The 1,153,433-nt window shown below is 42.2% G+C and overlaps 2 protein-coding genes across 5 annotated transcripts; both read right to left on the reverse strand.

The window, feature by feature from the left end:
- Positions 1-81,521: 81,521 nt before the first annotated feature.
- Positions 81,522-930,567, reverse strand: Sash1 (SAM and SH3 domain containing 1). Its single transcript, XM_051206030.1, has 21 exons — positions 929,881-930,567; positions 197,950-198,078; positions 166,661-166,711; positions 166,500-166,549; positions 142,521-142,561; positions 139,542-139,628; positions 137,089-137,201; positions 133,880-133,981; positions 111,154-111,286; positions 106,597-106,943; positions 101,607-101,681; positions 100,101-100,244; positions 99,589-99,627; positions 97,528-97,663; positions 96,646-96,815; positions 95,371-95,580; positions 94,547-94,697; positions 89,102-89,215; positions 84,812-85,914; positions 83,501-83,632; positions 81,522-82,473 (listed from the first exon to the last, which is right to left on the reverse strand). The coding sequence occupies exons 1-21, from the start codon at positions 930,337-930,339 to the stop codon at positions 82,210-82,212; spliced, it is 4,050 nt and encodes a 1,349-aa protein (XP_051061987.1). The 5' UTR covers positions 930,340-930,567; the 3' UTR covers positions 81,522-82,209.
- A 73,809-nt stretch (positions 930,568-1,004,376) lies between these two features.
- On the reverse strand, positions 1,004,377-1,108,638 carry Stxbp5 (syntaxin binding protein 5). Of its 4 annotated transcripts, XM_051206115.1 has the most exons (28): positions 1,108,446-1,108,638; positions 1,106,890-1,106,987; positions 1,082,455-1,082,536; positions 1,081,096-1,081,196; positions 1,068,595-1,068,729; positions 1,067,166-1,067,229; positions 1,064,050-1,064,133; positions 1,061,928-1,062,051; positions 1,060,730-1,060,808; positions 1,052,489-1,052,643; positions 1,051,121-1,051,193; positions 1,046,968-1,047,115; positions 1,046,714-1,046,781; positions 1,046,417-1,046,457; positions 1,041,156-1,041,376; positions 1,040,548-1,040,729; positions 1,038,715-1,038,840; positions 1,036,496-1,036,647; positions 1,031,096-1,031,161; positions 1,026,342-1,026,401; positions 1,026,191-1,026,238; positions 1,019,621-1,019,671; positions 1,014,525-1,014,764; positions 1,013,395-1,013,764; positions 1,012,808-1,012,973; positions 1,011,192-1,011,303; positions 1,006,049-1,006,269; positions 1,004,377-1,005,378 (listed from the first exon to the last, which is right to left on the reverse strand). In XM_051206115.1, exons 1-28 carry the CDS (start codon positions 1,108,596-1,108,598, stop codon positions 1,005,337-1,005,339), a joined length of 3,462 nt encoding a protein of 1,153 aa, XP_051062072.1. In that variant the 5' UTR covers positions 1,108,599-1,108,638; the 3' UTR covers positions 1,004,377-1,005,336. The 4 variants fall into 4 exon arrangements, with proteins under 4 accessions (XP_051062072.1, XP_051062073.1, XP_051062074.1 ...); XM_051206116.1 differs by lacking the exon at positions 1,026,191-1,026,238; XM_051206117.1 differs by lacking the exons at positions 1,026,191-1,026,238; positions 1,026,342-1,026,401 and having other exon boundaries at positions 1,108,446-1,108,637.
- Positions 1,108,639-1,153,433: the final 44,795 nt, after the last annotated feature.

Raw genomic sequence — 1,153,433 nt, forward strand, 5'->3', positions numbered from 1 at the left:
ACACACACACACACATAAAATAAAAAGGCAAATGCTCTCTCTGCTCTATGTAATGATATGTGAATGTTCAAACAAAATGAAAAACTAATTTCTTTAATAAATCAGTGGCACTTAGGGTTCCTGATAGCAACAAGATGGGTTGGCCTATAGATAATATATTGATCAGACCCCTGCTGGAAGGAATGTGGGCTGGTGCCCTGCCTGGGCGCTCAGAATCAGGCTGCGAGGATACATGGCTGGGCTTTTGGCCAGAGAATCAATTTTGCCTCTGCGTTTTCACAACCCAGTAGCTGGGCAGAATTTTATGGTCAACAACAGGAAAAAAAAAGTCAGCAACAATACATTCAGAGCAGAGAAACTGAACTATCAGAGCCTGGGCTGGGGGTGAGGACAAAGAGAGAAAAATGACAGAAATAAAAGCTACCTATTCATGGGAATATAAGACAACAACAGAAGCCGTTTAGAAGACAGAGGGTTGGGAGCGGGTTAGTGTCCAGAACAGAAGGAGAATTTTGAAGGAAGTGAGGTATGGGGAGGCAAGTATTCTGGAAACAGCTTCTAAGGCTTCAGGAAATGAATGGGTTATATTTTTTTTCAGAAGAAGACCAAATTGCTCAATTACTCTTTGGAGTTAGTGCAAGATTAAATTAGAGACATAAAGAGAAGGGAACACAGCGAATGTTTCCTCTGTAATGGAAATAAACATCTACTCTCTTAAAAAAGGAAACTGAGTAAGAGTAATGAAAAACAAATACTCAAAGAGAAGTTTTCACTTCAAATACACTTACAGCCATAAACTCCTTAATATTTATGAATCTATATTTAGTTGAATCCATGAGAAGATACCAGAAACCAGCAATTCAATCCCTAAGAAAGTATATTCTTTTATTTATTATACTGCTGCATCCAGTGGGTTTTATAGCAGTAGGATAATGGGCATATTGCAATAGTTATTTTAATTAATCACAATAATGGTACCAAATCCTTTTTAATGAAGAATGAGGTTAATGAAGTAAAGGGAAAAGCTTATATTCTCTACATTATTGACCATTAAAAATATCTTTTCTTATCAGAAAAAAAATGTTAATGTTAAAATGTTTTATCTGGCAGAGAAAGTTCACGTTTAATAATTACATTTTAACAGCCCACTTCCAAGCTGAAGAGCATTGTCCCTGAATAGCAGTTCAGAGGATAGACCCTGGTACCAGGCTAATTCTGCCAAATCCTCTCATCAATTTGATGCTCTTAGACAAAGTAGCCGTTCTTTGTGTCTGTTTCCTCATCGAAACTGGGGCCTGTTAATAAGACCTGCTTCCACAAGGCTGCCCAGAAATCTAGAAGCGTAATATAAGGTGAATCCATAGAAAAGTAAGTTGGAAGGCCAACGGGACAAGAGGGAAAATTTTCATGGTTCCCCAAGACAAGAAGCTGTCCCCTACTCCCATTCCTATCAGGGGTTTGTGGTGACACATGACAAGTTCAGACTCTGTCCTATGACCTGGCAGAATTCAGCCAGACAGTTCTGCAGCAGAAGTCAAAGTAGAACAGGAAGCAAGAGGTAAACCTTCCTGACTCAGAGTTTCTGTAGCACTATGGGAATGATTGAGTCAAAGTGGGAGGTGGTACATACACACACGGGACCCTGGCAATAATAGTAAGAATGAGCAAGCCAGCAAGTGGATGTTGCTTAAGAAGAATCTATAGTGCTCTCTCTGTGCATGTGTGTACATGTTTGTAGTATGTACACACATGTGTAAAGACAAGAGATCAAAATCAGGTGTCTTCTGCCTTATTTTTTTTTTTTTTTTGAGACAGGATATTTAACTGTACCCAGAGCTCACTGACTCGGGTAGGCTAAATAGCCAGTGAGTTCCAGGGACCTGCCTGTCTCCATCTCCCTGACTTGCCATGGCACCAGCTCTTTACATGGGTGTTGTGGATCTGAACACAGGTCCTCATTTTTGTGCAGCAAGCACTTTACTGACTGAGCCCTATTGTTAGCCCTGGCTTTATTTTTGCAACAAAATAATGGAGAAGTTTTGACAGGAGACAAAAAAAAATAAAAAATAAAAAATAAAAAAAATATCCAATTAGTGAGCAAAAAAAGAAGATGGAATAGGAAGGAATTACAGACACAGACAAGAAGGGAATTGGCATCTTTGGCAACTTAGGGAAAGTGTAGGATGTCAGCAAGTGTAGAATATTGGCAGAGCAAGGGAGAAAGTCCCTCTGAAGGGTTGGTCTCAGGATACTGACTCCCCTAGCCAGGGGTGACTTCAGAACTGTGGAAGTACCTATGTACTTGATAATTAAAATGTAGCCAAAGCAGGCTGGAAAATGTTGGAGCTTCCCAATTGTTCTGCTTTGCCTATGACCACAGAAGCCCTCAAGACTCTGCCTGGGAACTAGGGGAGACAGCAGAAATTAGATAAGCAAGCCCTAGTAACAACTGCTATTGCATTTTCTGTCCAAATTAGATTTAACTTAATGTTTTTTTTAAATGAAGTTAATAGCATATTTCATCTCTCTGAGTGCAGGAAGCACACATGGGTCATGACAGAAGAATTTCACCAGGAAAGGAAGAAACTACCACACATAGAACGCCTCAAGCCTGAAAGGAAGAAACTACCATGCATAGAATGCCCCAAGCCTGAAAGGAAGAAACTACCACGCATAGAACGCCCCAAGCCTATCAACATTTTGAGTTTTTCTTCTTTTGTTTTGCTTTTTGGAGATGCTGGCTCAATTTCAATGTGATCTACCAAGTAAGAAATTATCTGAATTAAGGGTTAATCTTCACCACTGATCATTTTTCTGTACAGTTTACTAGAAAAGCATATTATAAAATCTCCAGAGAGGATTAGTTTTTGAAGGAGAGAGTTCTTGGTAGCTGATCATGTTTACAACAAATCACTTTGAAAGATACCTAAATATAATTACTTCTTATTAAGTCATTTACAGGAAAATGACACCATGACACATCTTTAGATAAATAAAACAGATCTACTTTATGCCAGGAGACCACACAACCCATATTTTTAGTAATATCCACAGTGTGAAAAAATTTAACAGGCACATTTCTGTGAGAGGGGGTTTATCCAAGCATTTGGTTAATGTACACATCTGTGTGTATACAAGGTGAGCTATAGTATTTTCTAGGGGAAGGGATTTCTAGATGAAGACAGAGTCCCTCCAGGGAGCTGTGTCTTCTCCGAGTTTTTCCTAAACCCAGTACCAATGACATACACCTACCTCTACAAGGCTGACATGCTTCTATCTGATCTGGTTATGAAATAACAAAAGCTCATACCCCTGGTCTAAGGTCCTCATCGTAGGGTTCTTCTCTGCTGGAAGTGTAGCTGAAGAGCATTGTTGGCCCTTCATCCTTTGCCCCATCAGCTTTTAAGAGTGAATAGAAAATAGAAGAAAATTCTATTGGAATCTTACTATAAAATATACAGCTAGCATTATAAAAATGACTATTTAAACCATAATTGCATTGTTTTGCTCATTTTTAGGGTGAAAGAAGAATTCAGCTAGGAGCCCTTTTGAAGCATATGATTTTTCCAATAAAGTAGCTGAGAGCATGGGTTGACATTTTCCATATCTGAGTTCCCCAGCAATGAAAGGGAGACTCACTTCTCTTCCTGAATATATTCAAGAATTTCTTCATATTTCACAGGGCCTTTTCTTAATCCTCTTATATTAAAACCATTCTTTCCCAAATATCTCTATTTTCTCAACTTTCTCATCTTCAATTTTCAGCCGCTCCTACCGTGCCCAGTCATTGTCTGCCAGTGGCTTCCTCAGTCAGTGGAACCTTAGAACATTCTTATTCAAAGACTTTATCAATCAAAGACTTTATCAAGTCCTATGTCTCCAGCAGGATACAGAGCTTTTCCTTACAATTAGTTTTCATTGAGTCATGGAATATTTAAACCATAAGATTCGCACCAATTTTCCGATAACCAAAGGTTGTAATGCCAGGAGCACAGTCATTGAAGTAGGCACCCTTGCATGAATGGGGCCACTCTGCTGGTCATTAGAATTCTCCAGTTCTCTTATAACGTTGTGACATCATGGATCTAATAACGGGTGGTTAAATAACGAGGTAAGTTCTACACAACTAAGAAGTTGATAGGAGGGCAGGTCAATGGGGAAAGATGTTGTTAGTTTCAAAGATAAAGGAGGGATGGCGGGGAGAGGGAAGGGGAGGGAGGAGCAGGATGATTGAAGGGGGGAAGGGAGAAGAATGGAGACATCTCATGACGTGGCTCAGCAGGTATAAGTACTCGCTGTGCAAGTCCAATCAATAGGCTGAGTTTGATTGCTGGAACCCACAGAAGATGGTAACAACCAACTCTTAAAAGTTATCCTTGACCTCCATGCACGAATATCATGTCATGCCCACACCATCTACCCAAACAATAATAACTTTTAAAGAAAGGAAACACCTTTATCCTTCCATTAAAAGTAAATTGAAAATTCCTGGTCTTTCCATTCTTGCTACTTTTCTCCTTCTCAAATAACTGTGTCAATGTGACAGCAGAGTTTCCTGCAAACCACAGAGGGGGGGGGGACAGCCTGTACACTGACCGGGCCTTTGGGACATGCTCTGAGAGGTATTGTCGCTATTTTACTTAATAGTGTTTACTGACATCCACTACTGTGGCAATTTTACTAGAAGGATCATTACTCGGTGCACTTAAAGGCCAAGGAAAGAAACAGCCTATAATTTAAAAACTACAAAGTAAAAATTTGTGTATTGGTGGACATCAGCCTTTCTCTCTGACTCATAATTAAAGAGTAAAAGATGACTCTTATTTGTCAAGGATCTTGAACATTCAGTTTGGGAGGATGTGGTACAACTTATAGTTGTAACTTGTGTTTTATATACACTCTCTGTTAGGTCTAGGCTCTAATTCTGCACTTGAAAGCTGTACAATCTTTAATATGTGTGTGTCTGTCTGTGTGTGTGTGTGTGTGTGTGTGTGCGTGTGTGTGAGTGATGTACATGCAGGTGCCTGCAGAGCTCAATAGAGAGTATTGAATCCCCTGGAGCTGGATTCACAGGCAGTTGTGAGTCACCTGGCATGGGTGCTGGGTCTTCTGAGAAAGCATCAAGTAATTTAATCAGTGAGCCAATCCCTTTAGACTGAGCTATGTAATCCTGCGCAAATTACTTTGTGCTTTATTTTTTTTTTTCTTTAGCACAGAAGCAGGAATAGTAATAATGTCTATTAAATAGAGTTTTAAAGAAAACTGCGTATCTGTGATACATTTGAAATAGCGACAGCATCTAGTAAGTATGTAAGGGATTCCACAAACACACAAGCAAAATACACAAGCTGATGTCCATCAAAGGAACCACAATGGCAAGGGGAACTAGGGAGGGAGAAGGCTTTCTCAAGGTCTCCTTGCATTTTCTTGCTAACCTCCATAAAAATCCCTGTGAATTTCAATAAATCCATGCATCCAAAGGGTAGTCACATGTCTCTTGTTGTTTTATTGTTTTAGCTACAATCCCAGGTTGTCATCCACTCACTGTGTAGCCAAAGATGACCTAGAACCCCTGATCATTATGAGTCCACTTCCCAACGGCTGAGATTGCAGGTATACACAGTCATCGGGTTTCTATTGCTGTGATAAACACAGTAGCCAAAGGCAGCCTGGGGAACGTTGCCAGGCAACGGTCCATCACTGAGAGAAATCAAGGCAGGAAACTGGAGGCAGGACTTGAAGCGGAGGTCAAGGAGCAGTGCTTGCTCTACATGGTTAGCTTAGACTGCGGAATTTCTTATATGAATTAGGACCACCCGAACAAGTGTAGTATTCCCTCCCCCCCCCCCCCGCTGCCACCGCCAAAGTGCCCTGTACACAACCACATCAGTCACTAATCAAGAAAATGCTCTACTGACTTCCTATAGGCTGATCTTAAGGAGGCATTTTCTCAATTAAGATTCTTTCTTCCCAGATACATCTAGGTCTGTGCCAAATTGACAAAAACCAACCAGCCCAAGGACAGCCACCTGGCTCTCAAGCTTCAAGCTTAAAGGTATGTAAACACTTCCTTTCTACTCTATTCTGAATCTTCTTCTTCTTCAAAATAAGAAATCACCATGCCTTACATGGGTTCATAGGTTTAGTGGTAGATTTCTGACACAGTTCTCTGTATATTTAAGGGTCCCACAATGATTACTAGATCAAAGCCTGTACACCACCACAAGCTTTAGCTGGGACTCTGGCTTCAGACTTCAATTTCTCTTGTTCAGACTCCAGTGTGCTATTGAACAAGTTGCTTAATCTGTGATTCAGTTTCTTCCCGTTCAAAATGGAAATGACACATCATAGGTTGTTCTGAAGATTAAATAAAATGATCTATATAATTCTAGTGGCTAACTATTGTAATATTTTAACTATTATAAATAGTTAGCCCCTTTTCCTCTCCATGTGACAAGTTTACTTCACTGCCATCTTAATAGAGATTATGGTATCCTGGTAGCCATGTCAACTAGTAGGCCAGACAGTCTGTGGTACAGGATCCTCATCCTGGACTCAGGTTACATCTTTCTACCCTTCTACTGCTGCAAGTGATCTTGGGAGATTCCAGAGAATATAGGAAGTAGAAAGTTAACTAAATGGGGTAATCTATGATGCAGGTTCTATGAGGTCATCATTCATGATGGGGTGGGACTTTGAAGTGATGCAGAAGTTTTGGGGTCACCCAGGCAAGTTACCCTACAGACACCTGTGCTCTGGAAGAAAGCTTGGTAAACTCATTGATTCACCAAGTTGGACTTTGGTAGAACTGTAGTCTGGGCTGTCATGGTGCCTTATTTGGAGTGAATAAATGCTTTTTGTGATATTCTTAAGAAAAGTTAACAATGCTGATGCATGACAGAAACTCAATAAATATTATATAACCATCTATGATTATTTCTCTAAGATAAATTCCAAGGGCATAATTGCTAGCTTGAAGACTAGAATATTCATGAGACTGGATGGTGTGAAATATACTTTCTGAAAGTTTAGTCACACATTTTTTTAAACACACAATTTCATCATATCACAAGGTGTTCTGTTTAGGTCAGCCAAATGGAAGACTGGAAAAGAAAAAATAGCAAAGGGTAGAAGAGAGGTAAGAACTAGGTATGGTGGCTTATGCCTACACTGCTAATGCTCAGGAGACAGAGACAGGAGGATTGCTACAACCTTATCTGCATAGTGAGTTTCAGGTCAGTCAGGGCTACATGGAAGACTCTGGTTCAAAAAACAAAGCAAACATACAGGCAAGAAAATGAAAGGAAGGGAGGAAGGACCTTGAGTGTAGAAAAGAGGAGGCTAAAAGAAACATAAAGAAGATATGAATGAATATAAGAAATTATACAAGTTCATGGTATACAGTTTCTGTAGACAGGCACTGCTGAAATAAAAATGATGTAGCTATATTCTTATTGCACACATAGAAACATACATATACACAGAGAAAACCCCACACAGGAATACAGGGAATTTGTAGAACAATAGATAATCTATACCTTGGGATATGTATTTATCAATGTTGCCACCCCATGTCACCCAGCCTTCCCAGCAATGACAAGTAACAACCTACTGCAACTGATATCTGAGATCCAATCATCCATAAGAAAAAGAGTTACCCTAAACAACTCCAAGATAAAATACTGCCCTGACAATTTTAGTTTCTGCATTGCAAGGGCTAGGTAAAATTTCAGGAAGAGTATTGGTGAAGCTGATTTTTCACAACATATCTAGGTGTAGAATTTCTTGAGATCATGAATTATTTTCACCTTTTTTTTTTTTTAATTCTCAAAGGAACTCCAGGCTGTCCTGGAATAAAGGAACTAGAGCTGGGGGATTTAGCCTCAGTGAAAATTGCAGATAAATACTGCTAATCTTCACGTATGTATCAGCGAGTGGTGTTTAAGCTTAATACAATTGGTGCTAAAGTGCAACTGGCAATCTATAAACACGCATACTTAAACAGAATAGGAAATAAATACTGTATATAAGTGTTGCATCTCTCTACATTTCTAGGAAAGAGAAGCTATAATTCCTTCTGTTGCTGCAGAGTCCATTCTTGCTCTGGTGCAATATTCATATCCGAGCCTCATGTAAGGCATGCCATTGGGATGAATTCTGGGAAACTTGGAAAATAGTGCCATCAGGCAAGATGTGGAGAAATTAGTTTCCACCACTGGGAAAGATCTCGGGAAACAATGGTCTTAATCCTTTACCTTATGTAAATGGGCCCCCTGAATTACCAGGCTGTGCTGTAAAATGTGTCACAGGAAATGTTTAAGACCTGACAGTCTCTTTCCTCTCTTCAGCTCTATTTTCCTAATGTAGCACTTAGGCTTCTGTTGTAAAGTTATACAGCTCTGATGTCTTATATTGACAAGGTCTCAATATGTAGTCAAGGTTGACATTGGACCTGCCATCTTCCTGCTTCAGCTTTCTGGGGCTGGGATTTTTGGAGGCACTACCATCCTCAACTCTAATTCTTTCTTAACATAGGGATGTTAATAGAGGAAATCCTGTCCATGCTTATGGACTGTCCTCTCCATAGGACTTGGATGTAAACTCTTGGGGCCTGGTGGACAGACTTGAGAGTCTGGCACAGAATTAATTTCCAAATAGTTTCTCCCACTGACCACAACGTCTCTGTGTCCATGTCTAGATGAGTGTGCTTGATTCCTCCTTCCCTTAGGATGAATTGCCATCCACAAAGTTCCTCAATCGCTGCAAACAGACACTCATGATTCCATCTATCCCTGCCCTGGCTCCTGCATGCCAGTGTTGGCCATGGCTCTGGCTCAGGAGAGCCCTTCTGGACGTCATCCTGAACATCCTGGACAGACTTAGAGTTGGATGATGCATCCCTGATATGGGGACTTCCAGGCCTGGGGGATGAAGGAGGAGAGGGAATGATGGCACTTAAATTAGCCCTTAACTTCAGCAGCACCCACACTGGCTCTAAAGAAACTGAATTCACCTGTCTCAGCATATATTTGCACTTTTAAGGTGTCTCTAAATGGCTCTTTATTCAACTTCATTTTGCTCAATTTTCTGTTCTAGTCATTAGTTGGCTTTGACGTATTTGCACATAGTCTATCTGATCTATCTCAGGGAGATTAACTATGGAGTTACTATTAGAAAGATCTACATGTCATTTAAATTCTGATACATACTTATATGCCATACATATATGTTCACCACATATGTAATAATCTATGCATATATACCATACATATGCATATACCCCACATGTGCATCCTGTGAAAATATACAGTGTATTCTATAGAGAGTATTCTCAGGACTTAGAGTGTTTCCAATTAACACTCCTTAAAAGTTTTTTGGAGTTTTGTTTTATGTGTATAAAATATTTGCCTGAATGTATGCCTGTGCACTGTTTGTGTGCAGTGTCCCATGGGGGCCAGACAAGGATCCTCTGGAACTGCAGTTACAGACAGACTTGAGCCACCATGTGGGCACTGGGAATTAAACTCGGATCCTTTGGAAGAGCAGCCAGTGCCCTTAGCTGGAGCCATCACTCCCGCCCCACATCACACTTTTGACCCTCTCCTCTCTGGGTCAGGAGATGGAAGGGAGGTGAGTAGAGAGGATTGGGAGGATAACACGGCTTCCATCTCCTCCCCAGGCATGGCTGGTTTCTCCTCGCAGACACCTATAGTGGTGCTGGATAGCCTAGAGTAGGAGCTTTCCTCTTCTTCTGAGCGCACAGAATGAGAAGACAGGATGGGAAGGAGTTAGGGGCGGACTACTCACAGATGCAAGGTTCCATCTTCCAACCATGAAGGATGGGACTATCCCATCTTCCAACCATGAAAACACACATCTTCTCCCAGAGAAAGAAGGTGATCGGAGGGAAGAACTGAGAATCCCCCACTCAGTGTTGCCTGGGCTGGTGGGTATGAGGGTAGGGAAAAGGGAGGCTCTCATGTTAGGTATCAGAGAGAGTTCAAGACAACCACATCCCTTTAGCACAAGTACTCACGCTATGAGACAAGATCTGTTTTTGCTACTTAATGTAAGTTAGTGCAGAGTCTAAATAAGCAGAGAAGTCATTTTCAAAGTAACTGAAGCAAAGAGTCCAGCTTAAAATTTCATCCTACCTTTACGTTGAACTGGTAAGTTTTAGATTGGGGCATTTTTAACTTAAAATTCTGAGTAGTTTGTTGTGCAACAACACATGCACAAGCATATATGTGTACAATTATGCACACATAGAGTAATGGAAGGGATGCCACAGAGACACTTCTGGAAAATGAAATGAAAAAATGATATTGTCTCCATCCTTTAATTTATCTATTTTACCTATAACTTCTGAAATGATAATTTTGTGACAAGTATGTATGTGTGTGCCTGTGTGATGTGTGTGCTTGCCTGTGTGTATATGTGTATATGTGTGCCTGTGTATGTGTTTGTGTGCTTGTGTATGTGTGTGTGTGTGTGTGTGTGTATGTATGGTGCATGTGCTGTGTATGTACGTGTGTGTGTGTGTGTGTGTGTGTGTGTGTGTGTGTGTGTTTGTGTTCAGGGCAATCTGACTTAATAGTTGAAAGCAGGAAAAGAAACCCAAACCAGGAAAAAACAAAAGCAAACTGTGTGTGTCCCAGGGAAACCTTGGCGGCAGATGAAGGGCTGGCAGTGTAGGAAGGTTAATGCCAGCAAGATTGGGCAAGAGGACCTCTTAAGTGTAGATCACGAGGGGATAGCCTTGGCCACACGTCACCATAAGACACGTGGAAGTCCATTCAAGGCCGGGAAAGAAATCAATCAAATAAGTGATGACAGCCAGAGTCATTGAACCGCTGACATCCTAGGATGTTTACAAGCTGGCCTTTTACCCCAAATACTCTTCCAGGACACTGGTGTATTTCAGTCTCCTATTTCCCCCTTTTAAACTTATTTTTGAAAAGCAGGGTGAAGATTGGATGGCCAGAATATGAGAGATGACTTCAAGAGGCCAATGTTATAACTTGAGGACTATAATTAATTTTTTTTTTAAAATGTAAACTTGAAAATTGGTGTGAGGTTTTAAGTCTTTTACTCGCTGAAAGCTAAGAGTTCGAGGCAGCTCTGGTTTGAATGGGAATTGTCCGAAGCAAGCTCCTATGTTTGGACCCTACACCCTCAGCTGGTGCTGCTGTTTTGGAAGGTCATAGAACTTTTAGGAGATTCAGGCCTGCGGAAGGAATCAGGCCACCAGGGGCAGGATTTGAGGCTTGATAGCCTGATCCACTTCCTGTTCAGCGTGTGCTTCCTGATTGTGAATACCAGCTGCCTTCTTGTCCAGGTGTGTATAATAACCCTCCTCCTTGCTCAACTATATAGAATAGACCCCATTCTTAATCAGGTGTGTATAATAACTCTTCTCCTTGTTCAGCCATGTAGAATAGCCCTCCTCCTTGTTTAGGTATGTATAATAACCTTCCTCCTTGTTCAGGTGTATATAATAACCCTCGTTGTTTGACTGTGTATAATAACCCTCCTCCTTGTTCAAGTGTGTATAATAACCCTGCGTCCTTATTCAGCCATGTAGAATACGCCCATCTCTCTGTTCAGTTCTTACATAACAAACACCCTGAATTTCTGGAGTGTCAGTTTCTCCTATAGAAAGTCCTGTCCACCCCTCTCCAGGGTTCTGTCTCTGTGTCTGTTTCTCCATCTTTTCATTATTCCCTCATCAGGTTCAAGTTCTAGAGCCATGCAAGGATACAGGGCACACATCTTTATTTAAGAGGACACCATAGATGTGCAGGGGCTAAAGGCCGGAAGGAGACTTTTTGACCAGAAGCCTCTCCTGACATTTTGCCCTTCACTTATAACAATATTATTATAAAAGTGTTCCTTTGTCTCTGTCTTAGGATTTCTATTGCTATGAAAAACACACCATGACTAAAAAGCAAGCTGGGGAGGAAAGGGACCATTGTCCATCACTGAAGAAAGTCAGGACAGGAACCCCAGCAGGGCTAGAACCTGGAGGCAGGAGCTGATACAGAGGCCATGGAGAGGAGCTGCTCACTGGCTTGTTCCCCCTGGCTTGCTCAGCCTGCTTTCTTATAGAACCCAGGACCACCAGCCCAGGGATGTCACCATCCACCATGGGCTGGGCCCCTCCCCTACTGACCACTTGTGGAGAAAATGTCTTACAGCTGGATCTCACGGAGGCCTTTCCTCAGCTGAGGCTCCTTGACTTTAGCTTGTGTCAAGCTGACACACAAAACCAGCCAGTAGAGCTGGCATTCCCTTGGCAATGTTTTAACATAGTTCAGTGGGAAGATTAATCAGCCTGAGCTGAACTCTAAGCTGCACCCCAAGACTATGTCCTTGACAAAGTAACTCAAACAGTTGTGATGATTTGCTTCCCTGCAAAATGGGATCCAGGGTGTTTATTTCACATGGACACTGAGATAACTAACATACACGGCAATGCTAAAAGACCGGGCACATAACATCTTTTTCTCATATTTCTTAAGTCTAAAATTCCATTTAGTTGAACTAGTCATTTTAAAGAATTGTATATACTTATTTACTTATTTGTTTTTTGTGTATGTGTGTGGTGCATGCTGTGAGCTAAGGCGTCTCTGTGGAGGGCAGAGGACAACTCTTGGGAGATGGTCTAACCTTCGATCTTGTTGGAGGCAGGCTCTCTCTTATCTCTTCTGCTACCCTGCCTGCTGTGGTCCACAGGCTTCCGGGTAGTTTTCCCATCTGCACCTCCCGTCTGCCCCTAGGAGTATGGGATAGAGGCATATTACAGCATGTAGCTTTTTACGTGGATTCTGGGGTTTGTCAGGTTTCTCTAGCTGGTGCTTTACCTGCCAAGCCCTCTCCCAGCCTTGCCTTCTGAAATTTCTGTTTGTTCATTCCTTTCTAACCGTTTCTGCTCAATGATGGGCAAGGATATTTGTGCTTAGTATCTACAGGAGGAATTGGCACTCTTAATATGGCGGCTTGGCCACCCTCTACTAAAGCACATACCTCTGGTGAAGGCAAGAACCTCTCTAAATGTTAATCTATACAAACCCAATCACATACCTCTGGATGGGTAGCTAGAGATGCCAGGAAAAAGGGTTCACTAAGCCATACACAAGTTTCTTCTTTATTTCAGCAGGGTTAAATGACCACGGAAGGTCAACAAAATAAATTCCCTTTTATTAGTTGTCAATAGAAAAAAACTTGTGTTCTAACGTATATTCATCTCTCTTTTAAACATAGCCCCAGATTCAGAGTTCAATAAAGTGTATTGAGAGACCATTTAGAAGATAAAGCCAGTAAATAAAGACTTCACCTTATAAACTCATTCCCAGCGGAAGGTAATACCATGATGATATCAGATGTACGTTGTAAAATCAATTAACGGAGTCAGGCTGTAAATGGCTTCCTGAGGCTTCAGGGAGCTTTAGTGACTGGATTATTTTTATGTTACCCACAGCCCCTAAGAAGTATGCTATTTGCCATTGTTTTCTTCATTCTGTAATTTTTTTCATATATATATATATATACATATATATATATATATACATACATATATATATATACATACATATATATATATATATATTAATTTCAGTGAGGAACAATCTTGTTTTACTTGTCAATCCCAGTTCCCACACCGCCTGCCCTGATCAACCCCATATCCCATCCCCTCTGTGCTCCCCAGGGAGGGTGAGGCCTTCCATGGGGAGTCTTCAAAGTCTGTTGCATCATTTGGAACAGGGCCTAGGCCCTCCCCCATGTGTCTAGGCTGAGGGAATATCCCTCTGTGTGGAATGGGCTCCCAAAGTCCATTCATACACTAGGGATAAATACTGATCCACTATCAGAGACTCCATAGACTGTGCAATCCTCATAACTAACACCCACATTCAAGGGGTCTGGGTTGGTCCTATGGTGGTTTTCCAGCTATCAGACTGGGGTGCACGAGCTCCCCTTTGTTCAGGTCAGCTGTTTCTGTGGGTTTCTCCAGCCTGGTCTTGACCCCTTTGCTCATCACTCCTCCCTCTCTGCAACTGGATTCCAGGAGTTCAGCTCAGTGCTTTATTCTGCGATTAAAAAAAAAAAAAGTCTAAATTGTCTTGTCATATAGTGAAGTCCCAGGTGGCCCCGTGTGCTTAAATGTCACAGAACAGTTCATCACCTGGACAGCTGTTAGAAGAGTCACATGGTCAGGGCAGGAAAAGATGGTATCTATGGTCATATGAAAACACTGATGAAAATCTAGAGACCAGAGCCATCAGCCCCACGTGACTGGCTGCCACCACGGCTGTCCCAAGTCTCCTGATCACAATGCTGCTCGATATAAGAAAGCAGCAACCGTCCCAGCTGCCTGCCAAAGTCCCTCAGCATCTTTACCGACAGGCAGAACTCTGGGAAACAGAGGAAGGACACAAGGGGAAGAGGACTCATCTGTGACAGCCTAGTGCCGGGGGAATTGGGGGAGATGCTTACATTTTCCTGATCACTGTTGGCAAAAGTCAAGCTGAGTGTAAGACGTAACGGTGTAGCCTTGGGTTCAAGCATGCTGGCCTCTTGTTCTTTTGTGTGTGATATGGAGAATATTTCATTTTCACTAAGGCTCTTCCCTTCACTGCGGTGATGTCCATTGCACACAAAAGGTTGGTGCCTTTGGTATTGGTACAGCAATGTAATAGATGGCTTGTTGTCCATTTTTAGTCTGTGACCTCTTTCTCTTGGCTCATTAAGAAGTATCAGGAAGAGCAATGCATGATTAGATACTGATTTATTGATTTGGTGTGTGATTTACGTAAAGAACTGCCGGGACTGCATTATTGCCAAACATGACCTCACGGAACAGACTGACCCTGGAGAAACAGCTGAAACACCAGAAACCATTGCCCTTAGCACCCTGACCACAAGGCTTTACACCTGTCAGCTGTAAATATGCCTTTCAAAAGCAGAAGCCCCCAAGTTAACTGCCAATTATCCTTGCTTGGCCGGCCCGCAGTGTGGTTTGAGAGTATTAACTGGGAATGCACACTGGACTTGGGACCGAGGTCTTTGGGGAGCTGTCCTGGCTCCAGCCCGTAAGTTACAGCTCCTCTCTTCTCTCATTGGTGTTGGAGTGCTAATTCCAAAGAGATTCCTACAGCAATCCATCCATTAAACGCTCTGCTCCACCTACTCACATGCCTGATAACCCCAGAATGAGTATGTCTTCTGCTAAAAGGAGTGAATTATGCCCAATTTAAAAGTTAAAGTTGGCCCTTAGTAGCTCCGTTGCTAGAGTGCTTGCCTAACACACATACATGAAGCCCTGAGTTTGATACCTAGTACGACACACACTGGACGTGGTGTCCTGAACCCTACAGTCTCAACAGTCAGGAGGCTGGGGCAGAAAGAGCAAACATTCTAGGCCATCCTTGACTAGGTAGTGAGTTTGCAGCCAGCCTCAGGTACCTGCGATCCTATCCATAAAAGCAGCAGTGGGGGCGTGGAGTAAATCACTAGCCAAACCAGCAAGAGGGTTTGAGTTTGGCAGCCCCTGCTCTGTCACACTAGGATGCACACTCCTCCTACAGATGTGTCCACACAGCTGGCCTCTCGTGTATCATACCTTCCCTAGTACTTTCATGAAAGAATACAAATTAACCAATAAACTTTCAACATTTGCCGGTATACAAATTGGGCAAGAATGGTTGGAACAGACTAGGAAATGAGAGTTCAACTATCTCAACCCCCTGACCCCATGTAAAGAAAACCTTAGGACTAACAACACCCAGGTCTTGTAAATCCAAGGATTCTTCTACGACTTCACAATTAGTTAATGATTTCCCATGTACATTGTGATTTCTTATGGACGTTCATAAAGTAATTGTTGAAAAATTTCACCATCTACCTTTGAAAACGGGGTTTAAAAAATAACAGACATGGTGGCTCGTACGTGTAATCTGAGCATCGGCGAGAGGACTGTTGTGAATTCAAGGCTAGATTAGGCTACGTGATGAGTTCCAGGCAAGTCTGTCTAAAACAAATAAACAACAAAAACCAAACAACCAAAAAAAAAAAAAAACCACCAACAACAAAATAAAGAAAATAAACAAAAATAATTACTGGGCTAGAATGTAGTTCAGTGGGAGAGGGCTTACTTAGCATACCCCAGACCTCAGTGGGTTCCATTCCAGCCATGCAAAAACAAAGCAAGCAACAAAAAGAAAATCATTGTTTCTTAAATACCAAATAAAACAAGTCAGTAGAAAATTATACCTTAGTGTTTGAAGATCAGATAGGATTTAAGATGGCTTAGAGAAAGGAAGTGTGCTATATAAATGGAATGCTAAAATAACCCTATTTCCTAAGTTTTAATTAAAGGCAAACATTTCTAAGCCTTCGTGTGTAGTGCCTGCTATGATGAAGAGCTATGATGTAGCTCTAAGTCACACCTGACAGCCAGAAAAGAAAATACTAGACCATGGATGCAATGCCAAGTTCAGGGTCATTTCCTGAAAATGTCCTGGAGTTCCTGTCAAGGGTTCCAGACACAGAGTTCCACCTGTTTTGGTTCCTGAGGCCACACCCACATAGGCTGTGCACTGTTCCCCTGCCAAGCTGAACTGGCCTTCCTAGGGCCTACATCATTCTCCTCCTTCTTAGGGCCTACACCAATGGGTCTACATCTAGGGTCTACATCACTCAACGGCAGGTGCCTCCTGGATCCTACCTCCTGGAATCTTCATTGTCATCAACGAAAACAGTTACTCCCTCCCTCTCTCTCTCTCTCTCTCTCTCTCTCTCTCTCTCTCTCTCTCTCTCTCTCTCTCTCTCTCTCTCACACACACACACACACACACACACACACACACACACACACACATCTGTGGCCTCTACAGGGCCTTTACAGCCCAGGACAGGGCTCTGCCTTTCCTAAGTGGCCTAGAAATATCTGTTGAATAAACAAATTACTAAACATTCATGGCTTAAAGCAAACACTCACAGCTGGTTTAAACTGGTTGCAATAGGAAATACAACATATTTAAATATGTTTAATATTGAAAAGTTTAATATAAGAGGGAACTTCTATTTCTTATAAATGTATGTGAATGACCCTTGTTCTTAGTGAGCAAATTTTCCTGTCTAGTGGGTAGATTTATCTGTTGCTGTCGGAAATTACCCAGCATTTGTATTTGAATATGCCCATGTATGCCTAGACAGTTCTATTTCAAGTACAGCAGCAGCCCTTAGGATAATGTAAAATTCTCAGCATATAGCTACCACCATTGAGACCTGGGAGATTTTATTTGTTGAAGGTTAAAAAGCAAGACATCAAATGTTATTGTAAATGGCAAACTGGACTTGTGTGTTTGTGTTCTAAATATGCCCATACCTTAGATACCTCTGTTTTTTGTTTGTTTGTTTGTTTTGTTTTGTTTTTTGTTTTTTGTCACTGTGCTTAAAATTAACTTTTAGAAAACAATTAAAAGTAAAATTTCTGGACTTAAACATTTTACATGAAAATGTCATTTACTTAGTCTAACTTTGTGCACTGTGATTTGCACAAATACCCCTGTATTGAGGACTTGATTCTCAGCTCAAGATGCTTCTGGGAAATCGATGAGATCTTAAAGAGACAGAAGCCTTGGGTCTTAAGTCTTACATCTTAGGGCGTGGTCCTTGAAGGGGTAGCAGAAACCCGTTTGTCAAATTCTGTAACCACTATGCCTTTCCACAGGAGCAAAGTCAATAGGGCCAGCAAGCCATGGGTTCAAACCCATGTTATGGAACTGTGTCCTCTGAGTATGGCATGGCCATTACCATGCTGAAATTGGGATTTCTGTGTCAGCCACACAGAACCCTTACAAGGTCAAGCCTATTGACATTCTCCCGTAAGAGAAGTGTGAGAATTAGGGCCATCCCTTCCTGTTCCTTCTATACGCTGTCCCAGGAGGGGCTGCTCTAATACACGGAGAGCAGAATGTTAACTCAGGGAGCAGGCATTCCACCTATAGAATTTTCAGATGATCATCCTCCTTGTTTGGGTGGATGTTTTTGTGGAACTACTATTTAGGGGTCACTGGTTGACCAAGCTAGACGTTGGTGGCATTGTGTCTTTGCTCTGTCACTGATGTCTATCTGTACCAAATAGACATTTGTTTGTGTCTTCCCAGAAAATGTCATTCAGACCTCCAAAATTGATCCAAAATGACCTTTTGGTCCTTGTAAATTTATTTATCACATGGACTTGTTATGGTAATGGAAAGCTAATGAACACAAATATACATAATTTTATATCCTTACCACATTAGCCATGACTCTCTAAAGAACAAAACTGATAGAGTAATTAATATATATTAAAAATTTACTTGTAAGGGACGATATAGAACTTTAGGAGTTATTCCTCTTCTCAAACTGCACCCTGAAATCCTCTCTCCATCCTTTCCTGCCTCACACTCCTTCCAGTTACCACAGTCTGATTCTCTGTTTCTTTGAGATCAACTCTCTAGCTTCGCGTGGAAGCGTGAACACGTGGCAGTTGTCTTCCTGAGTCTGACATTTCACTTAAAAAACGTAATGTCATCCTGTTCCATTTGTACTCTGCAAATAGCAGAACTGTGTTCTGTGTAGCTAAACAGCAAGATTAAGTTCATATGCCAGATTCTCTTCATCCACTTTTCTGCCAAGGGCCATCTAGGCTGGTTCCATAGTTTAGCTATGTGAGTAGTTCCGCAATACAGAAAATGTGCAGGTTTCAAATCTTTTGGATAAACACCAACGTGGTTTGAATTGTCAACCTGACACAGTCTAGAATCACCTTGGAAGGGTGTCTCGAATAATTGTCTGAATTAGCTTGCCTATGGGCATACAAGGGATTTTCTTAATTGTATTAAATAAAAGGGAGAGTGGACAGGGCTGGATTTAAACTGAGTGGAAGTAAAGGAGGTGGACAGCACATACATTAGTGTGTCCATCTCTGCACTGCAACGAGCTCTCTCTGGTGTCTACCACTGTTACAAGGGATTGTAACCCAAACTGCAACACACACGGAGCAACCCTTTCTCCCCCAAGATGCCTTTGTCAGGGTAATTTTTTCACAACAGAAAGACAATCTAATCATGGATTTGCTGGGTAGCATTGTAATTCTCTTCCCAGTTTTTTGAGGAACCTCATTATTTCGCATGATCGCTACAATAATTCCCATTCCTCACAACGCAGGAAAATTCCTCTTTCTCTGAACCCACAGCCTTTTTGATACTACCTGCTATTATTTCACTGTGGGTTTGGTTTTCATTTCCCTGAAGTTTGACCATTTGCACATACCTCTCCAAGGCGAATATATGAAGGACTCTCACAGTTCAGTAACAAAATGAAAAACAGTCCAATTACAAAGCACACAAAGGGAGTGAAGACGTGTGAATGGTGGAAAGCACATAGATGTGTGACCAACAGTGTCTAAGGAAGACAGAACCAAGGTGATTCTCCCCTGCCCACCCACTAGGGGTGCTATACTGAAAAAACAAAACAAAACAAAACAAAACAAAAAAAAGAAACTATCGTCTGAGGAAGTAGACCTATGGAAACACTTTTATATCCCTCATGGGACCGTAAGTGGCTCAGCCACCCTGTGATCTGAAAGAGAGCAAGGAGGGTTATATGGGAGGGTTTGGAGGGAGGAAAGGGAAGGGGTAATGATATAATTATAATCCCAAAAAATAAAAGAAATACTTTTTTAAAAATAAAGTTAAGGGTAATCATATATATATATATATATGTATATATGTATATATATGTATGTATGTATATGTATGTATATATGTATATATGTGTATATATGTATATATGTGTGTATATATGTATATATGTGTATATGTATATATATATTTACATATATATGTATTTTTATTTAAATTTGAATAAAGCTTGTTTTACATATCAATTCCAGTTCCTGCACCCTCCTGTCCTCTCCTGTTCCCCCCATCAACCCCCATCCCATCTCCTTTTCCCCAGGGAGGGTGAGGCCTTCCATGGGAAGTCTTCGGAGTCTGTCATATCATTTGGAGCAGGGCCTAGGCCCTCCCCCATGTGTCTAGGCTGAGAAAGTAGCCCTCTATGTGAAATGGGCTCCCAAAACCCATTCATATACTAGGGATAAATAGTGATCCATTACCAGAGACCCCCATAGACTGCCCAGTCCTCCCAACTAATACCACATCAGGGAATCTGGGTCTGACCTATGCTGGTTTCCCAGCTATCAAACTGGAGTCCATGAGCTCCCCCTTGTTCAGATCAGTAGTTTATCTGGGTTTCTCCAGCCTGGTCTTGACCCCTTTGCTCATCACTCCTCCCTATCTGCAACTGGATTCCAAGAGTTAGGCTTGGTGTTTAGCTGTGGGTGTCTGCTTCTGCTTCCATCAGCTATTGGATGAAGGATCTAGGATGGCATGTAAGGTAGTCATAAATCTCATTGTCGGGGAAGGGCATTTAAGGTAGCCTCTCCACTACTGCATAGACTGTTAGTTGGGGGTCATCCTTGTAGATCTCTGGACATTTCCCTAGTGCCAGATTTCTCCTAAAACCTATAATGGCGCCCTCTACTATGGTATCTCTTTTCTTGCTCTCCTCTATTCTTTTCCTGACTCAGTCTTCCTGCTCTGTCATGCCCACCTCTAACTCCCTCTCCCCTCCCCCCATGCTTCCAATTTGCTTGGAGATCTTGTCCCTTTCCCCTTCTCCAGGGCACCATGTATGTCTCTCTTAGGGTCCTCCTTGTTTCCTAGCTTTTCTGGCGGTTTGGATTGTAGGCTCTATGTCTAAAAACCATATATGAGTGAGTACATACCGTGTTTGTCTTTTTGTGACTGGGTTACCTCACCCAGGATGGTTTCTTTTACTTCCATCCATTTGCCTGCCAATTTCAAGGTTCCATTGTTTTATTCCACTGAGTAGTACTCCATTGTGTGAATGTAACACATTTTCTCCATCCATTCTTCAGCTGAGGAGCATTTAGGTTGCTTCCAGGTTCTGGCCATTACAAATAATGCTGCTATGAACATAGTTGAACTGATATCCTTGTTGTATGAATGGGCATCTTTTGGGTACATGCCTAAGAGTGGAATTACTGGATCTTGAGTTAGACTGATTCCCATTTTCCTGAGGAACTGCCATACTGATTTATAAAGTGGCTGTATGAGTTTGTACTCCCACCAGCAGTGGAGGAGTGTTCCCCTTTCTCCACATCCTCTCCAGCGTAAACAGTCTTTGGTGTTTTTGATTTTAGCCATTCTGACAGGAGTAAGATGGTATCTCAGAGTTGTTTTGATTTGCATTTCCCTGATGACTAAGGATGTTGAGCACTTTCTTAAGTGTCTTTCAGCCATTTTAGATTCCTCTATTGAGAATTCTCTATTTAGTTCTATACCCCACTTTTTTAGTTGGATTATTTGGTGTTTTGGTAACTAGCTTCTTGAGTTCTTTGTATATTTTGGAAATCATCCCTCAAAGGGTAAGCTTTTATATGATAAAAATGGATGAGATGCCAAAGCACCATCCTAAGTAAGGAGGCCACATACAAAGCCCTATGTGGGTCCATTACTGACTGTTTTTAAATGTCCATCTTATCTATCTATTTGTATGCATGCCTGCCTCTCCTACAAATGAAATCTATGCTGGCACCCAGATATATTTGCATAGACCATGCGTCTTTGAAACTGTCAGCAAGATGCACTGCACACACTAGGCATTGGGCATGCATCTGTGAGTGAATGAGTGGAGGAGGCTGCCTTAGGCTTGTTTAAGGTGCCTGCAGTTGCCGGCTCCCTTTGTATTCTTGGCTTTGGTTTAACCAACAAAGCAAATAAGAGGTTCATGGTGCAATATGCAAATTCACCAAATGTTCTCCATCCCAGAAATCATTCAGGCACTGTTTTGAATTAGGAGAATTGATTAGCTCAGTGCTGGACTCTGTTCAGCAGTCTCCTCTTGCAAGGCTCTTCTAAAATCTTCCAGAGAGAGAGGGAAGGCATTTAGCATTTTTACAGATCATAGAGATATGAAGGATGCTACCTACCCTCACGTGTGACCATAGTTTATTTCCCAAATGTCACTAGAAAGGCCTGGTATCATACTATCAGGCCTGATAAAGTGACAAAGTTGCTCTGCAGGAAGAAATGAAGGAAAGTGTCCTTGTCCTTTTATTCCCCAAGTTTGAAAATAAACTCTTGGCTCATTGTAAGAGAGAGAGCCAGGTGCCTTCATGAATTACTTGGCTGCCTGTGTCTAAAAGTTTGATTTGTCACTTGATTTTAAAAGTTTAGCTAAGGAATATTTCAAAAGGAGCCTTTCTCAAGCTCTAACTGAAAAGAAAATAAATCCCCATTATATTTCACCGAATTAAGGCTGCCTTCTCTTAAGAGAAGATTGATTTTATTATAGAAGACTTCCCATGTGTCCGTTTTGACTCTGCTGTTGGCCTTCTAAGTAGCAGATTTGATTAAAATGATTTTCCCCCAGAAAGATAAAGACTGAAACAAATAGCAAGGACTCATGGAGAATAAAAATTCTCCACTGAATTGACACCCAAGAAAGAAACATTTTTTTTAATGCTATACTAGCACTAGAGAGAGGGCTCCATGGTTAAGGGCATACATACAGTGTTCTGCCAGAATACCCGAGTCCAGTTTCTAGTACCCTCATCAGGCAGCTCACAACCACCTATAACCCTGAATCCTTCTATTCTCCATGGGCACATGCACACAGGTACATATAAACACACACAGATATACACATATACACACCATTGAAAATGAAATCATAAATCCATTAAAATATCTTTGGGTCATATTTTAAAGGCAGTCTTAAGATATTTCCACAGCTAAATCCCCACGCATGCCCCATTTGTGCCTATGGCTTGTTTTCATTTATGCTGTCACTGTACCCTGGAAGACGATGCTCTGGCTTCCTCCCAGCCAAAGCCTCCTCCTCTCCCACTGCCCGGTTTACATGCCATCCCCCAGAAAGTGCCCTTAAAACTCCAGCTCTCACTACACACTGCATCTGAGTGACAGTCAAATAGGGCAGGCGTTGTGAGGATGAGAACACACGAAGAGTAAGGAGTAATTTGGAACAATCCTAAAACATGGGCTGGAAACACCTTTGTAAAAGGAAACATTCTTATTTGCTGTGGAGGAATAGAAGAAGCATCTCTATGCAATGGAAGACAGCCTTTTACGTTATAGAGACGGCTCAGCCTCTTACATTATAGAGACGGCTCAGTCAATAAAATGCTGGCTACACAAGTGTGAGGACCTCGGTTTAGAATCCTAGTACCCAAGTGTGGCAACATGCACCTGTGAGCTCAATGCTGGACAGCCAGTCTAGACCATCTCTGAGTTCTAGGTTCAGTGAGAGACCCTGCCTCAAAAAATAGAATGAAGAGTGAGGGCACCCAAGATTGATTCTGGCCTCTACACATGTGCTCATGAGTACGTGTGCCTGTACACAAATGCACCCACACACTGTACACACACATACAAATAAAATAAATGAAACCCATTCTTGCCCTCACCTTTCCCTATATCAGGGAATGTTTGTTTGTTTGTTTTGTTTTGTTTGAGAAAGCACAGAGCCTACACAACCTTGTGACCTTGTGTGTTTAATGCTAATGCTCAGTCTCTGAAAGGACTTAGTTCCCATGAGAGCTCAGGCACATTTCCAAATGGGCCTTGCTGCAGCCTGGTAGGTGTTAGGCTGAGTGTCATGGCTCCTCTCTGGAATGACAGACAGACAGGAAGTCTGGACTAGGGTCTCTATTTAGCTTGCTTGCTTTGGCACTTTGTATGCGCTCTCATTGTTCACATCTGGTTTCTCCAAAATCTGTAAGGTATTTCCTCTAAGATCCCTCACTGTGTCTAGCATAATTATGGGTGGTAAATAGAAGGACAGACAAATCACAAAGATACACTTAAGTTAAACATGAATGCGCACTGGGCTGAAATTGGGGCTATAAATGGATGCTTCCGCCACCTTCTGTTGATTTTTTTTTAATTAATAATTTGCAGACACCCTGAAGCTATTTAGATGTTAATCACAACAATTCATTTGATGCAGCTGGGACGACTCTGGAGCTGAGAATTTAATCAAGGCTCCAAGTCCATCACACTGACAAGAAAGAGCCACCAACATCCTCCGCTGTTGATTAGGGGTTGTTTCTCTTTTCCATGGACATTTGAGTATGCTTATCAATACATTAAACAGACTTCTCTAGTGAAAAATAGCCTGGCCTTTGATGAAGACGTGAAAACAATCAGAACGGTCACTAATCTAGGCATCAGGTGTTATTTTTCCATGCAAAAGAACGCTTCCCTGTCAGCCTTCCACAGTGGGACAACGAGGGGTTATAAAGCAGGTCTGGGCATGGAGGATTTATCTGACACTTTTATTTGAGCAAATAAAGTGCCTGTGCGATCTGGTTATGACTTCTGCGTGAGTTTAAGAACACAATTGGTTCATGTGGTGTCATTGGGTTTTGGTCACTGTTTAAGTGGAGTTGAAATAAATACTACAAGTTAAATCAAAGCTGTGTCCTCTGAGATTAAGCAAACTGGGCCTCTTGTCAACCTTCCGCTAATGAAGACAAAGTAAACAGCGCTCACAGTTAATCTTTGGCATGTGAACCACATTGCTGTGGGAAAATGTATGTCATTCCAAGGTCCCTGGAAATGCATAAGGAGAACACACACACACACACACACACACACACACACACTGTATAACATATATATATAAACACACACACACTGTATAACATATATATATAAAAATTTTGTATATGTGCTGAAATTTTTTTCAAGCTAAGTAAATAAAATTATTGTCCTCTATTATTCTCGAAAGTGAAATTTTCAAGTTATTGAACCTTTTCCATAAATTTCCAGCTTTGTGAAGAATTTACTTGATTGTTGAAGCTCTGCTATGTGCCAGGTGCTTGTAAATGCATGGCTTTATTTTTAATCAATTGCTACAAGGAAACCTTAGACTCTTTCCAGTACCACACTGTTTTCAGTGACCAGTGAGTGGCAGGAAAGGTACAGGCACCTTTTTCTTTCTTTATAAAGAAAACATTTGATAAGGCTTAGTAAGTTTTTTTAATTATTGTTTTATCTAACAGGAGTGTTTCATAAAAAGTGAAACTGCAGAATCTCATCATTTTGAATAAAACGTTATTATAATGAGTGATGCAACTAAAACTTTGTTTTAAATGAACTCTTTGTGAGCTGGGGAGATGGTTCAGTTGGTAACGCCCTTGATGTACAAACAAACCTTCCTTCGTCCCCAGCATCCAGGTAAAAGGTCAGGCATGGTGGTGGGTACCTGGTGATGGATACCTTTAATCCCAGCATTGGGGAGGCAGAGACAGCAGATAGCTGGGGTTTGCTGAGCACTCAACCTAGCATTATTCACAGGTGAGCCTCCAGTAAGAGAATCCATCTAAAAAATTACGATATGTAGCTCATGAGAAACAACACCTGACATTGGCCTCTGGCCTTCACACATGCATGCACCATAAACATGCATATATTAAAAAGAAATCTTTTCCCCCAAAGAGTATTTTTATAATTGTCAATTTCTCTTCATTTATTCTAGACCAATTGTCTTACAGAGCTGGGTGAGTGGTAGGAATTGCATGAAAATTATTTTGATCGCAAACATATACCAGTTCCCTAATGTTATGACCCTAAAACGTTTTTCTCTAAATATTTTAAAGACGTTGAATTAATGTTTAAAGGGGGGGTACAAATGTCATACTGAAATATTCTTGAAACACTATCATGCTTTACTAATTAACCAATCTGATGGCTTCCAGCCAAAACAAACTTTTTAGCAAAATTACATTCATCAGTTTATCATGGTGAAGTTATTTAAACACTTGGATTCCAGGAAATGGAGTTCTAAAACATATTTAGGTAAATACTTCTTAACATTACCCAAATGACTCCATTTAACTTGATTTACAAAATTACTAGCAATATTTGTCCTGAAGCAGACTTTCAAAGATATTCTTACCAATCTCCCACGAATGGCTTGCTCTGGATCAGCCCAAATTTTAAAAATGTGTCTAAATAATTAATATACTGAGACTTCCCCTGGGAGATAACATGACTGAGCCCAAAGCTGACACTGGCGTCAGGATACCTGAGTTTGAGAAGAAACTTCTAGTGAAAACGGAGACTCTGGCGCGATGGAGAAATGGTGGCAGCTCTGAAAGGCTCTGGTCTCATAATCTGTGTGAGGACATCATTAAAGAGACTCGGAGTTTTCTTGCTTTACTTTTGAGTCAGGGTGCATGCATTTGTGACTGAATTATTAAAAACAACTGTTGGAGCAAAAGACCACTGGAATTCTCAACACACCACCGCTACCACCACCACCACCGTTTGTGAGTAGGCATTTCCACCTTGCCTTGGGTTAAACCAGAGCTATTTCCCACCTCAGCGGTTGCTCCATCATTCCGCATAGCCCAGGGGCCCTCTGCAGGCTGTTCGTATCTAATGCTCACCAGCCTCACCTATCACTAAATGGCCCTCATCCCGTCTAGGTTTCTCACTTCCTCTCCATAACACAATCGTTACTGCATGCATGTTCAGAGTAGTGCCTTAGTTAGGGTTATCATTGCTCTGATGGGGAGGAAAGGGTTTATTTGGCCTAAAAGCTTCTAACATCACCGTTCACCGTGGAAGACAGCCAGGGCAGGAGCTCAAACAAGGAGCTGATGAACAGGTCATGAAAGAGGGCTGCTTACTGGCTCACTTCCCAAGGCTCACTCAGACTGCTTTCTTACAAAACTCAGGACCACCAGCCCAGGAGTCCACCCTGAAATTACCAGCAGAAGTATCTGAATAGTGAGAGCGGATGTGGCAGAATTAGGGAGGGAGGGATGTTTATGATGGCCAGGCCAACAACATCCACCCTATTGCAGGCACAGAAAAAGCATCCCCACATTTCTATGGGCATTCCCACTGTTTCTGGCCCTCCTGGGTAGGCAGCAATGATGGAGATTGCTGATAAGAAGGTTGAGAAGAGCCAGGTTGACCAGTGAGACATAATACGTATGGGATTTCAGACCACAACGGACGAACTGCCATCTCTACCATCGTCAGGGGTAGTCTCCCGACCTGAAGTTCCAGCAGTAGGGAGAGAACCAAAGATAACACACGAAGACCTTGGGACCTGTGTTTTCTCCACTGACCTATCCAGGTTGTCTACGCAGCAGGTCTTTTGTTTGTTTGTTTCCTTGTGTTTTGTTGGTTTCTCTAAAACAAATATGTTTTTAGAGAAAGCCCGGGTTCTCTCAAAACACCTCTGAAGGTCTTCAAATTGTTTCATAGCTGGTCACGTTGAGAGTTTTAAGAACCTTTGTAAAATTTGTAATGGAAGTTTACAACCTACTTGTGAAATCTCATTTAACTCACATGTCACATCACGCCATTTCCTAAGAGTTCTATGCCCAGTGACATGAAGACCTACACTAATTATGCTCGAATCACTACCACTGACAGTGGTAGACCTTTTAGGACATTTTATAGGTTATTAGTACTCAGAGCTTATGATATTGAGTGATATGCACTATCAGATTTATTTTACTCCATTTCACCAAATATACCAAACCCACATCTCCTATGAAGGAGAAGGATGTGTAAAGAAGTACAAGTTAAATATTGGAAAAACCAAGTATGAGTGTATACTGAGCCAAATCACTGTGGTGGTTTTAATAAAAGTTCTGTGAAATAATCCTTCTGTATGCTGTGAATATATATTATATTGGTTAATAAAGAACTGGTAGCCTGGCAGGAAGTATAATTGGGACAGCCAAACTGGTAATACTGGGAAGAAGAAGGGTGTAGTCGGTAGAGCCACCAGCAGACACAGAGGACCAAGACATGCTGGAGGACAGGTAAAGCCATGAGCCATGTGTCATACACAGATGAACAGAAACGGTTAATTGAAGTTGTAAGAGCTAGTAAGCAATAAGCTTGAGCTATCAGCAGAGCATTTACAATTAATATTAAGTCTCTGTGTGGTTGTTTTGGGGTGCTGCCAAGACAAGAAAAGCACCTGCAAAAAACTGATCTTGTTGATTCGGTGAGCATCTCTACAACATGGCCGAATCTCTGAAGCTCCTGCAACTTGACTACGATGTCCAGACCAGTCTGGCCTTTTGAGTTTTCTTCTCTCATGACTCTATGGAGCTCTTTATTTAAAAACAAAACAAACCCACAACAGATTAAGTAACAAGATACCACAGTCTTGTCCAACCTTAGAAGTAACATAATGGGTAATGCCTTCAAGATCTAGCAGCTTTGCTGTCAGGGCAACACCTGAGACCAGTCACCTTGCTAATGACACAGTAAAGCTCAGGTTCACATGGTAACATTGGAGGCTAAGATTATGTCTGCCTTGAGTGTCTTAATTCCTGTGCATTTGTTTATTCCATCACTGGGAAATCCAAAATGGAGTTCATTGTACAAAAGGTATTTGCCAAGAGAAGGGAGCTTGGGTAGACAGGATGCCTTTGGAGTAGAGATGAACAACCCAGAAGCTTTTTACAAAGATTTCATGCATTTTCTTTGTTTTTCTCTCTCTTTCCAGATGAAAATTGTAGTACAGAAGCAAACAAAATTATAAAGCCCAGCAGATGTCCTATGTTTGGGCATCTTTGAAAGGCTGTATTTTATGTGTCTTTGAGAGCTGACACCATGGCCCATTCTGCAATAGTTTCTGTTCTGTTCTCATGCCCTCTGCTTATTGCCATCCTACTCATGACCTTAGTCATAGGCTCTACATTAGTGTCACTATTTCATTTTGTGTCCCTGGTACCATTTCAAAGATGACCCTTCTACCTATTAGCCAGACCACAATACTCATTTTAGAGCTATTGTCAGGGCATGCACAGGGAAAAGCCACAGTAGTCGGCACAATGCAAATGATGAAGAGTAGATTAAGATATGGAGAAAGAAATAAAAGGAGAGATAAATTGAGGTTCTGACAACATACTTTCACATCCTATACATGTGAACATGTATCACAACCTTGTTCGTAGGAACTTAAGATGGTTATTTTGTTCCTTGAATTCTCCATCCACATAATATGACACAGCATCCCAGAGCCACCAGAAGATAACTATAAAGACACAGGGGCCCTTGGATAACCTTACGTCCACTTTCTTCTCGACAGAATTAAAATAGGACAGATTTACTCTAAAGAATAAGATGCTAACAAAGCCAGTCACCAACATGCCCTCTCGTTCCTTTCTCCAAACACCTGCAGATTGGCACATAAGCATCTTGCCCAGGAGAATGGGACATATCATCTGCAGCCTTCAGCTCCTGCTAACGGTCCCTGGTAGAAGACCTAAGAGACTCTACTTTGGAGAATGTCTGAGCACCTAAGATGAGAGTCACCAAGTGCCCTGGAGCTTCAACATGGTCAGGAAAGGCCACTCTGAAAGCCTTGAGCATGTCAGTAGGTACCTGATGACCCTAGTTGTGCCCTGGGCAGCAGGGTTACTATAGTAGCATCTAACCCAAATGAAAGACAATATGCTACACTAGAAACCAGGATTGTATAGACTCTCTAGACTTTAGAGTGGTGCATTGGGTACTGTAAATTTAAGGGTACACGGGCATAAAAATACTAGGTTTGGGGTAAACTGAGTCAACTCATGATTTGTTTGTTTCTGAACAGATGCAATAGTGTCAGGTAAATATTTTTTGGATAAATTCTTGATATCCATTTTCCTCATTATAAAGTGCACCATTTTCCACAAGCTTCTTGCACAAAACCATTTTGGAAATGTCTTAGTATTATTGCTTATAACTATGTAACTGTGGGCTAGTTGTTAAACTTTGTGTTCCCATCCTATTTGTAATATGGCAATAATTATGATACCTGCTCTCCTGGGGGGGTGTCATGAATATTTAGCAATCTAATATATGTAAATGTTTTGGAATTGTTTTGGGTACATGCTATCCCCTATTCTTAGTAACAGCAATAAACGTTCACTCTAGGGAAACATATTCTGTTTAAGTTCTCAATGAACTGAAATTATAATTGGTAACATGGCTGTCATCATTAGCAACATTCTAAGACTAGACACGAAAACACTCAATATGAGTTTTCCAAAACTTACCAGACCTGCTCCTTGAAAAATCCTAATCTAATCTCTCTCTCATAAGCAAATTCTGTTTGTAGACAGAAATCCCCAGGACAGGCCACAGAGTGCATTTCTAAATCTTCTTCATTCTTGAATTTACATCAAGAAATGTCAAATGTTCACACCTGTCTGAGTTCTTACATGTTATCTGAGTCCTTGCAAAACCACGAAGTGCTTGGATAATGATTACATACAAATGTTGGCACTTGGTTACAAGGCTCAGATTGGTGACTGGAGTGGCCAGACCCAATCCAGCTGTGTAATCTACACAGTGGAGACTTGCCATATAGTTTGGACATCTGCTATATCAGATTGTTGCTATCCTGGTGGATAAACAGTTGTTTACTCAGTAAGAAGTTCATCGGCTAAACTTCACATTCAGCCTCATTCTTTCAGGGAGAGTGCATTGTTGCCTGGGCTTTGATTGGACAACTTAAATCTTATTCTGGAATCTTCCTCCATAGTCCTCTGACTATGGAGACCCAAGTGAAAACACTTCCCAATGAAAATACTTTAACACAGCTCTCCCTCTATGTTCCTAGGTTTGGCTTTTCTAGGTACCTCTCAGTCAATCTTCTCTGAAGAGTACAGTGAGAATATGACCCCGGGGTGCCCATCTGCTGGGCTCAGTTGTCTGGTCCCCATTTCTCTCTGCTTTTATTTTGTCTTTCTTCTTCAAATGGGACTCTATTGCACGAATCTAGACAATTCCAAAACATGCATGAACATGCGACTTTTAAATGACCACCCCAGGCAGCCTTCTTTCCTTTTAAGTTAGAGATGATTTATTTCGATATAACGCTTGAACATGTTAAGCTTACTATCAATACCGACAAAAGTCTTTGTATATGCATGTATATTTGTATATGTGAATGTGTGCATGTATGTTTGTGTATGTGCGTGTTTATGTTTGAGTATGTATAGGTTACTGGGTCTTAAACTGTTACAAGCTAGACAAACACTCTACCATTGAACCCAGACCCATTGAGCTCATCAAGAGTGATGTCTTGCACATCTGCATCCTCTCTTTGCCCACAAGCGTGGCGTCTATGTCTATCACATGTGCACCCTCTATATTCCTACAATCATGTTGTCTATGGCTCCACAGACAGCACTAATATACAGTCTAAATAAGGCCAGGCCTCGGGGACTTGTGGTCCACCACTTGAAACCCCAGGTTAATCTGACTATTCATTAATATCCTTTGAATCTGGTTAGCCAGACAGCTGCAAAACTATTATTTCTCTTCTCCATATCACATTTCACACATGGCTTCTAATTCATAAAGGAGACTTTTAAAAATACTTTTCCTAGAGGAGAAAAATACCAGTCACACATGGCTAGCTTCCTCTAGGGAACCTGAGTTTTATGTCTGCACTTCAGTTCATGCTGCATCATTTCTGTTGTTCCTGGTGTGGCTCATTCCAGGATCTACAGTTCCATGTGTATGTCCCTCAGATCCATTAGATGCCAAAGGATCAAAACAAACAAACAAAACGAACATTGCACAAGAACAAATACACCAAACAACTATTTAAGGAATTATGTTTAAGAGATCTTGTTACATCTTGCATCTTGCATATTGATTTGAAAAGCCAAAACAAACAAACAAACAAACAGGGGACATTGAAAATGGTCCTAATATAGAGAGTTCAGCTTAGTCCTTTCAAGAAGTCTGTGAGATGGCATTGGTTCTTTTCATATCCGTACCTAGTTCTCCTCTAAAACAGGGCTGTCCCTGCTCTACTGTTACACATACCGTTATACATATGAACTGTGGTTAAGAAATTACAGGTTGATAAACAGACTAGTAAAAAAGGAGGAAGAAGTAAAAAGTAAGTGGGTCTGCAGAGTGCAGAAGACAGAAACAGGAAATGAAATACACAAAACTTGCTGGATCCCGTAGAGTGGCCTGAGTCATGTCTTTCCCTGCTCTTGACCCAGGTGCAGGGGGATTTTGGTTTGGGCGCTCAAGGTATCCTCCAAGAGGAAGAGGGGGCACCCCACTGTTTGAATTTCATAACATGTGGAGCTAAATGTGGTTCGGATGAGCTGGAATATGTGTTATATGCATGGCAAGCCTCCTTGCAACAAATGTTTGAGCGTCCTGTGTCATTAACATAATGTTTTATAAAGCTTAGTATCTATTTTTTTTCCATTACAACCATGAGAACTGGTATCATTTCTTTCTGCTTTTTTTGTTTTTTTGTTGTTACTGAAGAGAATGAAGGCTTAGAGTTAGGGAATGATTTGAGATATAGCCAGAAGGGAATTATGGAGTCCCTCTTGTCAGGCTCATATGGCAAAGGACCCCTGGGTTTAAAGACGTCAGAATTTTATTTATATCTTATTACAGACTAACAGGTCAAGTGTGTTTATCATTGCCTCCTGTTTAAAATGTCTATATTCTCTTTTTATAGGCCAAGCCATGAACTGCATTTTATCACTCGCTGTTTCTGCAATCGGATTTTTAATATATGTTAGCTTTTAATGTCTCAATTGGAAGCAGAAAACAAAGCCCTCAGTAAGGGCATATGCACCCCCTATGCTCTGCAGGATATTTGCTTGCTTGCATGTGAAGAGTGATGCAATGACTCTCATCCCAGGCACTCAGTGGGATGGTGAATGGAGTCTGGAAACACGGAACATCTGGCTGAAACATTTAGACTTCCTGCTTTGGTTTTCCCCTCTCTACAGTGCCAATGAATAACCTCTGATGATCAGTTAGGATCCTTGCATGTAGAGCCAAGCTGTTTGTCACATTGTCAATATTTCTTTTGTACTATCATTTTTATTGTTGAAGACGTTACAAAGCCAAAGGATAAAAATAATGAAAGAGAAGAAAGGAAAGAAAGAATCCATCCTAAATGAAAAAAATTTCCAGAAAGTTTGCAACTTTACAGCATTTATAAAAACTCTTAATGGATTCTATAACTGGATGGTGCTTTATTACTTTAATAATTAATTAGACATGAAATGAATCTATTATTATGGGTAATTGCTTAATGGATGCCATTAGAATAAAGTTGCTAAAAGCAGAATGCATTTAAACTAACTCAAATGATCTTTTTTAGATCAGACAGTGCCGATGAAGCCCTGTGTTCAGTGTTGGACAGCACATAACATCTGAGGGCTCTCGTCCTCTTCCTCTTCCGGCTTCCTCCTCTCATCATTCTGCTTCATCACACTTGAAAGCATGGCCCCTGAAGCCCCATGTTAAATTCAGGGTAGATCAGTGCTGGAGAGCTCTACCACTGATCATTTCCAACTGCTAGACCCACCCAGGGTAAAGTTTTCATTCCAGGAGCTGGGAAGGGTTGGTTGGCTCTGAGCTTTGGAGGGATGTGGCTGGGCTGTCCACTGTCCTTCATGATGCTTCAAGACTCTCCATCATGTGTCCCCTGTGGCAAGTCAGGAAAGGAGTTCCAAACTAATATTTTTTTTTCTGATTTATAGCGGGCTGGATCTACCCAATTTACTGACACCCAAGAGCCCTTGGGGACTCTAACTCAGAGTTTGGTGACAGAGAGATCTGTATGGAAATTGCTTGCTTGCAAGCATCATTCTTCACTTGCCCTGTTTAATCTAGAAATGATGAGTGGACAGCCACCAGGAAAACTATCATAGAATGCATAACCAAGGTGGTGGGAGAAATGACATGAGGGGGGGGAATGGAACAGACTTGGCCAATGACCATTTCTGGGGATGTTGATGTCCAAAGTGAGTGCTGGGGGGTACCCGCAAAGAGTTCAACTAACGATGTAACTCCTTACCCATAATGCACTGGGATAGGTGCAACGAGAGGCTTAGATTCATGGCCGGCTCCAAAGAGTTGAAGGAAAATGCCTTCTTCTCAGAGATTTAGGGAGCCCTTCAATGGAGGTAATATTACTCTTGGCCCTAGAAATAATCCGCCACATATTTACAAAGAATGAACACGAAATAGCCCTAAAAAAATAAAAACATTATGATGATTTAAATCTTCGAAAAGTACATGGAGTACATTGAGCACTTTATTCCATTATATAAGTGAGAAAATGAGTCCAAAAGTTAAACGAACTGACCAAACAAACAGCTAGTAGGGGGTGAGTTCTAGGCTCCACCTGATGTCTTCCAACACCTAGTCCATTGTTTGTTTTTCTTGTTAAGAGACAGAGATAGAAGATGGGCCCACACCACTCCTTTGACAATAAAATTGAGAATATATTCACAAGCCTTTCTCAAGTCAGTTTTCACTACAACCTCTATAAAACTCTATTTGAGAAAAGTAATAAGTACACACCTTTAAAAAGTAATGATGTATACACCTTTAATCCCAACATTCCAGAGACAGAGGCAGGCAGATCTCCATGACTTTGAGGCCAGCTTGGTCTATATAATGAATTCCTGGCCAGCAAGACCTATATAATAAGACAGACAGTCAGACAGACAGATAGATAGATAGGAAAAATCTTATCTATAATACAATAAAAACTCTTGCATTTAGGAATTATATCCATCCACGTCTTGAAAGGAGGTCAACGGCACACTCAATTTAACTTGTGGAAAGTTAATACAGAGATCACTTACAGAGCTTCAGGTAGGGCTTAGGGGAGCTGACAAAGAAGAGTGTAGGGTGCCCTGCCCCAAACTGTCACTTGGTCAAACAAACTGCCACTTTACTGCCTCTACATCTAAGGGAGCAGAACTATAAATACTGAGTGGGCAGCGTAGAGCAGTTTCTTGGAGGATAGCTCATTTTCCGAGATCACTACCAACCTGATACCCACACCCTCACTCTGTCCCAGCTTCTGGAAGTGCTGATAATGAGTGCCCCCCACCGGTCCCACTGGAAGTCAGAACCGGTGCGAGCTCCTTGATAAGGTTCACAAAGGGCAGGGTCTTGGGGCAAAGTAACAGTAAAAGAAGAGTGGTAAGTCTGAGGAGGCCGGGAAGACCAACTCAGGGAATAAGGAGAAATTGAACGGAATGGCTAGATGTGGTTTCTAGTCTGTTTTGGTTCTCTCTCTCTCTCTCTTTTTCCTTTACAATTCTTCCCTCCACGCCCCACAATTTGCTTTCTCCTGTCCTCTGACAATTTCTTTTTGTGTTTTGGAAATCTGGCTACTTAATTAAGTACCCTGAGTTTGGGGCCAGGAACTGACTCCAAGCCAAAGGAGCCAAATCTACTTTCTTTCCGTCTTTTGGTCCTTGCTAGTCCTGAACTGAACTGGGAGATGTAGACTTGCCAAGGACAAGGATGTGGGGCACAGGAAGCATTTGTGTGACTCTGCACTATTCCAGACCTTGGTGTACTCAGAGTGATGACCCTGGACAGCCATTTTTTGGGAAAAAAAGACAGTGGAAATCTAAACTGAAGTTCTTCATGACCTCTGACAAGATAAACCAGTGGCATCATTGTAATAACAGCTGTGACAAAGTGATGTCTTCTGCAAGGTGGTCTGTCCTGGGCTGGATGTCCTGCACTGCCACCTCACCACAGGGTGCTTTAAGAAGAAGCATGCTGCAAAAAATAATGAATCTTACATCTTCTTCTCCTCCTCTTCTCCTTTCCCTCTTCCCCCCATTTCTCCTCTTTTTCCTCCTCCTTGGCTAATAACGTAATGTGCAAATTCAGAGATTGTTCTGAGTACATGAAGGCAATGCCTTTGGATTATTTAGCTAGTGAGAAAAGACTGTCTCCACTTCCGCTTTTGAAAATTTCACACACATTGATGGTGTTTTAATCATATTCGGTTTTAAATCATAATCATTTTTAATCAAGCTCAATCATAATCGTTCCTCCCTCTCATAGCTTTGGTAACAAAGAAAATCTTGTAGAAAAATAGAAATGTTACCATTTAAAGGTGGTGGGGGTAAGTGTCAATTTTGTATTGTGAGGATTAATTTGATTAATTTGATCATATTTGCTGTAACAATCACTAGAGTAACCCAGAACATTGTTATCAGATGATATGGAGTCTTAAATCAGAGGCCCCAAGAATGGCAGGTAGGACTTTCCTGGAGAATCATTCCTTGTCATGTATGGTATGCCCCTTCCCTTATACCAACCCTATAGTGAGATGCTGCACCACCACCACCCCAAACTAGGACACACACTCTCTCTTCAGATGTTCAGGTACTTCAAAATACTCTTTATTTCTCCTATTAGATACAACAGGGAGTTTAGTTGTTCTGGGGCTGTCTTATCCAATGAATGTCTTGTGGAACACCAAGGCAGTATTACTCTTAGTTAGGGTTATTATTGCTGTGAGGAGATGCCATGACCACAGAAACCCTTAGAAAGGAAACTCTTTCATTGGGGCTGGCTCACAGTTTCAGAGGTTTAGCCCATGATGGTCATAGCGGGAAGCATGGCAGTGTGCAGGCAGACATGGTGCTGGAGAAGGAGCTGGGAGTTCTACATCTTGACCCCAAGCAACAAGAAGTGAACCATTTTCCATACTGAGATATAGCCTCAGCGTATGAGACCTCAAGGTTCACCCCACAGTGACACACTTCCTCCAACAAGGCCACACCCATTCCAACAAGGCCACACCCATTCCAACAAGGCCACACCCATTCCAACAAGGCCACACCCATTCCAACAAGGCCACACCTGGTGCTAGTACCACTCCTTACGGGTCAAGTATGGGGGCTGTATCTATTCAAACCACTACACCACAGAAAGAAATCTTTTGTAGTAAGAGAAATTATTAAGAAACAGAAAGAAGTTGATCTTTTTTCCTTTTTCTCTTTGAAACGATTTTTTTTTTAATCTTTCCTGCTTTTCCACCCCTTTCTTGGCTGAACTTTTAAGAGTTGTGAGGAAGTATTGAGTAAACCTCTAATGTGCAAACTGGCAAAGCAAAAGGTCTTTACAGAATAAGTAAGTCTACCAAATGCTGCCTGGCAGATGAAAGTACAAACGTCAGATCAGGTGGGGTATATGAAGTAGATTTTTGGTGATGGCTAGCTTCTTGGGACAGATCTTCCTGAAGATGTTATTGCTGGCTCACAGACTCCCATCCTTGGAATTTTAACCTTTGCCTCCTGAGCCCATTAATACCCACTTGCCTTCAATGCCCCAGTATCCTGCTGAGAAAGCTAGCTGGCGCACACCACATGAACAGAGAACTAAGTAGTTATGGAGTAGAATGTCTGCATTTAAATTAAAACTTCTCAAGCACATTGCTCACATATACAAAAATTAATGGCAATTGGAGGATGCTTAGCTCACAACAGGGCGATCACGTTCTCAATAGACAAAGCCGGTTAGAAGCTTCCAATGCCTTCCATTTTTCTCAATTGCGCTTCTTTAGCACAGGGGAACACTTTTGTGTTTGCTGCATGACTTGTGGGAAACTCACATCCTCCAGACTTTGCAGTCAGATATGGGAGAATGCTGTGGTTGTTTGGTTCTGTTTGTCTGGTCTTCCAGGCAAGCCAGGCACCACTCAGCGAGTCGCAGGGTTAGTGGCGCTGTGGCCTGATGTCTAAGGTAATGAAATAAGTCTTGGTGCTGGCACAGTGAGGCACAACAAATCCCATAGTGTCAGACGCTTTGGCCAGATGGATTGCTCAACTTTTGGATGCATTCTCAATGACTCACACTTAATCACTGGAGGCCTAGTTCATGGAAAAGTGACCTAGTACTTGCGTGGGTGGAAGGTCCCCTTTCCGTCTTTGGGCAATCCATCCCATTGTCAGAGCCTATAGCCAACTTTGTCCCGATCTCCTCCTTTAAGGGGCATAGCGACATTTAGGTATTAGAAATAGGATGCATTGGGGTAAAATGATATTATTCCCAAATATCTCAGATTTTTCTAGAACGGGCTTGGTTTCAAGTACGCTGTGCCATAGCCTTTTAAAGTACATTCTGTACTCAAAACCAGTTCCAGATTTCTACTTTCAAAGTCAGTGACAACATTTCTTCTACTGCTTTTATTTTTAAAAAATGCAACTGGCCTGCCCAAGAAAGGCAACACATTGAAAACCAAATATCCAATTCACTTACATTAATAAATCAACAAGGAATTAAAATTTTCCTTCATTCAGTGTCTGCCACACACGGGGAACGTAATGAGCTAGAGAGCCAGTGGGAGGTGAGATCCCTTCTCACAGTTTAGTCAAAAATGCAAAGCTGGTATTCTTGATTGATTGTCAACAAGGACCAGATAAATAAACCATTGTGATTATTGCATGGCAGGTTGTTATGGTCATGGACATTCAGCAAGAGAGAGAGAAACAAGTGAAGAAAGAACCCAGGAAGCCTTATAGAGAAGGGTGGCAGATAGAGATTTCTAAGCATCTCAGAGGGAGAGTTTTTGTGTACGGAAAACATAAAGCAATGAGAACATGGCAGACCTGGATGCCAAGACTAGACTGGCTGGTTGGAGGTTCGGACTGTGAGAAATGATAGCGAAAGGAACAAAGTTAGGAGGTGAAAAGTCTCAAGACAGTTGGGAGTCAGCCTTGATGGAATGATAAACCAGCAACCACAGGGAGGTTTTGATGAAGAGCTAGATCCCAGTAAGAAACGAGGGAAACTAAAGGTCCTGTGTTCTGATTCAAGAACAAGTATGAAGCCTCAGACCAACTTGGTACAAGCAAATTGGAAAAGGAGAGAGAGATGCAACTGACATTGACTAAGACAAGAGGAGATGTGAGGATTAAAGGAGATGGACGCAGGTCCCAGGTTATTCTAAACTCAGAGCCCATGTCCTTTATAACCACATATGAATGCATGTTACATGGAATTGAGAAAATAATGGATGCTACTATCAGAGAGGGGACCTTAGTAGATATTTACTTTCAGAATGTTTGGCTTTGAAAGTAATAGATTTGAGATAATGAAGGGAAACCTAAATGATAGTCTCTGTCAAGCAAACAGTGGCAGACCATAAAGGATAATTATCCACAAACCTGTGACCCTGAAGGCATGACTCGGGCAGGAAACTCCAAGGAAGACAGTACGTGAAGAGAACACAAGTATAGTCAGGGCTGGGTTGGTGGTGACCCTTAAATCCAAGAACCAGTTAGATCCACATGAAAGATGTTACAACAGAACTGTACATAAAATCCCGCTGGGTGTCATCAAATATGACTTTAAGTATTGAGTCAATAAAAGGGCTGTTTTAAAATGTATTGGTTATGGTTAAATATAAAATAATTTGCCTTCAAAGTTAACAGATGTGTTCAGCCTCCACCTGAAGGGCTCTGAAAATCAGCCTGGTGTGTGGTCAGACTTACATCCGCCACTGTTTCTAAGATGATTATGGCACAACTAAGTAAGTTTTACATAGGACCCTGCATAGCACAACCATCTTGCTAAGCTGCGGCTATTATTTGTCCAGATCTCAGATAAGAAAACCAAAGTCTATTGATGGTTGGGCCTTTTGTACCAGATTCAACAGCCAGTAAACATCATAAGTAAGGCACTGATTTCAAAAGCTGTGCTCTTTGTGCTGTATGGTAAAAGGTCTTGCTCAGTAGTAATACAGAAAAGGCAGAGTGTCTGCTAAATACCCAGATGAACAAATCCCTGCAAGGCTATACTTCCAGCAAGAATGCTCAAGGGCAGCAGGTTGCTATCTCCTCTTCACCCTCTATATCTTCTGTGCATAACCATGATATCACAAAAGACTTCTCCAGTGTAAGAGAGGAATCGTGGTCGGTAGCAGTTGAACAGGTGTAGGACACATAAGGGATAACAATGCTGTGACATGTTTGTATTGACTAAATGGAGGTACCTAGTCATAATCTTTCACCTCTGCTCCATTTTTCATTAAGAGCAAACCCCCCCCCCCCCATCTCTAGGTTTTACCAACGCGCATGGCACTATACACATTTTGGTCTTGGTTTAAACCAAAGTACATAAATAAAGTGGAATTAATGGAAGGCAATGGGGAGTAAAGGCCTTTGATATACACGCAAATCTCATGCTTAGTTAGCTAGGGTCCCACCATCACAGGGTATTCCAGTTTTCTGAGATGCTGTGAAAATTGTGATCTTTATGAGAAAGCACATGGCTTTAAATCAGCTAACTGCATCTTCTGAAACTAAAAACAGGCACATCTGTAGGCCAGACTGCATTTGAATTTTTTGCTAGTTTATTAACATCATTAAGTTCATATCCAAAGAGTGAAAAAGTGTAGAGCATGATAAGAACAATAAGTAGAGCACCCAATAGAAAAGCAAAGCCCCCAAAAAGGGCTACAAGCACCCACAGTTCTTTGGAGAGACCTAATAAGATGCACATATAGATACATTAACCGATGCAGAAGTTACATCTTCAACAGCCCAAGGGTGACCTTACAGTCAGCTTCTAAGACCCTTACATGTTCATCAAGAGAAAACTCAACAGCACCCATCTATTGCGGTTAAATAAGGATCAGGATAAACGAATAGGCCGAATAGATGTTTATTCAGAGAGAAATAACTTACGACCTAGACAGATGAACACCAGCAAGTTCCACCGGATGCTCTCCTGTCCCAGTCCCGCCAGCCAGAGAGGATTCCTGGTTCTTCCTCAGACCTCCTTCCACAGGTCACTTCCGCCCATGGCTCCACCCCCCAATGGGCGTGGTCAGTGCCACAGAAGGAGACAAAGTAAATATCTCACTACATCCATCTCTATCTCGAACGGAATCGTGGGGATGGAGAGCTAGTCCAGTAGTTAAGAGCATTTGCTACTCTTGCAGAGGACCCGAGTTCAGTTCCCAGCACCCAAACTGGGGTGGCCTAGAACTACCTATAACTCTAGTTCCAGGGGAGTTGACACCCTCTTCCGGATTTCATTGGCAACTAAACACACATGCTGCAGTACATATACTGGGCTACACACACACACACACACACACACACACAAATATTAAACAAATCTTTGAATCAAAATGGATTTTGCTAACATGTTTGTACATTAGTCCTCGTTCTGCTATTTCTGAATAATTAAAAGGCTATGAATTTTTGGAAGCCACACCAAAAGTGAAATTGTAGGCAAAATAACCTGGGGAGGAGGGAGAAAGAAAGAAAAAAGCCACCTTTAACACTAATAAGAGAGGGATTGAATGGAAGATGCTATGATAGGGTAAAAAACCTACATGGGTTTTGGATTTAGCTCTGTCATTAATAACTTCTTGACCTTTGGAAAATATAACCCATATGTAACTCGAGTTCTATATAATAGGAGTCAATAATGATTTTCATCATAAAACATTTGGTTTGAGTTGGTGAGCTGGCTTAGCGGTGAAAACGTTTGCCCCCAGGCTTGACAAATTGTGTGAGATCCCTGGAAGCCACATGGAGGAGAGACCCGACACCAGCAAGTTGTCCTCTGACCTCTGCACACAGACTCACATGTCCCACACATGCAAATGAAAAATTGTGTGCAAAGTGTATATTACTAATGACTATATCATAACATGTTTATAAGTTATGAACAATCAACAAATGCATAACTTTAAAATGCTATTAACATCATAGTGAAAAGGAAAAAGAAACAGGGGTCTGGGGGTCGGGCTGAGCCACATAAACACAAGACAAATGCATGAAGCAGAAACCTTTTGTACCCCGAAGAAACAATCTCTCCTGGCTCTGTGTAGATTCATGCAGTGGATACAATATTTTCTCACTCTTTGATGTAAAGGACAGTCAAATAATGTGAGCCCGGGGAACACAAGTACTTCCCAACAAGGTAATTTAAACAAAATCAGCTTTGACAGGCATTGGTGGGGCATGCCTTTAATTGCACTCAAGAGGCAGAAGCAGGTGGATCTCTGTGAGTTCGAGGCCAGCCTGGTCTACAGAGCGAGTTCCAGGACAGGCTCCAAAGCAAACCAGAGAGAAAAAAAGTTTATCTTCATTTCAATAAATAAAATCATTTCTGTTGCGTTGAGAAAGTTTGGCTTTTGGGGGGGACATATGGGGCACGCGCATTTACAGCATACTATTTTCAGGCACAAAGTTGTCACAAGAAATGACAGCTCCTACGGCAGTGAGAGGAAGCCCAATGCTAAGACTCAGGAAGCAAACGAGAGATGACAGTAGAGAAGGTATTATCCAGTCATCTTTCTATAACTTTGCTGTTAATTTGATGTATTTATACCATTTCACAGCCAGAATCATTGTTGTCGTTTGAAAATGTCATACATGCACATAATGTGCTTTGGTCCAACCTCCTCCCACTCCTCCCCACCAGTTCCTCCCCTGTCCCTGACCACTCATTTCTCCTAGCTTCATGCACTCTTTCCCTAACTCACCAAGTCCACTTCGTGCTGCCTGCGTGTGCATGGGTGTGGGACTATGCACTAGAGCACGGGCAGCCATCAGAGACCACATCCCTGGAGAAAGTGACTCTCCCTCTCCCAGCAGCCGTCAACTGCCAAGAGCTCCTCTCCGGCAAGGGGACTTCACGGACCCTCCCCCGTCTGTGCTGGGATTTTGGCCTGAGTAGCCAGACTTTGCTGGCACATGTATCTATTATTTCTCTGTCTAATTAACTCATTTAAGAAGATTCTGAGAAAACATCTGCTCTGGATATTAGGAAGCAACTGGGACTTGATTTACCCACCTACCACAAACAGCCAGAAACACATGAACAAACCATGAGCGAGAAGTTTTGGGATAGTGGATGATGACAGCCCACACTAGACTGGGGTCCCTATGAGAATAAAGACAGCGAAGGCGACCCAGATTCTGCTTGTAAGCATTTTCTAGATCGGAAGGGAGACCCCCAAGTAGCACATAGCATCACCACTCTATTCAAGGGGGTGGGTTTGTGTTGATTGAAATGGGTAGAGAGACAGTTTCAAAAAACTTCATAAAGATCAAACAGTATTACATGCAAATGGTTTAAGCATTTGGATTAAATGATGTATGGCATCATATTGGGGGGGTGTAGACTACTTGCTTAGCATGCTGGAGGGCCTGTGTTCCATGATCAGAACTGAAAAAAAAAATGCTGCATTGGTTAAATGAAAGGCTAAACATTAATATTTTAAAATCTTCCCAATGAAAACAAAGTGTAAATAGTTAATGCTAATGTTAATTATGAAATGTTATTCTCAGCTATTTTATGTAGTAATCATTGCTTTCTTTTCTCTTTATCTATTTATTAGAAATTTTTGTGTATGCAATGTATCTTAATTATATTAGGTCCCAACTCCATCCCCCAACTAATTTCTCCTGACCCCCCCCCCCAATATATCTACCTCCTGACTTCATTTCTCTCTCTCTTTCTCTTATAAACCACAGAGTACAACTAATGTTCTCTGTATGTACAATGGATATGGAGTCATCCACTGGTACCTGGAAATTTTCTCCTTGCTAGCTAGATTTCAGAGTGACGAAGGGTGCTATTCAGACTTCTGGGGAAGAAAAATATCAACAGACTTTTCTAGCACTGGACCCTGCATAGTATCATACCAACTGACCAGGTAAGACACACCCACTGAGGCAATAGTGGCAAGGCTGTATGGGAGTGACCAACTGCTCTTTTAATCATGTTTGAAGTGTGTTTTGCCAAATGGTTATATGGTCAAGCTGCCTTCTAAATATTTATATCTCTAGCTATTGATTTGTTCTGTTCTCAAAGAAGTGTCTTATTCAGGGGAAGTGGTTAAGAAAGTTTCCATGTGATAAGAATAAGCAACTATGAGTGTTCAACCACAGATAGGAGGACATCTTTATCTACCATCCCCTGCAAGGCTCAGGAAACATTACTGAAGCATATATGAACAGAATAAGAGGTTGAGAGGAATACTGTGAAATGCTGACCTTTACACATACCATGGATGTTGCACACATGAACTTACAATGGCTGTGGTTATTTTCTCAAGACCTGCACAAGTTCAAGTTAAGAATCCCAGTATGGAGTCTGGAGGAACTTCAGAGACCCCACCCCTCACTGAGGAGCTACTGGCATTTGATGGTTACTGGAGAAGGGAAATCACTTTGTTGAGAGGGGGGGCTATAAGTATGCCTTTTCTTTTTCATTTAAAAAAGCAGCTTTTTACTTTTTGGTGATGTTTATGAAAATAAATGAAAACCAACCAAAAAGAGCAAGCAGAGACAAAGGATAACATAAGGGAGAAAGCAAGCATGAAATAAAGTGCATGCCCCAGAAATCATTTGTTCTCGGGGATAAAAATCTCTCCCAGATCTTTCTTTGTTGAAATAGAGCACAGATTTCTCTGGCTCTGATGCTATTCTGAGCTTGCAAGGGAGTCTGCTGTCGTTATCTGCAGTTTGGCCGAAACTCAAGTAGAATCGTAGAAAGGTAGCATTGAAGGAAAAAAGAGCTTCAGGTGGCATCTGAAGCAGCTGGCAGCAGACGGCTGTAGCTGAGTAAAGCCATGGAGGAGTCGGGCCATTCTCCATGGTCACACACTTGGCTTTCTATGGTTAGGCTTAAATTAAACATGGCGGCAAAAACTAGGAGAACGTTAGTTAGCAATCAAGTCCTGGCTGCCTTTGTGGCCAATACCCAAATTATTGTTTGCCTTCCTCTACCAATGACCACAGATACTGGTCCGACTTCCTATATTTCTGATTTGTGGAAAACTAGCTGATCACTGGCTCCCACCCTACTGCGGCTTTTTTGCCTACTCGTCATGCGTGTTAGACAATGGCTCTAACACTAAGCTATGTGTCCCACAGAGTTCCATGACTTTAATGTTATTCAGTCCCTCAAGTGGAGTATCAAGGACTTCTATTTCTTTTCATTTTCATAAGACAGAGTACCAGATAATCCTCTCTTCTGTCTCGGTCTAACTCAGTCTAAATTTGCCCTCTGCTAGGCATGTTTGTGACCTTGGAATGAACCTTCCTTATCCGTTGGCAAGTCCTCTTCTATTTCCCTACATTGGCTCCACTTACATCTACTTAACACGTCTTCCTTCCTCTTGTGTTCTTTCTAGTGATCTCGCAGCGTTCACCGTTAGAGATGAGTGACGCATTAGTTCCTTAGTTGTTGCTGTGACAAAGACAGCTGGCAAAGGGAGAGGTGGTCTTGGCTCATGGTTCGGCACGACAGTCCATCACGGCAGTAGAAGTTTGAGCTTCCTCCTGGCCACTTGGCGGGAATAGTCCGGAAGCAGAGAGTCATGAACATGAACTTTCAATGTTCTCTCTCCCTCTAATTTTTCCATGTACACCCCACTCCCTCCCCCACCCACGGAACAGCACTGCCCACATCTACAGTGGGCCTTTCCATCCCACTTAGCCTAGTCAAAACTCCCTCAGAGACATGCGTAAAGATTTGTTTCCATGGTGACTGGAAATCCTGTGAAGCTGACAATATAAACTAGCACAGTAGTGCATGGAGGTTGGGGTGGGGTTTGTGTGCCCACCCTAGTGTCTTTATCCTGAACTTAATTCCTAATAAGAATGTAAGTGGAAATGAGGAACGTTCCTCATCCTTCAGGACGTTCAGCATTTTGCTATTGCCCGTTCGCTTTGAAAGGCTTCAGACATCGGGTTCTCCATTCTCCAGACACGGTCTGTTTTCTTCTCTGGCCGCTGGTACTTCCTCCTCGGTTTACTCCACAGTCTCAAAACTCCCACCTTTCACTTCAGCAGAGGTGATTCCAATGCCTCTCCTCTCTTTGAGACAGTGTTAAATAAGTCTTCTTTGACTCTTAAGCCTGCTACATTTTTTCTTCTTGTGCTATGCATGCCTTTTTGTTTCTTAAGGCAGAGGCATATTCTTGCCTAAAAAGTGTCCCTCATTTGGGACACATCAGCATATCCAACATTCCTTGAACACTTGTATTTCACTAGACACTGAAAACGAAAGAATAACAATAATGTAGGGAAAGGACATTACTACCATAGCATCAATTACAACCATTGAGTTTTATTTATTTACTTATAACTGAGGCAGACTACCTTTGGCATGGGCAAGTTTGGAGCCCTTTGTACCTCTGAACAGTTCTGAAAGATAACAGTGCTTGGACAAACAGATGCTGAATTTCCTGTTTGACCCTTGGATCCTGAAAATATCTCCAGTTCAAGAATTTGTTTTGGCAATGAAATGCATTACCAAAATGATTTAAAATTTTCTGTTTTGAATAGAATTTATACAAATATATTCACAGTTCGTTTAAAAATAATGGTAGAACTGGGTAAGAATAACACAGGATACAGAAAAAAAAAAGATAAGGAATCTGGGAGGTACAGGCAAATCAATATTTGAGCTTTAGCCCAAATCCTAGCAATATTTTTCACCACAGGATGTAGTTTCAAGGCTCAAAGCCTATCCCTGGAGAGTATGATGATTTGGAGCTCACTAAGCGTTCCTCTATAAATAGTCCAGCAAGGGAAAGAGAACAAGCCATCAGCAGTTGCCCTGACAAGGGATTCATCAAGCAGCCAGCGCTAGACTCCAGTTCTCATGGCTGTCAGGTTATAAGGCAGCCGAGTCATCATTCAAGTGGATTTAAGTGTCCATTGTGTGTGAAGACCTCTCAGGGCTAACAAGTTAAGATGAATAACACACAAGTCTCTTAGCCTTTGGGGGTGCTTGACACAGCAAAATACAAACACGGGAAGGCTAACATCACTCCTGGCCTGGCTGAGGGGAGCCCACAGTGGTGCTGAAGATGCAGAGAGCTAAACGCTGCCTGCACTTACATAGAGTGGGGTTTGTGTCCCTGTCAATTCCAATTTTCTACTGGGATGACCCAGGGCAGGCTGACTTAACTTCTCTCAATCTTATTGAATTGTTGGGATATAGAAATTGAATAAGACATATGCTGTGCAGTTAGCACCATATATGAAATATGTTCAAAAAGTATACAGTACATTTGCTGATATTAATAGAGTTAATTATCAGAACTGGGCATTTAAATTAACTCACACTCCTTGCTGGGAGTCAGACTCATCCTCAGATACTCCATTTCATCACTGGGATGGGTCATCCTAGAAACTTAGGCAGGAAGCTAATCCATTACCTACTGCATCAGTCAAGCTTTTCTCAAGGAACAGAAGGGATACAATCTATGGGATTTATTAAATCAGCTTATATACAGTCCAACAAAGGCTGCCTTGCACTAGAGAGGCCAAGAATCTGATGGTTATTAGGATAGCATATGAAATAAGGTCAATAAGTGTTAGCTGAATAATATTAAGAGTCAGAGTTAATAATATCCATGAGGCTAGATATCTCTGCAGTCCCAATCTGGAGCTGCAGGCCTGGGGGACTTCTGGAGGGATGCTGGTATTCAGTCTAAACTGAAGACTGAAAAAGCTGGTTCTAATATCAATGAAGGAATATCCCAGCAACAGAATCCATCAATTCACCAGTGAGCGTGAGGATAAAAGTAGTTTCCTTTTTCCATGTCCTTTTATCTAGGGTTCCACCAGAAGATGCAACCCACAGTTAGGGTGCAATTTCCTGCTTCAAATAATCACAAGTGCCCATCAGATTATGTTGCAGGCCATTCCAGATGCATTCAACTTATATCCAAGCATCGTCATTACACCTTCCATGGAGACACTGGGGCTCGTGAGGGCAAGGCTGCTCCCTGCTCTCTAAGTTATTCTATATTGTGTAAAACAGTAACTTCTGGGCCATTCCCTGCCCTGAGTGAGTCAGTTTTACAGAATGACAGTCACATGCTGAGATGTAAGAATGAATCCTTTTTGTTCACCACCAACTGCCCACCATAGGCCACAAGACACAGGCTAATAAACAAATAATTTGCACAAATAAAATATTCCCACTTATGATTATAATAATAAAATTAAATTAAGAACACATGGGCTCATGAATATAACAAAACCATGCCATAATAAAGCAGGACCATCAACACATCAAACACACCAGACCAGTGGTTGATGTAGCCTCCTCCTTGAGATCATGTGAAAAGAAGGACCATTAACACTAGGTATGATGGCACCCACCGATGTGTCATCAGAACATCCAGTGGATGTAACATGGGATGAATAGGTGTTGAACAGGAACATCCATCCAACTCTACCCAAAATCTCAGTTCAGCTCAGCTCTCAGCATTCCTCTGCTTGACACAAGCCAACCCAAATAGGCATCCATCTAGACCCATCTCTGTAACTGAGATATGTCTACTAGATGGTCCTAAATCTGCATTGTCAATAGCGGTCAACCATCACACAAGGGAACAGGTGGTTAAGAGAAGTGTTAGAGATAGAAACAAAAAGTTCATGAGTAATTGTGAGTATCAGAGGAATACCAAGTTATTGGAGAGAAATAAAACGTGAAATAGAGGACAGCAAGGATCCAATGACAGACTGTGGAAGTTCCAGTCCAAGTGGACTCATTGAACATATTGATCATCATTTGTCTCTGAAACACTGTCCTTGGAAAAAGACACACAACCAGAATCTCCTCACTCCTAGCCAGGATCTTTATCACATTGGTACCCAGTAAATTATTATGCCGATTATATTATTAGGTGAACTATTATATAACCCATAACTCAGCTTATCTCTAAGAAAAGAATGTTTGGGGTGGGAGTCCTTTATGGCAAAACCAGTTGAAACTGGTAGATTTCAGATGCTACATAAATGACCTCTAACAGTACTTAGCTGATCACTGTGAAAGCGGCCAATGCTAACACACACACAGAGGGAGGGAGGGACGGAGGGACAGAGGGAGGGAGAGATGAAGGGATGGAGGAAGAGAGAGAGAGATAGAGAGAGAGAGGAGAAATTAATAGCACAGGGATTTCCGGAAAATCTTGGTCTTTTCACAGAAGAAGAATTTGATCATTCCTTCCTTTATCGGATAATCTCTCCCTTCATTGTTAGTAACTGGCACGGCAAAACACAACCACAGCAAAGGTTAACTTCACTGTCGCCCCACATTTATCCCTCTTGTCACCAAATAGGAAGCATACGGCTGGAGAGTGGGAGTCTCTCTGAGAGAGGGTCAGCAGGGATGGTCCCCCAAGGGCCAGCCACTCTCACACAGTGCCTGTGCTATCACCCCGCTGCACTTACCTTTTCTCCGCCTCTGTATTTTTGGTCCATCTTAACTAAAAATGGTCATGTAATCGTTTGTTTCACCGTCAGTTATGTCTTCTACTGTGAAGCGGCTATTAAAAATGGATTTCAGGGCTGGAGATGGCACAGCAGTTATGAGCGCTTGTGCTGTGGGCCTGGGCTCCATTCTGAGCACTCACATCTGGTAACTCACAATCACTTGCAACTGTAACTCCAGCTCCATGGAGACCTGTGCTTCCGGATTTCACAGTTACTTGCACTTGAGGGCACATACCAAAGGGTACATACGTGTAATTTAAAAACAAACCAAAAAAATCTTTAAAAAGTAACACAAAATGATTTCTAAATCAACAATTTATACCCCACCTAAAATTTCGATCCTAGCAAAGCATGTTTTGGGGAGTGATAGTTTACATTGTATTTTAGCTATAACATATTGTTGAGATTATTGGACTTTATTCTACAAAGCAGAGGAGGTATTCAGTATTTATAAAGGATGTCTTTGCATTTTTTTTTTTGGTTAGTTTTTATGAGACAGGGTTTCTCTGTATAGACTTGGCTGTCCTGGATCTTGTTTTATAGATTAGGCTGGCCTCGAACTCACAGAGATCCACCTGCCTCTACCTCCTGAGTGCTGCGGTTAAAGGTATGCACCACCAACACCTGGCTAGAAAGCACATCTTAAATGACACTGATACCTTGGTAACAGAATCTTTAGTTCGCAGACCAAGTACAACAAACTTGTCATCAGTGGAAGTTCATCAGGGGACAAGCATCTGAGAGTCAACATCTTCTACCAGTCCTACAGATGCGTCTACATTCACTGTGTGAGTTTGTAAACCACAGGGCAGAAGTAAGAGTAATAGGTGATATCACCTAGGCATTCAGTCACCATGGACCCATGGTACAGCCACAGGACAAATTCTATTCTAGAACCTGAGGATGCAGCAGTGGACATGGCTATGTTTCTGCTGTCTTCATGTTTTAGTCATGATTTCCATTGCTCTGAAGGGACACCATGACCATGGCAGCTCTTATAAAGGAAAACATTTAATTGTGGTAGCTTGTAGTTTCAGGGGTTCAGTCCATTATCATCATGATCCAACATGGTGGGCCTGTAGGCAGACATAGTGCTGGAGGAGGAGCGGAGAATGGAACATCTTCATCAGCAAGAAACAGGAAGTGAACTGAGAGGTGTAGCTTGAGCATAGGAGACCTCAAAGCCCACCCCCAAAATGACTCACTTCCTCTAACAAGGCCACGCCCTATGAGCTTATGCGGGCCAATGACATTCAAACTACTGCACTTCACATTTACATGCCTACAAATGGATTTGTCAACACTTGAAACTGGTCAGTAGGTACTCTATGTGACGGAGAGATTCAGAGCTCTGCATGGAAATCTGGGTACAGAGTTAGAATGGGATTTGGGAATTTTCTTTTCGCCAAGGTAGCTGCAGAAGGCCCCTGTCGAGAGAGAGCTGAAGAAGGGAAGAGTCATGGCCCTCTCGGGGAGAAAGGTTACAGGAACAGTTGGTGTGTACAGGCCCAGAAGCCAGAAATCCCTTCCGAAGCTACATGGATTGTAGTAGCAAATATGATTGGGTAGCAAGGACCAGAAGGTGAGAAATGGATGAGCCTAGAGATCCATGCAAAAGCACCAAACTTCATTTCAATAGTGAAAGTGCCTGGAGGGTTTGGGTAGCAATATAGGAGCTCCTGCCCAATACCGAGCTGCCTGGAATCCTGGGTGCAGCTTACACTCGTAGTAAGGAGGGCTGAAGAAGGGAAATCTGAGTGATGAACTTTCTACAGGATGGAAAGAGTAGAATGTGAAATGGCTCACTGCTGTTGTAGAAAATGTAGGATTCTACAGCTATGTCCTGCGGCTGGCTGAGAGCCTCATTTGTCAAAATCGCCGCATCTGGCCATTGAGATAAATTCAGTGTGGTACCACTAGAACCCTAGAGGGAGTAAGCGATCATGGGACAAAGAGTCACTTCCATTTCTTGTCCTGCCTCTGTATCCGACCTCAGTGCTGGAGCTGAGGTTGGGGTAGGGGGGTGCTGGCAGGGGTGTGGGGAAGAGCTTAGCTGCTCTCATGGAGGTCATGGTAGGAACAGTTTACTAAGTCGGGAAGAAGCCAAACACAGGGAACACGTCTCCTATTTCATGGCCGGATGCCAGTTCTTGTTGCCAGGAAGCATTAGAACTGGAGCAAAATAGTTCAGAGAACTTCAAGTCCTATGGGTGATCAAACTGCACTGAGGTGCCCTGGAATTCCATGGAGGTGACTCAGGGACACAACCAAGAAAGGGTGGGAAGGGTGCCAGGGAGAGGCCAAAGCCCCTGCTCTTTGATGATGACTCCCTACCGCTTCCTGTGTGTTAGAATAAGGTTTTGAGGATTTGCTTGTAGGAAGCGCTCTCTCTCTCTCTCTCTATATATATATATATATATATATGTGTGTGTGTGTGTGTGTGTGTGTGTGTGTGTGTGTGTGTGTGTGTGTGTGTTCCAGACCCCCATAAGACCTCTCCTCTTTCTTCTTGCCCAGTAGCACAGCTACTTAATGGAAAGTCACTGCATGCCACGCACCACTCTGGTGTGGTTACAAACTGGATCAATCCTCCAGTAATCCTGTGGAGCGGAAATTATGGCTTTCTTAGTGGGCGAGTTGAGGCTTAGGCTTAGGCAAGATCTGAACTCAAGCCAATTCACCTAGTGCTAACACTCAACTCTTAACTGCCATGGTTCTATGCCCTACAAAGAAAATCTATGGGTGAACGTTATATTCAGTACCAAAGACATTTTTCAGAGCATCTAGAACGGCCATTGTGTTTACTTGTTTGAGCTGCCATAACAAAATAAAGCATTTAAAGCAGCGGTTCTCAACCTGTGGGTCGCCACCCCTTTGATGTTCAACAACCTTTTCATAAGTATCAGAAGAAAAAAAAAACCCAGATATCTTCATTATGATTCATAAGAGTAGCAAAATTACAGTTATGAAGAAGCAATGGGAATAATTTTATGGTTGGGGTAAGCACAACATAAGGAAGTATATTGAAGGGGTCATAGCATTAGGAAGGTTGAGGACCACCTGTATAAAGCTTCATGGGATTTTCATAAAAGCATGGATAAACTATAAGGTACTACAAGGCAGCAAGCTGTTTGTGTTGCTATAACTTCAACAATGTGAAGCTTCAAAAGCATAGGCAGGGGACAGTTCCAGACTGAGGGAGTCTGACGAATGAAAGTTTCTTCTTGCTACAAGGCCACCAAAATTCTCTTTGCTTGCCCTCCCCCCTTTAGAATTCAAGTTGTCCCTGTATTCTTTTGAAAGGCCCCTATCATCTTCATTTCCAACTTCAAAATTCACATTTTAAATAAATAGCAGTTATGGCGTGGATTTTTTTTTTTTTTTTTGAAAATGTTTAAATGGGTGAGGAAATTTCTAGATGAACATTCGCACAGAATTCGACGCTGAAAATCATCATTCTTATCTTTTTATAAAAGTCATTTTCTTTGGAGTCACATTTGGAACAACACCCTTTTCTATTCCAACTCAATGCTGTCATAGTCTAAAGGAACATGTGATGGTTCTTAGGAAGGAGAGTTACCCTAGTTTGATTTTTTTTTTTTTTTTTTTTTTTGTCACTGTGAAAAACACAGACTGAAAGCAACTTGGGAAGAGTGGGTATTTGGCTTATAGGTTATATCCCATCATTGAGGGAAGCTAAGGCTGGGGGAACTGATACAGAAATCATGGCAGAATGCTGCTACGGGCTTGCTCAGCTTGCTTTCTTCTACAACCCAGAGCCGGCAAGACCACACACAGCCAGCTGGATCCTCTCACATCAATCACTCACCAAGAAAGGGCCCTGCAGCTGTCCTCATAGGTTGGAGTGATGGAGGCATTTCCTCACCCAAAGCTCCCTCCTCCTAGGTGTCAAGGTGACAAAAACTACCCAGCAGAGAGGGTATGCTCAGCATCCCAAGGAACTCTTGACTTCAGAATGGACAGTCAAGGTCCTCTTGACCCTCAGTAATGCCGGTACGATGACTCACTCAAATGTAAGTTGTACTTGGTCACTTTCTATTGTTCTACAGTTCCCAGTGACTAAATGGAATCCAGACTTATTCTTGGGGTGAACTTTGTGCCAGCTCATCTTTGCTTTGAAACCAAAAAGTCCGGATTATATTTAGAGGAGAGAGGGAGGGAGATAAGCAAAAGTAAGTTTAAAGACCATATTCTTTACCATTTAAAAAATTTGATTTATAGCGGATGGTAGTGATGCATGCCTTTAATCCCAGCACTTGGGAGGTGGACGCAGGCAGAGCTCTGTGAGTTGGAGGTCAGCCAGGTCTACAGAAAAAGTTCCAAGACAGCCAACAGCTACCCAGAGAAACTCTGTCTCAAAAAACCAAAATTAATTTTCTAAAATTAATTTATATATAAATAAAGTGGATGATGAAATTGACTCGGTGTACAGAAAGGAAAATGATGAAAAGTCCAGAAAAATAAAACATTTTGCAAGAAAGAAAACATGATGGTAGGAGATAAATTGGACCTTGCAAAGAATGTTCTTTATAGGGACACACTGACATCAGTGTCTGTATTGATTCAACTAAGAATAAACTAGAACTATTGGAGAAGAGCAGGAGAGGGGAACTAAGGAACACAGACATATTACGTTTTCATCTAGTGTAACAAAGAAGAAAAATCAATAGATAATGTCTGAGTAAAAGGAAAATACTGCCATAAGCATTCTATGGGGAAACCCAGGATGACATACAATCATTTTATTATTCCAATTAGAAAGATGTATTTTCATGTCCTGGATGCTAAAGTCGAAATTGTCTTTCTCTCCTAACAGTCGTATATTCTTTGTACCACACACGCTTTGGTGAAATCTTACTGTTTGAGGGAATGTGTGTGCAGATCTTTATTTTAAGTCTTTTCTGGATCATTTTTTGAGTTTTGAAACCAACTTCTCAGAAGAAATAATTAGATGGTCGTTAATATTCACCTTAATATTATCGATGAAGAAGTTATTCTGTGGCCATTCTGCCTCTGTTAGCTGTGCATTGGTGGGCTTGGGTAATTGTTCCTCTCTGGTCTGTCGTGTGAGGATCATTTCTTGGAGATTTAGTAATAGAATCTTGAAAATCACTTGCGTGGTTAATATGGAAATAGAAAACCCTGGGAAATTCTCCAGAGAGCATGAGTTGGGGCTTTGGTCCACCTTGTCCTTCCAGCCCTGTTCCAGAACATTTTCCTCAATGACATAAGGCAATAGGTATCAGCCTATATAGGTACAAATATATATAGATAGATATTAATGTAGATAGATGATAGATAAATAGAGAGAGAGATTCACATGCAATGATTAAATTGTATTTCATATAAAAGTTAGATATGAGCCAGTGGTTTTTCCTTTTGTTCTAATGAGTTGGCATCCACATTCCACTAGGGCCTGTCCCCACAGAGCAGCATTTGGGGAGTGATATACCGGAGCTCTCTAGGAAATGTTTTCACATATGGGGTTTTCCTTGAGTTCTTCCATTCCACCTTAAATTTTTACGCAAGTCTGTCTTCTATTGAAGGACATAGTACTGGACTGTCTTTGCGGAGCCTATTTGCATCAAATGTGGTTAGTGTAAGTCCACCTGTGACAGGACAGAGCAGAGGTCTGGCTGTGGCTGAGCACTCATTTCTGAAACACATCTGTAAGAGAAAGGAATAAAGCTGACTGAATTCACCAGGAAAGAGAGCCATCTATTGGCCAGAGTTTTCCCTCGCTGTTTCGGACATTCCCCAGGAGCCTTTGGATTCCTGGTTATATTAATAAAACCCCAAACCTTCGCTGGGCTGTGGTGGCGCATGTCTTTAATTCCAACACTCGGGAGGCCGAGGCAGGCAGATCTTTGAGTTTGAGGCCAACCTGGACTACAAAACAAGTTCCAGGATTGCCAGGGCTACACAGAGACATCCTGTCTTAAAAACAAAAACAAAAACAACAAAATCCTTAAAGTTATACATAATGACTTTTTACAAAGTCCTTGCATTACATCATAACTGTCAACCACCGTAAACTTTGAGAAGGAAATTTACTCCTTAAGCTACTTAAGGTAACTCAACAATTAAAAGAAGAGTATAAAGCGTGGTAAAGTATAAACACAGTGAAATGGTACGCACCTATCATTCTTAGGAAGTGGAGACAGGAGGATTTTAAGTTCAAACCCAGGCTACATATTGAAACCCTGCCTCAAAAACAAAAACGAAGGGAACTGCAAAGTGGACATGCAGTTCTGGTGTCAGTCTGTAGGGGGCAGCAAAGACACTGCTCAGATGGGTGTTCATTTTTATTTTGCTCCAAATTAAGATCATGTTGGAATACCTTATTTAAAAAGCACACCGGTAGGATCAAAGTGCCAATGGAATATAGACCTTATCCCCCAAACATGACACCAGTATGCAAGGTGGGAGTTTAAAACGTCATGTATGAAGTGCCACACACACACAGGTCTCTCAAGGAAGATCTTGAAAAGGATTTTGGGGAATGCAAAGGTCAGAAAGAGGGAAAACTACAACTCAGGACTAAAAGCAATTTCTGAGTGGGTTGAATATATTTTTAAATGATAATCTGGAAAGTAATTTATTTGTTTGTACTTTGAGTCTTTTTCCAATAAACAACTTTATGTAGCCCAGTTTTTTAAAAATTGCCGGGAGGTGGTGGCATACACCTTTAATCCCAGCACTCAGGAGGCAGAAGCAGGCAAATCTCTGTGAGTTCAAGACCAGCCTGGTCTACAGAATGACTTCTGGGACAGCCAAGACTATAAAGAGAAACATGTCTTGAAAAACCAAACAATTTTTTTTTTTTTAATTTGAGTCCAAGTCATCACTGATTCTCGTATTACATATACATGTAAGCATATGGATTTGTGGGTTTTATTTGTTTTGTTTCTTGAGACAGGGTTTTTCTGTATAGGACTGACTGTCGTGGAACTCACTCTGTAGATCAGGCTGGCCTCAAACTCAGAACTTAGAGATCCACCTGGCTCTCCCTCCTTAGTGCTAGGGTCAAAGGTATGTGCTGCCAGCACCTGGCTAAGTATTGTCATTTTAAATGGAATACTTGATGTGGAAATCCCAAATGCTAACTACATTACTGGCTTATAGTCATTCTATTTAATAACTATTGTTTATGTGAGTCTTTATCTGACAAAGTTATACGGTTTAGAACAATGAACAGTTGTGCCCTGCCTTGCCCCTCAATGCCCCCTATAGACTCCTCAGGGATGGGCACATCCAATTCTTTATCGGCTTCATTCTAAGTAGTATGCTGCTGTAAGTGTTCTCAGCTTGGCAGCGTCTCTTGAGTTTTCCTCTTACCGACGAAGAGTCACCGTTCCTCAGTTCTCTGCCTTAGCTCTTTCTCTTGCCACCCTCACAACTGCCATTTCCCATTTCAACTCCATCAGTATTACTGTTTCTGCATGAATAATATTCTCTGCAAAATCAAAGCCATCTATTACCATTGCTTTCTTCTAAAACGGCTTATTTTCCTGAGCATATATATATATATATAACTGCTGGATTGCTTTTCTTTTTATGATTCCCTATATATATTAAAGGCTTCATCTATCTCCATCATATTGCTCATGTATCATCTGCGGTCTTTTATGTGGTGTACGCATGCGCTGATGTTTGTGTCTGTACATGTGGGGCGGTGTCTGCTTGTTTGTACATGTGCGTGGAGGCCGGGTGTTAACGTTGAATGTCTTCCTTGGTACTTCTCCACACAGTTTTGTTGAGACAGGTCTTCCATTACACCTGGAGCTCGTGGGTATGGCTGGCCGGGTGGCCAGCAAGCTCCACAATCCACTTGTCCTTTTACTCTGGCTTTGTACTTGCACACTGGGAATCCCAAACCAGGTCCCGTGATTGTACCCTAAGCAGTTTACCCACTGAGCCATCTCAGGCAGAGCCTCAATTTTTGGATGCTAAAGCGTAACGGATGCTCTTCTTTGCATTGTTTTATTGTTTAATTTATTATTTTTCATTGCGGGGGTACTTGGGTCTTCTACAAGAGCAGCGCATGCTCCTAATCACTGGACTGTCTCTGCAGCATTATCTTAATCTTTGAGGAAGACTTTGCTCCAAACGCCTTGCCTCTCATGCCCCTCACCCAGTGAGAGCTGCCATAGCTTCCCTCTTGCTCCTTTGTGGGTTTGGGTCTATTTCCTGACCCTTCTATTTTCTCTTCCCTCATCATAGTTACACATTTCCCACTTCATCTTTCAAGAGTGTCTTGTGGCATCCACCTCCAGCTGCCAGTAAGCTTCACTTCCTGGGCCAACCACTCTGTACTAGACCAAGGCCACCTAAGCAGCAGATTGAATGCAGCATGTGTGGCCATGTGCAACGTCGGAGGTGAGGTCCTGTAGGGTACTGTAGTCTCACCTTGTGCCCATGACCGCCTGTCTGTACTATGGAAGTCAGCTGCTACTTGACTGGCCATGGGAGAGAAAATCATTCCATGGGAGAATAGCAAAGACACTCGTTACAAACATTTTGTTTCAGGTTTGCTCTGAGTTAGCACACTTTGATTTGTTGCACATGGAACATACAAATGCTTCCTAATTGTATGTGAATTTATTTATTTTTGAGCAAGTCAGGAAAGAGACGGTATCATGGCATCACCCTCAGGCACCATTTGGCCCACTCTGCCACAAATGGTGATCATACTTTCCCAAGCTTAGCCAAGGATGCAAGACTGCCATTTGCATCCCCGTCAGAGACATGCCTCAGCAGCTAGTCCCCTTCAACCCAAGTGCATCAGTGAGGTTCCAAATCCACAGTTCACAACGTGGAATTTGTGATTTCCAGAGTGAAGTGTGCATAGATAATCAGGATGCTATCATGAAAAATTGCAGCTGTTTTGTGAACTTTTGATACCTTAGTAAAGCAAATTGTATCCCTGGTCACTTACACAACTGATTGATAAATAAACACCTCTGTTTGTGGAGTGCATACAAAACTTTGCAATAGGTAGGCATGCAAGTTAGAAAGGTTTGCCAAACCCTGGGCTCACAGAGCATCTCTTCTCCAGAATTGCATCAGAGAGAGGAATCTTTGTTCTGAGGAATTTCTCTCTATGATGGCCTGATAATGTACCATATTGCAACCCTTATCACTCCTCCAAGCACGCAGCTATGGTATTACCATTAAATGTGAACCGTATGCCCTTTATGTCCTTTAGTTCAATAATAAGACAATGGCCCACATTTTCAGATGAGGACCCTGACACTCAGTAGCTGGGCTAAGTTATAGGTGCTAAGTTGCTGCACCCAGTTTGAACCAGATCATACTCTGAAGCCCATGATCTCACATGCTTCCCTTTTTTTTTTTTTTTTATAAAAGTGGGTCTTTCTACAAGTGCATTTTTTTTCACCAACAGTCTGCTCTACCTTTCCTAACATGTCAAATTGTCTTATTCTGAAGAATCTGCATCCTATAGCAGATGAAGTCCCACTCTTGTTCCTAACTAAGCGACAGCCTTCATCCATTCATCATGTTTCCCACTGTGTACACCTGGATGCCCATCTGGGATTGTGACTCATTTGTGGTAACTGTGTGGGTTCAAATTACAAGCAGCTTAAGGCCATGGGACTTCTATCGTTTTCTAGATAGAAATATTGACTGCTATCGTTTTCTAGATAGAAATATCATCGTTTAATATTCTCACTTCCTCCACTGTTCCTGATAATTTCCTAACAAACCATGCCCAGTTCCCTTAATACCCCTTCCCATGTCCTTTCTTCATTGTACAGTAGCCTACCTTCATGTCTTCCTGGTCTGCTGTCCTCCAAAACTCACAATTCAGGAGATGGAGTCAAGCGTTCCTTAAGGAGCCTTCCAGCAATACTTAACACATCTTCCTCTGCCAGTGTCTAGAACGACACTCTCTGTTCCTGGTGAGCAAAGCCTCAGTTATCTCCAGACCTCTTAACATGTAGACACTGCTACAGAGTAGTAAGTATGCAAGGTGAATATTTGTTGAACAATTCGCTCAGGACTTCCGTTACACAGAAGCCATGACCATCACTGATTAGCAGGATAAGTACAGAGGAGAGGGCTCAAGAAACGGCTCAGTGGTTAAGACCGCCTGTTGCTTTGCAGGGGGGTTGGGGTTCAGTTCCCAGCACCCACATGGTGGCTCACGATAGTTTGTAACTTTCCTTGAGGAGATCTGATGCCCTCTTCTGGCCTCCACAGACACTGCACACATGCGGCACACAATCCTGCATGCAGGTAAAACATCCTTATACATGAAACTTTTAAAGGAATCTTTATAAAGAAGTGTAGTGTAAAGGCTGTATAGGAACTCTCTTCCATAGGTTCGTGTATTAAAGCCTAGATCCCCAGCTGGTTGTTTCATTTCGGTAACTTATGGAAACCTAAGACATGGGGCTTGGCTGGAGGACGTAGGTCTTGGGGACAGACCTCTTGGTGTGTCCTGTTGCTGGTCCCTTCATGTCTACCCTGCTCAACTTCCCAGTGACAATATTAGGATTGCTCCACAAGCCCTCCTTTCCATGCTGTTCTGGAGCCCATGAAACTCAGTATATATTTCCTCCTTTATGTTATTTGTCAGATATTTGGACAGGGAGGCAAGACAGCCAGCTAGCGCATGCAGGGACATTACTGTGTAGAGCGCGGAGACACCCACAGCCACAGAGTGTCAGTCTGCCACTTACTTTCCACAGTATCTTTGCAAATGGGGATGACAATATGCCTGTGTTATAAGCAGGAAAAACAGACACATCTGGCATTTTCTTCGTATGCATCCCTTTGCCCAGCATCAGCTGGAATCCAGTCAGGGGAATAGGGACACTTACCATTCAGCAGTGAATTCTTAGCCCTTCCATGCTGTCTTGCTATCCATTTAAAATACATTGTGATTGTTCTTGCGCTGGGAGAAGGGGACAGTCACCTTTCCCACAGTTGTCAGTTTTCCTCCAAGTGGCTAATCCATACGCCTGTCTTAAACACCCCTTTCCTGATGTTCATGTTCCTATGGGACTGAAAGATAGTATATCCAGTTCTCCCCCTGCTCTTCATGGACTCCACATGCTGTGCTGTGGAGCACTGATGCATGGATTAAGATGCACAGGGCCAGGTATAATATAGGCTATTATCATTTTATTCGAGGAGAAGTCACTTACACAAGAAACCCATGACCCGTAAGTTCCCGCTCCAAGGATCCATACCCAGGCAGTTCTCCATGACCCAACCAGACCCAGGAGACCGAGCTGGAGTTAGGACCCCAGACCTAGACTTACCCTTCGTCACATCCACATCTGTGACCATGCCCATATGGGCTACAGGTGTGGGCGGGCTGGATATCTCACTACAGTGGGGACCACATTTCAATCACAGCAGGACCCGGGGAAAGTACCCCATGTCTTTGGACCACGGGACACCACCCCTCTTGCTTTCTCTGGCTCCTCCGCACCAGTTGGGCACGTGTCCCAGTCAGCCCTGTGTCACAGGCTACCTTGTTTGCTGCCTCTCTTATGTTCCACACCCAACATTAACTTCTCTTTTTTGTACTAAAGCTCAACTAGAGAGTAGTTGTCTTAATAGGAGTATACCAGAGGTAGTGACATAATAATCATACAGCCATGAACCAATACACACAGATATCCTATGAGGGGAATTCCCTGGCATAGGCTGGACACATAGCATCAGGCCATATCCCAGAATAAAGGTATAGTCCACGAAAGGATGCTCAAACCATCTGACCAAATCTTCAGATGCGTCATGAAGGGAGGTATTCATTCCCCTACGAGAGACTTCAAGACCAAACTATAGACTATAACTCATAGCTACTACTCCATTAACAAGGGTGTTAGCGATAAAAGAGAAAAACAAATCTCCAAATGTCTGTCTTAGTTAGGACTCTATTGCTGTGAAGAGACATCATGACCATACCGACTCTTATAAAGGAAAATATTTGATTGGTTTCAGATGTTTAGTCCATTATGGTCATGGCGGGAAACATGGTGGCGTGCAGGCAGACAGGGTGCTGGAGAAGGAGCTGAAAGTTCTACATCTGGATCTGTAGGCAGCAGGAAGAACCCTGGCTTGAGCATATGAGACCTCAAGCCCATCTCCACTGACATACTTCCTACCAAGTCACACCTATGGGGTCATTTTCATTCAAGCCACAACATCTTATAAGGTGTAGTGGCATGGATCTCTAATATCAGCACTTAAGGGAGGGAAGTGAGAGAGTCAGGAGTTCAAGGCCTGCCTCTGCTATATATTGTGTTTAAGCCACCCTGGCCTCCATGAATTTCTGCTCAACAAACAAATAAACAGAGAACACAATTATCCTAAATGATGAGCAAACTTAAAAAGGATGTTAACTTCTGGGAAAATCATGACCTCCAAAACACACATGTTGCAGTGGTGGCCAGAAGATGTCTTTATTTGGAAATCAGAGTCATTAATTAGTTATGCTAGAATTAGATATAATTAGTTATAACGGGGTCATAAGAGAGTAGGGCAAATTCTAAGTCAAATAGAACTAATGTCCCATTGGAAGAAAATTTGGATACCAAAAATACACACAGGGAAAACCTCGGGTAGAGGAAGACAGAGATGATGACGTTTTTCCAATGCCAAAGATCTTCAGCAAGCTACTGCAAGCGCCCAACACACCGTCTCCCAGCCCACTAAAGGAAAGAATATTATCAGCACCTTAGTCGTGAGCCTTCCCATCAGCAATACTTTTGTTGTGGCAGTGCTGAAAACCTCTACTCCTTACCTGCAGCTCAGGCCCCATGACAGAAGTTACTTAGAGGGTAATAGATCAGTATTCTGATTCGACCCCGGTCAGGAATGACACGTCACACCCTGAGTTGATGCTAGGAGGTATACCCCGGCTCTCTAAGATAGCTAGAAGTCTCTAGAAACTTCTGTTGCCAACAAGATGTGCCTGGTATGCAAGAAGGAGTATGATAAAAGTCACTTAAAACTGTGGGGTGTGTCGCTTGATGGAGGTGACAAACGGTGGATGCCCGCTCCCTGGGTAGTCATGCAAGACAAACAACAAGGAAAGAAAGGACGCACACTGCCTAGTGGAAAGCCTGTCTTACTCTCCACGTCCACCTAATTATTTCTATCGGCTTGGAAAGGAGAAATGCCTCCAGTGCTCAGCTCCATGGTGGGATAAACAAAACCAGGTAAAGTTGAGTTGACAGCTAATAAATAAGTTGGTAGCTAGCTCACCTACCTCTCTTTCAAGTATAGAAGGAACACTAGACATGATGCTCCCTTGGGAAATTATCTGTTTCCACTTGAAAAGTATCAAGCAAATACTAGATGGAGAGCTATTATTACAGGGGTGTTGAACAGCTTGGCGTGCCAGGAGTTCCTCTGACTGCCTGGTAAAACCTAACACTGCTTCTCCAAATGCCTTGCATATTATAATTTTAAAGTACATGATACAGTATAGGGGTTAGCCTTATGTGTGACCTTGACTGGCCCGTGGGCTACCTGGATAGATGGCTAAGCTTTGTTTCTGCGTGCATCTGTAGGCGTGTGTTTCGCGGTGAGATAATTGACTTAAGGTGGGTAGATGCCATCCAGTCCGCCGAGGGGAGGTACAGAACCCAAACAGATGCAGGGAAGAGGAATGCAATGTGTCTGTCTGGGTACTTGTGCTTGGTCCCTTGTAGGACTTCCCTGGTTCCGGGAGTAATGAATGCCCTGACTGAAACATAGAGTAGAGAGGAGCGTTCCCATCCATGTGTTAAGAGCAGCTCTGACTGCGCATGTCAGAGCTTCATGCTCTTGTGGATAACAGCTTAGAAGGCATTGTGGGGCACCCATAGTGCCGGGAATTAGTATGAAGACTCCCATGGGTTGGTGGCCATTTGGTGCTGTTACAGTAATGCTATTGCTGGTGGCAATATATGTATATATTAAGAACTGGAGAATATGATATAATTCAGTTAGGTGTTAATGGGGAGGAAGAAAAGATACGGTTCTGCTCAAGTGTTCTGCTCTTGTGAGTGGAGAAATCTTTCTGGAGGGGGCGTTTCCATCGTTGACACTGGGGTTGACCCAGATGTCTTTGCATGCCAGACAGGTACTTTGGAAGCTCACGTTAGGGTACTAATGACCCAAACATGAGTGCTCGCCATTTCTCTGCCCTGTCTACGCACACCAAACACTGTTTGGGAGACTTTAGGAACCGCTCCATTGCTTGTTATGCCTCATGCCACAATATTGCTGCCTCTGCACAGAGCTGCATTCAAAACTCAAATGCATGCGGCCTTAGACATGTGGCAGAGGGAAGCCCCCGGCTTCACAATGCTGGCTCACATAAAAACACAATGCTATCCTTGATAGGTTTTGGAGAAGGGGTCACTTGGCTCTGCCCACGCTCGGCCAAGTGCGTCGGTGGAAAAGGAAAGGCTTGTATATTTGCACGGGTGGCACTGGATTGGATAGCTGACCCACTGACCACTTGGCTGACGGCGATAAAGACAAGATTGACTCCCTTTCATTGTGTTATACAACTCACACAGCAGACCTACAGCAGAGGGCAGAGGGGCCAAAGCTGGCAAGCACAGGCCAGAGCACAGAGCTTCCTTCCAAAGGCTGTACATTTGTTTCCTGTCCAATTTCACTCCTGTTGGGGTATCCTGGGGGGCAATAAAGGAATAGGCATAGTTTATTGGCATGTGTACTTATCCAGTGCTAGCACTGACTGCATAAAGGAGAAATAATGACCAAGTCTGCCAAGTTCTTGCTTAAGTTTAGTTTAGGTAGAGGCAGAGATGAATGAAATGATATGTACAGTGTGGTGTGAGGACTCTACAGGTAACCCTGGCTTCCAGGGGATTACCTGCGATAAATCCGCCATAAATTGAAAATAGTATGAATTAAATTATGCTTAATACACTTAACCAGTTGACTCTCCTGCCTAAGCGAGCCCACCTTAAAACAGGCCTGAAACGCTTGGCTAGCCTACAGTCAGAAAAAACATCAACACACCGGAGTTTATACTAAAGTACTGAATAGTTCGTGGACTTAAATGAATACGCCACTGGACATGAAAAGCAGTATGCCTGGGTGTCTGACTTTCACACCATCAAGTTGGAAAACCAGTAAGTCTGCCTTTGGAAGTTGAGAGCGTATGCTAAGGCTCATAAGTCTGTTCCAGGGCTATAGCAGAACAGAGGAGGGGCAGGAGCAAAGGTATATTCATCACGACATACACACTGCCTTGTGGTATGACAAGGGACCCCTTGAACTTTGGGATTCTTTGTCAGGGTTTAATATTTACACAGACTAATGAGTTAAGGCAATGCGTGTGAGGTCCAGAGGAGGAAGGGACTGGGTTACTTATCATTGCCCTTGAGAGAGAACAGAGACCCACCACTTCCAATCCCTTAGATCAGGCTAAAGATGTAGCTCGGTGACAGTAAGAGCCAGTGGCCTATACATGCAAGGACCTGGACTAAATCCCTAGCACCACAGTGGGGGTGGAAAGGCCTGTAAACCAACTGGATCCAAGGATCAATACTGGAAGTCAACTCTTTGAGATGTAAGCAACTGATTACCCAGAGATGCATGAGGAGAACAGACACAGAATCCAAGACCTCTCAGACCGTCTGTAGACACTCCATGAGGGGCTCAGCTGAGCAGAAAGGGCCATCTCAGGTGCGACATTACATCTGCTCCCAGCACAGCTGACAGAGGCAGGCTGAAGGGTTCACATGGTGGCCTTTACACTAACATTAAGGAAGGGACAATCTCTAGGTGACCATTTCATGACAAGCTATCATCTTCCTGGGTTGGGCAGGGGGAGAGAGAAGCTGGGGGGGAGGGGCAACTTGGACACTAGCATTGGTGATCTTCAATACATCCAGGTCATAATATGCTTCAGGGTAGCTTTGGGTCCTGTCTGTGTGAGTAAATGAATCATCACATCTACTCGGTTTTAAAAAGCTCGGTGAGCAAAGTCAGCATATGTAGGGCCTTAGATTCCTGGTCCTGAAGAAAAACCTATTTATTTCTTCATTTAAGAGGTTAATTCTGCATGCATCTGTTGACTGGATTCCCCAGATGGACATTATATATTCTCTCTCTTTTGGGGAGGAAAAAACCATCCACAAGGAAAATTTGAGTGTTTGCCATGTCTTCCAGGAGCTGCAAGGAGCCCTCCATCAGATGCTCCTCGGTGGTCGGCACCTCCCTTAAACCTCAAAGCCATTAATGGGAGATCCCCTAAGGCTCAACGGCATAGCCACAGTCTGCTTCAAAGGGCCCTGTCCCATACATCCACAACCTCAAACGCCATAGGAAATGCCCAGGTGCCAAAGTAAACGAGTCTCCTCCCTGGGGTGGTGCCAAGGCCTGCGATTCACTCCACAGCTGAAAGGGCCCTTGGAAAAGTTTTGGAGCACATAGCTGGGAAGATGGAAGAGGTGTCCACACTAGTTTTGTAGTCAGTGAGGCAGCCTGAACCCAAACTGCTGAGGAGCCAAGGGCAGACTCCAGGGAGCTGCGGCTGTGGGCCAGGGAGCATGAATTTGTCCCCAGGTGGCCCTGGAGCCCAAAGCAAGGGCGGCTTTTTATGTCTCATCTTCATCCTTCTTACCCCTAAGTCTACCTCTATTCACTGTCCCAGAAGGCACCTTCAGAGCAGAGTTTCAGCTGAGGACCTGGAGCAATGTGACCCATGTCCTGATGTGCCATGACATGTATGCAGGACACCCTAGGAGAAAGAGGTGAGGAATTCTGAAAGCTGTTCTTAGGGCCACCCCACGATCCCCCGACTTTCACAGGGGACCTCACACTCCTGGGAAGATGTCCTTAGGTTTATCCCTCCTTAAAGCGGTATAGGGGTCAGAAGCACAGAGACCACAGAGGAAAGAGGGGCCAGGGAGAAGTCCTGGCGGGGCGCGTGTGGCTTCATGGTACTCTTCAGTTAAGAGGAGGTCAGGCCCCATCTGCCTGTTGCTCCTGTACAGTAATTTCAATGGCGCCTCATGGCGATTCCTTTTTAGGGCAGGGTCACCAGAATGCCCTGGGCGTTTGTGTCCAGCAAAACCCAGACTCTTCGTATCCTTTGCTATGTAAAGTCATCACTCTTAGACAACTGTAGGTGTGTTAGTTACTTTTCCCGTTGGTGTGATAAAATAGTGGTCTTAGGCAACTTAAAGAAAGAAGGGTTTATTTGGGCTAGGAGTTTCACGGTGTAGTCCATGGCGGTGGGAGGAGCATGAAGGGCTTGGCCACATTGCAATCAAGAAGTCAAGATGAATGTTTGTGCCCAATTCAGTGTAGAACTCCAGCCCCATGGAATGATGCCATCCACATTTAGGTTACATATTTGAATCCCATTTAACATTGAATCTAGGACTCCTTAACAGACATGCCCAAAAGTTTATTTCCATGGTTACTCTAAATCCTGTCAAGTTGACATCCAGTATTAGCCATAACGACAGATAAACGTGAACAAGAATCCAAGGTACCCTCTCAGAGAGAAAAATAGCCCCTGCCCCTGACTTCCCTGTGTTCTAGATTGGTTGGCATTATTGGATCACATGCCACCAACACTCCCAAGAACCGGCTCCAGAAGGATGTATCTAGATATGCCCTAGGTTCAATTTTTCCACCATTTGAAGGTGAGTTTTATGAAGCCTCTCATGGTACCAATTGCTAACGAGAAGATTCTGCCAGCAGAGGGACATCCTGGGATGGGGAGGGGGGTGGTGGCAGAGTATTCAATCCTTACCTAGGCTTTAATCCCTGGGTAGTCACAGCTAGAGGGTTGCAGACTGTCCTTTGTCTGCCCTCAACATAAATCATCACTGGGTTTGAGTCTGTTGACAGTGATGACAGCAAAGGACATTATTGCGCAATAGGACATGGTAAGCCACAGAGAGCTGGCTTTTCAACAGGGCCACTGTGGCCAAAGAAAGTATGATGATGGAAAACTGGAGCCTGTCAGCAGGGGAGACGCTCCTCTGGCTTGGCGCTGAGCCTGTTATTTGGAAGAAAAATGGACCTCTTCAAGTAAGGCTTGGCATTCTTTTTGGAGAGGGTCTCACCACATAACCCTGCCTGTCCTGGGACCCACTATGTGACCAAGTTGGCCTAGAACTCACAGAGGTCTACTTGCCTCTGCCATCTTCCCTGGCCAGGTTCATTTTTGTTGAATAGCATTTTTTGGTAGCTCACACCCAGCATAGCCTGACATATATAATAACAGCAGTGGCCATCATTTGATTCAGTGTTCACTGAGAATCAGGAAATGCTGGGATTAAATGTGTGGGCCATCACTGAGTAGCTCAAGTCTGGCATTCTTGAGCAATCATTCAGCAGGGGTATATTATGGGGAGAACACTATGTAATTTGGGTAAGTGGGCCTAAAACAATTAAATTAGCATGAAACTGTTGAATATGTATGAGGGATAGTAAAATGTCCTTGAAAGGAATTTCAACCAATTTATAACCCTGTCAATCAGGTTTTAAGTTGACTTGGAAGAAACAAGGGAAGAAATGAGACTTGGGGCACTGTTGGGTCTCACCATGAAAGCCCTTTTATGTAATCCCACCTGCTGAGGAGGCACTGCAAGGGATCCTGGGATCAAATTTTGCAGGGCAGCATCGTGAGAAGAGATGGCAGTGTGGATCTCTCTGGACTATCAAGAGGGATGGCAGCAAGATGAGAGGATGCTCATCTTATTGGTGAAGTCTACTTTCTAACGGTGGGTTTAGGTCTGCACTAGTTAGGGTTCTGCATAGTAACAGAACTCATAGAACAACCCCACAAGGCTGGCTGCTCTTCAGTAGGCTCCAATGCCGGTGAAGACGTGGGTGTGTTAGCCACGCCAGGGCGGGCAGGCAGAAAGCAATAGCTTCCCTTTTCCATGTCCTTATATAGACTGCACTCATCAATAGTTGTCTTCCCTCCTCAAGATCTGGGTCAAAGATCCGACTAAGAAGTGGACCCACCCACTTCAAACAATGCAAAACTAGACCTCACAGGTGTGCCCTCCGTTTCTGGAGTGTAGTTCATTCCAGATGGAGTCAAGTCACAGCCTACCCCTTGTCAACTTGAGACACGATCACATCTCCTTTTGTCATGATTAATTTCCAAATGAAAACAACAAGCAGGTCATAATAATGCCTAAACAAAATCTAGCTATCCCATGTACAATCACACATGCATTACATATTTAACCAGGTCATAATTACACCCAGCCTATATCACTGTCCCTCTTACAAACATATTGTAAATTTAGAATAGGTGGCAATGTCCCTTAGGGGATATTCCTTTAGTGTCTTGAACTTAAATATGATAACCATTGGTATTCTCTCAATTTCTTTATCATTCAATGTAATATCGATTAAAAGAATACACAAATTTTTTTTATAAGAACATTCATAACAAAATTCAACAGAAACACTCATGTCAACTATAATCATTGTTTCTGTAACTGGTCACATGGTCTTAACCGGTATTTATAGTATGGATACTTTCCTCTACTAACCCTTCTGTGTTTCCTCCACCCCAGCAAGCACCTCAGCAGGCCTTGGCTCTTTTTGTGGAGGAGTAAACCTTTATTCCTGAAGGGTCTTTGCCCTTTGCCATCCTGCCTGGATTTGGCTGCTATAGTTTCTAATTGACTTTAATCACAGGACATGGTAGCACCAGGAGATAGCCCAAAGGATCTTCTGTACTGCAGTCATAATCTCTTACTTCCATTGTGGAGAAGCAATCTCATTTCCATTGGTCATCTGGATCAATCATCCCTCCTAACTCTCTTATTCCTTTCTTAGCCTGTTGGTTTAAGAGCAGCATTAGAAGCCAAAATGACCAAGGGGAACTGTGAGCTTCCAGCTCAATGGAATGTTTGCTGTGGCTCCTGGCATGAGAACTCTCTAGAATCTAAACTTGTAGGCCAGCAGAACTCAAGGTTGTGGGAACACGGTGATAGTGAACAAACTCCTCCCTTTCCTACCGCTTATTACCTGGACCCGCGGATCCTGGCTATGGGAGAAACTGTACCATATACTGGATGCTGATTCAGAGCATAAACTGCCTGCTGGAGAACCCTGCCCCAGCCCTCCAGGCTGCTGCCATCTAATTGACACTATAACCGTGTCTTCAAAAGGCCATTCCATCTTCCTATCAGGCCAGCTGCTCCAGGACAGTGGGAACATGCTTAGCTCATTGGATTCCATGATTGCGGACCCACGGTCAGGCTTCCCTTGCTGTGAAGCAGTACCGTGTGGAATACTGTGACAGTGGATTGGGCACTCTATAAGTCCACAGATGGTGGTTTTGACAGAGGCATCACATGGAGAAAAGGCAAATTCACAACTACAGTGGCTATCTATTCCAATAAGGACAAAGTGTTGTCCGTTCCATGGAGGGAGTGGTGCAGTGTAGTCGGCCTGCTTGCTAGGTAGCTGGCTGGCCACCCTAGGGTGTGGTGGTAGAGCTGGCACTCAATGTTGGGCTCTGCTGCTGGCAGATCTGGCATTCTGCCACAGCTTTAGCCACGTCAGCCTCGGTGAGTGGCAGTCTGTGTTGTCGAGCCCATGTGAATCCTCATCTCCCACCATGGCTACTTCGTTTATGAGCTCATTGGGCAATGACAGGGATGGCTGCAGAAAGAGACTGACTGTCCCCAGAATGGGTCATCCTACCTACTTGATTATCGAACCTCATCGAAAGTCTCCTTTTGATGAACACTTACATAGGACACCAGTTATCTACCCACATATTTCTTCCCCAGATGTCTTTCTCACCATTCTTCCAACCATGCTCTCTCCAAGTCCCCGACCATCCAGCCGCCATTGGCTACAGCCCATGCATCAGCAAATAATTGCATATTTGGCCATTTCTCCTTCCAGACAAACTGTAGGACCATGTGTACTGCCTGAACATCTGCCCGCTGTGAAGATTTCCCTTCACCGGTATCTTTCAGGGTTGTCCCAGAAAGGGGATATAATGCTCCAGCTGTCCACTTCTAGGTGGCTCCTGTATAGCATGCAGAGCCATCAGTGAGCCAGGCCCTAGTCTTCTCTTCCTCTGTCAACCAATCAAAGGGAAGACCCCATGAGTCTATGGGTGCATGCTTGGCAGCAGACAGCATTGTAATAGGAGTAGAGCCCACAGGCATTTGGGCAACTTCTTCATGTAGCTTGATTGTGCCTTCAGGACCTGTTTAGGGCCAATGATGTGTATGTATATATATATATATATATATATATATATATATATATATATATATATCACTTCCATTTGGTAAAATATTGCTACTGCGCACATCCTACATTCTGATTTGGTGGGTCAGATAACACCCAGATCATGATGGGCAGCCCAGGTCGCATAGTGAATTGGTGGCCCACTGTCAAATGCTCAGTTTCCAGTAAGGCCTAATAGCAGGCCAAGGTCTGTCTTTCAAAGGGAGAACAGTCTTCTACAGATGGTGGTAGAGCCTTGCTCCAATATTCCAAAGGTCTCATCTATGAACGGCACATCTATCTGCCACTGACACCTCAAGTACCATTGGGTGTGCTGGATCATAGGATCCAGTCCGCATAATGTTGTCAGTAGAAGATCCCTTCTAACTAAATTAGGACACAGTGCTGGAGAGATAAACTGTAAAAGTATAATGCTGGCCTTGCCAACTGAAAGCAAATGACTTCTGGTGGTCCTCATGGACAGGCATTGATAAAAAGGCATTGCTAGATCAGTGGCTGCATACCACATCCCAGGAGATATGGTAACCTGCTCCAGTAAGGACAGCACATCTGTACAGCAGCTGCAATTGGAGTCACTACTTGATTGAGTTTCCTACAGCCAACTGTCGTTCTCCATGACCCATCTGCCCTCCACACTGGCCACACATGAGAGTTAAAGGGAGATGGGGTGGGGACTTCCACTCCTGCATCTTTCCAGTCCTTAATGGTGGCACCAATTTCTGCAGTTCCTCCCTGGGATTCAATTTTTTATTTGATTTTTGGTTCAATGTTTTCCTAGGCAGAGGCAATTCTAAAGCCTTTCATTTAGCTGTTCCAACCATAACAACCTTTACCCCACAGGTTACGGAACCAATGTGAGATTTCTGCCAACTTCTAAGTATATCTATCTCAATTATACATTCTGTGGTGGGAAATAAACAGAGGATGATTCAGGGACCGCAGGACCTACGGCGAGTCAGACTTCGGCCAAAGTGCCATTAATCGCCTGGCCTCCCTAAGCCTCTCTTTTAGCTGGTGGGCCACAATATTTCTTGGGATCTCCCAGAATCAACGTCAGTTCAGAACCAGTATCCAACAGCCCCTGGAAAGTCTGATTATCTCCTTTCTCCAGTATACATTTCCCCTTGTAAAATGCCATAGGTCCCTCTGGGGAAGGGATGGGGAATGGGCAAATGTAAAACTTTGAGGTGTCTCATCAGAATCCTTCTTCATGGGAACCTGGCCACACCTTCAAGCGGTTCTGGGTCTGCAAACTGGCTTAAGTCTATGAATTGATTCGCCGGCCAAGACTGCCTTTTGCCAAAGTCCAATGCAGCCTTCCATTCTTTTTGAGAAGCATTCCTCTTGTATTGATCAAACAAAAATCCAGTAGCCTTCTTAACTATTTCATGCCTGGAAACACCATGATCGATCAGCCAGAATCAAAGCATGTCATGCCACCATGCAATTCACTCTGCCCATGCTGACCACTATGGGTTAGGCCATTATACACATATACGCTTTGTCTATGCTGCCCATGATGACAACTGCGACCACCTTGCCTTTGGCGCTCCAGTGATGGCCCCTGCTACCTTAGGACCCAGTTACATCCATTGCCTTTAATGAATCCACTTGAACAGCAGCATCTCCAACCTTCAGGTCTGGACCAAGGAAAAGAGCAACAACAAAACTCACCATTTTGTGTCTGGTAGGATTAGTAAAGGGTGTGGCTTCTGGGCCTTCCCGCTGTGGAAGATTACATTTTACACAGTGTTACCACCCTAGTATTTGCAATTTCACTGAGCCTTCAAAATTCCTTCCTGAACACTAAGCCAAGCTATCGGGCGTCTCCAACCCCGTTTCAGTAGGCCATGTTTTGACAGAAGCTCTGGCCAAGCATTCAGACAGAGGGCAGAATATCAGCAAACTCTACCTGATACAGTTTTATGTTCCTTCCGCCACTATTCCACACATAATCCCCAGACTTCTGCTTGGATAAGTTAGCAAACTCTATAAGCTCTTTTGTAGTTTAGCGTACCTCCTCATGGACTAACTACACTCTCTACATCCCCTCTGGGAGCCTGCTTCGTCTGGAGTCTCATTAGAGGGCTAGAGGCAACTATTTGTGGACCCTGAGGGATAGCAGATTGTTTTGCCTGGCATTTCCCTGAGGAAGCCTCTGCAAAGAAGGATTAACTGCCCCAGTCAAAGGCGAAATGGGTAAAATGCCAAGAGATGGGGCTGAGGGCCCTACTTCCTCAGCTGAGATAAACCCTTGAGAATCTGAAGATTCGAAGTTCTCAGTCTCGATAGGTCCTCCCACACATCCCCATCCCGAGTTCTAGGATTCCATTCTTCACCAATCAATGCCCTTACTTTCACCACCAACGCCTTCCAAGGCTGGGATTTGCATTTTCACTGTAGTCTGGCCAACCTTATAATGAGGGCTTAGCTTTGCTGTTCAGTAACTCCAGCTCCATGGCTTCTGGAGAGAAGATGCACACTTAGAAACCCCTAGACTGGTTATGCACGTCTGAAACCCAACAATTTTACCACTAAGTTCTTTGTTGTCCACCACCATATTGTGAGATGCTGGAGGTTGGCTAATTTTATCATGGAGCTCATCCCCGTCCTTTATCAGTTTACCCAGAGATGCTAAGAACAATCAACCAGCAACATTATTTTCCCCAAACTGTTAAAAAAGTTTCATATACAGGGTCACCAGATCACAATTGGAAAAGCAGGCTAATCAGATACATCTAGCCCTCAGTTTGTAATAATAGCTCACACCATGGGCTGTCAGTACTCTCTGAGCTCCCAGAAAGGGAAGCAACTGGAGAGGGTGTGGTAGCTGTAGTTGTTGATGGATGGAAAAGCCTATTCCAGATACATGAAAGAGTCATCCTTACACTCCCATTTCTCTAGAACTTCTGGTACCAAAATCTGTATTAGTCCGGGTTCTCTAGAGTAACAGACCTTATAGAATGAACCTTCCTACACACACACCAGAAGTTTTCAACCTATGGGTCACAACCCCTTTGGTGGTCAAACAACCCTTTCATGGGGGTCACATACCAGATATTTACATGACAGTTCATAACAGTAGCGAAATTACGGTCATGAAGTAGCGACGAAAATACTCTTATGGCTGGGGGTCACCACAACATGAGGAGCTGTACCAAAGGGTCATGACATTAGGAAGGTTGAGGACCACTGCTCTCTCTCTATGTAGGGGATTTATTGGAATAACTTACAGTCTGCGGTCCAGCTAATCCAACAATGGCTGGCTATGAACAGAGAGTCCAAGGATCCAGTAGTTGCTCAGTCCATGAGGCTGGGTGTCCCAGCTGGCCTTCGGTAGATGCTGGATCCCAAAGAAGTGAGCTCCAATGCTGGTGAAGGAGCGGGTGTGTTAGCCAGGCAAGGGCGAGCAGGCAGAAAGCAATAGCTTGCCTCTTCCTTGTCCTTACATAGGCTTCCGGCAGGTATGGCACAGATTAAAGGTGTTGTCCTCCCTGCTCAAGATCACGGTGAAAGGTGTGTGTCTTTTTACCTCAAAGGTCCTGACTACAATTGGATTCACCCACTTCAAACCAAGAAAAAGTAATCTCTCACAGGTGTGGCCTCCGTTTCTGGGCTGTAGTTCATTCCTGACGTAGTGACGTTGACAACCATCCCAGGTGGGCAGTGCAAGAGGGGACGGAGAGATGCTTCTAGGTTAGGTAAGAAAGCCGAATCAGGATGGATGTAGGCATCCACTGTGCAATGGCCTGGAACCGTTGAAGAGACAAGGCACACACGGCTGGTGCTGAGCCGTAACCACTAGTTCCAGCTGGGGCCTGGAAAGTACTAGAGGTGTTTCTATACAAGGGGGTGCCTCAGCCAGGTGGTGTCCATGTCTGACTAGCTCCCATCCCTCCAATCCAACCCCCCTTCCCCACCCCACGCCAAGTCAGAATCACAGTTGGCTTCCCTGTCTTGTTCACCGCTAATGAGAGCAGGCATGAGTGGGGGGGCCTCCACAGAAGCCTGGAGAATCCCCTGCAATGCCTTCTCAGCAGGCGGGGCAAGGCAGCGCCTGCACGCTAACACTCTGTCCAGATGCTTTCGAAGCGACACACATCTTTTTATCCCTCGAAAAGAGCCATCTTGGACTGTGCCTTATTGGCTAGAGTTGGGCCCTGTGCCCACCGCTCCTGTGAGGAAGGGGTTGTAGACGTTCTTCAAGGCCATGACGACGCTGTAATAATCACGAGCCAGTCCAAGAAAATAATAAGGGCAAACAAGTTCTGTGGTCAAGAGAACGGGGAGAGGCTGTGGGCATCAAGCTGGTGGCTGCCATCTTCCACATCCTCCTCCTTGCACAGATAGAAGATGCTGGGGGTGGAGTGGCCTTTCTGGGGCCACACAGCACACGGCCAAAGCAGGTCCACTCTGTGCCATCCTAACACAAACAAAGCTAGCTCTGCATTTCAAACCCAAAGGTCCAGAATCCTTATGACGCCTCAGAATCACCTGGAGAGTTTGAAAGAAATCGAAGAAGCTGGTTCAGATTCACTTGGCCCTTTGGGGCCTAGCTGTCTCTCTACACAGCATTTCCCCAGCTGTGATTGCGTTTGTGAGGGGGCAACTTTGGTTTGAACCCTTCTATGCCAGCAAACACCAATCTAGGTGTTAGTCTACGGGAGTTGGTGGATGTAACCAAGGTTCATAGGAGGTCAAGCAGAGGAGACAATCTTGGAGGGTCTGGATGGGTGTTGAAAGGCCTTCGGTCTGAGTTGTGGCTTCCTATTTGATGAAGAAATTGCAAGTGGCTTCCACTGGCTTCCACGAGTTCCAGCCCATTCATCCTGGTGGCCTGCCCTGTGGATTTCCTATGCCCTATCCAGCTTGCAGTTACTCAAGCTAACTTCAGATGCTCCATTTCTAAACGCACACAGCCTGTTTCACTTTCCATTTCTCTGCTCGGGGCGGGACTGATACTTACACCAGGTGCTTTTGGTACGCAGCTGAGAACTAGCAAGTATTTAGCAACAGTTAAGCCAAGGGGCATCAGAAGTAAAAAGGGCCCAGGTCTTTGTCACGCTTTGCATCTTTGGTGGCAGCTCTCCTCAAGCTGTGACACGGACCACAAAGCACATCGTGAAGCTTAAGTGTGCCCAGATATGTAGGTGCTCTGCGGACACTGGGTCGAATGAATGGCCCCTGCCCTCACTATAGTGTTGGGTTATTCTGGGCATGAACTATAAAATACTATTCAGACAAGATAATGAACCTGGGCCAGCAAGATGGTAAAGGAGTAAAAGGGGCTTGCTGCCAAGTTCAACACGTAAACACACGCATGCACGCACGCACCTTCAAAGAATGAACCTGATGTTGTCCTTCACAGTGTAGCATCAAAGGTTGAGAACTTCTAGAGTTACCTAAACGTTGCCCCTCCCTCAGATTGCTCCCTTCACAGGCAGGAGGGCACTTGCTACACACAGGGAGTCTCACAGAGTTCAAGACACTGAGGTAGGTCACCCGGGTCCTGAAGGAAGAATAACATCAGATTCCTGGGGAGCCAAGAGCTCTGGGGACCTCCTCCGGCCTCTGGCCTGTCCTTATGTTCCCAGTGATCCTCTCCATATAGCCCCCTGCTATCCCCAAGGGAGATGGCAGACCGGCGCCCTCTGGTGGCCATACGCTGCAGTCACCGTTCCTTAGGCAAGTGCTTGTTTGCTGAAAGCTGCTTTCCCTGATTTCTTCCTAGGAGAACCCAGGATGCAGGCAGCATACTTAGACCTTTGATGGGCTGTGAGCAGCTGCCTTTTTGTATATCCCGTCTCTAGTCATCGTGTACGACCCCAGTTGCTCCTGTCAACCTGTCAGCTGTCGACATCAGCTGTCACTCAGGATTCAGAGGCTGGTTCCTTGAACAAACAGCGTGTGACAAGTGGTGCCGTTTTTTTGCTCTACGGAAGAGCAAACCTGTGCATTCCTGGGTTTTAAGTTGCAGCAAGGGAGACAGACAGTGACAATAAACGGCAAGACATACTCTGAAGAGTAGCTACAAGGTGGGTGGTGTTAGGGAGGTAGAGCAGGTGCCAGGCCAAAGCAGGGGTGAGGCTAAAGACCTCTCAGGGCAGGACTTGAGGGAGGAGGGCAGATGGAGCGAGCCACGGAGGTGATCTGGGGAGGCACATTCCAGACAAAGAAAACTCGCAAAGGTCCAAAGTGAGATCCAGCTTGATAGATTTAAGAACGGAGAAGAAAGTCCAGAGGCTTTCCTTAACGTGTTTTTATTTTTCAGTATGTTCTTGTGTCCTGCATGGTGATGGGAACACAGAAACAAACCCAACAACATCCGGCTCACGTGGAATCTTCACTCTGGAATCAGGGGTAGTAACAAATGGCCACCAAGTGTTCAGTGAATGACAAAAGGGTGTGGCTTGCACTTGCTAGGATGCATTTTCCAGTAAGCACCTGTTTCCACTACCTAGAGCAGAGGTCCCTGATCCTCAGACACTGTGTCACATGCTGGGGCTGAGGACATACTGGGCAACTGACTTCCAGTTTTACTATAGTATCAGAAATGAGACAACCAGGGTGGAGAGATGGTTCGGCCATTAAGATCAGCAGTCCAGGTTTGATTTCCAGCCCCCAGACGGTGATTCCCAAACATCTGTAACTCTAGTTCTGGGGAACCCGATACACTCTCCTGACCTCTCTGGACACCAGGCATGCAGGCAAAATGAAATGGATAAATCTAATTAAATAGAAACAGGAGAGCCGCGGATGTCTGTAGAATACAGCCTTCGGATTTCCCTTTGCATTTCAGTGCCCAGATACCAAGAATAAAGTTGGTTACAATAGGAGACAAGGATGGGCTAGTGTCACAGCATGAAAAGCCTTAGGTAAGTTACACTTACTAGTTAATGAAGCAAGTCTGGCAACCAGAACCAGAGCCAGCTCTCAGAGCCCCATAAAGGAACTTAGCCAAACAGGGATTCTGGGCAGAAGACCCGAGTGAGTTCAGCTGGCCCCCACTGTCTTCTCAGATCAGAAGGCCCCTGTGATTAACAACAGCTTAGCGGCCATGGTTAGCCAGGGGTCAGCTGTCTGTTACAGTCAGAAGCTCCTGGGCGGGGGATTTCTTGTTGATTCTGTAACTACGTTGCAGCTCCTTAAGAAGGGGCTTGAGTCTGGAGGGTTCCTCTGAGGAAACATTGGTTAAATCTGACAAGTGACGGATATCTGGGATGACTCTACGCTGGCTCTGAGGAGAAAAGCAAACTACGGGGGGGGGGGGGGGGCGGGGGGGGGAGATCCTCGGGAATGAAGCTGTCACTGTCTCAGCGGCAAAGAAGATTCTAGAGAGGGGCTCCTGTGCGCCTCCCTTTCACACCATGGGCTCTAAGGCACTGAAACTTCCCTGACAGTCTCAAGCTGAGGGGAGGGAGAAGCAAAGCTCTGCTGCTACCAGAGGAGGAGCCATCTGTGCAGATGAGATAACATTTCTGAAGACTTACCACACTGCAGTGGACGCCAAGATGGCCGCCGGGCCGCGTCGCCATGACGTTCATTTTGATAAGTGTCCTCAAGTCACTCTGGGGAAAGTTGGCACGAGGCATTGTCGCTGATGTCAGAGTGCCTTTGTCTTACCTGTCAAGCTTGATGCAAAGAGGGTCTCTTCAGCCATCATACACAAGTAGACGCTGCCCCAAACTTGGTGCCATGAGGCTGTTGTGAAGTCATATAAGATGTGGAACCTGCTAGGCCAGCACTGTTGTAGGGAGGAGGAAAAAGTTGAGGGCAAGAGAGGATAGGTATTTTGAGTTGTTTCATGAGCATATATTATATACTCAGGAAGTGTTATTGGTGGAACCCTCATCCTTGGGGAGTGGGCTATAGCTCAGTGGCAGAGAACTTACCTGGTATATGCAATGGCCTGGGTTCAAGTTGTGGCACCCAGAACATCAAACCAAACTACACCAAACCACGATTTTTATACCAATTCTGGTTCAGCCATGTGGGAAACACATTTTTGTCAAGTTGGCTAAGTTTTAGACTATCTCAACCTGAAAATTTCCCTCTCCTTCAGTAGAAGACTGAATTTGGTTATTACATGCCACTGTGAATTACTGGTCAAGTAAACCAGCTATATGGCCCCACATTCTTCATGATGGTCCCCCAACATCTTGCTTTTGAGAGAGGCCATGATAATGGCTCTCTGTCACGTATTCAAAAAGAAAACTAGAATGATAACTCGGCAGATCCCACAGTGTGCTTTGGCTGTGGGAAATGAGGAGGGCTGAGATGGCTTAGGAGGTAAAAGTGGGGACCTGAGCTTGAATACCCAGAACTCAAGCAAAACCGGATGCGGTAGCCCACGTCTGTAACCTTGGTGATCCCACCAATGATATCTGAGGGAGAGGCAGGAAACTCTGGAAGCATGTCGACCAGTTGGCCTGGTGGACACAGCAGTTCACACACAAGAGACCGTCTCAAACAAAATGGAAGCTGACGACTGACATCCAAGACTGCCCTCTGACCTCCAAGCATGTGCCATGCACACCCATGCCCACATACACATGAACACAGCCATGCACACATCAGGCAAACAAAGAATCTTTTTGAGTTATTAAAAAAGGACCCCTGTACAATTAATATTTTCACAAAACACTGCACTCCTTAACTACACTTTAATATTCCCCTTTCATTGTTCTTTGAGGCATTGCAAAAGCGGAGAAACAGATTCCACTGAAGAATTTATTTACTTTTTCCCCTAGGTACATAAATGACATAATTACAGACAAGTTTTCATACACAGGAAAACCCTCCTGTCCACCTTTCTTTTTCTAAATGGATCATCACAATAATTTTTTTTTTTTACAATTTTTAAAACAATACACAGCTTTCTTGGGCTGAAGCAATTGCAAGAAGGTATTGGTATTGGTATATTACAGCTACTTACAATGTTTAAGAACAGCAATGGAGAAAAATAAGTTATTTAAATATTGATTTCATATACAGAAAGTGCAATGTTGTTAGTTGTCATATAACTTGCTTGACAGTTTGTTTTTCTTTTCTATCAATTTAAAAATCAAGATGACTTGGACGCAAGACAGATTTTTCTGGAACCTCACTCAATCCTCACACAGCAAGTGACTTGGGAATCTACTTTGTTTCCACTGCCTTTGTGAGACACACCATTCTGCGCTGGGGATACGCTTCTCACAGAGGAATCATTTCCAATTTCATCCACACCTGGGGTCAGGACAGAGAAAAGGGCCCCCAAATATGCAAGGCCATGAAAAGCTATTTGCTGGGAATGTAAATAGTAGTTTGGGCAGCTGTTTTCTCTGCAGACAGCTGTGACGTACAAATCACACACATTCTGGGTAGCTACCTGAGCCAAAACGCCTTTCCAGGTTTCTTTTGTGCTTTCCAAAGACAACACTTTTCACCGTCGCTCAAAATCTAATGCAACTGATCAAAACTGGATATTGCTAAAGCTTGCCACCTGTCTGCTAACAGCCACAGGCAGCCCCAAGCCACCTCAGTGTCACATACCAACATTCAGGCTTTATTCAGACCAAATGAATTGTTAGAAGAAAAAGCAAACAAAAATGAGAGAGAGAGAGAGTGAGAGAGAGAGAGAGAACAACCTCAGCCCCTTCAGACATTCACACTAAATTCATGGTCCCTGAATTTAATTTTCCATGCAAAGGCAATGATTTCCAGAGTGATAAAAAATATTGTTTGGCATTCTCAAGACCTCTGGTACTAGGTTCAACTTAAAAAGAAAACCCTATGCTGAGAACAAATGAAAACTTGGAAATTTACGGGAGGTTTCTCCTCCTCCCTTGTTATGTTTGCTCAGCTAAAATCCCGAGCAGAATCTGTCACAATGTCAGGCCAGGGTTACTTCCAACGCCTGATTTCCATTGCCAGGGCACTGTGGCTGGCTGAGAACCCTGCCTCCGCACCCACGAGGCCGGCTATGCCACAACCCAGGAGGCCAACCATGAGCTCCTTTTTTTTTTTTTTTTTTTTTAAAGAGTCCAATAGGAATCTGGGGGGCTTTCCCTTTTTAGTCTATGTTGCCTCAACTTCTTCACATGGCATCTTATAGAAGGCGGGTGGGATTGAAGGAACATACATTGTTATTTTAAATGCATACCAAAATGTGGGAATAAAACATAAAAGCAACATCACCTGAGAATGTTCTTTTCCTCGGAGGCAGGGACCCAGGCGTAGAAGCCATATAGCCAGGGTGGCTTGCTTATTCATAAAGTCACTTGCCCTTCTCCCCTGCGGGAAATCGTGTTTTCATAACCCAATGAAATTTCACAGGACTTTGGATTCAAAGTGCTTCCATGATAACTTGAGACTTCCCACAGTGCTCGTGAGAACGCGAAGAAAAAACACTTTGGAAGCAATGCAACCTGTGTACCTGGCTAAATTGCTGATTGCTGGAAAAACCAGACACTAGACAAGGAGAGGAGAGGATACGCTGAAATCACAGCAGGAAAAAAACAATAGAAAACATGCAATATTTAACACACAGCTAATGTGGCTTGTCTGGCTCCACAATAAACCTTTGTTTGAAATAAAATAATTATCTAAGTAACAAATGAAAGATGAAAAACAATTATAGAACTGGCCAAAAAGGAAAAAAAAAAGTTAAACAAACAAACAAAAACAAACTGCATGTAAACTACTTCCCTTTTTAGAAAAAAAAAAAAAATCTTTCTGAAATTTGCAACGTTACAATGTCTCTCTCTGCAAAGGTGACCCATTAGCTGATGACTGGATTTTGGGATGGACACGGTAAGGATTTGACATAAACTCTGCAACGTCGTGGCCACCACGATGGCCACTCGCTAAAGTGAGTACAAGGAAGGGTATGCTCATGTGAACGTAGGAGCCCCTCTATGAGTGCAGATCGACTTGTACTGAAATTGTAGTTAGTTTAAAAGCTAAAAGTCAACATGAAATGTGTGCCTGGTAATCACCTCTACAAAATAAACCACGTTAGAATGAGAGTGTTTAAAAAAAAAAAAAAAAAAAAAAAAGGCTATTTTTGCTGGAAACACCCCAAATACATTAGATGGCAGTTTAAGCTGAAGACTTAAAACTAGGGTTAAGGGTTGCTGACACTAGATAAGATAACTGATTAAAAGTTTATATTAAGGCAAATAAAAGCTAATTGCTAGAAAGCAATTAAACCGTCTCTTGTGTATCTACAGGAGAGTAGGACTGTTCTGTTCTTGGTGTAGTAGTCAGCTGTTTTCACTTCTGAACAAATGAGTATGGTCAATAGTGTACAGTAACTCCAGAGTTTGTTGCTTTGGCCTAGCTCAGCCCGTCGGGCTCCGGCATCCAGCGGGGTGACCGACAGATAGGCAAGGGCATGATCAGATGCGAACGGGCTGCCTTGTCCTTTCCTCCTAGCCACTCTGCCAGCACAAAGGCAGACTGGATGGACGCACACTGTTTTGCAATAACTTGGCATCTTGGCTCTTTTGTGTCTGAAAACAAAACTAAGTGCTTGTCTTGCCTTTGGGGATCACGGAGAACCACACCGATTTCCTTGGGGCAGGGGGGTATTTTTCCTCGGTTCGCGTCCTAATCCTGCTATTCGTGAGCCCGGCTAGGGACTTTCCTTCTGGATCGGGTCAACCCCAGCAGATATGGCGGGATTGTATCAGCTTCGTAAGCACAGTGGAAGGCTGGCTTTTGTCCAGGGAAGGCCATGGCAGGCCTGGCTACATGGCCTCAGGGCTTGGTGGCAGTTTGAAAAGTCTGGCTGCGGATACGAGCTTCCTTATATGTCGCTCCTCTGTGATGCCGGCCTCCTGAAGGCAAGTGTGGGACAGGGAAGGCACTTGGCTCAGCATGCTGAACCCTGCGTCGGAAAGGGTGCTGGTGTACATGGGCAGGCCAATGGAAATGAGCCAATCCGACATGGATGCCACACAGCCTGGAGAGAGGGGCTTCCTGCAGATTTCTGTGAGCCCGCCACTTGGGATCTGGGTGAATAAGGAAAGCCATGTCATGAAGACTGCACAGGTACCACGAGAGGGTTACTTTTGTATGGCTAAAAGGGACAGCACTGAGCTATGCTACTGCTAAAAGATACCCAAACATTAAGAACTCTGCTCAAAAAATAAAATAAAAAAAATATTTTCAAGGAATTATTCTAGAACGTTCTAGAAGGGATCTGGGATTTGATCTAATCCCAATTATGTGTTTGAGGCTCCATGCTGTAGGCATTTATGTCAGTCCTGTTATTTTTGTCTCCTTTAGCTAGGATGGACTGCAGAGACAAACCTGTATGACTGTGTTGACTGTGCTCAGTGGGTGGGTTTTTACAAAATGTATTTTCTACTGTATTTAGACTCTGTATTTTAACAATTTAAAATATAATAATATCAAGAGTTGACTAGGGCAGAGGAATGGATGTTAAAACCTAAAAGGCTGTCTTTCAGAAGGAGGTATGCAGAGCATTAGAGCCCACATAATTTGTATAATTGTGCATGTTCACGAAGGTGCACATCATACGTGTGGAGGCCAGAGGCTAGAGGTTGACCTTCCATGTCCTTTCTTAGGAGTTTTCCATCTTTTATTTTGAAACAGGGCCTCTGGCTTTCATTTGGAATTTGCTGACTCGGCTACGCTGGATGCTCAGCGAGCTCCAGGGATCTGCTTGTCTCTGCCTTCCAACCACACACAGGGTTACGGGCACCCAGGTCCTTCGCCCATGGGCTCTGGAGATAAGACCTGGCTCCTCATGCCTGTGTTCTTCGCTATCTGGGCCATCTCTCCGGCCCTGATTTTGTACAGGCTGGTAGTGTAGCTCAGTGGTACAGTCCTTTTCTAACATATACAACCCCCCCAAAAAAAAACAAAAAACAAAATCAAAACCTACCCTGACCATATGATTTTCCTAGGGCTCTAGCAAGCCCTTGTATCGTTAACACTTTTCAGCTATTGTCATGTAAGTAAATGTACTACAGAAAACTATGGGCTCCTCTCCCCAAAATGTGGGCTGCTCACCGCCATCCGATGCTGCTTCCGAAGCAGCTTCACCCGGATCTGGTCCATATTGGTGGCGACATCCCTCACGGGCTGATCTAAGTCCTCGGCATATCTCTGTACCAGAGCTTCGGGGATCCCACAACGGCCATGCTACCAGGAGAGAGAGAGATGTGTGGCGTGAATGGTGGGAGAAACATTCCCCGCCCACTTAAGAGCTGACAAGCAGTAAGGCTTAAGCTATCGGTGAATAATACCAAGAGTGAGCTCAGCAGGAGCATTTCCTATTTATTATTGGGACAGATACTTGAAAAGGAGCATGCTCGTATTTTCACCTTCCAGATACCAACAAGCTCCAAATATTTCAGAGTATTTTTCAAGCCAATGCCTTAAACTCATATTTTTACAAAATTCAGTTCCTTAGGGCATTAAGTATAGTCCCCTAATCTATAGAAAGACAAACCATTGCTGTACAGATGCTGTTCGCCCTTCATCTGAGAATGGTAACACTGTATCACCAGGCCACGTTTACCGTACAGCTCCCCCTATTTTCCCTTCAAAGGAACACAGTCGTGAAGTATCAAAGGGGGGAGAAAGGAAAATCCTGGGGGGGGGAGGAGAGGGCATTCTCAGGAGGTCCTCATGATCATAAGAATTTAATAGCAAAGACTCTTGGGAAGATGTTATAATAGAAGATGCGTTTCCCAGAGAGCAGGACAGCCACTTGTATTGTCACTGATTTGTCTTCAAAGTCTCTTTGGTGTTGACAGCCTCTTTCTTTTTCAAATGAAAACTGTACTTTGCTAGAGATACGGATGGTTTTGGCACACCATGGATTTTCATACCGTGTCTCCAACCCTGTTACGTACAGGTAATCGTGTAATTGTTGTAGTGCATCCCGACAGGACACTGAACTGAGTGCCATGGTTTTCTGGGTATGCTCCCATTAGCTGTATTTGTTTACAGCAATCTAGGAGTAGATAATACTGCTTATTTGAAACCCCGGTTAAACTACACAGAAAGGAACACAAGGGACCGCTGTGGGCTATGCACCCTAGGTTCAGGTCTCTCTTGCTCATCCCATTAGGGACCAGGTCTGGTACTAACTGCAGTCCCTGCAAAGTGCAGCTGCCAAAAACTAAAACCAAACAAGGGGAAAAGAAAACCACAAAGCTGCATTTGTACTGAATCCAGGGGTAGTGGGTACACTTCCAGCTCACAGAGGCAATAAGCACAATGTGCCACTGTCTGCACAGCACCTGCCTCCCCCTAGCCCAGCATTCATCTGAGAAAAACAACAGTCAGAGGCCCTAAGACCCAGGCCTTGCATACCTTATCAGAGTAGGGCTCCTCAGTGAGATCAATGCCCTCGGCCTGCAGCTTGCTCTCGGTGAGCATCTCCAGGTCCACGCCCCGGACGCAGGAAACCTTCCTGCTCAGCACTGGGCCCAGCTTCACACCGTGTTCTTGTAGGCTGGTGCTTTCAGGCAGCTCCGCCAGCCAGGGTGGAGGTCTGGCACAGACTGGGCTGCCGGGCTCAGTCCCCGAGGGAGGCCTAGGTTCCCGGGGAGAGGGACAGTCACAGGGGCTGGTGGGGCTGGCCTTTTTCAGCGGCAGGGTGGGCGCCTCCAGGCTGGGAACCAGGTGCAGGCCATTGGCCAGGCGCTCTCGACTCTTCTTGGCAGGCACGGGAGGGGGCTGCGAAGGATGTCTGGGCTGCGTCCTGGTCTCAGGGGCATTCTGTTCCACATCTACCCCTCCTTTGGTGCCCAGGGGGTGGTGGTCCTGTCCTTTCCTGTGACCCTCAAGAGACGTCCTTGTTAAGCCGGGTTTAACTGGAGGCTGAGCCTCGAAATTTCTGGGCACACACTGAGGAGGACATACGCCAAGGTTAGAGGCCACTGGGGACCCATCCAGTTTCTTAGCCATCATTTTCGGGGGGTCAGAAAATCTCTTGCTTTGGGTCAGAAGCATCATGTCTTCCGCAATAGGATCTCGGCTTCGGGGCAGAGCCTCGGAGGTGCAGGCAGATGTCTTCTGTGGCACTTCTGGTACATTCTGAGGACAGGCTTCCTGCACCTCGGTAGGCACATCCTTTCCTGCATCTACCTCTCCCTGAAGGTCATCCAGGGAATGGGATCGGGGCCAACTTTCCACTGGCTGAGGACCCTCCAGGGTTTCACAGCTGCGACAGATGGAGGCGGGGAGGCTCCTTCGGTTTTTATTCAAGCCAGACACACAGGGCACATCACAGCTCTTGGCGATGTCCGGGGCTATGCCCCGTCCCAGCCTGTCTTCCTCTGCCTGCTTGCGAACCTCCACTGATTTTGTTAATGGCAACGTCGGGTAATTGCCTGGCTGACTCCTGTTGAAAGACTTTAAGTTGGACTCTGTGGATGACTTGGTAGACAGAACGCTGGGTTTCTGAGCTTTCCCTGTGAGAGAAAGAGAAATTTCTGCAACCATGTTTACCAGTCAATGAGACTGATGTACAAATCAACAAAACTGTCACTCAGGAGACTGGAAAGTGCAGGGTGATTGGGGAGCCTGTTGTTATTTTTATAAAGAACTCTAGTCCCATTAAAGTACTTATGTAGGTGGAAACTAATTGATTATGTGGATAAGAAATGCTATGTCAAGCAGACGATGCCTAGGGTTCATGCCTAGTCCAAGCCGCATTCGGTGTAGAAGCTGATTGGCTATAGACACCTTACTCAGAAACCAAACTGTAAGGTGTTTAGTGACTTGATTTTCTGAAGCCATGGCTGAACTGACTTCTTAGAACGGGTTCTATGAATGGAACCCAGGAAGGGGTGATCTAAACAAAACAAACACTCAAATCATTCCTTCCTTGCAGCTGCTCTACTAGAACATATTTACCCAGAAACAAAGAGGCAACCGTGACACAGACCAGCAAGCAAGCTGCAGGGAGTGTTTTGCCACAGCATCTACAAAATACTTACTTAGATGCTTCTAGGGCGCCAACTGTCCTGATTAAAATGAATAGTCAGCTTGCTAGCTGAACATGAGCCAGACATAACCCACTAATTTGATAGCTCTTGGTTTGTATTTACTGTGGCAGCTAATGTGTGACAAGCTTTTCTGGGCACATGTTGTGACTATGTAGGCATGTGTGTAGGCACTGGGAAGCTCATGCTCACTGACTATGTAGGCATGTTTGTAGGTATAGGAAAGCTCATGCATACTATGTAGGCAAGTCCAAGTTCAAGCACATACACCATATCAATGGTGTTCTTCTCTTCTTTTCAAAATGACACAAGTGTTGTGTCCCTAGTAGCTGCTCTGATAAACCTGAGAATATTTCAGGTAACACAACATCTGGGCCACGCGACTATGCTATTCTAAGACGGGATGAAAACACCACAAATCGTTGTCCGGCTTGGAAGGCACAAAGAAACGTCTGTGTCTGATCACCAAAAAGCTAGTAAGTTATTAATATAACTAAGAATTTAGAATTCCGACTGTTACCTTTAAGCAATACTACCCTTTCAATGTAATACACAAAGAGCAGCAGAGAGAAATCAGGCTGTGGACCGATCTGATAGGGAGAATAAGAAACTGGGTTGGATGGCGCCCACTCAATAAGGTAAATAGCCGCTTTAGGGCAGATGGAAGGCATTCTTTGATAAAATATCTCTCCATGAGGCAGTCTAGATGAAGGAAATGGAACAGAAAGAAAGGCCTGGGGCTCTCACATTACAAGTGGGTTAGCCTTCATCATCAGGGAGAAAAAGGGTTCCCGTCCATGATTTCCCAGCTCTCTATTCTGCTCAGCCCTCACACTGACAATATGAAGCGTTTCACGCCAAGCATAACTACAGACCCTAAGGCTGGTGGATGAGAACAGCTCTCTCCTCAATTGCACTTTTTATTAATGAGGCCAGCCTTTGTGATAAGACCCAAACCACCATATGAAACACTCTACATCCTGCAAAGCAGAGAGGCCTGACCAAATGGTAGGGATCCTCTATGAAGAGGTTCATATTGCAAACCCTGTCCCTCCCGATTTCCACACACTAGCCCCTTCTTAATAGGTTGCTATTCTGTGGACCCCTGGAGATAGATACTGGCTTCCTGTGGCTACCGAACGTACTAGCCACCCCCCCACCCCCATCTCTCACTAACAGGAAAGTCACCACAGCTACATGGAAAGGGGAAATGCTTCAGAGAGCAACATTATATGAAAGCTTAAAAGTCAGCGGGAACAGAAAACTTAAAATTCCTTGAACACAAGTTTTAGAAATACGTTTTCCTCTCGCTACCCGCCCCCCCCCCCCAATATAAACCATACATGTACCAATGCCAGACTGAGTTCCCCTGAAATCAAAGCACAGCCCACCAGGTTATTTAATCCAATTCTTCAACAGGTATAACTGTGTTCTTCTGGGCATTAACACCTTTGGCAGTGCTATCTTTATTTTTCCTGATTTACCAGTCCAGCACCACTGGGGTTAATTTAGCAGACCGCTTCAGCGAAACAAAAGTTACTAATAAAAAAAAAACAAACAACAAACAAACAAACAAACAAAAAAAAAACAAAAATACCTTCTAAACCTACATAAGGGTTTGCAGTTTGCTAAAAACAATGCAGTGCTCCTCATGAGATTTGGAAGCCAGGCATTTATTTGCCTTATCTTAGAACTGGTTTAGGTGCCCCCAAATAACTCTCTCATGCTATTAATTTTTAAGCATGATTTACATTACCAAACACAGTTTATGCTTACTACCCACCAGGCACGTGTGAAGCGAAAATTATAGTAAAGCTACTAAAGAGTCTAAGCCTTACCCTATTGAATGTGATTTCTACTTTGTCCTGGAAAACTGTTATCCATGGGCCACTAAATTGATTTCACAACCCACTAACAAGGCGCAGCCTGCAGTCTAAGATGGTTTGCTTCAGTAAATGCTAAGAAACAGTCTAACCTGTGAGAATCCCAATAGCTGCTCGACGCTATGGAACCTGGGTATTTGGTGACTATAGTCTTCAAATGTCCAACAGAGAGACTTAGGCCATGGCGGCAGCATGAACCCTTCACTACTGTTTCTAATCTTACAATAATGGGAATTTGGGGGGCACAACGGGAAGCCACCGAGTCACCTGCTATGCCATTTACCCTTTCTGCCTTATTCTGCTTAAGACCTTGGTTCTGTGTGGAGAAGTTTTATATTGACTGCTTCTCAACTATTAAGAGAGAGAAGCCATAAATAAGACATGTGGCCTTCTAGTCACCCTCTCTAGGAGTAATTGCCTCCGGAATCAGGCTTTGTGGCTACGACATATAAGACAATGTTTTCTTTTTTGTGGGCCTCATCATTCCTAGCACTGAGATGTTGGTGGTTACTATATGGAGAAAAGGACACAGGAGACACCCAATTTAGGTTTTACGGATACAGGTATTTTAGAGAGAATTTAAAAACCTCATGTAACCCCTGGGCTAAGCACAGGGGTTAACTGAAGAGTAGCGGGTAACAAGGCCAGAAATGGAAAGGTGACCAGGGGCCTCCCTGCCATACAAGAATTGAGCCTTTGGACAGGATATTGTTACATGTTTGAAATTGGCAATTGTTGAAGCATGCTCCGGTGGTTGGAGCAAACATTACCATTTTCCAAGTTCTCGCTGCTCTCGTAGCATCCAGAATCCCGCGGGGAACATCCACTCAGCCCTTGGTTGTCCACCAGCAGCTTCTCCTGGGACCCGGACTGGTCACTGTTACCTGGAGATGAATACACCACATGATGGCACCGGGAGCCCCAAAGCCAGCCAGATTTTTAGCTTTTGCTACAGACACACATGTTTATGCCTAACTAAAAGTGAGCAAATAAAATAAGAACACTTCTCTTTTGAGTAACGTATCCACTGTGTGAAAATAAGGTTGGTGACAGAGCCCAGGACTGAAATATGAAGATGTCTCCCAAGCTCTGCAGAGGCAGAATTAAGCCACTCGGAGGAGAAATTCTGAGTGTGGTATAAATAAGCATCACTGCTGAGCGATGGCCCTCTGAGTGAGAAGTAGTGTGAGCGAATAAGCCATTTCCTAGGTGCATAGGGTCAAGGGCTTTTCAGGCACCTGAAGACTTGAACTTCAAGTCATTGATGTTACACACTCTTCAAATTTGGGAGCTTATATAAACATGTCAGATGAAATATTGCTTTATTAGTATTGGAGAATACTGTCAGCCTGTGGTAACAATAGTCTGCCTACTGCATTGTCTTCGCCAGAGGAAGGCTGGTGAGAGAGAACAGACATCTACACGAGGAGAAACAAATCTTATGTCTTCTGGAGTATTGAAGGTTTCTGTTCTCTTGACCCTTCTCGCTCTGCCTTGGGCAAGCATCCCTATTCCCTGCATCCAAAGTAGGAAAACCGTTGAGGAGACCCTCTGACTGGCAAACGGAACCACTCCACCTTGAGCAACCCATCCAAAAAAAAAAAAAAAAAAAATACATTATCATCAATCGGACCTCAGAAGGGGTAGGAGAGAAATCAGGAGACAGGTGTTAGGGAGTCTCCTGGAGTAAATCATGTGGGAAACACGTAAACATTTGATTCCCAGGCAGCATCACTCTGTGTTTTCTATAGAGGGAGCTGGAGGAGTCCAGGCCACTGAGGGCTTTCACAGATAACTATGTGGATAAAGTACTTGGTCACACAAAATGGAAGCCAAGAGAACATTTCCTACATAAATAGCCAGTCTCAAAGACAAATGGCTTTAATTTATTTTTCTTTCACCTGCCTACACCAACCATACACACAAAGAGAAAAAGAAGGAAATCAAGAAACCAGAAATATGAGACATTTTCTCAGGTCATCAAAATAAGTATGTGGGGAGGCTGAGGGCTACCATGCTAGACATGCGCTGGTGGGTTCCCATCATTCCCTTTACTCTTCCTGCTTGTATTTCTCAGGGGGAAAACATACAGTCACATGTATGATGCCAGAGAGGATGTCAGAACACATCCTTTAATTACAGCCCCAAGAGTGCTAGTTATCAAACGATTAGTGAAAAGTTAACAAACTAGAAGCACACAAGCAAATGCTGACTGCCCCCCTCGACTCCAAACAACCTCAAACTGGAACATTCCGCTGTGATGTTCTCATCCCGTGGAAGAGGCTGTGGGTTTGGACCGGCCTTTGTTCTTGTCTAGCATGCTATTTAGGAAAATGATACTTGTAAATGCAGGCTTTGAGCTGTCCTTGACTACCCAGGAGGAAGGACCACTCATCTGTCCCGGCGGGCCAACAGTTCAGTGTACCAGAGCAGTGAAAAAATGACTGCCCAGTGCTGACTGGAGCACAGGAAAGAAAAAACAGGACCCAAGCCTTACCAGGCGCTACCAAATCCAGTTCTTATGAGAAAGGAAAGAATCTCTGTGTCCGAGAACCACGGTGCAATGTACAGTCGTACGGGGCCCATGTCACAAGGGGCTGAGGCACCATCTTCACAAGAAGGGAGAAGGGTGACTTCTGTGTGCAGACTTTCCTCCCACACTTACTAGCATCAATGCCAACAGAGAAAAGATCAAGGCCATGAGGAAGAAGCCAGCTGTCACTCAAACAAGATCAAGAGGAATGCCATGCCACTTGGTCACAACGTGAAGGGACTCGTGAGTGTTGGGTCTCAAGCTCTTCCCTGCTCCAGCCACTCACTCACGTGAGCATGTGCACGGGCAGAACATGCAAAGACACCGAGATCTTCAAACATCAAAAGCAATGGCATTTAAGAGCACATGCCATTTTCTAGACAGCAGCTCTCTTGGGAATAGGGGAGGAACCGGAATTCCTGGAGAAGCCCCTGCAAGGGCTTACAGTATTTCCCGCATAGCACACTGGATTCAGGGAGTGACTCTGCACACATATGTTTTATTTTCCTCTGTGCTTCCTGCATACGTCAAATAATCTTTAATTAAGAGGCTTATAAAAATGAACACCTCCCTTCTTTCAGTCAGGGCCTCTCTGTAGCCTAGGTTAGCCTGGGGCTTTCGATAAGCCCCACCATACTTGTATCAACAGTGGATTCCCTAAGAAATAGTAAATTGAGATTGCAGCTGTGAGTCCCCAAGCCCAGCTTCAAAGGACTGCTTCCATCGAGCTGCACAGTGCTAAGATGGCAAACTCTATGGTATGTGTACTTTACTACATTTTTTTTTAAAGTAAATAACTTCAAGGTTCTTTTTTACTTTTTCATTTAGTAGAGGGCATAAAGGAGTATAAGAAAGAGTGAGCTGGCAATCTTCTCCAAGCAGAAGGTTGGCTGGAGGTCACATTTCCTCATCTATTGGGAGATATGGGATGGGTCGTGTTTCCAAGCCATACTGGAGATGTACTGATTCGTTTCAGTGGAAGTATGAGCTGGAACACTTCAAGATGTTCCCATGTATCTTTGGGATCCTTACTAGCCCACTATGTCTCGACTGCATACAAACTGAATTTGGCAGAACACTAATGGTGGTGTTTCTCCAAGTGACTGAGGTACTTGGAGGGAGTTTTTTCTTAATTACAATGAATTTAACTGCATTGGATGGAAAGTCTTACATCACTGAGGACCACCTCTGGATGGGACCTCTCAACACTAATTACAACCATTGAGCCCCAAAGCCTTTGCTTCAAGATCAATAAAAGGAGATTCTATTTTATGTATCAGAGAAACTGCAAACAATGGAAATGCATAGACCCTAAATGGGGTTTATGATGAAGCAATGACTCTGCCTGAGCCTTCCAAGTTAGCATCATGGTGGATGAAGATATCTTATAAAATGATTCTGGTACAAATCTTAATATATGAGCCTAGGACCAACCACGAGTCTGAGCCAATGTGTTATGTCAAACTAGGCTCAGATCCCTGCCAATATGCAGGACTTAGCCTTGCTCTTCTGACTTTTAGTGAAACAGGAAATATAATGAATAATGTATATAAGCCAGCTGTCCTCCATGGTTGTGGACGAGTAAATGGCATATAATGCAGAGCAGATGTGGGCCAGAGGAACAGATGGCTCAACTTTAATTCATATGGATAGAGCAGGTCAGCCATATCCATCACTATGCAGGCTGTTTACAGACAACCTGGTCTGAGACCCCAGGGTATCCCTAGAGGGTCAAATGCTATATAGAGAGACCCGGTCACAAAACACCACACAGGTCACAGGACACCCTCTAGGTCTAGACCTGAAGGCTGTGTATAGTTACTTTCTCCGAGGGTGTGATATACTTTCTCCGAGGGTGTGATAACTGCTCTGATTAAAACAGCTTAGAGTTACCAGGGTTTTAGGGAAAAGTCCATCCTGCTTGAGCAGGTACTCACGTGGTACTGAGAGTCAGAAGGTACAGAGATGGATGTTAATACATGGTTCACATTCTCCTCTATTTAGTCCAGGACCCCAGCTCACGCTATGGTGACACCCATGGGTCCTTCCGCCTCAATGACCCTCATCTACCCAATCCCCCTCACAGGCATGCTCTAAAGCTAATGCATTTTAATGATTTCCAAAGGCTTGTCTCCTAGGTGATCTGAATGACATCAAGCTGACAATATTAACCACCACAACTAAGGTTCAGACTTCCAGCGACAGCATCCCTTAACGTTACTGGTTAATTTAAAGAGTGAATTCACTGACTCGGAGGCCTCCTTTACTACTGGGTCTTACGCATCCAGTAAATACAAGTGTTCCTCAGTTTACCGTAGTGTGTTTGGAAAATATACAATAAAATGCAATTATCACCCCTAACCCACTGCATATCCATCCTATTGAGCAATCTGGGACAGTATGAGCTGCTGCCCATCTTGGTCTCAGGGCTGAGCAGGAGACCCAGCTCACAGCTCTTGCTCTGCCTGCACTGTAAGTGTACAGACTGGACATTGCTCACCTAGGAAAAGAATGGGATTATAGAGGCATCTTGCCTTGCCAGTGAACTTGTGGTGGTGGCCACGCCCTTTGGGCGTGGTTTCAGGCACAGATGTGACCCATTATAAGGTAGAGGAGAGGCTGGCTCCAGCTCGCTGGGGTTTTAGAGGGCATCAGAAGGATGGAGACTATAACTTCTGGAGCAGGAAGGTTGCTATAGTTATTACTCTTATCTGTGTGTTTCCCTAATAAATACCTATTTATCTTGAGTCTGATGGACTCATTTAAACCCTGCCTTCATGGGATTCAAAAATTGAAGTACAGTTTCTACCATATGTATTGCTTTCCTGGCATCAGAAAAGCAAGAAAATCCTAAACTGGGGACCATTTATAATGTCTAATCCTCCCCCATCATTAACCATGGTTTTGGTATGTCTTTCGGCAATAGAAATGAATTAGCGACTGGTACCCTGGAATTAGAGCACAGAAAGAAAATATACTTGAATTCAAGAACTGGGAAGGATACGTCCTCCATGATGAATAAGTTTAAGAATTTTTGTTTTTGTTTTTAATGTCAGACTGAAGAATAAAGAACGTAAGCCTGGCTTAGCACAGCAACAGCAATGGATGCCCTAGAGTATGTTCACAGGGTATAAATGTAGCTCTCATACTTAGTTTGGGAATTCCTGCCCCACATACTCACTTCAGGGAGACAGTTTCTGCAAACGGATGGATCAACTTATTCACTAATAAGCTTATGTCAGTAAGAAAAAATAAAATCACCATGCTTCAGAAGATGAGTAACCCTTAGATGGGCAAAAAGACTCACCAGTAACTAGCATTTTGTTGTTTCGTTTTTTTCACCCAGGGATAGTTATTTACCTGCTGAAGCTTGCACATTCCAACAAGAACAAGGTAGAGCCTACTGGTCCCTTCAGAAAGGCCCTGGGGCAGTATTCTTTTTCTACCAACTTACAGGAATGTCTGGTCTGTAAACTGGTCATAATATAAAATTAGCCTTGGCTTTGGAAAAAAAAACAAGATCAATTGTTCTTAGACTACAGGGACCCTAAGCACATGATCACAGCTTATCTGAGGCCTGTGGGTGACAATAAAAATCATAATGATGATGGTGATGTTCTTTAGCGGTGTGTGTGTGTGTGTGTGTGTGTGTGTGTGTGTGTGTGTCTGTTTGGGAACTTACTGTCATATTCCTGTAACAGCTCCACTGCTGTCAAGAGAACTGCTCTGTGTTCTGGGTCCCTGATGTTTAATTCATCTAAGTCTTCTTCCTCCAGGAGCTTGAAGGTATCCAGGTCTTCATAGCCATTGAACAAGAAAGTAGGCATGTGTTCCTGTGAGGCAGAGCAAGAAGATCAAAGCCAGTCCATGGTCCAGCCATGCGATGCATGTCCTAAGACTAGCCTGAGACCCTTCAGACTTTTTCTCATAATAATTTTTATGCTAAGCAAGAGATGAGTATCATTTGTAATATATTCTGTGGCTCACAGTCTTCCAGCTGAGTAGGCAGATAGGGGTGTATGGGTTCACTCACTGATAGCTTCAGAAGCTATCTGCACACTGTGATGGATATCCCACTTGCTGTCATTGTCACTGCGCCCAAGATAGTCACTAACTCCTTTATCACCACATTGCCCAAGGTGAGAAGACTCCTTTTATATTTGGAGGGCTAATCAAAATCCAACTTAGCAAAACCTATGAATTTCTCAGGAGCAAGATGTTTTATAAGTTGGAAACCAAAATCTACCACTGTAGGCATACTCTTCTAGAAGATGCTGGGAGTTATAGCAAGGGAGAGGTAAGAAAGTGGGTGCCTCACGGTCCCATGGAGGTGGCTATGGGCAGAATACTAACACAGAGCTTATGTTGTGTTATTAGCCTTAGTAGAGGTAAAGGGCGTCACTAGACATGAATCACACATGCAAGATGACATAGATCACTTGCCCAGTTTAGGAAGAAGAAAAGACAACAAGGACACATATAGGACAAAAGTAACAAGTGACTGACTTTTAGGTTGATCCGATCTAGGAGATCCTCCACAGACTTCGGCTGGGGTGGCCTTCCCTTCCTCTTCCTCCTGGCAGGACGCTTGGGCTTCTCCTCATCCTCATTTAGCACATCCACATAGATGAACTTGAATGTGCCGACTTTGTTGTTCAACAGGCCCATCCAGGTACCCATGGGTGGCTTGCTTATTATATCAATGATATCTCCTTTCTGCAGCCCAGGGGACAAAGGTATTTCCATTAGGCATACTTCTAAGCAAGCGCAATGACATAACTCAGAATCCCAAGAGTCAGCTTCCTGCTTTAATGTTGTGTTTATATGTACAGACCATGCAGGTATGTGGGTGTGTTGGTGAGTCTATGTGTATGGGCCATGCAGATGATATGTTGGTGTGTCTGTGTGTATGGGCCATGCAGATATGGTGGTGTGGGTATGTGCATATGTACATGTGATGACCAGAGGTAAATGTCCAGTCATTTTCTCCATTGTACTCCATCTTATTTTTGAGACAGAGACTCTCACTGAATCTAGCTTTCATCAATTGGCTAGAATAACTGGCCAATGAGCCTTTCACCCACAGGACTGGTTTTACAGGGGTGCACTCCACCATATCCAGCTTTTCCACAGATGCTTTGGGCAGCAAGCATGTTACTGACTGAGTGACCGAGACAGGCCATGATGGGAGCTTGACAGAAGCGGGACAGAGCACTTCTAATCGTGCTCGATGCCATGCTGACCCAAGGTCACAACTTTCCCTGCCTCCTGCTCTGTAGGGTCAGAGCTGTCACTCATGCTCTTGATCAGGTTGCCTGCCTTGGCTGTTGGAACAGCATCCTGCTCGTGGAGAAAGAGCTTGCTACCAGTCACAAGAGGGCACTCCCTAAGCTGTAGCCACACCATATATGCTATGTTGAACTGCATCTTTAGGTTCCCCTATAAACTCTCTGTACACATACAGAGCAGTTATTCCCTTCAGACAAAGGAAGCTTAGAAGGAGGGGCATAAAATTTCTAGAAGGAATCTGGGATCAAAGGGTAACACCAGGGAGGGAGTGGTGGTAACAGGAAGCTTATGCACATCTTCCTCACCCTTGACCACTGTCTGGTTCTATTTTATTCTCACTATAAAGGCCAGGGGCGGGTCAAGGGGGCCAAAACATGGTCTAGTCTGTATGGTAAGAGTCCCAGCATCCAATGTCAGGGAAGAGAGAAACCCTTCCCAAGAGACAAGAGAGCCTGGGTTAGCTGCCCAAGACCGGGGAGAAGCAAGCCCTACCTTGAGCTTCAGAGAGTCTGTGTCATAAGGGCTGGGGGTAAAGTCGGTGTGCACACGGGCACGCCCACAGAAGGGGCCCCGGTAGGGCGGCTCTTCATCGTCACCATCCTCTGACTTGACGCTTTCCCTGTTGCTGGTGGAGGAATCGGTGGTACTCACAGTCTGACCACCTGCGCCGGGAGAACAGGGAGAATGGGGATAAGCATAGCCTCCCCAAGTAGAAAAGATGAAAAGGTACCAATGGTGCTGTGTATTAGGAGAGGCCCGGGAAGGGGAGCTATGAGCCACAGCATCGCAACAGCACCACCACTGGGCCCAGGCATGCGTCTCCTGACCGGCATCCTAATCAAGCTCCTAAGCTGACAGGGGCCTACCAGAACCTTATCCTCATGACAGGAACCCTTGGGACATTGACTCACCAGAGGACAATGCTGCAGTGGCCGGCCCTGGCCTTTGCCCAAAGCACTTGGTGTCTCTTTTGTACGGATGCCATTTCTCCCATTGTATTACAGGGAGGGAAACACACCTGAGAGCCTCCTTCTCACGGTTCCGCCAGCAGCGGCCATCGTCAGCTTAGTTATATTTGCTGCCGGGGACATTTAGAATCCCTCCCCTTGCTCAGATCCCTGTGTTTTGTTGGTCAGATGCACTTTGGCTTATTCTCTAGAAGATCCTTCCTCACAGATGCATTTCCTATTTTCACCAATCAAGGCTTAAACATTCCTCCTTTGCACCCTAACCCTAACCCTGAACAAATATATAATACACCCTTAAGGGTAGGTGCTCAGAGTTGCCTATCTCTAACTTGCTTAACTTGAGGTCCAAATGAATGCTAGCTGTAACCCCAGAAGGAAATCATGAAATGCTTCGAGATGTACTTACTCATCGAGCTCTGGCCACTCAGAGAACTCCGAAGGCTCTCTACAGAGCCCCCGGCTTTGAGCTTGGGCTTGTCCACGTGTTCTGAGTCAGGCTTTACAGAGGCAGGGGAGGCGGGCATTCCATCAAGCCCCGAGTCCTGAAATAGTTTCAATAGAACTGAGTTTCCCAAATAGTCAGGTGATGTTTTATAATTCTAGGCAATTCGGTCCTCATCTTAATCAGCCAAACTGACGTTATGCCTATACTTGGTCCTATGTACAATATTTTCCCTTAAAGCCTCTATCCTTGTTTACATTTAAGTCTGTAGACCATAGTGCTGTTTATTAAATACTCTAAAGTTGTCTTTCAAGTTGAAACAGATATTCTTAAAATTCCTGGGAAAATCCCTCAGCGGCTTAGGGACTCGGTATATTCAACAGCCCAGGAACAAGCCAGGTCTCAAATGCAGATCACTTTCAATCTATTCTAATTATAATATTTAGAAGTACAATCAGAGGGTAGTTAATTGACTTTAGGTGGAAAAGGATGTATGCTAAGAAAAAGTGTATTTCTTAGAAACAACGGACCAGATTGTTTCTATTTATGTAACATTGCTGAAAGTCCTGACTGGATGAGTAACATGCTGGTGTTTAGCCACCAGGGGGCAGCAGCCAAGCAAAAATGCCTGCAGTCCCAGCTGGTTTTATTGGCAGGCTGTTGGCAGCATTCCCTATGCATTTCAGGCAGGTATTCTAACAGGCTTCGAAATGAATACCATAAAGATGTCAGAGGAGGAGGTTTTGCAATCAAAGGTCAAAACTATCTGTAAGTTCAGGCCTCCGGTTGTTCTTCCTTCCACACGTGCAATTAAGACAGAAACTGGTTGTGTTTCTAACCATGTAAGGTTTTTCTACTGAATCAGGGGTAAGACATCAGGTTTGTGATACCCTACTGACGACAAACAGTGCCAGTAAGTGACACAACCCACTGTCATGCCGAAGAAAAACCTGCACAACTTGCCGGGCTGTGGTGGCACATGCCTTTAGTCTCAGCACTCAGGAGGCAGATGCAGGTGAGTTCGAGGGCAGCCTGGTCTACAAAACTACACAAAGAAACCCTGTCTCAAAAAAAAAACCCCAAAAGACAAACAAACAAACAAACAAACAAACAAAAAACTCTGCACAACTATTACGGTCGAGCAGCCAGGAGGTATTTTGTAAGACTTCTGATCTACGACACATTTCCAGAACAATATATCCTGCATCTGTTTTACTTTTAAAAAGTGGCATCCGAGCAAGAGAAAGAAGCCACGTGACAGGGCTGGGGTGGAGGTGAGACCAGCCTCTGGGGACAGAAGAGAAGAAGAGGAGAGAGAGAGAGGAAAGAGAGAGAAGAGAGAAAAATAGGAGGTGGGCGGGGACCTTTTCAAAGGGAACACAGTGAATGTGCACAGGTGGTGCTCTTAGTGGCTGCAGCTGAGGATGTATCCTGTCAGAACCTGAAGGACAAGCCAGTACAGATGCTTAAATACTAACATCTGAAAAGTCAGCTGGCCAAGAACACTTACAGAAAAGAAAATCTACTTGTTTCTAGTGCATGGCTGTTTGCATTATACATAATGCACACATGTATGTATGCATTGCACATGTGTGCCTGGTGCCTGTGGAGACCAGAAGAACAGGGCACTGCATTCCCCTATTGTGAGCCACTACATGGGTGCTGGGAACCATGCCTGAGTCCTCTGTAAGAGCAGCAATGGCTCTTAACCCCTGAGCCACCTGTCTTAACTCCAAATTGCATTTTTTTAAAGGAGGCATCTAGTGATAGATAATTAATAACAAGGATATTTCAGGATAGGATTCCCCGTGTCCCCTCATGCTTAAATTATCCACTAGGTTTATTCTATTGTTCTTTCTACGCTAAGAATCTTCTTCACGAGGCCTTGTCTCCTGTGCTCTGAAATGGGAGACCTACTCTGAGGGTTTCATCTTGTCAACTTGATAGAATCACCATGGAAACGAAGCTTAGGCATGTCTGTGATAGGTTTCTCTAGATGAGATTAGTTCAAGTGGGAAGACCCACCTTAACTGTGGGTGTCATTCCATGGGTTGGGGTCCTGGACTGTATAGGAGGGAGAGGGACCTGAGCAGTAGTATTCATCTCTCTCTCTCTCTCTCTGCCTCCGATGGGTACAATGTGACCAGCTGACTCAAGCCATGACTTGCCTGCCATGCTGTCCTGTGTCTGAAAGTTGTGAGTCGAAATAAGCTCTCCCTTCCTTCCTTAAGTTGCTTTGGTCCTGGCTTTTGGTACAGCAACCACAAAAGTCACTGATACACAGGGCCTGTGTTTTCTAGTCCCAGCACATAGAACAGTGTCTGGAAAGTCCTAACAGCTTAACAACTGTTTCTGTAGCAAATGCCTGCTTTTTCTACACAAATGCAGCCTGATCAAGTAGCTGGTTAATGCCAACACACGCGTGCGCGCGCGCACACACACACACACACACACACACACACACTCATAGCAGCATTCAAAAGCCCAAGTGGACCGTCCTCAGCTAGAACCTGGCTCACAGCAAGATGGCCACATACCTGCTCAGAGACAGGGCTGCTATACTTTTTAGACATTCTCTTCCTCATTGTCTCTTTCACGGACTTCACCTTTTTCCCAAGAGAGATGCGGGAGGCGGTGGGCGATTTGATTACCTCTTTGTACACAAAATCTCCCTCTTTACCCTGCAAAAGAGAGTAATGCAAATACCATTAGTCCTAGGAGATAAAGCCTATAAACTGGTTCCATTACTCAAACCATTAACGTCCTAGACCTTGTAGAAAATATTAGCATTCCCCGGGGTCTTCGCATTTTTCTTCTGTTAACTCAAGGCTGTTGTTTATCTTTGTGACTAGAAATTAAAACCTACCAAGAGGTATTTTGTTTGTCTGTTTATACTGGGGCTTCAGGCACTTTTTATTTTATTTAATCTTAGGACATGCTTTTCCAGTTATGATTTTTCCCCCCACCACTTAAACACACTTGAGGGGACTGCATTTCATTATTCCTGACAGATTTAGAGGAAGCTGTGTTCGGGTAACCCCAGCAGTGGGGGGAGGAGAGAGAGGTCCTAGTATCGAATCACCCAAGGGCAGATGGTGGGTCTGGGGATGCATCGGGCTTCATATAATAAGTGGTGTGGCCTAATTTCCTTCCCTGAACAAGCTAGACTGTGGCCAGCTCTCATTGCATTAAAAGACAAACCTTGCCCAAGAAAGGATGAGGGGGGGAAGAGTTTTGAGTTTATAGAGATTGACAACATAAAATTATTGGCTTATGAATCAATAAAATTTGATACCTAAATAAAACAGCTTAAATCTTGCAGGAAATCCTGTAACACTTCATATCTCTCGCAGATGTGTATTTTAGCTGACGTAAGATCATAATAACTATAATGCATGAAATCTTCATTTTATAGTTTCATGGCAAAATATTTAAAGGGCAAGCAAAACCATGTAAAGCGTACCCACTCCTTTGGGGCCGGAATTTTGGGCAACTTTAAAAGCGTGTCCTGGCCCGTGACCACGACCCACAAGCACATCTGAGCAGATGTTAACCTGTCAAATCAGGGCCCGGATTCTCTTTGACACCGAGAAAGCTGGGCTTATTTCAGAGCCTGGCATGAGAAAGACCTAAATTTGGGATGGGCCTCCTGGGTCCAAGCAGTGGTCCTATAAGACAGCTCCATGGATACTCACATTACAGGGGTCCATCATTCCCTTGTGTGCAACTTAGACTAACCAGTATGAAGGGAAAGCTCACAGGCACAGATGACTAAGGCCAAAGGAGCCAAACTCATCTGTGTGTGTCACTTAAAGAACACTGGAGAAAAGGCACTAAGGAACAGTGATGCTCTGAGGATACAGAGGCATAGGTACCATCATCCATCCCATGTATAACAAGATGGGGGCAACAGAGTTTCTTTGCAAATATGGTTTGGAGGCACTGAGCAAAGCTGGAGTCCTATCCGAGAGACTAAAGAGAGAGCCTTTGGCACCCGGGTCATTGCAGTCCACACCGACTGCCTTTCTCTGTGGTCCACTCACCATAGGGTCCGAACTATTACTGCCAACATGCAGGGAACGGTTTGTCAGGTCGAATCCACCGAAACTGCAAGTTCTCTGTGGACAAGAGAGGGTTGGGTGGAAATAATTTAGTTATGCTCACACCACAGCCCGCAGACAACCCAACACACACGACCGGTGTGCAAAGCACCTCGGAGCCACAAATACATGTACAGGATGCAAGTAGGACAAGACGTGATGAGGGAAAAACATGATTCCTGTCATAGGAGACCTTCCTGATGGGGTGTTCTCACAGCTCACCTGGAGTCTAAACTTCCCTTAACGTGCAAAATCGACTAAATGAATAAAACCTTCATAAACTCGGTGCAGGAGGATTCCCTCCCTCACCGCACTGTGGTCTTGGGAGTCCTGTGCTCTGCCTTTCAAAATGACTTTTGTCATTTAGTTTTAAACCATCAAGGAGGGGGAAAGAAGGTATGTTTATAGTCATCCAATCAGGCCAACAGGGTTAGTCACTTACTGTCCCCCTCCTCCATCCTGGACAAAAATGACGACAATTTCCCCATCTAACTGCTCTACTTAATTAATTATAACCCTTTTCTCACAGTGGATGGCACCACGTTTATTGGGGGTGGGAGGATGGACTGAGTGTCTGTCACTGATCACACACCACTTTCAGTAGGAAAAACACTGTTGCCCGAAAAAAAAAAAAAAATGGATGAAAAGTTTATTGTACTTTTATCTGGTTTCAATTTTGTAAAACTATATTTCTGTGCTTTTCTGTTTTAGGACTTGTGTTCAGTTCTTGTTTTTCTAGCAAAAACAAAACAACAACAACAACAAAAATCATCACACGCCCATGCCTATCTCCTCTTGCCAAGGCACATTAATTTTTGTTTGTAGGTCACGTTTTAAAAAGCAGTTGGCAAGAACACTTGAATAGCAGCTTTGTGTCACCTGCTGCTCAGAAGTCCTAAGGATACCACAAAACGGAAGGGATGAACAGAAAATCAGAGTACAAACTATGAACACTGCTTCTTTTAATCAGATATATTTTGGATATATTAATATACTGCACTGCATCGAGATGGGAGGCATAGTTCTGGACAGAAATGAATAGGCTTTTACCATCGCACATAGATCTGAAGTTTGATTCTGCTACTTGCTTGCTATAAGACCAAATCGCAAGTGCTTAAAAAAAAAACTCTCCTGAGCTTAGGGTTCTGAACTGATAGTATCTAGCACACAGTCCTCATGGAGCAGACACTCTGAACATCTGTTTATCCTCTGATGTTTCACTTTGGTTCTGCCAAGAGGCTGAAAGCTCATCTTCGTTACTATGTTGCAGGTTACACTTAGTCGGGATTAAAAACATTCAAATGAGGGCGGGGGACTGGACTCCATTCTGGGTTTTACAATCTGGGAGTTTAAATGTAAAACCAAAGCCTCCAGGAACAGGCCACACAGGGAGATGGCGGTGGTAGCATACAGAGGAGCAGAAATGGAGAGAATTTAGAGACGCCCACCTCTCAGCAACACTGTTTCAATAATTAGGACTTGTTCACCTTCTGATGGAGGTTAGCTCAATTGTATACTATCAGCATCTAACCTTTCTTTACAGTCAACTACCTCTGTATCTATCTAGCCTCCAGCTCACCTAATTGGGGAATGATGTTATCTCCAGCTCACCTAATTGGGAAACAATGTTACAGCCAACCCACCCACCCCTCAAGGTAAAAATTTGTAGCATTAGCTTTCCCCAGTGGCTTAAGGTGCCAAATGTATTTTCTCAGTTCTGCAAAGGCAGGGACTTTATTCTAGTTCCTTCCCTGTGACTCAGGGCTTCACAGACAGGGGATGGCGCCCAGATGCCTGATCGCTTTATGGCTTTTGCATGTACGGTCTCTGCTTTAAATGACAACATGGCCTGCAACACTGGAGCCCAGCATGCTTTCTCTGGTGCATATGAAATAACTCCCAAGGAATTTATGTGGGAACGATGACTGTAATAAATTAGAAGCTTATTTAAGTTTTCATGTGCCTGCTGTATGCATTTATGCCTAAAATAAAGAGCTTAAAAGAATGGGTTGGTTTTCAGACTCATTAGCTAAAATCTCTCCAAGTGATGTGTTAAGATAGCAGAAGCAGATTCTTCTTCATCGGTGGAGGGCTACCAAACACTAAGCACTTCCTGAAGGAAGCAATCACTTCTTGTGAGATCACCAGTTCTCAAAAACTCCTTTGGGAGGAAAAATGCATTACAAAAGCAATGAAAGAAAGAGAAAACAATCTTTGAACTCTGGTGATCTACATAAATGAAGCATAAGCAAAATATTTTTAGCTCATTCATCTCTTGTGCAAATAATTATAAAAACATTTTTGAATGATGCTTGGGATGAGGAGAGTGAGTCAATGGGATGGGCATGCAGTTGAGAACGTGTTTGAAGGGGGACTGAATTTGAAAAGGGACAAGGTTCCAAAATGTCATGCATGTCTGTTTTCCCAAAGAAAAACAAAAATTGAATGAATAAAAATTAAAAGCAAGACACATGACGGTTTCCAGTGAATTCAAAGCGTTATCATTTCCCTGAGGTTTCGTCAAGCAAGTATGGCATCCCTGAAGGACAAAAAGATCAAGGCTGAAGATTAAAACAAACTGTGCACTTTGGGGGTAAAGTGAAGGAAGTGTATACAACAGAGAAAATGGAAAGGAGCATTTTAATTGAAGGATACAAAGAAATCAGAGAGTGTGAGAGCAGCGATAGAGCACTTACTTAGCATGCATGAAGTGGCAGGTTAATGCCCCAGTACCAAAATAACAAAACCAACCAAACAAAAAAAAAAATCCTACCCATCTCTTCCTACCGCTAAAACATTGACTTTATCCTGTTTTCTGAATGAGAAAATGAATTTTTCTAATTATACAATTGTACTTACAAGAGCAGCTATGCACAGATTTCTAATTTACCCCTGAATACATTACTTAGCAGGGATTAAAAATGCCCAATACTGTCTGCCTTAAGCTCTTAGCATATTAAAAGTATTCAGTGCATAATGCCATCGTTAGTGAGTAGAGGTGATGTTTGGAGGCAAGCTAGCAGATGAACTGGGCTCAACTCTGACACCAAGACCAATGTTTTACAAAAGATAGGGAGGTCAGAGTACACCAGAGACCGACTGAATGAGTAATAATAATAATAAAAGCAGTCTGATATTAAAGCAAAACAAAGAAAAACCAAAGCATTGTTACCATGACACAGAAAGAGACAGAAGGAGAGCTTTCCCAACACACTGATAGCATAAAAAGTGCTGTAAAGCTCACGAGAATGGAAAAGGCAGAAAATAAAATCTAGGACGGAAGTCAACACACATGGGAATATTTTCAAAACTCCAAAGCGAGGAAAGACCCAAAGATTCTCTGAGAAGCAGAGCAGGACATTTGAAGGATGGAAGTGGCCAGCCCGTCTTCGTTTTCACAAAAGCAGAACTCGATTGCATGAATTTAAATTACAGTTATACAGCTCTGGACAAGAACATCCTATTCATGAACGTGAAGGAACCCTGGGAAAAGCGGTCGTGGAAGCCTATTCTTCTCTAAAGGTCCTTTCAGACCTCTCAAAGGCGCTCTGGGCCAGCAGCCCCGGGAGGATTAAGCAAGGTGCCAGAGTATGGCGGTGCCAGCTCTGCCCCACTCTGTTCCCCTTTGACATGGGCCATTGTGCACACTCCAAGTTAGGTGGGGATCCCAGGGGGAGAATATCTATACTCTCAAGTTAGAGCCTAGTTACTCTCTGAAAGGAGAAATTTGAAAACTAGCCTTTGCTGATCCTTCCGTCTGAAAGCCGAAACACAAAACATTTATTATTATATAAATTATCTTCCAAGTATGCACTTTACTTTCCTGTGCATAATAATTCATGTGGCAGCTAAGGGCATTACTACATGCTAATCCCTTTGTTTAAAAAAAAAAAAAAAAGGTAAAAAAAAATTGAATTAGTTTTATTTAAAACAAAGGGTGGTTAATTGATTCTATCTATCTATCTATCTATCTCTCCCTCAGATCTAAGAACATTCTGGCTGGCTCTACTAATCAAAGAAATGTACTTGACAATGGCGATGGTGGACTTCCCATCAGTTCTTTCCTATTGTTTTCATTAACTGAAAAAAAGTAAGCATCTCTTTCAGGGTTTGGTGTCCCTCTATTCCAATCAGCTTCTTTCAGGTCAAGTGACAAGACGGCCATGCATGGAGACAGCCACTCCCGAGCCCTGGAAGATTAGCTTCAAGGTTTAGTTTCGGTTTAAAAGGCCCAGCAGCTTCCGCTGGGCAGAGGACAGATGGAGATAAGGACAGAGGCTCTACCACTAAAGAGAGAAGGGCTAGAGATCGGAGGTGACAGTAGGAAGGACCTCGGAAGAGAAGAGTCGAAGACAGGATGACAGCTTTGCAAGAAGAGAGGCCATAATGCTTGACTGCACACCACAGAAATGACAAGGCCTTCCTCACGGCCATCCTGGCGACTCACGGACTTCTGGTGGATTCTCAAGAGAACCCTTTTTGTACAGCGGTCCACCGTGGCAGCCCACTTCCTCTTTGCCTCCTCATCCTCCTCCAGCAAGCACCGCCTCAGGTCCTGCTTCTCAGTCTTGCTCAGCGTCCTGTCTGAGGCAGGACGCACGAGCTGGCTCAGGTTCAGGTGGCTGTAGAGACTCCGCTCCACCACGTAGGTGATATTGAACTCGCTGACCGAGGTGCGCCCTCGGCCCCTCCTGCCAGGGAAGCCGCAGCCGCCGCCCCCCTTGGGCTTCTGTCGGGGCAGCAGGTCGCAGGTGGTGCCATTTACTCCTTTTCTGGAGGGTCGTTGGCAGAGAAAAGTTCTGGAACAGGAGTAGTTAGTATCCGTTTTCTTCAAGCGGATTTGCTTACGGACACTCTGAACCTCTTCCAGGGACACCAGAAAGTGATGCCTACGCCGATGGTTGTCATAGAAGAAAACGCCATCGGTACTTACCCCATGACTCAAGGACCCAAGGCCTTTCTTCATCTCCCCCTCCGTGAGGGAGCGGGACACTTTCTGGGCCTTTTCTTCTTCTGGATAGGAGAAGAACGTCCCCATCTTCTTAGGGGGCTTAATCAGGCCCCGACTCTCTCCTTTGCTGAAGGTTTTGACCAACTTCCGGCCAGCTCCCCAAGTATCCAGGCTGCTAGACGATGGAGATGCGGTGAGGGAATCCGAGTCATCTTCAGGAGGTTTCTCCGGGGTGCCATCACAGAAAAATGGCTTTTTGTGCACTCCAGAGTAGAGTGCGGATCTTTCATCCAGGGCCGGGGAATTCTCAAACCCATGCTCCTCTCCACCTGGAAGGGAATGAGCACACAATGCCTCCTGTGAATGAGTGGCCTGTAGACCTTTGTTCATCCCTGTAAAAACACACGTTAGCTCACACGGCTAATGGTAATGCTCCCCCTGTCTGCACTATGGTTTTCTTCACAAAAATGACTCATGTTAACACACATAGAACAAAGAAGGCAATCCACCTGCGTGGTATGGTTTCAAAGGAGCTTCCGTTACACCTTTGTGAGGTGCTGGATCTGGCCACATAGGCCAGTAAACCTAGTTACTGCAGAGACAGAGGATGGCAAGTTCAAGATCAACCTCAACAACTTCATGAGCCTCAAAATAAAAGCTTGAAGGGAAGTGTTACTGTTCCTGACTGTAAGTCCTCCTGGAGGCAGGAGGATCAGGACTGCAATGCCATCCCTTGCTAAATACAGAGTTCAAGGCCATATGAGACCCTGACTCCAAAATAAGAGGAGGATGGGGATAAAGCTTGCCCAGCTTTATTTAGCATGTGTGAACCTTTACATTCAAACCCACTGCTACAAAACTAGGTAGGGGACAGGTGTGATCGCTTTTATTGTCCTTCAAAACAAGCGTGCAGACCAGCATCTTCCTTGACCTATTAAAAATGCCATTTGCAAAATCGAGGCTCGTCATTAAAGTGATATATGTTAGCATTTCAAGATAATTGCCACGCCCAGAAGCTAGGCTCAGTCTCCCCCCTCCTGAAAGGCCCTCCTTTATGATGGCTCTAGTGGCTTTTATACTTGGAGTATGATGAATGCCATGTGGCAGACAACGATTTTTCTTTCTTTCTTTCTTTCTTTCTTTTTTTTTTTTTTTTTTTTTTTTTTTTTTTTTTTTTATTGGTACATATGCTATTTAAGTGATTAAATCTCCAAGAGAATTTGGATGGGGAAAACGCCATAAAGGGTTATACTTGCAAATGTGATTGACAAATGCTCTCCAGTCTACTGGCCAAATAGAAAAAGCCAGAAGAACTGAGTGATCCCAGCCAGATAGTCCCTTCCACCCAGCCCCTGAGGAAACAGCAAGGGCATTTAAGGGCCTTGACACGCAAGCAGCTCACTGAGTGTTCCACTTGGGCTCAGGCTTCCAGGCCTTGAAGCTCTCTCTGGGGCCAGCTAGCGAGCCAAGCCCTCTGAAGGAGCCCGGCGGAAAGGCCTGGATGTGCTGGCAGGAGAGCCGAGTTCTTTTCTGCATGTGTTATGTGAACAGATGTGAGGGAGGAAGTAGGTCAAGCTGTGGGTGTAGTGATCCCAACTGGCTGCACCCCTTAATCATAAGGAAACACTGGAGCCTTGCAGCTTTCCACCAGATGAACAGCGGAGAGGGATAAAGTACAAAGTTCCGTGGGACAGAAGGGGAGCGCTACACATTCCAGCTGTGACAAAGTGCCAACGAGTGGTCAAGTGTCAGGGAGAAAGACAGAGGGAAGGCGGTAAAAATGGCACCCCTTTCTAGAAGACTCTAAACATGGCTACTCTTTCTAATCGGATGGGTATTTGTTGCAGAAGAATTCCAAGCTCCAATGCACGTGCAGAAATGAGTGGCAGAGACAGAAGGAAAAGAAGGAGAAATCAAAATGATGCTGAATCCCAGGGTCCCGAAAGAACTGTTTGAGGATCTTTTGGGAGAGTTTAAGGCAAGGTCTGGGCTCAGACCGGATTTAGCCAGACCACAAAGAGTACACAGATACGAGGGCTGCTTCCTGATCTCTACTCATTTTTCCCCAAGTAAATAAAGTTACTTCCAAAGATTGTGCCTTGCTTCCAGGAAGAAGCAACTGTCTGAAGGCTGGGGGCCAGCTTGGTGGCAGAGGCAGTCAGTAAACAAGCAAGTCGCATTAAGCCCTCCAGGTGGTAGAGATCCATGAAAAGTCTAAGCAACGCCGTCCTGAAGGGCTCCATGGGCGCTTGGTGGGCTTTTCCCAGTCCAGTATTCTAAGGACCCTGCTGCCACCCATTATCAGTGGTCCAAACACATCTTCTGGAGAGCTCTTAGGGCAGTCATCAGCCTTCTAAACACCACGGTCACAATGGGGCCTGGCACTATCTGGGACACGCATGCCTGTGACATGTGCAGACTTAGGCTGGAAAGGCAGCTCCTGGTAAGGAGCTTTGAGTGGAATATGGAAGTGACTCCAAAGAGGCTGTGTCAGCCTTTGTGAGCCGGCCTGTACAGAGTGGGTTTTACTGTCCGTGTCTGAGAGGCAGCCCAGGAGCCCTGGCCTGGCCCAGGCTCCCTGAATACACCATTCTTCTCCTACCCTCTTCTGATCAACAGGAACAGCTTCACTATTGCAGGAGGGATGAGCCAGGTGAGCTCTCCCCCTGCACACCATGAAGCCTGCTTCACAGTGGCCTCTGGCTTAATATAACTGACATGGGGACACCCAGGAAGGGTGCTTCCAACAGGAGAATGTGGAATCATTTAATGCAAGGATATAGCTTTGTACAAGTCCTGATCTTCAGCCATAGCTCTGGGACCCTGGGCCTGTGTTTCTCTCTGCCACAACACCTACTTATCTTTACCAAAAGCCAATATGGTTACTATACGCATTAAGTGTCACAGACACTTGAAGCTTCCCCAGTTGCTAACGGCACCACGCAGAAGCTGATGGTTCTCTGTTGGCTTAGTGGTTCCCTGGCTTCTTTATCTCAGTCCCGTTACTGGAGAAATGAGTAAGTGCCTGCCTCTGGTGTGTATTCCAGAGATGGCATATTAAAAGGCAACATCAATTCTCAACGTGTGGGAAAGTGTCCCGTACGCAGAGTGCATCCCAGTATGGGATTGTTATTTCCCGTTGTACTGGCACAGGTGTGCGGGCAATCGGTGACTTGATCATTATCGCTGAAAGTCCAAGGGCACTGGGGAAGAGAAGCATCTGGTGACTCAAGTAGGCCATCCCACCTCCCGGTTCCCCTGCCAATAGGAACCTCAGAGGGCCTGGTCACATGGGAGCTGGAGGCAGACCCTCTGAGCTACACACACACACACACACACACACACACACATACACACACACACACACACTCCCAGCTCATCACCCACCAGGGCAAGGCTTGCAATGACTTCATTCAGCCTGCCACACTCAGGTGTCTTAGTGTGTATTAGTGCATACGGTGACCACTTTTGATCCTCAATTGCCTCGTTTGCTATTTTGCTGATCCCTCCACCCCCAAACATAGCCGAATTGGCATCCTCTGCAAATTTGGATATTTTAAGATGTAGAAGATACTATTGTGGCCTAAAGGCTGCCCCAGGACAAGTCCCACTGGATAAACTGGGCACAGTACTAAGAGTGTAATTCATTTCATCTCACCGATGGGCAAGCTGGATGGTGTGAGACAGAGTGTTACTGTATCCCCACAGCACTCCCCTCCCTGGCTCGGGATTATAGAGATTATAGCCCTTTTGCTTGTATGTAACCACATTCGGAAATATTGAGCTTTTCTCTGATCTTTTTTTTTTTTTTTTTTTTTTTTTTGAGGTAGATTTCTATATTGTATATGCACACTACTAAAAGTGAAAATGAATAAGGTCATAATTTAAACAATCATAATTTTAATTCAAAGGTAACTATTCATTCTGATGATCCCTAGTTGATGTCTCTGTTGACATTACTGTTTCATCTTCCCAGCCAGCTCTTAAAGATCCCCTTCGAATTGAAGGTCCTCAAAGCCCCTTTTGAATAGAGACTTGAGATTGTTTCCTGGAAGAACAAAGCAACCCTTGGGCTTTGAAGGGATATTAAGAGCCTTGATTGTCAGGTGGCTTTGCAAGATGGATGCATCCTGTATCAGATTTGCACGAGAACCCATTGCATTTCCAATTCCAGCCCCCTATGGAAGAGAGGCTTGTGCTGAGAACATATAAGGTTATATACGGCAACTTAAGCTCATAATTAAAGCTGTACCACACCTTCAGATTCTATCCTCAGACCCTAGCCATTTCCCATCCCTGCCACATGGAATTACTAAGTGCCCAAAATACTTGACACCAGGATTCTTCATTCCATAACACTGAGCATCGCCTGGCTGGCACAGACAGTTGTCAGCCTCGGGCAGAATGCAGTTCGTTTCTTACTTGAAATCATATTCTGTTTCTCCTGAAAATCTGACCCCAAGTAGCTTCCTTGGAAAGAGCCAGGGTGGGGTTTCCTGCCCCCCCACCCCGTTTTTGTTTGTTTTGTTTTGTATTTACCTTCAGGGCTGGGCTTTTTCATTTCCTCCACCCTAATGAGCTTCTTTCTGACTCTTCGAGTAGAGTTCACCAGCTTGTGTAACCTCTTAAACTTCACCGACTCCTCCGTCTCTTCATCTGACTGTTCTCTTGACTGGCAAAGAAAAGCAGGAACGTTTAATCAGTTAATTGCCCTCCTGGCTGGCTGGCATAGCCGGCCAGGGCCAAATATCCGCAGCTCTGCCGCCAAACTTGGGCCATCAGCAAATCTACCCAACAGGTTTATGGGACCTCACATACCCCGAGATGGCCTAATTCAGCAGAGAATCAATCCTAGGGAGAGTACACATTCTTGGCATTGACTACCATGGGGTGTTGACCCACGATACCACTCCGTGTGTCTTTCAAGCCAAGTCCAGCAGGACTTTCTCCTCAAGCTGGCCCTGTGATTCCAGTTAAGCTGCTGTGGTTTGGGCCAGGCTCTTCTCTGTCTGGCCCATCGGGATTTGCTGTTGAACGTGGTCATCAACCACTTCTCCAAACCAAAATCTTGTTGACTTTTTTCCAGCACCTACCCCCAACCCCCCCCCCAAAAAAAAATCAAAACCAGCAGACAGAACAGGGGAAGTCATAAAAAGGGAGAGAGAAAGAAAGGGGGAAAAATCCCTTCTTTCCTATTTGTTAGAAACGCCTGCCACATCACACAGCCGTCCCTTCCGCCTCCCCCAGCTCCTTCTGAGGGCTCAGAGGCAAGGCTGAGGACAGCCCCACATTCCTCCAAAGAGACAAGGGAAAAAGCTGACCTTTACAGACATACAGTACAGTCCATATTCCCCAGCATCCTATTCCATTTTGCAGCAATTCAAGTGTCCAGCACTGGCCCAGCTGTTTTCCCTCAAGTATCAAACATTATGGGGGGGGGGGGGGAATTCTCTCTCCATAGCAGTGACCCAGGCTAAAAAACAACCCTTTCCTTGTGAACAGAATGAGGGCTTCATTTCCAAGTCCATTCCAACATTCTGTATGCAGCTTCCCCTACTGTCCCACTGGAGGGGTGTGTGGCGTGCTGCACCACCCGGCTGGGAGCTCAGGCCATTTGGGATACTCTGCAGCCAGTGAGTGGGTCCAGCTCATCCTGCTCATCTTGACAACAGCATCCCTTCATGCCCTCAATGCAATTCTTAGGGAGAGTGATGACTCAACTCCGCTGCCCCAAACAAAACAAACAAAAGCCAATTCTCCAATTCGAGACTAGTGAGGGGATTTTCCCCAAGAAAAGCTCTCCCTAATCTCAGTTTTATAGGGCATAAAATGGGTCAAAAGTGTTGGCAGAGAACGGCACAAAAGAAGAGGGATGGAGGCCATATGGATTACTTAGAAATGGTGCAGGCTTGGAGTACACAGATACTTCTCTCAGCACGGCTGGTAATACTCTCTCCTGGATAAGCTTGCTTCAGTTTTTGCCTTGATTCACCTCCTGGCCTTGGAGCTACTGTACTTCATTCCTGCTCACTATCTACGAACAATTCACTCACTGATGATCAATTAGCACAGACCAGCAAAATCAGCAGACTGGAATATTCCTCAGTCTTCCCACCTGTGAAGTGCGTCCACATCTATGTCTGACTTCTTGAAAATTCCTAGGAAAATGCTGCCTGCAAACTCACAACTAGAGTTGCCTTCTGTGAGGCAGAGAGATGGCTCGGTGGTTAAGAGCACCACAGGCTGCTCTCCTGGAGGACCTGGGTTCAATTCCCAGCAACCACATGAAGCTCATGACTGTCTGTAACTCCAGTTCCAGGGGAACTGGCATCCACATATATGCAGCAAAACACAAATGAGCATAAACTAAAAAGAAACAAATTTTAAAAAAGCTGCTCACAAGCTACTTGGTATACTAGAAGGAAACGGGGTGCTTAAGTTGAACAATTAGGGTTAATGCACTTAGTTCAAAGGGGCAAGGTTAAAAAAAAAAAAAAGTTGAAATAGTAAGTTTAGCTCCAAATACAAAATGATACACATCTGGTTTAAATTTCATTCCTACTTTGTTGAACTGTTGACGTCTAATGAAATGAAATGGTCAGAATGGCCAACCAGAGGCATGAGAACTTGGTTACCCTCATTCTGGATCATGAGCACCTCAGGAACCTCTAGTGCACTGAATTCATGCAAATGTTTCAAAGCATTGCGTCCTCTCGTTGCAGTTCAAATGCTAGCGATTCAAGCAGAATAATCAACTTTGTATCACAGAAGGCCTCTGTATAGTCAAACAACAAACAAAACCAGGCTAGGTATCTATCCTTGACATTATAAATTCCTGAGTCAAGTCAAGGTTGAAACTAGCACTGCTTGTACTTAAGAGATAAGAAGCTAGATGGGGAGGTTAAAAAACCATCTCGATGTAAACACACTCCATGGTTAGTATGTTTGATAGTGACTGCTGGTGGTTTGTGTATTGGGGAGGGAGGAGCATTTGAATGCACAGAAGGGAACGGAATATAGAAACCAGTAACACAAAACACTCCTGCAGAGACACAAGGTGAGCATAGGAAAGATGCATTTGTATGAACTTTCCAGGAAGAAATAAAAAGAGTCACACCAGGGTGTGAGCCTGAAAGCAAACATTCTCTCCCAGAGCCTTCCTTTCCTGGGCCTGCATTCGCTGTGGTGAATGCAGGGAAAAAAAAAAAAAAAAAAAAAAAAAAAAAAGCCAGGTGCTTCCTTAATCTCTTTCACAGGCTCTGCTTCCTTTCTGAGGAACATGAGCTCTTGAGAACTTTAAGCTGATGGAGGTTCTGGAGGCATTGGCCACTGACAGATCTCAAGTCACGGCAACCATGCACTTCCTCTATCATGTCATGCTTTGGACCTCAGGCAGGTTGACACAGCAAGTCATTGAAGAAAGGTGGACTTGTGCATGGTATCTTTAATTAAAAGATTCCTGCCTGCATAGTCAGCCTGGGTAGTCTTCCAGACAGTTTTATTGATGCGGAGGGTCAACTTCTGAATTCAGCTAGAGTCCCAGGGAAGAGACTTGTGACATATTAGTTTAATATATATATACATACATATATATGTATGTATGTATATATATATATATATATATATATATCCAGCTGTTTTAATATAAAGACACAAGTGACTGCATTTCTTCTAAACTGAGTAATACATTCTTCACTGTATATTTCTCTTTCAAATAACCATGTGCTACTTTCTAAATGCAAGCCACATAGCATGTCTTTAACATATATATGTGTATGTTATGTATGTATATATAGTGTGCCTTTTATTTATAAAACTGACTATCCTAAAAGGGAGTTTGAGAATCTTTTAAATTAAGAATCATTAAATCATTAAAATATGTGCATGCGTTTTGAAAATGCAAGTATGTTTTAGACAGAGTGTTGATAAGCAGAAAATGTATTGGGGGGAACTTCCTCCTCAAAGGGGTTTGTACAATAAAGGATTTCTACTTTGTATACAAATGATTCAAAGAAACAGGCTCATAACCAACACAGATCCACATAAACCAAAACAAAAGCCTAAAAGCATATGTTCACACATACTCAAAACATTCTTCCATCTCTGGGTCCCCACACTTCTTTGTTAGCCTATTCAAGTTCTCTAAAGAAAACTTCGGCCCCATCACCTTATAGAGAAGAGGTCACGGTCCATCAACTTTAGCCGCCCCATCCCAAACCACCCCAAGGAAAAAGAGCGCGTGCTCCCACCAAAAGACGTGCAAACTGCCTTCTTCGTGAGACTGTAAACAGAAACATTTCATTTCCAAGCCCTCTGCTGAAGATTTTTTTCCACCAGAAAACCCATACGGCTCAACTTTTAATTACTTTGGCTAATGCTATATGTAGTAATTCTGCGGTGAATGCTTAAGTGTTTCGTTTCTTGTTTCCATGGCAACATTACATCAGATTGCAGACAGCTGGCTCCACAGTTTTAAACCATAACAAATTGGCCAAGCCAAGGCACAAAACTATAGCTGCTTTAAAGAGATAGCGCACTCTTTGCCTGCTAGGCACTGCGCAGAGTCTATGGGGGCCGCCTGGCATGGACCCGAGGGTGGAGCGTCCCTTCTCCCCAGCTTCTCTTGGAACAAGTGCACCCTTTGACACATCTGTGATGCTCTAATGGGAAAAGCCATGGAGCCAGCGTGGAGGACTTTTTATAACACGGCTACATGCAAGATGATCAGAAACGGGGAGCAAAATTAATCACATCTGTAAATGAAAGGATCCATGTGCTGGCGCACGCTTAAAGCATCCCCTTACCGCGCATCCTAAGCCTGCCAAGGCTGCCTGAAACACATACTTCACCGGACCTTATAACAGACACTTCTTACATCTGCGGTGGACAGAATTAGTGGGTTTCCAAAAATTTAGTGGCACGGTAGCAATGAATGTGCCGGAATAAATGTTAATCCGTACTTGCAGGGAACAAAAATAGATCCTTAGGGAAGGACACATGAGACCATCCTGACCACGCTTTGCCCAGATCTGAGATACACTGTCAGTCACAGTGAGCAACCAGAAAAGCAAGACTAAGTCCCTTTATCCCCCTCCCACCCCCACCCCGCGGAGCTATACACCATTCTACAAAACAGAGGCATTTCTGAGAAATATTCTTCAATTGCAAATATATTTGCTTGAGGGAGTCACACAATAGTTTTCTTTGAGCCCCAGTCCATAAGAAGACATACACACGTCCACTTCCTACAGCCAAGCTGTCACTGGAATGATTCTAAAAGTTATGAGAAGAAAGCCAATTAATCGTAGACTTATTGAAAACAATGCCGAATGCTGTCTGAATTTAAGCCCTTCACACAGAGTCAGCCCAAGTCACAGAGTGGCTCCAGCCCATGCTTGCTCATTCTTTCATCTTCTCAAAATAATATCTAGTATTCTCCAAGAGTTACATATGCTAACTGGGTAAACCCACTGGGCAAGAAGGCAGGAAATCAGCTAGGGGGAGATGGATGGATCTAGCAAAACTTAGGAAGCCAAGAAAGATGCACCCGAGGCAGGAGCTAGCAGAAAACCTTTTTCTTGAAACAACAGAAAAGTTTTCTTTTTGCACAGCAAAAGCAGTCATCCACTTACCGGCCTCGGCATTGAGCAGGCTTAAGGGGGGCGGTTTTGTGAAGGTGCTGTAGGTATCCCTTCCCCCTCCCCACTCGAGCAAATCTCACTCTTTGATCCTTCAGTCCCGCAATCTCCAAGTTGGACCAGGCACTCCTGCGAACATGTTCTCTGCAGTTACATGATCGGGCAGGCTCTCCCGGTCACAGCCCAACATCCGAAGAAGAACACCAGGATACTGACTGGATTCAATTAGCCTCTCTCTGCCTGCTGCCTCAGTCCCCAGTTGCTTGCTAACTGTGTAACTTGTAAGAAAGGCATAAGTCATCAGCTCTAAGCAAATCTCCTATTCACCACAAGGAAAAAAGGGAGTGTTGTGCATGGCCAACAATCCCTGTTTTCACTGAGGAAGGCTCCCTGACCTCCTGCTGGCCTCCAGTTCCTTAATTACTGTCTATGGAATTCCAGAGAAAGAAAGAAAGAAAGACCGCGAGAATCTGAGCAAATCCAGGACAGAGGACTAACCCTTCCGAGTGACTGAACTCTAAAACAGCTTTTGCAGATGGGGCTCCAAGCGCTCCCTGCAGGGTGTGGTCTCGACTGAAAGTAGACACCTTTCCAGGCTATTTTTGAAACTACTATTGTAAGGTTTATGACTATGGTTCTCTCTCTCTCTCTCTCTCTCTCTCTCTCTCTCTCTCTCTCTCTCTCTCTCTCTCTCTCCCCTGTTTTAACTGGCAGAGTAAATGTAGGCTACTTCCCCTTCCCCACGGCTTCTAAAACTGGCTTCCCAAATTGTCTCAACAGTCCCTTCAGGGCAGCTGAGTTCCCGTGCATTCTAGAACATCGAGCCTGAGGACGATGTCACAAGATGATCATTTAATTTTCTCGGGGGGGGGGGTCTCTGGGGAGCACCATGCACATGCTGTTATTTGAACAGAACATCCTCTAAACAAGACAGAACTGAAAATCCACACAAAGGAGTCTCCATGACGTGTGGTGCAATGCCTATCTGTCTTTCCATGGCTAACCACTCAGTTAAGGCATGGGTCCCCACTGCGCAGCCTGCACTATCCATGCCCAGCTGTCTCTTCCACTGTGTGGCTCTTTCTTGTCCATCTCTTTATAGGCTATCACACAACCCCAATAAAATACCTGGCAGCCCAGGGCTCACCAATGAGTGCCAACTGTTGCCTCAAAATAGCAAAGGGGTTTTTGGAGGAGGTCCAGAGCTTACTTAAGTGAAAATAATAATAATAATAATAATAATAATAATAATAATAATAATAATAATAATAATAATAATAGAGGTCCAACGCTCACACTCAGAAGGCCATGCTTTGCCCAGAATTTATGCATGGAACTGCCAGCCTACCTCCCCACTTTGCTGGGCCCCTCACCTGCTTCTCTTCCCTGCCCATCTTTGGCTAAAAGTGAATCAGCCTCCTGCTTCTCCACTCCGTCTTCGGCCCCAGAAGCCTCTCTCCTATTTTTATGAAACTTCCTCTTCCTCCTCCCACAAGGGTTCACCATACTTGCTTGTATTGTCCAGCTTCCTAGATCGAGCACCAATTCCCTCGCATCTGGGCTTCCTTACTCATCCCTGGCATTCCAGGGCCACACACAGCACAAGCTGTATGTGGCAGGTGCTCTTAGGCAGAAGTGCCGTCAACTCTGGCATTTAGTGAACACCGTTTCCTCAGTCCGCAAAGTACACTCAGGCATGGCCTCTTTCTGAAACAGAAAGGACTGGGCAGGCAGAAAGTGGGACCCTGCTCCTTCCCATCCCCTCCCTGGAAAGGGGTGTGATATCTCTAGTATCAGAAGAGGCTGATTTTCATTTCACAGTGAGTGATCACAGCGGATGACGGTCCTAGGATTTCTAAATACAACTTTGGTTTGAAGACCGTTATCTCAGAGTGCTGGTACTTTAAAACGTAGTGTGCCTGGAGGTCAGCAGCGTTTGATACCTCTGCATTTTCTTTGTTACTGACCAGAGTTCCATCAGAGCCCATTTTATTCTCACAAATGGCTCTTTGGAGAGCTACGGACATGGTAAGTCCGAGGGACAGGCACAGTGACAATCAGGCTTAGGTGGCACAGGATGATCCAATGCAGAGAAGGTTGGGTGGGTGTAGGAGTCAGGACGCCGAAGCTCAGGCAGCAGGCATGGGCCCCATCATTGAGAAGGTGGGCAGCCTTAGGCATGTGTGGTAACTTCTCTCATGGAAGTACAGGCGACTCCGTGTGGATGGAGCCTGCTGCCTGGCAGAGCGGGAAGCCCTGGGTCAATGGAACACTGTGAAGAGGGTAGAGGGAAGACAACTTTCTGACTCGCCTCCCAACACACCCACCAATCCACCCATGGCCTGCCCCTTGGGGTCTTCTAAGAGGGAGTACAAGACAGCTGACTTTACACCTCCCTCCATACCTCTGCCCCCGACTCTCAGAGGACAAGCCTGCCATTGACAGAAATAATGGGCTCCATGTGGGACTCAACAGGGATTTACCTTCCAGAAGACAGGAACCGCTCTAGGGACAGGGCCCTGGCCTCGTGGCTTGAATACACGGAGCTGTTTACAGCAACCCATTAGCAGAGTGTCTACCTGCCACAGGCCCTCCATAAATACTTATGTACTCAACAAGGAATGAAGATGTTTAGACTCCTTAGCCCCAGCCCTCAGTTCCCAGGCTTCAAACCGCATCAGGGAGAACGTCTGAAATGCAGACTAGGCTAGAGTGGCTTGAGAAAATTCTTGCTTCTGGAAAAATGAACTCAGATAGTCTTGTATTGGTGTGTGTGTGTGTGTGTGTGTGTGTGTGTGTAGGGGGTCTTGCTCTCCCAACAGCAGACTTGAACCCACCTGAACACAGCGGGTGTACAAGCTGGCTCAAAGTCACATTAGGAACATCTGAACTCTACGCTATTCGTTGGGTCTTCAGACAGGCAGCCAAGGCCTTGCCGTGGGCTATAGAACTGTGTGTTCGCATCCCATCCCTTTCTTCCCAGTTTGAGGGTGGTCTGCTCCACTATTCAGATGCCCCGCTAAGGGTCCCCCAGAGTAGCCGCTTCTCATCCCTTACCTCCTTAGAGCAACTCAAGAGCCTCACCCTCCTGAGTGCTCACACATCAGTGCCCTGGCTGCGCCCTCTTCTTACAATGGCTCTGTTTGCCATCCGGGGGTACTTCTGACCTTGCCTGTCACTGCCTTAGCCTATGTGGCTGCACAGCAACCTAGACAAACCTCAGTGCTCCTCAACCCGTGGGTTGCAACCCTCACAGGGGTTGCATGTCAGATAACCTGCATGTCAGATATTTACATTACGATTCGTAGCAGTAGCAAAATTACAGCTATGACGTAGCCATGAAATAAGCTTATGGTTGGGGGTCACCACAACATGAGCAAGTATTATCAAAGGTCACAGCATTAGCAGAGTTGAGAATCCCTGAGCTAGAGACTCAGCATGCATGCCTTCATTATTGTATTGAGTATCTGGTCCCTCACTGAATTTCACAATGACAATGACCATAGTCGCAAGCACCTATGGGACTCTGCTTAGCAACATTTACTATCTATTTCACATGCCATATATTTAACAATTAAAACTCTGCAAAAAGCAAAAATACACAGAAAAAAATGATCTGCACCCACATATTCAGAAAAATTGGTAGTGTTTTGATTTATGCCTATCAATTCCAACCCCAAGCCACATAAATATCTAATCCCAGTGACATAAAGGGATTAAACAGAATAGCTGACCATCACTTTCTTCTGTCAGTGAGGAGGATTCCACCCCTCTCTTTTCTCTTGTGGCTTTCTTTAGGGAAACTCTGGCACTCTCCACATATGCCTCTCAAACGGTTTCAAAAACCCACTTTTTAAGAAGCAACCAGAAAACATTCCCATGTCAACAAATACTCTACCAACAGAATACACCAACATACTGTGATTCAACAACATTCCGTCACAGAAGTATGTTGTTATTTACTCAATGTGCCTGTCATCAGACATTGGAATGTCCAACACAAACCGACTCAGATGCATACCGCAGCAAATTTATTAACGTGTCTAACACAGTCTTTTTCTCTGAACTGATATTAGGTTTCAGAATGGCAAGACTTTTGACACACATTACAACTTGTTCTGAAGAAATGTGTTGTCCTAACTATATTCATCACTATTGCCAGTTCCAAGCATTGTATTTCTTTTTCCACTTGGATAAATAAGAATCCAATCTATCTTGACACTACTACTTCACTATTTCTTGACTGGAATGAATGAATGAATGAATGAACGAATGAACGAACGAACAAACAAACACACACACGTGCTGATGGCATTCAGAAGAGCAAGCAGGGCCAACATGACTAAGGAGGATCCCCTAAAGTTAGAAACGTTATGAGAGAAGAGAACACGGGCAGGAAAAGCCCACAGGAAGCTCTGAAATATGATGAGAACACAGGTTAGGAGTGTTGGCATCACCCCTGGAACACAGAAAAGGAGTCCTGCACATCTCAGCTAGAGAAACTGAGACACGCTTTAGTGGGTTGTTAACACTTGTCATGCACTTGGGGGGGGCACATCCGTGTTCCTACATGACCTAGAGGTTAGCACTGAGATGGCCCCAAAGCTGTATTTCCCTATCCACTCCGACCTCAGATGCTGGCCTATCTAGCTGGACAAAACAGAGCTCGTCGGATGCAGTTTTATAAACAGCATGTGACATCAATCAACAACAGCCTCTGCCTTCCTCTTCTCCAAGCTGGATTTCATCATCTCTCCACCATGCCTGGTCTCCCTCCGTGGTCCAAGAAGTGATGCACTCAGGGTCCCACCCTACCTTAGGGCCGCATTCTGGCTCTGCCTGAGTACAATGAAGATTTTCCCAGCACTTGAGGACTAAGCCGTGTCCAGTCATGACAGGGACTTTTGGGTCACTGTTATCATGGTAATGCTTGTGTTTACAAAAAAAATTAGTCTTGCCGAGTTCAGAGCAATCCTGTTCAATCTAAAGCTTACGGCTAGATAGAACATGATGCACGTGGTACCCTGCCTCCCACTGCATTACCAAGAAGTCAGGCGAGGAGACCCATCTGTTTAGCAAGGAATATTTTGCTTGTTAAAGGGTGACATCATTGCCCTCTGAAATTAGGAGAATTTTGTCAGCAGATGGAAAAAGTTGATGAGATTCCATTCGCCTCCCAGAGGTACCGCGCAACACTGAAATAATCGCTCTGGCAGCTTCAAAATTAACTAGTTGTCACCAAAGTTGAGGAAAAGGGAGGAGGAGGAGGAGGCAGAAGAAGAGAAGATAATTATAGGAGACTTTTACTTGGAAAAAGTATGTGGGAATTTGAGGTAATATTACCATCCCTTGGGGGGACGGTTAAGGCTGTCAGCACTTAATACATTTTAAAAACTTTAAAAATTAATAGAGGGCCCAAAGGAACACAAATGGATATTACCTTTTGCAGCACATTCTAGTCTGTTTCCTAAACTCAAGAAGATGGAAATACTTTTAACCACCCTCAAAATAATGTTGCCACCTTCTTTCTCCCAAGGGGGTGGGGACAGATCTCAAGAGTCACTAAGTCTAGGGAGACTATAGGCACAAGATGCCCCCCCACTCCAAATCTACAATGTCCCTGACTTCCTTTCCAAATGTAAAGTCTTGGGTGACATTTCTGCATGATGTCATCCTGCCCATAGGTCAGGGGACTGTTTATATGAAGTAGCCCAAGGTCACGGTGATCCTAACAAGAGCCAGGAAAGCCCACCGCAGCAGCGCACTTACCTTGGAAGAGGCTGGAGGTGCAAGTCAATGATGTGAGGCACACTGAAGGTTCTAGCAAAACCCATTCCCCTCATTCCCAGTTCTCAGATAGCTTCGTGCCGTGGATAAGGCTGACTCAGAGCAGCACTGCCAACTAGGGCAGTCACACATGCGTTGGAAAGTCCACTGTTCATTCCCCGAAGTGGTAAGTCTCCACGGGGACTGGGTGTGTTGCAAAGTCACATTAACTCTGGCATCTCAGACTACTGACTCATGGTTCAGGCACAGTGACTTCTCAGGACAGGGCTGTCTAACAACTCTGCCTGGGCGCATGGTGATGGAGAAATACAGAAAACCCAAGGAATCTAGTAACCACCGAAAAACAGAGGGTGGACACCCACCTCTGCCGCCAGGCTAGGAGGTGAGCCCATGTCACTCCAGAAGTCATAACCTATATATCCCTACCATAACTTTGGGTTTGTCTATAGAATGAATAAGAGGTAACTTTGATTCAAGTTCCAAGCTATAGCATCCAGACTGTATGACTATCTAAAAACACAAAGAACAACAAAGATCATTAGCACTGGGGAAGTTGTCTGTGCTCACTGAATTAGCAAAACCATCAGAACACAATTGCTGAGCCCTGAACCACTGCATGGATGACTGCTCACAACAATAAACAGAATGGACAGCGTCCTCTGCCAAAACTCTTACTAAAACGCAGGAGAATATATTCCACCATTAACAAGGAAAGGAACACTCATCAACATGTACACACTGCGTGCTCAAGGTAAAGAGACAAACCACCAAAGGTTCCCTTCAAACTCCAGCCTAGCAAACAGCAGAGAAGTCTGTCACAAGCACCAATCTGGAAAGAAACAATGTTCACGGCGCCTTTCTCTCTCGTGACAGTGGAAACGGAATTGGGTATTGATCATGAAGATGCTTGATCAATATTAAACCTGTAGAACTCACTACAATTGGAGACATGAATGAACTGAAGGCATGAACCCACTAGTACAAATTGTGACAGGCCCCACTTAATGTAGCCTGGGGGGGGGGGAGAGAGAGAGAGAGAGAAAGAAAGAGAGAGAGGGAGGGAGGGAGGGAGGGAGCACACAGTGCAGGAATCTCCATGGCCGCCACATCCTATCACTTCTCCAGCCTGTCCATCACGCTATAGCAACAATGAACACAAACGGGCCACACAATGAAGACCTCAGCCGGGGTTGTGGTAGGGGGAAACCTACTGTTACACAGCATGGCACACAGTCGGGTAGCAATGCCACTTATATCAGGGCAAGTGGAAAAAAGTGATTAGAGCCACCCCAGCATGATCAAGCTGGAAAAAAGGCATGCCAGTCACTCAACCAAATACAACGGATGACAAGTAGGAAAAAGGAAGTAGGTCGGAAGAGCGAGGAACCTAAAAGCTTTGCAAAACAAATGGATGTAGCTTTTTGACCTTCATCTTTGCCAGGAGACAACAGCAGAGTAAGGCTGGAAAGCCTAGTTGTTCCGCTATGTGAAGTAATTTAAGGAGCTTCAGTGATGGTTTAGCAGTTAAGTGCACTTGCTCTTCCTGTAGAGAACCCAGGTTTTGTTCTCAGCATCCATGTGGCAGATAACAATTGCAGTTTCAAGGGATGTGGTGCCCTCTCCTGGCCTCCTTGGGTACCAGGCACGCCAATGGCATAGACAAACACTGAAACACATAACATTTTAAATTTTTCAAATGATTTAATAAGGTCACCAATTTAACTAAATGAGACCTCAAAGACAAGAGGACATGCACGGATGACACAACTTTAAAAATAACTAACATGGGAAAATAAAAAGCCAAAGCCCGCTACAGAATGTATTTGTTAATAAAGGAACTGAGAACCGAATGTGCACCCTCATAGTCAAAATGCAAACAAAGTAAAAGCTTCTTAACACACAAGTCCATTTTCTCCTACTACCTCATCCTGAATACCTACCCAGCTCTTCTCTTGAGCCCTGTGGCCTCCTTTACCTGACACCCACTTCTCTTTTATCTCCTGGAGAACCATTCAGTATCATTCACCTTTGCTGGGAAGGCTTCTAAGGGTATAACGGGACTTCCTGTATGTGCATGCCATCTGTAGGTCTATTCCCCACGGTCACAACCACACTATTCATTCGCCTGTCTCCTTTTCCCAACCACAACTCGCCGTCTTTAAAACTGGTGCATGGTAGAGCCTCAATGACCTCAATGAATGTTTGCCCAGTGGGCTATTAAAGGAATGCTCAAGATGGCACTCCTTCATCTACACACTGGGCCAAATGGGCAACGGAGCAAGAGATGAATCACACGGTTTTAGGAACCAATTGTGCAAAGCTATTAGCTTTATAGAACTGACAGTACAACATCGGCCCATCGGAGGGTGTGGTGTGGCATCGAGGAGAGAAAGTGCACACAGCAGAGAACAGAGGGACACTGTCAATGGCTGTTATCCTGTAGGATTAGAATTTGGGTGTGTTAAATATCGCTTCCCTGTTGAAAGGCCTGGGTTCAATCCCCCCCCCCCCCCGAACCCACACAATTTTATTTAGTTAGTTTTGCTTCCCAAATGAGTGTCATTGTCTGCAGCTGCCTGTAGTTCTGAGAGTTTGGATATAATAGTGGGACTGTGATGACAGAGTTCAAACGCACTACAAACAAGTGATGGGCGGCCTATGACTTCAGTGAGCCGGCTTTGGAGCCAGCTTATTGGATCCTGTTCATGAACCACAAGGAGGCCTTGTGGCCCAATAAAGAAGGCTTGGCACTGGTGCAAACGACTTAATGAAGGGCAGAGATGTGACGAATCAATAACACTAGACAATGGCCGACATCCTCTTTATCTTCAAACTGCCTGGGGCTGCTCCCTCCAGCAAAGTAAGGAAGTGCTATTGCAAATGGAAATGCCAAACCCTGACCCAAATCGGAGGGTATCTGCACTCAGATATAATCAGCTAGTAAAAGAAATGTGGCATATCTCATTTGGTAGTCACGTATTAAACTGGACAAATGAAACTGCATTTTTATAGGTCAGAAGCTATCTGTATCTCTAACTGTATAGGGTTCAACCTGATAAAAGAAACAACAAACCAAACTGTATTAGAAGGCTATCAAGTTAAAAATCTCTTCTAAGAGAGATACCCCTAGGTTACCTCTCACTTGGGCAGTTTCTCTTTTATTTGTATCCATGCAGCCCTTGATACATTGAGGAGGGTCCACGGGCCCTTTCAACTACCTGTAATTGGGCAAGCAAATGAAAGCAACGATGTCCCTGGTTAACTTGCAAAGACCCCCACCTTCTAGCTATTTCTGGGCCTGTGGTGAGAATGCCAAACCGCATGGTCAATCCGATCACCTGAATGGTCATTTCCACACAGTGAATGGCTCACTCTTCACACGTGGGCACCGAAATCATGCCAGAGCGTCTCCTACATCCACTGACAAAGCAATGCACACCGCGGCAGAAAACCAAGTGTGCATGCGTCGGGTAAGAATGGGGCAGAGGCAGCAGGCATTCTCGTGGTAAGCTTTTTCCAGCTGTGTTACCGACAGGTACACATAGTGGCATGTACAGAAATAGCATTTGATGGGGGGGGGGGGCTCTGGGACTTCAAGGATGACAGCCAGTGGAAAGGACAGATGATCTGCCCATGGAGTGACAAAAGATGGCACCCGTTGGGGATTTACTGCTCTGTGCCACTAACCCTCACAACCCTCACAAGGGCCGGCAGGAGTGGCTGGCCTGCCACAGAGGCACAGCTGATAGCTGAGTGGCATCGGGACCCCGGTCTGGCTCCAGACTGAGTTTACCAAGCCCGGCTCCCACCCTGGGTGAATGCTGGCTTCCGGAGGCCGGTGGAGGCAATCACCTCCATGTCTAACTTCATTTCTCCATGCTGATCCTAAGGGACTCATGAAGTACATGCCTCAGACTTTGGCCCTGGTCCCAGGGAGAAGGCTGGGAATAGGAGGGGACAGTGTTGAGTAAACCAGGAAGTGGGGAATGAACAACAGGAAGTCATCTCAGACAACACTCTCAGCTTACTTGGAATTTGGAGCAAATTCTTAATTCTCAAAATAAAATAAAAAAAAAAAAAAGCCTCTCACTGCAGGGGTAGGGAGTAGGGAGATAGCTCAGCCGGTTAAAGTTCTAACCACACAAGCCGTAGGAACTAAGTTCGACGCTCGTAACCCACATAAAAGGCTACAGGTGGTGATTTGCGGCTGTGATTCAGCCGCAAATGTCGAGCCCAGGGTTCGACATTAAGATGGAGGATCACCTGGAAACTCTGATGTCAGTAAGCCTGCAGAAGCCCAAACAGGAGAGACTGCTTAGAAGGGGAAGCCAAGGACTAACTTCCTGAAAGGTGTTCTCTGAGCTGCGCATAGCCATCATGGCACTGTACCCCATCCCCTCTCCCTACCCCCCTCTTCCTCCCTCTCCCTCCCTCTCCTTCTCTAAATAACACTTCATATGTATGTTTTCCCACTGGATTGCTCTTGCCTCCTTTCTTGCTCTAAAATGGAAATCGAGGGAGCTATTTCTTCTAAAATACGAACTTGAAAGGTCCTATTTGCCTATTACTTTGGTTCCAAAGCCACAGATAGAATTATAAGGGTACTATTTCTTCCTATATTTTCTCACTCGGCTAAACAAACTGAAATTTCACTGAAATTATTTGTAAAAGGCAGCATAGTCTTCCAAACTGCTCCGAGGATGTCTTTAAAAGGCCAAAAACAGTAACAATTCTTCTTGTTATTGCTGTCTTTTTCATAAACATAGTTACATTTAGAAAGATTCCAAGGAGGGCTAATGCGGGTGGGGGTGGGGCGGCTATGTAACTCAGCAAGGTATGAAGAACAGCTTAGTAGAAACACGGTCAATGGTCAACAGTAACATTCTTGCCCAGCATGTAAAAGGCCCAGGGTTCGACCCCCAGCACTTCAAAGAATGGGGGATGCCTGCCCCAATTGAAACATAAATGACCTCTGGTAACTATTGCTAAGCCTTGTTTCGCTTTCTTCCTGCTCACAAGTGAAACGGGTACACTCATATTTTGTAAGCGGAATTAAGAACTGACGCACAGGTCCAGTCACCTCGAGTTCAGGTCCAGCTAACACTATTAAAAATATCCCAGGTAGATGTTAAACAAGAGGGCACACACCTGTTGTCAAAGATACTTGGGAGCTGAGGGAGGAGGGTTGCTTGATCTCAGGAGCTGAGAAAGAAAAAAATAAGCCCATGGGAAGAGGGAGAGGAAGAGGAGGGGAGATTCAACCCAGAAGGGCACACTCTGGACTCTAAAAGGATATCGTATATGCTAGAATAATGCTGTCACTCTGTTCCCCCAAAGTCTAAAAACGTGACTGACTCAGGGCAGGCCAGTTGTACAGTGTTGTTACATTGTTAGCCAGCTCTTCTCCATAGCAGAATCAGGCCATTTGCTATCAGAACTGATATGAACACCTATATGGGCTGCTCTCCTTTCTTTCAGCTAACACCAAAGCAGCTGATGATGGTCTAGAAAGATCTCGTATAGGTTCCCCTCTCCTAACATCAAGTCTGACTTTTCTGGCTTAGAGACAATGCCTGTTGATGGGACATATAATGACTTTGAAATCATGGCCCCATGGGCTGCCAGGGTGGTGCAAGGGGCAGGGTGTTTGTTCGGCACACAAAAGGTCTTCGGTTCTAGCCTTACTGCTACGTTTAAAAAAAAAAAAAAAAGCAACAAAACCACCTGAGTTAAACCCAGCCAGTGAAATTCTGTGGCTTATAATTTTAGAATATTTCCAAAGCTTCCACGGATCCCAGCCCAAACATAGCATGCTGAGGGCATACTTTAGTGCAGACGCTCCTTGAAAGTCCTCCATCGACACTTAAAATAGCATCGTCAGGAGAGGCCGCATGGCATTCGCATTCTGTCTCTTTGCTCTTCACATTTTGGAAACAGTCCACCCACATGGCTCTCCTGAACCTCAAACCAGGTTAGTAGTCATATTTATAGATGGAATGAAAGGCTAGGGAGAAACAAATTCCCGGATGTGAGGAATTACAAAGGCCGAGTCTGGACCCTACAATGTCCTGTACCTAGATCTCTCCCAACTCAGACTCAAATGTGGGCGTGTGCCTCAGACACGATGACTTGATTCACAAAACAACAGATTCTTCACCCTATGAAGGACCCTGCCTCAGAAACATGATTCCAAATTTCTCTATAACATTTTACATGGTGTGAAGCAACCAAGGTGTATACATAATACAGGTTTACAGCACTCCGCGAGCCCTGGGCACTATCACAGGCACAGGCTTTAACTTCGCTTTGCACATTCTGATCGATTTGAAATAATTTAAGTAACACATTATTTGTGTGTGGTGTGTGTATGTGTGTGGTGTGTGTGGTGTGTGTGTGTATGTGTGTGTGTGTATGTGTGGTGTGTGTGTGTGGTGTGTGTGTATGTGTGGTGTATATGTGTGTGTATGTGTGTGTGTATGTGTATGTGTGTGTGTATGTATGGTGTGTATGTGTGGTGTATTGTGGTGTGTGTGTGTGTGTATGTGTGGTGTATGTGTGTGTATGTGTGTGGGTGTGTATGTGTGTGTGTATGTGTGGTGTGTGTGTGGTGTGTGTGTATGTGTGTGTGTGTATGTGTGGTGTATATGTGTGTGTATGTGTGTGTGTATGTGTATGTGTGTGTGTATGTATGGTGTGTATGTGTGGTGTATGTGTGGTGTATTGTGGTGTGTGTGTGTGTGTAGTGTGTGTGGTGTATGTGAGTGTATGTGTGTGTGTGTGTCAGATCCCCTGGAGCTGGGTCACAGGCAATAACCACTAACTGGATGCAGCTGCTGGGAACTGAACTTGGGGCCTCTGGAAGAGTGGCATGGGCTCTTAACTGCTCATCCACCTCTCCAGTCCCTTAAGTGCATTCTTAACAGGGTGGCACGCTGAACCTGATGGCACAAAAGTGACAGCCGCGAATGACAATTCTTATAACCTTCCACCTGGCAGGAAGCACGTGGGGGAAACAATTGCCAAAATAAATTAAAAGAAAAATATTTAAGTAAACATCCAGCTATATAAGAAGGAATAAAATTAGATTCTTAAGCAGAGCCCCTTGTAAATAGTCCAACGTGGACAACAGAAGTTCATTATTAACGGGAATCCAGCACAGAACAGATGCTTCTCTGGCAAGAAGAAAGGGATTTCTCACTTGCCCTGATAACTATCTTTAGGACTCTATACTCTTAGAGACCAGGAATGCGCATACGGGTTTCTTATGAGGCAATTATCTAATGTCAGCTGTGGGGGCAGAGGAGCCTATGAAATCAGTGTAAATGACATCCTCAGGCGTGTCAGGCATCAATATAGGCATTGAGGTTTGGTGACAAAGGCCTTATGATCCCCTGGCACTTTTAAGGTCTGGGCATTCCCAACTATGACCAGTGAGCTATTTACATCTCCGTATAGAAAGGAATCAATAGAAAACTGAAAATGGTCTAATTTCGGATGTCGGACGGGTGGGGGTGTATCTCCAATGCAGATTATCTGACATTAACAGCCCTGTGGTGGAGGCAATTTCAGAACAGTGATGGACTATTTGGGGGGTGGGGGTTTGTTGATCTCAGTCTCCTTCAAAACACAGGCAAGGATCAAATCGGGGTAAGAGCGGCAAGTCAGGACCGCAACCAAGTTCAAGCAGACTTCCGGGACAACAACTCTCGTTGGTTATAGTTCTGCACACGAGGCTTGACTAGAGAAGTCATTCTTTACGGTTTCCTGAAGACAGTGCTCTATGTGGAGGGAGTGTGTGGAATTCTTGGCCCTTCATGGGATTATGATAGAGCGCATTTATTTGGGGGCCATCTGGAAAGGAACGGTTGGCGAGAAGTTACTAGTGGAACTGTGTGTCTGGCACCCTGGATTTGTGTGTGTGTGTGTGTGTGTGCAAACAAGAGTGTGATTTTAACATCCACACTAAAGTGTAAGCTCTGTCAAGGCAGGGCCTCTCTTTCTCATTCACCTTTGCAGCCTGAAGAGCTAGCGCTACGCCTGCTTCAGATCAAGCCTCCATATATATATTTCCCCGATGAGACATCTAAGAGAGCAAAATGCCTGGTGCTTACATACTGACGGTTTACAGGTAGGCGATGGTTCTCACGGACCCCCTTAAAGGTGCTTGACAAGCCAACACCAATGAAATAATGCTTCCCCGGCATCTTGTACAAAATGCCCACAGAACTTAGCACACGTTAACTTCTTTCTTAGATGGCACAAGACTCACTGCTTGCAGTCAAAGCGTGTGACAACCCTGTTTCTCTGAATGGACAAAATCAAGCTTGTCCTTGAATTAGACGGATAGATCAGGACAGTACACGGTGGCCTTGATGATACTACAGGCTCCGCTATGGGCAGCTGAGTCTTTGTCTTCTCTCAGTTTGAGTGTGAATCACATCCATCTTGAGTTGCTCTATTTATTCTCCATGATTCAAATTGGATTTGTGATACACATGTCCTAGTCTTTCCCATTTGGGATGAGAGAGCCAGAGTCATATTCAAAACCATGGACGTGGTTCCCTGATGACCTCATAGTCTCAGGACCCAAGGCTGGCTAGCCTGAGACACATTTATTAGCATAAATGTGGTCTATCAGCAAACCAGGCATGGCTTTCAAATTCACAGTCCTTTGGGGCAATGGAAACCTAGTGTTTGTTCTGGAAACTGGGAAGAAGAAGGTAGTGAAAGGGGTTATTTGCTTCTGATAAGCTACCATTTGTTGCTTGGACACAAGGTAAAGTCAAGACTCAATCTGTAGCAAGACCTCCAAGCCTGCTGCTACAGGAGAATGAATGCTTGGTAAAGCTCTGCGTAGCTGGGCTGGACGATGGGCTAGGTACTCCTGCAGAGGCGAAGAGCATAGCATGTCCACCTGGCTCTACGGGCCTGCCGTTTCCAGGGAGGCTAAGAGAGGCACCACAATTTCTCATACTCTAGGATAACTGCTTAGGGCTGATGTATTAAATCTGCCTCAACAAAAGCATGAAAAAGGAAGCAATAAATGTGTTGTGGAGGCTAAGGGAAGTTTTATAGAGGAAGTTAAAAACTGAGCTTCGCCATGAAGAATGCAAACGTTTTCAGCAGGGGAAAAAAAAAAATAGAAGACACATTTTAGGTTAAAAAAAAAATTGCGTGGGTTAAACTCAGAAATATGAAAAGCCCAAGGTTTGTTCAGTAATGAGTATGTTGACCAGTGTGGCTGGAATAAAAGGGCACTGGGTGTGGGAGTAAAAGATGAGATCAGAGAAAATGATCAAGGCCAGATCACACAGGGCCTTGGATGTGCCGTAAAGTATGGAATTTATCTTATACAAAATAAAGAAGCATCGGGCTTTTTACAAAACATGTAATCGAACAAAAAAGATCTTATAAAGAAGTTCATTACAGAAAGACTGGTTGTATAGGGCATAGACAGTTGCCTAAGGTCATGGGTGAAGGGTGGGTTTCCTAATGTTAGGATGTAACATGGCAAACAAAACAGTTCTATAAGATATAACACAAGGGAACTCCCGACATTCTCGATCCACATTGTTTGAAGACGTCACTGTGTAGTAAAATTCTAGACTACAATTCCTGTAGCCATAGTGAAACTCTTAGTTTAAAACATACTACTTTGGTCATATTAGAATAGTATCAATAATGAAAGGCATTCCAGTGTCAAAGGAAGAAGTCAAATAGCCTTGCTGATGGTGATGCAATCTTACGAAGGGGAAAGCCTCAGATCACACACTACCATGCACATAGTCAATGCACATAGTCAGAGAAAACAAAAGCAGCAAAGTTGTAGATAACAGGCCCAACGTAATGAGATTAAGTTGCATTTGTATGCAAAGTACTGAACAGACGGCTGAGGGAATTAGGAAAATTATTCCCTTCACAAAACTCAGGGATAGACATAATCAAAATGCAAAGCTCACAGTACACCGAAAACTAAAAACGATGTTCCTTCCATGTGTGTGGATTGGAAGATTCCTGTCTGTCAGATGACAGTACTACACAAGTGTACCCACAGATTTGGTGGCATTTTCACCAGAATCCCAATGGCAACTTTTACAGAAATGGAAAAACCCACCCTAAAATTTATATGGAATCTCACGTGACCTCCAATCATTAAAACAATGTTTAAAAAGTAAATAAGGGGCTGGAAAGATGACATGGGGCTTAAGAACCCTTCTAGCTCTGGCAGATGAACCAAATTCCATTCCTGACACAGTGTCAGGTGGCTCACAACTGCCTGTAACTCCAGTTCCAGGGGTATGGCTCCCCCATCTGGCCTCCCTGGGCACCGCACGCATGTGTACATACGCTCACACGTAATTAAAAAATAAAGTTTCAACTTCAAATTTTACTGCAAAGCTACAGTAGTAAAAACAGTAAGATCCTAGTATAAGAGTAGGTCATACACAAGACAGACAGCCCCCATGAAGATGGTCACTTAATTTTCAAAAAGGATGTCAAGACCGTTCAATGGTTAAATGACAGAGTTTTTGGAAAACTGGACATCCACAAACTCAATACGGGTAAAAAACTTAAGCACTAAAACCTACAAAACCAAGAGCAGAGGAAAACAGGGTGGTGGAGTACCATCATTGCCAACACATTGCTTCTGCAATGACTACACAGATGTGACACCCAAAATGTGAGCAATTGGGGAAAAAGATTATAACCAAATTTCAAAATTTAAGAACACCATCAACATAGTGAAAAGCAACCCACGGTATGGGAGGAAATACTTAAAAATATGTATCTGAAATAGAATTAATACTTGGAATTTTTTTAAATGCCTGAGACCCAATAATAGCAGAGGGTTTTGTTGTTGTTTTTAAGAATCAACAAGAACAACAAAAAAAAAAAAAAATAACAAAAAAAGGTCATGAGTACAAAGACCTTGAATAAACATTTCCCCCAAGACACACAAGTGACCAACAAGCACAGAAAAAAAGATGTCCAACATTGATAATTATTAGGGAACTGAAAACCAGAAACACAAATGCATTTCATGGAAAACACATTTCATGGCAATTATCAAGAAATTAGAAAGAAGTGTTGGGGAGAAAGAAAATTTGGAACCCCTGAACACTGCAGACAGTAGTGTAGCATGGTTCGGTTACTGTGGAAAACATACAGAAGTTGTCATAGTCCTTGAGAATTTTAACCACACACTTAACTCCACAGAAATGACAGCAGATGGGGTAGACTAATGTTTTTATCAACATTTCACAACAGCTAAAGGGTGGAGATGACCCAATTGTCCACCGACAGACAGGTAAACCTAAATACAGCGTGACTTACAGCGGTAGAAAAGCATCTATCTGCGGTGCTAGGATCAAACAGATACATGGTGGGCAAACACAACAGAGCAATTCCACTTCTATAAGACACAAAGTGCAAAGGTGGATGCCAGGGCCCTGGGAGGGGAAGCAGCAATTTTAACGGCTGAGACTTGTGTGTGGGAAGCTATGAAGCCTCTGGAAGTAGAGCATGGCCCACAATGTGAACATACTCACTGAAGCTGACTTGAACACTAAAAGATGGTTCATGTGCTAGCATCGTTCGCTTTGCATATTGAATCGTGAGATGGTTCATGTGCTAGCATTGTTTGCTATGCATACTGAATCATGATTACAAAATGAAATCCAAGAAAGCCGACCTGAATGGTGGGATTCTGATTTATCTGAGACACCACCAGGTAAAGAAGTCTATGGAAAGAGACCTTAGGAAGAAATACAAAGGGTGAACGAGCTCAGGCTGACCCTCATCAGCACAGGCAATCAAGATGCTCGGGGACAGAGACTCACATTGCAGGTGGACGAGCCATCCAGTGTCGGATAGGAGCCATCGGGCCAGTCGGCAGGGTCCAAGGCAGCTGACTGCCGATGCTGGGCTTCGTATTCCTTCAGCTGCAGCAAGAAAGAAACAAAAGAAAGAGCAAATGAAATAGTGACCATGTACTGCCTACTCACAGCAGAAATCACAACTTCTCCATGTTAATGCTGACTAGGGCCAGCCAAAGCTAAGCCTTCTAGAACCACAAGAAGAGGATATGAAAGCCTGCCTGCAGGTTTTAAAACAGACCAACAGACACAGCTGTTCCAAACGGAACCTTGATTTCCACTCAACAATCCCTCCGCAACACCAAAACTCCATCTTTCCTGGGTGCAGTCAAGGAACTTTCTACAATGTATTTCTGCACACATAGATCCAAAAGCATGTTCTTCCTCCCAGAGGACCATGGAGGAGGGCAAAGACATCTGAATAACAGAGGGTGAATGCCTAAAACCAACTTTTAGAGATGCCAGGTCAGGGCTGGGGTTGTAGCTCAAACAGTAGAGCGGTTGCCTAGCATGCACGAGCCCCAGGGTTCAATCCCCAGCATCACACAAGCTGAGTGTGGAGATCTGTGCCTGTCATCCCAGCATAGGGAGGTAGAGGTACCCGGAGGCCTTGCCTTTCTCATTCAAGGCTGGCATTCTATCTGTCAATTTTACCAGCTAGCAAATATGATTGATTTACTAGGGACCCTGAACATGGGGAGGGAGTAACTAAGACAATAAAAAACCTTCAGAGCTGCTGAAAGTGTAGGCTTAGAAACTCAGGGTTTTGGCTTTAACGAAAAACAAAACAAAGAACAGAAATGAAGTTTATTCTAGAAAAGGGAGCAAATATAGCAAAACCAAATGAATGCTCTTTCAGAATGCTGTGTGCGAGGCGGTCCAGGGAGGTTTGCAAACGGCACGAAGGAGCCACAATGAACTGCTTCAGACATCGAAGCTGTCCCTGCCTAGAAATCTCACTGGGCTTCAGATCCCATTTAAGAGTTGACCATACTATGTTCCATGAAGCAAGCAAGTTAAATACAGAAATAACCTGACATCAGGCGTTTACCGGTGCCGTGGGATGTGGCGAAGTCTTCACTCAAAACCTAACTTCATTAACTTCACTCAAAGCACAACAAAACTGCAAACTAGGAGTGTCTTCTCTCTTACCTCTGTATGTGGGAGGAGGTAGGCAGCACTGACTAGAGAGTAAAGGCCTGGATAGAGACACCAAATACAGCTGGTCCCCTGGGATGGGTTACTGAACCCCTCTGTTTCATCCCCTCCCCTCGGACAACGGGGAAGACACTGAATCCATCTCAGGCTCACTACTACAAGCAAACGGCTGCCACAAAGCGCCGATGGGACACACACCGATCACATTAAAAGCATACGGCCCGAGAATTCTGCTACCACTGACACTTGTCATTTCCATATTTGACACATTATCAGGGGCATATACTAATATGGGGAGCCAATCCTTCTATGAGGATACATGGTTTCTGAAATGCTACCGTCTCCCTGCATGCTGGGACAAAACGCCAGGTGGAAAGGGATTACTGTGAGCCTGTCAGTTTGGCCCAGGTCTCTACTCCATACTTAACCTTAGCCTTGACTCTCAGGAGTCACTAGATAACCTTCAGCTTTAAGTAAAACACAAAGCAAATACCTAGCCGGACAACTATAAGCTGACAAGCCTTTTGATCTCCTGAGGACTTTATTCTTGATTCACACAGATGTAGCTTTAGGAGCAGACCTCTGAGGCCAAATTTCCTTTCCAAAGTCAGTCTCTGTCCTTTCCCTTACGTGATTTGTTTACGCCTTCCTTCCTTCCTCCCTCCCTCCCTCTATCCATCCCTTCCTCCATTCTTCCCTTCTGTAATGGTTAGTGTTAATGGTCAATTCACAGGATGTAGAATCTCGTCTCGGATGTGGATCCCTGGGCATGTCTGTCGGCGATTATCTTAAATACATTAACGATCCAGGTAAGGGGACCTGAAAGGGTGGCTCAGTAGTGAGCACTTGTTGGTCGCTCAGAGGGCCTGAGTTTGATTCCTAGCATGCACAACAGGTAACTTACAACCACCCATAACTCCAGCTCCAAGAGATGCAACTCTATCCTGTATACACACGGCATATACGCACACAGACACATATGCCTAAATAATAAAGGAGGAGATAAACTCTTTGAGAAAGAATAACGTGGGAAGGCCCATCTTAACTGTGGGAGCACCTCCTGGACAGGTGATCCTGAGCTCTATAATATACAGAAAGCAAGCTTAAATGTGGGTGCCACTATCCCACAGGCTTGGGTCGCAGAAAAAATAAAGCAGATAAAGTGAATTACCAGCACAAACGTTAGTGGCTGTCTAACTCTTGCCTATGGATGCAGTGTGACTGCTGTGGAATAACCCTTCCGTACACTGTGAAAATGTGTTGCTCTCCTTGTTAATACAGAGCTGATTGGCTGATAGCTAAGCAGGATTTTCCAGGCAGAGAGAATGCTGGGAAGAAGGAGGGTGGAGTCTGAGAAGTCAAGAGACACAGAGTAGCAAGAAGAACACGCTAAGGGACTGCTACGTGGCAGAGGGTAGATAAGAAATATGGGTTAATTTGAAATGTAAGCGTTAGCTAGTAACAAGCCTGAGCTATCAGCTGAGAGTTTGCAATTAATACTAAGTCTCTCTGTTGGTTATTTGGGAGAGGCTGCCAAGACAGAGAAACTCCACCTACACGTGCCCCGTTTTCCTCAAGCTCCTACTACCATGACCACACCCCACCCCCAATGCTGTCGCGATGAACTGAACCCTGGAACTGTGAGCAAAATTAAACCATTCCTTAAGCTACTTTTGACAAGTAATTTGTCACCAATACAGATGTTTTCTTATACAGGGTGGAAAGCTGGTATCAAGCAAATAGAATGTGGTTAAGTACCTTATTTGATCAAGTCGATGAAGTAGATACCTGATGACTACTAAAATATCATCAAAATATTCCTTTGGGGGTTGAGGATGTAGTTGAGAGGGTAGAAACAGCCCAATACATACATGAGGCTTTGATGCCTGTTAACAGATACAGATAGAGACGCCTGTGCGCGCGCGCGCACACACAGTAGCCCCGTGAGATCCCTACAACCTCTGATGGCCCCATGTATTTGCTCAGCTGGCAGTCACAGGCGCCCTCAGTCTTACCCTAGCGAGTGCTTCTTCAATGGTGATCATTTTCTCCTTGACCATCATCATGAGCTGAATCCGCTCCTCGTCGCTCATCGTTATCTCACTTGCGACGTAGCCCACATCTTCTCCTGGGGATTAAAGGCGGATAAATGCAGATGAGTCTTGGGCAAGCGAGGGAGGGGCTCTTATCAAGTGCGCTGTGGACTTTGCAAGCTATGGAGGGATCGGAGGAGGGATACACAGAACCGGGCTGCTTCTGCGGAAGCTGAAAGCTCGTCTGTCTGGGAAGCAGTGTGTTCTAAGAACTTGTGCTGGTTACCACAGAAGCAACTCCTCTGAAATGACCGGAACTTTGGAGACAGGCCTTCCAGACATGGTAAACAGTTGACAGGGAATTTCTTGTTACAGGTGGGCCAGGAATCTCCTCTAAACACCCAACTTGACCAGACAAGCATTCCTAGGCTTCTCTGGGTTGAACATCCTCTGTACTTTACCATGTGAAAGACGCATGAGAAGCATATGTATTTGTGTAAGAGCACCCTCTGCTGTGACAGGAGGTCAAGCCACAGAACCAAGCCCGCTGAGCCTGACTCAACTGCCTTTCCCTACTGAGTTCTCTGGTGAATCTCTGAGTTACCGCTTGGTCGCACAGGATAAACACACGAATAAAGCCGCATGCTAAGCATGTCCACCTCGTGGGAGACCAGTATTACAGCTATTTATTTATATCTGGAAGGACTGCAGTCACATGGTCTGCAGAATGTGAGAGGTAGCCATCATCTGACTTAGAGATGAAGGCCACCGGATCGATACAGGAAGGGCCTTCTCCCACAAAGCAAACACTGCTATTCCTCTTATTTGAGCTCCATTGGCGAGTTGTATCTTTGGTCGGCATGTGGGAAAGGACTTGGTGGCAGCAAGCTAACACGCACACCAGAAAGAGGCTACATTTTTGGCCTTGCTCTCTCTCCTCTCTCTCATTTTCTTCAGACATACTCTGGTGGCCTCTGGTATCGCCAGGACCTCAGCCAAGGCTTCATAAACCCTTGGTGAGCAGGGACAGACTAAGGAAGCTATCTTAAGGCTCCCAGGAAACCTCAGTAGAGGAACCTGGCTCGTGATTTGTATTCCCCATGTGTTCTGCATCTCGTTTCCATCTTGTAATCAATCAGTTTAGAGAAAACGGAAGGCTTCGCTGGATGCCGAGAGAGAGAAGCCTGATTTTGCTGTGTTGAGTGTCGCAGAGCTGGTTGGGTATTTCACAAAGCCATGTGAACTGGTGAACTGCTAACCTCTCTCTCTCCCTTTCCCCCTCCCCAACTCTAACACTTATTTTTATTAACGTCTGTGTGTATGTTTCTGTATACATGAATGCTATGCGTGGGTGCTCACAGAATCCAGATAAGGACATCAGATCTCTGGAGCTGGAGTTACATACAATGGTAGCTGCTTGACATGCATACTAGGAACCAAACTCCGGTCCTTTGGAAGAACAGCAAGTGTTCTTAACCCCTGAGTCCTCTCTCCGGCCCTGACTTCTTTCTTCATGCCTTTCTAAGTGAGACTCTGTCAGAATGCAGTTTATTTGGAAGCACAGATGATTCTGGGTCTCTACCGAAAGGGAGCAACTAAGAAAGGTAATCACACAAGAGCTGTCAGAAAAATCAGGTGTGTAGCTGAGGAAGCCAACACCCAGGGCCAAGTTTCTTGAGTCTGGCTGGGAGTAACTGGAGAGATTTTTCCCTGGAAGAGGTCATGTTATTGTGTAAATGGCAAACAGGCAGTATCAGTGGCTGACAGTAAAACACATTCATTTATTGATAACCCCATTCAGTCTGGCAGAAATGTGGAAGTAGACATGGCTTGGTTTCCTCGTGAATACTGGGAGAAATGTAAATTACATAACCCAGCCTCCGGGGAAGGACATATTTATTTGCTATCTAAACAAAAACAAAGGCGAGGCATTGGAGAAAGGGTAGAGCTCCTTTCACTGAGCAGCCGGGTAAATTCTCATGATGTCAGACCCACAGAGGGTTTCCAGGGGCAACAACCCCATAACTGTCCCTTGTCACAGAGCAAGAAGCTCAGAAGAATGTAAAGGCTCCAAGGGAGGGTATGCACCCGAGGGTCCAAAACTAACAAACTCGAAGATTCCCTTGACCTTCTGAGGTCAGTGCTCGGCAAGCTTGCGAGAAAAGGCAGGGAGGCTGGTATGAGGGGAGCCTGCAGACATGGTCTCTGTTGTCAGAGGACCACCAGATACTCTCCATCTCGATCTCTTCGAGTTCAAGAACTTCATGGGGTCAAAATCTTGAAGTCATGGAAGGAATGTCGGAAAAGCTGACTATTCTGCAGGCCCATGCAATGAGCTATTCCTAGTTATGGAGCCCATGGGGGCCAGGACTTCTGGGTATTCTGAAGCCACGAGGATCCCACGGACCCCATGGTCTGTGGCCACATCACTGTACCTTTTGAAGTCTGTCTCATTATTCCTTTTTGGTTCTTTCGAAAATTCTGCCAGAAGTACTTATTTTTCTTCTTCCAGTCTCCTTTTCCTTTAAGAAAGAAACAAAGGAGAGATAGAGAGAGAGAGAGAGAGAGAGAGAGAGAGGAGCAGTAAATTCACTGATAACAAAAGTGGTCTCTTTCTTGCAATGTCAAAGCTTGAACGAACACTCTGATTTCACAAAAAGACAGTTCTTCAGTTTGTGAAAGACTGAAATAGCTATAAAGTAGTTTAAAAGAAATGCAAATTTGCTAGTAGGGGGGGAAAGCATAACAGGGTTAAGAAAAGAAACGAGGCACATCAAAAGGGCAGGCTGGGCACGCGCTTGTGCTCACTTTGATGTTTGTTTAGCCAGTGCGCGTCTTTCTGCCTGTACTGCGGAGCGCCCTCTCCCTTTGGCTGCAGCCACAATTATTTCCACTTTGCCACAAATAGAAGGCTTGCAGAGGTTCACTCTTGTTTTGTTTTGTTCCTTCTGTTTACCCACCATCACTTTATTCATCTTACTTCAAACTTAATAAGGAAAACCCAAAAGCTGTTATGCTCAGGCTGGGTCCTATGCTGTTTGGTGACATGGGTCCATAGCACACGTAAGGCACGATCCCTGTCTCTCTAAGGGTTAGGCTTCTTGGGGACCAATGTACCAGAGATGAACAAGGTCACAAAGAGAAGAAAAGCAGAGTCCCATCCTTCTGTGACGTCTCCTAATTTGGTCTAACGCCCCACCCATCTCAGAGTAGGATTAGGTGACTCACCAGGGAAAATAAATGTCATTATAGACACTTAAAAAAAAATCTTAGGCTTCTAGTATAATTGACACTACAAAATAGCTTTTTAAATGTAAACGGAGAGGTTGGGAGATAGCTCCGTCAATGAAGAGATTGTTTTACAAGCATAAGAAGCCAAGCTCAACCTCCCAGAACTCACAATAGAGAAGCTAGACATGGTGGCACATATTTATAGCTCCAGCACTGGACAGGGAGGAACAGGAAGCTTCCCTGTGGCTTATGGGCTGGCCACCCCAGTGGTTTGGTGTGTTTCAGGCCAATGAGACTCTTGTCTCAAGCAACAAAGTGGATGGCTCCCGAGGGAGCCAAGGTGCTGTGCACATGCGTACGCACGCTCGCACATCAAAACTTGTAAAATGCAAACATAAGGGAGGACAATCAGTGGATGGGAACGATAGTCCTTCATTCTTTAAAAAGAAAAGGCAGTGGCAGCCATGGCTGTCACTGTCCTGATGTGGCACGCGCCCAGAGCAGCAGCTCTGTCTCCACTTGGTGGCTGTACGGTTGCCTCGTAGCCACTGGAAACAAGGCCCAGCAAAGTGGCGGCTTCCACCGTCTAGACTGGCGGTGCCAAGCAATGATGCATGGTGTAGCCATGTGGAACTCCATCTCTGGTGCTCCCAAGCTAGCAAGGGTGTCATCTGTCAAAACAGGATGTCCTGGTTTAAATGCCTCCATCCCTAGAGGCCTGGGAATGAAACCCAAGTCCTTCTCCCTCCGAATGCCTAGGTTCTCCGGTTCTCAAGGCTAGTGTGGTGGGGTCTGCTGCCTGTGAGTGAACCCCAGAAAGCAGATGTCAGGAGAGAAGGGTGGAAGCCGAGTGAACGTCAGCCATTTGGTTTCTTAAGGAGGAGTCTGAGGCTATAATGCATTTCTCTGCCTGTATTTCCTCCTTTCTCACATCCCATATATATAACAGAGACAAAAAAAACAGCTAAATCTCATCCTCACTTACAACACCCAAGCACTTTGTCATTTAACAGCTTACTTCATTTAAGTCTTACTCAAGCTCCTTCTCCTCCTCTCCTTCGTCTTCCTGCTAGCCCTCCTCCTTTTTCTTTTTAACGGTAACAAGGTCTTACCAAGTACCTCAGGCTGGCCTTGAACTCACTATCTTCTTGGCTCAGGTTTCCATGTGCTGAACTTACACTTATATCCTACCATGCCCACTGCTACTGACAGGACCTGTTCTCATTCCATTCAGGAGGAGAGAAAAACAAGGCTTAGAGAGGCAGGTGTCTTTCCAGGGTTACAATAGCTGGGGTGGCATTCATGATTCAAACCCTGGCAGGCAGACTGTCCTTTGCTATATCAAGGGTAGGTCTTATAATCAAGGCTACATAAAATACATAATGCCTCAAATGCACATTATTCATCTAAACATTCCAAATTGAAGATCTTATCTGAGGACATCATCAGAGATGCAGACTTACGGGATTTTCTGATAGGGTCATGTGTTTGTGACAGAAGAAATTATCACCAATAAATATCCAGCAAAGAGCCTTGGTCAGTGAGCTTATAGCATATTTACTATGATGCAGAAGTAAGCCTCTTACTGTTAAGAATATTTATCAAGTGAAAATACTTATAAACTGTCTCATTTTGAAGAGCCATAAAACAGTATGTCCACTATGATGCTACCTATATTTGCAAAAGAACAATTCCAATTGGCAAAAAAAGAGAAGGAAATTGCACATGGAATACCAGGGCTGGAGAGAGATAGCTCAGGCAGTGGAGTACTTGGTCTATGGCACGTGGAGTGAGCTTGGGTCCCACCCACCCACCCACAATAAAAAGCAGGGCACAGCGGTAAGTGTCTACAACCCTATACCAGGGAGGCAGACGGGCGGGTTGCCGCCGTTTGCTGGCCCGCTGGCTGGTCTAGCTGAACTGGTGGAGTTCCGGATTCTGTGAACTTCCTCTCAAAAAGTAAGGTGGAAAGTGGCTGAGGGACCCTAATGTGGACCCCAGTCTACATGCATACATGGGTAGATGCAAACACACACAGACACTCAGTGTTTGTTTATAGTGTTTGTTTCCAAGTCGGCAGATGAGGGGGTGACCAAGATCTATAGCCTTACATGTCTATATATCTTCTATGAACTATAAAAACAACCCAACTAAATATGTAAATCAAGGACACTGGTACTAACCTACACAGCAGTCTTCTGAGTTTGATTTATGAAGCGGGTACCTGGAAAAGAAAACAAAATGTATATATATTACCACGATACATATATTATGGGATTTTCACTGACAATCTTCCTAACCAGTTGGACCCTGGACCAACAGTGCTTACTGGAGTCTGGGGACGTTTTACAGCGGGTCCCTTTGTACCTATCTGCTGAGTTCCTGGGAAATGGGTACCATTTGTCAACACTGATTAACGATCCAGTCTAGGACAGGACCTATATTTAAAAAAGAATATGGACTTCACTGAAGGTTGCTGAAGGATGGTTCATGCCTATGCATTAATCCCTAATAAGTTCCTGCCACTGGGAGATCTACAGGCTAAGCAGAAAAGAAAAAGTATATCATAACGAACATATCAACTCCACAGCACAAAGCCTGCCTGGGCGAGAAAATGAGTTGCAGAGGCAACAGGAGAAAAGGTCAGGGTAGGCTAAGGAGGTGACAAATGCAGTCAAAAAGAGACTAGATGCCAAGCGGAGGAGTAGTCGGTTAAGGAGCTCTCGGAGTTAGTGACATCAGCTGGCATCAACTGGCGGGGGTGGTAGTTGGTCTCTGAGGATCTTACTGAGGTTCAAAATCAAGCCAGGAGTCTGTGTTTTCCTTGGTATGAGAAGGTCGCGTTTTTAAGTCATGGCAAATTTTTGTTAAAATGGATCCAAGTTCATCACAGTTGACGTGACTGCTTCACAGGCCGCCTGTGAGCGCATGGGAGCTGATCTTGGGAAGCCCGAGTGACATGGAATGTGAGCCACAGCCCGAAAGCAGTAAGCGGGCTGCTCCTTTAGACAGCTCTCAGACAACGCCGACGGAAAGCACGGAAAAGCAAAGTATAGTTGTCACTATGTCAAAGGGCATGGGGGGCGAGCAGAGAGCAGCACTTGCTGGGGACAAACTCTAGAGGTCAAAGTCAGTGTCCTTAGGCACAGGCATGCCAGAAGAAAATAGAGAGAAAGAGCCCGTATCAGAAGAGAAGAGTATGGGGAGAATTCACACCCGAATATTCTCTCTACGTTCACTGCCAAAAGGAGGCCATAAAGGAGCTGGCTAAGCACTGTAGCTTCGACGATCTGGATGCTTAGCAAGCCAGTTGTGAGGACAGGTATTGAAGGAGAACACTGAAAATGTTGGGGGACATGTGGAAGGACCTCGTAACGCCTAACCGAGACCTTGTAGGTAAAGGGACCTCAAGAGTTTAGGGTGCACACAGGGGTCAGGGTCCCTGATGATTGGAGCCACTAGTTAAGTGTGGAGACATTGATGCTGACTGGTGGCTGATGGGAGAGAACTACTTCTGACTGGCGCGAAGCCCCGAAAGATTTCCGTGATAAACTAGGGACTAAAAAGAAGCAGGAGAAAGCATTGCGGAGGTCGAGAGCAAAATGAAATACTACTCATTTCCCTTCTTACCACACAGCACGCATGTGTGTGCACACACAAACACACCCTCCCATACACCCATAGTATGGAAACAAAAACAGAAGAGCTTCAGCTCATGTCTACTTGAAAGGTTTCCAAGTGGTGGCCATTTGAAGTTCCATAGACATTCAGTCGATATATAGAGAGATAGATATAGATATATCTAGCAGTATTATTACATGTGAGGGACGAGGGCATAGGTATGAAGAAATGAGCCTATTGTTAGAGAGAAAGTGGATACAGAAAGCATACAAAGGCAGAGAGACATCGCTCAGTTGGCAGAGTGCCTGTCTAGTGTACAAAAGCCTGGGTTTGACCCATCACTGCATAACACTGAGGATAGTTGGTGTCAGCACTTGGAAGGGAAGGCAGGAGGGGTCTCTGCTGCGTAGAGTGTTCAAGGCCAGTGTGGAATACATAAGATCCTGTCTCAAATAAGCAACAAATAAGGCAGACGATAGGGCTGAGGTACAGCTGGCCTTGAATGGACTGCGGGGGTCCAAGGAGATCACTAAAGCGGTTCCAGACACGGCTGTGAAAGTTGCCATAGATAATTAACTAAGGGAGAAAGGCTCACCCACCCAGGAACAGCTGGCACCGTCCGAAAGGCTGAAGCCTAGACAGGCTACGTATGAAGAGGGAAGGATTAAGTCTTGATGGGCCAGGCATTTTTCTCCACCTATCAGACCCCGTAGTGAATGCTGCTCACTTCATACCCACCTGCTCACCACACCATGATCTCCTGCCTTGCCTCAGGCCCAAAGTCAACAAAACCACGAGCCCAGACAGACCGGTTTTTAAGTTGTCCTTTCTCTGGCCTTCGTCACAATGACGAAAAGTTGACTATCGCAGGGGTGGGGGAGGTGTGTGTGTGTGTGTGTGTGTGTGTGTGTGTGTGTGTGTGAGTGCAGGTACCACATGCTCATGGCCACAGGTGAATTGTGAGACCAACAAAGACAGTCAAGAGTGAGGCACAAGCTAGCTGGCTGGAGAGGAAGGCAGGGAATCTTTCAACTTGGGGGTGGTGGTGGTGGGGGGGGGTGGTCATCTCTGAGTTGTCTTTGAATAAGAAAAAATCTTCTTGTGTTGCATTTTTAACTCTTAGTCATAATAACCTATGCCCACCCACCTGCCTCAACTGTCCTCCAGCCACCAGTTCCGAGTGCCCACTAAAACTGGAGCACATCTATTCTCACACTTACCGAAAAGACTAGGAAGGCACTGACCCATCATTGCTCAAGCCAGTGTATGAAATGTCCCCAGTGCGGGGGAGGGGGGGGAAACAGCACCAATGTGCTCAGAGCTTTATAGCAACTCTTCCTTACATTAAAAGAAATATTTTCTCAAGAAAATGGTCTGCAGGAATATTTAAGTCCTCTGATGACTAAGAGTAACGCATCTTAATGGGTTAAATGACTTTTAACTATCACTTGATTTATATTCCAACTTTACAGGATGCTGACGTCCCCGCAAGGGGAGGTGGTAAACTATTGCTCCTGGGCAGCCACAAGGGATTACACCAGGTGGCCTTCTTGCCTTTTGGATGTATGCTTTGTCCTCTCTGGGTAGAAGGAAGACAAATCATTTCAATCCTATCTTTGAGAAACCTAAGAGTTCCTTTCCATCCCCAACCCATCTTTTCCTACTTACCTCCAGCTAAATGGAAACGTTTGATGCTATAAAAAATACTTCCAAATTTACCATTCCAGAGAAAGGCACGCTCTCACTCCTACCTAGACATTACAACCCTACGTAATCATAGGTTCCTCCCCAAAACACAGACTTATGGTCTTTTTGTTATTTTCATTCCCTCTCTTTAAAAATATCAGGCACGTTGGGTAATTTCGTCCTCATGTTTGGCAGCACCCACGTTTCTTGCATTTCCCCAGATCACCAGAAGATGGCACTGGAGATTCTTCCTGCAATTGTGATGTAGAGATGTGGAATTTTGTTTTTAAATTTTCTCAAGTTTACAACACTCAGGACTGGTCAAAGTCAGTGTCTCCTGAGTGTGAGGCTCCTCAGATCATCACCTCTCAAAAGAGAAAGTGACACTGTATGATTTGAACACAGTGAATTCTACAGGCAGAGGCTGGCCAAGGGAGAATGGAAAAATGCCACATTCCCTAACCCCCACCACCACCCCTCGCTTGAGGACCACTTCTAGCATCCATCCTGCAGGGCCTGCAATAACCATGTAACCAGGTCCAAGTCTGGATGGCAGCAGGCAGAAGAGTCATTCACTGGCCCTGTGGCAGAAGAAATGAACTCTCTGAAGAAGTCAGCACCAAAGAGGCTGCACCTCTAATGACAGCTTCATTCGGACCCCACACCGTGCGCATGAGAATGGCAGGTCCAGAAGTCGTTGATAAAAGAGTAAAGGGATGGGGACCAGGAAGTGATACTTAGCATCCTGTTGCACCCTGGAAGATTTACCCCTAAAGTCTCAAGAGGTCTGGGGATGGGATTTCTTGTTCAGAGCTCAAGAAGTCCCGGGTTCAAATCCCAGACAAGTCTGTCTTAATTCTCCAGAACAGAACTAGAGTGAGCATCTTTTCTTCAATGACTGTTGTCAAGACCCCACATTGCTAACCCGTGAAACGTTCTCATTAAGATCCCTAAACTACTTAAGCAGTTTCTAAAGACAAAATTCATCTAAGATAATTCTGAAATGAGGGAATTATTGGACTGAAAGTAAGTAAATAAATTTTAAAAACAAACAAATGTAAGGGAGCGAGTTCTCAGAACTTAGCCAATGTCTTTCCTTTGTCCATTCATTTTTAGTCATCCTTTCTTCTACCCAGTTGGTATTTACTTGGATCCCAGTGAGTCAGGCATTCTCTGGGGCAGGGGAACATTTGCTTAAGGAGACAGGTGAGGCTTTGTGTTTTGAGTTTTAGGGGGGAGAGGCGGCAAGAGCTTCACTCTGAGTCACAGAGGGAGGAATGTGGACCTCCCTGAAGATGTCACCTTCGAGCAGAGCCAAGCTGCTGTGGCATTCACGCCCCTGCGATGGGGGAAACACGGGGTGAAACCTAGAGAGGAAGCCCGTGAGTCCACCTTGAATCAGTGGCATCAGGATGCCTTTTAAGCTTCCCAGGTTGATATCAAAGGGGTAGAGTGTGTGAGGCTAAAGCTGCACGCCCAAGTCAATCTGGGTACCACTCTCATCATGAAGAGTCAGGGACCGTGCAATACAGTTCGGGAGGAGACTGAGTCCTGATGTTTTGGGGATCAGAAAGAGGTGAGGCCAGGCAGTCACACACGGAGATGGTGTCCACATCGAGAAGGAACAGGGGGTAGGTAGATGGTCCCTTTCCGGACGGGACTAATACCCGACAGTTTTCCGATTGTTTCGCTGCCTCGTGCATTCAGTGCACAGGCTGTAGACAGGCTGCCCGATTTTCTAGGGAGTTCCCCTACATTAGAGGAGACACCCTCATTAATCTACCCGGTGGAGGACGGACATATTCCCCAAACCTCTGTAGACTTGCATGTCCAAAATCAAGACGGCCGTGTAGATATCTCCAAGCACAGAATGTGTTTGTCACCTTAAACCTCAGGACAGGGGGCAAGAACCGCCCTGTGTGACTGCCAAGCCCAGAGCCTCCAATAGTCCATCAGTCCCCTTAACTTACCTATCCTGTTCACACAGCACTGGCCCATCACACACCCAGATGTGACACCCTTTTCTGGAGATGGTCTCCAAGGGCACATATGCTGGCCCTGCTCTGTCAATCAGCAGACCGCTACTCACAACAACTTGCGATGTTATGTTGCCCACCCCAAATGTGAATGAAGTCTATGGATACAGAACACTCGAGGAGCTGGCTTGCAACACCTTCTGGTTTGCTGCTGGACGGCAGGAGAATGAATAAAGGGACTCCGACTCATTCCTTCGTGTAGCCATTCTAATATTCTAAGGGGCACCCAGGTAAGAACCGCTGTAGCTCGTTTTCACATGTGGAGAACAGCAAAGACAACAGACGCCTGCACTCAGAGAACTATACTCCATCTCAGGGTCCCCAGGGTTCCCCGGAGCCTCCCTGTAACTAAACACACAAACACACGTGCATGCATACACAAATGCAGTTATAACCTAATTTATAAGACGTAGCATATGTTATACATTACTAGAAACCTGGGCTTACGGAGGTTTTATGGCTCCATAATCTTAAATCTCAGGATATAAAACTTGGGTGCCAGTTTTTCTCCCTGATGATCTTGCTGTGTGTCTGCTATTACCTAGCATTAGCCCAGGTTACCCAAGAGTCGGTCCCCACAGCTAGTTACCTTCTCCTCTGGAAGTAGAGAGAGGACATGTCTGTCTGTGCTACAAGACGGTAAGACTGGGGACCTTCGCTAGGTGTGACAGCTCATGGCTGCAATCCCGACACTGGAGAGGCTAAGGCAATTATACTCCTGTGAGTTCAAGACTAGCCTGGGCTACACACCTAGACTCTGTCTCAAAAACAGCTTACAAGATCATAAAGAAGTCAGTTTCCTTTTTCGTGAGCTATGTAAGTATAAGTTATATTGTGTTTAGTGACATATAGGTATTAGATTATGTATGAGGTTTTTAAATGTTACATTTATTCTTTGAGAGTTTATACAATATTTTGTCGTATTCTTTCCCCTCCTCCCGAGCACGGGGCTTGCACTGGAGTGTGGTTGCTATACCCAGTGCCAATCTGTTGGGGAAAGAAATGAATTATTTCCCCTCTGCCAGTAGCTATCAATTGCAAATAGCTTTTGGGCTGGGCTGGGACGTTGTGTCCACTTCTGCAGGAGTTTTTCTAAGCAGGGCCTCATGTTCCACAGCTGACACGTAACTTGATAGGTAGTTGAAGATTAACTTTGAATTTCTCATTTTTCCACCTCCGTCTCCCAAGTGCTGGCATTATAGGACTGCGCCGCCCACCCTATTTCATGCTGGGCATACAATCTACATACAGCCGCATCCCCAGCCTAATGAATATTATCCTAAAGATCCCTCACGGACAGCCCCTCTCTGCTTAGTAGAAATAAGTATGGAACAAAATTCAGTGATTACCGTCGCCTGCCTGCCATAAAAACTCAAGAGATTACCCACTCCCCAGCAGCAAGGACAGGACTGAAGTGAGGTGGGAGGCAGCAGGCCCTGGGCCATGAGGAAGGGCTCACTCTCCAGGGTGTGTCAAAGACAAAGGCCAGCGCCCCCTAGTGCTGAGTCCTGCATAACTCTCTTGCTTTAGCCCAAACCCGGTCCTTCCTAGGGGACCACAATTTCACCAACTATGACAGACAGGCATTCTCATCCAGAGTCTTACAACTCCATAAACACTGCGTGCAAACAGCCACACTGGTCACGTTTTATCAACCCGATCCAAAAACTCTCTTATTCAGGCCATTTTCCTTCGCCTCAGGGTCTTCGCTCAGCTTGTAGTGTCTCCTTGCTGTCTTTAGCTTGACTTGGTGGCTTTTTGTTTTCTTATGTCTGAGACAGCACCTCATATGCTAACCTTAAAACTTGCTGTGTAGCCCAGATGTCCTCAGGCCTCAGCTGCCCTGATTGCTGGGAGTGCTGGCACAAACCGCCATGCTCAGTTTTGACCTGTACTCTCTGGCTTGACAAGGCCACCACCATAAATGATTAAGGCAAGTGTGTGTACAGTGAAATCTAAGGCAACAGCTCAGCCCAGGAAATGGCTAAAGCTGTTCCATATTTATGCAGTGATGTTGCTGAATGAAGACAAGGAAACAACTAGGCTGTTGGGACAATATGGGAGCGCCTGGCACTAGGAAGTTCTTTGTAAACCATACCTACGTAGATATCCATTAGCACCACAGGCAGACTGGGAAGACTGGTACCCCCAAGCTTCTCTCCAGAACTAGCCATCCTCACTTCAGAGCATGATGCCAGCCATTTCCAGTCCCTGACTGCCTCTGTAATAATTGTTTCATGTCAGCTACTTCAGCGTTTTGGCATAGTTATTTCTTCTTCTCATTTCCCAAGAAGACACACTTGACGATGGACCATGATGAACACACGTCAAATGTTCTTTGTCTACTTTGTCTGTGGCAAATACTATTTCCATTTGTTTCTATCTTATCGTCAGGTGGGTAAGAGCGCTTACTGCCTTTCACAGGTCCAGAGTTCAGTCTCTAGCAAACCTAACAAGCAAGCAGCTCACAACCATCTGGAACTCCAGCTCCAGAGGACCCCACGCCTTCTTCTGGCCCTGCAGGGTAGGGTGCACACGCATGTGTGTATGCGTGTGCGTGCGTGTGTTTAAAATTTAAAGAAGTTTTAAAAATCTTTATGTCCTAACGTATCAGTAGGGCAGTATTTAGCTTGGTAAAGCACAGTATATACTAAATTGTTTATTAACACTGAACAGCCTTTTCAGTATGGACACATTTCCTGGGAAATGACTTAAGACCATCGACTATGCCACATTAACTTTCTAAAAGTATAATGGCAGGCTTTTCAAGTTTATGCAGTTCAGGGTGCTGCTGAAAAACAATGCTGCCACCCAATCTTTAATTCTGCTATGTACAGGTCTGTAATGGATTGCCAGGACTGTCAACTTGACACAATCTAAAAATCACGCTAACAGTGAGTCACCATGAGGGATTATTTATATCAGACTGACCTGGGGACGTGTCTGTGGATGACGGTCTTGATTACATGTGAACTGATGTGTGAAGACAGCCCACTTTGAGTGGCACCATTCCCTAGGCAGGGAGCTAGTCCTATACAAGCATGAATGAATTTATTCTCCCTTTACTCTTGATGTGATGTTGACTAGTTGCCTTGGATTTCAACACTGGCTTTCCTCCAATGATTGACAACAACTGGGATTATAAGTTAAAACATAAACCCTTTCTCTCCTAAGCTGCTTTTTGTCAGGAGATTGTATCTCAGCCCAGAGAAGAGAGGACAAGGTCCTATTATCATATGGCACAGATTCTTCTATCTAGAGACTACTGGGACTACAATGAAGACATTTGAAATCTCCAGCCATGAATTTTGGCACTTGTAACTTTCCTACCCTATCTCTGTCCTACAATATCCTTGGTTCAAAGTCGTCTACCAGGCCACTATTCCTGCTATATGAGATGTCTCAAAAAGAAATCTTATTCAGAAAATGATGAGAATAACCTGCATGGTACCTAGAACATGCCTACATACACTACGCACTAAAACTTAACAAAATATGAGCAAATGTAGTAACTCTTCCCGATGGACCCAAGTCTTTCTCAGACCTTCTGAAAATGCATTTCACCTCCTCAGCTTGGTTCCCTGGCACCTCTAGAGGGGCTATTAAGTTCTCCAACCCAAAAATGGTGCTCTGAGCCATGTGAAGACCCTTCACGGGGGTGCACCGAGAGGGTGTACATCCTTTCACACTAGTAACGTGTCCTGCAAGTTAATGATTCAGGTTGCTGGCAGAAATGCACGTCTGATGAGCAGCCAAATGCCGTCTATCCACAGCGGAAGTCCCAGGCCTGACTGTGCCCAGGCTACAGGCTCATTAAGGCCAGGACTTATGAAGAGGAGGATGGAGTGGCTCACATTGTGTTGTGGCTTCAGGACAGGTTTGTTTATGTTCTACTGTCATGCTATCCCTCGGTTTCTAGGGGCCTATCACGGTGGCTTCTCTTTTCCATTTGGGCCGCATTTCAACCTTTCTTTTATTTCCTTTTTCTCTTCCTCCTTTCCTCTTCTTCCTTTCTATCTCTGTTTCTCTGTCATGAACAGATTCACATATAGGTGAGGCAGGCCTCGAACTCGCTGTCTAGCATAGTGTGACCTTGAACTTCCAATCCTTCTGCCTTCACCTTCTAAATATTGGGATGATAGGCATCAGGTTTTATGTGGTGCTGAGGACGAAACCAAGGGCCTTATGAATAAGGCACTACGTAAGCAAGCACTCTAACAGCTGAGCTACGTCTCCAGCCCTCACATTTCTGTTCATTTGTGACTTGGTGGTCTAGAACTAAGTAAGAAGTGAATATAAAATGGATACATGGATGCCAGGGTTGCTGGTGATAATCACTGATGGTAACAGCACATATCCACCAGCACCTATGATAAATGTCTTTCTAGTTCTTCCAAATGCGGTAACCAAGCCTCAGAATATCTCTATGGCATATTGGATGGCCCATAATATGATAAAAAAAGCTTGGACAGAAAGGAATCATAACTGATTAGTCTCATACAGAGAGATCAATGATGAATTGTCGTTTGCTTGGTAGAGATAATGAAGTTCTGTGCTATTTAATGAGGGAACCGCATCACAGCCCAGTACACACCTTCCAGGAGTTTACAATAAATCAAGTAGACTTCGTTACCTTTCTCTAAGGTAATGAGTTAACTTGACTCCTACTTCAGTAACTTTTCTCACATTCCCCCTTTGGCAGTGTGCTCTGTGAAAGTACTTCCTCAGACTCCCTTGCAGCTACAGGAGAGCAAGCATCGGTCTCCACAGAAAAGAAATACTAGAATTTTCTGGTAGGTCTAAGAACATTAGTGTTTCTGTGATTAAAAGCACTGACTCAGTACATACACCCTCTTCCTTTGCTCTCCCCCTTCATCTTGTCTGAAACACAGGCAGTGAACTCAAGTAGTCATCATTTACTACAAGGAAGGAAGTCAGACTCTGAGGATGGTAGAGCAGAGAGGAAGTAATCCCACTGCACCAGTCTCCAAATACTGCCCTGCAGGCTCTTGGCAACAGGAGAATGTGCAGCTCTTTGTCAATGCTGAAGTCAAATTAATCCATGGCTATACAAGCATGCTAGTTTATAGCATGCAATCCCAGCCTTGGAGGCTAAGGCAGGAAGGTCATGAATTCCAGATTAGCCTGAGCTATAAGATTCTGTCTAAAACCAAAACAAAGCAAAACAAAATGATAAAAAGGATAAACCTTTACAAAGCATTGATCTGGTTGGTTCATTGTGTTTATATAACTCATCGTCTTGCAGGCCACAGGGACCCAGAAAAGAGCATGCCTTAGTAAACAGGTGAAGGTACCAAGGCTTGGGGTATTTATATAAGGGACTTGTCCAAGGTCACGTAACTGATACAGCAGTATAAGAGATTTTTGTTTTTCTCAGTTTCAGTTACCCATGGTCTCATATGATTCAAAAATACTACTGTTTATGAGTGATCTTACAAATAAATGATTTAAAAAGGTTTAAATAACTTTTGGGCAGGGTCAGCAATAAAGCATTGATAGATAGATAGATAGATAGATAGGTAATAGGATACATTAGCATATAGCATATAAACAAAAATATTGTGTTACAGTATATTAGAGGGGAGATGGTTATAGTTGTAAGTCATAGAACTGGGAGTTAAATTCAGCTCTTCAAATACCTAGGCCAATGTTTTTTCAGTAAAAGTTGGGCTCTATGAATCTGAAGGCCACGTCATCATACACTACTTTCAAAGTACTGGGTCCAATACTGTGAGCTCATAGTGCTTGCTGGCAACGAATATGCAATACCAGTTTGTAGACTCTGGACTCTCGTATCAAACTTTGGCTTAAAAATAGACAAATAACTATTACTTTATTATTTTATGATGATTGCTAGTATTAGTATTAGTTTGTGCTATGCGTGTCCATATTTCCAGCATGTGCAAGCAGGTGAAGCCAGGAGAGGACTTCAGAGACCCTGGAGCCAGTGTGACAGGCAGTTGTGAGCTTGACCCCTGTGGCTGCTAGAAACAACCGCAAGAGCAGTGTGCATTCCTAACTTCCATGTCATCTCCCCAGCCAGCCTCGAACTCTGGCTTTTGATGACTCCTCAACAGGCATACAAATAAAGAATTGCATGGAAAGAACTGGAGAAGAGCTTGACTATCTCGTTCATTCTGTTTACTGCACCCAATCAGTCTGAGCACCTTCCTTTTACAGTTTTCCTATGAACTTCAACTTTTATTCAGGTTTTTATATCTTAAGAATTATTGGGGTTTTTTTATCTAAAGAAAAATAGAAAGAAATTAAACAAAATGGGGTTGGTGCATTCTTTTCACCACACAAAAAAAGCTACTTTTCATAAAATTAAAGGGGGATATTAGTAATTTTATATGAAGAAGGGAAAAACAGAAACCTGTAAGGCTGTGGGTATATAGCTTAGGGGCAGAGCACTTGGCCAGTGCTCAGAGGGCTCAGTGTGATGCCCACGCTGCAAATCCCAAACAAAATAAATAGGAACAAGGAAAATGCTCTGGCTAACAGTTAAAAAGCTGGTATTCATTCTGTGTATGCAACAAAATTATTCTTCCCTCTAGTTCTGCTTGAAAAGTTTCCGAGTATGCGTAATATATACGCAGTCCCCAAAAGGTTTCCCAGCAAGGAGGCCCTGATGGAGCTTGGCTGAACACATCTCTGCATTCAGCTACTCTGGACCACGAGAACACTGAGTAATGGATCCCAGGTGAGGAGAGCTGGTGCTCTTCAGAAAGCTGTTATACCCTACCGAGACAGCAGGCCTCGGGGAGGCGGTCTTTACCAGGTTCAGCCTCGGGGTCGGGGAGGAGAGAGGATGCAGAGGAAGAAAAAGAGGCTCCATTCAATTATCTCCTCCTGGCGTTTCCATGGTGATGGCTCCGGAAGCGGGTCAGAACTTTCTCAGTGGAAACAAACAGCAGCTCTCATTCACCATCACCCAAGCCTGCTGGCCACACTGGCTGCTTGTGCAGGCAGCCCCAGGCAGGGGACAGGGGGTTGAGAAGCCTTTCTTCTGTCACCTGCTCTGGGGACAGGAGGGGGCGGGGGGGCTGGTAAGACTGCCTGTAAAGGTCAAAGCCAGAGAACTCTGCGTATGAAGGACCCTTCCTCTCTTGCTTAGCTAGAGGCCCTCCAGGACAGCACTGTGGGAGCCGCCTGCCTGACCTACTTCTCTCTGGGGGCCCCACGAACAGTGCGGTGACCTGAATCGGTCCCTTCCATGGTGACTGGGCAGTCGCTTGAGCTTTGTTTTCTCCGCGGACACTTTAAATTCTCTGACAGACATCTGTAAGTGCATTATAAACACAACGAAAATGGAGACAGACACAGGCTTTGCTGTGTTATCGTATCTTATTTTGAAATTCCTCAGCACTATCTTAGCGGCACCGCTATGTCCTCTGCATAAAAAGCCACTGGGCAGTTAGTTGGTGCTACCCCTCGGATCTTATCCACAAGCCCCGAGCTTTCCTTTGCCTTCGCACGCCACCCACTCCTCAGCCTGCAGTTGTATCCATAGCAACCGCATCAGCACCTGCTAGTGATGAGCAGGATGCCAGGGAGTTCTGCCAGGGTCACCAAGGACGTAGGATGTCTCGGCATCAGCTGACTGGCCCCCGCCCCCAATTCTACCTGTGTTTGAGAAACAGAGCCCTTACATCTGGGTGATAAGGCTCTGGTTTGGGTAGCATTTCACTGAGACCCAACAGGCTGTCTAGCAATCTGCTGCAACACTCCAATCTCAGGGTTTCAGAGCCAGAGACTGCTCCGACAGGCCTGTGGGTTGTCCTCCCTCAACTTCAGGTGGTTCCAGGTGTGGAGATGGATAGAAGAATGGCTCCATCCAAATGGAGACAGACAGGGCAGCATCAGCTCTACCCCTTTTCATCATTTGTCCCCCTCCTACCCCAGCATCTCTAAAGAAAAACAAGCAGTAGCATGGTGTGATGCTGAACAACCCCATGACATGCGACCGGACCACCCCTTCTATTGCTAGGGCCCAGTGGCTTTGTGCTTAAGTCAGAAATGTGGTGAATGCTTATTAAATGAAGTTTTATTAGCTGTCTAGCTGATCATGGCTCTCTCTAAAGAATATTTCTCATTTATCTCCAGGTGTTGAGGAGTCCGATAAAAGCCCTGTTAACTGCAGATAAACAGAGAGTCTGATCTTCCTACTCTAGGCCTTGTGATCTTAGCTATCACTCTTTTTTTTCTGCACCTTAGTTTCCTTAACTATAAAATCCCATCTGCATTATAGATTTGTTGGCAGGGTTAAAAAATATATATACTATATGGGGTCAGGGGGTTAGGGAGATGGCTCAGCAGTGAAGAGCACTTACTGCTCTTGCAAAGGACCCGAGTTTGGTTCCCAGCGCCCATACAATGGCTCACAACCATCTGTGACCTCAAGTCTATGAGACCTTATGCTATCTTATGACCACCACTGGCAGTAGGAAGGTGTGTTATGTACTTACACAAATACAAGCAAAACACTCATACACATAAAATAAAAATAGGTAGATATTAAAAAGATAATAGATACACTTGGTAAATTCCAGGCGTGCTAATTTCTTTCCTCTCCTTCGGCATTGGCCCAATATTCTCTCCACATCTCAGGCAGGCAGACAGACAGCAGCCACCTCTATGTATTAAACAGCCTTGGCTGCAGTGCCCATCCCCCACAATTGCTGCACACAGCCTGCCACCCCGAAGGAAGCCACCCAGGCACGCGGCCTCAGCTGAGGTTAGGCCAGCTGGAGCTCGGTCACCAGGCAGGATGAAGGGCAATAGCCTTCTTGGCTGGGAACAGCTGAGGTACAGAACACTGGCCCAGCTGCTGCCCGGCCCCAGCCCCTGCCTTCAGGAATGTTGAGCCCCTCAAATATGCCATGCAATGGCGTGCGCACGTGTGGACACAGATAAACACACAAGCATTTACTTCAGGACACTGACCACAGGCTCTGTGAAAATGGCTGCTGTTTCTTAGCAGCTCCTCCAACTTGTGTCATGCAAAAGGAAGCTAACACTCATGTGGCAGGATCAAATTTTAAGCGATGGTGGCCAGCGATTAGCTCTGCATATGGCCCCATCCACCCTGACAGACCTCTGTCAGGGGAAGCACAGTGTCCTAAGGTGAGGTGGCCAGCGAGACACTGTGCCAGGTGTACAGCAGTCCTGGGGAAGGCCTGTTACCATGGTCCATCAATTACCTGGTCCATCAATTAGGAGCCCCAAGTTCAGAGAATTCAAATCCATTGTTTCTGATCACTCAGCTGGTACAGCTACAGTTCAGGTACAGATTCTGTTGGGCTCTGGCGCTCATACCAACAACAGAGGCAGACCCCACCACCGATGTCAGCAAATGGATGGTGCCTGAGGCAGAGGAGCCCCAGAGGCCTCTTAGCCCAGCATGGTGGGAACGTACAAGCAGGAGCCAGAGTGGTAAAATGATCCTGGTGAGTCACAGAGGGGCCTTCACCGCAACTCTAGCTCCCGGACTCCACATGGATAGCAATTAATACACAGATTAGCGCATATGGTGTACATACTGATAGGTGCCTTTTGGTCCAGCGCAGTTATTTCCTGAACCTAACTTTGCACTTCTGTCTATACACCCTGCCCTGACTATGGCTGGAACCAATCATGGCCGCCCGGACTGTCCTGGCTCTCTCTTGTGGTACTGTGGCCACCTCCCAGGACAGGTAGTCTGCAGGGAGATCAGCCCATCTTCAGGCAGGCAGGATAACTTATAACTTCTTCAAAGGCACATGGTTTCCTCCCTCCCTCAATCAGACATGGAGCATCAGGCCTATGCCCCTAGGAATACTGGTGGTCCAGGCCATCCCACAGCCCTGTCACAAACAGGGTAAGAGACTGGTGTCAGCTCCAGAGGACACGGCTTGAGCTGGATTCCCTAGCGATCTCAGGACCCCATCACTTCACTTTGGGGAATGTGTTCTGCTTCTGCAGACCATCAACCCTCCACACGTGAACTTCCCCACCTAGGAAGGTGCTCTAGGGACGGACCCTAGTCACACAGGAGGAAAGCCAGCGTGACACCAGACTACAGACCCTGTCCTTGGGGAACAAACAAAGATGGATGAAGCAAGCCCAGAAACATGCCTGCAGAGAAACGATTTACTACAAGGATGATTTCTTACGTGTTTCAAAAAAGTCGGATGCCAAGTCACCAAGAATCGGATACGAGGGTCTTTTCTTAGTGTCAGACTATAAATATAACACATTCTCTTCCAGAAGTACATTTTTCTCTCTGTTTATAGGGCAAGTCTACAAATATACAGAGAGGATAGATGGACGATGGCTTAGGGTTTTGTCAGCCATGAGATTGTCACAGCTAAAGGGCACGAAGTGTCTTCTGAGGTGTCAAAAATGGTGTAAGACTGATGAGTATGCTAATAGTGACAACTAGCTGTGAAGGCACAACACACTATCCTCCCCTTCTGTAAATACACTGTATGGTATGAGTGCTGTAGCTTAAGCTGACAAGGACACATACGTACACACAGAGACCCACCCCACACAGATGTCTACAGCAACACTTCACAAAAGCAAAAAAAAAAAAAAAAAAAGTAGGAACGTAAAGACATATCGGTCAGTAGTGGATATACACACATCGCCGAATGGTCATACCCAAAGGAATAAAGCGCAACCTGAGCTGTGAAACTGATGGAAAATATTAGGGTAAGTGAAAGGAAGCCAGCTATGGACTACTGTGGTGCTGGCTGTGAAACTCTGAACATACTAAACGATAGTTGGGACTACAGCCTTCTTTGCCTGTGGGCGGCATCAGCAATCAGACCCAGGCCACATAGGAGTGTTCTACAGTCCCTAACTGTGTCTTTTTTAATGGGAAAATGACACAGCATATGAATTACAACTCAATAAAGGAATTATCAAAGATAAAAGCATAAAAGCACTTCCCCCAACAAAACTGCTTCTTTCAGAAGTTAAAAGAATTCAGTATTTTACATTACGTTCCTAGACGGCGCCTTTATGTGGAATCCACTGTTTCTGCCTGAAAAGAAACTGCAAGAAGGATTGAACAAGACTGCAGAGTGCAACCAGGCAAGGTGGGGGGGGGGGGGAGACAGTCCTTAGAAACAGATGGGACATTGCTGGAAGCTGCTATTCTCGCCACTAAATGGCTTTTCAGGTGATGCTTTGTGTTAACATTCTTAGGCAGAAAGCATGCCTTAATACACAGCTGTCAGTTTGGGAAGACACCAGAAGGGTCTTCTACACAGTAATTCTGGGCTGAACATCCTAGTTCAAAGAACCCAGGTCATGGAGTGAGCTTGACCCAAGCATTGAATGGGCTCCGAGCACCAAGCTGAGGAGAAAGCCTTAGTGCTCCAGCCGGCCTGACTCGTGTGGGGTTCAAGAACATAAGTCACCAGAGCAATGGGCAAGGGCATGAACTTGAGCCGTATTAGACAAATAATAGGGATAGATAAGATTACAGAGTGCTCACTTCGTGTTAGATAGCTTACTAAGTGGAGTAATTACTATAATTACATCCCATTTAGTCAGGAACTGGCCCCCGGATTGCAGAGCTGGTAAGGAAATGCATGAGTCCAAACTCATGAGTCTGGAACCAGGTAGGTCATTCCTACCCGATGGACAAAGAGACCCTAAGACTGGATTGACAGGTTTGTCTCCAGCTCTGGGACCTTAGGCAAGGTAAGTACTCTCAAAAATCGGTATCTCCTTCAAAGAAGCCCATGAAACGTGAAGTGATAAAAGACAGTAACAATGACTAGTCTAGAAATAATTGGCTGGATCCAGGTGGACCTTGCCGGGTAGGCAAGCCGATTGCTGAGGCTGGACAGAGCATGCTCGGGGAATGACAGGGAAAGGGAAACATGCTGTAAACCATGTGTTTGGACATGCTGCTCCTGGCTGGTGGTGCTGGGTTAGCAGGCTATGGGACGGATGGGACCTTTGAGACAGGAAGCATAGCTGGTGGAAGCGAGGTCACCAGGGACGGACCTCTGAGGATTCAGTCTGCTTCCCTACTGCCAGTTCGAGGGCTCTGGCTCCTGCTCAGTTACCAGGACGTGGCCAGCTGCCTCACATTCTTGCACCCAGGACTAGGAGCGGCTGCTGCCAAGGCGCCTTCCACATGAGACGCCCTGAATCCCCTGAACCGTATGCCAAACCAAACTCCTCCTTAAACTGCTTCTGTGGGATATTTGGTCCCCGTGACGCAAAAGCATCCTACACAGGGAGCATCCCACACGGTCACACAGCAAGTTCAGAAGCTAAGCATACCAGGGGACAGGCCCAGCCTGAGAAACCTGCCCGGGGAGTAGGTGGCAGGGCATGAGGTGACCGTGTGGGGAGAGGACAGAATATGGGACACTGGGCTCAAAGGGAAAGAGGAAAGCCAAGTTGGAGGCATGGCGAGCAGGAGGGGGTCAGACACTGAGCAAGGACGCAGGCAGGGGCTTCCTGGAGACAGGTAGATGGGGAGGAAAGGGGGAAGAGGAGACAGAGTTTCCCAGGGTTGGGGGTTAGGGGGGATGGGAGGAATCCGACACACCAAGAAAAGGCCTCACCTACGAGATGAGGCAGGAATGCAGTGCTGAGCTCTGCACATGCGTGAACAGGGTGTGCAGGGATCAGTAACTGTATTCTACCCATGGCTGGAGCACAGACCCAGCTCTATTGCTCTGTCTCCCTTTATTTATCTGCCTTTTCCGTCGCCCTATATATTTGGACTTTTCCTGGCCGTAAAATAGTTCAAGTGTAGTCATCGGAACGGGAAAAGGTGAAACTTAAATCAGTGAATGTTCAACTCTGGTGAAGGGCTTAGTAAGGAAACAAGTTATAAATATTGGCAACGGTGAGGTTTTGCAATTTATTTTAGACTTCCTTGCTTCGGCAGATAAATAAATGACCGAGGCCCAGCTTAGATCACTTTGAGAGTCTACCTGGCTCCTGTTTCCTACAGCTGAAGGATGTAGGTTTTAAGTGCTAGTTATCTAACGCTGATGAGCCCATCTAACTCCATCTCAATTACTTTTCTCCTGATTGTAATTGTAATTGTCTCCTGATAGGAAGCAACAAGGGAAGAAAGATTTACTGTGGCTCAAGGCTCAAGGGATCCAACTCATGGTTGGGAAAGCATGAAGGTGGCTGGTCATATGTCCTCAGCCAGAAAGCAGAGAGGAGTGAATGCTGGCACCCAGCTGGGTATTCAGATTGGGATCCAAGCCTGTGGGAGGGTGCCTTTCTAAAACACCCTATAGAAATACAGAGGTATGTTTCCATGGTGACCGGCATCCAGTCGCGCTGACAACTGACTGTGGACCATCATCACAACCCCGGCCTCCCAACCTCTAGAATTGCTGAAGCAATACAATTGAAGACAGTTTGGAATTACAATGCTACCTCCACGAGCACTGCGACTTTAATTGGGATCAAATCTGGGTCGTGATACCGAGTGGTTGTGTAGCTTTGAGCTACCTAACAGCCTCTGTGATCTTCACTTTCTGTGTTTACAAATTAAGGGACTGAAATGGACAGAGCCTTCACAGTAAAGCTCTCACAGTACTGAATGTATCTCACTCTTGGTAGATCATAAGCCCTACACCTCACATTCTTCCTTTTATTTTCTTTTGGAATTCGGAGTCCATAGGAACCAACTATGGAAACACAGTCGAGGAATATTACTTGAAGGCGTGCTACATTTGCTTATGCTATGGGACCTGTGTTTAATGGTGCAACGATGTGTGGCATTCTTTTATGCTGGGTTTGTTTACCTCTGTGAAGCTGTGTTACTCTGCCTGTCAAAAACGCCCGACTGATCTAATAAGGAACAGAACGGCCAATAGCAAGGCAGGAGAGAGAATAAATAGGGGGAGAAATCTGGGAAAGAAGATTGAGGAGCGAAGAAGGAGAGGAAGACGTCAGGAGAAGCCACCCAGCTACACAGCAAGTCACGGAGGAAGTAAAGAAAGGGATATAGAATAGAGAAAGATAAAAGCCCAGAGGCAAAAGGCAGATGGGATGATTTAAACTAAGAAAAGCTGGCTAGAAACAAGCCAGGTTAAGGCCAGGCATTCATAAATAAGAACAAAACTGTGTATTTATTTGGGAGCAGGGTAGCGGGCCCCCAAAGACCAAAGAGTAAAGTACAACCAACAACAAAACACCTCTACACAAATAAAAAGAAGCAGAGCCCCAGGGACTGCTGGTTGGTGGCTTCTTTGAACACACTGCATAGAAAATCCTGGCATTACCTGTCAGTCATCTGGCTCATTTTCAGCTCAGTCTTATATGCATGTGTATAACACTAATGAAATATATAGCTGCCATGGGAAGCACTAATTTCCCACCAAATGACAACACTCCCTCTTAAGAGTGATATTTGTTCAGGACAAATGTGGGTTTAGCTATCAAAACTCCCCTGTGATTCAGGAATTGAATAATCCTTTTTCAGGGCAGGTGGGGGGGGGAGGGGTGGCTTAAGGTTTCACAGAGTCTCAGCCTATGACAGTGAAGAGCAAAGATTCAACGGTTCATGGCAGCTGCAACACATCATGCCACGGCTCACTTAGTCTACCTGCTACCAAAGCCATGCCTGAAATCACCCAACTCCCTGTTTTTGTCCACACCACCATTTAAACTATAAAATGTGTGACTCTTTGTCTACAACTCTCTCCCTTCAAATGGAAGCTATCTGTTCCCACATCGCTATATCTTAGCACTCCATGCCATGTGAGAGCTCAGTAAACAGCGGCCACATGAGGAAACTATGAGAAGAAGCAGGAATGGGGGTCAGGAGGAATTCTGGGTAAACGTCCTTAAAGGTACAAAACCAAAAACCACAACCTAGCTTCCTGAAGCCTGCTGAGTCATAGGGCCAGCCCTAAGAATGTGAATGGGATAAAACAAGATATGGGTCCAATAAAAGTGGCATTTCTTTAAGTCACTACGTGCCAGGCTTCCTGACACTCATGGTTAACCCAATTCCTCATAGATGTAAGAGATCTGTCCTTGCCAAGAGAAATGAAAAGAAGAACAGGCTTTGCTTTTCAGGTGTCTTTGAGAACAGCTGCGAACAAGAAATCTAGCTCATGTTCGCCCCTCACAGTGGCAGATACCAATCCAAGATGGGGGCCAGGAAATGGGACGCTGTGTCTCATCCACAGGTGACTTGGACAGTTGTGGAAACTAAAGGTTCGGGTGAAAGTTGCCTTGCTTCCTTGATTACCTTCTATGGTGGCAGAGCAGGGGCGTGCATGTGGCTGGCCAGGCAGCTCAGTGACAGAGCCACACGAGGCCCCGTGACGCATCACCAAGGCCACAAACAAAATACGCCAAAAACCCTCTTGCTGGAAATCAGGGTGAATGAGGGTGTTTGTCAAAGTGACGATGGGGGCGGAGGGTCCAGTTCCTCATCCCACTGACCTACCCCTCCATCTGCCTTTCTCTTTGATTCTGTGAGCCAAGCAGCCCAGAGCCTAGAAGCTTACATCCAGTGTAGAAAGCGGTGTCACGGAATGTGATGCCAGTAGTGCCAGGACTCCTTGTTCCATGATAGACTCACCACACCCACCTCCCTCGGTCCAAGCTAACTTCCTGGAAATCAAGACTTAAGCCGTGGCAGGTGTGTGTAGTGCCCTGGAAGAAGTACTATGGTTTATCCCTCTCTCCCCATGGAAATGCTTTTTTTTTTTTTTTTTTAATTGAGTTTTTAAGAAACGGACTTTATATCATAATCCATGCCAGATCCCTGTCTAAGCATAGTTTTTGCCTGGGGCAGAAGGGTGGGAAGCATGTGAGCTCCAGCCGCAAAGACACCTGGGAGACACTGGATCCAGAGGGCAGGAGCCGTAGAGTTGGGTGCTCTTGCTCGTAGAGTTGTCTGTGGTCCCGGAGCCTCTGCCCCGCCATGGGAAGGCTGGTTGTTGTAGGACATGTCACCCTTTGTTTAGTAAGCTCTCCAAATGCCAAACAAAAAGCAGAACAACATTTCTGCCCATAATGCAACACTCTGAGTCAGCATGGAATTTTAGTTGGCAGACACTTGTCGGGCACTAACCAGACACAACCAACTGGTTTGCCAGGGTCATATTCCAGGGCCTCAACAAGCAGCTGCAAAGCTGCCAGCCAGTGTTAGGGTGGGAGGCATCGAGGGATTTTCCAGTCGAACATAGCCGTACTTTAAAAGACCAATGAGTAACTTCTCAAAGCAAACCGTGCATTAAATCTGTCCTAACTATATCTGAGGTAGACATTTCACAGTGATAGCTCATCTTTAAAGACAAGGCAAAACCTGAAACCCCTTAGAAGGTTTTAATCGAGGACTAATTATCAACTACTAAGTGTTTTTTCTACTTTACAGCCACAGTGTTAAAAATTGACTCAGGAGGAATTGCTGAAGCTAAAAACCTGGTAAAAGTTTGATGAGGGGAAGGCTGCGCTAGAGTCTCAGTTATCCTCCCCAAAGAGTATTTGTTACAAAGAGAAACGATTTAGTTCCCAAAAGGGAGCCTCACAGATTCTGCGATAAACAGATCATCAAAATTCATTATCTCTAATCATGAGATTAGCAGGAGTCATGAGTTGCCTGACGTAATAGACTATGAAGAAGAAAAAAATAAGAAAGCCCTAACATAAAACAACTAGCCTATTCTGTAAAGGGGGGGGTGGTGGCGAGTTTACAACAGAGTAAGAAACCCTTTCAGACAATGCATGAACATATCATGAGTAGTTTTTGTAAGTGCTTGATTGATTGAATGAATGAATGGATAAATAAATAAATAAATAAATAAATAAATAAATAAATAAATAAATAAATAAATGTCCCAGCACTGGGACAATGAGAGAAAGCCAAGCTGCAAGTTAGGTGCTTCGCTGTAAGTTTTCTTCCTGGGAAATGCCCTGTGGTTCTGTGGGAGTGTGTGTGTGTGTGTCCTTAAGAAACGCATGCCAAAAGACTCAAGGCATTCAGGCTGTGATGTGTGCAACTCACGCTCACATGACTCAGCAACTGTGTGTGTGTGTGTGTGTGTGTGTGTGTATGTGTGTGTGAGTGTGTGTGTGTATGTGTGTGTATGTCTGTGTGTGTGTGTGTGTGTGTGTGTATGTGTGAGTGTGTGAGTGTGTATGTGTGTGTGAGTGTGTGTGTGTATGTGTGTGTATGTGTGTGTGTGTGTATGTGTGTGTGTGTAGTGTGTGTGTGTGTGTGTCCCAGAGAGGGAGAACAAGAAAGCATACACACGTCAGGAAGTGCTGATTCCAAGTGTGGAAGCTTTGTTTTGAGGTTTAAAAAAGAATGCTATAATTTTCAAGAAACATTACTAGAGAAGCGAGTAAAATGTTTTGTTTTTTTAAAAGAATTTCAGAATGGTTAGAAATATTAACCCTGAACCAGTGAAAAGGACAGAGGCAAAATGGCGGTACCACAAATGGAGAGATGGGGGTGGGGAGGCTGCGGGCAGTGGGTGTGGTGCCCGCTGTTTTATTAACCTCTGAGAAGTCCGTCAGTCTCCCCGTGGCCACAGGAGTCACACCGCGTTTCAAAGGAAGGGATACAAACACGGAAAACATGACTCACCACCGCTGAGCAAAAAGGGTGCCCAGCTTAACCAAGGCTAATCCAAACCGGGTGACCCACTCGGCCCTCCCCTTTCCTGAAGGCCTCAGATGCTCCAAAAGAACACCTGAGCCCTGCAACTCCATCACACCCAAGTGACAGCGTAGGTCAAGAGAACCCACAGCCCATGTTGTCAATGTCCACATCCACCCGGGGCCCGCTTCAGCCTCAGCAAGAGTAGGATCCTGGCAGGAGACCCATCACCTCAGTCAAGAGATGCTTAGGTGGTGTGTGCATCTGTCCTGTAACCTTTGCTTTCCATCGGCTCTTCGGTTCTGACGATATTCTTTAGTCTGGACCCAAGCCTCCTCAGCCCCTTGGTACAGAGCTACAGCTTTCTGGTAGAGCCGCTCCTAGATGCTGCCTCTGCCAGCAGCTCACACGTGGCTGGATTAGGCCGAGGGGGCTGTAAAGTACACACACACTTGCCCAGCGTGTGCTCCTCGTTCCTAAAATACTTCATTCCTAAAGCACTTCTCGGCCTTCTCTTGGCACAAAACAGGACAAGTGGCTCTGGGCCAGAGGAAGTGTCTGCTTAGAAATGCGGGCTTTCTTTACATTTCTTTACTTCAGGAAAAAAAAAAAAATCACTAGCATGACTACAATGGAATAAAAGAGAAAGAGAAAAGCCTGTATATAAAGACATTTTGTTTTTGTTTTGTAAATTGTCCGGAAATATAAAGCATAGCATTACCTTTAATGAGAACAGAAATTCCAGAGTCTAAGTTTGGACAAGAAAACAACAGTATTTCTTTAGCAGAAGAGATTCATGCACATACGTGTGCCAGCTTCTCACACACAAATCACATTTGTTTTGAGGTGGCGTACCCAAAGGAGGTGTAGCGGAAGCTTTTCAAAATCATTTGCTTTGGTCAGAATGTATTTTATTTTTATACTCAGTTCCCTCGTGCTTTTCATCCTCTATTAGAAGCCCGGGTCAAAGATGAAAACCCATCCCAGTTGATTTACCTGCCCTTTCCCTTCATTCCAGGCATTTATTCCGGACTCCCTTCGAGACCACCTTTGCAAAATTAATAGCCGCAGGCAACCTCAGCTGGGCTGTAAAGCCCACCTTGGTAGACGTGCCACACAGAGCATGTTAAAGAATATCACGTCCAACTCTCTAGCCCAGACACCTCCCCCGAAGCTAGGACTCAGGCAGGAGGAGAGCGACTTACTTTCTTTCCACTTCTGGAGTCGACACAGCGCTGCAGAAACCAAGGGACTCCTGGAAGAGAGAGGAGGTCTCAGTGTCAGTACGGGAGTCTAGTTCCTACACAATATCACTGCAGAGAAGAGGCAGAAGCCAAACCAGATGAGGAAAAGTTGCTGTGCTTACTTCGAGCTGGGACCGCAGCTGAAGTGACGTGGGGCTGGCGTTGGGTTTCTCCTAAAACAGAACAGATGCAGCTTTAATGAGACGCCCAAACGTGGCACACACAGAAAGATAAATAGATGTGTAAGAAGAGAAGGGAGGATTTGGGAAACACTCTGCGGTGCAGTGGGAGGAGATGGCGGAGATAAAGGGATTCTCTGGGAAACCTGAAGTGCTTTTTCAAATGGAACTCAACCGCTTCCCAAACTTCACTGCTATACTCTGCTCAGTTTCCCTCCACACAAGCACCGATCAACCAAAGGGAACTGACGATTAATGGTGAGATGATTCTCTGGATACACCAGACCATCGTTGCTAGATTTTGCGTTTACTGCAGCTGTTGAAGTTGAGTTTATTTTTCAATAGCATCGAGTTCCAGCCTGATTATTTTTACATTTACTTAATTCTGTTTATTGGGGAGGGCACACACTGGTGCCCTGGCATGCGTGTGGAAGGCAGAGGTCAGCTTTCGGGAGTCCATCCACTCCCATGCGGGCTCCAGGGATTAAACTCAGGTTGCCAGGTTTAGTTAGCAGCAAGCGTTTTACCTGCTGAGAGAGCCACCTTGGCAACTCCCGATCCGATTTTGAAATTCTGAACTCATTCAAAGTCTTGTTGTAAATGCGTGTTAGAAAGCTGGAAGACTTAACTGGATTTTATTTCGGCCTTTAAAAAAGAAGCACCATATATATTACAAATGAACTGGCCTGCTTGCAAATTTACCAAAGCCCTCAGCTTGCATGTGATGAATGACATAAAAAAGAAAAGAAAAAATGCACGAGGCTGTGAGAGTATTGAGCAACATTAAATCACAAGGGCAGAGGACTCCGTTTCAGAGATAAAGACCATGTCTTGTAAACACCCTTGTTTTATAGTAAGAGGTTCCCTTGAAAACGTGAAGCAAAGGGGGGAAAGAAATGAGTTACATGGGATGCAAACAATGGGCTGAGATGGGCTTTGGTGGTTTAAGTGTGAAAGTTGTACTAAGGAAACATTTGCTTGTAATTAGAAGAAAACAAGAGCCATCCACAGAGCACAGTGGTTTTTTCCAAAGAGACTAATTCCGGATCAACACAAGTGTAAACAAAAGCTTATCCTTTCTTCCTCCTCCTCTTCCTCCTTCTTCTTTTGGTTTGTAGGATAGAGTTTCTCTGTGTATCTCTGGTTGTCCTGGTACTCACTCTGTAGACGAGGCTGGCCTCGAACTCACAGAGTTCTGCCTGCTCCTCCTCCCTAGTGCTGGGATTAACATGTGCCTCCACTGCCTCCTCTCCAAGGCTTATCTTACCGGAGGCAGCTCCACAAAGGGGCAGCTCTGAAACAAACATTTGGAAGCTGCTTCTGCCAAATAACATTGACTCTTCACCTGGGCCCACAGGTATCTGAGAGCAACAGGAAAGCCTGGCATCCTTGCCTTCACTGAGTCTGTCTGCCCCCTTTACTTCAGCAGAAGACGTAAGGATGGGTCATTGTCCTAAGCCTGTGAGCATCTTGGATTCCTAGAGGAACATCTGACCATAACAATCCATAATGGAGAGGCCACACCCTGCAGTAGGAAGTGTTCATCTTACAGAGACCAGATTCATCCTTTTATGTCATGGCAGTAAGGCATCTTCAGACAGCTCTCACAGAACCAAGACAATGGTCAATCCTTTGACAAGGATTGGTCACCTACGCAGACCTCTGATCCCTCTAAAACCCATGCTGGTTCACTGAAGATGGGCCTATACTCACTGGGATCCACCCAATGTGGCTGGCCACATTGACTAAATTTTCTCTGATTTTTATGATTACATTTTGACTGACACATTGAGATGAGCAGCTGAGCCTAGCCTACTGAACCTGCTGGCTGGGGTCAGGCTTTTGCCCTAAAACTCAAGTTACTGTTAAAAGATACATACACACAAACATACATACATGTGTTTGTATGTGTATGCTGTCGGAAGACACATTTGAACCTTTGATTTGTAAGAAACCTGAGTTATGAGTAAGCCTCAGGCCTCACCCCTGTGCAGCGTCAGAGAGACCAATTGGACAGCACTGGCATTTTGAGACTACCTCTTTGAAGTCCCTTACAAGACAGACTAAGGCCCTCCATTCTCCCACCTCTGTCCGATTCCCTTCCTAACATGGCCACTTCGAAATCTCCTCTATGCTGGTCATCATTACTCACTTTTGAAATTGGCAAACTGAGGATAAATGGCTGAGCCTAGTGTTTCAGAGTTGCCAGAACTCTACTTACCAGGCGATGGTTACCCAAAGCTCTGGTTATCGCTCCCTGATCAACTTGGTATACGATGATAGGCACATCTGTCAGAAGCAGTATCATTAGCTATAACTTAAACAATCGGAATGATTCCGATTTCTTCAGTAGTCTGATGGCAGTAGCTATCACCATGGCTATATTCTTCAGGACTACATTATGGCTTTAGGAACTGTTTTGGTTATCTCAACTAACACCCAGGACGTGGACAGGTCGTGGTCATGCCCCGTGATGCAGCCTTACAGGCATCTGATTATAGGTTTATTAAGGGTTGTGATTAACACAACCACAAAACACCAGCAGAGAGACTTTGCAGAAGCAAAAAGGTAGCAGAGAAATAAGGACAGTTTGGGGCAGCGCCAGAGATAGGAGGATGGGGTAGCGCTAGAGACAGGAGGATACGGCAGCAATCGAGCCCAAATAAAGGCCATCGCCATCCGTGTACTTTCTGGAGGAGTAAAGGGGTGGGTTCTGGGAACCTACTGCCCAACCCTGTGCATGGACCGCATACATTGAAACCAGAAGGAGGGTGGGTTGCCCACCATGTAGGCTCCTTTTGTTTTTGCCACAAGGAAACAATGAATGCGCCAGAACGAGTAGCTCTGAAGAGATAATTGTGGGTAAACAGCCTGAAGGAGAAGAAACATCTTAAGGGACTGGCTGCTCACTCAGCCCATCCCACACCCTTGCTTATGAAGCACCACAGAACTCCAATGCCCTCAGGGCCCCGCTGATCTCTACTTACTTACTTACTTATCTGCGTGTTGTGTATTATTGTGTCGGGAGGTGTGTGAGTGTGCCATTCCGTGCTGTGGAGGTCAAGGGACAACGTTGAGAACTGGCCTCCCCTTGGACTGTGGGTTCCAGGGATTACACTCAGGTTGCCAGGCTTGCACTGGAAGTCCTTTACTGAGCCAACCTGCCAGCGCAGCACCCTCCTGGTTCTTGTCCATTGTATTTACAATTCTGTACCAAACCTGGCACATAATTTTGGCAAGGCACTGTTCAAAGTCCAGCTGGTCCTGCATAGATCCCTGGTGCAGTCAGCATTCCTGGTGCCTACAGCCCTATCTGGAAGCCAGACACTTAAGCCTCGGAAACAATAGGTGAAGAACTTTCAAGTTTCAGAAAGGATTTTTGTAAGCAAAACTACTATTTGCGAATACATAACAGCTCAAAACAAAACCAGCTGCTTGCCCAAAACCAACAGATGCACACATATGTATTTCTACCTGCTTGTCCAGGTGCACACATGCGCGGTCCAGTTACATTAACAGCACATGGGTCGAATGTAACATGTAGGCACTGGAATTAAATGAATATATTTCGTTCTAGTGTGTTCAAACCCGCTGTGATACACCGGACTCCAAACCCACCTGAGGGCAGAAATAAGGTCCTGGAAAATGGTTTTCAGACCCCCCGCCCCCGTCCAGCTGTTTCCAAGTTCTTGTGGAAACTCACATTTCTCTGTCCCTCATTGCTGCCAGGATCCCACGCCAAATGAACTTTACATCTGGGAAGGAAGAAGGGACAAACCACTGTGCTGTTCCAAAGGCCGAGAGGAAGAACACCAAGCACCCACCAGCTCAGCTCAGGGCCAACTTCTCCTCCTCCACGAGAACCACAGGAAGGAGGTGGAAAAAGGCAAGCTTGCTTGGCAGAACATAAGAAAAACACAGAATGCCACGTGCTCTCACTGTATGAGAGGCAAATTTGAAAAGTATTTCTAGGACAGCAAGTTGGCTCAATAGGTAAGAGTACTTACTGTCAAACCTGATGACCTGGGAACCACATAGGATGGAGAGAGCCAGCTCCCTCAAGTTGTCTTGTGATCTTTCCCTGAGTGTTTCGGACACACACACACACACACACACACATGCATGTGCACACACACACATGCATGTGCACACATACACACACTCATGAACACTCACACACACACACACACACACACACACACATATACACACACACAAAGGTGAAGGACAGTGACTGAGACAAACACCCAACACTGACCTATGGTTTCCACATGCATACATATTCACACACATGCATGTGCACACATGCATGCGTGCACATGTGCATGCATGCCTGAAGTATAAAAATGCATAACTAGTTGTTATACTAGTTGAGGGAGAAAATTTAAAAAATAATAAATAAATAAACAGGGTCTCAGGAGGCTGAGACAAACGTCAAACTTTAGCCCATGGTAAACTTTTTATAATAAACGCTTGCAAACGCGGGCAGGGAAGGCTCCGATGTAATATACATAAATGATATGTTTCTGTTCTTGCGTGGTGATTTTCTTTCCTTCTGAGCATTAATCTTCGAATGACTTACTCTATAAATTATTGAACTTAGTTCAAAAGCAAATGAAATTTAAAATACCCATTTATTGAATGGCAAAAGTGCCATGTTGAAATTACTGTGATTTATCTGTTTCTTTAACGATTCCTGTAGCAAACTTACTTCATTGCTCAAAATGATTACCTGGGTGCAGAGTTTACTGCGGTCTAAGAATGAATCTCCCCTCACTGTGCAGCGGCAGCCATTTGTCAGGATCTTGTTTGTTCCTTCACAGCCACTTGGCCAACTTTCTCTCTCTGCAACTCTGAAAATGCTACAATGTATGTTGCACTAATTGCAACAGTGGAGAAGGAGAAGGGCCTTTTAACCAAGACAGAGTTCACCCACCCAGCCCAATGTCCAGCATGGTTCCTGCAACTCCAATAGGAAGTAGTGATTGGCCTATGAATTGTTATTCGTTAACGGATGGTTAACCCTGGCCCATGTGCCTGGATTTGGAATGACCTAGGACACAGGGGCTCTGCGTACATCTTTAAGGACACTTTCAGATCAGAGAGGTTTCACTAAGAATCCTGAAGGGATTGGGATGGCATGCTCATGCTCAACAAAGCGGGGAGGGTGGGAGGCAGCTGGGCATGCTTCTGACAGTCAGTAGATGGCCCCTGACATGCCTGCTGCCGTGGTAGACTATGTCACCTTTTATTTTATTTTTTAAGATATAAAGCTGTTGGCCTGTTGTTAGCATTTCTTATTGGCTAGCTCTGTCTTGAATATTAACCCATTTCTATTAATTTAAGTACTTCCACGTGGTCTCGTCTTACCGGAGAGAGGGGCCGGCATTCTTCTCCCCCCATCTTAATGTGACCTAAAGAAATCCTTCTTCCCTTGACTCGCTTTACGTTGGTGTTATACTTTGACTTTGAAATTTTCCTCTAGAAAATTGAACCCTTGGTGCCCAGACGATGGAGCAGTTTGGGAAGATTCTGGAACCATTTGGAGGCAGAGCCTCACTAAAGGAAGTACGAGACTAGGAGCCCAGCCTTACTTCCTGTCTGCTCTCTGCTTCCAGACTGCTGATGTAAGGAGTGATGGCCTCATACCTCTTATGTCAGACCTTCACGTACAACATGAACTCTACCCCCTCAGCCAAAATAAGCACTTTCTCCCTTAAGTTGCCTTTGTCTGGCTTTTATCACAACAGTGGTAAATTAGCCACAATGGCCAAGTGCTGAGTTGATCATAGTGGTGGAGAAAGCAATATTGTAACAGAAATGATGTTCAGCCAGGCAGTAGTGGGGCACGCCTTTTATCTCAGCACTGGGGAGGCAGAGGCAGGCAGATATCTATGAGTGCAGTCCAGCCTGGTCTACATGGCAAGTTAAAAAAAAAAAAAGTGATGTTCATCGGGTGTGGGTAACGGTGGGTACCAGTAACAATGCAGACGCACATGAGCACACACACACACTTGGAAGCTGGTGGTGTAGCTCAGTGGCAGAATCCATGTTTAGCACATGTGAGGCCCAGGGTTCCAGCCCCAGAACTGTGAGAACACAAAAATGTGTGGCAAAGGGATGTGCCACACATATTACTGACTGCACGGCCCAATATACAAAGACTGCTTGCGCTGGGGAGAGGGCTCCATGGAGAAGTGCTTGCCATGAAACCATGAGGATCTGAGGCTTGGGTCCCTGGTACCCAAATAAAAGACCCAGTGTGGCAGTGAGAATCCTGGGGAGGGGAAGGTAGGAGGAGCCCTGTGCTTGCTGGTCAGCTGCTCTAGCCAATCACTGAACTCCAGCTTCAGTGAGAGACCCTCCCTGCCTCAAAATCCAAGATAGAAGCCACTGAAGAAGAATCTAGACATTGACGTCTGTCCACACACATACACATGCATACACATCAACAAATATGTGTACCCTTACACACTTGTGCGCCTGCGCGCGTGCACGCACACACGTGTGCACACACACACACACACACAGACGCTGATAACTTAATAAGAAATATCTCTTCAGGAAAGAAATAGGCTTATGATTTTAAGAGATGAATCTCAGAAATAAAGTCATGGAAATAAGCATGTACAAATACTCCAAGAAATATCAATATTTGCTGAACAAATATATATGTCAGACAAGGCCACAGTAATGTCCAAGTTAGAAAGGCAAGTGGGGGCCTTAACTGTAACTTTTATTCCCCTTTTAATCTGTTTTGACTTTCTCCCTACAGTGTGCACATTCTACTTTTACAACCAAAAGCCAAAACACTTTTCCTATTTAAACTACATGTTACTCTTTTCAGAAATCCCATGTCATGTCTGACTCAAAAATTACATACACATATGTACACTCTACCAGAGTCTCATACTGTTAACCAGGACCTAACACATCCATGACACTGAAGACTCTGTGGTAAGGATGTTTAATTGCATTGGTCATAAGATAACTTCGTCTCTATAGATCTTTGTGAGACATTTGTCATTTAAGGATACAGATTACTTGGTGGCAATCCAGGAGGATCAGAAGTTCAAGAACATCCTCAGGTACACAGTGAATTAGAGGCCAGCCTGGGCTACTTGAGACCCTGTCTGAAATCCTCCCCTCAAAAAAAGATCACACACCCCATACTATGTTATTTTTATTGCTTTAGATAATTTAAAATTCTGAGACAAAACAAGACTTTTCCTCACAGAATTTTGCCTTCCCCTCCCTTTTCCTTTTCCTTTAATTGCCCTGGTCCTTTTCTCCCTGTTTATGGTTTTTGTTTGTTTGTTTTTATTTTTCTTTTGGGAGGGCATAGGAAAAAAGAACTGAAGTTGTTTTTTTTTTTTTTTTTTTTTCATCCCTTCTCAGTTACACCTAATAGCACCTAAAAAGCATGAGGGTGGTAATTAAAAAACTTGTACTCATGACATGCACAGAAAATTTGCGAGTAAGCAGTCCATTATGCCAATATCCCCCTACCAGATAGCAAGTTTTTTCTTGGTAAAAGCAAACAAATAAAACCCCCAGAAAAGGGACAAACAGGAAACATATTCAGACATGACGGCCAAGGGCAGAACACACATGGTCCTTTCCTCGGTCTGTAGCACAGCATATAAAAGCAGGGAGTCTGAACACACTGAGTGACACACCTGGGAAACAGGATGGGGAGGTTGGCAATGTCCCTAAACACCACAAGTCCCTTTAAAAAAGGAAGCAGACACAGGTAGTAGTCGTTTTAGAGAACCAAGATGCTGAAGGGTTTTGTACAACACAAACAGACCTGGTGTTTTGGTTTTATTGCTCGGGTTTTGCTTTTTTTTTTTTTTTTTTTAATTGGGTGTATATGTGTGAGTTCCCACGCAGGCCACAAGAGGACTTCAGATCCTCTGAAGCTGGAGTTACAAATAGTTGTGAGCCAGCACCTGACTTGGGTGCTGGGAACCAAGCTTTCGTCTTCTAGAAGAGTAGGAGGTACTCTTGACTGCTGGGCCACCTTGGTTTTTTTTTAAAGAGCTGACTTTGAATGTGGTAAGAAAATACGTCCGAGCCAGCCACATTCTTCCACTGGATCCTTAAAACAATGGATGCAAATTCTTAAAACAATCCTTAAAACAATGGATGCAAATCAAAGCATTTTCATCTATTCTATACACTCTGACAAAGAGGACCTAACAAAGCACCTGTGTAGATTATCTAATAAAAATGTGTTGAATGAGTGCATGAAGAAAAATATTAAAATATAGAAAGGGAGATGTGGAGACCTCATGGGGAAAAAAAAAAAAAACCGGTGTGCTACATGTAGTAATCATCGATGAAAATTCATAAATCAATTTAAATTTTATTAATGAGGTAGATTAATTAATGACTGTGGATTTGACTCATAAGCAAGGAAAAAGGTGGTGTAAAGCTGTAAAGCAAACCCGGTGACAGAAAGATTCAGTGAGGGGCAGAAGCCACACCACGCTCTATAAATATCTTCTACCACATGTGCCCAGGGTTTTGTTAGGGATCACAAATGGCCATTTGTCCTTACTTATCCTGAAATCACCATGGAACACCAGAAAGGACAATTCTTAAATCGTTTCAATCAAATGGTTCATGGAGAGAGAGGGAGAGAGAGGGAGAGAAACTGCTTGCTGCTGTGAGGTGTTATCTAACTACACAAGGAACGGGCAGCACATGCCTGTGGGCTACCTGCTGGGTGTAGCTCACCAGCCCCACACACGACCTAAGCACCCACCGAGGATGCCCCACTAGTCTGCATCTGCCTCCCCACCTGGGCACCCACTGCATCTCCATCCACAAATCAAGCCCACCTCAGGTTGGACGGGCATCCCACATAAGTCTTTATGTGGACTCCAGGCTACTGGGAAACGGGTCGATTTTTTTTTTTATTGGTGTCCACTAGGACGTATACGAATAGAATAGAATCCTTTCCCCTTAGGCACTTTCAGTGTCGAAAAGTTTAATTAACGGAGCAGGGCCCCCAGTTGGTGGCCCTGTGTGGGGCCGTCTAAGATGTTTGGCCTCGCTGAGAAAGGTATAGCATGCTTTGAGGTTCCGAAGCATGGTACCATTCCCAGCGAGTGTTGTCTCTCCCCAAACTTCATGCTTGCCCTGTAAGCCCTGTCCCTGCCACCATGCCTGCCCCTTGCTGCCATGCCCTGCCATGACCAACTCTGATCTCTCTAGAACCGTAAGCCCAAACAAACTCTCTACGTAGCACCTTGATGGGAAGTGTTCTATCATTGTACAGAAAGGTAACTAACACAGACATCGTCAACTCACTGCGGCCATGCTCCCATAGGAGCTGGCAGAACCCATTCTCTTCCTCTTCCTCTTTGCCTTGGCCTCCTGACTCAAGAGATGAGCCGGCCACGGTGCCATGTGCCACCAGAAGCAATGTGTTATTTGCTTTGGGGCCAGACCCTCACTCCAAAATTATGAGCCAAGTTAACCTTTTATCTTTATAAAGTGGCTATGTGGAGTGTTTCGTTATAGTAATGCAACGTAAACCACAAACAGAGCAAATGAATAACCCGCTTAGTCTGGCAAAAGCTAAAACTTACAAAGCATGCTGCTGAAACTCACTTAGTAAACTAATATAGTCTTCCTTACCTCACGCCTCTCGTGGACAGCATTTACCAAATACTCATCTGACACCGCATGCTGTTTCCAGCACTTCGTGATTTTTAGTTAGTGTTCCCCCCAAACGCTCGCAAAGTGGGATGCCTTACTACCTTGTGTTCACCAAAGAAAAGGCTGAGACAGAGAGTGATCTTGCCCAAGACACATGCCAGGAGCAACCGAGTCTCTGGCAGGTATCCGATACACGGTGAGTGCAGAGTCTGCAGAGCTGTGCTCATCTGATGAGCCGTGTGGTTAAAGCTCACACAAAATGGCTTCCGTCAGCCTCCAGGGTCCGTGTCCCCTTCCATTCCCAAGTCTGCATCCACCCTTCTGCTCTGTTTACTTTCTAAGGCCTAGCTCTCACAACGCTCAGTAACCCTCCTCTTCCCTCGGGACAGCGATTCTGTCCAAGCCTTGCTCAGCCTAGTAGCCGAGCCTCTTCTACGTGCTACCAATCCTAACAAAAGGCAGCCATCTAAATGCGGGCTTGACTCAGTTTCCCAGCAGGATCCCAACCCATTAACTTGTCTTGAAGATCGTGATTACTGGTACTCAAAGTCTCTCCAAGTGGCTCTCTCCTTTGTGTTCTGTTCCTGTTGACAAGAACCACCTTTGGGACTTTGGTAAGAACTAATCCAGAGGCAAAGCACTTGCCTAGCCTGGGTAACGCCCCGGGTTCTACCTCAGAAGCCACCACCACAAACAGAGCAAATGAATAACCCGCTTAGTCTGGCAAAAGCTAAAACTTACAAAGCATGCTGCTCAAACTCACTTAGTAATTGCTCAAGCCCCAAAAGGGTATCTTTCTTCAGACAGCCCCGCCACCCCCAAAACAGAGGGACTGTCCTGAGCCAGGGACATGCAAGCAGGAGCTCCTTTCTGCAAGTCACTGAGGGGCCCCTGCCACCTGTCGCAGGGCATGCAGTTAATTGGGTGACACTTGTGAAGGGCTTTGCAACATGAAGCACACGTGTCATCCGGGATCGCACACATGGCGTTCCACAATGCAAAATCCAAGAGCTATTTTTAAAATCTACCAGTTGATCAGCACTTACAAGTGTCCCTTGCAGCCCCCTGTAAATTCATTATTCGTCTACTGAGAGAGTATCTTAAAAAGTGCTCATGATGGTGGGGTGGTCACACACACACACACACCACCACCACCACCAACACCAACAACAACAACAACAACAACAACAAAAAACCTTAGGCAGTTACACTCCTAACTGCTGAGGTTTTTGGGAAACCTTGAAGTGCCTGTTCTGTTTCATGTATTCTTTTAAAAGCAAGCAGTTCCAGAGGACAGGAGGGAAGGAACTGTACGGATGTCACTTATATGTGAGTCAGTGAATCGCAACACTTGTGGTTATCCCAGGACATACATGCTCAAGAGGCTTCGGGATGGCTCACACAAGAATAAAAGCAACGTCCCTAAAGCCTGGCTCTACTCGAAAGGGCAGTTAAGCCAGGTGGGTGTGGGTTTAGGTGTGGTATGGCTTTTACCTACCAGACCATAATTACATAAAAGCTTTTCTGGCTTCAGGAAAAATCAAGGGTTTATTTTTAATTAATGAGGGCAGGCCCCTAATTCTCTCTTTCAAAGTGTTTCCTCTTGCTAAAGGGGATCCTATGAATTAGTGGGGAGGGTTAATGAATTGCCTTCAGCTAGGAGGTTTGAGGCAGTCCGTCTGGAGCGAGGCTGGACCAATGACAGAGTTGTCGATGACTGCCCTGGCTTCCCCTTTAATACAGCAGCGTGCTGGCTCTCTCATGACGACCATTATTTTTTCAGTTCTTGAATTCTTCAGGGGCAAGTGCGAGTGTGCTGGAAAGACCTTTTGGATTCCTCTTCTCCTGTCTAGACTCTCAGACCGCACTTGGATCACACAGGGTTCCTAGTCAAACCTGAGTCATGGCTCACCTTGAACTTGAACTGTTTTAGGAAAACGGTTTTTGTGTGGTGTTTAATTAATACAACTCCTACAAGTTTTGCTTTACGAGCTTCATTTTCTGCCTCAGATATGTGACAAAATCGTAGGGACCCTTTGGAGGAAAGTCTGGGTCCAGCAAATTTCAGAAAAGTCGGTCTCCTTTTAACCAAGGGAGACATGTGAGGGCAAAGCATCCAGGTCCCTTTGCAGCGATGGAGACTTCCTACACACACTGACTAATCACTGACTAATACCAACACCTAAATCCTTCAGCTGCCAAGCACTAACTCAGGAATTCTAAATTCATTTGCCCTCTCTCTCCCCGCCCCCACTTGAGACAGAGCACTAATATGTAGCCCAGGCTAGCTTGAAACTTGCACACTTCCCCGTCTCAGCCTCCCCACTGTCGAGATTACAGTCATGTACCAGAATGCCCAGTTACTCTCCTTTTCATACAAGGAGAACCTGAGACTTGAGACACGGAGTCGGCTGCTCAAATCACTTAGCCAGGAGGCAGCAAGACCAGGAATTCTACCCCAGTGGGCCTGCCTGCTGAACTCACTGTCAGCAGCTCTACTGCAGCAGAATCACCTACACACAGCTCCCGCTCAGCATCCAATAGGACACGGTTATGTTTACCATAGAATCCTGGGAGCTGCCCTCTTTATCTGCTTTCTGTGGCGGGGCAGACCGGAATCCTAACTGAGATAGAAAAGAGTTCAGAGCCAGCTTGGGCTGCATAGTGAGCACCTATCTCACAATAAACAAAGTTAATGAAACAACTCTGGGTTGTAGTGGATTGATGAGAAACTCTGCCTTTGTTAAGAAATCACCAACTCCAGATTCACAGGCTAAATGTTTCCTTCTGTCTCTGATTTTCTTGATTAAAACCATAGCGATACTCTGACACACTGGGTTGCTTTCTAAACACGGCTTTTCCTTTTTTTCAATAGTAATGACTCCTGTAATTCATCCCTCATACCTGTTCTGGGGGGGGGGGGGGCGGGTATCCTTGCTTTGGGAACTCATCAGTAACCGAAGTAGCCAGGGTACAAATCCCACATTGCACAACCAAATCCCACATGCCTCCTTGTGTCTCTTTATGTCAGTATTAAGGAAACTCTTCTTTGTTCCTGAATGCATTCAGGGCAGGTGTGATGTACTGAAGAATTCTTACTTCCCGACATCAGCATGTGACGGGCCATGGTACAAGCCTGTAACTCCAGCCCTGGGGCGGAGGTGACAAAATGATAAATGCTTGGCCACAAAGTGAACCTCAGGTCAGCCTGGGTCGCAGGGAACCCAGCCTCAAAAAGGAAGACGAGGTGGAGGACAGATAATTACTGAAAGTTCCAAAGGCAGTATTTTTATTAATTGATAGGCAGGTTTGATTTGTTTATTTGAGACGTGGTCTTTCTATATGGTGTTGGAACTCATTCTGAGGACCTGGCTGACTTTGAACTCACAGATCCTCCTGCTTCTGCTTCCCAAGTGCTAGAATTAAAGGCATGCACTACCATACCCAGCCTTTATTTCTTTATTTTTCTTTTTTCCCCTTCCTTTCATATACTTATTTATTTTTGTTTTTGGAGATGGAGTTTCTCTAGCCCTGGCTAACCTAGAAAACTCCAAGTAGATCAGACTGTCCCTGAACTCACAGAGATCCACTTGCCTCTGTCTCCCAAGTGCTGGGGGTTAGGGCATGCACCACCACCGTCCAGCTAAAGGAGAATTATTTTTATTCCATGCAGTCTCAGACACCACCATTTTCAGTCGAGTAGAGTACTAATTGAGTACATGTTAATTACATAATGTTGAATTCCAAGAATTTAGTGCCTTGCTATATTATGTGGGTCCTTTGTGTAGGAAAGGCTTTTATATTACACTTTCTTCGTCCCCAGGGTAAGCAATAAGTGTTCAGTCAATATTTAGTGGCCGACTGAATGGCAGGGTATGGGATGAGTTGATTTGCTTAAATAAGAAAATACTAGGCCATCGTTCTTATGACTGCCTCACAGAGTTGTGGGCAGAGCCTTCCCAGGGCACCTCAGGGGTAGCTTATGATGTGTCTGTGAGTAAGGTATCTTTATGATCCACCTTAGGCAGAACGCTTCTGAAGCAACGTGGTTACATGCCACCTTGTAAAAAGCAGCTTCATTGAACGTGGGATGTTACTTTAAGTGCAACCTTATAATTATATTTTGCCTATCCTATAGACAAAAACGTAACCCTGGTAATTACGGTTCCTGGCTTTATAGGAAGGGAGATGACCCTGGACTCGAGGGGCCCGATTCCGACAGCTTTAAGAACATCTGCTCTAGATTACTGATCCTCCGTCATTACTTGGGCATGGAATCATAAAGTGTGGGTACTGCTAAGCTCTGCGTCCGAGGCCTTGTTTGGTTTTGTTTTTTTCTTATAAACGAACACATGTGTACTTCCGTATTCCAGCGGTCACTTGCAGTGAGCACCGTCCCAGCCTGCTGTACAAACACTCTGGAAAATTCACGGTCCTGAGTGCTTTGCAGCCTCCAGTTGACTGTCACCATGAAGATTCTCCTGATAGCATGTTTATATGTGTCACCAGTGTGAAAGCAAGTCACAAATGGCCAGACTGTCATCTGTCAGGTGCCTCATGACCGCCTCCAGCAGCTCGACCTTACCACAAACACTAGGAAAGCTTCTGATATCTGGCTGCAAATGTGACCGCAGTCTTTCAGGACCCTGTTTGAAAATCACTTGGTTAAAAACCCTTATGTCAGTGTAGCGACACTGATACAACAGCGACAACGTACAATCTGCATTCCAGTTTAAAGAACGCAAAGCTGAACTTCAATATCGCCCCGTAAAACTTCTAAGCTCGGTGTTTCTGTTCCCATAATTCCTTACGATTCTCTAGAACTGGATGGACAGCCAGCTGACATATGGTGAGCTGCTGAGAAATGCAGGTCAGCATGAGACACGAGGGACTGTGACATATGATCTGAAGAACACAGGGCTGTGACCTAACCCAGACGGCTTGATATACACACAATAAAACCGCCATGGGTCTTCAGAAAGAGATGTGCATCTTCTCCCGGGGAAGCTAGCAAGGGCCAGCACAGGAAGCAAGCGGCATCAGAGAAGTTTGGAATAACAAGACAGAAGGGCAGTGGCGATCCACAGAAGTGAGGTGCCTGGAGGGAGTCTGGGATTCGTCTTTAAAACAAATCATGTGGGCTGCCGAGATGGCTCAGCGGGTAAGACCCTTGCCCTGCAGTGCAAGGATCTCAGAGCTCATAGAAAGTCAGTGTGGCCGTGAGCATCTGTGACCACAGGCTCTGGGAGGGTGGGGGGGGTCCCCAAAGCTCAAGGGCCAGTTGAGCTGGCATACAGAATGAGGCATCCACACATGTGCGCACGTTGTCTTAGTTACCTTTCTACTGCTCTGAGGAAACACCATAACAAGAGGCCAAGTTGGGGAGTAAAGGGTTTACTTGGCTTACATATCCTGAACCACAGCCCATCGAAGAAAGCCAGGGCAAAAACTCAAACCAGACAGGAACCTGGATGCAGGAGCTGATGCAGAGGCCATGGAGGGGTGCTGTTTATTGGCTTGCTCCCCATGACCTATTCAGTCTGCTTTCTTATAGAATCCAGGACCGCTAGTCCAGGTGTGGGCCCACCCACAAGTAGCCTGGGTCCTCCCACATCAATCACTAATAAAATGTCCCACAGGATGGGTTTGTCTACAGCCCAATCCAGTCTCGTGGAAGCAGTTGAGGTTACATCCTCTCCAGTGATTATAGTTTGTGTCAAATGGACATAAAACTAGCTAGCACATACATGAGAGTAGACACACACACACACACACACACACACACACACACACACACACACACACACTTCTCTTGATAACAGTACCTGACAGAGAACATCACGCACTGTATTTAGGATGGAGTGAGGCCTAAACTAAGAGTCTACAGTAGTAAATTCATAAAGGCAACACAGAAGCGAGGCTTTCTAACACCAGATACAGCAATAATTTCTAAGGCATGACACCAAAAACCTCAGGCGAGAAAAAAATAGATTAACTGGACTTCATCAACATTATAAAACTTTGTGCCTTAGAGGACAGTATCAAACCTAGGCAAGGACAGCCTGACACAGAAGAAAACATGTGCAAATCAGAGGTCTAATACAGGATTATATATGGAGAATGTCCATATATATGGAGAGTGTCCACAACTGAACAATAAAATAACTAACCCACTTCCCAAAGGGGAAAAGCACATTATTTTTCCAAAGATGATACCTCACCTAGACTATGTGAGACACTTTCTCAGAAACATCACACAACACCCAAAGATGCTGATCCTCAAGGAAATGCAAATCCAAACCATGATGAGATGTCATTCAAAGCTGTTACCATGGTATTATTTACAAGTCAAGCTGAAAGTATGCATTGATGCAGATGTGGAGAAAAAGGATGCTTGTGCTCTGCTGGCAGGGTTCAATATAATGTCACTACTAGAGAAAACGACATGCAGTTCCTCAAAATGGCGATGGGTCTAATTCTATCTGATCAAACTGTCAGCTTCTGAAGCATACAGTTCATTTAATTATATCCGGACAGTGGTGGCACACATCTTTAACCCCAGCACTCGGGAGGCAGAGGCAGACAAATCTCTATGAGTTCTAGGCCAGCTTGGTCTACAGAGAGAGTTCCAGGACACAGAGGCTACACAAACAAACAAAGTAGTCAATCTGGGTATATTCCCCCCAACAAAGTGGATGCAGGATATATGTACTCACAGTCACGGGTAAATGGGAAAATATAGTGTATGAACACAATAGAATTACTCAATATTAGTCCATCTTAAAAACAGAAATTGTGGGCTGGCTAGAAGCAAGCCTTGACAACCTGTGTCATCAGGGCAGAAAGAGAACCGGCTTGAGAGTTGTCCTCCAACTCGAAAACATGTGTGCATATGTAAGTGCTGGTCCTATCGGAGTCCAGACGAAGTCATGTCCCGGGCCTGCAGCTGGAGTTACAGTACCATGTGTGTGGGGGGGCTAGGAACCATACTTGGGTGTTCTGCAAGAGCAGTGTGACCTCGTAACCACTCCCTAGCCCCCTAAAAGTATGTTTTAAGAAGTACGACAGATGACCAAACGTGAGTGAACACCGGAGACACTGTGCTGAGCGAAACAAGCCAATCAGAGGAGGAGCAGTACCGCAGGGGGCTTCACTTGGATGTGGCATCTAGAGTATTGAAAGTCACAGAGCCGGAAAGTACAGTGGTGGTCGCCAGGGCTAGGAGTAGGGCATTGCTGTGCAAGAAGAAAGAGCTTCAGCTCTGAAGGGGAAAGGGAAAGAATTCTGAAGGTGGGTGGTGGTGATGTTTGCACAGTTGCGCGGAAAGCACTTACCAATGCAGACAGATAATGGGGTTGGAGAGCGGTATGGTGGCATGTTCTAGCATCAAAGAATTCCACTCTCCTTTTCAACCCTACTGTGGTCAACACCTTCTCGACTGTGTCCCCCCACCCCCGACACCCCCTCCATGTCCTGTCCAGAACACTTCTGAGCTGAGAGGCCAGGCAAGCACCACCACCACTGTCTTCCTCACTGGCCCGGATGCCTAAGCCATCTTTCTCCGTACCCATCAGGTCCTAGAAGAGAGCATCTGTGGGCTGCCCCAGCTGGGAGCAGCCGCACAGAGGGGGGATTTAAACTGGGGCATCAGGAATTTGTATGCAAACAGCCGCACAGTCTAACATAAGGCAAGAACTACAACAGCACTAAGCAAATGCCAAATGGCTCCTTTCTTATCTCTGGCAGCTCAGAAGCAGGGTTACCCCTACTGGGGTGGCTTAAGCTGACTGGATCTCTTAATGCCGTCTCTCTTAATGCTGTGTGCTTTGAAGCTCATCTGGTTAAAACTAATAAGCAGAGAAACAAGCAGGTGGCTGAACAGAGTCAAATTGGAGAAAAAGGAAGGCAGGGTTCAATCAACACTCCCGCCTCCTCGTGGCAGGCCAGGTGACATGCACCCAGAAATGAGAAAAATGACCGCCTGGAGTGACCTATAGTGTCCTGTCTTTTTTTGTTCCTGTCATTCGCCTATTAAAGGGTCCAGTTGTAAGGCAGCTCTTTATCGAAGTATCGAAGAAAAATATCTCCAAGGTGTCCCATGGAAGCTTCTGGAAGCACAAAATGAGATGGGGATGCCAAGGGTATATTAGTGATATCTGGTCTCTTTCATTCCTTCTGACTTCTAGTCTCACTTTCTTTTACACACCGAGTAGAAGTTAGCAAAAGTAATAGCCACAGGGTCTCCAGCTGTGCTGGATACAGAACTTGGCCACCAAACGGAACAAGAGTCTACGGTGAGATGGAGCTGGGGGCCTCTGGGAAAAAAACAAAACTTGCCCAAGCTTCGAGGGTGGGGGAAGAGGGACAGTGAGAACCAGGACGGGTGGCTGGGGGTGGGGAGGGGAGACGAACGTGCAGGGGATGAGGGTGAAGGGCTGCAGGCAAGAACAAGCAAGAAGTGTGCTGAGAGCTGATGAGAGGGCATGGGCTCCGGCGGATAGGCGGCCCCTCAGTAGCTTCACCCTCAACCAGGCTGCACCCAGGAGCAGAAGCCCAGCGGAGCTCCCAGCCTCCAGACTCTCACCCGTAATCGTGGGGCGAAGGGCATCAGGGCAGGAACAAGGGGGCTTCCTTTCTCTCCTCTTTCTCTGTTCTTCTTCTCTTTAGAATATTTCCTCCAGCCTACCAGCATCTGCTCACACCACACACACACACACACACACACACACACACACACCACCACCACCACCACCACCACCCCCACACACAGTCCATGCACATCAGATGCTGTGATAATGAGAATGCCCGAGCTTGAGGGACGGTTAGGCCTGTGAGCTGTGTGGAGGGGTTCCTGTCTAGGGTGTGCAGGAGAGAGGGAACAGGAAGCTCGAAGAACGCCGTATTGGCATTGTTTGAAGCGCTGAGAGCTGTGCTAAGAGCAGAGCCCAGCGTCTCGTTGGGTCAGGAAGAATTACAGGTATATCCCAGACTGTGCAACTCCTAATGCAGGGTTATTTTCATGGTCTCTGCTGCTCTGCGGTCCCACAACAAACTGCTGCTATCAGAGCTTGCCACTGGACAGAATGGGGTTTGAATCAGGGACAGGCCCTGGGTTCAAGCCCTCCTTGCTCCCACAAAACTAACAAGAGAAGGTACATACCGTACCAACATTGGGGCTTGGGGGGCTGGGGTGGAACACCCTCACTTTAATGCATTTTGCTCCTGAGTTTTAGTTTTTACTGGTTCTGTTCTCACTTAATTCTGGACGTATACACTTTGATATCTATTATAAGACAACAGCCTATCTCTTAGAACCACATTAAAAAAATAGGTTTATAAAAGCAACCCCTTAAAGCATGAAAGAGCTTTTTATGACCTAATATACTTTAATTGGGAGCCTTTCCTCCTCTAATTAGATGTGTGAACCTCAACATATTTTACATTTTTATTAGCCAGAAGATTCATCTGTAATACAGGCACTTCCCTCTTGGAATCATTAATTCCAAAAATCTTTCTTGCTTTAGAACGAGCTTTTCTTATTTTTTTTAAACTATAGAATAATAGAAGTTTTTACTTTTTTTGAAAACTTTCATTTTTTTTGACGCCAAAAATATAAACACCTCCCAAATGCACAACCATTGTGACTCTTTCACACCCCAAACCCACTATTGATCAATCACACATATCCTAAACCAAGGCTTGGTCTACCTCAGAGATGCGGCAATAGACAACATACTCAGTGTGTGATCCCTATAGAAAGGTGAAGGTCAGAACTGAAGATGCCATGGAATTTTGGAACTAGCAGAAAGCTTGGACTATTTTACGAAAACTCTGCAAACTGCTGACTTGTATGTTTTAGGGAGTAAATTGTAAGTTTGGGAGGGGATGTGTGGCATGCTTTTACATGACAGAGAGCTAGTAATGTCTTCTAAAGAACACGGTCAGAGACACACACTGATATCTGCATTGAGTTCAAGACTGCCTGGGGTTATGTAGTAAGACTTCGTCTCTATCAATCAATCGATTGGTCAATCAATCGACTATAGCATTTAATGAAAAGATATCTAACTAAACGGAGATGAATGTGTATATAAAAGAAACCTTAATTATTATTCCAGTTGGCATTAATGCTTTGCCACTGTGATTTTAAGGCCAGCCCTGTCATATACCCAAGGTTTAACTGTCCCCATGTGTTGGTTTTTTGCACAACACGAGTTGGCAATTATACAAGCTGTCCCCATCCTGAAAGCAAGTCTTTCTACAGAGTCCCCACCTTAGACAGGGAGACAGCTCTTGGGGACCATCCCAGCCAGACTGTCCCTTTCACGGGCATTGTGACTTTCCTTCATCTTGGTCCCATCTTCCTAGGGGTTCAATCCATCTCCGTGGGAACTGGGGAGATCCAGAGGCTGGAGTCTGTTCTAAGCAAATCCCTGTCCCAGTGTGACTAACCCGATCTTTATCTGTGAGTGTCTTGTCCCATTGTAACATGACCTCCCTGACACATGGCTGCTGCACCTTCTATCTTAACAGCAAGTTCCTTGTGATACCAAATTACTAAAAGACACCAGAACCCTGCTAAGTGTTTGGTTTCCTTTTGTCACGTTACCATTTACCAACATTTATTCTCAGGTAAAATGCTGCATGCTATCATTTAAATCACCACATGAGGGGAAAGATGATCAAGACCAAAAGAAAGCAGCTATAAAATGCCATTTTAAAAAAAAAAAAATCTGTTACTTTGCATGCTAATGAATATGCATAATGTTTAGTTAAAATATTACGGAATCATTTTAAACATAAAAGGCTACAAGTAAAAGCAAAATATCTTTATCTTATTTCAACTTCTCCAATGGAATTTTCCCGGAGTCCCTTTTCAGTAGTGTATAAGAATGTAAACCAGGCATTGTTATAACTCATGTGTCCTGGATAGTTTGACACAAACTTGAGTCATCTGAAAGGAGGGAACTCAATTGAGAAAAAGGCCTCCATAAGATCCATTTTTTCTTAATTAGTGATTCATGGGAAAGGGCCCAGCCCATGGTGGGTAGTGCCATCCCTGGGCTGGTGGTCCTGGGTTCTATAACAAATGAGGCTGAGCAAGCCATGGGGAGTAAGTCAGTAAGCAGCATCCCTCCATGGCCTCTACATCAGCTCCCGCCTCCAGGTCCCTGCCCTATTTGAGTTCCTGCCATGACTTCCTGTGAGGATGAACAGTGATGTGGAAATGTAGGCAGAATAAACCCTTTCCTCCCCAAGTGTCTTTTTGGTCATGTTACTTCATTGCAGCAAGAGAAACCCTAAGTAAGATAGCCTGTCTATAAATCCCAGCTGCTCGGGAGACCAAAGTGTAAACATCACCAAGTCCAAGGTCAGCTGGGGCCTAGAACATAGATAAACCTGTCTGATGATGATGAAGAAGTGGAGGAAGAGGGTGAGGAGGAAGAGGAGGAGGAGGATGACAATGAGCTGGCAAGATGACTCAGTGGATAAGGATGCCTGCCACTATGTCTGACAACCTGAGTCAATCCCTGAAACCTATATGGAGGATGGAAAGAACTGACTTCTATAAATTCCCTCTGACGTACACACACACACACACACACACACACACACACACACACCACTGCATTCGAGGGAGGGGGCACACACACACAAGCAAATGGATGTAATCGTAAAGAATAATAAATTAAAAGCAATGTAAGGAATGTTGCTGAACAGTTTCCTTTAAGTTCAGAGCTGTCCCACAGAATTTCAAGGTATGTCCAGTTGTTTGATTCTATTTTAAGCAGTCTGGACCAGGCTGAGTTCTTACACCTACTTTAATTTCTTTGTCTTTATTTCTAACATTCCTTACTGTTATAGAGCGATTCCCTCTAGCGACAAATCAACAGTGTCTTCATTTCCTGCCATTTGTGTGTGGTAGGCCAAGCATCATTCATGTGTACTTGTCCACAGAGAAAGATGAGCGAAACCACCGATAATAATCCTATCTTATAGCACATTTCTACTGTAGGGATATTTTTTTTCAGTTTTACAAATGTATTGTTATACCTTCTGCAATTAAAACTTTAAAAGATTAGAACTTTGTAATATGTTTTTTATACTATCCTTTCATATACCCTTGGGTGATATATTACCCACTGATTTAACATGTAAATCCAGAGACGTCTCTTAGGAGGTCTGGGAGAAGAAAACAAAGGTTAACAAGTGGCCAGGATATTCAGAGAATTTAGCACTAACTTCCGTATTCAAATCTTCATCTTTGAAACTTTTGAAACATGCTCATTGTTAAATCTTATTAAGCCCTAACCTCCTGATATTTAGTCTTATCAATAACTAATCTCTTCCAGGTATTGGTGCACTTGGGAAACAGGCAAGGAAGATTTCTTCAAATTCTGGCGCTCTCTCTCTCTCTCTCTCTCTCTCTCTCTCTCTCTCTCTCTCTCCCTCTCTCTCTCTCTCTCTCTACCTCCCTCCTTTCCCCCTCTCCCCCTTCCTTCCCCCTCGCTCCCCCACACACAGTCTATGAAGGATAGTCATCAAAGATCTGGGCTTGCGGGACGCATAGATTGGAGCATGCCCATGGGGAGGGATGACCTCCATTTCTGCCTGGATCACTGGTTTTTGCCTCTGCCCAATGGATACCATACAACCAACTGTTCATACCCACCCCACAAGATCATTAAGAGAACTCAACAAAGTAAGAAATATGGGAACCTTATCAAACCTCCTGTGTTTTTAAAAATGTCACACTGACAATTATCAGCATGGTTATTAGCACAGCCCCCTTCACTCCAGTTCCTCAAAGCAAATAGAATGCCCTGAGGTTGAACCACGCAGAGCTGCCCTAACGATGCAGAATATATCCATCCATAATTATAACATCACTGACATGTAAAAGATTCATCAAAAACATTAAGTAGTAAAATTTTCCTTAAGTAAAAATTCTTCCTTATAAAGAAATGTTTAATCTCCATGAGCTAAGTGCCCAACTCCAACCAAGAATTCAGATAAAATACCAAAACAGATTCCGACAGATGAAAGAGATCAAAGGAATAACTTAGAGAGGAGAAGCCCACACCCTAAGGAGAAAGGACAAACACAAACACAAACACCCTTTGAAATCACAGATGGAAATCCATCTTCCCCTTGGCATTTCTGTTAAGAAAGTCATGCCTCTGCCGCCGCACTCATTAGAAAAATAATGCACACATCCAGATGTTCACGAATATTCATGACATGCTTCCAATTTGGTTTGGACTTGTCCTTGATTTATTTCTGATTAAGTCCCATCAGCTTCTGCTGGCTCTATGGGATAAATGGCGATGCCGTAGCACAAATTTAGACCATCTTCATATTTTAAGTAATTGCAGAAAGTCTCTCAAACTACCCCTTATAAATGAATAATTTATTCACAAGCCTTGGAATGCCAAAGATAGAAGCCATTGCCTCACTCCTGGATCTGAACCCTAATTCTGCTGCTAAAGGTGTGAAATGAAGTCTGCACTTGTAATGCAGAGCCTGGCATGTGGGGGAGGTAGGGCTACAAACCGACAGATGAAGGGGGTGGGGATGTTAGCCCTGGTTTTCTTTGATGAGCCATGCAAGGGTATATTACAGCAAAGATGAGAATTGTGCTCTGGGGGGGGGGGGTTCCTGAGATGTCCCACGTCAACACTGTAGCTTTGTCCTTCCAGACTCTGCACACATGGTTGAAAAGCTGAACCAGCCAATTGCCCAAAACTAATTACATCAACAGTGCACGAGTTTGCTTTCTTCTTTTTGAAGCTGGTGGTACAGGCACCTGCCAGTGGTTCCAGCATTCAGGAAGCGGAGGCATTAGGATTGCCGGAAATTCAAGGATAGCCTGCTACAGAGCAAGTACCAAGCCAGTCAGGGCCACATAGAAAAAATAGTAAGCAAGAAGAAACCTTGAGACTTGCAAACTAAAAGGGGAAAAAAGCAACTGTAGATCAAAATATTCTGCTGTAATGGGTACAGTAATCTAAAAAGAGGTTTTCAAAACATAGCCAACTATTACACTCGGTAATGGGGCTAAGGAGTCATATCTCACTGAAAGAGCGTCTGCCAGGTACATAGGAGGCTTGAGGTAAAATCCCCAGCATTTAATGGATGAATGAATCCACAAGAGAGAGGTGTGTGTGTGTGTGTGTGTGTGTGTGTGCGTAATGACCAACAGATACTTGTTTCTGCCAGAGCTGAGGTTGAAGATCAATCTAAAACGTGAATCTGAGGACCAGGAGAGGTCGACGGCGGCCATAATATCAGCTGCAAATATGAGAGCTCAGCCCCAGGCGACTGCCACACTCCATTCTCTATGGACATGTCTGTGACCCTATTCCAGATGTTAACACACACCATGCTCCAAGCAGGACTGGAAAAATAGATGGACTACTTGACCTAGGTCCGTCACAGCTCTCAAATCTGACCTCCTGCTGTCTCATCAAGGGACGTTATAGACATAGCCTAGGAAACCCCTTATAACTCCCTGAAAACACAGACAGTCGCCACTATGACAAAATATCTCAGAAAACAACTTGTAACAAGGACATATTGGTCTTGGCTCACAGTTTAAGTGGCCCACGGTTCCTTACTAGCCATGGATGGGGAGCACGTGTGTGGGGAGGCATGCTGACATGTGGCAAAGACAGGGCAAGGAAGGGAACAGTTTTTACTCCTACACCATGAACCCTAGGAACTAACCTCTTCAGGCAGGTACCCTCCTCCAGAGTCTCCCTCACCCCCCCTAACTGCCATTAATTATGATTCTATCAATGACGAATTAAAAGACCCTCTCAATACAATCATTTCCAAAATGCCCAATCCATTTAGAGCCAAGTCTTTTAATTCATGAGCCTTCCGGGGACAGTTCGCCGTCAACCCCGACGCATCCCTTTAAATTGTGTCTCATTCCAACCAAGCTGCCTCCGGTAGGTTCCAAAGTGAACATTTTTCAAAATAGCCTGAAATTAGCTTGCGTGCGATTGGCACATATAAATCACACTGTGATCTTCCATGTTAAAAAAGAAGAAGCATTTGTTAAAAGAAAACATTTAGATCACACTACAATTTTGGCAACTTGGTTTCAATATTACTGGGTTCAAAAAAAAAAAAAAAAAAGTGTCTGGCCCTGGGCCTTACTGGAAAGGCCTGGCAATGTTGCCATGTGCCTCCTGCTGCAGGGAACGCCTGATTTTTCCATGGAGAGGGTTCTTTCACTTGAGTTTCTTGGCTTTTTTTTTTTTTTTTTCTTCTCCCCAGCTGATGTGAATTCACTGGCATTCATGAATTCTCTCAGACCTATATAAGTAGGTAATAGCAAAGTTTCCCTTTCTGGCAACTGTTCCTATTTAGCTATTTTCATTTACGTCTATTTTTCTGTATGTGTGCATGCTCATGGGTGGGGGTGGGGGCCAGAGCATCAGGCAGCTTCTTTTGTTGTCTAGTTTTGAGGCAGGGTCTCTCACTGAACCTGAGGCTCACCCACTGGCCGGACCAGCCAGCTGGCTAGAGAACTCCAGCGATCTGTTTGCCTTCGCCTTCTGCCAGCACGGGAGTTGTGGACACAAACCACAATTTTTAGCTTTTGCATGCATTCTGAGGGTCTGAACTCAGGCCATCCTGTTTGAGTGGCAGATGCCTTACAGGATACTTAGCTCATCTCAGCCAGGTGCTTGTATTTTAAACAGAATACATTTGGGGTAGCTGCTTCTTCTTCCAGACACAGTGCATTTTATGGAACAAAGCCGGTAGTTTCTGGTCACTTGTGAGCAGAGAGATGAGGTTGCTGGCGTGTTACTGAAATATCCACAGAGCTGTCCCCTGTCTGACAAAAGCAACACACAGGTGTCTGTGACTGCATGAGCGGCCTGCAAAGATGTCCAAGGGAAGAAGAGAAGCCCCAAACTCATTGCCGGATTGGCAAAGTCCTCCTTAATAAACGGACGTACCATATGCCAAGCCCAAACCCAGCACCAAGAGGTCTGTTTATGGTGACATTCACTCCGTGCAATGCGCAAAAACTGCTGACTAAATTGGGACCAGCCATGGGAACACAAATGTGACTTTGTCTGCGAGCAGCCAGAGCAGGGGGCAGTGTTACCATCTGGCCTAAGATAGAATGCCTCAGTGTGTTTTGACATCAAGTGTGCGAATCCCCCGGCAGAAATGGACTTCGGGCTCCTGTCTGGGGCCCACTGATTCCGATTGCAATCTGCAAGTCAACAGTGGCCCAAAAGCTAGAGAATAATGGAAGCTAACACAAAGTGAAACAAACTGAGAACAAATGCCTCTCAGAGCAGCCAGTTTCCGAGGGTGGGGGCTCCATTTGGGGTAATTCAGGAGTATATGTAACACGGTTCTCATTTTTATCTGATGGAAACCGGAACAGGAACACTAAGGATACAGCTGTCCCATGTTCTCAGCTCTGGGTGTCTTCCCTAGCAACCCCAGTATCCTGCAGATTAAGTGACTTAACATTCTCCTTACTTCCTAGAATATTTAGGAGCTCCAAGGTGCAGAAACTATGCTTTCCACATACTCTGCCTCCTACATAGAAAAGCGATCAACAGAACACAAGAAAAATCCCCACACAGGCATATCCATCCACAGGAAGCTATGGCTAGTTAAATTCATCTGTGGCCCAACCGGCCAAGGGGCATGAAATATGGAAATATCTTTGCTTTGTCTTGTCTGAAGGACAAATCAGAACAGCACTCTGTTTGATCTCTTTCTGCATTACATAATCCAAGGTCCTGTGAAGAGTACCAGACTCTGTCCCCACAACCTGCAGTCCTCGACTTTAACTCCACAGAGCACAGGACGCTCTCTGAAGGTCTCATTTTCTCTCTCAACCTTTGACCTTCACCCAGACTATGACCTTGACCCGTGCCTTGGCTTATTCAACTTTATGCTCCCCTCTACTGTCAAGACATGTCCTCAGCCTTCCCAAATTCTTTGTATCTGAGAAGCCCAGGTGTCACTTCCAGGATGCTTCCAAACTTTCCTACTGAGCCAGGGACCCTCTTCCGCGTTCCTGTATGCCCTCAGTCTGCTAGCAACTCTCGTGCTCTTTCTGGGTAGAGAAAACATCTTTACTTGGCATCTCTAAGATGCCAACCAAGTACAGGCTCTATGCTCCTTAAATATTTTCAGTTGACTACACACATGAGCAAATTTAACAAATGCTCATCGGGATGAACCCACCTGAGGGAACTGTATGACTATGCACTACACGTTGTTTCCACTTTTAACCTCAAAAGCAATCGCCTTCAAAGAGTCTCAAAAGAATTGTGGGTGGGGGAGGAGTAAAGATGTGATATGAGCAACGGGATGCTGGGAACCACTGAAGATGGTGTCTCGCACAGGAAACTCACTGCCATGTGCTGTTTATGTGCGTGGGGCATTTCCCTAAGTAACAGCTAAAAGCCCGCACCCCTGTGCTCATGTGAATAAGTATTAATGACGATTCAGTAATAAAAAGGAACTGGAAAGAGAGAGGAAGGAAGGAAGGAAAGGAAACTTAATGGTGCCAAGTCACTTAGGGGGTCACCTACTGTTTGTCTTCTCTCCTCCTCCTCACTCTGAGATAGTTATAGATGGAGAAACTGAGGCTTGATGCTGGGGAAGTGAAACAGCCAGAATTTAACCCTTTAAACCTGTGTCCAACTCCGCAGTCCTCGAGCCTCGGCTTCCTATTTGCTAGGACAATGGATGGGTACACCACACCGGCTGTCTTTGCCACTACGTTGCTTAAGAACCGTATCTGGACAGATTACATTATCTGGGATGGTTAACTTATTAAAACTTAATCCAAAAAAAAGAAAACTATTAAAATCCCAAGAAGTAATAGTTATACCCTAGAAGCATTCCCACACCAGGGACAGTGGTTCTTCCGGTGTGCGCCTTCCGGGTAGTGCAGTGCAGTACCTTTATTTGTTTCCAGTATCCAAAGACCTGGCTGAGCCTCTGCCTGGCTCCCTTGGACACACATTACCATGATAACAACTTGGCAGAGACTCCGGGCCAGGTTTCAACAGACACCACCAACTAACTGTAGGTCACCATAGGTGGAGATGTGTGCATCAGCTCTACGCCACACCCAGGAGTACACACAAAGCTGTCTTCTGCAACACTCCGGAGCCTTAACCTCCAAGACACCTTGTACATGAATGCTGCCAGTCATAACAGGCCACCTCAAGTGTGTCCCCTTTCCTGGCCAGGGTGCCGCTCTGACAGATGCCAGACTTAGCATCACGAGAGATGAGCCCATTATGGACTTGGAAAACTGCTGCCACTTCTTACTGCATCTTCTCCCAGCCAAGAAAACAATCACATGGTGCTCAGGATGGTGCCGAATGTGTGGAAATATGGGCCTCTTCCCTGCTGCTAATGTCCCCATCACCAGTGGAAGCCAAGGCTGCAGTCCAAACACATCATCCCTTAAGGCCTATTTGGTGCTAAGTAAAAATGTTCCCCATCGATATGTGAATCAGAACCTCTGCATGGACTGTGGAGTTCCTACCATCTGCACTCCCTGTTCCCTTCCTCCACATTGGCCCCAAGGACACGCTACCAAATGCTGTATTCTAGTCAGGCCCTCGAGAAATAGCTTGTCATCTCGTCCAGAAAGGTAATTACTGACATAATTATCAAAACCTTTTATTTTTCAGGGCTAAGTCGAGCATCTCTCTAGGAAAGCCGCCCTTCTGGTTTGTTTGTTCTCCAGCTGATATGTAATTAGCTCTTAGGGATCATGGAGGGATTCTCACCCCTGACATTTCAAAGCAAAACACAAACACCTAAACACCTTTCTACACAACAGTTTTCTCAAATGCCAAAATTTATCCAGAAGGTTTAGAATAAGCCAGTCATAAAACAATTTAACCTGTCACCCCCAAGCTTCCTGGACTCTGTGTCTTTTGGTCTCAAATACAGGATGGCTTCCAACTCGCTATGGGGCAGAGGGTGGCTTTCAACTCTTGATCCTCTTGTCTCCACTTTTCAAGGGCTATGATGATAGGCATACACCAACACGCCCAGTGAATGTTGTACTGGGAACCCAAATGGAAGCTTCCTGCACTCCAGGCAAGCACTCTTATTTACTGATCTCTATCCCAGCCCCGTGAAGCTGTCTTCTACATGACTTTGCAACCACATGACACACATCCAGCCACTGTTTCTCCTATGAAATGTCTTAGGCTACTAGTACATGATGATGTCATTACCACATTGGGTAGGTTATTCTTTTTTGTTTTTTTCAAGACAGGGTTTCTCTGTGTAGCTTTGGAGGCTGTCCTGGAACTCGCTCTGTAGACCAGGCTGGCCTCGAACTCACAGAGGTCCACCTGCCTCCTGAGTGCTGGGATTAAAGGTGTGTGCCACTGACGACCGGCCTTGGGTGGGTTATTCTTTCTCAAAGCTACCTCTTAGTTTCTTTGCCAGGGCAGCCAAGGAATACAGAACACAGCTCCTCTATCTAAGTCCTCAGGCCAGAAGCGGCTGCAAACAGGTAAATATGGAGATGATGATAACTGATATGTTTGAAGGAAGGACTGAAATCCTAGACACATACTTAAAATTCAGATGGAATAAAATGAAGGGGGGTGGGTGTTTAGAGCTGAAAGTTAGAGGTGTACAAGAAAATGGATCACCGCTGTTGCAGATCATGACAAGCTAAACACTGCGAGAGGGGACTTTGAGCAAGATGCTGGCATTGTACGTGTGGCCTCACAAATGGACGAACCTGAATTGTATCTAACACAGATGTGTAGGCTCTGGAGCTGTGTGAATGACATCTGCAGATCCATTTGCAAACCTGACCAGCAGCAGCAGCTCCGACAATAATCCCCTTTCCCTCTCTGACTCGCCTGGAATTTCAGTGAAAGAAGACATGAAGGTAGCTCTCTGGGATCCTACTGATCTCTCTAAGCACAGTTTAAAAATGAACAGTCAAATCCCCAGCCTGGTTCAAATTGGTTCCCATCAATTTTACCCACTACCACCTTTGATGGGAGCTAATTAAGCTCCTGTGATTTTCCCCCCAGACTGTCTCTTTCTGCTCTGGATGAGAACTCACCAAATTAGGCCCATCTGTCTAAACAGGAAGAAGGCTACTTATTCCACTGACAGGCTTCTTCTCCTACTGAGAAGCAGCCTTAGGGGGTTCCCAGATACCTTAGGGAACTATGGTAGCCCAAAATGGACACAAGCTAGAATTTGGAGACGAGAATTCCAGTGCTGTGTCAGCCATCGAGTAGCCATCCTCAGCCATCCCTCCCTTGCACAGTGAGATGCTGTGAGAGACTACCATTCATTCAAGCGCAAGAATTAAGGGTTAGGGCTAGAGCTCAGTGGTATGGCACTTGCTTAGCATGTGACAAGGACCTGGATTTGTTCCCCAACTTTGCAAAAAAAAAAAAAAAAAAAAAAAAAAAAAAAAAGGAAAAAAAGAAAACAACCAATACCAGCAGGGCAGGTGATACACCAAAATTGGCCGAGTGCAGTGCTTGCCTGGAGTATATGAAGGCCTCCTCGGTTCCATCCCCCGCAACACATCAACCCAACCCGCCACTGCAGGTCTACGCTCTCAGCAATTGGGAACCAGAGTCCGGGGATCACTTCTTCCTACTTGGGAAGTGCAAACTTAGACTGAGATACATGAAACTCTGTCTCCAAAAATACAATAGGGCCGACGAGAAGCTACTGAGGGGCAGGAGACAGAGATGGATCCAGTTGAAAGTGGTAGGTGTAAGGGACGGGATGTTTTCCAGGCGATGTGCAGCTCAGAACTACGAGCACACGGTCAGACCAGGCCCCACTAACTTTACGGGCAGATGTTTATACTTCAGGCATATGACTTCACCATCCTTATGTGAGAGAAATAACAGTGTCTTGAAAGATAATGCCTGCAAAGCGATCCCAACGATACTAGAGAACTGCCATAAAGTGTTAAGACGTAGGACGTGATCTTTTTTAAATATTATCTGCCTCACAGATTTTTTTTTTTAATGTTCAGACAAACACTGAAACTCACATGAAAGCCCCTAATTGCCAGGGGGAGAAGCTATGACTGGCTTGTGCCTTCTTTGAATTTCAGTTTACTTTCTAAAAGCTCACTGGCAGAGACTTTACCTAACGCATATATCACACAAGGCTCTGGAGTCCATCCCCTTCACCCATGGGGTGGGGGGAGGTGACCAGAAGGAAAGAAATAAGGAAGAAAACTGAAGGTTGCCTTGACAAGTCCTCAGCTGTTAGTCAATGACAAAACATAGTATCAACTGGCCAATAACAGAAATATCCCTTCTCTTTAAGATTTATAAAAAAGAAAAGAAAGGTCTAGCTTTTCAGCAACTGCACAAGTTTGGTCAACACTCTTATCAAAAGAACAGGGTTGGTCTTGTGAGACTCTGGTGTTTCACCACATCTAGCCAGAAGCTGACAGATTGAGCCTCCCGGACCAGGGGGCTGGAAGACCCGGAGCATCAATGGGAACTGCCCTCCTCAACAGCAGCCATTTCCCACAGCCAAACGCTCACCAAATCCAGGTCCTGGGAAACTCGCCGCTTCCGAAGCTCCTCCATCCGCTCGCAAACATCAGAGAAGCAGGTATTGTAATAGTCTGCATACTGCTGAGCCAAGTCATCAATGTTTCCCAGGGAACCATCCTGAGGGGAGGAAGAGAGAGGAAGCAAACACAGGAGGTCAGGTGAGTCTCCTTTGGAAAGGCAACCCAGCATCAGATGCCCCCCCCCACCCAATCCCACTGCTGCCAAGTGTTATAGAAGCAATGACTGATACTCGTTACCTGGTACACCCCGGGCTAGGCTCGGTTTTACACGTGCCATAGAATGCCCCCGACAGTCCTTGGATACGTGACCAGTTCTTTTCCTGATTATGTTTCTGGGGAAACCAGCTCAGAGTACATGAGTAAGCTGCCTGTAGATAGATCCCAGAGCTAACAAAAAGCCAGGTCTCCCTTTGGATCTACTGAGACCAAAACCATGGCAACTCGCTTAGCCCTGCCTATCGTGGTTGAGATCGGAGCCACCAGGGATGAAGTGTAGTTAGAAGTCACCGTGACAGGGTCACTGACACCCAACCCTGGCTATGTATGCTCAGCATTTCCCAGGAAATGTCCAAAACTCTGAGTGAGTTCTTCATCTCCAGGTTCCATGGGAGGAGGCTACATCTAGGGTACCCTGTATGCCCTCACACGAGACAAAAAAAAAAAAAAAAAAAAAAAAAATAGAAAGCCTTTAGTTATTTGTGCTTGCCAGGAGTCATCGCTCATGGTTGTAGTCATTAATATTCATGTTGTTCATTAGATTTGTTATTCATTAGACATCCAGGCACAAGAGCACATGGCACAAGTTCGCCTAAATAAATAAACACACGTGTCACTTGTCTCTTCACAGAGGCGGGCTCACAGGCAGTCCTGTGAGTTTACGTCCGTTTCTGTGATCCTCTCAATTATCTAGCCTGGAGCTCATTTCTCAACCTCTTGGTGACACTGGGTTAATGACAGCCCCCACCAGACAGTAAGCAGGAATGGGGCATTGCCTCTGAACATGCCAACCGCCTGGCACACAGCAAAGATGCAATACTTGCTTACACAATGGCACTCAGTACACGAGGTGAGCATATTGCTCTTTTCCTCAAGGCTAGTGGATTCCTCAGCGCAAGTCTGAACGCGCACACAGAGGGTGACCGGGATGCTATGTCTGTTTGAACTATGCATTTATTTCTTCTATCATTGTCTTCCCCCCCAGAAGATACCTCCCCTCCTCTGCTCCATTGACTTGACCAGGAGAGCCAAGTAGAATGTGATTTTTACTAAGACAGCCACAGTACAGATGATCTAAAGTGCACACCCAAATATCCACACTGTAGACTGGCTGTCAGCCCCTTTGGTCACTAATATTAGTGCATTGTCTGTAGCAACAGATCCCTCACAGCAAAGCAGCCTTACAGACAGCAGAATTGGGGTTAAATGCCTCCTGAAGTCCTTCTGCTACAGCTTAAGCCTTAGACAGGAGGTCTACGGCAGCTAGTGACCATCTCCTCCTACTTCTGCGTTTTTTGACTTTAGGAACTAAGGGAGGGGAGAAACAGAAATTGCAATGAATGGTTTTCTAGAAATGCTCCTTCCTTTGGACCACGAACACATTCTGCCTCAGAGTTCCTAGCAAAGAGTGTGAAGAGAGAGAGATGCGGACGAGGCCAGTAAGGTCTGCGAGCATTTGAAACATGCCTGGGCAAAAGTTATTCTCCAAATACAAGTCACCTTGTCTGGAAAACCCAGGCTAGATGCAGCAGGAGAGGAGGGAGCCTACCATCTGCCCTCCAGGGTGCCTGTGAGGAGTGACGGCAAGATGGAGATAAGGGGGAGGACAAAGTGTGTGTCCAACTCACTGCCCTGCACTAGACAACAGCCAGGCCTCTGGGGAACACCGGGTCCCTCATTTTCTATGCCTTTCCACACTGTGGTGCTATCCTCACCCAGAAATTTCTGTCTTCATCCATCATAGAAACAACACGCTTGTCATGCTGGACTAAACACACAAGTTCCATCTTCTAATACCCAAGTGTCATACTTCATGTTTCCCTTTGCCCACTGTGTGTGTGTGTGTGTGTGTGTGTGTGTGTGTGTGTGTGTGTGTGTGTGTCTGTCTGTCTGTCTGTCTGTCCACTTGTCTTCACCATCTGTCTGTCTGCCTTTTTGTAAGTGCCCATTGAGGCCAGAGGAGAGTACTAGATCCTGGGTACCTAGAGTGACAGATAGTTTTGAGCCACTGTGTGAGTGCTGGAAACCAAACCTGAGTCCTCTACAAGACAGTACAAGCTCTTAACCCTAAGTCATCTATCTAGCTCTTGCCTGCTGTTTTTGAAGCAAAAAAAAAAAAAAAAAAAAAAAAATCTCCCCCTCCAAATAGATTTCCAACTTCTGTCACACACAATGAGCATTTAGTGGTGAATGTGGTTCGGCTGATGGATTACTTGCCTAATATACACAGAGCCCTAGGTTCGATCCACAGCAAAACATAAACAGAATCCAGTGAAGTGGGTCCCAACCCCTTTGGGGTGAAGACTAAACAACCCTTTCACAGAGGTCGCCCGAGACCACCCTGCATATCCAATATTTACACCACAATTTGTAACGGTAGCAAAATTACAGTTATGAAGTAGCGATGAAGATAATTTTGTTGGGGATCATCACAACATGGGGAACTGTATATATTAAGGGCCACAGCATTGGGAAGGTTGAAGATCTTAGTGCTTCATGCCTATAATCCCAGCATTTAGGAGGTGGGGGACGGGAGGATCAGAAGTTCAAGATTATCCTCAGCTAGATCACTAGTTGGAGACTAGCCTGAGACCCTGTCTCAAACAAACAAACAAACAAAATGGATGCTTATGTACAACTTTCCCTGTTGTGAACTGTGGAATCAGTCACATTGTTTCCTTGGATTGACCCAGGACACCTGAAAACATTAGAAGACAATCACTTACATAACTATATTCAAACCCTGCTCTTTTTACTCTCTTCATATGTCCTATGGATGTTCAATGTCGCCTATTTAGATATGGAGCTGTGACCACTGGTCATTTCCTCACACCAGCCCAGCAGTTGGCTTTTTAGCCCCATTCTGCATCGCTCAGAACCCCCCTGGCACTCCGGCAGCCTAGAAAAAAACATTTATGTTGCTCCCACAGAAGCAAACATCTGTTCTGCTCCAATCAGGCCACAGCCAGCCCGTATTTCACAACTTCAAAATGGCTGTGTGGCCATTCCTCATTTGTCCCTCAGTGGGTAAGAATTTAAAGTGGGTTGGCACAGCTGCCTTTACGTGCACCCGAAATCACTTTCCAGATGTGCAGTGAGTCCCTATAATTACTACCTTCGCGTGCCCTGATGATTTAAATGCCAACATGTCGAAAGACTACAAGAATGTAAGCGTGTTTTAAAAGTAGGCCTTGTCTGCCCTATCCACAAAATTATCTTTTATGTTCCAATCAAACTGAACCAAGGAAATACCTGGTGATTTTCTCCTTATCCACTCAAACTCCAAGCTCTTAAAAAAAGGGAAACTAGTAATAATGACTAGGGAGGGAGGAGACCCTGGCAACGATGAATTTTACAGTCTCGATGACAGGGATGCTCTCTGCGGGAAGTCTGGTCTCCAGACTCATCCAGGTGTATGCATTAACTATGCAAAGCTTTTTTATGGAACCGTCGTCTCGAAATCTGTTCTCTTCTGGGCAGTGGTTTTGGGTGGTGGGGGTCAGGGGAGCTAATTTATGTTGCTCTTGTTTGAGATGGGTACAGACCCATCACTCCAGGAAAGTATTTACTCCCGCATGAGCCTGGGGGGGGGGGGATTGGAGTAACCCTGCTGATCTCCCACTCCACACAGGATCTTGCTTTCTGTCTCCATTTCTGGAGACAGGGCTCTGGCTGTGTAGCCCAGGCTGACCTCAAGCACGTGTCAATCAAGCTGCTTCAGTCTCCCCAGGGTTGGAATTCCAGGTGCGAGCCAACACACCCAGCCTGCATCTTTCTCCCCAGAGGGCTCACATTAAGGGACACTGGTGACATAAATTAATCTTCTAACAAAAACTATGACTAAATCGTGTCTAAAGTTGCCATCATGAACACCATCCAGAAGACACCAAGACGTTCTTTTTTCTCCTTTTAAAATATTCAGTGTTGAGGCTAGAGAGACACTCCGGAGTCAAGGGGAGCTTGCTGCTCTTGCAGAGGACCTGAGTTCGGCTCCCAGCCCCGACATCTGGAGGCTTACAACTTATAGTCTCTCCAGCTCCGAGGCAGCTGACACATGTACAGACTCCCACACACATATTTTTAATTAGTTATTCAGTTTCTGTTCTAGAATTTATTTACTGCCTAATCAGTTTCACTTCCTTATTTTGCCTTTCTTTTTGTTTCTTACAAATTAAAATAACCCAGTGTAAAGCCTGAATTTAGGAAGAAAATAAATTTCATTTCCTTAAAAGACTGTTGAAGTCGATTGTTAAAGTGCAGGTCCTATTAAAATTCTTCCTAGAAGAAATGTTTTCCCACTCCATCTTTATAAACAAGAAAAAACAAAGGCTGCAGTCCAAGTTCTCTTTCCATACTATGGGAGTCATACGGAGTTCGCGCCTAGTACCCCCATCCACACCATCTGTGTGAATGAAGTCTGGGACACACCATCATGGTCAGGACAGTGGATGGCAACCTGTAACTTCGTCCTGAGAACACTTTTATATCTACCACTCCTCTTACAGTACAGAGCCAGCATAAAAATACCGGGATGAAGTCCTTTGAGCCAACAGTTCAGATTGAACGGAAGGCTCTTGTGACTCAGGGGAAAGAACAGCTTTGTTCTCTCAACAACTACTTTACCAGGGTCTCTCAGATTCATCCCCGATGTACTCCGTGTCTCCGGAAAATGTAAAAGTGAAGATTCTAGGAAAGCAGAAGCCCTACAGATGGCTCTTTTTGCTATTTTTTGTTCTCCTCTCCCCAGATGTCTTTTATAGCTTAGAACATCTTGACGGACTTAAAGAGGGGCAAAGGAAGCAAAACAATGAAATCAGCTCTGAAAACACCAAGAGCTACGAGGACATGGCTCCTATGTGGATTACATGCAAATGAACGCGAGCGAACCAATGGTCTTCTTATTTCTTTAAAAACAGTTATCCCGGTGTGTGTGTTTGTAGGTCATGGATGCAGGTGCCCAAGCAGTCCAGACGAGGCTATCAGGCCTCCTGGAGCTGGAGTGACAGGGTCGTTAGGAGCCGCTGATATGGGTGTTGGGGACCAAGCTCTGCTCCTCTGGAAAAGCAATTACACCTTAACCGCTGAGTTGTTTCTCCGGTCCCTAATTTCTTATACTGTTTCTATAAAGGCAAGTGCCCTATGAGAAAGCCTTGTTGTAACTCCTTAAGAGTCGAGAGGAAGAAAGGGAAGCAACTTCTTGTTTGTAATCTGTCTTTTTCTGTTCTTCTACGCACAAGCATGATGTTTTATAGACTATAATATAAACTATGCTTTATTTATGTTACTGCTTGTTCCTCAGATGGAGTTATGTGAATACACACACACACACAAACCCTACAAGCCAAATCCATTCAAAGAAATCACTATACATTATACACCACAAGGAAGCCTAGCTGATTGTCTAAAATGAATTCACAAATATTTTCATTCTTGATTGGCTTGCTTAAAGATTTTGAGCTGATGGAAACTTGGAGTAGCCTATCAGGTAAAACGGTCGCAAGCACACACAAGACTCTAATTGTGGTTTCTACACTCAGCCTCACTGAATCCCTGCAACGACACTGCTCAAACCCATCACCCCATTCCCACCCCTTCCTGTGGTACAGTTTTACAGAAATGTGTTAAATATGTAATAATTGATCTCAAACAACTGACTAATCTCTAAGGCTTCGTTCCTAGTGTTTCTACAGATGGTTTCAACTGGAACACAGGGAAAACATTAACACATAACAACTACGCATATACACTAAGGGGAATTCTGAGATCACCGAGCTGGGGCGGGAGGACTCTGGGAGTGTGTGCGCCCACATGGCAGATGGCTGGAGAAGGGTTGACTTCATGCCTTCCATTCCCCTCTCCAAAAGACCCAGAACTTGCCAGAACCTATATAAGTTAATTCTCAGTTTGGCAAATGAGGCCCCACTATTGTGTTGAGGTGTGTCCCATTTAACACAGACTGTCCCTGAGAGAAGGCAGGGTGGTACACTTTCTCATGCCTTAATGTCTGGTTCTTAAGGCTAGACTGCTGGGTTCCATAAAATCTGGAAGAAAAAAGTATGGGGGGGGTGGGGGGTAAAATGGGGCTATAGAACCCACTCAATGAGGGTTATATCTACTCACAAGCATCTATTAATATTAATTCACCCTATTTTTTAATCTACACTTCTGTAATTACAATATTAGAATGTAGTTCGGTGATACAGATTTTGTCTAGCATGTCGGAGGTTCGATCCCAGCATCATAGATAAAATGACAAAGACAAAACACACATAGCTACATCTAGAAGAGGCAACTGGCATTAAGAATACAATTTAAAACCACGAAACATGAATTTGTTGTTGTTGTTGTTGCTGCTGTTGCTGTTAATGGACAGATGAGCAAAGCGTGTCCCTTAGTTTATTTAATGTGGCTGTATGACAGGAACATATTGAAGGGAGTTGGTACTTGTAGTGTCAGGTCTCTTTGCATTACAGAATCTGAAAGATTCACTGTGTTAGCTATCAGCAATAGGAACCCAACTGAAAAGGCAGTAGAGAGCTGGGCACCAGTAACCTGCCTTTAAATACAAGTATAAATTCAACTCCCGGTGCACGCTCAGATTTAGCAGATGGCAATTTTAGATTGAACTCATTTCCCATGTCTAAACTGCCCTGAGCTTAACAGAATCCCAGATCTGGAAAGAACAGCACAGCTAGATGGACAGGAATGAAGTCACAATTTTTGGGCCATGGTCACAGATCTTGACGAGGGTGAATCACACTTTTCCCAGGCTGACCTTGGCACCCGAATTTGAGAACGCAGGCATTTTTATTAAGTGTGACTGACCAAGACCTGAGTGGGAAAAACTAGTTTATGGTATTCCCAAATTGTAGCAGTGACGTATCGCAATCACGAAACTTCTGATGACATTGTTAGACGCGCTACAGAATGCAAGTCCTTTGTCACTTCTGAGAATTCCATTCTGCTGTAGAAAGTTATATTCTGCTTGGAGCCCCGGATGGCTGTCTCCACTGGACTTCCGCTTAACTAACCTTTAGTACAAATGGAGAAACCACTGTTCTAGCCAACTCCATCAAACCTGACCAACAGCAGCCACCACACTCGTAACTCCAACTGTCCAAACTGCATTGTGACAGTACTGCCGAGAAGCCAGATATTTAAGAACTAACAGGGAAGGACTACATGGTCAGACACCATGCATGGCATCTGAGCTCCAGACATCGGCGCCTGCCATGTACTATGAATGGCCTAACATGATAATCCTGTTCTGTCTACAAATGATGAGGTCGAGAGAGGCAGGGAAGGCACAGGGACGAGACAAGAGTCAGCCATAACTGAAAGCTCTGGTGGTGACATGGCAATTCTGTGATGGTCTCTCTACCTCTGAACACATGTGAAATTTTCTATTGTAAAGGGTCTTCTTAAATTTTGTTTACGGGTTGGTTATCACCATGAGACTTGGTAGAGTTTTCCAAGCCTTAAGCTAGAACCCATTCATTTCCTCGGGATCTAACTCCACAGCAATACCCAACACTTAATCACTGAACTAAAAAAAATCACCGTAACTCAAAATGCCTGAATGGAAGGCAAGAGCCTACTCTGCCCTTCCCGAGAGAGAAAACTATGGAGTTCATCAGCGGCTGTGAACTGAGGGATTTTCAGCCAAACTAGGTTGTTGCTGTTTTTTTAAATAATGATATTACTTTGATTTATTTGTCTGTATTCGGATGTTTGATAGCATGCCAGGCACAGGAAAGGCGAAAGACAACTTGTGGGAGGGAGTCAGTTGTCTTCCGCCATGTGGGTCCTAGGAATCTGTAGAGGCATGGAGGCAAGTGTTTCACTTTCTGAGCCAGCTCACTGCTCATTCTAAGGCATAGTGGTGAGCTTTTAGTCAGTTCCTGTTCTCACTGACTTTCGACCCGCACCACAAGCCTCATGAGTGAGACAAGGAAACAGGATTGGATCATTGTGGTAAGTGAAAATCTGTGGGGACAGCGGTCCGGGCAGAAGAAACAACTGTAACTCTTATGCATGAAGAGACAGCCCAAGCAACAACTGTTCCTAGCGGGAAAGCTACCTAAGGCTGAAGCATCAGATTGCGGAGGTGTGACCCGTGAGGAAGGACCCCAGGTTTGGGGCTTGTGAACCAATAATCACACATAGCTGTGTAAACTGGGAGATGAGCTGGAACTACTTCTTAACATTTGCACTAAGTGCTGATAATGCTCAACACACATACACTTTGACGTGATCCAAAGGTTGCCATTTCTTCCTGATTATCTGTCTTTTTTTTGTTTTGTTTTGTTTTTTCTGTTTTAAGGGCAGGGGGTCCCTCTGTGTAGCCCAGGCTAACCTGAAACTCTACGTGGCCATGGGGTGGGGTGGGGGTGTCATGAGTTCTTATCCTTCTACCTGTTACCACTGTGACCATTGGGCTACTTTGTCGTTATTTTGGTTTTGATGTTGTTCTTTTCCTTTTGCTCTTTTTGTTGTTGTTGTTTAGAGTCAAATCTCACTACATACCCCTGGCTGACCTGGAACTTGCTACGTAGACCAGGCTGTATTTGAACCCACAGAAACCCGCCTCTCTCTCTCTCTCTGCCTCCTGGAGCAAAGGAATTAAAGGGAAAGTTCATTGGTGTAGTATGGTTAATTAACGTCACGAAAGACTTGCCATCTTCAGCGATGCCAACATTAAAACATTAAGAGTTTGAAACAAAGATTATATGGGGAGAAAAAAAAAAGTGCATGCCTTTAATCCCAGGCCAGCCTGGTCTACAAAGTGAGATCCAGGACAACCAGGGCTACACAGAGAAACTCTGTCTCAAAAAAAAAAACAAAACAAAAAAACAAAAAGGACTAAACACCAGAAGCTTGTCTGGCTGAGTCCTTGGCATCAGACAGGCAATGCAGGAAAGCACAGCTGGAAAGCCTCAGGTCCAGGTGTGCAATGAAAACAAACAGAACTGGAGACTCCTAGGGCAATGAGCAGAAAGGCGGGCCCCTTGCTGAGGCTGAAGGAGAAACTTCTGGTTCTTATTTGCTGAGAACTGTTTTGGGGCCCTTCAGCTCTTCCTTCAAGAGACACGGACTGTGGGAACATCTTTCCAAAGCCAGGAAGAAACCAATTCTCCCAACCTGAGGACCCCAAGCAACTTTTCCTTGGTCCCTTCATCAAGAGCTTCCAGAGCTTGCTTCTAGGGCCAAAGCAGTCTAGTGGCAGCCCCAGAGTGCTAAGAATCCCATTTAGAGACCCAAGTTCATGCTCAGGTCAGGGATAGGAGAAGTGTCGGCTTCACTCTGAACAACTCTCTGACCCGTATGGTACAGGGAGCTCCTGTTCCACAAAACGGCCCCTGCATGGGAGTATGCCTGTCCCAACAGCTGTCTGTCCATCTACCCATACAACTGTGTGAAACTCCCCAGAGGACGGGATGGTCAGTCCTGCTTGCCAGTTTCTTCACTCGCCAGCCAACATCATGTCCACTCAGGATGACCTCAGTTCTCATCATAAAAAGCGCCTGCTTTTGCCAAAACGTAGTGTGGAATTACTCTGAAAGCACATCCGAAGCACTCGGGTGTGTTTGTATCATCCCATTAAAAACACTGAGAAGCCGAGAGTGGAAAGCGCTTGCTTGGTACCCAGTTCCGCTCTGGAAGCAGACATAACTCTTAGATCTATAGCAACAACACCACAGTGAACGCACACAGGACAGTGAATGCACACCTGTCAGCCTAGCTGCTGATGGAGAGAAGGAAAAGGTCCATTTTCAAGTTGTTACTAAGTAACATCTAATGTGAGTGACATCTAATGTTCTGAAGTTGTTACTAATTATCACCACTGGCTCTGGTGAGTGACATCTAATGTTCTGGTATCTAGGGCCCATTTTTGAAAGAGTGGTTGATTTAACTAAGAATGAACATTTCCATCCACTCTTGGGGGCCAGCTGTTCACACACCAGCATCCTCTCCTTTTCAATCTGGCTCTTGGATTTGCCAGGATGTGATCTTGTACAGGAAATAAACTAGTTAAGACAGGCCCGCCTTTTACCCAGACTATTTGACTCTTCTCAATGGCCCTATAAGGGGGGGGGGGGGGAGTTCCCTTTCTTCTCTGTTTATAGGGGTGGGGGGGTTGCTGTTGGTTTACAGGGGGAGTCATTTTTGGTTTTTGTTTTGTTTTGTTTTGTTTTTTGTTTTTACTCTTCTTAAAGGAAAGTCTGATTCTGTCAAGACAGACTGTTTCTCCATTCACAAACACGGCAACAGTCCAATGAAGCACTTTTCCACCAGGCAATGGAAGGCGGGTTCCCTTCCTATGAATAAAGAGGTTGGAAGCTAACAGACCATGTCCCACTGAGCAGACTCCCTCCCCAAGTTCCTGCTTCATTCTGAGTAAAGGTCACAGTTTCTGTGACCTACACAGGGCAGGAGTCAAGAGCACCAGCTCAGGGGACTTGAGTTCAGTCCCCAGCAGCCACGTGGAGGCTCACAACTGTCTGAAACTCCAGTTTCTGGGGATCTGACCTCTTTCAGCCTTTGTGGACACGAGGAACTCAAATGGTACACAGATGTGCACACCGGCAAAACACCCACACACGGGAAGAATTAATCAATAAGTAAATAAAACTAAAAGAGGCAACATATATAACTACAGCCCACTAGCCTGACACCTGCCTCATCCCTGGCCTCCAGGAGTCAGTGTCCCAATCCACACAGGCTGTCCATCCTACAGCACACCACGCCTGCTTAGCCTTGGCCACATCCCTCTCTGCCTGCACTGCTTTTCCTAGCCACTCACCCTCACCTGTGGATGTCCCTGCAGATCCTGAATCTCAGTGGGATGGGGAAGCCAGTTGGTAAGAGTGCTTGCCGAGTAGCCACAAATCCCTGGGCTGAATCTCAGCTCTGCATAAGCCAGATAGCATCCCATACCACAACTCAGCACTGGAGAGGTGGAAAGGAGAATCTGAGTATGGAGTTGAAGTCCAGCCTGGGATTTTTGAGACCCTGCCTCAAAATAAATTAAATAAATGCATAAACAAAGTGCAATCTCCCTCCCCTATATACAAAGTCTCTAACCCAATCCTCTACCTTCTATTTGTTTGGCCACTTTGTATCCCCAAAACAGTTTATTACTGTTGGTTGGTTTTTACTATCTCCTCTCCATAACCCAACTAAAACGCTGAGGTCTAGTCAGTTGGTGGTAGCTCACACCTTTAATCCCAGAATCCAGGAAGCAGAGGCAGCCAGATCTTTGTGAGTTCAAGGCCAGTCTGGTCTACAGAGGTAGGTTCTGGGCAGCCAGGGCTACACAAAGAATCCCTGTTATAAAACAAAAACCAAAACCAAAGAAAAAATGTTGAGTTGCAGAGTGTGAATGGTTTTCCGAGTTTTATTCCGTGCTTAGGACAACAATTCACAGGCTCTCAATATAAGCACATTAAATGTGCAAACAAATGAACGTGGGAAAAAGTAGGGTGCTCAATCACTAAACACTACGGCAGTCTGGGCCTAGGGCAAATGAATATGAACAATTTATACGAGGCTTTGTGTTTCAACTTTCCCTTTAAGTAACAAATCTACTTCGCAGCCCTCAGACTTAAAAGTAGCTTGCATGTTTTAATTTCTCCAGCTCCCATGTCTTCATTATAATTTAGAATGCCAGTATTAACTCGGCTGGTGCCTTGCATTTGTAGATCACCCTGTCCTCTCTGCATCCTTTCAAAAGAAACAAATGGAATACAGTTCAAGGTGTTAATTACACACGCTTATTAAAAACAAACCCCCGAGAGTGTCAGTTCTAACACTTAGCACTTTCATGTTTGTGTGGTTTATTGGTTTTATGTATGTGAGAAAGTCAAACGCAATAAGCATAATATTGCCAAATAGCAGTTCCCAAAGGGAAATGATTCCATTCCACAGACAAGCCTAAGAACGAGCCTAGTCTGTAAGTCTAAGAGTCGGGGGAACGCAGCAGCAAAGACAGGTTCTCACACGCTGGCTAACCCTGATGGAGGGGAGACGGTGTGTTCCCCTCTGTAACTTCAGTTCAAACGAGGAGAGAATTCGTTGCTCTGTCCTCATGTGTAAGAATGAATGAGGATTATTCCAGACACTCTGTGTCACAGAGTGTATCTGTAGACTAACGATAATATACTGTGTTATAACTAGAGACGAAATTCTATGCACAACTGTGAGTGGGGGAAATTTCTGTGCTAAAGGGTATCATGGAATAACTTTTCATCTCTAAACCAGAGCCACAGATGCAGGAAATGCCAGTTCTCCTCTATAGGCCATGTGAGTTCACTGTCCCCTGGGGAGCAGCAGATACCTCGTTCCTGTAGGGGCCACCAGTAGGAGATGAGGCGTGCCTATGTGGGAGACCCTGGCTACTTGGGATGCTTTCAGCCCCATGAATTCAAAGGGATGACGGGACTCTGCAGCTACCTGCCTAGAGACCAGAGTAGCCATAGGATTTGGAATGATTCTGGGCAATAGACGCAAGCCGGACAGATGGCTCAGCACTTAAGGGCACTTGCCTACATAGTCATAAGAACCGGAATTCAGATCCCAGAACCCACATTACAAACCAGCCATCCTAAAAAACGCTTGTAACTACAACTCCAAGGTACTTTCCTCACGCTTCTGCATGTGCCCACAGGCATGTACGTAGATGCACAGGTGTTACACAGACACACACATACATAAATAAAAAAGAGATTGTCACCGGGCAGTGGTGGTGCACGCCTTTAGTCCCAGCACTCAGGAGGCAGAGGCAGGCGGATTTCTGTGAGTTTGAGGCTAGCCTGGTCTACAGAACGAGTTGCAGGACAAGCTCCAAAGCTACACAGAAAATCCCTGTCTTGAAAAACCAAGGAGAAGAAGAATAATAAAGAGATTGTCAATTTCTACTTTACTATTTTCTCCTAAACATTAGCCCAACTATAAAATAAGTGCCTTTTCTTCAAGGTGCTTTTAGTGGCAACAAAGCCCTTTCAAGGAAGGCCACGGGAAAGGGGAAACAGACTTTGTGGAAAACTAGTTCTGGGAGACCAGGTACTTTCAACAGCATCTTCAGGACAACCAAAGGGGAGCTACAAAGCCAGACAGCATGACACCTGCAGTAATTAGTTTAAAAATGGGTTTTATCGTTGTTTAGTCCTCATTCAGTAATACGTTAATAGACTAGAACACATTTCTGCAAACTCCAAAGTATAGAGAAAATTCACCTAGAGGAAACCAAGATGGAGTAGTTGGAGAGCAGGAGAAAGCAGAATGCCCAGGATGGGGTCACTTCCATCTAGTGTATTCACAGGGTACAATTCAAGGACCAGAGGACTGGGACTAATATTTCCGGATTCTGCACAGATAACTTCTATGAAAATCTCCCCCAGATTCTAAATCTTGCTGCCTTTCAATCTCTAAGGACAAGCCTACTTGTTTCTTAGATGAATGTGTTCTCCCCATATCCCTTTTGTATTTGTTTTTTTTTTTTTTTTTTTTTTTTTTTTTTTTTTTTCAGTTTTTTTGTTTCTTGAGACAGGATCTCATACGGCTCAGGCTAACATTGAATGTATGTAGTCAAGGCTAGCCTTGAATTCCTAATCCTCCTGCCTCTGCCTCCTAGGTGCTAGGATTACAAGCTTACACCATTACTTACGCCAGCTGCATTTTGTTTTTATAAATTGTTTTTCAATAGAAGATGCACAAATGGAACAAAGCGGGGAGGGGAAATCACTCAGTTTTTTTCTCCACACTCACCTTCTAATCAAGGAGAAAACAGTAATAGAGTGTTTATCTAGGGAGTTAGGGAGGTGTTTGGTTTCTAGGATGTTGTTTTGGGGGATGGTTTTGTTTTTTTTTTTCCTTCTATCCTGGGAGGACATCTGAGTTTTTCATCAACAAAGGGGAAGAATTAGTGTGGTTAATTTAGGATTAACAGGAGTAGCCCTGTTACATGTTATTACTTTGAAACAAGCTGGCGCTCTTGTACCCCAGGCTATCCTTGATCTTCCGGTGTAGCAGAGGATGACCCGGAGCTCATCATCTTCCTGCCTCTAACATTCTTTAGGATTGATTACAAGTGGCACTGCCACACCTCATTAGTACAGTTCTGGGATCAAACCCAGGGCCCGGTGAACGCTGGGTAGGAAGAGCTCTGTGACTGAGCGCCACCCCAGAGTTCTCGCCTTATACGGTTAATAAAAATCGGTGTGAATTACAGTATTCCTGCACAACATGCAGCACACAGCTCAGGAAGTGCATGCCTGGGTGCTTGGCCAGCCCAAACAAACTGTCACATCCTCCAACCCATCATTTCTTCCTGAGGACACGGCTCCAGGCTCACCCGGCAGCCCTGAGTGACCCCACCCAAGGCCCAGTGGGAAAAGCTGAGCCTCAAATGCTGACACAGCTTCTGTTGGGTACTCTGGCAGCCTCCGAGGTACAGTGCCTTCTGAGAGATTGGTGTTCCTGTTCCACACGACCCAAGCCCCCAGCCAGACCTGGGCAAGAGAACTAGCCCAAAGATATGCTTGCTGGGAATATGGGACGAGGCACACACCCTAGCTTGACTTTGGCCAGGGCAGGGGGCTATGTGTGATCACATCCCGGGTCACCGCCCCATGCCCTCCCGAGGAAAGCTTCCTCAGGAAATCCTGACTTCTCCGGAAACACGGGTGGCCCCAGGCCTGAGGACATAAACAGGAGCCTCCTGGTTTGTTCTTTGTTCTGTGTCCTGCAAACCTGCCCGGCCTCTGGCTCGAGAATTTTTTTTTGGCTGCAGTATAACAAAGGAGTAGGCTGAGCCATGGCTTGCAGAACCAGAATTTACAAGTCCAGAATGTACAGGGCAACTCAGATGAAGACAGCCACTGTCGGGACCAAGGTTCTCACCGAAGCTGGCTGGTTTTGAAAGAGGGAATTACAATAAGTAACAAGAGGGCTAGGCCACGTTTGGCTTCGTTAGTTAGTAGGCTGTTCACCCAGCATGCACAGGGCTCTGGGTTGGATCTCCAGCGCTACTTAAGCCAGGACTGTAATCCTAGCCCTGGGAAGATGAAGGCAAGAGGTTCCAAAGTTCAAAGTCATCATCAGCTACAGATGGAGTTGTAGGCTAGCCTGGGCTACATAAGACCATGAGTGAATGAAGTCAAAGGCGTATAGCACTGGGAGGGTGGGTTCTCTATTCAGTGGTCAGAATGCCCAGAATGTGTCCCTGTCTGGACTTCACGAATCCCTCGGTGTCTAGTCTAGAGCGCCTGGCACACGGAAACACTGAAAAGACAGTGTTCCGTGAAGGATTTTCCTCCCAGGCCACTTCTTGGCTTCCACTTAAAAATAGGCACACACATCAGGAGCACTACCTGAAAATATGGAACAGGGAAAGAAAGACAGTGAGTGGAAGGGATGCTGTCTCCCCTCCGTCTCCTTTCTCATGCTCACTCCAGCCCTATCCACCCTACTCCTCTACATTTGTCTTTTGATACTTCCTGGGGGTCAGGGAGTTCCCAAGGCCAGCTCCGGGTCAAGGAGGTGTGTGCGTGTGTGTGTGTGTGCGTGTGTGTGTGTGTGTGTGTGTGTGAGAGAGAGAGAGAGAGAGAGAGAGAGAGAGAAAGGGGGATCTTAATGAATTCAGGCTCTAAGGAGCCTGGTGGTATATGTGTGTTTGTTTCACCTGTACGGAAACCTGTTTCCCTCAGCCAACCCCACTTCCTGTCCATCTTTTAATTCACCCACCTCACCAGATACAGAACAGAGGCCAGATGCTGCTGCCGGATGTGGCTGTTGTCAGAGCAGAAGGCAACCTAGCAGCCACCCAACCGTCATAGCCACCACGGTATGATAGGTGGGCAATGGCTTGAGTATCCTTTCGGAGGATGTGAATGTTGCTGCAATAAAGACTCATATATCCACAGCAATGAGGCTACACAGGCAGAATTCCCCATCGATCCCTACACTTCACCACAATGGGCTGTGCTCAGGTAAAAGAGAGAAACCCTAGAGAGCTGTGGAGACACAGTCTGCCTCCCTAGCTACAATGACGTCAGCTAGTAATAACTACTGAGAAGCAGACCCACCCAGGGAATTGCTTTTCTAGAGCAACACCCATGAAGGGTCCATCTGAGTTTCATTGCAAGGTTCAGTGACAGAGTTTTCCGGGGGGGGGGGGGGGGCTGTTCTCTCATGTAGCCCAAGCTGGCCTTGAATTTTACATAATCCAAGGATGATCCGACCCTCCTGTGGCACCATACTTAATTTATGAGGTGCTGGGCACCAAAGCCAAGGCTCCATGCATGTCAGGCAAGCATTTTCCTAACTGAGCCACATCGCCTGCCCCCCGAAGAGATTTCTGACATATTTAATTAAGTCTGACACAATTCTAACTCCATCAGCACCACGGTGAACTTTTAAACGCAAAGCTCCATTCAATTATCTGTAATGCTGCTTTTAAGACCTGGAAACCAACCACACTGGTGCCATTACTTACATGTTAGTGATTAGCCAGTCAGCGTGGGAACAAGCGTCCCACTGTGATAGGCCAGAAACATGTACTGTGGATCACATCATCTCAGCCATGCAATGAGGCCCTAGGGCTCCAGGAGATGATGAATGGCTGGCTCTCTTCAACAGCTGAGATCTGAGAATGGTCCTGGATGAGTTGGAGAGCCCCGGGGACTCCAACAGAATGACCACACCTACCTTCCAAGGGTGGCCATCCAACTTCTGGCCACTGTGCTTCCTAGGAGGAGCAAAAAGACTCATGGAGAGAATAAATCTTATTTGAAAAGACCGGAAGGGATGGGGATAACTGAAGGTCAACTCAACTCAGATTTGTGGAGAAAGCCGACTGGAACAGTGTGATCCGAGAGTAACTCGTGTGAAAAGCAACCATCGTTGTTCACTCTCTTCCACGGATACAAAACATCCCTTCCCATCAGCGTGGACCAGGCTCACTGTGATGCAAACATGGTGCTCTTTCCATTTCACCCTCTCTCTGTCCATGCTAAGTGTTATCAGTGACTTGTTTCGTCTGGTTCGAGGTCTATGTGTGCTAGAACTCAGGCTGACCTCAAAACTGTAACAACCTTCTTGCCTTTCTAACACTACCTTGCACAGCTTGTGGCCCCTTTCACTGAGCTTACATCCATCCTCTGGCACTTGGAGCTTTGTCATCAGTCTCAAAGGGAAACAACCATCTCTGTAACTAGCATGGGCCCAAGCCCAGCACTTCTGCTCTGTGACACAAGTCACAGGACACCATGACCCTCGGTTTCTTAGTGCTGCCCACGAGAAAGGAGTTCTCTGTTTCACTGAGGATGTATTTGCAGTTCTGGCAAAGTGGCTCGGGGGTAAGAAAGAGCACTTGCCTAGAGCTTGCAAAGTTGACCCCAAGTCTTTGCCGTTGAGACATACAGCGAGTGACCGAAACTATCAAAAGACACTCAAGAGGCGAAGGCAGGATTGCTCCAACTTTGAGATAGTCAGAATGCAACCTCCGCAGCTGACTGTTTTCCAGGGAAGACCGCGTCACAGCAGATCAGTCCACTTGGCAGTGTTAAAATCTCACTGGAACCCTGTTTAATGGCACTGGGTGTACACCCACGGCCTACTGCCACTTTTGAGACCAGCCCACCTAGATGACCAGACAAACAGTTCCTCAGTTTCCTCTTCCTTTCATTTTTCCCACCCTGCTCTTCGAACCACTCAGAACCTACAAGCTCCACCTCCCTTGCAAATTCAACATCTGCCCGCTTCTCTCCATTTCCAGAGCTCCAGCCAGGCTCTGGCCACTGACATGTCTCACTTGTAGTAGCCTAGGCGTCATTTCTTAAATGCTGTCGGTGACCTTTCAAGAATGTCAATTGCTTTAAAGCCTCCTGTGGCATCCAACCATGTACCGGCTGCAGCATCCACCATCTGGCCTCAGCCACATTCTCTGACCCAGTCTCAAATGGCTCATATTCACTAAACAATAATCACCAAATTCAACCCACCCTGGGGCTTTTAAGGCTGACGTTCTGTCTGTCTTGAAAGTGCCATCCCATGATATCCATTGTCTGATTCGTTTTCAGTCCTATCTTTGGCCTCTCTGTTGCAATCTAGCCACTAAGGTGTTTCGATATGTAACGCAGCACTTGAGACATTTGCTATAGGCCATTGAGATGGCTCAGCTGGTAAGGGCGACTATCACCAAGCCTGAAGACACGAGTTTTCAATACTCAGGACCCATATAGTTGAAGGAAAGAACTGACTGTCCTAGGTTGCCCTTTGACCTCCACATGTACTCCATGGCATGTGTGGAAATGTACACACACACACACACACACACACACACACACACACACACACACGAAGTAAATAAACATGATTTTTGAAAACCAGAGCAAGTACTCACATAAAAAAATAAAAGTCAGGCCGAGTAGTGGTGGTAATCCCAGGACTCGAGGCAGAGGCAGAGGCAGAGGCAGAGGCAGAGGCAGAGGCAGAGGCAGAGGCAGAGGCAGAGGCAGAGGCAGAGGCAGAGGCAGAGGCAGAGGCAGAATTATCTCTGAGTTTGAGGCTAGCCTGGTCTACAAAGTGAGTTCCAGAAGAGTCATGCTATGCAGAGAAACCCTGTCTCTGAATGAATGAATGAATGAATGAATGTCTCAAAACCTGTTATACATTGTATATTTCTATCCTATTTGTTTTAACAATGAACTCGAAGCAGCAATTCAAAATACTAGGTGAGGCCCACTTTTTTTAGATAGGCTCTAGTCAATAAAGGGTCATCCTTCATCCATCCATCCTCCATGGCCTAGTTTAGAAGAAATCCAGTAGCATCGTCATTCTGCTCAGTTCTGCATACTATGGAAGATGCTCCCTGTCAGGAAAACCAGTTTAAAAGTGAAGTCACAGACAGATACCAGACACAGGGGTGAGGGGCAGGAGGTGGGACCCAACAAGCTAATATGATACCCTCAATGCCCAGAGAAACTCAGATTATGAGCTACCCATTATCCCACAACCCGTCAGGCTCCAGATATAAGATAAAGGGAGGGAAGTTACTGGAAGAGGGGGACAGAGCTCAGGACCACTAACTACCTGCTGAGTTCCTCCTCAGAGTCTAGCGACCCTAATCAGACAGAGAAACCCATCATCCACCTCTGCAAGTCCAGACAGAACCCAGAAAATGAGGCTTTTCTTCCTGTGTAGCATACTCCTGCACTCCTGACTGCTGGGTCTGATACTACAGACTCTTCCGTAAACATCCTGTCCTCTTCCTAAGAAGGGGATAGTGGGACCTCCCTCACAGTCTGTGCAGCTCTGTCCCCCATACCCAGCAGGCCTTGGGGAAAAAAAATAACAAAGCAGAAGCATTTGATCCAACAGAACCCAACAGGAGCCCAAGCCTCCAGAAAAGTGAATATCACACACACACACACACACACACACACACACACACACACACACACACACGGTACAAATAGGCGGGATCAGGAAAATTACCCAGAAATAAAATAAAGACGTGTGGCTGTGAGAACAATGCCAGGAAATGCACTTTAAAAAAGAAAGAAAAGACAAATAGTCTGCTATCTGCATGTGACTGCACATACCTGTAACCCTGTCCCTCATGAAGCTATGGCTGGAGGACTGTTGCGTGTTCAAGGCTAGCACCAGAACATCCAGGGATACATCATACCAAAGACCCAAACAGCCTGGACCTTCTCCAGCGTTGACACGCTGAGGCACTTGGTGAAGAGTCTGTCTGTCTGTTCTTCATTTGGTACTACAGATATCCTTGACTGTGCTTTCTTAATATTTTACCACGTGCTGGGCTGCCAGAAGTCTTGTGGATGGTGTTGATCCTATACCTGTCCAGGGTAGAACTTGCTTTCACTTTGACCCTGTCTTACAGGAAAACTTTCCCTTGCCTTTATCACTTTCCACCCCTTAACCAACGCAAATCTAGCCCCATGCTTCTGAACATTGACCATAGACTACCGGCAGACTCGGGACAGGATACACCTGCATTTCACAACAGCATCTACACTCCACTGATGAAGTATCTGCAACGACTCCTTCATGGCCACTATGAAGATTCCAAACAACTGTCTTTTATGAGCGGACACCACTGTACACTCCAATGGCTTTCTGTAGCCACATACTGGCGATGACAGGGTGGCAGCTGTGGGTCATCTCTTCCAGCTTTCGGGGACCTTTTCCTCTAGATGCATGACTCACAGACCTTGTTTCAGTTTAAAATGTTGCTTTTCCTCTGTGGCTCCAAAGCTGGTTAATGGGAAGTGTGCTGGGCTGCGTAATAGTCTCGGAGGGGAAGGGAGGAAGGTTCTGGCTTGAGTCACTGGGCTGGAAACAGTCAGTCATGAACAGTAATATTCTTCAGGGATCAGAAAACTAACAGCCCTGGCTGCAGATGAGCCAGGAAAGTTGATTTTTCTAACTGCCCATTTTTATATCACTGTATGAAGACATCCCTCTAAGTGCATTTACCCCGGGTGAATGGTAGGGATTAAAATGAATTTTAAAATGACTGGATGACCTATTCGATTTTAATTAAAATGTCCAGCATAGAACCTACAGGGAATAAAAGATGTTATAAATTGTTTCCAATTTTTCCACATCTTCTCTTCCGCTTATCCCCAGCCATTAGCAATCTGGTCGGGAGCGATGTCTGAATTCCCAAACATAGCATCTCGGGCAAGATGTCGTCCACTCAGTGTGCACAGCTATGACATCTGACAAGAAAGCAGAGCCAGGAGGGCTGTCGACACAAAGAATTTCAGTTTCCCACCCAGAAGCCTCTATCACCCCTTTCCTAACTCGCCCCTCACAGAACACGGCTTAGGAGATTCGGCTCGGCAACAGGAGCTACAACACCAGAACTAAATTTGCTATGACGGGTTGAGTCCACCGCCAACCCCCATTGCGCACTCTCTTTTTAGGAGAAATGAAGTCCACATCCCAAAATCTTTTACCGGAGTACCTGTCCCACACCAGTTCATCCACACAACCAAGAAGGAAGTCCCAGAACCCAGCGCAAATAACACTTTTAGGCTTTTCTCTCCACACCCGCTCCTAGCTGTCTTAGGTCATGTTTGGGGTGGGGACAAACAGGCAAAGAGTAGTCCTCTTTGGGAAACTAAACGAAAGACATCTCAAGGCATTCTTCAGGCGCCCCATTATTACTGCTCTTTGGTCCCTCATCACTTCATTAGGAACACATGTCACTAGATTAGAATACATGCAGATCACATTCAGTAAATCGAGAAAGGGAGAGCAGAGGTATCCATCCCTGAACCATGTTTGGCAGGAGACAGGCACACTCTGATGCCTTCCCAGGGCCCGGTCCTCTTGTTCAGTTCAGTGTAGACCCTAGTATGAAACAATGGCCACCAAACTCCCCTGTCTTTGCGTCTCCTCACTAAATATTCCAGAGGATTTATCCGTCTCCCTCATCCAGGGCCCCGCCCATGCCCCCATAAATAGATCGTGCTGAGTCGGTTTCAAAGTGTCTCAGACGGGTTTTTATTGTGTTGCCCTCCTTATCTCTCATCTCAGTTTCCTTCTTCCCACTGGCCAAGGCGTTGGGCCCTGCAAAATGATTCTGCCTCCTCTTCCCAGTGGTTTCATGCCACACCAGCACAATGTCACAGCATTCACCTACAGCTGACTGCAGCATGCCAACAGCCATGAGGCTTCAAACAACAGGAAGGGCTCATCTCACAGTTGGTGAGACCAGGAGTCAGGTTCCCCTCTGAAACGCTCCCTGGCCCTTCCCAGCCTGCAGTGTGCCAGCAAATCTTGGGCACTGTTTAGCTACAGATACCTCTCCAGTGTGACTCTCCACATGGTGTTTGGGTCTCTTTATATGGCACCCTCTCTCTGCCTGTGTGTGGCTTATGTCCAAATCCCTCTTTTGTAAGGGACGTCGGTCATAATGAAAAACCACCCTAATGACCCCATCTTAAAACCTATTTCAAATGGAGTCCCCCTACAGCAGCTAAGACTTCAACGGAATATTCATACCAATGCCTAACGGGGTCCTGGGATAATTAAACAAACAAAGAGTTGGGTGGAGCATTTGACACTGAGTATATATGCTCAGTGACAGTGTCTAGTGCCGTCATTATTCCTAGATCACCCATTCTTTTCTCCGTATAGTATCTTTGTTTAAAACGTTTTAAAAGCAAGTCTTAACCCAGACAGATGACACAATGCCAGAATTCAGAGTCGGAGGGTGCCAAGAGACAAAAATCACAGGTTTGAGGACTCTCTAGGGTACATTGCAAGATCTTGTCTAAATAAATAAATAGATGCAAGTCTTTGTGGCAAGCAGTTTTCCAAGAAGAATATCCTAAAGCAGACACAAAAATATCCCCACCCACCAAACTCCTTGGGAAAAAAATAATAACAATGGAAGTCTGGGTGGCAAATTGGAGAATGTCCTTTGTCCTATGAAGAGCTCTGTGGCTTCCAGGATGCCTGGAATGCAGAGCTGTGCAGGAATCAGTAAGGGACATACTGACAGATGAATTGCTAAGTTCTTTTTGTTTGTAGAAAAGAACTTCAATTCTACTATGCAGCCTCTCTATAGCTCCATATACAAAATTTATAGGTAGATATTTTACATATAATATATAGTAATATATATAGAGAGAGTATATATACATACATATGTATATGTATGTATATATATATATAAGCACAGCATTAGAAAAACCAAAGAGGTATTTGCCAACTGTCAATCCATCTAAGGGAGACAGCTTTGGGTCTTCTGCTGGAGCTCAGTTGACAGAGCACTTATCTAACACACAGGACACCCTGTCACAAAAATTCCTTAAAGAATGATTCGATTTAAAAGCAAGGAAAGCGGGATCATCACCCTCGATTTTAACAAGTACATAAGAAGCCCTGTGCAATGGTACGTGCCTCCTTCCCAGCTATTCGAGAGCGAGGCTAAGGCAGGAGGACCCCACGAGGCCAGGAGTTTGAAGCCAATCTGTGCAACGGAGCAGAATTGCGTCTAAAACTACCTTCTGTGTGTACCTGTATCTAGTTGTACAACAGTGTCGACCAGGCAGTTGTGCGGTCCCAGCATGCCCTTCTCCGTAACCAGAAAGCTTGTTTGGATACCAGCTCTCACAGGAATCACAGAACACGCACGGTATGTCATTTCTTCCTGCTCCTCCCAATTATATCACTAAGTCATTCCTCTACCAAAACAACCCTTGGAGCCTTCACCAAAGCTCTCTGCCAACTCCGGTGCGTAATTTTCTGCCTAGCAAATTCAGGATTCAAACCTATGTGTTTTGGCCTGCTCACTTGGTTTTTGGCTGATCCTTGGGAATCATAGGTTACCCAGTGGCCTTGAGCAATCCCTGCCCTGATTCTCTTCACCCTATGTAAGAACCTGGAGCAGCACCCCTAAAACCAGCCTGCAAGTGTCTCCATAGGCAGACAACAGTAGAGCTGTGTGTCCTGCAGCCTCCATGTTTTGGTAAAGCCAAACCTCAGATTTGAAAACTGCACGAACACATGAAACCCTGTTTTGGCTGACAGCATGAGACTGCCTTTCCCAATGCTGGGGAAGTGGGGCTTCCTGTTTTCCAAAACAGAACGGACTGGAAGTCACAAGACTTCATGGTGGGATTCCAGGGCTGTCACAAAAACAGGGCAATAGAGGCAGGAAGGCAGTCAGCAACTCCCTGTGCTGATCTCTGTGTCCCTGCAAGTGCTGAGTCACACTGACCCACATAAAGCATCTAAGAAACGGGTAGTCTGGTAAAAGGCAGGCTGCAGGCCACACCCACCCACACATGTGCCGCTAAAAGACAACAAACAAACAGCAGATACAGGAAGGGTAAATAGCTCAGTGGAGACAAGCCTCAAGCCTCGGAGCCTACATGGTAGAAAGAGAGCTGACCTCCAAACCCATACCGTGGCCGCTTCTCACCCCGCACTAAATCAAATTGTTGTTGTTGTCGTAAACAGAGAGTTGAAGATGATGCATGAACCCTGGGTTCGATTTCCGGCATCCAGAAATTAGGCATGAAAATGCAAGCCAGTAATACCACACTCCCAGAAGTGGACACAGGAGGAACCTTGTCTACATAGTGAGTTCTAGGTCAGCCTGAGCTACATGAGCCACAGTCTCAGAAAGATAATAATAAGAAAGGAAAGAACATGCACACACACACACACACACACACACACACACACACACACACACACACACACACACACACCTGCATCTGATCCACTTTGAAAGGCACTCTGCAAACAGACAAGATGAAATTGGTGAACACAGAAACCTGAACTGGAGATTTGCAAAAGTCAGAATTGTGGGTACTAAAACGTGAGCAATAAAACACAGCTGTGTTTTTCAAAAGACAAGCCGACAGTGAGTAAAGACACTCGCCACCAACCTTGACTGTTCGAGTTCAACCCCCAGAACCCACATGGTAGAAGGAGTAAATCTCCACTTAATGTGACATAGCATGTGCACTCGCCATCATAACATACGCCATACATAAGTAAACAGAGCTTTAAAACAGAAAGCAATCAAAAAGAAACCCAGAGCTTTGTTTATGTGGCTACAGGACACTGGGCGCCAACACAGGTAACTGCTGCTAGGTAGCTATGAAGGCATTGAACTGGCCAAAGAAACAGGACATGATGGCTCATACCCGAGTCCCGGCACTAGCCAGGCTGAACCAGGATTGTGAATGAGTTCTACACATCTGTCCGTGTTGAAGGAGTGACCTACTTCCATTTACCTCCCCTCTTGGTTTCTACGGAAACACTCCACTATAGAAGGCATCGCGCCTTCTAAAGGCACGGACTTTAGGATGTGTCACCCAGCTAAGTGAGGAGCTGAAAGGTCTCCATGCAGAACATCAGCAGGGTGTTAGAGTAACTGCCACAGCTCTGCTGAAAGGAGACACTGTTCTTGGCTAATGCTAAAGTGACATCACATAGATTTTACTACACTTCTCATATAGCATTTATGAATGAATCATCCGACACCTACTTAATGCTCATCGTGAAGTCTCGGTTTCATAATATTCTAATCTAGGCAAATGGCTGCTACACATTAGTTTTACAGGCTCACCCATTAAATTATATTCTGGGCGCCACAAAAGACCAAGGTTCCACCAACAAGCTGCAGAAGGCAGTGGCAGCCATACCCCAAGAGGCACGGCCTAATTCTTAGAAAGTTTGTAGCCTAATCAAATGGGCCTTCAGAATGAAATGCTTTGCCTCTTCTGAATAATTCATTCATTCAGGGCCTCTACAGACTTTTCCCCCAAATCTCTAATTTCTCTGGACATTTTCTTTATAGTCGTAAATGCTTCCTTAGGTGTATAATAAAGTTAATTCCAAATAAAAATGCACATAGATAGAATGCTAGCCACAGCCACAGAGTCCTGGGCTCACCCTCAGTACCATGTAAACTGGTGTATGTTAAACTCCTTATAATCCTGGCACTTGGAGATGGAGGCAGGATGATCAGAAGTTAAGTCATTCTTAACCAATACCAAGCTTGAGACCAGTTTGGACTACATGAGACTTTAATATAAAAATAAATAAATATACAAGTACCCCAAATAGTACACAGATGAAACATTTTCTACACTAGGTGTTAATGGTTTTCCCTGAAACCACAGACACTCAGAAAATAAACACATTGGATAACTGGAGGCTTTTAACATAGTGCTTGTTTCTATTAAGTGGCCTTTTCAAATGCTCTCACCACAAACTTTAAGGAATAGCATAAAGACTAAACACGTAGACTGACACATGGTCTCACCCTTGAGAGAGACTAGCGTTTCTGGGACATCACCTTGCCCTGCCTTCTACACTAAAACTAAAACAAACTAATAACATCCATCTTTTCCATTTACACCCTCTCTTCCGTGATCTCAATTATATGTGGAATATAATGAAGGCAATCTCACAGAAGCTGAGGGAAGAATGATGGCTACCGGGGTTGGAGAAACAGCTCTGCAGGTGAGAATACTTGTTGCTCTTGCAGAAGACCAAGGTTCGATTCCCAGAACCCCACATCAGGGGTATTACAACCACCCATAACTCCAGTTCCAGGAGATGCAGCACCCTCTGGCCTCATCACATACATGAGCACATGAACTTGCAGAGATACACACAGACATATAAGTCAAATCAAATAAATTTGCAGTTAGATTGGAGAAATAGCTTCTGCACTGTTGCTGCCTTAGGGTGACTAGAAACAATGATACTGTGCTGTGTGTTTCCAAAGCTAGAAGAAAGAACTCTGGACACTGACCATAGAAAGTGCCAAGTTAGAAGAGATGGAAAGGCTTGATCTGAATTGAAGACTACACAGGAGGTTGGGCTTTTGTTTGTTTTTCAATGGATATATATATATATATATAAAGCTGGACTCTGGTAGTGCTCACCCAGCAGATATGAAGTTTTAGCAAGCAGGCCTTGGTGGGTAACACCTGCAATTCTAACACTTGGAGTCACAGACAGAAAGACCCGGGCCAGTGTTATCCTGCTCTACATATCCAATTTGAGGCCAGCTTTAGCTACATCACACACAACCTAAAAGTAAACTAATAAAATGAAAACCTCTTCATTAACGTTTTTATGTACTTACAAATATAATCAAAATCATGTGATTTTTCTCTTAAAAAACACGTAGAATTAAACATTATCACATCATTGTACTACTTAGACACAAAAAGAAGTAAATATAGCATTCTAGATAACTTTTAAACAGAAACAGCATTTTCATTACAAACATCACTTGGCCTCAAGAAACCATAGCTATTAAAAGCATCTGTATGCTTTTTCTTTTGAAAACAGAAAATATTTCAAACACACATTTCTTGGCAAGTTAACTTGAAAAGCAAAAGAAATAATAACAAAAGAAAAAGAAATGGCATTTGAGACACAAGTGCAAAATTTTAACTGTTTATTTGATGTCTTCAAAATCCACCAAAAATAGATGTCATCTTTTAACAGAGATATACACTCAAGCTAAAACGCTGTTTCTCTTCAAATAACTTTAATAAAGAACAGTATACTTTCAAAGCACACGTAAAAAAAATTCATACAAATCATTTTTGATCTAAATGAAAAATAAAATACTTGACAGACAACAAGGCTTAGACAGAACTACTAAAAGGTACTTAGGAAAAAAAAATGAAATACCTAGGCTGTAGGACACATACTAAAAAAAATTAAATTTTAGTCTTGAAAGGCATTTAGTTTAAATTATTAATTCATCTTCTTTTCTATTAACTGTGTGCTAAGAAAAAGTTGAAGCTGGTACACAGACCTGCCACACCTCCTTCCCCATCACCAGCTTCAGACTCATAGGAAAGCCAGTTTGGTGGCTCACATCTACAATCCCAGTACTCCTGAAGCTGAAGCAGGAGGATAGCAACAAGTTCAAGGCTAGACTGGGTAGGCAACATAGTGAGTTCCAATCCCATTTGTGATACAAGAGTAGACTGTCTCAAAAGGGAGGAAAAAGAGGAAGAGGAGATAACAGTGGACTGAACACTGAAGTCAACCGCCCAGGGAGGGAACCCATTAGACACCCAAGGAGAATAGCAGCGCATCTCAGCAGACACCGTCTAAACTCAAGTGATTCCCATCTCTACCAGACAGCTTCCAGAGGTCCAATGTGTGGGTAGTTCCATCAGGGGGAAAAAAATGTAAAAAGGCTGATTGCAAAACCCCCAGCTATCCATCCCAGCATTCCATGTTGCTTCCTTTCAGAGCTGCCCTGACTGGCAGGGCAGACTCTTGGACGGAGATGTCTAGATCACATGGCCTGACGTGCCTCAAAAGGCACAGGCCAGGTTGTCTCCAGGTGGCATCCCGCCTCATAAAGAATTAATGCTGCCCAACAAAGCAAAAGAGATACTAGGCAGCTGGCTGGGAGCTAGAGCCGCAACACTCCGGTCTTATTACCAAGCCAATTAAACAAATGAGGATGCTTCTGAAGCATGGCAATGCCTTGTAGCTACCAAAATATAGTTTACCTCAAAATTACCCAAAGCTCTGCCTAATTCTTTAAAGCCTCGGTCTTGCATCCACTGGTTTATATGGCACAGTTCCTTCGGAGCTCTAGCCTCCAGCCATTTAAATTTATCCTTGAGTTAGGAAGACATTTAGAGTTGGAGGCATTCATCTAACACATGTGAGGCCCTGCACCCCGTTTGTACAATCGAAAACCAACAAGCAAACACCTAGGGTTTTCTTGTTATGCTTATAGAAGCATGCCTTATAGCAAGTATGAATTTTATCAGGTTAAATACACAAGTAGACAATTATGGATACAGAGAAGGAATCCAACTTCATCTATGGCGGTGGTTCTCAACCTTCCTAATGCTGTGACGCTTTAATACAGTTCCTCATGGTGTACAGACCCCTACCATGAAAGTATTCCCTTGCTACTTTATGACCGTAATTTTGCTACTGTAGTGAATTACAATATGAATATATGATATGCAGGACATCTGGTATATGACCCCTGTGAAAAGGGTCATTCCAACCTCCAAAGGGGCCAAGACTCACAGGTTGAGAACCTCTGATCCAGATAAAGAATGAAGCACTTATTAAGAAAAAAAAATTATTCATAGCTGGGTGTGGTGGTTCACAATTGTAAACCCACAACTTGGGCGTCTGAGAAAGAAGGAAATGTGAGTTTTGGTGCAGCCTGGGCTACACAGTTTCAGGTCACATAGCAAAACTATAAATAAAAATTGTTTAAAAGATTTATTTTATTTCTATGTGTGGATGTTCGTGTGTGTGTGTGTGTGTGTGTGTGTGTGTGTGTGTGTGTATAAGCATTGTGTGCTGGCGCCCTTGGAGGCCAGAAGAGGACTCAGGTACTAATAGGCCATTGTGTTGTTCTTGTGATGTTGAGTGAAATGTTGGGCTTGACAGAATTAGAGGAGAAATCATGACGGAATGTGTATATGCTTGAAGCTCCTACCCTTATACCCTCTACCTAGGTCACTAACGCAGTCTCCAAACTCACAGATGGTACTGTTATAAAAGCCTTTATTGTAAGTACTTCATTTCTTCCTCCAGAATCACTGCCAATTTACTGTAACCAATAAGCATCATTTTCCTTTTCTTAAATGTACTTTTTGTATGCACGATGAATGTGTGTGTGCACGTGTGTGTGTGTGTGTGTGTGGTGTGTGTGTATGTGGTGTGTGTGTGAATGTGTGTGGTGTGTGTATATATATGTGTGTGTGGTGTATGTCTGTGCATGTGTGTGTGGTGTGTGTATATATATATGTGTGTGTGTGCAAGCAAGTGCATACATGTGTGTATGTGTGTGTATATATGTGTGGTGTATGTGTATACATGTGTATGGGTATGTGTATGTGTGTATGCGTGTGTATATATGTTTGTCTGTGTGGTGTGTGTGCATGTTTGTGGTGTGTGTGTTTGTGTGTATATACGTGTGTGTGGATGAGAACATGCATGTGTGTGTGTATGTGTGTATGTATGTGTGTCGAATACATGCATGTGTGTATGTGTGTGTATATGTGTGTTGTGTGTATGTGGTGAGTGTGTATGTATATGTGTGGTGTGTGTGTGAGAGAGTGCACACATGTGTGTATGTGTGTGGTGTGTGTATGTGCGTGTGTATATGTGTGTTGTGTGTATGCATGGTGTGTGTGGTGTGTGTATGTGTATGGTGTGTATGTGTGGTGTGTGTGTGTGTGGTGTGTGTATGTGTATGGTGTGTATGTGTGGTGTGGTGTGTGTGTGTGTGTGTGTAGGTCAGTGGTCAACAGCAGTTATCTTCTACTATCTATCTTATCTTTTGAAATAAGGTCTCTCCAGGGACTCACAATTGACTAGCCTGGCTAGCAAGTATCCTCTGTGATCCACCTGTCTCCACCTCCGAAGAGCTCTACAGTTACGACCACTAAACCATGCCAGGCTTTTACACACGTGGGTGCTGGAAATTCCAACTCAAAGTCCCGTCCTCTGCTCTTGAGACAGATACTTTTTCTTTACCAATGGAGCCATCTCCTTGAATAGTCTTTCACACCTCCCCATGCCTTTTGCGGGGGTGTGAGGGGTGTAATTGAACACAGGATCTTGCTCATGCTAAGTGGGTAATATAGCACTGAGTCACACCCCAGCTTCAAGAGGCATTTTGGAAAACACGGGTGCACCCCGTGACAGTCTCAAATTCGGCAGTGGCTCCTCACTGGAGCTGGAAGGACGGTGACTGGATGAGCATCAAATGCTTTGGCCACCTCAGTGATCTGCTCTCCCCATTTTGTCCCCCTTTCTCAGCTAGGCAGGCCCTCCCTCTATCAGACATGCGTACCTCTGGACTGCAAAATGAGGACAGTAGTGACATGTCTCCTAGAAGCTGCTGTTGCTGAATAAAATGCATGGACTCACTCTCCAGGGCCCACAGAGTAAGTCAAATCAAGAGGAAAGCCTGAGCAAGGCCTTTGCCTTCATTTGGTCTGTTTCACCAAAGGCTCAAAGTAGGTTACCTCCTAATCCTTCCTCTTCAGTCATCTTAAGTTCCAGGAAGAGTGAAACCTCCCAGGACAGACCCCACCCACCCACCCTGCCCCCACAGTGAGGACACACATCCTTGGCTGCAGCCTTAGAGACTAATAGACTACCAGCTGACCGGGCCAGCTTGCAGGACCACAACAGAGGCAAGAATGAGTCAACAGTGTCCCCGAGCAGCAAGACACTGGACACAACAGAGACCAGGACTGTGTCGCTATACATGCGTCCTACTCTCTATTTGAACCTAAACCTCACGGCAATGCCCCAAAGACAATCTTGGGGTCTGTGTTGGCACCTTCCTCTTCCCAATGAGACCACACCGGACACACCACCCTCCTCTATTTTACCATTCCTGCTCTTGGCGTATCTGGATGGGTGTCCAAACCTACTGAGAGGATCGGTTGGGTAAGCTCCCAGGTGAGGAGGTTCAGCCCAGCAACAAAATGATACCCTCAGGCTTGCTGAGGCTGCCTCCACCATCAGCCACATCCAGCCAGGGATAAAAGGGAAGGCTCCTAGGATGGAGGGAGGATAAGGAACAGAGAAAACGCAGGGAATGACAAATGAAAGTCAATGGCTACAGACCAAGAAAAGGAGGGGGCTTGGGAACAGGATCCTCCTGCAGGAAAAAAAAAAAATGCAACCCCCCCCCCAGCAAGCATACTTTTTTTTTTTTTTTTGTAAATCTGCACATCAAGGAAACCTGGAACCAGTCATCACCTTCCCTGACCTTCAGACCCTTTTCTCTTGACCCCTCCCATCAATTCACCGTGCACCTTCTGCAATATTTTTAACTACAGGCTTTCTGAATATTTTAATGTAAGGTTTACACACACACACACACACACACACACACGCCTCAGACCTCAACTCATAGTTGCTAAGGATTCCCTTGGGCTTCTGATCCTCCTGCCTGGGCCTCCTGGGGAAGGCTGGGACCACAGGCTTGTGCCATCACCACAGGGTGTATTTCTTCCTCCAAATGCTAGGCAGGAACCCTACCCACTGGACTACACTCCCAGCCCCTGACTCTCAAACTCCCGATGTGTAGATTTAATCCTGTCATTTGTTGACAGGATTCACTCAAGACACCTCCCAGGGGTACATGCAAATTAACCGCTCCCCAAGAAGTCAGCAGACTAAAGAGCCACTCAGGGGCTCCCTAACTTTCCCCCCCACACTTGACCTCACAAAAGAATGGATTCTTTCATTTGTCTTTCTTGTTCCTTCAGTTAGGTTTTGGGGCTCTGCTTTATTTTCAGGGTTGAAGTACACAGCTGAATATAATAGCTCAGAGGATTCGTGCCTACAGTGCAGTTTTGTAGAACTGGCTTAGCACTCGGAGGATCTTCCTACACAATGGGCATCTTTTCAGCGAGTGCTGGGAACAACTACAGTGAGGACAAACTACAGAGCCCACTGGGAAGGGAGGAAGTCTGGGGTGGGGGTTCGGGTGAGGGTGGGGGGGGGGAGGTGTGCCTTGAAGGGTACTGGGAACAATAAGAACTTACTCAATTTCTTCCCAGTTAGTAGCTGTGAAGACCTGGCTCAACTCTAGAGGCCCTCAGCTACCAGAGGCCAAAGCGAAGGGGCCGTTACATTTTGTCACAAGGATAATCAGGCCTTGGAAAGAGAAGAAAAAAAGCTTTCCCTATCTAAGCATATCTAAATAAACTTGGCATTTCCCACTGTGAAAAAACAGGTACTCTTTCCCCCAACCAGAAAACTGGAGGTAGGAGATGGTAAAGGGAAAACAACCACACAGGACTCTTAACTAACTCTGCACTTCTGGGCAGACATCTGTAGAAGCCTATCACAGGGAAAGGTGCCCATGCTTTGAAAACCCAGGCCTGGCCACCATTGTAGAGTCGTCTAAAAGAATGGCACATTTCACAAGAATCCTGAGGCTAGTTGCTCGGGGCTCGCAAACATTTCACAATTTGCCTTTACCTCGGGAGCCCCCAGATTTTGGTTTGCCTGATGAAATTGGCCAAATGGTAGCTTTGGCTGGGACAGAATTCATTAGTACCCTCGTAAGCACTCCTGTTATAGGGGATGTTTGAATGGGGCTTCCGTATTTTCAAAGTGCATACTTCTTTTCTGCCTTTGACAAATAACTGGGTTCTAAGCACCCAGTTAATTAGAGGCCATGGAGACTGAAGAAGATGGACCTCTGCAGATGTCCTCAGCAGGGATTGCGATGAGCCATCCTCTCTTCATTCACTGTCTATTTCTGTTTGCGTAGCCTATCACCACTTTATTTCCATGATTTTAGACTGTCATATCATTCTCTAGGTATTTTGTTAGCAATTATCTGAAAGCAATTATTTGGTGCTTAACTGGGCATGGACTGAATTAATTTATAAGCAAAACTGGTTCTAGTGAACTCAAATATTCATACCTTGTTTACTGAATTATAACGAATTACTTCACTAATAACCCAGCACCAGAGCCTTCCCTGGGGTTATAACTAATAAATTTCACCCCCACTTCCCGCCTCGCCCATGTTAGAGAAGTGGGGGAGGGATGCCATTACAGATGGAGTCCTGCTCTCCTACCTAAAAATAGCTATTGCCTACTAGGATGATAGGCAACGGGGCAGGGGTCAGCTCGGGCACTGTCACTAACAATGTACAAGCCATTGGCCAAACCCTTCAGATGGACTGTAGGATCCCACAGTTAAAAGCACAAAATGAGGGACATTGTGCCTCCTGTTTCAGCAAATGCCTCTCCTTGTGTCTTCATATGTTCCTGGAAGATGCAGTTTTTTAATATGCACTTGGAAGGACAGCTCTCTATTGGCAGCAAGAGCTTGCCTTTTAACATGGGACCTTCCACACTAGAAATGTATAAGGCGAGGCAGCCAGGTCTCCCTCCCTTCAGTGTACTAAGGAATGCCCAATGTTTGCCCCCCCCCAAAAATAGAGATTGCATAAAGCATAGGCAAATGTTGGGCCACACTGGCTTCTCTTTCTCAGGCTTCACACTCATCTCTAAGCTGAGTGGGAGCACCTACTTTTCTTTTCTCTTGCCTCTGCTCTTTGAATAACAGGTTTGATCGTCTAGAGCCCCACCCCGTCTTTTAACTCAGCCAAAGAACACTCTGCTACAACTAACCCAACAGTGCTGGAATCTGCCAGCCAAAGGAAAGCAAATATTCAGAAAGTGTCACCTGCCAATCCTCCTCCCCAAACAGCACTCAGTACAGCTTGCATTTTTGCCCCCCCCACACACACCCAGCCCACACCCTCCTAAAGGATGCAATGCGATGCTATCAAACGAGTGTTCTAAGAAACTGAAAATTCACAGAGCGACTTCTGGGCAAGAACCAGACAAGGTGTCTGCTTGTTGAACTTCAGACTGTCTGTCACCACTTTAAAATATTCCCTGGTCCTCCTGGAATTCCAACTGAGCATCTCACACATCTGAAAGGTTTAGAAAACACAATGGATTTCATAGCCAAACTACATGGTGTACCTACACAGCATATGTACTTAAAAATTCTGTCATAGTTAAATATGCCTTTTGTTATATATTTTAAAGCACAGATAGGAATCTTCAGCCCAGGAAAATGGGATACACTGAACTTCAAGGTGTCCAGAAAGATAAGAGACAGGCTCTAGTTGTGGGGGAAAAATATAAACACAGCTGTAGTCATTGAATATCTACTATTCATCAGGCGGTATGTTGAGCACTTCATACACATCGACTTCTCATAAAACCCAAGATACAAGGCGTCTTACCCTGTATTTCAAGTGATGAGATGGAGACTCACAAGGCGTGAATGACCTGTCCACGGTAATTGCAGACAGCCAGTTGGAGAGCAGTGATTTGAACCAGGCTAACACCTTTCTACTTGGGTGAAAACTACACAGAGACGCTGCTTAAAAAAAAAAAAAAAAAAAAAAAAAAAATCCATTCCTGTAGCAAAAGGAGTACCTCAGATGAAATGCCTGAGTGCTCTCAGGTGAACTACACATCTGGCAATCTGAAGTCTTCACATGGTTTAAGAAGTGTGTGTGCAAAAACCCTATCCATCCAACCTGCTACTCAACTTCGTCCTCGGTTCCAGAATTAAGGCAATGTCTGGGCGGTTTTAGTCACTGGACAGTTCAAAAACTCTTACCAACACATTCGGCAATATACGACCTATTCTTTTCAGTTCCAAACGTACAAAACAAATATCCTGTAATTCTGCAAACTGGAAGAGCTGCGGACAGAGCAAGTAAACACTGTGGTAGTTCTGCATAAGGAAATGATTGTTTTCCTCTCGTGGGCACACGACAAGCCCTGTGCGGATAAACATCAGTACCGTGAAGCCAGGAGGAGTCCACCCGCCAAATATTTACAAGTAGTATTTACATATACTCACTCTGGCTTTTTCCTCGCCAACTTTTCTAAGCAGGTGTCCCTGACTACAGCCATTGTTGAAAAGGTGCCTATGATGTGACCAGTGCGTGGTTAATTATTTATTTATTTTTTTTTTTAAATTACAGTTTGAAGCCCTACACCGAGAGAAGATGGCAGAGAGAAGAAAGGGTGCCCAGCGGACGGGCGAGGGGCGAGCCCGGCTTCCCGCGCACGCCTCCCCAGGTAGCTCACCAGGATGCCCATCACGTCGGTCCAGAGGCGGGAGAACGCCTCGGACGTGCCGGCCTCCGGCTCAGGCTCCTGCGCGGGTTCCACCTCAGGCTCGGGCTCGGGCTCCGGCGCCGGGCCAGCAGCTCCCGCGTCCTCCTCCATGACCGCGTCCCCGTGCGTCCCGGTCCCCGCGCTACCCACGGCCGGCAGCAGCGCGTCGGCCGCCGGAGCGCGAAGTCCCCGCCCGCGGCGTCACCGGGCCGCGCCCCCGCGTCGCATGCCCCAGGCTCCGCCGGGAACGAGCCCCAGTGCAGAACTCTGCACCTCGATTCGCGGTGACCGCGATTGACAACTCCAGAAACTTTTCCTAGCCGGGCGGGGCGCAGCAACAGGGTAGCTGGGGCAGAGTCGGCACCACTGGCTCCAGCGGGGAGCTCGCGGGGCAAGGGAGCCAGGAGCCCCACCGCACAGGAGCTGCGTCCTGCTTTGGGGACCAGTTCCGGGCCGCACGCCACTCTCCTCTACTGGAGAGTCTACACAGGGCCGGACAGTGCACGGTGGCGCCTGTGAACCCGGACTAACCGGTCCCGGACCCCTCTCTTCAGAATGAGCTCTTCCAACTCCACATGACTCCCTCCCCTCCAGGCTCAAGAAAGCGTTTAGCAACAAAAGGTGCTCTGATGTCAGGCGCTTTGCATGGAAATGAGCCCCAGCCCAGCCAACAAACCGCCTGTTGAAAGCTCAGCGGCGTCGCTGGCCCCGGACCCCGCACAAGTCCCCAGTCGCGCCTTTCACCCCGCGCCTTCCGCCACAGAAACAGCAGAAAGTTAATCTTTAAGCTGCTGGCTGCGCCCAAGTTCACGAGGGGGGTTAGTACGGTGACAACCCACACCTCGCCCTCGGCAAGTTGGACAGCCCATGCAATTACATCCCTGTCTGTCGGCCTAGGCTTCTTGGAAAACAAAGTGTGACAAAGCTCGCCTGGGCACGAGCCATTGTTTAGGTTTTTGCTTGACTGGGGACTTTTTGGCTCCCGAGTGGCGTTGTTACACTTACAGGGTTTTCGGGTGACTAAGGGAGACCTTCTTTGGGTTGTAAGGGTTTTTTGTTTGTTTGCTTGCTTGCTTGTTTGTTATTGCTTTGTTTTTAACACGAAAAGGGTTTATTTTTTTTTTTTTTGGTTGTTTTTTTTTTTCCATGAAAGACACAGGCAAGGGGGTGTGTTCAAAAGTAAAAGTTAATTTTATGGCCGTTCAGCCCATGCACACTCCAGCCCTGTGTATGTTTTGCCAATGGAAAGTTTTCCCTGGGGGAAGAAAGCCCTGAAGAGTTTTGTTTTGTTTTTTCTTGTTTCCTCTCCCTTCTTCTCCTCCTCTTTCTCTTCTTTTTCTCTTCTTCCTCCCCCCCCACTTCACTACTCAGAGAATTTTTCCCAAGAGATGACAATTTGGTTTTGTGATTGATGGCTTTATGAAACTAAAGAATTCCAAGGAAATCTGTCCCTTATCGGTGACTTGGGTTAAAGAGTTGAGGTGGCCAGGGGATGAAATGAGGGACCCCCGTGGGACAGAACAATTCTGAAGTTTCTCCTTTTCTTTCTTAGCTTACATGCTGGAGGGAGTTAAGCATGTCCTTTGCATCCTCTTGGCATTGAGAACACCAATCTGGGCAATGGGTAAATAGCTCTCATTGACAAGCTCAAACCCCAAAAAGAAAAGAAGCCAGCAGGATAGATGGCTGTGGGGGTCAAAGTGCTTACTTGGAAAGCCTGATGACCTTATTTCAAATCCCCCAAATCAAGGTAAAACCTAGAGCAGCGGAAAGGACCTATAATCCCAGGGCTGGGGTGTACAGACAGCAGGATTCTTGTGGCTTTGGTGGCCAGCAAGTCCAGACAGCTGGTAAGCATCAGGTTCAGTGGAAGACTGTGTCTCAAAATGATAAGGTGGTAAGTGGTAGAGAAAGACATCTGACATCCTTCTCTGACCTCCACGGTATGTGCATGAGGGTATACACCCACATAGAGAAAGAGATTTTACTACCCTCGATATTTTGTGTGTTTTAATAGAAGAAGAGCCCTAGGCCCTGAATCAATGTAGCCAGGCAAGCTATTTCTCTGGGCTGATGCGGTTAAGCCAGATGGTTCTAGGCTTCTCTAGTACTGTTTGATGCTGAGAGCTAAAACAAAGTCCACTAAGAAATGTGACTATTAAAAGAGTTGGTCTTTGTGGGGCAGTGGTGGTGCACGCCTTTAATCCCAGTACTCGGGAGGCAGAGGTAAGCAGATCTCTGGGAGTTCGAGACCTGCCTGGTCTACAAAGCAAGTTCCAGGACAGTCAGGGCTATACAGGGCTATATATATTTCTGAAACCCTGTCTCAAAAAAAAAAAAAAAAAAGACGAAGAAGGAGAAGAATTGGTCTTGTCTGTAAAGTCATCAAAATAAACAACAGCAAGAGGGGAAAGTAGCCTTCACCCATGACTTTATGAGTATATTGAAGAATTTCAACTTAAGGAAACGTAGAAACCTATGCAGCCTGTTTGGTACCTACACACATGGCAAGTGAGTTATGGGAGCAGGACTGGGGGCAAGGACAAAGAAGGAGCCCATCTCAGACAACAATCAGGAGTCTCTTCTTGACTTGATGACCTGGGGACAAACATTGACCTTTCAATGCTCCTCCAAGAGGAGGCAAGGCCATGCTAACTGCCACCCACCACTTCAGAGGCTAGTATGTTTCTGGGTCACCTAAAGATAGTAAGGTTGTGCTGTAACACATGAGATGTATCATTATGAAGGGACCTTAGCTGGCATTTGGCACTTATGGCCACCGTGTGTCTGTGGTGGTTTGAAAAAGAATGGCTCCATAGGGCTCACATATTTGAACCCCTACTCACTAGAGAGTGGTACTATTTGAAAGGATTAGAAGGATTGAGAGTTGAGGCCTCATTAGAGTAGATGTGGCCTTGTTGGAGGAGTTGTGCTGTGGGGGGCTTGGCTCTCTCTCTTTCTCTCTCTCTCTCTCTGCATGCAGAGCAGGGTGTTAGCTCTCAGCTGCTGCTCCGGTGCGTGCCATGCTCCACACCACGATGATAATGAACTAACCATCTGAAATGCAAGCCCCAATGAAATGTTTTTATGGCTGTGATGTCTCTTCACAGCCATAGAAACTCAGCTAAGACAATAACCCAGGTTGACTTTGAGCTCACTATGTAGCAAAGGACAGGCCTGACCCCTTGTCCCCACCTCCCAAGTGCTAGGATTACAGGCATGGGCCCTTACACATAGTGTAATAAATATTTACTGCAAAAGATGAGCAGAAAACTGTCAGAATGTATTCCTTGAGAATATGGTCATCTCAGTAAGTTTACTGGAAATTGCTGACATACTGTGTTACCTATAACATGAGATTACATATACATGCTTATGCTGGGTTGCTTTGTTCTTTCTTTTCTTTTTGTTTTGTTTTGTTTTTTGAGACAGGGTCTTGGTATACGTAGCCTTCGCCATCCTGGAACTCGCTCTGTAGACCAGGCTAGCCTCAAACTCACAGAGCTCGGCCTGCCTCTGCCTCCCGAGTGCTGGGATTCAAGGCTTTGAGGCATGGACCACCACAGCCCGGCCTATGTATTTATTCTTTCTCTGGGTCAGGGTTACAAATTTTCAGGCAACTCCTCTGGAAGTTGCAAAGCAGTTAGGATTCTAGATGCTGCCTGAGTAAGTGATTATAACGACACAAGAAAGGTAACTGGACTATTGTGTGGTGGTGAAAATACCAAGGAGAACACAAATATTATTTTGTCCTTTTTTTTTTTTTTTTTTTTTTCCTGCCCTGCAGCTGAGGACGGAACCAGGAACTTGAACTTGGTAGCAAGTGCTCTACCACTGAGCTAAATCCCCAACCTGGAAAGCACAAATGTTACGAATGAGACAAGTCAAAGTCAGGTTTAGAAACATTTGGCAAATTATTTATCACCTGTGTAAAAGGGAAAGTCCATCTGTTTTCATAGTTCCAAGGTCACATGATAGAACCTTGACCCCTTTCCCAACCCCTCCCCACCCACTCATCCTGTGAGGCTGGATCTGAGTTTCCTTGTTCATCATACCTAAAGATCTCGGGTCACAAGAAGTCCTTCCTAGCCCTGGAATGTGGTCCCTGAGTCATAAAGCTGGGAGATTACCTCTGGCCAGGTGTGGTCACGAGGACTCTAGTCACCTTCTGTTTGTTTTGTCTGTTGTTCTGGCTGTCTTCTCTTGGTGTTTATTCTTTGTGTGTGTGTGTGTGTGTGTGTGTGTGTGCTGAGGATCGAACCCAGTCTTCCACGCTGAGCTGTAGTTCCCAACCCTCTTCAGTTTTCATAGTGAAGATAATAAAGATAGCAGTAAAGCCATTAGTTGTTTACTTGTTCTTGGAAATTGTGCTTAAAGTCAAAATATATTTTATAAACTTTGACATTTCTAAAATGGCACTTAAGATTTCCCTTCACCATCCAATACGTTCACCCGCCGTGTGTGTGTGTGTGTGTGTGTGTGTGTGTGTGTGTGTGTGTTTGTGTGTGGGTGTGTGCGCGTGCGCGTGTGCACGCGCGTGCGCGCTCGTAGGGAATGGGAGGGTTATACATGTCAGTGAGTACACTTTCTGCCTAATTCCTATAAGGCTGGATCCCTCCCTGAAGCTGAAACCCATGGTTTGTTTTTGGCTTTGCTTTTCCAATAGTCTGTCAGCCAGCAAATCTCAGTGACACTCCTATTTCTACACTCTGTGGTGCTGGGATTAGAGGTGTACACAAAACTAGTCCTGGATTGTTATGCGGTTGCTGGGATCTGAACTCAGGTCGTCATAGTTGCACAGCAAGCACTCTTAACCACTGAAGCAGCTCTCCAGTCCCATGCCTTTTTTTTTTTTTTTTTTTTTTTTTTTTTCAATACTAGGGATTGAACCTAGGGAGCTCATGCCTAGGCAGTGGTTCAACCAGTGAGTCATATCCCCTAACTTATTTCTTCCCATTCGAGTCCCCTATTACACCCATCTGTCTGTTTAAGCTACTAGTTTCCTCCCTTCCTTCCCTTATCATCATTCCCATGCAGAACAAAGATTGGCTCTGCTGACCTGAATCTGGGTCAAACTGATCTGCTTGCTTTCAGCCTCTGAGGCATTTCCTACTGTATTTTATCAATAGCAGTTCTTCTCATAGTGAGGATACAACCAGCAACATTAGGAGCATCATCAAGGGATCTCATTAAGCAGAGCTGGCTGGCTTGGAACTCAGAGCTCCTTGCATTCACATAGCTCCACCCACCTCTGCCTCCCACTGCTGTGAAGAAAGGGCTGTACCACCATGCCTTAGATTCCAGCACCCAGGAGATAGTGCTGGGGGCTTGTCTGACATTCTAGCAAACTCTGGGAGAGCGAGAATGAGAAAGGGGTTGCTGAGGAACTGTGAAGTTTTATCAGTATTAGACCAGAAGCAGGGTGTAATGCTGCTTTCCCTTAACTCCAGCACTTGGGAGGCAGAGGCAGGCAGATCTCTGAGGTTGAGGCCAGCCTGGCCCACAGAGCGAGTTCCAGGACAGCCAGGGCTACACAGAAAAGCCCTGTTTCAAAAAATAAAAACAAAAATATTAGACCAGAGCCAGGCATTGGCCTCTAACTTCCACAATGGTGCAAGTGCGTCCCCACAAACAAATAAATACGTAACTTTAAAAATTTAAAAAAGATTAAAGAAGCTATTAGGAGATAAGTGAGCAGCTGTAGTTTTGCACGCTTATAATCCCAGGAGGTGAGAGGTGAGGGCATGGGGAGGAGAAATTCAAGGCCAGCGCCAGCTTGAGCTTCCTAAGACTCTGTCCGACAAAAAAAAAAAAAAAAAAAAAAAAAAAAAAAAAAAAGAGAGGAGGGAGACAAGAAAGTAGAAGAAGGTGTGGAGAGAGGAAAAGGCGGGAGGCAGAGAAGAAAATGGAATTGCTTTATTTGAAGATATCCTTCAGGGGAGTTTAGCTCATTGGTGGCTGCTGTTTTGCTGCGTTTTGCTGTTTGGTTTGTTTTGTTTGTTTTGGGCAGCCCAAGCTGACCTTAAACTCTTTGGTAGCTCAGGCTGACCTCCAACTTGTAACCCTCCTGCCTTGTTTTGTTCCCAAAGTGCCAGGATCACACACTATCACACCTGGCATATTTGGTTTCAGAGGGCATACAATTAAGTATTTACACTAAAATGGACTCTGAAAGAATGGCGCATGTTTGGGGTGGGGGAAGTTTTATTTAAATAGTTGTTTGGTTTTAAACCACACATTTCCTGCTGATAGCATATATTAAATCTAAAAGATTATAAATAGCCCCGTGGATGCTTGGCATTGAAGTTGAGCAATGAAAACAGATAAGCCCATTTAATATTTGCCACTCGTCAGCAGTGGCTCGTCTCTGGCACTCCCAAATGGGGCATTCCACAATGCCTGGGGGAACCAAATTCAGGGGGAGACTGACAGGATAAAATATTTTTCTTCAACAAAACTATCCAATTTTTTTTTTTTTTTTCTCCTCACAAATGCCTGGAAGGCGATCCAAACCCATGCAAAAGTGGTACTTGCTTTGTTTTTTTTTGTTTGTTTGTTTGTTTTTGTTTTTTGTTTTTTGTGAATCCCCTTCATCAAGGAATATTGAGAAATATAAAAAATGGTCCAAGAGCAAGGCAAAGGGAAATTTAAAAAAAAAAAAAAAAAAATGAAGACCTAGGCTGAAGAGATGGCTCAACAATTAAGAGCAATGCCTGCTCTTCCAGAGGTCCTGGGTTTGATTCCGGGCACCCACATGATGGCTCACAACCATCTGTAACTCCAGTTGCAACAAATAGGATTTGGCACTCTCTTCTGATCTCCACCAGGCATGCAAATGGTGCGCAGACATTCATGTAGGTAGAACACCCATATACATAAAACAATCATTGGAAAATGTTTTTAAGTGAATACTGCTAGAAGAGGTCAAGGGGGAAGATGAGCAAAGTGAGGATGGAGGCTCCACATGCCTTTGGAATCTCGTCATTTTTCAGTGTGCATGTGCGTGCCCATGGGCACACATGTACACATGTTTGTGAATTCATGTGCATGTGGGTGCCTGCAGAAGCCCAAATCGGGTGACAGAAGCCCTAGTGCTGGAGTTACATATAGGTGGTTGTTAGCCTCTCTGTGTCCCTACTGAGAACAACACTTGGGTTCTCTGCAAGAACAGCAAGCGCTCTCGCCTCTGAGTCGTCTCTTCAAGCCTGTCTGAAATCTCTTCTACTCTGATAAGCAACAACACTTCCCTGACCAGTCATTAGTCTTCATGTGTGGCAGTGCTATGGAAATATCAAGACTCTGCCTACAAATGACTCTATAAGGTACAACAGTAACATTACCCTTATTTCACTCCATAATGTCACACTACTAGCTGTGTATGGCGGAATGTGTCTTTAATCCCAGTGCTTGGGAGACAAAGCTACTCCATATATTAAGGTCCAGGCCAGCTGGAGCTACATAGTGAGAACCCACCTCAAAAAAAAAAAAAAAAATCATACTCCTGGGCCTGGGGGTGATGGCTTAGCAGTTAAGAGCCTATGCACTACTCTTGCAGAGGATCTGAATTCTGTTCACAGCACCTGTGTTGGACAGCTCACAAGTGCCTAGTGCTTTGTAACTCCCAAAGAACTGATGCCTCTGGCCTCCACAGGCACCTACACACTATGTGCGCAATACCACACATGCAGATACTCACACACACACTTCAAAATAAAATTATTTTAAGGCACTTGATTTTAAATCCAGGGACCCACTCTGTTCCCTGGACTAGCCTTAAATACAGATCTTTCTGCTTCAGCCACCCCACCCCATCCCACCACCACCAAGGATCAGAATGACAAATGTAAGCCGTCATGCCCAGGCAGCCTAGAAAATTCCTAAAGCCATATGTAATCCTGAACTGTGAGATTCGGAACTGGCACATTACATAGAGTTGTGTTTAGAATCTGAACTATGTCTCCACAGGCTCACTTAAACCCTGTGTTCCCAGGTTCTGGCACTATTTTGAAGGCTGTGGATCCTTCAGGAAGAAGGTGGAGCCTGGCTGATGCAAACAGATTACTAGAAGCAGGTCTTTGGAGGTCACGCCCACTCCTGTTTCCTGAACAGTTGCTACATACTGCCTGCTGCCAAGTGAAGATCGGCACACACTCCCACTGCGGCCATCATCCTGTCCCTGATACTGGTACCAGGGGTCCCATTTGGGTTCTTAATTTCATCAATAAAGAATTGTAAAATGGATTCAGAAGGAAGCTCCTGAGCGGTTTCATCAGAATTTGAGAGGAAAACAGCAGGACAGGCAATCTGTAAATCTAGGCAGCGTTGGGGGTGCTGCTGGGGTGAAGGAAAAGCAAGAAAGTCATGCCTTTTGAGTTAAAGGTCAAGGAAGCTGGACTATTCAGCTATGGAAGTCAGTAGGCACTGCTTGGCAGAGGTGGTGCTTCAGAGAAAGAAAGAAAGTTCAGAACTTCAGAGGAAGCATGCCTGGGCTGTTGGCCAGTATACAAGACAGAGAACTTTTAAAAAGGGAAAGGAAGAGCTTACAAATGGAGTTCAGAGAACACCTGGTTCCAGGCTCTTGTATCTGAGAATTAGGGACTTCGCCAGGGACACGTGGTTAGAAAGATGGATAGATACATACATACATACAGAATACATACATAGGTTATAGATTAATGGGCAGATGATAGTTATATATAGATGATAGGTAGGTAGATAGATGATAGATACATTCATACATACATACATAGGTTATAGATTAATGGGCAGATGATAGTTATAGATAGATGATAGGTAGATAGATAGAAGGTACATAGATGGCTAGAGATAGTGTTTATGAACAAAGAAAGAGGAAAGAATCACAAGAGTAGAAGTAAGCTCGTGAGCTGAAGGTGAAGGAAAGGCCCAGCCCTGTCAAGACTGAGCCCCAGGTATATAGCTCCGTATAGGACACACAGCACCTGCCTCTCCTTTCTAAGGCACAGGCTCTTTTTATTACATGATGCCAATGTGAGGAAGGGCTTCTTGTTTTTCCTCTGCTAACAGGTTCTTTTACACGTGGGCCTGGACGCTTAGTTCCCAGTCCCCACTGACCTGCCTTACTGTGGTGGACAGCAACCCTCTGAAACCCTAAGTCAAAGTAAGCCTCTTCCCTTTCCTTGTCTCTGTCAGGGACTTTGGTCCCAGCCATTCAAAAGCAATCCATTCAGTAACATATGTTTCTGGCAAGAAGCAAGATTCTAATGAGCTGTCTACAGGTACCAATGATGACCAAAAATGTGGGCAGCTAGAACCAACCTCAATCTGTTTTCAAACAAAGAGCCAAAAAAAAAAAAAGTCCAATTCAATAGAAATTTAAAAGAATAAAAAATCAGCCAGGCATTGGTGGCGCACACCTTTAGTCCCAGCACTCTGGAGGCAGAGGCAGGCTGATCTCTGTGAGTTCGAGGCCAGCCTGATCTACAGAGCGAGTTCCAGGACAGGCTCCAAATCAATACAGAGAAACTTTGTCTTGAAAAAGTCAAATAACTAAATAAAGGGCATGAAGTTATGTGAGAGGGATCTGCCATAAGAAGAAAGATAAAGATCCAGAGAAAGACATTTAGAATTGTGTTCTTGGCTATTTATCTTTTTACTTACACTTTTGGGGAATGTAAAAAAATAAATGTGTTTAGGAGATACCAGAGATTGTGTTGTTGCCAAGTTATGTAAAGGCAGGCTTTAAAACACAGCTGGAAAGCAACTACCACCCAAACTGGCTCATCAATCTTGTCTATTATATGAAGTTGGTGAGAATGCTTACACATGGTTCCTGGAGCAGGGGGATCCCATTAAATTAAAAATGCATCCTTGAGGTGCCCCCGTGGTATAACATATGTAGGGCAAGAACCCCGCTTCTTGTGGGGAGGCAGAGGACATGTTTGGGTCTCCTTCAGGCACTGAAAGCCTGACTGTCTGTGCCGGGTGTGTGCACAGGACCCCACAGAGGCCGAAGGAGGATACTGGATCCCCTGGAATTAGAGTTGCAGGCTGTTAGGAGCCACCATGAAGGTGCTGGGGACCAAGCAAAGGTTCTCGAGAGAGTTCTAGCTTCTGAGCCATCTACCCAGCCCTCTTCCTTGCTGTTGTTGAGACAGGGTCTTTCACTGTCCCTGGAGGAGAGGCTGGCTGGCCATTGAGCCCCAGGGATCCTCCCTCCACAGCCTGTTCAGCAGAGCATCAAAAGCATGCGCCACACCCGGCCTTTTCCCCACATGGTCTGAGATCAGGCCGCGGTCCTCGGGATTCCTCCGCAGGTACTTTATACAACCAGGGATCTCTGCAACCCTGAATAATTTTCTTCTTTAAAGCCCCTGGCTACGTACAGCACTCTGTTAAAAACAGGTGTTGGCTCAATTAAAGAAACAAAAATGAGAAGGACAGTGTGGTATTCCTTTCTCTACTCAATTTTTACAGGACTCGGAACTTTACTACAGAAATGAGGAAGAGGAGAGGAGGAAGAACCCAGCCGGGTGTTAACTCTCAGTGACTCTATTCCATCTTTTCATGGAGGAGCCCAGATTCAGATGGCAAGGAACTTACTTGATTTATCTACTGGTAAAATTCATCTGCTGCCCGTGACAGGGACACCCCCATCTCTGCTCCTGAATGAAAGGACCCCAACTGTCCCTCCAGCTATAAACCTCTTTTATTTTGGAACGTCAAAACCATAGCTCCCTTCTCACTCGATTCAATGTCCCCTTTTCGCGTGCAGTGGAGTCCTACGGACTCTTCCCCCAGTTGTTCAAGACCATTTTCTTCTCCTGGATCGCTTTTTTTCACATCGCGTTCCCAGCGACATGCGCACACACATGCATGCGCACAGACGTGCACACATGCACCTGCACACACAAAATTCGGTTCTGGAAGCTTCTCTAATGGTCCTTACAAGATTGCAGATATGAATAAATGAACCATGTGAAGTGCTCATCAAAAGAGGTGGGACTTCCTCAAAGATCTTCCTCCATGGGGAGACGAAGGTTCGAATGCTACAGGACAGCAGGGTCAGATCGACCTCTAATTAGTGCCTTGGTGGAGTTTGGTGAAAGGACTCCCTGGTGCTGGCCTGAATGAAGTTTGAAATTTAAAAATGTCCCGTGCATGAGCAGGCCCCAGATTTTCTTTATCATTTCTTTCTCAGTGAATGCAAGAAAGAAAACGTTTTAATGGATTGTCTAGGCCTAATTTGTTCTCATCCCTCACAAGCAAAACAACTAGGTGCTAGCTACCCTCCATCTAATGAATATTCCCGAAAATCAGATGATGTCGATTCTAATAGCAAAGAGACACTTCACAAAGAACCCTTGTTCTGGAAATGAGGTCATCTGGACAGCCTATCCATTGAAAAAAAGCCTATTCTGGCTTAGAGGTCACCTATTGGGGCAGGAAATCTTTCAGTCAGCGAACCAACATCTGGCCCAAGTCTTCCAGGCTGAAATGCCAGTTTCCTGATCTAAATGGAACACACATGGGGGTGGGGGGGGGGTGGGGGAGGGAATCTCCATTTGCCCAAGCATTTTTCACAGAAGCCTAGATGAGAAACCTCAGAAAAAGAGCTGTGCTTCGTACATCAACACAAATAGAACCCGCCAAGAATTTGTATGAAATTTGCATGTCTTTCTGCAGCAACTCCTAAGAGCAAAGAGACAAATTAATCACTCAAGAGTAAATCCATAAATAAACTTGCTTTAACCCATCACCATTTATACTGATTCATTCCAGACTGGGCAAGAATTTGCTTTTTTTTTTTTTTTTTTTTTTTCATTTGTTTGTTCAGTTTGGGTGTGGCAGACTTATCCCAAGGCCTCAGGCTTGCTAAGCATATGCCCTACCTTCCCGCTACAGCCTTATTCCCACGGTTTACTGTGTGCTATGAGAAGGGGTGTGGTGATGGCGATGGTGGTGGTGGTGGGGGGGGGAATGGGACACTAACTCAAAGCCACAGGACTAAACTTGAAGGAAAGAATTGAGAGGATGTAGACGAAGATGGCCTTGAACTACCAGTTCTCCAGCTTCTACCTCCCAAGTGAAGAGATTATAGGTAGGTGCCATGCTTGGCTTTAAGAGGAAGCTTAGAAAGACTGGGAAACAAAAACAACAACAACAACAAAATACCTTTAGTGTTTGATGGTAGCTATATATATTCTATATAATAGAATGGTTAGTCCATTGAAAAAGGCAGGCATTTCATTCTCCTTCTCTCCCTCTTCCCTCCCCCTCCCTCCCATCCTTCCTCCCTCCCACTCTCCCTCCCTCCTATCATCCCTCTGTTCCTTCCTTTTGTTTTCTTGGTGCCATAGGTACTTTGTTTACACTAGACAAGTGCTCTACCACTAAACGGCATGCCCAGTCCTGAAATGCACGTATTGCTGATGACACTAAATCGTTCCAAAGTTTTCTACCCAGAAACCAAACCGTATCTTCAAAAAGCTGCCAACGGAATGTGACTGATGGAAGGAAAGTTATAATTGTTTATTACTACAAGATTCAAAATTTTGGCAGGATGTTAAGAAAAACTACACAAGGTTCGCATCCGTCCACACAGCATTTACAGCTCTGGTCATTTATCCTTGCAAGTGATTGGAACAAAACCAGAAGCTCCACCCAGAGGTTCATTATCAAATGTTATGCACTATTGAAAGTTTGGAAAGAAACAACCCACTTTGTAGCTGAAGAATGATCAAATCAACGATGATACCATGTCTTGAAGGTTTAATAGTTACAGATTAAGATGCTAGTAGAAACACATGTTAAAAATGTGACACGTTAGCCTCTGTAGGGAGATATGCCTCAGAAATGAAGACTGCATGTCATGAGCACACAGTTGAGGCAAGCTTACAAATACCCTACATCAGCGTTCCCAACAGGGTAGTAGATCAGTATTTCTTTTGAACAAACAAGTGAATATAAAATGGAAACCATTGGTATATTAAGATGGTGAATTAAATTACTTTTGAAAAGTTGTCAGTGCTGTTACTATGCTTACTTAAAACAAACACTGTGACTGTTAGCAACTAACACTTACCTAGCATTAACTCTATGCAGGCACTCCCTTATGTGGTAAATATTTCTATTTCAAAATTTATTTTGGAGGACAGAGTCTCTTGTAGCCCAGGATGATTACAAACTCACTGTGTAGCTGAAGATGACCCTGAACTCCCAATCCCCCTGGGATTACAGATACACTATCTCCAGCTTAATATTTTTTAATACTACCTATTGTTATCTTCTAACATAGGGCTGCTAATTTTTCACTTTCAGACTCAAGTATTTATGAAGGCAAATGCAATGCTAAGCAGAAATAGAGGAAGAGAGGCAGAGAGAAAGGGAAAGGAGGCAGACAAACAAGCAGATAGGCAGACAGATAGGCAGGCTGGCAGGCAGACAGGTAGGCTAGCTCAGTCAATGAGCATAGTAGAAACTCAGGCTCATAATACTGGTGCTCTAGACCTCAAGTTTCCCAGTGAGGGGCATAGTCAGTAAGTGTCAGAACTCAGTGAGTTTAAGTTCCAGCTGCCTGGACTCCCTGTGGAAACACCTGAGTGAGTTCCTGAAACGGAAGGATAAAGGGAGAGTTCCTCTCCAAGCAGCCATAGGAAGTTTACAATTTACCCTCTTGTGAGGGCTCCTTGATGCCTCACCATTAAATCATGGAACGTGATGTGTTGTAGAAGGCTTACATAGAGCAGAATTTGCAAATAGGCAGGAACGGCATGGCAAATAGTTCACAGATGGAAACTGAACCCATCCAACAGCAGCAAGCCAAAACCATTAGGAAGAATCCTCTGTTCCCTTAAGTTTTCTCAGTGTGGCCTCAAAGCTCCTCAATAACAACAAATATTCAGAAGCCACATCTTTTTTTTTTCTTTTCTTTTCTTTTTTCTTTTCCAAAACAGGGTTTCTCTGTGGCTTTGGTGTGGCGGTTGTCCTGGAGCTAGCTCTTGTAGACCAGGCTGGCCTCGAACTCACAGAGATCCACCTGCCTCTGTCTCTCCAGTGCTGGGATTAAAGGCGTGTGCCACCACCGCCCGGCAGAAACCGCATCTTTTGATCCACCCATAAAGTTTCACTTTCTTCTTGGTTTTTCAGGTCTGATGATTAACATGGTGTCACAGGTGACCAAGAACTCTTTATGGGAATATTACCATTGCCTCGTGTTGTAGATGCCATTGCAATTGCATGTCTGCGTCCCAGACAACCATTTATTTAGCCTGTGGACAGCAATTTCCCACTAGAATTTCTTGGATACAGACAGGGTAGCCTTCTTTACTGTTCACGGCTGGATTTTCCACTAAGAGGTACTATTTTTGAACCATTGGCTATTTCCCGACTCCTCCCCTTTCTGGCTGACTTGGAATCCATTGCAAACTCAGCCAGGTTCTCTGTCTGGTCAACACTGTATTCCTGGAGGCATGAATGGCAGAATTTTAAAGCACTCCCATCTCCAGGTTCTTTGGTTTCATCGGCACTTGCTGCAAAAACATTCTAGTTTGATCTCTCGTGTCCATACCAACCGTGGATCCAGGTCTGGTCCCATGATTCTGAAACTCCTGATTGTTTGGGGGACTGATGTTCTCAGTAAAGAGGTCAAACCCTCTGGCTGCATTCTACCAACAGAAGGAGGCCAATTTCACTCAAGCCCATTCTATGGGAGAAAACCATCAAAGCATCCCATGAACTGGTCATGTCAAATGCCTCCATTCTTTTGATCTGCACAATAAGATACCTCACTTTTAATGCCAAGAGAAGGAAGGTGTAAGAGTCTAGCTGCACATTGCCCATCATTCCCTGAGAGCTTTCGGCTAATCACAAAATTCATCCTGGGCAAGCCAATGAATCTGGGCACCGTGCCTTGAAGTGGGCTGGGGCTGCGGGCCACTCGACGTCAATAACAACTTGACTTATATCATCTGTGCTGTGTACCCACTTAATTTGTTCCTGGCGGGAATACATGAACTTTTATTTCTGCTATTATCCTCATATCCTGTCTAGACTGAAAACAACTTCTGAGCAACTCCCTTCAAGTTCAGTGAATTAAAAAAAAAAAAAAAAAAAAAAAAAAAAAAAAAACCAAGAGGTCAGCCAGCCCAATGCTGCCCATGCTAAGACTCTGGTGGGTCCCCCAGACTTCTTCACCGAAACTGCCAGGGTCCAAGGGGAGACATGGAAGCTACATCTAACTGCTTCCAAAACCCAAGTAGGGTAAACTCAGGCTTCTGTAGTATGTACTGACTCCACTAAATCATCTGGACAAATGGAAGTTTTAGGTACGAGTAACATTTAGGCTTCCTTTAGATGCTGGTTTGAAAGCCTCGATGCTCCAGGACATGAATGAACAGAGGGTTTATTGTGTCCCCAGAGCTGAGAAGGGGAAGCACCCACTGGGCACATGGCTACAGCCAGGGTGCTGGTGGCAGGCTGTTTTGAGTTTGGGGATTTTTGTCAGGGCAAGAACACTGATTTAACACGTTAAGAAAATCTTTTAGCTCAAAATGTTTCTCTCCAATGTTACCACAGTGTCTTTAGTTCAAGAGAAAGGACAAGAACGAGAATAGACTTCTTTCTCCTAAGCACCTAGGTGTTCATGGGAAATATGTGTGATTTCATTTTCAGGGTGCTGGAGACCAAACCCAGAAGCTTGGGGTTCAAAGTCACGGAAAACCAATCAAATAGTAAGTTTTGTTTTGTTTTGTTTTGTTTTGCATTAGATGGGGGAAGAAGATGCTGCCCTTCTAAGAAAATTTCAAAACTCTAGGAAAGGGGCTCAATAGATGGGCCTTGGTTTCAACCAGACCAAGTTGAGCTCCCAGCCAATTAGACTCTGACATTTCTGACATTTCCTTTCTCCATAGTTAAAGGAGTCACTTTGATGCCACAGTATTGATATAATGGGTTAGGAAGGTCAAGTGCAAATATCGCATAAGTGGCTCACAGTGAATAATCAATGAAAGTATACTAGCCTTGCCTTATTTCTTTATCGAAATGGGGTTCTCACTTTAAAGCTCAGGCTGGTTTGGAGCTCCTTATGTAGCTAAGGCTGGCCTCAATGTCAGATGGCAGCCTTTCTGCCTCCTTAGTCTACAACCTCCTCCCAAGATCTAGGATTACAGGCATTGCCACATTACGTAGCATATCTACTTTGGAAAACTCATCTCCCAGAAACCTCCCAGAAAAGCACTTAGTATTTGTGTCTAGCTCCAGACACAAAGCATGGCTTTGTAAGTTATCATAGTAGTACTCCAACTTCCATTTGATATCAACGATAATTGTGGTCCGTTTCCCAACCTGAAAGTTTGCTGATCACTGTCTGACTTCAAAATTAATTTGGGGTAAGGACACAGCCTATTGGTAGGGTACTTCTCTAACACACCTGAACCCCTAGGTTTGATTCAAGACACCCCCCCCCAAAATCATATACGTTATTTCCCATGAACACTCTTGCTGCTTGAGAGAGAAAAGTGAATTCTATGCCCATCTACTCTTTACTGTTCCCACTTTTGAGTTGAAGACACTGTGATGATACTAGCTGGAGGAGAAAGAAGGAGAATAGGAAATCCATCATAGTCCAAACTTTTTGTTTGAGGAAGTAAAATGAAAGCATATGCCACTTTGATTACGGGAAAATGACCGTGAATGTCTGAGAAATAACTCTCAGACATCAGGCACTCGATAATACGCTCAGCAGGATCAGTAAATTCCTCATTACCATATAAATTGTCTTCAAGTCTGATCTACTAGGGTATGATTAATAATTGGGATTTGTTTTCTTCCAAGGAGCTGGATGGCTGGAAGAAACCCGGCAGAATTTCAAAGTCCATTCCTAAATTCGTCAAGTGTTTTTGCCTTTTGTTTCGGATAAATGACAATATCGTAACGAGTGCTCAGGGTGCCATTGGCTGCTGAGTGAGGAGCACTGTGGTTGTGGCCTTGGCTTTGCATGCTTGCTCCAGGACATGGGGACTCGGCTCCTCACACGTGGCTTTCTAACAGGAATGCTGGGAAAGGCGCAGCTGCTCAGGGGCAGGACTTCTGCCTGCCCATTGTCTTCTGGGGGGGGGGGGTAGTTGTTGGTAGGATGCAAGGATCTCTGAGGCTGCTTCCTGATCCTCCTTGCTTCCTTTTGTTTCTGCTGCTATAAATTGAATGCACCCGGAACTGCTCATGAAACTCTAGACAGGAAGACACCGAGCTCGTGCTAAAGGTAATAATGTTCAGGGGAACAAGGATTCCTTGCTGAAGGTTCCCAAAACTCAGAGCCTTGCAGGCGGCCGGGAAAAATTAGCAAGTCAAGGCCGGGAAAGATTAGCAAGTCAAGGGGGAGTCACACCAGCAAAGCAAGTCCTTGGATTGGGAGTTAACGCAGTACAGTCAAGCCAGCTGACACGATTATGGGGGCCAAGAGCAGGTAGCAGCTTTGAATCCCGTAGTCCCTGTACGACACACACACACACACACACACACACACACACACACACACACACACACGCACACACACACGGCAACATGTGACACAGTCACCAAAGCCCTCATCAGTTAGAAATATAAAAACGGCAGCCCATCTGCTCTGCAAATGTCAGCAGCCACCTGTTGAGGGGTTGTGGAGTAAGTGGCGAACGGGTCCTCTGAACACAGGTTTGTATTTTTATGCAGACAAAGAGTCACTTCATTCAGTGTCCGGTCTCTGGTACCACCCTCTGTTCTCTCTGCCAGAAATCCTTGGAATAGCTCGGAATCCCAAAGAACACAAGCTGTGCTTAAATACCATTCCAGGGGTCACAGGGCTTTCAGGCTTGTACAGTAGACCTAGCCGGCGGCACACTGTCAGCTTTGAGTGTGCAAGCCCCACTCCGTGTGTATTTACAATTAAGCATGAGGGGAAGCTATAACCCACTGCGTGTCTTCGGGGTGAATCCTGAGTCACCAGAATGGGTAAAGGGGAGACTATGAGAGCTTTTCCTCAAAGATCTGGGCAGGAGGAGATCATGTCACGTCAGATTCACTTCCACAGGTGTTCATCACAAGATCCTCTCTCATGGTAACCCTCCCACAACTTCTCAGCCCAACTTTAAAATTCCGCTTCTTCGGCCTCTCCTTCCTCTGGTATTAACTTCCACGGCCTTGAAATCACTCTTTAGCCAAGGATGACCTTTGAACTTCTAATCTTCCTGTCTCCTCTTTTGGAGTGTTGGGATTACTGGCATTAGTTACCACGTCTGGTGTATGTGGTACTGGGCTTTGAACCCAGGGCTGCCTGCAGGCTAGACAAGCTCTACCCCCAGGTCCCAGGATTCTCCCTATCCCCCTCAGTTTGGTGTTGGTTCTGATGTTTTAGGGTGTGTGTGTGTGTGTGTGTGTGTGTGTGTGTGTGTGTGTTGGTGTCATCTGGTACGTCTCCTCATTTGCTTGGTATCAAAGCAGTCTCTGCTTGCGGACACATGTACTTGTCCATCAAGATGCAATCAAATGCCACTTTCCCTAGATTTTTGAATAGTCTCTTCCCAGCTGACCCGGCTGCCTCTACCTCCTCCCCCCTTCCCCTGAACTCTGCTCTTCCCCCGCATCTCCCCTTCCTGCCACAGCGTCCTGCAAAACCAACTCCCTAGGCATGTACCACCCTGCATCTTAATTGTTAATTTGTCTCATTGTCTTGCAGGCTGGAGCTGCTCCAATGCAGGAACTACCAACCGAGGTGCCTTGGGTGCCCCCACCCCCCACCCCCATTGTTATTCTTAGTACCTCACATAATGACTGGACTTTAAAAATGTTCAAAATATATGAGTGCAGTCTCTCCGAGTTCTCACCCTATGACGGGCACTGATCTACGCATGGCTATAGCAGAACCCATCTCCCAAGACTTACACCGAAGGCGGAGGTTCACTAAAAGCCTGGCCCTGAGCTAATGGGCGTGGATTTCAGCTCCCAGCACATCATGATCTATGCCACTGATTCTCAGAACATGACTTTATACAGAGCCAACACTAGTTTTTCTTTAACTTAATGATGAGGAACTGCCAGGCATTGGTGGTGCCCGCCTTTAATCCCAGCACTCTGGAGACAGAGGCAGTGGATCTCTGTGAGTTCAAGGCCAGCCTGGTCTATAGATTGAGTTCCAGGACAGTCTCCAAAGCTACAGAGAAACCCTGTCTTGAAAAACAAACAAACAAAAAAGTTGAGGAGCCAGAAATTTAGGAAGGTGTGGCCAGGAGTATAGCTCAGTTGGCAGACCACTTGCCTAATTAATATTCATGATGCTCTGGCTTCCAGTCCCAGCAATAACAACCCTGGGCATGGTGAGCAATACCTACCTACCTGTTAATGAAACTCACACTTGAGAGGCGGAGGCAGGAAGATCAGGAGTTCAGGGTCATTTCCTGCTACAAAGCGAGTGTGAGGTCAGCTTGGGCTGCTTGAGACATTGTTTCCAAATATAAGCAAAAGAGTAAACACATTTCTGTCCTTTAGAGTGAGGTGAATCAAACCTGCCCATACACTCTACCTAGGAAATATACCTGCCCAGTCCTAAGCCTGGCTTATGGAAGTAAATTTCTATAATGCGAAACTCACAGTAGAGCGTAATGAGTTTGACAATATGCAGCCAGTGTCTCAGTCAAGATGTGGCGTGTTCCATCACCCTACTGAATCCCCTCTGCTGTTCAGCCCTCAATTTCTCCTTCCCACAAACTCTAGAAAACACTGATTAGATGTAGGGTTTTATCATTCTGCCATGTGAGTGCTGGGACTCAACCCCAGTTCTTCTAGAAGAGCAGACAGTGCTTTTAACTGCTGAGCCATCTCTCCAGCCCCATCTTCCACCCCCCCAAACACACACACACACACACACACACACACACACACACACACACACTCGTCTTCCTATTCAGAACTCATTCTGGAGCCTTATTAACACCCAAGCCAACAGAGCATCGGAGTTATTTCATGATCATATTAACTAAAATATGTTTGTTGTATAAACATCAATGGAAAACTCATTAAGCCAAGAGCCAAGTGATCAGGTTGACTCAGTTCAACCAACCAAGCGCCTTATTCTCCAGTAAACCAGAGTCAAGTAAAATGCACCAAGGGGCTGGGCAAAGCTTTTAATAACCTAATTTGACAAGCAGCAGCTGCCATTAGCGCATGAGGGAGGTGACAGGTCATTCTGGTAGGGTCACATTCTTAGCACAAACCATACATCATCTGTGAAGCCTATGATCAACAGGGCTAGGAGGCCAGCAATACAATGGGAGGACTGGAGCTTTGGGCAGCTGTAGGAGCTGGCTCATAAATGTACCGTTCCAGGAGGAGCCTATTATTTATGGATTTCCCAGCTCATTTTACTGTAAGCTCTTCTAGGGCTGGGCTTATCACCTGTGAAGGCCAGTTTTATGGGGCAAGGAAGGATGACTTAGAGGAGTTGTTACCAGGCATGTTAAAAAATACCAAGACGGGGTCACCTGACCTACATTGACTTGAACACACTGCCAAAGTGAAACTACAGGGAGACAGCCCTGTGGCTGGGATAATGTGCTCTCATCTCAGTCCTGGGTACCGGTTCAAACACTGGGAGCTGATTGTCTTCTTGCTCTGTTTGTTCGCTAAAGCCGAAGCGATTAAAGGAGGCTGGCAGTTAGGGTACACAGCTGCCTTCTTCCAGCGGTCATGTTCAGTATTCCGGCATTGTGAAGACCCCAGATAGAGCATACTCCTGGGCGTTCCTTCAGGTTCTGGCCCAGTGTTTCTCAGACTTTGGCTCCCTCACAATACCCTGGGCGTGGGGGTGTGCTCCAGAGTGTCTGATCCAGGTAAAGCGGTCCTGGCCTGAAGTTCTAAAGTAACTGGTGCTGATGTAGGAGGTATGCCCACTGCGGCAGCCGCTGTTAGGATCCTGTTTCTTGAAACCTCACACATCACTGAATTTCAGAACGTATCATCACTGGATGGCTCTATTGTATAAGGAAGCAACATAAGTGAAACCAAAGACTTGTATAGGGGTCAGATTCTTGGGCAACCTCGGTTAGTTGAAAAATACTCGGAATTAAGATGAAAAGGTCTGCAAATTAGGATAAGGCTACTAAACGTATAATATTCATTAGGGGCAACATCAGGGAGTCTACTTGGGTCTGTATATAAAATAATCAAAAACATGGGAACCGCTTGAACCATCAATTGCAAAATAATGACCAAAAAAAAAAAAAAAAAAAAAAAGAACTCACAGAGCAGATTCCTTGGTCTTGTTCTGGAGAACTGACCATTTTGTCCTGATAGTCGTCCTGATGTCATCACTATATTAAAAGCCAAACACAATAATTGATAAATATCCTACTATGGTCTATTGCTCTCTGTGACCCACAAGCCACAAGTTCTAGAAGTTGTTATTCCCCATCTAATACCTGTTCCAGGGTACAGGCTCCTGATTTAACAACGGCTTCTTCTCTCTCCTCAGCTTTGGAGGTGGCAGATGCTTCCTGGTGTTGCTAGGGTCAGGCACTTGGCCATCTGCAGTGGTTTCAGTGTGAAACAACCCCATAGGCTCAGGGGTTTGAACATCTGGTCCCCAGCAGATGGTGCTGTTTTGGGAGGTTGTGGACCTTTCAGGACAGAGGGCCTACCTGAAGCATAGTTCACTAAAAGAAGGGCTCACTAAAAGAAGCTGCAGTATGAACAGCCACTACAGCCTGCTGCTGTGACTACCATCATGCTGTACAAACCCTCTTCACCAAACTGCGACCTGAATAAATCCTTCTTCCATTCAGCTGTTTCTGTCAGGCATTTGGTCCCCTCAGTAAGAAAAGTAACGAGTTTTCCTTCTTTCATTATATGTTATTCTGTTCGTACCTCTATTGAAAAGGGTCCTCACTCAACCACAGTCAAACAGAGCCCCCCCCCCATCCCTTTACTCCCTGGAACCTGATGGAAGCAGGAATCAAACTAAACGCATCCATGAGTGTGTAAGAGCTTTCATCAAAGGCTCCTGCCTGCAAGCTCCAGAGGAAGTGGCATCATTGACCTCCTCAGGAACAGTGTCTCAGTAGGTTAGGGTGACACAAAGGACTTGAGAAAAGAAGCCTGGGCCCTCACAAGTCAGTAGGAAATGATTCTGCAACAACCACCAAAGGCATTGACATAGCAGGTAAAGGTGAATACATCCCAAAGAACTGTCTGGTCAGGAACTTATTAGTGTAGGATGTAGAAGTAATTGAAAAAAGATTGTTTTTTTGTTTTTTTTTTAAGATATCAAGAGACTTTAGTGATAAACCTTGAGTGTTTTTTTCTTTTTATGTAGTGGCTCCTTTCCTTTCTTTTCTTTTTTTGAGGCTGGGCCTCATTCATGATAGCTGGCCTTGATCTCACTGGGCAGCCCAAGCTGGTCTTGAATTTGTTTTCATCTTCCTACCTCAGTCTCCCACATGCTGCTCAGGTTATAAGAGTGGCCCCCCACCCCACACCCCCGTGCCCACTCTCTACCACCTGGCTGTTTCAGGGTTCTTGACGTAGAAGGTTTACTTTTTGGTTTGAGAGACATCCATCTTTTAAGACAGCAATCAGCAGCACGCACCGCCTTCTGAGTCTGTCCTTAGCTGCATCTCAGATGCCGTATTATTTTATTTCATCTTAAAACATCTCCATACCATCACTTCTTTGTTGCCTTGGCTCTCATACAGCTCATTGTTTATTTTTCTCACATTTGCAAATTTCCTTTTGGTATTGACTTATGTTAATTTAATTCCCTTGTGGTCAGAAAACACACTTTGTATGATTTCAATCCTTTCCTATCAAGCTTCCCATGAAGTGATAGAACCAACAGGGACCAGAGATTTCCATCCATAGCTCTTGCACAAGTACTAAAGCAGATCTTGTAAGACTAGCAAACCGGGGCTGCAGAGATGGCTCCCTGATTCAGAGCGCTGGCTGCTGGCTGTTCTTCCAAAGGACCCAGGCTCAATTCCCAGCACCCACATGGCAGGACATAACTGTCTGTAACCCCAGCTCCCAGGGACTTGAGACCCTCACACAGACAAATGTGCAGGCAAAACACCAGTGCACAGAAAACAAAAAGAAACAAATCGTTGAAAAATAAGAACATTTAAAAACAAAACCCTAGCATAGGGTGGATCCTATGGTTCCAAAGGGCTCAGATTACTTATGTGTCCACCTCTGACTTCTCTTGTCTCCATTAGCCAAGAGCTGTGTTTGGAAATTCAGTGATGCTTTCAAACAAACGACAAACTTTGTGCCAGGAGAAATCACGTGAAAGTGGTCAAGTATAACATTTGGCACCTAATACCCAATGAGTCTTTTTCTTTTCTCTCTTTCTGTCTCCCCTATCCGATAGCAGCCTGCCTATCCTGACATTCTGGGTGTTCTGTCGCTCTGAAGAGCGTACTCCATGGGGAAGCTGCTTACAGCTGAGCCTGCCTGCTCCCCCAAACTCTAACCCCTAACGCACAACTTTCTTTGTCCCTCACACAACTTTCTCACTGTGGGCAGCTGCAGAGGTCTCCAGCTTGCACACCCTGTTGGTGTTTTGTTTCGTGTGTGTGTGTGTGTGTGTGTGTGTGTGTGTGTGTGTGTGTTTTAAATTCTTTTATCTATGAGACAAACAACCTTCAAAACAGACCACATGCTCCCTGGTTGGTGACGTTACTATTAATAAAGAAGGATTTTTATCATCCTCCTTTCTTCCCTAAAGCAAAAATTCAGAGAATCATCTTTTGTGATAGTAGTGGGTTTTAGTTTGTTTGCTTTTTCGCGTCTTTTGGTGTGTGTATATTGTTCATGTGTTTGAAGCAGTCTTGCTAACCTGCTTAGTCTGGTTTGGAAGTCTTAAAATTGCTGCTACTGTCTTGGCCTCATGAATACCTGGAATTATAGATTACAAAATGCCCAGAGCCACTCTGGGCATCTGGGAATTCTAGCTTCAGCCTGGTTCCTTGCTCTATTTGAGAGAACAGAAGTGTTTTTCTTTAGTTTGTATAATCAGGCCTCTATTTCGGCTATGAGGATACTACACAGGGAACAAGCATCTGCTAGGCCTAGAAAGGTCCTACTCAGTGACCTTGAATATACTGCCCTAGACAATAGAAGCTATGAAAATGAGCATTAACATAAAACCATGTCTTGCAACTGATCGGACTAATGAAAAGACGACTCATTAATCAATTCATTTCTTGGAACTGTATTTAGGTTTTCAGCCTGCCATAGTCATTTGACTAAATCACTGCTGACAGCCCGTTATGGTGATGTAGACACAGCAAAGGGTTCATTCATTTCTGCCCCAATGCAATCCATTACCTTTCAGATAGGAGCTGCCCTGTGCTGCCCTAGTGAGGACAGCCAGGGACTTACAGCTTCTTCACTCCTCCATAGCATTTCTGTTTCTAAATGTATGCACTGGGACGTGGGGAGAAAAGCAGACTATTTCATTTGGCAAATTTGTTTGGATTGTGTTGAGGCTTTGTGACAGGAGCGATCATCCCCGATTTTTCTTGCACCCTCCTAATTTTACTTTACCGTTCACCCTAATGTCTGTTATTTTGTTATTTTTAAGAGACAGGGTCTTACATAGCCCAAGTTGGCCGTGAACTCATGTGTAGTCCTTGATGACCTCGAACTTCTGATCGTCCTGTCTCTACCTTCACAGTGCAGGGATTCCAGGCCTGCCTAGTTTTTGTGCCCCGCAGGGGATCAAACCCAGGGCCTTCTGCATACTAGGAATGAATTCTACAACCGAGTTTCATCCTCAGCCCCATACAAATAGTTCTCAGGCATAAAACTTTCAGGCATAAAGCTTCAGATATCTGCAATGGAATTTAAATCATCAGGATATATAATTCTATCAACACCAGTAAACACTGAAAGTAAAGGCCAGCCTCTAAAACCATTTTGAAATGGAAATCCCTATAACATGGGATTTCTTCACATACTATCACAAACCATTCTATTGATAACTGTAGTTAAAGATTTACAGTCCTCAAAAAGGCAGAGAATTTAATTTTGCTTCCTTTTTTCTGTTGGGCATTGAGCAAAGGCTCAACAAGATTTCACTTCTAAAAGTGCGAAGTATTTCAAAAGCATGCTATACTTTCTCTATGCTTTTATTTATGGGATACTTAATGATACTTCAACTCAAGAGAAAACCTCACCAATTACTTCCCCGATAGCAAACTTACAGATTTGTTTAAAGTGGAAAATTACCACATGAGATCTTATAGAAATGCCATGGAAGCTAGCAGCTCAGTGCTAGAACCCTTGCCTGGCATGTGCAAGGCCCTGGGTTTGGTCTCCAGATCCTTCTTCAGAAGGAAGAAGAAAACACAAGAGAAATTATGGCAACTTCGAAGTTACAATTCATTACATTGACTGTCTTCCTTAAAACTTGTAATTTATCCCAGCCAGCACTCAGGAGGCAGAGGCAGGTGGATCTCTGTGAGTTTGAGGCCAGCTTGGTCTACAGAGCGAGTTCCAGGACAACCTGGAAAGCTACAGAGAAACCCTGTCTTGAAAAACAAAAACATACTAATTTTGATCAAAGGTAGCGGCATTTTATTAACATGATGATAGAAAGAACATATTTTTTGGCATAATTTTGTATTAAATATTGTGTGATCTCTGTTTCTTTCTCTCTCTGTACATAATAAACTCTCTCACACACACCTGAAATTCATGTTTTAATTAAACATTTCATATTTTCCTGGCTATCTTATCTATATCTATCTCTCCATAAATATATATATGTATATATACATACATATATGTATATATATTCTTTAGTAAATTTTTAAATATATATATATATTCTTTTGTATATTTGACAACTGAAACTCTAAAGAAAGCAATATCACTATCATTTCAAAATGTTACAATCAAATGAAGTGGATTCACACACAAGCCTGGAACTTGCCTCAAATACCACATCCCCGGTTTAGGCTATCTTATCATCAAGAATAAACAAACAAAGGGAAAAATGACTTTCCTAGCCAGGCCCTGGTGTGAAGCTCCAGGGGGCCATTCCTTTGTGCTTCCTAAATTCAGAGGTTCCCTGAGGCCATGAACACTGTGATCTAGAGTTTTCCTCTCCCTGCTGAACAACAAAATGACTATCTCACCTTACAGACCTTCACTAGGGTACTCTTCCAGAAGTTTCTTCCCACTTCTGGGGGCACCACCTGTCCTTGTAGAGACATTAAAAGTATTAAGAAGGGAGAAACCAAGAGATTCTCTTCCCCAAGGACCTTCCTTGTCTTAGGCTAACTGTGAGGGCTAAAGTTATGTTTTAAGCGTTAATTACTGTGATTAAGAGACCTATAAGGCAAGAAAATGCCTCTAACCTGTCCTTCTTGCCCAAAGGCAGATAAACCTGTAAGCTCCACTTGCCCAAGGACAGATACCTTCCTGGAACACTGGAGGATCTTCTTGTAAGATAATAAGCCATGTGTTTTCACTCCTATAAATATGGTTGGTTGCCCCAACAGCACAGGTTGTGGTATGTCAGGATACCTGCTTGTCCCCTTTGGATGAAGGATAGCCTTGTGGTTTTGGCCTTTATAAGCCTCTGACTAATGTAACTCATAGCCATTCCCTGGGAATGTCAGGAACGGACCTGGACGGTGTCCATTGTCTTGGCCAGTATTTAATAAAGCTTGCGACAAATTTGGCTCAAAAAATTGTGGTAGTGGTCTTATTGTCACCGGGTGACATCAGTATAACTTCACACAGCTGTTTAGAGCATCCACAGCTGCAGACCTCGGGCTGTTGGCTTTTGCCTGCACAGGTGTGGAGATTTAGCCTTTGTACAAGCTTCAGAAGGCCTTGGATCCTTTAAGCAGCACCGAGTGGGGAGCAGAGTGGCAGAGTACTTTGGTAAACTGTGCGAGCTTTTCCTCTTATGTGCCAAGAAAATCCTCTCTTCCTTCTCCCTGTCCTTAACTCCTTCCTCACAATGCATCATATAGACACTGGGCTTATTCCAGGGCAGAGGTGACACTCTGGACAGAAACATTGAGGAAGGCTGCAGGTCCAGGCTCTTTTGTGTCCGCTAAAACAGAACTCTGACATAGCATGCAGCCTGTCCAGTCACATGAGCTAATGATGCAAACATTCAGATGAGGCTGGGAATATCCAGGGTGGTGTGGGGTTACGGTTACAACAGGTAGACTGGTGTAAAACATCCAGGAGCATCCTGAGTGCTGACCAAATGTTACTATTTTTAAAATAAAATCCATATTTAGCTATCTCATGGAAACTGGCATTCTAGCAAATATTCGGTCTTCTAAAACTATAGGGCTTTCCAGCAGGTCTTTAAAAAATTATGTATTTTAATTTTATGTGTATATTTGTTTGCATGTGTGGCTTTGTACCAAGCGATGACCCAGCAGAGGGCATCCCTGCAACTGGAAATACGGATGGTTGTAAGATATGTAGGTGCTAGGCTTAGAACTCAGGTCCTACCCAAGGGCAGTTAGCACTTATATTAGTATGTTACAGAGTTTTACATTGCTTGCTTCAGAAAACTCTGAGCAATTAGCTTTCCAACACTTGCAGAGGGAATATTAAAACCAAGTGATGTTTTTTTTGTCTCTAGTGGGCCCGAGCAGAACACAGTTGAGACTACTGGAATGTTGGAAGTTGGTGGTTTCACTGGGGGGTGGGGTGGGGTGGTGATGGTGGCATATACAGTCAGTACAGTAGCTGTTGCTACCCACCAGGTGAAGAAGTCCTGGTTGCTGTCACCCACCATGTGGCCTTGACCTGTACAGTGCTCTGGTAGAGAAAGGTATTCTGGGGACCATTTCCCATATGAGACTAGACTTCTTCACGTGGGGACAGGGCTTTTCTCTTCTGCTTTGCTGGCACCAGTGTGGTCTGAACATGCCATCGGCCACCAAGAAGATGGCGCTATGCTCTACGGCACAAGTGTGTGTGTGTGTGTGTGTGTGTGTGTGTGTGTGTGAGGATCAAAAGAATTTCTTTGAATGTTATTGAATCTTTTTTTCCCCTGTCCTCTTTGTAAGGGAGAAGCTAAGAGCAGATGCCAGAAGGTCGGTTCTAGCCATCTAAAGAACAAAGCGTTTAGCTGGGTGGTGGTGGCGCACACCTTTAATCCCGTCACTTGGTAGGCAGAGGCATGAGGATCTCTGTGAGTTAGAGGCCAGCCTGGTCTACAGAGTGAGTTCCAGGATAGCCAGGACTGTTTCACAGAGAAACCCTGTCTCAAACAAAACAAAACCAAACCAAAAAAGGAAGGAAGGAAGGAAGGACAGATGGAAGGAAGGACAGATGGACAGATAATCCATCTGTCCTGCTCAGGAAAAACCCTTGAAAAGGACCTCGATTGTTGATTTGTTTACTTTGGCTTCTTCTCTGCAGCAAGGGGCAAATAATGTGGGGGGACAAGAGTGAGCAGAGGAGCCAGAGAGATTGATTAGTAGAAAGGAGTTAGCAGGGATCCAAGCAGTTTTGTGTTGCCTGCGTTAGAGGTGGGAACCAGAGTAGATGCATTTCAGTAAATGACTGTGCTAAGATTTCCAACTCATGCTCTTTGGAAAAGGCAAATGTCAGTGTAGCACAGAGAGCTGGCGGCTGGAAACCCCTACTGAGCTGTTGAAACACTTTAGAGAGAAAATTGGCCCTTTATCCAGGTACTTCCTCCCACCCCGATTCAGTGATTCAGCACGGTATAAACAGAATCCCAACCTTCCAGCCAGTTATTTTGTGACACCTTGTTTCCCTATGCCAAATTAGAGCCTGGGATGGTCTCACACAGACTGAGGTCCACGGCCCAGGACGGCCACTTACACAGTTACTATTTGAGTTGTGGGCCATTAGCAATGGTGTGTTAGCAATAAAATGCAGTCCTTTTGTTGGTAGAGTAATCATGAAAAGGGCAGCAACTGTCTATCAAGTACCTTTATGGGTCTAGGCAGGTGCTGGGCAAATGTGTAACTAGTTGTTGATTCATTTTCTCTACATCCTGGTGAGAAGAACCTACCGCTATCAATCCAGCTGGGACCTCACTGCAATGAGGAAGGGCCTTCCCGTTCATCTCTATGAAAGGAAGTTCCTTTGACCCCCGTCATTGAGTCACTAAGGTAAGGGACCAGGATTCGTAAACTGACTCCAAAGTCTGTTTCCAGCCATTTTTTTTTTTTTTTTTTTTTTTGCATTTGCCACTTGCTTTAAACTATTTTGTGATTTCTGCTCCTGGTCAGGGGTCAGGGTCAACTGACACCATGACAACTTCCTGGCTTCATGGATTCGTTTAAATTCTTGCCTGCTTTCTCTTGTGGCCAACAGTACATCTGCAAACACATTGATGACGATGGAACCAGCCTGGGTATGGCAGACATTGGCATGTCATGCTTTTTCAGAAGCTAGAATCTCACTTTGCTATCCTGAATCATGTCAGGCCTCTGTTGTAACTCATAGGCTTTTCCATGAAACCATATGGCCACCCACATTGGGCCAGCAGGCATTTCTTTAGGTTCCTCTAGCTGCCTGGTGAATGGTAATCCTCATAAAATGTGCACATGCAACCAACATTTTTCAAGTCCAGTAAGTGAATAGAATCTTTACTTTTTCCCTCCAAAGACAGTGGTCATGACTATCTCAAGTCAACCTACAGGGTAATTGGCAGAGAACTGGGTACCATGTTTAGTGACTTGTGTGGAAGACCTTACATTATACCTGGTGGACAAACTACAGGATGCTGGCATGCAGATTTTAGAGACTATAGATTTGGCATCAGGAATGTGAATAGAACCTCTAATTCTCCTCCCCTTCCAGATAAGATGGGTTTCCAGTTCCTCTTCCTCACAAGACTATGTTGGGGATAAGCATGCAGGCATTAATCTACTGCCTTCTGTGAACCTCTCAGGATAGTTCACTTCACATACACTCCAAGAAGAAGAAAAGCAAGCAGTCAAGGATAGCTCAAACACATCACTCAGTGGGCAGAACTACAAATGGATTGAGGATGTGTCACTGGCTGATTGCTTGGCGTATGCAAAGAACCAGGCCTAAGGAGAAGCCTATGGAGCTCTGCTTCAGGAGAGCTGTGGTCTGAGAATGTCCACAAGGGCTGCTCCCAGCATCACTGGCCCTCCTTTAGGTTTGGACTCTGTGGCTGCTTCCTTCTGAACTATGTGTGGATGGACTCAGGTGTTCTAGGTCACTTAGAGCAGTGGTTCTCAATCTTTCTAATGCTGTGACCCTTTAATACAGTTCTTCATGTTGTGCTGACCCCAACCATAAAATTATTTTCATTGCTACTTAAAAACCGTAATTTTGCTACTGTTGTGAATTGTAATATGAATACCTGATGTGCAGGATATCTGATCTGTGACCTCTGTAAAAGGGTCATTTGACCCCTAAAGGGGTTGTGACCCACAGGTTGAGAACCATTGCTGTAGCTCATGGTAGATCTGGTTTACTTTTCAGGGCTGCTGCTGGTGAATTAAATAAAACCTTTAAAAAGCTTGGTATAGAGCCTGTGAGCAATGCAATTGCCTATCATTTGTCCATGTTGTTGTGCTCCAATGCCCATTTACTGGAAGAGCAGAGCTGCTTCTGACCACACCCTCAGTGACCGAGTTCCCATGAGACAAGATAGTTGAGCAGTGTGTCCTTCACAGTGCTCCCAGGGGAAGGGCCGCGCAAAGGCAATTTTTCTAGGTGAATGGCCCCACAGGCCAGTGCATGGACACCTGCCAGTGCCTAAAAGCTGAGTGCTGCTAATATTGGCATTAATATTCATATCCCCACATTTCCGTGCAAGGCTCCATTAACCATACCCTGGAAAGAAGCAGTATGGGATTTGCAGGAGGGAACCCTAGGTAGCTGAATCACTCTCTGTCTGTGGTGGATGGTGGATGAGCCCAGAACTTGGGAAAGACAGTGCTTTAAAAAGTATTTTTAAAAATCGAATTGGCCAGCAATTCAAATTGGATGGACCATTTATATAGTTCCCTGAGGCAAGAAATAAGACTCTGTGTTCGACAGTCTCTTCCGGCTATGTGAGTCTGTGAAAAGACCATTCCAGAAGCAGCTCTGCCCACCTTCTAATCTCAAGTGACACCAAAAGGCACTCCGCTAAGTACATTACCAAAGTCAGCTCCTTCCGGTCCCAGTCCAACGTGTTTCATGGCGCCTGCCTGATTGTGTGACCAGTGTTCAAAATTCTAGCTGTTCTTTTCCAGAAAGAACAGAATGTAACTCTCTTAGACACCAGGATCAGCTTTTCTTGGCTTTAAACTCCTCCTGCAAGTCTGAGTTTTCCGTTCTTTTTATTTATTTATTTTTTTTCTCGTAGCCCCTAAAGTCCCCTGGGAAACCAGCAGCAAAACGAATCCCAATTACAAAGAGCTGGTCCACCAAGCTGTGGTTTTATCCCTAGCCCTTGGTTTTGCCCCGGTTTTGCTTTTTAATGAACAGGACAATGCTCACTGGATAAGCTCTGTCTTGCTCTTTCTTTCACATCTTATCATTTCTTCCACCCCTACTTAGCGTCCCTGGGGAACACGTAGCCTACCTCACCAGCCTTGGCTCTCACAGTGCGGATGCACCAAGACCAGGGAGAATCCACACAACACTTCTTTCTGGTGCTTAGATGAGGGTTGAGCCATCACAGTCCTTAGGCAGACTCCACTCAGGCAGGTGAGGAGGACAGGGATGGCTTCCCTTCCCCCGAAGGCCACCTTCGGGCAGATATGACATTTTGCTATACGTGACAACCTTGAGTGCTTACCAAACAGTATTTTCATCACTCTGTTTAGTCCCACACCAATCGCATGATGCAGGAACTGAGACTCCCATATCACAGATCTGAACACTGACTGAGGCCAGAGAGGCCGAAGGAAGGCGGTTCTGCTGTCTGCTCCCTTTTACCCCTCACCCACTGTCCTGCCTCCTCTTTGCATTAATCTCTCACTCCCTGTAAAGCTATTTTCAGCTGATTCTGGTTTTCAACACATCCTAATAAGTCAGTGTGGAAAAGAAGATGGTAGTTCTCTTTACCAATCTCTGGTCCCGTATTTCCTCAAGTATATGCGCACACTAACACTATGTAAAATCTTATCAGTAGATGACTAATTTGTATGCACCAAGAAGTGGAAAGCCACTTGACAGATGTCTGCAAGTAAGATCCAAGAAGTTAAATTCGTCTGACATAGGCTTAATGATGTACATAATGATTATGTTGCATGGTAGTTAGGCAGTAATGGCAAGCATCCTATAGCAACGAGTCGATGGTGTAAATTTACATAGGTTTTCTTCGACAATGTCACTCCATAACATTATCCAGTTTTTCATACCAGTTTAAACCGAAGGCTCTCACAATGGACCTGTCAGTGGTGGACCCAGTTACTTGGAGATGCTACTGAGATGCCCCCTCCCTGCTATCCCAAGTCTCCTGCAGCCCAGACTAGCCCCCGACTCCTTATGTTGCCAAGGATGGCCTTGAACTCCTGATTTTCTTGCCTCCATCTGCCTGGTGCTCCTATTATTGGTGTGCACCGCCATGCCTGGCCTGTTTGAAATGCCTTTAGTCAAAGCAACTCTTAATTCTAGACACAGAAAAGGAGACATAGGCTCGAATGCGGTAGGAAAGGCGATGTAAAGGTAAGACTGGGTGTAGCCAGAGTTCAATCCAAATGTCATCTCTCTTCTGTTTTGATAAGGAAGGGTAGAAAGAAGGAATCGGGTTAAGTGGGTAACTTCTCATGTGTAGAACACACTACGGGATTATGGTTGATGACAATTTATTGACTACTTTAGAGAAAGAAGCAGAGAGGATCTTCAATGTTTCTAATACAAGAAAAGCATCCGTGTTTGAGGTTCTGAATATTCTAATTATCCTGATCTGGTTATTACACATTGCAGACGTGTATTGAAATGTCACATCCTAACCCACCGATATCTGCTACTGCAATGTGTCAAATAAAATACAGATATGATTTTTTAAAAGAGGAGGCGGGAAAGATTATACCATCCAAAAGTAACAGGAAGAAGAAATTTTGAAGACTGAAGACAGAGCAACTCTCCTGGCTTCCCGAATTTGCTGACATCAGCCCAGTTGACTGAACACAGAGAACGACCCCCAGATTCATCTGGACACCAATTCCGTGGTGCTCACCATGATTGCTATTGATCTCGGCTCTTTCAAGGCTTCTTAGTTTATTGAATGGAAACTCCAGCTTAGAATCTCTACTATGGTTCTCCTCCAAGGATTCTCAGTAGCCTGAACACTCATTGCTGAACTGTGCAGTTATTCAAACAAGTGGGAAGCATTATAGGTAAAAGACTACAGGAGAAACTTGGCTGTCAGTACAGCAAAGGCCCTGCCTGGGGTTCTTAATGAAATCAGACTTTATTTGCTTTCCTGATGCAGTCTGTGGTTTTGCTATGCAGAACTCAGAGTGTCTCAAACTTGAATCCAGGAAGCTTTGTGTGTGTGTGTGTGGGGGGGGGACTGGTTCAAGCAACCATATTAATTATGACTATTAAGCTACAACAGTAAGGGTGTCATCACCCAACGCATTGTTAGTGATTGGAATGTTTCAGAGTCTGTAATACAAGGACCAAAAAGTGACAATACAGTTTCGAGTAATTAATTAATTAATAATTGCAGTACTGGGAATCAAACCCAGGATCTCTCTCCTGCTGACAAGTGTTTTGCCCGTGAACCACAGCCTGGATCCTTAGGGTTTTTTTTTGTTGTTGTTTTGATGCTATTCACTCCTCAGGAGTATGAGAAAGAGTTGAACGTGTGCACCAAGCAATGCTCTAAAAATGCCAATAAAGAGAAGTATCGCCAGAGAACTGTCCCAATCAACCTGAATCCTATAAAGAAGAGATGATGTTATGGTCGTTTCTGGACCATATAGCTGTGCTAATATGAACAGAATGACAGGAAATGCTGGGGACAGCGTGACACAGACCAGCCAAGGTTACAACGTAAGGCAAGCCCAAAGGAAGAATTCCTTCTTGTCTCTCTCATTTGTGTGTATGTGTGTGCGTGTGTGTGCGTGCGTGCATATGTGTGTGTGTGTGTGTGTGTGTGTGTGTGTGTGTGTGTATGTACATGAGCCTGCGTGTGCCTCGGTGTGGATGAGGGAGTCAATTCTCTCCTATGTCAGGTCTGGAGACCTGATTGAAGTCTTTTTTTGTTTGCTTGTATTGCAAGATAGGCTCTCTCTGTGTAACAGTCTGGCTGTCCTAGAATTCGGTTTGTAGACCAGGCTGGCCTCAAACTCACTGAGATCCACCTCCCTCTACCTTCCAAGTGCTGGGACTGAAGGTGTGGCCTCGGGCCGTGAGTCTTCACGCCTTTGCCAGCGGAACCACCTCACTGTTTCCAGCTCCTTAAAGCTTTCCGACTGGATCTAGAATCACTTTTAAAAAAGTTAACTCCCAGCCCCCTTTTTCCCCTTTGAGAAATTCTGAGAATGACCCTGAACTTCCAATCCTCCTGCTGGGATCACAGGTGTGTGCTATCTTGGCTGATTTTTATTTTGTTACCGGAACTTCAAGTATGATAATCAATTACTCCATCAACTGACCCACATATCCACCTCTAATCACTTAGTTTTTCTTTTTGGAAGAAATTTATACAGTATATTTTGTTCACATGCATTCTCTTCTTCCAGCTCCTCTCAGATCTTCCCCCGCCTCTTAAACATCCAGTTTCATGCCCTCTCTTTCAAAGCAAAGAAAAACAAGCAAATAAATGCTACCCCCCCACAAAAAAGACCCCCACCCTAACCCCATAGAGTCGGGTTTGTGTTAGTGGACGGCTCCTAGGCCTGGACCCCGCCTAGGTGTAGCTCCTTTAAAGAAAACGAACCTTTGGGCTATGAGCAGCAAGCAAACAGATGCCAACAGCTCCCCAGCTGGGGATGGGGACTTGGTGCCCACGTCTTCCCGAGATGCTGAGGTTTCTGTCTGCCTTAAGTTCATGCAGGTTGGGTGCAGACTGTCACGGTCCCTTGGCAGCTGTCCTGTTGCGTCCTGAAAACACCGCCGCTGTGAAGTCTGAACCATGGCACGCATATATAAAACTCATTACCCTTGGGCCAGCGAGGTGGCTCAGCAGCTAAGGGTGTTTCCACCTGAGTGTGGTATCAGGGTCCAGATTCTCGAAGGAAGGAGCTGAGTCCTGGCACCTGTACATGTGTACCCACACATGTGTGTCCACATACAAGGAAACGCGAAGCTCATTGTTCTTGTTCTTAGTCCCTGCTTTTCAGGCGTCTTCCAATCCAACGGCCTTATTAGCATCAACCATCTCTCTGTGTCCCTAACGCTGACTGGTCTAATCACGCTTGTTCACTCGTGCATGGCAAAGGCCATCGCCGGTGACCACAGACAATGGAGGATCCCCATAGCGCTTCCTTCAGACAGATGTACTCATACTCAGGGCCTCGAGACAGAGGAGGGACCAGTCTGCCCTCTTACCACACTCTGTTGCCCTATATCCGGAAGCCGTAGAGAAGGAAGACAATAACAAAAAACAAAGCAAGGGGCTCTGGCCAGTGACCTACGTAGAGTCAGGTAGGTTTAGAGTCATGTGTTCTGCAATGAACAGCCCTGATATTTGCACAGGGTGAGTCATTCTTACTCTTCCTTGACCATGTACCCGCAGGGTTTCCCTCACCCTTCCGTTTCCCATCTACTCACAGTAGAAAGGGTTTCCTGCAGGTATGGATGTGACGTGGGCTAGAAAAGCTTCCTAGATTTTTTTTTTTTTTTTTTTTTGTGGGACACAGTACAAAGCAAAGGGTGTAGGGACATCCTTAAATTGACCCGGCATGAGACTCAGCAGTGTCATGGGATCCAACTCCCTGTCGGTCTACAGGTCAGAAGGTGAGATCTCCATGCCCTGGCTTTGTTTGGCAACCGGACCTAGATAACAGATTTTGTCAGTGCGCTATGTTCACTGTTAATATGACTACCAGGATCCATTTTTCTGACTTCAGAATAGACCAAAAGTGGAGGATGTGTGTGTGAGTGTGTGTGAGAGAGAGAGCTCAGGCATGTGCATTCCATGCATGTCTGTATAGAGGCTTGAGGACTGGCCTGGCATTTACTGAGAAGTAGGAAACTGCAGAATGAAAATATTCTTCAACTCAGAGAAAGGTGACCAAGGAGCAGACGAGAATGAATGCAGTCGGGGTGGGAGGTGATGACAACGTAGTGGGTCAAAGTACTTGTCCCACACAAGCCTGATAAAGACATGAGTTCAATCCCTGGGGCCTACCTCAAATCTGGATATGGTGGCTCACATCGAGGCATTCTATGTCAAGATGAGGGAGAGACAGGAGGGTGGCGGGAAGCTCGCGGGCCTGTCTGGAGTAGGTTGCACAGCTGCAGAGACCGGTCTCAAACAAGGTATAAAGTGAGACCTAACTTCGGAACGTTATCCCCTGTCCTCCACACACCGGCACACGCATGCCTCCCCTGACTGTGCACACACCAAAACTCATGGAGTGAGAAGTTGTTTGCAATCAGGGAGATGGCTTCCTGTTTGGGGTAAAGGTGGATATTTGGCCAGGGCTTTCCCTTCTACTTCCTTCTAGATTTTCAATTACATTTGGTTTTAAGTACCTGACTTTTAAAGTCCCCGTGTCCAGCTTCCTTCTGGCTTAAGTCTTCCGTTTGGAACAACCTGCGACTCCCGGATGTGCTGACGGGAAGGACGGCTCACCTTGTGGGCAAATCCCAGGACTACTCTGCTGCCTACCCTGCTTTCCCTAAGTGATTGAAAAGCACACTCGACACACACTCCCTTTCTAGAGATCAAGACGTAATTAAATCCAGTAAACCTTGCTAGCCGTGGGGCTGCAGGTGTTGGATTTGCTATTTGTTCTGGCAAAAGCCGACAGCTCTGGCTTGTACATGGCTGCCACTGGCAGCGCCAGTTAAGGTGACTCTGATTTGTTTGCTCCGCCTGCCGTTCGTTTCATTTGATGAAAAGGAAAGCCTGCCAGTAGGGTGGACCTGCTTGGAATACAGATGTCAGCATTTTCTACAAACCTCAAGCACCATTTTTTTTTTTTTCCCCAGAGAAGACCAAAGGTTAGTTCCCTATTGGGCCAACAAATAAGAAAGCCATTGCTAAGCAGTTAAGAATAGGTAAACACGAATGGCTTTTACAAGGAGGAGATGTCTGGTGGGTTGCCAGTGTGGCGCTCAGGCTTAACAGCTTTATCAAAGGGAATGCGTTAAATGCTCATTAACTAAATTCACAAATGATTCCCAACTGGGAGGTGTTGCAGGCAACAGAGGAATCACACACACACACACACACACACACACACACACACGCACTAATTACATGCTTGTGTGCACACAATGCAGAAAATGTAGTAAACTTCTGCTTGGAGAACAAACCCAAGATGAAATCATCATAGATAGAGACATCAAAGAGAACAGCTACATACACTCCTTCTAGAATTCTTGAATGGCAAGTCTCTGGATTGGCGGGATGGCTGAGTGGGTAAAGGTACCTGCTGCTAAGTCCTCAGTTGGATATCTGGAACTCACAGTGTAAAAGGTGAGAACAGACCCTGACCTCCGCATGAGGGCTGTACACTCATGTGTCATGTATCCCAGGCTGGAGTCAAATTTGCTACATAGCTGAGGATCACACTGCCTAGACTTCTGAAGTCTGGCATTGCAGGGGTGTCAAACTTTGTGGTTCTAGAATCAAATGCAGGGCTTCATGCTTGCTAAGCAAGCACTCTTATCAACAGAGTCACAGCCCCAGACCCAGGGATCTATGCTTTAGGAAGAATTCAATTTTCTGGAGAGATGCATGGTATAAGAATGTTAACAAGCACTGACTGTGTTTAGGTTTTCCTCAAGTTCAAAGCCAAAAATTCAGCTCGAATGAACAGCACCTATTTAATCCCTACCACAGATAGGCAACATTCCGTTCTTGTAATTAAGGGAGAATCTGGGACAGCTGGGTTTTATGGGTACCCCAAACTGAGATCCAGATGTCTGACCACCTTCATTGTGCTGAGAACTGACCAGGCTTCTTTAATTACGTGGTTAAGCCCAGTGCAAAAGAAACCAGGATTGCAAACTTGATGTTTGGACCATTTAATTTTACCTAAAAGTAGAGTCAGGGGACTGAGCAGATGGCGCAACAAGTAGAGTGTCTGTCCTGCAAGAGTGAGGACCAAACTTTGGACCCCCAACACCCACATAAAGGTCTGGTGGATATAGTGACCCATTTTTAGTCCCAGTTTCAGGATGTGGAGAGCAAGCTGGCTACCTAGACTAACCAAATCAGTGAGCTCTTGCCTCAATATTAAGATGAAGGCAAGAGGAGACATATAATGGCAACCTCTACTATGTGAACAATCACCTCCCATGCACATGTGTCCACATACAAATACACGTACATGTGCACCTGCAAGTCACCTGTGCAGGCGAACATACACACACACACACACACACACACACACACACACACACACACACACGGGAAGGTGCACGTTAATGTATGCATACCACATGCACATACATACATGCTTTAAAGAATTAAAGTTAGGATCAAAATCTTCAACTGGAGCCATCAACGAAACTCTATGCAAGACATCATACATATGCAACCATCGTCAATGAAACCCTATTTGGACACAGTATATAGATTTCCTTGAAATGCATAGAAATTTATGGAAAAGATAAAAAGACCCAGTCTCTCATTCATAGCTTTTGGATAAATGGCATGGGTGATATAAACTTGCTTCTTGCAAAACCTTGTGGACTTCTCTTGTTACTGTCCTGGAGTTAGGCTTTCTTGTGTCTGCAGTGCCCAGAGGTCACACTGTGGTGCTGTATAGCCTTCCCAGTGCTGGGTGAGAAGCTCTCTGCTTTTCTGGGTTCTAAGGATGGATCCCAGGGCTTGCAAGTGCTAGGCAGGAACATTCCCAGTGAGCAAAACCCACACCTCTTATTATTTAAGAGGAAGACTGTATGTTCAAGTTCTAGTCCTTATAAAAAAAAAAAGTTCTCTGAGAGCAGAAATTTAGATTAATAGCTTCCTTTGGAGCTAAGAGAGGTGAAAAGCCCAGAGTGGCTTTCCCTGTGCACGTGACATGTTTTCTAAGTTGTCTGGTGGTCACGAGCTTGCTGGTGTAGTCATCTACTCTAAACTGCCTGGCATGATAGATTAAATAAACTTTTCGGCAAACAACCTAAAAAAAAAAAAAAAATGAAAAGAAAAAAAGGTTTGCTTAGCCTTAAAAATGTTCGTGTCCCTTGACTGGGTGGCTCTACTTTGGGGACTGTACTGGGAGAAAATAATCTGAAATGAGGACAAAGATGTTCGTGCCAGGAGTTCATCGTAGCGTTCTTTCCAACTTGAAAAAAATGGAAATAACTAAGGTCCAGCAAGGAAGAAAGACTGGGAAAATTATGTTACTTCTGTTACCCAGACTTCAAAAAGGACGCTCACAAAGAGGTTTTAGTAGTACAAGGACCATTTGATAAAATTTTAAATAGAAAAATCAGAATATTAAATTATGCATAAAATAAGACTTCAAAGCCCTGAAAAAGACGGAAGGAAAAAAAAAAAAGAAAGCAAAAAAAAAAGAAAAGAAAACACAGCGAATAGGAAGTGTCCCTGGGTTTGTAATTACAGCTCTTTCTCTTGCATCCAAGTTTTTGTTTGTTTTGCAAGGCTGGGGATCAAAGACCAAAGTCAGGGCCTTGGTCATGCTACATGAGCACTGGTGAGTTATGCACTCAGCCCTTACAAGTTTTCATTTTTTACACATGTGAACATGTAACTCTTTTATAAGATGGAAGGATGATTAAAGAAGGTCCGGACTACTGGTTCTTATTAGAAACCTCCAGGTAGGTTCTCCTTTTGTGTGTCTGCCGGAGTGAAGCAGCTGATACACTTTCCTGCTGCACTGTAGAGTTACAGGCGGGCATTTGGGGGTTCTGCTCTCTTACATGCACTTTTACTGTGCTTTTCCTCCACAGATGACTGTTGTGGGATACTTGTACACTGTGTGAAGATGTATAGCTGTGATTGGTTTAATAAAGAGCCAAACAGTCAGTGGCTAGGCAAGAGAGATAGGCAGAACTTCCAGGCAGATAGAAAGGAAGAGGAGGAGGAATCTAGGCATGCAAGAGACTCCTGGGTGAGGGGTGGGCATCAGACATACAAAGTGAATGATAGGTTAAAAAGTCATGAGGCAAAAATGTAGATTAACACAGCTGGGTTAATTTAAATTATAAGAGTTAGTGGGACAAGCCTAAACTAAGGTCTAGCTTTCATAATTGATGATGTCACCATGTTATTTTTGGGGGTTGCAGTCCTGACAAGAAAGCATACTACAGATTCTGCCCTGATTTTGTCCATTGTGATTTTTTTTAAACTAAAAAATAAAACTAATCTAAAAAAAAAAAAAAACCCAAAACAAATCCTGCCTAACATTATTTTAGAAGATGAGGAAGATGTGTTAAGAGGTTGCGTTAAGAGGTAGATTTTTACTAATTCTGTAAATGGTTTTGGCTTTTTTTTTTCCTGTTTTTTTTTTTTTTTTGGTTGAGCCTCTGCAGCCTTTCTATTGTGGTGGGAGCAGCACCTAGGATTCTGATTGCTCCTATTACAGACTGCCAAAGGACCCCTCAATCTCAGCCTCCTTCCCTGTACCCCTCTGCTACCTCCTCTTTCTGAGATTTTTAAGGTTAAGTTTCTCTTTAGGGGTGTTATTCAGACACCCCTAATTAGTTGCTTCTGACTCTCTCAACTCAAATTTGTTCCCAGTTTTTGCTGGCATTTCTTCTTTAATCCCTTTCAGGATGGAGTAAAGAAAAAGGGCATATGACCAAGACATTGTGGTTAATGAGAAGCCATGTCTTTGCTACTTTATTTTGCTAACATGCTCCGGGTTAATATGCTACCTCAACGATGGCTGAAAATACCTTTTGTAGGATGTGCTTAAAGGAAGCCTCCTGGCTATCCCTAGTTATTTTTCTTCTCTGGCGGGCATCTGAAAGTAGCTTTTCTCTAAGGTAGCAAAGGGTTGCTGTTCAAGCAACACAAATAAACAGAGGAACACAGCTAATGGGCCCACTATTGTGTGCCAGTCACTAGACTACGTCACTTGTCATCATCGTCACCAGCGTGGCTCTCCAGTCTCACAGGACCTTTGCAAGGTGGCCACTATGCTCATTTTGATGGAAACCAGGATTCTGGTTTGCATGCTCCTCCCAGGACACTGTGATTTCCATGAAATGAACAGCTGGCAAGGTGTAGAGCCAGGGTTCAAATGGACCTTCTCATCTCTAGCCTGATTACTCCTGCTGGGGCTCTTTGCTGTCCATCCTGCAGACGATATTGATGTCTGGTGACAGCAGCATGTGCTTGGTAGGAAACTGAGATCTCTAGAGTAGAGATCCCCTGTGATATGTTTATCACCGTCTCCCAAGCCTGAGAACAGTACTTGCCTCCTTGGATGTATTTATCTATTCCCTTTTAAAAATGATTCAGGGAGGGCACCATTGCATGGAATGCTCAGAGCAACTCCTTTGATAAGAAGAGGTTGGGAAACATGTTCCAGAAACCCTGGGCTGTCCTTTGTAGGAGTGCTTCCTTCATATAATCAGAGAATTACCCGCAAGGACAACCCACTCTTGTCTGTGCCATAACTCAGGGCAACAGGAAATGATGTGATGGAGGAGTTGGCCTAACTTAGCCCAGAATACCCAGCTTTCCTTCAACAAAACATTGAGTGTCCCCTACATTTTGGGCTCCAGACACGGAGACCTTTTTGTGTTCATGGACTATCTTTTTATCTTCCCTCACCCCTACCCCCAGGTAGCCAGTTAGCTTCAAGCTAGTTTCTTAAAATCCACTTGTCCGATGAGAAGGTGCCTCAAACTTCAAGTCTGGTTGGAAACTAGATTTCCTTGTGCTTAGGGGCGGTTTAAAGAGGAAGCAATAAACCAACAAACAAAATAAGTGGTTCTTGTTTAGGCACATCTAACTAAATTCGGTATTTATAATAGGTATTTGTTGAACTTGTGGAAATGTGTTCTTTCAAAGACTGGGATTCTTTCAAACACTCAGAAGTGCTTTTTTCCTACCTGACCTACTTCTGGACAGTTAAGCTCTTTTTAGTCAGCTCATGGAGAATCTTGTGACGCAGAATTTAAATTAAATTAAAAATTAATTTAATATTTATTTCTAGGACACCTGAGCAGATGTATAAGTACTCCCAAGGGCACCGATTTCACACCAATGGTGCTTAGGCGAGTTGTTCTTCAGTTAATCTGGGAAAGAAGGGAGTGGGGAGGAAGACTTGGGTAAATCCATTAACGATTTACAAGTGCATCTCTTCCCTCTCCTTCGCTGGCGTTCAAGGAGGATACTGAGCTCCTCTTATTCTCTGTTTTAATATTCTTTAATGATGGATATAGGATGCTAGCTCCTATTCTTTTAAGTCAGAAGTAAAGGTCAGCTAATGTATAGATATTTCTGAGGCAGATGAGATGTCCTGACACACTTTCACACACTTTCACCTAAACACCATGCCCAAATCAACTGAGGGTCACACGAATGACTTAACATAGGGATGGCAGAGACAGCAAGAGAATCAGATAAGTATATGGAAGTATATACGTAGAAATGCTTATACTATTAAATGATTAATTATATAGATTGAATAAAGCATAAATTCAAACATTAATTTCAGACAGATGGAAGAATGTGTGCTTTTGGATCGGAATTTGTTTTTAGTTGACTGTGTTATCTCTCTGGTAAAATGCCTACCTTTGATAGGAGACAATGAGATCAAGTGGTTTAAAGCAGTTGGGGAGAAGTTGGAGCTCAGAATTAAACATAAGAATAATAGAACGAGAAACTAGAGAGATGGTCCAGTGATTATGAGCCTGGCTTGTCTTCCAGAGAACCCAGATTCTATTCTCAGCATCCACATGGCATCTCACAGTATGTATGTCACTCCAGTTACAGGAGTTCTAATGCCCTCTTCTGGCCTCCGTGGGTCTCAGGCATGCAAAGTATTGTACAGACATGCATGCATGCAAACTACACACACACACACACACACACACACACGCACGCACAAATAAAAACTGAAATACATAACAGAATTATGTTAGAACATGAAACTGCCCCAAACTAATTTTAAAGGGAGAAAAACTGATCTCTTTTGTTTCTTTAAAAAATAAACCTAAATAAAAAACGATTTTTGGGTAGGGTTGTATGGAGCTTCAGGGAGGAGCATTTGCCTGGCATGGAAGAGACACTGGGTTTGAATTCAGGTCCTGCCAGAACTAGATATACTTTTTTTTTTTTTTTTGTATTGATTTGTTTGTTTTGAGACAGTGTCTGGCTAGGTAAACCAGGCTGAATTTGAACTCAGAAAGTTCTTGAGTGTTGGCATGTCAAGGAGGCAACGCCACACCCGTGTGATTGTCTTCATGCCCGTATCTGGGAAACAACGGAGTGCTAATGTAACTGTAGCTATAAAGTTTCAGAAAGAATCTTGAGACATGTCTAGACGCCGCGCGGGATAAAGCCAGTGTTCCGCCTGGTTATGCTGTTAGAAAGCTAAGCTCTTGTCTCTCCTTTGGGTGATTTTCCCCCCTTACTTTTCCAAACCTCTGATCTCTTCCCCTCCCTCACTCCTCTGGGTGCCCTTTCCTTTTCTTTTGAGTGACAGGAGGTTTGGGAAAAGGTGGAGCCAGGCTATTGACATGCTACATCAAAACAAAGGGGACCCAATAGCAACAGAGACGAACCCAAAGCTGGAGAGACTCTACGTTCCTCTTACCTCCAGTGCCTGGTGTCTGCCAGCTCAGATTTAGGGTCATTGTTGACTGACACTCACCGTTCACCCTGTATGGCTCAAGCACTTGGCCATTTCTTTCTGAGGGATTACCACTTAATCCTTATAACAACACCCCGAGGGCAGGCATCACTCCTGTCTTACAGAAGAAAAGGAAAAAATAAAAAGGGCAGCTACCCTTCAAGGCCACCCAGTGACCCAGAAGAGGACCAGAACTGGAATCTATTTGCTCCATCCCTATGGCCCCTTATTCTACCCACTGTTCAGTCTTCCCCACATATAGAAGTAGAAGAAAAATGAAGATGGGTAAATTCTGTCAACCTCACACTCAGGAATCTAAAATGCTCATTTGGAACTTTGTGCAACTGTCTACATAGCTTTCCAACATCCTCTAAAACAAAGGTCCTTCCCTTCAGTGGCCTTTCCACCCTTCTACCCAGGAACCTGTTAACCTTTCAATTATGCATACACGGACTCTTGTGTCAACTATTTATTTTGCATCAGGCAGTGTAGTAAGTTTCGAAGAAATCCCCATCTTTCGGCAGTTCTGAGCATAGGGAAGGGACAGTATAGAAGCAAATGTCACAATATGTAGGAATTTCAGTTCAGTAGGAAATGGGGCTTATGAGATGCTATGAGAATGTAGAACTAGAAAATGTGGATTTCCTAACTTTTCTGAGGATATATTTCTTCTAACATTCTCCCTAAGCAGCCCAGTCTGGTCTAGAACTTTCTATTTCCCTGCTTTAGTTTCCTGAATGCTGGGTATTAGAAGCCTGCACTATTAAACCTGGTGGAATAATTTTTTTAAAAAAATATTTTATTACATATGTAATTTACAGCTGTTGTTACATATATATGTGTATACATTTATTATATGTTATATATAACTTATGGCTTTTATTACATCCATGTATATGTGTGCTCATTCCCATGTATGGAGATTAGAGGCTAACTCACGTGAATTGGTTCTCTCCTTTTAAGGCATGGGTCCCACGGATCTCAAGTTTGGCAACAGATATGTGCTGAGTCATCTCACTGGCCCTGGGGATTGTTTTTAATTGGTGCCTTTAAACCTTTACATCAGCAGAGAAGACACCTGAAGCTGTGCACAAAGTTTTCTCAGAGCTTTCTGGCTCTGGGAGTAGAGGCATCTTGGGGCATCACAAAGGAGTCTCAATGATTTCTATGTCTGAGTGGACCAAGAGTTGTCAGGACAGAGAACAGGAAGAACACGGCCCTGGCAAAAGAAACCATAAGAGGAAAAAGCACACACAAATAATTTGCTTGGAATACTGCCTAGTGGACTCTTTGAGGGTGTGGAGGAAGACAGAGTACCCAGGGTAAAGAGTTGGGGTGCAGATCAAGAAAGCCATGGTGTGCAAAGCCAAGCAAGAATTGCAAGGACATTAAACAACGTTCTCACAATTATTAGAGTGCCCTGCAAAATTTATTCTCTAATACCAATACTGTTAGACAAATATATTTTCTTTTCCAGACGTTTCTAGAAGGTTCTATTCTAGGATACATTTGCATTCAGGAGTTGAGCTGGGAACTTGTTTCTAGGTGGTAATGTGCCCTGAATTCCAAGTGTGGCTTTCAAAAGCTTAGACGAGCAAAAAAAAACCTGCAAATCTACACGGTGGTATGGCTGGCTGGGGCCCCAACTGTAGGTTCCCAAAGTACTTAGTGTTCAAATTAGGGTGCTGTGAGTTAAAGAAAGGGTTTAAGGAAGAGATTGTGGGCCACAGTGAAAACCTGTTCACTCTGCTGGCGAGAAAGAGGCTGGAGGTTTGGGTAAGAGCAGTTAAAGCCATTACCTATGTATCAGCATGGAGTCTCTGCTGTATCTTATTCCCATGTTTCTGGGGTTGAGGAATTAAACTGGAAGATGAATGAGGTTAGTTAAATTAAGACACAGGACTGGGGATGCACTCTAGTTAGTAGATGGTTGTCCCCCAGCACTGGGTAAACTGATCGTGGGTGATGGAACATGCGCATAATCCCAGTGTTCTGGAAATAGGGGTGGGTATCAGTAGTCATTCTCAACTACGTAGTTAATTTGAGGCCAGCCTAGGTTCTGAGAGACCCTGCTTCAAAAGATAAACAAACCTAATTCAGTCATGCGCATAATTATCTCTCCATAGGGAACTGATCTGCTCTTCCTATTCCTTTAGATTTTAAGCTCCTTTGCTAGTGGCCTTAGGTAAAGGATGGTCATCCACACCTGATGGTTTCCTTCAGTCTGCATCGAGCGGCACATCTTCTGTACCATCTAGTACAAAACCCAAATGTGTTTGCTGCCTCCTCTGAAATAAAGCCTCTGTCTCTTGAGTATTAAGAGGGCACAGTCCCATGACACAGTTTCCAGTTGAATTTTGGCATTCATAAAGGAACCCGGCCCCCTTTCAAGGGAGCCAGTCCATCAGCACCCAGTCAAGAGCAGGCAGTATTTGGGCATTGGGACGAAAATGTTACCTGCCAACTGGGCTGCTCTGGTCTTATTGTTTCTGAGGCCAGGGGAAGGACGCGGAACAGAGGGGGTTTGTGCTGTCGGAACATCTTTGATGAACACATCTGTACCAAGTTGAAAAGGAGAGTGGGCCTGGCCACTTTCTCCCTCCCAGCTTTCCTCGGAGTCCCTGACCATTCTCACAGGGTAGGACTCATGCGGCAGAACTGTTACTTTGTTCAAACCATAAATGACCACGGTACCATGCAATTCACCTGCCATTTCTCTGGCTGGTCCCTCTTAATTGCTCATCACCGCTTATCCCTAACTTCCGGTCCCGCTGTGCCAAGGAAGGTGAAAACCCACTCAACAGAGTCATATATGCCCAGTGACATGACTTCCAGAGTCCCAGGCCACACCACTGTATTTTCAACCAAAACGTTTGCAGTGAGCAGTCATTATAGCTAACACTGCCTCGTCTTCCTCAGGGGCAGCAAAGAGAGAAATATTCTGGAGGCAAACAGTACACAAGGAGTCTAGGAAGAATTCTTGCAGTTGCCTGGCTTACAGACCTTTGTGACTTCCTTTTTCCTTTTAATTGTCTTCAATGACCACATACATACATACATACATACATGTGTCATGACCCAATGACCACATACATATATGTGCATACATACATACATACATGTGTCATGACCATATACATGTGTATATGCATGTATATACACACAGATATATGTATATGGCAGAGGACTTCAGTCTTCAAAATACTGTTCTCACACAGAATACCATTACCCAGAAAGCTGAGAAAGACACTATTTCAGTGGGCTATTAGATGGTAAATGGTTTCTCTGCTGGCCTGGGCCCTCAGAGTCTTGTAATATGAAGCTCGGGGTCCCAGCCTTCATTTTTAGCATGCGTGGGAATCTTTTAAAATGATTTTGTAGATAAATGGAGAGTGGAAAAGCTTTGGTGTTTAACAGTAAAAACTTTTCTTGGCTTACAAAACCTTTTTTGCAGAGTCCTAGAGGAAAATAAATATCTGCATAATTAAACCAGTGTATCCTATATAACAAATAGCAAGTCACAAAATCCTAAAAACCTGGCAGAAGCTGCTGTGAGACAGAGGCTGGTTGGCTCCTTGGAAGTTAGCTCAATTGCTTAGCAGTCCTAAAATACTTTCAAAAATGCTCCTACCATTGTCTCTCCACATCTAAAGGGCAGAAAGCAAAACAAAACAAAACAAAAATCTTAGAATTTGAAAATCCACAGCCTACGTACCCCAAAATCTTGGTCCTCCATGAAGGGAGCCGGTTGTGGTCTAGCGAGCCATACATACGTCCAAACGGCCCTGGACTTCCTCTCTGACTCAAAGATCCACAGCTCTGATGTAAGTCTCTTAGTGAGTGGGAAGCTGTTTTCAATTCAGGGCAGATGTGGGACACTCATGTAGCCCTGGAGATTATGAACTTTAAAACAAATCGCCTGGAGGACGATAAGTCCAGAGGCTGTATCTGCTTCCTGAGGCCTTGCTGGGGCTCCTTCCAAACACTTAACATATAACACTGTGACAGGAAGGCAAGCCTGGCTCGTTAGGTTCTCAGCCTGTAAAGCCAAGCCTGCAAATGAGCTCATGCATACATCTCCGAGTGCTTAACCAGACCCTGAGATGCATCAGGAACAAACATCAGGGATCGAAAAGCTCCTCCCTCCTGGCCCCCAACGCTATCTTTATACCGTTTGACCCACTGTGTTTTGTTTTTCCAAAAGCTGAAATTGAATTGTTCTGGTTCAGGCTTTTCTTGGCTCATGAGAGGAAAGGGGAGGGCCAGTCCAAGACTTCCATGGAGAAACATCTAGAAATCCATTTAACATGGCAAGTTCTAGAATTAATGTTCACACAGCACAAACTGTCTGAGCACACACTCTTTTAGGAGGGCTGGCCCATCCTCCAGGTTTACCTCCCTCCCCAAACTCTAGCTGGAACTTAATATAATTTAAAATTCAGTTTAATAACCCTGAAAAGAAAGGTTATAAAAACATTAATTTTTGAAGGCACCCAGAGGGAAAAATTTTAATACTTAAAAAAAAAAAAAAAATACAGGGCCAGGCAGGGGTGGTGAATGCCTTAAATCCCAGTACTGTAGAGCAGAGCCAGGTAGATCTCTGAGTTCGAGGGTAGCCTGGTCTATAGAGCAAGTTCCAGGACAGACAGGGAAACCCTGTCTCCAAAAACCAAACCAACAAAACAACAACAACAACAAAAAACCACCACCAAAAAACCAAAACCAAAACCAAAACAAACAAACAAAAAACCCAAACAACCCTAAAACTACAACAACAACAAGAACAAAAACAAAAAAAAACCAAACCAAAACGTAACACGTTTCAAATAATGCTAAAAACTGTGAAAGATGGTGTTTGCTGTATATTGTTCACACGGGTAAGTTTTGTGTTCGAGTCCCATCAGTGAAGAAGGAGAAGATAGTTTCATTAGAATACATGCACTCAGAAAGGGGCATAGTGAGGTAGCTCTGTGGGTAAACACAGTTACCATAGGAACGTGACAATACCATCTACTCCTGCAGTGATCTTTACCCACTACATGAACACGGACGTGTACACACACGTGCAGCTTGTACACCTGAGCTGACATATGCACAGAAAATGACTCTGTTTTTATCTGGGTGCCAAGTTACCGAAGACCCTTAGAGCTGTGAGTTCTGCCTTCAATGGAAAAAACCTAAACTGCCAGTTAAGCTCTTTCTTCTCCTCCTCCTTTTTTAATTAATTAATTTATTTTTATTTTATGTGCACAGATGTTTTACCTGCATATATTTCTGTGTGAGGATGGCAGATATGTTGGAACTGAAGTTACAGACAGTTGTGAGCTGCCATGTGGGTGCTGGGAATTGAACTCTGGTCCTCTGGAAGAGCAGCCAGGGCTCTTAACCACTGAGATATCCCTCTAGCCCCCAATTAAACTGTTTCTTAGGAATGTGTGAAAATGATCACCTATTGGAATTACTTGCCTTTTATTTCAGTCTATGTATTTATTCTTTTGACAAGGTCTCACAGAGCCCAAGCTAGCTTTGAACTTGCTACGTAGCTAAAAAGAATCTTGAGCTCTTGATCCTCCTGCCTCTCCCTCCCTGGTGCTGGGCTTGGAGGCATGTTCTGGGTCATCAAGCCATAGAATAAGAGATTTTGAGAGTTCTGGTGAGGACCAAAAGGGATATCTTCCTGCACCTCTCTTTAAAGGATGTGCCTATTGGAACCATCAGCAGAGTCAGCTTATCTATTTGTACAGAGACTGAACTCAATAGATGATTCCTAAAGTCCAAACCTCACATATCAGTGATGGCATGTTAGCTAAGCCCTGGAGGGCCAGAGAGTGTAGCCTTCCTTCCCTTCTGTTTCTAAACGTTATCACTAACTGTCCAAAGCTAACATTCCAAAGCCCCCCCCCCCAAACCTTGGAATTTGCTTCTATAATGAAAGCAGAGAAGTCAAAATTTAGCTTAAAAGTAGAACCTGAGCTGAGCTATAAGGATACTTATGACTTCGCAAAGACTAGCAATCTAGGTTTTCTTTATCTGGATAGGATATTAGAGAAATGGTTCCCAAAGGTATAACTTCTAAATTCTGGTCTTGCTTATGGGTGTCACCAATATATTTACTAAGTAATCAGGACTGGTTTCATTAAAAATTGTTTTTGCATGGCAATGGCTGAGATGTGGTAATTAAGAGCGGGTAATTTTAATAAATGGAGGTAAGGTGGGAGGCAGAGTGTGTGGGGATGACCCCTGGCTTATGAATCAGGAAATCTCAATGCTAGTTAGTTCTAGGGTCGATCTAGCTGGCCTTGTTACCCTGTCCATGGCACTTCCCTGTTGTGCTAGCTTGCTTTCTGTCTCTGTGATAAAATACTGACTAAAGGCAACTTGCATGTGTGTATGTGTTATTTCAACTTACGGGCTATAGTCCATTATTGAGGGCAGACAGATGCTCAAAGAGAAACCCGGAACCAGAGACCATAGGGGAACATAAAGGAATGTTTGCTTGTTGGTCCACTTCCCCTGTTGCTTGGTCAGCTACTTTTCTTACATAACTCAGGCTTCTTTGCCTAGATCTCACAGCCCACAGAGCACCGGGCACTCCTCCATCAATTATCAATTGAGAAAGCGCCTCATGGACACACCCACAAGCCAATCTGAGGGAGGCTGGTCATCAAGCTAGTCCCTGCTTCCCAAGTGACTCTAGTTAGTGTTGAGTAAGACAAAGACCACCCAGCACAGCTGTTTCCCAGATGTTTCCTCTTCTATACAAGAAGGTGCTGGTCTGTTCATCTTCCCTAAGGACCAAAAGAGAAACTCAGCTGCTGTGTTTGGTTTTGAATGTGGGTCTCAGGAGCACAATGCTCATAGAAGCAGTGTCTACCATAGTGGTCCTGATTCTACTCCAGGCAAAGAGCCACAGCCCTCCTCTGAGATGCTCTTTTTCACAGTCCAAAGAGACATCTTCTCACCCTCCTGAAGGAGCTTAGATACATCAGTAACACCCTCTTAGCAACAGTTTAACTGTTAGGGTTTTCTTTCCAGGCACCTCCTTCCTCCCTCCCTCCCCACAGGAATATTCTTCAAAATAAACATGTACACTACTGATGTTTGGTTAAACTGTGTCCCACCGCCATCTCCAACTTCCCATACCAAAGCGCTACTCTCCATACCTCAAAATGGGACCTCATTTGGAAGAAGGATTTTAAAGGAGGTAATGAAATTAGGAGGAGGACATGGCCTACTCCAATTCTAATGGTGTTCTTATAACAAGGGGGGAAATGTCACAGATAACATGTGTAGGGAGAACACTATGGGGGAAGAGAGATAACCACAAGCCAAGGTAAGAGGCTTGGAACTGACCCTTCACTCTCAGAGGGAACCATCTACCACCTTCCTCTTACGCTTCCAGACTCCACTGTGCAAGCCACCATACTAATACTTTGTTCTGGTGGCCCGAGTTAGAAAATGCAACTAGCATCTTCCAAAACCTGATTTTACAGTGCATCTTGGATCCTACTCTGTCCCAGATACTCAGCACACACAAATCAAGTCATTTTAGTACTAGAGGATGATGGGATGGAAGAGACGAACACCATGAGTGGGCTGGCCATGGGGAACTCTTCCGTAGTCATTCATTTATTTATTCAGCTTTTCTCTTAAACTTAAAAAAAAACTCTGTGTGTGTGTGTGTGTGTGTGTGTGTGTGTGTGTGTGTGTATACATGTGAATGCGCACTCATGCCTATGGAGATGAGAGGGTAACTTTGGGAGTTGGGAATTGTTTCTATCACCGTGAATCATTCAGGGATCGCAGCATCCAGGAGGCGGAGGCAGGTGACCTCTGTGAGTTCTAGGCCATTCTAGTCTATATATTGAGTTCCAGGCCAGTCATGACTACATAGTGAGTCCTTGTCTCAACACACACACACACACACACACACACAAACACACACACACACACACTGGACACCTTTAAGACACCTTTAGCCATGGGGTCATCTCACTTGCTCTAGTTATTTAATTTTATGTGATCCAAGTACACATGCATATATCAAAGTATCGTAAGGAAGCCCATAATCCTTTATAACTAATGTTAATTGAAGAGTTCCCTGTCTTCCCACCTCTCAAGCAAAGTAAGGCTGAAATAATCCAACAAAACACAACAAAAATTGCCATAAATAGAGTATATGAGGAGAGGGTGCACACTCCCAGAACCATTCAAGATTCTGTTGAAGGTGTGCTCTGCATTGGTCCACCAGAGACAGGGCTCCTCAGCTCTGTATCTATGAAGCATGTAGCATGTGACTCCAGGAGCCCATAATACATCCTCTCAAATCCTTTTCTCCAACTATAAACCAAGCAAGTAGCATGTTAAATCACAGAGGTAGGACATACTGACTGTCTACTTACAGTACTTTTTCAAAATAGAAGGCTCATTGTAGGCTCAGCTCAGTGGTAGAGCATCCACGGCAAATGTATGAGGCCTTGCGTTTGGGTCCTAGCTTTGAAACAATGAAATAGAAGGGGGATATGAAGGGGATCCTAAGAATGAGGCTTGCAGACTGACATCAACACAAGCACTTATTACACAGAGTGAGCTGCCATGGTTTCCAAAGATAAAATGCCGACTGAATCCAACACTGTGGTTCCCAGATGCAGGATCTGGCAAAGTTCAGAAGGGAGTAACTTGTACAAAGCCAGCAGGAAGCAAAAAATGCAAATCCCCCAACTTTTAGATTTATTAAAATCAATTTCCAGGGTCTTTCTTAAAGAGCACAGAAGACAATCGTCTCTCAATACTGGCAATGTTTAAAACCCAAAGCTTGGACCAAGTAAGACAGGCTTCAAACAAACAAGGCAGGAAGGGGAAGGGAGGAAAAGCGGAGGGCTAGCTACATAGGCCGGCCGGGCAGGTGGATGGGGGTCCAGAGGGAATGGGATTCCTCCAGGCAGCTTTTCAGGATTTCAGAGATCAAGGATTGTCACGGAGTTTGATGCTCTGGTGAGGAGGAGGTTTAGAGATGCCGGGTGCAGTGCATCTGCCTACCTTCCCCCCTCCCCTATATATCCACTGCTTGTCTGTGACCTGGCAGCTTGTCTGTACATAATTCACAAGCTCATCTGTCTAACGTTCTTACGAGCACAAAAAGTAATGCCGAAAGCTTTATAGAGCTGTGCAAAATATCCTCTTTTTTTTTGGGGGGGGGAGAACAATGTAGTTATGTCTGCTTCACGTGCAGGCCAGTTCCCTCTGTACATACTCAGAAAAGCCCAGTGTATCACTTTATTTCACAATTCAAACATGTCTTTCCAAATGAAAGAATTCTCCCAATGAGTTTCTCATGCCATTCCTGTATGATTTTTTTTTTCCGAAGAAAGACTTTCACGATGTTGAAAATCTTTGACATCAATCAAGACTTCCCTAACTTGCAAGTGGTTGGAGATGAGTATTGCAGAAATAGACACAAGCAGCCAGCTGTTTACTCACTGTCCATGCAGTTGCTTAAGACCCATGGGCCTTTTGTTCTTGAGACTCATGGGTTTGGGACGACTTAAGTGCGAAGACTTCACCCAATATCCCTTCCAACTTTCCAGTGATGCTTTAACACCTTGTTTCTCAGCACTGGCTGTGGATAGCCAACTAAGGATGCTAAGAATTTGCTGGCTCCCAGCCTCCCTCCCTTGGAAGGCTGATTAGAAGGTAGGGTGGAACCCAAAGCTTTCTCATCATCAGACAAGTTTGAGACATTTTATTTCAGGGCTCTGAAATTTTTTGTTTATGTTTCATTTCTTTTACTGTTATTACTTTTGAGATTATAATATAATTGTAACATAATTTCTTCCTCCAAACTACCACATATATCCCTTTTTGCTTTCTTTCAAATTCATGACCTTCTTTTTAATTGTTATTGCATACACACACACACACACACCACTGACACACTTCTAAACACAACCTTCTTAGGCATACTGACTATTTGGTACAATACCTAATTCCAGTGGACACATCTACAAAACATTCCCATGTGAAAGGCTCAAGGAACATCTTAGAAGATGAGGCAGAAAGACTGTAAAAGTCAGACGGTCAGGGAGTTTGCTGTGAGTTTGTGTCTCCAAGTTAACATCAGAAGCCACGCCCATAAAGTCTCACTAACATGACTGTCCAAACATGAGCTAGACAAGGATGACAATAATGAACATGTCACAGTGGATGTGTAAAAGCCTCATCCCTACACAAAGAACTACAGAAACTGAGGAAAGGCTTGGAGAAATAGTCTTGCCTTTTATTTTTTTGAAGTGGAGTCTCACTATGTATACTGGTTTGGATTAAAAGGCACTATGTAGACCAGCTGGTCTCAAATTCACTATCCTCCTCGGTTCTGGAATTTTAGACATGAACTAGCATTCCTAACTAATGCTCTAATTCCTAATATTGACTAGACATGGTACTTAAAAGAAAAATAGTATCAAGGTTGGTTCAATGGTTAAGAGCCCTGGCGCTCAAGCATGAGACCTGAATTAGAATCCCAGCATCCCACGGGGAAGATTACAATTGCCTGCACTCTAGCTCAAAGGGATCCATGGGCTTTAGTGTACACACGCACACATACACTTACGTAGATGTACTTGCACACACACAAAATCAATCTTCAAAAAGTAGTACTGAGCAAACACACTAGCTTAGTCTACGGAACAGTCTGGGACATTTGAAGATTTTACTTTCCTGAGTGATTTATGCACAGCTAGAGTGAGAGCCACCAACTCATCTGAGGAAGCAGCCAACTGACTGATCACATGGCAGCGTGGTTTATGGAGACAATCATAAAGGGTAGATAAAGAACCTTCCAGGAATATCTCATTTGAGACCACCTGGGTGGTGGTGGGGTAAGGTCTTTTTTTTTTTTTTTCTTTCTTGAGACAGGGTCTTACTGCGTAGCCCTGTTTGGCATAGAACTAGCTCTGTAAAATAGACGGACCTGTTCCCACATCCAGATCAGCAAAGCAGAGAGAGCTGGGAGCAGCGAAGTTACTTGCTGGGATGTCCTGTGCTAAGCGGAATCATAGAATTCAGTTGTCATGCCTATGGCTGCTCACTTGCTCCTTCCTGGCTTTTTACCTGGCTTCCCTTAAAAGATAACAAACAACGGAAGCACAGGCCTTGTGTGGATCTTTTAGTCATCAGAATCACGGTAGGTGCTATGTGTATGTTTTTTAATGATCTTGGGCGGGAGAGATGGTTTGGTCAATACAGTGCTTGGCATGGAGACATCGAGGACCTGTGTTCTATCCCCAAAGCCCAATTAAAAAGGAAAGCAAAACCAAACAACGCAGCACCAAGGCGTGGTAATGTTAGCCTCCAACACAGCAGTGGGCATCTAGTTTCCTAGGGCTTCCTACATGTGAACGTCCTTGTTATATCAGTATTGAGGGCCCAAAGTCAACCAATCTTTGAGCTTTGAGGTCAAAAGGCAGGAAGAGCGTGGAAATTGATCTGACCATACAACATTCCAAAGAAGGAGAAAGAGTAAAGGGACAGAGTCTCTTCCTCCCTCCCTCCAATTCACCACACCGCCCCTGGGTAAGGGAATCTGTTCTTGCCTGCAAAATGGAGGTTGTATACAGAATGAGGAGGAATATTATGCTGCTGAACATTCCAAGGAAAATAATGACTACTAATGGGTAAGCCTACATGCCATTGCAATTTACTTGTGCTAAGACACTTGGCTTTCAATAGTAACATGGGTCCCCTACCCTCTTGTAGCATAAGTTTTCAATGATAAGTTTTGCCGACCCGTGGGTACAAAAAGCGGATTAGCAAAACAGTAATTATTAAGTTGCATTTTCCTTGTGTTTTTAGGGAGAGTCTTATGTATCAGGCTAGCATCAAACTTGCTGAAGATGACCTTGAACTTCCAGTCCCCCTATCTTCATCCCTTGAGTGTTGGGATTATAGATGTGTACAATCATTCCTGGCTTCCTGAGGTTCTAGAGAGCAAATTCAGGGCTTCCCATGTAACAGACATACTCTCTACCAACCGAATTACACAGCTATAGGTGGTGTTGAATGTGACAGAAGAAGCCCTCAGGGAGAATGGAGAGGCGGTGAGGGAAAACAGTGACTTTGTGCCAGGCATGTTTTTGAACTACAAGATTTTTTTTTTTTTCTGGGCGTGGAGGGGAAACCCAGCAGGCAAGTAGAGTTGAAAATGCAGGGGATGGGGAGGGAGGCTTGTATAGTGAGATGCTGGGGAAAGTCAAGTCTGGGCTACAGAGGAGGAAAAGGAGGTAGGACTTGAAGCCACAGGCTCTTGGGCAGCCGTCACACGCAATAGCAAGCAGGGTAGGCTTTACCTGAAACTCAATAAGACACCACTGGAGAATTTTAAACAGCAAAGCAGCATGAACTGGGCCTTAATGCACTTCCTGTGGTGTATGGGGAAAGGGCCAGGGAATATTGAAGACAATAATGGACATTCTCTACCCAAATGACACGTGCTAGAAGAAGCTGAAATGACAAAATCTGCATGTAGTTTTTTTTTTTTTTTTTTTAAAGCAGTGTTCTGTGGACCCATTCCTCCTCCCTACAATTTTATTTTGTGAAAAAGGCACAACAGTTATTCTACATTTAAAATTGGGACTCAATTTATAGACCGCCTAGTGTTAACCTGCCAAGCTGAGGTCAGGAATATTCGCCTGCTCTGGCGCGTTTGTGTGTCAACACAGAAGACAGCAGCATCCTTTTAGACCGCTGCCAGTGAACACACACCATCCCCTCTCCCTTTCACCAGAGGAGAGGGGTGTGGTGTTGAAAGCGAGCAAGTTCCACACCCATTTAACATCATTAGATCCCAGGGCAAACACGAGAATTCCTGGCGTCCTCATTTTCGACAGGCTGAGTGAGACAGGCAAGCACGCAGGTAAGGTAGGATGCAGGATTTTTTGTCAGACAAGCATTACTTCCAGAGAACTCTTGGCAGCCCCTACATACATAAAGTTAAGACTTTCACCTTCCCCCTGGGCCAGCCAGAAATGAATCTTCTACCTTCTGCTAGGCTGTTTTCGCTACCCAGGCACACACAGAGACAACAGGGTCCCAATAATCCAGAGAGTGTCATTCACTCAGGGCTTGGATACATGTAGCATTTTAACAGTCCCCAAAGGTAAACTCTCTTTAGCCCAGCAGAGTTTCCTTTTCAGATTTTCATTCAAGACAAAGTGCATGTCCATGGTCAAGTTGTGAACTCCCAAACTAAGGGCCTGTCTGTAGTGGCAACTCGAGCAGAGCCCTTCTGCAGCCACACTACTGGGCAATGCCACAGTCATCAGTTTTAATGAAAGCTGTTAATGTCACCTCCATCAGAATGGTCGCCTTGGGCTGACATTCTGAGCCCTGCACAGGTGTTCTTGGCCAACACTGTAATGCAGGTTATTATGCTATCAACACGGCACAGATGTGCCTTGCGTCTGAACTTCGGGTGATGTGTGCCTGCCAAGTGTGCGGCTCTGTCTGCAGGCCCAGGTCCATGGGCATCAAAACGCTGTTCTAGCTCAGTGGTCCCCGGCACTGCCATCTGTTTCCCTAGGACAGGTGATTTCAGGGGTAGGGGACAGAGGTCAGTTGCTGGAGTGCTTGTCTAGCATGCGTGAAGTTCTGAATTTGATCGCCAGCACTGCATAAATGGAGTGTGATGGCATGTGTCTGTTATCCGAGCAATTGGTCAGCATGGACTCCTGGGAGTGGGGTGGGGAGTAATCAAGGATTCTGGGCTCTAAAGCCAGACTTCCTTAAGAACATGAGACCCATCTGGCCATCTGCTTTTGCTGCAAAAGGAATGGCACTAGGTTTCCCTTGAGCATTTAATAGTGACCAGGTACTCTAGAAGAGTCGATCAGTCCTGCTAAGTAGTCTGTCTCCAGGTGCCTCGCACGGCTTTTGCTGTTTCTCATTCTGAAGGGTCTGTCAAAGCTCCCTTCTGTCACCTCTCCCGAGGGTCTTGTCCTGACATCACAGAGTGTCCTGATATTGAATGTCTCCCCGAATCTACCACACTGTCATCTTTCTCTGAAGTGGGAAGTGTGTGTTATCAGATTTGGGCCCTGGGTTCTATCTGATTTGAAGCTTTGTTTCCCTTCCAGGCAGTACCTGCAGGAGCTGTGGCTGGCCTTGTGGCCTTCCCTGGCACTGCCATATGGTTTGTGGGTCCCTGATGCTGAGAATTTCCCTGCCCTGGAGATGCAGAGAGGGGCTGATGATGCTATGCCCTTTCCTTTGTTCTGTGGCCTAAATGACTCAGCAGGGTGGGAATAGTGACTCAGGACAGAGATGGGGTTCTTTCCTCCACGAGGGGTTGCTTTAGAACTGATATTGACCTCCAGAGTGACCTTGCCTGGCTGCCTGGGGAAATCTTGATTTTATAGAGGAGCAAAGTGCTAAGAAAGGAGGTTAGTTCCCAGCCACAGTGCAGCTTTCCCACTGATAAGACAGACACTGTGAAGTGTGTGTGTGTGTGTGTGTGAGAGAGAGACAGAGACAGAGAGAGAGAGAGAGAGAGAGAGAGACTGGGGAATGAGAGAAAGGGGGGAGAGAAAGAGAAAGTCAGGCAGACAGACACAAACAGACACAGAGACACAAAGGAAGACACACACAGAGACAGAGACAGATATCTCTGGGTGGCGAGAAAGGTTTTACTGGGGATCAGACTTGAAGTAACCCTAACGGACACAGCCAGAACAAAGTCTTACGCTTTTTGTCTACCTCTCACCTGTGAACCAAGGGTGAAAATTAAGATCTCGAAGATGAATGGATGTTTTCTTCCATTTCCTTCTCCTCCCCACACACTCTGTGTGTGTCTTCAGTGTCCTCCCTTCCTCTTTCTTATTCCCATTCCTCTTCTGCCCCTCGTTTGACTGACGGTTTCAGTGGCAGCATGAAGGGGTGGTACTAACCCTGCTGTCTGCCTCCAGCTCCCCCCCAGAGGGATGCGGTAGTTGTTGGGTAGTCCTGGCTGTCATTCCTGAAGCCTGCCTGGGAGCCCTGAAGATTTGGGCCAGCAGTTCTGAGCCCTGGTGGCATAGTGGCTGTTCTACATGGCTGGGCTCTCTCTGAAGTAAATCTCTTGACAAGCAATGTGCTTCCACCACCTGTACCTAGAAATCCTTCTCTCCATCTGTGAGATGCAACCAGTTCCCTCTGCTCCCCGGATCCCTCCAACCCAAAGCCCGATTTTCCTTCAAGTTGGCAGCTGCAGGTGTTGCCATCCTGGCCTGGCCTGACACTGCCTTCCATCACTACCATGGGAGCCCGGGTGTGAAGGTTTTCCCACCACTGTGCAGCTTCCCCTGATCAAACATGTCCCTGTTTGAATTTCTATTTGGTGCTTATCGTAGTCTGATTGGCTGTGTAAGTGGGAGCAACAGAAGCCTGAAAACACATTGACGACCCAACGAGTGGTCCTGGAAAACAGACGCCACACTGATATGCCTCTGTCAGGAAGGGTGTGTGTGTGTGTGTGGTGTGAGACAGAAGCTTTGGTGAAAATCTGCTTAGGGTGAAATACAGATGTAGTAGGGTTGTGGGTTTTTTTTGTTGCTTTGAGATAGCTTTTCTCTTTGTAGCCTTAGCTGTACTTGGCTGTCCTGGAACTCACAACTTATTCTATAGACCAGGCTGTCCTCAGACTCACAGATTGGTCTATCTCTGCTTCCTGAGTGCTAGGATTAAAGGCATGTTCCACCACTGCCTGGCAGAGGGTTAATTGTTTTTAACTAGATTTATTCATTTTATTTTATGTCTTAGTGCTTTGTTTGAATGACATATGTGCAGCTCATGCATGCTTGGTGCCCACAGAGGTCAGAAGTGGGCATCAGATCTCCTGGAATTGTTTGTGAGCCACCCCGTGCGTGCTGGGAATTGAACCGGGGTCTTTTACAACCAAATGTTCTTAACTGCTGTGCCATCTCTCCAGCTCCCCACAGGCTGACTTTTTGTTATTATTTTTTAGATAGGGTTTCATACAACCCAGGCTCTTCTCAAACTTTTTATGCAGCCAAGAATGACCTTGAACTTCAGATCCTCTGGTTTCTATTTCCCAAGCATTGAGGAGGACAGGTGTAGGACATCATTCTTGGCTTGAGTTGACCTTTTAATCGAGGGATTTAGACTAGATTATCTTTTTTTTTTTTCCTGATTATCCCAATGACAGAGACTTTGGGCAATATATTAGCAGTTACAAACTGCTTTTAGAAGCTTTGGAAAATGCCACAAAGACTCAAAACAGGCATGGAAGAAGCCATTATACTCATTATCAAATACATAAATGTTACCATGAGGTTGTTTTTGAGGGGCAAGTTTAAGAACAGATGCAACCATCTAAGTGATGTTTAAAATCATTTCTATTTCAAAGAGCGACTCTTTAGAACAGTTAAGCTTAAAGAGTCATGCAAGCTAAAAGGAACATTATGATGAACTGCTACTTCCCGATCTCTATTCTTTTATTGTTTTCAGATCGTCTGTATTTCATGCATATTAGAGTTAAGCTTGGACTCAACAACAACAGCAAAAAAATCCTGCTGTTTTTCCCAGAAATAAGAATAACAGGGAAATAATTTAAAAAGTTAAGCTTGTTTGGGTGTGGTGGTTCCTACTTATAATCCTAGCCCTTGGAGAGGCAGGAGGATTGTTAGTTACTATGGGGCATGGGCTGCATAATAGGTTCTAGGCCAACCCAAGCCACACACTAAGACCCTTGCTCAAAAACAAACAAACAAACAAACAACAAACACAGAAACAGTCAAGCTGTATAATGCTTTGAGATGACGTAAGAATGTTGACAAATGCTTCAGTTTGGGCCTGACTTATTCTTTGCACACTGTTTATGGGGTTCAAGGTCCTTTCTATGACAGGGAGCCAGATCTTAGCCTTATTTTTCTAGGCACGTCTTCACCTTGGACTTCATACTTCATCTATGCAATGAGTAAAAGATGTTAAATTACGTATGTATTGGATTGAGACGGTACAATGATCTGAAAGTCAGCCCTGGTTCCGCTATCATAGAACATGGTAGCTGCTGTAGCCACATAAGCAACAACATTAGAAATAGAGCCAGGGTGGGCCAAAGACCTGTTTTTGAGGTCTTAAATAGGCAGTTGACATATGCACGTGTTTGGCTAGGCTACAAGGGGGGAGCATTTGCCCTTGCTTTGAAATTACAAGCAAAAGCAAAAGCTGGACTTCCATTGTCTGTGCCCCTGAGGTTCATGGGAGGTTAAGGGCACTTTAGACCATGGGTGTGGGCAAGCCTGTTCCTTTGGAGGATTTTGGCATAGTCAGAGCTATGTGAATTTTTCTAATGGTAGGTACTATCTTTGCGTGATTCCAAGTTCTTCAGTAGGAATTGCCTCAGTAGCAGCATGAACTTCTCCTTAATTTCTAACCCCAGACTCCATAGATAATGGTCTTTGTGCACTGTCTAATCATAACATATACATGGCCACGTTAACAGAGATGAATAGAAAGGAAAAATATCAGGCAGTTTGCTTGGGCTCATGACAACCACAAAAATGAGCAAACCTTTAATTTAAGGTTTCGGTCAACGGGTAAGCTGCTAACCCATGACAACTTCTAAGATGTGATACAAGCCTTCTGGAAACACCTGGAGCTGAGCTTGTCGTTCAGAAATGCCAGAATTATGGCCATTATGGTAAGTGTCTAGCTCACATTGAATTATCCCCTTGAGTAGAACTCTGTGAAGTACAGCTCAAAGATTTCTGGGTTTGGTTGATTACAGAGTTTGTGGCCAAATGGAAGACGCCATCCATGCTTTGTGTGTGCGCGTGCCTAGCTTTGCCATCCTCTTCTCAATGCAAGGGGCTGCTCGGTCAGTAGTTTGGATGAATTCAGCATGCTTCAGTCTGATTTGGAGAAGTTGTGGGACTCTGGATTCAAGAAGGGATTGACTAAACTGTAAGCCAATAAAAGACAGAGAAGGTCTGAAGGCTCAAGAATAATCTCAAACCACACTTTTGCTCCCATTTCCCATTTTCTCCTGACAAGCTCACACAGAGAAATGACCACCATTGCCTCTATGGCACTGTGAATATCATTTAATGTCTGGGAGTCACAGTTCAACATCTGTGAAACAGGAGTGATGGAAACACCTACTCAAGGGCTTATAGCACCAATGAAATGGGATAACTGAATGCAAATTACGTAGGGTGAAGCTTGGTCCAGAGTTGTTCAATAGACACTAAGCTACTAGTACCGATATGGTGGCAAAAATCAGTGCTTAAGTTAGCATTCTTCGGTTCGATAATTCTGAAAATGACTCGCTGCACTGCAAAGTGTTATGTGCATTTTAATAAGTCGAAGACAGAGAACCAAGTATTCATTTCCTGAACAAACATTTTCTATGTGTTCGGCAGTGGGTAGGACTTGGGGGGGGGCAGGTAAGAAAACAACTCCTGTCTTCCCGCATCTTGAAGTCCAGAGGGACTAAGGATGACGTGATATCTGTGCTCTACGAGACAGCATGGCAGACCTAGGCCCTGAAAACCCAGGACTTCTAAGAAGAGAATGCTCAAGCCTGATATTTCCATTCTAAAGGATGAGGAAAAGGAAGTAGGTAACACATCAACGGTTAGTTCAGACCCTGCTGATTTCCAGCCTCAAGAGCTCTTGTCCCTAGGCTAGGATGTCTCAGCTAGGTGGGAATGGGCGTTCAAGAAATGCTGGGAAAACTGTGTGACTCAGGGTCACTCCGGGGGTTGCAGGGTCAGCCCTTGAGGCAAGTGTGACAGCAATCATGGAGAATGTTCAGAGGTTCTCTCTTCCTTATAGGTCCGTAAAACTCTGGTCTTGGCTTTGACCTCCATTCTTAGGATGGAATAGTGCTGCCTCTTAAAGACCTTACTGGTGATGTTGATTCTCTTAGATTTTTTTCTTTGGAGAAGGGGTATGTAACATTTTTATTGAGACACAATTCACAAATCATATAATTCCTTCATTGAAAACTCCACAGTTGGGCTGGGAGGTGCTAGATAGGCTGGAAAGAGTGCTTGCTGCTTGGACATTCGGACTAATGTTTGCATCCTCAGCACCCACAGAAATGTTGGGTGAGAGTGTCAGCACATGCAGAACCCAGAATCCAGGACAGAGACGGGGATCTCAGGGCAATCTGGCTAGCCAGGAGAGCAGAATCAGGGAGACCCAGGTTAAGCAAGAGACCTCAGTAAACGAAGTGTCTGGAATGGAGAAAGACCTCCCATGTCAACCTCCGGTGTGTCTACATGCCTGTGGGTGTACATGTATCCATACACACTTGTGCACACATAAAAACATGCACACACACACACACACACACACACACACACACACACGCATACACACACAGAGCAAATACAAACAACCCAGTGGTTCTTCGCATATTCACAGAGTTGTGTACTACAACCAACACCAGTTTCAGAATGTATTCATCACAACAGAAGGCCTGAGCCCCTAAGCTTCTGTCCCTAGTCAACCAAGCTTCCAAGGTGGCCATTACAAATCTGCTTTCATAGCCACGTATTTGCTCACTCTTGAAAAACATCTCACACAGGTAGATGAAATCAGGCTTCTCGCTATGAGTAATCTGCCAACCTGAACTTGAATATGACTGTCCTTGAAAGTTGAGTAGTGAAAATTGAGTGAGGTTCTGGGGTTGGGGATGCAGTTCAGTTGGTTGAGTGTCTGCCAGGCAAGCGTGAAGTCCCGGACTGGATTATGTTCACCACCTAGAAGCTGGGCATGCAACACGTGCCTGTAACTCCAGCACTTGGGAGGTGAGGACCCGGTGTTCAAAATCATCAATGGCTCTACAGTTAGTTTGGGGTAAACCTGGTATACGTGAAAGCCTGTCTCACTACAAAAGGGAAGTTCTAAGAATCTAGGAACGGAACACTTGTCCAATTACTCCAATCAAAAGAGGGATAGATACCAGGAGTTGGCACAATCACAATCAGAACAATGACCATCTAGGGACACGGGACAAAAAAAAAAAAAAAAAAAAATGGCCATGTACAAGCCAAGGAGAAAGATATTAGGAGAGGTCAAACCTGCCAGACCAACACCTTCAACTTGAACTTGTGGACTACAGACTGAATAGATTGAGGCCCCTGAACCTGGTTGTGGTAGCCTGCTACAGACTAAATGCTTGAACCCCCTCTAAAAGTCCTAATCACCATGGTAACTTCATTTAAAGATGGGATATGTTTGTTCTTGTTTGTTTTTCAAGACAGACTTTTCCTATGTAATCCTGGCTGTCCTGGAACTCACTCTGTGTAGATTCACCTGCCTCTGCCTCCCAATTGCTGGGGTTAAAGTCATGCACCATCACCCAGCTTGAAGATGGGATCTTGAATAAGCAATGGAGTTTAAAGGAGAGTTGATAGGGCTAGTGTCCATACATGAAGGACAATCGGAGAGCATGTGAACTCTTGGTAAGATCAGAGAGGAGAGGGCCGAAGAAGACACAGTAAGAATATAGCCACCTACAAGAAGTATCCAGCATCTTTTAGTCTCCAGAACCGTGAGAAGACACCCATGGTTTAAATCACCCAAACCATCTTTTCTATTATGGTTCTAGCAGACTATATATATAGATTGAGACTACGTAGTTATGGAGTCTGGCTTCTTTCATTTGGCATGTTGCTTGCAAAGTTTAATGCACGATGTGATACCCATTTTAATCCCTTTAATTCACAAACAATATTCCATGATATGGCTATATGCTGTCTTATTTACCCGTGTTTCAGGAAGATGGAAATTTCAGTTATTGCTACCTTTGGCTATCTGGATTAGTCACACCACATGTATTCATGTACATGGTCTTGTGTGGATACAAGCTCCTTTTTGTCTCAGGTACATGTTTAGGAGTGGGATGTTATTCAGAATGACACCCCTCTATTTTAGTGATGGGACTGTAGAAACCTGTGGGTACCTTTGAGAAAGTACTGAAGTCTGAAATGACTGCTTTATTGTGTGTTCTAACTAGTAAAATGTGAGGAGGATGGATTTCCCTACATCTTTTTCAGTAGAGTGTCTGTTGCTTTGGCCGTGTTAGGGAGTATGAAGTGCATCTCATCATGGTTTGGATTTGCACTTCCCCAGCAGAATTCAGTGGCCATCAGTATGTTTTCACTGGAGGGATGCCTATTCAGACCTCTTTCTACTTTTGGTACACATTTATCACCAAGTTATCTATCATTCTTTATGCAGTTTTGGTACAGCTTCCTTATCAGAGATTATCATTTTGCAAGTGATTTATCCCATCTTATGGTTACAGTGTTACTTTCTGGATTGTGTCCTTTGAAATGCAGACGTTTCAATTGTTATTCAATTCAGCAAATTAAATTTTGTCACTGAGCATAGAGTTCCTACTGTGTACATACTAGGCAAGCTATCCCTAGTTATTTCCCAGTCTCTCTCTCCCCAGTGTGTGTGTGTGTGTATGTGTGTGTGCGTGTATGCACATGAGCACGTATGCGCACATGTGTTTGCATATGGGGAAAAGGCATGCCCATGTATGGAGGTTAAAGAGTAACTTTGTGCCAGTGCTTGGTTTCTGTCTTGTTCAAGGTAGTCTGTTTCTGTTTGCCAGTATGTACTCTTGAGTCACTATCCCCAGAACGTCTAGGGATTTTTCTGCCTCTGCCCGTCATCCAGTTGTAGGAGAGCCAGGATGACACACACCTGCTATTATGTGTGGATTTGGGTGGTTTCTGCGATCTCAGCTCTGGTCTATGCTTGCAAGGTGAGTGCCTTACCCATTGAGCCTTCTACCCAGCTCCACGTTTGTTCTTTTTTATGGACAGCCATGGCTACTCTGGTTTCTAGGTGATACCTAGGAGTTTTGAACCCCTAGACTTTCTCTGTTGCCCACCACCAGGATTCTGGCTGCAGCCTGGATCATCAGGTTGAATGCATCTGTTCCAGAACCTCCCACATGCGCTGGTCTATACGTCCCCATTGGTAGGACCAAGGAACACACATTTCTAGTCTCTAGAGTTGGGTCTCATGAACTCAAGTTTCCGATGAGTTCCTTATGGAGGAAGAGATAGAATTCCAAGGCCAAATTCTGTTGAGCTGGAATCCCAAATAGGACTGGCACATTTAATCTGATAATTCTTTTTGATTCCCTAAACCGAATCAGCTTTGATGGGCAGCTAACCAGGAAACCCTTTTGTAGTTATTGTTTTAAATTAATCATAGCCTCTAATAAAATGATGAACAGGGAGGGAGGGGAAGGGGACTGGGATCAATATGTAAAATAAAAACAACAAAGGAAATAAAATGACGAACAGGAAAAAAAAGACACCATACTCATAATTCATTTGTCATGAGTTGTGAAATAATTGTCAACCATTTAATGCATCACCCGGAGAGATACTTTTTCCTCTGTAGAAAGACAGTTTGGGATTTGTTTTTTGGGGGGTTTGAGAATTCCATTAGAAATTTCTGGGGGTTTTCTAGTTCCCTTAATGACTAGAGAAGCCAGAGATATTGGTGGGGGTCGTCATTAAGCAAACTTATTCTTTGTGCATAGGAAGAAGAATGTATTTACCCGGATTTATTTTGAGGCCAGCTTAGATATAACAGGCAGATTTTCTTTGTGTGTTTCCTGATGCCTTTTCCCACCATTCTAAGGGTGCTTACAACTTGCTGCAGATGTTTGGGTTTAATCAGCGTGGCTCCCTTCCCACGGCTGTAATGGAACGTGCCACTTCATTTATGGAAACCTGGGTTCTGGCAATCATCTGCCCAGATTTTCTTCAGGTTGACCAGCAAGGGGCACTAAAGCATAGCTTCTCGCTGCCATCCCTCCTAGTAATCGCAGAAGAGGTTTCTGCAGGCGAGTAATTGGGCTAGAACCTGGAAACTGTGCACTCTCACAGCCAGATCAAAAACCTGGCTGCAGTTTCTTTGATATTTTTTTTCAAGGCTATTGATATTTTTTAAGACGAGAAAAATTCTGATTGGCAGCAAAACAATTCCAAATACAGAACTACACTTTGCTTGCAAGCCATAATTCTCCTGTCTAGTCAATACTATTAGGAAACCCGGCAGGATCCTGTCATTACTTTCCTGTGAATGACTACATTTTCTTTCCATCCCTGAAACATAATGGGCAAGCCACATAACGAGTCCTTAAAAGGATGTACTACTTGATGTTATGGTGACACGCAATTATTACAGAGCCCTACTGGTTGGTCTTTTTATTTTTTTCTCCTTTCCTTTAAATTTTGCCTGCCTATTTATTTCCATCAGCTACTAAAGATGACTCTTTTATTGTTTCAAATAAAGGATGCGATCTATATGCTAGGCACTCCCTATGAATAATTCCTTGTCATAACAAGGCACTGTGTCCTTCACAGATTGGCATGAAGTTACTAATGCTGTATAATACTGGGTAAAGGACTTTCCCCCTCTCCTTTTAATTTTAGTTTTTAATCTGAGATTAATCACATCAAAACACTGAAACATTAAAGGTGATAGAATCCACCCAGCATGGTTGATGTAGGTTTGTTGTAGTCTCAGCACTCAGGAGACAGGAGATCTACAAGTTCAAGGCCAGCCTGGGCTACATACAGAGACTTTGTCTGAAAAAAGCCTAAAAGGAAAAGGAAAAACAAACAAACAAAACCAAAAAAAACCAAAACACAAAAAACAAACAAAAAAATAGGGAGAGAGAAAGAGAGAAAAAGAAAGAAAAAGAGAGAGAATATTTAGTAGTTCATCAAGCTAGATTCAGGCAACCATTATGTTTGCTTTTGTTTTATTTTATTTATTATTATTATTATTATTTGTTTGCTTGTTTTGAGACAGGGATTCTCTGTGTAGCCCTGGCTGTCTGGGAACTGTAGAACAGGCTAGCTTCAAGCTAAGAGATCTGCCTACTTTTGCTTCCCACATGTTGACATTAAAGACACGCACCATCATGTTCAGCCAATGTTTTTAAATTTTAAAGCAAAGAAATGGCTTTTGGAAGCATAGTCCACACAGTACTATAGAAAAATGCATAAAAAGCTAATTGATCCATATTCATGTTCTATTACAGGCCAATGTAAACACTTGAGGCCCATTCCATTGCCTTTAAAGATGGGTGTGTCATACCTGCATGCGCATATGCATGTCTGGGGATGCATGTATTTTCAGGTGGATGTGTATGTGTGTGCAGAAGCCTGAGCTTGATGTAAGGTGTCACCTGGTTTACGGAAGTAGGGTCTATTGATAGAACTCAGAGCTTGTTGGCGTGGCTAGTCTGACAAGCTAGATTTCCCTGAGGACTGTCATGTCTCTATCATCCAAAGTCCGGAATCACCATGCCCACCTGACATTGTGGGTTCAGAGGTTCTCGACACTGACCCTCAGTCTTGCACAGCAAGTGTTTTCTCCGCTCATCTCTCCAGCCCTTACACACTCTTTGTAAGAGACAGTTTAAGATTTAGACCATTTGGGGCCCAGTTTTCATAGCCTACGAGAAAGGCTACGTGAAAACAGATAACAGTTAGTTCTTCAGGATTCTCATTACAGCCCTCTTCCCTCAAACGCAACCCTGAGTTGCAAGTGACTGATTACTGAAGGACCCTTAAGAATGTATCAGTCAAATGATGGATAGCTCAAGTAGGATTTCTAATATTTTCCTCTCTGCTAGCCAAAAGTAGAAATTAGGGGAGGCAGAGGAAAGCGTTTTAGAGTTGAGGGTGATGTCAAGAGTGAACAGGAAGACAGAATAAGCCAGAGGATATATGACACCCTAGCTTTTGTTGCTCTGTTTTAGCTACTTGAAATGACCTTTACACTTGTGTATGCCCAGATATCAGGGGCCCACCCCTGCAGCACCCTGCTTCTCTCTGATCCTGGAGATGGATTCAGAGATGGTTAAGTGCACGGTCCCTGGGGTTCATTTGAGGCTCTGTGAGTGGGCAACTTACTCATATACATTGTGAATAATTTTCTCTGTATGGCAAAGGTACATTCATCACTTAGTAAGTGTTCGTGAGATGCTGCCACTCATGAGGCAACCACTGAAGACATATGCAGTTGTTCTGAGGATCAACAACATTTAGACTGTGACAACGATAAAGGTTAGCATTATTGGCAGAGGACCTTAAGCGCATAGACATTAAACTGTGTGCTTAGACAGTTATCTGCTTGCCTTAGTTTTACACATTTGTGAAGGGTTTTTTTTTTTAATCTCATGTGTGGGCTTTTGTGAGGTTTAATAATGTAACACATGGAACAGTACAGACACATGAGCGTTAAGTTTACATGTCAGATGTCTTTTGGCCAACCTGGAGCTAAATGATACTATCACTGCTTTGGGGATGAGTTAACTGAGGGTTCAAGGAATTTGGAAAACTCAGTCAAGATCAAATGGAGGGAAAACTGTACATCAGCAACCTACCTATATGGCTTTAAAACCTCTGCTTTTCCCATGGTACCTTGGAGCCCCTAGAAGCATTCAGCATCCAGCTTGAGGTGGTGCAGAAAGTTTCCACATCAGCAACCTGTGGCATTGGATGCTAATTTTAAGTCTGCTATGCTAATTCTAAGTCCCCTCAGGTTTCCCTGTAAGTTACATGTGAGCGTGCGTGTGCACACAGGCACGCATGTGTGCTTTCTCGTATCCATGTCGATAAGTTTTCATTTACTTAGGTCATCCTACTAAGGTGTTTGTCTACATACTGAATCTATACCATTAGGCACATATTTATCTAATTCTCTAACCACTTCCCTAGATCTTTATACTTTGGGTAGACAATCAATAAAAAAATAAAATAGAAATTTGTGTCTTTCATATATGACTCTGAATGGGAAGAAAGCTTTTTGCTGACTTGAATGTCTAATCAGTTACACATTTACTCATTCAGTCCTTTGTCTTTTATCCATTCTTTACCCAATCCTTACTGAGCACCGTACTAGGTAAATTACAGAGTGTTTATGAACTGAACACTATACTTTATTGGTATGTAAAGCATTGAATTCTAATAGCACAGCTTATATACATAGTCTAAAAGGATAAAACGCAGCAGAAGAAAATGTCACTTGTTTTCTTTGAACATCTCCTGTGGTTGCCACTGACTACCAGGGGAAGATAGTTCTGTCAACAACTCACAACTTCAACAAGACAGACATTTTTTTTCCCGGTGCCTTTTGTGCATCTTCCCCTTTGGGAACACTCAGCTATATACTACATGGGGATCTCTAGTGCCAAATGAATCTTCTTCTGAGACCCATAGAGAAAGCAACTGCTTTTCTGAACTATTCTTTTCTGATCTGAAATGCAACATGTTGTAGGTACTCTGGAAAGCAACACTTTTCTAAGTGTCGATGAGGATGAATTTGTGGGAAACAATAATCCATAACCAAATATGATAATGACTTCTGGGGCTGGAGAGATGGATGGCTTGGCCGTTAAGTGCACTGGCTGCTCTTGTGGAGGGTGCAGACTCTGTTCCGAGCACTCATATGGTAGTCCAGATACATGTCACACCTGACTGTGTTTGATGCAACGCAATTCCCTAAATGCATTTCCCTTTTCACCGTAGTATTGTATTGCTTGGTGTCAGTTAGATAATGATGATTAGGGGCAATGGGAAATCCTTTTATATTTGCCAGTAGTGATGAAAAAGTTCAAGAGAAGAAAAAGTCAGTCCTAGGTGGAGACCTTTATTGAGAAAGATGAGGGATACTAGAAATGGCTGGAATAGATGTCAATGGAGCTCACTTGCAGCCCCTACAGAAGTCTATTGTGTGTCTTAGAGAGATCTACCAGAGCAAAGTTTATAAACTGAACGACAATGACAGCAATCACAATGAAAAGACTTCTCCTTAGGGAGCTGGGCATCTGCCTCGCTGGCAGGATGTCTGCTTAGCATTGACACCCTGGATCCTACGGCCAGCATCACACAAAACTGGGTGTGTGTGCAGGGTGCCTGTCTGCAATGTGGAGGAGTGGGGGAGTTTAAGGTTATCCATGGCTACACAGAGAGTTCAAGGCCAGTCTGAGCTGCATGAGATCCTGTCTCAAAAAACAAAACTAGAAACACCTTTATTTGGGTAAACCTATCTATATATAACTTGTTAATTTTTATTCTGATATATATATATATATAGTGTGTGTGTATGTGTAAGGAGAAACAGGGAAATGAGAACATTTATACACATCACACACACAACACACACACACACACACAGAGAGAGAGAGAGAGAGAGAGAGAGAGAGAGAGAGAGAGAGAGAGAGAGAGAGAGAGAGGCTTGTCTTAGGGACAAGAAGATGCTTCAAAGTTTAATTTTTATTTTTTTCCAAGCTCAAAACTAAACCACACTGTATCCCATTGTCCTTAATATTACTTTTGAAAGAAAAATACTTCAAGTTACAAATTATACTGGCAGTTCTGTACCTTATCATACTCCCCCCTCCAACCAAACCAAATCAATAGAGGCCACCAAGAATATTAGTCATTAACTGCTGTAAACTAATAATGCATCAAAATCAGCACTGGCTTCTGTCAGAGCACCACTAGGCCAAATCATGTTGGTGACAGCTGGGGTGGGGCTTAAGGAGAGATCACCTGCCCTTCCCCCATCCTTCAGCCTCATTTTAACTGTAGCCTGGTGATAAACAGCATGCATGCACACTAATGTCAGGACCTGGTTTTATTAGCGGCATCTGCAGTCTAGCTGTTATTGTGTTTACCTCTTTGGCAGAGCCAAGTTTGGGAGGGAAACAGCCAGGAACTATGCTGGGAAAGAGGAGATTTATCGTTGTTTGCTTTCATAAGCGGACAGGAAGTTATCAGGCCGGCAGAGGCTAAGATTCTAACCCTCTGCAGCTTTGCATGTTTTCTCTTTACGAGCAGCTGTTTCTCTTGGGAGGGCTCCTGGCAACCAACTGAGCTGAACACGGGGTACTGGAATCTGGGCTTGAAAGAGGAACGCTGAGAGGCAGCTTGCAACACACACACACACACACACACACACACACTGACAGTCTTTGCCCTCTGGTCAGGCAAAACACGAATCCACTCTGTCTCTTAACCCCCCCCCTCCCCACCTCCCCAGAGAAACATACTTAGAGGAGCCTAGTGGATGGTCCAGCTGCCTTAGGACAGCAGCCACCAGACACGACACCCACGGCCATCACGGCTTCTTCTGCAGCGAGCCCTTTGAACAAGCCACATCCCCTCTTAGAGACATTGCCGGCTGACAGTGACCCTTGAGCAATGTCTTGTTCATTCTGTCCCATAGTAAAGGCTGCAAGTGGTCCCTTCATACCTAAGCGTATGTGCCCACTCAGTATTGTTATTGTAATAAGCAGTAACATAACTTGCTGCCACTGTGTCCATCCATCAAATGAGAGGCCATGCCCTGTGTATCAAGACAGTTTCCCTGCATGGTAGGAAGTTACCCCCTAGTGTTAAACAGGCAGGGAAAACATGCTCTTGAGGACAAGAACCAGAAAGGAGTGGGTGAGCTTCCAGGAGTCTAACAGAGCACGCTCTCCTACGCTGTTCCTTCCTGAGGTGGGGGAGCGTGGTCTCCCCTAATGAGGGTGCAGGTCAGAGCTGGGATGGGAGAAGGAGGGCAGAGTCCATAGCCACATGACATCCTTTCTCCTGTACTGAGCCTTGTCTGAGAGAACTTTCGGGAATTCTGAGAATGGTCTCAGGTTAGCAAAGGAGAAGATGGTTAGGGGGAGGCGTGTCCTCTGAGGCTGGTGTCCTTGTCATAGGAGAGGCCCCACACCTTAGATAAGTGAGTCCACAGGTCTCCGACCCATATGGCCATGTGGCAAGTTTCCTTGCACTGCCCAATTTGGAAAACCACATTTGGTCTAAGTCCAACCAGCTGGCTTCCTTCTCTCATTTTTTTTCTAAAGGTCAAGACTGTTACTCACTCACCTCCACAGGCTTTGACGGGACTGGTGGGTGCCAAAGCTCAAAATCGGCTACCATGATTGGAGAGCCGAAGTTTGGAGCCAGCTCTCAAGCAGGGTTCCAACCATCCCCGTCCCATCCAATTCCAACTCTCCCATCCCCTCTGCCAATTGCAACATCCTGTTTTAACAGGGTGGCCAGCATATGTGGGTCATGCCATTGGCAAGGCTAAAAATAACACACAGCATTGCATACTCAGTGCCAACAGACCAGAGAACTTAGATTTATACAGCATATCGCCCCAGCCCATTGCCCTTAAGGAAGAAGTTTTTTTTTTTTTCCATTTTTGGTTTGACATTATCAGCGAGGAAAGAAAGGCACTACTAAAAACTGTTCATCAAACTGTAGATGAACGGACCAGTGGCATATGAGGCTTTAAAGTATGCAAAGAAATTTCTATACACACACACACACACACACACACACAGAGAGAGAGAGAGAGAGAGAGAGAGAGAGAGAGAGAGAGAGAGAGAGAGGAGAGAGAAAGAAGTAAAATGCTGTATACATTACCCTTTTGGAGGGAGAATTAATAAGATATTGGGGCCACCTTTGAACCAACAAACCACTTTGCCATGGATAAGACCAGTCTCTAAAGATCAAAACCAAACCAAACCAACCAACCAAAGATGAGGGACAAGCGAAAGGATTTGGGACGGATGTGCCCTCACATTTTGTGTGACCTTGGGAAAGACCGAGGACTAGAAACTGGAGTCTTTGTTGTTAGCAGAGAGCTTCTGAAATTGCTTGGGCATGAAAGTGTTCCCAGGCGAATTCCATGCTCCCCAAACAGGGAGTCCAAGACAGTCTCAGAGGCCATCCTGCCAAGAAAAAAAAAAAAAAAAAAAAAGGGAACTCTGCCTTTTTGGCTTCCCCAAAGAGAGCGTCCCTCCAGGTTCTCACACACTGAAGAAGTCATTCACATATTTTCCCACCCTTTCTGGTCCCTTTGAATCATAAGGACCTTATTTTAGCTAGTTATTTGCAAAAGGAAAACAGTCCCTTAAAACCAGGCCAAAGACTAGATTTTAGGTTAAAAGAAAAGAAGCTTAATAAAACCAGCAGGATTTGAGATTGAATGAGTGCAAAGATGGAACAATTATGCATAGAAATAAAACTGATAGTGTGTGTGTGTATATATATATAAAATATATGTATGAATATATATATATATATGTGTGTGTGTGTGTGTGTAATTGTATTCCATGTTTGCACTTATAGGACTGGTTGTCTAGTGGGATAAAATATGCATGTTTCTCATTACAAGGATGCTTTCTTTGGAATGTAAACAAATTTGGTGCTGAGGAGATAGCTCAGTTGAGAAAGCGCTTGCCTCTGAAACATGAAGACTGGAGCTGCATCCCCAGAATCCACACAAAAAAGTTGGGAGTGGTGATAAAACCCTAAGTGGAGAGGAGGGCACGTGGTGTCCCTGAGGCTTGCTGGCCAATGAGATCCAGGAAGCATGAGAAACTTTGTCTCAAAAAGTAAGGGAGAAGGTGTAAAGAGGAACACAATGCAGGGTTGACCTCTAGACCACACACACACACACACACACACACACACACACACACACACACACGCACACACTCATGCTCGTGCACACATACCTGTTCATAAATTGCATAAATATAACATATTTCCCAATTATAAGAAGGTTTGAGGAAGCAATCAGTACACACAGAAGGAACTCACGTTCTTCACCTTTAACCAAATTCTAGGCTCATAAAAGTAATACCTAAATATGGATTTGAGTGCTTGTGAGCTGGTAATGGGGAGAATATTGCCAATGTGTTATCTACTGTGGTGGGTCTCAGCCTTCCTAACCCTGTGACCTTTTAAGGCAGCTGCTCATACTGTGGTCACCCCAACTGTGGACTTATTTTCATTGCTACTTCGTAACTACTTTTGCTACTGTTATGAATGGCAAGGTAAATATTTTTGGCAACAGAAGTTTGCCAAAGGGGTCGAGATCACCGGTCCAGTGAAAACTTTGCAATGGGAGTAGATGGTAGACACTGGACTTAGCCCATGCACAGATGAGAATGTCGAGGTGCCAGGAGGCCAAGTCAGTTTTTCAAGGCCGGAGATTTGAACCCAAGTTGTATGGCTCCAGAACCTCACCCTTGAACCAAGCTGGCCTGCTTTATGAGGTGTGTGATACTGTTGCTTAGTCCCTCTGTGATGATTGAGAGACATTCTAAGCTCTCTGTTTAAATATTTATGCAGAATATAAATATGTACCCCGAGACTTTGCAATGGGCATACTCCCATAGATCTCTTAGACATAATTCAAAGGGTCTATAAGCTTCGAGTTTTCGAAGAAGAAGGAGATGCCATTTGCCTGTTTGTTTTCATCTCCAAGCATGTATTTTAGGACAGAACTAGAAATGCACCCTCACATTTGTGAGAGTGGCATTTGTCCATGGCTGCTTGCTCAGAGGCTGCTGTGAGAAGTGTCCCCGTGGACATATTCAGTTCTTCATCTAGGTTAAGTGATTTGTTCAGCATCTGACACGTAGTTAAAGGCAGGGAGAGGATGACATGCAGGTCTCCATCCCCATTTCTGGGCTCTTCTGATTATTTTTCCATCTTAAGCAATAATCTTTAATAGAGTGATGGAATTTCAAAGAGCCCAGAATCTGACTGCTCTAATTCCAGTGGATATTTCTCTCCCCAAGATGGGCTTTAAATATTTTACAGACTTTTTTTTTTTTTTTTTTTTAGAGCTTCCCCCAAATAGGGCTCTGGATGCTTTGAAATGTTTCATTTGTAAGAGCGAGAAAGAGATAAAAACATAACTAAAGAGACGGTCACTGGGAAGGCAAAACTAGTCACGTGGGGGAACAAAAGCTGCCTAAGGAGTTTGAAGCCTATAACCTCTTTTGACCTCAGCTGGAGAATACCGCCCCAGGCCCCAAATTATTAGCCGTGCCTTTTCTCTTTCTTTGAAGAATACCTCTTCCACTTATTAGCTGAGCGCAGATCGGGTGACAAAAAAGCCAACTGGGGATTAAAATAAAAAGAAAATCTCTCCCCCTTTCTGTTGGGTTGTGAAGCCTCCAGCTCCGCACTGGCCAATGCTGCCTTGGCCCTCAGAGGCTCCATACAATACATGTAGTGCAACGAGCCGGTCAGCCTCTGCAGCCTGGGTGTGGGAAAGTATGCCTGAAACTCAGGGAAGGCGGCCCAGATGCTGAACACTTGATCTTCTTTGGCTGGAGAACCAGCTACGAGATTCTGGGTTCCATCACTGTTATTTATTAATGTAAGGGGAAAATAATGACTTAATTGTAAGCCAATGACATCACCCTAATACCATGTTCTAATCGCTTCTAAAGAAGGCTTCTTTTTTTCTGTCCCTGCCAACTTGCAAATGAAACAGATGACATTGGGACATGATTATATTCATTAGCAATTACTCCGTGAAAGCAGAGAGGACTTGAATTCACACTCCACATAACCTAGATTACTAAAACTACAGTGTGATCTTGGGCCAAATGTCAATGCATGCTAATCTCCATGGGGAGCATGGGCGGTCCCAGCCTATGAGCATCTGGGTGCGTCCCTCCTTCAGTGGAACCCTGGTTCAACCTCAAGGAAGGAAAAATTCAATGGAGGCATGGGGATTTCATTAGAACCTTTGCATGCTATTTCTCTGGTTCAGCTCCGAAGTTTTCAACACCTTGAGCTGAAGATATAGAGGCAGTGTGTGAGGGCTGTGCATGAGTGATGGTCAGAAGCTGACACCTGTTCCCTCCCATCTGGCCTGCACATGAGCACTCATGGGTGACTCAAGGCAGGGAAGTACGTTCTGGATGGCAATCTTGTCTGGGCAGAAGAATAAAGGAAGGTTGGCCTTTGCAGGTGGAATGATAGAATAACAACATTTCCTAGTATCATTTCTATGTGTGTGTGTGTGGGGGGGCAGGTAGGTTTGTGGATGCGTGTTGAATTAGTTACTTTTCTATTGCTGTGATAAAACACCATGACCAGGGCTACTTAGAGAAAGTTGGGTTGATTTGGGCTTATGGTTCCCAGGAGATAAGAGTCAAAGGTGGGAAGGGTGGCGGTGGGCAAGCATTGAAACTTGGGGAGCAAGCTGAGAGCTCACACCTTGAGCAGCAAGCATCAGAAGCAGAGTGCTCAATGGGAGTGGTGTGTGACAATGACATTTCCTTCAGCAAGACCACATCTCCCAAACCTCTTCCAATAGCACCGCCAACTGGGGACAGAGTATTCAAATGCCCTCAACTATGGGGAATGAGTATGTCATTCAAACCAGTGTGTGTGTGTGTGTGTGTGTGTGTGTGTGGTGTATGCATTTCATGTGGATGCCAGAGGAAAACTTTGAGTATTGTTCCTCAAATACATACCATCTACATACTTGTCGTTTTGAGACGAGGTCTCTCATTGGCCTAGAACCTGGCAAATCTGAGAGGTTAGTTGGCCAACAAGCACTGGGGCCCAGCCGGTGCTACAATTATAAGCCACTATGCCATCTTTTGAATTCAGGTATTCATACATACACAGCCAACACTATAGCAACCAAGCTAACTTATCAGCCCTCCTAAAATGATTAAAACAAAAGTATCAGTAGTGTGACTCCTGTATGTGTGTGTGTGTGTGTGTGTGTGTGTGTGTGTGTGTGTGTACATGTGCATGCATGATGCTTCTTTGAGTGCACACCTGTGGAGGTCACAGGCCAATTTTATGGAGTTGTTTCTCCTATCGTCATGTGGGTTCATGGGCTGAAGTCACGTCACCAGACCGACTTATCTCATCACTCTCTTAAAATGATTATTTTTTTTTCCTGCACCATTGCGAGCTGATCTGCACACCAGAGCTGACAGTCTGATTAGTGAGGCCCCACTTCTGTAGATGAAAGGGCTGAAATGATAAAGGACAGATATGAGGGACAGTGATTCACTTGAGATTGATTAGCAAATGTGAACAGGACTCGGAAAAGAATTACTCTATCAGGAAAGTGCTGCCCAGCTCTAATAACGGAAGAGTCCGGACCCCGACAAGAATCATGAAGGGGTCTGTGCCAGTTCCCTTCCCACAGTGTTCCAGCTGGCCAGGCTCCTTCTAGTCCCATGCTCTGGGTCATGGCGGAGCACCGGACTGGCTCCATGTGACAGAGACAGCCTTTACCATCACTCGCTCTGACAAAGAATCGACGAAGGCCATGCCACAGTGAAAGTGTCTTGGGATAATAAGTCCCTGAGAGGGCCACACTGGGGATGATATCATCTCCTTTAGGAAGTAACAACACACCCAATTATTTAACCTTCATGACTTCCTATAGATGAAACCATCTATACGTTATACTAGGAAGAGTGTCCCTTAAACAATTATGCTTAGGATTGTCAAGTCCATGGCCTGATGCAAAGCCTACTTAAACAGGATCTAGTGATAAGAGTTGCCACGACTGGAAATTCTTGTCCTCATTACAACTCAGGTTGGAATTTAATTGCCATTAATGAACATTATTAAAAGATAGGATCCATAAGAAGGGGCAATGGGCCTTATGGGTGTTAACTAAGCAAGCTGATATAATGATATTATGATACTATTATAGAAAGGTGAGTTCAGTCCAATTTACTCCTCTCTCTCTCCTTTCTACCTTCTGAAATGTGAAGATTCAGGCTTCCTCCCTACTGGAGAATGTGAAAGGTGCCACGTTAGAAGAAGAGAGTAGACTCATTAAACATAAAACCTTCTGATACCTTGACTCCCCAGACCAAAGAACTATGAGCCAATTGATTCACCTCCTTCCTTTAAAAGCTACCTGATCTGAGATTCTTTGTTGTAGCAGCACAAAACAGCATATGCATAACTAAGTCTGATGTCCCTAGCAGAAGCAGTCATATGGCATGACAAACTCATAGGCCAGTGAAATAGTTGGTGACTGCAGATTCACAGATTTTGTCTGCTTCTATCCAACCTTCATCCTCTCCAGCTCTTGCAGTCTTCCTGCTGATTTGGTTACAGAATGACAGCATTTCCTAGAGCAACTTACAGAACGATTTTTAACAGCCTTACTGATTTTTCCCCAACTAACTTGGCATGTAGGTAGAGTACATAGGAGAGGTGTACTAGCTAGCCATCTCTCTGCAGCTAGACCAACATATCTGAGGTACATGACTTGGAGGAATGATTGATTTTGGCTCATGGTCTCAGAGGTTTCAGTCCATGATTGGTTGGCTCTGTTGTAGTGGCCCTTTATTAGGACAGAACATCACAGCAAGAAGGCAATGTAGACTAAAGCCGTTCACCTTAAGGCAGCCAGGGCATTTCATAGACAAACCACATCAAGAAAATGTATATAGTTGTGATCAGGGGTGGGGTGGATGTGTCAAACAAATATTTACTGAGAACCCACTGTAGGTCAGGGATACTTCTGGTTTTGGAAATATGCCAAGCAAAACTCACAAAGATCCCTTCTCTCACATGCTTCTTCCTGTATTAGGGATGGGGTTGGTAAGATAACATGACCCAAATAACCAGGGAGTTCTCTATATGATATTTTTTTAGAGGCAATAAGGACCATGGAGTAAAAATAGAAAATAGGGGAGGGGAGTTTCGAGGTGGGAAGTAGGTAAATAAAACTGAAAAAAAAAAAAAAAAAAAAAAAAAAGCCCTAAGTGTTATAGTTTAGGAAAAACAGCATGCAGGAGAAAGATGCCACGTGACAGGGTTCAATCAGGGTTTTTTTTTTTTTTTTAATTAGGGAAAAATGATCATAAAAAGGGGATAAAAATGGGAAAGGAGGAGGGGGGGAGACCAGCCTCTGGGGACAGGAGCCAAGAGCAGCAGGAGAGAGGAAAGAGGGGCAGAGAGGGAGGGAAGGAGGGAAGGAGGAAGAGAGGAAGAGGAAGGAGAGGGAGAGAGAGAGGGAGAGGGAGAGGAAGGAGAGGGGGTCGGGAGGTGGGCAGGGCCCTTTTAAAAGGGAACATGGTGAATGTGCACAGGTGGTGCTCTTAGTGGCTGCAGCCAAGGGCGTATCCTGTCAGAACCCCCAAGGGCGGGCCAGTACAGATGCCTGAATACCAACAATAAGAGAAAGCTCAATGAAACAAGAACTATTTGAACAGAACCTGGGAGAAAATGTAGCAAGCAGACCATTCTAGGCATGGAGCCAAGCATGGCTCTGAGCTCGAGTCACCTTGATGCTCAGCTTCATCACGTGCCATTCCCATTGTAGGTCCTTAAATGACATTCACTGAAATTGTGTTGTGAGCCGTGTGTAGGGGGAGACGTGACCAACCTGTCATGAGGCACGAGCATTCTAGGAACCACAGAGAGGCCAGAGAGACTGGGGAGAAGTCTGAAAGTAGAGGGCCAGATAGTTCAGGTTCTTTCCATCAGCTACATATGAGGACTAATTAGCCAATACCACCGGCATCTCTACTCATTAAAGATACTCTAATATGTCTGCGCTGTGTCCGGCCTACTCAGACTTGATTCCTTACAACTGAGCTCCATGAAGAAAAGAAACAAGCTACATGTGTTTGCACAGCAAGTTTTCAGCCCTTTCACCTCCGTAGGAATAAAAATGTCTACCATTACCAAGTACCTGTTCTAATGTGAATTGGCCATAGGATCAGAAAACATTGAATTTTGCTTTGGAGGACGAGAACAGAAATGGATTAATGAAGTCTTTGATACATCATGGACATAAATGCTAAGAGAGCAGTATTTATATAGCCAAGTTAGAACTCACAGACAGTATAAAACAAAAAGTAATTTAGTGTGTGCTATGACATATCAAAAACAGATAGAATAATCATGTATGATGGAACAAACAGTAATGCTACCTTAAAATTATATAGAAATATCAAGCTATAAATGTTGGTTTTGCTCTTCCTGGCTGATAGCTGGGCCATCTTCAGATTAACTATCCACTGTTAACCTTTAGTATGATCTTATGAGGTCCTCACTTGAACTATATAAAAAATGCAGATAAGAACTTTGTTCAGGCTGGGTGGTGGTGGTGCACACCTTTAATCCGAGTACTTGGGAGGCAGAGACAGGTTGATCTCTGTGAGTTTGAGGCCAGCCTGGTCTATATTGTGAGTTCCTGGACAGCTAAGGCTACACAGAGAAACCCTGCCTTGAAACAAAACAAAACAAAAAAGAACTTAGTTCAGTAAGCTAATTGACCCATCCTTGACTTTCTCTTTTCGAACTTTCTCTTTTCATGAGCTTTCTTGTGTGGATTCCATTGCTCAAACCCTGCTCTTACAGCTGTCCCAGCAGTACACGAGAATGTAGGGCATGCCTGCACTAGGACTCAAGGGCAGAGCCTGCTTGTACCCCCATCTTATGAACTGCAGTACCTCCACTTTTTTTCTGTGTTTTAAAGTAAACGAACAAAGAGTGTGACCCCGGCATCTTGGTCTGGTCTTTGTACTTTGATTTGGTTCACTTCCCTGACCTCTGGTATAGCCTCGGACAGTCCTGCTTTCTGGCATTTTCTGTCCGTACCCTTTGTGTATGAGCACAAACTCCAAGGTCCTGTGAAGTTGCCAACACTTGGCATACTTGCTTCTTATGGTATGACTCCTGTGGTTGCAACAAGGAGGTGTGGCCACTGACAGATCGAACAGAAAAGAGTTAACATCAAACGGGGAAAGAAGAACCCGCACCTACCCTGTCCCTACAAGCATCTTCTGACATTTGCATTTGTCGTGAGGGACATTTCAAAGCTCCCACTGATAAACTTAACAGAGAGGTTTGGGAGATAAGACGTAACTAGCAGAGTGGGAAAAATTGAAGGCCCACTTGCGGTGGGTAGGAGAGCTTGGCATAGACCCACGAGTATTGCATATCTTCATCTACTATTATTTTCTGCACACAATTACTAGAAACATGTTCCTACTGGTCCCTTTGAATAAGTGGGATGAAATATAAGGAGGTGTGGGTCTGACTCATCCTACCATGGGAATCAACCATATGGCCACTGGATATGTTATTATAGCTTAGAAATTGCTGAGTTTATGTACAATTTAGACCAAGCACAGTTACATATTTTCAAAATTACACACTTTCTAATCAGTTTTACCATGTTCTGTGGAAAGTAATCATGCTTTAAAAAAAAAGAGTATTATTTACCTTTCCATAATTTAGTAGGTCAAAAAGGTCAGTAGTGGGGTACAGAACCCAGAAATACCTTTTTGATTAGAGATATTTATTTTTCTGATTTTGTCTCTTTTTCTCCCCTATGAGTTGATTACATCTGACCCGATTAAGGAGTACAGTTATATAAGTTCAGCAATCAGGGTCTATTAATTTTCATATAACATACCTGCTTGCCTGTACCTCTCTGCCACAAGGTGCCAATCGCCTTTGAAACTTTTGTTCTTTGTAGAATCTGATTTAGTTATGTGATTAAAACAGACACTTGTAACTATGGCACACATAGCCCTGAGGTGTCAATCATTGTTCTCATGGGACATCTGAGCCAAAGCCATTCTGTAGAAGGCTGAGATGCACACATGGTCAGCATATTTTCCCTCAAAAGATTCCATTTTGCTTTACCTGGGCTGTGGACCTATGTGGACCCATCTGGTGTGAAATTGTGAGAGTGTTTCAGATGTCAGGAATAAGGTCCTTCAGCATCTCACTTGCCTTTGGACTAGCTCCAGGCCCACCACCCTAAATTAACCCTCTACACCCAGTCAAGCCCATGGTCAGGGATAGAACCCTGCCCTACCTAGGGGTGGACACCTCAGCAGGAGAAGCCAAATGTGAACATTTAGCCTAGAGCCCCCTGCCCAAATGGCTCAGGTCAATCTTGTGAAACGCTTGAAGCAATTAAGACAGCTTAAAATTAGTTTTTCAGTGCAGGTAGTTTTAGAGACAGTAACTCAATGCTCCATTTTAGGAGCAGTGAGATTCATTCAAGTTGATTTTGCCTGAAACTTAGAATCTTGCAGCTACCTAAGTGGTCCTTGCTTGTGAAATCCATCCTTCTCTCTCTCTCTCTCTCTCCCTCTCTCTCTCTCTCTCTCTCTCTCTCTCTCTCTCTCTCTCTCTCTCTTAAATTCTATTCAGTTTCTAATAGACGAGATATGCAGAGGGGAATTTTGGGGTTTTAATTATTATGCAATCCCTTGCTTAATGCGGTTACATCTTTCCTTTCCTCCTTGCAAGCAGCCAGCACCATGAAGGCAGCTGGTGACTTTTTTTTCCTTAGGATCCAAGGACCTAAGCGTGTCCCAGTTCTCTTCACAATTTATTAAACCCCCTTAGGCACGGTCTCACTAAGCTGTTCAGACTGGCATCAAAAGGACTTGATTCTTGTCCCTCCCTATATGATCAATGATCAACACACAGAACTTATATAGTATGCATTTTTGAAAGATGTGGGAGGCTGTTGGGATAGATAGAAAAGTAAAAGGAGGAGGGAGAGACAGTGGGAGCTTGTAACGTGTACGGGTTTTTCTGCCCGCTGCCTGGTCTTGTCCTGCCGCAGCTCCAGCCCCAATTAACACACGGAGACTCTGTATTAGATATTATACTGTTGGCCAGTTACTACTTTCTTATCGGCTAGCTCTGTCTTAAGTATTAACCCATTTGTGTTAATCTATGTATTTCCATGTGGTCTTCTTACCGGGAGCCGGCTGCCGCATACTGCTCTCTCCAGACCCTGTCTTGGCTCCTCCTTACTACTTCCTCTTTCTCTTTGTTTCCTAGTCCCTCCTATCCTCCTTTCCTATTGGCCAACAGTGCTTTATTTATTAACCAGTATGAGAAACATATACAGAATGACATCTCCCATCAGGAGCTGGTTGGTAGAAGGCCCTAACCTCCTGGACAGTGTCCCTCCTTCTTATCCCATGAGTCTGAGACTAACTGAGATAATGGGAGCAACAGTTCCCACTCCTTATCAGAGTTATGGTCTTCTATCCAATGCTGGAATGTCCTTACAGCATTCATAACTGTTAGGTCAACAGACCTTGGCTTGGATCTTTAAGAAATGAGTAAACAAACCAGAGTGCACGAAAATCTGATCTATATATCAACAAATGTAATTGTTATGAAGTTTCCCTTTTCTATGGAACTGGGACTCCCTGCTCAGTCATTGAAACCATCTGGGGTAATAAGGAATTCATTTTCCACATTAGAAGAACATTTAAGGCTATGAATTCGTTTCTCATGCTCCACTTTTATATTTCATTGTACAGATTAAATACCACAAAGTTTTGCAATATTTCTCTTAATGATCTCTGGCTCCAATCCACTTTATGAGTATTTTGCTTAAAGCTCCCATCATAAATTAACCACGAAGCAAATTAACCATGAAAGCAAAAACAATCATGAAAAAGAATAGTTCCTAGAACACAGTACAAAGCTACAGTAATCAAACTAGTGTGGTTCTGGCTTAAGAACAGACTTACTTGGGGGTAGTGAGATGGCTAATCAGGTTAAAGAGCTTGCTGCTAAGTCTGGCAACCAAGCTCAATCCCTGGTAAAGACATGGTACAAAGGACAGATCTAACTCCAGCAAACTGTTCTCTAAAATCCACACTCACATTGTGGTACGCATGTACACCCGTGTACACAAACACACATCTACACATACATATGTACACACAATAAAATAAGTAAATGTAAGAAAAAACAAAAAGAAAAAGCACGGACAGATAGACCATTGGATAAGAACCGAGTCTATACTTGGAGAGAGAGTTGGGTGGTTAAGAGCGGTGTGTACTGTTCTTGCAGAGGACCTAAGTTTGGTTCCCAGCATTCACATCAGGCGACTCACAAACACCTGTAACCTCAGTTCCAGGGAATCCTCTTCTGGACTTCCCAGGCACTCACACATATGTCCACATACAGATAAGCACATATGCACATCATTAGAAATTAATATCTTTTTAAAAAGAGTTGTGTCTAGAAACATACCCTATGACAAATAACCAATGAATTCCTAGTAAGGGTGTCAAGGTAATGAAATGAGGAAAGGAAAGACCCTGCAACGCAATGATGCTACAAATTAGATATCCACACCCAAAAGAGTAAAGAACACATTCTCGCTCAGTGTGGATCCGAAATACAAATATAACTAAAACACCGAGTCTCCCGTTACAGACAATGTAAGCAAGAGAGAGGGAAGACAACCCGCAGTAGGGCCAAAAATAGGAATCATACAGCCACTATGGAACTTGCATACAGAATATGTTAAAAAAAAAAATACGAAGCCTCTTAAGAAGAACAAAGAAAGGCGAATATTTATGAAGTGTTCAGAACAGTCAGCTCTACAGACATGGAAGTCTGTTAGTAGCCGCTTAGGGGTTAGGGAATGGCTGGTAATGGCAACGCGATCTCTTCAAGCATGATATAAATGTTCGCATATCAGACTACAGTGATGGTGATGTGACTTCGCTAGGCTCCATGAACCTGCCCACTTTAAAGGAGTGATTTTTAGACTATTTAGACCACATCTCAATGATTTTCTTCAACACACGGTTATTTTGTTACAATCTGACCAGAATTTTTCTGAGAGGCTTAAACTTTAAGGAAGAGACTTATTTTTATTTTTTATTTGTGTGTGTGTGTGTGTGTGTGTGTGTGTGTGTGTGTGCCCCCTGAGTCCAGGAGATGGCATTGGGTCCTCTGGAGCCACCCAAGCTGGGCTCCTCTGCAAGAGCAGTATGTGCTCTTATAACCATGAGGCATCTCCACAGCCTCTGGCGACACATACTTACGCTGTTGCACTCATCTAGTCGCTTCCGCCATGAGCGGTATGTCCCCAAAGATAAGGATCAGTTTACATTTGTATGTCTTCTTTTCCTTGTAGAGCAGTGCTTTGTTCAAAATATTTAAGACAAAGATGCAGGGAGAAGAACGTATTTTGGGCCGAATGAGTGTAGTTAGCATTAGGCTTGGGGTGGTCATTTCATATATTATACCCTCACCCTCCCCAAACCTCTTTCATGTGACTTGTTAAGTCAGACCAGTCTACCAGGCACTTGGAAAATAATTTATCTTTTGAATAAACTTTGAGAGTGTTCCCCTTTCCTTCAAAGTTTTTATCTTGTTGGTTCCCATTGGCCACTCTGGTTAGGGATGACCGAATTTCTTGGATCTTTTCTCTGTTAGCTAGAGTGCTGTCTACTGCTGCTTGCTTTGTGTTGCAGAACCTTTCCCCACGATGTCGGTACAACCCTGAAGAGGACAGGACTGAGGTCGAGGGCTGGCAGGACAGTAAACATTTACCTGAAGATAGACTTGGCTATGGGATTCAGCTGGCCATTCACGACCTCGCTCTGTCCCTCTCTGGAAGTCACTCCTTGACCAGATCCAGTGTTACGTCTTTGATGGGCCGTTCGCTGATCAAGTCAACCTCAATTCAGTTTACCATTACATTGCCTTCAGACATCCCATACATCACATGTGCAAATAATAATTACTCCCAAGTGCGCCTCAACGTTCATTCTAGGCCATAATATACATAAGAGGAGGAGTTGTATTTTTCTTAACACTTTTGCCTTTCTGAAGTTTTGGGTCCTTCTTAAGTATTAGAAGTGACAGATAAATAAAATATTCAGTACTATTAAAAATACTATTAAATCTCAGTACTGTCAGGGGATATAGATCTGTGTATGAAAATTCTAAAATAACTTGAAATAGTTCCTATTAAAGAAAACAAACAAACAAAAAACAAAATTGCTAAACCAAGTGACTCCCCCTAATCTTCTTCAAGTATTCATGATATAATTTGCATGGGTATCACAATGACTTATTTAGAGTCTAGTGAATGAATGTTCTCATTGTTCTCAAACCAGCCCACATTACAATTTTGCATTGGGCCATATTTCCTAACTGTCTTGGGCTGCATATGGCTTGCAGGCTACGGGTAAACAGGTCTGCCAAGTCTTCCTACTCTCCATGACTGTCTCTACTTGTCCAGTTTTTGGGATTACAAAACTGGCTACATTTCTAAAAGAATAAAAAAAAAAAAAAAAAAAAGAAAGAAAGAAAGAAAGAAAACAGAAAAAAAAAATATCCCCCAAACAAACGAACAATAATAGCAACAAAATCCCTAAAAGTTCTAGGGGTCAAACTTAGGCCTTCATGTGTGGGTGGCAACACTTGTCAACTGTGAACTGTATCCCCAGCCTTTGTCCTTACTTTTAAAGCCATGTTAGCAGGGTCTCTGTTACCAGCAGCCTAAAGCTCTTCATAACAGATAAAAGTAGATAGAAATGCACATATATAATGAGTGGCTGATTAAATGTATATGGAGGCATAATTATTTCCCTGTTCCATTCGTGATTGTCACATTTATTTTTACTCCAGGCAAAAGAAATTGTATAATTAGAAAATTTCAGGGTTGAAAATAAAGGTCTGAATGTATTACAATTAAAAAAAAAACCTATCAATTTATGGTATAGTGTTATTTATTGTTATAGTGTGAAGTAAAAGCTTACAAACTGGCTAACTGCTTAAGACACAGTGAGACATCTAATAAACCAAGTTTTCTTTCAATTCCTCCATTTAATAAATCATGTGATATTGAGTCCAGCGTTTCATTTTTATCAGGGGGATAAATGGGGAGCACTCATTGCAATCAATTGCCCATTTGTCCCACAGCTAGTTCCCCTACAAGCATACATTATGCATGGAGATGTGGTGGGGGGAGTGAAGGCCTTGTCTCCCTGTCTTTTCTTCTAACTATAGTCCCTCTATTGGGTTTATTTTGAAATAAAATGAAAGCAAAAAGAAAAAAAACTTGCCGAGCGATTTCTGTAAGAAACGGCTTTCTCTAGCTATGAAATGCCAACTGTCTTGCAAATATTTTCTGCTTTTCTTTGCAGCATTCTGCTGACCACTTGACATCCTCAAAGCTCCTGAATATTTATAAAGACGTTTTAGGTTTTGGAGAATTCACTCTTTATCTGGTTGCATATCAAACCCAGAGCCTCTCACATGCTGTACCATTCGTCTACACTCCCTATTCCTTCAACTTTTATTTTTGAAGCATAAATGATAAGAAATTGCAATTACCAAAAAAAAGCAAAATCTAAGTATATGGCTGGTGACGTGGCTCAGTGAATAGAGACACTTGCTGCTGAGGCTAAGGGCCCGAGTTCAATCCCTGGGACCCACACTGTGGAAGGAGACAACTGGCTCTGTCAGGATGTCCTCTGGCCTCCACACACACACTCCCACAAATAAATGGGTAAATGTGAAACATTCAAGTATATGTTGTTTATAAACTTATTGCTAGAGGTACAATTCCATATGTGACCTGTATATTGTACCCAGGGACATAGCAATAACTGAGATCTGTTGTATGCTGGGCAGGGGATGAAGGTAAAATAGAGTTGAAAATGGCTTCTCATGTAGAAAAGAAAAGCATATCCATTTTCCATCTCAAATCTTACTATAGTACATTGTGCAGGTATTGGAAAAACTTCTGGAGAGAGACAAAAAAAAAAAAAAAAAAAAAAAAAACAAAAAAAAAAAAAAAACACACACACACACACACACACATATGGAAGTGATGATTTTACCTTTTCCTGCCTAATCAAGGCACCTTAAACAGGAAATATTTTCTGTCTTTATCTTATGCATGCTTCTATGAAGTCTTGGTGCCAGGCAAGTTTAGATTTTATAGCGATAGATGCTTACAACTCTAGGTACACAACACAGGATTATTGCAGTTTAGTTTTTCAACTGTAACCAGAATATTGTGTGGGTCCAAAATTTTGAGGAATAAATGTAACAAATGCACATATCAAAATTTATGTCCCTTCTTCCAGATTTTGTTATGTTTTAGTCAATAAAGTGAACAAAAATCTACTCTTTGTCTTCTACAGAATTAATTTATTTTTAACTGTTGATACATATGTGGGTATGTGTGCATGGAAGTGGATGCCCACGAAAGCTAGAAGAGGATGTTGGGTCCCCTGGAGCTGTCAATATATTATATAGCTGCTTGATGTGAATACTGGTATTGAACGCATACTCTACAAGTACAGTGTGAGTTGCTAACGCCTGAGCCATCTTTCCAGTCCCCACCACTTTTAAATTTTAATATTGAGATACTTTTTACAATTACATTCAATCCTCATCTCATTTCATATTTGCAACCTCTTTACCAACACAGAAATGAAGTTACACTTATTGGAGGGTATGGTAAAATTCTATGTAACACATTTAAAACAGTTTTCAGAACCAGAGAAACAACAGTTTAAAGATTGTTGGTAAAGATGTTGTCTGCCTGTTGTAGCTGAAACCTTCTGACTTTCTCTTGCCTGAATGACAACCTGTCTATGTCAATAGGTACGGCCATGTGTATGACCATCACAACTCCATCTTTTCAGACACCTTGACCTTATTATTAGTAGTATTGTGAAATTTTAATTTTACACAACACTTTGAAATTAAAGCACTTCCCCTAAAACCTTAATACAACTATAATGCACATACTCTTAATTATAGTCTCTTGACGGGGTTATAATGACGTCCATTGATCACATCTGGAAAGGTGAGAGAGGAGGTCTCCCCAGCCAACCAGAAGAAAAACTGACATCCAAGTAGGCTCTGGGATGATTTTTAAAAAAATTTTGAAACTGAGGATTTGAATACTGGGCATTATACAAGCTAGGCAAGCACCTGCCACCTATTAACCTGGTATCCCCCAAGTCTACACCAGACTTTGCCTCCGAGAAACATTCAGTACTCCGGTCTCTTTTGGGGGAGTTCTCAAGATGGTCCTCTGCTTGGCAACCATACCCAGAAGGACCATGTCATTAGGGATGAACATAGTATTTAAAAAGATCTGGCTACCTTTCATCTAAAGATCAGCTTGCCTGTGAGCTGTTATTATCCTCGTTAGATAGATAAGGAAATGAGAGACAAGAGGTCAGTTAAGTGCAAAGCTGAAATGGAAAATCTCCTCAGGTCTCATTGCAAGGGAAGCTGCTGATACCGGGAATCACTGCCTACACAGACCTAGGAGGGACTGAAGGGTCCCAAAGGGGGAAGCAAGCAGGGAAAGCCAAAAACAAAACCCTTTGCTCGCAGCAACCACAGTTAGAAGGTAATGGAGACAAAGCGAGTTTTGTCTACTGATGACAGTTTCTCCAGGGAGGAGGATGCTGTGTACTGATGTTGTTAGTGTAAACCGAACAAACCAGTGGCACTTCCTCCAGGAATCAGGAAATCACGCAAGGAGCCAGAGACAGATGGTGCCATACTTCCGGCTGCAAGGAATAACCAGTTTTTTAGGGTCAAACTGGGTGGCTCTGAGTGCCACTGGCATCCTGTCCCAAGGGTGAGGCCCTATTTTCCCCTGAGCCATGCCAGGCTTCCGGGTGGCTTGTTCTCTACCTCAGCAACACGTGTGTCTTCGTTTTAATTAAAGTAAGAGGGAACATTTGTGAAGTATTTTCATGTTGCTAGGCTGCTAAACTATGGGATACTGATTCTTTCCAGGGAAGGGGGGCGGGGGAGAAATCCTGACTGTTGACTGATCTGCACAAATTCGCAGCTCTTCAAGGACTCCCAAGGTAGTCTCTGCTGAGCCTGAGAAATCCATTTGTCACTTGTGGCCTATTGGGGCAGGTGAGGAAAATAAAAAATTGAGACGTTCCACTCTACCAAGAGAGATCTTGAATTAGGAAGAGGACAAAACGCCCAACGAGGTTTTTTTTTTTTTTTTTTTTTTTTTTTTAACTCAAGAAGGGAAATAAGCTTTACAAAGGAAAAGAGGGATCTGTTTTCGTTTTAATGCAAGGGGAAAAGGAATGAAAGGAGGGAAGAAAAAGAAGACAGGCACAGTAAAGAAAGCTACTGTGGGGCTGACATGGCTCTGTCAGGAAAGCGCTTACTGAGCACACAGCATGAGCTAAATTTCACCCTCACCCTTCACACAAAAAGCTGGGGGTGGGGGGGGGCGGCGGCATGTACTTGTGACCCAGTTCTGCCTGGGGAGGTAGGGACGGGAAGATCCTTGGGGCCTGCAGGCCAGCCAGACAAGCGCATGTTGAACCCCAAGTTGAACCCCAATGAGGGACACGGTTTCAGAAACACAAAGTAGATAGATAGTTCCTGGGGAATGACCCTGGGGGTTGACATCTGGTCCCCATATGGATGAACACATATGTACACGGACATCTGCACGCATGTGCACCGACAGTATATACACAGACACCTCCCCCCCCCCCCGCCCCCAATGGCTAATATGGGGAATGTGAAGTGACAGGCTTGAGCCTTGGGAGACAAGCCTCAGTGACTTCCCAAGGGTAGCAATGGACTTGAACTTCTCATGTCATCCGTTTACATCATCACTTCTTCCACCGCCCTTTGAAATTCTAATTAGCCAATTAACCACTGTTCACAATCACCAAAGCTTGCCAAAGGGAAAGTTATGCTCTGGGGTGGTCGTCAACGCAGGGTCATCCTTTGTCTACCTGAAACCAAACTAAATCGGCCTTGCAGCTACAGGACCCAGGGCGCGTTCCAAAGGAAACGTTTCCAGAAAAAACAAAAACCCAAAGACTATGTCGCTTAAAAATCACAGTTATTACCAGTACCCTGCCTGGAACCTTTGGAGGGCCTTATTTCTAGTTTCTCTCTTTCCTGTTTCAAATCTGTTCCCTTCATTGTAACCAGTTCTGTAAATGGGAGGAGACATTAAGTCCCAGCACCGGCAAAAACTCTGCCAAGGCTAAGTCATGCTAATGCCAGCCATAAATGAAAGTGAAAATTTTATTTTTAGATTCAATCTTGTAAATTGCCCAAAAGCAATTTTTTATTTTCAGCTGATTATTTGAAGAAAATTTGCTCAGATTTATTGGGTCTGTTAATAATAATGATGATGATAAAAAATGTTAAATAACCTCCCGTAGTTTTTGCTGCTATTTATCGATCCCTTTCAAATTTAGCAAGCGATTCAGTCTGCAGAGAGGCGTGTTGAATGGGATGGATCTCGATTCTAAAAACGACATGAACATTTAGAAATCATTTCTAAGTCCCAGGAAGTAGCTGTAATAAATGAGAACAAATTAAATTCACATCGCTGGGGAAAAAAAAAATTGAGGGATTTTATTTCAACGGTGGGCTCCACAGAACTTGTTTATTGGATATAGGATCTATTGACCACTTTGAAATAGTCAGCTTGTAGAATGCCTGGCCTTGGCTCTGATGAGGGAAGTCTCCATCATAATCCATCATGTTAAGCCCCCTTCCAGAGACCTCACTTTGAGAAACGACCTCTGCCGCTACCTGTGTAATTCACTCCCGTTTACTCCATCTAACTCCTGAAATGACCGTGTCTGCCCCAGGAGGGGCAGTGCTATCATTTGCATCTGTCCCCTCCAAAACGCATGTGGAGACTTAACCCCACCCTTGGGGATGAGTTCCAGCCAGCAGGTTCTGGTGACTCTCCTGTCTCAGCTCTCCACAATACTGGGGCTACAAGTGTATGTGGCTACACCCAGTCTTTGCCCTGGGTGCTGTGGACTCAGTCTTCCCTTGGGTGCTGTGGATTTGGACTCAGTCCCCATACTTGTGTAGCAAGGGCTCGAACCCTCTCAGCCTTCTTCCCAATCCTGACCTTGAAATTGCTTGGACCTTTCCAACACTATGCACTAGGCAGTGGGAATTCACTGCAACCTCCTGTCTTGCCATTTTATACCTCTCTTACCCTCGACCCAGCCATGCCCTTTAACCTGCAGCTTCAAGGCAAGTTTTACAAAATGAATCTCTGTTACGGACTTTGCGTTGTTTATCCTCTCTTCTGACAGCCTCCTTCATCCTCTTGGGTCATCTTTTCTCTTTCATGGCTCGCTGTTCATTTCTCAGTGGAAACTTGATAGCATTAAAGCTGAGCCCACTGCCTTTTCTAAAATATGCTCCCATGTCAATTCCAGAGTACCGCTGCCGTCTACCTGCCTTGCAAGGTGAAGCCTCGTGAATGGCACACAGTGGTTCATATACGCAGCCATTCTTGATATCCGGTAGAACTGTGATCTCACGCTGTACCATAGAAGTCTCCAGAACCTAGTTTCTCTGTGAGCCGGGATGGGAAAAGTTGTTCTAACCTGAAAGCTGGCAGCCATCCCAAACAGCTCTGCCCTCTCCCTCCTCCTCACAGGTGTCCTCTTGACCTTATTTTTCACCGTGGTGACTCATGGAGGGGGGAGGCTCAAGTGCAGGTTTGCCAGCTCTGTTTTCTTCCTACTCTATGCCAAGCGTTATCTGGATCAAATCTCAGCATCCATTTCGCCTTCTCTGGTGGCTGCTCACACTATTACTCTGTTCGTCATCCCAAAATATAAGTATGATCATTTATTTCTCAACCCCTTAAGTAGCTTTCCCAACTCTCAGATTAAAGCTTAAGGTCCTCAGACTGTCTCAAGTTCTGCCACCTCTACTCACATCTTCAAAATAAACTGTCCTCAGTAATATTTGGCTTTTGTATATGGGGACCACAACACTGCACATTCCATCCATCCATCCATCCATCCATCCATCATCCATCTATCCACCCACCCACCCACCAATCCATCCATCCTTCCACACATCCACCCACCCACCCATCCCTCCATCATCCATCCATCCACCTGTCCACTTACCCACCCATCTATCTACCCACCCACCCACCCATCTGTAGTGAGATAGTCCTTTTGTGGCACTGACCACGCCCATTGGGGTGGAGCGATGGGCGGAAGTGACCTGTGGAAGGAGGTCGGAGGGAGAGCCGGGAAAAGCTCTCTTGCTGGTGTGACTTGGTCAGGAGAGCATCGGTTTGAATTTCATGGTGTTCATCTGTCTAGGTTGTAAGTTATTTCTCCCTGAATAAACATCTATTTGGCCTATTTGTTTATCCTGATCCTTATTTAACCGCAATACCCATCCACTAACCCACTAATCTCTCCATCGTCCATCCATCATCCATCCATCCAGTATCTACAGAGCACCTACTACATCCCAGTCACTGTTCCATGTGCTATGGAGACACAAATTAAGCAGTCCCAATCACTCTTTATTTCTTGCATCCAATTCTAAAATGGTAATAGAAAAACATATCCAAGAAGAAGAGAGTAAACTAAGTTAAAGGCATGACACCTGGCTCAGAGACGCTTCAGTTAGGGAATGTGATATAGGTCAGATGACCTGAGGGATGACTAGTGAGGAAGACAGGGGCATATGCAAATGTAAGAGGAGAAGGTTCCTGATAGTGAGTGAGTGTGATGATTTTAAAAGACTCCTGATGTGGGGACAAAATGCTTGAGGGTTCTCAGAAGCTAGGCCAGCCTTCTGACAACTGAAAGAGAGAGGATGGCAGGGAAAGAAAAAAAAAAAAAAAAAAAAAAAAAAAAACCAGGATCTAAGCTAGGGACCAGGCAAGAATTTGAATTTTTATTTTAGTTTGGATTTTCATTTTATCAAAGACATCAGAGAAAGGGTCTTGCTATGTAGCCAAGGCTGGCCCAGAATTTACAATCTTCTTGCCTCTTGTATATTTTAACTACAGGATGCAACCTCATGCACAGTTCTCATCAGAGTCTATTATTATTATTATTAAAGTTATATTGTGTGTGAGTGAGAGGGGGGAGAGAGGAAGGGGCTGGGGGGGGCACAGCGCATGTCTGGAGATCAGACACAACTTGTACTAGTCAGTTCTTCCTTTCCACCACATGAGATTGAACTCAGGCTGTCAGCTTGGTGGCAAGTGTCTTCGTCTACCTACCCAGTCCTTTTCTGAGTTTTGGTTGCCAGCACAGAGTCTGGGACTTAGGGAGTCATTTGACTGTTCCATGAACGAAGGGAGAAGTGAACTGTAGCTGAGGTGGTCAGGGATCACTTCCTGGTAAAAGTGAGATTCGATGTATAACTCAAACGATGCTAAAATTCCAGTGATGTTGATGGACGTCAGGGAAGCAAGCCCCTAGCATCGGCAAGTCCGGGGCAGGAAGCCACAGGAAACCCACGTGTTTCCTGCTTATTATTGTAAAGCCATAAGTCAAACTGCAGAGTGCTTAGTAAAGTATGTTCTGTTTTGAGTTACAAATTAGGCTAACAAACTGTTATTTCATGGTCTGTCATTTTACTTTGGCAACTATGCCTCATAGCACTAGGTTCAGATTTAGACTGCCCTGAAACTCCACACTGTTCTGAAATTTGGCAGTGGTGTGGGAACCAGTCTTGAAATGAGGCATGTCCTCATCCCTTTCTGTTGTACCTCTGTACTTTGTACTGTAATGAGCCTTGTAACCATGCATGTGTATATCCCAAATGTCTTCGTCCCTATTCTATTGCTGCATGACTCATATGAACCCTTGGTATTGGCTAATCAATCATTTAAGGTTTGAAATAAATAGAAAACCAACTGCATTTTTGTTTGATTTCTATAAGCAGAAAAGTTCTCAAACAAATGGAAGAAAGCACTGTTTTATATTTTTTTTTTCTTTGTTTGGTTTTTCTGTTTTTCAAGACAGGTTCCTCTTTATAACTGTCCTGGCTGTCCTGGTACTGGCTTTGTAGACCATTCTGGCCTGGAACTCACAGAGATCCTCCTGCCTCTGCCTCCTGAGTGCTGGTATTAAAGGCTCAAGATACCACTGACTGGCTGGAGGCAAGCATTTAACTGGGGGCTTGCTTACCGCTTCAGAATCCTAGTCCAGTATTATTATGGCAGGGAGCATGGTAGCCTGCATGGCTCTGGAACAGTAGCTGAGAGCTGCGTCTTGGACCACAGGCCTGGAGAGGGATGGGGAGGGAGAGGAGACTGGGCCTGGCAAGAGCTTTTTGAAACCTCCAAGACCACCACTAGTGACACTCCTCATCCAGCAAGACCACGCCTACTAATCCTTCTGATCCTATCAAAGCGTTCCACTCACTGGGTCTAAGCGGTCAACTCTATGAGCCTATGGGAGCCATTTGTATAGAAACCACCACGCCAGGCTGCAACTCCAAGCTCTTTCCGCACCACACAGGGCATGAGAGCCGTTGGATCACTGGGGCATGAATGCTATCTGAATTTCAAGAGCAAAGCTAGTCTGAAGGGTGTAGCTCCTAGGCCTGACAGTTCTTCCCCGAAAGCAGAGGAGGGACTCCCACACTAGAGCAGGGTCTCCAAAGTGAAGGGTCTAGGAGGAAGAGCAAAAAGTGCGTTAAAAAACAAGGCAAGACTACTGCTTTTGCAGCAAAGAATCCACATAGTTAGGTTAGGTCACAGAGGCACACGAATTTGCTGATAAAGAACTTGACCTTGGACCCATAAGGGCAATAAGGAGTGCGGACGTTTCTCAGTGGCCGGGAGAGATGGTCTGACACCGATGTGTAGGATGCATGGGAAAACAGCAGGTCAAATCAAGGAGGGCAAAGTTATTGTGCACAAACTGAGGCATAAAGTTATCAGAACTGAAAAGCAGAGAGAAAGGGATTGTGGGATTTCCACACAGTTGAGAGTAACGGAATCAGTTCAGGGTCGAGTGGAGAAGGAGAAACCGAGCCGAAGGAATTTACACAAATCATAGGTTGCAAGGCAGCTTATTTCTTGCTTCTACTCTCCAAACCAAGTCTGGTTTATCATGTCTCTTATGATCACAGTGTCTAGGTCACTGGTTCTCAACCTGTGGGTAGCGACAGGGGCGGCGGCGGCGGCGGCGGCGGCGGTGGGGTGGGTGTTGAACCAACCTTTTCACAGAAGTCGCCTAAGTCCATTGGGAAACAAAGGTATGTACATTACAATTGATACCGTAAGCAAAATTACAGTTATGAAATAGCAAGGAAAATAATGGTATGGCTAGAGAGGTCAGGACAACATGAGGAACTTTATTAAAGAGCGGCAGCATTAGGAAGGTTGAAAAACCACTGCTCTATAGGAGTTTTCCCATGCCTTTCCTCTCTAGCATCAACCTCCGCGAAGATGCTGCTTAGCTCCGAGATCTACATCATCTCATTCAGGGTTGGAAGGAGAAGGATGTTGCCGAGTTGTTATCGATGTAGGGACCAGAAGGAAAGGATAAACAAGGTCTTTTTGAAGCAAGCCAGTCATGATCATGGTCAGATAAGGCGCAATCTGCCGTGGAGCAGAGAAAGAGGTTGCTAGGGCAGAGAAGAAGACTTCAAGCTGCCTGGATTTCAACCCCGTTTTGCCTCCCACCATCTGTGTGAACTGGACAGGCAGAGGCAGGGCTCCTTCCAAATTCCTGCCGAATTGGGTCTGTTTTTTATCCAGATAAGAATGCTGGGCAGGGGAAGGAAGCTGCCCTCTAAGGTGCCAGCACCAGGCCCCTGCCTGCCACGCCAGGGAGGCGAAGACAGCCTTTGCCTGCAGAAAGCAGATCCTCGCCCACTCAGACGCCCTGGGATGGCTGTGATGGGAAAGAATCCGAAACTTAAGGGAGTTTCCCCACTCAACACTAGGCCTATAGTTGGTGTGACTAAAGAAAACGGGGAGGGGGGCGAGTTTTATATTTTCCATATTGGAACTTGGCAGAGCCATGAGCTCTTGTTCTGAAGTTACTTGCTTGGGCGGGGCCTCATTGGGACCATCTGTGGTGACGCGCTAACGAACTCGCCGCTTCCCACTGGTTCCCTTCTCCTCCTTCCACGGTTGCTTGGCAGCTGAGTTTGTTTTTCATCTTAATCACGGCATACAGTTTCAAGCAGATGTTTTCAAAAGTGCTTGACTTTTAAGCAGAGTGTTGGCAGTGGCCCTCTTGACAAGGTCGCAGCACTCAGCCCGCGATCTGCCTTGCAAATCAGGGCCTTTGAGGGCGCACGCGGGGTGGCCTGGGAACAGAGGTCTTCAGAGCAGTGAGCAAGACCTTTGTTGGCTTTCTTGGGGCTGGTGGTTCTTAGAGATGCCCTGGAGGCTTCTTAGCCCACTGGGCCTGTCTAGTTGTTTCCTGAATGAGACAGCCTCGTTGTAGATCTAAGGGCTGGCAGCTGCTATGTGCCATTGACCTGCATTTGGACCATCCAGAATATTCTGGCCATCTGATCTTGGGCAGACAAGATCTTATCACAGGTTTCTGTGTAAGGATGAAAAATGATAACGGCGAAGCTATTTGCTTCAGGAAATGACCCTCAGTCATTGGGAGTTATTCAGTAAGCTCTTAACACTTGCCAAGTAATAGTATTATACCCACCCAAGACTTTGCCTACTATGGTGTGCAGGAAACGTGGGTGTGCCATGGGAGTTGGTTCTTATTCCATCATGTGGGTTCTGGGGCTGGCACTCAGTATCAGGACATCAGGCTTAGGGTCTAGTGCCTTCACCCACTGAGCCCCCTCCAGCATGCCATGTCGACACTTAAAAATCCCATGTTTATTACTATGTTGTTGTGGATGAGGCTCAGACAGGTTAAGTAGTGCAGCCAAAGTGGTATAATGGCTCGGCCCCAAGTTTCTGTAAGTCTCTATTCAGGGTTAAACAGAGCCAAGGTCACCTCAGATAAAGGCTTCACTTACTTCTCTATGCTGTTTTCCTTAGCCACCCCGAGGGAAGCCATGACTATCTTCCTGACAAGTCAGAACTAGGGTGCAGAGCCAGATCATGGAGGAAATACACTATGGAGAAATGCTGTCTTTTGAGGTTGGCTCCAGGGCTGATTCGGGGGCTGACATCTTGATCCGGGTTTCCCTCTACAGTGGACCCCGCACCTCCACTGTTCAGTGCTGAAATGACCTAACATGGTCACCTATTAGGAACATGGCAATGCAGCAGTGACCTTTCTGGAAGCCGTGTGTCCTGATTCCAGTCTATTGTTTTTCTGTTTTCGTTCCTACTATTAGAATAACAGTATCACTTGACACTATAAGTAATCCAATAAACTTCGCTGGCTTTTTTTTTCTCTCTCTCTAGCCATGAACTTTATAATAATAAAGCATAATCGAAACAAATAAACACAAAGATTTGCAGAAGGACAAGTAAACAAGAAACTTGGATCCTTTTTTCCAAAGGAAACCAAAATGGTAGGGAAATAAAAGCTAAAAAGTGGTAAAAGTTAATGTTGCAAACTCTTCCAGGTCATTCCCATTCTGGAAAGTTACTCTCCACAGCTACATATTAGAAGGTATTACTGGTTGGAGATTTGCCAGAGGAACTCTTTAAATATATGTTTTCTTGCTAGTTTAGCCAGCTACATGCTGCACCAGCATTTTAACGCCATGGAAAAGCTGAGTTTTACGTCTGAACTCAAGATATGGAGATACAGTGGAGATAATCCAAAATTTGTCATCAGTAATAAGATGCCCATTAAAATGTCACTTTCTGTCTGGGTTAGTGGCATATATTGATAACCCAGGTCCCAAAACTGGAGCAGAAAGGTCAAGAGTTTGAGGCTAGCCTGTGTGGGACCCTGTCCCCTTCCTGCCTCAACATGTAGGTTTCTGTGATGTGAACCTTGTCCTTAGGAAATGATTTCAATCTGTTACAATTCTTTCAGGAGCAACCATAAGTGAAGACAAGCTCCCAAAGTGTCTGTGTGTGTTTTCATAAAGACTTCTCCTTCTCTCTTGAGCACTAACCCAAAATATAAGAACCCTCAACACTGGGTAGTATTTCCCCCCCATTTTTCAGTAGTGGGGAATTGAACCTAGTGCCTTAGGCATGCCAGGGAAGCACTCTAAAGTGTTTTAGACTCTTAGCTGATACTGAGTCAAGTTGCAAAGATTCATTTATCTTGATTTAAAAATGTCGATTTATCAGCTTCTTGTCAACTAGAACCCTTGACTGGATGTGATGTCTATTTTGAAGTTTTATACATTTCCCAAGAATCTGGCCAGACCAGGAAATGTATAGACAGGGCTTTATACTACTTTCCAAATAGGGTGATCTTCTTCCAAATATTTACGGGCTATTAGTTGGAATAGGAGAGAGTTTTAGGCTCAAAGGCATCTGACGCTGCCAGAAGTATCAGGGAAACCAGCAGCCCTTTTCACAGACAGCCTATTTTGTTGCTGGCAAGACCCCTCAAGCTCTTCACTTTGGCTCTCTGTTCTGTGTCTGAGCAGGACACAGCTTAGCAGAGTCCTAGTGGAACCAGGCATCTTTCTGTCTGCCTCACAATCCAGTTGTGGAACCAAACTTCTTGATTCTATCCATGACAAGCATGGACCAGGGCAGGGACGGACCCAGGCTTGATGAGCAGGCAGATCTAATAAGAACATTTGCCTTGTTTTGTCTCCCTGTTTAGTGGAAACACTTGGAGCCTATAAGCTGTGCTATAGTACAAAGGGAGTTTTATTCATATGGAGGCTGGAAATCTTAGCTGTTGGGCTGAGCACTGTGGTCATAGGGCAGTCTCTCTCTCTCTCTCTCTCTCTCTCTCTCTCCTCTTTCACTACTATCTCAGGGCTGGGAGAAACCCCAAAGATACCTCTTGGCTTATTTAGGGACTCTGTTGAATTAGATCTCAGTATGGCTGGACATGGATTTTGTGGGTGAATAGAGTTGTCAAGTCATTATTGTCCGGAGAAAGGATGCTCACAAGAGCAAAGGCATTTTGAACCAGTGGGGTGGACTGGGATTGGGGGGGGGTCATGTTCTGTGGATTTCCACAATTAACCTTCAAAACTCTTCTTTAGTGTAATATTATCCTTACTCCCAGAGAATGAGACCCAGAGAGATGAAATAACCTATCTGTGGTCATGTAACTGAAAAATAATGAACTCAAGACCCAAATCTAGGTTGTGTGTGCTCCAGAGACCAATAAATTTAACCAGTTTTTGCTAAATTTACCTGTCATTTAATTTTATATATTAACATGAGACATTGAGGGGGAAGATCTGTATGGAAGGACACACAAGTACATTGTATGAAAATGCCTGCTCTTTTTGTTTTTCTTTTTAAATATCATATTTGAAATGCGCGCACCGTCAGTTTCTAACAATTACCAAACACAAACATCAGAAGTAGTTTGGCCCAGTGTCATGAGCCATGGGTACCCCCGTCACAGAGAAAGCTAGCTGGAATATATTGTACTTGGTGCACAGTGACGCAGCTGTCACAAAAGTAATCACGTAAAAAAACAGAACCTGCCACAGCCAACGTTTAGAATTTCCGAGAGGGGGTTGTTTTTCTCACTGGCTAATGACAAGTCACTTCCTTCTCGTCATCATTTTCACCTCCGGACCCTCGGGATCAGGCTATCACAGCAATCAAACCAGAGTTATAAAAAGACTAGGAAGTGTCGAGTTTTCAGAAATAATGCCTTGCAGCCCCCCCTCCTCCACCAAGTAAATCAGTAGAGCAAGGGGTGGGGAGCAGGAAGTAAACTAGAAAGTTAAGATGCCAGCTGGCCTTGACAGTGGCTCTCAAGCTTTACTGTTGGAGCTGATGAGAGGGAATCTGCAGGAGGAATCTGAAGTCTGAATCACACACAGACAAAGGAACGCTGGGGCTCAACATGACTTCAAATGTAGTTCCTGCCTTGGGACTGGCCACTTGATTGATTATAAGGGGGCAATTGAACGGTGCTTACAACATATGTGGACAAAAATCACCCCTTCTGTGTTCTCCCAACACTGCCATGCAAACATGTCCACCCTCCCCCACACCTTTGGTTAGGGAATTCCGGGGTCCTGGAGCAACAATATACAAAATGATTAGAATATTATTGGACTGGATTCCGAGAGTGGAAAATGAAATTCACTCTTAAAAGTTGAACTCTGCTTTTTTTTTTTTTGGTGGCAAATGCACTTATCCTCTAAAAGCCAAGAATAGAGAGTCTCATCTGGGATCCGTGGACAGAATCTCCTGAGAGGGCGTCAGGCTTCAACTGTGGGTTTGCATGTGGACTCTCTTGTGGAGAGGGTTCATTGCTCTCAGAAGATCCACAGGGGAGGCTGAGACCCTGTCAGGGCTCTAGACTCGGATGTCCTCTTGTGTCTCTACAAGATCTCAGTGTTTCAAGGAAATCCCAGCTCACCCTGGCTTAGCATTTGTAGAGTTTTGTGATATCTGGAGGCTGGGATTCAGAAAGCTTAAAAACCAACAACAGCAAACCAAACAACTGCCTAGAGACAACGGGAAGACTGGGCAGGTGGAGATAAAGGCGAAGGACAACGGGCTCTCCACAAGTGTCTCCATGTTCCTTCCAGGGACCTGTGCTTCCCTGCTATGAGGTCTCCACTGGCACAGCTCATGACACAGGCTGTTAAGCCTGGTGTGAATATTTGGGGGGTTAAGGTTTGCAACATTAATTTTCTGCAGGTCGTGGGGCTTGGCCAAATTAATCCCCCAACTCCCCCAACCCCCCATCTGTAAGATGGTTCCTGACTCTGGAAGGAGAGACCAAAGAGGGAATGAGAGAGGGTAAAGGGGATGAGTATGGTAACAATAGATTAGGTACATGTGTGTAAATGTCATAATGAAACCCATTATTATGTATATGTGATATATGCCTTAAAAAGCAAGGTGAGTGCCACAAAGGGTATTGGAATATGAAAACCTCTCCTTAATGTTAGTTTGCCTCGGCCCAGGCAGAAGGTTTGCTGCCAAGCTTGACAACTTGAGTTCGATCCCCCGGGACTGACATGGTGGAAGGGGAGAACCAATTCCAGCAAGTTGTCCTTCTCCATACTGTCACATATGTGCACCTACTCCATCTCTTACGAAATAAATGGACGTGCAAAATTAATTTGCTGGATGTACAATATAATACAAATCGAAGCAGCAGTTTGTTTTTTTAAAAAACCATCCCGCGTATACTAACTAGTAATATTTTATCATAGAATATGTTTTTATGGGTTGATAACTTTTTGGCTTTTCCCCCCTCATGTACTAGATGGTGAAAACATCAACACCTTCATTTCAACCAACTTAACTGGCGTGGCAAGACACTGGACAACGTTCTCGTCTTTCAAAATAAAAAATGCGGTGTGTCAAAAACAGCAAAAAAGGTAACTCTTAACAACTTGGGACAGGGCTAGAGAGACGGCTCAGGCATTGAGTTACTACCTTGTGGCTCACAATTGCACGTAACTCCAGCTACAGGGGATCGAAAGCCCTCTGGCCTCAGAGGGCATCTGTACACATGTGGTACACACAAACTCATGTAGACACACACACACACACACACACACACAACACTTTTAAATAAGCTATCACTCACTCACTTAATATCATTAGTATCATCCATAATCAAATATCTTCAAGTCACGCAATTCAAATGAATTCCCATGCAATTGCTATACAAAGAATGAGTCAATATTACAGAGACATTACACCAATAAGGTCAGGCTTTGCATTTAAAATGTGGCTTTGAGTTTGTCTGGAAATTTCTGGATTGAAAAAAGAAAACTACAGACCTATCTTTTCTCCACAACTGCTGGGTGAAGCCTAATGCTTTGTCAGTATATTGAATTACCAAATCCGGCTTGTCGCCACATTTCGCTACCACGGTACCAGTGCTAGCTTGCCTTGTGGTTGGACCCGCCCGCCACCCGGGGATAGCTCTCACCTTCAGGTTCATTCTCTGCTCTGCCCTTCCTGGGGCTTCCTTCAAGGGAGAGCTTCACTTGGCCCTCAACCCCCAATTCCTTGGCACAGCCCTTCTGTTCCAGAGCCCGTGTTCCGCCTATGGTGCCCTCCAGGCTATTAAGGCTTTTTCTAGTGATGTGGTTGGTTGGTTCACTGGTGAGAGGAGCATTGTCCCCTCCGGATGAGAGGGGACATTCCTCAGCCCCATTCAGGTGTGCCTGAGAGCTGCTTCCCAGCAGCTGACAGTGACGCAGCAAAGCCACTTGAGGACAGCAATTCTTGCTCCCCTCCCTCATCCCACACTGTCCCAGAGAAAGAATGTGGGCTGTGGCATCAATATGACAGCTGAGTGTGACACTTCAGTGGTGCGGTGACAATCACAGCAGATGGCAGCTGTCACCAGCCACATGCGTTACACTATGCCACCACAGAAAGTCTCCAAGAGAATACTGGCATGGAGACAAAAGCAAGGGGCACCATGTCTAGATTTCTGCCAGATGCTCTAACCCCAGGCTAGTTACTCGGAAATTTCTGAGGCCTTATCTACAAAATTCAGTCCAGGTCTATCTGTGACTAGGAGTGTGTGAGATAATTTACAGGGCTACCCCAGTAAATATGTGCCCAGGACCTTTCCGAAGCCTTCTTTGTGCCTTATGGGGACCTCTGAAGAGCAGGGACATGTTTGCTGCTTGCATTAATGTTCCAGTACAGCATCAGAACCACAGAGAGTGGCTAACAAACCATTGTGTGCGTGAGTGGAATGACCCATTGCTTCTGGACTTGGTGGCAGAGCTTAAGTTCCTCCTCATCCCCATGTCTCCAGTTTGCTGAGATGTTACCAAGGTGATGGTGCTGGATGCACAGCTCCAGGTTCCAAAGCCATTCTTTCTCCTCCAGTGTGGATAATAGACACTTCCAGTGTGGTGGTGTTAAGCTCAGTAATGGTTTCTATTTTAATGGAACTTGTAACACCTTCTCTCTCTCTCTCTCTCTCTCTCTCTCTCTCTCTCTCTCTCTCTCTCTCTCTCTCTCCCTCTCTCTCTCTCTCTCTCTCTCTCTCTCTCTCTCTCTCTCTCTCTCCCTCTCTCTCCCTCTCTCTCCCTCTCTCTCTATCTCTCTCCCTCTCTCTGTCTTTTCCCACTCTCTTTCTCTTTTGGGAAAGGGTCTGTAGCTGAGGGCGACCTCTAAATTTTCCTGTAGCCGAGGATGGCTTTGAACTCTGTTTCTTCTGCCTCCGCCTCCTGAATGCTCTGGTCACAGGTGAGCACCATCGTGTCGGTGTGGAAGTCAGAGCTTTGTGCACATTAGGCAAGTCCTCCATCAGCTAAGCTGTGTCTCCAGCAGGAACTTTAACTATAGAATAATCCACCTTAATAACCAGGATGAAAAGATTTTCATTGTTTTAAAAAAGGTTTCTCAACTTAGAGTAAGATTTACAAATCTTTTTTAAAGTCAGTATTCCTCCTCCCACTTCACCTGCTATCAATTAGAGCTTAATTTAACCGTAATATCCCCCAAGTTCAGGCAGATTATCAGCAGCAAACTAACTCGGAAAGAGCTTTGCAGACCCCCAAATTCACAAAGGCTTCATTCACATGAGTTTTGGGCATGACGTTGGGTTGGATTTAAAAGCCTGTTCAATAGCTGTCTTGAGCCAGTCCCCTACTGTCCTGTGACAGAAAGAGGCCAAGGACCCTTGCACTTGTTAATGTTGAAAACGATGATACTGTTTTTAAAGCATATCTAGATAGTCTCGGTTCCTTTATCCCCAAGATGTTCGCCAGGTACAGGCTTGGCCAGTGTGGGGCATTATCACCACACACAGCACTGGGCCGGGGTTTTTAGAACTTTCTTTCTTCCTTCCATCCCTCCCTCCCTCCCCCCCTTTCCTTTCCTTTTTTGCAGAGCCCTGGAACCACACCCACCTGACATTATGTGGGTGCTTGGGAATCCCAACTTTAGTCCTCATGTTTGCCTAGTAAACAGCCTTTGCCAACTGAGTCATTTGCCTGAGCTTTGCTGTGACTTCCACTTTCCATTCTGTATTATTCTTATTTTGGCTATTTAAGAAGGAAACACACGTGTACCCGCATGCTCGAATCTTACATTTTACCGTTTCTTTTCCTTTTTTCTGTCTATGTAAGATAGAAACAAGGGCGGCATCCAAGGGCAATTACTGTGATCAGAATCCAAATATAAGAGGGAATCCGAGAGGAGAGAGGCGTCTTCACCATTCTGGTAGGTGAAATAACACAGATTTCCCGAGTAGTATACAAGGCTCCAGGTATAAGGGGATGGGGAGGTTAGGTGCCAGGCAAGGGGCAATGGGCGCACAAAGTGGGGAGTAAGTATGTGGAACCTCTTCATGTTTATCCCATGTGATCCAAACACTTCCTCCAGGACTCAAGAACTCGTGCAAATTTAATTTAGACAAACAAAGGGAAATGTCTCTGAGTTTCTGGTTTCTATCTATTCTCTTTTTATTTCATTCAGTGTAAGCTCAAAATTTTCCTGGGCCACACAGACGTGTCTAGTTCATCTCTTCTGGTAATGGTGGTGAAGTGTGTGTGTGGTGTGTTATGTGTGGGGTGTGTGTATGGTGTGTGTTGTGTGTGTGATACATATATGGTGTGTGTATAGTGTGTGCGTGCAGTGTGTGTGTGGTATGACATGGTGTGTGTGTGTGGTGTGTGGTGTGTGGTATGATATGGTGTGTGTGTGTGTGTGTGTGTGTGTGTGTGTGTGGTGTGGTATAATCTAGGAGCAAGAAGCCACAGCTTCTCATTAGCATCCCAGTCAGAGGAGAGGAACTGGGCTGAGGTGAAGGCATATTGAGGAATGGCTCCCAGACAAGTGCACCTCCTGAGTTCATCTTCAGTCATCTGACATTTGATTCACAGCAAATCAAAATTCAGGTGATGTATATCTCTGCATTAGTTTCGATTAGTATTAATAGGGAACAGGCATGTGTACCAACACATGCATTAGTGAGGCAGACTCCCTGAAGGTTTCTTTGTGGGGGTGATGGCTGCTATCATTTGCACATTTGCTACCGTGGAAATAGAGCTGTGCCTACTAAAAAATGTTCCGGCTTCATGCTCAGCTGGAAAAGGCTTTTTTTTTCTTAAAAACCAGCAAGTAGAGAGTCTCACAGAAAATGGCCACATCTTATTATTACTATCAATAATTCACTATTTGGGATTTATTCCTATTTATCATCTGTGTTCAGTTTCCATGCAGTAGAAGAAAAGCATCTGGCAGCCTTTTAAAATTAATTAAATTAAGGTTTCTATGGCATTTGGGATTGGACTTAGGGTCTCATGCACGTAGAATGAATGCTCTACCATTGAGCCATAGTCCTGGTTGTGAAAAGATTACTATTAATTATTATTGGTATCATTATTATTATCTGAGGCAGTGTAGCCTAGGCTGGCCTTGCACTTTTTATGTAGCTTAGTGGTAGAATGCTAGCCTAGCATGTGCAAGGTTCTGGATTCCCTCCCTACTAGCAAAAACAAAACCGGAAAACAACAACAACAACAAAACTAATAAAACATAAACAAACAATACACCATGGAAGCAGGAAGACATCATGCTTGATAGCTATTGATGCAGTGAGGTAGTTCAGGAGAAAAGGTACTAACTGGTTCCAGAAAGATACTTTCTCTAGTCCACAAAGCAAGAAAAAGCTAAACTCACTCCCAATTTATTTTTTTTTTTGGATGAAGGAAAGTTCAGGTCAAATTCAAGGCAATAAGGGTATTAATTAGCATTATGTCAGCTATATGATTTCCACTACTAAGAAAAGAAAGTGTTACAAAATGTCTTAAATCCACTCACTAGAGGTCTGTCATTTTCAAAGTCCAACCCCCAAGATTCCTTCCACCATGTTGTCTGCCCCTGTCTACTCCCTCCCCCACATCTGAGCCCAGCCATCCAGCAAGCTTTTACCTGAACACTGAGAAGAGCATGTTACCAGTTCTGCTCCAGATGTCAACCCCACAGGACCAATGGCAGCATCCACGGCTTCCCTTTTGCCAGTGTTGGGAAGTCCTCTCCTATTGACCTGGCTGGCAGCTATGGTTTGAATATGGCCCCTTATCATTCCCCAAACTAAAGTCTTTAGTTAATGGTTCTAAAAGTATAATTTGACCATGATGTTTTACAGTTAAATCCTAGTGGCTTTATAAGCATGGGAAACACACACACACACACACACACACACACACACACACACACACACACACACACGTTTCCTCTCTTTTGCAATGTGATGGTCTGTGCTGCCTTGGAACTCCTCCAGCAATAAGACCATAATCATAATCAGATGTCTGCTTTAAGGTTAGGTCTGTGGTGCAGAGCAGAGGTGGAATGCTTTGACTAGTCTGGGTAATGTCTTTTGTTTGGTCCCCAGCATTACAGATGTGCATTTTAATTCTTAAATCTCCAGAACTGTGAGGCAAAATAAGCACCCCCTTTTTTTTTTCCATAAAGAAGACTGCTTAAAGTCTAGTTAAAAGTACTGCCAATGTTGGGTCATCTCCCTGTTCCAAAATCCTCAAGTAGAATTCCACGAGTGGTCTAGACAACCAACTTTGCTATATTGCTCCGTGAGTTCCAGGTAAGGCATTGTTTCTGAACTCAACATTTCCCAGAGGAGACTAGGTACCACAGAGAAGGTGGGCAATGGAGAAGGCTCTGTTGTCAGTTGGGTGTGTGTCACAATGAAGACAGTGTGAGCATCCTTACCATGTCTCTTACAGATCTACTTAAATGCAGCCAGGGGTACTTGAGGATTCACTACACTCATAAGAGAGTACCAGAGTTTCCAATGCAACAAAGTCAATATTGTTGGGTCACAGATTGAGCATGCAGTCTTGGGACCAAAGCATCTTAAGCTACAGTTTCTGAGTCGAGCAGGTGAATGACAGACCATGGATGGTAAGTTTACCCTGAATGCACACCTTTGGCTTTGATTGACAGCTGTTTTAAGTAGAAGAAAGAGAAGTATATTTAGGCAACAAAATATTAATGCTAAAGCTTTGAGTATGGTGAAACTGAAAACCAAGAGGGTTATTTACGAACACAGGCTGCCCTTGCAGACCACCTGGCTTCAGTTCCCAGTAGCCTCCTGGTGACTCACAACCCTCTATAGCTCCAGTTCTAGGGGATCTGATGCCCCCCCTCTGACCTCTGTGGATACCAGGCATGCATGGAATACATGTATACTCATGTAGCCAAACAAATAGGATTTAAAAAAGAAATAGGATTAATTTGAAAAAAATCAGTAGGAAAATATCTTTGCTATCTAGATCTTTCATTTCTATCTGACCCACCCTGATCACCTCCTTAGGGTTCCTCCATGCATAAATAGTTCTGTATTCTGTTCCTGGTTGCTCCCCTCAAACCTCCTTTGAGAACCCTCTTTCACAGTAGGGTGTAATTAACAACTACTAAATACTGCCATCTCACAAATACACATGACTGTGTGGTATGATAAGTCTGAGGGAAAGGAGAATTCAGACTGGTTACTTTATCATCAGCATCGTGTGTGTGTGTGTGTGTGTGTGTGTGTGTGTGTGTGTATGTGTGTGTCATGGTGTGCACACGGATATCAGAGAACAACTTCCCCTTTATACAGGTTCTGGGAATTGAACTCAGGTTATCAGACTTGCTTGGCAAGTGTCCTTGCCTACTGAGTTCTCACTAGCCCCGGGAAAGAAATCTAGAACCCAGGAAGGATGTTCTGAGCATGTAGAGATGGCCTGTCTGATGTGGTAGCTGCTGGCTATATGCTAGAGTTGAGATTTCAACAAATTAAAACCATATAAGAGGATCAATTTAGTTGTCTGCTCATCCTGGTCACATCTCAGACGCACTGTAGGGACACCTACCAGTGGGTCCCAGATTGTACAGTGCAAAATGAGAATCTTTCATAGCCACACCGTCTCCACTGGGGCTTTGGGAATTGCTGCCCTACAGGGAAATGGTAGACCCAGAATTGTGACAGTAAGTGGTGGCTTCCAGGGGAGTCGCAGTTCAGTTGGGCAAGTCTGGCTGGTTGTGTTTTGGAGCAGGAATCGAGACAGAGGTTGGCTGTCTGTGGGCAGACATTGAGTAATCAGACATCTCTGAGCTGGTGGATTGCTTTTAGGAAGAGATGGACCCAGTCTCTAGCAACAAACAGACTGCACACAGTGAGGGAGGAACATTGTAATTAGTTGGGCCCCGAATAAACTGAGCTAGAAAAAATAGACATGCATTTATTTTAAATTTGTATTGATTGTACTTTTCAGTTAATGGCAGCTTAGAGTAGTCTTTATGCTAGTGACAATCTTATTTTAAAAAAAAAATAGTTACCCAATTTTGAAGCAGAAAACACTGAAGAAACACACGGGGTGAAATCTAGTACAGTAGCACTTAAATGAAGATGACTTTTTAGGATTTAGGACGAAACTCAGTGGTCAAGTTCTAGCCTCGGTGGGCGATAGGCCGGGCTCGATTCTCAGCTTTGTAGGGAAGGAAGTAAATAAACCTGTGAATGTAGCTCACAAAACCCTGAAATGTGAGGGGAGACGATGTGATGTGAAAGAGGTATTTATTCTGAGCTCAGTGCTAAATTCCCACAATGTGTTTCAGGGACCAGGAAAAGGTGTCAACTTCATGTTACAACATTAAAGGCAACGCTTGATGTAGACTATCATTTTACACTAACATAATTGTAAAATATATGTATTTGTTTTAAAGTAGAAGGGCCCATACATGCACAAGTGCGTAGGGTTCATGGAAGTCATAATCGCCCGTTAACTCAGTGTCTTGGAGGGAACCTTGAGGTCGTGAAACTCAGAAGGTCGAGCTTGCTCAGCATCACCACAAGGGGGCGAGGTGGGACAGTTGCATTTGAGCAGACCAGTCCAATACAGAAACATCAGCATCCCGTGTGTGCTCAAGGTATGAATGCCATGAGCTCAGCTACTGGTGAGAAAACTGGGTGTCCAGGGCACCAGGCCGAGGTCGGCAGGGCTAGTCTCTGCTCAGATCATCACTACCTGCTCTCAGGGCTGGTTAGGGACTTGTCAGGGATGCACATACACGGGGAAGCTTTTCTGGGGACAGGAGAGAGGCAATAACACATAAGCCCTGGGGAGTAAAGGCGTATACTCTTAGGAAGGCACAGGGATATATGTATCCCTCTAGTTGCATCATGGGGATGTAGGGACAGTTATCTACGAGGTCTCAATCAAGCTGCTTATGATTGAAGAAGCACAGAAATGAGAGTCAGAAAGACATACACACACACACACACACACACACACACACACACACACGAACACATACACACGAACACACACACACACACACGAACGAACACACACACGAACACACACGAACACACACACATACATACATGAACATACATACACGAACACACACACATGAACACACACACACACACACACACACACACACATACACGAACACAAAATATGACCTGGTAATGATGCCATATGTTCCCTTTGGGGGAAAAGCAGCTTATGAAACAAAAAATGAGAGTCTTTTCTGCATGCAAAGGCTGATGGGAAACAGACAGTAAGGGCAAGTTGAAGCTGATTTCAAGGTCTTCTGGCATGAACCGCAAGGGCAGAGTGCTCTGGAAGAGCGTGCTTACAGGCTTGGTATAGGGGCCTATCCTGTGGAACCCTACTTCCGCTCTCCTGTTGTCAAGCGAGGCCAATGGCATTGAGAAATCACCCTATTATAACTTGTGGTAAAAGCAGCAGCTACTTAGAGGACCAAGCAATAAACACCCAGAGAAGATAAATGGCTCCAGGAAGATGACTAGTGCAAGTTAGAAATTAAGGACGCCTGCTGTGAGGAAGCCAGAACAGAGGACACAGAACAGACACTCCCATCAAGGGCTCACTGGTGTCCATTGATTTGGGTCACCTGACAGACCTGGGAGAAAGTCAATCCCTTATACAGGAAAACGATCTGAAAATGGCGACGCGTCACTCAAATGCTAGTCATTATGACAAAACCATCAGACACGGAAAAGCGGAGTAATTTTATGTAATACTTTCACCTGGGCCATGATTTTCGGAGCTTTTGGTCATAATTATTTTCTCTGGTCTAAATATTCACCCCAGGGATGCATCGACTCAGCATAAAGACTATGTTCTTTTAAACCGTCAGCTTTTAGGGGTGCTCAGGGTTACTGTTTAGGGGGCTTAAACAAGCCGTGCAGATATTTCTCCCCTGTGTAACTGGTCTATTTTGTGTTATTGATTGTAGCTGTTTCCCCAGGAGCATCCAGCATGTATTCTACAAATTGCTTCCTTCTTAACCTCAAGGGTTTCAGCAAACCACATTTAAATGACTTGGAAGAACGCGTTATCCCACATTTTCCATTACATCAGAGTCTTGCCAAGTGCGCCTGGGGCTGGGTGGTAGTGGTAATTGTTGGCTGCCTCAGTGCCCACGCGTGTCTGATTAAACCACAAATACACAATGCGGGTCAGCCACGGAAGAGGCCATAGTGGTGGCGGCTTAGAGAGCCAGGCCAGGCATTCACTGTCATCTTTCTGGCAGCCGTCATTGGTCAACAAAATCCAAACTGAGACCTTCAGCTGCCAACAGCTTGGAATGGCCCATGTTCATGGTCCCAGAGTACAAGGGTGACCAGCTAAGGGGGGGGGGGTAGCGTTGAATGACAGACTCTACTGGACAGAATGAGAGTGGATGGAAAAACAGGCTTTGGAGAAACTAACGAAGAGCCTCGTGGTGAATGGAAGAGATCACAATGTACGCTTCTGGCGCGGAAACGGAGACAGCACGTAAACCCCACACGCAATAGTTAGCCCATTTTTTTTCCTCCACAAAAACTTACTCGCACATTCTGCAGCAGCTGCTACTGTTTGGATTATGAATAGCAATAAGCCATATGGCATGACAGAAAGGAATCACACATATTTTCACACGGACAAATATTATTATTCCCAAACATAAACACGTCCATATAAGTGTTTTTCCTCCTGGGAGGATCTCAGTTATAAGTAGATGGCTCCTTACGTGTAAAAATCACCGGCCAAAGCTATTGTTGTCAAAACCCCATAATGTTCTCGCCACGCTTTTCATTTCCTTATTTGTCATCAGCCACACTCCGTGTGGTGGAGAAGAGGTAGAAGGGAGGGGGGAGGAGAAGGGATGGAGCAGTGGAAAGCACATCTGTGGAAGGGACTCCACACTGTGCCTCGCTCTGCCCTTAGCTGTCTTCACCCAAGAGCTCGCATAATAGAGCAGCGTGTTTGCCAGGGGATGGCTGTGCTGAATGCCTAGCAGCCAAACACGGGGCCACTCAGACATGTCTACACATCGTCTTTTGAAGCATCCCTCACTGCTCATCATTTGTTTTTTGAGTCAGGGTCTTACTCCATAGCGCAGGTTGTCCTGGGACTCAATATATAGTTCAGACTGGCTTTAAACTCATGGTAATTCTCCTGTATCAGCCCCTCCCTAAGAGGTGGGATTACAGATGTGATCCACCATACCCAGCTAATACCTTTCTCTGGTTCTGATTTTATTTCAAAGGTTTCTAGGATAGTGCCTATGAAAAAGACAACACGGTGCTCATCTCTGTGTGTGTGTGTGAGTTCATGTGTGTGAGTTACAAGTGTGGAGAGGGGCATGTGTGTGAGTCTACTCTGTGCATACATAGGGAAGCCAGAGGACAACTTCGACTGCCATTCTTCAGCTGTCAACCACATTAGATTTTGAGATAGGGTCTCTCCTTGGCCCGAGACTCACTGTGTAGGCTAGGGTGGCTGGAGAGTGAGCTGCAGAGATGGGCCTGTCTCTCTTTGCCCAGTGCTGGGATTATAAGCACACACTGTCATGTTGGGCTGTTGTAACCTAGGCTATGACCTATTGAGCGTAGGTCCTTGTGCAAGAAAGGAAAGACTCTACCAACTGAGATAGCATTCCAGCCTTAAATTTCCATTTCTTCTTCCTTGCCTCCTCCTGTTGTGGTGTGTGTGTGTGTGTGTGTGTGTGTGTTGTGTGTTGTGTGTGTGTGTGTGTGTGTGTGCTTCTGAGCTTGAATATGTAAGAGCATACTTGGAGGTCTGAGGTTGATGTCAATCCTCGATCATGTTCTACTTCATTCGTCAAGGTTGGGTCTCTCAGTTGAACCCAGAGTTCACTACTATTGTTATTCCAGCCAGTCAGCTGTCCCTGGGACCCCCATTTCTGTCTTCTGAGTACTGGAATAGTATGCTGCTGTGCCACGCAGTCATATGTGGCCTCTTGGGATCTGACTCGTGGTCCTTACACTTGCAAGACAAGCACTTAACCCAGGTCCATTCCTGGTTTTTAAATTAGGTCTTTTTACTTGCTGTCATTTCTGCTTTTCCTCATATTTTCTTTCCTAGAAATACCTTTTTATTGCCTTTAATTTTAAGACAAGAGTTTTGCTGTGTAGCAGCAGGCTGGCTTCAAACCTGTGATCCTCCTGCCTCAGTCTCTCAAGTACTGTGGTTATAGGCATGTAGCATTCACCCCACTTGACTTAGAAATTCTGACTGAGTTCCTCACCCAGCTACTCTGCAGTTTGAGGTGTTAGTTGTTCTGTAACTGTATGGACATACCCTCCCCCTCCCCACACACCCTTAGCCTCTTTTGTCTCTGCCTATCTCCCAGGCTCCAGGGTGCCTGCTCCTCTTCTAGGGAGGACTTGGGTGACATGGGTAATAAGGAATGCACAGGGAGATCTCAGACACCGTTCACTGATGTTTTTGTGGCATGCTGATGCTGCGGCCACCGTGGGTGACACTCACTAATGTACAGAGCTACAGTGATGCCCTGATGAGAGAGATGCTAGAAAACTCTTTCATGTTACCTGTTCCACATGAGGACAGTTTGGGGACCAAGCCAGTGGCTCTGGGTATACAAACCCTGCATAATCAGAGGAGGCATCATCTGGCAAGGTGGCACGGATGCATATTTTGTGGACCACATAGATCACTGAGTCAGAAACTTGGGGCTTGGGGCTTAGTGTCAGGTCCAGCAATTGCATTTTAATCAACCCCAGAGGACCACTGAGCTGCATGCTCACTTTGAAAGTCATCATGGGATCAGTTGGTCTCATCTGTATTTGGCAAGTTGCTTCTATTTGCCAATATTTCAGAGCCTGAAATTAAACCATATTCCCCACACGTTGTTGCAGTCATTAGATTAATATAAGGTGTGTGAAGATCCAATTAGACAGTACTTAGGAAAACTCTACGCCTGCTATACACGCTAGTTATCGTTGTTATTCTTGTGTGTATCTGTAGTGTGTGTGTGTGTGTGTGTGTGTGTGTGTGTGAAGTCCTATTTGTATGTGCTCATGTGTGAGCTCAGGTGTGTGTGGGAGTCTGAGGACCTCCTCAGGCATAGGCCCTCATCTTTCTCCTTGTCTGAGGTAGGGTCTCTTTGTTTCCTCCTGTGTGCACCAGGCTGCCTACCCCGTGAGTTTCTTGGGATTCTCTTGCCTCACATTTCAGTATGGGGTTGCTGGGATTATAGATGGTGGTTTCTGGGGATCTAAACTTACGTATTCACACCTGTGTGACATGTCTCTTACCCATGGAATCATCTCCCTAGACCCTGATTGAGTTACTGTTATTGTGTCATCCTTAATACTACCATACCAGTGATAGCTAACATCAAATAAACATTTTAAGTAGGATCATTTTCTACTGTCAACTCACAGAGTCACATACCCCTGTAGCGTGATTGACTTACGTCTCTGTGGCAGATGGAAATAGAGAACCTATAGTGAAAATGATAATAATGCTGAAGCATCCTCCTCACCACCGGGCAGGAAGCAATCTGGCTCCATCGGTCAAAAGTACCAAGAGCTTGGGAAGGAGAAAGGGAGGTTCCTGCGAAGCAAAAGCAGCAGCCACAGGGGTGTAAATACACAAAGAAGACCAGGGTGCATGAGTGCAATGGGAGAAGGAATATTAGTTTAAAGATTTTCTATATTTGAAAGATCACAGGCTTGTATAAAAGAGAGAGAAAGAAAGACAGACAGAGAGGGAGGGAGGGACAGAGAGAGAGAGAGAGAGAGAGAGAGAGAGAGAGAGAGAGAGACAGAGAGAGAGAGAGAGAGAGAAACAACACAAATATCAAAGCAAAAACTCAAACCATAGAAACACCATCTTCCATTTTCAATGCAAGGCTGGGTTGAATGTTACAATACAAAACTAGAAATGCCAGCCTGCATGAGTTCTGTATTAAAAGTCACTCAGAAAAAGAAAACAAAAAAGTCCAAAAAATCCCTGTGACTTCTAGTAAAGTCTTTTCTGAAGGAGAGCCAAGAGGCTGCCCTCCGTGTTGTTCGAGAATGCTACCAATCACCCTGCCTTGGCACACTTGTGGGTTTCTTGCAAGGGCTTCAGCAGGGGTGTTCTGAACAGCAGCCAGAATCACACTGGACAGGAAGACAGCAGAGGTCACATCAATAATGCTAGGCAGGATGATGGCGGCCCCCTCCCGCTGGCCCCAGGAGCTGGCAGAGATCACACTGCCACTTGGAGCTTCCAGCCAACAGCAATGTCACTTTAACATACTCAAGACAGAGACTAAGTGAATCAACATCTCAAGCCAGAGTTCCAAAGACATTAAACAAGGCCAGGAGAAGACAGGGGTCAAGAAGAAAAATACCACATATTCTGCACTAGTAAAGTTCTACTTTAGAAAATGGGTACATTTCCAATTCAAATGCTTAAAAATGCACAACTGTCACATTCTCAAAGGTCACGTTTTTTGGTAAACAAATTATAGCTAAGGAGAAGTAGGAATTGGGGAGCATCATTGTTCTGCAGTGAGTACCGTAATATAAGCAAAAGCACCAGCAAGAGTCACAGGTAAGAAATACCACTAATCTGGCTGCTTCCTAGACTCCAACTCTCAAGGCTGTGGCTCCCTTTCTTCTTGATTAATAAGCATCTCCCCCCCACTTCTCCAATCTTTCCAAAGTTTGGACTCAAAGGACACCTGTGGTACCCACCTAAGAATAATTAAGTGCTTTCAACTGGCCGGATGTAGCTCACCAGTTTGATCCCAGAACTCTGAGGCTGAGGCTGGAGGATCATTGGGACTTTGAAGCCAGCCAGAACTGTAGAGTGACAACCTGTCTAAAATCCCTGGGCTAAACAGGGGCAGCTCAGACTGCAGAGCCCTCACTTAGGTTACATGAAGCCTGGGGTTTGCTCCCTGACCCAGAATGAACAGGATGTGGTCGTTCATGTTTGTAATCCAACATCTAGGAGGGGGTAGAAGGCATATCAGGTTGTCCTGAGTTCTAGATCCGCCTGGGACACACGAGACTCTGTCTCAAAACCATCACCAATACCAAACCTGGCCTGGTGAGTCAGCTCAGTGCTGCCAAGGGGGGAAACCTCTCTGTTCAATCTCAGAGACCCACATGGTGGGAGGACATAATTAACTCCAAAAGATTGTTCTCTAATCTCCGTAATACACCGTGGCATGTATACACAACACACACACACACACACACACACACACACACACACACACACACGTAAATATAACAATAATAAATTCCCGAACCAACCGACTAAACACAAACCCATAGCAAAGCTTATCTCCGTTGCAGTAGTGTTCTTGACCTGTTGGCAGTTTCATCAAAATTGAAGATTAGGTTAGCTGGGGGTCACAGTTCCAGCAAATGCTCAGACATGGCAGCAAGCGTGAACATGCTTACCTCACCTACAGGGGGCAGCTATCCTTGGTCCAGGCTGACTACTGTGTCTTCTAATTCTCTCTCTATTTCCTTCCTTCACTCCTTCCTTTCTTTTCCAGATAATGTCTCTTGTAGCCCAGGCTGTCCTCAAACGTGCCAGGTAACTGAAGCTAGCCTTGAACTCATGATCCCCCTGGCTCCCAGTACTGGAAGTGATGACAGACATTGGCCATCATAGGTTTCTCCTGTCTTCTGATTGTTTCGTAAGGAAATTCTTTCTCTGGCTTGTTATGTGAAATCTTCTGGATTTAATGCGTGGCTAAAAGTATTTATGAAACAATCATAAAAACAGATCCAGGCCAATTGTGGTGGTCCATACTTTTAACCCCAGTATTTGGGAAGCAGAAGCAGGCAGAGCTCTGTGAATTTGATACCAACCTGGTTTACATAGTGAGTTCCAGGCCAGCCAGGGCTAAGTAGACAGACCTTGTTAAAAAAAAAAAATACCCAAACAACAACAACAACAACACACACACACACCAAACAAACAAACAAAACAAAACAAAACTCTACCCAGCATAAGAAGGATGAGGAGAAGGAGGAAGAGAAGGACAACAGGAACACAATGCAACTCAGATGGAACATACCTATGATCCTTTGCAATTTTTGTTTATTGTGATTCAAAATTCCCATCCTGTCTCGGCACTGTCTCGAAAGCAACCCCTGGAGTTTCTTCAACTTCTGGACCCCCCAAAATTACTTCTTCTTCTTTGCAATCATCAAGCGAACTGTGTATTTCCTGTAGCCATGAGATATTTTCTGTTCATACAACTAAGTAGACTCTGTATGGAAAAATCACTCCTCTAGAAGTGAAATATGTAACACAAGTTCTAATTGGTCTTAATAAGAAAAACCTGAGGTCAGATGGGGAGGGGAGGAGGATGCTAAGAGATCAGGGAGCAGAAGGAGCAAGCCAAAGCCACCTTTACCTTACTAGCTTCCCAGCAGAAGAAAGCGAGTTCCTGTTTCCTCCTGCCTATTTTCCTCTCTCTGCCAAGCCATGTCACTTCCTGTCTGTCTGTACAGACCGCTCTAGATCTCTATGGTTAGCTAGTGGCACCCTCTGATCTTCAGACAAGCTTTATTTGTATAAAAAAGACATCACCACAGAAATATGCTGCTTAATACCAACTACCAGAAGACAATTAAGTCCGTGTGGATGAGCTATAGATAGAGAGGGCCTGAGGTAGAAGACTCATGCTCCAAGGCCACCAGGGAGAGGCTCAGGAGCAAGAATAAAAAATGAAGCATGGTATCTTCAGACTAGCTAGAAAGGAAGAGAGTTTCGAGGGAGAAAATCTTCACCTACAAGATAAAATTTGGCTTCTGTCTCAGGGTGTTGATATGCAGAGAATTTTCTAGAAAGGTCTTAGTTAACTCAAGGAGCAGAGAAGGGAGCTGAAAAAAAAAATCTATGATGGTATTTAAGAGTGGATCTAAGGAGAAGTAGGCTTCTATCTGAAATACTGCTAGACGGTCACATAGACAAGATACACATATTTGCTAACTGGTTCATTTGTACCATACAGGATTCCATCATTCAACTCACATTTTACATTTCTTCTGATCCATAGTCAGACACGTTATCCATTCAGCAACTGGCCCAGTGCTGGTTTTACATTTCTTAGAAACAAATTCCAGGGGTTATGAGCACTGCCTGCTCTTCCACAGGTCTGGGTTCAATTCCCAGCAACCACATGATGGCTCACAACCATCTGTAATGAGACCCGATACCCTCTTCTGGCCTGCCGGCATACATGCAGGCAAAACACTGTACATAATAAATAACTAACTAACTAACTAAATAAATAAATAAATATTAAAAAAAAATAAAGCTTCCAAACTGGACTCTAAACAAAATGCAGTCTACCTTGCCAGACTGGCTTCGTTTAAACACTGCTCTCTTTATGCTATTCTATTGTCTTTTGGACACCTCTCATGGCTCCCATTCCCTACAAAGTCAAAACTCCTTCCTTGACCTTCAAGCATCCTAAGATCAGCTCAACTTAGTCTTTCTCCATTTCCTGTTTTTATACCCATTTCCTGTCTAACCACTCAGCAGTGTCCTATAACCAGGGGCATTTCTGTAAATGCCATCCCTGACTTCCCATGCCCCTCCCTTCCTCTCCCCATCCCCTCTTAACTCTCATTCCCTGTCAACTTCCTTTCTGTGATTCTTGTAGGTCCCAATGACTTCCCTGACACCAGCATCACTATTCCTTTTAATTTATATCCGTGTCCTCCGCCACTCAATTACATTATACTTGTTTTCTAATTGTTTCATGCATATATATCCTGCCTCTTCCTCTGTGTTCTCTGTGGAAGAAGCAGATCCAAAGTAGAGGCAGAAAATGATGGCTTTCGGGGTTGAGTAAAGAATGATGACTTGTAGATTCCAGATAAAGATGGTCCCACAGGACTATGGAGCTAGTTACTATTTTCCAAAATACATGTGCAAGGGTGCCATACCACTCCTGCTACATACAATTGACAGTCAAGCTTGCTGAGGCTACTGATGCTTATGCGCTACTGAACTGCTGCTACTGCTAATGTAGATGTAGGGCAGACATCTGGTCTACCAGCTGTCTTTGGTAACTTGAAGTTGTACTTGGAGACAAGCTCTTGGATTTGAATTACTGGGAGCCACTATTATCTTCTTTTAGGTAATCATTTTCTAATCATGTCCCCCAAGGAACTGAATTTCTAAGTTACAGAAGTATTCTGTAGAAGTGAAGATATACAAAACCTCAGGTGTGCTAAGAAACAAATGAAGGTCATGGTATTCAGTGTGGTGGAAACTACCATGGATGGCAGAAAAACAGAACAAAACAAAACAAAACAAAACAAAAAACAAAACAAAACAACAACTGGGAAATAGTGTCCAGGGGTCAACATTCTGCATGAACTTGCCAGCTCTGAGTGGCAGAGGCTTCAGTTGCTCCCTCCCAACCTGCTTTCCAACAGAGCGTGTCAAACCTCTTATTAAAATTTTACGCCACACCATCTATGCGGTGAAGATAACAACCTGCTGACCATAAGAAAGGCGGGGTGCATTAATTACAGTAGAAAGACACTGGGAAAATATAGAAGGCTGTTCGAAATCCCTTTCTGTGGATTCGCAGGCTCCCGAGAAGCCACTGAACCAGGAGGGATTTCAGTCCTTCCTGCTCTGGGCATGTTCTGTGCCCAGGAGTTTGAATTGGCAAGTGTTCTATCCATCACTTGGCCTGGGGGAAATCGGGGAGAGGGAGGCTCTTGAGCATCTGCCAGCTGTCTGGAGCTCTATGGGTCATTGTTGTGGCCCTTCCACAGGGAAGTCACCACTTACACACCAAGAAGCTGTTTCTAGAAGAAAGAATTTTCAAAATGGCACTTCCCATATCAAGAGAACAGGCCAGCCTGAATTACATGGTAGATGTTTCCTTTATAATCTGCATAGTTCTTTCCTGGGACTGTCTTATTCATGAGACCTTGGGAGGGGTGGGGACTTGGTGCTGAGTGGAAAGGACCAATGCAGGCCTCTTGGTCCATCATACATTCTCTGAATTTGAGCATGGGCCAGGACTATACAGTCTTTAAAGACCAGGAGCCAAACAGTGCCTGGGACCACCACAAGCCACAGTCTGTTGGAGTTCAAATTCTCCTTTTCACCGGGGCACACACACAGGAAGAGCCCTTTTTGGTATTTATACTCTGTAAAGGTAAACTTAATAAAAATGACAACATGAAAAATAAATCAGTTAATTGTAAGAACAAAGACATGGCGATTCCAGATGTGCTTGGTAGGTAAATGAACAAATGAGTTGTGTAAATAAGGGCAGATGTTTGTCCTGTGTTAGGATGCTGCGGACGTTTCTGTTTATCCAGACCTTTTAAAGAGTGACATTATGAAATTATTAGGAAAGTGGATAGAACGAGATTAGATGAAATGAGGAAACTTATGCCAAGAAAGTCAAATACCGCATGTCCTCTGTCACGTGCAGATTGTAGCTTCTAAGTTTCTACAGATGTGTGTTTATATGGTAATGAGTGTGGGCAGAATTCAGGAAATTAGAAAGGGGTCCGTGTGAGGGACAGACTTTGAAGAAGATGGGCAGAGAGGTAACAGAATACTCACAATGAAGAGGAGAGCGTGGGGGCAGAATGGTCCAAGCGGGAGGAGGGGCAGGGAGATGGGGAGAGCAGGATGCGTTGATGAAATCATTATGTGGAACTGTCATAAGGAAACATGTTACATTGTATGAAAATAACTACATATATTTTTAAAATTTGAATGCTGATTTAAAAATTGTTTTTTTTTTTTTTTAAGTTGCAACCTTAGAAAGTAAATTGTTTTTTATACGTCTCCTAAAGTATGCAATCTGGCTCGTCAGATTAGGTGTAGCATTAAAACATAAGACACTAGAGATAGTGGACAGCATTAATAACCAAGATGAGACTATGTTCGAACTCAGTATTTGACCCTATTGAAGTCAAGGCAGTGCAGGTCATTCTGATAGGCAGGTCAACTCGTCACCCCCAAAGATAGTGTGCCAAACCAATCTAATGCTCTTTTCTCTTTCCAGTGAGGTTTGACTTCATATTAGGAAGGCAAAGAGAAGATGAGAATCGATCGATGCTAGGAGCCAGTGTGATAAGATGGATGAAAGAACGCACTGGTCAGTGTGGGCAGGATGGCACTTGTAGCTCACTATAGGTTGCTTGGGTAGGGGGACCCAACATTTGTTCCACCGTCAAATGGGATGGCCAGCAGGGCCGCTAAGATCTAGACACCTTTGCCACCCTGGGAACTGTCCGTTTGTCTGAACCACACACAGCTTTTGGTAACAGGAAGGGTGAAAGGCGGGTCTGGATTTGTCCAACATGAAACCACGACACTCAGCCTCAGATATTAGTGTGCTTCACACTCCTCTGATCACATCTCACACATGTGCATCCGTACATGCACACCTCCGCGCACGTGTGTAGAGAGAAACCATTTAAAAAGGGGACGGTTACAGACCCCCCCACACACACACAATCCCCCCAGAAAACCACAGCCTGACAGAGTTCTAAGAACACTTCATTTGCAACGCAAAAAACTCAAGCTCTTCTGCAGTGTCCCGTCAGCAAGCCTCCTAGCTGCTGAGGTCACACTATCTTGCATGCCAGCAGGCTGTTGAGTATGGTTCATCAATAACATTAGGGGGAAAAAAGTCCACACCAAACATTTCATTCAAAGCCATTTATCACTAAAGGCATTTGGCATCTAGAAGGCACGTTTCACTTAAAACTAATGAGCAAGGCTACAATCTTTTGATTATAAATTCCCCTTCCATCTTCATTTTATAAAAAGCCATGAGGGAAACGCCCAGTGGGATGTCCTTGATATTAAATACTTCTTTCCACTTACCATTAGCTTGCTCCAGAACTCAGCTTCCCTCGAAAAAGGCTCCATCTTGGAGGGATAAATTTCTCCTTCTGCTTTGTCAAGTGTGTCACTTGGATGGCTCAAATGACTGAACATAGGAGAGCAAACATTTCAGGCTGGCTACTTTCATAATGTTGATGGTTACAGTCTCTCATACCTGGCAGTCTTGGAAGAAATGGAATTTACATATGTTGGGGTGAGATGGGTGTGGGCTTTCCCACAGTTGTGATTCAAAATGCAGATATGTCTCAGCCAAGGAAATAATAATACAACTCAAAGGAGAAAAGTATGTCTCTCATCACCGCCAATCACGACAGGACAGCTCATATCACCAAGAGCAAACAGGCCACGCCTCAATCTCCATGCCAAGAATCTTCCAGTGGGTGGTGTAGGTGCCTTCTGGCATTTTGTTCATGGCCGACTTTAGTGATTATATACGTCTCGCAGCTCCCTTTAAGGCGTGTACAGTATACAAAAATGCACACCTGGAATGCAAACAGGAGTGAACCATCCAGCACCCGTGTGGGTGCGAGTAACCAGAGTTGGTGACCGAAGAGTCCATTCTCTACCCTGCCATTTTAGAACAGGTAAAACGTGGCTTTAAATAGCCACCTAAGCAGATAGGGGCTTAAAGTATTCTTATTTCTCCTGACAAAAGGTGGGAGAAGATACAACTTCCTCAGACTGTCCTGGGGAATTCCTCCTGTGGTGAGCATCGGAGAGATGACTGTCCTCTTTTTCTCTTTATGGATTAAAACTAAGAAAAAACAAAAAGTCTTTACTCTCTGAGGAGATGACTCAGCAGGAGCGGGGACTCAGTGCCAAGCCTGATGACCTGAGTTTGATCCCCAGGACCCACATGGGGGAAGGGGAGAACTGACTCCCACAGGTTGTCTTCGAACCTCCTCACTTAGGCTTCGGCACTTGGATACACACCCTCACACACTAAACAGTGCAATTAAAAAAAAAATGTATTTCTTTTTGAAGAATTCCATTCATTTCTTTTTAACCAGTACAAAGTAGCAGGGTTCACTGGTGTATTTTTTATACATAACTTGCTTTTGTGTGAAAGCAGATCCTCGTATGTATGTCTTCCTCATCTCCTCCATCTCTTCCTCATACCCGTAAGACCCTCTTGTCTTCTCTTTGCTCCCAAGTCACACTTGAGCCAGCAGACTAAGTAGAGGCCACACAGGAGATTCGGGAGAACTATGATCTCTTTTTGTTTTCTGTAGTATCACCGCTGTCTTGGATACTTGGCATCTCTAAAGAAGTGAAAACTCAGGGTGAAGAGCAAAGTTCACAGGCAGGGACTGATTCTCCCTGAATGGCATTTCCTTGAGTGATCTGACATCATGCTCCCTCAGGCTGGCTTTTGATTACTCAGGCCTTTCTGTGTTCTGTCCTTTACAGTAAAGCATAACTGTGATCAAAGGCTGAGGTGTGCCACCAAAGCGCAAAACCAGAAGCTTCCACTCCAGGACCAGTAAGATTCTTTTCCCACACATAGAAAAGCAGTTATTTACATCTGGTCCACTTTCTTCCTTAACTGGGTACCCCCAAATGCCTGCCATATTAACTGCATAGATTTAGAAAATAAAAATCGTTGTTTATATGTTAAGAGCTCTGGGGACACAAAAAGCACTTGGGGAAGGGGCAGTAACTTTTCTTTGACGAGGGAAAGAAAGATGAGGTTTCTGGAAGGATGCATGAAAGTCCTCCTGTAGTCTTTTGCCCTGGCAGCCCGAAGAAGGCTACAATTAGCCTACCTACTCCTTTAAGCTCGGAGCCTTCAGAACCTGTTGTGCGGGTCCAGCCACATAATCAGTCTGCCTCTGTGCTGGTGTGAAGCTGGTGCTACAATAAACCTAAGTGTGCAACTACCTGAAGTACAGCAACAACTATCTAGGCCTTCAGGGAGGGCTCCTCTCTGCCACTGGTGGAATTCAATGCTCTATTTATGTTAATATGCACATCATGGAGTATGGTGACATGCATTGTTATGAAGGCATGCTTTTTAAATTTATTTTTTATATATTACATATCGACCCCAGTTCCCTCTCCCTCCCTCCCATGCCTCCTGACCCCCCTCCCACTCCACCCCACCACCTACTCCACAGGGAGGGTGATGCTGAAGGCAAGCGTTTTACAAATCAAAACCCATTCTTCTAAACTGTATACAAAGCTCTGAGGTAGACATGTATGTGCTTGATTCAAAACTACCCAGATTCTTAAAGGAATCCCTGGGCATTTGTCAGCGTTTACAACCTTTGCAAAACTACCTGTCAAATGTAAGTTTTACAAGCTGCGGATTTATAGACAGTATTCTAGTAAATTGAAGGATCCAAGCTGATTTTACCTTCCCTCTGAATGATTCATCTGAGGTCACTGGAACACAAAAGTGACTCTACAGGAAAATTTTAGACTTAGGAAGAGAACACACAGTTTGGCCGATAGAAGCAGGGAGATAGGCAGGACTAGGGGACCAGGAGAATTCTGGGAAAGGTGGGCAGAGAGGCACCATGAGAGATGTCATGCAGCTGAGGAAGGAGTATCAGGTGCAGACCCTTCTCTGGTAGGATAAGACCGCGTGGAAATACTTAGAGTAATAGAAATAGGTTAATAGTTAAGAGAGAGTTAGCCAGTAAGAAGCCCTAACCATCAGCCAACAGATTTATAATTAATATAGCGTCCGTGTGTTTATTTGGGGCTGAAGGGCTGCGGGACTAAGCTGGAAGAAAAACTCCAGCTGCACATGGTTACATATGTATTGTGCAGACCACTCATGTCCATTACCAGAGTCCTCTGGACCACCGACAAAAGCAATTAGAAAATTAAAACTCCAAGTGAGCCCTGCCGCGATGGTTTGAGGTCTGATAACATAAAATAAGACATTTCTCATCCTTGCCTAAGTGAGCTCTGAAAGAATGAACAGATGAAGCACATTGAACACGTGCCTAGAGAAGCTCTTATGCAGAGAAGAGGGCGGGCAGACTTCAGGTGCTTCAGAAGGAAATCTCCAGGATGCCAGAGCAGGAGCAGGCATATGAACACCCTGGGTATGAGAAGGTAAAGTGTGAGTTAAGCAGCTCTGGGTTTGTATCCAGCTACTGCCCCATAGGCAGTGTGAGGACTGGCATGCGTCAGGTTGCTGTGGCTAGCTGCATCTGGTCCCGCATCTGGCTGTCCTTGAAGGGCAGGGCAGAATCTCAACACGCGTGGACACTTGGCCTGTTTTCTTGCCTCTGTCCATAGGTGGAAAGGCCAGGAAAAGGGAACGGGAAAGCGAATTCATCACTACGAAGTATCAGAGAGAGCAGAGGTCTGAAGGTGCTCTTTGTGTTGGGAATTGGTCATGAAGGGTCCCTGAAGGACAAGGAGAGGTCTGCTCAGAGAACTCTACACGTGCTTCTTCTACAGCCTCAACAGTCTAGAGAGCCTGGTGTGGTGTGCATCCTTTTCTGGACACACCTGGACAGCAGCTCTAACAAGAGTGCATTAAGGCCAGCCTGCAGTATCTACGAATCTCAGCATTAGACAGAATGGCTAGCCTGGCAACTAGATCTCCAGGAGGTTCCTGAGATTTTTAGAAGGAAGGGAAAGTTCTGAACTCAAATACATTAAGCACGTCCCTCATTCTTGCGTGTTGTAGGCATTAGCATTTCATTATCAAGAACTGTGCGGTACAACACCAATCTTCACCGGAGAGGGAAACTGAAGGCTGGAAAGTTTCCCCAGATTTCCCATAGTCACCCTGTTGGATGCAGTTTAAAAGCAACATTAGTGGGGAGGGGTGGGAACGGGGGCGGCAGGTGGGTGGGGGTTGGGAAGGGAAGACCTCACCTTTCTCATGTGTTAGAATTCTACACACACGTTTCATTTATCTGTCAAACATGGTCAAGTAAGAGCTCACTTTAACTAATTATTTTAAATACTTTTATTTAGTAACGTGTGTGTGTGTGTGTTTGTGTGTGTGTGTGCAGGTCAGAGAACAACTTCAAAGAGTTGTTTCCCTCCTTCAGGCTTGCTGCTCAGCGGCCATTACTTGCTGAGACATCTCAGCAGACTTCTCCCTCAGTAAGCTAGTGGCCACAAAGACCTTAAACCTTGAGTGAAACCCAGGCTCAGTTAAGTCCTCGGCATCCTGGCCTTCAGGACTCTCTGCTCACACCGAGCTATTAACAGCCATGTTCTAACACAGGTTAGAGTCTAAACAGAAACCGTCTGAGATGGCACTGGATCCCCCTCGGTGAAAATTGTTAGAAACACCATGAAGATCGAGGACGGGAGCCTAACGCGATGGTTCTCAACCTTCCTGATGCTGTGACCCTTTACTACAGTTCCTCATGCTGTGGTGACCCCCAACTATAAAATTATTCTCATTGCTACTCCTTGCATTAACTGTGATTTTGCTACTGCTATGAATCGTAATGTAAATATCTAGTATTCATGATATCTAATATGTGCTCCCTATGGGGGCCAAAACCCACGTGCTGAGAACCGCTGGTATAATGACTTTATTTATCTAAGCCCAGAAGTTGTGCCAAGGTGAAGGTAAGTGGTGGTTGACTAAAGCTGAAGATAGCAGAACAACAGATACCTGATGCTATCTGACTATTATTACTGAAATTATTATTGTTTTTTGTAAAACAGGTTTAAAAAATATTTTATGTAAGGAATTAAAACCTGGCTGAATATTTGATACCGAAGGACACAGATCATCTTTAACATTTTTCAGAGTTGATTGACATTTTGGGTGGGTAATTATAAATTTCAACAATTTTGCTTCATATAAATACATAACTCAGAGCCATAGAAGAATGTTCAGGGCCATTTCAGAAATTTATGGAAATTCTATCTTAATCAGGTCAAGCTTCACTGGGTGATTTTTAAATGTTCTAATTAATCCTTGGGAGTTCCACGGAATTTGTTTTGATCATAGTCACTCCCTATTCTCTCGGGTCAACCTCCCATCTCCCTATCCACTCACAGCTTTGCATCTTAGTTTTTAAAAACCTACCTACTCCAATTTGTGTTTCCGGTATACTCACAGGTGTGGGACCACCCACTGGAGTGTGGTCACTCTACCAGGGCCACACCCTTAAAGACAACTGATACTCCTGGAAGTTATAAACTCTCAAAAGCTCCTCAGTTACAGGTGGGTGCTAATGAGCCTCTCTCTCCCTGTTCCCTGCTGTGCCGAAGACTGGCTTGATCTTACTTGGATCAGCTGTCGTGAGTTCATGAGTGAAGTGTTCCTGTCCAACACTTGTTTGCCCTACCTTTCTCAATCTCTGGCTCTTACTTCATCTTCTGCAATGCTCTCTGAGCTTTGGGGACAGGGGTGGGTGACACAAATGTACCACTTGTGGCTGAGTATTCAGCTGGCACTGATGCTCTGTAATTGAGTCAGGTGTGAGTCTCTGCATTAGTGACCTTCCACTGCACCGAGGAACTTCTCTGATGAGGTCGGCACTAATCTATGAGTGCAGAAATAGGAGTTTAGAAGGCTGTGTGGCACTATGTCACTTGGGATAATAGGAATAGGTTCACCTCTGAGAACTGTGAGCTCCCCAGCCATGGGCTCTTGGCCAGAATTGCAGTATGAGGCTTGTGTTTCCTCCTGTGGAGTGGACTTAAATCCAGTCGGTAAATGTTTGGTTACCACATGCATTGTCTGTTACTATTACACACACGGGCATATCTTACTGTAGTTCACAGGGATCACAGTAGGGCAAGACTGTTGATTTTCCCCTCTCCCTTGCTGGCAACTTACATAACACTCTCTGGTTCTATAAAAGCTAGCCATCAAGGAGGATGTGTGTGTGTGTGTGTGTGTGTGTGTGTGTGTGTGTGTGTGTGTGTATGATGTGTGTGCACCTATTCATGTAAGTACTCATGCACCCATGCACATTGCATGTATGAGTCAGAGGAAAAGAGGTTCCCCTTGAGTTCCACCTTGTATAAGGCAGGATCTCTCTTTGTTGATCATCTCTTCATATGCTGGGCTATTTGGTCCAGGAGCTTCCAGAGATTGTCCTGTCTATCTCCCATCTCACTGAAAGAGCACTTAGGTTATAGCTAAGTGCCACTGTGTCTGGTTTTATGTGGGTTTGGGTGGGGTTTCAAACTTAGTTCCCCACGATACATGGTGAGCACTTTATCCCCACAGCCATCTCCCTAGCCCAAATATATGTTAAATATTTTATTCTGAATTACATTTTACAGCCTTGAAGTGTCAATATCAGCAATAGTTTTCTTGAAAATTGAAAAAGGATAGTTGAGTGGAAGGAAAATGACCCAGCCATTCACACTTAAGAGAATTAGAGCATCAGGGCCATGGAACTTTGTTTCAGACACAACGGCAAACACACAATAAATCTCAGGAATGTTATAACTCAGGTCTCCACTTGTCTGACAGACAAGGCCACCAGAGCCAGCTTCCTGGAACATGCCTTTTGGTGTGGATACACTAAGGCCACACCAGATCTGTAGTCATTTCGTTTATCTCTTTCTGCTATCTCATTTTCTTTCTGCAGCCCTTCCCTTAAAGCAGCAATGTTTAAAACAATTATTAAAGTAAGTTGCCTTTGAAAGCTTCTTGTATCTGATGGCATTAACATGTTGTTCTGGAATCAAATCCACCCACAGGAAAAGTGAGCAAAATGAAGTATAAACATTTGTTGTTGTGGGTGCTGGAGAGATGGCTCAGTGGTTATATACACAGTTGATGGTGTTCCAAGGAGAACATATGTATATAATATATATATGGGTATATGTGTGTTTTGTGCATGCTTGGTAAATGAAATAAAAGCCCAGTAAGTAAGTTAGAGGACAAGCAATCTAGAGGTAAGACCTCTTTGGACAACTCAGCGATTGGGCATGGAAGCATTAGGCTGTAGGTATTAAGGCAATCTGTCTTACAGATAAGTCCATGTATCTGTCCCATATAGGGAGCAAGGGCCATTTTAGAGTCCAGTCCTATCTGGAAGCAAGAGTAGGAAGGGTCTTGCTTATTCAGACTTCTGATACTGGCGTGTGATGTAACTAAAAGGTTCCATAGTACCAGGCTGGAGTTTGTATTATTTCAGAGTTAGGGCTGTATTCACTTTCTTCCCTTGTATTGAGCAGAACACTGGGGGGAGGAGGTGGAGATCTGGAAATGTTTTAGCAACTTCTGAGCCATCTGGCCAGAGAGACCTGACCCCGACTATGCAAACTGTCACAGAGGAACATGATCCATTAAAGTTGTAATAATCAACCCATCCAAGTTTATCCTCTGTCCTGCTGCAGTGGCCGCCTACATTCAGGAACCTCCAAGAAATTCAACTATATGTATTTTTTACACATTAGGAGAAACAACAACAACAAGAAAGGCAAGTCAGTTTCTGCACAGAGTCTAAACTATGGAGCCTAAATTACCTCATCACCAATCTCCCAGGAAACCAGGGCTTTGAGTAACCGGATGGTTGACTAATTTATGGTCTTGTCAGCATAACCTGATCAAATAATTGATAATGCTTTAGTGCCTAGGGACTTCAAAGGTCATACTTTTGGTTGAAGGAACACAAGCACTCCATAAATGTGTTAGAAGTCGTGTGTGGACTCTGCCCTTATTTTCTGGAATTGTTGAAGCACAAGAAACCAAGTTAAATTAGTTTTGAATGTCAAAAAAAAAAAAAAAAAAAAAAAAAAGAAAGAAACAAAAACAAAACGAAACAAAACTCCCCCAAAACAAGAAGCAAGAAAAACAAAAAACAGATGCAAAGCCTATGAAGTAGTTTTAAGTCTGCACACAATATTTATGAAGAGAAGCAAATCAAACAGAATGGTTAAGAATCTATAAGTGAAATAGCGATTATTTTCAGATGATATTTTCCTCTTGTATCCTCTATCTATGCAAATTTAAAATTAGTGCACATGATTATGTTTAAGGACATATGGATGTTACCAAATATTCCTATTTAATGTCAATTCTGGATAAAGATTTATCTTGTATCTGTCAACTCTTTGGGAAACAATAGAGAGTAAAACTTACAGTTAATGCTTCTAAACCTTTAATTCCACGATTTCCTAGTTGATGGGCCAAGAAGGAAGGCTCTGTGGCAGGTGTCTGGCTTGCAGTTAGCACCTTACCCTTCTGTGGAATTCATTCCAGGTTTTTCTCCATTGCATCACAGCATCTCCCACCCACCCTTCCCATCTAATGCACTGGCTTGCAAGGGTGTTGCTTTGGCTTGGCAGAGGGGCATTGACCTGGGTCTTTGGCCGTCCACTTGTTCTGAGATAACCCACTTTACCCATGGGGTGGATGGGCATCATAGTTAGCTGTTTTGTTCTTTGCTCCTACTTGGGTGAGACTACACGTGGAGGCAGCCTGGTTTTGACAGCCCCAGGGGGATTGCTGTCACCCATTCCCTGATGCGGATATATATGTCTCAGGAATTGGGACGTTCGCTTCGTAAGACACCAGCACAGGGCCCGTTTATAAGAAATGCAATTTCACAGAGATGAGAGAAAGGGACATGCTTGTGATTGATGAAGGGGAGGAAACCCTGCCTTGCCATTCTCTCCTCATCAACTCCGGGAGGTTAGGACAGAATAAGTGCACCGAGGGAGCATTAGGTGCAGACTCACTTTCTCAACTTACAAAACCTCTTCACATAATTTAGTAATGAAGACCTCTTTTTGTGACCTGCCAGCTTCATTTATCGGCCCTATCCCCCCCCCCCCCCCATTCTAGATCACAGTCATTCATATACCCTTTGTGGGAGGTGTCACACTTGGTGGCCGGAGTCCAGCGCGCTGCTGTATGAATTACAGAAGGATGTGTCCTTCAAAGACAACTAAAATGACTACTTTTATCACGGAGGATGTTTCCCGCAAAAATAGCTTTTTGAATTATTTCAGTGATGGGCAGGCTCCATTTTGGCCTAGCAATCAGTATCATTATTTCTAAGCCAAGAGTAGGATGGCACATCTCAAATTGGCTTTAACGTGCAGCCTTCCCCTGTTGTTTTGTACTGTAAACAAAGTCATCTGGAGACATGCATAGCCCCTGGATGAAGTAAAATGAGGAGAAAACGGGGGGGGGGGGGTGGTTTGGGGTGTGCCTGACAGGCAGGGCAGAAGACCTGGGTCTGGCTGGGTACCAAGTGAACTGGTCAGGTGACCTAGGGCAGATCATACCTCCATCTTCAGTATTCACTCTGTTTAACAAAGGGTAGGAAGTCTGCAGGGAAATGGACATCTTCCGACAATGCCCTGCATGCCTGTTGGGGAGCCCCACCCACAGGCTCTCAACATGAATGAGAAGCCCCCTCTGCTTCAGTTCCCATATGTGTAAGTTTAGGCTGGGGAAAAAATTATGTGTCACTCCATCCCTACGATTGACCCAAGGAACTGAGGTTTCTCATTCCAGTCTCTCTTTCCTTTCTCCAGACCATACTGAGTTCCCCACAAGGGACCTGTGCTCTGTGACATCCTCATGGACCCTAATCGTGCAGGGAATTCTCATTGCTCTGGTTCATGCTATAGAGCCAACACTGACTCATGTTCATGGTATCCATCTCCACCATGAAATCTTCACTCTACCCATTGTTCTTAAGCTGCTCTTGCCCATGGCTTCTCCATTTCTCCTTTAGAGGACCCCGCTGCCTTTCTGCTGAATCTCCTGGGTATAGTGTGGGTCTCCTATCAGGGGCAGGTACTTCCTGGCACTAGCAACCCTAAAGAATACTTTCCTTGCTTCCTTCCTTCTTTCCTTCCTTCCTTCCTTTTTAAAATGAGCATTAGTGTTTTGCCTGCATGTATGTCTCCATGAGGGGGTTGGGTCCCCTAGAGCTGTTCTCTCTCCCTTTTTTCCCCAGCAGAAATGGCTTTCATATGTGTCTGTGTGTATACACGTATACACACATAAACTCGGACGTTAGCGGCGATTGAGCCAAACTGTCAACTTGGGAAGGCAGGAGCTGTGGTGCTTGCTCTCATCTTCTTAGGTAAGGACTCAAATGTTGGCCATTGTGCTTGCAATGTCTTAGAAAACAGATTATGGAGGCGGCTGGATGTTTTCCCTCCTTAACAAACATGCTTGTTTCTCCAGGGCCACTGTCTGCTTATCCTACAGCCTGCCTGTTTCCTACTCTCTGCCAATTAGCATAATTACTATCTCTAGGTCTTGCCCTTCATTGATCGTGGTAGTTAAAGCAGTTTACAGCCATGAGATGCACTGACAGAAGGCATACATGCATTCCCTAGGACCTTGAGTGGTGCTTTTTTCTTTTCCTTGCAATCGCCTCTCTCTGCTTTTGTTTTCAATCATACTTTCCCTTTCCTTGTTCTCCCCAAGTTTGCTGCAGCAGAGGTTCAGTACATTCCTTAGTCCCAGTGATGGAGAGCCATGGGAAGATGCTCACCACAAAAGCTCCGTTTTGATAGACTAACGTGAGTGACCTGTCAACACCAGTGTGCGGTCAGATAAATAATCAGCCAGGTGTTTATCAAATGCCACGGCAGCACCACACCTTTGGGCGGTTTTAGTTAACAGGAGGGGTTGAGGCTGGATTTCCCAGGCTCTTGAAAGGCTCTCACCAAGATGCTATTGAGGAAATGATCTAACAGTAAGGGAAGATGGCAGAACATCAGCCTGGATCCTAAACAATTGCAAAGAACGACATCCCTGATTTTCTAGAAACCAGAGGTATGTAGTCACATTATTGATACGAAGAGGATTAGTTCTAATTTAGATAATCAATGCACCAAACCAAGGAATGTGCTAACTACTATTAATGCATCATTACAGTTAGTGTCTACCTTATGCATCTTTGCACATACATAAAACGAGCTTGCCAAATGGCGACAGTAAGATCAGGTGACCCTCGGAGGGCAGGTATTTTAGAAGGCTCAGAAGGGCAGGAGGGCAGATGGCTTGGGTTTTTCAAGCCAATTCTGACTGGATTGTAAAGGCTAGAGGGAGCCTGGCTTGGGAAGAATTTGGACAGGCTGGCCGGTGCGGTGCAAGGATGGGTATTGCTTAACAGCTTGGTGTGTCAATCATAGGACTGGTACACTTCTGAGATTCTGAGCCTGCCCTAAGCCTGGTGAGAAGAACGCTTTGATGCATGCGTGATATTTTCCATGACACAAGACGGGGATGGAGGACCCCTGCTGTAGATTCTGCATCCATGTCTTTCTGAATTCATCCTTGGCCAGGCTCCAGCCAAAAGTGATGCCACGTCTGTCTCTGGTCTCTTCAATCGTCAGTCTTTGTTGTTTGGTAACCGATGGGAGTTGGCTGTCAATACTCTTTCTTGTTAGATTTACTCTCCTTGTCACTGGCACATCTAAGCAGCCAAATGTGCTTTTAGCTTATTAAAACGACAAGGAAAAGGCAAAGTTCCCTTTTGGCAATGGAGAAGTGGAGAGCTAGGAAAAGGGATCAGCGGTAAAGCGCTGAGTTACACTCCTCGGGACCCATCTAAAGCCACGCCAAGTACAGTATGTTTGCAATATTAGTGTTCCTGTAAGGAGATGGGAGGTGGGGACAGGCCAGTCCCTGGAAGTCTATGGGTTTGGTACACTGACACACTCAGTGGCAATAGACAAAGATCCTGGTTCAAATAAGGTCCAAGGTAAAGACCAAAACCAGAGGTGTACACACACACATACACACACACACACACACACACACACTTTTAAAAAAAGAATTGGAGGGACATTTGAATGTTATCCACGTGAATGATAAAGCATACACATGTATTTAGCACTGTATTTTCATTTAGTAGGTATTTAATATAATGGATATTGATTTTTTCCGCCCACCATCCACGTCCTTTCATTTCTGTAGAGCAGCTTGACCTTTTCTAAGACAGCCAGCCCCTTTTCGGCTTTACCTCTGGCATTCACTCAACAGCACAGAGCTCAAGTGATTCTAAACTGGCCAGTGAGTACCTTCTGTCCTTCTCACAGTACGGGCTGATGTAGGAATTGTTAAGGGTTGACTTGTATGGAGGTGGTATCTCCAGGACAGTCCTTATTGGAGAAAGATTAGTTTTGCTTACCGTGCTGGGCATTGATGGCAAGATCTTGAGTATGGTGGGCAAATACTCTACCTCTGAGAAATAGCCACAGCCCTTGGACATAGAAGCTTGCCAGCAGGCAGCAAGTTTTAAAAACTCGCTAGAATGGTTCCAAAGCAATCAGAACCCTTACTAAAGAGGATACTCAGACACATACAAAGGGAAGGCAATATGATGATTCAGACAGAATGCTGTCTCCAAAGCAAGGCAACAAAGAGCAAGGCGGAAGGCATGGGGGATTCACCCACATCATCCTCAAAAGGTAACACGGGTTTTGATAGCTTAATCTTGGACCTCTGGCCTTTGAAAGTATGAGAACAGGAATCTCTGTGCTCAGGGTATCCAGCATGTGATCCTTGGCTACACAGCCTAGCAAACTAATGTAGGGATGATCGAAAAACTCAAGTTCAGGACTTTGAACGAAGCAGCTGGGAAAGTGAAGATGTAGTTTCTTTTCTAGCTGTGAGGAAATAAGAATGGAACTTTTGGGGTTTCCATGTAGAAAGAACCTGCTGGAGGTAGGAGCAGCATAAGGAGACACGCAGGAAGGCCCAGTGGGTTCCTATGTTGGAGCCACAAGTTTAAAGCATTTTCAAGTAGTTCCCAGATCTTGAACTTTGGACAATAAATTCTCTGCTTTTACTCCCTTCAGGCTGAGAGATCCTACCAGTTACTCAAAAGGGCCCAACAGAAAGTTCTTAACCAACTGAGCAATTGATCAGAAGGTTGAGAGAACCAGCTCCAGCGGGTTCCTATTGTTGCACGGATATGGCGGTCAACAAAGAAAGGAAGCATTTTGCTTTATGAGTTCTGCATTATAACTACAAAGTATTTTACCCACATGGACTGGGGACTCCTTCTGAAAAGCCACCATGGAGCATGCACAGTGACATGAAAGGTATATGTGTAAAATCAAGGTGTGATATTAAATAGAATCATTCAAACATCACTGGCATGAGTCAAATCTATTTTTGCCATTCCTTATGACACTCTCTTCATGTTATTCTCAAATGGTCCCCTAGGACACAGATACTTTTTTAAAAAAGATGGCTTTATAAATGTCACTTAACACTAAGAAGTAAAACTTTTGGACTTTTCCCTCCAGTAATTTCTACAGTCTCCACAGCAGACAATTGCGTAAGAAGCTCGTTTTTCCTTTTTTGAGAGAGAGTTCACAGATGCCGGCAGTGGGATGATTCCGGAGAGGTGTGCAGGCATTGGGGGAGTTCCTGCAAGGCCAGATTGGGGCTATAAGTCTCTGTATAATTGAGGATCACCAGTGAAAACCTGGCCAGGAATAGTCATGACCCGAGTGGCTGCCATCTGTTGATTATTGGACTCAATCCAATTCCTCAGGCTGGTCGCCACATTAAAAAAGCTATGCACATATATTAACATCAAAATAATTAACCGCAATGTTATCTGTGCCAAGGACAGAATGAATGGGCCATTTAAAACACATTGTCCATTCACGCCTAAAGGTGACCTCCGTGATTATTCTGGGGCAATCTCTCAGAGGCTTTGCCTGGTTTGGAGCAAGAATTTGACTTGCTGCATTCTGGGATAATTAATAGATTATTAAAAAATAGAACTTACACACACACATATACATTATATATTACATACATGCATACATATTTGTTTTCTCATTAGTTATTTTTTGATCAAGGATTTGCTTTATCAAGAAATGACAAATGCACAGGCCCATCCACCCTATCAATCTTCTGCATTTTATTTAAAATTTAAAAACAAAAATAAAGGAAAGAGGGAAAAGTGCATACAAATAAGATGGCATTGCTAGTGGGGTTGGCATGGAACACTGCGAACTGCTCAGGGGGTGTGGCCCATGCTAGAGCATTTGCCCGCTGTACAATGAGGTCCTGGGTTCCATCTCCAGAGCTATAAAACAACAGAGTGCCATCCAGTCCTAGAGATTTGCTTGTGGCCAGCTTTCTAGTACCAAATACAAAAGGGAGTACCTGATCAGTTTCAGGAGCCATCATCTTCTTATAGTAACGAGGAAGGAGCACAGAAAATCCCCATTAATTCAGGTAAAGACAAACTGCCCAACACAGAGACAGATAGGACTTTCCCGTTCTTTCTTTCCCCGGTGCTTCAGGAATCTAAGAATCACAGCTCCCCCTTGTTCAGGTCAGCTGTCTCTGTGGGTTTCTCCAGCCTGGTCTTGACCCCTTTGCTCATCACTCCTCCCTCTCTGCAACTGGATTCCAGGAGTTTGGCTCAGTGTGATAGCTGGGAAACCAGCTTAGGACCGACCCAGACCCCCTGAACGTGGGTGTTAGTTGGAAGGACTGGGCAGTCTATGGGGTCTCTAGTAATGGATCAGTATTTATCCCTAGTGTATGAATGGACTTTGGGAGCCCATTCCACATAGAGGGATACTCTCTCAGCCTAGACACATGGGGGAAGACCTGGGCCCTGCCCAAATGATACGACAGACTTTGAAGACTCTCTATGGAAGGGCTTATCCTCCCTGGGAAGCAGAAAGGGGAAGGTATGGGGGTTAGTGGGGTTCAGGGGAGGGTGAGGGAACTGGGATTCACATGTAAAACAAGCTTGTTTCAAATTTAAATAAAAATTATTATCATATACATACATACATACATACATACATACATACATACATATTAAAAAACGAATCACAGCCCTTCTTTACAGGGTTGCCATCCCAGTTCTACATCCCATCTTCCCTCAACACAAAGTTTTGAGCAACACACATTCATTTCCCCAGCCCTGGATGCGAGCATATACTCTTTTGATTGCTTTACCTGCCTTCTTCAGTGCATCACAACAACAATACCCTGGTCTGTGTGTGTGTGTGCCTCTGTGTGTGTAAGGGGGGTGGCAAATACTGTTTGCTACCCTTAGACAGATGAATTCAGGCCTGGCATGGGAATGACTCCGCTTGGGAGAAGGTGAATCAGACGCCCCAGTCAGGCTCTGTCCTTATCTCCAGCAACCTGTGGCTTTCAAAGAGGATGCCCAAGGAGAACTGAGACTCTGATGGGTAGACTTCTGGAAAGCCTTGCTCTAATGCAATGGGGTGTTTTGATGATTCCATTAATCTTGTTAAGAGACCATGTGTGGGATTTAAAAGCTTGTTGTAGGTCATGTTTATTGCATGATACACAAGCCTAGGCTCTAATTTGTTGAGAATCGACACATTGAAATGAAGAAGGGTTTAGTGGGCACCTGTAGTTGAAATTCCCCATGTCAGAAACAGTGATGGGTGCCTGCACATGTGGCAGTCTGGCCCATGAGAAGCATTTATGATGGAGCCAGGCCACATTGTCCAGGTTAGGGGTGCCTATGGAACTGGTCATACATACTCTACTCAGAGAGAAGAAAGTGGAGACAGCATCAGAGTCAACGCCCTATAGTCATGGCAGAGTGGACCAGTAAGATTTTTGTTCGTTTGTTTTATAAAGGGTGCTACAGGAAAACATGGAGGTCATCTATCACTGGCAGCAGAGCTGTTGGCTTTGAGGCACACTAGTACACCAAAACGGGTTGTAACTGGTATGTCTGGGAAAAATTGTCATGGCTTGAAAAGGTAGAGGCAAATACAGCACTGAGCATTGCAAATATACAGCAAGGCTAACACACACACACACACACACACACACACACACACACACACACACCACATACAAACATATACACACATACACACACATGCAGAGATACATGCACACACAGAGGCACATACATACATACATACTTACACGGCATAAACATGGACACATTCCTACACAAACATAAACACAGACACATACACACATATACACACATACACAGATACACACACAGAGAAACACATACACAAACACAAACAGACAAGCACGTATACAATGCATATACAGAGACACATACACAGAGAGAGACATGCATACATACACCCTAGCTTCTCCATGCAGGTCATGGTTCCCTGTCAGATCCCAGAGGTTCAGATGGTGGGAGCCAGCCTGCGGGTGTTCTGAAACCTGGTAAGTGACACGTGAGTGCCCAGGAAGGTGAAGAAATAGCCAGAAGTGGTTAGTGGATGTAGCAGAAGACTAGCTCCATGTACAAGAACCCCTCCAAGCTGAGGGCAGACCCACACCAGGGCTGGGGTGAGACTAAGCAAGCCACGACAGAGAAAAAGCTGGAAGGAATCAAGCATCTATCTATTGACCCCTCCTGAGTGTCCTGGGATGATTTCCTAAGAAGTCTGTTTATGCACAGTGGGAGACCAGAGCAATGGATCTGTTTGCAGATGAGCCTAATTACTGTAATGGAGAGTCTTCTCACACTCCCCGCCTACAAACTTAATTGTATGCACACCCATCTTCCTTCCTAATCTCATCTATGGTTTTCCAAGTTTAGCGGCTTTCCGGTCACTCCCACTTCCTCTAGAGCTGTCACCATTGACTATTTCCTGTTTCCTCTCATCAGTCACAAGGAGTGCTCACTCCCTTTGCTTTTTGTTTTTGTCCTTTTTCTCTAACGATTGCTATCTTAAAGATAACTGCCTATTCCAGCACTCGATGTGCCTGTGCGGAGCCAAGTCAGGGGGAATCAAGAGTTCCAAGTCAGCCTGGGCTACACAGAGCCACAGTTTCTCAAAGCAGACAAGCAGGAAACCTAACCACAGACAACGGTCTGCTCACTCACCGTTCTTTCCCATGCTAGCTCTGTGAGCGAGCTGAGCATGGAATCCCCGGTGCCCTCAGCTGCACACTGGAGCCACCTTCGGGAAGCAGGCTGACTTCTGGTAGTTTTTGAAGAATGTGCGGTGACTGCAGTGTGTAGCCAAGGTCTATTTGCTTTTCAAGCCATTTTAGTTTTGGCTCATGATCACTTTAATTCTCCAAGACTTCTTTTGCTTGATTAACCCATGGTATAACTGCAGAATTCCGTAACTATTTTCCAGTCTTTGGATATGGTCTTACCTCTGGTTTCTGGGTGTGGTTTCCATCACCCTGACCTTCGCACTTATTACCCAGAAGTTCTAGTTCTTCTTGCATTAAGATGGTACTGTTGGGCACACAGGACACGCCACCTTAAGTTATAGCATCCTGTCTGTCATTTTGGGAAATCAGAAGCAGGGAGGCCACTCTTCCCTGCCCTCATCCTTTTCCCATGAAGGCTAAGTCCCTCTCTGGTATTTTCTCCCCTTGAGCCCAAAGAGCCTCAAGTGATGTCATCCTTTCTACACTCAAGGGAAGGAATATCACTCAGGGAAGCCAAGAACTTGAATGGCCATGCCCTGTTCAGTTTATCAACACGCGATCACTCTCTTTTGTTGTTCAATCATATTTCAGTGTGCTCATGCCTAAACACCCACACGTTTCCTTATTTCTTTGAGTTTTGCTTCGGCAGTCTCTGTGTCATGTGAAACTTAGGCTATACCAGTCTAGATGCTCTATTCTTGTTAACATATCTGCTAGGTGGGCTTTAGCCAAAAACCTGGAGTGTGTGAGGAAAGGATGTTGCTTTTCCGCACCGCGATGCACCAGACTCAACGGTCATCCAATGACCCATCCATGAGTGGGTCATGGTCAGCATTCTGCTCGAGGCTTTCACTGTCAACCTGCCTCTCAGCCTGGCCATTTGGAACTCAGAGAGTAGACGGTCAGTCCCTCTGCTTCATCTCTACTGTCTGACTCTGGGTCTGACCCTGTAGCCGACGCTCATGGGCGAGGCTATCACTGTTAGCCTTCATGACCTCCATCCTGACCCTTTTACATTCACCTCTCGCTGCTCTAAGTAAAATGAGGTGTGCCATGCCACTTGCCTGCTCTAAGTCCATCATTGAGTTCTGTTCTTCTGGCACTGATTAAAAAAAAAAAATGCTGAGCTCCCCATAGAGAGCCAGGTAGCTGCACCTCTTCTGCCTCGTTTTCAGGATGATCACCCACTCCTCTTCCTGCTGGGCCTATGTCTGGCAGCAGCGTGCACCCAGGGATTCTGGCTCAGACCCCAGTCATTGCCATCCTCACGAATATAACCACTCTTTATTTCTCTGATGCAACAGAACCTGGTACTAACCTGAGCGGTCCCTACCAACTGAGCTAATACGCCATTCCTTCCCAACTGCTGGGCAGCAGAGACATATCTGCTAGCTAAATTCTAAACAATTCTAGAGTGATTAACAAAGGCAGTCAAAGGTGAAAGGAAAATCTGAAACACAGTGACCCTGGCACCCTCAAACCAGAGTGCAGGGTCAGTGATCAAGGGTGGGAAGAGGGGAGGGTGGGGGTTAGGGATGGGTGTTTTTTAGGAATAACTGCCTTCACAAATGGACTTAAAGCATCCAAGGTTCTTTTTCAGGTATAATTTTGTGCATATAAGAAATCATTTCTTTTAGACAAGTTCAACGCCATATATGAGTTTCATTACAGACAAATAGAAGGCAATAAAGCTCCCCAGAGACAAAATAATAGCACGAAGATGTTTTCAGATATGGCCTGGCTCAGTGTTTGATTAAGGACTATATTTAATCCAGAAGGGAACAGTTCAAACGTCCATGTTCTTTGAATTAGGAGGCTAATGATTTACCGGGAAGAGCCCAAAGAAGGAAAGGTTTGTAGGGAAAGGTTTCTTATGGAAGCAAAATGAAGTGACTTTTGTTTAATGTTTATTGTATTTTCCCTATCATTTTTAGGGAATGGGTTCTTAGGAATTAATTTGATTTCCAGCAGGTGAATGGCCGTAACGTACCTTAGTGGTGGTACCTTCTGTGAAATACTGACTTAATAGCAATGTGAAGAAATGCACATTTCTCTGGCTTAGACATCTACTTGTTTGGGAGCAATTCAGCTAGGAGACTATGGAACCATCCTCCGTTAATTGTGTACTTCTGGGTGCGAACTGCTAATTGCTAATAAATTAATATATTAATTAAAACAATTCTCATGCATTCTTGCTTCAAGAGGCTGTGGTGATAAAAGTTTACTCAGTCATCTTTGATCACTTCCCACTGCTCCCAGATATTAGGCAGGAGACTACTAGGACTATTTGCATGCACATTTCCGACTAACACTTTGGGATTTTACAACAATTAGCAAAGACAACTAAGCAAACCCTTTCTGGGAACATGTTTTAATTAAAGAAGAAAATTCTTCTTTTGGCTTAACCATTCAGAATTAAGCACAGGCTACTAATGAAAACCCCTTTTAGGGGTTCTGCTACCATCTATCTGTCCACAAGATGGCAGTAAGTGTTTCTGACATGATTTTGGTCTTTTGTGTGAGAATTCGGGTGTGTGTATGGGAGGGGGTAACATTTTTTGCTTTAGAAGAAAAAAAAGTATTTATTTGATGTTTTATATTTTCATGTCAACTAAAGCCAGTAGCATATAATTTGTTTTAAACATTTTCAAGTAGATGGTTACATTGTTGAACACAACAATTAAGCTGAGCATCACCATTTAATTGGGCTCTACTTCAATTATGTGACTAAAAGAATAAAAAGAAAGGTTAACATTTGGTTTTAAGATATGGTAAAGTTCTGACTTTACTCGCTAATAATTTGCAAATACATAGGTTCACTCCGAATCCTTAGGTGAGTGAATGCCGTATGCAAAAGTTTTGCGTATAGAATATCAGGCTCACTAGTACCTTCTCCCTAAGAAGGTTCGAGTCAGCAGAGAATATATGCATATTCATTCAATCATTACACAGGTGATAGTTGACATAAGGGAGTATGGACAAGGAGCAGGGACACCGAAGTGGAGGTTACTTTTCGACAGAAGGGAAGTAGGGAGGATATTTCAGAAAGCAGAGCTCCCAACATTTGCCCTGGAAAATGAGTGTGATCCAGGCTTGCCAGCCATGTGTTTGTAGGTGTGGGAATAAATTCCATGTGGGGAGGAGTAGCCAGGATGTACATCAGTGTGCTAGATTGTAAAATAGGACAGGCAGGAGAATGAACTTAACCGCTGAATGCTAGGCTTAGAAGCTTGGTTTTATTCTGGAGACAATTAAGAACCACAGAAAGAGTTTCGTGCTAAGAGCTACTCTACCATTGCCAACAGTGGCTCAGAAAGAAGAGCCTGGAACCTGAGCTTGATGGATGAAAGTGACCAGAGTCTAGCTGTGTGATTATGTGTGGGTCTAGAGAGAGGTAGTAGATGGTCATGTCCCACATGTAGGCTCAAAGCTAGGACCCTTAACTTCATCTCTTTTCTTCACTAAGGACAACAACATAAAGGAGTTGGACTAGGTGCTTTGTTTTGTCCAGTTCCAAAACCCACAGGGATGGCCAGGAGACCCCCACCCCCAGGTGTAGGGAAAGGACAATGGATGCAGAGATCAGCAAGGCGGGCTGCACGTCAAATGGTCTTGGACTGAAACGTGAATGGAGGGCCTTTGGCAGGGAGGGGAGAGGAACAGGAGGGAAGATCATTTCTCTCAGCTGGATGCCTAGAAGCACAACTGGCCCTCAGTAGTGAAATTAGTGCGCTCACTGGAAGAGAGTATTTGCGGTTTAGACTCCACTAAGCGCTATACCATTCACTCTATGATATTATATATTAATTGGTAGCATTTAGGCATGAACAGAAGTAGTGCTCAATGATTTACATAAATGATCTGCACAGATATCCAAATGACTTTTATGGGTACATCCATTCTTCTCGTCTACCTAGATACAGCCTTCAGCACATCTGTCACTGTTAGAGAAGAAAAGGGACTCTTCGCAAAAGGTTAAAATGGGAGCAATAGAAGGCACTCTTGGTACAGAAGCAGGGCATTGTGGGTACATCCACTGGGGCTGGGCTGTGAGCTACTTTCTCCAGTGGTGGAGCAGGAGGCTTCAGCCACAATGTGTGCCCCTCATCACAGCCGTATACAGAGGTAAGTGGAAGAAATACACCTACAGGAATCATTGCCAGGATCAATCTGCCACCTCAAACTGCCCCAACTTATCCTCACAGTAAAGGAAACCCAGGCAGGGGTGAGGAATTCTCCCTACTAAGTTTGGATAAGACGGCTGAGGGCAAAGGACAAAGGCTGAGTTATCAAATAGTTATCAGAGAATGCAATTTCCAGGGTTGTCATGGAGCAAGCTCAGACAGTTTCAGGGTCATCTCCCAGTCCATAACATTGTACAACTCATGCCCAAAGGGGCATGGGATGGAGGAAGGGACCGGGCACTCTGCCAGATCATCAGATTGAAGTCTGTTTAATGCTGTTTGGTACTGATCACAGAATGTGAGGTGGGCACATCCATTTAGTGTGCCGGAATGGTCAACTATCAGCATTGTACAACCTTGACCTGTCTTCATAAATACTCATTAACCAGACAATAAAACAAATATATGGATTGTGAAGATAGGGATAATATATATATATATATATATATATATATATATATATATATATATTAGTAAATGAAGCTAAAGCCTTCCTGTCTAGGTTAAATGCTTTCCTATGTAGCTATAATTTACAGTTACTGAAACTCTAGTCAGTTTGAACTCCATGCCTATATTTGGATCCTCAAACATTTCAGGATTTTCAATGCCTTTCAAACATCAGCTTGAAGACAAATATAAAAGATATCATTACAACTTGGGATGATCAGGGCTGGAGAGATGGCTCAGTGGTTAAGAGCATTGACTGCTCTTCCAGAGGACCTGGATTCAGTTCCCAGCTCCCACACGGCAACTCACAACTGTCTGTGACTCCAGGCACAGGACATGTGACACCCTCACACAGACATATATAAAAAATTAAAATAAATAATGTGTGTAAATAAATTCATGTGTGCGCATGCTTCTGTGTGCATGCATGTGCTTGTAGTGTACATGTAAAGGTCAGAGGCCAGAGGCCAGCCTTGAGGAGTAGATTCTCTCTGGCCACCTTTGGCTCTCTTCTATCACCTTACATTGGTTCTGGGGATTGAACTCATGTTACTAGGTTTGTAGGGCAAGTCACTTTAGCCGCGGAGACATCTTGCCAGCCCCTTTAATATATTAATAATATTAATGGTAATAATTAACAATATATTAATTAATAATAACCAAGTATTTCTTTAATGCCAATAATGTAGACATAAAGTGTAATTTCTCTTCTTCCTTTATTTTGAAACCTGTCTCTTCTTATTTAAATACTTATGGAAAGCATGCGTTGGATAGAATAATGCTTTGTACATTGTGGTGGGGCCTCAGATAAGACAATGCAAGCTTCCAGGAGGAAGGAGGCATGGGAGAAGGGGCTCTCAGAAGACAGAACCAAGGGCTAACCATGAGCTGGGGAAAGGCAGAAGGGGAGACCTGGCTTGGTTAGTGGATCTGACTTTCTGCCTCTGGATCAAATATTCTGAACCCAGCCCTTTCTTTAGTTCTCAGCCACCTAGAGCCTCAGGAAGCTGTCTTCTCCACTTTGTTTCTACCCTACCCGAGGACTACCATGCAGAAACCATGTTTTATCCCCAAGATCTGTTTTGCCAGATCTTGGCTCATGGGGCAGATCTGAGCAGTGGTGACACATGCCTTTAATCCCTGCACACAAGAGAGGAGACAGAGTTAGGTGGATCTCTGTGAGTTTGGGGTCATCCTGATCTATAGAGCTACTTCTAGAACAGCCAAGGCTACACAAAGAAGCACTGTCTCAAACAACAACAAGAAGCCAGGCACAGAAAGATGAATATCGTGATCGCATGCATATATGGAATCTAGAATAGTTAAGCACGTAGACGTTGAACATAGACTGTTGGTTACTGGAGTCTGAGGGAAGTAGAGGGAAGGAACAAGAGGTCAATATTAGATTTACATATGAGGAATATATTCTATGCATAGCAGGGTGACTTTCATTAATAATAACGAGGGGAAATATCTCAAAAATATTTAGAAGAGAGGATTTGAGGATATTCATCATAATGGCATGTTTGAAGTTTAATGTGATGGATAGGCTAATTACTCTGAATTGATCACTACCCAATATATACACCGATCAAAATGTCACGCTGATCTCGTCAATGTGGACAATTATATGCCAATCAAAACCAGTAGGGGCTGACATTTGAGGTATTCATGGTTTTTTTTTTTAATCTCAAAATGTCCTAACCTTTTGGCTTAGTGTCCCTGGAGTGGATGGACAGAAATAGGCTAGGAGCATAGCCGCCATTGAAATGTTTGGAGACATCGACTTTTTTTTTTTTTTAGACACTGCAACAGTGTTACGGCAGAATTACTGCTTTGAAACATTGTTACAGCAGAGTTGCAACAGTTTGAAACAATGTTGCAGTAGAGGTTCAACGGTTTGAAACATTGTTGCGGCAGAGTTACAACAGTTTGAAACATTGTTGCAGCAGAATCACAACAGGTTGAAACAGTGTTTCAGCAAAGTTACAATGGTTTGAAGCAGTGTTAGAGCAGAGTTACAAAGACTTGAAGCCTAAATATGAAAGAGTAGGTTTAAAAACTCCATCCAAGTCCTTAAATAATAGAATTGATTTTTTTCAAGAGGAATGAAATCACACTTGAGATAGTATGTTATGATAAATAAAGGCTATGATTCATAGACTATTTTCCTATCACGTCTAGCCTCAAAATCTTGCCTGTCTCCTAGGAGACAGCATGTAAATAAGTGATGCTACAAAGCAGAAAAGTAATAGGGAAAGGTCTAGAGCAGTGGTTCTCAACCTTCCTAATGCTGCCACACTTTAATGCAGGTCCATATTTTGTGGTGACCCCCCCCCAAGCATGAAATTATTTTCATTGCTACTTCATAATGTAATTTTGCTACTCTTATGAATCAGAATGCAAGCATCTGTGTTTTCTGATGATCTTAGGTAACTCTTGTGAAAGGGTTGCTCTATCCTCAAAGGGTCGCGAACCACAGGTGGAGATAGCCTGATCTTGGGAGAGATGGCAATGGACTGTGCCGTAAAGAAGGAGGGAGTAGGTATTTACCTTTCTGTGTGTGTGTTTCCAGTAACCTGATTTCAGAATGTTCAATCCATTTCTGAGGAAACTGGAAGGTGGCAGATGGGGGGGGGGGCAGAGGGATGGAAGGAAGAGAAAGAGTTGGCACTCTTGTCTCTAAGGCCCCGAGATCTGACCCTATACTTTCCCCCATCACTTCTGGCTTCAGAAGGACACTGTTGCCTAACCTCCTTCCTCCCTAGTATGAAGGAAATTCAACCTCAGTGGGGCAGGAACTTAGGGAGCCATTTGGTCAGTCCTTATACATCAGGTTGAACTTTACCACTCAAGATAAATGCACAATGGCAATCTTACTTTGAAGCCTCTGAGTATGAGAGCGCCTGGCATTGTTTTTCAGTGGGCCATTGCCTTCCCTCACCTGTCATTTGCAAGTCTTTGCCCATGTCATCCCAACTACTGCTTGCCAGTAAGCCAAAGAAATGGCAATAGACTAGGTTTCCGGGGGTTTGAAATGTCTCTCTTTAAGGTGTTCAGTGATGGCACTGAACCACAGTTCATATTTCCAGAAGTGAGGACAGAATGTGATGTCCCTTTTTAGGGGAAGAAAAATAAAATCAATCAATCAATCAAACAAACAAACCCCAAAAAACCTTATGTAGCTATGAGTTATGTATTTCTGATCAAGTGGCTTATTCTAGGACAGGAATGGGGGTGGGGGGCATTAAACAGAGTTCTGACTGCCCATTAGCTCTGTAATCCCAGTGGCAAGGATGGCCTCTGTCACTAGATGAATGGCTGAGTAATTTATTTGCAAGCCAACCTTAGTGCCTGGAAGAACTAACTATTATTTGAATACCTAATAACATAAACTCAGATAGATTCTCCGAATTAGGAAAGAAGACAATTGGTTTGAGGTTTTGGTGACTTTATCCATAACAGTGACTTTCCAGTTTACTCATTACTGAGCTGAGTGGCTTCAGTAACGCACATGTAAGATCCCACGTAGCTCCTAAATTGTCTAAATTTCTGGGTTTCGAGTGCCACACGAAAAAGTGATCCTTACTGTGTTTTATCTATAAGAAGCTACTCTGATGTCCCTTTGTTTCAGTCACAGAAATGGATGTGTCCCATCCCTGCCACTCAGGGGTGTTCTGTCCACTACATTGCATATTCAGGGCTCATCGCGTTAACCTGAGCCTGTCACCCCACGTCTCAGGCTAATTTGTTCTAATCCTGTCAAGTTTAGAGCTCCATGGATGCAATTTCTCATTGGCAAGTTCAAAGCTGATTAATGAGCAATTTCAATGGAGAACATGGAAGGATATTACCTGGAGTAATTCACTACATCCAAGCAAGGAAAAAAAATTAACCTCCAGGGAGATACATGGTCATGTTGGACTTGCAGAGTTCAAGCAGAAGGTTCTGAGGTTCGTGAATGTCTGGTAGTAGGATAGTGGCTGTAACAGGTGCCACGCGGCACAACCTTCAGTTGCTAGGACACCAAATGAAGTGTTTGGCTAGTCCCTTCTCCATGAAAAGTACTTTTAAGCCCAAACCACCTTGCATAATTTTCATGCTCGCGGTGGAATGTGGCTATTTTCCTTCAGGGAAGCAATGCCCAGGATGACAGTGGAGTTTCTTGCCTGCCTTGTATCCACAGTTCCAGACCACCTCCTTCAGAAAATACATACAAAGGCTGGGCTGATTGGAATCGAGTTCAAAAGCATGGCCAGTATCCCAGGGCCTCAAAGAGATGTCTCCTTGGAGTTAAGGAGAGCCTGCTGTGCTCCTCAGTGTTTTAAAACCCCATCTCTGCGTCACTTTTCTGTGAGCAGAACCTGCCTTAGTTTTAATTTGTCCTTCAGAGTAGCAAGCATTTTAGACTGAAGTTTCATTTGGACTAACTACCCACTGCTCATTCAAACCCAAGAGCGTGCCATGTCACCATACTCCAGGGATTCAGTTCACAGTGTGGGTACACGGTGGAGAAGAAAGAATTTTCAGTAGCAATATCAATGTTTATTTTCCTAGGCATTTTCAGGGTCACTAATTGGGAGTCTGCTAACAGACTTTTAATTCAGATTTCTCCAGTTTTGGAGTGGAGAATGGTTACCTCTAGTGACAACAAGGTCAAGTATGGAATTTGCAGCTACCATTTATTGAACAGTTTTACTGAGCATTCTGGCAGGCATTGTGACAAGAACATCAATATTATCTTTAAAGAATATGTGTCTGTGTCTGTCTCTGTCTGCCTGTCTGTCTGTCTGTCTCTCTCTCTGTATTTGTATGTGTGTGTGTTTAGATGCCCACAAAGGAAGAGGATGTTGGCTTCCCTGGAGCTAAAGGCACTGGCTGTTGTGAGCTGCCTGACATATGAGTTGGGAACTGGTTTTCTTACAAGAGCAGCAAATGCTCTTAAGCACCGACTGAGCCACCTCTCCAGCCTCCAATATTATCTCTTAATCGCAAGATCACATATAAGGTGGAGACATTGTTATCCCACATTCCAGGTCATCACACAGAATCTCTGAGGGCAAAATGACTTCTGCAAGGCTGTGTAGTTAGGAGGTAGCAGGTAGGGGATGGAACCTCGTGCTATTTGATCTCACAGCTTGTTCATTTCCAGTCCTCTCCCATGAGCCTCTAGAATAGAGTATCTCTCTGCTGTCAAAACTCTTTCCAGCCTTACTGATGCTCTGATATTCCATAACCAGTTTTGACTGTTTTTATATGAAGGATATGAGCACTTCCTTTACAGGGACAGAATACTTGTCTATGATTATTTTCGAACATTTGTCATTAGTGCCTTTTTAACACAGGCATCAGTTTAATTCAAAGCAGGGTCTTTATGTAATGGGCCCTTGGTACCAATAAGCTGAGATTACATACAGCCAGGATCCTGTTTTACTACAACAGGGCCTCATTCTCCCAGATACTTCCATCATCCATCCATCAGTGCAGTGCACATCACTCACGTAAAGAGCACGTTTCCATCAGACCTTTTCTCATTCCACAGATGGCAATTACAACGTTAGGCACCAGAAGGCTATAAAACGAATGGCTGAGAAATGATTAACTTTTTAGACAGTTGTCAATTCTGCTCTTAAGAGGCAATAGAGGTAGCAGTATCATTTCTCTGGATAGTCTCTGGGATATAGGCTAAAGATGCGTTAGCTTGTGCTACTGTGACAAAATAATGGATGCTTCAGATAGCTGAGATTTTAGGTTTCACAGTTTTAGGTTTCAAGATCAAGAGAAGACAGTGTTGATTCCTTCAGAGGACTGGGAAGAACAGGTCACTCCAAATCTCTGCATTTGGTGGTTTGCCTGCCATCTTTCATGAAGTTTGATGTATTTTTCCTGGTTCCTGGGGGTTGAGTCTAGGATGTTGTGCATGTTTTTCTTTTTCTTTTTTGTTTTGAGATATTCTCAATAGATTGTCCAGGCTGGCTTCCACTTAATGATCATCCTGCCTCACCCTGAGTAGCTGGGACTACAGGCTTTTACCACCAGGCTTCTGCTTGCTGGCGTCACAATGAACTCTGCCTTTGTGTTCACAGAGAATTTCCCCTGTGTGCATGGTTGTGGCCATGCCACCCATTTTTATGGACAGACATAAGATCTACCTGCCGCTGTGATGGTGACTTCAATAATACTATCTTTAAATAAAGTGTGTGTGTGTGTGTGTGTGTGTGTGTGTGTGTGTGTGTTGGTCTCTTGCTATCCATATTTTGAGACTACATACAGCTCAGCACCTGTTTTATTACATCAGCGCCTCATTCTCCCACTTGGAGGTACCTTAGGAACCCGTGTTCTGTGTGATAGAGCCACTAGATACCTGTGCAAGCATGTGCCTTGCCACAGACAGTAGAGGGGGCTGTTTCAGAGAAGCACAGTCTGTGGCTGAGTACTGGGGAGTGAGCACAGAAATCGTCCTGGGACCACTTTGAGGCATTTAGTGAGATGCCTGCTCCTCCCGACCCGCTGAGGAACAGCGTTGCAATATGCGTCAGTGTCGTTAGACATGAGGGCAGTCTAATTCTTCTTAAGTTAAAAGGACTGTCTTAGAGGATGATGTCACTCAAGAGTTTTAGCAAGTAGATCTCTGGCTCTGTTTACATAACAGTTCTAGAGATTTGTGATTATTATTTAGGAATACACATGAAATATAGTGAGATAGATATAAACGTGTTCAGTGAAAAGTGACATCTTCATACGTGTATACATTTATATACATATATATGTGAATTAAATCCAGTCACATAGGCATTGATTCACACACACACACACACACACACACACATATCATGCAGAGTCAAGGGGGTGTATAGCATTTAGATAATTGATTTTTTTTTACACCAAACTGTACAAGTATATTTAACTTCTTATACAATAAGTCAACAGACCCTTGGTGTTTGGGTCAATGGCATCTGGTCTAAATTGACAATAACCACCCACATTACAGCTTACTGTATGCTTTATCCTCAAGATATCTATTATTAGTTCCTAGCCTAACATGGGGGATGGGGGGGGGTCCTAGAGCACATAGAATATTTAGGCAAAGTCAATAAATTGTCAGTCTCCTTTCCCTTACCCCCTTCCTTCCTGAGAGGCAGGTCATCACTATATAGCCCAAACTAACTTGGAACTTATTCTGTAGCTCTGGCTGCCTTTGAACTCACAGAAATTCTCCCACCTTAGCCTTCCAATTTCTATGATTATAGACATGATATATTATACTTGGCTATACATTTTAAATTAATCCCCAAAGTTTGTCATTGCCTTTAAATTTTGTTTTTACTACATGATGACAGTCATTGGGAAAATACCATAGGTAGTTCATGAGATGTGAAAACAGATTCAGGTGTTATATAAGTAAATAGAAATTAACTTCTCAATGATTCTGTTTTATGTTAGAAATGTAATTTTCACACCTTATTCTGACTGTGGCACAGGACTTATCTCTTTATTAATGATCTCCACATTTATTTTGGCTTGTTTGCCTGTATTGGACATATGTGTGCATATGTGCACATGTTTGTGTACAGACGCACATGCGCATGTGTGTCCATGCATGTGGAAACCTGGGGTTGACTTCAGATGTGTTCTTAGACTCTCCTGTTTTTCTTCATTGAGGTGAGGTCTTTTCGGTGAACCTGGAACTCAGTGATAATGGCTGCTCTAGCTGGTCACCTGTCTCTGGAGTGCAGGGATCCCATGTGGGTTCCAAATATGTCTGGTTTGTCTGTCGGTTCTGGGTTCCAAACTTAAGTCATACTTTGGGGGCAAGGACTTCATATACCGAGTCATCACACAAGACACGAGACCATCACACCAGTGACTTTTGACACTCCAAGTCCTTCTTGTTGTCCCTGTGATGAATTCTGGGCAGCCTGAGTTCCTCTACAACTGCTAATAGAATGTTCTAGAAGGAGAGGTGTTAGGGGCACATCTGAAATGAAGCTTCGTTGAGGAGTTTCTTGTGGGGACACTCTTCCTATAAACAATGCTCTCTTAAAGTAAAGAAGCCCCTGGACAGCACTCCTCTCCCCATGAAAACAGAGGAATAGTGATGTCCTAGCTATGCCTTAGGGCTGCAAATATGTAAAGGGACAATGCCTGGAGGGATCTGGAAAAGCCATCTTTAGCAGCTGTAGAATATAAAGGAGGGATTTAGTATATTTGAGGATCCGGGCTATTCACAGAGGTCTCAGGAGGAAACATGAAACCCATAGTCTTTGATTGTGGATAAACTATCAGCTTGTGCCTCCAAGGCGGTACTTACTTCTCAGCCCAGTTGACCTTTGCCCCTTAAGCTTAACATAGTCAAATAGGAAGTGTCCTTTGCTTTGAGCAGTTATCTCATAATACTTCCTAGCAGTGTAATATCCCATCTACTTAGCTACTCAAGTTAGAAACTTTGCTGACATTTACTCTTCTCTTTCCAGGACAGCTGGAAAGGGTGCTGTGCCCTTTTATTCTCTTTGAATGTTTTCAGACCGTCTCCCGTTTGACTCATTTCTGTCAAGTCAGACCACAGTAGCAACATACCAGCCTCTGAACTGGTCTTTCCAAGAGAGGCATTGGCCCTCTATCCCACTGACCTTTGCTTTCACACCACCAAATAGGCGTTATCCCCACTCTTCCTCTGCCTACAGTGTAGAGTTCAAGTTCAGCCGGGCAGACTTTCCTTTCTAGCCCGATCCATCGCCTCTGCTCATTTCTTATGAAACAAGCCTTGTGCTTTCACACTCGAATGAGGTTTTCCTCAGCTGCAATTCTGTTCTTCTCTCTTGAAAAAAAAAACAGTCCTGTTTATGCCCTTCGGCTATCCTGAAACTACCATTTATTGACTAAAACAGCTGAGATTTGTCTAAGTGTGCCTGGCATGACTGTTTCCTCCCCCACCCCAGGTGTCCACTGCTTGGTGTGCAGCTTTTGCTCTGGCTCATAATGGAATTATTTGATGGCCCCTCTCCCTTCTTTGGGCTTAGCGATTGTGTTATTCACTTTTCAATTCCTCAGATTTCTCAGAAATATGCTAGGTATCATATTGGAAGGGTGGGTGGATGGATGGTTGGATGGATGGATGGGTGGATGGATGGATGGATGATGGATGACTATTGAATGAGTGAGCCAACATTAGCCTACTGTTTCTTCTGACAGTAGCAACTGTTTTCCTTGGGACCCCTCTCTGCAGATTCTGAGTAAATCAGGAAAGCTGTCCAGACATCTGTTTTGTAAAACTACACACTAACTGGAATACTGGAAGAGGGAGCCTAATAGAGGCAACCTCAGTCTTGAGTAATGGGATTTCTTCCTTTTTAGTCCACATGGAGAAGATGTGGTTTACAACAAATGGTACAGGGGTTGTTGTCCATCAAGGTGGGAAAAAATTAAATGGAATGCCCATTTCTTACTATACATATCATTTAATTCCAAGTGAATTGAATGTTTAAATGCACTAAGAATAATTATTAGCATAAAACTTCAACACCACAAGAAATTATCTTTATGATCATAAGATCAAGAACAATTTATTACCTAAGAGATAAATTCAAGAAAGCCTAAAACACCAAAACCTTGAAAAATGACATGCTAAAATTCAGAAAGTCTATTCTTCAAATGAAAGCACAAATAAAGCAATCAACAAATGATAAACTTGGGAAAGATTTTAAAAAATGCAACTAGGATTCTAATATGTTATTTGGAAACAATCTCTCTCTCTCTCTCTCTCTCTCTCTCTCTCTCTCTCCTCTTTATTTCCCTCTCCATCAGTCTGCTCTTCCCTTTAAGGTCACCAGTATCCCAGGCTAACCTGGAATTTACTGAGGATGATATAGATTGTCTTTTCTTTTTCTTTCTCCCCCATGCCCAAGACAGGGTTTGTCTACGTAATAGCCCTGGCTGTCCTGGAACTCTCTTTGTAAACCAGGGTGGTCTTGAACTCAGAGACCTGCCTGCCTCTGCCTCCCAAGTGCTGGGATTAAAGGTGTGCACCACCACTGCCTGACTCACTATTTTTCAAATTTTTCTGCCTCTACCTCCTGGGTAAGGTATTACAGGTTTGTGCACATCTGGTTTTTGCATAGTGTTGGGATCAAACTTAGGGCTTTGTGCGTGCTAAACAAACACTCCACCATCTGAATTACTCTGCAGCCATAGAACACTAGTTTCAAACATTAACAGGTGGCAGATGATCTTCAGACCTGGAGGAAATCAAGCTCTTGAGAAAATATGCACACTTACATGTATACATCCTTATTATTATTTTTTTAAGAAAAGGGTTTTTTTTTTCCCTCTGTAGCCCAAGCTGCTTGGACCTTGCTATATAGTCCTTGGTGACCTTGAACTTGTGATCTTGCTTTATCTTTTGAAGTGCTGGAAATACAGGTGCATGATATCACGGGTTCATATATAAGTTTATGTATGAACATTGGATGACAAGAAGACAATGATGTCTCTACATGGTGCATTAATGGAAATGTATAGAATCTTGATTGCCTTTTTAGCTGTAGCTTACACCCAGCTTTTAGCAGTAAATTTAGAAAGTTCACAAGCAAAGTCCATCACGAGTTACAACCAGTATAAGTCAAGGCACATCACAATTTTCATTGCAGAATTTCCCCTATTGCAATTAAAAGCACTGTATGTAACAAAGACAGTTTTTAACTTGTCTTCCCGTGAAAGGCATGGAGGGTGCTATTATTGACGTTGATGGTATTCGCCTTTATTTGGGTTCTACTTGAGATTAATTGTAGCCAGCCCCACACCTTCACCCCTCTGCGTTTATGTTAACCTCAGCTACTCAGCTGCCATTAGTAGCGCGTGCTATTAGCAGTTATGTAGCCTCCATGACTACTCATGCTGAACTCATGTGTAATAACAATGAGGGAGACAATTAAGAGAAATTCATCTTACGCAGCACCACCGAGAAACACCTCTAAGGTTTTCCCCAGTGACATAAAACGCTCCAAAAGTTATAACAGGAGAACATCCAATCTCCGCAAATGGCGCTCGTTGTCAGTTGCTTTATTTTCAATACCTATCATCGGGAAGTAATGCACTTCCATCTAAGTTTCAAACTGTACTTCTTGCCTGGGAGCAGTTTGTCTGGGATGACATTGAACGGGGCCTTGCTCCTTCTAGGGGCAGGGACAGGGAATCCCCAGGCCGGCATGAATCAACCGTAGAAGTCTGAAATCTGGTGACTGTCCTGTGCTCACAGGTTCTCCTGGGAAAGGCAGGGGCGGTGACAGCCTGCCAGAGTTAACTCCCCTGCATTCTCCCTTGAATATTTGTTTTTAAACTTTAAAAACATTAAATAATACACATCCCGAAATTCAAGAACGACACCACAATATAAATATAGTTCAGCGCTTACTGGCCACATCCCCGATCTGAACAGCACCAACAATCCATTTTCCAATTCACAGACTCAAAAGGCAGGGCAGCATGAAGAGCCGTCCGGAGATTGAAAACACTGTCCCCACTTTCCGTTTTAGCTGGTGCTACTCTCCCCCCCGCCTCTCGGAATGAAAGAAAGGCTGGCAGGGAAAGGAACAGCTACTTAGTTGGAGGTCAACTGGCACCCCTGCTAATGGCTGCCTCTGCTCTCACCAGTGATTGCTGAGGATGGGAAATCAGGCCAAATCCGCTGTTGTCGCCAAGGAGCAAAAGCTGGCGAGCCAGCTCGTGCTCCTTAGCTGCCTTTTCCTTTTGAAGAAAAAATAATTACCACATTTAAGGGACACACTTCAGGGCGAACACCTTCAGAGCTCATCAGTGCCGAGGACAGAGCGTTGTAGCCCAGCAGAGCGGGCCACCTGTGATGAAAATGGCCCGTACCTTATCATCTCTCCCCTCTACACCGGGGATAAGGGAGTCTAAAGATCGCACCATCCAGCTCCATACACAGAGGTGGGCTGTGGCTTCTGGTGTTTGTACGAAGGCCTGGAACTTCTGCTATTCAAAACATATGTGACATATGTTTTCATATGCCATCATATATGACATATATGAAAACATGTCATATATGATGACATATGAAAAAGCACCTGCACACTGCCAGGGTCTCAAGCCCAGTGCCCCTCTCCATCCTTGTCTGTTTCTGGCACTCAGCTAGTGCGTCCTGGAGGCTCCTCAGCTGCAGGAAATGAGTCAAAGCCACCAGGCTAAGGCTAACAACTGTGCTACTGTAGAGAATGCGCTGCAATCCACCGTACACTCGAGGCAAAGCAGCTTTACGAATAAAGAACCAGATTTTCTGAGAGGCTAAGGTGAGGGATGGAGTAGCGGGCTGGTCAGAGCTAGGCACTGACAGCTTACGCCTTCTCTGAAGAGGGAGTCGTTTCCAGGTAAAAATTTGTGCTCAATACCGGAAAATATTGGATTCCTAGGAAACATGATTTTAACCATATCCTCCCCCTCATTTCCCATTTACAGACAACATAAAATAACTGTGGTAATAATAAATTATTAACATGCCAACAGAAAGAAATATTAATATTCTTGTCACCATCTATAAAGCACTTTGAGGCTGTGAGCTTCTATGGGGTTCTGGAGGGGGATGCCAAGGACTTTTTTTTTTTTTTTTACATTTTCAAAAGAAGTATTTGGTTAGCAATTCAGCATAATGGTTTTTTTCTTATTGAGAATCATTAATCAAGTTTACTTATACTTTTGATGATAAACTAGTAATATATACTTACACGTCAGCTTTACTATAAAAAGTGAAAAGCCATCACAGTCCCTTCAGTATAAAGTACATATACACTATAAAATGAAAGAACTAATCTCACAGGGACCCAGAGCTAGATGAAGAGCTACAGGCAGTTGATGGCTGTGGAGATGGGTAGAAGTAGACTTCCCCAGGGTCAAGCTTCCTGGTAGGTTACCTAGATCCCAGTGCTTAGTGCTAAACACATGTACATATAAGCAATGCTGAAATGACTCAGGGTGTGCATGTAAGTATATACATATACATATGTATATAAAATGTGTCTATGTATATGTATGGAACAGTAATAAAGAAGAGGAGGTCATGAAAGCAAAGGGGAACATGGGAAGAATTGGGGAGAAGAGTCAGTAGGCAGTGAACAAAGTACTCGTGTATTAAATTCTAAAAAATTTAAACAAAACCAAGCAAGCAAGCAAACAAACAATAAAAACCCCAAACAGATGAAAACAAAATAAGGGGAAAGAATTCAGACAAAAGAATCATTTAGCAAGCAAACAGTACCCTCAGGAAAATAAGTATTAACAATTATAGACACCTAATTTGTGGAGGGTCGTTTAATTTTTTTTATACCTCAGCAGCAACGGACTATGAAGAAACGTTAGTAAATCTTGAAACCCCGAAGAAAGCCTTGCATTAATTGATAAGTATGTCTTGTCTATCTTGATTTAATCATTTTATAATGTATACCTATAGAAAAATTGTATGTACAACACACACGCATATATGTAATTTTTAGTTGTCAGCCATACTTTAATGGTATGTATGTGTTTATTCTGTTGTGTGATAATCACACGTGTTGATTCTTAAGTGAAAATTACTAGTAAGTTCACAATAACCTAAAAGTATCATTGAAGATCTTAGCAAAATAAAGTGTGTGTGTGTGTATGTGTGAGTGTGCATGCTAAATTAAGGTATTCAACTACTCAAAGATATATAATTAGTCCTAGAGCCTTTGACAGCACGAGGTTAGTTTTGGGGGCACTTCTTTATCTGGATTATTGTTGAGGAAAGTGCCTGTTTGTTGTGTTCCCAGATTCTGGAAGACAAGAACAATGGCTCCATTGCTCCCCCTTGTGTTAGGTCTTTGTTTCACAATTCTGAAAGTCCAAATTACATCTTCATTTCATTTAGAAGGACTGACTTGAATATCATAGTGTATTCAAAAGAAAAAAAAAAAAAACAAGGAAAATTCGGAGGAAACATAAATCTATGATCTATGAACTTCAACCCAATCGGTTCACTCGTAAAGTACGAACGCTATAAACATACAGAGTGGTGTCCCAACACCATTTTTCTGAATTCATAAATCACAGCATCTCATTCCCCGAGAACAAGAAAATATGGTCTAATTAGAGAAGAATAAATAAAAATAAAAAGAATGAAAATACAGTCTAATCAGAGCGATGCAATACGATTTCATGACATCCTTTTTTTCTTTTTTCTTTTATAAACAAGAGAACATTTTATTAGTTATACCTTCCAATTTCCTGGGTGCTTGAGCGTATTTGTATCTTAAAATAGTTTAACTTTATTCTTTGGAAATTTTATGCATTTATATAGTGGGTTTAGTTCATCTCCATCTACCATTACCTGGATCCAACTTTCCTGGTGTTCCCGACCGCACCTGCTTCCCAGTGTCTCTTTGAACCGTTTTACTTGTAGACACCAAGCCAGCCCACAAATGCCACAAACTGTGCAAAACGTGTCCATTTTCATTCTGAAGTGATATTCCACATCATAGACTATTTTGATACTTTGGATTTGTTGTCCCCAGCAGTGACATTATCCAGTTGATGATTTGATTTTCCTTCTGTTCTTATGGCCCCAGATGGACTACAAATACGATAATCAGTCCCTGGCATATGATTGAACATGCTACAAAAGTTTATATATAACTTAGCCATTCGTAACTCAAAATGCTCCCCCCCCCAGAGAAACTATCTCAGACATGATAATAAGTTTCCAAGGGTACCCCAAATCAGTTTAACCCATATTGAACAGAAAATTCTACCAGGAGTACCACTTGCGTCACATTTGGCTACTACTTATTAAATTGTTTAGCAGAATGGATATTTACTGTCAGGATAGACACAAGCAGATCTCACCTCCTTCGGCATTGTCTAAAGGACACCCGACATAAGTGGAGGGCTACAAGTGGCCTGAGTGACCACGCTGACACTTCCTGGAGCTAGGCCAGCGGTAGAGAGAGAAAGGAGACATGTATGATCTCTTCCCTACGCTACCCACATCCCCTTCCCTGTGCAGATCCCGCAGAACTAGATGTCTTTTCGTTTAGGAGCACCGAATTGGACAGATGTTGGAGCATGCATCATGTTTCCCGGGCTCTCTCTAGATATGTGGCCACACGAGACTATGGTATCGTGAGGAAGGATGACCCTTTCCCTCTCTCTCTCTCCCTCCCCCCAGACATTTATTATTTCCAGTGCTGGTTCAGCTATTCTTCCGGGTTCTAGGGATGGGGAAGATGTGAAAATAATTAAGAACTAGGCTCTGCTCATAGGGCTTCCCATCTATGAGTCATAATTATGCCGATAGGTTAGTATTAACTAGAACAAACAGGAGGTGACACAAGGCAGCTTCAAGATGGCTTAAGTATATCTAGAGACGGAATCAGAAATTAAATCAGAATGAAGACCACATTTCATACTCCAAAAAATAAACCAGAAGCATGAGGCAAATTGTATATATCATTCCCTGACCATGGGATCCTTGTTTTCCCATATAATCCCCCCTCACTTCTCTCATAATACAATTGCAATATGCAGGGCAATTGGAATGCATTCTGCTGTGGAAAATATATACATTAAAGACACGGACAGACTTTTAATTAAGTCCTGCTAGCTTGTCCAAAGCTCTCTAAAAGGTGAACAACACAAATGCAGTAGGCATGCTAGGGCTAAGGGATAGGGAGGGTTCAGAAAAGAGACACTGGCTGAAATCTGGAACATGGCTGCAGAAGACAGAGAGAGACAGTCTTAGCTGGGTAAGGGAGAGTGGTCCTCCCTGAAGTCTGGGAGAAGGAGAGACCCCTCTCCAGTCCTTTGCTCTGTGTATCTCTTGCTTCTCTGGCTGCTGCTATCTGGGTTATGACTTCCAGGCATCAGATATTAGACGACAGGTCAGAGCATGATGTCTGGTTAGTATGTGGTCCTCTGGCCAAATGAAAGCATCGTTTGTGCATATGAACATCTGAGAAGAATAGGAGAATTTTAACACTTCCCTATAAGATGTGAGTGAGATAGTTATGATTATAAGCCTTGTGATTAAACCCACAAGCAAGATGGAATGATAAATCTTTTAAAATAAAAAAAAATCTGCTTATTTTTATTTTTGTGTTTGTTTGGCGTGTGTGTGTGTGTGTGTGTGTGTGTGTGTGTGTGTGTGTGTGTCTACCTCATATACATCTGGTGCCCATGGATGCCAGAGAGGACATCAGATCTCATAGAACTGGAATTATGGATGGAAAGGCACTGTTTGGATGCTGGAACCTGAATCTATGTTCTCCTCAAGAGAAACTAGTGCTCTCAAGCACCGAGGCATCTCTTCAGCCCCTAAACTCCCAGAGTTTTCTCGAAGAATGGATAAAGAGCTCTAAAGTCTCACTAGAAATGTCCTTATACAAAATCATCTACTGCGGGGGTGTGGGAGAGGAAGGAAATAAAATAAACAGTCTGGTAATATGAAAGAGCTCTGCTTGGTTTGGATATGAAACATCCCTAGAGGCTCATGTATTCAGTGCTTGGTCCTGAATTAGTGGCGCGCATGTGTGTGCGTGTGCGTGCGTGTGTGTGAGTGTGTGTGAGTGTGTGTGTGTGTGTGTTTCTCCATACATTAGGAGGTGATTGGGGGGTCTAATGAGAGGAAGCAGGTCTTGAGGGAAGACCCTTTGAAGGTTACTCCTGGTCCCCAATTATTTCCTTCCTTTTAGCTTCCTGTCAGCCATAATTGAGAAACTCCTCTCTCACAGCCTCTGCTGCCTTGGTAGTTTACTCAAAGGCTTGGCCAAGCCATCATCCACAGAGTCCTCCGAAACCACGAGCAGGCGGCAATCCTTCCTCCGTATTTCTGTCAGGCATTCTGTCCCATAGACAAGAAATAACTAGCGTAAGCCTTTAAGAACTGAAAACAAAAGATAGTATTAATAATGATACATTTTATTTTATTATTTTTATGATGTATTTTAAAAATAGGTAAGTGGGAAGATTAAAAATAGAAACTATACTCCTGAAAGAATAATAAAAAGCAAACAAACTCGAGATGAAGATATGAAGGAAGTATGAAAATGACAGCGTGATACAACAACTTTGCTCACATAGCTAACTAATATGACTTCCAAAAAATTAAATGAAGTAGAGGGAATTTACCTAGTACCTGATGAATTATATACAGGAGGAAAAAAAAATCCAAGAATGTATGAGTCATGTGAATTAACAGATTGAAAGGGACCAGCATGTTCCCAGCACAGTTAGAAAACAGTCCACAACATGGAACGCTATTGTAAAGTCCTAGTACTCATAGAGTACTCTCTAAGATGTTTGAGAGGAGAGCAAACCCCACCACATACGAGAACTGGGCATCAGAAGGATCTTCAAAGATAATAGCTAAAGGAATGCAAAGCAAGGCTCTTAATGATTCTTGAAGAAAATTTATTGTCACTCAGAATATAGTACTGATCACCAAAAACCATTTTCTGAAAGAAAAAAAAAAAAAAAAAGACCTATGAAAACCTGTCCCATTGGCAGCCTTCCCAGGAATGTTCTCTACCAAAGCAAGGGGAGAATTCAAGTAAGAGAAAGTGTAAGAGACCCAGGAATTTGGTTTGGTTTGGTTCGATTTGTTTAAAATCTTTGTTGGGGGGGCTGTTAAAGGGGGAGGGGAGGGTATGGAGTGACTGGGAGGTTAGCAAAATTTTGGTACATGATGTGAAATTCTCAAAAATTCAATAAAGAAATTATGCTAGATATTAAAAAAAAAAAAAAAAAAAAAGAGTCCCAGGAAACGAATCTGACACAGGAGACACAGGAGAGATGAGAGAAGAGAATCCCAGAATGACAGTGATGGAAGTTTCCAGAACAACCATTGTAGATTGAAGCAAGAGAGCATGGGGCTCAAAGGACTGTTTCTAAAGAGAGGGGAGATTATTCACCTGATGACGTGGCAGCATCAGGAAGAACTTTTATTGTTCTTTTGGAAAATACAGGATTCAATTCATGATGAGTGCAAAGGAAATTAAGCAAACATGCAATGAGACAAGGCCATTGTTATTCAACCCAGGGAAACAGAGCACTGGACAAGAAAAGCCCTAAGGTTACAGTTACTATGCTCACTTGCAAATGGCACTTACTGAATTTTAAACGTGTAGCAATATAACATTGTATAACTCTTATTGTACACCATCAGAAGTAAGGAAGACGTGTGTGTGTGTGTGTGTGTGTGTGTGTGTGTGTGTGTGTACATGCATGTGTGTATATGAGTGTGTGTGTGAGAAGAAGCTAAGGTCTGGTAAGGAGGATGTCATAAACATCTATAATTAACCAACAGTATTGAATCCGGTCAAGCAAGTCATTGGGAGTAAATGCTTGAGGGAGCTGCAAGCAGTTGTCTCTAGAGTGGGAAGTCAGGAGCAAGGTGGGATGAGGGAGTGCACACTTGTTTAAACCCCACCTTCTCAAGCTGTGGTCCTTTGAAAGACTTCATTTACACTGCCGTGTTAACTATAGACCTGAAGGGAGAAAACCACGCTAGCAAAGCGAAGCTGCTAATGGTTTGAAAAGAAGTCAACAAAGTTATAACAGTTCCATGAACGGTAACCAAAGAAAAGCACACAGTAACACAAAAATGTGTGTCTCAAAGTAAGCAGCATTGAAGATGGACGGTTTGGAGTCATTCGGAGATGTCACTTTGAAGCCTTGCCTGGTTGAGAGCCATTGTGTCTCACAGCGCCCTTTGATTATCAAACGATACCAAAAGAATCATGTTTGCATTTTGCTTAATAATTCGTAATCTAGGAATTTAAAACATTTGGACAAAATGTTCTTTGTTTCACTGTCAACTTCTATTAAAGTCGAAAAAAAAAAATCTAAAGTTCTTGAAGAAAATATATATTAGTCTTAAAATGTAAGGAAATAATGAAAATGATTAAAATGCACGAAACGTAGCTCTTTTACTCGTTTTACTTTTTGTATTTTGCTGAGACAGTTCATTTTCAATTGAGCCTCCAGAACGGGAGTCTCTGAGTTTAGAATTGTCTGCTCCCAATAGCTAAGACTTTCCCACTTTCTTTCATTACTTCCTACAGTGCTGAAGACGGAAACCATGGCTTGGTGCATGCTGGGTAAGTGCTCTACCCAGCTTCTTCCCAGCCCAGCCCTTTGATTGTAGAGATCAGAAAAACGTGAGGGTTGATCTTGGCCAACTCAACCAGAACCAGGGTCCACTAAAATGCAAGCCATTGGGCACACTTGTGATGGATTTTCTTGACCAGATTATCTGAAACAGGAAGACCCACTGTGAATGTGATGTGGCACCTTGTGCTGGCAGCCCAGATAAAAGGACCCAGAGGAAGGAAGCTGTGCCTCTTGCTGGCAAGTTCATCTCTCCTGATGCTGCTGTATCAGAAACAAGTTCTCCTGGCTCCCCAGGAATCCTCTGGACTGTCAGTGCCCAACTGGGACTACTGAGCCATCTAGCCTCATGAATGGAGCATCTCCCAGGTTCTCAGCCTCTCAGACCTTATCATGCAAGCCATTCTAATAAACCCTTTTAAATATATACATTCATTCTATCCTTTCCGTGAGGAAACCTCAACAAAAGGAGGCATAGGAAAGTTGACAATCAACAGCCACGATAGGCAAGGTTGAGCCTAAAACCCTCTGGTTGCTTGCTCGCTGAAAGCAGAACATCACCAAACAACAAACTCTAAAGTGTTACTGTCTGTGTTCAAACAGTCCTGGCTGCAGCGTCTGACAGGACCTGGAAGCTTTGGCCACCTCAACCCAGTCTGACAGGAAACCCAGTTCTCTAAAAGTGAAGCAAAAATAAGCTTTCCCATCTGGACAGCAATTCTCATGAGAGCCTAAGAGTTTATTTTGGATCAGGAAGAAAATAAGACGATGTAAAAATCTTAAGGAATTTTTTAGGAGACCGAGAAACTTCTAAGGCTAGGATTTTCAAATAATTAATCACCATGGAAACTAGTGTGTTAAAAAAAATACACGTGTGAGACTAAAGCACTATGTGAGAAACCCCCTAACTCTCTCTATCAATCACCTATGTCCTGTATCCATGTGTCTATATGGACATTAACCGTAAATGTTAAGTTTTTATCACATCCATGTAGTTTTTAAATGTTTAGGCAATGTACGGAAAAAAGCTACTGATCACCTATAATCTCGACCCACAATGGCACTGTGTGGACACAATTAAGATAGAACAAGTCAGCCTTTCTCTTTTAAAAATTAACTTGTTCCTAAACCAGTCATAGATACCTATTTGATTTTCATTTTCTTTGTTATGTCAACAACTTTGCTTAGGTTACACATTTTCTAAAACATGATGTTAATTTTATTTAAAATATTTGATGGATGGCTCATTATACAAAAATAGTTTAGATGGATTTAAATGGAACAGTTGAGTTAGGAATACTTCAAACTTCAAAACTCGTGCACGCTTCAGATTTCTAACCTTGAGCTCAGAAGGTTGTGCAAATATAACCAGGCATTACTGAGATGCACATAAGTTGATAAATATGATTCGTTCCATATAAACAAGAGAACAGTACCTTTATTGTCATACAGTTCATGATCCCCCACGACATTTGTCCTAGTTGTGTCTCCACCGTTATTAGACGCCCATCTCCAGGAAGGGACTTACTTATATGTTCTCCACCCCAGTTCCTGTCCACAGTGTGTCCTTTCCTCTGGGATCAAGGGTCAGGCTTCCAAGGAAGTGCGCACTGAGATGAAATTTAGCCTTCCAAGGTCTCTGAAGCTGTCCCTGTGATCAACATCCCTCAAAGGGAGGAGTGGGGGCAGGAAGAGGATCTGTTGAGGGAGAAACTAAGCTGTGACCCTGTCTCAGTGGAATCCCCAGCCACACTCCAGGGAATTTTCAAGGTGGCATGATCCACAAGGTGGGATGTCACCGGTTGAGTCAATGGCTTGGATCTTTAATATGTTAATTTCATCATTTGAGGCAGACACCCAGAGATAGTGTCCTCCCTTTACTCTGGGCTCTTCAGCAGAGGCAGTGAGCTACAGTACTTTATCACTGCAGGCCCAGAGTTGGCAGCTCTATTGCAGCTGGACTGTTATTTCTGAAGGGGACGGTGGGCAGGATGATGTCACTGTGCCTTCCCCCTCTTTCCCTGGATTGAACTCTGGGACACATTTCAATCTTACCTTTCCCCCTGTAAATGCAGGGTCTTCTTTTATTATTATTATTATTATTATTATTATTATTATTATTTTCTTAGCTCAGTGGTTCCCTTGGTCCATGGTTCATTACCCCCATCTTTGGGGACAATGTTGAGAGAAGTCTAGACTTTATATCCTAGGCCCCAGCTCCTGAAGACCCCATCCCTTCCCAGCAGCCATTCACATGAGCACACTGAGAGTTTAAGCATGCCCTCTAGAGGACACATCAAACCACAGCCCAGTCCTTGTTAGCTCCTTTCAGCATCCTCCAACAAATCCTCCAAGCAGGCCATAGGTAAATCTTCCTTTTTCTCCCCTCCACAGCTCTCTCATTCCTTTAGCCTCCGTTCTCCCTGACACACACAGGGGATGGTGTTTGGAAGCTCCCTCTTATAGTCAGGTCTGGATAAATCACCTTGGCTGAGCCTGTTTCATCTCCTTTTGTTTCTCCATTGTGTCTCTTGACACAACCCATCTTGTGCTATATCACTGGGTGCTATCTCGACCAGTTTCCCAGCTGTAGACAAGAGCAGCCTTCGCTGTGGGACTCTCTGAATCCATCCATGCGGCTCATTCCATTTTTTCTGGAGAAGGCAAATCTGCAACTTTCAGAAGATGAGTAACACCATCTGTGTCCATTCTATGATCTCCAAATTGTTGGGCCCATGGGGGTCCTTCCCTGACTCTTTTCCATGTCTGAATTAGGAATCAAGGAAGCACACAACTATGTCTCCAGTGATCCTAACTCAGTCATACATGATGGTCCCTTGACAAGAGCAGTTTGGTTTTTAGAATGGATGAAAAAGGGTTTCCGCTCCCCATTGGCAAATGGTCACAGACACCTCTCCAGGATGAAAGCCACCAAGTTAGCCATCGTGCCCTCTCCTTGTAGCCTCTCACAGACAGACGAGCAAAGTCATCCAGCCTCTGGTGTTAGAGGCAAGAAAATCTTGCAACTAAACAAAACTAACAACTCAGCGATTTACAACTGGGTGGGAAAGGCAGAGGTCCGCATGATCAGGGAAGATGGAGACAGTAAGTCACATGGTAGCCACTTGCTGGGGGACTGGAAAAAGTGAGCAAGAATAGCCAAAGGGAACAGGGTCCAGGTATCTGTGCTCACAGGACCCCGCCAAGGCACATGGCTTCCAAGTGCTCGTCTCCACTGTCCACAGTGGAGACAGTCTCCATCTCTGTCATTAAGCTCAAAGGAAAAGCTTCTCTGTGGTACCCTTGTTTGCAGACCCTGCCAGAGGAAACTAAAGGCAAAGGTGATGGACACTCGTGGCCTGAGCTCGGCAGAGCACTGGGACCCTTAGAACTTCCTGACTTCTCCCTCAATCCAGTTGTAACAACGCCTTTCTCTGAAGGCTTCCTTTTAAGATTTAGATCTCTAATCCACTTCAAATTTATTTTTAATAACTTCAAATAAATTCTTAATTTCCAATTAAGAATTTAAATTAGAAATTCTCATTAAAATTTAAAGTTTTGATATGTTAAGATATAGGGGATGCTTGGCCGCTTTATTTCAACACATTCTCATCATGGGAATCTGGATGTCTATGAAATTAGAATGTATTTATCTGTGCTTTCCTGGAAGTGACTCCCAAATACAGGGAGCCTGAAGCTGTAAGGGATACTCTAGCTGGAGCTAGGGTTGGCTGGGGAACTGGTGGTACTGGGTGGGTGGCTGAGAGAGCCCAGATTATTAAGGCAGGTTGCCCAGAGCACTTCGGGGAGGCTATGTGGGGTGAGAGGGTATGGTGTTAGGGAATCTTGGATTAATTCTTCTGCAAAAGTAAACATGATGGCTAGCTCATCATCCTGACTCAGTCATCCACAATTCCTTGTATGCATCACAACATTCTATCACACACCACACAGGCATGCATTCTATCTGCTTAAAATTGAAAATGCATCTTTCCCAAGCACAAGTGCCCATTTGGGTCAGGGAATGAAGAACTGCATGGAACATCCTTTCTCCTTCAAGGCAAACTTCCTCCTGGAATGGTGTCAAAGTCCTGGAGGGGGGCAGGCAGTATTTGGGGTGGGGGAACACATTTATTTCCAGAATGCTAAGTTCTATTGTCTCAAAACTCACCTCCTAGGGTAATGGATCATTAAAAGACAAAAGAGAGTATGGAAAGTCTGACGCACTAGGTAAGTGTGAGGCATTCATTCTGCAAGTGTAAGCAGCATCAAGTGAAAAGGTGAATTCTGCAACAAGGCGACACATCAGCTTAGCATCCTTGTCTTTCCTACACTTCTATGGTACTTACAAGGAGATGCACGTCTACGAGCTCTCTTTACTTGCAATTCCCACTCCGAGAACTTATAAATTATTTATTTTTATTTGGGCTTGTCGTCTCCTGGAATTTTATCTTGACATGCTTGCCAGTGATCTATTTTTTTTTTTTTTAAATTTTAAATATGTTCGGAGTCTCTTTACCTCCAGAGACATGAGCTAACTGGAAATCCCAAGCTGGTTTTAAGATCTCAAATCTTATTCTTCCTTCTAGCCCAGTCTTGCTTTCCCACCTCAGCATTTATGTCTGTGCGATTTGTGAATGGTAAACAACAATCATTTTTTAATGTTCTTAGGAAAACGCTTTGGCTGCATTTCAAGCCTATTATGTATTCTTCTCATGATGTTATCTGTAATTAAGCTTCGGGTAATTAACATTTCCCTCAAAATCAGTATCTCTATATCTTTCCCCCTTGTTTGTTATAGAACATTAAATTAAATTCAGCACAGGCTTCCATTGTGTCCTTGTCCTGATCATGAAGGTCAACTGAGTCCTTCGTTTTTTGTTTCTGTTTTTTTGTGTTTTGTTTTTTTCTTCATGTAAATAACAAGATGATTATGGGCCAGAGAGGAACATTTAATTTAGTAAAACCAGAATCTAGACTAGGAAAGAAACAGTTTCCCTCTCCCCTTTCCTCTCCAGTCTTTTTTAGAAGCCTTCTTGGCCACGTCCTGGACACAGGCGGTAACCCTGGACAGGAGCCGAAGGAAGGGTTGGTTTAGCTGTACCCTGCGGCAGTTAGACACTTGCGGGAGCAGTTTGGCTCTTGAGTTGCTGTTTGGGTTGGAAAAGAGGCATTTTGCTGTTCAGGGGAAGTGCAATATTCTGGGAAATAGCTCACACAAACCATTTGCCTCTATTTTGTTATAATAGCTACTAGGAAAGCAGGAGCCACACCTTAAATCTAGATGGCACATGGCACACATCACTGCAGGAATTCCAACTCTCCCGAATCCGTTTTTTCCTTTCTATTTCTTTTTTTTCTTTTCTTTTTTTTTTTTTTTGCAGCTTGCGGTGTGCAGCTGTGTGAGACCTGTACACATCATATGGGAGAGGAAGAGAAGCTTGAAGCCATTGACCCTAGAACTTGAGGACAAGGCTTTTGAAGACTTCCGTTGAAGAATGATAAGCCATGGTAGAAATGGCAAAGAGCACGCCATGCTGGGACACAGGGCTCTTGTTTAACTTCTACTTAAAAATCACCAAGAGACACCATCACCACATTTAACAGTGTGACCCTGGAGACCAGGTCTGGCTGTGCCGCTGGACATGGGCAATCAAACTCAGCATTTGATACAGCAAATGGTATTTTTCTTTTAATCAAAAGGAAGTCCATTACGAAAATTCAACACACATCTTCAAAACGGAAATGAGTTTCTTTCAAAGAACATTAGGATATAATTATTAAAAGGTAACAAATAAGCTTAGCAGAGTAGGAAATGAATTAGAGCCTGTCTAATCACACAAGGAAAATAATGACTCATATTTACCCAGGAAGAAGCTTAGAGCCTTGTGGTACTGGGGGAGCAGGCACTAAGTGCCTTATTAGTTTTACAGTCAACTATGCCAAACCAATCTTGCAAAGAGGGTCAAGACCATGTCCCCCTTCTCTGGACAAAGATAAACAGGGAGTCAGCTGTAGAGATTGCTATTTCCTGAGAAACTGCAAAGCCAGAAACCTGCTTATACTGATGGTCCTTAGAGGCTCAGATCAACTATTTATAATCCGGAAACCAGTGCAAACTTTTATGGTGAGCAAGTGATCTGTATAATATATGGTGCACCTGCATCTATCTATCTATCTATCTATCTATCTATCTATCTATCTATCTATCTATCTATCTATCTATGTATCTATCTATCTATCTATGTATCTATCTATCTATCTATGTATCTATCTATCTATGTATCTATCTATCTATGTATCTATGTATCTATCTATCTATGTATCTATCTATCTATCTATCTATCTATCTATCTATCTATCTATCTATCTCTCATCATCATCTATGTATCATCCATGTATCTATGTATCTCTGTATGTATGTGTCTGTCTGTTTATCTATCTTGGATGTTGTGTCCTCCTAAAACTTTCATGTTGGCATTTGGATATGGGACCTTTGAAAGGACACAAGGCTGCATCCCTTACAAATGAATTAGCATCCCAAGAGGCCCTAAAGGACTTCTTTGTGTCTTCCATAGTGTGAGGTTCAAAGGAGAAGACTGCTGTCTACAAAGCAGGGAGTATCTCAAGACACTGAACCTGTTTGCCCTGGTATTGGATTTCCTAGCTTCTGTATCTTTGAGAAATAAACAGCTGTCACCTGTAAGCCACCCAGTGTCTGGTGGGTCTGTGATAATCTCCCAAGATGACTAAGAGATGGAGCTTTCCCTTGAGCAAGAGTGTTCTCAGATGATAAATCAGCTGTGACCATGATGGCTAGCAAAGCACCCCTTTCTGAGATGGCAAACGCTCTCTGGTCAAAGACTAATATTTGGGGAAGGAGGAGATCCAGAGGAACAGTGTCATCATAGGCACAGTGGCTCCTCCATGCAGCAGGTGCCTGTCACTCGAACTTAACAAATTTTCAAGTCACACACAAAACGGTTTGCCAATCACCACTGTTGCTCTCACATGAAACTGTGGGACTTTACAAAAATATTTTATTTTAAAAAATCCCCTGGCTGGAACGATGGCTCAGGGGTTAAAAGCATTGGCTGGTCCTCCAGAGGACCTAGGTTCAATTCCCAGCATCCACATGATAGCTCACAATTGAGTATAATTCCAGTTCCAGTGGACCTGACACGTTCACATAGTCACACATGTAGGCAAGATATCAATACACATAAAAATAAATGCATCTTTAAAAAATTCCTTTCATTGGGGCTGGAGGGATGGCTCAGTGGCCAAGACTGCCGCCTACTCTTGCAGAAGACCAGTTCAGTCCCCAACATTATAGTGGCAGTCTGTGATGCTCTCTTCTGTCCTCCATGGGTAACCACACAGGTGTGTATACACAGACACTCATATGCCAGGACACACATCAATATAAAATTCACAATTGAAGTTGTGCTGGAGCTCCCATCATTAGCTGTGGAGCTGTTGGCAATTGTTAGCTGTAGGGAGAGGAAGAATCAGTTTTCCCTAAGTCTCCAGGAAGTCAACCGAGCTCCAGCAGAAGGCTGTGTATCCAAGAACACTTGGATACACACATTGGTCTTGGTTGGTTTAAAAACAAAGCACACACAGTTGGGTGCATGGAGAATGGGGGCGTGTGTGGGATCTTGGAAGAGTCGGGGGAGGGGAGGTAAATATAATGAAAACACAATACATAAAATTCTCCAAGAATTAATAAAAATTATTTGAAAATTCCCTTTCCTCAAAACCAGTGAAATATACACAAAAAGCCTGTGAGTTTTTTCTTAGGGGACTCATTTTAGCTTTAAATCCAGAGGCTCCGATTGCATGAAATTTTCTGACTATACATTTTATACTCAAGTGAAACAGCATGAACATCGCAGATTTGAGCATCAGATACATAGTTTTTTCTTTCTCAAAAGTCTTTCCATTTCTGAAATGTCTTCCCCCCAAGGGACCTGAGTATGTCCACACCAGGAGCCTCCTCATCAACAGTAGAGAGACAGAGACAGAGAGAGAGAGAGAGAGAGAGAGAGAGAGAGAGAGAGAGAGAGAGAGTTGTTTCATGGTGAAGATAACCAGGTTTACCAAGCGAGTAGAAGTGGATGTTGACTTTCCTAAATGCTTATATTTATCATACTATATGTTGACCACATGACTGAATAAATACTTATTTTATCAAATAAATATTTTTATTCTGAAAATTGTAGGAACATTTGCCTAAAGGAATTTTGGCCTAGGGAAACCCTGATTTAAGGTAGGTAGGTTTTGATTTTGTTTTTCCTTTTATGTTGCTAAAGAAGTCAGTCCTTAACTTGAGTGGCCAGGCTGGCCTTAAACTCACAGAGATTCACTTGTTTCTGCCTTTCTTAATTGCTGGAATTAAAGATGTGTGCTACCATGCCTGGTCATGGGTATAGTTTAAATATGCAAAGCGACTGTCACGTCCGCTCTGCATCATTTCATTATAGCAACACGAATGGACTAAATGGCCATGCCTCCTATGAATCAGTGTGGGTTTGAGGCTGGGATTATCAGCTTGTCCGGCAGTGCCGGGCTGTTCTCTGACTTGCCAAGGGAGGCTGTGTTCTTGTGCCTGGTTGGCAGAACCTTTGTGGGGTCCAGAACGTAACACTCACGCACAACATATGGACTTTTTTGGTAAGATAATGGAGGTAAAGGCGGCTGCAGGCATGGCTCAGGGGGAGAGCATCTTCCTAACATGGACTAGTTGAGTAGGAAAGAAGAGAGCAGAACATATGCTTCTAAGACTAACAAGTTCTACATTTACATTTCTAAAACAGGGCACACCGGATTTGTGCAGCTCAAATCAGATGCCAAGAAACTTTGAGCTTAGCTCCCCCAGGACACATGCTTGAGTCCCTAGGGAATGAAGTTAAAAGGAAATAGCAAGTAGACATGAAATAGCTTGTTTCACAGAAGCCTGGGTAAGGTTCTGGGAGTTCTTCCTAGTTATACAAAGCAGTCCTGTGTTTTAGGCGGGGATGTGTTCTAAGATGATTGGATTTGCTTTGGGCGTGGGACTGACACCTTACAAACCAGCGGGGAAAGAAGGCCACATGTCCTGACCAAGGCGTGGACAGGCAATTTGCTGGTCGGAAGGGACTGTCATACAGTCGGGAAGGCACTGCTTCTGGCTGGCTGGCTGTAGGCTGAGGTGGCTGCTCAGATCTGGGATCGGCTCTAACACACCTTTAGGGACAAGGAGGCTCAGCAGCAGACAGGGGCCAAGAAAATGGGCAACCTTCTATCTGCTAGCAGCAATGTCTATGTTTGTGGGCACATGTGTGCACCATACAGGGATTCTGAATATTGCACACATTGTGTGCATGTGTGTATGTGTGTGCACGTAAGTGCATGCGTGTGTGAACTCAGGAGATCTGTAGAACTTCCGGAGCTGTCAATTCCAACATATCCAAAGCCTGAGGCACAGCCCTTGCTAATTAAATTGTGGTGTAGATTTTTTTTCTCTTTTGGAAACTAGAGGGTGACTGTTGTGGCCAGATCAGCTTTTTACTGAAATAATAGATGGTTAGACTGAGCAATTAATGCTTCTAATTGAATGGTTGGGTAAAAACACTCACTAAAATACCAGAAATTTGACAATAGAAGCATTTTTAAACTAAATAGTCGTATAACTGATGGATATTATTTAAACGTGTCTAGGTGTGTGTGTGTGTGTGTGTGTGTGTGTGTGTGTGTGTGTGTGTTGAACTGGGGAGTTAGGGTAGATCTGGATGGAGTTAGGGGAAAGAATTACCAAAACACATTATAGGAAATTCTCTAAGAATTAATGGGAGTAAGAAAATGCCTTTCTCAAAAAAATGGACAAGATATGGGTATTTACGTATGCATAAGTGTGTATATATCTATTTGCATACTCATACATACATATATGTAGCATGATTTATGTTGACTAAATCCTTAATTAAACACCTTTGTAGTTTTCCATTATTAATGGTTTCTATGGAAAACCTGCAACAGTGAATTTTGACATCATAGGGATGGGGGTGAGGATGTTAGAACAAAGCCTCGTTGGCGATGGATGAGCAGTGTGAGATCTGCTTGTGAAGGAGGTTATAAAAAAGCAGCACATTAAATACATTAAAGGGAGACAGAAAATATTTTACCTTTGTTAATAGTCTAAATATTCACAGGGCATTTATCACTAGGAAATGCATGACTTTAAGTCTCTAATTAAATTGCTATTTCCAGGCCTTGAGCTACAATGAACATTCTATAAAGGAGGCTATAAACCAGTTATCAACCTATTTTAATCACAGTTTAAATTAACAGGAGAAAATAGCATTCAAAGAGAGGGCAGGCTTAACATTCCAAACTGGATGGCAACTGATGCTTAGACAAGGGCTGTTTGTCTTGCTTCTTTGTGTACTCTGGGCATTGGATCCAGTTCTGCAGAGGGAGTATTCCATAAATCCTGCAGACTGCCTTCTGTGAGTCTCTTAAAAATTATAAGAATTGCCATTTAACTCAAGTTCCAGGTTAGAACGTTCTATATAAAGATGGACACACAAACATGGCGTGCGCTGCCAGATTGGCACAGAGGAAATCTGGCTTTTTGTGTAAAACCAAATGTGGGCTGTGTCACTCAGCATGAGTTCAAGCACAGGGAAAGAAGATGAAATGACAAGAGACACAGTTTGCAGGTCAGATTAGAGAATGCTGCTGCCCAATAGAAACAGCCACGACAATATGCAGCATACATTCATTCATGGTTTTATCATCTGGGGTTTCAGCCAATAGCAGACACAGTCCCGGCAGAGAATTCTGGAAGTAAACTGGGAACAAACTTTAAATTCCTCAGTATTTTGAATAGCCAAATGAAACCTCACCCTGTTTTACCTGGGCGGTGAACCGTCTCATTGCCCAGTGTATCCACACTTTATCCCTCACTCTCCTGTTAATCATTTCAGTCCTCCTGGTTTTCTGCAAGGCTGACATGGCATTATAGTGCTTTTGTTCAAGTGATTCTCATTTTACTGAATAATGACCGGAAAGTGCACATGTAGTATAAGAGGTGAAAACTTCATTTTCACCTTGACTGGATTTGGAATCACTTAAGGAGATACACCTATTGGCATGCCTATGAGGATGTTTCCAGAGAGCTTTAATAGAGGTAGGGAAGTCAACCCAATGTGGTTCCATAGGGTAGGGTTCTAGGTTGACTAGAAAATGAGAGAAAAGTCATCTGAGAGCCGCTCTCTGCTTCCTGACTGTAGACACACTGAGATTAGCTGTCTTGTGTTCCTGCCACCACTACTAGAACCACTGGAACCATCATGCCTCCCCACCCCCACCAGAATGATTGGCTGTCACAGAGAAATCATCCTCCCCTTAAGTTGCTTCTTGTTGGATATTTTCTTAGCCATGACTAAAGTAACTAATTTGAGTAGTGAAGCTGGCGATTAAGATGTATCAGAGGGAAAATACACAGCACTTCAAGTGAGGAGTCAAAAGTACACACACGCGTACACACACACACACACACACACACACACACATAGAGGCACACACGCATGCATGTACACACGCGTGCGCACACACATAGATAGACGGAGATAGATGATAGGGAGAGGGCATTCATTCTTTTATTATTGTCATCTCTTACTGTATTTAATTTATGAAGTATGCTTTATTTTAGGTCTGTTTACAGAGAAAAAAACCCTAATTGCTAATTTGTACAGTTTTAGGCTTCCTCTGGCTGGGGGTCTAGGCCGTCTTCCTCGTGGGTGAGGGGGGTTCATTTCTAGGGGCCTATACAGCTGCCCTAGGACCACATGAAGGTGTTGATGGAAATCACTGGCTCGGACTGCTTGAGAAAGACACCCGAACATGGACTTTTAAATAAGGGCATTGGAAACACTTAATAAACAATTATTTTTAAGTATCTGGTACGCTATCCTTATTGATTTTAATTATTGAGGCTCAAATGTTTGACAGAAGAGAGCCTGCGATCTTCAGGAGATTAAAGAGGCCCAAGAAAAAGCAGGACTGACCACATAGAAGAGAATTACGTATAATTTAAGGCACAGCTGTCATAGTCATGAATATATCCTTAGCTCTGGACAGTATGCACACACCAACTTTAGCCTGGTTGTACTTGAAAGTAGCAGATCCCACTCAGACCCACCGGTGCTGGCACGGTATTCTCTTGTTACTTTAAGATTTTTTTTTTTAAAGAAACTGATGTACATATCTCTATGAGACTCTTCAGCACATCTAGCTTCAGGGGTTGAAACTAGGGCTGCAAGCATTTTTGTGAAGTGCTCTCCCACTGTATAGACCAACCCCTCTTCTTGATTTTTTTTTTTTAATTTTGAGACACGCTATCACGAAGTTGCTTCTTTGGTCTCAAATTCATCCTGAAGTCCAGGCTGGCTTTGAATTCATGCTGTAACTCAGGGTAGGCTTGGAAACACTCTATAGCTCAGGCTAGACTCGACCTCACCACGGTAGCCCAGGCTAGCTTTGAACTTGTGACACTTCTGTCTCAGCCTCATGGATAGCAGAATTTATAGCCACCTCGATCTGGTAATTTCTTTTTGGGTCTCATGTTTGTTTTTCTTTTCTGGCTTTGGGTGTCAGAGATTTTGACTTGGACATGGAGGTCTTACCTACCCAGAATTCACTAACTCTCTGCATATTTCTGGTTTTCTTTAGGGGAATTTTCAAATATGCACAAAATTGGAAGACTCATTATGCAATGAACAATTCATTAAGCAGCGAGTTTCCATTTAGTCATCCTTCAGCTTCAGCAACGGTTGACATTTCCCCTGTCTTGCATCATTTGCTTCCAGCTCCTGTGCATAGAGTGGATGCTATTTTCATTCATAGGCTGCCTCAGTTTCTAATTCTTAATGACAAATACAACGGACTTTCCAGTCATAGGGCTGCTGCCTGGCAAACAGCCGATCCCAAATGTATTTCCTAAAAGAGTGACTACTTTCAAAGATGTCTCCTGCCTTTACAGCAGGAGGGGATCTCAAGCTGCCTAGGGCTTCGAAAAAGTGAAACACACTATATTCGGTGCTTGAAAGTGAGGCTAAGTGGACCATGTCTCAGTTCCCACCAAAGCTCAGGATAAGAAGTTATGCAAACACGAGGCAGAGGACAGCTGCAGAACCAAAGCTCAAGTTCATCTTCCCCAACTCCCTGGAAACATGAATTAAAACAAATATCATTCTAAAATCTACAGTTACTTTGCAAGGTTACAAGGAGGGTCATTTTTTTCCTGGAAGTATATTTACTCAAGCGAGTCTGACTCCTTGACTGTTGGGCCCCGCATGCACAGGGCGCATGCTACACGCATGCAGCATCAAATGAACTAGATCGTGAAGCAAAGCAATACAAATTTACTAGGATGCATGAAACAGACATGCTTTAGTGAGCTGCTACAGGAACTGTCATTAGCTTTCCGAGCCTGCGTTTGACTTAACTCTACTCAAATATTGCCCACGGAAATGGACAAAGTCTCATCTGTGCTTAACACAGAACTGGCAAGTGCAGGGAAAATGGTGTCATCCAGGGACGGTGACTCAGGAAACCCAGACCTACTTTGTCTTTGTGCGTGTATGCATGTTCTTGGGTGTATGTGGGCATACATGTGAAATCAGAACCTTGATTGCGGCTGTGTAGGGCTGACTGGTCTGAGAGCTTCTAAAGGTTCTCCTCCCTCTGCTGACTCTCCCTGGAGGAGTCTGTTGGACTACATGTGTTTGTTCTGTTGCCTCAGGCTTTTACATGGATTCTGGGCATCTGAACTCAGGCCATTAGCTTGAATAGCAAATGTTTTGCTCCTTGAGCATCTATCTCCTCAGTCTCCTCAGCCCTTTGTATCTTAGAAATGAGCTATCCAGGACTGAGGCTGTGGCTTAATGGAGGAGCACTTGCCCAACATCACAAGGCTCCAGGACTTAAAAATAATCCATCCAAAAGAGAATTAACACCTTCAATCCCATCACTGGGGAGGCAGAAGCAGGCGGAGCTCTGTGAGTTCGAAGCCAACCAGGTTTACAGAGTGAGTTCTAGAACAGGTTCCAAAGCAACACAGAGAAACACTGAATCAAAAAAAAAAAAAAAAAAAAAAAAAAAAAAAAAAAGCGAGAGAGAGAGAGAGAGAGAGAGAGAGAGAATTGAGCTTATGAACTTGAGCCTATGAACTTGAGAACTTGACAAGGACTGGGGGAAGAGAATGGGAAGAACAGGAACGAGGAAACAGAGGGATAAATGATATAAATACAATATTCAAATGCAAATTTCTCAAAAAGTATTTTTTTTAAATAAGAAAAAGTGTCTTAGGGTAAGACTAAATAAATAAAAAGAAATACTGTGGCTCCCCTGTTATACAATAAATGTGCAAAATTCCTTGTTAAAAAAAGGAAATACAATAACACACATCAAAAGCTAAATTACCATATTAATTAGAACTTTTTCTCTGCCTCATCTCAAGGTAACATTTTCTTTGAAATCACATTCATGTTTCTTTCCACTTGCTAATCAGCTATATTTGAATGGGGAAGGCTCTCTGAAGTTATAGTTTATCCTACTGCTCATTATCATGTTTTCCTTGGGCACTAGCAGTAGTCACAGGATTTTAGAGATAAAATGGGTGGATTGTGTCTTCTGTCAGCACTTCATCTGAGTGCACGTATGCACACACACACACACCGAGGAAAATACACACCATTCTGCATCCTAAAGAGCCTATGCGTTGTGGGCTGATCTGTGCCCTCCCCATCTTCCAAGTTCATGTGTTGAAGCCCTCACCCCCAGTATCTCAGGACGTGGCGGGCGGGGCTGAGGTAGTGAAGCCATTCAGTTGGCAATAATCCAATCGTAGGTAGAGGGCCAGGGCAGAAATGGGAAATGGCAACTCTCCATCTTCCCCCACCTCCCAAGATGAATTCTTAGTTTCTTCATTTGGAAACTTCTCAAAAAATGCTATCTTACCAAATTATATTGGAACTTAGGATATTGTTATTATGTAAAAAATATGTTTTCATCACACAGCAGCCGGCATAAGTTGAGCCTGGAAAGTATTCTATTTTTTTTTTTTTTTAGTTGTATAAGAGATAGATGTCTGTCCATCCACTCTTAGAGCAAATTCAGACTTCACTGTAGACCATGCAAGCTTGTACAATGGTGATGAACTTGCCCGGCATTCTGAAAGGAGGGGAGAGTTAAAGTCACCTTTTCCTTCTAGGTTAGTCTAGGTTACTTTGTTCCTACATTCAAGATGAGCCTCAAAAAAGTTCTCATGGCAAAAAATTTGGAATCTTTTTAAAAATAATACGTGGTGATAGTAAGAAATAAATGATTCCTCCAGAATTGATGATACTAACTCTTCGTGAGACTCATTCATTAAGTCCTCAGGCAGGATGCTCCAAGCTATTATAATTCAGGACCCGGTCACTTAGTATGAAATACACGCCTCTCATAGCACCAGAGCCATTTTAAAATTGATAGCACCATCAGGTCTACAAGGTCTTGAGAAGAATTTCATTTTCTCCCTGGTCTAAAGTGATTGTGCCATGTTCCCTGACCTTCAAAAGCTTTTTGTCATTTTTCTGTCATGGGGCTGGGAGGGTCTTTCCTCCATCCATTTCATTTAAATATGTGCTGTGTGAGTAAATCCAATAAACTAAGTAGCCATTTAGTTAAAACCCTTGTGGGGGTCAGAGCTCCAGGGAACATTTCAAGGCACTGATGTTCCTTCTTCGACTCTTATTTCCTACGCCATTGATCATCTTCTCTCTGCTCTCACCACATGCTCTTTTAGTACCCCATGTTGAAAGGAATGCTAGCCCCCATAGCCAACAGCTGAATGGGCAAATAGAAGGCCACCCCTCTCATTCTTAATAACCTAACAGTGTCCCAAGCACAGGTGGACAAGGGTCCGCAGAGGTGAGTATGGACACTCCTCTTTAGGGAGTTCCTTCCCCAGGGCCCAGTTTGGTTCATAATGGATCCTCCCGTCTCCCTTCTGGTGATAAATCAGACCAAAGTTGCTACGGGGCTGTTGCACAATTTTCCTTATGATCAGTTCTTCTCTGACTGGAAAGGTTGAGGTTATGGAAGGCCAAGTAAAACCCAACCACGGCAGTGGTTGATTATGGAACACAAATGAAGGAGGAAAGGAGGGAGGAAGGTTCCATTTTTAAGCATGTCAACTCAAAGTGTAGCGTGGTGTTTTCATGCTTTGTAGCCGTTACGCATACAACTTCTGCTATAAATGAACAGTTTTAATTTGAAAATAGGCTGCTAGGGTGAAATAAATTTAGAAATCAGTGGGTTTGGGTTAAACCAATTCATAAAAGGATTTATTATTATTATTAGGATTTGTGTGCGTGCGTGTGTGTGTGTGTGTGTGTGTGTGTGTGTGTGTGTGTGTGTGTGTGTATCAATTGCTGTCTACCTGGAGATCACTAATGTAGCTAGACTGGCTGTTCCCGGGAACCCTGGGATCTTCCTTCTCCCTCCCCATACTGGTTCCCTGGTGTGCACTTTTACATCGGACTTCTTGCCTGGGTGCCAGAGACTATGAACTCGATCTCATGCAAGCACTCTACCCACTGAGCACTCTCCCCAGGCACCAAGAGAGGCTTCTTAAGCTCGACACAGATGTTATGTGCGATGGTCGTCAGTCCTTCCAAAACTTGTTCACACCCAGAACTTGTTCTGTTGGCCAGGTAATTAGGAAAAGTTGTGCTAATAGTCACAGAAGTCATTAGCTGTTGATTGCTTTACACTGCTTGGAAAAGGTGCCTCGGATCCTCCCACACATGCTGGTGGGCGGAACTAGCAACAAAGCCCTAGTGGAGAAAGGCCAGGCAGTCTGGGTATTAGCTCCACAAAAGCCATGTGCATGTGGGCTCACACACACATCACCGCCAATTGTAACTCCATGTCTTTCCGCATTAAAGATCTATCTCTTGGACTATATACATTTACGGCACTTTTATCTTAGAGAAAGATCACATAAGGAAGGCACTAAGATGTCAGGGCACTATAACAGCACAAAACAGGAGGGGAGATAAGGCAAAATTTCAAGCTGGCAAAGATAGAAGGAGGCTCTTCCTTCACTCAGCCGATGACGGAAACTGGCAGAAGAAAGTGCAATCAGAGCCACTCTAGAAGATGGGTGCCTGGATGGGCCAAGTTTGTATTGCACCACCCTGGAGGTGAGAGCTTGCTATCAGCATCCCTTCATTCTGCTACTCAAGAAATACATTTGCAACTATAACAGTTTCTCCCTTAAAGAATATTGGGAGAGGTGTAATGGCATATATCTGTAAGTCCAACCACAGAAGTGATTAAACTAATGTATTAATGTGCCCAGTGCTATTGCTAAATAGTTAAAACACCGCTGCCATGCATAAAACCTTAGGTTTTACAGCCCAGTGAAAAATATAGAGATGAACGCAGAGATATTCAATATTTACCCCAAGCTATAAAAACAAATATAGTAGACTGTGAACGGGGATCATTTTCCATGGTGTAACGGTTGGTATGCTTCCCTGTTTTCAAAACTTACATTGTTCGAAGTTTACATATGTTTAGTGATCTGCCTAAATTCTTATATGTGACTGTTTTTGGTATCGAGGAACACTATTCTTTTAAAAACGTTGAGTTCTTCCTTTTAAATTAAAAACAAATAAAAATAATAGATCGACCCCTGCCTAGTTGGTGACCTACTTGGTTAATAGCTGCTGAAGAAAGAAGTGTCATCTTTTTTTAAGGGTCACTCCCTGGTAGGTTGTCCATGCCCCCCGTGTATGGCTGTGTACATGCAGGCAACATTAGTTGGACTCAGTAGAATATGTACACACACACACACACACATGCATGCACACACACATAAACACACAGGCACACACACACACACACTGTAGAAGAAGGGATGAATTTGAGAAGAGATTATGGGAGGATTGGAGAGGAGGAGAAAGAGGTAGAAACTACCAAAATGTGTTGTACCCAGAAAATTCTCAAAAACTAGATTAACGGTATGCAGTTTCAAAAATCAGGTCAAACTTGCAGAAAATTTCTGTTGTCTTTGGTTTAGCAGACAATGGAAAAAGAGAAGCTCCATTTCACTTAGAGCCACAATAAATGACTTCCTTTATAATCAAGGTGTCTGGTTTAAAGTAGCTTGCAATACCAGCTTTTCCTACCTTTGAAAAGAATGTGATATAATCACTCATTCTATACAACATTTGTGCTCGTTTAATGTTTTCTTTCCAGTGAAGGTCGGCAATTAAATTCTCACTAACGTGAGCGGGAAAAATTCTCAAAGAGTAACCCTTTATTCAATTGTAGATATAACAAACTTGTTCCCAGATAGTAAAGGTTGTTTCCCCCCAGTGGTCAGTGTTAGAAAGTACCTGCGACATTGTCCCCCAAGTCATTAAACTGCAAAAGCCTGCAGTAGCTTCTAAAATGGACATCAAGGACTGAACAGGCTGCCATCACACTCAAGCCTGGGGGATGGTCGACGAAGAGAATGGCAAGGCGGTATCCTCTGCCCCCAGAAGAGGTTCTACCCCTAAGAACTCCCCCAAGAAATTAAAAGCTCTCAGATCCGTTGCCTTTTCCTTTTTGAATTCTGCAGAACCCGCTTGGCCAAATAATTAAGAAGGAAGTGCCCATTCACAGTCCTGTGAATAAATCGCGAAGCAGAACAATCCAGCCATCAGCCATTTTGCCTAAGACAGCGATGTAAGGCGTGTCCTCAGGTAACACAGTGTTGTCATCTGTCTGACCGTCTTACCTGTATCATGGGTAAGCAGCCTCATGAATTTCTTTGTGTGATACGGAATCCCAGTTCCTAAAATGGACGGCATCTCTTTCCATGGGGGGGGGGTGGGGAACATTCTGGGGAACACACAGATTAAACATTTAGATACGAAGCCAGCCACCTGCTTTCTTCTTTAAGTCACCACAAAAGGGGAATCTGCAGAACACCGGAGGGCTGCGGGAAAAGTAAAAATCCCATTGTCTACGGTGCTGTCCCTGGTGTCTGACATCTTGGCATGGATTCCTTCTCTTGAAACCTGTCAGCAAGCCTACTGTTGAAGCAGTGGCTGCTCCTGCCCTCAAACCACTGCAAGTACAATGTATTTTCATAATTCTCCTCTCACCACAAATTTCATATACTTTTTGGATTAGGTTATTTTTTTTTTTTTTTGGCAGTAAATTCCAGAGATCTTTATCTAAAGAAATGGACATGGCTAGAATATCATGGTACATTCTCTCCCCCTCCCTTTATTTACTTACTATTTAGCAAAGACTTGCTCATCTACATTCAACTGTGAAAACACATGTCCTTCCCCAAACCATAACTGCTCTGTAACATCAGGTCTTCCTTACCAATTGAACTGTCATTTTCCTGTCCCCAACAGCTCTCAAGAGAGAAAACAGGTAATCAAACGTTTTGGTTACATTCAAATCCCACCCTGAGCTGTTCTCCCAACTAAGTTGGCCCTAGGATACCTGAAGGGCTAACACATCCAGAAACGATTACTGTAATAAATCAGACTGGGCACAGCATGATGTCTTTGCTCCTGCTCCTCTAATTACAGGAGACTCCTAAATAAACGTTTTCTGCTTCTATTTTCATATTTGCCACAGTAGTCTTGCCTTGGACTTAGAATACTTTTTCTTAGAATTCACAGTTTGTACTTGGTTAAATAATACACAACACATTCTCTAGCCACTGTTAATAATTTTTTTAACAAAGAGAAAAAAAATTGGGGGCCCACTTGTTGTGGAGGAGTGGTTTTAGTCCATAATCAATTGGCCCTGTCATCCAAAGGCTTGTGATGAGACACATGGTATAAACATGTCACAAATCTACCAAAACCACTCACCTAATGGCTAGGAAGCAAAAGAAATAAAAAAAAATATGCTTTTAACTTTGTGTACTGTATAATTGCTCAGCAATTTAAGATCACTTTTTCTTTCCCATTAAAATGTTAAAAAACAAACAAATCTAACTGAACTCTTTTCCCTGAGCTGTTTATATTAAGTTAATAATCTATGAATAATATGTAAGGGGAGTTCACACTGAAATAGAAAAACACACATTATTTTGACAAATCACCCTCAGGATCTGGTAAAGCTTAACAAATTATTAACAAATTATTTATGTACAGAGAAGAACACTTGGTAAACACTCACACCAAGGCCTGCTAAAGGAGGCTGGATTTGGTGCCAACTCAAACCCCACATTCTAGGAATGACAAGTAAGACTAACATTTGACTAAACAATCAATAGATTAAAAAAACCTAACAAAACAAAAGCAAAGATACATTAAAGTAGTATCAGTCTGCTGCATAATTTTCTAAAGTTTGGGATTTTTATGTCCATGCCAAGGCCAGCTTGTCTGGGATATTTCAACTTTCAAAGAAGAATTAAGCATTGATTTAGGTAATTTAAAATAATCCCACTGGAACAGTGTCTTTTACCCAGGAGAAGGCTAAGCCTCTGGCATTATGTTTCTCTTGTGTAAGGCCACAGGGGTCATCTCTTTGACCTCTGACTCACAGGCCAGGACAGCATTTCTCAACCTGAGGGTCATGATCCCTTTGGGGGGGGGGGTTGAACAACCCTTCCACAGGGCTCATTGAAGACCATTGGAAAACACAGACATTTACATTACAATTTGTAATAGTAGCAAAATTACAGTTATGCAGTAGCAGCAAAAATAATTTTATGGTGGGGGGGTCATCATAACACAAAGAACTATATTACAGGGTCATGGCATTAGGAAGGTTGAGAACCACTGGCCCAGGATACATTTTACCTAATCATGCTGTGATTAACTTTCAGCTCATAGAAGTGACAGATTTTGATGCGGGCTTGGCAATAACCCAAACGCACTGTAGATCTTTCTACTTGAAAACAACAAAATAAATAATATTACCCTTACCCTGATTTATAACATTCTTGTCTACTTCCAGTTAGATGTAAGATGTGTAAGCAGTTGACTGATGCTGTAAGCTGATATCCCTGGGTTTGCCTGTGTGTATGCGAAACAACAGCCTTTTTGACTGTTTATTTTTTAAAAATCACCTTTATTAAGAGAATTTGGAAGAGCACTTTTTGCTCCATCTCTCTTATTTAGAGATGAAAATTTCCCTTTAGGGAAATGTATTTTCTGTGCATTTGCTCGCACCACCATGCTGCGTGTATAGTTATTTTTAATGACTCTCCGTACACACCAGATAGGAGCTGTCTAGCATTCACATAGTATCTGTGGTAGTTGATGTGTAACGGGACTGGGCAGAGCCTCTGCCTCGATGTTTGGTGTGCTTCTGAGTGTGTGTCTAGAAGAGATCAATGTCTGAATAGTAGGACTAAGAGGAGAAGATAACAGTCACACGCGTGGGTGGGCACCGACTGATCTATTCAGGTCAGAATGGAATAAATGGTGGAGGAAGGGTGCATTTGGACGCTGTTGGAATTGGTAATTTTTCCTGTCTGTGGACATTAAGACAAGAAGTGAGAGAGGATGAAGGGAGATTATTCAACTTGACTTATAACAATGCTAAGCCGTTTATAAACCATTTATTAGGTTTTTTTTTCTTTTGTTTGTTTGAAGCAAGGTCACATGTAAGCCTAGGCTGGCCTTGAATAGCTGAGACTATTATTTTCATCTCCCAAGTGCTGGGATGACAGACTGCGCCATCATGCCAGCCTTCTAAACCTTTCTTAGGGAACCCAGCCACTGTAAGAAACAGCAGGAAACCCTTCTAAAGGCTCTGTCTCCATGACCTCATCACCTTCAGATGGGCCCCCAGGTCTTAATGGTCCTATTCCTCTCAATATCTCTACACTGAGATCGAAAACTCCAGGACATGAAATTTGGGGGCCGCTCTGAAATCTTATCCAGGTTTAACAGATCTTTGTGTGTAACTTGTGGCATGTGTATACTGATAGGGACTGGATAATTGTTTCTTAAATGGGTATAGAAACAGATATTTGTTAAGATTACTCTTAAAGCTGGCAAATTCATCTTATTAGTTCCTCTATTTTTTTTTATGATTTTTAAGGAGAGGACAGCATTATCTGATCATATATTTCATTACAGTCTTTCATGATCACCAAAAAATGACAATGAGACCTCCTCTGCTTAACTTTAGTTTTTAACACGACACAACCCGAATTACTTGAAGGAGTCTCACCTGGGGGATTACCTTGATAAGATTGGACTGTGGGAAGCCAGCTGAACAAACCTAGGGAACATGCCAGTAAGAAGCATTCCTCTATGACTTCTGCTTAGAGTTCCTACCTGCTGGATCTTCTGCCCTGGCGTCCCTCAACAACAGATGATACCTGATAAGATTAAATGAACTCTTCCCTCCCCAAGCTGCCTTATCATAGCAACAGAATGCAAATGAGGACAAGACCGTTGACCACACTGGCCTCTAGGAAGTCAGCCCAGCCACCTCCCAGGCCCTCTCTAGCACATATTGATTCAAAGGACAGAGTTTGAAAGCTGTGAACTATTTCCAGTTATAATAAGTTTTCACAGTATAGTACCACTATTTTACTTGGAGTGATGCTAAACCTCAATGGCATTCTGACAAAGCTAGGCATCAAAATACATACTCGGCTGGGGTGATGGCTCCATGGCTAAAGTTCATATTGTGTAACCACAAGGACTAGAGTCCAGATCCCTAGAACCTGTGTAAATGTCAGGTGGGCATAGCAGGGCTGCTGTTACTGAAATGATTAGGAAGGGAGACAGGAGGTCTTGGAGCAAGCTGGCCAGTCAGACTAGCCATATGGCCGAGCTCTGGGATCAATAGAGAGACCCTACATCAATGAACAAGGTAAAGAGTGATTGATAAAGACTCTCAGCATCAACCTTGGCCTCTATACACATGCTCACACATATACATACTCCCACATGCACCCAAATACCTGTGAACATGCATACACACATGCACACACACTATACACACACACACATACACAAAAGATATAGCTACACACACGCACACACATGCACACGCACACACGCACACTATAGCAAACCAGTGGTCACGTGATCAAACTTTACATCCTTGTTCAGCAAATTACTGACAAGAGCGCATATTATCATATTTACTCATTATGGGACATATTTTTAGTTATCAGAATCATACATGACTAGTCATTCCCTTACCAAAGAAAGCCTTTAATAACTACCATCATTCTAGTAACCCAGTGTAGACCCCAGTGTAGACTTAACCATTTTTCTCAGAAATGAGACACACTGGCTTTTATGTCTTGTGTTTTAGCCTTGATGGATGGAGTCTTCCTTGTTTCTATCAAAGAGGTAGTTAACGCACTAATCAGCAATAATGCTCTTAAACATTTTAACAAACCAGTAGTTAAAAAAAAAAAAAAAAAGATTGCACATTTCCAAGTTCCTCTCTCAGCCCACAGGCTCAGGAATATGAATTAGGCACACTGATATAAATGTTGAATCTTTAATATTTCACACCAAAAGAAGCGCCTCCAGGTAGCTTTCTGCACACTGCTGTAATCTTGGGTAATGAATTAATCATGCTTGTCCTTAGCATAGCACGTGAAGGTGGAATTCATCCCGAAGAGCATGGATCAGATAAGAGAGCACTCCTGAACCCGGAAACAGCTTCAACTGCTACATTAGAGTCCCTAGAACAGACTAATCTCTACAGATCGCATCGAAAATTAATGCCAGCCCCAAGTCCCCAGTCTCAGAACAGAGCCAGATAAAAAATCCCAAAGCAGACTGCCAGAAGAGCACCCCAAGAGAAGGGTAGGTACCCTGGGATACAGTAATATTAATTCAGTAAATAGGAATTTATCCCACTTACCTTTTTTCCTGGGGCCGTTCTGATTCAAAGCCCATTTATAGCTGTGGTGGAGAGAAATCATTTTGCAGGAATTTGGCTCTCTTAATAACTAAAGACGGGGTGTTCATATGGACGTTAGTATTCCCTAGATCATTTTTTTTCCTTCCTGGGTCACAAGTAATTAATATTGAAGTTGATTAGAAATGTGCATGTCCTCAGTGGTCCTAATAAAGCAATGACAGACTTGCTGGACAGCATGACTCTAATTTATCACACAATGGCGGTAGGTTCTGGTTCACACGTAATTTTGACTATAAAGAATTATTGGAGGTATTGCATTTGTTCTGCTAGCCATACAATCAATAAAGGCTTATATTTCTTATTATTTAGCAGATGTAGTCACTTCTCATATGCAATGCTTTGGAGGCTGGGATAATTAACACTAACATTTGATTACAATGCCTGTGACTGCACACAGGAGAATCGGCCTAGGTTGATCATATCTGTGGTCTAGCAGTGGGTGGCTCTAGGACAGTGTGGAGGTGACCATACCAAGTCAGCGAGGAAAATCAAGTTCTGAAAAGGGAGAATCCTTAAAAATGTGACTTACATCAATATATTCACCTTAGTTTTACAAGGCCATTGCGTCCCTCTACCCATTCTCCCACCAACCCATGCATTCTTTTAATAAATATGTGCTGAAAAATTTTAATGTCTCAGGTATTTGGCAATGCAGATTAGAAAAAAGGGGCCCAGTGTGGATTCTGTGCATAGAGAGGAGGAAACAATGAAGAGAATTCATGATATCACCGACGATCAGTTATGAATTCATTCACATAGTTCATAAGCAGCAGATCTGATTTCGCAAGAGTAGGTTAGTTAATTACCTCCTCTTTACAGATATGATGCACGTGCATATGTATACATTTTGCATATTGTCTTAGTTACTGTTCTATTGCTGTGAAATGTGACCAAGGCAACTTACAAAAGAAAGCACTTAATTGGGGGCTTGTCTTCAGTTTCAGAGGGTGAGGCCATGACCATCATAGTGGGGAATATGGCGGCAGGCAGGAATAGTACCATGGCAGTTGCTGAGAGCTTACATCTGATCCAGAAGGAGGAGGCAGAGCGGCAGAGAGGAACTGAACCCGATATGAAATTTGGAAACCTCAAAGCCAACCTCAGTGATACATGTCCTTCAGCAAGGCCACACCTCCTCCTCCTTCCAAAACAGTCCACCAACTGGGACCAAACATTGCAATCCATGAGCCTATGAGAATCATATTCATTCAGACAACCACAGATATCCCACATATTTCTGAACATCAGCTTTAGTAGAAAGTATCACCTCCTCTTTGATTATTCAGTAGCATGGAGGTTTTGCTAATGAGAAGCATACAGTGTAGAAGAGATACTACTCCTGAATTTCTAGTGCTCAAGGCCAGACTTAAGTCCTATCAGAAAATGATGCCATACTGTGAGAAATTAGACAGGTAAACAGGAGACTACTTTGATTTGAAAGAGAAAGTCAAGTGTCTAGAAAGGAGCTATTTTCCAAAGGCCTCTAAAGACCACGAATTTCAAGGGACAGGAGACTACAAGAGCCCAAAAGTCACAGATGCTTAAAGCCCAACCCAAAGGTGGTATTGAGTTCCACTCAGCAGGAAAGCAGTTGGTGACATCATTTCCACGTGCAATGGGGTGGGTAAGACAGAGCTGTGGCATAACTTTTCTCTGGGGGATGTAAATGAAGGAGTGTTTACCTCAGACAGGCCCCTGCCCATAATCCTAAGAATCAGTTCTGATCAAGTCTAGACAGTGTTTATTAGAGTTATGCATAGGAGCATAGGTAACCCAAACACACTACCCCAACCCCACGAATGGATGAGGACTCATAAAAGAAGCATGCCTGGATCGTTCACAAAGCACAGCTAGAAGGACACTCTCCCCTCACTAGCAATTGTAATTGCTTATGTAAGAGAGGCCTTCTGTAAATTTTAGAAGCTTCTGGAAACTTGTAAGTACCATTTATACTCCGAGTCTTTTTGAGCCTCCTTTCTTGATTTGGGAGGATATCACTATTCAACAGGAGCAGAAGCAGACTGGCATAAGGGGACGTAGACTCAGTTCGGGCAGATATGGCATAGGTGTGTTGGGTTTTAAGAGCCTGGAGGAAACGTCTAGTTCATAGCTTAGAACACAGTCCAGGCTTTTCAGTATATTTAGTCTTTACTACTCAAGACAGCCACTGTGGAAAGTGTGCCGATGCTGCTGCAGGAAGGGAGATCAAGGAGAGATGTGAGAACATGGGACATATGGGATGTCCACATTTAGGTACAGAAAGGAAAAAGCAAAAGCCGAGTGTGGAGAACTGCAGTAGATGCAAGCCAAGCAAGAGGGTACGTGAAAGGTTGTGAGAACACTACTTGTTTAAAAAGTAAAATGACTCGAACTTCTAATTCACAGCATTTGTTCAAATGCATCCCATATGGACCAAAGACTTTTTTAAAAAAGGGACAGAATCCTTAAAAAGTAAAAGAAGCTACATACCAGTGTTTGACTGACATTTGACAGGGAAAGAACTTTCCAAGAATAAAAACTTCCCAAGAATAAACAGTGCATCTTAGTCAGATTTTACCAGAGAAATAGCACTAATACCAAGGACAGAAGCACCCTAAGTATAGTTAATACAGTAATATATATATATATTACTCAGCATGCACATAGCATGTGCACACACACACACACACTTAACCAATAGAAGTTATACATGTATGGAATTGGCGCATATGACTCTGCAGGCATGCAAGCCCCAAAATTTTCAGGATGAGCATGCAACTGGAGAACCACCCTTTGCATCCATGTGCAGTTCAGCAAGAAGGATTCTCTGAGAAAAGTTGACATTTTGTTTTACATCATCCTTCAACTGACTAGACGAAGCCCATTTGCATTAAAAAAGCAGCGTGTCTTATTCAGCCTACCAATATCTTAGTGTCATCCATTTGTTTATTTATTAGAGAGAGAGAGCAACCATCCCAGGCCCTCTACGGCACTATCTAGCTCACACATAACCCTTATACAATATAAATAAGACGCATGTATGGAGGGCAAGGTTTTCCAGATTAAACTGACAAATCCAAGTTACCACAATTCATGTCCCACTTCTGCCCTTGTTTTCCAAGAGCTCGGTCACAAGTCAATTTTTTTTTTCAGAGCACAATCAACCCCTGCACATTGTAGCAAGTCTGAAGTCATGACCAAATCTGGTTATAGTGGCACATACCTGTAATCCCAGCACTTGGAGGATTGCCCCGAGTCTATTGTCAGACTGAGCTACATTGTGAGACCCTGATTCAGAAAAGCAAATCAAAATAGACAAAAACAACCAACCAAACAAAAACCCTACAAACCAACAAATGTGAGAGAGTGACACATGTTAATTGCTCAAGTCATATGCTCAGTGTGAACTGAGCATATCAGGTGGGTGGAAGCCAAGAGGCCTATGATTCCCAGGACTGGCGAGAAGAGCCATTGCTACCCAGGGGTTGGAGGCAGCCGTATGCTATAAAGATGACTTGGCTACAAGTTCAAAATACGTAGAGAAGTTGGGTCAGGAAGGTATAAGCAAGCATGAGAAATACGAGGAGTGTGTCTTGGGCTTTACTTAGTCTCTGAGACAGGGAAGAGCCCTCATAAGTCCTTGCTCCCCATGCTTAGAAGGGCATGGCCTCTCAGGGTAGAGCTTCACCACTCCAAGGGTGGCCCCAACATGTTAATTCTCATGGTACCCTCAGCCAGACACAGGTTTCTGTGTTGTGTGTCTGGGACTTGCAAATTGTGGTGTTTTGAAACTCAATGAAGGGCCTGCTGGTATCTCACAAACTCCCATTGTGTGTGTGTGTGTGTGTGTGTGTGTGTGTGTGTGTGTGTGTGTGTGTGTTTGGGGTGATTCCTGAGCATAAGCTGGAAACCACATTCCCAGGAGAGTGAGAGAGAGTGGTAGATCCACCATTCAAAGAGAACCTAGCTCAGGGATGGAGGAGACTAGATGAGGAGTTTGTGACAGTGTCAGTGGTTATAAGGGTCCATGTCACTTTCCACATGGCTACAGACTCTCCTGAGCTCTTCTGAGTGACCTATGAAGCTCCATCTGGAATGGCGACAAGGAGGGGTTTGGGAATAAGAGAGACTAAACTATTGTGTCAAAGTGCCAGGCATTTACTTAAAATGGCTGGCTAGGCAACCAGTTAACCAAATTAAAACAAAACAATGCAAAACAGGGCCTAACCTAGAGGCTCCCACTGCCTTCCTACCCAATGGGTAAGAGATTATAGGACAAAACAGCAAAATGACAGATGCATGCAACACCTTATATGCATACACTGAAGCACTGTGTGGAGTATTTAAAATGCCAATATATTCCCCGTGTGTCACAAACAACAGTAAGAATGTTTAAAATCCAGTAGCAATCAGAGGAATGTGTCCCAGAAGAAGCAAAGGTTCAATCATTTTTTTTTAAGAAGAGAAACGCTAGGATTTCAAGAGAGGGGCAGTTAAAACATCCAGTCATTTCATAATCTAAGAAATATGAATGGCTAAGAAGCAGATAAACACCATCAACCACTGATGGTTTTACCTACTAGAAGAGGAAATATTGGCATGAGTTTTCAAAAAAATCAATTAATCATATTCCTTAGGGATGATCCAAATGTTCATGGCTTTTGATTGGTTCATTTATTCATTTCTAGATTATCAGAAATGTAGTCACATTTAACACTCAGTCAACACTACTCACCATATATGGAAATGCCCAAGAATGTAAATCATACAGCCTTCCCCAAGCCCACAGACAGCTTGTATCAATCTAACCTTTAGTGTTGCCTGTGTGTCTTTCCATAGTATTCTATGTCTGCATTTAAAGGTACCATTCCTTCAGACAACTGGACTATGTCTTGCTGTAGTTTAAATCTGTCTTTGATCTCGTGTGGACACCTGGATAATCTTGTAAAACTCTTTCATTAAATGAAAAACTTAATTTGTTTATTTAGTTTGGTCCACACTTTTCTTTCTTCTCTCAGTGAACTCTTGCTTCTGGAAATAAAGCTGTTTTTGGTGGCACATCTCAGGGTCAACACTCGATTGGTCTGGCCTTTGGTGCTCTAGCTGGCTGTCACAGAGAGACTCGCACACGACCGCATACAACTGCAGTTTGATGTGAGAATCGACACAGGTCTGTGGGTGTAGAAAAGAGCTCACAGCAGCCTGGTTGAGCCCTGCTGTAACAGAATATGACTAACGAGGCTGCATGAAAGGCGACCATCTACTCCTCACAGTTCAGGCACCAGTGTGCGGTTGAAGGCAGACAAGAGAGGCAAGCTCCCTCTGTAAAACTCCTTTGGGAGGGCACCTCCTAAAAATCTCACTTCTTAAGTTTCGTTTATTATTTTAATTTCTTTCTCTCCCTCCCACTCTCTCCTCCCTCTTCCCTTCCTTTCTCTTTGATTTCGAGAAAGGTTTCATATAGTTTATGTTGGCTTCGAACTCCCTATGTAGCCAAGAAGGACTGTGGACTTCTGAACTTTCTGCCTCTATTTCTTGAGAGCTGGGCCCATAGCCCTGTGTCACAGTGTCTAATTTATACAGAGTTGGGAATCAACACTCAGGACTAGTGCAGGATAGTCCAACGCTAGGCCAATTAAGTTACATCCCCAGGCTCAGGCCCTATCTCTTAATACTGTCTGTCATATGGCAACACCTGGACTTGGGAGATGTCACATTTAAACCATAGTGGACAGTGTGAGGCGAGTTCTGAGAGATAAGTAGGATTTCCCCAAGAGGACAAGGGCCATGGTGAGATTGGGTGATGGGTATTGGGATGAAGGTGCAGAGGCGAGTCTCAGGAAGAGATACCCAGAAAGTAGAAAGCTGTTGCACATGGTTATAGGAGGAATGCAGGAAGGTTTCAAAGGAGAATGGAAGAAAGTTTGGTGGCCGGATCACAAACGGTTAGGGAGGAGTTTCTGAATACTGTAAGTGATCAGACTTTAGGATTCACCAGAAATGCAGAAACTGCATGGGTCAAATTAGAGACATAGGCATCAGATAACCAGATATAATGAATGATGGACCCCAACATTTCCAAATGAAGGGAATGCATCAGAATGGGCAAGGGTGGAGGCACAGGGCCCATAGGAGACATGTTAGTCCCTTAAATGCATGTTTAACTGAGCACCCACAGTAATTTTTAGGAAGGTCTCCACTGAAAAACACAGCCAAAAACTTTCTTTCCATTCCTACTCCTTTTCCTTTTTATTTTGGTTTTTGGAGACAGGGTTTCCTCTGTGTAGTCTGGCTGTCCTGGCACTTTCCCCCTATTACAGTAATATGTAAATGATCACCCCAATTAGTCTTGCCAGAGTGAAGAAAGGTAGGTCATGAGGCCAGGTAAGCTTTCTTTGTGCTTCTGCAATGGCCACCTCTACCTCCTGCATCAGAATGAGCAAGGACTGCAGCTTTGGAGGGAACCAGGGAGCTGGGAGTTTCCAACAGACATCATTACAGAGAGGAAGAGAGAAAATGCATCATTGTTATTATTATTTCCTACTCGGGAGTCTGTGCCTGACTAGGTATTGGCTAAAGTGAGGAGGGATTCTTTCTTCTTTTTCCTCCACAGAAGATAGCTTCCCCATTACCCAGCCTAATGCTTACTATTTTAGAGACAGAGCAATGGGGGGGGGGGGGGGCAGACCTTATCTGTGGCAGAAAATAAATTCTGACTCCTAACGGCAAGATGAAATGCAAAGTTGTCTCCTAGCTACTGATCTTAGTTGGCGTCTGAGAAATTCGGTAAATGACACTGATTCCCATGAGCTGACCCCTTGTCCTCTGACACAGAACATCAAAGGGATACAAATACTCGGGCAATGGGGGGAGGGAGTTCCAGCTCCTTAGGATGGTAGTGCTGGTTTTGGAAAAGATTTTTGATAAAAATCCTATATGATTATGTAAAATGAGGGACATAGAAAAATTGGGAAAAGCCAGCCTAGATTGCCCTAATTTCATAGAATGACTTGATTTATGCCTAACACACACACACACACACACACACACACACACATACACACATACACCTCCTTGTAGGGCTCTGGTTTTGGTCACCTTCCAAATAAAGTGCTAAATAGATTTTAGTCCCCTTTGGTCTGATCCTTTTCTCTAAAGCCCTGCTTCTTAGGTAGATTCCTAAGTATAGAAAAAAAGATTAAAATTTTTTCTTCATGTGGGGAGCAGGGGAGACCAAGAGTGAAGAACTGGGTAATATCGCTAATAATAACCTGCTTGGATTAAAAACTCACAGGAGGCGAATCTAACGACCTAACAACAACAATAATAATTTTTTTTTTTTAAAGGCTGGTGAATGGAAGGGGCAGCCAACACAGTGTCTAACTGGAAGTAGTTAAGAACTATCTGGTAATGATGGTGGCTGTCAGTTCGAAGGCCCGCCCAGCGCCAGAATGAAAGTGAATGCTATCCTTAGAAGACTTTGATCAGGCAGAATCCCCTGACAGACTCAGCTTGTGTAGAGACAGATGCACTCCATCCTGGCGTGGAGGAGTGGGCTACCTACCACCAGTCAGTTATACAAAAGGTGACACCCTGGGGTTTATAATTCTAGACGAACCCCGATTAATTTATGCACCTGCCAGTGCGTGCCAAGCTGAGTTAGAATTTCTTTTAACATTTTCATATACTTTCCCTGAAAAGGATTCATATTTATTAATGCTGGGCTTGGAAATGTTATTCTCCTGCAGAGAAAAGGAAATGTGTTCATCTTAGCATTTTTGCCTACTTCCTCCACTTTCCTTCTTGTTTTAATTAACAATTGCTCAGTGCCCTGAGGGCTGTCATTAATTAAAAGATTAAAAAAAAATCCTCCAGGAATAAGTGGAGCTGGTGTTTTCTTCTTAAAAAAAAAAAAAAAAAAAAAAAAAAAAAAAAACCCTGCGTGTGGTTGTTGGAAGTTTAGATTTGAATGGGGGTTTTCTTCCGGATGGTGCTTTCCTTGTGATTAAAATCTTGTCCGAGAGATTTGGTGGTAGATCTTATGCAAATAGGAGTTTCCTCTCTAAGAAATGAAACTCTTTTGATGTTTTATGAGTTCCTGCTTTTCTTAGTCTGGTGAGCGAGTTTTCACGCTATGGGCACAAGGCTATGGTCAGACAGAGTACAAACTTGCGCCGCTGTTGTAATTAGGAAAACATGTAGGTTGGTCATTTCCTTTCTGCCATTGCTTAACAAGGTAATGTGTTTAAAAGGGAATCAGAAGGAGTCGCCAATGGAGGCAGATGGAGGCGATAGCTAGCTAGGAGATGCAGCCTCAAGCAATCAGGCTGTGACTTATACTAACTAATCATTATCTTGACCAAAGATGGAATTTCACCCCCTACCTTTAGTCTATGAAAAAACAGATTAAATAAGAGACTATAAAGAGACCAAAATGATTCCAAAGGCGGCTTAATGAAAAAAGAATAAAATGTTCTGCAGCTTTACGGAAGGTTGTAAACCTTATGAAGTGAGTCATTTTCTGAGGATGAAATGCTGCCCGTAAGGGCCGCCTTAAACCTTCTCTGATGCAGGACAGCAGTGTTTCCACTACCAAGGTCATCAGAAGACATGGCCAATAATCTATTGTTGCTAAAATCCCTTCAAATTTGTGTGTGTGTGTGTGTGGACGTGTACATATGAATGTGCAGGTACATGTATGGGCAGGTCAGTGTGTGTGCGTCTTACACGAATGGGCAAACATATATTCAGGTCAGAAAACAACCTCAGCCTTGTTTCCCTCTCAGGTAGTAAACACCTTGAGGCAGTGTTTCCTACTGACCTGGAACTCAGAGAGAAAGCTATACTGGCTGAGCAGTAAGCCCCAGGGACCTGCTTGTGTGTCCCCACAGCTCTGGGATTATAGGCGTACATTGCCTGCCCTGACTTTCTCATGTGGGTTCTGGGAACTGAACTAAGGTCCTCACACTTGCATAGCAACGAGCCATCTCCCCTGCCTTTAAATCCCTTTGTTGTTGTTTTTCAACTTGGTTACAACACGGAACGAAGTAAGGAGTAATTTGTGCATGGTTTGAACTGCAAAACCAACATCCTTATTCAAGGGTGGGAAATGCTTAACAAATAGGCAAAGCTTTTACCCCATCCCCTTTCTCCAAGCCTATTTCTGTACCAATAGCAAACACACACTCTTTAACACTTTTTCTAGTCAGCCTTTAACCAGTTCTGTTCACCACACTTTCCACGGTAGGAATACCCCACAGCACTCTATTGCCCGTGCAATTCTACCTATTCAACACTCGAAAGCTCTGGAGCATGTTCACAGCGATATTGTAGACAACCTTAAATACAAATAAATTACCAGTCTTGAGTTCGGGCAGAGGCAAAAACAGTTGGATTTCTGAATTTGAGGCCCACTTGATCTACTGAGAGAGTTCTAGGACAGCCAGGGCTACAGAGAGAAGCAGCTCTGTCTCAAAAAAAAAAAAAAAAAAAAAAAAAAAAAAAAGCAAGAAAGAAAGGAAAAGAAAGGAAATCACATGAGAATTGAGAAGGGGAAAAGCTACAAGAATAAGGATTTTTGCCTTTCAACTTTCCACATTATTTTCATAGCCACAATTTAACCGGATGATCATAGTATCTTAGGTTGTAGTTGTTTTTCTAGCTGTAAACAAAAGATGCTTGCATTTTGCTATCCAGCCACTGCGCTTGTCACATCAATGGAATATGTTCACTAGGTGAACAGACCAGTGTTTGCTTAATCATTTCTTTGCAGCTGCATGTTCAGGTAGTTTTGAATATTGCAATTATTAATGTTGCTCCCTCATTCTTGTTTACATAGCTTCAGGACAAAACATCAAGGTAGAGTTAGTAGGCTCAAGTTGTAAATGGTAGCATTTACTTTGTGAAAGGCATATTTTACGTATCTCATAGGTCGTTAAGACATTTCACTGATTCCAACTCTAACATTGGAAAGGGATGATTATTTGTGTCCTGCTTTTTGTATTTGGACAATTTCAAACTTAAAGGAAAACTATAAGAGCAGTGCAAAGAACCATTGTCCAGCTTTTCTGAAGGCTCAGTGATGTGTTGCCAACTGTCTCATCATATTCTTTACATGGTTGCCATGCCTCACCAGTTATCCCAATCGGGAACTCTTCCTGCAGTCCTCCATCATACTCGTCCCGAAGGGCACATACCTGGGTCAGGCATGGGATGTGCTGCAGTCATTATTTCTCTTGTTGCTAGGACTAACACATTCAACAGGCAGCAACTTGAGAAAGTTGGGAGGAAAGATTTTTTTTTGTTGGCTCATGGTTCCAGGGGATACAGTCCCTCTTGGATGGGAAGGCATGGTGACAGAAGCGAAAGGCGGCTGGGCACATTGCATCCACGGTAAAGAAGCAGGGACATGTGAATAGCCACGATTTCCCTGCTTTGCCCTTCTTACTCCGTCTGGGACCCTATCCCTATGCTCAGGATGGCTCTTCCTTAATTTTTTTCTGGAAACTCATAGACATGGCCAGTAGTGTGTTTACATGGTGATTTTTAAACATAGTCAAATTGTAATGAGGCTGCACCATCCATCCCATGATCGCAACATTAGGAAGCAGAGACAGGATGATTATGAGAGATTAGCCTAGGCTACGCAGCGAGATCTTGTGTCAAAGAAAATTGATAAATCAATGAAACAAACCACTACCACCACCACCAAAACTGACAACAAGAAAAAAACAAAGTACTAACCAAGGTCAATGATACCATTGAAACAAACGCTACTTAAATTAATCTCACAATCTTTCAAAATCAACCGACCTAGTGAATGCCTACTGTCTATTATCATTCTTTCAATGATGGAGGCTTAAAACTTTCCCTCTCCTACCAGGGATAGAGTTCATTGACAGAACCTTTTCCTATCATGTTTGAGGCCCCTCATTCATCCCTAACACCATTAAAAAACCACCCAAAACAAAAGACGTTTTTAACTTCTTGGACAGCAAATTGGCTCATTAGATAAAAGTTGTTCACTGCCAAACCCAAGGACCTGGATTCAATCCCTGGGTGACCTGCAAAGATGCTCCTTGACCTCCATGTACACTGTGACATATGTACACCCCACCACCACAATAAATGTAATAGAAATAGTAAACTCTACAAACTCCCCATCTCCTGTAGTCCACAGATGGCCATTACATCCCTAAGTACTCTTATTCGCCTGTCACTAAAGACCTTATTTGTATTTTCCAGAAGCACCTGAGATTCAACGCACCTTTCACTGAGTTCACCCAGGCCACCAGGTTAGTTAGCATCCACCTCTCTGCATTAACAACCTCTGAGTGGAACCAATGGTGGCTTCTGGAAGAGTGAGGAGGAATGGAAAGTTTCCATTCCTAGTGAGCCTCTAGCAGTCACGGCTCTGTCTTTTGCTATTTCTCTTCATCTGGGATGCTTTCTCCATGCGTTATCCTCATTTCTTCTTCTCTCTCCCATCACGTCTTTTTCCTGTTGTACTTTGGTTCTTAAATCATATCTCTGAGATGATTAAATCTTTCCAGTTTTACAGCCGAGGAACCAGGAGCAGAGGGGTCACTTACTAGAGAGAGGGCCATGCCTAGGGTGCTACTGGCTACCTTTATTTTGTTAATAGTATATAAAGGCCCAACATTAATATCTACCAGCAAGAACTACACCATTTTAGGTTGTCAGAATCTGTTTCTGGATTTGTCTCTAAAAATGAGCTTTCGATTGCAGTTTTTTTTTTTAAATTTTATTTTCACCATGGCTTGTTCTAGAAGAGAACATTATGGCTTTTGTTTCTTGCGGAGATTCAAAGATTTAATTTATTCATGTAATAAGTTCTTCTACTCTTTAGCTTTTCGGTTTATTTCAACACATTCTTTAGTGGCAATTGACATTCTGTTGGGAAAACATCCCAAAGAATTCACTTAAAAAACTATTAGAAGTCAAAGTGTAGTTCAGTAACATTGTAAGGTACAAGCTCAATATATGAAAATGAATTATACTTCTATATCTTATAATAAACAATCAGGAAATGGAATTAAGGAAACTATGTTTATCTCCAATAACATAAAATAATTACCAGGAGTGAACTTCACAAAGAAAGCGCACAGCTAAGCTAGAAGATGTTGTTGAAAGAAATTAAAGATTTAAATAAATGGGAACACATTTCATGTTCATAGAGTGAAAGATGAAAGACATCTATATTTTGAATTTCTCTTTTATGCATTTATTTATCAATATGTGACAGTTTTTAATATCTCAAACTCTTGCAAGGGATTTATGCTTACACGTTTGTCACAGGATTGATTGATCAGTGATGAAAATGAGACATTATTTATACACAGGGGCTGCGAAATGATCGTATTAAAAAGTATTGAAATGGATCCCCTTTGCGTCTGTGATGAGGGTGCCCATGACAGTTCAGCCCAGGTGAAATGTATTCTCCACTGTTCTTTTCCCTCCCTGAAAGATTCTAAGTCAGGTCTGGCCACTAGAAAAACTTATGCAAGATTTGACAGATCCAGGGAAATAGCACTTTAGGTGCTTGCAAAGGTGAGGGCAGGATTGGCAGTCTGTAGCTCACCCACATGGTGCTGATCTGAACTCAGCATAGTGAGATCATCCATCCATCGATCAAGCATTAAAATCTTGTCTTCAGAAAATACTACATTTGCTTGTTAATATGACACTGTTGTCTCTCAACCTTGACTCATTGAAGACACACTACATATTAATTATATACTAGACTATGGTTACCTTCAAGGAGCCAGAGATATATGACCCAGTTTCTACCAAGAGGAAGCTTTTAGTCAATGCAAATCGATAGACAGCTAGACTTGCATGCAACTGTCTCTCTGACAATATCAAACAATGTAATAGGTACAGGAGGTTGGAATGATTAATTTTAACCAGAAGAGATAGGGTGGGCTCCAAATCCAGATCTTGATAAATCTGCCATATTGTCAGTTGGCTTCAAAAACTTCGAAGACAACATGAACCAAATCCCAAGTTAAAATAGTAAAACATAGAACCTTACAGTTAGTTAGCCTTGTTTCATAATGGACACTGCTGGCCAATATTACATTCCTGTTGTACCATAGAAGTTAACAGGATTATGCTGCAAGTGGTAATTCTCCTACAAGAAACCAGAGAGTGCAAGAACACTACTAAATGAATATAGCTTCTAAGATTAAATGCTTTTTGTTTCTTTTTTCTTTTTGCTTTTGAGATGCGGTAGGCTGGCCTCAAAACTCCTTTTATGGCCTAAATTGGTTACAGTGTTGTGATCCTCCTGCCTCAGGGTTTTGAATGATCAGATCATATGCATGTTCAACTGTCAGGTCTAGGGTTTCCTATTTCTAAATCACGAAACAAAACTCTGCACACATTTCTCCATGTGTATGTATATGGGTTCATATGCTCATGTGTTGTAGGTGTGGAAGCGAGAGGTTGATACTGAGCATCTTTTTCAATCACTCTCCACTGTATCTCTTAGGCAAGATCTCTTACTGAGCCAGGGGCCAGAGCTTTCAAGTAGACTGTCAGGCCAACAAGCCACGAATACCTGCCCATCTCCATTTCCTAGCACTGGGATTCTAGATCCATACAAATGAACTTGGGTTTTACCTGGGTTCTGTCGATCAGACTGAGTTCTTCATGCTTTAGTAGCGAACCCTTTACAAACTGAGTCATTTCCCCAGCTGAGAAACATTGCCATAGCAAGCTAACAAACACCAAACCCAAACAACATCAAAACTCCCAGCAGACCAAACACAATTCAGACCAACAATTACAACCTGCTTCCATGTGAGAATTCTAGGGCTTCTTAAGCCTTCATCTTTGCAGCCAGCTGCAGGGCTTGTGTTCCTATAGATGGACCCCTTAAGACACTCAGAGTGGGCAAGCAAGCTGGGCTCTGAGGTGTGGGGCTTGCTCTGCAGCCAGTGGTGTTACTAACCCTGGGTACCACGTTAATGTTACATCAGTGCACGCTTCCCTTCTCATGCAGTTCTGTGCCAGTTGCTGAACTTTTGGTGACTATGGAACCAGGATCGCCCTGTACCAACAGGCAAGACAAGGTGAAGGGCATAGCAACGTGCTTAGGATGGGAGGGCATGAACCCTGGTTCCTTGTGTGGGTACTAGTGATGCTTACCCAGACTCTTGTCTCCACATGCCTGACACCAATGAGCCATCACCACAACTTTCCCCTTCAGGGCTGTCCTCAGTCTTTCTCGGCGCTCTCTGTTGGATCCCTTTAGTGCCAGCAGCCACCCTACCGCAGTTGTGCTCATACAGGGACCCTGTCATCATCTCCACTCTCAGCTAGACCCTGGCCTTGTTGCTTCTTGCAGAGCCTTGTTAGGCCCAGGAAGACATCTTCTTAGGAATCTTGCTTTTCAATTTTCCATTATGCTCCGGCTTCACGTTTGTTTAATGAGCGTGTAAACCTATCCTATCATCTTTTAGAGGCTATGTGAAGGCAGGCAGAGGACCTGTGCTCCAGGGCGTTTTTATTAGATGGTTATCTGTAAGTCATATTATTGTTCTTGGGACCCAAACAGAACGGGGGATAATTCCAACTTTAAAATTTTACAAAATCAGAGAAAATGAAATTTGCTATTCTGTTTAATATCTTTCAAGTGACAGACACCAAGAAAGCCACCAAGTCAGAATCAATCTAAGTTTTCTTCCCCTGAGAGTGATTGAAAGGGAATATAAAAAGACGTCAGTCCAACAGATAGATGGCTGCTATTTCAGATTTGCAACCAGAAAACAAGGCCAGGCTATAGCTTCTGGTGTGAAATTGCCAAGCTTCTATATAGTCCAAGAGGTTTCTCGGGAACAATGTCTTTTATTTCCCAGTCCTCCTCCAGTCTCCCACATCCACAGTAGCTGCTACACTTGATGGAAGCTAGCCAAGGACAGAGATGGGGTTTATAACTCCAGGCTGCTCTAGGATGAGGAGCCAATTCGTAAAGACAGAGTAGATCACAGATGGCAAGTACTGAATACTCTGTATCCCTGTCTGGCATCTCTTCCTCCAGTCTCCTTTCTTCCGATGCTCCCACCTCCCACCCTTCGGCGATATTGCTGGTTATTGCTGCCCTGACTCTGTCTGCTGGCCTTAGGCATCCTTTCATTTTCTTGTTGTTTCTAGAAGCCCTGTCCCATCAAAATGTATCTTTTATATTTCCAGACACCAATAAAAAGAGAGACTCCATGTCCAAGTGCATACTGGGTTTAATATTTGAGCGTATACCTATTTCAGAATTCTTTTCGTTTAAGCGGATGGCTTCAGGGACTTACTGTCTTGCCGGACTTCAGCGCATGTAGAAGCAGGAATTTAGACGGTGCATTGAGACTATCTGACTCCATTCAAACTACATTACAGAGAAGACTATTAACCCTACGCATGATGGGATTCAGCTGTGTCCCTCAAAAGTAAAAGCCCACGTTGTACCATTAATTATTGAAACGTCATTGTTTGATCTTACTTTTGTTAGTCGTCCTGTTTTTATCACTCGTCAATATTCACATAATTTAAAAAAGTAAACATCTTCAGTTTTGACAGTACAAGTTTCTGACATGAGACACTTCCAGTGTTTCTTCGCAAAGCAACGTGCACATTTAATAGGAACTTCCCACGTTCTGGCAATAAAAGAGTCTCGGCTTTCACAGAGCAATGTGGTCTCCCTTCATTTTCCGAAGCAGACTAGTTTAGAAGCTACCAGCTGTGGTAGGTTACCTTAACGCAGGAGAGCAGCCAGGAGAGAGGACGGCTTTACTTCCTGCCTAGCCACCAGTCGGTACCGCGAGACAGAAAATAATAGCACATCTCTGCGTTCCTGGACATTTTGAGTTCACTCTAGGATTTTTGAAGCTTTTCAAGCCATCCGTCCTTCCACGAGTGATAGGAAAAGATTTATATGACGTTATGTAGCACTCATGGTAGCATCGCGGGTAACCGAGCGAGTTCTAGCTCATGCTTGTTTTCTGCTTTTCACACCCTCGAGAGTTACCAAGAAGTTCTAAACCTCATTGCTTTACCTATTGGCATGTGTGTGGTGTGTGTGGTGTGTGTGGTGTGTGTGGTGTGTGTGGTGTGTGTGGTGTGTGTGGTGTGTGGTGTGTGTGGTGTGTGGGGTGTGTGTGGTGTGTGGGGTGTGTGGTGTGTGTGGTGTGTGTGGTGTGTGGGGTGTGTGGTGTGTGTGGTTGTGTGTGGGGTGTGTGGTGTGTGTGGTGTGTGGGGTGTGTGTGGTGTGTGGTGTGTGTGGGGTGTGTGGTGTGTGTGGTGTGTGTGGGGTGTGTGGGGTGTGTGGGGTGTGTGGTGTGTGTGGTGTGTGTGGTGTGTGGGGTGTGTGTGGTGTGTGGTGTGTGTGGTGTGTGGGGTGTGTGTGGTGTGTGTGGTGTGTGTGGTGTGTGGGGTGTGTGGGGTGTGTGTGGGGTGTGGGGTGTGTGGGGTGTGTGGTGTGTGGGGTGTGTGGTGTGTGTGTGGGGTGTGGGGTGTGTGGGGTGTGGGGTGTGTGGGGTGTATGGGGGGGTCGAGGGGATAATCTACTCTCTGGAGCCATTGCCAATTTGAATCTATGTGAAAGGGCTTAATTTAGTATCCAGCACTTACCAGCTCTTCAATAAACAACTGACTGAAAAATTAATGGAACGACAAAAAGATTGTATTCAACACAATGATCTTTAATAGCATTTAACTTTATGTCCATGTTTACCAAGTGCGCATTTAAAAGGTTGTTTAAAAATTTTTTTTGGGGGGGGAGAAAATAAGCACCAGATGTGGGAATTCTCCTGCTGATTAAGTTAGGGACTCTCTGGCTGCTAGATGTTCCTCATTGACACTGATAATATACGCAGCCTGGTAAATGCTCGAAGAAGTCCTGAAGTAAGGTTCTGTGCTGATTCTGTTTTTATCTCAGTGTTTCTCAAACGTCTGTGTCTTAGTCAATGTTCTACTTCTGGGAAGAGATGCCATGGGAATTTTTAGAAAGAAGACATTTAGTTGGAGGCTGGCTTACAGTTTCAGAGGATTAGTTTGTTATCATCATGGTGGGAAGCATGATGGTATGCAGGCAGCCTGGCAGATAGCAGGAAGAGAGAGACTGTGCCTGATTTGAGCATTTGAAACTCCAAAGCCCATCCCCCAGTGACACATTTCCTACAACAAGACCACACGTACTCCAATTGTCTAATAGCAATACTCCCTGGTTGCCAAGCATTCAAATCTATGAGCCAATGGGGACCACTCTTATTCAGACCACCACATCTGTCACTGTTTTCATTTCTCATGATTTTTTGTTTGTTTGTTTGTTTTTTTGAGACAGGGCTTCCTCTTTGTAGCAGACCTGGCTTTCTTGGAACTTGCTTTGTAGACCAGACTGGCCTCAAACTCAGAGATCTATCTGCCTCTGCCTCCTGAGTATTGGAATTAAAGGTGTGAGCTATACCACTAGGCCTCATGATTTTTTAAAATGGGTTTTTCCCCTTATTTTTTTTTCTCCAGTTTCTTCTTTTGCAGTCTACTTTCTCTTCAGGTCTTATTAATTCATCTAAAAAAATTGGTGTACCTGGATGCTCTTTGGGAAATGATCATGTGGTTTGTATTCTATTTTCTTCTTTAAATATCATTCTTCCTTCAGGAATTGTTTCCTTAATTATTCAGTCATTCTACATAGTGGACATCAGTATTGCTAGAATTTCCAAATACTAATGAAAATAATAATGAAAATAGCCATGCAGGATGGATGAACTTGGTAATATATCTTGCCTAAGTTGATGGAGTCTAAAACACAGCTGATCAAATTAACTACACACTGAACACTAACTAGTGTGCTTATAGTAGAAGTACCAAGACTCTTTGATGGGACCACAGTCTCCATACTGAAGAATACAATCATATGCCATGAAGTCCTTTTTGCGTGGAGACAGGGGTGACTGTCATCTTTTAATTATTTCATTGAAGTCTTTAACAGAGCTATGGAAAGCACTTTGGAGACTCAAAGAGCCACAGAAGTGGTCTGCCAAAGGCCATCAACCCTGTCAAAGAATGTTGGGTGTGGAAACTCGTCTAACACATGCCTGGTAGGAGATCTCTCCTGATACCAAACATCCATAGGATTGACATCCATGCAACACCCAGACAATCTCAGATTCCTTCTTTTTTCAGGCATCCTAGAACATTCATGTAACTGGATCGCTTCCTTCTTGTCTCCTTTTCTTGACAAACACAGAATTTTGGTCCCACTGACACTAATTACTACCAGAAATGTGGATTTCAGAGGCAGGAAATGAAAAAAAAATATCCAAGTGAGAAATAAAACTTCATTAAAAAAATGCATGGGAAACTAGAATGTAAGAGCCAAACACAACTCAGTAATCAAGGGAAAGTTGGATCTGGACGAAAAGTGTTGGGTTTCGTCCCAAAGTACGAATGTTCCAATGTTTGTAGAAATTAACATGCTTACTTTATGGGAAAAGACCCTGACTCAGAAAAGGACACCAGAAAAAAAAATTCAAATATAAGCAATATGCCTGAAAACAATACCATGATTTAATTTGGGAAAATAACTGGGTGAAATTTCCTGACTTCAGAAGTTCTGAATAAACCACAGGATAGCTTATTTCCATAGATGTTTATGCGTCACGGGTAATTTCAGGGCTGTTTTTTCCTAATCAACGACTTCTGCAGCTAGTATTTTCACATTTAAAACACACATTAAGGCAGAATCACCAGTTTCATTTTTTTTTGTTTTTTTTTTTTTTTTGTTTTTAAACCAGTTGCTTAGTGGGATTTTGTTCCACCAAAAAGGCACACAAGTAACAACCAGCATTTGAGGCGACTCACACAGCATCATAGCTGGAAATAAAACAACACGGCAAAGGTCTTTTGTGTAACATATTGCGAGCTACCAGCTGTTTCTCTGATCCATGGAGCAAAGCCCACACTGAGAGATGGCTGCCCAGGAGGCAGGGCTCATTCTGATCTGATCCACCGGCTCTTTCCCGGTGGATCAGATGGTATCTCAGCTCGGAAATCAGTATTGCTATCACATCTTACCTCATCTGCCGCCTCCTGGGACAAGAGCTGAAAGAAATACGGAGGGAAATTGTTCCCGTTAGGGGACAGCTAGATTTATTTCTGTTCTTTAAAAAAAAAAAAAGTCACCAATGTACAATGGGAATGTTAAAATGCCTAACAAGAAAAAGTATCCATCCTATTCTGTCCAAATGCTAAAAAAAAAGTCAACAGGATAGCATATTATTTCTGCTTTCTAGCCTTATTTGTAGCCTATCTTGGGGTTGAGCTTACTGAGTGCTTCAAGGGATGTGAAGATAACACAGTCTCTCAAAAACTCACCCAAGACACCTGAGAGTAGCTGCCATTGTTGCCTCTTTGTCCAGGAACTACAAGTTCACAAGGATCCCATTCAATGTGGGGAATCAGATTCATGGGCTTCTCCGTGGTTTTATTTATTCTCCAATTACTTTAAATTGAAAGACCGCAACCATTTTGGGGAAAGCAATTTCAATTTTGAACTCATTTTCCAGGCCCTGAATAAAGTGCTTTCAGTTACCAGAAAGCTACATCCCCCTCCTGAGAGGTCATTAGCCCTCTGCCCTTTGGTTTCTTCATATTAACAGCAGGACACAGACTTCCAGAAAGAGTTTGTGAAGCTCACCGATGCAAAACAGACTTACGGAAGCCTGGGCTCACAGGAAAAGCCGGGTTCCAATCTCAAATCACATATGCCACCCACCTATCCATCCATCCATCCATCCATCCATCCATCCATCCATCCATCCATCCATCCATCTGTTTATCCGTTCATCCAAATATTTATTGTATATCTTTCAAGTACAGCCAGGAGCAAATGGACAAGCCCTCCATGCTCCACCCCCCACTATTATTATGTCACTTACAATGTAGGATAGAAGTTGGATAATTTGTATGTTATATTATCCAAACAACACTGATTTCTTGGTAACCACCACTGTTTGTTTGTTCGCTTTTTGTGTGTGTGTATTTTGTTTTTTGTTTTTGGTTTAATGATGTTGAGCTTTGCTCAGAGTATCTTCTGTGTTGTGAAAATATTCAGAGGCATTATCTTTAGTTTAAGTGAATAAAATACATTTCCCAAAGCAAACTTGACACTTGGCCTCAAGATATAGCCTGCCAGATGCTCTTAAACACCAGAGTATCTTAACACGCGAAAAACCATAAATATATCTGATATGTCACAATCCTGAATATAGGACTAGAAGTACAGAAAAAGGCGTTTGCATGATAAATTGCTAACCAAGAATTTCATTCAGCCAAAACCGAAAATCAATCCTGTGGGTCTTAGACCACGAGGAAAGATAATACTAGCTGCAAAGCCTGATTAGTAAAAGGAAACTCAAGAGACACAATGGCATAAACCATTTGGGAATAGCAGGTCATTTGGAGCTTTTAAGATTCTCACAACAGATGACATCTTGTAGGCTCCTTTCAGTCCTGACTTGGTCCTCATCATTCTCTTTCTGGGGCTGGTTTTCAAGTGAGTAGGTTGCAGTATACTATATCTTGACATCATTACCTGAAATATCAGCTCAGTTCAATTATTATGCAAGCAACAGGACTTTGCAAATGATGGCTGCGCGTAGGGATGCTACTGAGTGAGGCGGAAAATTCAAGCCACGTCCATTCCCTGCTGCCAGCAGCTTAATCTGAAATAACATCTGTGAAGGAACATGTGACACTCTGATCCAACAATGCATTTGATGGGAAAAGTATCTGTAATGAAAATTTTGGCACAAGGGAATCCGGAAGTAGAAGGGCTGACCTCTGCCCAGGAATGCCTTCACTACCACGTTTCTGTGGTGTCCACACCCTCACCAGACCTCTATCAGCTCTTTCAGAAACAGAAGATGGGGAATCTGCATTTCACACTGTTTTTCCAAATCAGGGTTCCAATCCCAGGGCTATTTTGTTCCCATGCGTGCACAATTACTTTAAACACATTTATGGCCTCAAGAAAGCTCACAAAATGTTCACCGCTGCGTAACCTTGACTCAGACAAGCACTTAATTCAAAAAGGTGTTTTGTAATCAGTGCCTGTGAATACATATGAGGTATAATCTTTTCCTTTTTTTTTCTTTCCTAAGAATTTAGCATGTAGCATCAAGTCTATATTTAAAGGGGATTGCAGATCCTAAGAATTGTTGATGTTGAGAGACAGATCATGGCTGAAAGGGTGGCAGAGGGAAACATCCTGGGAAACATCTCCTGACACACAGTTCATAGCATGCCTGTGTCTACTGTTATGGATTTTCTTAGGATAAAAACACAGAATAAAAAACATGTGTGCATGTATATGTGTGTGCATATACATGTCTATATATTCATGTGTGTATGTATGTCTTTGCGTATGTGTGTATGTCTGTGTACACACACATGTATGTATGTAAGTATGTATGTATGTGTGTCTGTGTATGCATGTTTATTCATGTATGTGTGTGATTGGGTCCATGTGTGTGTATGTGAGTCTCTCTCTGTGTCTCTGTGTGTACTGTACATATTCAGGTAGCTGTGTTCATTTCGATGCAAAGATTCAGGGGGATTCCTTGGAAGACTTGTGTTTCCTCCATTTCTCAGCAGGTGCTGCCAAGATGCCTTCAGGCTTGCTACTGTGTCTATTAACAGCAACCACTCCCTGTATATTAAGAAGATGCTGGCTTTTTAACTGTTGAAGGAGGCTGCATTAGTGACAGCATTATGTAATCTCCCATTTTCATACTTATCACAGCATAAGGTTTCAGAGCAAAGAGGGCACTCAGTACAAATAGTGATCATTTTGGTAGAGAAAAAGGCAGCAAATGGATCCTAATGCACAGTGTTTTATGTAGCAGCCATCACAGGATCTATACCTAAAATGCCATCGGAGATTGTCTAACTCTATAGTGTCTCAAGAGGGTATTATAATGGTCATCAGCTTAGTAAGGGGGGGTTGTTTAACTCTTTGAGAAGTATCCTCAGATCGGGTTTCAGAGATTGAATGCAAGAAACTGAGTGATTAATAGATACAACGGTGATTTGTATCAATCTTAATGATAACAGGTAAAAAGTAGAGGATAGTGATGGAGGCTTCACAGCTTATCACATACCTTTGGCTCACGTCCTATGTGTCAGAATATGAGGACCATAAACCATGTGTCCAGGAGGAAATAAAGATGTGTCCAATCAATAGCTAGTCCGTCTCAGGAGATGGGGCATCAGGCATCCCGATGGCTGTGCAGTCCATGCCTGTGGCCCTCCTTCAGCCCTGAACCTCTCCAGATCTCACAGCATCTTTATGGAGCCATGTCCCTGGAGGAACATAAGAGCTACTCAGCAGCACCCCGGCCCGTCGCCTCCGTTCATAGTCACTCCTAGCTTCTTTACTTCCTTCTCTAAGCTTTGCCTGAATCAATTTCCTGCTTCCGGGTCTTCACTCTAATTTCCATTTCCTGCTCATGAGCTTAAATCCTGTCGGTACCCGGGTCTTCTGGTCATAAAAGTGGCCCATCAAGAATCGGAAAGGATGGTCAAGGTGAGTTAGGCAAGTCCATCACAAGGACTGTGGACAGAGGCTCAGAGATGATATAAGGAACAGTGGAGGGACCGGCTGGGGCAGGAGAACGCAATGGGAGGCTACTGTACAGAAAGCCGCCTCATGCCTTCACCCATCTTCCACTTTTGACCACCTGCTGGTAGAGGGGTGGTTTGATCTGGCTGTAGAGTAAAGGGAGGGTAGAGAAGCCTGAAGAACATGCCCGAAAGAACAAGTATTACCCACAGTCTCTTCAGTGTCTATGTCTAATCATCACCAGAGTCTTCGGCTGAAACTCTGTGCCCATGTTCATCTGACCACTGTCAGCTGACTGATCTTGGGACATACTATTGTGAGCTATTGACGACTATCAGCAGGCGCTTCCAGATGCCCTTCCCTAAGGCCACTCAGCCGGGGAGTCCTGATCCCTGGGAAGAAGAAGAGTCCTTCAAGAATCCAAATGAAGCACAGTGTCTTGCAAAGTCCTGGGCTCTGGGCTCAGAAGACTTGAACTTCACTCGACACTGTGAGCGGTTTGACCTTAGTCAGCTGACGCTCAGATTCTCACCTGTACAGCAGGGCTAGTAACAGGCCTAGTCCCAACTGGATAGGGGCGCTGTGAGAATCAGACAAAGGATAGCTGAGTGAAAGCGATGTAAACACTTTATCATATTATACCAAACCAGAGAGGCAATGAGTAAGGTTGGAGCACGCAGCAGCTGCTATAACAGTAGAATCTGGCATAGATGCAACAAGTTTTTTTTTTTTCTTAAAGGTACAGAGTACTTTTTCTTGACTTTTTAAATATTATATTATAAATCATCTTATTTTACATATCAATCCCAGTTCCCTCACACTCCCATGCCCCCCACCAACCCTTCCATTCCATCCCCCATCTACTCCCAAGGGATAAAGAGAAAGTTATAGATTTCTTTTTACTACCACAGTAGCCGCTCCGTTTACACAAACCCTGGTGGGTGGCACAGTGTGCTTTCCAATATTCATTCGTTTGCCATTCATCCAGTTTCCTGTCTACACAGCTACATGGAGCAGCATAACTGGAGTGCTATGGAGACAGGTATGTAGTGAGATAGTCCTTCTCTGGCACTGACCACACCCATTGGGGGGTGGAGCCATGGGCGGAAGTGACCTGTGGAAGGAGGTTGGAGGGGGCCAGGGAAGGCGCTCTCTTGCTGGCGTGACTCGGACAGGAGAGGATCGGGTTGAATTTCCTGGTGTTCATCTGTCTAGGTTGTAAGTTATTTCTCCCTGAATAAACATCTATTCGGCCTATTTGTTTATCCTGATCCTTATTTACCGCGATACAGGTATTTTATGGAAATGTCCCATTATGACATGTCATAATTCCTGATGGCGACTCTGTGCTCAAAGATGGTATGCGACTTTTCCTAAGCACATGTGATACCCATGGATTAGATGCTGCTGCCCTCAATGCTTTATTATGCCACCCTATTTCTCTCCAGGAGGAGAAAGGTTTCTATATTCGATCTTTCCGAGACCCATCTCATGGATCTGCTACTAGGGGGGAAAATAGGTATTGATAGCATTACTTCCTCAAGTAAGAAGGTCCCTGGCATTGTGGCCATTGAGTTGGGAGATTTGAATGACAGCAAAGAACGGAGATTGGAAGTCCCTAGCACAGGAGCTTTCCTTATGTGCCGAGAGACGACAAGAGCATTGGTACTTTCACGTTAAAGCCCTTCTTAGACGGGAGAACACAGTGACAAAGACATCTTTTACAAAAGCTAAGTACCTTCGAAACATCCTCTTGCTTGGTTGTGAAGTGCTCAGCATCTCCACATCCAGGAAAGCAAGCAATCGGGGACTTGGCTGATGGCTGTGCCCATCACTTGCCAACCCATGACTGAGAGAACACTATATTAATTTCCAGTCTAGTTTTACTGAGATGACTGATGCTTTCAGCAATTTTTAAATGCATGGACAACTCTATTAGGAAGACTTTCCCACAGACTAACAGTGGTCTTAGTCTCTGTGATGATTATTGTTTCTTTATTGTCAACATGATGGGATTTAGAATCATCATGGAGAATAAAGAAACTCTCTAGGAGCGTCTTTGAGAGAGTCTCTACATTAGGTTAATTGAGATGGAGGCTGCCTAAATGTGGGCAGGACCACTCCATGGGCAGAAGGTCTCAGAGTGAATAAAAAGGAGAAAGCAGAGTATCAGCATTCATCTGCATTTGCTTCTTGACTGTGGATACCACACTTCTGCCAGCACAGCTTCTCTGCCAGAATGGACTATAACCTCTAACACTACAAAAGTACACTCACTTCCTCCAGGAGTTTATAATAATAGTGGCTATTAGGGGAAAGAGAGAAAGAGGGAAGGAAGATGGGCTGAAGTAAAGAAAAAACGAAGGAATGAGGAAAGGAAGGGAAGAAAGAAGGAACTCAGTGGGTCAGAGAGGGCAGGACTGAAGGAGGGAGGGAGGGAGATGGGAAGGCATGGCTTGATCTAGGCTTGATCCTGCCTAAGGCTGCAGAATTGTGTTCTAACTAATATCAAGCATAGTCTGGCAAGTCCAGAGAGGTGGGCTGCAGAGTGGATCATCCACGATGCAGTGCAATGTGCCAGTTGCCTTGTTCGGGAAGCAAGGGAGGTAGAGGATGCTGGAGAAAATATTGTCGGCCTGTGATGTATCCCTGGTGCTCTCACGTTGTGTTTATTTACAGGCCCTTGATGGATGAGAGCCAGATCCTGATATCATTACCTGGACAACATGGCAAAGGTTAAAGCGTTACACCCAATGTAGCTTCGAGGTTTTATATGGTGGAAATGTTGGGAGCACGTTGCTCAACAATTACTCTTTGATTTAAAGATCCACACAGTGTGCTCAGGGCTCTGGCTACGTCTCCAGCAGCAAGGGATGCTGTAGTAAAACATGGGCAGTGACAGATGTTATTAGCACAAGGAAACCTCCTAAAGGGCCCAGCAAGCTCTGAAGATCCGAAAATGGACCCGGAATCAGTGAATATCAGAAGTTTAAGAGGCTTCTGTCACTGGAGGGCAATGAGAAGTAATGAAAAAGCTATCTGGGAGCAAAGGTCAAAAGCCACAGGCTGCTCTTTTCCAATTTATTAAGCAGTCTCTAATTGGGAATCGGTCTGGGGATGAACACACAGGCATGGTTCAGTCAATACCGCGCACAGGAATTCCATAACAAAGAAGAGGACAGGAGGGAAGAGAAGAGGGGAAGGGAAAGGAGAGGAAGGGAAGGGAAGAGAAATGAAACATGGGAGGAAAGAGGAAAGGAAAGAAAGCCCGGCTCCATTCTACCTGAGACCACAGCCTCGTGGGGGGGGGGGGTAAAGAGCAGAGGCATGTGCCAGGGTTTGGGCTGTATTTTGCTGTCAGGTCAGGTTCTAGTTTTTCCAAAATGAAATATTTTCTCAGTCACTGGTTTCTTAGACATTTTTTCTATGTAAATAATGTTGACAGCCTTTAATTTTTAAAATGAACTCTAATTAAGAACTTCTAAAAAGGCCACAAGGGGGTTCCTAAGTGATCCCCTATTGCTTATTATCCTAAAGCAAGAGAGAGCAGAGCAACAGGGGACAAATTCTCACTCCAAAATGCTTCCAAATGTTCGTGTGTGTGTGTGTGTGTGTGAGTATGTGTGTGCTAATTGCAATTTAAGAATTAATTCTAAGGAGAAAACTATAGGCACAATTAGAAATGGACATAAATCATTCTTGAAATAAAACGCTAACCCAGGAATAAAATGAGCATCCAACCTTGTCCCATTAATTTACTTTCTCACCGCAGGAAGGCAAGCAGCATCTTTTAATACTATGGTGATTAAGTAGAAAAAAAAAAAAAACCTCAGAGAAATGTGTAGAAGATTGCTCAATGACCATATATCTGTAAAAAACATCAAGGAGATAGGGCAACGTGTTGATGTCACGACCCCTGGAATTGGGTAGTTGTGCAGAGAGGCAAAACCCATTACCCAAAGACAGGCTAATGGAGGCATCCCAGGACAGAGTTAACAAGCCACAGGGGAAGGGGCTTGTTGTCACCATATCCTTTGTTTCTCAGGGAATGGAAAAGAGGTTGGGCTGTAGCTTCAATTGTTAAACAACTATAATAGAAATACCAGTGCGGCGGGAAAAGGCATACAAGAAAGTGTAATGAGCATTGCTATTGGATAATTAAGGCCAACGATGAACAGACAATAAATACAATTACTTTTAGTTACAATACTATGGCCTATGAGTTGAACATACAGGTACTCCTTGCTCCAGACATTATCATTTCTCTTAAAATATAATTTGTTGAGGGCGTTTTCAGAGCAAACTTTCTAACGTAAGACATATTCTTAATAGCATTAATTCTAGTTAGACAGGAAAGGGCTCTATACATCTAAAGCTCTGGATACACGCAAGGCTCTGCCTTCGGGGTGTCTGGAGGCCATGCCTGGCTTAGAACCCATTGCTTCGGATTTCCCTAAGAGGTTCGAAGAGGGGCATCTCTGAGGAACTCAGGACTCCAGGGTAGTCATCATCAACAACACAACTTCCAACCGATGCAGGGCGGGGGACCCACTTTTCTGGTACAGTTATGAGGGCATTTCTGAGCATGACAGGAAAGTTGACTGGCCTGTACTGCAAGGAAACTATGGAGCACCATATAAAACTCTTAAGTAGCATGACACTTCTTGTCCTTGCTGTATCCCCCCCCCCACTTTTTAATTAAAAAAGTTATTTTTCATTTTACATACCAACCCCCCTCTTTCCTCTTCTGTCCCCTGCCTTCCCCCCTTCCCATGATATCCACTCAAAGCAGGCAGGTAAGGCCTCCCTTGGGGAGTCAACAAAGTCTGGCCTACCAACATGAGGCAGGACCAAGCCCATATCCCCGTATCAAGGCTGAGCAAGGTATCCTACCATAGGGGATGGGCTCCCAAAAGCCAGTTCATGCACCTGGGATAGGTCCTGGTGCCACTACCAGCCCTCCCCACAACTGATGGAGCCATATAACTGTCACCCATATCCAGAGGAGCTATTTTGGTCCCATGCAAGTTCCCCAAATGTCAGTCCATAGTCCGTGAGCTTCCACTAGCTCGAGTCAGCTGTCTCTGTGGTTTTCCCCATCATGCTCTTGACTACCCCCGCCCCCCTTGTTCATATGACTGCTCCTCCCTCTCTTCAACTAAACTCCAGGAGCTCAGCCCAGTGCTTGGCTGTGGGTCACAGCTGTATTTTACCTTTAAAACCAATCCGAAGAGCAAGATATACATAGACTCAGGCCAGAATCTGAGGGCTCATCCAGAGTATAGACTTGTAACCATGATCCCTGAACTTGAAAGGGAAGCTGTTCTTTGAAAACAAAATGAAGTGCCTGCCTTTGAAATCCTCGGGAAGCTCATTTGAACACAATGGGATATACAGAACATGCTAGAGATGTGTCAAATTACAGGGGTAGACTTAAATTATGAGATACTGACTGCATTGGAAGTCATTAGAAAGAAATTCACAGCAGGCACGTGAAGATTTGGGGATAGGTCCCCATCAGTTCCCTACTTCCTGTCTCATAGAGCTGCCTGAGCAAGGTGTCCCTGAACACAGACAGCATGGCAGCAACGGAGAGGAGCGAGCTTGCGTGTTTCCACAATGTAAGTGTTTATCGAGTAACAAGAACTTCACAAGTTACAGCAGTTGCAATGGATCCCAGCACGGGGACGCTCGGACCCAGACAATGGACATTGCAGACTTATGGAGGGGGCAGAAGTGACCACCTTCTCTGAAATAAGGGATTGCCCTTGATCTATCCACCTAATTTAGCCCACAGTGCAGACAGGCCAGGTGTCCAAAAGAAAGGCGAGAAGTGTAGACACCCAGCTGGGCAGTAGCCACTGCTGGGAAAAGGATACTACAGGTCACAATCTTTCCTTTCCCTCACCTTCCAGGGGCCGGTTTAAAAACACAATCAAAATACCGCTTTCCTCCTCAGCCTAACTGAATTACATCCTTTATTGCCCAGTGGCCTAGGCAATAAATGTTCCTGAAAGGACTAATTTAAGATCTGAATTTATTTTAATTAGTCTTTGTAATACTGCAGCAGATGCGAGTCTGATTACGGGCAACCTGTACTTGCTAAGAATCTCAATGAAGCCTCAAATTGCTTAGATTGCCAGACAAGACAAATTCTTAAATAAGAAGAGAAAGAGGGAAGTAAAAGACGGGGGTGGGAGAAGGAAGTGAGCCTGCTGGCTCATGGTCAAATTCTCCATGCGTGTAGGCGCAGCCCTGTGGGCGGGGCCATGTGTGGGATTAATAACTGATAGCTGTGGTTAACTCTGGTGGAGGAGTCGATAACCTGCCCTGGAACCTACACCCCAATCCTAGGCGGTGGAGTAATGAGTCCCCCTGGAATGAAATCTCTGGCCTTCTTTGTTGTAACTATTGATCTACTATAGGGTCCTGATGTGATTTAGACGAGGGAGGAAGAGATAATGGCATTGATTATTCTATTTAGGAGACAGACTAAGACAGAACTCAGGTATAATATGGGAACAGAAAACAAAACAAAAACCAACCACTCAATCATTCCTTGTCTTTGGCGGCCATGGTGACAGGGGAATAAACATTCTGATAAATCTGGAGCATTGAGTTTCACATCGGCACCCTAGGCTTGCTTTTGTTGTTTTGGCTTTTTTTTTTTTTTTTTAAGTGATCATGTATCGCAATCAGAAAACCAAGCTCTGACAGAACTCTCCCAAGGGAACACATCTTTGCCAAGGAACCAGCACTCTGCCCAACCTATTTAGCTACAGATTTATTTAATGCAAAATTGGATTCTATAAGTAAATCATCTTCCTCAATTTTGGGGATGCTGTAACAAAAATACCATGGGCTGGGAAGCTCACACAGCACAGTTGTTTATCAGTTTTGGAAGCTAGGGAGTTCAAGATCAAGGCTCCCAAGTGAACGTATTAGTTAATTTTTTTATTGCTATGACAAAGCACTCAGAAAGACAACTGAAGTAAGGAAGGGTTTCCTTTTGGCTTATGAGGGTACATTCCATCATGGCTGGGAAGGTGGTAGGTATGGTGTATTCATAGTCAGGGGACCGGAGGACTTGGTGTTCAGCTCACTTTCTCCTTATTTTTCCAGTCTGGGCTGTTAGCCTGTGGAATAGTGCCACCACATTTAGGGTAGGCACTCTCTCCTCGATTGACCCCACATAGAAAATCCATCACAGGCATGGCCAAAGGCTTGTCTCCGCAGTGATTTTAGAGATAGTCAGGCCGCCAGTCAATGTTAGCCATCGACACTGAGCTTGCTTCCTAGTTTCTACACAGATGCCTTTATGTTCTTATGTGAAGAGAGGAGAGGATGGAAGGCAAGAGTGAGTTCTCCTATCTTTTGTAAAATCATGGACCTTTTTTCATCAACATGTCCTGAGGACACGCGCGTGCGCGCGCGCGCGCACACACACACACACACACACACACACACACACACACACACACACACACACGGGTAAGAGGTTAAGAGCACTGGCTGCTTGCTCTGGGACATCCTGAGCTCTGTTCCCAGAAACCATATTGTGACTTACAACCATCTATAAGAAGATTTGGTGCCCTCTTCTGGCAGCCAGGCAAGCCTGCAGGCAGAATACGGTACACATAAAGTTGAGTGGTGGCACTTTGAGCACGGGTCTCACCAAGCTCCCGCAAAAGCTGCTTCAAGTGCGGTCACTCACCACTGAGCATCACGTGTGTACTTCAGCTACTGCCGTTTGTGGAGAAACATACTAGGGGGACTAATGGACCGGACCTCCTTTACTATTCTCGGCTTGGATAACACTAAGCAATGAAGTGCTGTGGGATTTGAACACCGTCCCTGTAATCAACAGGGAACAGGAGGAAGAGAAGAAGAGCAGCGCCATGGCGTTCTAGAATGCGGAGCTAGGGGAAACCAGCACTTCTTCTGAGATCAGAGCTGTGTCAGTGTAGTAGATACAAAAGCTATGAGCCAGGCTGCTCAGATGGACAAGCCTGATGCAGGCTGGCCGTGTGAGATGGAAACAAGGGCTTAAACTCTGAATGCTAGTTACTTCAGTTTATTTTTAGAGGATGCAGGATGCAGTCCAAGACCCCCGTGAATGTATGGAACTGTATGTTGCACTGAACCTTATATAGACATTGCTTTCCCCCTGAGTATGCATATCTTTCAAAGAGTCAAATTTATAAATTAGCTACTTCAAGAGATTAATGATAACAACTGTCAAAAGAGAAGGGTAATCATAACAATATGCTACAAAAAGTTACTCAAAACATGAATTGTTTATTGCTAGAATTTTCCACTTCCTCTTTTCAGATTGGGGCTGACTGTGGGTGACAGAAACCAGAGGAAGGAAAAGGTGATCCTGCTGTACCTTCCTTTCAGAGTTACAAGGACTGTGTAACACATTGCGAGTATTGCTTCTATCATTAGCTAGTTTTTCAGATAAGAAAGCCACAAGCTGAACAAGACTCATTAAAAGTCATATGCCTCAGGCTGGAGAGTGCCTCGGTGGGTAACACAACTTTCTGTGTTAAATGTGGGAGCTTCAATTTGCATCCTCATCACTGACATAAATGCAGGAAATACATCGTAGCTGCCTTGGTGCCTGGGCACAGGATTGTGAGGACACCCCTGGCCCAGAGCAAGATGGCTAGCTGGACTAATGGTATCAGTAGCTCTGGGTTCAAGTGAGAAATCCTGTCTCACATATATAAAGTAGAAAACTATTGAGGCAGATACTTGATACAATCCTCTGACCTACACATGCACACACATGTATGTACACACATGCAACATATACATGCATACATACAACACTCAAACTTAGACACACAAATACAAAAATCATTGTCTCCCAAGCCAAATAGCAAGCTGGGAAAAAAGCAGAACAAAGCTGAAGTCTGGTTCCACATCATTGTTCTCTCTCTAGACAGGCACACTGGGCATTTCTTTCCCTTGATTCTTCTATGATCTCTTCTGTATTAACATCAGATGCATATCAGCACCTGTCAAGTGTTGGGTCCTCATCTCGGCACCAGAGAGATAAACAAGAATAAAATAAAAGCAATCCTAGAATGGTGTTCATAAAGATTGAAGGGGATGCAGGCTGGGGTAAACCTCAATGAAGCAGGCAAAGTCAGACCTGATATGACCCTTGAGCTGGGCTTTGAATGATGATGTGTAGAGTAGGTATGAAAGGTCTAAGGAAGACACATGGGTCCCAGAGAAGTTAGTACAACTTACAAAGCAGGACAGACCACAGAGGAGAGCCAAGAGCCACAGTGAAGAGAGGGAGGGTGACTGAGCCCTCATCCAAGAATCAATCAGCACCACGAGTTCAGTTGGATTTAAACGTTGCTTTTAGACAGGGGCTGCCATGTTCTTCCAGTTACCACATTTGTAAATGAGCATGGCTGAGCACAGCTTGTATCCAAGAAAGACATGAGTCCATTTGGCCTGAGGAAGGACTGACCATACCTTCCCAGGTCTTCCATGTAGTAGACTGTTGCATGCTTCATTTGAATTTAGCAAGTCATGTGAACACAGAGGATGATAGAACTAAAGATTTCACAAGAACACAGTTTCTTTCTGGTTTTTCTTGGGATGCTTGCTTTCCACACTCAGATGCTGGACTCCACGTGAGCTGAGGCCACAAGCAGCTATTCTGTCTACTAAGAGCCTCTGATAACGAATAGCCATGCAGTTTTCCTTAACAACGTACACACAAGAAGTCTTTCAAAGGGACACCAAACCTAGCCACTCTGTGATGAAGTTCAGGTGAGGAATCACCACCTATCTGAACCCAGTGAACCCCAGAAGCACAGGGAATAATATGAGCATCAGTCTCCTAGCCCGAGATGATGAATGACATAGCAGAAACAGCTTGTTCCCTCACATCTGGTGCTTGCTGTTTGCCATCATCTTTACTTCTTTGTTTATAACATGTCACACACACACACACACACACACACACACACACACACACACACACACACATATACTAAGAGGATAGTGGGTATAAATCCCAGAAAATTTGCTAAGTGATTAAAGATGTGATGGGAGACGCCATTCTGTAAGTATGTTTCTCTTACCAGTTAATGAATAAAGCACTGTTGGCCAATAGGAAAGCAAGATAGGTGGGACTAGGAGACAAGGAGGATTCTGGGAGATGTAGTAGGAGATTCAAGATGTAGAGACTTGAGAGACGAAGTCCTGACACCCTCTCCAGTAAGATAAGACCACATATGCAGAAACACTTAGACTTATAGAAATGGGTTAATATTTAAGATAGAGCTAGCCAATAAGAAACACTAATAACAGGCCAACAGCTTTATATCAGATACAGTGTCTCTGTGTGTTATTGGGGGCTGACACGGCTGTGGGACCAGGCTGGTGGGAAAACTGCTCATAACAAAGATGCTCCCTCTACGTACATATATTCATACATATACATATATGTACATATATTTAGTGTATAGTCTATAGTCACAAACTGGGGTCAACACATTCAATATCCCCAGGGGTTACTAAAATCTGCAGAAGCTCAAATCCCTTATATAGTAACTGCATGGTGTTGTTATATAACCTGCACATAGCCTTTTGCATTTTAATTCCTCTCTAGATTACATATAATATGACTATAAAATAAATGCTGTGTAAGCAGTTGTGATGCTGCATGCTTAAGAAATACCTATTAGAAAAAAGTCTTCAAATGTTACAGTGCAAATGCAACCCTTGCAGGGTTAGCATGCAGCAGCATCTTTAAAAATATACATTCACTTTGTGGTTTGTTGAATCAACAGATATAGAATCCATGGATATGGAGAGAAGACTATGAGAGAGACAGAGAAAGATGCAGAGACAGAGAGAGAGACAGAGAGTCAAAGAGAGACTGTCAATGTGAACTTTAGTTCCAAATCCTGTATAATAGCTTCTCAGATATAATTTAGAACTTCTGCATTTCTGCTGATGTCCTTGTTTCTTGTGTGGGTTTTTTTTTTCTTCTGAACTTGGTTTTAATGATAATCTTACTGCTTGGGGGCATTTAAGCTATGAATTTTGAGAGTGGCCTCGGAAGTTGAGTTAGAGGAATCTTATCACATTCAGTGGCTGAATAGTCAAGCAAATCACTCCAGTTCTTGGCACCCTTCCTGCTGAAAAATATCTTTAATCCCATTCAAATATATTCCACTTCCAAGGCTATTTATAATAAAATTTGTCCCCATCATCAGTTCTATTCATCCAGGTCGCCAAAGCTCCCTAAATTATTCTCCCTCCCTTTAATAAATTATCAGAACATAATTTGTTATGAATCAAAGGTGGTGCGCTTGACCCAGGTTCTCATGCCCTCTCCCTAGAAGCAGGTTATTTGAAATATTTCCAATTTCTTTGATGCAAAGATACAGGCAACATCATCTGTAAGTTCAACACAAGTCCTGGGAATTGCATCCCAAGAACAGACTTCTGTGGTGTAAACTGGGCTAAGTGACAGAACCAGAGAAAGAAAATGGGGACACAAGGATGTTGGCATGTCAAGGCTGCTCCACTGGGAACTGAGTTTGGACCCATTCTCATAGGTACAGACTGTAAAGTGCACACAGCACAGTCAGCCTGATTCCTGAACTCTCCAGTCTTTGGATCACTTTACACTATTAACTAACTTCTCAGATATTTTCACTATCTCTCATTGTTCTGAAACTAAAGTATAACATTGAAAAAGATATAGCCATATAATAGCAAATATGTATGCACACACACACATTTCATACATACATATGAAAATGCCACAGTTAAATTAATTTCTTTGTATGCTAACCAAAACAAAATATATGCACGCAGACAGACATGGCATGTGATGAATGAGAGAACATTGCTGGCCACTGGAAATGCAGACCCAGTTCAGCCTGACTTAGGAAGCTCAAAGAGAGGACTTAGCCCACTGCTTCTGCATGCAGCCTAGCAGTCTGGCACCAGGAGTTTATCACTTCACACTCTGGAGAGTAGGAGTCTGGTAGCAGATGTTAGCAGGTTTGAGGCCTTAGGGCTGCAGCAGGAGGACCCATTTCACACCTCCCTTTTAGGTCTGTCTGTGTCTATCTTCCTGTATTCACAGCATTCCCCCTGTTTACATCCCAATGTCCTATTCTGATAAGGTCAGCAGTAATACAGGTGTAGAGTGGGTCCTCACTTGAGCTAGATTAGCTTTGTGAACAAATTACCACTGATTTGAAGTCCTGGGAATTCAAGCATCAACAGGTGGGTTTAGAAAGAAAGAAGTGAACACAATTCTGTCCATATTAAGTCTGAATGGAAAGTTAAAAAGGAAAAGGAAAGTTAAAACAGAAAACCCACGCTACAGTGATGCATGACCTCACAGTATTCCTGGAAGGTGAAGGACCACACAATTCCAACTCAGCTACGACTAACACCAAGCCAGAGATATCCAGCCATGCCACAGCCCCCATTAGCAGGGGGCAAAAGGGAACTCTAGCAACATTCTCATCTCTAACCAGATGATATGATTAGTCTTTTTGATGTCCTTCCTACCCATGGGCTCCAGCACTGAGGTCACCCTGGGCTACCTCCTCTGATTGTGTCATACACTAAGACCTGGCCTTCCTGCACACAGATGCTCAGAAGGCTGTGGGAAACCCTCCACCATGCCTTCCAGAAGTCACAGCTTCTGCTCATTTTCTGAATCATCTCTTTATATCTTGTCCCAGTTGAAACTTTGTTCTCCCCCCCAAAGAAAATCTGTTTTTGTCGATGTCCTCCCTCCCTGTCAAATAGCAGGCATATTCACTTTATAATCTTCCTCTTATTTAGCTCAGGTTTGAATGCCAGCAATGATTCAAGGCATGTTGCTCTTCACATGACCAAAATGGTTCCCATTTCTATCCAATTACAAATTCCACCTGTTAACCCTACCCTAGCTTTCATCTCTGCTATATGGAAAATTCCTCTCAATTAAGTCAGCAGTGAGGTACAATCCCTCCAAAGGCTCAGGGGCCATCACGGAAGAGAGGATGGAAAGAGTGTTAAGAGCCAGAGGCTGGAGAGGACTGGACTCTAACAAATTCTCCTGGACATGGTGGGACTACTGTATTCGCAGAAGCTGTGGTTGTCTGCACAAGATCAAGCCAGTCAACATTCTAATACAGAATTGTAAGGTGTTCATGAGCTCCTGTCCCCAGTGGAAGAGTTAGGTTCTCAACCTGTTGATGGTGACCCCTGGAGACACCAAATAATCCTTTCACAGGGGTTGCCTCAGACCATTGGAAATACCAGATATTTACATTATGGGTTGTAACAGTAGCAAAATTACAGTTAAGTAGCAATGAAGGTAATTTTATTGACCAGAGTCACAACTTGAAGAACGGTCTTAGAGGGTTGCAGCGTTAGGAAGGTTGAGAACCACTGCTCTAGACTTCTTGGGCAAGGACAACTGGTTTACTTTATGGATTTGGCTCCTGGAAGGTAAACCATGCTCCTATGAATGATCCTATTCTCAGCATGTGGATAACACGAGTGAGAGCTGGTGGGTTATTAAATTAAAATAAAAAGAGAACATGGGGTCGGGCAGATGCGATGGATTTGGGAGGAATTAGGTGGGGAATTGTGGGGCAAATATGATCAAAATACATTGTATGAAATGCAAACATCAATAGAAATGTATTTTATGACTTCAAACTACAATAATCTTTTATCATTATATACTAAGGCCATGTATTAATGCTTAAAATTTAGATTTAATAATTTACAAAATTATGTCCACTGTAGTAGTTTAATCTTATATCTGTGTAGAAAATTCTTGGTTGTTCAGTTTTATGACTCACGTTTCTTCTTCCTGTGTCAGCCATTCATCCCCAATGGCCACCATCTTTAGACTTACTGCTACCAATAGCGCATCATGGCCTACATCGTCATCATCTATCACTACCCCTCAATGGATTTCTGGTTCATTGTTTAGAGTTCCTATCTAGACCATCAGCTCCTATAATTCATCACTCTTGTTCCTTCTTCACTCCCCTTTATTTCATCTTCACCTCACTTGTCCTCATGGCCATCAACCTTCCTTCCCTGTTAAGCTACGCTAAAATGTACACTCATCACAATAGTTCACATGCAGGGAAACTTAATGCACTCAGTGTCTCTCATTTTGGTTTAGCAACTAGACAAGCCCTTTAACCTCCAGTAGTCAGCTCATATGAGTAGATGGAGGACACAGCCTTTGTTGGGCTCACTTCAAATTCATGTCCTTGTCCCTCACTTCTACTCTACCTTTATCCAGCCCTCTGGTGACTTCATTCAGCATCACAGTTCAATACTTCTAGGAAGCTAAGCCACATGCTTCCTATATAACTGCAATATATATTTCCAATAATATAAAATCGATCTCACACATGAAGGGTGAAAATGATTTAAATGGAAAAAGTAACTCTGCCTTTTAAGACAGAATTTCCTTTTTAGAAGTCCTTCATCAGTTAGCTAGTCTGCTTTGGATTTTACAAAGTAATTAATCAAAGTTCAGGAAACTGAGCTTTAGGAAACTCGAATCTCACTGTAACTAATGAATTTGAAAGAGGCTGGAGCTGGTACCCAGTCAGACATCCAGGACATGATTCTTCTTTAATTAAGAAAAAAAGGAGTTTCCCACAAAGTGGTTTATGAGTATCTCTTAAAGAGAGGATGCCACATTTCTGCCGCAGGGTCTCTGAGCCAACAGTGACTGTTTTAGACTTAACTATACCAAGCTTCCCAAAACCCCAAGTGTAAGCTGAGATGAAGATCATGTGTGACCTATCTCCCCAGTCCTGGTCACTTCCTCCTTTCATTACTCTTTATGATGACTTAAGGATGACTGATGTAATTTCTAGACTGTCTTGTTAAATTCCCTCTTGAAACCTCTTAGGCTGAGTTGTCCTTCTTGGGGACTTTGATTGTTAACTAACTCTCTTTCTCAATCACAGAAATGCTCCTGCCTCCCACCTCCTTGGATCAGACATGGTGGGTTATTTGGGGAAGAGTGGTTGTACTTTTTACTTTGCTTGGCTTTTCTAATTTATTTGGGATAAAATTCCTAATACTCTTATTAGTTTTAAGTTACTTCATATTTCTATATCATCTCCCTAAAGTTTCCAACATTACATGTATTTTCCTTCTCTGTCTTTTATAAAATCAAAATGCTAATGTTATTAATTTTTCAAAGATTCAATATTTGATTCTCTTAATTATCTTTATTATGTCATATATCAATTCCATGATCTTATCCCAGCAAGGCTGATTCTGTTGTTCGTTCCTTAACAGGTTACATATAACAGTTTATATATTTTAATATTTATGCTTACGTCTATGAGATATAATGAAGCACCTTTGAAAAGTGGAGTATGTGTGTCTTTGTGTGTACGTTTGTGTGAGCATGTGTGCAAATGAGTGTGTGTGTGCGTTTGTGAGTGTGCATATGTGTGTGTTCTCTTTCACTTTTTGACTCAGCAATGTGGTCAGAGAATGTGACTTTTATGGTCTATATTCCATGACCTTTCCCTTCCAGTTCCTCATTACAATTTAGTATGTGGCCAAAGCTTCATGATGCCTTTGAGTGTTAAAAAATACATGTTCATAAATTTTTGAGAAAAACATTCTACTACAGTTAATTAGATCAAATATGTTGAAGTCTACAGCTGCATTGGGGTTACTAGAAGGTATAGGCATGGTTTGTAGACTCATCTGTGGCTGATTTTGGCCCTGACTTTGAGAGGAAATATTATCCCAGTGTCCATTTTCTTGCTGTCAGTCATTTTTCTTTGCTTCTCATAAGATACAAATGCACAATGAACAGCTGGAATATTTCTAGTTTGTCTTTACATTTTGCCCAAGAAGGAATTAGTATTGGACATAGCACCCAGGGGAAGCTTGCCATCATCCATAACTTTGGTTTTACCTTAAGACCATAAAATTCAAGATTAACTTGAGCAAATGCCCTCGGGTTAAATGTTGGTCTCAGTAATCAGTATACATTTCTGGCTCCTACTTCTAGCAATTTTCAGACTTTGTACGTTTTTAACATTCTTTCCATCCCATATAGGCATTTGCAGCTTCTAAAAAGGTCTATTATTTTCAGTTCTTTTCACAAAGAATGTCTATTCAAATTGTATAGTTTATCATTTCGATATTGCCAAAAGAAAAACTAGTTTTTTTTTTTTTTTAATGAGTTCCTTTAAGACCCATTAAACCACTTTTGGAATTGATCTGTGTTTGACTGAATCATCAAATTAAAATAGCCATAACTTTCAGAAATAGCATACTATGGGTTTGTTCCTGAACTTATTTTGTAGGTTTAAATGTTAGTCACATGTGAATGCGAATTTAGGGCCCCAAGAGGGATGGATGGATTTCCCTGAGAAGGGGAAATAGAAGGGATCTCCGGGTGAAACCAGGGACAGACAGGGTAGCGGGGATGGAGAGATGGGAACTTGAGGGAGCAGGCTGGGTGGGCTGGGTGTGGGGAGGCAGGTTGGGGTGGGGCAGACTGGGGAGAGTAACCAAAGAGACATCTTGATGGGGGGCATTTTGGAGTTAGGGAGGAACCTGGCACCAGGGAAATCCCAAGAAATCCACAAGAATAACCCTGGCTAGCGATAGTGGAGAGGGTGCCTGTACTTGCCGTCTACTGTAATCAGATTGGTGACTACGCTAATTGTCATCAGAGATGCTCTATCCAGTAACTGATGGAAACAGATGCAGAGATCCACAGACAAACACTGCACTGAGCTCTCGCAGTCTTGCTGAAGAAAGGGAGGGGTCATGTGCCAGAGGGGTCATGATGGAGTGGGATCCTTAGAGACAGCTGACCTGAACACACTTGAGCTCATGGACTCTGGACCAACAATTAGGGCACTTGGATGGGACCTACCGAGACTTTCTGCATGTGTGTGTGACAGCTGTATAGCTTGGTCTCTTGGTAAGGCTCCCAGCAGGGAGATCAGGACCTGTCCCTGGTGCTTACCTGGCTTTTGAGAACCTATTCTCCATGCTGGATTACCTTGTCCAGCCTTGATGCAAGGGGAGGAGCTTGGTCCTGACTCAACTTCAGGCTTTGTTCATACCCATGGGAGGCCTGCAGCTTTCTGAATGGAGACAGAGGGAGTAGAAGGGGAGGAGGAGAGGAGGGAAAGGAAACCGGCTGGGGTATAAAATAGATGAAAAAAAATGTTACTTAAATAAAATCAAATTTAAAAAGAATTAGAGACAAATATTTTATTCTTTTAGTTCTATGGATTGAAAAGAAAGAATAATTTTATATGTATGGGAATTTTGCCTGTATGTATGTTTGTGCACCATGTATGTGCCGGTAGAAGCCAGAAGAGGGCATAGAATCCCCTGGAACTGAAGTTTCAGATGGTTCCGAGCCACCATATCTGGGTGCTGGGTCCTCTGGAAGAGCAGCCACCAGTGTTCTTAATCATTGAGCTTTTCCCTAGTCCCTAGTCCTCTGGGTTTTTTAATAAGCAAGAATTCACTGTATAGCTCATTGTTTAGTAATGTAAGCCGACACAAGCTTTAAAGGCACTTCTTAGATTCTAACCAAGGGACTGTAGGTATTAAAAATAATTGGTGAAGAAAACGTTAGGAATTATAATAATAAGTTATACATATTATTTTACTATCTTTCTATCTCTATATATACACACTATATATATATGTGTGTGCGTGTATATATATATATATATATATATATATATATATATATAGAGAGAGAGAGAGAGAGAGAGAGTGTGTGTGTGTGTGTGTGTGTGGCGGCGGGGGGGTGTCAGAGGATAAATTGTGGCAGTCTGTTTTTCTTCTTCTACAACGTGAATCCCTGATCAACCTTAGGTCATCAGGCTCGGCAGCAATGTCTTTACCTGCTCAGCCATCTCACCAGCTCTAGGTAACACATTTTTAAGCAAATTCCATTTTCTTTCTTACTTCAGGAAAAGGAAAATCAGAAGTTTTCTGCGTTTGAAATTTACGAACTGTCATGAACATTCCTTTCCTACATGTTAACGCGTGAATAAAATAGCCGAGGAGCAAACTAATCTTCCCCAGGGTACCCCCATTCTGACATGAAAATGAGGAGTAGACATCTCCGTTCAACATCTAAAAGGCTCAGGTTCCACGTAAATGACCTGAGTCTTCGGAAGAGCTTTGCACAGAGACAATGCCAGTCTCAAGCGGGGGCTTTGGTGGGAGAGATCACAAGACATCATTTCTTCAGTTTAATAATCCATTTAATACCATCTTTCAATCCCATTTCATGCTCAGTAAAGCAAGAATAAGCGAACGTTTTGCTGACACTGGTTTTTGTGGAAGAGCCTTTTGTTTATAAAGCAGTGGCGACATGATCTTATCGTGGCCCATCATCCTGGGCTTGCTCTGACTGCCATCCAAGGGACATTTTCTTGTGATGTGCACATTCTTCTCAAAGCCGCCTGCCCGATGGCTGCTCTCTGCTAAACTGGTCTGATAACGCTTGCTTACTGGCTTTTAAAACAAAGATCTATTTCCGCTTTCTGCTTCGAAAGTCTCCTTAAGTAATCTCTTCCATTCAACCGCCTCTGAAATTTGCTAGGAAACATAGTACATTCAGTGGCTTGAATATGAGCAAGAGCGAAGGAAGCCTTCAACCTTGGAACTGGATGGAGGGCTGCACGTTGGACCTTAGCAGAAAATCCATCTTTGTGTCAGCTCTGATTTTCCAGGAAACATGACCTGCAATCAGGTTGGAGAAGCAAACCACACACAATAGACAAAGAAAATAAATCTCTCTTCATTCCGTGTACCTAGGACCCGTGAGTGTTACATTCGAGGCCACACGTCTGTATTTTTCCTATTTGAGAAGGATGACAGCGATCAAGTGGAATGATGTAAGGCTACATCAAGAAATGGTTTCATGGTGTTTTTCAGAGGCAGATGTGGCATTTGCAGTTTCCAGAACATTCGTGTCCTATGAGGATTTTATCTTCCATGTCTGTGACACCTTACAGGCTGTTTTCCTGGCATCAAAGGCCCTTAGGACACAATTAGCCTAGCAGCTGCTGGAGCTGGAGTCTTCTGACTCCTTCTCCCCAGATGCTCCCTTCTCCAATGTCTTTTTGTCTCCTTCTAAGTCTCTGTCTTCCCTCCTCTTACCTGGAATGTCCACATAAAGTATCAATAAGGAGATTTGGTTTCACATGGCAATCTAACTTCTGCTCTGGACATTTTCGAAATTTATTTATTTATTTTACTATGTGGGGGCTGGGGGGGTTGCACATGCCACAGCATCTGTGTGACATGGGGCTAAGGCTCCCCTTCCAATACTCCAATACATGGGTCCTAGGGGTTGGATTTAGGCTTGGTGGCAGATGCCTTTACCTACCGAATCATCTCATCAGCCCAACATTTACTTCTGAGTCCTTGTGGGAGTTTGTAAAGATGACCAACAGATGGGCACACAAATAAATGTCTAAAGGTGTTTATACAATAGACTGATGACACTGAAAATGCTATACTGTTGTCATGAAAAAGTGATCAAATGCCTACTGTGTGTCAGATGCTTTGGAAAAGTTCTCAACCAGAGGACCAGACCTACGTGGGAAGCCAGGGCACATGTACAAGTGATGCCCAGACTCTAGATGCCAATGCCTGCGAAGGAGAGACTCATCGGAGTGTCTTCACGTGTTTCATAGTGTCCCCAAGTATCTGGAGGATACATGGAGGAAAACTACACACAGAAGAAGAGCATGCACTTCAGGGATGAAGAGAACTCAGTGCGATGTATGCATAGGGTTGCCAACCTCCCTTGTAGCCAAGAATTGTGGAACGTGTTAGCAATCCGTAGCAACCTCTGGGTTCTCAGGAAAGATGGGCAGATGGCTAACAATATGGAACAGGTGAAAAGTGGAGGGCGCCGTGAATGCATCGTGCTCTGTGGGTAGTAAACAAGCTCAAAGGAAGGGAGAGCCAAGAGAGTGAACGGTGGACTTAACGAATTTGTCTTGGTGGTGCTAACTACTCCAGCAGTAAAATGTTTGATCCGAAAACTCTTGGATTCCAATGATTTCCCAATTGTAGCACTGGTTCATGAAGCTGTGCAGCCAGTGTTGGCTGCGGCCCCTGAGAAATGGCTTCCGCCCTTTAGAGCTGGGCATTTCCTGTGTTTGGGAAGTCCACCAGGAACCTGCAGATAACGGCTGTGCTTTGAGGACTGTGCTCCGGGGCACGTGTGCTGTGATCCATTTTGAAACGTCACAGGATGACTCTTGCGTGGCTAAAAGTTTAAAGCCTGCATATAACTCTCTCTTTTGTTCCTTTGCCTCTTCCTTTTCTTAACCAAACTCCTGGGAGTAGACGTCACATTGCATGAAGTTACCATGTGACCCACGGTTGACTTCAACTTGCTTTGATACATTTGCCTACATTGTTCGCAAGACAACGACAAAGAATTGACATCCACAGCACATCTCCTGTCTCCCTTTGGAATACTAGCACAGTAAGCTTTGGTTTGAAAGTTATCTGTAGGTCAATCAGAGACCAAAGCACACTAACAAAAAAGCCAGCTTGAATTTGACAATGGGATCAGCAGGAAAATAATGAGGGACTTGTTCCATCTAGGAATTCGGGAGTGCATGGTTCTTATTATTCATGCTCTCACACAATTAATACAGTGTTTGTTTTTTGGCAGGAAGATAAATCATAACAAGACATCATCGAGTCTTAATTTTTTATTTTTAAGTTTCAGCACTGCATTTTATAAGGCCGAACATAAAACACACATATAGGCAATGAGCAATATGGAGGCTGTATGGGGTTTTCAAGAACTATGTAAAAGGGCTGTATGGGGTTTTCAAGAATTATGTAAACGGTTTATGGGCAAGAAGACAACTTCTGCCCGCATTCTTTTAGAAGGGATGGGAAATAAAGGGGAAAACAAAGGAAGCCAATTGGTTGTGCAGATGAGATGAAGCTGGTTAGATGAAGCTGGTTGGGATAATTAACGAGTGCGGCAATCAGAACAGAAAAGAGTTTGACTTTTGAAACACCAAACTGAAATCAAGCTGGTAATTCACAAGAAACAGTTTTGGCATGGAGGGACACCTGCATGCTGTAGTAGGTCAGAAGCTAGGTCAAAGATCATGGGAATAATGAAAATTTGCTGGGTTCTATTGCATTAACAGTGATAGCATGGCTTTAGCACCAAAGTATGTTGAAATTCATTCATAGTGACAGGAGGAAATGCCAAAAGATATCTATTTTCACATAACAAGGGGATAAGTCATTCTCCAAAGGCTGCATGTCAGAATCACCAAGGCCAGATGAAGATAGACTCAGAATCCCCAAGCTGTACACAGCTTCTCGGGCTTCCCAGTTTAGACCTCTCTCTGCTGCCTGGCCCAGCTGAGGATGCGATTGCCACATTCCCCCCACCCCACCCCATTCTTTCATTCTCATCTAGAATGTGTCTGAATTTGTATCTCCAAAAATGAACTTTTCCATTTTTCAGAGGTTCCCTCAGTCCTGTCATCAAGACCCGGGAAGAGGGATGGGGACATGGTCAGAGTCTGTCTTGCTTGCTTCTCAAGTGTGATGGATGGCCTGAGTTCTGATCTTCAGAATTCAAGTTTAAAAAAAAAAATTCTGATTGAGGCCTCATCCCCCAGGTCAGAGAGGAGGGGTAGAAACAGAAGCCCCTCACTGGGGCTTCCTGGCCAGCTTACCTAGCTGCAAAAAAATGATTGGTGAGCTCCAGGTTCAACGAGATTTTTATCACAGAAAATAGGCAGAAGATGATAGAGAAGGGCACCAACATCCTTCATGTGCATGTGTGCATACGCCACACATATTACATGTACATATCAAGCTGGAAGGGCCTGCCTTCAGTTAGCATGGATACCACTACAAAGCAATGTCTCACAACTGGCCCCTCAAACCTTTCCCCTCACATTTCACGATTTGGTTGGAAACCCAATATAGTTAGGAAAAAGATGTGCATAAGCGGAGCATAATTATATTGATTCATGTTCAGTTGATAAAGATTTATTTGTCCTGGAGGCATCGTAATGACCAAGATTTGCCCACGGTCGATGACTCTTGGGCCAATAAATCCTGGTATTGGCAACAAAAGCCAATATCTACTTAAACTTTTTTCAAAGCGTTGTTATAATATGCTGATGGCGTGAAACACGGGGACATACAAAGCCACAGTCTCTGGAGCTATATGTTGACACTGGATTTGTAAATCCAACAGTTAACATTCTAGAGTCCTGTGACGTAGGCACAAGTGACTATTCCAGGGGGAAGTTAGCTAGAAGGGCAAATAAGGGAACTGTAGGTGGAAATACAGAATCAAAATCAAGACGGCGTGGAGATCTTAAAGCATAACAGCGTGTCTACAACTTGAAGCTCTGCACAATGACACTTGCAAAAGAAAAGCAAACAATGTAAAAGAAAGGCGGGAATAGGAACAAGCAGGGTAAGAGATAAAGCAAGGCCAACATGTACAGGGGAAAAGCATCAAGGAGAAGAACGATGACTACCCAGGGACCCATCTTGCAAAAGGAACAAGGGAACTATTTGATGTATGTTTTTCTAGTTTGTTGTAACTGTGATAAAATACCTAACGAACCAGCTCACAGAAGACAGTGCTTATTTTGGCTCATGACATCAGAAGTTTCAGTTCCTGATCAGCTGAGTTCTTTGTTGTAGACCTGAGGTGAGGTGGAAACATCATATTGGGGAAAGTCAGGGAACAGAGAGGGGAGCAGGAGACAAGGCTCAGAACAAGATGAACCAGTGAATGGCACACCTCCAGTGACCCAGGCTCAGCCCTGACCGTTTCCTCTGCCTCCTGATAGCACGTTCAATTACAAATCCCTCAATGAATCAATCATTAATTCCAGTCAGAATCGGAGCTCACTCCCCAAAGCGTTGGGAATCATACCTATGGGCTGTCTGGGGGACACTTTGTTGTAACCAAACTACAATGGTGGTTATTGCTCTTGTTTCACAAAGCAGAACATGTGACAAAAAGAAACCACAGCTATTATTCCTGCAGAATGAGGTCGCACCAAAGACCACAGTTTTGCATGGCAGAGCTGAAACTTTAATCCAGGTCTGTGTAACCTCAAACATCTTGTTCTGTCTATGTCACTATAGGCAAAGAGCTCCAACTATTCACTTTAAAGAACTATTTGGCATTTGTCAACAAGGCAAGACAATTATCTAAGAAAGACTAATGGCTTGTGATATTACTTCCTCACCCCTGAGCAATTTAATCTGCCCCACCAATATTCTCCAGAAACCTCTATGCAATGGCACTAAATGTTGGTGGGGGCTCATCATACAAAGCAGATCCTGCACTTTTTTCCTTTGTAGGGTGAAGAAGATTTTGTGGGATAAAGGGATGCTGAGATGTCTTTGACCTCGAGTAAGACCTAGTAGGGCCTTGGAACTATACACTAAGATGTTTGTATGTGTTCATGTGAAGCTCTGTAACCTACAAACTAGGGACAAGTCTCTAGAGAAACTCTCTGCTCTCTTTGGAGCAGTGTACTGTCACATGACCGACAGAAAGGAAATCAGTATGTTCGTCTATGGATGTCTTGGGAGGAGAATCCATCTTCACAATGAGTGGGGAGTCCAGTGTTTTAATGCATGGAAAATTTCCTGAGAAAATGGAATGTAAGAGACTAATATCATGAAGACACTCAGTGGCATATGGAGCTTTTATTTTCATACCTATAAAAAATATTTCAAATATAAAAAAATTAATCAAATATCATGTTTTTGATGGAAGCTTAGCCAGGACTTTAATATACTCACTTTTAAATATTTATTATTCTTTTTCAATCAATCATGCCATATGTAATAAAACACAAGAATAAATATATTTTGTTTATATGTTTGTATATATATATATATACACACATATATATATATATTGCTACAACATATGTATACGTGTACACACATATACAAACATAATTTTGTGTATGTTTGGAAATGTAAAAATAACATGCTTCAAATTTTGTTGTTTCTTACAGGGTACATATTTGCTTTGCTTAATTCCAATAATTATCTTGTTGGGACCAAAGATTTGCCATTTGCAGCATGTATTGGGATTGTAGACTTAAAACACTATATTTTTGCCGCAGCAAACCAATCATTTTCTCCAATTTTCTACTAATTTTTATAAAACGAAGAAGCGGAGCATGCAATTATTTCGATAACTCAGTCCAAACAAACACTGCTGTGCAGACAAAGGAGGACAGAGCTAAGAGGGGCCCACCAGCCACCAGGCTGTGCTGCTCTACAGTGGTTGACAGGGTTAGTTTAGCATTGACATCTGACTCTAGTAGAGGAAAGGTGGTTGTTACAGGGGATGTAAATATTGCACAAAAATTCAAGTCTTTTACATTTCAGCCCTTTAAAAGGTTGGCTCCATGTGTGACAGCAACTTCTAAAACCACAGATATGTTTGCCAAGGGAAGAAAGAAAAGTCTTATCCTGATAAAAGGCCCTTTCCCTCCCCAAAGTAGATGAATTTTCTCGTAATCAGAAAGGGGGGGGGTCTTGCCATCCGGCTCAAACTTTTTCTCATGCAATTCGTCACAATTCCTCTTTCTCCAGGTGCTTCAGATTCCTTTAGTCTTCCTCGTGTATTTATCCTCAGAAAAGATAATAGATTTAAGAGTGAATTCTTATAAAAAGTCATAACATCACACTGAAGATATTCTACACCCAGCTAAACAAGCGAATTCTGTCCCACTTACCCCGGCTCACGCCATCCAGTGAAAGGCGATGCCTTGATGGATCATTCATGGAAAACTAAAGTAATTACCCTCATTCTAATATTCCTATTTAAATGCATGAAAAACTGATTAGCTGAAGGCAGCCCTGTATATAGCAGGGATGGCATCTTCTTAATATTTATGCTAATGGGAAGGATATTCTACACAAAGGTTAGAGGTGACATGTGAGTAAGAAATGATCTTAACATACACACTTATTTACTTACAATCCTGTACGACCTGAGTATGACTCCCTGAGAGGGGTTTAACAGGCACAGAAGGCAAGATTTAGAGGAATAATTCAATATGAAAATAATACCCATGCATGGGCACAAATATGTGTATTCACGAAACAGGTTCTTGCAGGGCCACTCAAAGCTCATGCAGAGGGGAGCATTCTCACTTCCAAACTCCAGCTTCACAAGCAGATTTCATCCTTGTAGACTGAAGTAATCTCTTTTGGGTGTTGTGTGTGTGTGTGTGTGTGTGTGTGTGTGTGTGTGTGTTTTGGTTCAGAGGGAATTCTTATAGAAATTGGGAAAGGTTTAATGATTTTTGTGACTCCGAATGTTACCTTGTCTACAAAACAACTAAGAAGTGTTAAAAATGATGACATTGCAAACTGCAGTCACTGTCTGGAGTGAGGGATGAAGAACTGGCCTCTAAATTCCACCCATGTGATTTGCGCATTTCATTTCCACGTGGCTAACTCACAGGCTGAATCCTGTTTGCTGCCAGCTTTCTAAGCACGCTCCAAGGTGAGACTTTTCAGAAACTGTGCATAGCAATGAACACATCCCAGGCTGTGCGTGAAGAACAAATAAAACGTGAAATGATCACGAACGGTGGACTCACACAAGCAGGCCAAGAATGGGTTACAGCTGAGAACGGATTTCAAACAAGCCTCTGATTTAATGACAACCTAAGCCAGAGCCTGATTGAGGGCAATCAAATCCTTCTCTCTTATCTGCTTCTAACTCACTCTTTATACCCAAAGAAAAACCGCTGTTACAACATCAGCCGTATAAGGCTGCAGCAAGCTCTGAGAATAGAAAGGCCGTTTCCACGAGCAATTACGGCACAATACACACCCATGCTGAAAGTGTGGTCAAGTGACCAGGTAACCAATAGCAACTTCTTACTCAGCAGGTCGGGCCAAACTCATTGGAAAGGAAGGTATTTGCCTTCCATGGGCACATTCTAATTGTGCTTGCCCTCACTGGGAGAACTGCGGCCCACAAGGAATATGACTTTCAGATTTCAAAACTGAATCAACAGCCAGATGAATCCCCCACTGGGAGAGAGGCAATACAGAAGGGACGCTCGGTTAGGCTCCTAAGATTGTCATCTTTTTACAGGTTTTGATTTATAGCAAGAGCCTGTCATTCGCCTTCATCTACCACTTTCTAATCACACCCATGCATGCCGACTCCAGCACTCACTCCCTGAATCATGTTTTTTGTTTTTGTTTTTGTTTTTTAATATAATCTGAGTGTATGCCTTGTAGCATTTCATTATCGGGGCTTTTGCTGTCTTTTCAGGGAAACTCTGGCATGGTGGATTCTTTTTGAATCAATATTGTTTTAAAAATGAAAAGAGTACTCATTGACTAGAGTCAAAAGATTCTATTTTTTTTCTTTTTAAAATTAATTAATTAATTTTAATGTGCATGGGTGTTTTACGTGCATGTATGTCTGTATAACATTTTCATGTCTGGAGCCAGCAGAGGTCAGAAGTGGGTTCTGGATCTCCTAGAACTGGAAATGGGTTGTGCGCTACCATGTGGATTCTGGAAATTGAACCCTGGTCCTCTAGAAATGTAGCCAGTGCTCATAGGCTCTGAGCCATGTCTCCAGCCTCAGTGCTAGTTTTGAGACAAGACTATTTGCAGAGAAGCCAGGGATTGTTATTAATTCCATTCTTATTGTGACTACCCAGCAAGAAGCAACTTCAGGGGGTGAGGGCTTAGTTGGCTCATGGTTTGAGAGAGCAAAGTTTATTATGGCCGAGAGGCATGGTGAGGAGGCTTGGGGGAGGAGATGTGGTGCAGGAGAGATGGTGAGAAGGCTTGATGGCAGAAAAGTAATGAAGGAGACACAGTCAAGGATTCCTGGTGGAATGATAGAGGAGATGATGGAGGAGTGATGGAGGAGACACTATGAGAGACTCATGGTGGAGTGGTGAGGGAGACATGGAGGAAGAGTCTTGGTGGAATGGAGGAGGTGTGGCAGAGGAGCCATGGAGAATTCATGGTAGAGTGATGGAGGAGTCATGGGGTGGAGGAGGTGTGGTGGAGTGATGGAGGAGGAGTCATGGGATGGAGAAGGCATGGAGGGATGGAGGAGGAGTCATGGGATGGAGAAGGCATGGAGGGATGGAGGAGGAGTCACGGGGTGGAGGAGGTTGGTGGAGGGATGGAGGAGGTTGGTGGAGGGATGGAGGAGGAGTCACGGGGTGGAGGAGGAGTCATGGGATGGAGAAGGCACAGAGGGATGGAGGAGGAGTCACGGGGTGGAGGAGGTTGGTGGAGGGATGGAGGAGGAGTCATGGGACGGAGAAGGCATGGAGGAAGGCTCTTTCAGTGACAGCAGGACCCTTTGGTGCTCTCTGTTCACACACCTGTCAACCAGGAAGCAGAACGCCTAGGCTGAAAATTAGCCAAGTCAGAGCCAACCAGGCCCATCCTTCAGTGGTTCACTTTCTCCAGGGGAATCTGCCTCCTGCAGCTTCCACACTTTCCCAAAGGCTATCACCAAACGATAGACCCAGTGTTTAAACACATGAGCCTGTGGAGGAGAATTCACATTCTAACCATCACATAAGCAAAGTGCCTGTGTTACTTCCCACAGATGGAGGCATTTTCACTATACGTTCTTTAGACTTCATTGTTCAGGTGGTAGCTACTCATTCAGATGGTGTGAGAGGCATGTGGAGAAAGCTGGGCTCTTGCTATCTATTGCTTAGAGAAGAGACATTCTAAGAACTAGGTAGTTCGATGATTCTGGCCCCATGGGAAGATCACCACGTAGATTTGCAAAGATACCAAAGTGTGTGTGTGTGTGTGTGTGTGTGTGTGTGTGTGTGTGTGTGTATATATATATATATATATATATATATATATATATATATATATATATATAGTTTAGCCACTCAGGGTTATTTCTTGAAGCCATCTAGAGGCTTGGTGAACATGAGGTGAGTCCAGTCCAATCACAGATGGTATATTATGGCAAAGTGTACTATAGTGAAATTCATTTTCTAAGTAGAGGGAGTCTACTCCAAATAACAGCAATGGGGCTGGAGAGATGGCTCAGCTGTTCAGAGTATGCACTATGTCTAGCAGAAGATATGAGTTTGGGTCCCACACTCATATTAGGCAGCCCACAGCCATCTATAGCTCCAGGATATTTGATACTCTCGTCGAGACTCAATGGGTATCTGCATTCACACAAGCCAATACTGTCCTTACTATACTCATAGAAACAGACATAATTCTTCAGAAAGAAAGCATCCAAAACATTGCTAAGATGTATGACAGTTAATGCCCAAACTGGTATCACTGCCATTTAATATCAAGTATCAGGAACCACACAGAATTGTGCGGGCTATGCTGTTTACAACAAAGACTCCATTAGGTTTGTTTACAATAACATCGGCACAAACATGGAGAAAGATAGCATTTACCACATTACAGCATCACTAGGTAAGAGGAAATTGTCAACTCTATTACAGCCTACGGAGCCACTGTTGTAAATGAGATCCATTGCCAACTGAAATGTTAAGTTACACAGCATGCATGCCTGGTTCATAGGAACTAAGGTAGGCTGTAAAAGCATGGGTGTGGCTTATAGGCTTGCATCTTGTCTTATTCAGTCCATAACTGGCAATGAAGGATGGAAGTGAGACAACACTAATCATTAATGGATCCCATTACTCCAGGCATAAGGAGTGAAGTGATCTTTCCCCTCACCATTAAAATCTCCCTCAACCCACACCTCAGTGGCTGGAACAACTCCTAAGTTTTTGTCCTTTGATCCTTCTCCTTTACTGATAGCTTTCTGGGCCTCCCTCAAATCCCAGCCCTCCATCCTACATAGGATGTCTGCTTCAAGGTAAAGAACACACATTTTCAAGTGAAGCATCAAAAACTCGGTTTCCTTGGTAACTTGGGCAGGGAAAGAGAATTTATAGTGCTGAGAGCATTGGCTCGGGGCAGGCAGATTCAATCTCCTCTCACTCCTAAGGCTTTCTCTGCAATGCAAGACAGTGTCCCAAGCTGCTATACAGAGCTACACATTTAAAGTTAAATGGGAAGTGAAATCTGCAGCTAAGTTTAGCTCTGTCACTGAAATCCTTGGGAGATTATTAGTTCCTTCTGGCTATATCAGGTCCCTCCTTTTCCCACACCTATCAAATGGCCTTGAAGTTTTACTTCATTTGAAATATTGTACAGTAAGTGCTTACTATGTGCCAATGGACAGCCTGGAATAATGGAGCAAATTTAATTTATAAATAGTTCAGATAAAGGCTCAGAGAATTAGCACTGGGGTTAAGGATGGAATCTACTGAGCTACGTGTGACTAGAGGGGAGCAGATTCTGTTGGGAACCTTTGGGTAGCCAAAGGGAATTCTGGGATAGGTACAATGTGCCTGTGTGGACCACCATACCGCCTTCTGCTCTCGATTTTGTACTGTATGCAGGCATTGGCTGCTCAGAACTAATGTACATTCATTACAAAAGAAGAAAACTTCCCTTAAAGCTATACCGTCAGTCTAGAAAGAAGCATCAAATTGGATCTTACTTAGCCTCTTATGGGAATTTCAGTGCCCCAGTTGTGGGTCCTTATTAACTCTTTAAAAGACACCCTGTAGGGAATTCTTAATCAGAACCAGTCATTGAATCCAATTCTAGGTTACAAAAACCATATACTTGAGCAGTCTTAATGGATTCAGCATTTGCTGGATTTAGTAAGAATAGACATTTAGTAAAACTCTCCTAAAGGAATTAGTCGATCTGACATTCCATTCCGTCATGCCATCCTATGCTGTCACAACTGGGTGATGGGGCTTCCCTTAGTTTTCTGAGTTCTTTCTTTTCTTGTTGTGTCTCTTAGGCTCCCTTGATACTCATGCTGAAATAAGACTGTCCCATAACGGAAATACATATTTCTATTACAATGCTTCACCACAGTAATCAACAATTAATTTATGGATCATTGGAGAATCTCTGTAATATTTAGATAAAGGGAAGGTGAAATAGGAATATAACCCAGCTTTGGAGTATGGACTTTAGATTCTAGAAAATTAATGTGCCTTGGGTTTTGTGTTAGGGTTGCCCAGGGAAACGAAAGTCATAGGTGATATAAGTAGCCATGTGAGAGTTTGTCAGGAATTGGCTCATGATTATGGCTGCCTTAAAGTCCCCATAGCAGACCATTTGCAAGATGGAAGGTCCAGGAAGCTAGTAGCATGATTTAGATCAAATGTAGAAGACTCTAAATCAGGCAATGATGAAACTCCTAGTATGAGGCCAAAAAGCCTGGGAATCTTGGGAGAAGCCACAGATATTGTTGGGGTTAAAAGGCTGGTGATTTGGGGTTCTGATGGCCCAGCGAGGAGACGAGTGAACACCATCCCCATCACCCCAGCACTCAGTAGAAGATGCAAATTTCTTTCAGTATTTGTTCTCCTGACAATCCCAGTCTATTGGATAGTGCTGTTCACATTGAGAGTAGAATTTCTCCAGCCAGTCAGCCAGACTCCCACATGATCTTGTCTAAAGCCACAATCATAGGCAGACCCAAATAATGCTGTAGACGATCATTAAATTGTTATCTAAAGTTAACAGTGTTTCAACCATGATGTACAATAATAGTCAACCAGAGCCATGAGGAAGTCGGTTCCATATATGAAGGAAGACAATAGACCAGTCATTTCTTTTAAACTTTTGAGCAGTGGTCCTCAACCTAAGGCTTGTGACCATTTTGGGGGTATATAAGATATCCTGCATATCAGATATTTATATTACAACTAATAACAGTAGCAAATTTACAGTAATGAAGTAAAAACAAAATAATGATATGGTTGGAGGTCAGCAAGCATGAGGAACTGCATTAAAGGGTGGCAGCATTAGGAAGGTGGAGAGAGACTGCTGTTGAGTGATCTTGCTCCTCTGTTTCATCAGAGCCCATCATTGCTTTGGTTCCCTTCATATCAGTGGAGGCAAGACTCTGAACAGATAAGAGCTAATGGAGGGAGGAACCCACTTGTTCCAGTTAGGAGGTGGTTTGGTTCTGGAAATCTAGAATCTGGAGTAGCGCCCGGCACACAGTAGGTGTTCACTAAATGTTCAGTAAATGGAGAAGTGAATGAAGGATGTAAAAATCAGCTGGACCCACAGCCTCCATAGAGTCCTATGAAAGACAATCATTTCAACTCGGCAAGTTTCAGTGAAGTCTTAGGTGATTTCGCAGTGTTTGGAAGAATCACAGATAATTTCCACTTCTGTTTTGATAAAGAGTTGGAATAAAAAGAACGCCAATTGATCATGTTCTTTTATTTGTGGTTCTTTAATAGCCAATAACCACTACGGAAACAATGTCCAGCAGGCAATAGGAAACCTCATTAGCGAATTTACCAATCTGGCTCTCTTCCCTGCTCTTTCTACCCAGCTACAACTCGCTCCCACCTCTTATTTCGTGAGATAAGATCATATTGTGTAGGCCAGGCTAGCCCAGAACTCAGGATCCCAACAGGCCTGTGCTAACCACAACTGACTTATCAATTTCATTTTAAAGAAGGCAGTGACAGCTTCCTGTCTTATCAACCTTTTCCAGAATGCTGCTTTTCAAGACTGAAAAGGCTAAACAAAGACTTTCAAGTGAAGCTGGTAGCAATTTTAGTGCACGTAGTGAGAACTTTAAAATTCAAGTTTTGTTTTCAGGTTGGGTGTGGCAGCACAGGCCTGTATCACAGTAACTGGGAGGTGTTAGCATGAGAATATTTATTTATCCATACATTTATTTACTTGTGGTATATGCATGTGTATGGCAAGGGGTGCATTTGCCAATAAATATCTTGTGGAGACCAGAGGTTAATGTTGGCTGTCTTCTTCAATTGCTCTCCATGTGATCTGCTTTTAGATATGCCCCTCACTGAAGATGGAGATCACTGTTTCGGCTTTATTGATTGTCTAGTGGGCCCTATGGGATCCACCTGTCTCTGGCCCCAACCGTCAGCACAGCCCTTTCATTTGGGTGTTGGGGATTGTAGACTTTTACTTGGGTGTTGGGGGTTAGAACTTGGGTCCTCCTACTTGTGCAAAATGCACTTTACCTGCTGAACCATCTATTTCCCCTCACTATAGGCTACCTTTTCTTCTTCTCAAGCCAGACATGTATTTATAAAACATTTTTTTTAATTTAAAAACTCCATGAATTGCAATTTATCATTTTTTCCTTTTATAAATTGCACTTTAGGTATTAAATGCAAGAATGCTTTGCACGCCCTGGCCCTACATGTCCAGGATTTTCTCTTAAATTTCATTTTACACTTAGCATTTAAATTCAATATCCATTTTTGTGTTAACAGTTCATAGCATGTGAGACTTATGTCTGGATTCATTTTGTTGCAGGTGGACATCCATCTGCTTCAGCTGCATTTGTTGAAAAGGGTGTCTTTCCTCCACTGAATGGCTTTTTCACCTCTGTCAAAAGTCAATAGCAGATGCTTGAGAGAATCTATTTTGGGCTCTCTCTGTTCTGACCCATTGATTCGTGTTCTGGGACTGGACATCTTTGCCTTCTTGCTGATCTTAGCAGGAAAGGATTCAGCATCTCACAATCAAGCCCAATGCTTTTTAGTGGATGATCTTTATCAAGTTGAAGAAATCCCTCTCCATTTCTAGTTATCGTCAGAGACTCCTTTTGAAAACCCAGAATGGGTCCTCACTCCAACCAAATGCTTTTCTATATCAGTGTGGTTGTTCTTATCTAACTTTTTTCTTCTTTGAACTGATAGTATAGTTGATAATATAGTCAGCCCCTTTACTCTTGACTAAACAACTCAACTTACTCATGACATAGAACTATTCTCAGATTATTGAAATTTGTTAATATCTTGCCATGGAGCATGGCATAACTATCTATGATGAACATTAATTTATAGGCTTAAAATTATTTCTCTGGTTTGAATATAGTGCTAGGTTCATAAAATGTCTTGGAAGGACTTTTTCCTCATCTTTTCTAGAAAAGGTTTTGAGTTGAATGCATGCTAGTTATTTAAGAGCTTTGGATGGATTTACAGTTGGATACTGACTTTGTCTTGGTAATGGATGTTCTTTATTCCTGTACCTATGCTGGTCTTCGTCTCAGTTGTTTTAATGATGAGCAATGATGTCTCCATGTATGATGAGGACTTGTTGATGTCTCTCCCCCATCTTCCCAGTTTGACTTCTTCATATTTTGTGACCTGGAGTTCCTTCGGCTCAAATTCACTGTTTCTACACTGGAACCCCATGGGTGTGGTAATGGAGTGAAGAAGCCTTCACTTGATAACACTAAATCACACTTTGTGATGAATATAGACCTTCACCTTGGCTTCTCCATGTATTTTTCAGCTCCCTTTGCTTTGGTGACACAGGGAGACTAGCAGGGCTGAGGTTCTCTGATGGGTGTAAGAATCATGCAGCATGGTTAGCAAACACCTTCTGTAACTTTCCTGGGCCCTTGGGTAGGAAGGATTTAGCTGGGACTGTGTTGTTTTTATTTTATTGTACTCATTGACGTTCCCAGATTGCTAACTTCTCCCACAATAAATATCCATTAAACTCACCCCTGTGTCATTCTGTGGGTCTCCAGGTCTCCCAGTGTTTTTTGGTGTCTTTTTAATGATTGATTCATATACAATCTACAGATACTTATCTAACAGAAGGAATGTGCCACCTATATCCAACCTATCTTCCCAAAGTAGACACCCTCTTGGTATTACATTTTGTAAAGATTCTAAATGTCCACTGTCGATGAAAGTAAATGTTACATATCCTTGGGCACTGTATTATTACTGAATCTATTTAGAAAACTGAAATGTTCAAAACTTTTATCACTTATGGCCACCAGTGTTCTCTTAACTGATCGGTTGTTTATCAAAAGAGCATTGTCTCCTACAGTGGGACACAGGTACATTATACAGTGATTCTGTGTTCCCAAGGTGACATCCAAGTTAACTCAAAGTTGGCTATTTGTTCTTTCGAAGTTGATGATACTATATATAACTTCTGTCTAATTGTATTTCACAGTGTCATTGTGGAGAAGCATTTGTACAATGAGCATCTCTGGGACATGAAGGAATGAGGAAATACACAGACTATGAGCAAGATAGTTCCAGATCATGTTGTTTAGGCAGAATACTAAGACAGTCATAGCATATGGTGTAGACTCATCAAATATCTGTGAGTGTGTGAATGAATAAATAAAGACACATTTGGCAATGTGATGAAGACAACTTTCCTACTGAAATAATAAAATTGTAGGTAAGACACATCAGTGAAATCTCTAGGCCTCTTATGGGAATTAGTAGCTATATGTAGGTATGTATTTTTTGTACTCACACCTGAAAGTAGTTTGGGCTTATAAATCTTACTGTATTTTTTTGTCTATAACTACATACACTGAGATTCTGGAGGGACTTTTCTTTTTTTAAATCAAAGTGTCTTTTTAGTTTAAGATCATTCAAAGCTTGAGACTATCAATCATGAAGTTATTGTGCTTTGGCTCACTGTACAAACCAGATAATGGTTAATGCTCCGACACACAGAGAATTCATTTTTTTTGAAAGTCATTCAAGGACATTACCATCTTCTGCTCTATTTTTAAATACACAATGGCCTCTCTCTTGTTTACAGCTTCCCTGGCCTCAGGACAAAGCATTTTTCAATGGAAGAGGCCTTTCAAGTTGTAAGTCACAAGAGCTCTGGAAAGTAAGCCCAACTAATGCACAAAGAAAACAGAGAAGCAGGCTCTGTCCTAGCTCAGCAGTTTGTCTCTCTGTCCAGCATGTGCAGGCCAGCTAAGCCACTTCCCTTCTCCACCAGCAGTCACAGACACAGAAAAGCAACTGTTCTGTTTGATGCAGACTCCTAGGGTAAAGAGGGGAGAGCCTATATTGGTGTGCATATTTGTTATAGTAGAAGATGCAGAAGACAAAAGAGAGACAAGAGGAAAACTCTTTGTCGAAAGCCAAGGTCTATTACAATCATGAAAGAAACAGAGGAGGTATCCTTTGACCATCTTATGTCTTCCCACACAGGAAATGAGTTCTGGGGCGTCTTCAAACTGTTGTTTTTAACATTTCACAGATCCTTTCCATGCTTCCTTCCTAACACAAACATCTGAATTTCTCACCATGTAGTACACAACACAACCACAACCCATCCTGTCTCGCAGGCTTATCTTCTTTGTTCACTGCTATGTCTTGAGTGCCTAGATGCTGCAGGTGTTCAGACAATACTTGTAGAGTAAGCTTTGTTTGAATGCCCTCTTAAGGAAAGAGATGATGGCGACAAATAGCCCTCTAGGTGGCAATTACCTCCAAGAGTTATACTGCTTTTAATCCAAAGGAAAACGAGGCAGAGAGGAATGTGGGCATAAGTTAAGACTGAGGTCCACACTCTGAAGACATTGAATGGATGGATAGCTTTGGTCTCTCCAGTTTTAATTTCTGGTCTTTCACAAGGGAGAAGAATAGACCTTTAAAGTCCTTCCCAGCCCAAAAGATTAGCTATTCTGTTGTGCATTGTTTGTTGTTCTGTGAGGGACTTGACACCCAGATCCTTGGAGAAAATAGGTGCTCCGTGATCCTATTTTGTCCACATGACACACATTCCAATACTGGTAAAACAAACTAGATCACAAATTATAATCCCCCAAAAGTTTAAGGTAGTTTGAGCCAGAGCCAAACAGCAGAATCAAATAATGGAACAAAAGAAAGAAAAAGAGAGAGAATAAACATGTGTGTGTGTGGGGGGGGTACTGTTGTTTTAGAGGATCCACACAGAAAGGATAAAGTTTTCAAGAGGGATAAATCTCCAACACCATGCCCATCTCAGTCTTGTACCAAATCACAATTTAGAGCATAGCTTCCATGAATACACTTGATGCAATTAATTGTTCTACTACGGTGGTTCTCAACCTTCCTAATACTACAACCCTTTAACCAGTTCTTCATGTTGTGATGACCCCCCCCCCCAGCCATAAAATGGCTTTTGTTGTTCTGTCCTAACTAATTTTCCTTCTGCTATGAATTGCAATGTAAATATCTGCTTTCCGATGGCCTTAGGTAACCCTGTAAAAGGGTTGTTGAAAAACAAAGGGGTCATTAACCATAGGTTGAGAACTGCTGTTTTTGTAGCTCATGCTTTTAAATGACTTCTGAATCCCTAATAATAATGATGATAATAATAAACAACTAAACACATGGGCCTTGGGATTACCGTCTCGCCATAAAACAAAATGATTCCACTTCCTTAGAAAAAATTATTCTCTAGACGCCTCTAACAAAGTACACGAAACACCCCCCCCCCCCCCCCGGCCCTTAACATACTCTTGCTCTTCTGTAACCATAAGTCACCGCACCAATGGAATTTTCACTTGCATATAAAGTGACTGGTGCCATGGACATATTTACTGTCACTTTTTATAAAAAGACGATCTATTTCCCTCCATGACAAGAGAGCAGCTGGCTAATTTAGAATGCCTGCTGAACACTGAGGGAAAAGTAATCATTTTATTTTTCACAGGCATATTTAGAAGGTACATGCTGAATATGAATGACTATAAATATTGGAATTGTACAGATATATGGGGGGCCGTCCAAATGTTTTCTTCAGAAATATACAGGAATCCCCATCAAACTTTGAGGTAGCTTTGAGTCCAACAATTTATTTCTTATGAAACAAATTAAGTCTGGCCAACACTGAGTATGTGATGTTTAAAAAATTTAGAAGACATTTCACTGTTAATAATTTATTGGATCATTGCAAAATAAATTCTTACATATTGTTATGACATATGGTTTCTCAACAACATGGTTTATTAGTAAACACCAATGCTCTATGATAACTCAGTAACCCAATGTGTGAAATCTCATTATGATAGAGTTTAGACATTAGTGCTTAATTTCAGAATGTGAATTAAAACTTAGAACCCTGTACTATACAACTGAGGACAGAATCATGAGACGAGCCACTGAATGAAATATGAAAATATTATGAGCTTTATTCAAGTTGGCTTTTGAGTCCTTTCAAACGCTACTATTTATAAGTGAAAATGCTACTTTTGGGTTAAATGTGTATAATATATAAATGTGTAAATAAGACTTAAAGTGAGTAAAAAAACCAGGGCCAATGAGATGGCTTATGGGTAGATGTGTTTGTCACCATGCCTGATGACCCGAGTTTGATTTCCAGAGTTCACTGGGTGGAGGAGAGAGTCAACTCCTACAAATTGTCCTCTGATTGCTACACGTGTACACACACACACATATACACACACATGAAGTAAAAAAGTTACAAAACCACCCAAAAGAGCAAAAGCAAAGTGACCCATGCCTGTGGAAACTGGTCTGAAAAACCATCACTTATCTTTACTGTTAATTAAGTGTATTCCAGTATATATAAATGGCCTTTGTCATGTTACTGGTATCTTAAAATGGATCCGCATGAGAAAAATAAAGAATATGGCTCATGTGTCACTTTTGCAGAAGTTCTATGATGAGGGCATCTTAAATACATGGGCCTTCCAGTGCCAACATAACCAGGGCATTGAACCATGCAAACAGCTGCCTTAAACCTGCATACATTTAAAACTAGCATTCTAGAGGTTCTGGCTCATAGTTTCCCACAGTAGCCCTGCCTGGTTCTCTAGAATACTAGAAATATCAAGTAAGAGAGGTTTTCTCATAGTAGGCCTGGCTGCTTCTCTAGAAGACTACCAACATCAAGTAAGAGAGGTTTGGAGATTGCAAAATATATGGGCAGGAGGCAATAGTGGTAAAATGGACCAAGGAAAATTTAAAAGTAACAACCAACTCTTTCCTTAAATCGGACTAAGATATCTGGAAATCATTTGTAGCTCTAAATGGAAGGCTAAAATAGTTTCTATGAGAAAACAGAAGACAAAGGTCTCTTTAATGTTGCCATTGGCAGATCCTGTTTAGAAATGACATAGGGAAGCATGAACCAGAAAAGAAAATGTTCTTTTTCCCCCTAGTTTCATGTGTGTGCTTTATCTCCCTCCCCCCCGCCCCCACCCTATGTGCTTGTATGTGGTATGCACATGCATACATATTAGCATACATGTGGGCACACATGTGTGGGGTGCATATACATGTCTATGTAAGTGTATGCAGAAGCCGGAGACTGAGGTTGGAACCATCCTTGACTGCTTTCCCATCTTGTTCATTGAGGAAAGGTCTCTCAATTAAACCTACAGTTCGCTGATATGGCTAGCCAGTTCCTCTGGAGATTTCCCGTGTCTGACTTCTAGGGATGGGACAGTAGGTCACCAGCCCTCTACCCCATTTTAATTCTCCCGGTCCTCATACTTACTCAGCAAGCACTCCCAAGTCCCCATGAAAGGCAACTTTGATGAGATTTAATTAAAATGCAAAACTTTTCCCCTTGAAAGGCATTATTAAGAAAATGTGAAAGCAAGTTACAGCATGGGAGATGATATCTGCGTAAGCACACGTGCACACACACACACACATACACACACACATATATACACACGCAGACACAGACACACACAGACACACACACACACACACACTAAAGGACTCATATATGGAAGTTGTATGTATGTAGCATAGGACTCAATAAGACAAAACCAAAATTGGCCTGAGGCTTGAATAGATTCTTCACAATGAAAGAAATAAAAACCCATATAAACGGGCATTGGTGGCACACGCCTTTAATCCCAGCACTCTGGAGGCAGAGGCAGGTGGATCTCTGTGAGTCTGAGGCCAGCCCAGTCTACAGAATGAGTTTTAGGACAGTCTTCAAAACAATACAGAGAAACTCTGTCTTGAAAAGACTAAAACCAAATCAAACCAAAACAAAACCATATGAAAATATGCTCAATATAAATTAATTAGCAAAGGAATACAAATCAAAATAGAGATGAAATATCAATGTATATCTGTAGGACAGCTAAAAAGAATCACTCACACAAAGGACTGGTCAAGGCCTAAGACAAATGGAACAGTTGGGAACACAGAGCAGTACAACTGCTTTCAACAGCATACATTTGCTGTATAACCTAACAATTCTATTCCCAGATATTTGCTCCCAGTAAAGGGAAATGTAGAATGGTCATATAAAGTCACGGATACGGGAGTTTCATTCACAAAAAGCAACAACTAGAAATAGCCCAAAATGAATAAATGATGATTTACAGGGGACCGCTATTTGGCAAAGCGATCTGTGCATCACACTGATCACAACATGGATGAGTGTGGAGAGCTTGCTGCTGAGGGGCAGAAGGCAGGCACAAAGGTACAAAGGAGAACTAACGGCATGACTGGACCAGCCCTATGTGGACATGGCCAGACTTGGGACAGATGAAGGCGTTGGCTGAGAAGGCACACAAGGAAACCTTTGGGAGTGCTGGGCAGTCCACCATGGAGCCTGTGTGGGCCTAGCAGAGGCCACTAGGAAGATGTTCAGGCTGATGAGTGCAGGGACAGTTGATGGTAAATTATGCCAAAAGGAGTGATTAAAAAAAATAACTAAAAGAAGAGGCAGGAAAACTTAAAAAGGAAACATGCAGATGCCTTAATTACAAACTATGAGGGGGTTTGTGCATTTCTAATGGCCATAAAAGAGCTCATAAGAATAAAAGCAAGTTTGGCTGCCTGCCGTGAGACTTTGGTGGAGCAAGCTTCCCTTCCTGTCTCTCAGTTGGTATCTATTATAAAGGAAAGTGATAACAGTACTCACTTTGTGGAGTTGTTGGGAGAATTAATGAGAAAATGTGTGTGAAGTATTTCTCAGTAATTAAGTCCTATTATTTTCAGTAACTGCTGAGAGAATCATATCACATATTTAATGCCGAGGAAAACTTGGAGTCAGAAAGAGTCCAACTTAAAGTCGGCTTATATTGGTTAGGAAAATATACTATCATCTAACATGCACTTATTTCCTGTTTAAAAAATTTTTTTTTGGAGACTGGGCCTTGCTAAGTAAGTATTCATGGCTGTCTCAGAACTTGCTACTAGGTCAGAGTGGGTAATACTAGAATGAATGAAGGGCAGCTAATCCGCGGGATGCTCTGGGGTTAAAGATGGGAATTGGTGGTACCTGTGGCAACTCACATTTTAAACCTCATTTTTACACACACACACCCTCATGGCGCCCCTGTAAAGAGAGGTCAGAGGACAACTTGTAGGAGTCAGTTACCTTTCTACTACGTGGGGGCTAGGGATTGAACTCGGGTCCTTAAGCTTGGTGGCAGCACCTTTATCTGACAAGGCAGCTCACTGGCTGTTAAAGTTCATTTTTTAAGCTATGCACGGTCCTTATCATTAAAAACCTTATAAAGGATATCCCAATAGTTAAAGGCGACAAAGCTTAATCCTGCATGCAGCATCCTCCAAAGAAACCTTGGCCTTCCGGTTGCAAAGTGCAATATGGAATTGAGAGGTCTCACAAGGAGCCACAAAGGGCTGGCAAGAACTCCACAAGGGAAGTAGAAGACTGAGCGGAATGGGAGTTATCTGCTATATAACAAAGCAAAGCCTGGGTGGAGGAGAAGGAGGCCCATCTAGAGTGCTCTTCAAACTTTCAATCCCTTCCTGCTCCATCCCGGAGCCTCCTCTTTACCTCCCTAAGCCTAAACACTTCTAACATTACGTGTTCTCTGGGATTGTTTCTGTCTATCCCAGGGAAAGATTTCTGGGTTGTCATGGCACCTACTGCAGCTCATCAAAGCAAAATATGTCATAGATCATAAGACACCTCATTACTTTATCCACCATTAAGGAGATGTGCTGTCAGTTCAGGGTTGGCGTGGTATTTCCACCAACTGGAATTCTTCCTTTGACTTACTGAATGAGCTGTGCTGTGGGTATGTAGACATGGAAGATGTGAAGCAGGTAACCAGCAATTTGAGCTCTGAAATACCTTCAGCCTTGACAGCACGTTTGGAAAATACCAGGGTGATGGGGGATGTCCTTCTGTATATGTGTTTCTCTTATTGGTTGATGAATAAAACACTGATGATTGTCCAGTAGCCAGGCAGGAAGTATAGGCAGGGCTACCAGAAAAGGAAAATGCTGGGAAGAGGAGAGAGAGAGAGAGAGAGGCCACCAAAAGACTCCATGCTGCTAAAGGAGTAACCTGCTGGATTATGGGTAAGCCACAGCCTCGTGGCAATACATAGATTAATAGAAATGGGTTAATAATTAAGAGAGAACTAGCCAATAAGAAGCCGAAGCAATCTGCCAAACAGTTTAATAATTAATATAGCATCCACGTGTTTATTTGAGATAAAGCGACTGTGGGACCAGGTGGGACAGAAACCTCCATCTTCACCAGGGTTTAGTTAGCACACCCTCTCAGTTCCCTTTTTCCTCACTCTAACTAAGCCATGGCTTCCTGGAAGTTAGCTGGCTTCTGTCTACTCTGCAGGACGAAGTACAATAGAAGTTCAAGGCTCTTTTTCATGTTAAGTCCTCTGCAACGAGTGAATAGCCAGTACCAGCTCATCACCTTGACATTTCTTCCATCTTATGTTATCCAAAATCAGACACAGCCATCACTCCCAGACGACATGCTCTTCTAGAGAGCCGTTGCTCCTCAGAGGTGAAGGTAGCTTCTCTTCCCTTGAACCTGAGCCGTCTTCTGACGTTCCTATAACCAACTGAGGGCAGCAGAGGTGCCATCCCCAGGTCTGGAAGCCAGGCCATAAAGGTGACAGTTTCTATGCTGCACTCTAGAAGCTGCAAGTGCTGTGGACATAGTATGAGCACTATAGGATAGGTCAAGATGCGTAGGAGCTCCCAAGAGCCCAAGAAGGGAGACAGCAGGGACAGCCTTGGATGCTGCACAGAGGAAGAAAAATACCTAAGCAGCTTCCAGCAGATCCGGCGCTTTGAGCTCCCATCTCTTGTCCTATCAGTGGCAATTGCGTGAGAAACCTGGGGTCGGAGCTATCCAGGCCAGGCCTCCTGGAGTTCTTATCCCACGAAGAGCTATTGAAAGGGTTAAAGTATTTCTCTGTGTAGTGCTATGGCACATAGCAAGAGAAAAGAAACCAGGCAAGTTTTTCCTACCTGTCGTTGCATTGCTCGGTTTAAGCGAGGCAAAGCTCACAGTGATCTCATCAGCAAACATAAGCAGCCTCACATATGTGTGCTTGCCAATCATGCAAAAATACTTGGGCTGTGGCTTCAGATACAAAAAACAAACAAACAAACTACCCTACCAGAAAAACCAGCTACACAATACATACATACACACAAGTCGATTGTGGCTATCTTTACACAACTAATATAACTGCTCCATTAACATATCATACAAGCTGTCTTAATTACGATTCTTGTTGCTATAGTAAAATACCTAGAGCAACTTAAGAGAGCCAGGTTTTCTCTTTGTTCATACTTCCAGGGTATAGTCCATTGCAGAAAATTCTTGAGGCAGCTGTTACATTGCAACCACAGCCAAGGTCCGGGTTGGGAGGGGGTGGGGAACAATTGTGCTCAGCTCACTTTCCCCTTTTATTCAATGTACATGATGTCCCTTGACCCTCTCAACTCACCCTTTCCAAGCCCTACTAGCCCTGTCTATTCTTTCTCATCCCTAAAAAATAGTTTTGTCACATCCATATCTAGTCACTGTGTTTTGTGGCCCACTGACTTTAATCAGGTCTATCTATATAATCAGGGATTTGGAGCTATCTACTGGATCCTGGTGGCTACACAAGTGAATACAACTGTTCCCTTGGTTACAGAATCTATCAGTAGTTAATACGGGAGACAACTGTTCTCCTTCTCCCAGAGTCTATCAGTAGTAGTTAGTCATCAGAGTGCATGTTCTTCATGTGCAAATTTGTCAAAGGAAAAAAAAAAAAAAACTCAAGACAAGTTCTTTAAATTGATCCCCAATCCACATAAAGTGTGTGTGTGTGTGTGTGTGTGTGTGTGTGTGTGTGTGTGTCCCACTTACCCTTTTTACTATTTATGTCATTAATCACATTCTGCTTTGTTCATGAAGCATTGCCTTAATATTATGGTGTTTTACTTTCTTGATAAAGTACCCACTCAGAGACTTCTTTATTGATATTTAATGAATAAACACATTCTTAAAAGCCACGGGTATTTCCAGGCATATTATAAGTGTTAGATAAATGCTAACAAGAAATCTTAGCGTCTTAAATTCCTCATCTTTCATATCTAGCAACTGGTCTAGCTTAGGGGGTCTGGCTTAGGGGTCAACCCAAAGTGAAGGGTGACAAGGGAGATGATGATCTAAACATCTGACTGTGTGACAGCGACATTAAGAAGGACTAGAGGTGGCGGGAAAGGGTCCCACATGTTCTATCTGTGACCAGAAAACAGCAGATAAGTTTGCTAGTTTACTAATTGCACCAACTGTTTATCTTATCTTATTTCCATAATTTAAAACTTAGTGAAAAGTGCATTTTGAATAAACATGTCAATAAATATTTGCTGATTATCTGAATATAATATTGCAATAAAAGCTGATGGAAAACAGAGCTTTTTCATATAGACTTTTACTTCATGCTGATAATTTTTCTATTTACTTACTCCATGAACACCAGAAGTTGGTCTGGGCTGCATGCTGAGATGTATGTGTTGGCCTGGAAATGCTCAACACCATTTGATGGTTAATCTTTCAGCAAGCCATCAGTAGCTTCATGTCAAATGATTGTAAATTAGATTCTAAGACAGCCTTTCTATTCTAAGGATGTAACAAAACCCAAAAGTTAGAGTTAATGTTTGTCCAGCCACTGGCCAACTTTATGTAGAGTTTGGGTGTTGTTTATCCTATCACAGTTTCATGTCCTGGAAGTCTGGTTGTGACCATGTTGAGGAAGGTATGGAACTTTGAAGAAGGAAAGTCAGGGAGTGGTCATTAGGTCATTGGTTGTGTTCTCAGGAGGACCCCAGTGTCTTGCTTCCTGACTCATCATGAATTCCCATGCTCTTACATACATCCCAGTATGAGGTGCTAAGGGAGCCATGCTGGTGCTGGAATTATGCCCTTGAAACTCTAGCCCTGGGATCTCAATAAATCTTCTTGAAAGAGCTAAGTTAGGCTGCCACAGTTAGCATATTACAGTAACAAAAAATGAACAAATATGCTTTACAAACAGGTTTACGTTTTTCTCACCATTAATGGAAATTTGCAGTTCATTTGCCTTATTGATTTCTTTTTTTCCCTGTGTCTTTATAGTCAAGTCACATGCATTTAAGCACACCGTGGTTGCCTTGGAAAGTTATTTTACCTCATTATATAATTGTTTAGTTCGGTGATAAGACGGTATCTAAGAAAAAGCCTTAAACAGTAGGTGAGATAAGGTTGAGCAGAAATAAATGTGAACCTGTAATGTAATAGATGATTTATGAAAGCATAACTCCATGGCAAACTTTTCCAATTCCTCCTGGCATCCATTTTCTTTTAGTGTGGAGGCTGCCCTGTCAGGAAGATTTCAGAATGCTGTCATGTGGACATTTTATCTCCTTGGTCTCAGGGTTTTAAAGCATTAAAAGCTTAAAATAGACATTTTTGGAGTTTCATTTAAAGTTCATGTGGATTTAATCTTTAATACTTCTTATATGTGTATAAATATTTTCCTTTCTATCTTTTTTAGAACAGGATTTTTCCCTGGGTTATCCTGCATTAAAAGATATGCTTTGAAATGATCTTTTCCTGGAACCAGGTCGCAATCACACCTGACCTATAGAAGTGAGGTTGATAAAGCCCTTTAGATTATTAGGAGGTGTTTGCTGAATCCATATCCTAATCTCTGGAAGTGTTTAAGACATGGTTTATGTTTGGTTTAAATAAAGCATTCCTTTGGGTTTGTGTAAGTAAACTCAGTAAGCTTATTAACCAAGGTCAAGATCCGCATAAAGTTGGTCCTAATCGTTACCTACAAATTTCACTAGTGCTGTGACCATCTCTTCTTTGTCACTTTTTTGATGACTTCCAGGAAATGAATCTCTACATCTTATTGAAAATGCTAGCCTGGCTAGGCCAGATAGTTCCCTGCTTAATTTCCTCTCAGACATTTATATAAGACAATTTATAGACTAACAAAATATATAAAAGAGGCATACACACCACACTTTAGTATAAATATCTGCTACTCATGTCAGATATACTATTCCTGAACAAAGGCAAGGATCGTCACAGTCCTGAGTTTTATACCTACAACTAAATTCCTCTCTCTCTCTGATACAAAGTCGATTTTCTTTGTTGCCGCGTAATTCAGGCATATCTACCAATTTTCCACTCTGGTCACTAGAAATCTCTCTCTCTTTTTTACATAGCAAGGCTACCTTAAGTGCCCTTCTCTGATAATGAGATCAATGATCACCTTATATGTCATCCTAGAGCCTTCATCTAGTAACTGATGGAAGCAGAAGCAGACACCCATAGCTAGACACTGAGCCGAATTCCAGGAATCCAGTTGCAGAGAGGGAGGAGTGATGAGCAAAGGGTTCAAGACCAGGCCGGAGAAACCCACAGAAACAACGGGGAGCTCATGGACTCCAGACTGACAGCTGAGAAACTAGCATAGGACCAACACAGAACCCCTGAATGTGGGTGTTAGTTAGGAGGACTGGGTAGTCTATGGGGCTTCTGGTAATGGATCAGTATTTATCCCTAATAAAAGAATGGACTTTGGGAGCCCATTCCACATATGGAGATACTCCCTCAGCCTAGACACATGGGGGAGGGCCTAGGCCCTGCTCCAAATGATATGACAGACTTTGACAAATCTCCATGGAAGTCTGATCCCTGGGGAGCAGAAAGGGGAGGGGATGGTGTTTGGTGGGGGAACAGGAGGACAGGAAGGTGCTGGAACTGGGATTGACATGTAAAACAAGCTTGTTTCAAATATATATATATATATATATATATATATATATATATATATATATCCTAAAACAAAAAACAAAACCATTCTTTACTACCTAACCTATGTCCAAAACAAGTAAAGGGTTCAGCCTCTCCCCTTCATTTTCTTGAAGCTTTCTTTCAGGCTCTTTTGCAGCTCTGGAATTTACTAACCCTGGGACACATACGTTTAAAACCCTAAATTTACATTTGTCATATTCATAGAGATTAGAAATAAGCTATTGGAATATGCTTCTGTGTACCCACAAGGCAATGCATTTTTTCTATGTAGGAAAATAAACTCTGTGTAAGATGCTTGGGCTCTGTGGTTAGGCTCAGCAAGTCGCACGTTACCTAACTATATAAAACATATCCATCTATTTTAGGCACCGACCTTGCATTAAGTAACTTGGAGGCTTGAAATAAATTCTGTGACTTCAAAGCATATAAGTGTTACATATAACATAAAATTCCATGTGATTTTTCTGGAACTCAGCTCTGAAATTAGATTCCAGAGAACATCTTGTTGCTGTGTATGAGCTGGGATTGCACCAAAATTGCCAAATTAGGAGACAGTTAACCAAACACTTAAGCCAGTGTTTTCAGGATAAAGGATCTGTTACAGACGGACATACTGTTTAATCACAGGCATCAGGCTTTATGTAGAGATTTGTACCCGGGACATGTGGGTGTGACTGGCATTGGTGGTCATCAGCATGCGTTTCTGTTTGGGGATTTGTGCTCCAGTCATTTGCTAAGAAGGTAGTTTAAAAAGAAGCTGGGGAATGAGTTGGACATTTCAGATCAACAGTCAAAGCAGTCAAGGAAAGCACAGACTTTAGCAATGAGCTCTTGTGTACTATGACTCAGAATTGTTAAACTCCAGGTGGGAATGAATGGGCTTTACATCCATGCATCATCCTTAGGTGGCTGGCTAAGGCTTTCACTGGGCAAGAACATGCAAGGCACCTTCCACATAAGCAAGCAGGTCTCTGACCTGTTACCAGAGGCCACCAGAAGCAAAAAGAATATAAGGCATGAGAGGTAAAATAGGAGAAAAATAAATCTAGAGATTTGGGAAGATCAATTGGACCCAGTACTACATAGCTGGTTTTTATTAGAGAAAAATCCAACTTAACCAACCTGACTTATAAAAGGGATTCACAATTCCATTCAAAGGTAGAGCACATTTTGTGTATTTTGGATTCTAGAAGTCTTTCTTCAGTTCTCCAGAATCTGGTCTCCTTTGAAAACTTATTTTTCCCCCTATGATCAGATATCATTATATATTTCTCCTTCACATGTTTTTTTTTCACCCCCTTCCCCAAGAAATATAGATTTATTGTAAATGGAACAAACTAGGTCAAATACCCTGACTAACGCTAGGGGAAGCCAATCAACTATTTACATAAACATAAAAATAACCATAAACAGAGAGGTGATGTGATTTGAAGAACAGAAAAGAAACCACTACAATCTTTTTGTTAACTAATATCTACCCCCCCACCCTCCACACACACATCCATATCAAGTTCTCTAGATCCAATCCCCTAAATGGAAGCCATGGTTTCTCCTCTAGGTGTCATGTTGGAGTCACTTGATGTCTGAGCTCTGTCCTTGAAAGAATTGTCATTAATCTGCAGTACAAGTTAGTCAGAGGAATTGACAACATTTCCTATGTTGTTTGGTTAGACAACCTATATTAAGTACCTCTATTTCAAGGGAGAAAACCAAGTTTTTCCATTTACTAACACCCCGAGTTCAGACTTCCCTGGTGAAGTTCTCTCCAGTCAAATTCTGGTATCATTACTAATGGCCCTTAATCAATTGAAAAGTGGTATATTAATCATCACCTGCACTTCTCAATATAAGAGGATGGAGACAGGAAGCACACTGAAGTATTTATTTCTATTGTAAAATAGAATGAACCAATTACAAGATACTGATTCACTGATACAGAAGAAACAACTGCTTGCAATCTGCAAGTGGCAGACCTCACTGGTAAAGACACAGACAGAATGAAAGCAAAATAATGTACTAAGAAAGCTGAAACAGACAGGAATTTGTTGACAAAGAAGAATTAAAGCCCAAGGTTGTCAGAAGATACTGTGCTAATAAAGAGAATAATCCATCAAATGGATACAATGAATATATATATATATATATATATATATATATATATGATTTTCAATTTCATAAAACAAACACTATTTGCCATGAAGTCACAGATAAGAACAAATACAATAATGGTACGTGACTTCAATTCTGCATTCTCATTGACAGATAGTTTGTCTAAACAAATAAAAAATCCACAAAGAAACATCAGTGTTAAAATACATGGTAGGTTAAAATAGCCTAATGCAAATCGATAGAATACTGTGTCCAACAGCTGCGGATGCACATTTTGTCATAAGATCATGGAACTTTCTGCTAAAAAAGTCACATTTTTGGCTATAATACAAGTCTTAGCAAGCACCAAAATCAAAACAGACCAGGTGTTTGGTTTGTGCCTTTAATTCCAGCACTAAGGAGGCAGAGGCAGGTAGCTGTGATTTGGAGTCTAGATTAGTCTACATGGCAAGTTCCAGGCAAGCCAGGTCTACATAGCAAGTTCTAGGCAAGCCAGGTTTATAAAGTGAGGCCTTGTCTTTAGCTCAAAGTAGCAAAAATAGATTCTTACATATCATTAGATAATAATAAGAGGGAACTAAAATTCAAGAGACAAAAAAAGGAACCCACAGAAGCTACACATTTTCACAAGAACTGAACAAACAGAACACTCTTAAAAGATCAGAGGGTATTGGAGGAATGAAGATAGAAATATAAAAATTCCCAGAATCAGATGAAATGAAAATAGAGTTACCAGAACTTTTTTTTTCATATAGAAAAAGCAGTTCTAAGAGGGAAATTTATAGTTATATATGCTTATGTTAAAAATATAACCAAAGTCCAATCAATAACTTAATGATGCATCTGAAGATCTTAGAAATGCAAGAAGAGGCCAAATTCAATTTAGCCTATAGAAAGACCTAATAATTATCAGCATGAAAATTAATGAAATAGAAACAAAAGGAACAATACAAAGAATCAATAAACAGTTCTAGCTATATGACTTAGTTGGTAAGGTATTTGTTATGATAGCAAGAGAACCTGAGTTAATTCACCAGGACCTACATAAAATTACTGGACATGAGGCCAATGCTTATCATCTTGGTATTGGGGAAATGGAAATGGGTATAGGGGGAATTGTGGTAATTTCTAGCCAACTAGCTTAGCCAACTCAGTGAACTCCAGGTAAAAGTGAAAGACCTGGTCTCAAAAAATAATGTGGAGAGCAACTGAGGAAGATGCCTTTATACATGGATGTGCACATATGACATATGAACAAGTGTATATGCACACGCATATAAGTACATGTGTGCATGCACATGTGCATGCTCACACACGAATGCACAGGCATGCACACAACACACGAAACAAAGAGTTGTTTTTTCTGGAAGATAAATAAATCAACAAATAGCTAAATTAAAAAAAAAGAGAGGGAAGGCCTGAATTACTAACATTAGAGATGAAAAGTGAGTTTCTTAAACACCAATCAAATCCAGAGACTTATTATGGAATACTTTGAAAATATCCGTCCCAATAATTTAGGAAATACATAATACTAAATGGAAAATATTGAAAATATTTCTCCTTAAATCATGATTGAGACAAGAGTATTTGTTTTTCCCATTCTTTTAAATATAGTGCTTGAGATTTTATACAGAGCAGTATGAAAAGAGAATGAAATAAAAGAATATAGAGGAAGATGTCAAATTATCCCTATTTTTAGATGACACAAACAGAAGGCTGTAAAGGCTTCACCAGAAACCTCTAAGGTCTCATGAAGACTTTCAGAAAAGTACTAGGATATAAAAACCAACATATAACCAATCAGTAGTTTTACTATATACTAATAACAAAAACACTGGGAATGAAATTAATAAATCAATTACATACTCAATAGCTCAAAACCATATAGCAGCAGCAGCCAAAAAAACAAACACACAACAACAAAATCAACCCTCAGAATAAACTTAGCCAAGGTGTTGAAAGTCATCCACACTATAAATTTTAAGATATTAAGAAAGAAATTGATGAAGCCATTGATATATTGAGATAGTTCCCATGTTTGTGAGTTAGGATAATTAATATTTTAAAGATGGACATATTAACAAAAGCTACCTGTAGATTTAATGCAACCCCTATTGAAATTTTCATGATATCTTCACAGATATTCTAAAATTTATATGGAAGGACAAAAGACCCTAGATGGTTGATTAAAAAAATAAACACCTTAATATAAAGGTATAATATTGGAGATATCACAATACCTGATCTCAAGTTTTACTACACAACCATGATAGTAGAACTAGTATGTTACTTGTGTGGAAACAGAGATACAGAACAATGGAATAGAATATAGAACCAGAAATCATGTGACTGGAGCTGTCCAATCAATAAAGATAACAACAGGCAAAAGAGGATGTTGGAAAGACAAAACAAAACAAAACCGCCTCTTCAACAAGTGATTCTTATTCCCCCCCCACATAAAATTCAACTCAAAATGAAGAAAAGACTTCAATGTCACAGAGTAAATATCTCAAGTTATAGATATCAACAAGAATTTTCTGAAAAATACTATAATTTCTTAGGAAGTAATAGCAAGAATTGGTAGGATGTGTGATATTCAAAGGGTTCTATAAAGGAACAGAGAGAACAAGGAAATAGTCTGCAGAATAGTAGAAAATCTTTATCAGCATCTGTAAGGGGATAAATTCGTAGGAGACATAATGGACCAAAACAACACAAGACAACCCTCAGTAATCTAATCAGTACATGAACAAATGAACTAAATGAACAATTCTGAAAAGATGTATAAAATACCAATAAATATATGCACAATGCTTAATATCCTTAGTCACTCAGTAAGTGCAAATAAAAGCCACACTGAGATCCTGCCTTACCATAGTCAGAATGGACATCATCAAAGAGCAAACAGGAAATGCAGGCTGGGATGGTGGCGGTGAGGGAACTGGCCATCTGACACTATGACTGGGGAGATGTGAACAAACATTCATCCCAGACAGGGAACTGACCAATGGGAGGATGTCAATGACATCCAACTTGGTGAACCAATGAGTATTACGAGCAGTTTCCCACCAGCCTGGTCCCAGTCCTGCATCAGCCCCAAATAACACACAGAGACTCTGTATCAATTATGAAACTGTTGGCCAGTTACTAGCATTTCTTGTTGTCTAGCTCTGTCTTAAATATTAAATATTGTTTCCACATATGTGCCTTCCCTGGGGAGAAGAAAGAGGATGGGATAGGGATTGGAGAGGGGGGAGGGTGAAGAAACTGGGATTGACATATAAAACAAGCTTGTTTCAAATTTAAATGAAAAATTATCAAATAAAAAGAAAAAAATGACTTCACATAAATTCTAGCTGATAATGTGGACTCTGATCTTTGAGATGCATAGTAGCCATCTTTATGTTTTATAATTTTATAAGTATATTTATAAAGAACTTTATGTTACATAAATTACTCCTGTATCATCAATAATACAAAAAATAAGTTAAGCTGTTGTATGTCCAAATAATGAGCTATGAATAACAATGAAAATGAATGGGTTGCACTGGTAATAAAAGGGATGAATCTTAGGTGTGGGTGAGCTAGTCTGGAAGCTAGGAGCATGGGCGAAATGTTACCATTTCTTATTTGTCTTGTGAAAGCATGGGCAGCAGAATGGACTCATGAAAATAAAATATTAAAAAAGAAAAAAGTTATATGCGAAAACAATGAGATAATATTTGTGACAATTTTGCTTTCTTTAAGCAAATATTAGAATTAAAAACTTGAATTTGGTCTCTTGAGGTATTCCAGTCTTCAGTAAATAAATACTTTAAATTTGCACATTGCTGTTACACAGGCTTTAAAAGCTTCTTTAATTTTAGGCATCTATGTATCTATCTATCTATCTATCTATCTATCTATCTATCTATCTATCTATCTATCTATCATCTATATATATCTCTTTATCTAGGGGAGCCTGTATCACCATGCTTGTGAGAAGTCACAGGACAGCTTGAGGGAATCAGCCGTCCCTTTTCTCCCTGTGGGTCCTAGGAATTGGACTCAGGTCACCTTTACCAGCTGAGCCATCTCATTGGCTCATGGTTTTACACTTTTCATTCTTATAAGTTGATGACCACACACAATTGCTAAGCTCCTAAGTGCTAAGTTTGTTATGGCTACATTGGCACTGCCAGAATATGAACCCTAACAATGGCACATGGCGAATTCCAGGAGCGGGATAGTTAGCTCTGGGGATAGAGATGTACTGATGCTTCTTGCTACTGTGTTGTTTTTCCTCTGTTTCCTTCTTATTTCTAGCTGGTATGTCCTTAGCATGATAATCTACATGAAACTCCCCTACAATCACACTAAAATTATGAAAAATATGTACGAGACATTTTACTTTTGCTCAGTGACATGGGATAGGCAGAAGAATATTTTTTTGTGACAGTTTATATTCCAACAAATAATCCCAGTCCATCGTCTTAATAGGTTTAAAGCATACTCTCAACACATATTACACATTTCACACACTTAATCATAATCATACTTCCTTCTTATCTGATGTGAATATCCTCCATTTACATATAAGTTTAATGGATGCTTACCCCTTAATAATTGATCCAGACCAATTAGAGTAGTTCTGTCCTATAAAACTACAGTTGTTAGAGGAATGCCAAGTAGGAAAATGTGTAAATCCTGACATAAAAATGTCTGTGATAAAACCAGGGGCTTTGAATTTCATGGCTCTTTAATATTGCCTTTGCAGTAATGAAAAAGTCATTTCCCACCACTTGCTTCAAGGACTTCACTAATAACATTGTCCACAAAGGACCGGTCGTTTTAAACGCAGGCTATTGTGCCATTGCTCTACAGTATTTACAATCATACAACAAACTTTTCCTGGGATTCTTCAGTCTATCCTTTCCATTCATTCTCTCTAATGAAATAGTTGTTAAGCGGGTTGCCCTGTCTTAACCTCCTGGAAATGCCTGTGGCAGAGTGGTTGCCATTCAAAGAGGTCCCCGAAACAAAGAAAACAAGTTAAGGATAGGGAGGCCGAAGGGTGTGGCAGATGATCTAAAGAGCTAGGGAGAAGCCTTGCTTTTGGCTTTGCCTTCAAGTTCCTGTATGGCTGCAGGAAAACAGCGTGGGGATCTCTTTGTATTAGTCTCTGGTGGACGCTCACCCTCCACACAAGCCTTGTCTTTTGTAAGACTGCTAGTCCGGTTAGAAAAGACCCAGATGACCAGCAAATCAGTAGGTCTTCAATGGGTCAATGGAATGTGCAGGAATGTTTGCAGGAGTCTGTGTGTTCGTTCAGCTCTGCAACCATCTCTGTGTGCCCTGAAAACCACCAGACACTCCAAGTAGTGGAATTTCAGAAACTCCCGAAATAGGCTGTCTAATTAAAAAAAAATAGTTTAAAGTAGAGTTCCCCAGGAGCAAAGAAATCCAAGGAGGAAACGAGTTTCCAGTTTCATGTCACACAGCGTCTCCGACTAGCACATTGCAAAGGGTAATTATGCAAAATGCTCCGGAGGCTTCCTCAGACTGTCTGGATCAAAGGAAAGGTGACTTGGGGTAAGCATCCCAGGCAAGGGCTTTGTGCACGCTGGGGTGAGCATCCCAGGCAAGGGCTTTGTGCCTGCAGCTCTCTTTTCCTTGAAGGGCCAGGTACCACAATCAGGAATGATCCTAGGAGGTTAAGAGTGAGGCACTGCTGGACTGTTCTACACAATCGTGCCCAAAAAGGAAATGATACCCATGAATGAATTCAGTGAGAGTTGTCTGCTATGAAAGGCCTTTTGCTGCCGAGGGAGAGCAGCTTGTAGAACGCTCACCTGTCCCCAGAATCACAGGAAATGAGACTAACCTTCCTGTCATAATGGCACACAGTGCGGCTGCTTTCTTTTTCAGCATGCTCCTCCATTTCAATAGGTAGTATCCAGCTTAGAAGCATTGTCAAGTCTTCAGAATAGTGTTAGCTCCATTCTTAGCCTAGGTCTTCTGATCCTTAGATGATTGACTCTATATGCATTTACTAACAAGGTCAAAGCTAGGTGCTTGGGTGAACGAGCAGTGTTTGTATCTTTGGATGGTCTAAAGAACCGGAAATATTTGTATTATTTATGTGTTTGAGTGTTTTGTCTGCCCATGTATGTACACCACATGTATGCCTGGTGCTGGCAGAAGTCAGAAGAGGGCATTGGATCTTCTGAAACTGGAGTTGAGGATGGTTGTGCATCATCTTGTGGGTGCTAGGAATTAAATACTAGTCTTCTGATAGAGCAACCATTGCTATTAACCACCGAGCCATCTCTCTTACTACAAGTTGCCTTAAATATTTTACAGCTTCAGATTCATATCATTGCATTACTATGTTCTGTGATATAATATGCTATGTAATAATAAGCAAGTTATTTCTTGTGAGCCTAGTCTTTAATGGCTGAGCAACCCCCTCCAGCCCTAAGCAAGATTTCTTTTTGTATTTTTATTTTGTTTTGTTTTCCAAAACAGGGTTTCCTGGGGCTTTGGAGCCTGTCCTAGAACTCACTCAGTAGACCAGGCTGGCCTCAAGCTCACAGAGACCCACCTGCCTCTGCCTCTCGAGTGCTGTGATTAAAGGCATGCGCCACTACTACCTGGCTCCTAAGCAAGATTTCTGAGAGCAGAAGCTTCACAGGGAAGGTGGCTCCAACATCTTCAAATTAGAAATATATTGAATATTTTGAATAATTCTCTTCAGAATTTAGGTTGATTTCACTTTCATGTCTTCATTTAACTGGATTTAAAAACAATCTACCCCATCTTTAAAATATTCAAGATGTGCCTTACTGGGAATAAGAGAGAGATTATATATATGCTTTGCCAGGTGGGGTCATATAAAAGACAAGATGGCCAGTTTATGCCATCAGATATAAAACTATAACTATTTAAGGCTGAAACGAACCTCAGGGAATAGCAAAGTCTTTCATTGAAAAGGAATGCACACAGGAGCCATCTGTGTTTCAAGCTTGGTGTCAGTATAGCTCTAGGCTGGGATGACAGACTCTTTCAGCTCTGCCCGTAGCCTGATGCACAAGAGGCATGAATGGGCAACACTGGGTGATAGCTTCCTACTGGATTACTGCCTGAATTTCTCTAGAACCATTAGGCTTCTTGTAGCACAGGCCGTCTACTCATGGAATAAGAATGATCATAGTAACAACCATGTTATTTAATTTTAAGGGGTAGGATTCTTATATATTTTTTTTAACTTAGAACTTATTCTATTTAAGTTATATTCAAGCTGTAACGTCTTCAACCAAGGTTATGTATAGTTAGCCCTAAAACTAATTAATGTCCTCAAACTTTTCTTATACTAGGTCATATATTAAGTGGCCTTTTTCTAAGATCAAGAAGAAAAGTAGCAGAAAAAGACTAAATTTACCTATGTAATATTTGAGGTTCTTTAAACAAAAATTTTGAATACAAGGCCAGAGTGATAGCTCAGTAGCTTAAAGCATGCACCATACTTACAGAGGACCTGAGTTTGGATGCAGTCACCCATGTCAGGTGGCTCACAATCACCTGTAACTCAAGCTCCCAGAAGACCTGACACACATATACATGAAAACACTCCCAAAGACACACACACACACACACAGTTAAAAATTGCAAGTATTTGTTTAAATGTTTTTCTTGCATGCTATAATTAGCTAACTGTTTACACCTGGACTCTGATTTGGCTGTTGGAAGGTTATAGGGATGCTTTTGTATACTTTAACCAAGACAGATGGGCTGGACAAGATGACTAGGCCTATAATCCTAGCACTTGAAAAGCTGGAACAGGGGATCATAGGGTGCTTCTGACCACATCTGATGCATATGGCAGGATTGGGAAAGGGAAAGATGGAGTTTGTCTTATTAGATAGAGTTTTGAATAAAGGAGACAACATTGAGGCAATTTGGCCTCCAGTGTCGTTGACCTAAGGGCAATGAAAACACTAGAGAGTGGACAAAAACATTATGTAGAAAACAACTGTAGTCTGTGTTTGCACAGAGTACATGCAGAGTTTCACACCATCTAGTCTTGAGGTTCCTGTAGCAGTGTAAGGGGCATTGCACTCACTAAAATGAACAAGAGATGTGTGGCTAAAGCGTCACACAATGAAAATATAAATAGAGGCAATATCTTGATATGACCTTCTAGAAGCTGGCCTGTATTTATGGCTTATTTTTACATCCCCCAGTCATAAATTTATAACTTTTTCCTAGCACTTCATTTCAGCCAAGAATATAGTACTACACGGGCTTCCGGGAGAAAAAAATCCACAGCTGAACCAAACACTAATAATGGAAACCAATTAAGGGTTTGTTAGTATCAGAAAGCCTGAAGTGCTCATGCATGCTTCTTAAGGAGAGAAGAAACTTTACCTTCATCATGTCCCAGCATCTTACCAGAATGTTTTTCTGGGTTTCAGGAAAGCAGGTAGCCAGACTTATTAAGCATATGGACATAAATTCAACTCTCCCCGTGCAAATCTGAACAGCATTCAAGTTTAGGAACTAAAGAAGGAAAACTCTAGCACGAAAACAAAATTATTACTTTTTAAGCTGCAAGGATATATATTACTGGAAGAGTTCTTTCTCGCTCCTGTGCTGTGGATAGATTACAGCAGGAAATCTGTGCTTGATGGGGGCTTGATTTGCTTTCTTTGTCTTGAAGCATTTATGAACCTATAGGAATTAGGTAAAAAAAAAAAAAAAAAAAAAAGACAAGAAAACAACAACAACAACAAAAAAAAAAAAACCAAGTTCTCTTTGTCCAAGAGAAGGTTCTCTCAATAGAGTGCAGTGGTTCAGTCACCCTGAGAGGAGCACCTTCCATGGCAAAAAGCAAATGGGCATCATAGGGCCTCATCAACATTTTGATTCCGGACCATTTTTTGAAGTCTACTGTCAAGGATTCTCAACAATTCAAATCATTTCAAGGTAGATGATAGGAACTGTCAGGCCATCAGTGGAATGCAGTAGATTTGACATAAAGGAATTTCCTTTCCTTCAGAGCTAGCCTCAGTATCTTTCAGTTAGCAAAGCATGGCATACCTTTCATCACCCAAGCAGGGTGGACTGAGCTGTTCACCTCCGCAAACAGTCCCTCAATCTTTTGCACACTTGAGCTGTCTGCCAAGTGCAGCTACTGTCCCTAGAAGGGTATAGAGATGAGAAATAACTTCTGCCTAATAAAAATGGGATGGTCTGTGTGCTTTTTCTCCCTCTTCCATCAAGCTGGTGCTGTGGATCAAAGCTGAAGCATTGTGGGAGCTGTAGAAGCCATCTACCACTAAGCTACATCAGCGTCTCTCAGTACCTTTTCCTAAAGCCCTAGGAACATCATAGGGGTGGAGGTCATCATGCAGCTTCCTCTCCCCATCCCTCATTCATAGGGGAGAGTGAAGATATACAAGGCAAAGGCAGCGTGACAACAGCAATGTCACCGCTGAGTATTTACTGTAGCATTCCTGCCTGTATTTATCGGAACGGAGACTCCAAATACACCCCCTTTAAAAGAAAAGTTAACTCGGCAACACAAGATCCTTCACTTACACCATCTGTGTGTGATTCTACCCAGGATCTTGCTCATGCTGGACAAGTGCTCCACCACTGAACTATTTGCCCCAAACTGATTTTTGTTCCCTTCATTTAAAATTTAAAATTGGAATTTTAATAGTGTTTTCCTATTGTGGCACATACAATTCAGAATCTTTTGGGATACTTATTGGTAAACCAGACCCTTGGGACTACCCTCATGACATCCTTGGTTAGATCCTTGAAGATATCACCTCAAGACTACTCTTTCTCTCTCTCTGTCTCTCTGTCTCTCTCTCTCTCTGTATGTGTGTCTATTGAAGCCAGAGGTTGATGTTGGTGTGTGTGTGTGTGTGTGTGTGTGTGTGTATTGAGGTCAGAGGTTGATGTTGGTGTGTGTGTGTGTGTGTGTTGAGATCAGAGGTTGATGTTGGTGTGTGTGTGTTGAGATCAGAGGTTGATGTTGGTGTGTGTGTGTGTGTGTGTGTGTGTGTGTGTGTGTGTTGAGATCAGAGGTTGATGTTGGTGTGTGTGTGTGTGTGTGTTGAGGTCAGAGGTTGATGTTGGTGTGTGTGTGTGTTGAGATCAGAGGTTGATGTTGGTGTGTGTGTGTATTGAGGTCAGAGGTTGATGTTGGTGTGTGTGTGTGTGTGTGTGTGTGTGTGTGTGTGTGTACTGAGGTCAGAGGTGGTTGTTGGTGCCTTCTATGTCTTTTCTTTCCATCTAACTTTCTGAGGCAGGGTCTCTCTCATTGAACCTAGAGGTTGCCATTTAGGCTAGATTAACTGACTAGAAAGTCCCTGTATTTCTCTGGCTCTATTACCGGGGTTGTTGGAGCGGGATCCTGTGGCACTGGGCATCACCACACCTGCCCTTTAACTGAGTGCTGGACATCTGACATCAAGCCTTGATGCTAGTACAGCTGAACCATTTCCCCCTTTCCAAATCAGCTACTTAAACGAGCCCTCCAGTGTATCCTTAGGCCTCGTTCTAATTCTTAAATATTACTTCGATCTGTTCTGTGAGCTTGCCTTGAACATTATGATTTAGTTGCAGTCAAAGGATAATAAAACAAACAAGCATGAGCTTCAGCTCGATAATAAAGATGTACCACTGTATAAATGATGCGGCAAGCTTTCAAAAATACAGGCAGAAGCCCACCTGCTAACACTGTGCTCGCAGTGGCTGCGTTTGCCCTTGCGTTATTTTTATAGATCACATAAGCATCTATGAATCTGTGCTCAATTTCATATTAAGTTAAGAACCATCCTCATCGGCCTCCTGTCCCGGAGTCAGTTTTTTTAAAGAATCGTCTGTCTGAAGTCAATAGTCTGTATAGTGTTAGGCTTAAATCTATGAGGAAAATCAACATGAAATCTTTGTGAAAGGTCTTCCCTTTGATGCAAACAACCAGGAAAAAGCCACCCAGCACTTGAGAGTTAAGCTGTGAAAAGATCAGTAAAGATTCATAGTGGCTTTACATCCAGTCTCCCCAGCCTTCTCTCAGACAAGTGGCTTTTGTGCAATCATCACGCCTTTGTGACGTTTAAATGTCAACCTAACCCTGGGGCTGACTTCCACACTCTGTCCCTGCTTTTTCTCTGGACAGCTGAAACAGTCACAATGACCCAAGTTTACAAACAGGTGCGCTATGAATGGGTTTCAGTTCCCAGCCGATGAAGTTGTACCTGGCACAGTTGACAGATGTTAGCTTGTGGAAGTGTTACAGATGTTTACATAGCTTTCCCTTCATGGAGAAGAAATAGCCTTTGCAAGCACACACTAGCTGGCCTGCTGCCTGCTGGTGAGTTCTATACATAGAACAATTCTACACAGAAAGCTCAAGAGAATGGGGGGGGACCCAGCAAGAAGTCCACTGAATAAAAATCTCTGTTAAATGCAAATAAATGATCAATTTTACTCCAATATTTCAATGTCATCTGGTATAAATTATATCAGGAGATTCCCATGTGATCAAATCTAAACACAATTAGTGTCAAAAAAAAAAAAAAGAAAGAAAGAAAGAAAGGAAGAAAAAAAGAAAAAGAAAAAAAAAAGTGTTGTCCCTATGGTAATGTACATTAGCCATAGGGGACTCAGGACTGGCCACCACTGGGTCTGTGAACAAAGAATAAGTCAAAGAGATAAAAATAGGAAAAGAGCTCATTTATTGTGGCATTGCTATTTAGCTCAGAGTATTTATGAGAATACTACCACTAGTCAGCATGTGATGGCTGGGTTTTGTCAAAGCAAAGAGATGTCAGTAATCGAGATACTATGTAATTTTCTGATATTAAATTTCTGTGCAGTGAAGGGGGAGCCTGCAGATTTCGCAAGATCGTTAAGTTGGCATAATATTGAGAATGTTATAATACATCCCTCATAAAGTTCAGCCTAAGAAAAGGATAGATCACAAATCTGGTGAAAGTATTTTTATTAGCAATTAATCAGAGGATCATTTAAATTCCCGTGCTGTATTTCCATAGCCACAGCTAGAAGGCAAGCTGGCAGAGCTCTTGATGTGGACAGACTACATCACGCCTTAAAAATACGCCTACCCTGTGACCTTACCGTTTCATTTTTGGGGATTTAGCCTAGGCGAACAATGGAAGGTTTTAAGTAAAGATGAATGACAGGAATGTTAACACAGGCTCAACTTGTAAGAGCAAGAAGTTATCCTCCCTACTGTGCTCAAGATGAAAACACTCATCAATGTGATAGAATCTTTCAATGGGTAACCCCCACTTGTGAGAGACTTGGTGGCAAGGAAAGTCATTGGGGTATGTTACCTGATGATGCTCGGGAGTATTAGTTAACACAAAGGCATCTATTTCAATTGGTAAAACTCAGCCTGTACATGTCAGAGAAACGGGAGCTACAGTTAATTTCCAAGATTAGGCATTTGCCTTGAGAATACATGGACAAAGATAAGCTGGCAGGTTGCAAGAGAGAAGCACTTGTGCCGGGTGAAAAGGTGATCTGTGTAACCATCACACACTCTCCTCTGCCACCGGCATCTAATTCCAGCTACTAGACTGACAGCTGTTGCACATTTCAGTCCTGGTGTGGAAGTAGGATGGGAACCCAGAGAAGTGAGTGCTAAGCCTTATAAGATCACAATACTTCTTCATGGTGACATTAATGGGTTAGATCAGGTGACTAGTCATCCATATTTTTACTTTTAAAACATTTAATGGTATAATACAAGGAGCACAAATATATAAAGTTCTAGATCGAAGGGTGGATAGAAGTGATCACCAGTGGCTATAAAATATATGCATGCAAATATTACAGTCAGCACCAATAATATGTGTCTAAGAGTTGAGTAAAACCACAGGCTGCAGCCTGGGGAGATGGCTCCGTGGTTAAGAACATTGGCTGTTCTTCCACAGGACCTAGGTTGTATTCCCAGATGCCATAGAGCTGCTCAGGACCAGGTGTTTGTAACTCCGGTTTCAGGGGCTATGATGCCCTCTTCTAGCCTTTGTGACCACTGTATGAATGAATGTGTTTAATGCGTTCAACTTGCATGCCAGCAAGGCACTCATCTACATACAATGACAATAAATCTTTTAAGAAATCAGCTAAAACCGTCACAGGCCATTGTATGAGAAACAAAATGAAAATTCTGGCCACATTTTTCACACCAATGAGGGAAACATACCACCAGTGCTGTCTTGCCTGGGACTCTCGATAAATGTGTCAACCTAGATTTAGTGACAATGTCTTGGACAGGCAAACCACAGACATCTGAAGCTAATGAAAACCAGAGCGAGCCATTGCTCAGCCTTGCTTCCTTTTTACCAAGGCATGGCTTTTACACCAGAGTCCCGGGTGTCACGTGCTGTTAGAGTGACTGAGGTATCATGGATGAGGAGGTAGCTCGTTTGGCAAAGTGGCGGTCGGTCTGGCTAACATGGAAGATGTGAGTGCAAGCTCCAGAATGCACATAGAAGAAAAGCCAGGATAAGTGTTGGGGCTTAAGGAAGGGGACATGATCAGATCCCTGGGATTGTCTGGCCAACCAATAACGCCTAAAAAATAAAAAGAGTTCCAGGCCACTTGGAGACTGTTTCAAAAGTAAAAGATGCCCAAGAAAGACAGCTAAGGTTGTCCTGTGTTGTCCTGTGACTCTCTCTCTCTCTCTCTCTCTCTCTCTCTCTCTCTCTCTCTCTCTCTCTCTCTCTCTCTCTCTCTCTCTCTCTCTCTCTCTCTCTCTCTCTCTCTCTCTCTCTCTTTGCCTCCATGAAATACTAGGAAAATATCTACACATGATACAGATACATATCGCGGTTAAATAAGGATCAGGATAAACAAATAGGTCGAATAGACAGATGAACACCAGGAAATTCAACCCGATCCTCTCCTGTCTGAGTCACGCGCCAGCAAGAGAGCTTTTCCAAGAGAGCTTTTCCCGGCTCTCCCTCCGACTTCCTTCCACAGCTCACTTCTGCCCATGGCTCCACTCCCAATGGGCGTGGTCAGTGCCACAGAAGGACTATCTCACTACAGATATACAGGCAAATAGACACCTACATCTAAGGACTCATATGCACCTACTCAGATTATACACAATACTCACAGGCATGATCTATTGGAAATGATAAAAATGCATTGCACCCCCACATTTAATCCATGCTCACTGGACTCTCCCTTGTCCTTCCTGCTTCTATACTGATGTACTCATTCATTCATTGGGTCCTGAATCTGTCGTTCTGGGACAGCTTTACTCACATACCATGAGAGAATCCCAAAACCAATAGGACAAATTCCAGACTTATTTGTAATTCTTATGCCATGACCTTTCTGAGACAGAGGTCACCCAGCCAGATTATGTCTTCAAAGGTTTCTGGGTTAGTCCTTGGAAATTCTTTGTCTTGGTAATTACGGAACTTAAATGAAATACAAAGAGTTATTTGTATTTTTCCTGTCGGTGTTTGTTTTTGTCCCATCCAAATCTAGCTGACTTTGCAAAAAGAATAAAGTGTGTAGACTGCTAACATGCTTCTGCAAGAAAGAATTATATTTAGGAAAAATACTTTCAAGATCCTTTAAGGGCTACGTCATCTCTCTAGAGACATTCACATTTAAATTCCCATTGTGAGTAGTAGGGGATCAGCTTGTCAAAAGCAAATGTCAGTCTATCTTTCCTGTTTGCTTTTACAGTTAACGACAGGTATATAGATGTTTTCACCCCATCTGAGCCAAAAGTCTGGAAAGTGGTGACCCACATCTTCGTTTTCTCTCCTTTTAAAAGGCAAAATGTCATTTATGATGCAAAGTTAGTGTCTATAGAAGAATTCTGTCTCTAAAATAAAAATATTAGTATGGAAACTGTGGAGCTGGAGAGATGACTCAGGCAGTTAGGAAACTGCCATCCAACCATGAGGATCTGAGTTCAGATCCTCATTATGAATGTAAACTAGCTAAGCGTGGTCTCATCTATCTATAATCCTAGCTCAGGGAAGTTGCAGGTAAGTGGGTCACCAGTCTAGCCAATCAGTAAGAGCCCTGTCTCAAAATATAAGAAGACTAACCAAGGAAGATCCCCAGTGTTGACATCTGGCCTACACCTATGCATGCATGCACGCACGCATGCACGCATGCACGTGCACACACAAGCACATCCCATCCACATAACAGTTAGTAGAATACTGTTAGAACAAAAGCAAATGAAACAGAAGGGAAGAAGGAAACGAGACCAGATGATTGGAATAAAAAGCAAACATACAAGGAAGAAAGCTAACACTAACAAAAGTTATTCTTGGACAGAAAAATTAAATTTATAAAGTCATTTAGAAGCAAAAAAAAAAAAAAAGCTTGAAAGAGAGAGAGAAGGGAAAGGTAATTAAATTATAACCACAAGAAAAGGATGAAAGGCATTTTAATGCTGAAAAGAATTAAAAAAATGTAGCAAGAGATTATTATAGCCTCATCATAGTAGACAAACTACTTGAAAATTTCCACTCCAAACCAACTAAAGAATAAACAGAAAGGCTGAATGGTACCATATTTTGTGAACATTTGGAATCATTAAATAAAAATATTTCTAAAAGGAAACACCAGGTGGTATTTATTACCCCCAAGTTATGTAAAAAAATAATTATCTGAATTACACCAAAGAATACTAAAAGAGAAACTATTTTCCAGACTCAGTTTTTGTGGGAGGGGAGACAACGTGATCTTAATTCAGAAAAAGAGACAAGGGGGGAACAAAAGAAAATCATAGCACAGGCTTTCTCCTGCCTGCATATGTCGGGAATTAATTTTCTCTCCATTTCCAATGTTGTGTGCTTTTTTCAGAAACAGAAATTCACGAGAGGCAAGGGATGCAGTTCAGCTGATGGGAGTGCTAGCTTATCATGTGCTCAGTTTTATACCCAGCACTATGTAACCCCCAGCTGCAGTGTTACACAACTGCGATCACAGCAGATCAGAAGTTCAAGGTCATCCTCAGTTACTCAGTGAAGGAGAGGCCGCCCTGAGAAACAAGAGATACTGTTTTGTATAACCCAGGCTCATGGCCACTTTCTTCAAAGAAAATACCTTCCCACTTTCTCCTCAGGCATTTGTCGTCATGGAATCAGCTTCGGATAAAAGAAAAATGTTCTAGACTCTCTGGCTGTTTTTCAGTTGGCTGCATAGGGTAATTTGCAAGCCTGGTACCAAAAGCACCAAGCTGGTCCTTGTTGCCAGGCACTGACTTGGTCCAGAGTGTTCCTAGGAAGAATATTATCTGCCTCACATACTCTATTATCTTGGGTCTTTTCACGGGAGTACCTTGGTTCCCAGTGCCGTTAGGACAAACCAGATACAACAATTTGCTTGAGCATCTCTAGAAAAGAATATAAGTGACAAACAAGTTGGATTATCTCAGGTGTGCACAAGAGTTGAATTCAAGACAATCCATTTTAATATCTCTCATCACATTGGCAGAGCAAGGATAAAAACAAATGTGATGGTCACAATTCCTTCACAAAAATGTATAGTGTGAAATTAACATCTTTAGCAAAATGGAGATGACATCAACTAAGAGTAGTTACAAAAATATACATTATTCCCAGTGAGGTATATTAAAGCCTCCTCTTGAAGAATAAAAGCATCAGAAAGTGATGCATTAATTTCTATTAAATATGGGAACTGTGCAGATATCTTAGTGGATAATATGCTTGCTGTGCCAGCCTAAAATCTCAAGCCTCCAGCACCTCTGTAAAACACCAGGCATGGTGGCAATCATATGTAATCCTGGTGCTGAGGAGATGAAGAAAGGAAGAAGAAAGGACATCTCCAGACCTTGTTGGCCATCCAGTCTAGCTGAACAGGTGAAGCCTAAGTTTGGAGAAAACATTTTTTAAAGCATAAAGTAAGGAGTGACCGAGGAAGGAAGTCTATGTCAGCCTCTGTACGCCTCATGAATGTGCACACATGAACACACACACAGAGCACACATATAACATACATGCACAGACACAATACACATATACACCCATGCATATGCATGAATATACAAATGCAAACTCCTATATAGTACAGGAAGTAGAAACAGCACAAAAACATAAAATTATAAATTAAAACAATTTTAAAAGCCTCTCATTATTAGCTGGTGATAACATGCATATAAAAAAAACCCCGGAATTTTTGGATAAAGATTACACTCATTAGGAAAACTTAGTGACATATACATTTCTGGGAATTAGAGCTGTCTGCAGGCAGATATAAACTAAGTTTCTTCTAAGCATCAGAACATTTAAAAATTAAAAGATATGATTTATAATAACATCAAAACATAAAATTTTCAAGAATAAATCCAGCTACTCTACTCTTGCTTCATAGAAAAATTAAAAAAAAATTATTGAAAAACTTGAAAGAATATTTTTCATCTCCAAACTGATATTCAGAAATAGCATGTCTCAAAATTATAATGATGCTAATTTGTAATATATTACACCAATCAATTCAACTTCAACCAAATATCCCACACAAGCCCTAGCATGTTTCATCTGTTTCATTATGGGTGGGTTTTGTGGAGTAAAATTAACCTGCTTTAAAATGAATATGGAGGCAAAATGAGTGAGGGATACTCAATACGCTTCCTAAAGAGAAGAAGACAGTGGGTGAGTAATGAAATTTGCTGGAGAGCAGAGGTTACTATGAAGCATAAAGATTAAGATTGTGTGGTGGTGGGGGGGTATATGGCTGGGAGCCAGGACTTGATTCTGACAGGGTGTTGTGAATATGTAGCAAAGCATGGCATTTGAGCTGCCTGTTTTAAAAAGGGGACTTGGATCCTTAGCTCGTAGTATGAGTACCAAATGAACTTCAGATGGGTTACAATGCCAACTTCACACTTCTAAAAGATGACAGAGACATTTCTATCCCAGACTGAGAAAAGACGCGCGTGCGTGGGCTTGTGTGTGTGTGTGTGTGTGTGTGTGTGTGTGTTATTTTTGAAAACAGACATTTAAAAAGCCCTCTGTAGACACACTGGGAGTCATAGAAGAGGTAATGTGGTTCTTCCAGCAAATAATCCAAGACAACACGAAGAGAAAAGAATTCATATCTTGAACAAGTGACAGTGTGTCTGGAATGTATGGGAGATAAACAAGCTGGCACAGGCGTCTTCTCATACCTTCCCAGAACTGGCTGTCCTGTCTGGTAACACCCTGCTCATTTGGAGCAAAGGACGGTACTGATACCCATCAACCGGAAATACGGCTCACTGAATTATCTTGCATAAGTAATAAAATAAACATTAAAGGTTACTATTGAGTCAGGGAGGGCAAGCCTTCCTATCCATATTAACAGATGGCAGTGCGTTAGCACCTGAGAGCTACACTTAACATTTTCAACTGTAGAATAGCTAGAAAGAAGAGATTCCTGGAGCATATAAAAGTGATCTATGCCAGGGGCGGCTGCCATGAACTACTCCCAAAATTATTTCGTTATAAGACAATGAATCATAGAAGTATCATTAAAAGCTGAGGCTAGAGGACATAAGAATTCTCCCTTCAGGCTGAGGGACACAGGTGACCCTGCAGTCACTGCCATAAATATGTTAACCCACGCGATCTTCCCGTTAGGAGAACTATAAAAATCTGGGTAACTATTAGGCATTTCTCCTGTCCCTTGCCTCCTATCCCCATCCCTTCTCCATCCATCTTTCTTTCTGTCCCACTCTTGCTCTTCGTCCTCTTTATATTGTAAAGACAAAACAAGCACAGATGATTAAAAGTAGAAAAATGTCCCCTTATGGAAAGCCAATAAGACTGACTTCACAGCATATTTTAAACATCTTAGTCAATAAAAAAAAAATGGGAGTTCAATATGTTTCCAATATCAGATGCTCACTCCATTCTCGGGAGATTAGGACCATCTTTCTCTGTGCTGGAAAGAAAAGAAAGGCTTACTTTCTCTATCTAAATAATTTCAGGCATAGTGCAGATCAATAAACTACAGATGACATGAAACAATGATTATTTCATAAGGACAAGTCCTCGTGAAATAATCATAAAGTCTAGACTTGTAGCTGTGATTTCTTTCATAATGACAGCAAGCATGAAATGAGAATTGTTTTCTTTCTTACCAAAATAACTTTGTAATACTAGACATGAGAATGCTGAAAACTCGGTTTTAATAACTGTCCGGAGACCACACTGACCTCTGCTTTCGAGCCTCTAACTCACAGGCTCAATTCCAGCTAAAGGATGCAGATATTGAGATGTGGGTCTATTCCTCTTTGTTCTCACTCATCTTCAGTATCTCTTGCTGACTTGGTTGAGCCCTGTCCCGTCAGCTAAGGGTACCTTGTCTAGCAGGGGCAGTAACTTCTGAAGGTGCGGAATGAGGGCATCTGTGACCAGTGAGGTGAAGGTGACCAGTGAAGTGAGGTGAAGTCTTGAAGGTTAACCAGGGTGCTGATTTGTCTGTATCCATTATCACTCAGTGTGTTTTAGTCTGCACATCACTCCCTGTACCAAAACCTCTCTGCAGCATCATTTCTATCCTGGTACCTCTTTTCTCCTACATCTTCTCAGTTTCCTCAGCTTTTCTCCCTTGTCCTGGGCCAGTGCTTTGACAGTGAGAACAAAAGAACACACACACGTGGCTAACAGTCATCTGCAGAAATGGTCAGCCTCATCGGTGGCCACCAGCGAAATCCATTATTGGATTAGGCTCACCACATTAGAGAGGTCATCTGCTTTACTCAACCTGCTCATACCAAACTTACCCCCAAACACCTTCATAGATACAACAAGAATGTGGTAGTTTGAGTGTAATTGCCCCCATTGGTTAATAGGGAGTGGCATTATTCAGAGGTGTGGCCTTGTTGGAGGAAGGCACTGTGCTGGTGGGCTTTGAGGTGTCCTATACTTAAGCTTTGTTAGGTGTCACAGTCCATTTTCTGATGCCTGCTGGTCAAGATGTAGCTAGAACCATGTCTGCCTGCACACTACCATGATGATCATGGACCGAACCTCTGATACTGTAAGCGGCCTCTTTAAACAAATGTTTTCTTTATAAGAGTTGCCATGGTCATGGTGTCTCTTCACATCAATAGAAACCCTAAGTAAGTCAAAGATCCATGTTGGACCAAATACCTGGGCATTCAAGTGCTCAACCAAATTGACACATGAAGTGGACCATAACAGATGCTATGAGCCGGGGGACACGGGCAGCTCCGAGAGGCATCTATCTGACAGCTCCGTATGAGAGGAGAACCTGCGGCCAGGTGTAACTGATGTATGCCAGGAGCTGAAGGAGTCTTGAAGCAGATCTTCCCTGCTCTAAGAACCCCTAGAGAAGAGCAGGGATCCCAGCACCTCAGTTTTTCCTCATGCAAACCAGAAAACAACTAATGCTATGTTAAAGTAAGTATCTGGGAAGACATAACCTTGAAGGAGGAGGTTGTCATACATACTACCTTTCTTGTGGTTGGGTACATCTTCACCAGGTAGGAAGGGAGTTAAACAAGAGGTAACCAAGGGAACCTCAGCTGTGACTCCCGATGTTTAAAACTCGCCTGTGTATCTCTGTCACATTAGGAAAAAAGATGAAGGCACCAGGACCCTTTCTCAAGGACCATGGATGCCCACCAGTTAACATCCTGTCAATCAGGGAAGACACTACAAGGCATCTTTACCTGGAACATGCATAGGACAGTGGGATGAGACAAAAGTGATACCTAAGGGGAGAAACTTAATGACGAAATCACAAGGGAAAAGGCACCATAAGAGCCTACTCACAAATATACGAAGCAAAACCCAATAGGCAGCTAATCCTCCTTGGGTTGTTATCCAACTCAGACACTGCTCTGGACTGTATTTTGTAGCTCTGATTTCTTTGCTTAGCTGAACTTATGTATGACTCTTGGCTGAATTCCTTTAAGAAGACCAGAATCAAGGGAAAACCTTTAGGTGATTACATCCCCGCCGACACAGCAAGGAGATAAAGTCCTGTTGTTTTAAGTTTGTAGTAACTCGTTCTGGAAATAATAGATGACCGAATTATTATTTAACTCCTGAATTTCTCATCTTTCTTTTATCCAAATATGAAGTTGGAGTCCTAGTTATAGATAGGAAGTGAGCCTTCAATATATCTGCGCATTGTTTTCTGGGTTTTGTTAATAACCTGTATGGCCACAAGGCAATATTCCCAAGCTTAAGGCAAATGTCTACTTGAAAAGGAACCAGAAAGAAGATGGGGGTGTTTGTTCCCCACATTCAAAGCTCCCACTGGGTCTGTAGGTAGGAGACTGGGAGGAAACAGAAGAGGGCCTTGCAGAAGATCCGAGACACACAGCCCTGGTCACTGCCAGATGAGAGACTCCCACTCGGATCCACACCTGAAAGTTCAATAACTCAGTGCCATTATCACACTGTACCTGCAACTATAATCACTGACAGCCTGCTACTCCTCAGAGCTGGGACAAGTGTAGGCCATGATCTGTCTTCATCCAGCTTCCCTGACGTGTCTGGTGTCTGCTCTTATGAACTCAATGGTGACCCTGGTGCCACTAGCTCACAGTTCACTCTGTGTTGTTGGCTGGAGCTGACCCCAATGTTCACTCAGCACACTGTGTATCTACCCAGGCAACAGCAGCCACCTCAGTGGAGAACGCCATGCACTCCCAGGCCTCCGTCATCAGGAGCACCACCTCTCAGCTGCTCTCAACTTGCTGAGCTGCTCCAAGAGAGAACCTTTCTTTTGGTCTGGTTGGTCTCTTTTCTGTTTGCGTGATTAAGTAAAAATGACTTAAAAGACAAAGGGTTTGCTTTGTTTCACAGCTCCAGAGGGATAAAGTCTACCATGCCAGGGAGGACGGGGGCAACAGTGAGGGAAGACACTGGAGAAGGGACAGCAAGCTGGCTAATCCCACTGTACTTACACTCAGGAGGAAGAGAGAGAATCAAATGGAGATGGACCATGGAACCTCAGAGCCCACCTGGAATGATGCCCTTCCTTCATCAAGGCTCCACCTCCTAAGTATCCCATAACCTTCCCAGTAACGCCACCAGTCGGGGACCCAGGGCTCAAACACAGCACTTCATAATCAAACCACTACAGCAACCACAGACTTTAATGTCCAAACCAGGATATTGCTCATCATGCAAGGCTGCAGGTATGGAAGCTGTACTACCGAGAAAGTTCTTTTCTCTGTTTTCTTCTAAGGATGCTGTCTGCTCTACCATGGCATAAAGAAGGTTCCTAATATAGCTGGGAAGGGTATGAGGGAACAGAGTGGAGACCAGATATGCTATATTCAGTGTCTCTTCACTGATTCTTTGTTCTTCGCTGTGCAGGGATGTCTCATTGTCATTCTTTCAGGCTGAGATCTTCTCTGGGAAGTGTTTTGTCCCTCAGGAAGGTAGGTTCAATTCAGATGTTCCCTGTGTCCCACAGCAGATCCAAGCATGCGTTAGAGAGGACATGCAACTCACTCCATCAAGTCATGTACGTAATGAGGCCAAGTTGAAGTCACACAACTCAGATCCAGTTGAGTAAGAACAAAAATTCCAGTCTTCTGAATTATATTCCCATGCCTTGTCTTCTACGGGGTGATGTTCCAGGTATCCACAAAAGACTCCATCAGGGTGACACCTGCCATTTTGGGCATGGGCTAGAACTAGGGTCTAACATTATCCACTCCAGACACCTTACTTTCCTGCTTCCCAAGAATATAACAAGTAAACCCTACACATATTTCCTACAGCCAAGCCTCTTTCATGACATCATGCAGGCCTCCAGAAATAAATGTGGAGTAGAAGTAAAGAAAGCTGGCTGCGGTGGGAATATGATTAAGTTGGTGGAGGGCTTGCTGTGCAGGCATGAGGACCTGAGTCCAGATTCCCAGCATCCATGTAAAAATCCAGTTGCCGTGGTGCATCTCTGTATCCCAGCAATGGGATGCAGAGACAAGAGGGTTGATTCCCGGGAGTTCACTGGTCAGTCAGCATAGCCAAGCAAAGGATACTCTCTTGGCAAATAAGGAGAGATGTGACTGAAGAAGATACCCAGTGTGGCTCTCTGGTCCCCAACAGCAAACATACACACATGCACAAACATACACCACATATGCACAACACACAAAAACAAGCAATGTTCAACCCAATCAAAGTACATACTTGAGAAATAATTCAACAGCTGTCTAGCTATTGTATGCCTGTTCACTGAGGGCTGTTCCGTTTTTCTTGATGGCAATGGATGAATAGGGCTTGGAGCCTTGGCTTGAGGTCCCTTCTCTACAGTTCAGTTTCTACTGAGCCTTGTTTGCTTCTCCTCATGGAGTCTGAGAAGATTGCGTTCTGTGTTCTTCAGACACAGCTGCTGCGCATTTACATTTTGTTGCTCAAAAATGACCAGATATAATTTTAGAAGCTGAGGTCAGAAAATATAGCGGCTTTTCCTACCTAGCCTCCTCTGCCCCATTTTACAGTTAGTTTATTCAGTTAAAAATGGGAGAAATGTGGCTCCAAACAAACAGAACTAAATTAGACCCTTCAAAACAATGTCATTAAAGGATGGCTTGTTGAAACTTCAGACAGGTTAAACGTATGTCACTATTTGAGTGAAAAAAAAATTACCTTCCAGGGTTGCAATTACAACCCTACTTAGTTGCCATGGTGACCGCACAGCATATGGATTTTTGTCAGATAAAGACATTGGATAGTGTGAAGGGACAGTGTGTTTTTTCTTTCTTGAATCACCACATGTCAAATGTCAACTCTTTGGCAGTTTGTTGCCCTCCACCCCCAAATTTTATTTTGGTAAGAAAAGCTTTGGAATCAAAAAAATTGGGATATTACAAAAATTATTTTGTGAAAATCTGAGTTTAAGGTTACTGGAACATAAACGTCAAGTCACGTAGTAAGGACTTCTTGGGGTCTCAAGCTTAGAAGCTTTCAGCCTACAAGGGGCTTAGGGGTGGCCACAGCATCTTCTGACCTCACTCTGCTCATCTGTAGTGACAAGAAATGCTTGATCTGGTTTAGTTCCTTCTCTCCTATGGGTTCCTTTATTCCTGCATGTCATTTTAATCCTCCTTGATATTTCACCTGTATGCACAGACAGAATATATATATATATATATATATATATATATATATATATATATATGTGTGTGTGTGTGTATGTATATGTATATGTATATATATATATATATTGTGTGTGTGACTGAGCATATATAGACTTTTATTTATTTATTATTTTTCTTATTTTACATATCCATCCCAGTTCCCCCTCCCATCCTCCCATGTCCCCCTACCCCCTCCCCTCTCATTCCCCACCCACTCCCCAGAGAGGGTGAGGCCTTCCGGGAGGGATCATCAAACTCTATCAAGTCATTTGGAGTAGGGACTAGGCCCTCCCTCCTGCCTCTAGGTTAAGGGAGTATCCCTCCACGGGGAATGTGCTCCCAAAGTCCTTTAGTGCACCAGGGATACATCCTGGTTCCACTGTCAGAGGTCCCTTAGACTGCCCAGGCCTCCAAACTGAGACCCATGTTCAGGGGGTCTGGGTGGGTCCTGTGCTGGTTTCCCAGCCATCAGTCTGGGGTCCATGAGCTCCCCGATGTTCAGGTCAGCAGACAGGGTTATTTTTGTGAGTGATCTTATTGTTCTCTAAGATCTACAAAAACTCCAATGTGCAACGGCAATGTCTCTGCACTGGAGATGCTGGATCCTAAAATGGGAAACGGTCCTCCATGCACTTCTCCTTGACATAGGAAAGAAAATGCCTCTCTAAATATCACACTTCATTTCTCATGAAACTTGGTGTTCTTAATTTGTAGTTGCCTTCATTTGTCATTCAGAACTGTGCTCCCCTAATGATTGCATCTGCTCTGCCAGCATGACAGTGACATTAACGATTGTACCCAGTCTCTGTCCTCGGCAGTGTGGTGGTGAGACACACAGTCAGTTTGCGTGGGCATAGCAGCCTGATTTGATGTGTGACCGTAGGTGGTAGCCACTCATTAGCACCCACAGCAGTCACCTGCTTCTGAGTCACTGGCCTTTACATGTGAGTGGAGAAGAGGAGCAAATGGAATATCAGAACAAATAAGGGCGATGGGGGTGTGTGTGTGATTCAGAGGGTTCAGGGCTTCATACAAACACAAGGACCCAAGTTCAAATCTCCAGCACTCATGTAAAAAGCTGGTATAGTGGCACATACCTATAATCTTAGTGCTTAGTGAAAGCAAAGACTGGAGAATTCCTGGCAGTCTAGGCTCATTTTAATGAGCTCCAGGGTTCAGTGAGAGACATTGCCTCAAAAGGATAAGTTGGAGAGTGATGGAGGAAGACACTTGGTGTCAACTTCCGGTCTCCTCCACTGCATACATAGGCACATACGTATACACACATGTGCATGCGTGCACACCCATGCACATGCACACACACACACACACACACACACACACACACTTCTTAAAAAGAGAACTAACTAATGGTATATACTGTTGGAGACTATCTTAGGCAACTGGGAAGAAAAAAAACGTAGTGTCCTCAAGAGAGTCCTTCACAGGAGAGGAGGGGAGCAGGGTAGAGTAGCATTAGGGACCTGCTCCACAGAGTCTCCGCGAACACAGCGTGGGTTAGTGTGAGCTGGGCGCATCTGAGCGACGTGCTGTGGGCAGCCAGCCTGAGATCCGGGGGACAAGACAAAAGCAGAGCTCCAAGGGATTGGTTTGGGCGGCGGCATAAGGAGGATCAGAGCAGACTGAGACGGTCACGTGGTTCGGGACACACAGTCGCAGTTTTACTATTTTCTTTACGAATGTTTAGAATGATATGAAAATGCTCCAGGATGTGTGAAAACCTTAAATATCTCATGTCCTGGGGGGAAAAAAAAACTGTGCCAAATTACATAATCACATAGAGGTTTGGGTGCTGTAAGGATGTTATACACAAGTTCTGATCGCAGTTCCAGATAGGCTTTGGACCACGGAGGATGAGAGGAAATATCTTCTCCTGGCCCTCTACCTTCTACAGGTGGAGTGATACAGCAGTGCTATCTGGGCAGCATTGTTTGTTTATTTAATGCCAGTCCTAGAGTGCTATGGGTGTCAACTGCACTTTTCAAAAGAGGTAACAGAGAAGATATTTGAGTACTAGCCACACAAAGACATGCTAAGTGCCTGCGGTGATGCTATGCCAATTGCCCTGATATGATTATTACATATGACACACATGTATTGAAATGTCACTGTGTAACCCAAACATATGCATAATTATCATTTTTTTTTAAAGCCAATGCAGATTCTGGGGTGGGGAGATGGCTTAGTTGGTAAAAGTTTTGTTGTGGAGGCGTGTACCCGAGTGTGACTCCCAGAAAACACATTAAAATATGGGTACCGTGGCAGAGTCTGTAATGCCAGGACTGAGGAGGCAGACAGCAGAGGGGTCCCTGAACATTGCTAGCCAGCCCATCTAGCTAAATCAGAGAGCATCAAGTAGAGTAAGAAGCTCTGTCTAAAAATAAATAAATAAGGTAGAGAGTGGCCGAGGGCCCTGATAACAGCCCCTGGCTTCCATGTACGTGGGCACACAGGTGCATGTATACAGACACACAGACTTGAAAACATTCTTCCCACCATATGCCAGAGAACACATCAGGTGGATCATGTTGGGACCCCTACACAGAACACAGATGAAGGCTGGGTCTAGTGATGCCAGCCTGATCACAGGCGTGGCGGAAGGGCAATTGCTTCTTTTCATCACACATGGGGGACCAAGAGGGACAAGTCACTCCTGAGCAATGCATTCTAGCTGGGCAAGGGCAAGACTGCTCCCACCCCCACCTGGGCTCCTCCTATCACTTCCCTTAGGAGCACTTCCCTGGTAGAGAGCGAGGAGGCTTTGTTCTTCTTGCAGCCATCATTTGCTGGGTGCCTCTCACTTCTAACAAGGAGTGATGTCTGGGAGTCGCCAGTAACTTCAATTATGTAAACAGAGCTTCTGTCTCTTTAAATAGAAAGGCACCAGGGAACATTAGGCAAGGCTAATTATACAAATCAGTTATCCCTAATAATTAAAATGTGCCTTAGGCTTCGTGGGAGGGTCGCTCTTAGGGGCTCAGGGTGGGTTCTCCTTCCCTTGTTGTTTTATATATTTACAAATTAATTTAAATGTGATAATCGGATACATCCATAATTATAAACGCTTAACTAAGTCGATAGTGTCGGTCTTGAGATGAACTCAGAACATGATAAACAAGCGACAACAACTGGATCCAGGAAATGTCTGCAGCGTAACACACCCATGAGGAAGGGTTTGCAGGAGCAGAGAACCAAACAATCCTCCCAGCACTATCCAGCCCTTTACCTCTTTCTTGAAACGAGTGTAGGGATCCGAAAACATCCATCCCATAGGCTCTGTCTGGAGCTAGACCCAGATCAGCATCCAATTTAATACAGGTCAGTGAACACGTGTTAAAAAGCAAAATCTCTTGCCTGCTTCCAATCTATACTGGATTCAAAACAATGATTTGGAGGTGAAAGGTGCCCTGGCCAGGCCACAGGCTTAGTGCCACTAGGCCCTCAGCTTATTCTTTAGGACTGAAACCCTGGCACTGTTATTTTCCTGAGGTCATCCTTCCTCAGACAGGACGATGCCTCGTCTCATCCTTCCAGAGAATTTATTATATCGATTTGGGGAGCAAGGTTAATTGAAATGAACTTTTGGTTTGAAAGGTAGGTTAGATGCACGCCTCCACAATTAGAATGGAATCCTTCCCCTTTAAATGGCTTGGGTTCATTTGACTGCCCGGACAGTGCTGTTTAGAGGAGAGACAGGCATAATCTTACAACATGAAATGTGCATTTACTTCTCCCTTGTTGCTATAACAACTCACTTTTGAACCAGACGTGGTGATAGAAAGCCTTGGCTCCACAATGAATTTCACATGGGTTTTGTTTAGACTTTTTTCAATTGGTTCTCTAGGAATTACAGCAGGAAGTGTAGGAATAGATCTTCCTTTTCCTTTCTTTCTTTCTGTTTTTTTTTCCTTTTTTCTTTTCTTTTCTTTTGAACAGTGCTTGGGATTGAAGCTTTGACTACAATCCATCTCAAGGGTTGGAATAAAAAAAAACCCAATAAAGAAACAAAAACAAAAACCAGTTACACCCCAGGTACAATTGGATAGTTGTTACTTATTGTTACTTACATCATGGTTCGAACACTGATTGCATTTTGCATTCCCTTGAAGGTGATGGCAGCATTTTGGGTGCTCCTGGCAGAGAACACAACTGTCCTCTACTTCTGTTTCTGAATCTTCTGTCCCAGTGCTACCAGAAAGACCTGTGTCTCTGCAAGATTTGGAGATTTGCAAGTATCAACATTTTGTTAATCTTTAAGGTGTATGGCACACCACCTTGGTTTTTCCTAACTACTTGGGAAGGGTAAATAGGTTTGGAAAAGGCGGAGCAGTCAAATATTCTCAGAAAACCACAAAGGAGCAATTACACCCAATAAGATGCTAATCTGGCTTCTACGAACCTCCTCACATCCTCTGCTGACAACAGATGCTCACAGGAGCATCACGTTGTCTTCTTGGTTTGGGAACATTGGGTATGAAAAGCTGATTTGGACCAAGTAGAATTAAGAATTGAATTGAAAGACAGATTCAAATATTTAGAAAGAAATGGATGCTTTCTGGCCAACACCTTGTCTTTTTGTTTGTTTAGGGGAATGATTTTCAACAACTTAACAATTTATTTTTTCAATCACAGCATCCTGGAGGCCAAGAAATAAGACATATGGAAAAAATACCAGGAAATATAACCCTGTTCTCCCTGATCTTCTGGACATTGTGGCCTCCTCTTGTCTACAGGTCGTATGGAGGAAGAACCTCTGGCTGTTATACATTAGAACTAAATACAAAGACGCTGGCAAGGCAAATGCATTTGAGATTCCAAGGCAACATGGGTATCAATGATCACAGTGCTACAAGCAGCAACATGACATCAGTCATCTTCTGGGGGGCTGATTTGTCCTCCCACATCTACACCACTCCATGGTTCCTATACATGAGCATGGCCGGAAACTTTGCTCTGTGTCAAGAGTACTAAAAACACACTGTTGCTGGAAGCAATATGATACATCGGTCCTACTTGGGAACATAAAACATAATGAACTATAAATAAAGCATACTCACTTTCCATTGTGATAAAGCCATTAGAAAGAAAATGAACCTCAGGCCAAGTGCCCAGTGGGATTACTTGACTATATCTCTATGTCTATAGATTGAATCCTGTAAATTACAGAATGGAGAGAAAAAAATTGGCATACCATCCAAGGACTCGAGCCGCTATGAGAATCAGACCAGGATCTAGCCACATTCTGTCTCTTCTCAAGGGAGACCTTTGGAGTCTTTTCTTGATGGGACCATTCATCTTTAATATCAATGTGACTGAATTTAGAATCACCACAGAAACATACCTTGGTTGTGTCTGTGTGGGTGTTTCCAGAAGGCATTAACAAGAGAGGGAAGACATTCTAAATGGAGGTGGCACCATGAACTAGACTTCCCTGAATACAAAGGAAAAAGCAAGCAGAATGCAAGCATTTATTGCAGTGTCCTTACTGCAGATGCAATGTGAACTGGTTCACCATCCTATGGCTGCACCTTACACTCCACAATGGATCACGTCCTGTCAAACTGAGAGCCAGCACAGACCCTTCCTCCTTTAACTTGCTTCTTGTCAGGTTCATGACATCAATAAAAAAGGAATGCATGTACTTGACAAAAGTGTAAATTTGGAGGCTTCCAAACTCATGGTTTCTAAGTTGCTTCACATATGAAGCATAGGAGAAGGAGAAGATAATATCAATATTTGAGCACCTTTAAATGTCAGGTGCTATTTTGTCTACTATCAATCATATTCTAAGCAGTTTTAGAACCATATGCATGCAAAATGGGTCAAATCAACTCAAGGATGCCTAGAAACAAGACTTTGCCAACTCTGGAAGCTCCTATCCCTCTATAGATTCATGCATCGTAATTTCAGATCTTGTTTGGTAGATGGGCAATTTAGTAAACTTAAAGGTGGGGGGGAGGCTAATATTCCATGACAATATCAACAAAAATTTTCTTTATCATTGATTTTACTATAATAACATACCTCATTTCCAACAAGAGCATAAGAAGTCAATTTCCCTCTTCATGATGTCACTTTCTCCTAGATTAAAGATCACCTGGACACACTCACAGTTAAGTCCGACGCAGGAAAATAGCACTAAAGAATTTGATTACCATTGGTCACTAGCATCCAGATAGAATACAGTAGGTCTTGGCAGTGGCTCTTGGAAGCCCTTTACTCATGGCTGGGATACATGAGCAAGTGTGGTGTGGGCAAGACTCCGTATCCACAGGCAGCTGGAGAACTTGCCCATATCATAGAGTAATGAGCAGCAAGTCCAGGTCATAGTAGCTAGCCCAGGGGCCTAATTTTTATGAGACACTGACTCATAAATATCTTCTCTCAGAGAGGAGTAAGAGAACCAAGGAGAATGCAAAGTGGAAATAACAAGAACAAATTCCAGGTGTAAAAGAATGGCCTAGCTAGGCACAGAGACGCTGAAGACTGTGAGTTGACATGCAAAGTTTCAGTGTGGCACACCCAACACACCAGTATGTCCAAGGGAAGTTCTAGATAACTCTAAATCTCTAGTGGGGTTAAGAAGTTCGACGTTCCAGCAAATCATTCCAAACTGTACAAGGAGGCACTGTTGATGACTTGACAGCCATGGTGCTAATTATCTGGGAAAGCACAGCAAACAGCTGTGAGGGAGTGAAGATTCTGATCAATGCAATCAGGTGAAAATGAAGTCACGGCAGTGTGATGAATGTGGAATAAAAGAGTGTTCTTTGGTAGGAAGTAGAGAGGAAGAGGGCCTCCAAAGAGAGACACGCGATCTAGGCCTTGAAGGGAAGAGCTGTAGATTACTCTGTTTCAGAAAGGAAGACAGGACGGACAGGGGAAGATTGTCAATTGGAATGATGTGCATGGGTACTTAGCAGAGGAAGCTTGCATTCAAGTCAGTTTCAGGGCTGTCTCACTGGAGGGCTGGGTTTCTGGGGCAGTGATGACACAACTATGTCTTTGTTTTAGGTGTTCTTATGGCACTGAGGAAATGCATGGGGCCAGCTTTTCCTGAGATAGTGGGATCACCCAGGGAGCGGCTGTGGGCTAAATTAAGGCTGGTGACATAATCCTAAGAGCACTTGCACTTTCAAGTGTATCATACTTCGTTAGGTTGTATCATCCTTTGTTAATGGGGTAGAGTTTTGCATGTGTGTGTCAGAAAGAAAAAGTTGTGAAGGTGACAGATTAAAATTCTGATGCCTGTTGAAGGGCACACAAGCCAGTCAAAGATGGCGCCGAGGGGAAGTCAGGAGAGTGAATCCTGAGATGTTTACAAAAGAGGATGATTAGTTGCCAAGATCAAACCAGATGATGTCACTGCATGAACAGCTCCTGTTCACTAGGTAAAGCATAGGGATCCTGGGCGCATGACAGGTTGACCTTTGAAACCATTGGATGACTGTTTTCCTGCCCTGCAGATTTTTGCTTAAAAAGATGCTTGCTGTATGGCCCTGCATGAACCCTGAAGCACCTTGAGGGAGCCTGAAGCTGTTGGCTGGAACATCTTGCCCCAGAGTTGTTTTTGGTACTCTGCCTGAAATGCTAACACATTTGCTGGGGAGGAATTAAGCCCAAGAACTTGCACACTTGACCCTTGATTGTTTTCCACTGGGCTGCGAGTCAGTATATAAGCCCTCTCCTTCCCCTCAATAAACAGCATCCGACATTCCAGCATTCATGTTGCACGAATGGGGTCTTGTCTTTTATTTAAATCTCTAGGCCTTCTCCCAATTAGTGAAACAGATTATAGCTCAGGTGCTACAGCTTGCTATGGGGAAATAAAGGAGTTCCTGCTTGACTAGACTCCCCATTGAGTCTAATTGTCTTCAGGATCCTGGGAGGCTGGGGAGTTGACCCTTCCTTGGACCCAGCTCAGCCTTCCGTGGTTGGGCTAAGACCCTGTAGCCTATGGGCTTGGAAATTATGAATGCCACCAAAGTACAGATTAGAGAGCCATGAACTGTTGTTTTACTTTTCTGAATCCAGCTCCTTATCTTTAAAATGATGGTAATTTGGTACTTCTTTCATGGCTAGAGGATGGGAAAAAAAGTCAGAATAATACACATAGAATGCCCACCTTAGTCACTGTCAAAACATCTGAGCTCTGACTACATGATCTGATTTGCAGGCATACCTCACTGGCCTTTCTATTTGCCTATGCAAGGTAGGCAGCAGAGTTCCTGTGTGTTGGTGTAGATGTGCATTTTGTAGGGTGTGCATGCGTGCTGCATGTCTACTGTGTCGTGAGTTCTAAGAGGTCTTAATAAAAGCCTGGAGTGATATACAGGGGAAAAAGCTGAAAGATCAGAGATGAAGGAGCAAGTCACAGCCACGCTTTACCTCACCAGCTTCTCAGCTGAAAGGAAGTGAGTTTCTATTTCCTCCTACCTGTATTCCTCTATTTGCCCAGCCATCTCACTTCCTGTCTCTGCCTAGCCATCTCACTTCCTGTCTGTTAGTTAGTGGCAAGTTCTACCTTCCTATCTTCAGACATGCTTCATCTGTACAACAAGATGTCACCACAGATACCTATTGTGAGTGAAGATGTGAAGTGTGCATGGTTGTGGGCACACATGCTTAATGTATGTGCTCATGCTGGGGCCTCCGAGCTAGTTTTCCTAGCTCCATTGGGCTCCCTATTTTCAAAACCTCTCCAGAGGATCCCTCATTAGATTTTTCCCACAGTGGCCAAGCTGTTTAAAGCTTCAGATTTTTATTTACTAAAAAAACAAATTTAAAACACAAAAATAGATAACTAGACACAGGGAAGAACAATTTATATTAGCAGTTCTGAATATCATTTCATCTTTAGGTTGGCTTCTCAGTTCTCAGACACCCTGATTGCTAAAATTGGATGCACATTCTTGCCATCAGCATTGAAAAACAGTGTAGGCTCAAATGCTTTCTATATTTAGGGAAAATAATCTAAACCAACCAGCTATAAAGAAAAAAACCATCGAGCTTTCAAAGGGCCCTCTGAAAGTAAAGAAAACTTTCAGTCCTTTGTGAGGGGTAAGTTCTGAGGTAACTAAGCATTTTCTTGCCATTTTTGACAGGTATTTCCAGAAGCAAGAATGAAACTGCCCTGTTGTTCAAGTCATTTATGAAAACAGTGTTTGCTTCCAACAGCAATGTAAGGAATGAATGCTAAGCATCTCCCATGTTAATCCCATCTCCCTGGAGCATCTTACTCTAGTGGAAGGTTTGATTTAACTGTGAGTCAGCCAGCAGTTATTTGGTACATAGAGTGAGCTGCGGAGAAACCGTCTTCACAAAGCAGCATATTCCCATTCTTAGTGGGAAATGCCACTCTGACACTTACTAACTTTCTGTAAAGTCTGAACTGAAGGAAGGAAGAGAACACAAATTAGGGTGCCAAGGTTCAGGCTCTAAAGTAGCTTTCAAGGTATGGAGTAGCTTTCCAGGTGTAGATCCTGAACAAATGACTTATCTTTATTCATGCTGTAAAATGGAGAAATATTATATAACTTATAATCTTCTTTTGGAAATTAAAAAAGGAATATGTAAAAAAAAAAAAAGAACACACACTTGCCATATTATCTGATCTAGAAGTGATTTGGGATTAAGAGCTACCATTCTGTCAACATCAATAGGAAAATGTATCTATTCGGTTCATCAAATTTATGGACTGTGTACCAGGTGATAGAAGTTTGTGGTCAATTAAAAAAAATTTCCATTGCCATTATAATATACCGGGTACCACCAACAGGTTCAGCTACTAGAATTCAAACAAGAAAATAGAACTATCCTGTCCCAAGATATTACATACTTGACCACTGCAGGGGTTATGTAGAAATGAGATCTAGAGGCACAGTAGTAAGTACTCTGTTGTCTATAACTTTGATGCCCAACATTTCAGTTGCCTGTGGTGAACCTCAGTACAAAAACTATTAACTAGAATAGAATTATGCCTCTGTTTAGAGCAACTGGGTGAAATGTCACTATGTCATCTGAACTGCTTTAGACACGAGTAACTAACTGCATTGTCCAGTGCACACCCACTGTCTGTGCCTCTGGAAGCTTCTGTTGGGTGGAAGGTCATCTACTGGGCAGTACCACAAAGCATGTGTTCAAGTAATGATTAATACACTTACTAATGGCTCCAAAGCACAATAGTAGTGATGCTCAGGAGACAGTGGGGCCTACACATCCAGGGACGGATCACCTTGAATCATGGGGCACACAGGGTTGAGGGCCCACAGGTGAAAACATAGAACACAACTGTTCTGCTTGTAGGCTCCAGTATTCATTATGCTGAGGCTTCCACCTGGTGTCTTAGAACCCTTCCTCCTCAGATTAGGAGCACTACACACATAGAAATTTATGACCAGAAGGGAAGAGTTCATAGGAGAAATGGAACACTTAGCAATCTACCAAGTGCAAACAGCATATACATAAGCTAACCTGAGTCAATGCTACCAACATGCAAAGGAAGTATCACTCATTAGGGAAAGCTCCAGTTCTGACATCTGGATCAGGACGATGCCCATAGCTTTTGAATACAGAGCTGGCTTTTCTCTAGCAAAAGGCACTTGGCTTTAGAATTTGGTTCTCCCTGGTGGGAAGGATAATCTGTCTTTGATTGGAGTCTACATTTGGAGAAGCCAGTGTTTTCCAAGATCCTAGGAGTTCTTTCCCAGTCTCATATTGGAGGGATTCTGATGTTGGTGATGCCTCCTGGACTCAACTGCTTTCTGCAATTCTCTACTACTCACCCTCTGAAATCCGGGGGGGGGGGGGGAGGGAGGAGGGAGAGAGAGGGAGAAAGAGAGAAAGAGGAGAGACTAAAACATCAAATAAATATAACAAACTATCTGTGTAGGTCAGGGTTGGAAGAGGGGCGAAAGGACATTTTAATGAAGAATTTTAACTCAAGGCTCCAGGCCTACCCCTGACCTGCCCAGCAGCTGGAGAATGCACAGGTACCTACCCTTCCGAATGCTTTTTCCAGAACAAATAAGTCAGGTCTCATCTTCCCATGGAGCAATTTTCTCAGCAGGCAACAAAAGCTGACCAGTTGAGTTAGAGACATTCTTCAGGCTGCCCCCCTCAGGCAAATAATCCCTAAGCCAAACCCTTCTCTCTGATGTGCGCCTCCCCAGAGAGTTGCAAAGATACAGAGAAAGAGACCCCAGACTCCGTCCAAGGTCATTGTAGGATACTGAGCACAGTCAGCCACATAGAAAATCTAAACTCCCCTCTGCTGACTCTGTCAGTGTTCTTTTCCCACAATGCTCCACACACGTGATGCAAACCCAAGCAAGATGGCTGCCAAGGAGTCAAGCAGCAATCTCTCTGACTATAGATGAAACTGGTATGCACAATATCCACTTGTGGTGGTTTTGCTTATAATGGAACAAGAGTCCCTCTCTCATCCAGGGCTGAGAATATTCCTGGGTTAGGAGCAGGGGCAAGCGTTCTCAGCATTTAAAGATTTTTTTTTAAACACTTGCTTATTTTGTTGTATGTGTGTATGTGTATGAGAAGAGATCAGAGAACAACTTTCAAGAGCTGGTATTTCCCTTCTACCATGAGGGTTCCAGGGATCAAAATCAGGCGAGCCAGCCTGCCAGCAGCACGTGCTCCCACCAGGGGAATCATCTCTTGGGTTCTGTTCTCATCCTTTGAATCTGTCTTTGCCTAAAGCCTCAAACCAGAAGAAAAAAAAATAGTTCTTTGCAGCTTCTGCTCTCTCTGTAGTAATTTCCCAATTACCCGAGGTTGCCTGCTTCTTCCTAGGCAGACATTTAAAAGAGGCATATCTGTTTTAAGTGGGGACCCTTTTCTCAGTGTAGTCATCCTATATGGAGCTTGGCCAACAGCAAGTAGGCAGGCTAGCTGGCCATTACTGTAAACTCTACCTTGAAAGGGGAAGTCCCACAGAGCTACAAAAGACTACCCTCTTCATCTACGAATCTAACGGCTTTGGTGCTGAGCAGAATGAGAGCATTGAGCCATAACAAGCATACACTGCATCACCTGGGAAAAGCTATGTGGTCTTCAAGGATGTAGCTTTGAAGATGAAAACACTGGCAGGCCATTTTCTTAGTGTTTGTTACTGGCTTTGCACTGCTGGGGCTGCACACCTAGAAGCAAGTTAAGGACAGTCATATTTATTCCAGCTCATGATTTCACGGTGCTCAGTCCATGGTTACCCGGCTTCCTGTGTCTGCAGGGAAAGCAAGGCAAGTGCATGACTGTGCTAGAAGCACATGGCAGAGACCGTTTCCACCATTGCAGAGAGGAAATGATAGGGGAGATGCTACTGCTTAGCTGGCCTTCCAACACCCTGGCCCATGGGATCACACTGCCAACAGTTAGCTTCTCCCTGTAGCTAGCCCTCTTTGAGGACTCCCTGAGAAAGCCCAATTTCTCTCGGTCAAGTTGACCTTGACAATGAGGCATGGCAGTGATAAACATCGCACACACATCTCTGTTATAAGTGAGGAGCTCAATGAGGCCAACTGATCTTCTTCTTCATTGGTACTATTGTAGGACTTAGTGGGTGGGAATTTATTTGCTGCCCATGTGGGGAAAGTGGCAGCTGCCACTGCAATGTGACCTTAGGCTTGGTGACTTCCAGTTTCACCCATGGGTTCATAACAGAATTTCTGTACACGTCTCTCCATGCTGTCATCAGCATCCAGTTCCCACAGCACAGGGTGTCAGGCAAACCTGATACTCAACCCGAGGGCAGATCTGCAGGGAGGAGAGTCACACCTTTGGGTTTCTTGTGAGCTGAGATCCATGTAGAGTCAACTGACAATTCCAAAGGGTTGCCATGAGCTGTTGGACAATGGTAAGCTGGAACTGGCCACCCTGAGCATACTTGCACCATGGAAATGTGCCAGTGCCACCCATGAGAGCGCCCCTCCCACACTCAAGGGCAGCTGTTCAAGCAGCCAATGGCATACCACTGCTCAGAGGAGAGGAGTCTCCACCTTCAGGCATTGGCCGCAACTCCAGGAAGAGCCTTTACCATCCAACAAACAAGAAAGACAGATGTGTTCACGTATCATTTTGGGAGTTGCCATGCCTTGATGTGCATCATTTGTTTATTTTTATGTAAGCAATTAACGAATGGGTAATTTCTGTGAAATTTAATATTTATATATATATATACACATATGTGTATATATATATATATATATATATATATATATGGCAGTAAATAAGTAAAGCATCCTCTCAGTTACTTGTATGCCCATTTACCCTGCTCTTCTAAGATAATGACTTACCAGAATCACACACCCTTTCCACCTCCTTCTACCCACATAGATGAGCTTAAGTGCATATACATATGTGTACGCACTCACACACACACATGTTCACATGTACTCCTGTGTTTTACAGTCTTATATTTTATTAATCTTAGTCTAGCGAAGGCATGTAGTTGGATGTTTTCTGCCTCATCCTCCAGTTCCCAAATAACCACTCAGAGGTTTAATATTAGTTATAATTGTTTGGCCAATGGCTGCGGCATATTACAGACTAGCTCTTACAATGAAATTAACCTATTTTTATTATTTTATATTTTACCACAAAGTTTGTGGCTTGTTACCTCACATCTTGCTTTCCTGGAGGCTACATAGCATCTCTTTAACTCCATCTTCTTTCTTTCTCCATCTCTGTTTGGATTTTCTGCGTAGCTATATTATCAACCAACATTTAATTATCAACCAATGGGAGCAAAGTATATTCACAGCATCCAGAAGGAAATCCCACTTCAAAGGCACTCTGAAAGGCTGTTCAATTCAAGACCACAAAAACTCTCCTGAAGCTTTTTCTATAAAAAGAGATCTGTTTATTCTTTTTAATTGTGTGCACATGTGTGCGTCTTTGTGTGAATATGGACACAAGAATGCTAATGTCTGTAGAGTATAGAAGGACCCCAGTAACTGGAGATACAGATTGCTGTGAGATACTTGACATGCATGCTGGGAATCAAACTCTGGTCCTCCATAATAGCAGAAAGTGGTCCTAACAGCCTAGCCAACTCTCCATCCCCAGAAATTATTTCTTTCTATTGTCTCTTTAATACCATTAATGCTTTAGGGGATGCCTAAAAAAAAATGCAATTTACATTAAACTGGAATTGATATATTTTTCCTTGCATCATAAAATGCCTACTATTAACTTGCTTATTTTGTCAAACATAAATTACCTACAAACAACTTAGAGAGAATGTAACAATGGAGATAATGGACTTAATATATAAAAATCAATTATTTTGAAATATTTGGGGACTATCTTATATAAATAGATCATAAAGTTGGTCTCATTTATTGATGTTTCAGCAAAAACAACCACATATTTGAAATGTGGATTATATTGCTGAAAAATACAATTAATTACCTGGAACAAGATAGGATCATTATCTCACATGGTATTATTCATGGAGACTATTTTGAAAATTGTGACATACTATACAAGCAATAGTTACTGATATCATGAGTATAATGCAAAATTCGTTCTCTCTTCTTTGCATAAATATATTATTAAATGGGCTGGGTATCCTGAGTTCATTCTTTATACTTTGACACATGCTTTACATAGTCTTCTCTGTGTAAATGTTTATTCCTAACTTGCTGAGCAACTGTTATGAATTATGCATAAACCTTCATCTTTCAATATTCAGATAATTTAGACTTTCTATATATAATTTAAATATCCTACATGTGAATCACTACTAGTGGATTTGAGCTAAGTTCTGCTAATTCTCAGATTAGTCATTGGGGAAAGAAATCAATGTGACAAGAAAAACACTCCACCCTACTCCCCCCAAAAAACTGATAATGTCTAGTACATAGGCATTTGTAGGCTCTGCCACACCTGTCTGTGATGGATTTGAATGATCAGGCATTGTGTCAAGATTGATTACCACCTCAGTGGCCACGGGAAGTCCTCAAGCCAGCAGACATCTATTTTCTCCTGGACTCATCTGAGTTTGGCATAGTACGATCTGCTAATCATTATCAAATAAATAGCTTCAAAGTAATAAAAACAATGATCAATCCATTGCATGGCCTGTGCTTTATTCAAACAAGTGAAGGCACTTGACACTTCTTTTTATTTTGAAGGCTATTTCCTAAATGTACCAATTACCACCGAACGTTTATTTCACGTCAACATGCTGCTGGTTGCATCCACATTTAATTGGATAGCCACTTTGAAATCTTCAGTGTTCCAGGTTTATCCCTAGATCCTATTACCTTAGGAGATGTAAGCTTTGACTTGATAGACTGAAGTTTATGCCATTTCTCCTTCCTTTAAACAAGCTTAGTCTTTGGTAGCAAGCACTTAGGGCATTCCCAAAATATTTGCAAACATTTCTGTCAGATAGCATCACCATCACCATATGATTTAAACAAGCATGTATTCATCACACTTAAACCAGATGTCATCGGAGTAGATGAGAAATGAATCATCCGCTCCTGACAGCTTGTTTATTTCTGGCAATACTTTCCAGCAGGGATTGTTGAAATGCACAGCACACTTCCTTCATATCTGGGTGTGAGGTTGAGATTCTAAATGCCACTGGAAAGAAAAATGCCTTCTGCTCCATTCCGCTCAGAGTAAGGAAAAATGTGGGGAAATAAGGCAGGTCTCGGGATCTCCTTGGGACATAGGAGTAACTCCAGTCACTGCCAAGATTTCCATCTCCAGCCTGAAGGATTGTTCATATTACATAAAGGTTAGTTCTTACTAACTAAAATGTGCCAGGAACTGTGTTTTTACTTAATGTGTATAGTGTTCTTTTTCAAAACATGTACTTATTTTTATTTATGTGTGTGTGCCCGAATGTCTGTATGTACACCATAGGAGTGCAGGTACCGTTGATATCAGAAGATGGTACTAGATCTCCTGGAACTGGAGTTACAGACCGTTGGGAGCTGCCCATTGTGGGTGCTGGGAACTGAACCTAGGCCCTCTGGAAGAACAATGAATGCTCTTAACTACAGAGCCACTCTGCACAACTTTTACCCAAGCATCTTTTCTCCATTCAGACAAAAGTGCCAAGTACAAAGCAAAAGCGCATAAACAATTCAAGCAACCCTAGGGATTTAATATGAGTTGAATCAGGGATTCCCACTGAGTCCTTTGGCTCTAACCCATGTGTCAGATTCTGGGCTCATAATCTTAATCTTTTAGGACCTCTTCTTCCTTGTATATGTGATTAGGGGTGGGGTAGGCAATAAAACAATGGATTCTCTACAGTTTTGGATGTCTGAAAGACTTAAGCATGCTCAACTGCCTAGAAAGTGCTTTCGGTGATTATGTAACCACTTTGCAGACAGGGCAACCCACAAACTGTAAAGGGGGCAGGAACTCAGCTCCTTGACAAAGAAAATGCTTCTCGTAGCACCCTCCTTCATTTAAAGTTCCTAGGTAAGAAGATGTGTTGTTGCAAAATCCCTTTTTGTGGGATGCCTCATGGATAAAAGGGTTTTCATCTGGAGGTCAGACAGTGCTAAAGACTCAGAGAGAGACAGTACGTCCCTGAACTTGCTGCAGGAAATGATCACAGGCAGTCACTTTATAGCCCATGAGGCAATTGGATGGCTTAAAACAATGAGGGGGATGGAGGAGAAATGAATGGGGTGGAGGACTGCCTAGTTCAAGGACCTTAGTCTTTTCCATAAATCTCATAGGTCAGGTCAGCTCCTAGGTCCGAAGGTCATGATTCAGTGGCCAGAGAACCTTGCGTATCAACTTTAAATAATTTGCTCTGCTTCAGCCTAGAAGGGGCACACACACACACACACGCATGCACGCACGCAGGCGTGCGCACACACACACACACACACACACACACACACACACACACAGGCTAGGGGAGGGGGAAGGTCCAGGCTCCTATGCTAACATCATCTACTCCCCTTTGAAGTTAAAGATGTAAAGATACAGGAGCCTAATCCATAAAAGTTGCTGACAGTAGAAAACCTGGATGTCCCATCTCAGATAAGAAAAATGTGTCCCTTCCCAGGGCTTCTGCAATCGAGTTTATTGCCACCCCACTACAGGTCACAGGCTTTAGAGACCCCCTCTTTTCTCTCATGGAACCATGAATACTCACCCCCTACCCTGGAGAGGAGACCCTCTCTTTCTTTTGAGGATACATCACTTCAAGGTGATTATCTGCTACTAACCAAAGGCCTTTTCCTAAAAGGAGAAGTCAATGCCACACAGACTTGGGGAAATGATGTTTGAGTTGAGGCAGTGAGACTATCAGAACTTGTTTTTATGTTTTAGGTTCTGACTGATGTGACTGTAATATTGTTTCAACCTTAATGGGCTAAAATTGGGAGGAAAAGCTAATTGGTGGAGTAGACGCTGATTGGCACCTACAAAGAATCCCATGGGTGGTTCTCTGAAAACGAAAGGCAAATCTTTATTCTGTGTGCTATCTGGGATCCCCCATGGGAAAGATTTGGATTTCTGGCAGCCTTAAATGTGACAGCAACCTCTTAGCATGTAGACGAGTAAGGTAATTTGGCAGCAAACTCCAGCCTCATGCTCACCAGACTGGTAGATCAGAACTAAATCACAGATGTCACACACACGTTCTCTTAGAAGGCAGAGAATTGATAAGGTGCCAAAGCTCATCACACCACGCCATCCCTGTTCCAATTGATAGATCCTCTCATCCTTGAAATTCTGACAAGTGCTATTAGAGATAGAGGCTCCAACTCATATCTCTTCCTGACTCTTTATCCATCTTCCCAAATCGTGCCTATCTGAGCCCAGCTCAGACTCATTTAATTATGACATCTGAATCGATACCCCATCCTGGTCCTGCCTGCTCCAGCATACAGGAGAGTGTCCAATCTCCATGACAGCCTTTCTCCGAAGTTCACCTTCTCATCTTGAAAGAGAAAAGAAAACATTCCATTCCCTATTGCTTCTCCTTATTTATTTTTAATTTTTTGAAACCAGTCGTTACTTACAGGCTTGGCAAGCATTAACATATGCATAGGGAAAATACATTGTATTTTCTGAACTCAGATTCAATTTTTGCCTCTGAAATGTCAAGCTAGAAGCTGGAAAATGGAAATGAAGCCAACGGCAATTTGAATAAATTACAAGCTGACAACAATATGCCTGGGTGATGTTTTAAATGAAACATATTAACTGCAGAAGCATCAAACCTTCAAACAGCTGAACAGACTCCATTTTGACATCGTGGTGGGCTTTTCCACACTCGTCTGTATAGGAACACAGTAGGGAGGTTCAGGGAAGAGAGTGCATAGACATAATGAAACTTACTTTCTTTTGTCTGCCGTCACGAAACACCATGAACTTGATGACGGGAAGTTAAAGACCAAAGAGCTGGCAGGGCTGCTGTGTGCTGGGGGTGTGCTTGCTGTCCACAGGGAAGCTTGCTGTGGTTGTGTTACTGTGCCCTCAAGTGCAGAGGTCCTGGAACTCATCTCCTGTAGCTGTGTGCGATGTGTGTATATGACATTGCGCATGCTCTCTCTCACCTTGTCTTGTGTACTATGTGTGATATGTGTATATGATATTGCTCTCTCTCAGACACACACACACACACACACACGTTTGTATGGATTCATGCATGTGTGAATGTGTGTGGAGGTTCAGAGTGAATGCTGAGTGGGTATCTCCCTCAACTCCTCTCCACTCTATTTTAAAAGTATGTATTTACTCCGAGTTTGAGGCATATGTGTGTACTGATGACGATGTGATGTCTTTTACATGTTCCTAAGATATAGGCTCTCTGTAAGACCACATGGCTACTTGACTTTACAGGTTCATTAGATATGTGACATCTAAGAATCTGGAAGTCAGTAGTTGGTGTATGTATGTCAATAGGCCTATGTGTGCCAATAATGTATAGGTGTACATATCTCTATAGGATCTGACCCAAAGCACATGCAGAGGATTTAGACTTCTATACATCTGTGCAGAAAATCAGCCCCAAACATCTGTACTGTTCCACGTGGAGCCAGAGAAGTAGTTAAATTTCGTTAATAATATTTCATCTATTTTTTTGGAATAAAGATAAACTCTGTATCATGAGAGATCATGTTATAATAGACACACAGAGACTCATCATTGGTGAAAACAGTTTGTGGACATTTAGAGGAAAATGGTAGAAAACCGAGACAAAGTCCCAGGCAACTCCTCTGCATCATGATGAATTTTTTCTTTTAATAAAGCTATTAAGATCTTTTAAATGAAGTCTTGAAAACTAGTAACTGCCAAAAGGAAGGGAAAGGTTCTATTGTGTTTCTGCTGGCTGGCAGTATTGATGTCATCATAGTGCGACACATAGTCTTTAAAGTTGTTTTGGTTTTTCTTGTTTTGTTTTTACTTTTATTTATTTGGGGTGTGGTGTATTCGTGACCCAGTATGTACGTGGGAGCCAGAGGACAACTTTCCATGGGTTGTTTCTTTCCTTCTACCATGTGTGTTTGAGAGATCAAACTCAGGTCTGTAGTACCTGTGGTAAGTGCCACTGAGCCATTATGCCAGCACCTTCACTATTTGAAGTCTGACTTTGTCCTAAAGGAGAAACTGTTGCTATGAGTCAAGACTGATGTGAGATCAAATACTCTTGTAACAGAAGTCAGAGGCCTAACACAGTGGGCACATCTACCAAACGATACCATTAACAAATTATAATTATGACTGTCATTGTCCTCTTAAACATCTTGACTAGAATACTTTTTTGTAGGATTCAGAATATGTCCAAATACTGGTGGTTTCTTTGCTCAAATTACTCTGGCCATCTTAAGGAGTAAATGAATACACACACATACAGACACACCACACACACACACACACACACACACACACACACACACACACACACACCTCTTCACAAAACACAAAATACCATCAAAGTATTTGATGCAGTGTTGATTTTTTTCAGTCATAACTAGGTCCTAGCATCTAGTTTAGGGGATGCTATCAGAAATGCATTCCTTAATGATCACAGAACAAAACTTCACATCATTTACTACATATGAACATAATAATCTTTTACAACTCCTAAAAATATCTTTCAAAATACTTCTTTAAAAGCACTATACAATTTCCAGCTTATAGCAGAGGGCTGACAAAGGATGGGAGAAGAACTCTACTTTTCTGCTTTTAAACTAATTTCCCATCATTTGTGGATCACTCAACATTTAGGCTTTCACACAGTTTTCTAACTCTGGTTCTTAAATCCTTGATTTAATCTACTCTGTCTCAACATCAAGTGTCTTCTAGGACCAGGAAAAGACATTAGTAGACTCTCCTTTCATAATCGATTTGGAGTTCCATATAATTGTCCTTAGAGTTCCATATAACAATATGCTTAGGTCGACAATTGGACGTGACTTAACACAAAAAGTCCCTGGGTTAAGACTGCATTCTCCTGCTGGAGACCACAAAGAAAATCAGACCTCATCCTTGTGATGGGTTGTACCCTCATCCCTTGCAAATGGCAACTCAGAGGGGACCAGAATAGAAGAAGGTGACAGATATTTACTGCCAAGTATAGTGGCACACACCTAAAAACCCATTGCTCACTAGGCTGAACTAGGAATATTACAAGTTCAAAGGCAATCTGGACTATGGAAGTGAGTCTGTGCCTCAAAACAATAGCAAGAAGAAAAATGAGTAAAGTTTGCTAGTAAAGTGTGGATGAGCAGAGAGGCTATTCTGAGAAAACTAAGAGTGCTTAATAAACAACACAGACATCAAATCATCATTCCATTTCAGAGGCTCTTTCCTTATATACAAAGTGATAATAACAAGCTGCCTGATCAATTTCAGAGGATTACAATAAATAATTGTTTTTATAAAAGTTCTTATGCATGAATTATGTTTTTCTTTTCTTTTTGAGAGTATTATATATCTAGGCCAGTTCCCCTTCCCCTTCCCTACTTCCAAACTCTCCCATCCATCATGTCTTACCAACATGACTGTCAATGCATGAACTGATCAAGGGTAACAATAGACATACAAAGGGGATAGCGAAAAAGCCATGAAGCCTCAGCCCTACACAGAGAGCTACAGGCAACTAAGGAATTCTGAGAGTTAGCATTCTAAGAAATTTTATAACCTAAAAATCTCTAACAACCAAAACTTTGAGTATAGTATGTAATATCATGCTAGCCTTTGGTATTTCTGTCAGTGTGATTAAACAAGTCATACGAGGGTTAGTGAATCCAAGGGAAGAAAAGAAAGCAGCTCATATTATTATTCTTCTAACCTGTTCTTAGTTATGTGCTCGTATTAGTCAGCTATATTATTTGCACACCATGTTTAATGTTTTCAGTTTGCTAAACATTTTATGGCTTTCTATTTTGTTCCATTTTTCAAGAATGGACACACTATGGATAATCCTCCCAGTAACAAATGACTGAAAACTATTCACATTCCAAAATTACTATGGTGTGCTTAGGTAGTTACTTTGTAGATAGAAGGTTCTGCAGACTTATGATACAGCTCATGAAAAGCTTATGCAAAATTGTGGTTCAGCATGAGTCCTATTGGGAAAAAAAGCACATGGCTTTGGTTGTTCACCAAATATAATTTGTGCTCATAGTAAATTTGGTTGCCATTAAAAGTAAGTCTTCTGTTTCCTTAGTGAAGGCCAGTAGAATATCGAGAAAGCACGTCATCTAGACTCATCTATAGGTCATGCAGGACAGCTTGGAGACTTTCCAAAGGTGATGTGTGCAGTGACTTCTATGGGACATAGCCATGTCCTACAAATGGTACTACATAGAAAAATTTAGTCTACATATATACACATATATACACACACACATATACATACATACATACATACATACATACATATATATATATATATATATATATATACTGTCTTTGCAAACCTGAAATGCTGTCAAGTAAAAGATAGGTTAACAGTTCCAAAAATCTACGACAAGAATGAAGAGATTAAAATTACAGGGACAAAGGTTGGCAATGGTGTGCCAGGTTCCTTTCCACTGTTCATACTCGTTTACAAATCAAACAGGATGCATTGTAGGGGAATGGTTCCTTGTTGCTTTCAATGTTAAAGAGGCAGTTTGAGGTTTTGTGTCTGGGAGACAATAATAAACTAGATCAGGTATTTCCCAATTATGGTCTCCAGTACCTAAGGAAGACCCAAAGAGGACTGGGAGTGATGTAGGACAGGACAGCGGGGGATGTCCAGTGGGGTTCTAAGCCTTCATCCCTGACTCAAATGGACCAGTCTGGCCTGTCTTCTGCTTGTTGCTGAGTTCCTATTATCAGTGTGTGTGTGTGTGTTTATTTAATGTAAGCTCTCCATATCATTTTAATTTTGGCAAAATAAATAAATAAATAAATAAATAAATAAACGAGAGGGAGAAGTTCTACTGAACTATTTATTTGTATTGTTTTCCTGGTTTCAAACCTCACATAAAACCTCACACACTTATAGTGGGAGACTTCAACACACCACTCTCACCACTAGACAGGACCACAATCAGAAACTAAACAAACAAACAAACAAACAAAAAAGAACTACCAGAAGTTATGTCTCAACTGGGTTTAACAGACATCTATAGAACATTCCATCCAAACACAAAATAATATGCCTTCTTTTCTGCTCCACATGGAACCTTCTCTAAAATCGACCACATACTAGGTGGCATAACAAACCTCAACAGATACAAGAGAATTGGAATACTCCCCTGTATCTTATCAGACCATTCGACAACAACACAAATCGCAGAAAACCTACAAACTCATGGAAACTGAAAAATGTGCAACTGCACCACACCTGGGTCAAAGAAGAAATAAAGAAAGAAATTAAGGACTTTCTAATATTCAACGAGAATGAGGATACAACATACCCGAACTTATGGGACACCTTGAAAGCAGTGTTACGAGGGAAGTTCATTGCACTAAGTGCCCATATGAAGAAAACAGAGGATAGTCACATAAGAAAATTAACAGCACAACTGAAAGCCTTAGAACAAAAAGAAGCAAACTCACCCAGGAGGAGTAGATGCCAGGAAATAATCAATTTGAGGCCTGGCCAACAACATCTTAAAATGTAGTTTTATCTTAAATTTAATATTAAAAACCATTTTCATCTCAGTTTCCTTGCTTAGAGATGCCTTCTGTAGATTGCTATTTGTTCATCTATATTTTATGAAATATTTGAGACAGTGTTTTGTGATGTATTTCACACTGCCTTGAACTTATTATACAACATAGGTTGGCAGTGAGTTTATGATTCTTCAGCCAGTTTTTGTGATTACAGGAACATACAACCACACCAAGAAGTATTGGCTAGTTTTTAAGTGACAATGTTCAGGATTGCTATGACCTATCAACGTGTACACACTAATGTCTGCTGTGAAATGATCCCCATATATGCTCTGAAGATCTGTTGCTGTGATTGCTTTAATAAAGAAGCTGACTGGCCAATAGCTGAACAGGATAAAGTTAGGCAGGAAAAGCCAGACTAAGAGAATACTGGGAGAAAGAAGGGTGGAGTCTGGAGTCACCAGCTGATGAAGAGCAGCAAGAGAGGAACATGCCATATTAATAATGGCGCCACCATGTGGCAGAGCATATATAAGATATACAGGTTAACTTAAAATGTAAGAGCTAGTTAGTAATAAGCCTGAGCTAATGGCCAAGTATTTATAATTAATACATGTCTCCATGTTGGTTATTTGGGAGCAGGTGTTTGGGACAGGGAAACTTCCACTTACAAATGACTCAGTTATTGAGTCAGACATACAGCTATGTCCTAGAAACCCCTTGTCATCTGTGATGTCAGCATACTGGTCAGTTTGGAGACCAGATTCAGCCCAAGAGAAAGGCATCATCCATCCTTCTTGACCCAATGATCTCTTAAATGTTCTGCTTTCCAATGTATCCAATCCTGACTCAAGTTCCAGAAGGGACAAACCGTACAGCTGTAGAAAGACTTGGTATTTTTATTTGAAATGACAAGACAAAATGATGCAGAAACTGCCTGAACTGACTTAGACTTGTGAGTTGCTAAGTAGGAGAGAAAGAGGATCACATACTGGATGCGTTTTGGATGGAGGTGCACAGGAAACACAGCATGGCTGGCCCCCGTCAATGGGAGACTCAAAACTAGAGCTGCGACAGCCTTTCATACTTCTTAGACCTCTCAGATCAAGAGCATACTGCATGTGACATTCCATGAGCGGGCGGGTCTTGACACAGGAGGCAGTAGTTGTTCAAATTCCCAAGCTCGATGTCCTGGGCAAGCCTGTGCCAACAGTTGTCAGACACAGCTGCAGCTTCTGTCCCTCTGGGGGTTCAGCAGAGCCAGAGTCTGGCGGGCTGTAAAGCCCGGTGCACAGTCTATCCCTTCCCATAACCTTTTAATTAAGTTTTTACCTGCAGCTTCTAATTGAGTTTTATGTTGCAGAGAGGCAACTTTCCATGTGCTAATGACCCTGCTGCTGTGTAACGTCGCCATCGCCATCCTTGAATGGATACATTTCCAAACGATATGAGTGAGAAGCCAAATGGCTGGGGGAATTCTGTAGCTCTGTAGAACTGTTTGGGGGGGGGGGAGGTGGTCACATTTGTCAACCGGTCACAGCCTGCCTACCTTCTTCAAGGGAAACTCTTTTCTCATTTTCTCTTCGAAGTACTTACTGAATACCAAAATTTCCCTTTCTCTTCTATTCTTACAAGCGAACAAGCAAACAAACAAAAACTAATTCTCAATCCATAACAAAGACTGTCAATAGAAATATCAGAGAATTTGGGCCCAAACTTCTGACAGTATTGAGTTCTTCATACTGACAGGCTACATTATCCAAAATAACATGATGGTGTAAGCAGTATTTCAATTCAGTCAGCCTGAATGCAGCCCGGGTCTCTCTCCTCTGTTCTTATCTTTTTTATTAATGCCACGAAAAGAAAGTCTTTTTTTTTTTCTTTACTTCAAATTCAACAAACCACTAATCTAAGGAAAGAGGATGTGATCCTTCTTCTCAAACCCAGGGTAGCCTTGGCAACACACAAGCCCCCATCAAAGGCAAACATGGCTGTAAATAACAATCATTTCCTATTCATGAAAGCTGCCCTTGACAGTCCAAGAAATAACAAATTACACGTGAATAGTTCCCAAGAGCTTCGGAAGGACTTTAATCACCCTGAATCTGTTTTGATGTTGTTTCTTTGCAGGGGGATTATTAACAGCTTGGAGGGACTAGAGCCCAGTTTGTGATTTCTGGGTGTTCTACCTGAGCTGAGTTGGAGGCAGAAAAATGCACTGTCCTTTATTAATGTTATTCTTCTTGGAAAACTAAGACATTAAAGATATTTGAATGCCATCTGTTCAGAAATACCTTCTCCTTTCTTTATATTTGCACCATGAAAGGGTGCTAATGAAATCCATGGCCTGCTTTCAGGATGATAACCTAAAGGCAACCACAATTCATCCTTTCTTTTGATTCACTGCCTCTTCATTTCCTAGGCCTAATGAGTTCTTACAGCGTGGTGCTGGATGGGGAATACAGCAGAGGTGAAGGTGTTTTTATGGAGTAGAGAATGAGCCGAAATCTGCACCTGAAGGGCTGCTGACCCCAAGCCTGTGGGGCAAGGACTGAAGGGAGAGTAGAGGGGTCTCAGCATCCTTCAGAGTTGAAGTTGTCTCCATCGGAAGAGACCCTTCCTAGTTAGAGAATTCTCTTCTTGGAGTCTTAGTAACCCACCATTCACACAACAGAAACCATTGCCATCCCTTCCAGGCAGGTGCTATTAAGGATGCTAAAATAGGCCTAGATGATAAGGATGGAGCAGGGATTAGTCACGGGAGCTGCTCACACAATGCCCAATCAAAGAGCACCCAATTGTGAAGACTCTTGAACTATATAATGAGTTTTCTATTCTGTTTTGATATAATAACAAAGTCCTTAAATGGAATTATACTTAAGACTGAGAAGAGCCAGCTGGTGGTAATGTCGGATAATTCCATCAAGAAATTCAGCTAGCACTCTAATGTTAAAGTAGATGCTTAGGTGATTCGATTTGTATATGCTTATCTACTATTTCCAGAAAATGACAATTTCTGTAATCGTTTGAAAAATAATTCCTACACTTTCTTCCCGTGAATGAGTTTCTTTATCCCAAATCACGGTCTGACCTCAATTTTATTTTGCCATGTGTCTTTCATTACAGAGATGGAAAGTGAACTAGCTGGTATATCCCGAAATTGTGTCTGTTGTCAAGTGCTATGGTTCAAAAGATACATTTACAAGCTAACACAGCTCTGCTATATCACTGCCTTCTGGCAGCAAGACAGGAGTTTCACCTACAGGAAAATCATCAGAGGTACTTCTGCCCGAGGCATCGAATGAGAATCTGTCAGTTCAGGAAGCTTCATGCTTAAACTTCAAGACAGGCAGTATTTTCATTTTCATATATGGGGCACATCTGTGTACATACGCATAAAATTGCATGTGTGCATGTATCACATATGCGTGCATGCATTATATCGTGTGTGGTGATATTCATGTGTATGTGCGTGGCATACCAGTATGTGTATGTTGTTGTATGTGGGAAATGCACACATGTACACATATGCATGCATGTGTGTGTATGTGTTTGCATAAATGTGGAGGCCAGAGACCAACCTTAGGTATCATTCTACAGGGGCTAGCTATCTGTTTTATGACACAGAGCTTTCTGGCCTGGTGCTTGCAGAATAGACTAAGCTGGCTGGCCAGCGAGTTCCAGGGATCAGCCTGCCTCTACTTCCCTGGTGCTAGGCAGCACCATCACATCTAGATTTTTTTTTAAATTGTGAGTTCTAGATTTTAAATTGTGAGTTCTAGATTTTTAATTGTGGGTTCTAGATTTTAATTATGGGGACTAGATTTTTAATTGTGGGATTCAGCTCACATTCTCACGCTTGTACGCCAAACACTATATCAAGTGACATATCACCTCGGTTCTCTGTGGGAGCACTTTACATTGTAGTATAGACAATGAGTTAGTTAGAAAATTCTAGAAGGCAGAAAGGCTTTGTTTTTCTCTTAGTTCCAAGATAGTAAAGAACCACTACAGATCCAGGAATTTGTGATTCTTGCATAATAACAATGGAGTACAGGATTGAGAACAATATTCTGACACCATTTTCTTTTCTAAAAAGAAGAAAATATAAAGGATTTATTTAGGCATTATTAGTAAAAATCATGGTGTGGCATTCATTATTCCTTATGGCTTAAATAATAATTACTGCAGGAAATTAAAATTCAACTAGACAGTGATGTTCAATCTAACCAGTGGTAATTGATTTCAATGTCATAAAATCTCTATTTTTACAGATTAAAAACACTTGAATATTGGCATTTCATGCAACTCAATCATTTAACTAGATTTAGAGAAACTTTTCCACATGACTTCATAAAATATAACTGCAGCCACACCAATTTATTTCTTAATTGAATATTTAATCTATCCATGTTGCAGATTTTTCCCCCTAAAGGACATGGTTTAGTACCAAAGGCTTCAATATGTAACTTTATGTAGACTCTGAATATATTTGCATTACTGTACACTAGTAATTCATTTTTTTCTCCTGGGGCTAGAGGAATGCTCACAAATTTTAACATTGAGAGCTGTTTTGAAATTTCTATCAGTTCTGGGACACCAAGTGTGAAAGTAAAGTCCCCCTCATGGAGAGCTTCATTATTTGATGAAGAAAAGTCCTCAAAGAGCATTTATTAATTCTGGCTAATGTGCTTCAATCTGTGGGCAGCCATTTTGAATACCTATAGCATGTCTGTTGCAAGAATCTCTATCTGTTCCCGTAGTGCTCATCACTTGGAACGTATTCAAAGAGCATTCTGAAGATCAAACTGAAGCATTGGGAAGCCTTCTAAAAGACCAGCACTACCTGCTGTGGTGTTCACTTAGATTTAACATGCTACCCTTTAGTTTGGTAGCAGAAGAGAGGCAATTCTTGGAAGTATAGCCACTCCTCACTTGGGGAAGTAGACTCTGCCCTTAGAGGCTTACAGAGAGTCAACTACATTTTCTGGGTAAGTGTGCTTAACAGCACAGAGAAGAGAAGAGAAAGTTGGCATGCTCCCCTGGCCTCTCCTGTGAAAACACAAAATGCCACTCAAAAGTCACAGACAGAAGAAATCATTGCAGGGTAAGCTCTAGGGAAAGGTCTTGAGTTTTACGTGTTTTTGGAAACCCACAAAGACATCAGTGTTGTATTTAAGTCTACTTAGATATCTTTCGAGGCTGGGGGGGATACCGAGTAACTAAGTCTGCCCTAGATACTCATGGGTCACAGGAGAAAGAAAGCCACTATGGGGAGTCTGCGCAGAGAACTTGGACATTTTCCAATTCTAAGAAAGCTAAGAGTGACTGTGGTCAGCTGAGTAGCTAGTGGAAGCTGAATAAAGGGCCTGGGAGGGTGAACATGAGGCTCTTGCCATGCCAATGACATCAACCTTTCCTGAAGATTTGCAACATAAACAATATTACTGCTGACACTGTGTTGTGAAAAAATGCAAACCATAATAAATTTGTGTTAAGAACAAACATGTAAAATTTCAAATCCCAAAGTCACCCATGTGTCATTTAGTATCATTTGAGGTGTGTCTTCAAACATTTTATACTGAAAATTCTGTTTCTTGCTGAAAAAAGCATGGGTTTCCACTTTTCAATTAAAATATGTAACACAAGGCAATAGTGTTTACAACAGGCTGTTGGTAGACTTATCGGCTTAATAGATGTCAGAGAAAGATGATACTTTTGCTGTTTCATTTTATTATTTTAATGAATAACATAGTCAATACACAATAGAGTAAGTGTCATTGTGACATCTTCATACATCAGGTCATCATTACAGTTCTCTGCACTGTATATCAAATACAGTTGAAGCCCCATATCACAGATTCCAAAGGAGGGGACTCAGACTAGATTAAAAACAGTGTGCCTGCAGTGTAGTCGACTAGGGCACAGAAATTTTGATGATAGGTGTTGATGTATTTGGCCACTATAATAAATTAGCTCAACTGCAGAAGTAAAGCAGTTTTGTGTCCCTTCTACTAATAGTCTAACTGAGGAATATCTGGGATGAGGAGCTTTCTGCTTGTGCAGATTCAGCTAGAATCAAGTTTGCAGAGACAGATGTACAAATGCTGTGTCACTAGTTATAAAGCAAAGATATTATACATGACTTTTTAATATCTCCTTAGAGGGATATAATAAAGAAAATGCATTTGTTTTCCAAGAAAACATATCAAATAAGGCAGATGATTCAATATGTAAGAAAAATTTCTATTAATATTTTTCATAAAAAGCCTATATGTGAAGATAATTTTTCACTCAAATAGATTCACTCTTTGATGCTAATAGACTTAGCTGCTCAAATTAATTTTACATTTTCCAAAAACTGAAATATTATCTTTCTTATAATCTATGCTATTATTTTTTAATACTTCTCTGTACCCTCAAGCAATTTAAAATCTGCCAAGTAATATGTTCTTTCATAGGTAATAATCATCGGCCATTCAGGGACCTTAATTTTTATAATAAACAGAAGTATTAGGCTTAAGTTTATCAATGCCACAAAATGAAATACACAGTTGTTCTGAAATACTGCCAGTAAGTAATAAAATATTTAGAGATGATTTACCTGTTTTTAGTTTTAGGAAGTTATTTTTATTATTTTTTGTAGTTGTAGTGTGAGTAGTGAAAATCAATGTCATTGGTAGCTCAATTAAGTACTCTTGGGTAAACTGCAATCAAAATTGAGACCTACAAATTAACTACAGAAAATCCCTTCTAAGCATATTTCAAACAAGGAGGATTATATGCCATTATTAATAATATAAGTCATTGTGAAGTCACAGAAATCTCTGAAATATTTTCAGCCCCTATCTAAGCTTTATCAACATTTAACAAAGTTACAAAATTCAACAACGGATTCCATCAAACAACACCAGAATCATGCTAAAACTTCTACACAAATGGAAAAAAAAATCAGTGAATGTATTTGACATAAAGAAAACACTATCTAATGTCTCATCATTAATTGATAGTTTTAAACCTGAAATCCTAGACTCTTATCTGTTTCCTAATTCACCTTTTTTGAGTTTAATGGAAGGAACAGACTTCTTCCTTTACTAAATACTCTTCAATGTAAATGCAAATTAAAACTCCAAGGGGACCAGCATGGCAAGCTATATGATTGGAATTAAGGTCTTTTTAGTAAGAAGGAAGCAACCTAGCCAACTTGTCTGTATTGGTGAGGTCATGGATCTTAAAAGACCAGCATCATTCCTAACTCTATTCCAAATCTTGTCTTTGTACCTCCAACAAGTTCAGGTACCACCCCTCATCACAGAATCTTCTCTTTGCAGCAGCAGGAGACAATCACAGAAAAGCACAACTGGTCCCTAATGCAGAGGTCACCAGATCATGGAAAGTTGAGCCCCCATCCCATACATTTATATCACAGCCCTTTCTGAAATGGCTCAGGGAACATCTCAGAAGAGGGGGCAGAAAGATTGTAAGAGCCAGAACACCAGGACGTATTCTGTGAAAAAGCCTTTCCTAGACACACTGCATTAATGAGACCTGAGCAATGGCAGTATCAATTGGCATGCTAAGGCAGAAGGAAAAATGTTACATGATCTCACCCCTAGATGAAGAACTACAGGCAATTAATGATTGCGAAGAGGGAGAGAATTAGTCTTTCTAAGGGATAAACTTCCTAATTGTTACCCAATACAAAGTGGTGGGTACTGAAATTACACATACACACACACACACACACACACACACACACACACACACACATACACACACCAAACACAGACTCAGTGGGATATATTTATTCCTACTTATATATGCGACGGTAATAATCAAAGAAAAAGAGGTTATCAATTGGAAGGACGCTGAATGAGAAAATTGGGATGGGCTGGATGGAAGAAAAGGGAAGGAAGAAAGTGATACAATTGCATTTTAGTTAAGTTGTATTGAACATTTTGAAATCTCTCAGGAGATTAAACAGTGACTTCATTTACTTGATCTTGTTGTGACAATAAAAAACTGTAAAGTTTTGAGGGGTTCCCAACCCTTGGAGGTACAACCCCTAAACTTAAGGTTAGAAAACAGGGTGCAGGAAGATTGAAAAACTAAGAAGCCTGGGATCTCCATCTGCCATGAGATAATGTCTTCTATGCATGACATGAAAAGTTGCACTCATGAAGTCTCATCAGTATGGTTGCCTGAACAAGATCAGTATAATGACAGCACCAGTAGACATGGCAATATGGACTGGGAAATTTCCCATGGTCCCACCCACACATGAAGAGCTATCGATGGTCAATAATTGTGGAGAGAGGGAGAGTCAATACCTTTCAAGGACAAGCATCCATGTGTGATGTCTAATTTCAACTAGTTAGCCCTGGGTATGTGCACATATTAGGAAAACTAAATGGACTGAATTTGGTATACACACATACACACACACTGTGTAGGTGTATTCTTGTGTATATGCACAAAAACACACGCACAAAAATAATTAAAGAAATGATATCATGAATTTTGGAGACGGCATGGGAGGACTTGGAGTCAGAGAGGATGCAGCAGGAGTAATATAGATGAAATTCTCAAAACATCAAAATTATTACAAAGTAATTTTTCACATAAATACTTTAATTTCCAATTTTGCATAGAAAATTAACATTAGCTTTATTATAGCTTAAGTTCCATTGGCATAAGAACAAACATATGATAGCCTATTCTGAGGTGTCTCTTTGGTAGTTTAATATTGTTCATAGCTGGCAAATGACTCAGTGGGTACATGCACTTGCTGCCAAGCCTCACATCTGAGTTTGATTTCTGGAAACACGCATGCTGAACTGACTCCTTAATTTGCCTGTTGATTACTCTAAGTACATAGTGGCTCTCTCAAAATACTTGTAAGGAAAATATGCTATATTTATGAAATTTCCAAAATGGCGCACTTATGAGTATATACTTGAGTTTCTTTTAGTCTGATAAATTTAGCTTTTTAAAGAAAATGCTAGTAGTTTTATTATAACATGAAATCTGAATTCCATGATTATAATTCATTCCTTAGCAAAGCAACTATTAACATGCATTGTACTTAAGGTTGAGTATTCAAAGATATATTTGTAGAATAGGCAAATAAACCATGGAATATATTAATACCCATTTTTAGGAAACTTTATATGTTATATGCATGCATATTTATACTTCAAATGGTGAGTGGTTTACCTATAATATGTAGTTATATCATGTCACTGGAGGAATTTTATAGTGTTGGTTATGAGTAAAACTCAATGTATGGTATATATTTTAGTTGAATTAAATAAGATTAAAAATAACTGCACTGAGAAATTACCACAGATAATCACTAAATTGCAAACAAATGTACAATTTCAAACATCTTTGAAACTTGGTTTTATGCAACATAGAACTTGAGGCACAAAAATAACGCCAGAACAATGAAAAGGCCAGGCTGCATGCTCTTATGGTCCTTCACAGCTATTACCCTTTTTTACTTTCCTTAGACATTGTTGGCATGTTTAATACCTACTTCTTTTTTTTTTTCTCATAGAACTTCTGAGAGTTAAAGTTTCAAGTGCTAAGCTTATCAAATGATGGAGAAAGGAAAACTTCACCAAACACAGAGAAGTAGTTGAATAAGCAAAAGGTTGTTATAAAGACATGCTTGGCTCCCTTGTCTTCCAAAGACCTAAACATAGAATTTTTCAAGCTTTGCTGTATGTTCTTAAAGAAACAGAGTGGGGCTAGGTGATGGCTTGGACTGGAAAGCAATTTTTATCTCTGTGTGAGGATCTGAGCTTGAAGCCTCAGAACCCATAAAAATCACCAAGCATATGGCATCCCAGCACTAGTGGGGGTTGGGGGCAGGAATTAGAAGCTCACTTGACAGCCAGCCTAGCTAAATAGATGAGTCTCAGGTTCTATGAGAAATCCTGTCTCAAGAAATAAAGGAGGAGGATGACAGAAGAAAGACAAGACAGCTACCTCTGCCCAACACACACACACACACACACACACACACACACACACACACACGCAGACACACACACAAACACACATGCAGTAACATGCACTTATATGCACACACACACATCCCTATTCTAATAGATATATATGCACCATACATAGAACAAGGTTCAGAGCATAGTTATTGATAAAACAAACAAGTTGTGTTGGAGTTAGCTGCATTTCAGAAACCTTGACTCTGTACTCCAACGAATCTTAACTGCAGGATATTTTAAATCTCAGTGCTCAGTGAAGAGAGGAGCACATGGAAAGAACACCACCATTTGAAGGAAGGAGGAAGGAATTAAAACATAAAATCGCCTAAGCCATAAAGAATACAATTAAAAAGTCCTCTGAGGCAGTCCATCATGATTAGCATGAAAAGTTATAACAATTTCAATTTTAAAAGGAGGCATTCCATTATAAAATGAAAGGAAGACCTCCCTGAGTGTTAGTTCATATAAGTCCTTTCGTAGATCACCAAAGGAGCTAGTTTAAGCAATATTAACATGGATAAATACTTTGTAATATCTGAATGTTATGTTCAAACTGTGGAATGCAACCAAGACACATTACCATTAATTATTAGGCTGATTCAGTAAAGGACATGCAGAAACTATTTGTTGCAATCAGTTATTTGGGGGAAGCCGGTAGTGGACAGATGCCAGAACATGGTACAGGAATGAAGTCAGGCGGGGAGTATTCTGAGTGCTTATGAGAAAACTCCACAGAAACACAATAAGAGTGCTGTGACCTCACTGTTTTCAGAACATGGCATTGCTCTTGGAATGCAGCAGATAGGAGCGGGTTTACATCCGATTATTCACTACAACCGACTATTGTTGTCTGTTTATATGCCTCGATGGAAAAACATGTTTTGCCATATACAGCTTGCCTAACAGGTGTGGCTTGTTCAATACAAGTGGCTTGTCCTTGTGACTGTACACTTTACTCACATGGCTTTTCTTAACGCTCAGTATATAAATTGTCCGATGCTCTGAATAAAGTTGGCCATTGCATCAGATTTTGTCCCAGGCCCTACCATCTCTAGAATGGTACACAGGTGATACTCAGAGAGTGAAGGTAGCTATTTCATACCTCTTAAAACAGAAAGCCAAAAATTGGAGATAATGCAAACCCTCAAGAAATGACTTGGCATGCATTTTTGGCATGACTTCTACATAGCACAACCTTAATAAGAATGATATGGCATTCTTAGACCTCAATAACTGCCTCTGACTCATTATTAGTTTAGCAACATCTGACTTCTCTAAGTAATCAAGTATTAACACGAATTTGGCCCACATGGGTGAAATGGTGCTAGATGCATGCCTGTATGTCAGGAATTCCCTGAGATGTTGATAGTTAACATATTAAAGATCTCCATGGAGAGACTTGTAAGCATGAGATTTCTGGTGCGGCTGATCGTTGAGCCCCAAATAAACACACAAATGCTGTATTACTTATAAAACTGTCGGCCAGTGGCTAGGGCTTTTTATTGGCTAGCTCTGTCTTAATCATTAACCCATAACTACCAATGTAAGTATTTCCACTAGGTCTTATCGGAGAAAAGTCTGGACATGTTACTCCTTTGTCCTCCTACATGGTGACCCTTTCTGGAAGGCTTTCTCTAACTGCCTCTCCCAGAATTCTCCTCCTCTCCTAGGCATGCCTACCTCCCTGCCTCTATTGGCCACAGTGTTTTAGTCATCAACCAACAAAAGAAACATGCATACAGAATGATACCCACCCCCCAATCAGTGACTCTCAAATTGTTTTGTATCTTTTGGAATATCTTATTGCACTGCTACTTTGCCAAAGTTGTTTTAGAAATTTGGTTCTTTATGACTGAATGCCTTGCTAATCATCCATGCCCATCTTTCCCTTCATGCCTCTGGAGTCTTTCTCTGCAACCCTCACATTAACCTGTGTTTTCTCCCTGGAAACATACTGACATGTTTTTAATGTATTTTCTTCTCAATCTCTGTGTGAATGTGTTGGTCACTTATGAGCCCAAGTCAGTGACCGGCTTGGTGTAGAGACAGCTTTAGGGTTATGTTAGTGGAAATAAAAGGAACAGTGACTGGAGGGAGAAGAGGGGAGAAAGTATCTGTAATCAGCCTTTGATGACTAAATCCAATCTCTGAGTTAAGCCAATAATTCTGAAGGTCAGGCCTGATGAAAAAAAAAACCAACTTGGCTAGTGGTTCTTGGAATTTACCATCCAGTAGGAGTAGAAGAAACCACAAATATGATGAAACAAACAAACAAAAAGTAGAAGACCATTCCCAAAGGACAGTGAGGAGGGAGCAAAGAGCCTATTTTATCCGCTTGCCACACTTCTTAAACTCAATGATAAAAGTGTTACACTGACTCAAGGGTAAGAGGTTTTATATCCTGCAGAGTTTCAAAGGGTTTCAGGGTGTCTAGTTGGCTGGATGGATGCAGCGGGGGACCAAAGCCTCAAAAAAAAAAAAAAAAAAAAGAACCTATTAATTTAGCCAAGCTGCCCTGTGTAAGTCCCTTGGACTTCTGTGTCTCATCAGAATTGGCTGGGAACTGCCCAGCCTACCTGTGCCTGTGGTCCAAGTATAGGATGATAACCTTGGCAACTGGAGGACAAATGCAACCTAGCTAAATCTTAGGAGTACATACCAAGGGAAGAGAGCTAAATCATGCTTTACTGCAGGAATCATGGACCCACACAGAAACATTGATCTGCTTCAGGCAGGTCTCAGCAGTGTGCCAATATGATCCAGCAGGGTACGGTAGATGATGTCTCAAGTACCCTCCTACGTTTAGCCAGTCTATCACGGGAGCTATAGGTAGATAAATGGGTCTCAGGAGGTGAACTTCCCAACTTTATTTTTGTAATGGAAGAAAACCATTTATATAAGGATCCAAGATCACCAGCCAATCTATATTCTCTTACTCGATGTGGCCAGAGCTCACAAAGACCAGATCAGCTCTAGAAACATAAGCTGTGTTATTTTTTTCCCTACACAATGAATAGTGTGCAAATTTCAACGCTCCCTATCCTCCAGTTCTCCCAAGACATCTGATTTATACACCATGCTTCAGAGCCCATCTTGCATTGTGATCATGTCCATTTCTAAGGCTGACATTTCCTGTGACGTCTTCTTTGGTACTGTAGTTTCATAAGGACAAGGGTTCATTGCAGTTCTCATTATCACTACAGTAAGGACATAGTCACTAAAGTGAAGAGATTAATCACAAAACCTCTCAAGATTCAGGACAATTTTTCAACATACTTGGTCATATTTGGATTAAATGATAAATGCTATGTATCAAAATGAATGTGATATAATTAAAATTTAATGTTGAAGAATTATAATATCTCTCAGTTAATGATACTGCACACGAATTTTCAAGCAACCCAGAAAGGAACGTTGTACAACTATCACTCACATAATCATGTAGAAATCTGGCATGGTCATTAAATGCTGTGGATGGTTACAATGGCATTTTCTAGTTTGACAAATAAGGATATTTGAAATGAGCTCACAGGCAGAGACTCCACTGCATCTGATTGCAAAGTGGAAGCCATTCATAATAGAAATAGCACGGAATCAATCATGAAATGTACATTAAAAATAGACTCTCCCACATTAAGTATTTTCAAGTTCCTTTGCTAGTGAACATAAAGCCAAGCTACCTCCTCAGAGCTGACCTTTCTGCATAGCTTACCTGAATAAAAGGAAAAGAATCTAACAATAACAAAAGAAGATCTCATACCCAAACAGAGCGACAGACTAGAACCACTACAGCTTTGTATGACTGCCACCTGAGCTAACTGGATGGAGTTAAACACACTGTGTTTGTTCACTCCTCGGTTTTCCCCCATCAATGGAGTGGTATAAATACGTAGCCCCTGGCCTTTTCAAACCCACACTGCCATATTTCATTTATGGCATCCAATAAGGTCAAAGGCAAAGAATAAAAAGTACCCACAAGGGCTAACTTTGTCAATTTAAAATGTGGCTCACTGTCTAGCCCATTGTTAAGCAAGCTGTTCAAATAACGTCTTGGTTCTCATGTCTGTGGGGGCTCTGATAGGCTTCAAAGTCTCTGAAAAGCCTATGCAAGTTTGAAACCTAACCCCCTTCACCTTGCCATCTTTTCGTCTCCCTTTTTCTGATCTCTTTAATCCAGAATCTTTAATAGAAATTCTACTGCAAGACTGGAAACAGCAGGGGGTCAGAATCCCATTACGGGTTATTTAAAGCAACATCTGTAGTCTTTTGAACATGTCAAGAGCAACTTAGGTGACCTCTGCAGGCTCTTCTTCAAACATGTCTTATTAAACACACATAAACACAAGAAAAAACATATTTTAAGGTCTGATTATAGGAAACTCCTCCACAGAAACAAAACTAGCACTAGCCATTTCAATGGAACTCTGCTCAAGAAAAGCAAAGTACAGCCCAAATCCTACATATATCTCTCTGACTGATTTATTAATTAATTGATTAATGTAAGAACAAGATTGTTTTGGACGTGGAATATGAAGGAGCAGATTCTAGAACATAGCCGAACCACGCATGCCCAGTGCCTTTAAGGAGCCACTGCGTCCATCAGAACCAACAACCTGAACAAAGAGTAGACGAAAGCCACACACGTGTGAGTGTTCCTCGTCTTCTATCTGAAGACAACACTGGAAGCATGTTCTCTGTCATCTCCAGGAACTGGGAGAGTCCACTTTTACAAATGAAACAATGCTACCACACACCTCTTACATTCTACTATGATATGTATACATTAGAGGACTCAAGTTTTATTTTCTTTTCTGTTATGCATCAGGCATACTTTTAAGGGAAAAATCTTAGCATTGACTATATATATATCAATCTCTGCCGTTAACTTGTGGAAAGAAATCCACTGCAGTACATATGTGATTATAACTAGAGAGGGAAGAACATACCAGGTTTTGTAACACAGTAGAGCTTCACCATAATGTCGTTCCTCTAGACCCCCAATACTGTAAAGATAAAGTCATTGTGTACAGGAGGAAGGGACCAGGTGATGGCTGAGTGTTCTGCCACTAGGGCACAACACTGTTCACACAGTACCAAAATCTTAAAGAAAATACCTCCCCTGGAGTTTTATAATGATCAGAATAGGAGGCATTTAGGGAAGTTCAATGACAGCAGAAAGACGCTAAAAAATTAAGAAAGGAAAATCCAAATTTAAAACAATGTCTTAAAGGCAACTTTCATCAACACTTAATCTGCTACTGGGCCTTCTTCCAGAAATAAGAACAAAGTGAGTGACAACTCCAATGATTCCCCACCACAAAGTCCCTCTAAAACAGATTTAACACATTAAAGCATCCAAGTAAAAAGCAACTTGTGTTTTCTACTTTATCTTTTTGTTCTCGCAGCCTTCAAGCCACACCAGGTCCCACAACAAAGCGAACACTTACCAGACAGATCAATACTCCCCGAAGCAACGAAGAAGAAATAGCACTTACCTAGGAAAAGAAGAGAAAAAGACATTAAGATGCCGTAGCTTAAAGACAATTATAGCAGCTCTCAGATCATCTCAGTCCCTGGCTCTGCTGGCATTTTCATCATGAGCATCATTAAGGTTTCTTTTTTGTGGGGGGGGACAAAATTTAATTTATTTTTGCCATGGGTGGGCTAAACGGGAGGAGATTACTGGGATCAGAAAGGAATGGAAACATGCTTTAGTTGTTTCCAGTCAAGGGAAAAGATGGTAGAGTCAAGATCCACATAGGTCTGTACAATGAATCTCTGTCCAGTTACCAGAGTCTGCTTCCCTGAGCCAGAGCTCTCCGTTCCCTGCATGCATTAGATCAGCCAAGTAGTTCCTGGGCCAAGGTCGAAGGTTTTGAGTAAGAAGCAATCACCTTGCCTTACTTCCCTCCAAGTCCTCAGATTTGTGACCGTGAAGTGACTATCTTTCAGCTGTTTCAAAATACTTCAATGGGCAAGTGACTCAAAGTGTACATAAAAATTTGCACAAACTTTCTAATTTCAGTTTCTAAATTTTATAATGAAAAGCCATGGCTCAGCTACCCACTAGGTAACAAGGTAAGACTACAGACACCAAGCACCAGAAATTAACTCATATTTAAAACAGTTTTCAGTGACAGTCTACAGTATATAAACAACGACTTCAGTTGTGTTATTCTTATTTTTAGAATGTGAAATAGTTTTTCTTCTAAAGTCTTGGGTCTTGTGACTATTAAAAAAAGGAATTTATAAAGAAATAATAGAATAACATACATAGCTGGGAGTGACCCCCACCCCAAAAGACATGTAGGCAAAGTAACTATTGTATCTCCACAAAAATACTGACAGCTGCTTCTTCCATTTATCCATTCCAGAGCTATCTAATGAATGTTTTACATTGATAAAAGTTGACTATGGACACTGCACACATAGCAGATATTACAAAATAACCACTGATGTCACCAACAACCTCAAAGTTTAGTGGAAAAGAGATGTTTTTATACGTGCGAAGATGGTGGAAGGGAGCTATGTGTCACCAGCAAAATACAAGTGATATGCCATAGAGAGCATGCTGACATGGTTCAGGGTGGCCAGAGAAATTTCATGGCAGAAATGTGGGAGTACACACAAAGATGAGAGAATATTTGGGGGGTGGTTGCTGTGGAATCATTCCTAGGTCATACACGCTACACATCCTGGAAACTGATATTCACCAAAGACTCCGTGTCCCATCATTGCAAGCCATTTTGAGCTCTGGAGTCATTCTCAGAAAAGAGTAGGATTAAAAGGTAGCGAGGGCTGTGCCCTAGTGTCTGGGACCTCTCTCTGTTCTCCAGGAAGGCAGAGGGCCACACAAGGACAAAAGTCTTCATCAGCGTGCAAAGGAGCTAAGACAAGAGCGTGGCTGCTTACTTTTCTAATCCCTGTTACTACTGTGTCTGGTACGGGACAGGTTGTCTGAAGTCCAAACCTTATGTGCTTATGGGGTTATGAAAGATTGGTATGTACTGTCTCCTTGATCCCCACTCAGTGCTCAGTTCACTTGTCTAGTGCTACCCAAGGGATGCTTCTTCATCTACAAAATCTAACTCTCATCAACTCCTTTCCCACACATGCACACCATTGTGTTCTAGGGAAGTTTCCTTGTTCGATGAATGACCTTCTACCATGTCCCTGTCATCAGTACCAATGAACTCACCATCCTGAATAGCGATATTTTTGTCTGTTACTTGGTCATATTTGATTCTTTTTCAGATAAGTGTATATTTTCATGCACAGGTGAACAATCGTTGGAGGTTAAAAGTCTGGAACAATAGGGATGGTTGTTCAATATAATTTAGTTCCCGTGTATAAAACTCTTATAGGGAAAATTCAATGGGAGCACAGGGCTAGAGACGGGAACCATGAGTCTACAAGCTAAGGATTGCAGAGATTGTCACTGTCACCAGAAGCCAAGAAGGACCATGAAACAGATGTAAATTAGTTTGGGTTTCTATTGCTGTGACAAAATAGCATGACTAAAGTAACTCTGGGAGGAAAGGGTTTATTTAGCTTACACTTCCACAGCAATCACGGTTCATCATCAAAGGAAGTCAGGACAGGGACTCAAGCAGGAATATGGAGGCTGGAATTGATTCAAAGGCCATGAGGGGTGCTACTTACTAGCTTGCTTCCCACTGTTTGCTCAGCCTGCTTACCTATAGAACCAGGAGACCACTAGCTCAAGGATGGCACCACCCACAATGGGCGGGGTCCTCTCCTAATACTAATTAAGAAAATGCCTTACCTGCTTGCCTACCACTCGATCTTACGGAGGCATTTTTTTTTTCATTTCCCTTTCAGATAACTCTAGCTTGTATCAAGTTGATATCATACTACCTAGCATGCTTTCAAAGCATGTCCAGAAGGAACCAATCCTGCCAGACCTACTTTTGTATTTCTAGCTGCAAATATTGTAAGGCAGTCAACTTCTGCTATTTACACAACTTTGTCCAGGGTTCTTTCCTGAGGAAACTCTAGGGAATGAGAATCCATTGTGGAAAAAAAAAAAAAAAAAAAAAAAAGGGAAAAACTCCTGATATTCCCTGAAAACAGTTGATCGTTTTTTACAGAAGTGATTTTGTCTTAGTTTGGGTGTTCCAATGACAGTGCTACTAAGATAGGAAGAAATATGCAAGGGCTTTCTTATGGTGTTTGCCAGAGGAAACAGATGGGCAGGAAGAGAGATAGAGATCTGGGTGGACATGGGTGACACTTCTGAGAGGTGGAAAGATCACTGGAGAGTCCTTAGCCTTTCCAGAAGGAGCATCCTTGTTTCCGCACTTAGCCAATGAGCGGCCAGAGCCAGACTTGGAACATGACCTCGAAGGCAGTTCTGCTTTTCTATCAGGTCAGCCAGACACAGCCTGATGGCCTCTAAGGAATCAAAAATCCAGAGGAAAGAGACAAAAGACTGGGGTTGGGTTAGTAGGACCAAGTGGTTAACGCTCGGTGAATGAGACTGGTTTTGGCATAAGCAGAAGTTTTAGCCCCTAGTGCACATTTAGGTTGTTGAGATGGAGGGTCAGGTGAGAGAGGATGGAGATGGAGATTTCTTAGTCCTTCAAACAAAAGTCTTAGTCCTAGGAGATCATGACAGGTCAGAGCACAGCTAGATAGGAAGAAAAACTCACATAAAAGCCACAAGCGTGATACAATGCGGAGGGTAAAAGGGGGACAGAAAGAGACTCCGAAGCAATGGAATTTGCAGAAGAGCATGGTGGGGTCAGCTGAGGTGGGGCTGCGCTGTCCCAGGATCCCAGGGAGGAGCTGGGTGGGCTAGCGAGGGACCGTGGAGCCACCAGGGAGATGAGTCTGGTAGAGGCAGGAAGCTTTTTCCATTGCGAGCACTGTATCAAGGTGACTGAGTGGAAGCCTGTTGTCAAGGGAAACGCGATGAGTCATGGGAGACAGAGTCAGGACAGCAGGTGCTGGTTCTGTGTTTCCTCCTTTTCTCATGATGGTGGGGCAGAGGTAGGATGTAAAAAGTGGGAAGCTCAAACTAATCAGAGGAACAGCATTGGACTTTGAAGATGAAAACTGGAACTTACTGGCAGATAAAATAATAAAAAATAAAATTATATAAAATAATATTACAGCTATACAGCTACTACCGTGTTCTTGTTTCCTAAGCTATCTACAAAACATTAAGGATTCTGGCCTGGGATTTGTATCCCCAACTAGATGAAGCAATAGAAAGATGCATCTGTGGGATTTAAGCGTCTCTATACTTCCGAGTTACGCTATCTCGGTTTACCACGCCTCTCCCTTTCACCAGACAAGAGAATCGATCTCTAACTGATTGTAATCAGGAGGAGAGAGCAGCCCAGTGTGCCTTCATCTTCAGTCTAATTGGGAATTCTCATAGCAAGCCCGTTTAGCATGCCATGGTTACCAGACTACAGCTGTAGCTGCAGATTTTCCACAGGGAGCTTTTAGCCAACAACTGACAGATCAATGCCTGAGCTTCGTAGGAGATGAGGTGTTCCCATGGCCACCACACTGACCTCTTCACTTCTCACAGCTGGAGGGACTTCCCCACAGTCTCAACCCTCAGCCTCCTCTTTGCTGACCATGACAAGGTTAATAAGCTATGCAAAGCATTTAGCCACACAGACATCCCGGTGGCTAAAGAGCAAATCAAGTAGGTCATGTGACTACGCCCTGTTTACAGTTGCCTTTATTTTGCATTTTCTCAAGAATGGAATAGCACTCAGGTGACACTCCAGGAAAAGAGCGCTCCTCCTCAGATGAGAAGCTCCCGGACCCAGAGCAATTTCCTTTTGGGTTTTGTTACCTTTCCTATCAGTGAATACCACATACCAGCAAATGTCCCACTCAGAAAACTACATGCATGTATGTGAATGTGTACACACACGTGCTCACCCACAGTCACCTGATTTGAGCTTGTGAGAGATCATGCTGCATTCCAAGGTACCATGTTTATGTCCACTGATAGATTTCAGAAAGATTTTAGTTTTTGTTTTGTAGGGTTTTGCACTGTAGTAACACCCTCAGTAAGTTGCTTGGTGCTGCAAACTAAACAAACTGAATCTCAGCAACCACTGGGGTAAAACCAAGCAGACTGAAACGTTCACATGGTTAATGTCCCTATGTTGTTGTTGTTGTTGTTTTATTCACAAAATGCTAATTTTATGTGAAAGGAACGGAGAGAGCACCTCAAATGACTCTATTTCAGTATGAGTTATTACAGTGCTTGCATGGCGAGCTGAAATCGAAGCTGACAAAGGCTGCCATGCTATTAACTCAGGACTTATTGTTACACAAGCAGGCATGTTTGGAATTCCAGTGCCAGCCAGAGCTCTAGTTACCCGGAGCCAAACTCTCCAGAGGGGAAATCTGCCAGAGCCCTTTTAACCACATGCCTGTAGGAATTTGTGCACTTAATTAAATGCACAGACCAAGCAAGCAGTAGAGGCAGTGTTTATTCACATGCATGTCATAGGATCAGCAGATGGCATTGCATTAGAGACCAAAATTCCCTGATGGCATGCCGCACACCCTGCAGAACACACTGAACACAGGTAGCTACTGCCACTAATATTTTTTTATATAGGAAGAGAAAAATAATGTACATAACTTCAAGTGGAAGGAAAATCCTGCAGGGTGTTTCAGTCACCAAATTTTCAAAAAGACGTTTACAGCAATCGGCAGAGCAAGACCTCCAAATGTTTTGGCAAAAAAACGTGTGAGTAATCCTGTACCTCTCTCAGAGCTGTGTATTGGAAGAATTGGGGTTCCCAGGATTTTCCTAAGCTCAAAGTTGCGTCTGAACAGAGCAATGCAATGCATAGGTGAGATGCTCTGTAGACATATTCACACTCAGCAGTGAGAACTAGTAAGGAGACTTGTCGCACTCTGGCTGTGTTGGACACACTGTACGTGGCGTTCAGCTTCCGGTATTCATTCATACCCTCCAGTGTGACCTCCCTCAATCCCACAGCATCGGAAAGGCCTATCACTATGTGATAAAAAGGCCCCATCTTGCTAGCATTCTTTGTATGTGTATGTCTGTGCATGTGTCACTGTGTGCACATGGGCGCTGCTGCCTCTGAAGATGCAAGTTGCCATGAATCGTAAAACTGCAAAGCAAGGTCCCTCGATAGGACCTTGAAAACTAATTGCCAGAAAGGCCATGCCCCCCCCAGTTAAAGCATCAAAACTTCCAATCCACCTTCCTTCCCATTTTCCCTTGCAAGAAGGGAAGAGGAACACATAGGACTGAGTCAAAACCAGTGATGAACAACTAAATCAGCCCCGCCTCTATGGTGAGAAGTCCACGAGCCCCTTAACTAGAGGGGTGCATTTTCAGAGTCGGTTCACATATCAAGATGGTAGGGATATAGGCATGCTGAGAGAAGGTGTGGGAACTCCCTAATCTGTGCACCATACCTAGACCATTTAGCTGCCCTTGGGTTAGAGTATTTAAAATAAACCTTTGATAGTCACCAAAGGGCCGAGTTCTGCAAGCCATTGTAGCAATTGAGAACCATCCTGCATTCTGCAGGGGAGAGAGAGATGTATGAACAACCTAGGTACCCAGTTCCTAGGATGGGCATCTGCTGAATGGGTGGGCTTGTGACGTTGATATGTTAGCCTGGGGCAATTGTTTCAGAATTTATTTGAATTATTATATAACTAACTAGTTAATATCCAATGAGTTGGGGAAATCATTGGCATGAAGAAAACCATACATACTCTGGAGCCTGAATACTGAGAGAGAGAGAAAAAAAAAAAAAAACAGTTTTGACAGGTCAAATACTTCTCCTTTACTGAGCCCAGGTCCTATCTTCTCAATTGAAGCAACTCACTCTGCTATACTAGTGTTTATTTTCCCACCCCAATCCTAAAAGATAAGGATGACATTTTGAATCACTACTTGGTACCTAAATGGCCAGTGACTGCCTATTATTTAATAGGTCCATCAGCACAAAATAGATGTTCAATAAATATTCATTGAGTGAATAAAAAAATGATTTTGTCTGTTGACATTTCCTTTAATAACAGGAAGTTCTTTCATGGAAGTATTAATAACAAATGCTTTTTTTCATGGTCTTCAGAAGCTCTAGGTGGATAACGAAGAGACCAAAGCTTGGCTGAGGACAGATCAGTGAGGAGTAGGGATGATCTGTTCCTCTCACTAATGTGGATTAATCTCCTACTTTAAGTCAGTATTTCTTAGAATGGAACACAAGGCATGGGTTCATTGACGACTCAATCACCTCTTGAATTACAAAAAAATTTCACTCTGCTTGGAGCTCTACTATTACTCACAAATGACTCAACTTAACCAGCCATGAATTTTCCCATGGAAAAAGTCCTAACTATTATAAAGTGTTTTTGGAGAGCTGGAAGTACTATTTCTCGGGAGTACTGTGGGTGTTTGAGCATACATATACTAATTTTAAGTTTTCATTTTTTAAAACAAGGCCCCTGAGAAAACTCCTAGGCAATATCTAATTTTTAAAAAATGTAAGACAATACTAACACTTAAATCCTTCTATAGACTTTTGGTCCATAGAATCATGGACTCAGACTGGCTTAGCCCTCTGGTTAGCAATATCACTTGGTGCTTTCCGGAAAGTATCCTATGAGCACTCTAACTTCAGTTGGAACCCTTCAGTTGAGGTGTACAGTTCATTAACTTGACCAGTTGTATTTTTATGAAGTGATGCTCTACAATTCCTGCTCCCGAGTCTGAAGAAAGTGCCTGTGCCTGTTAGTGCACACTCTTCTTCAATAAGCCTAATTCAGGAAAGCAGCAGATCACCCTCAAGGCTGCTTAAGTCCCGCTGTTAAAGGTCTTATACTCTTGCTTGCTAAGGGACCTGAGTTTCTTTGTATTCTGATAATCCCTAAACTTTATCTCCTCCACCAGTAAGATTCATAAACTGGAGGTTTATTTCAAGGACTTAATGCTATTGTCAACAGAAATCCCTTATTCTTTATCCAATAATGTATAGGTGGCAGAGACAGAGCTGAGTTGGTGGCCTCGTGGCTGTTGGCCATGGAGAGTCAGTTGTTTGGTTCCCAGGGACATAGCATCAGTTCTGTATTCCCGTCTTCATGAGTGTCTCTGGAAAGCTGGACCTACTTTTTTGTCAGTTTTATCTTTCTGAGTCTTCCCACCTTCCTCCTCCAACACACACGCACAGTCTATGACAGCTACATGGAGACAAGGATTCTGGGATCTGGGTGTGTAACTAGGGAGAAAAGAGCTGTCCTGAAGTCTCAGAAATACATTTACCTAAGTGAAAAATATCTTTCAAGCTTATTTTGGCAAAGAACCTGAAGTGATGAATGGAAGGCGAGAGAAAAACCAGAGGGCAATGAATTGCTTTTTGACCCTGGACGTCTCCTCTTTCTGCTTGTGATAAAGCTGCTATAAAAAATCATCTTGTTTTAACCTTTATCACAGAGGTCATGATCAGACTAGGGAGGCTAATGGACTAGAAGAGTTAGATGGCCCAAGAGCCTTTCAAACTGTGCCTTGTGTTCCTCTAATTATGGCTGCTTTTCTCCTGCTCAGAGAAATGTCTGGTGTCTGTGACTTTACTGTGTCTTGTACCTCTTCCAGTGTCAGTAAGTCCCCTCTCCAGTGCCTGATCTGTAGAGAATGGTGGCGGGTAGGTCGTGCATTGATACAGGGTCTTCCCAGTGGATGAGGCTCTTTCAGATCTGAATCTTATGAACTTACTGTTCTTACTTATTACCCTTTCTCTGTTTCCTAGTTCTGAGGGAAAACCTGAATGGGCTTTGAGATTGCTAACGTGGTCAGACTCTAGGATGTAGAAACACAGGCTTTGGTTCCGGCATATTACCTGACATATATTTCGCCAGTTTTCTCTACCTTGGCTTACAAAGGATGGCAAGTTGTAGAAGATACAGGAAATATTCGCCAAGGTTGTCCAGTTGGCTGAGTGATGTATTCCAGAATCATGTATCTCTCTCCCCTTAAAAATTATAGGAGGATGGAGTTCATACCCCTTAATATTTTCTTAAGAAAGCTTTTTTTTTTAAATGAGGATAAAACTATTTTAAGAATCTTCATCAATATGGCACCAAGAGGCCAGTTCTTACACTGGGAGGCGTGCATCATCTTGTCTAGCTTGTCCAATCTTACTTATGTGTACCAGCTTACCACACCTTCTTTACATCTACTTCACAGGAGGAGGAGGCAGTGATAAATGTCAACTTCTTATTGATCACTGGTAAAACAGTTACCTAGAGGCTGGGGAGAGGGCTCATTGATAAAGGGCTTGTCACACAGACCTGAGGGGCTCAAGTTCAGATCCTCAGCACCCACAAACAGGCTGTAGCATGTACCTGTAATTCCTCCACTGGGAGGAAGAGACAAGAGTGTTCTTATGGCTTCTTGCTTAGTCTAGCTGAACAGGTAAGATGTAGGTTTGTGGGAAGAACCTTGTTCTTGAGGTGGAGACTGGACTATAGGCAAAGCTGTAGGACATATTCTTAATTAGTAGTTGCTTTTGTGTGGTGTCACCCTTAGGCAGATGGTCCTAGGGTATATGGGAAAGAAGGCTGAACAAGCCACTAAGCATTCCTCCGATGGCCTCTGCGTCAGTCCTGCCTTTAGTGTACTGATCTGACTTTGCTCGTTGATGGATAAAAACTATAAAGTCTTCCTTCTTTAAGTTGCTTTTGGTCATGGCATTTTATCACAACAACAGAAATCCTAAATAAAGACGATGGGTCTCACCGAAGCAATTAAGGATCTTAGGGTTGGATCATACTAAGATTTAGTACTTAGGATGAACCCTAAATCCAATGTTTTCTTTCTTTCTTTCTTTCTTTCTTTCTTTCTTTCTTTCTTTCTTTCTTTTTGCTTTTCTTTGCTTTATAAGAGAAAGCCAGTGAAATTGGAAATACAGAGTCAGAGATGAGGAATAAAGCCAGGGGAAGATGGATTTTGTGTTTGGAGAGAGCCATGACCACAACCCAAGGCTTCCAAGGACACGTAGAGCCCCCAGAAGCTGGGAGAAAGCCCGGTGTGACCTTATAAGAATCCACATTGCTGACACCTTGATTTTGAACTGTGGAAGAAATGACTCTCGTGGCTTTGAGCCAACATGTCTGTGGTAATCAGCCCTAGCAAACCATGACAGGCCTTGCTGTTTGATGCCTCTGTCCTGTGAATTCAGCTCCACTTGCCTGACACTGCTCTTGAGGAATACGCTTTTCCTTCAGCTGTCAATCAATGTTTACTGAGGTGAGTGCACTTATGGATTGACCACCCCATATCTTACCTAGGGTTCTTAGGAGCCCAATTGAGGGCAGCCTCAGGCAGGTCTTCCATGTGCCTGGTCTCACTATCCTTCTCTTTTGTCAACCTGCTCTTAGGTCTCCTATGGTTAGCTCTGTCCTTCATGAATTCTTCCAGCCATGGTGAGGCTGGTCTATCTTTATTAGGGAACCAGAGCCCATCATGAGTTAGACTTAAAAATCTAACAAGTTGAGCTATAAAAGATTGTTCATGGAGACCTAGGAACAGGTGAGAAATTGGTTCCACTTGGCCATAATCAACAAATACTCCATGTTTTCTGTTTGTTTGTTTGTTTGTTTGTTTGTTTGTTTTGAAGGAGAGTAGGAGGGTAGGAAAGTTTCCCTGCAGAACCAGCAGAAGGGAAGCCTGGGGTCCCTGATCTCTAGGTTGGCCTTGTGTTTCCATAGCCGTCAGAGTCTGCTTTTCTGTACTGCCAGCACTGAAATGATCATAAGCTTCTCTATGCCTGCTGAGGTCTTAGGAATGTTCCTGGTCCTCAGATTCTTTCTCAGGGACTTACCTGTGATATAGGGATCTATGGTTCCCTGTCCCCAGATCAAGCTGATTGGGCTAATGCCCAAGATTATCAGGCTTCAACTAAAGCCACTCACCTGAGGGGAATGAGCTGTCCCATTTCACACACATTTTGGTCTTTGGAGACACAAATTCTGAAATTTCACTTTCTTTAAGATATGTGTATGCATGTGTATCTGTAAACACACCTGAGTGCAGTTTCTCATGGAGGCTAGAAGACGGTGTTGGATCCCTGGAGCTAGAGTTACAGACAGGTGTAATCTGCCTGACATGGGTGTGGGGAACAGAACCAGGGTCATCAGCAAGAGTGTTATTTTTTCTTACCCTCCAAGACATCTCTCCAGACCCCGGGATCTAATATTTGATTCAATAAACACCTGTACAAAACATCCTTTGGAAACGATATACATCCCCTGAACATCTATAGAGGAAAACACACTGCGTTCAAATTGAAGGTCTACCATGGTTGGTTTACCAAAGAAGCAGTTGCTTTAGATGACTATTTGTACCTTCCTCCTGGTCCATCTCCCTTCCTGCTTTACTTCCCATGGCATCATCTTCAAGTGACAGACTATACGGAGTGAGATTATTTATTTGTTTATTGCCTGCTTATTCCAGGTCAAACAGCCATTCACGAAGGCAAAGAGTTTTGTTCTCTTTGTTAACTTCTCCTAGCACCAATACCCAGAACGATCAGTGAAACATTGCCACTAAAAAATACCCATTAAACCAGTGATCTGGATGAGAGGGTCATGCTGCCTATTCTAGAGCGGGCTTGTTGTGTAAGAGTGAGAAGCCTGGGGGTACTCCAGGTTATAGTAAAGGCCATGGAGGGGTCCAAGGGCAAGTAGGAAGGGAAGGTTAACTATAAGCAGGTGCTGGGATCAGCACGAGCAAAGTGTGATGAGGGAGTACATTGTATCCTAAGACGTCAAGCAAAAGGCAGAGGAGTTGCCTGATAGGGGCTGGAGCTTACTTCATTTTCATCGCAGTTTTTAGCCATTTCGACTCTCCCCCCTCCCCCCTGCAAGGATGTGTAACATCACTATGAAGCATTGCCATGTATGAGTGAGCTTGAGGAGAGAGTACATAGTAGCAGCAAGCCAAGCTCTGCTGTGTTTCTATGTTGCATCAGGACCCATCCCAAACCCACATCTGTGTATTCCAATCTTGGAATAGGCCAGTTATAAGAGAGGTACTCGGTATTGTGTGTGTGTGAGAGAGAGAGAGGAGAGAGAGAGAGAGAGGTTGAACATGCACAGAAAGTGGGACCAACCCATAAAGCCTCGTGGCGCACCACCAGCCCTTCACTTCCTCCAGCGAGGCTCCTCCTCTTAAAGAGTTCACAATCGTACAATCTAGCACCAGCAGCTGGGCAGCAAGTGTTGAGTCATGAGCCTGTGGGGGACATTTCACAGCCAAACCACAACACACTCATTCGTTGTCAGTGCAGGTAGCAAAGCGTTACATCAAAACACTCCTTCCCATCTCCTTTCTTCATCATCTTTATCGCTCTGTGCCTATGATCCGAGAGTGAACAGGCTTCCCCGCACACTCAAAGTAGGTAAGGGCACTGTGCCCCTGCCTCACCACAGGTGTATTTTATGGGCAAGATGTAAATCAGAGGCACATATTAGGAAGTGCCCAGGGGCACACCCACAGCGATGACCTTTAAAGGGCAGTATTAAGTACCGCGAGAGCAAAACCAGTAAGTGGATGATCTATGAAAGGTCATTTGCAACCAGGCAGTATTTCCTATTTTGACACAGAACCTGCTGCCTTTTGACAAGTTTCTCTTCCTTTGGGATGATGTGATTTCGGAAACGTGGGCCAGGTATGTTTTCTCTGCTTCATAATGAATAACTGAAATTTGAGCTCGTGGTAGAACTGTGCCCTTAAGCAGTTCTTGTCATTTCTGTTGCTTTTAATGTTGGGCATAACAAAGTGGCATTTGCATTACTCTGGGTTATGCTGAGGTGTCATGGGAGTTCATCTTGTTTGGAATTAGAAGGAGCCCCCGAAGACCCTAGGGAGAACTAATCTTAGAGAGAATAGACATTTGCCTGGCGTTAGACCAAAAAGAAGGATGTCTCAGCTACGGTTCTCTCATCTGCTGCAATCCCGAATATTAAGCAGCACGGAGTGTGAAGTTCCTTATTTAGGAGTCTTCCTATAGTAACAGTGATTTATATCTATTTGTACCCCCTAATACATTCCAAACTCCCAGCTTTGCTCTCCCTGCATCCCATCCTCCTCCCACATCATAGCTACATATATGTGGGAAACCCATCACCACTTTCAAGTCCCAATCCAAATTAATAGGCTCTCCTTCCATGTTCTCTCCTCCAGCTTCATGACAATGGCTTCTTGCTAAGTCTCTTATCAAGGTGAGCATTGGGTTGGTACTTGTCATTATTCTATGTGGGATGGGATTTCATCTACATTGTCCCAAAGGAGAAAGAGATCTGAAGCAATTGGGTGAGCCATCCTATGGCCCCTGGCACTGGTTAGAGACACAAGTGTCCACTGAAGGGCTGAATCCTGCTATCCTGGTATGGGTCTTGTTCATGTTTTGCCACACTAGAAATGTGTCTAGTCTTTTTATAATGTGAAATATAAAGTGGTGATTTGGCAACATCACCATGATTTTGTCACAGAAACCAGTTTCACACAGCAGTCACTGAATGGTCGTTGTCTACACCATGTTCAACTACTACACTGACAGCCTCTGTCTGGGTGTGTACTGTGAGCAGGCACCAACTTTCTCAGATGCCAAGTGCAGCTGGTGGGATGGGTGTGGCATGCATCTCTTCTTCTAAGATTTCAGTTCAACCTGCCCCCATCACAACACACACACACACACACACACACACACACACACACACACGCATGCAGGCACACACATGCTCGCATGTGCGTGCTGTAATTGTGCTTTCACTTCAAGGAAGAAAGAGAGGGAACTGAATGAGGCACAACATTCCTAAAGTTCCAGCATGAGACTCCCAAATGTAAGACCAGTCCGGGTTATCCAGTAAGACCTCGTTTAAAGAAGGAAAAAAAATGTAATAGAAAAACAATTTTATTATCTATGTGACCAAAGTGTTATTTTCTAGTTGTTCAGTAAGACAAGTAAAATTTCCTAAGATACTTCTAATGACATGCCTGCTTACCATTCTATGAGGACTTTAGTAAAACTGACAATTCTGGGTGCTCCTCCCTGTGGGTGAGACCACTTGTATAGGAGCCAGGTTCAAGAGAGTCAGCCGGACCTTTGGGATTTTTCCCATCTGACCACCCTAGACTCTAGCTCCCTGACAAGCCTGTCTCCACTGAGGTATTTGGTGTAGGCCTTTGATCTTGCCCATCAACACCTCAACACCTCTGTGCTCCATTTTGCTCTCTTATAAAACAGAAATGCTGCTCTTCTCCTAGTCTACAAATGTGCCATATATAATGCTATAACAAGACAATGGGAGAGCGATTTTAGCATTCCAGAAGAAAGAGACTAATTCAATGCTATTATACCAAAAAAGGAAAAAAAATCATATTATTGCATTTTTCTATCTCCTTATGTAAAATAGAAATGAAAGGTAGATGTGGGGGACTGCTTTGGAAAATGTTTACAACATAAGCAAAGTGTTGCTTTAAGGTGTCTTTTCATTTAAAAAAATGACAGGAAAAAATTCTATGCTTGTTGAACTGTATATTTTTATGCAATATATCACTGCATCCTTGAATATTTTTGATATGCAAATGTTGATGAAACCAAATGTGAAAGTATATCTCATTGATTGCCACGGGCTTTTGTATGATAAAGAGGAATACATAGTAAAATTGGAATTCAAAGAGTGTTCTTATCAGTAACAACAGACTGGCAGTATGTTTCTTTACTCTGAAGCACAATAAAAACTTTTATGACATTCTGGAAGTTGAATATGAATTTATTGACTTTTTTCATTTATTGTTCAGAAACACACATAATCAAACAAAGAAGTGGCTTTGTCAATGTGATTCAAACAATCCAGATATTAATTCCTACAGGGTTCCTTTAGAGATTCAACAAGAAAATATAGAATAAGTAAGGTAACATTTCGAGAGGGGGTGGCTGGCCCAGCAGAGCCTTGGTTTCTGGCTCTGTGTTTTACTGACCTTAGGCTCTGCATGGGAGGAGACAGGAATCCTATCTGTAGTAAGTAATCTTGAAAAACGAGATGAAATAAAGTATAAATACGAAGTCTATGTATGTTTGAGGCAGAAGTTGCAAGAGGAAGGGTACTGATCTCATTTGAGGCAAGAGAATCATCAGTCCACATTTCTTATAATAAACCCGATTTTTATTCAAATATTTGTTTTTATTCTCTTTAAATTATGTACATATTCATCTATGCATTGTGTGTGTGTGTGTGTGTGTGTGTTTGCGTGTGTACATGAGTACAGATGTGGGAAGAGTCCAGAAGATGGCCTTGAATCTCTGGAGCTACAGTTACAGGCAGCTGTGAGCCTGATGTGGGTGCTGGGAACAGAACTCTGGTTCTCTACAAGAGCAGTACGTGTACTTAACTAATGAGCTATCTTGTTAGCCCCTCAACCCAGAACCCAAACCATCTATATACTTAAGCCACCATACCATATTCTTCAAGATAAGAAAGAACAGATAATTTATGATCACATTCTGTCTCACACAGAACACCCTTTTGCACCAGGAAGAACAAAGCTGTCTCTCCCAAATGTGTGGAAAGTTCTTTTGCTCTACACATCACAATGGGAAACAGGATGGCCTCAGAACAGAAACACTCTAGGAGAGCTACTTCCTCTCAGGGAAAGTTTCTGAAATGTGGGGGCATTGTATTGCTCCATCAAACGATGGGGGTCTTGAGAGTCAGAGGTGGCTCCCAAAGATGCTCATGCATTCCAACAGTGTGTATCAGAGATCCACACAATAATAAACTGACTCTCATGCAGCTGATGCCCTACTAGACATCTGTGAAACCAAGATCAGTTTATAATTTCCTTATCCTGCATTTGGCTCAAATACAGATCTAAATTGTTTGGTGCAGTAAGTTTTAAGATGCTTTGAACTCTCTAGAAATTCAAGAACTCTGTATATCCAAGGAGGGTGGCCATTTGTTTCCTTCAGTGTTTTAAAAAAGATTAGTTAAAATATTCAGAAAATTGCACTAACTGTGGAAATGATTCCAGCAATGTTACGTTAATCACTCATATAACAGGCATGCATTAGTCTGTGTATGTAGCTGTCACTTTTATAGAGACTGGATGTGACTATGAGCCATGTCCAATCAGGAAGACTGAAATGCATACCATTTAAATTATGATTTTTTTCTCCCTGTACTTACTAATCATATCAAGTCTTAAGTTGAGAGGCTGGACAAACAGCTTAAGAGTACATGCTGCATGTAAAGATGATCAGTATGTGGTTCCCAGCATCCACATGATGGATGATAGCTGTCTCTAACTCTAGTCCTAGCAGATCTGGCTCCTCCTCTGGGCTCTGCTGGCATTGCTGACACAAGGCACACATACTCGAGTGTAGGTAAAATACTTGTACACACAAAATACTTATTTTTTAATCCTAAAGAAATGTAGGTAGATTTAAAATTATAAGCTATATTGTTTATGAATCACATTTTGGAATGAGGGAAAGAAAATTAGAAGTATTTATGTTGTAAAAGACCCCTGTATCTATCAGGGTTGAGACTTGGTATAGATGAGAAAGTTCACCAGGAGATCTAGTCCCTCCCTTCTTGGCCAACCATTACACAGTTTTGAAGAAGGCACGTACTCCTTTGTTTATTTGATGGGGATTGATGGGCTGGATCATATATCTACAGCACTTTCTAAAAAAATCTGAAGTCCTCAAATTGGGTATTAGCTTAGGTTTGGCAATGCTTAAAGCCTTTACAAAAGTGATAAAAGACCAAACACACTGGGCCAACTTACTATTTTGGAACCAGTGAATTTCACATTTTTTTTTTCCTGTAGGTACTTATGATGCTTTCCAGCAGCTGATGTAGAAAAGGACAAGTGGTAAACTTGGGAAATCTTCATCAGGACTTTAGGGGGTTGAAGCAATCCTCTATAAAGCATTATATTGTATATTAATTAATATTATGCAACCCTTAAAGTTTTTTTGAGATAGGGTCTTAGTCTGTAACCATGGCATGCCTGAACTAGCTTTGTAGACCAGGCTGAGCTAAAAATCACAGAGATCCACTGCCTCTGCCTCCCAGATGTCAGGGTGAAATTCATGCGCCACCACCATTAGTGAAGATAACACTGAAAACACATGAAATAGAAAGATACTAATAAAAAATCTAAAGCCAGAGTTTGCATTTTCTAGGGGAAAGAAAAACCCAGAAGGCAATACCATTGGATGTGAAGACATCTGATTAAAAAACATAATAATAATTCCTAGTTTCTCATAGTTTCTATAATAAACCTTGATTACTTGGGAGAAGTTAAGTGTTGAAAGGTAATTTACCTACGATAAAAGCATGGCTGTGCGACCTATGAAGCAGGATCTATTTTTCATAGTGCAGAGGTCTGAAAGGCTACAGTCATGTGCCACTTGATGTGGTACAGCTCTCTTCTGGAGTTGCGGATGGACACCTCACTGCATCCACCCATGATGAAGAGAGGAGAAGCAAACATCCTCATCCCAGAGTCTCTTCTTATGTGGGCACTAATGCTCTTCATGATCTGTCTCTTCCCCAAAACCTGGTCTCCTCACACCATCATACTTGGGAGAGGGTTCAATATGTAATTCCTCTAGACCACAGACGTTTACCAGTGTTCCTTGCCAAGTGGCATTTAACCATAAAATTTTACTTCAAAATATCTTTTGTTTAAAAATGTTAAGTATTCATTTTTTAAATGTATTTGTCCCGAGTACATAAAAACTTCATATGACATATCTTAATGGTTAATCAACAATGTGCCTCCAGATTACTTTTTAAAAATATTTATTTTATTTTTATTTATGAGTATATATGTCTGTGTGAGTGTATGTCACATGTATGTAGGTGCTCACAGAGGCTCTGTATACTCTACATGGGTGTTAGGTACCAAACATTTGCCTTCTGGGAAAACAGCCAGCATTCTTTACTGTGGAGCCATCTCTCTATTCCTCCAGCTCACACTTGTAAATACTGAACATCATATATAATTAATTATTTGATTGGAAATTGAGGTAGAATTAAATTTACAATTACTCCAGTTCTATATTTAGAAGCCTAGTTCTTTAAAACATTAAATCAACAATCCTCAATCATCAGGGCTATTACAGATTTGGTTTTGTTTGGCTTATTTCTATGTATTGAATTTGTATTTTCATTAAACAGCGAGTGCTTGACTAAGTCAATTGAAGATTTAAACTTTTAATTGGGCATATGTTCTTCAAAACGTTCATACATGAGCATGGAGAAAAATAAACGTCAGAAAACAGTAATAAGAAAGTTCTTTATAACTTGGTTAAATTGACTTAAATTAAAACCATTGCATACTATAACCCATCTTTCCTGATCATGATCAACTGTGAATGTAGCAGCCATAATTTGGTTATTTTGTAGATTGAGTCTACACCACAGCCTAAGAGGCCAGAGAATGCTCCACTGTTAACCCAGTGCTGGCTGGGCTCAACCAGTATTGACTGGATTAAGTTTCTAGTAGAAATACTCCATGACCTGCCTTTCAGTCTGAGCAGGGGATTCTTCTTCCCTCAACCCAGTCCATCTACACTGAAATTGCCTTGAGAGCAGAAGTCACCATATATCACAGAGCCATTTCTGTTGCTGTGATAAACTATACCACCAAAGGCAACTTAGGGGACAAAGAGTTTATGTGGCATACAATGTACATTACTGTGGACAAGTCAGGGAACATGAAACAGCAGGTCAGATCCACAGTCAAAAGCAGAGAAAGGAATGAACGCATGAATGCCCATCTGTGGTTTTTTTAATCTTCTCTCCATTTGCACAAACCAAGCAATGCCTACTAGCAGGCCAGATTTTCCATGTCAGTACAAGTAATCAAGACAAGAGATATACCTACAAGCCATCCTGATCTAGAAAATCCCATATTGAAACTCTTCCTAAGTGATTCTACGTTGTGTCAAACTTGACAATTCAAACCAACTGTCACATTAGATATCAGAAATACAATGACAACTGACAGGCGCTATTGGTCAGAATGTTAGATGCCTTTCCAGGTCTCTGTGCTAGGTACAAAGCAACCTCTTTCATTAGAGAGTAAGCAAGATCTAGACAAACCTATCTGCAACGCACCTGCCACCTAGAAGACAGACTTGTTGGAGATGGATGTATCTGTAATCCTTTTGCCTAACCTTGTCACAGATGATGGCTGACTGTCCCTGGTAGAAGAAGTGTCCTTGCAAGTTCCCTAACCTCTTAACAACACATGGCTCAGGTGCTAGCATATTATGTAAGCCTAGAGCTTGACCCTATGCTATGATTCCCAAGACAATTCTGGATCCACATGAGAAATTGAAACCTAGCACCATATGCCAGCCTCACTCTAATGAGACAATCAGCTCGGGGCAAGGATGCTAGCTAACAGCTAGTTGTAGACACAGCAGCTAGTTATAGACAGACACAGGTTTCTTAACCTCTTTGAATTTGTTCTCTTGTCTCTAGGACGTGATTAACATCTGCCCTGACCTACTCCAATCAAAACAAACCAAAACCTGCAACACCAAAACCTTCTGTCAACGGTGCAGATCTGAATTAATAGAGTCTTACATAGTTTCCTTCTGTAGTCATCCAAATGCATAGGACATAACAAGGCCTTGGCACCCTCATTGATTACCTCAACATAATTATGATAATTGTTGATTTTTCTATTGACAAGCCCATAATTACCCCAAATTGATCGGCAATGATGTGGCATATACACAGAAATAACCATCTAATCCCTATGCTAAAATTCAAGGTCCCACAGACAAAACAATGAAGAGTCTTTGCTCAGCATATCAACTAAGTGATTATATTCCCACTGTACTCAGATTTGTAGTTCATACAAATGCACAATCTGGTTAAATAGATAGAATTTATTTAACCCCGCCTGTTATTTTTCCCTTTGCTTGAACACCCCCTACACGACAGCATTCCAGACAGGCGGTAACTCCAGTTGCTGCTCTATTGGTTTGTTTGCACGTTGGATTTTTTTTTTTTTTTATCATCGTTACTTTGCGATTTAACAGTAGGTGGCTAATGGAAATGTTATTCTCTGCAGTGGCAGACTAAATCAGTGGGGAGTAAGGGGGTGGGTGGGGAGAGTTAGGGGGAAGAAAGAAATGTATTTACACCTGAAGATGTCACATGAAGCAGCTGGAGTTCCCAGCCCTTGATGCTGGGCTGGCCATGAGCTTTGAAGAACTCATCTACATTATTACCCCTTCTTTCACACTTAGGCATCTATTAATTTACAATTAGCTGTATGGATTTTCTAGTAGATTTGTAATTTCTGTAATAATTTACAGAGCACTGAAGAAATTAACTGTGCCCCTTGGAAAGATAAGCATTCCTGAAAGAGTAGATCCCAGCACGAGTTATTGAACACATCATTGAATGTCTGGGTCTTTAGCTTTAAATTCTAATTTAATTACAGCAGAACTGATTGGAGAATTCCATTTTACTATCTGAGAAATATACTTACTCACCCAGCTTACCCTATGCACACTCATAGCCAAAAGATTTTAATAAGAATTCTAACGTGAGATAAGGATTATATATATATATATATATATATATATATATATATATATATATATATATTTGAGATTTGAGAGGGGGCAGACTCATCTTTAGCCTTAAAACAAAATGGAGAACTTTGTGGTGTGTGTGTGTGTGTGTGTGTGTGTGTGTGTGTGTGTTAGCATTCTCCTTTTGTACTAGAACACTTACTTTCTAGAAGAATAGAATAGAATAGAATAGAATAGAATAGAATAGAATAGAATAGAATAGAATAGAATAAGCTAGAGGGTACTTTGTCCTTTGATTGCAATTTCTTGTTAGTTGCCCATGTGGGCATTAGCACCAGTTAACAGACATTGCCTTACTCTAGACCAGTGCCTGCCTCAGAAAAGCTGCAATAAGTATGACATTAATGATTCTTAAATGTATGTCAGACTCACTCTGGAGTTGAATCAACTCAGGTCTTAGCTTTTAAAAACATTTTCTGATACCTATCTGTAAAAACTTGTAGTAGAGATAAAACCACAGCGGCTATCCCAGCAGGAGGGGGCAAGAGGGACTTTAGTTCTGGACCTATCTAACTCATTGCTGACCACCTAGGATGTTTACTTATTACTTCTGTAAAGTCACACTGTCAAGCTGTCTACCACTGTGCTGCCCTAGAGGATGTCACAAAAGAAAACACATTTTGGATCTAAACCATCTCTGCTCACTAACTGGTGTTGTGTGCACCAGCTCCAAGAAGTACCGATACCACTGTGGGAAATTTCAGGGGAAAGTTCTGGAGCTGACAGCCTTTCAATTACACACCAGTAATCATTTGTCTCAAGTGATTTGTAAATTCGAAGAGATGTTGAAAATTAAATCAAATTACAAATGATTAAGTAAGTGCTATGAAAGGATTTAGTGAAAAATCATGCATAATACTAAACATAAGAGCTCTATGTGGGGTGGCGGGCATTGGATGCTCTGTGTGATTCTGACAAGTCACTAACCATTAGCCCCTATGAGGTCACTCTTCCTCTCTAGTCTCTTTTTCCAGGCAGGGTTTCTCTGTGTAGCCTTGGAGCCTGTCTTGGAACTCACTCTGTAGACCAGGCTGGCCTCAAACTCACAGAGGTCTGCCTGTCTCTGCTTCCTGAGTGCTGGGATTAAAGGCGTGTACCACCACCACCTGGCTCTTCAGTTTTCTTCCGCTATGAAATTGTACAATGTCATGTACCTTGAAAAACACTTCTGAAGAAGATAAAGAAGACAGCAAAGAAAATACAGGGACACATTTCATGAGCCAATACACAAAAGGCCCGGTGTTCAATCGCAAGTACCGCAAGAAGTGACTAAATAAACAAACAAAATAAAAGCCAACTTGAAAAATGGAAATGTATCATTCCCATCAAATGAGAAAATAGAGTTGGGTCTTCCCAAAGGAAACATGTCACTTTTTTCTCTCTCTCTCCAAGGAACTAAAAGGAGATATTTAAGATGAAAGAGCAGCGACACATGAATATTCAGAATGCTAATGCCAATGAATATTTGTTGTGTGCCAAGGTTATAAATCTCATTCTCCTTCCCTGCCATAAATCAGTGGGGGATGGAGACACTTACTGCCTTCTGGTGTTTGTTTCTGTTAGGTCTTGGAGAATTTAACTTCAGGGACATGATTACTCACTTCAAGTCTTAGAAAACATTATGGCCCAGAAGTTATAATTCACATTGTAAAAGAACACAGGGACCTTAATATGGCAAAAACAAAACAAAACAAAAACCTCTGTGGAAACATATCTCACAGCCTAACTATCTATCTAAGGTCTTAGATCTCAGGGTGGTGCAGACTCTTGGATCAATCAACACATATTAGTAACCAGTAGTTTTGGAAGATGCAATGCCTTGGTAGGCTATAGCTATCACTATATTGTTCTGCTTCTTTTGTTGCCATGACTACTTGACCAAGGTTATCTTTGCTCTGTGATGGCAATGGCATGCTGAGAGACAGAGCAATGCTTCAGCAGGGTACAACAATGTATCTCATGGGACCAGAATGTGTTCTTACTCAAAAGGAGCTTTCAACTTCAATAGCTTTAACATTGCTTCAAAAGTCTTACCTGTTGTCTTTGTTCCAGTTTTCTTAATTGCTCAGTTACACCATTTACAAAGTTTCTTTCCCCCATGTTAAGGGGACACAGCTTCTGTTGGCTCATTTAAAGGCAGAGCTAGGACTGGGCAGTAAGTAAGAAATCTTGTATGTCCCAGTATCTTGTTTACGCACACATATTCTATTCATAAATAAACTATTTCTCATTTGTTTTTTCAATGAATTTTTTGTTTTCTTCTTTATTTTATTTTACACACTAACAAGTTTCCTCCTCCCTCTTCTCCTTTCATTCCCTCCAATCACCTCCCTTCTCCACTCCCCATCCATTCTTCTCCTTCTCCATATAGATGGGGTAAGGTCTTGGAGTGGCTTTTTAACAGGATTTCACCAAAAGAATGAAGAGGTAATGGTGTTACACTTTCAAATGCCTTGCATGCCTTCACCCATTCCTTGAAATGTCACTACCACATGGGGAAAACCTGGTTAAACATAGTATATAACAAGAGAGATGGCCCAGTCCCGTCCATCATACCCAACCATTAATCACCAAGTAGGTGAATGAAATCCTTCCAAGTCATCAGAGCTGCTAAGGTGGGATGCCTGGCTGGACCACCTGAGATGAGCCAATCACCTGACACATGGACTCATGAACAATGTCTCAGCATCATCTCAGGGATGGTTTGTTACACAGGACAGAAGGGGTAAAACAAGAGTCATCTCACTAGCAGAAGACAACTCCATAAATCTTCAAAGACATGCAACAAAAGACAGAAGGATTTTCATCAACAGAAAGGCATGTCCAAGAAAGATGCTGTTGGATTCTCCAAGGGAAAGGGCTGAATGGAGGTTGCAGAGCTATTTTGCTGCTTAGGTCACAGTGGTAGTGGTGCCTCACTTGGTTCTAAGTTTGAACTTTCTGATGCTCAGTGGACATCTTCTGGCTGATCCCTGGGCTCTTGTGCTCTGGCTTGTGACGAGGGAGAGAACTTCAAAGTCCCCTGCCACACCACCTGCCACCTAATGTGCTCATCTCATCCCAAAGGCCTGCATTTTGGCTAAGCTGACTCACAAATCCTGGTTTAAAGGCAACTGCAGCCACCAGGTGAGAAATCAGGCCAGGAGGATTCTGTAGGCATGATGACCTCCACCATACCCCAAGATTAGCCATGTGGTCAAAGAAACGTCCAAAGAAAACTCTTGATATCCACTCCTAAGAGACTTTTAAGAGAAGGGGATCAAAAATAAATTCCACAGTTATATCCTTTGTAAGCATTCCTGTTCAGTCACACAGAAGCCTGGAAGAAATAATTTCGCCCTAGGCAACAGGTTCCATCAATATTATATAATGTTCACCTACCATGAAGGAGATCATGTTACATTTGACAGAACATGCCGCCCTTTTTTTAAGAAAACATCACCAAGGGATGAATTCTATTCCTGAAAATATAATTAGCATTGACAGTTAGTGCCATCTGCCAAAGAGGCCCAGAAAAGATTCAGGTTTTATGCACTAAAATGTTGAGCACACTAATAAATGAAGATATAATCTGTTTGTAAAAATGGTATTTTTACAAAGAAAATTTAATGGAGTGTTAATTATAGGTGTTTTGTTTTATTGGTGGAAGAAAATGTCTTCTCTTTCTATTTTTGTTTTAAATAAAAGTCATCCAGCTTCGTTAATCTCTATTGTACTCTCCAGAGAATTTAAAATACATGACCTCATTGGGTTTGTACCCTGTGCTGGAACACACCTAGAAATCATTTTTTGCTCATTTATATGAGATCTTCTGGACCAAGCAATGCAAACTTTTTAGGGAACTCACTGTGAGAAATTTTCAACACCTCCTTCCATTAAGTCCTAAGTGTTCTGTGGTGGTGTCTTCTTTTTACCCACCTACCCAGCAATAACTAGAGTCACTAAATGAATGGTTGAGAACAGGGAGGGAATGCTGAAGCAGGCAGCAGGAGGCAGGGGCTACCACCCTAGCAAAGCTGGAAGTTTCCTTCTCACACATTCTCACTTCTCACCGATCTGATCCCTCAGTCCATGATAGCAGGGGGACCATAGGAGGAAGCTCTTCTCCCAAACAGCTCCTGCCAACTCCCATCTAATTGCCTGTGCAGAGGGAGAATCAAGTGCTAGTAAAATCATCACACTGGTGAGAACTGAGCACAGCTAAAAGATACCATTCATTTTAACAAAGTGGTTCTTGTCATTTGGGGGAATACGTTATTTAATGGGTTATTTAATGGGGGGAATGGGTTATTTAAATGTGTAGTGACTAAGAACTTCAAAAGAGACCTGTTGATCATATTTGTTTTTATTCCACTGGGATGGTCCTGGAGAGACTGGACAGTTCCTTCCTGGAGAACTATGGGAGAAAATAGAATCCCATAAAACAGCATGCTTTTCTACAAAGATATCACCATACAGAAAAATAATAGAGGGCTAAATACATCCACACGGAGGTGACAGATGTCCTGGAACAGTGGGCTCTGGGTCCACAAAATCACTGGACAAGTCCCTTGGATGTATCATGAACTGGCATCATCACCTTAGGTTGAATGGGCAGACCCGGGGGACCCATGTCTTTAGTCACTGATTGTCAAACTTCCTGTAAACAGCCAGACAGTAAGCATTGCAGGCTTTAGGACCATAAGTCCTAGTCAACCTTATTGTTGCAGTGTAAAAACAGTTTCCGACCATATGCTAACAAATAGGGTGGCTGTTCCAGTAAGACTGTATGTAGAAAGAAGGTCAGCTGAAGCACGAGACAGTTTGCCAGTACTGGTTCACATTATTTCCCACTAATGACGTCACAGTTAATTTCTTTGAGCCTGTCTTCTAATATGCGAAGTGAGGATCCATACCATCAATATCTTTGCTTGGATACCATGCAGGATCTTCACTGGGCTAAGGTGCACGTGAATAAAATGGGCTTTCATTTCAGTGAGACTGTGCAGTACTGGTATAGGTTTAGTGTGGATTCTTCTAGGATTTGGGTGTACCAAGTGGCTTTTAAGATTCAAATAAACCCAGATGATGGAGTCCTGGGCCATCCACCTCAAGACCCAGTGCTGATGAATGTCTAGCACAGGCCTGTTCTGCATCTGGTATTGACAATATACACTTTCTTGGGATTGCCTGAGACCTGCTGTGCAGTAATAACCAGAATAGATTTCTCATCCCCAGTACAGGGGTTTGAATCATGCAAACATATCCCAGGACCCTTTCTGTAGGCATTCCGCATCAATGACCCTTTCCTACGATTTTATCCTTTTCAGTCTGCCTCCATTGGGTTCCCCAAGATATATGCACATACGTATGTCCAAACAAGTCTACATGGATTTATGCAAGAAGTACATTTCTCTCTTTCCCTACTATGAAATGGTACTATCCCAATGGAGATTCAATGATCCATCTCATGACAGATTAACCCAATGGCCAGTGAATCAGGAAAAGAAAGTAAATCCCAACAGACACCACTCTAGGCTCATTACTTGAATCCTGTCGGTTGAAGAAATAGTAATAAGAAGAAAAGCAATTGCATACTATCATAAAACCAGACTTCATAGCCGATATTGTCTGTGGCATGAGATTTCTACAGTCTTCACAACCACACACCCATCTTCACATTCCTGTTATACTATTGGTCCAGTCCAGCCTCTGCCCACATCTGCACAGGATGTAGATCCCACCCCAGGGGAAAAGTTATTATTATCAGGAATTTTGAAAGAAGGAGTTGCTAAATAGAGGTTTGATAATGGAACCAAAGTCAGCTGTCACCCGCTGCTCTGTTTTGCACCGCATATGCAAGAGTATAGAAACATTTTAAGCAGCTTAGGGGCAGAAATAATGGAAAACTAGTGATTTGGGTAATTTACATATTTATAGAGACTGTGGAGACTTTAGTCAGGAAACAATGAAGAAAACAGAGTTGTCAGTGATCAAATGCTGCCTGCCATGCAGAGCTAAAACCAGCAATTTATGGCTAAGCTCAGTTACACCTTTGAAAAAAAAAAAAGGAAGAAAGAAAGAAAGCACCCAAAATGTACAATTTGGTTCAGGTTATCCTCTTTAAAGCTCTATAAAATGGATATATCTAAGCATGTGGCATTTCATACAGTTCAAAATAAATAAAAAATAATTAAAAGAGCACTGTAGAGAATCAGAGCACAAATAGAAAACAAACTCTGCACATGGAAAAAAATTAATATGCTAATACCTGCTTTTTATGGGAACAAAGATTTCCAGTCAAAAGAATAATCTTAAATAGTATCACAAAATCCAAGGTGTCATTTACAGGGGAAAGATCTTTCCCATCCTATGCTATCCCTGCAGGGACTTGGCAATGTCCTTGCCAATCCTCAGACTAGGAAATGGTCATCCCATGCTTATAGCGCCCATTTTCTCCACGTCTCTGCTCTGCAATAAATTACACTTTCAGATTATCCATAGGTCACAGGGCCCATTTAGACATAAGAGCCCATACAACCTACGCACAGAACTGTTATTGATGCGCAAGTGCAATTGCTCAGCCTAGAGAAAAGGAAAGGGAGAGACACTTTGGCCCTCACACTAGCGTTAGGAGGCACACTCTATGATCCCTGTGTTACCGAGTGGGAAAGCAGTACGGGGTGCTTAGGGAGCTCGCTCATCCAAAGAACTAAGATGAGGTAAGCGAGGATGCCGGTGCCAATTGCAAGGTCATGCTCTTATTGCCTCGCCAGGATACTTCACTTCAGATGTCTGCAGCTGGGACTGCACTTTTAGTGATGTATAGGTTCCCACCAAATTGCACTGAAAATCTGTTTGCTGATGAGATTTGACTTAAGACTCTCTTAAAAACACACACACACACACACACACACACACACACACACACAGGCGGGGCATCAGTGGCGCATGCCTGATGTGTCATTAATCCCAACACTCAGGAGGCAGAGGCAGGCAGATCTCTATGAGTTCAAGGCCAGCCTGGTCTATAAAGTTCCAGGACAGAAGCAATACAGAGAAACACTGCCTCGAAAAACAAAACAAAAAACAAAACCAACACACACACACACTCACACACACCTGGTAGAATGCACTTAGGCAGTACCCTGGCCAGCCCAGGTGCAAAGGACCCCTTTAAAAGAAAGACCCGTCCACTTAGCACTCTTTTTCCCTGGGACAGACAGGACCCCTCTGCCTCCCCCCCCCATGTCTCTACCTCTTTTCTCTTTCCTTCCTCCTCCCTCCCTTTTCTAATAAAACCTCTCACTTAAACTCTGTCTTCCTGGCGTGTTTGTCCCTCTGCCTCGGCCACCCTCGCCTGCCAAGATTCCCCTCGAGATTTGTTATCACACTTGCTCCATTTCCATATAGCATCCAACTTTGGTTTCCCGGGCTCTGTGTCAACTAGTCATACTACTAATAATTGTCAGGCTAGTGTGTAGACCAGAAAATACTATAAGCAGCTTTCAGTTGGTTGGGGAATTGGTTAAATAACTAATCCGTGATGATGATAATGATTTCCTTTATATTGTCACATGACTGGAGAGGGTGCCTCCTTCAGACAGAGGAAGAAGGGAACAGAGGAGGAAGGAGTGAGGGAAGAAGACAAAGAGAGAGAGAGAGAGAGAGAGAGAGAGAGAGAGAGAGAGAGAGGAAATGACAAAGGAGTAGGAAAAGAACGAGAAGAGGCAAATGAGGGAGAGGAGAGGGAAAGACGGAGGAGGTATAAATTTCCCTCCATACCCTGAGGGGTGACTCAGACACTTCTCTTACAAGTAGCAGTGCCCGTGGCTTGAGTGTAAAATGACTGAGGAGGGTGGGATGGGTAGGGGCATTTTCCAGCTTCTGAACCCCATTTCCAGCCAGCTCATTTTAGGGGAGCAGTTTTTCCCAGTTCTAACTGATCCTGCACAGGAGGGATGGAAGAGCCCATTCTCGCAGTCTTAGGGTCTCCTGTGTTCTTGGCAGGCCTGAGCCATCCAGTCCTTATGAGAAAGCTGGCTAAACACAGGGATTGAAAAGATGCACAGGAAGATCCAAACCGAATCTTTCAGACCTCTCTTCCCCACGGGGCACCGGCTCCCATGTCTACCTATTCCTACCAATGCCAGCAACACTAAAGGTAGTTTTTACTAGAAGAAATTAAAACAGGTATGGGGCGGGGGGGGGGGGAAATGGGATTGAGCCACAGGGCGAGTGAGTGCCAAGCTGATTGACATCTGTTGGTGACCACTTACTTCGGTGCAGACTGAGAACTGTGGTTGCACCCAGGTTGTTCAGTGGGAAACCAGTCCAGATACTGGAATGGAGCCTGTCCGTGGAGACTGGTTCTTCGAATGGAAAGCAATTTGGGGACAGACAGAAACTTCAGGGGAGGCACTTTCTCTTGTCCTCTCAATTTCTGTGAATCTGGCATCCAATTATGAAGTGACAGGAAGATGGATAAGATGTAGACAAGCCCAGCACATCAAAATGTTCTGGTGGAGAGAGGCAGTTACTGGGTTGGCTATTACACACAGATAAATTTGAAAAAAAAAAAAAAAAACTCTTAGCCAGGACAAAGTCACCTCAATCCCCAGACTACAGCTGACAGCCTCAAGTACTAAGCCGTGTGTGTGTGTGTGTGTGTGTGTGTGTGTGTGTGTGTGTGTGTTCATTTCTGCTGGAGTGAAGGCTGGACTCCCTGTGGAATGTCAAAAGAGATCTGTTGTATCAATGGTTGGCGAGAGACTTAAATGTTACCTTTAGACAGATTTCCCTGGGTGTCTGCATTGCCTGGTGTTCGATTATTAATGAAGTATGGATTTTATATGGGAATGCATATTTATCCCACCAATGCCTGCCAGGAAAGATGTGCAGAACACGCTACCCACTGCTCTCCCCAGTCACTGTGCTGAAGCCCAGGACCAGCAATGAACCTGTTCTTTGGAGAGTGATTTACTGCCCCAGGCACCTGTCAGAAGCACTCACTAGATGAATTGCTTTTCAGCCCTGGCTCTCTTTCCCCTGGAAACATTTAAGGGATGCTGGTTTGGCCAGAAAGAGGATCTGTGGATTCTGGAGTGCAAAGGCTGGAAGGCGAGCAAGGCAGAGGTCATTGGCCTCCAAGCCCCTTATTTCACCAGTGAGGAACGGAAGACTTGGACACGGATGAAAGAATGAATATAACTTCACAATTATAAGTGAAAATCCATGTGAGTCTGAACTTTCAGCCTGTGGATGGCCTCCAGGCCCTATCAAGGCTTCCAGAAGATAGAAAAGAAATAAAAAAGGAATCCACACAGGGAAAAAAATGTGTTAGCAGAGAAGCAAGAATAATTACAGTGGAAACCTTCCAGAAATTACTCTCTCACTCTCATGAAAACACACCCCCAAGTCTCTGGCAGTTCCACACAGGATGCTGTGAGTGCTTCTCACAAACACCGAGGACAGAATTTGCTGATAGTTCTGGCTAAAGTAGTTTAGACACATTGTCACACATTCACAGAGCATGTCCTGAGCTCCTCTGTAGACTAGGCACAGGGCTACAAAATAAATAAAGGCCATGCCATGCTTGAGTTGTTTAGAGCTTAATAGGTTTCAGGGAAGGAACTTTCTGAGGGCGCTTGAAATAATTATCTACTGCTTTGGGCCAATAAGAGGAACAATCAGATGATGGAAGACCCAGGGTGTGGTCAGATCTAGTGAAAATCCATAAGAAAAGCATCCCCTGGGTCTACGGATTTAAGGAACTTATCTAAAGTTTACTTATTTTATTCTTTATTTAGGCATTTACAAACTGGGGTCTGGAGTTCATATTTCATTCATGAGCAATTACACAATTGTGGCTTTAAGGAGACCCGAATTTTCATTTTTTCAACTTGGCAACTTTAGAACAAAATTTTGAGAGTAGTTACCCCTGGATGGTAAGAGTAGGGCTGATTTCTTATTTATTTATTTATCTATCTATTTATTTATTTATTCATTTATTTCAGTTTCACTCACCTATACTCCATAAAATTTATTTCAAAATTTGGAAGAAAAATGTTCATAAATTGTGCCTTAAAGTCACGGTGTGGTTTTAAATTAAGTGCTAATGAGGAATACATAGCTACGGGTGATATGATAGGTTGGTCCAAAATGTGAGATTTCTCTCAAGCTCGTTGCATTTGATGGAGAGAAAATCTGCATGTGGCAGAGCTGTGTAAAATTAGGAAAAGCCAGCCAATAAGTCCTAGGCACATTAGCTTAATTTATAGGAACTGTGAAGAGGTAATTAGAAACAGGGTCAGCCTAGGCAATCCATGGTAGGTGTGTCAAAGCAATGTGAAAGTCTCCCTATCATGGCAATACCTTGGCAACCTACTTATTAATATTTTACATGATCTTAGAATTTAAAACAGGATTGTGTATGTGTGTGAGAGAGACAGAGAGAGATAGAGGTAGAGAGAAAGGGGAGAGAGAGAGAGGTTGCCTACAAAGTCAGAAGAGGACAGGGGATCCCTGAAGTTGGTATTACAGGGAATTGTCCAATATAGACGATGGGAATGGAACTCTAATCCTCTATAAGAGCATCAAGGGCTCCAAAACCCTGAGCCACTTCTCCAATCCCAATCTTAGAAATGTTATAATAAATCTAATATCCATAGGAATGTTGCTAAGTTCTCCTAATTTCTTATATAGATAGGCTGGAAAATAGGATTCCATATTTGCAGGTTTATCCACTACATCAAAAGAGTTGTTAAAAGATGCTGCTGCCTCTGCATAATTTCTCAATTTGCAGTAAAGTATATAATTAGCCAAAATATGCCCTTCTTTAGTTTCCAATGCCACCAACTAGAAGATCTCTTCACTCTGTTAGACATTGGGTAGGATGAGTTTTTATTTTGTTTTTATCATTACTATAGATGATGTCAGATCAAGTTTTTATATCTTCTTTTCCAACCATATAATTAGGGCCAGAATATTGACCTATCTTGTAATGCATTTTACAAAATCAACATAAAGGTTTATAGTAATGATATTAATCAAATTAGCAATCAAATGACTAATAAGCAATTATTCATGGAACAGTGACTTCATTATAATTGTATGTTCAAGATTTGCTGCTTCTCCAGAAGGTTTGACCTCATAAGGAAAATAATTAACACTAGTCCTTACCCTTTGATGTTATAAATGGCGAATAAGGTTATGGCCTTAAAGATAATTTCTGGAAAATTCATTCTTAGAGGTCTTATAGAGCTAATGTTTTGCAGCTAACCGGAAATATTTTTTTTACTTTAAAAACTATTATAGTGTGTGTGTGTGTGTGTGTATGTCTGTGTGTGCATGCATGCATGTGGGAACACTTGTGGGACCTGTTATGCATGTGGAAGTTTGAGGACAACTTGTGGTTTACTCTATCTTTCCAGCATATGGATTCTGGACTTAGCCATCATGCTTGGAGACAAGCATTTTTACCTACTAGCCCATCTTACGAGTCTCCCAATTATTTACTACGTACATCTCTTAAACTAGCTTTATTGGGAGCCTTGCGAAGAATGTTGCAACATTTCTGACTTCCAATAACATGTAGGCACATATATAATTGTGATAAAAATCAGCATTTGATGGGACAGTTTTTAGAAATTTCCTTTTAAAGGTATATAGGGAGAACAGCACAAAATTTTAAATTGAATTTGAGACTTTTTAAAGAACGGCTGTAAATTCACTGTTCAAGACACCACACACTTTAGTTATAGAACATGGACAATTCAAGCTAGTATTGATAAGGAAGCTTCCTCTTGATTGGGTAGCTTTTACATCATCACAAGGTGCTATAATGGCTCCCTGTAGAGAAAATCAACAATTTCACCTAGATGTGAGCTTAGAAGTTATAATAAACCCTTAATAAAATAGAGGGGACTGGCAAGATAGGCCCATGAGTGTTAATAGTGGCACAAATGTTATGGGTATAACCAACTGCATTCTGGTGGATTCGAGGGCCCCTCTACAGGAGAAAACATATGCCTGGTATGGTAAATACAGCCAAGAACCCATGACTGAGGAGCTCATAGGACCTAGGAGTGAACCTACTATTATCCCAATAAATGGACACACTATCAAACGTTCTTCTAAATATGTATCTCTGCATACATAAGTTAGTACAGTTCTCACTCCCACTCAAAGCAGCTTCTTTGTACTGTGGACAGTGGCTAATAGAGAAATACACAATTGGTCAAAATACAGAGATTAAGCCTCTTTGAAGTTATAAGTCACAAATGGGACATCTATTGGCTTACTCACCCCCACCCCCCCACACACACAAAGGCTCAGAGGACACCACACAAGAGGTGGCAGTAAGAATTTAGTAGTCAGGGGTCATGTACGATTGGTGAAAAACAGTGTCTTCTGGCTGTGCTAAGACCATTGCCAGAATGCATGAACTCACAAGAATCTGCAGTCTACAGAAGGCTTGTTCAAGACCAAAGCAGTGGATATTCTAGTATGGAGCAGGCTGGGGCTCATGAGGCCTCAACCATTGACAGGTGATATCTGTTAGTTATCTTTAGCACTATGTCTCCAGTAGGTTGCTTATTCTCCAGTGAATGTGCATATACCTATGCATATATGGACAATACGGATTTGACTCAGTGGTTTATACAGAACCAGGAGGACACGCATGGGGCAGGTGTGGGTGGAAGAGTAGAGGTAGCTCTGGGATGAGTAGGGGTGGAATAGAGTTGAAATACATTGTTTAAGAGCAAGAAATTCTTGTGATAACAAATACCATGTTTTAGAAAGAAATTAATCATTCAAGATCGGGGCGGTGTATATGAAATACAAGATCACAGGCCGTTTCCCACAATTCGAATCATATTAACAGAAGAAAGAATCCTTCCGTTGGAATGAATCATTGATGATGGCTACAAGGGAAAGAGCCAGACCTTCAGGTCAGTTTTCACAAAGTGTTTGCTCATCCTTTGTTTGCTGACAGGTTAATGTGGGCTCTGAGAAGGAAACGGTTCCCATGAACAAAAAGTGAGCCAGGAAGTAAGGGGTTAAAGCCAGCTAAGCCTACTTCATTGCTATATGCTGCCAAGAGTATGAGGCTCTGCAAATGAGCTCTGTGGTTTTCCAGGGGAGGAGGAATAGCAGGGAATCCTGCAAAGCTATGCCAGGGTCTACATGTTCTCAGAGATTGTTTGTGCATATTATACCTTGGGGATGGATTAGAGTTCATCTGGTGCTTGCAAAGTATCTTTGCTATGTAGGTATTCATTTATGCACACATATGTGTGCACATATGCACCTGTGCTTCTGCACATAAGTGTGCATGTGTGTGGAGATTAGTGAGATATCTACCCCACCCGCACCTGTTGCACTAACCACGCATGTTTGGGCGTGGTCACAGGAGCAGATGTGATGGGGGAAGGCTAGGTCTGGGGTCCTGGACCCCAGCTCTCTCTCTCTTGGTTCTGGTCAGGTCACGGAGAACAGCCTGGGAGTGGACGCTTGGAGTGGGAACTTGTTGGTCATCGGTTTCTTGTGTGAGTGACTTCTCCTTGAATAAAATATAGTAACCTAGATTGTAACCTCATCTCACATCTCATGTATCTTAATCTGTGCATCAATATCTGGTGTCAGAAGTGGGCGGTGGTGGCCCACGCCTTTAGTCCCAGAACTTGGGAGGCAGAGGCAGGCAGATCTTTGTGAGTTCAAGGCCAGCCTAGACTACCGAGAGAGTGCCACGACAGGCCCCAAAGCTACACAGAGAAACCCTGTCTCAAATAAATAAATAAAATAAAAATGCAGCAAGCATTCTTAACTGTGGAGCCACCTTGTTAGACTTCAGGGTATAGATCCTCAGTATCCATCACCTTAGTGAGTGGTTCCAAACCAAGAGAAAGGTGATTTGCATGGAGAAGAGTTGTTAAGTAACAATCTACCTGCAGCAGGGATGATATGGAGTCTAATGTCTCCAGTACTACCTAGAGAAATCAAGCTTACTCCACAGACAATCACACTCTAGCTTCCATTCTTGGAGTCAGTTTAGGCTCATCCTCACTCTTTTAGACACAGGTGTTCATCCTCTTAGCCCCTGGGCTTAGCAGAGCATTCTCAGTACCCACAGGAGAGTAGGAAGTTTCCCACAACAACATAAACACCACCTATTTAATCTGGAACGAAAGGAAATCATCATAGAATGATCACCATCCCCTATCACAATACAATCAGGGTTTGGAATGAGCTTAAGCAGCAGAGGGAGCAATACAAGTTCTGTAAGCACAGAACAGTAGTTTCTGGGTTTGAAAGCAATGATAGCTGACAAGATGCCCTATCTATATAGAGTTGCTGTCCACTCATTTAAAAGGTGACATAAGTGTGCTCTAGATAATGCACTTTTTCAGCTAAACCTACTAGCATGCTTCCATGCACCCATGGGTGATATAGATGATAATAAAAAACAAATAAGCGAATATTAGCTGACAAATATTGAGGGGACACTCTAGACCAGGCACACTGTTACTTCTAAAATTTCCATTAGTTTATTCATTTCTTTTCTGTCTTCTTTCTTTCCTATCTTTCTTTCTTTTCTTCTTTTTTTTTTTTTGACAGGGTCTCATGTAGTACAGGCTGGCCTTGAACAACTATGTAGCCAGGGATGGTCTTAAACTTCTGGCCTTTCTGTCCCTTTCTACTAAATTCTGAGATTGCAAGTGTGTGCCCACACAACTGGCTTATGTAGGGCTGGGAATTGAACCCAGGTCCCTGCATATGCTAGACAGGCATTTTTAATTTATTACCCATTAACCCATTAAGATTACTTTTGAAAGAAAACAAAATCGGGTGGATAAAGGAGGGGTGGTAGGAAGGAGCTGGGGGTTAATATGACCAAAATACAATGCATAATGCTCTCAAATAACTAATAAATGTTTATGGAAGATGTATGTATCTATATATGTATGTATGTATGTATGTATGTATGTATGTATAATGGTTTAATTTTCCTATCTCTTTGAGATTGAGTGTCATTATCCCACTGAGTGAAGAACAGAGCTATCAGGAGACTCAATCAGAATGATAGTATCTAGTGAAGCTCTGCTTTGACTCCTGCCACCATAGGAGGATTAGTACTATTTATTCTATGAGGACATTAATATGCCTCCTTCAAACCAACTAGGTTCGAGCACTCAGATATCCTACTCAAGTATGAACAACAAATTAACATATGAAAAGTGTTCTTGGCTTATTTACTTTCGTCACAAAGAAAACTAGATTAGTCAAAATATTTATAGAGAAGAATAACTTCCCCAGGTACCAACTCTTAGTTTTGTCTTCTAAATATGTCACTAGTGAATGGCATGGCATTTCTAGCTAACCCAGGAAATCACCTGGCTCTGGCCCTCGTTGCATCTTCTAGGAGGAGGCTGGCATGCTGTGTTAGAGTAGGCGAGCTGCCTGCATTCAGAATGGCATAAATAACTGGCATGTTAGTGAGAAAATAGAGAGCCCGCTCTTCCAGAATTGTCTAGGAAACTATTCCAGTTCCTCGTTTCCCTTTGGCAGATGACCTGCTGACCAAGCTCCCATTAGACGCCTTTCTCATATGTCACCCACTTCCACATCACCTCCCAGGGCCACAACGTTCATTACCAGGGCTGTTTTCACCGCTTCGCACTGCTCATTATGAATGACCTGTGTGCACGCATTTACATCATCAGGGAAATGACAGAAGGCAAAATTGCAGAATTGGCTCATTTCCCAGTGAGCTTTTGCAAATTCCTTGTGTGTCTCAGAACGTATTGTGGCTTCCAAACCCTTACCAACTCGACATCGGGGAAATAATCATAATCTCTGGTCCCTGTGAGCCCTTTTCATGTATTGTAGCAATGTTACATCCTTCTAACTCCTTCTGACACTCTTTGGAAGCCTGGCAGATATGGTCCTTTCTCTGAGCTCAACCTTACAATGGTTTCAGGGTGCAGAATGTTAGTGGAACTTTGGGGAAATGCTGATTAGGACTCAGTTGTTTAGACTTCAGGAGGTGGGGCTAAGACTGTCTTGAAGGACATGAAAGCCAACACCGTTATCAAGCAGATTTTGTCTGCTTCTGGCAATGCTGGTTGACATCTCGAACCCATTGTTCTTCCACTTCCCAAGACCCATCACTGCCCCAGCAGAAGAAACAGCAGTCTCCCTTGAGCTCTTCCCAAATGTCTACCAGAAGTCTACTGAAACAAGGTAGCAATTTGAGTGTGGTGGGACCTGTACCTAGAGTGGGGAGTTGTCTACTTAACAGTGGCATATTGGCTCTTAAACATTAATCTGAACTTCCAAAGAGTAAATAGATGATTTGGTTTTTTGAAAGGGAAGCCTTCCCTAAAACCATTCCAACTCCAGAGGAGACTGTTCAAATGATTATAAATGCCAGTGTGGAGAGGCAGATTAAGACAAGAGGAAGTGCTGAGGCCTGAGGTACACTGGACAACTTACATGTCTCCAAAGATCTTTTGCTGCTGCGCAGCAAGAATATAAAATCCACAAATCTATATGACTATTGCTTATTTAAGGACAAAACTTATACATTGTATGAAAGGACTGTGTATGCAAAACGAGCCTTGTGAAACACACTATTTTAAAATATAAGTGTCATAAAATGTACTTGGGTGACTTCTCAGATGTAAATGCTAGTAATGAATTAAACATCTACACATATTCTGTAAGTCTTACAAACATACTGTAGGCTTCAGGCATCTACCTCGAATAGTTTCCACTCCAGCTCAGCTTGCCTATAGTCTGACAACTCTTGTATATTCACACTGTATGAAAAGCTCCATTGGATATAGTTCAGAGCTGGCCATTAGCATCTTGCATTCAGAAATTGATTTACAGCCTTCAATGCACAGTTAATAGATATTATCTTATTTGATTTTCATACTCATTAATTATGATTGGATGTAGAGTGACATTACTTGCTTGATCATCATGATATATGCATATAGGAATATATATATATATATGTATATGTATATGTATATATATATGTACTTGTTCCTGAAGATCAACTATAATCCTTTCATTGAATAAGGGCAGATGATTCAAAAAAGAGAACTTGGAGCTAAAATGGAGAAAAAAAGGCTACGGTATAATATGACATATGAAGATCTTAATATAAACAGATGTTAATATTTAGTGGTTGTGTCACTGGTGAGTTTGATTTTTTAAAAAAGTCCTGTCTTGAAACTCTTGTCCCTTCCAGGTACTTCTAGAGGACAAAGGTCAACCTAACGATCCAACCCAGAGTCTGCCTTCCTAGAGATAGAGAATCACTCAGAAATGGAACACACAGGAAGCTACTATTGTGGTTTAGCTAAATGCACATGATGTGACCAAAAAGTTGCCTTCTATTTATGTTTATGCCATATGTGACTACCACTGACAACTTTGATCACAGAGGCCTCATTTTGTAATTGTTGTAGAGACTTACAACTGACATATTACCCCTCTAAGGCTCATAGGACAGGGAGTAGAAAGAATGTAGGGGCTGGAAGAGAGGTGGCATGTTGTGGAGCCCAGTCTTCTGGGCATGACATGGCCATTCACTCAAGAACTCACAGAGCTGTGATTACTCACCTGCATATGACTTGCGGAAGATGGCTAATCTACATCCTGTTGTGGAGTGAGGAGGAGCTTATGAGGCTCCACCCCTTCCTAAGAGTCTATGCAGCTGTTCTCAACCTAACTAATGCTATGACCCTTTAACACAGTTCATCATGTTGTGGTGACCCCCAACCATGGAGTTATTTTGTTGCTATTTCACAATTGTAATTTTGTTACTGTCATGAATTGTAACATACATATCTGATATGCAGGATAACTGATATGTGACCCCCCAAAAGGGTTGTGACCCATGGATTAAGAACCACTGGTCTATTGGAAGTTAATGATACTGGAAGAGAGACAAACATTTTCTTCAGTGGTGTAGACACTAGTTTGGTTTGCAGGGTGGTGTTTGAGACAATCTCTCTGAGCAGCCCCTGCTGTCTTGGAACTTATGGGAGTTACACTGCTGAAGAAAATGGTTTTCTCTTCCACCTAGAAACCTTCAACTGCCTATAGCTCTTCAGGAAGCAGCGGGGCCTCATGAGCTCCTCTGTCTTCTTTGATAGTATATGGATGTCATGTGTAGGTAATCACAGCTGAATGTTCATATATAACAGATGGCGTGTGGTCCTTTGCGAGGAGCCTCCTAATCTAAACATTATACTTCTGAGGGTCACCCAAGCTGTGTTGTAGCAACTGTCAGTGTTCCTTTGCTGCTGTGAATATTTGGTTGTGACTAAAGACCCCCAAGTACAAACTGATGATGGGTGTATGTTTTTATTAATAATTTAAAAGGCATTATATTCATCCCATTATTTCTTTTTTCTTGAAAGAGATGCTATATCATAATATCTTACCCAGGAGAATATTTAGTACTCTCATTTTAATGTAAGCAACACTTCTGATTTGGAAACCATAACTTGTTGCCCTTTCTTGTATCAGGTTAATTTTTATGTACTTCATCCCCACATTCTTCTTTACTTCTCCCTAGCCAGGCTGTTTCCACCATCCTGCTGAGACCCCTGCTTTGTAGGCTAAGTGTGTGCTCCTGTGAAATACTCAGGCTAACCAGGTTGGCGTCATGGAGCCTTCCTTCAAGCTAACTAGGAATGTGAATGGTCCCGTCTTTGAACTCCCTCAGCTCAGTAGGGAGTTCAGCCTTGGCTTTGGTCTTTCAACTTATTACTAGAGTGTCTCTGTGGTGATTAAGAGCAGCAGGGAGTAGGGACCAGGTCTTAATCATCTTATCTCTCAAGCACTCCCACCTGCCACATAGAAACTCAATAAATGTGTTATAGACGGATTTCACTTGAGCACTTCGGTGTGTCCGTACTGCATGAGGCTTCTTTCTGGAGTCCCCTTATTTATCTGAAGATCAGATCTCCCAGAAGACAGCTATCCTGTTTTCTTATTGAAAGTTCATTAACAAAGGGAAAAATTAAACGAATGTCCAGAACATTATTCTTCCAAGACCACCGTGTATTACTCTTTTGAATTGCCTTGTCTTCATTTCCTGCTTTTCTCTATATATTTATGAATTTCCTTTACCTATGATGCCTCCACATTAACTACACTTCCTCTTTTGTAATGCAATAACAGCTTATTTTAGTAGATTTACCCCTTCAAACTTCAGAGGAAGAGGAAGGAATACTCTTACTCTGACGTGTTTGCTACCTTGCTCACTGCTATGATAAAAAATACCCTAGCAAAAGCAACGTAAGGAAAGAAGAATTCACTTTGGCCCATAGTTCTGAAGTCTATAATGGCATGGGGATAGAACAAGGCAGCTGGTTGTGGTGGTATTTTGTTTGTGTTTTACCACATAAAGCTTGCCTGAAGATCAGAACGCTGAGCTAATCACTAGCTAGCCATAGAAGCCAGGCAGTTGTGGCATACACCTCTAATTCCAGCATTCAGGAGGCAGAGGCAGGTAGGTCTCTGTGAGTTCAAGACCATCCTGGGCTACATGAGATTGATCCAGTCTCAAAGAGAAACATGACTCACACCTTTAATTCCAATACTGGGGATCACAAGCCTTTAATCTCAGCACTAGGGAGGTGGAGACAGGGGTGACCGGGCTTGGTGGAGAGAGGAATATAAGGCGGGAGGGCTCATTGCATTCAGTCTGAGCATTTCTAGGGACAGGGCCATCATTTTGGTCTGAGGATTCAGTAGAGGTAAGAACTAGTGGCTGGCTGCTCTGCTTCTCTGATTTTTCAGCAGTAACCCTATATCTGACTCTGGGTTTTTTATTAGCAAGAAAATGTGCTATAGCTGGTCATATTACATCCACGATCGGGAGGCAGAGAGAGTTAAATGCACAGTTAGCCGGCTCATTCTGTAAGTTCCGCAAGCAACCACAGTTCACAGCACCACCACCAACAACACAGTGCCGCTCACTTTCCGAGTGGGACCTTCTCACCTCAGTGAACCTAATCTAGATTTCACAGATACGTCGCCAGGTTTGTCTTCTACCCAGTACAAGCTCCTGTCATGCTGCCAATCAATATTAACCCTCAAATCCTTTGGAACATACTTGGGAATTTAATAAAGTAACAGGAAAATAGCAAAGTTCCCCGGAGCCCAAAGGACGTCAGATTAGATAGAGCACCTGTTTAATGACAGCGAGGTTACACGGACTTGGGAGAGACTCCGTAAGATAGGAGAGATGTGCTAAAGTTATACATGACACAGTGCTTATGGCTATTGCTAATGAACTCTGAGTGCTGATTGGCCCTGAGAGTAGGGTGTGACTTGCCAGAGCACCCTCAGAAAGTAAACTTGCAGTTCAGCCTCCCCCTCCCTGCCCCCCCCCCCATGGTATGGCTGCTTTGGTGTGGTTTCTCTGCCCACTGGCGGAAGCTATCGTCTGATCATCGTGGGACCATTTTAGGTGATCTGATTTTCCTCTCTTAGCCCAAGTCCGATTAGCTGGTACCTTGTCTGGTTTTCCATCTCCCATGCTCAGACACCGCGTGCTTTTATTATTATTTCGGGATGTTTGAGTGGTAGCAAGGCCAAGGCAGGGTGATGGGATCCCGCCTCTCAATGCTCTCATTTCCCGGGCTTTGTGACATCTGAACGGTGGCCGGAATGAGAAGGGGGAGCAAGCAGCGGACTCCACCTGCGATCCCTCGTCCTGGGCCCTGTGCTCAGACTGCCTGCTTCGTTCTGCATTCCTCTGGCGAGCATGTCAGCGCCTGATGCTTCCGTTTCCAATCTCATATTTCACGTTGGGAGCCTGACACATGGCTAGACCTGACAAGAATAAATTTATAAGGATGCCAGCTACAGAAAGCCTTGAATACATCCCAGGGAAAGGTCCATGGGGGCAACAAAGAAATCATCTCCAACTCATTTTTGGAGCACTGTAACAAGGGCATTTTCCAGGAGAGAAAAATCATATTTTATTGTTGCACTTGTAATGTTCACAGCTGTTAAGGACTTTGCCACCTCTAAATGACAATATATTATGGGTAGTATTTCAGTAGCTGAAAGGGGAGGCAGGGCCCATGCTTAGGACTGGCCTGGCCTCCTCCTGGCAGCTTCCCCTTTTGCTGAACAAAACCAATTACTGTGTTGATGCTGGAGTTGGGTAAATGGTTTTAAATGAATGAATCGAGCTTGGTATCAATTCGTTCGCCCTCCCCCAAATAATTTTTAGTAATGAGAAGTGAGATAAAACAAAACAAAAAAAAAAAAAAAAAAAAAAAAAAAACAGCTTGTCACCTTGACCAGCCTGCCTCCATAGCGCTGGGGTTATATGCTTGCCTCCATGCATATTTATGTAGGTGATAGGAACCTGTACTCAATTGTCAAGCCTTCTTTCCCATTGTGTTACCACCCCAGCCCCAGAGCTAGTGTATATTTGATTCCTGGTAACTATTTGGGTTATAACTGTTAGCATTCAGGCATCTGTACTGGCGTGTCCTTAAGGTTCTGACAGGACACACCCTCAGCTGCAGCCACTAAGAGCACCACCTGTGCACATTCATTGTGTTCCCTTTTAAAAGGGCCCTGCCCACCTCGCATTTTCTGCTCTCTCTCTCTCTCTCTCTGTTACTCTTCTCTCCTCTCTCTCTCTCTCTCTCTCTCTCTCTCTCTCTCTCTCTCTCTCTTCCTCTCCCTCTCCCTCTCTCCTGCTTCTCCTCTTCCAGTACACCCTTATGTTTTTTTATTTGCACAAGAGAAATTGTGGGGCTGGAGAGAGGCTTAGTGGTTAAGAACTTTTCTTGCAGAGGCCCTGGGTTGAGTCTCCAACACCCACATGGTGGCTCACAACCATCTGCACCTCCATTTCCAGGGCACCTGACATTCTCTTCTGATCTCCATGGGCACCACACAACATACACTCAGTGCATGAACATGCATGCAGGCAAAATGCTCATACACACAAAATAAACCGTAAAGGATTTTAAAAAGTAATTGTGAGGCAGCTGAGTTGTTAAGAGCAGGAGTTCTTTAGAAAGAATCTGACTTCATGCCCTTGCTTCATGGTTCATCATCCATGACTTTGGACTAGTTACTCAAATGCTCTAATCCCCACATCCCTCCCTCCTTGGTCAGATGGAGACAATATCATCCATCTCACAGTGGGGATATGAGAATGGGAATTACTAGCCACATTTTCTAACACCTATTCGGTACCTCAAAGATGTGAATTACTGTTAAAAAAATAGCAGAGGCTGAAGTGACCAAGAATGATGTCTTCAGAAGCCCAAAGAGGAGTATTATGGGAAAGATAAAAGCAGAAGTCTAGGAAAACACCAAACCTATCAAAAAGAAGCTTGAAGTGTGGTATATGACTCTGAGAGTATCTACCCCACATTTGTCTCTATTGTATTAGAGCATCTTTTTTAAAAGTAATATTTATTTTTACTTTTGTGCATTGGTGTGTTGCCTACATATATGTCTGTGTGAGCCTACTGGGTGTCCTGGAACTGGAGTTAAAGTCAGTTGTGGGAATTGAACCAGCATCCTCTGGAAGAGCAACCAGTACTCTTAACCTCTGCATCACCTCTCCAGCCCTCCTACCCCATCTTATTCCAAGTCTGTAGTCATTAATTTCAGTAAACTGGCAACTAGACTACTGCAGCCATCCACTAAGGGGTTATTATCTAAGAAAAATTTTAAAGGTGTGAGTCTCAAGGACCCCAGGCTGGCCTTAAACTCCAAGATTCTCCTTAGAGTCAGGGTCACAGGGATATGTTACCATGGTCCAGTGTGTGCTGTTGGGGATCAAAATCAGAGCTTTGTGCCTGCCGGGTGAGCACTCCACCAAGGAAGCCCCAGCCTGAGCTCTGTCCAAGCATCTGAGAGATGGAGCAAACAGGTCACATTCAAGGAGGGAACTAAGCTAGGGTCTCTGGTAAGCTGAGCTCTCAACCCAACTCTTAAGATTTACTTAGGATGACCTTTGTCAATACAAACAAAATTCTATTCAGAGTGCAATTCACACTAAGTAAATTCCTGAGGGCTTGATTTATAAACCAAACTGTGTTCTTTTTTCTTGCATGTCTATAAGTCAGTTGTTCAGAATATAGTCTCTACAACAAGAAAGCCAGATTTGACCTTGAGAAGTTTTGTTCTGGGAAACTAGATGAAGGGTAGGGTGAGGGAGTAATAGACATGATGGTTTTCCCCTGGTTAAAACCGACCAGTGTAAAATGTCGACAATAGTAACTTCTCAATAAATTATTGTTGAGTTGAAAAAAAGAATAAAATAACAAAGAATAAAAAAGGGAAGGCAGAGGGAAGAGTAAGGAGGGAAAAAGGATGGGGGACATGAGCCCTGGGCACTATCTCCCTAGGGCTCCCAGACCATGTGTCTGGACTTGCTGTCAAGGGCTTGCTTGGTGTAGATGACCAGACAGCGTTGCTGACCCACCCACAAATCTTTACCCAGGGACAGCACTCAGGTCCTCAGCCTTGATGGCAAGTGTGTTTACCTATTGAGCTATTTTGTTGTCACAAAATGCAGAATTTGTGACATTTTTTGCGTTTCTAAAAGCAGGCTACAGCCAGGAGAAATGGGCTGGTCTTCCTTCTCCTGTCACTAGCCTCACACGATGAGATTTGACTTCTCCAGAAAACCCCTCAGTATTTTGCTCTGATTTAAGCTCTGTCACTGTGGAAAGTCCTACATATTTACAACAGATGAGCTTTCAGCCTCATATCCAAGGAAAAAGTGTAAATGAGTTCAGAAATGGATTTCTCATTTTTTAAAATTTCCATTTCCTTACATTCGATCTTATGGTATTGCCTGTCTGTCTTTAACAATAAGTTGCAGGTTTGAGAGCTCTTTCCCCCTCCACCCTCAAATGGAATTGCTTCTGTTACACCTGTAATCTCATCATTCAGCCCAGGACACATTGCATGAATGAATAATGACAGACGCCGCCCTTAAAATTCTATTATGTTCCCGTACATCCCACAGCCACAGCCCTGTCCAAAACAGACCAGGGATGTATAAACCAACTCTTATATTCCACATGGCAAATCCCCAAAATTGTCTTGTCTTCCTTTTATTGTCTCCATTTACCTTATTTTGATTTCCTTCTTCATGGTGGCATTTAATTCTCCACATTTTGATTCCGTAATTATACACAAAGTACAATGGTCTTCCCTTAACCACACAAAGTACATTTCAAGATCTCAAGTGGATGCCTGAAAGCATGGATAGTGTTAGATCCTATATACACCATGCCTCATTCTTCCCATACATGCCTATGATAACGTGTAACTTATGAATCAGACAGGAAAAGGTTAATAGCCTTAACTGTGAACAATGATTAAAATGTGCTATCATAAAAGTCGCATTAGTGTAGTCTCTCAAAATTCCTTGAGTGCTAAAGTTGCGATGACATGAGGTGTTTCTTACAGGAAGCCCTGGATGGCTTCTCCTGCCCATTCTGAATTGCCACCACTCACTACCATAAGTACTGTGGTCTCTTGCTGTCATGTCAGCCTAATGCACACAACTGGGCAGGTAGCATATGCACTATGGACACCAAACTGAAAAGGATGGTCCACATGTGGGCGGGGGGATGACATTCGAGTCCGCTCTATTCTTCAGAACAGTGTGTGACTTAAAATTTACAGTGGTCCAGGGCTATAATCATAGTCAAGACAGGAGGACCTTGAGCTTGATGCCAAACTGTGTGCTACAGGACCAGGAGGATTGCTTCAAAGTAGCATCTTCTGGACTCAACAAGGATGCCAAACCTTGGAACTCGTAGCCGCTAAAGGAGCCTGCACAAGACCACACCGGTCAACATTCCCTCATGCATGGGAAAAGGGTTCACAGGGTTCACAAGGCCCCAATCCTAGTTGAGGAAATAGTTTTCAATGGCTGCTGAGGGAGGGTCAGTTTTCTTCAGAGACAAGCCCCCTTATAGGTTCCCCATGGCCTCCAGTGCTTAGCCCTACACACATGACATTAGGTTTTACATAATACACACACACACAGAGAGAGAGAGATAGAGAGAGAGAACAAAGGACACACATATGTAAGTGGTATGGGGAACACAAGAAAAGTTAGGGAAATGAAAGGGAATATTCATTTCACTTCTACACAAAAGTCTCAAAAGAAGAAAACTAGTTTCCCATTTTACATTTTGGGTTTTTTTTTTCCTGGAATATTCTGGATTATTTATTTATTCGTTATTTATTATTTTTAGACAGAGTCTCATGCATGGTGGGCTGGCTTCAAACTCACTAATTAGCTAAGGATGACCACGAGTCTCCTGCTTCTGCCTGCTGAGTACGAGGACTGCAAGTGTGCAGTACCACACTCAGTTTGTGTGATGCTGGCCACTGAACTAAGGACTCTGTGAATGCTCGGCAAGCCCTGTACCAAATGAGCTCTACGTGGATTGCTCACTCTTGAACTTACAGCAGTGTGGAATTTGTAGAAGTGTAAAAGCTTTTCCTGGGCCCGTTCCACATTTCCATGCTTCTTTCAGCGGTGATTTTGGTTCAGTACAGAATCCATAGCCTTTCTACATTTCATTTTATTATCTTCTTACAGACAAAAAAAAAAAAAAAAAAAAATAGGAGCACAAAACACCAAAAACGAAACAAGACCCCCCCCCATGTACTCAAATGCAAAAGTTACTCTTTGAAAACATAAGTAGGATCTTACTGCATGTATGACTATCATTTTACACTTAATCATATGCTTTGGAAACATCTTTGTGAAACTGTATAGGGCTAACATAGATTACGATAATCCCATAGCTTTCTATGATATGCATAGACCACATTGTATTGTGCTATTCTTTACTGATGACCACTGATGTCCCCACTTTATTGATGACCACTTTATGTTCCCTACTTTATTCTCAGGGAAAACATGTTCAAAATTCCTTATTCACAATATGAAAAAAGGTATAAATAAATTAGGACAGTCACCAGAACTGAAATTGCTCAGTTCAAGGGCAAGCATATCTACAACCTTAATGGAAATTGCCTAAGTTTTCAAGGCTATCAAATCCACACCTGTACCCATGATCCCCTAGAATCTCCATTTCTGTATGTTTCCTGGACATTCTCTTTGTGACTCCTTAGCTCTGGGACAAGTGTGTGTGCATTTTAACCATGCCTGTTTCCGTGTCTGTGAATTTGACTGTTATTATGGGATTACTGCCTCTTTCTTGATAATCAACATTTTAAATAATATAATTTCTTCTGTACTTGGAATGGCTTTTACCCCCTGGCCTCACATCTGGTTTTATGAACACTTGTGGTGTTTTCTTTCCTCCAAATCAGAAGATTGCAACTGCCTGATTATTTATTTGTAAGTGGATGTGTGTGTGGTGTGAGTGTGGATGCAGGTGTGTACACCTGTGCTTGAGTATGCAGAAGTCCTAGGAGGATGCTGGGTAACCCATAATATCACTCTTCATCTTGTTCTCGCAAAAACAAGGTTTTTCCTTGAATCTTGAGCTAGACTGACAGCCAGGAAGCCTCCACAATCCTCCATAGCCTTTGGATTATAGCAGTATATGATGCTAAGACTAACTTTTTTTTTTTTTTTTTTTTTTTTTTTTTTTTTACATGGGTGCTGATGCTGGGGACCGGGATCCTTAGGCATCCATAGATATCACTCTTATTCCCTGAACAATCTTCTTAGCCACGAGTCAGAAAACAAACAAACACACATTTAATTGTTATATTATTAAAGGTAAATGAACTATGATTATCCCATTTTCCTGCCAGGAGACAGCTTCTAAAGCCGGCTATGAGGGTGCCAGATAGAAACTGGCAATCTTCCCAAGGTAAACTTACAGAATTTGGAGTTTGGGGATGCCAAGGCAGGTGCATTGAGGACTGCATTTCAAAGAGGAAAGAAGCACAGAGAAAGCTACCGAGATCTACAAGGACTCCCACTGAGAATGTAGCAGAGTTCCAATAAACAAAGAATGTGAACAAAATAATCAAGGCCGGAGGATGGAGCAAAAGCAATCCCTTCTAGAACAGTCTATATTCTGCATAGTCAGATTACATCTGGATTTTAGTAGGTTTATGATTTGTGAGCATGTTTAGGACACAAAGAATCTTCCTTCAGTAAAGGAGAAAAATCTTTGACCCACATTTGATGATAGAACAAAGCAGAATATAGGAATAGAAAAAGCCAGTTACCAATAAGGTAAAATTAAAAATATCTGGTATCTAATAATACCTGACCCAGAAATAACATAGATGGTGGAATTAGCAGAGAGACACATAGAAACAGTTATTACAGCTGAATTACGTGTGTTCAAGAAGCCAGAGGGAACATAGGTCATATTATGCAGAGACACGGGAAATACCAGAAAGAGGTAAGTCAAAGTTCCTCATGGTTAAAAATAAGTAAGGGTAAAAAATATTATTAGTGGGACTAATTGCAAATTAGACATTGTAGACACACAAATATAGGGGAACATGAAGGAATTGCAACAGGAAGTGTTTATACCAAAACACAGACAAATTGAAATCAATATAAGTGGCATAGTTTGCGTATCAATTTTGTGCCCTGAGGTTCATGTTTAAAGGCTTGGTTCAAAGATAATCTGACCACTGAGAATACTTAAATTCCAGGATCTATATGGGCTTCAGGCATATAAAATTATTTCCTTTCCCTGACTTTGGTAATGTTGGGAGGTGTGGAACATTTTAGAAGTTGGACCTAGGGAGAGAAGACTAGATCATCAGGGTATCACCCCTAGAAGGGGTTAACTAGGTGCTAGGTGTTCTCATGGTACCCAAGTTGATTCCCAGGATGGTAGGTTGTTGTGGGAGATCAAGTAGGCCCTTCTCTGTGCTTTGCTTTCTTTTCTCTCCCTCTTGCATGCATTCCTGCCTTAAGACCATCTGCCAGAAACAGCCAAGAGAACCCTCATGAGAGGGTAAACAAATGGGGGCACTGGCCTTGACTTTCATTTTCTAAAGGTAGACATGGAGTTTTTGTAAATACCCATTCCTGGCATTTTGTTACAGCAATGGGAAATGGACTCATATTGTCAGTGAACTAGACATAAGTGACTAAACATAAAAGTAGCTGAAGTAAACATGGGGTAAGAAGTAAAAAAAAAAAAAAAAAACCAAAAATATGTAAAGAAATAAACCATGACCAAGACCTTTCCAAATTAGATTAAAAAAAGAAAAACAATCATTTTGTTTCATAGACTACAGATCCAAGATCAGAATGCCATAAGCACAAGAAATTCATGAAGAAAAAAACTACACTGATACACATTATACTCAAATTGCTAAGCAGCGGTTAAAAAAAAAAAAATCTTACAATTATCTACAATGAAAAAGGACACATTATACCAGGAACAGGGATAAGTACAACTGGTGTCCTCCGGGGTTCAAGCTGCAGGAGCTCAGCAGCAGACCTACAAACTGTATTATAAAAACATTAAAATCTTTCAAATACAAAGCCACTAGGAATGGATGGAGAATTTGACCTGCACAAACTGGTAAAGACTACTAAAGAAAAAAAATCTGTGAACTTAAAAGATTCTGGACAGAATAAAAATCTCCCTGAAGATAATTCACTTAAAAAAAAAAAAAAAAAAAAAAGCTGAATTTCAACCAAATTAAGAATTTCTCCTCTTTGAAAGGCTCAGACAAGAGAGCAAAAAGCCAAGTTCACAAATAGCAGCTGGTATTTGCCAAGTTATTAAAAAAAATAAAAACTCTCAAACAATGGGCATTAAGATTATAATTCACTATAAAACAGACCAGAAGAAAATAAAAGAAAAATAAAAGAGACGTTTTACAAAAGAAGACACATGGATGGAGAATAAGGCCATGATAGAATATTCACCATTATTAATAATGATGGATATGAAAATTGAAATCACTGGAGATGTTACACATACTCATATGCTGAATGTACATACCATAATATCTATATTGAACTGATTAGACAGTAATGATCAGGATGTGGAGGAAAAGAAATTCTCTCATACTGCCTATGAAAACGTAAAATGATGCAATAATTTTGTGCATTTTAACACTTTATCATTTTTTTAAAATATTAGGATATTTAGAACATGATTCCACTTAGCCTGTGCTTGGTTATTCTTCCCAAACAAAGGAATGCACGTGCTTACATAAAAGCTTGTTGTGGGATAATTTTTTTTGTACACTGTGAAGATGTTTTTCTGCTAAATCACCTTCTGATTGGTTTAATAAAGAGCCTAATGCCCAATAGCTAGGCAGGGGAGGGTCGGTGGAACTTCCAAGCAGAGATAAGAACTCTGGGAAGAAGAGAGGCAGAAGATTCTTCACCCAGACACAAAGCAAATAGAACACAAAGTACTGAGCAGAGGTAATGAGCTGTGTGGCAGAATATAGATAAATATGAATGAGTTAAGTTATAATAGCTAGTTGGGAACAAGCCTAAGCTAAGGCCAAGCTTTCATAATTAATATTAAGTCTCCATGTAATTACTTGGGATCTGTCAGTCCAAAGAAAGGCCTGACTACAAAAGTTTGTATGCCTATGCTCAGAACTGTTTGCTATATAACATAAAATCTCAACAGGCAAGAAACAAATTGTATTTTTCCTATAGAATGCACCAATACTCAAAAAATGAATAAAGCACTAACATACACTTTGACAGGGGTGACTCTCAGAGTGATTATAATGAGTAAAAACAAAAAACAAAGAAACAAAAACAGCGAAAATAATTCATGAATAAGTACTAGCATTATTTGTTTTGCTTAATTTTGAGATTGTATTTTAATGACAGCATACCCCCCTTCCTGTTGCTCCCTCCAAACCCTCCATTATATTCTACGCTCCTTCAAATTCATGGCCTCTTTTATCATTGTTCTTGCATGCATGTACATATTTGTATATACATATCTATTCCTAAATATAACCCGTTGAGTTTATATAATATTACCTACAAGCATTATTTTTGTTGCCAATGCTTTGAGATCAGGGTTCACTTTGTAGCTCAGTTTAGCATAGAACTCACTATATACTCCATCCTAGCCAGCTAGCCTCAAACAACACTTCTGTATCACCGTTCTAAGTACCAATGTTATAGGTAGGATTGGCACTCTCTATCCAATCTAGAATTCTTGAAGATAGTTCCAAACTAAGCTGTAATGACAGAAAGCAAATAGCAGTCATCTGGAAATGAAGGACAGAAGTGGTATCACAAAAGGTCCGGGAAACTTGAACATGGTTAGTCACTGTGCTATACTCATACATGTACATATATGTCAGAATTTATCCAGTGACTAATTGAAATATGTCAACGAACCTTCTTTTATCAGATCATTGAAAAAAACTTAAATGTTAAAAAAGAAATTATTGATACTAGGCTGTATTAGTCATTGTGCGTTTACTACCATAAGCTTCTAAAAATCTTTAGTCTGAAACTACTAAATGCAGGCACTCAACTTACTCACAGTTTCTCTGGGCTCATCTGGGCCTTTGTACCAAGATGGCGGGAGCTGTAACAGGTGTACCCTGGGCTGCACGCCCACATTCTAATTCAATTTGGAAAGAGAAGCTACAGCCAGGTTCACTGAAGATGTTGACAGGCTTTTTTGTTTCTTTGCTGTCATGAATTTTCGCCTTATTGTGGAGTATAGGATTCTGTCTGTGACTGGATCCCAACCTCATGCTCCTTGTCCTCTAGCTCTCTTCCGTGCAAATTCATAATACAGCAGCTGACTTTTTGTAAGTAGGAGAATGGGAAGGAGGGAAGAAAGAAAGAAAGAAAGAAAGAAAGAAACAGGAAAGGAGGGAGAAAGGGAGGGAGGGATGGAGAAAAGGAGGGAGGGAGAAAGGAAGGAAGGAAACTATGCTGGCAAAACGGAGTTTTATGTAGCCTAGTAAATCCAGGAGAGCTGGCTGTCCCATTATTCCTATTGGCTGGAAACCACAAGTCCCCATATTCAAGAAGAGATTCCACCAAAATAGAGAGTCATCTTAGTGTCATGTGCCATGTAGACTTTCTTTCCTTGGTAACATTAATGATAACCTGTCAACAACATGTTCTTAGTTGTGATGCACGCCCTTCTCAATCAAGTCCTTTCCAAGCCACAGTGTGTTCTGAGGCTATTCTGTTTGGGATGCCTTTCTGTTCCGTTGCTTTTGTTGAAATCTATTATTGAATTACATCAAAAGTAGCACTGTATATCCACAGAAATGAGCACATGGCTTATTTTTTTTAAAAAAAAACCTGTAATTACAGTATGTTTTCCAATGTATTTAATGTGTTATTAATTTCTAATGTATTCTAATGTAGTGAATAAGTAATGATACATCATAGTTATATTTCTTTAGAATGTGTCTTTAAGTATATTTCTGGGTTTATTTGTATTTTACCTAATCAGTTTTGTTGCATCAAAAATTAGAAATAATCTTAGCCTATAGCTTTCCATTCATTGTATGGAATTTTGCTATGCTAGCATTAAGGAATAAGATAAGAAACTTTAACAATTTATTTTCTTTGGAATTATTTATGCAACATGGGAATTATATACTCTTTAAACATATGGGAGAATTTCTCCATAAGACCAGAGGCCCTGTTGCTGCCCATAGAATGAAAAATTAAGGATGCAAGAGTGCTCTTTGGCTAGGCAACTCCAGGGCAGTTTTGTGTAGTCATCAGAGCCATTGCTCGCCTTTCCCAGTTTTGCCTTTATTGTTCTGGATCTGGGAAAGCCCCCCTGGAAATACCCATCCCGCTGCTAATCCTTCTCTGTATTTTATCTGGGAGGTGCGGGCGTGCATGCGTGCGTCGTGCTGTGTGCTGCGTGTGCGTGTGTGTGTGTGTGTGTGTGTGTGTGTGTGTGTGTGTTGTGACTTTCGTGGTTGCTTGATGTCTTGTTTTAAGCATCTTCTTTCCAGTGGATCTGATCTTCTTTGCTTTAGAAGAAGGTTGAGGTTCACCTAAATTTTAAGTTATCACATGTGTTTGTTATCTACCAGAAAGATGTATGGAAATATTTTCCAGACATGACAGGACAACTGTATACATGAACTCACAGCATCTGTCATCACACTCACAGTACCCAAACTAGACCAAGCCAGTCCAAATTCCAGCAATGATAAGGGATGTGCTCGCAAATGCCTGCTCCTAGCTGAGGATCTATTGACAAGGGTCGGGAGCATCAGTTTTCTTTAAGGATGAGACTCTCATTGGCTGCTCATAATCCACCTGCACATACTGGTAGCACTACATGGACTGGGCTGTTTTGTTTTTTTTTTTTTTTTTTTTTTTTTTTTTTTTTAAGAACACATAGGGTTGGGGGCGGGGAGACCGGTGTGGTAAGGGTGTTGGAGGATTTGACAGGGTGGGGTACAGTGTATTCAATCAAAGAAGATTTTATTCATGCATGAAATTCTCAACACGTTTTAAAAAAAAAATGAGTCTAACAAATTTCATTTTGAAAGCACTGGGTGAGGCTATAAACCAAGTACTTGCCATCTTGACACAGCTTTATTTGTAGGGAAAGGAGAGTTGAATCAGACTTAGATGTTGAAACTCGTTAAGTAAACTTACCAGAGTCCTTGAGTGTGCACCTGCACTTGGGTGACATTTACTGGGGGTGTCAAACACTCTATAGACAGTCTTGGAGGCAAAAACTAACATTAGCCTTGCAGTAGACTTTTAGGAAGGATAGTGTTGGTAATCAGATTTATGAAATTCATTGGAGCAGAACAAGACTTTTAAAACTTTAAAAGATGTGCTTCAACCTTCCCTAATCCTAAGGAATTAGACTGTGGATTGAAAGCAGGATTTGAAGAAGCATTTTCTATGGGGGAAATGGTGTCTATCTTATTAATAAATAAAGCGATAGTGAAAAGATGTTTCAAGTTTCTGGACTTTCCAAGATGAAAACTCCTCAATAATGCAAATCCTGTGATAAACAGTTAAGCCATGCTTTCATATTTAGATGTTGTCATTCCACTGAACATTTGATGGATAACACTGAATGCCACAGAATTGAATGGATTCAGGTAATTAGTGTTTGTATAATTACCACGGACAATACAAAGCAATTAAATTGAAATAAGATGAGACAAACAAAAGCTGAGGAAAGTAAACATGAGCTTAGAAGGTTTTTTAAAAATTATCTGATACCCTTTCTATTTCAAAGCAAACTGTCTATTGCAATGTCTCATTAACACATTCAACAGTTCCTTGCACTTTGGAGGACTTGAGATGAGTTTAAAACTAATTTGTAATAAGAAAGATGATATTAATTATGATGGGCATGTAACTAATTGAACACTCAGAGACTGGAGCATAAAAGTCCTCAAATGTGAAAATGTAGCCCTTTCCAAAATAGTGCATGTGCAGGTATTCTGGGAAATCCTGTTTAGTTTACGTGTGTGTGTGTGTGTGTGTGTGTGTGGTGTGTGTGTGTGTGCATGCACGTGCATGTGTGTTGTGTGTTGTGTGTGTGGTTTGGTGTGTGTGTGTGGCTTGGTGTGTGTGTATGTGGTGTGTGTGTGTGTGGTGTGTATGTGTGTGGTGTGTGTGTATGTGTGTGATGTGTGTGTGTGGTGTGTATGTGTGTGGTGTGTGGTGTGTGTGTGGTGTGTGTGTGTGGTGTGTGTGTGGTGTGTGTGTGGTGTGTATGTGTGTGTGTTGTGTGTGTATGTGTGTGGTGTGTGGTGTGTGTGTGTGGTGTGTATGTGTGTAGTGTGTGTGTGTGTTGTGTGTGTTGTGTGTGTGTGTATGTATGTGTGTATGTGTGTGGTGTGTGTGTGTATGTGTGTGGTGTGTGTGTGTGTGGTGTGTATGTGTGTGGTATGCTGTCTTTACTTCCTACCTGTCCCACTGGGGAGCTTGTTAGAAAACAGTACTTTTTTGGATCCCAAAGGGACATGTTCCACGCTCACAGGTGTCCTCTTCACCTTGGACCAACAGCAATTTCAATGTGCCAAGCTGGAGAAGGGAAAGCTGTCTTCTCTCTTTGCCAACTAATCTTATCTTGGGCAAGATGCCTGCGTTCTTCCAGGCTGCTGTCAGCATAACTTTCAGTGTTATTCCCCAAGGTAACCAAAGGGAAGAAAGAACTGGAAACAAAGGAAGAATAGTGGCTATAGAAAAGAAAAAAAAAAAACTTCACTCAAGAATTCACCAGAAAGAGGAACTGACAGCTTGGAGACTTGAAACTTAGAAGAAGAAAATAACTGTCTTAGAAGTAAATAACGCAAACTTAGAAGTAAATAACATATAAGCTACAAACTTCCAATAATTTACAGCATTTAATAATACAGACATAAGGGAAACCAGCATGGGACCGACTCAGACCCCCTGAATGTGGGTCTCAGTTAGAAGGCCTGGGCAGTCTAAGGGACCTCTGACAGTGGAACCAGGATGTATGCCTGGTGAATGAAAGAACTTTGGGAGCACATTCCCCATGGGGGGGGACACTCTAGCCTAGAGGCAGGAGGGAGGACCTAGTCCCTACTTCAAATGAGTTGACAGATTTTGTTGATCCCTCCTAGAAGGCCTTACCCTCCCTGTGGAGTGTGTGTGTGGGGGGGATGGGATGGGAGGGGGGTGGTGGGAAGATGGGAGGGAGGGAGAGGGGAAGGGAGGGAGAGGGAACTGGGATTGATATGTAAAAATAAGAAAAATAAATAAATAATAAAAATAATAATACAGACACAATATGATTAATGACAAAGATATCTTTCGTTCTAGGTTGGAAAGAATCAAGTATCCATATGCCCTTTTACATTTTAATGATTTCATTATTGCATTATCAATGATGGGGCAATAAAGTTAAAACATTAAAACCAATACTATTGGTTTCCCTAAACCAACTGATTAGTGTTGAGATGCCACATCTCTTTCTCTGCCAACAAATGCAAACCACAGCTGGTTATTTCTCTGGAAGTTCTCAATGCTGCAAACAGAAGAAACTGAATTAATCAATACCTTTATAATCCTTGGGATTTTCAAATGTCCTATGCATTTTTAAGAAAACTGGCTAGCTAGTCTCAGAGATGAAGGAATAAAGAAATGGAAATGATCTGAACAGTCTTCTACACAGGAAGGGCACACTCCACTCTGAAATGTTCTTGTGAGGGAGAGGAGGGGCTATTTGAGGTTCTGAATTCAACTGAAATTGGAGCATTTTGTCCATTTTGTCCCTAGGATGCAGTCTTTATGGCCTGTATCTTTAGAGCATCTTAAGGCCAGAATTACATATCTCAGATCTGCTCCAGCCCACTCCAAGGGGCAGCTCTGAAATAAAATTAGAAACGGCACAGTAATCCTCGGCTTTTTATTATAATTTTATTTTATTTTTAAGCAGCACTTACATTATAGCAAAATGCCCCTTGTGTCTGCCAGACTTGGGTACAAATGAAGTAGAGATTAGATACACAAGCATGCATATGACATTCAATCATGGAAAACCTTCATTCCTGTGTAAATTAAAATGATCCTCTGCACAGATGCGAGAGAGCTCCTCCAAGTAAAAACATTTACATGTAATTTACAGAATGTTTTCTCCCTTGGAAGCAATTGCTTCCCCCAGAATCATAAAAACCTACACTTTAAATGTTGACTAATGCTCAAAGACACTGAACCAAGCTAATAAACTCTACAAAATGAAAGAGATCCAAATGGGAAAATGGGAAATAACCATATATTTTGATCTTCTCGAGAAATGTTTATCTGATAGTAATTTTAGGTACTGTATTAAGCAAATTGCTTAAATTATAATTACTCACTTTATAAATTTTGCTTCCTAATGATAGGGCAAGACATATATATGTGTGTATATATATATATATACACACATATATATGTGTGTGTGTGTATGTATATAACACATACTATACTTATATGTGTGTGTGTATGAGAGTGTGTGTATATATATATATATACATATATATATATATATACATACACATAGGTACACACACTAGATACGTAACTTTTAATGTCGATGTTTGAATTCTATGGTGAAGTTTTATCTTTCATGTTTTTCTTGGCCCTCACAATCGGCATGATTGTGATAGTGATTTTTTTGTCATTAGAAGAGCTGATTTGATGAGCCAGAGGCCCACCAACACAGTGAATGACTTAGCTAGAGCTGCCCAACATTGAAACATTCAAGGAGACTTTGCTTAGAGCTTGTACGATTCATCTACCCGTGTGTTCATTGCTTGTAACTTTGGTTAGTAGGGGCTACTCATCCCCCTGTTCCTTATTTTCCTTATCTACGAAATGAGGTAATGAACAGATACTGCTAGTCGTGGTTCTGAGGGTAAACAAGATACTTCTAGTTCTGTGTCTAGGGAAATGTCTGGGAATGAGGGGGTAAAAAGTGGGAATAATTAGATCCTAAGATTTAGGATGCTTTTGCAGCTCTGGCCTGAAGCGGATCGTGACACAGAAAGAGTTCACATTGTCCTGTACACAGAAGTGCCCCCTTTCATCAGGAGAAAACATCCACTGAGCATGGCCCTCCAAGAGGACTCATGCTTCCATTTAGATGAGGTGTCCAAAGTAATGGATGGGGCATCTCTTCCTGGGGCCCCCAGATTCAACAAGATGCTCTTAAGAACTTGGAAAGCAATAACAATTTTTTTTTTTAAATATGGCAAATTCTCAAGGCCAAGGGCATCTTGTTGAATCCAAGCTGAGGGTGTAACTGTGAGAAGCTGAAGCTACATGTCTTGGTCTGTGACTACTGGTGCTGAGATCTGAGGGCAGGTACGCCGCTTTAGCGGTGGCTGCGGCCATTCTGGCGGGTCTCTTGGGCGAATGTTCTGTGCCCCAGTCTGAAGGGAGCAGACACTTAGGAGTGGAGATGCAGAGCACAGCTAGCAGCTACTGTGCTGCGGAAGGGGAAGAGCTCAAGTGGTTTCCTCTCTGACAAGCGGGGGGGCTCAAGCTGGCACTTTGTTATGAGAATCGGGTGCTTAGAGGGACACCTCCCCTGTGTGGAGGCCCAGGGCAAGATGACAGGTAAGCAGAGATGTTCTTGGAGTCTGTGTCTAGTCCTCAGGGAGGATGTGACAGGGCCACTGAAGAAGGTGAGGGTCTGATATACCATTTATCTATCTCTGCCACAGGGACCCCTGGCAGGGGGGGATTGTAGAAAGCCTCATGTGGAGCACAACAGCATCGGAGAAGGTGCCTCCTTTGCTCTAACTCCTCTTGGATAATGAACTGCCTCACCCTGTTGCATTGCTGCGTATCACATTAGCTGGGAATAGAAAGAGTTTCTGGCAAGGAAAAACAAAGATCTCGGCTTTCCTGTAATTGCTACAGAGCTGTCATTTCTGAGAATTAGAAGCCCATGGTTTCCTCCCTGTTAGGGCCCCTTCTGGGTTGAATCGGGTCATCCATACGGAAGAGGGGCTCATCACGCTCGTGCTATGGCAGGTACAAGCACAGCTTGCTTCCTCTGTAACCCGTGTCAAACAGCTCCAGTAAAAACTTGAGAAGGAGAATAGATCCAGCCAGGGCCTAGGATCTGGAGATCTGAATCCTTGGAAGATTAGGCCCTTGGAAACCCACAATTCTTGTAAAAAAAAAATCACATAAATATGCATATACGGAGTCTGATACATCACACATAATGAAGTTTTATGTGTAAGTACTCTGGTAGACTCCAAAGAATCCAAGCCACATTTTGACTCTGTTCCTAGAACTGCCTTCTAGAAGGCCCCTGTTCAGGCAGAGGAATGACAGGAGGCAAGCAATATTAGGGTTAACTTGCACCAAAGCGATGCATTACACCCCAAGAGCCAAAGAGAAGCTGCCTTGTGAATCCAGAGGCAGGGCTGGAAACAACGGGACTCTAGGGAGGGACTATCTGAGGGGTGCAAGGAAACCCCAGCCCCAAACCACAATTCCAACTGCTTGAAAATCAATTTACAAAGAAACCCGTTTGAAGCTTTCCCTCATCTCTAATCTTCCCCATTATAATGCTCAGGATAGGCAGCCCATGTTGAGCCCCTATCCATTGACTATAAATGGATTCATCAGATGACGTCGCCCCAAATAACAGATGCCTAGAAAAAGATAAGTAGGTGGGCGAGGTTGAGTTGCACTTTACCTAGTGGACAATCTGCCGTGGATTACTTAATATCTTGAAATTGCCATTTCTTCCAAGAAGATGGACAAAGCAACGCCCTTCCCCCACAAGAGTTTTGTGAAGATTAAGTTAACAAGAAGATTAAGTGGAGCACTTGGTCTGCAGGAGACGGCCCATAAACAGTTTACTACCTATACTGGTTTTCATGACTTCGTGATTTTGTTTGAGTTGCCCAAAGAGTGACAGAAGAGAGTAAGGCTGAGGGATGTCTAGATAGAGCTGGGATGCGAGGCGTTTCCGTTTTCCTTCTAGCCCGGTCCTGTGTTGCACAAAAAGAAAGCAAGCGTCTCTCGGTGTCTAACGCCATGGGGTAAAACAAGCTAATTTATATTTACATACCATGTTCGTCTGGGAAACCCAAATCCGGTTGGTGTCTAGGAGCACTTGCTTATGGGCACACCATTATTCTTTAAACATGTGCTGAGAGCTAGCTGGTAAATGGTCCTGCAGGACAGGCTTTTAGGAAAACAATCCCCCATTGCTTTTTGCTCACTGTTTTCAAAAGCCTCTGTTAATGACTGCATTTCGATCAGATCTCTGAGCACAAATGAACCTCCCATCAAAACTCTAAGGGCAACCCATGATATTATCTTTGCCAATTGAAATTCTCAAGGTGAAATACATATGTGCTGTAATTGGCACCTTTGAAACATCATTTTCCCATGGAAAGCTTTCAAAGCTGCCGCCAGCAAATGCAGCCTGGCAGGTCCGGAAAGGCCAGGTCTGAGGATGAATGCTTCATTACCAGCAGGACTCTACCCAGGTGACAGAGTTTCAGCTCCCTGTCAATCACGCCCATTGCTGGTCTCGAAGGATTCCATAGCCACTAAGCCAGAGGCATCAGCCTGCACAGACAAATAATTGCCCGAGCTGAGCCATTTCATGGAGAGGCAAAACTCTTTATCAATATTGCGTGCCCAGAAGCAGTTGTGAAAGCTGCAGCTTCTTCAGTGCAGCTCGGAGAGCAGAGTGATACTAGAAAAACACTGGCCATGAACAGTCTCCATGCCCCAGGCCGTCCTTGTTAATCTGCACATTCTCAGATTTCCATTACTGTAAAAGTTGCTTCATTTGATACTATAGTGAAGACACAATGCACGGACTCTTCCCTTCCTTAGAGAAACATCATCCCCAAGTCCTCAGGTTGGGGAGCCAAATGGTCCAGGGGATGTCTCTGTCTCACAGATATCACGTGACAATGAAATTACAACAGTTCTTTATTTAGGTTGTACTGTGAGACTTCAGAGAAGCTGGACCAGGTAACAAAATCTGTGTATGTATGGGCCTGCCAGTCATCTATCTTTCTATGGCTGCTGCAATGCATATGCATTTATATGTCCATTTGCATATTGTTGTTGTCATACACGCATACATGTTTATATAAATACATCTCACCTATTTCGGTTTGGCTTCAGTTAAAGTTTCACACTTCTTAAGTCTAAAATTTTCTTGGTAGTTTAAAATTAACTCTAGAATTAATCACACGATTTGTTCTAGACAGCATGGACTAGAACTTTTAAGTGATTTGCTTAATAAATAAGTATAAATGATATATATATATATACATATATATATGTATATATATTATGAAGTTCTCAACCTTCCATAAACAGCCATGGGAAGCCAATGAAATGCACACTCCTGGCACCAGCCCCTCCAAACTATGATTCATCTGGGTAACTAAGGAATCTAAGTTTTCACTAGATGCTTTTTGGCATAAATGTTCATAGTCATGTTTGGGGAAATAGGTAATGCCAGACTTAAGCCCGTGGTGATGTAGCAAGGCTGACGGAGTCAGGCCCTTTGCAGTTCATCATAGCTTGTTCCTTCCCAGGACAAGAAAGGCCCAAGGCGGAGCTTAGCGAAAGGTGAAAATGCACATCCTACATTCACAATTACAAAGACGGAAACGGCAGAGCATTCGCCCAAATGTGGGGTCTCCGATGGGTAGAGGGCACAGTGTGAGGTGAGCCTCCTTCTCCTAATGCACTGGGATATGGAATATAGCAACCGGAGCATGGAAGAAGAGTTTGAGAAAGCTGACAGGAGAAAACTAGACAGTTACCTTGCATCTCTGAGAAGGTGAACTTGAACATTCACTAATGGACTGGGGGCACAGAGTAATAGTTTCCTGGTGATGACTCTGCCCGGTACAGGTATGGTATTATTTTCACTATCTGGAACTTTGGCAGGCTAAGAGGACCCTGGCATTTTAATCACATGATCCCTCATTCGCAAAGGAGGAAGGGGGGAGTGTGTGTGTGTGTGAGAGAGAGAGAGAGAGAGTCTCAGGAGCTAGCCCAGATAATGAGGTGCTTGCCATGCAAGTGCAGCGTGAGTGCCAGCTCTCATATTTTCCACACCCATGGGGAAAAGTCAGGTGTAATGGTGTGTCTGTAATCCCAGCAGTGGGAAGCAAAGACAAATATATCCCTAGAGCTTACTAGCTAGCCAACCTACTTGAATTGGCGAGACACCCTGAAATAAGATGAGCAGTAATTGGAGAAAGTACTTGATGTTGACTTCTAGCCTACACACTATACACACACACACACACACACACACACACAGAGAGAGAGAGAGAGAGAGAGAGAGAGAGAGAGAATATTCACACAAGAAATCTCAGAAGTATAAAATGTATAAAATCCCTGTAAACATTTGAGAAACTCACTTCTTAACCGTTAAGGGAATCTGAAAATTGCTTTTCCGATTTTAAATAAAGAGAGTTTAAAAGTCAACTTGTAAATGTGAACACAGACTTGGAATGGCATGCGAACGGACAACATGCTTTAAAAAAAATGAAACAGCATGGATAAAATAGGCAGAAGAGTTCATTGTATGTCATGTGGGCATTTTCTCAGAGTGAAGTAGACCAGCCTCTCGGGACACTCAGTGCTCCTCAACATAATAACTAGGCCATTTTCAAAGTCTTGCTCCAATCCCACTGACTGAATCTGCCGTAGCAAACACATTCAGTCGTAAAGATCACTTAAATGTTGAGGATTATCACTTTCACTTTTGTTAAAATTCCAAGTGTCCCCTCTGGCCCTTGCCACATCAAGACAATTCTTGGCTTACATTTTCCAAAGTTCTGGTGCTCTGAGTGTGGACTGTGGCAGCCCTGAGCTCTTCTTCAGAGACAAACTTTCTCCTGGCATTTCTGCCTCTTTCTTTGGGGTCCAAATTAAGACACAAAGCCGTACCTTTGCAGCGGACTTCACAGTAAGGGGCAATGAATAGTGGACCCCACACCCCAGCTTCCGTGGCCAGCTGTGGGTAAACTAGGGCTGGCTCTCCCAAGCAAACACTCTCAGAGCTCGCTGCAGGCTCATCGACATGCTCTCTAGCCAGCTCACAAAGGTTCCGTTTAATGTGGGCTGTAACGCTAGCTTGACAATAAATACAAGAAAAGGTCATTTGAGATTGAACACAGCTTTTCCATAATAGGAATTATGGGATGCAAGGCAGAGCATGTTCCTCCTTTACCCAGGAGAGCTGGAGACATTTTAGATCAATAGTAGGATGAGGAAATCTTAGATCGAATGTGAGATGAATGAAGATCTTCACCTAAGGGAGGTGTTGGTAAATACAGCAATCAGGACATTTGCTCATCCTAGGAAAAAGACGTCTGTTCTTGCCCTGAGTTTGGTTTTTTTTTTTTTTTTTTTTTTTTTTGCTTATTTATTTTAGCAGCTAAGTTCATGTGATGGTAGAAAACAGCAACCGAGGATTTCCTTTCTATATGTGGCATGCCTTGTTTGTTTAAAAGATACCCTCTTCCATCCATGTCTTGTTCTCTAGAGACACGCTCTATCAAGTGATTCACTGACACATTCTGGCCCTCTTCTAAGCCTACTGCTGGTCTGGGATTTTGAAATAACACTGGCGATGTAAAGTAAAAGACACCCTAACCTTCAAGAAGGTCTACTGGACATGAAATGATGCAGATAGTTCAATTAATAAGGACATAAAGACAAATCTGGTAAAAGAAAGTATTGGATTTGTAATCATAGAGAAAGGAAGGGAAATTAAATAGTAACTCATTATCTACCCCTAGGTACTCTAAAATTCCTCTAGTTATAAATTTAGAAGTATTTAATAGAAAATTTGCACTTGTATTGAACAATCAATTAAAATAACTAAGTACTATTAGCACTAGTATAATTTTTTAACAAAGAATACATACACACACACACACACACACACACACATATATATATATATATATATATATATATATATATATATATGGGTTATTCTTTTCCCTTTGTATGAAACTCACAGGACAAGTTCTAGCCACATTAAAAAGTCAACTAGCAACATTGTGAGAAAAGATAGTAAATGAACACTTCATCTGTTCACATGTGTTTTTTTTAATATAAGTTCTTTAAAAAAATCTTTATTCATGCCGTTATTAATGAGAGTGCTACTAAGTCCAATATTGGCCCATAAAATATTTGATGCTTTAACATCCATGGACGAAACTGTCTGCCCTTGTGGCTGATTTTGCAAGGTACATTAAGAGAAGTTTAAAAACTGGGCATAACTCCTGTCCTACACACCTAGTTAAGAAACATGTTAGGGAAACAAAATTTCTGCTCTGAGCTAGGTTTTATTTCTTTCTTTCTTCCAATATGCCTATTTGGCATATCCACTCATTGTCATTGTCATTGTTGGACCCCTGGTGACAGTGTCCTTAACAGATTGAAAGTACAGGGTCACACAGAGGCTTTCGTCATGTCTATCCAAGGACCATGGAACCCCTAGAAAGGAGCCTCCTTCCTAGTTCATTAGGGACATGCAGCACAGTAGAGCTGCTCATGACTGTTAAACTCAGATCCAGTCTTTCTAGTAGAGCTCTGGAGGAGAAACCCTGACCTCTGATATAGTGTTTCAATCATAGAACGAGAACTATAGCGTTCTCTGACTGATGTACTATAATGGTTTGAATCTGGAACATTCCTACAGACTTATGTGTTGAAGACTTGGCCCTCAGCTGGGCATGCCTTAGGAAGTAGTGGAAACTATAGGAATTGGGGGTTTGCTAGGTCGCTGGGGTCATGTCTTGAAGGGCATCTTTGATCAAGCATGCTGCCTCTCTCCTCCTCTGCCCTCTTCCTGGTTGCCATGAAGTGACCAGCTTTTCCGTAGCAGCCACTGCCTGCTGAGTTCTGCTTCACCATAGGCTTAGAAGAAAATGGAGCCAAGTACCAAGTCATAGACCCTTCTGAAACGCTGAGCCAAGTGTATGTCTCCTTCAAGTTGAGTTTCCTAGATGTCTCGACAGAGCTAAAGAAGCATGCTAGTACATGCTGGAGAGGTTCAATTAACTACTTCAGGTAAAGCACCTTTGCCAACAATGACTATGGCCATTCATCAGAATAAAGTCATTGCAGGCTGAGACACAAACACGACAAACACAGTACTTTTCAGAAAGTAGCACCATTTTCTTTTCTTTTGTTCCTGTTATCTTTCCTGAATTGAAAACATTTGGTTTTTGAATTAAAATAACTTCCCTTATATGTACTTAAACATTTTTCTTACAGTGTATTTCTCTTTGTTATTCAGGGGACATGGTTATGGGTCTAATTCATTGCATTAGAAGCAGGTGGTTGGCATTATGAAAACAAGCTTTAGAACTGCGAAGGAATTTCAATAGAAGATGAAAGACTAAGAATACCTGAAAAGGAAAATGGACAGTGCTTTGAACTACGTGACCAAATGCGTGCAGGTGGTGTGTGTGTGTGTGTGTATATGCATGTGTATGTGTGCATGTGTGTTTTCATGTTTGCACTCCACCTGTATGCACAGGCATGTGGAGGGGGTCGGAGGGCAATGCTGAGCATCATTCCTCAGGATCCACCCATCTTGGTTTTTAATCAAGGTCTCTCCCTGGCTCAGGACTCAGCAATCAGGCTAGTCTGGATGCTAAGTGAGCCCCCATGGGTCCATCAGCCCCCCCCTTCCCAGTGCCAGGGTCACACCTGAGAACCATTGTAACAGGCCTTTTTTTTTTTTTTTTTTTTTTTTTTTTTTTTAATGTGGGTTCTGAAGATTGAACTCTGGTCCTCATGTAGGCAAGCTGAGCACTTGAGAACTGACCTATTTACACAGCCCCCAAATATGCCCATTCTTAACACAGTTGCCTTGCTTATCTCTCTACCAGGGCAAAGAAAAGGAACAAGGCGAATTACTCAGGGTTGTAGATGCCAATAAAAAGTAACAACCTTCTGGTGGTACCCAAGGATCAGCAGTTACCATACTGTAGGTTTTCCTCTACTGGTAAACTAAACAATAAAGACAAATAAAATTCCTAACTTTTCTCACCTTTATAGCTCGCTTTCCTCTGCTTCTATTATTTTGAGGTCCTGCTGGGTAATCCTTAAAACCAGCTTGAATTTTAGAGATTTGTCCTGTCAAGTTTATTATTTCCCTGGGAAAATCAGCCTCACACAGTACTTCAATAACACAGTATACAGGTTCATGTGTGTGTGCACAGTCTTACTATTCTAGCCTTAAGCTTAAAAGTATTCCTTTATATATTCATACTTTTAAGAGGTATAATACATTTAAAAAGTCATATTTAACTTGAAATTATTGGTTGATCTTCATATGCTTTTCCTCCATTAAATCATTATTGAATCTATCAAGCAGAGGGTTCTAATTCAATGATCTGAACACTGTTGAAAAATGTTTTGGTTAAATCTGGATGGCTGGTAAATTTAGGAGAACATTCTGGAATATATACACATTGTGTCTCGTTGTCTTACTTTCTAATAAAGGAAGCAGTTATTACCAATACAAAGTCAAATGTTCCTTTCATAAACCTCACAAGAGGTCATTGATGCAAATATTTCCACCTTCACCCCCATTTCCAAACTACACTCCCTGTTACAAAGACAGACATTTATCCTCAAACACCGCATCACCCAGGGGAGAGATTCCAAGGTTGTCTTTATTTCTCCCTACCCTTCTTCCATACTTCTTGTTGTCCTGCCCTCCTCCGTAATATCATATCTTTTCTCTCACTCTGTCCTGTCTTGAGATGAGATCTGGTTGCCTACCTCTCCATGCATTTCTACCTTCAGACTCTGAGAGTTGTGTCCTATTCTTAAAGTCAACAGGATTTCTGGAACTCTCCTTGAGTGTCAGGGAATCAAGGTGAATCCTGTCCTCAAGACGCTCAGAGTTTGCTAAGGGGAACATTGAACAAACGAATCCACCATCAACGACAACACTATGGCATCATATGAACTGCCGAAAAAATATCACCACCAAAAGGGGGGGGGCATAGAACAGAAGCACAGAACCAACTTCTATTTTAGAGGAAGTCAGAGGTGGAAAGCAGGGAAGACCTCCCAGAATATGAGAACTTAACAAACGAGCAGGAGTCTTCTTTACAAAAAGTACCTGTTTGGCCGTGTTAAATTAAATTTACCCTGAAGCTGCTTCTGAAAGTAGCAAACTGCACTCTAACACAAGAATCTGTTCCTAGAACTGCAGCCTATCACAGTAGCCGGGCTCTAGCCAGCCGTGGGCTGCTATATGAGCATGCTATATCCATGCAGGCAAGCATCAAGCTCTATCCAACCAAGCCTTTTCTGACTGTGAATGCCACCTGTTCCCATGGCTCAGTGACATTTTCTGAACTGCCTCTGGTTCTGAGGACTGCAATAGCCATGGATTGTTTCCTCACACAAACAAAATCTGCTAAATTCAATTTAATTAAAGATTCATGATGTCTTCCAGGTGTGGTATCAGACTCATCATGGGTTAGAGGATGCTACCTGCACGGCTTAACCATTCTTGAGAATGTCATTTGCCATGTTGTTCATTATCCAGCATGGTGGCCCACTAGGCACAGTGAGCCTTGGAATACCCCAAAATGGGGTGTAGTAGATAATTTTGGTTGTCAACTTGTCTGGATCTGGAATCAATGAAAGGCGCGTTGCTGAGGACTCCTGTAAAGAAATTTCTTGATCATGTAATTTGAAATTATAGGAAATTAATTGTGAATGTGAGCTCAGGTGGCTGTCTAGAAAAAGGGAAAGGAAGAAGGAAGGTTTATTGTTTTTGCTGGCTTGCCTTCACTCTTGTTGGAAGGTTCGCCTACCTTGACTTTATTGTTCCTGTCTTCCTGTTCTGAATGAACACTCAGTTCCAGGTTTCCAAGGTGAACTGAAGACCAGCAGCTCTCTAGGGACCCTCCCTGTCTTCAGTGTAACAGATTGGGAACTGATGAGAACCCAGCCTCACGGACTGAGCAACCACTGGGCTCTTAGCTTCTCCCATTGAGAGACATAGCCATTGTTGGGCACCTAGATCCTATTATGCGCAAGCTAACCCAATAAATCACCTTTTATTATACATCATTCTGTATGTTTTGTGCCTGTAGAAAACCCTGATTGACACATCTGGCTTGGCCAAGTGGAGATGTGCTGTGATTGTAACACGTGCAATAGATTTTGCAGTGGAAAAGACAAAACACAGAATATTGCATTAATAGTTCTTATGGTGGTCACAAGTGTGAAGGTCATTTGGCTACCTCAAACCACAGGTATGCTTTTGAAGTTAACTGCACTTTTACTGTTCCTGCCTACTTTCAAAAAATGTGGCTGCAAGAAAATATGACGTGGAGCTTGTTCTTCTGCTGGATGGGGCTCCTTGGACTCCTTCAGTGTCACAGAGGCTGCCTCTACCCCACCCACATCCTCTTTAGGTGCTCCTCAAATGGGAAACACATGTTGACCCACCATGACCACGGTGACTTTGGAGGGCCAAGACCTGGATTCTGTACCTGCCTGGACAGAATATCTCCCCACGGTCTGGAAGACGGTGCACACATGGATAACTGGGAGGGAATGTCTCACTAGCAAGCTGTAGACTTTGGCTTGCATTGCACAGGTGCTCCCTGCTGGGTCCATAGTCTGATGCTGACCGTCATGGTAAGGGGAGACCCCAGTGTCAGCCAACTTGACCCCCATTTGGAGCTCTCAGGATGTGCTCGGTTACCTTGTAACTGGTTTGCACAACATTCTTCAAGAGGAAGAAACTTCCGGGACAGAAACTGAAATGAACGCCCGGCCTTCCTTAAGTTGCTGAAGCGATCACTTCCCCCACCCACTTCGAAGCCATCACCATCTGTTTTCCGTGATCTAATTACAAAGTGGAATAAGCTCTTGATTCCCCTTTCCATCATCTGAACATGTATGACATGAAAATGTCTGCAAGGACCACAGGAGTCCTTATTTTTGTCACGTTTTTCAGGACAACTTAGAGGGGCAAAGTTATTTGTTTGTGCAGAAATAAATTTCACTCAGAGGTGTTTACCTGACAGAGATTGATATGTGCCCTGTGTCTGTGTGCTGCCCGTTTCTTCAATTTCCTATCTTAGGAAAGCAGGGACGAAATGTGTTTAACAGGAAGATAAAGGGTTTTGTTGGTTTGTTTTTTGTTTTTGTTTTGCCTTTTCGTAAGAACCATGTAAAATTCTCATTCTTTAAAAAGTAATTGCCACACACTGTGAGAGCCTTGCTACACCAAATGTTGCTAGATGTCTAATATGGTTTCTGGTTTCCAGTGCACCACAAAAGGGCTTTTCTTTCTGTCATAGCTGATCTTCACCCTTTCCCATCTGGGGAATTTGAACTCTATTTTTAGCCATTTCATGAGGTGCCAATTTAATGCATCTAAAAGAGTGCAGAGCAGATGTCTAAAACATTGAAGGTAATTAATTAAGTCCCACGATTTCCAGACTACACAAAAACAATTTGCTATTGCCTGTAAAATGGTATAATTGAGTATTATAAATGTTGCCAGGCCAAGCCTTGCTATGAACTATTTAGTGAGTGTGTCCTAATTAAAGACCTATTGGAAGATTAATGTCTCGTAACCTGACAAACTACTTTACTTAATAACAAATTATCCATCTAATGTCCTAAACCTAAATTTATATAACCCAAGAAGCCACGAGAAAGAACTTAACAAGCATCCTTCAATAGAAGACTCCTCCCCCCACCAAACACACCATGTATTGACTGTCATCTGCCTAATGGGCTTCCAGTTCTGAACAGGTGTAAGGCACATTGATCTGATTCAAAATCAGTTTTCTAATGACAACCATAACTCCAGTCAAAATCCTATTAAAACACATAATCTCCATTCCCTCCCAGTCTCCTTGTTGCACCTGACATATTCGTTAGCACTTAAGACAAAGACAGGTCAGTTCTTGCTTACCTGCTTTTCTCGGTGTTGGGACTGAATACCTTTTGGGAAACAAACTAAAGGAGGAAGACTTTATTTTGGTTTGCAGTCTTAAGAAGGATACAGCCCATTATAATGGGGGAAAGTATTATGGCAAGAGTATGAGGTGGCCGGTCACATTGTTTCATCATCAGGAAACAGGAAATGGACAAGTGGGTCAGGCTATAACAACCCCCTCCCCCAGTCCTACTCCAAATGACATACTTCCTCCAGAAAGGCCCAGCCTCCTAAAGGTTCCATAATCTCCCAATAGAGTACCATCAATGGGGGACCAGTTGTTCAAACATGAATTTAAGGGTGGCATTGCACAACCGAACTCCAATTCCTAACACTAAATCCTAAAATTCGTTTCTTTTTAATCATTCAAGTTGTAGGCTTGCACAATTACTCTAAAGGAAACACAATTCATTTCCAGTGTAGTATTGATACCAAATACTCAGTGAGCATTGTCTTAGGACACTGTTCTGCAAGGCTAAACCTCAGTGGATTCCACAGAAGTATAAAACCTAAACATCCAGCTAGAGGGACTGATCTTTCTTGGGCATTAAGGGGCATAATGGGTGGGCATCATATACCATGGCACTTCTGTAAAAGTTAATTGCACAGTATATATCTGATGGGCAACAGAAGGCTACCTTTAGCCTGTGGAAGCTATGTCCCTTAACATAGCCTAATTTTGTTGTTGCTGTTTCGTTTTTGAAGACAGGGCTTCCCTGGGTAATTCTGGTTGTCCTGGGACTCATTCTGTAGACCATAAAAATATCAATGTTAAGCAAATATAAAATGATTAAAAATATGGCCAAATGGCTACAACTATGAGAAATATATAAAGCATATAAATGAACACATATACACATGTGTTTTATATTAAAATATATACACATATTATTATGCATATATTATATATACATAACAATGCTACACATGTATATTATAAATATATGTACAATACTAGAATGTAGCCATACATATCATATGTGAAGGAACTATTTATCAAGGTTATTTCTAATGTCATAAGTACAACAGAAATTTGTCTAGAAATTAAAATTTACTCATATACACAGGCTGCTCATAATTAACAAATTTCCCTCCCCCAGCTTGGATCACTGCATTTACAAAACCAAAGAAAGCTATGAAGTATTCCTTCCTCACAACTTTCCTTTCCATGAAGACTTCCTCACACAGGATGATTCAATTTCTTCCTTCACAGCCTCTTATAAACTATATATTTCAACAGGAATTCAGGTCCTCTACTTTAATAGGAAATAAGTCGAATAGCATCAAATTGATAGAGTGTCCCTTCTTTTCTCTCCTGCACCTACAGAGCATGCAATGTTCTCTCTCTCTCTCTCTCTCTCTCTCTCTCTCTCTCTCTCTCTCTGTCTGTCTGTCTCTGTATCTCTCTCTCTCTCTCTCTCTCTCTCTCTCTCTCTCTCTCTCTCTCTCTCTCTCTGTATAATAGCTCTAGCTGTCCTGCCATCCTAGAACTAGTACCATAGACCAGGCTGGCCTAGAACTCACAGAGATCTGTTTCCCTCTACCCCTCAAGTGCTTGGATTAAAGGCATGCTCCCTCACCACCCAGCTTGATATCCTCTTAAAATGACTTTTGTCAGAGTCTATGTCACAGGCAGGGTGCCAAAGTGTTTCCAGGTAAACACTATGGGCTCAAGGCTTTCTTGCCTACTTGGAAAATTGTGGCTGTGAAACTCGGTGAGGAAAAGAAGGCATCTTGAATTCTTTAAAAACATTTCCTCATTGTAGGGGTCAGGATCATAAGGAAAGTATAGAAAATACTTCAAATTCTTGACAGCCCCAGAAAGGCAATGATGATCTCAGCACTGTGTTCTATCTTCCTTTATTCCAAGCTACTTACTAGACACTTGAGTTGTTTCTCAGAGTCCTCTATCTCATGCCCTACTTTCACTGATAGTCAGACTTTCCCAGTGGTCCTCACTTGGCAAAACTTTTGTCCAGGAGGTGCCTCTTCTCCTGTGTAATCATACATGTCATTAACAAAAAGCCGTAGACTTGTGTCCTTCCCAGACAATTAAATTCCAGACTTCTGACGAGTGGCAACTCAAGAAAAATGCGCTAACCTACTGGCTGACCCATCTGCTTAGCACTGAGTGGTCCACTCATCAACAGAAGACAGATCTGTGTCTGTTTGCTTGGACGCATATGTGCAAATTATTGAAGTAGTTGATTAGGAAAGAAATCCAAGCTAACTAAGATACGACGATAGATCAAATAATAAATGCTCAAATAATATAACTTCTAAATCTTACCCGGTTCATTTAATTTAAAAGCTACACAAGCATAAAGGGCTTTTATAACTCTAACAACAACAAAAAATCAGTATAATTCAACTGGATAAAGTTTTAAAATGCAGTATTGTATTACACATGTTCAACTATGAGTTTTAAAGATTGATATTATTTTCAAGTGTGTGTGTGTGTGTGTGTGTGTGTGTTGCAGAGGGAGGGAGACAGGTATGTGCACATGACTGCTTGTGCCTATGGCCAGAATAAAAGTAAGACCCCCTACAGCTGGAGTTACACCCCTCCGTGGGTGCTGGGAACTGGACTCAGAACCCTTAGAAGATTAGTAAGTTTTCATAACTGCTAAGTCATCTCTCTAGCCTTCTCAAATGCATTTTGGAGATTTTTTTCTATTACTAGATGACTATTACTGACAGGTAAAAATGAGTTAATTGCTTAGAGCAGGTGATCCCTTATTTACTCATCTATTTAAAATTGATTTTAAACTAAAACCATATTAGGTGTTAGCAAAACATAATGAAACAATTTTCTTGTTCTTTTGCCTTTGAATACTCCCCAGAGAGCCAAACTGCAGTCTTAGTTTCAGAAATATTAAAACTAATTATCTTTAGTCGGCATCTACAGCATCCGGCAGATAAAGTCTCATTTGAAACCACTTAAAAATATATCAGAGATATAAACACACAAAAAGAGAATCTTTGAGGCATCTATTCATGCATATATTAATTCACCCAACAATGATTAATAACAGGTCTGAAATGCAGAAGCAGTTAACTTAATAATGTAATAGGGAGAAGAAAGTGCAAAAATATTTTTCATCAATGCGGTCCAGGTATTACATGACTCCTAGGTTCAAATGAGCACATGATCTGGTCAGTTTTTCGTCATCTCATTGTCTCTCTCTATTTCATGCCACACACATATGCTTTCATGCAACACAGACACACATGTCTGAGTCTCTCTTTCATACCACACGTATGTACATAAATACGCACACAGGCATACATGTCTGAGTCTTTGTCCATAGTGCATAGTGACATCATACTTGATGTAAATAAGTCACATCACACCTACTAACCAGGCTCCAGATTACCCTAAAGCAAGAAGAAAATGTGATATAAAGAACACTGACCCCAGAAGATGCCATCCCACAAATGATTCCAACCTTCTTTCAAATTTAAATTTAAAAAAAAAAATAGGTTTTCCTCCCCTGGTGCAGTTTTATGATTCATGTTAGCAAAGTACAGACTCTGAAGGAACTCCTGCAATAAAGAAACCTGTTTTAAAGTTGTTTTCCTCAAGTGTTTTGGCTTAGAAGCATTTGTTGCTCAGCTATAAATTATCAGCCGTAGGGAATAGGTAATGACATATAACACCACACCCGAGGATTGAATTATTTGGACTGGACACATGGGATACAGTGAGATTCATAAAGTATCCATCTTTCTCCCCGGACTCCTCCAACTTGTTTTATATTGAATTATAGAACCAGAAAAGTTTCAATATAAAGCCAACATGTTCATACAATAAAATAAGTAAATTAATTAAATCAAGTAAAATCATCCTTAGGCTTTCTTGTGGTGTCTCAAGATTCCTTTACAGACCTTTGGTTTAGCAATCTTTGATTTTTTTTTTTTTTTTTTTTTGAGCATGGGATTCTGTTATATTGCAAAAATACTTCATGGAGAACACATCCTACTTCTGATGCTTCTCTGGGTATTAATGATAAAGCCCCATTCAGAGTTGTTGTACAAATAGGAGGCAAAACAACTGCATTTATTAACAAAACCAGCCCTCAATATTTAAAATAGTCCTAAAGGAAAATAAGAAAAGCTTTGTTGAAGCTAATGCCATCCCCTGCGGGAACACATAGGGACCACTTTTTTTTTTTTTTTCTCTTAAGAATTCTCCAACAGTGAAGCTGACTGCCCTGCTCCAAGTTCTTTAGCATGAGAGACAAGAGGATATTCCCTCAGGCAGGGGAAGACAAGTAACTCTGCATGCACGGGTGACAATGATGCTTATGCTGCTGGGTGGCAGATCTCCGTGCAAAACCCTTTAAAGGAAGAGAAATCAAAGCGGGACACTGAAAGGAATAAGAAAGTGGCTAGTCGTCTACTATCCACGACAGATGAAACCTAATAGCTGGGAGGTGGGTTGGGCAGCTCAAAGAGTGACAGGCGCAGAGTCAAAGGGAAGACCTGAGGTCCTGTTTGGGATGTTGACATATGTGCTACCTATATAAATCTCCATACAGAAGAAAAATGCCATAGAAACAGAAATAAGAGAGAGTAAAAAAGATATGGCTCAACTTTATCCTTAATTCCATTTTACAACTCCCCGATAAACTACCGACTTCTTAAGCCTTTGCTTCAGTGGCTTTTATAATAGGTGATAAAATATTTTGCTTCACTTCATCATCTGAGGCAATGTGATGAGGCTTTCTCAGAGGACATTAGGTGCTTTTGTGATTCTTCTGTGACTGACGGTCTTATCTATTTATATATTACGACCGCTGATCTTCATTGACCGGAGTTGGAGTAAGATAGGTTTAATGGGGGAAAGAGAACACATCCCATGGACTGGGTTCCCAGGCTGAACGGACAAGGGAAGAGGAGAAGGTGAGTTATTAATTAGCATTTATCTCCTTCTCCCTGCATCTTGAATAGATACATAATGGAAGCAGCCACCTAAAACGCCCACTGTTATGATTTCTCCACACCTTCTCTTAGCTGTTTTTGTCAAAGCAACCAGGAAAGCTATCAGTATATAAAACTGGTGCCATGAAGTGAATGGAGTGTTGCTGTGACTGCCTGGCCCTGCAGTCTGTAGGTTTTTGGGACTGGCTTGTGGGGAGGATTTGGAACAGTGCGAGCCTATGCACTAGGGAAGCTGAAGGTCTTGAATGTTGAAAGCAGAGCCACATGGGTTATCGTGCTAGGAGTGTAGGTGATCGGGATGCTGATGGTGGGGAAGATGGAAAGGACCGTGCTCTTGAGATTACAATGGAAGATGGGGATTTTCCTAGGAATTGGACCAGAGAGGCCAATCACACTGTACTCTGGCTAAAACAATACACAGCCATGGCTTCCCCCCATGATGGACTGTAACCCTTCAAAGCATGAGCCAAGAGAAATGCTTTCTTCTTTCAGCTGCCATTGTCAAAGCAATGAGATCATGAGCAAATATAGATCCTGTGAGAGATCCACAGATTCCTGTGAGGAATTTTTATATGGAACAGCCCTCTCCCCTAGTAGTTAATCTTTACTAGCATGAATACGTTTTAAAGTGATATTTGTGAGGGGCTACAGAAACTTGGGTTGCTAAGTCACAGAATTAGTTCAGAGATTACATTCAAAAGTATGAAAAATATTCAGTCTATATGTTGTTTCTGTGTTATAGACTCACATCTCTTAATAAGGTCAAATTATAAAGAGACATCACTTAAAATGACGAATGTTATTTTAAGATGTGCTACATTTGTTTATGTGGTGGAACATTTGTTTGGAGATACAAAGACGTCTTGCTTTGTTTTATGTTGCATTAGTTTAACTCTGTGAAGCTGTGCTACTTTGCGGGTCTAAAACACCTGATGGTTCTAATAAAGAGCTGAACAGCCAGCAATGAGGCAGGACAAGGTCTAGGGCAGGCAGAGAGAATAAATAGAAGAAGAAATCTGGGAGAAGATCAAGAAGTAAGAACAAGGAGGGGGGGTGTTAGAGACCAGCCACCCAGCCACCCAGCCACCCAGCCACCCAGCCAGTCATGCAGTAAGAGTGAAAGTTAAGATATACAGAAGTAGGAAAAGAAAAAAAAGCCCAGAGGCAAAAGATAGATGGGATAATTTAAATTAAGAAAAGCTGGCAAGAAGCAAGACAAGCTAAGGCCGGGGCATTTATAAATAAGAAAAAGTCTCCACCTGTGATTATTTGGGCTCTGGGTGGCGGGGCCCCCTAAAGAGTCAAAGAACAAACAGTAAAAACAACAACTACACTAGGACCTGCTATGGCCTCACCCCCTTATCTCTGCTGCTGCTGTGGTCCCTAAGCTACAGAGCACTTTTGGGAATAACCTTCAAAGCTAAGCCAACGGTCATAAGAATACTCACTACAATGGGAAACTTTAATTTTATTTTATTTTGGGTTTTCAAGGCAGGGTTCTCAAGACTGTGCAACAGTCCTGGCTGTCCTGGAACTCGCTCTGTAAAACAGGCTGGCCTCGAACTCACAGAGCTCCACCTGACTACCTCCCAGTGCTGGGATTAAAGGTGTGTGCCACCATTGCCTAGCTACAATGAGAAACTCTTAAGCAGGCACTTCCCCTTTAAGTCATAGAACTGACCAGGAAGAACTGCTTTCTAGGCAACACATACCCCTTTACATAAAAGTACACCATCAGGCAATTTCACATTTGCAGTCTCAAAGAGGCTGGTCTAAAAAGTGACAATAAAATAGAGTTATGAATTTTGCTTATCGTAAAATGTTGTTTAATGTTTACCTTCGCATGTGAGCTCAAATTGATAACATAAAAATGCTACATTTATTTTAGGCTGTATTTGATATCAGAAAATAATTCTAGATAGTGAGCAACTGTTCTCTCCTCATATGTGGGTCTGCAAACCCTACCCATTTCCAGGGTGTAAGCAAGATTTCTAAGATGCCAAAGGCAAGGGAATGTGGGATCGAGATTCCAACACCATGCTAGGAGCTTTTATCTTCTTAGAAAGTATTTTTGGAAAACTGAAGAAATTAAGGGAAAACAAAGGGGGTGAGCCTCGGTGGAAGAAAAGCGATCATTTCCCGAAATGTAGAAGTTGCCCATGAACAGGGTTCTTTTGGCAGCTGTGAATCCTGGAAATGAAGTACCAGCATGAATTCAGCTTTCATTCACTCCTCTGCTCAGCGTCAGAAATGTTTTCAACACAAAATGGCAATAAAAACCTACTTGTTGTTGTCCAATGCTCCAGAGCACTTAGGGATCATGTAATTATTTTTACGTAGTTAACAACAAACAGGGTATCCCATCTCCTCTCTGATTTGTATGTAATATGTAATAGCTTTCAGGGTCTTTTCTGAACAATTCTGTATTTAGGAAAGTGTAACCTATGGAAGTCCAGGCCTTCTCTGAGAACCCTCAGGAAGGATGCTCTGATGATCCACACTAGACCTTTCTCTTCTGAGCTGTTGTCTCCATCACGAAGTACGGGTGTCTGTATGCAGGAATGCATGCTCCTCTGGGACATTGGGACACTCTGCATTTAACTGGCACTGAGGAACAGCTGCTGTCATGGAACCAGCAAGGAACATTCCGAGACCCGGGTGGGGGGGGCAACACACACACACACACACACACACACACATACTGGGGACAGGAGGACAGGGGACAGGGATGGACAAACACACCAGGCAGACAGAGCTTAAGTGAGAAGTTTCATTAGAAAGGGGAGGGAAGGCAGGGGAAAGAGAAAAGAGGTAGAGACACAGACAGAGGAAGGACAGCAGAGAGCAGCAGGAAAGAGAGAGAAAAGAGAGAGTGGGAAGCGTAAGTGGGCGGGTCTTTCTTTTAAAGGGGTCCTTTGCACCTGGGCTGACCAGGGTACTGCCTGAGTGCATTCTGCCAGGTGACAGGGGCAGGCCAGCAGAACGCCTGAATCCTCACACTTGTGTGTGCCTGACAGGATTTATATTAGCCCATCTTCCCTTGGGTCTGTTCTTGGGCAGCCAGCCATGGTTCAGAAGTGAACTCTAGGAAGGGAGGTCAGACTGAAACTCAGGCCACCACCTCTGTTTTCTAGAGAAACTCCTCACAGTCCCATGAAAATCTTTTCTTTTTGGTTGTTTATGTTTATTTAGTTTCTGAGAGTCACAAATCCAGAAGAGTTTGCCATTTCCATTTGATCCGGACTGTGAGTATAGGCAGATGTATGGGATGGCCAGGCAGAGAAAGCTGTGGTTGTTCCTGACCAGGCAACTTCCAGAAATGATAGCCACCGGCAGAAATGGAGAGAGAGTTCTTCTCCTCCTCCTCCTCCTTTTCTCCTTCTTCTTCTTCTTTTTAAATGTATGTTTTGTTTTTGATTAAGCGGTTAATTGTAGCTATCAGTAGGGTTTGGTACAATATTTTCATACATGTGCACAGCATGTCCTGAACAGATAGAACCTCCCTTTATCCACCTTCCTGCTTGTATTTGTTTGTTGGGAGCATAACCTGGAACTTGCCACTTGCTCCTGGCATGCTCTGCCTCTGAGCTAGTCCTTAGCCAGAGAATGCTGCACTCACTCACTCTACAAACTGCTGGAGCGAAATGGAGGGACAGCCAGAGATACCATTAATACTGTCACTTCGAAAGGCAATGTCCTGATGCCCGCTTTACTTTATAAGTATCGACCATTACACTGGAAAGAAAGATGTCAACTTTTACATAATCATACAGAAGTTTTTAAGATCTCAACTATTACCTGCATTTTCTCATTTTATCTTAGTGTATCCTGATGAGAAGATATGAATTGGCTCATTCAAATAGCTAGTTTTTATTCACTTTGAAATCATATACTTGTATACTCATTTTTATTGCATATACATATATGGTCTATATAATCTTTACATGTATATATATTCTTTACAAAAAGATTGATATACATTTTTTTTGAGACAGGGTCTCATTATGTAGCCCTGGCTGGCCTGAAACTTGCTATATAGACCAGGTTGGCCTCTAACTTTCTGAGATCCAGCTTGCACCACCATGCTTGGATTGATATTGTATATTCATTTTTAAAGTTTTAGGATATGACAAACCAAGACAGTAAAACACTATGGGTGATTTGTTGAGGAAAGCTATCAACCTCATAATCCTCTTTGTTTATGTCACTAGTAGAAGCAGATGCTGGTTCAGCTTCCAATATTTACATAGCTATGATCTTTTCCATTTCATCCAGAGTACAAGCACAGATAAGACCAACTAGAGCAGAGTACACAGATAAGGCCAACTAGAGGAACTAATTATTGCCTGTGAGAATTCTTAACTATTCAAAGATGCCCAAGCGTTCCTCAAATTTTGAAGGGTCCCACAGTAAATGATCATCTTTCTGGATAACTATGAATGGGCATCTTCAAACATTTAACCCTTTAAGAACTTAAAAAAAGGGTAGTGGGATATGAAGGGGAGTATGCTCAAATTTCACTACACACTTACATGAAGATGGCTTTCTGTAACCCAGTATAATTTTTAAAAGTAATACCAATTAATTAAAAGTCCTTGCAACAGTTGTGCTAAATGGGATCATTATTGGAGATGCTAGTTGTTTTGAGTTGAATTGTGTTCCCACAAAAGATATTCTGTATCCTTAATATCTGTAATAGTACCTATGAGTGTGATCTTATTTGCAATTACAATTCTTATGGGTATATTTTAATTAAAGCAAAATCTTGTAGGATTAGGGTTGGGTCTAGTTTAACATTACAGTTAGAAGATGGCGAGAAGACAGAGCATCTAGGGAGAATGCCATGAACATAGTATGTGGAGATTGGATGGATGCATCTTGAAGTCAAAGCAATACAAAGAACTTCTTGCAACTATCAGAGTCCAAAATTTATGAGACAATAAGGCACTATTGTTTTAAATGATATAGTGTGTAGTTTTTGTTAGGGAGTCTCTATGAAAGCCTAATGTTAGATTAAACTTTTGAGATGGCTCTGTTGGTGAGGTGTTTGTTGTGCAAGCAAGAGAAGCTCAGTTTGACGGAACACTTATAGAAGAGCCAGATATAGCCATGGGCGTCTTCAATACTAGATCTGGGAAGACAGAGACAGGAAGGTTCCTGGGAGTCATTAACCAGCTAGTCTTGCACAATCATCAAGTTCCAGGTTCAGTGAGAGATTCAGCATCAAAGGATAAAGTGAGGACTATAGAGGAGGACTCCCAATATTGGCCTTTGACTTCTACATACACACATGATATCCCTATATATGCACACCACACACACACACACACACACACACACACACACATACGTACACATACAATTTAAAACATACATGATGATTTTCATCACAGCAAACTTTCTTATTAGTGCTTGATGTGAATAATATAAACAGACACAACTGTTGTGCTCTTCTTACATAATTATCTTATATTTTCAGTAACTGAATGCTGGAGGCAAACTTTTTAGCAGTTTTCTAAGGAAACACAAAAATACACAAATAAAACAAATTAGAACTAATTATTCTGTGGCAACAATGTCATGGTAACTGACAGCCCTAATGAAATCATGCTTTCCATCGTGTTGTGTTATTGATTAGTTATCAACATCAGTTCTCTTGTTGGGCAGCTATTAGTAAACGCTAAAGGTAAATGAATATTTATGAACTTTCTTTCAAAATCAGATAACTGTGTTATCTTTTAGCCACTCATGTGCTGTCTACTCTTGCATCAGCCTATAAAGGGAGTCAAGCGGGTTCATATCCCCAAGTTGTCTTGCCTTACAAACAGCTTTCCGCCAAACAATAGGCATCAGTATTTCAAATGAGCAGTGTCAGATATTTTTAGCTATCGCTTCATCTTAAGGAACTGGAGGCTGTTGAAGAGATATTTGGTTTATTTCTTCGTTCTGATTCTCTTTAAGATTACTTTTAGTTGTGGATATCTTACTCTACTTTCTGAAGCTATACCAGAATGTTTGCTTTCCACTTTTGGAAGCTGGGGAATCTAAGAGACTGGTACTGGTGCTTGCATGGCCTCAAGGAGGGTCTTTTTGCCACACCATAGCATGAAAAAGCAAATGTGAAAAAGCACTGTATGGGGAGACGGAACATGTGCTAACTGAGGATGTTACAAAGCCACCGATACTACAGCAAGGGCAGACTTGTTCTTCATAGCCTTCTCCAATCCCAGTTAAACTACTCACTTACAACATCTCAGTTTTGGAGAGTTAAGTTTCTCACACATGGACTTTTGGAGTTCATATTCAAACCACAGGGCATGCAGAATCAACTGTTTCCACTCGATGGAAAGCAAGTGAGCCAGGAAGGTCAATCTTCCCATGATAAGAGTTTCCGGGAAGCCAGGTGGTAAATGCTTTTCTCTGGGCCTGCATGCAGCTCAGACTGTGGCCTGGAGCACAAAGGAGATTCCACAGCGGACCTCAGGAGCATGCCGGTAGGATGCCAGTCCTAGAGTCATGAGCTCAGCTGCATGTACAACTCCAACAGACACAAGGCTGCTTCCCTACCAGTCTCCTTCTCAGTGAGGCTCGGTCTGGCCTTGATTGAGGTGACAATGCTTTTGCTTGCTTTTTTTTTTTTTTTTTTTCCTCCTTCTTGAAACATACCCACAAGGTTCAATTTTACGAAAACATGCTATATTATTGATTTTCCTCCCACTGGAATGTAAATTCTAAAAAGGATGTTTTACTATCTCGTTCACAGCTGTATTATCAAAGAATTGCACCTGGCGCTAGGTAGTCTCCCAATGGATACTATATAAGTGACTCACCAAGAATTGTTGTGTTCCCCGTCACCATGAAATGCAGGAAGTTCTCAGTGAGGGGAAACCGCAAGTTCTAACCAGTGTATAAGACCCGGTGAGTTTGATTCTCGCTTGTGCTTAAGGCATCATGGAGGACCGACTAAGTAAAGCAGTAGACTGGTGGGAATTGCTTGTCTAGGTGCCAGAACACTCGAGCTATCATTAACTCTACATGATAAGCAATGTATTATGTTTGAGAATTGATTGTCTCCCACTGCTAATGTCCTGCTCGCATAATCACTTTAGAAGTATTTACAAGTACTTGAAATCTAGGGGCTTCATGAATCTACTAGAGGAGGATTTAGGTACCTCCAGTACTCCTAAACCAGCACAATGAATTTCTTAAAAAAAAAAAAAAAAAAAAAAGCAGAACAATGGTGCTCAAGTCAAGCAATACTAAAAGCTTTAAACCTAGCAACCTGAGAAGATGCATAGTAACTGAAAGAAATGTTTGAAGAGGGCCCAAGATTTAGAGTAACCATGGGGAGTGACTTAAAAATCTCAATCTGATCAGGTAGCAGAGTGTCTCCAACTGACCAATGGCGACTTGGACAGGCAACTTGGATCCAACTCTTTTGTGAAAATACCCATACGGTCAACAACACAGAAGCAGGTGGTGGTCTGTGTATCCCCTCCACTGGACAACTGATACCCTGCATCTCATGCAAGGCTAGCTCTAATTTCCATCAAAGGGTCATTGCTTATTAACCAGGAGACATAGAAAGCCCGAGAGCACATTGCATGAAAGATTCACCCTAACACAGAGGGCTGGGAAGAGCCGACTCTTAATCAGAGGGGAATAGAGTTGAGGACGGTATTGAGATGAGTCTAGAGAACGATACACTTCCAAAACTACATTAAAGGTGTTTGGTTCGTGGTTTGCATGGCCTAAAAAGACTGGTATCATAATCTTCTGTGCTGTGCACATTGATGACAATTAATAATATAACATATAACATACAATAAACTATATATAATCATATATTATGTTATTAGCCATAACACAATAATGAATACAACTACATTGTCATGAAATAAAAGCAATATTATATATAATTAGCCTTCAGTATATATGTTGAGATTCATAAAATATATAATCAATCCTATCTATAGGATTTATTCCTATTAATTTATCTTAAGTAGTAAAAAGAGAAACCTAGTTACTCTGAGGTTTAAAGTCCATCTACATTCACATACAGGAGAAAACTTAAGTATCTTATCTGTGAGTTTAGGAGTGGGACCTAAGAAACTGAATGTGTGAAAGCCATCACTGCATTACTCTTAGGTGACCCAAGTGGGTCACATGAGCCCGTGTAGCTGGGAATTGTGGGATTCTGTCATCCTGACCCAATTCTGTTCTGTTCTCTGCAGAGTTGGTGCCACTGGGTGGCAGCCATTTGCTCTGCTTTAATCTTCAGTGGCTGAAATCTGTTAGTAAGGTGCACGCAGGAGACATCCATTTATCTCACCTCCTTTCTAACCTCCCTCCACCCTGCAGAAATCACCGTGGGACTGCATGGGAAACAAGAAGCTAACCACTGGCTCTGAATTCTCATCAATGCAGAATGTCGTGAAAGTCTTTGTTCCTAACTCAATTATCCAGTAGGGATGGGTTTTGAAAAACATCACCAAGAGGACCATACTTTAATCTCAGACTATGTAGTTGTTAAAAGGACCCAGCAAGGAGGGAGATGATTTCCCAAACTAAGCTTTGAAGTCCAGCTTTGTCTTCTGTGGCCCAGGATGGGAATATACAGAACAGCTAGGTCAAATGATAGATGTGTTTAAGTTTTTAACAAAATTGCCAGACTATTTTTCAAAGTGGGTCTACTGCATTTTATCTGTCAACTTGAGAAGGGCTGACATCCTAACAACCTGACCCATGAATCTATTTTCTTATATTTAGGTTATTTTCTCTCAGTAGTGTTCTGTCATTTTTATAATTTGTACACTTTGAATTTTTCAAATTTATTTTTATTCATGTGTATGTGTATCTGGGGTGCCTGGTTGTCTGAAAAGACCAAAAGAGACATCAGACATCAGATACCCTGGAACTGGAGTTACAAGTGGTGTGGGCTGCCTGATAAGGATGCTGAGTATTGAATCCTGGTCCTCTGCAATAGCAGCAAGTGCTCTTAACTGCGGAGTATTCTCTCCAGCAACCACCCCTTTTAAATATTTTTAAAATTTATTTTTAATTTGTAAACATTTTGGATTATACCTTCTCTCTTTACATCTGTACACTGTTTATCTTGCTATTATTAATAGTTTGGGTGTTCAATGTCAACATTCAAGTAAATGCAGAATATTTTGTGTTGAGCATGTACCTTGCATTAGATTCACTTAACATTTCATGTAGTTATTTTGTTGATTCACTTTCTGGGGGTTGTTAATGAATAAAGACAATTTTATTATTTACTTTCTAGTTTGGATTCTGTTCATGTATAGCTTGTTTGATTGCACTTGGTATAACTTGTAGTGGAAGGTTAAATAGATACAAGAACTGAGAATATAGATTCTGGCTTCTTCATCCTATAAATAAAAAGTTTAGTTTTTTTTAACTTTTAAATATAATTTTAACTGTAGCTTTAAAAAATCTTACTGAGTATTAGGTGGGGGATATTCTCATTTATTTCTAGTTTGCTCAAGAGCTTTCAAAAATTAGAATTGGATGAACTTTTGCAACTTCTTTTTCTGCCAGATTGAGATTCTGATCATCTGATAGAGCTGATCATGTATTTTTTCTTTTCTATTTTAAGTTTGCTACTCTGGTGAATTACACAAATTAGTTTTCAGAAGTTGAATACATTTTGCCTTCCCCAGATAAATCCCACTGGTTGTGATGTATCCGTCCTTGGAAAATATTGCTAAAATCCATTTGCTACAATTTTGTTCAAAATATTTTTCACAGTTGCTCATGAAGGACATGCAAACATGTCTGCATACTTCACGCACATACACATGCAAAAAAAAAGAGAATAAGGAAGAGGAGAAGAGAAAGAGATGGAGGAAGAGAAGAAATTGGAGAATGGAAGAGAGGAGGAAGAGAGCTATAATATGTTAGATCCTAGCTCACAAAAAAGAAGAGTTGAACTGCATTTTAAAGATGAATGGTGAAATATTTGATTCTTGAATCTCCCCTGTAACAGCCTCATGGAGATAAGCTTCTAAACACAAACAAACAGTGAACAAAAAATGCAGTAGCCAAGGGTACCACTTCAGTTTCCAGTTGCTCCCTTTATCATGTGCTCTTAAACACAGTTCATCTTTCTGCACAGTCATCTAATCTTGTAATTCATTTATTGTTTTAGACTTGGGCTCAATATACAAAACATTTCTTTGCTGGCTCTGCCAGCATCAAAGCTCAAGTCTAAGTTAGTGTCAGTGACATTTATGTGTGTTTCGTTCAGTGCCAAACTTTACCCATGCTTCAAGAAAACTTTATAATGGATTTAATTCATTTATTCATCAAGGAGTAAATAGTTGGTGCATCTACAAAGTACAGTATAGGAAATACTGACTAAATATTCATTGAAAATCCTTTAGGAGCAAAACAAAATGGTTCCTTCATCTCCTTGAAGCCGTTGTTACTTACTTAGGTTCTTAAAATTTATTTTCTGAATTCAAAAATATTTGTACTGTGTATCATACATATATCAGTAAAAGCCTGTACGCTATTAATTCAATTGGGTAAGTATGTTTTCTCAATTGGTTCCTACATTCCTTTGTGAGTATATTTCCATTGTGAGTAGAAGAGAGTAAGTATATCTATTTACTTATTTACTAATTCAGATCTATTGAGTGAATATTTTTTAAAAGGCACCTATCAATAAATGCTATCTTCATGATTTCTTTTTTTATTTCTATAATACTAAGAATTGATTTCTTTAAATGCTTATAAATCAAGGACTTTTTTTTAACTCTCTGGATATAAAATTACCATGACATTTGTAAACATTAATAACATTTTAAAATATGTACAAGGTGAGTATGGTGGCACATATCTGCAGAACCTGGGAGGCCTAAGGATCAGTAGAGACCAGCCAGATGAATATAAAAAAAAATGAATGAATGAATGAACATATACGAGATACCATTACATGTATCCAGAGATGCTGGGTACAGAGAAGAGGATGTCAGACAGGGATAATCTGTCATCACTGGGCACATCAATGATGCTAAGCTGACCAATAAAAAAAAGGACTTACTCTTGAATGTACCCCCAAAATGCACACTTTCCTTTTTCAAATGTAGGTCACTTTATATCATATTTACCTCCTCTGAATGCTAAGACACAACGTTTCTCTTTGGCCAGATGAGTGAAACACAAAGCTTCTGCATGGTTTTAAGATTTCTATGTCATTCTAGCCAAACCTTGACTCCTTTCATTTCCGTTAGTAGATGGGCTGGTTCTATCAAGGCTGGTTGATGTCTGAGTTCCTTGTTACTTCTCAGATACTACTCTTCCTCCTCTTCAACTTCCCCACTAAGGGAATGTCTACTCTTTCCAGGACCATTTTCCTCCTAAGGAATAACCAGACTCAATCTGTCTAGCTCTTGAGACCACTGGAACCAGGTACATCCTATGGGCTATGGCCATAATCTCATCAAAATGCCCTTGGCCCTCTCCTCAAACTCAGGTCTTCTAGGCAGTGAGTTTTCAAACCGAGGCATAGATTAAACTCATTAGAGAGGTTGCAAAAAGAATACCAATACCTAGACTCGTATTCTCAGTCAGAAAAATGCATAGTGTCAAATAGGCTCTTAATGAGTATTTTTAAGCAATTACCTATTCAGTAGAAATGAGAATTGATTTTTTTTTAAAAAAAAGAGCAATAATGGAATGCATCTTAAGAACATGTAGAATAGTTTTGATATGGACTTGTAGTCTTTGTTCCCAATAGTACAGGCTATTAACAACAATCAGGCAACATTATTTTTATTACGTGGAAAAATTTCCTAATCATAATAAATATGCAGTGGTAACTTCAAAAGGTCAACACCATTAAGGTGGATATCTGAGAGAGATGAGGTTTTCTTTGGTAGAAAATTAATGAATGAGACTTTTGGAAGGAAACATTAACTGATATATAAAACAACCCTATGATCTTCACAAGGTTATATATTTTATGGGGGAAAAAATAGGCTATGGAAATGTCCCAGTCAGTAAAACAAGGACAGGGAGGCACAAAGACCTGGGTTTGGATACCAGACGTGGCGGACAATAAACACAGTGGCACAAACCTGTAATCCCGGTGCTAAGGAGGGGCTTCCTGGCCACCTAATTTCCTAAATCAATAGATTCTAGGTTCGATGAGAAACATCAATTTAAAAAACGAGAACGGTAGAAAAAGACACTCAATATTTAACTCTGGCCTGCACATATATGATCACACACACACATAATCACATATATCCACACAGAAAAGATACAACTAATGTACTTTTTAAAAAATGCTGAAATTCTTTGAGAATCTCCTCCAATGATTTGATCCTATTCCCCCCCCCCATTTTCCCCTAGCTCCCCTTTCTTTATTGATGTCCTCTTATTATTAAAAGCCTATTAAGTCCAATTTGGCTATACGTTTATAATGCCATATATTTGTGAGACCGCCCACTGGAATGTGGTTGACCTACCAAGGGTTTTACCCTGAAAGAGAATAATCTCTCCATCTCAGTAGCTATCAGTTGTCAATCGCCCTTCAGCTAGTTATGACACACCCCACAGATGCCGTCTGACTTGGGCTTGCCCAAGTCTTGAGCATGATGTAACAAGTGGTGTGAATTCACATGTCTAACTGCCCTGTTGTGTCTGGAAAACAGTTTTTCTATAGTCACCCACCACTCCTTCAGCCTTCTCTGCATAATCAGTGAGCTCTGGGAGAAGGGCGTATGTTATAGACACCCCATTTAGGGATGAGCATTCCACAGTCTCTTTCTCTGCCCTCTGACCAGTAGCGAATCTCTGTGTTAGTCCCCATCTATTGCAAATAACATTTTTTTTTCCTGATGGGTATTGAGATATGCTCTAGACTATGGGTATACTGGTAAGTCATTAGGAATCAGTTTAAATAGAAACTATGTGCATTTAGCAGTGAATTTTTCACCTAGGGTCTATGACCTATTTGGCTACAGATTCTTGGCCCCAATAATCGTATCAAGTAATAATCATTCAACTTCTCTTAATTTAACCTCTCGTACCTTTGACAAGGGCACATATGTATACATGGAAAATATTACAGTGAACTCCATTAACATGTGCAATTACTACATACTAATAAAAAAGGAAATGCAAAGCAGTGGATGTAGTTCAATGGTAGGGTGCTTCGCCTACCGTGCATCAGGCCCTGGGCTTGAATTGCAAAGATTGGGTATGGTGGTGTATATGCCTGTAGTGCTAGCACTCAGACCATTGAAGCAGGATGGTCAGAAGTTCAAAGTCATCCTTGGTGCATAGCAAATTGGAGGTTAGCTTGGGGTACATAAGACTCTGTCTCAAAAAAAAAAAAAATTCAATTCAGAGATACATAGTAAGGTAGACAAATTATTTTTGGAAACTCTTTCATTAGCTGCCATTTTGCTGGCTGATCAGGAATAATTTCACAAGCTTTCTCAAGTTGACATGGATGGGATTACACCTCGTTGCCTCGTGCTTTGTGTTTATGTAGTCTTGTGCTGTGGTCCACAGGGTTACATTCTGGTATTCCACTTGCCAGGCGGTCTCCTAAGTGTGTCTGGCAAAGAGGGTGTTTCACCCAGCGTTCTTCATGGGATGTCCTCTTTCCCTTGAAAAGCAGCTACTTCCATGTCAGTGACAGGGACCATTCCACAGCAGAGACTGGGACAAAGAGGCCATGAGAGAAACTTGCTGCACGAGGCATTGATGTATCCCAATGGCTTGAGCGGCTTGGAGCTGTGAAACAGAATCTGCCCATGCCTTAGGAAGCCGTCAAAAGAGACATCAGTATCGGTAGATTCTGTACTCTAATAAACTTTGAATTAAACGTTAGGATGTATGGCTTCTTTGCTTTACAGATCCTTGACCAGTAAAGTGCAAGTGAGCCACCGTTTTCAATAAAGAAGAGGGAAGAAAGATGAAAGGATGTGTTTAAGAAACAGAGATGTTGGGCTAGCAGGGAGAACTAGGAAAACGAACAGAGTGTGAAGCCAGTCTGTGGTTAGTTTTCAATTAAAATGTGGTTCTCATCTCACTGTGAAGTACCATTACTTGCAGCTTTCATCAATTTACATATTTCAATTTACGCACATCAAATCAGTCTTAAAGTTACAGCTTCCAGGTTACTGGTTCATTCCTAGGTGGAATATTATAGTTTTGGAAATGGGATACCAAGAATCTTATTGAAAATATTAGGAATGTGTCCGGATGCAATGTGTATTCAAAAAGCACGGCATAATTATTTCCAGTTTTTCAGGTATTCCTCACATTGTATCTAAATGGAAAGAGGCTGATGCTCTTAATTAGTCATATTTTAAAATTTTCCTGGTATTAATATTTATAGCACTGACTAACAAGTGCCACATACACTGTAAGTTACCTGAAGTTGTAATGTCTGGTGTGCACAAAAACAGTAAATCCATAGGATGTATAAGCAGATACAAAGGGGCATTGTATCTCTGTGTGCCAGATAAACAAATATTATACATCATGAACATTGACAATATTTATGAACTGTAAAAATGAACATTGTATTTCTCTATAAATTTCAGGTCTTCCCAAGGCAAGTGATGTTAGATATGAAAGTATAGTGCTTGAATAACCACATTAGTTAGGAGTTTTATAATATTAGACATATGTCATTCAAGTAGTGATTATATTTTGTACTATAAGCAACTGTTGGTTGAGTCCAGAAGAATAAATGCATACACATGAAACTTGACCATGATTTGGAAAAATACTTGACACAAATTAAGTGAAGCTTTTGCAATACAAAAATCTGGACTTTCTTTTCCTTATTCACTGTATTGAGATACTTAAACTCACATGGCTTGTTGGATAGGGAAAGGTTAGGTAGGTAGAGCTGATGATGTTTAATTCTTAGGAGTTACAGGATAGTGACTATCCTCCTCCAAACCCCTAAAATACAGGATCAAACAGATGGCTCAGTGGTTAAAGTTGCTTTCCATGAAAGACTGGAAACCCAAGTTTGAGAGTTATCCCAAGGTGGAGGGAGAATACTAGAATACTGACTTCTAAAAGTTGTCCTTTGACCTTCACAAGTACCCACAATCACACATATACACAGGGAATAGTAGTGATAAATAAATAGTAAAAAAAATTAAATAAAGTAAGACTTGTGGGATAATCTTTTTTTGTACACTGTGAAGTGTTGCCATTTGGATTGGTTTAATAAAAAGATGAGTGACTAATAGTTAGACAGAGTTTTGGGGACAGAGAAGATGCTGGGAAGGAGGATGGAGAAACAGCAGTCACTAGTCAAATGCAGACCAAGCAGCATGATCAGTACATAGATGAGGCAAATGAGCCTCAGGAAAGCACATAGATGAAGGCAACTGGGCTAATTCAAGTCATTGAGCTAGTTAGAAACAAGCTAAGCTATTGGCCGAGCTTTGATAATTAGTAAGAAGTCTCCATGTGGTTATTGGGGAACTGACAGGTGGAATAGAAAAATCTGCGAACAAAGACTAACTCATTCCTTGATTGCTTGCTATTTTTCTTAATGTGTATGCTTGATGGGTCCATACTTTTGAAGCTCTGCTTTTTAGATAATAACTGTCTCTCAAGATGATTCAGTGGGCTGTTCTGAAATACAGACTATAGCACAACTTTATAAAAAACTAAAACAAATGCAAGCTGAATTGCATTTAACTCATGAACACACGTTCTTTCCTTATTGCAAGTACTCGTATTGCTGCTGTACTTTTGATGTTACTATTGAAACATTAACTTTCTATAGTTAAAAGTTCTTTTAAGGGGGATAGAGAGATGGCTCAACAGTTAAAAGTACTGGCTGCACTTCCAGAGGACTGGAGTTCAGTTCCCAGCACCCACATGGTTGCTCACAATCACCTGTAATTCCAGTTCCAACAGATCTGATGTCCTCTACCGACCCTCTCAAACACTGCCCTCACATGCACATACAACCACATAGGCACATGAATACATAATAAAATAAATATTAAAAAGACTGTGTTTTTAAAAGTTCACTTAAAAAAGACTCATGCGATTTTATTTTCCATAGTAAAAAAAGTTTAGTTTTAAATCAAACCAAAACAAAATAATTTTCGTTTCTAGCAAGTCATAGCTTTTATACTATGACTTGTTACTGTGTGTGTGTAAAATATATGTATATGTGGGGGATTGTACATGCATATATGTATGCATACATATCCATATATGCATTCATGCCTGTGCGTGTGTTTTAAGCTGGACTGTATTTGTATCTAAAATAAACTGCCTCGGTATGGTATCATTTAATTAACTTGTAATATGTACATTAAATGTCACATTGTCCATTCAAAGCCAAAAAGCATAAAGCTTGCTGGACTGGCCCAGATGTTTTCCCAAGATTTCACATTCCTCCAGGGACACTCTTGACACTCTAAGTCACTCTGAGATCTGACATAAAATGAAGAAATGCCAAGTCAAGTTTAAACAAACCCACTAACAATTTCAAACAAAAGACAGCAAGCGTATTGGACTTCCTCACACCAGGCTGTTTTCTTCCCCTCACTTTCTTCATAACACATCTTTTTATCCAAAAGAAATCACTTTTCGTTTTCAATAAATGCCTTTGCCACTGTGAGTTAGAACCTCACTAAAATTTGATCGCTGCAATGTAGATATTGTCTTGAAATGTCATGCAGCATATCAAATTGAACTCTTAGTCTGGATTGACCCTTGCCCCCGCCTGGGTCTAGCCCTTGCCTGAACAAAAATTCAAATGATGGGCTATGTTCCCTTCCAGAGACTGGAACATACCTTCCAGTGGCTGGGAACATACCTTCAGCACCAAGTTAGTGTATAGGGTTGTCTTTTTCACACACGTATGCTCGCCTTGGACTAATTTGCAGAATTAGTCCTAAAGTTGCACAGATCAGCAATAATCCACTGTAAGTGCTAAATCAGGATACAAAAAAATTAATACTCAGCATCCATTAAGCAATCTAGTGCCTACATAATACAATACTAATAGTACTATAATATAACCTTGAATGTTACTTCAGAATAAATCAAAAACCCATGCACATAGCCCACTGATGGAGGAATACACACACATGCATACATATATACATACATACATACATACACACACACACACATATTGGCAGAAAAGAAATCCTAGAGCAGCAATGAGCTGATATTTACTAACCAATACAACATCCCGAGGAAATAAAAGAAAGAAAATTTGACACAATATCTTCTGTATTAGGCATTTTACTTACTTCTACTAAATATAACTAACACATTAACTGCTCCTGGAGTATTTTTCTCAAGATTTAAAAAAAATTACTTTTCAATATGAAGTTGTTTTTTAAAGATATATTAAGGATTTGCTTTTAGCTGTTTACTGAAATGCAGAACATTAAAATATTAAAATGTATCAAGCTGAACACATTTTTAGCTTATTAAAAGGAGCCATCATGGACATTTCTAAATTATGTAAAAGATGAGGAATTTTCTTAACTATACAAGCAGCAGTAATAGTCTTTTTGGCATGCAAAAACCTAAAATAGCTATTATCTATTATCTGGCTTTTTAGACATCGTTTGCTAATCCAATCCTTGATCTAAAGAATTTGGAAATAGGCAACACTTCTCATTCTCTCTCTCTCTCTCTCATACACACACACACACACACACACACACACACACACACACACACACACATATATATATATATACATATATATATATCACATATATTATACATATATAAGAATTCATGGTCTAGAGAGATGGCTCAGTGGTTAAGAGCAATTCTTGTTCTTACAGAGGACCCAGCATCCACATAATGGTTTACAAACATCTAAGCTTCAGTTCTAGTGTATCTGAAGGGTACCAAGTATGCATATGGTGCATATACATACATGTATGCAAAAGAATTAAAGATAAAAATAGAATGAACTGCCATGATTTAATAAGAATCAAGAGAAACAAATAGGCTGAATAGATATTTATTCAAGGAGGAATAACTCACAACATAGACAGATGAACACCAGCAGGTTCCTGGTCCCAAGGATGCCTCTGGATGCTCTTCTGTCTCCCTGCTGCAAGCAAGAGAGCTCCTGGGCTTCTCCTCAGACCTAGTTCCCCCAGGTAACTTCCGCCCATCTCCAACCCCAGTGGAGGGTGCAGGACAAAGTGAATATCTCACTACAATGAACTTTAAAAATCCATTTAAAGCTAAATATTTAAAGAGATTATGCATGCGTACATCGAAATGAAATAACCCCAAACACAGGAAATATTGAGCCCTATTAATGTGCTGGTGTGAGTTGTTGACCAAGTTGGGCTGCTTTCCTTTCTCAGATTTATATATAAAACACTGTCCCACAGCTCTTGGCCAGTGGGAACTGATAGATCACAGCACTTGGGAACAGGCTCTGAAATGTGATAGGTCAACAGAATTCAGTAGTTAAGGACTTGGGAGTTGAATGTTTCAAGTCCTTTGTCTACTATTTATTAGCCATATACAAATTTCTTGACCTTTGAGTCTTAGGTTCTCCATGGATTTAAAGTAAGGATATTGGAAATAGCAGCTCCGTCCTCAATGAGTTGTTTTGAGGATTGGTAAGTTAAGATGTGTGAAGCAACGTCACATTGCAAAGTCACCAGGGGCTAGACACGCGTGATAGGGCATACAACTGTGTACAGTAACATATTTGGTAGTAATTAATAATGACTGCAAATGGTTTATGTATTTATGTTCTATAGTTTTTATTGTGCGTGCATATACAAGGAAGAAAACAAAAAGAGCCTAAAAGAGAGAGACCCTTCAGGGTTCCAGAGAAGGTAAGGCATCACAAGACATCACAGCTCCAGGTGGCAAGGTGTAGAAATAGAGGACAGTTGACAATAACAAGCCTGACCTTGTGCAGGCCTGGCTAATGTGGGTGTCAAGAAAAGCTTAACATGCTAAAACTATTAAATAGAAAAAGAATTTACTGTTGTGATTTGGATAGGCTTGATCCCCTCATGTTGGAACTATTGAGGAGTAACTGACCCATGAATGCATTAACCTCATCTATGGAAATCCACTGAGCAGTTCATCACTGAACAGGATAGGAGGGAATGGGGCCCGCCGGGAGGGAGTAGGTCATTGATGGCTTTAAACAGTTCATATCATCCTCAGCAGGAAGTTAGTAGCGCCTTCTGATGTACACTCCTACTGCTCTGAGTTGTGCCTTGGTCAAGATCAGAGCAATGGAGCAGCTGACCCTGGGCTGAAACCTCAGAAACCATGAGTCGACACAATCAACTGTTTCTGTGCACTGACTTCTTCTAGATAGTCTGTTCCATGACAAAAACTGATTAGCATACTCACATGATGATAGGAAGAAAGAAACGGCCTTGCCTTGTAGCTACATTGTAGAGCAGTAATTATTATGCTGTATTTTTTTTTTAACTGTACCTTTTCTTTTCAGGTAAACAAGTGTCATTGTTTTACAACCACCTACAGTATTTAGTTCATGACATGGTGTGCATGTTTGGGGAGTGTTTATTCTGCATGTGCTACATGCAGACAGGATGGACACATTGATTTTAAGTATCTGAGACAGAACTTAGGTCCTTGGACATGCTTGGCAAGTGCTCTACCACTAAGCTAATGTCCCTAGTACTTAAAATATTTACTTTGAGGTAGGGTCTTGATAAGCACCCAAGATGGTCTAGAATTTTCAATCCTCCTGCCTCAGTGTCCCAAGTATTTGGGTCATAGGTGTCCATACCTACCTCTGGGCGGTTTTAAATATAGTCGTGCATGACTTAGTGTTGTGAATATTTTTTTGAGGAATATACTGAAGGCAATTTCATTTGCATGTGAACACTGAAGACTTGTTCTTATGGAAACCTAGACAGTACAGAGCCTTACATACTTGTGTGTGTGTGTGTGTGGTGTGTTTGTGTATATGTGTGCGAGTATGTGTGTGTGTATATTTTTGTATGTGTGTGTTTGTGCATATGTGAGTGGATTTGTGTGTGTGTGTGATGTGTACATGTCAGTGTGTATGTGCATTTGTGTGCCTGGATTTCAAGCAGAACTAGTTTCCATTTAAATCTTACTGCCTCTTCAACAGGAGATTCTAGAAGCAGACCTTTCTGAAGCTGCTCTTACAGAAGCCACACACACAAGCCTGTCTAATACCAGGACAATTTTCCTCTAATGAAATGAAAGCAGTTTAAAGGGAAGGAGAAAGGAAGGGAGGAGGCAGGCTAGTTTTGGCTGCCCTGGCTCAAGCCCCAGTGGAAGTGTCAATACCAAATAAATGAGCCTGCTTTTGCTTGTTCCTGTGTGTCCTGCAATAACATGGGTTTTCATTAAGCAGAAGAGTTCAGCTTTAACTCTTTGGTGCCCACTGACCAGGCAATTCCTGATCTGCATCTGTGGCTTCTTTGTAATGGGAGCCTCAAGCAAGTGTTCCTAAACTTTTAACTTAATTAATGCCAGGGGCCATTGGGTAGTCTGGCAGTAGCTATCCTGAAACTAATGTTTGGGTTGTGTTTTTTATTTTTTTTATCATCTCTCCCACTTTTGATAATGTGTGTGCACATGTGTGTGTCATGTATCTGTTCATGTGGATATATGCACGCATGTTTGAATATGTGTGTTTGATGATTCTCGGTGCCTTTCTCAATCTCTATCTTACTATTTTGAGGCAGGGTGTCTCACTGGGCTTAGAACTCATCAAGCTAGCCCACCAACGAGCTTCAGGGATCTTCCTGTTTCAGCACCCTGCCCCACCCCAGTGCTGAGGTTACAGATATGTGCCATCACACTGGCCATTATTATCATTATTTTTTAATGTAGAAGCTAGAGATTGGTTTTAGTTTCTCATCTTTATGAGGTCAACTCTTTATTGACTAATTCATCTTCTTAGCTCTGTTACTTTTGTCATTTAAAAGCATTCTACTTTGAAATAATGGTAGATTCATGTAAAATTGCAAATCTATTCATGCATGCATGCATGCATCCATCCATCCATCCATCTGAATGTTTATTTACCATTTTCCAGGCTTCCCTGGTGCTTACTTCTATAATATGAAAACCACGGAACTGGCTAAAACTGCTGCTGATGTGCAGAACTGAATTACTTTGCAGAGTGGTTGATGCTGGCCCTTCCAAACAGCCCTGTCCAAGTGCCCCCAGCCCCACACTGCCACCAACACTCACTGCCACACATTCTCAGTCATTTGATCAGGGAGCGTGCAGTGGTTCACACTTTGGTTTTAAGGTTCAATTCCTTTATGAGTGGTGACACTGAACATCATTTGAAGTCATTATCTGCCATCTCTTTCTATTTTTGGTGAAATTTATTGTGTTATTTTTTTCAGTTATTGAAGTTGTAGAGTTTAGAAACAAGTGAAATTTATAGTCTAGAAACAAGATTTTTTTTCAGATATTAAAATAGCAATTGATTTCTCTGCTTTATGGTTTTGTATTTTTATCCTCTTACCAAGTGTTGTGTAGAGAAAATGTTTTTAATTTTAATGTAGTCTAACTTAATCATTCCCTTTATAGATTGGTGTCATTTTTAATAACTCTGCCCAAACCCTAGATACCGAATATTTCTTTCCTAAATATTTTATAATTTCAAGTTTTACATTTAGGTCTTTGAATAAATTCTGTACAAAGTTATTAGAATACTTTGAAGCATGAAATAAGATCAGAAACAAAACCGAGCTTATTGAAGTTGTTATCATCACACTCCTCCTCCTCCTCCTCCTCATTTTTTTTTTAAAGAAAATCTTTGCCAGCTGGGGAGAAGGCTCATTTGACAATTGCCTGCTGTGCAAGCATGATGCGAGGAGTTCAGAACCCCAAGAGTTCTGGAAAAGCTGTGTGTGTTAGAATCTACCTGTGTGAACTCCTGGAACTCCCTGGCCAGTCACTGTAGCTGAATCATTCAACCTCTCGGTCAGTGAGAGACTCCATTCAAAGAAACGAGGTGGAAAAGAATTGAAGATACCTGACATCAATCCTTGGCCTCCACATATACACGCATGCACACATGTACACACCTGCACACACCCACATGAAAATGTATATATACTACACAAAATATACTCATACATACAAAATAAACATTATGATATTCAACACATTAAGTAATACATAGCAGTATAATAAGAACTAGGATCAAATCACGAAGTGATGGGTATGAAACCCTCTTCCAAGATGTGTGAAACCTTAAAACATCTTCATTGAAGGATGCGTGGTTTCTCTTGCTCTTAAAGCTGTAGGGACTGCAGGTGCCGCTATTACTGTCAGCCACATTTATAATCAAAGCACATTCTAAAGTTTTGGAAAATGCTTCTGAAAATAAAGAAACATCTTCCCCATGCCATCCAGTTTCAAGGTCCCGAGTTAAGAATCCCTAATTTAGAAGTGTGTGGGGGGGGTTGGGTTGGTTCCATATGGTTCCAGAGATAAGAAACCCGTGATCAGCCTCCAGATAACTGCATAACATATCCCCAACACATGGCTTTATACCTCCACATAAATCATAACCTGCATAAAACATTAGCTATTTATAAATGTCCCTCTGCTGCCTACTAAGTAGACACTTTTCCTTATCTAGAAAATTCTGCAAATGTGTGGAAGCCTTCCCCAGAAGCAATGGGAAGGGTTGTGGCAGGCTATGGCTAAGACCTGTCCACGAGCCACTCACCGGGCTATGCATTGGGGAGAAGGGTTGCTAGGTCCCCCAACTTACAGATTTTGTTCAGAGACCTATCACCTTAACCAGAACCCATCAGAAAATGACTCCTATGCTGTCTGCCCCTGAACTATGCAGTGAAAGGTGTTTCAAAGTGGCTGTTAATCTGTGTCCCACACCCATCCTTCTCCAAAGCACACGATAGAACGCTGACTGGTCAGTATCAGGGAACTGTGCCGTTTTCATTATTACATGTAAATTAATCTACCGAAAGAAGAAAGCACACGCATTTAGCAGCACAAGGTTGTCCTGTTTTGACAGCATTTTAGTTATGGGTTCAAGAGTAATTACTGAAATAAATCTTCAATCGGTGGTGGCAACATTGATTTTGTGTCAGCACCTGAGTAAACTATAACCCAGCCTTGGTGTGGAGCCACGTTCATTGTCTTTTCTGCTTTATTTTTGAATTGCTGTCAAAAAAAAAAAAAAAAAAAAAAAAAAACGGAGCCCTTTTAGCTTCCACATGAAATTGCCTACTGAGGTGCTTTTCCCAGGGAACCTTCCGGTAACATCACCTCTCGCTCCCTGGTACTCACCCTGAACAGTCCCCCTGGACGGCTTTACCTGCGCTCCTAACTAGTGTGAATTGCTAATGCGGATTGCTGTGATTTTCCAACAAAGCGAAAGGAAAATGTGATTACTGGTCAAAGGGTTTCATATTAGCACTTGCTTCTGCTAATTTAAAAACAGGTTGGACTGCAGCGCAGGAAAACCAATTTCCTCCCTTAACATTAGTTTCTTCTGCTGCTCTGGGTTTAATAAATATCCTCTGGGTCTAAACTAACGTGGATAGGGAAAAGGAGCTGAGCTCTTCTATTAAATGCAAGCTCGACATCTAGCTGGATTTAATATTCCTCGGGACCGCTTTAAACTTGATCTTTAGAAACCAAAATAAAACACCTTCCCTGGTTTTATGTATTTATTTAGTTAGTTTTTTTTTTTTTTTTTTTTTTTTCCTGCTGGCTGGCTCAGGTAGAAAAATGGTCCTTGATGCTCTGAGTTTATTAAAAGTGAGTTAGGGGACTTTAAATCAGGATAATCAAGCCTTAAGTAATGTCAGATGAAATGCTCCTTCATACTAAGAAAATGGTCATCTGGCTGATATTGAAGGCAGATAGTGGGGCAGAAATAAAGGGGGAACAAAAACTCGAAGCTTCTACAGACTTGTCCTTCATCGTCGGAAGTTAAAAGACCCACCCCCACACTTCTCTTTAACTGTGCTGAGTGTTGTGTAAACATCCTTTGCTTTTCCGGTTCAAAACCCAGACTGCCCTTCTACCTCCTAGCCATTACTCCACTCCTGTTGATGGGGACCTCTCAAGCAAACGCTCCTGCCTCTACACTGCACTGCTTCCCAGGCATCTGCCAGGCATGCAGGCCACTTCACTGTGCATTTCCTTCTGCTCCCTTCCAAGGTTGTTAGAACATCAATCAATCGATCGATCAATCAATCAATCAATAAAATAAAACATTCACTTGATGCACCAGTGACTGTATTATTCTAGCACTTGTAAATGACATTAAAAAAAACCAAACAAGCAAACAAAACAGATTCTTAAGAGTCCCGTTTGAGAGAAATATCAACATTTGCATCTGACCAGTAAGGAAACAGAGTTTTAAAGAATTAAGATATATCTGGAGCAAGGGGCACAGGCCTGCAACCCGAGCTACTCAGAAGAAGACTTTGGGAAGTCAAGGACAGTTTGGGCTACAGAGTGCGTTCCACGCCAGTGTGAGTAATTCAGCAAAACCCTGTCTCAAAATCAGAAAGTAAAATAAGAGTTAGAAACATAGTTTAGTGACAGAGTCCTTGCCGAGTATGGGCAAGGCCCTAGGTTAAATGCCTAGGGCTGAATAAAACAATACCAAATCATGGGTTCCAGTTTAAACGTTTTCAAAGGAGCAGGCACAAATCTTGAATTCTATTCCATACCCTCCCCCACTATTTCATCACACAAGACATTACTATTGTTGTTATTGCAGTTTCGCAACTCCTTATATTCCGATTTTATTATCCCTTTGAATTCTTCCCTTTCCCACATCGCTAGCGATATGCCTATTGCTGATGGGTAAATCCCACCACACAGCTACATTGCTAGAACAGTCTCTGAAGAGTGGCTGGTCATCCTGCCGTGGATGGTCTATGGAACTATACCAGCAAGATCTTTGAGGTTTCGCTCCAGCTCTGTGCCTTGAGCATTCGAAAGATGTCTGTGGAATGAATCAGTGGATATACATTTAGAGATTTCTGACATGCCATCAAAACATTTCCAAGCCTTCTCTTGGGGATGTCGGGCTAATGTAAATGTGAACGGAAAACTCAGCAAATGTCAACAGGCTATAAATAATCACTCTGTCTATCAGTGCAGGGAATTTACATAAACAGACATTTCCTTTGATGAGTGTTAAAGCTCATAACGAAAGGGAACATGTATTTTGAAAAATTAAACATCAGAACTCATACAGTGAAAACGTGTGGGCTCCCTATCAAAGGCCTGGCTCGCCCTCTGTCTCTGTGCTCTGTCACCTTTTATAGGCAAGTTAGTGGATACATCTGAGCTCTGCTTTCTTCCTTCCTCTCTTTCTTCCTTTCTTTTTCCTTTTTCTTTTTGCAGGAGGCACACTGATAACTCCCTTACGTGACGTATGTGAGATCTGACTGTGATCACAGCTGCCATGGGATAAAATATATCACTTCAGTATCAGTCTGGAGTATCACGCTGGTCTTTGGCCTCCCAGAAATTATAATATATTGAAGAAGGTGATTTAAAAAAAAATAGGAGGAAAACATTCAAGTTTTCCTTGTTAAGAATTGACAAGACATCTATCTGTAAGCGGGTTATAAATCTGAAAACTATAACACCATGTTTTTCCTTTTATTGCTGTTTGGGTGCTAGGGACTGAACCCACAATCACATACACACACACACACCAGACAAGCATGTATCAAGCTACTTTCGTTGTCTACCATGTCTACCATGTTCTATAAAAATGCACATGCATAGTCTCAACAAATTCTTGCAATGTCACCAGATGTGACACTGAGCCTAGCTCTTCATCCATGTGACACACCCCTGGCAGACATACATCATTTAAAGTGAGACTGTGCATTTTGTCTCGGTGATGTGGAGGCTTCAGCCTGTGGTCTGCTGCTGGTACTCTGCTCTTTGGCCAATGATAAAATGGAGATAAAAGGTGGACATGCCGGAGTGCATTGTAATGTTGGTGCTGGGGAGATGAAAACAGGCAGACCCCCCCCCCGGGGCTTTCTGACCTGCTTGCTACCTCCAGTTGGTAAACCTCAGGCCAAGGGAAGACCCTGTTTCAGGAAACAGGTGGACAACACCTGAGGTTGACTTCTGCCCTCCATATGAATGCTACACATGTGTACACCCACCTGCACACACACAAGAACTCTTCCACAGATAGCAAAAAAAAGACCACTGAATTAATACTCTTAGTAGCAGAAATAAGAGTCTGTCTCTAGGAAGAACATTCAAGAAACTATCAACACGAATGAAAATTTGGTATATGCTTGTTTATGAACATAGTCTAATCCTCTCAGGGGTCTAAAAAATCAAGTTCCCTGAGCTTTCTCCTCTCTCCTCCCCTCCCCTCCCCTCCCCTCCCTCCCCCTCCCCTCCCCCTCCCCTCCAGTCCCCTCTCCTCCTGTCCTGTCCTCTCATCCCTTCTGCTCCTCTCTTGTCTCCTTTCCCCTCCTTTCTTTGATTCTCCACAGTGCTGGCAATACCATCAAGAGAGGAGCGTTTTACAGAGTTTTGCATTTATTTAGTTAGCACTGCACTTGTGCGTTTGCGTATCACACACACTTGTGTGGAGTGGCTCGCGTGTGAAGGTCAGAAAACAACTTTTGGGTGTTGGTTCTCTCTTCAACAAGTCCCCCCCCCCATTGGATTCAGGGGATGGGGTTTTGTGGCAAGTGCTTTTACTCACTGAGACGCTCCTTCAAGCCCAGAGCTGCTGCTTATACACACAGTATTTGGGGGTGTGAGAATCTATCCAGGGGGAACCGGAGTCAAGGAGGACTTCTTAAGATGCCTCCTGGAGCAAGGCGAGGGAAACATATGCACATATATATTCATGCATATGTGTATAATGTACTAATCATATACACACATGTGATTTTTGCTACGTTCGGGAGAAAGAGAAAACACAGGGTGATTGAGCCCTAAGGGGTTTATTGTGTAGTGATTTAGGAGATTGTGTTTCCAAATATTAGATTTAAATTGCCACATGTTTTATTATAAGAACAAAGACGTATAAAAGTATGCAAGTAGATAAATAACTTCTGGACTGTTCACTAGACAGGAAAAAATGAGATAGTAATCTCTGTGCATCTTCAAACTAACCAATTAAAACCTCCTCGGCATATTATATTCCCGGGGAAATGAGGTAATCATCTCTGGTTTAGTGGGAAACCGTGGTGTTATCTGGCTCTAAGAGCAGGATGTCGGGCGTGTTTATGACGAAGTAATGGTGCGCGTGTACATAAGACTTCAAGCGGAGACACAGAAAGCACTCCTTGCATTTAAAAGAGTGACTCCAAAGTGATTTACCCAGAGAGTGGAAGATCTCAGAAGTCAAACACAGGCAGTGAAGCCAACTGCAGAGAGCAAAGCGGGCTACTGTGACCTTTCTGAAAGGGAGAGAGAAGGCAGATAGGCGCGTGCCAATCGGTGTCCCCTTGGCCACTACAATGAAATATCCACATTCTGGAGGCAATCGAGTTGTAAAGAATAAAAGGCTACTTTTATTCTCATAATTCTGGAGATTTCAATTCAAGTTGAAGTGCTCTCACCGCTTTGGGCCTCTGAGGAGGGAAACAGTCTGGTGTGAGGCCCACAGGAGGGAACACTGGTATAGCACAGAGCAAGCAGCCAAGGCTCCATAGTTCCTGTTGAGAGAGGTCCCTGAGTGGCCTAAGGATCCTACAAAGCCTCGTCACCTAAAGATTCCATCATGTCCCCAAACGGTTACACGATGGGCTAGGACTTCAACACAAAGACAGGCATTTGGGGGACATTTAACATGTGAACTATAGTGTGGGTAACAGAGACCCAGGACTTGGCTACCTAGCAAAATCTAAAACACCAGGGGCCTGCAATCAAAGAAGACAAGAAGTAACTTCTGAAGATGATGCCCAGGGCAAGTGGAGGGAGACACATCCACCCCCCGACTGTCACTGCAATCCATGTTCCTTTGTCCCCCTTCATTGGTGAAACCCTCTGGATTCTGCCAGAGTAACTGCTTGGAATGGAGTAGCAGAGGAAAGTAAAGTCCATGACCACAAAGGTGGTCGCCATATGTGATGGCTGATCTTGGTGGTCAACTTGACCGCATCTGGAATCAACTACGACTCAAGTTGCTGCTCACTCCTGTGATGGATGTTCTCCTTTTCTTTGTATTGAAAATAGATTTTTAAAAAATACACTATATTCTGTTTAAGGCTTTTCCCTCTCTCTACTCCTCCAGTTCCTCCACACCTCCGTCCCCTTCCAGATCCACATCCTTTTTGTCTCTCATTAGAAAAACAGGCATCTAAGGAATAATAATTGGTGAATCAAAAACAGACAAATCAGAACATGGCAAAGCAAACAAGGAAAAGAACCAAAGAGAAAGTACAAGAAATGCATATACGTGCAGAGCCACCACACATGTTCTCATACACAGGAATCCCATTTAAAAAAAAATAAGCCATAACATATACACAATGAACCAATAAGATAAGAAAAAAAGCTCTGATTTAATATTATGAGACAAACAACCTCCAAAAATGCCATGAATTTGTTTTGTATTGGCCATCTACTGCTAGAGCCTTCATCTAGTAGCTGATGGAAGCCGAAGCAGACACCCACAGTTAAACACTGAGCCGAATTCCTAGAATCCAGTTGCAGAGAGGGAGGAGTGATGAGCAAAGGGGTCAAGACCAGGCTGGAGAAACCCTGCACAGGAGCTCATGGGCCCCAGACTGATAGCTGGGAAACCAGCATGGGACCCACCCAGACCCCCTGAATGTGATTTAGTTAGGAGGACTGGGCAGTCTATGGGGCCTCTGGTAGTGGATCAGTATTTATCCCTAGTGTAGGAATGGACTTTGGGAGCCACATAGATACTCCCTCAGCCTAGACACATGGGGGAGGGCCTAGGCCCTGTCCCAAATGATATGACAGACTTTGAAGATCCCCATGGAAGGTCTCACCCTCCCTGGAGAGCAGAAAAGGGATGGGTTGGGGTTTGGTGGGGGTGGTAGGGGAGGACAGGACGATGAGGGAACTGGGATTGACATGTAAAACAAGCTTGTGTCAAATTTAAATTTAAAAAGGAATTTAAACAAATAAACAAACAAAAAGAAGCAGTCTGTTTCCTCAGTGACTTCCTTGGAGAAACCTAATTTTTCATTTGCAAGTGGCTCTCCATTGAATGTTGTTAGTTCTGGGTTAGGGATGGGGACTTGTGCCCAATTCTCCTTTCAACTTGAGGACCCCCCCCCCAATCTGGTATAGACCCATGTAGGCCCTGTGTGCTGCCTCAGTCTCCGAGAGGTCAAATACGCACCAGTCCTCTTGTGTCTAGAAGACCTTGACTCCTTGGTGTCCTTAATCCCCCATGGCTCTTATAACCTTTCTCCCTCCTCTTCCTCAAAGTCCTCTAAACTCTGGGTGGGATCAGGGGGTGGGGTGGGACGGAGACATCACTTTTAGAGATGAGTGTCCAAGGTCTCTGTGAGAGATTTTCTCAATCAGATTATTTGAAGCAGGAAGATCCATGCTGTATGTAGGACACACTCCGAGGACGGTCTAAATAAAAGGACATGGAAGAAGGAAATGCTGTTTTTTGTTTTGTTTTGTTTTGTTGTTTTGTTGTTTTTGTTTTTGTGCCTGCTTGCTTGCACTCTTGCTGGCAAGTTCACCTGTACTGCGGCTTCAGTTACCCTTCCTGATATTGGAACCTACTTCTTCCATCTCCCAGTGTAGACTAAAGATCAGCAACTCTCCAGGGATCGGGATCGCTGAGACATCCAGTGTCATAAGGCCTGCAGTGTAACAGCCATGATTGGACCAGTCAGGCTGCATCATATAACCTCATGTATGACCAGTCAGGCTGCATCATATAACCTCATGTATGACCAGTCAGGCTGCATCATATAACCTCATGTATGACCAGTCAGGCTGCATCATATAACCTCATGTATGACCAGTCAGGCTGCATCATATAACCTCATGTATGACCAGTCAGGCTGCATCATATAACCTCATGTATGACCAGTCAGGCTGCATCATATAACCTCATGTATGACCAGTCAGGCTGCGTCATAGAATGTCCTGTAATAGGTGACAGAGTCTGCCTGGTAGTTATGAAGATGCTGAAGGCAGATGTGGGGCACTCTGACTAAATGTGGGTTGGGGTGAAAGAGGATGATCTAGGAAAAAATATTCTCCATGACGGCTGAAATGAAACGGCACCCGAGCAAACAGATGCCCCTTCTGAGTGGATGACTGTCACTACGAGACAGCCCGCTGTCAGGGCCAGGAGTCTGGCGGCTTCTCAAAGGAACCAGACAACAAACCGCTCCAAACATTACATGCTCCTCTATCCTCCCTACCTCGAGGTCAGTCGAATCATTTCTCATGTGTGTCAAATATAACTGCGTCTATGTAATACATTTAACCACATAGCCCAGGCGCGCTGATGAGGTGGCATCTCCAGTTTTACTTGTCACTTTCTAATTGATTCAGACCAATGACTACATTCCTCCTGTAGGTCACAATCAGAGAGCTCAACTCCAGTTTCCAACCTGGCAACCCAGCACAAGTCTTCGACTACAGCTACAATATTCGAATCTGAAAGGCCACGCAGCACTGTCTCCTTCTGGCCATATTGTACGGCAATGGATGCTTTGAAGGGAGTGGTGGGGGATGTAATAAGGAGAGGGGATGATGCACGCCTAGAAAACAGCCCTAGGGAACAAGTTCTCGTAACAGAGTCTGAAGTTCCCTCCCCGTCCCTGTCCTTAGCACTCTGGTGACGTTTAGTTTCATCCTAAAGAGTATTCCCTTTCTGCAGAGTCTTTCAAATCACTACATTTACTATAATGTTTTCAGGAAGGACTCTACTGTGTCTGCTCAAAAATAACACAACTTGCTGGGATGATTTTTTAACTACCTCCTAATCAGTCAGTCTTATAACTGACTACACACCCTAACTCACCTCGTAAGTTGGTAAAATAAAGAGGAATCCAGAAGAAGCCTGCTGATGGATATGGCATATGCCATGACTCACAAGAAATAAAAGTCCTGTTTATTCATCTTTTTTTTTTTTTTTTTTTTTTTTTTAGGAACGTGCGATTCTAAGTTGTCTGCTCTGAGCTTTATAAATTATTTTAAACTGTTATGCCACTGTTGAAAAATACAAATGTGTGTTAATATTGTACAGCAGGACTCAGCTGCTGATAATACAAGGGACATTTAACTAGCTTATAAATGTTAAAATGTAAAAGCAAAGGAAGTCTCGCTATTCATCTTCTCTGCAATATTCAGACACTCATGAAATTGAAAGTTAATGTACCAGGGGCTTTCATTATCTGACCCATTCCATCCTATCTATTAGATTCTCAAAGCACTGGAGACAGAGGACCAATATGTCACCAACACGGGACTGGAAAGGTCAGGAAAACGAAGCATCAATAAAGCCCTTCTGAATTAAATTTCACAGAGCTCAGCAGAAAAATATGTTCTGTGGACCAAGAGTATTTGTGATAGTGGGACTGATCGCTGGATTCAAATTCAGAAAAACAGAAATGGAATCTTGATTTTAAAAGTTACACGGACACTGGGTTTGTAAACACAGAACGATGTTGCTTTAGGCACTTCATTAGAACAATAATAAAACTCTACACTACAAGCACTAGGTTTACAGCACAGAACTGGCCAGAAGATGTACCACCATTCCCACCCCCAAGCACCGGGTAGACAGTGAAGACTTATAAAATCAATGCGACTTCTTAACAGCTTCTCATAAATCATGACATGATGCAACGACGGAAGGGTTTATCATGGTCATTGCTGATCTTTTTGTCTAAAATACTTAGCTTGTGATGAGCTCACTTCATCTACTAAATTCATGATTCCTCTTAGTTTCCCAAATGGAGAACTATTCTGCATAACGAATTTTGCAACAAACCCACTTTTGAGATTTGCTGTCAGTGTTTAATTATAATTAGGCATCACAAATTAGGGATTCAATGAGGCTTTCCTATAAATTGGCTGCAGATACCAGAAAGCACAGACAAGAGTAAGAGGCAGCACCGTGTGGGTGTGGCTGAGTGGCGTGGAGTGGCATGAGAGCTGGGAGGTGGTGAGATGGGTAAGTGCCAAGTTATTCCCTTGTTCCCAACTTCCTCTGGGGGAAACTCTCAACAAGCAAGCTGTTTCCGGTTTCAAAGGGTTTGAAGGGTGGACACCAAGTTTTCTATTTCTCCCAGAAGACTCAAAAATCATTGTATAATTTAAAAATCGCTATGACTTTATTTCTGAAAGTGCCACTGTGACACTTAACATTTGAGCAACTACTATCAGAGAATAAATATTACCGAGTGAATAGCCCAGAGGCAAGCTTACTACGGGCATTGTCACATTTTCTCTATATTTGGGGGGGAACCCTTTTACGGATGAAGATTTGATTTGGGAGTGTTATGCTAATCTTAAGTGTGAAAGGAGTTCTTCCGTGAAGAGGGATGCAAGATAGCTCTTAAGGGATGTAGAGGAAGTAGTTCCCACTGGTCCACTGGTGTGAGACATATATATATATATATATATATATATATATGCATATATATACATATATATACACACATATATGTGTGTATGTATGTATGTTTGTTTGTATGTATGCATATATATATATTTATGTGTGTATGTGCATTAATTGCACTGGATATGTCAAGAATGCAAAGGGTTCTAGTCTGGGATGGGCTGCGGCTTAGCTGGAGGGTCATAAGAGGGAGCTATGTGTTAGAAAGAAGCTGTGAGACCAAAATTGATGGATGTGACAGGCACTCAGGAGAGGAACTGATGGCCAAGACAGCTTTATGTTGTGGAATATTGAGGGAATTCTCCTAAATGCACTTTTGTCACTAAAATCAATTGGAGTTAAGTACACATAAAAAGACAAGGAAATCCAATTGGCTGGTTTTCTTTTAATTTTTTTTTCTATTTTTATGCCATCTCTATCCATAAAAGGAAATAATTTCAGTCTATTTAATTATAGAGGAAATTAGTAATCACTACTGTTCCTAATAACGGAGAATATGACAAACATTAAAATTAAAGTTGAAACACATTCAGAAAACTGAGGGAAATATTTATGAGACAATTCAATTCACTTTTTGGTTTGAGATCTGGTCTTCTGTAGGCCAGGCTTCTGGCAAGCTCCTTTTCATACAGCTAAGGTTCCTCCTGACTCTGTCATAGCACAAATTTACTTTGATCTCTAAAGTATCTCTGGAAGGCTCACAGTTATTTTCCATCAATTACAGCTATGCTCTGTTTTTAACTCTGCTTTCTCTATTAGACCACAGAATCCGATGATCAAGATTTTACTAAAATATTACAAGTTTTCTTTAAGCCCCAAATGAAACTTCTTGGAAAAAAAAATATGGTCTATAATTACTTATAGAATTAAATGAAAGGAAGGTTAATATCCTAGTCCTTGACAATAAGGAAATAGCTAGCTCTGCCCCTTCCTTCCAAAGGAAAGAGGCTTGCCCACCAGCCCACCATCACTGGCTATGAGGTTTCTCAAATGTCTTGGCACAATAAATTAAAAGGATGGATGGATGGATGGATGGATGGATGGATGGATGGATGGATGGATGGATGGATGGGTGGATGGATGGATCATTTGGAAGTTCAGTGGGCTCATGTAGTAAGTGCAGTACTGAGTGCCCTCTGCTCCTTTCTTAACTGTTTATAGCTAGCTGTTGAAGCCATTCCGTTTCCCCCATCTGGCTTTGGGAATGAAGATTTTGTAGGATTTTCAAAACACCTCTTTCATGTTGCTCACAGCACAAGCCAGTCGCCACCTCCCAAGCCTCCACTTCTGCTTGAAATTCAAATGGAATCCGAGGATCTTGACAGAAGGGACCCAAGAGAGGACTTGTCCAATTGACAGCAGAGAATCCAATACGTCTTTTCATCTTAAGCTGTGCAGTGTTATGTGGGGATGAAGAGATGGAAGGGAGAGCAGAGAGAATGCTAATAACCCGAGCAGGCTCGCAGTTTACAGGAGAAGGAAGTCTCCCTTTTCTGCTCCTTGCCAGCCACAGGCACCCAGATTTACCAAGGAAAGTTTAAAATGAACAAGGGCGGTTGTGGCGGGGATGTGAAGAGTCATTTGAATTCAACAACTTATTTCACTGGATTGCAACATCAATATATTTCTTTTATATTAAGTACGTATATTGTTAGGTCTTGAGAACTCTGTATACATACACACAAAGCAAAGTGGGTTACATTTAGTCTTCATGTCCCCCATAATAAGCATTTTTAATACAAAAGTACTTTGCACCTCATCCCCTTAATGTCGCTTGTGCTTTACAATTGTTCTTTTAAAGGCAAGGTGTTCTAGCCAGACCTGCATATTCTTGACATCCTAGTCACAGCATATTGGAAGAGGGAATTTCTTACATTTCTACAGGAGCCTGTATTCCATTTTTATGTGCCAGAAGGTAAAGCGTTCGCATCCAGTAGATGTGTGTAAGTACAATAACTCTCTGCTATGTAGATTGTATGTTCCATGGAGCTGAGTGTATTGTAAAGGTTATGAGTAACAATAGGAGGGAAAAAAATTGCCCAGCAAGAAGCAATTTAACATGTTTCCTGTTGCTATTCTCAGTGACTGCTATTATGGTTTAATTAGATCCTCCTGACAAAATTCATTATAGAAAATCCTAGCTTAGTGAAGAAATAATAAACTCAGCTCATTCATAACCTATTAGTTATTCCACTTTTAAGGAATGGGAGTGATTTCCCCTTTTTCTTTTCCTGTATCAAGGAAGTAAAAAAAAAATGAATTCTACAAGTAAGGGAAGTAGATGAAGTGAGGTGGTGGATGATAAGACCCATTAATCGTCCTATCGTTCATTCTCCACTTAATGAGTCAGAAATGTAAATGGAAGCAGTTTATTAGGAAGGAGAAGAGTAGAAAAACCACATTAAAGTTCTAGTATCCTTCAGTCAGCCCTGTTGCTATTACAACTGTTGGAAACTGAGGCTCTCCTTGTTCCCCGCAACTAAGTCATTTCCAAACAAACATATCTTCAATTAAAAGTTCATTGTCTTCCTCTCACATTTAGAACTCATCATAGTACCCCATGACCTCTGAAATAATATATATGTATCTATATCATCTATATCTATATCTATATCTATATCTATATCTATATCTATATCTATATCTATATATCTATATCATCTATATCTATATCTAGATCTCTATAACTATATCTCCATCTCTGTCTGTCTCTGTATCTATATCTATATCTATTCCCTATCTGTCTCTGTCTTTATATCTTTATCAGCAAGCCAGGGACCTCACTGTGTGGCAGTGATGATTCTTCATCTTCATATTGGCGTAGGACCCTCCTACCCTGAACATTCACTCTACCAAAAGAGATTTAGGATGAATACCTACCAGGTAATTTCATACCTGTGGGCATTAATTCATTTTGGCCTTTACCTGAACTGTCTTAAACAGCTGAAAGAATATGGAAAACAAAGCAAACCACCAGGAGGCATTGCTGTGTTGAGAATATGCATGAACATATGCCATCATATATTTGCGCGCGCTCTCTCTCTCTCTCTCAGACACACACACACACACACACACACACACACACACACACACACACATTTGTATATATGCGAGTGGCTCTTTCCTTTCCAGGACTAAACAGAAGATCTGACACAGAACTGGGGTCATGTCATGGATCAAGTCTATTATTTGTGGACTCGGGGACCACAAGTCTATCCAAGCTGTAGAAAGACAGACCAGTCAGACGGACGGAATCTGAGAGTTGCATCCCCATTTCAGATACAGTTGTCAGGTCACACATGGAAACAGTGAGAGGCATGAGCCCCATTAACCTCCATAGCTTTGTTTGTACTGTCTTAATGACCTGCTTCAGTCACATAGACAGCCATTCTTCCTTTTGGCCTCCATTTACTTCCCTAAACCTCACAAAGGCAAATTGGTGCCTTTGTAAATCCTTTCATCTAGAATTAATGGCTAAACTGGTGTTTACAATACTCATGGTCTGTCTGACATTCTGATCTCAATCTTCATACTGAAGGGATAGAACCTTGCTAGTTTAACCTGTCCTTTTCTGTTATGCCTGCCTGAGGAACTTTAGTTCAGTGGAACATTCTGTTTCTTTCTTTCTTTCTTTCTTTTTTTTTTTCTGTCATAACTTCTTTGGGTTTTAAGAGATTCATTGCCTATTGAATTTACATTTCAGTGACCAAAATATTTAGGTGTGTCTGATTTCCAAACTTTTGTTTAATTGGAAAGCTATGGCTTGTTGAGGGCTAACATACCTAATCACTCAGAGTATGTCCTTAGCATTTTAGAAAAAGAGTCTAAATGTCAATCAAAGTACATTGGTTGGGATCTTGGCTATGAGCCCTTATAATTATATTTGAAAAACAGTTAAAAGGTGTCATTTTATAAACTTAAAAAGTACTCATGCACAGGCACGAGTGGGAAATAAGTTGTTCCAACAGTTTCAAAACTTTTCAGCTTCCAGGAAGCATTTTCTTCAATGGAAGCTAATTGGACAATTCAACAGGTAAAAGTTGATGGGTTCCAGGCAAAGCAGGTTTTTCTGGAGGTGATACCCTGCCCTTGAAAGTTCATGACATTTATAAATACGTCCACAGAATACAGAGATCTTAAAATCAGCCCAGATACAGTAATTTACAGAATGGCAACAGAGGAGACAAATCATGTAGTCCTATTATTTCTGGTACAGTATAGATACCATCACCTTCCTCTACTCTCTTCTTGTTGAAAACTATTGACAATATCTGGTCATCCTTTTAGTACCATTTGAGGTTGACTTATAGAATATGTCAATTCACTAGACTCTGTTTATCCTCCCTCCTTTACTTCCTTCAATATAAGCATAAAAGACATGACTTTTCATGCCATCTTGTATTTGTTTAACTTTCCAAACCCTTAAGTTGGCGGAAGCATGGCCTCGGGCTCCCCAGTTACGCTTCCGCTCCATCAAACGAATCAATCCCATTTGTTCTCAGGGTTCACTTGTCATAAGTGCATTCGGAATGCATTCTCTTGTTCCAATTCCCTCAGCCCACCTCATTTTGCTATATTCCCTTTCCTGATCAAGGGAGATGATCTGATTAGGGTTTGCACTGAAAGCATCCTCATGGTCTTCCCACGTCCCTCTGATGCCCTTGCTGGTATCAGTAATAGCTCCTGTCTGGATGGGAAGCAGCCACTGAGGCTGGTACAGACACCACGGCTGCCTCTTTTGAAATATGCCACGGGACAGCTATGTGCCAGCATGTAAAAGTCGGGTTGTGATAGATGAGAAAACATGTAACAGTTGATAAAGCCATAATCACAGGGTAATGATGAGCCTGGACTATCTATTGAGGGACAATGGCACATTCTTCCAGCGTGAGGCTAGTTATGAATGTAATATGACATATATGAGTGATGAGCAAGGAAAGAGCTTGGGTCATTTTAATTTAAGAGTTGTCAACATTTTTTACACTCAAAGTTAATTTAAGAGATAAAGAGACTAGACACTGAATCAAAAATATAAAAACTAATTCTCACCTTGTCTCCATGGCGCTTTGTTATTGGAGCCTGTAACCTTCTTTAGAGGAAGCATATGTGAGCGAGGCGAGGAGCCATTAGTTGGATATTCTGTGGCATTAGAAGCACCAAGATTGATGCTGTCCATTAGAAAGGGAGCCAGTTGGACTTGGTCAAACATTTGTTACACAGATTTCCCTCCCAATTTTGCATTATCACAAATTATCATCCCGCTAATGTGACCCAGTGCGGAGACCTTTCTGTACTCTAGGGGGAGGGTCCCATAAAGGGAGTGTGCTAAGAGGGAAGAAAGACTAAAAATTGCTCTAATTTCCTAGTCCAATGCATGGGAGCTACTGAACCCAATAGGAAGCTATTCAGTAGAAACAAGAAAGGCATTGCTGCCCACCACGGGACCACCTGCATTTCTAATACGCATATTAAGTACGGCAGCGTCACAACTATCAATGCACATATTTAAAAGAGACTCTGGGCATATTCCGCTCAAGTTCTATGTTCCCTGAACAAAAATGTTGCCATGGAAACCCTCTACCATAAGGCAGGTGTAGTTCTGCAAAGGACTGTGGGCTACGAAGGCAGGTTCCCATGGCAACATTTTTGTTCAAAGCCTGAGGAATCTTAAATGCATGTGCCAATACATATTATTACCCAGCAGGATACACAGGTGGGATTAATAAAGTTCAATATTTGCTCAACTAAAAGTTGTAATCATGGTAAAAATAAATGAATTAAAACTAGTTCCTATGGATAGCTTATATAAACAGAACTTAGAGTTGTAACACCACTCTACACGAATAAGTAAATATACGTAAAGTATGAATAGATTACTGTCTTTCATGAAATTCATGAGGCAGGGAAATCATCAGGAAAAATTATGAATATATTTTAAACTTTGGAAAATATCTTCAACTCGTAATTCATTGATGATATTAAATCACCCAGACTTAGTATGGGAAATTAAGCGCACACAGCCCACCTGTAATAGAATCAATTACTAGGGTGACCAAAGAGCTAAAGGAAAAAGAAATGTCAGGTTGATTCATCTGTGTTATGGAAACTCATGTTAATAAAAAAGTGCCAGTTGAGATATTTATGATAATTGCCATTTCCATCGCCATAAAATATCCAAATAGCTATGGCAAGAGCCAAGTTAAGAAAATCCTTTTTCTTTATCTTTTACAAATAATCCAGATAATAATAACCTTTCATTATAATGACACATCTCAGAACATGTAGTAAGACACACTCCCAAAACAAATACACATTTTTAAGAGGATTACTGCCATATTCATTCTCATTTCACAATCCCTAGTCCTTACAACTCCACAATAAAACTAATAAATACTAGTTCTAAGAGGTCAGCAGCTCTGTTTTGTGGCATGTCTGGAATATAGGACATTTGACAGATATGCATCAAATGAATGGATGAGTGAGTGAGTGAGTGAATGAATGAATGAATTAATTCCTGGGTGGATGACTAAAGCACATTAGCCACCTGGGTAAGAAAACCTTACATTTCCAATGCCATCTTTTACAGAATTATATAAGGTTGAAAAGGGTTTTGTAACAGAAACTTTTAAAATCTATTTTGAATTCAGATATGCATACCACTCTTTTTGATTGTTTCATAATTAGTATTGATTCCCAAAGCTTTTGCGTTTTCCCTCTTGTTTTTGTCCCCAGACATTTAATCAAGTAGTTAATGATCTACGATCAAATATTAAATGCACCAGGAGAGCCAAGCACATAAAGGAACCCTGGGGACCTAATTTTATAAAGTAAAGATTCCATTTTCTAAAAATGCAATTAGTCAGCTGCTAATTTATCTATTTTGTGAGTTATTTTCCCTACCTTAGGTTTTATTTGTCGGAGTGTCACACCTGGGAACCTTTGAATATTGAATTCTGATCTCACTTTCAAAAAAAATAATTAAACCAAGTATTATAGAATTTCTTGAAAGTCTAAGAATGTGACCACAGTTATCACACTCATTTCCAGAATTTTCAACCGGTACAAATAGGTTCTTTAAGAAATGCCCAGTTTACTATAACCTTCCAAAGCAATATATCAGCTAAGGCTTCAAGACAACAAAATTTAAAAATGAGGAGATAATTCATGGGTACCAACAGCTTAGCTTGACTGTGTGTTGAAGATGACAGGCTCTGGTGAGCAAGGAGGAAATCAGCCCAGCTCTGATGACACTGTACCCTACCTTAGCATCTCTCCTCTGCTGGAAGGCTATGCCAAGTCAGCCTCCTCCTTGAGCCTCAGCTTGCTTTCATGCTATTTCAAATGACAGTCCTAGAATCCTCATGCACATAGATTTTGTGGGCATGAAACAGAATGGAATGTGTTAAACTGCACCACAGAATTGAATTGAACATAAGCAGAGATATACATGTGAGCTACCATCATTGCTCTGTTATCTTATTTAAAGTCTCTCAGAATCAAATAACATAAGAAATAAACCATAGTTCTCAGAGAGAGAGAGAGAGAGAGAGAGAGAGAGAGAGAGAGAGAGAGAGAGAGAGAGAGAGAGGTGGGAAATGCATTTAGCATCCATCCTACATCTGCTTCTCTACTGCATCAAATTCACTCCTCCTGGGTTGTCATCTTCTTCCAAATCGGAGAAAACAGATATGGGATAACCACTCGAGCCCTACAATAAGACTTGTGGGCCTTTTTCTCTCTCTTTCTTTCACCACAGGAGTTAAAGTTCAACAGTATCAACAAGGTCAAGAAATGCAAAGATTCCTGACATTAGGGATCTATCAGGTCCCAGGGAAATCCGAGTTGAAATAAACATATGAAACATGAAGAAACAGAGGCACACAAATGCATCAAGCACAGGATGCTCTTGTTATGTTGCATATGAAGCATCTTCTCAGTGAGGCTACATTCATGATTTCTCATCTGCCTGCCCAAAGCATGTCCACTGAAGGCTTTTATACTTTGGAGGAAGCATGGAGACACGATTGCTCATTTTACAAACCTTGAGTAAAACCATAATCCTGTGGCATGAGGATGACTCAACAGAACCAGGATGTGACAAGACTCTCCAAAGTTTCCCCAGGACGGGGGTTGGGAGGAAACTCATGAGAGAGTTGTTGACACCTCCCAAAGTGGAGGGGACATAAGAACTATGAGCATCATAGTCAAGAAGGGCCCGGGATGCACACACTTCCTAGTTCATCTGCAGTAAGAATTACTGCCATGCATATGTAATTGGGAATTCTCCTTGCGTGATATCTTAATGAATATTTTATTTTGAGGTGCTCCATTAAGTCAATCAACTTAATGAAACAAATGGTGTTTGAAATTTATGTCCAGGGCCAGCAGATGGCTCAGCAAGTAAAGGTGACAGAAGTCAGACTGATGTCTGGAGTTCGAATCCTGTAATCCACACAGTGAAAGGAGTGAATAGACTCTCACAGTTGTGCACTTGACCTACACACACACACACACACACACACACACACATACACACGCACGCACACACACACACACACACACACTAAACACATAAATGCAATTGAAAAGTTTAAAGTTTACATTTATGCTCACTGGGAAAAAAGGGATATGAACCAACCAAAACCATATGATGCAAATTAGCAAGAAGAAAATGGAAACTTCAGTTTTTGTTTTAAAAATATTTTCATTTATTATTTTTAATTATGCAGACACAAGTGTGACTATGGGGAAGTAATGCACTCATGTATGCGTGTGCCTACACAAGCCAGAGGAGCTGGATCCTCTTGGAGCTGGAGTTACAGGCCTTTAAGAGTAACCTGATGCTGGGTGCTCAGAATCAAACTCAGGTCCTCTGTAAGAGCATCCCATTCTCTTAACTGTTGAGCCATTTCTCCAGTTTCAATGGAAATGTAATTTTACAAATTCATAACTTTTAAGACAGTTTCCATGAAACAGTATCATGAAGCAAAAATTAAACTGATTAATAGATGGGTGTACATTTAACAGGTGTGCTTGGTCTTGCTGTGTAAGAGATTTGCACACAGCACTTCGGGCAGCAGCAGGAATCTGGATATAGATACAAGCACAGACCAATATTAGTAGAAAACATGTTTTGACCTGACACTGAAGATCTTCAACATTTCTTCTTTTTTTTAACTTTCAGAAGCACATTTTCTGTTATTTCATTTTGAAGATGAACTAACTAGAAGCTCTACTGGGTCCCAGAGAGACAAATTCCTGAAACACCCGGGCAGACTTCTGGACAGACAGACTGTATAGGGATAGAAACTGAGTCTCTAATGTAAAATACAATGTGAGTGATGATGATGGGGGCATTGTAGTACCAAGAGGACAGGATCACATTCTCCTATTTTCCTTTTAGCCACCAAGAAGAAAGAAGATAATATGTTTCCTAAGAGGTCTTGACAAGAATACCGCGAGGTAACTTTCACAATTGTCTTCTGTTTTACTAGAAAACTGTAGTGAAAATTGCAATCTGTCTGCTGTAGAACACATGGGAGCATGATCTCAAACTGATTACAGACTTGTAGAATTGTATCAGCATCGATTTATAAGGCAGAACCCGCAGCATGTCAGTGTGGGGCTGCTTTGTAAACGCAGCAGGCAGCTTCTGTGCCCGAGTCTAGGTGATCCCAGGAGAGTTGCTGTAAGGCCCTTCGGGAAAATCGGCTTGCTGTTTGGAACCTTCAGAGAGCTTTAAAAACTTCAAATCAGGGGACTTTTAGGACACTGGACTTCTTCAGAAAGGCATCCAACAACTGCCTACAATGCCAAATTTTCTTTCTAACATCACATAAGGTGATATTAGACCCCAATTTTTATCCCACCCATAGAAGATGTCAATTTTGTGTCTCTCACACACAATGACAGGGACCGTATTCATGGGAAATGATAGCTGGACATGCATGCATCATCCCTTCTGACTGTGGACACACTGTGACCAGCTGTTTCAGGCTCTTGCTTCTCTGCCTTGCCCAAATCTTTCTTTCCTTAAGTTGCTTTTGTCTGTGTATTTCCTCATAGCAACAGGAAAAGGAGAGAAGGAAGAGAGGCTTTAAGGTGAGGGAGGGTAATGTATAACAGAGCAGGTATGATACGAAAGGGGAGTGTGGGAGGGAGAAAGGACAGTGAGGGAGATGGAGAGGAACAGGTTGGGGGAATCGATCAAAGTTCAGAGTGTGTGAGAGGCATAAAGACATCAACTACAATGTATGCAAGTTGAAAAATACAATAGGGCAGGCAAGAGGGTTCGGTGAGTAAAGGGACTTGCTGCCACACCTGACAACCATTACCTGAGTTTGATCTTATGAACACACATGGCAGAAGGAAAGAACAAGCTCCTCAAAGTTGCCAAATGACCTCCACAAATATCCTGGTATACACCGATACATATATTCCAGCATGCATATATCCACACACATCCATCCATCCATCCATATATCCTGGCATTCATGTATCCACACATATCCATATGTATGTATATCCTGGAATGCATGCATTCACACATATCCATATAAACGCACGCGTGCGCGCACAAACACACACACGCACACACACACACACAATGAATACAAAAATGTTTCTTTAAAAATACATTTTAAACACATTGTAAAGAACAATTCCCAGAAATCTCTTGCTGTGTTTCACATAAATCAGCTGAGAGTTGGAAAACGTACTCATCTCTCAGTTAGATGGCAAAGACGGAGGCAGTGGGAAGCTTCATCCCTCAACATAACCCTCTCCTTTTATCCTGACATCCAGGTTAACAAGGCAACTACTCTGCCCAGCCCACCGCCCTGACCCCCACCCTTGCCCCATATCATTCAGTAGCAAACTCAATATTGCCCAACTTGATCACATGCAAATTGGTTTTGTACAGTAGCAGTCCTTTTGTTCTGAGTACTATGGACTCCTGCAGAGTAATTTTTTCTTTCTTTCTTTCTAGTTAATAGACTAGGGATAGGTTTTGAATTTCACACACATAACAAAAGCTTCGCTGGCATTGGCATTTGTGCATGGCTAACGAAAATTAGTGGAAAGTTACCTCAAATCATTAAAGCCAAAAGGAAAAAGAAAGGAAGAAACCACAACAGAGGTGAGAGAAACCTGTTACTTAAGACCCATTTAGTATGGATGAAAGGTAATTACGATGGGATATTTAAACCTATAGAGAAAAGCTGGTCTTCCATTGCAGGTCTTCAGAAAGGTTGCTATGATCAGTCCAGTTTTAAAGTTCTTTTAAAGATCCGAGTGTTAGGTTGCTCCTCTGTCAAACACACACTCCTGGAGAATAAAGTCAGCGCTTGAGATATGGATTCCCATCGGAACGGAAATAGCATCCCAGCAAGGACGTAGAAGTGATGAGTGCAAAGAGAGGAAGGGACATGGGAACACTCTTGGTACCTCATCTCACCACTCTCACAGGGTTGCAAAGACATTTCTACCAACCTGAGTGTGCCCTGAGACACTGGTAACTTGCTCTATTGCGCATTCTACGCTCTAGCTCCAGGCCATCTTGGTTTCTGCTGTTTTATTCCATCTCCCCATCCAACCTACCCCTCTCTCAGCAGTCTCAGGCTTCCCTGGCGGGCCTTAAACTCACTGCACAGACAAGAAAGGCTTTTGAAGATCCGCCTGCCTCATTAGTCACCACGGCATGCTAGGTAAGCGCTTGGCCACCTGAGAAACAGCCTCAGGTCATGATGTCCTTTCTCGGCTTACCTATGTCCTGGGATGTGGGGCATTAGGAGAGCAAGAAAGTCCCCGCCCCCGCCATGCCTGTGAGAGTTATGGAGATGGATATGCTCAATGACATCTCTTAGCCTCTGTCCCTTTCCTTACTTGCTATTCTAAGGCTTGGCCCTCATCCTGACCCTACCCTTAGGTGTGGTGGGAGCTCTGTCCAGCTCCCCAAGTTGGGAAGGTTGAGAATGGGGTTTGTAACTGTCACTGCATCTCATTTCTCTGCCATGTGGCTTTTCCACAGATACCACTGATCATCACTGAATTTCACTGGAAGTTATCCACTCTTTCCTTTTTCCGGTTCCTGTAACTCTATCTCCGTGTTTGCTATAATAGCAAGAAAAGAACCTGTTGAAGAAATGGCTAAAAGTAACTGAATAGGGCCTGTGAATATCTGGAGACTTCAGGGTGTGAGATGGGGGAGGAGTGTGTGGGAATGAGGTTTCCTAAGGGGTAACCACGATGTGCTTATTTTCTCCATTGGGATTCTGGATCATAACCAATTTCTAGCTCCCTGGGTGATGGGGCCCTGGCTATTTATCTCCGGGTCAGCCACAGTTTCAGGATAGTGGCGAGCTCTCCTGAGTGAAGAATTGGTACGTGTGGTTAATGCTTCACTCACTCACCGTTTTCCATTGTTCTAGCTTTCTGGAAGAATGGTGGGTGGTGAGAAAAATGGCATTCGCTGGATTCAGCACCTTGACATAACTGTTAGTTGAGTCTCACAACTCACCATTCAAGGTATGCAGAGGCAGTCTAGCCCAGTTCACCACACCTGCTCTTTATTAGTGAAGTAATAAGGCCCAGGCAATCACTGCACACATTTAAAGGATGCAATTTGCTAAGTGTTTCCTTATGTATGTCTCTATTAAGCATCACCAAAGCCAAGACAGCAAACACATGTGCCATTCTCCAACTTCCCCGTGCCCCTTTGCCTAGCACACTGGACATTTTGAACATTGGTTAAGTGGTAAAGAAAAAAAACTTACATTGGCTTCATTCTTCAAAAGACCCCACAGTATGCACGCTATGACCTTCTCTGAGAATTTCTAATTATCTAACATTCAAAAGGGCTTTGACCATCCATTGGGTCCTTATGCAGATATTATAAATGCCTGTTCCCTGTCCACACCCCATCGTGTGTGTGTGTTTCCCACCCTACATACTAAAAGCAGTTTTTCATCCCACAAATTAAGCTGCATGTTTATGAATTTGGGGTATGATTTCTTTTTAGTGAAATCATTTTCTCTTCACCAGATGGAATAAACCTGTCTGGTATGTTCTAGTCGCAGGCTCTGCAACTCTGAGTAGCATTGTGATTATTTTGTAAAGGTGTCAACTGCATGGAGTTGGAAGGACACAAACCAGCTCCAAACAATTAGCTCTTGTCACTCATACTGTGTGAAAATGGAATGATAACACTCCTGCCAGGGGTATAGAGCCCTGTGAACTGAGAGACTGAATGTTAATGCTCACATAGTTCCTGAACACTACATAAAGCCACACCACCTTGGAAATTAATGCAAATAAATTCATTGTTTTGTGTAAATTATCTTTTTGTAAGTATACGACTCTGATATAGTGGGAAGAATTTTCTGTCTTTCCATATTGTTGAAGTGATTTCCTCTACATAACATATAGTATGACCATGGTGATAGATAAGGATGTTTGTTAGGGAAAAGACGCCATGGTGCACATCAGAGGCCACTAAGTTTATTAAGGAACAATAATCTTCTCTTGCCATATAGTAACTGGAAGAAGCATTAATTGTCAACTGATCAGTCAATCAATCAATCAGTAGTCACTGAGATAAGATGTAGCTTCTTCCCTTCATTATGTTCTTCTCAGCTTTGCAAAAGGATCAATTTGCTTGAACATTCATGAATTATTTTCTATGAGATTCTATTCATAGTTTCACACAATGCTGGACATTTACTGGGGCCATGAATACATAAAGATTTTATAGTATGTTCAAGGAGTTATGGGGTACATAAATGTTAATATGATATCAGATGGCCTTCAGAGAGCTTCCATCATGGCAGAAGCATGTACAACACTCAAAAGATGGAGGACAGGGATATTATAGGAAGCCTAGAACTAAGGGATTTGGAGCGATTTAGACTAGGTTCCCATTTTTACCTTTATGATCTGTTCAGACACTCTTTATTATAACTGTAATATATATATATATATATATATATATATATATATATATATATTTACTCTAGAGTCACTTTGAAGCAATAGACAAACCCATCTTTGTATTAGCATGTAGTAGGTGCCTCATTGCTGCTAAAGGAATGTAGAAGAAACTGTATCTTCAGTGCATGAGTTCTCAGCCAGCCTGCTTACAGAAGCATGCCCTCCAGAGGCAGTTAACAGTGCTCCCTTTTCTTCAGAGACAACTCGAATTTGTTACCTTCAGTTTGCTCTCTATAGGAAGAATCATAAAACAAATACACAATTCTGCAGACAAGCAGAAAACTATTAAAATGAAGTGTCTTTTGTACAAAATTGTCCAAAACAAGCATCTGTAAGAATTTTGCTTAGTTTATTACCTTTTGTATGTGATTATTTTACAGTAATATTCTATCTTCAGTTTCCATTGTAGGTTTCATATTTAACATTCATACAACTCTTTAAAATATATTTTATGTGTATATTTGAGATTCCCAACATGGCATTATGGGACATATACAGCCAAAAAAATACAATGGATCAAATTAGCATATCTACTGCCCCGCATATTTTGTGTGTGTGTGTGCATTAAGAGTAATTGAAACCTATGTTTTTATACAAAAATTTCCAATGTCATATTTTCATTAATCTTGACCCTAGAGAGAGAGGGAGAGAGAGGGAAACATCATAACTCCATACACGATCTTCCTACAAATCTGCCCCTTGATGTCCTTAGAAGTACCTCTCCCTAAATCTCATGCCCACTCACATCATAGGAAGTATTTTAACTTCTATATCTGCATATTTTAGCTCTTTGTATAAAACGATTACATACAAATAAAAGTATGCGATATTTTACTTTTGGGGCTTGGAATACATACACACATGTGCTTCAACACAGTAAATAGCAACACATACAAAGAGTTTGTTTTATTTTTGTGTGGAGCTCAGTTGTGGTTTATTAACAAGGGGCTGTAATATATAATTAGGCATGGGCATTAAGAGAGGAGGGGAGGGAAAATAGGAGGGAGACAGCAGTCCATGTCCTACAATGAGCACAGGCTTCTTGAGAGACAGTTCCCTACAAAGAACTTCAATCAATAATCTACATCACTTATTTTCTTTTAATACCACTTGTACCAGCCTACTTGTGTAAACCAGAAATGCATGCTAATATTCTAAATCCCGTCTCTCAGTATGTGATGGAATGGTCTATTATGTTCTATTTCAGGGCTAAGTGCTGTGACTCCACCCCATAATTTCTAGCCCTTACCTGGGTCCAGGAAGGTGGCCTGTAGAGCATGACATCACTAATCTCAAGTCATCTGGTATTTTTTAGTAACTACTAAAGACCCAGTCCTGATCCCCGACAGACACTTGCCACAAGGAAGAAGCCAAACAGCCTGGGAAAGCTTGAGTACTCTATCAGCACATAGACACCATGCAGACAAAATATTTGCATGTCTCCTGCTCCCTCCCTGCAAATCCCCCAATGCCTCTTCCACCGCCAGGCCCTTCCTGGAGCATCTTTACTTCCATGTCTGCCCCAGGCACGACCTGATGGTTCCTTCTCCTTAATGTATGTTGAGCCTTCCCTTTCTGCTGTCCTCACTATTCCTATGCAGCCCTGAAGGTCCATGATGAATTCCATAGGTGGCAATGGTCCCATAAGGCTATAAAAGAGCTGGGAGATTCCTGTGGCTTTGGGTTATCTCCATTTCCTAAGTGCCCCAGTACAAACATGTGGAAAGGCTGGTGTGAATCTACCTCCTGCCCATCAAGCATGTAGACTGTGGAATATGGATAACAATGACAAACGACCATTCCTGATTTATTTATTTATTGCACCATACCTCCAATTGTTATTTCAGAGAACATTCCTTCCTGCCAAAAGTACAAAGTTCACAGGAAAAAGTGTGCTGTATTTTGCACTGTATAGCATTATGCCTCACTATCTTAAGTTTACCAAAACGTTTGAGTATAAAAAGTAACCACGAGGTTACTTGAGCCCAGAAGTTTGAGGCCAGCCTGTGTAACACAATGATACCAATCCTTAATAAGTTATTCTTCTAAATAATGAATAAACAGGATGTGTTGACTCACTGACACTTGCCATATAGATTTGTGCCACTAACCAACACATAAACCTTAAGTACATGTAGCAGACATGTGGAACACTCATTTAGATTTCTGCCTTTTTTCCCTCTTCAATGTTATGGTGGTCTCTAACGTACTGTTTTGCTTATTTTTAAACTCTCATTGACCAATACAGCCCCCATGTCCAGCAGGTACAAGGTATGCTTCTCTAGTGAATGGCTTCACTGAGTCATATGGTGAGAAGGGAGAGAGGCAAACCAGTGTACTGTAGGTCCGGTCCACGGACCTGGGAGAAGGTCATAGCCGTAAACCTTGGCCTGAGATCTCACCTGTGTCCCCGTGGGTCCTGACGCTATACCACAGCCCCCATCATGATCTTCTAAATCAGTAACCATGCCAGGAATTGGCTGGCTGGATAGGCAGCCAGCCTCAAAAAGCATCTTCGGCTTCCGTCTGGCGTACATGAAGAAGCATGTGCTCCATGCTTGCCTTGTTCTTCACAGAAGACCCCTTAGCCTCACCTTCATCTTAAAATTATGTGGAGATTGTTAGGGATCAAACCCAGGCCCAAGTATGAAGACGAGATCCGCCCCTGTGCTCCACCCTCATGCCAGGGTTTCCATTTTTATGACTTTTCCCGTGTCCCCTGGACACTCAAAATTTGGAAAGCATGATTAAGCCTTCTTTGTTTGCCAACCACATTTCCCTCTGGCCTACTCACTGCTAAACACTTAGTGTTCTCAGGGAAAGAGGAGGGGTTTGCCAGAATAAAAGAGGCCAAAGGAAATTTGCATGGCAACGGTACACAAATCATTTTAGGCATGCAAATTATTGTTTTTAGAGAATAAAAGGCTGTAAATATTTTGAGAAGTGGGCCCCTAGTGCCTCTTAAGTATTCTAAACTACACTGTGTGCTTCATAATTATGTAATATATAGAATAGCAGCTGCTTTGAATATTACTCCAGAGGTTTGGATGGCATCAGAAAGCTCTTCTCCCCAAGTGGGAGCCATAATCAAGCCAGCATACCGCGAAGCCACATCCAATTGACATTGAGTTGTTGGATTTTAACACACTTTGAAACAGATGTTAAGCCCGTGTGGTGTGGCTACAGAGGAGCATATATTTATGCTTCAAAAAAAAAGTAGTTTTATGAAGGTGTATAGCTGTAGAGTCTTTTCATATTCATCATCTCATTAATATCTGTGTAAAGGGATATAGAGATTGCATTGGTGGATTGTGAATATACTTATATATTACATCTTTAAATATTTATACCTGTACATTCAAATGTGTACATATATTTAGTAAAAAGGCAAAACCTGGGATATCTTTCAACTTTAGCAAAGAACAGAGATGCACGTAAGCCCCCGGAGAAGAAAATAAAGCATAATAATGCTTTTCCTTAGATCCTATGCCTTGTACAACTAATGGCGTCCTTTGGGTCACTCTAGAAAAGGATGGGTTAATTATTTATAAACCGCATATTCCACTGCACTACCTGTGGGCACTCTGAAGTGATGAATAATAACCAAAGAATCCTAATGGTGTAGAGTATTATTTTAAGATGTGTTACTTTTGTTCATGCTGCATTTAATTTTGTGACGATGTGATTCTTTGCCTGTCTAAAATACCTGATAGTCTAACAAAGAGCTGAACGGCCAATAGCAATGCTGGAGAAAGGATTAGGTGGGGCTGGTAGGCAGAGGATCAGAGAGTATAGATACAAGGAAAAATCTGGAAGAAAGGATAAAGGACAAGGAGAGGAGGGTACTAGGGGCCAACTACCCATCTACAGTCAGATACAGAGTAAGAGGGAAAGTAAGCTACACAGAAGTAAGAAAAGGAAAAGGCCCGAAGGCAGATGATAGATGGGATAATTTAAGTTAAGAAAGGCTGGCCAGAAACAAGCCAAGCTAAGGCCAGGCATTCATAAGCACAAGAATAAGCCTGTGTGTTCATTTATTTGGGTGCTGGGTGGCAGGACCCCAAAGAGTAAGAGCAAAGAGTAAGAAACCAGCTACATTTGAGCTTACATGTGATTTTAAGGCCAAGCCAAAAATGGCAACTTAACGAAATGACTTCAAACAGACAGGAGGATAAAAAAGGAAATGAGCCTTATCCTTCACAATTAAAACTTCAGGCACAGATCCACATGTCTCCTTGAAAGCCTCTGGGATTGAGTTCAGACGCTTTCTTCAGCAGTTTCCAGAGAACTGGAAAGCCCTGGCTGTCCACACTGGCTGCAGCCAAAGAGAGCCCAAAGTTACTTCAAGAAGAAAATACGAACTATCTCCAGACACTCAGTGGAACCATTTCCCCGAGCTTCATTTGGCAGAGACGCCTCTAGCCCAGCAGTTCTCAACATGTGGGTCACAACCCCATCGACAAACCTCTACCTCCAAAAGTACTTAATTATAATTTATAACAGTAACAAAGTCACAGCTGCCAAGTAATAACAAAAATAATTTTATGGCTGGGGGCTCACCCAACGTGAGGAACTGCATTAAAGGGTCATAGCATTAGGAAGGTTGAGAATCTCTGCTACAGACACAGGCACTGATACCAGGCTGTGTAAAACACGCCAAGTCCAGGGCCGTACCCTATCTTCTCAACTGTTTTGTGGGCCATTTTTCTCATCAGTTAATGCACAATGGTGATTTGAATGGGACAGATGTCCTGATGTGACACTTGCATCTTAAGGGGAAGAGGACGAGGACACAGGGTCCCAGTAGGCCCTTGCTCCACTCGCTCGACTCAGAATTAACATTCAGTAATTAAGCAGTCAGGCTGTATGTCTAGTGTTAAACAAATTCTAACTTCCATTCTATCAAGTCTGAGCAGAAGAAATGCCTTTAGGATAAAGCGGCGGAGAGATATAGAAGAAGGTAATTCATAGGAAGAGAGGACCCTGAAAGGAAAAAAATCCTCTGCAATCATATCCTTTATCTCCACTTCCCCCAATCCCTACGGGGAGATTGTGTCTCAGACGAAGTCTAGGCCTGGACTTCAGTTACACAAGTAGAGACGTTAGGCAATTTAAAAATGCCTTGTGAAGGGAGGTGTGCTTATTTACTGTTCTGGTAATGTCAGTTTTGAAGTCCTAATCAGTGCTGGTTTCCAGTGTGGCTCGTATAATCACAATTACACATTGATCGTAGCTCTATGGCCATGGTCAATTACCAGTGGTCTGCAGGAAATCACACTAATAGGTACTGGGAAGGCCACCTTTTGACAGGGAAACAAAAGCAATGACCATCTTGAGTGGAAATGTTTCACCGTTTAATTTACAGTATCCTTTTAACTGTCCTTCATATAGTCTATGTATGATATACTATTGTAGGTACATTAACTTAGAGCCAAGCATTTCCTCCTACCTAAAAATAACCCTCTCACATCTTAATCCTCACTAAAAGCAGTAAGCTAACAATGCTGAAAACTACATATTGCTCTGGGTCCCCTCTCCCTCTTCAATGAGAGCTATTGAGAGCCCTCTGTCTAGTCAAGGGTAACAAACTATGCTCACCTGAAGCTATATTTTATTTGATTTGAGCTAGGTTTTAAAGAATTTGAGTCAGGAATTCAGGATATGCAAATTTCACATAAAAAAATAAAAGTAGAACACAGATTTCCTGTGAGAAATCAAAAGTGCTGGCAATTTGGGCTCACATTTCCATACTGCAAAACTCACTGGGGGCTGACTTGTTCACACGGTCACGTCACATGCTCTTTTTAAAAGACTAAACCTCTTAGCATGGAATTCACCCAGGCTAGCACTTGGTCTAGCTGCCCCTGTGGCTTGTGTCCACTGTAAACCTTCCTCTTTCAAAGTAGAGTACTCCAGCCAAATCCCGTGAGCCCCTGTGGTGCCTCCCTAGGCTCTCTAAGATCCCTGGGCACCTGGACCAGCTGCTTTCTTGACTCACTGAGAGTCGTGTGTTTCCTGGAGTCTCTGCCGGTTCTCCTTCCCCTGATCCTTCTACCTCTTTCCTCCATCTCTTGGCTCATCCTTGCTATGGTTCTACTTACTTCTTTTTACCCAGATGACATCTTTTACATTTTTCTCTAGATCCTACTCCCAGCTGAGGTCAGACAGTATCTTCTCCCTCCAGCCCAGATTCCTGTCTTGAAAAGAAATCTCTTTATTGGGCCTACCTGGACAAACGGTGTCAAAAGCAGGCTCATTATAAACCCCCGCAGTCTCTAGCTGAGTCTGCCTGGTCTTTATCTCTATGTGGTTTGCAATTCTTCTCTAAGGAACACTTAGGAACTTCTCTAAGGAACAGTCTTCCGTGGTTCTAGTTAACTGAACCTACTCTCCTCTTCTAGACCACTCATAACCAAACGCCATCATCCCCTTCAATGTGGCCCCGTCAAATTATGTGCTATGCTTCTGGAAGCCTTTCTGTCCTTCTCAAGTCTACTTCTCATAGCAGCCGCAAGCAAATCTTCCAGAAGCACGTTTATCTTCCACTTAAACCTACCCGTCGTTTCAGAGCATCCAGGGTCCTTGGTTGGAGAACTACGGGACACTGTGTCTCCAGGACCAACCTTCTTATCCTTTATTTGAACACTGTGTTTTCTACACCAGTCCTTGGTCTGGGCTGTGCCTTTATTTGCATTGCTTGTGTTATTCCTTACAGTGATCTTAGCTGTGTTTTTCCCCCTCCTCCACCAAACAGATTTTCGGTCTACTGTCACATTCCGTGATAGCCTCTTCATGCTCTCATTGAAGCTGTGAGGGGTGGGGGTCAGCATACCAGGATGCAGCAGCTAAAGAGCTGTCATTTGTCTCAGAATTGCCTGTGTAAGACCGTATGCCCACAGGAAAGAAAAATCACAGTTCTCAGCGGTAGAAACACCATTTCCTATAAAGAAACTCACAGTGGAAGCATCGTACACTGAAGGAACAAAATATGAGCCTTGTTTGGACAAATGATCAAAACCAAAACAAAGAAAGAAGTTAACCATGGGTTTCTGAGACAGATCAGTGATTTTTGTGCTAAGTGGTCCATTTTCGTATAAACGGTTAAATTCTGATTTATTTATTTATTTATTTATTTATTTATTTATTTATTTTGCTGCAGCTCACTATATGTGCAATCCAAGGTCCCCGAAAAGAAGCCTTAAGACCATAAACTTCACTTCCACTCACAAAATTTGTTTGGTTGATTCTTTAAAGAGGTCTGTCCTATTTGAATAAATTGGCTTGGGTCACATATTTTCTCAAAGAAAACATGCTGTGCCTGCTACTGCCGGCTGCCACATGTACCTCAGCAGAGCTCTGGTATAGCCATGGACGAGCGATGCCCACTGGCTTGCTCATCATGGCCTGCTTAGCCTGCTTTCCTATACCGCCTTGGACTACCAGCTCAAGGAATGGCACCACCCACAGTGAGCTGTATCTTCTCCAGACTATGATTAATAAAGAAAATTTCCTACTGACAAACTTGTTTACAGAGTTTGAATGTACTTGGCCCCCATCATCTCATAATCTCACAGGGCGTGGCTCTACTAGGAGGTGAAGCTTTGTTGCAGTGAGTATGGCCTTGTTAGAGGAAGCATGTCACTGTGAGAGTGGGCTTTGAGGTTTCTTAGGCTCAGGGTACCACTCTGTGAGTTAGTTGGTTTCCAGTTGCCTGCAAGATGTACCTTGCTCCCCGCCATGATGATAATTGACTGAACCTCTGAAACTGTAAGCAAACCCCTTCATTTAATTTTTTTTTTAATGAGTTTCCATGGCCATGGTGTCTCTTCATAGCAATAAAATCCCAAACTAAGACACAAAAAATTCTTATTAAGGCATTTTCTCACTTAAGATTCCCTCTTCTCAGATATGTGTAGGTTGGTGTCCCATTCAAAACAACCAACCAGCATACCTGGGGAAATAAAGTCTCCCCAATTTTACTTAAAACTGCACTTTAACGAACCCATTTCCCGAAAGGCCAGCTTTAAAGATAGGAAGTCAGCTCTTATAATCCGTGGGAAGGTAATCTCGGACTCTTAGGGGAAATGATAAATTAAGACTCAGTAAGAACCCACAGCTTGTGTATGGCTGAGTCAGCAGTCTTGGTTCTGAGCAGTGAGCCCTACATGTGGAGCTAGCCCTCCATAGATGAAACTGGCATATCACAGTTCTCCAAAGAATGACATTCACAGCTTAGTTGACTTTGCTTTGAGTCCTTTCTATCTAACTGCTGCTGTTTCAAGATAGCTGAGGAGTAAATGAAAATCACATTTGGTTTCTATTTTCTTGCTTGGATACCTTGATTTCCCCCAAAACATGGCAAAGCATTGTCGCAGTGAAATATCATCATATATTTCCAACTTGGGGTACTTTATGAGGAGTATAGTAATGTGACTGGTTTGGGTATGAACATCAGATTTACCCAAACATAGGAGAGTACAGTTATCGGCTGCTTATTTTGTGGATGACGACCACATCTGAGCTGTGAAACTGGTTCAAAATAATTAGGCAACAGTTTCTGAATGCACAATGACCAAAAGTTAATTCAAACTCAGATACGTCCTGATCTGGGTTGATTCGAGCAGTGCTAGCCTGTGAGCATGGTGGCAGCCTTGGTCTTAAACAGACGGCCCACATGCTTTGTACTGTGCATGCTGTCATGTCACACATCCCAATTAAGGCTGCTGACATACCTTGGCTCAGATATAGATGACTGTGTGTTATGCAGTGTCTTTTTTCTGCACACAGAGTTTTCTGTTCCTATAGAAACATAATGGTTCAGTTATGGAATACAGATTCTTTTTTTCTTGTATCCTAGTTTATTTGGAAAAATTCTGGAAACAAAAAATAACCATGGCCTCATGAAGTTTGTTTTAAAGAAGCAAATGTTGCAACTGACGTAATGACTCAGTGGGAAAGTGCTTTCCATGAACCCAAGTTCAGATTCCAGTAGACATTGGAAGGTATGCATGGCAGCTCACATCTGTAACCCCAGTGCTGGGGGTGGAGACAAAAAGATCTTGAAGCTCATTGATTGGCTAATACAGGTAAACCATCAAGCTGAAGGTTCAGTGATAGTCTCTAGATGCCATAGATACACACTTAAGAGGATTTTTGGATCACACGATACATCCACTTTCAATCATCGGAGAAACTCCATAGATATGGTTTCCTAATGACTACACCAATTTATATTCTCTCTAGTAGGATCCAATGACCTCTGTTCTACAAATCCTCACCACAGGGTATCATTTGCATTTCCAGTAAAGCCATTGAAACACATGTGAAAGGCTTTCTCATTCAACCTTTAATTTTCGATCTCACTCATGTTTAGTCTCTTAGAGCTTCTATTGCTGTGAAGAGAAAGCATGACATGGAAACTCTTACAAAAGAAACCATTTAATTAGGTGGAGGCTTACATTTTCAGAGGTTTAGTCCTTTTGTATCATGGTGGGATGCATGGTGGCAGGCAGGTAGACATGGTGCTGGAGAAGAAGCTGCTGCATGTTAAAATGCAGGCAACAGGAAGTAGACTGTCACACTAGGTGGAATCTTGAGCATAGGAGGCCTCAAAGCCCATCCACACAGTGACATACTTCCTCCAACAAAGACAAACCTCCTAATAGTGCCACTCCTTATGAGATTATGGGGCCAATTACTTTCAAACTACCACAATTAGTGAGGGTGGGAACTTTTAAAATACATGTTGGTCATTTTACGTCTTCTTTTTATAAGTGATTATACAGGTACTTTGCTGTATTTAATAATCAAGTTATTTGCTTTCTTGCTATTTATTTTAGTCACATATTCTTTGACTATTTATATTTTATAAAATGAACAATTAAAATGTATTTATTCTTTTTGTCTATAATCTTCTTACTTTGTTTATTACTTTTATTACTATCTGGATGTTTTTACATTTGATGGAATCTCATTTTTTCTAGTTCTGTATGGGTTTATGCATATTTCCTTGACATTTGAGATTTTTCCACTAGAAAACAGTTTTCTTTGGTTGTCACTGAACATAGTAATGTATCATACTATATTAGTATACATACTATATACATACATATTAGTATACATACTATAATATATATTTATAATATACACATGTATATTAGTATAACCTTTGATTGTATAGTGTCAGAATTAATGATTTTAAAATTGCAGTTTGAGTTGCCAACTTGGGTTTCATTAAAGATCTTGAAATGAACCTTGGCTTGGGATTAAGATTTTCAACAACTTCCAAATATCTTCAAACATACTTATGCCATTGTTTTTAATGTAAGTTTTGTAGCTGTATTATCAACATTCATAATTATAAAACAAAAATAGATTAATTCCCCACCCAGAGATGAAGAACTATTGGCAGCTAATGGTGGCTGCAGGAGGAATAATCAATTTTCTTTGAGGTTGCAGTAACTTGTAGGTTTCTCGGGTCCCAGTGGATGGCCCCACACCCATGAGTACAGGGGTATCACTAATTGAAGGCCATAATCTTAAAAAGAAGACCTGAAGGTGACAGAGGATGCACTAAGATGTTGGAGATAAGGAGTTGTAAAGGGAAATAGGGCTGAACACAATCACAGCACACTGCTTACATGTAATAAAAATTTGAAGAATAAGATAATTATGATATCTACTAACATAGAAAAATGGTGAAAATATGCTGTTGACAATCCTCCAGTGTCAAATAATCAGGCAAGATTTAATTCTTTATGTAAAAGCAAATAAACACATTCATCTCATTAGTATGCAAATTTTGTTTAATCTTTAATGAATTGCAATATTATATGAATACTAAAGGCTTATTTTTAAACAAAGTTCTTTATGATTTATTATCAGTAAATATTTGACTTGTATATTTATCTCCATAACTGGAGTCATGTGAAAATTTCTCAGGCAAAATGGAATCACTAGTGGAAAATATTTAAGATGTCCCACTATAGCCTACTGTGGGTGAAAATAGCATCTATGTAACCATATGCCTATTGCTGTATACATATACATACATATATACATACATACATATATAGTAATACTGTACCAGATGTTACAAGCAGTATTGAAATATTCATGTTTCTAAACATAGAAAAAGTATAGTAAAAACACTAGGAAATAAATATTTTTAGTTACATTAGTCTTATGAGATCTTATGATGGGACCCATAACTGACAGAAAATGTTGTTATATGATAATCTATATTACTTATTAAAATCCTTATGCATCTGCCCTACAGCTGAGGGTCATTAAAGTCTACTGTGAGAGATGCAGATATATGCCCATCCTCTTATTCAAGCATATTTACTCACATAAGAAATTAAAGTCTTATAGATGTACCTAAAGCACAAATATATTCTAAATATAGGATGCATGTCATCATTAAGGGGCATCCCTGATTACCCTACCTACAAGTAATGAAACCTTATTTCAACTTGTACAATAGGGTGTTAATAATAGCAATGAAGTAGAAATATCCAATTTTTAGCGGACTAGTGTGTATTAACAAGAGTAAGTACTTTTTAGCATAATGAGGTATCACACACAATTAGATTAGAAAACAAAGTACATACATTCTGAGTCTTTTTATACATTTCTACACCACTCCCTATACCAGGGAGCTTGTGTTATAGCAAAATACTGTTGACTGACTAAAACAACAAATTCAATTTCACAATTGTGGATGTTGAGAAATCTAGGCTATGATCCCAGGAAGCTCCCTTTTCCTGTTTTGCAGTTAGCTATGTTCTGAGTGGTTACTCACGAGGAAGAGAGTACCTTCTAAAGATCTCATGCCCAGGTAACAACACACTGTTTATTGGGGCTTTAATATATGAATGTTGTTGAGATACAACTCAGCTCACAGAACTTTCTGAATCCATTGCTTGGTGGTTAGCAGGGAAGTGACTTAAAAATCCATCTAGGTCAAGGGTACAAGAACGCTAAGACCAAAGAAACATGGGAAAGAGAGTGGGCAGGAAGTCAAGAGCCAAGAAAGATGCAGCTAAGCAACATCAGATGTGTGTCAGGCACATGTTTCCAGGGTTGAAATCTGCATACTTTAGAACTCAGGGTGTCCCGGGGATGGGGGGATTGGGGATCAGGCGGTGCTGGGCGGGATGACAAGTTCATCACACTGGCAGGAATAAGTTCCCAAGTCAAAACGAGTCAAAACAGACACAAGGGCCCACCACAAAGGTGGGACAATGGCAGTTGCTCCATCAGGCACTGGTGATGGGGGATGAAGGGTTTAGATAAAGCCAGTAGCAAATGTAGTACAAAGAGTGTGTGTCTGAGTAGGTGTATGTGAGCACCTTAAAAAATTTTTTCTCATTAATAAATAAATCAGAGCCTACTGCTCTCTATCTTTACTACTGTGGAGTTCTCTTGGTGACCTAAGCTGTTCCTCTAACAGCACAGGCCATTGGTTTTGCCAAAGCATTTCTCATTGCCTTACTCAGTCATTCACAGAGTAGACTGAGACATGTCAAAAAGCCAGTGTGTTGGCACCAAGCTTCTGCCTTCCTTGGTGATCTGGCTCCATGCCTAGCCCTACCGGTGTGCCTCTTCCTTCTTTGGATGCTGTTAAGACCCACCACACAGGTGGTTTCTTACATGCCCTGATCTCCAGGAGAACCCTGCTGTAGCAGGCCAGAAGGACGAAACCAAGACCACCTGGTGTGTTCCAAGGGGTTTGAAAGCCTATTCTTACCCTGGAAAATTCTAGAACTCTAAGAGAGTTTATTCGCTCACATCTCTCCTCTGCTCCTTTGGAGGGTGCCGTTTATCTCAGATAAACGAACCACGTTTTCTTTCTTTAATCTTTCTGTTTTTGCACTGTCCCTGAGAAGTAACTCCTGGAGGTTGAGACCTGAGTCAATACTTCTCCTTCGTCCTCATTCATGCAGCCTTTTATTCTTACTGAGCTTATGGGATCATTTTGTCTGTGTTTCTCTGTGCACACACTTAGTCTTCAGGGTCTACCATAAAGCTAAGAGATCAAGTTCAATATTCAGGAAATGCATGTTGGTTAGATACAATGTACCTTTTTTAAATAGGAATTTTCCTCCCCTTATTTTCCCTCAGCACTTAGTTTTAGTGCTCACCTTCCCTTTTACGTGGTCTGTTCAGTTTTAATCTCTGTTTGGTGGTGGTTTGAATGGGAGCAGATCCCCAAAGGGTATGTGCAAATACTTCGTCCCTAGTTGGTGAAATGTTTTTGGAGAATTAGGCTTGGTCCTTTTGGAGGCTTGTCACTGGGGCTGGACGTTAAGATTCCCAAAAGATGGCTACATAGTGCAATAGATAGCACATTGAACTTAAAGTGATGAAAAATTCAAAAGCACATACTAGGCCCTCTCTCTCTCTCTCTCTCTCTCTCTCTCTCTCTCTCTCTCTCTCTCTCTCTCTCTCTCTCTCTCTCTGTATCCGGGATATTATGCTCTCAGCTAATGCTTCTGTACCATGTCTGCTTGCCTGTTCCCATGGTTTCTGGCATGGTGTTCATGGACGAACCCTCTGAAACTATAAGCAAACCTCCAATTAAATGCTTTCTTTGTGTGTTGGCCATAGTTATCTCCTCATAGCAATAGAAGAGTAACTAAGACAGTTCTAATTTCAGTAAAAGAAGCCTGACTTCCACTGCTGTAACATATCGAAGAGAAGTGTCCTCTGTATAAGATCAGCTGAGATCGGGTAACCAATGGGCACCATTGTAAACGACACCACTGTGGTTACTTACAATGGAAATGCAGGATTGTTTGTCTGCACGTGGGCATTTATGAGCTGCCACTGTTCATGCTTGATGCTTCTAGCTAAAATTCAAATGACCAGAAGCACAGAAATATATTAATAATTATCATACAAGTAGACACTTAAAAATGTGACTCTGGTACCACTGGCTAGGAATGGATTGTGATAGTGACATTCAAACGCCTCTCCTTTGCAATAAGCCCACAAAAAAAGGAGTGATTACCACGGATGTGATTAAACAGCACTGGGGTCTGTTTCAGTACCTTTAAGATTGCAAGTATTTTATTGAATTTCTATATTCACTGATGGAAAGACTATTTTAATACACTGTAGGTAGTTACTAAATACATCTTTTTAATCTCAGCTCCTTGTTTATGACAATTCTTTCTTTTTCATTTCACTCTAATCAGATATGCCATTCAAGGTCTTGAATTTTATAGAGACATAACGGCACTTATTTATATGCTGGGAGCAATCCGTTTTCTCAACAGCTGGCAGAGCAGCTTAATACCTTAGCCAATCATTTTAAGCTCTAAGAATTCAGCATTCTACAGCACGGTTAAGGAATGACCTCAGAATGTTACTGAACCTGGAAAGCAAGAGACCCATGAAAAGCCCCCCCCCTCTCTCTCTCTCTCTGATATTTCAATTTTCCTGATGAGCTTGAAACCATTTGATCATCAGATGACAGACTGTTTACAGTGGAAAGCGGGATTAGGGAGAGGTGCTGGGTTGGCAGACAAACATTCATAACAAACAATTTGCTCCAATGTGTCCCTGGGGAACCAAGTGGGAGTAGCAGCCTTTGTTCCAGAGGGGCTGCAGCAAGGGGAGACATCTAACCATGTCTTTAGCAAACTGGCAGAGGTAAGAATGGACTGTGTCCAGCGCGTGGTAGCTGGACCTGTGAGTGGATGAGTCCGGAGGAGCCTGGGACAGGTGGCCCTAAGGAAGTGACACTAGAGTGGGAATTGGAATCGTGAGCAGTTTGCAGGGTAAGCAGGGGCAGGGCTGCAGAGAGCGACCGGAACAAAGAGAATTGTGAGAAGAGAACACAGGGATGCTAGTTTGTTGTTCAAAGCAGGTACCCAGGCTGGCTTTGGAGTTAAGTCTAGGAAAGGATGGCTGGCTGGAGCTGACTCTTGATAGTGAAACCGTGAGTGCCGGTGTACCTGTCCTGAGGAGGCAGACAACAGACGTCCTGGTCCTGGCAGTGTCACTTCCCAGGTATGCCTGCTTGTGTGAGCTGTTCAATAATCCCATTAATGTCTCATCCATGTACTCAAGGCAAGTGACTGTCCTTACTTCAAGTGGCTATACCAAAGATTGAACATGATTATAACCATAACACATACCATCTAGCATCTTCTTCTAAGATTACCTTTATTTTAAATGTCATCAGATGCCAGTCAGTATGGGCACATGGACAGTGGGAAGCACTAAAGGGTTTGAACATAGGGTTGAGCCTGAGAATACATTAGTTGAAAGAACTAATTGGCCATGGCGGGCTCTGTCAGAAGGTAGATGGGGACTTGGGATTTTTGAGGCCAATCTGAACTACATATTGAAAATCTGCTTCAAACAGCAACAAACAATCATTTAGTCATATAAACAAAAGAACAGACAAGACCAAGTAGAGGACCAAGGTAACTTATTTAGTATGGCATGCATAACTTATACACATACTCACACACACACACACACACACACACACACACACACACACACACACTATAAGGCCCAACAGCCCTATATTTTATGTAGAGAGGAGTTGTTTAAAGCATGTAACTTATTGATGCTTCCTAAATATTTTTACATTAAAGTGGAAATTATATACTGTACAATGAGTGCATCCTAAAATATTCAGGGCATTTCAGTGAATTCTGTATTTATGTCATTCATGCCCAGTCAAGATTTGGAGGTCTCCAGAAAATTCTTTTCGACTTTTTCCTAGTTCAATGATGCTTACCAAAGAGAAACCACCCACATAACATGTATAAAAACTAAGAAGTTTTGCCTTCTCTAGGACTTTATGTACATTACATTGTATAATATACGGGACTTTCTTGTTCTATTTTGGTATTTTGGGGCAAGGTTTCTGTATACTGGAACTTACCATGTGGACCAGGTTGGCCTCAAATTCACAGAAATCCACCTGCCTCTGCTTCCCTAGTGCCAGGATTAAAGGTGTGTGCCAATACTACTTGGTACATACAGGACTTTCACGCCTAGGTTCTAGCTCAGTTTTGAGGGTCCTCTTTTTGTTATGTGTGTGTGTGTTTTATTGTCTGGCGATATCACAAGCAGTATATCCACTCTTTTTTTGTTCTGCATGCTGGTCTGAGTGAGTTTGTTCCAGTATCCACAAATGTTTTATTACCTGGGCCCTAGTTAGTGGTGCTATTTGGGTGCTTGAGGAGGCATGGTCTTGCTGGAGGAAAAATATCACTGAAGGTGGGGTTAAGAGTTTAAAAGTACACCGTTTTGAGTTAATTATCTCCGTTTCCTGCTTCTGCTTCAAGATAGAAGTCCTCAGCTTCCTCTCCCTGGCACCGAAACTCAGTGCCACCATCAAGGACTCTAACCCTTCAGAAATGAAAGCCCAAATTAACCTAGAGGTTGCCTTGGTCATGGCATGTTATTATAGCAACAGAAAAGTAGTAATTCAGACTGTGGTGGGTTTTTTTTTTGTTTGTTTGTTTGTTTTTGTTTTTTTTTTTTTTTTGTTTTCTTCTTTTTTTTCTCAGACTCACGTGAAGACTGTTTCTATGCAGGTTCCTGTACAACCTTTTGTCAACATATGTCCTTTTTCTCTTTCTTTTCGATCTGAGACTGAATTTCTGATTCACCTCCCTTCCTGATTGACCACACCATTTTGTACTCACATAGCCAATTTACAAAGACTCAGTTGGATCACATGTGTGCCAACATTTTGAGCTGTCAATCTTTTTCATTTTAGGAAGCCTAATGTTTTTTCTACAGTGGCGTTCATTTGTTTCATCTTAGATGACCAATAATATTAGTATTTTTAGGTGTAATTGCTATACACTTGTACATTTCTTGAGTCTTATGTTTCTCTTTAATATTTTACTTGCTTATATTAAAAATAGGCATTTTATCTTTAAACAGCTAGATTCTACATTGTTGATACAAGTCCCTTGACAAATATATGTATTATAAACTTTTTATCTCAGTGTGTGGTTTGCCTGTTCATTTCCTAATTGAGCCTCCTAATGAACAGAAGTATTCAATTTTAATAAAATCCAGTTTACCAGTTTCCCCTGTAATATTTAGTAATTCTACATCCCAGGAAGCCTTTGTGTTTTCAAGGTTATGAGGACAGTCTTTTCTTTCTACTAAATGCTTTATAGTTACAGCTTTTATGTTTAGGCTTATGATTCATCTCAGATTAATTTTCATATACAGCATGAGCTAGGGATCAAGGTTGCTTCTCCCATATGGATACTAGCAATGCCAGCACCACTGAATGAAAAGAGTCTCTCCTTTCTTCACTGAAGTTATTTGTTAACTTGCCAAACATTAATTGACCATATGTGTGTGGGTCTAATTCTATCTTTCTATTCTGTTCCATTGCTTTGCTTAACTACTCTGATGCCAGTAACACAGGATCCTTTGTCTTTGTGATAGAATCTGTTTAGTGAAGGTAGAGTTGTCCTCAGAGTGAATGCTATCTATATGTTGCCCAATATTTGAAAAACAGTTGTAGTGCCTGGCACCAGCCTCAACACTGGGGTGGTATTTAACCCTTCCAACATTTTCAACCTCCCCAATTTCCTATTTACCTTCTTCCATTCTAGTATTATCCAATTACACCCACAAGACAAAAGGGTCTTGAGTCTTGAGTTGGCTTTATGCTTACCGCTGTTATTGTTGGTAATACAGAACTTTCGATCTCTGTTTTAATTATTGTCCCACCACTGAACATAAATGCCTTGAAGCATTTATATCTGTGTACATTGCACCAAGCAGACTGCCTGTCACATGTAGAAGAAATTAAAGGTATGGCTATTATATAAATGATTAAAATCATCTAAATGATTTCACAGCCATAAAATTAAAACTTCATACTCTAAAAACATTTATTTTCCTCAAGTACACAATTTGTCAAACTTTTAATAATGATACATATGTGGCAATATGAACAACTATGCTTAACTTATGGTTAATTTTAGGTGCCGTCTAAAAGAGTACCATATGTTGGGGGAGATAATCTTCTTTCTATTAGTTAAATATAGAACATAGTTTCATAATCTTACATTAATAGTAATAAATATGTGTTTTTAAAGGTTTATTTTTATTTTTGTAGGTGTGAGTACATACACACACACACACACACATCAGAACATTCACACACACGCACACACACACATCAGAACATTCACACACACACACGCACACACACACACACACACCACAAAAGAAAAACAATGTTCTTTCCTCTTACAGAAGACTAATAGTTGTTACAATAATGTACACATCTTATTTAGACATTGTAACTCCCTATCAACATGCTGTAAATGCTAATTATTATTTTGATTCATTATAATGAGCTCTATGATTTGTGCTGTTTTAAACATTAATAACTGATTTTTTTGTTTGTGTTTTGAGGCAGGGTTTCTCTGTATTGCTTTGGAGGCTGCCTTGGAACTCTCTGTGTAGATCAGGCTAGCCTTGAACTCACAGAGATCTGCCTGCCTCTGCCTCCCAAGTGCTGGGATTAAAGGCGAGCACCACCAACACCCAGCAATAACTGATATTTTCACCACTAAACATTCACCCTCTAACAAAGTCATAACCAATAATTACTGACAAGAATATTTTGAGATCCTCTTTTTAAAAAAAGAATTTGATGCATAACGCATGTGAACTTGCTTCCTTTTGAGTCATATCACCGGATATGATGTGGAGCTCAAAGCTTTGGCATTATACAATCACCTCTGTGGTCTATCTAGTCCAGGAATTCAAATTGCCAAGCAGGGCAGACATCTACAAGAAGTTCTCAACATTCATAATCCTAACACACTTTAACCTGTTTACATAAACTCAGAGTTGGGCTTTTAATAAAATATAATACTTTCTCACAATCCATTAACAGTACAAATGTTTAATGTGTCTGTGGGTGGAATTAAATGCATTTACATGGCAATTGGGCTTTTATGTAGTGTTGTAACATGCTTTTAAAAAGCATAGGAAATTAAACAATGGTTCTAGAAATGATATAGGTTGAGCAGGGTATTCTGTAAGGTTAAATGCCTTTTAAAACATTTTTTAAAAATAGTAAAAATAGTAAAAACATATAAGAATAAGCAATATTTATTGAATACATTTAAATCTTTAAATATGAGAATTTTACATCAAAATTTATAACAGTAGAGAAATTACAATTATGCTGTAGCAACTAAGATAAATTCATGATTTGGGTTCACCACAACATGAGGAACTGTATTAAAGGTTCACAGCATTAGGAAGGTTGAGGACCACTGATGTAATGGAATTTAAATATTTAAATATTTACCAAGATATATGAAAACAAACGCTGGGCATTGAAGAAAACACCTTGGGAGAATGAATAATATTTTTTTTTAACAATTCTGAAATAGTTCAAATATTTTGAAGATGAACACTCTACCTAAGAGCTAATTTTAGAAAGTAGATGTCAATTATTGGAACCAAAAACAAATATTGAGACCCAAGTATAATAATTGAGAGGGAATCCTGAATAATTTTATAGATATCCACAAACTCTAAAATTTACCCGCATAGACGGAGGATGATACTAGGAAACACGAAACTGAAGAAAATGAAGTTGGAGTGCTCACCCTACACAATTTTAAGATTCATTATGAAGGTACAGGGCCCAAGAGAGTGTGGCCCAGGCAAAGGAATTAAACACAGGACAGAATTAAGAGTCTAAATGCGACTTTCAAAATAAATTGAAGGTCTTTTTTGTGTGACTATGTGGAATCATTATTGTCTAATAGACTCAAAATATAGGAATAACTTAAATTGAGAGTCCGAGTGTCTTTCTACTAGTGTCTACAGTAAGATGGGAATTATCAGCACCAAGACTTGAATGTACATACTCTTGTAAATAATTTTACATATGTAAATACATTTAAATATTCACTTTACTCAAATGCCTTAGAGTTTTTTAATTACTGTCCTCTTTTCCAAGTTCATTCAATACCACATAGATTAAACTGCCAAGTGCCTTTGGGTTGCATTTGGCTTTCCTTCACTTGATGACTTTCACAGTTTTAAGGCATAGTGTACACAGGCTACGTAGGTACATATGCTAAGTTTAATCTGATCTCATACATGATATCTGCATTTCTAATCTGCAAGCCAATGGATCATTTTAGCTTTCTCCTTTTGTTTTCCTGTAAACTCTCGCTCCAACAGGCAAGCAAAAATCTGGCCAGCCTGGCCCTGCCCATCACCATTCATTTGCATAATTGCTCTATTTTAATCCATGAGGATAGTCCTTTCAGCTGAAACACAAAGTGCATGTACTGTTCAGTTTGCATTTAGTTTTATTATCTCCACTCATCCCAAAGTTATACGTGCTGGCAACTTTCCCCACTGCCCATATCAGTGAGACTATGTAACGCATTTGAAAAAGAAATCCTTCATCAACCCGCATTTCATCCTGAGATTCCCTCATCTTAGTGACTTTTAAATTGCATGTGTTAAGAATCACTGTGCTTTAAGGTTGCATTGGTTTTGACAAATGCATAGTTATGTACAGTATCCTACCCAATAGTTTTACTGCCCTAAAATCTATGATGTGCCTATACAACTCTATTCTCCCTTCAGATCTTTAGTCCCCATGAGTCTTTCTACCATCTTGATAATTAGAATTCATATGATTTAAATCAAGTTTAGACCAGCTTCTTTTACTTAATAATAGGTATTGATATTCCTCCATACCCTTCACATTCCTAGTCAATATCAACTCTATAAAGTGATGACATTGAAATAGAAACTCTTATTTTGAAAATACAAGGAGGTGTTTATCAATAAAAGGATACACATTCCTACCAGTGAAGTATTGATGTGCTATATTAAGTTTGGATATGAAAAATAATTCCAAGCATTTCCTTATTAATTTGTCAATGTATGATTCTAGATTCATATATGTTAATTTGCACTCAAGAGAAGAATACACTAAACTCTTCAGGAGTATCCCTTTTTAGCATCTTTTTAAATATTTTATTGATGTCATAAATAAACTTTCCATTGCTATCAACTTCCAAAATAATTTAGGCAGCCTTAATCATAATGTTAATATATTATATACCCATGGGGTTCTGTTTTAATATAATATTATAACCATAAATATTTTGAAAACAAAGGATTTGGAGTTGTAAACCTTTAGGGCAGACATCTGTCACTGTAGTGTCTGGAATTTCCAATAAACTCATCCATGCAACTCCAATTCCTTCATCTAAGAGAAAGCTGAGCTGTTTGGGTTGACATCCAAGCATACTTTTTTTTTTTTTCAAATTACTGCCTCCACATGGTGAAACAAAAGCCTTATTAGCCATTCATTGAATACTAATGTAGCCCTTGATATAAACCAAGCATGTTTCTCTTTGATAGCTGGGGAAGAAACACATAAGGTGCCCATACACCGTCAAATGAACTATGTAGCTAGTAGCACTTAACTTACTCTGCCTTCACTGTAGAATATTCTCTGTAACAGTGCTGTGACTCTTGTACAATCCAATGCCTGGGTGTCCTTTCCAGTTATTGCTTCAGAGACAGTCCTCCAGGCTTGATCAGGCAGCAGTGAGAGGGGATGTTCATGAGTCACGGATCAGTCAGAAGCAAGCACAAGGCTTTCGTGTGTGTGTATGTGTGTGTGTGTGTGTGTGTGTGTGTGTGTGTGTATGTATATATGTGTATATGACATATATAGGAAATACTTATCTATGTTATATATAATTCATATTTGCCTCATAAAAACAATTCATATTCATATAAATTGGTCATAATTGCTATTGAAGAAAATAGCTCTCTGCTTGCTGTCACTATGGGGGACTGTCATTAGTGATGAGGTTGAGAAATCTGTCGATGACAATTTAAGACTCAGTCTAATTGTGGTATCCAAGTACAGTGTAAGTGGATTTTTTTAAGAGTTCTGTTTGTGCTTCTTGTCAATATCACTAGTCTTTGGCTTAAAAGAAAATTCACTGCAGCCATGGATAATTGAACTCAGTGGCGGTTTAAATGAGAATGACACCCACAGATTTATGTATTTGAATGCTTAATGACCAGGGAGGGGAACTGTTTAAAAGGATTAGAAGGATTTGAGGGTTGGAAGAGATGTGGCCATGTTGGAGAAAGTCTGTACTGGGGCTGGACTTTCAGGCTTCAAAAGCCCAAGCCAGGCCCAGTCTCTCTCTCTCTCTCTCTCTCTCTCTCTCTATATATATATATATATATATATATATATATATATATATATATATATATATATGTTTTGATCAGGATGTAGGTCTCAGTTACTGTCCCAGCACCTACCTGCCTACATTGCTACATACTCTCCACTATGGTAATAATTGACTAAGCCTCTGAAACTATAAGCAAGCCCACATTGAAATGCTTTCCATTACAAGAACTGCCTCGGTCATGGTGTCTGTTCACAGTATTAGGGCACTTAGACAAGCTCTACATATGTCAGTTTCAGAGATCATCAAAATCCAGAATTTATAAAGTCATTTTTAGAAATGTCCTCATCTACCCTTGGTTAGAGAAGTTCAGTTTAGAGGGCTTTGCACCTGCTATTATGAAGGACTGTCCATCATCTGTATGGAAAATATCTATTCCTTTTCAAGTAAATGAAGTCTAATTCCATTTTCATCATCTATTGGCAAGAATAAATTAGCCATGCCATTGAGACATTTCTGTCATCAAAATCCTATGGGTTCTGTCTATGCCACAAATTGCAGATCATTTCACTGAACATGAAAATACACCTTTCAGAATAATTTTGAAGGTTAGTTGCTTAACATTACATCACAATTTCTGGCTAAATTTTTATGCTTGTAGGTTACTTTTTTTTTTCCTTTAGGAAATTACTTAATTCTGTCTGCATGGAATATAACCAAGATTGGAGACATACATCCTTGCATCTATTTTACTTAATAACATTTTAGTTCTTATTTCATGAGTACTTTGCCTGTATGCATGTATGCAACACTTGCATTTAGTTTCTGTGCAGCCAAAAGAGGGAGTCCGATCCCATGGTACTTGAGCAACAGACAATTGTGAGCTGCCATGAGGGACCTGGGAATTGAACCCAGGTCTTGTGGAAGAATAACCAGGGCCCTTAACTTCTTAGTTAAGCCTCCAGCTCCAATGGAGTAAATGTTTTAAATGCTGAGAACTGGAAAGCATAGAATGGATGCACCTGCAGGATATGGTCTATCATGCCTTATAGCTAAACCACTGAGTCAAAAATATGGACTATTCTAGACCAGTTGATGCTCAAGGAGAGATTCCTTCTCTACCTATTGCTTTAGAAGAGATTTAGAAAATGAGTAACTTCAAAGCAAATTAAAAACAAAACAAAAAACATTGGCAGCGGCATGGATCACATCAAAATGAGATCGATTCATGTAACTTGGGACACAGAAATGAAACCATGTCACTCTTCTGCCAACAATCAGCTGATCTGTACACCTGTGGAAACTTCCCACATTTGCTCCTCTCCTTTAAATTGGTTTGAAGCCAAGGTGAATGCATGGTTTGCCTGATGAAATTCAGAAACAACAGTCTTGCTTCAAGGCCTCTTAACTAGGTATGCGAAGCAGTGAGAATATTCATTTAAATCTACCACAAGGGAGCATATTTGGTGCACACAATGAAGCTTTGAGTTTCTGCAAGAATAATTTAAACTGCAGACTGCTATATTCATCCATATGAAAATAACATAACCATAACACAAGCTTCCTATTTAAAACGTAGTGTTTTTTAAGGATAATAGATTCTTATGGGATATTTACAATTAAATAAAAAAAAAAAACAAAAACATGGGCACCGCATTACAGGTATTTCAAAATGTAGCTGCCTTAAATGTTATAAGGCCATTTGAAACTGGCTAAAACAAAAGGGAATAAGGGAGCTAAGATAAACAGGCTTAGGAGACAATGTACAGAACCCAAATATCTTTATTCCTAAAATTTGAGAGTGCTAAGAAGGCTAAAACCATAATTTTAAAAGTGAGTGTATATTCCAGAAGGAATTGCAGAATCAATTTGTTTGACTAGAGGGGATTAGTTGGACTTGGAAAGCAGCCAAGATATATACCTCCTCATCACTATCATTGCAAGAGCCACCAGGAGAATTCCACATCCTGTACACTATAATTATGTGGTTAAATCAAGAACTGGTTATTTCAAAATCCTTGACTTAGAAATGAAGAATTCATCAAAAGTTGTTCTCGGGCAGAAGTCAAATGACCAATCTCTTGGGACTTCTCCATGAGAAACCTTGTTAAGCACTAACATTTATTTTCTTCACTATGTGTCTTAGTATCACAAGGGATACCTAAACACTGCCTTTTATACTTTTTTACTTATTATATCCATTATTCATTCTCTCAAATGTCACCATACTTTATATTCAACATTGTCTAAGAGTTTGTGTAAGGTGTAGGGTTTTTCCTCCCGCCGCCTGGTCTGGTCCCTCCACCGCGCCAGCCTCAATTAACACATAGAGACTCTGTATATAATTCTGTTGGCCAGCTACTAGTTTCTTATCGGCTAGCTCTGTCTTAATTATTAACCCATTTCTATATATTTCCACATGGTCTTACCAGTGAGAGGCGGCTGGCGGTTCTATTCTCTCCAGATTCTCCATCTTAACTCCTGCTTACTACTTCTTCTTTCCTCCTTGTCTCCTAGTCCCTCCTATCTTGCTTTCCTATTGGCCAACAGTGCTTTATTCATTAACCAGCATGAGAAACATATATACATAATGGCATCTCCCATCAAGTTTGCAAATAGATGAAAAGCTTGCGGGCAACGCTTACAATGCTCCTTCCCATCAAATTTTGCACATAAAGGATGGTCCAGTCTCAAGTTCTAACCCTGAATGCTGAGACATGGAATGTCAAAATAAGGATAGCTGAGATTTGGCTATGATTGGCCAGGATTTGAAAACCAGGCAGACTTATGTAGGTTTGGAAAGGAAACTCCATAGGAAATGGTCCCTACTGATGAAAGTCTAAGCCAGATTGTCTTCAGAGGCCAGTGTTAGGCAAGGTACAGCATCTAAGACAAAGACATCCATATCTGGAAATGGATCTTGTGACAAGAGTTAGGAGTTTGGGACAAGAATCCAGTTCTGAGGCAAGTGAGGTGGGCAAGGAAGGCGGGCACCACTTGGCACAGGAAGCCCAGAAAATCCCTTTAATTCTTTAAGTTACACAACCTCAAGCACAGAGATTAAAGATTTGGAGATATTAGGAAGGGAAGAATACAATCAGTGTGTTTGTACTTCCTTTTGAAAGAATTAGGTAGATATAATCAAGGCATACATATGAAGCAAGAGAAGCTTCATTCTCATAGTTTGGAACAATAACTTTATAATGTAACTGAACAATCTATTGAAAAAAAAACACCACAGTGACATCAAATTTACAATCATTTGAATGAAAACAAGTAGTAGTTAAAAGGGAAACTGATTCTATCTTTATCGTGTTCATTTTAGATGTGTGTAATCACGTGTACAGTGAAGTTTTCTTTAGCCAGAACTATGGACTTGACATTATCAGACTTGATTCATTTGATTTAATGAACTTCAAGGGTATGGGAGACTAGATTTTCATTACCAATCCTTTTCAGTGTGTAAAAGCAACCATCTCATACACTTTGTGCTTATTGGAAAGAACTTGGCCCCTGGCTACTTATCCCTAGCTCTAGATGGCATCATTTGTATTGTCTTGAAGGAGAAATCCAGGGCAAGCCTCTGAAATTCAATTCACTGTGATAATTACTGCATTTGCAAACTTACCAGGCAGCTTAATGCGAAACATATCAATGGAATTAGTAGGGTCTAGCAGTAAACAAAACATGCATTCAGATGTCACAGGGGTTAATAAGAAAATTTTCAGTTTTTCCGGGAAATCAAACCAATGGCTAGATTGCATTGTTTGGAAAGATAACCTAATGAAGCCACAAGTGGCTGGAACAGCCTTCCAGGTGTGTTTTATAGGATGATTACAACAGCAGCGGAAAGCTGGTTAGGGAAAGGGAAAGTGCCCGTATTATCTACCCAGCCACAGTTAATTATTAATAAAGACAACACTATCCTTCCCATGTTTTTCCCATGTGTTTCCCATGATCAAGGGGAAAAAATCCCTTCAATGTAAGAAAGTTAATTCTACTTCATATAGAAATAAATTTGAAATGAATTTTTCTCTTCGAGTGCTTGCAGAGTAGATGGGAGATATATTCTGGGAAGATCAAGCAAGACATAGACGTGAGAAGCGTTGGGTAGACATGACTGCATTTCTGAGTCATACCGTTGGGTCCATGCTATTTCTCCCCTCATTCTGAAACTCGATTCCCATCCCAGCTCCTGCTCTTCCCCAGGACTCCAGCAATGACTCAAGGCAGGCAGATGAGTCTGCAACAAGATTTTATTCCAGATTGGATCTCCTAATTTTTTAGTATGCCATCAATAACAGTTAGTGGCTACATAGAGCAAATAGGTGATTTATAATACTAGTATTTTCTTAAAATAACATGGAAAATACATCTCTATAAAAGTTCCTCATAATTATCTGGGTGATGGTGGTGCACACCTTTAATCCCAGCACTTGGAAAGCAGAGACAGATTTCCGAGTTTGAGGTCAGCCTGGTCTACAGAGAGAGGATGTAACACATCTTCACACTGTTGTTGGACCAGGAACTGGGACAGTACCTGTGACATTGTGTGTCTCAGGCTTTACTTGGTGGCAGTTACAAAACCATGTGAGATTGAAAGGTTTTCGGAGCTAGCCACTAGTTCCAGGATGGGTGGCACTACCCAGAGAAACCTGTCTCGACCCCACCCTCAAAAACTTTCCACATAATTAATTAAATATGCTTGTCAGTTAAATCAGAAATTACAATGGGGGAATACTACGATTATCTTTAAAATTGAAGACTTCTCAAACTGGTGTGAGTTAGTTTGAGATGAAGTATTTTGAGGTTCAACGCTGGCGTTAATCTGTTGTTGTTCCTACGTGTCAATATCCGTGAAACTCCTTTAATACCAGCAGTAGCAACTGTGGCTAGCTCCTAAGACCTTTTCCATTTCATATGCAGAGTATATGGCTTTGTAACTGCCATCAAGTAATGCTTGAGACACACAAAATGTCACAGTTACTGTTCCATTCACTGACTCCAACAATAATATGAAGACCTATGTAACATATACAGTGAAATATCATGGAATCATCTCATAACAAGAAACCCCCAGGTATGGCCAGAATTAAATATTTTTCACCTTATTTTTAATTTTTATACAATTAAGTATAAAAGAGTCTATTTTATATTTCAGTTCCTGTCCTCTCTCTCTTCTCCCTGATAGATGATAGCAATCATGTATCGTAAAGCAGCTCCTGAAGACCCTGGATTAAGAGGATGCCATATCACAATGGCAGTGTGTTAGCAGAACATGATTGCTGATTTAATGAGAGCTCAGAATTTGTTAGTGAGGGACCATGTGGTGGATGAAGATTTCAAATTTTGCATAAAAAGCATTTTTCTATCAATGGCTTCCTATCTTTCAGGCTCTCTTCCTTAAGCTCCTGGAGGTCAGGGCACATGATTTTTTTTTTCAAGAGAGCCTTTGCTCTATGTCATTAATCCTGTCTGAGTAAGCAAATAAGTAATCCTTTTAATCGCCGGGGCTGGTACAACCCTGTTGGTGAGACATCAGATAGTCCCCTGCTGATCCCAGCAGAATAATTTCCACAGCCAGTGAGGAGCACGGGGTAAGCATCTCCATATAGGAGGCCATGGTTGAATTAAAAGGCGTTATATTAGGAGCAGGGATGGATTATGATTTATTGCATTATAATCCATGGCATCATTAACTGGGATGGTGTGTCCGTATATGCATATCTTCCTCACTAGCTGTGGCTGTGTGTAGATAACTGGCAACATTTACATGGCTCCATGAGAATGAAGAGAGACCTCGTCTGAACACAGCCTTTAAGCACGAAATGTTGTGCCTGCCGTCAAGTGTTGGGACTTTGTCATGTTCTCTAAATGGACCTATTAAAATTAATCTTTTTCAACCTTTAGGCCCAGTGCTGAACGTACTTATTTTCTTTGACCTCTCCCAGTGTGTGTCTCTGGCCGTTTTATTCTTTATAGTTGATTTTTTTTTTCACCTTATCTCCAAAAGCTCAGTGAGGTTTTACAAAATAGAATTATTAGACTTGAATGCATTCTATCAACAGCTCTCAGGGCAGTTTCTGAAAAAAAAAAGTGTATACATATGTTTTTGCAATAATATTAAATCCCACTTCGAGTTCACATTGCCTATTGTTTTGCACGCCATTATATCAGATAGAAAAATAAGGATGGGACATTCTCTTGCATTCCTTCCTGATATCACTGGAGACAGTATGATCAACATCATTGCTAGCATCACTACCAATGTCATTGTGAATACTCCAATGAATAGATGAAGAATGGCAGAATTTATTTCCATGCTATGTATACATTTGTACATAACTTACATACAGTTTGCATCAATTGTAATTCTACTGTAGGAATGTAATTAATATCTTATGCATAAATTACTTTGATTCTAACTATCCTCCGACAGTGGTTTTGCCATTGTGAACTGAAGCACAGTGAAGTCACATTGCTATTCCTGGTCATAGAACTACCACATAGCAGAAGTGGACAGAGCTCTGTCAACAGTGACAGTGTGACAACAGTATAAGCTTAGACCTTGAGGACTTGGTTTCAGGGCTAGAGGACGCTGATATAAATATGTCACCTGAAGCCTTTCAGATAGGTTTCAGTGTCACAATGTGTCCAGACTGAAATTAAAAAAAAAGGAAATGTGCTCTTAAGGTCTCAGAGGTAATATCATTCAGCACACACTTTTCATTGCTTAGTATTGTCATTGCTTATATTAATATTAATAATTTACAAATCAGGAAACAGAACATATTAAGGCCTGTAACACATGTGCTGCCCTGTTTCTATTGATTGCTCAGCAGAACCTGAGTTGCATTTGTTATGTTTTCATTGAATAACCTAAATTATCATCTTATATTTAATAAGGTTAAAAGATTTTATGAAGAACAATGCAATATCAAAAGGGCATTCGAATGACCAACAAAAATAGCATGTCAGCTTTGTAAGGCTGAAAATCTGCAAGACTCATTAAAATTAGCCAACAAGTTTTTAAAATTTAAAAAAAAAACAGCTGTCCTAATTTTTCTCTGAATGGTATTCACCTTTTAAGAGGAAGTTATCATCAGTTTAATATGTTAATTATTTTAAGATCTTAGTAGATAATGGGCTATGGAAAAAAAATAAAATCCATCTAATAGGAAATCTCTCTATTTCATTAGTGTGAATATTTTAATAATTTCTCAAAAATCACTGATTTACAAGGCTTTGTTATAAAAAAATGAGTCTATACCCAACTCTGAGACTATTTCTAATAATATACAAGACATATTTCAAGTTTTAAATCATGGTTAGACTTCACGGCTGACATCTTTAATCCTAGCACTCAGGAGCCAGAGGCAGGTGGATCTCTGTGAGTTTGAGGCCAATCTTGCCTATGCAGCAAGTTCTAGGCCAGACAAGACTACACAGTGAGATCTAGGCTCAGAATAAGAAAGAAAAGGAAAGAAAGAAAAAGAGAGATTGGGGAGGAAGGAAGGAGGGGAAGGAAGGATGGACGGGAAGAAAGGAGAAAGAAAGAAAGAAAAAAGAGAGGGGAGAGAGGGGAGAGGGGAAGGAAGAAAGGAAGGAAGAAAGGAAGGAAGGAAGGAAGGAAGAAAGAAAAAAGAAAGGAAGAAAATGAGTTAAGTTCTGAACTGGTGGTAACACTAGCAGAATATATGACACTATGAGCTAACAGGAGTGGATGTAAAGGTAAGGCTTGCAGAATCCTAGCTGGATGTCTAGCTCAGTTTCTGCTCAACTAAAAAGAAGGCCATGTTCTTGCTTTATCGATGATCCCAGGTAAGCCATAATGAGTCACAGAATTCAGTAAGCATAATGCCATGGAAATGGGATTCCGGTTATTGGAGAAGAATGTGCATGCCTCTCTTTAGAACTGGCCTTAGGAACTGTTGATTCCATGGGCTCATAATTCCCAGTCAGGGTTTTAAAGCTAAGATTAAATTGAACAAGGCCTAAAGGATGTTTCTGCCCTCCCCATTATTCTCTCTTGTTCGGCAATTTGCTTGGAAATAAACGTAAGATTCCTAACAGTAACCACTGTCTGACAATTAGACAGCAGTCATGCTTGTGAATGATCCCTGGTCTCTTCTCGATGGGGTCAGAAAGAAATGAAAAATGCAATTTTCATCCCTTCCGTGTGAGGTCCGTGTCATGAAAGCCACACAGCTGCTACCTGCCAGACCTTCCTTAAACCCACATTTATTTCTCCTTTCTCCATGGCTTTTCTTTTACTCAGAAGCAACTTACCTCCTGTTAAATAAAAACCAAAGCAAACAAACGAAAAGGATAAAGAGCTTCCAAGGCATCATCCTGCCCCCAAGGAGCTTGGAATTTGACACTCTCTAGCCCTGAGTATCGTTTAGCTAATTCTATAGTAAATAATATAATTATTTATCACTCACCCGCCACTAACATTTTCATGATATCATTTAATGTTTTCGTAGCGGCATATCCCTCTTTCTTAATTAAGGCCAACTAATAGTGGGTCTAAGAAAGATAGCTGCACGCAGGGAGAGCCCCAGTGAGGGAGGGTTTCCTAAAACCCAGCAGGACCCCAGCCAGGTCATGTCTGTTAACTACAGCAGCACTACCTGCTCAGTTAGGCCACTTAGAAGGAGGGGCTGGAACACTTTCAGCCTGGATAGCTTATTCTATTCATGGAAGAAAATACGATTTATCTCAGAAAGCTACTTCGCCTGAAAGAAAAGTCAAGGGGAATTTAGCATTTTTACTCGTTTTCATGAGTTTTGGTTTTATTGCTTCTTCAAGGGCAGATACTATGGCTCCTTCCACTTACTCTTCAATACTCTATCCGATAATTATCAATGAAATCCGTACTATTCAAGGAAAGGACATAAACCATTAAACAAACTAAGTCTAGCTACAGGTCAGAGAATGAAAACTTAAGTGTACACGGTGTCCAGCTCTGGAGAACAGAGTGACCTATGAGCCTGGGGACTAGGACTATGCGCGAGGGCTATTTCATGTGAAATGCTAGCATTACAGATAGCCTTTGAGCCAAGACCCACCCAAGGTTCTGGATTTCTTTCAAAATTACAGCAACCGAATTTGTTGGTAGAGGTCAAGGGCAAGGGAAAAGACAAAGGATGAGCCCAAGATGTGGGTCAGAGCAAATGGGAGAATCGATCTATTCCATATGCCACTGACAGATAAAGGCTTATTTGGAAAGGAGAGAGAACATGGAACCAAAATTCAGCTTGGACATTTTGCTCTTGAGCTGCCCATCGGTTAATAATATACAATGAGCTTCACGTGTAGGGAATCTTGGGCTGATGCACCCCACAAACCCCTTGCATTTAAAAGCAGAGGCTAGAGGAATACACCACAAAGGTAGAAGCTGTTGGGGAAGACAAAAAGACTAAGTTATTAGGTGTCTCCCCGTAACAGCAAATGTGAAAATGCCAATGCAATGAGTAACAAGATGAAAGGACCCAGAAACTGATATCAGGGTTCGAGCTTCAAGCTGAAGATCAGAAAAGCAAAGCAGCTTGTTACTAGCTCTTACTCTACCTGAGAATGAAAGGCCACCCTTGCTCCACCCAACCTCAGACAGTAACCTGTCCTCAGTGTAGCTGGAGAACCCTGAGACTTCAGTGTCTTCCTATCCTCAATGTGGCTGGAGAATGAATGCCTGATACTGACCACTGAAGACCCTGCTCCTACCTTTATGCCCCTCTAGTGCTGGGATTAAAGGCGCGTGATCCCAGGTGCTGAGAGCATCTTTCTGTGAGCTGTTTCACTTTAGGACTGAATCAATGTTGTGTAGATATGGGTGGCCTCAGACTCACAGAGATCCCTCCATGTATCTCTTAATCTTGAGTCCTAGGATTAAAGGTGTGTACCACTGCTTCCTAGCTTCTGGCTGCTAGGATTAAAGATATGTATCACCACTGCCTGATCCCTATAGCTTGAGGCTGACTTTGCTTTCTGAATCCTCAGGCAAGCTTTAATAAACCATAAACAATATACAATCACAGGAATGTTCCCTAGTCCGTGTTGTGTGGCTTCTATAAAAAGGAAAGTGAGAAATTGTTGATGGGAAGGGAAATTGGAATCCTTCTATTCTGATGGTGAGAATTTCAAAGGGTACAGAAGGCACTCTGCAAATTGTTTTGTGGATTCTGAAACAGCTTTCTAGGGGAAGGAAGAAGAAAGTCGGGGGCATCACTTAATGGAACAGGGGTTGTATTTTGGATAGTTAAAAGATATGACAGTAAACCATGGCAATGGCCATGGAACATTACAGATGTATTTAAAACTTTATTTTTGTTATTTCTATTTAAAAGTGTGTGTGTGTGTGTGTGGACATGTGGATATGAATACCTTACTACAAGTCAGAGGTATCAGGAGGCACCTGATGTGATTGCTAAAAAACAAACCTGGGTAGATTAAAATCATTACATGGTGCAAGGAAAATGGAAAAACTTCATGTTGTGTATATTTTGCCATAATTGAAAGACAACCAACAGATGAGACTGAGGCACAATTAAGAAGGCAGAAGGAGAAGTCAGAGAAAATGGAGACCAAGCCGATAGCATGTTTATAGCAAAGAAAGGAATCCTTTGGACCTCCCATGGTGGCACTTGGGAGGCTGAGGTGGGACAATTGAGCTATTTTGGTGCACATATTGAGACCCAAGTCAAAGAAAGGAATAAAGGAAGGAAGGAAGTGAGGGGAGTGGAGAAGAAGGGAGGGGAGGACAGGGGAGGGGTGGGAGTATTTTGGTTAGAGTCCATGGAGAGGTTGAAGAAGTGTTGGCAGATAGAGATGAGCAGGTCACGAAACCTTACATTATTAACATAATGGAGAGAGTCTTCTCTTTGGAAGACCCATTCGTTTTCCTCTAATGCTTTCAGTATGAATAGTAGTATTATTGCAACACGGTATCTGTTTTAAACACTTGCTTTAGGACACCAGGAGTTACTAAAAGAAAGCAGAGCAAAAGGAAACAACATCTAGGGGGACAAAATTCCTATAGCAGACACCGCCCCCCCTTTCCCCCAAGCCTAAAATTCATGCTTTTATTTCCTGACCTCATGAGTACGGAATTAATCTATTTTAAAAGAAAATAGGGGACAGGGCGCTGATTGAAACCAATCAATCAGGCAAGGGGTGATTAATAGGAGGCAGTCCTGTATGCGCCGCAGGCGGATCTACAATGCAGGTTGAGAAGTGGTCGTTTTATAGTTCATTACATATCTGGGTGATGTTATTTATTGTTTACTTAAGCAATAGCAATTGAAGCACAGGCCAATTCCTGGGAATTAATGACCCACTGGGAGAGGCCGTTACCCCTGGACATTAAACCCCAGTCAGTTCAGTTTTTCCAGGAAGAACTCCTGGTTCTCTGTCTCTTGTCGCCACATTTAAAAGTAAGACTTTAAATATTTCTTTAATGGAAAGCCATTAAACTATACTGGCAGTTCCACATGATTCAAAGCCATGGCTTCTTTAAATGAGTGGAAGGCAGAGGCTACAAAGGCCGTCTCCTGAAGGTTTTTCTCAGTCCAGGCCCTATTGTAGACAGGGACAGAAGAGTGCCAGTTAGGACACTCGACATGCTTCACTGGGGTTCGTTTTAAATTCAAACGTTTTGATTTCAAACTTTCTGGACTCTCATTTGTCTCCCAATCAGAACGTGAAGCTCATGACTCTAGATCTTTCTCTTCATGGATGTATAGAGAGAGGAAAAGAAAAACACAATATTAATTTAAAAAAAGAGTATGTGATCAAAGTCCTGACTCAGCCAGTCCCTTGATCTGGGTGGTAGGATAGTGATCCCCAGGCCCACATGCTAGGGTTACGCTTGCCAAAAGGAAATTCCACTAACAGCCTTATGTTTTCAGAACAGCAAAGAACCAATATTTTCTGAATGATAAGTAATCTCCATAGTTCCAGGGCAAGGGTTCCACGAATGTCAAAACCCCAGACTTCCTCAGTGATCCTCAAGCAAGGAGAAACATTGTCGCTTGCTCAACTACAAAGAGAACACGGACCTTCTCAGTGACTGGAGTTACTTGTGGGTGCAGACTTATGATACTATGGATAACATCTACAGTACACATCTAATACACACAGACACACAGAAACACACAAAGACACACAGACACACACACGTGTGCACACAAACACATATACACATGCACACACAGACAGACACACACAGATAAACAGACAGACACACACACACACACAACCAAATGTTTTGCTCAGATCTTTTGATGTTCACAACCATACTATAGTCTAGGTAATGCTGTTCTCTGTTGCATTTCATAGACAAAGAGATGGATGATCAAAAATTCCAAACAACATGCCCAATGTTACTCATTCAACAAATGGAAGAAAGAAAGGCTGAACCTGGGACTATGGGTCCACAGTCTCATCCTTTAACAGTGTGCTAGTGGGAATGAGCAATCCGTTTCTATACTTGCACTATACTCATAGTCTGCTTACTACATGAGACTATCCTAAATGTCTTCTCAGTATTAACTCAAGTCCTCCTCACTCCATGATACAGAGTCATGGCCCCTCACCAGACACAGGGGCAGCTGAAATCTTCATCTTAGCCTTTCTAACTTCTCAAACCATAGGAAGTAAGCTCCAGTTGTTTGTAAACCACTTAGTTTGCAGTTATCTGTTAACCTGGGCCCAAATGCACTAAGAAATCTTTCTGGACTCTTTATAGGGAGGCGAGCACATGACTGAGAGCTATGGTGTGACTCCCCCAAGTTATACCAACTGGATCTGATGGGGCTAGTTCTCACAAGACTTTCAAACATAATGTGCGAGCTTGCTGGGAACTGCGAAATAAATCACCATGACTAGAATTTGCTGCCGTTCGTATGCTATGCTCCCTAAAACTCCACATATAGCATCCATCTGTCAAAAACTGCCTCTCTGGACCTTCAACACAGTAGGGTGAGTGGTACTCACAAGTTGCGGGGGTGGGGGGGGAGGCTGTGGATTAAGCAGAGGAATAACTGGTGGGCAAGAGTGTTTGTCTTGTAAATAATTCATCCTGTTCACCTAAAACCCCTGCCATGTGTCACAGGAGTCTTCCCAGTGACAGCTAAACTAAAATACATCTTCCCGCAGAGGCAGCTCAAAATATAGCATGGTGGATACACCATGCTTGCCTACTGATCAAATCAATTGTTTCCAAGACAACGTCTGGCTTAGACACTGTTACTTGATGAAATCCACCCCCCAGTAATATACTGAAGCCCTAATCCCTGTTACCTGGCTGTGTTTGGAGATAGAGCCTTCAAAAGACCATTAAGGTCAAATAGGGTCCCAAGGATGGGCTTTGACAAAATCCAACAGGTATCCTTAGAGGAAGAAGGGTTTTGGACCCACACAGAAAACAGGACACAAACACACAGAAGAGAGACCATGAAGAGACACCCAGAGAAGAGAGATACCAGGAGAAACCAGGACTATCAATGTGTTGTAGCCTCTAAAAATGCTGGGAAAATACATTTCTGTTGCTTAAGTGTCCAATCTGTGGTATTCTGTTAAGGCACCCTAGCCATATTAGTAGAAACACCAAATTTAACAGTCCCAAGGTTTGCATTTAACGTTTGTCTAAAGCTTCAGCACTCAAGCTAAGTGTGTGAAATAAATACTTGAAAATGGTTTGCCATGATGTCACCATTTAGGATAGAGATTCTTCCCTGTCCTTCATTAAAGTTCGGAGGACCCCATTTGTCCACTTGACTTCTAAAAGTTCTAAGCGTGTCCCGTTGGCGTTTGCTTGTAGACTGAGCTTTCCCCCTAGGAAGGCTTTTAAATTAAATACCTTCCAACATTACCTGGAGTATTCCCAAATAACGCATTTGACATTTCAATGCAAATTACAAGCGAATATTTAGCAGCAGATCCCAGATCTCAATTACTGTCCTGTGAAGGGAAAGGAGACCCCGATGCCTCTGACTAGTGAAAGGAGGGTGGAGTTTTGAGTCTCTGTGACAGTTTGTCCCCCTCAACCCCTTTTCAGAACTAAGCTTTAGCCTGCCTAGATCAGATGTAGTCCTACGGAAAAACGGTTGTAGAGCATGAGCTAGCAGCAAACATAAAATATGTTTATGCACCCATTATGGAACCGGGGTGTGAAAATTAGTAAAATTTATGTTAACAGCAGAGTCATTTTCATTAGAGATTAAATATTGCATTTTGAAATAAAAATAAGATATTCTATTCCTTGTGTTTATGCTTTGGCGAACGCCAAGATGGAAAGGTACCAATGTGTTAGGGATAGAATGAAGTTAAGGGGTGCATGGTCTTTGTCAGGAATGGGGTACAGTCCAGAATTCCAGTCAGAATCATTTTCCTACATTTGGGTATTTAGTGGTAGGCAACTTGACAATTTGTTTCAATTTACACGAAGTAGCCCATATTAGAATTCTGCTGAGATCTGGCACTATACCGTACTGAATATAAGTCCACTGTGAAAGTTTGACTAGAAGTGTCTCCCAAAGGCTCATGTCAGGAGAGCTTGGTCCCCAGCAGTGTTATTTAGAGATGAGTGGAACACAAAGGCCCTGGCCTAACCAATGGTCCACTGGTAGGTTCATGACTGAATGGATTATTGAGAGTCGGTGGAGTGTGTGGAAGGTGGGCCTGGGCAGGTGCCCTCTGGCAACATACTTTGAATAATATATGATGCTCTTGGCCTCTTCTATCTGTCTCTGCTCCCCAGCCACCATGAGGTGAGAAGCTGCCTTTGCCACATGTCCCTTCTGTCTTATTGTACTGCCTTATTACAGGCCTTTGTTAATGGAACCTCTGTAGATTGTCTCAGGTATCTAGTCACAATGGGAAAAAGTTCACTGGGTTAACTGGGGCTTCATTGTATGCCATGAAGACTCCAAGAACTTGAGAGATGCTGTCACTGTATGAATCCACTCATCTCACAGGAACAAACCCATTCTAATTGAAATAAGAAGAGAGGCAGAGAGAGAGAGAGAGAGAGAGAGAGAGAGAGAGAGAGAGAGAGAGAGAGAGAGAGAGAGAATGAGAGATGATTTACAAGCAGCCTGGGTATTCATCCCATTTTAGAACCAGAGGAGTGGGAGGCTCTTTTGGAAGTGTGAATGGATAGCATAGGGTTGACAGCTTGGACATGCACCATGCATGTTCCCTATACTGAAGCTAGACGTGGTTAGAAGAGCTTCTTAGACCATATCCTGGAGAGCCAGCCCTGACAGGTTCAGAGATGTGTTTTTTCAAGTAGTTGCCACAAATGACAGCCTTTAGACCCCAGCCTACCATTTTCTACACATTTTAGAGGCCATAAGCACCACACAGAGACCTGATATATCCTCAAGGGGCTTACCCGATAGAAAGGTCATTTGGAAAATATGCTTAGTAACATCCACCCTCAAGATAGAGCTGCTGACTTCAGGTAATTTGGGGATCCTAGAAAGTATAATTTTCCACGTTCTTCAAGTCTGCGGTTCCTGGGTACTTATAATCAGTGTTTTTAAAAACCACCGTTGAATGAGCTTCATCAGCAATCACTAAGGAAATTCCGTCTCTTGTAACATACACCAGCTAGTTTCTAAGGCTTGTGCATTGCTTTCCAGCCCATTAATGTTGTCTGATATATGAAATCAACATCCAAGGGCATTCATTCACAGGTGGTGTGAAGTAGCAATCACATTGGGGGTTGAAAGTGAGGACTGGGAGAAGGGGATGGGATAAAATGGGGTGAGGGAAGAGATTCTACCCAAATTCAATATGTATGAAGATTTAACAGGGAAAAATGCTACTTAGTAAGCTAATTTAAAACTAAAACCCAGGGGGAAAAACCGTGTAAAAATGGGGACTGAGTCACACAAGTTGTGGAGGATGATAGATGTGGAGAAAGAGATTCAGTTTTCAAACAAATGTTACAAGATAACCAGTAAAAGTCCTGCTTTATAAAAGTGAATCTTCTGGTAGACATCTAACATGGTGGGTCATACATTTGGGAAGCTGAGGCAGGAGAATCACCAGTTTGAGACCAAACCGGGTTACCTATGAAATGGTTCCTCAAAGCAAAACAAACAAGCAAAACTTATCACACAAACACAAACCAATCCCTCCCTGAAAAGCAGCAAATTACGTTAGAATTAACAGCAAATTTCTGCATTTTTTCTGACAGTTTACCAATATACTCAACTTGCCAAAGCAAAAAAAGAAAAAAAAAAAAAAACAAATCAAAACAAAAAAAACTCATTGATTTTGAAACAAACTGAAAGCTCATGGCAGCCACATTTCATAGCAGAGTTGGGATTACTGTGGGCCTACAGAACAGAAAATAAAATCATTTTGGTTTTATGGTAATCACTTTGGTTTTATAGTTAACACAATTAGCCAATTAGTGTTAAAAGTCTCAGATACCTTGAGATGTGCTCCCATGACTTAAGTCACATGGATACTCATAAATTCCTAAGGACTTAGCAGAAACTGTTCCTATGAGCAATTCTATGCTCCAGACCCTTAATCTCCTTCCCTGTATGGGAAGGTGGTTTTTCTTTGCTACAAGACCTCCATCTAAATTGAGAGCAGGGATTTTAAAGAGTCCAAGTACAATCGGTGGTAATAAGAAGCCACAGAGAACAAGATAACCCCACAGGCTGCTAATCCAAAATGCCTTCGGCTTTGCCTAAATGGAGATTTAAGATGGATAAACTGAAAACTGATCTGATCACAATCCCTAGCTTCATAACCACGCATTTCCTTTTCAATCTGAAAATCACCTCTTGGTTCTAGTTAAGAAACTGAAGGAAAGCCAGTGAGCACTCAGGCTAATGTAGTCACAAGAAAGGTGGCAGCTACAGACTGACGCCAGGTGTGTCGACTTTGGTCCTTATGCCACAGGGCTCCCTCCACACTCCACTTCCTCAAAGTTACTTTTCTGAGACATATTAAGTAGAGCTAAGTCAGGGGGTTGGCACCTAAATAGTGACACACACTAAGGAAACAAACACATACTGGCGAAACGTGAATAACCATTTCTGATCCTCTAACCTCTTTCACAGAAAATGCAGGGTTAAGCACAGCAAACAGACGTGAATATCTCTATGCTCTATAAATGGGTCAAACTGTGCAAATATCATCACTTAAACATCGAGAACACATTGCTATCACGAGCTTTAAAAGGTTAGGAGGATAACTCTCTTTCAGCCAAAGAAAGCAAATATGTACAAATGATCATAACTTATTAATCGTGTTTTCTCTTCCAAAAGTTAAGGCAGGGGAGGACAGCAACATTACACCTGATTTGGAAGCCATGGAATAATAAAGTTGAGTGTGTGTGTGTGTGTGTGTGTGTGTGTGTGTGTGTGTGTGTGTGTGTGTGGGAACATAGAGCACAGAAAGAAATTCATAATTGAATTGGATGCCCATATGAAAGCTTGAATTTATTTCCATAGTCAAAAAGAAAGAGGAAGACAAAATATACAAAGAGATAAGGAATTTAAACATAGGAAAATGTCCGTATTGAAAAGGAACAATGGGGCTTCATTCTTTAGAATCATTCCTGATCCATTGCAAATTTGCTTTTAGTCTCCTGTGATGATGGCTGACACTGAACACTTGTAGTGGGCCAGGTGCTGACTTTATGCTTCATGCATCTGAGTTCCCAGCAATGGGCATGTGGTTTTTGTGATGCCCACTTTCCAAAGGTGAGCTACAAGGCACAGTGTGTTTAAGAGTCGTGCTGTAAGAGTGGAGTATAGTGGAACATCTGTGAGGTGACAGTCAGGGACACCATGCGTGAATCTGAGGCAAGTCTGAGCTATCAAGTGAGTTCCTGGCAGCCAGACCAACCAGGGATACGTAGCAGAGTCCTGTTTGTACAATACAATAAAATAATAATTACTAACAATTTTCAGTAGGAAAATAAAAATAAAAAACGAGCCTGGCTGCAAGGCTCAGTTGATGTCCAATCACAGCCCGTTCTTGGCTAATTTGCATGCCTGATATGGGGGTACTTATTAAAGTCCTATTAATCTCTAATATATAACCAGAATGCTATAAAGCAAGATATGATTTAAAAGTTGTAGCCTACAGATAAAATTCAGCATCCAAACTTGAGGTTTCTCTATGCTGGAGGAAAGGAAATTTGGGTCACCAAATTATGGAATATTTTTGAGACACTGTCAAGTCACAGTGGTTAAAATGCCAAACTTTGGCTTCGGACCTAAGCCAAATAGCGGTTTGCCACACACTGGCTACTTTGGTCTTGAGCAATCAATGAGGATAGCGATGCTCGTTTCACTGGGTAATGGGAGAGAAATTGAAATTGTACCTGGAAGTCACTTAGCACAGGGTTCATCACAGCTCCATTTATTGTTATTCTCTCTCTCTCTCTCTCTCTCTCTCTCTCTCTCTCTCTCTCTCTGTGTGTGTGTGTGTGTGTGTGTGTGTGTGGTCCACGTATGTGTGCATGCATGTGCCTTGGAGGCCAGAGGTCTACCCCGAGTTGTCTTCCTGAATCACGTCACACTTTATGTTTTTGAGACATGGTCTCTCATTGAACCAGCAGCTCGACAATTCAGTCAAACAGGCTGACCACAAAGTCCCAAGGACCCTCTGTCCCTGCCCCTCCAGCCCTGGGATTATGGGTTTTCATGGTCTTGCCCCAGATTTTTGCATGGATGCTGGGAATCAGATCTTCAAGCTTGCAAACAAACATTTCATTGATTGAGTCATCTCCACAGTCCCTCACCATTCATTTTTAATGTCTATTAATGTTGAATTTAAAGAGGTACTGGGTCATCTGATTATCATACCATAAATAAGAATAGCACTAAACATAACACTTTGTGTGTACAGCTGATCTGTTTTATCTCTAATGAGTCCTTAGAATCAATCATTAACTTCATCAATGGATTTGGGCATCTTCAAGGAAGTTACTATGGACCAAATGTTCTCTTTCCTGATAAGTAGTAACTTGAGGATAACCCCTGTAGGGGCTAAATTGCTAATACTTCTGTTCTTTCTTTAGTCATCATTTTAAGTAGGGAATGCTCTACACGCCACCCAGGCTCTCCACTTTGGACTAGGACAAGGATTCCTCAGCTGCTGGGGGGCTGCTGTTGATTATCTACCAGCTGAGACTCAGAATATCCCTCAGTCATAAAGAACTGCCTTGCCCATGATCATGACCCCTCCTGACCTACACTGAGCTGCTACAACAAAACCTCATAGGACAGGTGGCTCAAACAACAGACTTTGATTACGGTGTCTGTGGGTTCAGTTCCTGGTGTCAACTCTCTTCCTGGCATGCAGATATCTACCTGCTTGCATTGGAAGCTGCAGGCTCTCATTGGAAGGACATTTGACTACATCATGGGAGGCCCATCCTAATTATCTCCATAACCCAAAGTCCCCAAAAGAGTTCATCCCCAAGTAATTTTACCTTAGGGATTAAGGTCTTCAACTCATGGGTTCCCTTGTTGATACCCAGATCCAGATGGGAAGACAGTGTAGGAGAAGCATTAGGTCAGCCGACTACATTGCATTTGCAGCCCAGAAGTAGAGCAAACAGGAAGTAAGGTTAGGTTATAACCCTTCAACACCTTTCCCTAGTGTTATGCTCCCTACAGTGTGGTGCCGTTTTACAAAGTTCTACATGGTATTGAAACAGAGTCACCGGCTGGGAACCAAGTGTCCAAGCAGATGAACTTATGGAGACAGTTTTACATTGAAACCATAAGAAATAACAACGTTAACCATTTCAGTTCCAGTAGGAAATATACCCCTGTTACGACACAGCCACACAGGTATTGGTCCCAACGAATACTCTTAAAGAAACAGTCTGCCCAGTGTATTTTGTTGAGAAACTGGCCCAAGGACATTATTTATAGACTTTCGGCCATGGCAGCAAATCTAGGAAACATATACACTTCCTTTTCCCTGCCTCTCATATGTAAATACATGACTTTTTGTTAAATCAGTAGTCACCATTAAATCATTATAACAATGACATACTACTCAGTTCTGAGGCAGACACTAACTTATGATTATCATCCCTTTCTTATAGAAATTTAATTTTGTCTGGAAGTAATAGAACTGTTGTTTTAAAAAAAAAATAGTCTTGGTGAATTTTATTTTCTCCCAATATGTCAGTGTATCTGTCAAGTGTCTTTATAAATTTTTAAAGTCTTATACAAGTATTCTAGCAATTCTTCTTGGTTTTTGAATACATATCTACCGCAGTCCTCCATCTGTTTGCTTTAACAAGCACTTACAGCTCTGTATACGGATGTCATCCTAATAACTGATTTTTTAAGGTTTCTTTTGTCAGAATTTCTTTTTTTTTAACAATTCTCCTCATATATTTATCTTTCTTGGTTAATACTGTTCTTTTGTTTGTTTTTTGCTAGAGTTAATCTTTCAGTAACCTCCTCTAAGATGGAGTACTTAGGTGGTATCTTCTAGGAGTTCATGTACATAATTTTTATTCTCTACCCACACATGACTGATAGTCTAGCTGGGCATAAAATTCTTATATAAAAACACATTGTATCTAGATCTTTTAGTTATATTATTCATTATTTTTCATAAAAAAGTTCAAGGTCATTCTCATGTTCTTTTCTTTGGGAATGAATGATTATTTCTTGAAGCTTTGGAAGCTGAAGACAATTGTATTTGTTTTATTGTTTTCTCAGGGATTTCTTAGAACTGGAATAAACATCTTAGATTGATCCTATAATTTTATTTTCTATTTATGTTCTTTATAATATTTTATTATTTTATATTCCAAGTTTTCATTCTGCTTTCATAGTATGCTTTCAACTGTGAAGCACACTCTTTGGCTCTTCTGTCACTAAGGCCATATGCCTCATTTACCCATCAGTAATTAGAGCCTTCTCTCCTTGGCATTTTTTTATTTTTTCTATAAAATTCTAATTTGTTTAGGTGTCTACATCTCTTTCAATATGAGGCTTTCCTGAAATGATAGATGATTCTTGATATTTTTTCTTAATACTTATACATTCTGGCTTTGTGCTTGGGCCACTCTACAATTTTCAACAGGTATCCCTGAGTTTCTTTAGAGAAAAGAATCACACAATCCTTCAAGGAGTGTGGGCTGGGGAGAACTATGGTGTGACCTACCCATCAGCCTCATCCCAACCCCATGCCTCACCTGAACCTCCAAGAGTATTTTAGTTTCTGGTGTCCTTAGGTACATCCCATGGAGTAGGCTGCCTCCTTTCTGATCATCCTACTCTCTGAAGGTTCTGCAGAAGTTAATTACACTTTAAATGTCAATCATCATCTGCTTTCTTGCTTTAGTACTATGCTAACCGTTGTAGTCTCTACTGCCTTCATCTTCCCCCTTTGGTCCCTTCACATTGGTATCATTGTGGATCTCTTCATGCCCTTTCCTTGAGTTTTAGGCAGGGAAAATTTCATGTGTGGGAACATTGTAGTTTTAAATAGAAGCCCTATAATTATGTCTTTTTTTAAAAATTCCTTTATCAGTTGAGGAATTGTGATGGATTAAGAATAATTTTTAAAACAAAATTTTGACTTCTATGTGAGATGGAACTCTTCATTCACTAGAGTGTGTTTTATTTATTATTCGGAATCAACAAAGGAGAGTTCATACTTTTGAAACAGAAAAGCAAGACGTGTTCCAAAGGTACAGAGTCATAGCTTTATTGTAAAATTCAGAGAGGTTTTTAAAAATGAGTTTATAAATATTCCATTCTTTGTAGAGCCATTTACTAAAACTTTTAGATAAAAATATATATTGTGGACTTAGTACAGAACAGACAACACGAGGCAGAGAATCTTGTTGTGAATTGTTTCTATTCTCCAAAGAGGGATCATAAACCAGAATACTGCCATTCTGTACAAACTCTGTGCCAGTAATCAGAATGATGACATGAAATGACTACACATTCAAAGAGAAGGCAAAAGGCCAATCTCAACAACAGAGGCATATAGCAAGCAAAATAGTAGACAGGGTTACATCATTAAATAGAGTCATTTAAAATAGGTACAGAGAATTATGCTATATGATGAAATAGAATTCTTTGAAATTTGGTCAAAATATTTCTGTATGTTATATATATATATATAAGGAAAATGGGGATAAGAGAAACTCAAATGAGAAGATGAAAGAATATGCCATGTGTGTGTAACTTTCAAGCCATTTCTGGCAGAGTACCTACTCATGCTTCCATAATGACTTCTATAAATTATTGAAACGTCTAGCCTTGTAGTAATGATTTGGTAATAAGTCCAAATGCATCGGGGCACAGGAGAAAAATCAAAACATTATACTGAGTGTTAAATGTTATTACCAGGTCCAGAAATTATTTCAATAAGTAATATTTGGTGAAAATAATTATCCACATTTAAATTGTAAAATGATGAGGTATTCTGGAAGAGACAATGCAACATTCATATTTATCTGCTATGAGAATCAAACAATAATCTTTAAAGTAAGATTGGGATGCTACTAGTTGTGCTATGATGGTTAGACCCATGTATGGTTTCTAGCCTGTCACATGTATGTCTTAATTTTGTTACACTGGCATGAAGTCTGACCAGAAAGCTCAGATAATACCCACACTGATGGATCTTCACATTTTTATAGTAAGAAATATCCAGCTTCATCCACATCTACCAACCAACGTGCTCATGTTATGAAATGTGCTCCTAGTTTTCATAGTAACCAAAAATCACGTTTTTACCTAGAAAATTTATCCCAAATATTTTGGGGGGATAAAAACAGATAAATTAACACCTGATATAAACGAATTGAAGTGCACTATATATGATAGCCATGTGTTCTGTGTACACAAATCAGGTCTAAGGGGAGGCAGGTAAGCCACTGATTTTAAAAGAAAATCTGAAAAGATGTCAACTATTTCAGTTATCACAGTAAATGATATTCTAGAAGTATTTTATTGTTAGTATTATAAAAATCTATGTGACACATCCAGTAAAGGTTCTAGACAAGATTTTGGGACAGAAGAAAACTATTATTAGATGTGAGTCAAGTAAAAAACACTAGTTAATAAATCCACAAGGAACAATATTAAAATATCAAATCAGAACAATCGATGTCACTGACACTTGCTTTTGTAAATATGCCTGTATGGCTTGGCACAGTACTGACTTGCGCTTGCCTATTTTCTATTTCTTTCCTTATTTATTGGTTTTGTTGTATTAAAAATGTAGCCACAATAAGTAATACTGATATAATACAAGAGTCACTAAATCTTTCCAAAAAATACTATTATTTGTCAAAGTAATTCATAGATTTCTCAGGTAGCGATCATATTTTCTCTACACAGGAAATGCTTCACATTTTATCATACTCATAGTATTCTCTATAATTTTGGTATTTTACATGTGGTACTAAGTATTTGCATGCACGCTTCTATTCTTTAGCAGTGACTTTAAATAGATATATATTTAAAACATCTATATATCAAGCAAAGCATTGTAGCATAAAATTATAAAAGAATCGGTTTATTCCATTATTCACTTGATCTTACCAAAAGAGCAGATTAGGGTGCTGAAGAGAAGGCTCAGTGATTTATTGCTCTCGCAGGGGACCTGGGATGGATTCTCAGCACTCCACAACGATTTACTACTACCTCTAACTCCAGTTATAGGGAATCTGATGATCTCTTCTGCCCCATATTGGAACAGGCATGCATGTGGTTCAGACATGCATACAGGCGAAACAGTAATAGAAATAAACTAAAACAAAAGAACAAGAATGGAATTTAAAGTAGTATATTATCATAGAATTGGTGAGTAGCCAACATCTGGCTACTACCATGAAAGAACAGAGGGGAGTCTTCAAGGATCAAACATTAAACCCAGCAGGTGAAATGAACAGGTACAGTGTATTCCAGAATGCTAAATTCATACTGTCGATGGAACTTCCCACCAAAATATCTAAAAATGTGGGGAAATGGATGTAGAGTGGCGTAGAGCACTAGTTTATCTCATACAAAGCCTGTACGGAAGCCCAGCCCTATCCAAAAGTGGTAAAGGTTGTTGTTTATTACTAAAAAGTTCACGAAAAGAACACACCATTTATACCGTTTGATGTGACACAAACTTTTGGAATCCAACACATTTGTAATGGTGAAAACAATTAAAAACTATTAACAGGCAGATCCTATGAAAGTTTCCACCTACTGTGTTTTACATACATGCGTTTTCTACACTGAAGTTTTCCTGATTTACATGTGCCTTGTAGTGACATTTTGTGTTAAAACAAGTCTCATTGAGGGATTTTTCAATGAAGCCACATAAATGACAAACTATCTCTCTACAGCATTTTTCTAAGCAAATAGTGAATATTCAATAATACTTGGCTTGTAGGACATATACAAGTAGTCCTTGATGGATTAATTTAGATTTATTTCAATTCTTGGATAGTTCAGTTTTGGTTCAATTTTGATCCTTTCTCAGGATGGTGATTTGTGGCACAATTCTCTCCATCCCTCTGGGTGCTAGGCAGCTATATCCAGCCACACTTCTCAGCTAGCCACATGATCACAAAAGGGAGCATTTGACACTCTCTCTACAGTGCACTGCTTTGTCAAAAGATTTGTTTTAGTCCAAAATTAAATAAAATATGTAAGCAACTCATTACTATATTGTTCACTCAACTGTGGGTAAAAGTTGGCACTCTGGGAACATTTAATGCAAGCCAGGCAAGCTGCTGTGTTTGGAAGATGAAGATGATCAAATGTCTCTTTGATGTACAATAGATTCGATGGACAATAGGTTTATTGGGGGTTAATGGGGACATATTTTCATCATAAGGTAGGGTGCATTTTATCCACTCAGGAGTTTGTGGGAATGGAAATATGAAGGGCCAAGGTAACAAAAATTTTCAGTAAAAATTAGTTGTAAGTATCTTCCTCGTTCTTACAAATGTATAAAAGATCTAAAGGATTTTTATTTAGATATGATTAAGAAATTATTCATGGATAGGATAGATGTTAAAGGGGTTTTAAATGAGCCATCAATTTCCTAGATAGACAGGAAAAAATGTTGTTATGAAAAAATTTGAACTCAACATCATACTTGACAAAACTTTACCTCCTTCCTCCGAACAAGGATAGATGTATTTCTACATTTTCTTAACAAATGCTGATGAAATTTAGGTCAATAAAAGTCTATAGAAATGGTGAAATATGTATATTGGATTAGAAGTTTAAGTAAATTGGATTGATATTTTGGCAAAGTCCAGGAATCACAGAATATTTTAGGTATTGAGATGCTTGCCTGTATTTACCTACACTTCTGAGACCTTATAAGGAGTGAGAAGCAACTACTTACATTCAATATCAGTATGTTCAATATTAAAAATAAACAGTACCCTCTGGCCCCATTGACAATTCTAGGGGTTACCTTAAGGAGCCTTGGGAAAGGACCTGTACAGTACTTAAAACAACAGTTAGGAGTTCTTACTGACCCTGGCTCAAGTTGCTTAATGTATGTTATTATATTTAATGTTGTGTTTTTTAAATGTTATCATATTGCTAAATAGCATGTCATTTTTAAAGACGGCAAACAAAATTACCAAAGAAGCCCAATAATCTTTTAAAGTGGTGTGGTACTTTTAGCGAACATACTGTGTCTCATAAAAAATATCTATTGCCAAAAGGCATCCACACTGCCTCTTGCAACTAAGAAGATAGGACCGCTTTAAATAGGATACCATTTTTATCAATAGGTCCATTGTTTACAGAGAAAACTAAGCGACAACCTGGCCATTACTTTCAGGCTTGCAATATGAAAAATGATCTTTTACTCTATGTAGCCACAAATAGGTTCCTCTTTCTAATTCTGTGTGTTCAGCTGAAAAGCAAATGTATCATTTGTAATTGAGCCATGCAGAAAGGTTAGATATAACCCTGTTGATTTTTCTCCAATTTTGAGCTATAATTTACACAATTTATTCATAGAGAAGAGTACAGAAATGGAATTTTCATGAAGTTATACTCTATTCAAGAAGAATGATGCTTCAAAAACCCACGTGTTCTGCATAATGCAATGTTGAAAAAAAATTAAATTGCATTTGAATTTGTTTTCTTTCTAAGCTCCATTTGTGCTTTGATCCCACAGAAAGTTGGTACTGAGTCCTTGGAAATAATCCATGTAGAATACACTGATGAATCCATTTGGAAACCACACTGCCAAATGCTAACTTCCCTTCATTGACTCTACACAATTCTCCCATCACTTCCAACTTGAGAACTGACTGAGAGGAAAAGTTGCTTTCGATGAGAGTTGGCAGTTTGTACTTTTTGCTTAAAGAAATTATATCCATCATCTACTTACCTACCTATCTATCATGTATCACTTATTTATCACCAATCTGTCATCCTGCCAATAAGAATACCTTGTTTTGATAGGTTACTGTGGTCAGACCATTGTCAAAACCAAACAAGAGTTCCTGGCCAAAAACTCTGTGACCGGGCCTACACTGGGCACAGCTGTAGCTTAGTTGGCCCTGAAACCACGTCCCATCTGTAAGGGTTGGATGCTCGGTGACACTGGCCAGTCTGAAGCCAATTTTAAGAAGGCTGAGAAAGCTAGGCAGACAGATGGCAAAGCAATACAGTAATGAGGAAAATTTAGCGTATGTTGATAATGCATTTCTCTTTCCAAGAGGATGTCACAACTATCAAGCGACACTCCATAATGGAGCATCGATCACTCCCGGCCATGCAAACATTGGTGCTAACTGCAAAATATCAGACAAGGTGTTCATAAATATCTCCGTATGTAAACAGAACATAACAGTCTGCAAATACAATTAACAATGTGCATCTCATAACACAATTAGAGCTTCCAATTCCATCGGCTTAGCTCTTATTTCATACTCTCTTAAGACTCATTATTGTTAGTTTTGGTTTTGATTTTTGCTATGGGACTCAACGCAAGTGAAATGAAAAGTATTAGAAATAATGGATTGAACCAAATGTGGATGAAATATCATTATGGCCTTGGTACCCACACGAAGGAAGAAAAACCTGAAGGAAGGCCAGCAAAGAGATGCACAGGAGGGAGGAGCTGGATTTCATCCTGATATAACTGTATGGCACTAACTAATGGGCTCTGGTCAGGAGAGATGTCCTGCCTCCATTTATATTCTTAGCCTATCCTTCTGCTTTCTGGGGAAAGAATGGATTGGAAGAGACCATAAAGGACAACATTAGGGGACTGCTGTACTTTCCTGTGTAATGAACAGCCTAATTTGGGCTGAACTATAAGAGCATTTGCAATGTGGCTAACGGGATGGATGGACAGACAGGCACTATTCCTGGTTGTTGCCTCTCTCTGGAAACTCCTTTCTTTGCAAAGTTGCTTTCTGTGCCTTAAATCTCAATGCCATTATGATTTATGGCGGCATGGAATCTTTTAAATTAAGATTTGTTTGATTGTCTGTTTCCATTAAGGTGACTGTAATAGCAATTTTCCTTTTCTCAACAAATGTTTTGCCACGCACCACAAGTCAAGAGCCTGCGCAAGGCTCCTGACGGTGATTAATCCCTGCTTCTGAATTCTTTATTTTCTATAACTAATTTAAGATAGCTGCCACTTTTTAATAACGAAAGCACATAAATCCAGTAGGATATTTTTCCTTTGGTAATTGATATAACATCTTCATATAAGTGACTATAAATTATGACCGTGGTACCCCTTTCTGTCATCCTGCAAGGCTGCTTGAAGTGCACGCAATCCAGCCCACTGATGTGCAGTGGTGCATGCGATTTATCCCAAACCAAACAACAAATCATAGAGCCAAATGCTGTCTAAACCAATCATTTACCTAGAATTTCATTTGGTTGAATAAAAACCTCACTGGCTCTCTGGTGCTTCCTGACTTGGATTTTTTTTAAGGTTAATGATAACTAACAAAAGGAACACACTTCCTTAAGGGACTGATGTTCAGGTGGGCAAGGGGGATATCATGCATCTATGTTAGTTAGCTTCCCCCCAAATGCAAAGTAAATAGATAAAATTAATATAGAAGGAAATAAAACCCCTCCAGATTTCTGAGGACTAACACATTTCCAGTCCAAATGATTTGTTTCTCTCAAGTGGGTGCAATTTCTCTAAGAGCACTGAATGCTACTTCTCTAAAGACAAGGCCATAGACATGTGTGACTCTTGAGCAGAATCCCTTTCAGAGAAACAAACACCAGCAGAAAGCTGATGCGCCAGAGCCTGGCCAAATGTAGAAATGAGCTTTGGATTGCAGTGGTGCTGGCTTATATGGGACATAATTTTGTCTCTTAACCAAATAGTGGGGGAAGGGTTCCGACCATATTCAAAATGGCATCCGAACCACTCAGAGAGAATGGGGACATCTGCACGTATTTATAGCCACAAAAACACCACGCGGTACATTCTCACATCAAGGAATCCCAGCTGTGAATGATTGGCGGTCTCTGATCTGGTGCTATCAACCTCTCGCAGCAGCCATCCGCAGCAAGGACATGCTGACAGTCGCTCCCTGAATACTCGCACACAAATGTAATTGATTCCATTTAACTTCATATGATTTGTAGATAAATGATGGCCGCATGTTTATGCAAAGCATCTCTGTGAAGAAATGAAGCTAATTTTCTTCTTGAATAACCCGTGAAGGAGAAGAGCATTCGCATGGCGGCAAGGGTATGTGGCAACGTGTTCCAGTGAGGAGCAGTATTCCCAATTTCTGCGAGGCAATTGTCACGTGGTAACAGCTGCAGTGGGGACTGCTTGGTCTCAAAGCAAAAATGCGTGGGTGACCCTTTGAAGCACAGAATAAATGAACGTAGAATTTAGAGTGGTGAATCTCTGGCATATGCATCTCCCAAAATAAGCTGAGAATGAAAGTAAGCCAACAGCCACAATTTGGCTACCAAAAATCTGGTCGGAAAGCCACTGTGTTATATTCATGTTTACTGTGGAAAGCAATTATCTATCTGGTCAGTCTCATTAAAAATGGTGAGCATGCCAAAGATTTCTACCATTTAGTTAAGGGCCAAATGCTGGCTAATGGCTTTATTCAAGGAAAGAAAAAAGAACCACGGAATGACATGTTTTAAAAGGACACTGAGATCTATTCAGTACAACCTGAACTTTTTTTTTACTGGTAGAGAAACTTAAGATTCAAATCCCATGGCTTTCTAAACTGTAAAATTCAAATGAATTTCATAAGGAAATGTTCTGGAAAGATTATACTGTGTGTGAGTAACATGAAAACTACTGAGGTGGATCATTTCTTCCCCTCCAAAGCATAGGTTAAATCCACTTAAAATACCTCATTATTTCATTTAATATAATCTAGATAAAAATTGGTTAGTGGTAGGATCAGAGAGATGGCTGTATTTGCTGTATTTCAGGATGACCTCATTTTGGCACCCAGCACCCACGCTGGGTGGCTCCAGTTCCAGAAATACAATGATTTTGGGCTCTAAGGGCACCTGTACTCATGTGCACATACCCCCCCCCCACACACACACCCTACACATAATTTAAAATAATAAAGACCAGTCCTGAAGATAAAGAGACTGAAAGTATATTATAGAATTACAATCTAATACCCCAACTTTGCTTATGGTTTTATTGAGGCATCAAATTATGATTTAGTTATGTTGTGTATTGTGATACACTTCCCCCATCTGTTTTAGCTATGAAAATGTTAAAAACCTTTCTTAAACGCTAGAAGAATTCCATGTGGCATAAAAATATCAGCTAAGACCAGTGGAATCATGCTTCCTACAGTAATTATTTGGCTAAAAATACTTTGTTAAGGGCCTGAATATGGAAATGGGACATAGCAGCTCTGGAGTAGTGAAGGAGGGAAACAGAAGTGGTGGAAATATCTATGTGCAGGAAAGTCTTTAAGTGTAAAATAAAATGTTTATTTAAAAATATTCAGGAAGCAAACATCTCAGAAGTCTCCGAAAGTCTCTGAAATGCACCAGCATCACATGGCTCCTCCTTTCCCAAGGCTGTATAAGCAGTCAGACCTGCTGAAGACAGGAGACTTCTCCAACCTGTGGAGATGCCTCTAAGTCATGCAGAGAGCTCCAAGGTCACAGTTTTAGTGAGTTGTCACCTGCTCTGGGTGGGGCTTTTCAGTAATGCAGCTGCCTTTGAGTCACTGAGCTCACATAAGTAACCCCTTTCCCTATTTAAAATAAATAAATAAATAAATAAATAAATAAATAACAATAAATGCTCTAGAGCATCAAAAAATGCTTGCATTTATTCCATTCTGATAATAACCTCATTGATGACAGACCTTACTGTTTAGATGTGGCTCTGTGTTGGTTTGGGGTGTTTATGAAACCCTGGCAAAAGATAGCTTTTATTTTCCATTAAGAGCACTTAACACATACGCCTAAGCTTCCAAAACAGAACTGAGAAATGATCTCTAGAAAAAAGTTTTGTTGCCTCCTATGGGGGACCACTTTGAAAGTGGAAAACATTCTCCAGAGAAGTTGTATAAACTTTGTTTCGAAAGCCAATTAGAAGATCTCTGTCTTTCTTTATATCAGCCCCATGTCTATTGCTTAATTATGAACATGGTGTCCTATGTATCCTCTTGGGTTCCCACTCAATACACAAGCTGAAACTGGCTAGGGTTACTGACACATAAACTCTTGTTGCTACAGGTCCATTCTAAAAATCCAGACCCTCAGGAGATACATACTGAGAGTAAAGAAGCAAGTGCTCAGATGCCCCTGGGCCCATCAGGCTTCCTGCAGGATAGGGAATGGGTGGGCTAGAGCCGAATGCAAATTCCTCTGCAGTATGAGGGATTCTGTTGTAGTTTGAAGCAATAATTTTGTGTACTTTCCCAGTTTCTAACTGCATAATACGTGTGTGCAATACACATATATACATGCATGCATATACACATACATTCAGAGAATGATGTGATTGATGAATACACACACACACACACACACACACCAGGACTGTCATAATATTTTCTTCTCAAACATTGCTTTTGCATTCCTAACCATACTCTTGACCACTTTGTATATTGTACTAGTAAGAGCAAAATATTTCCCATCACAGGTCAGTGGATATGTGATCGTCCCATTCCTGTGATAGTATTAGTGACGTGGCAGGTCTGGACACAGCTCTCTCCTCTGGACCGGGCGTCCCCTTTATCAACACTGACTTTCTTCATGCCTGCATGTTTAAACTATGCCACAGCAGAGGAACGCAACACCGGCTTTCTGAATGTCAGAATCCACAGTGATATCACTTGTGTTTAAGCAAATGCACTGTTACTTTTCTCTTTCAAAACTAAATGAGTCAGATTCCTTGAAAAATCAAATGAAACACACGTGCATCACATTCCTATTCTGTTGTCGTCTGACAGTTCATCGCTGCAGGGGAGCGAGGCTAAATAAGTGCAGGAACCCATAAATTGCTTCCAATTGTCTGCGAACTCCTTAAGTATCCAGTAAGTCATTCTAAAAGCAGACTCTAGATTCCAAACAGACTCCAATGTGCTTTCAAGCGCCTCTTAACATATTTCTTTGGGGAACTGCCTAAGTGCTGAGTCCTGAACTCGCCTTTGCTTGGCACAGCTTCCGTGTGTTCATTGTGCCCTAGTGGAACCACCATGAGGCTAGATCCCACAAGTGTGTCACTAAAGGACCCTCCATGGTGTCACCCTCAGTGCCATATGTAAATATGACACAATTTCAGCGAAGTATGACATAATGAGAGGCTGTTATTATGCAGCTTTCCATAAGCCCTAATTTGCATGTTTCCAATAAAGGTACACAGCTCGTAGTTAGTTACCACACACAAGCTGTCATTTTTCCAATACTATAATTATTACTTGTGAGCCTTGAAATAATATCTCTATCAATTCCACAGATTACCACAATGACGATGGGATAATTAACATTTCTTTCCACCTTCCAAAAAATTTTTCTATCACGGCAATATATTGAAAACTTCATAAGTCTATAGATCAGGGATAAAAATTCATATTATCAGGCTTACACTTCAGGAGTTAAAAAAAATAAGATCAACAATGATTGAGCACTAATATAGCAATAAAAGGGGATTGCATTGTGGGAAACTTGGCAGCTATCTCTCATGTTTTCAATAGAGACATTAGTTAGAAGACAGAAGTGATATGAGAGAGATTATACACTTGTCAGAAAGGCATTACTAGAGAGACTATACAGCTAGACAAGGTCAGGGCGCGTATCTTCAGTTTTGCCTCCAAAATAATGAAGAATAAAGCAGAGACATCTTTGGACTCTACAGATACTTCATCCTATTTTATCCGTGAGTTAACGCTCAGCACCAAGGAGTTAGCTGGTTATGAAGTCAGCTGTACCCCTCTAACAAAATCCAAGCAACTGGTGTTTAGTATGCTGTGACATAGACTACCATTCCTAACATGTCACACCGCTAGATTTTCATGCTGCCATTCATTCTCTATCTTCTGCCTATTAGATGTGCTTATATTTGCTATAAGTTAGTTCAGATCTCTTGTGGGAGCAGTGTGTATGAACTTTAGTAGAAGCAAAGGAAAGGAGAAAGACAGACAGAAAACCCTGAGAAGAGAGCTAGCTTCTGACAAATAAGAACTGAACAATTTCTTCTCCAGTGGGAAGCCAGGACTCGGTTTTATTTTGTACTTTGATCAGTTTTCTTGTGACAAGTCAGCATGGATTATCTCACAGCAGCTTTTTGAAAGATACTTCCCTCCCTAGTCCTAGCATCGTGGCCACCCAACGGGTACTTGCTTTTGTCATCCACGACGAACTGTTTTCTTGTCTCAACAGATCCTTTCCAACTCTGTTGGGACCTTTTTACCTAGCCTTAGTCATTGATTCACTTAACAAATATTTGGTGAAGCTGAAAGTATACCAGGAGATGTTTCATGTGCTAAAACTATTAAAGAAACTCAGGCACCAAATATAAACAAGCCACTCATTCTAGCAGGGAAGCAAGTGGCAAAAACATAACTCTATAACTAAACTATATAAAATGTTTCATGGATCAGGCATGCCTGTAGACAAAACGTATGGAGAAAGACAAGAAATAGTATTTGTTAGCCAAAAAGGAGTTGTAAGTTGAGAGTAGTAATCAGAGAAACAGGGATATTTTCATTGGAGAACATTCAAGGAAACAATTGAACTTTCTAGGCAGTGAACACAATAAATGAAAAGGACCTGGGGTGGGGTGATCGTTTTACTATAGGGAGAGGATACAGGGCGTGCATTGGGCAGAGAATGGTCTCATAGCCAGCAGCAGCTGCATCTACATGCTTGTCAGTAATTCAAGTATAACTTTGTCTTCAAACAGGCTAGGAATTCTATTGGCTCCCTGTCCTCTCCTGCTATTTGGAGCCTCACCAAGCCCAGAGAATCCTGATCTGTGACCATGTGAGCATGAGGAATGGTCACAGAGATGGCATTAGGGAAGAAAAATGTCCATACATTCTTATTCTGAGTGACTATGCATCTCAGTAAACTGAAGCAAAAATACGTAGGCAAATAAACAATAAACAAATAAATAAATAAATTTACAAAAGTAGGGCCTGAGTTGGGAATAGGGAGTCAACTAAATAAACAAATTACATTGTTTTTGTCAAATTTATGCTCATATATGCATTCATCTAAGAAACAAGCACATTTTAAATACTAGTCTGTTATTCATGGAAGAATTTCTATAAAATTTATACACATGCATCTACTTAACAGGTAACCTTTTTGCTTAAGAAGAAATGTGCCCCTTGATATGTTCTAATTGACACTGAGCAGATAAGACCTGTTTTCTATATATTATATAAGATATGCCATTTTATGACTACTATAGCATGGCACTGTGTGTGCCAGGAAACTCAATGCATTTTTGTCTTGTTTTGTTTTAGATCATGTAACGAGCCAGGGTCTATCCAGCAGGAAGAGAATGTACAGTAAGATATGGACTAAGAGAGAGAAAGGAATACATTTTTTTCTGAAGTCTGAATGATAAGTCTAAAGCACTTTATACAGTGACAAGCTTGTATGAAAGAAAACTGATTTAATTGATTTTTGTATATATGTACTTGCAAGTACACATGCATGAGTTTAATAGTAAAACATGAAGTAACTTTCTTTTTAAAAATTGTAACTATTTTTGAAATTGTAACTACCTTTATGTTCATCAAGGGAAAAAAATGGGTGACAAGACATCCTCTCAAGTCATTCCTACTTTTCATGCTCAGAGCCTATATATAACATTATATCCATTTCTTCAGCATTCATGGTTTTCATGCTCTTTGTATATGGTCATAAGAATAAACCTTTTGGTATAAACTAATAGGAAATAACTTTTATTTATTGATATAACATGTTGTCTGAATGCTTATGATCAGTTTCTCTATCCCCTAAAAATCCTTTTGCACATTTAATTTTTTCCAACTAATACAAATTATTCATGAATAAGCATGATTTCCTCTCAAAAACTTGAGTTGTGTAGATGGTTCTCATGGGAGCATCAAAGAGATGCTTCTCAAGATGTCAGCCAGTTGAGATCATTAGCATAAAAATATCATTAACTATCATTAACTAAAACACAGCTTAGATAGCTGGAAACCCTGAGCCTTTAAATCAAGAGCAGTCAATAAATGGAAAGTAGCTTAGCAGTCCTGCACTGACTTAAGTGTACGGCCAGATCAAACTACCGATTATCTGGGCCATCCCCCGGGTTCTGTCCTGGATGGATGCTTCAGGTGTGAATTTACAATGATGAATCAATGGCTGTTTGCTCTGTTTTTGCTGGCAAATAACTGCCTATTTATTGATGCTGCAATGTCTGGATGACCCAGTGGAGATGAAACAGCACATCTTGTCATCTTTTTCCCTCCCCTCTCTCTTCTCTCTTCCCTTCCTCATGTACCAAATGGCATATGGCTTCCCTGCCAACTCAGCAAACAGGTTAAGGATGATTTTGTCTGTCTCTAGTATTTCACTCCAAGGAAACACTCTATCGATCTAGAAACCTTGTGAGTAATAATTCTTTCAAAACTGCTCACTTAACATCTGACTCCCAAGCAATTTTCTGTTTGTTTGTATGTAAGTCATTCAAACATCATGACCACAGGGGTCTCTGTTACTATTGCCAGTGTTTAGGTGAGGAAATGGAGACACAGGTCACATAACTGCTTAATGGTAGATTTTTTTCCCTAAATCCCAGCCATCTGTGCCTTCGTGTAGTAAATGTATATCTGGCCTTCATCATGCAAGTACAAGGATATTAACTGGTCTCCAAGAATAATGATTCACCCACAATAACAATTATCCCCTAACATGTGTGAATTCCATCTTCACATCTTATATCCAGACTTATACACATACTGGGAATATGTATATACATATATATGTGTATGTATATGATGTATATGTCTCTGTGTATTTCAACACTTGTGGTACTGTTGTTTACATTATTATTTGTTATTTTCATACAGGCTTTTAAAAAATCATGATAGGAAAAATAACCACCAGAGATATATCAACCAGGATTTAGAGGACCAAATATTTAATTGGGTAAAATAAAATATTTAATTTAATTAACCAATAGTTCAGTCTCCACCTATTTGCATGGACTGTGTCTCAGGGATACCTTTATCACTCCTGGGCTAGGTCAGCATCCTATAAAGTTCAGTCTCACAGAGTGCTCAGGCATGTTTTCACTCCTGCCATGGTGTTGCAAAAATAAACCAAAGCTAGGGCAACTCCTTTCCCAGTGCTCGGTATCACCAAACGGTTAATGCATTCCACTAATAGCCTTCTCTTCTCACTGGACACACTGGAACTGCTGACCTTCATGAATTTAAGATTTCTCCACTTCACATCATCTCATAATGAACACTGGTGCTTAGACCAGAAGAGAGTGTCTTCCAGTGAGACCGTCAACAAACCCATGGCCCATATGCTGTAGACATATGAGGGGCCTGAACCTCTGAAATACTGATGGGGCATGTGCTGTGGTATCGTTGCCTACTCTGGCAATACCACCATGAAATAATGAGTCTAATTTTGGAGGACTTTCTCTTGGTGAATCCAGCATGCCTCCTATAAATCTCTGCCTTCTCCCCAGAAGCTCGGTAACAGGTGCCTGTCCTTGCTCTAGGTTACTGTGAGATTTATTGATGTGCCCCCATTTTTAGCCCTTACCTTTAATGACTTTCAAGCATACAAAGTCTTCAGGACCTTCTGCCACACATTCTACAAGATTCAATTGACGGTGAAAACATATCTCCAAATACTTTTTATATCCTTTTGCCTCATCCAACTAGAGTCACACTTTCTACCATATTTTCATCCTATCTTTGGCTTCTGCTGTAGCCATGACTATTGCAGTATTGATAGACTAGTGATGAGTTTGCCAAAGTCTATAAATGCAAACTGGAAATCTATAAATCGCAAGGCCTTAATTTGGTTTTGAGGGTATGCATGTGTTGTGTGTGTGCATGCAGGTGTGTGTTATGTGTTGTGTCTATGTCTACGTCTATGTGTTGTGTATGTACATATGGTTGTATGTGAATAAGTATATGTAGGTGTGTGTGTGTACATGTCTATCTGTGTGTGTGTCAGTGTGTGTGTGTCTCACACACAGGAGAGCAAAGCAGTCCAGGTGGTTTTACCTACTTCTTACTCATATACTACTGTTTCTTCCTAAACATTGAAATCTGTATAAGGATATAAGAAGTAATTGAAGATATGTTTTCATTGCGGGATCAAGGGAAACCACTACCAATTTTTTTTTAACTAATATGCAATTTGAAGTTCTGAGGAAGTCAACAGAAAGAACTCCTTGCTCAGAAATCACCCTATGAAGATACAGAAGATGTGCTTCTCCATCTGCCCTCTCCCAAGGTCACATGACTTCCAATCACTGACCACTCAGTGAACAATATGCAGGAAAAATGACCAAAGACTATCCTGTGTGGGTATAAAACTCAAACCTACTTAATAGAGTTGCCAGAAAGATTTGATGAAATTACTTACTCTGAATATCAGACATTCCTACCCATTGTAATACAGATGAGAATAACTTCTGTACCAAGACTTTCTCATTTTTTTGTTATGAACAATTTCAAACATGTCTGAAGATAAAAAGATGACCATAATAATCTTCATTTGCCCAAAACTGTTTCTATGTTTATAAGTCATGAGCAGTCATTTCTTACATCTACAGTCATATATACACTGCTCTGGGGGATATTTTAAATATAGTTCCAGGTATAGTATCATATCAAAATTCTAGTGTGTATATACCTCAAAATGGAAACACTCTTGTGCAACCATAACCAGAATGACATGACCACACCTACAGTTTTAACAGCACTCACTGAGGATTATCAAACACACCAACAAATATCTCTGCTGGACCATTGTTTCTTTGCATTTTCGGTTGGAATCCCCAAATGTGCATGCTGTGCTCTTCCTCTGTCTCAGCTGCTTTTGCTCTGTGGCTATCTTCCCCCGCCTTTCTCTTTTTGTCCCTTCCTCTTTTTGTTGTTATTGAAGAAACTAGATCCTTTTTTCCACTGGATACAATTTCTCACAGAATTCTATTGAGTTACATATAAAACCAAAACTTCATTTTCACTACAATCAACCTGATTTTCTCTGACCATCTCAAGGGTTCTAATTCATAACAATCACATGGCTCCATGCACAAATGAATTCACTCCAGAAATACATATGTTTATTTTTCTTAAATACTGATTTACTCTACCAGTTCCTGTGTGCCAAGAGCTACTCTAAAGTCATCACAAACATTATTTCATCTAACTGTAAGAATAATGATTGTTGTTGAATTTACAAATGTGATGTCTACAGCCCTAAAAGAGAGAGGCCTAACAACTCACTTTGAATCACAGCTACTAAGTATGTAGATGATTCTATATAGAAATGGAAGGAGAATATTCAGTGTTCTATTAATCTATCCATTTTAAAGTTAATATTGATTAACTGAAAAGGTACTAGGTCTGGGTGTTGACTCGGTATATTTCATTTAGTAGTTGTGACTCTGAGCCGTGTACCTAAGAAACATTAACATGAACCCACCCATGAGGAATGACAAGGACTTAGAAAACCCTTGTAATAAATTCACCTTGAGGTCTGGAGAGATGGCTCAGTGGTTGTGCTTCCAGAGGACCCTGGTTCTATTCCCAGAACCCACATAGTGGCTCACAATCATCTGTAATTTGGGGGCATTCTAAGGCTTTGGTCTGGCCTCTGCAGTTATCAGTCACATGTATGTGATACATAGACACACATGCAAGTAAAACACCCATACATATAAAAAAATTAATAATAATTTCCACCTTGTAATAAAACCTAATAGTTACGAATGTAGGGTAGGGGTCCTCAACCTTCCTAATGCTGAGACGCTTTAATACAGTTCCTCATGCTATGGTGACCCAAAATTATTTTTATTGCTACTTCATAACTGTAATTTTGTTACTGTTATGAATTGCTACTGTAATAAATATCTGATATGGAGGATATTTGATAATGTGACTCCTGTGAAAGGGTCATTTGATCTCAAAGGGTCTTGCCCCTCAGACTTAGAATCACTGATGTAGGTCATAGACCATGATAGTTCCGTATCTTAGAAGTAATTGTATTCTAGTAATGAGATATCAATATTATAAATCATCAAATATTTACTAAGTTGGGACTCTGAATAATAACTAAAATTTCCAGTATGAATTAATTGAAGGGTGGGTTTCTTAAAGGGAAAGCAACCATCATCTTATTAAAATGCATAAAACACTCTAAAAATAGTTGAGATGAAAAAGCAGTCAATATCAGTTTTGATCATATGGATTCCCTTGTCATAAGATGATTTATCATTAGAAGATACATTCAGTTTAATGTGTTTAATAAATGTCACCTGAGGTTGTAGATAGATGAGGAGTGAGTTAAAAAGACCATATTAAAGTTAAACCATAACCACCAATTCAGGAATAAACTGACTATTGATCTTGTTGAGCCTGAGTGTTAACATTCCCGGAACAATTATCTCTAATAAATTGGAGTGTGTGCTCAGATTACACCTGTAAATTGATGGATTGCCAAAATAATAGAATATGTGGGATTCTCCACAATTCCCTTCAAATTTAGTTTTACACTAAATTTAGAGAGCAATGAGCTTGTATTTTCACATTTTAGGATTTATTTCAAATATGTGCAAACAACAATATCATGACACCCTATACTCAAAACACATCAAATGAACCAAATTTAGTTTGTACTTTCTTTTTTTTTTAAACAGAGAAATACTTTTAGCTGTGCATCTGTCATTTAAAAAGATCCCAAGGAGGTGTTCAGGGGCAAGGCTCATTATCTTGATCCTTTGGAAGCGCCTGTTGAATTCCAGAGGTGACTGTCCTACTCTATCACATTGCAGAAACAACTTTTCTGTCAGCTCCTACTGGATAAAATCTCCCTTCACCCATACCCTAGAAAGCAGAGACAAGAAGCTGTCTTCAGAGCCAATATGAATGTTCTCTCAGACCAACAGACTTTGCAGCAAGAAAAGATAATGGCCAATATAACTTAAGAAATGTAAGGGTTTTTTTCCCAGTAAGAATGTTTTATTTAAATTGGTTATTCAACACCTCCTTCCTCCCACTGACTCATTTCATGCTCCCCCAGCTCTCTCTCAAATTCACCATCTTTTATTCTTTGCTGTGTGTGTGTGTGTGTGTGTGTGTAAACAAATAAATACAAATAAATATATAACCACAACTGCTGATACACTTCATTCTCCTTGTATGTATGTGATTTCAGGGCTGACCCCTTGGTATCAGTGGGGAGCTCATTCCTACAGAAGGCTAATTCTCTCTTTCACTAGTTGTTGGTAATTGTCCCTTTTCACCTAGGGTCAGGCTCCATGAGATCCCCCGCCCCCATCTACATTGGCCTGTCAGTCCATGTTATTGTTCAGATCTTTTTAAGGTAGCTATACTGTTGAGAGTTCATGGGTGTGGCTTCCCCATATCAAGTAGATACAATCTCATAGCAAATGTCCTGATCTGGCTCTTACAGCCCTTTCCCTGTTCTCTTCAGGTGATGTTCCCTAGGGCCTTTTCTAGTGTTAAGTCCTGCCTTTGCCTTTCCCAACTCCCTGGCAAGACATTTTTCATCTAATAATCATTTTCTTTCTTTCTTTTTTTTTCGAGACAGGGTTTCTCTGTGTAGCTTTGGAGGTTGCCCTGGAACTTGCTCTGTAGACCAGGCTGGCCTCGAACTCACAGAGATCCACCTGCCTCTGCCTCCTGAGTGCTGGAATAATTAAAGGTGTGTGCCACTGACGCCTGGCCTAATAGTCATTTTCTTAAACCATAGTAACAGCACACCAGACACCTCATATATGAAGAACCCTAGTATAGTTCTCTGCAAGCACACAAATAGCATGAACAGTGCTATTATATAGACTCACAATTCGGCACTTAAAGGTTAATGATACCTAAAGTGATGAAGAGGTCTACAGTAGGCAGCTTCTATGTACTCAAGTTGAAGGAAGTACATAAACACACACACACACACACACACACCAGTAAACAAACTCAGACATGGATGACAATACCATTCAAGCCAAACAAAACCAACCTACAGCTCCTTCATAATGCCATTATAATTCTGTTATTGAATTTACCCAAGATATATTTTATTGACATAATTATGCCTATTATTGAATACTATATAAAAATTTGACATGTGTATATAACGTGTAATTATCAGAACAAGGTAATTAGCATTTCTATCTGCTTAAACAGTTGTATTAGGATGCTGATACTAAATTTGTTGCCTATTAAAAAACATAGTATTTTTTAAGAGCAAGTCTAGGAAATAAAAGAGCATAGTCATTAACTAGATTCTTTTCTTAAGTGTTACATGTTTTGGTAGAGTTTTCAGACTATAATTTGAATGTAGGCTGCAGAATGGTAATTGGGAAGCCTTTTATTTGTTTCTTACAGAATATGTTCTCCCACAGAGGGAACAGGCAGGATCTTATTTTGAACATAAAACTTTTCAATCTCCTCAAAGAAATGCTAGAATGATGAGCTCTGAATCTACAAAAGAACAGAGAAGCAGAAAGGAAAGCTACATGTGCCCCACCCTAAGAGTTCTGGACAAAGAAATCACTCCCTCTGACCAGATCACTCCTGTGGTCAAAGTTCTTAATGACTCCTCTCCCAGAGAATCAGGATAACACACTCCCAGGCCACTGCAACCCTTGGGCACAGCACATGGGACTCTATCACAGGAGTGTCAATGAAGACAGATTAAGCTTCTGTTTGTTTTTCCCACTAACGTTCTCCCAGTGCATTTTGAAAGTAGATAGATCTTGATAATCCATGCTAACATGGATTACATTAATATGCTTCATGTTGAAGAAAGTATTCTATTCTGTAAAGCCTTCAGATCTGTGAATACACATCGAAAACAGAAGAGAACATTAAAAACATATCTAGTAAGAGACTTTTTAAACTTATCAATGACCCTGCAATAGTTAGAATCCCAAATGTTCTCTAAAGATCCATGTGTTTAAGGGTTGGTTACCATCCTGTAGTGGCTATTGGTAGGCCTGAGAACCTTTGGAAGGGAAAGCCTCATAGAAGGAAGGTAGGTCATTGGAGCATGCCTTGAATGGGATGTTAGGGCCTTGGTCTATCTGTATTTCTCTCCATCTCTGCATCTGTGTGTCTCTCTCTGCCTGTCTCTGTTTATCTCTCTCTCTCTCTCTTTAAAGCTGCCATGAGGTAAGCAGGCCTCTCTACCATGTGCTTCAACCATGATGTTCTGCTGTACCACCATGGGCTTAAAATAATACCAAACAACGATGGGCTGACATCTCTAAACCTGTGAGCTAAAATAAATCTCTACCTTATAAGATGATAAACTTAGATATGTTTCAGAGTTGTGGGAATCTGACAACATAATGCCTAAGAAGCAAAGGATGAAAATCTTTTGAGGGAACATGGATGGTCCAAGGAGTCAACATTATCTCACCAGCTTTGGGGATTTTCTGCAGTTAGCCAACTTCCTGTGAAGAAAAATGTTTCTACTAGTAATCTGTGTTGTAATGTAAGAAAGAAAAGCAGCATTCAAGAGAAAAATGCCATGCTACATGGTTCAATTAAAGGGGATTTTTATCAGGGAAAGGGGTCATAAAAGGGGGAAAGAGGAGGGGGAGACTGGCCTCCAGGGACAAGAGCAGAAGAGAGGAGAGAGGGGAAGAGAGAGGAAAAGGAGGGAGAGGGGAAGAAAAGGGGGAAAGAGACAGACAGGGACGGAGGGGGAGAGAGAGAGAGAGAGAGAGAGAGAGACAGAGAGAGAGTAGGATGGGAGGTGGGCAGGGCCCTTTTAAAAGGGAACATAGTGAATGTGCACAGGTGGTCTTAGTGGCTGCAGTTGAGGGCACATCCTGTCAGAACCCCAAGGGCAGGCCAGTACGGATGCCTGGATACTAACATTCCTTTCTTTTATTTATTATAAAATGGTGAGGAGTTAGAAAGTGGTAGCAGGTGAGGTGGGGATGAGGAGGCCATGTTCTCAAGACTACTTCCTGCTGACCTGAGGGGCATCACTCATCTTTAGGAGACCTGGGAAACCTGGGGTGCTAGCTATATCCTGGAGTAGCTGGCTGTTTCACTTCACTATCCAGGCTCTTCTGAACCTGGCAAAATGCCATTCTTAGTGGATAAAAATCAACTCCCTAGGGCTTAAATTGCCTGATCCTTTCCCATCACCTGGACACATTTGGTCTTCTTGGGCCTCCAGTTCTATGGTCAGCAGCAGCAGCTGCAACAACAGCTGATTAGGAATGGTAGTGTGTCTCCAAAAAACATCCCAATGGGAGCAACGAGGTATAGACGATGACACAACTCCCATGAGTGAGGCAGAGAAGTAAGACCCAAGGGTCTGCAATTTCTATTGTCCCAGGGATTCAGAGAGGGTCGATTTCAAGACAGGCACAGGCCACCCATGAGTCGTTACCCAAGGGTGGGAGCCAAGGGCTCTGACCCTGAGAGAGACACAGTCGTCATCTGGTACCAGAACTTCAAGGAAAGCCAGAAGTCCAGGAAAGGACTGTGCCCCAGAAAGGAAGCCTCACATCCAGGAGAATGGTCAGAAGTGGATAATCCCACCAGAGGCCCAACTGTTGGTATGGAATGGAAGGCAAAGCCATCAGTGAATGAGAGAGCAGATTTGTTGCCAGTGGAAGAGAACAGATCTTTTGAAGGTGAAGCAGGTGGGTGGGGCCCCAGCATGAAGTGATTACAAAGTGCTGGGAAGCAGACTTTTGGCAGACTTATTCCACTTGAGTGAAGGAGAGCAAGATCTAATGGCTTTTATCAAGCAAGGATCTAGGGGAAAAGGCACAAGCTACCTATGTGCATTAATCAAGGGCCGGGAGGGACCAGATGGACATAGATTGACATAGGACACCCAGTGAGTTGTCACAAAAAGGATGGGGGCCAAGGGCCCAGAACCCGAGAGGGCCTGTGGTTGCCTGATACCAGGACTTGGTGAGGACAAAAGGCGAGAAACCAAGCTTGAAGGTGGGGAGGGTGGGGTGGTTCGCCAAAATCAAAGTGACTTTGGATGGAAGGACCCAGCGATCCAGAGAAGGAAGACTGTCATAAGTGAACTGGGTTCTGGCAAGCCTCAAACTGCCTGTAGGCAGGACGAGATGCCAGGAGAGCTTTCCTGGTCAAGGAACCAATGTTGGAATTTAAGAAAAGCAGCTGGAGAGAAAGACACCACGCAACAGGGTTCAAGCAGAAGGGGATTTTTACTAGGGAAAGGGATCATAAAAATGGGAAAGTGAGGAGGGGAGACTGACCTCTGGGGACAGGAGCAGCAGGAGAGTGGAAAGAGGCGGAGAGAGGGAGGGAAAGAAAGATGGGAGGTGGGCGGGGCCCTTTAAAAGGGAACACAGTGAATGTACACAGGTGGTGCTCTTAGTGGTAGTAGCTGAGGATGTATCCTGTCAGAACCCCAAGGACAGGCCAGTACAGATGCCTGAATACCAACAATCTCCTGAAAGAAAGTTGTCTATCGCTTGCTTTCTACAAAATGTAATCTCCCTATGAATCAGTGTATCTGGTAGCACCCCCTAAACCCACATTGAGGTTTTAGCCCCAACATAATGACACTGAGGGAAGGGAGATTTTTAAGGGACAGATATAAGGCATGGCTACCCCTCTCTTGGAAAAGGTTAATGTAGTTCTTGCAAGTTGAATTTGTTACCATGAGAGAATGTTATCATGATACAGGGAGGCTGGGTCTTAGGCCCTTGCTGCCCCCATCCCCCTAACAAGCTCTTCTGTATATATTCCTGCTATGTAATGCCTTACCATGAAGTCCAGTATCAAGCTCCTAGACCTCCAACACTGTGATCTAAATAGACCTATTTTATTAATTAGCTATCCAGTACCAGATGTGTTACAACAGTTCAAAATCGCCTCAGATAATATATCCTACCATTTAGGTAACTCGTGATCAACCTTCGCTCTGAAAACAGAACCCAACACCAGAGACTCCATTGCATAGTGAACATGGAATGGGAGGGACAACTCTCTCATTTAAAAAATGTAACAACCACTTTTAAAACTCAGGGTCTCTCATTAGCTTCTACAGTTGCTTGCCCCAACCTCCCAAGAATGCAGATTAAGCCTTTACCATATAGACTTTGGGAGGATGTGTAAGATCTAAATGTTAACACAACTGACAGGAAAACCAGACTAGAAACTCCACTATCCTATGGATGAAGAGAACCATGTTGCCTTTCCCCTAGGGAATCATCTGAACAGCCAGGGCTTTTCAATAATCAGGGGACCACCCAAAGAACCCACTGCAGATTCCAGGATCCTCTGTACTCCTTTCTCATAGCACACAAGCCCAGTGTGTGATGTGCTTAATCATAGTAAGCAAAAGAAAAGTTTCTAACAATGTCCCAGAAACAAAAACACGTTGACCAAGTTGTTTCCTGTATAAACATCTAAACCAATGTTTTATGGGGTTTTGTTGTTATTTTTGTTTTATTTGTTTGTTTGTTTTGTTTTTGAGATTAGAACTTCTACCAAGTCTGGTCCATCAGCCATTGGGATGCCTTTATTGCTAGTCTGTCCTGCTTAACTGTAGACTTTGACTTTGGACCCTTGTGTGAATTGTTCCATTCTCTGCCATAGAGAAATGTTCAAAACAGCAACCCCACATACTATGTGTAAGATGTGAAAGCACATAGGAAAATTTCAAAGGAGATATATATATATATATATATATATATATATATATATATATATATATTCCCCTTCACTTGTACAATTTCTACCTATATGATTCCTATTCCCATAGTTTACCCTTCCTAGAAATATCAGTTATCTTGGTTGTTTATTTTCTTAGTTGTGATTATCTGAGTTTAATCTCTGGGAGTCACCTGTGTAAGGAGAGAACCAACTCCTACAACTTATCCTCTGAGCTCCATACATGTTATGTTTTTAAAAGAAATGTATTATTATGTCAATTAACTTAATCAAGATTACCATAGGCATGCCCAGAGTCCTATTTCACAGGTGGTTCTAGATTCTGTCAAGTTGACAATTAACTATAACTATCACTCTCATGAAACAAGAGTCTATAGTTATAAGTATCTTGGCAATATGGGTGCCATATGGAATCTGTATATGCACCCAGCAGTGTGGGAAGGGCTAGGTGGGAGAATTCTGTTTGTGAACACTCTATTCTAGCAAAGAGACACTTAGGATTCTCCTTTAGCTCCAGGCCACCTTTGTTTCCACCACCAAACTATACCTTGTAGTCATTTAAGCCTCCTCTCTAGAACTGCCTTCATTTAAAGATGCTAGCTCTACAGACATTCATCAAAACAGGCAACTGAAATTTATCGTTGTCTTAAAAGGAGTAACTGGGTTTTTCTTGTTTGTTTGTTTGTCTGTTTTTGGTCTTTGTTTTGTTTTTAAGATGACTATAATACAAACATAACCTTCAGCATTCCAGCAAAACAACCCGAGATAAAGCAAAGTATTCCAGAGAAGTGTCAATACATCTTCTCCCAGTCACCATGCTGTAGCATGGGATGGAGATGATTAAATTCACAGCTCCAATAAGCAGTGTGCAGATTACTCCTTGAAGGGAGCCACATAACAATACCTGGAGCGTAAAAAGAGAAGATGAATTTTAATTAAGTGTTGCCACTGAAGTCATACTGAAAAATCACAGTGAAAGGAAAGGCCAGCCCCTCAAGATTGGGAAAATGTGCTGCCATGTATAAAATGATGACTTTGAAAAGGATGTTATTTATTAAGACAAGATGTATGTTAAGCATGACAATACATGTGCAACATAACATTCTAACAAAATTTAGTACCTGTAATAGATGTATTCCAAGGCTAACACTCTGAAAAGCCAACTTCCTTTTTTATATTTATTGAAATATTTGTCTTTTCTTAAAAATTAAGGTATTTGTATAGAATAGTTCAAAATTCATAAAGATCTGGTATATATTTTAAAGTTAGTATATAGAAAGACCTTTAAATACATCTAGCTTTAAATCCATTAACAATATAAAATCAGTGAGTTGAAGGGCAGGTTGAAATTTAAAATTCACATATTCAGTGAGGACATCATGAGTTAAGAAAAAAATGAGATGGGGGGGTAAAACTAGTTTTAAACCTAAATACTAAGACACATGTCTAAGGCTTTGGTTTATAAATACAATATTCTCGTGGTTGCTTTGCTCAGAATATTTGATCAGAATAAGAAAATTTCAGTTTTCTGTCTGAAAGGGTCTTGCAAGCTACTGAGTGCTAAGAATTGGCCCCTGTGTGTAAACATTAGTCCCTCTGTGGTTGTGCCCACCATCCCAGATTCTCTGAACTCAGTAGCTGTTCATTGAATGCAAACTGTGTAGATTCTGTCGCCATGGAAACAAGATTTTCCCCCTGTCACTGATGACATTTCAGAATCTCAGATCAAATTCAGGGGGTGATATTGTGTTGATAGCATCTGTCAATACTTGAATGAATGAAGCAAAGAATGTAAATGACTATCTTTTATTTAGCACTCACAATTATATCAATGGTAGCAAACACTACACGTGCAATGTGTACCATGCACCAGATCTTGTTCTCATCAGCAATATGCCGTACCTCATCCTACACAACCCTGCATGAAAGCGACAGCACCAGGGTCCTCATTTATTGAGGTTGTTTGAAAGAAAATGGCCCTCATAGGGAATGGCACTATAGGGAGGCGTGGCCTTGTTGGAGGAAGTGTGTCACCTTGGGAGTGGGCTTTGAGGTCTCCTATGCTCAAGCAACACCCAGTGTCACAGTTCACGTAAGATGTAGAACTCTCAGCTCCTTCTCCAGCACCATGTCTGCCACACTTCCTACCATGACAATGGATTAAACCTCTGAAACTGTAAGCCAGCCCCAATTAAATGTCTTCCTTTATAAGAGTCATGGTGTCCCTTTACAGCAATAGAAAGCCTAGGACAAGGCCCATGGTTGTACGGGAAGGGAGAAGACTTTAAAACCAAGATGCAAAGCCAGCCCTAGCTAAATCCAGTTCCTGCACAAAAGAACACACAAGAACACAAGTAAACAGAAGCAGGTTGGGGGGGGGGCAGTTAAAGATTCTTTAATCTGTTAGCTGATCTTTCTAGAAAATGCATCAGATCTACAGTGGTAACCCACTGGACCACCCTTGAAAATCCAAGGAAGCTCCCTTTGAATGGAGAACAATATTTTCCCCCCAAATGTTAAAATAGATTATATATCTGATAGTTTTGAAGTTTTTTTGTATTCTGTAAATTTCAACTGAACCAATGATACTCCCCTGGGTCACATTTAGCACTGAGTTTTCTAGAAACTATAACACATCTACCTAGGTTGCACAGCTACCACCCCCCCTCTAGACAGACACATTCAAGGGCTCTCGCTGACCTCTCAGCTTCTGAAGTCAGGGAACAGTGAACACTAATAGAATTCTGGCGTCATGTTATGGGGGGAGGAGTTACTTTTTATATCAATCAAAAGCTACGACAACAACAAAACTCCCCTTCTCACATCCTGTGCCATTCCAACAGCTGTCTTTGACAACTAAATATCAAGTAATCAAAACAGGCGTTAATTAGCACCAAGCACTTACAATTCATTCAGACAGGCCATCATCTCTTAATTATCAGACCAATAACAGAGTATTGATCACAATTTGTCAACCTGGAAGTAATTGAAACCAGTAAAAGAAGAGCAGAATCCCTGCGTAAACAGTGGGCTTTTAGTTCAGAAACGCTTAATCAGCTCTTTTTATCCTACCTCTCCATCAATAAATGCTATTCATATAATTGTCCCTCTTTCAATTGTGCTGGGTTTTTTTTTAATCATGTGATTTGGTAAGAACATATTAGGCACATATATCATTTTGTCAGCCAATACCAAGCCATGGTGGAATTAAGAGAGTTAATGCCTTGCTAAAGCACAGACTAGGCATGTCTACCTATGTGCCTTACCTTAGAATAATGCTAGTTTACTTTAATTTTTCATCTATTTAAAACCAGTTACAGAACATCTATGATGGGATTCCTGGATTTAATTACTAAGATAGTTGTATGTGTCTTCTACATCTTAATATCCAAGGTAGAGACCTCACAAAGAGAAGCAAAAACCCATCATTGCCGTTGCCTGATTGCCTTCATCAATGTAAGCCAGTGGTTCTCAACCTTCCTAGTTCTGCAACCCCTTAATACAATTCCTCATGCATGCTGACCCCCAACCAGACCATGACTTTCATTGCTACTTCATGGCTGTAATTTTGCTACTGCTATGGATTGTGATGTAAATATCTAATATGCAGGGTATCTGCTACATGACCCTGGTGAAAGGGCTGTTTACCCTCCAAATGGGGCATGACCCACATGTTGAGAGCCACTGAAGGTCAGTTTGGAAACTAAAGAGGGGAAAAGAAAACTCAGTTTTACTGGAATCTGAAACATATTCCTAACTATGCCATTCCTTCTTCGGCAATCATTTCTTTAAAAACAAAATCTTCACAATAATTTCTGCAAAGAAATGCAATGTGTTTAAGAAGGCACTGAAATGATGAGAGTGTGACTAAGGTCTTAGGAAGAGACATGCTCATTGAGCCTCCTGAGATGCTGGCTGTCCCTGTGTTAATCTCAGAAGGGAAACCTCACCATTTCAGCCACACTGTATGGTTAAGATGTCTATCTCTACCTGATTTCAGACCCTTTCAATTTAGATGGTGAAAACAGAGCACAAATAAGTTCAAATGTCGGGGGACTAGAGAATAACTCAATTCACTCAACTAACATTGTGCAAGGAAACAACATCCGCCCCAATACACACACAAGCATACTTCAGGGGAGGTGTTCTAACTGTGAAAAACCTTAACAGCTCACCTGAGAACCGATTATCAAAAAGCTTTTTCCTAATAACTATCTGTGCCTATTTTCTGCCTGAAGAATTTCCATAATTTTAAATCCTAGAAAAACATGACTCATGACAGAAGTGTTGACATAACATGAACTCCAGCAAAGCTTGGATAAAGGAGAACATACAGTCACTGCAGTAGTTACTAGAGTCTTACCTGGAGACCTGGCTGGCTAAGTGGATTAGCCTTTGACTAGCCACCCCAGAGACTATTCTTGGATTCGAGTCCTGGCTGGAGTGACTGAAAAATCATTCTGACCACTGATGTGCAAAAGGCCAAGACGAAGTGACGAATGGTCTCAGGCCAGTTATTACAGGGCTGTATTCCCCCATCCGCACAGCACAGCAAATGCATACACCCTGCACAGGAGTCACACAAATCCCATGGTTCTTGGCAAAGGTAACAACACAAAAACTACTATTGATGATTTAAGAATTACCCATACACGTAACCCAAGTAAAGTATTACTAGGGAGGTGTCCCTGTAATGGGGACCTGCATTGAGATCTCCAGCACCTATAAGGTAGACAGGTGTGGAGGATATATTTGTACCCCCAGCATGGGACTAAGGTAGAGAGACAGTCAGATCTCAATGTGGTATGGACTAGTCAGTCTAGCCAAAAACCTGTCTCCAGGTTTATTGATAGATCCCTGTCTCAAAAGGATATGAGAGTTAGCAATACAGAAACACAGCTGATGCAATACTCTGACCTTCACACCTGTACATGTGCAAGCTCACTCACCATATAGACACCACACACACACACACACGGACACACACACACACACACACACACACACACACACGGGGACACACACACACACACACACACGGACACACATGGACACGGACACACACATGGATACACACACGGGGGGACACACACACACGGACACACACACACACGGACACATACACACACGGACACACACACACGGACACACACGGACACGGACACACACACGGATACACACACGGGGGGGACACACACACACGGGGGGGACACACACACATGGACACATACACACACACGGACACATACACACACATGGACACACACATGGACACACACATGGACACACACATACACACATGGACATACACATATACACACACACAGACACACACACACACAGACACACACACACGGACACGGACATACACACACACACACGGACACACACGGACACGGACACACACACGGATACACACACAGGGGGACACACACACACGGACACACACACACACGGACACATACACACACATGGACACACACACATGGACACACACATACACACATGGACACACACATATACACACACACAGACACACACACACACAGACACACACACACACACGGACACACACGGACACGGACACACACACGGATACACACACGGACACGGACACACACACGGATACACACACGGGGGGGACACACACACACGGACACACACACACACGGACACATACACACACATGGACACACACATGGACACACACATATACACACACACAGACACACACACACACGGACACGGACACACACACTCACAGACACACACACACACACGGACACGGACACACACAGTCCTTGGTTGTTCAAAGAGGTCCCTTTAACCTCCATGGTATAATAAATTAATGTCTTTGTCACAACGTACTTAATCCAAGAAACGTATAAATTTGCTAAAGTTTTTAAACAAAATATTTTCATTTCCAAGAAGGCTCTGACTACAAAGGAAACACAACCTAGAAACATAAGAATAAACAGAGCCTCTTAGATCTATCCACAAACAAGATGTCACCAGCTAACATCTAAAGAAATGCACGCAAGCACCCAGGAGCCCTTGGCCCACCTTCATAAATGAAAGGGTTAACAGGGCTGGTAGGTTTCAAGAAAACCACCCTGTGAAATTACAAATCACAGCCAGCTCAGTGTTTCATTGGAAGTGAATAATTCATTTGTACCCTAAATCTCATCTGTATATCTGATTTAAAACACTGCTTCCAACAACAGGTGCATATCCATACAAATGACTTTGCTGATTCTTGGAGGAAGGCTGATTGCAAGCAGAGGGGAAGGGAAAAGACTTTGCGTTTTATGTCAGAGCCGGAGCTCTTTTAGCAGGATTCCCCAAACGAATACCTTTGCAAAAAATATTACAGTCCTGAGAAAAATAAGATCTACCAGAAATAAATCTGAAATAATATCATATCAATTTTTCATAGTGAGTTAGACACATTACAATACCACAGGCTTATCATTTGGAAGTATGCAAGGAGGCAGAAGTCACCTTAACAGAATTCTACTGGTTGCTTTCTCTGAAAATGCAAGCTTCCTATAAATGGCTGCCACTTTCCAGGGATGGGATTACTGACTCCCCTATTTCAACTTCTGCATTTGATTTAATTTGATTAGAGAAGTAGTAACGAACTAGAAACAGTAACTCAAAGCAATCACGTAGGAAAGAATTTGCCCGGCTGGCTGGCAAGCCCTGCGCATGGGGCAGACCTTCAAGACTGTTCCCTTTAAGATGTCTGATTAGGCGACTATGATTGCAATCACTAATAACTCAAGGGTCACAGGACTGCTCAGATGAGCTAGAAAGCTCAATTACACAGCAAAATGAGGGACCCTGGCTGATGGTACCCATCCTCTTTAAGACATACTGCGTGCCAATAATTGCTTTTCATCACTTCTCTATTTAACAGTAACATTTTGTGATTTTGCATTTTCATTTGGAAAGAGAAATCTCCTTTGTCCACAAAGCATTTGGCTGGGTGAATTTTCACACCACCGAAAGTCTCGTTTTCTAGCTTCAAAACCTTAGTGCTCAAAAAGAAATTAAACACCCTGGCAGATGTTCTCTTTGTAGTTACATGTTTAGGTTCAAGGTCACAGGTCTGGCTTGTTACCATGCTACCCTTTGGAAGAGCATTCACAGAAAATGAGCCAATGAGGCTAAGGTCCTCTCTAAATTCTGATTGTCACACTGTCGGAACTATAATGAGAAAGAAATGGAGGGAGGGAGGAAAGAGGGAGGGAGGGAAACGAAGAAAAAGAAGAAGGGAAGGAGAAGAGAAGAGAGGGAAAGAAGGAAGAAAGGAAGGAGAAAATAAAAGTACAGTAGGAATATAGACATATAAACTTGTTTCCAATAGAGATAAGAAAGAAAACAGACATTCTAATTTTGCATTATTCACTGGGCAATTAACTAAGGCCTAATTCCAGATGTCAGAAGAAATGAAATGAAGAAGAAAGGAAATAAATTTCCCACGATCCCTGCAGTCCATTCTGCATCCCTAAGCCCTGAAGAAAAGGTTTGTGTTTTTCTACCCCAGCAGACACTCTCTGGGTCTGCAGAATGACCGCAGCAGCATCCATGTAAATGTGAGGCTTCTGAAACCATCTCTTTTCCGAGCTCTCCTGAGTCACCTATGACTTTCACTTTCCAGTGGCATTATTTCTTTTTTATCATAAAAACATGGCATAAAGTAGAGATCTGTGCAGGGAGAGAGCAGAGTCTGGATGCTGGAGCCTTATGTCTGAATCCCACTTGTAAAGTGCGTGATGGACAGAAAGTTCTTTCTTGTGCCCCAGTTTATGCATCTCTAAAATGGTGACACAGACTCTTGAGGATGATCAAAAGAGCCATGCTCACCACAGCCGAGACACTTGCTATTTACCCCCTTCCCATACAGACAGCACCTATTCACAGCCAAAGGCAACCTGAGCTTACCAAATAACACTCCCAACTAATAAACCCTGTTTGATCTTCTCCTGTTTTTTCTACAAACTGACTTGACAATGTAGTACATTCATATTCAGTATTACCTCCCTCCCTGCCTCCCTCCTCTCCTCCCTCCTTCTCTCCTTCCCTCCCTGCCTCCCTGCCTCGGCCCCCTCTCTCATTTTCATACATTCCAATTACTTTTCTGCAACCACCTTCATTAAAACTCAAACTCACCAGGCCCCACACATTGCTGGTGCCAAGAGTGAATTCAGAGCCCTCATTACGCTGATGCGACACTGCACATGACATCCCCTGCCCTCCTTAAAATCCTTGCCCCCTCTTTGGCAGGTGGTCATGTTCACTGCCACGATTTTCTCCTGTCACTTCTCACTTTGGGTGCATCTCCATTGACACTGGAATGTCTGGTGGCTCACTTCTTACATCTCCTCTCTTTCCTATCTCTGGGTCTCCTCTGGAATCTTGTCCTGTCTCGGGGGTTTGCATATCATCCACATGAAGGCATCTCCCAAATGGCTCCTTGTCCTCCAAGGCTATGCTAGCCAATTCAGCACACGTCAAACCAATTCCTCTCACATATAAGTCTTGGGAACCATCTCTTTATGCAGGCGTAAACCTCAGGGTGTCCTCATTTCAACCTCTTGGCCCCCTTCAAAACCTATCCAGACTCCAAGCATCTACAACCTGCGTTACTGGAGGAAGCAATTTCCCGTTCTTAGGTTATTGCAGGAGCCACCTGCTGTTGTCTCTCCTTTAAGCCTTGTCCCTTGTGACTTCTTCCAAGGACATCAGGTGTGAGTTATGCTCAGAATCCTCTTGCAGGTATATCCAACCTTTTAACACTGTGACAAGACACTCAGCAAGACCAGTGTCTTATAAATAGAAGGCCACGGACAAAAGGCCAAGCGGGGACACAGAGAATTAGATGTCATATGCAAACAAAGGAGAGAGGCCTCAGAAGAAAGCAGACATCCTGGCACCTTCAGTGCAGTCACTAGGACTGTGGGAAAATACAGGGCAGTGGTCCACTCCACACAATCTACAAGGCTATGCCTAAGGAGCGCGCAATTTAGCAGTAACAAAATCACAACAACATCCAGTACTGAAGGACACAAAAATAAAACCACAACCCCACATGGTGTTTCAAGAAAGTTTATTATTTTGTGTTCAGTCCCATTCACACAGTTGTCCTGGGCTGCATGTGGTCTGTGGGTCATGGGTTGAGAGAAAAAGCCAAAGACCTTGGCATGAGTTGGAGACCTACCCTGACATGTCTTCTCTTCCTCTGTCCTGGTCAGGCTGGTTCCCTTGGCATTCTTTAAACACAGCAGGCTCCTCGTGTCTGATAACTTGCTGTTGCCCCTGTTTGGAATGCTGGCTGCCCAGCTGCCCATGTGCTTCAGTTTCATCTCCTAGATTTTTCCAGTGCACTTTCTGTCCCAGCGTCTTCTCTACCACTAAACTCTGCATTTCCCCACTCTGCCTACTTTTATTCCCCAACATTATCACCACATAAAACATAATCCATTTTATTATTGTGTTTACTCTGTGCTTCCCAGTTAGACTCCAGGAAAAGCAGAATTGAACATATTTTGTTCCATATTGAATCCCCTTGCCCTGATCAATTCCTGGCTCGTGAAGGGCAGCCATAAATGAATGTGAAATGGAAAACTTCTCTAATCGAATGCTTTTTAACAGAATATTTATCCCGGTCAGTTTGTAGTAGACTGCAGTATAATAGAGGAAATTTTGGTCCTTGATATAAACTGACTTATATCTTCCCCAAATTCAAATGCTGAAGTTCTGTGATTTTATTTGTAGGTGAGCCTTTAAAGAGGCAATTCAGGTTAAATGATATACCAAGTAAGTATCCCTAACCACCCCCCAAAGATGGGTGTCTTATAGAGAGAGGGCCACAGAAAAGGCCATGGGACACAGAGCATGGGTTACCATATGCAACCAAAGAGGCCTCAGGAGAAACAGACCGCGCGCGCACACACACACACACACACACACACACGCACGCACGCACGCACGCACACGCGCGCACACACACGCATGCACGCACGCACACACACACCCACACACGCACACTCCCTTTGCAATTCTAGAAATGCTACTCTATCCATCCTCATGTGAGAGAACAGCAGGAGACAGATGACCTTAGCTGGAGACCACAGAGTCTAAGTGCCATGATGCAGGGAGAGAAGTAGGTAGTTTTTAAAATTAATAGTGAACGCCAGGTGATAAAGTAGCGGAGCTCTCCTGCAGCGGTCACAGGGAGCCATGTGTTGACCAAGCACCCCACCTATCTCAGGGCACACTTGCTATAACAACTTCCCCTACTCTAGATGAAGGCTCCTAGGCGAGTAGCATGTGAGGGATGTGTCCGGAGAAACCGCTTTACCAGAATATCAAGATTCAATTTCAGTATGTAAGGCCAGTAATGTTTATACTACATCCAAGCAGGAGGAATAGACGGGTGAAGTTCAATGGCCAAGGAAAATGGTCAGGCTCCACAGCTGTGGCTGACAGGGATTGGTGACAGTTCTCCATGAGCCTCCTATTACACAAACCCCCACCCTAGAACAAGGAGCCCAAAATTATTTTTTTTCTGGGTTATTATAAGGAATGAAACAATAAATATCAACTGGATATGAAATGGCAAGGACAAAGGAAACGCATAAACTGGGCGATTTTATGACTATCGTTTATCCGCTTCCTTTGGTAGTCCGTAGAAGAGGTAACCACTACATAGGAAACATAGGGCAAAGCTGGGAAGAAACAGGAGTAGGTGGTGTTTAGAAGACGGACGTTGTTTATTTCTGGTTATTCTTTCATTTGTGAAAAGTCTTTTTGAAGCAGAAACCACATGCTACTTCTTTATTTCTTATAGTTTCTGGCAAATGGGTTTTTTTTCCCCTCCAATATGTGTAGTGAAATTGTAAACACTACACTTAATATATACTAAAATGCAAAGGAAAGAGGGTCGTTAGGTTACCTGCAGCCAATATGTTTTCCCGCCCTACCTCTCCTCGGTGAGTAAACAGTATATGTTTTACATCCTCACCCAGCTGAAGGCTTAGTCTGATTACATTTCAGGTCATACAGAGTCAACAAAACCAAACTAAAAAAATTAACTGTGGTCTCTCACAGCATCTTATCTTTCTACCTCTTTCTTTTTCCAGCATCCAGGCTATGTTTGACACTGAAGGCCTACCTCCCTCTTCTCCCACACCCAGTTCAGCACAGCGACTGCAGAGGTGGCTGCCCCTTGCTCCCAGACATCTGGGGATGGATTTATGCCTTCTGAGCTCTCTGCTTGGTTAAGTTCTACTTTATATATTGGCTTACGGGGTATCTTACCAGTTTAACCTCCATTGAAATTGGGCCTTTGAAACCAGGAGAGACCCAATGATCTCTCCAGCAACCACCTAATACAGCATCCCTTATTAATTTCCCCATATATATCGCCCCTGTGGAGAGCAAATGCTCCATTTAAAACCATGCTAAACTTTCTGTGCAATTTATCATGAAACTTTGGCAATGATTTATCCATGGGACAGAGAAGAACTAACGCTTAGAAAGAGCACTGGATAGACAAGGGTCAAGGTGTACCTATCAGTAAAACTATGGTGGGTTTCAAGGCTCTAATAGGGGTTGTGTATATATAAGAAGATGTTCTGGGAGGAACTTGGATAAGGCTACCTCTTTTCTTGAGGCCGGACTATATATGCATGGTTGTCTGAAATTAGCAATAAACTTTAAATCATCAAACTCCTAGGTTTGGGGCTGACATTTATAGGATATGGGAAGTCTTTAAGAAACACTTTATTTCTAAGTCAATATCTTGCTTGGTAGTTTCATCTTTTGAAGATGAAAATTGATTTTTCTCCACACTGCAAATAGCCTCTTCCCCTCCCCCAATGCTGCTAAGAGCCAGACATACAGAGAGGACAATTTGTGGAGCCTAGACCATGACTGCATCAGCCATGCACTATCCCAGCATGACCCATCTCCTTCGGGGAGGGGGATCAGGTGACTGTTCCAGTGTTGCACATTTCATAGTAATTTTCTTCTCTTTATTAGTGACAAAAAATGAGAGTTCAATAGTATCCACCTTAATTTTATTTCAGGCAACAGTACAAAGGATTGGTTCAGATGGGCCTTCAAAATAACCCCATATGTTGATTCATGTTCAGGCCTTTTCCCCACAAGGACAGGGTTCATCAATGATGAAAGCTAAAAATACTCTGTATTTACCGCTGAAAAATAAGGCAAGAAAATAAGAAGCATTTTGACTCGCCATCTCACTCTCCTTGGAGGGGCTGTGGAGTTTTTAAGAGAATGATTCAAGTACATGAAGAGGTAGATGAGATGCAACCATCAAAGGCCCAGCCCGAATGCCTTACTTCCTCTATTCAGTTACTACACCTGAAGGGCTCTGTAGCCTTCAAAATAGCACCGAAACCTAAGGCCAAATGTTCAAAATGTAAGCCTTTGGGGACACTTCAGTCTAAAACCATTACAGATACAGATATACAAATAGCAATTCTATTGATAATTTTTCCCTAGAAAAAGAAAGAAGCATACACTTTATGATTTTTTAAAGATTATTTTAATTTTTTACTTATTAGTATATCTGTGTCAATAGATGAATGTCATGTGTGTGTGTGGGGGGGGAACACACAGAGGCCAGAAAATGGTATCAAATCCCTCACAGCAGGAGTTACAGGCGGTTGTTATCTACCCAACATGGGTGCTGAGAACTTAGGTCTTCTCAAAGCGGAGCAAGCATCTGAACCACTGAGCTGTCTCCCAACAGCAATTTCATAATTCTCAAAGGCTGAGTGTGGACTAGCATGGCAGTTTAGAACAACTGGGATCTTCGGGCACGGAGACGACACACACTTACATTGTAATTACGCTCAAGATTGGAATAAGAGGAAAACACAGGGCCGTGGCACACTGGTGTATCAAGTGGATGGCTTGCTAGTTGGGGACTACACTGAAGCTCTTCCACCTTCCCAGAGGCGCCTTTCCTTAGAGCAGAAGACTACTCTACTAAGGGGAAAGAAGAAAAAGTTCTCATCATGTGGCGGAATGAAAAAGTCAATGGTTATGAAGGAAAGGTGGAAACAAAAGCTCTTTGTCCCAAGGGAGCAGGAGACTCCTGTAAGCCAAGGGCCCTGCAAAGAAACCAAGGCCACATATGATGTTGCGTGAGAGAAGGCTGGAAATGCTTGTCTGCTCAAGGTTTCCTGGCCATGTCAAGGGAAGGAAGAAAAGAATGAAAACATTGAAAGCCTGACCTGCTGGGGGCTAGACAGACAGCTCAGCGGGCAAGAGCCCTGGCTGCTCTTCCAGAGAACAGGCTCTCTTCTTCCCAGCACTCACATGGCAGCTTACAATGGCCAGTAACTCCAGCTCCAGGGGCTCCGACACCCTCTTCTGCCCCCACCCCTGAAGACACCAGGCACACATGTGGTGCACAGATACACATACAGACAAAAGCAATCATGCCTACGAAATAATACACTCACTTTAAATAACAAAAGAAACCTGTGGTGATATATTGTTTATGACCTAATGAAGCCACTGAGGATCCGAGAAGCAAAGAGGCCAAGCCATCAGAGAGCTCGTACCTCTACCATGGCTGGAAGGGGAATCTTGTCCTCAACATGGCTGGAGACTAAGAGACCCTGCTCCTATCTTATATACCTCTCTAGTCCTGGGAATAAAGGCAAGAGCTCTGGTTCTCTTTGAGACTGATTCACTCTCATGTAGCCCGGGGTGGCCTGGAACTCACAGAGATCCGCCTGCCTCTGTCTCCTGAGTCCTGGGATTAAGGGTGTGTGCCACTCTTGCCCTGACTCTATGGCTGACTCGTGTGACCATAAACAATATATCATTTACCTGCAGAGCTGAGGTTTGCAGAACCTTCTGAAGGCTTCACATGGACCACGAGAACTGAGGAACTCTCTACTGTTGTGGCCAGCTCTAATGACTTGAATATCAAAGGTTCTACATAAGCTTATGCATTTTGGTACTTAGAATCCAGCTGACAGTGATGTTTTGGGATGTTACAGGATGTTTGAGGTGGGGGATATGGTACTAGGCACTAGCCTTTAAGATTTCAAATCAAGGTCTCTGTTTTCTATCTAATATCACAGAGTGACTAATCCAAGTTCCCACTGCCATAGACATCACTACTGAGATTACTGTTTTTGCCCCGTTCTCACCATGATGGACCATACGTTCTAACCATAAGCCAATATAAACTTCTCCTTTAGGTGACTTCCATCTTTAGTTTGACACAATGGTGAGGAAAGTAACTAATATAAGCCTAGGATATAGTAATGAAGGAGATCAATCAACTTCTAGGAACTTTTATAAAAAAATGTAATTGCTATTATTATGCATTTGTCTCTATGGTGTGTGTGTGTGTGTGTGTGTGTGTGTGTGTGTGTGTGTGAATGCAGCCATGTGCATGCTGTAGCACCTGTATGGACAGCAAAGGAAAACTTTTAGGAGTTGGCTTTCCCCTTCTGCTGTATGGTTCTGGGGATCTAATGCCGGGGGCTAGGCTTGTGCGGTGACTACTTTAACCCACGCTCAGTAATCTCACCAATCAGAAATCAACTTCTAGAATAAGGATAAGAACAATATAAGTGTGCAGATGCTGTTTAAATCTAAAGATAGAATAAGCACAGTAGGTGTCATCTTTTAGCATCCCAGATCCATACTAAGTACAAGGCAAGAAGAGCCCACAATTGGGGGAATTTAACTAAAAAGTAATCAAACACAGCCTAACAACGAACAGACTCAACCACCTACGATAATGGCTTCAACGAACAATGCGTATGGCCATTTCTTTTTGTAAATCACAGTTAATTTAGTGTTTTTATTATTTCACACACAATGTCTGACACTCAATCAAAAATAACAAGACATGCATAAAAGCAGGCCAAAATATTCCTAAAGAAGTCTGCCTCTTTGTTAAGTTTCTCTGAAGAAAGACCAACTGTTATGCTAGTTATTACAATGGACTATCACAAAGACTTACATTAGAAATACTTTGATGTGTAATAACAATATTGACAAGTTGACTAAGATATCATTTTTGCCTGGGGGAAGCATCATGGGCAACAAATAAGAGCTGCTAAAAGAGAGAGTCTGCGGACAAGAAGAAAAAGCATTGCAGTAGAGGAACTGCTGATATAAAGGCATGGATAGATGAAAAAGGCACAAAATATGGACAAATTTACAATAAAGCCGATAGACGGTGCTTTTTCCGTGATACCCTTGGATGCGCATCACTATAGAATGCTAATTATTCTCAAATAAAAGGAAAATCATTGACTACATGCTGGAGGTAAATTGACTCATTACCACAGTTTCCCCTGGAAGAATATTTCCCCAAAACCATGGCACTTAGTCATAAGCAAGTATTGGCAAGACTGAGCTTTCACGGTGTTGTGGCTATTGATAGGCACTTTAAAAGAAACTCCTAATACAAAGACAACTATTGTGTATCCCAAAGAGAATGTGGGCATAAATTTCCATGCATGCTTCCAATGACAGGGAATGATATCAAACATGCTTTTCTTTTGTTTGTTTTACACAAAAGCTAAATCATAAAAACTATGACTTTTAACATCTCTTGTTGATGATAAACAGTTTCTGTACCTGAACCACACCATAAATACTCATATATGTGTTCTAATGAGTTGTAAACATTATAAACTTTTGGAAATCATCCAGAATGAAGCTGGATGACAGGAGCTTTGACATAAAGTATATTGAATAGATCTGCAAAGATTTAAAAATTTTCAAAGGCTTAAATTGATTTTCATCACAGAAATGTAAGCTTCTGTATGTGGTTAGCACAATGTGTTTTTTTTCTGAGGACCAAGGAAGGAGGAGTAAATATGGATAATTAACCTTGTCTTTTCATTTTTTTTTTAAAGAAAGTCAACTTCCTTTGTGTTGTTTTAATATACCATAGTGTTAAATATTGGGACATCCCTATGTGGGATCTGTTGAAACTATCATTGATGAGACACTTCAGACAATCTATTGCTCTCATTTGAATGTGGCTGCCATCAAACTCATGAAGAATGAATCCCTGGTGTCATTAGGTGAACATCTTCATCTGCCAACTACTCCTCACCAAGATGAACCGCCTCATCATAGATCCAAAAGCAACAAGTCCAAACGACCGTAGTCTAAAACTATGAGCCAAAAGAAATCTTTCTCCCTTATGAGTGGATCAGCTCTGGTACTTCGTCATAGTGACAAATGCTGAGGAGGACAAGCTCTGTTCTTTTTCAGCTCAGTAAACAGGGAAGCTTCTTCAACCCTGAGATAGAAACTCCCCAAAGGTGGCAAAGACAGACAACCCTTCAGAGACATCCCTGAAGGACACACGTTGGCATCTTCCCTGATCTTTCTCCTATCTTGCATTTAACCCAGTATGCCACAAAACCACAAAAGCAATCTCTTTAACTGTGAAAGAGCCTTCAGAGATGTGCCCGGTTTTCATGTGTAGTCATGTGCACGACTTAGGCGGTTCTCCACACACACTCAGCAGGGGGATGTGAGCATCTTCCCTTCGATGCTCGGCTTGGTAGACAATAAATAAACCACTCCAGCAAATTACCTCTTCTCATGTATTAAACGATACCCTGGTGCCCTCTAAGACTTCATTTCCATCACTGTAAAAATTAATTCACTTCATATAGTAAGCTATGTACTTCTTGAGAGTAATTTTGTTATAGGATCAAAGCCAGCATGCCTCTAAAAGGAGAAATTCCTCAGGAGAGCCAGCCCATGAACATAAATCTTAGAGTAGGATCTTCTTTGTTTTTACCCGGGACGCTGTTTGGAAAATGACAGATTTCCCGATATTCACCAAAAGGAGATAACATAAATACTGAAAGGTCTTCAGTATAATTCTCTCATTAAAATGAGTTATAAGGCTTGATAGATGCTATCAAGAAGGCTTCAAACTTGGGATTCAGAAGTGGAAGCCCAGCTTTAGGTAGCTGATGACCTGAACTACAATAAAAAAAACATCATGAGGTTACTCAGCTAAAACCCTCTATTCAAAAAAATCAAAGGACACTTAGAAGATACAAGATGTGTAGATGGCATTGTGCTTTGGCTAACTATAATGACCATGAAATTCTATTGTCCATTTTAATAACTAGTATTTAAAGCATACCTCTTAGAGTCTGTAGACTCTAATAAGCTGAGAGTGATTTTCTTCAGCTGCAAAATGCTGCATTGTCCCAAGATATCAAATATGTCTTAGCTTAAAAGGTGGCTTCTGTAGACCTCTGGGGGAGCCCCTGGTGTTTACATAAATACAGCTCACAACTGGTAAGCAATTAGCTATCTGTGACATTTGACATTGTTGTGAATGCCATCAGAATATCTAATTAAGTGTACTTATGCACATGACACTCCATGGTGCAAGGGACTCTCTCTCTCTCTCTCTCTCTCTCTCTCTCTCTCTCTCACACACACACACACACACACACACATACACTTCCTGCTTCCTGTATGCTGCATAGCTAACACAGGGCAGAAATTCATTGCAACCTGATTATTAATTCAGCCATGATTCCCTCTGAAGAACGTGGACCACAGTTTTCCAAGATATTTATTTTGGCATGCTTAGCCTTTTCTTTACTCTCAGCAATAGTTTCTGCATCCTCAGTCAAATGAATCAGCTCTGCCACAGTCGATAGCCTGTGGTGATTAACAAAAATAGGCCAATGGGTTTGGTTAGGGCTGATTTCTATTTCAGTCTTAAAGTGTGGGAAGCCTTGGGTAATGAACAGGAGCTGTGAGTCAGCTCTGCTTGACTTCATCAAAATGTGAGGTCATTCTCTCCATAGCCTTTTCCTCCTTCCAGGACTTTCCAATGTTTCTCCCTTTCTACCTTCCATTTCCCTTCTTTTTCCCTCTTCTTCCTCTTTATCTACTCTTCTTCCTACATCCTTTCTTTCATTACTCATATTTTCATGTCTTAGACACTAATTAAATATCTGCTATCTATTCATCTCTCTCTCCTTCCCTCCCTCCCTCCCTTTTCTAGCTGGCCCTACCTACCAACTGTTTACTAGCCACTGAAAGAAATGAGCACTTCCTATAATAATAAGTTTTGGGGTGGGTTACTGGAATGGTAGAGAAACTATTCAGAAGGAGCACTGGATCAGTTTCCAAGCTAGGAAGAGGCTAGGTCCGATTGATGGAGAGAACAAAAGGTAACTAGCTAAAGGATAATGGAGGAATGGAAGAACTGTGTATCACAACACATGGAAAGCCCCAGAGGACCAAGGAAGGCTGGTACACAGCATTTGCATCTGCCTGGGTGAAGGGCACAAAGCAAAAGCTACAGCAAATGAACTTGGAGATGGGCAGAGGCCAGATTCTGAAGTCCTTTGGAGATTTGGTAGGAAAGGTTTAACTATATGTTCTAGGCAGAAAAGTAGGGGCTGGAATCAGGGTTTAGGAGGTTGGGGTGGGGAGAACGTGTCAAAAATGATGAAATCATTTATAAAGCCTTTAAAGCTCTACAGGGAGAGAATTGGGGTAGCTGGACTCAAGAGTCCTTAAATGTTTTATTACCTCTTCTTAAATCCGAGAACAGCTCTGGGAACTTCAGGAAGTTTCTGGCTAATCAAATAGGCATCCCACATCTTTTTACTGTGCTTGGTGGTAACAGTTTATAAGCAAAAGTACCAGCTGTAAAACCACACACACACACACACACACACACACACACACACACACATATATACACACACACACACACGTAACACGCAGAGAAGATACAAAGGTTAACAATTGTTATACAAAACCACTTCTTTATACTTAAATGATTCTTCCTAACTATGGCTCCTATAATTAATTTCATTATTTATGCTGGTTGTGTTTTTTTTAATTGCTGTTGTTTTTGAGATGTCTTACATATCTAAGAATTGTCTCAAACCCACTATATAGCAGAGGCTGCCCTTGATCTTTGCAATGTTTAATAGAATACGCCTCTACCAAAGCAGGTGAAGTGCGAAGTAGCCACTGAACTCCAATATCCAAAGCCAAGAATCTTGCCAACCAGGCAAATTTAATAAGATATTCAGGCATTTTAAAAGCAATTACTCTAGATTGCAATTTCTCCCGACATTGTAATCTAAGAATGCATTCTTTGAAGTTATGAAATAAGAGAAAAGAATCTTAAAGTTAGTCATATTTAAAAACATTATCTGCAGTGCTTTGAATGAGAATGGCGGTCACGTCTGAACACAGCATCGCTTGTTGGTGGAATTGATTTGGGAAAGACGAGGCGGTGGAACCTACCTCAAAGGAGGTGAACCCCAAGCCTCCCAGCATCGCCAGTCATCTCTCTGCCTCTGTTTGGGGCTAAAGATGTGAGCTCTCAGCCGCTGTCCCAGCCACATGCTTCCTGCCACTCTACCATCACGGACACTAACCCTCCAACATTGTAAGCGCAAATAAATGTTCTTTCTGTAGGTTGTCTTGGTCATGGTATCTTATCACAGCAATTGAAAAGTGACTGAGACAGTATCTTACAAAGAAAAGGACTTTTTCAATTTTATTTTATTATTTTTTTCTTATTTTACATACTCATCCCAGTTCCCTCTCCTTTCAATCCTTCCATGGCCCCCCACATCCCCTCCCATCCCATTCCCCACCCACTCCACAGGGAGGGTGAGGCCTTCCAGGAGGGATCAACAAAATCTGTCAAGTCATCTGTGACAGATCCTAGGCCTACCTCCTCTTTCTAGGCTAAGGGAATATCCCTCCATGGGAAATGTGCTCCCAAAGTCCTTTCATGCACCAGGGATGCATCCTGGTTCCACTGTCAGAGGTCCAATAGACTGCCCAGGCCTTCTAACTGAGACCCTAGTTCAGGGTGTCTGAATTGGTCCCAATGCTGGTTTTCCAGCTATCAGTCTGGGGGTCCATGAGCTCCCCTTGTTCAGGTCAGATGTCTCTGTGGGTTTCTGTAGCCTGATCTTGACCCCTTTGCTCATCACTCCTCCCTCTCTGCAACGGAAGAGTGGATAAAGAGGATGTGCTACATTTACACAATGGAGTACTACTCAGTGGAAATAAACAATATAATCTTGAAATTCAAAGGCAGATGGATGGAAATAGAAGAAACCATCCTGAGTGAGGTAACCCAGTCACAAGAAGACGAACATGGTATGTACTCACTCATATATGGACTTTATACATAGACCAAAGGATTACCAGCCTACAATTTGCACAGCCAAAGAAGCTAAGAAACAAGGAGGACCTTAAGAGACACATACAAGGTCCCTCACAGAAGGATAAAGGGACAAGATCTCCTGAGCACATTGGGAGCGGGCAGTGAGTGGAGAAAGAGTTAGGAGAAAGAGAAGGGGAGAAGAGAGCATGAAGCACCAGGAAGATTGAGTTGAGGGATGAACAGACAAAAACAACTTTCTCAAGTTCACAGTGGTAGCTCATGTTTAAAAACGAACTCTGGGTGCACTAAAACAGCCCTGGCTGATTTTCCGGAGAGGGGCACAAGTGAATAGGAAGAAGCATCATCTTACCAGTGACTTCATAATGTCTCTTCGCCAGAAAGCAGTGAGCTGTAAAACTAATGTAGAGAAACCAGGGGCATGTGGATCCTGCTGCATCATACCATGCTTTAAACCAAGCATTCACTACGCAGAGTCCCTGTGAGCTTGCTTCCCTGTCTTAAATTCGCCTGTAAGGCTCATTTGTTACCATCTGGACACATTTATCATCCTAAAGGAACAATTACAAAAGAAAACACAGTTGACCAAGCATGAGGCTTGAACAAGAAGGAACATCTATGTGTGTTCTTCATAAATCATATAGCTCTTCTTTGTTACTCCACATAGGCTTTAAGAATAGTATTACATTCATGAAAATATCCCCACACTTCTATCATTTTCAAATGCTGGCTGTCTTTGTATATCATAAGCCCCTTATGAATAGAATCTAATATTTTTCCAATAGAACTATAAGATGGGCTGCATGAATATACTCAGGCTACTATAACAACGCACCACAGGCTGGATGATTTAAACAACAGAAATTTCTCAGATTTGGAGGCTGAAATTCTAAGACTAATACATCCAGACTAGGATGAAGGTTGTTTCCAAGGGCTGTGAGGTTCATAAACTGTTCAGCTCTTCCCTCCTCTGTTCGTACACTGCTCCCCTTTTCCAGTGTTTATTTACTCTCTATCCATCTGAATTTTCTCTTTTCCATTAAGGCACATAGTCTGAGGATCTCACTTTGATGCTCTCTGTAAAGACAGCAGTTCCATACAATCATCTGCTGAGGGTATTAGAAACCAGAAGCTCAAAATAAGGACCGGGAGCAGGGATAGATAACTCATGCCAGCGTATACTATTTTTTAATCCCATTTTACAGATGGGAGAGCTAAAGGCTAGAGAGGCAGTAAGCTGTGAAGTGAATATCCTCAAGAGTCTATCTGATTTGAAAGGTCTTACCACCTTAAATTGCTTTCCAGCCATGACCTCCTGTCCCACGCACCACCCTTCATTTCACCAGTCAAATGAATAAGAAATCAGCTGATGAAGAGACACAAAAATTATTTTTGCACCAGAGGCCAGGAGAAGCAGGAACCCAGCACTCTGAAAGCTTTTGTTCAGGATCTCCATGACATGGAATTGTAATCAGTGTCTCAGACACAGCACACAAGAGAACTTGACTCTGAATGCCAGGAGCTTTCAATTACTGCTGGAAAACACCAGTGCAAACAAGTTCAAAAGACAAAAGATAAACCCTGAATGACTGCCTCCATTAACTGGATAATGAGAGGTTTTACAATTAAATACTTGCAAGGAGATAAGAAATGCAGGAAGGAAAGGGAGGGTGTTTTGAATTTAGATCAGGTTGGCCTAATATGCAGGAAATCTACAGGGAACTTCCTGTTATTGTAGAACAGCTGTGGGAGGAGTTTCAGGAGCCTGGAGGCACAGCTCGGTAATTAATAAGTCATTCTTTTCAGGCCACCATGGCTTTTAAATATTTCATTCACCTTCACTTTCAGCAATATATTACAAATACAGTTTCTATAAACAAAATGTGTGGACACTCCAGAAAGTGCAGCTTGACAAAATGATCAGAGAAAGGAGACAGGATCAAAATGGGAAAAAAAAAAATCAGAATATATTTATATACTCAAGGCCTGAGTAGATCTGGAAAGGAAGGGAAGCTATGAAGAAGGCACAGAGGCACTTCTTTTGGTTTAAATCAGACTCTATTCAAACATAAGCATTTGGATGATGTTCAAACAAAATTGTGTATTCAAAGGAATTTTTAATTACTGAAGTCAAAAAGTCCAGGATCAACTCTTTTGAAAGTTTAGTTCTGTATGCAATGTCAAAATTAACTAAAGAGGCATATTATCAAGTCTTTCAATCATGTAAGTACAAGTCAGAAAACAAGAGGAAATCAGAAGAAATATGTGATATTTTTATGATATATAAATTCCAGAAAATGATCATGATAGACATTGTAGGTCTGTGAGTAACCAACCCTCTGTCATGATTACAACCTCTCTCCTCAAAAGACACATTAGCTACAACTATCCAAGAGAGCTTGACTCCAACTTACCTCTGTGTATAATCAAGGCTAGACCATTGGTTCATACTTAAAACGGCAAATAGTTTGGACAAGACTAATAGTCAACAGATCACACACATATCTCAACCATAGTAATGAGATGTGCAGTGCTAACAATGTGAGTCCTCTTGTGGAGACAGCATCTAAGCTATGTGAATCAGAGGAGAATTACCTTTCAGTATTGTCCTAATGAATGACTTGCCTCAGAACCCATAATGAAAGCTTCTGGTTTTAGAGACAATGAATTTATTTATGTATTTATTTGTTTGTTTGTTGGTCTCTTTTCTCACATAAAGATTTGTTCAAAGACACAATGACTAATTTTGACTGTGAGCTTGACTAGATCTGAGATGAACTAAAAGACAGGGCGTCTGGGTAGGACTGTGAAGCTCTTTCTTGGAAGAACTAACTTAAGAGGAAACACCCTCCCTCAAAGTGAGCGCCACCTTCTGGTGTCAGAACACAGATAAAAAGAACCAGGCTGCATTTGCCTACTTGCCCTTGCTTCCCACTAGTCAGTGCATCTACCTTTTGCTATTGCTGCAACTTCCAACTGTGGTTGATATGAGCCTACCAGTGCAGACTGAAGATCATCTGCTCTCCAAGAGTCCTCCAGAGCTTCATTGTCAGCCTGAGACTGCTGAGACATCCAGTCTCACAGCCTGGGGGGGTTACTAGGTCTTGAGTTTTTCCAGTATAAGACAGTCATTGTTGGACCTCTGTCTTAAGGTTCTGTTGCTGTGAAGAGAAACCATTACCAAGGCAACTCTTATAAAAGAAAGCATTTAATTGGGGTGGCTTACAGCTTCAGAGGGTTAGTCTGTTCCCGTTGCAGTGGGCAGAGCAACAGCACACAGGCAGACATGGTGCTGGGGAAGAAGCTGAAAGTCCTACATCTGTATCCCCAGGCAGCAGGAAGAGAGAGACATTTGGCCAGACTTGGGCTTCTTCCAACAAGGCCACACCTCCTAATCCTTCTCAAGTGGTGCCACACCTTGATGACTCAGCATTCAATTCTATGGGCCTTTGGGGTCATTCTTATTCAAACTATTATAATCACACAGACCATAAGACCATATTGTGTAAACCCATCTAATAAGTCCTTTTGTAATATATGTGTGTGTGCATATATATATATTCATTTTGTCCATTCTGTTCCTCTAGGAAATCGCAATTAATAAGAAAGACTATTATTTACCTAAGCTACAATTATTACCAAATAATAAGTTTTACGATGTAAAACACATTTCTCCTCCCAATGCATACTTGAATATGTTTAGACCTAAAGAGCTGGCTGGAAATTCAAGCATGTAAAGCATTACAATACATAACCATGGGCAGTTACCAAAATAGAACAGAGAAACAAACTGTCCAATAGCCATCTTTTCCTTGACTATGAGTGGGGTGACAGCCAGTGAAAACTCAACCCACCGAAAGGCTAAACAATAGGCCCTTATCTTTGGAAACCATAGTGCTGCCCTAGCATAGACATATATTTTCAGGGTTGCTCCTAATCCCACTGAAAAGCACAGTGACACAATGCCAATGCATATGTAAATAATTACCAAGCGGCAGATAATTATGCTCAAATCAATAGCTGGACAGCTGGGTTACTCTATGTCAAAACCTAGGCGATTCAATGAAAGCTCCCCTAAGGAATATTCCCAGTTGTTATGGTGAATTTCTCTGCTACTTCTGCATTTTGATTGATTAATACACAATGCACCTTGGCATGTTTTCTACTTGCAATGCAAAATGCTAGGGACATGTGCAAAGACGATTGGGTTCTATGATTTCTTAATGGAATTTTGCTTTAATCTTTTGGAAACACAACGGCACATATTTTAAGTTCTTTCTGTAGCTTAAAAAGGATTTCACTTCAATATTTTGCAAAAAAACGATATGATAGCCTTAAGCAGGATGGCTGTCTGAATGGATAGATATATCAGGACGTTTCCTGTAAATTATTCCTTTTTATAATTTCAAAGGCAGGCATTCACAGGAATGCTTGGGTATGTATAAATCTGACACGATAAAGTATACATTACTCTTATCATGTCTATATGCATTCTCAGAAACCACATTTTCTTTATTGAGATAGGACATGTAATATTAACTTAGGGCAGGGCTTTTCCTGCAAAAGGAAGGAATATCAGACACACTTCATGGGACAACAGGGAAATCCTATTTCCAGTCCATCTTCCTCCCAGTTGCCCATGGCTTAACTCTACCTCACTGGTCCAACGGGAAGAATTTCAACACCCTCTCTACACATAAGTGTTGCAATTCTCTCCTAAATCACTCTTCACAATTCCCCTCTTGTTTTCTCAGGGATGACAGCCATACTTACTGGTGATAAAATATTTCTTGCTGGGTACTTCACGGGGTGACAGGTTTAAATTTAACTGAAGTAATACCTCAGCCAGACTCATGGAAGTGATCTACAGAGGTGACCGTGGATCCCTAGAGAAACAGGCCAGGGTCAACCAAAAGCTCCGTGATGACATCTACAGTGCCATTTTTGTTTTCCTTTCTTTTAATTCTTACACAAGTCCCTTCCTTGCCTGTGAGCTGCCTCTTGAAAGTATGGACCACATGTCTCTTGATCGTTTCTGTTGGAGGGATCTGGCTGGCTTTTCTTACAAAATCATTGCAAGACAATTCTCCCCATCCCCCCATACCCACACCACAACCTGCCACAGACCATTGTTCTGATTTGCACTGGAAATATAATTTGTAATTGCCTATAAATTAACTATAGGATTTAAGTTTCTCTCCCGGGATTACTAGAGTAGTCCAATCTATTTTGCATCAGTTTCCATTTGACACGAATATTTAAATGTAATTTTCATTAAAGAGATGATGAGTGAAGAACATAACTTAATGGAATTGTGCCTAACAAAATGAGAAGGGTTTGCGCAATAATTAGAAGTATTTTTTTTCTACTGAAAATTAAATGTTCAATTTCTCTACATACTCTTTTGTAGGCCTCAGCTATCCTGAGTGCTCATAAAAATATTAAAACAAAACTGATCTTGCAGCATTGGAATTACCATGGAACTTCCATTTGTCTGTCTGCAGGTGAGGATATATCTTTCTATCCAGCATCATCTGTGTGATATTCCAGCCTCAACACAAAGAAGGCAGGACCGCTCACCTGGCATTTGGAATGAACTTCCCTTCAACAGTGTCTCTGCACTTAAAATTTTCTTAATTATGTGTCTGTGTGGGTGTGTGTTCTATATTTGCAAGAAAAGATATTATGATTTGGACTTTTGGACTGTGTAGTGCAAATGTTCTGCCTACCCACAACTCTCAAATACAGAAAAAAAAAAGCCTGGAATAACCAGGTAGCATTCCAACCATTACTTCCATGCCTTGAGACTTTAATTGATAAGGAACCGATATAGATATGTGTTTCATCATTGATAAACCTCTTTTTATTTTACACTTATTTATTGTGTGTGTGTGTGGAAGGGGAAGGAATGCACTCTCATGCTGTGACATGCAACATCCATGCAAAGGTCAGAGGAAAACTTGTGATCACTCCTTGGGGCCCCGGGATTGAACACCAGTAGCCCAGCTTGGTGGCAAGTAAGTGCCTTCACCCTCTGAGCCTTCTTTGTGGCCCTGTTTGACAAACATCTCTAACAATCAGATCTTATTTTATTTCTGCAAATAATGAAAAGAAGCATGAGATGCAGACAACCAAAGCTGGGTTCAAGATGAAAGATCCCAGGTACAAGTGAGTCAAGGGCATCCTATAGTGCCTGTGGTAGAAATGGAAAATGGAGAAATTTGACGCTGCTGTGGGACCCACACTGAGTCTTTTCACCCTCTAGTTCTGGGTACTTGGCCCAGGAATCATGTTGCTGCCATCCTAGTCATTAGAGGGTAAAGAGAACCAGCTGTATGTAGATTTTGTGGGAAACAGACATACACACAACACAGATTATTCAATGTTTCTTCACACAAGCACAAATGAGCTCTGATGTGTCTGACCTTGAAAATATCAGAGGGCAGCCCCTGCATTGTAAGGGCACTCGCTGGAACAAAATCAGGACATTGAACACAATGAGTGGCAAGACAGCTTTCACCCAACCAGCGCTGATATTAACTGTTAAACATCTGGCTGGAAAATGGTAGAGCTTTCTCTTATTTGGACATAAACTATGAAGTGCCCTAGCTTCTCAGATTTTTATTAACCTTAACATCCTTCAGCAATGACCTTCACACAGCATAATTTTCATTAGCATGCTTCCCCCCAAACTCCATGAAAATCTCCTCTCTTCACTGTGTAACCATCACCTTCTCCTTATGAATCAGCTCCAATATGTCCCTTCTCACTTGAAATTCTGCTCATGCACAAATGCCCCCACCCTTCTTAAATCCACGGATTCCTGTCTATAGTGTCAAAGCTTTGCACAATGTAGTCTTAGCCTGGGGCCCATTCCTGACCACAATTCTTCTTTACTAAATAAGTTATTTATTTTTATTTCACGTGAATTCATATTTTGCCCGTGTGAAGAAGTCAGATCCTCTGAAACTAGAGTTACAGATAGTTGTGAGCTGCCATGTGGGTGCTGGAAATTGGACCCAGCATCTCTCTAGCTCATGACTCTAATTCTTAGTTGAATTTCTAATGTCTGGTTACAATTTTAAAACAGATGTGTTTTTAAAATATTTATGTTTTCCCCATATATTTTATTATATTTTATTTTATTTTTTTTTTTTTTTTGGTTTTTTTGAGACAGGGTTTCTCTGTATTGCTTTGGAGCCTGTCCTGGAACTAGCTCTGTAGACCAGGCTTGCCTCAAACTCACAGAGATCTGCCTCCCTTTGTCTCCGGAGTGCTGGGATTAAAGGTGTATGCTACAAACACCCAGCTTCCCCCCATTTAATCTTTAAATATATTTATTTCTATTTCTTAATTTTCAAAGCTCTATTTTATTCAAGGTCAGCATAGTGAGTTTTTTAATAAGTTATATTCCAGAGAATCTTAATTTAAATACCTAAAAATTTTATAAATGATCACAACCAAAAACAATGACTCTTTCTATTGGTATATTATTTAGTTTTTAAAATGTTTGTACCTTCTATATAATTATGTCTTCACCAATGTGGGTAGACACAGTCACATATAATGTTTATAGCTGTTTATAATGCTTATAACTGTTACACATCATATTTGTATTAGCACTTACCACTTTCCTCTAAACATATCCTTTGGATAGGATATGGAGATTAGTGTCCAAGACCCTTTAGTAGTTAGTTATAATTATTCTTTGACCTTTCTTTCTCCATGTAGGGGACCTGAGAAATAGGTGTTAGTGTAATATACAGGAAGTAAACAGCCAACTTTGTAGTTGAAAATGTAAGGTTTAAGCTATTTTTCTTCCAGCTAAAACCATCCTAACCAGGCACATTAACAAGGTTCTTACTTGCAGCCTGGCCTATCTTCTTCTTCAATCAGATAGCTGTTGCTTAATGTGCAAGGCTGTATTCTGCAGGCTCTTGGTCTGCTCTATCGCAAGAACGTAATTCAATCTGTGCATTCCATTTCCCACCACCAGATCTCACTCACAATCAACTACATTCTTAATAACAATTTAAAAATATGCCAGATTTCTGTGCTCTGGGGAATCATGGGGCTAAAACTTGGACATGGATGCACAGCCTCTGACATGGACTCACTGATAACACCACTGACCAACACATGGACACCGGTGACCATGCTCACGACGAGCTTCAGCTCAGTCCATACAAAATACAGCAGTACTATACAAAGCCGTGAGGCTAGCTCACAGAGCACAGCACACACGGCGTGGCAGTTCACATTGTCCCAGAAACAAGAGAAGTGGACCAGATTCCTGGGCTTAAGACAACAACAACAGCAACAAAATCAAATCAAATAAAACAAACAAAACTGTCTGGCTGCCAGATGGTTTGGGTTAAGGCACTTATCACCTAAGCTTGGCCACCTGAGTTCTGTGTCCCAAACCCACATAAAGGTGAAGGAGAGAAGCAATACTACCACAGAGCCACCAGGGTAGAGTCACAACAAGCAGGAATTAGTTCTTTCCTTCCACTAATGGTTCCCAGGAATTGAACTCAAGCAGCCAGGAAAGTGTTGCAAGTGATGCCGTGACTTCCTGAGGCATCTCACCTGCCGCATTCTGAACCAAATCATGCTTCAATAATAAAGAAAACAAAGGCTGAGAATAAGAGATTCAAAGTAAGCAGGCGGAGGCCCACCATCTCCCCCTCCAAAGTCTGGATTGCCACACTCTTGGTGTTTGGCAGTGAACTTGGAAGGGCAGCTTATTTCCTGTAATTAGTACTGCCCATTAGCAGCAGTGATGGGTTTCAATCTTGCTTTGATTCAATATAAAACATATAATTCAAATATTAGTCAAATACAGATAGCACCAACTTCCGTTCAGATCCATGTGTGACTTGGTCTCTGCTGACCTCAGGCATCATGGGATCCCTGAGTCTTGCTGATCTGAGTCATACAAATTATACCCTGAAATGTTCTCCAAGAATTTGCAACTTGCTGGTTAATAACTAGCTAGCAACACACAGCCTGTTTATTCTAGAATTACTGCCGACAGAGGGATAGGTTACAGCATCATTCATGTTGACTCTCCCTCGTGAATAAAACGTTTCACACTCAGACTTTTAGTGTTTAAAGACGGGGCTTGTTAGTTCAATGAATTAATCTGGTGTGAAAACTATTTGCATTTTTAACATCATCAGAGTTTCCTTCACCCCCAACTGTTTAGTTCACTGCTAGTATGATTATAATTAGCAAGAGGGGGGGGGGAGAAGCCATTTTACTAAATGCTAACTGGCATCCAAGAATTGTCAAGCAACTTCTGAAACCTTCCAAAGCTACAGAAGAAGTGGGTGGGGCAAGGAAGATTATCAGCATCATCCCCCTGCAGCAGAAACCATGTCCTCACATGTGTCTGCTGCCCATCACCTGTGTAGCTCATGCAGACATACAGATGACATGGGTTGAGCTCTTTTGCTTTGTGGTAGGTGCTGAAGAATCAAATTGCACAGGCAATGGGATGGAGCCAGGATAGAGTGGTCCTCTAAACGGGACCATACTGGGAAGCGGTCTTTCTAAGCTGAATGTGATAGCTCACAGCTATTGTTTTAAGTAGGTCTACAAGTCTGTGCCTCAACTGCATGTGTGCTGATGGCACAGTGGTTGCTTCCTGTGTAAGAATTTGTAAGGTACGAGGATAAACGAGTGTTATGATTATCCTGTGGCCGATTACTCCCATGTCAAAAGTGTGCTCGGCAGACTAATATAAGTCTGTATTAGACTCCTGAGACGGAACATTCCAGAGGATGTCACATTTGCATGGTGCCAAAGGATAAGGTGAAATGGGCTAGGCTATGGGGAACAAAGGACAAGGTTGGGCTTTGACTATGAAATGGCCTGGTTCTAATAGGTTGCAGCTGGAAAGTGACTCGAGCATAAGAGGGCTAACGTAATCTATGGTTCAATCCATCTGTTAATTCAAAGTTTAAATAGGCTACTAGGAGGCAGTAAAGCCGGTACAGATAGATGCTCATTGGAGAGAGTCATTGGGGCCTGTCCCTCTTGTCTGCCATGCCGTAAGTGGCTTTGCTCTGACAATGGTGTCTGCTGGGATGTTCAGCCTTGCCCCAGACCCATGGCAATAGAACCCCTGGGTACGAAAACCTCTAACACCATGAGCCAAAACAGATCTTTTCCCCCCTTAAGTTGTTTGTCCCAGGAAAACATCACAGTGAAAAGCTTAGCTAATGCAAAGAACAAAGACTAACTATTCATTGTCCTAGACTGAATGTGTCCCTACAAAACTGACGATGTAACTCTCACCCACAAAATGGCTAGATTAGGAGGTAAGGTCTTTGAGACATGGCTTGGGCCTGAGGTGGAACGTTCATGAATGGGTGTGGTGCCCTTCTGGAAAAGACCTTGAGAGAACACCGTGATCATGGGTAATGACCATTGAAAAACCAAGAAGCGAGTCCTGTCAGACACCAGATCTGGCAGCTTCCTGGTGTTGGACTTCCTAGGCTTGAAAAGTGTAAGAGATAAATTATTGCTTTTTTCCTACTAAGTCTATGGTGATTTGTTACACCAGCCTGCACTGAGATATTTTTATGTATATATAATGGGCATGTATATATAACTCGTTCACACACAAAGGCATAAAATCACACAGGCTTTTTACTTTGAGCTGTTATTGATTCAGATAACTTTTCTGTCTTTTTAAATCTCTGTTCCACTGGTCTTGCTGGATGATAAAATACAAACAGTGATAGGACTCCTAAGTAGAGTCCATAACAGCCATATGAAATATGCTAGCCTTTGTATGGGCACCCATCCATAGACTCTGACCCACTTTACAGCTCCATGAAATGGGCCCTGAGTTACAAACATGTAAACAAACTCCTAAAGTCATATAGCTAACAGAAGAAAACCAGATTTACCCTGTAGGTTTGACACATGGTCAAAACCCACAGCTCTGGGTTACAGAGCTGGACAGCCCTTCTTGTTATCTTAGAGGATATGGGAGATTCCTTTAAAAATGGCACAATGCTACAGGAAGAGATGAGGATTAGAGTCCCCCAGTGTCACATGTGGATCAAGCAGAATGCAGGAATAGGTAAAAGGAGCCCCGTCTAATTTCGTGTAATGTGTCTCATGTATCGCAGGCTGGTTTTGAACTCACGAAGTAGCTGACGACGATGTCAATTATCCTTTCACATATGCTTTTAAAGTTCAGGATCTTTCAGGTTCGGGCCATCACACATGATTTATGTGGGGCTGGGAATCTAGCCCCACTCCCTACATGCTAGGCAATCACCTGAATTATGTCATTCCCTTCTGCTTCCAGAATTTCAGGTTTGATAGGAAATTCTTATCCGTCACAGTCATGGAGGCCAAACTGCCACCAACCTCCCACCATCTATAAGAAGAACTATACACATTTGGGCAAAGAAACTCCTCTAAGTTTAAGACAGTCTGTGGCAGTTATGAGGGGCTCTTTCATAACAGAAGAGCACATGAAAGAATTCATCCATCACCTTTCATGATCAATGTAGCTGATGGAATTGAAAGAGGTCTGTGTGAGGACGGGGCGCCGTGGGTTAATTGTTACTGCGCCGCACTTTGACAACACTGTCCCACCCGGCAACCTTACCAGATGCTGCCTAAGCACACTGTCACACGTGAACAAAGAACTTCAATTTGCACAGGAGCCACTGTCGCACAGTATTAATAAAGCCCCTTCTTGTTGTCTCAATAATGAGCTGTCGGGTGGCTTGCTTTGATTAAAAACAACAACAAACTTCCTGGTAGAAATAGACTTGTTTCGTGTGACATTCCTTCCTTATTCCCCTGGGAGGGGATCCTGGGAGCGTCAGCATCTCCCCTAACATTACCGCGTTCCCTTGCAATAAGGGTTAAGTGCTAAAAACGTGCCAGTAGAGCTAGGCTGATTAGACATCGAGCCCCAGTGATCGGCCCATCTCTCCTTCCTTCTGCTGAGTTGGGATTACAGGTGTGTGTTACCACACCGTCTAGCTTCTGAGGGTTGACTTCAGGTCCCTATTCTAGATTACCAAGGACTTTACCAACCAGACCATCTTCCCAGCCCGCCCATACCGGTCTTTACGAGCCACTCCTCCAGTAGCAAGAATCCATGGCCTGTGCTGAACAAAAGTCTTCATCATGCCGTGTTATAAACAGATTATTATTTATCAAGATCATATTTCTACCCCCACCATGGATGCCTTCTCTTTCTTTCGATCTGTGCCCTTCATTGCCCCTGGGGCAGGACACGGGTTTCCACAGCCCATTGCCTCTGAATCTTCCCCTAGAATCCAATTATCTGGCCCCCAGCAGCCCAGTCAGTGCCCTGACAGTTGCACACTGCACGCAGGTCCAGCTGTCAGAGGTGAGAGACGGCAAGGCCGCAGCCAATTCCTCTCCCGTTCCCACCACAACAGGGAAGAGAAGAGATGCATGCAGTGCTACGCTGAAGAGGGTTGGTTAGGGATGCCAGGGAGGTCAAAGCCAGTGTGGAAGAAAAGGCTGAGGTGAAAATTAAAAAAAGGAAAAGTGCCAATACCATCCAGACAGGTGCCGCTGCCTTTCCACACTGAAGAGCAAGATCCTTCTCCCAGTTTGCACTCAGCCTTTGTGGGAGAAGGGGCACACACTCAGACTGATTTTAATTGAGATCAATTCAACAAGCGCCGTCTCCCACAAATTCCTCCAATTGATTGGAAACCAAAGGAAGCTCTTCTAAGCGGCATCAGGTCTTTCTGTTGGTCCCCTGCCCCCTCCCCCAAAGTGATGATTATGACAATTTTGGGAGATTGTGTGCTAAAAGAAACAGCATTTATGCCAGGCTTATCCTCACATCTTTAAGATGGGGAGCGTTTGAGGTAAATTTTTGTGATCCTCTGACCCCAATTATTTGCCAACCAGCAAGTAGTTACTAGTAGCCCAGAATTGCAAATGGCCCCTGTAGTCAATCTGTTGCATAGACAGCAACCCTACAAACTCACGGACTCCATTGTGGGAAGCTCTGGGCCAACACTTGGGTAACTGGCTGCCTGTATCTCCTGAGGTTCACTTGCAGGGAGGAGTTCCAGTTTCAAGAATGGACTGAGGATAACATGAAGAGAATGAGAGAAATCCTGAGTAACTATGTGTTGTTGGCATGGCTACAGTCATGTCGAGGTCCCCAAGTGCCTCAGCCCCATGAGAGGGGCAAACCTTCCCTGGATTAGGGACAGAGAGATAGCAACGCCTTCCTTGGGTCCAACTGCCAATGTCGACAGCATGTCAAAAAATTTTGTTGTAACTTTCTAACCCCTAATTTCAGTGTTATCAAATAGTCACCTATATTAAAAGAAAGTAGATAAGATAAAGAGGTAATTAATAGATGTTGTCTCTGATATTCAGTATTTGAATATGACACCCATGCATATTGGAAGTAAAGTTTATATGACTGAGGTTGCCTGTATAAAGAAGGCTACCATTGTTCAAACTTATGAATTCTCTTTGAATTCTTTTCAGATCCATCTCCATAGCAGGATTTACAAAGTACTTTCTATCCAAAAAGAACATGCAGACAACAAACCCTTCCTGTGACATTGAACTTGATTTCTAGACAATGATATCATTTCAATATGACAGCAGCAAAGCAGTCCTCAGCAACCCAGCCACAAATTGTCCTGTCAGATGACACTTTCTTGTGGCTCTATGCCTAAGCCTCAAGGCAGCTCCAACAGAGGAGTTGCCGGAGTCTTAAGTGATGGCAGCTTTGGTGGGTAAATGGGCAGTACCCCAGTAACCACATTAAAATCCAATACCTGCTTGGCTATGCAGACCAAGAGGGTTTCGTATTTTCCTTTACGTGGTCATCAAGCTTTGCTCTTATTAGTGATGGATGTGGAACTTACCAGTAACTCTAAACCTTCTACAACTAACAAGATATTAATAATAAGTGCTTAGTGTGTGCATCTCAGGTTGGGGAAGACAAGGGGCTTTTATTTTAATAATTAATATAACACAAATGGGGAGGGGGGATGGAACTAACTCTTCCTACTCCAAATTTAACTAGCAGCAGGTCAGGTTCAATGAACAGATGACCATTTTAAAGGTTTTAGTAAGTACACAAGAAGGCATCACTTTACATTCTTTTAGACAACAAGACACCAATGACATACTGGAATGTCTCTACAGGAACAGATCTCTGGACCTGGAGATTCCAAAGCCTTTCCCCTTTTGTTCTAGTCCCTACTTCCCTTCCTCAGTAATGTGGCTTTGTTCATAACGCTTCCTATGTGAACGAGAACCTTTATTCGTCAGTTGCCAAAAATTTATTAAAACCTTTTTGTATAAAAAGTTCATTAAATATTTTTATTAAGGGGTTTACAATATGGCTTAGAGAATGAGGGTGTTTGCTGTTAAGCTGGATGTCCTGACTTTGATCCCTGGAACCATGATGGTCGAAGGAGAATCTGACCTCTGCAATCAACCTGACCTCTGACCTTTCTGTGTGCCGTTGTGACCTGCCACACATTCACAACACACACCAAACAGATAGATATAATTTTTTTCTATTAAAGTTCAAAAGGCCCACTTAAACCAAAAAGAACTACTTATAATTATAGTAATTCATTCTTACTTCTAAAATGGTTGTCATAGGTCAGTGTCACTTTCCCAAAGAATTAAACAGACTTGATTATAACCTAAATACTACATAGTGCTACAGAGAGCTAAATAAACAGATGTATTCTAAAATTAGTAACATCATCGCCACAGAAAAGAGTGTCTTGCAGATATGAGTTTGGGTAACCTGAATTTTTCCTTGTTACCAGATAACCCCGGTTCCTGTTACTTGGGAATAGAATGTGTTTATTTATATCATAATAGGCACCCAACAGTACTTTGGTTCATACCTGCATCGATGGTATGTTTTCAAATCATGGTATGGGGACGATTTTTAAACAAAGAGGCATTTTATTTTAAAATTTCTCTAAAACTTTATCATAGGCACTACTGCGGTTTGAACCAGAAATGTCCCCAGGCTCGTGTTGTAGGAGCTCCTCCAGGTTCTGGTGCTGCTCTGAAGGCTGCAGAACCTCTAGGTGGTGGGTCCTAACTAGCTGAAGTATGTTACTATAAGTGATCTTTGAAGATAACGCCTGACTCTGGCTCTAACCTGCCCTCTGCTTCGTGGTTAGCCATCATGGAAGGACCCTGCCATTGGCTCCCACCACCACACACTATCAAAGTGGTATCTGGTTTTATGCCCAGAGATCATTAATTATTTAAATTAATTTTTAATCATTAAGTTTAATCATTAGTTAATTTAATTCATAGATCCAAACTAACATTGTAAAATGACCATCTTACCAAAGGCAATCTACAAATCCAATATGACTCTGATCAAAATGCTAGCACTCTTCTCCATGGAAATAGAAAAGAAACGTAAAATTATTCTAAGTGTTACCATCTGAAAGAACAGTGATGACAAAAGCTGGATTTCAGAGCCCACTGGGTTTTTTCAGCAAACACTTTGCCTCAGCAGAGCCTCCCGTCTAAGCAAAGGAGCAAACTGAATGAAAATAGACCAGGACCCATAGGTTGACGTGAAATTCCAAATAAGTTCTGCTTAACCAACTGGGTCCTGTCAACTGGGTCTTTAGTAGGGCCAACAGCATCTTGACTCCTGGTTTATCTAATTATGGTAATGTGTTCTATGTATATGAATTCTGGATACATAGTGTGTGACATGCATTCGAAGATCAAAGAGAATATGTATACATTTGAAATTAGCCATTCTGTCTTAGACACAAACACAAAAGGCATCCACGATTGTGCTAGTCTGAAGGAGAAATGTCTTCCACAGGCTCAGGTATTTGAGCAGTTGGTGGTCTGTTGGTGGTACTCTTTTGAGGGATGGTGCAACATTGTTGGGGGAAAATAAACCACCTCAAAAGGGCTTGAGAGCTTATAGCCTAATTCCACTTCCAGTTCATTCTCTCTGTTTCATGTAAGCAGATTTGTGTTGAAGATGTACTCTCTCAGTTAGGTCCCTGGTCCTGCCACTCGCTGCCACAGTTGAGTCTCGACAGTCTGGAACCGTAAGTCAAAATCAACTCTGTTACTTAAGTTGCCTTGGTCAAGCTGTTTTTTGAAAACAGCAGTACATCTTTAAGTGCACATTTGACAGTTTGGACCCCATGAAATCAAAAGACGGTAGAGAGGCAGGTCACAAAGTCTGAGGAATTATCTGCAGTGCATATCCCAAGAAACATAATGATCAGAGTATCCATAGGTTCCTACATGTCAGCAAGACGGTGTGGTGTCCTGCTCAGGAAAGGGAAAAGGTTCAAATAGTTATGACACAAAGAGCTCATCCCTGGGGAGCAATAAATATACACCGGGAGCTCTCAGTGTTTATGGTTCTGATTTCTATGAATTTCACCAGCCACCCAACAGGAGCTAAATTCCAGTCGCTTCTATGCAACTGAAGTCAGGTGAAATATAAAAAAGAGTGAATAGCTCTGGAGCCTACAAATCGCTGAGCAGATAATAGCTGTGCCAGATGTTCAATGACCAGTTATGTCACTTCTTTCAAAGTCCGCCCATGATTGGTCACTGCACATCTGTTATTTAGTTTGTACCCAAAATAAAGCATGAAGTCTTGTTGTCTGAATATATCCCACTGATGAACCCATAAGACATTAGACCAAAATGGATCATCTACAGAGAGTACCAGTAAAAGGAAAGGATAAAAGCCAAAGATTAAGGCAAGAAGAGGGGGTGGCTCAGTGGGCAAAGCACTCGCTGTGCAAGCATGAGGGTCTGAGTTTGAAATCTAGAAGCCCTGGATAACTGAGTACTATAGCAAGCACCTGCATTTTCCTACCTTGAGAGGGGAGACTGAGGAGAACTTCCAGAAGCTTGTGGGCCAGCTAGCCTAGTATACACACAGGCAAACAACAAAGACATTGTTGGAGGGAATCTCAAACATTGAGGGAGGGAAGGACTAACACACCAGGGTTGTCTAGACATTTCATACACCTGATTCACACACACACACACACACACACACACACACACACACACACACACACGCATGCACGCACGCACACACACGCATGCGCACACACGCGCGCGCGCACACACACAGAGCCACAGGCACAGGTATCAAAAACTTGTACATAACATCATAACGTTATTAGGAAAATATTCAAAAGGACAATAATACTATACGTGAAATCGGTGTTTAATATAAATAGAGTTAGAGGGGGGAAAATACCTGGACAAGCTTATGTGATACCACTGCCATTAAGATAGGGCTCACTGGCATAGGAATCCAGTGAGGCGGGGCTAACCATACACCTAGGGAAAGTTCTGGGGATGCTAAAGGATTAAGATATCACAGAAGAAGTGACTGCAGCAAAACAATTCAGATCAAAGGGGCACTGAGATATTTCATAGCACTGGAGATGCCAGGAGTACACTGCTGGAAAGCAGTCCATATTTATTGAAGAGGATAGCAATTTTCCAAGGCAAAGAAAAGAGGCTTCTCCCTTTGTAAGTTATATCATGGGAGCACTGTCTAAAATACTCTTATACACTTCTGTAAAAACAAAGTAGAACAATTTAGTTCTCAATGGTCCCAGTGCTTTACCTTACAAGGAAGTAAATTGGTTTGAGTTATACTATTGTTACTCTTCTCTATACATTTATAATATAACAACGAGAGAACTATCAAAAATATTCTGACAAAATTTTTTGAAAGATTCTATTGCAATTTGCCCCACTGATTACTGAGTTGTTTTTGCATAATTTCATCATACGGGACCATTCCTTATAGTCTTGAGCTCTGTGCAAAGTGAGGATGGCTTATATGGGAAAAGGATGTTTCATCTGCATTAGTTAGTCTTTGGGGGAAATGATGAGGAAAACATGACTCTACACTCTCCAACGCTTAAGGAAAGAATGGCAATGCTGAACATTAGCCCTCAGGCAGAAACTGAATCCCCAGGCAATTTAGGGGACCCTGTTGATGGGTTTTAAGATTCCCATAACCACACTTCTGTTCCTATTTCTTCAGCTCCTGCTCTTCAAAGAGAAACAGCTATCAGATCCCTTTCCCATGTCTTCTACATAGTCTTGACCACATTGTGGTGATACTAAAGAATATCAAAGACACCACTGTGTTTTATTCCAAGATCCTGGGCATGAAAATGCTACTTTCAATGGAGATCAGAAAGCACTGTGTTTCCGAGACTGGACATTTAAACCGGCTCACCCGGAAGGCGCCCAAGACATATGCCTAACCACAAGAGCTCCTTAGGAGAAGGCAAGCAGCTCAGGCTTGTGATGTCCTTATTGAGAAGGACCCAGTCTCCTGAACAGGAACAAAGAGCCTACTATGTTCATTGACTTGTGAGATCTTGGCAGAAATAGAGGTGTCCAACTCTGTCCCATTGTGACTGACCCTGGCCTTCAGCCATTCTGTTTTCCAAAAAGTCATCCACTTTGTTATTTCCAGCAATCTATCTAAAGACCCAGGGATCTCCAAGAACTGAGAACTTCAGCATGGTACACATCCTGCAAAAAATTAGATAGGATTATGTCTAAAAATTTGTTTCTAGATGACCTCCACCCAAGTTACTCCAATAAATGTCTGGTCTTTCCATTTGAAAAGAAAAATATCTGATAACCATGTCGCAGCATCCACTGCCATGCACCATGTTAAGCTGTGAGTCTGTGACTTGACACATCCACTTCAGGGCATGCCTAAAGGAAGCATGCGCAGTAGCAGAACCACAGAAGAAATGGACAAAGCTGTGCAGATAGACTTTCCCTGTACGACCACAAAACGACCGATCATTTGAAATCAGATCTAGGGCATATTCCTACCTAAGTATATGTATATAAATATATACAAATGTAGGTATATAAACATGACATGGATACAGAGATTAGTCACTCCACAAATATTTGTATATCAATATGGCATAGTCATACTACAAAAATATGTATATAAATGTGACAAGAGAAATAAGATGGCCAGATGGCCAAAACAAAAAACAAAATAAATCCTATTGCGGTTAAATAAGGATCAGGATAAACAAATAGGCAGAATAGATGTTTATTCAGGGAAAAATAACTTACAACCTAGACAGATGAACACCAGCAAGTTCCACCGGATGCTCTCCTGCCAGCAAGAGAGCATTCCCCGGCTCTTCCTCGGACCTCCTCCCACAAAATCCAAACAAACAAAAAGAAAGAAAGCAAGGAAACCAATAGCAACACAAAAGAATTTTGCAAGGATACTGCAGAGTGGAGAACACACAGGATTTGAATCCATCAAAGAGCCAATAGTTGGAGCCGGGCAGTGGTGGTGCACACCTTTAATCCCAGCACTCAGGAGGCAGAGGCAGACAGATCTCTGTGAGAACAAGGCCAACCTAGTCTACAGAGGGAGCTACTGTACAGAGGGGTTACACAAAGAAAGACCATCTCAAAAAAACTAAAAACAGCAACAACAAAAAAGAACCAATAGTCAACAAATAATCTACTCAGGGAAGGAGCAAGCAGGAAAGGGGCTTCTGTGATAGGGACTAAATTCTCTGTGTGGTCAGAACATTGAGAAACTTGGGGGCTTTTGTGTTACAGAAGCTGATCAAGCTGCAGGCTTCATATCTGTTCATTTTTCTGACTAGACACTATAATAAAAGTTAGAAATGTAAGTAAAAATTGTTGTTTTAATATATGCTATCAGCATTTGTAATGATTTCATTGAAGTATTAGCAAGGGAGTAATTCAGACAAGCTCTTAGGAACTCTGCAGGGCCTCCCAGGTGCACACAATGTTAAATGTATTTATAAAACAACATTTCAACACTGTGTGCCTCTTCGGCTGGGTTATAATAGCGTACAGAAAAGCAATGGCCATAAGATGGAAGCCTTCCATGTAGGAATTCAATGGTGCCCTGGGCTTGTGCTAATGTCCACTGTCTGCTTCTGCCCTGTACTCCCTCACTAGAGGAGCAGAAAGGAAGTGAGCAGGGAGGGGAGGAGGGGAAGAATCCATTTCACTTACGAATAATTAATGAAGCATCAAAAATTAGCATGGAATACATCCATTTTCAAATGAATAAATACACATTACAAATGTTTCTGGGTGTTCATTTCTCATGCAGTAAACAGCAGCCCGTATGATTGATGGGAGCAGAAGCTCTTCAGAGTCCTCAACAGGGTTTAAGAGGAAAAGGAGCTTTGAACACCAACAAAGTTTTGAGAATCTCTCTTAGGAAATGTAGGTCCTCCAATTATTTCACAACGGTCGCGCTCACATGTAAATAAGCCCTTCTCTGGCATTTGAGAACTTTAGAAGTAGTTAAAATATTCATCATGCAATCAACTCTGTTGGCAAGTTTTGTTTTAACAGGCAGAGCTCCCCAGTGACAGGCAGCGTTCAAGCCTCGCCTCTGTTCCACAATTTTTTTCCTAGTGACCAGGCAGAGGGTTGAAGGAAGACAAGACTACAGGGTCGGTGTATTCAGTGAGGGACCTAAGGCTAAGTGGGGCAGAGAGAGGAGGAAGCAGGCGCTTCCTATTCAGAAGAAAACCTTTGGTCATACTAAGGTTTCCAAGCTGAACAAACTGTACTGTTTCATTGGATTTTGCATGTACATATAATATAGGTATTATACAAAGTAAGGTCTACCCATGAGGATACAGGACTCAACAAGAATTTACTCAGTATCTCAAAATATACAAATGGGAAATCATGGTCACTTCTTGGAAGTGATGAAAATATTAAATATAATGTTAAAAAGTCTGAAAGCTCATCAAGGCAATGTTTTTTATAGTCTCAGGGCCTATTTCAAAATATATTGCTCAGTTAATGAGATTGGCATTTTATGAACTAAAAATGAAGTCATTATCTGACTCAGATTTTTAAAGACACACATCTTCATTAAAAATACAATTACCAACCTTAGCCACCACAGAAATGCAGATTAAAAAATACTTTGGAAATCCGTCTTACTTCACTCAGAATGGCTAAGATGTTCTTTAAAAAAAAAAAATGACAACAAGTATTGGCATGGATGTAGAGAAAGTAAAATATCTATTCACTGCTGATGAGAATGAAAACTGTTATAACCACTATAGAAATAAGTGTGGAAGTTCCTCCTGAAGCTATAGATAGATCTACCACATGACCCAGCCATGGGAATATGCACTCCTGGCATATTACCAAAAAACTCCATATCCTACTAATAGATACTTGCTCATTCATGTTCATTTCTGGGCTAATTCACAATAGCCAGGAAATGGAAACAGCTTAGTTGTCCATCAAATGATGAATGGATAATGAAAATAGGATATGCATACACAGTGGGTTCTTATTCACCTATAAATAAAAATGAACTTTACAGGTAAGTGGATGGAGCTTTAAATAACCATTCCCAGTGAGGCAATCCAGACTTAGAAAGACAAACACCACATAGTCTGTCTCATGTGTGTATGCTAGCATTGAGTCTTTAGAATTGTGTGTTTAAACTGGAGTGCCCAGAGAAGTCATAGGGGTCACCGGGGGATGTGAAGAGAAGGGCACTGAGCAAACGTAGTATGAAGGGAGAAAGGGGGGATGATGGAATTGGGCAGGATAATGACGCAGAGGGAAGGAATGTATGGTAGAGGAGGAAGTATGGGGATGGCTAGATTAGCAATAGAAACCTTTGGAAATGTCATTTGGAAACCTGCTATTGTAGAAGCTTACACACACACACACACACACACACACAGAGAGAGAGAGAGAGAGAGAGAGAGAGAGAGAGAGAGAGAGAGAGAGAGAGAGAGATTAAGTGGAGTTTTCTCTGAGCCACAACTCAAAGAGGATGATGGAGGCCACTGATCACCGTAAACGGAGGAGAATCCACTGAGGCATTTATGGATGGAGATTTCAAGTTAGTACCACAGTGGGGAGATCTCCACAGAAAACCAGCTCCAGAGGTCTGCCAGGGTGCCTAAATGGTCTTCCACTGTGTAACCACTGGCACCCGCTTGAAACGGAGTTACACAGGGAGAGGCTTAGGGCACCAGGCAAAGATCATATGGACAGGAACAGACTCCTGACTCCCACGGGACATCAGCCAGACAGGACAGCACACCAAGCAGCTCATGGCTCAAGGCACACTGTCTGACAGTCAGTGGTATATTTATCAGGTATGCTAAGAAGCAAGAAAGCAAAACGCTCACCACCAGGGGTGAAAGTGTACAAAATCAACATGGAAATGATAGATACGGGCGATGGAGTTAGCAGAAAAGACATTGCAAACAATCCAGCCCTCCTCAGTTGGTCAGATAAGACAGGGAGCAGAGGAGGGGAAACGGAGACACGGAGGATACTAAGAGTCCCCAAATCAAATCTTAAAGTAAAATCGTGACATTTAACATGGCATCACACTGAATACAGTTAACAGCGAAATAAATAGTTAACAGAAAGTTCCTGTAGAAGAAGATATGAAATTCAAATCAAGCCCTGGCATTTTTCTTTTAAATAAGGGATACTTAGAGATCTCTATTTCCAGATTCAATACTCACTCTATGTATGAGGCAAGCACTATACTCTGATGCCAAAAAACTTTTAAAAAGTATTACTGGAAAACCACAGACAAATCTCTTTCATAGACATAAATGCAAAATCCCTTAACAAATCTTCATCCAGTCAAAATAAAAAATGCGGAAAATACGGTTAATATAGTATGACCACATGGAATTTATTTCAGGAATAAAGGGTTGCATTAACATTTTAGTTTTAATTAACTTATATCCCCATTTTTAACAGACTACCAAAACATATATATCATCACGGTAGAGTCTGAAAAACTAATGGAAAAAAAGCAAATTTCCAAACATCCTCAGCTTGATAGAGGTAATCCATGAAAACTGAAAGCTGACATCCTATTTAATGATGAAAGACTCAACCATTTCTTAACCAGGAAGGAAATGAAGCAGTGATGTCTACCACATGCACTCACACTACAAAGGCAGTCCTAAGAAATGCAGTAACAGCAAGCAGGCAAATGAATGAATGCATGTTGTTCAGAATGGAAGAGAAGAGAAACCAATACTGCATGCAGCCCACGTGTCACTCAAACATCAAAGCTTAAGGCCACCTGCCAACCAGACCAACTATTCAAGCTTCGTAATTTGCAGAATATATGATAAGCATAAAAATCATTGTGTTACTGTATATTGTCCATTGAGTAAACACTTGAAGTAAAATAGATAGCTAAGATTTTGTACATTTAAATCTACAAAATACTGCTGGAATGATAGTTGAAGACCCACATGATGATGTATGTTATGGTTATGGATCTGAAGTACTGAGATTGTTAAGAAAATAGTTTTTCCAAAGTGAAGCTATAAATTCCTTATAGTCTTAAATAAATTTTACATGTAAATATGGTGGGTAACCAAAACTTCTTTCGAATAAACTCTATATATTTAATTAGCTTCTTAAAGTAATAAAATAAAATTTAGGAGTAAATATAAAAGCCCCCTGAGGCAGGTGGTAGAGTGGGCCCCAAGTCAGAAGGATGGAGAGCTGCCTCTACCTGCCACCAGCAACAACATTAGGAAAGCAGACCCTGTACCTCACCTGGGCAGCACAATAGAGCCAGCCCTGTTGGCAAAGGTGTGGGTGAGCCAGCCCTGATAATGGGAGCATGGAAGAGCATTACTCCCCTGTCACATGGTGGCTTGGGTGAGAGAGAGATGTATCCCCCCATCCCATCAATGCCCAAGACAGGTGGGAGAGCAATCCCAGAAGTCTAGTCCTGCCTCTCATCTGATGCAGCACTCTGGAGAGTGGCCCCTGTGCCACACCTGGGCAACACAGTAGAGCTGGCCCTGAAGGTCAGGAGAGCTCCCTCCCCCCTCCACTCATGCTGCACAGGGAGCACTTGCCAAGGCATCGCAGGAGAACTCACCCTAACAGTGAGGACCAGGGAGAGCTAGCAGTCTGACCAACCCAGGCCCAGAACCAGAGTTATGAGTTGGCCCACGCCAAAATCCACCCCCTCTGTGATTTGCTGGAGCAAGTGAAGGAACTGGTCCAGCAGACCCAAAGTTGCAGGATTTCCGCAACACAGGACAACAGCAGGATAACTAAGAGACGTCCCATGAGGGTTCAGCATCCATAGTGTAGCAGAGACCAGAGGCCTTGAGCCAGACCAGTGAGTGACTCTGTGCAATGAACACCCACAAGTAAAGATAGGTGGATGAAAGGGCTTTCTTCGTGGGTCACTATGTCACGCTGCGCCTTCCATGACAAGATTCCTCCCCACCCCCTGTTTTGTTTCTTCTCTTAAGTTTTATTTGGGGGGAGCAGCAAGGGCAGATACGCAGGGACAAGAAGTGAATGGGATCGAGATGCATGAAAGGAAAGACACATGGATTAAATATAAAGAAAGTTGACATAGAAATCCAAAGTAACTTTAAGACAGAGAACGTCAGAGTGCTACCATTGGAGTGTAAGGCTTATTACAGCTGACAGTAATCAACACTACTGAAGTGACTTTAAGATGGGCAGATATATTGATGAAACAGAGTGAAGAGTACAGAAATAACCTTTTGCAAAGGTTCAGGATCAATTCAAGACGGAAACATCTTGTCAACAAATGCTGCTCAAGCATGTGCACCCCATACTCTGATCTCTTTGCATGCATCTCTTATATGACACAACAATGAATTCTAAATCCAGCTTCTAGGGCTGGGGAGATACCTCAGTGGTAAGAGTGTTTGCCGTGTGAGCAAGAGGACCTGGATTTGAATTCTCAGCATCCACATAAAATCCAGCGCAGTTCCTATGTATGCCTCTGTTGTAATTTAAAAAGCGGCATGCTAGGGAAAGATGCCACATGACAGAGCTTGGATGGAGGGGTTTTTATGAGGGGGAAGTAAATGGGAAAGCGGGGGGAGACCGGCCTCTTGGGACGGGAGCAGCAGAAGAGAAAAGTAAGCCTGGGGGAGGGAGGCAGAGAAGCAGGGGGTGGGGTGGGAATAAGATAGACAGGGACAGAGAGAGACTGGGCAGGTCCCAGAAGATTATTGGTGAGTTTCACAGACAGACCCTGCCTCAAGGGAATATGGACAGCAATAGAGAAATAGACCTAACATTCTACCCTTGCCTTTACGTGCACATGTACCAGTGCACACACATGTACATACATGCGCACGCACACACGCACGCACACACACACACATTCCATACACACAGTAAGACTGTTTGAAAAATGACTTTTATTTAAGTTACATAAAAAATTTAAAGCTCAATGTTATGCAAACAACTACAAATTGAAAGTAGAAAAGAAATTTGAACACACTTCATCCAAGAACGCACACAAATGAAAATAAACACACAAAGAGTTGTTCAATATCATCAATCATGCGAAATTACAACTCTAAGAAGATTCTACTGGAAATCGACTTGAGTTTTTAAAACCAAAAACTTGATACCAAGTTCTGGCTAAGATGGGGAATAAATAGAGCTCTTATACACAGCCAGGATGGACATAAAATGACATGACTACCCAGGTGTTTTTAAAGAGACCTAGACCCACTACTTGGATAAACCATTCTATTCTCGGCAAAGGCGAACAAATGTTCCTATAAAAGCATGTAGATTAATATTGTTTTAATCTCACATCTTGTGGCACATGCATGGTGTGCATGCATGTGCATGCGCGTGCGTGCGTGCGTGCGTGCGTGTGTTGACCGTGCCACAGTACAGATGTATGAAGGTCAGAGAACAACTTCTTGTGTGGATCCTTGCATTCTTCCCTGTCTCTTTGGTGTCTGACTCTGTGATCCAGGCTACCTAGTCTGTGGCTTTCTGGAGATTATCCTACCTCCACCTTCCATCTCAAAATAGGAACACTGGGATTATAGGTGCATGTTTCTGTGCCTGGCTTCACAGGGTTCTGAGACTTCTAATGGTATTCACACTTGCACAGTAAGCCTTTTACCTACTCAGCCAACCTCTGGGATCCCATTCATTTGCTTTGTGGAAAGCTTTATCAGTAACAGCAACAAACTGAAAACTATTAATAAAGGACAGAAAAAGCAGTGTGTGTGTGTGTGTGTGTGTGTGTGTGTGTGTGTGTGTGTGTGTGTGTCCATGCATGCTCATAAAATTATAGTGTGTATAGTCACGAAATTTTGGTACATACCTAAGGACACATTGGTACACAATCACACTGCTGAATACACTCATCCACAGAAAGCCACCAGGAACTTTTGGAGGCAGCTGATATATGTTTATTTTCCTGACTGTGATGATAGCTTCCTGGGAGCATCATGGTCAAAACATAGTTTAACCAAACATAACTCACTAAAGGTATTCAAAAAATCAAGAGTCCATATACCATGCCATCATGCCAATGCCATATCAAAGTAGCATTGGTGGGATATAATTCGCCTACTCCACAACCTCCAGCTGTCCCTTCAAGGGTTCCCCATAGCATTTAGTGCCCACCCATACAGTAACTTTATTTTTGTGTTTGATTTTGAATAAGACTAATGAAGAGAGCAGAGGACACGAACAGATTTGATTCCTATCTTTTGCCTACTAGAAAAGAGAGCTTTGGTAGACTTAAAAAAAAAATATGAACAAGACCCTAAAAAGGAAGAAAATAATCCTGATTTATTACTTATGTTGCTAGAAGCGATCTGGCAGGAAACAAAAGCAGCAGTTAATCTGCCAAGCAGAAAAAATGCAACCCCTTTGTTGGTTGTTACACAGCGTTCGGCTGTTTTATAGTGGGAGTCTATCAAATTCAATACATTTTACATGATTGCAAATTCCTTAAAACCCAAACATGTTGCAGCAGTGTAACGGTGAGAGAATGTGGTACTTTGCAATAACAAATTTGGTTATTCCTTATGAATTCTACTGTTTTATTTTTAATAGTAACAAGACACAAAATGCTATCAATGTTATTTTAATATAAATGAATATGTGTGCTTTAATGTGCATATGAAAAGGTAAGAATTGCTTCGCCTCTGTATTCAACCATATAAAATAACAATAGGACAATCTTATGGGTAAAATGCATCTATAAATATCTGGATAATATTCCATAAATTACACATTATTCTGCCCCGCCCCCATCCCTCGGTGGAGTAAATGCCCTGAACAAAGCTACAGGCTGGGAGGAGATGGTGTGCTTTATCTTTTCTGCTTGAGCTCCAGTAAATGCAACCCTAAGTGGGCAGTTGTTTGCAGAGTAATGTGAGATGACGCTTGGGACTACCCAGAAGTGTTTCAATTATCATTGAGGAGCCCACCCTGGAAGTGGATTGCTTGCTCAATTTTTGGCTGGGCCTATAAGGGGAAAATCTTCAAGTCCCCCTTGCTGAATGTGATCAACCCCACCCATACCCATATGACCTCTAAGAGATTCTCCAGTGCTGATACCTTCCTGGCCTTACTCCATAGCCTTCTGCCATGCCGAAGCACCCTCTCTGTTTCTTTTATGACACTGATCTTGACCCAGAGGGCCTCTGTCACCCAAGCACATCTCTCATCAATATGAGGGCCGCACTTGCTCTGGGACTGTTCATCTCATTCCCTATGCACTTGGGATACTCACCCTTAGATCCAAAATCTGCTGTCATTTTCTCTTTCCCTACATGTAGCTTAGTTTCTCAAGATCAAAACTTATGTTCTCCATGGCCAGGAGGCTCTTGCTCTCTTGTCCCTCGGCCATTGCCTTCCCAGTCTTCACGTCTGTTCTTCTGAAGTTCATGGTACTTAAGACCCCACTTTTCCTTTTTCTGCATCTAATTCAGAAGGTCCAGAGCTGGCTCTGTCATTATTCCTAGAACCTTCCTCATCATTCACCATGGCAACTTCTCTAACATCCGGTAATTCCTACACTTGCTACCAGGCCTGGTCCAGTCCAGGGAGGTCCACATTCACAGAATCTGAGAACTCGATGCCCTCAGATGAATGTCCACCACTCATTTCTGCTTGTTTCTCCTGTTAATTCTCAGCTGTTATCACCTCTAGTTGCTTCTAGTTGAGGATTAGGTTTATGGCATGAAGTAATACAATTCAGAAGTCATTATCTTTAGGAATGTGATACATTTCCCTCTTTGATTAAGGCAAGCCAATTTTGAATGCCACTTTCCATTTTTGTCTGTCCCATCATCAACTGGCCCCTACATCCTTTCACTCAGACTTTCACCACATCTCCCCCAAGCCTGAGTCTCCTCTCCCTTCCCATACCTTGTTCCTTAGGTAATCCCAGGCCATCTTGCCTCCCTGGACTCTACCAGAAAGCTGTGCCTCTCCTTTACATTTGATGACCTCCTTCATGGTCAACTTCAAATGTTTCTTTTTCTTGGAATGCATTTCCCATCTGCCTTAGCATGACTCATCTCTGTTTGTATCACTGACTACTCACTATAGACCAGTCATGATTTAGAATCTACGAATCTATCAGTGAGTAGAAGAGATTGAAATACCTACCCTGTGAAACTCGCCTTCCAATGAGGTGATGATGGTAACAAACTAGGAAGATGATGAGCAGAATTATCTATTAACAAAAGTACTAACAACCAGCACTGAAAAGTAGTAAGGACTGGGAGACAGAAGAGAAGTTGCAGTGTTGACTGAGGGGGTCTAAGACAGCCCTACCAAAGTGACGATCTGAGCAAATGTCCAAAGAGGCTGCGTGGAGCCTGCATGTAGGAGTCACGTTGCTGTGTTCACTGCTAACATCCTGGTGTCCAGTTGGACTGCAAATTCTGTGAGAGCATGTCTAATGCATATTTGTGCCTCCAGCTTCCAGAATGGTCCCCATAACCCAGAAGATGTTGTAAGAACATTATGTGTAGATAGAAATGAAAGTCTACAGTATACTCTGCTTATCCCTGGCTGGGTACATTTCACATTCTCTGGTGGCTTTTCTCAAGGATAACATTACCATAGATAACCAGCATGAAAGATGACAAATCTCAATGGCCATAAAGCAACATACTCCTGCTTTCAGAGCTTGTAAAATAAATAGTTAAAAGGAAATTGTCCTTGGTGTTGGTATAGTGAAACTTAAAGCTAAATTCTTAGCACTTTCCAATATATTTATGAGTCTAATAAAATGCAAAGAAGTTTCATTTTTGCTAAATGACCAGAAGTTTCATGCAATTTGTAATCAGAGTTGTAGTGATGCACTACAATTCTCTTGAAGCAAACGTATTGCTATTTCATCTGAAATAAGTTCCTTGAACATGTAACAAGCTTCCCCCTTGTTAAAAACATGGTAACCTAAAAGTAGTTGAAAACTTACGCTTAAATTATATTACTGGACCAACAAATGATATATCAAAGGAAATAATTTTAAGAGAGACCATCACGTTGTATAATTTTTATAAGTCTCAGAACAAAGCAGAAACTAACTGGCAGCCTCTACGTTTAGAGCCTTTAGAACATGAGTTAATCTGACTCCAGACGAGAACAAAGATGGTTTCACTTAACCCTACTGAGATTTCATCACTGGAGGGTCAGGCTATCTCTGGCACATGTGTTTCTTTTGTTCTTTTGTGGTGTGGATGTGTCTGTAGCTCTCACTTGGCATGATGGCCTCAAGGGCAAGTCTAAAAGAACAGGTTCAAAAGGTATCTTTCCTGTTTCAGACCTGAGATTACAACTCTAGAGAAAACCCATGAATATAGGCTAGAACTGCATTTTGTAGTCTTCATTGAAGTATTTGGTCTGCTTTATTAGAATGATGGCTGATCAATAAAACTAACGAGGAAAAGAATGTTTGATGTATGATCGTCTGTTATGCTCTGAATAAAATGTCTTCATATTACCATTATGGTCTGAGCCCCCCCCTCCAAAATTATACAGCAACACACAGGTTGTTTTCTGAACATGCCATTTTCAATCAATTAATTGATCAATGTACTGAGAAGAAGGCAGGCCAAATAGGCTATCAGCAGGCGAGAGCACAGTGATCAATTATTGATGTCTGCATGGGCAGGAGTTAGTGTTTTCACATATGCTGTTCTTGGCTTCAAAGGCTGATAATACCTTGCTTCATGGAGTAGACATGTGATGGAGGAGAAAACCTAGTTTGAGATCTGGAAAGGAGGGGGGAACAGAGGGGAGAAGCTAGGCAGCTGCTACATTCAGCTGTCCCTCTTTGTAGATTCTTTTTTGCTAAAATCTGACATTTACATTTTTTTTTTATTTAATAGGGTGGTCAAGTCATTCAAAGACTATAAACTAGCAGCCTACAAGAACCATACAAAATGAGAGGATGATGCTGCGTCTGTTGGACAAGAAAGCCTAAAGCAGAATCCTCTTTCTCTCTCTCTCTCAAGTGGGAAATATTTTATCCAGAGCTCTGTGGCAGAACACAAAAAATGGAATCATGAACAGGATATTGGAGCAGCCTGTTACCACAAACCCTGGGTGGAATGTGTAGGGGATGGGGCACAGAGATTGTCACCTGATCTGGGATAAGTTAAGACAATGATGAGAAGGGCCTTCAGCCCTGAATTGGACTTGTAGGTTGGAGATACAGGGAGCAGGCCAGTTTTAAGAGACATGAGAATCAGCTCTCCAGGGCAGCTTCTGAAAGATGCTCCTTGCTGTGACAGACAGCCCGGGTATCAGCACTCCCCGGCCTTCCTCCAATTCACTCCATCTCTATCACCTAAGAAAATCTCGGTTGCCTTGCCTTTCCTTCCAAACCCTGCAAGGCTCTCCAGGGAGATGTAGCACTTAGAAATTGACACTTTATCACAGCCATTGTCCCCATTTCCTCTTTTACCCAGAAGAGACATGAAAGAAAAGGACACAAAAGAATAGCTTTCTGTGAATATTTACAGCACAATATTATGTCATTACAGAATGCACTGAACAATGGTGATTAAATACCAAGTCGTACTTACTGATAATCATTTCTAATAATTACAGAGCTTAAAATTACCTTGTACAATATAATCATTTTACTCATTACCCAAGAATCTGAAGATCGTTACCCATTATCATTTTTTCCTAGCAAATTATCCTCCAGTTTCTTTTAAAACCCAGTACTATATAGACCAAGCAAGCCAGCCCTCCTCCGGCCTCTCCCTTCATTCTTGCTACTACGTTGGCAACTCCATGGATGGAGCTGAGTAATGATGGCGAATGTTCCCATTTCCTTCTTTCAATTTTGTCTTTCATTGATTCAGCACATCAGAGATTGAAAAACATAAAATTAGCATTGAACAATAGTTATATTACTGAACCCTGTTCTTGTTGAGCCATATAAATTTAAGAGTATAAAAAAAAAAAACCAGAAATTTCCACTGAAGTCATACTTTTCAAAAGAAGTAATCTGAAAGATTATGCTACAAGTGCCCTTTGTTCTTTACTATTAAAAGTATCTAGGTTGGATCTGGTGACATGGCTCAGTGGGTGAAGTGCTTGTTGTCCAAGATGAGAACATAAATCCAGATTACCAGCATCCGCATAAAGTCTGGGCGTGATGGTGCACATCTGGAACCTCAACAGTGGAAGGAGAAGAGGGGAATACAGAGATAGGCAGAGCCCAGACTTGCTGGCTAGCCAGCCTTGCCTAAAGAGCAAGTCCCAGGTCAGGGAGTGGACGTGTCTCAAAAAACAAATGCCAAAGCAATGAGGATGATATTACAATGTACAGGTGTGGCCTTCACCAATCCCTGCACTAGCAAACACACACACGCACACGCGGACAGGCACACATCCCAAACAAATAAATAATTATATAGGTTGAAACTTTTTAACATAGATTTCTAAACAAACAATATTCAAGGAGTCTATGCAAGAGCAACAAATAACAATAATTAGAGTGATCATTTCTACGTAATTCTGCTCTAGAAGTCCTAGGCCATAATAGAATGAGTGAGATAGTTTAGGAAGGGAAGAAGCAAGGCTATCACCTAGAAAATCTAAAACAAAACTAAATCATGGAATATCACCTGGCCCAGCAGAAGCAATGTTAAAAAGTTATTATAGTACTGGTAGTGGTCACCGGTTTAAAACAAATGAGAGAGGATGGAAAACCCAGACTCCATGAACACAAAAGGTAGAAGATAAGCACATGTGACATCCATAACTTCATATTTCAGATAAAAAGCAAATTTAAAGAGGGAAGAGCAGTATAATCAGAGCAGAAATATAAAGATGAATTCCCAGGGGGGATTTAAAGATGCTTAAAATGGTGTCCTCTGGGGTTAGGGATGAGGAGGAAAAGGATGCAAAGAGAATGGGTTTCTTCACTGTGAATATCTAAGTATGATTTATCTTGGAGGTTACCTAGCTACTTAAAAATGCATTTTATGTTTAAAATAAAGTCATGAATTATTATTAAAAAGGGTTTCTCAAAGGAATACAATATATACACATAAAATACACATATAAATGTTTTATATATGTATATATATATATATATATCACATATATCAACATGAAAATGTCTAACATGTTGCAAGTAAAAACCATGTTCCTGATGAATTGTTAAAAGGGGGGGGGTGGAGGAGTGTGGTCTTTTTTATTTTATAGAGTTAGAGTTTGGAAACATTACTCTAACATGTATAATTTTACAATTTGAAAAAGAATTTCTAAGTCTATATGGGTCTAATGTAAAACTAAATGATAACACACCATAAAATATCTGAGTCAGATGCACAAAACCCAGAAATTCCCATGTATTCCAAATGACCCTAAGGGCATGCAATGTGAGATTTTCCTCACCATGGTGACAAAAGAATAAAACACTGGTTAGTATAACAGATAACAAATGTACTTATACTATAATATTGCAATAAAAGCCACAAATAAAAAACCCATAACTGGAGAGGTTAACCCTGTTTCTAACTGGAAAACTCAATATTATAAACATGTAAACTCTCCTAAATTGAATTTGTAGATTTAATGCGGGCTGCTACAAAATCCCCAGGAGACCTTCTCAAGCTGATCCATCTGGAGTAAAGACTGTATGAGATTAGCTAGGGAAATTCTGAGAAAGAAAATTTAGAATGGGTCTCATCTAGCAGACAGAAGATGCACATTTCTAGTCATCTCCAAAGTATAGCATTAAAGGAGGGTAAAATGGAAGACAGATGCAAATGGGAAGGAAGACAATCAAGCCATTCACATTCTAAAATGTGACAACTACATACAATGATATTACAGTTCCCCAATATAAGAAAAGGAAGCAACCTTGCCTGACACTGGGGGCTAGGACCATGTTGGCTTATGCCACTCCTGACACCTATGTGTTTTAGCCGTTCTGGAAAGGACTTAGTAGGAATTTTATGTGCTAAAATCTTTACCCAGAAATTTTATTTTGGAATCCTAGTCAATGTGTACATTGTCCCCAAACTAGACGAGTCACCTGTTGATTATCGGAGGAAGGACTGTAAACCCAGTAGCTATAAGATAAATGTGCATCCATATGGAAAAAAATCTGTAAAGGTACACAGAAAGGGAAAAGAACAAATTACAAAACAATATGTAAATAAATGTGGTACATGTAAATTTTAACCAAGTACACACCTATATAAATACATAGAAAAAAAGTTTATAAGAATATGTATGAAATGTTTAATAAAAATTTATTCCTAAAAAGAATTAGAATAGGTTGAAGAATAACAGTCAAAGTTAGTACCTTACCCAACATATTCTAGTATAACATGTGATTTGGCTAGAAATTCTTGTATATTTGTAGTTAGACATCTAATAACTTAATATTTAAAATCTACTAAGCAAACCTACCATAGGATAAAATGTTATTGCGAGTACATCTTTCTCACTATGAGATACTTCATTTAAAAAAAAAAAATTGTAAAAAAAAAAAATCTAAATCAGATCAGACTTTTAAATTGTGCTTTACTCTTGGTCTTCCTCATTATGGCCTCCTTCATTTTCATTTTTTCCCTTTATTACTCTGCTATTTAAAGTTTTATTTGTTTTCTTGTTTGTTTGGAAAAGGAGACAGGGAAGGAGGATCAGGAGAAACAACCCAGGAATAGCCACAGAAAGTACATGACATCAAATTGTATCCCTACTGCATGAGGTGTTGACCTACAGTGAACTCTCTGAGAACAGCACTTTGGGATGGGTCCGGGCTGGGGTAGGTTCCAGTGAGGGAAAGCATGGGCAGTCTACGTGGAGCTGCAACCCAAGCCCCAAAGGAAGCTGCTCCCTGCTCCGCTGCTCCATAGGGCCTCCTCTTAGTCATTCAAATTTTGTTCTCAACATGCTCCAGCCCAGGCATTGTCATTACATCCCTCTTACTGTTACATTCTAGTGTCTTTCTGCAACACTGCAAATCACTGTAGGAATTGTTAGATGGGATTATTACCAATTCTCACAAATTACTTTTTAATGCCTTTCTTCCTTTCTCTAATCAACACCTCACAATAAAAATAAATACATGTTGGGAATTCAAATTAAATGACAACAGTAATGCTGTACCTACAGCCTAATGTGTGCAAAATCCTAAACAATGTGCTGTAGAGGAACGAGGGATGAATAAGGCACAGGCTTCAGTCTTATCTCTACGTTCCTAATAATATAAGAGTGAGGGCTGATATGTAAACAGCCACTTCCCTTCCAGGGTGGGTTAAATAGAGGCTTTAATAACTAGTCTGCTTTTTGTAGCAGAGGCTGATTTGGACAGGATGGGCCCTAGGAAATGTCACAGGGGAAATGATGAGTCACCTGGCTTCTGAACAAAGCAGGGAAAAATGCCATCCAGAAACAATCACGTGGCATGAAAGGCTGAAGGGTGAGAACTACCAGCAAGTTTATGGAAGGAGACAGGACAGGAAAATATTAAATTTGAAGAAGCAACTCTGGGGGTGGGGGGAAGACTTCCATCCCTGGATGAAGACCAGAACTAACTGAACAGTTTTGGGAGGGAGACTCAAATGAGTCCTTGGAATGAAATACAAAATTCCGTGATTCCCAAATAATTTCATTTCTTACTAGAACACAAAGCAGAGCAACTTTCCATTTTGGACCCAGAGGGACCCTGGCTTGCTGAGGCCACCAGGGAAACTCTAGTTTTGTCCTCTTCTACATCTTTAACCATCAGTTTAAAACCAGGACACTTGAAGCAAGCATCAATCAGGGAGCTGAGGAGGAGGAGCTGGAAGCTGCAGGCACCAATGGGAAGTCTGGAATGGGTTGTTCAGATTTTGAGGCTCTGCATTTTGGTACCAATTTGATGCTACCTCTAACCTTGTCATAGAAGCTTCCTTTTGCAGGGGCCACTGGTAGGGGCAGAGACTTACGACTGTTCACAATAATGAGGATAAAGGACTATTGACTATACAGCCTTCAAACCAAGAAGGAAAGAGAGATAGATGGCAGGAAGGAAAGAAGGAACGAGAGAGGATGGGGAGGGAAGAAGGAAAGGTATAAAAGAGGAAGTGAAGGACAGAGAGAGGGAGGGAGGGACAGAGGGGGGAAGGGAGGGGAGGAGGGAAGGAAGAAGGAAGAAAGGAAGGAAGGAAGGAAGGAAGGAAGGAAAGAAGGAAGGAGGAACAAGAAGGAAACAGGGATTAGCAGGAATCTGTAGGGCACAAGAGAGAGTAATGGGGATGAATGTGACCAAATACACTATAGACATATATAAATTGCCATAAGGAAGCTCTTATTAGTATAATTAACATATTCTAATAGTTTTTTTTAAAGTTTTGTTTAAAAATTTCCTCCTTAAATACCTACCCACATCCCTGTTAGTTTGTAATACACCACGTATCACATACGTTTATGGTTTTAGACAGTAAGGAATTTTACTAAACTGTTCTGTAACGATAGCAAGAATTCCTAAAATGTACCTATTGTGGTTGACTTTAATATCAGCTTGCCACAAACTAGAATCTCCTGAATAGGAAGGTTCACCCAAAGAATTGTCCTGATTGCTTTGATTGGTCCAGACAGCCTATGCTGGGTGTGGGCAGCCCTGCTTGTGCATCACAGTTGACAAGTGCTTTATAGAAGGATGTTTATCATGCCCATTGCTCATTTGACCTTTGCCCTTGTCTCAAGTGGATTCACCCCATTGTTGCTGGTGGTACTGGTTCCCTCTGTCATAGCAGAACCAGCGTTTCCAAGCTTTCGTTGTGGAATGCCAACCTACGGGTCTCCAGGAGCTTCCAGACTTCCAGTGCCAGACTAGGACCATTGAGAAACCCTGCCTTGTAGACGAAATGACTATTGATCCTTGCACCCCACCCCACTCAGTGAGAAACAGCTACTGTGACTGCCGAAGCTCTGTCCTCAAGGAAGAATGCCAGATTCTCAGCCTCGCGGGTGTGATTTGGTCATCATTATTATTTTAAAGGTCACTTAATCAATTCTGATATATACTTAATAAATTCTGGCGTGCATATATGTGCGCGCACGCATGCACACACACACACACACACACACACACACACACCTCACCTTCTTTCTGTTCCTCTAGAGAACATACTGAAACATCACCCACTCGTGAAACTTCACGGCAATAAAATATTTCTTGGAAACTACCAGGTCCTTTTGTAATGTCAGCTGACAAGCCCCTGTGAGACCCCAAGCAGTATAGAAGGAAAGACACACCTCTGAACTAATTTCTAGGAGTTTCCGCAGGAAACTTAAAAGGTGTGACAGATCCCTTAGCAGAGCCTGAAAAGACTGCCAACCCAGAGCCACTGCCTCCATCACCGAACAATGGCACATCATGGAAAAAAAATTTCAGCTGACATTTCACAGACCCCTGTGATGGAGACAGTTACTGTGGCTGGTGGGAGGGGACGATTCAAAAGCTGTGGGAAGTCACCCCCTAATTATATCAGGCAGAAATCTTGACCATGGAGTTAATTAGCGAAAAGTACGCAGCAGGGATTCCATGAACACTATTGGCATTAGACATCACTGACCTGATATCTAAGCCGGGTTCTTTCTCTCTCCTAATTATAAAAGGGCTTAATTGTTAATGTCAGTGTACAAAAACACTCTAAAAAAGAAACAGAACCCACACATAATCATATTGTGTAGCTCATATCAACTTTCCATTTTGATTTTCCCCTCTTTTTTTTTTTTCTGAAGCTACTGCACTTTACAAATATTAATGTGGACTTCACAGGGTTTATCTGGTTGAGGTATGTAAAGAGGTCCTTGAAAAGGGAAAACAGAAGTATGCTTGAAACCCCACATAAACGACATTAAACTGTACTTGGAGGTTCCGCTGCCTAAATTTGTCTGCAAATGCAATAAAGGCAACACTAGAAAATACAATGAAAACATTCTTTTAGGGGAAAGTCTTCATTACCAAGAACATGTTTCCAAGTCACAACACAAATATTCATTCTGGTTAAACAAGGTTGAGCGATTCCCCACTCGCTTCCCTGCGATGCTGGGACATGATGAAGAAATTGTTACCTAAGTAAATTTATAAAAGCTGTAATAGGCCAAAGACAGAGAACAAAGAAGACAAGAACCCTTGTTCCAAGAAGAACAAGGGAAAAGCAATGCTCAGTTCAAATTGTATTTCCCCTTTAGGACATCCTTTCTAAGCATAGAAAATATTTCAAGTCCACACGTTCCGTGAACGTAAACTTCTCAGTGTGATATACATATGAAATACAAGTTTGATTTTTCAACCAATTGTGAAACTATCTAACCCCATCGTGAGAAATTAGAATGAAAATCCGATTAAATTTACAGCCAGCCTTTGATGCTTCTGGGCTTGTGTTTTTATTTATTTGCATTTTGTGAAGATCGTCACCTCTGGGGCATTGGTACACTTTTGTTTTAACTTAAAAAAAAAGAGCCATCAGTAAATACATTTGTCCTGTTTCACTGTGTGAGGTAGGACCATTTTTCTATAAATGGATTGTATGCGAGCCCAGTTTAGGCATCAGTAAGACCCTGGGATCCAGACAATCTATCTGCCAAGTACTTGGGACTTAAAAGTATAAGAACAAGTTTGGCCCACTCCGAAGATGTCTCATAGTATATTTATCTCTGTTGGTCCCCTGGAGTTGTAATGATTGCTGTCAGCAGGGGTACCCTTTCCTCTGACAGAGCTGATACTGCTGAGTACAAATTAAAGCCAAATCAGATTTTTAGGCCATGAAAGGGCTGTGGCCGTGGGGGGGAGGGGCAGAATGTCCATCTCAGAGCTGTCTTCCCAGAGGCTGGAATTAGTCAAGGAAACCCAGCACCAGAAGACTCAGCAGAATAGATGCACACAGGAAAGGGGACATTTTTGGTGGTGAGTGAGGTATGATGAGAAAATATTGATGAGAAATTGTCAATAGTCCTCACTGTTCACCAAACTAAGACAAAAATCAAAGGTGAACTTGGGTCCTTCTTGGCTTGACTTTGTTCATATGGCTTAATTAGAAGTAAATGAGATGTTTTGTTATGAATTTTCCAAAAGACCAAATGTATGACTTTCTGCCACATCAAAGAAAGAAAAGCTAAAGAAGAATTCCACCTTAAAATAACAAACAATGGTGATGAATTAAACATTCTACATCAGGGTCTAGGCAAACCGCTCAGTGAACAGAGCCCCAGCACAGGCATTACAAGCATGTTCTAGCACCTAAGTTCAGGCACCCAACACCCACAGGAAAGGGAGCCCTGCTAAGGGGTTGAGAGATCTAAAATGGAGAACTCTGGGTTCGGGTGAATGAATGCGTCCCAAAACTAAGGTGAAGAGCAATTGGAAAAGATATTTAAAGTTCACCTCTGTTCTCTACACACACCTGTAAGAACATACAGGCATACACTGCGCATGTGCACACGCGCGCGCGCGCGCGCACACACACGCACACGCACGTGCACGCACACACACACGCACGCACACACAAGCACGCACACATGCATGCACACACACATGCACGTGTACGCGCACACACACACACACACCACACACAATCCACACAAATATGAGTTCTTGTGTTAAGGTTTTCAAGACTTTCCAATGTCATAAATAATGGAACGTCTTCCATCACTAAGGAAAAGCCTAACAAATACAATATGATTATTAATTCGAACACTTGCATTTCTCTCTAGCTGCATGGTAATTCACACTAAAAATGAAAGCCAGCCACTCTCTACTAAAGGCTTAATTGCATAGAGGTATGTTAGTCTAGTAATGACAGATTATCAGATGTCATCACTTTTATAAAATATCCTACAAGACAGTTACTACTATCCTGTGAAATATTAATAATTAAAACTGAATCTCACTTGTCAAAATAAATACATTTGTCTATTATAATATTCCCCTTTCTTCCCTTGCACTTGTTTGCTAAAGTGGCAGGTGTCAAAGTGGATCTTTTTGTTGCAGTACATGTATCCAATTATGCACATGGCTTGGAGACGAGCTGACAGCAGATTGAAATGATTAAACACATGCAAAAGAGTAAAGCAGCCAAGGGGAGAGTTCTGTGGAATTCGCGTCCTGGGACAATCAAAGACAACAGTGTGGGCCCCAAATCCTACTCTATCAGGGACAGCAAACCAAAGCCTTTCTGCTTAGACAGTCTCATCCCCAGTATAGAGCATGGCATGAACAACATTGGTGTACACGCATCAACTAGATCCCACAACTTCCAGAGAGGCCATGTTTATTATACAGCTTACTGACTAAAACAGTAATCAGGTCCCCCGGTTTCATATGTAAATTTCAAGTCCTTCAATAATTCACTTATCGAATTAGAAGCCCTCTACCTCCTTCTGTGTCCAAGTGTTTGGTTTCTCATTCACTGTCAGTTTATAAAATAAACCAGCAATCCTGCTTCAGAGAGGCTGTCCATTGCCAAGAGAAACGGGGTGTCCCTGAGGTCTGCCAGCAGCAGACTTCTCTGAAAAGAGATACTCACAGCCTCGTTTGTTCTCTGTCTCCAAAGCTTGATAAATTACACACTGGCTGAACTTCAACTGTTTTACTGAGGAACATGTGTAAGTTCATAAAATACTGGACGTGTTTCACTCTTCACTTAAATCAGGTCATAGTGTCAGAGCCGAACTCCAAAGCCAGATCATGCTTATCCCCATTGTCTCCCCATTCCAGTGGCATGCAAACTATCTACCATTTGATGCTTTCACTCGACCGGGGGATGATCACGGAAGATCTTTCGTGGATCACAGAAATGGGGAAACCATGCACTCAGCTGAACGGCAAACATCCAGGTCTACCTGAGAGACAGAGGTGCTCTATGATCTTTGCTTTGCAGCTTCCAGCCATTCCTCAGTGTGTGTGTGTGTGTGTGTGTGTGTGTGTGTGTGTGTTGGAGGGGAGGCTCACTGGAGAATAATGACTAATTTTGTGGCTATTAATGTCTTCTAAGGTCACGGGACGCTCCTATACTTCTAAGATGTTTATGAACTGTTTTGAAGAACACCTTTGTCTTAAAATTTAAGAGATATTGTCCTCCATCACAATGCCATGTGTAATTTTAATCTATAATGACAGCAGGTGTGCTTTCTAAAATATTTTCTGAATTTACTTACTTCGTGTGAAAAACAACTCCCTCCCGCTTTAATTTACTTTTTGACAAAAGCCTGTGAACATAAGGTTCTCCGATGATTTCTTGATGTTATTGTTATTGGTGTTTAAGGGTCTTGCTACGTAGAGCAAGCCGGCCTGGAATGCGGCAATCTTCCTGCAACCAGTTTAAGTACTGGGGTTTGCAGTATACAGGCCACCATGTAAATAGTAATTGTAAATACTTCTGAAAAGTGAAGAGCATTAAATGCTCAGGAGTCTAGCCTTCTTTCTTGGTTGTTCTTTTACTAGGGAAGTTTGTAAAATAATTGCTAAGCTCTGTTCATGAACAGAATATACACATACACAACTGCCTAGGGTCAGTTGTAATGGGTCTGAAACTTTCTCTGTGACAGAGAACCATGTGCAGGACTTCCTCAAGTACTCGGTTGAACGTGAGTCATTCAAAACTGAAACTTAGCAGATAACCTTTGAAACAGGGTCCCAAAGAAACGCTGCCCTGACTTCATATTTCCTACCAAATCATGAAGCCCACAGGGCCTCCAGAAACACAATGCAGAGCTACAATTTGGGGGATGTGTAATTTTTGGCAAGGTAGAGGGTACAGGTCTGGGGAAGACGGGGAACTGCAAGACACTCCCAAATTCAACGCCCTAGAATGTGCTCAACTTCACGTTGAGTACAGTCGATGGCCACAACTACAGGCAACAGCAACTGTATCATACTTGCAAGTACCATAATGTACCATAGGGAGGAGACACATAGACAAACTAATTCAGACATTCTCACGTGGACAGTTCCAGCTCTTGCATGAACACCCTCAGAAGGCACTGGGGCCATTTTGGCATGTTATCAAGGCAGGCAGATGTCTAAATCAAAGCTCTCAAGACCGCAGCGCTTCCCGTCAAAGTTGTAAATGGCAAAGCAAAGCACGTGAGCATCTTCGGCCAGGGTGTTTCTAATAGCATCGTGATTGCAAAGCGATTGAGGACAATCATAGGGAGAAGACAGAAAATGGCCTATTAGGACTTTGTGGCTACTCTCTTTCCTCCCCACAGTGCAGCTTTCTTTCTACAGGCACAATAGGGCAGTGACCTAATGGGGTCAAGGGATAGCTCTCCCTCACTCTGTTCAGCTACAACTTGAAAAAATGCATCTCATGGGAGGTGGTGTCTAGAATGGGGAACTCTAGCTTAATGTTATAAATATATACTGTATTGCTAGAAGTTTCCAAAGAATTGCTTCCTATAGCTCAACATTCTGTCTGTAGCTGCCCCTTCTCTCATTTTGTTTAATAAAAAGCCATTTCACAAAAATCCCCAACACAGAATACATTCCTTTCAGTACTTTGGGAAATAATAGGTAAAATTGTATTTTGGTCTTTTCCTGATCACATCCAAGAAGCTGCTGTGCCTATGAACAGCACCTTTACACCCAAACAGCATAGCTGGGTCCACCAGAGGCAGAAAGTGAAAGTTGGTATCCAACAATACAGACACAAATTACGCTGGCTTTGTTCTCTTCCGAGTCTGTGGGCTTTTAGGGAATTTAGCAGAACCCCACGGATAAGCTTTGTTGAAAACTAAACAATGGGTGGCAAAGAAATTCACAGGACTGAAGAGATTAAAAAAAAAAAAAAAAAAAAAAAGTTATGCTCCCAGGACTGATGGACTGATGATGTGGGAATTATTATTTAAACATCCTGTTTCCCAATCCTATTTGATTAGTAGACTCACTTCCCCCACCAAAGAATGCCCATTAACCTATTAACAATCACAGCACACAACCGCCACCTGCCAATTATAAAGCAGTTGGGAGCATTCTAGTCTCAATGTTTTCTTCTACTCATTGTCAGGACATCTACAGTGGATGCCTAAAAGGGTTTGCCTTAGAGATGGCATCTTTATTTAAACTCTATCATCAGTTCTCCATTCAATGCCTTTAATCTCAGAGACAATCTGCCTTAGTGGCTGAGGCTAAGGAGGAATCACCCTTCACAAAGCCAAGTAAATCATATCTCTGGGCTTGTTTCCTCATCTCTAAAACAAATGATGTAGCTAGGCGGTGCTTAATGATGGGGCTAACTTCTGATCAGGCAATTCCATTGTTGTGTGAACATCACTGAAGGCATTGAGGCATAAAAGGTATATACAGACAGCCAAAAGATGCAATTAGCATGAGTGGATTATGCGAGACTGATGTAGAAGACTGTTTCGGTAAGGACCCCCCTTCCCTTTTTAATAAGAAGAGAGTTTGACTTAGAATAAAGATAAATGTAAAATATATTGCATGCACAAACTAAGGAGTGATATTGTTATTTACTATCATCAGACCACATTTGTATATATAGGTAGCACAGTAGGATCCTTCCCATCAGTTCGCCACAAATACATATGTAATGTACTGTGACAGCATCGTGATGTCTATGATGTCATTAGGCAACAGTGATTTCCAATTTCTTGTAATCATGTGAGCCCACCTATGTAAATGCAATCCATGGTTGAGTACAAAAGAAACACGCTCCTCATTCATTTCTAAACCAATCTGACCTTCATTCTGCACGCCCACAGAATGTTCTTCTCCACCCTCATGCTGACTAGACAGGGAAAAACTCAAGGAAATGGCATGTTGTTCCTTAGTCTCCTACCACCTCAATTACGATGATCTTTTTTAAGGAGATGAACAGCAGAAATCTATGCCGAATCTTCACACAACTACAATTTTGGTTTCCCATTGAGATCTCCCACGCTTTGCGATGAATAGTAGCAATTGTCTCAGTTGCTAAGTCAAGCGTAACATTGCAGGAAAAGATTTCCTAGAGGCAATTCCACTAACTGTGATCTTTCATCTTGGTCACTTCTGGTTTTATTGGCTTTAAGTAGCATGACAAAAAAGAACTATAAAATATATAATGCTGGTTCCTAGACTATGTGATATAAGAGTTCTCTAGCTTAAATGGAACAGCCTCCCTGCACTGGTCAGAGCACTGGAGAAGCATCTAGAGAAGGTCTTGCACTGAACTGAGAACATAAAATGTCAGATTTATGTGGCACCTGTGAACAAAGTGACAGGTACTCGGTTTAACAGTTGTACAAGCCTTCTTCAGCCACGTGAAAGAAGCCTATTTGCCCTCGTCATTAAAGACCTTTTATTTACTTTACATTGTTTCCCCAAACAAATGTAGAACACATGATGCTCATCTACCATAGAACTGTGGAGGATGCTTATCTACCTTAGGACCAGTGGTGAAGATGGGTGTTCTCCTCCCCAAAGTTTTCAAAGTGATATTACCAGATGAGATCTTTAGGTTGTAAGTAGGTAGTAAGATTGAGAAACTCAAGAAAGGGATAGTGCCCTTCCAGAAGAGACCCTCAAGAGGACACCTCTCTGTTCCATCATGTCATATAAGAAAGTGAGCATTTACAACCAACCCAGCAAGCCCTCCCTACATACCCCATCAGCTCATGCCTTAGTCTAGACATGCCCATCCAGACAATGGGAAGTAAATCTCTGTTCTTTATCAACTACTTGGTCTGTGGTATTTTACCATGACAGTCTAAACTAACGAAGACAAAGAGATGTGTTCATCTCTAACATTTTACTGGATTACCTTGTCATTTGTACATTTTTTCCTTTACTGTCCTTCCTCATCTTTCTTTTTCTTTTTTTCTGGGCCACTCGAAATATCCATATTGCCCTTTGTCCCTAAAAAAACTTGGCTATAATTTGCTTCCCCAAAATAGGTCTATTCTCTAACATAGCTGTACCTTACTTACCAACTTCAGTAAACATAATGGCAAGGTAGTCATTTTATCTACCCTGCAAGTAGTCCTATCAATTGTCCCAAGTGTGATTTTATTCTAGTCTCCCCCCCCCCTTTAGCACAGATCTGGTATGGTTCAGGCATTTCCTCTCTAATACCTACACAGTCTGTAATCCGTATCATTCCATCGTCTTTTACAGAAACGTTCAATGTTTTTTTATAGGAATGACCTGTGTAAGGGAAGTAGTTTCCCCACATTTATATGGTATTGCTTTTAACAGGGCATTGTTCATTTCAAGTTACACAGATGCTGATGGATTAGGTTCAAGGGTCCATTGAGACTGGAATCCCACACAGGTGATGCCTCTTTCTCCATGTGTGTAAGTTAATGATGTACAATGCATTTCTCATCCTCATTAGTGATGCTGAGTTTGATCATCTGGTCAAAGTACTGCCTAATTAACTGCACAATTAATAAGCAGTCTATGAGGAAAACAATTTTAGAGCATCCGGGCTGCCTACTTGTTATCTTCAAAGCATCTCCCTTAGTTTAGCAACAATTGATAACTCTTGCTTGGTCTCATATTTATTGTTCTTTCCAAAACTCCCACACTCCATCCCCTGTGTCTTCTTTAGCATCTACCATTCTCCAAGAAGCAGGACCTGCCTTTCTCTTCATTTATTACTATCTTTTATTACTCTTTCTCTGCTTGGTCTCAGAATTCCGAATGATTCTGATGGATTAAATCCATTATCAGACATCATTCTGGCAATCTTCAGTTGGTCAAGATCTAGCTAGGAGTAGACCCTTCATGTTAGTTGCTATATCCTGAAGTATGTTATCATTGTCATGTCTCCTTTGGTAACAGAAGAAAGTCTAGGATATTTTACCTATCCTCTCTTGACCCTGAAATCAGACAGTTCTTTTGTTAGTTTGTTTTTCAAGATTGGGGTTTCTCTGTGTAACAGCTCTGGCTGTCCCAGAATTCACTCTGGACACCAGGCTGGCCTACAACTCACAGAAACTCACCTGCCTCTGCCACCCAGGTGCTGGGATTAAAGTTATGCATCACTACTGCCTGGTATTTCTCTGGTCTTTTTAAAATGAATGCTTTAGAAATGAATTTACAGACATGAGGTAGATACATTGCTACTGGATATCTTTCCTTCATTCTTGAGTGTCCAGTAAACAAAGATCAGAAATATATAAAGACATGTATATGATTTATATATATATATATATACACATATATATATATAACATATAACAATTACATGGAAGTGTGTGTGTGTGTGTGTATGTGTGTGTGTGTTATCATAAGACCACTAACATACTTTCTGTCCATGTGTCTTCCCTGTTTTCTACTTTTCCATGTTTGGGTGTGATTCCATGTTGAAATTGGTCATCATCCTGGATTCCAATGATCACAAACACATCTGTGAATTTGCTCACTGTTGCTATGTATCTAAGTGTTGTATCTAAGTTAAATTGACTTTGAACATATTTTATTCAAATTATAAACACACTTAATCCCAACACGAGTTGGGATTGGCTTTCAATTGTTGCACTAATCTTGATACCAGGGAGATATAGTTGAATTCTGTTTAAATTTACCTAGATCTTTCTTTATTCTCTTCCCATCTACCTTTCCCCCTTCCTTTCCCTTCCTTCCTTTATCTCCCATGTAGTTAAAATAATCATTATGAGATACGGGTCATTGGTTCTGTCTTACTTCTGGTTCTTACTTATATAATTATATTTTTAAAAGTTGTAAAAATCAACATACTTTTAAAAGTCAAAAAGACACAAGAATATTTCTTCTCTAAGGTATCATTCCTATGTCTTTTGTCCCATCCTTACCTACTTTTCAGTCAACAATTTAATTATTTTCTGGTTTAGTCTTCCTACATACTTCTTAGTAAAGATAAACAGACTTTTGAATATTTTTTAATTTTTATTTCATAAATTTAAGAAGATATATTAATATATTCTGTTGTGTACAGTGTTTTTAATTTAAACACATGTTTGGAAGTACTTCATTACAGAGGCTTCCTCATAACTCAGAGCTACGCCACGTCTAATGAGACAATCAATGTGTTTATACATTTAAGAAGTTTCCCATTTTTAAAATTTCAGTCAATGCCTTGATGAATATATTTTGCATATAAGCATGGTGGGTAGATGGAGAGATAGATAAATAAAAAATTATCTTCAGAGTGCATTCTTATAGTAGAGTGATAAGATTAAAACATGCAAATGCTCCTGTAGTTGGATAGGTATGGCCAGTTCCTCCTGCTGCTCAGGAAAAGTGTCCTTTGCTGTTGAAACCAGCGGTGTCAGAAAGTGCAATCCACCCCAGAACTTTCCCAACAGAATGCAGCCTCAGACTTCACAACTTTCCATCTGAAGGATGGGAAAGAGTATTAAGGCTGTTTCAGTTTGCATTTTTTCATATTGTTCCTGGCTTTAAATGCCTTTCACATGTTCTTTCTGGGAATCACTCCTTCATCTCTTCTGGCTGTAGTTTTAGAGGAATCGTGCTCATTTCCCGTTACTTTTGAAGACATATTTACACATTAAGCTCTTTATTGCTGTTGTGCAATGGGAACATTTCCTCTTCTTGGCTCATGGTCACTGTCTTGTCTTTCAACTTGGTTCCTTGTGATATTTACCTTCCTGATGTTTTGCTTGTTCTGTTTTTCAATGGTTTTTCTGTTGGTTTGTTGGTTGGTTGGAATTTTGGTTTTGTTTGTTTGGTGTAAGACATTGATCTTTTTTTTAATGAGATTTTTTGTTTGTTATTTTTGGTTGGTTTGGTTTAAACACACAGAAAATTACTTTTAGGTAGCCAAATTTAGTTTTTCTTCTAAATAATAAATAGCATTTTCTATACCCATAATGGAGAGGGGTTGCAATGTTTCCTGGTTTCTATGTTATTTTCATTTGAATCCACTATGTACTTGGAGGGGTTTTATGTATGATGTGAAGAATGAATTAATTCTGTCTTTTAAAACATGATATTTCAAGACAAATTTGGTGACATGGACTTATAATTTTAGACACTTGGGAGGCTGAGGCAGAAGTGTCCCCAGTTCAAGAGCAATGTGGGAAATTTATTGAAACTCTTTCTCAGAATAAAAAAAATACAAAGTGGGCTGGAGATATGGATCAGTGGTGTAGAGTACTTATTCAGCCTGTGCAAGGCTGTGGGTTCAAGCTCAAGGGTCACATGAGAGAGAGTTACCTATTTATCCAAAAAGCTAAAAAGTGCTCCTGTTTTATCATACCCTTTATATGGAATTAACTCATTTTAGAGCTTCCATCCTATTTCTTCCTTTTCAGTTTTGAACGAGGAGCTGCTCTGCACACACATTCATTACGGTATTACCACTGTCTTGTAGTTTGGCTTGTAATGTTGAAGGGCATTTTCTTAATCTTCAACGCTGTTTGGTATGAAGTCCATTTTACTCCAAAAAGCTGCAAGGCATCTGCAATTGTGCAACCTTGAACATCCCATTCTTCATACTCCATGACCGGCACGTTTTGGAGGTGACCAGTGCAGCTCTGCACTAATGGCGAGAGGAAAGGCTTGATGCGCAATACGGAGCAGGTGACATCTCCCTCCTGACGTGACATGGGTTCCAGAGAAATGAGTAGATAGGAAAGTGATAAAATAACATGTCATTTCATCTTCCGTGCTGGTTATGATGCACAGGTTCTTATGAGGAGCCAGTCACTCAGGATATCTTTGTGGAGAGACATGTCTTCCCATCCATTCAGCAATAATGTAGTTTTGAGCAGTTTAAAGAACTTACAGGATCAGATGAAAAAAATACATACATACATACATATATATATGCATATATGTGTGTATACATATATGCACATATATATTTACTGTTTTAGAAGTAAGAAATTTATATGAACAAAAATCTAATTTTATGGTTCCAGGTAGAATACATGTGACAGAAATGAGCCCCAGTATATGAAGTGACTTGTTAAACTCCCCATAGCTGGTGCAAAATAACTGCTCTGGAATGGGTGACTCAGGGACTATGTGAATGTTCCTTTTCACACTTCCTACCCGGCCGATTCTGTGTAAACTGAAGGGCAGTAGTCATTTTGCAAACCTTTGGGTGCCTGAAAATGTGTGTGTGTCCGAGACCATGTGTACATCACAACACACTCACTTTGCCCTTGATTTCGAAGCATTTGTACGAGAAAATAATGTAGACATGAACCAAACTGCTCTTTAAGAAAGCGTGGAAAGGACAGGGGAAGCATTGTGGCACCCTGGCATTTCAGTGCCAGAAAAACAAAGAGACAGGCGTCCAGGACAGTGATGACTAAGCATGAGTGCTGAGAGCCAGTCATCTGTGGTCCTGATCCTTTGCTCTGTTTGGCAGCCTCAAAGACCCCTGATGCTAAGGTCACTAAGACCCAGGCCTCTACTAACTCAGGTAGGATAATGGATGACAAACTGGCAATATCAGATATCAAAACTGTTGCGGGGGGGGGGGGGAGCACTACGCATCTCCTGGATGGTTTGAGATTTGTTTTAGAATAACACACACACTCACACCATTTTTCATTCTAAAGAAAAAGCTAATCAAGTCGGCTAGGCAGAGGAAACTCACTGTGATTTAAGAGCTGTCAGGAATTCTGGAGAAAAAGGGCTCCCACATGCTGGAGTGAGCTGCTTGTTCACAGGCACACCCATCAGTGCAGCAGCAGGTGTGGAAATCAGAGGCTAATCAGTAGAGGAAAACACTCTGCAAGCCCTGAAATGAAGCACCGTAGAGTCCCACGAAAGGAGAGTGCACACTTTGATCAAAAAAAAAAAAAAAAAAAAAAAAAAAAAAGCTATATAGCAATGAAGGATTCCTGTTTCTCAGGGCCTCTGAAATTCTTGAATGTCTCCTTTTTACCCTCCTTGTTGGTCTTGAGTCCCCAGCGGAGTTCTTCATGCAGATGTGACTTCTCAGGTTATCACATAGGGAAAAATGCATGCTCGTGTAGAAAGGAATGTGACCCTGGCATATTTGTGTGTAAAAGAGGAATACCGTATCTCCTTGTCTCTCCGGTTTCCAGGGAGAAAATTCTCAACATTGTCATTTTACTGCCTCCAGACCAGGACAATGCCTTTTAGAGAAATAAACATCGTTACTGTTGTGATTATCTGAACTGTGATGCGGTAGTCAATTATTTATTTCCAAATCCCTAGCAGAATTTTACACTGCAAGAGAAAGACTGAACACCGCAAAAGAAATGATGAATGCTACCAAAAAGGCTCATTATAGACTCTTCGGTGTCAGGGCATGCTGTTCTCAACTGTGGATTGTATTGCTCTTGTCATTGGTCCATGGCACCTTCCAGGCTGTGACCAGGATCACAAATGTAGGGGGGCCTGAAGTCTCAAAGACACTTGCTTCTCTCTTCCACACCCATGGGGCTATCTGGAGCTCACAATGAGCTAATCAGCGCCCCTGACTTTTGGTCCCAAAGATGAAGAGCTCACCAATTAGCAGAGCAACAAGAAAGCTGGGAAGCAGTTCCACAGCCAAACAGAGAAGGCCTGCAATTTGCAATTGTTCAAGAAATTCTTGGAATGTCAGTTGATAATGAAAAGAAATAAAAATCTCAAAACAGGTCTGTGCATCTTTGAAACTGGTAATATTTTTTTTTTTACTGGAGAAATAATTCTAGATGGATGATTTCATACATGCATAGCACAGGGATACATCCGTAGAATCCATTGTACCTGATATTTCTGTCTAATTATGAGTCTTTGAACCAGACAATGGCACTTAAATGATCAATGCCTAGCTGCACAAAGCATGGATAGAGCATAATTAGAAGGATTGCTCCATGAAGCCATGGATACCGGCACAGCGACATGCGATGTCTCCACATGTACACACTTTATGTGTGTGATATGTACAGTTGAGACACGTATCTCTCTTTCCTAATTGTCTCTGGTTGCCATTTGTAAATGAAATTAAAACAAATGACACTGCTCTAAGTGACTTTCATATTTGAATGTATTTACTATGAGTCAATTCAACTTTATTATGTCTAAGACTATTCATTCATCTCTGGACATATGTCATTTTTCATTTCTAGGAAATGTGGACTTCAAAAACATGGGTCATAATTATTCATTTCTCAATTTCGGGTATTCCATCAAGATGGCAGCATATTGCTCTTTTGGGTAACGTGGAATCAGCATTGATTTTTAAGGAAATAACCTGGTAGTATATGTCCATAAATGTATGCACTGTTTTTATGAACTCAGAAGAGATTCTTAATATCTGGGAGACAAACACATGGAAGCGGCTAGAAATGTGTACTCTCAATGCTCAGGGGAGGCAGATTTAATGTGTGTAAGAGATGCTCCTCCAAAAAAGCCTCCAAGACAATGGCTGGCACCACGTAAATAAATAATAAAAAGTAAATTAATGTTGACCACATAAACTGACAGAATACAGCAACACATTAGATAGGATAAGAAAAAGTGTGGGGTGTCAGAAGTGTGAGGAAATGAAAACGGATGTCATGGCTGTAGGGTAATAGGCACGAAGCTCTGCAGGAGTATTAAAATGATTGTCAAACAGCAGTGAGCCCTGAGCCGACAGTGACCATGGATGAGGATTCCAGACACATGGTGTGCTTATCCTGCCTCCTCTACAACTTCTTCTGAGCCGTGGTTCTTTCAATGCCTAGCTCTGCTCTCTCTCTCTCTCTCTCTCTCTCTCTCTCTCTCTCTCTCTCTCTCTCTCTCTCTCTGCTCAGAAGCATCACATCGATAGAAGAGAGGGAAATAAGAGAGAACCTCCTAATCACTATTTTCAAAACTCAAACCAACAAAGTTTACGTGTTTGTTACAGAGAGAATGGAAACTATAGCACAATGGTAAAAATTTCAAAGTTCCCCACGGAAAGATTCCACAATCAAAATTTTAAATATCTTATTTATTAAGCCCGAGGTGAAATTGAGATGTTCTGATGACACCAGTTGGCTTTTAGTTCAAGCAAGTGAAGGACACATGACCAGAAGTCTAACACGTGCCCCATGTTTGAAATCAAAGAAGAAAATAAAAACATAGGTTTATCTCCTATCATTTATGACCTCGTGTTTTGGCTAGCATACTTCTTTATTAGTATTTTAAATTGGCAAATGATTGGTAGAAAGAAAAAGAAGGGGACAGAAGAGGGGAAGGGGGGAGGGAGGGAAGACGGAAGGAGGGAGGGTAATGGGAACAGGAAAGAGTGAGGGAGGAGCAGGAAGATGGAGACAAGGGAGGAGGGAGGGAAGATGGGGAGGATGCAAGGAGAGGAAGAAAGAGAGAAGAAGGGAAGGGAGGGAGGGGAACTTAGGGGATGATGAATGTGCAGGTGTCTTATCTCTGGATTCAGTGGTTCTCCACCTTCCTAACGCTTCGACACAGTTCCTCAAGCTGTGGGGACCCACAGCCACAATTATTTTCATTTCTCCTTCATTACTGTAGTTTTGCTGCTGTGGTGGATTGTAATGTAAAGATATGCCATGTCAATAAATATTGTAAGTGTCTGATATGCAGGCTATCTGATGTGTGACCCCTGTGAAAGGGTCGTTCAACCCCTAAAGGAGTAGAAGCCCACAGGATGAGACTCAGTGTCTCCCGGGCTGGGAAGTGCCTACTTATATAGGCACATACATGTGTGATCTTATAAAACACGCTGAATGGTTTCGCAATTCAGTTGTTTTGTTTGAAAATGGTCATATTTAGATGAAGAAGTCCTAAACTTGCACTGCACATACTCTTTGATGTATCGCCTTCTAATTTGATTAGTTTTTCTTCATACAATAGTTGAACACTAGTGTTTCTACTATTTGGGGGTGGTTTTAAACACCATTCCAAATTCATTTTTTCACAGCCCTAGAAGTCAGCATGTCTGAGATCAGAGTGCCATAAGTACTTAGCTTGTTTAGTAAGAGTGCTTTAATCAAGTCTCTGCTTCGAAAGGGGAGAAGGGGGGGACTTTTTAAAGTTTGATTTTGGCTAAAACTCTCCTCGCCAATTCCTTTGAACAATAAATTCTGAATAGTGGTGTTTTATGTCTCCCAGACAAATGTTTCTTTCATGGAAATAGGTGGGGGTGGATGAATTTCAAAATGTCATAATTTTAGCCACCATTTATTCTACTCTATTACAAATTCAATAACCTTGAACAAGAGTTAATAGAAATTCATGATAAGTAATAAAACTCCAGCTGGCCTCCAATTCCCTGACTTCAAATTCTGCCTCTAAACTGGCAATCCCTCGGTCAGTCTCACTCAGTTCTCTCCTGAGTTCCTGCCGAATCACCAAGGTAAACACCCCTACCTGGATGCCTCGGTGGAGCATCAAATAAGCTATCTAAACTCTAAACTGTGGTCCCTGTCTCTGAAGTCAATGCTTCTCTGAGTATTCTGTTTCTATGAAGGAGTCCTCCATTCAGCCTGGCTCCTAGGGTGGGTTCCATGATAACCTCCTTTTCATTGTCCAAAAAAGCTGTTGGTGCAACCCCATAAATTTCATCAAATGAACCCTAACCTTTCCCATGAACAGCATCTCCACTCCGCTGTCTGAAATACCAGTCTAGGCTGGGTATGGTGGTGCCAACCTATAATCCCAGTACTATGGAGGATGAGGCTTTACAGAGAGTTTAAGGACCACGTGAACCATGTAGAAAACCCTAGCTCAAAACCCATAAAGGAATAAATAAGAAATTAATAAAGAAGAAAATGCAGCTGTGATTAGTTTATAGCTTATAATATGCCAGTGTCCTTATGTTAAAACTCAGTTTCTATAACAGCGTGTTGATGGTGGATGCTAACCAGGTTGCTGACTACACGTTAGCTTCATTAACAGCCACCCCCTTGATTTCCATCACAGATCCTGGCCATTTGCTGACTCATCATAAGCATTTCTCAATTCCACAGACCCCTCCTGTACCTGTCTTTTGTCCATCTTTCTCTCTTAGGAGGACAGCCTCTCCTTCTCACCTTTATGTGTCTTCTCAGAATATGCTCAGTCCCCACTACCCTGACCCCTGGTGCAGGACACTTTGGTGCTATTGGATGGTGTGAGCACTTAGAGTCACCTTGAATTCATTTACTTTTATGACTGGTACTTGGCACACAATGAATGTTCAGTCAACATATAATAAGTTAACACATGTATGGTAAAGAGTATTTGAGAATGGAGCTCTTAGTCTAAGGATCCAGGGACAATCTTGTACATACTTGTCCTAACCTGATTACTAAGAGTCCCTACCTTTGCTCTCCAAAATGTCAAGGAACAAGCAATACTTTTTCAGTCATTGTCTCTGAGGTAATAGAAGATGGTTTTTATATACTATTTTATAATATAGCATTTGAAAGCTGCTATGTGTTCACAGAGAGATTTGGGATGGATGATACTGCTCATCTAGGAAAATCTCCAGTGATGTCCCCTCCCATTTCTATCTGTACTTTAATTAAATGACTTTCTTCTTTTCATTGAACATATGGCACTTGTACAAAGCAAAGCTGGGTTTTGAAAAAGTCACAGTATAATTCATTTCATGTGAATTTTCTAGAATATTTGGTTTTATCTTCAGAGCTACAGAACCTGCCAACATTCTCCACATCGAAAGTCAGCTAAGTAAATGGCAAGATGACTCCATCATGGAGATAAAAGACATCTGAAATTTGCGGTTACATTCACAGATATGTCACCCAAACCCTTATTCCATGAAAAATGAAACCAAATGCAACTAAAATAAACAGTTCTAGTGTACAGGATACCCAGACTAGGCAGACATTTGTTTTGAAAGGTCTAGACTTCCACAGCTGCTGAGGAGAATGAATGTGCAGAGCAAACTTTCACACAGCCATGGCATATGGAAAATGTTAGATGGAACATAAACACTGCTAATCAGAATCCAGCAGAGGTAATCCGGAAAATGTCCTCACGTGTGAATTTCTTCCACACTCAGAGCTTCTTTGCAAGCTAATGCTCTTCATGAGTTCGAATGGCTCAAGCTTAATGGAATGTTGGTGTGGAAGAAAAGCAATCATGTCTCCTATCAAGTTTTGTAGTGATTAAATGTGTGGCGTGAAGCATTCTTGGCCAGTCACTTTCAACTCACACTTAAATTTAGAAGTTGTAAGTACATTCATGATTGAGTCGGCTTCAAATAAAGTTCCGGACCAATTACTTTTACTTACTTTCTCTGCTTTTCTTGCTGACTTGCAGATGCATCCAAAAGAGAACAAACACATCTGTTCTGCCTGAACGAGGATATTTAAAATAAATCATCTCCATGTCTGAGGATTCCGATTGGAGGCTGTGGCTCACATATCTCCCAGGGTCTTCTATTTCCGACATATGCCTGATGAGTTACAAAGTCTTGAACCTCAGTTTAAAGGAAGACATGGTAGGGAGGGAACTCAGAGGCCGTGACTCCTCTCCCTGCAATGATCTCAATCCATGGGCAGACTCTACAAATAACAGCTGACTTGAGGGGGAAGCCTATCCTCTAACCAGGATCAGGATAACTAGGGAATTATGGCATGAAATCACAGCCTATAGAGACTGAAGTTCAAATGCTGACCTGGGACTTCAGGGTTGATTTGCTTAAGCTCTTGATGCATTCCAGCGAAGACTGGGTCCCAGGGAATGCTAGCACTCCTCACCTGCAAAGCACCAGCGTACTGAGTTCAGAGAAGACATTTTCAGAAAAGATACAGCTTTTACCGAGAAAACCGAATGCCTCTTAAGTCGTCAACAACTTTCCTCTTGGGAGAAGTGTACAGGATGGTGGAAACAGAACCTTTGTGCAAAGTGATGTCTTCCCAAGACATGAAGAAGGCCTGGTGAAGGTTGCCCTTAGCAACTCATCATGCTGGAGATGAATTCCTTGTGAGAGAATGCACTTCCTCTTAACACATACCACACATGGCGATCCATCCTCTACCAGACTCTCCCTCAGTATCTATCTGTCCAGCCTCACTCTCTCCACAGGCCATGGGGCATCTTTGATTTTTGGGCATTTCGACCCAATGGTCATATTGGCATCTCAAACTCAGACTCAACACATTCAATCCTTATCTCTTTATCCATCACCTGTTTGAATATTTTAGTCTTTGAAAATAGTTTCATCATCTTTACTATCAAAATCCTACCAGAGATTTTCATCTCACCTTGGTTGAATATATTCCTCCCATATACAAAATAAAATTTACATTAAAAAACCCATGTCAATCACAAACAAAAGCAAAAGAAAACACACGAACAACAAAAATCCAACTGAGGAAGAAATTTTCTACAAGGACTATGGAATCCTCAAATAACATAAAAGCAAACATTTTATTTCTTCTGGACAGTTCTATATCTATATTATTTTGTTCTGTGCTCTTTTTTTCCTTTAACAGTATAGCCTAAATATCTATTTTTCTTGGTAAGTGGCTTCCTACATTCTCTTTGCCTCTAGAAGGTGTGCTGTTTGCATCCACTACAATTTATTTAAGCAGGTATTTATAGATGGATGTTTTAGTTGCCCCCTCCCAGTGCTGTATCAAATAACAATAAAAATAAGTCTACACATGTACATGTACAAAGTTACATGTCTAAAGATAATTCCTGAAAGTCAATTGCTGGGGTAAAGGTAAGTGCTTTGGTAATCTTTATGTGTGTTGTCAAATTTCTCTCCAAGAGACTCATAATTTTCTTTTGAAGTCCCACCCCAGAATATGTATAAACATGTTCCTTCTGACCTTTTCAAGAAAGCTGTTAAACTTCTGGAGGCTTTTGCCAGTAGGAGAAAACATTATTCTAGTGTCCTTTTAATTTTTATTTTAATTATGAGTCAAGTTGGATATATGTCATTTGTTTAAGTTCTGAAGTTCTTATTTTCAACTCCTCACCTTTGATTATCTTCACCCTTCCTTACCCTTTTCATTAGCCAGCATCTCTGGTCTGTCCTTTAATGTAACTGTCCCTTGCATCATTTACTGTCAACATCACTATCTTATTTCAGATCCTACAGACTCTTACAGAATGCTCCAGTTGCTTCCTAACAACCACCCTGTCTCCACGATCACTATCATAATTGACCTCTCTCATCAGGGAAACAGAAAATGGCCAGAGTAATTATCTTAAAACTCAAAGCAGTGAGCCTTTCCCCAGTTAAAACAAAACAAAACAAAACTCTCTGTGAACCCCCGGAATTACCTTCCTCTTCCATTTCCCCGATTCCTACCATTTATGTCTAGAAGAACAAATGCCTCAGCATTGACCTGTACACCTGGCCTATTCCTGGGCACACATTAAATGCTGGGTCAGAATCACATGTTAGATGTTAGATGTCCTCTTCTGTTGCGTCCTTCCATGGCATCTTATCCTTACCCTCATCCGCTATAGTTAGCTACACAGGCCATAGGCTTGGTGGATTTCTCAGATCCTTCATTGGAACTCCAGCATTGTATGTGTTCCTGGTACTTACATGGCAAGTTAAGATCTCTCTCCTTCAAATGGCAACTAACCCCTGCATGAGCTATCCAGCTGCTCTGGATAATGACATTGTTCCACAAGGCCATGATGAATATAGAATAACACATACAGACCAAATACCTGGCTCAGAGCTTGACATGTAGGAAGCCATTGTAATGACCCTGGTGTACTGCAAACTATCGCCCGAGGGCTAATTCTGGCCTGTCAGCATGCTTTATCTGGCTCAAGGTTATATTTAAGATAGAGAAGTTTCGCCTACAAACCCTGCGTTTAAATGTATTATGAAAACAAGTCTTAAAATCTGATAAAGCTGGGCCTGTATTCCTCACACAATCAGCATCTCAAGCCAAGTAGTACACACTTCCCTAGGGTGAAATAAGCTCAGTATCTCACTATGCCTTCAGCCCTCATGCTCTGAGCTCTGGCATTCCTCAGATCCCTTCCAGCCTGTCACCCCTACTTTATTCGGGATGAAAAAATGGACAGCATACCTCCGTGTGTGTGTGTGTGTGTGTGTGTGTGTGTGTGTGTGTGTGTGTGTGGACACGTAGACACAGGCACATGCTTGTGAAAGCTCAAGATTAAGGTCAGGTGTCTTTCATATGCCATCTACCTTTACTTTTTTAAAGTTAATTAGTTAATTAATTTAGAGACAGAGTCTCCCACTTGCCTGGGACACATCAGGTAGATTACTCTGGCTGACCAGTGAGCCCCAAGGTTTCACCTGCCTCAGCATCTCCAGGACCCATTGACAAATGTGTCACCAAACCTGACCCTTTTTGTTTTTTTTTTTTTTTCATGAGTTGAACTTGGGTTCTCAACTGGCTGAGGTATCTCTCTGCTCCCTTGTGGAAACTCTTTTGGGACACACATGTACAAGATCACATGCACCCCTAAATCAGAACAATTTGATCTACCCTCTTGGGGCTTGCATGTTGAAAGTGCAATAAATTGCTTCAAATCTTTTACCTATAGAAAAGCTCTGATCTGAACATGGAAGTCAGAACCATCAGAGGATGTCTGCCATTGTTCCTTTTTTTTTTTTTTTTTTTTTTTTTTTTTTTCCAGGGATATAGCATCAGCTGGATTGAATATTTACCTCACATAGCCCAGGGAGCAGGCTCATGCTTCACTTCTTAAAAGAAAGATGGAAGGATAAAGGACCCCCAACTGGGGATCACTGTCCCTCCTTGCATATACCATCCGCTGCTGGTGACATTTTTTCAAATCAGTGAGGTGTCCCGTTGTGTGTGGAGCCCCAGCCTTCAAGCCCCATGGGGACTCTGATTATGGCATTCCTTGTTAAAAACTCTGCACACGGATGTCCCCATCCTAAGAAGGGGACTTCCCACAGGGCCTCTGATGTTCTGTTCTGCAACATCTTTTCACAGACTACAAAACCCAACTCTGAGCATCTTGACCTCCAGTTCTATGCAGATCAAACCACAAGTCGCATGCTTTAACAACAGCTCAGAATTCAGCATTGCTGGTGACCTCTTATTCTGAACTTGATCCTAACTTATTGTTTGACTCCAGGCTCGTCAAAGCTTTCCTGAATCCCGATCTTGTGATGGTTTGGAGAACCATAGAACTGAAATACCTGTCACACTTGGCATATACATACACAGACAAATTGATTTACAAAAGCATGCCCTGTAAATGCCTTCACTGTCACCCAAATGAAAGAAAGGATTACAGAGCAACATAGCCACTGGAAAAAAAATCAGCATTTTTTTCAATAGAAGGATCTGATAACTTTCTATAAAGACAATTAGAGACCTACCTACTTTCTAATCAAATGCTAAGGTCCTCTCAGTCTTAAGCACACACTGAAATATTGTATAGAGGTAATATTCTATTTCTGTATAAGTAATGTGTAGAAATAGTAATCTGTGCTTGTTCTTGTTGCTATGAAAGTACTAAGATTAGAAAGAAACAAGTGTGTTGGAGATCAACCTTGGGGAGTTTCAATAATGCAGAACATTATAAGAGAGGTGCTTTTCTAGAGACATCAAACATGTGCCAAAGCATGAATAAAAGGATTTTGTCTACAAATCAGGAGTGATGCTTGAAATGTACTTCCAAGTCCCTCCCACATCACTAACCCTAAAGAGAAACAGGAAGTGAAATCTACTTATTATTTATGTACTTACTTGCTGTTTACTTCAGCAAAACTAAGGTTTGAACCTACAACCTCGCACATGCCATATGAGTACTCTATTGCTGAACTCCAGCCCATGCTCTGACAACTGATATTGTAATAGCCCAGGTATAGAATTTATGCCTCTCCTCTGACCAAATGTCCCTGTGCTTTACTTTTTGTAAAGTGAAAAATGCTTGAGGGTCTAAAACATTTGCTTTAGTACCTACATCTTACAGCCACGAAGAAATGTCATACATATATATATATCAACAAGGATAATTATTCATCAGTAATGAATCAACTCCAACTCCCGGTCACCTCTGTCCCCATTTCCTTGTCATTTTATTCCCTACTTGTCATTATATGCGATACTTGTATCCAGACTCTTTGGACCGTGGCCTTAGTTAAGCTCCGGCAAGTTAAGACACCAAACAAAAGGCTTGTTAATATGTCAGCAGTGGAAACATTATTTATTTTTCTTTTCCCTGCTTTCTTTCCTCCCTCCCTTTTCTTCCTTCCCCTTCTCTTCTCCCCGCCCCTCTGTCTTAAAGTTTTCAATAAACCTTGTCACATTTTGTATAAGAGAATGCTTCAGGCAATACACTTCACAAACAAGGTAACATGACTTCCAACTTGGTAGAGAATGACAAATCCATTGAAATGGGGATAAGCTTTCATCCCAATTGTGGGCTGTATGTTTATTTCCCACAAATGTTACTGTTCCACAAAATATGTCAAACATGAGAGAGACTGGTGGTCTGCATTATCTTATGCCAAAATCAAAAGAGTAAATAGAATTACCACAGAGTTGAATAAAATATCCTTTACTGTGTTTATTAGTCAAGCTTGTCTGTGACCCAGCTAATTTTTTTTTTTAAAAAATGATTCTGCTCCTGTGATTAAAAAGACTGCAGAAAGACATCTATAAATTCCTAATTTATATCAGGACCACTAGTAAATGGGATGAAACAGTCTCTATAAGTTGTCAACACTTCCATATGCCCTTCAACATCATCTCACCATCAAGAGAGTATGCTAGTGGTCTGCAAGGAATAGTTATACCTCAACTATGTGTTCTTTAGCAGGGTCAGTGATGAATATGAGTGTTTTAATACAGTGTGATAAGTTTGATAAGCTTTTGCATCTGGGGAAGGAACAATTGCTGTCACGGAATTGAGCATGCCCAAATATCGTCTGCTTTCTTTCCCAGTGATTTTATTCTAGAAATGATGATAATGCCAACAGTAGCTGAGCAGCTGACTAACCCATTTACATTAACAATGAGACCCTGCAGTCCAGACTGGCAAGAAAAACAAGTTCCTAGTTTGCTTAAGAATGTTTACAGAAGGGCTGGAGAGATGAAGCAGCCCTTAGGATCACTTGCTGCTTTTGCAGAAGTCATGAATGAGTTCAATTCCTAGCACTCACATGGCATCCTGCAATTATTTGTAACTCTAGTTCCAGGGAATCAAACAACTTCTGGCATCTGAACACATACGACACACGTGTGGTGCACATACATGCAGACAAAGCACACATACACATAAAAGCAAGCATATCTTTTAAAGCAAATTGAATGTCAATAGAATTAGTTTCCAGGGTGCAGACTGGATGGAGATTGTTTAATTCCTCAGTTGCATGGCTGTTGGAAAGAGAACAAAAGATTCCTTTCTTTGTATTTGACATTGATGTTTGAACAAAACACTGCCTTCTTTTTCTTATCCATAAAATGAAAGGGCTGGGTCAGATGGCACTATTTTTACTGGAAGAAAGGATGCCACTACAGGGTGCACACAGAGGCAGGTTCTGCAGTTTGAATGTAAAGGTCACCAAGCATGAGCATGGGTTATCCAGGAATGGTTGCAATGTAACCTCTTTGGCTACCATACTTCAAGAGACCTCTGGGATAATGTGATGGAAATCTTTTCCATGACAAAAAAGGAAACTGAGGTATGTTGAAGTGCCCGTGCTGTCAGTGGGGACATCACCAAAGCTATTTTTTAGAAACCTTTCTGTGTGGAATTAAATGCATGAAGATCATTGAGTTCAAGGAAGAGAGATAAAACTTTTAAAAATGATTAATCTTTCAATATGAAAATGTTACAAAGGAAATCAGTTTTTTGAACTATGAAACAATTGTAAAAGTGCTGTAGATTCCTGCAGTCTGCAATCTAGCTCATTTTATTACAAGAAAAGGGGGAAAGACGTACAATTTCTGTATAATAACTTCATTGTTCACTTTTGCATTAAACAAAAGGGAAAGATTTAATGAAGGCAAAATGCATTATTTCCAAATTGGTAAGAATTAAAACAGAAACAGTAACATTGGAAAACAAGTCAAACATCTCTATGTAAGAGAGTCACTGCTGTAAGACAGTAAAAACCAAGCATTCTGGGAGTAAGAATTTCTTCTAATTATTTTATAATGAATATAATTTTAGATAAATATGTCATGCATTCAGGCTACAGTCAAAGAAATAAAAAGCTCACTTCCAAACTTTAAAAGTTAATCCAAGTTTGTAAGTAAAATTAATAGATTCTGTATTCCTTGCCTCCCACCAAACACTAAAAATGTAGCTGCACAAATCTCACAGCACTGGGTAGAGCAGAGTACCAAAAGAAAGCTTAGCAGGGTTCCCAGGCAGCTGGGAGTTAATCAAGTACAAACTCTCCCGAAGTGAGGATCTGAATCATCATTTAAACAAAAACTCTTTATAGACAGTTCATGATGAGAGTCTAGGCATCCAACTGCTAAAGCTTTTAGAGAAAAAAAAAATTTAAAAGAGAAGAACTAAAAGTTTTATCAGACAAAAGCCAAGTCAGAAAAGGCCTGTTGAAGTTCTGAACTGTGTTTCTGCTTCCTCTGCAGCTCTGAACATGATCACTCTAACACATGTGACCGGACAGGAGAGTGACTTGCTCTTTAGCACACAACGTGACGAAAAACCATTGATACCCTTACAGTCAGTGCCTGTTAGCATATAGATAACATAGAGCCCTCTCCATGTGCTCCCGAAATTCATATATGGGTGGGGGGTGGGGTGGGAAAGGACATTTGTAAGGCAGCTTTGGGAGTATTGGAGGCTGTCACAGACAGCACAACTCCGGGTCAGGTGAAAGAGCCTCGCTTCTCAGATCCTGCATCCCACCTCAACCAACAAAGTAATCAGTCTCCATCACTGCCCAGCCTTTATTAGCGCTTGCTGACCTTAAAGCAAATTTAAAGAGGGTTAAGGAGCCCAAACATACCATTACCCCCACTTTAAAGTTCCAACCAGTCGGGGAATCTTCAAAGGGAATTCTGAGAAGGGTTAGGACTCAGAACAAGGGAAGCCAACATTAAATTAAAAAATACTTAACTGCCAAGCAACAAGATAAGCATCTGAATGTTCATAAACACAAAGTCCCCAGGTCTGACTCTGAGAGTCAGAATGCTGATGCATCCACCATCTTGCAAAGCCTGTGGCTTTTGGGACGAGTCACCATTCAAGTGGTGTTAAATTTTGTTTTAGGGACAGAGCATCATAAAACCTTACTTCTTTTATGAGGATACTTCTCAGTTAACCTCTTTTAAATGAGATTGGGCATAACGCCATTGGCTTATTTAAGTAAATGTATAAGATAACACTACATACTTCTTAAATATGTGGGAAATTTTGTGCCACTTAACCATCTTTTAGGGTTCCTTTTCAGAACTTGGCTGGATTTTCCACAGCTCTGTTTCATTTTTATGCCAAATTTGACCATTTACCCTTTAGCCATAATGTGTGTGGCATCACCTAAAGGATTGGAACGGTCAGTTATTTCCTTGGCCCATTTCTGTCTTTAGAAATAGCCTACAGTTGTTTCCTTTTTTCCCTTCCTTACTCAGCAGTAGTCTTTACCGACAGAGAAAAGTACCAATCAGAGGTCATCACTGATTCCATATGGCCATCAAAACTTACCTATGACAGGTACATAGATGCTCATCACTTGCAATCCCATGCATGGTTAAGGCAACGGGGTTGTAAATTTGAGACCAGATTGAACAGCTTAGCAAGAACTTGTCTCAAAAATAAAATAAGTGTTCTAGATATAACTGAATGGGTGATTTCTTTAGGAAATTAAATTTAATTTCCTAAACTACAAAATCAATTAACTAGCTAATTAAAATAATTTTAGAGACTGAGGTTGTATCTCACCAGCAGAGGTTAATGCCACACAAAAGGCCAGAGATTCGGTCCCCAGTATAAAAAATAAAAAATAAATTATCTATTTTGAAATACTTAGTTTTCAAATAGAAACAAAACTGCTCTAAAATTGACTTAGGCAGGAGTCTAGCTCAGCAGTAGAGTACTTGACTAGCATGTTCAAGGCCTGGGTTTTAGTCTCAGGGCTATAAAAAAAAATAATACCCTTGCTGAGGATATTACTATATAAGCTAACAAGGCAAACAGAATAGTCACTCAAACTGGCAAAGCAAACAACTGATCTTATGGCTTAGCCATAGACATGTTTGCAGGAAGCCGCGAAGAAAGAATTTCCCAGCATTTGAAATTTCCCAGAATTTGAAAGCACTTGGCCACTATGGCACTAGCTGGTAAAGAAATGTTTTAGTATTATTTTATCAAAATGGTCGTGAAGATTGTCTGGAATAAATTTAATGACAGATTTAGAAAGGATAAATATGCATTTAATTTATTCCATAGTACGCTGTGAAATATGTGGCCTGAGGAATTAAGGCCCTCCAACGTTCATTTGTAAGAAAATGAATTGTCTAACTCAGCATACCGCATTGTGCAGTTACTCACGTTCACCTGTCTCAAAACGATATTGTTAAGCCCAGGGCCAGCCCTGTTGGGCAGAACCAAGTCTCAAACCATGGTCACATACTAAGTTCCAGCATCTTTTCTACCAATTATCTTTTTCCAAGGAATTCCCAAAGGGGCAGTGATTTTCAGAATGGATGGAGACAATGTAATTATGCTACTTTAAAACAAAATCAAATTGCGAAAGTATGCATCCAGGGAGAAAAGTATCTTTATGTAATTCCTTTGAAGCCTTTGGTGAGCAAAGAGACTTTCAGAAATGTAGATAAATGGACTAATGTTCCTAGCTGACAAATAGTAAGTGAGTTATGTGAGCTCCCTCCATCCTGCTTCATATTAAGGAGAGATTCATTTTCAGAAGGAGCCACTTCATAAAAAAGCACCCCAAATGTCTTTTCGTTTGCATTATGCTATATCCCCCCCCCAACTATCTGCTGGGGGAAAAGGAGGGAGGGAAGCAGAGAGAGAAAGAATACAGATGCAAACACACACACACACACACACACACACACACACACTGGACAAGCAGGTATAAATAGCAAAGCTTCCCTCTGTAGCCTCCATGACTATTAAGGAGTGTAATTGAATGTATTAGCAGGTCTCTGTAGGAATGCAACAGGCTAACACACTCTAATTTTCATTAGTTTCTCAAAACTGTCATGTGAGGAATTTGAAATAGGTGCAGGAGAGAAATTAATAATGGCGGGTCTGCACAGAAGTATTAAATCCGTTTACACCGGAAGAAAAGAAGCCGGACTTGCTTCTGAAAAGGAAGATGCTGAAGTCACACCCCAGAAAGTGCTCTGCTCCTCAAGGAGCAGGTGTGCAGAGGCAGGAGCGTGGACGTAAATCTTCCTGTGCCCACCACAGCAGAAACCATCCCAGTGCACAAAGGTGGGCTCAGAGAAGCTAAAACTGTGTAGGAGACGAAGGGTTTCCGTATATTTTTTAAAAGGAAAGGTCTTGTCAGTGGGGCTGAATGTTTCTCTAAGAAAAGACAGAAAATCTTGAAAATATCTGGGTGCATTTGGAGGGTTACAAGACAATTACAGCTCTCCAGCCTGCAATCCCGTGTGTCAAATAAGCAAAGTTGGGTTAAAGTCAGCTTAGTTCACTTGTCTCTGAAACTACCCCGAGGCAATGGCTTGTTAGTGTTATTCCTACCTTGCAGACCAGAACAGATATTGGTGGAGAGTTGGGGGCTCATTGGAGCAGGATGAGCCTATTCCGCTAAATGCAAGACTTAAGGAGGTCCTATGAGCCACTGAACTGAACAGGAACAGGTACCCTCGCCTACTAGTATTACCCAGAATGCTCTGCTCACAGCACTGGAGCTCCTCTAACCCACACCTCCATATTCCCCCACATTCCTCACACAAACCAGCTCCAAAGTCCTAAGAACCACGTGGTCAGGTCCAGGGGACCTGTCATCAAAGAGCACTACCTCAGTGCCATGTGTTCAATTCATTTTCTTATCACAAACAACTTAAAGGACAGATTTATTCTGGCTCACGGCTTCAGAAGTTTCCGTCCGTCCCTGAAGGACAGACATGGCTTATGGCGTCAATAATGTACAGCAGAGGGATTTTACAGCATGATGGACCGGGAAACAGAAATGAGAGGCGTGCTAAAACTTTCAAAGCCAATTCCTCTTCATCAGTGGTCTACTCCCACCAGGTAGGCCTGCCTTCTGGAGATTCTACGCTTCCAAAATAGCTCTACCAGCTAGGAAACGAGTGTTCAAAACACAAAACTGTGGGGGATATGTTAGATTTACATCGTAGCTTTAAAGTAGCTGTTTGGAATCATTTTTTCCCATGCTATTTCATAAACTCAAGGAAGGCAAGCCAATGTGTGTTAAGTCTCTGCCTACATGTCCCCACTATTCTGTTGGCTAAAGCCAGTCACATAAAACCACATTAATGGTGCAGGAAGTACCCGGAGGAGTAAGAAGGGTGTGGATATATTATATGTAAACATTTGCCAACGATTATTCAAATGCTCATAACAGTAAAAGCAAGGTGAAGTCAGAATAGACAGAATTAAGACTTAAAGTATGGGATTTGCACTTGACTTCAGAAACGCATGTGGGTATCAGAGCGAGTCAATCCTAGTTATGTTTCGGTCTTACTTTTCTCACATTCACTCATGTGAGTGTTCTCAGATAGTGCTCTAAGATATGGCTGTTTCATGACATTCCACTCTTGGTGACAACAGTGATGGCATGGATGAAGATGGTAACATAGTATCCAAATTCTCAATGGCTTAACTGACTTTATGTCAATAATTCCAGGATATCCATAAGCACTGAAGAAACAAGACTATAGACACAACTGTCTGTCCCCACAAAAATCATGGATTTTGTCTTCTGTGATCCTAAAATTATGTGTGGCAGAATATTTTCAGGTGTGTGGCTTCTGTTTATGCTGCATTTGCCTAACTCTGTGAAGCTGGGATTCTTTGCCTGTCTAAAGCACCCGACGGTCCTAATAAAGAGCTGAACGGCCAATAGCGAGGCCGGAGCAAGAATAGGTGGGGCTGGCAGACAGAGAGGATAAATAGGAGGAGAAAGAGGTAGAGGAGGACATCAAGGGCCAGCCTACCCAGCCCTCAGACAGCCACAGAGTAAGGAAAGTAATATATGCAGACATTAGAAAGGTAAAAGCCCCGAGGTAAAAGGTACATAGAAGACAATTTAAGTTAAGAAGAGCTGGCTAAAAACAAGCTGAACTAAGGCTGGGCATTCAGAACTAAGAATAAGCCTCCATGTGTGATTTATTTGGGAGCTGGGTGGTGGGCCCCGAGAAAAAGCCAAAAGAGCAAAATCAAATCACAGCCATTCTGGCTCTTCCTTGTGAAGCTATTTTTCGGCCTCCCTATGCTCTGTGAAGGAGAGGGGTTTGGATTCTTTCTTCTCTTCTTCTTTGCTCAATGTCACGGTCATTTGATCCAGTACAATAAACCAGTTCTCTCGTGTTCCGTCCAATCTTCTCCCCCACCTAACCCATTTGTGAGGAACCCACCATGAATGTGAGTGGCACCATTCCAAGGGCAGGGACTCCGAACTCAATGAGAAAGAAATGGGAGGCTCAGCATCTGCAGCCATTTATCTCTGCTTCCTAGTTGGAGGGCAGTGTACCTCCTACCGCATACTCTAGTGGCTGTGCCTTCCTGCCCTCCATGATGCGCCGTACCTTCGAATGCTAAGCCAGTGCAAAATGAAAAAAAAAATTTTTTCTTAACAGGTACAAAACAACATGTGAGATACAAAAAAGCGAAAAATCAGCAATGCTCACTCAATTGTGTAAGTTAAAAAAACATTGTCTACATTTTTTTATTATTATTATCTGTGTATGTTTCCAGATTGAGTCCGGCCCTTACACGGGAACTACTGTCTGCTAGCCTCCACCGGAAACCCCCTCCACGGTAATGTCAAGAGTTACCTTTACACGAAAACACAGTTGTCAGCCCAATGGTTGTAAGCTTACTCCCTAAGGCAGTCTCTAGACCACGCCAGGCTGCAAGCACAAGAGAAGAGGGTGCCCTCATCATGCTCAGTCCTTAGCAGCCGAGTGAGTTAGTAGGGTCATTGCTGCTTTCCCTCCTGGTGACAGAGGAATAAGACATCACAACCCGAAGGAGCCCTCTGGTCAGGAAATCTCACCAAAAAGCAAGTGACAGCAGGACTTGCCAGCTGGAGTTCCCTATTTTTTCAACACAAGTACCGGGTAACCATGGTGAAAGCCTATTGCTGATAATTCCTGCAGTTTCACAGCTAAAGGGCCGGGAGGTTGGTCTCTGAAACACCTTAGCCAATGCATGTGACCCTCAGCACTGAATAGCATGTACCCTGCCTTTGTGTATTCCCTAAAACACACACACACACACACACACACACACACACACACACACACACACACCAGAAATGCCAACGAAAATTAGCTTTTATGTCGTCTCTGTCTGTTTTGCTGAGGTAAGATTTGCTGTGGGCCCAGGCTCACCTTGGACGCTTTGCTCCTGCAGCTCCCTTAGTGATGGGATTAGGAGCCTGTCCCACCATACTGGGTGACAACTACAGCTCATTCCCTTGCATCCTCATCCAAAGGTCAGCACAAGTCAAAGGAGCAGTGTGTGTTCCCCTGTACGCATGGGAGGTGGCGTACAGTAAAGACAGTGAGCAGAGAAAGGAAAATGAAGGAGGAAGAACGGAAAGCTAGAAGGCTCTGTGCATGAGGGGGACAAGAACAGGAAAGGACAGTGATGCTTAGATTACTGATATCATAATGAGAGTTTCTAAGTAGACATTCTGCCTTGATAGCTTGTTAACATTTATGCTCTAAGTGGACCTTACACCCGTTGTATCGCTTTGTAAAGAGCATCATACTGTGGCTTGTTAGTTATCAAAGAGCACATGCTACCAGCACGCGGTCCAAGAATGGTGTGAGGAGATTTCCGAGTGCTTATGAGAAAACTCCAAGGAAACAAGAGAAGAGTCACGTGACCTCAACTTCAAAATATGGAATTGTTCTTGGAATGCGTTTTCCTGCTTCTCCCAGGAGTGGTGGAGGATAGGAGTGAGTTTACTTCAGCTGTTGTTCATATACCACTGTGCTGGACGGTTTTATGTCAGCTTGACTTAAGCTAAAGTAATTTGAGAGGAGAGACCCTCCATTAAGAAAACGCCTCCATACGGTGGTCAGGCTGTAGGCAAAGCCTGTAGGTCATTTTCTTAATTATTAATGAGAGGGAGAGCCCAGTGGGTGGGGGGACACTGTTGTAGTTTAAGAAAAGCTGTGCACAAGAGAAAGACACCATTCGACAGGGTTCAAGCAGAGGGGAAAGAGAGCATAACAAAAGGGAAAGGGAAAATAGGCCTTCAGAGACAGGAGCAACAAGAGAGATGGGAAAAATGAAAGAGAGGGGGAAGGGAGGCGGGCAGGGCCCTTTTAAAGGGCAACATAGTGAATGTGCACAGCTGCTGCTCTTAGTGGCTGCAGCTGAGGGTGTGTCCTGTCAGAACCCCAAGGGCGGGCTGGTACAGATGCTAACAGACACCCCTGGACTGGTGGTCCCGTGTTCCATAACAGCAGGCTGAGCTATCCCGTACACCACATTCTTCATGGCCTCTGTTACAGCTCCTGCCTCCAGCTTTTGCCCTGTTTGAGTTCCTACCCTGGCTTCCTTCGATGGAGGACACTGATCTGGGAGTGTAAGCCAAGTAAATCCTTTCCTCCTCTACTTGCTTTTTTTGGTCATAGTGTGTCGTCACAGCAATAAGACAGCCTCTGTGGAAAAACATGTTTTTGCCTCGTGTGGCTTGTCCTTGTGGTTGAACACCTTACTTAAGTGAGTTTTATTCACTCTCAGAGTATAAATTGCCTGGTGCACTGAGTAAAGTTGGCTATTGCATGGGACTTTAGTCTACTCCATTTTTAGGCCCTATTCTCCCAGGTCATGCTACCAACCAGAGTGGTAAACAGCTAACCATTCCTGCATACTTCCAAGTTTGGTCACTGCATCTCGTGTTAGAAATGGTCAAATGGCCCTGTCTTCACTAGGTATTCCAGACCCACAGTCCAAACCACCTTTGGACCTTTATTCATTTCTTTTATTAAATTAAAAAAAAAACTATTTTGTCTTAAAAAACAAAATCCAGTAATCATGCCTGAAAACTCCTCTGTCCTACCGAATGCATCCCACTTCTGTGCGTTATTTCATAGGTGGTGAGGAGAAAGACTCCAGGGGGATTCCAGATGACCCAGAGCCATGGATGGTAAACACAGGAGAAAGATCCTGTGAGTGAATACTGAGTGAGTCTTATCAATGTGCAATTAGCCCTGGCACACAAAGGATGGAAGGCCATCTACTTCACTGCCCTGTATCTTTTGCCATGACTAGGGTGCCCCTTAAAGTCTCCTAGAGATGCCAAGCCTATCTCACCAGTGCTGCTAAATTACATCCTGCCTTGAATATGTATGACTTGATTTATTGACCTAAAGGTGGGGCTTTCTGTCTATTCCCACTTAGTTTTATCTTATTGGATTTCCTTGTCATTCATTCCTCCCCTCTGAGATGTCTCTGAGTTTAATTCTGCAGTCCAGTGTCCTAATGTTTCTCCAGCTTTCTACCAGAAATTAGACTGCCAGCACCATTACCCACATGGCACGTTTAAAATAATACGAACCAAGAGAACTAGAAGGCGAGGGAAGGTGTGTGGCATTTCCCTGGAGCACAGGCGCTGAGCTGTCACCCATGTAATAATGCTCTCTTCTTGTACATGGCCACTTCATTGATTATAGACATTCTGTCACATGGACCTGTGTTTTCCTCCTCGATGCCACAGAGCATTCTGTAGGCTGGAGAAAGCAAGGGGAGGAGTTGGTGTGTGGGATAGGGGTGGGCGATGTGTCTCTTCCCTTCCTAGGATGCATATGCCTTTTTCTTTTATTTCTGTTGCTGTGGGGAAATCACATCCATTTCTCCATTTACTTTTGTCTGAGAAGAAAAACCCTGAGTGCTCGGCCATAAATTGTAGCCAAGTTTCTCTACTGTACATGCAGCCAGCCTAAAACGCTTTGACAAATGCCTTTGGAATTCAGACCCATCGCGTGGACCTTCCTCCCTTGGGCACAGCACCTGTTCACTCCATTGTCAACTTGATTGGACTAAGAAATACATAGGGTGTCCACGAGGCACACGTTGCGATATGCCTGTGAGGGTGTTTTCCTAGAGGCTTAACTAAGCGAGGTAGAGCCACCCTAAATGTGGGGAGCACCACCCCATGTGCCGGGGGCCGGGTCTCAGTTGATGGTCATTTACTGCCCCCTAGTTAATGGCACAGTCAAAGCTGCCTCAGACCAAGATTGACTGTGTTCTACCAAACAATGAGTCCTAATGTTCTTTCTTCCCTGAAATTGCTCCTTATTACCAACGAAGACAGTGATAGTACACAGCATTCCCAACCACAAACAAAATCACTTTAGTAAATCCCCATAACTTTGCAATGCTTCATTTTATTCCAGTCCTCTCGCCAAGCTTCATTGTCTCAGTGTCTTTGCTCTGGAGTGGAAATAAAGTTTTCGCTTCTTAGATTTACTGTTTTGTTTTTTCAGTTGTGTATATGCCCGTGTGAGGCTTTATGTACACAATTGCACACGCTTTCAGAGGCTGGAAAAGGGCACCCCATATCCTGAAGCAAGGGTTATAGGCATTTCTGAGCTGCCCAAATTGGGTGCTGGGAACTGAACTCGGAGCCTCTGAAAGAGCAGCAGATGCTCCTAACCTCTAACCCTCTCCTCAGCTGCAAGTTTAGCATGTTTGAGGCTGCATTTGCCAAACCTTGAAAATCATTGATTCTTTTTGACACACAAAGATGTCACAATGATCAATAATAACCAGGGAGAATGACTTTCAAAAATTGCTTTTGTGATAGCAGATGACAATTCATTTATATCAAGGTGTTGAATTGGGGTGGTATTGTCATCTTTCTCTGTTGGGACTTTCCTTCTACCTAAAGCCTGTGACCAGATTTAAGGAACTCCATTAGCTTTCGAGAAAACAGACCAAGGTGGGTAGTAAGCCTGCCCGAGCATCCGTGGTCCACAGTCTATGTGTGTATTTATTCTAGACCAACAGCGTTTACTAAACTTTGCTCTCAGTATTCGGAAGCTATGTGGAGCAATTCCTGGGGACTGGGATACAATGGGTGAAATTATTAATCTTTTCACACACAGAGATATAAAACAATGTGCTCCAGTAGCAGTGAGCATCTGTAACACCAGGTATAATATCAGTGGCCTGTGAATAGTATTTTTAAGACTCTGATAAAATTTCATATTTTTGCCAGTAGCCTATGTTCACTTTGAGACAAATTCCATCCAGGTTGAAGGCTGGCGATATTTTAGGCTGTCATCCAGATTTAAAACAAAAGAAAAAAAAAAAAAAAGCTTACAGATTTCACGGATAGTCCTGCGAACTCTAGACTGGGCATCATAAAGAACGCAGGAGAAAAAGGATAATTATGTAAAGCCAACATCTGAATGCATTGTGTGTGGCTGGCAGCCTTCTTCTGCCTCGCATTAATATTCACACCGGGCACTGTTTAATGACGCCATTCAGTGTGGGGATGTGGAGCAGGAAGAGGAATCGAGGCAATCAAAAAATAATTTATTGCAATAGAAATATTCCTCCTTTTGAGGCATCATCTGAAAATAAAAAAATAAAAAGAGGCACTCCCCCCTCCCAGTTCCTAATTTCACTAAATAGATTCTCTTTCCCATCAAATCCCTGAGGTTTCTTTATGAGAAATGTGAAATTGGTATGATAAAAATTCCTACCCCACATGTTTCTCATTCAGGTGCCTCCTGCACAAAAAAAAAAAAAATCTAAATCTACCAACTGCCTCAAACAAGCCAGCTCCGTCTACACGCCACACACTGCTTTCCTCCATGTTTTGTGGCTTTCTCCGGTAACTTGAAACACTGAAAGGACAGGCCTCTTCTGCTATCTCTATAGTTCACATTTCCCTTTGTCCATTTTCCGCTGGATTATACTGAGAAGGAAGAGCCTTCAGCAGCTTTCTCTCAGGGGATCTGAGGTTAAGCCTCACTCCCAAGGACCAATAAGCAGTAATGGCACCCAGGGAGAGAAGAGACACTCTTCAGTGGTGTGGCTACTGCTGTGTTGACCGTGATCCTGCAAGGAACCCCAATACCACGTACACACATAGAGGAGGACATCAGAAGGAGTGGGGGGAAAGGACAAGAATTTACACATCACTGGGTAAATTATTATATGCAGATAAGGAACTGTAAAAAATGCTAAGCCCCTCCCCCTTACATAAATACTTCCTAAGTCCTTCCAAGGCCATTGACATCCCGCCATTAGTAAAGAGCACACATATAATAAAACGTGCTTGCTTTCTTAAACAGCCCATATAGGGCTAAGAAGGAGGAAGGGCAGATAGGGAGCTAGCAAGCACAGGACCATTTGCAAAGTCAAAAGGAACTTAGGAGGTATGTGCTGTTATCATTCCTGCCTTAGAAACCTACAAACTGAAACATCACGTAAGTGCCAAAGCTTATCTAAAAGGCATGGAGATCATTAAGAGCAAAGCCAAGCCTATGTGCATATATAGGAGTAGCAGCAGCTACTAACAAAAATGTAGCTCAGTGACTTTTGAATGACCTGAAGATATGTCCTAGGAAAAAGAAACTGGAAGTAATTTAGATTTCAAGGCTTAACAGGGTCCATCAGTAAGAAGATATTAGAGTACAAATCGCAGATAAAAGAATTACAGCGACTTAAGTAAAGTGGCATTTAATTTTCTTCCATACTGCAAGACATTCCGAGATGGCTGGTTACTGCCACTCAATTGATAATGTTAGCAATGATGACATGGAAATCTCTGGCTATTTACTTCACTGTAATAATAATAATAATAATAATAAAACACACAATAACGCAGTGACTCCAGCAATCATACCACAAAGATGTGAGCCTAGAGAGGTCACATGAATAATCAGGAGTGCTAAAGCTTTCTCCAAACCACTCCACTGCCCTCCTTAGATCTCTAGTTAGATCTCATAGGTCAGAATAGGTAACCGCTAACAACAAAGCAAGCTAGAGAATATGCAATAGGGCCGTCAGAACTGGATCTGACCTACAATATGGACAGAGCAGGGCCTCTGCTCTCTAGAATTGAGACAGGACCCTGTATTCAATCAGCAACTAGGTGTGGGGTTGCCATGGCTGCCATGAGGCCTTATGCCAGCAAATTTCTGGAGACACCAGACATTGACATTTTAAGTTTTGAAGGCCACATGTGGTCACTGGCACATATGAATTTGGGGAGGGAGGAGTTGAGGGGACAGAGAATTTGTGTATTCACTGCCTCAAAAAATATTTGGTTTATGAGTTATCTTAAAACAGGCAAGAGCATCTCTGTTCCAGAATATGTCAGCATACAGGATAGAGGGTGAAGCTGAAGGTATGCATCAAACTCATCATCTCATCATTCAAATACACCATACTTTTATTTTCTCAAAAGAAGTGAGACTAGAAATTAGAAGAGCCAGCTGGACAGATGACGTAGCCAGTATGAACACTGGCTGCTCTTCATGAGGACCTAGGTTCCATTGCTCACATCCAAGCGATTGCTCACAACAGCTATAACTCCTGTTCCAAGTGATCTGATGCCCCTCTTCTGGCCTCCATGCACACTAGCCATTCACAGAGTACACAGACATAAATGCAAGCTAAACACCTGTATACATAAGACAAAAATAAATGCAGTTGTCAATGCTCATCCTTAGGGGTTGGGGACTTAGCTCAGTGGTAGAGAACTTGCCTAGCAAGTGCAAGGCCCTGGGTTCGGTCCTCAGCTCTGAAAACAAACAAAAAAAGACAAACTAGGAGAGCCAGGTTCTTCCCCCCAAGTTTCTCAGGTCACTAAAAGACATAATAACTTCATAAAGTAGCAACAGGGATGATTTTATTTTCCCATCTTCAGAGTGTCAGAGCAGAGGAACCATGGTCCCCTCTGACACTAACACACAGTGACTGTGACACTACAAATGTGGACAAATTGGGAGCATGGATGGATAGAGCTGGATGGATAGCGGCACTTGCCACAAAAGCATGAAGACCTGATTTCAAACTCCAAGAGAGCATACAAAAGCCATATACGCACCTCAACTGTCTGAAATGCTGGTATTCCTACAGGGACACCAGGCTGAGACAGGAGTATCTCCAGTTCTCACAGTGATGGTTAACAAAGATATCTGACCCCACAATAATGACAAATATCAGGAACGGTCCCCCACCCCAACACCCAGGTTGCTCTCTGACCTACGTAGGTACACGACAGCATGTGCCTCCCTGCGTGCACCCCTACGCATACCCACTACTCCTGCTGCTGCATGTGGGCTTGCCAGTTTTAAAATTCTTCTTGCATCCTCTCCATAGCCTAGCCCTCATTGCTTTCAAATAAACAGGAGGGTTTTCATTACTTCACATTAAGGAGAAGTGACGCTGAAGATATGTGTGTGCTGGAAGATGCTGGACACCTCGGGATGCAGGATGGGGTAGGCTGGGTGAGCACACTGAGCCAGAACCTCCACTAATACTGCTGGATCAACCTTTAAGTTAGTTGTAAGTCTAGCTTGGAGGGTTTAGACTCTTATTCTAGTTTCCAGAGTTATGTAAATTTAAAATGCAAAATAAGTTTACCTACAAAGTACATAACAGCAAAAAAGAAAAAAAAAAAATCAAATGAGTGAGCCAGGCCTCTGTTAAATTTCAACCTAATTAAAACGCCATTGGAGACATCTCCCATTTACCGATTCTTCACTTTTCTAATACATTCCGTTTTAGTTGAATTTACTGGCCCTTTGGGAGCTTTGGTTTTCAGATACTCCAGGCACAATGCCATCAAAGTTACAAGGCCCAAATCTTATTTCCCACTCCATACTTTTTTTTTTTTTTCCAGAAGAATTGTTACAAGCAAGTACAGAGTTAGATGACTTCCTCCAGTGAAAGTGGCCTAAGGGGGAGATCAGTCATGGAAATAGCAAAGATGCTATCAGGCCTCTCCATCTCTGCAGCCTGGAGCAGGCTCTGCAGGGGAGGGACAAGGTCCTGCAATGTTTACTACAATTCAAAGCATGCCATATGTCCCCAAATCTGGAAGAGCATTGTTTACAGTAAAGTCTTTTGGCATTTGAATAATGATTTTAGCATTGAAGGGGTTCGTCACGTGTGGCTAGTTTTTCAGCGGGACTCTGTTTATGTCAAAAGGGAAAAGCTATAGAAGTGATGGAGGTTAGAATTATGCTCTATGGTTTCTGTGAGGCACTTGAGGACTGCCCCCCCACCCCACTCCCACCCCATCCCCCACCCCATCCCCCACCCCTCACCCCGCCCAATTGTTGTCTTCTTCCCACCTCATAGTCCTAGGCAGCTCATTAAGCAGGCCAGATTGAGATCCAGATTGAGCTTCCTCAACAAGAGGCATGGTTGGACAGCCTCTTCCTGCCCTGTGTCCTGAGATGTAGACAAAGAGTTGCTAACAGGAACGGGAGGCGGTGTAGCATTCGCGGAGCTTTTGGAACCCTGGAGCAGAGCCCCTCTGGAGACCCACGGCCTTAGTACCCTCCCCCCATTCAAATGGTTCTCTGTGATTTGCATAGTGAAGACTGGTAGCAGGAACCCTGCCCATCCCAGGAGATGTTACTAGCAGAAGTGGAAGGCGGAAAAGGTAAGAGGGCATCACTAAGTCAGTGAGGAGATGGGTGGGTTAAGTAGCTTGAATTAATAATCCTACGTGCTATTCATAAGCAATAACATTTTATACACCATCGACTCAGATGATAAAACCTACATGACTAGAAAAATCAGGGTAAATATGATTGATCCTGTGTCTTCAGTCTGAAGCTCACCAATCCCCAGCCCTGTCTCTCTCCTTTCTCAACTCAAAAGTGAGATGATTTTATTATTTCTGATATGTCTGGCTGTAAGCAACAAAGCACTAACAGTAAACACACATGTAGTCTTTGTGGGACCATTTGCCGAGTCATGGTTCCATGCTACATTCCAAACCACCAGTGTCCCGACTCCAGATTAGTTTCTCCATGATACTCTTGGCATCCTCTTTGTGGACCAAAGATGCCTACTCACACCCCAGGCAAGAAAACAGCAGCCATTAGAGCTACCTCTTAGCTACTTCCTTTTCTTCAAGGGACCCTCTTGTCTTTGCGTGTATGTGTGGTGGGTTCAGGGTATGAGCATCCAGGCAGTTAGAGACAAGAAGCTTCAGCTGCCATCCACCTTGTTTTTTAAGACAGGGTTTCTCACTGGGCTGGGACTCAACAAGTAGACTAGGCTAGCTGGCCAGTGTTGTGGCATCTTGCTTTGCCAGTGAACTCACAGTGGTGACTGCACCCTATGGGTGTGGCTTCAGGCATTCAGACTGGACCCTTTATAAGGTAGAGGAGCTGGTCCTCTCTCTGGGATTTCAGTAAGAGCATCGGAAGTGCAGAGACTGAACCTTCTGGAGTAGGAAGACCCCAGCGGTTATTTACTATTATTTGTGTAAGTGCTTCCCTAATAAATACATATTTATTATTTATCTTGGGTCTGGTGGACTCATTTAACCCCCATCTTCAAGCCAGCATCTCTGCCTCCTGAACACTGGGATTGTAAGCATGCACTAACCCTGCTGGCTTTTGTAAAACATGGCTTCTAGGAATCAAACTCAGGTCCTTGTATTGGCAAGTCTAGCCAACCCGGGCTGCCAACTGACTTCTTTTTATAGAGTTTGTTAAGGCGATCTAGGTCATTCCTCTTCTCAGACGATTACTTATGGGCTCCAGCCAATCCTAAGTCATTCAGTACAGCCAGGAAATAGCTTTGACTCAGCAAGACAGAGGGAGGATGTCATTTGACTATTATAAGCTTTCTCCCAGCCTCCAGGCTCAAACTCCACAACCTTACTCTTTCTATTGTCCTTCTTCCTCTATCATGATTGGTACATTGCTTCCTTCCTCCTGTATCAAGTCCCATGATTGGTCAAAATCCCCCGTGCATCCTCCCAACCTCATGATCTCATTGTTACTGTCTTACTGCATATGAAACTTGGAAAACTTCCCCCGAGGTCTGCTCATCACCACCCCCTCTCTCCTTGTAGCCTGAGAAGTATGTAGGCGTGTCTATAAAGCTTTGCTGAGATAATATCTCTGTTTTGCTTCATCCAACTTGAGAGTAAAATTCGCATTCATTAGCGTGACATCAGAGACTACCGAACAACCTTTCCTAGTGCCTACTGGCAAGTCGGCCTATTGCCTCCTGCTCTCCACATACATGGGGCAGGAGGAAGAAGAGGACAGGAAGAGGAGAGAGGGAGAAGCAGGATTCCTTATTCTGTCTTACCATGGCTCCTCCTTTTTATCCTCTACTTCTTTTGGGTTTTGTTTTTATAGCAGGATCTTACTTCACAGCCAAAGGTGTTGTTCTCAAACTTGTACCAATCCTCCTGCCTCTGTCTCCCAAGCCCTGGGTCAATAATCATAAAACCACCACACCTCACTCCTTGTGTATCCCATCTAACTTCACATATGCAATTATAATGGTCACATCTCATCCTTCTATTAAAAAGTGTTCTTATTCTCTTCACAACAGACAAACTTCGCAACAGGGAATGCTGTTCCTAGCACAACCCACCAAGATAAAGTTCAAGGCCAGCCAAGTGCCTCCAGCAAGCTGATACCAAAGGGTTAACCATGAAATTCTCCAGGATCCAGGACACTGGTGAGAAAGCTGTGCTCAGCATCATCTCCCCTGTCTTCCCTGTGGTCTTTCCTCAGTGATTAGCACATGCATTTGATATTATGGCCTTGAAGCAGAATTAGCAACACTGGGTTCTTATCTCTCCCTTCCGGCCTAAGACAGAGACCAGATTGAATAGAAGAGAGGTGTTCCACAGACAGGAGGTGAGGCAGACATGAATGAGAATAGGGTATGCAAGGCATTGCTCAACCAGCGCAAGCAGAACAAACAGTGGTGTGGGGGAGGAAGGGTTAGTTCTTGAATGGAAGGGAAGGGATCTACAGGGCTGCCCTGAGCAGGGCCTGAGCTCCAAGATGCTGAGAAAGAACAATGCTTTTTCCAGTGAGGGCTACCAGTGGTCCCCAAAGCCAAACACCAATGCTCAATACATCTTGACTCAATACATTAAACTTCCTGTGGAAAATGGGCCATTCCAAAGATATACAGTTCTTTGAAGAGGTAACTCCACGGGTCCAAGCATGTTGTTCAAGAGATTTAGCAGCAAATGAGAACAAGCTCAAATGGTTTCTTAACCATCTTCACTGGGCTCATGGGTGACATGGGCCCTGAGTGGGTGAGGTCACACTGGGTAGAATAGAAATGGGTTTCAAACCTGAGCAGCTCCTCGAGCTGATAATCACCAAGAACTGGGTATTGATGGCACTGTCTGATTGTATTAGTTACTTTTATCATGACAAAAATCGACTGAGAGAAGGAAGAATGTATCTTGGCTCAGGGTTTGGGGATACTAGTCCATCATGGTAGGGAAGGCATGGCAGCTGTCTGGGTTCCCTCTGCAGTCAGACGTGTGGAAATGACTCTGGTTCTCAGCTCAAGGTCTCATTTGCTCCTTTTTATTCCGTCATTGCCCAGCATGAGGGATTGGTGCCACGCCCATGTGTGCTTGTTATTAAAGTTGTCTGTAAACACCTTCATCCACACACCCAGAGGCTAATCTTCTAGGTGACCCTTAATTCCTTCATGCCAATAACTGACAATTAACCATCACAGAGTTCTTCACAACATGGCTACCTGGAGGGCTGGGCGCTCTCATGGCTATGACAGTCCTGACTTATTTTGACATCCTATACCTGGACCACAACTCCAGATGCTCCTACAGGTCCAACCAGCATCCTGGGAAAACTACAGGCCCCAACAATTCCACCTGGCTCTTAGTTCCTGTCTACCTTACCCCACCACTGCCTCCTTAAGGGCTAACTAAGCATGTCTCTTCATGGGCCAACTCCAGCACTGAGCCACTTTAAATCCATCTTTGGATTTAAAAAAAATTCTCATTGATGGCTCTCTTCTTTTCCTCTATCCTACTATATTCTGATGTCTGAGTGCCATGCTGTATCTAAGGGACCTTTGTGTTCTCATCCTGCGGCCAAGTGTCTAGAATATTCCCAGCACTCGACCAATGTCTAGGAATTTTTTTTCAACCTTTTATCCTTAGTTACATCAGTAAGTCACCTATAAAATAGAGATTACAGGATTATTTGGAGGATTCAGTGAGTTTAAACACAATGTTCTGGCATATTCTAAGCACTTGATACAATTTAAGAGATGTCTGTCGATAGACTAAATGAGTATCAGTGTAATAACAGTCAGTACAAAAGATTAAATGATTCACTTACCTAGTTTTTCCTTTTAAATAAGTTTCTATTAAACCCATACCAACAAGTCCATGAGGTAGTTATTGAAAACAGACATCATTATTACACAAGGTACCTGCCAGTCACAGGCAGACCTATGGCATCACTAGACATACATATGGAAGGGCAGAAGCCAAACTCCCTGCCCACTGGCCCTATACTCCCTCCTAGAAGTGATGTGGAGAATGTGGCCCCATAAGCAAATGTACCCCTGCATCTGTTTCTGGCATCTGCCAGAGCAATTTCAATTAGCTTCCAGAAGAGACACCACCATGGTGCTGATTCTGCACTTTCCATTTAAAACCCTGTGGGGTGATTTCATTTCATAAAGCCATCCCAGTGGCTCAGACCGGAGAGTATGCCACATTTATGAAGATGAAAATGATATCATTATATTCTAAGGAGAGTGTATAAGTTACAAACCAATTCCAAAGGCCAATGAATCAGAAAAGTTGCTTTATTTTCCCCTCCAGGCTGGCTCTTGCCTGTTCATGAACCACACAAGAGGCCCTGTTTTCATGGGAGTTTCTGAGCATGTCCCACCAGCTGGTCAAGATGAGCAGCTTCGTGGGAAAATGACATTCCTAGTATCCCAATGCCTATGCAAATCTCCTCTTCAGAGAATGTCATCCTTTCAAAGAATACAATGGATGCTCAATAGATGTCTCTCATCTCACATAACTGAGATTGATCAATCCTGAGCAAAACAGACTTGCTGGGTGTGGTACAGTGCATGAGTGATGGGCTACCACAGCTGACACTATGGGCTCCATCCATACACCTGCAAAAAGAAAAAGAGAAAGAAAAAGAAAACAGGAAAAGAAAAAAAAATCCCTAGGCTGGAAGTTGTAGATTGCTACAGATAAACCCCAGAGGTAATTTTAATTAGCTCTATACAATAGAGATGTACTTGTTAACAGTATAAAACATAACAACACACACACACACAAATGTTACCTCACCTCTGTCTACCACTGTATATTCTGTTACAAGCTAATGTCTTCGTGTGAAAAGAATTGTTCAAGCCAAACCGCAACAGTGTGTGTGTTGTCCTTGCTTCTGCCTAGTAAGGCCCTGGAAAGGAGGGATGGTGGGGAGTCATCAGATGCCACACCCCTATCCCAGGCTTTGCTCATTCTGTTCCCATGGGACCACATACTGCCACAGTCACTAGTAGCTCCACTGAGGAGGTGCAACTCAGAAAGATCAAGGTGGAAGTCCAGCATCGCACATCCTACCAGGATGCAAGGCTTGACCTCAGCCATCCCCTCAATCACCAGCCTTTACAGCATTTTCTCTTTAAGTCAATCAAAGACGAAACATGTGCCCCCTCATCTACAGTAGTGAAATTCCAGTAAAGACACTGGGTGATCTGGTACAGCACATCCTAATAGTTAATAGATACTATCTAAAAATCATCCAACTACAGATTCATTCCATCTACACACACGCTATGCATCACAGCCAATGTTTTCATGTCACCCCACTGACACAAATTTCCGGCATATTTGAAAGAACTATAAACATTTATCAGTGTTTGGATTTTGCTGGCAGAGTATGCATTCAAATACTCCCCCTATTTCTGGAAGGCTTTAATAAACAAGTTCACAGTCATGGATAGAACAATGAACATCCCCCTCCAATGTGATTTTTCTCTCAACTTACTTTGATGTAAATAAAAATGAACACTTTCCCCCAAGCCCTAGAAAACAGGTAACCAAAGGCACGAGATAAACATGATCACTGATCTATTTTTAAGTTAATACATATTTAAAGGCACACATTTGTTGAATCTAATCTTAAAAATCAGAGCTCTAATGTATTCCTATGGTGTGGGTGAAACCTAATTTTAAATCTCAACCAGCATTTAAAATCCAGAAAAAAAAAAAAATTGTGAACTCAGAACCGGAGCTGCTCTGCTTTATTTAGCTGCACTCAAACACTGATTTACAAGTCCATTTTCATCCTGCTTAGCTCTGTAAAATAACGTACACAAATATTAAAGCATAAAAACCTTGAGTACACAGTGTAACGAGCTACTATATATGCACATATCCATACATTCAACATCCAAGTCCACGCACAGAAAACATACAATGTTCCAGAAAATTCTCTCCCACCCTTGTCCTTCCTGAGACAACATTACCAAATCCCATCTTCTAACATAGATTATTCCCAACTTTGTGTTTTTGTTTTGTTTATTTTTTTGTTGGTTTTTTGGTGTTCATTTGTTTGTTTGTCTTCACAGTAGCGGGACAAAGACAATGGCTGCTTTTCCTTTTCCTTTGGCTTCTTCTGCCCAGTAGGATTTCTGAGATCCTTCTGTGTTCCTACAGGTAGCGATGCTCACTGGCTTTTTCTTTCCTTCCTTCCTTCCTTTCTTTTTTTTCTTTCTTTCCTTCCTTCCTTCCTTCATTTCTTCCTTCCTTCCTTTTTTTCTTTTTTCCTTCCTTCCTTTCTTTTTTCCTTCCTCCTTTCTTTTTTCCTTCCTTCCTTCCTTCCTTCCTTTCACTTTTCCTTCCTTCCTTCCTTCCTTCCTTCCTCTCCTTTTTTTTGCCTTAGCCTTCTAAAAGCTGTCCTCCCTGCCACCAGCCTATCTTCCATGCCTCACAAATCCCTCTAAGCATATCCGCCACCTCCCCCAGACCAACTCGTTTGCATCGATTTCCACTCTGCCTCTTGAACATGTTGCAGGTTCTAGCGAGAGAGCCACACATGTTGATGCCTCCATTGTCCATAGCCACTGATGTCCAGGAGAGAGGAAGCAGAGAAGACAGACAACTGGCCATGTGGTGGGGGAGTCCAAATCAGGACCAGCCATGGGGAATGCACCTAGAGAAAAGAACGATGAAGACAAAGGCATCCTCACAGTTCCCTTATCCTTATTCCTGCTTCTTCTTGGCTGTTTGTCTTGTACCCTTCCATCTTCTGCCCTCCATCTTTTCCTTCCATTTGGCTCCTCCTCTTGGCCTCTGCATCTCTTAACTCATACTTTTCTTCCACTCTTGGGATGTTATTTTTTCTCTCTCTCTCTTCTCATGTTAGTTAATACACCTGACAAGCATTTACTGGAATCCCAGGCCTCTGAGTTTCCGTGAGCATCAGTTTACCCCTCCGCTTGGACCACAGGTGGTGTGGCTGCTGCTGACTGCACAAATGGAGAGAGGAAAAGCGGCTGGACTCCCCACCAGCAGAAAAGAGGAGCTGCGGGGTGGACGGTCCTCTGCTCTGTGCCTTGCATGTGAAATATCCCCCCCACAGGATCTTGTGTTTGAGCAGTTGATCCCCAGGGTTCACAACCCAACTGCGTGAATGAGATTCCAGCCCTAGATTTTAATAACCAAGCTGTAGTGTTTTTTTCAAGTATCTCCAGGCAATTTGTTTCTATTAACTAACAAAATCAAACTACAGCAAAGCTGAAGAATTCTCACCACTACTAATACACACACACACACACACACACACACACAGAGAGAGAGAGAGAGAGAGAGAGAGAGAGAGAGAGAGAGAGAAAGAGAGAGAGAAAGAGAGGCTGGAAGACACAGTCATTGCATCGTCCCTTGCATCCCTTGGTGGCGTCTGATCTCCTTTCAGATCCCTGTCTTGCATCTTCTATCTGAGGCTTTGTTCCCATCACTCCAGATCTGTGTCTGCCTGCTTCTGAGTAAATGCATGGTGTCTGTCAACCCCAGACACTCTCTCATCTGATTCTTTCCAGGCGCTCATTCCCGGCCATCGTCTGAGATCTCCCCAAAATGTGATCAGATTTCTATAACCACGAGAGCACAGAGAGCAGACTGTGAAAACGTGAACTCCAGAATTAGGTCTGTCTCCTGGGATTGAGGCTGCAGGAGAGTCTGAGGTCTGATTTAAAAAAAAAAAAAAAATGGTCTTGTGTTTGAATTTCCAACATGTTCTACTAGAATGTTGGCATATTCAGCTAGTGTGAACTCAGAAACTATCAGTAAGGATACAGATTTTAATTCCAATTTTGCAGGAAACATACTGTGTAACAGACAGCCCTGGGAAGGATGTTACATAACTGCATCCCTGAGTATAGCGCACATCCAGCACTGTCCAGCGTGACAAGTGTTCCCAAGGGCACAGTCATTGCCCCCAAAGGCTGTCATACCTTTGAACACAGTCTCTATTGAGAGGAGATTGTTTTTCATATTATTTCCCTTCAAAGGGGTAATCACCTAAGAATCAAAGGAATTGCAAGGGACTTCGGGCTTCAGTTACATAACTGTTTCCTTTATTTCTGTGTTTATCAGACAATCCACATGTTTTCACATACAAATGGAAATGTAGACCTGAACATGAACAATAGATGGTGTCTAAAAAGATATTTGTGCCCAGCATGGTAACTCTTTCATAAGTGAGAAAATGATAATTATAGTCTACAGAGTACAGTGCGCAGTATAATGTATCTCCTCCTGCTCTGTGGGAGTGCCTTTCCAACCTCCAACCACTTGACGAATACACACAGTCAGAGCTTTGGTCACTAAAACTAAACTGTCAGAAAAGCTAAATCATAAGATACCTTAGGATAACTGTTTTATACAAAGAAATTACCCCCAACCATGATGCACTCAACATGTTCTTTATGCAGTCTATCACACACACACACACACACACACAGAGTGTTCTCTATGCAGTCCAGCACATACAGAGTTCTCTATGCAATCTAGCACACACATAGAGCTCTTTGTGCAATTTAGCACACACACACCAGTTTCTGCTTTCTTAGTTTTCTAGGGCTGTTTACCAGAACACTAACCTCATGCAGGATAGCTCCAACAACAGAAATGGAATGTCTCACTGTGAGAAAGCCAAGTCCAATACCAAGGGTAGCAGGCCTGGATCCTTTTGGGGATATTAAGGAAGGACATGTTTGTTCCATGCCCCTCTCCATGGTTAGAACCGGAGTAAATATTTTCAAGTTCAATGTCCTCCCTGTGAGCATATTTATCTGCAAACTTCCTTGATTTATGTGGACTCCAGTCATTTTTATTAAAACAAGCTCATTTTAACTTGATAGTTTCTTAAAGGCTAGCTTGAGATAAGGCTGGGGTTCATAGGTTAACATATAAATGCACAACACTAGGGAGAGGCTCAGATAAAGCCCTAACAGGAAGTTTAAAGCATAAGCTTTTAGAAGATGTTGGGCATGGTAAGGCACAGCTTTCTTTAGTCAGTGAGTTTTGGGAGACAGAGGAGGTGGACCTGCGTGGGTTCCAGGCCAGCCTGGTTGGTCTACATAGTGAGCTCGAGGTCAGCCAGAGCTATATAGTGAGACATTATCTCAAGGATGGAAAGGTCGCTCTTTTCAATTTGCTAAAGGAAAAAATAGATATTTCTTTTTGAAAGTGTCTGTTCCCTGATCTCAAAAGGCTTTGGAATTCATCAGAGTAAGGAAAACAATTCTGGAAACTTGGGGTTTATACAGTCTCATGTGTAAGGTGACAACCACATCTAGCCACAATTGCTAACTACTGCCTGCAGCCTAGAGTTAGGCTTTCCGGTTGTAGAGTGGACAGTGGGGACCTCACAAGTAGAAATTTCTTTAGATAAAGCAAGAGTGGCCCTGAATGTAGTTGGAAACCATGGTGCTTTATTTTTATTTTTCTGCCTTGAAAACATGTGATACTCATACAAGGACGCATTTGGGAGCTATCCACAAGGACTCTGGTTTCACTTGCCATCACCTTGTGAAAAATGTTTCCCAGTGTCCCTGTTCCTCAGTTTTCCCATTTCTAAAATGGGGCAATAAATATGATGAAAGGGTTTCATTAGAGTGGATATATGTATTTTTATTAAATAGGCGTGATTCTGTGTATTGCTTACAACAGTGTCCAGCTTAGGTAATACTCTCTACATTTTACCTGTTGCAGTCCATACTCGGGTTCCTCTCAATCATCCACAATTAGGCTCTTAGGAAATAATAAGTTAATCTATTAGAAAGTCAGCTGCCACCTAAAACCCTAAGTGAATAAATAAATACAAGCACTAAAATGCCACGAAAACAAGTGTATCTTGTGCCATCTGTACACTGTAAGTGTCACGATCACAGGTTTTCCTGGAGCCATCAGGGCTGTGTAATCACACCCATGCATGTTTCGTTTTGTTTTGTGAAATAAAAAGGATAATCAGGGAGATATCAAAACACTTAAGACGAGTTAAGTCTTATAAAAGAAGGAGAAGAGGAAGGAGGAGGAGGAGCCACAAATGTCACCTGACCTGATTTTCTATACATGTGTCCACAAAGCCAACCAATCTACGTCCCAGTGCAGAACCCTTTTGTGAAGGCCCATTAGTCTACAGAGAGCCTCACGCTAGGAACATCTTCCTTTAACTGTACAATTCTGTCTGTGGGAGCAGACAGAACCTACCCGATTCTTCTTTCAAGTGATTATCCATCCCTTTACTGTACAGTTCCATCTGTGGTACCAAACCGAGCCTACCTGATTGATTCCTCTTCCAAATGATTCTTCTTCCTTTTACTGTGGGTTCCATCTGGGGGACCAGGCAGAACCTACCCGATTCCTCTTCCAAATTATTGCCCTTTCAAAACTCCCTGGTTACACACACTTCAAACTAGCAGACAGCACCTCAGGCTTCCTAGGTCTTCGTTTTTATACCCCACCATCATCCCCACACACTGCTTGTCATCCCTACCTCAGGCTTGTCATCCCTCCCCTCCATTCACTACATACACACCCCTCATGGGGACAGTGTCTCCCTGTGGCATATGGGTTTTGATGCTTACAAGTGTAAATAATTTCCTCCCTTTGAGATGCATTGCCCAGAGCTACATATCACCTTCACCATCACTTTCCTTATTAGGGGAGGGGATCGGGGTTCAATTCTTCCTTCCATCTTAGGTTCTTAGGTTACTGAATGATAGTCCTATAAAATGCTACAGTATAGTGGTTTTCAACTTTTTAATGTTTCCACCTCGGTGTTGTGGTGACCCAAACTATAAGATTCCTTTGTTTTTACTTTAAAACTGTAATTTTGCTGCTGTTGTGAATCATAATGTAAATATGATATAAACAATGTAAATACCTGATATACAGGATCTGATAGTCAGGACCCTGTGAAAGGGTCTTTGACACCAAAGGAGTCACAACCCTCAGGCTGAGAACGACAGCAAAGTCTAACTGCAGGAAGACATAAACTCGTAAAAAAAAAAAAAAAAATTGTTTTTTGGTAGCATTTCAGTAGACTTTTATAAAAGTGGATTACCACTTCTAAATAGCATTTTGTAATTTCACACATGCTGCCAGGCACACCTATAATCCCAGCACACAGGAAGCAAGGGCAGGCAAATCTCTGTGAGTTTGAGGCAAGTGTGTTCTACAGAACAAATTCCAGGACAGGCTTCAAAGCTACACAGAGAAACCCTGTCTCAAAAACAGAACAAAACAAAACAAAAAGAATGCCATATCTGCATTTGTTTTGATCATCTATACTCCAGCTCCTCCCCATAATTCCTCCTGAATCTACCCCTGACTCCCAATCCCACTCCAACTTTACATCATTTTTTTAAGTCCCTTTTGTGCTCCTCATATATTCATGGGTGTGGTCAACCTATGAGGGCCCATACCCTTAAAAGAAAATGGACTCTCCTTCTCCCAGAACCCATCAACTGTCAGTGTCTTCTCAGCTGGGGCTGAGCTCTTAAGACCCACCCCAATACCAGGATGCTGAAAGGTTTGGTCTAGTACAGGTAACACAGTTACTATGAGTTCATGGGTCTATCAAGTCCGAACATACACCTCCCTAAACTCTGGCTCTTAAAATTTTTCTGCATGCTTCCTCCTCCATGACTGACCCAACCCAACCCTTGGGAGGAAGGGTGTGATAGTGCTGTCCCATTTGTGACCAAATGTCTCCCAGCACTTATCCTCTGCTCTTTGCCTACCTGGAGTTTCTTTGTTGACTGGTATCCACTACACAAAGAAACTGCTCTGATCCAGAGTGGCGCTGATCTATTGGAAGAGATACAAACTTTAAGAGGAGTTTGATAGCAAGCCAATTTGGTGAAAATAATAATAGTAGCTTCATCCCAAGGATCTATAATCTCCCTAAACATGGGTTCTTGGTTTTCAAGTTCACAGTACCAGACACGCATTTCCTTTATGGAGTGGGCCTTAATTCCAACAGATTTTAAAAGTAGATTAGTGCTGTTAAAGACAGAGCTGGAGATATGGCTCCGTCAGCAAAGGCCTTGCCTCATAAGAAAAAGACCTGAGTTACTATTTCCAGAACTCATGTAGGAAGCCGCATATGCCAGTGTTTGGCTATAACCAAATGATAGAGAGAACAGAGGTCATGAGAGGGGTTCTAGAATTTAACCCCAATTTCTAGGGTAATGAGAGACCCTGTCTCAAACACAAAGTAGAAGGCACCTGAGGAACAACCCACATACACATATGTACACATACACATGCACACACATATACACATACAGAACATACATGCATTAACATATACATCTATTCATGCATATTAAAAACACATCTACATACATGCACATATAAACATGTGTACACACATTTATACATGTACACATGCACACAAAAAATACATGCATATAAACACAACAATATACACAAATACATACAAATAATACACACATGCACATCAACACACATCCATATACAAACATATACAGATACACATAAACACATACATGTGCACACACACATGCATAGTCACACACATACACATATATGCACACAAGTAAATATGCACACACACACACTCACAAACACACACGTTTAGGCATGTACCTACACATTAAAAACGTCCACACTCATGAACACAGCATATGCCCAGACATAGGCACAAGCATTAAAATAAATATTTTAAGAGAGTTTCTTTCCATCTACCTCATTTTCTGCCCATGCAGGCCTTAAGAGACTTATTTTCCAAGTAAATTGAATGATGCTTTTAAGACTACAGGGATTACTTACAGAATCTTCACTGTCTTTCTTGCCAGTACATTTCATAAGGTTAAAATACTGCTAAAGACAGCAGTGTGAGAATGGCATTGACCTAGTACTGAGCACAATAGTCAGAAAGCTTGTACAGATACCACCACATGGGTCTCCATTGCCTCATGAGGACACAAGTCAGTGGATGCACCTTAGAGCTTTGGAAGTTCTTTCTGGCAAGTATTTTAAGCTCCATACCCTCTTTTTAATTTCACTAATGAAGATAGCTACTCTGTTCTCCAGTTCCAGTTGCTCTGCAAGGCACTCCCATAAGCTTCATGAGCACTGGTGCAGGTGTTCCAGAAGCTTTCTCTGCAGAGCTGTCTCTCCTCTACTGCACTAACATAAGGGATGTACACATGTGGTGAATTTGCCAGCCCAGCCTCCCCAGTCCCATAAAGCTGGCACTTTGTTAAGTCAATGTATAAATGAAAGCCAATGAATTTTTTCAGCCAGGCTGAGGAAATGATCTTTGGCATTTCAAGGAAAGATGAGTCAAAACTAGTGCCCCTCCTGAAAATCGGAGCTGAAATTGGATCTTCCTCTAAAGCTGTTGGCACAGACTCGGGAATGGAGACCTCTCCAGAAATGCCGACCCAAATGCCTCCCTTCCTGAAAGGGATTTTGCGATTGCATAGCATTTATCCTAATAGGGAAACTGTCTCCTGGCTGGGGCTCAGTCCCCTCACAATCCCATAACAATGACAAAACATGTTTGCTATCCCTTACAGTCATGTCCTTCAGAACCGCTGGAACTCTCCACTGGGAAAAGTAAGAGGCAGCACTAAAAAGGAAAGTTTTCACTGATCCAGGCACTAACTCAAGCCATAAGTCCTGATGGTTAGGCATCATTTAAAAGAAGAATGTTGGTCAGTGCGCTGTTGCTGTGAAGAGACATCATGACCACAGGCATTCTTCTGAAAGAAAGCATTTAATTGTGGCTTTGTTTATCATCTCAAAGGGTTAGTCCATTATCATGGCAGGGAGCATGGCGGAAGGCTGGGGGAGTTGCAGAGAGGTCTGCATCTGGATCCAAGGGCAGAAGGAAAAGAGAGACTTGGGCCTGGCTTTGAAATCTTAAAGTTTACCCCCAGTGACATACTTCTTCCAGGAAGGCCATACCTCCTAATCCTTCTTACATAGTTATACTCCCCGAAGACTAAGCATTCATATATATGAGCCCGGGGGGGGGGGAGTTATTCTTATTCAAATCACCACAAAGGGCAGGGAAGAGGGGAACATACATGTATATAAAAAAAGAAGTCAGTCTGGCACACATGCAATTTCTGCAGTTGTCAGTGTTTGGATTAGCAATAAAACATTATTCTCTAATAACACTAAGTCTAAATTTTATATTAAAAAAACAACGCTATTTTAAACCAACTACTATGGCCAAGTAAGACACAAAGCGGTAAGCCGTGGAGATGGCTAAGTGGGTGACGCTCTTGCTGTGCAAGCTTAAGGACGTGATTGTGGATCCTGAGCATCCACACATAAAGCTGATATGGCGGCTCACACCTGTCACTCCAATTCTGGAAAACAGACACAGGCAAGTGCTGGTGACGCTGTAGGTGGGCAGCCTAGTCAACGGGTGAACTTCAGGTTTCATGAGAAACCCTGTTCCAAAAAGAAAAGTGGAGAGTAATAAAGGATAGTCACTGCTGACTTCTGGCCTTTACACACACATGCACAGGTCCAAGCAACCCCTTCGCCCAGGCACACACACACACACACACACACACACACACACACACACAATACACACACAAAAACAAACAAACTTGGCACTATTTGTGCAGCCTTATATGCTAATGTATTGTAGTGTCAATACTAGACACTAGTTCACTCCTAAACTTAAAAATGCACAGATATAGCCTGATAAGATGTCAGCTCCTTCATCAACCCTCCACCTTCCAGCAAGGGAGATTTCACAATGGGTTTGTTCCATTCATACATATACTAAATGTCAATTTACCTGGACTGGCAGTGACATCTCAGTGGAAAGGTACTGATCAAGGCATTTGGAGGCTCTGGTTTGAAACCTGGAATCCCCTGTAACTAGCCATGTGACACTGAGCAAGTGACATTCTCTGACTGGGCTCCCAAATAAGCAGTGTGAAGAGGCCAAGCCCTAGTTCTGAGAGGCAGCCAGAGAGACACAGCAGGGCGCCTGTTTACCCCTGTAACTCAATGGATGATTGTCAGGTTCTAATGAGAGCAAACTTAAACACTAGCCCTAACACTTAAAGTAAGGGCCGTCTTGGGAGAACAGAAGACTCTAAAATGACATTAGATCAAAATGAGAAATCCAATAAAAAAGACGTTTGTCAACATAGATACGGATTACCATCTACAGACACCTCCAAGCTCACAAAAATTATCATCCAGATAACACATCTGAGGGTCTATGGTACAATATGCTATAGGTAATTTTAAAAAAAGCTAATGTGATTTTTGGTGTGTGTGTGTGTGTGTGTGTGTGTCTGTGTGTGTGTGTGTGTGTGTATGTCTGTGTGTGTGTATGTCTGTGTGTGTATGTGTGTGTGTGTGTGTCTATCTCTCTGTGTGTGTATGTGTGTCTGTGTGTGTCTGTATGTGTGTCTGTCTGTGTGTCTGTCTGTGTGTGTATGTATTCACATGTGCCTGTGAATATAAGGAGCCAGTGATTTTCCTTTATCACTCTGTATTTTACCTTAAGTTTTATTTATTTATATTTTATGTATATGTATGTATCATGTTCATACCTGGTGTCTGAGGATGCAAGAAGTAGCTATCAGGTCTCCAGGAACTAGAGTTACAGATAGTTGTGAACTACCATGGGTGATGGGGATGAAACTCAGACCCCTGAACCTTCTCTTTCTCTCTAGCCACTAAACTTGGACCTTATTGTTTCAGTTAGACTGATGGCCAGGAATCTTCAATAATCCACCTGTCTTCAAGCCTAGAGTTCTGGAAAAACAGATGGTCACCTCAGGGTTTTCTCAGGGATGCTGGGGTTCCAAACTCAGGCCCTCAAGTTTGTGTGGTGACCACTTTACCCACTCAGCCATCTCCTCCACACACACACTGCCCCATGTAGTTTTAAAGAATGAATTAATGGCTATACGTACAACCGTCCCCTTTTCCAGTCTAGATATTCTGCTCAGAATTGAAAATATTATGTCAAAATGATGTCATTTCATGAAAAAAAATTAAATGTGTCTGCATTCTTAGCCTGTCCAATCTCAGATTTGAGTGGATGGTATTTAAGGTGAGAGATTTTTACCAGTTTTCAAGCCGTTACACAGGTCTCAATCTGTACTGAGACATTTATGAAAAGCAGAGTCTAATGTCGCTGACAAAGTCAGAACAATAGTGAAGGGAAGGCAGCAGGCTGCTGTAATGATGGGTGACAGGGGCAGCTGCTACCGTCCTATGGAGGTGGCACACCCGTTCCCTTCTGCTGGCTCTACGGCCCTGCCTTGAGGATAATTGAGTGGTAACTCAAGTGAATGAGGCAATGGACCAACATGGTTTTCATAAAATATGAATGCTCCCAAGCACACATTCCTTCCGGCAGCTGCTCCTTCAGGACAGTCTTAGAGCACATAATTGCATTCCCACTGAAGTAAGCTGTGTCAAGCATATCTGTTGGCCAAGAACAAGCCATGATTAACCCTTCAGTCCCACTCAAGACAAGACAAGACAAACAGTCATCCTTGCCAGAAATAGTTCCTCTGCTTGTTTATTTTCTTCATATTTCTTGTCTTTTGTAGCATATGTTCCAATACATGGCCACAGTTGAGGATTGTAATCTAGAATGTGCTTCTCTTCAAATAATATAAGCTTATGGTTATTTGCGGAACTTTGAGGAGTATGCCCTTAAGACCTACCAAATTTCCACAGCTGTCGTTCTCAACCTTCCTAATACTGTGACCTCTAATACAGTTCCTCATGTTGTGGTGACTCCCTACCATAAAATTATTTTTTTCATTATTACTCCATAACTGTAATTTTGCTACTGTCATGAACTGTAATATCAGATATACAATCCCCAAAGGGTTCATAACCCACAGGTTGAAAATCGTTTCACAGCAACATTAATTATGTTATTAAAAACACGAGTCACAAGTTGGTGAACTGCTAATCTTCTACTAAAATAAATGAGCTTAACAAGAGTTAAATAGTTTTTCTGCTAGGTGTGGTAGTGTTTGCCTTTGATCCCAACACTTAAGAACACATCCCTATGAGTTCAAAGGTATCCTGGTCTACCCAATGAGTTCTATTCGACGTTATATGATGAGATCTTGTCTCCAAAAGCAACAAATAAATAAAATTAAAACACTCTGGGACAGGAAGAAACATGATCTTTTAACATCAGAATGAAATAGTTGCCAGTCCCCCACCCACCCCAAAAAGATATGACTGATCTTGTTTAGGATACACTCAGTAATAGAAATATATAATCCACAAGCTCATAGGGCAGACATGGGAAGGATTCTGTGGTTTACTTAGTTTGGGGATTCTCATTTCCCAGTGAACAGCTGCCAACTTGCCAGTTGCACACTGGTCCAGAATAAAAGACAGATCCCAAGCAAGAAGTCCCATTGGAAGAGGGGACAAACAGCCTCATCTGCCTGAGGTCAGTTTGTACATTCCACAAGAAAACTATGTCAGGTTGATAATGGTGTCAGCACTCACAGATTCTGTCTGTCACTCAAACAATCGCAAATCCTTCCTTCCTTCCATCCATCCTTTCCTTCCTCCTGTGCTTTTGCGTTCGTTTTCTTTTCCTTTCTCTGTGTAGCCTGGCTGTCTCAGAACCCAGGCTTAATCATAAGAATAATTCACATTCATGTTTTGAAGACGTTGCTACTGCAAACATCTGGTCCTAACTGCGTTCAAACACACAGTCTGGGGTAGGATTGCTTTGGTGATGTCTGATTCCCCTAAGAAATTCTCTTTCGGGCTAGGCTCACCTTACCTCTGCCCTCAGCCACAAGAAGCTGTGATGTTTTCACAAATCTTAGTTCCTCCGTATCTTTCAAAGATGGCCTATTACCAACCAACAGAACATAGAGACCCCTGATCAAGCCTTGACAAGCTCGATCTCATTAGTGCCTTTTTAATCATCAAGGGTGACAACCCATGAGAAATTATGTCAAAACACAGGAGTCTAAATGAGGAGAAGGAAAGTGGGAAGAAATTGAGGCACTCTGAGAATAGATAATGTTTGTTCGCCTAATTCTGAAATTAAAGAGAAAGAAAGGCAAGCTGAGGGCACCCCGATCTGAAGAGAGGGCAGGGTCCCAAGAAGACATGAAAGGGGATGCTGGGTATTTCTTCTTTTAGGCCTGCCTTTACATAGCAAGAACAGAGACCTTGTCTGAAACCCAAATGATAAATAAGTATATATGGAAAAGTCTGGCATCTCAAACTCTAGACAGCTGTCATGGCCACCACTATACCAACAAAGCAGAGGCAGTGTCCCAAGCTCTGGGTGCCTAGTCATTCTCTAGAGACCCACAAACCCAGTGATTCTCAGTGAACTCTCTAGAACCAAGCTGAGATGAACACAGAAATATGGGGTAAAAGAACACTTTTGTTGCTTGTTTTGCTTTTTTTATTATTATTATTATTATTATTATTATTATTATTATTATTATTATTATGGCTTTTTGAGGGGGCCACCACCCAGATCCCAAATAAATCATACACACCACACATGGTTGCTCATTCTTAGTCTGAATGAAAGCCTTTGCTTGGCTTGTTTCTTGCCAGATTTACTTAAATTATCCCAGCTACCTTTTCCCTCTGGGCTTTTATCTTTCTCTGTTCTCTCTTCCTTTCTTCACTTCTTATTCCATGGCTGTCTGGATGGCTGACCCTGACATTCTCCTCTCCTGCTTCTCTTGTCCTTCTCTTGCTGCTCCTCCTCCTTTCCCCTCCTATTCATCCTCTCTGCCTGCCAGCCCTGCCTACCCTTGCTCCTGCCTCACGATTGGCCATCCAGCTCTTTATTAGGACCATCAGGTGTTTTTAGACAGGCAAAGAGTCCCAGCTTCACAGAGTTAAACAAATGCAGCATAAACAAAAGTCACACACCTCAAAATAATACTGTACTACAGAACACTACTGGAGTCATTACAGCCCATCATCAAAGGGTACATTCACAGTCATAAGGAAGCATCTTCTGTACCTGTTCCCACAGGCACCGCTCTGAAGCCCACAGCCAAAGACTCGACTGCTATTCCTACCTCACCGTAAAGAATGTCTACATGTCTGCTGACTTGACTTCGGTTCTCTGCTGATAAGCAGGTCTCTTGCCCTACTAACAGAAGGTTCCAGAAACACTAGATAGCAAAGAGCATAGAGTGGTAGTCCTGAAAGGACCTGAAACTCATGGTCTAAGTTTCTCTCAGAGACCAAGCAATGCTAAGGACTGGCTAGCTCAACAAAGCACCTATAAATAAAGCTTTTACTTAATGCTGTACATTTGGATATTATTAGGGAAATGTCAGTAAGTAACTGAGTGTGTGTTATGGAAGAGAGGGAAATAGACATGCAGAAGGACACCCTAGAGTAGGTAAGAGCTTCTTAAGTGAGGGAGAGTCACAATGTAAACCATTAAGTGAAGAAATTCACGAAACAGCTAAAATCCAGTTTGGGGTATGCAATGGAGTCTTGAGCTTTGCCCATGAAAATCCAGGCTTGGTTTTTCAAATCTCTAGTGACAAGAAGCAGAACTGAGCCATGAGCCCACGCTAGGCTCTTCTTACTGCCAGGTCTAACTCAGGAGAGAAATCTCTTATGTTTTTGGTTGTGAGCCTAGCCTTTAACAGCTGAGCCATCTCTCCAGGCCAAGGAGAGAAATTTCTAAGTGGAACATGGTGGCCTTGAGGATGTTCAGAGTGAAGTGTTTGGATTTGGATTTGCGCTTTCTGTCTCTCCAAGTATTCCACTAATTAAAATACCAGGACTATTTTAGAAAAAGAGATAAGATGTATTCCCTCTCTCCTACTCTGGTGAACTCTGTGTTTGCATTAGGTTAAGTTTATACACTACATTAATATTTGCATGAGGTTAAGTTTAACACTGAGGTAATTAATGATCATTTCTATGATTTCAGAAACCTGTTGCGTTGCAAATTCTTAATTACTGGGTCCATCAAACTCATTTGGAACCTGCTACAAGATGCCTATCCTTCTCCATCAGAAAATATGAACTTTCTTAACCTGGGGGCCATTTAACACCTTCCCTGGATAACCAGGCTGCTTTTAAGAAACCCCATAACATTCCTGTTATTCACTTCCCAGTCTATGGCAACCGGGCATTCCTTGCCACAACATTATCAAAAGCATTGATGCCTGGGCTGTGCCCAATCTGAGAGACACATGGAGTGATTTGACAGAATTCTCCTTGGGCTTGACCCATGTCTCTTCCACTCTTCCACTCTGTGTTCTCTACGGACTTCGCCCTTTGGCCCCCTGTTGAACTGTCTTTGTCCTCTCAAGTCTGCCTTCAGCATCTTCATTTGTTCACATTCGTTCTGGGAGCTCCAGTGTATCTGTCCCCATGACCTACACAGGCATCTTTTCTGCTTCTGATCCTTTTGTCTCACATGATACAACACAGTTTTGAAGGAGAGGAACATAGTAAGTCCAGGCTTCCCAGGCTTCCCAGGCTTCCCAGGCTTCCCAGGCTTCCCAGGCTTCCCAGGCTTCCCAGGCTTCCCAGGCTTCCCAGGCTTCCCAGGCTTCCCAGGCTTCCCAGGCTTCCCAGGCAAGGAAGGTGCCTCTGCCTCCCAAATGGTAGGATTACAGCTAGGCATTGCCAAATCTGGTGCCCCTGAAAGTTTTGTCCTAGAAAATAATATTCTCAAGAAAGTTGTGGAATTTGTATGAATGAAAATACTGGCATAGTTCTCTTACTTCATCACAGTAAATAAATCCCATTTTGTCACCCAATGATTCCTCTCTTTTCGACTACAATGTTTAATGTTGTAAGTAGACGTTTTATGATAGTGGGGGAATACATTTGGAAAGCTATTATGCAACATTGCCAATTCAGAAGGAAGCATGTCACACATAATGAGTAAGAAGGTTTACCTGAAATAATTGCATTTTCCCCCTCACAACAGGTCTCTTGTAAATAGTCCCTTTTGCTCTAAAGTTGACAAGTGAGAGGGATTAGTTCATGATCTGAAAACATATCCTAGCATGGCTCAAGGGATACTATCCCAACAGACATCTGGAGAAGCCACTGATTAATTAATAAATTAATTAACCAGACAGCTGTACTCTTAGGACAGAATTTAATTGTTTGGATTAATAACCCCAGTAATTAATCCTAAAAAAAATCACTACCCTTACAGTTGAGAAAATGCCAATTTGTAAAGCAGCATCTAGATGTTAAGCGTTCTTCTAAAAGCACTCTCTGGCTGACTCAGCAATTGCAAGCCAGGACACTGGGGTTCTCATGAATCAGATGATGTCCCAGCTGGCCATGATGACCCAGTACATCCACATCTCCCCAACCTCCCCCTACAAGGTGCAGCACCATGAGCACTCAGCACAGAGTTCACAAACGTTGTTCATCTTGAAACTCTGTAAATGAGGCCTTGAAGAAAGTCTCTAAACAAGGTAAAGATGGATCACTGTCCACTGGTTCAATGGGTCCAAAAGGTACCTCTTACACAAAGTCAGAGACATACAGACCCTCTTCTCTAGTACCTCCTTAGAAAGTGCTGCAGATATTCACAAATGTAAGCAGAGAACATGTCTGCAAAGTATATTAAATCAACTTAACAGGTTGAGGGCTCACCATATTAGGTGGAAAAGAATCACGGAAGACACACAATATCAACCTCCCGCCTCCATATGCACATATATACATATGCCCAGCCACACACACATATAAACACACACACACACAGAGAGAGAGAGAGAGAGAGAGAGAGAGAGAGAGAGAGAGAGAGAGAGAGAGAGAGAGAGAAGGGAGAGACAGACTGCTAATGAAAAGCAAAGAAAGTAAACCAAACACAGTTTATAAACCATTCTCAAACCTTCACAGCTCATCAGTGATCAGGGAGAAGGAAATATTGATGGGGGAGGTCCTTCTGTATTCTGTGACTAAATGTTTCTCTTATTGGTTGATGAATAAATGATGATTGACCAGTAGTCAGGCAAAAAAAGTACAGGCAGGGCTACCAGACTAGGAGAATTCTGCGAAGAGAAATGCAGAGAGGAGCCACTGGGGAGGTGCCAGGTAGCTACTGGGTGAACAGGACACTGGGCATTCTCCAGTAAGCCAGGACCAGGTGCAAATACATAGACTAATAGAGATGAGTTAATAATTAAGAGAGAGCTAGCTAGTAAGAAGCCTGAATTATTGGCCAAACAGTTTATAATTAATAGACACCTCTGTGTGTTTATTTGGGACTAAACAGCTCAGAACCAAGCAGGACAGAAACTCCATATACATAGTATGATGTTGAATAACTCAATACTCAAATAAAAATATTAAAATAGCACTCAGAGCAAATTAGTTAATCCTATTTTTTCCAGAAAATGTATTTTTATGGAATGAACATCAGTCTCTGATAATCACTTGCATATTCACACAAGCCAAAAGTTTGCTAGAATATTAACTGAGACGTTAACCACAGACTTGTGGGTTTAATATATCTGAAACTGGAGATAAACTTGTAATCCATTGTTGAATAATACTAATTTTATTGCAGAAGAGCTACTGTGCTGAACACACAGTGCATAAAGATACAAGTGTGGCCCTTTAAGCTATAGTTGGAGGTATCTCCTCCTGCTCACCAGTTCCCAAATAACCATTATAAGGCTTAATATTAATTACAATTGTTTGACCAATGGCTCAGACCTATTACTAACTAGCTCTCACAATTAAATTAACCCATTTTTACCAATCTGTGTATTACCAAGTGGCCGTAGTTTTCTGGTAACGTTCTGGTATCTTACTCATTCATCAGCTGCATGGCCTTTCCTAGGCCCCGCCTTCTTTCTCTCCATAGCCTATCTGGACTTCCTGTCTAGCTATATTCTGCCTGGTTATTGACTAAAACAGTTTTATTCATCAATCAATAAAAGCAACACATACTCGCAGCATACAGAAAGATATCTCACATCACTAAGTCTGTCCACGTGACAATATATTGCATGTTAAAAGTTATAGGGACTGTTATTAAAAAATTTTTTTTAAATCTATTGGGGAAAAATTCATGAACAAAATCATAACCTAGTCAAGAGCAAAACATTCAGGAGGATAAAGGAAATACTAAATAATCTTGTCTTCTAGACGATTTTCATTTACTTTTACATAGCATTGAGTATTGGACTTAACTATGAGCCTGGCAAACATCAGAGAGGTTATAGCTAAACACATAATGAAAACAGAACATTCCAAATATGCTGTTCTTTGCTAACTTTGGCCAGCATAGTTCACATTGCATAACAGATATGCCACATCCACTTGTGTTTGGATATTAATATCCTAACAAGCCCAGGGAGTCTCTCAATGGTAGAGCACGTAAGATGTATTCACAGGCCGTGGGTTTGATCTTTATATTACAAAAATGAACACCTAACTTAAGGATAACTCCAAGATGAATATAGAATATATATTATTGTTTTCCAAGTAAGAAAACTGGAGGTTGAGGACTGTGGATGGCTTGCCTATGAATAAAACTTTGTACTCCAGTCCTACTGACAAGTGGTGAGCAGGGGACACCTAGCCTAAAACACCTTAATTCTGTGGGAGGCAAAAGATGAAGCTGGTAAAGACTGGAGTGAAGACGGAAGTTAAAACCTGAACGTTACTAATTCTCAGGAGAGTTACTCCAAGGTTCAGTCAGCTAAAAGGAGAAAGTAAAGGGCACATGATATTTCCCCATACAATATTAAAATCAGCAATGTTCATTCCTGTCTATTTTTGAAAAATAGATTCTATAGAAGGGGCAAGCATTTCAAGCATATTGGAAAATGTTTTAAAGGGCTGCTTGGTGGAGCGAGGCTCAGTGCTATTGAAATTCTCATGGTGACCTAATCCACAGCTGTCTTCAGCAGTAGGGCAGTTATGTTTGAGGTGGTTTATGAAAATTGTCCTACCATATAGACTTCCCTGAGCTTTATATTCATAGTTGAGGTCGAGTCAGGCTCAGGGCTCAAAAAGCAAGTCCTGGATGAGTAACTGTTACAGAAAACTATCACCATCAGAAGAAAATGAGCATAAAATACAGAACAGAGTAACACCCGATACTGAAGTTATGTCAGCTTTCCTTGGGAGTTACCAAGGAGCCAACAGAAACACATAATTTTCTTTGTATGACTGAAGTTTGGAGACATGCTACCTGGTAACCACTTTCACCAATTTTCAATGGAAAATGGTTTGAATTTTCTTTTCCTACAACCAGCTGTCCTTTGGATGGATCCTGGTCTTCCGTCGTCTCCTCATCCTGAGTCTTTCGCCTTTTGATTCTTTGCAGTTCTGGGGACCAAGCCCACAGAGCTACAGCCCCAGCCCTGCTGTATTGGCTGTGCCTGAAAGAAACATCCATTATCGTAAGTCTACTGTCTGTTTAACAATCCCCCTTAAAGTGAAAACAGACATGACCAACACATGGCTTTGCAGCAGAATGGATTCGATGAGAACTTGTCATAGAAACTCCATCTCATTTAGCTCTGCTACTCAGAGCTTGGCATAAATAATTAAAATAAGTGACATCTGTAAACTTCATTATAATCTCATTTTACTTTTGCTATTCCAGGCCACCAAAACCTTTGGCAAGATGTGTTAATAAAGAGAGTGGGGACGACTTCATCCTCCTCGTGCTGCTCTTTCCTGACCTCTGATCGTGTCTTAACAAGCAAAGAAATGAACAAGAGATAAGCTGGGGGTGGGGGTGGGGCAGACAAGACCCAGGAGCTCAGATAATTCCCACGCCGTCTAATTAAGTTATAATGAAAGTGCTCATTATTGCCCTTCCCTCCTATTGCTTTTTATTTTATACTAGTGGGATGGGTTAGTGGAGAAAGTTAGCAGGCCTCCTGAATGGTTGCTCTCCCTGACCTTCAGACATGGAAGGGATGTGAGTGTAAGAGATACTGAGGCGAAGGGCACAAACTGGTCAAATATAGAATGCATGCTTTTGTGGGTTTAATTCTTGTGAAATCTGCCTTTGAGCTCTGTCAGCCTCCGAAAAGCCTTCAGGTAAGACAGCCTGAAAAATACTGCACTCAGCCAACCGCAGATGATAAGTAGCCGATGCTGCTCCACAGCTCTGGGGCACTGGTTGGTATTTTGAACACATCCGTTGTAAAGAACATCCCAAATGTATGAAGCAAGCACTGTATACCATGGATAAAGATCTGGTGCACTGATAATTCTGGTGGCAGGGAGCTTTCCATGATCCTTCAGATTAGATTTCCTACCCTACCCTTTTTGTTCAATCACCTCTTTGGGTACCAGTGTATTGATCACATAGTCATTGGTACGTTTTCTGCCTCTTTGCTGATCTGACAGTTTCGTTGAGACTAGGAGACAGGTCTGCTTTGTTTGGCATTATGAATCCAAGTATCCCCCTAGACTATGAGATGGAGTACATGTTGCTTTTAAATGCTCAAGAAAATGAATGAATAGATGAGTGAACGATCAATACACAGACAAAACGATGAGCACTTGAGTCCTGGATTCGTCCTCCAGATGCTAACTTCTGGTGTGTCCCATGGAAGTCACTGCACTGTACAACATTTCTGTCTCTGCTACATGAACTAAATCCAACCACACACAGCTTTAATCACCTCCACAGTCCTTTAGGATTCTACTATATAGGTTTTTTTTTTTTTTTTTTTTTTTTTTTTAAATATCAACCCTGGTTGAAGGAGGTCCAAGGTCCCAGCAATAGATAGATGTGGTGGATCTCAGGCACCATGTAAGAAAAGAGTGGCAGTTAACACTTCTGCATCATCTGTGATGCCCCATTTTGTGCCTGCTACGAGGCTGGGAGCTTTACTCATAGGCTCTCTTCTTTCTCAAGCAACCCTTTTGTAAGAGTGTTACTGACAGCTTACAGATTATGCAGGCAAGTACAAAGAAGAGCTGGTGCGGTTGTTATAACCGTCATCTTATTGCTAGGTACCACGAATTCATGCATCCGACCTTTGGCAATTTAAAAAAACAGAAGGGATTGTTTGCCGGCCTTGTTCACTGTGAGGAGAATGCAGGGCTGCAGCTGGGGAGCCGTCTGAGCATAAAAACTTTATGAATCAGAGAGAAGGGGAAGTCAGACATCAAGAGGACCCGAAATGTGCGAGGATGTGGTGATTGATGTAGGTATGAGCTGAATGAGAAATGAGAATAGAAATACGGATGGGAAAAGGATTGAGTGAATCTGGGCTTTCTCAGACTAGCAGAGCCACCCTCCTGTTTGGGACTGTACTTGCAGCTTGTCTTGAATGCCTTCTCCTCCGGGAGCACCTTGTGAGCTATGCAGACAAGCCAGGGAGCTGCTCCTAAGCCCCACAGTGGACCTTTACTACCTCTCTGCGTCCCCATTGGAACTACCTCTTTATCATATGGCAGGAGGAAAACTGGACCCCTGTATCCAAGACAGGAAAGAAGCCCGAAGAGAAGAGCAAGTCTGGGTCATGAAGGTGGGGCTGTGTTTGGGAATAATCCGGGTACTTTGAATATAAACAAGGAGAAATTGCAGAGCCGAGAGAGACAGAGGGATTCCAACTTTCAGTCCTGACTGCACTAGAGGTTCCTTAAGCAGCAGAGCCTCTGCTTGAGAAGCAGACAGGCCTGCACAGATGTGGTCCAATCACTAAGTTTCACACTCATGGCACAGTGTGCTAGGGGTTAGAGAGATCTATGAAAAGGCAGGCACTTTCTCTTTGCAGTTATATCATTTTCCAAAACTGTCACAGCAGTCCGTCTATTCTTATACTAAGCATAATAAGTCAAATTAGTGAGGATGTCCTATTTTTACATGAATGACATTACCACTTCAATGGAAACTGAGCAGCACATCATCTGGATATATTCACCCATCTTTATATCACAAACATTCAGTTACAAACTGATGAGAAAGAAATGTTCACAACTACACACAAAGTGAAATAAAGGCTTATTACTGATTCTTTTCTAGTAAACAGGAAGAAAGAGACAGACAGACAGACACACACACACACACACACACACACACACACAGAGAGAGAGAGAGAGACAGAGAGAGAGAGACAGACAGAGAGAGAGAGAGAGAGAGAGAGAGAGAGAGAGAGAGAGAGAGAGATCTGAATGTAAGCCTGGATTGACTGCTACCATGTAGGGCAATCCCTCAATTCGGCTCACATTCCCTGAGACTTCCATTGAGTCTCATTCACATGAGACTCATGAGGGATATAGGATAATCAGTCATCCATTGGAAGACTTCGTTCTGCAGAGGAGTTGATGCCTTCTTGTTAAGCTTTTCTTTCTTAAGTTAGTAACATAAACGCCAAGTCATCTGGGGAAACAGAATGGCCCTTTTAAAGATAAAAACTCCCCTTCCTAAAAAAAAAAAGGAAAGAAAAGAAACACAATATTTGCAACCATTAAACTGTTGTAATTATAGTTCTCACTTCAAATAAACGAGATAACTAAACTGTGCCTTCTCTATGTTTCTGATTTAGCTAAGTCTTTATATATACCCTCTAAAAACAAGTGAGGTTCATATTTGCATCTTATTTGAAATGTGCTGGCTCTTTGCTACATCTCTCACTGCATTCTGGCGTCCTGAGCAGTCTGTGTGAAGACAGAAAGCAGTGTCGGCTCTGCGTTTCTAATTCGGATTCCAAAGAGACATACATATGCATGTACTACTTTAGAACATCCGTGATGCACACATGATTGCTGGCATTCGGATGGGACACAAACCGGATCCGTGCCAGGTAAATACCCAGATCTCATTTGCTGAGTACTGACTACACACATAGGAATGAGTATACAAGTTTTGTGACTGAAAGCAGTGGCCCAGGACAATTGACATAAACTAAAAGTGCAGAACTAAGTCGGGGAGTACGAGCACATGCCCATCCTTCAGTGAAGCAAAGAGAAAGTACTGAAACTGAGAACTCTATCCCAAGCCACACTTCCCTACGCTAAGTAGTAGCTCAAAGGTTACATCGGCGCCCAGACTGCTTGTGCAAGAGACTTCTTCCACAAGCTATTTCTACATGGCATCATTCAGAGAAAAAGAACACAATTCATCCAGGAAATGGAAATGAGCCATTGAAAGTGGGCAACGTGATTCATAGTGTGCATGTATATAAATATTTGAAAATAAATTGGATGCATATCTGTGTTCCCACCAAGACTTGTTTATTATCATTTGACTACTGCCGAGAACAAACAAGAGAGACCGAGAGAAGCTTTATATTTTAGACTTTGCCCCCTGGCCTTTGATAGTGTCACATTATTGCTCACTTCCTCTTAATGGCTTTGCTTCTGTTTGTATAAACTTCATGAAAAAAAAAAAGTGTATCTCACCCTAAGCAGTCAATGTACAAAGTTTTAAACCTAGGAGGTCCTCCACAATTCAATTTGAAAAAAAAAAAAAATGCAAAGCTACTTAGCATCACAAATTTCCTAAGAGAACGAGCACCCTTCAGAAAAGCAGGTCTACATAGGCCTGCCCTGTCACAACAAAGTTAGCTGAGAAGTAGGGAGAGGGTTAAGTTAAAAGCCTGGCTGGCACACCAGAAATAAGCAATTGCTTTGATGGGCAGAGGATACACTGTGACAGAGAATGAGAAAGCCCAGAAGAATGAAAGCTCTACCAATTCTTATGGTACCAGGACACAGGTAGAAATTTGATTCAGTATAAGTTTGCTAAAGGTGACACTGCATTAAGGGATGACTGGTCATGATGGGTCTAGACTCACCATTGGATGAATGTCTTTCTGGAGAGATGGTGTTCGATTTCTTGAGACTGGATTAATGCTCACAGGAGTGAGTTGGATCTTGTAGGTCTACATGCATTACATCTCTGAGGAGGTTGTTATAAAGTGGGCCTACCATCGCCTCTTGGTTTTTCTTGGGAGAGTCTCACCAGAAGCCAAATAAATGCTAGTGTATGCTGTGAGAAGTTTAGAATGGTTAGCCAAGCAAACCTGCCATCTCTATGTTACCAGCCTCAGATATTCTGATACAGTGACACAAAATGGACTTAAGACTCAGATCTCCAAAATACAGAGGGTGATCAAGTGCATTCCTCTTCATATATTATCAGTCATATTCATACATTACAACCAAAATAATAATTGTAATTTCTCATACCTAACAATCTTATTCATAATTATATTTATTGCATGATACCAGGTAATCTTATGTTACTTACTCTGTGAAACTTTAGATTTATTCTACAAGATATTTTACAGACCATATGTCATGAACAACCACCAGAAAATTTATTTGCTGTATGTAGATTCTGGAAATACCGTGTTGAAGAAGACACTGTCCTTACTATCCTAAAGTCGTTAATAAAGCAGAAAAGACAAATTATTGCACAAGTAAATAAATACTCAAAATCTTCATAGTGAAGCTAAACAGGGCATGCAGTCTGGTTTTAGCTGCAGACTTTACAATTGACTTGGTGGGGAAATAGCACAGGATGAAGAAGAATAGAGACAGAATCTGTGTTTCTGAACTTATCTGCTAATGACTGTTTACTATCTCCCATTATCCCGAATTGTATTCTTAAAGATAAACAAAGAGCAAGAAAAATGAAAAATAAAAAAGCGAATGTATGTCTCCAGTCTTGCTTCTATCACATTAACAGGCCTTCACTCTATTTTATTTTTGATATTGTAGGCTCTCTTCTATAGTCTATACATCTCTATACGATTTATAATATAAATTCTAATAGCCAACACTTGCTTCCCAAGATCATGACAGAATGCGTAAGGAACTATAATTTAAAAATAAAATCATGGCAATTTGGACTTAAAGAAAGATCACGCTGTAGCTGGGTGTGGTGACACCTGCCAGGAATCCCGGCACTTGGGAGAGTGATGTAGGAGGATTAAGATTTGAGGCTAGACTAAGAATGAGACCTAGTTTAACATAAAACAAAATAAAAGGATAAAGTAGAGAGCATGCGTGTTTACTAGATTACATGTGGAGTGCAGACAGAAAGAATTTAGCTTCTCCATGTAGGAATTCTGAGTTAACACCTATAGATTTTATTTTTATTAACATCATTTCTTCTCTATTTTTTTTTTTTGTATAAGGCATGGGCATTTTTATTAAATATTTACCTAATAGTGAAGTTTCATAAAATTTGGCATTTTTTGAATGTATGTTCAGTAGGTTTTTCTCCCGAACCATTTGAAATAAGTAAAATATTTCTGTCTCCATAGCTTTCCAAATACACAGTCTTGACAAATTGGTTAGCTGCGATATGAGACTAGGCAGTTTGCCCATAATTGAAGACATTTTGCCAACAAGCCACGGGCTGCCAGGGGAAGCTGCGCTGTGCTCTGAATATGAGAAGATGATCCCTCTGTAAATATCCAGGCTCTCTGCCCTTTCAAAGCAATGATTCCGGGCCACATGATTGGCAGATGCCTCAATTAATCATGACACCATATGATGACCATCCTTAAGGATGACAGCTAACTCTGCTCTGAGCTTACCCTCATGCCTTCCCATTCTTTATGAGGATCCACTACTTTTTGTCATGACCACGTGCATCAGAATGGAGACACAAAGAGTTTTGATTTCATTCACAACTCATTTCTCCTGCAGTCCATTAGACTAAATTGCCACTGTCTCCCTAGCTACGTTTAGCCTTCGTGATATGAATGGATATATATGAATACATATCGGGATAGCATTAGAACTTCAGAAAACCAAAGGTCTTCAGAAATTCATGAAATGCTATCTGTGAACCAAACAATGCTTTTATAATTGACAAATAACCAACAGATTGGATATCATAGGAAGCTTCTGGGCTAGCTAAGAAGGGAGTAAATTGCTATTCTTTCAGAACACTTTCTTTGGGCTTTTTAGTCATGATTTGATTTCGTATGCTAGAGTTGTAATTTATTAAATGAATCTCTAATGGTAATGGGCAACTCACGCAGCTACTGAGCAAGAGCTCTTGGTTGCTTTTCATAATGAACTCCAGCACATTACATAGAGTTCACTAGAGGCTCATCACAGCTCTTAAGAGAAAAATATTACTCTCTTTGGAAAGATTAGTTATTGACTTTGGGGACCTATTTTTTGACTTAGCAGTCAGTAGGAAGACATTCTTAAGTCCACTGGCTTCATCCTTTTCCACCTACTCAGAGTTATCTCTATGGTTCTGCATTTGAACCTGGCGACGCTTAAAACCCCTCCACTGAACTCCATCCCTCTCTATAGAATCTTCCATCTAGGCACAGCTAGTTGTGACCGTCTCCATGGTTTCATGTCACAGCCAGTGGTTGCCAGTACGTCATCTGCTGTGCCACCCGTTTCATAAACCGGAGTGGCTTACTCGAGTTCCTGGAACCTTGAGGTTGAGAGCAAGCATGGTGAACAGGACTGGGTACAAGTCTTACATGCACTCACTTCTTCCAAACCCATCTGTTGGGCTCACAGCGTCATGTGCTCTGAAGTATTAAGACCCATTGGTTGGTTGCATCTATTTTTAATAAGAAGATGCCTTTGTGAGGTCACAAGGGTTCTCCTCTTAAGTTTTCCTCCCTCCCAGTCACATTTTATAGCTGGTATCCTATCTGCCAAGAATAACACACAGGTACATCTTGCTAAGCACTCACAGATCTAAACTAATTATTTCCCTGAAACGCTTGAAAGAGAAATGCAGGCTCTGCCCCCCTGTGCCCCTGTTTACTTCTTCTGTGTAGGCTGAACCTGCTAACAAAATATGGACACAGTTTTAATGGGACAATTAATTCATGCGATGAAAGGCTGTGGATAAACAAGGGAACACTGGCTCCCAGACAGGGAAAGGGAAGGACATGCAGAAGTGGGAGAGGATGAAAGGGGTGGGGGACTTCAGAAATGACACTATCCAGGACTCCAAGGCTAGGCATCTTGAGAGGGAAAATGGATAGAAATGAGTTACAGAGAGTCCATCAAACTACAGGAAGCAGCGGAAATACTCCCTTACCCATACAGTCTCGTATAAAAGCACAGGCCAGCTAAACAGCTCAAGAATATGCACAAAAGATTGTTTGCTTGCTGGCTTGTGTTTTCAAGATCATGGAAGTAATACCTGAGGAATGCCAGCCCTCCATAATAAAAGAAAATAAAAACAATAATATGACTGCATGATACCAATTAGAGAAAAGAATCACTAGCCTGCGTATCTAACTTCCAACGTTTTCTAACTGTATATATCTACAATAAAATCAATATTCTCTAAAGTAAGAGCACTTTAAACCTTTTTAAAAACATAGTAATATAAGAAAATATTTCAGAAGTGAGGGAACACTCAATAGAATTATCTTGTGTCAAAACATTGTTTTCTTTTCCCTAACAATTTGATCATGTGTATATATGCATGTGTGTCTGTCTGTGTGGCGGTACAGGAGATAAATGTTGAGAATCTTCCTGAATTGCTCTCCACATTACTTTCTGCGACATACTTGGTCTCTTGTTCAATCTGGAGTGCATCAGTTTGACCAACCTGACTGGACAACAAGCTCCAGAGATGCTCCTGTCTCTGTCTCCCCAGAGCTGGGATTAGAGGTACAAGTTGCATTTTAGGTGTTGGTGACCAAAACTCAGGTTGTCATATTTTGAACAGCCAGCACTTCACCAGAAGAGCCACCCCTCTATATCCACTAATAAACCATTAAGATAAATTGCCAAGGTGTGTGTATATGTGTGTGTGTATGTATACACACACACACACACACACACACACACACACACATATATATATATATGCTTTAAATTCCATTTTAACATGTTCTCAAGTCTATCACTGTAAATCAGTGGAACCTTCTATAAATTCCCCCCCCCCCATCATTTTGCCACTGTGGAGCAGAAAGACAAGACATTCTGACATAGTTGGTGAGCAGGTTTTCATTTCCACATAGAGGGTTCCTATACAGAACCACCTGCAACTTTCTGGGCCCTTCATTCAGACAGGGGTACTTCTAATTGATTATGCTGGCCCAGGCTCTTTGGAGTCAGCTAAGAATATGTATCATGTGTTGTCAGCTCTTTCTCATAAATGATAATGTTGTACTTTGACTCTCTGAACAATTGGCTGCCACAATGACAACTGATTATAGCAAAAACAAAGTTTTTTTTTTCCTGTGTGTGATGGGTCCTTAATAGGTTTTAAATAATAAAAATCACAATGTGGCAAGCTCAGAGGCACAGCAATTACATTTCCCTTGTTTAGAATGTAATCCAAGTTCCCACATTAATTCCATGCTGGGTGCTTAAATTTTAGCTCACTGAGGCTTACTGATTAGAGCAGATACATCGTGCAGTATTTCCTTCAATATCTAGCTAACTATGGCTTAGGATTTAGCAACAATTCCCTTCAGAGCCTAATGTGGCATCTGGAGAAACAGCTGCTCAGCTTCATATTAGGGAAATACTCATGCAATGAAATGTGTATCTTTAAAACTAGATATGAATATTATACATCCTATTGTTGCTTAATGAAGGGGCACGTGACTTTAAGAAATCATTAAGTGTTCCAGTGTTTAGTTACACTTTCATTTTGCATAATCAGACTTCCTCAGACACTGATGCCACTCACACCCTACCATACACAGCATGCCTGAGGCACATGTGTCTTTTCCAGCACCTGTGAAGGTCATTTATCAGCTGCATTGGGCGGCAGGGTAGCATCACACACACTCGGCTCTGCACACACAGATGCTGCTAACTACAGAAGGCTGGGCCGGCGATTATATCTGGCCCAAATGCAAGCCTGACTCACTGCTGGGGGTTAGGTACCTTAGACATGCAAGGACATGTTTTCACAGGGTTTGTTTACAAGTAGAACTGTGCCCCCATAGCACAAAGTGCAAGGAAAATAATAATAATAATAATAATAATAATAATAATAATACAAAAAAAGGTCAAAACAATTGCTGTGCTTGTTTTCTGCTTTAAATTAGCTAACGGAGTTGCCTAAAATTCCTCTTTATTGCAGATTCAACAAACTGCTACCAAGGCCATAGGGGACCTTAGACTGGTTACTTTAGTGTTAGGATATACCAACGAGATGCACAAATGACTTGAATGGGAAATCTCTTTACAAGGATAATTGTATTCACTCATGTATAAAAGCCACTTGAAGAATACTGGGTATAAAACTGCTTTGGGTAACGAACAAGACAAACACCTTTCTCCATTAGAGTCTACCGAAGCGTGGTGACAGCTGCAGCCACACCCACATTTTCAACCTTAAACTGGACAACCACCCCTTCTCTGTCCAAGTCTGGGATCTTCCTAGCCTATCTAATATCCAAGGCCTGTGTTCTTTCTTTCTTGGTGGTTGGTCCCTAATGATTGATTCACCCCTGCATCTTCAGCCTTGGCCGATGGGCCCCTCTCCTTGACGCCTTCCCTTACATTCAAGTCTAGTTCACCTTGTGCCAAGTCCCCTACCCATCCCTCAACCCCTCTCCAGATGCGGCTGCTCCAGTTCTCTGCCCTGCATAGCCAGACATATTCCAAGACATGGCCTTTATTTCCTCACCTTCCACCCATCCAGAAAAGCCTGGATACCTATTGTCACTGAAACTGCCACCCCCCCCAAGGTCTCTAGTTTTCATGATATGGGAATTCCGCACCACAAATACTTCACTGCCTTCCTGTGTCTTGATCTTACATGATCTGTGACCTGTGACACAGTTGGCTGTCCTGTATTTTTTATTTGTTTCTCCCTTTGTCTTTCCTGCCTGCCAAATCTTGGTTTTAGGACCATCTCCATCACATTTAAGCATTATTACTAGGGACCATTATAACCATGCCTGTTGTTTAAATTAGTTCATGTCTATGGATTCCCCAACTTACACACACACACACACACACACACACTCAATGAGGATTGTTCTCTAGAAGTATAGATACCGAAGCCACGTCACCCCATGAAGAATTATATATGTTCAAAACTGAGATCTTGAGCCTTTGTGCTCTTCTCTCATGGATAATTTATGTCAGAGCATCACTGTCGTGAAGTGGCCTGTGTGCCCGGTCACTTGTCTGTTTTCTCTCTCCTGACCTACAGAAGCCTATGTGGAAGAAATGTACCACTTGTCAGTTCTGTTTATCTAAAACGAGAGCCTCTTCTCCACCCTGAAGTCCTTAACCTGGGAATCCCATTTGGAGAAGAGAGGAGGACAAAGGTAGGAAGAACTATTATCTCTCTGGGTTGGTGAATGCCAAGAGGTGGAATAAAGCCACCACGGGGATTCATCCTCAACTGAGCATCCTGTAACTCGCAAAGAGCAAATGCTATGGCAACATCTCACTTCCAAATCTAATACAGACTTGGAAAAAAATAGTTGGTGGTGCACACTTGTAATCCCAGCAGTCAGGAGTCCAGTCTGGTGCACAGTAAACTTCAGATTACATAGTGTACTTCTATTGTAAATAAAATAAAACCATAGCTCAGTGCAGGGAAGGATTCCTCATATTTTAAGAACTAGAATAATTGGATATAAGAACTCATTAGTCATGTGGTTGCCGAGGAAATAAAATATGCCCTGAAGTAGATACTTTCTGTGAAAATCTAGATCTGTGCTGTCTCATCCATAACCATTGGAATACATGGCTACTTGAATCAACTAAAATTTAAAATTGGATTTCTTGGTCACAGGGGCCACAGAGCGCTTAGTGGCAACACATCTCAACCATAATAGACAATGCAGAGTACAGCATTCTTACACAAAGTCCTACTTGGCAGTAGCCTAGACAAGGGTCAGTACAGAAATCAGAGGAACAGCAATTAGCACAGAGAGAAGCAGGTTATGAGAAGAGGAGGAAAAGTCGGTGGAAAGCTTGTAGAGAAACAGCTGATTTGGGAACTTGATGTTATAATGGGTGAGCCCACAAAGAAGTTAAGAGGTGGTCTCAGCAAATGCCACCAACTACGGACCAGGGTGACCACAGACACATCTATGAGATAGCCTTGATGTTAGCGCCCGCTCATCCCTCCCTAAATTACATCATGTTGTCCCCAAGTGCCCAAGTGCTGTGGATCAGACAATCAGAAGAGCTTCTCCCCAAGACCATTTACAGAGGTCATTGTCAATGATTTACTCTTCTGTGCAGTAGGTATTCCCTGTCACAACCAGATGACTACCACAGACGTACATTCTGAGATTCCTTTGTGAACAGAAAACAATAACCAGCACCAAACTGCCACATCCATCTTTCTCTTGAGCTAATCCTAAAATGGCAGATGCAAGATGTCATTTTTCGTAATATGTACAGTGGTACCTGGTAGCCTCAGCACATGAAAATGTGCATGTTCTATGAGTATTGGAAGTCATAAGGCTCAAGAGAGCTTGGAAATACGTGGTCCATTAAAATCCGATTTTCCCCTATTACTATAACTTTGAAGAAACTAAATCCTGCTTCTAATGTGATGGCAGACATGATCCTTGTTCTCCACTGTTTTATCTTTGGTGCAGAGCAAACAACGAAACACTGTGCACCCCTGGCCAAGGGCAGAGGACCTCATATGGGAACCCCTTCTTCCTGTACTTTTACACTTTACTCACACCTGCTTTCAATCACAATTTTCCCTGTTATGTGAGACCATTTTATCTAGATGCCATGTCATGTCGCTTGCACATGCCACAAATTTGTTGGACATGGACACCATTCCATCGTGATGGAGACAACTTCTCTGAATGTCTGCCTCCTCCTACACACAGCAATCAGTTTTCACTCCCCCTACTGTTCCCTGAGAGCCCACTGCAATCCCTTGAACAAAGTTCAAGGCATCCTTCTCCATGTGTGCTCAATGGGAAGGGGCTTAAACCACCACACAGTCTCAGCAGCACATTTATCAAATACTGAAATGATTATTAGGGTGGTAGCAAATATTTACTTGACACTCAATATATAAACAGAACTAGGCAAAAAAATTCCTGTAGACCTCAAACAGGTGAGTTAGTTAACCCAAGGCAAATGAGGGAGGAATAGCTAATAGTCTTCCTTTCTTTTAATTCATATACTATGTTCTGTCATCTTTAATAAGTTTAGTCTCGGTTTATTCCACTTTGTATATAGTCTTGATACCATATCTAAAATATCAAGGGTTATTACCCATATAACTCTCTGCCTCTGCCAATATATTCCCCTATAATGTTTAATTCCCAGTTGTTTTGGAAATACAGTACCTATTGTAAGCCACACACTATTCATTTTCGTGATTCTTCCTGTGTCCTGGCACCAATTCAACCATCAAAACAGTATATTAATTTTTGTAAAAGTAGATGATTCCTCAGAATTATATTTTTATCACAGAATTAACTCACTTGAAGAAAAGTCCTCTCAATAAGGAAGATCTGATGCAGCTGTATTTAAAGAGAGAGGACGAGGGGGCGGTGAGGGGAATGATTCAATGGGTAAAGTCCTTTCACAACCACAAGGGACTGAGTTTGGATCCCTGACACATACACAAAAACGAAGCATGCCAACACATAACTATAATCCCCACCACCCCAGGAAGGTGGGGACCTAGAGTTTGATGGCCAGCCTGTCTAGCCAATTACTGTGAGAGACCCTGACCCATGCTCTCTGCCTGCACAGGAATGGACCCATCAATAGTTGAGCATGAATAGGGGAGGGGATTAGAAGCCCCAGTCCTTATTGCTGAACGATTTAGATTTCTTAGAATCAGAAAGATGGAATGGGTCTTTATGTTCAGTAGTGTTATCAGGCACTAGTGACCTCACTGGGCTCCAATGGGTAGCCTCAATCTAATTATCATACAGAAGGTCTTTGTTAAAATAAATGGGTCACAAAACGAATCAAATGTCGTGAATCTGGGAAAAGGACAGGAAGGGAGGGGGCAGCGATTGGTTGGGATGGGAGGGAGAAAAGGTGCGAGGAAGACAGCAATCGGAATGTGCTGCCTGAGTTCCCAAAGGCAAATCTTAATTAGAAAAATAATAAAGTCATATGGGATTCAAATAATTATTCTAACTCTGATCTGAATACATAAGTGCCCCAATATTGTTTGTGATCTACAAAATCTGATTAAATATAGCTATGTGTTCAGCTTACTATGACTTCATATTGTATTTTATTATTGTGTGGGGGACAGGTGGTTAAAGCCATTTGAACTCTAACATAAATGTCACTTTTCAGATGAAAACTTGTCATTCATTTTTTTTTTTTTGTTTCTTAAACACTTCACCTCACTAAGCAAATTGAAATGTTAAAAAAATAAATAAATAAAGGTAAAGAAAAATCTGAAGATGCCCAGTTTCCACACACTAACACATATGCACATATGTAACGCAGAGAGAAAAGAAAATTCGTCCTTTATTATAAAGACATAATCTCATGAAACTTACAACTGATTTGAAAGTCCCATTGTGATCTATAATGGCAAAACCAGGAGCATCATGCAGATACTCCTACAAGCTGCTATTACAACCTAAGCATTATTTTCTTCAAGGAAGTAAGAATGGATATGTGTGTATAGAAATATAAAACCTATTTTAGTATTCCATTGGTTATAATATAGCAAAGGTTAGATTTGTTCTACTAATAACACAACTAGTCAGGCTCCACATCAAAATAAAGATTAAGCAATTAATTATTACAAGTAAACAAATTCAACGACAGAACCCCAAAACCTTATAAAATCAAGAGAAAGCTATCCTCTGAGAAAAAGGACATTGAAAGCATAGCTCTTTGTGGCTCTACTTATTTCTCCACCAATACCTCTCTCAAGTGAGCTTTATAAATATAGTTGTAATTTTTCTTTTCTTTGGCAGAATTAGAATGTTCCCTTTGTTCTAAAAAATACATTTACCACATCTATTACTTTAATAGACTGGACCTTTGTGATAGTATGCTTGATGCGAGGTTATAGTTTTCATCAATGTATTCATTTACAATTATTGGTTGAGACTACACTCTGGCTTATATTATGGATGTACTGTATATTAGATTTGCGTATATAGTCAGGTGTTATGTGCTTTTCAAAAACACAATTGTCAAAATCACATACAATTTAGCTGTTTCCTGTACTGAAAATGGTTACTTGGGCTCACATCAATTTTTTTTTTCTCTGTGGATTTTAAACGTAAATATAGACTTAATTTTTCATTCAAAAACCACATTTTTTGGCCAATCCCTTCTTTTCACCTCCCAAGCCAATGTTTTTACAAAGTATGCTTGCTTGCTCTTCCCATGTGCTCGGAAGGAGATTAAAGCATGGCAAAAGAAAAGCAGATGAATAAGATTTGTAGGCTAAATGAGATACATTCAATGCATTCCACTGTTGCCTCCAAGAAAGTTTAAAAGGGAATAAGAAAGGAAGGAGGGAAGAAAGGAGAGCAAACATCAGGCAGGAATGTCAAAGCTCTTGAGACAACAGTTTCAAAGTTCTTCGAATCTAAGCCCTAATTATACTTACTAGATTATTGCATTAACATCTAACAGCTAAGATTAACTGTGCTCTGGATGTGCTGGGCCCAATGAGATGAATGACTCTCTGAATATAGTGCCTGTGCCATAGCATTGAGGCAGAACAGGTTAAGAACCATGGGATGTCACACTTTGTTATGGAACCAACTGGATGATTACCCATTCACAAAAGTACGGCGGACATTAAGGTATCATAGGGAGAATTAAATTGTATAATGGAAAATTACTTGGGCTTAAAATTTCCAAAAAAAAAAAAAAAAAAGTCTCTCAGAATTGGTATTGGTATGGCACAATTTCAAATGGGCATTTAGCAACATTTCTTAGAGAATAGGGGAGAAAAGCAGTTAAAAACAATATCATAACTGAGATTCCGTTTCAGTTACCAGTCAGATTTAGTGTGCTACATATAGAAGACAGCAATTCCAGCAAAACCGCTTCTTATCAACCTGTGGACAGCAAGACTGACAGAGGGGAAGTCACTCCCCTAGGCCTTCAACTCTGTGCCTTCATCTTCTCAGCCATACAATAGCTCCGTAAAATCCATTACTTTGTTGGATTGTTAAAAGAATTAAATGGAACATGTACATAGCTTATTCTCAATAATAAGCCACCATTCCCTTCCGCTTCAAAGGCACAGAACAAAGAGCTCAGGGCCCTCCCTCCCTTTCCCTATGACCCCTACTACATTTCCAGTATTCCACATATATTCTGAGTGTAATAAATATGAAACTAAATGTTTCCGAAGATATTTTAAAACCATAAAATGTTTTAATAGAGTTCCAATATTTAAAGTCAATCTGGTAAATTTTGAGCTTCTACTTGGGAAAAAAATGTGTGTGTGATATATATTATGCATATCATACATATATATCAATTACATGTAGTATATATACTATACACACCATTCATATATATATATACATATATATGTATGTATATATATATATATATTACACACACATACATACACAGAAATGTGCATATGTGTGTGTACAATTTCTTGGCCTGAATGAATAGTGAGAACAAAACCCTGCCTTAGACAGTGGGCAGTTATACAGCTATTAAAGAGCTCAGCTGTTACTGGGTATTGTTATTAAAAACAAAAATGCTCACATAAGAAATTATTATTCTTCCATAGAGGGAGGTATTAAATTCTATAAAGTGATATTTAAATCATTGTTTCAGGAAGCAGGACTTTAAGCCAAACTTTACCAATGCACATTACACCTTTATGGGATAAATCATGTCTGAGACCCACTAGAGATTGTTAGCACAGGCTCAAATACAAACAGAATCAAAAATTATTATTTTGAACCCAAGGCAAAATTATGAATACATCTTCATTGGCATAGACATGGGTGAGTGGTTAAAATCAAATAGTTGGTCAAAATTCCTTGTAACTTAACAGACAAGGGTACCTCATTGCTTTGTATGTCCACACATCTATATTTTAAATTTATGAACCAAGGATGGGGAACAGTAAGGAACCACAGTCCATGTCCTTATGCGTTGGAGATTAAGTGTACGGTCATGTACATCTTTCATAGGCAGTCTGCCCCTGAACCATGTATCTCTAGCACAAACCAGTCAGTATGAACATTGGTTTGCCACATACACATATCAGAATGTGGCTACCATTCCTGGTGATACAACTACAGGGCCACAAGCCCATCACAACAGTCACCCCATGGCCATTGGAAGAAAGAATGGCTTTGCCGTTCAAAAATCTTCTGCAGACAACCCTGAGGAAGGTCAAGAATGTTCCAGCAACTAAACTCAGAATGGTTTGGGGCAAATCCAGAGGCATAGGCTCCCGTAAAAGTTCTGGGGTGGCATACCTGAAGGTAAGAGATATTTCGAGGCCAATGGGGTCACAGTTGAACATCCATCAAAAGTCCTGCACACATTTGTCTACAAAAACGCTTACAGAATCATCTTGCATTTCTTTAGTTTTATTTTATTAGTGCCTTATGTAACTAGGAGGAAAGAGAAGCATCTCTAACTCAGAAGGGCTACAAAATAAACCCATGAGGGTTGTGTTGCATGGATCTGGGAGCATCCAGTCTTCAAACCAGTATGCCTAGACAATGGGACATATGGTTTAAAAAGATGATTCTATTGCCTTAAGATTTAATGTTTGCCTTGTTGTGTTTTAACCTTATTGGGGACCTGTTATTCTCTCCTTCTTGGCTATTGTTTCCTTTTGGAATGGGGATATCATTCTGGCATGGTTTGAATAAGAATGACCCCCATAGGCTCAAATATTTGCATGTTTGGTTCCCAGGTGGTGAGCAGTTCAGAATGATTAGAAGCTTGGCCTTGTTGGAAGAGGTGTGTCATCGGGATGGGGGCTGGGGTGGGTGGGGGTGGGGAGGTGGGAGGGTTGGGTTTTCAAAGGCCCATGCTATTCCCAGTCTCTCTCTCTCTCTCTCTCTCTCTCTCTCTCTCTCTCTCTCTCTCTCTCTCTCTCTGCCTGTATCTTGTAGATCAGACATGAGCCATGCCTGTGTACCTGCCTGCGGGCCGCCATGCTCCCTGTCATGAGGTTTATGGGCAAATATACTGAAGCTGTAAACAGGTCCACAATTAGATGCTTCCTTTTCTGAGTTGGCTTTGGTCACAGTTGTGTCATCACCACAATCTAGCAGGGACTACGATACTCTTGTATTCTGGTCTAACCGCTGAATTTTGGTAACCTGTTTTACATTAAGTTTACAGCTAGGGAGCAACTGGCATCAGGATAAGGCCCATCTTTGACTCCCACATCTGACTAAAATGATGGAAACGACTCCAGACTTAAGACTTTTGAGTTGATAGTAGGATGAGTTAAGATGATGAGAGCTACTGGAATGGAATGAATATATAAGGTGAAGTGGGTTAGGAGAATTGGTGTGGTTTGAATGTACTCCCTCCAAAACTCATATTGCCAGCATAACAGTATTAAGAGGTGAGAACTTTTAGAAGAAACTGTGCCTAGGGGCCTCAGCCCTTGTGAATGAGATTCCGGCCATCACAAAAGGAGGCTTCACGTCCCATTTGCTCTCTTCCCATTATACCTTCAGCCATGTGAGATCCTGGCATTTCTCAGCATCCCTACATAGGGTGCATCTCTCACCAGCAATTAAACCTGCCAACACTTTAGGCATGGGTTTCCTAGCGTCCAGAGCCTTGCAAAAATAAACAAGGCTTGGGTATTTTTTTTACAGCACAGATAGACTAGATGCCATCTTCACTGATCTTCTCATCCCTGAAGCACGCTCTCTTTTCTGATAACTCTTGCCAATTTCCTCTCTCTCTCTGGTAGTAATTTTGTCTCCCGTGCACACATAAAGGTGAAGAAGGTAGAGTAATACTGTTGGTACTCAAATTTCAGATTCTTGATTATTGGCTTTACGACTTTGGATTAAGTTACCAAAACCTCATCTTTATCTCCGTTGTCTTCAACTATGGAATGGGAATAACTCATAGATGAAAAAAAAAAAAACTTTTACAAAGTTGTTATGAAGATCATTCAGTTGCTTGGTATGGATTAAATGACATTTTGATGTTCTGCAACTTCCCCTTTCAGGATGCCTGTCCCAGTGCCTTCTTCTATCTGCAAACAATGCCTACCTGTTTTCTCACTAAGGATGCATCTCCCTTCCATGTGCGATCTTCTACCAGTTGGCACGATAACCGTACGTTCAAGTGTCAGAACGACCTAGTAACTTGTATGAGGAGCCACTGTCACATGTGTGGGCAGCTGGGATTTGTGTCCTGGTTTGTGGGCCTAAAGGCTTGATGTCCTTCGCTTTCTGGCATGTAATCTGTACATACCACAGAAAGGAAGAAAGCAGACATAATCACTGCAGAGTGCCGTGAAGCAACTATAATTCTCAGCAGCTCCAAGGGGCTCAAACCCTGGTCAAAACAACACTGTGATATTCCCAAATACTCACCTTACTACATGTAGGAGGCAGAAGGAAACTTAGGGGAAGATAATCTCTTAAAGGGAAAGTCATGGAGCACACATTTCACATTAATTATACATAAAACAGAGTGTATTCAAAATACTAAGAGGAAGTTTATCCCTCAGAATGTCTTTGTATTTTATCTGGCAGAAACCATATACTGACATGCAGCAGGCAAATTCATTGACCATAGTGTGACCAGCTTGCATTGCAGAAATAGATGGCTACTCATTAGCTGTAGTTACAGGAATAGAATGCATTCCTCTGACACTTCAAAATAGAAAAATACAATGAAAAGAAAACCTTGATACCAATAGTGTTTCAATTTATTATTTGATGTGATTTCATCAATTACTGAATAAATAGAATACATACATTTTTATTTGATTTTTTGGGAAAGAAAACAGGAAATCTAGAAGATCTACATAACAATGGAACCATGCAAGGTTAAGTGTCGAACAATGGAAAATATGGTTGTCCATGTGTGAAGATGAAGAGCATGCTACCCTTCAAGCACAGGAGCCACAGGCTTCTGTGAGTACCTTGAAAACAGGAAATGCCCTAGAAGAACCAACTTACAAACCTTGGAGTTTAGTTCCCTTCAGCAAGTGAGAAGTTCATTCAGTCCTTCATTCAGCAATACTACCAAGTGCCCACATGATGCCGAACAACATGTCAGGAACTGAGGCAGTACCAAGTTGGAGCAAGCTTAGTGGGACCTAACCAAACATGTTCCTGGCCTGGTGGAGGTCATCAAGGACCTCAGGCAATGTCACTTGGTGATTTCCTGCTCTAGACGTGCTGTTACTCACAGGCCATCTGTTTCTCTCTTCTCCAGAGAAGAGAGTGTGCTTTGGCTGTTCTGTTCCACGAACGCTTTCACAGAAGGGAGATGAAAGGTGTAAGAGGAAACAACGTAGACAGCTGTACTCACCAGGAAAGCCAAGGCTGGAGTTGGGGTTTCCGATTTAATTTACACACTTAGGACTACTTAAAGATTTGGGACAAAATTAAATGTTTGTTCTTCATTCCAAGTGGCTATTTTTTTCAATGCTGCTGGGTAGACTGGAGTTGATATTAAATTGAGTGAGTGGACAGGCATATGAAGGAATGCGTACTGAACACTCAGGGTTCACAATCAGTGTTCATTACTCAACCAAGCAGCAAACGAGATTCCACAGCTACTCTGTTTTTGGTGCAAGAATGCATTTTAAAGTAGAAGATGCTACTCTGTCCTGAAGGGGTGAGTCTAGGAGGAAGCACAGAGTAACTTCTTCATTTAGAATTGTTTAAAATTTCTCTTTTAAATTAACAAAAATGCTCAGTAGGGCACCAGATGGCCTGGAATGAAACTAGGGGCCACACATTACCCAGCCTCAGATGAAAGACTTGTTAGAAGCTGCCTGATGTGAAATGATTTTTAATAATGGCATAAACCATCTATTCTCTAAAAACCTCATATTGGTGAACTTGGATGCTTGCATATAGCTCCCTGATTAAAAATAATAAAGTGTTTCACTGCTGTATCCCAAGACTATGAACTTTTGTAAAAATGCTCATGAGATCAAGGAAGATGGGGAGGTGAAATATTGGGTTTCATAGTCTAGTCCTGGTCCCTGGAGGGCCCTGGGACTACATGGAGACAAATGCCAGGCTAAATCATGAATTGATGGTCTAAGTTCAAACTCAGTGCACTCTGGAAAGATGAGTCAGTTTTTAAAGATGTCATAGCACTCTAAATATTTGTACTGGAAGATACATTGTGGGAAAAAAAGAGTAAGGGTCTTGAGGAAAAACAACTACATCTTCACCTCATTCAATGTGGGAAAAGAAAGTCACTATGTTAAGCAACTAAAATGATCGTTCCACTTTTCTAAGCTCCTCACATCCCAAGTCAATTATGTTTGGGTTAGAATTCAGGACTCAGGGTCTGATGACCTCTAATACGTAGCAGTCGAATTACAACAATCCTCCAGTGGATGAAGTTCTGTGGCAGCCATAACAGTTGCACATGTGCAGAAACCATTGCAGGGACCCTTCCTACCAACGCTGCACAACTCCTGCTGTGTAAACCACTGTAACTGCTCAGAATCATGAAAGGGAAGACCACCTTGATCATATATAACCTCTATAAAAATCCACTCAGGCACATGTGATGGACTCACGTGTAGTTTTACATGCAGTGTAGGAGACTTTCTTTAACAATTGGAACTCTGATTCTCCATGCCGACCAACATGCTACTGCATCATAAACATTCATAGATTAGCGATTTAAATAATGCTCGGACTGTTGCCTTCATCAGAATGTAAATGATTACAAAAGAGGCCAAGGTGGAACTACTGTGAAAGCCATGACATTTATTGAAGGGAAACATATGTTTGCAAATCACAACGCTGCTTACATGGCATGGTTCCCAACGATGTTCCAATTAGGCTTTTCCCAGACTTGCCACATACAGCCCCCTCCATTAACAACAAAACAAAACAACAACAACAAAAAAGAACTGAAAAAGGGAAACATTATTTTGGCATTATGCTTACAAATACAAATGATGGTTTTTAATCCAGAAATCTGTATTTGACCACTAGGAAAGATCCTTGTTGACTTCTCAGACCCATATACAAATCTTTATGCGGGGAGAACTTTTCAATGAATGATTTTAATAGCCCAACTTTCATCTCATAACAGTCTCTGGCAACAGAGCAGCAATGGTAATGAATGCTACGCTGTCTAGCATCTGTCTCATTCAACAAGCCACCTTGTTCTTGAGAATCGATATAGCATTTCACTTTTCATAATAAGAAAAAATTCATCTAGTAAAAGGCATCATACAGAATAATCTATAAAAAAAATATGTTCAGTTTAAGTGTTTAAAACTTCACTAATTGGACTTGGGCCCAGTGAAAGAAATTTGAGGAAAACTGTAAGAAAATTTTAAAATGAAGGAAAGAAGGGAAAATATCACACAGATCTTATTGTAGAATTCAACCACTTACATTCCTAAAGGGTATCTTTAGCAGTAGCTGTGAAGTAAAAATCTTTATTTCCATAACTTGTGAACAAAGGTTAAGTTCAACCATTTTTTTCCAAGCTACCTGGGGTTTTTTTCCCTCCATTTTGCATCTAATAGAAATATCTAACCTAGGGATTAGTATTTGTGCAAGGAAGTTACTAGATTTTATCTCAGAAATAATGTAAAGTGGCAGAAGATTTTAAAATAAGAACCCAATACTGTACACTATCAGATGTAGGATTATATAATTAAGGATAAGACATGTTGTAAGAATAAAATCAGAATGTTCTAGAAACCAAAGCCTAACCTGCTTTGCTCTGAGCAGCCTGATATTACTTAGTAAAGCATCTATGGGTGCACCCCTGTGGGCTTATTCTACATACCAGCTTATCTCATGTGAAAATTTTCCAATTCTTGCCACTTGGTTTGGGCTAAGACTCGTGATTGGAGACTGGGCCTTCAGTTTTATGTTCCCTTCTCCAATACTCTACTCTTATTCCCTTGTGTCCTTGAAAGCGTGGGATAATTCATCTGCCTAAACAAGCTAACTTCATAACAACTTACATATTACTCAGATAAGAGTGAATAATTTCTCCCACATTTTAGCTTCTTTAAGTTGTCTTTTTGTTTTTCTCCAACCCCACTTACTCAAGGAGTCGTTTACACTGACAAAATATCCAGCTGTGCTGGGGTCAATTCGGAGGCAGGTGTTTCTGTTCACTGGTGTGGCTGGCTTTCTTTACAGCTCACAAAAAGGCTGGCTGGTCCCTCGTCCTCTGCATCATTCTTTGGCTGGATTCATGGCAGATGCAGCACTGAGGGGAAGCCATTTCTACTCAAATGGGCAACAGTCGTGAAACCAGGAATGCACACATATGCCACACTCACTCCCCGAATTATATACCTGATGCTATTATACAAACAGGAATGCTAACAAAATATCTACACATGTGCCCGTGTGTGTGTGTGTGTGTGCGTGTGTGTGTGTGTGTGTGTGTGTGTGTGTAGGCTAGAGGATAACCTCAGATATTATCCATCAGACACCATCCACCTTATGTGTGTGAGAGAAAAACACAGGCTCTCTCACTGACCTGAGCTCATCAAGTAGACTAGGCTAGCTCCAGGGATCCAACCATCTCCACCTCCGCAGCACTGGATTATAAGTACTTGCCACCATGTCGTCCTTTTTAAATGAGGGTTCTGGGGTCGAAGTCAGCCCTGTGTGCTTAAAGTGGAGGCATCTTGCTGACTGGGCCCTCTCCCTAGCCTATTAAGTCAAATTCTCTTCATTCAGCCACTAATCATTCACTGAACATGTGTGGTAGCACAAGGTAGCTCTTCTGGGCCCGAAGGAAAGAAAGCAAAAGGCTTTATTTAATAAACAGCAGCAGGACATGCCAATACATACTTAAATTCTCTGGTTGGTTTTAAGGTAATCTCAATAAAATAACTGAAAACAGGAAGGGGGTAGGGAGAGAGAGAGTCAATGCCTGTGGATGCCATGCCTCAGCCAAAGACTGAGAACAGACTTAAGCTGTAGAAATCTTAAGCCTCTTAAGGGGAAGAAATATTTATTTTTTCCATTTTTATAGGAAAGAGAAAGGGGAGCTTTAAGTTTCAGAATTATTTGCAATGATTCCTTGAGCTACACTAGAGCCTGCACACCTGGGTGCGTCACCACAGGAAAATACTACTGAGATAATTCTAGGATGTGAACTACAATTTTAAGAAAAACTTCTTACTATCATACTGTAGTTCAAATGGCCAAACTTGATGGATATTTCTCTGGCCGAAGAAACTGCTTGATTCTCTGGGCTGAGAAAGTGCCATTGTGTATGGCTATAATTTTCTACTCAGATTTTCGACTTTGTTTTTCCCTTAAATTGTTATTTTCCTTAGGTCCAGAATATCTATCTCTCTCCCTCTCTCCTTCATTTTCTCCCTCACTAGTGTGTGTGTGTGTGTGTGTGTGTGTGTGTGTGTTAGTGTGTGTGTGTGTGTATGCACACCCACGTGGAGGCCAGAAGTCAGCTTCAGGTGTTCCTCTGAAGGCACATCTTGCTTTTATTTTTCTGTTTGGTTTGTTTTGCCTGTGACTCACTAAGGTCAGGATGACCAGCTAGCAAGTTCCGGGGTCTGTTGTCTCAAGCCCTCTGCTGGCTATAGTGTAGACCACCGTACCTGGCTTTATCATGTGGTAGGTTGTAGGGCTCAAACATTGATCCTCATGCTTTCATAGCACAAACTGACTGAGCATTCTCCATAGCCCCTCCTATTTTTTGCTGATTTTTTTTTACATAGCCCAGGCTGGCCCTGAAGTAGGAACTCTGCTGGGATTACAGATGTATGCTGTCATACTTGACGAAGCAACATTTTGCATGAGTAAGATCTCTTCATACACTTCCATACTTTGTTAATATTAAGATGAAGAAGAATTTGCTATTCTTCTCTAAACCTCTCAATATAAAATAAGACCCTGTCACTTACTACGTCATTTGGGGGAAAACTATGACATGACATAATCAAGATGTGAATCTTACTATCATGTTTTCACCATTCACATTCAGATATTAATGAACCCGTCAATGTTGAGATAAAAGAAAAGGACACAGTGAGAAATTGACTCTTCCTAAAGATAAGTCCCTCTAGATACCATTCAAGGTCAGAATTCCTTTGATATGCTGTCCTACCTTATCTTGATTTAACGCACGGAAGCTAGCAAGCTTCTTTTCACTGATTCCCTACACAGTTTAATTCTTCTCTCTTTCCCTAAGAAGCCTTTCAGACCCACTAGCTATTCTCCATCTTCAATTGTGGCTCATAATTTAGGTAGGCTATTGTTAATTTCAAATTCCAATAGTGACATACAGACAAGATTTAAATGTAGTCAAATAATTGAAGTCGGGCATCATTCAAATGGAAAAGAAAACTTGAAAGGACCTAAGAGCCCTTTTTGGTTGCAGAAGATTTTATTCTTATTGCCTCTAGGGTAAATACTAGATTTTTTTTTTTTTTCAGAAATTGGGTCCTTGCTAGCCACAGTTCAACAAATGCATGCAAATGCACATCTGTGAAATAAATCTGTCACAGATGTCGCACCTGGAAATGAGGTCTCAACCAGGAAGCCATTCATTATCACAATAAATCACACCTTTTCAAAAAAAAGTCTAACAGGTATTTTAAAGCCCAGCTTATTTGAAAGGGCAATGAGTCTTCGAGTGTCTGTAGCACCTGAGGAACAAGTTGCATGTGCTCCTAGAAGTTAATTTCCTCACATTTGCATTTAATCTCAAGAAAGGCTTTTGCATGGTGCCCAAATTCATCTCTGAAGGCAGCTCAAGTGTTTAAAATTTTGATGTTAAAAACAGTATTGTGCCATGAAAACCTTTGGAAATCTAATCCCTTCTTAATTACCTACCCATTCCTAGAGACAAAGTGAATGCCAACCTCTTGCCTTTAAAAGTTTCCTGTTCTTGTCCATAATTACGGTGACAGAAGCTTGCAACTTTAGGTCCTTCTGAGTAGTGAAGAACAATTCCACAATGCAGGGCAGCTGAGACATCTCTAAACTTGCCAGCCCTAGAATCTTGCTAAGTCTCCCACAGCCTTCTCTCATCTAAGTTCAGACTCCATCATCACTGTGCATCTTCTTAGCAGAAAGTCAAACTAACAACACACAAAGCAAATAATGATGAGGAAAAACAAAAACAGCAAACCCAGGTCCGTGGCAATTTTCTTCTTCCTGTCCAATTTCCTTTATCACGCCCTAGTGCAGGACCATGGACAAAGCGCCTCTTGTCTACTGGCACAGCCCATGCCTCTGCCCCCAAACCAGTACCAGAAGCCTACTAAAGAGAGGGAGACAAGGGGACCTCGGGAAGGGGGAGGCTGGGAAAGTCTCCAGGCAAGGAAGAATAAAACATTGGACATGTATTCAATTATCATGTCAGGACATGGCACTCCTGGTGTAACAGCCATACCTCCACCAGATAAAATTTTAAAAGTTAGAAAATAATTTCTTCCTTAATCTGTCAGTGTTGTGGTTATACTCTAAAATAAGAGTTCCTTTACCAAACTATTTACATAGGATTATAGTAACTTAATGAAAACAGGGCTCTATGCAAAATAAAATAACATGTATGTTAAGGTATAAAATGAAAATTACTGCTCTCGAGATAGGAGCTTATTTGAAAATTCTGTAATTATAAGAAACCTACTTTTGTACAGTATACTTAAAATTAGTATTTACCCAAAAGTCTTACTCCACCCCATCTATTATGATGAAAAATTCAAAGAGCAAAGGAGGTAAATTCCAAGAGATGTATTGGACTTCTTCCCACTTGGAGTATCCCTTTAAAACCAAGATCCATATATTTTCATGGGCGGTGGGTCATGGTAGTTCGCTGCCTTATTACTAGCTACAAGTAAGCTATTACTCCGCTTACTAAGTTGATTATTCCAGAGTTTTCCAAGCAAAAATTTAAGCTGATGGGTGTTTCCAGAGTCACCATCCAGTTCCCTTTGAGAAAGAAGGTTCTAAATATGCCCTTTTCCAGTCTTCAGCACCTTATCAGTCCTCCACGGGCTCTCAAAAATGTTATCTAGCGGTTCTGTGATGACTTCGGCCAATTCATTAAGTACTCTAGGATGCCAGCCATTGGGACCTGTGGATTTGAACATATCTGGGTTACTGAGGTTCTGCTTTACCCATCCTTCCCCTAGTCTATCAGGATGCCTATTCCTGTCTTCAAGCCAGGTTTGTGCCTTTCTGGTTACCATGTAGACTTTTGAAAAACAGCATTCAGTGCTTCTGCTTTTCTTACCCAGTCATTTTCTCTCTCAAGATAATAAATGGAAAATTCATTGTTTTCTTCTGAAGCCTTTGGTTCATTTTTAAATGGTCTACTTTTTTTTTCTTCTTTATATGTCCCTTATAAGAAAAGGAAAATGAAAACCTCAAATCTACCTTGCAATAGTTCAGATTTCACAATCACATTGTTCAATACACATGCTAGCAACTCTTAATAACAGAGCCTTAGTCAACATCCTGCAGATGCTCCAAATGCTAATGGGTGCCTGTCTCATATGCAAAGGGAACTTTTGTCTTCGACTCCTAATAGTAGATGCTAGTGCTAATTCAGAATGCATCTTCCAAAATAAAGACGATTCACAATCATCTTTAATCATCATTTGTATGCATAAACAATGACTTCTTCTACAAGGCATTCCAGAAGCATGAGGGGGAGGTAGATGAACAAGGATTTCTGTGAAAACAGAAGCCTAGCAGAATGCATTTGCTGTGTGGTCATCGGCGTCCAGGGCTTTGGGTTTACATTAATCATCTCCAAGTTCTGACAGGCGTTGACAGTTTTAACCCCTTTATTGTCACACTGACTCCTCTGAAACTGAAAGACAGTCACAGATGAAAGTTTCCCGCCCATCCATTACAAGCCACCATGTGCTGAGCGTCCCCTGATGCCCAGGACGGATAAAGGAGAGCAAGAAAGGAGAGGTTAAAGGGACAAAGAAACCTGAGACTTGTCCCTGGCTTCTGGATTATCCTGGATCCAACTGTTTGCTTTGGCATTTTTGTTTCCTGTTTGTTGCTGTTGTTTATTGGAAAGAGGTTCTTTGGGGGAAAGGTGTATGTGTTTACTTTGTTTTCCTGGTCTGTCTCACTCCACCCTTATACTGTGGTCTATTCTTCGAAACGCAGCAATGCCACCCAAATGCAAGTCATACTGCAGGTTCCATGACGACTCCTTTAAAGAAAATTCTGCACTTCTAAGACTTTTCTCAACATGGAATTCTCACCCTTGCTCTTGCAATGACTGCCACATGTAGCTAACATGTCATTATCTGTTCGTCTGGGAGACACTTATCAGGCAATTTAAGCTGGTAGGAAGTATTACTGACCAAGCTTAATCATTCCTCTTTCCAGAGAGAAAACTATTTATAGTCCTCTGGTTTGGTATATGGCTCCAACTCTAAGAAAATCTTACTAATAATTAATATACTCAAAAAGCTACCTTTAAAAATATCTAGCCTAATTTAATGCCTCTATTGAAATCACTTGCTGTTACAATCTGTGGTAGAATTATCTTCAATCTATTCTGACAGGCAAAGTAGTTGGGATGGTAGGGGAGTGAGGTAAAGCCCTAGAGAGGGGAGGTCACTGGAACACAAAGAAGGTGAAGTTTGTTCATCCTGTACTGCGGTAGTAAACAAATAAGTGCCAGGATATTACCAGTAGCATTTATATTTACTGCGTGGTACAGATAACTAGCGGTACCTAGAAGAGCAGAAATCAGAAAGAGCCTCAGGTTAGGATGTTGGCTGTCAGCTAGGAGAAGACAGACCCTGGATGAGAAAGAACAGGTCTCTTATACACCTGTCCCAAAAGAGACACTCTCAATGAAGTAAGCTAAATGGCCTTCAAGGCCTCACATGTTCCAGGAACCTATGAAGGCGCAAATGCCTTTGGACAGGCTATCGTCTTGCAAGTATTGGCAGTCTCCACATTAAACTTACTAGGAGACTGGGAGGGAGAATGAAGTCATTTCACAAATCTAACCACAAGCCAATAGCCTCCAAAACCTCTCTTGTCTTTGGTTGCGCAAAAGCAAAGCAAAGGCATTCAGCAAGCTGAGTCTTGCAATTTGCTATTTTGCCTTCCCGAGGGAAGAGGGTAGGAGGCTGACAAACAGGATTTCCACAGTTGGGTCATGGAGAGTTTCAAGTTGGGAGAGCAGCCACAGAGAGCAGCAATTAGCGAAGCCCCTGTTGCATCATGACTTGGGAAATGTTAATATTTTCCCCGTTAGCAATGCTCTCGGGGCTCTGATGGCTGCTACACACTGTGACATCCCACAACCTAGTCCTCACAGGTCCCACTCAAATGAGATGAAAAATGAGCGGACTCAGAACCCTAACTCGATAAGCTAAGTAAGCATTGAAGACCTCTTTTTTTTTCCCTCATTGTTCATTTTCCCTATAAATTATTTGGCATTATCATACAAAAAAATGGGTCTCTCTCTTCATTCCACCAAGGAAAGTATCAGTATATCCAATCAATATAATATCATACACATCATAGTCATTATTTGTGTCTATTTCCTTTGTTAGTGAACAAGGCTGGCTTAACAGACACGAAAGGGAGATAAAGATGTGTCTACATGGCAGAGTACTCACCTAAAATTTATGAGGTATGGACTTCAGTTCTCACTACATGAAGAGTTGGGAGGAGGGTAGGAGAAATGAATAGAAAAATCATGAAGGTAATTTTGTATCTGGTATGTTCCCAAACTTCTTCAAATCTATCCTTAGGAAGAATGAATACTTCATTATTTTCTGGCCTTAATACAGTTGGAATTTTCTTGTTTTTAAAGACCAGATGTGTTAAAGTATTAAAAGAATGTCTGTACCTTCAGCATTGCACAAAGCTAAGTGTGGTAGTATACACTATTCCTAGCACTCAAAATTGGACACAGGATAATCAGAAGTTTAAGATGTGTTTGAGGTCAATCTGGACATATGAGACCTTGAGAGAGAGATGGGGAGGGAATGGTATGGAGGGATATAGAGAGGGAGGGAGAGGGAGAGAATATTAAATTTCCTGCTTGACCCAGTAGTACATATCCATAATCCCAGTACCTGGGAAGTAGAAGCAGACTAACCTCTATAAGGTAAGGGACCAGTCTGATCTACATTATAAGTTCTAGCCTAGCCCAGGCCATCAAAGCGAGCCCTGTCTTAAAAGAAAAGGATAAATTTTAAAAACAACCATAAGAAGTTTTAAAAGATGGCCAGCAGCTTGTTTACAGCCTGTTAAATTATCATCTGTAAATCAGGAGGCCAGCGCTGATGAAGGATTATGTCCCGGTGGGTATGTGTTGCTTCTTTCCTTCCCAACCTAGAGAGACCTCCTCGGTCTTCACAAGAGACCCCAGGCCTAGTTCGTGGGCTACACTCATTCTTTCTCAGTCATATCTGTCCTAGGTTTGGGGGGGGGTAGTCCTTCTTCGAGGATCTAGCATCTCTATGTAGACAACCGTAATCTGAGAAACTGAGAGCAAGCACAGGATGGGGAGAGTGTTGGGGTGGGGAGACAGCGGTTCTGGAACCGGGACTAAGACTGGGTCTTGGGCCGATGGGGGATGACGACAGGAAACACAGTTTAACACACTAAGAAATGAATATTCTGTGCTTTAAAAAAAAAATCAAGGTTTCTGAGCTCTTACTTTCCCCAGTCTGATTATTCTGATCTTTAGCCAATTTCAAGTCTGTTCCTCTTTGGATCTTCCCCTAATTACAGGTGACCAGAGCCCTGTACAAGCTAACCCATCCCGAGAGCCCTGTACAAGCTAACCCATCCTGAGAACCTGTGTAAGCTAACCCATCCTGAGAGCCCTGTACAAGCTAACTCATCCTGAGAGCCCTGTGTTAGCTAACCCATCCTAAGAGCCCTGTACAAGCTAACTCATCCTGAGAGCCCTGTGTTAGCTAACCCATCCTGAGAGTCCTATGCAAGCTAACCTATCCTGAGACATGAGGACTTTGATAGTACTCCAAAGAACAAACACAGATAGATGAAAATCCAATAGTCACACATGCTCCATACTTAGTTATTCAAATTTGTTTTAAAAAAAGTGGTCTTCTTCCTGAACAGTTAATTATCTTTCTGTGCATGGGGGGAAGGGTAGCTCTCCCTCAGGGAAAAAAAAAAAAACTTAAGGACACTGTCTTCTAGATGATAAAAGACGATGAAGACCAAAGTTGAAGCCCTAGATGGTTGGTGATAGTTTTTGGTTTTTAACTTCATAACATACTAAAGCTTCAGCTTTTGATATTCATCCATGGCATACTGGCCATTATTATTGGATTGAGGAAGGTAGAAGTTTCCTTAGAGAGGCAACAAGAACAGCCTGGTTTTACCTGTGAAGCTCTAAGTACAAGACCTACATTTCAGACCTCCATCTTTCTCCCCCAGGAAAGCTGTCCCGGTGAGTCTGTCCACTCTTACAATCACTATAATCATCGTTGTCATCATTCTTACATAGACTTTATCATCAAAATAAGCTCCTGTTGTAGAATTTTAATCTAGAAAGTCAGATGAGATCCCACATTGGTCTCGATGACCATTTTTAGTTCTTCCCTTCATTATTCTGCTTGAGAATGGTCAGGCTGGCCTCTGGTTCCAACAGGAAAGAAGATATGATGTGATGTTGTACAGAGAGCTGCCTCTAAAATGCCTTCACCTGCCTTCTAGACTGGAAGTCTTACAGAGCAGTTTTCTTCAAAAAAGGGATCTTTTTTTTTTTTTTTTTTCCCTTTAGAAAAAATATCCTAAATGTCCTCAGTCAAATGATGAAGAGTTCCTGCTGATTATTCAGTTTGTCTCTTTCCTTGTGTGCTGGCGGGCAGGCATGTGTGTGTGACTTAAATGCTTCCTTCTTGGACTAAATTAAACAAATTAGAAGGAACTGCCTCTCCATGCCTCCTCTGGTCCCAGACTTATCTACAGCTTTTCAGCAAATGCCAGCTACACTAGAGAGGCTGCCTGGGAATTTTCCTACCCACTTATTATTCATAAAACTCTCAGAAACACACTCAGAGGTTAAAAAGCAAAAAACATCTTTGTCTATGCTATCCTCGGGGCATTAACTGATGCTATAATTTTTCCAACTGAATAGTGTTATGTAAATCCCCAACTTTTTCAAAAGCTTAAGAAGCTGTGTCGCCGCCCTCAGCCCTGAGCACTCAGAGTGAAATGATTTCCTCTATACAGAACAACTTGCAGGACCGTGGCCAGCAAGGGACAGCTGGTACTGAGGGGAGCTTCTGGAGGCCTGGAGTCAGAGCCTCGCTTATCTCTGCCATCAGTAGCAAAGGCTCGGGAATTTAACTACGGGGGATTCTGCATCAAGCTTTCTGTTGTTTTGTAATAATTAACAGCCAGTTATAACAGGAACCCAGGGTTAGGTCATCTCTCTCTCTCTCTTCAGAATTTTAATAGTATGGCAGAGGAAATGAAGCAGTCACGGTTCAAGGCTGAGTGAAGGGGTTCCATGGAACCAACACAGGCAATGATGGGCCATAGGACTGATCAATTCAGCAGAGGGAAGAGGGACCATGCTTCAGGAAAACCCAGCGCCTCAGATACCAGCACAACTGAGCTCAGGGGAATGGCAGTGACCAGCCAAGGCTGGCTGCAGGATGGGCAGTAAGGTCGGAACTCTAAGCAGAAGGTACCAGACTGAAGTCTATCCAGTCCACGTCCAATGGGAAATTGGTCTCTTGCAACAATGCAGGTCAGAGGGGATGACACATTATGACAGCCTGAGGGGTTTTTAGAGTTTCTCTCTGTCCTGTGATTCAAAGTCTCCAAACATCATTCAAAATGTGCGCAACAACCAGACCCGTGAATACAACACAGAAGACAGGAAATCCCAGGGAGTGTGTGGTCCTCTAGGGCAGTTCTTTAAGACACACCCTTAGATGAAAGGCTGGTGGTGACATTCATCTCTATTCAGTGTTCTGGGTCACTCACTTAGGGCTCTGGTACTCCTCATTTTCTGGGCCAGTCCAATTCTCCTACTTGTAATAACATCATCTATTACTATTAATTGACATCCATTTTCTTATTTCTCTGCTTACTAATAAATTTGCCATTACAGAGGGTGCCTAATACATACTTCAGTGATTATTGCCCGCTGTCCCATGGTAGTAAACACACTGTTACTATTTACTGAGAGAAACCTTTCTATGGCAAGCAGCAGGTTGAGAATGTGTGCTCACATGTAATCTCTCCTCCTCCTCCTCACCCCACATCAACTTGGTAGTGAGCCAGAACCTAATTAATAAATAATGGAGAAGCTAAGCCTTTGAGATGCAGATGAGAGCTACTCTGGGAAAACTCATAATCTAGAGCAGAACAGTTCTGCCCTTTGGCAACTTCCACCTTATCAAATTGCATCTATTCAGGGCAGTCAAGTTTGATTTGCAACCTGTAGTAGCTGAGAAGTAGCCCAAGAATCCTAAGAATGGAACCAGAGTAGGAAACGGTGTTTTCAGTTGGATTTTTGGCATAAATCTCAGTTAAAAAAATCACAGGGGACTTTACGTGGTCCCCAGATCCAATGTCTGGTGTCCTCGGATGATGAAGCGATGAAACAGACTCATACTAAGAAAGAGACCGCCTGAGGGGAAGAGCGGAGGCCAGGGGGAAAGGCCATAAGCCCAGGGGACACCGAGTCAACAGAGGGGCCCCAAGGACAAGGATCCGATCTTCCTGGCACCAGGGTCTTTCACTTCAAGTCTCAAGAAGCCAATGGAAGAGCTCTCTGTCGTTTTAAGCCACACAGCGGGTGATAGCTGTCACCATATCCTGAAGGCATCACATACAGAGCACTCTCGCCAACACACATAATTCGTCGAATGCTCTTAGGGATAGTTTTAATTGCTTTGTTGTTTTTGAAAGTATATGCAAATGTGATTTTTAGTGAAAGGGGGTTTTATTGTCACACAGACAATGCAAAATGTTTATTTAGATATTGTGCTAAATGCCTATTTTGATTTTGTTTATATGGCTAACTATATATAGGGAAAAGTTTGACCTCTTCCTAGTCCATATATGACATAGATTGGTTGGATTATGTAAGACATGATTTATAAAAAATACATTAAAGACCATAGTATACTTGTTTATATATAAACATATATATATATGTATATATATATATATATCATACACAATAAGCATTTATAAATACACTAATAGAACTCATTATAGAAAAAAACAAACACTAGTAACTGTCAAGAGACATAGTTTTCTAGATTTCTGTTTTCCCCTTAAATATACTCCTCAACATTAACACTAATTATTATCTGTTGTCTTTCTTAAAATACTGGGTTCAAGGGCTAGAGTAGACTCGGCAATTTGGAAACTCTGTCTTGTGGAAGATCTATGTTCAGTTCCCTTTATCCACATGGCAGCTCACAACTGTCTGTAACTCCACCTCCAGGGAATCTGAACCCCTCTTCAGAACTCTGTAGACAACTGCACTGCACACACATGCTTACACACACACACACACACACACACACACAATGCTCACACACACGCATGCTTACACACACGCACACACATGCTTACACATATGCACACATGCTTGCACACACATACACACATGCTTACACACACATGTGCACAGACACCTATACCTTTGGACACCTACACATACATGCTCACTTACACATACACTTTTGGACACCTGTACATACATGCTTGCTTACAAACACACACACACACCTTTGGACACCCACACATACATGCTTACACACACCACACACACACATTTGGACATGTACACAAATATGCTTACACACACACATACATCTTTCACACCTTTGGACATTTTCACATACATGCTTGCTTACACACACATACACACACACACATACACATTTGGACACTTCGACATACATGATTACACACACATTTGTACACACACACCCCACACACTTTTGAACATCTGCACATTCATGCTTGCTTACACAGACACACACTCCTTTGACACCTGCAAATACACACACACATTTGGACACCTACACATACATGCTTACACACACATTTACACACACCCCACACAACTTTGGACATCTGCACATACATGCTTGCTTACAGAAACACACACACCTTTGGACACCCGCAAATACATACTTACACGCACCCACACATTTGGACACCGGCACATACATGCTTACACATATACACACACAATTTTTCTGAATGCTTGGTAAGGAAAAGAGAAATACTCATTTCACTATATCTACTTCAAGCAATCTTTCCCGTACCCCAGTCTGAATACTCGGGGCTTGCCCCAGAGCTGCTCTCTCCTGAGGGAAAATACTGCCACTACATAAAGAAGCGCATTCAGTCAACAGAGCAAGACAACACCGTGTCTGGCATGGAAGGGGGTGGGGGGCTCGTTCCCATTTCCAGTGGCCACAGAAGAGCGCCCCGTACTTCCATTTTGTCACAGAGAATTCAGAATGGGGAAAAAAGATACACATAGGCCGAGGTGAAATGAACTCATGACTAATTCCATTCCTTCATCGAGGCTGTTACAATAGGGAAAGGTTCCTTTGGGTCTGTGGCAATGTGCGAGGAGGGCAGAGTACAGAGACAGCATGAACGTGCCAGCAGCTGTGCCCAGCATCGCTTTTCTCACAGTGCGCATATCTACATAGGCAGATGATAGCGTGGCATTCTTGTGACATTATAACACAGAGTCCCCTGGAGGGTCTTCAGACCACACAGTGCTACTTTACTTCCAGACACCACAGACCAGAGAGATCACAGAATCAGCAAGTCTCAGACCAAGTCTCCAGTCTGGGATGTCTTACACTTTGCCCATTCACATGACAACACCTTCCAAACAATCACTCCACACTTACCCTTCTGGCCTCCCATCTGGCTTAGTCCCATAGACCTGGGACCTTCCTGTCTCACTGAGGAGATGCCCTTTCCTGTCTGGTGAGAGGATTTGCAAAGATAGCTTGGTCTGCTCACAAATGCATGCTTCTCTTGGGGGCTTAGCTTGCCAGCCTTGAAAATAGCAAGAGCTTTTGAGGTGACTCGGGCATTTCTGAACACATGTGGCCTGCTTTATCAAAATTACCCATGCTCCCCTACCATCTAGACTCAGTCCCCAAATACTGAAGCGTGGCCTCCTCTGCTGGGCTCTGACCTCACCTGCCAAATTGAAATGGGCAGGGAAGCAAGGCAGGTGTCATAATCCTCTTTAGCAATTCCATCCCGGGCATATTTGCATGTTTAGTGGCAGCCTGAAGGCAGGGTTCAGGGGTGGGGGCGCTGTATTAGTTTTCCGTCGCTCTCTTTGTCTCTGATTTTGGCAGGGGAAAAGGGACCCTTCAGACAACAGTATGCTCTTGTGGACTAGCAGCTCAGGCCTTTAAGACAGCAGCATGTACCTTAAAGCCAACCGGCCCAACTCTCAAGAGGCTGACCTCACTTAAATGAACTTTGAAGAGGTGTGCACGGGTTGCCTGCAGCAGGCAGACATGTAAAGCAGTTGGCCTTTCGCCATAGCCTGGAGTTCTCAAGCCGGCACGCGTGCTGTTAGACAGTGCTGGTACCCAGGAGAAGATGTGGGAGCAGAGTGTGAAACAGGCAGCTTCTCGGATAGCTCACATCTCAGTACCCGCGCTGGGGATATGTGTGGAATTGCATGTGTGGCTATGACAAGAAATGAATGTGGGTGTGCAAACAGGATGGTTAGAGGAGCGGGCAGAGTGGTCTTAAAGGGCCAGTCAGCCTGTAGAGAGGTCTGGAAGCTTCTTATTCTTCCTTCAAGAGCAGCTGTGAAAACCACTGGTGGGAGTCGCACAAGGGTTGGTTCAATCCCAAGCCCGTCAGTTCCTAAATGAATGTCTATGCCCATCCAACCTCGCCATTGCTTCAGCTTACCCTCCATCAAATATGAACATCACAGTGTCCTACAGTCGCTGAGGAATGTCACCTCACCCCTAAGATTGTCAGGCATATCTTCCGAACAAAACCATAATGGGTGTTCGGCAGGATTATTGAGTTAGTCACCCACAAAGTTATTAAAATAGATTGTGAGTAATGTGTATGCTGTAAGCACTGTTTAGCCATTAACTTTTAAAAATTTCATTTAGCTTTGTGAAGCATGCCCTATAGAACATAACTGCCACAGATGTAGTTCTCAGCTTGTTGAAGCAGAAAGATCTCTTTAATTGTTTTAAAAACACAGACTTACCCTGCAGGTACATGTGTACGTGCCCTGGCGCACATATGCACATTGTAACATTATATGTTTATTTCTTTCTTACTGACTTTTTATGGAGAAAAAAAAATGTTGCTTTAACAGTGACCAGGAATTCAGGAACTTCAAATACATTCACATAAAACATGCCGTTTATGGAGTGAGTTGTTGCTGAAGAGGATTGAGATCTCTTGCATTAATTCAAGGCTCTGCTGCCTTTAGATTGGGAACTCTTTCCCAGGGCAATGGGAATCACCAGGTTTTTTAATTGATAAAAGGGCTAAAGGAGTGAAAGCCAAGTCCCAGAGTTTTAACTTCAAATGTGACATGAGTAGTCTAGTCTCCCTGTGCTTGCACTGGATAGTGTATTACAGGCAAGAAGAGTCTGTCGCAACATTTGGAAGAGCTAATATGTTTTTCTCTTAACTCAAAGCTATTGGTTTGTTCCCACCCGTCCTTCCACAGTTGGGTCTTGAAATACCATTGTTCGCTACTTCAATAATCCACCCACTGAAGCAAAGACATTAAACAGACACACAGATAATCCTTGATGGTTTCTTCAGAAACTGAGATTCCAGAGACGAAATGGAGAGTACTTGCATTTCCTGTAACTAAAGCAGAACCATGGAAACATCCCTAAGCAAAAACCCAGCCCAGTGGGTTGCATATTTTTCAGAACATTTACAGTAGGATAAAAGGATTTTATAATCCCCTTGTCTGTGGAATGCAGGATACAATCCCAAGCACTGGCTTTTGTCCATCAGAAATGCATGCTCCAACTTGTGTGTGTATACACACACACACACACACACACACACATACACACACACACACACACACACACAAGCATGCATGCATACACACACACCCGCACAACACACACCCCTGCTGTGATCACATGTCTTAATGCTTTCCTTCTATATTTCTCATTCCTGTTGAAACTAAATATAAAGTAACCTTTCACATTAAAGACGCTGTTTTTATTTTCAGGGTAATGTGCAAAATCATTCTACTTGACACTACACTGTATTCACAGGTCATGCAAGTTAAATAAAGACACCTTGCAGGTTTCTTAATATAGACTAGGCTAAGATTAGTTATGCATCTGCCACCTTCAAATTCAGATTTGGGGGGGGGCAGGAAAAAAAAAGCCATAGTTAGGAATCACGCTTGCACAGCAAGCACTTAGGATTTCATGGTTCATTTAAGAGCATCACAATCAAGAATTTAATTATGTCAAAAATGGAACAGTATCTTCCCAATGGTTAAGATCATATCCCTCTTTATGCCTCTCCCCTACACCACAAAATGTACCAATTCCTTTAGCCTCCACGGAACTGGTTTTTTATATATGGCATTCAGACTTTGGCTGGATGATTTATTTGAAGATACCCTCTGTCCTACAGGGTTGTGTGTTCTGAGATTGAAGAGGAGGCAGGGGAGTACCAGAGCCAAGGAACTATTGGAACACACTCAACTCAATTCCCAAACAAAACAGCATTTGCTATGGTTCCAAAGCAACTGTCCTACAAGGCACTGATAGTGGCTGGAAACTCAGGGCTGGAGGGCACCTGAGCATATTAAGGTAACTATGCTGCCAAAACTCCCATTGTGCTTAACCACTACAGTTTTCTCTATCAACAACCCAGTCTAGTAATCTGCACATTTGGGCTGGGGATATAGCTCAGTTGGAACAATTCTTGTCTAGAATTCATTAAATGCAGCATTCTGCATAAAACTGGGTACAGTGTCATACATTATAATCCTAGTACATGGGAAGTAAAAGGAGAACCCAAAGTTCAAAGTTATTCTAGGCTATGCAACATGTTTAAGGCCTTGCTGCATCATAGAAAGCCAGCAACTCGAACCAGCAAACATTGACTCCATCCAGCTAAGACTGATGTGCCATGCCATGAGTATACCCTAAGAATTAATATCCTCATGAAGGTGGATTTGCTATGCGCCTGGGGCTGGGGAATGACTCATGTTGGGACCAACACATCTAGTAAAAAATACCTTCTAATGTGACTAACTAACAACGTAACTACAAATATACAGTATAATCACTCATAGAGTAGAATTATGTAAATAACTCATCATAGGCTCAGCTGAAGACTAACAGCAGATGAGTCTTATTCCTCTAGGAAGCAAAACCTGAGAAAAAGGGCCCCATGCAGGAGTTTGTTTAGGAATATAATTTCTAAGCACAGAAAGGGGGGTTAAAAGAAAAAACAATGGAGAGAAAACCAACACAGGATGCACAATGAAATTATCCACTGTGCGCCATCATATGCTGCTTTCCCAAGAGCCTTAGGAAACAGGTCTCAGAAGCTTGCGTGAAGAAAGCAAGGAGGGAGACATTTCTCCATCAGCTCCCACTTGTCCTTCCTGTTTATCCATGTGAGTGCTTAGTCAGCTCCACTGTATGACAGAGTGAGCGAGGATGCTGACGCTAAAGCTCCAAGCAAGCACGGGCCTAAACCAATGAGCTGTCAACTCGTACCTAGGTGATGTCAGCCGAAGTCTGTGTGGAATCGCTGGCTCAGCAGTGGCTAGAATAAGACTTAAGGCTGAGGTCTTCTGAAGCAATGCACACAAGAGCCAGGCCATCTGTATCAGTCAGGATGGTCCAATTACGCTGCAGTAACAAATGACCCAACCATTTCAATAGTTTGCAACAACGGCTTATTTCTCACTCATATTACTACTCACAAGTCTACGAAAGGTCAGCTACAGTTCCATGCCATTTTCTTTGCTGAGGTACAGAGCTGACCAAACCTTCTCTATCAAGGAATACGATCTGTACTGAGACTAAGGGAAAAGATTTAAATTATGAGTGTTTCACAGGTTTGTAGAGATGCTGCTTGAAATAAACACACATCAGTCCTCCAGAGATTTCCTTGAGCAAAGCATGGCATAGTTTATAGGACAAGGAGAGGCAGCAGGAGAGGTTATAGAGAGTGCACAGATAGAACGCACCACAATATAGACTGGAGAGATGGTGCCAGTGAGTTACCAGCTTGATGGGCAAGCATGAAGATCTAAGTTTGCATCCCCAGCATTCACTTGAAAAGCTGGGAATGTGGAACATGCCTGTAAACCCAGTGCTGGAGGACATAGACAGGCAGATCTTGGAGGCTCACCAGCAGCCCATCCAGATGAACTACCAAACACCTGGTTCAATAAGAGACCCTAATTCAAAAATATTAAGATGGAGAACAAAATAGAGGAAGATGTCTGAAACAGACCCCTCTGGACATGTGTGGGCAAGTGTGCGCTCACATATGCAATGTGCACTCAAACACATACACACACACACACACACACACACACACACACACACACACACACACACACACACGGGGGGGGGGTGATGTGCCCTACATTTGGAGAGAGAAGGCAGAAGATGGGTAAACCATTCACTCTGAGCTATTCTGTGCAAGGCTGTTTGTATTACCATGTTTTCTTTGAGCACATGGCTCAACGAAGTGTTTTAATTTAGAAATTAACTTCTAAAACCCATGTTTCAGAAATATTAGCTCCCAATAAAAGAAAACAGATCATTCCCAGCAGAGTCTGTTTCCAAGGAGAAAACAAGGCACAGGCACACACCTTTGAAGGGTGTCTGATCTCACTTAAGTTCTACATATGAATTCATCCATGTCATAGCTGCTCCTACGGCCTCAGTTCTGAGAAATCACCAGTGAAGTGACATTTAAGCCAGTTAAAAACAGAGCTCAGACAGGAACTGGATCTCTGCGTCCCCCGCCAGGGTAAGGGTGGTAGCAGACATCGTGCTTCTCATTTGATGGTCTAGCTTCAATGTAGACAACAAGCAATTAGACATGTCAGAAACAGATAACTTCAAACGCTGTCGTGTTCTGTAAAAATAATAAGGGAGTGATGCGACAGGGAGGGAGGATGTATCATCACAAGGGATCTCTCCAAGGAGGTAACATATGAGAAAATCATTAAACCGCACATGTAAAATCAAAGCACGGCTTTTAGTACCAGTTGGGAGCATTTTCCTCTACTCTAGGGTGTCATCACTACTCTATTGTGATGCCGCCCTTTGCATTCTCTTTGACTCCCCAGTCCTTGTCAAATCAGTTTAATTCCATATATGTGTATGTACACACACACACACACACACATATGTACATATATATGTATATACATATATTTATATATGCACTCATTAGGTGAAATTTTGTCAATATTGTTTGTAATTTTAAAACTACACAAATTATTCTATGTGACCATCATCTGTTTCTTGTTTTGAGTTTTGTTGGGGTTGTGGGTATATCTGTTTGCTTGCTTTTAGAACTTTGGTTTGGTTTGACTTAGGCTGAGTCGGGTTTTGGTTTGTGTGTGGACCAAACGGAATGCATCCTTTCTCCGGATTAACTTCAGATACGCTCACAACTCATTTTTGTTGAAGAATGTCTTTCTCAGTCGGTGCTTGGGAAGAAACCCAGGCTTCCATTGAGCAACATTGCCCTTCCTACCTTGCCCTAGAGACATCCATAGGGGACAGAGTTCTCAGACTGACACTGGGATTCTCACTCTTGGAGAAGCCTGTCCTTCCGAAGTCAGTGTAAGAGGAACTCGTGAGTCCATGACGAGGTAGAAACCCAGGAGGTGGTGACAGTGTACCACAACAGGAAAATCAGTAGGGCTAGCCTCATCTCATCCAATACTGTTAACCCTCTGGAGCACCATGATTTTCTCACTGGAAAATGAGAAATTCAAGAGACGTGAAGCTTAACAAGACAATGTACCACTGCTACTTGGGACTGAGAAGGGAAAAGGAAAGGAGGCAAAGGCTGGATTCAGAGAGTGCACTGTGGCTACTGGCAAGCATAACATGGAGACCTCGCCTCTACAGCAGCTAGGAGCTGAATTCATCTGGAAACCTAAACAAGTTTGGAAGTAGAGCTCTCCTCGACATTTCCATCAGCACCGATCCAGCTGATACCTTGAGGAACTCCATCAAGGCCAGAATTTTAACCTACAAAACTGTGAGATGATAAATGGGTATTATTTTTAGCCACTAAGTTTGTGGCAATTAATTATGCAGTAATAGAAAACTAATACCACATGTAACTGGATTTATCAACTTCAGCGTTCTGTTAAACGGCTAAATAATGACTCTTTCCCATCTTTTGAATGTGCACCATTAATTCTCCTGAAAGGAAGGAATTCACCTGGGACAGGGTAAGGAGGTCAGTGATGGAGAGGCTGCGCCCAACGTGGGACAGACTAATTGGAAACATCAGCAGCCCACTGAACAAGGTATGCTTGGGGGATGCAACCAATGGCTGTAAAGGAAGAACAAGGTAAAAGGACCAGGATAAATGACTATATACTGAACCCTGGTGATAGGAATCTGGGCAAAGCTAACTGACTCTCTTTTCATTAATTAGCATGTGGGTCAGGAGTAGCAGGGAGATCATGAAATAAAGATGTCACATATTCATGATATTTTCTTCATTGTGAATTCATGAGATCACAGGCTGATATTTCAGAAGAATTAACATAATGTAGGACATGAAAAATCATGTCCATCTGATGCTGCTTCGTTCCTCCTTTCTCTAATATAAAGAAAGTCTTTAGTCCAGCTCCTAGCCTCACTTACCAGTAGATAGAGGCCAATGAATGGTGTTTAGGATCATGGGGTGAAGTAAGAAATAACCAGTCACATCCTGACTCTATCTTAAAAAATGATGATGGGAGACGTCATTCTGTAAATATGTTTCTCTTATTGGTTAATGAATAAAGCCTTGTTAGCCAATAGGAAAGCAAGATAGGTGGAACTAGGAGGCAAGGAAGACTCAGGGAGAGGAAGGAGGAGATTCAAAATGTAGGACCAAGAAAGCAGAGGTCTGAACCCTGTCTCCGGTAAGGTAAGACCACGTGGAGATACTTAGATTGATAGAAATGGGTTACTATCTAAGACAGAGCTAGCCAACAAGAAATGCTAGTAACATGTCAACAGCATTATATCTGAAAAAGAATAAAAAAAAATACCATTGGCCAATATTTCTGGAGAAACCAGTGTTGAGGGATAAGTCACAAGAGGGAGGGAGCATGAATCCCTGAGTCACAAGATGGAAGAAAGCCTTTGGAGACACCACCCTAGGACTCTGTCCAACCCTAAATGAGTATATGACATGTTATGGTTTTGAGCTGAGATGAGAGAGGGACCAGGCATTTTCTCATTGAAGCTCAGCCTGACTTGTTCTGAATACTCTTTAGTCTTCTCAGCTTGACAGAGCTGTCTTCCTCGGATCTTTTTCTTCATTTAGTGTAATGCCTAAGCATCACACTGGAACTCCTGTGTCAAATTTAGTTGATGCTACAAGAAATGTAAATTCTAGGCCAATTGTAGTCAGATGTAAATCCCAGGAATTCCTATTCTGCTCCTTCTTTATACCTACAGTGAATTATTTCTTATATCAAACTATAAGAAGCATAAATCTTATTTTGCACATATGCCTGTATGAACATACATATGTACATGCAAATCTATACATGACTACCTGGGATATAAATAATGACATGCTTCCTCCAATAAAACCAAATAAATGTACTTATTCCTAAGTATGTTTCCACCCCCTGCCCACACACTGATCCCACCCCGAATAGAGGCTTCTGGGTCTCATTTAAGAAATGTCAACCTGAAAGTGTGACGAATCACAAGGAACAGGAGCACTTGCTTAACATGGGGAAGACCCATGAGAGAGGGTAAAGATGGCGTTCGTGGACATCCCCAACACATGTTCGCTAGCTGCAAAGCAGGAGACAGAAATGGGCAGACCAGGCCCTGTCTCCCACTTCTCCTGTTCACACAAAATGCATTTCAAAAGACCTAAGAAGAGACAAAGGGCTAATACACATTCTTTAGTGTACAAGATTATAATTAACCTAACGTCTGCTTCAAATTTACTATTATCTATTAAGAAATAAATAATTTTACAGCCCTCTAATGTAACTCTTAAGCCTTAAATCACTGACCATAACTAATAAGCAGCTTAATAGCAAGACTACCCTACATAGAGCCACAGACCACGGTTTCACTGTGCTTAAATCATCATCATTGTTAATGCAGAGGCAACAGCAAATCTCTGTAATTACTGGGTGCATTTTGAATCATTTTTATTATTACTGCACTGGCCCCATTAAAAATCCAAAACACTGAACTGCATGGAATATAAAACTGGAATTATGATACACTACAAACTCTAATTGAAATCCATAAATTTCCTACTAGTATTCAGAATTATTTTGTTGCCAAAAGAATTTTCAGCTCTGCCGAATTAAAGAATTAACCTTGAAAGCAGTTGTGCTGTCTATAGCAATGAGTAAGAACATTTCACACTGCAAGATTTAGGGAGTCACTTGGGAGAAAAGAATAACGCACAAAATTGTGAGGACTGTATCCCATTCACTCGGGATTTTATATTTCTAAAACAAGCAATGCTATACAAAAAAAATAGAATTTAAGAGCATATACTATGCACATCCCAAGTCGCCAACAAACCCATCTCACCCATCACGGTCACCTCTAAAAGGTCCTACAATATCAGCATCAAGCTCTTCTCTGTGAAATTATCAAAGGCGTGGAACTAAATCTACAAAAAGAGACTATATGATGGCATCACTCTTATTCATGCAAAAGCATAGGTGGGCACCCAAAGCAAGTAAAACCATTGTGATGGGCGGCCACACTCTGAATATAACTTTAATGGCTAGTAACAATAACAACCTCATAGAGTATCATAATACTCCTCTGATAAGCATTTTTGATAACTATGGTCCAAGTCGTCTCACTAGGCATATGCATTTGTATAAGTCTCTCTTCACAGAACTGCTGCTTAGGCAGGAAAAACTGGCGTCTCAAAAGTGAACAACCTCTGTCCACTTTGGACCAGGTCTCAGACTGGTGGGATGGGGAATTTGAAACATTTGCATACCCAGGATGAGCTACCTTGATGAAGGGACTGAGACCTGAGTTTGAATCACACAGGAAGTTTATTTCCTTTGCCCATACAACTCATACAAATCACCTGAAGGGAATTTTCTCCAATAGTCTCACATGAAACAATTGTGTAATGAGAAAGTTTTCACTTCTCAGATTTGAGAGCAGTTTGGGCCTTAGACTTTTGAGTTACTATCTTTTAGTCATATAAATAAATATTCTCTAAGTACTGGGATTTATGTAAGTATATCTTCGTGTATTACTTCCATCATGTGACTGATCTTGCAATGCAATTCATCATCTTAAGACTCAAACTTTCTAGCCAGGTGTAGCGGCATGTACCTGTGATCCCAAATGCCTCAGAGGCAGAGCCAAAGGGTCAGATGTTCAAACCATGAGGCCCCGACTCATATGCAGCAAAACAAAACTGATAATAGAGGTTGGAAGGGTAGTTCCATTTTTAAATATTTGTCCTCCATACAAAGTATATTCTTAGTATATTCACAAATTCCCATATTTCCCTATCAATTGTCAGTTCATCATGAAGTCGTTCGTGGTATTGAGAGTCATAAAGAAAATTGTGCATAATTGTAAATGCTTATCTGTCATTTGTAATATCAGAACTATGTGCCCTTGCTCGAGTTACCTAAACTTAAAAATCGTGAATTCTAGTGATTATGCTCAAGTTTGCTTCAAGCACATCAAACATATCAGCACTAATATGAACAATCTAGACATCTCAAAAGTGAATTTTGTGAATGCTAACATTTTCTATGAATTAAGCTATGTTCTAATTCTGACTTCACTGTCGTGAGACGTTTCTTAGGTAAAGGACCCTTGACTACTTCCTGGTACCATCGTAAGATGTATAAATATTTCTAGATGGCAGGGGCTCTGTTTAGGCAAACCAACACATGAAAAGAGCCAAACTACGGGCTTGGAAAAGGAAAATGACTTCAAGACTTGATTTCTTGTCATCCCATGATCTTGAGACAGCCAATTGTTCAGTGGTGCAGGATAAGAAAGACACTCTCCAGTGGCTTTCAGACCAGACAATGGCTCCTGGGAGCTGTTCTTTGCTGTTTTCCCCAAACAGTAAACAGCTGTTTACTGCTGGGGGAGGTCAGATTTCTCAGTGATTTTTTTTTCTTTCCAAAGGAGTTATATAAGGAAAAATGATAACAAAACACTCACTCCTTTTGCCTCTGGCAGGGTAGGTCTCTGAAAATGTTCCCACTTTATGCAGGAGAATTCAGGCTCAAGAGAGAAAACGCCATCTCCTCCTTTTCCTTCAGACTAAAATCTAAAGCAGCTAACAGTGGAGTGGAAATCGCAACCCCTAACTCAACGGCTGTCCCCACACCCACATTTTAGGTGCCAGAAGCTGTCTCCACACTGTGCCAGGGGGTGATGTCCTGTAGCACCGCTTCATAGCCTACGCCATGATAGCAGATTTTGTTAATCTAGATGTCTCCCTAAAATAATGCCAATGTCATTAGCATTTAAACAGTACATTTTGGTTGGTTGATTCTGTTGTTTTGATGGATTCTCTCCCCACCCCATGCCTCTCCATCTCCCTGGCCCTCACCCCACTGTAACCCTCAGGCCCCATTATTCCATCTTTGACCCTCATACCATATGTGTTCCACTTCCTTAATGGAGGAAAAAGCTATGAGGGAATGGGATACTTTGTACTCTGACTTAAAAATCAAAAACAATGTTGGGTATATAGCTCGGTGGCAGAATACTTGCTCAGCATTCAGCATGCTCAAGGAAAACTGGCTGTGCTCTCCAGCACATAGCATATAAGTCACTACATTTGTGTCAAGTAATTATCCCACACAAAATAATAATATGAGCAGGTTCTGTCCAATCAATTGGAGGCATTAGAGAAGGCATTAATGTTCCCTATGAACTCTGTTGTCAAGCTACCTTCAGATTCCAACACTGAAACATCAGCTTTTCCTTGAATCTCAGTCTACTGGTCCATCCTTCAAATTCCCAGATCTACAAAGGCCCCTCAGTTGAGTGACACAATCCGTTAAGAGGGGACATGCAGACGTTCTATGGTTCTGCTCACCTTACACTGTACTTTGTCCTGCCAGAGTTTGGTGACCCTCCCCTTGCTGTCTCCTGTCACCGCTAATGACCAAACCTGTACCTGCCTTCATGATAAAAAGCTACAAGCACGATTTTTTTCAATAATCTCTTTGGTGATAAAGGCTGAGCTACCATGAAGTTTATCTCCCGGCCTGACCTACTGCCCAAATCCTTTATCTAACTTTACCTCTTTTCCCTAAAGTTTTGTTGGCTTTTCAAGACAAGGTTTCTCTGAACCCGACTGGCCTCGAACTCACAGAGATCTGCCTGCCTCTGTCTCTGGAGTGACAGGATTAAAGGCCTGTGCCACTACTGCCTGGCTCCCTGAAGTTCTTAAGTATCATGCCCCAGAATCCTGTGTTTTTAGTGGCTCAATAGATTGGTCTTCGTCCAACTCCCATGTCTACAATTACCGTATGCTGCCAATTACGTTTTCTCTCCAGGAACTGTACCCACCTCCAAGTCCTGGTTATATTCCTTTGTTCAAGTTTGACAACCAAGATGTTTAGTGCAATAACTGTCCCAACATAAGCACTAGTGTTTGTGTGTGTTTACTCCCTTGGTGAGCAAAGATGACCCTCTCATTTAGGGGCTGCACTCGCTAAGTGCTCAGCAGGCCTTGTCTTGGGTTCAGTTGACAATAGGACTAGCCATGGGGGCCCACCTTCCCATCTGATGGAAATAAGACGACTTAAAACAGCAATTATCCCGATAATAATCTGAGATTACAATTAAACACTGTCATCTCGGGCAGGGTATTTAAAATGCCTAGCCAGATTCCGTCCTACCATTTGCATAATCACAACTGATCATTATGGCTTTAGTGTAATTTCATATGTGGACTGGACTTGATTCACATAAGCAAGAAAAGCATTCTTCTGAGAAATTAGAATTTAAAAAAAAAAAACAACACTCTGAAGCCTACACTACGTCTAGCTCTCAAAATGAACAGAAATGAAAAAGAAACTATTATTTTTAAATCCTCAAAAGTTTAAATGTTCTGAAATAAATGAAATTACCCTCCTGGCTTTACTATACAGACTTCTCAAGCCAGAAAGGATCTGGGGGAAGGCAGTCTGGCTTTCATAAACAGGACACTATTTCATATGCTAGAGTCAGGACAGTAGTTTACATTTTTAAACAAGTCTAATTCTAAATGAAACCAGGTCAAGTTCAGAGGTTAACTTGGATTCACTTGGATTTGCATTCCATGATTTTGTAGTTCTCAGAATAACATATTAAGACATCAAATAGAAACCGCATGGAAGGTTGATTATGCAAAAGGCCCCAGGCTCAGCACCCAGGATATGCCTGCTCTGCCATTGGGAGCCACTGGTCTGGCCAGACTAATTCATCAACTCCACTCCCACGAGGCTCTGCAAGCCTGCTCGCTTCCTTTCAGCTGGTGTCTTTTTAGCAATTATAAGAACTCTCCCATCTGCAAGGTTTTCCTCTTACTGCTGTCCTGCTTATTAAATTAATTGCACAGATCTCTATAAGGGCTACAAGACACAAAACAAAACTGTAGTTAGTTTGCAGATGGGGAGCCAGAGGTGGGGTTGGATGGCTTTTCTTTGGGATGGCAGGGGAAGGAAGGAGCTGGCTGGCTCCAGAAGGCATAGCAGGCTGCCTTCTTCTTACTCCTCAGCTGAGAGGAAATGAGAGCTGACATGCCCTATCACTAAGGGGGAAAAAAACCTTCTGCACCTGCTTCCTGAAGGCAGCATACAGAGCTTGCTCCTCTGAGGAAAATTCTAATAAGTACAGGAACACGTGCCCATGTGTTTTCATGTGCCCTGTACATGCACGCATACTTGGACAGCATGATAGTGTTTTACTTTACCACCAAAATGCATTCCTCCAAGAAATCCTGTCCATATTGCTTCTATTTATAGTTAAAAGTGCAAGGTTAATTATTACCGAACAGAAATTGCCAGTACCAATCATTTCCTTATGGAGGTGAAACCTAATGCAAATATTTGATAGTTCTCTTGCTAGTATGGAAAACATAATCTTGGTATCAGAAAATTAGTTTCCCCATATACAGTAATGGCTACGCCACTTTTGGAGGAAGCAGAATTACCATGCTTAGAAAAAGTGGCTGAGGAATCTTAGCAGAATCTGCTTTTAAATGTCCTCCCAAACCAGATTCTAAAATGAGAAAACATTTTCACTAACTTTATTCTAACACTTATTTTTATGTGTGTGTTTGTGGGTACATGTGCACATATGTGCAGCTGTCTACAGAGGCCAAAAGCCGAAATTACATACAGGCAACTGTGAGCCACCTGATGTGAGTACTGGGAATTGAATTCAGGTCCTTTGCAAGCGCAGTAAGTACTCTCAACCACTGGGCCATCTCTCCAGTTCCTTAAGCTTATTCTTTTAAACACACTATATAAGCACTTGTATTTCAGTATCATTATATACACTGAGGAAAGTCTGAAATTACTATGGTGATAGCATTTTTAAATGCTTTATATTATACCATATTTCAAAGTATCCAACCCAATTTTATTGAATTGCTTCAAGATTTTGACGTCTCTATTTGTGTGGGTGTGCACACATGTGTTCCAGTGCTTATGGCGGCCAGAAAAGGCTATCAGACCACAGGAGCTAGAGTTGCAGGCTGGTGTGAGGCACCTGATGTGGGTGCTGGGAACTGAACTCACATCTTCTGTTAGCAGCACACGCTCTTTTATCAAGACACGGCTTCTCTGTGTAGTCTCACTATCCTGGAACTCACTCTGTAGACTAGGATGACCTCAAGCTCACAGAAATCCACCTGCCCCTGCCTTCCAAGTGCTAGGATCAAAGGCCTAGGCTACCACCACCACCTGGCTAGCAAACACTCAAGTATTGGGCTATCTCTCCCATTCCTTCCTGAATATTCTTAATGTCCTGAAATGAGCATTTAACTGGCAAAACAATTGTGTGAAAACATCATTGGGGAACTGGCTGCTTTTCTGTGAAGTAAGATGGAGACAGAAAGCAAAGACTCAAAGAGGTATACTCAGTATTTTCTACAATTGTTTTGCTTCTTTTATGTAAATCATCTGTTGCCCTTCCTATGCTGCTACTTATAATGATATAATCATGGTGGCCAGTTGCCCTATATCTGAACAAAACAGACAGTTTGAGTCAAAGTCACCAGGTTTGGGTAACTCTTCAGATCAATGAGTCTGGCAAATGGCAAGTTCTTAGAAAAATATCCATACTCATCAGGACTACAGAGAGGTCCCTCAACAGCCTACCTCTTTTATGGTTTAGACCTGGAGTATGCCCCAAATCCTCGTGTTAAAGGTTTGGTCCCATGGAGGACAACTGTTGATATTAGGAGCTGGTTAGGAGGTGGGGTCTGGAAAACTGGTCACTGGCAGAATGTATTTGAGGGCTGTGCTGGGACCCTGGCTCTTTCCTCTTCCTCATCCCAGTAGGGATGATGTAAGCAGTTCTCAACTATTGTGAGTTTCCCCCATGATGCTATACTTCATCCTATACCCAAAGCAACAAGGCCAAGTGACCATGGCGGTGTCAACCTCTGAATCCACTGCCCCTTGTTTACATTATTTACTCAAACATCTTGTCCCAGGGATAGACAACAGTCCAAATCTGAGCTACTTCTCATGGCATACAGCTGCTGAGTTTCACCACCAGGATTTGCTATTTCTATACTCACTCTACAAACATCTTCAGCAAGGTGCTGAAGATACAAATGCTCATAAAATGGACCAGAATCTTATACAGTACACGGGTTTGCAGTCTCTGGAAGCTTCCAGTGTTAGCCCTCACAGCATCTCCCTTAATGAGATCTATTACCTAGTCTTTACAGTTCCCTGCCAAAGTTTCTTCAAATCGCAGTCAAAATGAACAAGTCTCTCCCTGGCACTCCCAAAGAACTCTGTTTATATTTCTTCTTGGCGTTCACATTACACTAAAACATGCTTATATATGGATGGATTTATACATGTGCATGTCTATATATGCAGATCTCCCTCCAGATTATAAATTCTCATAGGAGAAAATTATACCACAGACATCTTTGAGTTCTCCTGTGTAACACCGAACAGTGCTCTGCATATTGGATTATAATAAATATGCATATATATGCTGAATGTAATCATCAACATTAATATTAACCAGATAAGATGTTAAGAGAAATCCAAAGCAGAGATATGCAACCTATCAGATTGAAGCCTTGAGAACGCTAGACTTGTATAGTGTTTTCCCTGGATCACACATGTCTCTGTGCCCTCTGCATATGTCCGTGCTTTTAATTGGACAGCCACAAATCTTGTTCACTATCCAAGCCTTGTCCCACGGATTCCTTTCTGACACTCCATTTTGAAGGAGGTATATGAGTGACTATGATGGAATGCCCAGAGGCTGCCAGCTGTTGTCTCTGTGGTATATCCAATGGTCATGTAGATCTTTCCATGCATTGGGAACTTAAGATTCGTACAGAGATAATGTCTTACAACTACCATTAAAACATTTTCATTTCCAGAAGACAGGTTGATTTTCTCCAAGGTGTTTTCTATCTGCATATGGTCAACAGACCAACCTTGCTCAGGAGACAGAATCTGTCAAGCACAGCCAGGGGTGTGGGCAGTACATAGTACTTTCCTCTGGCTTCTTCATCAGACTGTGATATAGGCATTGCCAATATTGACCACACAGTAACCAACCACATGGTTTGTGCCTTAATTAAAATCTACACCAGTCTGTTTAGAAGAGTTTGGTTTATTATGCTTGACCTTCCATGATGGCAAGACAATTGGGGGAAAGCTAGAATCACATCCTTTGTGTCTTATAGCAGCAATATACTGATTCCATGTGTTTCCCTTGTGTGTTAGGGTCGGATGGATGCTTTGTTGCAATTTCTTATTCTTTGTTACACACACACAGAGAGAAAGAGAGATGACTATATGTTCCTTCCTCTTATTGTCTTATCCTTCCGCAATTCTTTCTCCCATTGAAACTCTTCTCACCAAGTCCCCTTCCAACTTTCACCTCTTATGTGTGAGACTCCCAGAATTTAAGTAGGGTTGCATGCATGGGCATAGGCAGAAGATTATTTCTAAATCATTGGCAACTTAACCGTAGTTATAGCACAGAAGAAAATAGTATCCACCTGACCGCTGCCACCACCCCATACACACAAGTAGCCACCATTAGCTACCAGCAGTCCCTGACCCTTCCTGATCCCTTGATGAAATGAGGACAGGTTCCAAGTTGTTCAGGCAACCACAGCTGCAGCAATTAGTGAGTGAATGCATGAGTGCCCTGGCCATGTCACGTCCTAAATGCAATCCTTCCCAACCTCTGACTCTGTCGTCTGTTCCCCAGTGTTCCTGGAGCCTTATGGGAGAGGGTTTACTATGGACTTCCAGCCCAAGAAATATAAATTGAAGACCATCAGGGGCATAGTGCATTATCACCTTTTTTCCATGGGAATCTTCCTCTCCACTTTAATGGATTCTTTAGTCTAAGGATCCCATGGCTGGTACCCAAGTCTACTCATAGTACTTATCAGAGTAGATATAGCTTGTCATGATATTGGACTGTAACAGTGCACTACAACTCTTCCCTGTATAACAACAGCTACACTCATACCACAGTTACCGTGCAATCTGGCTTGGCCCGGTCCACTGTCTTACTTGTAACAAGGCTCACTTACAAAGCAGATCAAGGGGAGAATCAAAAAGGGCATTCTATTTTTCCAAATTCATGAAGAAAGGAATACAAACTAAGAGGTCCCCTCCAGATATGAGAAACATCAAACATGTCCATAACTGATGAACATATGATCAAATGAACACCGAGTCTAATTAGCACAATTAGCAAAATGAAAGCCCAGTGAAAACACCTTCACTTAACTGGCAAGCTCTTGCTTTGCAATAAGCCAGTTTACAAGTAACATCATTACCCTCTCCCTTCCATCTCAGATCACTTTTGTATAATTCAGCACATGGCTCCCAAAAAAGCTTTGTTGGAGTGACTAAGAATATCAGAATTGCTTTATTTCTGGAAACTGAGTCTCTTGTGGCCCAAGCTAGCCTTGAACTTATCACATAGCTAAGGAAAATTGTTAACTCCTGATCTCTTGTCTTTACCTCCTGAATGCTGGATTATAGACATTCCCCAAAACAAGAAGCTGGGGGTCAAACCTAGAGCTTTCTGCCTACTAGATTAGCACTCCACCAACTGAGCTCCATCTCCATTCCCATTAGAAAACAGGCCTGAGATGGCCCAGCACTTCAAGGGGGTCATAGCCACCATGTTTTAATAAGTGATCAGAAGATAAAAGATTCAATTCAGCATATTTCCAGGGTAAGTCTAACCATTCAAGAATTCCATTAATGGAGATCTAGCTCTGGCCCAAATTGCTATGCCAAAAGCAGCAGTAAAAACTCTGATTTAAAATGACCCAGCAATAAAACTGAGCACGAACATGGCCAATCGAATGGCAACTCTCCACCACCTCTCTGTAATGAAGTAGGTCTCCAGAAGTAAATTACTTTGCATACCCTCTGGCTCCTTTCTCATGTATAATGGATGCAAAAGGCATCTCCTGACTTGTTTCCTAGTGCACAAACCTAAGCAAGCAGTGATACGGTGCATCTGTCGTTCCAGGTGGTGGCTAGTCCCATTCTCTCTTCAGATGCCTTCAGATGATGGGGTATTGGATGTAATTAACAACTCATCAAATTATCAGCTTCCGCATTAGGTGGCGCTACTTCACACCTTAACCTAATCCTGTAGGAAGCACATCCTAAGAAAGAACAGCTCTGTTTTTTTTTTTTTTTAATGTCAAATATTTTCTTTTCACGGAGCTCATCTATAGCTTTATTACTTCCAGGCCATGAAAATATTGCTACTACTTAAAGCAGTACTATTTTTGTCAATCAAGAGCTTCCCGGAGGAGTGCTTCATAATACAGTAGAGTTGCATTCTGTATTGATACATGGGTCCTTTAAAGTGCCTGTATCTTTACTGCATGATTGATGGCTAGCTGGGGGAGTGTTGGGTATATCCATTTTTGCAAACTCAGCTGACTCTGGCACCTGATTTACACATCTTCTCTGCAAACGCACTATTCCTAAGCTCCATTTTTAATCCTTGCTTCACTGACTTTTTTTTTTTTTTTTAACTCTCCATCTATTTGACCTTTCAGTGAAAGTTTAAATATAAATTGAGGTTTGTTAAATTAGTATTCCATGTAGAGTTTTCCAATTTTACCTTTGTTACACATTGAGCTGTTACTACTATCCAAAGCCAAATATTGAAATTAAAATGACTGCCACTTCAATCTTTCTTGTAAGGGTTTCCAGATTGATGTAGCATCTGGCAAGAAGCCCCAGCCTGTGTCTTCCCCTAAAAGGCCTGGGAGTTGGCTGGAAAAGGTAAAGGGCAGAGCACGGGAGGACGGGAGGGGAAGGAAAGCATAGACAAGTCAGAGGATGAGGAGGATGTATTTCCAGAGACTGGGAGGAATTTCCTTAACTACACAGAGGAAAAAATCCCTTCCTTGCTACGAAAAAAGATCCGCTGCCTCCCACCAGAGTTGTCTTCTTTTGGGATCAAAACAAGATTACTATGGAAGGCAAGAACAGTTCATTGTCTCCTATATACCCTAAGCAGACATCACTTAAAAAAAAAAAAAAAAAAGATACTGTCATAATGCCAACTATAATAACCTCATGACAATAATTGGTGAAAACACCAAATGACTGAGGGTGAACGCCAAGCATTACTCAGGAAATACATGACACAATAGAAAAAAAAAAAAATGTGATAAGGATTGGATAACGTTCTCGTTTCAAAAGACAACTTCTTTACTATTCATGCAACTATGTAAGAATGCTTCCATATTGGGAAGTCTGAAAGCTCGATGTTATCTCACCACGGAGCTCAATAGGAAAAAAGCTTAGCTACTTTTAATTGTATACATTTATTGTGTGTGTGTGTGTGTGTGTGTGTGTGTGTGTGTGTGTGTGTGCAAGCAAGCATACACATTGACCATGGCACACAAAAGGGATCAAGGGACAAAATGTAGGAATCAGGTGTCTCCTTCCACCATGGGGATCCTGGGGATCGAACTTGGGTTGTCATTCTTGGCATGAGTCTTTTTACCCGAGGAACCATCTTGACAGCCCAAGACCTCAGCTATTTTTAGGTTGTTTAATGACATCTTGTATCTATTCCTAATTTAAAATAGAAAAATAAGAAACTATTTCAAAGTTAGAAAAAGGAGGATGCTTTCATTTTTTTGTTTTGTTTTCCATTTTTATGTATTTATTTTCTTATTTTACATATTGATCCCAGTTCCCTCTCCCTTCCTCCCACCCTCCCTCCCTTCTATGCCTTCCCCTCCCCCCCCACAACCACCCTCCCATCCCATCCTGCACACACACTCCACAGGGAGGGTGCTTTCTTAACATCATGAAGGCCTAAACACTGAGTCAACAATACAGAGTTAAAAACAAGTTTTTCCTAGCCCCATAAGGGCCCTCTCTATCAAGATACCTCTTACCTTGCTCTCCTACCCCATCCGTCCCACAACTGGACCATCCTGTTCCCTCATGTTCTCATCCACTGCCTCACCTTTCCTCGGTTTACACAGAAGATCTCATCTGTCTCCTCTTCCCAGAGCGGTCCATGTGTCCCTCTTGGGGTCCTCCCTGTTACCCAGCTTCCCTGGAGCTGTGGATTGCAGTCTGTTTATCTTTTGCTTTATTAACATCTAGTATCCACTTATGAGTGAGTACATACCATGTTTGTCTTTTTGGGGCCTGGGTTACCTCACTCAGAATGATATATATATTTCCTAGTTTCATCCATTTGCCTACAAATTTCATGATGTTATTATTTTGTTTTGTTTTTGTTTTGCAGTCGAGTACCACTCCATTGTGTAAACATACCATATTTTCTTTATCCACTCTTTGGTTGAGGGGCATCTAGGTTGTTTCCAGGTTCTGGCTATTACAAATAATACTTTGAACATGCAAGTGTCCTTGTGGTTTGGTTTGGTTTGGTTTGGTTTTTTGGTTTGGGGGCCTGTTTCCCTGGGTATTTTTGTTTGTTTTGAGACAGGGTCTCATGTACCATCTAGGCCATCTAGGATGGCCTAGAACACTCTATGTAACTAGACTGACTTTGAACTCCTGGTCCTCTTGCTTCCAATGCCCAAGTAGTTAGATTACAGGTGGGCAGTTTCAATTGAGACTGAGTCTTTCCATGTTTCTGAGGCTAGTTTGGTACTCACTATGCAGCCCAGGCAGGCGTGAATGTATACTCTCCCCTTGTAAGCCTCCTAAGAGGTGGGTGGCCTCATGGGACATCATATCCAACCAGTTGTTGATCTTCTTAGAGTTTTATTAAAAAATTTAATTAATTTTTAGTATGAAGAGATGCTATTTTCTCAGCAGAATGATAAAGTGATAAGTAACTAAACATAGGACCTTCAGATTAAGAATAATTTACAATCATTAGGTTATATGTAATAGCAAGATATTGGCCAGATGTTTTGATTGACTATCAAAATATTAGCCAGATGTTTTGGATGATCACTGTTAAGTATTATATGAGGCCCTTCTCACACAGTATCACATTCATTCATCACAGAAGCTTAAGGAATGGATGAGATTATAGCCATTTTATGAATGAGGTTCAGTGAGATGAAACCACTTCTCCAAATAAGTAATGAATAAAATCCCAACTCCATTCTACTTGAATGCCTACGGCCTGTTTTCCCCCACATTAAAAGAAATAGCTTAAAAATTACTGATAAGGTATAACACATAAGAAACTTAAATCTATGGACATAGAAAAATTCCATAAAATTCTATACTAAACACATTCTTAAGTTTGGAAACATCTTTGCAACCTCTGTTAGAACTTGTTTAACCTCCTTCATATGTAGAAAGCACTGGTGAGCAAAGAACAGGAGTGCCATGGAAAGGAGATACACAACTGTAATTTTAAGAAAACCACAACTGTAGAGGGGTATAATCTATAACTGAAGAAATGCAGCTTAGAGAGTGGGAAAGCGACATTTCTTAATTTTTAAACAATGAAGATTATACAACTCACTAACAATCTGTGTAGGTTTCAGCCCAGTGAGGGAATGCTGAAGCCAAGTAAGACTGATGAGACATGACATGACTTAGAGCTAAAAATCACTTCTGAAGCGGGGTGTAATTGGGAACATACTGGTTAAAGGGTATGCAGTTCCTATTAGGATAAATTGTGGAGATCAATTATGCGGTACAGTGATTAGAGTTAATATTAATGTTTTTTACATATAATAATTGCTAGATTAGACCTTCAATGTTTTTATCACACAGACACCATGATAAATATGTGAGGTGATGAGTAAACTAATGGCCGATTGAATTATTTCTCATATGTAGAAAAATATCACACTGTACACGATAAGTATGTTCAATTTTATCTTCACAATGCTGAGGAAAAATCAGTTTTGCTGATGTGGGCTCAGATGTGTCTCTATATAGACCGTGTGATTTTACACATATATGGTTTTAAGTGTGAACTTGAAAATTTTTCATGTAGTGTCATGCTAGAAATTCCAACATAGGCTATTTAAAATTTCTCTTGATCCACCTCATTGTTCTCCAAATTTCTTTGGTGCAGTGGCTCTTACCCCCCCCCACACACACATTTAAAAACAAGTTGATATAAGCATAATGATTCACACAGCCAATAAGAATGCCTTAAACCTGGAAAACCCATTAATATTTATAAAATATCTTCACATATATTGTAGCATTGAGTTCATATTGCATGTCTATGAGATGTATCTAGGCATCATTTTACACAGAGAGAATTTCCCTGAAATCATCAGGGTTTTTTATTTTACACCAACAGTTGCTGCCTGTAGGAGTCATTAAGAGCAAAATGGCTTCTCATTAAGAACATGCCCCATTGGAACTGAGAGGTGGCTTAGTAGGTAACAGCACTTGTACAAGAATGAGGACCCAGTTCAGATCTCTAGCACTCCTGGAAAAATGCCAAGCACAGCCCCGCACATGTGTATCCCCAGCATTGGGGAGGATCCCTGGTGAATGTTTGCTACCAGCTTAGCTCTGAGTTCAGTGACAGGCACTATTTCAAAGGAGTAAAGCAGAGAGAGGTAGATTAGAACACCCATGTCCCCCTGTGGCTTTCACAGACATACATGTATGTTTACATCATCAACAGATGTATACCACATTCATACACATATGCCCCTACACAGAAAACAGCGCAAGCACTATCAATAATTCCCAACAATGTCAGTGATAAGGTATTTCTTCTGGGCAGGGTATGGGGAAATGTATGCTGAGCTTCAAGGGACAACTTCAAATTTACAACTTCTACCCTCTGTCATTGGTAAGCGTGGTGGTCTGCATGGAGGGTAATGCAGAAACTCCCAGTTACACAGTTGGACCCCATCCCCCGCCCCCCCGCCACCCACAGAAATGGCTCCAAGAGTCCTTGGAAGGGAGTAAGCTGGGATTTCCCACCCGTATCAGCACCACACATTCCCAAAAGAAGCCATCAATTGGAAATGAGTAGCAATGGTATCATGATTTGTAAAAGTAAAACATGTGGGTCACTTGAATTATATTATTCTATTCTGTTATTCTTCTGTGGCCACTTGGAGTTTGTGTATTAAGATTTTTAAAAAGTAAAGTATAATATAAAGTGCAAGGTGAAATATCTAGGCAAAAATTCCATTCAATGAATGACGTGTTTCCATTAAAGTTGAACACTTTAAAATTACCTCATTTAACTTATTGTTTTAAAAGGAACAAATAAAATAATAGCGAATAGTGAATGACTCTTACTTAAAATAATATGTCAAAAAGTGATGAGATATTGAAAAATGATGTGCTTTATTTTATGTCAAATATGGTAAGTACATCTTTAGTTTTACTGTGTTCATAGAGGGAAAAAATCTCTTAAAATTTGTCACATCTGTTCATTATGAGTTTGGTTAGTAGATAATACATACCAATTATTTTTTTTTTGTCCTTCTGACCTGTTCTATATGAAGTAGATCTGATTTTGTTTATATTTGGGACACTATGGAAATTTAACAGCAAGATTTTTACAGATCTTTGGACCATTTATTTCAATTAGAAGTGGTAATGAGATCTCTTTAAACTATTAGATGTCACTTAGTCTTTATGGAAGACAAATTGCAAGCTTAATGCCTCTTGGCATGATGCACAGTCATTGGTCTTTAATAGTTTTTATATGAATGAAAACAAATATTGTCTTTTTTCCCTCTGCTAGTTTCCTCCAATCCCAAATCAGTGATCAATTCAAATAGCATTATTTCATAAAGCTTAGGAAAGGCCTGATAACATCATTTCACCTCAGTCCTGGAAATGTTAGTAGGCAGTCTGTCTCTGCCAAGGAACATGTTGCTTTGAACTTTATCCAAGATATCCACTCAAGAAACTAGTGCATTTTTCTCTGCCTCAGAAAATGATCTTCCAAGTATCCCCGGCTATCTTAAGAGCCAGTCCTACTCATCCTGTGACAGACCTTCAGAAAAATACACTTCGTGGTATGTTTTCCTATGCAAAAGCAGACACAATTCTCATTTTGTCACAGGGAACTCTCGATTGCAGACTCCTGCCTTACGGTCGTTTTTTTTCCACTCAAGTGAAGGAACATGTTGAAAACAGTTAAGACTTGACTTGGAAGCATCAGGAAGGAATTTGTAAGAATGTAAAGACAAAGAATTCCAAGCCCTAAGGATACCGTGGCAGTATCTGAATGCTGAGTATCTATTGAGTGAAGCATATTTAATGGATGTCTCTTCAGTCGACCTAAGTCCTGCCCTGTGTACCACAGACACCTTTACTTTAATTACCTATTGGCAGAGATCAGGACTGGTACTCTGTTATTTGAAAATACCATGGACCTGATTGCTGTAGGTTATGAATCCCTTGGGAAAGTTTCCACATTGGCCAACATGAATCCACACTAAGGGCATGTTTCTTATTATAAAAATACAAGAAAGGATTATAAATACCATACATCATTAGAAGCCCACTCTACACATGACAACAAAATTAGATTATTTTGATGACAGATTCTATTTCCATCTCATAGTTTATTAAACATCATTCATCTTAATTGCCTGATTTGGTTTCAATTATAGTAGATGTTTACCTCAAATCAGATCTACCTGAGAAGTCAGAGCTTGTCACCATTGAAAAGCATCCAAAACCAACCTTGCGTGGAATCCAAGAAATGCTTCAAAGATCAGCAATGCTAATTTCTTATGAGGGAATGTTTTAAAGACCACAACACAATTTTGAAAAAGTTTTATTTTTAAGAAATAATTTTCATTATCAATCTTCATTGCATAGAACTTATTAGACAACATTTGTATGAAAAGCCTACCATGGGGGTTTTGTTTTTATTTATTTATTTATTTGTTGTTGTTGATGTTTTACAAAATAAGTGGGTATTACCAACCCTCCCCCACCATTGGTGTCGAGGCCATTCTATATCCCGTGCCTCTGCACTGCTCTGTATATAGCTCTGCGTGTATTATGTAGTATATTGAGTTGGCATGCCCTAGCAACTGGGGATAACCTAGCCAAGCACTACCACAAAGCCAGACTCGTCTGCCAAATGCTCTCCCAGAATGCCTGCTAACACAGCTCACCTGCAGTCATTTGCTTTTACCCAGCTCACCTTCCTGCCTCATCTTACATGTGTATCATCTCTAGCCAGATTTGATGGTTCATAACCATAATCCCAACACTAAAGACATGGACACAGGCAATTTTTCTCCAAGTTCTAGGCTGGCTTGAGCTACAGAACGTCCCTTCTCAAAAACCTAAAAATTAAAAGTAAATTAAAGCTTATGATTTAAGTTCCCTGTTCACACAATACTAATGTATATACGTGATGTGTTCCTTTAACATACATCACCAAACTTAAACCATTTCTCAAAAGTAAGAGTGCATCATCTCTCCAAGGCATTAAGCTCCTGAGGTGAGGAGCCATTGCAAAAGATCTATGAGGGTGTCACCAGAAAACTCAGTGTAAGCAAGAGACTGTCCAAGATGTCCAAGAGTAGAAAAATTAATCTCTCTCTTAGATGACAGCTCAAAGCCCATGATTTCTCAATGGAATTCCCATCCCAAGACTCTGAGTTTGTTTCTTGTTCTAAGTACATACACACACACACACACACACACACACACACACACACACACACACACACCTCCATCTATTTACCTTACACTGGTCCTTGGACATTGAACAATTACCCCCAACCCTCCCGGTAACACATTTACAGTTGAGAAATGAGGAAAAAATCTGACAAAAATTCAGAAGGCTTCTGCCTATGGGAATTTTCAGGTGCCCAGTGGTTTGGAGTGGTACACAATTGGATACCCCTTCCAAGGTGGAGGCTAAGTTGTAGCAGCCTACTTCCTCCCACAGCCAAGAAAGAGGTGGTGTTCTGTTCAAAGTTCTTCTCTGCACTTGAGAGGCAACATCCTCCTCCTTGAGTGTGCTATTCAGGCCTGTTAGCCTGTAGCCTGAGAAGCTGCTAGTTTGTAATTCAAGCTACAGTTTAGTCGCATGGTCATTTGGTCCATACGATTCTGCGGATCCCATGATGCTTGGAGCATTCAGAAAGAGACAAAAGGAAGCTGTTTGGAGTCCTTGGCAAGCCCCTGTGAGATGAATCACACTGCAAGCCCTTAGGATTTTCAAGCAAGGTCATGCTAGCCCCTTACAGTCTTAGACTTGCAGCCTCCAGAACAGGTAGAGAACAGATTTCTGTTGTTTTCGATGCCAAACAGCCTGTGTGTGGGACTTGTTGCAGCAGCTCTAGGCTGACATGATTTTGATCTCCCAAGTTCAGGAGTCTGAGCTCATCCAACCCACGTAACAACCCTATGAGGTAGTGGATAGCATTGCTATTTTCTGCAATGCTGCCAAAGGTGACCTAGCACGGAATGGGGCTGGGACTTAAATTTAGCATCTAGTCTGAGTCTATGCCCACAACCTTTGCACCACAGCGCCCACAGAGGCAGGAATGGGGATGCACGGTGCTGTTCTCACCCAGGGAACTCTGGCAGCCTTGGAACTCACAGAAACCATGTTGCTGGTAAAGTCTGGAAGAACATGGCAACCCTGCTCTGAGCACATTACTTCCCGAGTGGCTACTTAAGTGGAGGAAGACAGAAGCCTGCCAATGGTGGCCCAGGAGATGCTTATAATGACTGCTCACTCTTGATTTGCATAAGGGATTCATTTTGATCCTGGCTGTCACTCCAGGAGGACCCTAAAAATGAGCACCTCCCTAAACCAAACACCTTGAGCACTCCCCTGACTCCCTGTCATTCTGGTCCCACTGCAGAGGTCTTTTGTCAAATGTCCTACAGGGCCAGCATTTTTAATTCCCTAACCTTCTTCAGTAACTCTTAAGAGATAATTTTTTTTAATGTCATCATTTGACCACAATTGTTACTTTTTTGTCACTGAAATAAACACAAATATAAACGTCTCCGACATCTAATGTTTTGGAGGGAGGGCGGGGGAACTGGGATTGACATGTAAAATAAAAATAAATAAATAACACTGACATTTGGTCTGGTACAGCTACCATATGTCAGGCACTAGGCTAGGCCCTCCATATACAAGCAAAGATCAAGTCTGGATGATACGCTGTAATCTGAATCCTAATGTCTAATCCATGATATACTTTCTCTTTTTGTTGAATGGAAGGGAAGGATGGGCAGGTGGGTAAAGCGACAGATGAATAGACATGCAGGTAAGATTAAAGGAAGCAAGAATGGACGGATGAGAAGGAGGATGATGGATATGACCGATGGACATGTGTGTGGATGGCAGAGGGTCCCTTTACATGAAACCTCGACTGATCATAAACTGTCTACAGCATGAAGAAAGCATCGGCTCTTGTTTCCTCCTGTTTCTTCTTTCCAGGGTTCCAACTGGACCAAAACCAAAAAAAAACCTAGAAGGATCTAGACTGAGAATATTGGTTGAACTGGAAAAACTGAAGTTTGCCAGCTTCCAATCTGTCCTGGGAATGCCACACAGGCAGAAGGAATTCTTGGGAGGAATAATATTTATTGTCATGCTGGCTTTTGCCAAGACCCCAGGCAAAATTCCAAAGGCCATAACATGTCTTTGCCAGGACCTCTTCCTCTCTGATGCTCTGTGCCCCTCATACACGGGAGTTTTCCTAGCAACTTCGTCTCTCCAAATTCTTCTTGGGCTACCTCCTCTGAGTATCCCACGGCCTTATTACCTCGGAGACTTGCTAATTTAATTTATACTAACCTACTGTGAGAATGATGGTTAACCTTCCTACAGCATTATTAAACAAAGCTATACCATTTCAAAAGTGTCCACTGCTAGAGAAGCAAGGAGACACATTCCAGGGAAGAATTCAGGAAGTCTGTCCAGAAGATGGCTCAGTGAGTGTGAGAGCTCACTGGGAAAACCTGGTGACCTAAACTAAAATCCAAAGAAAAAGTGAAGAGGAGATTCAACTCCACAGCGGTGTGTTCTGATCTTCACCCATGTGCCGTGTCACAAGCAAAACTCTATCCTACGAGTATATCACACATAAAGTGGTAATAATTAAATAATTAAAATTTAAAGGACTCTATACATCTACCCCATTAATGTCCTACCCAGCCATGATGTAGCTTCTTGAATAGTTTCTCTGTCTTGTAATACCACGACTTCTAGTAGTTTCTGGAATTCTCCTACTGCCTCTCTGCTAATTGCCTCTCTGCTAACACGACCAATGTTTCCAGTTACCTGTAAAAATGTTGGATGCCCCTGTTCATGCTTCCCATCAAGGCAATCTCACACAGGGTCACCATTTTGAATTCTATCTACATGTCCCTTGCTTGACCTCACAATCCCTGAGGGGAGGGTGCTTGCCTGCATCTTGGTAAACGCAATAAGCTGGAGCCTAAAGAAGGAATGGGATGGAGAAGCTCAGTCACAAAAAAAGTTATACACACAAAAATGTATATGGAAGTTGTATATATTTATGTTTGTATATGTGAATATAAGTATGTCCCATCACAGAGGTAGAAATCAGAGCAATGGAAAAACTTATGAAGAGCAGCCATGGGGTCATCTGTGACTTGACTAGAAGCTTGACCTTCCCAAGCTCTTAGGTTTTCCAATGTGAAGGAAACATATGAGAAGTGTTCTTATTAAAGTTTAGCTCACTGATCAGGAAACCTGGGCTGTTTTACTGATGCAAAATCTATAATCCTTTCTGGTCATTCTTGAAAAATTTTAACTCAATTCAGACTTCACTGCAATAGGGTCACCATCCCTATTGTGGCCATCCTTGGCATGATCACCAAGCCACATAGTATTCTCATTGTAGTACAAAGTTCCAAGGCTAATGACTGCCAGGGAGAGTAAGCCTGCTCTACCAAACTGAATTCCAAATCAATATAATGAACAGTACAATTCTGATCATGACCATGACAGAGCAAGGAAAACATGAAAACTGGAAGTAGAATGTAATAGCATTTTAAAGAAAAAAAATTCCCAGCACTGTTGGTGGGAGAGAGAACTGAATCAGAAACACAAATTCCCACATAACTGAAAATCTAGAACTTAAGAGGCCATCAAACATAAGCAGCAAATTCCAAAGGAGCATCATGATTTCCTACTTCATAGTTGGATGTTTAGTTTTACATACATCGGTTACATTTTAATTCTTATGTCAATATAAAGTCTTCTAGCTCCATTCTTTTGGTCCCCAGGAGGAGCTTCCTGAAGGGGGTAAGGAGAACATTTCTTCCCCCATTTGATTCTTGTATCAGTTCAGGATTGAAAATTAAATACATATAGAAGGCAAGGGTGGCCAGGTGGTGATGGCACACACCTCTAATCCCAGCACTCAGGAGGCAGAGACAGGTGATCTCTGTGAATTGGAGAACTGGCTCATCTCCAGAACTGGTTCCAGAATAGTCCAGGCTACACAGAGAAAGCCTGTCTCAAAAAACAAGACAAAGAAAAGCACAAAAAAAAAAAAAAAAACCAAAAAACCCAGAAAGTCAAAAGTAGACAAGTTTTGTCATTTAACATTGTTGTTTTAAGATATTTAGGTAAAAGTAAACTCAGAAGAAATGCCTAGCAGCGCATGCCCAAAATCACAACACTTTGAGAGGATAGAATGGAAGAGGTATGAGTTTGAGGACAGTTTAGACTACATAGCTTAATTAAATAAAATTGACAAGTAATTCTATCGCGGTAAATAAGGATCAGGATAAACAAATAGGCCGAATAGATGTTTATTCAGGGAGAAATAACTTACAACCTAGACAGATGAACACCAGGAAATTCAACCCAATCCTCTCCTGTCCGAGTCACGCCAGAAAGAGAGCGCCTTTCCTGGCCCCCTCCGACCTCCTTCCACAGGTCACTTCCGCCCATGGCTCCACCCCCAATGGGCGTGGTCAGTGCCACAGAAGGACTATCTCACTACATAATTCTTTACATGAAAAATAGTATTACAATACAAGTTGAATTTTTAATGTTTTATTTATTATTTTACCTTTTTTTTTTTTTTTTTTTTTTTTTTGGTTGTTTAAAAGTCCTGCCTTTTCTGGAACTTACTCTGTAGACCAGGCTGGCCTGAAACTCAGAGATCCACCTGCCTCTGCCTGCCAAGTGCTGGGATTAAAGGCCAATGCCTGGCCTGCAAGCTCAAATTTTTCTATACAAATCTGACTTACAAAAAACTACTGTCATTAGGTGTGATGGTCACTCCTGTGATCCCAGCACCAGAGTGAGAGAGAAAGAGAGAGAGAGGCAGGAGGATGTGGAGTTCAAGACCAGCCTCAGGAAGGAAAAAAAAAAAAAAAAAAAAAAAAGGAAGGGAAATGCATTGCCATGGTACTTGTTGCAGTAAGCAGGATCCACAGCTCAAAACCTCTGCTTCAACACTGCATCTGTCCTTTTGGTGCTTTTCAGCTTGTAAATTAGGTGTTTGGGAGTGTGTGTGTGTGTGTGTGTGTGTGTGTGTGTGTGTGTATGTGTAGTATGTGCGCAAGCGCATGTGTGTGCAAATACTTGTATGTGGGTGTGGCACAACAATGGAACCAAAACGTATTATTGCCATCTACTCTCAGCCCAGCTCATGCCTCCCTCCCTCTCAGAACTCACTAGAGTTCCCCCTGGGGATTAAACCAGCTGTAGCAGAACCTCACTGTCTGGGTTCTTAGTAATGGTCATTGAGCTGGGCTCCTGCTCCTTTAGCTTTGGACTAAGTGTGCTCTGCTCACCGCGGTCCTTCTACCCACACTGGACACCCTGTAAGGCTAGCTGCCAGTGCAGCTATTCCTGATCCCAGCGCCCATCAATGAGACCAGCAGAGCGGGTGGCTGGGCCAAACCTTCCTTACCTATCCTCCTAATAAAAGCCATGCATGTTCTCAGGCAGGTGATCTCAATTTCCTCCCCTGCCTGCAAGATAACAGGTGGATAATAATGCGCCCTTCATTTCCTTTCACTGTATCTACCTTTTGCAGAGCTGACCCTTGAGCTTGCTTCCAGTAGGCCTTATCACCTTCTCTTGAGGCTACAGAGCCACCTTAGGGCTGGTACCGCCCACAGGATACTTAGAGCAGGCATTTCCCCCTGGGCGTTATGTTATCACTGCTAGCCAGCTGCATGTTCTTGCCAACTTTTTCAACTTCTCCGGGCCCTTACTTTCAGGCTGAGATGTTCATTTTCCTATGAGATCCAGGCATTACCTTTGCTGTCACAGCGTCTCTGCCACCGAACCAACTCGCTTAACTACACCAAACCACTTGGAGCTAGACACAGCATGCCGGCGTGGAAATGCACTTTCTCGTACTTAATTGCTCAAACCTCACTCTCCACGTGTCAGCGTGACTTCACAGAGCAACTGTGAGAACTTGTGGCTTGCTCTCACGTGTGAGAATTCCTTTCTGGGCGCTGAAATGCCACTTCCTTCTGTCCTTTCCCAAGAAGGTCCACTGGAACTTTCTGGAAGGATCTACCATCCCTTTATCTAGATCAATTAGTCAAAGTAATCATACCACCGATCCCAGAAACATACTCTGGGGTCCAATGAGGGTGTGTGTTCAGCATCCCACCATCTCGGAATACGTCAACATAAGGAGCCCGTCTCATGTGAATAGGCACCTGTTTTGTGTTTTATTCCCCCCCCCCCCGCCCAGGTTCGTGTTAATGGTATACTTCTCAATAGAATGGAACCGAGACCAGCAGGAACTGAATTCCCCTTCTCCTTCGGGAATAGCCATCTAGTCCTCTTGAACTTTCTCAAAACTCAGAAAAAGTAAAGAAAAGGAGAAAGGGTTGAAAATGAGACAGATGTAACCCACCTTTTTGGTATTCTTCAAATTCAAACACTGCTAGAAGAATTTGGATTTTCAGGTGGCCACCAAAACAAGAAGCCATTGCCCAAGACTATATACCATAGGGAGCCATATGCTTGGCTTGCAGTTGTCTAGATGCAGACTCTGACTGACAAGCTATTAGTGACGCCAGGACGGGAAAGGAACGAATACAGATAATGCAGAAAACAGAAGAGTCCCAGACACCCAAACACCCTGGCCTCTCGGTTGTCACCTACACTAACCGCTGCAGAGGCGCCAGGCCTGGTCCCCTCCCACCGCGTCTCTAAGACCGGCCCCAGGGTGGGGGTGGGGGGCTCCTCCTTACCTTGCGCGAATACGGGGGCTTGCTCAGGTGGATGCCATCACGGACCAGCTTATCCCGGATCATGATCTTCAGCTTCAGCTTGGGGTAGCTCACCAGCTCCCTGCTGCGGGGAGCGCTCGCCTGGCCGCGGGGGTCCCCGCGAGTGCCCTGGGCAGAGCTGCCACATGGCTCCCCCCGGCGGCCCGGGGGCACCGCGTCCACCTGCGGTGCGGGTGGCACCGGCTGCGGCTCGAGCGTGAAGTAGAGGCCGGCGGCGGCCGCATCCTGCTCCCGCAGCCGGCACACAGCCTCCAGGATGCGCCTGCGGTGCGCTGGAGCCAGCACCCCGATGGCGTCCAGGTCCGGGTCTCCGATCTGCTTGCACACTTCCAGGTCATCATAGCCATTATCCACGAAGGATTCGGCGTACTGCGGGAGCTGTAACGCTTTCAGCCACTCGTAAACTATGTTGGTGCACATGGCTGAGACTGGGAACTCGCGGGCGAGTACCCAAGTGGCACTGGCGGCACCAGTTCTTGGAACTTTTAATCCTCTCCCGGAAGGGGGTGGGGAGAAGAAACGGCTGGAAAAGTTTCTCCGTTAGTGGGTAGGCTCCGGCCGCAGAGCCAAAGCCATGGGAAGCAGCCTGGGAGAGAGCGAGCGTGAGCCAGACGCGTCTAGCAGCGAACTGGATTCCCCGAGCAGGCGCGGCGCTCGCGGGTACTGGTGGCTGGGCGAGCCGCTCGGCTCCGCGCCGCCCCTGGATGCTCGGCCTCCGCGGGGAGGGGCGCGCGGGCGGGGCCGGGCACAACCCTCGCAGCCGCGCGGGTCACCGTCGCGCCGCGCCGCCCAGGAGTTTCCCCAGCCCGGACAGTCTGGGGGCTGCGCGCTGCATGTCGCTTTCTGGCCGCCGCCGCCGTGGGCGTCTCTGCACCCGCGTCCCACGCTGGGGAGGCGGCTCCCGCCGGCAGATCGGCGGATGCTGGGGAGCGCCTGGTCTGGGCGCGTGTCAGTCACTGTCGTTCCCGGGGTCACACTGACCCGGTGGCTATTAAGCTTCCGGACACCGGTGGCTACCCTTGATCTCTTTAGACATTTCTGTTGACGCCGACTTCTCTAAACCCTTGGATCTCTCTTCGCTCTGTTCCCAAGCCTATAGTGACTCTCGCTGGCAGGTCCCAGCCACACCACTGGGGTGAGCGAAGCTGTTGAGTCCAGTGTCCCTTCTGCCTTCTCGATGCACGTTAGACTATCCCTTCCAAGGAGCCTGCTGCCAGGCTCGAGTCTCACGGTGTGTCTGTCTCTGTGATCCTGCGCTCTGTGCCCAGAGCAGCAGCGTTTTGGCAGCAGGGTGGGCACTACGTGGGGACCGTCCAGCCTGATGAGTGCGCGGCCCCTCCTTGCTACAGCTAGTCACGCCGAGTGGGTATCGGGAGCGGCACTGCTGCTCCCGATTGCCTTGCCCTTCCAGGACCTTCAGGATGGGCGAAAGTTGGATGGCTTGTTACTTTGTCCTTGGCCAGCTCATCCCTACCTGGACCGCATACCCCTCACCCCACCCCAGCCCCCATCCTCCGCACACACCTTGTTGTGTCAGACCCCCTCAATCTCGCCTGCTTTTTTTTTTTTTTTTTTTTTTTTTTAAGCCTTTTCTCCATCTCTCATCACAATCATTCTACCCCGGGTGGGCGATTGCATGCCCAGGGACACGTGTGTGCCTCAGACACTGGGAATCACAACAGACTGTTCCTTCTCTGCCCCCAGGATCGCCTGTTAATCGATACACCACGGTGTAGCTTGCTTTAAAAAGAACGCTAGGCATCTAGCACGTTCTGTCTAGATGAGAGTGACAAAATCCAGCCGAGATTCCCCCTGGTGCCATGTCCAGCTTCGAAGGTGTGGGGCAGGGGACCTGAGCTCCTGGACAGCCTTTCCCTGGGTCAGGTCTTTTGAGGAGTGGATAAAACCTTAAACCGGGAAGGCAACACTTTGCTCCCTTTTCACAGAAGTAAGATTCAGCCACATTCTTGAGCTACAGTTTGAAGACCTGACCCATACATACCTTTTTTCCCTGAAGGCGGCCTCACGGGGCTGTGACTGTCACTGGCCATGACATTGATGGGTGGGCACGGGTGGCTTTTCAGTCCTTTTCCTAACTGCAGGGCCTCAGGTTGTGGGGAAGGGATTGTCTCTGTGTCCTTCCTCCTCTAAATTAGCGGAGCCTAAGCCCCCTTGGAACATGGGCACTGAGCATTGGGTGTTATCTTTACATCCTGGAAGATACCAGATATAGGTGCACCCGAAAATGGTCCCACATTTCTACAGTTATGGAGGTGGAGGAGGGGGGCTCCCAAGCTCCTGGACCCAAGAATCTTGCATTGAAAAATAGCTGCCAGAATGAATCTTATATTTGGGTAGAGGAGAAAGATGATGTGAGTAGTGGTGGGGTTGCATCTGTCCCGTCCCCTGCCCTAGATAACCTAAATTGCCCTTCCCAGAGGCTGGATTAAGGTCCTGGACCGGTGCTGTGCTGCGGGTAGCATCCGACCCTCCCTATCTAACACAGCTCACAGCCAGGCCCCTATCCCCTGCCAAAGCAAGCTCACAGTGCCCCCTCGCGTCCAAGTGCTGGAAGTTTAAGGCGTTGCCCGTGTCCCAAACTTGTTTTGTTCAGCCTAAGAGGGTTTTGTGCTCCCGAGACACCTTCAAGTACAGATAACGTCCTCACGGGTACCTTTGTATGATCTCAGTACGTTGTCCTGAAAACCTTTGAAGTTGGGAGAGGCGAATATTCCAATGGTTTCAAAATAAATCTGTCGCAAGGGAAGAGAAGTCATCCTCAGATACACATTTGGAAGTTGGTAACCTATGCCATGCATTCCCTTTTACGTCTCTACGTGTGGTAAATAGCATCTTCCAGAAAAAGAAACATTCTCTGAAACATTCAGTCCCCGTCTGTTCAAGATAGAGTCCAGGGGTAGAGAACCATGGAGAAACCCAGGGCCAGGCTTCCAGCCACTGGGCTTTCTGATCCCCAGCAGCTGCTAGAGTAACAAGCAGGAAATGCTGGGCTAGTTGTGAAAGCTGCATCTCTTATTTTTGATATTTCGGATTTTTTTTTTTTTTTGAGGATGCTTAAAGCTCTTGAGTTTATTGCCATGGTTTTTCTTTCCCAAGTTGTGTGAAAAGTCCAATAACATTACTTAATAGTCCTTTGCCTTCTCAAACGCAGCCTCTTCCCCTCAGGGAGCCTAGGGGCATTCATTTTGTCTCGTTAATCTTCAGCGAGCCAGTGAGTACTTTTATTTCCATTTTTACAATTAGGGAAACTGTATTGGAGGAAGATGAATGGCTTGCCCAAGGTCATATGGTAAATCAGGATAAAGATAAGAAGAAGCTGGTCTTGTTGAAGCCTCTACTACTCCATGGGAAGCAGGAATTCTCCCTTATTTATGTTCAGGACACTGTCCAGTTGGGGAATAAAGCATCCCTCTCAGTAGGGGATGGTTTTATGAATTAATCATTCGTTAATCAGTCATAAATAATCTCCTGGCTTTTGACTTCTTTTCCCTCTTTTGCACACTTTCCCTGTTCTTGCTCAGGTCTCTCCATGAAGCTGGAGATCTCTATGCCTCTGCTGCTGCCATAGCAAAGCTCTTTATAGACTATTTTCCAAGTCCCCAGTGCTGAACTTCTCCAGTCTGCACTTGACCCTACTTCCTATGGAGGCACCTGGCTATAGTCCAGAAAGAAAAGACAAACGATGGGGAGGGGTGTAGAGAAGATGGGTCAGGGGACAGGGTAACTTGCTGCATGGAGTTCCTGTCCTGAGTCTAGACCCTTCCGCATCTAACTAAAAAGAGTTAGGCTAGCTGTGTGGGCGTGGGTCTGTAATGTCAGTCCTGGGAAGAATGGTGGGTCAGAGACAGGTAGATCGCAGGAGCACTTGAGAGGCAAAATGGGGAGGTCCAGGTTCATTGAGACCCTTTCTCATAAAATAAGGTTGATAGTGATCTGGGAAGCTTTCAGAGCAGACTTATGGCCTGCACACACAGGCAGTCACCATGTGTGCACATACAAAGAAGTGACTATTTTTAAGATTTAGAAGCCCATTCTGTAGCAATTGTAGCATCCAAATTTACATAGAGGAAGTACAGGTCCAGGAAATGTAACTCGGGTTTCCTATCGAAGTTCACATATATGACTGACCTAATTTCTCTTTCCCTGGCCTTGTACAACATTCTCTCTTTCTACCTGGTTTTTGTCAAAAATCATGTTTTCGTGTTTATTCGTCCATGTTTATTGACTAGATAGTACCAGACACAAAAACAAAAGGGAACCAGCTTTTTCTTCATTAATGGGAGAGATTTCACCGTATAGAAATTTAACTGGCAGGTTTTTTTTGTTGTTGTTGTTGTTTTGTTTGTTTTTAAGTACTGACCATATCTGAGCCAGTTTAGCTTCCAAAATCAGGTACACCAAGGGACCTGTACTCTGAATTTTGTAAACCACACTGTACTGGCTGCTATTGTGTGTCAACTCAACACAAGCTAGAGTCATCCGAGAGGAAGGAGCCTCGGCTGAGGAAAGGCCTCCATGAGATCCAGTTGGAAGGCATTTCCTCAATTCATGTTCAATAGAGGAGGGCACAGCCCATGGTGGGTGGTGCCCTCCCAGGGCTGGTGGTCCCCGATTCTATAAGAAAGCAGGCTCAGTAAGCCATGGGAAGCAAACCAGTAAGCATCACCCCTCCATGGCCTCTGCTTCGGCTCCTGCCTCCAGGATCCAGCCCTGCTTGAGCTTCTCACTTCCTCCAATGATGTACTATAATGAATAAGTATAATTTCCTCCCCAACTTGCTTTTTGGTCATAGTGTTTGGTCACAACAGTGGAAACCCTAAGACACATACTATTAACCAGATTGTGAAATTGAACCTTGGCGTTCAGAACGCCCCCCCCCCGCCCCACTCAAGGCCCCCTCACAGAGAGGAAACAGGGGCAGAGAGAGAAACGAAGAACAGGCAAAAAGAGGGAGGGAGGGAGAGGGGGGAGGGGGAGGTGGGCAGGACCCTTTTTAAAGGGAAAGTAACGAATGTGCACAGGTGGTGCACTTAGTGGCTGCAGCAAGGGCCTATCCTGTCAGGACCCCAAGGGCAGGCCAGGATAGGTGCCTGAATACTAACATGAGAGATTTTTGATGGGTAATGTTTTCTTAGGGATTTTTTTCTTTAAAGAATTTTTTTTTTAAATGATGCTGATTGTTATTTACTACATTGAGGTTTGGGCTCCTTTCATTTGAGTGGCTCATTGATTAACTAGGTTTTATTTACAGCAGTTTCTTTAAATGAAAACCGCTGGGAAAATGGATTACGGGGAAAAGTTTCTATTTAAATACCATTTCAGAACTATTTTGCAATGATAATAACTGTGGAACTCGCAAAGTTAACACTGACATTCTCAGTGTAATTAATGATAATTATATTCAGGTTTTAAAGTCTAAATATCAAAAAGCAGCTTTTCTGCTCAGTAACTTGATTCGGGGTTGCCAGATGAAAAAAAAAATAATTTGTTTTGAAATTTTCCTGGTGTTAGGTACATAAGGTTCCATACTATTTTATTTAGAAGACAAATGCTTGTACCTAGTGTGTATAAGAATTAAATTCCATTAACATCTATTAAACGTCAGTCCCCTGGGTATCTAGCCTTGTAAAAGTCAAGCATATATAATATTAATCTTAAAATGCTAAATATGCCTTGCCTCTGCACAAGCAGTAAGCATCCACAGGGAGAAAGAGAAATAAGAGGGTTGAGTGATGTAACAGGCAATCTGTTCCTGAGTGGCTGGGAGTGAGGGGTGGGTTTGGCACCTTAATTGGGGACAGGCTGGGTGGGGGTTCCTGTTAATGGGCTTGGACTCTAGATGTTATATTTATGTGTGACAACATATTGAAAAAGGGAGAGACAGGGAGCAGTGGGGAGTGCCCCCAGGGTGCCATTAGATTATGGCTTGCTATTATAACCGGCCTTTTTTTTTTTTTTTTTTTTTTAAAGGAAGGCACAAAGGGAGTAAAAAAAAAAAATGTTCTAGAAGTCTTCGGCTTAGAGGTCACCAGAAGAGAGCAAGAGACTGTGTTTGCGATAGAAAATAAAATGAAAGAACACTCTTGTCCTATTATCTCTGCTCATCTCCAAATAGTCTATATTTGAAATGCACTCCAAAGATGAACCCAGCATTTCTCAAGATAAAAATAGTGGGTGTAGGGCTCTGTTAGGTAACAAGTGACACCTGGGAGTACCTCCCCCCCCTTTGTTTCTTTTTCAGTCTAAGAAAATCTAACTTAGCACTTAAAAGTTACATAACTTCCATCAAGTGGAATGACACTGATAAAAGCTTTTAGGCAAGTGAAAAAAAAAAAAAAAACTTAGCTAAATACGTAATCACGACAATGCAATCCTTTGGCTTCGGCAGAAAACAGCTGCTCCCAGGTGAGGGTTTGTTTTTCAGGCAGGAGTTAGGACAAATGACTCCTGACTCCACAGCATCTGTTTCCTGAAACACACCCGGTTCCTGAAGACTGGGAGGCTGTTGATCTCCTCTCTTTTGAAAGGTGAAGGAACCTCGTGTTTTTACCCGAACATTCTATTCCTGCTTATGTGCAGTGAAGAACATAAGCAATGCTCTCACTAACGCCATGTTTTCCTCCTCGGGTCTGCATTCGACTCCTTAGCTACCTTGGGTTTTTAAGACTAGCACTGATGGATAGACATCGTTATGACAAAAGTTAGAAACCGCTTACAACCACTGGGCCAATAGCATGCAGGACAGACGACTCCTAACTGAGGGCTATTGTCCATGATGGCAGGTCACACCCTGGAGCAGGAATGATCACACTGGAAGGACCAGATGTTCTCCACAAACAATAACCATGACAACAACTTCTTCAGGACCAGAAGGGAGGCAGTTATCACCAGACTCTGCTTGGACCAGGGTTGCTTGCTCACGCTGACCTCCTATGCACCTTGCCTCAGCTCTTCCTCTACGTAAACCTAAAGTCCTGTCAAAGAAAGACTTGTGGTGACCTCTTTATCAGATCCACACAATGATCATGATGGTTACATCAGCTCTTTCTGCTTCTCTCTATTGCTTATCTCTTTAACTGGTGTGTTAAGAATGAGTGGCTGGCCTACCCTGTTGGTTATTAGGGTCAGAGCCTGCCGGGCACGCAAAACAAGCTTACCCACCCAACTGTCTTTAATAGAACAATTTAACTGGGGTGAGGGAGAGGGACAGAGAGACAAGTTGTCCTCTGGCCTCCACACACAAGCCATGACATGTGCATACCCGCCGCCACAAATAAATAAAATTCAAAATGCAATAAAACAGAGAAGCAGAGGCTGTAACTACTCAGACAAACCTATTGTTGTTATCTATCAAATTCTCAAAAATTAGCAACAAACTCTTTGGCAAGGTGAGACGATGCAGAGGTATTCTCACAAACTAAGGGTTAGGAAAAGTAAAGTAAGAGTGGCCTGCCGGCACAAGACTATATAACCCCAGCTACTTGGGAGGCCAAACCAGGTGGATCAAGAGTCCAAGGGCTGCCTGGGCTACCCGGAGTCGAAACCAGCTTGGACCAATTGTGAGCCACTGTCTAAATATAAAAGGCACAAAGAGGACCTCAATTCCAGGCACTAACCTGAATGAGTCCCTGTAGTAAGATGTTTTTTTTTTTTTTTCTCTTTTTGGGAGCCCACCACCCAGCTACCAAATGTCACACTTATTACTTCTGAATGTCTGGTCTTAGGTTGGCTTGTTCCTAGCCAGCTTTTCTTAATACAAATTACCTCCCATTTTTGCCTCTGGGCTTTTCCTGTTCTCTTCTGTAAATTCTATTCTTACTCTGTGGATTGCTGTGTAGCTGGATGACCGGGTGGCAGACCCCTGATACCTCCTCTCCTTATTCTCTTGCTATGGCCTTCCTCGGTTTCCTCCTATTTATCCCCTCTGCCTGCCAGCCCCGCCTATCCTTCCTCCTGCCCCACTATTGGCTGTTCTTTATTCGGACCATCAGGTGTCTTTTTTCAGGCACAGTAACACAGCTTCACAGAGTTAAACAAATGCAGCATAAACAAAAGCCACACAACGTAAAATAATATTCTACTGCACGTCTCCACCCAGCAAAGTACCATTTGATGACTACCAACAAGGATGACAAGTAAGAAGGGCCGAAGTTCATTAAATCCAAGATCATGTATTGGTTTAATAGCACTTCAATTAGATAAGAGAAAGTTGCCAATATTAAGACAAAATTCTTTATGCCAGACCTAGACAATTGTATAGCTAGAAAACAATGAAGGAAAAGGCTCATGCCTGCTTGTCTGAGATGATCACTGTTTCCAGTGAAGGCAGACAAGCATAGGGAATAGTTTAGCAACTGTGGACTCCTCTTGGCTTGGGCTTTCCACACACCCAACTTTTAAAAATGCATTCGATAGCTTAAATTCTTCACTAGCATGGCCTGTGTATACACACTCTTCCTTTAAACAATGCCTCTAGCAGCCTGTTAGCAACCTAGGATTCCTGCTTGGTTGAACATCTCACTGTGAACAGTGAACAGTTTCCCTTGTCAACAGTAAAACCTAGATTCTATCCAATTGTACTCCCCTTTGGTATGAGTACTAAGAGACCAGAGGACAGCATTTTACAGCAGTCATTGTAAGTAACGTTTTCAAACATATGAAGCACTCAAAGTAGAGAAAGGATAACACATTGCACAGAAAATCTGGCGGAAGAATGCAGGGCACTGAGCCTGGTATATTTGGAAAGGGTGAGCAGGAGCCAGGGTGAAGCTGGGGAGGAGCAATGGCAAGAATCGAAAGGGAGGCAGGGCCAAGTCCATGAAGGTACTAAAGCTTGTTGCATACGTGTTGTTGGAGTTCCTGGAGATCTGGTCACAGGTACAGCAAGAGCTGATCCAACATTGAGTGGGACCTTTCTGGATGTTTCATGGGGTAGAAACCCTGTTGGTCAAGAGTTGAAGTAGTAAGACCAGTTAGGAATCAAGTTCATAGGCCCAGAAAGGAAAGAGCCATTTGGACCTGGGCATGACAGTAGTGATATGACAGGAAGCCTGTGGTGTTTGTGGTATATTTATAGTATTTGCTGGAAGCAGACAAAGGGGGGGGGAAGGACTCAAGGGAAGGGAGATTCTTGAGAATGAACCCTTCAGTGAATGGGTTGTTACATCCTGTCTGTCATGATTAATTTTGGCTTTCAATTGCTTTGCATCTGGACCCAACTAAAAGGAAAGCTGCTAGACAATCTGTAAAGGATGTTTTTGATCAGGTTACTTGACAAAGAAAGAACCACCCTAAATATGGATGGTACCTTCAAGTGGAAGCCAGGTAAGAGGTCTGAGGTAAAGAAAGGGCTTTGCTCTTTACCTGCTTGCGTGCACATCTCAGTTAGTTCATTTCCCCCGTTAGAACATTCATCTGTGCTTTTTGTTTTCATCTACCCTCTTGCTACCACCACAACTGCTGAAGCTGCCCCTGCGTTCCTTAGCAGGTATCAGAACCCAGCTCCTTTGAGTTTCCAAAGTGTGTGCAAGGCAGGGATGTGCCAAGGGTCCTGCAGGTCCTCAGCACTGCGTTAAGACAGTTAATGCACCCAGCCTTGGGTACTGAGTGACTACTGCAGTAATTCTCAACCTGCGGGTCCTGACTCCCACCAGGGTCACATATCAGATATTTGCATTACATTATGACTCGTAACGGTAGCAAAATTACAGTTATGAAGTAGCAACGGAAGAAGTTCATGGTCAGGGGTCGTCACAACTGTATTAAAGGGTCGCAGCACTCAGAAGGTTGAGGATCAATGATCTACTTGGTTCTTTACTTCTTCTGTGTAAAAACAGTCATTGCTGGCCTACCAGAAAGACATACGCTAGTCAATAAATCCCCTCACAACACATGCGTCACGAATTCTGCAGGTTTCTTTCCTTTGGGCTGCAATCCCGGCTTGCCAGACCTGGGAAACATACTGGTAAGTAGAATACCCCTTCCCACATCTCTCCTTCAGTTTCTGCTTCCAGGTTCCTGCTCTGAGTTCCTGCCCTCATTCACCTGCACCACTAGAAACTGGAAGCTGAAATAAACCCTTCCCTCCCCGAGTTGCTTTTGATTATAGTGTTTATCACAGCAGCAGACACCTAAGTAGGACATAAGGATACAGGGTGATAACTTTGAAAGGCCTTGCTTAGATAAATCACCTAGCAGAGCCATTCTGGTGACCTTGATGGTTCAGATGGCAACGCGTCTCTTGGCACAGGCTGCATTATACAAGTTACAGTCACTCACACAACAGTAACAGTGAAAAAAAGCGCCAGCCCTGACGTCAAAGAAATAAGGGCAAGTTACGCCCCCATGGAATTCCAGAGAACCCAATTTACCATCTAGGTAACCTGCCATCCTACAAAAGCTACAGGAGCAGAAATTACAGGTCTTAGAAGTCTTTCCCCAGGGCCCCAGATCAGAGGTGTCAATGAGCAAAGACAATTTACGAGTCACTGACTGGGCACAGCTACATAAATTCCAGGTACAAAAGAAATAAAAGAAAAATGAGCACAAAGGCTAGATGAAAGGAGACTTCCCTAACTTTTATTGCATTAATTTAATTCTATTCCTGGAGATAATAGAAGATGACTTAAGGTGATTTCTTTTTTTTTTTTTTTTTCTTTCCAGAAAATCCAAAAGATTGTGTGCTTTTGATAGGTAAAAGGAAGGTGAGAATAACTCACAAGAATCACCACGAGGGGTTTTGTAAAATATAAAAGCTATAGAGTAGACCTTTTCCTGAAGAGGGAAAAATTTAAGATCGCTGCAAAACCATGCTCTCCAGAAGCCATGCTAGATTAATGACACAGGGTTTTTTTCTCCTCTTAGTTTGACAAAAATAAAAAATAAAAACTTCAGAGTGTACATTAAAATGGAAAACCAGCAAGGAAGATGCTGGATGAAAAATCAGAACATAATGATAGATTATGTAACCTTGAATGAATGCATGTCCCTGTATCTTTTAGTTCCTCACGGAATTGTAAGGTGGGAGAGGCAGAGTTCTTTGAAATAAATGATGTCAGTGAGAGTGTGGAAAATCTGCGCCTCTCTTTAAAATATGTGCAGCTTCTAAATAGAAAGGCCACGTGACTCCTCTGTTCAGAGAAACTTAGCACAATATGGTGAGCCAAAGGAATTAGCTAACATTAAAAGCAAGCCCCAGGGGGCTTAGTGGATGGGATTGCTTAGTGGATGAGAGCCAGCCCTGCTTTTGAGAGGACATAGATTTGGTTTCCAGCACCCACACTGAGCAGGACACAGACACCTGCTAACTCCAGCTCCAGGGGATCTGACTCCTCTGTCCTCTGTGGGCATCCACACTCATGTGCATCTCCAGATACATTTTTTTTTTCAATTCTTCATCAGTACAGAATAATCTACAAACAAGATATTTAATGTCACTTGTTTCAGGTAAAGTCTGTTTTTCTTAAAACTATTAGATACTGAGTTGTTTCTTTTTTCTTCTACAAGTATTTCAATACAATGACATTAAAGCAAATGGAAAGCTGGAAATGTTCTCAATAATTAAGAGAAGGATGGTATATATTTGTAGTAACAACATGTATCAATAGGAATCATTGAAGATGTCTAACCCTGCAACCTTTGTTTCATTCTGACCTATTGCCTTGTGGTACTGGACACTGATATCTCCCACCATGCATCTCCTGGGCTGAGATGAAAAGCTCTCTCCCAACTTTTACTTTCTGAGCCCTTTACTTTGACTGTCTCTGGTAGAAAACCAATCCGATTTCCATAGTTGTTTCAGTTTGCTTCTTTCCCATGCAACTCACAGACTCTCAGTGAATGACTCAAAAGTTACTGTTCCCAAAACTGTTGTGGACTATTATTTTAACTATGCAAAGATGTGTTGCATTGGTTTATGCCACAGAATATTACTTTAATGTGTAAAGGTGTATTGAACACTACTTTAACTGTCCAAAGGTGTGCTGCATTTGTTTATGCTGTGGAATATTTCTTTAACTGTGTAAAGGTGTATTGAACACTACTTTAACTGTCCAAAGGTGTGCTGCATTTGTTTATGCTGTGGAATATTTCTTTAACTGTGTAAAGGTGTATTGAACACTACTTTAACTGTCCAAAGGTGTGCTGCATTTGTTTATGCTGTGGAATATTTCTTTAACTGTGTAAAGGTGTGTTACATTTGCTTGTGCTGCATTTGTTTAATGATGCAAGGATGTGTTGCACTTGCTTAGGCTGCATTTGTTTAATTACACAGAGATGTGTTGCTGTTTCACCTTGCCTGCCTGCAGCCCCTGATTGCGCTAGCAAAAAGCTGAATGGCCAGTAGCTAGACTGAAGAGGAAAAGGCAGGGTTGGTGAGCAGAGAGAAATCTAGGAAAGAAAGAATGAGGAGAACAAAGGTGACCAGGCCCAGCCAGGTATCCAGCAGCCTTCAGTCAGAGAGTAGGGCACACAGAAAGAAGGGTAAAGAGGCCAGGGGGAAAATGTAGATGAAAAGAAACGTGTTAATTTAAGTTAAAGAAAAAAAGCTAGCCACAAAGGAGAATAAGCTAAGGCCAAGCATTCATAACTAAAAAATGTCTCCATATCATGGTTTGGGAGCTGATTGGTGGTCCAAGGGAGATACTAATTGATACTAAAAGATGAAGTTGCTCATTCGCTGCTCCTGGGAGCTTGTGACCCAACAGGAAATCACAGACATCTAAATACCAAAGAGCACAATGAGGATGTGCTTAGGTAGCTCTAAGAATGAAGAGCTCACTGGGTGAGTAATGTTATCACTTGGGAGGCCAAGGAAAGTGGATCCCTGGGAGTTCTAAACCAGCTTGGTCTACATAGCAAGTTCCAGTCTAGCTAGGACATCATAATGATAGCCTGTCTTAAAAATAAGATAAAAAATAATAATGAAGAGCTGATTATTAATGAATGAAGAGCAATGGGTGATAGACACCCAGCCAGTAACATGCTTAGCAGTTTGGTCTGCATCCAGGATATAGTGATAAATTATCTCACTTGGGGTTTTAGCCTAGATACATTAATGACTGTGAGGAAAATGTCATAAAATCACTTTGATAAGTATAATGATATACCAAATATAACGCCTATATCATATTTGTTAAGCATATAGGTACGAATGATGACAGAGAGAAGACTATGCATCACTGGAGTGTGATACCAAGGTTAGCTGACAGGTTCATCAATTCCATTCCCGAATATACATCCTTCCAAAGTTCATGCAAAAAGAGTTTAAAGATGTTGGCTGCCACACCACTTACAGTAATAGTACCTTGGAAGGAAGTCATCCTCCATTCCTGGGAGAACAGACAAGTAAAATCATGGCAGGGAAATAGGATGGAACAGTACACAACACTTAGTGGTGTTCCAGAGAGCACCCAAACAAGGAACTCAGGGCCTCAGGGCCCCTGCTCAGAGGGCATGCCACAGACAGCAGAAAGAGCACAATGGGCCAGCTTGACATCTCTGTCTTGTCTGTGCCTAGGACAGATGTATGGAAAGACAGCAGCTGCTGTACTTTCTATCTGCCATTCATTTTGGAGTTTCTAAAACCCAGAGGAAGCCAAGGCTCTGTATTAATTGCTGAGAAATCACCGGGAGGTTATAATGTCTGGTCTCACTATGATCAGGAAATCCTGCTCATCACCACAAACCCAGCGCTCGGCGATGCCCTCTCTAGCATCCACCTTCATAGCGCTTTAGGACGTACCCTCAGCCTAACCATGCACCTACCATGCAGAAGTGGAGGCGTTGGCGGATGTTCAAAATGGTTTGAGCATTTGTACTCTCAGTGATACTCCCTGGCTTGGGGACTCTGAATCTCTGCAGGTGTATGGTCCAGGGAAAGCTGCCGAACCTCCCAAACCAGAGGATTTCCTCTTTAGAATGAGTTTAAACCTGCTGGAAGAATGAAATTAGATAGTGTGACTAAAACACAGAGCTTCTTAAATCTCAATGAATATTGTCATCAAGTATCTGTGACATAAACTAGACTGGTATAGCTTTGTACTTAGGGGGCTAAGCCAAGCCTACTTGGTATTTATTGAGGAAGATAACAGGGCTTTGTTCATGGTGCTCCTGCAACCACACAGAATATAGTTCTGTTACAGAATTAATGGAGCCTTAATAAAAAGCCATATAGTGAATCATAAGGCGTTTTTTTGTTCATTTGCCATTTGGCTCATGCACTAGCCTTCATGGCATCTCTAAGCTCAAATGTTTTAGCAATGGGTATAACCTGGTCACTTGAAATGTCAGGAATGAACAATGGTTTTCTTTTTAAGTAAGTCCAGTGTCTATAGTGTTATGGTGGAGGTCCCACCCAAGCCACCCTCCCCCATCTCTCTTCAAACCCTGCTACACCTCAGAAAGCCCGACAAATGATGACCCCTCCCCCAGAGATGCCCAAGACCACTCCCACAGGGTATTTAAACTGTCCCCCAGAAAATAGATGTGTGGTTTTCCTGTCTCTCTTTCCTGTCTCTTCTGGGGGATGGGGGGCTGAAAGGCCATCCAGAAGCGTTGTATCCATTAAATGTGGGCTTTTGAAATTTAGTTTAATTTGTTCTGATATGGATTTCTTCGGAGAGGCTTATCTGGGTTTAAAAACTTTTCATATAGTACCATGCTAATCATCAATTTAAAACAATTGACACATCAATTTGACACATCAAAGATATACATTTATGGGTTACAGTGTGACATTTTATTGTATATATAACAGATGTATAATGGTTAAGGCAGAGTTACAGGTATATCCATTTCCTCAATTTTTACCACTTTTTTACAAATACAAACATTGAATAGATTATGACATAAGCTAAATTTTGGGTCTCTATTTTATGCATATATGTAAATATCACACACTACCCTATAGTATATATAACTATTACATCCAAATAAAAAATTAATATATAGACATAAAGTAGGTGATTTTTCTGGAAAGACTCAGATAGTTAATGTCCCAGGCCCTGTGTTCTATAGAAACACAAGGACATGCTCAGCTGGTGATTGAATAGAGTCCAGAACACATTTCCCCCTTTAAAAAGATAGACAGTTTTATTATGTGCTGCACATAAGAGTCTTCCAGAAAATATAGTGATGTTCAGAATTTTCTACAATCCAAAGACAGCCTTCTTGGGGTGAGCTACCAGAGACTTTCCTGGGCACCACCATGAAGAGGATATTTGCACACTTGGGGATTTCCTTCACAAAACCCAGGGCTATAGCCAGTTTGCCTGATGAAAATGCCGACTCCATTAACTTTATAACTGAGCTGGGTGTGAGGGTTACTAACCCCCACATGGAGTACAGTGAAGCAGTGATGAGCAAGGAGGAATAGAGGCAAACAAGGCAGGGTACAGGATTCCTTTTCCTCTTTGCTATTTAGTGGTGCGGATGAGATGATCGGAAGTAAATCCATGCAAGGGTTAACAAGATGGGAATCTTGTGGGAGACACAGAGGGCACACTACTGGTCTTTAGGAGCATTGCAGACAAACCTTGCCACTTTTTACACTTGAAGCTTTGTGATCTCCCTTTGGATATAGTCAGTTCTTCAAACCCTTGAAAGGTAAATAGGGTAAGGGAGTGCGATTTCCATGGAGACAGTTTTCTGGGTACAATCAGGGTCAGTCAGCTATTCTAGAATCCATGAACATTCCAGTTCAAGTTTGCCGTGCATCAATTTCAGATGAAAATAAGTGTGGCAAAAATAACACTAGCGCTGCTCTCGCTGCTCTCGTAAACAATGCAGAATTGCAAACATTTCAAAGGTTATATCTCCATTTACTTTCTATCTGATAAATACCATGACTGAAAGCAGCTTGGGGTGGAAAGGGTTTAGTTGGCTTACATATCCCAGTTACAGTGTATCACTGAGGGAAGCCAAAGAGGGAAAGTAGATTCAGGAACTGGAGCAGAAACCATCACAGAAGAGTGCTGCTTACTGGCTTGCTCCCCTTTGCCAGCAGAGCCCACTTTCTCTTTCTTATACCACCAGGATCACTCCTCCTGGGGTGCCTCTGACTGGCCTGGTTCCTTCTACATCAATTATTTGTCAAGAAACGCCCTCAGGTCTTCTGATGGAGGTATTTGCTCAATTGAGGATCTTCTTTTCAAGTTTTGTCAAGTTGACAAAAGAAGTAACAGTTTCTGTGATGCCATGTGTCTTAGTCTGTGCTCTATGGCTGTGAAGATACATTAAGACCAAGGCAACTCTTCTAAAAGAATGCACTCAATCAGGGGCTTCCTTATAGTGCAGAGGTTTGGTTCATTTATCATCATGGCTAAGAGCATGTTGGCAATCAGGCAGATGCTGGAGAAGTAGCTGAGAGCTACAGCTTGATACACGGGCTGGGAGAGAGACTCTGGGCCTGGCTTGGGCGTTTGAAGCCACGCCCACCTCCAGTGACAGGCTTCCTTCAACAAAGGCGCACCTCTTCTGAATCTTTCTAATCCTTTCTAATACTGTCACTCCCTGGCTACTAAGAATTCACATGTATGAGACAATGGGGGTCATTCTTTTTCAATCCATCACGCCATGCTTCAAACTGCAGGATAGCCTGAAACCAGCATCGGAGCTGGAAAGATAAATTTGGCTCTACATGTTGGCTTTTCCTTGTTTAAAGTTTAAAAGTAACAATGAGGACCAGTTAGGTTAGATGGCTGAGCAGGTAAAGATGATTGCCTGGAAAGCCCGGTGACCTAAGTTCAAACTCAGATGAGCGTGAGATGAGAGAATTGTCCCCACAAAGTCTGTCTGTCTGTCTGTCCCTCTCGTGCTCTCTCTCTCTCTCTCTCTCTCTCTCTCTCTCTCTCTCTCTCTCTCTCACACACACACACACACACACACACACACACACACCAGACACTCATACACATCCAAATAAACAAATACATTTAAAAGTAATAATATAATACAACAACAGTACCAACACTTCATTGAAAAAAAATACATGTACTTAAAAATAGCTGGAGTTATACACACACACACACACACACACACACACACACACACTCCACGTTGTTATTTTTGATAATTTATTTTTCCTAACGATCCAACTCACCTGGCGATAAAATAACAAAAATGTTAGCAGTGTTTACTTTGGATGGCAAGATAATTAGTGAATTTTAATTTCTGTTTTATACGTTTCAATCGTTTGCAATTGCCATATCTGTACCCGCTGCCATAAACGATAACAAACAGATGCTCAGTATTCATGCTCCCTGGCATGATCTTTCTCAGCAACGTTTCCTCCAGTTCTCTTTTGCCTCAACCCCAGCAGCAGACTCAGTTCTTATGTCCCCTGAGGACAATTCACATGGGACACCCCTTGGGAGGGGGTGAGAAGACACACCATCAACAACACAGGCACCCGGAGGGATCAGTGAGTAGCAGAGCACAGAGCGTGCTGTAGACTCCTTTAGTAAGGAAGTCAGACCTACCTTTATCCCCCCTCCCGAGGTCCTATTGGCTCAGAGGGCTGAATCTGCTGAGTTGTCCTTTCCTCATTGGTGTTTCTGGGTTGCGTGTCTCTTTGTCAGCAGTCTCTGGGCATAGGGGCAGCTTGGCTCAGGGAGGAAGTGCCTGTTGCCCATGTCCATGCAGGCTGGCCTGGGCACTGGGAACAGGGCGACTGTAGCTTGGGTAGGCTGGCCATAGCTTCTCCCACAGGACAGCAGAGCAAAACAGTCGTCTTTAATTAGAGGGGCTGGAGAGACAGGTCCAGAATAAAAAAGCAATGCCACTTTTCTAGAGGAGCCAAGGAAATATTCATGTTTTTGTCGCTTTCTGTTATTGTTTGAAAGCATGTGTGTGTGTGTGTGTGTGTGTGTGTGTGTGTGTGTGTGTGTGTGTGTGTGTGTGGTGTAAAGACGACCTGGTGAGATCAGTTCTCTTTCTACCTCCAGGTTCAATTCCCAGCACCCACTTGATGGCTCACAACTGTCTGTAACTCCAGTTCCAGGGATCTTCTGGCCTCCACTGGCAGCAGGCACAGGCGTGATGGACAGACACCGGCGCGGGCAAAAGACTAATGCATATAAAATAAACATTTTAACGAGTTTAATTTGAATAAACAAACAAACAGGAGTGAGTTCTTCAGATAAGAACTGTAAGCTGAGCTGGGTTGGCCCAGATCCCAAGCAGGCGAGGGACTTCCATTTCTCCTGTCCATCGTTTCTTCTTTTTGTTCCTGCGTGATGGTGGGCACTCCTGGGAAGGGGTGCGCCTTTGGAAGCCCACTTTACTGAGAAGTCAGTCTGGTTAAGGAGTTCTATAAGAAGAAAGAATATGCAGAGATTTGAGTACCCGAAGCTGAAAAGTTATCTAAGGGAAAGGGTAACATAACTCTGCGCATGCTCCCCCAGCCAGGAAGACACCGGAAAGGACTTTTGCTGAATCAGCTAGCATCCACCACTACCATCTCTGGTTCTTTATATAGGGGCGCGGGGAGTGGGGGCGCTTGCTGGTCCATCTGGACTCACCACTCTGTTTATACCCAGCTGGAATCAACCAACGCCAATTACTCTTCCTTACTTCCTGGTTGTGGAATGGTGGGTCAGTCAGTCCTGCGAGCTAACTTTCTTTTTAACACTCTCACAGGGCCTGTGTGAAGCTTGACTTGAGACTGCAATGAAGCATCTGTCTTGAGTGCTTGGGCCTGATGTAAAATGGCCTTGCCGAGAGCCTCTCTAATGCCACCTAAGTCTCAGTGAACTCAGGTCCCAGAAAAACACAAACATTCCTCCAAATCAAGCCCCCTGCCATTTTATTTATAACGAAGGGATGGAATTCTTGAATATCGACAAACTCTGCTCCAGGCATTCTGTGCCTCATCCCTCTCTCAACCCCCACACCCATTACTTTTGTTTTATGGACAGAATATATTTTCCTTTCAAAAATGCGTGTATTAAATCTCAAGTCCCATGTGCTTTGTTTGACATAGGGTCTTTAACAAGCTAATTCGCATGAAATAAGGTTCAGAATTCAAGAGTTAGTCTAATCAGAAGAGGGGTACATCTGCAATCCCAGCACTTGGGAGATGGAAGCAGGAGGGATTGGGGTAGAGATCAAGTTCCAGACCAAGCTGATCTACATGAGACTTTGTCTTAAAATGTTGGGGGAGTTGTCAGAAGGCCTGTTTCTATTCATCCATCCATCCATTATCTCATCTATCTATCTCTCTACCTAATCTATCTGTCCTAAAATGTTTCATCTGCTGTGCCTAGGTGCTTTCACAGAGTGAAATCTATTGTCAATGCAATCACCTTGTCAAGGTGCACAACCATTAGAATTGAATGCGGCTGTATTCAGCTGTAAGAATATACCGTTTGTCAACAGCTAATGGAAATTCAGGGTCTTTTTGATTCTTGGCTTTAATAAATACCTAAATGTAAATCTCTGTGGCTTTTGATGTTATGTTTTAATGTTTCTTGGGTAAATGCCTAGGAGTGAAATGGTATAGGACCTCTATAATAATCCCCTGAAAGGTTTCCAAAAGTGTCTAAATGATTTGCATTTGGCCAGTAAGTAGAAGAGTTTGCTACTCTGCTTTGAACAAAACACATCCCTTAAGCCCACATGGGTATTAAAGGCTTGGTCCCCAGAAGGTGATGCTATTGATAGGCGAGTATATCAAGAAGACTCTAACTTTAACAATGGACCAATTCACAGTTAAACAGACAGTTAGGATATAGAACCTACTTAGAAGAAATAAGTCAGTGTGTTCGGTAGGGGAGTAGAGCTTGCAGGTTAACTTTCTACTGCTGTAATAAACATCATGATCGAAAGCAACTTGGAGAAGAAAGGGTTTATTTGAGCTTACAGGTTATAGAGTCCATCATCAAGGGAAGCCACAGACGGAATTGCCCACAGTGGAGCAGGTTCTCCTACATCAACTATCAATTAAGAAAATGATAGAAAACTAGAAAGTTCATGATCGAGGTCCCCTCTTCTCAAGTCATGCCTCCCTGACAGCTGAAGCTAACTGTGACTGATCATTGCTAGTCTGTTGCTGAGAGAAATCACTATGACCAAGGCAGCTTGTGGAAGAGTTTACTTGGGTTCATGGTTCTAAGGGTTTGAGTATAGCCAGGCATCGAGGGCAGGCATGGCAGCTAGAGCAGAGAGCTGAGAGCTCATCATCTTCCTCTCAAGCATTTATTTATGACATGGCAAGAGTCTTCAGACACGTTCAAAGCCCACACCTTCTGAAGTACTTCCTCTAACAAGGCCGTTCCTGCTAAAGCTCCTGAAACAGCACCACCCATTGGAGATTTAGTGTTCAAAACCAAGAGCCTATGGGGATGTTCTCACTCAGACCACTGCCGGGGCATGCCTTGGAAGGATATGTACCATCCAGTAGTCTCTCCCTCCTACTCTCTGCCTGCGCATGCCATCAAGTGAGCCAGTTTATTCCACCTTGTGTTCCCTACCCCGCTGTTCTGCCTCACAATGAAGCCAACTAACTACCCACAGCCTAAAAGCTCAGTAACGCAAGCCCAGAATAAGTTCTTATTCTCTTAACTGGCTTCCCTGGCAATCTGTCACAATGATGCAAAGCTATCTCACACAGCTATAATCATCCATAATATTTGACATAGTCCCTGTATTTTTATCCAAATGTGTCTAATTAAAGCCAGGTGTATGCTAATAATTCCACTAAAATTTAATGTACTTCTCTAGTGAGTAATGATATTGACTATATTTTCCTATATCTAAATCTTTTTGTAGAGCATTGACTTTGTACCTATCTTGTTTAATTAAGTTACCTTTATATGGCATAGAGATCGCTACAAAATTTGGATACATGGCACATGATACATGTTTTCCTGTTTGTATGTTTGTTTTGTTTTTGACAAGGTTTCTCTGTGTAACAGCCCTATGGAACTAGCTCTGTAGACCAGGCTAGTCTCAAACTCACAGAGATCCACCTGCCTCTGCCTCCCGAGTGCTGGGATCAAAGGCATGCACCACCACCACCTGGCTGGATATATGTTTTCTTGAGATGTCATTGTCAATGTCTTTGTAGTTTTTGATATATACATTTTAAAAACTTTTATAAACGTATTTCTGAATATTTAATGTCAGTGTTACTATTTATCATAAATGTTTTGATTTTATTTTATAATCATTATTGATATTCTAAAGAAATGGAATCATTTTTTTAAAAAATTGATTTGCTAGCCTGTGAGTCTGTGCCCTTGCCAAATTCACTTATTAGTTCAAGAAGCTTGCATATCTTGTTTGTATAGGTTTCCCAGGATTTTTACATGGGTGACTTCTCTACCTAAGACTAAGCAAGGCTGTAAAAGTGTATTTCCTTTCTTTTTCTGGTGTGATTGCTCAGGGACAGGATTTCCAGTCCATAGTTGACTGTAACTGAGGAGACATCTTGGGGCTCTGCCTGCTGTGGAAGGCCAGCAGAGGCCCAGCTTCCCTGCATCCCTGCAGCTGGGTTTTCTTTCTTTGCAGATTCCCCTTTCTCCTCTCACCTTAGAATCACAGGCATTCTGAACTGCATGCCCAGGCCCAGCATCTCAGCTCTGCCTCTTTGAGTGGTCCTGAGGACAATGCCCGCACTGCTTCTCACACTTTACCATAAACTCCAGAGCCACAATTCTGGGTGGATCCTCCATCCAGTGAGCAAGATAACCGCCCTTGTTACTTCCACATTTACCCTCACCCAGCAACAGGAATGATCCTGTGATGGCATGGCATCCTGTCTCCCCTGTGTTCAGTGTCCGCTGTTTCTGTCCTCACCTTTGCTTTTAGTGGAGAAACTGTCCTCGGCTTTTGGATTTTACAGGTCATTGTGTCCCCCACCCCAGCACCCTCCAGCTTCCTCGCTCCACTCCAGGCCTCATGGAGCATCTCTCTGCAGATGTCCAACCATGAGAGGGGAGAGAAAATAAGCTGTTTTGTGTGTTGTTGTACAGGGGTAGCCATGAACACTGAAACATGGTGTTCCACAGACAGCTTGGGAGCAAATGAAAGATAACAAACAATAATGGGTTTGTGATTTTGAGATGAAGCCTTGCTGTAGAGAGCAGGGTGGCTTTGAACACCTGATCTTCTTGCCTAAGATAGCCTAGTGCTGGGATTCTAGTCTGTCCACGTCAGACTTGTTAGTGCCTTTGTTTTGTTTTGCTTTTTGCTTTTGTTATTTTTAAAGAGCAGCAGTAACATGTTTGGTAGGGAAATTTGCAAGGTATTTCTAGGCATGCCAAACTTAAGATAAAGAATGTGCACACTTTTGGCAAATTTTTGGTAAAGGAAATATTTTTTAAAGTGCATAAATAGCATCATACCATGATTATTTGGAAACCCACACACAACAGAATTTTTAAAACATTAAGATTTTGAAAGGGCTCTGTTTAAGCTATTTGGTCATCTCTTTTGCTCCATTCAGCAGGATTGTGTCACTTTTATTCTGAACATCCGGTGCCTCTTCTGTTTACTGATTCACGGCAGGACGATTATAGAAGCCTCACCAAACTTAGACGCCATGAAAACTGCTTTCATTCTTACTAAATCCTCGCTATGTTTTTCAAATTTATTCTGTCATTTCTTCATTCCTAGTTGAGCGTTCACATTTCACACTCTTCTGCCTAGAACTGTACCTGGACCCTACAGATAAACTGGCAGAGAATGAGGCCCCGCTGTGTGGGCTCCAGAGGATGGTGGCATTAAGGCTTCAGCATAAACTTAGAATATTAACAAAGACAAAATAGCAGATTCAATTATAGATGTGGAAGCCCTCTGAGCCAGCTGAGGAAAGAAAGACAAAGAAACACTGAGTTTTGAAATAATAAGAGCATGAGTATTTCACAGTACAAAGCACTTGAGCGAACTTTATCTTTCGTAAGCCTCATTCACTGGAAGCTTTGAAATAAGTCTCTCTCTCTCTCTCTCTCTCTCTCTCTCTCTCAAGATCTGGAAACCATGGCTCAGAAGAGACACCAGTCAGCTGATGCCATGTACCTAACATGCCACAGGAGCAACCTGTTTTCCATGGCTCTGAATTCTATGTTACTCTGGCCCTGTTGAGCTAGTGTGCTAAGTGGTTCTTGACCAGGAATTAGCAACCCACTTGAAACAAAAAGCCTTTGTAAAATATTCTGAAGGCTTGGTTATGAAGGAAAGCACAACAGAAACCTGCAAATGCGGGCCATTTCATAACACTCTTGAGTAAAAGCAAGATGGTGAGGTGCAGAGAGAAAACCCAAAGGCCAGTGTGAAAACAAATTAATGATTTTTAACTATATCTCCTCAAAGTTTCATTTATACGTTTATTTGTCGGGGAGGGTGTGACATCATAACGCACACATGAAGGTCAGCGGCCAACTCCCAGGAGTCTGTTCTTTCCTTCTACCAAATGGGCCTCTGGGATAGAACTCAAGCATTCAGACTTGGCGGCAAGCCCCTTTACCTGCTGAGCCATCTTGCCACTCCCCACCCCCAATCCCCCCCCACCCCGCCTTGGTGAATTCTTAAAAAGTCAACTTAAAGCAAGAATGTAGACATCGAAGGAGCAGAATGGGTAGCGAAGGAAATAAATAGATCTCCAAGTGCTGTTGCTGTGAGTGAACAGAGTTCTACTGGGTTGAAGAACTTAGCCTGAATTCAAAAGGGTTGGTCTTGCTACCAGTGGTGCAAGAAATTTAAGATTAAAGGAGACCTTCTCGGTGTTCGGTTGTTGAACAGTCCTGATAACATCGCAATCCGCCACACTGTTTCTTTCTAGCAGTCTTGTAAAGTACTTCAGAATTTATGTTTTACATTAAAAAGATATTTGCTCGCTTTCTGGCTGCCCACCTAAGGTCAATACTCAAGGAGATATTTGACACAACCGATTATAAATTCGGGCACAAACGGAATTTTTAAAATGAAGCCAGTTCTTAGATATTGCAGAAATATTTCATGAACAAATACCTTGTGAATTTTTAAAGGTACAAGAAAATTAATATCTTACAAGAAATAAACGAGCAGATCCTACTGTGGTAGTTAAGTCATATATGAAATAGAGCAGCTTTACTTCTTTAATATTTCAGTGGTTAAACAGTTCCGGAAGATAGTCATGAAAATTAAATTAAATATAATATTGGGTTGTGAAACCATTTGGAATCAAAATGAGACCTTAGAACACATAGGAAAGAAGACCTGCGTTTATTTCCAGTGTTTCAAAGCAGGGCCACACAAATCAATTATATTCGAGGATAAATTACTCATTTGCATTCTAGGCATCTACTTTTTTTAAACAACCTGATTAGAGTCTAATTATGTGTTTTCAGCTGGACAATCTAGGAAATAGTAGGGTTAATACTTAAACTCCTTAGGGATTTTGTTTTTCTTAAATATTTGTTTCACGGGCTTAGTTCACCACAGGGTATTTTAATTCATTATAATTTATACACCTAACCTAACATTTGTAAACGTTTGTAAGTCATTTGAGCATGTTATCCCTTCACACATAATGTTTGCATGTTTGCTAGGAAGACAAGATCTCTTTTAAACTATATAATAAAGACTGCCTGTGAAGTTATTTCCAAGGCTCAAAATGAAAAACTAGATTTTGAAATGAGTATTTGTGTCTTAAAATGGCAGCAACAGAAAACTGAAATTCTTACGTCTGTAAGTTCTGGCTATGCTATACTTTCGTCTGTAGGAAATAATCCTTCTTTTATTGATCTACTACATCTAGCATTTTCAGGAGAGACATCTTCACATAGCTCTGCCGAGAAGGGGTTCTCAGTACCTGAAACATTGTTGCTTTCCTCTTAGGGCCTCTCATACTTTTAAGAATGATCAGGTTCTTCTAAAGCCACCTTGGAAAAATGAAATAGTGAACTTTTATTTTTCTCAAAACAGTCATGGTCTCCAAGGAAAGCAAAATGGGTCCTTTGAGATTTTATATTCAGGACAGCATGTTGCAGAGATTCACAGGGGTGCCCAGAATGTCCTTCAGGTGTTGACCACAACTCATCTAAAGGTCTTTTTCTTTAATTCAGTCTTAGACCATGATTTCACGTTGCTTATAAAGATCCTGTTATTTCAGAAATATATCGTAGAGCCAAACTAATTAAGTGCCTTTTTGATTTTTAGCAAAGTGAGAATATTATTAAAAAGTCGAGAGTCTAATTTGTTTGTGATGGAGTCCCGGGCTGGTAGGAAGTGAGGTGCTGAAAGAGAAAAGTAAGGACAGAGAACAAAAAGACACCTCCTCCTGCAACTGAACTACTTCCTTTTCACGAGGGGAACTCTTGTTGATTAGAAGATGCTCATAAATCTGCCTCAACGTAAGAGCTCAGTAGCCCAGGATAATGGAACGAAACCCAATTTAAATCACATTAGTAGCGAGGAACTGAATAATGCACTCCGTGCCAGCCCTGTGTGTCTCGTCACTTCAAGGCTACAACTGGCTCCTGTGTCTTCAAACAGCAGACTAGAAACGCTTGGGTTACAGTTCTTTTCACTTCAAGCTTCTCAACAATACCCGGCATTCCCCACAGGAAAGCACTCCCTTTCGGATGCTTGCTACTGGCTTATGGTTTGCTTTCGGAAGGGCTGCAAAAGTGTTAAGTCTGCACACACGCGCGTGCGCACGTACACACACACACACACACACACACACACACACACACACACACGTAAAGAAGTTGTCTATGCTTTTGCCGGCCACTGGGATTCACAGTGCTGGGATCGAAAGAGAATTTACCCTCATACATAAACGGAAACTAAAAAATGCTATGGTCTCAGAAACAGCATTACCCTTGTGTCACTGTGGTCACGATACGCAACAGAAACGCCGCAAGAAAGAAGACGTTCTGCCTCATGGTTCGGAAGGTCTCAGTCAATCGCAACCCGGAAAGTGTGGCCCAGAAGCTCAGAGCATGGTGGTGAGAGCAAGAGACAGACTGTCCTTTTCATGGTGAACCAGAGAGCAGACGGAAAGGTCAGAGCCAGGACCCGGGTGTAAACTGGTTCTATATGGCTCACTTCTGCAAGTTCGGCCCTTATCCCTAAAGGTTCTATGACCTTCCCAAACAGCATGATCAGCAGAAAAATATGGAGGAACAATCTTTTTTGTACACTGTTAAAAAGATGTGTTGCTCTCACCGGTTTAAAAAAGAGCTAAGTGGCCAATAGCTAGGCAGGAAGAGGTTTGGCAGGATTTGCGAACAGCGAGAGTGGCCAGGCAGACACAGAGGAAACAGGACATGTACAAGATGAAGTAATAAGCCATGAGCCGTGTGGCAGCAGGTAAATTAATAAATGGCTAAGTTATAAGAGCTAGCCAGAAAGAAGCCTAAGCTATCGGCTAAGCATTTGTAGTTAATAATAAGATTCTGTGTGGTTATTTTGAGAGCTGGCTGGTGGGAAAGAATATTCTGCCTACAGAAACAGAAATGTCCAAACATGTAAGCCTGTGGGAACAGCCAGACTGAAGCCAAAGCATAGGGTAAAGCAGAATGTGTCAGCAGAGTGGCAATAATTTCATCTTATTTCAAGTTGGGCTCTGACTGGCAAGAGGAAACACAATTTTCCTTGCAAGTGTCCTATTTAAAAAAAATGGTATTAAGGGAAGGTCAAAAAACAAAATAAAAAGCAAATCAAAACAAATATGCGCCTTTAAGACCTTAGTTCTAGTTGACTATGGGTGGAGAGTTCCCAGAAGGTCCTGGCAACCACAAACTCACATCTTCTGTGAAGACCTTCACACTAATCCTGACACAAATCCTGCACATAAAAGTCCTAAGAGCAGAGATGGAGGATGAAGGTAAGTTCTGAACAGGACTAATCTGGATGCAACCGGTTGTTTATTGTTGTATTAGCAAAAGTCCCCTTTTTTTTTTTTTTAAAGAGTAGATTGTTATTGGTTCAGAGCAAAATCAATTAAAACAACACAAAATTTTCTCTGCAGCCCTGGCCCAATATGCATCACTTCCTTCATTATCAAAGCTCTGATCACCATCAGAATGGAACATTTGTTGCAACTGATGAATCCATACCGATACGTCATTATCACCAAGTCCTCAGTTTATATTAGGACCCATGTCTGGCTGTGTAAAATCTGTACGTTTGAGCAAATGTCTACATGGAGCCACCTTTAAGTAACATAAGAAGCATTTCTGCTGCCCTAAAAGTCCTCCGTAATCTTCCTATTCATTCCTCCCTTCCCCAACCCTTGTCAGCCACTGATCTTTTTTACTGTCACCAGAATGTTATATGGTTGGAATAATACTTCTAATATTGCTTCATTTTTAATAATGTGCATAAAATTTCCAATATAACTTTCATGGTTTAGCAGCTCATCTCTTTTCAGTGCTGGATGCTATGGCGTTGTTCAGATGGATGGCTCACAGTTCATCATTTGCCTGTTAAAGAATGTCTTGGTTGCTGTCTTGTTTTGGCAAGGAAAATAAAACTGCAACATATTTGGTATGGGTTTTCAACATGAGTTTTCAACCCACTTGTGCAAATACCAAGTGGTGAAATTCCTCAAGTATAGACTCAAATATATAAGAAACCACCAAACAATGAGGGTCATTTTTGCCGCAAATCCTCCTCGTTGTTTGCTGTTGTGAATTTGGGCTGCTTATGTAGGTGTGTGGCCCATACTTCTCTTGTGGCATATGGTGTGGTCATCTTTCCCTGCACTTGCCTATTTATTCAGTGTATCTTCTTGGATGTTAAGTCATTTAAAAGAACACTTAACTTCCTCTTGTTCCTCTTGTTGAGTGTCAAGTGTTTTTTTTGTTTGTTTGTTTGTTTTTGAATAGTTTGAATGAGTTTTCTGAGTTCTGTGACTGTCATTTCATTCTCTCCACAGAGTCTCCTATGGAGCAGGGGTATTTTGATGCCTGTGAAGTCTACCTTACCATCGCGTCCTTTTACAGGTTGTGCCTTTAATATTGTATGTGACTCACTGCCCAGCCCAACATCATTTATGTTTCCTGCTATGGTGTCTTCTAGGAGTTTCATAGCTTTTATTTTATATTTAGATTTGTGGTGTGGCCACTTTGTGTTAAGGTAAGCTATTTAAGAAGAAACAGTGATGGAAGTACTAAGACTACCAAAATAAGGTTTTAAGGGAATGGAATACAATTAAATCCACTAGTGGTAATATACAATATAACAATGAAATTGAGAAAAACTGTGTATATAAGTTTGAATAAATATTTAAAACCCATACATTTATATTCTGAAAAAGTTTAAACAATCTGAAGAGCTAAGCATGTGGAGCAATATTCCACATTCGTGAATCAGAAGACCTAATGCTATTAAGATGAAAATAATCCCCCATGTCAATCTGCAGATTCTTCATCATGTCTATTAAAAACTGTAGATTACTTGTTTGCAAAACTGCAAAAGGAGTAAGAACATGCAAAAGAGGAAGAAATGAAGGAAAGGGGAAGGAGGCTGGAAGGATGTCAAATCAAGAGGAGTGGAGAGAAAAATGTTCAAGAATTCTATCTTCCCGATTTCCAAGTTGCAATAAAGTTGCAATGCAAGGGTGATATGAGTTGGACTGACATGTGAATTAAAACAAGAATGCTTTACGATGTTTTATTATCCAATAGAATACTCAAAAGAAAAGATGATCAAAAGTAACTGTGGGAATTAAATGCATTAAAGGTTCCTCATGCGGGGCACCAAAATGCAGTTGGTGTGAATGTATTAATAATAAACTGAATTACCAATAATGTGTTGCATTAAGGACAGAAACCAAAGCATTAAAGCGTTTCTCCTTGGTGTCATTTAACTGAGCTCACACTTAGCCTTGATTTCATTACTTCACTCTATGGTCTGTTCTCTGTCCTCCATCTGCTGTATGAGTCTGAATCTGCAGGCCTGAAGGCTGTCTTGTGAATCTGTCCCTGTATCTGTGTCTGTCTGAGTGCACCCATCCTTAACATAGATTTTTATTTTGTATTTATTGAATAGGACCAAAAGCATCACATGGGGGAAGGGGATGGGAATCTTTACAGAAATCATTAACAGAGTTTTTCAAGGGATTCTGGCCCCAATAGACAGAGGTAACAAACAGTACTATAAACATCATTGTTCACCAAGCAATATCAAAATCATAAAATGATCAAGTTGGGATTTTAAAACTGAAAGGTAAAATAACCAGTGAAGGATGTTGAATATTACCATTTCTACTGATTATTAGCACTGGAGGTTTAAGTCAGTTCAATAAGGTAAGATATAGGTAGATAGATGATGGAGAGAGAGAGAGAGAGAGAGAGAGAGAGAGAGAGAGAAAGAGAGAATAGGTAGATGATAGGTGCATGGGTTAGAGATAGTATATAACTAACAGGAAAGGAAGAAATAAGATTGTCTTTACTGGCAGAAAAAAGTCTACAATGTAGATTCTACATGAACAAAAATCCAAGCAATATCCTAAAGATGTCTAATATGAAAATGAGACTGTCTTAATTTGCTTTTTGTTGCTGTGATAAGCACCATGACTATCAAGAATTGGGGAATAAAGGGTTTATTTGGCTTACACTTCCAGGTGACAGACCATCATTGAAGGAAGTCAAGGCAGAGCCATAATCAGGAAACGGAGCAGCCATCATGAAGAAACTGTGCTTACTGGCTGGCTCTCTTGCTCATTCTTAATTATCCCTTATACAGCCCAAGCCCACTTGTCTAAGGGATGGTGACACCCACAATGGACTTGGCTCTCCTGCATCAAGCATCAGTCAAGGAAATCTCTTGTAGACAAGGCTACAAGCCAACCCAATCTGAGCAATTCTTCAGGTGAGGTTCATTCTTCCCAGGTGACTCTAGGTATGTAAAGCTCACAGTGTAAATGAATACTACCAGGGTGGCTAAAGTTAATAACTGATAACACCGAATGCCAAAAAGGAGAGCGAGCCGGAATAATATAAAAGGCACAAACTCTTTGGATAAAGCTTTGACACAGTTGTCTTGGTTTAGGATTCTGTAACAAGTATCACACAGACTAGGAAATAATAAATGACGTATTTACTTCTCATCATTCTGGAAGTTGGAACATCCAAGAACAAGGCAGGAAGCAAATCTACATCTAATGAGGACTTGTCCTGCTTTCCAGGTGGCTAGCTTCCCCTTGCAACCCAAGAGCTGCAAAACAGGAAGTGAGAAAGGAGGCAGGCCCTCCAACACCCATCTCGCTTCATAAGGACAGGAATCCCCTTCATGAGAGCATCACCTTCATGACCTGACCTCGCTCGCAAGCACACGTCCACGATCACATGTTCCAGATGCCATTACACTAGGGATTAGGCTACCATGGGGGCTTTATGAGGGTTATAAACCATGTTTGTCAGGACTCAGGGTAGAAGCAAACCACAGGTCCAGCAGAGATGGCTCCGGGAGTAAAGGTGCTTGCAGACAAGCCATAGGACCTGAGTTTGAGACCCGGCCCAATAATGGGAGGAGAAAACTGACTCCTATAAGTAATTATTTAACCTTCACACATTTTCTGTGGTTATCATGTATGTGTTCTCTCTCTCTCTCTCTCCCTCTTGCTCCTTTCCTGCTCTCTAAAGTAAATAAAATATAATTCAAAGAGACAGACCACAGTCAAGTGGACACATTAGAGGAGCTGTCACACAAACATGTAATCCACAGCAATGGGTTCTGACAAAATTGAAAAGAATCATTTTGCAAAGTAGAAATCCAAGCAACTGTCAGAAAGTACTGTTCTTTATAAATAAAAATTCCCAAGCAAGCAGCCAGATCCTCATCAGTATCCGTGAAAAGGAAAAACAAGTAACTAAAGAGAAAGTGTGTTTGTTTTCAGCTAAATTAAGTCAACTTTCCCCCAGAGCTGATGACATGACACAGATATGACACCAATGGCAATTACTGATTATTGCGTGTTCCATGATACTGCTTCCAGGACATCTGCATTTCATTAGTGCATTGCGTGTCAGGATGTTCACCTCGTGGCTTTTGGGAGGACTGGTTAAATTATTCTGAAATTGAAAGAACTAAAGAGCAGAAAAACAGAAATCGAAGTGCACCCAGCACAGTCTAACAGCCTGGTAGACTAAGCCACGCCCCCTCTGAGGTCGGAGGATTACTGGAGCTGTTAAAAATTAGAGCCTGGGTCCTGACAGCCCCAGTAAACTATGCTTGCCATTACTAAGCCAGTCCAATACAGAAGTGTTAGTGAAATTCAAGAAATTCAAGAAAAGAGGGTTTATTCATTGTGGCCATGCCGCCGAGGAGGACGGAGATGCAGCAACTTTCTGCATCTCCATCTTCAGGGTTCTACTCTAAGGGTCAAAGCTTAAACAAAGGTAAGAGAGATCCACGATTGAGCAGTGTGGTCCAGGAGTGGTTCTGCCATCACTGGCATTGTCTCTGCTCCTGCGAGGTAGTCCGGAAAGTTGTCAAAACGACTTTTCTCAGGGAAGTGTCTCAGGATGAGAGTCCCTGAGGAAAGCCAATTCCCTGGGGGGGTACCTTGGCCCAATGGTCCAGATTGGCAGATCCCAGAGATGCAAGCATGTCAGTTGAACTATATTGTATCTCAGCCCCTTAATCCCATTGGTTGCAACGATAGACGTTATGTTTTGAAAGAAAACTACTAAGTCTAATTAATCAATGTTGAATAATTGACTAAGTACTCATAAAATATAAAAATAAAAATGTCATAATTGCTTACACCTAAACTGTATACTTACTTGTACAGAATGGTGTCGTGGTCTGAATGGGACTCCCCCACAGTCTGATCATTTGAATGCTTGGTACCCAGTGGGTCGCTGTCGGGGGGGGGGGGGTGGGGAGGGGCTTAGGCGCTGTGGACTTGCTGGAGGAACTATGCTGCTGAGGACAAGTTTTAAGAGCTTAAAGTCTTATGCTATTTCAATTCTGTTCTCTTTCTTCCTTGAAGTTAGTTCCTGCATGCCCAGTGCTTTGCTTGCCATGGTGGTGACCAAGTCTTGTCTGTCTGGAACTGTAAACCCCAAATAAACTCTTCCTTGTCAAAGTTGCCTGGGTCACTGTGTTTTATCACAGTAACAGAAGAGTAACCAATATACACAAATTGTGTACGTATATAATATTTACATTTTTATATAATATATTGATTCAGAATATATAATGTACCCGAGTATTATATAATACGTTGATATTAATATTGCTATTATAATTATCAGCACATAGGTGAGATTTCATTGAAGGGAGGCCCAGAGCCTGTAAAGATTTTTAAACTATTGACTCATCACCTACTTGCTATGGGAAATGCCATCAGACGCATGTTTCCATAGCCCCCTGCCCAGCTTCTGTTTCCTTGCCTACTGGATTTGAATTGCAACCCCACGCCTGCCCGGAACGGAGTTTAGTATGTTCCAATAGATGACTGTTGTCTCAGCAGGGCTGAGTCCCACTGCTGGGATTTCCAAGTCCCATGGGAGCTGTGAGGTGACAGTATTGGGACACAGGTGGCCTTGACGTCTACTCGGGCTTTCACTGAGCAACATCTGACGAGATGTTCAGAGAGAGAACTCCACAGCCCCTCGTGCAGATTTGAATTTTGTAAATTGAGTAGGAGGGTCACCCTTTGCGTAAACACGGGTAATTATGCTCTTTGTAAGCTGTCTGCTACATGCTGAGAGGTCAAGATTAAGAAACCACTAGTCAGGGCTTGGGCTCAGCAAGCTGCCCAAACCTCAAGACCCGACGTTGATCCCTAGCAGCCATGTAAAATGACTGATGTGGTATGCATGGCCTGCAATCCCGGCCTTGGGGAGCCAGATGTGGCAAATCCCAGGGACTCTTTGGTCACCCAGTCTAACAAGCTCTGGGTACCTGTGAGATAATCTGTGTCTTAAGAGAGTACAGGCCAAAAGAGGGAGCCATGATAGGACTGAAGAGAAAACTGAACCTAAAGAAATGTCCAGAGACCTACAAGACTGACTCCAACTAACAATTGAGAATAGTGGAAAGGCTACCATAAATGCCCTTCCCTGATAATGAGATCAACCGCTAACTTATCCACCATCATGGAGCCCTCATCTAGTACCTGTTGGAAACAGAAGCAAACACCCACAACTAAACACTGAGCCAAACTAGAATCCAGATGCAGAGGGAGAGGACAAGACCAGGCTGCAGAAACACATAGAGACAGCTGACCTGAACAAGGAGGAGCTAACGGCTCCCAGACTGATAGCTGGGAATCCAGCATGGGACTGACTCAGGCCCCCTGAACATGGGTCTCAGCTAGAAGGACTGAGCAGTCTAAGGGACCTCAGACAGTGGAACCAGGATGTATTCCTGGTGCACAAAAGGACCTTGTGGGCTCCTTCCCCCATGGAGGGATACTCCCTTACCCTAGAGACAGAAGAGAAGTACTAGTCCCTACTTCAAATGACTTGACAGATTTAGATGATCCCTCCTGGATGGCATCACCCTACATGTGGAGTGGGGGGTGGATGGGAGGGGAGGGTGGTCAGGGGGCATGTGAGGGGAGGAGAGAGGGAAAGAGGGAGGCAAGGAGGGAGGAAGAGAGGGAGAGGGAACTGGGATCGATATGTAAAATGAGAGAGAGAGAGAGAGAGAGAGAGAGAGAGAGAGAGAGAGAGAGAGAGAGAGCAGGCCACTCCTGAGGAACAATGTTTGAGACTGGCCTCTGGACTCTGTGCACACAAATAATGCTACACATTGGCTCCACTGGTGTAGAGGAGAGCTCATCCATGTCACAGCACTCAATCTTTTGTTGTGAAAAACAATCAAAGAAAATCGTTATGCAAGGGGTTTTGAGCTTTTGGGTTACTTTGGAAAGGCTTCCGGGGGAAGGGATTGAACACGAGACTTTTACATAGATTTTCTAAGCTTACTTTACTTTGTGTTCCCCTCAAACTAGAAAATATGCCTCCTGGCCTGCAAATTCCTAAACTTAAGCGGATTATGTTTCCTAATTAGAGCAGAGGCAGCTCTCTCTCCTGTATTACTATGGAGACTGGCTGAAAAACAGGAGCAGCTGCTGGGCTGGGGGGGTGTGGCAGGGCAGCGGAGGGGGGTAAGGGGGAGACCCCATGGTTCAAAAGTAGGACAAGATGGAGAAATTAGAAGCTTGTCGGTGGTAGCTTGAACCCAACTCAGAGATCAGAGGGGTTCGTCCTGTCACGAGAATGGATCTGCTTATTGTGAATTCAGATGCGTTCTATGAAATCAGCAATGGAGACAATGAACTTATGGGGACTGAATTATGCCCAAGGCTTTTGGATGCCAGCCCAGCTCTTGGCTTTCCTGGGCCCGCAGGAAGGGGCTCACTCTGTCAGGGATTTCTCATCCCCACCTCTGAGACCAGCAAGTCAGAGTGGATTTGAGGCAGATAGTAGGGCCTAGAATAAGCTCCAAATGCTTACCCATAGCTGTAAATTCAGATGCAAAATAAACTAGCTAGCAGGGAGAAAGACTTGGGAACCCCTGTGTGAATGACTTATAAAAGTCTCACTCTTGGGGGGGGTGACAATAAGCTTCTAACCTTTCCCTGTCCCCCTTGATTCTTATTGGATAACTGTTGCGTTATATATTTTGCTATGTTAAGGTTAAAACCCTTCTTTTTATTTAGACAAAAAGAGGAGATGATGGGAGATGTCATTATGTATAAATGTTTCTCATACTGGTTAATAATAAAGCACTGTTGGCCAATAGGAAAGGAAGATAGGAGGAACTAGGAGACAAGGAAGAGAGAGGAAGTAGCAAGGAGGAGTCAGCATGGAGAGACCAGGGAGACCAGACGCCTGCCTCACTCCCCCCCCACCCCCCGTAGGTGAAACCACGTGGAAATACATAGAAATGGGTTAAAACTTAAGACAGAGCTAGCTGGTAAGAAACTAGTACCTGGCCAACAGCATTGTATCAAATACAGAGTCTCTGTGTGTTATTTGTGACAGGCGTGGCGGCGGCGGGACAAGACCAGCGACGGGAGGAAAAAACCTTACTCCTTATAGCTCAGAGATTACAGAGGCTGGGTATTCCAGGTCCAAGTTAATGAGCGTGATAGGACCAACTTTCCAGTCATCCTTCCTAGTGTCAGCCAGGGCTACTCCATTTTGTAAAGTTCCCGTAGTTTGGATGAACTGCGGCAATTCCCCAAACTGTATGAATTTGGATTCTAAAACTAAAACAAGTAATTTCTTTAAACTCTTGCCCTGCCTGCCTTGGTAGTGGCTAAGAGACAGCCACTGCAATCGTGTACTGTGGACAAATGACAGCCCTTCCCTTTCCTCTGATACCAGCAAGAATGGTCCTGCACTCTGCCAAGTGGGCCTGAACTCAGAGGCCCTGACATGCTGTTGTCTGCATATCTGTCTTTGGAGCCATTAACATCTGTTCTAAACCCAAAATCTTCCAATCAGAAAAGAAGAATCTCAGCAGAGATTTCAAAGACTTCTTCTGGAGGAGAAAATTTCTATTTGACCTCAGAGCATCCTCATTCCATGGAGTATTTATAGTGTCGTTGAATACATTACCTGCTCAGCCTTTGTATTATAAAGAGCAAGGTTTTGTCTGTGATTCATGGAGGAAGTTTTGAGACTTTGCCACATTGCACGAGACTAATTTCAATGCTGGCAGCGGCACAGGGTGTGAGGTTGTTCAGCTCAAGCGGAAAGTCCAGTGGAATCACTGATGGGAAGTGTAGGTGCAGAGAGGTTGGGCAGAGAGTGACTGAACCAAGACCTCTTCCATGGAAGGTATTATCGCACTATCCTCAAACACCTTCCTCTTTACTTCCTCACTGTCTCAGACGACTCTACACTTACCCTTTTAAATATAATGCACATCCTAGTATTTCCCCAGGCTGTGGAGGCAACCACTCCGATTCCTCTTGTGCATTGTATACAAAAGTTCTCGTCAAGTAAACACACTGCTTTGGTCCCTTCACATGGAACCCTGCCACTGTCACGGTAGTTTAAATCATCTGGTACCAGGGAATGTCAATTATTCACAATAGAGCATCCAGGACAAGCTTCCCCTGGATACTATGCTATTTATAATGGCACTCAGCAATACCTGAGAGGGTGAGATGGAAATAGACTCTGGGTATGCTGCATTCATAATTGATCAAAATATCTGTCACAATTGTCCTCAAAGTTCTGCTGCCAACTTGGTTATGACCGTCATGGTTATAACCGTCCATTTGGTTTTGTTACAGGCTCATTATGAATATGTAATATGTCCTCCTTTGAGTTGCTTCCTCTTGAGATCACCAGCCTTGGGTGAGATTGGTCTAGGCTGCCGGGAAGAAACGTTCTGAAGGTTAACTACAGCTACCAGTCTCAGATTTCTCAATGAATGTTTAAGGACTCACTGCCGTTTCAGATGAAATGAGTAACTATGTCCATTTAGTCACAGGCCAGAGTGGAAGTTTATTTGATGGAGAAAAACCAAATAACCCAGAAGACCTAATCATGTAGGGATTCCTTAACAGTAACCTACATGGGGCTCATCTGTGTTAGTTATCTGCAATGGTGTGGAATCAATATCAGGCTACTTACATCGACAATATCATGGGCAGCCTTGTTTAGACGCTGAAGTTAAATTAGACCATAATAACTAACAAAGAATCTAATTAGATAAGAGTGTTAGGAAATACACATTGGAGAGTAGGATTCTGTCTGAGTTCATATGGCTTGACATATTAAAATGGACACCATAGATATATCTAGTTTTTATTCTTAGAGATCCAAGATCAGGGTGACTAGGAGCCTAAGTTCTAGGGAGGGCCATTCATTCTCTTGTTTTACTCACATGATGCTGAGAGAAAGAGCTATGATCCCTTTCCCTCTCCTTCTAAAGCTACTGCCATTGTGGAAATACCACACTTTTGGCCACCCAAACCCAATTGCTTCTAATGGCTGTGTCTCCAAATGCATCTCTGCATGAATGATGACATAATACATATCCAGTAACAGATCCTTGGCACAAGGAAGCTCCTTCAGATGTCATCAAACTATCAATTAGTAATAAGCCTATAGGAGACTGAAGAGCAGGCTCAGATATTGAAGTCTGTCAACCAAGAACGAAGACCAGAGTTCAAATCTCCAGGATATGTATAAAGCCAGTTTGAATAGTATGCATCTACTGTTCCAGTACTCCTATGAATAGATGAGAGGTAGAGACAGGGAATCCCTGGAAGCCTGCCCATCCACTAGCCTGATTCTCAGCAGCAAACAACAAAGATAGCCAAGATACCTTGACTCAAACAAACGAGAAAATAATAACTGAGGTTGTCCTCTGACTTCCAAAGGCATGTTGTGGCACAGTGCAGCTGTGAGCACACACACACACACACACACTCACACACACATTCACTCACACTCACACACACACTCACACACATACACTCCTACACACACTCTCATACACTCATACACACATGCACACATGCACACACTCACACACACTCACACACACCAAGAAGAAGCCTATAGGTGTGAAACTGTATATATATTTTCAATGGAAACTCAAATGTTTTGGGAACTGTTCACCTGGGAGAGGATGAAGAGAAAAGTAACTGGGCACACCAGAAAATGAATAAAAGGCCCATAAATGTCACTGCTGGGACCCCACCCTGTGTGGCTTGAAGATGATGGATACAAAGTGTGCCTCCTAGCTGCCATTCCTTCTTGCTGAACACAGCTGATGATCTATGCCACCCAACCTGAGGATCCCAGTACTTTTCCTTTTCCTGAACATGTGCCAGGGACCAACAGGTACTGGACCACAGAGAATCTCCCCTTTCCGTTTCTCCTGTTGTTTAGCTCAAGGTAATTACATCCACAATTAGGCTGTCACTTGAGTGACTTACTTTGGTTATTTCTCCCATCCAAGTACTAACCAGGCCTGACCCTGCTTAGCTTCCAAGATCAGACTAGAATCAGGGTGGTATGGCCATAGACACTTTGGTTATTTCTAAGTCATGAATAAAAGACTTCTGCCTTACACAAGTATTGAGACTTTTAAACTGAATAATGTACAGAAAACTCCAGGCCTACAGCTCAGCCTATCAGGTGACTAATGGGTATTTCTTTCAGTATTGACCTTCATAATAAAAATACTAAAATGTCTGGAAAGAAAAACCAAGAAAAAAATCTTTTTTCGTTTATGAAAAATTTTGTTTGCTCTTATGAATGGGGGTGCTCAGCTGGAGGCTTGACCCTGGTGACCTCACCAGGCAGAGTTCCTGACCCTGCTGTAATGAAGATTGAAATGTAGGTTCGAGGCTCACAGGGTCAAGCCTAGCACCTCTGACATCATGCATTAGTCTTGCTACTGTAGTTCCCAGAATTCACTGGGCCTGCTTGAGCTCTGGTGTCAGAAAAAAATACATTATATAAGCCAAAAAAATCCTAATGGGTTCATTTCTGGGCTTCCTTTGGGAAATATAAATACTGATTTAGACTCAACAACCTTTCTCAGAGAAGAAAATCTACAGGTGGGGATTAGAATCATATTTTTTAGACATTTTAGACATATCGTTGTTTTGTTTTGTCTTTCAAGACAATGTTTCTCTGTGTAACAGCCTTGGCTGTTCTAGAACTCTCTTTGTAGACCAGGCTGGCCTCAAACTCACAGAGAACCACCTGCCTCTGCCTCCTGAGTGCTGGGATTAAAGGCGTGTGCCACTATGCCAGGAAATTTTAGAAGCATTTTACAGAGCTGAGGACACCCAAGACAAGCTAAGAGCAAGCAAGTTCAGTCATTGAACAGATTTATTAGAATTGCTAATAATTATAGTAGATGAGGTATTAAAGAATATCTTTCCTCTCAAGCATGTATTAGTGACAAAGGAGAAAAGTATTAGCTGGTTGTGTTTATAAAAGACTATCAGGAGGGCAGGGAAAGGTTGGCATAGAAACAGCCAGGACAGCCCAAAGTTGAATGACGCCAAGGGAGTGGAAGATGCCATTTGAGAATGTTGGCAGAGGTGTGTCGTCTTCCTGGGCTTTAGTTAGTAAAAGGCCATTCAGAGGAGTCATGATGCCAGTATGCTTTGCCGATGGTGGCCGTGAATTCCAAACACACAGTGGAACAGTTTAGGAGACTAGATTCATGAGAGATGTGATCATCCTGTGGTTTTTAAACAGCACATTGCTATGATACAGGAGCACAGTCTTATTTTGAAAAAAAAAAAAAAGAGTAGTAAATAAACAATACTGCTAGAGATGAGTTTGAAATTTATGTGTGTGTGTTATGTATGCAAACTGTGTGTGTGGTATGCTCTCATGTCTACATTGTGTGTGATGTGCTTATGATACATGTAGTGTCATATACATACATATATATTGTAGTTTGTGTACATGTGTGTAAAATAGTATAGTATGGCATAAGTATGTAGTATGATGTGTGTAGTGAGGTATGTGTGTGATGAGGTATATGCATGTATGATGTATTGAGTAGGGTGTGATATATGTGTATGGTGAATGTATGTATGTATGTAAGTATGTATATTTCCTAGTTAGGTTTTTATGTCAAATTGACAGAGCCTAGTGTCTCAACTGAGGGACTTCCCAGGGTAAACTGGGCATGTTTGAGGGGAGTTTGTCTTGATTATTTACAGATGTAGAAGGGCCCAGCACACTGTAGGCCGCACCATTTCCTAGGCAAGTGGTCCTGAGCTGTACAAGAAAGCTGGTCAAGCAGGAGTCTGTGAACCGGCTAGCAGGGGGTGAGCTCTGTGGTTTCTGCTCTGCTTCTTAACTGTGAAGTGAGTTTCTTGGTGTGAAGTCATGCTGTGTAGAGTTCTAAGTGGTCCTGCCTTCTGATCTTCCTGCCCTGATATCGCTAAAGATGGTCCAGAACTTGCCATCTGAAATTAACCCTTTCTCCCTCTAAATTGCTTTCAGGCAGAAGAGCTCATCACAGCACTATAAAAGAATCTAGAAGAGTCGTGTAGTGTGTAAATGTAAATATATGTGGTGTGTGTGTGTATGTGTGTGATACAGTGTATGTGGTGTCTCATAGATAGTGAAGGGTGTATGATAAGTGGGTCAGTATATATATATATATATATATATATATCATATATATATATGAGTGTGTATATAGTATAGATTATATAGTATAGTACATATACACAGTGAAGAAGTATATATATATATGTATATATACATATATATATCTCACATACTACATATGTAATGTGGTATGGTTTATGTTTCATGTGGTATATACTGTCGTGTGTGGTGCACACATATGTGTATGGCATGTACATGTGGTATGTATACACGGTATAATCTGAGTGCATGTGTTTCTTCAACATTCATATGCTGAAAACTTGCTCCCAAAGTGATGGCATTAGGAGGGAGTGCCTTTGGGAGGTGATTAATTCACAGGACCATGACCAAATGAATGGGACAAGAACCACCCCTTCTATCCTGCGAGATCACGGTGAAGACAGACTCATCTAAAAAGAGACAGTGTTCCATCAGATATCAGCAAACAACTCATCTGCCAGCATTTTGGTGTGGAAGCCTGCTAGACCACAGAACATTATTTCTGATGTTTAAAGTCACCAAGGCTGTAGTCATTTGTTATAGTAGTCCAAGCTAAGTTATTGTGTGACTATGTACATCTTGACATTTATATATATGCTTGGTTGAGATATGACCCATAATATCTGTGTGGGTCACAGCTTCCGGAAGGAGGGGCTGTTCAGTCACATGGCAATGAGGGTTCGGAATAATATGAGCTTGCAAAATCATAAAATGAGAACAAGATGAGGACCACACTATACCACACAATGCACACTCACCTCACGGCAGCCTCCTGTGACGCTATGAGAACCAAGCAGGCCAGACCTCCATTCCTACCGCTTGTACGATGGAAAGAACTCAAGCGTGAGGAGACTCTACCAAGCATTGTCAACCAAACTGCCAAGATAAAGAGTTCTCTGTAACAAAAGGATGCTAGCCAGAAAGGGACAGGTTCTGTTCCCATCAACCATGAAACTAGACAGCAATTGGTAATATTACCACAAGAACATTTTGATAATGAAAGTTGGTGAAGGATGATAGAGCCTGAATTTACACGGGCCGCAGGTGAGAGCCACAGGTGGGAAAAGTTTTGTGACAGGAAGGCAGTTCCTAGGGAAAACCTGACAGTTTTTAATTAGTCGGTGGTACATGCCTATGAACCCAGATGTTTGCATCTGTAAGCTGAGGCAGGAAGATATATGAGTTTCAGCCCAGTGTGGGCAATAGTCATTTGGAAGCCAGGCAGGCTGTTCCTGGGGTCAACCACTGAGATCGCAAGTCAAGTTTTCAATATATAGTCAGGAGTATGCAACTGTATTTTGCTAGTTTGTTTCCAAGCTGCTAGCTGACCATCTCCCATCCCCTGTCGTCTGCTGTAGGAATCTCAGAGGTTTTCATTTACCAGTAACAGCACTCAAGGAGAAGGGAACAGAGGGCCAGGGTATCTATTTAGGTTTTTCAGGCTGGATTTAGGACAAGAATTTGTAGGTGATGGACTGTCCTTACTTAAGCAAACCAAGTATTTCTTAGGGATGGCTCATGTATATTCCGGGGCAATTCTGGTCTTCATTTTCAGCATGGGCTAGATGTACGGTCACAGGAAGTTCCTCCATGTTCTGGCACTATCCCTGAGTAGCAATAGACTACACTACTGTGGAATCTGACTTCTTTTAATTACCTTTAGTTAGACAACAGGACATTTGCCTCCAACTTTCCTCCAAACTGCCCTGATCCTGTATTCTTCCTCCATTTGCTCTCCGCAGACATACAAGGCATTTCGCCCTTAGGGAGCTTTTTGAGGCCCACAGAAAATTCAGGCTCTGCTTTTGTGTTTTGAATTATATATTCTATTTCCATATGCAAACTAATCCTCCCCAGGACTCTTCTTAGCAAGCTTTTATAACATCAGACCATGCACCTAGACTTTTAGTCCAATTAAAGATTACTCTTTTGGTCTAGGAAGGCCGAGTCTTCTCAATGTGACTTCCACTAGAAGACACATTGTGCTGCATACTAAGGGCCCCACTGATGGGAGATGTCATTCTGTAAATGTGTTTCTCTTATTGGTTAATGAATAAAGCACTGTTGGCCAATAGGAAAGCAAGGTAGGCGGGACTAGGAGACAAGGAGGATTCGAGCAAGTGATAGGGAGGAGTCAACAGGTAGAGACTGGAGAACAGAGGTCCGGGCCCACTCTCAGGTAAGATGAGACCACGTGGAAATACTTAGTTAATAGGAATGGGTTAATAATTAAGACAGAGCTAGCCGATAAGAAACTAGTAACTGGCCAACAGCATTATATCAAATACAGGGTCTCAGTGTGTTAATTGGGGCTGGCGTGGAGGTGGGTCCAGGCCGGCAGGAAAAACCTTACTCATTACATCACCAGAAACAATGGTATATATCAGTACATATATAATATTCATATATGTGTAATAATCAGTAAATATATAAGCATGTAATATAAAAAGTAGCTTTAGGCTAAAGTTTGGATTCATTTTGTTGCCCAAAGTAAATGCATCCGTTGTGAGAACCGTGGAGAAATTAAGTGATTTTAACAGCGAGGCATGAATTTTAAGATTTTGTAAATTACGTTTTAGTGTGTGTGTGTGTGTGTGTGTGTGTGTGTGTATGTGCGCGCACGCGCGCAGGCGCACGGACTTTTAAGATTTTAAGCAAGGAAGTTTCTGTGGCTCAGAAGGTTTTATGATATAAGGAATTTCATTTTTCTGTCCAAGAGTGTCAACAGGGTTGCCATGTCCATATTTAGGGTCATTTGGCAGACCGTCTATGAAGAATTGCCACATCTAAACATCTAAAGTGATGGATGGTGACACAGGGCTGGAGAGGGGAGCAGAATGCTGTTTAGGATTTTTTGGTTTCTGAGACTACAATCTGGTAACTGTGTACAGTAACGCATAGTAACTGTGGAAGCACTCAAAGTTCAGCCGGCACTGTGGAGCTTGGCAGGAAGGCTCCAGGACGGCAGAACTGATCCACTTCCGGCTCTGTGTTCTCTGTCTTGCTTCAACACAGCAGAAAGGCCTCTCAGTCTATAGACAAAGATTGTAATGGTTGACATCAGCTCCCAACATCCTCTGTGACGTATCCCTTTAGTTTAATGTTTGGATTCAGTTCGAATCCCCAAATAAAGGAAAATAGCTTTATTGTGTCTTCTACTGGCTTGCTTTGCAACTTTTTCCCCAACCTCACTGTCTGAGTGAGCTAGACCTGGGAAAGGCCACTTGCCACTTGTGTGGTGGTTTGCCATAGCTCAGCACAGACTGAGCCAGGCCTGGCTTTCAGGACCATCCAAGCACAAGATGCTAGCAAGATGCCAAACAAGATCCAGAAGGAGCAATACACACCCACTTTCCAGACTAGACAAGGCAGGTCCCAGCAATATCTACCCACCCTTATGACCTCCATTCCTCTGAATAGTAACTGGTAACTTTGCTATTTAAACCATCTGAAGCATATGGCTGGACAACACTGTTTATGAGTTTTGTCATCTTGAGTCCTTTATCTTTTAATATATTTTTTTACTTCTGTTTTTCATTTTAATATATCTTGTTTTTTTAATCTTTTAATGCAGAGTTGGTACAAAGGGAAAGCTTCTCAACTGAAGTCCATATGCATTTCTTGCCTGTCCCCCTCACTCCACCCATTATGTCACATGAGAGCCTTTCCGGATCACTCATATAAGCCTCCTGATTCTATTGTTGACTTTGTTCTGTTGACCTTAAAGAGTCTCCTAGGAAAGATTCACAGAGGGGCCTGGGAAGTGTTGGAGCCAGGGGGCTAAGATCAGCTTGAAGTGGAAAAGACCAAAAGGAGATTGTACAAGGTTCACATTGTAGGCTGAACTCCATTCCACGCTGCAGAAACGGCACGGTCCGAGGCCTGCGGGAAGCTACAAGTGGGCTCAGGAAGAAATCCTGTCCCCGAAACTAAGGTGTAGAACAACTGAGGAAGACAACCAAGTTCAGCTTCTGTCTTCACACACATGAACACATACCAGAGCGAAAGACTCAAAGGAAGGAAGGGAGGAGTCAAAGGAAGGGAGGGAAGGAGGGAGGAAGGGACGGAGGCAGGAAGGAAGGAAGGAAGAAAGAAAGAAAGAGAGGAAGGAAGGAAAGAAGGAAGGAAGGAAGAAAGAAAGAGAGGAAGGAAGGAAAGAAGGAAGGAAGGAAGGAAGGAAGAAAGAGAGGAAGGAAGGAAGGAAGAAAGAAAGAAAGAGAGGAAGGAAGGAAAGAAGGAAGGAAGGAAGAAAGAAAGAAAGGAAGGAAGGAAGGAAGAAAGAAAGAAAGAGAGGAAGGAAGGAAAGAAGGAAGAAAGGAAGGAAGAAAGAAAGAGAGGAAGGAAGGAAGGCAGACAGGCAGGCAGGCAGACCGTGTCTGATCTCTTGAGAATGTCCACTAACATAGTGACCACCTGGATCTTGCTGTGACCTGATGAACTGACTGGGCTCAAATGCTTGCAATAACTTAAGTGTGGTCATCTTTCCAGGGTTAGTGACAAACTAGGCTAATGACTGAAATTTGACTGGTTTCTCTTAGAGATAAATCATAAGGGTTCATTGCAGAAACAGTTCTCCTCTCGGACCAACTATTCTAGGATCCATTGAGCCTGGCAGTGCAGCCTGGGAGTAGCTGAAAATCAGAAGTAACAGGTTGCCCTTTGCCTCAGACACAATGTATCTTTATAAGAGCTCTAAAGGTGATTCTCTGTTAAAGTTCAGAGAGTACCGCTCCAATAAACCAGTCTGCTAATTATTTTATTCTGCTGAAGAGATAAGCCCTTGGCTAGTTTCTGGAATCTGTCATAGATTACACATGACATTTCCCATAAATCCTACACGATCTGACAGGTGTGTCATGGGCCAGAGAAAAAGCTTAAATAATTTCCCCTGGGTTATAAACATGTGAATGTCAAAGCTAGAATTCCTAGTCTCTAAATTTCCATTCTGTTCTGTGTTGAGGGCTGCTGTCATGCTTCATAGCAACTCAGACACAGTCAAGCGGAGTGAGGGGACAGGGGAAGCAAACAGCCCCTGGGTAATCCGTACCTTTAAATTCCCATTAACGAGTCTCAAGATCCAGGCTAGGAATTCTGTGAATGAGGAGGGAGAGTCGTGTGTGTGTGTGTGTGTGTGTGTGTGTGTGTGTGTGTGTGTGTGTGTAGGCCAGACGACAACCAAGGTGTTGATCCAGAGGCATTATCTACCCTGTCGTTTTTATTTTTAGCTTTGTACTCAGCAAACAGGCCATTCCCCTGCACTAGGCATTCAAGCTTGCATCAACACACCCGGCTTTGCTTTTGCATGGATTCTGGGGGTTGGACTCAGGTCCCATGCTTGCCACAAGCACTTTACCAACTGACCTGTCTCCTCTGCCTGAGATTCTCTTTCGTTTGCTTGAGGAAAAGTCTCTCCATATAGCCCTGGCTGTCCTGATATTCATTGCCTAGGCCAGACTAACCTGGCACTTTCCAAGATCCACTTGCCTCTGCCTCGCAAGTGTTCAGATGAAAGGCATGTGCCACCATGCCTTGCTCAGCCAGAGGTTCTTAAACTCACAGTGAAATTGCAAATAAAATGATGAATTTTAAAAAATTACAGTATAATTAGACATGATGATGCAAGCTTCTAATCTTAGCTACCTGACAAGCTGAGGAAGGAGGATTCCAAGTTCAAGGCTTGCCTAGACAACTTTGTGAAACCTGGTTTTATACAATAAATAAAGGAAGGAAGGAAGGATCTAAAACTCAATAGTAAACTGCTTTTCCAGAAAGAATAAAGCCCTAGGTTTAATCCCAGTATGGGGGGAAAATCCCATATAACAAATAAGAGACCAAAAGTATAAATAGATCCTACTTGACAATAAATCAAGAAAGGCTATAGAAAAGTACACAATGTAAATATAATCACTGGGTACAATGTTTATCTCCAGAATAGGGTGACTTTTGTTTGTTTAAAGAAAAAAATGGCATGAAGAAAATTTACAAGGCAAAACAGTGGCTCTATAATATTACCCACCAACATGAACAATCAACACACTAAACCATCGGCAGTTGCACATACGTTTGTATGTACGCATACACCACGTTCATATGTAAGTTGAAAGAGGCTGGATTGAATTGTGCAGCTAGGACTGGTTCCCAGATACTTTAAGTGTCTTTAACTATGAAACAAAATCAAAACTGTAGATGAAGAGCTGTAGAGCTAACAGCTGATCCTTGACTTGGAACTTCAGGTTCCTGTTCAAAGGGAAGTTAGGATACTAGTTGTGGAAGCAAGCGTGGGTTTAAAGGGTATGCAGGAAGTGAGGCTTCTCACACAGAGTCAAAGCTTGTCATAGGGCAGGAGCCGCTTGCAAGAGACTTCCTGAAACAGTGGCATAAGAGAGCTCTTTTCCACCTCTGCCCTGGCCAGAAAGTTTCTATGCTTATTGCTGTAGGCGCAGAAAGCAGAGCACATTGCTCCTGGCTCAGAGGGCAACAGTTAAAGCCTTTGAGCCTCGGCTATTTATCAGTGGTTCTTCCAGATTCTTCCAGTGGCCCAGGACTTAACCTCTTCATAGTCCTCAGCTCTTTATGGATTCTCACCTTCCACAGTCCAACCTTCTTCACTGTCCTTTGCATTCCCAATGTCTCCAATACTTCCGCCATGCTTCGTAGACTTAGCATCCTGCAATTTCTGTCCTCCGACACTCTCTGGTGCTCTTCGGCATTAGCCTAGTGTTATATATATATAGCTCAGAGCTTTGGGCATCAGAATCCCTTAGCTCTAGAGCAGTGGTTCTCAACCTTCCTACTGCTGCAACCCTTTAATACAGTTAGTTCTTCATGTTGTGGTGACCCCAGCCATACAATTATTTTCGTTGCTATTTCATAATTGTAAGTTTGCTACTGTTGTGAATTATAATGTAAACATCTGATATGCAGGATATCTGATACACGACCCCTATGAAAAGGTCATTCAACACCCCTATGGGGGCCAAGACCCACGTGTTGAGAAACTCTGGTCTAGGTGGCTTTGTTTTTCATTTCCTTTTGTTTCCCTAGAGCTTTTCAGCCTCTTCCTCCTCCTTAGTGCCAGGGTTGGAAAGCCCAGCGTGTTTTGCCCACTCTTCAGATTCAACTAGTTCATCCCACTCACTCTATCTGTGAAGAAGACGGCAAGCATACAGAAGACCTTTCAGAAGAGCATAATGTTGCAATACGACGGGAGGAGGCTATACACAGAAGAGAAGTCTCCTACATCTACCCAGAGAAACAGCCCGTTCAGATAGCTTAAAGGAGGCATGGATTCCGGTATTTCTGTCCATCAAAGCTGTACAGGCAAGCAGATTCTAGTTCTACCCGTTAAGGTCCTATGGTTGAGTCTCTGAGGTGGTAACCGCACTGAGAACAGGGTAAGGTGGGCTATCTGGATTTTACAGACAGTTCCCCTGCTCCGAGTGGAGCTCTGCAATCAGGTCTGCGTTGCTTGCGCAGTTTTGACTAGCTCAAGGCTTTTGGAAGTTGGGGGGTTGCGCCCGCAGCAGCAGCCTGACCAAAGTGATCTTTATGTGCAGTTAGAGTGTAGCTGCCTCAGAGGAACTATGGCATTCTCAGAGCAGCAAGATGCCACTCTTGCAGTGGAGCTGAGTGGCAGAAGAAGGCCTACTTAGTTGACAGCTCAGGCTCAAGGCAGCTAGGCAGAAAGGAAGGACCTGACAGCTATCAATCAGTGGGCCGTGGGCTGGCTCCGCTCTCATATGCAGCTGAGCTTACTTGAACAAAACGTAAACAATAAAGGAAGCTTACAAGATGGAGCTAGTATAAACATTAGTTTCTTTAAAACTATAGTCATTCTTTTCACTTTGCAAGTTTTATACATTTACAAAAGGTGTCCATATCCATGCATAACCTCTCTCCAATTCTCCATAGCGCCACATTCTATTTCCCCCTGCCAAGCCTTCTTTTTTTTTTTTTAATATATTGTTATTAATAAGCCCCTGGGTCCAGTTAGTGCTTGCCATGCGTGCACGGGTGTGTGGCCATACGTTGTAGCATGAACAACCTACCAATGGCTCTGTCCCCAAAGGAGAGTGACTTTCTCTCCCTCAGCAACCTCCAACTGCCAAAACCACTTATGATACAGCTGGGCCGTGGAGCCTCTGGGCCATAACACTGTTTCATCCCCAACCAAACATGGGTCTTCCTGGTTTGTCTCAGGAAGTCAGAGAGCTTGTAGTGGAGAGCATGCGCACAGGCAGGCATCCCTTGCTCCAGAGACATCAATGGGTTTGAGCTCCCCATCTCCCTGCCCCCCCCACCACCACACCTCCTGGTGTGCGGAAATCTGGAAAGAACAAAAGCAGAGGAAACCACTTTCTTCCTACCTACCCCTGTACACTTCTAAGAAGTCAAAATCCTGTGGATCCCACACAGGAAAGCAATGCTTTAGGAGAGGCGAATGGAGGCATAAAGGATGAAGACTAATCAGGAAGCTGGCTCCGGAGAAGGATGGAAACTCGAAGCAGATGAAGATTCAGACAGGCATACAGAAAGCAAAGAATGCAGCCTAACCCGCTAGTCCCAGGCCTGGATTAATAGAAGGAAAATGCATAAGAACTATGTAGAAACACAGATTGCTGGACCCTTCCTCAAACAAGCTGAGTTAGATACTCTGGGGCAGGGGGAAGCCCAGCCCTTAGGTAACTCTGACTACAGTTTGAGAGTCAAGTGTCTCTTGAGAGCCAATCTATACAGGAGGCATTTTCCCCCAGGCACTGACATCGGATTTGTACCCCTACACCCAACCAGAAATATTTAAAAGCACGGTCCTGACCATCCCACAGAGTAACTGTCGCTCTAGCAGTTAAGGCTGAATCCCTTAAATTGAAAGGGAGGAAGAAAGAGAGAGGGAGGAAGAGAGAGAAGAGGAAGGAAGGGCGGGAGGGAGGGAGAAATCCCCTCCACATGATTCTGTTATGCACAGAAGTGTAGAAATGGTCTCTTTTCTAAGATAGTATTAGAGTTGGAATGTGGGATGTCACCACCATCATCCTCCTGTGCTTGAGCCTAGTTTGCTAGCACTGTTTAGGAGTCTGCATAAACTTAGGGACTATAGGGGGAAGTGCTGGCCAGCCTACCCAAGCTGCACTTGCTTTGCCTAGGTACCCAGGCCAGCCCCCATGTGGATGCACAGCAGGCCCTTCCTCCCTGAGCCAAGCTGAGGAGGAGACACCTGGCCGGGGACACCAGTTAGAAAAGGACAGAGCAGCAATGGGACCTTGGGAGGGGGTATGAAGGCAGGCCCGACATAACATGAGTCTCTGCAGCACCATCTGCTACTCACTCAACTCCAGGTGCCTGTGACATTGGTGTTCCACACCCCCCACCACCACCAAGGGTTGTCTGAGCAGGGTCACCTGAGCTGGTGGAGGCCAGCCCCAAGATCCAGGCTTTGGGAGGGTATATCAGCTTCCCATTCAGTCTGAGCTTTCTGCTTCCTGCTTCCTGTTATGGATAGGAACCCCCTGCCCCAGGTTCCTGGAGTAGCACTGAGGTTGAGCATGCTGGGGACTCAGCAGATCTGGCTACACATGTTTGCAGTCGTAACCCACTCGCCAAAGAGTGAAAAGGCGGCGAGAAGATTGCTTTTGCAGATCATGTGGGTCCCACAAATGACTTGGCATTTCTGTTCTTCTCAGGTCTTCAGCTGGTTGCATGGGGCCCAGCCACATCACAGGGGACACCGTGTCTCTCCTTCGATCACCAAATTAAATGTTTATCGCATCCAGAATAAATGGAACTGTGCTTGATTCAACATCTGGACACACCACGGCCTCCTCAAGTTGATGTAAAAGTCAATTACCACCAGAGTGTCTTGTCAGACCACTGCCTCTTTTTGGAATAGATTGGTGATGGGATAGATTGAAACCACTGTCAGCAAAGAAGTGGCACAGCGAGGAAGGAAACGAAACACGAAGCTCGGAAGTTAGCGCGGATGCGATCACGTTTTGTTTGTATTTGTTTTGGAACACACCATTATAGAGTAAATCACACGTTTCAGTGAGCAGAGGCAGATGTGAATTATAGTATTCGGCAAGAATTCTATTGGAGCACAGTTATAACAGGGGCAAAGTACAATTTGTGCCTCTTTGCTCCCATGGCAGCTCCATTAGAAAGAGACCCATCCATCAGTGGCAGGGATGCAGGAACTCAGCAGAACAGAGTCTCGGCTGAGAGATTTGGGGGCTCGACAGTTTATAATAGATGTAAGAATCATGGAGAGGCACGGGCAACCACTAAAATGCATCTAATAAAGGGGATATTTTTAAAGGGATGGATGTCATCCCAGAAGATAAATGAAGGCTCTGTACTTTTATGGAAAGAGAATTACAGACGCATTTATCTTCATTTGTTAGCTGGAACTTGAAATACTTTTTCATTATCACTTAGTACGAAATATACTTCTGTGTTTTCAGAGGTGTGAAGCGCGTTAGCTAAAATAATATTTGCCTTATGTGGATGATTAAAGAATTCAAGAATTTTTCTTTCTTCCCAAAGAAATTCAAATCAAAAATGGTGTAAATGTTCTATAGGTTTCATAGGTTTGAGAATTTATTTTCTGTATTAGAAATAAGAGCACTAGAGAAAACCATGAAACCTACTCTTATATTTTATGGCAAAACATTGCAAAGTGTGACCTGGAGTCACTATAGTCACCCAGTGACAGTGGTTACAAAATCAAAACGAAACGAAACAAAACAAAAACATTGGTCTGAGAGTCTCACTCCCATCCACTGTTTCTTTAACACGTCTTCTAGAATTCGGCTGGTATTTTCACATATCACACATCAACTTGATTTTCTGACATCTCATTTAGGCTTCAAATCGATGCCCGAGATAGGCATGGCTAGTATTTCCATCTCTTTACTGATGAACCACCTGAACCTTGGGGAGAGAAATGATGTCATGGGACAAGTAGCTGGAGGCCACTCAGAGGAGAATCAGCCGGTTCTATTGACTCTAATAACCTTTTAAGACCTTTTAATAACTTTTCATGAAGGAGGGGGTAAGTTTAGTTGAACAGGCTAGCAATACTTTAGTAACATGGTACTCATTTCTGGTAACACGATACTAACTTCTTCCCTATTAAGATCTGAGTAAAGCCTTTAAGGGTTGCCAGGACAACTAGTTTTTAATGCTTGAACAAAGTAACTAAGACAGCAAGAATGCTGAAGATAGCCTAAGACAGGTAAATTGGGTAGACTACCTGGTTAAACTTGTCCGTGGACTACTAAAGGAACAAGAGCCAGCTCCTTTACGGAGGACATGAAATGATGGCAATGGCATTGACAAGGGGGTTTTAGTGAATGAGGCAACATGATATATTTCTTCCTCTCAATTTCTGTCAATTTCAGTCATCTTTGCATTTTTACATCATAAAGTAATAATGCTGGACACAGATTGGGACAATACAAAGAGTAAACCTGCCCAGTCTCAAGTGTATTTTCCATCAATCTTTTCTTCCATGATCATAAAGATATGAGCACATCTGTTTTGTATATTTAGGGGTTTGCCCAAGTAGATTCATACTATAATTTGATTTTTATATGACCACTTTTTAAAAGAGCATGCACGCCTGTACGTGTGTGTGTGTGTGTGTGTGTGTGTGTATGTATGTATACAAGCATGCATTTGCACACTCATGTGCAAACACATGCCTGGAAGCCAAGGCAAACTTCAAGTGTCTTCTGTTATTGCTTTCTGCCTTATTCTCTTGAGACAATGTTTCTCATTGAACCTGGGTATCACTCTAATTGGCTATGCTAGCTCGTCATCAAGGCTCTGGGGATTACAGGCCAATGAATTCACAGCCAACTTTTAATGTGGGTGTTGAACATCTGAATTTCGATCTTTGAATTTGGTCAGCAAGCATTCATATCCATAGATCCATCTCCCAGACTCTATTTAACAACCCCCCCCCGACACACACAAGCAGTCCTTTAAGTTAATCAGAGACACAGATATCTCGTTTAGTCTAATTTCTTTTAAAATACGTACATCTTATAGAAACATAACATTATTGGGTTTGAGCTTTCCCTCTCTTTACTTTTCATCCTCTAAACACAATACCCTCCAAGTTGCATCTGTAGTGTGACTTTCTCTGTCTCTCTTTTTTTCAGCCCATAAGATATGCGTACACGGTGCACTACATCAAATCTGAGATGTAATTATTTTTCCCATTTTAACGTCTCTGAAACTGCCATATGTCTTACAGCCTGATTTTAATGAAATACGGCATGCAGATGCGTGTGGTGACCTTTTCCTTCATTCTTTGCTTTACAAAAAAGGATCATGTTTTACATATTTCTCTGCATCTGACTTTCTGACTCACTGTGGAATCCCTCCCAGACAGCTGACATCACGTGAGCCTTTCTTCACTACATGCTTTACCATGCTATGTTCAGTATTCTCTAGTGGTGGGCCTCTGGCTTTTTTTTTTCTCTGCAAATCAACGCTGCATAGTTCATACATCATCTCATATTCTATAGACTGATGCTTTGATTTTGCTGGGAGAGATTCCAAGGAGTGGCATTTTAGGTTTGAAAGGGTGTTATATTAATTTTTTTGTTTGTTCTAGTAGTATTACCAAGTTACTTTCTGTACTGGTCACAGTGATATTTGCCTTGTTTTGTTTCTTAATAAACTACCTCAAAATGCAATGATTAAAGTCAACAGTCAACCACTCTCCTAATGGCTGCACTTTGGGCACAGGGCAGTGGGAAATAATTAGGCTTCTGCTGCACTGGGCAACAAGGTCCACAGCTCAGATGCCATGAACTGCTGTAAGCTAACCCTACAGCTCTTCATCTCCTCTTACATGCACACAGGGCTTCTGTCTCATTCCCAAAACAGAGGTATCTCCTTGGTGTGTCAGGAAGAAGCTGCTAGAACTTCTGAACTTAGCCTTCTGGATCCACAGCCTTTCAGTTGCTCTGTATTCTCTCCAGCAGGTCATATAGGTCCGTCCCAGAATCCAGGGGAGGAAGAACAGCTCAACCATGCAACTACAAAGACCATTGGCAGTAAGCAGACTCCTTGCTTGTTTCCTTGGGTATCTCTTTAAAACTCTGTGGACCTGCTTTCTGGCCTCAATCTCAAAAGCCCACACCTGGGCTTGCAGGTGTGCCTAATTCAAGGAAGTACCTGCTAAGAGCAGGTGAGACTCCATTAGATTTGGCAACACTGTGGATGGTTCATGGCCATGGACTAGAGTAGTTTTAGAAGTGGATTTATGTTGTTGTTGTTGTTGTTGTTGTTAAGAAAATAATGTATTGGGGGCTGGAGAGATGCCTCAGGGGTTAAGAGCACTGGTTACTGGTTGTTCTTCCAGAGGTCCTATGTTCAATTCCCAGCAACCACATGGAGGCTCACAACCATCAGGAATGAGATCTGGTGCCCTCTTCTGGCCTGCAGGGGTACATGCAGACAAGGCACTGGATACATAATAAATACATCTCTAAAGAAAAAGAAAATAATGTACTGATGCCATGACTTCGGATAAGTCAATTACTGAGCTGTGAAATGAGGGTGTACCTGGAGGAGATAGCCTGGGCTCAAGGGAGCATCTTTTTCAAATATAGGAAGTCCTAGAGTCTGCTGTGTACAGGCGGCGGCAAGGATCCAGAAGAGAAAGACACTGGTGTAGTAGAGGGAAGAAAACGTCCCTTGGAAGGCCCTTGTGGATGTGTCAGAGAAAGGACTGGGAGCTGGTGGGAGGCTGACCCAGCCAGCACCTTTGCGCACCCATTAGGACAAGGACAGGTAGATGCCAGGTTCACTTCATGGTGTTAGGATGAAATTCTCATCCAATGTTTGCTTGAATCTTCAAGGAAAGCACGCTGGGTGGGATGCCCACTCTTTGCCCGGCCCTTAGACACATGGAACAGAGGAAGAAGCAACTGCCACATAAAGGGTAAAACAAGAAATGTCACAGTTAGGATGATAAAGTGGAGGGAATGAACCACAGAGAAGAGGGGTTACGTGTCTGTGCCAGTGAGTTTTAAGGACAAAGAGGCTGTGAGGAATGTGTATTTGCTGGGGATAGGGGAAGGGGTCTGTGGAAGGACAGAGGGACAGAGAATGAGAAGAGGATCCTGGTGATGATGAAGACGTATTATTACTACTTTATTTTGTGTATGTGTATGAGAGAGAGAGGGGGGGTGGCACACAGGGTCTCCTTTTTAGCTTTAGCTGGATTAGAGATCGCCCTGTAGACCAGGATGACCTCAAACTCACAGAGATCTGCCTGCCTCTGCCTCCCAAGTGTCCTGGATCACCACGCCCACCATAGAGGCCTGGCTTTGGTACTACAGGGGATGGAAGCAATAGGGCATGGATGGAAACAAGTGGGGTGGGTTTGTCCTAAGAGAGATCCCCCGAGGCTGGCCATCCGTTAATCTCCACTTGGGAGCTTGAAGCTCAACATGAAGTCTTCTGAATAGAATCATTCCTTGCTAGAAATGTGGGAATTAAGCAGGTCTTCTGGGACTCACAGTTCAAGCTATGATGCCTCCCTGGACACTGGAGTCCCCAGTTATAATGAGGAGTATGACCTATCATGTTTTTCCTATTTCTAGAATTATTATTATAACCCATTAGTTACTAAGGGATCATCCCTGTGCAGCCAGAATGCTGTACAGAGTCTTCTAGGAGCTGCCAGAGGAATGTGAATGCATCCATTTTTTGGCTATTGTTATTTGAAATTTAATTCTGCTTGTGTAACTGATGCTGCCGAGGAACCTGTGTAGTGGAAAGGCTGTGGAGTGTGGGGGTCATCTAGACATATGTACAAACCTAAATGTGTCCCTTATTAACCATGTATCATTGGGAAAATCATTAAACGTTTTCCTCTAAATAGCATCCTCGCCCATCCATCCATTAATTTTCTTCTCATAAGACAGGAAGTTATGAATTGGTAACACTGGCCGGCACCTGACATTTAATAGCAGATGGGTTTGCCTAGAGGACAGAAGTCTAAAGAGACAGAGTGAAAATAGCAGGGCATGAACAGGGATGCCTTTGAGAGCCTTTGGTCTATTCTGAAGTGAGGTTTAAAGGAGGAGAGTGGTACTCTCAGGACTGCCGCCAGGGCAGAGGTAGGAGGATGAGTAATAGGCCCAGGGAAGCATGAAGGGAGAGGCCTTGAAGAGGCGATCGTGCAGAGGAAGCTAAACACACACACATATTTCAAATCACGGCAATTCATTTGAGAAAGTGAAATTGAAGCTGGGTCTGTCTGAGACATTGAAGCTGATGTACCCGTGTGAGAAAGGGAGGTTTGGTATGGATGGAACCCTAGCCTGGGGTTCAAAGTCAGAGCGACCCATGCAAGAGGGGCCAATAGGCGGAAGCTGGGAGCAAGGCTAGTGGGAAGATCCGCTGTCAGCTGAGAGAAGGGAGGCCAAGGCTGTGTCTGCTGTGCTAGCTGTATGGCTAGAATGTACCAAAGCACCACAGTGAGGAAGCTTGGGGAAGCTCGCCAGTAACCGAGCTGACCATTACAAGGTAGCGCGTGGCTTCCAGCTCATCTTGTTAGACGACAAGTTATTCTGGTGGCTGTGGTTCATGGATTTCATCCCATCTGAACCCTATGAGCATCAGCTGGAACCCATGAGCCTCACTGCTATCAAAGTCTTTGGGTCTAAAGAAGGAACACAAATCTTGTTGAGCCTCCCTTCCTGTCTCAAAACGGAAATCATGAAGCGGAGTGAGCACACAGGCCTTCTCGTTCACTGGCTTCACACCCCAGAGAGTGTTTAACGGGGTACAGTGGGAGTAGCCTTGGGAGGTAGATAGTACCCGCTGCCAATGAGAAAGTAACTACTGTGATGAAGACTACGACCATGCAAAGGGTCTGTTTCCTCCTCCTCCTTCTTCTTCTATTTCTTCTTCTCCTCCTCTTCCTCCTTCCCCTCCCCTCCTTCTCCTTCTTTCTCCTCCTCCTCTTTCTCCTCTTCCTCCTTCCCCTCCTACTCTCTTCCTCTTCCTCCTTCTCTCTCTCTCTCTCTCTCTCTCTCTCTCTCTCTCTCTCTGCTTTAATAGGGATTTTACCAAGAGCTTTGTGCATGTTACAAATGTTCTCTACAACCCTGCTACACCCCATACCCATTTAAAAAGCATATCTCCGTTTGAGAGATAGCCTTACTGTCTCAGTTGGGCTGGCTAGGAATTTGCTCTCATAGCCCGGGCAGGCATTGAACTTGTGATCCCGTCGTATTAGACTTTCTAGTAGGTAGGGTTTCAGGAACACAATACCAACACTGCATATTCAAAGAATATCTCAAGACTCTCAGGGACACGATAGCTAACCTGACCCAAGAGCTTGCCATGTCCCTTTCCCTGAACACATTGGGAGGCAGCCAGCAGCTCTTTTCAGTGATCAAAATTCTGATTCTCTATAAGGATTGCTATACAACGAAGCACAAGCTTCAAGTCAGAGAACTGGTTATGATTCTTTAGGGAGGGAAAGAAGTCAGATTGAATCACAGAAGTGAAACAAGTTCTAATAAGAGAAAGGAAGGGAGGACAGTGAGGGTTATGGCCCAGAGAGACATTGTCCTAGCTCTACAGGTGTTGTGTGAACTTCTACCTGTGACTATGGATAGCAGAAGGCCTGAGAGACTCCGGATGACGGAGCCTTTGGCTTTAGGGCAATATGTAGTGCCATGGACGCAGCAAGAGCAAGAGACCCAACTCTGCCCAGATCTTGGCAAGGGCATCAGCACTGGGGAGGTCACAGGGGTCATCTTAGAGGTCTGGCTAGATGCGGCGAGAAAGGAGAAGCTAGAGAGAGCACCATCAGGATAAACACATGAAAGAAGCCAGTCCCGACATGTGTGACAGACAGCAAACAGCATACAAGATGTCTTTTCCCTGTTCATAGCCCACTCTTGCTCTCTCTCTCTCTCTCTCTCTCTCTCTCTCTCTCTCTCTCTCTCTCCTGAGACAAGTTTTCTCTATGTAACAGTCCTGGCTGTGCTGGAACTCGCTCTGCAGACCAGGCTGCCCTTGAACTCACAGGGCTCCACCCGCCTCTGCCTCCCAAGTGCTGGGATTAATAGGTACACACCTCCACCACATGTGGCTACTTTGTCTTTCTCAGTAAACGGTTTCTATTTCTCACCATGTGTTCCCAGTGCAATTCCTTGTCCTGGGACACAGGGACATGGCAACTTTGGTGGCTGACTCTTCCCCAGTGCCACACTCCGATCCAAGCCTGTGGCATGGCGTCAGGAGGCAGCTTGCTGTGTTTTGTTTGAACGGTTCTACAGTCGGTCAAATGAAATGGAGTGCTGAAAGTTTATTGGCACTCCCAGGTCACGTGACGGATATTGAGGTATTATTGTCTCCTCCAAAAATAAAGCAAATGAAAAATGAATGTCCCACTAGCCTGGAGGTGCTACTATGTTTTCAGAAGCAAGTAAATAATTCGGTGAGTGTGCATTTCCTGTTTTTGCTTTAAGCTATATTTTCTTAAGCAAACAAACAAACAAAAAACCCCCAAATAAAACATAATACTAAACAACAAAAATGAGGTTATGTGGCCCTAATTCATGACATAACTATGCTGAAGACATTTTTTTTTTCTTTCCTTTCTTAACCTTTTAAAATTAATTAATTAAATTGTGTGGGGAGGGGTTGGGGAGGGCATTGCCTCCAGTAACCCAGGCTGTCCTGGTATTCAAAATGTATCAGAAGATTATCCTTGATCCTCCTCCATCTCTGAAGGTCTGGGATTTCAGGAATGCACCACCATGCCTTGTTTATGGGGGGTTGTGCATTCTAGGCAAGCACATTACCAGTGAGCAGCATTGCCATGCCTGGAGATACCTCTTTCCTGGCCAGAATTCTTATGGAAAGGCCACTTGAGCCAATGGACAGAAAAGCATACTGTTCTAGTAGAAGGGCCATGGAAACAAAGTATAACCTGGGACTACAGGATAGCTACATTCAGTGTTTGAAGGAGGGGAGTTTGTGTCTGTGTGTCAATGCAGCTCTGTGCCAACAGTTTCAACTCCAAAAAGATAATAAGGAAAGGACAGGATGTAGATATTCCAGGCAGTATCAAGGGAGTATTAGTGTCAGCCACAATTTCATGTGACCAAACCCGCTAACCTTATTGTGAACATTTAAGTGAATTCATTGTTCTTATTGTGTCTCAGGTTGTTTCTGTCAATCAGAATTCTGCTATTTTTCCTCCAATGAACTTTTGCTATTATGTATTTTAGCTCTTAAACTGTCATTTTCATTCTTTGTGTGTTAGCACCTGTACAAAAATTACTTTTCACATCTTCAACAATAATGGAAATTGGTGTCATCTTAAAGTTAGTTTTTACCCACTGATTTTCTTTTCAAGGTTTATCCTGAGATCTTTCTATGGCATGCAATTTTGGTTTTTATTTTACTTACTTAAGGTGTGTGTGTGTGTGTGTGTGTGTGTGTGTGTGTGTGTGTGTGTGTGTGTTTTCTGTATCTGTGCACATGTATGCAGGTGCCCATGAAGGCCAGAAGGGGGCATTGTAAGCCACTTGATGTGGTTGCTGGGAACTGAACTCTGGTCCTCTGGGAAGGTAGCAAGTGCTCTTAACCACTGAGCCATCTCTCCAACCCTTGCTTTAGGAATGTTGAGTGAGACTTGGGTCTTTTTATAAAGCCTGTGGACATTTGGATATTTTTTTATTGTCACAGCCAATTGACTGAGTTAGGTGTGAGTATAGTTCTGTCTCACCCTTTCTGGTCTGTGGTTTCCAATGTCAGCTAGATTTCTAGAGCATTCAACATGTACTGGTGTTCTTTCTGGAACCTGCCCAGTGGTTCATCTGGTCATCATATTCTTGAAGTTTTCTGTTGGCTAATTATGATCAGATTCATGAATGTGCAGTTCACAGACGAGCTGAGAGCATGTAAACAATTTTCCAGGGTTGTTTTTCTGGATCTTTCCTTTTCTGGCACTCTCTGATTTTCTGGGGCAGCTCCATTTGGCTCCCATAGACAGAAAACTGGAACTTTATTTAACCTACTTTTCCACAAACTTCTATAATTGCATCCACATCTGGGGTCAAATGTTAGGAGGGGAGGTAGGATGCTGGGTTCTTTGCTTGAAGGTTCCCTTCGCATAGACTGCCTTCAAGGCATCTTTCGTTGCTTCTTCTGCTGTTATTGCTACACTGGCAGGTAGTTCTTTCAGACTGGAACAAGAGAACAAACAGTAAGGGCTAGCTGTGCATTCTCTAGGCATTTCAAATGCCTTTTCCAGCCCTGGCTGCTGCAAAATTCCCTTCCTCCTTGATCGAATGCTGGCATCTAGGTCTCAGGAGGTGCCTGTGGAGGTGGCCAGGATGATAGCACTTTAAATTCCATTCTTCTCCCATAATCGGATTGCTCTTATTAGACTCCCAGAGTTCTCTCCGCCGCCCTATGCATTCCATTCTCTTTGACATTTGTACCTAATTAGACAGAAAAGTACTACACAGACTCCATTTCCTCAGCACTGCAACCCAAAACTATCCCTTAGGTGTTGAGAAAACTGCACTTGAAACTCCGGGCCAGGCTTGGAGTTTGGAAACACATCCCCAGGGCCGTTTCCCTGAACGTCTAGCTCTTGTCTGCTGGGTACGGCTCTTGGGCAGCTCTGTTTAGGTTCCCAGCCAGAAAGCTGTTAAAGGAAAAACAACTAGAGAAAGCTTTACTTTTATTTTTGTTTTCATGATTTCCAATGAACCTTAATTTTTGTGCAGACATAGTTTTAGGTTAGATAAGAGACTTCCCATGAAATCGTGTAAATTTTTCTTCAGTGCAATTTTACGGCAAATGACTTTTGTCAGTTTTTGTTAGTCTATACTGTAAACGCTACAGAATTAGTTTTCCTGTACTTTGGGAGGCATTTTTATGTCTTCTTCTTTGGTTTGTAGTTTGGGGAATTTCTGTCTACCTATCCTCAGGGTCATTATTCCCTTGAGCTGCATGGAATCTCCTGATGAATGCCTGGAAGGCAGTAGGTAGGCATCTGTGTTCCTGTGTTCTCTATTATTTCCTTTTCAACTTTATGGGAATCTCATTGGCAAATAAAACTGCATATATTTAAGGTTTAGAATGTAATGAATCACTATGTGAAATACTGTCAAACAATTAGCCTAATCAAGCTAATTAACATGTCTATTTTTTTGTGTGTGTATGAATGAAAACACTTACAAACTATTTGTTAGCAGAATCAAATATGTAATAAGTCACTGTTGAGCATGTTCAGCACACTATGTATTTCCAAAATATTGATTGTTGTGGTTTGGGTGTGAAATGTCCCCCTACAGACCTCCATGTTTCCATGATAGAAGCTATGAAAGCTTTGCTAATTAACCAGGGGTATCAATTAGCTAAGATAGGACAAGGAAGTAACACTTGTAGTGAACACAAAAAAGGGGGAGCATTCAGATTCCTTATCAAAACCCAGATAGTTAAAAAAAAAAAAAAAACTCTCTGACAAGCTGGGTGGTAGTGGCACATGCCTTTAATCCCAGCACTAGAGAGGCAGAGGCAGGAGGATCACTGTGAGTTTGAGGTCAGGCTGTTCAAAAAGCACATTGTAGAACAGACAGAGCTATTACCCAGAGAAACCTCCTGAAAAATAGAGTCTAACTATATATATAATTATATATAGTATATTGTTTATAGTATAATAGTATACTAGAGTGTAACTATGGATTCATCTCTTTAATTTTATTGACACTGGCATCACAGAGACCAGTTTCCTAGGGTGGCTTGCTTGTAGAGAGGCGTGCTTCTGTTTATAAATCATTTACTTTTTGTATGTATTATTTACTCTTCCTCTCAGCAGCCTCATAGGAGGAATTACCTTTCCTTCTCCCAAAGTGAGGGTAGTAAGCACAGTGTCATCGCTGACTTGCTAAAACGCAAAGCTCCTTTGAATTTTAACGTTCTTTTCTCCATTCTAGTTAAACTGGATCACATCTCAGGAGACTCAGGTCCACTCAATAACTCATGGGTGCCTGGCCCCGTTCTGGCTTTAAGACTACAGCAGGGAACAAAGGGCATTTGTTTGTTTGTTTGTTTTTAATTTTATGTGTTACATGGGTTCTAGGAATCGAACCCCTACCACGTGAGCTACCTCTCAAGTTCCAGGAAAGGCTTCTTAGAGAAGGGGACATTTAGAACGAGTCCTGAAAAAATAAGGAAGAGGCAAACGTCCAAGAACACGGGAAACACGGAGCTTCTGGCTAGGATGGGGCACAGCATTGTAAAGTGTGTTGAGGGTAAAGAGAAGAAACCCCGTTCTTACTGTGTGGAGAGCCTCGAGGGGTCTCCGTTTTGGATTTTCCTCTAAGCATCTCTACCTTAGCAATGTGGGTATCTACCCCTGTGAATCTGAGCTTGGGGCTTTGCTCTTTGTCGCTAGTGGTGTTCCATTTTGTTCTTGCAGCAATTGTAATGGCATCTTTAAACAATTTCACACAGGGGCTGGAGAAGTGCGATGGCTCAGTGGTTACGAGTGCATTCTGACCGCTCTTGCACAAGACTAGTTTGGTCCCCAGAATCCAGTCTGGGCAATGCACATCCTCATCTAATTCCAGGGGAGCTAGGCGCCACCTTGTGGCCTATGATGGCACATGTAATTAAAAAGAAAGATACATCTTTCTACGGATTTCATTTAGTATCAATTATAGTCACAAATAATATCCACTATATTATGTGTGGAGATGCATCATGATTTTGTAAACTATAACTAATAATATTGATATGAAAAAAAATACTCTACCCAACCGACATGACCTTCTAATTAGGACAGTCTACCACAACACAATTAAATTACTCCACTTGTTCGGTGTGGCGGTTTGAGTGACAAATGTGCCCCCACAGGCTGGTGGCACTGCAGGGAGGTTTAGGAGGCGAGGCCTTGATGGAACAACGGTGTCGGTAGGGGTGGGCTTTGAGATTCATAGCTTAGCTTTGCCCCATTTCCGGTTTCCTATCTGCTTCATGTTTATGCAATGTGACCTCTCCACTTCCGGTTCTTGCCGCTGGCTGCCACGACTCCCCATCGTGCTGGATTCTTCTCCCTCTGGTACCGAAAGCCCAAATGAACTCTTTCTCCTTTAAGTAGCTTTGGTCAAGGTGTTTTTGTTGTTGTTATTTGATTGTCTGTTTTGCTTTTATCACAGCATCAAGAAGCAAACTAATACACTTGGAAAGTGATGGCTTGTCAAAGACTAGCAAAGCCCTTATCCCGGGACCTGAACACCATTTCTATTCGTTTCACTAGCTTCTGTTTTGGCTTTCACTGAAATCTTAGATGAAAACCTCAGATGTTTCCGGATGATACTAGCCTAAGGGCTGGAGACAGGAAAAAGGCAAACGGAACACGAGTATCAATGTGGATTTCACTTTTAGATCCTCATCTGTAGAGCTGTATTTAATTGTTCCTGTCAAGGAAACTGAAAGGTGCTCCTGAAATAGGATGTGAATCTGGTAGCCTTCCTCTTTCAGACACCACAGAACGTGCTTCTGACAGTAGATTTCTAACCATCATGTTTCCTGACTTGGCAGTGCCAAGTTTCATGGTATGATTCATGTATTTGGTTTGGATCTCACTAAACATGGAGGCAGTTTTTATCTAATGGTGCATTAAATATAGATACACAATACATACTATAAAATAGCATAGCTTGTTTCTGAATATATAGGGCTTGGAGAGAATTTTGGGATCTGGACACAGTTACTACTTGAACAATTGGTTCATTTATCCCTCTGTGAGGAACAAATAAGGTTCATGAAGATGGAATTCAGCTCTCAGAGGACATGGGGAAGGTTATTTCTCAGGTGACATAGGGGTGCAACTCACCACACACTTACCAATCTTTCTTACAAACGAAATCTTCTCTCCTCCACCTCACATGCTTGCTACATCAGTAGCAGACCTGCATCCCCAAACTAAAGCTGTTTTTCTCTGCTCTTGAATGACTACCTGCAATGATCTGTTAATTTTTTTTTTCTTTTAGGGCAACAGAGAATCTGCATGCAAACAAAGAATGTAAATAGCATGATAAAAACATACTCAGCCACTAAAGCCGCGTGGTACTTGAGTGCAGACACACTCACACCATGTGTGTGTCTCTTACAAACAGTGTGTCCAGCTAGACTCTGCAATGAATCCACAGGTGTGCTTTAGAGCTTGTCTGCAGGGTTTGGATCAATTCTCGTGGGAGATATTAGCTTCTCACAAACTGCTTCCTTGATTGGTAAATACCATGGTATTTCATTAGCTTCCATGAAAAGGGCAGATCAAGCACACATCAAGTCAGCAATTTTGCTTTCTTTGTGATGTGTCTTGTCAGGTTCGTGGCAAAGCTTTGTGTCATTCATCTTCCTAAGTACCTCATCGATTCTGAAGACGGACGACAAGGACCAGGAAAAGCGGCTTGAAGGCTTTACTTAGGGTTCACATGTGGATTCCGGATTCCAGGGAGACTCTGTTATCACACAGTTCCCCCTAGACAGGAGAAATTCTCCAAGGAATTTAATCTCTTCCCTGGCTTTTAATTTATGCCTTTATAATTTACTGTATTTGACCTTACATCGCTTGCCTGGGTATTGTTCCTTTATAATCTTTTGAATAGGTCAGTCACATGGTTCACTGGTCTAGAGTGTTCATTCTCTGTCCTTGTTTCCTGACAATCTTTGACACAGGCTATTTTAAGCACCATTGTCAGCTGTTTACATATCTTACTGCATCGGTTGCCCTGAACTCAACCTGAAGGCAGCACTGTGCTGGATTCCTCAAATGTCTCCAAACCATCTTAGAGGAAGGTTGCTACCGTAACTCCTCACATCCGCTGCCTCCATAAGCTGGGCCCTGGCTGCTATCACCTTTCATCTGCTCTGGATGGATGTCAAGGGTCTTCATGGCTGAGACAGAGTCCACAATAGCCAGCCACACATGGCCACATGGCTCTAAGGCCTCAAAAATTGACTCATTAAAATGCCCACACATATTTAGCCAGTGAGAATTATTATTAAAATTAAAGAAAATAAAAACCCTAGTTTTAGAATCATCAGATTGTAAACAGACATTCAGATTCAAATAGAGTACTAGCATGTTAAAAATAAAACATAATTTTATATATATATGGAGAAATTCCAGGCAAAATGTCAGCAACTACTGAACATGTGGCTGAATACAGATAATAACACATGAAATATAAAACCTTTTTATGCACACAGGCATTGTGACCACCTCAACATGAACAAACATGAAAAACGAACTCTTGAATTTTGACAATTTACTGACAAATACTAGTGAACACTTCCTACCTGACAAGCATCATGGTAGACGCCGGTGTGATAAAGATAGACAAGAGTCCTTTTGTCAAGGAGCTCAGAATCTAGAGAGCAGTTACACGTGGAAAAGATATGCCACTCTACAATGAGGACTCCACTACAGGTAGCAAGAAGTGCTTGTTTGTAGCAGACAGGAGAAAGTAATTAATCGCTCCAGCTATAGAAGGCTTTCGAGAGAAAATGGCATTGCATGCTGACCATAAAAGATTGGTGAACAAGAGCAGAGAACTAAAGCACAGGCTTCGAGGGTGGGGGCCCATGCTAACAGAGGAAAGCAGGACAGCATATGGACAAGGGCGACTGTTCACTAGAGGTCCCAGGAAGAGTCTGAGGGGTGTAGGAGAGAGGCAGCTAAACTGGAACTGAGATGGGAAAATATTCCAGAAAAAGAAAAGACCAAAGACACTCAGCAGTGAGGAGTTGCAACTTTTAACTCAAATAGAAGATACAGAGGTAGAATGAAGTTTTCAACAGGGAAGCAAAAATGATTGAGAACAGCCGAAAAGGGGCAGAGGGTGTGGTGATGACCAGTGTGCTGTGTGGATAAAGGGAAAACAGGTGCTTGGCAGACATATACCAAGGATAAGATTCCCTGTTGTATATTGCCACTCTCCTCAGAAAAATTCCTCCTTCTTCTTGTCTGGCAGCGGGAGCTTTTGCCCTGGATTTAGTGTTATTACTGAAGGAGAGGAAAGGAAAATACCACTGCTGTGTGTAGATTTCAGGAAGGGTCTTGATCTAGGTCATGTCTCTATTTCCAAGTTGTAAAAAAGATTGTCACAACTTAGTGCCCAATAAAAATTTTTGTGGGATAAAAATAGCTGGAGTCTGGTATGCTGGCACACATCTGTATCCCCAGCACATGGGAGGCTCAAGTGAGAGAGACCCAAGTTCTAGGCCAACTTGATTTATATGGCACTGATACAATAGTTTCTCAAGGAGGAAAACATTTACAAAAAGCAAGCAAACAATGACAAAAAACTGCTCATTGAATTGCAAAGTCAAGTGAAATTCAGTGACAATTTTGAGGGGGAAAAATGCTGTTTTGAGTAAATGTCAGCAAAGGAGCTAAAAAGTAAAAAGACGTAGGAGGGGGAGGGGAGCAGAAGAAGAAGGGGGTGGAGTTGGGATGGGGAGGAGAGGGAGAAAAGTCAGTCACCAATATCCCAACACGCCATAAAAGCAGAGGAAAGCAAAGTTCTAACTTCAAGCCAATTGTATGCTTATAGAGATACGTTATTAATGGCCATTGAAGGGAAAAATTTTCCTCTTCTCTAAGAGCTATACAGATGACTTTCCTCTCAGGGTAGAGAAACAGAGCGGGATTTTGTCTCAGCCTACTCCTGGCCCACATGGGTTAGATCTGAGGAGGATGAATGATGGAATCAACTGGAAGCATAGAAAGACCATGGCTCTCGTCCCCTTTGAAGGCAGAGGAGATCCCACACCATGATGACATGGCTCAAATGAGTGACAGAGAATGCACTCCAAGTATCTAGCAGCCCAGAGCTGACCAGCAGGACTTCTTACCTGAGCTGCAGAAGGGAGCATGGAACAGTCCTCATGTATGGAATAGAATTCATTAAGCAAGAGTGTGTGGAATATGCCTTTGATCCCAGCAATCCTGATGTGGACGCAGAAGGCTGAGGTGTTGCAGGCCAACCTGGGATAGACAGCAAAACCCTGTCACAAATAAGCAATCAGAATAGAATGAAACTCTAAAGAACCTATTTCCCACCTCCTACATGCCCTCTCCCGGGACAGAGCCTGGAAACTGGTTCAGAAGCATCCGTTAGAGACACGTAGCCTATGAGTTCCGTTCTGTCCCCTGTAGGGAGAAGAATATAGGGCTGAGAATGAGTAGACAGACGTGGGCATCTCACGTCTTAGTTCTTGTGACGCAGCATTTACAGAGAGTCTGGTTCTTTATTCTAGATGTCCACTGTCATAGTTTAAAATCAGGCTATCAGTCATGAGCACTTGTTAGTATGAATTGTGGCATATGTTGGTAACATCTTTATTCTGACCCTTGACCATAATCAATGGTTTTGATACTGAGCATGGCTGTAATAATACTGATTTGTGGATATCAATACACTAGCACTCATTCCTCCAAATTTAAAACATATTTCTTTCACAGAGCTTCTAAGAAACTATTGTTTCTAAGATGATAAAGCCTGGGTTCTGGAGAGGATGCTCAGTGGTTAAGACAGTGAAGAGTTTGGATCCCAGCATCCATGTCAGGAGACTCACAATAACTGTTAACTACAGATTCTTCTGGCCACTGTGGGCACCTCATACACATCTCTCTCACCCCCCTCTGTCTCTGTCTCTCTCTCTCAAACACACACACATATTCATGCATGCACACACACGCGCGTGCACGCACACACAGATGTACACACATATGAGCATACATGCAGGCACTCACCTACATATGCATTCATGTACGCATGCACACACACCTATTTTGAAAATATAAGGCCAATTGTTTGAATTTTGACTTTCTAATGATCCTTAGAAGTTATGGGTCCCTGTAAAGTAAGTAAGGTCAGCACTTAAATAACAGTTGTACAATCAGTGAAACTCTGAACTCAGACAGGGGGTGTTGGGAGTTATAGGGTCATTAGCGTCAGTGAGAATCTTAGAATAGAACCCTGGTCTTCACAAGCAGGCATCTTCACACACACACACACACACACACACACACACACACACACACACACACACAAGATCCCTCCATTAACACACTAAAAGTTTAGGCAAGTTCATTTGCCTATTAGCCAGTTATCAGAAAAATATGCACGTTTCCAACAGATTTCTAGTAAGGTTATAAATATATTACATTCAAATTCTATAAAATTTAAGACTTTAATTTTTATAGAATGCATGCATTTATAAGAATGAATGCAAAATACACTAAAAAACAAAAATAGACCTGTACACTTTCAAGTGTAGGTCATGTATAGCATTAGGGACATATTATCAGTTCTACTGAATGGAAACACTTGTGAGCTGGGTCTCTGGCAAAGGGTTCAGTTATTAAAGTCCTGGTTGGGGACTAAGGGATGAGTACTTGCAGGGAAGGACAGTCTCAGGGTTTTTGTTTGTTTAATGTTGGGAGTACTTTGGCAATTTGTTAGGACTTTAAGTATTTGCACATATGTTGAGGTGTGCTGCTGTGATATCTTGCTTGTACAAATAAAGCCTGCCTGAGAGAACAGAGAAAAGGAGCTAGCCACTGCCACAGCTCACCTCCATATCGTCTCAGCAGAGAAGAGAGCGAGTTCCTGTTTCTCCCTGCTTATATCCTGTTTCTCCCCAGCTACCTCATTTCCTGTCTGTCTGTATAGACCTCCAGACCTCTATGGTTAGCCGGGGGCAAGCTCCATTCTGACCCTCAGACAGGCTTTATTTGAACAAGCAAGATATCATCACCACATGCAACAACCACTTTCATATAGCAGTTGTCTTGGTTCAGATGTTATACTGATTAACTGTTGATATATTTATCTAATTATTCCTTTTTAAAAGTTATTTAACTTTATTTTAGGTGCATTGGGGGGAAGGTGTCAGATCTCTTGGGACTGGAGTTAAGGACAGTTGTGAGCTGCCACGTGAGTGCTGGATATCAAACCCCGGGTCCTCTGAAGAGCAGCCAGTGCTCCTAACTCCTGAGCCCATCTCTCCAGCCCTCTCTAATTATTCGTTATCAATAAAGTCAGGCATCAGATATGGGTTAAGAACCTAAATGATCAGAGAAGCAACAAAGAAGTGACCAGTGACCTCCTGTGTCGTTTGTTCCTTCATCCGAAAGGCCTGAGATCTTCCTAAGCCCCGCCTTACTACCTTCTGTCTTCCTATCTATCCTCAGACCTCCAAAACCTCTGTGGTTAATTATGATCAGTTAGTGGCTAGCTCTGCCCTCAGATTCAAAGGAAACTTGTCAGAATGAAATCAAAATATCCCACAACTGTGACAGAAGAAATTGCTTCCATAGCATGGCTCTAGGTCAGGGCCCTCAGTGTGATCTGGACCAGTATACCAAGCCACCTCAGAACTTATGGAGAATCCAAGTCATCAAGCTTGCCTCCTTTTACCCATGCATACTGTACTGAAACTCTGATGAGGGGCAGGAGAGATGGTTTGTGGTCCAGCCGTTTGCATTTGTAAGTTGCGTTTCCACAAAATTCTGATGCTTAGATGGATTAACTGGATGACCTTTACAATCATTTTCTGATTAAAGGATCATGGGGATTGCAGCTCTAGGAGTGTACTCTTGTAATTTAATATTTGATGTCAGGGTTTCTTGGAATCTTGGATTTTGAACAGTCAGGCACGACCTGGCTGGATCCTAGTGAGGCTCTGGCACAGGGCTTTCTACCCTCCCTGCCTGTCTCCACTTCTTGTCACTCTGTCTCATCATAGTTCCTCCATGTTTAACTGGCTTATCGGCGTGGACATTTGAGTGTCTGAATGTTGCAAGCAGTAGGGAGCACATTATGTTCATAAAAGTTATTTACAAATTTACCTAATATTTAAGAGTAAGTACCCAAAAAAGGGATTTTATAGCCTTTTCTACTTAATGGGCAAAGCAGAATTTTCTTAGGGTAAATTCAATGAATGGTAGAGCATTTGTGAGTTAGGGTGAGAGGCATGGCAGTCAGGGATGGACTGACATGGAAGACGGAATTGGGATGCCCACACAGACAGCCGAGGAGGATGTACACAATATTAATTCACAACTCCAGCTACATGTTATGTGATGTCTCCACACTTCTTTGGTAACAAATATTTTATTCTGTCTGAAGCTTTGTTTTTATTTATAAAATGCATTTCTCTGCTTTAATCTTGCCTTTTAAAAGCATTAGCATAAATACAGAAAATAAAGTTTGAAAATAACTCAGAGCGGTCTTTTGGTTTTAAAAGATGCCTTTACCTAAATAGCATGAGTGCTAATAGCTTTTAGTAGGGCACCCATGACAACTACTTTTGGTACAGAAACTACAAACAGAAAATGCAGACAGCATTATCTTTAAATTAATGGGGAAAAAATAGACTCTTCCTATACACTTTTAGGAACAGTCAGAATAATGAGTATATATTCCTATCAAAGCACTGAATGACGCAGACAATTACACAGGACACACTCAAATAGTTACCCTAAGAAGGAATGGACAGAGATAGGAGGAAATCTTTTTTTTTTTTCAAGCTTTTACTTGCATATGAAAGAACTAAAACATTTGATCTTCAATCAGAGCAAAACGAAATGATGTGCACAGCTGCTTTATAACATAAAATGATGTATTACATAAGCTTTCAGATAAAAAGATTACCACAAAAGCCGACCTCGGCAAGGCTTGTGGATTCTCCATTGTGGACTGAAGGACTTCTTGCTTAGGATGTGACTGCCCCCATGTGGAACAGGTGTGCATCACAGTAAGAGGCAGACATCTTCACCAGACACAAGAATTTCCTATTTCTATTAATTGGATGTTCCGTTGTAGTTGTTTCTTTTCTTTTCTTTTCTTTTCCTTTCTTTCTTTCTTTCTTTCTTTCTTTCTTTCTTTCTTTCTTTCTTTCTTTCTTCCTTCCTTCCTTCCTTCCTTCCTTCCTTCCTTCCTTCCTTCCTTCCTTTCTTTTTGGTACAAGTAGTTACACACTGATAATGGTAACTATGGCAACAGTCTCTAACTTCACTACTTGAAAGATGTTCCACAGACCAATAAAGTTGGAGTTTGTCAGCTACATCAGCTCAGCCCCTGCTGGGATCCGCTGACTCAGAACCAAGGTTGGAATAGGACTCCTGGGTTCTGGGAGTGCATGTACATCTAGCTCTTGCCTCCATTCCACCCCACCCACTTACCACGTGGCTGGCCAGGTGCCTTTCACCAAGAACCCTACCTACCTCCTTCAGTGTCTGTGGTCTCAGTTACCTATAAGCACATCTTTGGAAATGGGACAATCTATTTTCTTCAACTAATCTGTTGATTCCACAATTCGGAAAAATATTAAAATAAATTTCCAGAGAAAGGGGTTTTCTTTTGTTTGAGGAGAGACTTGAGTATTTTATTTTGCCCAATCAGAGCCCTTCAGCAGACATTCATATACATATATATGAACATTTTCCAGAAACATTAATTTGTAATACATTCTTAGAATATCAGCATAATGGTATTTATTTACAAAAAAATAATTCATTACTTAATTTTGAACCTTTTTCCTGTGATGACAGGCTTTTTTTTTCTGTTAAGTTACAGGAATGCAAAATAACTACAAAGTTTCAAGACATTTGTAGTGTTTGTAATAGTGCTATTTAAAAAAAGAAACAATATACAGACAATTAAAAATAAACTGTTTGGAAAGCATATTCCCGTAATTTTCTAAGAGACTGAGGAACATAGAGAGAGACTGTATCAGCTGAATAGCACACATGGAGCTTACACACAGAGAGCGATCTGGACCAAACATGCGCATCCTCAGTGTGGACAATGCCAGGAAACTAAATCTGTCCCTTTTTTAAATAATTTTTTGAAAACACATTTACAATGAACCAATGGTGTAAGTAGAAAGCACCCCACCCCCAATTCTAGCTATCATGTTGAGCAGAGGTCTTACCTAAAGTATTGCATTACTATTTACAAAAATAATAATAATAAAGTCACTGTTTTTCATTTTTGCATTACTTCCCATTGATGTGTTAAGTTTGTTTGAAACTCATTGCATTGTCTTTAACTGAAGCAAAGTTTACACAAAATACAAATGATGATATTTAAAAAAACCCTTAAAACATCAAAATCCAAAATCACATAAAAGAATTCCATAGCAATTAACCTCACCCGCTTTAAATGCTTGAGTCAAATGACCTACAACAGATGAGTTGACACTATTTATTTACATATTATAGACAAGAAAATTACTTTAAACTATGTGTCTTGCTGAAAAATATTGGTAGAAGTACATCCCGGCTTCCTCTGAGGAACAAACATCCCAAAGCAACTCTGTAGCTGGCACCTAATTCATGAATGAACTCGGCCGGTGACATCAGGCCCATGATTGAAGGGAAGTTACTAACATCATTTGCTTCCTCAGAAAAGCTCAGCTCCAATTTCCCCCTCTTGAGAGCCTCCACAGCTGAGGCAGACAGCGATGATGCCCACAGCACTCTGTAAGGAGACCCGAGACCGAGCAGGCAGCTGACAAACCCCAGCAGACTTAAAACATTTCCAAATCAGAAGCACACCTTGGCATCAGTCTCAACCCAGAACAAATGCCGAAAGGAAAGACAAGACAGGCAACCAGAAGAGACACCGGCTACACAGGAGTATTCTTTTCAAAGTAAGTGGAGATTTAAAAGCCTAGGGATTTTAAGTATCAAACTGATAAGGAACATATTTTATAAACTACAAAATAAAAAACCTTCATTGACAAAAATACGTAAACTCTGTTCCTGTTTTTGGAAATTTATTTTTAAAAAAGATAGAAGAAAATATCTGGAAACCATTTTCAATATATGTATATATATATATTTAAAATAATAGCTAAGATAGGCATCCAACAGCAAGCTGAAGCTACAGAGAAAGTTCTAGAAATTATTGTTGTGGACATCTCCTGTCAAAATAAAATCAATATTTGAAAGTATTCAGTAGAGGGCTTAAAAAAAAAAAAAACCTATATAATTGTATCTTGACACATGCGGAGACTTTTCCGTGATGCATGGCTTCTTAAAATGTAATTGTATCTCCATATGAGATATCAGTATTTCTTACTATAAGCGTAAAACATAACTTTTTGTATGGATAATATACATACTCTTTAAGTACTTTGACTTAACAAGTTCACCATTTTTAAATTAAAGAATATAATTTATAAAAAGTCATCTAAAACTAAAAGTATATTCTCTAGCAGTGTATAAATATAACGTGTTACTGCGCGATTGATTATAAACAACCTAGAAATGTCGCAACAAAGGCCAAGAACACTGACATGTACAGCGAATAATTTCACTTGTTTTTAATCTTTAAGAGCTATATAAAACACTACTAAAGGGTTTAAAACTGGTTTCAGGTGCAGATAGCAGCATATTCATGATTTTGGTATGTTTCATACACACATATCCACTTGGTTTAAACTGAAAATGCAGACTAAATGACAATAAAAAAAGAATCATTGCCTAAAAAAAGTGCAGAAAAATTCAAGTTTAAAGTCCAGTGCTCTTTATTTTGCAGAAACAAATAAACAAAATCCCCCAAGTTAAAATCAATCTTTGCCACAAAATATATATATATATATACCTTTGGAGATAGCTTCACTAATGTCACATGCGAAATGCCTTGAGCAAAGCACAGAGGAGTCAAATACAGGACTCAGGGTGAACTTGGAGCAAATCCCCTTTCCTTAGCGGTCATCCAGCATCCCTTTATCCTAAATGTATGTACACTTTCAGGCTTGTTTCACACACTCCCAAATCTGCTGAGCTAACCTCAGAAGAATCATCAAGAAGTTACAAGTGACTACTTCATTCTTATGAACGAATCTGCAGGATACGCACAGAATCTCACACACACACACACACACACACACACACCTTTTCATTTTCTGATAATTTTTATTTTGACCTTTTGTTGTTGCTGTTAGAGTCCCTGAAACTTTGGCTTGCTGGTGACTACTCTTTTGGGGGAGGCAGGCCATCTCAGGCTGCAGCTTCAGTACTGAAGACTATTTTATTTACAGAATCAAGCAAAGCTTGGGAAGATCATTTTCTCTATTCAAAAATACTTTGTACTTTCTAATCCTAGTCTCTTAGTTTGTTGTGCACAATATGTAGGTTAATTAAAAAAAAACAAAAAGAAGCCAACGATTTAAAATAATGCAATAGGATGTTCTTATAAAAGCCAGGTCTGGTAAACACATCTACTTCTCTGTTAGTAAATAGTTACAACTTTAATTCATTGTATTTACATCAATTAAAATGACTACAGAAAGGAATGTGATACACAAATAATACAGCAAATTAACAGCTCCACACAGACTCAAGCAGAGGGTCAGGGTGCTTCAGTATTTCAACCTTTTAAAATTCTCAACCACTGATATCCATAAAACTATACCTTTTAAAAAGGACACAATTCTTCCTATGAGGTATCACTGGACATGGGTTTAGTGGACAATATGTAATACAAATTAAGCCATTTGCGAACTGCTGGGCGTTCAGAGCACAGACACAAAAGGGAAATGTTACTCACTTTCTACGGATTGAGAAACTTCTAAAAATGATTGTAGTCATAAAACATTTTCGTCTCAATCAGTTCACCACATATCTTTAACCCTTACTCGATGCTATTTAAAATAAACTTTGATGTAAACGTTTATATCCAGTAGTGCACATTATAAAATGTAAACAAAAGATTTATTAATGAAAGAGAAACAGGTGAGCGACAGGGTGGGGAACCGAAGATGTCCTACAGAGAACTTCACACATCACGCGGGATAGAAAACAAGCAGGCTTCCTAGCAATGTGTGCCCGGAGTATTAAGGACAAAGGACTCAGTAGAGACTTTCATAGAAGACAGCATATAAATTTCATGCTCCTACCCCATGTCTTCTTTGTAGCTTTAACAATTACCGCCTCCAACTGTAGTGGACCCTGCTTCCTTTCCGGGCTGCAATGCTATTGCAGGAACTAAACATCAGCATCTGCCATTTAAAGCATCTCTCGATCACGGAAAACGTTCAGTTAGGCATGAGAACATACTCTCCTTCCCTCTTTGCCCTAAGTATCTTGGAAGGGTTTGTACAGATTTGTAATGTGTTTCTACAGGACACATTTTGCAGGTCATTAGACTAGACTCTTGGATGGTTACTGACAAAGATGCTTGCGGTCTCCCGGGCGGCAGCATGTGCGCTAAGATTTAACCAGCTCGTTGTCATCTGAGGACACTGAAATTGTTAGCAAGTAAAGGGCATTTTAAAGGGGAGCTGAGAATTTTACTGAAATGATGAAACGTGGTTGTTTTAGCAATTTTAATTAAATAATGCAAGGGTACATTGGGTTAAACATTTTATAAAAAGTCAAGCAAAATTAAAAAACTTAGCCAATTTCAACTTTTCTACAAATTTAACCAGTAACTCTTTAGGTCAAATCTACCTTCAGCTGAATTAATGTGAACAGGGACAAAAGACATTGAAGAATTCTCCTCACCACAATGGAGGGTTTCTTACTTTCCACACCGCATGGCCACTACAAGGAGACTCTCGGAAGATGAGCAATTCAGTCATGCGCTACACTTTTCCACGAAAAGTGATGTATCACCTTGTTTTGCTTCTGAAAAAATAGGAACTGAACACAAATATATAGTAACGAGGATTGAAGAGGACTCCATACACAGCTGTGTGTATGCTCTGATTACTTAAAACCCACCATTCAGCACGATCTAACGAAAAAGGGACAGTTTGTTGCTTTTTCACTACGGATACTGATGACCAGTCTGCCTGGGAGAGAGCAAGTCCAGACAGCTGTTCACCATTGAGTCCCGACACAAATATGACCATTTCAGACTTACAACTTCTGATTTATTGCCTCTCCCCACATCGGATCAAACACTGATGGCAGATACAACGGCAGAATCTTTTGGCATATGAAAGTTTAATACGGGAATGATCCAAGGAATAGCCCACGGGGACTTCTCCACCTCGCTTCGTGGTTTTCTTCTGTCAGCACGACCCCGCTAAGTACTCCAAATGTGAGCGCACAGCCAGCACACACCATATGCTCCAGTTTGCATGTGTGTGTGTGTGTGTGTGTTCTCAGGTAAAGCCGTGTGACTGAGGTAAAACAGTGCCTGGCTGCATTGGGGAAGACACTTTTCAGGAGTGTGCTTCCCTTCTGTGTTCTCTTCCCCAACGACGACAACAAGGAAATTTCCTTCTCCTCCCGGCTGAAGTAGCTCTTATTGGAGTTGTCTGGTTGTCAGAACTGGTACCACTTTTTATCTTTGTATTTCAGCATCATCTAAAAGAGGAAAGAAAAAAAAAATCAAGAAAAATATGCTTTCAAAAAGCCAGCCACAGATGGCTGTGAGCTACCATGTGGGTTCTGGGAACCAAACACAGGGCCTCTGTAAGAACACTAAGCATTCTTACTGGCTGAGCCATCTCTGCAGCCCACAAATTAAGTCTTCATAAGCCCTCTATCAGTCAACAAAAGACAGGTGTGTGAGCATCCTTTAGAGATCCCTACACTTTACAACATCTGTTTCCGAGGTCAATGAATCTACTAGGAAAGCTGTACCACTATCTCTCCATAAGCATTAGTCTACAACACACAGAGACTCAACAAGCTGACTGGTTTTAGTTATTTAGATCTACCTGGAAGAATCCAGGAGGCAAGTGAGTTTTTTCTTAGGTGAGTTAAGGAAGTTGGCATCTTTTAATGGCTTCACTGCCAAACAGCTGCAAACCTGCATTGCTTACAAAGGTCCTAAAGGTAGGCACGTCCCTTCAAAATGCAGACATTTCAGGGGCGGTCATAAACAAATGGTTCCCTCTTGTGGTAAAACTCAGAACTTGCAATTTTACAAAATACATGCTTGTAGAGGTGACGACAGACACGTACGCTATGCAGTCATTCCCATATTGGGTTTACCTAGCTCTGTGTGGGACTGTCCGCATGTCAGGCATACCTCATGAGCGTGTTTCGAAAAGGAGTCTGCGCTAGATAGCATGGCTGTAGTTCTCTCTTCCAAGTCGCCAAGCTTCTGCCCTCTTTCATCAAGGGCCAACCTGGCTCGGGCTAGTTCTCCCACGACTCCAGACGCGGCCCCCTTCACCCCTTCAATCCCACCAGGGCCTGGGATGTGCTGTGCAAGGCTCCTTGAGGCCCGTCCTGAAGACGACTCCCCAACTGTAAGGGTTCAATGGTGGAGAAAAAGATAAGTGGAAAAAACCCCACCACATGGCGGCATTAAGATGCAACGTTTGGATCGTATGGCAATACAATTGGAGTATTAATTTTTAACTTCATAGCATACCTTTATTGTGTTGCTTTAAATTATTTCTAGATGCTTTTCCAAATATGCAAAACCGCAATGTACCACTATAAACATCCTACTTTGGCCTAGTTTATGAAGCTCAAATTAGAGGAAATCAGGGCTTGCTGGCTAATGTAGAAGGAAGTAGGTACACTGATGCCGATTTTGTAATTAAAATTGCTTTTGGAGTTGTTAACATTATAGCTTGTGAATTTTAAGCTTTTAATGTTAAGCATAAAGGTTTGTTTTAATTTTAACATTTGATTTACTGTTCTTATTCCACACTTACTTATAAAAACACGATTTCCATTTTGGTAGCCCAGATTTGTAGACATGCTTTCTTTGTCTCCATGGATGCTTTTCAGATACATAACATCACACTTTTTCTTTAAATGGCATGTTTGCCTCTAACACCCAGGTCACAGCAAGTCTTAGGTCCCTGAGATTAGACCCCAGTCATACATCCTTGAATTTCCCCTCACACACACACATACTGCCCACTCCTGGAACATGTCTTCATTACTCACAAAGAACCCCACGGTCTGTGACCATCGCTTTCTACTCTTCCTGTCTTACTTGTGGTCACTACTCCTCTATCTCTAAGTATCTGTCCACGGTAAATACTCCATATAAACATATCCACACGGCCTGTTGCTGCTCATGGATAACGGACCCACCCAGCCAGTAGACTTTCATGGCCGAATGCTTTGATTGATGCTAAGGTCTCATTTGTCTGTGTAGCAACACACATCAGTGCCCTTTCCTCTTATGGCTCAATAGTGTGTCATTTTAGGGGCACACCACATTTTGCTTTATGATGTCATTAACCAAGGGGTAGTTTCCACAGTTATGGCTTATTATAAGTAATGCTTGCTTGGACATTTGTGGAACTGTTTCTGTAAACATCTGCTTTTCAGTTCCCTTGGCACACATGTGGCCAGGGATGGGTTGGCTGGGACACTTGGTAACGCCATGCTGAACTCCCTGAGGTCTAGGGGACTTTCTCAAGGGCATGCAGTATTTTCACCATCACCAGCGATATGAGCTGCAGCTTCTCTACTGCAATGTGCATACGACTGACTGCAGCTGCCCCAGTGAACTCGACATGGCACTTCACAGTGGCTTCTCATACACACTGTGTCCTGAATGACAGATCATGTCGGGCATCTTTCGATGCTTACTGATGAAGAATATTTCAAAAGAAATCCAAACCTTCTGCTCATTCAAAATCGGGCTATTTATTCTTCTATTTCTGAACCATGAGTTCTTTGTGTATTGCAGATAGTAGGATTCATCAAGTCCATAAAGCAGACTTTATCATATCAGATATTATATGTATGCAGTTTGTGCTATTTTTGGGATTGCAATCTTCTCGTCATTTTCTGAAACACACAGTTTTCACACAGATGATCTACAACTTCCCTCATTTATTCTCTGTTTTTTTTTTTTTTTAACTTAGGTGAAGTGTCTGGAAACCACTGACTGAGGTAACAATGATTTACTTCACTTCCGAGAGTTTTGTACTTTAACACTCATATAGAAGTCCTTGATTCTTTTCATGTTGCTGGTTTTTATCCACGTGAATATCAAGTTGCGTCAACACCATTTGTGGAAAGGTTTCATCACTGGATTTTCTTGGCATCCTTGCAGAAAATCAATTGACTACAAATGCTACAGGTTTGTTTTTGAACTCTCAGCTGTATGCTATTGCTTACGTTCATACCAATAATCCAGATCTTACAGACTATAGCTTTGTAATAAATTTTTGCAGCCCAATCCCAGTTCCCCCTCCCTCTTCTCCTCCCATTCCCTCCACTAGGAAGGCTACCCTAAGAAGTCTACTAAGTCTGTCCCATCATCTAGTTGAGGCAGGATCAAGGCGCCTCTCCACCCCATACCCCTGTGTCTAGGCTGGGCAGGGTATCTCTCCATATAGATTGGGCTCCAGTAAGTCCGTTAGTGCATTAGAGTTAGATCTTGGACCCACTGCCAGTGGCCTCATACACTGTCCCAGTCACACCACTGTCACCTATATTAAGGGAGTCTAGTTTGGTCTTATGCAGTCTCCCCCCTTTGCTAGACCCGAGTCAGTGACCTCTCACTAGCTTGGGTCATCTGATTCTGTGGTTTCCCCACTGTGGTCTTGACTCCTTTGTTCATATTTTCACTCCTCCCTCACTGCGATTGTACTCAAGGAGCTTGGCCTATTGGTTAGTTCCACGGAAATCTTAAAAGCAAGCCATTTACTATTTGTGCAAAAATCCAGTTTGGATTCTGGTATGGATTATTTAGATCAGTTTGAGGAGCAGCACTGATACCTAATCAGGATGAATAAAGTCTTTAGATCCAAGAACATGAGATGCTGTTCTTTTTACTTATTAATTTTTAAAAATAATATTCTCAAGTTTTAGTGAGAATGTCAGTTTAGTTATAATGTAGAACTACACCAGACCTCCAAGGAAGAGCTAACAACATAATGTACTCTTCTACATACCCCTCAGGAACTCTATGCTACGCCAACACCAAGACCACATCGAGATCTAATGATTTTTCCTTCCTTCCTTCCTTCCTTCCTTCCTTCCTTCCTTCCTTCCTTCCTTCCTTCCTTCCATGTCCCTGAAATAAAAGGGATTACTTCCTAAATTTCCCTTTGGTGTTATTCACTGCCACCATCTAGAAAAGAGGTAACTTTTAGACACTGATCACAGGTCCGTTGACCTTGCCATCTTGCCTATCAGCTTTATTTGCTTTTGGTTGGTTGCCTTAGGATCTCCTATAATCAAAGTCATGGCATCTGCAAATGCAGCCAGTTTGGAGCTTTCTACTTTCACTCCACTCTTGGCTTCCTCTCCTTGTGCAATTAGCCTGGTTTGTGCCTCTGGGACAATCTGAAAAGACGTGGCAAAAGCCATCCCCTAAATTTACTGTCCTCCACATCGTGGGGGAAGGACTTAGATTAGAATGTCATTAAGTACGTGGGTACATATGTTCAGGCGTGCACACAAACACGCTGATGTTGAGCGGTTTCCTTGAACTGTAGCATGCTGCTGGCCGGAGAGGGGAGATGCACATGAGACTGGGGAGGTAAACACACTTCATGTCCAGGGAAGCAGAGACTTGGAGTACCCAAGCCTGGACTCCAGCTTTACGGGAATGAACATTTGCTGTAGAGGGGCATGGTCAGTCACGCTGCAGACAGACTCCTGGACTGTCTAGCTGTCTGCAAGCTGTGCAAAGAGCTTTTAGCTCTCACCTGAGTTGGAATGCTCTGTATTGAAGCTGCTTTGGAGTCACCCTTACTCCTGTAAGAAACCCTCTTTGGTAGGTCTATTTACTAGGAACCCCCAATACAAACTCACTGATTCACCAAATTGGACATTAGTACAACAATTACTTTGGTCTGTGGTGGGTTCCCTTTCCAGGGTGAACAGATATGTGCATGTGCATCTTTCCAGGAAAAGTCCCTCATATCCATGTATCCGTATCCATTCATCCATTCACCTTGTATGTGGTAGGCAAGCCCCTTTCTCCCAAAATTAACACTCAACTAAATTTTTCTAAAAATGAATAACCATTGAGAGATAGAAAAAAATGCCCCCATCCTCAAGATGGCTACACTTCAGTCTGGAAGGCAGGGATATAGTATCCTATGTTAGAAAGGGGGCTTCACAAGCGATTAAGCTAAGGACCTTGACCTTGGCTGGTTATCTTGCATCATCTAGGTGAGTGCAATCAAGTCACAAGGCTCTTTAAGAGCAAAGTGTTTTTATCATGCAGGGAGATATATAGATTCAGAAAAACAGAGAGATGTGACATTGCCTTCCTTGCCTGACAAAAAAGATCAGGAGACACGGAATGGAGATAACCTTCAGAAGTCAAACAAGACCAGGAAACACATTCTTACCCATAGCCCCCAGTGAAGAACAGAGTGCTGGTGGTACCAAGATAAACTCTGCTTATTTCTAACACACAAGACTGAAGCCACAAGCCTAATAAGCTGCATTGTTTCAGGTCCATAGATGTGTGGAGTAACAGCAGTGACAGAAAGCTAATATACATAATACTGATAAAGATTTCATTTTCAGTTTTTGTATACTGACTTATGCAGCAAGTCCGCTAAACCTGTTACTTGAAAATCTTTAGTTACAGAGTATTTTGCTCTTGACAAGGAGAGCAGGGCTCTGGTCATTCCTCACTCTCTACTTCCCAGCTGCTATGGAGTAACACACTCTCTCCCAACAGACCCAGCAGACTTTTTCCCTCACCCAGCTGGAGGGTGGAACTGTAAATCAGGGAGAATCCTGCTGGGCCACAGCTTTGAGTGGGAGAGGGCGTGTCCAGCGTGTAAAAAGCCCAAGGTTCAACTCCCAGGACCCAGAAAAGCACCCCAACAAATAAAACCAACTTTCCCCCTTTATGTTGATCTCTCTCTGGTATTTTATAAAAGTGACAGCACTGTACAACAGTCATCAATTAATGGCAGTCATAAGATAAGACAATAAAGATCACATTTCATATTAAAAAAGAACGTGTTTTCTAAATTACCAATTTAAAGCTGTAAACACTTTTTGCTTTCCTCAGCCATTTGAAGTTTGGCTGATTTTTGTTCTCTGAGAAAAATATTTTCCTAGTTGAGAACAGAACAACAAAGTATCTTATGCCTTTTGTTAGGCCATGGGTAGATTACTGTGACAAAGTAAGCCTAATTTATACATGTAACAACACATTTACATGGATTGAATGTTTTTTTTTTTGTCTGAGAGGAAAATAAAACAGATGAAATGAGCCAACTTACAGAGTTCTTCTCTATCCAGAGACTGGGCACCGCCACCAAACAGGCCTTTAAAGAACCCCCTGTTAGGCGCTTCTGGAGTTTCTACAGGAGTGAAGAGCTCACCCAGCATCTCCTTCAAAATCAAAAAGGGTGATACTGTTAAAGCTCCAAGAAAACAGGAACTGAATTAACAAGGTCACCTCTGTAAAATGACGTGATGTGGTAACAATTCCCTTGAGATTCACCAACAACTCATGAGAAAATTCCAAGTGGTCAGAAACACACTGACTTACTCTCCAAGACTGGAGTTATTAAGACCAATCTACCTTTAGCATTAGAGCCAAGAGAGCATGCCTGCCTAGAGGATGAAGACACTAAATTGTGTCTGAGACGGTCTTGGTGTATATTCCAGGCTTGCCTGGAACACAAGATCTTTTTCTGAGCTCATGCTCGGCCAGTATGTGATTTTCAAGATAATATTTAAACCTAATTTGAGCTGAACTGATACTCTGATTGATAACCAGGTTATCTTCTAATGAAAGAACATTCTCTACCAGCAGGTTTAACAATAGCCATGGTCAGTTTCAGAATTAGCATCTTAGGTGGAAACAGACAAATGGTCATTTAGACAGGTCAGTTTCCTTTCTCATAAACATGTAATTTGCACAAGTGTCATTCTGACACGTGGGTTTCGGACGCCCACAGGAAGAGGTTAGAGGGGCTTTTACACCACCAGTCTTGCCTGAACTTACTGTCAGCATTCTTCCCACAGAAGAAAAGGTAAGAGCAAGTTTAGCGAGAGGCAATGGCTACCACCAGGGAGTGACTAGGAGCACAGCTCAACAATGACACATACGGTCAACATGATGCTAGAGAAAATGTCCCACGCATTGTCACTAAGACGTGGCGTCTACCCTCTGTATATCCAGTCACTACAGACCCAGTGGTCTTGGTGGGAACATGGAGACAAGGAGATAAAGGGATGCTCATGGGAAGGAAGGCAACCATTATAGACGTCTAACACAAAGTTTGATCGGAAAAAGGCTTTACTACCATTTTAATATAGTTATGGCTTGCCTTTCTTACATGGCTCTCTGTAGGAGATCAGAAGTTTATACTTTGAAGTTATCAATTTGTGTTTTTATAACAGAAACATGAATTTGGGCTACAGCTAGGAAGCCACTGCCTAACTCAAGGTGACAGAGAAGCTCTCTCATGTCCTTTTAGAAGCTTTACAGTTTGGGGGGGCCAAAATGTAGCTCGGGGATCTATTGCGATAGTTGTACTAAACAAATTAAGTAGGTCTTAGACAAACATTACATGTCTTTTTTTCTCATTTGTAGGTTCCAGATTTTATATTGATCTATAAAATTAGGGGGCAGGCAGAGGAAAGGAAAGGCAGAAGGGTGTGGGGGGCATGCCCCAAGTACATTATATGTCTATATGAAAACTACCCTATGCCTCCCAGTACAATGAAATAATGTGATCAAATGACCAAACATAAACCGAGCCAAAAGGTTCTGAGTTTTCCCACATCGGCTCAGATGGGCACTCCGGAAGAAAGGTGAACGCAGTCAGTATGAGGGCCCTCAGAGAATCTTTAAGCTCTACAGAAGTTCGAATACTGTGTGGCTCACTTGAAGATTTTCACATGTCTCTTGACTGTAGGTGAGTCTCTGGATCTCTGTAGGTGATACCAGGTATAACGCTTGTCCATTGTTGGCGAAGCAAAAGGTCCTGGCTATCCGCATGTTGGTAAGGGGCAAGTAGTAGACGTCCAACAGAGGTCTTAAGCTTGGCAAACTTGAGGGAAAGTAAATAATTTGTTAGTAATGGGCAGCGGGTTATTTATAGGGTGGGTACAATGTACAATGACACTATGTATGAAGACACAATGGTAAAAACCAGTACCCTGAATGCTAGCCTAGAAAACTCATAAAGAGAGAGAAGAGAGAAGAGAGAGAGAGAGAGAGAGAGAGAGAGAGAGAGAGAGAGAGAGAGAGAGAGAGAGAGAGAGAGAGAAATGGCTGAGGCTGTTAAATCATTTAGTTTATACAGCCGAGGGAGAGAAAATACGGTTGTATCCTTGTTTACTATTCCCTGAATGAAAACGAATTTTCAATGCGTAAGAGATATGAACAACTCGGTATTTTTCTCCAGCTGAATCTCACACTGTGGTCAGAGTGGGGGCGCTGCATGCGCTTCGAAACGGCCGCGTTCTTACCTGAAGGTCATGATATGGCCATTGGCACAGAAGCAGGCGAGGCAGACACTGCTGCTCAGTGCTACGATATCTCCGCGAAGCACGAAGGACGTCTCAGTAATGTTCTGCTTGTACGCACAGTTCTGGGTTGGCAGTGAGATGACCTTAGCTTGCTTTTCAGAACAAATCACTGCATACTGGGTTTCACTAATTTCCTGAGAAGAGGAGGGGGAGACTGAGACAGGGCGCCGCTTTTTCAGTTGCTCCTTTTCGTCTCTTTCTTCGGGAACGTTGGGCTCTTTCCAGGGTTCGGACGCAGGTGGCATTAAGCAGCCCGTGGCATCCAGAAATGCCATTCTCAAGATTGCACCTTTTAACCTCAATATAGTACCTAGAACGTAGAAGTTTAGTATACACTTCCATTTTTAAATTCGGGGTAAAGACGCTCTCCCTAACTCTGACACTAAATACACACAAATACGTTGGATGCACACTGCACTCAGAATACAACTGCATCACGTCACCGATGAAACCCAAAACTCAAGCCATGTCATTTGAGTCTGCAAAAACATGTCATTACATGCTCCAGACACAGACGTCAATAGTTAATACTTCACAACTAAATAATGAATGCTGCAATACACATCTGACCTGCTCATTAATAAATGAATGATACGATCTTTTCTTTAAATATAGAACTAGAAATTTTAATTTTACTTTAAAATTTTTAAGAGGAACTTGTGGATGCAGGCACCTGTGGAATCGAGATGGCAACTTGGGAAACTGGGTCTCTCCTCTCCCTTGCTTTGGAGGCAAGACCTCCTCTGCTCTGTACTGTGCAATCCAAGCTGGCTGGCCTGAGAGCTCTGGGCCAATTGGTCTAACCTCTCACATGACATGAGACTGCTGGATTTACAGATGTGTACCACCTGCTCTGAGCTGGTCATGTGAGCTCTGGGGAACTGAACCTGCCTGGCAAACGATCTTACTTGCTGAGCCTTCTCCATAGCCCTAGAACATTTATTTCTTAAAACACAAAACTGCCACTGATGCCGTTTGCCTTCACAATGCTTAGATTGGGAAATGCTAATTAAGCCCCAGCATGTTCCACACCTGGCAGACATCCTCATGTAGCACCAAGGCATACGCACCACTTGGAGACACAATCACTGGCTGAAGGAGTCTTTGCTCTGGCCCCGGGGGGAGGTTCAGTGTGATGACGAACACTGTCCCCAGTGTGGTCCCCACCCACAGACATGGGGACGGGGAGGTGTCTGCCTTCCGAGTAAAAGTTTCACAGAAATGAAGAGCAGAGATAGCCTCGCGGGACTCCTTGTCAATGCTGGTTACGCTTGAACTCCTCGATCTGCTGAAGGAATTATCTTTCACATCTGGAATGATTAAAGATGGGGGACTGCTTTAGTTATGACATGCCACGCTTGTCTTTTGTTGTCTTTACAGATCTGGTCAAGTTAAATTTGCCCCAAAACAAAACCTATGGCATATGAAGCTTTTGATGTCCTTTTAGGTGCAAAGAAAAACAATTTACGTTTATGTTAATACATTTTCCTCTTGGCTTAAATGTAAAATGCAAATAAATAGTTTTCACAAGTGAGCAGGGTACTTCCCAAAGAAAACACTGGAAGCGTGACCTCTGTTGTCTCCAGCCACTGCTCTCACAGAGCCATCACCTCCTTGGCATTATAATTTATGACTAGATAAAACCAAAAATGTAAAGATCATTTCAAGTCTCTACATGTAAGAACTGCATCTGCAGGTGCTTGAACAGTAGACCACTCCTGTCTCAGCCTGTTTACATGAACACCATAAAGACCAATGGGAAATTTCCCTCCAAAAGGAACAGTATTCGTCTAAGAAACACGGCTTCAAAATGTGTGACTGGTATGAGGCTCACTCTTAATGCCAGGCTTCTTTCTCTAACAATATAGCTGCTGCATTTTAATTTAATTCTCTGTGCATTGGGGTTTACCTGCACGTGTGAGGGTAACAAGGTGGCTGGAACTAGAGTTATAGACAGCTGTGAGCTGCTGTGTGGGTGCTGGGATTGAACCCCCGTTCTCTGGAAGAGCCTCCAGGGCGCTTGTCTGCTGAGGTATCACCAGCACCTGGTATTTCTATTTTAAAATATACTAATTGTTTTTTCGTCCACTAACCCCATCTCCATCCACTAATTCCAACTCCATCTCAAGCCCTGGCATCGTTTCTCCAGGAAATGCATTGTCTAGACACACTCTCTGCTTTGTCCCCAGAGAAATCCTATCATTAACAAAGCATTAAATTCTACTGACATTGATGACATTTGGGTCACCTTAACCAACAGGCCACAGTCCTGCTTCCCTGCCTTCAACTGACCTGCACATGAGCTGGGATGTCAAGTTCAATGGCAATATTGTTTCCTTTTCTGTTTTTCTGCCACCAATCTAGTTCCATTATTTTAAACTCAGGTTTTCATCTAGATTGAATCCCCCTTTAGTTTCTCACTGTTAATATAACTCACTTTTATATAGCACAATTATAATTCAATTACTTCGATGAAAAACTCCCTCCATAGCTTCTACTTGTCTACTTAATCATGCAGTCTCTCTGTGACTGTCCAGACCCTCTCAACAAATCTCAGTGTAACTTCCTGGCTGTGTCTCTCATGCTAAACTTCTTCAGTTGGCCATGGAATCTAAACGGAGATTCCTTATTGTTTCCAAACATGCATTTAACTTCTGTGATCTTCCAGTCCCTGCATCCAATCTCTTGTACCAAGCAACACTGGCCATCTCGGCCAGTTCCTCAGGACCCCTAAGGAACAGAGAAGGTCCTCTGCCCTTTGCATCTAAGCTGTTGAGCGTTGTTCTCTTCCACTGTTGTGCCAGAACAGCTGTGGCCACAGTACTTTCTGACCCTCTGATTGTCTGCTCTAAGATGGATGTAGTACAAGGGTTCTATCGTTTTCATGCTCTGCACACAGGGTTTCACTTGTAAAGTTTCTCCAATAAACACTCACAAGAGATGGATCTATAATCAACAGTTTAAGCTACTTTGCTCAACGGTGCCATTAGGCATATTATTAAAATTCCTAGAAACACTTCACTTCTGAAATCATGGCTTTCAATGTTTTCTCTTAAATGTCATTAATAAAAAACACAGTAAAGCATCCTAAGGTATATTTTAGTAATATGAAAAGGTGCAACTCAATCCTTATACGCTCACAAGTTTCCTGCAAACAAATTTAGGTTTGCAAATTGAAAACATTTCTCCAGGAATTTTATATGATGTCATTTTGGTGATAGCTAGCCTCTAAACTTTCTAGTAATTTCAACAGTCAGGGCCACACCTAACCGTAGTTTCTAAACACATCCTTCTTTTCTTCTAAGTCTGTACTTGTATGACAGATGAGAACATGGTAGAAAAGGTGACTGCTATGATGTGAAGATGTGATTGTCACCCAGAGACGACTGTGCTGGAAGCCTTGTCCTCGGAAAGGCAATGCTGACTTCACACAGCCTCTAAGAGCAGGGTCCAGTGGGAGGTTGGCATCACCCACAGAGGGCACGTATGCAATTCTTGAGGGACCCTGGTCTAGCTAGGACTGGAGTACAAAGAGCAAGCCTGGTCCCTGCTCTGCCTCACCGCCAGCCTTGCTACTGTGTGACCTGTCCCCCGACATACTTTCCCACTGTGATGTCACACATTATGTGATACAGCAGCTGATGGTGCCAGACAAGTTTTTAAAGTGTGAATTATGAATAAATACACTCCTTATTAAAGGATTGGATATTTTTGTTACAGCAACAGAAAATAACTCAAGTCCTTCCTGCAAATAAAACAACTTTCCATAATCAAGAATGCCACATTTCTTGGTGAGTTTATAAAAATGGCTGACCACAGAATTTAATTCTTTCAACTCTCCAAAGTTACTTTTCAAAATTAAAAGTTAATGTATTTTCCAATGATAATCTATTTTGTTACTTAAACAGTATACCTAGCTGGCAGAAAAATTTAGTTGTGCCCTAGTGATAATAATGGAAAGTAGCGATACAAGAAAAGTTGGTAATACACATTACTGTAAACTAACATGTGGCCGTGGAAAATGTTGCCTTTGTTAAAAATTATAGGCAATTAACAATAACGTGAATGTTAAATGCAAAAGCTGAGTACACGGTGTGTTAATTTAATAGACTGTATAACTTCAAAATATTACACTATATAGCAGTTTTATTATATGACTTATTAAATACAAACATTTCATCACCAAAGAGACACCTCAGGCTACATCAGCATCAGAAAAAAAGATACAAAAACAACTAAGCTCTACCCCGATGAACTACAGCTCCCTCTCTCCCTATTAAGTCAGTTGGTATGGGTCTCTGTGGCTTGATTTTTTTTTTTTTTTTTTAAAGTGAGCTAGCTACACAAAGTAGAACAGTTAACTCATTTGATTGTTTGAGACACTGCCTCGGTATGTAGAGTAAATTTGTTTTAAACTTTTGATTACTTTACGTCAATTTTTAAAAGCTAGGATAACAGATGTGCCCCATTGGACAATGTTTAACAATTCTAACATGAAGAACATAAATACATAAATGAAAATGCTAGAATTGAAGCAATGCAATGGTTAAACAGTATACTACCTAGGTATGATTTTATATATATAAAAAACCATTTTTTATTGAATCTATAAAATCACCTTGAAAATACTACCACCTTTTTTTTTTTTTTTTTTTTTTTACTAGTAATTAAAGAGGCCTATAAAAGCAGGGTGGGCACACGCTGACTAAACCGCTTGTATAATTTGACCTATAGTATATGTTTTCAAAAATAGTTAATTGCAATGCATATATGTGTATATATTCGCACATATTACAAGCTTTAAAAGTACTTTTAAACGAGCATTTGAGCATGTGAGCATGTGAGACTTTTAAAGATGCGGAAAGACTCACAGCCAGTTTAACTGCAATATTTTTATGGCACTAAAACCATGAGCTTCTTCAAATTTGTCATGAAAATCCTGATTCCTCCTCTAGAGCAAACATGTACAATGTAAGTCTACGAAATTCTTGGGTTCAAATTATGACAGTTTTTAATTAAACTTATTTTTTGATAATTCTCCCCTCCCCCATTAGTATTCAGGCATCTGTCCTGGCCTGCCTGTGGGGTTCTGACAGGATACACCTTCAGCTGCAGCCACTAAGAGCACCGCCTGTGCACATTCCCTGTTTCCTGCCCACTCCCATCCTTCTCTCTCTTTCCCTCTCTCCGTCTGTTCCCCTACCTCTTTCTCCTCTCTCTTTGTCCCTCTTTGCTTTCTCCTGCTGCTCCTGTCCCTGGAGGCAGGTCTTCCATGTCCCTTAATAAAAAACCCCTCTGCATGAACCCTGTCGCACGGTGTCTTCCTCTCACCCGCTGCTTTTCTTCAATTACAGTACCTTCCCTCTGCCCCCCTCTCCCTTCCTCCCCTCCACCCCCCTACACGGACATGGCACTCAGATTTTCATTTTTATAATAAAGGCAGCTGTTGCTCTTCTGGAAACAGGAGCTAGCTTGTTTCTATGGTTAATTTCATTGCCCTGTAAGAGCGGTACTGTAGAATTCTACTGGATTTCCTATAGTCAGAACTTTCTACTGACGATAGCTATGAACATACTAAGCCTTTACTAATTACCACATGCTTTCTCGAAGTATATCACAGGTGAGGGAAATGGCAGAGAAATATGCTAAAGTTAGTATCCTATTTATCTGTGTGAAATACTGGTAGCTGTTATGAGACAGACTGAAGTAAAATGTGTGGATATCTTCCATTACTTTCATAATGAATGAGCTACATAAAAAACACTATAAGAGAGTATGCCTAAATTATTATCAAAGTCAACAAGGACAATGCTTAATAAGAAATTTGTTCAATATAAAAAACTAGTTATCTATTTCAGAAATATTAAACTAATATAAAATCAAGTTTGTAGAGTTTAAAATGTTTTTTTGAATGGATGGGATATAAACAGTTTTAGTAAAACTTAACCTGCAATTGAGAAAATTTTGCTTAGAAAAAAAGCAAGAGTGGCAAGGAAATACATATTTTGTTTTGCCCGAGTGTGCATCCTAGACACTATTTCAAAAGATGTTAAATCTTGGAGCATCTTGTCATTGTAACACTGACTTTCAGAAAAGAGTTTGTAATTCTTTGACCTCCACTTTCCTATTATAATGTTCAATTACTTTGGATGTTTACTCTACTTACCTAAATCGGGCTTTAGGTCAGTTGGCAAGCTTAATTTCCTTGACATCTTTGCTGAAAAATAAAATATATTTTTAAAATTCTAAGAAATATTTGGCTGATATGTGTCACAGCAACTGATTTTCAAGATAGAAGTGAATAGCTTTATTATTCAGTCTATATTCTGCGACAATTAAAATACACTTATAATAATATCAGGACTGGAAAATAAATCTTACTTCCAAATTTTTAACAAGTGTGTACTTACTTGATGTAATATCTTTGTGTGCTTGAAGTTCTTACTTCAAGTCAGCATTTTAAACTCTTAATGTAAAATCAATTATTGCTCAGGGCTACAGGAGAAAAGTCATTCCTCAGAAGGACTGTGTTGTGGAAGACACAACCGTCACAAGAGTAAACTATGGAGTGTGGCAGAACATCTTCCTAGCTCCTAAGTCTGTGGTTGCTGTCCTCCTCATTTTAAGTTACATCTTAGAATGTAAGGCATGCCTATATCTCTAAACAAATCAAAGTACTTATTTATGCAATAAACATATTTTACATTATTCGATGTAAATTAATACTTCCCATTTCTATTGTGAGAAAAACACAAAGTCATGCTTAGTCTAAAATCATGGTATTTATATACAATGTCAATGTCAGTACAGGTCTTTTTATTTAATAGAAAAACGGAAAGTTCATCCATAAACCTTATGGAATTCACTTTCCATCCTCAAAATCAGTTATTGCCTTAGTTTGGGAAGTGGCTCAAAGTTAGGAGTCAGTTTGCTACATCTATTGTGTTAGTGGTATTGCATGCGGCACAGAGTAGTGCTCCCAATGTGAAAGTTTGAACAACAAAGGTTAATACACAAATGCATATACTTGGTTAAAGTCTGGACGGTTAGGAGATATTTAAAACACAGACCCTGCTAGTCCATAAGGGCGCCATGTAAACAAAGAGAAATCCAGTCATCTAAAAAAACGACAAACCCAGTGTTAGAAATAGGCATCAATCAGGTAGACTGGCAAGGGTTTGCGGGAGGGGAGAAGTCATCTTGTTACTTCTTAGTTTGACTAAGCTAATTAGAGAATTCTAACAGAACAACTGGCTGATTTATCCATCAGCCGTGTCATCTTCACCAGCTTATTCAATCTGAGACAAGAGATAAAAGGCAATACACGATTAAAACAGCTGGATACAACCATAGCTGTTGACCTCACATACCTGGGTGCTACTATATTTGATGTACAACATCCTTAGAGTTAGACGCTATTATGTCTCCCAAACTGTCTTCTAAATGCGATATCAAGTCAACGCTTTCAAAGAATCCACAGAAGTTTCCACCAGATATCGTAGGTCCAATATGGACAGGTTGATAAGTAACACAAGAAGCTTGAAATAGCTCAAAATCATTTTTTATATTGATTTATTTTTTATTTTCATTTTATATATTGATCCCAATTCCGTCTGTCTCCCTCCCTCTCACCCTCTCATGGCCCCCGACCACCCTTCCCTTCCACCCCCCCCCACTCCACATGTAGGGTGATGCCCTCCAGGAGGGGTCATCTACATCTGTCAAGTCATTTGGAGTAGGGACTAGGCCTTCTCTCCTGTTTCTAGGTTAAGGGAGTATCCCTCCATGGGGGATGTGCCCCCAAAATCATTTTTAAAAGACTCTTATGTCACCTCTGTGACCCCACTACTCTGCTTGGTAAGTTATTGTGCACCACTAAGACACTTCTCAAATGTGAGTGTGCACGTCAATCATTCGTTACTGCATTTGTAGATAGCCTAGTGCGTCCTTTTCCTAAATCTGGTAATATTCCTCGAAAAAGAGGTGAGGGATCTTTAAGACAAATGTATAGAATGTCATGAATCACAAAACTTTTTTGTTTGTTTGCTTTTGTTTGTTTGTTTTGAGGCAGGATTTCTCTGGCTGTCCTGGAAGTTACTCTATAGACCAGGCCGGCCTCAAACTCAGATGTGTCTGCCTCTGCCTCTTGAGTGCTGGGATTAAAGTTATGCATGACTATGCTTAGCTCAATCTTTTAGTTTATTTCAAATCCAAAATTCAATATGTAAATACATATAGAGAAGTAACATATCCCAAATAATTGTTGTAAGTAACAAATTTATCCCTCTTGAAGTAAATGATATGAAATGAACATTTTATTAATTATAAATGTTTTACCATTCCTTTCAGTAATCAGATGTGTGATCCTACTAAAAGTTCTGTTTACAACACAATTTAAGTTTCTTTAAATGCTTTTGCTTTTCTTTAGGATTTCCACTAGAAACAAATTTATATAACTTCAAATATCTTTGAAAATTTAAACAAATCCCTCCCATAAAATAAAATTTTATCTAGCAAATATGATATCTTTGTTATATACAATACCGAGTATAGTTAAATATTTCTCTAGGAATTCTTCAGCTGACCCAATTCCAATAGTTTCTTAATACTGAGAAGATAAGAGCACACATACTGTGACTAGGAAGATTACTTCACTGTTTTGTTATATTTTCAAAACACTTTAATTATGTACTGCTACTAATTGTTTTGTTCCTAAGCCCTTTTTAACTGCAGAACCTTACAACCCAATGTCCTTCAACTCAGCCAGTCCCGAGGTGAGCAGTACCCAGGGAGACTTTGGATACAGTACTGCAGACTAAGACTGGGAACAACACACAGTGAGACACAGCATTTAGCTTCTCTGAATGTCTTTCTTGGAAATTTCAAGGATGAAAACAAATACTGAAGCTGTAGTAAGTTAATACTGTAGAATAAAAGCATAGAGCGCAGATTTTAAGCTGTGTTAGAGCCATCAGGCATTGTATGAAAAGAATTGATGGAAACTACACATGATCAACGCACTGCACTCACTTCTGGGTTTACTGAGAAATGAGTCATAGGCTGAATATCCATGTTCTTAGGATTGGGGAGATGAGGGCTCCCTGAGGTATAATCTCCCCCATTTTAACAAATGTCATAGAAAAATACTATCTACTAGGCAACACAGAGAGTTGCATTTCTATTTGTTTCGCCACAGTACTTACAGGTTGCCTTAATTTTGAATCTTTATTCTTTAATCTCTAACATCATTCCCCCTACCCTCCAAGCTTCACGCATTCAAGCAATTAGGAAATCTTTCTTGACACTCAGAAACTAAAATGGACCTGGAGACTAGGCCAGAATATGGGATCCAACTAGAAATCTACTGTTAGTATGAAACAGAATAATCATCAGGGCCCAGTACATTCCACTTTGCTCTTGTTCACTTTCTTGAGTCTTGTCTTTGAGACAGACCTCTAGGGACGATATATTAAGCTTAAGCAATGGGTACTAAAGCGGTAGTCAAGATTTGGTATCCAGATAGAATGTGCTTTTTCTCTTCAATAAAAGTATTTTAACTTTTTTAAATGAACTTTATTATAAAAAACTTTATAAATTATCACACATAGAATCTGATTGTGAGCCATTTATCCCCAGATTACTGTGTAGCAGAATAGGTCCATAGCCAGATTATCTATTTATGAATTGCATGATATATTTATACTATGTGAGATATGTGTGTGTATTTGTGTGTGTGTGTGTGTGTGTAATTCCAACAATGGAATTGGACCTCTGGGCTACATGTTCTGCTTTTATCATTTGGCTGTGGAACAGATAACTCACACTCAGTCCCTTCATCTGTGAAACACAGAAATAACAGCTCCTGAGATTACTAAGCGCAGGTGCAACACTACGAATAACATATAGATAATTATGTTAAAAACATGTTCTTGTGTCATCCACCTCTGCTGTATTGTCAAGGCAATGATAAGCAAGGAAAAAGATTTATTTTCCATTCTTAGGGGAAGGGAAAACATGACCAAATATAGTATGAAAAAATGTATTTCAAACAAGCAAATTTCAAAATAATGCTAAAGTATGAATGGCACCCTACCTCCCCCCCCCCCTTAATCAAACCACAGACTATCTCTGGCACCAGTAACAATTATTCTCCAACACATGAAACTTAAGAACAATGCAATTCAGTCGGTGACCCAAAACAGTTCTGGCATCCATGTCAAGCTGTGAGTCTAATTCTCACTTCACCTAAAGACATGGCTGTGAGTGTTATGAAGAATGCTAGCAACCCTGAATGGTTTTTATTTGTAAGGTGAACACTTGTAATTTCTACATGTATGAGTACGTGGCTTGCATGTACCTAGTGTCTTTGGGAGGTGAGAAGGGGGAGTCAGATGTGGATGCTGGGAACTGAACTTGTGTCCTCTACAAGAGCAATAATTGTTCTTGCGCTTCAATGCCACTGAGCTATCTCTCCAGACTCAGGTCCTGGTATTTTTTTTAATGGAGTGTCCCACAGAAAACACTAATCTTGGACAGTTCACTGTCATTTCAGTTTCTCAACAGCATACTTTGTGCTAATTATTATTATAAAATAGATACTAATGAGGAGAGGTACAGAGATTACATATCTAATGTACAACAGTTCAACCACAGAACCTTCACAATGGAATACCGGGCTGACTCCACTTGAAAAAAGGAAAATCTTGAGACGGTAGCTTTATTTCTATACCAAAATGGTTATAGCAAGAAAGACACAACAAAAATCTTCCAATACATAATACAGATACTGCAGGGGAGGAAACTGTTTCTGGTTAAAAACATTTAGAAAGATCATATACCAGCATAACTTTGAAAATATGGATATAGTCAACATATTTCCTAAGAAGACCTACAAAAAGACAAAAGAAAGACTTCAGAAGAAATAAACTCTATCCAAGACATATCCTTTCAAACATGAACATGTTGTCTAGCCTAGCTAATTTGTTCATAAAGACTTTCAAATAATTGAACACAAATATTTCAAGGCACACATCTACTTGGAACAGAAGGGGAAGGTACACATTAATAAAGCTATATTGCCATAGAACAAAATGACAGACAGGAACTACATTAACAAATTTAACTATCTGCAAACTTGTTCAAGTCAGGGAATTTAACTTAGCAAACTACTTAGTAAAATTTCTGTAGAGCAGAGCTTCTGTCTACAGAGGTAACAGAACCTGAATGTACCAGGGTACAATATGCTATAAAGGAAATTAGTTGCGAAGTTAGTATATAATTAAAGTGATTTAATTATTATTACCAACAGATAATAAAATCATGAAACCATGATAAAGAGTAAATAATTGATGAAAAGCCCTTTGCACAAGAATAAACCACCTTATTTTAGATTGACCAGAGGGCTAGGAGTCATCCACCATTAATATGACTGAACAGGGTTCAATTTACAATGCTAAGAAAACAAATGTTTTCCTGTAGTAATTTTTGAAAAATTCAACGACATATTACAAGTTATGAAATGAGGAAAAGTAAAACTTTTCCAGCTATGGAGAAACTCATTTACTTTAGCTAGATTAAAGGAATATGTAATAGGGGCAGTGATACTGATCAGTTGGTAGAAGTGCTTGCCTTGCAAGTGTCAGGACCTGAGTTTGATTCCCAGAACCCATATAAAAAAGGCTGGGAATGATGGTGTGCACTTGTAGTTCCAGAGCTCAGAAAGAGATCCTGGGGCTTATGGACGGCCAGTCAAATCAGGAACTTGGTGAGCTCCAGGCCAGGGAAAGACTCTCTGGCAAAGCCAAGTCAAACAAAAGAAACAACAAAAGAAGGTATATGGCACCTGTAGAAGGCCGTCCTGTGTGTGCCAGTATGTGCACACACATACACTTGTACACGCAAATGTTTTCCCTATAATATGATCATGCGTATGCACATATAAACAATCACCCCAAAAATATGAAAAGAAAAACAAAGAATATGTGGTAAAAATGTAGGGAAACTTAAAAAGGTATTAACTGTATAATAAATGTTGCATGGTTAAGTCAAAAGTGAACTAGGCATTTTTCTTGAATATTATTTTGTCAAGACTTTCAAATTTTTTGAGCACTCTCAGATTTTTGTGACCCCCCCTAAAAAAAATTCTAATTTGATTATGTTTCCAAGTCTGGTTATATATTTCTTTTTAGGTTTTAAACTTTGAGAATCTTAAACCGAGTCATTCATTACAAAATATGCACAAAACAAAGAGTAATGTAAGTATTTTCATTTGTGCATAACCTGATACGGGTATTGATTACAGACTGAAAAATGCCATCTTTTAGAAGATCATTTCCTTGATATGGGATTTTAAAAATATGAGAGAGATGGAAGTGAGGCAGAAAAAAATACAAGTAAAGCTATAAAGGAAAAACTGACTCACAGTTAAAGTTGAGAGCATAAGCTTGGTATTTAGAGCATAAATTGAACCCTGTTTTATTTCAAAACATAGCAAATGTAAAAGTTAACAGAGTAATTCACACGGTAAGTACAGAGAAAGAGCCACAAACCAATTTAACTGATTTTAAGAATTATTTCCCAAATGCATGTAGAATAGACACAGCCCAAAGATTGTTATTGAGCAAAAGAATAACGAATTAACATCCACAAGATGCAATGCACTCAATCATTTTCTGGTGTTGGGTTAGCATTGCATAGAGCAACAATCAGAAACAAAATAAAAACTTCTATTTCCTACCTAGATCACTGGCTACCATCTTGGAAAACTTTCTGCTTTTGGTCTTCACTGAAAATAATATTTTAATATGAAATGTCAAAAATCTATTCAGAGCAAACTAAATAAATTAAGCATAAACAAAATAAGATACTTTAAAATAAAGATACTATACCCTTTTCTATAAAATTATTCACTGTTTGTTCATCGTCTGAATTGTGTGGTGATGAAGAGCCTACACAAATGAAGACAATGGAAGGGACAGGGGCACACGGTCAGTCACAAACACAGAGATGGCACAGCAAACAATCACATATTAAAACCCTGCTGACCACCAGGACTTGGTGGTCTCAATTCTAGAATACCCCAGTATTGAGTTCAGTAGTATGCAGTCTTGTATAGCATACCCTACTCTACAGAAATTTATCCTAATAGTTCCATTATACATAATAACTGGGCAAAATCTTGTTGTGTTTTATATTATTTATAAGTCAAAGAACACATAAAGGAAATATAACATTTAGACACCTATTAAGTACATCTCGACTTATTTCACAGATCAAATTATTCCCCACCTTCCTAACTAGAGATTACTCCCCCTTTAAGTTCTCATGATACTTTATATACTTCTGATACAATATTTACCATTTAGTTATGTAGTATTTTTTAATTTAGACACAGATGACCTTCCCTCACTGAGACAAATTCTAATTGATTTTTACATCCCGCTTATGATCAATGAAGTGTATTTCATATAGATGTCATTAGTTCATATTAGCTAAATGAACGAAGTCTTCTGCTTGGAGAAAATATGTAAAAAGAACTGAGAGTAAATAAAAAGATTTCCTTTTTATGCTTAAAAGAACCCCAGTAAAAATAATAAACCTTAGTGAATTAGGTAGGTAGAAACTCAAAATCTTGAACTTGACTTCCCTGAAAGTCCTCTTTCTTTACTACAGCTAGGGAGACATTCTCACCAAGAATAGCCTGCCAACATGGGCAGAATCCAATCACATCTACAGAGTTTGCAAACACTACTGTCTGAATAATCCATGCTGTTCTTATCAACAGCATCTCCAGATTTGCCCAAATCTCAGCTAGAACCATCACAAAGCTATCACTGACCACAGTAATAGTTCAGAGCAGAAACAGGGATAGCTGCTTTTTATACAAATACAACACAAGAGTGTAATAGCCATAGGAACTTCACATTTTAAAATGCTGTCATCTCTGGTACCAAATGGCTGCATAAATTGATGGTAAATGTATATTAACAATGGCTTTTGTTAATCACATATCAGAATAATAACATGCTAGCATTTTCTTATATAAATATTAGAAAAATGTTTGATATTTTCTAAGCATAAACAGGCAATGTAGTTGAATATATCTTACTACTGCCTGTTGTAATTTCTAGGATAACACGTGGCAAATCACAAAGTTTACTTGAATAAATCTACCAGGTTACTACAAACATCCATCTACAACTTATTTTCTTCAGGTCACCATATAAACACTGAAGGTCACTATTTATATCAGACTGTGTGCGACTCTTCAGTTAGAAACAGCCTAATAGATCCCCCAAATCATCATAGCACTCTATATGATTACATAATTATAGACAGATATCACAGAGAGAGTGCATCATTTCTAAAGTGCTAGGAGAAACAGTCAGAGCTCCCTGAAATAATTTAGGCACTTCTCACTTCCATTTGCTCATCATGTACCCAGCACACAGTGCTGACGTCAGCTTGTCACAGACCACTGGGTTTTTTGGGTTTTTTTTGTTTTTTTTAAATAAATTGAAAGGTAAACTCTTTAACATGCTTTGAAACATGTTCTCTGAAAAGAGAATTTATAATAATTACCTGGACAGCTATTTTGGTTGCAGGATTTAAAAGATCCTCAGGTTTCTTCATTGTATGCATACGCTTTGGTCAGTGCATGGAATTTGACAGAAAGCACACAGGCACTTCTACTTTCAAAATATCGATCTCTTCTTCGTACGTCTGAGGGGCACATTCTAAGTTCCAATTCACCTTTATACATATTTTCCTCTTCTACAAATACTAACTTTTAAAATATTAACTAATGTTTAATAATTTATTATGTGCTATTTAACTATTTTATTTATTTATATCCTATCTCATTGTGAGTAATTCAGGCAAGTACTTTTGTTATTTTTATGCTATTGAAAACAATTTAAAAAAAAAAAAGCTAGGTGCGGTCACATTTAATCCCAGCACTTAGGAAGCAGGGCCCACTGGTATACACAGTGAGTTCTAGCCTAGCCAAGAATGTCTCAAAACACCAAAAGCAAATAAATTAAGAAAAAGAAAACTGTGGATTTTTGAGTCACCTCAAATTAATTTAATCCTTTTTTTATTGTTAGATTTTAATTTGCTAGTAAGAAAACTGATAATACATCTTTCCTTTAATCTCAATTAGGAATTAACAATGGATGAGGGCAAAGCAATTACAAATATTAAGATCATCAGGTCATGAGAGTACAGAATACTAGCAACTAACAGAAAACTGTACCCAATCTGCAAAAGTTCAGCGACCAGAGGGGCTGTGATGGGGACATTCTAGTGCTCACTTCAGTGTGCGCAGCTCAGCACACTGCCATCCACAGAGTGTTTTAGATGCCTGAGAAGTTTGGTCTCTTTGAAGAATGCTTTTTCTCGATGTGTAAGAACAGACTTGACTCCTCAGACTTCTACCATCTGAGCATGAGCAAAGGCAAATCCAAACACATTGCAGGTTTTATATGTAAGGATAAAAATTCATGCCTTGTCACTGATCTTGGGGTTACAACTTCAATTCTGCGCTTCAAGCTGATAGAAATGTTAGAAACAATAAAAACAAGTAGCATCTCATCAATGTCAAAATCATACTGATTTGCATATGAACCAATAAGCAAAATATATTTTAAAATGTTGAACCACGTTTGGGTTTTCTCTACTTGGAGGATCTCTGGGGTTGGATTTAAGAGCACAAATTTATGTACTTTCTATATTTAAATATTTATAATTATCTACCCTTTTGCATTTATCTAAAGTTGTGTGTGACTATTAAATGCTTCCTGCACCTGCCATTTTAAAGTTTGGCCTAGTGTGAAAAAAGATGTTAATTTATTTGGGCTGAATACAACTATAAAAATGATTAGTTTAAGTGTGATATGTTCCATGTCCAAAATACCCACAGTGATCAGGCCCTTAATACATCGATATCTGTATTGATTGGTCTTTTGGGAAGGTAGGAAGAACATAAATAAACTGTACTTAAAAGGAAAAATGAGGCACTATAGTTCTACTCCAAAGTTAGGAAGATATCAATCCTACACGAGGGAAAGTAATTCCTTTCTGTCATGCACAAGCTTACTGATGGGTACGTAGCATTGTGCCTTTTGTGGCTCCATGTTATAGAAGTTTAATGGGCAAACTGAAATAGCAGTTTTAAAGAACAAAATACCTGTGTGGATAGATTCTTTGTGAGTGCCCGTTCATGTGTGTGCTGTGTGCTGGTGTGTGTGTGCTGGTGTGTGTGTGTGCTGTGTGCTGGTGTGTGTGTGTGTGTGTGCGCGCACACACACACACATGCATACACGTGGAGGTCAAAGGACAATCCCAGGTGTCATTTTCATGTGCCATCCACCTTGTTTGGAGGCAGAGGCTCTTGTCTTGGAGCTTGCCACCCAGGCCAGCAAGCCACTGGGATCCACTGTCTTCACTTCCCCAAGGCTGGGATTACGAAAGCACATCACTGTGCTTGGCTTTTCTCTGTGGACTCTGAGGAACAAACACCCATCGTCTCAAATGCAAGCCCTTTACCCATGGTCCCTCTCCCTAGGGCACTCTTCAACTTTGAAAAATAAAATGATCAATTTGTGTAAAGTCAGAAAACAATTATAAAAAGAGAACACAAAAACTTTTTATCAATTTAGGGCCAATAAAATGGAAACAGAAGCATGGCAGTGATTAAAAAAAAAAATACTCCTCACAATATATGCCATCATACAGTTTTGTCCAACACAGTAGAATGGCAAGTGAAAGACAGAAATCTAAACACGGCACTACTTATGCACCAAGAAAAAATTCCTAGAAGAAAAGCTAGTGAAGATTCCTAGGTAGAAAAGATAAATTTAATTAAAATAATTAAATTAAATTTACTAAAGACTAGCAAAGCTACAATCTCGTACAATAACAAACTCAAGATTTCGTTTCTTAGGATACTCAAATGTACTAAAATTAACATTGCTGTGAAATACTAATATACACACGGGTCATATAAAGACCCTGAAAGTAAAAACGGGTTGCTTTGACAAGTCCATAAACACACTAGAAATAGAAAACAAATGTAAATAGGCTACAATTTTCCTAAGAGTCCTTATCTTCAGACTACATCAAAATCTTCAATAACTTTTGGGTCTGGAGGTGTCACTTAGAGGCAAAGGGCTTGCCTAGTATGTACAAGGTCCTGGGTTTGACCCTTATCGTTGAGCCAAAAAAGGGGAAAAATCTGTTATAATTACCAAAAAGTTGAATTTTCAAGTAAAAAAAAAAAAATCAACTTTTCAATGATCATACTCCATTCTACTGAGCATTACCAGGAGTATCTAGAAGCATAGATGTGGGGTAACTAGAGCATGGATGGATTCAGTGGTGATAGGAAATACATTTAACACTGCTAACTTTAAGAAAGCTGAGTGTGCAATCATACAAGCCTGAGCAGACACAAGCTATCGATTTTTATCAGCATGCGCTACTTTTCTTTTCTCTTACTAAAAAGTTAAGACTTCAAGAAAGACAGGTGACATGTTTCTTATATGTAGTCATAACTGCTTATAAAATGACATACTGATAAGCCATCTTAGTTTTGTTTTTTTTTTTTAAACCATAATTGCTAACGAAATAAAAACCAGATTACCAGAAGTTGGAGATTTGCAGCGATCCTCTGTGACGACAGTCCCTTCAGTAATATCACACAGGCCCGCTGAAAGGCAAGTAAGAACACATGAGACCACACCCATTTATACAAATTTACCTCCTGCCCACAGGGTCTATTTCTCTAGTAACCGCTAAAAGATAAACTAATGGACATGGCAATGATGAGGCTGGATATGGAACATTCTGGTAGACTATTTCCAAATAATGTGGCTGTAGTCATGGGACAAGAAAATTTAGAAACAGGATTTCTAAATGAAGTGATCTGTTATTCTTGAAGGATATCAGACATAGCCCAAGACCTGCGCAACACCGGATATGTGGAGACAAGTGGCATGCCCCTTTGATTTTCCCAAGGGTGAAGAAACACTTAAATTAGGTAATTTTTATATCACAATCACAAGAGTCCTCAACTCAAATTTCTAAGTGGTTTTCCTTAAATATGCCTTGAACCCATCACTTAAATACTTTTGAAAATATTTTTAACTCTTAAATTTGTAGTATTTATATATTGCACATTACCTATCCTATACAGTATGCCTCTGAAAAACTATAATATCACATTAAAAATAAACTCTTAAAAAAGACTTATCTCAAGGTGGATATGCATTATGTAAATTGTATATGAACTATACTATAAGTGGGCTGAAATTATAATAAAAAGCAATGCAAAGTATTTTATGAGGAGGTAAAGAATAAGGTTGCCTGAATAAGCTGCATGGAAACCTATTATATCATAAACTAATGGTAACATTGATAATGATAAGACTCTCACATAGTTGTAAACCCTCTGAGCTACAGTGCTTACTTAGCAGGCATGATAAGACACACTAGCAATACTGTTATGGGGTTATTCATACCAACCACTTTGTGATTGGATTTGAGGCCTACCACACGGGAGAAAATTCATGCTTGACACTGTAAACGTAATCAAAACTCCATGGGACATGTTGTGTGTCTGTGTGTGTTAGTGTGTGCCTGTGAGTGGGTGTGTGCAAGTGTGTGTTGGTCTGTGTGTATGTGTGTGTAATCAACTGTTGTTTTGCTAAACTGATAGGATATTCTTCTAAATGGTTCTATTTGTCCTCATAGATCCATGCTCTCTCCCTCGATTGAGAAACTTCTTTTAGCAGTGGTAAGGAGAGACTCCTAATTGATCAAAATGTTGAGAATATGAGATTTGGGTGCTCAGTGTTACAGAGGGCGTCTACACCAACTCTTCCAAGGCTTAGGGAGCCCTGCAGAACAGTGGGCGGAGAGAATACAGAGCTCAAGGCTGGAGTGAGTGCTATGAGCTGCTGTCCTCTGAACATGATAAGGCTGCTGTGCCATGAACCCACAGCAGTGGTTGCTTCTTATACAAAACCTGCATGACTGGGCCAATCACTACGCCATCACAGGTGTGGAAGGGGACTCAGGAGCCTCTATTACTCTTCTCAGAGTTACAGTTAATGGTTGTTGACAGAGGGGACCATACTCCTCATTGGTTTGGCAACTGGTAAACTGACCTTGTTCAAGTAAATAACCTTTCCCACCCATTTTCATGCAAGGAACCCACACTAAATGTAGCAGGACAGAAACTGTGTGTGTGTGTGTGTGTGTGTGTGTGTATACGCACGTGCGTGCGCGCGCGCACACACACACACACACACACACACACACACACACAGAGGAGGGGCACGTATTGGGATGTCTGCATTGGCTGAGAAACTGGCCTTAAAGCTTCAGAAGAAGCCAGGTGTCACAGCATGTATGTCATGAGACCAGTCGGGATCTGCTTGCTATTAATTCATCAAACAGCAAACTTACAATTGCTACATATCGAGCTTACTGGTGGAGGTGCATTTTTACACACATTCTTTCAAACTCCTTTAGACCCATCTCTTTATGCAGTGTGCATGCATGTATGTACGTGTGTGAGGGAGTGCATGCCACAGTGCACATATAAAGATTAGAGGACAACTTGTGGGAACCGGTCCATTTGTTCCACGCTCAGGTTCAGGGAACTGAACCCTGGCCATCAGGCTTGGCAACGCGTTAAGTGTTTCACCCACTAAGCCATCTGGCAGCCATCCTTTTGCAGTCCTGACTATGTAACACACACCTTACAGTTTCATTTTCTTTGGTTTCAATACTCAGTTAACCCGGTCTGAAATATTAAATGGTAAATTCTAGACATAATTCTTGTATTTTAAGTTAGGGACCTTTCTGGGTAGTGCACAGAGGCATCGCTACTCTATCCTAATATATTCCCACTTGTCTGTCTATTAGTCACGGAGGACCAGTTCTGCTTCTGACTACACACTTCCGTGTTGTGGCACTGATGGTCAAGTGCCTCCCAAGAGTGCAGATGCTGCTGTGCCTACTAGAACCATAAACTGCTTTGAGAACCATGCCACATCACCACGGGGGACAGGGGGAGGGGGGAGGGGGGAGGGAAATGCACAGCACTAAGGCATTTTGAAGGAGAGAGAGCACACACATGGAGCTTTCATACATAGATACTAATTGTCCATTTTAGTATTAGTTACTGTTGATAATCTTACAGTGCCTGTTCTAATTAGACATTGTCACAGGAATGTATGTAGACAAAAAGAAAAACCAAACCAAACCAAACCAAAACCCCCCAAAAAAACATAATACACAGAGGGTCTGAAATGGGTTCAGGTATCATTGTGATTGCTGACAGTTTTCCTTAGGAAGCCTCAATCCACATTTCAAGTAATAATTCAGCTGCCATGCAATAACAGAATTTACATCTTCAAGCTTCAACTAATAACGTTTTATCTTATCAAACAAATTCATAAGTGATCCTAGAGTCCTAATCAAAATAGGCTGTATCTGTTGGTAGGAAATACAATTCCCCATTCAAATGGACCTATTAAAAAAGTTGAAGAATAGTGCGATGGTACTTGTGCTGCAGATCAAGAAACATGCTGCAAAAGGAGGAGGAGGAAGAAGAAGGAGAGAGAGGAAGAAAGAAAAAGGAGGAGGAGGAAAAGGGGAGGGACAAGAAGAAGGAAGCAGGCAAGAAGGCTAAGTGCCAACCACAGCATCTGCAACCACAGTGCTGGGAGGAGGAGCTCACCAGCCTGCTTGTAACTCTAAGACAGCGCGCTGCGTGGCAGCCTTGAGCTTAAGGAGGACCTCTTATTCTGGGTCCCCACACTCTAGGGTATGCATGCACCCCAACACTTGGCGAAGAATACCGTTCTTTTTACATCAATACAATTAAAGGATTTTAATGCCAATTAGTATCCAGTTAATATCATATGAAAAATAAGTAAGTCATATTTTGGAATCAGAGGCACAAATTTTCTCAAGATATTACTGGAAACCTTTAAAAACAATCAGCCTTTCTTTCCAACCCTCCTTCTATGAAGCAGTCTGTTCTACCACAGACGTAACTCCCCCTCCCTCCCCCCAGGCCTACACTTCTTAAATTTTTATTTAAGAAACCTTAAATAATGATAAAGTGAAGCCCAATTACAATGTAAACATTTTAACCAATAAAAACTTGAAGTAGTTGTCATATGCCTGACATCTAATTATTCAATATAAAATGAAGCAAACAGTATTATAGATGATATTATGAGATTTGCTGTGTAATAAAGCAGGATGTAGTAAAATTTAAGAAAAAAACTATATAATAAACCTTGTTTTATCCTTACATAAGTTTGGACTTTTAATTAAGTAGCAATTTAATGTAAATCTTCTAGAGTATAAAGGGGAAAAGAAATTCATTTTAAGACTCCTAAGAGTTTTACAAGTATGTAAGATCATGAAAATATTTTAATATTCTTTCATAAATAGTTCTTTCTTTGCTTTATAAAGAAAGTAGGTTAGGGCACATTGTTGTAAGGTAAGCCTACATAATGAGTAAACTAAAGTCTTTTGACATAAAGTATTTTAGTGGCTAAGTAAAATGAAAAACGAAACAATCATCTTACACAGAACATAAATGTCAAGACATAAGTGACTTACTTAGGAAGGAGGAGCGGAGGTTTTTCACTGATTCAGGGTACAAGCTAGAAAGGCCGCACATGCAAGAGATCAGAACCAGCGTACCTTAGTGAGGTCATGAGGATGGAGGGAAAAAGAAAGGAGACAGGCACTAGAATGGTATGGTTGAAACAGAGCCTCTGCTGAAGATAATACATGATAAAATGATCAGACGCACAGACAGACGACTCAAAACAAACTCTGAAAAGGAAATTCTAGCCACTAAGCAAAATGATAGGAAGGCCTAATATTACCTTTATTTTTTTGTCATTTAATGTCCTCACGTGTTACAAATGTAGTAGCTATCGTTAGTCAATAATGTACTGAGAGCAACTTAAACCTGAATTTTAAAAATGTTGTGTGTGTGTGTGTGTGTGTGTGTGTGTGTGTGTGTGTGTGTATGGGGGTATGTATGCATGCATGCATGTGTGATTGTATGTACTATATATTTGTGGTGTTAAGACATCATGGCTCCAACAACCCTGAATTAAAGAGAACTTTAATTCCGTGGGCGTGGGGAGAAAGTTCACCAGTTCCCTAAACAGTGTTCCAATGCTCGCCAGGACTCGGCAGGTGAGCGAAACAAGCCCCACAGAGGGTTCCCTCAATCCTTGGTTTAGCTGGGAGGGCCCACAGGAAAACTAAGCCCACTGTCAATTATTGCTGGAGGTCTCATTAATATACCCATATGTCATACATACAAAGTTATTTGCTGTATATCATGCAGTCAAATACAGGCAAGAGGTACAGGATATCTAGCTAGAGATATGTGTGTTCTATGTTCTAAGAGGTACCCACATTAAAACACTTAGTATTAACACTAGATACTTGGCAAACATCAAAGAATGCTACAAAGATTTTTTTTTTTTAATGTTTTATTGACCCTGAGCTTGTGCTGAATCAAGGCTATCTGCGCATGGTCATTATCAGGGTTGTCAGTCATCTCTGTGCCCACTTCCACACAAGAACAATCACTTTGAATTAAATGGTTCAACTCCAATTACTGGCTGAGAGGGACCAAACAACAAAACCGTGAAACGCACTTCTGTTCTGTAATAAGTGGGTACATGTTCCCAGTACTTTGCCTTAGAGGAAGTATGATACTGGTTCTCTTGGGACAATAAATACAACCCTAGATGGTTAAGAACAAAAGAAAATATAAAGGCAACACAAAACCAAAGCAAGACTCCAATCTCCAGCTAGTCTTCGGTTGTTTATATTTCAGTTTAAATTAGACAAGCTGTTTGCTTAATTGGAGCGTGTACAGACACAAGGACACATGCATGTGCAAGAACACATGTATGTGAGCCAAGGGACCCATGTATGTGAGCGCCTGCAGCATTTAAAGCTCAGAAGGCTTTTTTTTTTCTTTTCTTTTTACCTCCTGAAGGTTGTCGCGACTTCCGAGGCGACCGGGGTTCTCTCCGGTAAGGATCGTTTGAGCCATACAGTTCGATGGTGCCAAGGTTGAGCAGCACTGCCTTCTGGAGGTAGTCAACCAGTGCGATGCCATTGCAGTTGCCAAAAACCACCCTGGTAGCGGGAAGCATATGTATCTCAGTACAAACAGTTATTAAAAGAAATGTCAACTATAACGCTGAAGGAAATAGGATGGTGGACCTTCCAGAAAATTCTTTTTCTATTTGTTTTATTTACTATTTGTGTGTGAGCTCATGAGGGGAATTATAGGATCTGGGGACTTACCTCAGTCACCTGAAACTAAAGACGAGTGCAGGTAAGGGAATACAGAGTATACATCCCTTCTCAAGGAATTACTCACATCCCTGTAGATATTATCTACATCATTTAATCAAGCACTAGCACCACTTGTAAGAATATTTGACACAGAAGCTGAAGCTTGATCAGCAATACATACCCCCCTGACACACACACACACACACACACACACACACACACACACACACACACAGCAATGTAACGTCTATTTTTCTGCTCTGCTCCTGGGACAGTAGAGTGATAGGTTGGAGTGAGTTCTGGGAATGCCTCTGTCAAGAATAAAAGGAAAGTCTAAGTCTTGAGAGACCCCCTTTGAGGCGTTCAAAACACTTTCTTCATTGCAGTTTAGGAGCCACAGCCTCATCTCTTGTTTACAAATGATTCTTAATCTAAGGGCTCTGAAGGCATATTGGTGGCTGGCCTGTGCAGGGAAGTTACATTCATAGTCAAAGAGGATGGGTCACATTAGCAAAGCAGATTATGAACCCAAAGAGAAAAGCATCCCCTCAGGTATAGACAATGATTGACACTGTGTATGAATGTACAAAGGGGCCAGAAAGTTAGATCCTTCAATTAAAGCTTTAAATATTGTTGATGGGAGATGTCATTCTGTAAATATGTTTCTTGTATTGGTTAATGAATAAAGCCCTGTTGTCCAATAGGAAAGCAAGATAGGCGGGTCTAGGAGAGAAGGAGGATTCAGGGAGAGGGAGGAGGAGATTCAACATATAGGACGAAGAGAGCAGAACTCCAGGTCCTCTCTCCAATAAGATAAGACCACATGGAAATGCTTAGATTGATAGAAATGGGTTAATATTTAAGACAGAACTAGCCAATAAGAAACGCTAGTAACAGGCCAATAGCTTTATATCTAATACAGCATCTCTGTGTGTTATTTGGGGCTGGCGTGGCTCTGGGACCAGGCTGGTGGGAAAATTACTTGTAATATATGTATTTATTCATTATATAGTATTGGCAACTAATTCAAAATTTAAAAATAGAGAAAGGGCAAAACTTTGCCCTGCCAAAACAACCCCATGCACCCAATAAATCCTATAATTAATCAATTAATTTTTAATCCCTTTTGAAACTCCGATTTTCTTTTATTTAGAAGGTGGAAGCTTCTGCTCTTCCATTATAAGGCAGACAATAAAAGATATCAGAGAGGCCTATCAGCTTACAGCCTGCTTAAGTTGGATGTACAAATCCCAGAGACAGAGGACTGATAGTGAGTTGTTAGCAGGAACAAAAGGTCAGGTGACTCCCTACAGCTACTACTGAGGACAAGACAGGGCTGTGCACAGACACTTCTGTAATAGACAGTACACAGCAGGTTCTTACTGTGATGCTGAGGTTCTAAAAATAAACAAAATATAACAACTGCTTTATACACTGAAGGCATGAGAGCAACTACAGCTGAGTATAGATGAATATTTTTCTAAGACTACTGCTGCACCCTTAGAAATTTGTACAAGTTGACTTTGGAAGCAGAAAAATAAATGATAGAGTTACAGTTCAGAATTACAGAATCTGTTTATAAAATCTTATGTTAAGAGTTTAAGAGAAATATGAGAACATTGTTTCTGGAGGAACACACTGACAGGGTATACTGACTATTTCCAATGAACACTGGCCAAACTTTATATCAGTAGTCACAGTATATACCTATAAGAACTATTCAAAACAAAACCATGTCTGAAATAAAGCAAAAATATTGAAATTATAGTTACACAGCAACATTTTAGATGATGATACAATAAAGCCCAAGTATTTTTATACTTAAATGCAAAATTATATAGGGACTACTAAGAAGAGACTGAGGGAAACAATAAACAAAACAATGGCAACAAGCCTCATGCTTACAGTCCGTAGGAAGAGTTGAGTTCCAGGCTGGTGATCTGCTGGGGAGGTTCTCCAGCCACCCACACCAACTGAATAACTAGCTCTGTCTGATAACCTGGAGACTGTTTCAGTGGTGAGCTTCTGACTCTGACAAAGAAAGGAAGACATGTTAGCATTTTAACACAGTTCCAATTAACTGTTCTTCACACTTGCAAGAATAACTGTATACAGGAGACCACGTTAGATTTCTGAAAGTGTAGACGTCAGAGCATTGTGTGGTGTTCGAGAAGCACTGAACTCAGTTGCAGAGGTGAACACATGCCAGGGTGACAGAGGCAGGGAAGCACTGGCAAACTATGGATGTAACGTGGGGAGGCAGGAAAGGAGGACGGGCAAGAGGAAACAGGTGAGGAAAAAAAAAAAAAGGAAGGAGGAACAGAGGGCAGGGGAAGGTGGTTAAAGAATGAGCAAATACAACAAGAAGAAAGCAGAAAGAAAGAAAAATAAGTCTTAAAATACCCCCTCAAAATCACCAAACCCCCCCACCCAAACAAGCAACAAGCACAAAACCACTATAGAAGTCAAAGAAAAGTACAAACAACTGACTTTTAGTGGGAAACTTTTTACCACATTGAAGGAAGCAAAGTGCTTTCCTGCATTTGAGGTGCATTTGTGGAAACATGCCAGATCCAATGGACTAGGTGAACCAATTAGGAAGCTGTTTTGATTGCTCTGACATGAAATAACTATTTTGATAGTAGATTTAGAAAACATTATAGGTAAGACTTGATATGGCTTATAAGTTTTTGGAAGATATGAATCAAAATTAATCTTACTTTTTTTTTTTTTACTAATTTTTGTTGAGTGTACATCTCACTCACACACACACACACACACACACACACACACACACACACACAGGACAATTTGCAGGAGGCACTCCTTCCTCTCAGTCATATAGGTCATGAGACAGGAAGGTAAGTACCTTTACTTGCTGGTCTACCTCACAGGGTAAGGAAGGCAGAAACCTTGGACTAATTTCAATATTCTGGAACAAAGGAGGTATTTGGTTCCCTGAGTGAGTGAATAAACTAGAGGCTAGAGAGAGTTACACAAGGAGAGGAGATATGGAGGAGCAGATGGGAGGTGGGGGCCAGTAGGGGGAGCGAGAAGAGAGGAGGGAGGGGGACCTGGGATTGGAATGTTAAAGAGAAATTAGTAGAATATTAAAAATAATACTTTAAATTGGAGAAAAGAGAGAGAGAGAGAGAGGAGAAGTCACATAGACTCTCAGGTCAAAGTCACTAAATAAATACATCAGGCACCTCAGTAACGAAGAGTTAGTTTCAGAGGAGTATTTGGTAAATCAGAGATGATGGTATGGATCTGTATATTCAGAACCACCGGGCAGACGGGTGTTAAATACCCAACCTTACAAATGAAGAATAACTTGGGCTACACTTGTATTGGTTAAGTCTATAATATTAGTAGGGTAGAGAGGAAGGAATTTATAGAAATAGGAGACTTCCTGAGGAATACTTAGACATCACACCCGCCACGCATGTATCAGCAAATGTCATGTGACATAAATATATTTAAACAATAAGCAACTCATTTGAATGTGTAACTACATTTTAAACTGAGGGTATCTTAGACTGCACAAACGCTTGCCATACAGGGTGACCCATAGCCGACATACCTCATCATTTTAAACCTTGGTAAAATTAGGTGCAACCCAATAAAATGACCATTCTTCTTATACCGTAAAAACACAAGCCCAGTCAACCACAGCCAAATGTATGGTAGGCATACTAATTATTATTTTTCTAAATTGAGAGATAACATGCAACTTACTTTAAACAAGGTACGTTGTCTCGAAGCCCATCAGACGAGCTGCTACTGGTGGATGGGTGAGACTGAGGAGGGGCAGGCTGAGGGTTGGAGCTGCCCACAGGGGTGGACAGAGGTGGCGGCGGCTGCTCACCCTCTGGTGTCTCCACGTCATTTATTTCATATAACAGTCGAACTTCAAGCATCTGTCACGAGAGAATGGCTGTTTACCTGTTCCTGATAATTAAAACTCCAGTATTATAATGTATCAGAAAGACTATTTTTAAGAGTAACAATAAAAGGCTGTATTTCTTAAAAAAAGAAAAAGTTTTGACTCAACTTTTAAAAAGTGTATGGGTAGGAGTTCACACATGTATGCATATATGCATTAAGATTTTAGAATGGAAGGATTTGTCACTCCTTAAATAAAAGACATAATATACTTACAGGTTCTAAAAGTCTATTAAAATATATGTAACAGTGCTATTTTTTTTTTTTACAAAAACATGATATAAGTACTAAAATGCTTTCAAATTTTTATTCAAGGGCAATTGCAGCCTGTGTACTAATTATTAAAATATTAAATTAAAAATATCAGACAACTGACGAGGAAAGCAGTTGAGAGGGATTACCGGGATGACTTCTGTAACCACTTCCTGCTTGCTGAATCTGTAAATGATGACATGCGCCGACACTCCAGCGATACACAGCATCCTGCTCTCTGGGCACCAGGAGATGATCTGAATGGCGTATGGATCTTCATCTACAATGTCGGTGTTTGGTCTGTCATCTTTATTTCTTGACTTTTCAAACACTTTAGATGTTTTTAATTTATACAGTACTTGTAGAGTTACTAGAAGAAAGTAAATTACAAATTTTAGCTGAAAATCAAGAACTTTAATTCTTCTCTCCCCCCCCCCACTCGGCGATTCCTTGACCGCCTCCATTCTTCTGTGACTCCTTGCCAACCCATGAATCTCTCTCTATCAGCAACCATCAGCCTCCATACTTTACTGGGATATAGGGACCGCACAGATGACACACCTGGCTAGAACGGAGAGTGGGCAACAGAAAGCAAAGGCTGGAACAAGAACCCAACAGAAGATAAGAGCAGACATCTACATCATGAAATACTTTAATAGTCATGACTCTAGACACCTAGATCCAGTGTAAAAATCACAAAGATGAACAACCATGGTGATATGCCTTCTTCAGAAGCCAGTAAAACTATTGTAACAGGAACCCAGCAAAGCAATTTAGCTGAGATATCAATCATGAAAATGTTCAAGAACATTAAAGAGGAACTGAATAAATGCCCCCAAGGAAGATTGACAATATAAACAAACAATTGAATGAGACAATGAAAACAATTCAAGACATGAAAATAGAATTTAACAAAGAAATAGGTAAACTAAAAGAAAACTCAAACTGAAATCAAACTGAGGAAGACAAACAAGCAAAAAAACCTCACCTACAGCTTAGAAGCCATGCAATAGAGAATTCAGGTCTTGAAGATAGGGTCAAAGAACTGGATAGTTCAGTTAAATAAAATGTTAAATAAATAAATAAATAAAAGTCAGGAACAGGATATCCAGGTAACCTAGAACACTGTGCAGAGACCCAATCTACAAATAACTGGAATAGTGATAGGAGAAGAAATGCAAGTCAAAGGCACAGAAAATATTTTTTAACAAACTCACAGAAGAAAAGTTACCCAGTCTGAAGAGATGACGATCAAGTTAAAGGAGCATAGTGAATACAAGACAGACAGTGCCAGAAAAAAAAAAAAAAAAATCCTCACAACACATAATAATCAAAAGAAACAGAATAAAGAAATAATATTAAAAACTCTAAGGGAAAAAGATTAAGTAACATTAAGGTAGGCATGTGGGAATAACACCTGGCCTCTCAAATGGAGACTGAAAACCAGAAAGGCCTGGAAATTCTTTGTATAAATTCTGAACGACTACAGATGCCAGACTAGACTACCACACCCACCAAAACTATCAATCACAACTGATAGAGAAAGAAAAGAACATTTCACAATAAAAGCAAATTTAAGCAATTGCTGCTCACCAATCTAGGTCTACAGAAGGCATTACAAGAAAACGTTCAGCATGAAGAGGTTAACTGTATCTAAGAGGACAGAAGGAATAAACAGTCCTAGAATAGTTCATCAAAAGAGGGCCAAAAAAACACTGATAACAGGAACTTATAGACACATCGTTGATAATTCTCAATATTAGTGGTCTCAATTCCCCAATAAAAAGACACGGACTGGAAGACTGGATTAGAAAACATGTTCCATCTTTCTCATGCATTCAAGGAATACATTTCACCATCAGGGACAAATATCAACTTAGAATAAAAGGATAGAGGTATTCCAAGATAATGGGCTTTAAAGCAAGCTGGGATGGCTATTTTAACATCTGACAAAATACTATTTTAAACAAACAAACAAACAAACAGAAACCAGAAGAGATAGGGAAGCACATTATATATGCATTAAAGGAGAATTCCACTAAGAGATACTGCAATTCTAAATACTTATACAGCAAAGATAAGTTCAGAGACACCACTAGATACAATCACATCCTGACCCTCTGAGATAGCAGGTGACTTCAATATCTCACTCCTGCCAATACCCAGATCATCCAGACAAAATTAAGCAGAGAAACACTGGAGATAAGTGTTGTCAGTCCAGTGGACCTAACAGACATCTTCAACTTTAGTGCTTCCGTTCAAGCACTAAAGCATATACTTCTCAGCAACCCATGGACATTTCTCCAAAGTTGAGCACATATTAGGACACAAAGAGAGACTTAAAAGATACAGGAAAACTGAAATAGCACCTCCAGCCCACTTGAATACCGTGAGTTACAGCTGCACAGTAACAACAAAAGGAATGGCAGGGAGTATACAAACCCAGGGAAATTGAACAATTTATTATGGAATGAAAACTGGGCCAAGAAAGCAATCAAGTAGGGAATTAGGAACACTTTATAATTCAATGAATGTGAAAACATAACACACCCAAGCTTATGGGAATGACGTCACAGGTTCTAAGAAGCATGTTCCTAACACTGGGACAGCACTAAGTGCTACACCAGCAACCTGAAGGAATCACATATTAATAACTTATTTATGACACACTCAAAAGCTCTTAAAAAAAGAGAAATAGTACTCATATGGCAAAAAAATGACTAAGGGGAGAAATCAAAGAAACAGATACAAACAAAACCAATACAAAGAATCAAGGGAACAAAGATTTGGTTCTTTCAGAAGAATCAATAAATTGCCAGTCAAACTAATCAAAAGACACAGAGAGGAGATGTGAATTAAGAAAATTCGATATCAAAATGGAGACATTACTGAGGAAATTTAGAGAACCATAGGGACATAATTTAAAAATCTGTACTCCCCTAAGCTAGAAAACCTAAAAGAAATGGATGGATTTGTAGATATATATGATCTACTAAAATTAAAATGAAATAAAAGATTTTCAACAACAACAAAACAAAAATGAACAATCAAACAAAGAACCCAGGGACAGATGGATTCAGTGTAGTGCTCTACTGACCGTCAAAGAGGAACTAATACCACGGCTCCTCTGATTATTCCACCAAACAGAAACTGAAGGCATACCTCCCAGTTTGTTTTACAAAGCCATGATTACTCTCATACCAAAACCATACAGAGATCCAACAACAGAAGACAATTAAAGAGCAATTGGATGGCCCTTATAAAAATACATTCAAAAAATTCAATAAAATACTTGGAAACTGAATACAAGAACACCATGAACAAACTGGCTTCATTCCAGAGATGCAAGGATGATTCAATATCATTTAACAAGTAATCCACCACATATACAGACTAAAAGACAAACAACACAATCATCTCATTAGATGGAGATAAGGTCTGTGGTACAACCTTTCATGATAGAGGTCCTGGAGAGATTCAGGATAGAAAGAACAAACCTCAACACAATAAAGTCAATTTACAGCAAGCCCACAGCCAATATCGTCCTAATTTGAGAAAAGTAACAAAGAGAATTAAATGTCAAGATATAAGTCCATATATCAATGGATACCTGAGCTTTAACAGGAAGCCAAAGATGCACACTGGAGAAAAGACAGCATGTTTAACAAACCGTGCTGGTCAAAGTAGATAGTTGCATGTGAAGAATAAAAATAGGTCATTATCTATCACCCTGCACAAAACTCAACTCCCACGTTGGTAGCTATTAAGGGGCCAGGATAGGAGGAGAAATTCCCAAGGAAGAGGAAATGTCACTGAGCTACAAACTCTGTGGTCTACAACAGTGACCTCCTTGCTAAGGAAACTGGCGTAGCAGTGGCACAAATACTTTGAAATTGATCAACCATTTCTTTTTAAAAATTGGATCTAAGGCCTACTTGATGACATACTGGATTTTGTTGAAGCACACAAGATCCTGGACATGGGCCCTATCATTCTGGTAAGGAAACAGGAATGAAGTGACTCAGAAGGACTGACCCATAGATCAGTGTACCACTCATCTCTGATTGGAGGAGCATCTTCTTGTGATAGATGGTAACTAGCAAAGAGCTCCATGACTAGACAATGTGTAGAGAGTGGAAGACTTTGGCACTCAGCCCTGAAGGGGATGTCTTTATTAAATCCCTCCTCTCAAGGCTCAAAGCACTGATGGACAGATGGACTCACAGAGACTGTGACAGCATGCACAAGACTGCACAGGTTCAAATCAGACAAAGTCCTAGCATGGAGAAGGGGAAGTAGATGCAAAATCCAACCCTCATCAAGAAGTTATTTCCAACTGCTACACGCTGGGAAAGAGAAAACCAGTACTCTCCAGCAGAATGTCACTGGGTATATCAACCATACTCCAGGGTAGGATTATTCAACCAATACAAAACAGACTCCATTTTGTGTGTGTGTTTGGGGGGGGGTGTGTGTGAATTTTGGTATTTTTTTTTTTGTTGTTCTATTGGTTTCTGTTCTGATTTAATTACTTTTTAAATTTTTTTTTCAGAAGACATGAAGCTGGATGGGTGGGGAGGTGGGAATAATCTGGGCAGAGTTGAGGAAGGGGAAAGAATATGATCAAAATATTATATTGAAAAATCTGTAAATAAAAAAATTCATCAAACCTTTAAAACCCAAATATAATGGTTAATCACCATGTTATGGAAGGAAAATAGCCTATATTTACCTAAAGCATACTTTCATTTCTCTATCTATTTTCCAGTCTATTATATATTCAGACATTTCCACCATCACAAAGGGTTTAGATTGCCTGAAGAAAAACTACAAAAGGAAATTGGAGAAAAATCTTTGCTGTGAACATATGGAGAACATATTTTATTCCCCAAAATGACATCCTATATATAAACTTTCCAAAAAGGCAACCAGTATTATCAAACATTCCTATAAAACACCAGCTATCCTGAGTTAAGTGGATTTCCATAAATGCTTGCTATAAATGGTCTGCAATCACTAAGGGTATTTCTTCCCTCTTTTGCTACTGTATAATCACAAGGTCTGTTCACAAGGGCAACATAATCTTTTGCAATAGTACTTTAGAATTGGACATAAGCATTTTCCATTTGAAATATATTTATTTTCATGTCTACTTTTGACCTCTAAAAAGAAGTTCTGAAGATGATATTTGAAAAGACTGGAACCCTTGAGAATTATTATTTGGCTTCCAAATACCATTAAAATATCTGGATTCTTCAAAATTCTCAACTTGCACATTTGATAAACCAGTATCGTGCTGATAATCTAGTACTTTCAAATCTTATGTGGTTCATACAATTATTTAACACATCATGCATAAGGGCAATGGCAATGAAACATGACTAAATATTCAAATATTCAAAATGCTTACTTGCAGAAGCATCCCAGAACTTAACTGACCCATCAGCATGCCTAGGACAAACAAAAGAGAGGAAAACACGGTGAAAAAGGAAAAACAGGAGTTATAATTTTACCTGTCGGCAAACTCTTTCACAAAGATGAGCCAAAGGTACAGATCACCGCGAGACAAGTTCTTGTTGATAACCTTCTCATTATGTTGTAATACAGAGAGAAGCTTTACTTACCAAATGAGTTAAAATTCTAACTGCTGCAAGCAAGTATATTAGCTAATACTCATTTAATTGGCAAAAAATACACTTTTACTTACCCTGTAATAATTATTTCCGGGTAACTTTGAGCACCCAAGCCCCAATTACCTCCATTGATAGGCCATTCCTATTTAAAAAAAAAAAGGAAATCGACTTGAGAATATATATTCTACATAGTAGATATGTAGTATACATGTAGTATAGGTATATTATGTAGGCATGAACACAGTACACATAATTTAATTCTAAAAATGATTTCCCCCAAATTTAAAATAATAGTATGTTACATTTACAGTTAACCTAGGTTTGGTACCTTTTTGCTGTAGCCTTGACGTTTCTGTCTAGCTCCAACAGAATAAAGTGCAGGGATGAGGTCCACAGGACAATCAGCAAAATATTCACAGCACGTAACTGGGGACTCGTGTATACTCAAAGGGTAGGGATTCTCAAATATAGGGTATCTTTAACAACAGGGAAAAGAAAACACATTAAGACAACCATGAAGACCGCCTTAAATGTTAGAAGATTACACTGATTTATTTTACGTAAATATGTAAAGCACTGAAGAGTTTTATTACAGAAGATGCTTTTACCACCACTAAGCGGAAAGGTGATGGTAGCACCATTCACAGACTACATATGTATTTGTCTCGTGTGCTTCTCACACCTAACTTCTGACAGGTTCTCCTCAAAAACCAAGGCTTCATTTGTCTGCTAGGAACTGGCTGAAGCAGAACTTAAACGGCTGAGACACTGATGATACCTGCATTACGTCATCAAATACCTCACCCTTTTGCTGCTACAGCTAACATAAATCCCGATTCTTTTTTCTCCACCGGTGTGATACCTCACCCAGGATTAAATGGAGAAAGCTGTTTTGTGGGATGGTTAATCACACACACAACTGGAGAAAGTAGCAGCCAGTAGAGCACGTCTCGGCGTCTATCTGAGGGCATTTCCAGAGAGCTCTAATTAAAGGTGGAAGGCTCACTCTGAAGGATTAGTGCCACCTCATGAGGCTCGTGCCCACCAGGTGGAATGGAAGGACAAGGGGGACCCGGTGGCTCCAACACAGTTCCCTGTTTCTGGCTGCTGGGAGGTTGTGAGACTAACAACTCTGCTGTAGGGCTTTCTTCCTGCAAAGGTTAAGTAAGGAGCTGCCCTCACCAATGGAAGCCCCAAGCCATGCACCAAAGCCTCCAAACACTGAGCAAAAATAAGTGAATACTTTCTTTCTGAAAAGTGTTCTCTCTGGAAGCTTATCACAACGGCGAAAAGCTAAGACATTTCAGTTCAGTAAGAATCTAAACTACAACTTTACTTTTCATGGTTTTTAAGATATGAAATCAGACACAATCCAGTTGAGAGCCATGAGGTTCCCTTGTTTTCTAGCTATGTAATTGATTTATCAAGATGAGCAAAAAAAATGCTTTAAATCATGAAATTAAATTCTATCTAAACACATAGTAATATGTTTAAGACTAAAAACATAATTATGCCACTTAGGATGAGACAGTTACTTAAAAATATTTGAAAAACCTAGACACTAGCTGAGACACATAGAAAGGACGAAATGGCCATCCAGTATATATTAGATCTATTAATTTGCCTACTGCTAATAATACTAAAAAATAGGTGGCAAATCAGGAAAGAACCCTTATAGATTATAAAATGAGGCCAATCATCTCCACCTTTACCCCCAAAGACAAGAAAAACCACACACACAAAAAAGAGTAGTAATAAAAATTAGCTGTCTTCTCTTCAGAATAATTTTTCCCTTAGCTCCATGGATCTAGTATTTCACATATTTAACTGACAATTCTGCAAAGCTATTCCATGTGACTAGAATAGTATTTGAATAGTATTTATTGACTTAATCCTATCTCAATACAGACCACATGCACGAATTCACTATTAAAACAATTTACCTAACAGAAGAAAAATACATAATAACATATTTTCTAGGACTTCATACAGAATTATTTTTCAAATGGTCTGTTATTTTAGAAACAAAATTAAAAAAAAAAAACTTACACCCTGGCATTGGTGGCACACACCTTTCATCCCAACACTTGGGAGTTAGGCAGGCAGATCTCTGTGGATCTCTGTGAGTTCGAGGCCAGCCTGGTCTACAGAGCTAGTTCCAGGACAGGCTCCAAAGCAATACAGAAAAACCCTGTCTCAAAAAACAACAAAACAAAACAAAAAAATAAAAACAAAAACAAAAAACAAAAAACAAAATAAAAACTTATAATTGCTACGAGTAACAGATAACTAAGCTGAAATATAGTCAGGATTGTCTTAAAAATAACCAGGCAAACAGCACCACTCCCGTACATTAGGTTTCCAACACTGTTCACATCCAGAGGAGCCTTTGCTGGGAAAACTGTCCCGTGCACTTTGGATGCTTGAAGCCTATCTGTCTTTTATCCACTAGATGCCAGTAGCATTCCACTAATAAAACACAGACATTGTCAAATAGTCCCCGGGGCGAAACCACATTAGCCCAAGGGTGACTGGGAATGATGAATGTAAGCTCAAAGGACACTGTGCTCAGTGATTTTTTTTTTTTTTTAAATGGTGGTCCCACTCGCAGCGCACCGCGAGTATCCCTGATAACAGGCATAAATACAGCGGGTGCCAGCAGTTGTTACAAAGAGCTGAGATGGGGTCTGGGGACTTCCAGGTCAGACAGACATGCCTGTACAGTCTGGAGGAGTCATGGGGACAACTGTGAGGGCTCAATGGCAGTGAAGGGAGTGGAGGTCCCAGCTGCCAAAAGTCGTGTGAGAGAAGGTCTGTTAAACCTCAAGCTGCTATCCCATAAATTAAGGCCACTATGGGAAGACAGGGAGAGAGCAGGAGAGAATTAACAGCGCTCTTTTGAACTTCAGGGAGAGCAGGCAAAACAACAGTAGCAATCAGTGGTTTAAATTGGAGTAGTAAGGAATGTGATGTAAGTTACAATTAACCTGACACAGATCTAGAAAACACAGAAGACCGCACAGAGGGCGCAAGGCTAAAGAGGTCATCAGCGGTAAACTGAGCTGGCTCCATTTTGCTGAGTATGGTTTTAGTGTATCACTGAACATGGAGAAGTTGAATTGATGCCTACACAGAGCCTTCACCTCTACATGCTAGCGCCTTTGTACAGTAAGATACTCTGCAGGCTACCAAAAGAGAAACCTAAACACCAAACATCTGATATGTCCTGCCTGTGAAATCTGCTAAGGCAATGGAGGGCCCACTACATAAGATGGAACCAATCCACAATGTCGCTTGGGTGACCAAGAACCAGAGACTTAGACAGCCCAAGGACCTCAGGTGAAACCGAATAATACTGAAATATATATATTTCAGTAAAATTAAAAATTAAAAAGTAAAATTACTATTAGTGGCATTCTTCTAAATTCACAAATGAGTGCCTTGTTTAGCCATCACCAGAGAGGCTTTCTCCTGCAGCAAACCAGAACAAATACATTATGAAGAAAGTGAGAGACCAACACTCAGCCTTAAATTGGCTGTCTCCACTGAAGCCCATCCCTCAGGTGTCAGAGAACCCCATGGAGGAAGAGGCAGGAGGCAAAGGCAGAGGGGATGGAGGGCAGCAAGCTTTACAAGGCCCTCTAACTCAACATGAGTGATGGACAGAGGAAGATGTAGGTAGGTGCACACGGCCCGCACAGGTCTGCAGCAGCCAGATGTGGTCCCAGAGCTGGAAGGAGAAATGGGCACGTTCCCCCACCACAAACACAGACGCCGTCTCCAACTCACAACCACCGGCAAATGAGCTGACGGCCAACAGCAAACAATCTCATCAGTGCTCTGATGAGTTCCTTGTCCCTTGTCCCTTGACCGGCTTTTCCTTTGTTTGTGTTCATTAACTTTACCTTGTTTTTGACTTTTATTTTATCTATGTATAACTTTTTCCTTTTCTTTTTTACCCTACAGGTCCTTTGTGAAGAAATTATGGCTTTCAGCTTAGTGTTTCCTAAGGGATTCCTGAGTGAGTGAGTGCGTCTGTTTCTTCTGCCTTCTCTTGGGTTTTTACCCTTCTGTTTGGTGTGTTCCATTCTGGTGTGTTCCATTGTGTTTTATCTCATTATATATTTTTATTTCACCTAGACGGCTGTATTTTGCAGTGAGAGACAGAAAAGGGGTGGCTCTGGAGGCAGGGGAGACGGGGACAAAGTGAGGAGGAGAGGGAGGGGGAACTGTAACCCCGATACAGTAAACACGGAAAATATATTTTCAATCAAAGGAAAAAAGAAACAAACATCTATGAAATGCACTGCAGTCAATAAATCCCAGATCATGGCAATGTGGATTTGGAGCATTAAAAAGAGGTCATTTACATAAATGTAAAGTTTTCAAAGGAATGTAATGGCTAATGACATGCTAAAAGAGACCTTGTGTGGCTTCCCCCCCCCCAGCAATGGAATCGCTCCCCCACCCCATGTTCTTACCCATTTTGTGCAAGGTCTATCAGCACTAAATCCTTTTCCAGCAGAACAACCACAGCATATGGTTCTTGAAAATCTGGAATATGAGAACAACGCAAGACCAGATGTTTTACAGATGCAAGAGGGCAGCCACGACACAATGGACATCGGACTCTCTGACTTCCTTTTCTTGTTCCAATTTCTGAGTGCTTAGCATTCTGATGAGCCCAGTATAGTTCCTATAATTTGTATGTCTTGGCTGAGATAAATGTGGAGAACAATCCATTCAAAGTTCTTACATATCCGAAAAGATGAGTAAGACAAGAACACCAAAGAAACTTCTGCGACATTACATATTCCAGGAGTATGGCAAAGCCATCAAAACCACGTCTTGTATTTATTTAATAAACTAATTTTTATTTAAATTTAAACAACCGTATTTTACATACCAATTCCAGTTCCTTCTCCTTCCCATCCTCCCATTCCCACGAAGTCCCTATCCCACCCATCATCTACTCCCCAGGGAGGGTGAGGCCCCCCATGGGGGATCATCAAAGTTTGTCACATCATTTGGGGCAGGACCTGAGCCCTCTGCCATGTATCTAGGCTGAGAGAGTGCCCCTCCACAGGGAATGGGCTCCCAATCTGAATCCCCACCAGTTATTATGGAATCTCAGGATGAACTGGCAGAATTCTGTTGCTGTTTTCAAATGTTAAGATGTGCCTGTTAATAACGACATGTTTAAATGTCAAAGAGCTCCAAATGAAATAAAAGTCAGCTCTGTGCTAACTTATTCTGCTTTGGTGCTCTCCCTACCTGATCACTACCAGTCTAGATGCTGCCATGAAGGAACCTTCTAGAGGGGACTAGCATTCAGTTTGGAAACTGAACAAAGAACTTACTCTCAATGGCTGGGCAGGGCCCAAACCTATCAGATGGAGGCCTTATGGGCAAAGGCAGCTTCCCTTCAGAGAGATAATTCTGTGTGAGGTTCCAACCCACAACTCCTCCCCGAGATTCCCAAACATGATTGGAACTCACTCTGGAGTTTTGAAGCCTTTTAATCCCCCAAATCCTTCATACACATACACACATACATACCTTTATATCATCTCTTTATATCATCTCTACTTCTCTCGAGAAATATGGCCAATCTGTTAATCATGCTTCATAGAATTTAAATACTTAAACATGGGTGGTGTCTGTCTTTGGAAGGCATTTAATATTAATGTACAATACAGAAGAGATAACAAAGGAAAAAAACAATGAAATAAAATCGGCTATGCTCTGGCAGCAGGGTCTCCTCCCTTACAGCATTAGGATCACACGGAAACCGCATAAGACAGCGTCCACCTTATCTGAATCTTACTGTTGTGGAGAGCGAGCCTTACCGTTGGGGTATGGCGTTTCACAGAGTGTGAGAAAGTCGACGATTGAATAGTCCATTTCCAGCACAGCTGTGCTTTTCCCATGCATCACTGTTAAGCAGGGCCTTCTCCCCACAGTATCATAAGACAAACCTCCTGACAGAATAATAAAAGGTTCCCTGGAAATAAAGAAAAATAGTATGCTTTACAATATTGCAGTGGACACTATTTTCTCTGCTGTATCGCAGGGTTCTTCAGTGACAGTATCTTCTAAAATATTTATATATCACATAATGGGAGAATTGTATGTGGAATTTTTAATGTGATTAAGCTCAAACCTAGTTTGCTGAAGATTAAATTGCAGTAAAGATGATCGTGATCCACATCTGACTCTTTGACCTCCTCCTAGTCCTTATTTTATTTCCTTTGGACAGGTGCCATGGAGTCTTCCTTAAATTTTTGTGTGGCTTCTACCTTTGCCTTAACAAGGATGCTCAACACACGTTCCCCACAAAACCTCATGGCTTCAGATAGCTACAGTACATAACATACTGCCTTTTCAAGGCTACAGCAAGAATTGGACTAGCTAGAACCCACTCAACAAATGGGAAAAGTTACTAAAACAAATTTCCTATAGGCCTTAATGCTTCCTAAGAAAACTTCTAGATAAACTTTGAAGTCCTCACTGCCATCACACCCCTAAGGGCTGCTTAACTAATACCTATGTTTCCAGTACCACAACACAGAGCACTCACCCTCACTCCTCATACTGGTTATGTTGAAAACTATATGTTTATCTAGAGTCTAGAAGCTAGACCTATGTTTTAAAACCTGCACCTAAAGATATTTTCATATATCACAACACGGGTATATTCCTTCATCTTTTCCTTGATTTGATATCTATTTGATATAAAGTTATTTAATGTGTGGCATGCAAACCATTACAAATTGTCTACATTGTTTTTAAAAAATCTTTTCATTTATACTTTAAATTCTTTTTCTAAAATTATTTTATTTTTAATTAAAGGTACATTAGTGGGAAAGTGCATGTGATTGGAGGTCCCTGAGGAGGCCAGAGTAGGCAGGTAGCTGTAAGCTTCCTGATATTGGTTATGGGAACCAAATTTGTGTCCTCTGCAAGAATAGTATGCCCTCTAAACTGTTCATCTGTATCTCCAGCCCCTCATTTCCAATGTTTTCATTTTAAAGAAAAAATGCTCACGTGAAGGCCTGTATATTTATTGTTCATGATGGCATTCTACTTTTTCCACATTTGTGGGATTTTTAAGCCTTCGTATCTTCCATAAGTGGCACGTGATGGCAGGCAATGGTGACTGGGCAGGTCTGGAGCTGAAGCACCAGCATTTACATCTCTGCACGCTGGATTCCACATCAATGGCATAGAGACATATACAGATAGGTAACCAACCTTCAGACACTTCTGTAACCAAGCAGTGCCCGGTCCACAGAACCCTAGGTAAGAGTTAGCCATTGCTACTGTTGATGTCAGCAAATCATTACAATTGTCCACTGTGATATTTCCCTTTTGGAGCATGTACCAAAATACATAAATAATGCAAAAGCTAAAATTAAAATTTCAAATTATTTTTATATAAAAAAAGAATAAATTTCACTGAGGTTTAGTTAGATTAGCGGTTATTTAGTTATCTTGGGGATATCTAATTATTGGGGAAAATACATTTTTTTCTTACTCAGGCACTTTATTTAAACTATAGAAAATGTGGGGGAATGAAAAGTATATATGTGTGTATATATGTTTCTATGTGTAATAATATTGTGAAAATATGCCTCATGCATCCTATCTTCCTGTTTGCTTTGCTTTTCTATAGCATTTACCATTTAAAATGAATTTATTTTGCTTATTGTTCCATCAAAATATACCTTCAATGAAGCCATTTTTTATCTATGTTGTTCATTGCTCTATCTACAATAGTGCCTTGAACAGTGGTCAACATACTAGGAAAATGTTACACTGTCCTTCAAATGAATTAATAAGCAAAGTATATTTTTCATGACTACAGTGAGATGTTCACTCTGTCCACACCTGTTGCACTGACTACACCCAGTGGGGGTGGGGGCAGGGGTGGAGGTGACCTGGGGGAACTAGGTCTGGGGAAGGGGCCCTGAGCACTCTCTTTCACCCTGGAGGCATGGGTTTGTATCCCACTTCTGACACCAGATATCGTGAAATAATAAGGATTGGGAAAAACAGGCTGAATAGATGTTTATTCAGGGAGAAATAACTTAAAACAGAGACAGATGAACACCAGCAGGTTCCTGGTCCTAAGCATGCCTCCGGATGCTCCCTGTCTCTGTCCAGCAAGCAAGAGAGTACTCCGGGTCCCTTCCCCAGACCTAGTTTCTCCAGGTCACATCCACCCCATCCCCACCCCCAATGGGTGTGGTCAGTGCAACAGGTGTGGACAGAGTGAATATCTCACTACACATGACTATTTTTTACTATTTATTATTTCTATGCATCATTAATGTGATTTGGATAATATTATTTTTCTGGCTATATTCCAAAACTCAAAATTTATCTTGAGTAAAAACCACACTCCTATAGCCATTGTTTGAAACCCTAATCATTATATGGTTATGATTTTGGTGAGCAGAAAATATTTAATTTTCTTGTACTTAATATCATATAAAATGGATAAAGACAAATTTATCTCATTGCTACTTTGCTCCTACTATAACTTACAACTAAATTGAAAATAGTTTTGAATTCACTGGTTAATAAATGTTTCTTAAATGTCTACACAGAGGAATTCCTGGGTAGTTTTGTAAGTGGTATTTCAAGGGAAAGTATTAATTTACATGCAACCAACTTCAAAAAACATACAATGGCATCAGCACTAAGCTATGAGCAGAGGACAACTGAGCTACACTACAATGTCCAATGCCAACCATGAGGACCAACTGAGCTAAGTCATCAGCTCAGTCTTAAATAACACTATGGCAATTAGTTGGGACTGTCCCTATGAGCAAATGACCCCCCCCCCCATGGCTTTGCTAGATCTATTTCTTTCCTAAAAGCAGAAGGAAAAGAAAGATGTGAATAAAAAAAGTAAGGTGAAGGGAAATACCAACTGACTCATCACTAAGTCATTTTCTATTTCACAGTAAGCTTGCTATGTCACCTTCTGTTTCTCTACTTGAAGTGTGGCTGTCAGGAAACTCGCACCTAACTTATGAAACTTCAGTAAGTTCATTATACCCAAAGCTTAAGGAGAAGATATTAACACTTTATCAGGAAAGTTAGTCATGTACAAGTTCTAAGGATTTAACTCTACATACCAAAATCTGAAAAATTTCAAAGTTGTGCCTAGAATTTGGACTTCAAAAAGTTCTAATGAGCTAGATTATTATTTATATGTCATATATGAATTACTGAGGTGAAGAAGATGTGTTCTTAAATGAAAAAGCTAGGCTCTCTGATGCTATGAGGAGTCTTAGAGATGGCATACATTTATTCTAAGACTTTAAGGAGAATGATAATACAATGTTTACTAGTAGTGACATAATCTCAATCTAAGACTTTAAGGAGAATGTGCTAGTACAGTGTTAATTAATGGTAACATAATTTTATTCTATGACTTTAAGGAGAATGTCAGTAAAGTCTCTGTTAGTGGCATCTGAGATCAACCAGACCCTCATGTGCGAGCTCCCTAAGCTCCTTGGGAAGTCTTCAAAGATGACTACTCCTACACATCATTTGTTACACACGCTTTCTTCATTTTATGAACCTCTCCAACCCAGCCTGGAGGTGGCTTTGGGGTAAGCTGTGTTCCCATCAGAAGCCGACCTCACTAAATGAACTAGCCTTATCCACCCAGAAAACTACTCGGATAAGTGATTCACCTACCACAGTTCATGATGCCTCCTCTCCACGGACTCAAACATGTTTGACTGTTGTGCTTTGGGGGATAAACCAGTGCTGGCATGTCCAGTATGCCCACACAGTTCACATACTGAGGAAATGAATAAGGTGGAGAGATGGGCTGGCAGTAACAGTCAGGCCAAGCCACTAAAGTGATGACAGATGAGGAGAGGCAGGGTGGAGAGAAGCCAGTGTTCAGAGTCATCAGTTTGGTGGAGAGAAGGAGGTACACACTGTCCATCAAAAATGACTACTCAGCAGTTAAGGACACTGGCTGCTCTTCCAGAGGACTTGGGTTCAGTTCCAAACATCCACACAGCTACTTAAAACCATCTGGAACTCCAGTTGCAGGAGATCCAACACCTTCTGGCCTCTGTGGACACTGCATGCACACGGTGCACTTACATACATGTAGGCAAACACTCACACAAAAATAAAAATGAAAACAAATATGTATCACAAAAATCAAGAGACAGATTAGTTTGAGGAAACAAAGGGTCATAGCAACAGTCAAGGTGTTCATGGTAATGGGATGGAGGACCCTGAATCCTGGAAACACAATGTGCACTCTATTACTGTCTATGGAATTGGCCACAATTCCTTGGGCTGTAGCCTTTATATGATGTTTAGAAAGTTACTCACTTTCTTTGGTTAGTTGCTGTTTTTAAAACAATCCAATCAATATTTCGAATGTCCCCAAAGCCTTTCTTGACTCATTTACTCTCAACAGGCAGTGGTCTCCGGCGTGTTCCTAAGACCCTTCCCACAATGGTACCTGCATTTACGAGCATTAATTGCCAGAGTTCATCTGTTTTCTTCCTCTAATCTCTGGTATTCTGGATCCTGCCTAGGTCACAAATTACACATTTATATGCGCGTGCGTGTGTGTGTGTGTGTGTGTGTGTGTGTGTGTGTGTGTTTAAAACAGTTTTGTGAAGGGCACTTTAAATACTACTAAAGGTTGACATTACTTTGACAATAACTCCCATGTTTTTCTTACCTGCCTGGGGTAATGATTCTCTGGACTCATATACCACAGCAGAGAAGGCATAAGAAACAGAAGACTCCAGTGAGCCTCTAGATGCCTACTCCTTGAAATCCAGGACTCACATTAAAGCTAAAGAAACTCAAGTAGTAAATGAGTCTTTGCCTTAAACAATACTAAAGAAACACATAAGTACCAGTAAGCAGACAGAATACCAGAAAGCTACTTGCTGTCCTATTGCAACACAGCTACTTGCTGTCCTACTAGGCTTCAGTGGAAATGCTAGAGGATGGGCCCATAATTAGCATTCCTAACTATATTGTTCATTAACCAGACACAAAACTCTACATTGCCAATTTTGTGTGATTATAAACATTATTAGTCTTTTAAATCCTCAACACCTGCTTGCAAGTGGAAAGCACAACTCTATTTCAGAGAGAACACGACAGTTTCTAGGGCAAATTATTAATATCTAACTGGACAGTCAGATGGAAAAGTATGCCCCGATATTTTGCATCAAAGAGTTGCACTGATGTTTATTTTTCTGATTATATGATACCAGTCAGTAGATTTGTAAATAAACATGAGGTGTGGTTTCCATAAGTGATCACTGTGGCATCCCTTTCTTCCATTTGAAGTGATATTTACTCTGTACTACTGTATACTGTAAATATTGAAGTTTTAAACAGGTACTCAAGAGAATTTGTGAGACCCATCAGACTCAGAATACAGACTTTTGAACAATGTTGGAACTATTAACACTTCGTAGCTTTGCTCATAGAGCAAATGTGTGTTACACGGAGATGAACAGAGGTGGAAATGTAGTGAGATGTCTACCCTGCCTGCGCCTGTTGCATTGACCATGCCCAGTGTGGTCACGGGTATGGACGAGACAGGGAAGAATAGGTCTGGGGACCTGGACCCCAGCTCCATCTCTCTTGGTTCTGGTCAAGTAAGGGAGAGCATGCCTGTGCATTCCAGTCATTGGTTTCTCGTGTAAATCTTCTCCCAGAATAAAATACATAGCCCACATTATAACCTTGACCCGTGTATCATATCTGTGCAATGGCATGAAAGGTCATGGGTTCAAAGTGGCATTTTTGGATTTCACGCCAACAAGGGCACACTTGTGCCTGTTAATCTTGGTTGTCAACTGGACAGGAATTAAAATCATCTCAGAGGTAAACCTCTGGGTGTGGCTGGACGGGTGTTTACAAGTGAGGCTTAGCTGTGACAGGAAACTCAGCCTGACTGTGGCTGGCACCATCCTATGGGTACTGGTCTTAGAGTAGAAAACGTGAAATGAACAAAATACAACCATTCTTCCCTCTGCTTACTGGTGCTGAACAAGATATGGCCACACATTGCATATTGCTACTGTCTCAGCCTGGGCCACTCACAGTCAGGCTCCTTGCCATGATGGACTGTATGTCCTCTTAAATATGAACCAAAATAAGCCCCTCTTCTCCAAAGTTGTTTTTATCTGCTATTCTGCCAAAGCAAAGTGACAAGTAGCCAATACAATGCAGGAAGTGTTTGTTTTGCTTTGTTGGAGATACATATCACACACAAAACTGCATGGTACGTAAGAAAGAATGTTTTTTCTGTGTCTCTACTTGGATTCACTCTATGATGCTTCCAAAATCTTCATTTATAGATTTTATAGTTTCAATAGCCCGTTCTTTTCTCCATTACTTATATTTTAATTACCATGAGAATCTCCAGCTCCATCCATTTTCCTGACACTGCCATAATCCCGTTCTTTAGAGACAAGTGCAATTCTGTTATGTATGAATACCATGTTTCCACTCATCTGTTGATGGACCTGTAGGCAGGCTCCATAATTTAACAATCGTGAGCTATAGCGATAAATACAGGTGTGCAATGCATCTTTTTAAACTTTTCAGTTCCAATCTGTGACAAGGAAGCAGAGCTCCCATCTCGAGTAAGGCGTGGCTGTACCAACAGCACTGTCATGAGATGCGGAGCACAGAGGACCGTGGCCTGGGCTTGCTCCTTGGTGCGCAACATTTAAAGAACTCACTTTATGATCCATATAAACACAGACCTTTTATTCGGGTTTCTTTTCTTTTTCTTTTTTTTTTTTTTTTTTCCCCTTCCGGTACTTTTGCAATTCTGTTTTTTCCTATTTTAATTCTTTTCTAATAGGACAAATGTGACAAATAATAATTAATTGGTGGCTGAGGGTTTCCTAATGCAAAGGTTGGTGTGCATACATGAACATCTCGCTAAATTCATCACAGTCACCTATTGTCCATGTATGTAGAAATGAGAACGTCCGAGCCAACAAGAAATCAAATAACTCCTTCCCAAAGGTTACACAGTGAGGGGCTTCCAGGGTCAAGTCAACATCTGTTCTGCCCCCTGGACTACATCCAACTTATTATCTGTTTCTGAATCAACTCTAAGGGTGTATTCCTCCTAGATCTCACAGGAAGACTAGGAATGGTAAATAAATAAATGATAAGTAAGAGCATCTCCCCTGGGCAAAAAAAGCCCTGAGCCTTTTCTCACAGGGGGACAGCGCAAAGCTGAACCAGGAGGATAGGTTAAAAATGGGGAAGAGGACACCATGTTTACAAACTGGAACATGTAAACAGACCAGTAACATCAGAAATTCCTGCAAACTGAATCAAAACTGATTTCTGGACCTCAATCCACAGTTTTCTGATTCAATTTGAGATTCTCACTCTTTAGATCCTTTAGTAAAGACAACTAATAATAACTAGAATAGAAAGTCTTTAAAAAAAAAAACTCTTCCTTTGGAAATTAAAAAGATACAGAATTTTCAAAGAAACACTTTAAAAGATTGTTATAGACATATTGGATATATAGATTGAGTACAGCTTTTGAGTCATAAAATTGAGACAATTAGATTGTGAGAATCATCTTATTCTTATCTCTTTCATATGAGTACCGGTGTTATAATAAAACTGAGAACCTTTTTAAAGTAGCAAGTTGCATTCATAATGTCAAACATTATGAAATTTAACTTCTGAATGTATGACTTTTAGTTAACACATGCAGGATAGATTATATTTTATATTTTAATTATTTCCATTCATCACCTTTTCCACATTTTTCACACTACCAAATAAACATTACTGTTTCCAAGGATGAACAGAATACATTAATTAAGTTTGGGATGAAAAATAATTTACTTTCCAAGATGTAGAAATCAACTGCTAAAACCAGAAGAGTCATTTATCTAAACTATGCATTCTATTAAATTATGAAAGCATAAAACTTAAGACAAGGTAGAGTAGTCTAAAGTAGGGCTTCAAAGTTCACTATACAGCTTCCAATGCTATTTGTATCACCTATAACTATGAACATGGCAAAGAAGGAATCTTACCCAGATCTAGTCGTTTTGAACTCCACCTTGAGGATAGGCTTGCATGGCTCGGGTTTCTTCCCATCCTTTAACTGTTTTCCTAAAATATATTTTCTTGTATTAAATTCTATAGTATTCTAAGCTCTTACACTGATAATTTATAGAGTAAAAATGAAATGTAATGAAATCCCCCTTTAGACAAAATAACTCTTAATTTTTTATACATGCACTATTTATGCTGGGCCGGTGATAACCACCACCAAAACTAATCAAAACTAACAATGCACAAAAATTTAAAAGTAAAATGTTTAAAATAACTTCAAAATCATTAGGCTAAAAATCAAAAACAAGAAGTTAAAGTATGAGAAAAGGAAGAACTAAAATTTATTCTATCAGAATGAGTGGTTGTTGTCCTAAAAATCATGTACCATAAATATACTATATTTAAAATAAACAGCATCTTGTTTTGTACACTAGACATATTTTTACATTACAATATGCTGAAGTGGACTTGAGTCTGCTGTAGAACTCAATTTAGTGTCGGGAGGTTACTGCTACCAGTGGCAAGCTAAGCAATGAGTGGAAGAGATAACAAAACTCGTGAAAGCAATTCACTTCCTGTAAAATTTACTCATATATACCATATTTTATAGAAATAAAACTAGTACAGTGTACATTTCGACTGCTGTACTGTGTAAGGAAAGCGATTCTATATCTTCACATGTAGCACAAGAAAATAATGCGCTTTTCTTACATACTTTGAAAAAAATGTAAATCAAATGTTCGATAAAGTTCAGTTAGGGGCTTTTCTGCCAAAAGGCTCTAAACACTGTAGAAATGGATCTGTGTTGCATTCTTGTGATGTAACAAACACAGCAGGAAGATGACTATGCTTTGCTGAGTTCCCCGGGATCAACAAACCCTGGATGACCTCCAGCAATCCCACACCATTCTGAAGTGTAGAAAATGACCTGCCTTGATGTATCACACACACGTCAACAATCTTGTGACAATCTTAAGATGACAAGAGGTTAAAGTTTCATACAGTTAACATGATCTGCCATTTGGACAAATGAAGAAATGCTCAGAAGATATTACAATATTCATTCCATGACACAGTCATAATATTCTTCACCCATTAAAACAAAAATAAGCTCCCCCCAGACCACACAATAGTCCATGACAATTTGGGCAGTCTTTAGAATTGAGGCGTCCTTACCGTGAGGAGTGATGGTCTGTACAGGTTTAGTAGGGGACCTCACATTCCATATGGTCAAAGTACCATCAGAATGACTGCAAATAAATTGTTTTCCTTCATGATGCCAAGCCACCGAGTGAATAGCCTACAGAAGGGTGAAGAATTCTATTATCAAACTAGTGATAAATGATTTTAACAAATTTTTACAGTTTCCAAGACAGTCAATATATTAGCTATATTTAACTTAGTCCTCTTACAATACAAATAAGACATTTTATATTGAAACTGTTTAATTCCTCCTGATCATTGTATTTTTTAAGTGTGTATTAGGAACTTATGACAATGACATATGCACTATTTACTGACAAGTTCAGGAAAGGAGTGTTCTTAGAATTTATCAGAATGAACTACCAAGTTACTACCCACACATCAACTACAAACAATGCCTGATGGAAGAAAATAGCTACTCTGATATATTAGAATTTGTTTTAATGAGCTAAACAAACAATCTATCCTAAAATTCAAAATATATATTTAGGACTAATATCGATGAAAACTCCTCAGTATGAACATGAAAGCATATTTTCAATACCTCAGAATAATTATGGGGGTGACCTTTAATCTGAGAGGACCACCCTCTTTCCTTTCTAATTGTTTATTCTTTGTGTGTGCCTAGTGCATACACAGAGGCCAGATGAGGACACTGGGTCCTCTGCAAGCCGGAGTTACAGATAGCTGTGAGGCACAATGTGGGTGCTGGGAATCAAACCTGGGTCCTCTGCAGGGCACCCAGTTCTCTTAACCATCCCTCCGGGCCCCGAGGAGAGCCTTAACTGCTGTGCCAGCTCTTCAGACCCACGAGAAGATCCTTTTTGACTGGAATATTATACTTCTAATCTACTATCCACAATGTATTTCATGTGACTGACATATTTGGCCTCCAATTTTTCCCCTAGATGATGATTTTTCTCTATAAAATCTTAGTTTTACAAAATCCACCCCTGGGGTTTGCTCGGAACTTCTTGTTTCCCAGTCATGGCGATGCACTTTTCATTCTCAATGGTTAAGTGACTTGAAAAGGTGTCCTGTGGGACTATCAGCATTGCACAGTACAGCAAGGAGGCATTCAACCAAAACGCAAGAAGAAGTTCTACTATACATACACAGTCAAAACTTGCAATCAATTCAATGTCTGCTTATTTCTGTTCTTTGTGTGCTTATAAATGTAAGCTGAAATTAACAGAGAATGTAATAGTTCGGGTGAAAGCATTTATATCATGATGAGCACAGAGTGTAAATGCCAACATTTAACACATTTCTGAATCAAAGTGTTTCTACCGAAATTGGAAAAAAAGTAGTTAGGTAAACTGCTCCAAAAGTATCTGCAAGTCATGATAAAACCTCAATTTTAAAATAAGCTTTGCCTTTATAATGAAATTATTTACACAGAATGTGATTAGTATTGATAAGCTAACCAAAGTGATTTAAAATATTTTTAAAGATTTATTTATTTATTTGTGTGTGTGTGTATGTATGTATGTATGTATGTATGTATGTATGTATGTATTACAAATACATTGTTCTGCCTACATGCCAGAAGAGGGCACCAGACTGAATTATAGGTGGTTGTGAGCCACCGTGTGATTTCTGAGAATTGCACTCAGGACCTCTGGAAGACCAGTCGGTGCTCTTAACCTCTAAGCCATTTCTCCAGGCCCCTAAATATATATTTTTTAATAAGAGAAAACACATGTACTGCTTGTGCTATGACTGCTGAGCAGTGCCGGCCAAGGAGAAATATTAGAGGCATCAATAGTCCTTGAAAGGACCAGACTGTTCTGTAGAAGGAGCATGTGGGGATCTTCTGCAGCTGACATGAGCTGTGGATGTAATGACATCATTTCTCAGAGAACTCCAGGACTCACAGGTTCACTGTTGAATGATACCGACAATACACTGTGTGCTCTAACTCCCCAGGAAGGAAGGTGAAGTGAATGTATTACTAAGAGAAGAAAATCTGTGTTTTAATGCAATCAGAAAAAAGCATCAACTAGAAGCCACACCTGAAAATTCAATTCTTAGAGAAGCTGCTGTGCGTTATGGCAATGACAATATCCGCAATGAGAATAAGCATTGCTGTTACCTCGTCATATGTGTATCTGTAGTCAGCCTTCTTTGACTTGAGGTCCCATAAGACAACTGTTCCAGATTCAAAGCCAATCAAAAGCTGGGGAAAGGAAAGGTCACCTTACTGAGGAATGAGTTATTTACTCTATAAAATACAGCTAATCATTGTTTACCTCCTTCACTCAAAAAACTTTACTATAAATAAACACCTGCACTAGAAGTTACTAATTACACAGATGACAAATAAAAACAAGGCAAGGTGGATTTACATACTTTTGATGATTAGCACCTCAAAATACAACTGGTACTAAAGAGAGCAGACTCTTAGAAGTCACGAGTCTACATCCTAATACATTCCTAAAAATTACTAGTAAAATTATGAATTTGTATGTGTTTGAGATATTACATACTTTCAAGGATCTATATATCACCAAGGAATTTCACCCACTGTATGTGCTGATTAATTTCAAATACTAATCCCATATTCTGTCATGAAATTCAAACTCACAGTTCCAATAACCATATCATTTCCTAATGTTAAACCAGAAGTATGTTGAAGACCATGTACAGCCCCCTGGAGCCTGCTGGCTCTCTAGATTGTGTCCTGATGACCAGAGCTAATCAGCTGTCTGTCAAAGACTTGGCAGTCATCATTAATGCTAGCCCAACCTCCAAAAAGAAAAACCATTAACTAAGTTTAATATGATGTTGTGCATCTTTCTAATTGATATCCCTCCATCTCTGGTACCTCCCTCCTGGAAAAGTATACAAAGATCTCTTTTCCAATCCATTTCACATTGTAGCTGGAGGACCGGTTATGATGTCCAAGCTGAATGGGAAATGTATGTATGCTTCTATTTAAAATTTGTCAGTCACACCATTTTTTTTTTCATGATAAAATCAAAACTCAATATTTATCACTGTTTGATTTGTACTTGCTCCTCCAAAATCACCCCTCATACCTGTCATGCCCAACACACTCCATTTCCTGATTTTGGAGTTTGTTTCTCCATGCATTCTTACATGTAAGCATTTGTACACGCTGCCTTCCTGTCTTGGGGGGGGGTGGGGCATAGATGGAATCCTCTGATTAGTCTCCTTATCCTTCAGAGGTGCTCTTAGCAACTGCTTCTTGGGGGGAAGACTTCCTGGAACAACCAAATGTTATGCCAACGCCCTTCCAGTGTGCTCTAGTAATTCTCCATCCTTTTACAGTCTGAAGGGTTGCTTTTTAATGCGGCATTTTCATTTGAATTCTCTTGCAGACTGTAATACGGGTTAACTGGGATAGCCCTAAAACTCTCCTGCACACTATCATAACTTTAACATCTGTCATGGAGCCTGCTATGCTCACTATACCTTTAACATCTGTCATGGAGCCTGCTATGCTCACTATCATACCTTTAACATCTGTCATGGAGCCTGCTATGCTCCCTATCATACCTTTAACATCTGTATACCTTTAACATCTGTCATGGAGCCTGCTATGCTCCCTATCATACCTTTAACATCTGTATACCTTTAACATCTGTCATGGAGCCTGCTATGCTCTTGATCTTGTCTCATAAATTGTTGCCCTAGACCCCTGTTCCGGTGTGAGAGTTGTTAACCCTGTCATTTTGCTAAGATCTCAAAACAATGACGAGACATGTATGCCTTTGGGCATGGCTGTGCCTTTGGGCATGGCTGTGAGGGGTTATTAAGACTTTGTTAACTGAAGTAGGATGAATCATCCTAAGTGTAGACAGCGCCCTCTATGGGCTGGGCTCCTAGACTGGAAGAGGAGAAAGTGAGCTACACACTAGCTATGAGAGGTGAAACAGATTCTCCTGGAAAGACTTTGCAACAGTTTCATTTCCCTCCACGTTTCTTGGATACATGATAGGGCACTGTCCTATAGAGAAAGAACGGCCATTCAAAAATAAAGCAAAGAAAAATTTACAAACTGATAAAACTATGTTAACAGCTCAAGACCTGGGTCAAGAGATCTGGGTGTGAACACACCACTTCAGAGACCTGTAACTTTAAGGGATTAGCTTTGGCTGTTCACATTTTTAATAATCTAAGAAGCTGACAGCAAACTTGTCGCCTCTTTCAGTCAGCCACAACATCCAAAGGAAGTCAGAGTATGGCCAACAGGTTAGGGTTGAATGATCACAAGCTTCTCAGATCTTCTCTACAGAAGCAAGACAAGGGAAATGGGAACCTAAGTTACGTAAGCTCTTGGGAAATCTCCACTAAATTTATTCCTACTTAGGAAGCTTCGTTTTGCAGTGAGTTAATGCAGAGGGTCCTAAGTGCTCAAAGTGCCGAGAGTGATTATTTAGTGTTTAGCCCTAAAAGGGACATCTGTGTCACGCCCTTTGCCATCACACACATACCCCCAAGAAATTGGGGGACATCATGGAAGAGGGCACACAAAGAACATGAAAGCCAGGGGAAAGAAAAGAATCTATAGACATGACATAGCTATTGCACTCGAAAACTCCTAGACGCCGAGGTCACCGGAACTAGATCTAGCTTGCCAACACTGTAGCAGGGATGCTAAAGGGGAGACTAAGCTCCATCCTAGCTGAGGAACCACAGACAGTCAGTGTGCTGAAGACAGGGAAGCATTTTCCTTGCGGGGTACAGGCGCTGGTAAGCTGTCAGTGCTACAGTAAACAAAACACACCATGTCCAGAGAAAGCCACTCAATGAAACCCAACGGCAACTAAAGAACTAAATAAAAATAAGGAACCCTAACAATAGGATGGGGACTGATTGGGGAGAAAAAGGGGTCCAAAGAGAGAAGGAGGGGAGAACAGGGAGTAATGTGATCAAGATGTATAATATACATGTACGAGAGTTTCACACATGAATATTAAAATTAAAATACATTTAAGAATAATTGTTCCTACCAGAAGGTTATATAATTTAGAAAGACATAAATAATTCTGGGAATCACTCACTAATGTACTAATTGGTCTCTTATAAGCGAACATGGTGGCCAACACTTGCAATCTCAGTACTTGGGGAGCCTTTGAGACAAAAGGATTGTGAGATCCAGTGCAGTCCTAGGACAATCTGCACATTTAAAAGTCACAACAGCATGGATTAATTAATAAATGTTTGTTTAGAAAAAAATTCTACCTTCCCCTCATCCATGGGATTATCACTTATATGAACGACAGGGCCTGGGTGAGATTTAGATGACCTGAAAAAACAAAAAGGATTTTTACTCAAAAGTTTGTTTTCATCACAATAAAGAACATTACTTTACAAAGACAATAGTTAAGTTGCCAAGCAAAGAGAAAATGGCAAAAATCATATGGCTGTAAGTTAAAAAACTTTATAATTGCATTTTCTATATAGGAAAGATCTTCCATGTCGTCAAACATTTATTTTAGCATAGCAAATCTCTTTTCATTGTGAAGTTAATATTTTAAAACAAAGCATCATTTAGTACTAGGCACCAGCTTTTTATTTATATATTTATTTATTTGAAACCCCCCAGAAATTAATGGTACCTATAGCAAATACTAGAGAAAGAGAGAGCATATAGGTAAAAATATAACTGAAGGGATGCCCAAGCATTTGGAAAAAGTATACCCCTGTTCATGGATGCTGGAGGCTGGGACACTGCACCACTTCAGAACTGTGAATACTTAGACCACGTCTACCCTCTAGAGGTCATGACCAATCAAAGAACAAACTGAAAACCCACACTTCTGAAGGATAGCAACACCCTCGCCACAGAAAGGAAAACACTACTATAGTTAAACCAAAATGTCTGACATAGGTCACAGATTTTTTTTTCCTCTCTCAAAAGAGTAAAACTGGGGCTGGAGAGATGGCTTAGAGGTTAAGAGCACTGTCTGCTCTTCCAGAGGTCCTGAGATCAATTCCCAGCAACCACAAGATGGCTCACAACCATCTGTAATGAGATCTGGTGCCCTCTTCTGGTGTGCAGATATATATGGAGGCAGAATATTGTACACATAATAAATAAAATCTTCAAAAAAGAAAAAAAAGAGTAAAACTGTGGAAAGACTTTAAAAAGAGTCTTGCCAATAGCTTTGTTCTAATATTTAAAACTTTAAATTAAAACTTACAAAAAGAGTTGACACAAAAAAATCTTTCAGGAAGTGAAAATTAAGACTAGAACTTCTTGGCACCACAGTTCAATCTGGTTTTCATCAATCTTGGTGATAACACTAATTCTAATCAACATTTACATTGCATGACTATTAGAAGATATAAAAAAAATAATTAGAAGGTTAAAGAAAAAAGACGAATAAGAAGATAAAAGAAAAAATGAATAACTATTGCATCGTAACTATTTAATGTAACAGTTTATACACAGTTGAAAATATGTTATACATTTATAAATAAATGTGAATATAAAAATTTTAATTTGTCAATTGTCATGAAAATAGGATAATACTCATAAAACAACCCAGAGACATTTATATAATATCAGGAATGCCTGACGTATCAATTCCACAAGGATCCACCAACATAAAGCTGTAAGATACTGATACTCAATGCTTTCAGACATGGAGCGGATGCGCAGACTTACAGTTCAATGGCTTTATTCCACATGATGACATAGCCTGAGAGTGTGAAGGACTCCACATTGACAATATGTATATTACCCCGCTCAGTGCCCACATAGAGCCACTTACTCTGGAAAGGCAGATGGCAAAATGTAACCCTGCAAGAGAAAATAGACAGAAATGAAATTAGAAGATTAACTGATACATTTCCCTAACTGCACTGGATGGTTAGTGATGAGGGAATTCATGTAGTCATTATATATAATAGTTATGTATATAATTTTAAAAGGCAAATGTAAAAGAATTATATTCATAATTAGTAGAGGGAAAACCGACAATGAAAAAATCAGATTGAGCTATCCACAGAGATTAATATTTAATCATGCTAATTTATCTTATATGTCAAACATATTGCCTTACAGAAAACACTAAGGCATGATCAAGAAACAATGATTTTGAAGTAATAATATGTTTCAAACCTGGCTACATTATCCACTGTGTACCCATGAGTACAATACAGATCTAACTTTTAAGCCACACACACACACACACACACACACACACATACAAACCACATGCCCCTATTTATGCACTTACACAAACTTTCTATATTAAAGTTGGTTTTTGTTTCTCCTTCTCCAAAATTTGATATTCCTATTAAGTTTTATAAATAACTGTAAATGTGTTTTCTCACCTTCCTAACATATTTCCAAAATTAGCAAGATGAAAAGATTTGAGGTTGGGAAAGAGTTCAGGTTCTTTTTTTCTTTTTCTAACTTTAAATATATATATAATATATGTATATGTATGTATATATATATAGTGTGTCTCTGTGTGTGTCTGAGTGTCTCTGTGTGTGTGTGTCTGTCTGTGTGTGTGCCTGAGTGTCTGTGTGTGTGTGTGGGTGTGTGTGTCTGTGTGTGTGTGAGTGCGTGTGTGTGTCTGTGTGTGTGTCTGAGTGTCTGTGTGTGTGTGTGAGTGCATGTGTCTGAGTGTCTCTGTGTGTGTGAGTGCGTGTGTGTGTGAGTGCGTGTGTGTGGTGTTCTTGTAGATATGTCTGTACCACAGTACACATGTGCAGTTTTGGTCATAACTTTCTAGAACCAGTTCTCTACTCTATGGCAGGGCCCTTGTACCCACTGAACCATCTCTCTTGCTTTGTCTTTTTTTCAGTCAGTGTCTCACACATGTAGTCCAGGCTACCCTGTCACTTAACACATACATGTCTCTTTACACATGGACTTCTGGACTCATGCCTGGGTTTCAGTCCATCTGTTCTCTCTTGGAAAATACTGTTGCTAATTTCTAGCAGTTTTAGGAGGAGGGCACAGGGGTTCCTAGTAAAACAAGTACCAACACCTATTTCTTTTCCAAAATTATACTATATTGGGTATTCTAGATTTTTCTTTTGTTACGTAAGTTTTAGAGTAGGAATAACCTTTTTAAGCTTTAGTGCATGGAAGTTCCTGTCCCACCGGATCCCACAGCCCTTTAGTCACAAAGAAACACAAAGAGGCTTATATTAATTATAAACTGTTTGGCCTATTGCTTAGGCTTATTACTATCTAGCTGTTACAGCTTAAATTAACCCATAATTCTAAACGATGTTTAGCCACGTGGTTTGGTACCTTTTCTCATCTTGCTTCCTCTGTGTCTGACTCCATCTCTGCCTTCCTCTTTCCAGAATCCTCCTAGTCTGCTAGCCCTGCCTACATTTCCAGCCTGGCTACTGACCAATCAGCACTTTATTAAACTAATACAAGTGACAAATCTTTACAGTGAAGAAGAACATTATCCCACATCAAGCTTCTGATTGCAACTCTACTCAATTTACAGCTGCATCTGGGCTACTTTTGTGAGCACTGGAGTGAGACTATCACAATTAAAGGCAACCACTCCTTTTCTCCCTGATGTATTGATAGGAAACAGTTCAGCAGTGAGGGGTAGGGCTCCCTGGGCTCCTCTCCTATCCATGCCTGGCTGTTAATGTCTTGTTTTTAAATTTGACTAATTGTGCAAGAATTAGGTAGCTCTTTCATGTTAGCTTATTTTAGCTCCAAGTTTTCTTCAGCTGCACCTGGCCACAACTTTCCCTCCAAGGCTCTGTTTTCACTATCATTTCCCCAGCAATTGCTTCAAAGGACACCTTGGTGTCATTCACTGAATCAGACTCAGCTCACTGCCTTCAAGTGTCCCTTTTTATTCACATCGATTATTCTTAACTTCAGTTGGGGAAACCCAGAAATGAGAACCACCAGCACTAAGATATCAAACCTAAGATAACTGGAGACAAGTAGTGCATGAGCTGCTTATTTTAGACACCTAAACAAACCAAAGTCTAACAAACCATCTCAATAAAAATAAGGGAAAACAAAACAAAACAAAACAAAACAAAACAAAACACAGTAAGCATAAATGGGCACACGAGCTCCCAATACAGTGGGTACAAGCCTCTGATCTTCATGGCATAGATGCTGAATCATAAAACTGAATCAAGAAAACCTCCAAAACGGAGAATTAGAGAAGGTAGTATGTGTCTGTCGCTGTGTAGCCACGGCCTCCGTCACTCTGTCCTGCCTTCTAGTCCAAGCTAGGAGTGTTTTTACCGACACTTTTCTCACTAATAATTAAATAAATAAATACCACCAAGTCTCCTTCCACTGAACACAAATCCCACTGTCTTCCAAGGGTGACCCCCTAGGCTCTCGCTATGACACAAAGACGAGATTTCAAACTTCACACAGGCCTTCAGTCTGGCTGAGAGCGCTGGGTTACCTTTTACTTCTCAAAGGAACCTCTTATAAAAAAAAAAAAAAAAACAAACAAACAAACAACGTGGGGAAATTCTGAGACACTCTGCGTAGCCAGCATCTTCTGCTTTTCTCTGGGCTACATTTTTCAAAAGTATTCTCTCCTTCGCCACCTCCAGTGAAGTGAGAATTCGACTCAAGTTCTGGCTCCTTTTACTTGTTTCCTTCAATTTTGCACTCTCCACTTGCATTTTATCATAAAGAAGCAAGAAAAAAAAATACGAAGTCACACCTTCAACACCGTCCTGGGAGATACCAACTAAAAATACACGCTAACCACGTATTCACGGAGGAGACAGTTTTCTGTGGCTTTCTGGCCATGCAAGGAGGACGCGCTTTCCCCGGGGTCCCAGGGACATGTTTCTCAGTCTGTTCTGAGTTCCACTGACAACGAGCAGACAGGTGTGGAAGAGTACTGCAAATAGCCTTTTGTGGGCAACTGTAGGCTTTTCTCTTGCGCTCCTCAAAATGTAAGCCCTGTCCACCCCACCCACTGTCGCATTAAAAAACCACCACGTATGTTCAGCTAGACAACAAAGACACGTACAGCACAGGACGATCTACTAGCGATGTCACCGTGGTCCTAAATTTCATTCAGACTCGTTCTACCACGCTGCCGTGAAAGGCTTTTCTCTAGACATAGTATGGCTGCTACCACCTGGAAATTAGTGATTACCCAAAGCGGAGCGAGACTCACAGATGTGGCCTATTATAATCCTCCCCTCCCTCTGGCCTCTCCCTACCCTGGGCATGATTCAGGCTCAGCTGCAAGTGTGTGTTTTGGGGTGGTGCTAGAGAAGATAAGAGGGAGGGGTAAACTCTAGGCAAGATTCCATCCATGCAACTTCTGGAAGCTGGTCACCCATCCAAGGATGGGACTTTTCCATGATAAAGCTGTTTTTGTATCACCCACATTCTGGAAACCCTTCACCCAAGCCCTCCAAACTCACTTGGTCAGTAAGCCTTACTTGGAAGGAATCATTATTCTGCTCTGTCAATGGTACCAACTGAGTAGATGTCTGTTTCCCACAAGGAAAACACCAACTTGCAAAATGAAACCATAGGACAATTCATTTCTCAGAGCACAGCCCCCTTGCTAAGCGACGCCACATTAAGTTCTAAAACCTGTAGCAGTTTTTACTGCTGTGTAACAAGTCACTGTAAACTCAGTGGATTCAAACTCACTCACTGTTTCAGTTTCTATTGGACAGATGTCTGGGCCCTGCCTCTGGAACCTCTGCTTGAAATGCCGGTTATGGGCAGCTGAGCCGCATCCTAAATACCTTCCCCAAAACTGTGAAACAATGTTCTTCAGGCTCAACGGGGTTGCTAGAAAAACTCAACTTCTGCAGTTGCAAGACAGTCTACTAGCTCTCCCTCACCTTTCAATGTGGCTCACTCCATCTGCAAGGCCAACATGGACCAAGGTCCTTCTACTGAATCCATCTTAGACTAAGCTTGTGTTTCGGGAGGACTCCTCACCTGATTAAGTCAGGCCCAGTGGGAAAATCTCCCCATTTGAAAGGGAACTAAACTGGGAATTTAGTCACACCTTACTTAGATAAGTGTTGCTGAACTAACAAAGGATCAGGCGGATGCTTAGGTCCCATGCTAGCACCTGCCTCTCTCTCCCCACACTCCGGAGTGGAACCCACTTGGAGCACAGGGATATAACAACCAACCACAGCTTTTCCAGAGTGGTGGGAACACGGTGCTCTTACCAGCAGGTCACGAGAAATTCAGTTTCCTTGCGCTTTCTGAAAGCAGCTGTGGTTTCAGTTAGTATTTTCCTGATGGCAGAGTTTTCTTTAACAATAAGTGAAAAGGACCACACAATTATTTCATTACATGTTTTCAATCCCCAAATCTGAAGCGCTACTCTTACTGTTCATCCCTCCTGCCAGCCACATGATACAAGAGTCAGTCTGTCCATGGCATGAACATAAGGGACGATTGTACCACCCACCATCTAAGCATCTTATAAAGGAGGAGATCCGTTCATTCCTTCTTTTGTTTTGGTGTTTTGACAGGACTTACTCTACTGAATAAGAGACATGAATCTGGTCTTGTATTTACATTTTGTTCCATGGCTCCTCCTTTCTTCTAGCCTTTTAAATGTTGATTTCGGGCCAGGCCCCTACACTATCTGAGTCTTCTCTCTGAATATCTCCTCTCTTTGCCCTAGTTTCCACTATGACAGATGCCTACTCTCAGAAGTTACCCAACACTTTCTTATCATCTTTTCTTCTACAGTTTCAAATTCATCAAATGGTGACTCTTGCTATTTGACACTTTAAAAGGCTGTGTAAGTAGACCCAGGTTCTAAAGCGACTTGTTGTGTCTGCGCCAACAGCCAATTGTTGTGTGGATCAGGGTTAGGTCCAGAGTGGGGTTCTGCACCCATCTAGCTTCGGAACAGTGCTCAGCATCCTTCTCTCCCTCTCATGTTACAGCCCTGCATCTCACCTGCACTCAAGTCATTGCTTTCTAAGGCTGTACCCTTTTGAAGAAAAGTATTTTATCGGGGGGGTGTGGTGGTACACACCTGTAATCCATCACTTGTGAGGCAGAGGCAAGAGAATCAGGGACTCAAGGCTGGCCTAAGCTACATGAGGCCATGTGCTTCTAAAAAACTAAAACCTGGAAAGTATTTTGACAATATGATACAACTACTAGAGAGGTTGTAATTCTAGAGTTTTAGTTCAATATTGAATTACTGTTCTTCTTGTTTAATGTGAACAGTACATTAATTCAAAATCTTTGTAAGACAGTTCTAGGTTGGCTTGTGGCCAACGGTACTTTTACTTTCCCAGCTCCTCATTATGTGATGTTCACGTGCCTGCTGAGAAAAATCATAAGCCTTGGGAATCAGCAAACCCTGTGTTCGGTTTGGAAAATAAAGGTCTAATATGGTAAAGGATCTTTTGTTGCTACGTGACTTCTTTATGCCACTCAGAAAACGATACAAGGGGAACAGGGATGGTCACTTCCCACTGGTGGCCCGAAGAGTTGTTTTCTTGTTACATTTTTATTAACTACCAATGGTTCTTCCACAATAGTTAAACCAAAATAATTTCACTTAGAACGTACAAGTGATGATTTTTAAATTAAATCTATACATCTATAGTGAAATGAAACATGTATATGAAAAGACATCTTTAGAAATATGTAGAGAGCCACCGGTGCCATTCCCAAAGATGGTGCTGGTTTCCTGTCCATAAGCCAGCAAGGCGCGGATGCGCGATCCACGTCATGGGGTGACCGTTACGAGCATTGCGGGCTGCAACTGTCAGTAACAGACATGACTCCTCTGAGCATATATAAGCAGAGCCCTTTTTCCTCCTCGGGGTCTTTCCTCAACTTGCTGTAATGAGCAACGCAATAAACATAGCTGCAGAAGAATCCTGTTGTTGAGCGTCGTCGTTCTTGCAGGCAAGGCGATAGCGCTCGACAGAAATATATCACCTTTACAACTGTTAGGACATGGGAGGAGGAAAAGCCCTCCCTATAACATTTCAGTAAGGAATCTTCTTGATTTCTTGAGAATAAATACCCTTTTTATGAAAGAGTTCCATAAACAATAAGAACTATACAATCAAGGTAAATATGAGACAACTTTAGTAGGGAGTCTACATATTCATTTCAATTCTCAGTTTTCTTTTTTTTTTTTATGTTGTTATTTCAAAACTCATGGGAAAAATAGCGCTGTTGAGAATAACACTCATTCTAATTCATAGTGATGAGTTAAAAGGAGGAGGAGGAAGCAGTTGTATCTGCTTATTAATCCATGACTTCTTCCTAATTAAATGCCCTTCAAAGGGAAAAATATCCAAGTGTAAGCCAAGTGGAACAAATTCTGCAAGTGCCAAATAGAGTCTCGCTTATCAAATTCTCAGTTCCTATCAAAGCCAAGCCCTTCTGCCCTGCACGAATAAACTCAATGGTGCATGAGAAGGTTGTCAATGCCGAGCAAGAACAACAGAAGCATGCTTGTTTCCAGGACTGCACAGTAAATTAGCACAAGCGCAGCGTTTCTCTGTAGCTCTGAAAGCTACAGGACGGACATATCCAGATGTCAACAGGCTTCTGAGGGCTCTGGGGCAGGCTTTGCAAGCCCCTCCTCCACCCCTCTCCTTCAGTGTCTGGTTTAGCCAGCTATCCTTTATTCCTCGAATTAAAGATTCATTACTCCAATCTGTTATTATCTCAAATGTCATTCCAAGATACTCATTCTCCCCGCCCTCCCGGGGTTTGTGCACATGCGTCTATACCTGCATGCTTGTGTTCTTTTCGGCTTATAAGGACACCAGTTAGATTAGTGCTGGCCACATGGACTTAGTTTCATTAGGAAGACCCTGCTTCTAAATAAGGTCAAATTTAAAGGTTAGAGCTTGAACACTAATTTGGGAGATACAGTTCAATTTGTAACAGGGGTCAGAGCACTAAGACCCGCTCTAAAACACTCCCTAATCATATCACTTTACCAATTCCTTTTCATGCTATGGCTCACACTACTGGCACATGAATTCTGTGGCAAAAAGTTGATGGCAGATTAATTTCCAAAGGCTCTGAACTTGGTGAGAGCATAAGAAATTATATACTAATTATAGAAAAAAAAACCTTAAATTGAGTCTTTTCTCTGAATTTTGAAAATATGTGTACTTTCTCTTTTTAGTGTTCACTTCTACCCTGAACTCTGGTTAGCTGCAAGCGACTTTTCTTTTAGGATAATTCAGCCTCCATCATATGCTAAAGTCCTAGCCATCCCTGCCACACAGCAGAGGAGAGTGTGACATGTTTGGAACATGGTAGCAAGATAAAGTCACTGTATCAGCCCCAATCCAGTGTGACTGGTGTTCTCATAAGAGTTAGGACCCAGCACACAGGGAAACCATGGGAGACAGAGAGAAGACAGTCAGCTGCCCATGCACAAGCTATGGCTTTAGAAGAAACCAGCCTAGGAATGGTAGGGAAATGCAACTCTGGTGTTTCAATTGCCTGGGGATAATCAGGTGCCTGCTCAACCAGGACATTCTTAAGGTTTTTCTTACACAATATAAAAAAAAAAAAAAAATCAGCCTATGGAAACTGAAATGCATATTTATTCATTCAATATGAGTAAGTGACATTTAATTAGGCATCTAGCAAGTTTAACTAGTATTCTTAGATTTGACCAATATCCTAAAAGTAAGACCTACATCCATCTTGTTTATTATGCCAAATATCTGCTCAGCAGTCAGTACCAAGATTCATGTTCTACAACAATGCTCACAGTAAATGGGAAAATTGGAAAAAAACAAAAAACAAAACAAACTGTCCAGCATTTAAGAGAAATAAAACAGTAAAGACTTTGAGGCTTAAAGAACATTTTTCTGTAAATTACAAAACATCACACAAAACAGCAAAGTAATTTTCTCAAGTTTATAGAGGTAAGCCAAGACTTGACACTCAAATACCTATCAAGACCTATTCACATAATGGGTTTGCACAAAACTGTGTAACATTAACTGTGAGCTAAACTTCTTAAAAAGTGGTAATCTTATAATTTTTGAATTGCAGTAAATTGTAGTATACAAGAACTATAATAAAATGCATATTATGAAAAATAATTTTAATTACTATATAGAATTTGTATTATATGTACAGAAATTTTCACTAAAATATAAGTTATTACTGAAGACAAAACATGCAAGCTTAGGGTAATAATTTTTCAGAATCTTACAAATAGCATTTAGTGCATATTTTTTCTATCTTAATTTCAGAAGTAAAAATACAAATAGCATAAAAGAAAAAGTAGTAATTGACCCAAGTTAACTCAAATTCATACTGGAATCAGAACAAACTGGGCTCCTGTTCCCATAAGTTTGATGCCAATTGTAAAAGTAAAACAGTCGTCCTCACCCACAGCTACAGTGTGATCATCATCACCCAGAGCTGCAGTGTGATCGTCATCACCCAGAGCTGCAGTGTGATCATCATCACCCAGAGCTGCAGTGTGATCATCATCACCCAGAGCTGCAGTGTGATCATCATCACCCAGAGCTGCAGTGTGATCATCATCACCCACCACACCGCTGCAGTGTGATCATCACCCAGAGCTGCAGTGTGATCGTCATCACCCAGCGCTGCAGTGTGATCGTCATCACCCAGCGCTGCAGTGTGATCGTCATCACCCAGAGCTGCAGTGTGATCGTCATCACCCAGAGCTGCAGTGTGATCGTCATCACCCAGAGCTGCAGTGTGATCGTCATCACCCAGAGCTGCAGTGTGATCGTCATCACCCAGAGCTGCAGTGTGATCGTCATCACCCAGAGCTGCAGTGTGATCGTCATCACCCAGAGCTGCAGTGTGATCGCCATCACCCACCACTGCAGTGTGATCGCCATCACTCAGAGCTGCAGTGTGATCGTCATCACCCAGAGCTGCAGTGTGATCGTCATCACCCAGAGCTGCAGTGTGATCGTCATCACCCAGAGCTGCATATTTCTCTTTTGCTGGGTCTATCACTCAAGTTAGGGACAGCCACGTGATATGCTCTGGCCCTTGAAGTAAGAGTGCAAGAGATGAGTATCATCACTTCAGGGTAGGACCTTCCTCAAGGGCCAATGGTTTTAGCATGCTCTTCCCCTTTAGCTCCAGTAACGGATAATATTTTAGCAACTGACTGCTTCTCAGAGATCCTGGGGTAAAGAGGACAAGAAGGAATAGCATTCCCAAACGAGTCCACAAAGGATGCACACAGTAGCAAAATAAGATGTTAAAGCAAGTCATTGAGAATTTGAGAGGATCTGTCACGACACCATAATGTGGACTATATCCTCTGTGATACAGAACACAAACATAAATATAAAGCACTGATATTTAGTAAAGAGAAATACATTCCTAAAGTGAAAGATGGAAGGAGGGGCAAGGCGGAGGAAAACCAGACTCCTGGTCCAGTACCCTCTCACCTGGCAGCCATGTGAACACATAGTACCACAACAAGGAATGTCTGTGAAGACCGGGGCCCATTGCTAGCTAGGTTCTATCACCCACACTGTTCACAGCCATCATATGGAATCTCTTCCAAAGGATGTATTCGAGAAACATTTAGTCCTGCCTCAATGTCTCTTTTACTGCTGCCTCATAAACACTTCAGGAGATCTGAACTTTGCACAGGCTTAACCAGCCTCTGTGAGTTATGTGGATAACCATTTTATAGGTCAAGAATGGGGAATTCCATCAGTTCACTTCATTTGTCAGTTTTACAACGTAGAAAACAACTGTACAAGCTGCAAGCTGTGCCTTACATGATGCTGCCTTTCAGGGTTCATTTACTGAAAGATGACAATTTTGTGCACTTTTCACATCTTAGACTGGCTTGCCATTCTCCATTGACAATATCTACCACAATTTCTGGTTTACTTAACTTTCACTGCTGTGACCAAAGTACCTGATTAAAACAAATTAAGGGAGGACAGACTCATTTGGGCTCACTGTTTCACAGGTTCAGTTCATAGAAGGTTGGCCCCTTGAGCTTGGACAGAACATGATGGCTGAAAGAGCATGTGACAGAGGAAATTCTTCACTTCATATGGAACAGGAAGCCAAGCAAGCCACAGGAGGTAAGGGATAATAAAGACTCCATACCTAGTGACCTACTTCTTTCCAGTAGGTTCTACATCCTAATTTCTACATCACAAAACAGAGCCTGTATCTGTGGGGCAGCATTCCAGGACTGGACTGGACAAGTACCACAAGAACTCCATATCAAAATTGCAACACTATCCTTAGAAACACTGCTATGCAAACAACCTCCATATTTGACTGTCAGCACTTCTTACCACTGGATCCCTTGATGTTTCGTTACTCCATTGAGAGTATTTAATAGGTAACCCATACTGAATATGCTTGTGAGCCTAGACAAAGTACTACCATACTCCTCTACCCAACTGAAAACATGGGCATGTCACTGACAAATGAGGCACCAGACATAACCTTCTGCTAGAATCCTTGCTCCTGGCAAGCTCTCTCTAATGAACAATAGTTTGCGAGAACTTCTGCATCACTACACTGACCAAATTGTCATCATTTTGACTTGCTAGATTCAGAGTTTCTTTGATTCTTCTGATATTTTGGATCACATGGCACTTTGCTGTGGGTACCATCTTATGCACTGTAGCAAGGACAGTGGAATCTCTGGCATTTATCCACTGGAAACCAGCATACTCCTCCTCCTACCTGTAACATTGAAAGTTGTCTCTTGACACTGCCAAATGCCTTCTTGGGGCAAAATTATGATTGTGACAGCCATCCTGTTAGAGCTCCACCTTCACTGTAGTAGGGCACTAAGGAGAGGGTAAGTACTAGGGACAAATGTCCATCTGGTGTACATTCTTTGACATCGAAACTGACAGAGCTTCCCCCCGAGATTCCATTGACAAACACACTAGAGAATTCTGGGCAGAAGTCAAGAGGTTAGACTGATTCTCAGGGGGTAGATAATAACTGAATCTTTGCTTCTTTGTGCCCTTCTAGAAGCAAGCATGACTAAGCTGACACACTGATGTGTTCTGTCTTCCCAATCAGATACAGGCGACAGCAAACAGTTACTGCCCTCTCACTAGGTCTGCTCTGTATCCCCATCCGCTCACATTTCATGTAGTTATACCTCAGGTTGGTGGCACTATGAGATGCTGCATTTGCAGAGGCCACCTTAACTTGCCTTGCCCTAGTGTGGAAGACTACTGGGGGCAGACACCCAGAGTTAAAGACTGACAAGTATATACAGTCTGAAAGGCAAACACAACACTCATCAAAACAGTAACCTAGAAAAAAAAAAAAAACAAAGCAACAACAACAAAAACAGTAACATAGGCTAATCATTGGAGAAAACAAGTGATTTTCGTCTTAAATGCCAACTAGTACTATTACTACTACTACTACTACTACACACAACACACACATCTAAAAATAGTCTCATAAACTGTGGAGATTATATACAAATTCATATCTCATGCCAAAAGTAAGTTCCATATGAATCAAAGATGAAGAATAATAATGAAAACTTAAGAGTTCTATGAAAACATTTGGAGGACAGTGTTTAATAAAATTGGGTTGAAGACCCCTTCGTAAATGCCTAAATTTCACAGATCTTAGGAGAGGTTTTTGTAGACTATTGTACTTCTATAAATTTATCTTTTAGGTATATTTACATACACGTATATATATATATATACATATATCATGACAGCATAGCACAATAAAGCAACAGGAACAACCATCTGAAAAAGCTCTAAACGCAGAGACCACTCCAAGGACACGATGAAGATTTGTAGAACATATTATGACACTCCCATACAATGTGAGAGTAGAAATGACCAGGAGAGATATGAAGGTGCTGATACGAGATAACCTATCAGATATGGAGTTAGGGAAACAGGTTAAGAAAGATGGATGTAAAGTCCCTTATTAAAAAGAAAAAAGGGGCTACAAAGAGATTTTTTTTCACCTTTATACCTAAGCTGTGATTACCTCTATTAAAAAAAGGGGGGGGATAATTTATACAATTCTATTTGGGAAGAAAGAACTCTGTTGTCATTGTGTATCCTGTGACACTGAAATTACTTCTTATGGTCTACAGTAAGAACAATACATCCCAAAAGAATATTGTTCAAAGCAGTGCACAACAACTAAATAGCAAATGTTCTATTTGTATGAAAACAGCATTCTTACCTTTCTCTGCAAAATTTAAGTGAATGTAGTATGGCAGGCCTTTTCTGACGTAAATTCCACAAGTGTAAGGTGTCATCAGCCAAGGCACTCACGAGGGCTCCCTGGAAAATAAAGTGTATCTTATATGTAACAATATGGTTTATATGGAACAATTTTACAACAGTGTTCCCAAAGAGATGCCAAAATTAGTTTTAATTTGAAAACTTTCTGCCAATAAATCATAGCTTTAAGAAATATTTGCCTCATACAAATTCTCAACAGGAGATGTAGATAAATATATTATATATCTGCATATAAACTAATGTTTTAACTTCTTCAGTAATTTAACAACTTATAATCCAAAATTATACTAGGATTTGGTGGGAGGGCTAAAAATCTCCAAAATTATTAGATATCAGACCCCAAATCATTTGTTCATTAGTATAGATACTTTCTTTACTACAAACATATGATAAGGTAGCCTCCTTATATTTATATATGAAAAATATTGATGGAAGTCCTTTATTGCAATTATACACAGAATAATGACAATATTCAACTCTGAACAAAGGATAGCCCTGAATTACATTACAACATCCTGTTAGCTCATACCATCACTCACGGCCAAGAAAGTGAGTGGCCTGAAAGCCTTGTAGGTGGCTCACTCTTGCTCAGGACCAACAAGTCAGAATTTCCAGAGCACAAGGACCTCTGCAAGTGAATTTCCATGAAAGCCCCGGAGAAGACAGTGATACAGAAAGAGACAAACAAGCTGGAGACTAAGGGGCTGACTTAGTAACATGTCTAAATGTATTAAGAAGTTTTTGCCCACTGAGACGTCTCACGGGCATCTTTCTCACACATAATGAGGGGCTCACTCTTTACAGAATGTCTATAGAATGTCTTCGATTTTAAAGAAAGTGGAGCCTTTCTCAATCAGTCTCCCTGCAAGCCATTTCCTATATTGGAAAATGGTGTTTTCTCTAGCTCTTTTCACACAAACAAAACCAATAAGCAACTTCCCTGGGCATATTCTGAAGCATCCTGCTAAAATACAATCTCTTACCAATAATGAGCTCTGCATTGAACATCATCTCAATGCAGACACTTTGATGTTTTGTAACTTTCCCAATCCTTGCAACAATAATTCAAATACTCCATCAGTTATCAAAAATATCTACCCACACTATTCCACTTGCAAGAAATCATGTTGGGTAACTATCTGTGGTAGCACCTTAAAATGAATTATGACTGCCTGTGACTCGCAAGAAATTGCGTTTTCGTTCAAGTATTTAGAGACGCGTATACGCCAGCAACCTGGAAAACTAGGCGTGCTCTAACTTTGGCTCTAAGTAGGAGGGATGAACACAAGCCACTCACCTCATTAATCAGGAACTGGAGTTGGATCACTGCAGCCCCGTTCTCATGCTGGCAATAACACTCCACTCCTGGACGGCCAAAGCTGCCATCGCTCCCATTAAGGATGTCTTAGCATGTGCAGGTTTAAAGGAAACTTTTAGATTATCTAACGAATAAATATCCTGATGACCTGATATTCAATCCAGGCCACCCACTGAGGCTGGGATAATCATGGCTTTCTTTTTCCATTTTTTTTTTTTAATAGTCACAAGTCTTATAGATTGAGGTTTTAAAACAAATAGGAGAAATGGTTGCTTCCAGGAAAAAAAAAATAAAGTATAAAGCATTAAAATCAGTAATACACAAAAACAAGATAATTTAAGATTAATACAACCTACTTTGACCCAAACTGTTTGGTTCCTCTTAAAGTAACAAGAGGAAAATGGTAGTTGATCTCCAGAGTACTGATTTTTTTCTCCTAGCAGGCAAATGTCATTTTGAAATATCATTTTTTCTCTCATTTTTCAACCCTACAATGTCATTTGGAACTAAAAATATAACCAAGAGCTGACTCTATAACCATGCTGCTTGATGCAGCATGAAAATAACAGTCAGTGTCCAGACGCCTTTTGATCAGCGTGCACGGGGACCACCGAGACTTCGCTGATGTAATTAACGTGAGATCTGTACATACCAGAGACTAGCAGAATATAACCCGGATATCCATCCTGGCTCTATGGTTTTCATTTGCCCCCTCTCACTTTCTCCTTCCTTTTCCCAGTGCTTGGGATGAACCTGGATTTTTACATGTGAAATACATGATCCACTACGTTACATCCCTAGCCCCGTTCTCTTAGATACACTACTGAATAAAGAGCAAAACAACAACAAAAAAAAAAACAAAAAAACAAAAAAACAAAACACAGTTCCACAATCGTCTGTGAGCTACCGTTATATGCATTATAGTTTCATTAACCTCAAATAAGAATGTAATCATTTTAACACACTGCTATTCTAGTTTTGGCAGCTAGTAGATAATACAAAGTAAAAAGACAAGTTTAGAACGTTTGATGAGTTTTAACAAACTCTCGCCCTCTGTGTGAAAACTAACATTCACATGCAGAGACCATTTTGTCTTCTAACAAAGCATGCTGTGAAGTTCTGCCAAAGCAAAGGCAACATAAGGTAAATCCTATGTTGTATACCTTTCCTTTCTTGCCTCATGAAAAACTAATGTCCAACCACTGAGCTATTCCCCCCTCCAAGCACTGCTCTTTTGCTATCAGTCAAAGATATGCTCTTTGAGCTTAGGTCTGCTACCTGGAGCTCAGAGTTGTTTCTCGGGAATCAAACAAGGCCACAGCTATCCAACTATAAGATTTCCACACAAGCCTTGTCCCTGCAGAACTTTAAAGGATGCTAACAATGGGACACAGATGCAGCCCTGTGAGTCTTACAGCTGAGTGTGGTGATGCACACCTGTAATCCCAGCACTCGGAAGGCAGAGGCGTGAAGATCCCAAAGTTGAGGCCAGCTGGAGACTTGACTTTGAAACTGCAAAGGCTCAGGATGTAGTTTGTATCACAAGTTTGCCTAGTTTGTGTAAAACTCTGGGCTTCAATCTCCAATTATATATACACCAAGAATTCTTATTTCTGTTTTTCAATCATCCACAGTGTACAAGATGGAAAATTGTAAAGACTAGCTTTGGTAAATCTTCTTAAAGAAGACATTTTTAATTTTTTTTTTGTTTGTTTTAAACAAACCTGTTATGCAATTCGGATTTTTAACAAACTATAGAAAACTATGGAGAACTGCTGTATAAGAATATAAAATATAATACATAAAAACAGATTTAAAAATAAACAAAACTAACTACCAGAAGCAAAGAATATAAAAGGAGCTCTCCTTTTTGGGGCAGTCAAAGAAGTAGCCTCCTGGCCTTGAGAATTCTCTTTACCTTGGAATATCAATTAGCAGATTATCACAGAAAACACCAAAGTCCAGAAGTCAGTTGCCTCAAGGTCAAGAAAGCTTTTATTCTTGTGCCACAGATAGCCCTATACAAAACTTCCCTGTCCAAACTAACACAGTCACCTACAGGTAATAAATACAACCTCTTGACATAACAGAACAACTCTTGCCATCTATCAAACTGTAAGCACTATGCCTTAGTAAATCTTTGTACATGGTCTAAGAAGGCATCCCTCCCACCGTTTCTGAGTTCATTCCTGTCCCTTTGGCTAGAGCAGTACTATGCAGATGTAACCAACCTCAAAGGGTCCTACCAGCATGGCCCTATGGACAAAGGGTGGATAGGGAGGTATCAGAGTAAGTCATGACTGTGCTTTAACAGTGTGTGTGAGTGTGTGTGTGTGTGTGTGTGTGTGTGTGTGTGTGTGTGTGTGTGTGAGATAATGAAATACAGCATGAGAAGAACAAAGAATTTGGACCAAGTAGTTCTGACCCTGGTAGTATGTAAGATTGCCTAACCTACTGCAAATACAGTAAGCCCAATCCGCCAGAGGAAACTGTGGCTGGGTAGAGTGGTTAGCTAGCTAGTTTACTTTAGGTGCCACAAGAACAAGGGAGGCACAATGAGAATTAAGATTTCTACTTCAAGTCAGTTCACATGCCGGCTCCATTATCCTCACTATGACCTTCAGAGGATGATTCATTCTCTCCCAACTGCCTAATCCACAGATGCACATAAGGCCTACGCAGTGTAGAGCAGAGCGCAGGGATGCAGGGAGGATTAAGCCACGCATGGGCTCAATAACAGCCTTTACGTTACTTTACCCATGTATTTATTTGTAACACTAGCTAAAACTGTTATTTTAAAGTGGACCCCCCACAAAGACAGAGAGAGAGAGAACACACACCAAAACATCAATCTAGAGCACACTAATCATAAAACAACAAGTCACAGACACAAATACCCACATAGTTTCATACCAGTGGATGCTCCCTAATGCTGGCATTTCTGACAGAGCATTCTGACTACAAAATAATCCAACATTCTCACATCATCTACTTAATAAAATAATTCCACCTCTTATGGATGGGTACCTTCAAACTAGATGAAAGTACAAAATATCTGAAATTCAAATTAAAACCAAAAGCACTATACACAAAATTATTCTGTTACTATATTTGCTAGATGGAGAAATGTTCATGTATTATTCTGTACTCCGACATATTAGTTAATTATGGAACAAAGCTAACTAATGATAAATGTTTTTGTTTAATGTTATTCTGCCTTGTCACTCTGAATTCCGGTGCATTCCGTTGACGAGGATACAGATTTCATAACTGGGATACCCCTCTGCACTCAGTTTTTCTGCTGTTTCCCTATCAATACCTAGGATGCCTACCTAATTAGTGCCCTTTGCTTCTGAAGCAAATCAATTACTTTACTTGAGGGCCAACACCTGCCAGATACTGTGTGTAAAGTTTGCCAGGCTTTGCTCATCCCAAAGAGGGGCTGTAGAAGAGCACAGTTCAAACATGCAACAGTCTTTTAAAAAGAAAAAAGAATTACACATACAAAATAAGTAGAAATGAATGAGGAATAAAAAGGAAGTAGTATATAAGACAGATAAACAGAAACAGAAATCAGAGCTAGTGACATCTGAACTCTTGGGTACTGCCGAGTATGGCATGTAGGTCTTGAATGTATGCTATAACGGCCATTCTATCTACTGGTGACCCACAGTCACAGTCCAGAAGGTTATAAGGACTGAAGAACGGAATAAAAGATCAGGAGGGCTGGGGAGATGGGTACAACAAAAAACACTACTACAGGATAAGTGGGAGGACCAGAGTTTGGCTCTCCCGACCCCTTGACAAAGCTAGAGACATGAGGTGGCTGTCTATAATCCTGGCACTTAAGAATGCAGAGATGGCATCCCTAGGGCAAGGTAGCTAACTAGACTAACTAAATCAAGGAGTTCCGGGTTCTTCAAAAGGCCTTCCCTTAATAAATAAAGTGGAGAATGATGGGGAAGACAGTCAATATCACATTAAGTGTCTAATGGTACACATTCAGCATGCACACATCCACATGAGAAAACATACACACACACACACACACACACACACACACACACCCCATAAAAACGATAGCTGCCAACGTAATGTACTGCATATCTATTTCAAAATAAGCCTGAAGTTCCCTGCCTAAATGACTTCTTTGTTGCTATGGCTGGGTGGGTGGTTAGGAAGGGAGAGACAAAGGGGGGATTTTTAATTCATTTTCCTCCCGACTGAGCTATGTGGGACATTTAGTACACAATAAGCATTGTGTGTGATCACCTCACAATAGCACCTGAAATCAACTACTTTTACAAATGAAGAAAATTCAAGTACAAGTTTAAATAATTTTTCCAGAGACACGGGGCAAACTGGCAAAGAAACGTGAGACTTGATTCAAGACATTTACTGTCAGAACTTACAGTATAAGTCACCAAGCAGTAATAGATACAGAGGGGTACAGTAAGGTTAATTTGCATTTGCAAATGCCAATCCCTACTTTATTGTAAGTCACCTTAAAATTGAAGAATGAACACAGACGAAGCATATAGTCCGTATTCAATAATGTCAAAGTGGTCTAATACAATAGAGCTGGGTCATGTAACTTTTAGTAGCAAGTAAGTATCAGTCAGTTGGTCCTAAAGCTTGGACACACTGTTCTTCTGTTCTCCCTGACTCATCCTACAGCTACACTGAATTCCGTAGCTACTTCCTGATTTCCTCCTTCTGGAATTGTCTTAAGTAGGGTTTCTACTGCTTCAGTGAAACATCATGACCAAAAAACAAGTTGGGGAGGAAAGGGTTTGGCTTACACTTCCACATCCCTGTTCATCATGGAAGGAAGTCAGGACAGGAACTCACACAGGGCAGGAACTTGGAGGTAAGAGCTGATGCAGAGGCCATGGAGGGGTGCTGGCTTGCTCCCCATGGCTTGTTCAGCCTGCTTGCTTATAGACTCTAAGACTAGCACCCCAGGGATGGCAACATCCACAATGGGCTGGGATCCACCACATCCATCACTAATTAAGAAAATGCCTTACAGGCTTGACTACAAACTGATCTTATGGAGCTATTTTCATTGAGGTTCCCACTCTCAGATGACATCAGCTGTGTCAAGCTGACATAAAACCTTGCAGCACAGGAAATAACTGCAACTTCTATTTCCAACTCTTTTGGCCTGTGGGCTAGAGAATCATTTGGCCGGTCTCTGGTATCAGGGAAATGACAAGCTCTTCTCCTTACTCCCACGGAGCTAAAAAAAGAATATGCACACAGTAGATCTTCAATAAATATTTAAGACCAAATGAGCTTTTCAAACCAAGAAATAGGTTTGCAGGCAGGTTGTTATAATTTTAAGCGGCAGTGCACGAGAGTAAGATACATGAGAGAGAGCTTGGGTGGAGGGGTGGAAAATGGGGAGAGGGGAGATAGGAGACCAGCCTTTGGGGGCAGGGGCAGCATAAGAGAAGAGAGCGGGGTTGAGGGAAAGGGAGAGAAGGAGGGAGGGGGAGAGAGAGAAGACATGGGCAGGACCCTTTTAAAAGGGAACATAGTGAATGTGCACAGGTGGTGCTCTAAGTGGCTGCAGCTGAGGGCGCATCCTGTCAGAACCCCAAGGGCAGGCCAGGACAGATGCCTGCATACTAACACAGGCATATCTTTTTTGGTTTACTATTTCTCACATTTCAGATAAACAAAAAGTATAGAGTGGAATAAAGGCATTCTGTTCTTGCACCTATGATTAGACTGCTAGGATATAATACAGCTATTAAATGTTCATGAGTCAACATTCCTAGTCCACTCACTTTACCCTGTGTCTTAGTTTCCTTTCCTGTGCCTGTGATAAAGTGACCTGACAATTTAAGGGAGGATGGATGTGGCTCACGTTTCCAAGTCCCACTCTATTGCTGTGGCAAAGTCCAGGTGGCAGAGGCAGCTGGTCACATTTTATCCGCAGTCAAGAGCAGAGCGCACTGAGTGCGTGCACACACACCAGAACTCAGGCTGCCTTCCCCACTCTCAGGAGACCCAGGATGCCCTGCCTAGGGAATGATGCTACCCACAGGAGGCAGCTCTCAAGAAACATAATCAACATATTCCCCACTGGCCAACCTACACAAGCCCCCACGGAGACTGACTTTCCAGATCATTTCATATGGTGTCAAGCTGACAATGCAAGCTAGTTAGCCCTACTTCCAATCATTGCCACCTTTGCTGCTTATTATAGATTCTGAGATTTAGACTACACTATCAGCAAGGTGGAGTCAAAAAGTAGTGAAGATCAGGCGAGGCTCCCACAGCTCTGGGCAAGCGTTCAAGGTTGACAGTACTCATGTGTTAGGAAGATACCTGACACGTGTAACTGGTAACGACCATTTCAGACAGAACACTTTACGAGCAACACTGGTGTGCAGGTAGCAAATTATTAATGATTTAAGGATCGAACGTCACTGAGCACGTGTTCATCAATTCCTAGCGATTAAGAAAGAGGCATGGGAACTGGCATTATCCTGAGCTCTACAGATCATCCATGTTGCAGGCGGCCAGGTCAGGGTACAGATAGAACAGCAAAGTCTGCTCTGATGCTCTGGAAATTTCTGAAAATACAAATTCTCAACCAACAAAGTTTGAAAATGAATATGACAACGATTATATTTTCCCCAAGTACTCACTTAGCCAACAAAACTTCCTGTAACATTATATATTTAGTCACATAATATTCCCTGAAAGTAATTTGTGAGCAGAGATTCTGTTTCCAAAGCAAGGGGGGATGTTTTAAGGACAACTAGCCTCCACGTGCCATCGTAGTACAGGTAAGGACCATCACATGATTTTTATTTGTTAAGAAACCCTGCATACATCCCCGTATGGTGGCTCATGCCTAAAATCCTAACACTTGGAAGGCTGAGACAGAAGAGTCAGGAGCTCAGGATCAGTGGAGCCACAGACAAGTTCAGGGCCAGCTAACCGTGTCTCAGAAAATTGCCACTGAGCACAGCTGGGACTGCTGGTGGCTGTGTTACCCCCAACTCTGGTGGCTGATGTTTCTGCCCAGTCCACATTCTAGAAGCTTTTCTGAGGCTGCTGCTCTCACTATCTACAGGACTATACGGATAAACATCAGTGAGAGCTAGTTTGAAGGGCAGAAATCTTACAGATTTAGCCTGGGATGACTTTTCCAGTAACTGAGATTTAAAGACCACTGCGGTGAGGGCCAAGAACACTGACTCAAGTCTCTGTGAAGAGACGAACTTTCAAAAAGGTTCAGTATTTTGTTCTGTGTGAACACGGAGTTCATCGGAGCTTTGATCCCATACTGCTATGAAAGAGAAATGAGAACTAACATGTAAAGGCCAACACATTTCGTTTACTGAATGAAAGGAAATGTGTTCCATCAGATGTTACAAGGCAGCTGTGGTGAAGGATGCCTGCCACAGCAGCAGCATCACCGGGCTGAGCCAGGACAACTGTGTGAGGCCAGGCTGGTCCACACAGTGAGTGGGAGTCAGCAAGGGCTACATAGTATCACCCTCAACCAACCAACCAATGCATAAACAAATAACAAAAAACAAATGACAAAAAAAAAAAACAACTTTAAATAACCAGATTAACATTCCTACAAGCAGCAGGCTGGATGGTGGGCAGGACAGGACAACACAGATGGGCATGTAAACTGATCTGTGATGGCAACAGCCCATCTGTGCTGGGGTCCTGTCATTTGTGAAATGACACTGGCATTCAGATGACCAAGACCACCTGCAGATTTACGGCTGTGCTTTTCAACCTCATCATTAAGGCTGCAAAGCCTTATTTACTGCTGGCTTCATGTCCACAGATGCACTACCCGGAAGAGGAAAGGCACAGCTCCCAGTCAGAACACCAGCCATTCCCAGTACTGTTCGCTCAGCAGACAGCGGCTGAGTGTCTTCATAAGCTTGAGTACTTCAGGAGGATGCCCTCTCTAAGCAGACAGTAACGAATATGGTTCTTAACTACCATCTGCTCGCTAAGAGTACTGCTGTCCATATGGCCCAACATTTAACTCAGTATTTCACAATGCTGATTCGAAATCACAAGCAGCCATGGAGAATTAAAAAAAAAAAAAACAAAAAAAAAAAAAAAAAAACCTGCAGATGTCACACATCATGCCAGACTCAGGGGACCAGAATCTCAAGAGAAGCAAGCAAGCATGTGCTTAGACCTGGTGTGCTTATTGTTTGTAAATGAGTATAATGTATAACACTGTCTTTAAATGATTTATATAAATAAGACACATCAACTTCTAAATATTATCTTCCAACAACCACGAATTCCCTAAAATACCTCCTCACGGTTATTGTTTCTAAAATCTGTAGTAATTCCCTAGTCCTATGTGACTCCTAATTGTCTAGTAGAACTACACTCCAAACAATGCTATAAGGAGCCTTTATCAAATGATGTCACTGCAAGGAATAATTTACACTTTGATACTTTTAAACTATATTGTAGAGTTTCACTTGCTTGGCAAATGCCTGTTTTAAGACCTCTTTTTGAAGGTTATCCCCTCCTCTCATCTACTAAACATTAATATAGAATCACTTCTTCTGGCCAGTACGTAAGGATATTTGGGAGCTATCACAATATTAAGGAGAAACAAAAGGCTGGAAAATCAACAATCCTTAGGTCAGTTGGAGAAACAAGCTTGCAGTGGGGAGTACTGTACCAACTTGGACCGACCAGTGACTAGAGAGAATCCCGTTACTGGGGAAGCCTCGGAGTGAGGAGACAGGCACAGTCACTGATAGGCTGCTGTGGGATGGGAGTGGCCAAGTTTGAAAGTCAAAACCAGAGGGCCCAATCATGCAAGAGAGGAGGGGGTACCATACTTCCTGGGTTTTGCTGTCAAAGCTGAGGAAGGCTTCACAGCAAAAGTGGCAGGAAAAATCTCCTTTTGCTCTCAGCACACAAAGGGGGCAGGGGAAGATTGTCAAGTGTGTCATAGCAGCCAGTTCCCAACGTGGCTTTCAAAGGGATAGCTCTGCAGGAGCCTGGGATGCAAAGGCTCTATCAGAGTCAGCAAACCCGGGCAGGGGCTGAAGCATTGTAAGCAAAGGGGGGGGGGTGGGAAACACCAGCGCACCCCAGTCCTAATCATGGGGTTGGTGAGGAAGAAAGGAGGAAGACTGAAAAACTGACCGAGAACCAGACGACTACAGGCATCTCCCTTTCCCTAACACCTGGACCATCCCAGTAATAAGATGCCTTCATAGAAATTCTCTTTACTCAGTATTATCACAGCCAGATAACAAGAAAAATAATCACAACACATTCTGGAAGGCCAAAAAAAAAAAAAAAAACCATCCCAAAGAGACAAAGCAAGCATGAAAACTCGTGAGGGGTCAGGCTTAAGCCAGCCATGAACAGATCAGAGTGGTTATAACCCACAAAGCTCTGTTCAAGGCCAGAGGATGCAAGTCCGATGAAGGAATCAAAAGTGGCCCGAGCTATGAATTTATATCGCCAAGTCAAGAAAGGAAAGAGTAAAGAAGAGTAACGATTAAGTGAGAGAGGGATAGAACATAAAGGAAACCTCTAGAAAAAAACAGTACAGAACCCTGAAAATAAGAGGCATCATACAAACCTTCTACGACTGTAAAACAGAGACACAAAAGCAAACATAATCCCTGCCCTGCCCTACAAAAGAGCAAAACCAAAAAGTCACAGAATAAAATACCAACAAACTGTGCAGTACTTACAAAATAAAACCTTTGTGTAAATGGAATACTAACATACTAATACTAAAGAGGAAACCAGAATGTTTGAGGCAAAAACTAAGAATTTCTCATAATGTCAGACACTAAATAACAGATCCAAGCTCCTAAAATACTAAGCAGAATAAAACACACAATGAAAGAAAATCTGTTATTTAGATAAGGACATGGAAGCATTAAGCCCCTAATTTCACAACTGTGAACTACATAGTAAAGCCTTATATAAAAATAAAACTAATGAAACCTAAAGGAAGCCCTATTATCAGTATGTTCAAAAAATTCAAGGTGAACAATAATGAGGATAAAAACTGTCTCACTTCTCAAAGACCATACCACAAAGAAAAAAAAGAGTACTGAAATATTTTAAATATATGGGAGAGGAAGTGAGTCCCTAAACCACTAAACCAGAGCTCTGTACAAGGAGGGGTTATAAAGATTCAGCCAAACAAAAGCTGTTATCTTTTACTGCTAGTCATCTGTCTTGACAGAAAAGTTTTAAAGGTTATTTTAGAGAGAAATAGAAAATTAAATAGGTCATAAATTCAGATCTGCAAACAGGAAAAACATTATAGAAGAAACAAAAAATAAAATATTTTATTTCTTATTCTTAACAGAGCCAATAGATGATAGTTTGTTCAAAATATAGCAACACTATCTAAATATGCATGCTTATTTATAAGTAAAAGGAGTGCCAACAACATAGAAGAGATATAAGAATAAGATTTTTATCATAAGATGCTCATAGGACATGAGTCTGCAAGGTGTCCTCTGAAAATGGCCTCAGATTATATTTTACTACCTAGCACAGTAGTTCTCAACCTCTGGGTCATTACCCCTTTGGGAGTCAAATGACCCTTTCACAGGGGTTGCATATCAGATAGCCTACATATTGTATGTTTACATTATGATTCATAACAGTAGTAAAATTACAGTCATGAAGTAGTCACAAGAATATTTTTATGGCTGGGGGGTCACCACAACATGACAAACTATATATAAGGTGGCATCATTAGCAAGGATGAAAACCACTGATCTAGGGTAACTGCTACAAAATTTAAAAAAAGAAAGAAAGGCCTGTTAAACAGTGGGGGGGGGGGGGGAAGGAGCCATATACTATAAAATGTATCACTAAACTCATAGGAGGTGTAAAAAGTAGAAGCAGGCAGGATCAAAAATAAGGCAGCTCCCAGCTGGTTTGCAACAGTAAGTTATCTCAATCAGAGGCTCACTTAGCTCCAACTACTCATTCCATTCTTGCCTATTCCTCAGGGCTACACGGGACTGGTCCTTTGCAGAGCTGCCCTCTCCTCTGATTGTTCTTGTTTAATCTTAATTGTTTTAGATCCGCAGGAAAAGCAGCAACCTTTACATCATTAAACGGCAAGAATACAGAAAGAGGAAAAGGAGGCTACTACATAATCCTTTCTCCCAGGAAGCTAACAATGAATTTGGAAATTTATCACAAACAAAAATAAACAAGACTCAGGAAGACAGCATGTGTCCTAACGATCAAAAGAAGGAAAGGCAGTGGGCATAACTATGGCTTTGAAAAAGGAGAACACATTAATACTAATTTAATTTTGAATATCAATGATCTAACTGAACCAATTAAAATGACCAGAGACCATCATATGAAGATAGCAAAGGAAGATGGATGACAAGATTTAGCTTTTTGTTGTCTACAATCTGCTTTATTTCTTATTTTGTCAAGAGAGGACTCTGCTTTACATACAAAGACACCTATAGATCAAAAGTGAATGAGGAAAAGTATAACATGTTATGAATAATCAAAACAAATTAGGACTGTGCGTATTAATTTCAGACACAGCAGAATTCAGAGGGATCAAAATGGACATGAAACAAGGTAACAAAGCCAGTTCTTCATGAACAATAGTAACAATACTGTGTAGAGTATACTTAACAACATGGTAAAAGAAATATAAGAACTGTAAGAATTGTGAAGGTCAGAGGTGAACCGACTGCATATAACAACTGAAGACCTACAACACATTCCCATCAGAGACAGATCACACAGGAGCTGGGAAGCAGCTCTGTAAGTAAAGTACTCTTGGTGTCCCAGTTTTCAAGTAAGAGAAACCCAGCATAATAGAGGAAGAGACAGACAGATCCCTGGAGTTTGATAGGCAGAGTGTCTTGCCAAATAAATGAACTCAACAATCAGTGAGAAGCACTGTCTTTAAAACTCAGGTCAACAGCAACACATCGACTTCTGCCCTACACTCCACAATTAAACAGATCAAACAATAATAATCAATATTTATAGGCTGCTTCACCCAGTATCAATAGACGACTCATCCTTCTCAAACTCACACAGGACAGGCAACTGCAAAGGTAGACTACACTCTGGGAACTTAAATCCACTCCCCTTTCATCAGTGCGCCAGAACCCTTGCTAATAAGAAAACACATCAGGACCAGGTCACCTGTGTAAACTCTTGGACAGAAGAAAGCGGCTGTTGATACCCGATCAGCATTTTCCCTGTATGCTAACAAGTAGAATGCCAAATAAAAGACAAAGTGTTAGACACACACACACACACACACACACACACACACACACACACACCAAAAATGATTTAGAATCTTAAAATCTGTATGAGCAAAACAACAAAATTTTCCTCAAAGAATTTAAGTAGAATTAAATCAGTAAAGAAATATTGCACGTTAGTAGATGTAAACCTTAAGTAATGTTAAGAGATCAATGTTTAAAGATACATAGTAGCCTCACTCTGAGCTATTTTGCCCCCTGAGCTATTTTGTGAATATTAACAAAACCATACTAAAGTTTATTCAGAGAAGTAAAACATCTAAGGTTATATTAAACAAGGTTTGTCTTTATCAAACTTTAAGAGTTACTTTAAAGCTATAGGAATCACAGTGCTGTAGTATTGGTAAAGAATACACAAATCAATAGATCTGAAAGAGGGTCTAAAAGCACATCTATAAAAACAGAAACAAACATTACTCCCTGAACAAAACTTTACTAAAATGCCCTACAGATGTCCAAAAACCCTCTGGCTGGATAAACACCTGGGGAAACCTAGACATGACTAGAAAAATAAAGATGTTATTAAGTGAAAGTAAAGAAAGTGAAAGGTCCGCTGTATGACTTTCTAGAAAGGGCTGCCGGAGCCCGGGGGGAGGAAGGAGTGGATAGGCAGAGCAAACACAAGTGAGCACTGAACCTCTCTCCATACGCAATAGCGCGTGCGCACCATCACTGAGAAGTGTCGAGCCTGTAAGTCACCAAGAAGAACCTCAACTACAGCTGTGCAGGCTGGGTGAAAAGATGTGTCGGTGTGACAAAGTCAGCCTTCTGGTGGGAGACAGCGACAGCAGCTGATGCTACAAACATGGGCAGAGGGTATATGGGTAATCTGAAGGGTCTTTACAAATTAATGTATTAAAGTAAAAGACAGCTACCGACAGCCTCACAACAATAATGGTGAAGAGGCTTGATTTTTACTGCTGATTCATGACTCTAACGTTCTATTAATCCGTCACTTAAGTGAAATTTACTATATCTTACTTCTGAAGTGTAAAAAAAAAAAAAAAAAAACGCTAAAAATAACTACAAAAGGTAGATAAGTCACTTAAGTTAGCATAGCAACTCACACATGCTAGCCTAACACTCGGGAGGCTGAGGTAGGGCTGTCAGCAGTTCCAGACCAGGCTGTCAGCAGTTCCAGACCAGCCTGAACGATAAATGTGAGGCCCAGACTGATTCTAAACAACAACAACAACAGTAGTAGTAATGCCAAACCTTCTTATCTTACTAAGCTTTGACATTTTATTACATTTTCTTACATATCTCCCACAGTATCTAAAGTCAGTCAGCTGCTCTCTTTAATGTAAAGGAAGCCAGCACTGAAACAGTTAAGTAACTGTAGCCCCTTCTGGGCCTTCTGGTTACTGACTGGAGCAGTAAGTGATGGCAGCTTTGTATTCGCAGGTAGCGGTGGGTGGGCAGCCACTGTGGAAATGGACCACTAGTTACTTTTAGTTAAGAATCTTTTTAATTCATAAACAAAATAGAACGGGCAAATATGTTCATTCATCTTTACTGTTTTAGAGTTAAGATTATCTGCATTACTGCATAGATACTCTTTTAGGGCAGCTTTTAATACACTTTGATATTTTTAAGTGAACTACTTACCCAGTCTACTATTAAAAGTAGTCATACATAAAGGTTGTCTGGGTTAAAGGAACAAGGAATGTGCATTCTCTCATATAAACAAAAGCCATCTATTTTCCTAGTATCCATATTCAGTCATCTATAGGCTCTGTTTGCTTGTTATTCTAAGAATACTAAAATGGGCCTTATGTAGTGAAGTATTCTTTTAATCACAAGACATGGGAGGTAGAGGCCAGTGGATCTTTGTGTGTTCAAGGCCAACCTGGTCTACATCATGAATTTGAGGTTAGCTAGAATGACAAGACAAGACAAAACAAAACAAAACAAAACAAAACAAAGTTAATTTTACCAGAAAAATACAACACATTATGGAACGTGTGGCCCATAGAATTAGTAGATGGAGAATTATGTTTTGACATGTTTTCTCTTTGTCTTAGTTTCAAAAGACAGAAAAAAAAAAAATACATATACAAAGTAAAGCCCATTAGCAGAAAGAACCTCAGTAGGTGATGCCACCAAATGTCGATTCTCTTTGGCAAGGGTTCTAGCGATGAAAACAGAGTCACTGTTCTTAGGGAGAGATATGCTCTTTTATGGAATAAGATTAATCACTCGTCAATAAATGATCTCACCAGCAAAGGCTTCAAAAATCCCAGCTGACACTTATTAAAAAGGGAAACAGGATCAAAAGCCACAAGAAAAGGAACTCTAGTGGAAAAGAAATGATTTGATAATGACCAGAGAAGTTGTAAGGCTCGCTCTATTCTGTAATTTACACTGTGCTTAGAGCAAACCTCACTTCTCAAATGAAGAACAGCATAAATCAAAATCAGCAACTACTTATTTAAAAGCTTCCATGCTCTCCATTGCAAGGTAATCTCACATACTGCAGATTACCATGCATTAAAACTTACCACAGAGAAATGTAAATAAACACCCACAGAATGCTGCCACTTTTCAACGTACACGAAAGACACACCCTTTGAAAAGGATTAGTACTGTTTGAAAAACTGAAAGCAAGTAGAAATTGTGATTTTCTGAATTTAAATCTACATTTACTACCAGAAAACAATGCAAAGAGAGCTTCTATAAAACACCTTTATATTTGGCTTTAGTTGCCAATTAATGGCCCACATGCTACATGCTGTCTTTCATGGAGATATGAATATAACATACTGTCCTCAAGAGATACCCAAGGGCATGAACTTGCTTCTAGGAGCCTATGAGTGAGTTTTTGTTTTTCAATACGCTATTCAGTTTTCAGGGTTTTTTTTTCTTTTTTCTTTTTCGTAAATGAAAGTTATTTCTATTAAAAGTTTGCACATATCTGAGGAGTCATGATATTTTACTAAGATTTCTTTCATTCTTTTTATCTTTAAAGCTATACATCTGAAAATATATATCTATTATAAGAATGAAAACTATTAACTTCCCAAGTGCTATAAACCCAAACATCTGAAAATGAGAGGTAAAAGGATACTGTGAGGATGTATCTGTATGCAGAATGCAGAGCTACTCCCAAAGGTCAGCTAAAAAGAATAGCTTTACTATTATACTAACATTATACTAATTATAATTCAATGGGAAGATCATGAATGCCTTCCTCAGTATTAAAAAGCACTTCTGAAAATCAGTCAACTCTGTATATGGAATGCTAAATATTGCTAAGAATTTCCTGACACTTTTTAAAAAAATGGCTTATTAATTATTAAAAGTTTTCGTGTGAACTGGCATAATGGTAAAATTTATACACTTAAATATAAAAATGTCAGCAGAAACTCTTACCTGGAAATCCCTCCACATACATGCTTTGAAAGTAGGGTAGACAGAACTGGGTGGTGGTGGTGGTGGTGGTGGTGGTGCACGCCTTTAATCCCAGCACCTGGGAGGCAGAGGCAACCTGATCTCTGTGAGTTCGAGGCCGGCCTGGTCTACAGATTGAGTTCCAGGACAGGCTCCAAAGCTACACAGAGAGACCCTGCCTCAAAAAACCAAAAGAACAAAGAAAACAAAAGTAAGCTATGCTGATCAATGAGCGCTGAGCCTTGCAAACTTCCATCTCAGCCAAGCCTGCCCCCTGCTGCCCGATTTCGGAAGTAAAGCTTTATTGAAACATATTCATCCCTTTATATACTGTCTATGGCAAGTTTTGAGTTACATGCAGGAAGAATTAGTATTTATTACAAAGACCATATGGTTTCCCAGCCCCCTACAAAACAAAACAAAACAAAACAAAACACAAACATTACTAGTTAACAACTGTTGCTGACTCCCAAAGAGGAGACAGAAACTACTTTGAATATGTGTGTACAAGTGCTCATACCCACAGTTAATCCTAACTAGTGAACATACCGAGTGAGCTGAGGAGAGCTTAAATGCTCCCTCTGTCTTGATTTGGGCAACTGTACAATGAATACTTTCTCACTTCTGGGCTCCAGAGAAATGTCTAGATACTAGCTGATTTGTTTAATATGCTATTATTTGGAGTATGCTACAACTTTTCACATATAGTAACACTGATAAATTTTAGACGTGTAATATATGTAATAAAGAATGAAATGTAGAAACTTAGATTTTAATGTTTAATAAAAAGGTGCCTACAGGTGGCATGGAATCAAATGGAAAAAAATTATATATGTATGTATGTATACGCATACACACTCACGCACGCACATGACAGTGATTCTAAGCTTTAAACATAAGAATTATTTAAACAATGAAAAGAATGCTCTGGATTAAGGCCTCACTAAACCATAAACACAATGCCCATTGTGGAATACTGAGTAGTAGCCAATGTTAACAATTGTGTCCCCATCTCCAAGCTTCTCTTAAACTTCCTTTCCACCCACAGCCAGAAGAAGCAGCAGGAGGAGGAGAAGAAAAAAAAAAAGACAGATAATAAACAGAATTAGTATCACAATTTCTTTAAAATAAAAAAAGAAAAACTTAAAGGCAGAACACTTAGAATTACTAAATCTGAAACTGGATGACTGTTGTGCATCTAAACTCTACACAGACATTAAAATGGAAAATGTATGCAGATAATGCTACTGTGACTTTTTTTTTCCCCTGCAGAGGAGGGTCAAGAACCCCGTTACAGGAGATGGAGCTCAGATGCCATCGTGCCTCTATCGCAGTAAATAATCTAGCTCACATGTGTCTACTGGGAGTGGCCCTTCAAGTACTTTCTGGCAATCTTCTGTGATTACAATTTCATTAATCCTCATAGAAAGTCAACATTTAAAAGGGGAGGGCACAGAGCCATGTGTAGTGGCACAAGCATATTCCAGCACACAGACATGAGGTAGAGACAGGAGGGTTTGGAGTTCAAAGCCAGTTGGACCAAGGCTTTCTGAGACTGCCTAATTTAACACAAAACAAGGGTGATGTCAATGATTCCTCTGCTTCCTCAGAGGCTCATAGCATATATCAGGCTTAAGCTCTACCTTAATAAATGCATTCACATCCTAGAGGTGGCACATGGGGAAATGTACAGGTTAAGCCAAAACTAGTCCCTTCCTCTGCAATCCCACAATGCTAAGTATATGGATTCTGAGATGCCAAATGTCAACAGTTCAGAAAACACTTACTAAAGCACCATAAGAAAATCAATACTAACAGTCTGATAACAAACTGCCCTTTTGTAAATAATGTGCCTCTTCCACCATATTACATTAAAGCCAAATTAATTGCACAACCAGCAAAGAATGCCTTCTATTTAATGGTATTCTACCCTGTAGTTCAGTCATACATACACATGCCTAGGAAAAGTAACTACTTTTCCAAGTTACTCTATTGTTACCAAATCTAGAACTAATTCAACACTAGCAAGTCAAGGAAGACAGTCTCCATACTAGTTAATAAAACTACTAGGCCTGGTGTTTCACACCTTTAATCCCAGCATTTGGAAAAAAGAGGCAGGCAAGTCTCTGAGTTCTAGGCCATCCTACACAGCGCGTTCCAAGCTAGGCAGAGTTATACAGTGAGACTCTGCCTCAAGGAAAGAAAAAAAAAAAAAAAAAAAATGGGTAAAACTATATGTAATTAGGAACTTTTTAAAAGGTAAATTTACATCTCAATTATTAACACCCCCAAAAGAAAGGCAAGCTTTACCAAATGCACTACAAATGTTCCAAGTATTTGCCAAATCAGTGTTCAGCATGCAGGCTGTGTTGACTTGGCACGTACCTCCCTGACCTCTTCTGCAAACACTTACTCATCTACTGAAGGACTAGGAATGTATTCAGGGAACACAAAACAAAGCAGGGCCACAACAGGACGGAGTCAAACACTTACTTCATCCTGGGTGACAGGCATCAGGACAGCTCATCTGATCACTCCAGGCAAACACAGCCCAAAGAACCCCAAACCTTCCAGGGAGAGAGCAGGATCCTTCAAAGGCAGCCTTCTCCAGTTCCTCACACACAGCACAGGAACAAACACACCAAGTTCCACCTCACCTGTCATACGAGTCAGTCTTAAGACTGGAACACTAGTCTAATAGTAAGGCAATTCTAGAATTTATTTTACTCCTTTAGAATAGCAATGGTAATTTTAGAAAGAATTATGCTGAAGCTCAAATGAGAAACAGACTATCTGAACAAAATAAGCCAGTTTACTTAAAGCGAAATAGTTTTTTTATAAAGCACAGACTTGATTTTCCCAGAGTTAACGTTATTTCTAATTTATATACGTCCATGTTTTATTTTTCATCACACACACAAATGCACTGCAGATTTGTTTCTAAACAGCCTTACTTTTTGCTTCTTAATTAAGTGTCCTCAGAACCATGCCTTCCAGCTAACATGGGGCTCGCTCATCCCTTTAATCAAAGTCCTCCTAACAGGGAACAGACATGAGATGTGAATGTGTGTTAAGTTGCTTACTTCTCCTACACAGCTCTGTTCCCAGTGACAAGAGCTTGCTTAGAAACAAAGGCGACCCCGAAAAGTGAAGACCAGGTGAAAGTGTGGCTGTCAACTGGTTTATCTCATTGGTTTATCTCGACTAATTTATTTAATTATTTCAAACCAAGAGTCTTTCCCAAATCTTTCTTTCAGTGGTATAATTATGTTATGAAAAAATAACATCAATAAGCAGGGAGCCAAAACTTTCTAAGACTATTTCACAAGCACAAAATCATTACATATTAATTTATTAAGTACTACTAAGTTATGTAAGAACTACTATGTATGCTATTTTTACCTCTATAGCAACTTTTCGAATTTATGGTTGAGAATAGTCCAGGTATTTAAAAGGCAAAACTGGGCTTGGGCCATGGCTAACAGACTAAGAGCACGAGCTGCTCTCCTAGACCTGGGTTCAGTTCCCAGCCTGCGCAGTGGCTCCCAACTATGCCCCTCTTCTGGCCTCCAGGCATACGAATAGTGCACAGAAACATGCAGGCAAACATCCACAAACATGGAAACATTAAAATAAAGGGCACAATTAAAGCAAAACCCAGTTATTTTCAAAAACTTTTCTTTCAAAGGCTGCACCATCTACAAAACTCATCAATAAAAAAGGGCGGGGGCATTCTAAGGCTTGGCACTGAGCTGCTTCTCATGCAGTATTTGAGGAACACATGAATGGACAAACTGAAAATAAAAACTACAGAGAACTCTCACAATAATGGCAGTCACAGAGGAACATTCAACAAACAACGCTGCTACACCTACACGTGTCTACTTGTACTGAGTGAGCCCTGACCATCTCATGAGGTGAGTTATCCACTCCTTTTTAACTCAGACTGAGGACAGTGCTTTGCAATCAGATACATCTGAAGGTGCGCCCAGAGTTGTCAAGCTGGCAGAAAAGCTGACCTTTAGTAGGTGAGAGCCAGTTTTCAATTTTCCTAGTGTCCTGAACAAACCCACAGAATGAAACTGTCCAACCTGCTACCAACTACTGAGAATCACGGAACAGATCCCCAAAGCCGACCAGCTCCTGATCACTCTATCCATATATTCAATTTCAAAATCCATATATCTATCTATCTAGTTTTGTCTAAACATAAATCCACATCAGATTCTCATGCTAAAAGCAGCAGCAGCCGAGGCTGCCTTCTCAGAAAGGCACCGCAGTAAAGTAGAAAGTGACATCATTTCCAACTCAATGTTCATCCATTTCTGTTCTGTAATTTCCTGGGCACTTGCAGCCTGACTCACTCCTTGAGATTTCATAGAAAGCAGCCAAGCCCTTTTCCAGTGCCCATTCTGCCTGCCACATCTGTGTGGGGGTCCACGAGACTCATATCACTACCTGTGTGGTCATGGTAACCCATGGGGTTTCCCGTTTTCGGGTCTTTCGCCCATGATTCTGTTGCCTGACTAAATACTTTCTGCCTGCCAAACATCATCTTATCTTCTTAAATGACTTCCAGGGCAAAAACACCTCCGGGCTAAAATTCAGTTGGCTTACTGTGTGTGTGTGTGTGTGTGTGTGTGTGTGTGTGCGTGTGAAGCTGTCCATCTTGTTGTTTGTGACAGTGTCTCTCCCTGGAACCTGAAGTTCATCCATTTTCCTAGACTGCCCTGCCAAGTACACACCACTATTGCTGGCTTGTACATGGATTTTTAGGCTTGCATAGCAAGCACATTGCTAACCCAGCTATCTTCCCGGCCCTCTAATTAGCTTGTTTCTACTCTCAACTCAATTAGGATCGTTATCCTAATCAGGACTTTCCCCCAACATTCCCACAATCTACTATCATTTCCCAAACCATGGTGATGCCTACAGTTTTTCCTGCACGGGGCTTTTCCAATTCTTCATACTCCTGCCATTCTGTATCCTTATCTACGGATGCATAGAAATGCTTATCAAGGCCTGGGGTTTAATCTAGGATCTGACTCTGTGGAGACAGTAAATCTCCATGCAAGTTTCTGTAGCAATGCTTGACGATGTTTGACTAATTCCAGCCCTTGGATTGGAGCAAGAAGGGTCATATACTCACTTCTTTTGAATTACTTGCCTAGATTCATGGGAATCTGAAATCACACATCTGCCTTTAAATGAAACATCCAACACAACACCTGCATTTTAAAGAGAAAGACCAATTCCTGGTTGAAAAAAGGCAAGATCGGGGCTGGAGAGATGGCTCAGTGGTTAAGAGCACTGGCTGCTCTCCCAGAGGACCCCGTTCAGTTCCCAGCACGTATAAGGCAGCCTACAACTGTCAGGAGCTCCAGTTTCAGGGGATCTGACACCCTCACACAGGCAAACAAGAAGGCAGAACACCAATGCTCATAAAAAATAAGAATAAATAAGTCATTTTGAAACATGTTATAAAAGAAAAAAAGGGCAAGAACTAGAGTTCAGGCAGTCTACAACCCAGTATTTGTGGCCTTCTTATGCCTTGAAAAATGAGCTTCCAGATACAGGGACCAGCATGCAACACTGCATTGCAAATGAAGAGCCCGCCTCATGGAAACAGACTGCCCGGTACCCTGAACTTTGAACAAATCAAGAGCACAGGAAAGGAGGTTATCTGATATTTCCTCTCTTACTGCACACTCCGCAAATTACAAGTTCTAGTTTTCCTTAGTCCTTTAACTATAACGATAAAATGCCCTAATTTTAGCTCCACCCCTTGTTTATATATATTAAAATATGAGCAGGGCCACATTAACTTAAGATGAAGCAATGTGCAAATCCACTCGAGACCCAGGTCTAAGACAGACAATAGCGCAATGAGTTAAAACTCCTACATTCTTTAGTAATGGCCTCTTTCTGACACCGATATCTAGATTACGCATAAAAATCAGATTTTATTTATTTCCCTGTGGCAAATACTGGAAGACAAATTACACCACTATCATATGATGACCTGGTACATAAAATCACGTTTTCTTGTTTCTTATCAGTAAACACATGACAACTTCATGTCCTCCTCAGAGGCCAAGACGGTTGATGAAACAAAGTGGTATCATCCATCATGTGTTGGGCATTAATGTAATAAATAGATTAGATATTTTGCCTCAATATAGGTTAGCTATTCTTTAAGGATTCAATTTTCACTAGCCTTAAATGTCACCATTAGATATCACAAACAGTTTACTCAGTCTTTTGGATGTGTTTTCCTTTCAACTCCACGTAAGCCAGTCAGTCAACTCGGGCTACACTGACATCATGTATGAAGGGACCCCATTAACAAAACGGCTATTTATTATTTTGCTATATAATTAAGCAAATGATATGTTGTTTAGAAGTATTCTTCTTCCCTAAAGCACCTTTTTGGGAAAACATATTCTAGACAATAAAAGTCTAAAATGAGAGTGCACACAAGGACTAGAGGAGACCAGTTAGAAAGAGGGAACCAGAACACACACGACAATGGGCAGGCTGGCAACAAATACGCAAGTTAACCCAATATGGAGTTCTAAAATGTATACACTTAGATATCTGTCTAGTTTCAAAGAACTCAGAAAAAAAAAAAAAAAAAAAAAAACAACCTAATACGTTTGTTAAACTTTGAAAAGGCCTCTGTGGTTTTCCATTATAAATCAGAGTCACAATAGACAAAGCTCTAGGCTCATCCGGTACTCTACCCTCACAGGAGGGGCAAGCTGATTTGCCAGTCTAGAATGTGGGAACAAAGCTCTAAAGGGAGAGAGCAGAAGAGCCTTGGTCAACCGCTCTCAGGGTTTCATTTCAAACATAGCAACTTCTAGAAAAAAGTGACAGCGCCGCTAGAACAGGAAGTTGGCTTCGACTCACTAATGTTTAACCATAAAAAGACATATGAGCCCAAAATGCCCGTGTGGGTGACCATTTTGGACACCTGATCCTTTGAACTAACAATTACTCCAGACCTGGCATGTTAATCGTTCTGTTGGGTCCACTTGCTAATTATGAAAATTAGAGTTTAAGGTGTTTGTAAGACAAATGGCTGCAAATGCTTTAGAGTCAGTTTTTCTGGTGGCACATATATTAAATACCAAAAGTCTGTTAAAAAGTTATATAATAAAACTGCTGAGGCCAGAGAAAACAGAAAGAAAAAGAAAACCCCTTCAAAAGGAAATCAACAGAATCTAAAATTAACTGATCAAATTCATTATTTTTCCTTGGGTCACATAACAGAATTCCTTCGGAGGGCAAAATACTGCAGTTCCAAACAGTCCTTCTAGAACATTGCCCTGTGGCCCTGAAACCGAATTTCGCTGAACTCTGAGAAAATTAACTATTCCTATCTTTACAAAACTAAAATAGAATGTCTTTGTAAAAACAAAAACATCTAAGCAATTGAAGTCAAAGAGCATTCTAGTCTCAACAGTTTAGCTGCCTGGCCAAGAGTAGTTTATGCCCCTGGCAGAAAGCACCAACTTCAGGCTCTGCCATTAGAGACTGGCCTGCCCTGCATGTGTTTGCTCTGCATTTCCCCGAAAAGTCATGCGTGCCTGCAGGACAGCATCCTCAGAGTTAAATGTGAGGAGTACTGCGATGTCAGAAAGGACAACTTTGAAACGTTTTTAAAGATCCTCAGTGAGATTCAAGATTCGAGTCTGAATCAAAAGCTGAAAACCCAGAAATGTAAATAGGACCAGCCCCTCCCACAACCCCCCCCCCATTCTTTGTCAACAATACCATCCAGTGAGGTCACACCATGGCTTGCGGGTTTATTACCAGCCTAGCATCTCAATAATGGGCTGGCCAACTATGTTTAAATGTCAGAGTGAAAGCAATCACACATTTTATTTGAAGTTAAACAGTATAAAAGAGGAAGTCAGAAAGTCTCCATTGTTCAGACCAGAAAGATGTTCTTGAAAAATTCTTGTGAAGAATCTGAAAAATCCCTATGTCAAAGCTCTACAATTCACATATAGCCAAAACAAACAAACGAACAAAACCCCGCTATTTGTCTACATGCGAATGCACTTAGTAGCTTTCGCTACACATAAGGCAAATAGACAACATAAGGCAAAGTCTGTCACCATAGTACATCTGTATCTAAGTAATAGATACAAATCTCTAGAAATATTAGCTCTTCTTATAGCAAACTAATATGGCAATTTATCATTGGTTAATGTTTTTTTTTTTTTAAATCTGGGTAGACATGTGGGAAACAAATCAAATTCAAATCCAGCTTCTAATTCAACACACACACAACCTTTGACAAGCAGCTGACACTGTGCTGATACTCACCATACTTTGCTCTCCCAACTTTATGCACAGGCACTGGGCATTAATCCCCTAATACATGCACATGTATTCCCCTCAGGGTCTCGGAGCCACTACAATTAGTTACTACAACAAACTTTAGCCTAATGTTTTGAGTCTGGAGCCCTCCTTACAACAGCATGCCACCTATAAAATAGCTAGAATAAGGGAAAGCCAGTACTACAGGAGTTCCTATAATACAGACCCGAAGGGGAAACCAGGATGAAATGAGCCATACAGAAGGACTGGGGATATAAAGCTAGCAAAGAAAAATGTCTCTTCTCTTTCTTTCCTCCTCCCTTCCTTTCCTTTCCCTCTCTCTCTTTCTCTCTTTTCTTTTCCTTTTTTATTAAAGAAAGGATACAGTCTTAAAGCACCAGTCTGAGTTCCTACTGCCAGAATCTTCTGTACGGGATCAAAGGCCAGGGCTGAGGGCTGATAGGGGAATCCATGGCGAACAGTCTGGGGATGGGCCGTGACGTCACAGGAACCAGGGCAGCAGGCAAAATCCGAAAACAGAACAGCCCACAGGAGCATTAGACTTGGTACCAGATACACTTGACACAAAGCACACACCTCGGAACTTACCACTGTAAGGGGGAGCTGAGGATTGGGGGGGGGGGGGGGCTCTACTCTAAGGATCACAGCACCAGGGAGCACAAAGCTACCTAAGCTCCTGCTTTGCTACAGTGCTAGTAACTCCACAGAGGGCGATTCCCTATGAATAGCGGATACTATTCCGTTTGATGCCACATTACTCAAGTTTGGAGTGCTTCAAAATTCTGTAAAACCCTTGCAAAAGGCGATTCGTGTTGCACCTCAAGAGAAATCATACACATCATAGCTTTATTTGAATGTTAAGGGCGGGGGGGGGGGGGACGGGATTTCTAAGGAAAAGTTGTCAGGAAACTAATGGAAGAATTTAGTCAAAGAAGCAGTAACCTCAGGATCCACATTTGCAATTCTAACGATGGAAATGGTTGCAAAAATTAATCTCACGGTGTTCCACTAAGGCTGGAATAAGTTTAGGACGTAAAAGCAAAAATTGGACACAGGCTTGTAAGCCCCCGACATAGGAAGGGCCAAATAGCTATCTGTGAGACAGGCAGGTCTGGATACAGAGGTTCGTGTGCTTTTCTCTTGCAGCTGGGGAATTAATCCGCTGCATCATTCTTTCTGAATTACAGGGCTGTGCTGCAATCATCGTGCCATCCACAGGGAAAAGAGAGAGAGAGAGAAAGAGAGAGAGAGAGAGAGAGAGAGAGAGAGAGAGAGAGAGAGAGGGAGGGAGGGGGGAGGGAGGGAGAGAGAGAGAGAGAGAGAGAGAGAGAGAGAGAGAGGGAGGGAGGGAGAAAGAGAGAGAGAGGGAGAGAAGAAAAAGATCCCTTTGCACTAACTTTTTAACCAAACAAGCTGAAAAAAATCCTGTGAGTTCAGGTGGGGAGCCTCTCGCCCGCATTCTAAAAAGTGATGCGCAAAAAAAGATCTGGTTGAACAGGTTTGCCTTGCCCACAGACGACGTTCATCACACGGGGCTGGAAAATTTCGACGTCAGTGGAAGATAATAAAACATGCGCGAATATAAAAGTATTTCCAGACCATTGCAACCAGTGTCTGGGTGGGAATTAAAAGACAAGGGCGGTATGCTTGGGGTGCCTTGAAATGATTGTTTTTTTTTTTTTTTTTTTTTTTTTTATGAAAAAAAGGAAAGCCATCGACTAAAAGAAGTAGGGGCTCTCTGGCCCAAATCCCCCATCAAGGCACGTCTGTCCAGGGCGGGGAGGGGTGGGGGGCGCCTTCCTAGAGCTCTGAGCTCTATTGGCGCGCTCTGCCTTCGCGCTCCCAGGTCCTGCCCAGCGGCCCCCTCAAACGACCCCGATCTTCCCGAGACAGCTCGGCGGGGCTGCGCGCTCCCTTCACCTTGCAGAGTTGGAAGTGTTCGGACTGGAGCGTCTCCTGGATCTCGGGCTCCCGGTTCCCAGGCGGGTGCTGCTGCTGTTGCTGCTGTTGCGAGGCCGAGGACGAGCCTGCGGTCAGGCCGTCCAGCACCTTCCTGATGTTGAATTTCCTCATGGTCTGGCCGCCCAGGGGGGCTCTGCCCGCCTGCCCGCCTGTCCGTGTGTCTCCTCGAGGCCCCCGGGGCGGCGGCGGCGGCACCGGGTGGGCAGGAGTCCGAGCCGCTGAAGCACGGCGGCGGCTTCGATCGCGGGGTGCGAAGGAGCGGGGAGCACAAGATAATCCCAACAGGAAGGGCTGCGACGACGACGGCGGGCGCGCGGCGCCGAGTCCTCTTCCTCCGAGGCCGCCGCGGCTGCAGTGGCGCCGGACGCCGCCTCCTCACCTGCTGGCGGCCGGGCTCCCGCCGTCCCGCGCCGCCGCCGCCGCCGCCGCATCCATGGCCCCGCGGCCCCGCAGTCCCTCGGCGCGTCCCGGGCTCGGCCTCCGCTCCTCAGCGCAGCCGCCCGGCCAGCACGGCCCGGGCACCCGGAGCCGCTCCCGCCGCCGCCTGCCGCTCTCTCTCTCCCCCCACTCCCCGGCCGCCCGGACGCTCGCTGTCACCTCCCGGGAGCCTCGGTCCCCGGCCCCCAACGCCCGGCAGAGCAGGCGGCGAGCCCGCGGTTCCAGCGCCGGCCGCGGCGGTGGCGGCAGCTGGGCCTCCGCGGAGCGGGCTGCCCGGTGCGCATGCGCGCCGCCGCCGCCGCCGCCCCCGCCCCCGGCCGCCGGCTTAAATCATCCTCCGCCACCGGCCGGGCAGCAGCTGGCGGACCCGCGAGCTCTCCGCGGCCCGCACCTCCAGCCCCGTCACTCAAGCTCCCCGCCGTGCGCTTTCGGGCTGCTTTGTTTCTGGGCTTGCAATGGACCGAGTGTCCAGGTGACCATTAGGTCGGTCTGTGGCAAGATGACAGCTAGGAGACACCCGGAGGGAAGTCCAGCCTCCTCCGTGAAGGTGTTGCTGGAGGTGAAATCGGGGTGGCAGGTGGCGGCTACACCGGCATAGGTTCCCCCTAAGGGGAAGAACTCCAACGCCCCGACCTTGGTCACCCACCACCCCGAATCCTGTGGGCAGGCAGAGTGCTGGCAGCCAGCACTCCCCGCCGCTGCTTGCAGAGTGCTGTCCACCTGCCAGTTTCGTTAGCCAATCGAAAACCCCTTGGAGCCTCTCCGATCATCACACTGGAGAGGGAGGTGAAATTTTTGCTCAGATCTGCCCGCCAATGTTCCTGCGTGTCTCCACGGGTGCTAAGAGACGGAGGAGTGGTTCAAGTTTGCACGGGTGGAGAGAAATTGGTGCTGGGGGCGGAGAGAGGAATCCCTCTGGCCAGGGATTTCTACAAGCAAAGGTGATGGGGGTTAGATAATCAGAAGGGAAGAAACGCAGGAAGAGCTTCCATAGGGTCAGGGTTCGCAGCCAGAGGCCAGCCCTAGGCTTACTAAGACCCCGCCCCGACCAAGAAACAAAAACAAAAACATAACGCTACCAAGGTTTGTCAGTTCCGTACCCAGATCAGAAGCTCCTCCCTTTGCTTTGTGATTGGCTATTTTCTCCCGTTCAGGACAATCTCCTCACCGTATTGGCCTATGAGCAGACAGAACCTGCCTTCAAGAACAGTCAGCAAACCATTAGGCTTGGGGCTCAGGGCATTTCGGGAATTGTAGTTCTATAGAGTTCTGTGGTCCAAGACTATGCCTTCCACTTGGAACTTCTAAAACTTTGCTTGATGGCTTCATACTTGTTGAAGTAGGAAGTTAAATCACCGAGGGAAGGGAAGGAATCCTGAACTATTTCTGAGCGGCTCTAAACGTCCTTGGGGTTTTGTTGGTTGGTTTTTTAGTTCTCTGAAACACATGTTATTCAGTTCAATACTTTATTTATTGGGTACAAAGGGCTTAAAACACTGTCTCAAGGGGAAAGCCTCACATAACCAAAAGGTAAAACCATATGGGTTCAGAGGTGCAGTGCTGAACAGAGCCCTTGAATTAACCCGGAAAGGCCTAGAAATGGGGATAGCCATCTTAGGCTGAACTAGCAGACAGTGAGCCCGAGAATCAAGGGGAAAAGAACTTCAAAAGGCTGGCAAGGGAGGCTTTTAAAAACTTAACTACCTCGATAGCTTTCTTAAAAATCCAAATGATTCCACACAGCAATCTACAGAACAGGTAGGCCACACCCCTAAATTTTATGACATGCTTTGCCACCTAGGTTTAGAATAAATTTTTTGAGAAAAACCATCATCACTGAATTACAAAACTCCAGGGAGATCACAATTTTCTGTCCAGAGGCCTTGTGACAGAGGAGAAGAGTTCTGGTTTCCATATGCCTGACAAGACCTTCAGTCCAATCCGTGATCGTCTGTGCAAACTTGGGACAAATGTATTTATTTTCATCAAATTGATCATGTGTAGAAATGAGGTCAGTCACTTAAATGGGGGAGCGTGGAGGATAAAACAAAGATGTTAGAGCCCTCTGTTGCTCTTCAAAATTTAGTCCATCAGGATGAAAAGGAAACTTAAGAAGTCACCAGGTTAGGCCAGGCCCCTATTTTTGTTATAGAGTTATTGCTTTGATTGCTATACCTTAGCAATCTCATCATATTCTGAATTCATCCTGCCATTCCCACAACATCAATCCAGAAGAGCCCTAGAATTGAAGATGAATATAAACAGGTTTTACGACATTACAGGACATCAGAACATATCCAGAAATCCATTTAGAAAAAGAAAAAGAAAAAAAAGAAAACAAAACAACAACAACAAAAAAACCAAGACCTTAAATAGTTATTATAATAACAAAAAATAAAATGATGTGTCCTCAAAATCTATTGTAAGATTTATTTTTCTCTTTTGTTTTCTTCGGGTGACCTGCCATCCAGTTCCCAAATAAACAATACACACAGGGAGGCTTATGATTCCTTGTGAACGCCCAGCCTTAGCTTGGCTTGTTTCTAGCCAGCTTTACTTAATGTTAATTATACCATCTACCTTTTGCCTCTGAGCTTTCCCTGTTCTCTTCGGTAAATCTTACTCTTATTCCATGGGTTGCTGGCCCCAACATCCTCCTCTCCTAGGTGCCTTGTTCCTCTTGTTTTGTTTTTCCTCTTCAGTTCTCCATCTATTTATTCTCTCTGTCTGCCAGCCCTGCCTACCTTTGCTCCTGCCTCCCTATTGGCTGTTCAGCTCTTCATTAGGGCCATCATCAGGTGTTTAAAACAGCTTCACAGAGTTAAGCACATGCAGCATACACAGAAGTCACACACCTCAAAATAATATTCTACCACAACCCCCCCTGTTATTTCTTTTTACGGTACATTTATTTTCTTATTCGGAGTGGGGTGGGTGCCCTCAAACACAGGACACTGACAGAGGAGACAACCTTCAGAGTTGGTTTCCTCTTCCATTTTGTGAGTCTGGGGATAGGACTGACTTGACGTAATGCACTTTTAGCCATTGCACCATCTTGCCAGCCCTACTGGTTCTTCTAATGAAACAGTTTCAACTGATTGCTTTTTAAAAGAAAAACTAGGATCGCAAGTTTTAAGAAATAAATATAAAATGTATTAAAGTATGAAAATTTAGCATAGAGTAAAACTTTAGTAACTGATAGTTCAGTTTAATTTTTAGCAGAAAGCATCTAATTTTACCTGTAGTCCTTTCTCAACAAAGATTGTATTTGGTCCTGATCGGATGAAATCAGCATTTTGACTTCAAGCAGTTCAACAGCTTTATGCCTTGGGGCAAATGATAGACTCTTTCCCAAATGGAAGTTTTTCTTACCTACTTATGGGAGAATGAACTGGGATCAGGTGCTATATGTACAGCAAACCACTGCCCACTTATCAATAGGTAGATTGCATTTAGTCCAGTCAGGGTGACATTAAGCAATACACCATTATGAGGCTTGGAATACTAAAAATTCAGAACGGCATAAGTTTCTGAACCTACCAGCCTTCGTTACCAGCTTTAATAGTCACCTGATTAATATGATTATGTCCAGGGGCAGCTGAATGAAGGCTATCTACAGAGGCAGCTTGATGTTGATTGAAATGACCTCTAAGTATTTTCTTTTTAATTTTTGTTTATTGGCAGACTTTCTGGAAAGTGAATGAAATCTACATCACTGACTAACATACATTTTTTATTGACTTAACTTCCGTTTATGAAGCCCCAAAGAATGACAGTAACTGATTCACTGTGTGATTCAATAAAGTATTGAATTTAAATTTAAATTATTTGCCAGTTTCAGCATAGATGTTAATAGTTCAGGCTCTTTTGGGAAAGTGTTTCCTAGATCCTGTTAACACTATGAGCCGGGGTGACTGATTCTAGTCAGGGAATACCATTCTCCAGCTCACAGAATCGGAAGTGGGAATCTAAAATGAGCCAAGCCCACGAATAAGAATTCGGGGAATTTGGAATTGAGTTATGAAGCTTCCAGGTGAGCAGAACTCTGGAGTCTTTTAGAGATAATGCTTGGCGTTTATTTTGCTTCATGAACACTGAAGGTTTGAATGACCAGGGCGCATGAGTCTTGGAGAATAGAAACCATCACGTCATTGACTCCAAGCAGGTAGAAAACAGGGTCGCCATTGCCAGCATGCCAGCATGCTGTCCCCATGTCATTCTCGGCCCCTCCCTTACACAATCATCTGCTGAACAGTCCTTCCCTTTACGGTGTACATTAGCTAAATGCACACCCCCTTTTTAACAGAAATGTAGACTCCATCTGCCTCTGTCAATGAAAGAATGCGGGGCTATGTAGCCATCTTCTGCTGGCCAGTTCTACATCCTCCCATCAGTTCGTTCTACGGTCCAAAGACTACTGCAGTCCTTGGTAATCTGAGTTGGTAATACTGGCCATAAGGGTTAAAAGCAATACCAATGCAAATTGTCAGTCAGATTCTGAATTGCATTTTAAGAGTGGTATGAAGGGTACTTGCTGATGGCATTGGGAGAGAGAAAGGAAAGGAAGAAGACGCACACCTCAAATTCAGCCTGAGGTCAACAAAGGTGAACACTGTAACTTCGTTTCCATGATTATGGCGATTATGGCTCATGGGTAGGTAATTTCCAGTCACAAACACAATCAGCTAAATAAACAAGCCTTACCTGAGAGAAACAAGCAGAACCCACTATACTGTGATCTTTGTCCACCTCTAACTTTTCCAGGAAAAACAGATCAAATAGACTATAAGTCAGACTAAATAAATTCACACATTACCTTTGTTTCTGTTTGTTTGTTTGTTTACGTGTTTTGTTTTTTGTAAGATACTGTTAAGCTATAAGCAAAAAAGAAGGAGAAAGAAAGAAGAAAGAAAGAAAAAGTTACAGAGACTAGTAAGTTCAAGTGAAGAAAAAATTCCACAAGTAAAATCAAACGAGTAGAACCCAAGGGTATGTAAGCTATGTGGCATTCCTACAAGGTGTGAAACAACAAACTTGTAAAATCCCCTACAAGACTCCCTTAAGCAATCTTAAGCAATCAGTTCTTCAAGTATCCCAAAGGTTATCTCTCCCATAGGAATCGCCTTTGATAAGGAAATGGGTGGCTCCCTATTTTCAGTTAAGGTATCTTTGCGAAATGTTTTATCACGAGGTTAACTTTTATTTTTAAGTCACTTGTGAAAATGAGATTTGTGGGCTGAGAAGTTATCAACAAAGTCTTTTATGCATTTAGCTTGCTGTAAAGGTTACATGGTAACAGAGTAAGCTCTAAGCAGAACTTTAATTTCATATTTTCCCCATGGCCCCACCCTTCCTGTCCACTTGAAGTTTATCCCCACACTTAGCCTCTTACCTCACCCACCCAAAACAAAGAGATGATGTTTGACAATGGTACTATTGCCTGGGTTAAAACCCACAGTAAAAGGAAAATATTCTGTTTACACAGCACATCAAATCATGACTGGTGTTGGTCATCCTGGGGCCCTGTGCCCCTCAGGTGGGCTCTGCCATCCTTCACTGTTGGCAGGTGACCCTGCTGGGACACCCTTAGGGGACTCTGAGAAGACAGAGCACCAACAATACAGGCACTGGGAGTCAGCGAGTGACGGGGGATGATCTTCTGTATATGTTTCTCTTATTGCTTGCTGAATAAAACACTGATTGGCCAGTAGCCAGGCAGGAAGTGTAGGCGGGGCTAGGAGATGAGGAGAATGCTGGGGAGAGGAAGCAGAGTGGGCAGCCAGAGAGATGCCATGCTAAGGAATACCATGACAGATTACAGGTAAGCTACAGCCTAGTGGCAATACATACTTTAGTAGAAATGGGTTAATAATTAAGAGAGAGCTCGTCAGTAAGAAGCCTACCATTTCTAATTAATGAATGTTTCTGTGTGTTTATTTGGGGCAGATCGGCTGTGGGATCAGGCGGGACAGAACCCACTGTTTAAAGTGAGTAGCAGAGCGTGCTGCAGACTGCTTTTATTAAGGAAGTTAGGCCGGCCTTTATACCCGGTCCCAATGTCCCACCGCTGACTCTGCTGCATCATCCTTTCTTCGTGGTGTCTCTGGTCAGGTGTCTCTTCGCATGCTCATGGAAGCTGGCCTGGGGACCTGGGCGTGGCGACTGGGCTTAGGTAGGCTGGCGGGCAGTTTCTCCTGCACATCACAAGTCCCCCATCCCTCCATGCCCTTGCTTAGTCCTCAGGAGTCCTCTCACATGGCCGCTCATGCAGCTGCTTCTCATGTGACCCTTATGTGTCACCCTCTACCATGCTCGCTGGCCTTTAACTTGACTCTCCCATGCATCACCCAAGCTCCCGACCTGTCGGGGGTCTCACAACCTCTGCTGCCCCTCTCACGAGTCTCTCGCAGACCTCTATCCTGACTCCTGTGTATCTCACGTGCAGCCTCACATGCCTCCGCTCACACAGGGCGGCTCACGCAGGCCTCGTGTGACTCTCAGGTGACTCTCCCTGGCCTCTGCCCTGCCTCTCAGAATCACGCGCTTCCCACACCTCACACATGCCTCAGCTGCCCAGCCTTGTGTGAGGCTGTGACGCCTTTGATCTGTCCAGGAAGGGCATCTGCTGTTGTACTGCCTAGCTTACACTCTCACACCATCCTGAAAAATACGTCTGCACAAACAAACAAAAATATTACTGATTGAATCTTTGAACTCCAGCTTAGGTTCTTTAAAAAAAAAAAAAAAAAATCCCCTAGGCCCAATCAAGTATATTGAAGCGTGAATCTGAGGTAATTACCAAGGTCTCAGTCTTCCTTACAGCCACCCCTCCCAATTTAATTACCACACCAAATCCGTCCTTTATCTAGGAAACAGGGCAGTAAGTGGCAGTTCGCTAACAGGCTAACAGAAAACTGACCACTCCCCGCACCCCACCCCCCAGTTGCAGACAGGGCTCTCCAGCAGTTGGCATCAACTGAGATGGAGGGGACCTGCCTCTCACTTAGGCTTTGTGACAGAATAGTGTCACAACTCTCAGTCATCTGTCTGTTGACTTTTAGGTGCCCAGTCACATTTCTTTCTGGTCAACTCTTAACACAACTTGAGAAAATAGAAACAAGCGGGCAAGAAAAACAAACAAAAAACCCCTAACATGTGGACAGTAGGAACATTCCTTTCTCCTAGAACCTCAGAAGAGGGAGAGAATAGTACTAAGGAAAGCATGTGTAGGATCTAAGAGCCTCTCCGAGGCTTAATACGAAGGATGGAAAAGTGTCTTCATTCCTCTACACTGACTAGAGTTCCTCAATATTGGATTTAGCATCTGGTAGTAATTTCAGAATGAATTAATTCCTTGATGTGTTTTTAGTAAATACCCCAATGCTTTGCAATTGGAACATTTGTTTCTCTACTTCCAATGTCATCATCTTCCACTCTGGGGAAAATTTCTGATCTAATGTTCATTTTAAGTCCACTGTATTATTATACTTTCAAATTTTCTTACCTTCAGTTCTGCCTTCAGTGGCTACCATGCTGTTTTTGGTTCTGTGACAAATGACACACAGTAAGTCTTGGGGACATGCAACTTTTTTGTGCAAACTCTTAAGTAAACTGCTAGCATGTCCATAAACCAAACATTTATTAATATGAATATTAACTGTACTCCTGGTTTAAAAAAAGGCATGTTTATAGTCGATGAAAGATACTGCCTGTATCGCTGATGAAACTGGACCTTTTTATTCCTATCACTATAACACAGGCGTGCGCACGCGCGCACACACACACACACATCAAAACCAAAACAAAACATCTATTTCTCAATGCCTTGGAGAACAGTTTAGGTATTTTCTGTAATTTTAAAGTTACCTTTGAAGTAAGATTAAACACTTGGGAAAAATCCCAAAATTCTATTTAACTCATATGTTTGTTAATCTCTCCATTGCATTCAAGGTACTTTCTCAAATACCCTTCTGTCAGAAAGCCAAGCTTTTGTTAGACAACTTGCTCACTGCTTATGAATTTCCCTTCATTCCATCCCCTAGACTTCTATGCTCTTTGAAGTTTTTAATACTGTTGTGGAACAATCTTTTTATACACTGTAAAGAAGTGTCTTTGCCAACACACCTTCTGATTGGTTTAATAAAGAGCTGAATGACCAATAGCTAGCCAGGAAGAGGTTAGGGAGGACTTCTGGGTAGAGGGGGTAGAGAGAGGGAGGGACACAGAGAGAGAGACAGAAACAGAGAGATGGGGGTAAAGGAAGAGGAGATGAATTCATGCATGGGAGAGACACCAGAGGAAATGGAGAGGAAACAGGAGATATATTATATATATAATAAATGAGTTAAATTGTAAGAGCTAGTAGGACAAGACTAAGCTATAGGCCAAGCTTTCATAATAAATATGAAGTCCCTCTTGTTATTTGGGGCTGGGTGCAGAAGAAAAAGTCCGTCTACATAGTACATAATTACTATTTGTGAGTTTGTAGGGAGGGGAACCCGGGGAGCCCTTTCCATGTCTGGAGTTTGGAGGTCAGAGGACAACCAGTAGCTCTGGTCTCAGACTCAGGTGGCCAATCTGGTCAGCCAGGGCTTTAATTTGCCGAGCCATCTTGCTGGCCCTGACTTTTGTGCTCTAGCTCCTGTCTTTTGTAGCATCATTGACTCCATTGGTTACTACTAGTCGCTAATGGGTGAGTAGTCTGAAAACCCAAAGGATAGTCTTTAAAAAAAGGGGCAAGGAGTGTGACTGTTTATCCATTAGTAGTTTAGTTCAAATTTATCCTTGCTCCATAAATCATCCAGAAAGTAAAGAACTATGATTTTAAGGGCATAAATGATTTACAAGTCCTCAGAGCACAAGAGATCTGGATAGTCAATTTCCAAAGAGAAGTCCTGCCCAGGGTCTGAGTCTTCGTGTCTATATTTACAGGGAACAGGCTGATGCTTTGTGCTTCATTCCACAAGCAGATGCTGTGAGAAGTCTGTGTGCCAGGTACTTTGCTGAGTGCTGTGAGTTTTACAGCCATGATAACATGATAAGAGCTGACATGGAACATCCTACCAGATAGCTCCATATCAGCGAGAATATCCTTAAAGGAGACAACAACACTCAACCACAAACAAAGCATTTTTATTCTTTGAGGATGTTTGAGGATTATTGTTATTTATTATTTCAAAGTCTCCATGGCAACACTTTCCCACCCTCCACCCCCATTAACTATGTACACATCTCCATGAGATTTCTTCTTCTTCCTCCTCCTCCTGCTCCTCCTCCTCTTCTTCATCTTCTTCTTCGAATGAGTTTCCTTAATGGTAATACCATAGGATAGGAAACAGGTAGATTGGAAGAGGAAGGATATCAGAATCACTCAGTTCCTGATTATTCATCCCAGATCGATTACTCTCCCTTCTGTTCAGCCCAGCATCACCCATACATTCCATCAGCACCTGATCTTTTAAAAAGCCACAAAGCATGGTTTCCTTTTGTTTCTCTATAACTGCAATGAGGGTTTTAGCCTCACGGCGTGGCTTTAGTATTGCAGTATGTGAAAGTGTTCTAACTCTCATATGGGATGGCTTCTGTTCAGCTTTCAGTATGGGATACTGAGCCTCTTTTGAGCAACCATGATCGATTTTGCTGTAGCCTGCAAAAGGTATAGAAAGGGGGCAGGGCAGGAAGTGGGATTCTGGACTTTTCTTTGTTCCACGTTATTGTTGCAGTGGTTAAATCCAGCCGCACTTTTGAGAAGTCCGTGAAGAAAACAGTAATTTGAGACTGGATCGAAGCCAAATGCTTTTGCTGAGGGCCAATGTATTTGTGAAAGTAAATAGAACATTGTATTGTATTTGATGCCACCGTGGGTCACATCTATTGATATGTGATGGCCTCTGACCTCCTGTGGTTTCAACTGGTTCACTTTAGTTCTAAGTCATGAAGTTTGTTTCTAATGTAAAGCAGGATTTTTCCCAGGGTCCTAGCACAGTGCTGACCATCTTCCGGAACATGTAGTTTGGCTAAGATGCAGGGTATGATGGCCATGCCTATGCTCCTTGAAGTGACTGTTTTTTTCTGCTTTCCAGTTAGAACTGTTCTGCCTGTTCATGCTGAGAACACTTGTCAAACCCAGGAAACAGAGAAGGAAGCCTGTGAGAACATTATCGTAATTCCTAAGTCCTGCGGTTTCCTGAGAAACGACTTCTCGTTGGGATGGAAATAAAGAGGACCGCACATACCTGTGGCAATATTAGTGCCAACGTGCACCATTCAGATGTCTGCAGCTGATGTTCACCTCGTCGAATTCCATGTGTCTGTGTTCACATTTCTTAAGTCATGTAAGGATGGAGAGAGCTGAGGCTGTTGAAGTAGATACTGGGCCCCATGTTAAATAGAGTCAGGCAAGTCATGTAATAGTTAAATTTCTGTTTCTGTGCAGGGAAAATTGAAGGATATCTACCTCAACAAAGTGTTATGAAAATAGGGTAGAAAGTTTCTCACTCCAAACCAGTCACTTCTACTAGAATCAAGTATTCACAGCATCTTCCAATGTCTATAGCCAGGCTGTGGGTGCTTTTATTCTGTGTGACTTACAAATTGCCTAAAGGTGTATGGCTCCCACATTTGCGCGCTTGTTCGAACCTCTTCCCCGAGGTTCGATTTATGAAGCCTCTTTCACATCTCCGTTTGGTCTTCAGAAGACATTTCAACTTTAATGTTCCAACTAAATCGGTCATTTCCAACTGCAAAGAGTACTTTGTGCCTCCCACCATGTTTCTTAGACACAAACCAGTGAGCTTTGAGGACCTGCTTCCCAATTCTCATTCACAGCTGGCATACACAAAACCCTCGGCAAAGCCCACTGGGAAGTGTTACTAGCTCTTCTTTTACTCCATACCTGGAATTTAGCAAATTCTCACCACCATCATCCCCTCTGTGGCTTAGTTTATGCCCAATCATTTTTTTCATCTATATTTTTGTAGCTTACATCAACCTAACCCCTGTCTTCTACTTTGAAAAGAGAGATCCATGTAAAATGTAAGACAAATGTTGTTACACCTGTTTTAAAGAACCCCAGGGCTCTTCCCCCTCCTGGTAAATGAAGGTCAGAGTTCTTCAAAATGACCTAAAAAGGCCAGGCGGGATCTGTCGCTTCTCCTGCCCTTATCTCCACTCATTGTCCTTTCCGTCCTAGTCACACAGGGACACTTGCTTTCTTCCTGTTGTCCAAAGACACATGTACTTGTTTGGATTGTGTTCCTCCCTCTAAATAAACCTCAGGCCAGCAAATTGTTCTACCAGTTAGTCAAGTAGTAAGGATTTTCCATGTTGTGGAGCATGTATTTCCTGAATGACAGCTACTCGACACTACCAAAGTGGCCATAGACAATGTGTTCATACGTGACTTCCAGTTAAACTTTATAAGGATGGGGGGCTGGGCTAGGCTTGGCCCACCCTTCTCTTCCATCAGATATTTTCATGACATGTTCCAATAATTCTTTTATATGCTTGCCTAGTTGTCACAAGCTTCTAAGATTACAAGGACATAGTATATCACCTCATTAATTAGCTCTCCTATATGTTTTTCCCCTTGAAATAATCCCCCCCACCACACACACAGAGGCTCATCCCATTTCTATCCAGTACCTCTACCCTATTTTGTTTTCCTCCTTAGTACTGTTCTCTGAAGCACTGTATATTGGTGTATAAGAGACTTTATTTCTTTTTGATTGACTCCCTGGGACAGTTAATTGTGATAGAACAAATCAACAGATTCCAAGCTTAAGATACAGGACTTCCTACAGCCTCCAGTCTAAGCCATTGTAACCCACCTCTCAGCTGACAAACATCTCTCCTAAATGGGAAGGAAAATACAAGACCTGCTGTAGGGATCAAGTCTAGCAGTAAGTGCTAAAAATAAAAGATTGTTGCAAGCTACAAAAAGTACCCCCTTCTTGGTGCCACCCCTGATCTCCAACAGGAAGAATGTAAATACTCATCACATCAAAACCCTCTGACTTAGTACCAACTTCCAAGGACTCCAAGTAGTTGCTGGTTTATGCTCAATTTCGCCAGTCACCCTTTCTATAGAAGAAATTTTATGTCTTCAGAAATAATTTGTATATTCATTGTGATCCTTTCCCTTTTTCGGCAACCATTACCCAATAGTCCAACTATCTACTACAAAGACCAACCCCAAGCAATCATTTAAGCTCTCATGTTACCATTTAAGAAATAAAGGTTATTACATTTTAATGATCTGGCCCTACAGTAGTATCACTGACCCACCTGTTTCTCCCAGTAACTCAACTTGAAAGCTATCAATTATATTTTAAGTGGGATGATCATATGTCATGATACTATTTATTGTCTCTGACTTGTACTTCCTTGTGCACTAATTCTAATATTAGCTTGTATTTAATTACAGAGTGATCATGTTTCCAAAATGCATAAAGCCATGTCCAATATCAAACCCTCATCTCCCAGAGAAAGCGTTGGCACATTCAGATAAATTAGAGTGAATGGTTTCTATACCTTTAAAGAATCGGGATGCTATTGGCCAGAGAAGTAGCGTTAAGGTTCAGAGAACTTGGGAAATAGTGGGTGGAGCTAACCAATGAATAAACAAGCAAAGCAAAGTAAATCTGAAAGAATAAAGCCTGTTTGCCTGCTGCCCTTGAGCATGGATTCTTATGTCCAAATAGCAAACACAGGACCTGAGATTTTCTTGGCTTCTGTACAATCCAGATTACTGCTTTAGGAGCAGCAAGTGATTATCCAAGAACACATCAGGGGGAGGGACAGAAATCCCCAAAGAGCTTTAGGATTATAGTGGCAAACATGGGGATCCCAGTGTATAGGACAAGCGCTGCATTTTCAAATGCTAACATTAATTTCTGATGGGTAGACCAGCCTCTTTTATTTTTTTTCTTTAATGTGGAGAACTAATCTTGTCATATCAGATAAGTTTAAAAGAGGCCATTTGAAGTTTAAAAATCATCCCTTTCAAGATGTTTGCTTTTTGTTGCGCCTTGCAACGGTGCCATGGTGGAGAGAGACAGCAATACTGCCTTCCCTGCTGTATTAACTTGCCTTATTGCTGAGACAGAAAAGCGGCTAAGGAAGGGAAGGTTTATTCTGGCTCACAGTTCTAGGGTACAGTTCCTTATGACTGTAGAAGCTTTAAGAAGCTGGTTGAATCACACCCGGAATCAGCAAGCAAAGATAGATGAATCATTTTGTATAGCTCACTATCCTGGACACAGCCCGTGAAATACTGCTGTGTACAGTTAGGATAAGCCTCCCTACTTAAATTAATTCAGTCAAGAACATAGCTGACAGGCCAGAGGCGAACCTAATCTCGATAATCCCTCACAGGCATGCCGGGAAGCTCCTCTGCAAGGCAGTTCTAAATCTTACCTAGTTGACAATCACATAAACGATACTACCCACCTCGGTTGACCTTCCACGACTTTAACAACAGAGCAATGATGAACCTTGGCTGTTAAAAGGGGGAAGTTACAGTGGTGGGAAGCGGACCCAGTTCTGTGTAACTGCCAAACTTGTCAGCTAACGATAGCGAGGGTCACAACAGAGTTCCATGAGGAAAGCCTTGACATAGCATCTCACATGGCAGCCCCTTGCATAGTGTCGAGGCGCAACTGAGGGTGAGGAGTCTTCCGCCCTCTTGTCTACTGTTATGTTGTGTTTTCGTTTCATTGTTTACAGCAAACCACTAAGGGAAGTGACTTCTTCAGGACGCTGACATATCCCTGGACCTCACCAGAAGAGACGACACGGGTTGTCTCCAGATGCATTATAAAACAAACCTCAGTCCACATGTCGTTTCAGACCCTGGTGGCTTCTCTACTGCTGAATCTTCAGGCTGAGAGTTGAGATTGCATTCCCTTGGGCACAATTTCTGCTCTTATTATTTTCCTAAGTCCACCCACCACCATGGTAACTAAGAGACATAGACAGGGCATCTGTGTTTTTCCTTTGTGTTGTGTCCTTTGGGGCATGGTTCTAGCTTACTTTACTGGGACTTGGTATTGTGAAGGAGAATGAGACCTTGATATATATATATATATATATATATATATATATATATATATATATATATATCCAGCTAGCCAGAACAAGTTAAAGTATTTCCAGGATTTATGGGCTGAGATGAGAGAATATATTATCTCCCTTAGTTGCCTTTAGCTGGTGAGACTTCTGCTTCTGTGTTAGCTTGTGTATTAATGTTGTGTTTCTTTAGATATTAGTAAGGAAGCCACAATATTGAGATACCATGGGTAGAGCTCCTTTGTCATTTCAAGGATCCATGCTCTCACAGCAGATTTCCAGACCTGTTGCTTACGATCTTTTGAAATCCCTTTGAGAAATGTCCTCAGAGCTTTAGGTGCAAGACTTGTGTTGTAGATTCTCCCATTGAGGCAGGATGCCCTATGATCATGTTCTCTTCATTTTGATCAGCTGTAGTTTTCTCTGATCATCTCCCAACTGTTGCAAAGAGTATGAGCAGTGAGAGCTGTATTTATTGGCAAGTATAAGGATTAGAAATGTTGGTTGAATACAGTGGCAGTAGTAGGTTTTCTTCTAGGCCAACATTCCAATACCAGGCATGGTTTCTTTCCTGTTTGAGTGGTCCTTAAATCCAATTAGAGGGCTTCTGGTTACCCCAAGATATAACAGCCACTATTGTACCCTGGGGGTTCTCATGCCTTTTTGGTTGTGCTTCACACATACTGCAGCTGGGTAAGATTACTGTTAGCTTGCCAGCTTTGGAAGCTTGCAACAGTATTTCCAGTATTAGGAAGGGTTATCCTCAGAATAGAGGATTTCATTGTCCTGATTTTATGTACAAATTAAAAGTGGTGTCTTCCACACTGGGGGCTTGTCTTCAACATCTGAAAGGCAATGAAAGGCAAAGCAAAATATGCTAGTTGTTTCTAGTTGTTTTACACAAGGCTTCAGTCTGTAACCCAAGCCCACCTGAAACCCCCTATGTAGCCCAGGATGGCCTTGAACTCTGGGCAATCCTCCTACATCCTGAGGACTTGGATTACGAGTGTGAGCCAACATGCCGGTGTCTTTTTATTTTTCATTTTCTATCACTGAGGATAAAGGAAATGAAAACAATTTTCTTGTTATTCAAGAGTTTTTCTGCTCAAGCTCTTTGGTTCCCTGACCTGAAATAGAAATGTATTTTAATTCCTAAAATATGCATGCTGAAACACATCATCATTATACTGAAAGATTCAAACAACAATAGAAATAACAAACTCAAATGAAGCCTGCAGAGAATGTATAATCAAATACCATGATATAATTCAAAAATTACTTCTGTTTAATAGGGTGCCATGTGAGAAGGTTTTGATGGCACCCATCATTTGTACAGTCCATTAGGACAATTACCAGTGTGGAACAGAGATGCTACACCAGCAGCAATATCCCACAGCCATCCAGGGTTACAGCCTCTCCACACTTACCCGTGATGTCCTCTCCCCACAAATGATTTGTAATGAATTATCTCAATTCTCCTTTCAAGTCATTCCCATATATTTTTTTTTTATTTTGAGTTCTTCCATGCCCATAAAAACAAACTCAACATTCTATAAACAGCTGAAACTTGTAGACCTCAAAGAAGCTTCTTCTCTTAATATTTTGAAAGGAACATCATTATTTCCCCATGTGTTATTTTGCTTCCTTTGTTTATCATGTCAAGCTTACTCTTGCTCAGACTGCATACTTTGATACATATGTTCATGTTTAGAAACTTCAGTCTCGGGTATTGGTTTATGTCAGTTTGCCATTTTTTTTATATACAGTTAAGGTCTCCAAAAATGCCTTGAATGATAGAGCTTAGTAGTGATTTTTTTTTTAATGGAATGCTGATGAGAAAATTTCATCAAGCATAATCTTAATAAATGTAGTTTTCATGATAACATAGTTTTTATCTTAATCGGGGGTTTTAAAAATGCTCATTTTGGGCATTTCCAACTCACTCATCTCTGTTGCATCCACAAAGACCATCAGATAAACACTGTCTTGATCACAAAGAAGACAGATCCCACATTTTCTACACAATTACCAGGACTGCAAAGGCATTGATGGCCCTCGGTATTGATGGTCATCACGAGGCTTCCCCTAAAGGACAGCTCAAGTTGCTATGCCCACTTCCTTCTGCAGGCTGGCTGATTCCCTCACGAATACCCCTAACAAACCTTGGGAAGCTGTACACGCTGAGGACACCACCTCTTCCATGTCATGGCTGCATCTGATCATTCCTCCAGGGGTGTCACTCAGGGACTCCTCTTACAGAACGCCAAACTACGAGCTGCCCATCTCTTTGTGTCCTCCCCCCTCACAGAAGGTGATTGTTTTCCCACTCCCCCACCATATCCAGACACAAAGCCCCAGCACGCTGCTTCCAGACACCAGGGTCCAGCACTCTGCCTCTAGTTAGCAAGCATGAGCGCTGTCTCCTGCCACGACTCCCTCTACTTTGGGCCCTTAGGATTTCTATTAGACTCATGGTCTCATCTTGCCTCCAGAAAAACTCAGGTTGGTACCCAGGAATTATTCTTCTCTTAGTTATCATCTACTAATGTCTCTCCCTATTGAAGTTCACCGTGTCTCTCCACCGCCCTTCTCCGGGATCCAATCTTACTCTCTTTATCTTCACCATCTGCTCCTAGCCTGCTCCTGCAGTTATCTCCTGCCACTACCCACCTTGCACTTCACATTTCAGAGAGATGGTGAGCTCTCTTCCCCTGCCAAGTCTTGTTTCCGCTGGTGCTTAGGAGACTTCTCCCTTCTTTCATCTGCGAGTGTCAAGTCCTATGCCACCTGATCTACGAAGACTGTCATTTCTTCTAAGACATTAGGTTCTTAGTCACCCAGTTCTCCGTGGCTTCTGCTTTCTATGGTTTTGTAACTTTTTGGGACGGCTGAGCAACTCTGAGTTATATCATCCATTCCCCAGTCTACAGAACGGGTGGTGCAGTAGATTTAACAGACCATCTTACACACCCATTACCACCAGACTGCAGTCTCCTAATGGACTAAAGGAGTTCTTACTGTTTACATTTCCAGTCCCTAGCACCAGGATCCTTTCTTCCTCTTCTCTTCCCTCCCTCCATCTCCTCTCACCTGCCTGTCAACCCAATCATTCCCAAAAAGTAATTCTCCTTCTTAGATACTTTAAGCATAAAATACAGTGGCAGAAAAGCAAACTGCAATTCCGCCCAATTAGAGTAAATCTCACTCAAATAGAATTAACCCAATTAAGCCCGTTTCAGTGATTTCATGACATAGTTTAGAGTGGTTAAAGAATTGTATTTCAGGGTTTTATTTTTGTTTTTATTTGGGACTGGGTCTTCTACATTCTTTAGTCTGTTCTCTAACTCAGCTTCCTGAGGACTAGGAATACAGATATACTCCAATACCCTCAGTTCTGTCTTAGAATTTATTAAGAAAATTTATTTTCATCAATGTAAATGTTCTTAAATTAACTTTATTTTGTAGAGCACTGTTAAGGATGTTTTAAAAAATTACAAAACTAATCAAGACTAATGTTAAAAACTTTGGAAAATGAAGGCAACATCTACAAGTATAAACCAAAGCAGTCTACAGCGGCTAGTCGTTACCATGTTAACATTTGTTTTTGTTTCTAGCCTATATTTTTCTCTCTCTCTCTATATATATATATATATGTCTGTGTGTACATAAACACAAATGTGCTAAATATATAATTACATATGTTTATATAGTTACACATGTTTGAACCATACTTTCTGAGGAGTTTCGTATTCTCTCCCTTTTTAATGGAATGATGGGCTAGTTGGTTTTCCTGTCACTTTGACCCAGATTGAGTAATCTGGGAAGAGGGAACTTTAGTGGAAGCTTCCTTTAGGGAGAGCCATAAGCAAATCTGTGCATATTTTCTTGATTAATGGTTGATATGGGAGGGCACAGGCTTTTATGGGCTGTGCTACCCCCAGGAAGGTGGTCCTGAGTGATGTGAAAAAGCAGGCTGATCAAGCCATGGAGATCAACTTAGGAGGCAGCATTCCTTCATGGACTCTGCATTAGTTCCTGGCTTTAGTTCCTGCCCTAACTTCCCCTGTAAGAAAAAAGAAGCCCTTCCTTTCCCATGGTGTTCTTAGTCATGGTGCTTACCACAACAATAAAAGCCAGCTAAAACATCTAGTGTGGATGTCATGGCACCTGGGACTATGGGCTCTCCCATCTCTTTTCATTTGTTTTGTAGACTAGTGATCAAGCTACTTCTAATCCTTGTCTAGGGCTTAATAACTAGCTGAAAAAAATGGCTGTAGATCCCCATTGTCAATGGAGAGTTAACTTCTACTGAGAATCATCATTTTTTGGAGAGTGGAGGAAAGGAATTTTTTTTTTCACGTCTTGTGAGAACAGATTATTTTGTATGACAATTTTTAATTTAAATTTGACACAAGCTTGTTTTACATATCAGTCTCAGTTCCCTCACCCTCCCCTCCTCCCCATCTCCCCAACCCCTGTCCCATCCACTTTCTATTCCTCAGGGAGGCTGCCATGGGGGAATTTTCAAAGTCTGTCATATCATTTGGAGCACAACCTAGGCCCTCCACCATGTGTCTAGGCTGAGAGAGTATCCCTCTATGTGGAATGGGCTCCCAAAATCCATTCATATTCTAGGGATAAATACTGATCCATTACCAGAGACTCCATAGACTGCCCAATCCTCCTAACTAACACCCATGTTCAGGGAGTCTGGGTGGGTCCTATGATGGTTTCCCAGCTGTCAGACTGGAGTCTATGAGCTCCCCCTTGTTCAGGTCAGCAGTTTCTGTGGGTTTCTCCAGCCTGGTCTTGACCCTTTTGCTCATCACTCCTCCCTCTCTGCAATCAGATTGTAAGAGTTAGGCTCAGGGTTTAGCTGTAGGTGTCTGCTTCTGTGTCCATTAGTTACAGGATGAAGGCTCTATGATGGCATATAAGGTAGTCATCAATCTTATTATTGGGGAAGGGCATTTAAGGTAGAGTCTACACTATTGCTTAGATTGTTAGTTGGGGTCATCTTTGTAGATCTCTGGACATTTCCCCAGTGCTTATAATGGCTCCCCCTATTATGGTATCTCTTTTCTTGCTCTCCTCTATTCTTCCCCTGACTCAATCTTCCTGATCTCTCATTTTCTCCTCTCCCCTCCTCTTCTCTCCTTCTATTTCTCCTAACTCACTCTCCTCTCCCCTCATGCTCCCTATTTTCTCAGGAGATCTTGTCCCTTTCCCCTTCTCAGGGGTCTCTCTTAGGGTCTTCCTTCTTTCCTAGCTTTTCTGGAGGAATGGGTTTTAGGTTAGTGATTCTTTGCCATATGTCTAAAAGTCATATATGAGTGAGTACATACCATGTTCATCTTTTCGTGACTGGGTTACCTCAATCTGAATGGTTTCTTCTAGTTCCATCCATTTGCCTGCAAATTTCATGATTCCATTGTGTTTTGTTTGTTTGTTTGTTTTTTGGTTTTTTGCCCCTGCTAAGTAGTATTTCATTGTGTAAATGTACCACAATTCATCCATTCTTCAGTTGAGGAGCATTTAGGTTGCTTCCAGGTTCTGACTATTACAAATAATGCTGCTATGAACATAGTTGAACTGTCCTTGTTGCATGAATGTGGATCTTTTGGGTATATGCCTAAGAGTGGAATTGCTGGATCTTGTGTTAGATTGATTCCCATTTTCCTGAAGAACCACCATACTGATTTCCAAAGTGGCTGTATGAGTTTGCACTCCCACCAGCATTGGAAGAGAGTTGCCCTTTCTCCATATCCTCTCCAGCATAAACTGTCTTTGGTGTTTTTTATTTTAGCCATTCTGACAGGAGTGAGATGATATCTCAGAGTTGTTTTGATTTGCATTTATCACTTACCAAAATTAAATAAAGGACAGATAAACAGTTTAAATAGACCTATAACCCCTAATTAAATAGAATCAATCATCAAAGACTCCCAACCAAAAAAAAGCCTAGGGCCAGATGGTTTCAGTGCACAATTCTACCAGAAATTCAAAGAACAGCTAATACTAATACTCCTCAAAGTGCTCCACACAATAGAAGCAGAAGGGTCATTGCCAAACTGTTTTTATGAGGTTATAATTACCTTGGTAACCAAGCCACATAAAGACACAACTAAGAAAGAGAACTACAGACAAATATCCCTCATGAACATTGAAGCAAAAATACTCAATAAAATACTGGTAAATCGAATCCAAGAACACATCAGAGAAAACATCCACCATGACCAAGAAGTCTTCATTCCTGGGATGCGGGGATGGTTCAACATACAAAAATCTATCAATGTAATCCACCTTATAAACAAACTGAAAAAGAAAAACCCCATGATCATCTCATTAGATTCTGAAAAGCCTTTGACAAAATCCAACACCCCTTCATGATAAATGTCTTGGAGAGATCAGGGATAACAGGAACATACCTAAATATAATGAAAACAACATATAGCAAACCAACAGCCAACATCAAACTAAATGGAGAGAAACCCAATGCCATATTCCTCTAAAGTCAGGAAGAAGACAAGGCTGCCCTCTCTCTCCATGTCTCTTCAATGTTGTACTTGAAGTTCTGGCTAGACCAATAAGAAAACAAAGGGAGATCAAGAGGATACAAATTGGTAAAGGAAGAAGTCAAACTGTCACTATGATATGATAGTTTACATAAGTGACCCAAAACACTCTATCAGTGAACTCCTATAGCTGATAAGCACCTTCAGAAAAGTGACAGGATACAATATTAACTAAAAAAAAATCAGTAGCCCTACTATATGGGTGCTAAAGGGGATGAGAAAGAAATCATAGAAACATCACCCTTTACAATAGTCATAAACAACATGGAGGACATGTTCTTTCAAACTACCACAATAGGTGAACCCAGTCTACTATGCCTTTAAGCTCTCTAAAGACTCTCCTAGAATAGGGAATTATAGCTAGAATTTTACTCATTACTCATTATTGTTTGTGTCAAACAAGGGGTATACATTTACTGTTCCTCCTGCAGTAGATTTGGGTGTTCCCTAGAAAAAACTTGGAGCGTAACTAGAAAGCAATGTACATGGTTCATCCCTTACTGAAGAATGATCCAGCCTTGGATTCCCACTCTCCTTCTATGCAAGGATCCTAAGGAAACATGGGACTTAGTCACTGATATGAAATACCTATGCTGCTACTTTATGTGATTTTTATCTGTCTCATTTCAGCAATCACATTTCCTGTGTGTCTCATGAGTACCTTCCCATTTGTTCACCATGTAGGTGTACCTTATCCACCATGGTTGACGCAGATCTGACATATTTTCTTCAACTTTCTTTTCTTTCAGCTGCTATTATCTTCCTCCATTAGCAAGTAGGGGTGCTGACTGTCCCTTTACCCTTTTGTCTGTATCTGACTTTCTTCTCTCCCTCAACCTATTCTTCCTTCTCCATTTTCTGGGTTAATGTATCATACTAAGATGAAGTCCTGTCAAGCAGGGATTAATACAGCAATACAATTAACTGGCTTTGTTTGTTTGTTTTGCTTCTAATCTTGCTTCCCTTAGATCTGCTCTTGACAGTGTCTCTGTATTTACTAGCATAATCATGCTGGAAAGTAAGGTCACTGAAGTGTCTGTCTTGTGATTTTCCGTAAGGTGACACCTGTCAAACACTTAGCATGGTGCCTGCCACGTACCGTAGCTATTATATAGCCATTTGCATGTTAGCTGTGTTAAGTGTGAGACCTTGTTATATTACTATTAGTTTTCTTAACATTGCCTCTATGGCTAAAATTCCATAAATTGTTTCCCAATTAGTCTTCCAGATTTGCCTCTGGATTGTTATCTTTGTAGCCTGATATTAGGTATATTAAAATACGTTTATTTGCCTCAAGGTGCAGGACCCCTGTACATGCTAATTCCCCTGATTAAGCATCCTGGTTCATGGACTTTCCCTAACTTACAATGCCCATTCATTTTTCAAATCTCAGTTTGAATATTACCATCTTTATGAACTTCCTATGGTGTTTTCTGTTCTAGTCCATAGAGGCCCATAATAACATGCATTCTCTTTCATCGTAACAAGTAGAATAACAGTAAATTGAGTTTTATCAACATAATCTCATCTTGGTGTTTTCTTTGCTCATCTTCTCTCCTGAGAAATTATCCTGACTTGGTGGGCTTTGTTTGGCATTAGTTATATGAGGCTTTATATTATTGATTATAGCTGAATGACACAGATCCAGAAACTAGGCCAGGGAAAGATGTTATGTCTATGAAAATTTGAATTACTATACAGCTATGATTTAGTCAGGAACTATAAGGCATGGATACATATTTAGAGCCAGAGTCCATGCCTTAAAATGAAAAAAAAATATAGAAAGTTCACAAGACGAGACCATAGACAGAATATAGAAATCAGGGGTAATAAATAGGTAGAAAAAGTAGATCTTTAGTGAGAAGCATAGAATTGAAACTTCAGAAACTGGATAGAAAATAATCTAAGAGACCTTTTTTTCTGATCAACCTGAGTTTGGATTTATTAACGTAGAAAACCTGTGCTAGTACCGGAGAAGGACCAAGTGCCAAGTGTATATTGATGTTCATTTAGCTCTGTAAATTCAAAGTAATATACAATAAGACATTGGTGATGTTAATAACCAATTGCACAGGAAATACATCATTAAATAAATAAAATAATAAAAATAGCTAAGGCCAATGCTACTTCTACTGTGACTTCAAGTTTCTTTACAGTTCGGAATGGCAATAACTGGTAACCTGTGGTCATGCACCCAACATCTCCACCTGTTGCCAACATAGTACAATAACAAAGGAAGCTGCAAAACTGCTTTATCTCTGAGGGACTGTCACTAGAGGAACTAAAACTTAAGGCAGCCTTCGTAAGGTACAAGAACTGAATGGGCAGAAATTTAAGGAGTCTTTGTAAGCAGTCCACATGGAGAGATATTGAATGAATCATCAGAAAGGCAAAGTTCTAGCCCCAGATCTGCTATTATTTCAGTGTATGTTCTTATTGGATTCTTGGGTACGGAAGTTGCCTTGGGGGTTCCCCCATTCTTCACTATATGTTTCTGGGTATAACAGTTGCCTAGATGCCCCACCCCCAACTTCAGTTGTCTAAGAACGAAGATCAGAATTTGTTCACTGCTTACCTCAGAGTTTTAACGATCAGATGGACACTTTGCAAACACGAACAGTTTAGTTGCAATATCCTGCCATAGAATATTTGCTAAGGTTGAGGAACCTGTCAACCCCCCCCACACACACACACTGCCAGTCACAGGAAAAGAGAGTTTCAGTTCCATACCACATTCTTGCAAGCATAGAGCTCCCCTTTTCACAGATCCTGCGTGGTAGTTAACAATTACAGAAGCCAATTAGATTGTGGAGAGTTTAACACAGCTCCTGGCATAAGTAAGAACTCTGGGAGAGTTGGGTATGACAGGAAAAAAGTTAACTGGGTTATTTGACCTGGAGTGGAATTTAGAGAGGGGGATTCTGATAAGAAGCACAAAGCTGGCCAGGTGCTGAAGTGTGTTTTCAGGTGTGGGATTTCACAGCGAGCCATGTTTTGCTCAGTCTGTGAAATTCCCTAAGGAACAGGAGGATCTGGGTCCTAGTATTGGTCTTACAAGAGCTAAAATGTGATTGATCTTCAATTCCTGTGTAATGTTTTTAATCAATTGATCTTAGCCAAATAGCCCATAACCAACTTCAGTTAGATAGAGATATTTTTAGAGACCTCTTTTTTTTTTTTTTGATAAAACATTGTAGAACAAATCCAGTGCAAATACTGGAACATTTATCCAGCACTGCCTAGTTTATTTAAGAGTTTTCAACAACCATTTATACAAAATTATCATTGAAATCCACCTGCATTTTGGTAAATAAAATATTTAAAATGCATTTGAGATGTATATTGACTTATATGACAGGGAGATTAAAAAATACTCCACACTCCAGTGTGGCAATAGTAATTATGAACTAGGCATGCTAGTTCATATATACCATAATTTTAACAGTGGAACAATCACGTAATATTAATTCACAGTCAGAAAACAGCGAGAAAGCTTGATTATAAAACACTGGGCTTATACTCTTGGGGGTTCCTCTAATCATTGCTGTATATTAAGACATTAAAGAATTAAAGAACTGGTTTTTGTTTTAAATCTGCAAAGAAGAGGGAAAAGAACCAAGTCCAAGTCAGAGTTAGAGAAGATTTTCTGTGGATTTCACATTTGAGGTGTGATTTCCGCTTCAGTGAACTTTAGTGTCATGTTTCTGATTTTAACTTAAATGCTAACCTGTAGTAGTATTTAGTGTTAATTATGTTATCTTCTTTTTAGAGTTTGCAATGCATTAAAAGGGAAATTATGTGACACGAAGGCATTATGTTTGATGACAGTGTCTATGCCGTTCTTTTGGTTTCAAACACCCATTGGCCATCTTTGTTGGGAGACACTATAGAATTAATTGGTGGTTGTGTTAATAAGTAGAACAATATAATACCTTGCCTCTCCTATAAGCTACATGAGTCCATTGAGTAAGCCTTAGGTTTGGGTGGCTTCACGGGTCAGAAAGCAGGGGAGCAAACAAAGCCCTCTGAAAATCCACGGGAGTTTGCAGAGAAAGCGCTAGCAGCTTAACCACAAAGATTTTAAAGTGTATTAGTTTCAAGTAAGTTAATGTTTTCCCCTCAAATGTAATCATTCTGTTTGTGTTGATGTCCATAATAGAGTCTGGATAGTAACAGTTCTCAAACTCTGTTGTTCATAACAATATTCTGAGTTATCTTTCAAAACTGTATACCCCATCCCATCTGGCAGGCCCGGGGGAACAGGAGAATCTAAGATTTTAACAAGACCGCAAGTGATATAATATGGATGGATAGTCTACCTAACACATTGGGGGGGGGAGTACTGGAGTGTTCTACTTGTTTGTTTTTCCTCTAGGATAGATGATAATACTCAGGGTCTCACACTTGCTAGGAAATGCTCTAGTACTGACCTATACCCCTGAAACTTATTTTGTATTTTTTAGTTTGAGATAGCATCTCACTAAGTAGCCCAGGCTGACTTCCAACTCGTGATCGACTTGCTTCATCCTCCCTGAGTAGCTGGAGGCTACATGCATGCATGGCCAGGATAGATAGAATTTTGAAATGACTCTGAAGGAGAAAATAGCTTGTTTATAACTCATACACCCTCAATTTTAATATTCCTCCAAGCAACGTGTAACTTCATTTGAAGAGAGGACAGATATTTCAATCAGTTGATATTAGGTTCACATGCAGTGTGCAGATTTCTAGATTCTATATTGCTTTGGAATTCTGTATTACTTCTTTTTTATTGTTAAGGGCACATGTGAATGTTTGTGTCTTGGTTATGTCTCTGGTGTTTTCCCATGCAGTATGATTGTGCTGTCCTTGGCTTCCAGGTTAGATTTTACATGATCATTCCCAAATGGTACTTACTATGATCAACATGCCTCAAGTCCTACTGAGGTCAACCGTAGTTACTTTCGTGAGTTTGTGGTTGTCTTCTCTTACCTTGGAAAGGAAAAATTGGGTAGAAAGTACAGTAGGCCTGACTTTTATTTATTTGTAGGGATCCATGAAATAAGAAAGCTAACTATAGACTCTTTAGCAGACAGAATGTATTTAAACTTTTCCAGTGAACAAGTATGCATGCCTAAAAATTAATGTTATGTCATCATTTGCAGTTTATACACTGACATGATCATTTCAGTAAGATAGAGGTGTCATGTGACTCTGCTTTTTCTGTTTATGGGCATTCAGAAATGTTTTGATACCCCTGAGAAAATTAAAACCATCAGTCATTTAATGCAAAAAAAAAAAAAATGAGCTTGAATGAAATAACATAGCAAATTATATCTAGCTCAAGCATCTGTCATTAAGTTCCCATGCTTCACTAACCCATGGAGAAAAACAAAAAAAACCTTTTGTTTTTTTTTAAGCCTTCTAATTCCAGAGACAGAATGTCCCTAACTTTAAAATGGATCATCTCCAAAATGAGGAAAAATGAAGAGATCTGACATAGTATTAACTGCTCATATTTTTAGTTTTTCAGAAACGCCTGTATGTCTTCTCTCATTGAAATGCGCAGTGCAGTCTTGACATTTTGAAGAAGCAGTGACATCTGTTATTGAGGACAAAGAGTGGGGATTTGTCACAGGGACCTGATTCTCCCGTGTGTTCTGTCTGAAGAGGAATGTTATCTGAGGCCACATATGGCATCAGTTGCTGCCTAATGTGACAAAGACCTGTGAAAGCTTGAACTGTTCAGCAACTTTGTTGCTAGTGAATAATAACAAATACTACAAACACTTGTAAGTCTGAACCTGCACACACAACATGCATGGACACGGATTTAAACATATCACTGTAATAACAATTGCCATTACCTCCATCTTGCAGGTGTAGAACCGTGCTGTGAACCTTGTACAAGCTCCTTTGTCTGGCCAGTGGTGGGGATGGAATTCACATACAGCTAATACAACTCCAGAATTTTAGTTCTGTTTTGTCACACTTTTCAACATAAAATCATTTGTCCTTTTAATTGGACGTGCTAGGAGGAAGATATACAGTTATTCTGTCAATATTAGCACTACCAAGAGCATTCATGCATTGCCTTTAAAGTGATGGATTGCTGATGAATTAGAAAGCAGTATAGACAAAGAACGAAATACCCCCAGTAGCTCAGTCTGGAAATTTAGAAGTGCCTCTGGCTAGACACAACCCAAAGGCAAGCTTTGTTTGGACTGTGGTTTTGACCTTTGCAGTGTTTTACATGTTAATTAGTTACCAAAATAGACACAGTAAAATTAAAAAACTTTATATACAGATCCAATTTCTGCTCTCTTAGAAGGCTGGGGCCTCCATACCACAATCCTTGCATTTCCTCTCACAGCCTGGGCCTGAGTGATACTTTGTGACATCCGCACACATTCCACCATGTCAAATTTATATGTTTTAGTCCTTACATATTTGATTTTGTGACCTTGAACAAAGACATTATTTTTACAGGACAAGTGAAAACAAATTCTTGTAACTTGTATAAATAAAATTTCAGAAGGATTGCTGTTGGGGTAGAAGGACATTTATTTCTGTTGTATATCATAGATAGTTAAAGTCATTTTCTCAACTACTAGGAAGAACAGCATGTTTTGTTTTTCTGAATTCTAGATACTAGTCCCACTGAAAAATGGCATAAAGAATTAATCTTTAATGTTATTGTCAGTATGCACTTTTCCTTAGAAGATACACATATTAGCAGCATGACAGAGGAAAAGATACTATTGCAAATCACAATATGTTTCTTTTTCCTCCAAGAATAACAACCATTAATAAATCATTCTTCTTGGAGTAACCACAAGAACACACACTAGTTTAGAAGTGTTTTCTGGATAATGAATGCACAAATGTGTTTTCATAATATGATGTTTTCACTATAATTGTAAACGTCCCAGCAACCGCCCCATGTAGAATTGCATAACTAAACATGCCCTAGATGGTGTCTGGAAAATGTTTGCATATACCCATTCTCCAAGTTTAGTAACTTTGTATTGAAGTTCATAGGTCTAGAAATGTTTAAAACTTTGGCCTTCCCTCCCCCTACGTGTGTGTGTGTATAATATTTGTATATACAGTACAATATAACATGGGATCCAATTTTAAACACAAAGATTACTTATGTTTTATATACAGCATATATAATTACATGGCTAATTTTATGCAAATTTTTAGTACACCTGCATACTGATTGTGACTCACTACATGAGACTAGGTATGGGATTTCCCCACGTGTGATATGTTACTGGTCTTGGACTATCCTCGACTTTGGTTTCATGTTAGGAAGAATCCATGCCATGTGTTAACTTGGCTGAAATGTGGAGCTATACACCTAAACCTCCAACTATTTATTAGCTCATGCATTACTTCTATTCTGATATTACTGTGGTGGTTTGAATGTCAACATCCCCCAAAGGGCCATATATTTGAATGCTTAGTTATCAAGGAGTGGCGCTATTTGATAGATTTAAAAGGGTTAGGCACATACTGAATGTCTGCCACATGCTAGTGTGTCTCAGGTTTGTAGTTCCCCTGGAGGACTGTTGAAATGGTGCTGGATATCCATTTACTAAGCATTGTTTCATAGTTTGTTTGGTGATGCTGCTACTCATGCATACATACGTATGCAATTCGAGTTTGCCAGTAACTAGCAAAGTACCAAATATCATGTACATACATTGTTTTCGATGGTTGTGACCCAAGCTAGAAGTGTCTGCACAGTGGTACAACACTGTGTCTCTATCACCAGTCTTTTGGCATGGTAGGGGAGAGGATGATGAGATTTTAATGAACCGATGTTTGCACATTGTGAAAAATCGATGTTTCCCCCATCTCCTATGAGTGCTCAAAGTTTCTCCGTACTTAAAAAAAAAAATGTGTTACATTTGCTTGGCCAATCATCTGTCTCCATTGCCTTTCCACCTCTCTTTCAATTTCACATGATTGGTTATATCGAAGAAGTGATGTCCATCATGTACATCAAGGCTTCTTTCCTACCATTTATAGATGATACAAGTGCGAAGATTTCAGAAATTCTTTCCCCTGAAGTGAAAGAGATTTTATCTAAATCTCTTAAAGTTCCCAAAGCATAATTCAGATGGTGTCCATTAGGATTTACGTCTAAGTCGGCTTCCTGTCCTTGGTGATGTTCAAACCATTAACAGTGTCTTGGCCAGTTGTGCACTAAACAGCTGCAGCAGGTTCCAGTTGAGAGCTTCAGCCAGAAACTCATGAAGGCTCTAGTAGGAGCAATTTATACCCCCAAAGTCACGGTGAGACAACAAGAAGGGAAGAGGTAACTCTGCAAACCATGCCTTGTTTCCTTCAATGAAAATTTGCACTACAGTAACCTTCCCCAAAACCATGAGGGAAAATTAAACATGCGCAGTTTATTGCCTAGTAGTGTCTTGAGTTGTGTTTATTTGTTTAGCTCTTACGCCTTAGCATGCCTTCCCTGGAAAAAGTTCTTGCCTTTTTGCTTCAGTATTGCAAAGATTCCTGTTTCTTAGTATACCCGAGGGGAATGATTAAGGTGGTCTCTCTCTCTCTCTCTCTCTCTCTCTCTCTCTCTCTCTCTCTCTCTCTCTGTGTGTGTGTGTGTGTGTGTGTGTGTGTGTGTTGCACGGCAGGTTGGAAGGGAATGGAATTCCCTCCCCCCTAAAAAAGGGAAACAGTGAACTCTAACAGTGTTCTTGGGGACTGACACCATAATTCAGTTGATAAGGTGCTCGCCATAAAAGCATGAGGACCCAGCTTCAATCTCCAGCACCCACATAAAACAATATGAACATGATGGCTCACACTTAGCTTGTAATGCCAGCACAATGGGTGGCCCCTAAGGGATACTGCCAAAAGCAACAGCAACCAGCATCCAACCACCTAAATAAAGACCCAAGTACACAGTAGGTTCTCCTTTTTCAGCTAGTATAACCAGGGGAACACATATTTTCTTAGCTATTTGTTGATTTCCCAGACCATACAATCCATATAATAGGTCCAACTCCATCCAAATTTATATAGTTGCAATCAATCAAATGTGAAAACAAATTTATATTGATTTGCTTTCTTTTTCCTGAGAAATAATGTAGATAACATATGGCACATTATCATCTCCAATGTTTGTTAGCATGTTTGCATAAGGATAATATTTAAGTCTTAGAAATGATACATAAATACACGGGCATGTGTGTAGTGAGATAATCACTATGTCTGCTTCTGTGGCACTGACCACGCCCATTGGGGGGTGGGACCAGGGGCGGAAGTGACCTGTGGAACTAGGTCTGAGGAGGAGCCCCAGAAGGCTCTCTTGCTGGCGGGATATCAGAGGAGAGCATCCAGTGGAACCTGCTGGTGTTCATCTGTCTAGGTTATAAGTTATTTCTCCCTGAATAAACATCTGTTTAGCCTATTTGTTTATCCCGATCCTTATTAAACCGCGATACATGTGGGCATTGTTTATTTTTATTTTATTTTTAAGGAAACACATGCAAGGAAACCCATCATTGACAGCTAGAAATGGTTAAAGATGTGTGTTAAATATATAGACATGACATGAGAAAGGGTGAGACAGGAAGGTGAAACAGAAGGTTTCACGGACACTTACCAGTAGTTTAAATGTGCTAGAGATTAATGCTTGTCTGGCCTAAAACTAGCCAGGAAAATGACCATTGACGAGAATTTAAGAAAGCCCAAGGGAATGGAAACACAGTTACATTCCTCCTTTTCTGTTGCCAAATGACCTTTTGTTTTTGTTGTTGTTGTTTGTATTGCTCCCTGGGGCCAGCTAGATTTTCCTGCAAAGAGCTACTAGTCAGTACTTTAGGCTTTTCAATACATGCCATTTTCATCATAAGTACTAGATTATACAATGGTACTGTGAGAGCAGCCATAGACCTAAAGTGTGAGAAATGGAATGAGAGTACCCAGTGTTGCTCACTGATGGAGTACATGCCCCATCCTAATGCGAATGTATGTAAATGAATAACTAAACTCTACAAACTGCTGAGTCCATTCAGGGTTTCAATCTGTGTAGGTTTCTAGGGCTGAACCCAAAAAAGTAAGGGAGTCACTTGGATCTCAAATGAGAAGCAAAGTGAAAGAAAGTTAGCCTACCTGCCACTCTAAGGGTTACTGGGATTTCTGAGGTAGACAAGTAGTGTTTTCTACACCATGTATGCATAGGGACCACCTATTGATTGTGAACAGATGAATTCTTTGGGCTTCACTCCCTGGTACCCTGCCCTATAGGCCTCAGCATCTGCATCTTAGAAGGTTTTGCCCAGGCTGCTGTGCAGACTCTTACAGATGCAGGCTGTATCTCTTTGGAGGAGGCTGAAATAATGGGAGGATACAGGTTGAAGAAGAGAACCGAGCAGAGATGGGAAAATTGAAGGCTGCCTGCACTCAGGGAAGGAGAAAGGGCTAAACAGCTGCAGTTTGGAAATGGTTTTGTTGCTATCTGAAAAAAAAAAAAAAAAAAAAAAAAAAAAAAAAAAAGAAAGAAAACACTGAAATTAGAATTTACCAGTTGCTTTATCTGTCTTCAGAATGACTTCTGATTCATGGTTTGAATTTTAAAATGTCTCCATGTCACAGACTTCATAAACAGCTCACTGTAAGAGCAGAGCAGCTATCTTGAAAGCTCTGTCACTTTCTAACCTGTATTAACTAATAGTATCCTATTGTTCCAGTATCATTTTATTTCCTGCCACTTATGAAATGCTTTTGCAGTAATAAGATAAATTATGTTTTCAGATTTCACACCCCTTTGTTAAGCAAATTTTATAAGAAGTCTTTTTACAAGTCATTTTTTTAAAGGAAACTACATAAAAACCCCTTTAGTAATGATTCATCTCTACATGCAAGACTCAGAGAATCTATAATTTATAGCATGAATTACTATTGAAAAGTTCACCTTCATTTCTGACTAACAATGGGTGAAGCGTATGTGAATATTCTCTATAAGTCATCTAAATTCTGTTTTCATCTTAGCCGTATCTAGTTCTATAAGGGAACTAATACAAGTGAAATGTTCATGATAAAATGATGTCATTAAATGATTTGATGTAATAAATGATAAACACATATTAACCAAAGATAGGTTACTGGAAAATTTGCAAATGGTTTTATTACAATAAACGATAATGAGCATGAAAACCGTCAATGCCTGCTGCGTGTAGAGATAAATGAGGGGCAATCATGTGAGAAAAACCAAAGGCTGTGTACTCAGAGCTCGCTCGGATCGGCATCCATTAGCTGTGTGTTGGCAGAGACTCAAAGGCAGACAGAAGGGCAGTACAGTTTTATAGAAGAAAAAAAAATGAGAAGCTTCAGTTATGCCCTTATTGGAGGCTCCTGGCATGGAGGAAAATAGTTTATCAGGTGGCTAAACAAAAGCTGTGCATCCATGTGATCAGATATGGGTGAACGTTTGACTTGTTTAATTAAAAAAAAAAAATAAAAAAATCTGGTTTAGTGTATTGGTACAATCCTATAATCTGTATTTGGGAGCATGAGCTAGGAGCCTGGGTGATACAGGGAAATTCTGCATATTAATTTCAAAATACCTGACAGAAACAACTCATGAAGGAAGGGTTACTTTGGGTCCCAGTCCCAAAGGTTACTAGTCCTTCATTAGGACGAGACCATGCTGTTGTAATGGTTCTGGGCATGGCAGCAGAACCTGCGACATGGCTGTTACAGCTTAGAGAAACAGAAGCCAGAGAGAACTCTGGACAAAACTGGTGGTATCACTTTCCAAGTCCACCCATTGTCTGACGGTGAAGATTCTTCTGACTCCTAAAATGACATTTATAGTTATATAGGATACATTATGAGTTGCTAATAAGGAGGATACATTATTCCACAAATGATATCCCTTGAATACTGGTTGTGTTCCAGAGCTGGGCATGGTGATGCACACTTGCAATCCCTGGACTTCAGAACTGGAGGCAGGAAGATCAGGGTTTCAGAGACAAATCCATAGTGAGTTTGACACCAAAAACAATAAAGCAAAAAGGCAATTGAGGGTTTTTTTTTTTTTTTTTTTTTTTTTTTGTTCTTCTTGTTGTTGTTGCTTTAGCTTGGGGTGCAATAGAAGATGTTTAGAGGATTAGGAAAAAGAGACTCGCTGTTCAGTAGTTTCTTTTCTATTGGAAACAATTCCCTGATGACTTGCATGGCATTCCTTACAAAGAACATCTTTCTTGCCCCCAAATCATTCTCACATTAGTTGCCTGTGTATTATAAGCTTACATAATTCACAGACATGAACATCCTTTTACCAAACAAAAATGCAACAACTCAAACTGAGAGATTAGCAGCAATGCCCTCTGATCTTCAAATCCTGGCTATGATGCTCCAGTTACCAAGTGAAGAGCCCACTCTGGGTGTGATATGCCACCTGTCAATCAATCTCCTCAGCCTTATCTTTCAGCACACTGGCTCAGGTGGGTTCCAGTCCTCTGTTTTTCAGAACCATGGGTGAATGGGAGTAAATTTCCTCTGATGCTTTGCATATTGCTTCTTCTCCTTTGCCACTATAACCTCCTCTTCTCATTATATTGCTTGCCTTTATTATTTATTTCAAACTAATTTTATATGAGGCTTATAAGGGGGATTCTGGTAAGGTGATAATAGAGATTGTGTGTGTATGTGCATGCATGTGCATATGTGTGTAAGTTCATGTGTGTGTGTGTGTGTGTGTGTGTGTGTTCATGTGTGTGTAACCTAGAGTTCAATCTAAAGTTCCTTACTCAACATTGTTTTTTGGAACCTAAAGCTCACGGATTCACCTAGGTTGGTAACTAGTAAGTTGTATAGTCTCTAAAATCTTTTAAGAACAAATTTGATTTAGAAAATAAAAGTAGTAATTCTGACTCATATTAAAGTGGAATAAATTGTTGATATTTTCTACTCTTAAGGGGAAATAGAAATAATTCCATTCTTATTGGTTTTATAGCCACATGTCTATAAGAGGGTTGTTTTGTGGTGTCAGGGTATGCATGAGACACAGAATTAAAAAGCTCTCTAAAATGGATATGTTAATACATTTATAAATGAGGTATTTGTTTTCAGTAAGTTGAAGCAAGCTATATGAGCAAGGCAGTAATTTCTTCCATTACCCCCGAAGATAGATGATAGACATGAGTGATTAGTTTCTATTATATAACATAGTCAACATAATATATACAAACCTATTATTGAGTCCTGTAGAGTAGATTTTTCTACTGAACTATGTATGCTTATACACTGACCCTTACAAAGAACTACAGAGAAGAAAGCCTATGCCACTATACATCTGGAATTGAAAATTGAGCTCCCTAAATCTCCCAAACAACACTGTCCAGTAAGGGATCAAGTGTTCAAATGCCTGAGACTATGGAGGAGATATCATTTAAACGACAACAATATATTTATTACAGATATTAAAGACATTCTGCTAGTCCTTTATGCAACAACTTGCCCATGAGATTAAGGCAACATATGGAATATGTCTATTGCATGGATAGTTAGGGTTAGGGTTAGACAGTTGTGATCAATAGATTGCCTTATCAATTCTTGTAATATTCATTTAAACACACCAGCAAGCATAGAGCATACATGTGATAGCATCCTAAAATAGTGTGCCTCTACAAAGCCATTTTTCAAAGAGGTGTCTCTCAGACAGAGCATCAGTTCACTCAATTTTAGAGGATCACAGATAAGGCCCATAGCTAACTTCAATAAATCCTCCATAATGAAAGTCTGTTTTAAAAATGGTTTCAGAAAGGTAGCAATTTCTTCAGCTTGTATTTTACAATGCTTCCCATTTTCCTTCCTTGTTTTAACCTAGTGTATTTCTTCTCTGAGGTGTATGTATTTAAATTCTGAGAGGGACTGACTGAGTTTGTCAAGAAGAAATAATATTCGCACTTAGGTCTCAGAGAATCCAATTGCCTAGGTTCCATGAAGTGATGTATGCATTCCACATTTTTTTCTACATAATATTTTTATTGATTATTTTGGAATTTCACTTCATGAATCCCAGGCATCTTCACTTTCAGTTCTCCTAGATCTGCCCTGCCCCTTGGGGGCCCACCCCCGAAATAGAAGAAACAAAACCAAAACAAATCCAATTTGTATTGCCCAGTGGAGTGTGGTCAAAATCCCAGCACCTTAAAGAAAACTGAGTCCTTGCCCATCCACCTCCCCACCAGAAGCCTGAAATTGGGGAGAGTTACATTTCAGCATCCCCTTCACAATGTTTAAGAGTCCTCTTCAATGGCCTTCTGCCTAGGCTCTTCCTTTTCAGTGGGGTGGGGGTGAGAGTAGGGGTTATCACAGAAGCCTTTCACATACTTCTTTCTTAGCTGTGTGTGAGTCTGCAGGCAAAGATAGCTTCCTTGACTTTCACAGTCAGTGGAGGCACAGATCATGGATTTATTTCCACATGGTTTTTCTGATGATAGCACAGACCATGGATATCCACATGGTCTCCGGCATCAGCAAGTGACAAGGACCTCAGCATCGTCTCTGGTGTCAGTACAGACCACAGACATCAATACAGCCCTCTGCTGCTGCATGGGTCATGGACCCCATCATAGCTCTCAATAGCTGCACTGACCAAGGACATCTGCATAGCTTTCAGTGGTATCACAGGCCATGAGCATCAATGCAGATCTCAGTTGCAGTAGGACCAAAACCCTGACATAGCCCTTGGTCCAACATCAATATGATTATCGGTAGCAGCACAGCTCACAGTATAGCCCCAGGTTGCAACTCAGACCTTGAGCATCAATGGCCTTGGGTGGTAACATGGGCCGTGGACATCAACACAGATCACGGCTGCCACAGGATCATATATATTCTACATTTAAAGGGGAATGTCCTTGTCTGCTTTCCTCCAGACTAACCGGATGTCACTTTATAACAACAACAATTTTGCTGACCCTAAGACATCTTTGCAATAGCACTTACCTTTTTCTTACTCATGTAAGAAACAATTCCTCTTCATGGTAAAATACTTACAGAAGACTATGGAAAACTAATAACAAGCCATAATCTTACTATTCAAAATAACTAACAATTTAGTTTATTTTCTTCTAAAATAATAAAAAGTAAGTAATATTTTATTAATTCTCCAATAATTTCATGTACTACATTTTGAACATGATCATCTCTCTCACGCAACTCCTCCATATCTAACCCCTCCACCTTCCCTACCCACCTAATTTTGAGTTTTCTTCTCTCTACCCCCCATTAAGTAGTAAGTGTTACTCTACTACTCTTAAGTGTGGGGCATGCCCTGGAGTATGGTTGATCTATCAGGGGCCACATCACTACAGAATATTTTTTTCAATTTCAAGTATATATCAATTTTGTAAATGTTGCATTATATATACTCTTATAGCAGCATAAAAATTTTCATGTCTACTATCAATTATTCAACCTAAAAAATTGAATAACCTCATAAGAGCTAAGGTATTTAAAGTGCATAATGATATTAAAAACATTATTCACACCATTTTATTTGTCTAGAAAAAAATTGACAGTTATTGCTAGAATGCATGCTTTCGCGACAGGAAAGATGTCACAGTGGTTGAAAGTACTTGTGGTTCTTCTGTGGGATGTGAGTATTCATACTGGGTGATGCCCTCATCTGGCCTCAGCTGGCTCGTGCACACGCACACACGCACAGCAAGCACACACAAATCTTCTGAAGTTGAAAACGTGCTTTTGCAATTTTTCCTTCCTGAGTCCAGAGCCTTCAGTGTTGATGACATAACGTTTCAGTGACATTGATAAGTACCTATGGGTGAGTCAGGGAAATGAAGAGAAGGTTGTAGAATAAAAGTAGATCAACGACAGAAGGCAGCCAGGTGTGAAATTTTGCCTCTTGTTGATTGTCTTAGCTAGCTCTGGCTAGGTAAGATCATCGGGATTTAAATCAAACTCAGAAACGTTTGGAGCCCAGTGGTTTTATTGCTTGTTTTAAATGAAATTTGGTGACAGCGATTGATGTCAGAGTGTGACTGTTAGCCTTAGCTGTCTATTTGACTGGATTTGAAATCAATTAAGAGATAAAGCTATCCAGGGTCTTTTGTTTTTCCATATAAAGTTGGGTATTATCCTTTCAAGGTCAGTGAAGAATTGTGCTGGGATTTTAATGGGGATTGCATTGAATCTGTAGATTGCTTTTGGCAAGATTGCCATTTTTACTATGTTGATCCTTCCTTGCAGTTTCAGAGGTTCAGTCCATTGTCATCATGGTAGTGAGCATGGCAGCGTGCAGGCAGACGCGGTGCTGGAGAAGGAGCTGAATCCTACACCTTTCAGGCAACAGGAAGTCATCTGAGACACTGTGTGGTATTCTGAGCATAGGAAACCTCAAAGCCTGCCCCCACTGTGACATGCTTTCACTAATTAGGCCACACCCACTCCAGCAAAAACTGCATTGACACTCCCTGGAAGATTATAAGGCTCAATTACATTCAAACTACCACAGCAATCTAGATAGGAGACCATAGAGAAAAGGGTTTTTCTGCTTCTTGCCTGCTTGCCTTTATAGCTCACTAATGCGTGAATCTACTCTGCTGCTCCTACATTTTGTCACTAAGAGAAGAACTCAGCTTCTCTGGACTTCCATTAGGGACTCTAGTGAGTCTCCAGTAGTCCCTTAGACCTTTAGGAGGCATTGAGGGTTGCTGAGGCATCCAGCCCCTGCAATGGGAAGGCACCCATATTTGTCACCCAGACCATACTGCATAAGCCAATATAATCCTCTCATTCTAGCAGCTGTATTCCTCTAAAAAGAACCCTGATTAATAAATATATTGTTTCCTGTTTAGGTCGACATGGCATGAAATCAATATAAAATGTACAGATGCCTGAGCTGGGAATAAACTTCCACGAAGAGGTAAGTCCATGGGAATTAAAAAATATGATAGAATGCTTTAGGCTATTACCAATCAGGTAAAAGTTAGAACCCATGGTGTGGGCTCCAGGAAGTTTTTTTGGAATGCAAATTCAGTAGCCATCTTTTCTCATCAACAGCACATTCCAGAAACCTTGGAAGATATCCAAAACTGTGAGTAGCACCTAACCTTAAATATAGACTGTATTCCCTCCCACCCATGGATACTTGTGATGAAATTTAATTTACAAACTTGCCACAGCAAGACAAACAACAGTATAATACAACTGTTATAACAACTTACTGTGTTATAGTAACCATTATGACCTTGGGGCCATTATTAATTAAGAGTTACTTGAACTCGGGGCTCAGTAGTTAAGACTAATGGCTGCTCTTCCAGAGGACCAGATTCATGAGGAAGGGCATAACACGAGTTTTATTTAAAACCAAGATAGAAAATGAATGGCCACTAGAGAGATAGCTCAATGTTCCCCAACATGTGTGAGTGGCAAGCAGTTTTTTTTTTTTTTTTTTTTTTTTTTTTTTATCAGAATGAGAAACTGAGCTTCTATACCTGGGGTACAAGTTTGAGGCTCTTCGCGGAGAGTCTAATACAGGCTGGTCATGGCTTTGTTTCAGATCCAGAAGGGCAAGATAAAAATGACAACCGTTATGCTTTGTTGGATGTATTCCCATCCCACTTACTTCGCTACCCCTCACCTCTGCCTTCTTCCCTTGCAATCCCTCCACCAAATCTCAACCAAATTTAAAAGAAACCTCAAAACACAAACACAACAAAGAAACAAAACAAAGCAAAACACACAACAAAAAATGAAGGGAAAGAATCTTGTCCTGGAGGCTGCCGTGTGGCCCACTGTGTCAGAGTTTACTGTTCATCTCGTTCATTTTTACCTGCAAACGTTCATTGCCAGGAGTCATTCGTCTGGCTCAAGGTCTCTGGTTTCTGCTGTTCTACCAATAATGGGCTCTCACTGGGGCTCCTCTTGGGTATCCTCTTGTCCTGTGTCATGAAGATCCTGCTGTTTTGGATCTGTAGGTTCATCCCCTTCACGTGCTCCAGAAGTTCATAGATTTGGTGTATGTTGGGGTGGGCCAACTCATAGCCCTCTTTCTGACCCTAGGTGGCAGCTGGATTGGTCAACCTGCTGGCATTCCCTCACCATCACTGCCGGGGAAAGCTCTCCAGCACTGCCTCTGCTCACCCAACTGAGCCTGCAGCAAGGAGCTGGGACAGATTTCCTGCTCTCGGGTCCTCAGATATGGGTCACCAACACTCACTTCACAGCTAGCTCTACTGTTTTGCCCAGGTGAGGTGCAGGACCCTCTCTTGGCTAGGAGGCACATGAGGAGGGGGGGGCAGAGTCGGCTCTCCTGGTCTCATGGCCCCCAGGGCTGGCTCACAACGGGATGAACTCTAGTATGCTGCCTAAGCCGGGTGCAGGGCCCTCTCTCCCATGTGCTGCAGCTGATGAGGACGGGGCTAGATCTCCCAGAGAGGGAGAATCTTTACCATTGCGTTCTAAGACCTATACAGCATCTACAGCGAGGGAAAAGTGCTTAGAGTGCCCATGGCTGTCCATGGACTATGGTCTCCAAGCGCGCTGATTTCCCCACACTTGGGAAATAGAATTTCTTGTGCTCTGAGAATGGGGCCCTAGGGGACGATGGGAAGAAAAGACTCCATTACAAGCTAGCGCTAGCGGAGAGAGAAGGCAAGAGATGGAAACAACATTGTGGCATGGGGGAAATGAGGGACCCCCTCTTATTATGCGTCATGCTCACGTTTGTGCGTGTCTATACATGTGTATTTGGGAATTTATCCATGTTTGCTATCTCCTTTCACCTGGCATTCAGCACCTCTAAGACCATCTCACTGTTTAGCCTATCCCACAACTAAGGAATAACGAACACTAAATTTTGCTAACTATGCATGCAGTTATTATCACAGTGCTATCAGCATATGACAATGGCAGGTGTTACTGGACCCAAACTGCCACACCAGTTTGTAAATGCCCTCCTTTGAGTTGTGAGATGTTGCAATTGGTTCCCTGTTCCGAGACTAGGCAGTCTTCAAGAGGAGACAGTGGTGACAGTATTTGTCCCATGAAAGCTAGCTTTACTCAAAATGTGTTCATTGAAGTGATGCTGAGTGAGGCAGGAGAATTTTAGAGGTGCATTAAGGTAGATATGATGCCTCCAACACAGTGAGTCATTCATCTCTTAATGTTAAATTGGAATAAATTCAAAGCTATTTTTAGGATAGTCTTACTCCTTTTTATTTCCCTCTGCTTAAGAGGGAAGAAAGGGGGTGGAGACTAAATATGCTTTCCAGTGGCTTGAGCTTTCATGAGTCCTCAGCAGTATTAATGCAAGAGTCACTGATGGAGAAAATTTGAAGGACCAGTTTCTCCTCTTCTGTGCCTCAGCCATCAAAATGTCTATGGGCATGTCCCTGTCTCCATGGTTTATGTTGTGGTGCTGATTAAGAGTTACCTTCTGCTGTTTTTCTGTTGCTTATAAAACCTTCAAATTTGCCAGATAACCAATATAAACACAGCCCAACTCCAAAACCTGAACACTAAAGACATTACTGCAATCCTTCAACTCCATCAAGCTTTAAGTTTTGATAATTGTCCCAACAACATTCCTTATGGAGAAAATGCATTTCATCATTGGGCATCTGTTAACCTTCTTTAACTACCCCTTTATTTAACTATATGCATTCCATGTGAAAACTAAACACTGAGCCTAAAATAAATTGTGGTGCCTGACAACATATCGGTCTTAATATAAAAGGTATATACAACATGTTTAACTAGGAACACCCTTAAGGTTTAGCTCTGCTTATGTTTGCCATGAACAAACAGGGTTGGATCACCAGGCATCAGAAAGAATTTCAGTAATACAGTTCAAATGATCAGGAAGTTCTTTTCTCAGGAAGCTTCAAATCTGAGGCTCTATGTCTACTCATGATGACAGTATCACAGCTCTGACTGGAGAAAATTCATCAGGCACAAGAAGAGATTGCTCCGGCCTGCTGTCAGCTGGGTCTGCACACTGATTCTCCAGGGCGGCCAATGCCTGGAAAAGAAATAAGATTGAGTGACGGCCCGCCAACAGGCCCTGGGAGCCGCCCTTCACCTTGTCTCTGCCTTCTACTACATTGCATGAAGGAGTTTGTGGCCTCGCCCGCAGAAAACAGAGAACAGTGTTAAAATGCTTGCCAGTGTACAGCGTGGAAAGGCCGAACAAAGACTGCCCCAGAATGAAGAGCACTAACTGAATCGTAACATACTACAACTGCAAAGTGAGAGGGTTCCCCATGGCAGCCAGGAAAAATGGGGGGCAGAGTAGTTGTCAATGTAAATCCATCTGCGTCAGAAAGTGGGAGGCAACAAAACAGAGGCCCGTTCATCTTTTCATTTCAGTTCTGAAATACTAGCAGTGGCGTCTGGTCAGACAGACTGAGGTCCAGTTTACCAGTTTGTGGGATTTCTCTTTGAACTTTCTTACAGAGGGAAAACCCTGCACGGAAGCATGCTTTGCTATTGTGTGTCTTATGCACACAAAGTCCTAAGCTCTTGTCTTTGCCAAGGAGATGGGCTAGAAACATATGTTACAGGAGGGACAAGGTCAAGGGTGACCTGGAGATGGTATTGTTCATCAAGAGTGGCATTCCTAATTGGCCACCCCCTCTGTGTTTTTCTATGAGCTTCTTAAACTTAGTAACTTAAGGGGTACCCTGGCATTTGTGTTCGCTTTTGAAGTCTACTATTTTTTTTTTTCAGTTCGGGCAAAGCATAGGAGGGCTGCCTTAAGTGCTTTGAGAAGACCTCTTGTTTATCTAATGTTGGCCTGTTGTTCCCTGTGGAGTAAAAATGTCAGATTTCCAGCCGTGGAAGGGTGTCTGGCTGAGCTGGAGCAGTCAATGGGAGAATTAGATATCCTCTGGTCAACTCCAATGGAACCTGTTCTTATGGGTCCCTGAAGGGGGAATTTGAGAAGGGAATTTGACAGAGCTTAGTGGTTTTCTAGAAGAAAACTAGGTAGCTATATTGCTAATGGAGGAGGATGGGGAGGGAGGGCTGGAGCTGTAGTCTCCTGTATTCAAATCTTGTTCTCTCTCCTGACACCTGAAGAATGACTTGATGCTTTTGAAGGTCAGTTTCCTTATGTAGGAAATACAGAGTCATTAATATACCAAGTAGAACAGACATTCCCTGTGAGGCTTTCAACTCTGATGTTTAGATGAAGGAAATGCCATTGAAAAACGTGGTAATTCAAAAACCATGGTCGTTTATGTGGGATTCACACTGTGGGAGACTCAGATGTGGTTTCTACTCTCCCGGAATGTATAGAGCAGACATATAGTTGTGGTGCACCAAAATGAAAGCTGTTGGGGAGGTAGTGTTCCGAGAGCTTTCATCAAGGATCTAAAACTCGTACTAGGAAGATTGGGGGACACTTCTTCCAGGGAGAACTACTTAAACAGAAATTAAAATTTAGACATGTGTAATACAAACAAAAGGGAAGAAGGCGGAGTCTGGAAGGGCAGGAGAGCCTTAAACAGCACACTGAGGAATGGAGGATGCTGTGGTCCAGGGAGGAGGACGCATTCTGGAAGGCTGCAATCACAAGTGAGTGTGAAAGGAATGAGCCTGCAGTATGTGTAAGCAAGACCTGCAGTCCGAGGTGCAGGCCATACTGCCCTCCAGTAGGCATCAGGATGTCATAAGTAAATGATCAATGAACCAGTCTCCTGTTTGTAAACTCAGTCTAATAGCACTATGGATAGAACCTGGAAGGGAATGAGACTTAGGGAAGTTATTTGATTATTGTAGACATCTAAGAATTGAATTAGGAAGGGATGTAAGTATAGGAAAAACAGTCAAATATGAGATACATTGAGAAACTAAAATTAACAACATGTTACAATATACTGTCTGATTAAGGGAGAGAAAGGTGTTTAGGGAAACAAGGTTAGGCCAAAGTTCTGGTTTTGAGAATGGGCTGCATGACGTTCTCTATACCTTCAAGTGCTTTGGGCTGCAAAGAGTAGGCAATGGCATGTTAATGATTTAGTCAATGGTTTTCAAAGTACACTCCTTAGTTGAGTAACAAGAAAGGAGAGGAGACGATGTTTCTGAAATGGAAGGATTCTAGCAAGTTGGAAGGTCAGATTTAAAAGACACAAAACTGGCTAGTGGTGTTGACACCCATAATCCAAGCATTTGGGAAACTGACAGAGGATGATTGCCATAGTTTACACAGATAATACCAGGGAAGTCTGAGCTGTAAGTAAGAATGTCAAAATAAACAAACCCAAGAAAAACAAGATAGAAGACAATAGTGTAGCGAGATATTCACTTTGCCTACATCTGTGGCACTGACCACGCCCATTGGGGGCAGAGACAGGGGTGGATGTTACCTGGGGAACTTGGTCTGAGGAGGAGCCCAGGAGCTCTCTTGCTTGCAGGACTGGGACAGGAGAGCATCCGGAGGCATCCTTGGGACCAGGAACCTGCTGGTGTTCATCTGTCTATATTGTAAGTTATTTCTCTCTGAATAAACATCTATTTGGCTTATTTGTTTCTCCTGATCCTCCTTATTTGTGTAAATTTGTTTATGTTATAAAGTCTCAGATGAAGGATTAAGTCACTACCCGAATAATCCAAAACTTAGAGGAGTCTGAGCTTTTGAAACCAGTGTAATTTAGATGGCAATGGTCACCTCTACTAAGTGTAACTTAACAGGTTGTATCAGGGAAATGGAAATTAAAACAGCATTGAGATTTTGTTGCCCTCCGGTCAGAATGGCTGTCAAATGATGGCAAGAATAGGAGGAATGGAGAACCTTTATACACCACTAGCAGAAGTCAATATGGAAGTTTCTCGAACAGAGGAAGAACTGCAATATTGTCCAGGTATATCACTCTTGGGTATATATCCTAATGAATCGCCACATGGCTGGCATCTGCACATCTAAGCTGTGCCTCACAAAGAAGTCTTTGATTTTTTTTTCCTTCATATTGAGCTTCTTTTGTTTCTTTGCTTCTTGGGGCCATTTTCTTAGCTTCCTCCTCCTCAGGCTCACCTCACCCTTTTCTGCAAATGCTAACTTTGTCACAGATCTGCTTTCTTGTAGCACTATTCACAATAGCCAAGGTATGGAACCAACCTAAATGCCCATCAGAAGATGAAAGAATAAAGAAAATGGGACACACACACACACACACACACACACACACACACACACAGGAGTTTTATTCCTTTGTAAAGAATGAAAATGTGTCGTTTTCAGGGAAATGGATAGACTGATTTGGTATGGAATCATTAAAGTAAATAAAATTAGCCAGCTTCAGTGAAACAAATGTCATATTTCCTTTCATATGTAGTGTCTAGATTTAATGCACACACAGACATGCACAGGCACACAGGGGTGCACACTGTGTGCATAGCAGTTTATAAATTTATAAATAGCACATCACAAAACCCAGCACAACCTGCAAGATTTTATGCACATATTGTGCAAGGCAGATAAATTATCAAATATACTAAGTAATTCTAAGGTGTGTGTGTGTGTATGTGTGTGTTTCTATCAGCTTTTTCCATTGCTCTCCAAACACACAATTTGTTGGAATTTCCGCTGGGTAAAAATAAATGCTGTGGGAGAAAAATTCCAAGTGTGACTCTATAATTTGATTATAAGGCTTAGCAGTCACTGGAGTCGAGTGACTTGACAGAGTTCCTTCTGTCAATGAACAGAATGAAAATGGAAATCAGACCACCCACTGTGACAGCTGGTGTTAATTGTCAGTTTCACAGAATCAAGAATCACCTGGGAGACAGGCCTGCAGATAAGCCTATGGGGGACTGCTCCAAACACATGAATTGATGTAGAGACTTATCTGAATTATGGGTGGACCATTTGTGGGCAGGC

Source organism: Phodopus roborovskii, unplaced genomic scaffold (assembly GCF_943737965.1).
Source record: "Phodopus roborovskii unplaced genomic scaffold, PHOROB, whole genome shotgun sequence".
Taxonomy (NCBI): domain Eukaryota; kingdom Metazoa; phylum Chordata; class Mammalia; order Rodentia; family Cricetidae; genus Phodopus; species Phodopus roborovskii.

Bases quoted from the DNA above. Each gene is read 5' to 3' on its own strand.
- Sash1 (XM_051206030.1), bottom strand. From the start codon at position 930,339: ATGTGCACCAACATAGTTTACGAGTGGCTGAAAGCGTTACAGCTCCCG. The intron at 100,245-101,606 runs GTGAGTGGACCA...TCTCTTTTGCAG, and splicing joins GTAATAGTTCGGACCCTATG to GGTAAAGAGGGAGATTTTGT. The intron at 97,664-99,588 runs GTGGGTCTTCCC...AAACTATTTCAG, and splicing joins GAATGACACCCACAGTTAAG to GACTCGGGGCTTGATGGAAT.
- Stxbp5 (XM_051206115.1), bottom strand. From the start codon at position 1,108,598: ATGAGGAAATTCAACATCAGGAAGGTGCTGGACGGCCTGACCGCAGGC. The intron at 1,068,730-1,081,095 runs GTAAGAATGCTG...TTTCTCTTGCAG, and splicing joins CTTAAATTTTGCAGAGAAAG to GGTTACATTTTGCCATCTGC. The intron at 1,046,458-1,046,713 runs GTAAGTAAAAGT...TGTTTGTCCTAG, and splicing joins CCGGAAATAATTATTACAGG to GCATGCTGATGGGTCAGTTA.